This window comes from Ursus arctos, unplaced genomic scaffold (genome assembly GCF_023065955.2).
Source record: "Ursus arctos isolate Adak ecotype North America unplaced genomic scaffold, UrsArc2.0 scaffold_6, whole genome shotgun sequence".
Taxonomy (NCBI): Eukaryota; Metazoa; Chordata; class Mammalia; order Carnivora; family Ursidae; genus Ursus; species Ursus arctos.
The window spans coordinates 50,534,306-51,397,358 of NW_026623078.1; the positions used below are offsets into that span (position 1 = coordinate 50,534,306).

The 863,053-nt window shown below is 36.5% G+C and overlaps 2 protein-coding genes, 2 non-coding genes and 1 pseudogene across 24 annotated transcripts; 1 reads left to right on the forward strand and 4 right to left on the reverse strand.

Moving 5' to 3' along the window:
• The first annotated feature begins 35,571 nt into the window (after positions 1 to 35,571).
• VPS13B (vacuolar protein sorting 13 homolog B) lies at positions 35,572 to 801,251 on the forward strand. Of its 21 annotated transcripts, none has more exons than XM_044382678.3 (63): positions 35,576 to 35,849; positions 36,283 to 36,461; positions 57,378 to 57,521; positions 112,176 to 112,296; positions 124,578 to 124,745; positions 129,609 to 129,790; positions 133,246 to 133,420; positions 139,837 to 140,105; positions 145,510 to 145,605; positions 146,289 to 146,411; positions 146,880 to 147,017; positions 147,939 to 148,026; positions 157,435 to 157,626; positions 161,486 to 161,655; positions 164,454 to 164,648; positions 175,659 to 175,718; positions 176,431 to 176,555; positions 207,181 to 207,362; positions 284,725 to 284,859; positions 285,620 to 285,793; positions 369,001 to 369,110; positions 375,269 to 375,416; positions 412,476 to 412,603; positions 419,327 to 419,561; positions 445,373 to 445,593; positions 458,481 to 458,684; positions 473,378 to 473,549; positions 474,068 to 474,182; positions 476,186 to 476,252; positions 480,070 to 480,478; positions 485,381 to 485,492; positions 525,985 to 526,188; positions 538,569 to 538,695; positions 540,045 to 540,188; positions 592,763 to 593,450; positions 609,548 to 609,685; positions 632,854 to 633,249; positions 650,652 to 650,854; positions 653,584 to 653,791; positions 654,085 to 654,269; positions 694,712 to 694,908; positions 701,516 to 701,697; positions 702,957 to 703,306; positions 708,514 to 708,675; positions 732,986 to 733,141; positions 741,878 to 742,141; positions 742,826 to 742,909; positions 743,087 to 743,262; positions 743,752 to 743,922; positions 744,487 to 744,688; positions 745,805 to 745,993; positions 754,828 to 754,974; positions 756,976 to 757,259; positions 759,547 to 759,674; positions 759,890 to 760,089; positions 774,252 to 774,370; positions 779,556 to 780,364; positions 784,314 to 784,490; positions 786,569 to 786,739; positions 792,715 to 792,891; positions 794,981 to 795,083; positions 795,588 to 795,837; positions 799,660 to 801,251. In XM_044382678.3, the coding sequence occupies exons 2-63, from the start codon at positions 36,315 to 36,317 to the stop codon at positions 799,906 to 799,908; spliced, it is 12,045 nt and encodes a 4,014-aa protein (XP_044238613.2). In that variant the 5' UTR covers positions 35,576 to 35,849; positions 36,283 to 36,314; the 3' UTR covers positions 799,909 to 801,251. The 21 variants fall into 21 exon arrangements, with proteins under 21 accessions (XP_044238614.2, XP_048068545.1, XP_048068546.1 ...); XM_044382673.3 differs by lacking the exon at positions 476,186 to 476,252 and adding an exon at positions 476,803 to 476,944; XM_057307837.1 differs by lacking the exon at positions 476,186 to 476,252 and adding an exon at positions 476,803 to 476,944 and having other exon boundaries at positions 632,857 to 633,249.
• Positions 369,884 to 369,989, reverse strand: LOC113253093 (U6 spliceosomal RNA). The gene has a single exon (XR_003315234.1). It is a non-coding gene; the product is annotated as a U6 spliceosomal RNA (small nuclear RNA).
• LOC113252623 (40S ribosomal protein S29-like) lies at positions 389,386 to 390,119 on the reverse strand. Its single transcript, XM_044382811.1, has 2 exons — positions 390,107 to 390,119; positions 389,386 to 389,564 (listed from the first exon to the last, which is right to left on the reverse strand). The coding sequence occupies exons 1-2, from the start codon at positions 390,117 to 390,119 to the stop codon at positions 389,386 to 389,388; spliced, it is 192 nt and encodes a 63-aa protein (XP_044238746.1).
• LOC123000826 (cytochrome c oxidase subunit 6A1, mitochondrial-like) lies at positions 582,209 to 582,540 on the reverse strand (annotated as a pseudogene).
• LOC113252883 (uncharacterized) lies at positions 799,259 to 817,218 on the reverse strand. The gene is made up of 4 exons (XR_006409134.3): positions 817,131 to 817,218; positions 815,921 to 816,061; positions 808,148 to 808,276; positions 799,259 to 802,161 (listed from the first exon to the last, which is right to left on the reverse strand). It is a non-coding gene; the product is annotated as an uncharacterized LOC113252883 (transcript).
• Positions 817,219 to 863,053: the final 45,835 nt, after the last annotated feature.

An 863,053-nucleotide genomic window follows, 5' to 3' on the forward strand; every position in this document is an offset into this window, starting at 1 on the left:
GCTCAACTGAAGCCTGCACATTGGGCTTAAAAGGTAGAGGGAATTCCCAAAGGGAGAAAGTTAAAGGGCAAGGGCAAAAGAAGGAATGAGGTAAATAAACTCATTTGACTTGGGAACTCTGACATGATCTAGAATATGTGCACAGATTTTTAACTAGTCTCTGTTGTGATCCCTGACTGCTTCAGAGTTCTGGAAAGATGGATATTAGGAAAATGAGGAGACAAGGAAAAATTGCTTGGAAGAATTTGTTGCTGAGTGGGAAGAAATGAGATTGATGGATAGCTAGAGCAGTCCATCACCGTCATCATTACCATCACCATCATCATCATCGTTAGAAATATGGTCTCACTTAGTGCTTCTGTTGGATTGGAATTAAAATCACCTTTAATTGCTACTCATTCTTTATGTCAACTGGTTCTTTATTATCCCATTTTGTAGAAGACTACTGTTTTCAATGGAAGTATATAGTACATTTGCTATACAACATTTTAATGTTTCTTGTTTGGTGCCTGAAGAAATTTTGCTATGTGAAAAGTCACTATCACCCTTATCTGTAGCATTCTCCTCTAACAGCAGTCAAATAAGGAAACCAATTACGGTGAATTTTCTACCACACATAGAAGTGAGAGTTCCGTCAATCTGAAACTAAGTTAGCCATTCCAAACAGTAGGAATGCATTATTGCAGAGTAAATAAAAAGTGATTCAAGTCTTTACCCTTAATTAAAATAAAACTCATTTAAGTGACAAAAGCATAGGGAATATAGTCAATAACATTTCAGTAACTTTGTATGGTGACAGATGGTAACTAGACTTATTGTAGGGATCATTTCATAATGTATAAAAATTTTGAATCACTATGATGTACTCCTGAAACTAATAGGATATTGTGTGCTAATTATACTTCCATTGGAAAAAAAAAAGGATTTGATTCACTTTCTCTTTGAGTCATACTAAATTTTTAGTGATGTGCATGCACCTCTAGGCGGGCAGGTTCTATTTCAATTCTCAAGTAAAAAAGCCAAATAAAATGTCTTAAGACATTCTTGGAACAGTTAGAAGCATGAAGTGCCAAAAAATTTCATGAGAAAAAAACCTGTTTTCTCAAGATTTCTAGTCCAGCTAGGGAAATTCAAGAAAGAGGAGATTCTTAACTTCTAACATTATCTTTAAAGAGTTTGTGGAAGAGAAAACAAAGACCAGAAGTTAAGTAACAGAAAGCAGAGCGGTAAAATGTTGCCACCTGCTTCTTTGCCTGATAGAAGAGAAAGATAAAGTGTGTGCATGTGTGCATGAGTGCTGGAGCACAGATATAAAGTGCAGGCCTTCCAGGGCTCAGGGTCAAAATAATGAGTATGGAAGCTGGTTTGCTTCCAATGTCTAATTCGTTTCCAGTTTTTAAAATGGCTGAAACTATTCCAAATCATAATCTTCTTTGTATTCATCAACATCTTTTTATATGTCTTTTCTTCAAACCATACGGGGACTTTATTAAGCAGCAATACATAGACAAAAACGTCCTTTGCAAATAGTTTGAGTCAACATTTGATTTTTAAAGATCTGTCATTCTTTTTTTTTATCACATATTAATTCATTTTTCTCCTCTCGTAAGCAAATTTTCATTCTTCTCACGCCAACACTTATCTGTGGTTTCTTTCTTTTCTCCATTTCATCATTAATGTTACATCAGAACTTTATACAAAAGTGGCAATTTGTGAAATAAATTTAATTTTCTTTAAGTTGTGTTTTTCCATATATTCAATTATTTATTTTTTCATTTCCCTTTTATCCTCCCTCTGCCTCTCCCCACTTTTTATCCCATTTCTTTAGAAGAAAACACACATTTATTATGTGCCTACTATTTGCCAAGCTCTTTGCTTTTCCCATTTGCAGATAAGAAAGTGGGGGCTTAGAGAAATTATGTAACTTACCTAAGGTCACATAGATAATTAATGGATGACTTATTTGAAGTCTTCATCTGCTGGACTCTAAAACCTTTTCTCTGCAGTATGCCTTGTTGTATCCACTGTAGGTATTCTGCAACGCTATTCATGCTTTCCACTTTTATTCCCTTCTCTTCTCTCTTCCTTGGCGCCATTTTTTTTCTATGAGTTTTACTTTTTTGTGCCTGCCCAGCTTTCTCTTGTTACCACTCAAATTCTTTTCATTTTCTCCTAAATCATAGTTTCGTTTTTCTTCTAGTGAGAAAGCAGCATTTTTAGATTGAATGCTTAAAATTGTTTATGTCTCCTGGCCTTGTAATTCTAAATTTATTCTGAAGAAATCACCAGAGATGTATGCAAAATGTATACACGAAGAAGAAAATCCAAGCATTATTTGTAGTTTTGAAAATTAGAATAATTTAAGTGGTAAACAGGGGGTTAAACATAGGTTAAATAAATCCTAGAAGATATATTAAATAATTGACTATTACAGAGTTAAGTAAGGTAACAGATGCATTTAATGACAGAGAAATGTTCATCGTATATTATTTAAAAATTCATTTGTTATGAAAACTCATTTATGATAGTTATTCTTCACATAAAAGGACGTTAAACTACATATTTAACTTAAAGAAAAATGAATACCTATGTATCTACCACCCACTTATTAAAATGAACAGTACCCCCCAAAAATGAACATTACCAGTTTCTTTAAATCTCCTTATACGACACCATATAATGGTAAGTGCAAGAAACAAAAAAGCATCTTAGAATATCATAAAAATGATAGTGGTATCTTCAGTATAACTTAATTCAGTGAAAAAACAGTTGTGGAGTAGAAGACTGGAGATTTATATACTAAAATGTTAGCATTTTTTACCTCAGGTTGATGGCTTTGAGGGTGAAATTAATTTTCTAATTTCTAATTTATGCTCCATTCTTTTGCAATGAACATTTCTTAGATTTGTAGTAAAATACATAACAAATGTTTTATATATAAATGTAACTTTATTATTATCTTCAGTGAAAAGGGTAGATTGAAAAGTCAAGAAAATCCTTTTTTTTTTCTTGGAGGCTGGGAAGACTATCATCAGAGGCTGGAAAAGGGTTGTTCATGATTCACCATCAAGCAAAAGGTCTTTATCATTCTTAATCAGTATAACAATATTATCCTTTTTGGCACAAGCTCTATACTAGGTGAATGGTGCAAAAGAACCCTAAGTGTGTACGTGTCCTGGGTATTCAGATTAGACAGAGGAGATTCTCTCTAGTTGCAACGGTCAAATAGCTTATCAAGGAGGAAGTCTTTGATTTGGACTTTAAAGGATATAGAAGATTTAGATCAGCATTGTCAAACTCTTTGGCCTTAGGACTCTTTTAAAATACTCTTCAAAATTATTGAAGACCCCAAAGAGTTTTTGCTTATGTGGGTTATAGCTCTTTGTATTTATCATATTAAAGTCAAGAAAATAAAAAACGAGTATCTATTAATTTATTTTAAAATAAATTACATGTTAACATAAATAATATATTCTTATGAAAAATAACTGTATTTTTCAAAACAATACCAGTTAGTGAAAAAAATGCTTATTGTTTTACATTTTGTATTTAAATATACGGCTTAATAGAAGACAGCTGGATTCTCATATCTGCTTCTGTTGTGATATTACACCTCATATAGCTTCTGGAAAATTCCACCGTATACTTGCAAAAGAATGAGAGCAAAAAGGCAAACAGCATCTTAGTGTTATTATGAACATAGTGTTGATATTGTGAGCGCCCTGAAAACCACTTTGAGAATTACTGATTAAAATAGACTGGAAGCAAAAGGGATGGCATAATCTCAGTGCTGGGAAAGCATAATGTATATCAGAGAAAGTGAGAAGACCAGTCTGGTAGTTGTGAAAGATTTATATAGGGGAGTGTGGGAAAGATAGGGTAGAAATGTGGGTTTTGGGGAATCATATTATGTCAATTAAAACAAACCAGCTTCCTTATTTATGACTATAGTCACAGATCTCTACTTTTGGCTGCAGAAATTTCCAGGGCAAGAATGATAGGAGAGAAATGTACACTTAGTTCCAGGCAATACTAATGTATGTGGCTGTCAGTTACTGATTTTTTGATTGTTTTATTCATTCAATTTATTTGGTGTCTACTACACCCCAAGCATTAAGTAAGAACTAGCGATACAAAGATGATAATGACATAATCCCTACCCTATAGCAGCTCTCAAATAAGTGGGAGATTCAGATATTAAAAGATAAGTGATACATTCCTTAAACTGGAGGATCACAGAGCAGAGGGCAGCTAACTCTGGGAGGCATGGTGGACAGGTTGTGGGGGGATAGAAAGTCTTAAAGGTGGAAGTCCCAAATACCAGCCAACCAGTCATATCCAACCCTGGTGAGAAATATACTAGAAGTATAGAGATGACAATTACAGTATCAGAGTTAATACAGTAGATCTGGGGTAATGCTCAGTACTACAGAATAATTTCTTGAATATATATTCTCTTTTTGAAAGTAGAAATGTACAAAGTCTCTCCCCTGAATGTCCTACAGAATCTTTTCACTGGCAGGTGTGGGTGACACCACCAATTACTTTAGTGTCTCTCTTCACTTGCATCACCTTTTTCAGTGTTTTGGCTCTCTTCTGTGACTCAGTAACTGGAGTGAAGGGTAGGAAGAAATGTAATCACAACAGCTTTAAACCAGGTACTGAGAACACCTTTACCAGCCCAGATGCTTATGAATAAGTAAATAAACAAAGAACCTGTCTCCCAGCACCACCTGCAGGGGATGAAGAAGTCTGCAGCAGAATTTAATACTTCTCTGCCAAAGTATCTTTAACCCAACATTCCTTTACTGAGCATCTGCTAAGAGACTGGGGGATTTTTGTAGTGATTAGAGTAGCTTGGAAGGAGCTGATTAAATCTAAGAGATCAGGTGTCTTTTGTGCAGATTGAATAATAAAGCAAATACTTCATTGCCTTTTTACATCTTCCATTGGTAGAAACCAAGAACATAGGTGATTTCACAGTTTTAAGTAGTGAACTAATGAAGTCTGCTTTTGAGACTTCAAGTGTTTTGAGCTTACAACACAATGAGAAAGACCTGTGTTGCATACTAATTTATGTGGGTCAGTTAAGGTTGCTCTTTTCCTAATTTAAGGCTATCCCCAAACAGATGTCTTATGGGATAGCTCCTGCTGGCTATAAGAGGGATTGGCTTAGTATAAATCCATAAGTACCTATTTGAAATAAACTCAAAGTATATTCTAGTAAGACCCTTTTACTTTCCTTATCAAATCATATCCTAGGAGCCAGGAAGAAAAAGATTTCCAAAAGTTCCTAGAGTTTTATAGACTTGCAAACAAGTATGAAATATTTTTTCTGATTTCTAGCATTTAAAATAGAAGGAGAATGTACCAGGTATATGAAAATCAAAATAAATGAAATGAGCATTGGTAATAACACCCTTAGAGCACAGAAAAACTTCTGCTTGGCGTATGATAAAGAATATGAATAAAGCTGATTTGCAGGATGGCTTTCAATGATTTTCTTTGTCTAGATTTGGAGTCTTCTTATATAGACAGGCAGGGTTTTTACTGGGAACAGCCGGTCAGCTATTACCCTTAGCACCCATCCCACAACCCCAGACAACGTGTACGTGACTTTAAGTAGTCATATTCTTATGATTCCAGTCTTTTTAACTAAGGCATTTGAACTTCTTAATGCAGATTAAGTCTTGAATCAACACTCCCAATTAGACATCTTTCCAAAACCATGCCATGCGTTATAAAAGCAATGACGTGGACTGATAAGTAAAATAATACACTGTTAGAAGAGGATCTTAGATATTATATAGTCTATTATTCTCAAAGTGTGGGTCCTCTATTTGCAGGAGAATTTCTTGTCTCATTACAGATGCAGACTCTTGGGCTAGACATCAACCCTAGTCAATTTCAATCCCTAGGGGTGGCATCCAAAACCTGCATTGCTAACCAACTCCTTAAACTGATGTGAACGTTAAGGTTTAAGAACCACTCATCTCCATGTCACTGCATATTACAGATGAGGAATAATATCAGAGAAGTCAAGTGATTTGGCCAAAGTGACGCAACCAGTCAGAGGCAGGAACTAGACTCAAAATCTTTTGATTCCCAGATTCGAATTTTTTTCACCTATAAATAGTTTGTATTTATTTGTAAATTCCCAATAGATTTCAATGAAAAAGAAATTTGAGTTCTTTGTTCTTTGACATTCCCCCCCAATTTAATACTAATAGCTTAATCATTAGTAAGTTTCCAATACTTGCTGAGGAAGCTGTTGCCTTGAAATTTAGGGAATATCAACTATAGAAGCTTGTGGACAAAAGTGTTTTGTTATCTTGTTACTGTCCCATTCCCCACCACAATGAGAGAAGCAAGATCATTTATCAACAAGAACAAATATTCGTTTTTCTTAAATCGCAAGAGAACAATAAAATGTCAACAGAAAAACCCTGCTACCAGTGTTAAACAAGAATATCCCACCCTTTATAACAACATACCATATGGTATTTCCCTACCTTGTTCAGTATTTAACCTAACAATTTATTGCTGGGTGTCTTGGCAGCAAGCTGTGCAAGTCGAAGTGGAATCTGATTGAGGTGAGTTAATTAATGTGGTGGCAGCTTGGAATGTTGTCCAGCTGCCAGTGAGAATTATGTTTGTTTGCCTTTGGCCCAAGTGTGAAATGGCTGGCTGTTGATTTCAGAAGTGTGAGTGTACATTTTTATATCTCACACGAATGAATACATTTTTTGTATCCTACACATTTGGGGAAATGCTAAAATTTATTGGGTAATGTTATTTACCACTTGTGTGGCAGAAAGAGAAAAGTGGAATTTTGCCCCAGAGGTTGACTTTGCATCTGTAGAAAAAGCAGAAGCAGGTGGCATATAAATCTATGCACAGGTAAATAAGCCATCTGAAATTAGGTCATCTGGGCTAATGTTTTCAGGAGTAACTTTAAAAAGGAGGTAAGCAAGATTTGAACCAGGAAAGAATAACTCTTGTAATGATAAAAGGATTCTGAAAGTAGAAAACATAATTTTAAATTTCTCTTGAAAGGAATGGCTTTTGGATTTACTATGTAGTTATGTTTAAAATTTTTATTTTCTTTTCACCAAACACAACCCTCTATTGAAGACATCATCTCTCTGTGCAATTCTCCTTTCTATCAACAAAGATGAGTGATTTCCTGTGAAGCGTTTTTGATGTAAAGGTACCATATAGTTTGGGCCATTGTTACTGATATCAGCAGGGGTTCTCCACGTCTAGTAGTCAATACCTGACACAAAACCAACACAGTTCAAAGTACACTCGCTGGGCGTCAGGTATTACTGTTCCCTTACTATTTTTCCTATGTAAAATACCAGTAAGATAAAACGACTTGACAAAAGTTTACTTTAATACACATTTCTTTCTTTTATTCCATCATTATGAAGAAATTTAAAATATACTAAAACTAAAGGAAATGGCAGGCGGGAGATACAAGAGCAAATAAGATGAAGAAACATTTGCAAACCTAACAAAACAAGTATTACCAGAATGCCTGTTTTGAAGTTTTGATGTTGCCATGAGAATATTAATAAAACAAAGTAGAAGTGTTTACACTTTGGAAGATACTAAACAAAATTAGTTTGTCAAGGAAAACACTAGCAAAGATAGTATTTTAAATGTAGAAAGTGTAGAAGTGTATAGAAAAAAACACAATGCAGTTCTCACCTCCTTTAATCTAAGAAAATACGGTGATAGCTCTAAAACTTTAGGTGAGTGTTACTTTGAGGTTTAGATTTCATTTTACTGAAAGTTAAGGAAAGGTGATTTTTTTGGTCACATGCTAAATAATAGAATATTATTTAGATATTATTATTATTATTATTATTATAGATATTTCCTTTTTCACTGAGGGTATTTGCTATAGTATTATTCATGATGCTTTTTCCGTGCTAACAATTTTTAGTAGTAGAAGGGATTATTGTGATTCTATATATAACTACAGTTAGCTACTGGTTACTTTATTATTTTTCTTTATTTGATATAGCAATTTAAAATATGAGAGACATTTTGTGCCTCCCTTTCACATAAAAAGTAAAGAAAAAAATCTTGGTAAATATTATTGCACTTTTCACATTATAGTGTTATATCCTTGAACTTTCAGGCCAAAGTAAGCCTCTGAGTCTTGTTTTAGATTATATTACTGTCAGAGTGAAAAAGAAATAACACATTTTAATCTAATGTACACCCTATGGGCATCTCATAAGGTGAGACTTATCACAGCTAGCTGACCAGAGAATGAATTTTTATAAATTATTTAGTTGCTGTTAAACTTTTTAAAATTTAATCTGGTGTGGATATATTAGACAAAATATTTCCCCTTAAACTTTCCTGATGTTTATGGTATGTTTACAAGTATGTAATAACTATGGAGGATACCCTTACCCCAAATTTGATCGTTGCTCTCATATAAACTTTACACTAACAAATTTAATGTATTAAATGCTTTTGGTGAAATGCTAAGCTTAAAAAAGGTAAGTTTTGTTTTGAAAAATTAGGGCCAACTAATATTAAAGAAAGATACTCAAATAATTCTACATTCCAACACTACATTATCAGTTTTCAAAATACAATGAAAAAATTGTGTACTTTTTTTTAAAAGATTTTATTTATTTGAGAGAGAGCTCTCATGAGTGGGGTGGGGGGGCCGGGTCAGAGGGAGAGGCAGACTCCCTGTCCAGCAGGAACCCCAACCCAGGGCTTGATCCCAGAATCCTGGGAACATGACCTGAGCCAAAATCAAGTCGGGCATTCAACTGACTGAGCCATCCAAGCACCCCCAAGATTATACACTTTCTATATACAAAGTGTTATATCAATGAGGAATGATATAAACTTAAATAAAGTCAGTTTGTGGCAGAGGTAATTTATAAGAAGTTTTCCCTACCTTTAGTATTGAGTTTTGCCTGCACTTTCTGCAGCCTCCTAAATTCTGTGCGGTAACATTTGAATTGTTATAATGAAATGTTAAAATTATTGAAATTTAAAAATTATTCTCATTTTAGTGAACTTGAAGGTTTGTTAAGCATTAAGAAGTAATTTGAATGCTTCTTCTTTTTTCTATGTCCTCTTTTCAGATATAGCTGGATTAATGAAGGAATTAGAACCATGGATTCATAGACCTTTAGACATTAAAGAGACTTCAGGTTTCTCAGTCTGTGAAATGTAAGGTGAGTAAACCAATGTCTAAGATTTAAAGTGAATCATGGGTGGAGTCAGGTTTGGGACTCAGATCTGTAAGTCCAGTGTGCTTTCCATCTGCATTAAATATTTCCTTAATAACAATATATTTTATTTTTTAGAACAGTTTTATGTTTATAGGAAAATTCTGAAGACAGATAACCCACACCCAGTCCCCCTTAAAATATACATTATACATTAATATGGTACATTTGTTACCATCCATGAACCCATACGTTTTCAGATTTCCTTACTCTTTACCTAATGCTCTTTTTCTGTTCTAAGATCCCATCCCTGATCCCACTTACATTTGATTTTCATGTCTCCTTATGCTCCTCTTGGTTGTGACAGTTTCTCAGACTTCTCTTTTCTTATTTTCTATGACCTTGACAGTTTTGAGAAGTCCTGTCAAGTATTTTGCAGACTGTCCCTCATTTGAGATTTGCCTGACATTTTTCTCATGATTGGATTTGTTCTGGGTTTTTAGGAGAAAACCAACAGAGATAAAGTGCCATTATTATCAATCATATCAAGGATATAGACTATAAAATATGACTTATCACTTTTGGTGTTGACCTTAATTGGATGGTAGTGTCTGTCAGGTTTTTCCGCTGTAGAGTTACTCCCCCCTGCCCTCTTCTAAATTTTGTACTATACACTTTGGAAGAATTCACTGTGTGCAGCTCACACTTAGGGAGTGAGGCATTACGCTCCTACTCCTTGATGGTGGTGTATTTGCATAAATTATTTAGAATTCTTCTGCAAAGGAGATTTGTCTCTTCTCCCTCATTCATTTATTAATTTATTCAATTTATTAAACTCAATATAGACTCAAGGATATTTATTTTACGTTCTGAGTTATAATCCAATGTAAGTATCGCCCACTTTTTGAAAGTTCACATTACACCACTTGTTTTTACAAGAGACCTATGTTAGTACATTTTTTTTGCTAACTGAAAGAAATCCGAAGAGGATTTTCACTTTTACAAAAAAAGGCAAAAAACTAAAATAGCATTCAGTGTTTGTTTTGCAAAGAGCTGTCATAGAGACAGCGCAAACCTGAGCAGTAGGAGTAACACTGTCAAGCTCCTAACCCCGGGAACTACACTCCGCATCTCAGCATCAAGCCACCACAGCTTTGACATGTGTCCGTGAGCCTCTGTGCTTTATCTCAATTTATTTTGTGCATTTGTTAGCAAGATGTGCCCTAAGATATCAGAGAAGCTGAAGAGAGGCTATTTTTGGGGATGGAGAACTCAGAGATTTTTTCCACATAAATTAATGGTATTTGCTTCTTCACTTTTTACCATTTTGGCTTACAAAAGATTTCATGGGAACACTATTTTTGTATAGCAGGGGAAACCTGTACTACTCAGAGACTAATTGACCACATAATTGTGGGTTTATTTCTAGGTTTTCTATTCTGTTCTATTGATCTATGTGTCTATTTTTATGCCAGCAGCATACTGTTTTAGTGACTACTGCTTTGTAATATAACTTCAAGTGGGGAATTGTGATACCTCCAGTTTTTTTTTTTCTTTCAAGATTGCTTTGGCTATTTGGGGTCTTTTGTGGTTCCATACAAATTTTAGGGTTGTTTGTTCTAGTTCTATGAAAAATGCTTGGGCATTTTGATAGGGATTGCATTAAATGTATAGATTGCTTTGGGTAACATAGAAATCTTAACAATATTTGTTCTTCCAACCCATGAGCATGGAATGTCTTTACATTTCTTTGTGTTATCTTCAATTTCTTCCATCAGTGTTTTATAGTTTTCAGAATACAGATCTTTCGTCTCTTTGGTTAAGTTTATTCCTGGAAATTTTATGGTTTTTGGTGCAATTGTAAATGGGATTGTTTTCTTAATTTCTCTTTCTGCTGCTTTATTTAGTATATAGGAATGCAAGATTTCTATATATTGGTTTTGTATCCTGCAACTTCACTGAATTCATTTATGAGTTCTAGGAGTTTTTTTGGTGGAATCTTCAGGGTTTTCTGCATATAGTATCATGTCATCTGCAAATAGGGATAGATTCACTTCATCCTTACTGATTTGGATGCCTTTTATTTCTTTATGTTGTCTAGTTGCTGTAGCTAGGACTTCCAGTACTATGTTGAACAACAGTGGTGAGAGTGGACATCCCTATCTCGTTCCTGATCTTAGGGGAAAAGCTCTCAGTTTTTCCCCATTGAGTATGATGTTGGCTGTGGGTTTTTCATATAAGCCCTTATTTTATTAAGGTATGTTCCCTCTAGGCCTACTTTGCAGAGAGTTTCTATCATGAATGGATGATATACTTTGTTGAATACTTTTTCTGCATCTATTAAAATGATCATCTGGTTTTTATCCTTTCTTTCTTTTCTTATTGATATGACACATGACACTGATTATTTTATGACTATTGAGACATGTTTGCATCCCAGGAATATATCCCACTTGATTGTGGTGTATGACTTTTTACTGTATTGTTGGGTTCAATTTGCTACTGTTTTGTTGAGGATATTTTCATCTATATTTTTGAGAGATATTGGTTTGTAGTTCTCTGTTTTTTGTGGTGTCTTTATCTGATTTGATATCACTGTGACCCAATAGAATGAATTTGGAAGTTTTCCTTTCTTTTCTAGTATTTGGAATAGTTTGAAAAGAATAGGCATTAATTCTTCTTTAAATGTTTTGTAGAATTCACCTGTTTCACTGGTCCTGGATTTTTGTTTTGGGGGAGTTTTTTTTTTTTTTTTTATTACTGATTCAATTTCATTGCTGGTAATTGGTCCATTCGAATTTTCTATTTCTTCCAGCTTTAGTTTTGGTAGGTTATGTGTTTCTAGGAGTTTATCCATTTCTTCTAGGTTGTTCAATTTGTTGGCATTAGGTTTTCATAATATTCTGTTACAATTGTTCGTATTTCTGTAGTGTTGGTTGTTATTTCTCCTCTTTCATTAGTGATTGTGTGAATTTGGGTTCTCTCTCTCTTTCTCTTTATGGGTCTGGCTAGAGATTTATCTATTTTGTTGATCTTTCCAAAGAATCAGTTCTTGTTTTCATTGATCTGTTCTATTATTTTTAATTTTTTTAAGTTTCTATATCATTTATTTCTGCTCTAATCTTTATTATTTCCTTCCTTACTTTTACGGGCTTTGGGTTTTATTTGTTCTTCTGTTTCTAGCTCCTTTAGTTTTAAGTTTAGGTTGTTTAGGTGAGATTCTTCTTGCTTCCTGAGGTAGGCCTCTATTGCCATAAACTTCCCTTTTAGAACCACTTTTGCTGCATCCCAGAGGTCCCGGACAATTGTGTTTTCATTTTTATTTGTTTCCATGTAATTTTTTATTTCTTCTTTGATTTCTTGCTTGACCACTCATTGTTTAGTGGCTTGTTATTCAACCTCCATGTATTTGTGCTTTTTCCAGATTTTTTCTTATTGATTTCTAGTTTCATAGTGTTGTAGTCAGAAAAGATGTATGGTATGACTTCGATTTTTTTGAATTTGTTGAGGCTTGTTTTGTGGCCTAATGTATGATCTGTTCCAGAGAATGTTCCTTGTGCACTTGAAATAATGTGTATTCTGCTGCTTTAGGATGGAATATTCTGAATATGTCTGTTAAACCCATCTGGTCCAGTGTGTCATTCAAAGCCACTGTTTCCTCTTTGATTTTATGTTTAAATGATCTGTCCATTAATGTAAGTTCAGAGTTAAAGTCCCCTACTGTTATCGTATTATTATCATTTAGTTCCTTTATGTTTGTTATTAACTGTTTTATATATGTGTGTGATTCCATGTTGGGTGAATAAATATTTACAATTGTTAGATCTTCTTGTTGAATTGTCCCCTTTATTAATATAGAATGTCCTTCTTTGTCTCTTGTCTTTGTTTTAAAGTCTATTTTGTCCAATGTAAGTATTGCTATCCCAGCTTTCTTTTGACATCCATTTGCATGATAAATGTTTCTCCATTCCTTCACTTTCAATCTGCATGTGCCTTTTGGGGTGAAATGAGGCCCTTGTAGGCAGTATATAAATGGGTTTTTTTTTTTTTTAATCCATTCTGACACCCTATGTCTTTTGATTGGATGTATAGTCCATTTACATTCAAAGTAATTATTAATAGATATGTACTTATTGCCATTTTTAAACTTGTTTTGTGGTTGTTTCTATAGATTTTCTCTGAACCTTTTCTTCTCTTGCTCTTTTCATGGTTTGTTGACTTTCTTAAGTGATATACTTGAATTCTTTTTCTTTATCCTTTGCATATCTGTTACTGGTTTTTGATTTGTGGTTACTGTTAGGTTAGTATATAACATCTTTTGCATATAGCAGTGCATATTAAGTTGATGGTCACTTAAGTTTGAACTCATTCTTTACTATTCTGCCCTCCATGTTTTAGGTATACGGTGTCATGTTATACATCCTTTAATTTTATGAATCCCTTGACTGATTTTTACAGAAATACTTATTTTTATGCTTTTGTGCTTTTTACTTTTCATACTCTCACTTATTTTTTTTAAAGATTTTATTTATTTATTTGACAGAGATAGAGGCAGCCAGCGAGAGAGGTAACACAAGCAGGGGAAGTGGGAGAGGAAGAAGCAGGCTCCCAGCGGAGGAGCCTGACATGGGGCTCGATCCCAGAACTCCGGGATCACGCCCTGAGCTGAAGGCAGACGGTTAACGACTGAGCCACCCAGGCACCCCCCTCTCACTTATGATCTATCCTTTCCACTCTGAGTCCCCTTTAATATTTCTTGTAAGGCTGGTTTAGTGGCCTTGAGCTGTTTTACTTTTTCTTTGAGAAACTCTTGATCTTTCCTTCTATTCTGAATAATAGTCTTTCTGGATAGAGGATTCTTGGTTGCAGATTTTTCCCTTTCAGCACTTTGAATATATCATGCCACTTCTTTCTGGCCTGCAAAGTTTCTGCTGAAGAATTTGTTGATGGCCTTGTGAGTTTTCTCTTGTATGTAACTGTCTTTCTTTTCTCTTGCTGCTTTTAACGTGTTTTCTTTATCACTACTTTTTGCCATTTTAATTACTATGTGTCTTGGCATGGACCTCCTTGGGTTGAATTTTTGAGGGGATTCCTGTGCCTCCTGGATCTGGATATCTTTTTCCTTCCCCAGATTAGGGAAGTTTTGAGCTATTTTTTTCATCAAATAAATTTTCTGACCCCTTTATCTCTCTTCTTCTTCTGAGGTCCCTATAATGCAAATGTTATAATGCTTGATGGAGTCACTGATTCGCTAAGATTATTCTCAGTTTGCATAATTTTCTTTCCTCTTCTTTGCTCAGCTTGGTTACTTTTCATTACTCTGCCTTCCAGCTCCTTAATTTGTTCCTCTGCTTCATCTAGACTGCTATCGATTCCATAAAGTATATTTTCAGTTTCAATTATTGTGTTCTTGATCTCTGATGGTTCTTTTTTTTATCTCTGTGTAAAGGTTCTCACTGATGTCCTCACTCTTTTCTCAAATCCCATGAGTATATTTATGATCATTACTTTAATACATTTAATACATTCTTTTTTAAAAGATGTATTTATTTATTTGAGAGAGAGAGAGTGAGAGCATGTGACTTGGGGGAGGGGCTGAGGGAGAGACTCTTCAAGCAGACTCCCTGCTGAGCATGGAACTTTATGTGGGGCTTGATCTCACAACATATGAGATCATGACCTGAGCTGAAACCAAGAGTCGGACACCTAACTGACTGAGCCCACCAGGTGCTCCTTTATGATCATTACTTCAAATTCTCTGTCAGGCATATTACTTAAAATCCATTTTGCTTGGGTCCTTTGCTGTTGTTTTGTCCTGCTATTTCATGTGGGACATATTTCTCTGTGTCTTCATTTTGTCTAACTCTCTATGTCTGTTTATCTGTGTTAGGAAAGTCAGCTACTTCTCTTGCTCTTAATGATAATAGTTTACAAAGAAGAGGTCCTGTAGTGCCCTGCAGTGCAGTGACCCCTGTTCCCTAGGATCTGGTGGTTCACATGAGTGTCTCCTATGCATGTTGCATGTGCTCTGCTGTTGAGTCTTGGCCTCTTTTTCCTTCAGTCCGTTGGTGTGCAGAGGCTCTCTTTGCATATTGTGGGCAGTGTTTGGTCCCCAACAGGGATGGGGCACGTTTTAACAAGGTGTGCAGTAGTCTGCTTTAAAATGAGACCTTCCCCCACCACAGTTGGAACTGAGGTCCTGCATACATGTGGGTGGGGGGCATGTGGTGTTGGCAGGATTTGCACCAGTCTTCTGGGGGAGGGGCCTGCAGCACTGAGACTGACGCTAGAGTGACTGGGAAGGGCAGATCCATGAAGTGAGTGGGCAGAGGAGGAGAGGACAGGGCTTGGTGTAAGCAAGTTAGTTAAAGAATGTTGGCACACTGTTGGTTCCCACAGGTGACTGTTGTTTATGCTGGGGGAGGGGCAGGAGAAGGAAATGGCACATACCAACTCCTTTGTTCCTGGAGGGGTCTCCTCATGATCCCTGTCTCTCTAGCCACACTCTGAGATGAGCAAATCACTCATTGTCCCATCTGCCCCCAGTGTTTTTCAAACTACTTCTTCTATGCTGTATGTGCAATAGTTGTTTGTTTGTCTGCTGTATCTCTAAGGGTGGGTCTCCTCTTTCTAATGCCCTCCAGGTTTCCCCAGAGCTAAGCTGCAGATTTTTTAAATTCCAGGCTTTAAGTCCTACTGGTTGATAAGAACTCAAGAAATTCAGTCCTTCTCACTTTCAAGGGCAAATATTATGGGTATTTGTCCTCCCCATTTGTGGGCTCCCTGTTGTGAAAGTCTTTTTTTCCACTCTTCTCCATGCCACTGGCTCCCTCCCAATGTGGATGGTCCTGGTCCATTTCACTCCCAAACACTATCTTCCCCCTTCCTATCCTCTTTGATGGTTTCTTCTCTACCTTTAGTTGTGAAGTTTGTTCTGCCAGTCTTTAGATCATTTTCTGGGTTATTTACACTGATGTGAGTGTCATCTAGTTGTATCCATGTGAGGAGGCAAGTGTAGGGCCCTCCAACTCCACCATCTTTCTTCTTTAGATCTTTGAGTATATCTAACACAGTTAATTTAAAGTCTCTGCCCCCCAAAAAATAGAAAATAAAAAAAAATAAAGTCTTTGCCTAATATGTCCAATGTCTAGGCTTCTTCAGGGATGTTTTCTGTCACTTTAGTCCTGTGAATGGGCCACACTTTACTGTTTCTTTGTATCCCTTCTGATTTTTGGTCAAAGACCGGACATTTTGAATATTGTAACTCTGGAAATCAGACACTTCCCCCTCCCCAGAGTTTGCTGTTGTTGCTTGTTGAGGGCTGTAGTCATTCATATTTTTAGTGACTTTCCCATACTATTTTTGTAAAGACTGTATTTCTTATTCATGTGTGATTACCTAAGTCTCTGTTATATTATCTCAGTGGTCAGCCAGAGACCTGACAGAGATTTCCTTAAATGCTTGGAGCTTAAAAGGGGAAAAAAAAATACTCTCCTTATTTTTGCATATTAGCATTGAGCAGAGGCAATCCTTCAATGCTTGGACAGGTCACCTGTAATTCTGATTGAGCTTTTACTCCTGCTCATGTGGACCCTAAAGATCAGTCAGAGATAGAAGCTTGTAGGGTTCACTTAGGTCTTTTCTGAGTTGCACTGAGCTCTGGGCATGCGTGTTGCTTGCATGTGTCAATACCTTATCACTTTTATTGCTAAATAGTATTCTATTGTATGTTATACCATATTTTATTTATCCATCCATCAGTTGATGGACATTTGGATTATTTCCACTTTTCAGCTCTTATAAATAATGTTCTATGGCATTGTGGACTCGTTTCTATTTTAAAAATGGACTGATTTAGATAAGTTGATACACAATGAACAGAATATATCCAAAATTAATAATTAAATGAATTTTGAAATATATATAAATCTGTGAATTCATCACCATAATTAAGAACAGAAGCATTTTTGTCACCTTCAAAAGTTTCTATATGGCCCTTTGTAATCCAATGCAACTCTGAAACCCTGTCTGCCTGCACTCACTGATCTACTTTCCGTTACTAAACGTTTTCTAGAATTGTATATTAGTGGAATAACATTTTATTGCTCTTTTTATCTGGTTCCTTTCACTCAGCATAATCATTTTTATTTCCTTTCATGTTGTTTCATGTATCAATAGTTCCTTACTTTATTGTTAAACAGTATTCTCATTGCATGTCTATATCACATCTTATTTATTCATTTGTGTATTGAATATTTGGATTTTTTTTCTACCTTTTAAGCTATTGCAAATGATCCTGTTTGAATGTTTTTCAAATCTTTTTGCAGACTTATTTTTTCATTTCTCTATGGTAAATACCTTGGAGTAGAATGGCTGGTTTGTATGGTAGATGTATGTTTAACTTTTTAGGAAACTGTCAAACTGGTTTCCAACAATGAAAAACAATGACCTTTCCCACAATAGCCAACTATTGTATCATTTTACATTCCTATCAACAGTATATGAAAGTTCCAGTTGCTCTATGTCCTCACCAACACTTCGTATGGTCAGTCTTTTACATTTTAGCCATTTTAGTGTGTATAGCAGTATCTTATTGTGGTTTTATATTACATTTTACTAATGACAAATAATGTTGAGCATCTTTTGATGTACTCATTTGCCATACATACATTTTCCTTGGTGAAGTGCATGTTCAAATCCTTTGTCCACTTTTTAATTGTTTTTTTTTTATTATTATTGAGATTGAGGGGTGTGAGTTCTCAATATATTCTGAATAAAAGTAATTTGTTGGATATATATTTTTTAAATATTTCAGGTTGTGGCTTGACTTTTCATTTTCTTAGCAGTACATTTATCAAATTAAAGGCCTGCATGTAGATAAAGTAGGAAGCTTTTGTATGGCCACAGTTCATGTGGAAGACAAGTGAATTTTAGTTGATCATGGTGTTAAAGCAAGGTAAGGGTGTGATGTGGCTAATGAGCTCAGGTTTCACTTATGAGTACATCTTGTAGATAATGAGAATTAATACTCTTATGGTACTTTGTACTGATCATATCACATTATTATTTTCAATTCTGGGACGAAGTGCTAAATGGAACATTGTCAAACTTAAGTACATTCAGAGGAAGTAGATTAGGATAGTAAGAAGACCGAAAGAGCAAAGGTTAAAGGAAATTGGGGTAGTCTAGAAATGAAAGGACTAAAAGGAGACAGAAGTTTTAAAAAATTTGAAGGTCTTGCAGAGTAAAGAATAGTTAAGAGCATGAGATATATATTCAAAGAGACATGGATTCCAATACTGGCTACTCCTCTTAATAGCTATGAGCTATTAGGCATGGTTCTTTAAAGGCTCTCTAAGTTTTCTTACTGTTAAAATTCACAGGACATGTTAAATACTCAACAAATAATATTATTCTTAAGCTCACTATGTGACAGTAGTGATGTTATGAATCATTTATTACATTGTTATTTATTAATAACTTCTAGTAAATCAAAGGATAATTGGAACATTCATATATTAGGGCATCCTTAACAAAGATGGCACTTCATTTGTAAGGTGCATCAGTGTATTAGTTACTGCGTAAGAAATTGCCCCCAAATCTAGCAGATTAAAATAATCAATACTTATTCACTCAAAATTTCTGCTGTGGTTTAGGAATTCAGGAGCAGCTCACCCGGGTGGTTCTGGCTCAGGGTCTCTCGTGAGGCTGCAGTTAAGAAGCCAGGGCTGCAGTCATTTTAAGTCTGACTGCTGACAGAAAACTCCAGTTCCCTCTTTGCTGTTGGCAGGAGGCCTCAGTTTCTTGCCATGTGGACTTTTCCCTAGTGCAGCTTGACTGTTCTCATGTCATGGCAGCTTGCTTCTCCCAGAGCAAGTAATCCCAGTGAAAGAGCAAGGAAGAAGCCACAATGCTTTTTATGTTCTCATTTCAGAAATCACATTGTCACTTTGGCCTCCTTGTATCTCTCAAAAGTGAGTTACTAAATACAACCCATATTCAAAGGGAGGGCAATTAGTTTCCACTTTTTAAAAGAGGTACTATTAAAGGATATGTGCACATATTTCAAAATGCCTGCAACCAATGAAATTTGTGCAGAAAAAGAGTTTAAGGATATTTCTGATGTTGCTGGTTTAGGAAAGAAAAGTGTTTAGACTAGTCTCCCTAACCAGGTTTCTGGATACAGATTTCCTATAAAATCACCCCAACAAATCTATTTGCCTCCGTTTTCTTCCTAAAATATTGGGTCTACCGCAGGTAAATAAATGTTTCAATGATTTAATTACCATAAAATCCTGACCTCATGGAGAAATATCCAGACTTTCCCTGTAAAAGAGTCCCATTGGGTTTCTCTCTTTAGTCTCTTGACCACTCAAGATAAGAATCTTAATTTGTAGGGGCGCCTGGGTGGCACAGCGGTTAAGCGTCTGCCTTCGGCTCAGGGCGTGATCCCGGCGTTATGGGATCGAGCCCCACATCAGGCTCTTCTGCTGTGAGCCTGCTTCTTCCTCTCCCACTCCCCCTGCTTGTGTTCCCTCTCTCGCTGGCTGTCTCTATCTCTGTCGAATAAATAAATAAAATCTTTAAAAAAAAAAAAAAAAAGAATCTTAATTTGTATTCTTCTGCTAGCTCAGGATTAATTTTCATGTTATAGGAAGGACATCTCCTTGCAATCTGACTTAGTGTATTAGTTTACTGTGGCTGCTGTAACAAATTGCTACAAATCAGGCAGGTTAAAACAACAAAATTTATTCTCTTGTAGTTCTGGAGGCCAGAAGTCTGTAATCAAAGTGTCAGCAAGGTTGCACTTCCTCTAGGGGCTGTAGGGGAATGTTCTATTTCTGCCTCTTCCAGCTTCTGGTGGCTCTTGGCATTCCTTGATATATAGCTCCATCACTCTAGTCTTTGCCTCCATGGTCACATTGCCTCCTTTTCTGTGTTATTTTCCTTTGTCTCATTAAAAAAAAAACTTCATCTTCGAAGTTTCAGAATTTTGGTTATAAATGTGCAAGAATTTCATCCAAGGTTGTCACCAGTTTCATCCAAGTTTCCACCAAGAGCTCAAGATATTAAGGCCTCTGGAATTATCAAGGCCTAACAACTATTTTTAGACTTAATGCTTACAATGCATGAATAGGTAACGTTGGCCCATTACACATTTCAATTTTTAGTCAATTGATCTCATTTGATTATTACGAGCCATTTATAGAAAATTTAGTTCAACCAGGTATTTGCATAAGGTAATGGAGACAAAGACTTTGAAAACTATGCAAATTTTAGGGTAGTCAACACTGCACTTTATTTTTCTACTATTTTTTTCCATTAGCCTCTTTTTAAAAATTGAATTTTAGGGGCACCTGGGTGGCGCGGTCGTTAAGCGTCTGCCTTCGGCTCAGGGCATGATCCCGGTGTTCCGGGATCGAGTCCCACATCGGGCTCCTGCGCTGGGAGCTTGCTTCTTCCTCTCCCACTCCCCTGCTGTGTTCCCTCTCTCGCTGGCTGTCTCTCTGTGACATAAATAAATAAAATCTTTAAAAAAATTGAATTTTAAATTTTTTATAAGTGACAGACAATATCCTATTAAGTTTCAGGTATATATCATGGTGATTCAGTATTTTTATACATTAGGAGATGATCCCCATGATAAGTCCGATTGCCACCTGTCCCCATATAAACTTCTTATAATATTATTGACTATATTGCCTATGCTGTACATTGACTTATTTTATAATTGTAAGTTTGTACTTCTTAATCCTCTTCACCTATTTCACCCCTCCCCACAGTAGCTGTCAGTTTGTTTCCTGTATTTATGAATCTGTTTCTGTTTTGTTTGTTCATTTGTTTTTTAGATTCCACATATAAGTGAAATCATATGATATTTGTCTTTGCCTGACTTATTTCACTTACCACAACATGCTTTAGGTTCATTCATGTTGTTGCAAAAGGCAAGATTTCATTCTTTTTATGTTTGAGTAATATCCATTGTATATATGTACCCTATCTCCTTTATCCATTCACCTATTAATGGACACTTGGGTTGCTTTCATATCTTGGCTATTGTAAATAATGCTGCAGTGAACATAGGGGTGCATTTATCCCTTCAGATAGGTGTTTTAATTTTATATGGATAAGTACCCCAAAGTGGAATAGCTGGATTATAAGGTAGTTCCATTTTTAATTTTTTGTGTTACTCTTATCACTGGATTTAAGGCCTACTTGGAAAATCCAGGAGAAACTCTTCTCAAAATTCTTAATCATGTATTTTGCTATATAAGGGAATTTTCAGTCTTTTGCCATATGAGGTAATATTCATAGGTTCTGAGGATTAGAATATTGCCATGTCATTTTGCAGGGCCACCATTCAGCCCATGACACCTAGTCACTATTAATTATCCTGGCAAAATGGAGATCCTTAAAATAGCCCCTACGATGTGACTAAAACTTTTTTCTAAAACTTACTGTAAATGATTAAGATAATCAAATGTCTATAAACATATAAATGACTTCTTAGAAAAAGTGGGATTTATGATTTTTTGAAGGTGTGATGTAAAGTTGAGAAATATTGGTCTAATTGATTTTTCATCAAGTATTTTGTACATATATAAAAACACAAAAATACCTATATACCTACTACTTAACTTTATCAAATATTAATATTTTGACTTACTTTAGAAGAAATGAAACATTAAAGATACAGTTGAAGTACTCTGTATTCCCTTTCCCCTGTTTAAATTATCTTGAATTTGTTATTTTTGTCATGAAAGTATCTAACACTATTTTGAAATTTATATGTAGCTATGACAATATATAGCATTTCTAGGAATGCCATATATATGTATGTGTGTGTATATATATATATACACAGACACAATTGAATATATAGCAAATGTATACTATATACGTGATATGTTGTACTTTGCTACTTATTTTTTCTCAATGTTATATTTTTCAGATTTATTAAGGTTGATTAATATGTGACTTTGTTCAGGGTTTTTTCAGACTGTTACAAACCATTTGTAGCTCACAGTATCAATTTAGTAGGTCCTGAACTAATTTAGAAAAAAAAAGAAGAAATAGAACAGAATGCATCACATGGACTCAGTTTGAGTATAGTTTTGTGAGAGTTCTCAGTGCATATAAATGTGTACTGATCATGGTGTAAACTATATTTCCAACTCTAGGTAATATATTTGAAAGTCATAGCCCTAATTCATTCATTTTCACTACTGTATGTTTCATTATATGAATATACCACAGTTTAACCATTTTTCCTATTGATATTTCAATTGTTTCTACTGTTTTATTACTACAAACCATGCTTCAAAATACTGTTAAACATGTTTCCTTGTGCACTTGTTCAAGAGTTTCTCTATACTCACAAGTGGAATTGCTAGAGTACATGCATCTTCAACTCTGCTTGGATATTGCTAAATTTTTCTCCATTGTGGAGTTTTCACTAGCATTGTAGTCATTCCAGTCATTACGTATCATTGACATCAGACATTGAAAATGTTGTTAATTTGATGAGTATGAAATAGGAGTTCATTGTTGTTTTAAATTGTGTCCGTCTAAATATTAGTGAAGTTGAGCATGGTTTCTTGTGATTATTAGACATTTGGGGTTCCTCTTTTATGGATTGCCCATTTTTCTCTTGGATTGTTTTTAACTCAATTTCTAGCTTGTTATAAAACCTGTGTTCTAATCTTTTTTAACTAATATACATTGCAGTATTCTTCATCCAGCCTGTGACTTGTATTTTACTTTACCATGTTCTTTGGTAAACTTATTTAATTTTAATGTATAAAACTTGTTAAGCTTTTTAAAACAGTTTGTCCTCTTTATGTATTTTTGTCTTATTTTAAAAAATCCTTCCTCTCTGAGGAATGACAATTTTTCTCCTACACAATTTTTATAAATTAAAAAAAATTCTTTTCACATTTTGCTTTTAATTCATCTGGAATTTATTTTTTTTTAAAGTTTTATTTATTTATTTGGGGAGGGTAGGGAGAGAGGGAGAGAGAAACTTAGGCAGACTCTGCACTGACTGTGGAGCCTGAGGTGGGGCTCAATCTCATGACCCTGAGATCAGGGCCTGAGCTGAAACCAAGAGTCCCCTGAGCCAAAACCAAGAGTTGGACTGTGCCACCCAGGCGCCCTGAAATTTATTTTTGTGTTTGTTGTAAGCAGAGGTAGATTCACCTTGAAATGCATGAAGCTTAAGCTTCAGGGACTGTTACTTGCACAAGCCCTTTCTAAGTGCCTAGAAGAAGCCCAAGTAACATGCTCAATATGGGTTGTATGTTTTTATAAAATTTGCAAAAGTAAAATATTTTGCTATTTTTTTTTTTAAAGATTTTATTTATTTATTTGACAGAGAGACAGCCAGCGAGAGAGGGAACACAAGCAGGGGAAGTGGGAGAGGAAGAAGCAGGCTCCCAGTGGAGAAGCCTGACGTGGGGCTCGATCCCAGATCGCCGGGATCATGCCCTGAGCCAAGGCAGACGCCTAACAACTGCGCTACCCAGGCGCCCCTATTTTTTTTTTTAAATGGGGATCTCCAAATTATAAGTTTCAGGCCCTATAAAACTTGAAGTTCATCCTAGGTCTGAGGTAGGAGTCTAATTTAAGTTTTTTCCATATGGATTGTAATTGCTCAAGTAGCAATTATTGATATTTGCAAAAACTTTGCCATTGATTTGTAATGCTACTTCTGTCATAGATCAAGATTCCATAAATGAGGAGCTTTATTTCTGGCCTCTTTATTCAGTCCTGTTGGTATACTTGACTATCCTCCAGTTTATTTTGATCTAGTAGACGTTTGTAGGACTGTTTCTGCCTCAGGTCTTAAATTAGGTTAGTTCACTTGTGGTAGTGTCCTTTTATTTCGGTGAGAATGACAAACAGGAAGTTGGGCTTATGTCAGGGGAAGCAGTATATTGTTTTGCGATTAGGTAGAAGTTGAACTCTGCCTACTTCTCCTAGCCTCTGACTAGTAGTGTGAGGAGTATCATACTACTTTAATAGGAAGTAACATGAAAAAGTCATCTGTAGCTGATAACTCCTCTCTTAAGCCTTGACTGATTTTCTCATATAGTTCTAAATTATTTTTTCCACATCCCACAGCACTTTGTACATATTTCACTTAATTATATATTAGTCATTTATCTCTGTGATCTCAATGAAACTGAGATCCTACCATGCAGCCATGCCTTAGTGCCTAGCATGGTGTATGCCACATAGTAGGCATTCAAAAAATGTTTTTGAGTTCTGAGTAAATTCAGAATACCAAACTAATCTATTTAAATAATTTGAAGCAACCATTATTATTGATTTCCTACCAATTGGACTTCTTACGAACTATTCTGTGCCCAGCTTTCAAGGGGGATAACACCTACATGACTTGGACAGATGCTTGTTTACGGTTCACTCTGAGGCTACATTAAAATCTTTATATGCTATAACTCTTTAGGAAGCTAAAGCTCGTCAGAAGTGCCTTCTGCAACTACTTAATATGTAGTTACTCTCAACCCAGGAAACTTCGTCTTTATTATTATTATAGTAATTAATGTTTTTTTCTTTTCTGCTTCTTTCCTTCTCAAAAAGGAAGTAATGGAGACTTGAAGTCATAAGAGTTGGGTTGATTGGCTGTGACCATAGGTAGTTCACTTAAGCTTTCTGTGTCTGAGCTTCCTCATCTTGCCATACCTTTGTTATAAAAGGAACAAGGTATAACATGTAAAGAGTATTCAGTAAGTCAGTGATTGTCTAGGTAAGTATATTTTAAAATTTAATTATATAATTACAACTTCATGAGTAAATCAAGTTACAATTTTAATGTTCCTGAAGTAACAAAATTGAGTAGATTAAGTTCATCTCATGTCTGTTATTTTTTAACTTTTGTGTTACTTAACACTTCCTGCTATAACAGATAAACCCCCAAATCTTAGTGATATAAACAGTAGTTTATTTCTCAATCATGCAAAATCCTAATGGATGCTACTCAGCAGCACTTTGTGTTCCTCTAGGCAATGATTCACAGACTTGGTCTGCTATTTTTTTTGTCTCGGCATCTCTGTGGACCTTGGGAGTCCTGTGTGGCATTCTATTTATCTAGCTTGGTGGGGGAAAGAGAAGGCTGTTGCGTGGAAGGCTTTTATGAGCCAGGCCTATACCTTCATCACTTCTATCCACCTTCAGGTGATTAGAACTCAATTATTTCACAACACTTGACTGCAAGAGAGTCTGAATCATCATCTTACTGTGTGCACAGGAGGAAAAAGAATATAGATTTACTGAACAATTGTTAAAGTCAATCACTGCCACATCCAACTACCACAGAATATGCAAAGTGCTAGGAATACAAGTCCCTGTACTTGAAGATCTCAAAATATGCTACACATAATAGAAAAATAGTAATAAAATAGGGGCACTCATATGGCTCAGTCAGTTAAGTGTCTGTCTTTGGCTCAGGTCATGATCCCGGGGTCCTGGGATGGAGCTCCATGTCGGGCTCCCTGCTCTGCAGGGAGTCTCCTTCTCCTTCTGCCCTTTACCCCACTCATGTGTGTGCCTTCTCTCACTCAAATAAATAAAATCTTTAAAAAAATAATAAAATAGAAAAAATAAAACCAAAAGCAGCTTAGAAGTTGCCATTCCATTTTAACAAGTAAAGAGCAGAACAAACTGAAATATCACTAACTTTTCTTAGATATGTCAAAGAAGTGAGGTCATAGGGCAAACCACTGCTCCCCAAACTGGAGAGACAGATGAATAGAGAGAATCGGAACTTACTGCAGCAGAAACCTATGAGCAGAAACATCCTAGGCATACAGTGTCAGCATAGGAAAACCTAAATGGCTATTGACAAATGGCTGAAGGCTCAGTGTGGACAAGTCTGAGAGTTAAAAACCTCAGGTGGGGGGCGCCTGGGTGGCACAGAGGTTAAGCGTCTGCCTTCGGCTCAGGGCATGATCCTGGCGTTGTGGGATCGAGCCCCACATCAGGCTCCTCTGCTGTGAGCCTGCTTCTTTCTCTCCCACTCCCCCTGCTTGTGTTCCCTGTCTCGCTGGCTGTCTCTCTCTCTGTCAAATGAATAAAATCTTAAAAAACAAAACAAAACAAAACAAAAAAACAAACAAACCTCAGGCGGACCCAGTCATAGGGAGGTCCCCACATTTTTGTGAGATTTATCTCAAAGAGCTCTTTCAGGTTCTCATAGTGAAGATCAGAGAAAAATTCCCTTCTGTCTCTAGCAGAGGGAGAACAAAAGAAGTCGTTTTGAAATACACTAGAGCATTTTGTTCTTCTTAACAAGGCCTACCCTAAGGAGAAATGATTATAGTTTCCTATTTACCAGAACCTAAACCACTGGGGTTTTATCAGAACTTAACCTACCGAGGCAATGGGAAATACACAACTCCAGCTCCCTCTTAGCCTTCCTGTAGGGGAAAGGAATACCCAACTCCAGACCCCTCTACAGTGGATCAAAAAACAAGTATATGTTGACAACAAGAAACCAATTTTAAATAGATTAAAAGTATATGGATAGAGATATAGATTAAAAGTGTATGGATATAGGTTAAAAGTATATGGATAGAGAAAAACATGCCATGCTAATATTGATCAAAAGAAAGCAGGGACAGCTATATTAATTTCAAGACTTCAAAGACAAAGTAATCAGGGATGAAAAAGGGCATTACATAATAATGAAGAGTCAGTTCTCCAAGAAGACAACAAATCTTAATGTGTATGCACCTAAAAACAGTATCAAACTACGTGAGACAAAACCTAATAGAATTGTAAGGAGAAATAGATGCACATAAACATAGTCAACTGATTTTTGAAAAAGGAGCCAAGGCAATACTGTGGAGCAAAGATAATCTTTTCAACAAATGGTGCTGAAGCAACTGGACATCCACATGCAAAAAATAAATCTAGACACAGGCCTTATACTAGTCACAAAAATTAAACCAAATTGGATTCAAAACCCAAATATAAAACACAAAACAATAAAACCCCTAGAAGATAACAGAAAAAAACCTAGGTGACATTGGTTATGGTGAAGACTTTTAGATACAACACAAAGACATGATTCATGAAAAAAAAATTGACAAGCTAGAATTCATTAAAATTAAAAACTGCTCTGCAAAAGAAAAATCTCAAGAGAATGTGGAGACAAACCACAGACTAGGAGAAAATATCAGATGATGAAACGTACAAAGAACTCAACACTCAACAAGAAAACAAACAACCTGATTAAAAAATGGACAAAAGCACAAATGGACAACTCACCAAAGAAGATACACAGATGGCACATAAGCATATGAAAAGATGTTATATGTCATTAGGGAATTGCAAATTAAAACAATAAGATGCCACTATACATCTGTTAGAATGTCCACAATCTGGAACACTGACAACACAAAATGCTGGCAAGGATGTGGAGCAACAGGAACTCTCCTTTATTGTTGGTAGGAATGCAAAATGGTATACTTTGGAGGATAGTTTGGCAGTTTCTTACAAAACTAAACATACTCTTACCATGTGATTCAGCAATGGGGCTTGTTAGCATTTATCCAAAGGAGTTGAGAACTTATCCACACAAAAATGTCCACACATGGATGTTTATAGCAGCTTTATTCATAATTGCCCAAACTTGGAAGCAACCAAGATGCCCTTCAAAAGGTAAATGGATAAACTGTGATACATCATTACAATGGAATATTATTGCTCTGTGCTGAAAAGAGCTATCAAGCCATGAAAAGACATGTGGAAATGTGAGAGCATATTACTAAGTGAAAGAAGCCAAACTGAAAAGGCTCACATAATGTGATTCCAACTATATGGTATTCTGGAAAAGGCAAAACTACAGAGACTGTAAAAAGTTCAGTGGTTGCCAGAGGTTGGGGGAGGGAGAGATGAACAGGCATAGAAGATATTTAGGGCAGTGACACTATTCTGTGTATTGTGGATACATGTCATTATACATTTGTCAAAATCCATAGAATGTATAACAGCAAGAGTGAACCCTACTGTAAATTACGGAGTTTGGGTGATATGTCAATGTAGGTTCATTGACTGTAATAAATATACCACTATGAGGGGGGGAGTCCATAGTCAGGACAGTTGTGTGTGTGAAGGAACAGGGAATATATGGGAATTCTGTACATTTAGTTCAATTTTTCTGTGAACCTACAACTGCTCTAAAAAGAGTTTATTAAGACAAGCAAAAACATCACCTGACTCTGGAGAAGTATTGCCTATATAACCAACCTGCCTCAAAGCCTTCTTGAGAAAATTTTAAAAATTATTTTCTTGGGGAAAAAATCTTACAATAAAGACATAATTGGAGATTTGGGAAAGGTTGTTCATTTGACATTAAAAGAAAACCATGAGCAATGAATGAAACATGTTAGGGAAAAGTAATTAAATTTATTTTGAGGAGGATCTAAGATGATAATGTAGAAGGACCCTAGGTTTGTCTCATACCTTGAACACAACTAGCTAACTATCAAATCATTCTGAATACCTAAGAAATTGACCTGAGGACTGACAGAAGAAACTGCACAACTAAAGGGAGAGAAGAGGCCACATCAAGAAGGTAGGAAGTGCTGAGATGTGGTTTGGAGGAGAAACAGATTGCAGGTGCTGTGGAGAGGAGGGAGCCCTAGTTGCAGAGAATACCAGAGAGAGTGGAGCACACAGGGATACGCACAAGAGCACTTCCCCAAAGCCACTGGCTGGGACAACGGTGATTTTTGTGTTTTCAGGTGATTTTTTGTGTTTTTGCAACCAGCAGGGGCTCAAAGATTGGAGTTTAAAAGGTCAGTGGGCTTAGCTGGGATGGAGCCCTGAGGCAGCTGCCTTACTCCTGGAGAAGGCAGGCAAACAATCCGTGATCTGAGGATCGCCTAAGGCACACAGAGAGAACTGTTCACTCATCATGACGCGCATCTGTGAGAGGTGGCATTCACAGAGATGCCTCACCAGGGACAAGAGTCTGCAGGCACCATTTCCCTCTCCTGCCCCTGAGCATAGATGCAGAGACAACTGCTGAGGGTGGCTAATCCAGACACTGGCTGTTTAGCCTGCTTTGCTCTAAATCCCACCTCCTGTGCTTTGGGGCGACTGCCCTTCTCAGTCAAACCTGCATCCGCCCAAGTGCAGGGAGACACTCCCCCAGAAGACCAGCGCAGGCCCCCATCACACCAGGTACCCAAAATCAGGAGTATTTTTTATTTTACTTCTTATTTTTATTATGTTAGTCACCATACAGTACATTAGTTTTTGATGTAGTGTTCCATGGTTCATTGTTTGCGTATAACACCCAGTGCTCCTTACAATACGTGCCCTCCTTAATACCCATCACTGGGCTAACCCATCACCCCATCTCCCTCCCCTCTGAAACCCTCAGTTTGTTTCCTGGAGTCCATAGTCTCTCATGGTTCATCTCCCCCTCTGATTTCCCCTTCATTTTTCCCTTCCTTTTCCTTGAAGTTTGGAGTTTTAAAAGTCAGCAGGCTTGGCTGGGATATAGCCCTAAGGGCACTGTGCTGCTCCAGGAAGGTAGGCAAAGACATAGGGTGTCACAATGGATTAAAAAAAAAAAAAACAAACCCCTTTATATGTTGCCTACAGAGACTCATTTTAGGCCTAAGGACAACTGCAGATTGAAAGTGAGGGGATGGAGAAACATTTATCATGCAAACGAAAGTCAAAAGAAAGGTAGTAGCTCTAGTTATATCAGACAAACTAGATTTTAAACCAAAGATGGTAATGAGATAAAGAAGGACACTATGTCATAATAAAAGGGTCTATCCAACAAGAAGATCTAACAATTATAAATATTTATGCCCCCAACATGGGAGCACCCAAATATATAAAACAATAACAAATATAAAGAAACTCATCAATAATAATACAATAATAGTAGGGGATGTTAACACCCTAGTTACATCAATGGACAGATCATTAAGCAGAAGATCAAAAAGGAAACAAGGGCTTTGAATGAGACACTGGACCAGTGGACTTAACAGATATATTCAGAACATTTCATTCTAAAGCAACAGAAAACACATTCTTTTCAAGTGCACATGGGACATTCTCCAGAATAGATCACACACTAGGTCACAAATCAGGCCTCAACAAGTACAAAAAGACTGAAATCACACCATGCATATTTTCTGACCACAATGCTATGAAACTTGAAGTCAACCTCAAGAAAAAATTTGGAAAGACCACAACTACATGGAAGTTAAACAGCATGCTACTAAACAATGAATAGGTCAACTAGGAAATCAAAGAAGAAATTAAAAAATAAAATGAAAATGAAAACACAATGGTCCAAAAACCTTTGGGATGTAGCAAAAGTGATCCTAAGAGGGAAGTATATAGCAATACAGGCCTACCTCAAGAAGCAAGAAAAATCTTAAGTAAACAACCTAACCTTACACCTAAAGGAGCCAGAAAAAGAACAAATGAAGCCTAAAGCCAGAAGAAGAAGTGAAATAATAAAGATTAGAGCAGAAATAAATGATATAGAAACTAAAAAAACCAGAACAGACCAATGAAACCAGGAGCTGGTGCTTTGAAAAAATTAATAAAATAATAAACCCTCAGGGAGACTTATTAAAAAGGAAAGAGAAAGGACCCAAATAAAAACACAAATGAGAAGGGAGAAATAATAACACCACAGAAGTAGAAACAATTACGAGAATATTATGAAAAATTATATGCCAACAAATTGGACAATCTGGAAGAAATGAATAAATGCCTAGGAAACATATAAACTACCAAAAACTGAAACTTTAGAAAGAAATAGAAAACTTGAACAGACTGATAACCAGCAAAGAAATTGAATCAGTAATCAAACATCTCCCAAAAAACAAAAGTGCAGGGCCAGATGGCTTCACAAGGGAATTCTACCAAACATTTAAAGAAGAGTTAATACTTATTCTTCTCAAACTATTCCAAAAAATAGAAATGGAAGGAAAATGCCAAATTCATCCTATGAGGCCAGCATTACCGTGAGTCTAAAACTAAAGAAAGACTTCACTAAAAAAGAGAACTATAGGCCAATCTCGCTGATGAACATGGATGCAAAATACCTGCAAATCAAATCCAATAGTACATTCGAAGAATCATTCACCACAATCAAGTGGGATTTATTCCTGGGCTGCAAGGGTGGTTCAATATTCACAAATCAATCAACATGATGTACCACATTAATAAAAGAAAGGATAAAAACCATACGACCCTTTCAATAGATGCAGAAAAGCATTTGACAAAGTACAGTATCCATTCATGATAAAACCCTCAACAAAGCAGGGAGAGAGGGAACAAACCTCAACATAATAAAGGCCATCTATGAAAAACTCGGAGCAAATATAATCCTCAATGGGGAAAAACTGAGAGCTTTTCCTCTACAGTCAGGAACAAGATAGGGATATTCACTCTCACTACTGTTATTTAACATAGCACTGGAAGTCCTAGCCTCAGCAATCAGACAACAGTAAGAAATAAAAGGCATCCAAATTGGCAAGGAAGAAGTCAAACTTTCACTATTTGCAGATGACATTATACTATATATAGAAAACCCCAAAGATTCCACCAAAAAATTGCTAGCACTGATACATGAATTCAATAGTCACAGGATACAAAATCAACGTACAGACATCTGTTGCATTTCGATACACCAATAATGAACCAGCAGAAACAGCAATCAAGGAACCTATCCCATTTACAATTGCACCAAAAACTATAAGATACATAGGAATAAACCTAAACAAAGAGGTAAACAATCCATACTCTGAAAACTACAGAACACTTACGAAAGAAATTGAAGATGACACAAAGAAATGGAAAGACATTCCACACTAGTGTATTGGAAGAACAATATTGTTAAAATGTTTATACTACCCAAGGCAATCTACACATGTAATGGAGTCCCTATCAAAACACCACCAGCATTTTTCACAGAGCTAGAACAAACAACCCTAAAATTTGTATGGAACCACAAAAGACCCCAAGTAGCCAAAGCAATCTTGAAAAAGAAATACAAAACTGGAGGCATCATAATTCTGGACTTCAGGTTGTATTAGAAAGCTATAGTGATCAAGACAGTGTGGTACTGGCACAAAAAGAGACACATAGATCAATGGAACAGAATAGAAAACCCAGAAATGAACCCACAACTATATGGTCAATCCTCAACAAAGTAGGAAAGAATATCCAATGGAAAAAAGACAGTTTCTTCAATAAATGGTGTTAGGAAAACTGGACAGTAACATGCAAAAGAATGAAATCGGACCACTTTCTTATACCATACACAAAAACAAATTCAAAACGGATTAAAGACCTAAATGTGAGACAGGACACCATCAAAATCCAAGCGGGGAACACAGGTGGTAACCTCTTTGACATCAGCCAAAGCAACTTCTTACTAGATATATCTCCTGAGACAAAGGAAACAAAAGCGAAAATAAACTATTGGGACTTCATCAAAATAAAAGGTGTCTGCACAGTGAAGGAAACCATCCACAAAACTACAAGGCAACCTATGGAATAGGAGAAGATATTTGCAAATGACATATCTGATAAACGGTTAGTATCCAAAAAATATAAAGAACTTATAAAACTTCAACACCCCCAAAACAAATAATCCAATTTAGAAAATGGGCAGAAGACATGCACAGACATTTTTCCAAAGAAGACATACAGATGGCCAACAGACACATGAAAGGATGCTCAACATCACTCATCATTAGGGAAATACAAATCAAAACTACAGTGAGGTATCACCTCACACCTGTCAGAATGGCTAAATTCAAGAACACAAGAAATAGCAGGTGTTGGTGAGGATGTGGAGACAGGGGACCCCTTGTGTACTGTTGGTGGGAATGCAAACTGGTGCAGTCACTTTGGAAAACAGTATGAAGATTCCTAAAAAAGTTAAAAATAGAACTACTTTATGATCCAGGTGTTAGAGATTCTCAGCAAATATGAGAGACTCTTACAAAGCATGCTAGTCTATACTAAAATTCTTAATTCAGAGCTAGCACCATTGTCTTTTTTGTACCCAAGTTATAGATCCCTTGAGAACAATGCCAGTATCCTTTTAAAATGTGCAGTTCTCTTAAATATATCAAATACATGCAGCGATCACACTACTAGGTATTTACCCAAAGGATGCAAAAATACGAATTCAAAGGGATACAACCACCCTGATGTTTATAGCAGCATGATCTACAATAGTCAGATTAGGGAAGGAGCCCAAGTGTCCATGGACTGATGAGTAAAAAAGATGTGATATGTATATAAAATGGAATATTACTCAGCCAAAAAAAAAAAAGAATGAAATCTTGCCACTTGCAATGGCATGGATGGAGACAGACAGTATTATGCTAAGGGAAATCAGTCAGAGAAAGACACCATGATTTCACTCATATGTGGAATTTAAGAAACAAAACAAATAAACATAGTGGGGAACAGGAGAGGCAAAACAAGAAACAGACTACTAAACATAGAGAACAAACAGGGTTACTGGTGGGAAGTGGGGGGATGGGTTAAATACTTGATGGGTTTTAGGAATGCGCCTGTTGTGATTAGGACTGGGTGTTGTACCTAAGTGATCATTAAATTCTACACCTGAAACTAACATTACACTGTTAACTAACTGGAATTTAAATAAAAATTCGGAGAAAAACAATTGTTTTGACTGCTTACAGAACACGGTGTGAGAGAACACAGGTTGAAAACTACTACTTTTGATTCTTAAAACCAAACAAAAAAAAATCAATGACCAAATAATTTTCCCAAGGCAGGAATTTGGCAGTTATTTTTGTTAGCCCCAAGAGAAAAATGGCATAGAACAAAAAATATACCATGATTATTTCGTTTATACGGCATAGTAAAACAAATCTAAATTTATATTAGTACTCTGCTCTTTTACATTAAATTGAGACCTGTTGGAATGGCTAAAATCAACAACAGAAGAAACAACAGGTGTTGGTGACAATGTGGGACTAGGCCCCTTTTCTCTAGAAGAATAACAAGACTTGTAGTTCTAGAATGGTAGGGCTTTCATACAATTAGTGGAATCATTTTTCTATGTTAAGATTTCGGAGTCATGGCTTCAACCTGTTTACTTTCCAAGTGAAATAGGTAACTAAGAAATTCTTGGTTTACTCGGCTAATTCAGTGTGTTTTAATAAGACCTAGATTATTTGGGTTATTCATCAAGGCTTTTTGTGAGGGGACAGTTGCTCTGAATTAGCCATTAGCTGCTTTTTTCTTTTGAAACTTATTTTCATTAACATAATAAATCTAAGTACCTTGGCATCCTCACTCATGTCTCTTTTCTATTGCATTTTCTAACACTCTTTCAAGAAATCGTAACTTGAATTCCAGTAAGGAGCTTTAAAAATTTAGGAATACTTATTACATATTTTCAATTAAATGCAACAGTATGGGTGGTTATTTTATTTTTTAAGTAATTCCCATACTCAATGTGGGGCTCAAACTCACAACAATCATTTCGTAACGAAGGTCTATTTTCAAAACGCAGTGGTAGTTGTTTTCTGCAGACTTTACTGGTAAAAAATCAGGGAGCAAGTCCTATGCTACTCCTTTAAGCCGAGGGTATTTTTCCGAGTTAGGTGTTGGGAGTTTCTCGATTTTGTTAGCTTGCCAAGTATTGAAGGGAATGTAATATTTTATATATTCATTTCAGCCTAAGAAAACCAACACTGCCTCTTAGAACTCTTGAATTCATTCTTTATCAGCTATTTCTTCTCACTTTATCTCTAGGAGTCTTATAACGTCCCTTCTGATATTCCCACAGCTGTTAAGTCCCACATCAGACTGCAATCTAAGGATTCTTCACTATTTACTCTTTGGCCATTCCTTCACCGCCCCTCTATCAGCACATTTAGGACACTTAACCACTCCTTGGCCAAAGAACGCGAGAGCTTGTCTGCACGTTTGATCCAAATGCAGTCCCCTAAATTACACATCTTAATTCCTTCAATTTCTCCACTACTCGGACCTTTGCTCCAGCAAACGAACCTCGGATCTAAATTTAAATGGCCCCCGCCTCCAACCTCCCTGCGGCCTTAAGGCTGTTGCCCTGCCCACTGAAACCAAGTTCCTCTCCCCAGACCTCCCGTTTCCCAAGAAAAACAACAGCCGCTTGTTTTTCAGGGCTTTAAACACTAGTACCCACTTTCTTCCTCCTTATCCCACCCGCGGGCCCTCGGCAGTTCCCCACCCCGTCACGACCTCCACCACCTACAGCCGCTTTTCTTCTCAGCGCCACTTCCGGCTCGCCGGTGTCTCCGCTTTACCGGTCCGCCCACCTCCCCCGCGCATTTCCTAGAGCTTAGTCTTAAAGCACTGGCAGGGTCGGAGCAGGGACGCAGGCCAGCCCGGCACGAGAGGTCTCCTAGCAGGCGATCTGAGTGGCTGCTCCAGCTTGGGAACTCCCGCCCCGCTGCGGAGTCGAGGGGTGGCGGTGGAGGGACAGTTTGTTTTGAGCACCGAAGGGGGTAACACCCGGAAGTGGCTCCGTACCGGAGCTGCGCCGCCGCCGGAGGCGGCTGCCGGGTACCGGGAGGTGGAGAGGAAGCCACGGCACTCTTTGGCGTAAGTGTCAGCCGAGGGTGCAGTACCGCCAGGGGCGGGAGCTGGCCTGGTTCTAGCCCAGGTTCTACCGTGGTAGATCCGGCTGGGTTCCGGGAGGCGAGGGCCTCGTGGGGAGACTGGTCTGGTGAAGGGTTGCGGCGGCCGAAGGGGATCCGGCTCCCTTCTTTCTCCCATTCCAGGGCATCTGCTCTCTTCATTCCATCAGCTTATTCCTCCCACCCTTCGTCAGGCGACTTGAGGGGAGTTTTACTAGTGAGGAAGTGGCAGCTGGAGCAGAGAATCCACTTGTGTTTTCGGCTTCTGGGAGGAGGCGAGCGGCTGCTTTGGTGGGGACTGTTGCTTTTCGGCCTCTTCAACCTCTCCTGACAAATGCTTTTTCCTTCGCTGCTCTACCGACTCAGTTACTTCTCATGTTTGTCTTTACCCCCTTTAGCTTCTGACTTGGCCTCCTCTGCACGTTAAAAGATGCTGGAGTCATATGTGACTCCAATTTTAATGAGCTACGTGAATCGCTACATCAAGAATTTAAAGCCATCGGATCTACAGCTTTCACTATGGGGTGGAGACGTGGTTCTCAGCAAGCTCGAGTTAAAGTTGGATGTGCTGGAACAGGTAAGTTGTGTAGTTGTCATTAACTGGAAACATTTTCAGCTAGTTTAGTAATGCTCCGTTGTTTCCTGCACTTCGGTTTTATGCTTTAAAAACTTCACTTTTCTGTTAAAGTATTTTGGACTACCCTGAAATTACCTACAGACCTTCCTTTACAGAACTTTTTTTCCCCATGGTTTGTTACTAATGATGGTTTATTAGAATTGGATTCCCAAAAGGTGCCTCAGCAGATAGGGAGGCAGTTTCATTGTTCTTGTCAGAATTGTTCAGTCTGCTTACTCAATTCGGAAGCATTACCAGATATGCTAAGATTTCTGAATGAAGCTGGAAAATATTATATTCCCATTCTCCTTTTTGGGGAATGGAAGGGTCTGAAAGACAGCAAGAACGTTCTCTTAGCAGGAAAGAGGACTTTACCATGACATCCTCCGAGAATTGAGCAGACACAGATTGAGAATGCCAGCAAAATTGAAAACTTATTTCTTATTCACTTTTTAGGTTTTTTCTTTTAACTTGAGAATGGTCTGATGTAAATGAACTGTAATTTTAAAGTTCACATATTTATTAATCCACTGAGTACATTTATTACTAACATATGCCAGGCAACTCTGCTAGGCATAAAGATATAAAAATTATCTGTGGAAACTCAGAAGATCAGAACAACTGCTTTCAGGAGATAAGGGAAGTCTTAATCTAATGGTGAAAGTTAATAATTTTTATATTCTCCGTTTATTATTGGATAGAGTTACCACTAAGAAATACTACTCTTGGTTCCTACCCCTTCTCTCCAAGGTTAATTATCTTAATATTTTCATTTTAAAAAAATGACCACAAGTCCTAAGTATACAGCTCAGTTTTTATGTATACACGTGTGTAACCATTGTGGAGATGAAATAGAATATTTCTGCACCTTAAATGGCTCCCTTTGCAAATCAGTATCCCCACCCCCTAAAACAGGTGACTATTATTCTGACTTTTATCAACATAAAGAAGTTTTACTTGTTCTTGGACCTTAATTGGAATCACTTGTGTCTGGCTGTTTATGGCTAAGATTTACCCATGTTGTTGCAGGAGCTGTACTACTTCGTATTGCCTTGTAGTATTCCATTGGCTAAAGATTCAGTTTGTTTTCCCATTGATGTACATTTGGGTGGTTTCTACTGTTGGCTGTTAGGAAGAAAGTTCTTGTGAACATGCTTGTTCGTGTATATTGGTGGACGTAGGCATTAGCTTCTCTTAGGTGTATCCTTAGGTTTGTATATGTTTAGCTTTCATGGATACTGCCAAAAGTTTTCCAAAGTGGTTGTATCAATTTACATTCTTACTAACGGTGTATGAGAGGTCTAGTTACTTCAAATTTTTGCTATTACTTAGCATATTTGTTATTTTAATTTTAGCCTTTCTGGTGGGTGTGTAGTGGTGTCTCAGTTTAAATTTACATTTCCTAAATGGCCATAGTGTTGAACACATTTTCGCGTGCTGCTTATTGGCTTTTTGAATATTCTCTTTTGTAAAGTCTCTAATTCTTTTGCTTTTTTAACAAATTGGGTATTTTTTTTTTTTTTTTTAATGTGGAGGGGTTCTTTACATATTTTGGAAATGAGTCCTTTGCCAGATACATTTTGCAGTATCTTCTCCCAGTCTGTGGCTTGGCTTTTTACTCTCTTAAAATTATCTTTTGATGAACAGAAGTTCATAATTTCATTGAGGTCCAAGTTGTCAGTCTTCTGTTTTAAGAAATTTTTGTTTATTCCAGGGACATGAAGATATTTTGTTTTGGTTTTTATTTTAATTACCCCATGCTCATCATAAGTGCACTCCTTAATACCCATCACCTGTTTAACCCATCCTCCCACCCCGGAATTCTGGTAACCAATGGTTTATTCTCTATAGTTAAGAGTCTGTTAATTGATTTGCCTTCCTCTCTTTTGCCCCCCTTTACTCATTTGTTTTGTTTCTTAAATTCCACGTATTGGTGAAATCATATGGTATTTGTCTTTCTCTGACTTATTTCACTTAGCGTTATACACTCTAGCTCCATCCATGTTGCTGCAAATGGCAAGATTTTACTCTTTTTTTATGGCTGAATAATATTCCATCATATCTATATATAGATATAAATACCTATATCTATCTCCTTTATCCATTCATCAGTCGATGGAAATTGGGCTCTTTCCATAATTTGGCTGTTGTAGATAATGCTTCTGTAAACATGGGGGTGCATGTATCCCTTCAAATTAGTTTTTTGTATCCTTTGGGTAGATACCCAGTAGTACAATTGCTGGATTGTAGAGTACTCAGTGAATTATTACAACTTCTATACTGTTTTCCAGAGTGGCTACACCAGTTTGCATTCCCAGCAACGGTGCAAGAAGGTTCCCCTTTCTCCACATCCTCAGTAACACCTGTTGTTTCTTGTGGTGTTGATTTTAGTCATTCTGACAGCTGTGAGGTGGTATCTCCTTGTAGTTTTGACTCATTTGCATTTCCCTGATGGTGAGTGATGTTGAGCATCTTTTCATGTGTCTGTTGGCCTTCTGTAGGTCTTTTTGGAGAAATGTCTGTGTCTTTTGCCCATTTTAATGAGATTATTTGTTTTTTGGAGTGTTGGTTTTTATAAGTTCTTTACATACTTTGGATACTAACCCTTTATCAGATATGCCATTTGCAAATATCTTCTTCTATTCCGTAGGTTGCCTTTTAATTTTGTTAATGGTTTCCTTTGTTATGCGGAAGCTTTTATTTTGATGAAGTCCCAGTAGTTTCCCTTGCCTCTGGACATGTGTCTAGTTGTTATGGCCAGGGTCAAAGAGGTTGCTGCCTGTGTTCTCCTGGGATTTTGATGGTTCCCTGTCTCACATTTAGGTCTTCTGAATTTATTTCTGCGTATGGTGTAAGAAAGTGGTCCAGCTTCATTCTTTTGCATATTGCTGTCCATCTCTTCTTTTAGAAGTTTTATTGTTTTCTTTGCTTTATCTAAAAAATTTCTGCAGGTGTGAAGTAGAGGTCAAGATGCACTTTTTTTTTCCTTTGATACTCAGTTGATCCACAGCATTTGTTGAACCATTCTTTTTCTACTGAATTGCAGTAAGTCTTATTGCAAATCAGGTTGTCATGTGTGTGGATTTATTTCTGAACTCTGTATCTGCTCAGTAGTCTATTTGTCTATTCTTGTGTCATTACCGTACTTTTACAGTACGTTTTGATATCTCATAGTGTAATTTGTGTAACTTTGTTCTTTTTTCCTTGTTGTAACTATTGTAGGTCCTTTGCATTTTCACATACATTTTAATTTCAATCTGTAAATTTTAGAATTTCCCCCTAAAGGGGAAACCCACTGACATTTTTATTGGGGTTACATGAAATCAATAGATTAATAGATTAATATTGTGTTAACATAGTATCGAGCTTTTTAATCCCAGTATAGAACATTGCTTTCTGTATTTTTAAGTCTTCAATTTTTCTCAGTAATGATTTGAAGTTTTCAAGAGAGGCCTTGCACATATTTCGTTAAATATGATCTTTTTTTGTTATAAGGAGCATTATTTCTTGAAAATTTCATTTTCTAAGTACATTACCAGTACGCAGAAATACAGTTGTTGTAGTACATTGGCCTTCCATTCAGTGTCTTTTCTAACTTGTGTAGTATGATTTGGTGTTTTCTTTTAGATTGTCTGTACACAATCATGTCGTTTGCAGATAGTGACAGTTTTACATCTTCCGGTGCTTGTACCTTTTATTTCTTTATTGCAGTGTGGAGTAGACATCTTGAAAATATTTTTTTTTGTTCCCACCTTCAGTGTGAAGGTGCGCAATATTTTACTATTAAGCATGTTGCTAGCTGTAAATATTCTTTATTGGGTAAGGAAATGTTCTTCCGTTCCTCCTTTTGCAAGTTTTTAAAAATCATGAATGGGTTTGAATTTTATCAGATATTACATTTAATGAGTTTATCTGATTTTTTCTTTTATTCTGTTAATGTAGTGAATTACATTGAATTTTTAGATGGAGTTTGAATTCCTGACATAAACCCATACTTACTACATATTAACCTTTTTATGTGTTGGCTTTGATTTGCTAAATTTTTGTTTAGTTTTGTAGCAGCTATGTTTATAGGTGATTCTGGTCTCTGATCTCTCTTGTAATGTCCTTATCAAGGTTGGATTATCATAGATATGTTGGCTTCATTAAATTATTAAGTATTTTCTTTTTTTATAAATGAGTTTAAGATTGATATTAGTTTTTTTTATTTTGGTAAAATATACATACCAAAATTTACCATTTTTGCCATTTTTTATTGTATAGTTCTGTGACATTGATAACATTTACATTGTGCAACCATTACCATCCATCTCCAGAACTTTTTTAGTTTCCCAGACTGAACCTCTTTATGCATTGATCCACTAACTCGCTATTCTCTCTTACCAACCCCTGGCAATCAGTATTCTACTTTGTTTTTATGAATTTGACTACTCTTACACCTCACAAGTGGAAACCTACAATATTTATCATTTTGTGACTGGCTTATTTAACTCATTAGCACAGTGTCTTCAAGGTTCATTCATATTGTGGCATGTATCACAATTTCCTTTTTAAGGCTGAATAATATCCCATTGTATATGCTATGTTTTGTTCATTTGTTCATTGATGCACAATGGGTTGTTTCTACCTTTTGGCTATTGTGAGTAGTGCTGCTGCAAACATGGATGTACAAATATCTGTTTTGAGTCCCTGCTTTCAGTTGTTTTGGGTATATACCCACAAGTGGAATTGCTAGATTGCATAATAATTCTGTTTAAATTTTTGAGGAATTGCCATACTGTCTTCCACAGTGGCTACACCATATTTTGTTTTTACCAGCAATGTACAAATTTTCCAGTTGCTCCACGTCTTCACCATGCTTGGTATTTTCTGATTTTTATTTTTATTTTTTTGATTATAGCCATTTTAATGGGTGTGACATGGTATCCCACAGCGGTTTTGATTTGTATTTTCATAATGTATTTTCATAATGCAATCATTATGTTGAGCAACTTTTCAGGTGCTTATTGGCCATGTGTATATTTTTGGAGAAATGTCTATTCAAGTCCTCTACCCTTTTTTAAAATTGCATTGGTTTTTTTTTTTTTTTGAGTTGTAGGAATTATTTATAATCCTGATTATCAATCCCTTATCGGATACACGATTTGCAAATATTTTCTCCCATTGTGAGATGTCTTTGAGTCTTTTGTGTCTTTTGATGAAAAGTTTTAAATTTTGAAGTCCAACTTACCAATTTTTTCTTTGATGCCTGGGCTTTTGGTGTCCTATACAAGAAATTATTGCCAAATACAGTGTCATGAAGCTTTTTCTTTGTTTTCTTAGAGCTTTATAGTTTTCACCCTTACTTTTAGGTCTTTGATTCATTTTGAGTTAATTTTTGTGTATGGTGTAGTATCCTACAGTATAGGATCCAACTTCATTTGTTTTTATAAGCGGGTGTCTACTTTTCCAACAAAATTTTTTGAAGACCGTCCTTTCCCCTTTGAATGGTCATGGTACCCTTTTTGAAAATCACTTGGCCACAGATGTGAGGGTTTATTTCTGGGCTCTCAGTACAGTTCCCTTGGTGGTTTATAGGTCTGCCATCAGTATCACTTTGTTTTGAATACCATAACTTTGTAGTAAGTTTTGAAATCAAGATGTGTGTAATCTCCAACTTTGTTCTTTTAACTGGTTTTTTAAATGTTAGGAAAAACGAATCCTGGAGTCCTGTGGGTCAGGAGTTTTCTTAGTTGAAAAGTTTTAAATTCCTGATTTAATTTTTTTAAAAAGGTGTTATTTATTTTGGGGGGGGGGGAGAGAGGGGAAGGGAGATGGACAAGCAGACTCCGACCTGAGCGTGGAGCCCAACTTGGGGCTCCATCTCACGACCCTGAGATCATGACCCGAACCGAAACCAAGAGTTGATGCTTAACTGAGTGGGCCACCCAGGCACACTCGTGATTTAATTTCTTTAGGAGATATAGGACTATTTCTTTAGGAGATATAGGACTATTTAGATTTTAGCTCTCCTTTTGTTAGTTTTGGTTAGTTATGTTTTCATTGAATTTCTCCATTTCTTCAAAACCATTAATCAGCAAACAATGGCTTGGGCCTACTTTTATAAATAAAATTTTATTGGAGCACAGCTATCTTCATTTGTTTATGTATTGTCTGGCAGCTTTTGAAAACTAAAATGGCAGAGTTGAGTAGCAGGGACAGAGAGTGCATGGCTTGCAAAAGCCTTAAATATATACTGTCTGGCCCTTACTGAAAAATTTCCTGCCCCTGCTCTGAATTGTCTATATGTAAAGCCATAAAGTTGGGTTTTTTGGTCCAGTTCAAAGTTGACTTATTTAAAAAAAAAATCTGATATTTTTTGCTTACTGATATTAGTGATTTGTATCTTCTTCATCATTATTGTTAGGGTTTTATTAATTTTATTTGCAAGGAACTGATTTTTTCTGATTCCCCCCTCCCCCATTCTACTTTTCTTGGATTTGATTGGCTGTTTTCTCTAGTTTCCTGAGGCGGAAGCTTCTGTCATTTATTTTTTCCTCCTATTTCTATAGAAATATATGCATTAATGCTATAACTTTTTTTTTTTTTTGCCCTCTACTTAGCTTTATGTCACAGAATTTCATGTTTTTTCATTATTTTGTTCAGAAAAATATTAATATCCATTTTTATTTTTTTTTAATTCATTTGTGTCGAAGTGTGTGCTTGATTTCCAAACCTTTGAGGAATTGCTCATTAGCTTTCTGTTACTGATTTTTAATTTAATTCCGCTGTGGTCACCATAGTCTGTATTATTTTAATCCATTTTAATTTATGAATCAATATATGGTCTATTTTTGTAAATGTTCTATATGCAATTGATAAAAAGTGTGTATTCTGCGGTTGTTGCTGTATGCTTCCATAAATATCATTTACTTCATATTAATAGAGTTCTTAAAATCTGGTATATCATGTGGATTTTCATGTCTGCTGTTCTGTCAATTACTACAATTAAGATTACTTGTCTACTTTTTAATTTTGCCAACTTATCCTTATAATATATCAAGAAATTGTTATTAGGTGTACACAAATTTAAGTGTTATCTTATTATTCAGCATACTTACAAATCATCCTTAAATGTGTCCCTCTTTCACTCTAGTAATTCTTCTTGCTTTAAAGTTTTTTTTTTTTTAATGTTTTAAAAATTGCTTCAGTTGCTGACCCTAAAGGCTACGGAATGCATATTTGACTTACTAGAGTCTAACTTAGTAGTTTTACCATTTCCTGAACAATCTTACAACAGTTTGACTACATATACCCTCCCACTTCTCTGCATTTTGTTAGTATTGTGGTCCTTCTTTTTGCTTGTTCAGTTTGGATTAGGTTTTTTTTTTTTTTTTTACCATTTCAGGTAGAAGTTTAGGTTATTGATTTTTGGGAGATTTCTTCTATTATAGGCATTTAAACAGCTACAGATATCTTCCCATAAATTTTGATATGTTGTATTTTCATTTTCATTCAGTTCAGATGCTTTCTGATTTTTCCTTGATGAATGTATATTTTTGCATTTGTTGAATGTAGTGGTTTATAGATTTCAGGTTTAATTGGTTGATAGTGTTCAGGTCTTCCATATTTTGGTTGATTTTTCTCTCTATATATTGTGATATTACAGTCTCTATGATTGAACTATCTTTTTACTTTTTCAGTTTTTGCTTTATGTATTTTGGGGTTCTGTTGCTATGCTCACATATGTTTTTATATTTTCATGAATAAACCCTTCAATTGTTATAAAGTATCCTATGTTATCTTTAATAACATTTTTTTCCTTAAAGTCTCTTTTCTTAATAGTGTACTCCAGCTCTTCTGTGGTTGCTGTTTGCATTATACATATATATATTTTTTCTCAGTACACTGTCTTTGATTGTCTTAAACTTTTGTGTTGTATTTCTTCATGCCTAGTACCATCTCTGAAAGTTTTACTGGCATGTTATTTAGCTTTAACTATCTCTTTTCATCTTGTTCATTGTAATTTCATCCCATGACTGGGATAAATTATTCATTTTGGAAAACAGTCATGAAAAACAGGAATGGGGCACCTGAGTGGCTCAGTCGGTTGTGTCTGACTCTTGATTTCGGCTCAGGTCGTGATCTCAGGGTCATGAGATTAAGCCCTGTGTCGGGCTCCATGCTGGGTGTGGAGCCTGCTTTAGATTCTCTCTCTCCCTCACCCCCTCCCCCTGCCTCCCTCTCAAAACAAGCCAAAGAAAACAGGAGGAAGGAAACTGCTGGAAATTAATATCATAGAAATGAAAATTCCCTATGTGCCTAAAAGAGAATCTATACCGTTTAAATAGCAAGAAAATGTTGTATTTCAGTATTCCAGACAAGAAACTGGGTCACATGACTTCCTTGGAGTCTCATTTACTGCTTTTTAATTGACATATAATTGATGTAAAAGTATAATATTAGGTGAACTACATAATTTGATATTTTTTTATGTTGCAAAAAGATTGATTCTCACAATAAGTAGTTAACATCTGTCACCCTGCGTAGTTAACAAGTTTTTTTTTTTTTTTTTTGGTAATGAGAACTTGCAAGGTTTACTCTCTCAGCAATGTTCAGATATGCAGTTCAGTATCATTAAAGTTCTTATGCTGTACATTACATCCCATGACTTATATTACATTTGGAAGTTTGTACCTTTTGACCCCTTTCAGCCGTTTTGCCCACCCTCAACCCCACGCCCCTAGCAACCACCAATCTATTCTTTATATCTATAAAAAAATTATCTTTTAAAAGTGTTTTTAAGATTTATTTTCAACCTATTTGTTTTTGAATCTAAAGTATGTCTCTTGAGGAGAGCATATAGTTTGATCTTTCTTTAAAATCCAGTCTTGGGGTGCCCGTTGGCTCATTCATTTATGTGTCCTCTTGATTTTTGGCTCAGGTCATGATCTCAGTGTTGTAGGATCGAGCCCTGCATTGGGCTGCGTGCTGGGTGTGGAGCCTGCTTAAGATTTTCTTTCTCCCTCTCCGCCTACACCCACTTAAAAAAAAAAAATCAGTCTGACAATCTTTGCCTTTTTTTTTTGTTAAGATTTTATATATTTATTTGACAGAGCACAAGCATGGGGAGCAGCAGGCAGAGGGAGGGGGAGAAGCAGGCTCCCTGCTGAGCGGGGAGCCCATTGCAGGGCTTGATTCCAGGACCCTGGGATCATGTGACCTGAGCTGAAGGCAGATGCTTTACCGACTGAGCCCCCAATCTTTGCCTTTTGACTGGAGTATTTAATCCCTCCACATTTAATGTTTTTAATCATATGGTTGGATTTCCATCTACCATTTTCTATTTTCAACGTTTCTTATATCTTTTTTGTTTTTCTCATAATCCTTTACTACTTTTTTACATTAGGTAAATGTTTTTTAACGTTTCATTTTAATTCCTTTAATTTTCACATTCATTACCTTTGTTCTTAGCGGTTGCTCAAAGGCTTACAATATGCATCCAATTTTTTATAGTCTATTTCAGATTAATGCTAAATTTGTTACATTAAAATACAGAAACTTTCTCTGCTGTAGCTCCATTACTTTCCCCTTCTTTGTGCTATTGTCATATGTATTGCATCTTTGTGTTGTAAGTCTGACAGTACAATTTGATAATTATGTTCTAGGTAATGGCTTTTTAAATCAGAAAAAATACATTTATATTGTCCTTTAATGGTTATATAATTACATTCATTGGTGCTTTTTTTGTGAATTTGAGTTACTGTCTGGTGTTCCTTTCAGTCTGGTGAACTTTTAGTATTCCGGTAACTGAATTATCTGAGTCTTTATTTGGGTGTTCCTTTATTTTGTCATTTTTGAAGGATATTGGCTGGGTATAGAATTTTTGGTTGAGAGTTATTATTTTTGAATGTCATCTCATTACCTTCTTTCTTTCTCTCTTTTCTTTCTTTTTTTTTTTTTTTTTTTTAATATTTACTTGAGAGAGAGTGATCAAGAGTGAGTACAAGCTGGGGGAGGGGCAGAGGGCAAGGGAAGAGCAGACTCCCCGTCGAGCAGGGAACCTGATGTGGGGCTCTACCCCAGGACCCGGGGATCATGAACCGAGCTGAAGGCAGACACTTAACGAACTGAGCCACTCAGTTGGTCATCTCATTACCTTCTTGCCATTATTGTTTGTAATGAGAAGTTAGTGATTTTTCTGTTTCTAATTTTAAAATTTTCTTTTTGTCCCTGGCTTTTCACTGTGATGTGTCAGGGTGTGGATTTACTGATTCTTTTGCCAGTTGATGTTGAATTCTGTTAGTGGATTTTTAATTTAATTTACTGTACTTTTTGTTCTTTAATTTCCATTTGGTTCTTGGCAGTTTGTCTCATTGATATTTTCCGTTTGATGAATCATTGTCCTATATTCTTTGAATTATATAAATATGGTTTCTTTTATTTCTTTGAACATAATTGTAATAGATATTATGAAGTCTTTGTGAACTAAGTCATACAGGTGAGCACCCTCAGAGATACTTTTTGTTTACCTTGTATACTTTCCATGTTTCACAATTTTTTGTCGAAAACTGGACATTTTATAGATAGTAATTATAGCAACTCTGAATTCTGATTTCCTCTATCCAGGGGATGGTTGTTGTTGCTGTTGGTTTATTTATTTCTTTAGTGACTTGCCTGAAGCACATTTGTCGTGTTTCCCCTGTAGTGTGTGGCCTCTAATGGTGGTGCTCTTCACCCCCACCCCTCCTTTTCTTTGTGTGTTCAGCTCTGGCTTTCTAAGGATTACCCTGGATCACTATAACTTAGTCATCAGCCATTGATTGGCTAGAGGCTATTTAAACCACTGAACCATTAAGTCTTCCACTCTTTACATACACTTTCTACCATTCCTACACATATATTAGATAATGCTCACAATTTAGGGAGCTTATAAATCTGATCCTGCCCTCCCCCCCCTTTTTTTAACTTACTGGGTTTATAAGGTCTCTTGGTTAACCATGAATAAGTAGCTTGTTAGTTCCCTCTCCTCTAAGTAAGCACAACCTGGCAAATGCATATAGCTTTCCAGACTATCAGGGATATGTGAAATAGCAGGGTCATCTTTGGCTGTTTTATTCTCTTGATCTTTCTGTTAATTTTCTGGCCAGTCTGCTGTTTTGTTGCTTTTAACAACAAATATTGTGACCTGAGGTAGACTTCCCTTTTGTCCCTGATTTTTCTGTCATTTTTGACAACTTTGTCTGGTTTTGTCGTTGGTTTTTGGAAAGAGGATTTGCCAGCTTCTTAACTCAGAATTCTTAAAGTCCTGTCCTGTATTCATTTTTACTTTGTAGTAAAAAGCATGTAACACAAAATTTACCATCTTAACCATTTTGAAGTATACACTAGTGTTAACTGTATGCATATTGTTATTGAATAGATCTGTAGAACTTCTTTATTTTTCAAAAATTAAAACTCTGTGACCTTTTAACAACTTCCTTTTTCCTCCTCCCCCACCCCCAGTACTTGGCAACCACCGTTTTACTTTGTTTCTAAGAATTTGACTACTTTTAGATACCTTATATGTGTAGAATCATACAATGTTTGTTTTTTTGTGACTGGTTTATTTCACTTAGCATAATGTCTTCAACATGTTTATTCATGTTGTAGCATAAGACAGAACTTCCTCTTTTTAGAAGAGGGTATATATTTGTATATACCACATCTTCTTTATCCACTTATCTTTCAGTGGACATTTAGGCTGCTTCCACCTCTTGACTGTTGTGTATAATGCTGCAGTGAACATGGTTGTGCAAATATCTTTTTGAGATCCTGTTTTTGGTTCTTTTTGTTTCATACTCAAAACTGATTTCATATAGCGATTCTATTAATTTTTTGAGGAACTTCCATAATGCTTTCTTTAGTGGCTGCATCATTTTATGTTTTCACCAACAACACACAAAGGTTCCAATTTCTCCACATACCTGCCAGCACTTGTTACTTTTTTGTTTGATAGTGGCCATTCCAACAGGTGTGAGATGGTAGGTCGTTGTGGTTTTGATTTGCATTTCCTTGATTAGTGATGATGAACATCTTTTCGTATAATTGCTGGCAATTTGTATGTATTCTTTTGAGAAATGTCTATTCAGTCATTTATCCACTTTTAAATTGGATAACCCCTTATCAGATAAATGGTTTGTAAATATTTTTTCCCATTACATAGGTTGCCTTTTTGCTCTCTTGAATTTTTTTTTTTCCTGCATGAAGGTTTTTAGGTTTGTCTGTTTGCTTTTGTTACTCGTTAAATTTAGTTTTAAAGTATGCCTGTTTTCTGTTAGAATATTTTGTTATAGCCTACATAGAATTAGGTTTTTGAGAAGTATTTAACCCCCTTCTTAAATTCCTTTTTACTAATATTTTTGTGCAGTCGTAGATGTTCTGGTTTTAGGAATGCGTTTTTCACAATGTATTTCTGAATAGTTACAAGTGAATAAAGGATTTTAATACAGTGTATCTTGAAGTAAAAGGAATGAAAATTGTTTTTATAGTTATATTAAGGATGGTCTGTCTACTATAACCACATTTGTGTTTTGTCTTTTACAAGGCATAAATGTATTCTCATTTATCACAACTCTGAGGAAATGGAAATGATCTTGCTTACAGTCAGATGATTAATAAGTGTTGAACTTCAAGTGGATTTCAGTATGGTTGATATGGTTCAAAATTCCACGTTCAAATATACAATGCTGCCTCTTGTATGTTTAGGTAGTAGTAAAGTTGATTAGCAGCATTCTGATGATACCAAGGTTTTGAGTTTGATTCATGTGCTTTTAATGTCTTCCTGCAAAAATCCAATTTGTACCCATAAATTTCAACTTTGATAGGCATTTCACAAATGTCTCATTGTTACACAAGTCAGGAAGTGGTAGAGACGGCAGTATTGGCTCATTGTCCCAATAGATGCATAACCAATGGAAAGGTATTAAGTGCTCATAATGGAAGTATAGATGCAGTATAGTTGTGGTGAAGAGCGAGAGTTCTGGCATATTTTCCAGTTTTGAGTCCTGGTTTTCCAAGAAGTGTCATTTTGAGAGGTTACTTGACTTTTCCATGCCTCAGATTGTTCATCTGTAGAATGGGTAGAAAGTAGTATTTACCTTATCAGGCTCTTATAAGGATTAAATAATTGTATACAGGTAAAGTGCCTGGTACATAGTAAGTGCTCAGTAAACATTGTTTTTGTTATAGATACTGATGAAAATATAATCTGTGCCAATTGATTTATACTTCAAATTAATCTTTAAAATTAATAATGGCAAATACTTAAAATGTGACACTCCATTAGAATAATAGTAGAAATAGATTTTAAGTATTCTGCCCTTACAGGAAAAAAATCTTATGAAGACATGCATGATGCCCATACATTTGTAAGCATAGTTAGCATTTTTATAACAATTCTTCATAGAGGAAGATAAAATGCTAAGCACTTTATATAAATTCATTTAATCCTCAGTGATACTACTGTTATCCAGATTTTGCAGATACACTGAGACAGGTACATTAAACAAGTTTCCCAGGGGTTTGCCATATTGCCTATATTTAGCTATATTGCTGTGTTGCTAACCTAAGTAGGTGGGCAGTTGTTGGATGAATAAGTTTAATGTTTATCTTTTTTTAATAATATTTTTTTATTATATTAGTCACCGTACAGTACATTCCTAATTTTTGATATAAAGTTCCATGATTCATTACTTGCGTATAACACCCAGTGCACCATGCAATACGTGCCCTCCTTAATATCCATCACCAGCCTATCCCATTCCCCCACCTCCCTCCCCTCTGAAGCCCTCAGTTTGTTTCCCAGAGCCCATAGGGGTTCATTCCCCCTTCTGTTTACCCCCCGTTTCTTCTTCCCATTCTTCTCCTACCGATCTTCCTACTTCTATATTCCATAAATGAGTGAAACCGTATGATAATTGTCTTTCTCTGCTTGACTTATTTCGCTTAGCATTATCTCCTCCAGTCCCGTCCATGTTGCAGCAAATGTTGAGAAATCGTTCCTTTTGATGGCTGAGTAATATTCCATTGTATATGTGGACCACATCTTTTTTTTTTTTTTTTTAAAGATTTTATTTATTTATTTGACAGAGAGAGACAGCCAGCAAGAGAGGGAACACAAGCAGGGGGAGTGGGAGAGGAAGAAGCAGGCTCATAGCAGAGGAGCCTGACGTGGGGCTCGATCCCATAACGCCGGGATCACGCCCTGAGCCGAAGGCAGACGCTTAACCGCTGTGCCACCCAGGCGCCCCAGACCACATCTTCTTAATCCAGTCATCTGTTGAAGGGCGTTTTGGCTTCTTCCACGATTTAGCTATTGTGGACAATGCTGCTATGAACATTGGGGTGCATATGGCCCTTCTCTTCACTACGTCTGTATCTTTGGGGTAAACACCCAGTAGTGCAATTGCTGGATCATAGGCTAGCTCAATTTTTAACTTTTTAAGGGACCTCCACACTGTTTTCCAAAGTGGCTATACAAACTTGCATTCCCACCAACAATGAAAGAGGGATCCCCTTTCTCCACATCCTCTCCAACGTTTGTTGTTTCCTGCCTTGTCAATTTTTGCCATTCTAACTGGCATAAGGTGGTCTCTCAATGTGGTTTTGATTTGAATTTCCCTGATGGCTAATGATTTTGAACATTTTTTTCATGTGTCTGTTAGCCATTTGTATGTCTTCATTGGAAAAGTGTCATTCATATCTTCTGCCCATTTTTTGATTTGATTATTTGTTTCCCGTGTATTGAGTTTGAGAAGTTCTTTGTGGATCTTGGATACCAGTCTTTTATCTGTAGTGTCATTTGCAAATATCTTCTCCCATTTCATGGGCTGCCTCTTAGTTTTTTTGACTGTTTCCTTGGCTGTGCAGAAGCTTTTTATCTTGATGAAGTCCCACAAGTTCATTTTTTCTTTTGTTTCTCTTGCCTTTGGAGATGTGTCATGAAAAGAGTTGCTGTGGCCGATGTCGTAGAGGTTGCTGCCTGTGTTCTCTAGGATTTTGATGGATTCCTGTCTCCTATCGAGGTCTTTCATCCATTTGGAGTTTCTCTTTGTGTATGGTGTGAGAGAGTGGTCAAGTTTCAGTCTTTTGTGTGTAGATGTCCAATTTTCCCAGCACCATTTATTGAAGAGACTTTTTTCCACTGGATGTTTTTTTCTGCTTTGTCAAAGATTAGTTGCCCAAAGAGCCGAGGGTCTGTTTCTGGGTTCTCTGTTCTGTTCCATTGGTCTATGTGTCTGTTTTTGTGCCAGTACCATGCTGTCTTTGTGATCACAGCTTTGTAGTATAGCTTGAAATCCGGCAACGTGATGCCCCCAGCTTTGTTTTTCCTTTTCAGCAATTCCTTGGCGATTTGGGGCCTTTCCTGGTTCCACACAAATTTAAGGGCTGTTTGTTCCAGTTCTTTGAAAAATGTCATGGGTATTTTGATCGGGATGGCATTGAAAGTGTAGATTGCTCTGGGTAGCATAGACGTTTTAACTATGTTAATTCTTCCGATCCATGAGCATGGAATGTTTTTCCATCTTTTTGTGTCTTCCTCAATGTCTTTCAAGAGTGATTCGTAGTTTCTAGAATATAGTTCCTTTACGTCTCTGGTTAAGTTAATTCCGAGATAACGTATGATTTTTGGTGCTATTGGAATGGATTCCCTAATTTCTCTTTCTTCAGTCTCATTATTCGTGTATAGAAATGCAACTGATTTCTGAGCATTGATTTTTGTATCCCGCCACATTACTGAATTGCTCTATGACTTCTAGTAGTTGGGTAGTGGATTCTTTTGGGTTTTCCATATAGAGTATCATGTCATCTGCGAAGAGAGACAGTTTGACTTCTTCTTTGCCGATTTGGATACCTTTTATTCTTTTTTGTTGTCTGTTTGCTGTTGCAAGGACTTCTAGTACTATGTTGAATAATAGTGGTGAGAGTGGGCATCCTTGTCGTGTTCCTGATCTTAAGGGAAAGGCTTCCAGCTTTTCCCCATTGAGAATGATATTTGCCGTAGGCTTTTCATAGATGGTTTTTTATGAAATTGGGGAATGTACCTTCTATCCCTGCACTCTGAAGTGTTTTAATCAGGAAAGGATGCTGTATTTTGTCAGATACTTTTTCTGCATCAGTTGAGAAGATCATATGGTTCTTGACTCTTTTCTTGTTGATATGATCTATCACATTGATCGATTTGCGAATGTTGAACCCTTGCATCCAGGGATGAATCCCACTTGGTCATGATGGATAATCCTTTTAACGTATTGTTGGATCCTATTAGCTAGGATCTTGTTGAGAATTTTGGTGTCCATATTCATCAGTGATATCGGTCTGTAATTCTCCTTTTTGATGGGGTCTTTGCCTGGTTTGGGGATCAAGGTAATACTGGCCTCATAGAATGTGTTTGGTAGTTTTCCTTCTGTTTCTATTTTTTGAAACAGCTTCAGGAGAATAGGTATTATTTCTTCTTTGAATGTTTGGTAGAATTCCCCGGGGAATCTGTCAGGCCCTGGACTCTTGTTTTCTGGGAGGTTTTCGATCACTGCTTCAATCTCTTCATAATTAATCAGTCTGTTTAAAAAATCAGTTTCTTCCTGTTTCAGTCTTGGTAGTTTATAGGGTTCCAGGAAGGCATCCATTTCTTCCAGGTTGTTTAATTTATTGGCATAAAGCTGTTGATAAAAGTTTCTAATGATCCTTCCTATTTCATTGGTGTTGGTTGTGACCTCTCCCCTTTCATTCATAATTTCATTAGTTTGGGTCCTTTCTCTATTCTTTTGAATAAGTCTTGCCAGTGGCTTATTTATTCTTTCAAAGAACCAGCTTCTAGTTCTATTGATCTGCTCTACTGTGCTCCTGGTTTCTAATTCATTGATCTCTGCTCTAATCTTGATCAACTGCTTTCTCTTGCGTGGGTTAGGCCTTCTGTTCTTCTGTTCCAGCTCCTGCTGCTTGAGGTGAGAATATAAAAACTGCATTTTAGATTTTTCTGTTCTTTTGAGTGACTCTTGGATGGCTATGTATTTTCCCCTTAGGACCGCCTTTGCGGTGTCCCACAGGTTTTGGTCCGTTGTGTTTTCATTCTCGTTGGTCTCCATAAATTGTTTAAATTGATTTTTAATTTCCTGGTTTATCCAATCATTCTTGAGCAGGATGGTTCTTAGTCTCCAAGTGTTTGAATTTCTTCCAAATTGTTCCTTGTGGTTGAGTTCCAATTTAAAGCATTGTGGTCTGAGAATATGCAGGGAATAATTTCAGTCTTTTGGTATCGGTTGAGACCTGTTTTGTGACCCAGCGTATGGTCTATTCTCGAGAAAGTTCCATGTGCATTCGAAAAGAATGAGTATTCTGTTGTTCTGGGGTGTAGTGTTCTGTATATATCTGTGAGGTCAATATTGGTCTAGTATGTCATTCAAAGCTCTTGTTTCTTTGTTGATTTTCTGCTTAGGTGATCGATCTATTGCTGATAGTGGAGTGTTGAGGTCCCCTACTATTAATGTAGTTTTATCTATATGTCTCTTTATTCTGGTTAAGAGTCGGCTTGTGTATCTTGCTGCTCCCCTGTTGGCGTTGATATTTATAATTGTCATATCCACTTGTTGGAGACATCCTTTAAGAATAATATAGTGTCCTTCTGTATCTCTAACTACAGTCTTTAGTTTAAAATCTAATATGTCTGATATACGAATTGCTACCCCAGCTTTCTTTTGTGGTGCATTGGCATGAAAAATGGTTTTCCATCCCTTCACTTTCAGTCTGGATGTATCTTTAGGTTCAAGATGAGTCTCTTGTAGACAGCAAATGGATGGGTCATTTCTTTTTATCCAGTCTGCAACCCTGTGGCGTTTTATGGGAGCATTTAGGCCATTCACATTGAGAGTGATTATTGAGAGATATGATTTTAATGATGTCATGTTGCCTGTAAAGTCTTTGTTTCTATAGATTGTAAATTTCTGTTCTGTATCACTCTTGGGGCCTTTTTACTTTTATGGAACCCCCCTTAATATCTCCTGTAGGGCTGGTTCGTGGTTACGAATTTGGTCAGTGTCTGGTGATCCTGGAAGGTCCTTATCTCTTCATCAATTTTGAATGACAGCCTTGCTGGATAAGGGATCCTTGGCTGCATGTTTTTTCTTGGATAGAGCTTTAAAAATACCCTGCCAACCTTTCCTCTCATTCCAGGTCTGTGTAGACAGGTCTGACGTAATTCTGATATTTTTGCCTCTGTACGTGAGAAATTTCTTTGCCCTGGCCGCTTTCAATACTGTATCCTTGGATCTAATATTTGTGAAATGCACTATGACGTGATGCGGCGTAGGTTTGTCTTGGTTGTCCTTGGGAGGGGTCCTCTCTGCCTCTTGGACACGAATGTTTGTTTCCTTTGCTAGATTAGGGAAGTTTTCAGGTACAATTTGTTCAAATATCTCTTCTAGACCTCTCTTTCTCCACCCCCTCGGGGATGCCGATGATTCTGACATTGGAACGTTTCATTGTGTCTGTCATCTCCCGTAATCTACATTCTTGAGTTTGATTTTTTTGAGCCAAGTTTCTGTTTTAACTTTCTCTTCTACCATCCCATCCTCCAATTCACTAATTTATTCTTCTGCCTCATTTACCCTGGCCGTCAGAGCATCTAGTTTTGACTGCATTTGATTCATAGCATTTTTAGTTTCTATCATATTCGCTCTCATTTTTAGATATTCTATATTCTCGTTAATATTTTCGTTAATAATGTTTTCAAGTCTACACATCATCTTGACCATTGTTACTCTGAACACCATTTCTGATAATTTGGTTATATGCATATCCATATCCATCAGTTTCATGGCAGAGGCCACAGAATCATTATCTTTTCTTTGCTGCGGGGGATTTCTCCTTCTAGTCATTCCAGTGAGGAGAGGTTGTGGGGTTGCCCAGAGCCCAGGACCCAGGCAGTGTGCACTTGTTTTATAGGGACCTTAGGGATGTGGGCTTCTTGGTTTTTCAGCCTGCCTTCTGAGGGAGGGGCCTGCTGCGCGGATATTCAGGCAATCTGTTTGGGTAGAGTCTCCCTGTCCCCTGTGAGGGGGGATGGGGATGGGCATAATGTGAGCTGGTATTTCCAGGCTTTTGTTCTCTGGCGGCTTTCCCTGGTGGTTTGCTGTGGCTCTTCTGAAAGTCAGAGCAGCAATGGCCGAATCCCAGCCTCTGTCTCAGAACAGAGAGATCGCAGTCCGCTCTCCACTGAGCTCTCTTGGCCTCTTTAACTCTGTTTCTGTCGGTGCTGGTAAAAACCCTACAGTGTCCCAGGTTGTGCACCCCACAGCTGGTGTCCCAGCCCTCACTTCCTTTGTGTATCTAACACCGCCAGCGGCCCCCGTTCCCGCACGCGCTCCCAAGCTCTCTGTTTCAGTGTGGTTCGCTCACTCCGGAGTGCCGGTGTTCAGTCAGGTCGTGCTTGCGCTCGCGCTTCCGAGCTCCCAGTATCATTCTGGTTCCAATGGGTACTCCGGGGGTCTGGTTTTCCGTCAGGTCGAGCAGGTGTTCCCGAGCCCTCGGTTTTAGTCTAGTTTGAGTGTGCTCTCCGGAGCTCTGGTTTTCAGTCTGCTCTCTCGCGGGTGCCGTCCGTGAGTCCAGCCCACTCCCCAGTGCAGGTGGCTACCGCTTCCCCGTATCTGAGCGCGGAGGCTCCCTCCCCCTTCCGTTTATCTTCTGTCGTGCCTGGATTCATGGCTCCCTGCTTCATACCTCAATACTCAGCGCTGGAGATGTTCATTTGTAGAGATGCAGATGTATCTTGCTGCATCTCAGGCTGATTCCGTGGGTTTTCAGGATGGTCTGATACCTATCCAGCTGGACTCAGGGGACTGGAAAAGGGGAAAGGGGCCCCCTACTCCTCTGCCATCTTAACTCTTCTCTGGTTACTGCTGCTCAGTTTAATGTATATCTTAACTTTCACAAATAGTTAAAATGTGATTGAAGTATAATCTATATGCCATTTTTTTCCTTCGTTGATTTGTAACAAAAATTTTGTCAGTGAAACAAGTTACTAATATAAAGTGATTATGGTGACATGTTTTCATTTCTTATCTTATTTCTAATAATACTGGAAATTAGTCAGAACACATATAAATTTTATGAGGAGATAGTATCCAGGTACAGTCTTTAATTAGGTAAAGCTCAATACTTTTATTTTTCCAGGATGGTCAATTTTTATTTTGTTGTGTCACTCTCCTATCTCTTAACTCTGCTCTCCCCATACCCTTTTAACTTGCCCTACAATCCTCTTCTGTTAGTTCAAAACACATTTTATTTTATTTTTTTTTTAAAGATTTTATTTATTTATTTGACAGAGAGAGACAGCCAGCAAGAGAGGGAACACAAGCAGGGGGAGTGGGAGAGGAAGAAGCAGGCTCATAGCGGAGGAGCCTGATGTGGGGCTCGATCCCATAACGCCAGGATCACGCCCTGAGCCGAAGGCAGACACTTAACCGCTGTGCCACCCAGGCGCCCCTCAAAACACATTTTAAATACATGTTTTTGAATGGAGATTTTAAACAATATGCCATTCAGTTATCTCAGTGCTGCTGTCTACTGTGATTATTACAACCACTATCATATATGAACCTTTGTTATGTACCATGTATTTTAAATTATATCCATTCAACAGAAAAAGAAATGGAGACCTAGGCTTATTAAAAGTAACTTGTACAATAAGTTTTTGTGGTTGGTAATTACCCATAGTTTAACAAGTTATTTGCTACTTTTTGATGAACAGTATTTCTTAAAATATTTTTGTTTTAGAAATTTCCTTTCTCTTTTCAGGAAGTAATTTGGATATTATAGTGAAAAAATTAAGCACTTAACTAACTTTTAATATTTTGTTTTAAGGAATTGAAATTACCATTCACTTTCTTAAGTGGACATATTCATGAGTTGAGGATCCATGTACCATGGACAAAACTGGGTTCAGAACCAGTGGTAATTACCATCAATACAATGGAATGCATTTTGAAACTTAAAGATGGAATACAGGTAAGAAGTTATTGAACCTGGTTGTTTATGTTAACCTATTTTAATAATTATTGGTGTTATTTCTTTAACTTTGGGATATGTCACCTTTTACACAAAATTTATATACACTTAATGTTTCTCACATGCCTATGAAAGTAACATAATTGCAAAAGGGTATTCTTATATTTGGATAAAACATTCTAATGGTTATTTTCATACTACTTTTCCTAACCTAATCACAGCCATCATAGGGATCATGTAGATGGCTTATTATCTGTGTCTACTAGAAGTAGGACCTGATTGTGTCCAGTTTTTAGGTGAAGGTTTTGAATTTTTGCAAAAGACCTGTATGATTTTTGTATTTACATGACATTTTTAAATGAGATGAAAATTTCTCATTTTTTGAGATGAAAATATGTTGAATTTACCTTCACATCGAATTTAAAGTTTTATTTTAATTCGAGTTAACATACAGTGTTATAGTAATTTCAGGTATAGGATATAGTAATTTAACACTTCTATACAACAGCTGGTACTCATCACAAGTGCACTCCTTAATTCCCATCACCTATTTCACCTATCCCCACACCCACCTCCACGCTGGTAACCATCAGTTTGTTCGCTATAGTTAAGAGTTTCTTGGTTTGTCTCCTTTTTTCCTCTTTGCTGGTTTGAAGGATAAAGAAGCTGTGGTGTGTGTGTGTGTGTGTGTGTGTGTATATATGTATATATATATATAATGGAATATTACTCTGCCGTAAAAAAGAATGAAATCTTGCCATTTCCAATGACGTGATGGAGCTAGAGAGTATTATGCTAAGCAGAATAAGTCAGAGAAAGACAAATACCATATGATTTTTTTCATATGTGGAATTTAAGAAACCTATTAAATTTCATTGTGTTTTTGAAGTTTTGGCATTGACTTAATCTTTTCTTTGACCATCTTACATTTTTCTTTAGTGTTTATTTTTCTCTTTTTTGTAAAGGTGCATTACTGATTTTTTTTTAAAGCAGTTTCTAGCAAAAATCATTTAATCTAGGAAGCAAATAGGTCTGATAGCAGTGTATCATAAATTTTTCCATTTTCATCTTAGAGAAAAATAGTGTCTTTCATTTTTATTACTTTTTCCTTAGCCCATGTTTAACTTGCAGTTTAGAAAATACTTTCTAGAACCAAATGAGTTGATAAGTATTAATAATTAAATTTAACAATTTAATAATTTATTAAATGTTAAGGCAATTTTAGCATATCCTAAATATAACTTAAGTCTGTGAAATTAAGGTTATTTATGATAAAATAATATCCTATTTTAAGAATATACTTTGTCATATTAACCCACTGGGCTCATCTTTTTTTCTTTTTATAAAATTTTTGATTCTGAACCTTTATTATCTAATTTAACTGATGTAGTTTTTGGAAGTAAGGAGACCAATGTTATAGTTCCATGAGAATTTATTTTGTACATAAAATACATGGGAGATAGATTTAGAAATCTGTGAGATAGTTATATTACAACAGAGTTTTACTTTACATTTATTTTAGGTAATACTTAAATGGTCTTAATCATCATCTGTTCCTGAATTTAAATTTTTTTTTTAAAGTCTGGACTTGGTTATACCACCCATGGAGTGCTCCATATTAAAACAGAAAAAAAAATCCAAACACTAAGTATTTTTTTCAATGGGAAGGTGGAAGTTTCAAGGCCAGATGTCCCATAAGAAACACATTTTAAAAGAGGCAAATTACAACTAATTATAGAGGCTGCAGAAAAAGATTTGTAACACATGACTTAGTGCAGCCTAGAACTAATATTTGATATTGGACCATGCAGATGGCTACTGCAGGAATGATCATGTTTCCTGCTTGCATGGTATTTGAGACTTGAATTTTGTGGTGTGTACAGCAAAAGGTCAAGTGTCATGATGTAAACTACTCTCAAAACAAGTATTTTTTGCAGATGTTTAAAATTTTGAGGTAGAAAGGATTTTTGAAAATTGCAGTTGACATTTGGACAAATTATTCAGCAGTGTCCATCCCTGGAGAGTAATACTTAGGTTAGTGATTGGAATTAATTTTTCAGTAAGACATTATAGATGAAACACATTTTTAAACAGTTTATTTTCCTATTTTAAGCTTTGATTAGTGTAGTAGGAAATTAAGTTAAAAAGTTACACATGTACTAGTAAAACTGAATAGGCCCATATTTAATTTAAATTATTTCAAATTACATTGTACAGTCACATGAAGAAAATACTTATTTCATAAATTAGTGTGGGATGGTTGGTTAAATGAAGGGATCATTTAGAGTTGTAGATATGAATCTGTTAAAAATACTACTGTTGATATTTGACAATGTAATAAATACAACTTAAAAGAAATTTGAAGTCTAATTCAGAAAAGGTCATTACAAAAATATAATATTGCTAAATGCCTTGATAAGGCATGTCTAGTTTGTAAAGTTCAATTTAATTCTACCAACATTTGTTGATTTCCTGCTCTTCAGTGCACTGAATAGCATTGCCAAGTTATTTATATAATCTTCTAAGGAGACTTAGAGAAAGAGATTTATGATGATTGAGGGTGACTCTAGTGATAGTATTTCGATATACTGCCTTAGCGTGTCTCTGTAACTAGTTTTTTTTTTTTTTAAGACTTATTTATTTTAGCAAGTTCATGTGCATGAGCTGGGGGGAGGGGAGAGGGAGAGGGAGAGAATCTCAAGCAGACTTCCTGCTGAGTGTGGATCTCCATTTTTTTTCACCCTGAGATCATGACCTGAGCTGAAACCAAGAGTATGTAGCTCAACTGACCAAGCCACCCAGGCACCCCTGTAATTAGTTTTATAGAGATTTTTTTGATGAGAAGGTAACCCAAGTTGTTGTGTTAGGTCAAATAAAGGCCATTTCGATGTTCACACTGAATTATTTTTAATACATTTAATACATTTAATACATATTTTAATAGCTGTTTACTCTGGGAGACCTATCCTCATACCCACCTTTAGATCCTTCAGATTTTACTTGTGAGGTTTGTTTTGTTTTGTTTTGTTTTTTTTACTTCAGTTACAGAATTTGATTCATGACACATCATCGGTGGTTCAGGTCTGACTTATTTGTTTATTTAACTAGTTCACTCAAATAAATACATTGGATCCAGCACATAGCTCAGTAACTTACATTTCATTATGTGCTCCTCTCCTTTTGCATATTCTTGCTTTTCAGCCTCTGTGGGCCTCATCTGTAAAACAGGGCAAGACTTGATACATAGTTCTTATTCTATGGTTGTATATGCTTTCTTTGCTCATTGTATTCCTAAGTCTTGCAAAAAACCTTCTTCAAACTAGAGTAGTAGTAAATTTGTTTCTAAAGAACTATTATCCGAGCCTTTGTATCACCTAGAACGTTTAAAAAACAACAAAAACACCCCCCCCCAAAAAAAACCCTATAAAATCTTTTGACTTGATAAATGTGACTATTAGCAAGGCTCTTTATAGAACACTCACTGTTCATTAACAAAAAAAAAATAAAAAACCCGAAAATCTTTTGTACCTAAACCAAAACTTAAAATTATCTGTAAAAACGGGGGATAAACAAACAGCTTTTTTTTTTTTTTTTTTAAGATTTCATTTATTTATTCAACAGAGATAGAGACAGCCAGCGAGAGAGGGAACACAAGCAGGGGGAGTGGGAGAGGAAGAAGCAGGCTCATAGCAGAGGAGCCTGATATGGGGCTCTATCCCATAACACTGGGATCACGCCCTGAGCCGAAGGCAGACGCTTAACTGCTGTGCCACCCAGGCACCCCCCAACAAACAGCTTTTTATTAATGTATGTATGTACTTTTAATCCCTGGTTAGTGCTTGGAGTTACCAGTCAATCTTGCTGTCCTTTCTCCTTGCATGTTTTGGTGCTGTGGAAATCCATTATTTGTTTAGGTAGTCTTGAAGAGGGAAGTATCCTTTCTTGTCCTTGAAGCTTGAGCACTATGCTGGAGGAAGTGTTGGTAAGGCTATTAACAATATTTATATGGCCTTTTAAAAAAAAACACTTTAATTCTCTTAAATGAGGTGGGATTAATTTGAATGACTGCTACTTTAGTAGTCATTTGAATGTGTCCTCTTCTGCTTCCCCCACTCCTGCCAAGATTCATATATTGAAATTCTCCCCAAAGATGATGGTATTAGGAGTTAGGATCTTTGGGAAATGCTTAAGCCATGAGCCCTTATAGATGGGATTAGTGCCCTATAAAAGAGGCTCCAGAGAGATGCCTCTTTTGCCATGTGAAGACACAGTGAAAAGGTACCAGCTGTGAACCGGGAAGAGCGCCCTGAAACCAGACCATGTTGGCACCTTGATCTTGGACTTCCCAGTCTCCAGAACTGTGAGAAATAAGTTTCTGTTGCTCTTATAAGCTACCAAGCTACCCAGTCTGTGGTATTTTTTATAGCAGCCCAAATGGACTAAGACAGCTACCTTTTCGGAAATTTAACAGGATTCAGAAATGCTGACTTAGGCTGTGGAATTTATTGTACTGTTATTGATTTCCTCCCTTGCACTGCTGTAGGTTAATGATGGTGGTGATGATAATAGCAGATAATGTAGTCTAGATTCTGTCTGTAGCTTACTTCTATAAAAAAGTGAGAAAGAGTTTCCTATAAATTGTGGGTAGTGTCTTTAATCTCACATGAGGGAACCCCTTTTATATTGTGAAGGAGATGAATACTCTGGTATATCTTCCTGTGTAACAGTTCAGAAAAGCTACATAATTGTTAATAAAATGAATTATAATAACTTCGTATCATTTTGATCTAGTGAAGAATTTTGTAAATAGAGTATGTAGCTAAATAATTTCCAGTCTTTGGCTCTATCTGCTGCCTACAAACTTCAGACCTTTGGTTTGAATTCTTGTTTCTGGTGTTGTAACTGGAATGGTGAAATAAGACTGGAAAGTGAGGCATTGACCTTTTGTGTAAAGAAAGTGAATGGAAGATTCAACAGAAGAGAATCCAGAAGTCTCTGACAGTGATTCCTAAGTAATCTGCCCCGGTGGCGGGCCACATGAAAGAGTGGAGAAATTGTATAATTCGAAACCAAGTAATATGTAGAGGAGGCATAGTAGTAGTTGTAAATGTCCCTTCACATTCTCAGCTGAGAGAAGAATAAGCCAAATCACCATTTCTTTAAGATACACATAAAATTATGTATTTTGCTGAAGAAATTTTATTTATTTATTTATATTATTTTTTTAAAATAAGCCATTTCTTTTTCTTTTTTTTTAAGATTTTATTTATTTATTCGACAGGATAGAGACAGCCAGCGAGAGGGGGAACACAGGCAGGGGAAGTGGGAGAGGAAGAAGCAGGCTCATAGCGGAGGAGCCTGATGTGGGGCTCGATCCCATAACGCCGGGATCACGCCCTGAGCCGAAGGCAGACGCTTAACCGCTGTGCCACCCAGGCGCCCCTGCTGAAGAAATTTTAAATACATGATCTGATCCTGAATTTACTTACACTTAATTAGAGGTATACCAAATTCTTCTAGTAAGTGAGGTATTCAGTTTAGTCAGGTACAATGAGCGTTAAGGTGGTTCCTATTCTCTTCTGTATATCTTGAATCTTCTAAAATTAATACCTGAGATTATATTCTAAGTCTGTTTTGAGATGTTGTAAAGATATACTTTTGAGTTTCACACTGGGTGGAATCCTTTATGTATTTATATATTTTGGTTATTGGTTGTGTTTTTTCACTTTTAGTCCTGTTTTATGAAGATGTAATTGACAAAATGCATTTATTTAATGTGTACAATGTGATGATGTAAGTATACATTGTGAAAGGATTCATACCATCAAGTTAATACCTCCTTTATCTCACAGTTAACTTTTTTCTTTTTTTAACCTTTTTTATTTTTATTTTTTTGATGAGAATACTTAAGATCTACTCTTAGCAAATTTCAAGTATACAATATAGTAGTATCAACTGTAGTCACCAAGCTGTACATTAGAATCTTAAATCTTGTTTAGCTTTATAACCGAAAGTTGTACCCTTTGACTAATATTGCCCATTTCATTCAGGACCTGTCAAACATTATTATTCTGTTTCTATGACTTTTGACACTTTTTTTTTTTTTTAATTCCACATAGTATTTGTCTTTGGCTTATTTCATTTACCACAATGCCTTTTAGTTTCTTCTGTGTTGTTACAAATGGCAGGATTTCTTTATTTTTCACAGCTAAATAATGTGCGCACGTGCGTGTGTGTGTGTGTGTGTGTGTATTCACTCCCCCACTGATGGACACTTAGGTTATTTCCATTCATGGCTATTGTGAGTAATGCTGAAGTGAACATGAGAGTACAGATGTCTCTTTGAAATAATATTGTTTTCTTTTCATATATACCCAGAAGTGGGGTTGCCAGAAGTGGATAATGTGGTAGTTCTATTTTTGAATTTTTGAGGACTCTCTGTACCATTTTCCATAATGACAATACCAATTTACATTAGCACCAACGTTGTACAAAGGTTCCCTACTTTCACTATTCGTTATTTCTCGTCTATTTGATAATAGCCATCCTAAGAGGTTTGGGGTGATATTTCATTGTGGTTTTGATTTGTATTTTTCTGATGTTTGTTGATGTTCAGCACCTTTTCAGGTATCTGTTGGCCATTTGCGTAACTTCTTTAGAAAAATGTTTATTCAGTTCCTTTGCTCATTTTTAATTGGATTGGTTTTTGCTATTGTAGAAGTTCATTTTTTATAGTTTAGATATTAACCCCTTATGAGATATATGGTTTGCATATATATTCTCCCATACCAGAGGTTGACTTTTCAATTTGTTGATAGTTTCCTTGGCTGTGCAGAAGCTTTTTAATATGATGTAGTCCCACTTTCTCTTTTCTTTTCTGTTTTTTTTGTTTGTTTGTTTGTTTTTGTTTTTGTTACTTGTGCTTTTGGTGTTGTATCCAAAAATCATTGCTATGACTGATGTCAAGGAACTTTTTCCATTATGTTTTCTTTTAGTAGTTGTACAGTTTCAGGTCTTATATTTAACTCTTTTATCCATTCTGAGTTAATTTGTGTGAATGGTATAAGATCAAGTCCATTTTCATTTTATTGTTTTGTACCTGGATATCCAGTTTTCCCAGCATGATTTATTGACGAGACTGTCCTTTCTCCATTGTGTGTTCTTGGTGCCTTTGTCAAGGATTAGTTTGACTGTATATGTATTGGGTTTTTTTCTGGGCTCTCAGTTCTGTTTCATTGATATGTGTCAGTTTTTATTGCCAGTACCATACTGTTTTGATTACTGTTGCTTTGTAATATATTTGAAATCAGGAAGTGTGACACCTCCAGCTTTGTTCTTCTTTCTCAAGATTGCTTTGGCTATTTGAGATCATTTTTGTGGTTACATATGAATTTTGGAATTGTTTTTCCTATATATGTGAAAAAAATGCCATTAGAATTTTGATAGGGATAGCATTGAATCTGTAGATCACTTTAGATACAGTATTTTGTTTTTTGATGCTGTTGTTAACAAGAATGTTTTTAAAATTTCTCTAATAGCTCATTGATAGCATATAGAAACACTGATTTTTAATATATTTACTTTGTATCCTGTAACTTTACTGAATCTATTTTAATTTTTTGTAGGATTCCGTAAGTTTTCTATATGTAAGATAATGTTATCTGCAAACATAATTTTAATGCTCACTTTCCAGCTTGGATGCCTTTTATTTCTCTTTATTTCCTAGTTGCTCTGCTTAGGATTTCCAGAATTATGTTGAGTAAAAGTGGTGGGAGTGGGCATCTTTGTCTTGTTCCTATTCTTAATGGAAAAGCTTTCAGCTTTTCACCATTGAGTATGATGTTAGCTGTCATGGTGTCATATATGGCTCTTATTATGTTGAAGTACATTCCTTCTATACCGAATTTGTTGAGAGCTTTTATCATGAAAGGATGTTGAGTACTGTCGGATGCTTTTTATGCATCTAATGAGATATGATTTTTATCCTTCATTTGTTAATGTGATGTATTACATTTATTTATTTGCATATGTTGAACCATCCTGGCATCCCAGGGATAAATCCCACTTGATCATGCTCTATGACTTTTTTTTAATGTGCTGTTGAACTCAGTTTGCTAATACCTTATTGAGAATTTTTACATATATATTCATCAGGGATATGGCCAGTAATTGTTCTATAGTGTCCTTGTCTGGGTTTGGTATCAGTAATGTTGGACTCAAAAAGTGAGTTTGGAAGTATTCCATCTTATTCAATTTTCTGGAAGTTTGAAAAGAAGTGGCATAAATTCTTCTGTATATATTCGGTATAATTCACCAGTGAACCCTTTCTTGGGTTTTTCTTCATAGGGAGTTTAAGTTTTTATTTTAATTACCCAGTGCTTATCACAAGTGCACTCATTAATCCCTGTCACCTATTTCACCCGTTCCCCTACCCATCTCCCCTCTGGTAACCAGGAGTTAAGAGTCTGTTTCTTGATTTATCCCTCTTTCCCCCACCCTTTGCTTGTTTTGTTTCTTAAATTCCACATGAGTGAAATCAGGGTATTTGTCTTTCCCTGACTGACTTGTTTTACTTAGCATTATACTCTTTAGCTCCATCCATGTTGTTGCAAGTGGCAAGATTTCATTATATTTTATGGCTGAATAATATTCCATTGTATATGTATATACCGCATCTTCTTTATCGATTCATCAATCAGTGGATACTTCGGCTGTTTTGATAATTTGGGCATGTAGGTAATGCTGCTGTAAACACTGTGGTGCACGTATCCCTTTGAATTAGTGTTTTTGTATTCTTTGTGTAAATACCTAGTAGTCTATTTGCTGGGTCATACGGTAGTTCTATTTTTAACTTTTTGAGGAACTTCTGTACTGTATTCCACAGTGGCTGCAGTGGTTTGCATTCCCACCAACAGTGCGAGAGCGTTCCCCTTTTTTCATATCCCTGACAACGTCTATTTCTTGTGTTGTGATTTTAGCCATTCTGACAGGTGTGAGGTGATAGCCCTCTGTAATTTTGATATGCTCACCCTGATGAGTGATGTTGAGCATCTTTTCATGTGTCTGTTGGCCATCTGTATGTCTTCTTTGGAAAAATGTCTATTTATGTGTTCTAAATAAATTGGGCAGATTGTTTGTTTTTTGGGTTTTGAGTTTGATAAGTTCTCTATAGATTTTGGATACTAACCCTCTATCAAGGTTATGTCAGATATGTCATTTGTAAATATCTTCTCCCATTCTGTAGGTTGCCTTTTAATTTTGTTGTTTCCTTTGCTGTGTAGAAACTTTTTATTTTGATGAAGTCCCAATAGTTTATTTTTCCTTTTTTTCCCCTTGCCTGAGGAGATCTACCTAGAGAAAAGTTGCATGATTGATGTCCGAGAAATTACAGCCTGTGCTTTCTTATCGTTTCCTGTCTCACATTTAGGTCTTTAATCGTTTTGAATTTATTTTTGTGTATGGTATAAGAAAGTGGTCCAGTTTCATTTTTTTTGCACGTTACTGTCCAATTTTCCCAGTACCATTTGTTGAATAGACTTTTTCCTATTGGATATTCTTTCCTGCTTTGTTGAAGATTAATTGACCATATAATTGTGGGTTCATTTCTAGGTTTTCTATTCTGTTCCATTGATCTGTGTGTGTGCTTTTATGCCAGTAGCATACTGTTTTGATCACTACAGCTTTGTAATATAACTTGAAGTCTGGAATTGTGATGCCTCCAGCTTTGCTTTTCTTTTGAAGATTGCTTTGGCTATTTGGGGTCCTTTGTAGTTCCATACAAATTTTAGGATTGTTTCAGCTCTGTGAAAAATGCTGGTGGTATTTTGATAGGGATTGTATTAAATGTGTAGTTGCTTTAGGTCATATAGAGAATTTAACAATATTTGTTCTTCTGGTCCAGTAGCGTGAAGTGTCTTTCCATTTCTTTGTGTCATCTTTGATTTCTTTCATAAGCGTTCTGTAGTTTTCAGAGTACAGATCAATTACCTTTTGTTTAGGTTTATTCCTAGGTGTCTTATGTTTTTTGGTGCAATTATAAATGGGATTGTTTTCATAATTTGTCTTTCTGCTGGTTCATTATTGGTGTATCATTATTGGTGTATCAAAATGCAACAGATGTCTGTATGTTGATTTTTGTATCCTGTGACTTCACTGAATTTGTATATCCGTTCTAGCAGTTTTTTGGTGGTCTTTTGGATTTTCTATGTAGAGTATTATATCATCTGCAAATAGTGTTTTACTTCTTCCTTAACAATTTGGATGTCTTTTATTTTTGTTGTTTGATTGCTGTGGCTAGGACTTCCAGTACTATGTTGAATAAAAGGGATGTATGCGGACATCCTTGTCTTGTTTCTGATCTGAGGGGAAAGGTTCTTAGTTTTTCCACATTGTGGATGATACTTGCTGTTGGTTGTTTATGTATGGCCTTTATTATGTTGAGGTATGTTCGCTCTATACCTACTTTATTGAAGTTTCTGTTATCAGTGGTGGTGTACTTTTTCTGCATCTATTAAAATGATCATATGTTTCTTATCCTTTCTATTATTGATATGATGTATCATGTTGATTTGTGAGTATTGAACCGCACTTGCAGCCCAGGAATAAATCCCACTTGATCATGTTGAATGATTATTAAAAATTTTTCTAACGTATTGTTGGATTTGGTTTGCTAGTATTTTGTTGAGGATTTTTGCATCTGTGTTCATCAGAGATATTGGCCAGTAGGGTGGTGGTGTTTTTTTGTTTGTTTGTTTTTTTGTGGCGTCTTTATCTGGTTTTGGTATCAGTGTAATGCTGGCGTCATAGAATGAATTTGGAAGTTTTCCTTCCCTTTCTGTGTGTGTGTGTGTGTGTGTGTGTGTGTGTGTGTGTGTGTTTGAGTAGTTTGAGAATTAATACCAATTCTTCCTTAAATGGTATAATTCTTCTGTGAAGCTGTATGGTCCTGGACCTTTGTTTGGGAGTTTTTTGATTACGGATTTAGTTTCTTTGCCGGTTATCAGTCTGTTCAAATTTTCTATTTCTTCCTATTTTAGTTTCAGTATTTGGTAAGTATATATGTTTCTAGGCATTTATCGGTTTCTTCTAGGTTGTCTAGTTTGTTGGCATATAGTTTTTCATAATACTCTCTTATAATTGTATTTCTGTAGTATTTGTTATTTCTCCTCTCTCATTTGTGATTTTATTTGGGCTCCTTCTCTTTTTTTTCTTGATAAGTTTGTATAGAGGTTTATTAATTTTACTGATTTCTCCCCCCCCCCCCAAAGAACCAGCCCCTGGTTTCATTGATCTGTTCTGTTGTGTTTTTAGTTTCTATATCGTTTATTTCTGCCCTCAACTTTATTATATTTTCTTCCTTCTGCTGGTTTTTAGCTTTGATTGTTGTTCTTTTTCTGTCTCCTTTAGGTATAAGATTAAGTTGTTTATTTAAGTTTTTCTTGCTTCTTGAGGTAGGCCTGTATTGCTATAAACTTTCCTCTTAGAATTGCTTTTGCTGTGTTTCAGAGGTTTTGAACCATTGTGTTTTCATTTGTTTCAGTGTACTTATTTTATTCCTCATTGACCCATTTATTGTTCAATAGCATGTTATTTAACCTCCGTGTATTTGTGGTCTTTCCAGACTTTTTGTTGTGGTTGACTTCTAATTTCATAGTGTTGTGGTCAGGAAAGATGCATGGAATGACTTTGATCTATTTGAATTTGTTGAGGCTTGTTTTGTGGCGTAATATGTGATCTGTTCTGGAGAATGTTCCATACGCACTTGAAAAGAATGTGTATTCTGCTGTTTCAGGATGGAATGTTCTCAGTCTGTTAAATCTATCTGGTCCAGTTGTCATTTAAAGCCATTGTTTCCTTGTTGATTTTTCTGTTTAGATGATCTTTCCATTGGTGTAAGCGGGGTGTTAAAATTCCCTACTATTATTGTATTTTTATCGATTAATTCCTTTGTTTGTTATTAACTGTTTTAGGTATATGTGTGCTTCTATGTTGGGTGAATAAATATTTAGAATTGTTAATCTTGTTGGATTGTCCCTTTTATTATTATCTAGTGCCCTTTGTCCCTTGTTACAGTCTTTGTTTTATTTCTTTTTTTAAAAGATTTTATTTATTTGTCAGAACAAGCAGGGGAGTGGGCAGAGGGAGAAGCAGGGATCAGGACCCTGGGATCATGAGCTGAGTTGAAGGCAGACGCTTAACTGACTGAGCCACACAGGCATCCCGACAGTCTTTATTTTAAAGTCTATTTTGTCCTATACAATTACTGCTTACTCAGGCTTTCTTTCTTTTCTTTCTTTTTTTAAAAAAAATATTTGTTCACTTGAGAGAGAGAGAGAGAGAGAGAGAGAGCATGCACAGTGGAGGAGGGGAGGGGGGAGGGGGAGGAAGGGGAGGAGGAGGAAGTATTTCCAGCAGACAGGCCTCTGAGTGAGGGGCCTGATGCAGGGCTCCATCTCATGACCTTGAGATTATGACCTGAGCTGAAATCAAGAGTTGGACACCCAGTTGACTGAGCCACTCAGGCTTCCTGTACTACGGATTTCTTTTGACATGGGTTTGCATGATAAATGTTTCTTCATTTCTTCACTTTCAATCTGCAGGTGTGTTTAGGTCTGAAATGAATCTCTTGTAGGCAGCATATAAATGAGTCTTGTTTTTTTGTCCATTCTGTCACCCTGGGTCTTTTGATTGGCCTGTTTATTTCATTTACAAAGTAATGATATGTATTGCTGTTTTATTACTTGTGTTGTGGCTGTTTCTGAAGATTTTCTCTGATCCTTTCTTGTCTTTCTCTCTTTCATGGTTTGCTAGTTTTCCTTAGTAATATATTTGGATTTCTTTTTCTTTATTGTTTGTATATTTATTAGTTGTTTTTGGTTTGTGGTTATCATTAGATTTATGTATAACATTATCTGCATATAGCAGTCAACATTAAGTTAATGGCTGTTTAAGTTTGAACCCATTCTTTACTCCTCCTCATGTTTTAGGTATATGGTGTCATATTTTACATCCTTTCATTTTGTGAGTTTGACTTTTTTTTTTTCTTAAATATTCCTTTTTACTGCTTTTGTGTTTTCTACCTTCATGCTGTCAGTTTTGGCCTTTCCACTTGAAGTCCCCTTTAATATTTCTTGTAGGGCTGGTTTAGTTGTCATGAACTCCTTTTAGTTTTTGTCTGAGATAGTCTTCCTTTCTTCTATTCTGAATGATAGCGTTGCTGAATAGAGTGCTTTTGGCTGCAGGATTTTCCCATTCAGCGCTTTGAATATATCTTGCCATTCCTTTCTGGTGTGGAAAATTTTTCCTAAAAAATCTGCAGGTAGTGTTATGGAGTTCCCTTTGAATGTAATTTTCTTCTTTTGTCTTGCTGTTTTTTAAGTGTTTTATTGTTGTTCTTTTAGAGTTTCTTTTTTTATTTTTGAAGTCTGCTCTAGGCCCAATGTGGGGCTTGAACTCATGACTACTCCAAGATCAAGAGATCTCTCCAAGATCATGCTCTACGGACTGAGCCAGCCAGGTGCCCCTTTGTCTTGATCCCTTTAATAGTATTTATCACTGTATTTTGCCGTCTTAACTACAATATGTCTTGATTGATTTTGTTGATTTTTGTTCAGTATTTTCTCTGCCTCCTTGATCTGTATCTTTCTTGCTTCCCTGGATTAAGGAAGTATTCAGGTATTATTTCTTCAAATAAATTCTCTGCTCCCTTTTGTTTCTCTTCTTCTGGGATTCTTATAATATGAATGTTGTTATGTTCAATGGAATCACTGAGTTCCCTAAGTCTTTGCTCATTTTACATAATTATTTTTTCTCTCTTTCAAAAAGCTTGATTGCTTTCCATTACTATCTTTTGGTCACTAACTCATTTCTTTGCTTCTAGACTGCTTTCATTCCATCAAGTGTTTCTCATTTTGTTTATTGTACCCTTTCTCTTTGTTGTGTCATTCCTTATCCCTGTTTTAATGGTCTCACTAACGTCCCCCACTCTTTTCTCAAGTCCAGTAAGTATTCTTTATGATCATTGCTTTAAATACTCCATCAGGCATGTTACTTTTATCTGTTTTGCTTAATCTCCAGCTGTGTTCTTGTTTTGTGTTTTGATTTGGGACGAATTCCTTGGGCTTCTCATTTTGTCTAAGTCTTTGTGCCTGTTTTTTTGTATTAGGAAAGGCAGCTATAATTCCTGTTTTTTTTTTGGTGTGTGTTTATTTATTTATTTATTAGAGAGTGAGCACAAAGCAGGGGGAGTGGCAGGCAGAGGGAGAGGTAGAAGCAGACTTAAGTAGTTACCTATTGCTGTAAACTGCCCTCTTAGGATTGCTGTAGCTGCATTCATAAGTTTTGGTATGTTGTGTTTGCATTTTTGTCTCAGGATATTTTTTTTTTCATTTTTGAAGTCTTGTTTTAACACATTGTTCAGAAGTGTGCTGTGTAATTTTCATGTATTTGTGAATTTTTAACTTTTCCTCATGTTCTTGATTTCTAGTTTCATTGTGGTTGGAAAAGGTACTTGGTATTATTTCAGTCTTCTTAAATTTGTAAAGACTTGTTTTGTGATCTAACAATACGTTCTTTCCTGGAAGGTGTTTCATTGGTGCAGAAGAATGTGTATTCTGCTGTTGGGTAAAATGTTCTGTGTATATTTGTAAGTTCCATTTGGTATAAAGTATAGTTCAAGTTCAGTGTTTTCTTATTGGTTTTCTCTCTGGATAAACTATCTGTTGTTGAAAGTGAGGTATTGATGTTTCCTACTAATATCATGTTGCTGTATAATTCTGCCTTCAGAATTGTTGATATATTTGGGTGTTTTAATATTGGGTGCATGTGTATTTACAGTGATTATATTCTCTTGATGAATTGACTTCTTTATCAGTGTCTCTTGTTATAGCTTTTGAGTTAAAGTTCATTTTGTCTAATTGTAATTATAATTATAGCTACCCTTGCTGTGTTTTGGTTTCCACTTGCTTGGAATATCTTTTTCCATCCCTTCATTTTGAGCCTATGTGTGCCTTTAAAGCTGAAGTGAGTCTCTTCTAGGTAGCATGTAGTTGGGCCTTCCCCCCCCCCTTTTTCATCCATTTAGTCCGTCCATTTCTTTTGACTGGACAATTTATTTGATTTGCCTTTAGTAATTAGGGACAAGTATGGACTTATTGCCATCTGTAGTTAATCTGGTTGTTTTGCATTTCCTTTGTCCCTTTATTTCTCTCTCACTTTTTCTTTGAGATTTGATGATTTTCTGTAGTGGCATGCCTTGATTCCTTTCTCTCCCATTTGTTAAAGATTTATTTATTTGAGAGAGAGAGAGTACATGCGTGTGTGGGATGGGCAGAGGGAGAGGGAGAGAAAATCTCCAGCAGACTCCCCACTGAGTGAGGGGCCCAACATGGGGCTCAATCCCACAACCCTGAGATCATGACCTGAGCTAAAATCAAGAGTCAGATGCTTAACTGACTGAGCCACCCAGGCGCCCCTTGATTCCTTTCTCTTTATCTTTGTGTATATACTATATGTTTTTATTTTATGTGATCATGAAGCTTATCTAAAACATCTTAGTTATAATCCATTTTAAGCTGATAACAGCTTAACTTCTTTTTATTTATTATTTTAAATTTATTAATTTTTTTAAAGCTCCATGATTTATTACTTGCATATAACATCCAGTGCACCATGTGATATGTGCCCTCCTTAATACCCATCACCAGCATATCCTATTCCACCCCCCCCCCCCCCCCGAAGCCCTCAGTTTGTTTCCCAGAGTCCATAGTCTCTCATGGTTCCTTCCTCCTTCTGTTTACCCCCCCTTTCTTCTTCACTTTCTTCTCCTACCGATCTAACTACTTTCTTATGTTCCATAAATGAGTGAAACTATATGATAATTGTCTTTCTCTGCTTGACTTATTTCGCTTAGCATTATCTCCTCCAGTTCCGTCCATGTTGCAGCAAATGTTGAGAAATCGTTCTTTTTGATGGCTGAGTAATATTCCATTGTATATATGGACCACATCTTCTTAATCCAGTCATATGTTGAAGGGCATCTCGGCTCCTTCCATGAAACAGCTTAACTTCTATCACATCCAAAAATGTTACTCTTTCATTACTGCTCCCTCATATTTTGTTTTTGATGTCACAGTTGACATTTTTTATATTGTGTATCCACTAACAAATTACTGTAGCTATATTTTTAATACTTTTGTCTTTTTTTAAAAAAAGATTTTATTGATTTTATTTGAGAGAGAGAGAGAGAGAGCGAGAGCAGAAGGGAGATGGAGGGAGAACCTGAAGCAGACTTTGCACTGAGTGCAGAGCCTGATGCATGGCTCCATCCCATGACTGCATGATCATGATCTGAGCCGAAACCAAGAATTGGATGCTTAACTGACTGAGCCACCCAGGTTCCCCAATAATTTTGTCTTTTAAACTTCATAGTAAAGTGATTTGTATGCACAACCATTATAGTATTAAAGTATTCTGGATTTAACTATATACTGTTTATATAGTTACCTGTTTAATCTCCTTTCATTTCATCTTGAAGAATTCCTTTTAACATTTCTTATAATGTAGGCCTAGTGATGAACTCCCTTGGCTTTTTTTTTTAATTTTAATTTTTTATTAATTTTTTATTTTTTTTCTGGACAAATCTTGACCTCCCTTTCATTTCTGAATGATAGCCTTGCCTGGTAAAGTATTACCAAACAAGATATATTCAGCACTTTGAATATATCATCCTGCTCTCTTCTGGCTGAGAAATCAGCTGATAGCCTTATTGTTTTTTTTGTGTGTTTATGAGATTAATTTCTTTTCTCTAGCTGCTTTCAAAATTTTCTCTTTGTCTTTAACTTTTGACAGTTTTATTATAGTATGCCTTGCCTGAAGCCCTTTTCAGGTTATCTGTATGGAGACCTAGGAGTTTCATGTTCATGGAAGTCCATATTCTTAAATTTGGAAAATTTTTCTGTTATTTCTTTAAGCTTTCTGCCCCTTTTCCTTCTTCTGGCACTTCAGTAATGTAAATATTGTTTTGCTTTATGGTATCTTGTAATTCACATAGTTTTCTTCACTCTTCTAAATTCTTTGCTTTTCTCCCCTGAATGGACAATTTCAAATGATTTGTTTTTGAGTTCACAGATTCTTCTGCTTGATCAAGTCTGATGTTGATATTCTGTATTGAATTTTTAAATTTAAGTTTTCAACTCCAGAATTTGTTCTTTTTTTACGATTTCTTTCTCTTGAACTCATTTTGATCACCTTTTGTTTTCCTGATTCCATTGAGTTGTCTGTCTTCTTTTGTAGTTCACTGAACTTCCTTAAAACAATTCTTTTAAATTTTTTTGTCTGACAGTTTGTAGATCTCAATTTCTTTGGCATCGGTTACTGGAAAATTGTGTTCTGTTGATGGTGTCATGTTTCCTTGGTGGTGGTGGTGGTGGTGGTGGTGGTGTGTGTAAGTGTGATAGCCTTGCATTGATGTCTGCATATTTGGTGCAGTCCCCTCTTCCACACTTTACAGAATGGTTTTGGTGGGTCAGACCTTCACCTGTGGGTGGGCACAAGGGCTCTGGCTGGGTGAAATGAGGTAGTTTTGGTCTGTGGTAGGCTCAGTAGTGTAGTCTGTGCATGTGCAGCTCCATCAGCTGAGGCCAGCGTCGGTAGAGATTGCAGGAGGCCTCAGTGGCATATTACTGTAATGTCAGCAGGTGGCAAAGGCTGTTGGGCTGTCCAGAGGTGAATGATTTTGGGGACCTCTGATTGTCTTTTCGTCCTATGGGGGATGTCCTGGTTGAGAGCATCCCATTTGGTGCCAGGTTGCTGGTGGGTCCCCTTGCAGTAGTAGTTGTACTGTGTGTCTGATGGAAGGGTGCCTGTGGAGTAGCCTCAGAGGTGGGGTCCAGAGCTTTGGGAATCCTGGATTGGTGGTGGCTTTGAAATTGGAGATGTGGGCATGCAGTGAATATTATGGAGCTGAGGTCTCAAGCACTGGTTTGTGAGGAAAGATGCTGGTTTAGGATGCTGGTTTTGGGGTCCTAGGTGCTGACTAGCCTGCAGTGGTGCTGGCTCCAATACCTGAGACGTAGGTACACGTGGAGCAGCTGTGGTACCAGGGTCTTGAGTGGCAGCATGTTTGGAGCTGGGGTTGGATGTATAGACATATATGGAGCAGATATGGCTCTGGCATCTGAGGTGTTCTTTGGTTTGGGGGGTGCCATTGCAGCCCCGGTCTTGGGACAGCACAATAGGGGCTCCATCGGGGGGAGTGCAGCAGTGTCTTCTCTCAGGGGTCTGTGGTTCTGACAGCCGTTGGTCAGTGGCAAAAGGCTGCTGGAGTCTGCCAACGAATAATAAGGAGTTCTCAACTGCAAAAACTTTGGGACAGTCAGTCTGTGGGTGTCCTGAGGTCCCTTGAGGTCCTAGTTCCAGAGTCTGAGGGCATCCACATTGTGGCTGATACTGAAAGCTGCTGCCCCCCCCCCCCCTTTTTTTATTTTTTAGCTGTCTGCAGACCTCTCCGCTAAATACCTAGTAGTGCAATTGCTGGGTCATAGAGTAGTTCTGTTTTTAACTTCTTGAGGAACCTCCATACTGTTTTCTAGAGTGGCTGCACCCGTTTGCATTCCTACCAATAGTGTAAGAGGGTTCCCCCTTTCCTGCATCCTTGTCAACATCTATTGTTTCCTGTGTTAATTTTAACCAGTCTGACACATGTGAAGTATCTCTTCGTGGTTTTAATTTGTATTTCCCTGATGAGTGATGTCGAGCATCTTTTCATGTGTCTGTTGGCCATTTACATGTGTTCTTTGGAGAAATGTCTGTTCATGTCTTCTGCCCATTTCTTGTCTGGATTTTTTGGTTTTTTTGGGTGTTGAGTTTGATAAGTTCTTAATAGATTTTGGATACTAACCCTTTCTCACATAGGTCATTTGCAAATATCTTCTCCCATTCTGTAGGCTGCCTTTCAGTTTTGTTATTTCCTTTGCTGTGCAGAAGCTTTTTATCTTGATGAAGACCGATAGTTCATTTTTTGCTTTTTCCCCCTGCCTCCGGAGATGTATCTAGTAAGAAGTTGCTATGGCCAAGGTCAGAGAGGTTGCTGCTGTGTTCTCATCTAGGATTTTGATAGATTCTTGTCTTACATTTAGGTCTTTCATCCATTTGAATTTATTTTTGTGTATGGTATAAGAAAGTGGTCTAGTTTCATTCTTTTGCACATTGCTGTCCAGTTTTCCCAACACCATTTATTGAAGACACTGTCTTCTTTCCATTGGGTATTCTTTCCTGCTTTGTCAAAGATTAGTTGACCATAAAGTTGTGGGTTCATTTCTGGGTTTTTAATTCTGTTCCATTGATCTGTGTGTCTTTTTTTGTGCCAGTACCATATGGTCTTGATGACTAGAGCTTTGTAATATAGCTTGAAGTCTGGAATTGTGATGCTGCCAAGTTTGCTTTTCTTTTTCAAGATTGCTTTGGCTATTGGGGGTCATTTGTGGTTCTCTACAAATTTTAGGATTGTTTGTCCTAGCTCTGTGAAAAATGCTGGTGGTATTTTGATAGGGATTCCATTAAATGTGTAGATTGCCTTGGGTAGTATAGACATTTTAACAATATTTGTTCTTCCAATACAGTAGTGTAGAATGTCTTTCCATTTCTTTGTGTCATCTTTGATTTCTTTCATAAGTGTTCTGTAGTTTTCAGAGTACAGATCATTTACCTCTTTGTTTAGGTTTATTCCTAGGTATCTTACGGTTTTGATGCAGTTGTAAATGGGATTATTTTCATAATTGTCTTTCTGCTGGTTCATTATTGGTGTATCGAAATGCAACAGATGTCTGTACATTGATTTTGTATCCTGCGACTTTGCTGTATTCATGTGTCAGTGCTAGCAATTTTTTGGTGGAATCTTTAGGGTTTTCTATATATAGTATAATGTCATCTGCAAATAGTGAAAGTTTGACTTCTTCCTTACTGATTTGGATACCTTTTATTTTGTTTTGTTGTCTGATTGCTGAGGCTAGGACTTCCTATTCTTTATTTATCTCTGCTCTAATCTTTATTCCTTCCTGGTTTTGGGTTTACTTTTCTTTTTGTAGTTCCATAGTATATAAATTAGGTTGTTGATTGAGATCATTCTTCTTTTAAAATGCGTGTTTTTACAGCTATAAATATTCTAGGTATTGCTCTAGCTGCATCCATTTGTTTTGATATGTTTTGTTTTCATTCATCTTATTTTGTAATTTTCCTAGTGATTTGTTTTTCCACCCATTGGATGTTTACATAGTTTATAATTTCCCTTCTGTTACTTATTTATAGTTTTGTTCCATTGTAGTCAGAGTAGGTACCTTGTATGATTTTGAACTTCTGAAATTTATTTAACTCTATTATGGCCTGACAGATAATCTGTCATGGAGAGTGTTCCTTGTGTACTTGAAAGAGACAGAGCTGTTTATATTCTTTTCTTCCTTCCGTTTTATTTTATATGTATATATATATACATATATATATATATATATATATATATATATATACACACACACACACACACACACACACACACACACACACATTTTTAGGTAATCTCTATACCAAGCATAGAGCTTGAATCCACAACCCCTAAGTAGCAGTCACATACTGTACCGACTGAGCCAGCCAGGCACCCATCTTACCTCCCATTTAAAAAAAAAAAAAAAAAAAAAAAAAGCGAATCTATAAATATTTCAAGATAAACACAAGAAGTTGCAAAGAAAAATAGAGAGCTCTCTTACATCCCTTAACTCAGCTTCCTCTAATGTTAACATCTTGCATAACTATAGTATAATACCAAAAAAAAAAAAAAAAAAGAAATTTACATTGGCACAATTAATCCAGTTAATTCAGATTCACTCTATATGTACGTGTGTGTGTGTGTGTATGTATGAGTGTATGGAGCTCTGTGTGTTTTTTCATACTTGTACCTTTGTGAAACTACTACCACAGTCAAGATAGAAAACTGTACCACCACTGCAAGGCCTCCTTGTGCTACTCCTTATAACTGCCATCAATGTCCTCACCTTCTAACTCTGGCAACCATTACTCTCTTCTCATTCTCTGTATTTTATTTCAAGGATAGCACATACAAATGGAATCATACAGTATATAATTTTTTGAGGTTAGCTTTTTTTTTACTTAGTATAAATCCCCTGAGATTCATCAAATTACTGTGTTTAACAGTGGTTTGTTGTGTGAATGATTGAGTAGTATTCTGCCACATCTCTGATGTACTACAGATTGTTTATAACCATTCATCCACTGAACAACTTTTTGGTAGCTTCTCATTTTTGATATTACAAATAAAACTGCTCTGAACATTTGTGTACAAATTTCTTTCTTTTTTTTTTTTTTTTTAAAGATTTTTTATTTATTTATTCGACAGGATAGAGACAGCCAGTGAGAGAGGGAACACAAGCAGGGGGAGTGGGAGAGGAAGAAGCAGGCTCCTAGCGGAGGAGCCTGATGTGGGGCTCGATCCCATAACGCCGGGATCACGCCCTGAACCGAAGGCAGACACTTAACCGCTGTGCCACCCAGGCGCCCCTTGTGTACAAATTTCTATGCTTATATAAGTTTTCACTTCTCTGGGATATATGCCCAAGGTCACTATTGTTATATCCTATGGGAAGTCCATTTTTATTAAAAGAAACTGCTAAATTGATTTCCAGAATGGATATACCTACTATACATTCCCATGAGTAGTATAGGAGTGATCCAGTTTCTCTATGTCCTCGTTAGCATTTGTTACTAACACTACTTTTATTTAGCTATTCTGATAAGTATGCAGTGATATCTCATTGTGTGTTAATTTGCATTTGCTTAGGATAATTATGTCCAATACTACTTATATGCTTATTTGCCATATGTATTAGTGAAGTTGTGTATTCATGTTTTTTATTCACTTTCTAATTTGAATGTTTTCTTAATGTTGAGTTTTGAGAGTTCTTTTCTATATTCTAGAAACAAGTTTTATGTCAGGTATATGCTTTGCAAATACTTCCTACTGTGTAATTTGTCCTCTAATCCTCATAATAGGGCCTTTTGGAGAACCAAAGGTTTCAAATTTGATTAGGTCCAATTTATCAGTTTTTTCTTTTATGCATATGTGCTTTTGATGTCAACTCTAATAACTCTTTGCCTAGCCCAAGATAGCAAAGATTTTCTTGTACTTTTTTCCCTAAGAGTTTGTAGTTGTACATTTAAGTCTGTAATGCAGTTTGAGTTAATATAAGGTGTGAAGTTGAGTTTGAAGCTTTTTGCTTATGGATGACCACTTTTTCAGCACTGGTTTTTGGAAAGGTTGCCTCTATTTCATTGAATTGCTTTTGTACTTTTATCAAAAATCAATTTGACATATTTACATGGGTTTATTTCTGGGTTCTCTATTCTTTTCCATTGATTAGTACCACACTGACTTGAGTACTGTAGTTATATAGTAAGTCTTGCACTGGGAATTGTGTATCCTCCTACCTGATTCTTCTTTTTCAACATTCTGGCTATTTGAAATCGAACCTCTTCCCAGATTTTAAAATGAGCTTGTTGATGTCTAGGAAAACCTTGTTGGGATTTGGCAGGAATTGCCTTAATATATAGATGAATTTGGGAGGAATTGCCCTCTTTTCTATGTTGTCTTCTAATTGATGAACACAGTATGTTTCACCAGTCATTTAGCTTTTTCTTTGATTTCTTTCACTAGCATTTTGTTTTTTCAGCGTATAGATACTGTATGTGTTTGGTTAGATTTATATCTCCTAAATATTTGATTTTCTTGGAGTGTTGGTAAATGTTACTGTGTTCTTGATTTTGGTTTCCAGTTAGTTATTTATCTTTACATTATGCAGTTGATTTTTGTATGTTGATCTATGTCCTGTGACTTTGCTTCAGTTATTTACTCTAGGAGTCATTTTTGTTTTTGGTAGATTTCTACAAATAGAGAAAATTTTATTCACTTTCAATAAGTATATGCCTTTCCACCCTTTTTAAAATTACAAGTTAATATTCTTTTCTGAATATGCCTCCATGATGCCACTGTAAACACTTCAGCAACGGTCAGTAGTGACATCACTGTTGCAAAAGCCAGTGGACACTTGTCATTTACATTTTAATCCTCACTCAACTGTGATAGTTGATAATTTTGATCTCCTTCTGAAAACTTCATTTTCTGTGGCTCCTCTGATTGTTTCCCTATCTCTTGGCACCAATCTGGCTTCTCTTGTGACTTCTTTCTGCCATCCATCCCAAAATTTAAATTGAGTTTCCTAGGCTTTCAATATTATAATCCTGTCCTTGGATAATTTTATTTTCTGTGGATTTAGTTATTATATGTTAATTAATAAAATACTTAGAGTCCAGTCTCATTTTCTGAGCTCCAACATCACGAGCAAAATGGATCTTCGCTTATGTGACCCGTAGAATGTTCCGAATTGAATTAATCTTAAACCTCAAATCCTTCCCTCCTTTTATAGTTCCTATTTCAGTGAACAATTCCATTATTTACCTTCAGTCCAGAAACCGTGAAGTCATCCTTAACTGTTTACACTACTTTTATTCAGTTATTCATCCATTTCTGGATTCCACTGCTATACTGTGTCTTGAATATAGGTCTTTCAGTGATCATTGGTACTTCTCTCCAAATGTTTTTCACACTGCCTCCGGGAATGATATTCCTCAACTGTAGACCTGATTGCTTAACTCTTGTGCTTAAAATTTATTAATGGTCACCTTCCTGTTGATTCTGTAGTTCTTCTCAGTCTTTTTAGCCTGGCTTTCTGGATCACTTTCTCTTCTCTCGTGTTTCAGGTTCTCTAAATCATTTGTAGTTCATCACACTGACACTGTATTGATTACTGTAGAACCTAAAGAAATATAGTATGTAAAATATAATCTGTTCATTTATGGACATTGATAATAGATGAAAATGATTTATTTGAGTAAATTTTCATAGCCTGATCAATAAAGTCCAGATGCTTCAATTCCAATTAATATATTGGCAAATTGGAATACCCTTACTTCAAGTTTAGTGTAAACAGTATCTTAAGATGTCTTTTGTCCTTATAAAAATCCATTGAAAAAATTCTATTCTTCACTATTTATATAATTTATTTGATGGATGAATTTCACAAAATTTATGTTTTACCCCTGGCTTTCCAATACTCTCCAGAGAGCTTTGATTAATTTAAATATCAGTATAAGAAAATCTGTTAGTAGAGGCAAATCTATAAAAATTAAATACAAGTAATAAAATTTTTTGAAGATTTACTCTTTTATTAGAGAGAGCAGGTATGCACAAGCAGGGGGAGTGGTAGAGGGAGAAGGAGAATCAGGCCCCCCTGCTGAGCAGGAAGCCCGAATTGGGGCTCAGTCCCAGGACCCTGGGATCATGACCTGAACTGAAGATAGATGCTTAACTTATTGAGCCACCCAGGAGCCCCACAAATAATAAAAAATACAGATCCTTTTAGTTTTCCATTGTATTACAACACTGCTGTTTTCTTCCACTGGCATATAGATTATTATGAATTGTATGTAACAGTTGTGTATTCTTCTCTATGGCAACATGGAATTTTACTTGTATTACATATGAAAAGGTAGAAAGAGAATAGTGTATTTAACTGCATTTGCTTTATTATTGTTTGCAATTGACAGTAATAAAAATCTCCCAAGATATACAAAATTAGGTATTTTAGTTTATGTATAGTTTGACATTTTCTTTTTCTTTTTTTTTGAGATTTTATTTATTTTAGAGAGGGTGTATGTGTGTGAGTGGAATGGGGGGAAGACAGGGCAGAGGGAGAGAGAGAGTCTAAAGCAGATTCTGCGCTGAGCACGGAGCCTGTCTGGGACTTGATCTCATGACCCTGAGATCTTGACCTAAGCGAAAACAGAATTGACACTTAACCAGGTGAGCCACCCAGGTGCCCCTACTTTTTTTTTTTAATTTAAAGATTTATTTATTAGACAGAGAGAGACAGCCAGTGAGAGAAGGGAACACAAGCAGGGGGAGTGGGAGAGGAAGAAGCAGGCTCCTAGTAGAGGAGCCTGATGTGGGGCTCGATCCCAGAAGGCCAGGATCACGCCCTGAGCCGAAGGCAGACGCTCAACGACTGTGCCACCCAGGCACCCCAACCCTACTTTTACTTTAATAAACTTCTTTTCTTTTTCTTTTCTTTTATAATAATTTTATTATGTTATTCACCATACAGTACATTCCTAATTTTTGATATAAAGTTCCATGATTCATTACTTGTGTATAACACCCAGTGCACTATGCAATACATGCCCTCCTTACTACCCATCACCGGCCTATTGCATTCACCCACCTCCCTCCCCTCTGAAGCCCTCAGTTTGTTTCCCAGAGCCCATAGTCTCTCATGGTTCATTCCCCCTTCTGTTTACCCCCTGTTTCTTCTTCCCATTCTTCTCCTACCGATCTTCCTACTTCTATATTCCATAAATGAGTGAAACCATATGATAATTGTCTTTCTCTGCTTGACATATTTGGCTTAGCATTATCTCCTCCAGTCCTGTCCATGTTGCAGCAAATGTTGAGAAATCGTTCTTTTTAATGGCTGAGTAATATTCCGTTGTGTATGTGGACCACATCTTCTCAATCCAATCATCTGTTGAAGGGCGTTTTGGCTTCTTCCACTATTTAGCTATTGTGGACAATGCTGCTATGAACATTGGGGTGCATATGGCCCTTCTCTTCACTACATCTGTATCTTTGGGGTAAACACCCAGTAGTGCAATTGCTGGATCATAGGCTAGCTCAATTTTTAACTTTTTAAGGGACCTCCACACTGTTTTCCAAAGTGGCTATACAAACTTGCATTCCCATCAACAATGAAAGAGGGATCCCCTTTCTCCACATCCTCTCCAACGTTTGTTGTTTCCTGCCTTGTCAATTTTTGCCATTCTAACTGGCATAAGGTGGTCTCTCAATGTGGTTTTGATTTGAATTTCCCTGATGGCTAATGATTTTGAACATTTTTTTCATGTGTCTGTTAGCCATTTGTATGTCTTCATTGGAAAAGTGTCATTCATATCTTCTGCCCATTTTTTGATTTATTTGTTTCCCGTGTATTGAGTTTGAGAAGTTCTTTGTAGATCTTGGATACCAGTCTTTTATCTGTAGTGTCATTTGCAAATATCTTCTCCCATTCCGTGGGCTGCCTCTTAGTTTTTTTGACTGTTTCCTTGGCTGTGCAGAAGCTTTTTATCTTGATGAAGTCCCACAAGTTCATTTTTTCTTTTGTTTCTCTTGCCTTTGGAGATGTGTCATGAAAAGAGTTGCTGTGGCCGATGTCGTAGAGGTTGCTGCCTATGTTCTCTAGGATTTTGTTGGATTCCTGTCTCATATCGAGGTCTTTCATCCATTTGGAGTTTCTCTTTGTGTATGGTGTGAGAGAGTGGTCAAGTTTCAGTCTTTTGTGTGTAGATGTCCAATTTTCCCAGCACCATTTATTGAAGAGACTTTTTTCCACTGGATGTTTTTTTCTGCTTTGTCAAAGATTAGTTGCCCAAAGAGCCAAGGGTCCGTTTCTGGGTTCTCTGTTCTGTTCCATTGGTCTATGTGTCTGTTTTTGTGCCAGTACCATGCTGTCTTTGTGATCACAGCTTTGTAGTATAGCTTGAAATCCGGCAACGTGATGCCCCCAGCTTTGTTTTTCCTTTTCAGCAATTCCTTGGCGATTTGGGGCCTTTCCTGGTTCCACACAAATTTAAGGGCTGTTTGTTCCAGTTCTTTGAAAAATGTCGTGGGTATTTTGATCGGGATGGCATTGAAAGTGTAGATTGCTCTGGGTAGCATAGACGTTTTAACTATGTTAATTCTTCCGATCCATGAGCATGGAATGTTTTTCCATCTTTTTGTGTCTTCCTCAATGTCTTTCAAGAGTGATTTGTAGTTTCTAGAATATAGATCCTTTACGTCTCTGGTTAAGTTAATTCCAAGATAACGTATGATTTTTGGTGCTATTGGAATGGATTCCCTAATTTCTCTTTCTTCAGTCTCATTGTTCGTGTATAGAAATGCAACTGATTTCTGAGCATTGATTTTGCATCCCGCCAAATTACTGAATTGCTCTATAACTTCTAATAGTTTGGGAGTGGATTCTTTTGGGTTTTCCATATACAGTATCATATTATCTGCGAAGAGAAAGAGTTTGACTTCTTCTTTGCTGATTTGGATACCTTTTATCCCTTTGTGTTGTCTGTTTGCTGTTGCGAGGACTTCTAGTACTATGTTGAATAATAGTGGCGAGAGTGGGCATCCTTGTCGTGTTCCTGATCTTAAGGGAAAGGCTTCCAGCTTTTCCCCATTGAGAATAATATTTGCTGTAGGCTTTTCATAGATGGTTTTTATGAGATTGAGAAATGTACCCTCTATCCCTACACTCTGAAGGGTGCTGTATTTTGTCAGAAATCAGGAAAGGATGCTGTATTTTGTCAAATGCTTTTTCTGCATCAGTTGAGAGGATCATATGGTTCCTGAGTCTTTTCTTGTTGATATGATGTATCACGCTGATCGATTTGTGAATGTTGAACCACGCTTGCATCCCAGGGATGAATCCCACTTGGTCATGATGGATAATCCTTTTAATGTACTGTTGGATTCTATTAACCAGGATCTTGAGGATTTTGACGTCCATATTCATTAGGGAAATCGGTCTGTAATTCTCCTTTTTGATGGGGTCTTTGCCTGGTTTGGGGATCAAGGTAATATTGGCCTCATAGTATGAGTTTGGTAGCTTTCCTTCTGTTTCTGTTTTTTGAAATAGCTTTAGGAGAATAGGTATTATTTCTTCTTTGAATGTTTGGTAGAATTCCCCAGGAAAACCGTCTGGGCCTGGAGTTTTGTTATTTGGAAGGTTGTTTGTCACTGACTCAATCTCTTCATAATTAAGTGGCCTGTTTAAAAAATCAATTTCGGGGCGCCTGGGTGGCACAGCGGTTAAGCGTCTGCCTTCGGCTCAGGGCGGGATCCCGGCGTTCTGGGATCGAGCCCCACATCAGGCTCCTCTGCTATGAGCCTGCTTCTTCCTCTCCCCCTCCCCCTGCTTGTGTTCCCTCTCTCGCTGGCTGTCTCTATCTCTGTCAAATAAATAAATAAAATCTTTAAAAAAAAAAAAATAAAATAAAAAATCAATTTCTTCCTGTTTCAGTCCTGGTAGTTTATAGGGTTCCAGGAAGGCCTCCATCTCTTCCAGATTGCTTAATTTATTGGCATATAGCTGTTGATAAAAGTTTCTAATAATCCTTCCTATTTCATTGGTGTTGGTTGTGACCTCCCCCTTTTCATTCATAATTTTATTAATTTGGGTCCTTTCTCTATTCTTTTGGATAAGTCTTGCCAGCAGTCTGTCAATTTTATCGATTCTCTCAAAGAACCAGCTTCTAGTTCTGTTGATCTGCTCTACTGTACTCCTGGTTTCTAATTCATTGATTTCTGCTCCAGTCATGGTCAGCTGTTTCCTCATGTGAGGATTAGGCCTGTCCCTCTGTTGCTGCTCCAGCTTCTTGAGGTGAGAATATAAAAACTGCATTTTAGATTTTTTTATTCTTTTGAGTGAGGCTTGGATGGCTATGTATTTCCCCCTTAGGACTGACTTTGCAGTATCCCATAGGTTTTGGGCCATTGTGTTTTCATTCTCGTTGGTCTCCATAAATTGTTTAATTTGATTTTTGATTTCCTGGTTTATCGAGTCATTCCTGAGCAGGATGGTTCTTAGTCTCCAAATGTTTGAGTTTCTTCCAAATTTGTCCTTGTGGTTGAGTTCCAATTTCAGAGCATTGTGGTCTGAGAATATGCAGGGGATAATTTCAATCTTTTGGTATCGGTTGAGACCTGTTTTGTGACCCAGAACATGGTCTATTCTTGAGAATGTTTCATGGGCATTAGAATAGAATGAGTATTCATTGGTTCTGGGGTGTAGTGTTCTATATATATATCTATGTGGTCCAACTCATCGAGTATGGCATTCAAAGCTCTTGTTTCTTTGCTGATTTCTTGCTTAGGTGATCTATCTATTGCTGATAGTGGAGTGTTGAGGTCTTCTACTATTAGTGTATTTTTATCTATATGTCTCTTTATTCTGGTTAAGAGTTGGCTTGTGTATCTTGCTGCTCCCCTGTTGGGGGCATATATATTTATAATTGTCATTTCCACTTGTTGGATACATCCTTTAAGAACAATATAGTGCCCTTCTGTGTCTCTAACTATAGCCTTTAGTTTAAAATCCAATCTGTCTGATATGAGAATTGCTACCCAGCTTTCTTTTGAGGTCCATTGGCGTGAAAGATGGTATTCCATCCCTTTACTTTCAGCCTGAATGTACCTTTAGGTTCAAAAAGAGTCTCTTGTAGACAGCAAATGGATGGGTCATGTCTTTTTATCCAATCTGCAACCCTGTGGTATTTTATGGGAGCATTTAGGCCATTTACATTGAGACTGATTATTGAGAGAGATGATTTTAGTGATGCCATGTTGCCAGTAAAGTCTTTGTTTCTATAGATTGTGACTTTCTGTTCTGTATCACTCTTGGGGCCTTTTTACTTTTATAGAACCCCCCTTAATATCTCCTGTAGAGCTGGTTTCGTGGTTATGAAATTGGTCAATGACTGGTGATTCTGGAAGGTCTTTATTTCTCCATCAATCGTGAATGACAGCCGTGCTGGATAAATGATCCTTGGCTGCATGTTTTTCTCTGAAAGAACTTTATTTATTTATTTATTTATTTATTTTTATTTATAATGATTTTTTATTTTATTATGTTAGTCACCATACAGTACATCCCCGGTTTCCGATGTAAGGCTCAATGATTCATTAGTTGTGTATAACACCCAGTGCACCATGCAATACGTGCCCTCCTTACTACCCATCACCGGCCTGTCCCATTCCCCCACCCCCCTCCCCTCTGAGGCCCTCAGTTTGTTTCTCATAGTCCATAGTCTCTCATGTTTCATTCCCCCTTCTGATTACCCCCCTTTCTTTATCCCTTTCTTCCCCTACTGATCATCCTAGTTCTTATGCTGAAAGAACTTTAAAAATGCCCCCTCAACCCTTTCTCTCATTCCAGGTCTGTGTAGACAGGTCTGACGTAATTCTGATACCTTTGCCTTGGTACGTGAGAAATTTCTTTGCCCTGGCCGCTTTCAATACTGTATCCTTGGATCTAATATTTGCGAAATGCACTATGACATGACGTGGCGTAGGTTTGTCTTGGTTGAGCTTGGGAGGGGTCCTCTCTGACTCTTGGATACGAATGTTTGTTTCCTTTGCTAGATTAGGATAGTTTTCAGCTACAATTTGTTCAAATATCTCTTCTAGACCTCTGTTTTTCTCCACCCCCTCGGGGATGCTGATGATTCTGACATTGGAACGTTTCATTGAGTCAGTAATCTCCCGTGAGCGTGGTTTTTTTTGAGTCCAGATTCTATTTTAGCTTTTTGTTCTACTAACTCATCCTCCAATTTGCTTATACGTTCTTCTGCCTCATTCACCCTGGCCATCAGAGCCTCTAGTTTTGGCTGCATTTGGCTCATAGAATTTTTAATTTCTGCCAGATTCGCTCTCATTTCCGCCCTTAGAGATTCTATATTCTCATTAACATTTTCGTTAATACTTTTTTCAAGTCTACACATCATCTTGACCATTGTTACTCTGAATTCCATTTCTGATAATTTGGTTATATCCATATCCATTAGTTCTGTGGCAGAGGCCACAGACTCATTGTCTTTTCTTTGCTGGGGGGGATTTCTCCTTCTCGTCATTCTGATGAGGAGAGGTTGCGGGGTTGTCCAGAGCCCAAATTATTATTTTTTTTATTTTTTTATTTTATTTATTTATTTTTTTTTATTAATAATGATTTTTTATTATATTATGTTAGTCACCATACAGTACATCCCCGGTTTTCGATGTAAGGCTCGATGATTCATTAGTTGCGTATAACACCCAGTGCACCATGCAATATGTGCCCTCCTTACTACCCATCACCGGTCTATCCCATTCCCCCACCCCCCTCCCCTCTGTAGCCCTCAGTTTGTTTCTCATAGTCCATAGTCTCTCATGTTTCATTCCCCCTTCTGATTACCCCCCCTTTCTTTATCCCTTTCTTCCCCTACTGATCATTCTAGTTCTTATGTTCCATAGATGAGAGAAATCATATGATAGTTGTCTTTCTCTGCTTGACTTATTTCACTAAGCATTATCTCCTCCAGTGCCGTCCATGTTGTAGCAAATGTTGAGAACTCATTTTTTCTGATTGCTGAGTAATATTCCATTGTATATATGGACCACAACTTCTTAATCCAGTCATCTGTTGCAGGGCATCTCGGCTCCTTCCACGATTTAGCTATTGTGGACATTGCTGCTATGAACATTGGGGTGCATATGGCCCTTCTCTTCACTACGTCTGTATCTTTGGGGTAAACACCCAGTAGTGCAATGGCTGGATCATAGGGTAGCTCAATTTTTAACTTTTTAAGGGACCTCCACACGGTTTTCCAGAGTGGCTGTACCAACTTGCATTCCCACCAACAATGTAGGAGGGCTCCCCTTTCTCCACATCCTCTCCAACAATTGTTGTTTCTTGCCTTGTCTATTTTTGCCATTCTAACTGGCGTAAGGTGGTATCTCAGTGTGGTTTTGATTTGAATTTCCTTGATGGTTAATGATTTTGAACATTTTTTCATGTGTCTGTTAGCCATTTGTATGTCTTCATTGGAAAAGTGTCTGTTCATATCTTCTGCCCATTTTTTGATTTGTTTATTTGTTTCTCGTGTACGGAGTTTGAGAAGTTCTTTGTAGATCTTGGATGCCAGTCTTTTATCTGTAGTGTCATTTGCAAATATATTCTCCCATTCCGTGGGCTGCCTCTTAGTTTTTCTGACTGTTTCCTTGGATGTGCAGAAACTTTTAATCTTGATGAAGTCCCATAAATTCATTTTATCTTTTGTTTCTCTTGCCTTTGGGGATGTGTCATGAAAAAGGTTGCTTTGGCCGATGTCGTAGAGGTTGCTGCCTATGTTCTCCTCTAGAATTTTGATGGATTCCTGTCTCACATCGAGGTCTTTCATCCATTTGGAGTTTATTTTTGTGTATGGTGTGAGATAGTGGTCAAGTTTCATTCTTTTGCATGTAGCTGTCCAATTTTCCCAGCACCATTTATTGAAGAGACTGTCTTTTCCCACCGGATGTTTTTTCCTGCTTTATCAAATATTAGTTGCCCAAAGAGCTGAGGGTCCATTTCTGGGTTCTCTATTCTGTTCCATTGGTCTATGTGTCTGTTTTTGTGCCAGTACCATGCTGTCTTTGTGATCACAGCTTTGTAGTACAGCTCGAAATCCGGCATTGTGATGCCCCCAGCTTTGTTTTTCCTTTTCAACAGTTCCTTGGAGATTCGGGGTCTTTTCTGGTTCCATACAAATTTAAGGACTATTTGTTCCAGTTCTTTGAAAAACGTTCTCGGTATTTTGATCGGGATAGCATTGAAAGTGTAGATTGCTCTGGGTAGCATGGACATTTTAACTATGTTAATTCTTCCGATCCATGAGCATGGAATATCTTTCCATCTTTTTATGTCTTCCTCAATGTCTTTTAAGAGTGATTTATAGTTTCTAGAATAAAGGTCCTTTACGTCTCTGGTTAAGTTAATTCCAAGGTAACGTATGGTTTTTGGTGCTATTGTAAATGGGATGGATTCCCTGATTTCTCTTTCTTCGTTCTCGTTATTCGTGTACAGAAATGCAACTGATTTCTGAGCATTGATTTTGTATCCCGCCACGTTACTGAATTGCTCTATAACTTCTAATAGTTTGGGAGTGGCTTCTTTTGGGTTTTCCATATAGAGTATCATGTCGTCTGCGAAGAGAGACATTTTGACTTCTTCTTTGCCGATTTGAATACCTTTGATCCCTTTTTGTTGTCTGATTGCTGTTGCAAGGACTTCTAGTACTATGTTGAATAATAGTGGCGAGAGTGGGCATCCTTGTCGTGTTCGTGATCTTAAGGGAAAGGCTTCCAGCTTTTCCCCATTGAGAATAATATTTGCAGTAGGCTTTTCATAGATGGCTTTTATGAGATTGAGAAATGTACCTTCTATTCCTACACTCTGAAGGGTTTTAATCAGGAAAGGATGCTGTATTTTGTCAAATGCTTTTTCGGCATCGATTGAGAGGATCATATGGTTCTTGAGTCTTTTCTTGTTGATATGATGTATCACGCTGATTGATTTGCGAATATTGAACCACGCTTGCATCCCAGGTATGAATCCCACTTGATCGTGGTGGATAATCCTTTTAATGTACTGTTGGATTCTATTAGCAAGTATCTTGTTGAGGATTTTGGCGTCCATATTCATTAGGGAAATCGGTCTGTAATTCTCCTTTTTGAGGGGGTCTTTGCCTGGTTTGGGGATCAAGGTAATATTGGCCTCATAGAATGAGTTTGGTAGCTTTCCTTCTGTTTCTATTTTTTGAAATAGCTTTAGGAGAATAGGTATTATTTCTTCTTTGAATGTTTGGTAGAATTCCCCAGGAAAACCGTCCGGGCCTGGAGTTTTGTTATTTGGAAGGTTGTTTATCACTGACTCAATCTCTTCATAATTAATTGGCCTGTTTAAGAAATCAATTTCTTCCTTTTTCAATCTTGGTAGTTTATAGGTTTCCAGGAATGATTCCATCTCTTCCAGATTGCTTAGTTTATTGGCATATAGCTGTTGATAAAAATTTCTAATAATCCTTCCAATTTCAATGGTGTTCGTCGTGACCTCTCCTTTTTCATTCATAATTTTAATAATCTGGGTCCTTTCTCTTTTCTTTTGGATAAGTCTTGCCAGTGGTCTGTCAATTTTATTGATTCTCTCCAAGAACCAGCTTCTAGTCCTGTTGATCTGCTCTACTGTACTTCTGGTTTCTGCTTGATTGATTTCAGCTTTAATTTTGGTCAACTGCTTCCTCGTGCGTGGATTAGGCCTGTCCCTCTGTTGCTGTTCCAGCTTCTTGAGGTGAGAATATAAAAACTGCATTTTAGATTTTGCTATTCTTTTGAGTGAGGCTTGGATGGCTATGTATTTCCCCCTTAGGACTGCCTTTGCAGTATCCCATAGGTTTTGGACTGTTGTATTTTCATTCTCATTGGTCTCCATAAATTGTTTAATTTGATTTTTGATTTCCTGGTTTATCGAGTCATTCCTGAGCAGGATGGTTCTTAGTCTGCAAGTGTTTGAGTTTCTTCCAAATTTTTCCTTGTGGTTGAGTTCCAATTTCAGAGCGTTGTGGTCTGAGAATATGCAGGGGATAATTTCAATCTTTTGGTATCGGCTGAGACCTGTTTTGTGTCCCAGAACATGGTCTATTCTTGAAAATGTTCCATGGGCATTAGAATAGAATGAGTATTCTTTGGTTCTGGGGTGTAGTGTTCTATATATATGTAAGAGGTCCAACTCGTCGAGCATGGCATTCAAAGCCTTTGATTCTTTGCTTAGTTTTTGCCAGGGTGTTCTGTCTATTTCTGAGAGTGGAGTGTTGAGGTCCCCTACTATTAATGTATTTTTATCTATATGTCTCTTTATTCTGGTTAAGAGTTGGCTTGTGTATCTTGCTGCTCCCCTGTTGGGGGCATATATATTTATAATTGTCATATCCACTTGTTGAATACTTCCTTTAAGAATAATATAGTGCCCTTCTGCATCTCTAACTATAGTCTGTAGTTTAAAATCCAATTTATCTGATATGAGAATTGCTACCCCAGCTTTCTTTTGAGGTCCATTTGCGTGAAAGATGGTACTCCATCCCCTTACTCTCAGTCTGAATGCATCTTTGGGTTTGAAATGAGTCTCTTGTAGACAGCAAATGGATGGGTCATTTCTTTTTATCCAATCTGCAACCCTGTGGCGTTTGAAACCAGAATTTAAACCATTAATGTTCAGGCTGAGTACTGAGAGATATGCTTTTAATTCTGCCATGTTGTCAGTAAAGTCTTTGTTTGTATTGGCTGTGACTTTCTGTTTTGTATCACTCTTGGGGCCTTTTTACTTTTATAGAACCCCCCGTAATACCTCCTGTAGGGCTGGTTTCGTGGTTACGAAATTGGCTAGTGACTGTCGATTCTGAAATGTCTTTATTTCTCCATCAATTCTGAATGACAGCCTTGCTGGATAAAGGATCCTTGGCTGCATGTTTTTCTCTGAAAGAGCTTTAAAAATGCTCCCCCAACCCTTTCTCTCATTCCAGGTCTGTGTAGACAGGTCTGCTGTAATTCTGATGCCTTTGCCTTGGTACGTGAGAAATTTCTTTGCCCTGGCCGCTTTCAATACTGTTTCCTTGGATCTCATATTTGCGAATTGCACTATGACGTGACGTGGTGTAGGTCTGTCATGGTTGAGCTTGGGAGGGGTCCTCTCTGCCTCTTGGACACGAATTTTTGTTTCCCTTGCTAGATTAGGGAAGTTTTCAGCTACAATTTGTTCAAATATCTCTTCTAGACCTCTGTTTTTCTCCACCCCCTCGGGGATGCCGATGATTCTAACATTGGATCGTTTCGTTGAGTCAGTAATCTCCCGTAGCCAACATTCGTGGGCGTGGATTTTTTTAAGACCATCTTCTATTTTTATTTTTTCCTCTATTAACCCATCCTCCAATTCACTAACCCTTTCCTCCGCTTCCGTGACCCTGGCCGTCAGAGCCTCTAGTTTTGCCTGCATTTGGCTCATAGAATTTTTAATTTCTGTCAAATTCGCTCTCATTTCCGCCCTTAGGGATTGTATATTCTCAGTAATATTTTCCTGAATACTTTTTTCAAGTCTACTCATTATCTTGACCATTGTTACTCTGAATTCCATTTCTGATAATTTGGTTACATCCATATCCGTTACTTCTGTGGCAGAGGCCACTGACTCACTGTCTTTTCTTTGCTGGGGGGGGCTTCTCCTTCTTGTCATTCTGATGAAGAGAGGTTGCGGGGTTTCCAGAGCCCAAAATTATTGACTGGGTCCCAGGCCGTGCCCCTTGTTTTATAGGGATCTTAGAGATGTGGGCTTCTTCTTTAAAGATTTTATTTATTTACTTATCTGAGAGAGGGAGACAGACAGTCAGCAAGAACGAAACAGAAGCAGGGGAGTGAGAGAGGAAGAAGCAGGCTCCCAGCGGAGGAGCCCGATGAGGGACTCCTTTCCGGAACGCCAGGATCACGCCCTAAGCCGAAGACAGGCGCTCAATGACGGCGCCACCCAGGCACCTCCGGTTGTGGGCTTCTTGATTTTTCAGCCTGTCTTCTGTGTTCTGGGGGAGGGGCCTGCCGCGCCGATACTCAGGCAACCCTGTTTGGTTAGAGTCTCCGTGTCCCCTGCGAGGGAGGATGGGGATGGGCACTCTCTGAGCCGGTATTTCCAGGCTTTTGTTCTCTGGCGGCTTTCCCTGGCGGCCGGCTATGCCTCTTCTGAGGGTCAGAGCAGCAGAGGCTGCATTGTCGCAGAACAGAGGGATTGCGGCCCGTTCTCCACTGATGTTCTGGCCACTTTAACTCTGTTACTGTTGGTGCTGCTCAACCCTGTGGCGTCCCGGGATGTGCGCACCAACTCGGCGACCCTGCCCTCACTTCCAGGGCCAGCGCGTCTCAGTCCTTTGTGTTTCTAATGCCGCCAGCCACCGGCCGCCCCGCGCGCTCCCAGGTCTCCCGGTCTCAGTCTATGCCCGGTGAGCACACCTCGATTCTGGAGTTTCGTGAGAAGCCTGGTGGCGCGCGCACCCGGTTCAGGGTCTCAGTCTGCTGTTTCGCGGGTGCCGACCGCGAGTCCGCCCGCTCCCCCGTGCAGGTGGCCTGCCAGCCGCCAGCCGCCCCGCGCGCGCTCCGGGAGTTCCCGGTCTCAGTCTGGATCCCGTGAGCACACCGGGATTCCGGTGTTCCGGGAGATGCCTGGTGGCGCGCGCGTTCACGGCTCACCGGTCTCAGTCCGCTCTCTCGCGGGTGCCCTCTGTGTGTCCGCCCGCTCCCCCGTGCAGGTGGCTGCCGCTTCCCGGCGCCCAAACGCGGCGGCTCCCTCCCCCTTCCGTTTATCTTCCGATATCCGTGCACGGTTTACAGCTCCCCTCTTCGTACCTCAATACTCAGCGCTGGAGATGTTCATTTGTAGAGATCCAGATGCATCATCCTGCGTCTCAGGCTGATTCCGTGGTTATTTAGGCTGGTCTGGTACCTATCCAGCTCGACTCAGGGGACCGGCTGAAAAAGGGGTCCCCTACTCCTCCCCTCCTCCGCCATCTTAACCTGAACTCCAGAACCCAAATTATTGACCGGGATCCAGGCCGTGCGCCCTTGTTTTATAGGGATCTTAGGGATGTGGGCTTTTTTTTTAATTTTTTTTTTAAGATTTTATTTATTTATGTGGCAGAGAGACAGCCAGCGAGAGAGGGAACACAAGCAGGGGAGTGGGAGAAGAAGCAGCAAGCTCCCAGCGGAGGAGCCCGATACGGGACTCGATTCCGAAACGCCGGGATCATGCTGTGAGTCGAAGACAGACGCTTAAGGAGTGCGTCTCCCAGGCGCCCCGGGTTGTGGGCTTCTTGATTTTTTCAGCCTGCCTTCTGGGGGAGGGCCCTGCCGCACCGATACTCAGGCAACCCTGTTTGGGTAGAGTCTCCGTGTCCCCTGTGAGGGGTGATGGGGATGGGCACGCTGTGAGCCAGTATTTCCAGGCTTTTGTTCTCTGGTGGCTTTCCCTGGCGGTTTGCTGTGCCTCTTCTGAGAGTCAGAGCAGCAGCGGCCGAATCTCAGCCTCTGTCTTAGAACAGATGGATCGCGGACCATTCTCCCTTGAAGTTCTGACCACTTTAACTCTGTTTCTGTTGGTGCTGCTCAACCCTGCAGCATCCCGGGATGTGCGCCCCACATCCAGCGTCCGAGCCCTCACTTCCAGGGCCGCGCGTCTCTGTCCTTTGTGTTTCTAATACTGCCAGCCGCCCCCTTGTGCTCCGAAGCTCCGGCCCTCAGTCTGGTCGCGTGCGTTCCTGGCTCACGGTCTCAGTCTGCTCTCTCGCGGGTGCTGGTCCGGGAGCCTTCCCGCTCCCCCGTGCAGGTGGCTACCGCTTCCCGGCGCCCAAACGCGGCGGCTCCCTCCCCCTTCCGTTTATCTTCCGATATCTGCGCGGTTTCACTGCTCCCCGCTTCTTACCACAATACTCAGCGCTGGAGATGTTCATTTGTAGAGATCCGGATGTATCTTCCTGCGTCTCAGGCTGATTCCGTGGATGTTCAGGATGGTCTGGTACCTATCCAGCTCGACTCAGGGGACTGGCTGACAAAGGGGTCCCCTTACTCCTCCGCCATCTTAACTCCCTCTGTGGCTCTTCTGAGAGTCAGAGCAGCAATGGCCGAATCCCAGCCTCTGTCTCAGAACAGAGAGATCGTAGCCCGCTCTCCACTGAGCATTCCTGGCCTCTTTAACTATGTTTATGTCGGTGCTGCCAAAAACCCTGCAGCATCCTGGGTTCTGCCCCCCACAGCTCGTATCCTAGCCCTCATTTCCAGGGTCCGCATGTCTCTGTCCTTTGTGTATCTAACACCGCCAGGTGCCCCGGTTCCCGCGCGCTCAGGAGCTCTCTGTTTCAGTGTGGTTCGAGTGTGTTCCAGAGTGCCGGTTTTCAGTCAGGTTGTGTGCGCGCTCCCGAGCTCCTGGATTTAGTTCAGTTCCAGTGAGCGCTCGGGAGCTCCGGTTTTCAGTCTGGTCGCGTGCACGTTCCTGGGCTCACGTTCTCAATCTGCTCTCTCAAGGGTGCCGGTCCCCAAGTCCGGCTTGCTCCCCAGTACATGTGGGTACCGCTTCCCAGTGCTCGAGCGTGTTGGCTCCCTCCCCCTTCCGTTTATCTTCCGATATCTGTGCGCGGATTCACGGCTCCCTGCTTCGTACCTCAATACTCAGCGCTGGAGATGTTCATTTGTAGAGATCCAGATGTATCTTCCTGCGTCTCAGGCTGATTCCGTGGGTTTTCAAGATGGTCCGGTACATATCCAGCTCGACTCAGGGGACCAGCTGATAAAGGGGACCCCTACGCCTCCTCCATCTTTTTAGGACTCTAAACTTCTTTCTTCTTGCTTAAAAAAAATACATCTACTTATTTAAATCATAGACTCTTTTATGATGGTATGTATAAGCTTAAAATATATGCCATATGAAAACTGAACTTGGCATAAACTGGATTTTTCGTTTAAAAAAACATTAAACTTACTGAGGAAATTTTAATTCTTTTTTGCCATATTGGATGTTTTTGAGGGTCCTATTGTATTTGTTTTATCCTTGGAAAGTTTTTCCCTTTTATTCTTTAGAGCTGAAAATGGTATTTTCATTCTCTCATATCTCTTCTGTCTTAGGAAGAAGAAAAGTCACATTTGGATTCAAACAAGTAATGAAGTCTTTTATTTTTATGAAGGACTTTCTAAGAATGTTATGAATGAATGAAAATACGGGGTTGTAATAGAAGTGCCAGTGCATCCTTAATTATAGTGTTCAGTGCTGTGGACACTATAATTTATGTTAAATGCTACAAACAGAAATCAATGCTGGTTTGAGACTTTGCAGCTTGGTTGTGGTTGTATGTTCTCTTTTCCCTTTTAGCCTTAAGCCATCTCAATGTGTTGTCTGGCATTAACAGTAATGAAGAACACAGACTGCAGCTTCTAGTTTTTTACTTCTCTTTGGTTCACAAGCTAGTTTATAGGTTCCTTTTCAATTCATAAAATGCAACTGTTCTCTGATTTTCCTTCTGATGATTAGATACTGCTAATTTTCTTTTTTTCTTGATGTTTTTAATTTTGTCTTTTTTTTTTTTTTTTGAAACTCTGGGTATCTCGTACTTAGAAACTACTGAGTCTATACCTGAACTGAGTTTTCTGTAAACAGATTAGAGTTGGGTTTTACTAGTCTGACAGTTTCTGCTTATTAATTGGAGTGTTTTAGATTATTTATATTTTATGTGGCTTTTAGTAAGATTGGTCTTATGTCAAATGTCTTTTTGTTTTCTATTTGTCCCATCTAATTCTTATTCCTTTTTTCTTTTTCTGCCATTTTTGGATTAGCTGAGTATATTTGAGCATTCCTTTTTTCTTTGTTATTGCTTTATTTGTTAACTCTCTTCATTTTTTGGTGGTTGCTCTAGGGTTAACAATATGCATGTTTAACTTACATCATCTACTTTCAAATAATAATATACCACTTCATTGGTTATGTAAATATTATTCTTTACTTTAGCATGCTTACAACAGTATGCTTCTCTTTATCCCTTGCCATCACTTGTGCTAATGTTGTTATAACTCTTCTATATATATTATAAATCTGCAATATGTTGTTGTTATGATTGTTTTGAACAGTCTGTGTTTTAAGAAATGGAAAAATAAGAACATAGTTACTTCTGGCATTCTTAATTTCTTCATATAGATCAAAGTTTTCATCTAGCAGCATTTTATTAAGCTTGAAGAACTGCCTTGAATATTTTTTGTAGTGGATTTCATCTTGCAGATTCTTCAGCTTTTGTTTGTTTGGCAAAGTCTTTGCTGCTTTCTTTGCTTAACAATTCTGATTTCTAGATTTAACCTTTGGGTTAACTTCTGCTTATCTACTTATGCCAGGCATTTTTTTTTTTTAAAGATTTTATTTATTCGACAGAGATAGAGACAGCCAGCGAGAGAGGGAACACAAGCAGGGGGAGTGGGAGAGGAAGAAGCAGGCTCCTAGCGGAGGAGCCTGATGTGGGGCTCGATCCCATAACGCCGGGATCACGCCCTGAGCCGAAGGCAGACGCTTAACCGCTGTGCCACCCAGCCGCCCCTATGCCAGGCATTTCTAATAACAGCTCTATCTACTTTCTGTTCAAAAGAGTACAGCAAGAATTGGAATGAGAGAAAAATGGCTAACTCTGAGATGAAAGGATTTTAGTGAGCGTAATAGAAACAGCTTAAAGTAATTTCTTCCTTTTTTGAACTCAAAATTTCAAGACTTTAACAAACTCTCTAATATTTGTCAAAAGTTTCCACTTTTGATAAACTATTTATCCTTATGAACTTTAATTTCCTCATTTGTTAGATGACAGTATCATATAGGATGTTTGTGATTATGAACAATGAATATAAAGCTTCTTGCATTGTTTGTACCCATAATACTTAGAATATTATTTTACAGTATGACTTGTCTGTTTAATAAATTCCTTTGTAAATAATGTTCTGTCGTGGAGGACTCTTTTTTTTCCCACTTATCAGCTGGTGGTATCTCCTGCATACCATTGTGTCGAGTACCCTAAATATGATCCGCTACCACCTCCATTCTGTTTTACTATCTTCAGGCTCTTTATTATGTCTAGACTTCATGGAGTCTTTTCCTGTACCAATTTACACAACAACCACTTACTCTTTAACCCACTGTAATCTGGCTTCTTCCCTTACTACTCTAATAGAACTACTCTTCAAACTTCTGTAATGATCTGTAGTATTACTAGTAAGTTAATTTTTGTCCTTATAATTTGAGATGTTTATAAATACTGTAATATTCAGATTTGGTATCTTTTTGGTGGGGAATTAAATTTGTCCACACTGTCCAAAGATGGAGTGATTTTGAGAGAATCTTGTTTAGTGTCGATGGTTATTTTGTGCATCCGCATACACAGAGAGGTGCTGCTTCTGATCAGTATTCAGTTAGTTGTTGAGATCTTCCCGAAGTCTAGGCTCACACCCGTGTAACAGTGCACTCTTTAACTCTCCTGGCAGTTTTATTGTTTGCCTCGACTTGTCTAAATGCAGACATCCCTGCAAATTAGATCTGATTCTCAATTTTAGTATCATATTAATTAACACTATTATTTGCCTCTGAATTGCATTTGTTTTATGGGGAAAATAAGAAAAATCATTGAGTATTTATAAAATTATTCTAATATCTACAAGGCAAACAGCAATGTCATAGAAGGGGAAAATGTTATTTAGGATTTCCTGTATTAAGTTCATGTTAACAGAAAATTTTCATGTATCAGAGAGAAACCAATAAGAGATTGGATACACCTTTATGAAATAAAAAATTATCATTATTCCTCTTTTTCAAATGAGAAAAACTTTAGAGTATGAGCTCTGAAAAACAAGTTTATTAGTTATATAAATTATAATTTTTTAATAAAGAGTACATTGTTTTCTTGTAACAGTTAAAGATATTTACGTCTTTTCTAACCATTGTTTAAAGCATGAGTATAAATGGACACTCAAATATAGAATAGATGTTAGGGGGTTTCAAATACAAAATAAACAAGTGTTTCTTATTGATACAGGAATATGGTAAACATCATAGCTGTTGAGTTTTTCCTTTATTCTCCCCCCCCCCTTTTTTTTTTAAAACAGCATACTTAATATTACACCACTTCTTTAGGAGTACAAGTCCCTTTCATAGTTAAAGCAAAAGGAGTCATTATAATCTGAATATTTAAGAATTTGTGAATTTTGTACTTGCTAATGTTATAGTATACAATTAAATACTTCTTAATCTTTATGTCATTCCTTTAAAACCTTTAAACTTCTTTAAAATCTCAGTTGGCTTTAGTAGTACTATTGAGAATGTACTCATGGTACTATTGGGAAAATTCTGTGCTTCAGTGAAAATTTATCTGAAATGCATATTTTCATATTAGAATATTAGGATATTCTGGGGTTTTTCCCCTTTTAGAATTACATATGATGATTGCAGTTTTTTTCACCCATGCTTTTTCCCAGGTTACTTTTAGATCTTATTTTACCATGTTGGCAACATTATAACTTTTACACTTACATGTATTTAGCATATGTTGTTTTGATAATATGCTGTAGTTACATATATTATTTCCTTGCAGAAATGTTTATATATTTCTATATATTTCTATTTCTGCTAGACACTTAAGCCTATTTTATTACTGCCACTTGCTTTCCTCTTTTTAAACCGTCACCCTTTTGTTAGAAGTTAGCCAAAGTGATAACAGGAGAAACTCCTTGTCGTCGTCGTCTTTTTTTTTTTATTTTAATGTTTTGTTATTATGTTAGTCACCATACAGTACATCCCCGGTTTCCGATGTAAAGTTCGATGATTCATTAGTTGCGTATAACACCGAGCGCACCATGCAATACGTGCTCTCCTTACTACCCATCACCAGTCTATCCCAATCCCCCACCCCCTCCTCTCTGAGGCCCTCAGTTTTTCCATAGTCTCTCATGCTTCATTCCCCCTTCCGATTACCCCCCTTTCTTTATCCCTTTCTTCCCCTACCGATCTTCCTAGTTCTTATGTTCCATAGATGAGAGAAATCATATGATAATTGTCTTTCTCTGCTTGACTTATTTCACTTAGCATTATCTCCTCCAGTGCCGTCCAAATGTTGAGAACTCGTTCTTTCTGATAGCTGAGTAATATTCCATTGTATATATGGACCACAACTTCTTAATCCAGTCATCTGTTGAAGGGCATCTCGGCTCCTTCCACGATTTAGCTATTGTGGACAATGCTGCTATGACCATTGGGGTGCATATGGCCCTTCTCTTCACTACGTCTGTATCTTTGGGGTAGATACCCAGTAGTGCAATGGCTGGGTCATAGGGTAGCTCAATTTTTAACTTTTTAAGGGACCTCCACACTGTTTTCCAGAGTGGCTGTACCAACTTGCTTTCCCACCAGCAATGTAGAAGGGATCTCCTTTTTCCACATCCTCTCCAACAGTTGTTGTTTCTTGCCTTGTCTATTTTTGCCATTCTGACTGGCATAAGGTGGTATCTCAGTGTGGTTTTGATTTGAATTTCCCTGATGGCTAATGATTTTGAACATTTTTTCATGTGTCTGTTAGCCACTTGTATGTCATCATTGGAAAAGTGTCTGTTCATATCTTCTGCCCATTTTTTGGTTTGTTTATTTGTTTCTCGTGTACGGAGTTTGAGAAGTTCTTTGTAGATCTTGGATGCCAGTCTTTTATCTGTAGTGTCATTTGCAAATATATTCTCCCATTCCGTGGGCTGCCTCTTAGTTTTTTTGACTGTTTCCCTGGCTGTGCAGAAGCTTTTTATCTTGATGAAGTCCCACAAGTTCATTTTATCTTTTGTTTCTCTTGCCTTTGGAGATGTGTCATGAAAAAGGTTGCTTTGGCTGATGTCGTAGAGGTTGCTGCCTATGTTCTCCTCTAGGATTTTGATGAATTCCTGTCTCACATCGAGGTCTTTCATCCATTTGGAGTTTATTTTTGTGTATGGTGTGAGAGAGTGGTAAAGTTTCATTCTTTTGCATGTAGCTGTACTTTTGCCAAGCAAAAATTCTGTGCTTTTTCCTCCCTAGCTGTGGAGGTGGTCTGAATTTTTTGCCTTACATGATGAAAACACTGGGTTATAATGCATTTTCAAGTTGGATAAATGTTAATCCTGTACATTTTTATTAGGACAAATGTTTTAAAGCAGAGGCCATCAAACTACGGTCTATTTATTTTGATAAATGTTTTTTTGAAACACAGCCAGTCTTATTTGTTTACATATTGTCTATGGCTGTTTTCATTTTTCAGCGGACAATGGCAGAATTGTATAGTTGCAACAGACTATATATATAGATTGCAAACCTAAATTTTTATTGTCTGGACCCTTATAGAAAATGTCTGCCTATGCTTGTTTTAAAGTATGTGACCATCCCAAAATTGACATTTAATTCCATTAAAAGAGCGTAAATACTATATATTATTTTTTCTAGATTGATATGATAGGAATTAACATGTTTGTGATTACTCCAAATTTAGAGAGCCCGCAGACATTTATGTTGACATTTTCAGTGTGGACAGTATAGTTTTGTGTATATTTATATTATCTTTATGTAGGAATAGATAATTTGGAAAGGTAAAGTATTATTTGGTGTGAAATTATCAGGTACCCAGATACCTTGCTTAAGTAAAACCCAAATAATTTGAGCCCTTAAATTAAGTAATTTTCTTTATTTGGAAATAGGAAGAAAACAAGTTAATACTGAGTAGTTAGAAATTAAATTATTAGAATATATATGTGTATTTGTGTGTGTGTGTGTGTGTTTTGACGTGTAGTGTAAGGCAGGAATATGGCTAACTGGTTCTTGTACGATTTGAATAATTTTTCTTCCCCCCTGATTTATAATGGTACCTCTGTCATATTCCAAATATTCCTATCTATCTGGATCTATTTCTGGGCTCTCTTTTGTTCTGTTGGTTTGTTTAAATTTAATATAGTTCTATAATAATAATGCTGTAGGAGGGGCCATCTCTCGACTTTTTGTGTGTGTGTGGGGGGTGTGTGTGTGTGTATGTATAGATATTATTCGTTCATATCACTCTGTGAGGATTTTAATACATTTATTTTTAAAACTTCTAAGTCTGTTCTAGAAGATTAATATTACTGTGAGTGAATGTCATTGTTTTCTTTAGCTGTCTTGGCATTGGATTGCTTTGTGTGTTTTAGAATAGTGGTTTGTAAAGTTATTTTGAATAGGGTCACTATCTGTTTTACCACCTTTTCTCCCTCATGCCCTTTTGCTTGTCCCTTCTTGTCTAGAAGTTTTACAGTTGTTCTGGCTTCTCCTCTGGAGCCAAGTCTTACTTTGGCAGTTCAGGGCTCCTGGGTGTTGATATTGGGTGATAAAAAGTTACTTTTGTCAGTTCTTATTTGTGAGGTTTGTTTCCTCTGACTCCCTTGCCATGCAGCTTCTTGTTAAGTTCTAGGCAGCAGTTGGCAGTAGCTCTTTTTGACCTCTTTTCAAGAGTTGGATGTTTTACTACATTATGGTTTCAAGTGTTGAGCCTGGTAATGGTCTACTGCCATATTTGGACCAATTTGAGTCTTCTTTATTCCTCACCTGCCTCAGTCAGCTCTTATACCTTGAGCATAACTGTGTCTCTTCCTCAGTCTGACTCACTGCTTAGAACCTGGCTAAAAGTTTCTTTTTCTTTTCTTTTTTTTTACTTTATTGTTAGCATCCCTCAGCCCCAAATGTTTCCACTTATCTGGTCTGCCATATTTTAGGAGCATTAATCCTTATCTTTCTTTTTATTGGAAATCTAGTAGCTTCAAATATTGCTTCTATTTGGATGAACCCCAAATCTTTAACTCTGATTGCTGTTTTGATCTTGATTTGTACCTGTTCAGTTCCCTTGTGGACGTACATATTGGTGTATTGATGTGCCTTCATCAGAAATGCTACATATCCAAAAAGGAGTCTACTATTTAGTATAAAATTAGATTTAAAAAATCAGATGGTTATTTCCTGGATAGTCTGGAGCTTAGCAGTGGCATCCTGTATGGTTCATGGTTAAGCATCACTCTGCACTGAAAATTTTAAAGCTCATTAGCATCATTTTACAAAGTTAGAGTAGAGATCTAAAAGTTCATGTTTCACTTTCTTAGACTGAAAAGATGGTAGTTTTGTTGACTGAATTTGGATGTAAAGGACAGAGGATTTTTTTTTTTTTTTTTAATGGGGGTAAGGGAAAAGGAACAGTCATTTGCAGAGTTTTTTAATTCTATACATGTTGACTCTTAAGTGCAAGCATTTAAAAACATTCTTATTACTACTTCCCACATCATCTAATTTCTAAACTTTAATAATAATCTGTAAATTGTTGGTATCTCTGCTTTTGCTTTCTGTCATATAACCAGAAGATTCTTCTTCCTGAGTCAAGTACTTCATTTTGTTAATCTTCCACTCCTAATTTTCATTGACCGATGGGTAGAATAAAGCTTAAATTCCTGGAAGGAAGATATTCACGGTAGAGATCATTTACTGTAGCTTTCTATAGCCTCATGTTTCATTGTTCTCTACTTTAATTAAATTGGACTACTTATTCTCTTCAATAGGACACATGATTTCTTCCTTCTTACCTTTCTTGGTTCAACCCCCCCCCCCTTTTTTTGTCCTGGAAGGCGCAGGCTTTTCAAACCTCATGTTCTTCGTGACATTTTCCTAAAGCTCACCGAGATCAGTCCTTCCTCCAAATATATTGTCTCAGTACTGTGCTGTTTAGGTGGCCTTTTCTCATAGGGAGGAAGTAGAGCACTGTGGTTAGGATTATGTGATTTAATACCAGTGTGATTTTGAACCATTTAATCTCTCTATGCCTTAATTTCCTCAACTTTAAATGGAGATACTTTTGCATGGGGGATAGTGTCTAATTCATAGGGTTGTTAAGAGGATTAGGAGGATGAGTGTAATGTCATTAGCAGTAGGTGACACATTGGAAGTGCCATAAATAAAAAAAATTTTTTTCTATTTGTCTTTTTCCTCCCTCTCTGCCTTTCTTCTTTCTCTTTCTCCCTGCTTTTTGGTCTTTCTTTCAAGTTTAGGAAAGGGCTTATAATAAGGAGGAGCTTTTCAGCCAGACAGAGCTGGGTTGTTTATCCCAGCTCAGTCACTTCCTATCTTTTTGACCTTGGGATCTCTTAAGCTCTAATTTCCTCATCCTTAAAATACTTGAGGCCTGGCCTGGCTCATATAAGTATTCAATAAAGGTCATTATTGTTTCTTTGTGACATATATGATTGCTGACTAACCTACATTGCTCTTAACCTTTTTATGCATAAAAGGATTGTTCCTCAAGTAGGTACCCTTATTTGCACTAATTTTCTCTCTAGATGTCTAACACATACATACACATTGATCAGGTCTTTCTTGCTGAAGGAAGTTATATGTAAGAGAAGTACAGTTTTATTAATCTAATCAAGCACCCAATCCCTCCGTACCCCTTTGTGAATTCTGGGAAAAATTAGATAGTAGATTGTTTTGGCAGAATGCCTCTGTATATGCTTTTGTTGTTTCCTCTGTTAATTTCTGCCTGTTTCACCTTCCAAATATGAGTGGGTCTAACCAGTGCAATCCAGTGGCCTAAAAAAGAAGGAGGAGAGTTTGGCAATATGATATATGCCTTGTGATACGAGGGAAGGGGATGTCCTAGGCAATAATATAGGACAGATTTTCCTTAAATGTGTTGCTGTGCAGTTTTCTGGCTGGGCCAGTATCTTAGGTCAGGTGGCTGTGTGTGTGTGAAAAGAAGTCAGGAGAGAGATGGCTAATCTGGGGTAAATGGCTCTGGTCCTGTTACTGGAGTAGCATGGATCTCAAAGATAGAAGACAAGCCCCACCACAGTTTACAGTTAGTGGTGATGTCTTTCATTATTAAAATGTGGCCTAATAAATGGTCAGCTTTGACCTGTCAGATTAGCTATTCCTCCTTGAGAGGAGCAAGCAAAGGAATGTAAGGGGCATCAACTTTCTTCTCTTCTTGCTCTGCCCAACTAGTTATTCTCACCCTTGATGAGAGAAAAGATGGAAGCAGCCTCTTCTGTGGGTAAAGTTGATGTGTGAAGAGATTGAGGGCATATATCCCTTCTTAAATGTGCTAGCTTTTTTTTTTTTTTTTTTAAATGACTAAAATTAAGTTGAGTAATATTGCTGTCAGGGTAGAGGTGAGCCAGAGATTCCCATTTTTACCATGAAAGTTAGTGAATGTGTTTTCCCTGGCTCTTTCTGGTGTTCTCCAAGTATACCCTGGCTTTGGTGACTTTATTTGGCTGAGTCTCTGAAGTCAGGTTTACTCTTAGAGATTCTTTATTGCATTCGACAATTGCCAGTGTACTTGCTACTGCAGAGGATAAAGGTGCGTGTCCCTACGAGTTCTGTAGTAGTTCATTTGCAAGGCCCTCACTCTGTATTTCAGTAGTTTTTGGTGACCAGAGCTTCCACGTAAGCCTCAGTCCTTTTCTGCTTGTCTGCATGCCACAAGGCTGAAGAGTGTAAAGCATATCACTTCTTAATTCTACCTTTCAATTTTTTTTCTTTAATCCTTTTCTTACATTTTAACCTCTTTGTCTGTTTTTAAACAAGGAGTTGGAGTGATTCAGCCACCTGTTTTAAGTCATGTCCTCAATCTTATTCATACCATTGTGAATGTGGGAGTTGATGGGTTTCAAGTTTTAATTGAGTCCCCCTTAAGAGGGCTAAGGTGAAAAGTATGCGACCTGATCCTATGATCTGTCAGTATGAAAGTAATGGATCTATTTACCTACAGTGTTCACCACATTTTCCCTCTGTTAGAAACTTTTGTAAGGAAATGACATTCTTACTTGTTTCATGAGGAGCAAAGGGCAGTATTTTCAGAAATAGCTATGTGGTCCCCAAGAGAAAACATTCTTTTGCCATGAAATATACTTACCAGACATTTTGAGAAAAATTGCAACCTAAATAAGAAAGATACAACTGTAATGTGTTTGGGGTTAAAAATTATCTCAAAACATTTTAGCTGGTATTTTTGAGAACAGTGTTTCTTTTATTAGAAATTGGAGACTTTCAATGAAGTAAAATGTGTCCAAAGTGATGTATACTGGTGAGAAGCAGATGGTGAACTCATAGTGATGGAAGTAATTCCAGTTTTAATGGTAAATATTGTAATTTTTGTTTTGTTTTATTTTTATTTAATGTAGTTGGGTTAGGATTTGGATGGAAGCTGACTTATAATTGATACAATTAAAATGTAATTGAAATGAAAACAAGTTGAAGTTATCAAAAGGATTACTCTCTAATTATATATGCAACCCTTATTTCCTAACCATAACTAAGAATTATTTGCATTTGCACATTAGGTAGTGTTTGTTTTATAGTATATATTCCTGTGAGTACCATCATTAATGGTCATTTTTAAAGCACACTAAAATTTCAGGTTTATTATAAATTTTGTTTAAACAAATTATTTAGTTTTTTCTTTTGAATAATAAAATGTGTAGTTTGTAGGGAAGTTTTATTCACTGTTTTTTTTTTTTAACTATTTGAAATCTTCTGTTTAGTCTATGCACTTTACCCTTTTTTGCTAATAACTTTTAAAAAATAAAAACTTGTTCTTTTGCTTTAAAATGTTTGTCATCTCATGTATGCCAGATTTATTGGACTGCAGTAGTTTTAGTGCATTTTGGCTGGAATGTTTATTATGACATCACTGTAATCTATATACAGTATGTGATTTCAGATGGTTTCAGTGTTAAATATTTTCATAATTATGCTAGTTTTGGCAGTTCACTTGGAACTTTTTCACATTTCTTTAATGAACATGTTTTACTTCTGGGCTTTTGAGACAACCATATGTTTCAAAAATTAATAGTGTGCTTTTAATGTTAACGTTGTGCAGAAGTGTATGACTACAGACATTTTTAAGGATGTAAGCTGAACTAAAGTAATTACAGTAAGGTTTTATTCACAGTAGTAGTCTTTTAGTATTTAGAGACGATAACATCCCCCAAAATAACAGAAGAGGTCATTATAAAGATTGAATAGTGAAGTTGTTTTGTGGAATGAAACACTGTGAAGTTTGTTTTGCATTAACTTAAAATGAACATAAGTTCATGTGAGAATTTTTTTTCTTTATGATAGCAGATCTTTTACTTTCTGCTTGTATTGAAGCTTCAAACATTAATTTTTTCTTTTGCTAATATATCACTAGCATCTGAAGCCATGTTATCTTGTAAAAGATTCATCTTATATAATTGTTTTATTCTCTTAGTATGGTATTGAATAAGAATTTTTGTTGTCTAAATGTCTTATTGTTCTTATTCTAGTGTCCTATTAGATTGGTAAATTTAGTGATTTTCCTTTTTAATCTTGAAATTTTGTCTTCAAATATATAAAATAGAAAAACAATTCCTTACCATTCTTGTGTTATAGAATAGTTTTATTATTGATTAATGAATTGAGGCACAGTACACCATTGGTTATCCTTTGTAATGACAAATTTTTTTTAAGAGGGGGGAGGGAGAGGGAGGGACAAACGGAGAGGGAGAGAGAGAATCTTAAGCAGCCTCCATCTCCAGCGTGGAAACCAATTCGGGATTTGATCTCACGACCCTGAGATCATGACCTGAGCCAAAATCAAGAGTCAGACACTTAACTGACTGAGCCACCCAGGTGCCCATATATTTTTACCTTTGATCTTTCCTCATATTTCTTTCCTTTAGGCAGAATGTGCTCTTTTATCCCAAAGATAGGAATAAGAAGATGACAGATTTTGAAAGAGCAATCTATGTTTGTTTCCATTTCAATTTCTTTTTCACTCTTTGAACTATTCATTTACTGCTCCCACTCCTCTCTCTCTACTAATACTACTAAATCTCCTTTCTTATATGTTACTGGCATCCTAATTACCAAATCTTGAAACATGGCAACTAGAATGAAGACTGAGAACATCTTTATAGTTCTTAATGTTACCCCATTTTTATTGAACTGGTTCATGCCTTTAGCTTCTGGTATGGTTCTTTCATCTTAAACATTGTACACATTGGCTTTATTTGACTAATCATTATTCCTTGTACATGCTACATACATATATTCTGTTTTGCTTTTGCTTATGGTTTCACTCCATTTAGCCTCCAGTCTTAACCTAGAACATTCCTATACTCATTTTTATGATCCTGACCTCTCTAGTTCTTGCAAATAAAATGATTCTCTTTCTGTTGCTAACTTAAACAAAAAGTACTCTGTAGAACTGGTTATATATGTTTTCAATAGATCCTGAAATCCTTGAGAACAGGTATTAAATCTGATTTGTCCTTGTACATCCAACAATTAGCACATAAGAGCATTATATAAACTTTTGTTGAATCAGGGCAGGAAAAGAGTACTGTCTGCATTGTGTAAATAAGGGAATACATTTCAAAAATGTGTTTTGTTGAAGTTTTCTTACTCATATCAAAGCCTAATGAAACCTTATATCTAATGTGGATAAAAATTCAGTAAACATAATTAAATAGGATGCAAAGGAGTCTAAGGATGACTAAGATTAATCATTAAGATGATTAAGAATCCAAACTGTCTTCTTAAATTTAACACACAAAATACTGAGGGCCTTAACATATAAACAAAATATGGGGGAAAATTAAGATCCTTTTTATTTATTTATTTATTTATTTATTTATTTATTTATTTATTTATTATTATTATTATTATTATTATTGGTGGGCACCAAAGCAAGGTTTATTGAGTGATAGCAAAGTGATAGTGCAAAGCTCCCAAGGAGGGAGGGGACCGGAGAGGGTTGCCACCAGAGTTTCTAAGTCTAGGGGGTTTTGTGGGCTTGTCGGCAGGCTGTTTTAATCTGATTAACCCTCCCTGCACCTGTCATCCAATCAGATTTTTTTCACTTATCTATCATATAGGAAAGGGTGGAGGGCTCCTTCCAGGGTGGCACGGAATCCTTTTAAGGGTGGTTTCCTCTTAGGGTGGGGGTGCCTTGTCTCTGCCTGCCTGCCTTCCAACTATCCATCATTACCCCCTCTGAAGAGGTAACCCCAACTGCTGTTAGGGAAGAAGGGCAAAGACAGGTCGTAGCTTCTTCCTACTGGTGGGGGGTGTTGGATGGGGTGGCAGTCAGGGTTCCTCTCATCCCGATCTATCAAGGGGTCCCCCGTAGATGTCTGGTTTGACCACCATGTGAGGCTCCATCTGAACCACTATTTGGAGTTTGAGGACCTTATTGGTTAGTTGTCCTTAATGATGGTGGAGATCCCTGAGGAGCTCCCATAAGTGTTAACAGGATTTTTTTCTCCATCGGTGCCCACAGTTCTTGGAAGAATGAAAAGATAGATCAGTCAGAGTGGTGGGCAGCAAAAGCAAAGTGATAGTACAAAGCTTCTGAGGAGGGACGGGACCCTAGAGGGTTGCCCCCTTTCCCTTTATTTTGTATTCAGGTGGAAAGCGTTTAAAAACTTATGTTAAATAATCTTCTTTTGTGAAAGCCATATGTAAGAATTTTTTTTTTTTAATCAAGCGGTTTGTTTAGATACCAACTCAAGAAAGGAAGAATTTGTGATTTAAACTACTACTTTTTTTTAATAATAATTTTTTATTATGTTAGTCACCATATAGTACATCCCTAGTTTTTGATGTAAAGTTCCATGATTCATTACTTGCGTATAACACCCAGTGCACCATGCAATACATGCCCTCCTTAATACCCATCACCATGAGCCATGAGAGACTATGGACTCTGGGAAACAAACTGAGGGCTTCAGAGGGGCGGGGGGTGGGGGAATGGGATAGGCTGGTGATGGGTATTAAACTACTAGCTACTTTTTTAATATATATATATATTTTTTATTTTAATGTTTTTTTATTATGTTAGTCACCATACAGTACATCCCCGGTTTCCGATATAAAGTTCGATGATTCATTAGTTGTGTATAACACCCAGTGCACCATGCAATACGTGCCCTCCTTACTATCTATCACCAGTCTATCCCATTCCCCCACCCCCCTTCCCTCTGAGGCCCTCAGTTTGTTTCTCATAGTCCATACTCTCTCATGCTTCATTCCCCCTTCCGATTACCCCCCCTTTCTTTATCCCTTTCTTCCCCTACCAATCTTCCTAGTTCTTATGTTCCATAGATGAGAGAAATCATATGATAATTGTCTTTCTCTGCTTGACTTATTTCACTTAGCATTATCTCCTCCAGTGCCGTCCATGTTGCAGCAAATGTTGAGAATTCGTTCTTTCTGATAGCTGAGTAATATTCCATTGTATATATGGACCACAACTTCTTAATCCAGTCGTCTGTTGAAGGGCATCTCAGTTCCTTCCACGATTTAGCTATTGTGGACAATGCTGCTATGAACATTGGGGTGCATATGGCCCTTCTCTTCACTACGTCTGTGTCTTTGGGGTAAACACCCAGTAGTGCAATGGCTGGGTCATAGGGTAGCTCAATTTTTAACTTTTTAAGGGACCTCCACACTGTTTTCCAGAGTAGCAGTACCAACTTGCATTCCCACTAACAGTGTAGGAGGGATCCCCTTTCTCCACATCCTCTCCAGCAATTGTTGTTTCTTGCCTGTCAATTTTTGCCATTCTAACTGGCGTAAGGTGGTATCTTAGTGTGATTTTGATTTGAATTTCCCTGATGGCTAATGATTTTGAACATTTTTTCATGTGTCTGTTAGCCATTGGTATGTCATCATTGGAAAAGTGTCTGTTCATATCTTCTGCCCATTTTATGATTTATTTGTTTCTTGCGTATTGAGTTTGAGAAGTTCTTTGTAGATCTTGGATACCAGTCTTTTATCTGTAGTGTCATTTGCAAATATATTCTCCTATTCCGTGGGCTGCCTCTTAGTTTTTTTTGACTGTTTCCCTGGCTGTGCAGAAGCTTTTTATCTTGATGAAGTCCCACAAGTTCATTTTATCTTTTGTTTCTCTTGCCGTTGGAGATGTGTCATGAATAAGGTTGCTTTGGCCAATGTCGTAGAGGTTGCTGCCTATGTTCTCCTCTAGGATTTTGATGGATTCCTGTCTCACATCGAGGTCTTTCATCCATTTGGAATTTATTTTTGTGTATGGTGTGAGAGAGTGGTAAAGTTTCATTCTTTTGCATGTAGCTGTCCAATTTTCCCAGCACCATTTATTGAAGAGACTGTCTTAAACCACTAGTTACTTTTAAATGCTGTTTGAGAATGCAAATTATAAGAATTGTTTGGTTATACAGATTTTTTAGAGCTAAAAAATTAGAGTCTAGCTAATCAAATTTAGTACATAAATTGTATATATTCAACTGTAAAACCTTTCCTAATTCTTGAATGGTGGTTGATACTTTTCTTTTCTTTAAAATAAAAATAGGATGACCATGAAAGCTGTGGTTCTAATTCTACCAATCGTAGTACTACTGAGAACACGAAATCATCAGTAAAACCCCGAAGAATTCAGCAGGCTGCTCCCACAGATCCTGATTTACCACCAGGTAACTTCTAATGAGCTTGGTAAAACCAAAACTTCACTTGTTATTAATCGTCGTTGTAACCTGTTATGGAATGTATACTTTCAGTGTTTAGTGTCATAGAAAACTTAGGCTATATGTGTATGTGCATTTGTTTCATGACATAAGAACAGATTGAGTCCAGAGCCCTCAAAAATATGTTTCATTCAAATTTTGATGCTCTTTTGCTGCAGGGTTATTCCTTAAGTTTCTTTAACATCCTGCCTCTGCTTTCTCAGTCACTCACTCTCACTTTCCTGCCTAACCTAACAGGAGGACTAGTACCCTCTTTGTTACCCTTGCTTCTTGATAAGCAGTTCTAAGACACTAGATAGTTCTGAGTTTCAGGAAACTATGGAATTCGCCAACAGGATCACAGAATTTTGTAACCATCTCTTTCATTTCCTGAAATTTTTATTTACCTGGAATAGTAGTGGCTTACAAATAACAGTTCCTTAGTAACTATTTAATGAAGAAGAATAACATGTTCATGACGTGTCAGCTCTGTGGCTAGAATGCATTGCTGCCTTTTTACTGTTAGGAGTTGTTTTTATCAGTTACTTCTCTTTTGATTTTATTCATCATTTTTTTCCTGAGAGGTATAGTTGACATTGGTACATATTTGTTTTCTGTGCCAAAAGTTTTTAGGCTTTCTGTTGGTTTTAACCTAGTTAATTTTTAACAGTCTTCTGGTACCATCTACTAAGAGGCTGGAGTTAGATACATCATTTCATAGCCGTTTTCCCTCAGATATGTTCTAAGGTACATTTGAATTGACCATTTTAAACTAGCATTGTAGTGATATTATTGCTGATGCTTTGTATTCTTCTGAACTTAACAAGTCTTGGTAATCACTCTGGCTTTAAATAGATTAATTGCTATAGCTGGAGAAGGTGCCAGAAGAAGATATTTTACTTCTGAATGTTTCCAGTTCTCCTTGGAGTGGTGTGATTGTTCCAGAACTTACTAAATTTTTTCTTACTACTTAAGTCCTTAGGAAAAGTCCTTGGTGAATGAAAGTATAAATTAAACTGCAGCTTGTTCTTATTTATTAAATGGGCAACCCCTTTACCTTTCCAAATTTCTGACTGCATATCCCCTCAAAACTTCCTGTATCAGCTCTTTGTATTGAATTCTCTCCATCAATATCCTGGCAAAGAATAATCAGTTTTAGGTTTAACTGTTGAGTCTTGTAACATTTCTTTTTCTTTTAAGAAAGAACTTGTTTTGGGGCGCCTGGGTGGCTCAGTCGTTAAGTGTCTGCCTTCGGCTCAGGGCGTAATCCCAGGGTCCTGGGATTGAGCCCTGCATCGGGCTCCCTGCTCTGCTGGGAGCCTGCATCTTCCTCTCCCACTCCCCCTGCTTATTTCCCCCTCTCTCGCTGGCTGTCTCTCTCTCCCTATCAAATAAATAAATAAAATCTTTAAAAAAGAAAAAAAAAGAACTTGTTTAAGATAAATTTAAAGCTTTTGTTAGTTGTTGATTTCACAGGTAAAAATCTGTTGGCTAACCTGCATGTACTCAAAACAGGTCCCAGACTTTTAAAAGATTCTTTAGAGCCTTTATTAGAATTTACACTAATAATCAGAATTGGGAAAATTGGTCTATTTTTAGGAGCATAAAGTATCAAACATAAATAAACATAACTGAAAAAATCCTATTTTTCGAGGCATGAAACAGAACTGTATTCTTAACTACTTGAGGTAGCGTTTGGATTTACATGTGCTTTCCTGCCTTACCTAACAGGAGGACTAGTATCCTCTTTTATGCCGACATAAATCACAGTGAAGGAGTTGATTTAGGAAGTAACTGAACATGTTGGGCAATTACTGGGAGGCAGAGCAGTTAAAGTTAATCTTGCCAAAGGGGAAAAAAAGGGATAATTTGAGAATCCAGCTGGATAATGGTAAATCATTTTATTTAAAGGTTGACTCATACGGTTATTTGAGGACTCCTTTCTGGCAATCTTATCCTGCCTGGGAACCATATTAAGATTCTTCCATGGTAGAGCTGAATTTCTGGTCTCAAAATTTTCTAGGGCAAAGATATGGCTGTGGTTACAGTTTTGGAGTTTGAGCATTTACATAGATCCAGAGATGCTTTTTGAGAACAGTTTTGGTGTTGCCAGTGGTCATTTGTTCTACACACTTGAAGGATGGGTGGCTTTTGAATATGAAAAGAATATAAGTCAATATCTAACATCCTCTTTGCAATTTCTTTTCTTGCTATCTAGAACAGTCTTTTATCAAATTATGGATCCTGACCAATTAGTGCATTTGGAAGAGCAATTTAGTGGGTCATAGCAAGCACTTAAAATATATGGCAAAGAATAGAAAACCTCATAGCATGAAGGCATATAGTAAAGTTATTAGTAAAGAAACTTGTGCATATGTGTGTGCTTGTGCTGGGTTATAATGTAATATTTCTTCCTGGGGGAGAGGGTTCAGAAGATTTTGAATGTGACTGATTTGAAGTATACATGTTCTTTCAGTCAGTGATCTATAGGCTAGGACCTATGATTAGTGCTAATAACAGTTTTGAATTGTAAGCTTAGCATATCCTGTAAAATATGCTGATAATTCCTACTTAGAAAGTTTGAGGATGTTTTATTTATTCATGCTGTCCTTTGTATTCTCTGCATTTTATCTCTGTAAAGTGAGACTACTTCTAAGTTAGACAGCTGGATTATTCAATTCTGTGCTGAAGCATACAGCCTTTGGCTCTTATTGAAGGTCATTTTATCTAAAATGGCTTTAAATGATATTGTCCTTTAATTTACTCAGGGTGTTTTAATTAAATGTGTTTTTTTCTTATTAAATAGTTACTCATTAAAAATTCTATTCGTTTGTTAGGAAGCTCAGCAGTAAACTTTGTCTTCCATTGCATAGCTTCCTCTTTCTTGGTTTTGTCATATAATTATCTCTTTCCTTTTCTTTTTACCTTTTTACTCAGAATATATGTATATGTATATACATATATACACACACAGTTTAATAGAAATATTTAGGATGTAGAAAAACTTTAAAAACCATGTTGCCTACTGGGTCTGAAGTTATGATTTAACCATCTTTGATCATCATCTAGTAAAGAGGACAGCAGATCTGTTCTGTGAAGGGCCAGTTATTAAATATTTTAGGATTTGCAAGCCATGTATTTTCTGTTGCAGCTATTCCATTCTTCTGATTTTGCATGAAATCAACCATAAATGATAAACTAACGTATTGTGCCTGTCTTGGCACAGACCTCAGTTTGCCAGCCCCTGATCTAAACAATGTCTGGTTGGTAATAGGCATTTATATGTTTACTACACCGCACAGAAACTGAACTGCGCAAAATCACAGTGTTTTCCTCAGACTTCAAAAATCAGAGAATGTGAAATAAGAAGCTACTTCAAGGTTTTCTGCTCTAGCAGTCTATCTTTTTTGGGACATGGGCCCTTGAAAATCTTTTGAAAAAGTTGTAGACCCATGTATGCACATTTGAAACCGTACATAACTTCAGGTATTCACATTCTTGCTGAAGTCCATCTCTAGGCTCCTGCTAAGCCTGTGATCTAGCCCACATTTTGTGGATAAGAAAATGGAAATTCAGATATTTTGATATACATGAGAAGAGCTAGTACTAAGTAGTCATTCAGTCAAAATTTTTTTCTGCAGAAGATACTGAATATGAAATGGAAGATACAGTTTGTGGTGTATGTTTACATTCGAATGCTTGCCACGTTAGACTGTTAAGGCTTGTTTTTCTGAAAAATTTCTTCAAAGGGAGTTTAATAATAATTGGAGAGTATATGAGATAATTTAGGGATATTTGTAATGTATCATCTGTTGAAGAACCTAAGCCAAGAATGGCAATGTCTTATTACAGAAGATAGCATGATCATTTCCTTTCTGCCTGTGTGTGGGGGTCCACAAGATTTTAAAGCTATCTAATCACTGTTCCTGGAACATCTAAGAGTAGAGAAGATCTATGATAAATGAAAAAGAAATGCATTTCACATCTTCTATTTTTTATGTTTTTATTGTTTTAATATCTTCCATTAACATTTTCAGGAAAAGCTTACCCCCCCCCCCCACAATAACAGTGACACATTGTGTAAATTGTGTTAATCCACTGGTTAAGTTCTCAGCAGTTAGCATTAACCTAACAAAAGTGTTGTTTTCTTTATGTACCAGTACAAAGACTGTGTTCGAATAGAAGCCTAGTCTTCTTTTTTTTAAAGTAGGCTCTATGCTCAACGTGGAGCCCAACACGGGGCTCAAACTCATGACCCCAAGATCAAGACCTGAGCTGATATCAAGAGTCAGACACTTAATTGACTGAGCCACCCGGGTGCCCCTAGGCTTCTTTTATTTGGAGGCTCTGCTGTGCCCTAGGCCAGACTTTGAATTCTACTGCTTTCAGCCTTTCCAAGAGGACAGTCTGGAGAGGACCTTTCTACATCTTAATCCTCTGATGTTGGAAGTGATACTTATTCTGCTCAGATTTCACTTAGGAAAACTGTTTGCATGGACATTATGTGTGGCTTAGGAGTCCTTTTCTCAGTAATAATTCTACAATCTGGAAGGGTAAGCACAAGATACTCATGGATAGTCCATTATTTCTGATATCCAGGTGTTCTTTAATATATTTAATTACCCTTTTAAAAGTAGGTCATGCTTAAAACTATTATGTCAATAACCTTCAAGATACCTAATGTTTATATTTTGTTTATTACAGAAAAGGTGATAATCGGAGAGTTTTTATTTCCTTCTAATTTGATTGAAATTCAAAGTATTGCTTGGTGGCAGGCTGTCCAATTCCCCAAATCTTTCTGTGTGAATGAGAGCATGCTAGAGCAGCTCATTGAAGGCTATATTTGCCGTTAAAGAATAAACTGCTTAATCCAGGAGTTTGTAAAATACTAACTACATTGCAAAGCCAAAGCCAAGGGGAGCTCTAAGGAAGCACAAATAATATTTTTTGGATCCTGAAAGGAAGGAGTAGTTACGTCCAGGTGTGTGTGGCTTCCAAAACACACAGGTATCATGGGCAGGCAGGAAAGATTGAAAATGAAAGGATGGGAAATAGCATACAGACAGATAGTATAAAAAAAATACAGCATAAAAACCAGGCAAAATGAACCTTAAGGAAAAAGCGTTAATTGATAAATGTAATAGATACTAAATTATAACAGGTACAGTTTTCCCCAAAATATGTGATGACTTTGTATCTCACAACTTGGCTATGAAATGTGATAGATCAAGAAAACAAAAAATCCCCAACTATATAATTGAATATCAAAATCGACAAGATTATTTTAGTAGGTACATGTAAAACTCTGCACTCAGATAAGACAGTGTACATTCTTTTAATGCACACCTTAAATATCTACAGACATTGTAAAAGACTTGGTCAAAAAGGAAGTCTTGACAAATTTCAAAGAATAAAGAATAAAGACCATCCTTTCTGGCCTTAGCACAATTAAACTGTAATTACTGATAAGTTTGAATTTACCTCTACCATTTTATTGTTATATCTTTGTAAGCTCTGATTTTCATTCTTCAATTTCCCCTCACATGCTTACTGTTTATGTTCAGAGTTCAAAAATAGTTGCTCCATACATTCTTTCCAGGTTTCTATGGCTACATTCAGTGGGACAGACAGAGAGGAGTATGCTTACTTCATCTCACCCAGAACTGGAACCTGTTAATATTTTGATATACAACCTTTTAGAGACTGTGTGTGTGCGCTCACCTGCATGCATGTGTGCATACAAATACACACATTTTTCTTTTTGTAACTGATATTTTTAAATGTTATGTTAGGATCTTGTTTCCAGGGCATTACTGTTTTTACATTATTATTTCAATCATTGGCATGTATTGTAGAGTGTAACTTTTCCCTAGTTTATTTAACCAATCCCTTTTTGTTTGATATTTAGGTTAATTGTTTAGATTATGTTAGTCACCATACAGTACTTCATTAGTTTTTGATGTAGTGTTCCATGATTCATTATTTGCATATAACACCCAGTGTTCATTGCACTTCATGTCCTCCTTAATACCCATCACTGGGCTAATCCCCCTCCCCCGCTCCCCTCTTAAACCCTCAGTTTGTTTCCCATAGTCCATTGTCTCTCATGGTTCGTCTCCCCCTCTGATTTCCCCCTCTTCAGTTTTCCCTTCCTTCTCCTAATGTCCTCCACGCTATTCCTTATGTTCCACATATGAATGAAACCATATGATAATTGTCTTTCTCTGCTTGACTTATTTCACTTAACATAATCTCCTCCAGTTCCAGCCATGTCAATGCAAATGGTGGGTATTCATCCTTTTTTTGATGGCTGAGTAATATTCCATTGTATATATGAACCACATCTTCCTTATCCATTCTGTTGAAGGGCATCTCCGCTCCTTGCACAGTTTGGCTATTGTGGACATTGCTGCTATGAATATTGGGGTGCGTGTGCCCCGTCTTTTCACTACATCTGTAACTTTGGTGTAAATACCCAGTAGTGCAATTGCTGGGTCATAGGGTAGCTGTTTTTAATGTCTTGAGGGACCTCCATACTGTTTTCCAAAGTGACTGTTCCCCCTAGGTGCTTTCAGGATTGTTTCCTTGGATCCAAGATTTGCAAGTTGTACTATTATATGTTGGGGTGTTGGTCTGTTCTCATTGATCTTGGGAGGGGTCCTCTCTGCCTCTTGGACACGAATTCTTGTTTCCTTCCCCAGGTTAGGGAAGTTCTCAGTTACAATTTGCTTAAATATATCTTCTAGACCTGCCTCTCTCTCTCTCTCTCTCTCTCTCTCTCTCTCTCTACCTCTCTACCCTTTCAGGGATCCAAACAATTCTGACATTGAAACATTTCGTGGCATCATTAATCTCTCTCAGTCTGATGTCTTGGGCTTTAAGCTGTTTTTCCCAGCCCTCCTTGGTTTCCTTCTTTTCTGTCATCTTATCTTCTAGCTCACTAATTTATTCTCCTGCCTCGTTTACCCTGGCAGTCAGAGTATCCAGTTTAGACTGCATTTCATTCATAGCATTTTTAAGTTCGGCCTGATTAGATGTCATTTCTGCCCTTAGAGATTCTGTATTGTCACTAATATTTTTCTCAAGCCTAGGTATTGACTTCATAATTGTTACTCTGATGCCTGTCTCTGATATCTTGCTTATGTCTATATCCTTGCTTGTATCTTGCTTATATCATATGATCTGTGGCAGAGGCCATAGTGTCTGATTCTTTACTTTGTTAGGGGTTCCTCCTCTCTGTCATTCTTTTGGGGGGTGGTTGAGGGAATGTACAGAGTCCAAAGTATTAACCATGAATCAAGCAAGATGCACCTGTTTTATAGGGACCTTAGGGTTGTTGTTCTTTTGTTCTTCCAGCCTGTCTTCTGGGGGAGGGGCCTGTTGCACTGTTACTCAGGCAACCCTGCTTGGGCAGCCTTGCCCTGCTCCCTGTCGGGGGTGGGCTCAGTAAAAACCGGTTTTTTGGGCTTTTATTCTCTGGCGTCTTTCGCTGGCAGCTTTCTGTGTCTGTTCCGAGAGTCAAAGCAGAAGAGAGTCAAAGCAGAAGTGACCACATCCAAACCTCTGTCTCAGAACAGAAATCGCAGTCTGTTCTTCACTGAGCTCTTCAGGATACACAGTCTCTGTTTTCTGTCTGTGCTGCTAAAAACTGCAGCCCTCCTGGTTGTGCATCCCACAGCAACTCTCCAGAGGTCTCTACCCTTGGTGCTTCTAAAACCGCCGGCCGGCCTGTTCACATGGGCATACCCACAGCTCCTGCATCCTGTCCGGGGGCTGGACTAAAGTCCTCTCCCTGCCGCTTCCAGTCTGCGAGTCTGTGCTTGGTCCCCAGCGCTGGTCCCCAGTGTGGGAGGCTTTTGTGCTCCAATGTTATATCACCTTCTTGGCACCAGCTTATGGCGGCTCCCTTCCCTTTCTGTTTATCTTCCGATATCTACCCACAGAATCACAGCTCCATCCTTCATACCTTGAGACCACTGGAGATTGTCTCCTCGTAGAGATCCACATATATCTTCTTACATCTCAGGCTGATTTCATGGGTGTTGAGAATGATTTGGTAGATATCCAGCTAAATTCAGGAGACCGGTTGAAATAGGGTCACCTACTCCTGCGCCATCTTCCTCAAGAGATAAGCTACCAATTTTTCCTAGGTTAATTTTTATTTTCAGTTTTGTAAAATGCTTTAACAAACATTGTTACACCTCTATTTCTTTAGGGGAAATTCCCATCAATCTATAGAATCAAAATTTGTGAGTAATTTTAAGGTTTTGGCAATATAGCCAAATTGCCCTGTAAAAAGTTTGTTAATAGTATTTTCTTTCAAGCACATTTTTGGTCTAATGCAATCTTTTGTTATTAAACATTTCTTTGAAAGTTTCATGGATGGAAAATGCTATCATACATTTTATTGTTAATTGGGATTATCATTTTTAAAAGTTTGTATTTAAATTCCAGTTAGTTCACATACAGTGTATTGTTAGTATCAGGTGTGCAGTTCAGTGATTCAGCACATCACCTGGTTCTCATTACAACAAGTGTGCTCCTTCATTCCCATCACTTATTTAACCATCCACCCACCTCCCCTCTGGTAACCGTATTTGTTCTCTGTAGTTAAGAGTCTCTTTCTTGGTTTGCCTCTTTCTCTTTTCCGCTATGGTGGTCCTTTTTTTTTTTTTTCTAAGGATTTTATTCTCTTTTCATCACTTTGTTATATAGAAAAGCTTAATTTTTACTCTTTTTTAGCTGATCAGTATTCAGTTGTATCTTTTGAATATTTTATATAAGAAATAGTCATCTTTGTGTAATAGTAATTTTTCGTCCTTCCCTGTCAGTACTTAAACTTCTTCTTTACCTTTATTTAGTAGTTTGAAGATTCTGTGACCATTGAAATAATAATACTAATGGTATTGTCCACTCACTGCAGTTTTTCTTAGCTCCCACAGTAACTGCCTTAATTTATCTTCTAGTTATTACCAAACTTGATGGATGCTTTTAATTCATGTTTTATTGAATCTCTCTACTGCACTGACAATAAAGAGTCCTTGCTCTTAATCTTTTAAAAAAAATTATTTTGAAATAGTTTCAACTTTTCAAAAACAACAGCGTTACGAAGAGCTTCACTTTTAACTATTTGAGCATAATTTGCCCATATGATGTTGCATAGCCCTCAAATTTACACCAAAACTACACTAAAATGTTTTTAGGTATGATAACCAAGTCATCAACCATGGAATTTGATTTTGAGTGACTTGGCTTCCCAGTGCCATTAGGATAAACAGATTGTAGATGTTGTCTCTTTGTAACCAAAATTGGTACACGCCATTTCATTTAAGAATATGAGGGCGCCTGGCTGGCTCAGTCGTTAAGCATCTGCCTTCGGCCCAGGACGTGATCCCAGGTTCCTGGGATCGAGCCCCGCATCCAGCTCCCTGTGCGGCTGGGAGCCTGCCTTTTCCTCTCCCACACCCCCTGCTTGTGTTACCTCTCTTGCTGGCTGTTTCTGTCAAATAAATAAATAAAATCTTTAAAAAAAAAAAGAATATGAGGGAAATAAATAAGTTCTAGTCTTTGCCCTCTAGCATTTCATAGTTTAACAGGGAAAATAATTCTATGTAAACATAGACAAATGGCAGAAGTAACATAAGCCCAAGGAAAGTGGTAGATACCATCTTCTTAATGTTGTGTAGGTTGGAGGACATTGGAGAAGAGGCCATAGTGGAGAAGACATTTATGCTGGGCCTGTAACAAGAAGGGAGAATGGACAAGGAGTACCCAAAACGAAGGAAGAATATGAGCAAAGTCCATGAAAGTTCATAGTGTTTTATCTGGCCCTGTGGGCATAGATGATATGTCTGGAAGAATGGGGTTTATTGGTGGGAGAGAGTTCGATAATGATAGGAATCCTTGGAAAGTTTGGTTAGTAACAGACTATTGTTTTAGAGCTATCTAGTATGACATCTTCTAGGTTCTTACCCCAGAGTGACCTTGCAATTTCAGATGCTTAGGGAATAGACCTGGATTACTGTTATGTCATCTGAACAGATATACCCTCCGGGACTATCTAAATATTTAGTGACGGGAGCTAGTAGATCTGCTGTTTGACACTCTTCTACAGCTTACTTAGAAGTAAGTTATTATGGAGGATTGGGGAGATAGTGTATCATTTTTTCTATTGGTTAGTTACTGTTACTTTGGTATTGCATTTTTAATAAGGAAATGTAGTCTATGGGAGTAGTTCTTTTTAGATATTGTGTTCTTTAGTATTTTAGTCTTTGGTGAATTGGCTTATTCATTTCAACTTGTATGCTAGTTTTATAATGAGAGACTGAGGGGCACCTGGGTGGTGCAGTCGTTAAGCGTCTGCCTTCGGCTCAGGGCGTGATCCCGGCGTTCTGGGATTGAGCCCCACGTCAGGCTCCTCCGCTGGGAGCCTGCTTCTTCCTCTCCCACTCCCCCTGCTTGTGTTCCCTCTCTCACTGGCTGTCTCTCTCTCTCTGTCAAATAAATAAATAAAATCTTAAAAAAAAAATAATGAGAAACTGAGGGAAAATATTAAAAAATAGATAAAAAAATCCATTAGTGTTCTGTTGGTTAAAATACATTTACAGTATTATGTTTCTATTGCTTTGCATTAAATATTTTCTCCAGTTCTATCTTTGAGAGTTTAATTTTTCTCTTGAAGGTAATAAAAAGTCATGAACTCTTGAGAGGTTTTTATGAATTCCTTATTGATGACACGTTTTTGAGAAATAGGAAAACCAATATTAGTCATGCTTCTTGACTTCTTAGAAACAGGATGTCTATTTTTATTTTTAACATCTGTGTTGAGTAGTAATAGCATGGGGGAATATACATTCCAAGATTGAAACTTCTGATTTTTAAAATTTCTTTTGGAAGCTTAATTTGTTAAGCATTATTTTAGTGTCTACTCTCATAAAAGAGTATTTAGTACCTTAAATTTATTGATATTTTGTGTGTTAATTTTGTAGCATGTGATTGCACTCTAAAAGCTGCTAATAATTTCCACATATGAGAAAAATTTGAATTGTTTTACATTTCTTTCCTATTTGTATCCATTGGGAGTGAATGAAGGAATTGGTTTTTGCAAAGTTTTTATGGTTGACTGGATTTAAATAGGCTTTCTCTCATCCGGCTTTAGTGTAGGTGTTAACAGTGTCAGTTGCTGACAGAAGTTGATTCTGTTTTGCCCAGTTAAGTTCTGAATACAAGCAGGATAGTTCATGAAATAGCTAAAATTTTAATTAGTCTTTAAATAAATTTTATAGTGGGAAATGCATTTTAATCAAGTGACATTTTTCATCTTTTTTCCCTGTGTTTTCTTAAAATGCTGTTTGTTTTTTTATTTATATTTTCAGTTAAATTCCTTACTAATGTATCTGTATACACATTTATTGTGTGAGAAGCTTCTGAGAGTGTGGAGTATCCCATAGTAGCATAAAATTAAAAGAAAATTTTGGAGATTTTAGGCAAGCTATGGCAAAAAAGAATGTTCACTAGTTACTTCTGTTGTTTTTTTTTTAAAGTGCTATTTGTTTATTGTTCTTATTTCCCTGTGTTCGCATTATGCTTTTCTTGATTCTTCTCTACTTTTCTTTTTTCTTTCTTTTCATTGTGTTCTTTGTCTCTGTCTCTAAATTCTGTCTATATTTTCTTCCTCATTCTTATTCTCTCCTCTACCCTGCTTCAATATTATTTATTAGTAAGCTGAAATACTTGAATCCATTATGCTGATCATGTTTCTCCTACCTTTCTTCCTCCCAGCCTAACTTTTGCATATTTTTATGGCTAATTAAAGTAGGAAGAGAAGATGGCTCATAAAGAAACTTAAAGAAGCAACTCTTCTTCTAATATGTTGTATAATCAGCATATAGTAACATTGTTTCATTTGGGAAAATGTTTCTAGAATAGGCAGAAACTGGACAAAGTACTGATATAAGATTATCATTGCCTGGGATCTAGTATTATGTTATTAAAAAGGTATAGTCTCTGTGATTTCTCTTAGTACATGAACACTTCCTTATATAGAACTTCTTGGTAATGGGGTTTTTGGGGGTAGATCTGCTACTTATTAGCTGTGTCAGTTTTGCCAGCCTGTATACCTGTTTCCTCTTTGCAATATATGCTGAATGATACCCACCTATCATATACGTTAAATTCAATAACATTTTAAGAATAATTCTTTATTGACAGACTTAAGGCTAATTGAATCCTTTTTTTTTTCTATTTTATAGGTTATGTGCAGAGTCTGATTAGACGAGTTGTAAATAATGTAAATATTGTTATAAATAATCTCATACTAAAATATGTTGAAGATGATATTGTTCTTTCAGTCAATATCACTTCTGCAGAGTGCTATACAGTAGGTGAATTATGGGATCGTGCATTCATGGATATTTCTGGTGAGTAAATATTAAGAAAAGTCTAGATTTTTCCATTATTGAAATAGTTGTCTTGGTTTCTAAACATTTTTTGGGCCAATTGGCTTTTTGATAAATTTGATGAAAGCTTTATACCTCAGCCTAGAAAAATGAATATATATAGAATTTAGCATACAAGGGCATCTAGATGGCTTAGTCTGTCTAGTGTCTGCGTTTGGCTTAAGTCATGATCCTGGAGTCTAGGGATTGAGTCCCACATTGGACTCCCTGCTCAGCGGGGAGTCTCCTTCTCCCTCTGCCCCTCACTCTGCTCTTGTGCTCTCTCTCTCATTTCTCTCTCTCTCAAATAAATAAAATCTTAAAAAATTAGCATACAATATAGGGGGCTTAATAGATACTCAGATTAAGAAATCCCAAACTCTATTTTTAATATTCTTAATAATTATTCTTTCTTACCTACTACATGCATGTTTCAAGTGTATTATATAACATTTGCAGTGCAATGGGTTTGTAGTAATAAGAATAGTTAAAATTTTTGATGTGTTCGGGGGAGGAAAAGGAACACGTTGCTTTTGTATTGCTTGGTAGTGGCAAAACAATGTATCTGACTGATTTTATGTTTTAGGTTTGTATATTCCAGAGCATTTTTTGGACTTCTGGATAATCCTAAAGCCTCTTTTGACTTTCACATGCTGTAATCTCCTTCTGCTTATATTAAAAGAACTATTAAGTAATATAATTTTAATAACTACCATTTATTACTATTTTATTATGTTTTACGTGGTATACACTGCTAAGCATTGAAAATACAGCTGTGAAAGAGATACTACTTTTGTCAGAAGAGGTATTAATAAATCATAATATTTGTTGATTAAATATTCTGATAGAGTAAGGAGTGGACATTTTTTGAAAATATAGTGTGGAGGTGTGCCTGGGTGGCTCATTCGGTTAAGCGTCTGCCTTTGGCTCAGGTCATGATCCCAGGGTGCTTGGATCGAACCCCCTCATTGGGCTCCTTGCTCAGCGGGGAGCATGCTTCTCCTCTCCTGCTCCCCCTGCTTGTGCTCTCTCTGTTAACTAACTAAATAAAATCTTAAAAAAAAAAAGAAAAGAAAAGAAAAGAAAATACAGTGAGGAGACTATTGTGAGCATCTTTTATCTGTGACTTGCCAGGGTATCTGTTTGTTAACCAGTGTTGGCACTAAAGTTAGACAACCTGAGTTTGGATCCTGACTGTCCCATTTAGTAGAGCTATGACCTTAGGTGAGTTACTTGACAATTTCTTAGTTTCTTCATTTGCAAAATGGGGGTAAAAATAGGAGCTTCCTTATAGAGTTACTTTATTAAATACATTAATGCACTGAAAGCACTTATAAAAGTGTCTTGTACATAGTGCTCAGAAAATGAGCTGTTAAAATTTACATTTTTTCCCTCAAATTCTCATAACTCCATAAAGTGATATCTTTTCTCATTCTTTTACTTATATATTCACTTAAGTCCTACTTAAAGGAAAGCAAAAGGAAATTTAGTCTCAAGGTTACTTGCCTAGTTTAGGCATACAACTAGGAACTAGCAGAATTTGATACAGTCTCGTTTTTGTGTGTTCTTCAAGCTTCAGTCTTTCCTTTTTTTTTTTTTTTTTTTAAGTAGGCTCCACACCCAGTGTGGGGCTCGAACTCCTGACCCTGAGATTAAGAGTCATATGCTCTACTGACTGAGCCTGCCCAGGTGCCCTTAGTCATTACATTTTAAAATGAAGAGTAATTGTGATCTCACAGTTTTGTTGTGAAGCATTAATCAGTGCATATGCAAAGTCCCAAGCATTGTTTCTGAGACATTGTTAATGCCTCCCTCTCATCCTCTGTGGGAAAAGTATTCCAAACAAAGGCCACAAGGAAACATTAAGGAAAATGGAAAACAAGCAGAACTGGATAATGCAGGATTGAATGAATGTGTTGACATTTTATAAGAAGAAATTTCATTTATAGTTTTAATATACAAATAATGCAAATATTACTTTGGGAAATTATAGTGAATTAGAGTCTTGGGTTGGGAGTTAGGTCATCTTGGTTTGAGTTTTCCTTCCACCACTAACTTAATATAACCTTGGGTGAGTCATTTGTAAAATGTGAATTATCATTATTACCAATGTGCTAATGTATGTAAGAAAATCAGGTATCATACCACATGAAAGTTCATGATGAGGGTGTTGATAAAAACAGCAAAAATAGTATCTTTCACTTGTTGGGTTCTTGTTAACTGCTGGGCCTGGTGCTATGCTTTTTTATATTATCTGGTTTTAATCTTAACCTTCTGTGATAGTTACTGTAATTTCCCATTTATTTTTAATGCAACATTTGATATTTACAAGTATTTAGGTCACATATTTGTAAAACAAGTTGTAAAACAGTATAATGAGCACCTCTCCCCTAAGAATCTAGAACATACACAGTTTTCCCCCACCAATGTGTTTTTCCCTATCTCATCCCCTTCCTCCTAGAGTTAACTGCTGTATTAAATTTTATCATTTAATTGCTTAAAAAGACTTTTGCTATAAAAGGGAATGAAGTAATGATATATGCTACAATGTGGATGAACCTTGAAGACATTCTAAGTGAAAAAAGAGAGACAGAGAAGTTGTATATTGTAGGATTCCACTTCCATGAACTGCACAGAATAGCCAAATCTATATAGACAGAAAGTAGATTAGGACTGTTTTAGGATTGGGGAGTAGGAAAGGCAATGAGGGGATTGGAGGGATGATAACTCAAGGGTACAGAGTTTCTTTTCTAATGTGTTGAAGAAGTTTTAAAATTGATTGTGGTGATGGATGCATAATATTGTTAGTATACCAAATGCCACTCTGTTGTACCCTTTATATTAATTTTTTAAAAGTTTTATTTGAGAGAGAGTGAGAGAGAGAGAAAGGGAGAGAACGAACATGGAGAGGGACAAATGGAGAAGCAGACTCCCTGCAGAGCAGGGAGCCTGATGTGGGGCTTGATCCCAGGACCCTGGGATCCATGACCTGATTGAAGGCAGATACTCAACTGACTGAGCCACCCAGGTGCCCCTAAATTTCTTATGTGAGTTTTACCTCAATAAAAAGTATCAGATGTGGATTATACATAAATAATATATTACATAGATTATTGAGCTTTGTAAAAAATAGTATGCTCTATGTTGGGAATTTGAGGTTTGAGTAAAACCTCAAAGGTTTCTTGTTTTCAATCAATGTCATGCTTTTAATATTTTTCCATATTGGTTGCATGTAATTATAGATCACTTATTTTTACTTGTAAATAATATTCTACTGTTTAAGTTGCCAAAACTTAATTGTTCTGATGGTGGGCATTTGGGATGTTTCCTGATGTTTGCTATTACAAACAGTGTTCTTAGGAATCTTTTTACATTACCTTTTGATGCATATGTGTAAGCATTTCTTAAGGACATACAATTAGGAGTGGGTTTATTAGATAGCAAGGAGGATAGCAAATGTTCACATTTTCAAAATAATGCCAAATCATTTTCCAGAGTGCTCCAGAGTTGGGTAGACATAATTATTATCCCCATCTTACAGATTAAATTGCAGCACATTATCTAAAGTAAGTACCAGAACTAGAATTCATTTCAAAAGTTTTTAAAAGGTAGTTGTTATATTTTCAAAGCTTTAATAATTTCCTTTGTCAGTGAATAATAATTTTCTAGAATACCCTCAAAATATAGACCACTTTATGTTCTTACAGCATAATAGATAAAAACATGAACTCTTAAGTAAGGTTGCCAGAGTTTGACCGCTCTGTCCTTTATAAACTAACATTAAACTATTTCCCCTTACTGTGACTCAGTTTTCACATCTTTTAAACAGAGGGATGTAAATATTAAAAGACAGCAGAGGGAAAAGACTTAGTGTATTATCTGATAGCGAACACTTAGTAAATTATTATCATAAAGAGAGGGAAGGAAGTATCTAGAGGGCTTCTTTCATTTCTAGTTCTATTGTTATTACATACATGTACACAAAGAAATGTATCAGTAACTAAATCATTTATTTATATACTGAGTAAATTGTAGTAGATTTGGGCCTATTATTTACCTAGGAATTGCTTATTAGTTAGGAATAAAACTTCTCATTTGCTAAAGGTTTCATTTTCTAGTTTGGTGCCTTACCAGCAGTTGTCTCATTTTTATTCCCTTGAAAACAAACTGTATACCGTTATTGGTGATGTGGTAATTTCTTCATCAATTGCTTAGAGCAGTGATGTCCACTAGAATTTTCTGTGATGATGGAAATGTTTTATATTTTTACAGTCTAGTACTGTAGCTGCTAGCCACATGTGGCTATTGAGGACTTGAAATGTCTCTAATGTAACCAAGAAACTGAAATTTTATTTTTATATATTTTTAACTTATATATAAATTTAAATAGTCACATATTGCTGGTGGCTACCATACTGGAGAGTACAGGTTTAGAGAAGCTGTGAGTTTTTTAGTGTAAGATATTAAATGAATGACTATTGCTCAGGATGTTGTTTTTAATGTGGTTTCTCAAGAATTACATTTAAGTTATTTGGTATCTCATTGCAGATAGCAAAATGTAGCAAAATTTTTCATACGTTTTGTCTTAAATTTGTAGTTAGGTACCAAGCAAATTGGGGACAAGCGATTTTATTTCTTTGTTCTTTGATTCTTCATACTTGGAATGGGGATTTTTGTGCCTATTTCATAAGGTTGTTGGAGGATTTAAATAATGAGAAATTCTTTGCATAGATTCTGGCATCATTTAGCAAATGCTCCATTAATCTTACTATTTGTACTAATAAAAATGGTAGCCTTTTTTCTCTAATTTTCCTTTTTACTTAAAATGTTTTTTTTTTCTTTTAGCAACTGACCTGGTGCTGAGAAAGGTTATCAATTTTTCCGACTGTACAGTTTGTCTTGATAAACGAAATGCTAGTGGTAAAATAGAATTTTACCAGGATCCTTTATTATATAAATGTTCCTTCAGAACTCGTCTGCATTTCACATATGATAACCTGAATTCCAAGATGCCATCTGTTATTAAAGTAGGTGTTTCTTTTTCTAGTGGTTGAGTTGCATGTCCCCATTTTGTTTATTGGTTCTTGCGGTGCTATTAAAGAAGAAATTAACCTCATAAAAATATATACCATTAGTTTTTGTAAGAGTTTTATTTCTATTTATAATTTTAGGTTATATTGTTTATTATATATTAAACCTTCTGCATTGTGTGTTTTACTAGAGAGATTTTGGGGACTTTTTTTTCTCCCTGTGACCTTAGTTTCCTTTATAGTTTGTCCAGCTGTTTATTTATGCTTTTTCTTTTTATGTGGATAGAGGAAATCCTATAAAAAGTGTAATTGTATACATAGTGGACTGAATATCAATGTATATTTCAATCCTTATAATTTATTTAACATGATCTGATAACACTAGTTATTGTCCATCTTTCTTAGATAACTTTTTAAGGATTAATATGCTGACCTAATATCTTAGTTTATTGGTTCAGGAAATTTTAGCTTTTGATCTATGGATTCAGAATGTAATTAAAATCTTAGCATATAGGAATGTTTTAGGTAATGTGAAAGCTTGTTCCCCAAGATATTGGAATATATTTTCAATGTGTATAGTTAGTCTCTTAATGTAAATCTTATGTTCTTTATAACAGTTTTCTAAAACTCTATCCATATATCAGTTTTTGAAGAAGAATTTACACAGTAGCTTGTGATCTTATTAATAACTAAGTTTTAATGTGAAATATATATTATGAAATATATATTATGAAATATATTTATTGTTGAATTTCATGCTTTTGAATACTAAAGTACTATAATGGAAAAGCTGTCCTTGAGTCTGAACACGGGTATTGACTACTGTACCTGGTTGTACATGGATGTATAACTTATTTTTTAATACTGTCTTTTTAAAAAGTATGTAACACTTTCTCTTTTATGTAGCTTTACTGTGTATTCATGAAATCCACCTGTTTTTCTTTGGTAGTGCTTCAGTCATCAGTGTTCTGTTTCTCTCCCCATTGTATACAGTTTGGCACATCAATTTATTGAAATTCTGTTACTTTTTCCTTCTACTTTTGAATTTGCTTTTTTGCCAAAGATAAGCGTAGAAAAATATTAATTCAATGGTATTGATGCCTCTGTCTCAGGATAATGGGCTTACTTTCCTTCTTTCACTTTGAACCTACTAATAATATTGGGGAACGTAAAGGGTAAATTCAAGATACATTTTCGAAAGCAAGTAATGGATGCGTGTATGCCTTATAGTATAAAATAAACTTATTGATCATTAGTAAAAATATACATTCTAAAATGTGGCTGTATTAGAGGAAAGTAAAAATAAATGAATTTGAGGGACACTTAGTGTTGGGATATAAGTTTGTGTTCTCAAAATTGATTAGCCATGTTATATCATCCTAAAAAGCATCTTAATATTAAGTAAGTTTGTTGACATGGGGTTTTTGACTCTGGTAACAAATATGAGGTACCATTATGCTCAGCTGAAATAAAATTGAGTTTTTTATTAATACCATTGTTGTGTAAGATTTGCCATTTTGAGTTAGACCTATCATTCTTCTAACTCCTAGTCTTAGGAAGTATATATTAAAAGCACATATTTAACCTCATTGACCAAAGAGATGGGATTTCCCAGAATATTCCAGATACTGTAATTATTCATTTAAGCCTCTCACATGTATTTAGGTGGTTTTTGAATTTATCTATATTTTGGGTTGGCTTTTTATAATTTTCTATATGTTGGGACAAATATGTCCTAAGGTTTGTGTCATTTGAGATATAGATTATATGGGTATATAACTTATGTAAGATTTCCCCTATTTTTAAAAATTTACTTAAAAAAAATTTTTTTTAGAGCAATGAAAGTCTGACCTTAATCTTTGACCACTTTCTGATTAATTCCTTCAGAAAGATTTTGGTAATTTCAAATTTCTTCTTAATGGGCTTAAATTTTTTTAAGGCCTGTGTTCTGTATTGCAAAATTGTTTCCAGAAAAATTTAACCAGTGTATATGTTCATGAACATTAAGGAGGATTCCTATCCATAAATAAGATCATGTTAAAAAAAATTGACAACTTGTTAAAATATATTTTAATTAACATTTGTTAGTGAAGTTAGATTTTTTTAAAAAAATATGTTCATTGGCCATTTGTTCTTTGAAAAATCCATTGAGAATCTTTGTCCATTTTTCTATTAGGTATTAATCTTACTGATTTTAAAGATATGTTGATCTATCTACCATATATAAAATATCTTATATATTTAAATGTATATGTTTGTGTATATTATATGTATATATAAAATATGTATATAAAGGGTTTATTCTTGTTTGTTACTGGTTCAGCTAAGATGGCCTTTCACTGGTGCTATTGGTACCATACAATATTTTAAAAGGATGTGGTAGAGGAATATCAAATTAAGAAGAGCGTGGCAGTCCCGCACTGCACACTCTCCCCTTCTCCTACCAACCTTTTTCTTAGCTTTCATGGTCTATTCAGTGTATGATTTTTAAGTCAGTTTTAAGAAACTTGTACTCATAATTAAATATAGCCCTTTGCAACTTCCCGTTCAAATACAAATTTTTGTGCCTTTAATCCTAAAAATATGATTTTTACTTTTTCATGTGTCATAGACCCTCAGATACCTTCCAAGAGGCTTGGAAGTCAAACCTTCCAAGAGACTTGACTTTATGGCTTAATTGGTTTTATTCCATGTTTATATAACAGCAGGGAACATTACACTGAGACTATGTTTATATTCCATTAATGTCTGTCTTTCTATAAGGATAACTTTGACTGCTATATCCTATTTGTTAGTAATTAATCTTGTTTCTTTCTTATAACTGATTCATGTTACAAATTTTATGTCCTATTTGAATCTCTTAAAACTTGTTTGGAGAACTTTTCTGAACATGTATGTTACCTGGTTTTCTATATTTGACAACATTTTATTACATTCATACTTCTGTAGTTGTAATGTTAGTAATTTTCCCACTTAGGCTTTTAGGATGTGTATGTATTCTTTTTGGTTAATAAAGCTGGAAAGGGTGATTAAGGTTTTACTAAAATGACATTACAAAACTTTTATTCTTGGTGTGACAGAAATCTTTCTGATTTTGGGGGTAGTGCTCTCATATTCTTCATACTATGGAGTTGATATTTTGGTTCCATAACTTTATTTCTGGAAAAGTTATCTAGAAGTCTAGTGTGACTGTATCTTTTCATCATCATTTCTATTTGTACTTATATAATTTGGCTTAGTCCAGGTTCTATCTAAAGTTGTTGGTCATTGTAGCAAATTTAATTCCTAAGATACTAGAGTAAATTATTTTGGCTTACATATTGGAAATGTTTAGGACATTACTTTCTCTTACGGTTTTCTGTATTTTAGGACTTTTAACATTTGTTTATTTATGCTAAAAGGTACTTCCTTTGAACATGCTTTTGTTGATGTGTTTGTTTTTTCAAATACAGATTCATACTTTAGTAGAGAGTTTGAAACTTTCTATCACAGATCAACAACTGCCTATGTTTATCCGTATAATGCAACTTGGGATTGCTCTTTACTACGGGGAAATAGGCAATTTTAAAGATGGAGAAACAGAAGATCCTACCTGTCACAATAAAGATATGTTAGGAAACATTACAGGTAAATATAACAAAAACTTTATTTTTGAACTATTGTTTGTATAGCGTTTTCACCATTGTGAAACTTTAAAAAATAAAACATTAGATTGAATTTTGCAGTGTTCTAATATGATGGGATGATTTTATTTTGGTTGTTTGACACTGCTTGATTTTTTTTTCCTTTACATGCTGGATATTACTGTGATTTTCTTTTTACATTCTAAAAATAACTTTAATATTTCTAATAGGTATAAATGTTCAGAATGTATGTTATATAAAAGTTAAGGTAATGCAACATCAACATTTCCTGATAAATTTGGTATTCGTAATTTCTTGAGAAGGTTTACCAAGAGTTATAATGGAGTTAGATATACTTATTATATATAATTATATCTAACAACTGTAGTTATACTTAATTAACTATGTGCTTCATTGGAGGATAATTAATTAATTGGAGCATTATTAATGGTGTATATATTTCATGGAAGGGTACTAGTGGGTTAACCTCAGTTATTCAGTTCATTATACTTTTACTAAAGTCTGTTGAATGTATTGAACATTGGTAATGTGGAAAAACACAGAGATAAAAAGATTTGTTCTCTTCCCTTAAAACCACAGTGAAACAGCACTTCAAGGCCACTGGCATGACTGTAGTCAAAAGACACAAAATGACAAGTGTTGGCAAGATTGTAGAGAAGTTGTAACCTTTATATTGATTGTGGGAATGTAAAATGGTATAGCTATTTTGGAAAACAGTCTAGTTCCTTAAAAAATTGAACATAGAATTACCATATGACCCAGCAAGTCGGCTCCTGGGTATATGTGCAAAAGAATTGATAACATGTCCATATAAAAACTCACATATGAATGTTAAAATGGCAGCATTATTCATGATAACCAAAAAGTGAAACAACCTGAATGTCCATCACCTGATGAATGAATTAACAATTGTGATATATCCATACTCTAGACTATTATTCAGTCTTACAAAAGAATGGAAAATTGATACATGCTAAAACATGATGAACTTTGAAAATATCTTAAGTGAAAGCAGCCAGTCAGAAAGGAACATATTGTATGATTCCATTTATATGAAATGTCCATAATAGCCAATTCCATAGAAGCAGAAAGTAGATTAGTAACCAGGGCCTGGGGGCAGAAGGAAATGGGGAGTGACTGCTAATGGGTAGAGGTGTTCCTTTTAGAGTGATGAAAATGTTCTAAAATTGGATAGTGATATGGTTGCACAGCTTTGTGATTATACTAAAAACACTGAATTGTACACTTCCAAAGGTGAAATTTTATGTTTAAATTATAGCTTATGAAAAACTTATCACCTTAAAAGCTTAGGGAATAACATTAATAAGTATATGTAGGTATAAAATACACCTTTATTTCACACTGGACAGTGAATTCCTGTTAGACAATGAACTCCTGAAACAGGAATAATATCTAACCTCTAGAACAACACCTTGCACCAGAAGGTACTGAATTTTTTCCCAACTGGCTGTTATGACAAATGTCAAATATGTGGAAAAGTAGGAAGTGTATTATCCAGTGGACACCCATGTACACATTATCTAGAGTCTATACTTAATGTTTTAAATTTGCTTTATCACATAGCTGTTCATCTAACTTCTCTCTTCATCAGTTCAACCAATGTTTTTGATGGCTTTCAAAGTAGGTTGGACATCAGTACATTTCACCCCTAGGCTTCAGTAGCATATTGTTAGCTAGAGACTGTATTTATTAATGGTTCTTTTTATCTTTTTGAGGGTGTAATTTACAAAGTGAATTGCACAAATCTTAAGTATACTATTCAAGGTTTGAAAAATGCAAATGCCTTTGTGATGTACAACACCCAAAGTGTGATACAGATACAGATTTATCAGTAGTTCCAAAAACTTCTCACTTCTCTTGTCCCCTTTCTAATCATCCCCCACTTCCACTCAGGAAAACACTGTTCTGAATTAAAAAAAAAAGTTGATTCTAGAATTTCATATAAATCAAATCATACAGTATGAACTCTTTTGAAAGGATTCTTAAGCATAATATTTTTACTTTTAATTATTTTTACTTAAAACTTTATTTTTTTTTGAGCAGTTTTCATTTCACAGCAAAATTGAACAGTAGGTACAGAGATTTCCCATATACTCCCTGCCCTAATGCATGCATCGCCTTCTCCATTATCTACACCCTGTCTGGGGTGTAGTACATAACACGTATATTACAAGTGATGCAACTACATTGACACATCATTGTCACCCAGGGTCCATAGTTTACATTATGGTTCATTCTTGGTATTTGACCTTTTATCAGTTTTGCCAAATGTATAATGACATATGTCCATCATTATGGTTTTATACAGAGTATTTTCACTTCCCTGAAGGTATAATATTTTGGGGATTCATCTGTTGTCACATATATCAGTAGTTCTTTCCTTTTTATTGCTGGATACATTGTATGAATATACCATAGTTTATTTTAGCCATTTTCCTGTTGATGGAGATCTGTGTTGTTTCCAGTTTTGGCTATTATAAATAAAGCTGTCCTGGACATTCTTCTACAAGTCTCTTTTAGACCTGTCCTGTACTTACTGTTGGGTAGATGCCTAACCATGGAATTTTATGTAGAGGTTGTTCAAGTGTGCTGTTTTACATTCCCACAACCTTGTAGGACAGTTCCAGTTCCACATCTTTGTCAGCATTTGGCGTTATCTTTCTTTTTTCACTTTTTGCCATTCGGATGGATGCGTTGTGGTATCTCATTGTGGTTTTAATTTGCATTTCATTGATGAGCAGCTATTTTGAAGTTTTTCATGTGGTTACTGACCATTAATATATTTACCTTTGTGAAGCATACATTCAATATTGGCTTATTTTCAAGTGTTTGTTGAGTTTCATTACTGATTCATAACTTTTCAATATATTCTGAATTCAAGTCCTTTGTCATATACATGTTTTGGGAATATTTTTTGCCGGCTTGTGACTCGACTAATTCATTTTTTAATAGGTGTCTCAAGCAGAGTTTTAACTTCTGATTAAATGTGGATTTCAAATTTTTCCTTTATAACTGTTTTGTTCTGTTCTCTAAGAAGTGACTAGGTTTTTCTTCTACGTTAAAAAAGGGAGAAAGCAACTCTATTTGCTTGCAAAGTAGTCGGAATTAGTTTTCTCATCTGACTAAAGCAGGGATCCTTTTATTGTGGGTACTGTGGACATTCTGGTGTCCTTTGACATTCTGGTCAAGCCTGTGAACCCCTTCTCAGAAGGTTTTAAGCATCTTGATTTTGATATGCCATGGTATCCTTTCTTCATGTTACTTGTGTTTGGAATATATTAAGGTTTTTAGGTCTGTGTGTTTGTGGTTTTCATATATATTTAGAAAATTCGTGGGCGTTTTTTTTTTTTAATTTTTTATTATGTGATGTTAGTCACCGTACCGTACATCATTAGTTTTTGATGTAGTGTTCCATGATTCATTGTTTGCGTATAACACCCAGTACTCCATGCAATACGTGCCCTCCTTAATACCCATCACCGGCCTATCCCAATCCCCCACCCACCTCCCCTCTGAAGCCCTCAGTTTGTGGGCATTATTTCTTGAACTGATTTTCAGTCTTCTCTCCCTTTGGAGACTAATTACATGTATAGTAGGCTTCTTGAAGTTCAGCAGAGCTTTCTGATGCTTTTGTTCATTTTTGTTCTTTTTCTTTTTTGTTTGATTGTTGAGAGTTTCTGTTTCTGTTCTTGTTCACTAATCTTCTGTATCTAATCTATTAATCACAACTAGTTCATATTTCATCTCAGATACTGTATTTTTCATCTCTAGAAGTTGTTTGGATTGTTAAAAAATATCTTATTCCTCCTCGTTTATACTTTCTTAAATACCTCATTTTATTTATATAGCTGTTTTAATGTCTGTGTTTACTAATGCTAAACAGTATCATTCCTAGATCTTTTTGTATTGACTTTTTTCCTTATCTGTGTTATGTATATTTTCTTCTTCGCATGCCTGATAATTTTCAATTTGATGCCAGATGTTGTGAATTTTATCTTGTTGGGTGCTGGGTATATTTGTATATAGCAAAAAGTTGTTACTTGGAAATAATTTAATTCACTTGTCTTGCTTTAAATACTTTTTAGTTGGGTTCAGAGCTGCCATTAGCTTAAGGCCAGTTTTGTCTCACTACTGACAGCCTTTTGAGTACTTTCTTGATGCCTATGGATTAAAGATTTTTTTTTTTCTTTCTGTTGAGATCACAAACTAGTCCCAGTTTTGTGTAACTCTTGGGGGTTGTTTTCTTGGCTTTCCCTGGTGGTTCTTTTAGTGGCCTCAGTAGTTTCCTTGCATGAAATTGAGTAATACTTAGCTGAGGCCTGGAGTGGGGCCCTCTGCAGATATGAGGAGCTCTCTCTGAACAGGTCTTTCTTGTTCAGAGATGAATGAACACATATTTTGATATTTTGAGATAGCTTCACAACTGATGTTTGATCTGATTTTTGTAGGTTTTACAGTTGATGGTGATGCAACTGTGATTTGTTACTTATATTTATAATTAAACTATGCAACTGCAATTTGTTACCTACATTCGTGAAGGTGCTGCATTTAAAATCCTTAATATATATTATTCCATTGAAATTCATGAAGTTCCTGAATTCTGTCGAAGGGCCCCAGATTAAGATGCACTTTTCTGAAGGGAAAGAATATTTTAGGCAATTCTAGCCAGAGATTACAGAGATGCTTTTTTCTTTTCAAGGCTCTAATTCATTCTTTCTGCAAGGCAATGAGCAAAGATTTGAAACTTCAGAAGCATCTTTCATCAAAATCCCTCCTAATTTTTAATTAATATTAAGTATAAATTATAGTGGCCAGTTTTTAGTGATGTTTCAAGATCAAGCAGTGGAAACTTCTTCTGTTTTAATGGTTTAGACAACTGAGGTCAAGAGTCCAGCTCTTTGGTCACTGCTTCCCTGGCTGGAGGTAGCCTAACTTGTTTTAGAACCGAGATGATCATTGATGATGTCCAATTTGAGGTCTTACTGGGGGCAGTTGATAACAGGCTTTATTTATTCCCCAGTAGAAACTGATAAAATCTTTATGGTTAAACAGCAAGATACAAGGATTATACAAAATATTTTTTGGATTTGTGATTTTTATAATTTATTTTGAAGTAAAATGGCTAAAGTTTCTTAGTACTGTATGTTAGGTTCTTTAGTTACTGCTTACCAAGTCTTTTCCTTCCCAGATGAACTCAGGTAAATGGCCGTGTTTCATAAACTATACATTTAGGATATTCCAAGAGTCTCCTGTCATATGGATTTAAAAAGTTATGAAGCTTTTTCTAGCCAGAAATCCAGCTTTGAATGAAGATGATATATAATGGAGTGTATGTATTATAGATTTATCACTGAAGAGTAGATATGCTTGAATCTGCTGGAGGCTGCTTTCACCATGAATTTTCTAAAAAGTAATTTTTTTTCTAAATTCTGTGATAAGCTTTTTTTTGTTTGTATTGTTAGGATAATGTTAACAGACTTTTATGCAGTTTGTCTTTACGAAGGTGGAATGAGTTGGAGTGGTTGGAATCTGAACTTTGCCAGTTTCTAACCAAGTGAAAGTAATTTGCTATAGTTTTTTCATATGTATAATAGGAAAGTTACTAATTTATGTTCCTACTAATAAGAATCATCAACTATTTTTTTTAGTTTCATATAATAATACTATTATAATATTTACTTTCATCTTTAGGGATAGTTCTTTTTTTTGGGGGGGTGTATTTTACCTAGGCGTGCCTGACATTTTCTTTATTGGGTGCATCAGGAAATAACTTTCTTGGATATTTCTGACAAAACTCGGTTTTCCAGCACTTTAGCCTTATTTTGGGGAGGAAGTTTTTAATTAGTGGAATGCTAAAGAATGAATTTATTCTTTGTATTTAGCAAATACATTTAGAATTACATTATAAACTACGCCCTACAACTTTAATTGTGGGCTATGAAAGGAGATTAGCATAGTACAACATATAGAAACTTGAAAGTAGTAGGGTGCCTGGGTGGCTCAGTCAGTTAAGTGTCTGCCTTTGGCTCAGCTCATGATGCCAGGGTCCTGGGATTGAGCTCCACTTCGGGTTTCCTGCTTAGTGGGGAGCCTGCTTTTCCCTCTCCCTGTGCTGCTCCCCCTGCCTGTGTTCTTTGTGTGTGCTCTTTCTTTCTCTGTCAAGTAAATAAAAAAAAAATCTTTAAAAAAAACCCAAAACAACAACTTCAAAGTAGTAATGCTGTATTATTGGCTTCAAATAATAACCATTGTATAACTTGTTTGTAATTTATATGTGGAAAGAAGGATGTGGGAGAAACATTTTTATAGAATTTACATTTCTTATTTTCCTTTTAGTTAAATCCTCTTGATTTATTTAAAATGACTGTATTTTGTTAGGTGCTGAAGATGAAACAAGAATAGATATGCAGTATCCTGCTCAGTACAAAGGCCAAGAGCTGTATTCGCAGCAAGAGGATGAACAGCCACAGGGATGGGTATCGTGGGCCTGGTCGTTTGTGCCTGCAATTGTGAGTTATGATGATGGTGAGGAAGACTTCCTTGGGAATGATCCTACATCAACTGCGCATCAACCAAAAGCACAGACTTTGAGAGATCCTATTGTGTCTATAGGATTTTATTGTACTAAGGCAACTGTGACTTTCAAAGTACGTTTCCTCTTTTTTGCTGTTCATATTTTTTTCAACTTTAATGCATAAATTTTGATTTCTGGGAAGGATCTAGTTTAAAGTTTGTTTTACACTTAGTAGATGTAAGATAGTCTAGCAATCATCATAAAATTATGTTCCCTCATCTGACTCTGAATTTTGATCTTTTTCTATCTTCTTAAAGCCTTTTCTACTTTATTATTATTTTTTTTTTATCAGTTTCATGGAAAGTTTCTCTTCCCACTGAATCGTTAAATTGGCAGACAAAGATGCCTTTATATTTCCATTAAAGAATTGCAATAAAACCTCTCCCATGAATTCATATATACCTCCAGTTACTGTTTGATCTCTGGCTCCCTTTCATTACAGAATTTCTTTAAAGGGCTGTTTACATAAAATTTCACTTTTTCCTCACCTCTTCTACTCTTTGAGATAGTCCTATTTCTTTTCTCGGTCCTTATTTAACTTGGTTTTTCAGCAGCGTTTTACATACTTTGACTACTTTCTCCATTGACAAATACATGTAGAGTATATAGTCAAAAGGGACTATATAATAGATATTTTCTGGTTAAAGAATAGTAGAGTGAACGCTTTAATTTTTTTTATATTAAGTTTTTAAGTCCAGTTAACATACAGTGTTATATTAGTTTCAGGTGTACAGTATAGTGATTCAGCCATTCCATACATCACTCAATGCTCATCACAAGTGCACTCCTTAATCCCCATCACCTGTCTCACCCATCTCTCCATCCACCTCTCCTCTGGTAACCATCTGGTGTTCTCCATAGTCAAGAGTCTGTTTCTTCTTTCGTCTCTCATCTTTTTTCCTCCCTTTGCTTGCTTGTTTACTCATATGTAGCTTAAAATCCACACAAGTGAAATCTCTGTCTGGCTTATTTCGCTTAGCATTTTACCCTCTAGTTCTGTTCATGTCTTTGCAGATGGCACGATTTCATTCTTTTTTATGGCTGAATACTCCATTGCATACACACACACACACACACACACACACACACACACACAAAACCCACATCTTCATCTTTTCATCATTTGATGGGCACTTGAGCTGCTTTCATAATTTGACTATTGTAAATAATGCTGCCAGGCACTGTTTTGTCTTTAAAGATACCCAGTGAACAGATGAGATATATATCCCTGTCTCTTAAAATAGAAATTGTCATTATAAGCAAATAAGCTATTTAGTATACCCATTTATGATAAGGGTTATGTAGAAAAAGAGGAAAGAGGAATAGTGAATGTGTCCATTAGATAGGAAGGGATTATGCAACTTACAATTGGGTAATCAGGGAAGGCCTTAATGAGAAGGAGATCTTTAAGCAAAGACTCATGAAAGAAAAAGCTTTGTAGATACATAGGAATGAACATTCTAAGTATAGTAAATGTGAAGACCCCAAAAGTTCAAGGAATAGTAAGGAAGCCAGTGGGGCCAGAGCAGAGTGGGCTAAAATGGAAATAGTATAAAATAGGTCAGAGAGGTGATGGGGTTGGGGAGAGATCCATAAATTGTAAAACTGTGTAGGTCATTTTAGGTTAGGGACTTTGTCATTAATCCTGAGTGAGATAGGAAGTTTTTGGACAATTTTTAGCATAGTAGTTACAGGATGATCTGAGTTATGTTTTAAACTGCATCACTCTGGTAGCTGTGTGGAGAATAGATTATAGGGAGCAAAAGCAGAAATAAGATCAGACAGGATAGGAATTTGCAAGCAGAAGATAATGATTGCTGGGCTTGGATGATAATGATAGCAAGGGGAGATGTTGAAATGTAACTGGATTTTGGATGTGGTTTGTAGGTCAACAGGACAGAACTTCCTGATAGGTTTTATTGTGAGACATAAATGAAGAGGATCCAAGGATGGTTCCTGAGCAACTACAAGAATTGAGTTTGTATTTTTTGTCGTAAGGAAGACTGAGAGGATTAGGTTTGAGGTAAAATCAGGAATTTGGTTTTGGACAAGTTTAAGATGCCCACTCTATATTCAAGTACAGCTTGAATATAATCAGGTTGGATTAATAAATCTAGAGTTCAGATTAAAAGTTTGGTCTGGGTATATAAGCTTGATAGTCAGGATTTTATTAAGACTGGAATCAGTACACACACACACACACACACACACACACACTAAGGAGAGGTTCTAGGGCCAAGCTCTGGGGCACTGTGATGTTAATTATTGGGAAACAGAAGGCAGAAATAGCGTGGGAAACTGAAAATAAGTTAGGCAGAAAACCAAGAGTGTCTATCTGGAAGCTGAGTGCCGTAAATGTTTTAAAGTTGATAAAGAAGGTCATTTGTGAGAATGGATTATTGGAGTTGGCATTGTGGGAATTGTTGGTGAACTTGACTAGAGCAGTGATTGGACAATGGTGGGATCTTAGTTGGAGTTGTTTAAAAGCAAATGGGAGCACTGGTGGGAATTAAAATGGTGCAGTCACTGTGGAAAACAGTTTGGTGGTTCCTTGAAACATTAAACGTAGAATCATATGACCCAGCAGTTCCACTTGTAGGTGCATACTCAAAAGAATTAAACTGTGCTCAGACAAGTAGATGTACACGAATGTTCATAAAAGCACTATTTACAATGGCCAAAAAGGTTGAAACAACCTGGGGTGCCTGGCTGGCTCAGTTGGTAGAGCATGCGACTCTTCTGAATTCTTCTATGGAACAAAATATTTTTATTATAACTTTCATAATTGAAATTCATTAGCTTTGATGAAAAGAATATCAGTCTGTAAAATTAAAAATAATAAAATCTTTAAAATATATAACAGAAAACTGGGGCGTCTGGGTGGCAAGATCGGTTGAGCATCTGACTCTTGGTTTTGGTTCAGGTCATGATCTCAGGGTCCTGGGATGAAGCTGTATGGTGGGCTCCACGCTCAGTGGTGGAGTCTGCCTGAGATTCTCTCTCCCTCTGCCCCTCCCGCTTGTGCTCTTTCTCTCTCTCAAATAAAATCCTAAAAAAAAATAAAATATATAATAAAGCCAGCCATTGGCAACTATTATCACATATATTGTCAATTTTATTTTTTAAATTTATTAAAAGTTTTTTTTTCATGGTATTATCTCTGCATTTAATAGACGTTTTTGGCAATAATTTTAATTACATTAATTGTAAGTATAAGTATTCAGCTTAAGTTCTAAAAGATATAAACGTAGCAGCATGAATTAACATTTTGTTTGAGAACTTAAATTATACTTAAAACTTGGTGTAATTTTTTAGTGTAGTTGACACGCAATGTTACATTAGTTTCAGCTCTACAGCATAGTAATTCCGTATCTCTATACCTTATGGTATGCTCACCACAAGTGTAGCTACCATCTGTTACCATACAATGCTATTACGATGTCATTGACTATATTCCGTATGCTGTGCCTTTTATATTCCCCTGACTTGTTCATTCAATAAGGGAAGCCCATATATCCTATTCTTCTTCATCCATTTTGCCCATCTCCCACACCCCTCCCCTCTTATAACCATCAGTTTGTTCTCTGTGTTTATTGGTCTGATGATTCTTTTTGTTGATTTGTTCATTTGTTTTGTTTTTTAGGTTCCACATATGAGTTAAATCATATGTTATATTGTCAGTTTTAGATGATCCAAAAGAGGTCATTTTTAATATAAGTTTGTGAGGGAATTTAAGGATTGCTAGTAAAGTTCTGTCTTTTCTGGTGATTTTTTGCATATTTATGTTCAATTAGAAATTACTCTGGTATAGTTCTCTTCATTGATGAGAAGAATTGTATTAAACTGAGTCAGAATAGTTTGTATTTATATATAAAACTTTAATAGATTTTTAGGGCAGTACTTGTCATTAGTTAATAACATCTTTTAAAAAAATTTAGAACATTTATGTTTCTAAGGTTTCTCCAAGGGAAATATGTTGAGATTTAGGAGGAAAACATTAGAATTCATTGTTCAGCTTGGATTTAAAGAATGTATGGAATTAATTTGTGGTTCATTTTTTGGTCAGAAAATAAGGTCATGTTTCTACATTTGCATTCTGAACAGTTGATATCAATCCAACAAAAATCATGCCAAATTAAATGTAGCATTTAAAAAATCATGTTGAAGATTGTTCTTGTAATGTTTGAGTCCTTTTAATCAATTAATTGCTTTTTCTCTACAATAATTGTAGACAGCTGAAGGGTGATCAAGTTTAAAATACTGAATTTTACTTGAGCATTTTATAGAATTGTACTTGAAAATAACAACATTGTGTATACCAGTTCTAGAAGCATCTCAGAAATAAGGGCATATATATAAACATTTTGTTACAAGAAATGAGAATAATTAGTTGATTTTAAGTATAAAGAAGCTATCATGCTTAAAATTACAACTTTTTGGTTTAATTTTTATTTGACCTAGGTTAAATACTGTTTTTTTTTTTTTTAATGTGATCTTTGACTTTGCTGTAATGTTTGAATAATACATCCATTAGTGAACATGGGCAGAATACCTTTGAAAAAATAAAAACTTTATTTTGGAACCATTTTGGATTAGCAGAAAACTTGCAACGTACAGAGAGTTCACACAGACTCCTTACTCATTTTCTCTATTGTTAACATCTTATGCTATCATAATACATTTGTCAAAACCAAGAAGCCAACACTGGTGCATTTCTGTTAAATTCCAGACTACAACTGAATTTTATAATGTTTTCTGTAACATGATCCAAACCAGGATACCACATTGCATTTAGAAAGTACCTCTTAAAAATAATTTAAGTTTGTCTAGATACAACATGTAATGTGTTGTAAGCTTCAGGGGTGCAAGGGTGGTTGTTGTGGTGGTTGTTTTGGCAGCATCTAGATTAGCACTTGTTATCTAGCTGTCACTCATTAAATATTTGCATGATTGAATGAGTCTGAGACACATACTTTGAAAGTAAACACCCAAGAACCTGTTGCCCTCATAGAGCTAGATGGTTTATTGAATTTGTGTTTTTTCATAGTTTCCTTTTGATGAAAAATTTGGGAGAAATTTTGGAAATGATTGAATAAGTTCTTGTTGGGTGTGTATAGAATATAAAATGAATTGAGGTTAAAATATATGTAAATTTTTGGCAGAATATATGAACCATTATATGAGACTGTTATCGCTATATAGCTTTTACCTTTTTAAGCAATATTGTTAAGATAAAGAAGTTAAATAAGAAAAAGTTGGTATTTAACTTCTCTATTTGAGCTTAGACTAGCATATTCAACCTTTATACCATGGATAATCTGTTACAGCTGTTTTTGTTGCACCTGTTTTCCTGCTTAATAATTAAATTTCCCGAATCTTAAAATTGGCCCTGTTTCCATCAATTCATCATAATAATGACAGTTTATTGCTATCTAATACTAATTTTACTTACTTAATATTTCTATATTGTTTCTTAGCTCACTGAAATGCAAGCTGAGAGTAGTTATTATAGCCCTCAGAAAGTAAAATCCAAAGAAGTATTGTGTTGGGAACAAGAAGGAACTACAGTTGAGGTAATCTTTCAACGCTGAACATGTATATCTAAAACTTTTTTGAATGGTCCTTAAAGTTAATATTTAATAAATGTAGGCTTTTATCGTAGTGGTGTGTTTAAAATATATTCGTGGTTTTTTCTATTTTAGTCATCAGTAGTAGTGGTTGAAATAACAAAGATTCCACTATAACCTGCAACATTAATTCTTTCATTTTTTTCATTTAATTTGTTTGAGCTCATATGTACGTGAGGATTAATGTTCATAAGGTGCCAGTCATTGGGGATACAAAGATTTGAGAATACAGAGATAAGTAAGATGTTTCTTAATTTAATAGGGTTTATGATCTGAGGAGAATAAATTTGGAAAGGCCATAATCCTAAAGAAGTAGTTCTACACGGAAAGCCTGTAACTTTTATTTTTTTTAAGCCTGTAATATTTTTATGAAATTCAAATTCTTTTTTTTTTTTTTTTTTTAAAGATTTTATTTATTTATGTGACAGAGAGACAGCCAGCGAGAGAGGGAACACAGCAGGGGGAGTGGGAGAGGAAGAAGCAGGCTCATAGCGGAAGAGCCTGATGTGGGACTCGATCCCAGATCACCAGGATCACGCCCTGAGCCGAAGGCAGACGCTTTAATGACTGCGCTACCCAGGCGCCCCTGAAATTCAAATTCTTAATTCTAATGTCCTTCCCTCTTATAGGCCCTTATGATGGGAGAGCCTTTCTTCGATTGCCAGATTGGTTTTGTAGGTTGCAGAGCCTTGTGCCTTAAAGGAATTATGGGTGTTAAAGATTTTGAAGAGAATATGAATAGAAGTGAAACTGTAAGTCAAATTCTCCCCCTCTCTCCCCTTTTTGGATAGAATGCAGGTATAATGAAGTGCTTATTGAAGTGTTTAACCATACCAAAAAATCTGTTAGACTACATATATCTTTGGCTTAAGAGAGGAACTTTACTGTTTTCCCCTGTAAGAAATTATAGAGCTCAGGGGAGTTTAGAAAGTTGGTAGCACTTAACACCTGGACAGTAGTTCCAAATACTTTCCAATTCATGAATGTTTCTTCTTTCTTGTTTATGGCAGCTACTTGGAGTTCCTTTTTGGTTTGTTAAAATGTTCTTTGCCAAGATAGGCAGTGAAAATGGAGACAGCATTCCTTGTCTTTTTATAGGACTTCAAGTTGTAGTGATTTCTATTGACTACTGAATGGGTGTTATAAAACCCCAAGGTTTTATTTTCTTTAACAGTTTAATGATTTTTCCTCCTGTTCAGAAATTTTGCATTTATTTTCAGGAAGCCTGTTTCTTCATTTGTGGTGAAAATTTGAGTATGAAAGGTTTGACCTATCTTACAAATTCATTGTTTGATTACCGAAGCCCAGAAAATAATGGTACTCGTGCAGAATTTATCTTGGATGCAGCTCATCATAAGGTCAGAGACTATATATGTGAGCCAATATCTAGGCTGTGTTTGTGTGGACATTTTGTGTGAATACTTGTGCTTGCCATTTTTTTCCTCAAGTAATACATTCTGAATGCTAGCTGTTTATTGAAGCATTTAGAATATTTTTGTCTGGCTTCTACATCTAGAGAAGTTTGAAGATTGCACAAAGGTCTCTACTTCTGTATACTATGTAGGCAGTTAATTTGTTTATCCATTCCCTACTGTTAAATAGTCTTGGAGGAAACTTGTAGAATCATCTTTTAATTACAGTTACTTTTAGATATGGAATTAATGGGAAGAGATGAAGAATTTCACATTTTACTATGTATGTGTTTTAGTGTTTGAATTTTTCATATAAAATTAATGTACTTTTAGGGAATAAATTTAAAAATTCAAAAAAGGTTACCTGAAGATCAGTATGAAAGGATAAATAATACATATTAAGCCTTTTTACTACATTTACTTTTATAAAGAATTTAATTTTAATCTGCATATTTACATATCTTTTTAACATTTTAGTATATCTTTAGTATTTGAGTTTCATATAAGTATACTGGAATATTTAAGGATTAAATATATTTGAGAGTATATATTCGACAGTTTTGTGATGGTAATAAAGGAATGGAATATCCTATTCCATTATAGGTATTCATTAACCAGACATTATTGATAAAGTGGTCAAAATGTCTAGTAGAATTATGGATGACCTTGTGTGTTGTCTGTAGTAGAGTTAACATTACCTTTCTTAGAAGTTAATTCTTTGGATAGCCTCTGTTCTTTTGTTTTACTAATCCTTTGAGTTGATACACGTTCTTTGTAAGGATGTATGTTTGATTCTTGACCTATCACGTTTTACTCTGAAGTCTCTTCTGTACAACGTGTGTTCTGTTTGCTTTTCTTTGTTGGCAGGAGACATACACTGAGATAGCTGGAATGCAAAGGTTCGGGGCTTTTTACATGGATTACCTTTATACGATGGAGAACATCAGTGGCAAAGGTACTAGTTTCTTTCCTTTATGTTTGCTTTTCCTTGGACAACAGAAACAAAAGATTCTTCAGAATCAGTTGGTCCTTGACTGGTTGTAATCTGTTACATCAGATTTACCTTCTCTTACTTTGGGGAATGATGTAATTTTAATATCATGTTATAATTTTCTTAGACACTTAGATTTTTAATCCTTTCTTTGTGTAGTTGATTGAGAGGCCATTTTATATAACCGCCAGATTTAGTTTAGTTTATATAACCAACCAATATTAAAATTTTGGTACATTAAATTTCATGTTGCATCAAGTTGTCAAAAAGCATAAACATTTCCTTTTCTGTGCTAAATACATTTTGAAGGTTATATACATCTTTTTATTAAAAAACTGTTTCAAGCAAAATAGTGGAAATAAATTCTTCTGGAGTTTCTGGAAACAGTCTTTTATTATGTTTTATAAGCAATCATATGATGTTTTTAAAAATTTAGCTGATACTTTATGTGCTTATCAGTATGCTATATTGTGCTTATTCTCATCTTCATATTGAAAACTTAGTGAAAATAGATTTATCCTTTTTTGTTAATTTTTCATATATTAGTGATTTCTGTGTGTTAGACAATGAGTTGATATAGTGAATGCCAAGAAGACCAAAGCATTTCTCAAGAAACTAATAGGTAGTGTTTATATACTTAAATAAATGATTATAATATAGCACGTGAAGAACAGCAGTATAAATGGAGAGCTAAGACAGGTCTAGCCAGAAAGTGACTACTTCTACTGGCAGGGTTAGACTTCACAGAGGAGTTGATCGTGAAAGATCATTACGTTTTGTTAGATGAAAACAGAAGGAAAGAACAGTACTTTTCTGCTTCCTCTTTTCATAATGGATTTCTAAATGTTGGTGTTCTCATTGATTAAACCTTTGGTTTACATTTTACCCTAAACTCTTTCCTGACATTCTCTCATTCTTTTCCATTGATTTAGTACCTTCAATATGTTGATGCACATATTTATAATTTTAGTCCAAACTTCCTCAAGTTTAGGATTAAACATCCAATGCATACTTGACATTTTTACTTCATTATGTGTCTCACAAATATTTCAAAACTGAATATGTTCAAATGGAATTAAAATCCTTATGACTGTCTACTGCCTATTGCTTTTACCTTAGTTTCAATATTCTTGTCTTGGAAAATTGTTCTTCTGTATTCTGGTTGCTCAAGCCAGAAACCTAGGAATCATCATGACACACTTCTCCTCTCCTAGCTTCCAGCCCATCAACACATTTTTGTCAAATTTCATCTACGAAATCTATTTTAAATTCATTGACTTCTCGTAAACTCCACTGTTACCACTCTCATCCAATCTACTGTCCTCTCTACATTTTAATATTTTTTTACTTCCTGCTTCCCACCCTTTCAGATTGGTTTAATTTTGTGCTTAAAACCCTCACTCACTGCCTTTGCATTATTTAAAAATAAAATTTAAATTTTATTAGATTTTTGTCTTGAATTACTTGGAGGATAGTGATAACCACTAAGGAAGATAGAAACAAGAAAGGATTTTTGGAGGAAAAGATGTGTTTTGACATAACCTGTGGACATTGAGGTAGAGATATTCAGTAACAAATTATATATAGGAAAGGGCAACTAAGAGCTTTACAAATTGTTAGAGTGTTGTGGTTACCAATTGTAAGATGGTAGGTTTCTTCTGGTTCAGTATGATGTCTTCTGCATGTGTTGTGGATTCCATATCTTGTGAGGAGGTGGAGTATCAAGTGGTTGTCCTTCAAGTGAAGGAACCCAAGCCCTGAAAATTTTATTTGTACATATGCTGCCTCTACACTTTCTAAAAGATATTAAAGCATAGTTTAATATCTTTTGTTTGTTAGGGTGCTTGTATATGTTCAGTGTGAGAAATTGGTAGTTTGTTAACTTTTAAATTTTTCATATTTTCCATTTCCAAGAATAGGATACAGTGTTATAAATACCTTAGTCCTGGGGCGCCTGGGTGGCTCAGTCGTTAAATGTCTGCCTTCTGCTCAGGGCATGATCCCGGAGTCCTGGGATCGAGCCCCGCATCGGGCTCCTCCGCTGGGAGCCTGCTTCTTCCTCTCGCACTCCCTCTGCTTGTGTTCCCTATCTCGCTGGCTGTCTCTCTCTGTCAAATAAATAAACAAAATCTTAAAAAAAAAAAAAAATCTTAGTCCTTAACTTTTTTTTTTCAACAAACTATTGGATCATAATGGACAAACAGAAAAGTTCTATACATTTATGTACAGAATAGCAAAGAATTATAATGGAAATACCTGCGTGTAATAAATTATTTTTTGTCTATGGTTCTGAGACTAAAGATTTTTTTTTATAATTTTTATTTTGTTATATTAGTCACCATACAGTACATCCCCAGTTTTGGTGCAGTGTTCCATGATTCATTATTTGTAACACCCAGTGCACCATGCAATATGTGCGCTCCTTTTTTTTTTTTTTTTAAAGATTTTATTTATTTATTCGACAGAGATAGAGACAGCCAGCGAGAGAGGGAACACAAGCAGGAGGAGTGGGAGAGGAAGAAGCAGGCTCATAGTGGAGGAGCCTGATGTGGGGCTCGATCCCATAACACCGGGATCACGCCTTGAGCCGAAGGCAGACGCTTAACCGCTGTGCCAGCCAGGTGCCCCAATATGTGCCCTCCTTAATACCCATCACCGGCCTATCCCGATTCCCCACCTCCCTCCCCTCTGAAGCCCTCAGTTTGTTTCCCAGAGTCTACAGTCTCTCATGGTTCATTCCCCCTTCTGATTACCCCCCCCTTCATCCTTCCCTTCCTTCTCCTACCAATATTCCTATATCTTACATTCCATAAGTGAGTGAAACCATATGATAATTGTCTTTCTCTGCTTGACTTATTTCACTTAGCATAATCTCCTCCACTCCCATCTATGTTGCTGCAAATGTTCTGAGACTAAAGATTGAACTGAAATCCTTTGTTTGAAATTACAGAAATATATTTTTGAAAAAGTTATTAGAAAGTGTGGATACAGAACTTTTGTGTTTAATTGGGCCTTCCTAGATTCTAAAGGTATTAAGTGCCTTACTTTTCTATTTCTGTTCGAATAAACAAAATGGCTTACGAATTAGAAATTATTGGGCTGAGAAGTCCAAGATGGTGGAGGAGTAGGAGACCTTAGTTTTGTCTGGTCCCAGGAATTCAGCTTAGGTAGCTATTAAGTAATTCTGAACACCTGCAAACTTAACCCAAGAGCTAGGAAAAGAATAGCTGCAACTCTACAAATAGAAAAGCAAACACTTTCTGCAAGAATGGCAAGATGGAAAACCACCTCAAAGAAGAGAACAAGAGGGAGTACTGACTGCCAGGGACCTAATCAGTGTGGATAAAAGTAAGATGTTGGAACTAGAGTTCAGAATAATGATTATAAAGATACTAGCTGGGCTTGAGAAAAGCATAGAACACACTAAAGAATCCCTTTCTGGAGAAATAAAAGAACTAAAATCTAATCAAGTCAAAATAAAAAGGGCTATTAATGAGATGTAATAAAAAATGGAAGCTCTAACTGCTAGGATAAATGAGGCAGAAGAGAGAATTAGTGATATAAAAGACCAAATAATCGAGAATAAAGCAGCTCAGAGGGACGCCTGGGTGGCTCAGTCAGGTAAGCGTCTGCCTTCGGCTCAGGTTGTGATCCCAGGGTCCTGGGATCAAGTCCTGCATTGTGCTCCTTGCTCAATGGGGAGCGTGATCTCCCTTCCTGCTGCTCCCCCTGCTTGTTCTCTCTCTCTCTCTCTCTGACAAATAAATAAAATCTTCAAAAAAAAAAAAAAAACTGAGAAAAAGATGAACAACTACTGGTTCATGAGGAGAGAATTCAAGAGATAAGTGATAGCATAGAACAAAACAATATTAGAATGATTGGGACCCCAGAAGAAGAGGGAAGAGAGAGTGGGTCAGAAGGTGTATTGGAGCAAATTATAGTGGAGAACTCCCTAACATGGGGAAGGAAAGGCATTCAAGTCCAGGAGACACAGAGAACCCCTCTCAAAATCAGTAAAAATAGGTCAACACCTTGACATATAATAGTGAAACTTGCAAATCTCAGAGACAAAGAGAAAATCCTGAAAGCAGCTTGGGACAAGAGGTCCATAACCTACAAGGGTGGAAACATTAGTCTGGCAGCAGACTGATCTACAGAGACCTCGCAGGCCAGAAAGGACTGACATGATATATTCAGGGTGCTAAATGAGAAAAATACACAGCCAAGAATACTTTATCCAGCAAGGAGGTCATTGAAAATAAAAGGAGAGATAAAAAGCTTACAGGACAAACAGAAACTAAAAGAATTTATGATTACTAAACCAGCCCTGCAAGAAATATTAAAGGGGATCCTTTAAGTGAAGAGAGAGCCCAAAAGTAACAGACCAGAAAGGAACAGAGACAATATACAAAAACAATGACTTTACAGGTAATACAATGGCACGAAATTCTTATCTCTTAATAGTTACTCTGAATGTAAATGGGCTAAATGCCCCAGTCAGAAGACACAAGGCATCAGATTGGATAAAAAAGCAAGGCCCATCGATACGCTGTCTGGAAAAGACTCATTTTAGACCCAAAGACATCTCCAGGTTGAAAGTGAGGGGGTAGAAAGCCATTTAGCATGCTAGTGGACATCAAAATAAAGCTGGAATGGCAATCCTTATATCAGACAAATTAGATTTTGAACCAAAGACTGTAAAAAAGATGAGGAAGGACACTATATCATAATTAAAGGGTCTATCCAACAAGATCTAAAAATTATGCCCCTAACATGGGAGCAGCCAATTACATAAACCAATTAATAACAAAATTAAAAAAAAAACACATTGATAATAATACAATAATAGTGGGGGACTTTAACAGCCCACTCACTGCAATGGACAGATCATGTAAGCAGAAGATCAAGGAAACAAGGGATTTGAATGATGCACTGGACCAGATGGACTTCACAGATGTGTTCAGAGCATTGCATCCTAAAGCAACAGAATACACATTCTTCTCGAGTGCACATGGAACATTCTCCAGTATAGATCACATCCTGGGTCACAAATCAGGTCTCAACTGGTACCAAAAGACTGGGATCATTCCCTGCATATTTTCAGTCACAATGCTTTGAAACTTGAGCTCAATCACAAGAGGACATTTGAAAAGAACTCAAATACATGGAGTCTAAAAAACATCCTGCTAAAGAATGGGTCAACCAGGAAATTAAAGAAGAATTAAAAATATTCATGGAAACAAATGAAAATGAAAACACAACTGTTCCAAACCTTTGGGATACAGCGAAGGTGGTCCTAAGGGAGAAGTATATAGCAATACAAGCCTTTCTCAAGAAACAAGAAAGGCCTAAATTAAAGAACCTAACCTTACACCTAGTGGAGCTGGAGAAAGAACTACAAATAAAGCCTAAACCCAGCAAGGGAAGAGAACTAATAAAGATTAGAGCAGAAATCAATGAAATGGAAACCGAAAGAACAGAACAGATCAACAAAACTAGGAGCTGATTCCTCGAAAGAATTAATAAGATTGGTAACCCCCTGGCCAGACTTATCAAAAAGAAAAGAGAAAGGACCCAAATAAATAAAATCATGCATGAAAGAGGAGAGGTCACAAGAAACACCAAACAAATATAAATAATTGTAAGAACATATTATCAGCAACTATATGCCAACAAATTAGGCAATCTGGAAGAAATGGATGCATTCCTAGAGACGTGTAAACTACCAAAACTGAAATGGGAAGTAGAAAACCTATACAGACCCATAACCAGCAAGAAAATTGAAGCAATAATCAACAATCTCCCAACAAACAAGAGCCCAGGGCCGAAAGGCTTCCCGGGGGAATTCTACCAAACATTTCAATAATACCTGTTCTTCTGAAGGTGTTTCAAAAAATAGAAATGGAAGGAAAACTTTCAAACTCTTTCTGTGAGGCCAGCATTACCTTGATATCAAAACCAGACAAAGACCCTACCAAGACAGAGAATTACAGACCAATATCCCTGATGAACGTGGATGCAAAAATTCTCACCAAGATACTAGCCAATAGGACCCAACAGTACATTCAAAGGTTATTCACCACGACCAGGTAGAATTTATTCCTGGGCTGTAAGGATGGTTCAACATCTGCAAGTCAATCAGTCTTATAAACTACATTAATAAAAGAAAGGACAAGAACCATGTAGTCTCTCAGTAGATGCAGATAAAGCATTTGACAAAGTACAGCATCCTTTTCTTGATTAAAACTGTTCATAGTGTAGGGATAGAGGTAACATACCTCAATATCATATAAGCCATATACAGCAGATATCACTCTTAGCTCTAAGCTTTTCCCCTAAGATCAGGAACACAGTAGGGATGTCCATTCTCACTACTGTTTTTCAACTAGAAGATTAGAGTTGAGGGTCCATTTCTGGGTTCTCTATTCTGTTCTTTTGACCTATGTGTCTGTTTTTGTGCCAGCACCATACTGTCTTGATGATTACAGCTTTGTAGCAGAGCTTGAAGTCCTAGCCTTAGCGATCAGACAACAAAAAGAAATAAAAGACATCCAAATTGGCAAAGTCTCATTCTTCACAGATGACATGATACTCTATGTAGAAAATCCAAAAGACCACCCCCAAATTGCTAGAACTCATACAGGAATTCAGCAAAGTGTAGGATATAAAATCAATGCACAGAAGTCAGTTGTGTTTCTATACACTAACAATGAGAGAGAAGAAAGAGAAATTAAGGAGTCGATCCCATTTACAATTGTACCAAAAACCGTAAGATACCTAGGAATAAACCTAACCAACGAGGCAAAGGACCCGTACTCAGAAAACTATAGAACACTCATGAAAGAAATTGAGGAAGACACGAAGCAATGGAAAAACGTTCCATGCTCATGGATTGGAGAAACAAATATTGTCAAAATGTCTGTGCTACCTAGAGCAATCTTTACATTCAGTGCAATCCCTATCAAAATGCCGTCAGCTTTTTTCACAGAGCTGGATGGAATCCTAAAATTTTTATGGAACCAGAAAAGACCCTGAATAGTTGAAGGAATGTTGAAAAAGAAAACCAGAGCCGGTGGCATCACAATTCTGGACTTCAAGCTGTATTACAAAGCTGTAATCACCAAGACAGCATGGTACTGGCACAAAAACACACACATAGATCAGTGGAACAGACTAGAGAACCCAGAAGACGACCTTCAACTCTGTGGTCAACTAATCCTCGACAAAGCAGGAAAGAATATCCAATGGAAAAAGGACAGTCTCTTGAACAAATGGTGTTGGGAAAATTGGACAGCCACATGCAGAAGAATGAAACTGGACTTTCCTTAGGCCATACACAATAATGGTCTCAAAATGGATGAAAATCCTAAATGTGAGACAGGAATCCATCAAAATCCTGGAGGAGAACACGGGCAGCAACCTCTGTGACCTTAGCTGCATCAACTTCTCGCTAGACATTTCTCCAAAGACAAGGGAAACAAAGGCAAAAATGAACTGTTGGGACTCCCATCAAGATAAAAGCTTCTGCACAGCAAAGGAAACAGTCGACAAAACCAAAAGACAACCGACAGAATGGGAGATATTTGCAAATGTCTTATCTGATAAAGGACTAGTATCCAAAATCTATAAAGAACTTATCAAACTCCACACCCTAAGAACAAATAATCTAATCAAAATGGGTAGAAGACGTGAACAGACATTTCTCCAAAGAAGACCTACAAATGGCCAATGGACACGTGAAAAAATGCTCCACATCACTTGGCATCAGGGAAATACAAATCAAAACCACAATGAGATACCACCTCACACCGGTCAGAATGGCTAAAATTAACAAGTCAGGAAACAACAGATGTTGGTGAGGATGTGAAGAAAAGGGAGCCCTCTTATATTGGTGGGAATGCAGGCAGATATAAGCACTCTGGAAAACAGTTTGTAGGTGCTTCAAAAAGTTGAAAATAGAGCTCTATGACCCAGCAATTGCACTATTAGGGATTTACCCCAAATATACAAAAGTAGTGATCCGAAGGGCCACCCGCACCCCAGTGTTAATAGCAGCAATGTCCACAATAGCCAAACTATGGAAACAGCTGAGATGTCCATCAACAGACGAATGGATAAAGAAGATGTAGTGTACATATATACACAATGGAATATTACTCAGTGATCAAAAAAATGAAATCTTGCCATGTGCAAGGATGTGGATGGAACTAGAGGGTATTATGCTAAGCGAAATAAGTCAATCAGAGAAAGACATTTATCATAGGATTTTATTCATATATGGCCTTTAAGAAACAAAACAGAGGATCATAGGGGAAGAGAGGGAAAAACAAGATGCAGTCAGAGAGGGAGACAAACCGTAAGAGACTCTTAATCGTAGGAAACAAACTGAAGGTTGCTGGGGAGGGAGATTGGGGGAGTGGGGTACTTGGTGACACAATGTTACTATGTCAGATGTATCTCAATAAAGCTGAAAAAAATTTAGAAATTACCGTATGTTGTCACTTAAAACAGTGGATTTATGTATTAAGGGCAAATCTTTAGCATAAGGAGTATACATATTAGATAAGGAGAAATACACATAGGTAGAGCCGATATTTTTCTTAGAAGGTAGCCTTTGCTTTCCTCTTCAATATATGGGCAGATAAGGGATTGAAGAATTTGGGTTCTGTACCATGAAGCATGGCATAATAATTTTGTTCTGGAAAAACTTTAAAGCAGGTAAAGCCTATTGTTCTCTTCCATGGTCACTATACAACTGTCACAGCACCCTGTGAACATTTTTTCAGTGAAACTTATAAAATAGTAAAATGCAACTTCCTCTACTCACCCTTCCTGGTCAACATCATAGTATTGTGTATAGAATTACTGGATATTAGCCAGTTAGGTTTAAGAGACTAATTTTCTGGGGCGCCTGGGTGGTGCAGTCGTTGAGCGTCTGCCTTCAGCTCAGGGCGTGATCCCGGCGTTATGGGATCGAGCCCCACATCAGGCTCCTCCATTATGAGCCTGCTTCCTCCTCTCCCACTCCCCCCGCTTGTATTCCCTCTCTCGCTGGCTGTCTCTATCTCTGTCAAATAAATAAAAATAAAATCTTTAAAAAAAAAAAGACTGATTTTCTAAGAATGGCCATTTCAATTTTATTGCACTTCTTATAACATTAAATAGATTATGGGAGTAATTGTTATTTAAATCAATATTTTTTGTTAATAATAACCATCTCATTTGTGTAGAGAAAAATTTGGTTTGGCAGTGTTCTGTGTATTCAGCCAGTGGAGAATTGCTTGTAAGGCATTAAGCTATAAGCTAAAGAGATGAGTAATATTACAATTGGTATATCTGATTTCATAAAATATAAGATGTCGTTTCTTGTAGGTTCTGCAAATCAACAAGACTTTTCTTCAGGAAAAAGTGAAGATATGGGAACAGTTCAGGAGAAATCTACGAAAAGCCTTGTTATAGGTCCTCTTGATTTTCGTTTGGATAGCAGTGCAGTACATAGAATTTTGAAAATGATTGTTTGTGCCTTGGAACATGAATATGAACCATATACTGGGCTAAAACCAGGTTTGTTTTTGGCTTCATTTTGAATCTCTTGCTAGTTAATTCGAATGGTTATATAATCCAATTTGTTGTATTTTGCTAAATTAAACTTTTTTGTATAGTTTGCCTATCTGATTTTCACGTATTTAGTTGTATGTAGAAGTTATTGAAGAGGTCAGGATTTGGAAATTATTTACATAAGTTCTTTACTTGCCATTATTTGTTAGCATTTTATTACCACACTTTCTGATACTTTTCCTAGTGTAAATTCCTGAAATATGATCATTTTCGCACCTTAGGGGTTTCTGATGAGCAGACATGAGGATGGACTCTAAGCATACAAACTTTATATTCAAGGAGACTTAGGTCTTACTAGTAAAAAAAGAATTTGTTGTACACCTCATTTTTTCTACGTGTCATGGTTTCCTAAGATATTCTGTTTTTATGCAATAAAGTGTTCTAGAGTAGGAACTGCTTCTTTGTCTCCCACTCCCCCTGCTTGTGTTCCCTCTCTCGCTGCCTCTCTCTCTGTCAAATAAATGAATAAAATCTTTAAAAAAAATAAAAAATTAAAAAAATTAAAAACTAAACCTGCAACTACCATATAGCCCAGCAGCTGTACTCTTGAGCATTTATCCCAGAGAAATGAACATTTAGGTTCACACAAAAATCAATAGCTAATCTGTTTTTCTCATGTGAAAATCCAAGCTGATATGTGCTCTAGGGGATTAGGGTAACTGTTCCTTGAGGTTGTCTTTAGACCCAGAATTCTTTCTGTCTGGTTATTCTATTCTTTGAGATATACCTCATCTACATGGTCAATGTTGGCCCACTATTACAATAGCTAATTTGAATCAACAGGGAAGGGGGAGCAAGAGAAAATGGTAGGTATGTGGTTTCATTTAATAACATGGCTCTGTCATCCCATTTACCAAAACTTAGTAACTTGTCCCTATGCCTAGCAGCAGGGAGACTGGAAAGTACAATCTCTGGGAGCCCCAGTACCAGACTCAAGTTCAGAGGGTTTTATTGTTAAGAGGAAGATAGTAATTAGCAGTCTGACAGTGGAATGGTACCCCCCCCCCCACACACACTATAAACTGCTGTTATCTCACTTTAGTTTAATACAGACAGTTCTCACTTTGCATGGTAATTAGGAACCATAAAAATGTGCCCACTGAAATCATGGGAAGTGATCATAATCAGTGGGACAAATTGAAATTGTTACACACTTTTGGATATTTTTGTCAAAACACTAAAAACTCTCTTACTATTGGTATGAATGTATATAGAAATGATAAGTAAAATCTTTAAAAAAAAAAGAAATGAAAAAAAATAGTAAAGGGAATAGTAAAGTAAGAGTTTTATTTCTTAAAAAAAACAAACTTAAGAGTAGTTTAAATGGTGCTTATGTCCTTGTCCTAAGTAACTTACAATATAGAGTGACTTTCTTTCCTATGCTTTGGCAGATTGTTAGACTTCTAAGTTTGGATCAGATTCCCATACACTTTCAGTGTTGTGAAAACCTCTGAGAGTTCCTTTATTGGGAAGTATTTTGTTTGCATCACTTCCTCTGGGACATCTTCAGACATCTTCATTTCTTTTTATCACAACCACTTTCCTCGTCAACATTGATAAGTCTGTCTTCACTAATTCCCCTAGCTGCATATCAAGAGTCTCTCCAAGGCTAGGCTACAGTGTTGATATTCCCACAGTCAGCTGTCTTCTGTAACTCCTTGTATGTTATCAGTCTTTGTTTCTTTGCTGCTCTTTCATCTTTGATTGCCAGTTCTGTTTTAATTATCCATTTTTGTAAAGTGTCATATGGGTTTATCACTGGTAAACAAGGGGGCAGTACAACTACATGCTTTGCTATCTTTGTATGAGTTAAATAATAGATATGAGATACCAGTAACCAAACCTGACTGCCTTTGAAAGAAGTGACATGATTGGTCACACCGATCATTATGCACATCTTTTGTCTATGTTATGATTTGTGGATTCAAGAACTTGCAGTAAGGTTTGTACTTTATGCACTTATTGTATTGTGGTAACTGATATTTGAACTGTTTTTTGGGAGCTGGCGTTTTTAATCTAAAATAAGATTGCATACCAGAACTGTGCAAAGTGAGAGCTGCTTCTACATACATATGTGTATGTAAATGAGTACATATGTATTACATCTTCAGTACTTAGTTCTCCACTTTTTAAAAGCTATTTATTGAGGTGTAATATACATATTGGGAAGAACAAAACCTAAGGGCATAATTCTGTGAATTTTGCAAACTTAACCACATCTATGTAACTGTTCAAGAAATGAAACCTTGGCAGCAATTCCAGAAGTCCCCTTTGTGCTCTCCTCTCTTTACTTCTCTGACCCCAAGGGGAACTGCTCTCCCTACTTCTAATATCATGGATTTAGTTTTTGCTTAGCTTATAATTCATGTGAATGGAATCACACAGTATGAATCTCTTGTCTCTGGCTTTAGCTTGTTTATGAGATTCATTTCATTTTTATATGGTATGTCATATATATCTCTGAATATATGGATATTATATATCCATATACCATCATATATGAATGAAATGAAATATTGATGATTTTCTATGGGACTCTCTTACCATAACCAGATACAAATGCCTTCTATATATTTTTAAGTATGTCCTAGATTTCAAAAAATGCATATTTACTGTAAAATTATTTTTGAATATACCATCACTTATCCATTTTACTGTTGATGAGTATGTTCTAGTTTTTGGTTAATTGTGGTAGTGATGCCACCAACATTCTAATACATGCCTTTTGGTAAACGTTTCCTTTCTATTGGGCATGTATGAGTGGAATCACTCAGGTAAAAGGATTGCATATGTTCACTTGTAGTAGATATTTCCAAACTGTTTTCCCAAGTGGTTGAACCACTTTACATTCTTATCACTGGTTTGGAGAGTTTTAATTGCCAGCACTGGCAAGCTATGACTTACTGCCTCTTTTTGTGCAGCACATGAGCTGATAATGGGTTTTGTGTTTTAAATAGTTAGAAAAAAAATAAAAGAATCATATTTTATGACCCATGAAAACGATATGAAATTTAATTTTCAGTTTCCACAGGTTGTTTTATTGGGACATAATCATGCTCGTACAGTTCGGTATTGTCTGTGTCTGCTTTTGTGTTATAGTGGCAGAGTTGAGTAGTTGTGACAGACTGTATGACCCACTAAAATAGTTTCTGAATGGCTCTTTATTAAAAGGTTTGCTGATGTTTGATTTGCATGCTTGCCAATGCTTAGTATTAGTCTTTTTCTTTTTAACCATTTGAGTGGGTTTGTAATGCTGTCACGTGACTTTATTTGCATATATCTGTTGCCTAATGATGTTATCTAGCTTTCCATAGAATTTTTGGCCATTTAGAAATACTATCCTTTGCTTGTTCAAGGCTTTGTTGCCGTTTTTCTATTCAGTTGTTTATTGGTTTTTAAAAGGTTTTACATTTAAAAATTTTTAGTATGCTGTGGGTCCTTTGTACAGATATCTAAATCCATCTGTCTCTCTATGGCAAATATCTTCTGCCAGTTTGTGGCTTGCTTTTGCATCATCTTAATGGTATTTTTATGAATAGAAGCTGTTATTCTTTTAACAAAAGAGGTTAAGAATTTTAAAAAAATATTTAAAAAATAATTTAAAATCAAATATGTAAATTTTTATATAGCAAAGACATACATTTATGTTCTACAATAGTATAACTTCTGTTTGTTAAAGGTAACACGTTATTTTGCAATTGCTTCATTGTTGAAGAAAAATACAATTTGACCTTAAAAATTGGGAACCAATTAATTCAGTTATTCAAAAATAATTTTTAATTAAATTTTCATTATTTCATTTTAGATATTAAGGATGAAAATGAAATAATACTGAATCCTGAAGAAGTGGCATCTTTGGAGGAATATATTCCTACTCGACATACTAGTGTTACTCTGCTCAAATGTACCTGCACTATTTTCATGGCTGAATTCAACTTGTTGGATCATTTGCTGCCTGTCATTATGGGAGAAAAGGTGTATTTTCAGTTCACTACTTTTTTTTCTCCTGCATGCATATTTGCAAATCCTATGATATTGTAAGAGGAAGGTGATAGAGCAAAAGAATATATGCTTATATAGTTATCCATGGTGATGTTAAAGCAATGTAACTATGATTGTTAATTCTTAGATGTGTGTGTATGTGTGTACACATATATAATATATGTAAATAACCTCAAGCTAAGGCTGTACCAAGAAATGTTGATGGGAGCGTGGGCCTAGAAGTCAGTCCATATACGGACTATGACACCTTGCTTGTATCTCTAAACCTGTTCCTGAAAAACAACAAAAAAAATATTCTTCCAGTGAACTGACAGATTCAGCTGGTAAAGAAGCAGTAAGCCTAGATGGATTCAGATAGTTCATTACTTCATATAAACAGTAAAAGCAAATCAATGATGTCGGCTTGCCGTGTTCCTTTCAGGACAACCTTGAAACCAGAGGGCCACAATGACTGGCAACACACACATGCAGCACACTGTTAAGTAGGGTACCCTTTTGTCAAAGATTCAATTCCACATTTCATCTAAGCATACATAGATTACAGCTATACATTGAGAATAGTAAGTGGAAACCCCATATCTCACCTGAATGTAGGATGCTGATGAGAAAATGTCTCATAGCAGTCTCCCGTAAGAGAAGAAGGTGAGAAGCAGCCTTTTAGAAGCTCTTTGCAAGACCCCTATTTTCTCATGTTGTGAGAGTCATGGGATGTTCTCCCAAGGCTTAGGTCTGCTATGGTTGCATCTTGCCCCTATGGTCTACATGGATTTGTGTAAGATTTGTCAGGGTGCTGGCACAGAGCTGTTCCCTTACAGTATCTACATCTTAGAATTGTTTTTAATATTAGATGAGATAACAACATAAACCATTTTGTACATATTAGGAACACAGTAATTACTACTTTATTGTTAATGAGGACTTATTAGATGCTTCACTTGATTTAGGCCATATGTAATATATTGTTTTCTGAGTTTGCCATGTACATAATAAGGTGTTATTTGTTATCTTTAGGTTTTTTGGGTTATATTTCTTTTGATATCTACATAATGATGATTATAGAAGTAAAAACTGTCCTAACTTTAAGAACTTGTGGAAGTATGTCAGGGAATTGACTATGATACGATAGTTTCATTTTGTGTTTTTGCTCCGTATTATCCACTTAAAATTGTTGTGTTGCTGGGTAAAGAGATCATCTGGGGAAAACTTCATCGGAGAAAAAGTATTAGATATTAACTTCAAAGCAGTTATGAGTAATGAGTTTAAGAAAGAGACAAAAATGTAGAAGGTTTCGGAAGAGACCTCAAAGTATAAAAAACAGAACAAAACAAAAAAGAACCAAATCACATTCTGGAACTGAAAACTGTAACACAAATTAGAAATAAAAGAATGGAAAATGATTTAAATGCAAATCACAGAAAATACAGTGTGGCTGTTTTAATACCAGAAAATGTGAGCTTAAGACAAGAAATATTATTAGAAATACCTGCTTTGTAATAATAAGTGTTAACTCCATGAATGGAACAACATAGATAATTCTTACAGATGGCATGTTGAATTAAAGCAGGCAGTCATGAGCATGTACTGTATGATTCTGTAAAGTTCAAGAACAGGCGAGATTAGTTTATGGTGAATGCGCTGAGAATATGGCTACCTCTGGCGGCGATCTGATCTATTGCCTGAGAAGGAATATATTGTAGAGTGCTTGAAATGCGTGGTGGTTACGGATTTAAAATTTTATTGAGCTCTCCACTTAAGATTTGTGTGCTTTACCATATGTTATACCTTAATAATCCAAAATAAAGTTGCTTAAAAGAGTAATTGCTCAGTAAGTGGTGGTTTAAAAATTATTAATAAAAAATTTAAAAAGCATGTTCAAGCAAATATATTCAATTTTAGGCACAGTGTTTTGCAATAAATGCACTGGTGGCTTTTTGTACTAGGGAAGTATTGTGTAGCATTTACTGTCTTTAGCCAATCCCTGCTAAATGCTAGTACTACTCCTCAATTATTGTGACAATGAAAGACCGACAAAACAGTGAAACCTCTCTTCCATGGATTTTCACGTACGTCTAAGGTTATACTCTTTCTCATTGAGAGTGACTGTATGGCATTTTAAAGAGAGTAAGTTAGTTTTAGAACCAGAAGGGATTGCTTTGCTAATCAGGGTTCATGCTCTGGACATCTTGATACCTACTTGCAGTTATTTGGAAGGTTCTGTAACACTGGAAGTAGCAGGCCTAACTTGAGATTCTTAGGATTTTATGAGCCTTTAACATGTGTATTGTTAGTAGATATGATATGGGTCAGAAGTTATTCCTCCTTGCAAATTTTGCTTCTTGTGCTTTTGAAACTGTCTGGAGTAGTCTTCTTAGTCCCTTCATCATCTAAATGTGAATAAAGGGCAAGAATACAAATGGTGAGTGGCTCTGGGATATCTAGGTCTGTATTTGGAATGGTTGAGCTTAAGAAAATAGCATTAAATGTACTGAGGAGCACATAGTGAACTATTCTAGTTGATTGAAAAATAAACAGTTTAGCTAAATGGTCAGTAATAATTTTACAGTAAATATGCATTTTTTGAAATCTAGGACATACTTAAAAATATATAGAAGGCATTTGTATCTGGTTATGGTAAGAGAGTCCCATAGAAAATCACCATTTCTAGATTGATTTGATACCATTGCAAAATGTACCGGTCTGAGGCTAGTATGGGGGCATTGCACGTCAGTCACTGTTTTCCTGAATATAAAGTGAACTCTGTTATTTTCCAGAACTCAAGTAACTTCCTGAATGCTACAAACTTCCAGTCTCTTCGGCCTTTGCCATCCATTCAGATATTGGTGGATAAAATTAATCTGGAACATTCTGTGCCAATGTATGCTGAACAGTTGGTGCATGTGGTCAGCAGCCTTACTCAGCCTTCTGATAATCTGCTTCATTATTGTTATGCACACTGCTATCTTAAGGTAGGAAAAGTGAATATTCTTGTTTATTAGTATCTGTTTGGCTTTGGGAGAATTAAATATCTGTTTTCTTGGAGTTGTAACTTCATAGAATTAGTACCCCCATAAGATGAGATTTAAATGATACATAACAGATATATTCATTATTCAACATAATTAAATGAAAGTGTACCTATTTTAAAGTTACTCAATTCTTTGGGATTGATAGCTTGATGTTTATAAGATAATGTTAATTATGGTTTTTGAAGATTTTTTAAAAAATATTTATTTTAGAGGTGAGGGGAGGGGGCAGAGGGAGGGAATCTTCAAACTGACTCCTCTGAGCATGGAGCCCAATGTAGGCTCAGTCTCATGACCCATGAGATCATAACTTGAGCTGAAACCAAGAGCTGGTCACTCAGAGGACTGAGCTACCCAAGTGCCCCGGTTTTTGGAGATTTTATATGTCATTGATGATAATTATAAGTAGTGTGAAGTAACACTTAGTTTTGTAAGAGTGTTTTAAAGACTCTTGATTTCTTTGAGGGGAACATTTATGTGAGACAATGCTTTATAAAGAAAGTTTAGCACTTTTTTTTTAAGTTACTTTCCTCTTAACTGAATTCATGTTAATTTCTTGATACAAAGGGAGAACTCTTAATGGTTTAAATTGAGTTATATAATGTTAATTATTGGAGGCTTTACTCAGCCCTTCCCTATTTTCTTGGTAAATAATACATCCCAGGGGTGCCTGGGTGGCTCAGTTGGTTAAGCATCATACTCTCAATTTCTGCTCAGATCATGACCTCAGGATTGTGAGATCCAGCTCTGCATTGGGCTCTGCGCTGAGCGTGGAGTCTGCTTAAGATTCTTTCTTCCTCTCTCTGCCCCTCTCTGTGCCCCCCCTTCCCCGTTGCACGTGCACAGGTTCTCTCTCTTAAAAAACAACAAAAACATCCCATTATAGGTACGTAAAGATAAACTCAGATGTTGAGTAATAAGTGTTTTTGCAAAGCAAACACAGATGTATAGTCTAAGTAGAGATAGCATTTATCTAATCAAATTCTTTTATGGATTGAAGAAAACTTTACAAACTTATATTCAAGAATAAGAACTAAAAATGCACTAAATTTCATGTAAAGGACTCAAAAATTAGAGGACTCCAAAAGTAGATTTTATTGGTTCATGCTTCATTGTTCCATGTTTCAAAGTTCTTAAATACTTGCGTATTTGTAGAATAAAAAGAAACCAATGTAAATATGTTTTACATCACCTCTAGTTTAAGATGGTGAAATTTATTTTCAAACCATGTAGAGTAGAAGAACATGTTTTCCTAGAAGTCCATGCAAAGCCCATTTTTAAGAGGATGGAGGAGACTCTGCTCCCTTGATGAGAGAGTGACACTGTCATGTGGCAAAGGGGTGTAGACACAGGAAAGTATGATTTGTTAGGGCCATTATTAAAATTATCTATCACAGTGTTTTATGTCATGTGGTGAGTAGCAGAAGTAATTTTGAAAGCTAGATATATAGGTAATATTTTATACTTGTGCCTTTTTATTCTCATAATACAGTGAGGTGTATTTTTAAAAATTGGTATGACTTTAATATCAGATTACAGTGTTGAGAATATTTGCCTTGTTTTATTGAAAAAAGACTGATTTTAGGCAGTTCACTAATCTTTCTGAGATATTCTACTTAGGTAGAATTCATCAATTTGGAAAATATTAGGTTCTTTACATACTGCAGACACTCAGCATTGAAGATGAATAAGGCATGCCCTGTCCTTAAGGAGAATGGTCACCATAGCCGTTGGTTACCAGTATGGCTGTCCTCCGTACTGACATAAAAGTTACTGGGATAGTTGTTTACTACTACTATTGTTATTGTGTTAAAAGCTCACTTAAATTTCCAGGGTAATATAGGTGACTCAGTCAGTTGAGTGTCTGACTCTTGATTTTGGCTCGGGTCATGATCTCAGGGTTGTGAGATTGAATCTCGTGTCCGTCTCTGTGCTCAGCTTGGAGTCTGCTTAGGATTCTCTCTCTCTTTACCCCTGCCCCTCCCCCAGCTCATGCTCTCTCACTCTCTCTTTCTGTCTCTTAAATAATAAATAAATAAGATCTTAAAAAAAAATTTCCAGGGCAGTGTAAAAGTTAGTTACAGTGCAATCCAGATAAAGTTATGCTTTGGGAAAAGGTCTTTTGCTTTTATGCATACCATTTAGTTGTCTTTTATATTTTGGTTATTTTGACTAGAGCTGTGTATAATGGATAAGCTAAATGTTCTAGGAGGTTTGGTGTTGGGCAGAGCAGGAATATTATATGTAGAAAAACTTGTCATTGATAATAAGAATGTTGAGTGTTTTGGGGTCCCTGGGTGGCTCAGTTGGCTAAGTGGCTGCCTTCGGCTCAGGTTATGAGCCCTGGGTCCTGGGATTGAGCCCTGAGTCAGGCTCTCCACTCAGTGGGGAGCCTGCTTCTCCCTGTCCCTGCCCCCCTGCCCCCTCTGATGCTCTCTTGTGCGCACTCTCTCTCAAATAAATAAAATCTTGAAAATAAGAATATTGAATATCTTAAAAAAAATAAAGCCTTGAGTCTTGAATATATCATTGTATTTTTGATGCTTTTTCAGTGGCCTGGTACTTTTTTTTTTTTAAGAATTTTTATTTTAGAGAGCACGTGGGCAGGGGGAGGGTCAGGGGGAGAATAGGGAGAGAAACAGACTCGCTGCTGAGCTAGGAGCCTGCCTCAGGGAGTAGGGGGGCAAGGGGCTGGAGTGGGGAGCTTGAACCCAAGACCTGAGAGATAATGACCTGAGCTGAAATCAAGAGTCAGGTGGGGAGATGAACCATGAGAGACTATGGACTCCGAGAAACAAATTTAGGATTTTAGAGGGGAGGGGTGTGGGGGGATGGGCTAGACCAGTGAAGGGTATTAAGGTGGGCACGTATTACACGGAGCATTGGGTGTTATACGCAAACAATGAATCATGGAACACTACATCAAAGCTAATGATGTACTGTATGGTGACTAACATATCATTAAAAAAAAAAAGGTAAAAAAAGATGCTTAACCAACTGAGCCACCCAGGCACTCCTAGCCTGGTACATTTTTTTTTTTTTTTTTAAGATTTTATTTATTTGTCTCAGCGAGAGAGAGAGAGCTCGCACACACACACAAGTGGGAGCAGCAGGCAGAGGGAGAAGCAGACTCCCTGCTGAGCAAGGAGCCTATTGCAGGACTCCATCCTAGGACCATGGGATCATGACCTGAGCCAAAGGCAGTTGCTTAACCGACTGAGCCACCCAGGTGTCCCTGGCCTGGTACATTTTTAAATGTTCAGGATTTGGCAGAGAGTTTTAGTTTATATTTGTACTACTTGGAACTGATTTGTCGTAAAGTTTATAGCAGTTCATGTTACTTGGCATAATTACTCTGACTTTTGAGGAGGTTTACAAAGATTAATTTTCTTATTGTGTTAAAATACTACAATAGAGGATTTAAATGTTTATTTCATGTGTGTGGCATTTTAGACCCTAAGTAATTTTCAGTTAAATACTGAAACAGAAGCTCAAGTTTTAATTTTGTATACCTAAGTTTGACTGTATTGACTATATTATGAAATGGTATGTAGCACCTATTTCATGTAATGAAATTTATTAATTGGGAGAGTTGGCATGGATGTGTGAAGAAAACCCACAGATGGAACTTTCATATGTCTTTCCAAGTCCTCTTTATTTAACTGCTAAACCCATCCTTTGAATATATATGGCATCAAGTAGCTAAGTCATTGCAAAGCATCTGATGTTTGAAACATGAATAAGTTCGTGAAAGCACCCTATAAACTATAGAATAATATATAAATTTAAGGCCTTCTTACTCATAAGAATCAGCTATGGCAGATGCTTCAGAGAGATCAAGAAGATTATAGTAGAATCAAAATTCTTTGGATTTTTTAGATTTGGTATTTTTCAACCTCAAGAAAATAATTTTCTCTGGGTATTTGGAGAAATGGTGCTTTCATACATGGTCGGTGTGTGTATAAATTGGTATCATTTGGACAGTGCTTTTGCAGGATCTAACAAATTTGAAAGCAAATTTACCTTATACCCATCCATTCCAGTGTTCACTGTATATCCTACAGCAGGGGTCAACAAACTTTTCTTTAAATATTTTAGGCTTTGTGGGCCAGGAGGCAAAATTTAGGATGTCGTATAGGTACTTAAATATAAGAGAACAAATTTCCACAAATTTTGAGTTGATAAAATTAAAAATATAATAGAGTACTCTTTTTTTTTTTCATAATACAGTTTTAATATTGAGAAGAATGGAATTCTTTTTCTTGGGATAACATTTCACCTCTTTGGGGTTCCTGCTTAGTGTTCCCTATCACCAAATGGATTATAAATGTTCATATGTAAAAATTAATCTTAGCTTGTAGGCAATACAAAAACAGGCATTGGGTGAAATTTGACTTGTGGTTTGCTGACCCCTGCCCCAGAGAAACTTTTACATATGGAGATAAATACAACTGGAGATCCATATATGCTGACATGGATAACTTTCTACAATGTAATTTTTCGTGGGAATACCAGGAAGCATAATGGTGTATATATACAAGTATGATGCTATTTATGTAAATAAAGAAAACACAATAATGCTAAAGATTGCTTACAGATATAAAAGGGTCTATGAAGGTAAAGCAATGGGCAAGGTACATCCCAAATTCTTGAAAGTAGGTTTAAGTGGTTTAGGGGTATTGTGGGGACCAGTGAGACTAGTATGAGTGTCATGGTTAGAGTAGACTTTAGCTATGTTTTAAGGTTTTTTATTTTTTTAATAATGACTATTGATACAATTCAAATACCTAAATTCACTTTTTTAAAAGAATAGAAATTAGTAATTTTTAGTGTTTTCAGAATTAATGCAACTGTCACCTCTATCTAATTTCAGAACATTTTCATCAATCCAAAAAGAAACCCTCTGCCTATTAGCATTCACTCCCAATTTAACTCCTCCCCTCCTACCCCTTGTAACCACCAACGTACTTTCTGTTTCTATGTATTTGCCTATTCTGGACATTTCATATAAATGAAATCATACAACACATAATCTTTTGTGACTTCTTTCACTTAGCATAATGTTTTCAAGGTTCATGCATATCATAGCATGTATCAGGATTTTATTCCTTTTTTATGGCTGAATAATATTCCATTATATGGATATACTGTATTTTGTTTATCCATTTATCTGTTGATGGGCATTTGTGTTTCAAAATGGGCATTTTTGGGGCGCCTGGACAGCTCAGTTGGTTGAGCGTATGACTGCTGATTTCGGCTCAGGTAATGATCTCAGGGTCATGGGATCAAGCCCCGCCTCGGGCTCCTTGCTCAGCGGGGAGTCGGCTTGGGATTCTCTCTCCCTCTTCTTCCCCCTGCTAGCAGGCACGCATGCTCGTGCACGCTTTCTCTCAAGTAAATTTAAAAAATGGGCATTTTTGTCTATTATTAATAACGTAGTTACAAACATCCATGTATAGGTTTTTGTGTGATAACAGGTTTTCATTTCTTTTGGGTATATACCTAGGGATGGAGTTGTGTGGTCAAATGGTAACTCTATTTTTAACATTTTTAGGAACTACCAAACATTTTCCCCCAAAGGGATTGTTAAATTGTTTTCCTGTCCTACTACCATTGCATTTTTTATTTCTTCACAACTTCTCTAATGTTTGTTACTGTGTTTTTTATTTTAGTCATCTTAGTGGTTGTAAAGTGGCAACAAAAAAAAAATAATTTATTTCCTCAGTTGAATTGTTAGTGGAAGAAGTCAAGAGAAAATATTTAATTTCTCTTCATAAGAAAAGTACATAATTATCAGTTTCACTCTAGAGTTTCTTTTTGTTTTAGTAGATACATGAACAGAAACTAGATTTAGAGGATTTAAAGAATGAGTAGGCAACGAAAAAAAATGTAGCGTTCTCTAGGCTTCTTTCAATATACTTACTGATTAAAGGTGAGAAATGGAATTTTGCTGGTGGTTGGAGGAGAGATGGTGGTGAGAAAATTTGTTTTTTTCTTTAAGAGTAAGTGGAGAATCAAGCATACTTTTCTGGCGAGGGGAAGGAGAAAATGGAGGGAGGAAGCAAGGCAGAGTGAAATTATGAGCTAATAGATGAGCTAAATCAAATGAAGCAGCATATTGCTGTTCCAGCAATATGGAATTTTGAAGAAGTCCTTTATCCCTTTATCCTTTTTGGACTTCATTTTCCCCATATGTGAAATGAAGTGATTTATTTAATCTCTAAGCAGTTTTAGCTTTGAAGTTCTAATTTTTAATCTGCTAGATCTGATTCCACCTTTTTCTCTTGAAGGCTTTTTCTTCCTAAAATGTTCATTATTCTGAATGCAGAATTCTCATTATAATCATTCTTTCTTTAGTTTTTGCATGTTCCGATGTATTACTGTATGTGGATTAACTACTCTTTTTAAAAACTGTTTTGCTTTTTTTATTTTTGTAAAATACATTTGACGTAAAAATTACCATTGAAACAATTTTTCAGTGTACAGTTCAGGAAGAGTAACTACATTCATAATTGTGTAACTGTCATTACTCTCCATCTCCAGAATCTTCTCATCAACCCAAATTGAATCTCTATTAAAGAATAATTCCAGGGGCGCCTGGGTGACTCAGTCGTTAAGTGTCTGCCTTCGGCTCAGGGCGTGATCCCAGCGTTCTGGGATCGAGTCCCACATCAGGCTCTTCTGCTGAGAGCCTGCTTCTTCCTCTCCCACTCCCCCTGCTTGTGTTCCCTCTCTCACTGGCTGTCTCTCTCTCTGTCGAATGAATAAATAAAATCTTTAAAAAAAAAAAGAATAATTCCAAATTCTCTCTCCTCTGTCCTTGGGTAGCCACCATTCTTCACTCAGTGTCTATGAATTTGACTCAGATTAGTGGAATCACACAGTGTATGTCCATTTAACTGTTGTATTTCATTAGGATACGGTGTCTAAGATTCATCCATGTTATAGCATACTTTAAAGCTTGCTTATAGTTTGAGTCTGATTAATACTACATCCTGTGTATATACCACATTTTGTTAATCCATTCATATTGATGCACACTTGGGTTGTACCCACATTTTGGGTAATATGTATAATGGTGGTATAAACGTGGTATGTGAATACCTGTTAACTTCACGGATTTATTTTCTGTATATAGCTTGAAATGGAATGCTGAATAATACTGTGATTTAATGTTTATTTTTTAAAACACAGCATAGAATTATGCACAGCAGCTACACTATTTTATATATATATTATATATATTTTCTTTTTTTTCATTTTTAAAACTAAAAAAAACCTTTTGATTTAAATTCCAGTTAGTTAACATACAGTGTAATATTAGTTTCGGGTGTACAATATAGTGATTCAACACTTCCATACAACACCCAGTACTTATCACAGGAAGTATACTCCTTAATACCCATTACCTATTTTCTATTTCACCCATTCCCTCATGCATCTCCCCTCTGATAACCATCAGTCTGTTCTCTATAGTTAAGAGTCTGTTTCTTGGTTTGCCTCTTTTTTTTTCCCCTTTGCTCATTTGTCTTGTTTCTTAAATTCCACATATGAATGAAATCATGGGTGTTTGTGTTTCTCTGACCGACTTACTTTGTTTAGCATAATACCCTCTAGGTCCATCCATGTTGTTGCAGATGGCAAGAGTTCATTTTTTAATGGTTGAGTAATATTCCATTGTGTGTGTGTGTGTGTGTGTGTGTATGTGTATGTACATGACACCTTTATCCATTCATCAGTGGATGGACCTTTGGACTATTTCCATAATTTGGCTGTTTCAGATAATGCATCAGGGTGCATGTATACCTTCGAATTAGTATTTTTTATATTCTTTGGGTAAATACCTAGTAGTGCAGTTGCTGGATTGTAGGGTACTTCTATTTTTAACTTTTTGAGGAACCTCCATATTGTCTTCTACAGTGGCTGCACCAGGTTCCATTCCCACCGACAGGGCAAGAGCATTCCCCTTTCTCTGTTGTTTCTTGTGTTACTGATTTTAGCCATTCTGACAGGTGTGAGGTGATAGCTCGTTGTAGTTTTGATTTGTATTTCCCTGATGATGAGCAATTTTGAGCATCTTTCCATATGTCTGTTGGCCATCTGTATGTCTCCTTTGGAAAAATGTGTATTCATGTCTTCTGCCCAGTTTTAAATTGGGTTATTCATTTTTTGGGTGTTGAGTTGTGTAAGTTCTTTGTATATATTTTGGATACTAACCCTTAATTGGATATGTCATTTGAAAATATCTTCTCCCATTCTGTGGGTTTCCTTTTAGCTTTGTTGATTGTTTCCTTTGCTCTGCAAAGGCTTTTTATTTTGATGGAGTCCCAAAAGTTTACTTTTGCTTTTGTTTCTCTTGCCTCAGGAGACATATCTAGAAAGAAGTTGCTATGGCCAGTGTCAGAGAAAGTATTGTCTGTGCTCTTCTCTTGGATTTTTATGGTTTCAGATCTCACATTTAGGTCTTGCATCCATTTTGAACTTACTTTTGTGTATGGTATAAGAAAGTGGTCCAGTTTCATTCTTTTGCATGTTGCTGTGCAGTTTTTTCAACACCATTTGTTGAATAGACTTTTTTTTCCATTGGATATTCTTTCCTACTTTGTCAAATACTAATTGACCATATTGTTTTGGGTTCATTTCTGGGTTTTCTGTTCTGTTCCATTGATCTGTGTGTCTGTTTTTGTGCCGGTAACATAGTGTTTTGATCCCTACAGCTTTGTAATATAGCTTGAAGTCTGGAATTGTGATACCTCCAGCTTTTCTTTTCAAGATTGCTTTGGCTATTCAGGGTCTTCTGTGGTTCCATACAAATTTTAGTATTGTTTATTCTAGATCTGTGAAAAATTATTTTGATGGGGATTACATTAAACATGTAGATTACTTTGGGTAGTATAGACATTTTAACAATATTTGTTCTTCCAGTCCATGAACATGGAATGTTTTTCCTTTTCTTTATGTCCTATTCAATTTCTTTCATTAGTGTTTTATAGTTTTCAGAGTATGTGTCTTTGACTTCTTTGGTTAGGTTTATTCCTAGGCGTCTTATGGTTTTTGGTGCAATTGTAAATGGGATTGATCTTTAGTTTCTCTTTCTGCTTCTTCATCATTGGTGATAGAAGTGCAACAGATTTATGGATTATTTTTGTCATGAAGGTAATGCTTAATTTTTATTTTTTTGTTGGTCCCCTTAAGAAAGGAACTGGCTATACTATTAGGATGCTGGCTATACTATTACACTGAGTGTCTTATGATGAGAACAGCATAAAAATGATTTGTTTTACATCACAATTAACTATGTTTTCCTTGTCATTTACAGTTAGTGTGTGATTTTTATAGTTTTTGCCTTTTATCATTGCAAATCCTAATTTAGCATACCAATTTTTATTAAAAATTTACTAGGAGTTTTTTATATTTCTAAATCTACAGTTTCTTCTATTTATGTTAATTCAAGAACATTGCAAAGTGTTAAAATGTAGATGATATTGTTTTTTATTTTCTGTTTGGATTTTTTAAAAAGATGGCACAGCATGTTGAATTGTTCATTTAGTGTGATGTGTAAGTCATCTTATTCAAGTTGATATTTCCTTCAGCTAAAATTTTGATTGGTGTTACAGTTATCGCTTTATACATTCTTACTGTTAAGATTATTAGTTTGCAATGTTCATTGCTTTTATTCTGTTTATGAATATATGAACTATCTTTGGTGAAAGCAACCTCAACTCCTCTTGTGTTGGTTTTTCTTTGCCTAGATAAAGTATTGTAATCTTGGTCAAGAGCTGTTGACAAGTTAGTAGGTCATGTAGGTATTGTAAATCTGTGTATCTCTTTACTGTAATTTAAAGGAGAGTTAGAAGTTGGTTATTTTGAAGTAATTATTTTTGATGTGGTAGATAGGCAGTCTTCCATTTTAATTTATATTTGCCTGAATGTTCCCTTAGAAGCATCTCTGGATAGCATGTAAATTTAGTAAAAGTTTAAAAAACATTATAGAATAAGATACAGTTTCCCCAGAGTCCTTTGCAGTTCTGCAAACATCCAGCAGAGATCTCCTCTACACCCAGTTTCCATCAGAGTACACTTAATGATAGTGTCTGTGATTATACTGTTGGGGCATTTCATAGAATATTAGAAAGTGGCTTGAGAAAGTTCTTAGTTGAACATAGATAATCTAATATGATAAAATATTACCCTTATTCATACTCTAGGAATATTTGGAGGTTGGGTGTTATTTTAAAAATGTTTTATATCAAGTGGTGTTAATAATTGTAAACTTTAGAATCCTTTAAGTGGTCCTTTTAGAGGATAAGAAACTCTGAGATTGCACAGTGCCTGGAAATTCTTGGTATACAGTGTTGTTCAGAACAAGTCTTCAAAGATAATGTATGTGAATAACTTAAATTTTAAGGTTGATCATTTAAGTATTAGAATAATTTTTTTTTTCTTTCTCAGTTCTGTATTTCTTGTCACTTGGTTGATAGTAGTACTTACAGGATAGTAGGTGTATCACTTTCATTTTCCTTGATAGTAATTAGGTAAAGTAGGTCCTTTGAAATGCAGTTTTCTCTAAAAATATGTAATTCTCATTTCCAAAAAGTTGTTTTGTTCACTTAGAACTGACTGTAGAGCAAATGATTTGACATTGTCAGTTTGATGAATGATAGGGACATATAGCATTTTGAAACCATTTGGAAGTAGTTTAATAATACTTTTTAAGAAATTAGTCATTAGTTTATAAGTTCATTAAATGAAAGCATTTTGTTTTGAAAATTAGTGATTGGAAAATCTTAAACATGTTTCACTGTAGAACTTATCAGTTAATATAAAAGAGATAGGAAAATCGGTGCTTTATGAACCTAAGGAATAAAAAATAATAAAGTTAAGTGTTAGGCTTAAGCTACTTCTGTATGTTGTTGGAAAACAGTAACTCTGTTTTGTATCCCTGTGTGTTAGTGTTTCCCGTTTGAGATGTTTATCTTTTACCTTATTGGAAGTAATTGGAGCAGAAATATAGTAAGTTCTCTGTAGTGTTTCATATATAATGTGATATTATATTGATTCTTCCTATTAAAGCAAGTATACTGTTCAGGAATTTCAAGGAATGCTTATAAAGTTTTTGAGTGTGATCTGCTCGTTTTAAGTATAAACATATGAAGAGTAATTTATGCCATGTACCAAATTTCTGGGGGTGAAAAACCTCAGCCCTACAATTTTCACAGAAGAAAGGGAAAAGATGTAATATTTTAGGATATATTTGGATATCCTAAATGTGCATAATGTAAGTTTAAGGCAAATACATTTTTATGACTGTTTTGTTGTAATTAATGTTCTTTTAGGCATTAAATGATATTAACAGCAATTTATTAATTTTTACAATGTGCACAATACAGGCAGTTTATGTTAATAGCAAGTATGTGCATTTTAGCAGACAGTAAAACACTAAATGAGAATTATGTTTAGAAACAAAATGTGAAACTTTAAGTTAGTAAGAAGTAGTGATCTTTCAGGGATGTGAAAGAAATACTATATATTTAAATCTGTTAATTCGGATTTAGTCAATGTTAAATTGAATAAAGGAAAATGTTGATGTTTGGGAAGTGGAAAAAGACATTGGAACATATTTAGTGTGCAGCTGTTGTAGAGCAAATTGAAACTGACGTATTTCATCCTGTGCTTATTAAAACTTTGTCTCTGTGAACATTTGGATCTTTTCTTTTTGTTTCAGATATTTGGTTTCCAGGCAGGACTGACGTCTTTGGATTGTAGGGGATCCTACTGCTTACCTGTACCAATTATTCCCTCTTTCAGCACTGCTCTTTATGGTAAACTTCTGAAACTACCCACATGCTGGTAAGTATTATGCTAAAATGTGGTTTATGGTAATTTTCATTTATTATGAAGGGGGAAAAACCCAATTGTGTCTGTCTTATGCAAGTGTGCTAGTTTTATACAAAACCTTAGAAAGATATCTGAAGTTACACTGTCTTTTACTGAGGCACTAGAAATCTCTCTTTAATGCCTGAAGTGTGCTAGATCATAGTATCTTTTGTGGTAGTGTTAAATGTTGATGGGATACTAACTGTTAATCCGTGTTGGAACTATAGTTAAACTGTTGCTGCTTCATACTGTACTAGGAACTGCAAAGGCAAATATCTTACTTTTGCCTTTTTGAGAGAGGATACAAAGATCTTAAAAATTGCAAATTAATATCAAGACCTAAGTATTTATCACCTAAATAACAATTACATGTGTATTCCTAGCCACTAAGAAAAGCATACCCATAACATAGCTTTGGAGTGTTTGATATGTCTATAATTGCTGCATTTTGAAAGAAACTGATTTTAGGCCTCATTTTCATTTGATTTTGTGTTACTTTATTTGGAGGTCCTGTTTCCTTAAATTGAAAGAGGTTTAGAGAAAGAAAGCCAATATTACTAGTCATACTTTTTTTTTTTTTAGTTGAAAGCAAACTTTAATATATTAAAAACAAAACTGTTTGAAGATATGAAATAATTATTGGTTTTAAACACATGAAATTAAATTCTAGTGAAATATTTCTACATTTTAAAATTAGGTTACTTTTACTATTTAGAATACATGTTTGCTTTCCTAACCTGATTAGTAAGCTTATTTTTATAGGATTTATTTTTTTGTTATTTATGAAAAGCAACATAAATTCTCGAAAATATTCTTTAAAGTCCTTCATTTGTTAAAAATTATATTTCTTTAATAATATATAACTTTTAAAATGAAATTTACAAATTAAATGCTCACATCTTGAAAAAAATTTGCCTATTGATCCAGAAAATTAAAAAAATATAGAAGTTGCAGTTAAGTCTTAAAATCAGTTCTTGTATAAAATGAAACCATTTTAAGTGATCATTGTTAATCTCTCTTGATAAGTTTAATTTTATCCTTAGTCATCCATATTCCACATGTCATTTATTATGTTTTATAGAGATTCACTTTTTAACTTTTTATTTGTATATACATAGCATGTTGCATTTGAGCCAGGTTTTATATTCTGATCTACTAGGAAACACCATGGGATATGTCCCAGTGGTATGGCAATATCAAATTTAATAAATGTTTGTGAGCACTGTTATCTCAGTTATATGCTGATTTATTTATCATTCATAACACTGAGATTTTTAGAAAAACAGTGCAATTTACTATAGAAAATACTTAGCTTTTTTAGGAAATAAGAAGCCAAAATTTTCAAAATGAATTATAACCTTTATATGAAAAAAAATTGAATATTTAAATAGGCAAGGTTTATTTTAGGGATATGTAGGGCTTACTTTAAATATTGTCAAATGCGATTTAAAATAAGTCTGCTGACACCTAAAAGAAAATATTCCATTTAAATACTAAAACCCATTAGCTCACACAGTGCTTGTATTTGGATCTGACTTGCTTTTTTGTATTTAAGACCATTTCTGTATTATTTGAGAGTGATATTTTTCTGTGCTTTACATGAGTATAGTGCTTTGCAATAGTTTCTTTACATTATTTTCCTTAATTAGTAAGCCATAAACTATAATTTGTTCTTAGCGACTCTAAATTGAAAGTAATACATATAAAACTCATTAAATTGAGATGTATATTAGTTAAATGAAATGAATAAGATACCAGATAAAATACATCATATAGTGCTTGAATTAAATCAAAATCATGTGAAAACTGAGAATTTTATTTAACTCATGTAGTGAGTGAAATTATTTTAGTAAGGACCCTGGTTGTATCATTGTCAACTCTGTTCCCAATATGGTATCTCCCTTCCTCAAATTACACAAGTTGTTTCATCTGGATTTTTAAAAATCACATTCCAGTTTCTTAAAGCACATGTGTGATGCTATTTATATCCAAATCTATATATTTTTTCAATAATGAGAAGAGCATATTTACTATAGATCATAGCTTTTGAAACACATATGCCACATTGAAAAAAAATTTTAGTTGGTATGTTTGAGTTAGCAATGGAAATCTAGATTTTATGTAAAACAACAACATAGTTCATATTTCTTGTTTAAAAATTGATACTAATTATATATGAAATTTCAAACTAACACTTATTTTAATCAGGTTTGCTAATTTAAAAAAATATGTGGCTTAAGTAACATTGAAAATAAGTTATTTTTCTCCCATTTGAATGTTCATGTTAATATATTTTAGCTTAATGAGCAAGTGAATACTAAACTCCAGTTTCTTAGGATTTATTTTTTTCAAAATATTTTGGTCATATTTTATCTTTCATTGTGTATTGCACACTTTCCAACATAAAAATATAAACATTTCAAAACTTTTTTTCTTCATTGCTTTGTATCAGGTTAACTTACTCTTTTAATCCCTTAGAACAGGAGTGAAATATGTAGGGTATAATGGGAAAGACACAGTGATAATATTATTTAATGATAGAGATCTTGAGCAATTAATTCAAATTTTAATTTTCCTCCTTTTTTAGTAAGGGGATGTTTAAAAGTGGGCAATAAAGCATTAGTTAAAGGGCAATAAAGTATAACTTTGTTATTACTAGTAGGAATAAAGCTTGGTCTCCTGTAGGCAGTTTTCAAAAAATTTCTACAGTGTAATGCTTTTAGGTTTCTAGATACATTCTTGGGGTAACTTTTTTTTCCCCCCCAGAACAGAGAAAGTATAATAAATATATCTATTAATAGTTCAATAAACTTTTTAATTGGAATATTAATATTTTATAGAAAAGTACATATATTATGGTATTTCATAAGTGAATTGAACCTTTGGAACTACCAGAAAGATTAAGAAACAATAATATCAGCATCTCAAAAGCCTCTCTTACTTACCCTCCTTCAATGTTAACCATTATCCTGATATCTTTAACATAGATTACTTTTGTCTGTTCTTGGACTTAAATAGAATCATCCATAGTCTCCTTTTTGACTCGCTTCTGTCACACAACACATTTGTGATATTCATTCATATGGTAGAATGTAGTTTTTATATTGTTTGCTTTTGTCACTGTACAGTACTGTATTACATGAACATTGATCATTTGCACATTCTTGATCTGCAGTTTTATTTTTTTAAAAGATTTTATTTATTTGAGAGAGAGAGAGTGCATTTACAAGCAGGGAGAGTAGCAGAGGGAGTGGGAGAAGCAGGCTCTTCAATGAGCAGAGAGCCCGACATGGGGCTTGATCCCAGACCCTGGGATCATGACCTGAGCTGAAGGTAGACACTTAACTGACTGAGCCACCCAGACACCCCTTGTTCTGCAATTTTAATTGAAAAATAAGTACCTAAAGTATGTGTTAATTTATTTTTTATTCCTGTGCCATTTTCCCTTTTCCTTAAGAAGCTTCAGTTATGTTAGAGGAGATTAGATGTCATTCATAAATATTTTTTCATTTTCTTTGTTTCGATAGGCATTGTGCTACATGTTGGGATTGGGAAAAGAATACAGTAGAATGCAGTGAGGTTAAGAGATATCCCGTGAGGATGACAACTTACAGTCTAGTGGGAGAGAACACCAGACACATAAAAAAACGGTTGTCTTTAAATGGCAAAATTGTGGCTTAAGCAAAATGTCCTGTTAGTTTAAAGAAAGTAGAAAATTTCCCTGGGATGTCATGGTTGGCTTCATAGAAGTGGCAGTAGAATTGGGTTTTACTGGTTGGGTAGATATCCAGACATGAGGAGGTTGGTTTTGGGGTGTTGAGGCTTCTAGAGGGATAATACTGTCTCAACAAAGTCAAGGTTGCTGTATTGGATCTGTGAATGGATACTATGGGTGAGGAATTTGGAAGGCTACTTTTGGGCCTAGACTTTTACATAATTAAGAATGTCTGAGTTTAATATGAACACTCGAAAGTTAAACCAGGTAATCAAATATTCATTAACCTAATTTCTTCTTCATCAGGCTTGTAATACTGCATTTAACTATAATCTCAAATTCACTTTTTCCTATAATTGAGGGTTCAAAAAATGTGATCTCGTTTGTAGAGAGACAATGCAACATACTTTGGAAGTACAGAGAAAAATTACTTTGGCTTAGAAATCCTGGAGAACATGAAGACAGTAACTTGTAAGGTTATTAAAGAATGCATAGGATTTGAAAGAAAATACTTTTTAATGCAGTATTAGGTATTTGGTTTAATAAAGTTTTTGTAACAATCCTGTGAGCTAAGATGATAGATATTCTCTTATAAAACTAAAATTCAGGGAGGTTACATAAATTGTCCAAAGTCACACAGAGGCTGGGCAAGGATTCTCATGGAAGGTTATCTGATTCTAAAGTCTTTGATCCCTTTTTTACCTGAAGGACTGAAGATGTACATTATCTTTTGTTAATCATCTTCAAAGGCTCAGCGTGCTTTTTGCCTTGTAGTTAAAGTGGATTTCCATGTATTGGGAGGGTAGTTGAGATAGTACAGCTAATAAATCTGAACTCTCCTAGTATCTCTTAGTATATAGGTAACAGCATATAGATATTACTGTGATGATCTCAAAGAATTGTAGTTAATAGGGTTAGGTGGAATCTTAGGCATTGTCTTAGTTTATGAGTCTATGACACAGCTTTGATTTATAGTTGTCTGTCATGGGTTGAACATTTTATTCAGAGGGACTTAGCTAGTTTGTGAGGTAAACAGATTCTTTGTTGGGCAGTGCTTGAGTTCTTTCTTTTATTGAGGTAAAATCTGCTTTCATGCTTCTTCTCTTTTCTAATTATTGGTTATATATGTCATGAGTCATTTTTATAGTCAAAGGAATATGGGAAAACACATTTATTTACAAGATTGAGGAATCCCTCTAAGTGACCATTCCTTACTTAGCACGGTAACAGATGGATTGGTTTTGATTAATGAAGTTATTGAGCAGTTCATTTGTTTGAGGAAGATGTTTCTGTGGAATCCATGTTTGAGTTCATTGTTAATTAGGAAATACAGGATTTGGTGGTAGTGGGCTCATGGTAATTGATATGGTGTCTAAAGGAGAAGTGATCCTTTTGTCTCTCTGAAATGGAAACTGAAGCAGCCATTTTCCTCTGCTAGCTCAGAATAACACTACAGTAACTTTAATGGAAGCTAGGCCCTTCAAGTCTAAAAAAAATGCCAATATTTATTTATCAGCAAACACGGAGAATAAGTAACCCACCCCACAGGGTTCAAAAGGAGGTTTGCTCAACTGCCTTGTCCTTTATAATACCACAGTTTGAGAACATAGAGTTGAGTGTTTTTAATGCCCCTGGAGATAGAGCTTTTTAATTTCCTTTTTTCCAGAGCTATGATTATTTTCATCTGTATGCTTTTGTGATAAACATTTTTTTTAACAGACTGTCTTAAAACTGGTAAGACTTAACCTGGATGCTAATTCTCTTATCTTCACTTGAGTGGCAGCAGCCTGATTGTCAGCTTTGGTTCTTGCATCTGGAATGTGCTTTCATGGAATGTTTTGAACTGAAAAGAAACACTTTCATCATCTCTTAAAATCTTTTCATTTCAAAGATGAAAAAACTGAGTCCCAGAGAGTTCAAATTACTTAACCTAAGAGCACAGAGTTAATATCAATACCTCAATTTGATCATCATTTTCTTTTTTTTTTTTTTAATCCTCATTTTCTTGGTTCAGGGCTCCTTCAACTGTACCACCCTGCTTAGAAATTATTACTACTATTTAATTTTTTCATGGTAAAAGACGCAAAACATAACATTTGTAATTTTAACCATTTTTAAGTGTATAATTCAGTGACATTAAGTATGTTCAGATTGTTGTGCTACTATCACCCCTGTTCATCTCCATAAATTTTATATTCTGTACCCATTAAAACAGTAACTTCCCATTACTCCTTACTCTGAGCCCCTGATAACTACTGTTCTACGTTGTATGAATTTGACTATTCTGGGTACCTCATGTAAGTCAAATTGTTCAATATTTGTCCTTTTGTGTTTGGCTTATTTCACTTAACATAAAATTTTCAGGATTCAGCCATGCTGTAGCATACGTCAGAATTTTTTCTTCCCTCCCCCATATACTCTTTCCTTCCCTCCCTCTCTCCCATCCTTTCTTTCCTTCTAAATTCATTCCATTTTAGGATTGAAAAATTCCGTTGTGTGTATATGCTTTGTTTATTCATTCAGTGGACGTTCGGTTGTTTCCACCTTTTAGCTATTGAAATTGGTGCTTTGAACATGGATGTACAAATACTTGTTTGAGTACCTGTTTTCAATTCTTTTGGGTGTATACCTAGAGGCGAAATTGCTGGATCATATGGTAGTTCTATGTTTAATTTTATGAGAAACTGCCACTCTGTTTTCCACAGTGACTGTACCATTTTACATTCCCACCAACAATGCACAAGGGTTCCAGTTTCTCTTTATCTTTATCAATACTTGTTATTTTAGGTTTTTTGAAAAGTCATCCTAAAGAATTTGAAGTGGTATTTCATGGTAGTTTTCATTTGCATTTCTCTAACAATTAGTGATGTTAATCATCTTTTTAATTGCTTATTGATCATTTGTGTATTTTCTTTGGGGGAGTATATATATTCAAGTTCTTATATTTAAATCTGAATGTTTTTGTTGTTGAGTTGTAAGTGTCACTTATGAATTCTGTGTACTAAATTTTTATTATACATATGATTTGCAGGTTTTTTTCTCCAATTCTATGGGAAAACATTGTTTTTTAGTGTTAAGATTCTATCTTAATCTAACTCCCAAACCAGAAGCTTAGTTTATGTCTTTTATAAATCTTTCGCTTTTTGTTTAAAAAAGTTATTATTTACATTTGACACAGTTTTTCTTAAAAATTGATATAACTTGAGCAAGTAAAAAGTGATCAAGTGCATATTTGGAATAGCTGTACTTTGGGGAGGAGGAGAAAGATAAATTTGTTAGAATTCTTGGGGTTGTTTACAAGTTTATCTTCACAGTAGTTTTTGCTCTTAGCATTTACAGGGATAGCTAATTTAGATTGTTTTTCTGCAGAAAGATTTTATAACTTTCTACAGTAAAGGGAGATCTTTTCTCGATTGTCTTCTCTTAAACATGTTTTAAAGATATTTAACTTAATTTCTTAAAAAGTAAGATACAGTGCTTGACAGTCTATATGTTATAGACAAGTTTAATAATACTAAATAGAATGAAAATTAAAGTAAATGAAGATTAAAGATGAAATCAAATGAGTTTTCATCTGGTTATTTTATTCAGGATCGGCTTCAGGAGGATGTAAGTCTCAGCACCAGTAGGAAGATTGGGATCTTCGTCCCTATTTTAAAATGAATTTGTAAACACTTCATCTGGGATGATATGTGTGTGTGTGTGTGTGTGTGTGTGTGTGTGTCTGTGTCTGTGTGTGTGTCTATAGGTTGTGTGTGTGTATATATATGTACATATGTTTGTCCTGTTTTCAAATTCATATGCATACTGGCTTTATCACCTTTTTATTAGCAGTAGTGCTTGTTAATTATTGGAAAACAGGAGTTTTTTTTTTTTTTTAAAGCGGTAATATTAAGGGAATCCAAAATTTTTGTGAGCATTATTCATTAAAAAGATACTATCACAGGCCTAGTGCTCACTGTTACTCTGTTTGAAATCTAAGAGAATACTGAAATAAAGCTCTTTGAGGTATTACTAAGTGGTAAATTAATTCAGCCAAAGCACTTAATGTTCTGATTATGAGATTATTTCTCTAATGATAGATGTTAACATTAATTTTAACAATCTGGTGAAAGAGAATATATTTTAACAAATCCAAGCAGATAAAACACTGTTCTGTGTATGATCACATAGTTAGACATTTCAGGGTAGACTGAAATTTATATAAATCCAGCAATGTTTGCTTTTTGGCTCTGTCAAATCCTCTTGAAAAGGGCGTACATTGCTGGCACAGGTTTCTGCTTTAAATGCAGATAAATCAGGGTTTGATTCATTCACTGAAGTAAGATTCAGACTCATCAAAATAATGTGAATGCTGAAATTGTGTTTCTACACAATGGCTCTATAGTTCTTAAGAACATACAGATCCTTTAAAGAAGCTTAGGGCAGTTGAGAATGAGAAATACAGCAATCTTCAGTTGTCTTTGGCTCAATTCATGTATCCATTTCACACCCAAACTTGAATTTCTGCACATTTAGAGATGGGTAAGTATGATCACAATGAAAATAAACTATCCTGATCTTATGGTAAAGTTGATTTGGGAAGTACATAGTACAAACTGTTCTCATACCAGCTTTCTCTTTTGATTTGGATAGCTTGTTGAAATAGCTTCTTCTCTCCTGACCCCCTGCTTTTGCATTGCAATAACTCCCTTTGTAGCAGATTAGCTCAGTTTCCATCAAACTTCCGAAAGCAAGTGACTAGGTCTTACTAGTACTGTCTACTAAGGTGTAATAGTTTTATTTGAGCTGTAATCTCACGTCAGACATAGAACAGTGTGGACCACACAGCAGATGGCTCTGTGCATGGTACAACTTAGTCTTCTATCTTACAGGATTCTGTGTTGTATGACTTGGGGTACGCTTGCATGGTCTTGTTAACATAACCATCTTGCCATTATTAATTAAACATTTCCTTGCATATTTCTTAGAACTTTTCTTTGTTTTGCCCATACTTTGTTTTTTTGTTTTGTACTAACTTTTTCATGATTAATGCTTCTTTTGTATCCTTATCTGGATGATTAAAACAGGGAAGGATGACAGAATAGACAGGGTATATATTTCCTTCAATTTTGTGAACAACGCTCCCCAGTCAGTTTCATTTTTTTTTTTTAAACTCCAGTGAGTTTTTCCACTGTTTGTCTGCCTTTTTGCACACTTGATATTGTTCTTTGTTCATTCATTCAAGTCTGTTTCACAGATATGTGATGAATGCCTACTGTGTGCCAGCCACTTTGCATTGCCCTGGCTAGAGAAGAAGAAAATTGGCAAGATACCTGCCCTTATGGGGTTAGTTAAGGGAATTTTAAAATGGGAAAAATTGGTTTAAGAGACAGTGTAGATTGTCTTTTACAATCTAATTATATAAAATTATCCATTTGCTGTCTTCAGCATTGGAAGGAGATTTTTACATATGTGTGTGTGTGTGTGTGTATACGTATACATATATATGTGTGTGTGTGTGTGTGTGTGTGTATATATATATATATATATATATATATATATATTAAATCTTAATTCCAGTGTAGCTAACATACAGTGTTATATTAGTTTCAGGCATATACATAGTTTTTGATTGCATAATATTTTTGAATTAGTCTATGTTTTTCTGTTTAGTTTTGTTAGTAATTCCTATTTGAACTGAAAACCATTTAGTGGTGGAGCAACCAGTAATAGGAGCTGAAATAAAAGTTCTTACAGATAAATTAGAATTCATGGAATATATTAGTTAAATATATCATTGTTTTATTTTCCAGCTTATTGCTAACATTGTGCAGTTGTTTAATGATTTTGTAGAGTATACTTGGTAATTCTGGACTTCAGCTTTTCCAAAAATTTGATTTTTTTTCTTCAGTAGTTATCCTCACATGTATAACAGTCTCCAGTATTTATGGATGTTAACGTTGTTAGAACCTTTGAAACTATTTGTAAATATGCATATTTTGCATTTGTATCTTTGCATTATATCTTAATATCCATTTTTATACATTATGTATAGTGTGAATAAAACTCAGAAATATGTAAATTCTTTGTAATTAAAAGTTTTTTATTGTAAAGTTTTTAATATGTACAGTAATGAAAAGATAGATTATAAATTACTGAGATTAATTTTGGGGGGCAGCACTCAAAATATATCATTACTTTGTAATCACATCTCATTCTGATAATTACTTTTTATATTCATCGAGAAATAGTTATATCTAATTTACGTATAATTTATATATTAGAAATTAATGAACAGAATTATTTTTCAACCTATGTAAGCAAGTAGTATGTGAGAAATTTATGGGGAAGTTTTAATACCAAATTAATACTAATAATAGCATATATGTGTCAGAAATAGTGCTAAGAGTCTTTTTTTTTTTTTTTAAATGATTTTTTATTATGTTAGTCACCATACAGTACATCCCCGGTTTCCGATGTAAGGCTCGATGATTCATTAGTTGTGTATAACACCCAGTGCACCATGCAATACGTGCCCTCCTTACTACCCATCACCGGTCTATCCCATTCCCCCACCCCCCTCCCCTCTGAGGCCCTCAGTTTGTTTCTCATAGTCCATAGTCTCTCATGTTTCATTCCCCCTTCTGATTACCTCTCCTCTTTATCCCTTTCTTCCCCTACTGATCATCCTAGTTCTTATGTTCCATAGATGAGAGAAATCATATGATAGTTGTCTTTCTCTGCTTGACTTATTTCACTTAACATTATCTCCTCCAGTGCCGTCCATGTTGTAGCAAATGTTGAGAACTCGTTCTTTCTGATAAGTGCTAAGAGTCTTATATGCATTATCTCATTTAATCTTCATGACAACGTTATGAGACACTATTTTACTCATTTTATACATATCTTTGTCTTATTAATGCTTATACATACAGTAAATAGAGAAGTTGGATTTCACTTTTAGATCTGAGTCAAGAGCCAAGATAAGCAGTCCCTATTACCAGATGAGGGAGTATATGGCCAGTTCGCATTAAATTTGCATTCTAACTTCATCTTTCCATAGGAATAGCTTTGTTAACTTGTATTTTTTTTTTTTTAAGATTTTATTTATTTATTTGACAGAGAGAGACAGCCAGCGAGAGAGGGAACACAAGCAGGGGGAGTGGGAGAGGAAGAAGCAGGCTCATAGCGGAAGAGCCTGATGTGGGAGTCGATCCCGTAATGCCGGGATCACGCCCTGAGCTGAAGGCAGACGCTTAACCGCTGTGCCACCCAGGCGCCCTAACTTGTATTTTTTTTAATAGCTTTACTGAGATGTACTTTATATTAGCATAAAATCCACCGATTTCGGGTATGTAATTCAGTGATTGCTAGCACCTTAATTGAGTTATAAAACTGTTACCATAAATCAGTTTTATAACATTTTCACCCTCCTGGAAAGATCCCTCATGCCCATTTATAGTTAATCCCTGTCTCTGGCCCCAGGTAACCACTTTCTTCATAAATTATCTTTTATGGCATATGAGTGGAATCATGCAATATGTGGTATCCTGTATCTGGCTTCTTTCACTTAGATAATGTTTTTGAGGTTCTTTCATCTTTGACATATGTATTAGTAGCTAACTTGTTTTTTATTCTACATCAATATGTGGCTTTCCTTTAATTGAATAAAATATAATCAGGCTTGCAAATAACTATCCATATTCTCAGAGATGTTTAAATTCTAGAGTTGATTAGGGGTTTTCAAACCATGTTATATTTGCTGCTGTAACTGTGACTTAGGATGTTTGGAGAATGTCCTTTTGTATCGTTAGCGCCTTCTTCAAACTTTTTTTTTTTTTTTTAAGATTTTATTTATTTCTTAGAGTATGAGCATGAGCTGGGGGGAAGAGCAAAAGGAGAGCGGGAAGCAGGCTTCCTGCTGAGCAGGGAGCCAGACATGGGGCTTGATCCCAGGACCCTAGGATCATGACCTGAGCTGAAGGCAGACACTTAACTGACTGAGCCACCCAGGTGCTCCTAGATATTAGTTGTTTAGCCTCATCATGTTCTTAACTTTTTTGGGGAGGGATAATATTTGAAGGTGAATACTTAATTTTTCATACTTATTTCTCAAAATATTCTTATTTTTATATAATCCCTGTGAGTGAAGAAAAAAATTGGAAAACTATTTAGAGGTCTGACCATACCTGAAAATACTATGTAACTATAGCAAACTTTCATAGTACTTTAGAGTTGTGTAGAATGTGGTTTATAAAGTTCTCTATAATGGGTTATTAGATGAATTATACCCCTGTTTTCATTAACATAGTTCTCATTTTAAAACTAGAGTATAATTTAAATATAGCAAAGTCAGCAATTTTATGTGTACTGATATACACAGTCAGGTAGCCACCAAATTTCTTTCTTGTCTCTTTGCGGTCAGTTCCTTTCTCTCTCCCTAGAGTGGTCACATTTTTGGGGAGGGCAGTTGGGTCATAATAAGTGGTAATGCCTATTGATTTAGGGGATGACTGATTAGCTTGTTAACTGGGAAACCCACTGTTCCTTGCTTTGTTACTGCATTCTTCACCCAAACCCATCAGACAACTGATTCTTTTCACTAGGGCTTCTGGGATTTCTCTAGCACTGCCAGAGACTGAGGCTCATAGCATTTTCAGTTACATAATGAAAGATTTTGTATATAGATTTCATATATTCATTAATGAAAACATTCATAATTAATAAAGTCTAGATTCACTTCTATTCTCTATTTCTCAACTCCCCAAAAGAACCATAAATATAATATGTATGGATTTATACAGTGAAACTACTCTTTCTGATAGGAACAAACTGGTAGTTCAGACTTATTAAAAATAAGTTTTTACACATACATACATGTTCACATATTTTCATTTCATTGAGTACCTTTGGCTTAGGTAGGTTTTTTAAAAGCATAGTTTAAAGAGAATATTAAAAATAGAAAAAGAGAGGGGCACCTGGCTGTCTCAGTTGGTTAAGCATCTGCCTTCAGCTCAGGTCATGATCGCTGCATCCTGGGATCAAGCCCCAGTATGGGGCTCCCTGCTCAGCGGGGAGTCTGCTTCTCCCTCTGCCCCTCCCCCTGCTCATGCTCGCGCGCTCTCTCTCTCTCTCTCTCTCAGATAAATAAATAAAATCTTTAAAAAGAATAGAAAAGGTTGTAATTTTAACATGTGAGATATCATAGGTGACAACAAGCATAATAGTCTAACTCTTTAACAAGATAAAACTTTTTAAAAACTTATTTTACTATTGTTCTGTGTATTTTAATTTGATTAATTTACAGCCCTATATTTGTATCAAGGTGAAATTTGACTTAAATTGCACTTGCAGTCTGAACTAGCAGTTTGTTCATATCAGAAAGAGTAGTTTCATTGTATAAATCTATATAAATTATATTTATGGCTCTTTTGGGGAGTTGAGAAAAAGAATGGAAGTGAATCTAGACTTTATTAATTATGAATGTTCTCCCCAAATATGTCATTGATTTTTCTGTAAATTTGTCTTGATTGAATGATTTTTAATAACACATTTTAAAATAAAAAAATACCTCTTAAGCAATCTTTATATGAGGAATAGTCCAGAATCTTAAATTTAATAAATAACATGATTGGTTCTAAGCATGTTTTCATCAGATGGTCTATTTGTCTCTTTCTTGGTACTAACTTTTAGTCTCTGCTTGTGCCGTTTTGGGATTTAGTTTGGTTAATTTCAACACTTGGCAATATTTTAGCTACAGTTTTCAATCATGAAATTATAAATCCTGTCATTGTATTACTAATGATTTTATATTTTGGTAATAAAGCATATTTACTTATTTAGAATATTAATGCATTATTTAAAAAAATGCCCTTGAACAATTTTTATGTCAACTCCTCCCAATTTTTATTTTTTGTCATGTTGTGGTTCTGATTTTATAATGTGTGTAAGTAAATGACCAGTTGAAAAATACCTACCTTTATAGTTCTTGAGTGTGTGTGTGGGGGGGGTGGTTAAAAAGACATGAAAAACACTATAGGTAAATAACATCTGTCTTTATATCAGAGTTTTCTCTTTGATTTTTTTTAAGTAAGTGCATGAAGAACATGCAGCACATGTTAACAGCCAGAGAGTGTTGGTCCAATGAGAACAGAAGGTTTTCTTTGATTTTCCTGTTGGAAAACTTGATATTTTCCACATGCAATTTTATGATCAGTTGGGTGTGAAGTTGTATAGGCAAATATGATTCATCTCTTGTTACAAGTTTTAAACTTAGTAAAATAGTTTGTTTAGTGGTACCCAAATGAATATTTATAATTCAATCTTATGATTTTTGGATATTGGAGAATATTATTATAAGACATACATTTTTTCCTATGAGAAGAATTATGCTAGCTTTTCGCCAGTATTTGGTTTTGTCTATGTACAACAGCAGGAGAATATTATCTTGTGACAGCATTTTATTCTAGTGACAGTATCTTTGAAATATGTCTGTGTTTCATTATTTTTGGGAACTGAAACTTGAGAGTATATTCAAAAGAATTCTAAGTTATTAGTATATTAAAAGGGAAATGTTTTGGTTTAGAAATCACTCAATTCAGCTTAAGGTTTTTTATCATTGCCTCTAAATTTCTTAACTCTGTTTGATTTAATCTCATATATTAATTTGAAATATAAGAACAAATAATCAGTGGAGGTCACCATATCCAAAAGATCATATAGTGCATACGTAGTGGCAGAAGATAATCTCTAAGAACAGCATCATAATGCTCTTGTTGTATAGCGTTCGTACTTCACTAATCCTCTATATACAGGGATTTATTTATACCTCACAATAAGCAAGTCATCTGTTTTTTATTTTATGGATGTGGAAATGAAGGATTAGGGAAGGTGATATGGTGGATCTAGAGAGATAAGTCACTGGTTCTAGACATCTTTTAATTAGTTGGTGATGGAGCCATCAATAGCATGTTGGTAACTATTAGCAAGTTCTCAATAATAACTTTGTATTCTTTATTATGATTTATAACTTTAAAAAATATTGCCAGTTTCCTAGATGAATCTGTTAATACTTAGCTTTTTTTCAAGTTTCATCTGATTAATGACTCATTTATTTGTTTTAAAAATAATATTTTGGCACCTATCATGTGAAAACTTGTATTGTAGGCCCTGGAGTCCCATTATGAATAAGTTGCGGTCTTCGCTTTTTCTTTCTTGATTATCTGTTTAAAGAAGTGTTCTTTTCTTTCTTTCTTTTTTTGTTTTTAAAGGTTTCAAGTTTTTAAAAAATTCTAGTTAGCTAATATATAGGGTAATATTAGTTTCAGGAGTAGAATTTAGTGATTCATCACTTACGTATAAAACCCAGTACTCATCACAAGCACCCTCCTTATCACCCATCCCCCATTTAGCCCATTCCCCTGCCCACTTCCCCTCCAGCATCCCTCAGTTTGTTCTCTATGGTTGAAAGTCTCTTTTATGGTTTGCCTCCCTCTTTCTTATTTTTTCTTTCCCCTATGTTCATCTGTTTTGTTTCTTAAATTCCACATATGAATGAAATCATATGGTATTTGTCTTTATCTGACTGATTTATTTCACTTAGCGTAATATTCTCTAGCTACATCCACTTCGTTGCAAGTGGCAAGATTTTATTCTTGTTGATGGCTGATAATATTCCACAGTGTATATATACCACATCTTCTTTATTCGTCAGTTGATGGATATTTGGGCTCTTTCCATTTTTTGGTTGTTGTTGATAATGCTGCTATAAACATCGGGGTGCACGTGCCCCTTTGAATCAGTATTTTTGTATCCTTTGGGTAAATAACAGGTAGTGCTATTGCTGGGTTGTAGGGTAGTTCTCTTTTTAACTTTTTGAGGAGCCTCCATACTGTTTCCCAGAGGTGACTGCACCAGTTTGCGTGCCCACCAACAGTGTAAGAGGATTCTCCTATCTCTACATCTTGTCAGCATTTGTTGTTCCCTGTGCTGTTAACTTTAGCCATTCTGACAGGTATGATGTGGTATCTCATTGTAGTTTTGATTTGTATTTTCCTGATGATGAATGATGTTGAGCATCCTTTCATGGGTCTTAATCTCCAGCTAACTCTTAAATCTGCAGCCAGGTTTGTTTGATTGATTTGTTTTTGGAAGATAATTCTAATTATGTCCTTCTCCAGCCTAAAATACTTTGCTTCTCATAGCTTTTACAGTAAAATTAAAATCTTTAAAGCATTCAGCAATGCCCTCAGTGATCTAGCCCCTTCTTGGCTATCTACGTTCATCTATCATCCTCCTTAGCCCCTTTCACCTTTTGCCTTTTTCAGGGTTTTTTTTTTTCAGCCAGGTCTTTCACCATATTATTTCACTAGTCAATAGCTTAAACAACTTTTACTTACCCGATAGGTATTGGAAGTTGAAAATTTTCTCTGACTAGGTCATATCCCCCTAATATGTTCCTTCATGGGATATAGTTTCTGTTTTTCACTGCACTTTTCATAGAAGTGATTTTATACTAGTTTGTGTGATTATTTAACAGCCTTCCTTTCTTCTTACTTAAACTGCATAAGGAACATCCTTTTCCATAGAGGACATTTATCTTTAAAACCCTGAATCTGTTGTAGACAGAAATAAATACTTATTGACATGCAGCTGGTAATTTCTTCAGTGATTTCATTGTTTTTTTGGTTGTGTGATTGATGAGGTTTTAGATTGTAAGTGTTTTTGACAACCAAGTCTGTCTCCAGTTTACTTACATAATATGTGTAAAATGTGCACTTGGCCAAAGGAGAAAACCAGTGACTTTAATTACTGAACTGAACTAAAATCTTAGTGATTTTTCTTTTTTTTTTTTTTTTAAAGATTTTATTTATTTATTCGACAGAGATAGAGACAGCCAGCGAGAGAGGGAACACAAGCAGGGGGAGTGGGAGAGGAAGAAGCAGGCTCATAGCGGAGGAGCCTGATGTGGGACTCGATCCCTGAACGCCGGGATCACGCCCTGAGCCGAAGGCAGACGCTTAACTGCTGTGCAGGCACCCCAAAAATAACACCAGCCAGTTTCTTTCTTTTTTTTTTTTTTTTTTTTAAAGATTTTATTTATTTATTTGGCAGAGATAGAGTCAGCCAGCGAGAGAGGGAACACAAGCAGGGGGAGTGGGAGAGGAAGAAGCAGGCTCCTAGCGGAGGAGCCTGATGTGGGGCTCGATCCCATAACGCCGGGATCACGCCCTGAGCCGAAGGCAGACGCCTAACCACTGTGCCACCCAGGCGCCCCCCCCCCCTTAGTGATTTTTCTAATCAGAATTCTTAAGGTTGTATTTGAATGTTATTACATACATAAAATATGTTCTATAAACACACTTCCCTTCTCTTTTTTTCCTGAGTAGACATTTTTATTTAAGTAGGTGGATTGTTTATATTGAATAACTTGTCTAGGAGATGATGAGAAAATGAAGGGACAACATTTTGCTCCTTTTGTACTTTGTTTGCTACCACCCATAGTTCATTGTGCAATATTGAACATTGTATATTATAATCAGAAATTGATTATATTTTTATTTTAGTGGTTTTACTTTTTCCTCTTATAATATTTAAATTGAAGTAATATTTTAAAAAGTTGAAAAATGGCGAACTTTTCATATCTAAATATAACAAGATAAAATTTGCATTTTATAGTTATTTGCAAATGCTACAGTCATTGTTAAAAAATATAATACCGGTGAGGATGTTGTGAAAGGGGTATTCTGATACACTGTTGATGAATGTGAAGCTGGATTCAAACTATTATGAAGCGTGCATTAAAAAGATCACTGTAGAAGTGTGTGTATTAATGTAGAAAGTTTAATCTCTGAGAATGTTGTTTAGTCATAAAAAGTAGGTTATAGACACACACACGCACACACACACAAATCCATTAAAATTTTAAGTATATGTGAATGCATAAAATCAAAAAGAGGTCTGTAGTTGTGTACGGTAAACCTAAAATAAGTAGTTATGAATTGGGAGTGGAGTTGGATCAGAAGAAGGCAAGAGGAGCTTTAACCTTTCATTTTACCTACTATTTAATTTAAAACAATTTTGTTTCCTTTTTATAGGGTATTGATGTATTGTGTAATGTGAAGAATCATTGTATACAGAACTAAATACAAATTTCTGAGCTTCTTAAACTGCTTTATTTCTAAGTTGAGTTAGTGAAGTTTTGTACTCATTTTGTTTTGGAAAAAGTGATCTAATCTTAGGATATGAGTAATAACAAAATTACATTTTGGAACCAATTTGTAGGTTCAAACTTTGCATTTGGGGACTCTATATAAATCTTTAGATCCAGCTGTTGCTGAGGATATTCTTTCAATTGCTGTGAGGTGTGTTGATTTTAAGAGAATGGATGGCTGTTCCTCAAGTGTATGTATGGCAAAATTTTGCCTACGGACATGAATGAATTGTTTAAGTTAATTCCTTTGCATTGAATAGTGAAAACTATTTCTACATTCTTTATTTAAAATTTTGAAGGTAAAATTTTCTTTAAAGAAATGGCAGATTGGTCCAGAAATTTCATCAGCTCTGTATTATAATTTGTCAGCAGATGGTACAAGCAGAGTCTTTTAAAGTATTCCTTAATTAGGACATATTCATTTTCAATCTTTGCTACTACACAATCAAGACCTACTTGTTTCTATTTCTCTGAATTTATCCTGGAGTTTGTCCAAGTTGAGTTTTAATGAGTTGTTTATTCCACTAGTTACATTAGGATTTATTTTTCCCTAGAGAGTAATGTTTGAATTGATAGTTTTTAAACCTATTCTGTAAAGTGAACATATGTTCAGACTAGGACTTCTCCGATATGTGAAATAGCCATTTGTTAAATAATTTTATTTTCACCAACTTAACTGTTAAAAAGTTGGTTTAGTGGTTTTTCAAAAAAAAAAAATAGGTAATTCCAGAATTTGTTAGATATTTTTCATATAAACTTGATTGGACTTTTTTAAAAAGAAATTAAATAAATATATAGTGGCATAAACCATAAGGAAAATTTTATTTTATTGTGCATATTCACTACATTTTAATGAGCCTCTCAATTAGCATAAATAAAGTTGTAAAAGCTATTGATCTGTTAAGAAATTTCTGGAGCAAATGTAGTATGGTGTAATGGTTAGATGAGTTGGGTCTGATGAAATGGATACATGGATATTTATTATTTTTTTTTATATTTGCTAACCTATTAGAAATATTTCAAAATTGACCGAAACAAAAGGGAATGAAACCTCTCTTCATTGATACTATTACACTAATAGATACATTGTATAACCTATCATCTTTTGCCAAATTATTTTTAAATAGTTTATTTTAGTTCAAATGCTACTGGAGTACTTAGCAGAAGCCTAATAAAATGTACTTTTATTTGTGGTCAGCTATAGCTGGAAAATAAAACCACAGAAACATGTCCTATGTGTATGATATAATTTGTTTATTGTTGAATTCTGGCTTTTGTACAAAATGAATTATTTCCTTTGATATTAAATTAAATTGAATCTGAAGGAGAATTGCCCCCTACCCTTGGGTATGATTAAATGTAGCATAAATTAATCTTTTTGAATTTGCATATTTTTAGGTTTTTATTCAGGTCTGTGTTACCCATTTGGGAACCATTTTATGTAACATATGATGGCTTGAATGTTAGAATACCATATACAGTAGCTTAATTTGTTATGAAATAGTAAAGGCTCACTTGTAAAAAGAATCCCAACTTTAATTTTGCCTTATAAATGATTATTGCCATAGTTATAAGAACATGGCTTTTACCACACCGTAGGACTTTCTATAGTGTATCTAACTGAAGGTAGAGTAGCTATTTTAATTGTACATTTTTATATTGTAGGTGTTCCAAATGATTTTTTTTCTTTACTCACTATCACTAATATATTTTTTTGGTCAGGAATTTTGAGAATGAAGTATAGAGAGAAACACCTCTCTGTTTTTTTTTTTTTTTTAAAGATTTTATTTATTTATTCGACAGAGATAGAGACAGCCAGCGAGAGAGGCAACACAAGCAGGGGGAGTGGGAGAGAAAGAAGCAGGCTCATAGCGGAAGAGCCTGATGTGGGGCTCGATCCCGTAACGCCGGGATCACGCCCTGAGCCAAAGGCAGACGCTTAACTGCTGTGCCACCCAGGCGCCCCACACCTCTCTGTTTTTAAATGCTTATTAAAATAAAAATGATTTACAAAATGGTTGCAATGTCAAGAAAGCAAAAGGAACAACAATGACGTTATAAATTTGTGAATTGGGTCCTTTTCATTTTTCCTTCTTTTTCTTTTGATGTCTGCTATTTTACCTCTTTGGTTTATCGAATCTTTTATTCAGTGCATATTTGTTTCTTGGTCTATTCATTTCAGTCCTTTGGCAGAATGTGATCAGGATTGTGGATTGGAGGGTAAATCTCAGTAGAGCCACATATTGCTATTACGTATTTGAAAATTGTATGGATTGTATCTTATTAATGTGGGACTATAAATTGCCTGACATGCTAATTAAGAAAGCTGGGTGATTTTCTTTTTGTTGTTTTGATATTTTTTAAGTGAGAGAAAGAAATATTTACTTAGACCACTGTTCCTAGGAACAGAGTTCTGACTACTTGAGGGAGATTTTTTTGCTTTTTAATTTATTTTTATTTTATTTTTATTATATTTTTAAAGATTTTATTTATTTGTTTATTTGAGAGAGCGAGTGAGAGAGAGCCAGAGAGCACAAGCAAGGAGAGGGGCAGAGGGAAGGGGAGAAACAGGCTCCCCGCTGAGCAGGGAGCCCGATGTGGGGCTCTATCCCCAGACCGTAGGATCATGACCTGAGCCGAAGGCAGATGCTTAATTGGCTGGCCATCTAGGAGCCCCGAGATTTTTTTTGTTTTTGTTTTGATGAGATAAAATCCACATGGTACAACATATACCATTTAAATTATTTTAAATTATACTATTCTTTGGTTTTTAGTATTTTTACACTGTTTTTGTAGTTATTGTTATTATCTGATTCCAGAACATTTTCAGAACTCCAAAAAAGAAACCCTGTCTCCATGATTTTAGACATTTCATATGAATAGAATCATACAATATGTTGCATTTTCTGCCTGGCTTCTCTCATTTAGCATGCTTGCTTTCAAGGTTCATCCGTGATGTAGCAATTATTACTACTCCATTCCTTTTGTGACCAAATAACATTCTTTGGTATGGATATATATACCCCATTTTGTTACTCTGTTTCTCAGTTGTATTGTTTGGTTGGGTTGTTCCACTTTTGGGCTATTGAGAATAATGGTGCTAGAACATGCATTTATGAGTTTTTATGTGAACATGATCTCCATTCTCTTGGGTTTATATGTAGCAATATAATTGCTGGGTCTTATAGTAACTCTGTATTTACTTTTTTGATGAACTGCCAGATTGTTTTGCACAGTGGCTTCAGTGTTGTGCATTCCTACCTCCATTGTATAATGTTTACAGTTCTTCTCCATCCTTGCCAACACTTATTTTCTGTTTTCTTTCCTTTTATTTTAGCCATCCTAGTGGGTGTGAAGTGGCAGCTCAGTATAGTTTTGATTTTCATTTCCCAAATGATGTTGAGTATCTTTTAATGTGCGTATTGGCCATTTGTGTATCTTCTTTGGAGAAATGTCTATTCATGTTCTAGTTTTTTTTTTTTCTTTTAAGAGATTTTATTTATTTGAGGGAGGGATGCAGAGAGCATGAGAGAGCAAGCAAGCACCAGCAGGGGGGAAGGGCAGAGGGAGAGGGAGAAGCAGACTCCCTGCTGTGTGGGGAACCCGATGCAGGGCTCGATCCTGGGACCCCGAGATCATGACCTTAGCTGAAGGCAGACGCTCAACTAAGTCACCGAGGTGCCCCTCTTCCTTTACACTTTGAATGCCTTTTACTTATTTCTCTTTCCTAATTTCTTGGCTAGAACCTGTACTACAATGTTGAATAAAATGGCAAAAACAGAGATCCTTTTCTTTTCCTGATTTTGGAGAGCAAGCCTTCAGTCTTTTATCACTGAGTGTGATGATAGATGTGCGTTTTTCATAAATGTCCTATATCATATTGAGGAATTTGCCTTCATTTTTAGTCCGTTGAGTGTTTAAATCATGCAAGACTATTGGATATTTGTCAAATGCTTTTTCTGTGTCAGTTGATATGTACATGACTTTTCCCCCCTTCTGTAAATATGGTGTATTGCATTGATTGATTTTCTTATGTTGAGCCACTCTTTTATTTCTGGGAAAAATACTAGTTGTCACATTGTGTAATGTTTTAATTTCTTCTGATATGTAGAAGTATTTATTGAGGATTTTTGCATTTGTGTTCACAGAGGATATTGGTGTTTATTTTCTTTTCTTTGTCTAGCTTTGGTATCAAGGTAACACTGGCCTTACAGAAGGAATTAGGCTCCCTCCTCTGCTATTTTTTGCAGGAGTTTGAAAAGGACTGCTATGATTCTTCTTTAAAAGTTTGGTAGAATTCATCAGTGAAGCCTTCTGGTCTTGGACTTAACTTTCTTGAGACTTCGACTTCATTTTTGAAGGATAGTTTTGCTGGGATTGTAATTATTAATTGACAGTCTTTCTTTTTGAAGTGTGAATATTTCATCCACTGCCACTTAGCCTCCATGGTTTCTGATTGGGAATGCCTTCAAAACTCAATCAGGCAGTTGACAATTCTGTTTTCTTTTCTTGTGCACACTCTGAAAGTCAGTGGGAGGTGTGAGCTCAAGGCCTTTCTCTCGTCTTTGGTCTGCAAGTGCACAGCCCTAAGCGTGTGTATGACCTTCCATATTCCCAGGAAGACAGTGGAACTTTTTAACCTTTTTATTCTCTAAAGCAACACTTCCCAGACTGTCCTCCCAAGATATTGGTAAGTTTTTTTTTTTTTTTTCTTCCCCTTCTCTTATCCCTTGTCCCAGGAAGTAAAGAATAATGCAGTACATTTGCCTGTAAATGTTTTCTACAAATGTTCTTGGGTAGTTATTTTTTAGTGTTGGGAGAGTTCTGAATTAAAAGAGTAATAAGCTCATTGATTTGATCTTCTAGGTAGCTACCAGACAGGTCAAAGCAAAAACCACAATTCCTTGTGAATAAGATCTGTTTTCTCTCTTAACCCCTACTTGTACTGGGAATGTGGACTATTAAATGCCACTGCTGGGCTGAGGGGTAGGGGAGTCAATATGGGTAAAAACATGACAAAACTCACTGATCTGAGATTGAGCTGCAATCTCTTTTTTTAAAGTGTTCCTTGTTTGCTATAGGATTTTGGTTAGTTGCCAGAGTTTTGAAAAAGTTAACTCTTGAGAGTTTTTACCAGTTTGTTGTGGCTTTTTTGGAGAGTTACACTAGTGTACCTTACTCTGCTGTTTTTGCTGATGCCATTCCTCTTTAGGGAGGTTTTATGTGAAGTTTATTTCAATGAGGAGGTAAGAAATTGATAATCCAGTGTTGGGGCAGGGAGTGGAGGTAGATTGATACATTTAATGCTGATATCTTTTTTTTTTTTTTTTTGAGAAATAGTGAACATGCACACTTGTGCACACATACACATGGTGTGGGGAGGGGGGAAGGGGCAAAGAGAGAAGATGAATCTCAGTCAGGCTCCATGCCCAGCATAGAGCCCGTCCTAGGTCTCTAACTCAAGACCATGAGATGATGACCTGAGCCAAAATCCAGTCAGACACTTAATGGACTGAGCTACCCAGACACCCCAATATCTTAAAAATGTTTTATAAAATTAATTCATTTTGACATAGTTTCTGATTTCCTTAATTCATTCTGGAAATACTGTAATTTCTTAAAAAAATTTAAAAATAGAGATTTCTCTAAATATAATATAGATTTCTCAAAGGACCAAGCCAAACAATATGGACATTTATATAGGGAAAGGAAAAAATGACATGAATCATCTTCCACTCTCATCTTACAGAAATAACTATTAAAAATTCTAGACAAAACTTTTAATGTCAACATATAGACACATGCAGACGTACTTGTATGTGTAGGTGCCCATATTGTGATGCAATTGTATATCTTTTTACTCACCCATATTTCGTGGTAGCTTTTCAACAATGAGATTGTCTTAGGCTTAGGCTATTTTAAGTATTTTAAATATTGTGGCAAATAGTGTTAAAATTATTACAAATGGTGTAAGTGTTCTTTTAGATTCATGAAAATTCCTTTCAGATAATCCTAGAAGATGAGTTAGAGGCAGAGAGTTGTTGCTAATCTGATAGGTTAAAAGAGTCCTACATTGTTTTAATTTGAATTTCCTGTTTTTGCTATGAGGCATAGAGTTTTTTTCATATTTATTGGTCATGTCTGTTTTCATATTCTGTAAGTTTCCTGTTAATGTTTTTGGACCATTTTTGAATTGGGATAGCTTTTTTTTTCTTCAAATAAAATTTTTTTTTCATAAAGAAATGATTCATATTCTTCAGGATTCAGCTTAAATCAAACACCTACGTTTTTCCTCCAGCCTTCTCCTGGGTGTATTTCAAAGGAATGTTTATAGAACATTGTTTTAACATTTATTATATTAAATTATAATTATTGGTTTAATTGTCTTACAAGTGGACTCTGAATTCTTTGAATGTAAAAACAGTTCCTATCTCTTCAGATTTTAGCAAAGAATCTTGTATCTATTAAATTTTAAATATTAAATGTAATTGATTTTCACAGTTATCTGTGGTAGCTTTGGCAGGGGTTATTATACTTATTATTTTTTTGTACTTGTGTTTTGAAGAGGAAAGTGAAGCTCAGTAAAGTTTATGTAATTCTTTTTCTAAAAGCCTAAAAAAGTGATTTAACCACAATTGGACTATAGATTTTTAAAATTTCATGTCCTGCATCCAATACCTTATATGAAAAATTTTGAAAGGGTAAAAGATTAGAGATTTAAAAATACAAATAAATTCAGGAAATTGAACACTCTGGACTCAGGCTTAGATGAAATCTCAAGATCAATGGCTATATAAAGCCTTTCAGGTATTTCTTATGAGTAGAACCCATAGAAAACCAGTTGAATTAGTTAATTAGATTATTATCAAACTGCAACAGCCACATTGGCCTCCTTGCCATTGCCTGGACTTGCCAGCCCAGTTCTACCCCAAGAACTTTTCATAGACTGTTCATTGCTTGGATCATTTTCCAGGATCACTTGCCTGTCTCTTACCTCCTTCAGGTCGGCTCAAGTTTTGCTTGGAATTAAATTTTTTTTTTTTAAATAAAATCTACACACTTTATAAAATTGGTCCCTCTTCAGTTCCTGTTTCATGTTCTACTTTTTATATTTCCAGTAACATTTGTATTCTAACTTATATTATTTGTGATTATATGTATTTTTTTAAATCTGCCTCCCCACTAGACTGTAAGCTCTGTGACGACACTAGGATTTTAATTTTTCTGTTTTGTTCATTGATATCTTAAAATGGCAAAGATACCTCCTAAGTAGCTAGTACATGACTGCAGCAGAATAGGCAGTTAATAGATTTTGCTGATTTTATAGATTTCTGGAGAATTAGCTTTACCATGAAGCTTGAAGACAGCTAGACCTGATTTTGGACCAAAAGAGTTGAAATCACAGCATCAACATTTTGGCTTTTTTTTTTTTTTTTTAATAGACCTAGGAACTGCAAAATAAAACCCCAGTCTTGACTATGTATTAGGTTTATTAGTGTGGAGGTCCTTGGCTGCAATAGCAATGGCTAGAAACAGAGCCCACTGACTTGAAAGATGACTGAAATTAAAGCATGCCAGAAAATAAAAAGGGTAATCATTGACGTGAGATTCTCTCTGTATCCCTAGTGTATAGGGCTGTTGCTTGAAATCTTCTTATATTCCTCTAGTGGTGCGTTGTGCACATACATTGCTTTTACTAGACAGCAGTGGGCAGATTAGGAACGATAATAGAAAGTAGGAGAAATTCTGGAGAAGTCCTGGTACCTCCACATTACCCATAGAATATTTTATCTTTTTGGTATACGTTTACTAGGATAATGACCATTCTTAATCAGCATTTTCTGTGACTCATTGTATGCTTAGTATGTAGATTTTAGTCTTTATTTTAGGCAAGATTTTTTTGTTAGATATTTCTGTATACTATTTGTTTTGCTCTTTTCTCCAGGAACACTCGATTAGGTATATAAATTGTAGATTGACCTTTTCTGTAATCTAGCTCAATGTCCTTTTCTAAAATCACTTGCTAATTTTTCAAAAAATACATTTTGTTTGGCTTTGTGAATTTTTTCTCTCCTGTTCCTGTTTTATGTTTTTAATTTCCAACTATTTGAGTATTTTACAGATATGTTTTATTAGTTTATATTTTAATTATATAGCGATCAGCATATACACTCTGTATGATATCATTTCTTTTAAATTTATTGATGCTTGTTTTTGTGGACTAAATGTAGTCTGCCTTGATGAATGCATATTTTGCTGTTGTTGGGAGGTGTGTGTCATGTAAAATATCAGACCAAGTTAACTGATTGTGTTGTCTTTTTTTTTTTTAAATTTTTACTGACTTTTCTTTGTACTTGTTTTAGCACTTACTGAGTGTTGAATCTCCAGTTTTTGGATTTGTGGATTTCTAATTTGTTTTATCTTTTAAAAAATTTAAATATAGTCAACATACAATATTATATTTATTTCAGATGTACAATGTAATGATTTGACATTTATATATAGTTGACACTTGGACATGACTAGTTCAAACTGCTCAGGTCCACTAATAACATGGATTGTTTTCGATAAACACAGTGTAGTCCTATAAATGTATTTTCTTATGATTTTTTAATAACACTTTCTTTAGCTTACTTTATTGTAAGAGTGCAATATGTAATACATGCACAAAATATGTGTTAGTCAGCTGTTCATATTATTGGTAAGGTTTGCAGTCAGTAATAGACTATTAGTACTTAAGTTTTTGGGGAGTCAAAAGTTATATGTGAATTTTTGATTGCATAGGGGTCAGTGGCCCAACCCCTCTATTGTTCAGGCATCAGCTGTACAATATGAAATGATCAACATGGTAAGTCTAGCTAATATCTGCCATCATACAAAGTGCGTATAGGGGTGCCTGGGTGGCGCAGTCATTAAGCGTCTGCCTTTGGCTCAGGGCATGATCGTGGCGTTGTGGGATCGAGCCCCACATCAGGCTCCTCCGCTAGGAGCCTGCTTCTTCCTCTTCCACTCCCCCTGCTTGTGTTCCCTCTCTCGCTGGCTGTCTCTGTCAAATAAATAAAATCTTTAAAAAAAAAAAAAAAAAACCCAAAGTGCGTATAATCTTATTGATTATATTCCCTATGTTGTACTTTACATCACCGTGACTTTTTTTATAATTGGATGTTTGTACTTTTTAATCCCCTTCACCTATTTTGCTGTTCTTTCCCCATTCCCTGCCCGGGACCCAACAGTTTGTTCTCTGTATTTGGGTGTCTGCTTCTGTTTTGTTTGTTTTGTTTTTAGATTCCACATTTTTCTTGAAATCACATGGTATTTATCTATCTCTGTCTGACTTACTTCACTTGGCATAACACCCATTCTTGTTGTCACAAATGGCAAGATTACCTTTTTTTTTTTTTAATGGAAATGGAATTGCTGGATCTTATTGTACTTCTGTTTTTAATTTTTTGAAGACCCTCCATAATGTTTTGCATAATAGCTGTACCACTTTACATTCCCATAAACAGTGCGGGAGGGTTCTTCCCCCTGCCCCCCACATTCTTGCTAACACTTGTTTGCTTATTCTTTTATTTATTTTTAGTAATAGTCATTCTGACAGGTGTGAGGTGGTATCTCATTGTGGTTTGATTTGCATTTCCCTAATGATTAGTGATAACTGTCTTTTATTTCATTTTATTTTTTTTTTAAAAGAGACAGAGCACAAGCAGGGGGAGGGGCAGAGGGAGAAGGAGAAACAGACTCCCCGCTGAGCAGGTAGCCCAATGCAGGCTTGATCCCAGGACCCTGGGATCATGACCTGAGCGAAAGGCAGATGCTTAACTATCTGAGCCATCCAGGCACCCGTGATGTCTTTTTAATGTTTCTGTTGGCCATCTGTATGTCTCTTTGGAAAAATGTTTGTTTATGTTTTCTACCCATATTTTAATTGCACTTGTTGTTGTTGTTGTTGTTTTCTTTTGGTGTTGAGTTGTATGAGTTCTTTGTATATTTTGGATTCTAAGCTTTTATGGGATTTGTCATTTGCAAATATTTTCTTCCATTCCGTAGGTTGCCTTTTGTTGATGGTTTCCTTTGCTGTGCCAAAACGTTTTATGTTGATACAGTCCCAATAGTTTCTTTTTGCTTTTGTTTTCCTTGCCAAAGGAGATGCATCTAGAAAAATGTTTCTATGGCCAGTGTCAAAGAAATTATACTGGTATTCTCTCTCTAGAGAGCTTAAGAGAGCCTGTGCTCACCGAGGAGCCAGGGTTGGGGCGGGGGAAGGACAGAGGGAGAGGGAGAAAGAGGATCTTAAGCAGGCTCCACACCCAGCACAGAGCTCCACACAGGGCTTGATGTCAGGACCTGAGCCTAAATCAAGTGTCAATGCTTAACTGAGCCATCCAGGTGCCCCTTGCCTATGTTCTCCTGTTGGGTTTCTATGGTTTCAGGTTTCACATTTAGATCTTTAATCCATTTTCAGTTTATTTTTGTGTATGGTATGAACAGGTCGTCCAGTCTTACTACTTTGCATGAAGCTGTCCAATTTTGCCAACACCATTTATTGAAGAGGCTGATGTTTTTCCATTGGCTATTCTTTCCTGCTTTGTTGAAGATTAATTGACCTATAGTTGTGGGTTCATTTCTGGGTTTTCTACTCTGTTCCACTGATCTATGTATCTCTTTTTGTTCTGGTACCATACGATTTGATTACTGTAGCTTCGTAGTGTAGTTTAAAATCAGGGAATGTGATATCTCTACCTTTGTTCTTCTTTCTCAAGAATGCTTTGACTATTTGGTCTTTTGTGGTTCTGTACAAATTTTAGGTATATAAATTATGTGAAAAATGCAGTTGGTATTTTGATAGGGATTGCATTGAATATGTAGATTGCTTTGGGTGGTATGGACTTTTTAACCATATTAATCCTTCAAAGATACAACAGTATATAATTTATATATATTAACAGCATATATTAATGAAATTCTTCCATCAGCATGGTATATCTTTCCATTTATTTCTGTCATTTTTAATTTCTTTCATGAGTGTGCTATGGCTTCTAGAGTACAGTTTTTTTACTTCCTTGGTTAAATTTATTCTTAGGTATTATTTTTGATGCAGTTGTAAATGATATTTTCTTAATATCTCTTTTGGGGAGTCTGGGTGGCTCCATTGGTTAGCATCTGCTTTTGGTTTGGGGTCATGATCGTAGGATCCTGGAATTGAGACTGGCAGCGGGTTCCCTGCTCAGTGGGGAGTCCTCTTCTCCCCCTCCCTCTGTCTCTTCTCCTCAGTTGTGCTTGCTTGCTCGTTCTCTCTCAAAAATTCTCTTTCTGCTTGTTCATCTAGTTCATTATTAGTATACAGAAATGCAACAGATTTCCATGTATTAATTTTGTACCCTGCAGCTTTACTGAATTTATTTATTAAAAAAATTTTTTTGGTGGGTTCCTTAGCATTTTCTATATTATTGTATCATGTCATCTGCAAATAGTGGCAGTTTTACTACTTCTAACATACCAAATTGGATACCTTTTTAAAATTTTTCTTGTGTGGTTGCTGTGGCTGTTATTTCCAAGACTATGTTGAAGAAAAGTGGCAAAACGGGTACTCTTGTTCTGATCTTAGAAGAAAAGCTTTCAGCTTTTCACCATTGTGTATGATGTTAGTATGGAATTGTCATATATGGTCTTTGTTTTGTAGGAGCATATTTCCTGTATATCCACTTTGTTCAGAGTTTTTATCATAAATGGATGTTGAATTTTGTCACCTTTTCTGCATCTTTTGAGATGATTGTGTGATTTTTATCCTTAACTTTATTAATATGGTGCATAATGTTGATTGGTTTGTTGATTTTCAGCCATCTTAACATCCCTGGAAGGAATCCTACTTGATCATGGCTTCTGAGGTTTTATACAAGAGATGCTCAGTACTGTGTGTGGATATTGTTGGCAAGATGAAAAAGGGTAGAGTTCATAGGGTTGAGAGAGAGTAGGGTGACTGAGTCTACCATAGTAGCATTCTAATTTTTTTCTTCCTCTTGATTTTTCTTTTTTACGCTTTACCTTTCATATTTCATTAACTTTATCATCTTGTTGTTCGTAGACCTATTAAGTGTTTTCGTACTTTGAAGCTTTGCTATTTGGAAAATTTAATTATATAAGGTACCTCATTCAAAGAAATAGCCAGATGAGTAAGTTATCAGTGAATTAGATATTCCAGGACAGAGATTCTAAAAAAAAATTTTGTTACTATCAAATAGGAACCTGGGTATAATGTAAATATTTCCTAAACACTTATGAGAGGAAGTATAGGATAGAGGGCTCCGGGTGATAATCCCTGGATTTTTGTATTTTTACTCTGAGCTAATAGATACAAGATATTTAGAACAATGCAGAACTGGTAGTAAATTTTCTTAAGTGTTAACTAGCATTTTCATTGTTATCTTTGAAGATTGTCTCGGTTGAAAAATTATAATTGAACAGAATGTGTGTGTGTGTAAATGTGTATATATGGACATTGTTTTTGTACATTTATTGTAAAAGTTTTGGAAATAGTGAAATTTAGATTGTGGAATTGCATATTTGATTTAATTATGTTTAAAATATTTTTAATGTCTACTTTTTGTTTTGTTACAACCTAGTTCATTTTTTATGCTATTTGTAAGTGCTGTTTACTATACTGTTATTCTTTCTCTTTTCTTATGCAGGACCAAAAGATCTCAGATTGCTATAACTGAAGGTATATTTGAACTTCCGAATCTCACAATTCAAGCTACAAGAGCACAGACACTTCTGCTACAAGCAATATATCAAAGCTGGTGTCATATTGGAAATGTCAACTCTTTATCAGTGAATGAAGCTTTGATGAATGAAGTTTTCCAAACTGTAGGTAAGAGCACAATCTTCTTGGCAAGTATTTGGAAAATTCTTATTAATGGTGACTAATACTTTATTATTCAAATCCATAAGTATAGCCTGCTGAACTTAAATTGTGTACTATATTTCTGTGCAAGTGGATATTTACAGCTCATGTGTAAAATTCAGGATATGAGGTAAGCCATTCAGTTTCATTCCCTGCCGCCAATTTCTGGATATATTTTATAGTTTCAGGAGGTTATTTTTTTTTACCAACTCTCGCACAGTTAACCCTTTCGCCTTACATGGATAACTTCCTAGGGGATCTATGTAATGTGTATGTTTGAAATGATAGCCAAATCAAGTATAAGTACAGTATGCTTGATTGTGCTGATAAATATGAATAAAATTCTTGATCATAATATTTTAAGACTTGGTAAGCAAATTATCCTTTTTTAAAAATTTAAATTCAATTAACATATAGTATATTATTAGTTTCAGAGGTAGAGTTCAGTGATTCATAAGTCTTATATAATACCCAGTGCTCATTACATCACATGCCCTCCTTAATGTCCATCACCCAGTTAGCTCATCCCCCCACCCACACAAATTATTTGTTTTGTGTGAAAAACATTAGTCTTACTCCTTGACTGAATGAGTTAACTACAAAAAATAAAAAATCTGCTTTGATGTCAGTATAGGAGATGTTATCTTTATCTTTTCACTTACTTTGCAGGTAAACAAACTTATAGAGTGTTTGCTTTTTTTAGTTGTCTCAGTTTAAAATGATCATCTTTCTTTTGTCAATAACGCAAAAGTAGCTTTTAAAAAAGAATATATTTTTATTAAATGTAATCATCCTTATAAATAATAACCTGTGAATTTTCTATTTCATTTGCCTATGAAAATAAAACATTAGCTTTTTTGTTGTTCTTATATGATGCTTTTGAAGGTTTTAATTTCAGGCCTTACTATGGGGGAATATATTATAAGTTCTAAAAAAATAAAAATAAAAAAACATTATAATTAGATCCCTTTTTTGACATGCCGAAGACTAATGTAAAATTTTATATAGTTTTGTGTTGTCAGGTTTTAGGAATCAATAAAGAATGACAGGCAAATGTTTCATTAGCCTAGAAGTTGTTAACTTGGGGTTTATGAAAGGCCTTTAAATTCTCTGAGTCCTCTGAAATAGTGTGCAAATTTTAGTATGTGTATGAACATATCACCCTCCTTCCACACATATATACGTATTTATAATGTCTTTTAAAATTTATTCTTTTAATCTGTCCCTCAGTCTTTTGACTTAAATCTATTTTTTTCTTATATTAACAAAGTTACAATTAACTTTCTTTTGTTTGGCATTTGCCTATACTTCTTGCATTCTTTTACTTAAAAACTGTTTTTATGGTTTAGGTGTATGTCTCAGAAAGAGCATATAGCTAGATATAAATGAAGTTTTATAGTCTTTCTTTTAGCGAGTAAATTTAATCCTTAAATTGGTGTGATTGTTTTGTGACTTTGTTTCTGTCATCTTACTGTTTGTCTCTTTTTGTATCTTTTTAACTGTGTTTTGTAAAAAATTGCTGTTACTTTATTTTTCCGTTTCTGCTTTTTGGAATTTGTATGTTGCTATTGAATTATAAACTTAAAAAGTAACTGCTGCTTGGGAAAAAACTTGTGGTCATTACCTTTAAAAAGTTAAATGTTGAGGGGCTTCTGGGTGGCTCAGTTGGTTAAGCGTCCGACTCTTGATTTCGGCTCAGGTCAAGATCTCAGGGCTGTGAGATGGAGGCCCACATTGGGCTCTGCACTCAGCACAGAGTCTGCTTGAGATTCTATCTCTCTCCCTTTCCGTCTGTTCCTCCCCCCACTCAGGCACACGCTGTCTCTCTAAAATAAATAAGTAAAAAAATAAAATCTTAAGAAAAAAAAGTTAAAGGTAGAGTTACTGTATGACCCAGCAGTTTTACTTTCAGGTATACACACAAAACTGAAAACATATGCCCACCAAAATCTTGTACATGAATGTTCATAGCATTATTTTTTTTGCATGTGTAAAGTATTTTTTTAAGGCATTCATATTGTTGTTTTGATGTACATTGTGAAATGATTACTTAGAGTCAAGATAATTAACCTATATATTTCCTCAGTTACTATTTTTTTTTTATTGTGGTATGAGTGCACAAAATCTGTCTTAGCAAATTTCCAGTACAGTATACAGTATCAACTATAGTCATCATGGATGTACATCATATTTATAGGACTTACTCATTCTGTATAACTGCGACTTTGTATCCTTTGATCAACATCTCATTTCCCCCATCTTCCTGCCCTTGGTAACCACTGTTATTTCTCCTCTCTGCTTCTATGAATTCTACTTTTTTAGATCCCACATATAAAGGAGATCACAAAGCATTATTCTTAATAGTGAAAAGGTGGAAACAACACAAATGTCTATTAACTGATGAATGGATAAACAAAAATTTTCTGTATCTGTTTAGTGGAATATTTTTCAAATGTAGAAAAGGCATGAAGTAGTGATGCCTGCTGTAATATGGATGAACCTTGAAACACTGTGCTAAGTGTGAGAAGCCAGATGCAAAAAGTCACATATTATGATTCCATTTATATGAAATGCTTACAATAGGCAAATCCATAGAGACAGAAAGTAGATTAATGATTGCCAGAGTCTGGGGAAAAGGAGGAATGGGGAGTGACTGTTAGATATGAAGTTTTTTATTTTTTTGGATGGTAAAAATGTTCTGGAATTAGGTAGTGTTGATATTTTTATACTTGTGAATATGCTAAATTGCACACAATTGTATACAGTAAAAGGGTGATAATTGTTATACTAATTTATCTCATTCAAAAAAACTTTTTAAATTGTTGAATGTTTAGGTAGACTGAATCATTATGTGCTGTGATCTGAGTGTCTTTATGACCCCCAAATTCATATGTTGAAATTCTAATGTCCAGCGTGATGGTGTTAGATAATCGGGGGGCCTTTGGAAGGTTATTAGATCATGAGGGTGGAGTCCTTATGAAATTAATGTCTTTATAAAAGAGGCTCGAGAGCGTTTCCTTGCCCTATTCACCGTGTGAGGATAGACCAAGAAGTTGGCAGTCTGAAACCCAGAAGAGGTTTTTGCCAGAACCTGATCATACTGACACCTTGATCTTGGACTTTCAACTTTAGGAATGAGAAATATATTTCTGTTGCTTCTAGGTTGCCCAGTCTGTGGTATTTTGTCAGAGCAGCCTGAATGGACTAAGATGTTATGTTACTGCCATTCATATGGCCATAATCTTATGTGGAGTTACTGTACAAAATTTGTTCTTTTAGGTCCTTACCCATAAAGCCTACAGTGAGGCCTTCATTGGCCATAGCATTCATCACAGTCTGAAATTATCTTTTTTTTTTTTTTGGTCAAATTTCTGTTTCTGAAGTGATGTCCTCTCCAAAGCTTTTTTGGTTTACCATCTCACAATATTAACCTACCTTTATTTAAAATTTTTGTGTTTGTCAGCTGGCTTAGATCACCTGAAAATTCATATTAATAAGCAGGTGATGGTGTTACTTACTGCTATAATTTCCTTTTTTTCTAACCAAACTAATTCTTTTTTTTTTTTTTAAAGATTTTATTTATTTATTTGACAGAGATAGAGACAGCCAGCGAGAGAGGGAACACAAGCAGGGGGAGTGGGAGAGGAAGAAGCAGGCTCATAGCAGAGGAGCCTGATGTGGGGCTCGATCCCACAACGCCGGGATCACGCCCTGAGCTGAAGGCAGACGCTTAACCGCTGTGCCACCCAGGCGCCCCGTCTAACTAAACTAATTCTATATTTCCTTTTCTGAATTTATCAAATGGATTGTGCTATGATAAAACATCTTATTTAAAATTTCTTATTCTGAAAAATATTCTGTCCTAACAGAATGCTGGCACAGGTATTACAGAATGGATCAGACAAGTAACTACAGGTTAAATGTTTCATAGACTGATGTTTTGTCATTAAGAAACCTAAAACTAGTGGAAATAATTTTTGTAGATTAGAGGAAATGAAAAAGGAATCATGTTAGGAAGTTTTCCCTCTTTGCCAAGGAATTTTATTTTTTATCAAATTAAGCAGCTGGATCAGCTAAACTGTTTTTAAAGGGCCAGATTTCCAAGTGTCTAGTTTTCTTATATCTTTTTGCACTCCCCAAATCTTTTTTTTTTTTTATGTTCAGTTAGCCACTGTATAGTACATGATTAGTTTTTGATGTAGTGTTCAATGATTCATTAGTTGCATATAACACCCAGTGCTCATCACAACACGTGCCCTCCTTAGTACCCATCACCCTGTTACACCCTCTCTGGAAACTCTCAGTTTGTTTCCTGGGGTCCATACTCTCTCATGGTTCGTCTCCTCCTCTGATTTCTTCCCCTTCAAATTTTCCTCCCTTCCCCTGTGGTCCTCCGTACTATTGCATATGTTCCATATATGTGTGAAACCATATAATTGTCTTTCTGTGCTTGACTTACTTCACTTAGCATAGTCCCCTCCAGTTCCATCCATGTCCATGCAAATGGTGGGTATTCATCCTTTCTGATGGCTGAATAGTATTTCATTGTAGAAATGAACCACATCATCTTTATCCTTTCATCTGTTGAAGGGCATCTCGGCTCCTTCCACAGTTTGGCTGTTGTGGACATGCTGCTATGAACATTGGGGTGCATGTGCCCCTTCTTTTCACTACATCTGTATCTTTGGGGTGCACTCCCCAAATCTTATTCTGTTTATTATTATTCTTAGTAGAGTGCTTGTAGTATTGTGTCTTCAGATTTTCTATCTTAAGATCCAAGAGGTACATATTTAACGTGTAAAGTTTAGCATTTTATTATCTTGCATCTGTGAGGTGTCAATAGGCAGTACTCAGCACTATTAAACTTTGTTTAATATGTTTGTTTTAAGCATGTGATCTTTTGCTTTACATCACAACTAATTCTCATTTACTACAATAATGAAGTGATTATGCTATGTACATTCTTGGGCCTCTCAGACTTATATTCTCATGATGTGTGAAGTTCCATTTTACTGTTGGTTGTAAGCCAAGCACTTGTCTTCAACATTTGTGCCTCACCTTCCATCATAATCTTGTGCTTCTAACTTACCTTCCTTACTACACTACCTGCTGTCTTGTTATTGATAGTTAATAACCCACAGCATCCAATTTCTCTTGTCCTTCACCCTAGTGGCTTTTCCCTCTTTTTATATTGAACATAGTTATGGTTTGATAACATTCTACAACATTAACCTTTTTTCTTAGATGGCTATTTCTTTAACACAGTACAAGTCAACACGTCTTTTACTTTGGATTTAACACTATACTAATTATATTCTACTTGTTCTTCCAAAAAACTACATTCTTTTCCATATTCATGCCTTTGCCCATGTTTACTTCCTTCCCCTATGCCAGAAACATTATACCTTGGTTTCTTTTTTTGTTTCTTTTAAAAATTAATTTATTTTAATTCCACCAGTCCACTTTTGTTTCTAGTTTTTCAAATTTTAATTCCAGTGTTATTAATGTACAGTGTTATATTAGTTTCAGGTGTACAATATGGTGATTCAACAATTCTGTGCATTTCTCCATGCTCATCATAAGTGCACTTCTTAATTCCCATCACCTGTTTCACCCATTCCCCCGTCCATCTCTCCTTTGAGAACCATCCCTTTGGTTTGTTCTCTGTAGTTAAGAGTCTGTTTCTTGGTTTGTTTCTCTCTCTCTCTCTTTTTTTTCTTTACTCATATGTTTTGTTTCTTAAATTCCACATGAGTGAAATCATATGGTATTTGTCTTTCTCTGACTTATTTCACTTAGTATTATACTGTCTAGCTCCATCCATGTTGTTGCAAATGGCAAGATTTCATTCTTTTTTTGGCGATTATTCCTATCCATCTGTCTTTCTACCCCATCCATCTATCTATCATCATCTATATCTATCTGTCTATCTATCCACACCCCCCCCACATCTTCTTTCTTCATTCATCTATGGATGGACATTTGGGCTGCTTCCATAGATTGGCTATTGTAATAATGCTGCAGTAAACATGGGGGTGCATGTATCCCTTCAAATTAGTGTTTTTGTATTCTTTGGGTAAATACCCAGTAGCGTGATTGCTGGGTCATAGGGTAGTTCTAATTTTAACATTTTGAGGATCCTCCTTACTGTTTTCCACAGTGGCTGTACCAGTTTGCATTCCCATCAATGGTGCAAGAGGGTTTCCCTTTCCCCACATTCTCACCAACACCTGTTGTTTCTTGTGTTGTTAATTTTAGCCATTCTGACAGGTGTGAGGTCATCTCTTACTGTAGTTTTAATTTGCCTTTCCCATTGATGAGTGATGTCAAGCGTCTTTTCATGTGGCTGTTGGCCTTCTGTATGTCTTCTTTGGAAAAATGTCTATTCATGTTTTTTGCTCATTTTTCAGAGTTACTTGTTTTTCAGAGTTATTTGTTTTTTGGGTGTTGAGTTGTATAAGTTCTTTATATATTTTGGATACTAACCTTCTGTCAGATATGTCATTTGCAAATATCTTCTCCCATTCTGTAAGTTGCCTTTTAGTTTTGTTGATTGTTTTCTTTGCTGTATAGAAGCTTTTTATTTTGATGGACTCCCAAAAATTTATTTTTGCTTTTGTTTCCCTTGGCTCAGGAGACCTATCTAGAAGAAAGCTCCTACCGCTGATGTCAGAGAAATTACTGCCTGTGTTCTCTCGGATTTTCAGATCTCACATTTAGGTCTTCTATTTTGAATTTACTTTTGTGTATGGTGTAAGAAAGTGGTCCTGTTTCATCCTTTTGCATGTTGCTGTCCAGTTTTTCCAACACCATTTGTTGAAGAGACTGTCTTTTTTTCCACTGGGTAATCTTTCCTGCTTTGTTGATTAGTTGAGCATAGAGTTGTGGGTTCATTTCTGGGTTCTCTATTCTGTTCCATTGATGTATGTGTCTGTGTTTATGCTAGTACCATTCTGTTTTGATTACTACAGCTTTGTAATATAACTTGATGTTTGGAATTGTGATGCCTCCAGTTTTGTATTTCTTTTTCAATATTGCTTTGGCTATTCAGGGTCTTTTGTGGTTCCATACAAATTTTAGGATTATTTGTCCTAGTTCTGTGAAAAATGCTGTTGGTATTTTGATAGGGATTACATTAAATGTGTAGATTGCTTTGGGTAGTATAGACATTTTAACAATAGTTGTTCTTCCAACCCATGAACATCGAATGTCTTTCCATGTCTTTGTGATGTCTTCAATTTCTTTAATCATTGTTTTATAGTTTTCAGAGTCCAGATCTTTCAACTCCTTAAATTTATTCCTAGATATTTAATTGTTTTTGGTGCAATTATAAATGGGATTGTTTTCTTAACTTCATTTTCTGTTGCTTCATTCTTAGTGTATAGGAATGCAACAGATTTCTGTGTGATCATTTTGTCTCCTGCAACTTTACTAAATTCATTTATGAGTTCTACATATAGTATTATGTCATCTGCAAATAGTGAGAGTTTTACTTCATCCTTACTGATTTGGATGCCTTTTATTTCTTTATGTGTCTAATTGCTATGGCTAGGACTTCAGTGGTATGTTGAATGAAAGTGGTGAGAATGGACATCCTTGTCTTGTTCTTGATCTTAGGGGAATAGCTCTCAGTTTTTTCCCATTGAGTATGATTTTGACTGTGGGTTTTTTATATAAGGTCTTTATTATGGTGAGGTATGTTCCTTCTAGACTTACTTTGTTGAGGGTTTTTATTGTGAATATATATCATAGTTTGTCAAATGCTTTTTCCGCATCTATTGAAATGATCATATGGTTTTTCTTTTTAAAGATTTTACTTATTTATTTATTTATTTGAGAGAGAAGGAGAGCATGCATATGAGCAGTGGGGAGAGGGGAGAAGCAGACTCCCCGCTGAGCAGGGGGCCTGATGCCCGTCTGGATCCCAGGATTCTGAGATCATAACCTGAACCAAAGGCAGATGCTTAACCAACTGAGCCACCCAGGTGCCCCAAATCTTATTTTTAAAAAGACTTTTATTGAGATATAATTCACATACCATACAATCAATTCACCCTTTTCAGGTACATAGTATTTACCTTGTAGTATATTCAGTTGTTTCTATTACTGATAGTAATTTTAGAACATTTTTATTACCCCCAAAATAAGTTCCAGTTTGTTTAGCCATCGTTCCCTAAGCCTCCACTCCACCCAGCTCTAAGCAGTCACGAATCTGCTCTTGGTCTCTCTGGATGTGCCAGTTCTGGACATTTCATATAAATTGACCATATGAAATATAGTACTCTGTGACTGAATTCTTTCACTTGGCATGTTTTTGAAGTTTTCCTATATTGTAATATGTATCAGTACATCATTTCTGTTCATTGTTGGGTAATATTCTTTGTATCTATATACCACATTTTGTTTATCCATTCATCAGTTGATTGACATTTGGGTTGTTTCTATTTTTGACAATTCTGAATAATGCCGTAAGCATGTGTGTATGAGTTTTTGTGTGGACATATGCTTTCATTTCTTCTTGGTTGTATATCTGGATGTAGAATTGTTGTGCCATGTGGTAAGTCTGTAGTTAACCTTTTGAGGAATTTGTAGACCGTTTTCCAAAGCAGCTGCAGCGTTGTATATTCCCATCTGCAGTATATGAATGTTGGAGTTTTTCCACATCATCACTATACTGTTATTACCTGTCATTTTGGTTCTAGCTATCCTAGAGTATATGATGTAGTGCTGCCTTATTGTGGTTTTGATTTGCATCTTTATTATGGTTAATGATGATAAGCATCTTTTCATGTGCTTATTGGCTATTTATGCATCTTCTGTGGAGAAATGTCTGGTCAAGTCCTTTGTTCATTTTTAATTGGCCTGTTTATCTTTTTGTTTTAAGCTGTGAGAATCTTTATATATTCTAGATACAAGTCCCTTATCAGCTCTATGGGTTGGAAATGTTTTCTGCAATTCTGTTGGTTGTCTTTTCACTTTTCTGATGTTGACTTGTCTAATTTTTTCTTAATTGTAGTTTCAGGTATATCTTTACATTGGATCTTGTTATCATTTAGAATGCCTTGTTTCTTCTTTGTTATTGGTCCATTTTCTTTTCCTTTTTGCTCTTTTAATTATTTCAGACTTTGTTACATCGCAGAATTCTTTCTGCTTTTATTACTCAGCTTGATTTCAAGACCAACAATTTCTGTGATGCTGACCTAGATTAAATTTTTCTTTTCTCGTTTTGTTTTCTCCTTGTCTATTCTGCAATATATCCTGCTTGCAAGTAAGAAATTTCTGTGTTATCTCTACTACCATCAAAACAACATTGTAATATCTGAACTGAACTGTTACTGATTTTTGTTATTTTTAGAAAGATTTATAATTGAGTTCTTATTTTACCATTTCATTTAAATGCAGGTTGTGAATTATTTGGGTTTGAAATTAACTTTGTTGGTTACTACAAAGAGTTGAATAGTATAAGATGTAATCGGATAGAATGCATATAATGTAGTAAAAGTATTATGGTTATTATATTTATAAACATGAAAGATGTATATTGTTAGTAAATACAGTTTATTGCTCTACTTTTTCATTGGTGAGAATAGGAATGAAATTTCTGTGCAATTGCCTCTTGAAATTTTGAGTTTGGGAAACTGAGGACGTGAGAAATGCCTGAATAACAAAAAGGAAATCTAGTATTTTTCCAAAGAGAGTTCAAAGAATTTGATAATAATTAACGAAATGCTTTTCAAATTCTAAAATTCCTTACCTAGAAGATATAGTGTTGATATTTATGTCTTTTTGGAAAATGTGCTTGGGAATGGCACTGTGTCACTGGCAAAATACATGTATGTAATGAAGTGTAGGACATTTCTAGAAGATTTTAAATAATGAAGAATGTTTATTCCGAAATCTCGATAGCTAAGAAAATAGGGCTACTGATTCCCTGATTATAATAACATAAAACTCTTAGTGAAGAGGGACCAATGACAGGTAGTAAATTAATTTATCACTCGAAGGAAACAAATTAATTTGGTAGTCAGTTTTATATGTGTACTATTTATGCTGCATTTTTGCATAGGAAAACTAAGGACCGAAACATAATGTTATTCTTGCTTTACAAGTACAGAATTATTTCACAATTTTATTATCTTGATTAATTTTATAAAATGCCTGTTTAATACCTATTTTTTCTTTTTAATTACTGAAGCTGTTAAATTGGTCTATATGTATAAATCAAATAACATGTTGAATTTCATTGGCTCTTAAAACAATATGCAACAACTTTGTGCCTCAGTCTTCTCGTTCTAAACTTTGGATTAATAATGGTGCTTCAGAAATGCAGTATCAAGTTCATTTCCAAGCATCACATCTACAAAATGCCTTTAGGTAGAAAAGATGTTTTCTTTAACAAAGTCCATATTACAGTCACAATATGTCACAATAAAAAGAGATGATTTTAGTTTGTTGAATCAGTTTTTTTCTATTTTGTGATGGGTTTATCTAAGAGTCTTTATGAGAAAATGTGAATATTGAATAATAATACATGTTCTATAAAGCTACAATGACTTTTTTCTCAGCTCTTCCAAAAATCAAGAATAAAATGAGAAGATATTAAGATAACTAATACAAAGCTCTGTGTCTATGCTTCTTGGAGACTTAATTTTATGTATCGAATATTGGTGATCTGTGTATTATATATAGATATTGATGTAGTTTAAGTCTTACTGTCTGTGTCAGGTGATAAGAATATTTTCCTTGTTTAATAATTGAAATTTAGAAGAGAGCACTGAAATGTAGTATGGAAATCCTGTCAGTAACTAATTATATGTCTAAAGGAAAGTCATTTGTTCCACTGAGTTTTATTTAATTTTCTCGTCTGTAAAATGGTGATACTATCTTCTTACCTACTCATAGAGTTCTTGTGAGTACAAAGTGAAGTATTGTTTGTGAAGCTGATTTGTTTTTCTTTTCCTGGATGTAGAATCCTGCAGGAATCATACATTTGGGGATACTACCTATGGAGGTTGTTCTAGGATATGAGGTTCTTGGAGCCTGCGATAACCAATGTCAGAATTGGGGTCTTGGTGATCCCGTGTTTGAGCTGGGAAGATACAGGGCAAAGGTAGATTCAGAGAGTAAGGCAAGAGAGTAAATAGGTTAATGAACAGTGAACTTGATGACTGAAGAATAAAATTCAAGATATTGGTTAGGTGTACTTGTTTCGACTTAGAAACTGTGCATTGTGCCCCTTTAAATAGCTATTTGTAGGAGGCCACACGTAGTTTACAGAAACCTATGATGAACCATATATTCTGTCTTCTGCTGAGGACTCCAAAGGGGAGTGGAGCAACAAATCTATAAATGGATGTCGCAATGTGGTGGGATAATAGAAATTTGAAACCTTATCCTTTTATATAATTTTACGTACTTTACAGCTGTCTGCTAAGCATTTCTCCTCTAGTGAGCTGCGTGCTGTAGGAATTGGATACCATAAAACTTATTTGAATTGTCTGAATTGGCTCACCTTTTTAGGTTGATGTTTCGCATGCATTAATTTCACTGGCTTCTTACCAGTAATATTGATGTTGGCAGGTTGTATATCCTGTGTTACACATGTGAAAATTTATGCTCAGAACTCCTTAGTGTTTTTCTTAAATATCATCCCACAGATACTCTCTGATTAATTTGGTTAAGCTTAAGGTCCTTTGGACCTTTCTGTTACTATGATTTCTGCTACATCAAACTCTCTCTCTTGTAAATGAAACCAGAAATACAGTAAGATAATTAGTTTGCTATTCCATTAGCAATTATGTAATGAAAAAACCCCAAAGTATTAGAAATCTAATTAATAAATCATAAAGAATAAAGCAGAGCTGTTTAAGTTTGACCTAAATATATATTAATTGGGATTATTGAATTATATATTTTTGTTCATGTTTCTGATGGTACTCAAATCATTGAAATTCTAACTTTTGTCATTCTCCAGAAGATAAAATACAGTCACACATGGCTAGTTTTTGTTCAGGAAAACATGAACTTGCTACCACTTTTTCCTTATTCAGGTAGTTAATTGTTTTGTTTGCAATGTAGTTCCATTAATCTGGTTTTTATAGGAAAATTGCTTTCAGACTTTAAAATCTGTGCTGAAGGTGATCAAATGGACATTTGAATCCCTCATTTAAGTGATGTCTTAATGTTAAAATAAAAATCTACTTTCCAGAATGTAACTGTAAAAGTATTTTATGCAAGATTTCATGTGGGATACCTTAATGGTTGAATAATAAATTTTACCTCATAAAAATGAAATTCAATAATACAGTAGCTTTCTCAGCTCAGTAGCATCTGGTCTATTCTCATGAGAGCCAATATTTTCCAACTCATTAGGATCATGTCGTTCTGTATGTCGTCAACATTGACTTAGCCAAGCTACCTTTACTTACATAACCGCCAAACTATTAAATAGGTCTCTTGTGGAGTGAAGTCAAATATTCCTCTTACTTTACTTCTGCCTTAGAAGAGGGGAAGAAAATGTACATACTGTAACATTTAAACATCTGGTCTAAAACCACATCAGTGTAACTCTGAGCAAAGTTACGGATATGGTATTCTTCCCAGGTGTGCATATAAAAAGGGTTTTGGAGTTGTTGAATAGTTCTTTAACCATTTAGGAAAAAGACATGGTATAGTGATATGCTTTTTTTGTTCCTCTTGTTTGCAAACTGCTTATTTTCCCACATCTACAAAACACCTCCAATATGTTCTGAAATAATATTTTGAGCTGTTATAAAATTTTCTTTCCAATAAGGCATTGACTATAAATTTATCTGTGTCTTAAAAATAAAAATGTGTAGAGTTAGATTTGCATTAAGAGATACCAGTTAGACTTCTTGATATTTAAATTGGGGTAAAAAGACTTCACATTTGTGAATTTTGTGAGTTTTAAAGTACCCCTTTATGTATTTTGCATTGATATGAATGTTGAATTTAAATTTTCCATTTCACTTGAATTCATGTTCACGTATTAAAAGTTACAGTATATGTGATAATTTATTAAGAAATGAAGAGCCCCATAATTATTCATTTTTCTGTGACTAGAGTTTAAAGAATTAAGAATGTACTAATTTTCTGAATATGAGCACAATCCTGAGTAATAAATCAGATTGGGCTGGTTTCGTGTTTAAGTGAATGAAGAGAGGAGGGCAGATGAATGCACTACTGGAATCCTGTTTATTTAGCCTCACTTGTACATATATTTCTGGGAATCAGCATCCCTATCTTACGAGTAATTTTCCAGAACAGAGTAGCTCATTTTACACTAGAAGTTCTCTGTGCCTCACTTCTAGTCTTTCTGTCATAGAAATCTTTTATTGATCCTAGTATTTTGAGACTGCCCTTCCATTGAGCTATGTTCTCTTGGGGTATACTTCTGTAGCACTCTACATTATTCCGAGTGTTGACCACCACTGGATTTCACTGGATCAGATCTCAAGTTGTTTTTGCAGTGTTTGTGTGTACACAAATTATACACTTATATTCAGTGACCTTACGTTAGAGTTTTGCTGAAACCGTGTTAGAGAGTTGAATGCCTGGGAGTTGAACAGCAAACTTACATGTTATAAGAGCTTAAAAAACAAAAATGCTTGCTTGTCTTTCTTACTGCTATGGTATTCTTTGGACTACAAAATTAAGGGTACACCTGAGAACTGTCTCAGATCACCAGTGACTACGGGATAGGAGATGGTACTTTGTTGCAGGAGGCTACTAGCCAGACATCTTTATTTTCCATAAGCCCATTGATTCTTTCTTTTACTCTCATCCTTGTTGTTTTGGTTGTAAGGTGGGGCAGCCACTGCTACAGAGGGAATTAGGTGACCATCTTTATTTATCAGATAAAAAAGGACTAACTTTGCCATGTAAAGTTAATTTTAGAGATACCCTTATATAATAGGCAAGAGTTTACTACTAGGTATTTATCCAAAGGATACAAACATAGTGATTCAAAGGTGCACATGCACCCCAGTATTTATAGCAGCACTATCCACAATAACCAAATATGAAAAGAGTCCAAAGGTCCATTAACTGAAGAACAGATAAAGGAGATGTGGTGTGTATATATAATGAAATATTACTCAGCCATCAAAAAGAATGAAATCTTGCCATTTGCAATGACGTGGATGGAACTGGGGGTATTATGGTAAGGGAAATAAGTCAGAGAAAGACAAATACCATATGATTTCACTCATATGTGGAATTGAAGAAACAAAACAGATGAACATAGGGAAGGGAAGGAAAAATAAAGACAGGGAGGCAGACTATAAGAGACTCTTAACTATAGGGAACAAACTGAGGGGTGTTAGAGGGGATTCAGGTGGGAAATGGTATAACTGGGTGATGGGCATTAAGGAGGGCACTTGATGTAATGAGCACTGAGTGTTATATGCAACTGATGAATCACTAAATTCTACCCCTGAAACTAGTATTATACTATATGTGAACTACATTGAATTTAAATAAAATCTTGAAGAAAAAAAAAAGTTCAGATTGTATGAAACTAAGGTACTTTTCTGTTATTAAACTAGTATGGTGATTTTTTCCCCCGTTATTTTGTTTCTTTCAGTTTTATTAAAATATAGTGGATATACAGCACTATAGAAGTTTAATGTGTACAGCATAATGACTTAACCTGTATTGTGAAATGACTACCTCATTAATTTTAGTTAGCATCCATCACCTCATATAGACACACACACACACACACACACGTTTTTTTTCCATCACAAGATGAGCGCTTTTAGGATCTACTCTCAGCAACTTCAAATATACCATGCAGCATTAACTATAGTCATCATGTTATACATTACAACTGGAAGTTTGTACCTTTTGACTGCCATCATCTGGTTACCCTGCACCCCATTCTCCACCTCTGATAATCACAAATCTGTTCTTCTATAAGTTTTTCAGATATTGCATATAAATGATATGAAACAATAATTGTCTTTCTCTGACTTCTTTCACTTAGGATAATGCCCTCAAGGTTCATCCGTCTTATAAATGGCAGGATTTCCCTTTTTTATGGCTCAATAATCTTACATTGTATACACACACACACACACACACACACACACCATTTTCTTTATCCATCGATTTGTTGTTGAATACCACTTAGGTTGTTCCCATGTCTTGGCTATTGTAAATAAAGCTGAGTGAACATGGGAATGTAGATCTCTCTTTAACTTGGTGATTTCTTTAACTTTGGCTATATACTCAGAATCTCTAGATCATATGGTAGTTCTATTCTTAATTTTTTGGGGGAATCTCCATACCGCTTTCCATAGTGGCTGCACCAATTTATAATCTCAACAGCAGTACACAAGGATTTCCTTTTCTCCACATCCTTACCAGCATTTATCAGTTCTTTTTGCTGAAAGCCATTCTAACAGGTGTGAGGTGATATTTTTGCTGTTTTGATTTGCATTTCCCTAAAGATTAGTGATGTTCAGCACCTTTTGCATGCACTTTTTGGCCATTTGAATGTCTGCTTTGGAAAAATGTCTATTCAGGTCTTTTGCCTGTTTTTCATTTTTATTTTTTTTAAGATTTTATTTATAGGAGAGAGAGAACAAGTAGGCAGAGCAGCAGGGAGAGGGAGAAGCAGGCTCCCTCCTGAGCAGAGAGCCTGATGCGGGGCTCAATTCTAGGACCCTGGGATCATGATCTGAGCTGAGGGCAGATACTCAACCAACTGAGGCCCCCAGGTGCCCCTTCCCTGGTTTTTATTTGGATTATTTGTTTTTCCCTCTTATTAAGTTGTAAGAATTCTTTATATATTTTGGATATTAACTCCTGATAGTGAGATAAATCAGACAAATGATTTGCAATCTTTTCTCCCATTCTATAGATTGCCTTTTCATTCTGTTGATCATTTCCTTTGCTGTGCAGAAGGTTTTTAGTTTGATGTAGTTCTACTCATTTATTTTTGATTTTATTGCTTGTGTTTTAAGTGTCATATGCAAAAAATTGTTGCTAAGACCCATGTCAAAGAGCTTTTTATCTTGTATGTTTTCTTCTAGGAGTTTTATGGTTTCAGGTCTTAAATATAAGCCTTTAATCTATTTGGAGTTAATTTTTGTAAGTAATGTAAGATAGGGGTCAAGTTTCATTCTTTTACCTGTGAATATCCAATTTTCCTAGCGTCATTTATTAAAGAGACTATCTTATGAGTATTTATGAGTATTTATGGTTTCCTTGTGAGATACTACTTGACTGTATATGCATGGGTTTATTTCTGGGCTCAGTTCTGTTCCATTGGTCTATGTATGTTTTTATGGTATTAGCATACTATTTTAGTTACTATAGCTTTATAATACAACTTGAAATCAGGAAGTGTGATACTTCCATCTTTACTCTTCTTTCTCAGGATTGTTTTAACTATTTATGGTCTTTTGTGGTTCCAAGTAAATTTTAGGATTGTTTTTCTATTTCTGTTAAAAAAAAATCATTAGAATTTTCATAGGGATTGTACTGAATCTATGGATGGCTTCAGATAGTATGGACATTTTAACAATATTATTAATTTTCCAATCCATGAACATGGGATATCTTTCCATTTACTTTTGTCTTCTATTTCCTTTGTCACTGTCTTACAGTTTTCATTGTATAGATCTTTCTCTTCCTTGGTAAAATTCATTTGTATTTTATTGCTTTTGGTGCTAGGGGATTGTTTATTTTTTAGGTAATTTATCATTAGTGTGTAGTCATGCTATTTATTTTTGTATGTTAATTTCTTGCAACTTTACTGAATCCATTGATTAAGTCTTAGCAGTCTTTTTGGTGAGTCTTCAGGATTTTCTGTATATGTCAGTGAGCAGTGTTGTGTCTCAGCTCTTGGCACTCCACAGAGAATTAGAGATCGGTGCCCAAAATGAAAACAGAAAGCAGCTTTATTAGAGGAACAGTACTCTCTTAAGGTGGGAGAGCCTGTGGAACAAGAGGTGGCAACTGCTCTGAGGCTACAGGGGATCTTTCTTTTTGTGTGAGCGGGAGTCTTGCGTCGTGGACAGGTCTTTAATGAGGCTACTTCCAGTCATTTGGGGGACTCCTCCCACAGGTTTGTAGGGAGGAGTTTTTGACCCTATAAGATTTGTACCAGAACTGTCATGGCAGCTTTTTTTTCCGCATTGGTGGGGGCTATAACTGCAGTGCACATGCATTATAATGAGTCTAGGCATTACCCTGGGGCAGAGGTGGAAGAGGAGAGGGCATGCTCTGTACCTGTGCTCTTGGTCTCTTAGCCCTAGGGTCTTTTAAGCCACAAGGTCAGGATATTGTGTCCTTGGGCTTCTAAAGTATAAGCTATTTATCACCATCCTTGCCTCCAGCTCCTTTTGAACTGCCTACTTTATCTCTCTCCCCTCAAGGGCTTGGGACTTCACTGCTCCTGTCTAGCTTCTACCTAACCTTTATAACATCATGTCATCTGCAGACAGACAGTTTTACTCCTTCCTGTCCAGTTCTGATGACTTTTGTTTGTTTCTTTCTTTTGCCCAGTTGCTCAGGCTGGGCCTTCCAGTACTATTTTGAGTGGGAGAGGTGTGAGTGGGCACCTTTGTCTTATTCTTGATCTTAGAGGAAAAGCTTTTGGCTTTTCATCATTGAGTATGATGTTAGCTGTGGGCTTATCATGTAAGGCCTGTGTTATGTTGAGGTACATTTCCTCTATACTAAATTTGTTGAGAGTTTTTCATGAACAGATGTTGAATGTTGTCAGATGTTTTTTTGTGATTGAGATTATTACATGTTTTTTTTTCTTTCATTGCGTAAATGTGATGTGTCACGTTTATTGAATTGCATATTTTGAATCATCTTTGCATTCCAGGGATAAAACTCACTTGATCATGGTGAATGATCCTTTTAATGTACTATTGAATTTGATTTGCTGCTACATAATTGAGAATATTTGTGTCTATTTTCATTTAGGATATTGGTCCTTCGTTTTCTTGTGGTGTCCTTATCTGGCTTTGTATCAGGATGTAATGCTGGCTTTGTAAATGAGTTTGGTAGTGTTCCCTCCTCTTCAGTTTTTTGATTGAGTTTGAGAACCTTGCTGTGAACCCTGGGGCCTGACTAGTCAGAACGTACTGTCTTGTTGAGGATGAATGAATGGATGGATGATGGACGGTTAGAGTAGCTGTCGATGCCCAAAGCCTTAAACATACACATGCAGACAGATGGCTAAGGGGAAGCATTTCAGTTAGCATGACAGCCTGAGGCAGAAGTGTATGCGTGTCTTCCTATGTGGAAAAAATACTTAAATTTTAATGTTTGGGCATATTCAAGAAGGAATGGCTTGGAAGCAGTGAAATCAGACAGACACACCTCTGGATTCTGAATCTCAGAATATGGGAATGACTGTGCTTAAAGGCCCTGATGAGTCATGTGTTAGGGCCTTTGTTCAGTAAGACACCGAACAGATTGAGTAACTGGCATTGTGTCCTGTGGACCTTCTTGACAAGATCATGACAAATCCTGATGGTGGGATTGGGGCTGGGGTCAGTTCAGTGGTTTGTGGTTGGAAGACTCCTGAGGAGGTGGCTTCATGCTCTCTTCTCTGCCTTCCTCAGAAGCCCTTCGTCTCTTGGTTGATGTTCCTGCCAAGACTGGATTTAGGTACCCTTCCCCGCCTGTGGCTATTCAAGCACCTATGGGCTCACCCTTTGTAAACGCTGCACCCAGAAGGCAAGAGTGACTCCATCACTCTTTTCTTCAAGAGTTGTCAGTGGCTTCTCATTGCCCTCAGGATAAACTTAAAACATTCCTGGTATGGCCCTTTAGGATCTGAGCTCTCCCCAGCCTCATTCCTCACCTCTGACTGAGTCAAATCTCACATACTTTGCTTTTCACATTTTCTTTTGCCTGTGCTAAGCAAAACAGAAATGCTGATTGATTACTTCTTTTCTATTTGAAATGTAACATTAGTATTATTTAGTATTAGCATTAGTATTTCCCCTGCAAATACTTTTTTTCATTCACCCAAGCAGAGTTATTTTCTCCTTTGTGGTATCTTGTGATTGATATATCGGCTCAGTTCAACAGATACATATTACCTCGTAAGTGCTAGTTTTGGACCCTGTTTTCAGAGGTCTTCCAGTCTACCTGGGAAATACAGTATTTAATTTTGGATTACACACATTTTATACTGTAGTAACATTTGTACTGAAGTTTTATGACAAAAATCTAGTGTGCTGTAATCATATTTAGACACATGAAGTATCTTTTATTACTACTTAGTCATAGTAACTTGATTAAAAATTTATTGGAACTATCCAATTAAAATGAATGTAATAAGTCATTGGTTTTAATAATCAAACACATTAACATTCACTTCCGATTTTAATATCAAAAGTAAATAACAGTCCTCTGACAAAAAATTTTTAGTAATTAGAAGCAGCTTTGTTGTGTGCTTTTAAGATTTTATTTATTCATGTGAGAGAGAAAGGGTGGGTGGTGGGAGGCAAAGAGAGAGGGAAAAGTAGACTCTCTGTTGAACAGGGAGCCTAGTGTGGGACTCAGTCCCAGGACCCCTAGTTTATGACCTGAGCTGAAGGCAGATGCTTAACCGACTGAGCCACCCAGGTGCCCCAACTTTATTCTTTTTTTATTAAAATTTAATTGACTATGAAGACATTTGAAAATTTCATGTGATATTAGGTTAATATTAGTTGTAAGTTGGAAAGTGGAACTCATCATTTCTTCCCTGATTGACCTGCTATTGTAGATCTTTTTCCCATAAGAAGTAGTCACTTCTTAGTAATTCTTCACTTTAAAAGCCTACTTGATATTCCACAGCCACCTTACAGCTAAAACCACTGGATCTCTCCATTTTTTTTGAGGCTTGAGTTTGATACTGTCATTAATCTGAGGGTGATTTAAGGAATGCACAATCGGGTGAGTATCTGCTCACATTTAGAGTTAATTCTGCTTTGACTATGTGCTTTAACTCTTAATGATTGAACTTCTACTCGAGTTGGCCAAGTTGTCATGTTTACCTGCTATTTGAGTTACTAGATGTCTGTTCTACTAAGCTACATTCCCTGTCTTGTCAAAGGCTAAGGTCATGCGAGCCTGGAATTGGCCAGTCAGTTGAGCTTCCGACTCTTGATTCAGCTCAGGTCATGATCTCAGGGTTGAAATCAAGGCCCGTGTCGAGCTCTGCACTCAGCAGAGTCTGCTTGTCCCTCTGCCTCTGTTCCTTCCCCCACTCATGCCTGCGTGCGCTCTCTCTCCCTCTTTCTCTCTCTCAGAATCTTAAAACAAAAACAAAAACAGATATTAAGGCTATGAATTTACCTTTCCAGACTGCCATAGATTCTGGAGGCTTTTCCTTACTTTTAGCCCTCTGGATGTGGTACTCCCTTCTGTTACCAGACCTATTTGAAGGCATCTACCTGCTGGCTGCGCCCCCTCCCTTTTTTTAAGGTAATTATTGATTATATTACATTTACTTTCTGGGATACTTACTTCATTGTTTCTTATTGGACAGGAATCTGCTCTGATCACTCATCTCAACTTGTACATTTTTCTCCATCGTCTAGCTCAGGACTTAGCAAATATGGTTCACTACTTGTGTTTAATCATTTACCCATAGTATATCAGTCACCAAGTATTGTCAGATTTATTTTCTAAGTACTTTCACAATACATCCATTTCGTTCCATCTTTTTCTGTGACACTCGAGTTCAACTTCATCATTTCTTTCCCCCCTTCTGACCCATTGTCTAACATGTACTGGAGTGAGCTTAGAAAAATTCAGATGTGATCCTAGCACTCCTTTCTTGCCTTTCCATTAATTGTAGGATAAAAGACTCAAATCTGGCCCTGTACTCCATTGACCTTTCAGCTTCTCAAAAGAGCTGTGCTTCTTTCAAGATATTCCAACTTGCTGCAATGTTCTTCTCCCTCTATTTTAGTTACTTAACATATATTAACTTATTCTCCAGGGTCCTGCTCAAATGTTAGTTCCTCAGAGGTTCTTTAAGTAGAAAATAGGTTCCATGAGGGCAGGTGCCACATCTCATTTACTCTCCTGTTATATCCTCAGCAACTAGTATTTACTTCGGAGAATGTCTACAGATAAATGTTTGTATGTCTGCTTTTTTTAATGAATATTCAGAATGGAAATAGTTCACAAATTCTACCAGTTCCTAAGATTACTCCCTCTCTTCCCCCTACCTCTGACACCATCTGTAGTATAGTGGATGGAAGCTGGGAGATCCCTCCTTTTAGTGAGTGAGCAAAGTCAACAGAATAAAAGATATAATTAAATTATGGGAGATAATTGTAAGAAAAGAGTATAATTTAAGTTACCTGTGAAAAATTGTTAAAATAGAATTACTGTGTGGATTTTTGTGTCTGGCATTTCCAAGACCTCTACATTTGGAGATTCTCCAGAAGAACTCGAAGGACTCAGCATATAGTTATACTCATGGTTAAGACTTATTACAGCAAGGTAGTAAGAGTACATGTCAGATCCCAAGGGAAGAAGACACAGGAGAAGTCCATACATGTGCTACTTCTGTGAGGCGTACATTTGAGCATGCTGCAAAGCAGGTGTTCAGTATAAATCAGATTTTCTGTACAAAAGACTAAGCATGGTAAACTATTCTTACCAGTTAGAGAATGGAGGCAAAGCCAGTTCCTGCATGCTTCCAGTGAAGGGCCAACTTTCCAAGCGGACTTTGTAAGGATAGTAGCCTTAGGCTTGCTATTGTTAAGTCTTTTCTGCATTGTTCTTAAAACAATATTTCACCTTACAGTATCTGCTTTTTATTGTAGTTATGGAGGCCTTTTTAGTTAGAGTCATTCCTCCCTGAACAAAACTGGAGTTCTGTTAGTAACTAAGAAAGGGGAATGAGTTTTAGGTAGACAGTTACCAGTCCCTTTATTCTAAGATTTTTTTTCATGTCTCCCTTAGGGAAGATTTGAATGCCTGATAGAGCGAATCATATGTGACACTCCAGTTTACTATGCTTAAGCCACATCGATCTTCATTCTGTTCTGTTCTTGAAATATACCAGATTGTCTTCTATTTCAGAGCTTCTACCATTTTGTACTCTTTGCCTGTTGTGTCCCTCCTTTTTTTGCTGGGCTTATTCCTATTTATCTTTCGTGTTTCAACGTAGACTTCATCTGTCTGTACCTCACTACCCTCTCCCCCCAAGTCTCTTAGGGTAGCTGCACCCAGATTACTTTCCAAATGTATTATTTACTTGTCTCTCTCCTTTTCCAGAAGAATATATTCTTATCCTAACATATTACATGAATAAATGAATTAAATATTGGGGTTGAGGAGGAAAGGGGAGTGTTGGAGGAGGAAGGGGAGAATAATAAAAATTTAACGTTTTTGAGAATTATGTATTTAGTAACTCCAGAATTGTGCCGTCCAATATGGTAGCTGCTAGCCACATGTGGTTACTGAGTATTTACACATGGGTAATCGAAATTGAAATGGTTGTAAGTATAAAATACCTACTGGATTCAAACACTTATTGTAAAATCAAGGAATGTAAAAACTTTTTTGCATTGATCAAATATTAAATGATAATCTTAGATTTGGTTAAATTATTGAAATTAATGTCACTTATTCTTAATTTTTTAATCTTATTACTATAAAATTTTAAGGTATGTATATGGCTTACATTATATTTCTATTAGCACTTGCTCAGAAAGTGAGACATTGATGTTTTACTTTAGTTTGAGGTCCCAAGAATTTAAACTTTTGGCTGTAATCAAGAAAAAGTAACTGAAAAATAACAGATTAGCTTTTTAAAAAAATATATTGTACTAGAACTAGTTTGGGGGCAAAATTGACACAAAATTTGCTATTTGCTTTTTCATCATTTAAGTAAACGTTCAAAACTATAAGGGGTCACTTGGCAGGTTTATAAAAATGGAGCAGTATACCCCGTTTAATAATAATATACCCCATGTATACCCCATTTAATAATAATAATAATAATAATAATAATAATAATAATAAATGTAGCAGCCCATGTAGACCCCGTTTAATAATAATAACAATTAACACAGAAGTGATTACTGTGTGATTACTATATGCCTAGTACTTTTCTAATGGTTTCTGTGTATTACCTCATTTAATCATTAGAGTAGCTTTTTCCTTAGGTATACAATTATTATTACCTTTTGTTAGATGAGGAAACTGTGGCACACAGGAAGTAGGTAACATATTCAAGGACAAAGCATGTTTGAATCTAATTTCCATATCTGGTACTGATGGTACCTTTGAAGGTGATTTGGTAGATTAAATGAAGTTATATACTTTCACATCTCTGGCCATGTGACTTATCACATACTAGGCTTTCATAAGTTTATTTTTTTTTAAATAATCTCTACACCAAACATGGGCCTTGAACTTACAACCCTGAGATCAAGAGTCTAATGCTCTGACTGAGCCAGCCAGGTGCCCCTAATACATACTTTTGATTTGAATTAAATTGTATATATGGTTTTAAGTTCATACTTTTCAGCTATAGTATATATGGTGTTTTTATGTTTTTTATTAGTAATCTAGTGTTGAATCTCAGAATAGAAAAGAACACAAATATGAAGCTTAGGAACCTTACTATTATAAATCATACATGAATTGACTCCTTTTCTATGAAAATCCCTCTAAGATAGAAAATAGAGCTGTTACTGTTATCACCCCCCCCCCCCCCCAAAAAAAAACCCCAACCTAAAAACCAGGAAAAGAAATCTAGTCTTGCTAGCAGCTAGTCTTGCTTTGGGCCAAATCTGGGTTGTATCCTTTTGTTTACTTATTGTCTGTGGCTGCTTTTGTACAACAGTACTGGTGCGTTTATATAGTTCCAGTAGAGATTTTGTGACTCAGAAAACTTGAAACAATAATTATCCAGTCCTTTTTATAAAATTTTTGCCTGATCTGGGACCATGTCAGTTCAATAAGAGAATCCAGGTGACAAGGCCACAATTAAGCTTGAATGCTAGGTTTACTTTGGTTGGACAGCTACCTGGAAGGTGTACTAATTAGGCTTGTTTGGGACTGCTGTTGGGGAAAGTAAGGAGCATCCTGCCCAGGAATGGTCAGGGTAGAATCTCGAGGTTTCAAGGTAGATGTATATTAGAGGTTTGCAAACAAGGTTCCCAGGCCAGATCTGGCCTATGGCCTGTCCTTGTATAGCCGACAAACCAACAATGTTTTAAAAATAATTTTAGGGAGTTGGGCTAAGGGGAGAAGAATGTGGCAGAGATCATATGTAGCCCAGAAAGCCTAAAATATTTATTTTGGCCCTTTCCAGGTAATGTTTGCTGACCCCTGGTCTTTATGATTCCCATTGTTTTTTTCCTGATCATTACCTTGGAGGTGGTCCGGAGGAGATACATCCTTCGTTAGGATAGCTGCATTTAGTGACCATGCTAACTTTACTGATTTATGTGGACCAAAAGAAGGTGAGGGAGGTAGAGTAAGAAATCTTCTTCAGTTGATTTATCAGGAGGCCATTCCAGCGCTTGACAATACTAAATGTCTGTGGATTAGATAGGGCACAGAATGTCTATCAAATATTCTAACTTTGGACCTGTTTTGTGACCTTTAGAAGAGAAGTCATACCATACTATTAGCTGGTAAATGGTTCTAAAAGCCAAAAAATATGAGCAGTTTAATTTTGAATGCCAAATTGGTGTGGCCAGAGATAGCTGATCAGACTGAATGGGAGTTAGGGCTTAAAGGTCTGAAGTAGTGAGTTTGGGAGTAATACACTGGACGTGGATGGGGTGGCCATGCTTAGTGCAATGTGGCCTTTGCCACCACATTATAAATTGTTGACTGGGTAGTCACGAGTCGACCATACTGTGGTAACCTCTGCATTGGAAACAGAGTCCTTTACTTCCTGTGCAGTCTATGGTGGTGAAAGTTTTGCCATATCTGATGCAGTGATGGGTCTGGACAGCAGTGGTGGGCAGTCTGGGTGGTGCTGGTTGAATCAAGTTAATCTCAGAGAAAGGACCCCTACTGTGGGCATCAAAAGATTCACAGATGATTTGATCAGCTGTGATTTTTTCCTATAGTTTTTTTTTTCCTCCTATAGTTTCTTTTTCTATACTATCTTTCTTCTTTTTTAAAAAAAAGATTTTATTTATTTGGGAGAGAGAGCACAAGTGAGCATGAATCTGGAGTGGGTGGCAGAGGGGAAAGGAGAAGCAAATTCCCCACTGAGCAGGGAGCTGGTTGCAGGGCTCGATCCCAGGACCCTGAGATCATGACCTCAGCTGACAGCAGGTGCTTAACCGACTGAGCCACCCTGGCACCCCCTATGCTATCTTTCTTCTGTACTTTGCTACACCTGATCTTTAGCCCTTAAATCTGCCAGTTTGTAGTTTTCCAGTGGCAGACCAAACAGCTAGGCCAGTAACAACAACTGAAGGGTCAGTAAATTAAAACAAGATTTATCAAGGCGCCATTACGCAGAATTATATGAATGGCTTTGAATTCTGCTCACTTAGCTGGTTTACACATTGCAGGAGCCGAGGTTGAATAGCTCTAGTAGCACAGTGGACACCATTATGTTTCAGTTTAGTTGAACCCTTACTGAATCTGGCATTTTGGGGAACCTCCATGTATCAAATGCCCCATTAAGCCTATGGCTTTGCTTCAAGAGGTGCAGTAGAGGTTAAGGTTCCCCTTGGGGGCAGCTGTTCCTTTTTCACATAAATCCAAAATGTTGTGGCCAAGCCTGATATGCTCTTTTAGTTCACTATTTCTATTTGACTAGGGGTAGGTACCTTATCCATGCTGAGTCAGTAATGGTGCCTACCTGTAAGCTAAAAGTCTGTAAGTCCCAAAATGGGCCAGTCAGAATCCTTGTCTGGGATTTTTGAATGTAGAATCGGAAAAAATGAGGTTAGTTTTTTTTTTTTTAATTTTTTTTTATTGGCAGAGGACATAGAATGTAGGGTTTAGGAATTATCATTGTTTGTGTCTTGTTGTGAGAAATCAGGTCTGCAGAGAAAGTGATCTAAAGTGATAAGGAAACAGTTCTGGAGTCATTTGAGACTCTGATACCAATGGTTTTGAGGTCTGATCTTTTTCTTTTTTTCTTTTTTTTTTTTTTTTAAAGATTTTATTTATTTATTTGACAGAGAGAGACAGCCAGCGAGAGAGGGAACACAAGCAGGGGGAGCGGGAGAGGAAGAAGCAGGCTCATAGCTGAAGAGCCTGATGTGGGGCTCGATCCCATAACGCCGGGATCACACCCAGAGCCGAAGGCAGGCGCTTAACCGCTGTGCCACCCAGGCACCTCTGATCTTTTTCTTTATTACCACTGGGTTTTCAGTCCTTCTTTGTATTCTGTAATCCAGTTAATCCCAGCATTTTGTTTAAGCTAGTTGGATTTCTGTTTCTGTCCAATATTGAATCCTAAGAAATACATATCATTGTATTATACAAAGTATAATAACTGATGGTTTCGAATCTTCACCAGAGATCTGTTAATTGGTATTTCACCTAGCCTCATTTTTATTTATTTATATTGGTGTCATGATGGAGAGAATGAAAAATATATTCACATTAAACTAGGTATTATTTCTAAATTGATTGAAGTTGTTTTTCATAGTCTCTAAGGCCAAGAGGAAGTATAAAAGATTAAAATGTGCTTTGGATTAAAGTAATAAAATTAGTAAGATTTGATTGGGACAAAAAAGAAAAGTTATAGGTTATATTGGACACCTAGGGAATATGAACCTGTAGCTTAAACGTGAGTCAGTACATTGGTGAAAGAGCTAACGATTTTGGATTGATTCCAAATCCAAAGATTCACCAGAAGAACAGAGAAACTCTTTCTAAATTTATTCTTTACTAGTCAGAATTTTGAGCAGTATTGCTGATCACACATTAGAAAATATTTTTAAAAATAATGAGCAGGTTTCATATAAGCTATTTGAAGATAAAAATGAAGAAAATTCTAAAATGAGAAAAATAATAGCTTTTAAAACCAGAGAGACTCTTTAATGGCTATTCTCTAAAGAATATGTCTTTGAAGCTTATCCTTTTATATTGCAATCAAAACTTATGTATCCAAGTGACTCTTGCTTTTCTAAGTAATTCTTTTGGCCAGTGCTTTCCAATCTGTAGTCATTGCTATATTCACAGATTTTAAAAACTTCTTTAAAAAATTTTTGTATGGGCACCTGGGTGGCTCAGTCGTTAAGCGTCTGCCTTCAGCTCAGGTCATGTCCTGGGATTGAGCCCCGCACCGGGCTCCCTGCTCAGCAGGAAGCCTGCTTCTCCCACTCCCTCAGCTTGTGTTCCCTCTCTTGCTGTGTCTCTCTCTGTCAAATAAATAAAATCTTAAAAAAAAAGTTTTTGTAGCCAATTTAGCAGATATGTGAGAAATTAGTACGTTAGTTTTAAATACACATTTCTTTTCTTTTAAAGATTGAGTGTCACAGAGAGAAACAAAATGTAATTTTGTGTATATGGCTAAAGTCATGCTGTGCGTTAGAATATAAAGATTGTTGAGATCCAGTGTTACTTACCTTACTGTTCTTAATGGTATTTCTTTCTTTCAAATATTCATATTTACCCCTAAAATGATCAAGATTTGTCATCATTGGGACAATTCAGAAGAATGACTTGTAGACCATAAATGTAGTTGTGAGGAGAACCAAAAATGTTTTGATCAATGAAATAGTGATGCAGTTAGCTTATGAACACTTTGAAGGACAATTCTTGGCTGTCTGGTATAGTCTGGACCTTATGGTGTAAATTTTTCTCCCAGGTTACCGCCTCCTCCCCATTGCCATTTACTAATTTTGGGATCCTTAGGCATGTTGCTTAGATTCTTTCAGCTTCTTTATTGTAAAATATGGATACTAATACATTTTTTATGGTTTGTAGTGATAAATTGCATTCATCACAGTGCCTGGCATAATAATGGGTGGCTAGTGTTATTAATTTTATTGGCAGCAACAGTAAAATATATGCTGGATTATGTCATGATTTTATGAAAGGTAACAGGGTTTTTTAATTCAAAAAAGGAAAGGAACTAAAACTAAGAGGAATTTTGTTTGATAGAAGAACCAGTGGATTTCTTTTTCTCTTTTTTTCTTTTTTATAGATTTTTATTTGTCAGAGAGAGAGAGTGCATGCAAGCAGGAGGAAGTGGCAGGCAGAAGGAGAAGCAAGCTTCCCACTGAGCAGGGAGCCAGATGCGGGTCTCCATCCCAGGACCCTGGGATCATGATCTGAGCCAAAGACAGCTGTTTAACTGACTGAGCCACGCAGGCGTCCCCAGTGGGATTTTTTTTAAAGTCTTATTTATTTATTTATTTATTTATTTATTTATTTATTTATTTATTTAGAGAGTGAGCACACACGCAAGCAGGGGGAGGGGCAGAGAGAGAGAGGAAGAGAGAGAATCTCGAGCAGATTCCTGCTGGGCATGGGGCTCTATCTCACCACTCTGAGATCATGACCTGAGCTGAAATCAGGAGTCCCACAATTGACCGACTGAGCCACCTAGGTGCCCCAGAACCAGTGGGATTTATAAATCCCTAAAACTAGAATGGAACAGGGTGATAGTTACTCACTGAATGGCATTGCATTTTTTGTTTTCTAATGCCCTTTCCCTACAGAATGCACTGTTTATTTTTCTTGTAATATCCAGCAATGTATTTATCATAGGATGTTAGTTACTTAAATGTCTCCATTTCCTTTGAGTGGATTAAAAAAATTTTTTTTTGAGGCACATAGTTTTTAAATGTGTATTTCAAAAGGTGGCTCTTAAGTAATTATTAAATGTTCATTATTGGTGCAGTACCGCTTTTGATATTAGAGATGATTTTAAGTAGTATGTTGTAAACTTTGTTTTTAACTGTAAAAATTATTTTACTGTGTATTGGGGAAAAATATATCCCACATATTATACTTTGATTTCAGATATTATTGTTTAAGATAATGGAATAAGAGTTTGCTTGTGAAATAAATTAATCATGAAGTACAAGTAAAAAATTGGAATAAATTTAAAGAAAAATATTAGCTAGTTACTGGCTTATCATGGGCCATGCACTCTTCTAAGTACTTGATATCTGTTGGGTCATTTAATCCTCACAACAGTTTTGAGAGGAAGGTATTATTATTCTCTCCATTGTACAGATGAGAAACTGAAGCAGAGAGAGATGAACAGTTTTGTTCTTGCCTGTCGATCTAGTAGGTGGCAGAGCTGTAATATCAGTACATGTGCTTTGGCAGTGTCCAAGCTCTTAGCCACTGTGCAGTACTGTGCATCCGTATCAGATAAATAATAGCACAAAGGTAGACGGATAGTGTAGCAATAACGTTGGTTACACAACTACATGAAATTTGTGATAACCGCTCTGGATAATTGAATACTTCTAATATATATAGTGAGTATATTTCCACATACATATATATATGGGATTAAATAGACATGGATTCAAACTGTCACAGTTTTTCTAAGAATTACATGAAGCATTATTATTTTATCATGTCTTTAATATAATGAAATATGCTTTACTTAAAAAAACAGTATGGTGAGGTATGGTTAATGTTTTCTTTTTCACTACTTTGGCACCTGTTTTTGTAAAAAAGGAAATATTCATAATTTATACCTAGAGAAAGTTGGCTTTTTACGTCATTCACAACTGTACTCCAAACTGTTTGATATTTTAGTTTTAGGATTTAACTTCTAACAAAAGTCATGTGACATCAGCAGTGAGGTGCAGTGAAAGCTCTCTCAGGAATACTCTTAATAGAAAGGAAGATTTTGGGTCTGTGAGGTTGTGTGGGCTTGAATGTGACTTTTATTTGATATATGAGCTGTGACATTACTATTGCATGACTGAGATGTACTTGTAAGTGCCGTACTATGCAGATGGGTTTTTTTTCTGAAACAAAGCCAGAAACAAAATCTTGAATGTGTTCATTTAGTGGGGAAAGAATACTTCATAGAAACATATGGAAACATTTCTAAGTTTTTTTCATTAAATGAGCCTTTTACTTTCTAAGCATTTTTATGATTGTTCAAGTTAATATGTCATTTGCCTCATATTTTCCAAGTTTAGTGAGACATGGAAGTCTTATAGACCTGGGATGTTTTGAAACAACCAGATCATTTAAAGAATGCACATTTTAGGATTAGGTTAGATGATTATTAGAAAATTAGGATTGAATCATGAATATATTTTTCATAGGATTATTAATCATAAGGCTATCCATCTTTAATTATTTTAATATTATGATGGAATTCGGTGAGGACTCATATAGTGGTTATTCTCTTTTTATTCATCTTTAAATTGTGAAAGCATAAGACAACATTAAAGGAAATCATAAGAGGAAAAAAATACCACAAGTATAACATGAGTTTTTAATTTTCCATGTTCCCTTCTAACCTGTGTCCTTATACATAAAGTTTTACATCATTCTATATTATGTATATTACTATTTTAAGTTATGTTTTTCTTTTATAGCATTACATTAAAATTTTTTTATTTTTGGTGGTCACATACTTTCATCTCTCCCATTGTGAAAAGCATACAAAGAAAATTGACTTAGATTCTAAGTCCCCCTCAATTTCTCATTTATCTTCCTTTTTTCCTTTACAGAGAAATAACTTAGAATGATATGCATGTTGCTTTTCTACTTAGCTTTGATGCTGAACCCAGTGTATATTCTGTAGTTTTTATCTTTCTTGACTCCATATTTGACACACATAGAACTCTATTCTTGATTTGTGGGCTCTTCTCCTTTGTCTTTTTTACTTTGATGAAGTACTTGGAGTAACCTCTTCCTTCTATGTGGCTCCAGCTACCACTCATACACTGATAGCTGCTTCATTGAATTCTCTAGCCCAGATCTTCTTCCTAAAACTGAGACATTCATTTGCATGTGCTAAGGTATGTAAAACTCACTAATATTCAAGATGAAATTTAACTCTTCCTCTCTCATCATAACTTATGGTACCACCATTATTAACCTGTTATCTTATGGAAAACACTTAGAAGTCATCATGTTCTGTCAATTCTTCCTCTTAAATCTGACCTTTGTTTATCTAAAAGAAATGAACAGTGATTCAAAGGGGCACCTACACCTCAGTGTTTAAAGCAGCAATGTCCACGATAGCCAAAATATGGAAAGAGCCCTGATTTACATCAACAGATGAATGGATAAGGAAGGTGTGGTTTGTGTGTGCGTGCGCACGCACACACACCCACACACCACAATATGGAATATTACTCAGCCATAAAAAAGAATGAAATCTTGCCATTTACAATGACATGGATAGAATTAGAAAGTATTATGCCAAGGGAAATATGTCAGAGAGAGACAAATACCATATGATTTCACTCGTGTGGAATTTAAGAAACAAAACAGATGAACATAGGGGAAGGGAAGGAAAAATAAGACAAAAACAGAGAGGGAGGCAAACCATAAGAGACTCTTAATCATAGGGAACAAACAGGATTGATGGAGGGGAGTTGGGTGGGAGGATGGGGTAACCGGGTGATGGGCATTAAGGAGGGCCCTTGATGTAATGAGCACTGGGTGTTATATGCAACTGATGAATCACTAAATTCTGCCCTTGAAACTAATAATACACTATATGTTAACTAAGTTGAATTTAAATTTAAAAACAAAAAAAAAATGCTTTCTAAAAAAAAAATAAAATCTGGCCTCTGGCCTCTACTTTGTGTTACCATGTTTTATTTTCATCCAGGATCTTACCAAGTGATCTCCTAGTCCTTTCTTGTTCTTTTCCAGTTCTTTCTCTCTGTTGCATTCTGTGGTCTTTATAAAATGGAATTCTGATTATATCCCTCAGTGGTTTGCCATTTGTCTTCAAGATAAAATTAGAACTTAGTTGCAAGTCAGTACAAGGTCTTTTCGTGATCTCAAACTGATCTCTGGAAACGTTCTTCAAGCCCCTTCCTTTAGCTGTTTTGAAATACTGGTTGCCCAAACACACATAATCTCTCATCCTTCTTTATTGTTGCATGGTGTTGCATCTGCCTGGAACACTTTTCCTACCCTCATAATCATTTCCTCCTCTTGTCTGCTTAACTACTTCTTTTTCTTTAAGACTTAACTGAAGCTTCATATACCCTGGTTTGAGTTAGGTGTACTTCTTTTATATTCCCAGAGTATGCCGTCTGCCACGATGCCAGATATATAGTCTATGCTTCAAGAATGTTTTTAAATTACATTGTTAAATAGTATTCCACTGAGTTAATTTTTCAGGGATTCATTAACACTTGGAATTTAGGTGATCGGTAGTTTATTAGCTAAAGCATTTTGCATCTTCATGCATGTTAGTATTTTTAAAAGTTATTTTCCTGCAAAAAATATCCTAAGAAATATTTAATCAGGATAGGGACACTTTTTATGATTCTTGGACATCATCTTTTGTGTAATGGTTCTTAGTATCAATCTTGCTCAAAATATATGTTATAGGTTACTTATAGCGACTTTCAGAAATCAAAATTATTGGTACTGTTAACACACTGTTTATAAAGAAATGTATTGTTAAAAAAATGACCTTGGGATATTCATTAATTTTTGCATTTAGTAAACATATATGTGTCACAAACATGGTATGCCAGTCTTTGTGCCAGGCACTGGGAACACAAATACAGTCAGACTCTTCTTCTCTCCAATTCTTTTCTTGGTTAATTACAAAATAGGTTTACCAAGAGCTTTGAGTAGACATATACATAATCTAATTCATACACATGTATTCCACTAATTGGAGTTGCCTGTTAAATATGCAGACAAATCAGTGTGAAATTTAATGTATTAATGCCATAAATTTAACAAACTTTGTTTATATTTGAGAGTGACTTTATTACTTGAAAAATTGCCTTTTTCCATATTACCATTGTATTTTTGCTTTTATCCCTTATGTTAGAGGAAGGTTATTTCAATTAGGATCAGATTTTAATGAGTAATAAAAATAAAATGTCTTTTCTTGGAAAATATAATTAATAGGTTGCTGGATAAGTTCAATTTTATTTTTTTTTAACAAGTTGAACTATTAGTGTTTATAATATAGTTTATCTGTGTTTATTTCTTTACTTAAACTATTCTGGTGTGTTTCATATTTCAATATTAAAATATAAGCAGATGGCAATAGTATTTCTTTGTGCATGATATCCACACAAGAACTCTTTGTACTGTTGGCAGTACTGTTACACAGTTCCTTACTACAGTAAGTAAATATATTACCTCAACCCTTAATCAGCCTACCATTGCCACTGATGACCCAATGCTTAAGTTGTAACACTATGCTGCTGACCCAGACTCTGGGGGCTTATTTTATTTTATTTTTTGATGCATTGCTGTAGGCAATTTTAAGGGTGTGGAACCAAGCCATTTTCTCCCTTGGACTCATTTCCACTTTTATTTCCTATGGGAGGCTTAGCCTTCCTTTAAAATGCTAGGATTTAAAAATTGTTCACCTATTCTGTGATTACTATGTGTAGAAGTAATGCTGTTTGCTCATTTTAACTCACTGCATTAAAAAAAAATTAGTATGGCTTAACCATTGGTGTTAAACAATTCTTAAAATTAAAATTTCTAATTCATAAAATGTTTTTTTTAGTAGATACTTTATTCTTTTGTGTATGTGCGTTTTTCATGGTTTAGTTTTATTTTATGCTCAAATGCTAGGAATGTTTGGCCTGTTGTTGTCCCAGGAGGGTGTAATTGAGAACTGACAGGTTATATGAAGTTGAAAAGAAATTTAATGAGTTGTAAAAAGCAGTGCTTCATTTTTCCTTAGTAACTAATATATTATTTGTAAGGAAGTGTTCTAAAAAGTTCAAAATGAATAGGCCTCTAAATTGAATAGTAGCTTTAAATTTTAACATTAGTAACTGCCTCTCAAAAATAAAATGTAGTTTATTCACTAAGAAGAGTAAAGTTATTTTATTTTTAGAATACAGTATACAAATGTTTGGGGTTTGAATGTGCCAACTGTAGTTATTTACCTTACAGATAAAACTATGTAAAAATTATATGCTTTTAAATGTCTTTAAAAAAATTTAGTTCATTTTCTTTGGTCATTAAGAAATTTATGGAGCATCTCACTTGAACCACCTGCCTTATAAGATGCAGGGGTTATTAGGATGAGTTGAAGGAACTCCATCCCTAATAGGGAAACAGACATAGAAGCACATAAGAATAGTATGGTGGGTACTGCTAGATGTTCAAAAGGAAGCCACAAGAAAAGAGCAGTTGATTATATTTGCAAAGGCTTCCTAGAAGAGGTAACATTTGAATTAAGGATTATATGTAAATAAAGTAACAATCTGCTAAGTGCCCTGTGGTTTTGTTAGGAGTTGGAGGGAGGGAGGGCGGGAGAGAGGGAAGGAAGGAAGGAAAGTGTGTGTGTGTGTGTGTGTGTGTGTGTGTGTGTGTGTGTGTGTGTGTGTGTTTGTGTGAATGTAGTGGAGAATGAGGGTTGTGGTAACTATTTCATCAGATGCTTGATATGAAAGCTCTTTGCATTGTTAAAAATACCATTTTAGTTTATAGGCATAAGGAGTGATTTTTGAAACGAAACCCAGCACTGCTAGTTGGGTTCTTCAGGAAGCAGACACTGAGATGGAGTTAGGACTGCTAAGGGTTACTGGGGAGGAATACCTGTGAAAAGAAAAGAGTAGGATGAGGATTGGTCAGGAGCAATAATCACGTTGTGATGCTGACTTGATCAAGTCCCTACCAACCCAACAGAGACCTTTGGAACAAATATTGGAGGAGTCCTGCATTGGGTGGAAATGACTAGGCTCTTCCACCATTTCTCAGCTGTTGGCTGTGGACTTACTGAGAGGAGTGTGTCTTTGACTGGAAAGCTGAGGCAAATATTAATGAAGCTAACACTTGGAAGCTGTCAGCTAATCTCATTCCTTGCAGCTGAACAATGTGTCTTTTGTTGAAAACTGATCTTTGGGGCACTTGGGATGATAACAATCATTAATTTAGTTAGTAAATATCATCAGATACTTACTCTGTGCTAGGAGTAGTGCTGGGTATGGATGATGTAAGCAAAGCAAGTATGTCCCTATTCTCATGTAGGGCAAAGCTCTGGTGGAAGGATATTCCAAGCAAGGACATCCAGTACAGGGCCTCTGTTCTGCTCAACAGCTTGGCAAAATGGAGAGAAAGAAAGAAGGCTACTTTGGAGAAGGGAGGGAAGGAGATGTGGCCAGAGAATTTGGTGGGAGCCACCAGAGCCTTGCAAACCACAGTAAGGAGTTTGGAGTTTATTCTATTGCAGCGAGAGGTCACTGGAGGATTTTAACCAAAAGAGTGAGACAATTTGACTTATGCTTTGAAACTTTACTCCTGCTTCTCAGATCCTCCATTCAATAGTCATAATGCAAATATGTCTTGACTTCTGACTTACAACATACTATGTAGTCACTTGGAGAATTCTACATTGTTGGCGGTAGTATAACATCTACAGAAAAGATACACGTACACACAGGCGTGTCCACATCAAGTCCATTAGCAGTTTGTTTTATCCATTTTCCATATCTCAATAGTAACTCATTAATTTATTTTTAAGTAACTATTCAAGTATAAGAACCATATTTTAATTTTTAGTTGACTATATAGAACTTGTTTATTTTTTTGGCCTTAGCTCTGAAAAAGGCAAGTAAACTTTTTTGTAGAAATTTTATTTAGGCATTTGAAACTCTTCATGAGAATGTGTTGCTAATTTTTATAGTTTAACTAGTCCCTCACTGGATCCATACAGCTCTCTGGCGTAGTACAGGACAGAATTTAAAGATCCCAGGTTTCTTGCATATAGCAGAAACCTGCACATTGCTGGCTTCCAGAGCTGCTCTTATTTTTCTTGGGATCAGAGGTTTGCCTTTCTCCCATAGGAATTTTTAGGACTCCTTCTCTTCCCTTACATTAACTTGCCTAATTGAGAATGATTTTGATTATCTGTGACTTTTATATTGTTAATTGGAAATTAAGTTCCAGTTTTGCCAAGTGTCTTATCACTGCTAGTTTGAACCTTGTTCAGTAACAACATAACCATTTATTAATCATGTGACTTAGGCAAGTCTCTTTACCTCTTTAAGACTCAGTTTCCTTCTCTGTAGAATGAGGAAGACCAGTGGTACTGCCTTATAAGCCTATAGTGAGAAGTAAGTGAAATAATATGGAATGTCTGGTGTATTATGACTGTTCTAGAAATGAAAATTTTTGCTGTTTTTGCTGTTACCTTAAATGTGATTATTGCTTTATTAGGGATAGATACAAGTACAGATTCAGTTTGGGTATACATCTAAAACCTGCTCTTTGGCTTTAGCTCTGGTTTCAGCCTTTGAAAGACTGAGGAGCAGAATAGCTACTTTAGTGTCATTTTTGGCATTCTTGAATTTGTGTGTAAAAATACTTACCATCATTTATATAATAGCCTAACAACTCAGTAAAATAAATGAGGCATGTCATTTAGATTTATTATTAATGTCTCAATTTTCACTTTCAATTACAGGTGAGCATTCTCTATGAGTTACTAAGAATGAGCATTTTCTTGTAGGTTTTATGTGTCGAAATTCTGTCAGTGCCTTGAAGTATAAATATTTATTATTACAAGAGTAAAATACTACAAGGACCAATAGTTGTGAAACTGTTAATTTTATGCAGAAAAGTAATATTTGAAAGGTTCAGTGATAAGGTAAAGAGATTGATAGCTGTATTCATTTTCATTCATTTTCCAGTTAATTTTTTTTAGCATATGAATTCCTATTTGGGAATTCTTTACGTCTTATGAAGTTGAATTAAAGGCAGAGATCAGAATGACTGAGGAAAGATAACTCAAAATGATATTCAGTGATATCTAAGAAGATCCTTGATTCAAATATAATAAAAAATATAGAATGTGAAAAGGAGGAAGAAGGAAGTGTTAGAGAAAAATGAGCTATCTAGTACACATCCTATTTTCCTAGTCAAAATAAAGGACTTTTTTTTTTTTTTTTTTTTTTTTAGACTTTATTTATTTGACAGAGAGAGACACAGAGAGGAAACACAAGCAGGGGCAGCGGGAGATGGAGAAGCAGGCTTCCCGCTGAGCAGGGAGCCTGATGTGGGGCTGGATCCCAGGACCCTGGGATCATGACCTGAGCCGAAGGCAGACACTTAACGACTGAGCCACCCAGGCATCCCAAAATTAAGGACTTTTTTTTTTTTTTTAAAGATTTTATTTATTTTTGACACACAGAGAGAGAGACAGCCAGTGAGAGAGGGAACACAAGCAGGGGGAGTGGGAGAGGAAGAAGCAGGCTCATAGCAGAAGAGCCTGATGTGGGGCTCCATCCCACAACGCTGGGATCACGCCCTGAGCCGAAGGCAGACGCTTAACTGCTGTGCCCCCCAGGTGCCCCCAAATTAAGGACTTAAGAATACTTTATAACCTTTCCTATGGAGGTTTTGAACTAATTATTATTACAGAAAAAGGAAACCTTGAAAACTTGGTGGAAACATCAGCGTCATCAATGTTAGCCAAAAAATGTCTTCTTCCCCAATCAACTACATTTGAAATTGATCCTATAATGAATATTGCAAATGTGTAGAGAATACAGAAATAACAGCTAAGAGAAGGTAAAAGAATGTGTATATACTGTCAAATTAAGTCAGCTCTTAAAATGCTTAATAAAAATTTATAACAATGGTTACTTTTTTATTAGAATTTATATTTACTCTTATATTCCAGAAATGTATTTTATTATGATGATATTTGGGTTTGGCCACAGCTAAATACTATGTGATGTGTTTGTTTTTTTTTCCTTCTATGTGCGTAACGTATTTATCAATTGCCCTAGTATACAGAATGTTGGATAGTTTTAGAAGAAAGGATTTTTAACATCAAAATATTGCATTTTATTCTAAAAATTTTCTAAGGCAAGTTTCTATTTTAATTAACAATTAGTAGATTGTATATTATATATAAACTTGAAGGATTTCTTAGAAGTTTCAACATGTACAGTCGGAACCATTGCCAAATATTTTTCTTCTCAACTAAGTAATGCATTACTTTCAATTCACTTAAAAAAAAAAAGAAACTAAAGTACCTTCCGCATAATTTATACACAAAGAACACTACCATAAAAACATGTTCTACGTGTTATTTCATTTTCCCCTTAGGTCAATGCATACAATATTTACTCTCAGTTCCTTTGTAAGATAGTTATTAAAACTACTTACTGTGAAATAGAGGGTGATCCATAAATAAAACAAAATTTTGCTTTTTTGTTTTTGCTACAGTAGAACGCTGTGGTAACCACTTATTGATTCTGTTACCAATGGATGACAAAGAATAGGGTATACTATGAGTGGGAGTTGGAGATCTTCAAGTTTAAAAGCAGTTGTGTAGTATCCAAATAAATAATACAGGACACATTTTAACAGTACAAGAACTGGTTTAATTTAATTAACTGTGGTCTAATATGGTGTGCATACCACTTGTGGTAAACCACAGTAGCATTTACTGGCTGATGCTTCAAAACACTACTGTTTTCCATCTACTTTCATTGACCAAATGTGTCACAGAGGCATTGTCTAAGGTCTGGAAAAGAGTTCTTATGGATTTGCTTTAACGATAAGTCTAATGTATAATTCATTTGTTGATACCAATTCAATGGAATTAAAAAAAACTGTTATTAATGACTTAGGTGTGAAACAGTAATGATTATACTATGTTTGCTGAAGAAGAGAGCAGATAAATTAGGATTATATCCTAGGTACAGTCAGCAATGACCTATTATTACATTCACCCTATAAAACTGCTAAAAGAAGGCAAGTAGAGAATGGGGGGGGGGGAAGATGGCATTTCCTATGTGTAGAAATTTCTGGAAACTCTTGCCGTTTCATAATGCTTTGTCAAGTGTCCTGGGCATCAGAGCAGTTATTAAAAACTCCAGTTCTATAACCATATTTTAACTTCTGGAATAAATGAGATATCTGGTGGTATTTTTCCCCCACAAATGTACAGTGTTTGCTTTTACAGATCCTTTTTGGGTTATTTGATAAGAACTTCAAAAATTACTATGAAAATTGAGGATTATAACTATAATTTTTTAAAAGATTTTATTTATGTGTGAGAGAGAACACAAGCAGGGGGAGCTGCATAGGGAGAGGGAGAAACAGGCTCCACTCTGAGCAGGGAGCCCAACCTGGGGCTTGATCCCAGAACCCTGAGATTATGACCTGAGTCGAAGGCAGACGCTTAACCCACTAACTATAACATTCTATCACCGTTATATTTTAATACGTTGCCGATGCAAGAGTAACAATTAAGGCTTTTTGTGAAATTGGTGGGGGCAAGTGACCAGAATAATAGGTTATTTTAGAAAACAGGTCATGAAAATATATTGTCAGTGAGAAAGGAGAAGTGAATATTTAATAAAAGGTCATGATTAAAACACAAAAAGTAGGGGGTGCCTGGGTGGCGCCTTTGGGAGGAAGCCTGCTTCTCCCTCTTCCTCTGCCCGCCATTACCCCTTCTTGTGCACGTTCTCTCTCTCTGTCAAATAAATAAATAAAATCTTTAAAAAAAAAAAAAAAGAAAAAGTATCATAGATGCTTTTGGACAGTAGGCTACACTATAGTTACTTACCTACAATATGTACTGTTGGGTGATTGCAATGCATTCTACCCTCACTCCTTTTTCTGTCTTCTCTTTATCTTTTAGTATCATTTCTCTAGATCAAGCCAGGGGGCCCCTTTTCTATATAAATTTAAAAGCGTCCTATGCTTCTCCTATCCTAGTACTTACCACATTTCATTGTAATTTCTTATTCAGTTATTCACTTCTTTAAATAGATTTCACATCGTTTTTGTGGGAAAAGACAATGTTTGTAGTAATTAGTTAAGCACAAAATAAATATGTTTTGAGTGAATGGATTTTGGTTCTAGTATTTACCAGATTTCAAATGTAGGAAACATAAATACTTAAATGTTACCTCTTAGTCCAGCATGTGGTGATGGAGAAGGGGAGAGAACAAGTGGCCACAAGGCAAAGGTAGGTAAAAAAAAAAAAAAGTGGTATTTGTACTGAGTTTTGAAGGATGAGTGAATCTGGACCTGGTAGATTGCAAGTATAGATTAAATTTTGGCAAGAATTTTTTCATGTGTATTCTGGCACCATTTCAGTAGAACAAAAAAGTCAAAGGATGTTAGACTACAATAAAACTTATATTGGAAAAAATAAAAATTTCATGAGAAATTAATTTCATATGAAAAAATCTAAGAAAAGCCTAAAATGTGCAGATGCTTCATATTAATACTGACAGTTATTGGCCAGTTTCTTATTTCACTTCATTGTCAAAATAATTAAAACAATTAATTTTAAACATTAAGAGATTAACTGGGTATTGAAAAATAACTAGCATTATATACAAAGCACAATATGCCTTACGGTGGCATTTAGCTGGTTTATAATGTATTTAGTCTAGTGAATAATAGTATGTTTTAGATGTATTTGTCCTGTGGTAAAATTGATTTTTAGGATTTTATAAATTTCGTGCTCCCACTCAAAAGATTCAACCATGGTGGGGGGCGGGTTGGCTCAGTTGTTAAGCGTCTGCCTTTGGCTCAGGGCATGATCCCGGGGTCCCGGGATCCAGTCCCCGCATCCGGCTCCCTGCTGGGAGCCTGCTTCTTTCTCTCCCACTGCCCCTGCCCGTGTTCCCTCTCTCACTGGCTTCTCTCTCTCTCTCTCTCTCTCTCTCTCTGTCAAATAAATAAATAAATAAATCTTAAAAAAAAAAAAAATTCCACCCAGAGAGGAAGATATTTATTTGGCTCAAATAACATGACAAAATATCTTAAACTTTCATTGCCTAAGAATCACTTTGGAGGTGCTGCTAAAATCAGGTTTTCAGGCCCATCCTATTTTGTAGGTGAGTCATTTCTATCTGACTTTTAATAAGCATCCAGGTGGTTTTGATACTAGTGATTGACCTTTACTCCCTTTACCATTTAGTGGCAGGACTTCCACATCTGTATAAATCTGAAATTCTTTTGTACTGTTATATCCATACTGTCATAAACTTTGAATACTCTTAAGTACATTCAAGGGATGTTCCTTATTTGAATGCATGAGACTTCATATTTGGATGGATAAAATCAGATTACTTTATATTCATCCTATGGTACTAAATTTTGCAAAATAGTTATAAGTGGTTTTGTTGATTGTGGTCCGTGGAAAATAAAAATGAATAATATTGCTGTAAGATGTCTGAAATGTTCAATAGTCTGAATAATGGTAACATTTATCTTTATACTGTACAGTTCACTTTGGTTTTTCTGGCATTCCACCTTGCCATATTCTGAGAATATGTCTTAATAATCTCTGCAGTAAACTGTCAATTTGGCTTTTGAAGCATAGTTAATTAAAAAAAAAGTTGTAATATAGTAGTATATTCCCCTAATTGACTTTATAAGAGAATAACTTTCTTTTTTCTTGGTTATTCTTTGATTATATATTGCTTATAAAAGATGCAAAGCTTGGGCATTTGTTTTATATCTTTAAATTTTTTATTAAGTTTAATACATGTTTAACATGTGAAACTATTTATGGATATATAAAGAAATATTTTTTAAGGAGGTAATTTCCTTTCCACTCCTCCTTTTTCTACCTCACTTTCCCTATGCTTGTATAAACACATTTGTAGGTTTGTGTTGAATTTGTTTGTTGTATTTAAATGAGTTTGTACACCTATTTAGGAAGCTGCCTTTTCAGTTAATACCATTGCTATGGTTATTATTCCAGCATAATAGTAGAAATGTAACTTGTTCTACTTAATAGCTACATACTACTTTATAGTATTTGAGTGCTATTATTTATTCAGTCATTCCCTTCTTGATGAACATTTAGGATATTTCCTTCCTTTTGCCACTCCTCATAGTGGTATAACAAATAATTTTGCATATTAATATCCACATATTTTTTTATGTTCTTTCTGTAAGATGGATCTAAACTATGGGATTCTAGGTCAAAAAGAATGTGTATTTCCACTTAATGAATTTTTTTATTAGATATATAACATTTTATATACCCTTTTCCCCCTCAAAAATACATTGTAGGATATGGGAATTACTAGAAAACACATAGAATGAAATAAAAATCATCTGTAAATCTACCAGCAAAAAATCAGCGTGATAAAATGAAGCTTAATTTCCCAATTGTTTTTTTCTCACTATCTACTTTTTTCCAATTCATTACATCAATTGTGTTTAAGCAGCTAAAGTTTATATTTACTTTAGGAGGAAGATTTGGCAAAGTAATTTCAAGGCCCTTATGTTTTAAATGTAAATTTGTCTTTATTTTTCTTACTACTTTTGCTCGGACCAGGTGAATACTTCCAATAAAACTTATAATATAGTCTAGAATGTACATTATTTAAAGAGAAAGGAGAAATAGCTGTGAATTAGGACCTGAGGAAGCTGGAGTTGTGGATGTGGCTTCTCGCTGATTAGTCCTGGGAGTTCGGTTAAGTTACTTGACCTCTCAGAACCTCAGCTTCCTCTACTATTTCCAAATGTGGAAAACAATGACTCAGTATTTTGAGAGTTATTTATTTGCAATTGAAAAAAAAAGAAGTAAAGATATCAAATGGTCTGTTGATACATGGTCTTCTGTGTCCTAGCCCAGAAGTGATTTAAATGATTACATGATTTAAATGATTTATGTATCCTTGTGAGTTAGTCCTGATCACCCCTACAGCCAGTTCTTGTTCTGGTTTTTGACACTGTAGGTTAGTTTTGCCTATCTTTGAAATTCATGTAAATGGAATCGTATAGCATATATTGTTTTGTATCTGGTTTCTTTCAATAGAAAATGAATAGAATAGGAAGAATAGTTTCACTGATGTACTATATATCCATGCTATGCATAATTATGCTATCCAATTTAATATCCATCATTTATTAAAAATAGGTAAGATAGGTTGATAGGTTCTAAGTAAAAAGAGAGTTGCCGACCAATACATATAGCACCATGCCAGCTTTTTTGTTAAGAGAATGATTGTTTTATTCATGTATGTGTGTGCATACATGTATGTATATTAATGATGGATAGACAGGTTAGGTAGGTAGGTAAATTAATAGTTGGGTGTGGAAAAAGTTTTATGGTACATATATAACAAGTACCAGTTGTTACCTTTTGGGAAAACGTAGGATATGGATGAGGTGGAGAATAGAGTATGGTAGGCCCACTTTTTTATAAACTTTAAAAAAGCCATGTGTTATGGGGATTTTACCTTTTTATGTTTTTTAATATTTGTTTTTCAGTATTTATTAAATGGGTAGAGGGTAGTACATCCCCCTACCAAATAATGAAAAACTTTAAATATTCCCCTTTCCCCCCTGTTCTTATTTCATTCTATTATGTCCTGGAGAAATGCCTCCTTTAATTTGGCTCTTAGCACTATAGAATTGCTCTCAACTTCCCCAAAACAAGAGTATTCTCCTTATGGTTTTTCATGGGTGTCGTCTGTACATGTGTGTATATGCGTGTAGATAGCTGGCTATTTGTTCTAATCAACCCTGCTCCCCTGACTCCCAGTTCATTTCCTTTTAAGAGGTCTCTTAAAAGTCCTAGTAATTGTTTACTAAGTGTAGAACTTCTAAGCAAGTGAGATATGATTCATTTAGGTAAATGACTAGCTTTTTAACATTCGTAGTGAATATTTTAAGCTCCTTAAGATGTCTCATTTTTGGTGACTGAGGCAAATAATTAGAATTAGTCTTAGGTATAGATTTAACTTCTAAACTTTTAAGGAGTCAGTGAAACCAACTTGAAAAAAATGAAATGTATATCATACCTTGTTATACCTTAGTTACTGTAATTTATAATCAAATCCATGCATACTAATATCGTTAGTAAATAAAAATAATTATAAGAATAAAATATTAAATCATTAACATAGTAATTACAAGCAAAAAATTAGCGTTTAAAAAATATGATTATAATGATGTAGCCAGTCTCCAAAGATGGCCATGGGTCATGCTTCTCATTATTTACACCCTTCTATAGACCCATCCCCTTGAGTTCGGGCTAGCCCTGTGATGACTCGCTTTTGACCGATAGACTGTGGAGAAGGTGTTACTGTGTGACTTCTGAGGGTAGGTTATAAGAGGCCTTGCAGCTTTGCCTGAGTCACTTGGAATATTTGCTTTGGGCGAAGTTAGCCACCATTTAAGAAGTCCAGTGTCCCTCAGACTGTCATGTTGTGAGGAAGCTGACGCCACATAGAGAGTCTAATGTAAGGAATGAGAGAGAGAGGGAGAGAGGGAGAAGGAGAGAGAGAGAAAGAGAGAGAGAGAGAGAGAGAGAGAGAGAGAGAAATCTTTGCCTATTTGGCTCCCAAATGTTCTAGTCATCTTGACTGATGGATCTGACATGACTGATGAAACCATTTTGAATCTCTAGCTTAGATGAGACATCAGATTGTTTTAGCTCCAGCCATCTGACTGGAGCTGCATAAGACTCAGGCAAGAACCACCCAGATGAGTCCAAAAATTTACAATCTATTAAAAATAGATTGTTGTTTTAAGCCACCAAGTTTTGGAGTAGTTCCACTGAAATAAACAACTGGAACAGTTAGTATTAACTAAAATTTGTTGTAAATGTATTTTAACGTGGACATTGAATGCCAAGATACTTTACTCATCCTTACCATTTGGCACTTTTCTTGATGGCAGTATTTCAGGCCAAAGGATACTGCTAATGTAGATAAAGAGTTGTTCTGAGGTTCAGAACCAAAACTCAGCCTGATCCATTTAAGGCTACTAGGAAGCTTTAAAGTGCTGTGAATCACACCTCAGGGACCCGTCAGTAATATGGGGATCCAGCTCGAATTCCAAGTATTTCCTATTTATAGTTACATAAAAGAACAAAATAAGACAAGATAACTTACTTTAAAAGAATTTCAATAATTATAAGCCTTTTACTCCTTCCCTCTCATTTACTTTATCTTTTCCTACTTTAGATGTATTTTTGTGGCTAAATTAGAGTAGTACTTAAAGTTAGGCTTCTAGTAGAATGGTGGGATTTATATCAGACTAATATAATTTTTAAGTTCCTTTATACCTTCCAGATAGAAGAAAACATGTATCTTCTGATGTCAGAGACTGATGGTGTTTCTTGATTACTAACTCTTTGACCTCAAGTTCACTGAAGATTAGTATATTAGACATAATGCATTCAAGCTCATTTTCTAAGTTATCTTTCATGTTTTGTCAACTGCCAGGTGGACTTTGAGCATTTTGGGGGAAATGTGGTTAAAGTAGTCATAATTATCAACTGCCTGAAGTGCTTACCTGGTATTTTAAAGAATATTAATAAGGTCACATTTAATTTGGTTGGGAGATTTCACATGAGTGCAAAATGTTCATGTCTTATATTTTCATTTATTTCCCCAGCCATTTGTAGGTTAATGTACTCATATCATATTTGAGAACTAAATATTTGTTTATAGTCTAATTTTAACATTGCATGTAACTTTTTATAGTTAAATGTTCTGGGTAATTCTGGACAGAAATCACATACGTTGCACATTAATCCTAAATGCATCTGAATTGAAAAGTAGAATTATAGGTATGATAAAATGTATTATAGAACTGGTAAATGTTTTAAGGTATCCTGATTATGATTTATAAATATTATAGTCAAGGTATGTGTTGGCAGTAGCTTCCAGAAACCAAAGACAGATCTGAAAAACTTTTCACATTTTTCACTTAATAAACCAATTTATAGATGATTGCTTATATTTAAAACTAAAAAAACAAATCCCACTTTTCTCTGGCTATTCTAACAAAAACTTAATAAGTAGGCATTGCTTTAAAAATGACACAATCCACCAGTTATTTGGTAAGACTAGCATAATCATAAATTTCCCATCCATGCTTTTTCCAAAAATACTAACCCATATTGTTCTCCCTGGACCTGTTGTAAGGATGACTAATCCAACTGCTGAGGTCTCCCTTTATGTGTTTGATGGAACACTTGGCTTGCTGGACTACAGCTGTGTGTTTATGTGCAGTGCACACCTGCAGGGCCTGACAAATAGCTGTAGTATGCAGAGGATACAAAATTACCCTGGCAGTGCTGCACATAAGGAAGTTTCTGTTTTGAAGTCCATATGTGTGTGTGCTTGAGATGCCAGCTGGTGTATTTATGTTGCATGCACAGATGTAAAACTGCCAACTGATTTTATACCAAATAAAGTCTAATCTTTTTATACGTACTTTGTGTCAAAGTTATGAAGTGGTACGTAAGAATGTTCTCACGACTTAGGTCTTTTAAAATAAAAGGTGCTATTAAAAATATGAACTCTTGACATGACTAGGAAAGAGGATAGTGACATACATGCATGGTATTTCTTAACTATTATCTTTGTGTGGAAGAATGTTATTTTTGCTGTATCATTATATAAATAAAGCCTTGATTGATTATAATCATTAATGATATATATCCTTTTTTGTGGCTAGAGTTAGTCAGGGCTGTGTTTAATCCAATTTATGAATCCTGAAATGTGAAAGCCAAATTTATACAGTTACTTAACTTGAAGGTTTTTGCCTTTCTGTATTATCAGTATACTTAATTTTAGCAAGCTGAAATGATAGATTTGGGTGACATTTTTACGAATGTATTTAAGCTTGTTCTGAAAAAATACCGATATTTATAGGGATAAATATAAATGATGTTTCAGTCTCAGGAATATAAAACATCAACATAAAAACAGTTTTAGAAAAGCCATTTACTCAGAAGTTGTTTTGAAAGAATCAGGGTTTTCGTTTCTTTTGACATGTTACCTCTAACTATATGAATATATCTGTTTTATTTAATGTGTCCATTCTAAACAAGAATAATAATTTGATAGTTGGGAAAATTGATCTTCAAATTAATACTTGCAAATTAGACTTCTGTCTGTTACTTACCTGCAAATTTATTTGAGTTGGAATTCTTCTATCTAATGTTTGATATAGTCATTTTCTCAAAGAACTATCATGGCTTACCAGCTAATGAATTTTCCATATTTCTAGTATTAACGGGCATGGCGTGTTTCAGTTGACTTTTTTTAAGTATTGAGTTTTATTATATTTGAAATATGTGTACAAATTAAGAAATGTTTTAGACATTGTGACATTTAGACAATGAGAACTGGTTATCTGAATGGTTATAGTTTGGTTTTGCTTTAACTATAATTTCTAATGGTTTTTCTCTATGACTCTATTTGATCTATACTAGTTTATAAATATTTGTAAGGAGAGAAAAGGAGTTCAAGTGCTTGTCCACAATCATAAATTTTAAACAGAAAAATTTAATAATATAAAAATGTTGGCCTGTTCTTTCCAATTTTGCATTTGAAACACGCTGAATGTATGCTTCACATATGTACATCTAAATATATTAATTGATTCTTATTCTGGCATTGATATAAATTTGTTTTGACTTTGTATTTATAGAACTGCCTTATCATAGTTCCTTATTTGATTATATTTGTGCTGTTGTTTTCTATATCTTACTCATTATTCATTCTTACAAATAACACTAAACTTGTAATTATTATTAATGCCTTTACTTTCATTAAGTAGCACCTTAGTAGGTATGATTTCTCTTTCTTGAGTTGTAGGCGTTACTTTGTCATAAAAGGATATGCATTTGCTTTTATTTCCAGCATGATTTTACTTGAACTTTATCATCCGATTTCAACAAATGTGAAAAGGGTCTGAGCTTTTAGAGTGTTGTCCCTTAGTCTTAAAATTATGAATTTTGGGGGCACCTGGGAGGCTCAGTCGGTTAAGTGTCTGACTCTTGATTTCGGCTCAGATCATGATCTCATGGTCCTGGGATTAAGCTCTGTGTGTCAGGCTTGCACTCAGCAGGGAGTGTGCTGCAGATTCTCTTTCTCCCTCTCTCTTTGTCCCTTCCCCCTGAAATAAATAAATGAATACATCTTTTTAAAAAAAGTATGAATTTTGATTGAATCCTGCTTCTCAAATCATGAAGACTGCTTCATTTGGAATAAGTTTTACATAATGAGAGAGAAAAGCAGAGTAGAAACCAAACCGTATCTCCTAATGGCTAACCTGAGTGATAGAATGATCTTGCGCAGCATACAATTAATCACACCTCAGAAGTACATCAAGAGACAAGAAAATTCCAAAAAAAGGAAGAGCAGAAAGGCAGTGTAGTACAGTTGAGTGAGTTCTTGTTAAGAAGACAGACTGTAGTCTTGTTACTTACAATTGTGTGACATTAGGTTAGTTTCCTAGAGTATAGTTGAGTTTTCCACCGGGGAAAGGGAATAGTAATTCTATTTTAATAAAGTTGATGTATTAATAAGGTGATAGACATAAAACTTTTCCTAGGGTTAGGGTGTGGAGCATGTAGAAGGTATTGAATAAATGTTGACTTTTTTTTTTTTTATGGCAGTAGTAGTAGGAGTTTGAAATAAATTAATTATGTAGGAAATAAAAGATGGGTGTAAAGTTAACTCATAAAATAATAGAAACAGAAAAGCTTGTTAATAAATAAAAGATTAATTATAAATAAAATGAAAGAATATTTTAAGAAAGGACCAAACCTCAAGTTTTTACAGCTACAAGACAGAGCCTTTTATTACTCATTTGAGAGATTATGTTCCATACATTGCTTCGTTATTTAGTGCCAGGGCCAGCTTCTTTTAGTAGGGGATCACTTCAAACACTGCTGCCGCCCCTGCAGGTTGCAAGCACATGATTGAAGGCTTCTAGTTCTCAGCTCATGCCCAGATGTCTTTCAATAACTATAGCCAGTAATTTCTTCAAATTGCTCACTTTATCAGCAGCACATGTCATCAATCCTGAAGTGGTTGCTCAAGTCAAACTGCAGAATCTTTAGCTTACAGACGCAGCTGCAAACAGGTGAACAGGCAGAAAGTAATTTGTGCAGCTTGGTGGCTGTCAGACGAAAGACAGACAATCTGTGTTTAAAACAGATTGCAGGCCCTGTATGGGCCAGACAAAAGGGATTTCTCCAACTGCAAATAATTCCAAGGTTAACATATTTTCCTTTCTGCCATTAGGTGATTTGTTAAAATTGGAAACAATGAACATTATAAATCTACACAGAAACTGGAGACAAGATGAAAGAGAAAATCAGATCACTAAATAGGTTTACATTTGTCTTTCCAAAGAAGTACAACTGGCATTCATATAAACTATTTTCTCACAAATTAAGCCAAGTTATAAAATAATTCTTTGAAACTTACAAGATTATAAATGTTTCAAGTTGCATTAAGAATTACTGATATTAAAAAATAATGAAACCTGAACGAGTGGAGTTTTTATAAATATATTGGTTTCTAGAGTTAATTGTTAATTTGTGAATGTTACAGTTTGCTTTTTTCAAGTATTTGAAAGTTTATGAATGTAAATGTTAAAAGCGTATGCCAGATATATCAAACTTTTCAACATGTAAGGATCTATCATGATTACAGAACAAAAATTCTTACGGAGAAAAAAATTTTGAGGACTTATGAATTTAAAAAAGTATTCCCACATTTTATTTTCCTGGTAGTTACTGGCACATGGCTCTGAAAGGTATCTTCATCTGTTTGTAAGATAGTTGCATTTTAGAAGAATGTTCCATAATTGCATTAAGAATATTCATTATGTTCATGTATCTTAAAATTGGTACACTGTGTTATGAGATCCTAAATCATCAGTGTATTTATTACTTGTTAGTATTTGTCCATATGAGTGCTTACTAAAATAAACAGGAAGGACTATATCACATTTAGCTTTAGGAGTACTTCATCATGGAAGACCTTCTTTGTTATTAGCTACCTGTGCTCATGTCTCTGATACAGAGAACCAACTCTAAATGAATGTGACTGATTTAGTCTCTCTTATTCTCTGGGTCTCTTGTGCTTTCTTTCATGTTTCATTATCATTTTAGTGTTGTAATTGTTTTTAGTGGTTAATGAATCTTTGTAATACAGTGTTTAAGTACATAGCCTTCAGTGTTAAACTGTATACAAGTCCCAGTTTGGTCATTTTGTATGACCTTAGACAAGATATTTAACTTCTCCAGTTCTGTTTTTCAGTGATGATAGTGCTATTTATGTTGTTTTTATGATATTTCATGTACTCATGTTGTTTTTATGATATTTCAGAAAAAGCAATATAAAGCATTGTGTATGATACCTTGCACATATTTAAAGGTTCAATATACCTTAGCTATTTTTCTGCTAGAATTTAAACATCCTGGGGAGAGGGAATGTGCTTGTCTTGGTCCTAGCTACTTCCTAAGCATTTGTCATCATGCCTTGAACACTGTAAGAATGTTAACTAGTCAGAATGAATTTATAATTGGTTCTATAAATTTCAGAGTCAACTTTGCTGATATTTTTTAGTGGTAACAGTCTTTCTTTGCTAAATACCTTGACTTTAGAAATTAGAACAATTCTGATTTTTTTTTTTTTTTGAGTATAGACAAAATGGAGGGATAGGAGTATTTAATTTTTCTTATTCAATTTACCTAACACTAAGAAGTTATTCTGGATTGTAGTTATTTTTCAGATGTCATTGACTTTTTTCAGCTTCATTGGGGTATAATTGACAAAGTTGTAAGATTTGATATATTGTATTTTTGAAAATCATGATTTGATATATACATTTTGAAAGGATTAATTAACACATCCATCATACTTATTTTTATCTACCTACCTATCTGATGAGAACATTGAAATTTTACTCTTAGCAAATTTTAATTAGAATTTAATTAACTCTAGTTACCGTGTTGTATGCATTAGATACTTAGGCTTTATTCATCTTTTAGCTGAAAGTTTGTGTCTGTTTACCAACTTGTCCCTGTTTCCACCACCTGGCAACCATTATTTTTTGCTCTGTTTCTTTGAGTTTGACTTTTTTTTTTTTTTTTTTAAAGATTCCACATTTAAGTGATACCTTGTAGTATTTCTCTTTTTCTGTCTGGCTTATTTCACTTAGCATAATGCTTCCAAGTTCTATCCATGTTGTTAAAAACAGGACTTCTTTCTTCCTCATGGCTGAATAATATTCCTATATATAGTATACACACACCACATCATCTGTATCCATTTATCCATTGGTGCACACTTACCTTGTTGTTTCCATATCTTGACTATTGTAAATAATGATGTGAGGAACATGTTAATGCAGAAATATCACTGATTTGTAATGCCAGATTATTTTGGGAGTTTAAGCCTTTTGGTTTCCAGACTGGCCTACCATTGTTCCTTTTCCTCTCCATTATTAGGCCAAAAATTGAGGGTGTAAACATACAAGTATTAACTTTCAGTCTTGTAGGTTTCTCATATCAAAACCTCTTTGCCTCTAGAGCAGTAATTAGAGCTTCTAAAATACACCAATGTGCAGGTTCCCACCAGACCTCTTAGTTTGAAATCCCTGAGGGTGGGGACTGGATGTTGGCCATTTAAAAACAAAAGCAAAAGACTCTTTGTGTCAGTATAGTGTGGGTCCAGCCTTGAGAACAACTGTTCTAGAACAGAGGTTGGCAAAGGATGGCCCGTGGGCCAAATCTAGCCCACTGCCTGTTTTTCACTGGTACATAGCATGGTTATTTGGTTATTTGTTGAGTTATTGTCTGTGGTCTATTGTGCTACCACGATAGAGTTGAATAAGTGCAACAGTGACCTTGTGTCTCACAAAGCCTAAAATAGTGGCTGTCTGGCCCTCTACAGGAAAAGTTTGCCAACCCCTGCTTTAGATTTAAGTTCTGACTCAAACAGCTTTGCCAGTTGCCTAGCTTTCATGTTGGTCTTGATGTAATTGGTGAATTAGCTAGATTTTTGGTTATACTTTTATTTCTTACCTAATGGATTGTGAGCGCTTAGAGGACAGGCACTGTATTTTATAGTTCTTTGAATACCTCAACACTTAGTATACTTAATTTTGCATTGTTGTGTCTAAGTAATTGTTCATTAATTGATGCTAGCTTTGGGCCTTAGGTCATTACATGAGGGCACCAGCAAGGGGCAGCATGGAGCTTTTGCCTTACACAGTTATTATTTACTCATTCATCTGTAATATTACAACATGTTAAAATAAATGGTACAGTATTTTACACTATTACCAAGCCATAATTTTATAGTTATGACAAATATCTTAATTTTTAAAAATTAATTCCCTTGAATCTAAATTATTCCTTTTATTATTTGCACTTAAGTTTCAGATCTGTCTCAGCTACAAAATAGCATGCCACATTTTCATCATCACTATTTTAAAAATTTCTCCTCATTCCTGCTTCAGGAACTTTTGGCAGTAACTGGAATATTTATGTCTTGGAAATATTTTGGGGTCTGGCAGATAGGAGATTGATCCAACTTTAATAATAGTTTGGCCCTACTTCCAGGCCTTTAATGGGTCAAAGTTAGCTTTGCTTTTGTTACTAGTGTGGTTAAAATAATTTTTTAATTGTGGATTGCCTAAGAGAGAAAACAGATATGAAGGTATCCCATCTAGGCTTCCGTTTTATTCCCCTGGAATTATGTGTTCAACTAGTTTTCAACTATTACTGCACAAAGTTTTTTCAAGCATTGTCTTAGCATTTGTTTCCCAATTATAGGTAGTACACATATGTATGTTATATATTTATTAAGAAAGATCACCATCTTTAAAAGATTTTTTCATTTGAGTTGTTGAATAAAGTGAGTATGTTATTTAGGGCAGGGAAAAAAAATAAGGCACTCAGGCAGGTTGCTGACTGCAGTCCAAATGGCTGATCAGAGAGTCTTTATATGCATCGGTAATGTGTTGTGCAATATAAGCTGAAATATATTCCACAAGGGAGGAAAACGGAATAGGTTACATACGCTGTTCCTAAGTGCAATGAATATAAAACTCCATTACTCACTTTAGGCAGGTGCTTTTTATATGAGGCTTTAAAGAAATATAAAACTGCTGGTGAAATGATTGGTTTGTACAGACACCACTTAGCTTCTAGTGCTTTGACCAGATAGAGGCTAAAAGTATTCCTGTGAACATTTCTTGAATGATTCAGGGATTGAAGGTTAATATTCTCTTGGTGTAATAACCTATCAGGATAAGCATTGTATGTAGTATATGAAATTTGTCTCTGACTTGGTTATGAAAAATTATTTTTCAGTGACACAGTAATAATGTTCAAGTTTTCCTTTGATAATGATAAAGAAATGCCACTTACCAAAATTTCTTCTTAAGATATGTGTATGTATTTAAAAATGTTTTTGAAGAACTACTTAAATAATGTTTCTCTATAGTTTTCTGCATTTGTTCCTCAAGAACTTTAGATTTTTTTTTAGGCATGATTGGATAAACTTTTGGAATATAAAATATTTATTTTGGGTGTAGCTCTGTAATTAGTTGATGAATATCATGAAGAATTAAAACATATTCTAATTAATCCATAAAGATTTATAGTGGGCCCACCTATACAAGTGCCTATATTTCTCTTCCCTTCATTTCTTATAACAGGTACCTACTTATATTTTAAACACTGAACATTCTTCCACAAATGAATCTTCATAAACATAAACTAAAAGGGAGAATAAAAGGGTAATAAATAAGTGTTGTCCAAATTTGTTTGAGGTTTTAAGTATGTGAACCAGTTTCTTTTTAAACCTGTCCTAGATTGATCAATTGATTTCTTTGTTCTCCTCTCTTTCTCTCTGTTAATACAGACATGAAATTTACATACAATTAACAGTTCTAAATTTACAGTTCAGTGATAGTGTATTTGCAATGTAGGATAACTGCTAACTGTATCTGGTTTAAAAACCTTTTCATCACTCTATAAAAACACCCATACCCTTTACATAGTCACTCTTCACTCCCTTCTCTTCCTCATCTCCTGGTAATTTCTAATCGCTTTCTGTGTCCGTGGTTTACCTATTCTGGACATACCATATAAGAGGAATCACGTAATATGTTTTGGGCTTGGCTTTTTTCTCTCAGAATACTCAGGAGATTTAAGTTGTTGTGTGTATCAGTAGTTTATTTTTATTGCTGCGTCACATTCCATGTTTTAGGTACCTCATGGTTTGTTTAGCTGTATAGCCGTTGAAGGACATATGGGTTGTTTCCAGCTTTTGGCTATTACTTATAAAGCTGCTATAAACATTTTGTGTACTCGTTTTTGTGTGAACATAAGTTTTCATTTCTCTGGGATAAATATTCAGGAATGTGGTTGTTAGGCTATATGGAAGTTGCATGTTTAGTTTTGAAAGAAGCTGCCAAACTGTTTTCAAGAGTGGCTGAACCATTTTATATTCCCACCAGCAATGTATGAGTGATCTATTTTTTCCACATACACATCAGGATTTGATTTTGTCACTATTTCATTTTAGCTGGTTGGGTAGGTGGGTAGTGATCCCTCATTGTGGTTGTTATTTCAGTTTCCTTGATAGCAATACAAACGATGTTGAATATCCTTTTAGATGCTTATTTGGTATCTATGTATCCCTTGAGTGAAGTGGCTGTTTGTTTTAGCCCATTTTCTAACTGGGTTGTTTGTGTTTTTACTGTTGAGTGTTGAGAGTTCTTTATATATTCTAAATACTAATCCTTTGTCAGATATGTGGTTTACAGATATCTTCTCTCAGTCTGTAGCTTGCCTTTTCTTAAATGTGGGTGTTACCCAAAGCAAAATTTCTAGTGTTTTTTCTTTTTTTTTAAGATTTTATTTATTTATTTGAGAGAGAGAGCATGAGAGGGAGAGAGAGCACGAGCAGGGGGAGGGTTAGAGGGGGAAGGAAAAACAGACTCCCTGTCAAGCAGGGAGCCAGATGCAGGGCTTTGATCCCAGGACCCTGAGATCATGACCTGAGCCAAAGGCAAACGCTTAACTGACTGAGTCACCCAGGGGCCCCAAAATTTCTAGTTTTGATGAAACCCCGATTTTTTCTTTATGGATAGCACTATTGTTGTTAAGTCAAGGAACTCTTTGCCTCTCACTAGATTGCAAATATTTTGTGCTGTTTTTTTTTTCCTCCTGAATTTTATAGTTGTACATTTACACTTAAGTCCATGATTCATTTTGACTTATTTTTTTTAAATAAGATATTAGATATAGGTTGAGGTTCATTTATTTTGCCTTTGTATTCCAGCACTATTTGTTGAAAAGGTTATCTTTCATTGAACTGCATTTGCAGTTTTGTCAAAAAGTGTTTGGTACGTGTGTGTGTATTTCTGGATTCTCCACTCAGTTTTACTGATCTATGTGTCTTTTCTCACACAAATACTGCATAGTCTTGCTTACTGTAGCTATATAATAATCTTGAAATTAGTAGACTGACTCTTCGCACTTGCTTCTTTTTGTAATTGTTTTCAGCTATTCTAGTTCATTTGCCTTTCCATAGATATTGTTGAGTCTCCGAGTCTATGAACACTGTATGTCTCTTCATTTATGTAGATCATTGGTTTCTTACATCAGCATTTTATAGTTTTCAGCATTTAAGTCCAAATACTTTAATTTTACTCCAGTGTATTTCATTTTATTCAGTGATTATAAATGATACTGTATTTTTAAAAATAATATTTATTTTGTTATATTAGTCACCATACAGTACATCCCTAGTTTTTGATGCAGTATTCCATGATTCGTTACTTGCATATAACACCCAGTGCACCATGCAATATGTGCCCTTCTTAATACCCATCACCGGCCTATCCCAATCCCCCACCCCCCTCCTCTCTGAAGCCCTCAGTTTGTTTCCCAGAGTCTATAGTCTCCCATGGTTCATTCCCCCTTCTGTTTACCCCCCCCCTTCATTCTTCCCTTCCTTCTCCTACCAATCTTCCTATTTCTTATGTTCCATAAATGAGTGAAACCATATAATTGTCTTTTTCTGCTTGACTTTTTTCACTTAGCATACTGTATTTTTAATTTTAGTATGCACGTATATTCATTGCTAGTATATATAAATGCACCGATTTTTCTATTTTTGTTTTATATCCTGCAATCTTAATAAACTTATTCTGGAAGTTTAAAAAATATTCCTTGGGCTTTTTATACTTAATTATATAAACTGGACAAGGGATACAGTTTGTTTTTGTTTTCTTACCTTTTCCCATTTATATGCCTCTTATTTCTCTTCTTGCACTGGCTAGAACTTCCAGCAGTTTGCTGAATAACAGCAGTGAGAACTGGCATCCTTGGCTATCTTCCAGTCTTAGTGCAAAAGCATTTAGTCTTTCACCAGTAAGTACTTTTAGGTATTTTTGTAGATGTTCTTTCTCATGTTAAGGAAGTTCCTCTCTTTTCCTATTTCCTGGAAATTTTTTATTGGGAATGGATGTTGAATTTTGTCAGATGTGTTTTCTGCATCAGTGATATCATCATGATTTTTCTCCTTTAGCTTGTTAATATTGTAGATTCCATTGATTTTTCCAATATTGAACTAAATATCTATTCCTGGAATAAACCCTACTTGATCACTGTATATTACTTATATTTATACTTACACAAAACTCATTGCTGAATTCCGTTTTCTAATATTTTGTTAAGTATTTTCACATGTATTTTGATAAGGAATATTTGTATGTAGTTTTCCTTTTTTTGTGATGTCTTTGTTTTGGAATCAAGATAATTCTAACTTCATAAAATGAAATGGGAAGTGTTTCTTCCTCTTCTGTGTCCTGGAAGAGATTGTGTGGAAAGGATATTAATTCCTCTTATAAGATTTGGTGTAATTCTCCATCTGTCCCTGGAGTTTCACTTTTTGATAGGGTTTTGTTTGTTTCTTGATTTATTGATCCACATCATCAGTTGTCAAAGTATTGTTTATGGTATTTTCTTATTAATTTTTTGATGTCTGCAGAGTTGGTAGTGATATCCCATTTCATTCCTGATATTTGCTATTTATGACTTCTCTGTTTTTGTTTTCTTTGTTAGTCTTGCTAGAGGTTTGTCACTTTTACTTATTTTGTTTTTAAAAAGTCAGTTTAAATAAATTTCATTGATTTCTGTTATCCTTATAGTCTACCTCTGATTGTTTTGAGTTTATTTTGTTCTTTTTCTACATTGTTAAGGTGAGATCCTAGGATATTGACTTGAGACTTTTACTTTTCTAATGTGCCCATTTGGTGCTGTAAAATTCCCTCTCTGTACTGCTTTAGTTGTGTTCTACAGATTATATTGTATTTTCATTCAGTTATGTGTTTTATTTCCCTGAGTATTGCTCTTAGACTTGTGGAATATCTGGATCTGTTTAACTTCCAAATATTTGGAGATTTTCCTATTATCTTTTTCTTATTGATTTCTAATTTGAATCTGTTTTGGTCAGTGAACAAACTGTTGACTTCAATTCTTGTAAATTTTTTGAGGTTCATTTATGGCTCAGAATAATATGATTTTTTGTGTTACATGTTCTTTATGGTGTTGAAAAGAATGTATATTCTGTTCTATAATATCAAGAAGAGTTTTTTGGTTGATAGTGTTTTTGACATCTTCTATATCTTTCTTGATTTTCTGTCCAGTTTTTCTGTCAGTTGAAAAAGGCTGAAAGAGGTGTTGAAGTCTCCAATTAGAATTGTGAGTTTATCTTTTTATCACCTAGGAGCTATAGTTTGTGTAGCTATGTTGTTGGTTTCATACACATTTAGGATTGCTATGTCTTTTTGGAGTATCTACTCTGGTAACTTTTGTTTGTTTTTTTGTTCTCTTAAGTTTCGTTTATCTGACCTTACTAAAACCCCATTCCTGCTTTTTTTAAAAAATTGAGATTAAATTCACATAACGTATAATATTTAGTCACTTTAAAGTGTGCAATTGAGGGGTTTTTATTATATTTGTAATGTTTGCAACCATCACCGGTGTCTAATTTTAGAATATATTTTATCACTGAAAAAGAAACCCTATATCCCATTGATAGTCACTTCCCATTCCTACTTACTTTCGCCCCTGGCAACTTCCAATCTGTGTCTCTGGATTTACCTGTTCTCAATATTTCCAAAAGTGGAATCATGCCATACGTGACCTTTTCTGACTTATTTCAGTTAACATGTTTTCAAGGGTCATCCATGTTGTAGCATGTATCAGTACTTCATTTGTTTTTATGGCTGAATAATATTTCATAATACTGGTACTCTGCATTTTGTGTATCCATTCATTGGTTGGTGGGCATCTGAGTTTCCACTTTCTGAATCTTAACAACAATGCTGTTATGAACAAACTTTTGTGTGGACATACATTTTCATTTCTCTGTGTATTTACCTAAGAGTGGAATTGCTGGGTGATATGGTATTTCTATGTTTAACTTTTTTGATGAATTGCCAAATTGTTTTCTATAGCAGTTGTACTATTTTACATTCCCACCAGCAATGTATGAGAGCTCCAGTTTTTCTACATCCTTGCCAATATTTTTTGTCTCTCTTTTTTAATAGCCATACTAGTTGGTGTGAAGTGGTATCTTACTGTGTTCTACCTTCTTTTGAGTAATGTTTGCACTGTCTACTTTTTCTGCACTTTCACTTTCAAATTGCCCATGTTAGTGTATTTGAAATGTTTCTTTTAGACAACATATAGTTGAATTATATTTTTAATCCAATCTGCCAATCTTTTAATTGCTAGATTAGGACCATTTACGTTTAATGTAACTATTGGTAGTTTAAGCCTTAAGTGTGACATTTTAGTTGTTGGTTTTTGCTTTTGTTGGATCTGTTTTTAATTTGTTTTTCTTTTTTTTTCACTTTCATGTTAACTACTTGAACATTATTTAGAATTCCATTTTCATTTATGTGTAGTTATTTTGAGTAATCTTCTGAAGCTTTTTAAATGATTGTTGTAGGTGTACATTTAATATACCTAAGTTATTACAGTCTAATGATATCAGTTTTTCAATTCAGGTGATGAGTAGAAACAATACTAACCTTTAAGTTTCTTTATTCTTCCCTATTTATAATGTAATTGTCTTAAATATTTTCTCTATGTATATTGAGAACCACATTTAAGATTTTTACTTTTGCTTCAACATGAAACAGTTTAGAAAACTCAAGAAAAGAAGGAAAGTCTTATATTTATCCTGTTTTTGCTTATTGTGGTTTTCTTTTTTCCTAATATTCCAAAGTTCTTTATCTTTTTTTTCTGTTTGGAGAACTTAGGTTAACGTTCTTTTAGGGTAGATCTGCTACTGAAAATTTCATTGGTTTTGGACTAAAAGTTCAAACTTAAAAGTTCCACTAAGTTAATACTTAAAAAATACCACAAAGTTTCTTAGTTTTCCTTCATTTGAAAATGCCTGGTTTCCCCCTTCAGTCCTGAAGGATATTTTCAGCATTTGAAAAATGTGCCACTTCCTAAGGGCCTTTATGGTTACCAGTGAAAAAGCTGCTGTCATTTGATTTGTTTCTTCTGTATGGGTAAGGTATCATTTCTCTTTTGCTCAAAGATTTTTCCCTCTGTCTTTAGTCTTCAAAAGTTTATCCATAATGTGTTTTTATTTCTTTGAGTACTTTGTTTAGGGTTAGCTCAGCTTTTTAATTTCAGGTTTACATCTTTTGCCAAATTTGGACAGCTTTTAGCCATTATCTCTTCAAGTAATTTTTCAGTTCTACCTTTCTCCTCTGGGACTCTGATGACATGAATATTAGATTTTGTCTTAAGGTCCCACAGGTCCCTGAGATTCTGTGCATTTATTTTTTCTATTTTCTCTTTAGTTCAGATGAGGTGATTTCTATTGTTTTGTCTTCCAGTTTAGTGATTCTTTCCTTTGTCTTCTCCGTTCTGGTATTGAAACCATCCACTGAGTTTCTTATTTCTGTTACTGAATTTTCCAATTCTAAAATATCTATTTTGTTCCTTTTTTATGTCATTCGCTTCTCCTCTCATTGTAACTTTCTGTTTCTTTGTTAGATATTTATAACTTTTTAAAAGATTTACATATTTATTTTGAGAGAGAGTGAACGTGAGTGGGGGGAGGGGCAAAAGAAGGGGAAGAGTCATAAGCAGACTCCTCACTGAGCATGAGGCCTGATGTGGGGCTTGATTTCATGACCCTGAGATCATCACCTGAGCTGAAACCAAGAGCTGGATGCTCCACCAGCTGAGTCACCCAGGTGCCCCTAGATCTATTTTCATTTGTTTCAAGTATACTTACTAGGTTACGTATTAAGTTTTCTTATATGCTACTTCAGTGAGAGGTATTGGAGGTTCCTTGTTTTAGAGCATGTTGAAGGTGGAAGTCTAGACTTCCCATTGACCTTTCCTTGTGCTGGTGTTGATGGGTGTAGGATTATAGTTTTTTGCTGTGGTGTTTGGCTAGAGTAGAACAGTTGTTGTCTAAAAACTTTCTGTCTTGCTGGGATCTCCCTTTCAGGTCCTTTAGCTAGGGAAAAGTGGCTTTTTTTGGGGAGGTTTTATGTCTCTACGTGTTGGCATTTCTGGGTTGCTGTGTTCTTCATCTTCAAGTTTGGATTGTTTATTTATTTATGAGAGGACATAAATGGCCAGGGGGTGGGGGTGGAGAGGGAGAAGAAGACTCCCCACTGAACAGGGAGCCTAATGCGGGGCTCCATCCCAGGACCCTGAGATCGTGACCTGAGCTGAAGGCAGACACTTAACCGACTGAGGCACCCAGGCACCCCTAGTCTGAGATGTATTAGGCAAAAACATAGCCTGTGCACCTCCCCACTGTTTGTTTCTTTGGGTCCTGAGGTGTCCCTAACTGGTCTGCCATTTTTTTTCTGCCTTTCAGAGTTGTCATCATCTATTTTTTTTTTCTTCTTCTCCACTCCTCCTCCCCCTCCCCCCCCCTCTTCTTCTTCCTCCTCCTCCTCCTCCCCTTCTTCTTCTTCTTCTTCTTCTTCTTCTTCTTCTTCTTCTTCCTTTTTTTTTTTTTTTTTTTTTAGCTTAACCATACCCAAGCTGTGAAACATGATATTTTACTCTGAATTTGGCTCTAGTAAAAACATTTGTTCTTTAAGGATGTGACTGGCACTGATTTATGAATAATTTTGAACTCAGTTCGTTTGTAGATTGCATTGCTTCTTTCTTTCCTTCCACATATCTTTTAAATACATATTTTTTAGAGTCCTGACATCTTGCACCATTTTATTTGTATATTTGGGTTATTTATTGGAAAATCTCAGTGAGATATGTAAGCTTATACATTGTATTCTATTCTCTTGGATATCATTTATAAGTTTGGATATCTTTACCACATTAGTAGGATGTTTCTGTTTGTTGCCTCCTGATTTTACCTGCAGTGATTACAGAGCATTATTTGTCTTTAATATTTAAGTGTACAACCTTATTTAAGTTTCTAAACTTAGTAAGTCAATTTTTAAATTATATATGAAGTTTTACAAAATTTGATTTTTCTACATTAATGGTAATTTTTGTGTAATTTCTAATATTTTTTCAAGTATGGTTTTCACTTAGTTGTAACCATACTGCATATATCATTTTATGTTCTAATGTTTGATTTAACAGTTCTTAATAAGTATATTTTATATACTTAAACATCAATAAACATAGGTTTTTAATAATAATGAGATACTGACATTTCATAATGCGTTTCTCTTGTTCCATTGCATCTAAGTGTTTTCTGGTTTTTGCTGATGTAATTAATATTGCTAAAAACATTTTTTTCCCTTTTTGGTTATTTTTTTTGTGATAAACTCCAAGGATTGAGTAATTTGGTGGTGGATTATAAACTTAAAAAATAACATATAGTATGTATTGCTTTCCCAGGTAATTCCATGAATATATAATACAACTGTAATGAAGGGTAATAATTACCTTAATAAAGCCTTAACAGCATTAAATATTGTAGACTGCACATACAAATGATGCTTTACTTTTCCTTTAGTTTACTTTAGTTACAGCAAAATTGATCTTTTGTCCTGTATCTTTACATTATTTGTATATCCTCTTAGAAGAATTTGCTTTTGTATTCTTTATTATTCACTGATTCATGGATTCATTTATTCAATTATCTAAGTGCTTTTTTAAGTGATTCATTAAGCTTTTAGTGTATTTGTCAAAGAACTTTTGAAAGTTCGTGTAAACTCTTTGGCTTCTCCCTGTGAATATTTGTATAGTCAAAATAGAAACATGTTAAACTGTCAGAGAGGGCCATCCGGACATTCATTTATAACAGCAAATTTTCCCACAGATTTTGTGTGTAGACACACCTCAGAAAAATTGCGGGTTTGGTCCAGACCCTGACAATAAAGCTAGTAAAATTTTTTGGTTTCCCGGTTCATGTAAAAGTTATGTTTACAATATATTGTAGTCTGTTAAGTGTGCCTTGGCCTCATGTCTCTCTCTCTCTATATATATTAAGGTGTGTGTGTGTGTGTGTGTGTGTGTGTATACATACACACACACACACCTTAATTAAAAATTACTTTATTGCTTAAAAACAAAACAAAACAAAAAGGTGCGCATCATCTGAGCTTTCAGTGAGTTTGTAATCTCTTTGCTGGTGGAGGGTCTTGCCTTGATGTTTATGGCTGCTAACTGATCCAGGTGATGGTTGTGAAGGTTGAAGTGACTGTGGCAATTTCTTAAAATAAGACAACAATGAAGTTTGCACATCGATTGACTCTTCCTTTCATAAATGATTTCTCTGTAGCATGCAATGCTGTCTTATAGTATTTTACCCACAGTAGAATTTTCAAAAGTGGAGTCAGTCTTTTCACGTGTCGCAGCTGCTTTATCAACAATGTTCATGTAGTATTCTAAATCCTTTGTTGTCATTTCAATAATCTTTACAACATTTCACTGGGACTATAGTCCAGGAAACCACTTTTTTGGCTCATCCATAAGAAGCAACTCCTCATACATTAGTTGTATCGTGAGATTGCAGCAATTCAGTCACATCTTTGAGCTCCATTTCTAATTGTAGTTCTTCTTCTTATTTCAACCGTATCTGCTGTTATTTCCTCCATTGAAGTCTTGAACCCCTTAAAGTTATCCATGAGGGCTGCAATCAACTTCTTCAAACTCATGTTCAAGTTGGTATTTTGACCCCTCCCATGAATCATGATGGGATTCCTAATGGCATCTAGAATGGTCATTCTGTCCAGAAGGTTTTCTTTTTGCCCATATCCATCAGATGAATCACTGTCTATGGCAGCTGTAGCCTTTTGAAATGTATTTCTTAAATAATAAGACTTGAAAAGGCAAAATGATTCATTGATTTGTGGGGTGCAGAATTGGTGTTATGTTCGTTGGCTTGAAAATAACAGTCTTGTACATCTCCAACAGAACTCTTGCGTGACCAGGTACATTGTCAATATTTAGAAAGGCATTTTTTTTCCTGAGCAGTTGTCTCAATGGTGGGCTTAAAATATTCAGTAAGCCGTGTTATAAACAGATACATTGTCATCTAGGTTTTGTTGCCTTAGGATTTTTAAAATGGTAGATGAACATTGGCTTCAACTTTAAGTCTCCAGCTGTATTAGGCCCTAACGAAAGAGTCAGCCTGTTCTTTGAAGCTTTAAAGCCAGGCATTCACTTCTGCTTTATAGCTGTGAAATCCTTACATGGCATCTTCTTCCAATAAAGACTGTTTTGTTTACATTGAAAATCTGTTGTTTAGTGTAGTTACCTTTGTTAATTACTTAGCTGGATCTTCTGGATAATTTGATGCAGCTTCTACATCAGCACTTCTTTATGGAGATAGCTTCTTTCCTTAAACGTCATGAACAACCTTCTGCAGCTTCCTCACCTCTCTTGCCTTCAAAAAATTGAAGAGAGTTAGGGCCTTGCCCTGCATTAGGCTTTGGCTTAGGGAATGCTGTGGCTGGCTTGGTCTTCTGTTAGAACATTAAAAATCTTTATCCATATCAGCAATATGCTGTATCATTTCTGTGTTCACTGGGGTAGCACTTTTAATTTCCTTCAAGAACTTTTCTTTTGCATTCACAGCTTGGCTAACTTTGGCACAAAAGGCCTAACTTTTGGCCTATCTTGGCTTTTGACGTGCCTTCCTTGCTAAGCTTAATCATTTCTAGCTTTTGATTTGAAGTGAGAGACATGTAACTCTTTCTTTCACCTGAATGCCTAGAGGCTGTTGTAGGTTATTAGTTGGCCTAATTTCAATATTGTTGTGTCTCAGGGAATAGGGAGGCCCAAGCAGAAGGGGAGAGATGGAGAATGGGTGGTCAGTGGAACAGTTGGAATGCATACAACATATATTGAGTTAATGGTCTTATATGGGTATGGTTCTTCATGCCCCACAACAATTACAATGGTAACATCAAAGATCACTGATCACAGATCATCATAACAAATATAAGAATAATGAAAAAGTTTTAAAATATTTTGAGACTTAACCAAAATGTTACACAGAGACACGAGGTGAGCAAATGCAGGGTTGCCACAGACCTTCAATTTGTAAAAAACACATAATCTGTGAAGCACATAGTGGAATAAAACAAGGTACACCTCTAGTTACATGGTCAGTGATCTTACCTACTATTATTGTTATTACCTTTATGGAAATGATACTTGGTGGTATATGGCCCTTTGAATGAGTGGTGTCCATACTAACCATCTGTTTACTATCCTCGTTGTGATGTTGTAACGTGGCAGAGACAGTATTCCAGAAGTGTGAAACATTATTCCCAGTTTCTTCTTTTGGGTAGCTCCTTTGTCGTAGCTTAGATGGTATTTTCTTAAGACTCCCCAGACTGGGTCAGTTCTTTCTCTTATGTTTTCATAGCACTCTGTACTTCCCATTTTTGGCATTTTGCACAGTATTAAGTAGGTACATATTTGTGTAGTTATTGGTTTAATGACCAATAGTACTTTTTTCACTAGATTTTGGATTTCAATGAAGAAGATTCTAAAATGGTCTTGTCTACCCCTGTAACTCCAGACTGTGCTTGGTATATAGTAGAATATAGTAAGAACTTAATTAAGCAAATGAATGAATGAATGAGACACATGAGTCAAAATTAGTGGGGGCATGAGGGACCGTAAGTAGATGGTCATGCTTAGGTGCAGACAAAACTTGCATCTTAAGCCAGGGTGATCGCCTTCCACAGTGAGACAGTCTGGAGTTATGTGCAGTAGATCTTTGATTTTATCACAGATTGGAGGTCAGTGATCGAAGTGGCAAGACTGAATGTTGGTTGCATGCACTCAGAGTTCTCACAGTAAAGGAATAGCTTGTCAGGATCAAAATTTCACAGTGGTGAGGTAATTAGCTTGGCAATTTTACCTTGTCGTATAATTGAGAGTGCCTTATGGCAGAATATGAATTAACTAAGGAAAGAAGAATGACCTTGTCCTTCATAGAGTGAGTGAATGTTGTATTTAATTTTGTTCTGGTGTGTCCTTTACCAATGCCCTTTAAACACATACACACTCGTGCGCACATGTGCACACTCACACATGATATTGCCTTAATTTAAAAGATAGTTTTGCTCTTTTCTATCATCTCTTTTACTTTGCCAGCTAGTCATTTAGCATCCTTATGCATGTTTAAAAAGTTGTTTTAAATGCTTGCCACAATTTACCTCTTGTGTTTATAATAAAGTGTTTTAAAATAGACTCTGAGCTTCCTGTGTGGTATTTTTAAATGATCTCATTTCATTTTTGTTTAATGCCTGCATAGTTGCTTTATTTTTTTCTTAATTTAGTGACTAAGAGTGATGGCTTCTCCCGCATCCCACTTTGACTGTCAGAATATGGAGTTTAATATAATATGGCTTTTGCATAGTAGTCTTGCTTTGGATATTTCTACCAGTGGTTATTACTGAGAATTTAATTTCTTACAGTTCCTTCCCATATGTGTCATAAAATTACCTAATCTTGGAAGTAGGTACTTTATGTTTTCTAAGCATTTTATTTTCGTATCTTATTCTAAGTGTTATTTTTTAAAGTTCATGTATATGGATAATACTAAATGATCATAACTAGTAATTGGGCATTATTTATTATTTTAGTCAAGAACTTTTATATATAGCAAAACCACTCTAAAATTGCATTCCTTTGTTATTTGTATCACAAAGAAATACTTATCATTGTTCACCGGGTATTTTAGCTCTGGAGGCCAGGGGAGATGTAAAAGGTTGCGAAAGTTATCCTTGCAGTATCAGTTTGTAAACAAATCTATAGTTATTCCTTTACATTTTTTTTCATCTTTCCCTGATGTCACTGACTTTACCTAATCCATACTTTTTCTGTTATAAGTACAAAAACATGATAACTGCTTCAATTAATTAAAGTTTTCTTTACCTTTTTAAAGAACACATAGTATATGAGATTACTGCTTTCTTCAAAGGCCACTTTTCTATATCTCATCACATAGTAATCTTCTTCTACAGCTAATTGTTGGCTTTTAGAACTTAAAAAAAAATAAAAAGAAAAAGAAATCTTGGAATCAAGTCTAATCACTCACTTTTTTCCTGTGAAGAAACTGAGCCACAGAGGTTTTAAATTCAGTTACACAGCTGTTTGATGGCAGAATTTGCGCTACAATAAAGATCTGGTGATTAGTATATCTTTCAGTGAACTCCCTCATTATTCCCTAACATATGTAAACTTAACTTCCCCAGTCCAAGCTTGGATTGTTTGTAACAATTTTGAAAATATGCTAGCTAACATTTATTGAATTCTTACATGCCAAATACTCTGTTGACCACTGTCCATTTATCGTTTTGGTGCTCATGATTGTTCTGTGAGGTAGCTTTGTACCTCTATTATAGGTTTATACCCACTTTATAGATAAGGAAACTGGAACAGTATGGTTCAGTTCATTTTGAGATTCATAATGTGTTTAATATTTCTGCATACCCTCTGTTGTCTAACCTAAAAAGTATTTGTTGCTTCCTCGTCTATCATGGATGAAATCTTGTGGAGAAAATTCATTTATAAGCTACATTTTACTTCAGAAACATGTAGTGTATCATGACATGACTTCTCTGCTTGGCAGCATGGCATACTAGTTAACCTGAAAACCTTTCCTCAGCAAAGGTGGATTAATATATAATATGCTGGATAATATATAACACTTAAATTCTAAGTGAATTGCTGAACCTGCACAAAAAAAAGAAAGGAGGAAACTGAAAACCAGAGTTGGAAGTAGGCACGCTTCGTCCAAACAGGCTGTGGCAAACTCCGTTATCAGTGGGCTTGGTTTTTAATCACCAAAAGGGGGTGAGACAAGAAGGGAGGAATTGGGAAGTGATGTCCATTTCCATAAGCTTATAACTTCTGAGTAGAAAGGTGTACTGTTTCAAAAATATGCTCCACTCTTGATTTAACAAAGAAACTTCTTAATTTTGGCCTTGATGGGGAGGAGAGGAGGGTGTTTTCCCTGAGATTTTGTAAACTCAGTCCTGTCATCACTCAGATTTTAGTTTCTTGTGTGGTCTAGGAACCATCAAGACAACAAGTTAACTTAAAATATGATCCTGGTTGGACTGTTTACATCTCTGGGTATCTAGTAGTAAACACAGATATTTGCTGTGGTATATACCTTCAACTATGGTAATGTATGTGAAGAAGAAAGCTTTGTTAAATGTAAACTCAGAATCCGGAGTTACCAAGAACTTGAAAATAATCCACTAAGAGCAAGAGTTAGCAGAGACCTCCAATGACCAATTTAGATTCCTAGAATTTCAAGTAATGTAATTATTGGAAATGGTATAAAATGGTTATGTTTAAAAGTATGAAAGAAGCAAAAGATGGCATTGAAAATATGAAAGGTGCAGATATACTCAATAAAAGCTAGAGAATCTCAAAAAAGAAAAATATAGTCTTTGGAGTTCAGAAGACACTGAATGGATTAAAATGTAGATTAGACACAGCCAAAGACACTACTAGTGAACTTGAAGGTGGATATAAAGAAATTATTTGGAATGCAGCACTGAAAATAGAGCTGACAATGGGAGATACAGTTAAATACATCTGGACAGTCAGGGCATATGTCTAATAAGATTCTTGGGAGGAGAAACGGGAGAGAGGCAATATTTAGAGACTTTTTTTTTTTTTTACTCCACAAAATTGGTGAAAGATGTGAATCTTCAGGTTTAAGAATCATAAATTCCAAACAAGAAAAATAGATCTTTGCATGGATACATTGTTGTGAAACCCTGCTGTGCTAACAACAAACATAAATATTTAAAAGCAACCCAAAGGAGAAGTAATTAATGACATGATCTGCTAACATTAATGTAAATATTTTAGTTTCTCATCCTTGGTAATGAAGATGTCAAAGATAAAGCAAATTACTTGTTTTTGAACACTATTGTACTTGAGGCACTGTGCTGAGCTATTTGAAGTTCTCTTCAGTTAGGCCCATACAGTCCAGTGAGCCTCCCTTTTCCAACCAAACTGAGTTACTAAATCTTCTTGTCAGACTATCTCCAGAAGTTGTAAGTTTCTCACTACTTAAACCAGGCTCTGCCCCCTTGCAAATAAAAAAATTTCTTTTTCTAGTTCCTTCTACCCAGAAATGTCCAAATTTCCATACCTGTAATCATAACACAGTAGAGCAATCAACATTAAGTACGTAAACTTGAAGAAGAGCAGGTTAATTCTAAATAATTCAAATTAGTTTTCCAAGAAGGTATGCATCTAAGTAGTATGACGAAGGTATGTAGGAAGGAGACTCGGATTCATAGTTTTAGAGTTAGAAGCAGATTTTATTTTGTTAATCTTTATATTAAGAATTATGTCGTAAACTTGGTGACAGAAGTGTATTGTTTTAAATTAAGGCATCTCTTTTCATCATTCTTTCAATGTAAAACTAAGTCTTGTCAAATGTTTATTTGCCACTGTTGATGTTAAAATAAGGTTAATTAGAGGAGCAGATCTGTAGACACGTGTTGGTCAGTAAATTCTTTTTGCTGGTAATTCTAGCAATATGGACAGGGAGGGATTCCTGAGATGCAAGTGAGGAGGGAACAATGAAAAGTAAGCTTTTGCTGTAGAGGGCTTTGTGTTTTGTTCCTTGTGAATATTTAAAATTCAACTCTGTCACCTAATTATCACTGGGCACTACACTTTTGAGATTGCTTTTTTTCCCCCATGCTATCTAATTGGGTATGGTTCAACAGTTTTATTTTATATTCAGTTGAAAATATCACATGATTTTTAGCCAGACATTTTGGCTTAACTCAACCCTGGAATGTCACTTCCTTTGCTTTCCCATGTTAAAAACAACAAAATCATTATCAATAACCAGAAAAAAAATGACCACTGTCTTTTAAAGGTTGCTATCTCCTGTTGGCTTATCTTATCAGAGGGAGCCATTTGCGTGCAGTGTTTGTCACCTATTGAGTCTTAGGTGTACCCAGAAAGCTAAGGTTGGTTCTGTCCTGTTCTTGCCTCCCCAGCCACTGCTGTTCACACTTCTACTTTCTTCTCAGGTGATCAGTCTTTCTCTAATTTCATTTTCCCCCTTTATTCTTCCCCTGAAAGGATAAGTGCTTACCTTTTACTATAATATCAATTATTTGAAAGCTCTTTCCCACTTTATTTTGTGTAATGTTTTTTAGTAGTTCTGCTAAAATGGCTATTGTAAAATAATAAAAATAGAATAAAAGTGCATATTGTGAAAGAATTTTCCTCTTCCCTCTTTTAGATACCTTTATTATTGGTTTACTCTCCTGTTATTTTATTATTTTTGTGTATCCAGCATGAGTCCTGGCTGCTTGAGTGTCCTGAATGACATTTCATTTTATTTTATTTAAATTAGAGTTTTACAAGGCTGGTAACAAAAAGCACAGTCCTCTGGGCCTCTTTCATCTTCAGTGCGTTTTTAGAGGCAGTCATTTTCAGCTCATTCTTAGGTGTTTACCTCTAAATTTCTTTTTTTTTTCTTTTTTTTTTTTTTAAAAGATTTTATTTATTCATTCGACAGGGATAGAGACAGCCAGCGAGAGAGGGAACACAAGCAGGGGGAGTGGGAGAGGAAGAAGCAGGCTCATAGCGGAAGAGCCTGATGTGGGGCTCGATCCCATAATGCCAGGATCACGCCCTGAGCCGAAGGCAGACGCTTAACCGCTGTGCCACCCAGGCGCCCCTACCTCTAAATTTCTAAATAAAATGCTTTTATCTACATATATTCTACTACCACAAACTTAGTGCCTTAAAATAACATAAATTTATCTTCTTACAGTTCTGTAGTTTAAATGTCTGAAATGAGGCTCATACTAAAATCAAGGTGTCAGCATAGCTATGTTCCTTTTGGAAGCTTCCCAGAATCTGTTTCCTTGCTTTTTCCACCTTCTAAAGGCCACATGCATTCATTGGCCAGTGACCTTCATCCCCCATCTTCAAAGCCAGCAACATTACTGTGACAGTGCTTCTGTCATCACGTGTCTCTCTCTGACTCTCCTTTTTTGCCCCTTCCTTTCATTTTTAAGGACTGTGGTAGTTATATTGGGTCTACCAGGATAATGCAAGATAATCTCCCTATTTCAAATCAGCTGATTAGCAAGCTTAATTCTACCTGCAACCTTAATTCTCCTTTGTCATGTGAGATAACATACAGTATTCACAAGTCTTGGGATTAGGATGTGGACATCTTTGGTGGGGGAAGGCAGGTAGCTTTATTGTGCCTACCAAAGAGGTTTTAGCTTTTAGGGCTGACACTCACCAACTGTCTCCATCTTTAGTCCTTTTTTCTCCTAAATTATCTCGGTATATTACAAGTTTTGCTTAAATTTATATTCAGTATTAATATATTATAACCATATATGGATGAAATATAATATACTACCATTAAATAATTTTTTCTTGTGCAACTTTTATTCTAGGAGTTAATAACTGCCCTATTAAAATTTGAGTAGTATTCTATGTACTTATTATTCATTCCCCAAAACTCTTATAGAAACATGTCTTCTCTCAATGGTTCTAATACATGAGTTAGTTTTAATTTTTGTAGTTATTATTCTTTTAGTGCACTTCTTTCCTGTTTCAATTTCTGTTTGTTTCTAATCCTACCATAGAGCTATCTTAGAGTTTTCTTTTACCAAATTGTCCTGGAAATTCTCTGTTCCCTTATGTTAGATCCCCCGTTTCTTGGATCACATATGTGATTCTTTCCTGATTTACTCCCTTTTCTGATTTTGGTGGAGCACGATTTTGTAGTTATCTTTCCAGGAAGGAAGTAAATTTTTTTTCAGATCTGGCATATCTGATGAATCTTTCTTTTACCTTCATACATGATTGTTAGTTTGGCTGTCTATATAGATTAGTAGGTTGGGAATAAGTTTTCTACATAATTTTAAAAGCATTGCTTTATTGTCTCCTTGTTTTCCAGTGTTGCTGTTGAGAAGTTTGACGCCATTCTAAATGTATTTGTATATTTGTATGTCATCTGTTTCTGTTTTTATGCATGTTTGTTTGTTTGTTAATTTATTTATTTATATCTCAGAAGCTCTTAGGAGCTTCTCTTTCAGGTGTTGGATTTCTATGTATATGCTTTTTCATTTGTTGTGCTGGATTTATGGTACATCGTTTTAATTAGAAACTCTTGTTCTACAGTTTGGGGAAATCTTGAATTATTTCTTTGATTATTTTTTCCATTTTATTTAATAGTCTTTTTGGAATTTTTGGTTTTTAGATATTTGATTGTTTATGCTGATTCTTTGATTTTATTGTCAGACCTCTCCCATTTTCAATCTTTTGGGATTTTATGTTTTAATATATGGTAAAGTTCCTTAACTCTATTTTCCAATTTTTCTATTTAAGGAGAATTAACATCATATTTTTAATTTCTAAGGGCTATTTTTTCTTTGAAAAAAATTTTTTAAAGATTTTATTTATTTGAGAGAGAGCGTGAGAGGGAACATGACCGGGGGTGGGGAGGCGGTGATGGGCAGAGGGAGAGGAAGAAGCAGACTCCCCTGCTGAGAAGGGAGCCTGACGCAGGGTTCCATCCCAGGACCCATGAGATCATAACCTGAGCTGAAGGCAGTTGCTTAACTGACTGAGCCACCTAGGCACCTCTCTTTGGATATTTTAACTGAATATCTTGTTTTTGTTATAGTGTCTTCTGTACTTGGAGGATAGCGATTACTATTATTATTACTAAGATTTCTGTTTTTGGCATTATTTGGTTACCCTGTTTCTTTTCTGTGTTTTTTAATCTCTACATCTTATAGTGATTGCCACATGATACCTGGTGGTCCTTCATATTTAGAATAAAATACTAAATCTGTGTGTAAGATTGGAGCTTACTGAATTGCTGGTGGCATTGTAGGGGAATTGGACACTACTTACTTTTTGTTGGGGGAGAGTCAGTTATCAGTAACTCTGGTTCCTTTTTCTTGGACTGGCCAGTTTCCACTGAGAGAAATCCTTCCATTTCCTTCCTGAAGGTTATAAGCCTGTCACTCAGAGTTCTTAGAGAGTAAGGAAAAGAAGATTTCATCATCTAGTATATAAATTCCATATAGATTTTTAGGCAATCTCCTGTTTTTAACATGCACCCTTTTCTTTGGTTGTATCCCATAGTCCAAAATCCTTTTAACCTCTCTATAGTGAACACTTAGTCTTTTGCCAGCATGAGTGTGGGGAAGTTGCATGGCTCTCTGGATAGAGGGAAGGGATCTGTGGCCGTTCGATAGACTTTCAGTCTCTCATCTTTTTAGCTTCATCTGCGTTCCTGCCCACTGAACTGCCTGGCTTCTGTAATTTTTAATTTTTCAAGGCTTACTACAGATCAACTTGTTTCTTAATAGAATAGAGAAAAGTACCTGTGGGAAATTTAACAAAGTTATCTCATTTCTACTTGTTCATCAAATATTCCTCTTTCAAAATTTTGATGATAGCTCTTGCCTCCTTGAGAGTTGCTTATTCAGCTATTATCTTTTCATTTTCATTTCTCTGTGGGATTAAGGCCCTAAAAATTTTTAACAATCTTTTAGTGGTGGTAAATAGAACACAGGTAAAACCTACATGGAGTTTGACTCCTTAATCTTTTACTTTTACACGTGCAGCTATGCAGGTCATTCTCATTAGTACATCTTTTAATAATTACAAGAGTGATCATAAGCTGATTATTGAACACTGGAGAGTTGACACTGAAGCTTAAGGTCTCAGGGAGGATGGAAGAATTATGACAGGCAAGAAAGTTGGTGGAAAAAGAATCAGAGTTAATGGTGTATCACAGGACTAAGAATATGTGTTAGGAGTTGATATTTTCCAGAAAAGTACTACAAGGAGAAGAAATAACTGCATTATTTTGTATTAAATTCCATTATAAAAATTCAGTGTTTTTAGATTATTTCATTGATAGTGTGTACAATGTAAAATTATAATTCAGTTGCAGTGTCTTAGAAGTTCCTTCTTCTAGTGGAGTATGACTGCAGCATCTGAGTAAATGTATGTGAGTGCTTTGTAAAGGGAGTATTTCAAATACTGTCATTATCTTTGTGATTGTCCTGTTGACTCATGTCAGCTGACTGTACATCTTACCAAAATATTGCACCTCTTCTCTAAATTAAGTTCTGTGTAAAGTTGAGCTGTTTTCTCATTTAAGTACCTTGAACAGTAACTACAATATTTTGGCCTCTTCCTGTAACAGTAATAAATAGTGGCATGCCTTAAGCTACCTAATTACTTAGCTGTGTAATTAATGCTGCCTCTATCCAAAGCCATGCTTTTTTGTTTGAGAGCTTTTGCTCTTTTTTTTTTTTTTTTTTTAAAGATTTTATTTATTTCTTCGACAGAGATAGAGACAGCCAGGGAGAGAGGGAACACAAGCAGGGGGAGTGGGAGAGGAATAAGCAGGCTCATAGCAGAGGAGCCTGATGTGGGGCTCGATCCCATAACACCGGGATCACGCCCTGAGCCGAAGGCAGACGCTTAACTGCTGTGCCACCCAGGCGCCCCAGAGCTTTTGCTCTTTTAGTTTCACCATGTGGCAGGAGATTTCCTTTCACACTTTCAGGAAGCAGCATTCATGTAGGACACAATATGAATGGTGCTCTGAATTATGTAATGCCAAGACTGTACTGCTTTCTGCTTTCCTAGTGCTTACATTTGGGCATCTTACAAATTTTGGTTTGAAGGTGGAATGGAAAGAAACTAAGATTATTTTTCGTTCAGGCTTTTTTTAAAAAACGGGGGGCGGGGGCGTGGCTGGCTCAGTCCATAGAGCCTGTGACTGTTGATCTCAGGGTCTTGAGTTCGTGCCCCACATTGCGTGTAGAGATTACTTAAATAAATAAATAAACGTAAAAAAATTTTAAAAAGCACTTTTTAATTTTTTTTAAAGAATGCGTTCAGGTTCACAGTAAAATTGAGGGGAAGTTAGTTCCCATATATGCCCTACCCACAAATGCAAAGCCTCCCCCAGTATCAGCATCTCCCAGCAGAGTGGTACTTTTGTTACAACGGATCAACATACACTCATATGTCATAATCACCCCAAAGTCCATAGGTTAAGTTAACAAGATTTTTTTTTTACTAGCAACTTTTCTCCATTGTTGGAGTCCATCAGGAGATGTCTATAATTGATTATTATTATTTTTTAAATCTCAGCTTATGGCACTTAAACAGATTTCTTTCTAAAAAAGCCTTTATTGAGAAACTATGCATAATGATGTTTTAGTTATTTTTAAAAAAGATTTTATTTGAGAGAAAGGGACGCAAAGATAGTGACAGAGAACACAAGCAGGGAGGAGAGGGAGAAGCAGGCTGCTCACTGAGCAGGCAGCCTGATGTGGGGCTGGATCCCAGGACCCTCGGATCATGACCTGAGCCAAAGGCAGATGCTTAACTGAATGAGCCACCCAGGCGCCCCGATGTTTTAGTTATTAAAACAAGTTTTAAAATACTTGAGAAAAGTAATCATAAAAATGTAAACTATGTGATAGGTAAAAACAAGATACTTTATATGTATATGAAATTCTTACCAGAAGAGGTTCCAGGCAACTGTTTCTGATAAAAGTATTATATACAACATGCATTGGATATTAACAAAGACCTATCATTTGTCAGGGCACTTGGCTCACTCAGCCAGACGAGCATGCCACTCTTGATCTAGGGTGGTGAGCTCGAGCCCCACGTAGGGTGTAGAGATTACTTACATAAATAAACATAAAAAAAAAGACCTACCATTTGTGATTCAAGATAGAGTCTTAAATGTTGTAAACTGTACAAGAAGCAGTGTTATAAAATAATTTAAAAACAAAGCCATTTTGGGCTATTCATATTCTTTTGCATTTCTATCTACCAGAAATGAATTCAGTTCTTGTCATTATGAACACCATCAGCAACCCATAAAAGAATTGTTCAGTAGCTCTTGTCTGCTGACCACTATCTAGTTTTTATTTATGTTTTGAAAAATTGGCAGAGAATGAAAGTCTCACTGGGGCTTGAGGGCTGGGGAGGTATCATTTCATTTTGTATTCTTCTTATCATCTAACATAGTGATTAGAGCAGGGTAAATTAGTCACTGACTATAACTTCTCACAACTGCAGTAGATGTTAAATATGTACGGTTGCTCAGCTTCCTTTCCTGTAAGGAGAAATGTGATCCGGTCTTGTCACGTTCTGACTTGAAACTTGGCAACACCCTACTTCTCTAAGTCTTGGTTTTCCCATATGTAAAATGGAATAGTAATGGTCACTTTGGGGTTTTGCTTTGTTTTAGAGATCAATAAATAAAATAACGAACTAGACCTAGGGATTGGCAGTAAGTGCTCACTGAAAGTTAAGTGCTATGATAACTCGTATTACTGTTACAACTGTTACTACTATGACTATGTTTATATAAATATTGTCATCATTTAATTCCCTGAGATACTGCTTTAGATTTTTGAATCATGGATTTTGAGGATCTGAAAAAAATCCAATATCACCATAGAAAATTGTACAAATACACAACATTTTAGACTCTTGCTCTGGGGATGATAGGTTCCACTTCAAATGGAAACAACAGAAGTGGTGAATATTGGAAAATAGCAGCCGATCGATGCACGTTTATGTAATGACCACATAGAAATTAGTAAATTAATAGGCCCTTCTGAGGTGTTAGTATGTGAGAGGGTGTTTCTTAAAATGATGTTTTTTAATCATTTGCAAATCACATAGTCTGTTGGTTAAATTGCAGATTCCTGGGCCACATCTCAGGAAGATACTTGGAGGATTATGGGGCTTCTTGAACATACTAAAATTGAGATGGAAGATTTCAGAGTAATGTTTAACATATCTGTCATAGAAAGTTTATGGTTTTCTTAATCATACATGTTCTTAGAGTTTCAGATATAAATAATAGTATATATTTGATCAAAATGTGGAATGTGGAAAAAAGGGAAATTATGTTGGTGGATGTTGGTGAATATAGGCAAAATGAATGGTAAAGTCTTCTCTATCAAATTGTATTAAACAACCTAGTTCTTTTACTACTGTAAGACTTTGAGCAAAATTTAACTAAATTCCTGCAATCCAATGTATTTTAATCTGAAAATGAGGATAATAAACATTTTTATTACAGCCCTGTTGAGAGGATTGAATGAGATAACATGTGTAACACAGAATAAGTCCTCAGTAAACATTAGTTGATAAGAGTTCTTCATCATTATCATTTTAGTGGTTTGCAGTATTGTCATTCTTAAGGTTCCCCTGCCTGTTTAATTCTCACCTACTGTTCAGGGCCAAAATGAGTTTCTCCATTCTGAAGTAAGTTTTCCCTACCATTTATTTCATGGTAATTATTATAATAATAATTCTGTGCTTCAACGTCCTTCAGCAAGTAGCATATAGTAGAGATGTTAGTATCTACTTTTTTGTTAATTGATATAGAATACCATTGATTTCTTTTATCTGCACATAGTATTTTAATTTTGCTTATAAGTATTGTATTTTAACTTAGGAATTGTCTTATTTATCTCTGCTTATTTTACCTGACGAAGATATTTTGGGGAGTCTGTTTATTTAGAAAGTTTCCGGTTTAAATGTCCCTGTCTAAATGAAACTCAATTTATAAGTTAAATTTGTTTCATTCAAAAATAAATATCTCACTCTGTCTTTCAAAACTGATTTTTAAAGTTTTCCTGTTTTTTAAACAAATATTTGTTTTAAAATATTTACTTCTATTTCTTGAGCTTGACTAATCCAAAGCTGACTGCATAAGTGTAGTTATGAGAGTTCAGACTATTTATTTTAAAATTGCATCCTTTCACCTCCTAAATGCTAAACTATGAAACCTAACACAAATACTGTAAGAACATCTGAGGCAGATAATTAAAGTATAATTAAGTTTAAATGCCTTGGTGAAGGAGTATAAAAATTATTTAAATTCAATCGGCTAGTACATTTGCAGTTTTCTTTTATTAGGTGTGAAATCTAAGAATCCCCTGCCAACTCTTGAGGGCTCAATCCAGAATGTTGAATTGAAGTACTGCAGCACATCATTGGTCAAATGTGCCTCTGGGACCATGGGATCAATAAAAATTTGTGCCAAAGCCCCAGGTATGTGCAGCTGGACCGTGTAAAACTTTATTGCCTGTATAGGAGAATTGGCCTTGCATTTTACAAGGAGCGTTACTGAAACAAGAATTTGCTCATTGTTCCTATGAATCAGAGGTTTTAAATTTTTTTATTTTTACTTTAAAATTTTTTAAATTGTGCCAGGATGATACTTTAATAAATTAATTTTTATTTAAGGAAAAAAAACTGCATAGTTATAAGAATGGTTATGAGGGAGAACAATTAAAAGTTTACTCTTTTACTTTTGGGGGAAATAGGAAGTATAGATCTATGTATGACACTTAAAAATTAAATTAAAATGTTGTTAGTATAATAAACAGATAACACAACTGTTTTTCGATTTTTGTAATTGACTCCACTTTCCTGCCAATACTTTATTTCATACTATTTTCCATAAACACTTGTAATTTAAGTTTCTTCAGTGCAACCTAAATTTCTAGGTAAGTTTAAAGAGGTACAAGATTTTGTTGAATATTTAGAATATAGTATGTTCAAATTCTTTCCTTTTACAATCTCATCTGAACATGTTCTGCATTCATTAGCTAAATATTAAGACTTAGTTTGTTAAGAGTTAAAAGTGCTTTTAACTTTATCAGTTATACTTTTTAAAATATAAATGTACAGCTAAAATGACCAAATATAACTGAAGTGTTATATTATGATAATATATTTTAAGATCAGGCATCCTCAAGCTACTCCTATATTTTTTTATAAGAATTTTTTCATTAATGTTTCTCTTCAGGTGACAGTGGAAAAGAGAAGTTGATTCCATTGCTTCAGGGTCCTTCTGACACTAAAGACCTTCATAGCAGCAAGTGGCTCAATGAGAGTAGAAAGCCAGAATCTCTCTTAGCTCCAGATTTGATAGCCTTCACAGTCCAAGTTCCACAGTATATGGACTACTGCCATAATTCCGGTGAGTACAAATTTATCATTATTCACTTATTTTGCATTTTATTTTCCAGTAAGCCTTTTAAAAAGGACTTTTTTTAAAAAAACCAATTTGTGTCCATTGGGATACTCTCTACACTTGTGCACTTTGAAATTTCAAGTGAAATGTTTCTGTATCATTTTTTGATATCATTTTGTTTATAAACAAAAATGATTTTATTTTTTATGAGATAATTCAGTTGTCAGTATAACAATCTTAGATTCACATCTTCTAAATCCAACTGAGTTTTAAAACCTACCATATCATGTAATAGGTAGAAAGTAGCCAAAGAAATTTAAAACATTGGAAAGAGCAAATATTTTTCCTTGGGATAGTAGCACTTTGTGACCCATCATTTGCCATTTTAAAATTGGGTATTTGAGCCTTCTCTAGTTTTGCAGAAAGGAAGAAATGCTGATAGTGAAACCAAGAAAAAAAAATCCTATTTCTTAGAGTTATTTTTCTAGTAGCATTTTGCCTAGAATCTATTTCATTTTATTTAACACCATAATAGCAAAGCCACACCTCTTGTGTTGAGAGGAGATACCAGAAGGATCAATAAAGACTGGGGTAAAAGAAGATATGGTTATATCAGCCATTAGTTCGATTAGTCACTATATGGTTAGTAAAGGCAAAGTGGTAAAAGAGTCTAGAAATAAGATTGCTGTATACAGATTTCTTAAAAGGGTGAGGGGTGCCAGTTTTTTTAAAGAATTAAATGGCTAGTAAGGAAGTGCTTTCAAATAACTACCTAAGAGTAGAGCTTTCTTAATATTTAACAAGTATTATAACTTACAGAAAATGTTAAGCATCACTGCACTAAGTTCAAAGGGGGAAACCATGAAAAGATTTGTAATTAATGGACCAGACAGAGAGTACATGGAGGTGAATATTTGAAGCAGTGCACAAGGACATGAAAAATATTTGAAAAATGAATTTGGTACAGTAGCATTTGCAGCTGAATGGCATGCACGTCAGAAACTAGGAATTAGTATTTGAAACGTGAGCCTGAGGATCCTCTGTCAGCATGGTTCTAAAGACATTACTCCTCCAAAAAAAGTTTAGTCTGGTGAGAATTGGTATGGAACCCAAAGGAAAAACATGAGGATGAGGCCAAACCCAAACTAAGACTGTGCATATGGATAAAAGATTTTATCTATCTTTTAAGGCAGGGACTGGTAAACATTTTAATAAAGAGCCAGATAACTAATATTTTAGGCTTTGTGGGCCATATTGTCTCACTGTTAGCTCTTGAGTTCTGCTATTATAGCACAAAAATAGCTGTAGGGTAAAATGCAAGTGAATGGATAGGACTGTATATCAATAAAACCTTATTCACAAAAACAAGGGATGGGCCAGATTTAGTGTATGTCATTTACTTATGTTTTAGGGAGAAGGTATTGGTGGTTAAATTACATCATTCTTTTTAAAATGCCTATTTAATCGTGTTCCTTAAATATGGTGTTTGGTAACCTTCTTTATATAATTTTCCATATAGTAGTTTTTTTTTTTTAAGATATTTATTTATTTATTTATTTATTCATTCATTCATTCATTCATTTGTTTGACAGGTTGGGGGGGTGGAGGAGAAACAGAGGGAGAGGGAGAGACAGAATCTCAAGTAGATGCCACACTGAGGGCGGAGCTCAATGCAGGGCTTGATCTCACAGTCCTGAGATAATGACCTGAGTTGAAATCAAGACTCGGGTGCTTAATGGACTGAGCCATTGAGGCACCCCTCCATTTGATAGTTTTTGATAGGTTTTGTTTTCAAATCATCACATCATCCAAATGATATTAAAATGATCAGACTATCCAGTTAGAATTTTGATACCTAAGAAGGGACTAAGCTTATTTGAATCTACCACATATTAAAGTTGGACAGGGTCTCTCCACTTTTTGTTCTGCCACATACACAGAATTAATCAGTCGAGTTTATAATCTGATCTTTCTCATAACAATATTTTATATTATTTTTTGTGATTTAAATGCATTTCTAAGGTCACAAAAATATATTTGCATTTCCAACCTTTTATATAGGCCTAAAAGTAAACTACTATTAAAAAATTAATGATATTTTTAGGGTAAAGTTTTACATTTTTTCTTGCTGTGAGAGAATTTACCTAATTTTCAATATCACTGTTACGTTTAGTAATATGTTTTTGGATTTGTGTGTAAAATTTTAATGTGATTATGTATTTGATACTTTGAAATTATTTCTTTGGGTATGTTTTAATCCTAAAGTGAAATATGTTTTTACTTAAACTACATTCACATACTTAATTTAGGGCACTTTTAAATTTAAGTTTTCGGTCCACCTTGGAACTGCCACCCACATTCACGGCTTAGGTATTTATGATATGGTTATGAGAAGGCTTTTAAGTATTATTTTTTAAAGCCAGTTTTAAAATAATATTGATTAATCTTATGTTCTTGTAACAAGATTTAAATTGAGGATGTATATGTGTATCTGTGTATGTATAATTCAGGAGTAGACAAATCATAAGTAAATAAATTTTAAATGAAGAAATAATTTATTAACAACTCTTTAAGACTTTATTGAAATATCACCCTTTCAGCAAGTACTTACATTGCCATTGCATACAAAATTTTTTTCTCTCTTAAAAACAAGTGCATGCACACACACATTGACACATACTTGTTGTTTTTCTACTCTTTACTTTTTCTTAGTACTTATCACAGTTTTACTGTAACATGTATATTGCTGATTTATCTTGTTGATTTTTGGTCCTGCTCTTAGAATTTATGCTTCATTTAAGCAGGAATTTTTGTCTGTTTTGATTACAACTGTATTCCTAGTGTCTAGAACAATATTCTGTATACCGTTGGCAGTCAACAAGTATTGAGTGAATGAATGAATGAATAAGTAAGCAATGATTACATTTACTTTTTTGTTTTGTTTTGTTTTTTGGTTTTTGAGGTTGGAGCAGCTAAGGGAAATGATACAGAGTCAGAAGTCATTCCTAATGTTTATTAAAAAAAGATTCTGGGTAGTTAAATCCTTCTAGTTGAACAGTTAAAGGGAAGCACAAGTAATCCTTGCTGTCTGTTTCACAAACAGATGTCCAGGTGAGGTTGTTAATGTACTTTCCCCATGGGTTTATAGAATTTGAATGAGAAGTATTTGCATATACAGTAATAAGTGATCAGCCAAGTGATGTGAGACCAATTGTGTGTTTTAGTGGTGTCTGGTGATCATTCTAAATGGCTTCTGACTATCAAGTGTGGAAGACAACTGCCTTCGTGCATACGCTCCCAAATTGAAAGTGGGGGATTAAAACTAGGGGCCAGAAAATGTTTTGAACGTATTGTAGAAGTCGGGAAGTAAGTTTTGAGAGTAGGTTAGTTAGGATAAAGTGGCAGAGTTTTATTTTTTATTTGTATTTTTTTTAGTTATCTCTATACCCAACGCAGGGGTCGAACTTAAGACCTGGGCATAAGACTCATGCTCTTCCAACTGAGCCAGCGAAGCACCCTGAGGCAGAGTTTTTTCATTCTGATTTCAGAATATGAGGGAATGGACAGCTTTATTAATGGGAATTAGCTATTAATATGACTGAAAGAAATATTAATGCCATTAGAAAAACTCATTATAAAAATACTTTACTATTTAAAAGATTCAATTTCATGTAAATTCTTTTATTTGTTTACCGAACAGGACTGTTTCTGGCATAGCAAATGTTATTTGTTTTTTACAAAGGAGGACCTAGAGGCCTAGAAGTTGTCTAGTGCTGAGCAAGTCAGACTCTGAACTTCACCTGGGGCTTCTAACTATATAACATTTTCCCACTGAGCTGTTTATCATTTTGTCTTTTCACCTTAGGGTGCATATTACTAAACATTGCAGACCCTAGCCCTTAAAAGTCCTTAAATTTGAGGAGCTCCTTCTTTACTTCATATGAAGCAAGCACTGTCAAAAGAGCCTTACTTTCAGCACACCTGCGTGGCTCAGTCGCTTGAGCCACCGAATCTCGGTTTCTGCTCAGGGCATGATCTCATGGGTCATGAGATCAAGCTCCAGGTTGGCTCTGGGCTCAGCCGGGAGATTTTTCTCTCTCCCTCTGCCCCTCCCCGACTCCTGCACTCATGCATGCGCGCGTGACACCTCTCTCTCTCTCTCTCTCTCTCTCTCAGAATAAATGAATAAATGTTAAAAAAAAAAAAAAAGCCACAGCATTGCTTTGTTTTTGAAGCCTCAGCAAGTCCCTTTGCATCTCCCCCCCCCTTCCCATTGCATTCTGTACTTGACTGACTCTGATTGCAGTGAAGTACCTGAAGGCTTTTGTGGGAGCCCAGTGTGCCAGCCCACATTCTGTATTCATTGTTACTATTCATGGGAACCACTTAATGACACTTCTATTTCTTTGTTTTTTTTTTTTTTTTAAGATTTATTTAGAGAGATCATGCGAGTAGTGTGGGGGGAGGGGCAGAAGGAGAAGAAGAGAATCTCCAGCAGACTCATCACTGAACACAGAACCCCATGTGGTGCTCAGTCCCAGGATCCTAGATCATGACCTGAGCTGAAATCAAGAGTTGGTTGCTTAACCAGCTGAGCCACCCAGGCACCCCTATGACGCTTCTATATTTTACATTCGTGTAGATATTAGGAATCAAATAAGAGAAATAAGATGCTTCTTTGGCTCTTTCAGAGGTAGAAGCACTTGTTGACTATAATTGTTGTATGTAAAATATTTTAAGATGGGTTCTAAATATGTTTTCCCTTTTAAATATAGACTGGCTCTTCTTCGTATGCTATATATTACCTGTGGTTTATAGCAGGTTCTGCTTGTTAAAAAGTTCTGAGTCCTTGTTAATCTATATATTAATGTCTAAATAAATTTTGAGGTATCTGCTATTTAAGAATATAAAATGATTACAAAGTGCAATTTAAATTTAGAATCAAAGGAACTTAGTGGTCTTCCATCTCAATTTCTAAGCCAATGTTAGGACTTTTTAAAATGTGTTCCCTTCTCTCTGCGTGCTCTAGATCTCTTGGCCTTCTTTCAGTTTCCCACTGGTAATTATGCTTTTGCATATGCTGTTTTTCCTGTGTGGGATTCTCACAATTACCCTTACCTTTTCACCTTATACCTGTTTAATTCCAGCTCTGTCTTAAGATCATAGCTCAACTACTACCTCTTTAAGGAAGCCTTCCCTGATATTCTTTACCCTACTCCCCACTACCCAATTCGATTAAGTAGCTCTGTTACATTGATTTTTATACTTCACTGTACTTTGATAGCACTTAATGACAGTATGTATTTAGATAGGTGGGTGATTTGAATGCTGTCTGTCTTTACCACTTGACAGTGAGTTGCGTGAGGGCAGAATTAGTTACTGGTTGCTTATCATTTTATCTCCAGGACTTAACATTGCCCGACACATAGGGAATGCTTTGAGAAATCATTTGTTGAATGAATGAAGAGATAAACATTTATGACAGGTGGTCATGGGTATGAACATATTTGATAAGTTAGTAAGTCATTAATAAATGTTAATAGCCTTCCCCTTTCTCTCCTTATGCTTCTCCCTCCTCTTTCTTCTATGTACATATCTGTTGCTGGAGAGAATATCTACCAGCAGGTCTAATTACTATTAGATCCTCTGTTTGTTGAACAGTAACTTCCATTTCTTGGTTTGGTTTTAGTTTTATAAATGACATGAAATAATATATCAGCCTTAAATATACCTGACAGAACTTATTATCTTATTTTTCTTATTTCCTTCTTTCATTATACATCATCTTTAGTCTTTGGAATTTACATACGATCATATCCTTTCTGTTGAAACCTTAGTCTTTCTTGGCCACCAGGTGTTAAGAGAGGAGTTTCTGTAGGTCTTTTGAGTTTTTGCGTTTCTTGTGAATGGTGGCACTGATTGCCCTTTGTTCTGGACTATCTATTCAAGGATGTTTGTATGGTCAACTGCCTTGGAAGATAGATTTAGTGTCCCTCTGGAGCCAATGGAAGGTATGTTAACTTCCCATTGAAAAAGATTTGGTTCTTCAACTCAGGGTTCATCTCTTATCCTGCATTGCTCTGCGTGTGCAGACATCCATCCGGATACATCTTTGTCATCACCTCTGTGAAACTTGGGGGCAAAGGGAACTGAGGCAAATGTGTTGATAGTCATGCTGTTTGCTGTGCCATGAGTAATAAAGTCCTTTGTCTCTGACTCTGGAGTCTCCTGTCTTCTACATCATTTATAGCTGTGGTAGGGTAAAATTTTAGGCTCACAATTTTTGACACCAGAACAATGTAGTTTCTTGGTTCTCCTTGCTGAACTGTCTGCATGTCTCTCCTCAACCATGGTAGGTCCCTCCTTATCTCCAACACCCCCAGTGGATATCTGAAACTGCAGATAGTATTAAATCCTACATATACTATGTGTTTACCTATGCATACATATATAATAAAGTTCGAGTTCTAAATTAGGCGTAGTAAGAGGTTAACAGAAATAACTAATAATAAAAAAGAACAGTTATACAATATACTATAATAAGAATTTTATGAATATGTTCTTTTTCTCAAAATGGCTTATTGTAATGTACTCATCCTTCTTCTTGTGATCTAGAGATGATTAAATGCCTATGTGATGACACGAAGTGAGGGGAGTTGTTGTCATTGTGATACCAGGTTACTGTTGACATTCTGAGGATATGTTAGAGGAGGAGCATCTGCTTCTGGACTGTGGTTGACCGTGGGTGACTGAAACCATAGAAAGTGAACCTGCAGATAAGGGAGGGCTTACTGTATGTTTTCTTCTTTTGTACCTTAAATATAGGTCATTCCTGAGATTTTGTTACTGGTTTTCTTTCTACTTGGATGATGTAATCAACACTACTGTTTTTAGCAACCAACCATATGTTTATATCTCTCCATTTATTTTCCTTTGAAATCCAGACTCGAAATTTCAGCCACCTCTTGACCATTTCCCTGTGGATATTTTAATGGTGCCTAACACATTTAAAACTAAACTCAATGTAATCCTCCCACCCCGTTTCATACTCCATTATTCACTATTTCAATTAATGGCACTACTTCCCTCTTAATGCTGTAAATTTCAGCACTGGTTCAATTGTTCCTTCTTTTCCCCCTGCGTATGGTAGATGTTCCATAAAAGCTTTTTTTTTTTTTAAAACTTAATAGTCCAGGCTAAACATAATAAATTTATTTTAGTCATTTCCCATATGATATGTTCAGATTCATTGCTATACTGATTACTTCCACTACTTGTTTGAAAATGTGTCTCTTAAAATTTAACACAATCCTCCACATAACAAAAAGTAAAGAGTATATTTTCCAGATTTGTGTAGTGAGCTTCTACTTAGTTACTGTTTGTTTTGAGCTTATGTGCCACTGGAAACAAGAACTATTTTTCACATCAACTACTCTTAAGATAATAGTTTTCCATATTTCATATATCTAAATTAGTTTATGAATTTACTTGAAGAAATTCACACTTCTTTCTATGAAATTTCATCTAATTGATTTTGGCCCACCATTAATAAAGAAGATATCTTTGAAAGTATCTGTTTGACTGTAGTTACTTGTACAAGTAGGTCGAATGTGCTATTTTTGCTTTTATATATAAAATGCAAAATAACTATTTCTTCCTAAGATTAGAAAATTAAAATTATGTGATTATGATGTTATTTTTAAATAATGAAAAACAAGGTTCCTCTTAAAATGTCATTTAAATAAAATAGTTTAAGCCAGTCTTCCTAGTCCCCAGTGTAATCAGTTTGAGAAATATATATAAAGTTTTTAACTTAGCTAGTTTGTCGTATATTAAAAGTTATTTTATGTTTTATCCATCAAATATAGGCAACTTTTGATCACTGTTATTGGAAAGGAAAGTCACAATTACAATTCTCATCTCTGGAAATTCAGTTAAATTGGGGGGTAGTTCTCTTTCTTGATTAAAACATAACAGCAAACGTACATAATCTTATTTCGCCATTCAAGTTGGTTGGTTAGAATGTGAACTGCTAAGGAGTTTCTAAAATGGAGGCAGTACTTTAGATTGTAAATTTTAATTTATGGGGAATGTTTTTTGTTCCAAAAAATTCTCCTTATAATGTAGAATTAAGTGAATTGCCTCGAAGTTATGTTTTTAGTATTTTTGACAGGACACATGAGTAAGAATGCTTATATATTGTAGCAATTAAAGACAATTCACATTTGTGGTTTGGGCATAAATGTGTAAAAATTATACCCATCTATCTTATTACATTTCCTCTCTCCTCCCCAAGGACTTTACTATGTACTTTATCTGTAATTGTTGCCAGTTTTCTATCATGTTCCCACTGGGCTTCTGGTGCAAAAAATCTTATCCTCTTGATGACAGAGCTTGCCTGAATGATTTCATGCTCCTAGCATTTTTGTTCACGGGAATTAGGGGCAAAATGTAACTACAGCTGAACAGAACGTCTATTTTTGTAATTTTGGAGTTTAGGCTCTGTTATTGGAACTAAATGAAGAGATGCAGGTGTTCTCCAGTCCAAGCCCTTTGGGAGTTTTGATGGTAGATGCTTGAAAAGAAAATGCATGTGTTTCCAGAGTCAAACAGCAGCTGTGAGACAAGGATTTATGTTTTTCTCAGAACTTTGGGATTTCAAAATGTTACATTTAATCACAAGCACAGAAAGGGGAGCAAATGTTAAAGATGTTACGCATAAAAGTAAGTTTACTGATCTCTTTACCATACGAACTAGTTGTGGGAATATAGGAGCAAAGTGATTTTTAATCATAATATAAACAATTTCTAAAGGATTATGATAGTTACCAGGACATAGCCTTTTGAGAATGCTGCATTTGTAGCATAGAGAATTTTTTAATCCTACTAATTACTTAAGTTTTCTTTTTCCGTTTAGACATTCATGCACACACACAATGAAAGGCTTGGCAAAATATTTGCCAAATGAGTTTTGACTATAATTATTTTTGGAAAAGTTCAAGTAATATCTTGTAATAACACAATGTTTTCAAGTAGAAGAAGTATAAATTTCTGTCTCAGAGAGTAATCAAGGGAATTTACAGATATATGTAAAACATACCTATATTAAAGCTGATATATATTTAATAGTATTTATTACTCTGTCCAGAAAGTACCCTATATTAATCATGTTTTCCTTTAAAACTTAAAGTTTTTCTCTTGAGTCCTCTCATTTCCTACCTGGTTCTCTATACCCAACTGATCCCTATTCACTTAAAATTTTTCTTCAAGTTCTATAAACCTGCATATGTATAGTTCTGGAAGCTGGGAGTGAATCCTTTACCTTGTCCCAGAATCTAACCTTCCTGATTGAAATATCTCCTGGAGGCCATGATGCTAGAAGTCAGGAACAGGCTCAATAGCAACAGGAAATTACTTTGCTCCTTTGAAAGGTCCCAGACTCTGGAGGGAAGCCAAGGGGAGATATCCCTTGAGACTTGTGGGTGACCAGTTGTTTCCTTCATTTATAGCACAAGGTCAGATTTTTGCATTTTTTACTGCCTCTATAATAAAGATAACTGGCATTCAAAGTAAATAAGTAGTAGCTTCATTTGTAAATAATAAATTATAAGAAGTGTTTCAGGTTGTGATGGACTTCAAGTGAATGTTACCAGAAAATGTGTAATGTTTTGTATATTTTTATATGGATCGAAAATATACCATTATTACTACAGTTTATATTTTAGAAAATGTTATGTTTTCAAAGCGAGGTTTTTTTGTTTTTTTTTTTTTTTTGCATTTCTTATCCAGATTTGAAGTTGGCTATATAGTAGCTGTCATGTAGGCCAAAAGAAAAGTAGCAGCCTTAGTGAACCAGTAGGAATTGATTTATGAAACACTTAGAAGTGAAATTCACACCAGTCTTTGCCACTTGACTCTTCCCTGTTTGTCTCATCTCTTCTAGAAGAAACTTGATTCTATTGCTTTCGCTTTCCTTATACTCAATACAGTATACATAGGAATCATCCTTATGCCATTGTTTGTTTTGTGAATAAATGATAGAGTCAGCTATCCATTAATGTGGGAGAGTTTAAGCACTGCTTTGGGAGTCTTTTTGTTTCTTTTATTTTCACCTTCCTCTGACTTTAGTCCTTACTCTTCCTCCTCCTTTGCTTTCTCCCTTCCCAGTCAATAACTCCCTTCTAAGCAGCACCACAGTACTTTGACCACATCACATGACAGACAGTCCTAACTGTAAGATGCCTTCCTCTTGAGTAACTGAGAGTTCTAAGGGCAGGGATCATGACAAGTACATGATAGGTATTTGGTACATACAGGATGGTCCATAGGAAATGATTTTTTGCCATTTGGGTATGGCCTTGTTGTCTGTAGGCCTGCATCATTTTATTTCTAAATTGGTCTGTGGGGGAAAATATAGTTTGGCCTCAGTGTGTTAAAGAATTATTTTAAAAAAAGTACCATCATGACTCTTGTGTAGATATCAAATGGACAGATGTTAAAGATTATTAGCATCATTATCAATGAAAGTACCAGGCACATGTTACAACCAGATCAAGGAGAACTAAAAAAAAGAAACATTTAGAGATCAGTAATGCTGTAATAAATTGGGAAAGGGACACAAAACTAGCTTCTTCCACAGTGGGGAAGGACAGTCCATTGAACTTCTGCATGACAGTTTATTTACATCGATAGTCAGGAATTGCTTTGCGTTGTTCTCAATTCTCTGCAATGTACAGATTTGTTAGAAAGCTCAAAGACAGTGAAAGGTGCAGAGTCTCCACAGATTCGGACTCCGACCTGGAGGAGTGTACTCAAAACAATGCAGAGCCTTTCATTGAAGCACAATTTTTTTCCTACGAGCCTTACTAAATTCCAGATGGCTAGGCTATTTTTAGCTGTGGGTGGTTTAAATATAGAGGCAGGTCAGAAGTAATTTTGTGAGGCAAAGATTCAGTACATGGAGGGAAAATTAAAGGGAAATAATGCCACCGGCAGAGGGCAGTGATGAAGTAACAGTTTCCTCATGTTCAAAGGAGGCCTTGATTGTTGAATAATTGTGGGCTAATTCTGTAGACTGCAACTTGAGTTAAATTTTGAAACCTTGTCATAGTAAGTTCTCTTCAGCCAGGTGCTTTGTCAGTACCTACAATTCACCAGAAAAAAAAGAGTTTTGTGTTAATTAAATAAATAAAATGTTTGAACCTGATTTTTATTTTTATTATTTATTTATTTATTTTAAAAAAATTTTTTATTATATTATGTTAGTCACCATACAGTACATCCCCGGTTTCCGATGTAAAGTTCGATGATTCATTAGTTGTGTATAACACCCAGTGCACCATGCAATACGTGCCCTCCTTACTACCCATCACCAGTCTATCCCATTCCCCCACCCCCCTCCCCTCTGCGGCCCTCAGTTTGTTTCTCCTAGTCCATAGTCTCTCATGCTTCATTCCCCCTTCTGATTACCCCCCCTTTCTTTATCCCTTTCTGATTTTTAAGTACACAATGTCTTCTAATTTATTAAAAAGCTCTTGCATTGAAAGGATTCATACAACAAATATTTGAACATGTGCTCTGTGTCAGGTACTGCTGTATGTCAGGTACTGCTGTAGGTGTTAGAAAGAGGAGGGAAGTGTGTGTGTGTGTGTTTGTTTATACAAGGAAGAGGAGTTCCCTAACCTCACAGAGGTAACGTTCTCTTGATTGTAACATTTTTTTTTAGTTGATAATTTGTTATATTGTATTTTTTCTTATGAGAATTAAATCTTTTTTTTAAAGATTTTATTTTTTTGAGTGGGAGAGTGAGCAAGAGAGAGAGAGTCCACACAAGCTGGGGAAGAGGCAGAGGGAGGGAGAAGCAGGCTCCCTGCTCAGCAGGGAGCTGGGTGAGGGGCTTGATCCCAGAACCCTGGGATCATGACCTGAGCTAAAGGCAGACACTTAACCAACGGAGCCACCCAGGTGCCCCGAGAATTAAATCTTTTATGTCATGTTGGCTAAACTAGAAGAGGCCTTCTTCAAATGTAAAAATTATGTCTTATCTGATTTTTTCTGCTGAAAAGATAGAATTCTGAAATAATATGAAAGTATATGCAAGAGTACACTGGACAAAGTTCTGCAGAACTCAATTACAGATAAATAACAAAAACAATAATAGAAATCCATCAGAGCAAAATGTCCAAAGGAGACAAAAGTAAGAAACAAATGATCAAAAACACATGAAAAAATTCAAACTGATAACTAGTGAAAGAAATGGTTATTAAAACAATAGGGAATGCTTTTACCTATGAAATTGATATTTAATAAATTGTAAAACTGAAAGCTGAGAAATTTCTGAGATGAGCACTTCCATAAAGCTCTGGTGGGACTGTGAATTGGTACAAACTCTCCAGAAATCAATTAAAAAAAATTTATTAAAGACCTAAAGTGTGGTCATCCTTTATAATCCCATTTTCAGACTGTATCCTAAGGGAGTAATCCAAGATGCATTTAAAGACTTGTATTTAAGACATAAGGGTATTCACGTCAGCTTAATTATAATAATCATATGTCATCTTTGTGGTCTAATAGTAGGCAAATTATAAAATAGAGTGTATCCATAGAAGAACATCTTTTATATCGGCCAATAGAAGATACATATTATCAGAAGATATTCGTATTAAAAACTTGTGTAGAAAATAAAAATATAAACCTACATATGATAAAGTTATATGTAGTTTTAAAAATTTTCTTTTCAACTTATGCATATGAATATATGTTTACATATACTCATGTAGTGTGTTCATAGAAAAATTACTAAATTTTGTGACTATCAGTGCTTGTTGGGATTATGAGTCATTTCTCATTCATATTTATACTGTCCTGTAGTATTTGATGTTTTCTGCAAATATAAATATTTTTAAATATTTCTTTTCCAAAATACTTATTTACAACTAAGTTGTTCATGGATTATTATTTTTTTGCTTACAAGTAGGCATTCTTGCACATTAATTCTTATATAACCTTTGATATTTTGAAAACACGTATGTGCCCTGAAAGCCACAGAGTGTACAGTTTAGTATTTAAAGAGGTTTTGGGGGGTCTTAGTGTATATCTGAATAGAACAGCAGATTTCAAGGCAGCATAATTTGCATTTCTCCTTATAGTCCAGTGAGTAAAATGTTTAAAATCACTTAATCTTTTTCTGTAATTTGTTTTCTATTTAAAATTAAAATACATTTTTTCTTTAAATATAGTTGAAATTTTATTTTATCATTGGTTAACTCTCTGGGATAGTACAAAACAAACCTTCAGTGAGTTTTGATATAAGTGTTCACTTGAAAGTGAGCTCTTCAAAATGTTTGAATGCATTTTTTACGTAGGAACAAAGAATTGTCATTGTTAAAATCCAAGGCCAACTCATAAATTTTTTGTTAAACTCAATGATGAAGTTGAGATACTCAAATTCTTTTTTTTTTTTTAAAGATTTTATTTATTTATTCGACAGAGATACGAGAGAGGGAACACAAGATGGGAGAGGAAGAAGCAGGCTCATAGCAGAGGAGCCTGATGTGGGGCTCGATCCCATAACGCCGGGATCACGCCCAGAGCCGAAGGCAGACGCTTAACCGCTGTGCCACCCAGGCGCCCCAAGAGATACTCAAATTCTTAATGAAAACTAGAAAGAGTTAGAGATAGTACTTTATTGGAAGAATAAATAAGTAAACTTAGTATCTGAAGTCATTGTATTTAAGGTAAAAGTAGACTTAGGAGAATGGAATAGTAAAAAGATGCTTTTAGAGAGACATTGAAAGAGATTTATTGGCATTTCATGGACATCACAGGTTGATAACAGTGCTGCTTTTTGTGGTTTTTAGTCTGATTTCTAAACTTTACTCTGAATTCTTAGCTGACCATTGAAAAACACAGGGTTTAGGGCACTGATTCCCCCACATAGTAAAACATTCATGTATAAATTGGCTCCCCCAAAACTTAACTATTAATAGCCTATGGTTCACCAGGAGCCTTACTGATAGCATAAAGAGTTGATTAATATGTATTTTGTATGTTATATGTATCATAATGTGGTGTCTCTCCTGATGGGATGGGGCCCCCCAAGTGTGGGGCAACCTGGTTGGGTAGAAGCCAGCAGCTCATGCAGTGAAAGAACTCACCTCAGGCAGAGCAAAGGAGATAGAAGTTTATTGAATATGCCTTAAGGGTCTGGTGGGCAGGACAGCAGAGGAGAGACTCTGTCAGGATGCAGTAGATGGGGGCTGTATTTAAAGAGAAGGTGAGGACCTATGGATACTTATGGAATTTTCCCTTTTGTTTTTTTGGAAACTGTGCCTGGTTGTAAATGGTCCATTGGTTAGTTAGGGGCTATGGATATTTTGAGGTGGGTCACTTGATGGGCCTGTCTGTATTCAGCCAGGGGGTTGGAGTCACTGTGGGCCCTTTTTCTGTAATCCATTGCTTAAGCCTGTTGCCCAGAAGTGGCCTCTACATTATATACTGTGTTCTTAAAATAAAGTTGGCAAAAGAGAAAGTGTTATTAAGAAGATCGTTAAGGAAAATACATTTACAGACTGTATTTATTGAAAAAAATTTGCATGTAAGTGGACTTAGCACAATTCAAACCTGTGTTGTTTAGGGGTTAACTGTAGTGTTGTTTTTTCCCCTTCACTCATGTATTACTTATGATTATTAGCTATGATTGGGGTTAATTCTGAACTCCAGTAGAGAAATAGAACATTTTCTTGGAGTGACTGGATAGGAAGTGACAGAGGAACAGGAAAAAGAAAGTCAAGAATTAAAAAATTACATGAGCATGAAATTTTCTGAAATAATGAGTTACAGTTGATGAAAAGCAGGCAGAATTTAGTGAATAATCTTCAGGGGAAGAAAGAAAGTGATGGGCAGCCGCTGCATGGAGAGGGAAGGAAAACTAGGCAACGTTACACTAGCGGTTACTGGGTGAGAGTTTTGTGTTTCTTCTTAAGTCAATTTGATATTGTTAAATTATTAATTGCCAGTTATCCTTAAAATAAGATTTTGTTATAATTACTATCTTGCGTAGAATATATAAATTTTAAGGGAGAGAGACTTTCAAGATCATTTTTAATCTAGAAGAAAAGAATAAAGCAAACATTTTTCAGGTGGTCAGATGTCCTCAGAGTCAAGCAGGCAGTGAATGGAAGAGATCTGACTGGCTCTCTTGTCTGAGGTTTTTTTTATTGTGTCTATTCATTTAAAGGACCCTTTTCAGGTAACCAGGTAGTTATCTTTATTCATTCCGTGCATACTTTGTACTAGAACCTTAGGATATAAAGATGAAAAAGACCTTTTTTACTTATTAATGAGCTTATAGTTCATTGAGATACATAGGTAAAGCATATAACTAAAAGGTAGTTAAAACATCGTTATAAAACAAGGTAGTGTGAATTCACATTAAAGGAAGCTTTAATTCAGACTTGGAACTTGGGAAAAGTTTCCTGGAATCAGTCATGTCTAAGATAAGAGCTTAATTATGAGCTAAAGGAGAAACAATGGGTCAGGTTTCAGGAACGGGCAAATAAGTTCCCTGGAATGGCAGCTTGGAATGGAACAGGAGCATGATAAGAGTTAATGCCTGGTGAGGTCAGCAGTCTCTCCAGGCAATGAGAGGCCTTGAAAGCTGTTTTAAAGGTTTTGGACTGAGAGCTAAAGGGAGCATTTGGAACTTTTTATCATATATATACTTTAGAAACCAATTTAGGGAGCAGGGTGGATGAGGGTAAAAGACAAGAGACAGGGAGATCAGGTAGGAGAATGTTGCAATGAAGAAAAGAATAATGTCAAAGAAGAGAGTTACACACATTTGTGGGATTGTAGTGTGTTGGAATCAGTAGGAATTGATGGTTAATTGAAGATGATGGCTAAGGAAAAGGGCACAGTAGGTAAACACCCAGGGTTCTAGTTTGGAAAGCTGGGTGCACAGTAGGGCCCCTTTCACTGAGATGAGGCAAAAAGGAACAAGAAGCAAGTTTTCTTTAGGGTGATAGAGGCAATTGGTATAATACTAATATTTTTCTAGTTCTTCCTATGTGGCAGGAATTATTCCAAGCATTTTAAGTCGAGCTCAAGCAGTTTGACTTTAGAACTCTTACTCTTAACCATTACACCGAAGAGCAAAGACTGTGGAGAAATTCAGACCCTAAATCATTGATTATTCAGTTTATTGAATTCTGTTTAATATTATTTATGTCTGCTAGTGCTTGCACAACGCTGCTAGTGGCTGTTAAAAAAGATATTCAGATCAGAGCCCCATTAAGTTGTATACACATACAGCTAATTTTTTTTTTTAAGATTTTTATTTATTCATTTGAAACAGAGAGCATGAGCAGGGGGAGAAGCCGAGGGAAAGGGAAAAGCAGACGCCCCTCTGAGCCAGGAGCCAGATGTGGGGCTTGATCCCAGGACGCTGGGATCACAACCTGAGCCAAGGACAGACGCTCAACCATCTAAGCCACCCAGGTGCCCCAACATACAGCTAATTCTAAAAATAAGCTTGCCAAATGATGCAATTGGTTGGGAGAAATGTACTATCTGAAAATAGAGGTTAATTGGAATCGAGAAGGGAGGATTTAATGATACTAGCAAAGGTTTTTCAAAGAGGGATTGATATTTAAGTCTGGAATGATAGAATACTGCATATGAAATGAAAATTTTTATTGTTTAAGCATTATAAGTGCTTTTAATTGTCCTATACTGTTTAGTTTTAGATGTTTGGTAATTATTCAAGTCCATTTTTTGGTAAAAGTATAAAATGTGTAATTGTTAAAAAAAAAAGTGGTACATATTTATGGTGAAATAGTTTTCTTTCTAAAGTATTTCAGTATATTCAGATAACTATAATCAAAAAATTGTATTTTTATGTGATTGTAAAATATAAAGCATTTAGGATATTTATTATTACTGCTTTTGTTTTCTTAGACAAATTTTTAAAGTTAAAATAAGTATTGGGACCATTAAATTGTATTTAGTTTTTATGTGGTTTAGCTTGGAGTTAATTATTAAGTAGAACTTGATTTTTAGCCTTAGAAAAACAAATGCAGAAGTTAATAAGCCCCCCCCCCCCCCGCTTTTATTGGATTCATTGTTAACAAGGCATAGCATAAGTAAGTCTCAGTCAGCCTGTGAAAGGGATGACTTAACACAACTGTTGATGCATTTGGAGTGAAACATCTTTATCAAGTTAATACAAGAAGCAGTCATGCCCTACTTGAATTACTCATTTATTATAGCTGAACAGCAGCCTGCATGTGGACTTTGAAATCCTGGGAAAATAAGATGCCTACGTACATCCAAATGTTGAAAGCCTTTACTCCTCAGCAGCTGGAAAATGTTGAGCTCTGTTGTCATCCATTAGGTTTTTGGCCTTCAGGGAAATGTGATCAATTTAATTACTGACCAGCTTTATCCATTACTTTTAATGACTGTAGCCTCTGAAGTAAGCCTCTGAAGTTTGTAGCTTAAATGATCATATTTAGATATGTACACTTAAAATTTATAAAAATTAAACACGTAGGCCTAGATGATTATACTTTGCTTATATGTTTGTCATATGTACTCAGATCCCTAAAAATATAAAATAATTCAAATATATTAATAGAGGTTAGCTTATTTACTTTAAATGAAGTCTAAAATGTGTTTGTGTTTAAGAGTAACAAAATATGCTGCACGTATTTGCTGTTCTGGGGTAAGTTTTATATAATCCATTTGTGTGCAAAATTTTTACATTTCCTAAATATAGTCTGGGTTATTTTTAATCACAATTATTTATAAACAAAACTGTTAATAATTATTTGTGCTTTTTATCTTTTTTTCACTACTATTTTGATGTCAAGTCCAAGGAGGATTTGTAGAAAATATCATGGCGTGATAGAGCATAGCTAAGAGAAATTCATATTATATGAAGAAATGTATTTGTAACTCTGAGGCTATTGGGAATTCTGGTTCTAGCTCTGGAACCCATTCTTTCTATAAATCACTTGATCTCATGTTGAATGTTTCTTAATCTATTAAATGATTGCAGTACGAGGCACTGAATATCTTTGTGTTGACTGTCCATTGTATAAAGACACTCCTTTAAAGAGGTCACCATTCATGTTACAAACCAAGGGAATTTGCTTATTATTGTTATTTATTACAGTGTTTTTCAGGCAGATGACATTAAAATCTTTCTAACAAAATTGGTATGTTATGACAGTATCTAACAGATAGATGTAAAATTGAGAAAAGCACCTTGTGGTTGAGTTGATGGCTATAAGACAATATTGAAGATACCACGTTTGGCTAGTTCCTGTATTTATGTGTTAAAATATTTGTAATGGTTGAAAAGTGTAAGATATCCTCATTGACAAACAATTGATGTTCATATTTAGAGGCGTAATGCAGGTGCCATACTGGGAAGATTTTGCAGAGACAATAACTGAGCAGTAGAAAAGAGTTAGGGAGATATACCAGAAATATGGTATACATACGGTATTTACTTATGCAATAACTTGATGTACAGGTTAACGATATGCTTCTGAACAATATAGTTAGAAAAGAGGTAATGAGAGAATTATATTTTGAAATGTGTTATAAAAAAAGGTTAAATATTAGTTTTTTATGGCCAGAAGGGTCCTGTTCTGAGTTTGAAAGAATGAATCTGAGTGGTCATAAATTATGTAAAATAAAAAAAAGCAACAAAATATGTATATAGGTATATAATGTAAGTAAGTGTTAACACTAAAGATGAGTTTAGAATTGAGTCACTTGACTTCTTTATGGCTCTTTTAATTATGTTTTCAGGTATTACAACTGTACATAGCATTTCTGTGCCAGACCAGGTCAAAGATAGGAAGAGCATATGTTATTCTAGTACCCATAAATTTTAAATAAACTTGTAATTGTGTTTGTAACATTTTTGGGGGGTAAAATTTGAAAACTTGTGTAGCTATTTTTGTTATAAAACTCACAAATGGGTTTTTTGAAAAAATTGTATGGATTGACTATTTTTCTAAGGGTTTATATAACAGATATCATTACTCACCATGTTTGTATTGAATAATATATAAAATCAGGTGCTAATTCATTCTTAAAATGAAAATGCTCTCTTATTATGATACTTAATGCAAAAATTCAAACACAACAGAAAAATGTATAGGCTTATTAGCAATCATCTGAAATACTATGACCTAAAGATTAACTAGTGTTGATATTTTGACACACATGTTTTCAGATACTTTTTATATGATTACCTGTATAAATACACAATCCTGCATGAATAATTTTCGTACCATATATTCTCTTCTGTACCTGCTTTTTCACTCTCCCATGTTTTAAAGCCATCTTTCTATGATAATAAATACAGCTTTTCATCCTAATTTTACATGACATTGTAGCGTTCTGTTGTATGCTTACACATATAATGGATTTCTTCTTGGTAGATAGTATGATTGGTGGGTATTTAAATTTTTCTAATTTTGTACTAATATAAAAAAAGCGATAGGAATAATTTTGTTAACACTCATCTTTGTGAACTTGCCTAACAAAGTAAATTATTAAAAGCATATTTTGGTGTATTATTTTGCACTTGAGAACGATTTAAATTTATTTTTCAAATACTTAATTAGTGCTAAGCTAGTATTAACTACAAATTTTAAAATGCAAATGGTTAACTTTGCAGAGAATTCAAATGAGTCTTACTTGTCTTTGTCTTAATACATTATTAACAGTAAGATTGTTTTTTTTTTTTTGAAATTTCTGAGAGGTCATGCAAATAGCTCATTGACATGTAAATTTATTTTCCTCTAGAAGGTTTTAATACTTACACCTACTCAGAATTATTTCACACATCGTTTCTTCAATTTCATTTGCAGCATCATTTAGGAGAAAGAGATTGGACTTTAAAATCAGGCAAACTTGTTTTCAAATACATATTTGCTTTTACTGTCGTGACTTGGAAAATAAACTTAAATCTCCCTGAGTTTATTTTCCCATATGTAAAATTTGTAAAACAAATCCACTCCCTTGTAGGGTTTGTTTTGAAGATTAAAGGTAGTGAATATAAAGAGCTAGCACCTATTACTTAATTTTATGTACACCTTGCAAAAATTTATGTATGTGAAAAACTTAATGCAGTTTTGGCAATTTTTTTTATTAGAGTTTTTTATTTTCATCAACAAAATGATTACATATTTAATGTGAGTTTATGTTTTTAGTTGTTTATTCTGCTAAATTTGTAGATTCTTTCTTAGTCTGTCATTACATTAAAAAAAAATTGGAATTAACATGAGCTAAGTAGTTTGCTATGCTGTTTTAATACATGATTGTGAACTATAACCTGCTGATCTAGAACGACCATGTGCCACAAAGAAAAGTTTTATTTGCAAGATCAGACTTGCATGTGTTTATAAATCTTTAAATCTCCCTCTTTTGATTCGTATCCTTTGATATCCTTCCCTACAGCTGTCTTATTTCAGATCTCCAAGCAAATATTGTGTGTGTGTGTGTGTGTGTGTGTGTGTGTGTGTGTGTAAAGCCAAGGGTGAACACAGTTATGCAGGATTCCATCAGTTCATGTGCTCTAGTTTGCTAATCTTACTCTCTTAACTCCAGTTTCAAACTACTACCAGAGCTCCTTTATCTCTTGTTGTACCTCAGTGAATAGCACATGGCCATTAATCTGCTCTTTGGTAAACCTGTCACTCGTTCTAATTAATTTTATGTCAACTTTTGAAAAATAATTTTGTCAGTTAAAAATCTCAGTAGAGTGTTGGTTGTGGAATAAATACCATTAACAGTATGCAACTGCAACCTAGTAACATTGTTATGTTGGGTGTCTTCTGTATCCCAAACAAATGGTTCTTTGAAATCTGTTTAGACTTTACTCAACACAGTGAATAGTAACTTAAAAATTGTTGCTGTACCCACAAATCAGCTTGTGACCAACTCTAGTGGATGTTTGAATAAGAGTACAGGTTTCCAGATCCTAAATGCTTTGTTCTTTCAAGCCGAGGTGTTAGTTATGAAGGGGAGTTGACTTGCAGATATGATAACTTTTTCTGTATTTCCTTGCTAGTTCTCCTTTTCCTTCGCTTACCTGTTCAAGGGCAATTGCCTGCATTCCTCTAGTGCTGGGTTCAAACCTCAGCTCTATCATTTATTGGGTGTTTGTCGCTATGTGCTGTGTACCTCAAGTATTCTTAACTGGGAAATGGAAATATTAATAAACACTAGCCTACTTCATAGGGTTATTGAAAAGATCAGATATATTAACATAGATGTCATTTTTTATAAATGAATTTCTGTGCATATTATTAAAGTATTAAATGCTTTTATTGGGTGCTCATTAGTGTCAGGCACCATTTTAAGGGTGCTCTCTCATTTTATCATAGTAACCCCATTATGGAACAGGAACTTTATTTTTTAAAAAAGTTGAAAGTAGTAAGTGTTATGTGATCCATTAAAGGTGTTTATGTAAGATGAGGCAGAACTTGAGTTTGAAGTTCTTGGCTTTATCTACATCTAAAGATTAGTGAGAGAACGTACATTTATGTTTTATGTTTAAATAAAATGTTTAGGGTATAGATGTATTCTTTCTTATGACTTCTCAATTTAACTGATTGTATTTTCCCATCTACTAAATTAACTACTCATAGTATCAAGTAAGAGGGCTACTACTGTCGTTCTGTCTCTCCGTAGCTCCTTACTTCAACTGTCTCTGAGGGAGCTCAGTCTAAGAAGGCAGGGCCATCCCAGATTTTCTGCTACATCAAGATTGCTATCACGACATCGTTGAGGGGTTTGAAGAGAGTGAATTTTCTGCCCATTAGTATACTTATATGGCCATTGCTCATATTCTCCAGCCAGAGGACAAATTTGTCATTTAAAAGCACTTGAGAAAGAGAAGAGAAAGAGAAAGCATGATTATTTTGCAAAATTGGTGCTAGAGACAATGGGCACACACTTTCTGTATGGTTCAGATTTCCTTATAATCCATGCTGTGCTTTAACTTCATCCCTTGCTGTATTTTCCCTGTAGTGATACCACCGTTAAAGGAATTGAGGTGTCACTAAGAATGAAGAATGTTTTAAATATTTTGAAGCCTCCTACATTCTAGGATCAGTGAATCCAAAAGTGAAATTCTAGTAGTAATAAGATTTTGAAGCAGCTACAGAAATCCTGTGTATAGCCTCCCATGCAGTTCAGCTTGAGAGTGCTTGTTTCTTTTGTGTGATTATTTGGTGCTGAGTGTGGCTCAGTGCCTGAAAGATTCTCATTAAGTAAAGATACAGTAAAGATTCCTCACTAGGGAGATCTGCTTTTCCATTAATGCTTTATCTACCTATTTATTTCTATCTGTAGTATTTATTTCTATCCATAGCTTCTGAGTAAATTTTGATGTTTGCATAGTCCTAATTTAGTAGAGTAATATCATTGATGACAGATGGCATAGTATAGTGGTTAAAAACTGGGCTTTGAAATCAGACTGATTCCTGGCGCAAGTATGTCCTATATCTGTGATCACGGACAAGTTTCTCAACTCTTCAGTAACTTCGTTTTCCTCATTGGTAAGATACGAATAATAATAATATCTATGTCATAGGCTTGTCATGAAGATTAAGTGAACTCATGTAAGTTAAGCATTTAGAATAAGATTTGGCACATACAAATGTTAGTAGTTATCATTGTAATGACAAAAGTGTGTGACTGGAACTCAAAAAAACCCAAAAAAGTAGTCTTTATTTCCTGGTTTATCTAAAATCACTTTGCTATGAGAGGATTCAGGTACAAGAAAAGAAGGAAAAGTTTAATGAAGTTCATATTTTCTATTGGCGAATATGATTGCTTTAAAAGAAAACCTTTTTTTTTTTTCATAGAATAAAGCATTGGTTCCACTGGCTAAAAGGAGTTGATACTATCTGTCCAGCATTGGATTGTTCCAGTCAGTTCTGTAAAGATAAAATATTAAATTTGTACTATCCCCTAACATTCATAGTGCCAACATTTTCTTTGAGCGGCAGATGAATCTTTGATTATCTGTTAAAAAAATTTCTCTTAGGTAATTCACAGGCACCTTAGACTCAGCACTTCCAACTTCATTTCTCCCATTTACTTCAAGGTTACACTTTGACCTGTATTCTTCTGTATCGATGAGTGGTGGTATTATAAGTGCAATCAGAAACCTGGGGATTGCCCTAAACTTTTCCCTTCCTTAATTTCCCATCTTTCCTGTTTGTGCAGTCACCAAATCCTGAGGCTTCTCTATAAAACTTTCCTGTAAGACAAATCTGATCCTTTCACTTCCTTTAGAAATATTTTTTAATGACTCCCTCACTGCTTTCTGGATAAAGTTCAGGCTTCTTAGCAGTATTTACAACTCTAATATTGTATAGTGTTTTCACATGCACACTGTTCTCCCACTATGTGGAACCATTTTCAGTTCCATAAAATGCCATTTTCATTTGTGTATACAATTCCAGTGCATAGAAAGCTCTCCCTGCTTTTCTCTTCCCCACTCTGTTCAACTGAAGCACTACTTCGATTGAAAATTGATTTGTAAATTTCTTTCCTAAGGCAAGTTAGGTGCCCCTTATGTTTTCTTCTTCTCTGCATTCTGTAACCTCTTCTGAATATTTTATTAAAGCACTTATCAAAAATTATGACTAATTTTTGTCAGTGTCTTCCACTAAATTATGAGCAGCCTAAATACAGGGACTCTTTCTTATTTATCTTTCTTTTCTTTTTCTTTTTTTTTTTTTTTTTAAGTAACTCTAAGCCCAACCTGGGCCTTGAACTCAAGACCCCAAGATTAAGAGTCGCATGCAGATTGAACCAACCAGGTCCCCTCTTACTTATCGCTTAATGTTTAATATTTACATTTAGGTGTATGGGTGATGTTTAATGAAGGTTTGTTCAATTACAAAATGATTTTGAATGAGAGTAACATCTTTGGTAATGGTCACATGGTAAATTTGTCTTTTATGGGAGATAATGAGAATTAATTGCTAATAGTTATTCTCAAGAGGCAAATATAAGGAAATGGACTGAAACCCAAGCTTTTGCCCATTTGACATTAGTCATTCTGTGCGTTTCTTCCTATAGTTTATTTACCACTTTGACAATAACGGTTTGTTCTTGTCTGTTCTCATGAGTACTAATCACTGTCAGAATTGTCTCTCGGGGTGCCTGGCTGGTTCAGTAGAACATGCGACTCGATCTCAGGGTCATGAGTTCGAGCCCCATGATGAGTGTAGAGCCTACTTAAAGTGTCTCTCATTTAGCCTACTTAGAGCATCGCTCTGTTTAATTCTTAATTTTTTATTTTAGTAATAGATATTCATTGATTTTATCAGACGACTAGAAATATAAGTTTCCCTCCATATGTTGCATATTCATTGTAATAAATGTGAAGAGGGTTCATTGAGCTGATTTAAGGGCATTTGGCAAGTTGGTTAGAAGTCTAGTCCTTGCAGGACATGAAGTCAGGGATTGGCATTTACAGGGTAAGAGGCTGGATGGACAGGATAAATACATTAGTTTGGGAGTTTACCCTGGGAGTGGGTAAAAGGCTAAGAATCTGAGTACAGAGGTCAGGGCTTTGTGGACAGGAGGTAAAAGTGATATCTAGAGTGCAAGAAAGGCTAATGTGGTAGGGATTATATGTCTTCATTATTGTTTAGGGGTATCTGACTTCATTGGAAAGAGAATGTTGTTTAGGGGAGGCTGGCCTTGGGTAGTGGTGAATTCTTGTTAGAAGTTGATAGAGCATGTAAATAGTGGTGCACCTTAGCTCTGGTAGTGGATGGGATATAGTTAGTTTATTATATTGACACTACTAGGTTCAAGACTGTTTTTGTCTATGAATAACCTAGTTTAACGTAGGCCTTAACTAAGGTAAGATGTTCAGATCTATTTAGTGAATAAATTTGAGTAGTTTTCTGTGCCATTGGCGGAACAAATTAAACTTTCACTGGTTGAGTGCGTATACCTACACGGTATAGTGTGGGAGGACGATCAGCCAGTTTGTCTTCGTGGTTTATTGGCAGCAGAAAACTCTTAAACTGAGTTTTCCCATGGAAGAGGTATCTTACTTGAAATCCCAGAACTTTTACTAAAAAATTTATGAAGTGGGATGACAGTAAATTGCTGAAGAATCATCAAAGCAAGTATGTTATTAATTGACAATTTATTGACTTCATCCCCCAGGCCAGTTTAAAGAAGAGGGAGGGAGGGTTAGATTTCAAGCTACACTTTGAATGCTGTGTGAGGTCTTTTTGAGATATTTTGGTTAGGCTGTGATTAATTAACTCAATTAAACAAGTATTAGTACATGAGTAAAAGAACACTCTCTTATGGATCTGTCAAAGAGGTAATAATGGGTTCAGTACTGATAAAATTGTGAATCTGAATCTGGTTAACATTAAGGGGCACACAAAAATTCACCTGTCATCTTTAATCTTTTGGTAAAGAGCAACAATAATTCAGCGTTTCATATATGTATTCTATATTTTTTCATATATGTATAGGTTTACGTATTTATTTGACTTAGAGATGATGGGATTCAACTTTAATTTCCTTTTAACTGTATTTTAAACTTTTCAGTTTGACTTTTAAAAATTGTTAGAAATTACTATCCTTGGGCTTTATAGCTTGTGCAGTTATATAATTTTACAGGAAATGACACATATAAAGGCAAAGAAAGGTTTTGAAGCTTTCTATCTTAGTTTACTCCTTAAGAAAGAGGTGCTTCCAGTTTATGAACAAGAAAGTGTAATTTCCTAGTTAGAACTTTGGTTTTTTATGTTTCTTTTTTGAAAGCCCCTGAATGTTGAGATACTTAATCCCTTTTTGTCTGTTCCCTAACTATAATTTCATTTGTTTTTGTTAATTCTGAACGTACTTATATACTATTTCACTGGTTATTAGTTTTACAATTTTCTATATTTTAACATCTCTTAAATTTAGAGGAGTCCTTGTATAATCCATGATTTCTAACAATTACTAATGGCCTGAGTTGAGGTCAAGTTCTGCCAGAGATGATAATCTGTTTGCTTCTTCTACTGACTGGTGGCACTACAACTTGAGACGACCATAAGTTAAGTTGTCTGCTTGAGAATTTTTTGGACTACACTGGTAGTGTGGATTCAGACTGCAAATCTATAAGAATATTAGTTTATAGTTCACATTCCCAAAGATTTTTGTGTGTCTGTCCAATGTGCAGCTTAAGTCAAACAAACCATCTTTCTGCTTGGTGGCTTTATTTCTTATTTCCCATTACATTGGCAGCTTTGATGTATCAACTTTATGCAGGAATTTTCTATTAGCTTCTTCAGAGAATTAATAATATCTTAGATATAATAAAATGTAGGGGCAGTGATGTAACCAAAAAGCAACCGTATGGAGGCAACAGGAAATGGTACGTGGCCTTGGAGCTACTTCACTGGTGGCATAGAATGAACTTTGAAGGTCATCTTTTGTGGCTAAAAGTGGTAATGGCTCCATCTGCTGTATTGCTTGCCATATTTATAAGCAAGACCTTTTTGATGCTGATCCCAGATCTGGCAATACAACATAGTGTATCTTGCACAGTCATTTAGTGAGAAGCGTTTGACCTGAACTTTAGGAAAAGGTCTAGAGAGGCTGAACCACTAAATCATTATATAACCAGTGGCCCCTTAGTCTTATCTATGAAATGAAAGGTATTAGAAGGCTTCTGTATAACAAGGATTTGCAGTGGGGCGAGAATTGTTCGACTCCTTCTTTTAAAAAAGTTTTGGGGTACCTGGGTGGCTCAGTCAGCTAAGCATCTGATTCTTGATTTCAGTTCAGGTCATGACTCAGGGTTGTAAGATGGCGCCCTGCATTGGGCTCCGGGCTGGGTGAGAGCCTACTTAAGATTCTCTCGCCCTCTCTCTCTGCCCCTCCCCCCTTCCTAAAAAAAATAAATGAAATTTTTAAAAGTTTTGTCATAATCTAGGTGTATGTACCAAGGTTCCGTAAAATCCGTAAGCTGGTAGAGGATTCTTGTTTCCTTTAGACGTATATATATTTCTAAACAACTGTTGTATTTTGTGTTAGGAAAATTAGGGGACCCTTGGAAAACTTTAATTCGCAATTAACATTTTAAACCTTGACTTTAGTTTTCAAACTCAGATATTAAGCTATTGCCATTGTATGCCTGCTCTACTACTACCTCTGCAAATTAAGCCTCTTTTTGTGAATTTTCATATTGGATAGGAGTAATATTTGGGTCTATGTACTCAATAAAAAAATTGTGAGAAGACATTTATAAAACAGTTGTATTAGATTATTCAGTTCATGAACATCCTGATGTTAAGTAAGAATGCTGTGGAATCAGTTACTACTCTGTGGACATTCACTGAACACTTAACCAGGAAATACAGTAAATAAAAGAGATATTGACCTACTCCCATGATAAAATACAGCCTCTATATCGTACCTTTAGTTTAGCTATTCCTGTCCTGCACAGATCTCATCCTGAGACAGAATAAATGAATTTGACCTCTAGAATAAGGAACTTAAGTTCAGTATAAGGAACTATCTTTCCATTGAGGGTAACATATGAAAAATCTTCATGAGTAGAGTTGATTCTTTTAATTGGAATGGTTCCAATTGTGTTATACTGGGGCCAAGGATAGAGCCTAGTTGTGTCACACTTAGGGGTACAATGATACGGTGTTGTGGTTCTCAGCCCTATCAGATCTAATGCCCCTTTCTACGACTGGTATTTTCTAAGGCTCTTCACTATCTTGATGTAAAATTCATAGTTAATGTACCTTTTTAAGTGGATAATTTATGGAGAAATCAATATAATTCCATAATCCTATTAAGGAAGAAACAAGAGGGGAAAGTAATTTATATATATATTTTAATATTGAGAATGTAACCAGAAGACATGATAAGACATTTTGCCTGCCACATGTGTTACATTGGGACATTGATAAGTCCTGCCTGCCTACATGTTTGATAAATTGGCAGTGCAGACACTCAGGTGGAATAGTCATGACTGGTGTGATTTTCTGAAATGCTAAACGCCTCTTGGTCAAATTCTCAGTGATTCATATTTTTTCTCCTATATAGTGATAGTTAAATTTCTGGAACTCTTGGGGTTTTTTAAAAGTGGGTGGAAACCACTCTGCGTTTTGATGTAAAATGGAGTTAGATTCTAGGTTCATGTAATTATAAACAAGTTTTTCATTCCCATGAATGCCTGGTAGGATATTTGAACACTGTGGAGGATGCAGGGCCATTCTTTTTTTTTTTTTTTTCCTATTTGTGGTATGTGTATATATATATATATATATATATATATATTTGTTTTGTTTTTATATTTTTTATTACGTTAGTCACCATACAGTACATCCTTATTTTTTGATGTAGTGTTCCATGATTCATTGTTTGTGTGTAACACCCAGTGGTCCATGCAGTCGTGCCCTCCTTAATACCCATCACTGGCCTATCCCAGTCTCCCACCCCCCTCCCCTCTGAAACCCTCAGTCTGTTTCCCAGAGTCCATAGTCTCTCGTGGTTCATTCCCTTTTCTGTTTACCCCCCCTTCATTCTTCCCTTCCTTTTCCACCTCCATGCTATTCCTTATGTTCCATAAATGAGTGAAAGATGCAGGGCCATTCTTTGTTGTATTGAGCATTGAACGACTTTTAACATTCTTGGTAAATACCTGATGTCTGTAGTGTCTCCTAATGGTTGTGACAACCAGAAACACTAATTTCCAAAAGTGCCCCTAGAGGGTGGTACAGTCCTCATATAGAATATACTGACTGTAGAACAATTGGTACAGGATGCGGGCAAGAGTCGTGGTATTGGATTTGAATTTAAGTTCTTCTACTCCCTTACTTGCTATTGACTTTGTGATATTGGGCAAGCTAGTTAACCTCTCTTGGCCCTGGTTTCCTTTCTGGAAAACTGGGAAGATGATATCTTACAGAATTAAGTGGATAAAATGTTATATTTTAGGTACCTGACATGTGCTTCATGCGGATGAGACTGTGTCTCTTTTAATCACCTTGCTGTTTTTTAATACTAGTAGGCACTTAATAAATACTTGCTTACTGTTATTATTATTTAATTCCTGCATGTCACACTGTTCCAATATTGAAAGTATGTGAGGAAGTGATTGCTTATAATAGGCTCCAGACCTGTCATCTGCGTCTTCTTGTGTTGTGGAACTTGTGAATCTTAATTTAGGATGCTGTCTCTTTGGGATTATGGCCTCCAGTTTCCCAGAGAGCGTTAAATTCAAAATATGATGGTTTGCTTTCAGTTTGAAAGAGACCTGTGGATAAGGGTCTACCTCTAAGCACATTAGTTTACCAGAATCTTGATGTTTTTCTTATTCATAAATGCTGTTTTGCTAATGTTAGGGTGATGGTGGAGGCTATGGTAAAAGGTTTAGGACCTTCCCTCCTTTGTTAATCCTGATCTTTGTTACATAGATTTTTAAAATAACACACCAATAATTTCTTCCTCTTTTTTAGCTCTTTTTCCTCTTCCTGTGATTTTGGCCAACTAAAGTTTATGTATTGTGCTTCCTGGGTAAATATTTGCTATCTTTGTCTTGTTATTTGACTTGTTTAACTTTTATCATACTTATTTCAAACTACTTACTAACCAGGCTAAGATGGAATAGTACTTCTGGCAATTTTAATGAGACTAATTACTTTGAAAATGTTGGAGGGAACTCCGAGTCTTCCTTTTTAAATTGCCATCCCATTTATTTAAAAGAGGAAGCGTTTAATCTGTAAATGCTGCTCTGCATTTTATAGAATGGTGAACCTTACAAATTTGTGGTTTTCCTTAAATGTTTATTAAAATTTTAACGCACATAATATATGATTATCATGAACAAGAGTTTTTAAAGCAGTCATTTTGCTTTGATATTTTCAGTGTGAAAAAGCTAAAATTTTCTGTTTCTCTTCCTTTTTTTCTTTCAGGTCACCTTTGGGTCAGGCATTGCTGCTTTTGCAAATCTGCTTATCCTTGACCTTTGGTTACTAAGAGTTTAAGTTTGGTTTTGATTCAGTGATTGCTGCAGTCTTTAAAGCTAACCAAATGTTTAGCATTCGTACGATTTAACCAATTGTCATTAAACATTTGGTCACTTCTACAAGAAAAGTAGCTATATTGTCAGTTGCAGATTCTCTTGCCAAAGTCTGATTCTGGAGCACTCCATAAAATTACTGAAAATCTATTTGATCAAAATTCATATTGGTTCAGATGGTTTTAGGTTGTTTTTAAAACCTGAAGATTCTTTTATATACAATTTCTGAATCAGCTTAAATAAGTTCATGAGTATTTTAGATAATGACCATGTGGTTTTTTACCTGTGAAAAGTTAAAAAAATTTTAAATCTATTCTCAGTTTTGGGGCACCTGGGTGGCTCATTTGGTTGTGTCTGACTCTTGATTTTGGCTCAGGTCTTGATCTCAGGCTCCTGGGATCAAGCCCCTTGCTGGGCTCCATGCTCAGCAGGGAGTCTCTTTCTCTCTCTCTCTCTCTGTTACTTTCATTAAAATAAATCTTTAAACTATTCTTAGTTTTTACACTTGATTCAAATAAGATTTTATTCATTTTCAGTGCTGAGATTGGGAATTTTAAATTTGCATTTCAATAGCATTTATAATTTCACTTCACTTGCAAATGACATTTTATTGTTTTGCTTAGTAAGCTTATGGAGCATTTATTTAACTCCTACCATACAAGAAATGTGATATGGGTTATCTTGAGGATTAAGACTTAGCCATAACACATTATTGATTGTATTCAATCTCATTTCTATCTGTTTGCAACATAAGGGGTTTCTAGACTTCTTAGATTTCTTGTGTGTGTATGCAGGAAAGAAGGTGGGATTTTGTGTCCTTCGAGCTGCTGATCAAAGTGTAAATTCCTAAGAAGTCTCTTTTTGCCTCTGTGTCCTATTTTGTAGGAAGCCAAACAGGTTGCTTTTAAGTGTTAGAGAACACAATAAAATCAGGGCCTATTTGCCTGTGTCCAAAGTTGGTGTGCTCCTTTAGTTGTATCATTCTGATAACCCCAGTTGTTGGTTTGTTTGCTTTTGTCTTTATTTTTATAACTTCGTTCTTAGAGTCATTTGTTATTGACTGCTCTTAACTAATGGTATATGGCTAAATAGTTCTATTTTTTATGAGGTACTTAAGATCTCCTACCTCACTAAAATGTATAGGTGCTCTATTAAAATGTATTCATTTAGTAAGACCAGGTTTAATAATTAAGATTTAGGGTTCTACTAGATCACTAATGTTTTCACTTAATTGCAGGTGAGAGTTTATTCTCAAGTATAGGCCCTGTTTTCTGAGGTTTGGGGGAACCAAGACTATGTTGCTGATCTTTATGTTGCTCTGGATGTATGAACCTAATTTTGCATATAAAGATAGTCTCCAAATCTTTACTTAGGAGAACAGAAGAGAAATATAAAAGTAAATTTTTAATTTGAGGAGTGTTCATGGTTTTTGGTCCCATTAGTCTAATGTGAACAATGATTACAGTATTTTATTTGCGTTTTTAATATTAATTTTCTTTTAAATTTGTTTGTTTATAAGATTGAGAGCTGAATGGTCACTAAATTGTTGACTTGGGAATTCAATATGAATATAGTTCACATGTCTGTATCAAAGATTTATATGTTTTTTGATTAGAGGTGGGAGGCATAAATATACAAAGCCTTAGCTTTTGTTAAGAGTTGCATGTTTGTTTCTTCTCCTGTTCTATTTTGTCTGTATTCACAAAGGAATTTGGAGAAATTGGAATGGGTTAAAAGAAGAGGAATAGTAATTATTCATATGGAAACAAGGACACATGGAAAACATACAGCAACGGTTCTTAAACATTCTTAAGTCCTTGATAGTTCATTTTGATGTATGTTATCCTCTGTGCACTATACTAAATCACAAGGGTCATTAGCATGACCTATATAAATACATTTTTATCAGAAAAGTATTGAACAGAATCAGAGTATAATTTACTTTCCTTTGGGAAACTAGTGTGGGGCAGTGAATGTGACCTGCTCTCATGTCAGTTCCCTGGGCGATACATATTATTCAGTTTGGGGCCCTCACCTTTCCTACCCTGTTTTCTGGTAGAGACAGTTAAGGCTTGGAAAAGTGATGATCCTCTCCAGGTCCTGATGACAGTTCTGAGAAATCTGTAATGCCTGGTACTTAATAGTTGTCCGATAAATATTTAACGAGGGAACTCTTAGGCAACTAACTCTAGTCGAGGGTATAATGGAGGTTTCAGGTTTCTTTGGGATAAATTTCTGTCCATTTTTGTAGTCTAAGAGTGGTTAAAGTCCACTTTGAAGCTTCTTCAGAGGTCTGTAGCTTGGTCAACAGGGAATGTGAAGATACATATTCAAGCCTGAGCTATTCCACTTAAAGATACTTGCTTATAGCATAGTTATCCAACATGGTTTAATAATTGTCATGAAAGCCGGGGCGCCTGGGTGGTTCAGTCCTTAAGTGTCTGCCTTTGGCTCAGGGCGTGATCCCAGGGTTCTGGGATCGAGCCCCACATCGGGCTCCTCCGCTGGGAGCCTGCTTCTTCCTCTCCCACTCCCCCTGCTTGTGTTCCCTCTCTCGCTGGCTGTCTCTGTCGAATGAATGAATAAAATCTTTAAAAAGAAAATAATTGTCATGAAAGCCAAATACTAGCAATGCCAGCGATCATTAACTTTGAGGATGATCATACAGTACATAGGTCTGGCCAATTGGCCAATTCATATTCTGTCATTCCTGTTGAACAAAGGAAAAAGTGCAAGTGGATGCATTTAATAGGCGTATTTTCACAAACTGTTCCTTTCACTTACCTTTTCCCTTTCATACTTACCCTGACTTTCTTAACTCCATGGCTATACATGCAGAGATGAGGTTTCTTACTGAGGGAAGTTATTAACCATCTCAAAGACACAGAATTAATAAGTGGCAGAACCAGGAATTGAAATAGTATGTTGATGTCTCCAAGCTCTCTACATCATGCTGACTCAGATCAGGTGTCTGAATGATTGGAAATGGTTGTTATAGAGAGTTAGAAATGTATAAATTATAAAGGTATAAATGTCTAACTGTAAGCACAATTGAAAACTGAGATAGGCTACCAGATACACTTGAAATCATACCGCTGTTCTCTCCTCCATAAAGTTGTAGTTCTAAATAATCAGCTTGTGTTCTGATTAATGTTGATTTGCTATGATGCAAATTTTTGCCTTTATTTGACTTGCAACCTGCTTTATAGAGTTAGTGATTTATTGAATATCTTGGAAGCAAGTCCTTGACAGGCAGTATTTTAAGGTGAAATTGCTGGGTGAGGATTTTGTTAACCTGACATTTTGTGGTTTCGCCTCATAAAACTGGCAAAGGACTCTCAGCTTGGAATGTTAATGGGGTGAAGTAATGAATGCAGGCTGGGATACAAGCAACCAGACATGAGCAGTCCTATGGTTCATACTCCATGCTTCTTGGGGGAGGTCTTTGTAGACAGTAGCTTTTCTAAAAGATAAAGGCAGAAAGAGATCTTTTTAACTCAGCAGTTGATCTAACTCTTTTTCTGAAACTTAGAAGCCAAGCAATGGTATGAACATGGGAAAGTAATTAAAGTTAAGCAAGTGCAATCTCTCATGATAGTTTTCACTTTCTCAAGCTTTTGAAGTAAATAATTATTGAGTACCTATTTCCTCTCACCAAATATTAACCTTTTTATTCCATTCAGCTTTTCAGTATTGCTGTTTTACTTGAGTATCCCAATCTGTCAATAAGATAACAAATTTAATGTTAGTTGTGCAGATTTTAGGCTGTTTTATGTGGGCATTTTGCAGTAGTTATCATGGGGCTTTTATTTCAGAATGCACTGTACCAGAATTGTTTGATTAAAGTTAAAGTACCTCTTATCAAAACTTTTTGATTACATATTATATATTTTACACTGTAAATTACTTACAGTATATATTTAATGTTTTCACAGTGTCAGGTTAACAAAATCCTCACACAGCTATTTCAACTTAAAATACTGCCTGTCATGGACTTGTTTCCAAAATAGTCAATAAATCACTAACTCTGTAAAGCAGGTTGCAAGTCAAATATATGCAAAAATTTGCATCAGAGAACAATCAAGATCAGAACACAAGTGTTAGAAGCAAGTAGATAGAGAGAAGGCACTCAGCACATTTACGATAGGATGCTAATGGGACAGACCACACGACCAACATCCTGTGGCATTGAATGTTGATGTTCTCTGTCCTTTGACTCTTACAGCCTACTAATTTATTATCTATATTTAACATGTCGTAGGCATTCTGCCTGTGTTGTATAAGCTGCTTGCTTATACATTTTGTGAGTTCTACCTGTATCTCATAAGATACTAATTTACTGTCTGTGGTTAACGTTTCTTAGGAATTTTATCTGTTTTTTTAATTTATAGCCTAATTGAATATTCTCAACCAATTGAATATTCTCAACCAATACATAATGTGCACGTTGTAGACATTGTTCTTCGGTCAAGTTTGATTAGAAGCAGACCACTAGGAGATACACATATACAGGATTTATTAAAAAGATTTCTCCATACTCAACTGTGGGAACTATTTAAACTGCCTGTGGAAGTTGTTTGTTTTCTGTTTGGTGCTGTTACCTGAAGTCCCCAAGGCAGAGAGTCAAGAAGGGAAGACATACATGAATTAAGGGGAAGCAAAGACAAATGGGAACCTGTGAGCATTGGTGGAACTTGGTGTCTTAATATTTGATGATACAGGTATCTTGTGAGACAATATGGTATCCTTTATCACATAGCTAACAATGAACAATACTCCTAGTCCCAGAGTCAGATAAGTTGAAGGAAGAGGTTTGGCAAAAGCTGGAGTTGCCATGGGGCTGGCTGCAGCCTGCGCCAGCTAGGCGACCCGCAGAAACTTGCATGAGCAGCAGTACCACCTCTGGCCATGCTGGCATTCTGAGTGTGAAATATGGTGGCTATTTCATTTCTATCTTCCAAATCTTGCTGAAAACGTCTTTTTTTTTTTTTTTTTTTAAGATTTTATTCATTTATTTGAGAGAGAGAGCATGAGCATGAGCGGGATGGGAGGGGGAGGGAGGGAGAAGCAGACTCCCCGCTGAGCAGGGAGCCTGGATTCCAGGACCCTGGGATCGTGACCTGAGCTGAAGGCAGACACCTAACTGAATAAGCCACCCAGGCACCCCTGAAAGCATCTATATAGCCCACACTGACTTTGAGCTATGTACAGAAGAGTATTTTAAGAAATATACATCTAGTTTTTAGTCAGGTTGGTATATTTAGATAGAGCATATGTTCTATTTGAATTTAAATTTTTCTAAATTGATTCAGCTCCTCTCTGAGTAACTACAAGTAATTATTGAGCACTTACTGTGTGCTAAACGCCACCCCATGCTCTGTGTATACATGAGATTACTTAAATGTCACAATGATCCTGTGAGGTATATTTACTCTTCTCTCTCTCTTTTAAACATGTGAGGAAAACATGGTAGAGGTTTATTAACTTACCTGAGGTTGAGGTATAGTTAGTCAGTTATGGATAAAAGAGTTCAATCTTAGAAAGTTTAATAGTGGTGTTTTGCTTTTAACCAGATATAAACGGCAAACAAAAGGGGGGGGCACAGCAATGAGGATGGGTTAGTATAGCATTCCAGCAGGGAAACCAGGCAGTAATTTTTAGGTAATGTAGAGCCTTTGAGGGATGGACAGGTCCAAAGTAAACAGCCTTAGTGGAATGGCAATAGTAGGTAGTAGGTTACTACAAAGAATTTCATACCATTGCTCTTTTATTTAGTGACTAGGTTAGGTTGCTCCTCAGCTAAGACCTACTGTGCTTATGTTGTCACTTGGAATACTCCTTGGCTTACACTGTGTATGCCGAGGAGTATAAATACCCTCCTTCGAGAAGTCCTGTTCATGATCATTTCGAAGGTTCCATTAGTTTGACTGTAGGGTTTTTCCACTTGTGAAGTATTATCTTACCGGTTCTTATATGAAACATACTGAATGAAATTTTAATTCTGTTGGCATTGTTTTTGAGAGGTCTAAACCCTGTATTTTAGTTTTGGGTATCTTGTTCTAAACCTCATTCGCTTCAGTAACTGTTAAGGTAAGCAGTTATTGTGATAAGCATCTACACTTTTCCAAGCATGTGTTTTAGTAAAATGAATAATTTTGAAAAGATACGTTTTGAAGGTGTTCTGGAAGGAGAATGTGATTGATATATCTTGTTTGACATAATCACCATAGGGAATGCTGAATCAAAAGTTTTCATCTATATTTTTTGCCCTGATGTTAGTGTGTGTTGTTAGCAGTTCAAGGAAATCCATCTACATCAAGGGGGAAAATCCCTGTTAGTTCTAAATTATAAATAAAATTTACCTTTTTGCAGCGTGACTGCCAATTTCAGTTTTGAAGCAACTTCTTTCTGAGCCATCAGCTGCAGTGGATTACATTAAACATAACCACTAAGGCTTCCCAGCGATCTTTACCTTCCTGTTCTCTGCCATGACAATATTCTCTCTGGGATTTCACTAAATAGTGTCTTTCTTATCATCTTGACAGATTCTAAAAATAGACTACAGCACAGAAATTCTAACAGTAAATAATTTACCGGTTACTTCAGGTTACTTATCCATTTTCCATTCTTTGTCTTTCAGTTCACAGAGGAAATGGCTGAATTTTAAACTCAAAATCATTGGATTAAAATATTTTTAACAGGTCTTAAATATTTGCAAGGACATAGAAAAAATGAGGAATCAGTAAGGCTAAGATTTACAGTTACCACATCAGTCTTTTCATTAAATGGCCATTTTATGCAAGTAGGGGATCAGGTAACTTTTTTTTTTTAAATCAGTTCAAGTGTTTTATGCCAAATTAAATGTTCTTTGATATATTCTGAGGAATTCATTCAGTAAATTCTTTAAGTGTCCCAAGGGGCTCAGTGTGGAAAGGATGTTTACAAGTACAAAGTGAATGTTACACTTACCCAAATCCTTACTTAACTTCAGTGCTTTATGTACATTGAGTTAGGTTATCCTTCATTCTTAAATGCACAGCATAGGATTCAAGATAAAAGATTTAGATTAAAAGATTTTATCCATTCCTTTCCATAGTCCCCATAATAAAGAGTCTTCTTTAAATTTCCAATGTGGAAAAAAAAAAGTTTTCTGTATGAATTAAACTTTTAAGTATTAGGCTTCAATATCTTTCACTTTTTTGTCTATTTATTTGTCTTGAAATTGTACTGGTATTGCATTAACCTCATTTTGATAGGAAAGGAAAGAAAAAATTGAGTCACATGTTTTCTATAGCAGGGTAGTCAAGTATAATAATATTGTTTAATTTCCTTAATAAGAAGCAGTCAAATGATTCCAGGGCCACTTAGAGAAGAATTTAGCCCTCTAGTAGTAGTTTATCGTTTAATGCATATATGAAGGAATCATAATTGTTGGTATATATCTGTATCAAAATCTCTTTAAATAGTAGTGCTTTGTCTCTTTAAATAGTACCACTTTAGTGGCAACTTGGTAAGGAGAGTTTGGAGGATTGTAGAGTTCATATATTTTAATAAAGAATAAGATGTTTAACAATGTAACTTTTTTATGGTCTTATATCTTTAAGTTGTTGCTTTCTTAGGGGGATAAGGGAGACATAAAATTAATACCTAGAGAATCTGTTTCTTGGAGAAAGATGTGCAAGGAGAATAGAGGGCATATATATGTTTCTTAAATTTTTTAAATTAAGTCTTTTATTTAGAGATAATTGTAGATTCACATGTAGTTCTAAGAAATTAACTAGAGAGAGATCATATATACCCTGTACCTGTTTTCTCTCGATGATAACATCTTTCAAAATTGTAATACAGTATCCCAATCAGGATATTGGCAATTCACTAATTTTATTCAGATTTCTGTCATTTTATTTGTGCTTCTCTGTGTGTGCGTTCTGTGTAATTATATCACATGTTTAGATTTATTAGATTTAAGTATCTACTGCTACAGTCAAAATACAGAGCAGTTCCATTACCGGGATCCCTTCTTTCACTGTTTTATAACCATGCCCACTTTGTTCCTGCTTTTCTCCTTCCAGGCTACTCCAGCCCTATGTTTTTACCACTAATCCATTCTCCATTTTTATAATTTTGTTAAAGAATGCTATTTAAATGGAGTCATGTATGTAGTGTGTAACCTTTTAGGAATGGCTTTTTTCATCCAGCATAACTCTCTGGAGATCGGTTGGTTGGTCTGTCTGTCTGTCTGTCTATCCATCCATCTATCCATCTATCTATCTGTCTCATTGTCAGATTTTTGCTCAACGTATTTTTGAAATTATGTGTGAATTCTATATCAGTAGTTTATTATTTTTTATTGTCAAGTATTATTCTAGCATACAAATATACTGTTTTTCCATTCTATCATTGATGGACATTTGGGTTGTTTCCAGTTTGGGGTTATTGTGCTTAAAGCTGCTTTGACATTCTTGTACAAATCTTTTGTGGACATACATTTTCATTTGTGTTGCATTTATACTTAGGAATGGAGTTGCTAATATAGGCTAGGTGTGTGTTTATAACAAAATGCTAACCCTTCTACCCAAGGGGTTGTGTGATTTAACATCCCCACTAACAATATGTGTTACAGTTAGTTGTTCCATCCATGTCTTTGTCAATATTTGGTGTAACCATTTTGATTTTATCTTTTCTACAAAGCATGAAAAGGTATCCCATGCTGATATTAATTTGTTTTCATCTTATGACTAATAATGTTAATCTTTTCATTTGCTTTTTGGTACTTGATACCTTCTTTTGTGAAGTTGGTTGTTTTATATTGGCAGTTGTCTTACTGAGTTGTTAGGGTTGCTTATATATTCTTACATGTGTGGAGGATTTTTTTCCTAGTCTGGCAGTCCCAGTAAGGAGCAAAATTAAAAAATTTTGATGTAGTCAAATTTTATCAATTTTTCTATGATTAACGCTTTTTGTGTTTTAGATTTTTCTAAGAAATCTGATAGGCTTGTAAAATTGTTTTTCTAAAAACTTTATAAGTTAGCTTTCATTTTTAGGTCTGTGATGTATCTTAAATTAGTTTTTGTGAATAGTGTTTGGTTGGAATCAAGATTTTCAATATTATTTTTTCCCCATTTGTTTATTCAGTTGTTAAAACACTATCATTGAAAAGCCTTTTCTTTCCTCTTTGAATTGCATTGGCATCTTTGTAAAAAATCAATTGACAGTATATTTGTAGGTTTGTTTCTGGAATGTCTGTTCTTTTTCATTAATCTACTTATGTTTATGCCAATATCCATGGTCTTTGCTGTAGCTGTGTCCTGAATCTTGACATTAGGTAGTATGAGGCCTCTAACTTTATCTTTTTTAACGATTGTTTAGGTTATTTTAAGTTCTTTGTTTGAGTTAAGTTCATGTAAATTTTAGTCAGCTTGTCAATTTCTATTTAAAATCCTGTTTGCATTTTGATTGGGATATCATTGAATTTGTGTTTAAACTTAGGGAGAAACTGACATCTTGCCAATATTGAGTCCTGAACATGGTAATTGTCTCCGTTTATTTAGGCCTGCTTAAATTTTTTTCAGTAAGTTGTTTACTTATTTCTTGCCTACTGCATTGTGGTGTTTTGTTTTTTGTTTTTTTTTTTTAAATCTCCCAATCATTCATCTCATAACCTGTTAGAGTACCTACAGAATGTTTTTTCTGCTAGGATATACTTATGTTTCAAATTTATGTAATTATAATTAGAAAAAGATCTTAGTTATAAGATAACCTATTCTATGCACTTCATATTCAAGTGTTTGCTTTTGCTTAGAATATAAGAATGAGGTCACTTTTAGAGCTAGTTAGTGAAAACAGTAACATACCGAATTATTTTGTTACATTATGATGTTTATAGTATCCCATAGAAACATTATTTTGAAATCCAGTGTCTCATGGTAGTGATTTTGAAAACTGTGTTGCAGAAATCTGTTGCTTTTGAGTCTCAGGCATTACAACACTTTGTAATAATTAGTGGAGATTGTTATGACATTTTAATACCTGTGATTAATAATGAGGCCCATGATAGGAAGGCATATTATCCTACTTTATCTGTGGTAGATCGATGGTTATTCGTCTTTTCTTTTTCAAGATCTTATTTTAAGTAATCCCTATAACCAACATGTGGGGCTCGAACTTATAACCCTGAGATCAAGAGTCATATGCTCTTCTGACGGAGGGAGCCAGGCACCCTTTTATATTTTGAAATAGACATAACAATAGAGAATGATATAATGAATATCTCAGCTTTAAAAGAAAATCATTACAAATATATTTTGAGTCTCCCTTTTTTCTTCCCCAGTCATTTTCTTCTCCCTCTTTACCATATTAGAATTGGCAACTGTTCTGAAGTTAGTTGTTATTCCTGTGTCTGTGAATGTCTTTATACTTTTAGTATATATGTATGATATAAAATACTGAAGTTTCATATTGTTTTGCATGTCTTGATTTCTTTGTTATTTGTATTCTTTTGAAAATTTCTTTTTTAATCAATATTAAGTTTTTATTCCTGAACTCTTTTTCAGGTATTTATGTAGTAATCTTTCTTATGAACATACTGCAGTTTATTATCTCACCATGGTTCTTATATCTGATCACAACCAATCTGACGCCATGTTTCTTATGCTAGTGAGCAGTGTCAAGGATAGGACAAAACTCCCGGGTGACAACAGTGCACAGAGTTAACCTTGCTCTTTCTGCTGGATAGCACCAATAAACAGATTGTTAGTCATATTGTCCAGGTGTCTCCAGAACTTGAGCCAAGTGCCAGCAGTCAGGTTATGGTCAGTGGTATACTCTCCTTTGACTTTTTTTTTTTTAATTAATTTTTTAAAGTAATCTCTACATCCAACATGGGGCTTGAATTCATGGCCCTGAGATCAAGAGTCCCCTGTTCTACTGACTGAGCCAGCCAGGCACCCCTCTCCTTTGACTTTTATAGGATCTGGAGGTCATTTAGGTCTTTGCCACCCCATCTGTCAAAAGGCTTCAGGGGCTGCAGGTGCTTGCTGGTGGGGGGGGGCTCTTACTTACCCCCCCCCCCCCCCTTGCTATTCTTAGGGACAGGGGCTGGCATGTATCTTGCCTGGGGGTTGATCTCTACTTAGTGAAGCTCATCTGCATCTGGAGCCTCCAGCTTGAGCTTCCTGCCATTCTTGCCTCTCAGGAAGTCAGTCTCTGAGTTGAATCTGAGGATTCCAGGAGTGGCCAGAGTTGTGATAAGTTTGGGGGATGTAATGAAGGTATGGATCTTATGGATCTAATGGTTCACATTATTTTGGCCAGTGAAGTTTCTGTTTGTAGGAGGTTATGACTGCAGTTTTCCTCTCATTGACATCCTTTTTGTTCTGCTCAGTGCAGTGGCCATAGATGTTGGCTAGGATGATGCCACCCATATCCTATAGGATCTAAGCATAACCGTTCCACTCAGTTGTGGTGTAGGTCTGTTTGAATCTCAGTGAATGGTGGGCTGGGATTTTCTTTTGAGCTTGTGAGCCAGCACTAGCTTGGCCACATCTGCTGAATGCCCCCATGCTCTCATAGCTTGAGTTGGTGCAGCTGCCAGGCAGACCCACTGGATGTGCAGAGGACATTTTTCCTTGTCTGCCACAGAGTGGGCCAGAACAGGGTAGAGGACTCATTAATGTACTACTTCAGCTCGTTGAGGTTAATTTCAATCAGTTGGTTATAATGACAGCCAGGGTCAGGTACCAAGTGTACTTGATTTTATATGCAAGATTGGCCATGTCTCCTGGCCTTGCTTAACTTAGGTATTTCTTCATTTTGTGCTTGTAAGAGAACACTGAGGGTCCCAAATTGTGTCCATGTTGCAGATTGTCATCATGTCAGTATAAGAGATGGAGTCTACACCAGACCTATGCTACTCCACCACAGTACTCATGCTACCTATCACCACAAGGATGCCTGCCATTTTTAGGATCACATATGTGGGTGAGGTCTAGCTGGAGAGCATGATGATAAGCTTCACAACAATCATTTGGGGACTGTCAACTTCCAGAAAGTCCCAAACTTGCTATCCACAGTTTCAACACCCCCAATGCCAATATAGATGTTCCACAGGCCAATACTATTAGGAGTGCGGGAATAAATGCTAATGAGAAGATTGCAGGGTGTGCATAGTTCTCTAAGATGATCTGGTGGAAGATTCCAGATCCAGGCCTCTTGAAGCCCATGCTATTCTTGGAAACTGTAGTTGCCAGAAATGTATATGTTTCCTGGTTTATGTCTTTGGCCTGGTGTAGATCTTTCTTGCCCCTGAGATGGGTCTTGATCAAGTGGTCATAGTGGATGGTAGATAACATTGCCATTTTGGGCACCTACTGCTGATGAACCTCACTGTGAGGGCCTGCATGGTTCTGTAGTTGGGCTGCATGCAGCTGTGATATATCCTGGCCCACTCAATCTCCTGGTTGACTGGTATCATCCAGATTGTCATACACAATCTTTTTGAGAGGATCAGAGGCAATTCAGTAATTTGTGAACAGTGTTAATGTTCTTCTCTAGCAGGTCAGTGTGGATGTACCCGTTGGGCTCACATTGTCTCATCTTGGCGCATTGGCACAGGACTGCTGTGATATGGTATTGCTGCACACCCATGGCTTTCTGTAGCTGGGTCACTAATAGGCTGTAAGGCATCATTTTGTGGACTGACAAAAGATTAGGTTACATCTTAACAAATACTTTTTTTTAAAAAAATGAAGTTTTCAAGTTCCACAAAAAATCTGTATTTGAATTTTATTACTTTATTATTTTATTATTTTTTTTATTTTCAAGTAATCTCTACACCCAGCATGAGGCTTGAACTCATGCCCCAAGATCAAGGGTTGGATGCTCTACCGACTGGGCCAGCCAGGCACTCCTGTATTTGTATTTTAACTGAAACTTGATTGAACTTATTTGTATTATGTCTTGTGTATATGTTAGTGTATGTGTGGGTGTCTCTTTTATCATACCCTATGCATGTAATTTTAATATTTTAATTTTTTGTGTTTTAATTCACTGATTAGGACCTCCAGCACTGGAAGTGGTAATTGTTATTGTCAGCTCCTTCTATTTTTTGATTAAAAAGAGTCCTTATGTTTCCCCATTAAGGTGATATTTTATTACATTAAGTATGATGTGATGAGAGGCACTTGGGTGGCTCAGTTTATTAACTGGCTGCCTTTGGCGCAGGTCCTGATCTCTGAGTCCTGGGCCCAGGCACCATGTTGGGTCTGCTCAGTGCGGAGTCTGCTTCTCCCTCTCCCTCTGTGCTCTCTCTCTTGCTCTCTCTCTCAAGTAAATAGATAAAATCTTAAAAAAGTATGATTGATGATGAGTATATATCTGGGAAATGTCTTTTTTTTTTTCTTTTGAAGATTTCATTTATTTATTTGAGACCGAGAACATGAATGGGGGGGAAGGAGAGGTAGAGCAAGAAGCAGACTCCCCACTGAGCAGGGAGTTTGATGTGGGGCTCTGTCCCAGGACCCTGGGATCACAACCTGAGCCAAAGGCAGACGCTTAACCAACTGAGCCGGATAGGTTCTGGTGGATAACTTAATCACGTTGAGGATTTTCATTATTAAACTATACTTATAGTCTTGCAACAAACCCATCTTAGTCATGATTTATTTTTATATTACTAAATGATAATGGAATAGTGTATTTCAACATTTTTGAGAGGTAGTTAAAGCAGTGCTCGAAAGTTATTTTATACTCCCAAATAATTCTATAAATCATGAAGAATGCACATACGTACTTTTTTTTTTTTTTTGCTTGTATTTTCCTTAGTGAACTTGCCGTGTAAGTTTTTCATTCTTATACTGTTCTTGATTTGGTATGAAAGTTTGCTAAACTTACAAATTGGTTAAACTTAGTTTAAAAAAAATTCTCTAGAAGAGTTTGTAAAAGATTGGAATGCTCTTTAAAAGTTTTATGGAATTTTTCTTAGAACTATTTGGTTCCTGCTCCTTCCATATATCCTCCCACCCTCCTTCCATTTCCTTCCTCCTTCTCCTCCTTTTTTAAAAAATCTTTTTCTTTCTGCCTTTTTCTTTCCACCACTGCAGCCTCATCTTCCTTGTTCCCTCTCCCCTCCTCTACCTCCTCCTCCCCTTATAACATTTTAAAATTACTGTTTCAATTCCTCTGATAGGTGTAGGGTATTCATATTTTCTATTTCCTCTTGAGTTAGTTTTGGTAAATTTATTTTTTTTTAGGATGCTGTCTAGAAAGTTTGCCTTATTATTTGAAGCTTGAGTAGTAGTTTATCTGGGCATAAAACTCTGCTTGATAGTTTTCTTTTTTTGAGAAGTCTGCTGTTAGTCTGTTTGTCATTTCTTTTTAGGTAATATGTTTATTTTCTGTACTTGATTTTATCTTTTTCTTTACCGTTTTTTCTTTACCATTCTTTTTTATGTAGTTTAACCCTAATTTACTCAGTTTTGGTTTTCATTTTATTTATCTTGGGAATCATTTTGCTGTCTGAATCTGAGAATTTGTGTCTTTTATCAATTCTGGAAAATTTTCAGCTATTATTTCTTCAAATATTGTTCCCCACTCTTCTCTCCTTCTGAACCTTTGATAAAACATGTTGGATACAATCATTCCATCATTCTTGTATCTGTAACCCCCTTTTTATATATATATATATATATATATATATATATATATATATATATATATATATATATATATATTTTTTTTTTTTTTTTTTTTAAAGATTTTACTTATTTATTTGACAGAGAGAGACAGCCAGCGAGAGAGGGAACACAAGCAGGGGGAGTGGGAGAGGAAGAAGCAGGCTCCCAGAGGAAGAGCCTGACATGGGGCTCCATCCCAGAACTCCGGGATCACGCCCTGAGCCGAAGGCAGACGCTTAACGACTGAGCCACCCAGGCGCCCCCCCCCCTTTATATTTTTAACCTTTCTCTTTTTGTGTTCTATTTTGGGTGATTTCTTCAGATTCACTAATTCTTGTATAATCTGCTTAACCTATCCACTGTGTTTATAGTTTCATCGAATATTTTTAAAAATTCATTTTGAATGTCTTCAAGCACTCTGTTCTTTTTTGATTATATTTCTTAAGTTTTCCATTCCATCTTTTAGTTATTTAATTAATTCAAACACTATTATAATCTACATTTAATAATGCTCTTATTTAAAGTTTTGGCAGGTCTGTTTTTGCTATTGTATTCTTTTGATCATAGTTCATGATGGCTTATTTCCTTTACGAGTTTGAATTATTGGCCCATGTTTGACAGTACATTGTCCAAATGAGTATTTTGTGGCCTGTATTGAACATGGATATGTTTAACAGTTTTTGTTTTTTTCTTTTCTACCAGGTGTCAGATTTTACTAATCTTGATCCTTTTTATTGTTTTTATCATTTTCTGATTATGCAAATAATGTAAAATTGATCCTCCAATTCACTAGGCTTTAAAAAAACTGTCAGATTTTATTTTGTAGTCTGTTTAGTAATATGTTGAAGGTCCTTTTAAATATCGTTATTTTATAGGAATTTTCTTTTAATTCCCTTTATCATTTTTAAAATGAAATTAGACATGCTAAAAGGTGAAACAATTTATTTTACAAGAACACCTATAAGTCCTTTTTTTTAGCTAATGAAATGGAAAACTGCAAATTTAGTTAAATCTCCCTCTGTATATTTCCCATTTCTCATTTTCTTCTGCAAACCAATAGTTGGTCACTACCTTGAACCTGGCACTTATCATTACTATGCATATTTTCATACTTTTGGTATATTTGTGTGTATGTATGTTACATTCAACAATAGGTATAGTATTCTTTTGCTTCATTCTAAGTGATATTGTGGTAGATTATAAAAATTGATATAAGTCTCTTTCTGTGACTCTTACAGTGTCACATTATATATAGTCTATTTCTTCATTCCTCTAATTTGGATTGGCATGTGACTTGCCGTAGCCAAAAGGACATTAGCAAACATGACAAAGCAGAGGTTTAGAGAGGAATTGCATTCTGGAGCTTGCTTTTCTTTATTTGGAATCCTGAGACCACTATGAACAAATTTGAGCTAGAATATGAGGAACCATGGCAATGAGAGGTAAGGTGCCTTAACCCATAAGCAGTCAGTGTCCAGCTTACTTGGCAGCTGACTACAGATACCAGAGTCAGCCTCAGTTGAGATCAACCAGAAAGACTTTCAGGTGGGGCTACTGAAAATGGGTGACCTGCAGAATAACAAGCTAAGTAAATGATAGTTGTTTTAAGCCTCTGAGTTTTGGAGTGGTGTGTTACATAGCAAAAATTAGCTGTTCATGGGGTGTCTGGGTGGCTCATTTGGTTAAGTGTCCGACTGTTGGTTTTGGCTCAGGTCACGATCTCATGGGTCATGGGATAGAGCCCCCTGTTGGGCTCCATGCTCATAGTGCTTGAAGATTCTCTCCCTCTGCCCCTACCCCGACTCGTGCACACATTCGTAATTATTTAAGTTGTTAACATTTTTAAAAATTAAAAATCTCGGGGTGCCTGGGTGACTCAGTCTATTTAGTGTCTGACTCTTGGTTTCAGGTCAGGTCATGATCTCAGGGTTGTGGGATTGTGCCCCACATCAGGCTCTGTGCTCAGCGAGGAGTCGGCTTGAGATTCTCTCCCTCTGCTCCTCCCCCTGCTTGTATGCTCTCTCTCTCTCTCCAAAAAAATAAATCTTTAAAAAAAATTATAAAGAATCATCTCATGAACATTTTTGCCTATCTCCTTATACATATGTAAGAATTTCAGTAATGTTTTAAATCTAAGTTTTAAAAAAATTGTAAGTTAGGAAATACTGTTCAGATCATATGACTTGCCCCTGTTCATTTCAGCAAGTTTGGATTTACTGAACTGGCACTATTACCTATACCAGACACTTGTCATTTTATTGTTATAATCTGCTTGTTTAGGGTAAAACTTGAACCCTAATACTGTTCATGTCATAAAATTTCTTTTTTTGTTACTATGATTAATTTTGGGGCCTTATATGGTTTTTTTTCAGCTTTATTGAGATATAATTAACAAACAGCCTTAATGTTTTTAAGTTGCTAACAAAATAAACTGTTTTTAGCCCGTGGTTAGCACACCACATTTCTGATTATAGATGAAATCAAGATTGTTAAATAAAAGGATGATGAAAATAAACTTTTTCAGATGACATGCAGAAGTTATTTGTTTTACCTCTGCAGTGCTAAACACCATGGACATAAATTAGATGATGCTATTTCCCTGTGGAACCATATAAAACAACCCTCTATTCTAAAAGTCAAATAAGGTGATTTTGATCAGAGAAGTAGGCTTGGCATTAACATTTTAAAATTTGCTTTAAATGATGTAAGAATGGACATATTATTTATCTTCATGGAATAATAAAGTACAATCATCATGATCTATGACTTCGAGGAAGCTATTAAAATGCCTTCTTTAGTTTTTCATAGGACATTTTGTTCTTAAGTATAAATGCTTTGTATTTCTTCTATAATTTTAATGATAATGCATTAGTGTATAGTTTAAATATCTTGAAATGCACAAAGGTAAACTAGGGGACTTTTTTCATAGCATGAAAACATTCTGCCAAGTGCCATCTTTAAATGTTATTTTGAGAAAATTTGCAACTCTCAGATGGTTGCCAGTTTTTCATACTGAAAATAGATTATTTTCTGCCTCATGAAAAGGAGAACAGTTTGTTTTTAAGGAATGTGGGACACTTTTCATATTTAAAAATAGCATGCTATTTCTTCCTTTTGCTATTTTGACTGGTAGTTTCTTATTGGAGGCACAACTCTGTATCCCTTGTGAAGATATCTTACACAAAATCTACAATCCAAAATGAAGAAAATCAAATCCAGAATAGTATGTATTATGCAATCACAGTTGTGATAAAATCCAGAATGTCTCCTAAGAACACTCAACAGAATATTAACAGTTGTTATTTCTGGTGACTATAGGGGAAGGGGAAAGATTTTGAATTCTTATAATCTCTATATTGTTTTAATATATTGTAGCATGCATGTATTTTTTTATACTGCATCTGTTTGACAAATTTTCATTGAATTGGTAAAGATATAGTGGGTCACAAAAATATCTGATACTCGCCCTTGTAGAACTTATAAGTGGGAGGGCCAAATAATCACACAGATAAATATAAAATTGAAATTGTAGTAGTATCACAGAGGAAAGAATCATCATGTTAGGAGAGACTATACAATAGGAAGACACGTGGTTTGGAAAATTGGGGTAAGCTTTCTTAAAGTTAAGAAATCAGTTTAGATATCAAGGAGTTAGTGTGGGCATTATATAGGTGAAGAGGATCGCTTTTCTGATAGAATGATGTGTAAGAGGGTAATATGGTAGGAGGAACTGAAGGAGGGGAGAGAGCAAGATGGAGAATAGTGCAAGATGAAACTTGAGAGAAAGGTAGGGGCCACCCTCTACTGAGACTTGTATTCCCTGTAAGGTGTTATGTTTTTTTCTGTCTATTACAGCAAAGCAATGCCGTTGAATGGTGGTGTTGACAGGATCAGATTTGAGTTTTGAAAAGGTCATTTTCAAGGCTGTAGTGTGAAGAAATGACATGATCAGTACATGTTGTCGTGAGAGTGAATGTTGGTGGACTAGTAGAGAGGATGTGGTAGTTCCTATGAAAGATAACTGGTTTGATCTTGGTAAAGAGGCTGGAGATGGAGAGGTGTAGAAAATTTGAGGATTATTTAGGAGGTAACATTCTCCTCATTTAGTGATGATGTGTGGCAGTCATGAAGAGAGATACATTAAAGATAACATCTGGGTTTCTGACTTGCACAGTGGATGCAGTTAAAAACAAGAGCAAAGAGGCACCTGGGTGGCTCAGTTGGTTACGTGTCTGCCTTTGGCTCAGGTTATGATCTCTGGGGTCCTGGGATCAAAGCCCACATTGGGCTCCCTGCTCAGTGGGGAGTCTGTCTCTCCCTCTCCCTTTGCCCCTCCCCGTGCACTTGTGCAGGGGTGCACGCATGCGCGCGCTTTCTCCCCCCTCAAATCTTTAAAAAAAATAATGGCACAGCTAATAAATTCAAAATAGTCTTCTAGAGAGGTTAGCAACTAAAATAAAATCACTTGGAGTTTTCTCAAAGTGAAATTATTTATGGTGGTAGGAGGTAAGTGAATCAGCAAATTATAATATGAATCCTTTTTTAAGAATTACTTACCTTGAAATTAACCTTGGTTATTTAGTAGTTCTGTTCATGTTTAAATTGATACAATTTTAAATTAGTTTTTAAATTATAAAGTATTTCAGTATTCTTGGAAAAAAGAGAACAATGATGGTAAATATAAAATAAAAAGTAGAAGTACCCTTCTCAGTTTTTTTCTGGGGAGATTTTTGCTACTTTTAATTTATTCTATTTGAAGAATAGATTTTTTTTTAAAGATTTTATTTATTTATTTGAGAAAGAGAGCGTAAGAGAGAGCACAGGTAGGGGTGAGGCGCAGAGGGAGAAGCCGACTCCCCACCAAGTAGGGAACCCTATGTGGGCCTTGATCCCAGGACCCAGAGATCAGGATCTGAGCCAAAGGCAGACGCTTAACCAACTGAGCCACCCAGGCGCTCCTGAAAAATACATTCTCGATTTGAAAATGCTATTCTAAAAACTATTCCTAAATGTATTTCTGCTCTTGGTTCTTCTAATATTTATTTCATAGTGTTTGTGGTTTTTTGTTAGGTTTCTCTGTCTCCTTTAATCCCTTTCACTTATTTATCCATCTTACACACAGATTCTGGTCAGGTAACTCCTTTGCTTCAAAACCATTTATAGAGATGCGTGGGTGGCTGAGTTGGTTAAGCAGCTGCCCTTGGCTCAGGTCATGATCCCAGGGTCCTGGGATAGAGTCTTGCATCGGGCTCCTTGCTCAGTGGGAAGCCTGCTTCTCCCTCTGCCTCCTGTTCCCCCTCTGTGTGTGCTCTCTCTCTCTCTGACAATAAATAAATCTTAAAAACAAACATAGATTCCTCCTGTTGCCCACAAGGTTTGAGTTTAAGCTTAATTAATGAAAGAATGACATCACCTCTTTACTTTCACCCACTTGACTATTCCTTTTCTTGTTCCTGAACCCTGTGTGTATGTGTCTGTGTGTGTGTGTCTGTGTGTGTTTTACTGCTTTGTTATCTTCAAGTATATCTTCCTTTCTGGAATCTTTTTTTAGGCTGGAAAATACTGACTGAACTTTCTAGACCCACATCAAACATCATCTCTCTTTAAAACATGACCACTGCCTGGGAGACTTAGCAGGTTTTGTTTGGTTTGGTTTGGTCAAATATCTCTAAATTTGCAAATAGCATCTTATTGATACCTATACTACATAATGTCATGTGTACTTCACTTATTTAAATATTGATTCCCATTAATTGTGAGTTTTCAAGAAAACTGGCATGTGACAATTGTTCAATAGACCTTTGTTATGCGTCCTGTTATAATGGAGGCAAAGAAAAAGGCATTGAATGTCTTAATATCTAGAGAGAAAAGAGACATATGCATATCTTATTACAAATCAGGGTGGTGGTGTTATAAGGGATGAAAGTGTCCTTGGGAGTATCTGGAAGAGGGAATGGGCAGCTTTGACTGGGGAGCAGTTCATCCTCACAGAGGAACTCAACTGATCTTAATCTCTTTTAATATAAGATGATAATCCATTTTACTTGTGTTGTATCGGATTATTTTTTTCTGCCCTCTTCTTGTGGAATCTTAGCATTCCCAAACACTTATAAAGGAAATATAGTAGGGGCTACTAAAATGGGTTCACCTCCATAGTTTAAAACTTTGATTTCAAAGGGATACCAGTAGATTATAGGCAGTCTTCTTTTTAAGTAATGTTGTTTCCAATAATTTCAAACCTACAGACCCTGACAGGTTACACCTTGTTATTAGTATTCCTGCTACTAGTAGTAGGCAGACTTCACACAAACGAAATGACCTTATCCAGTGTCTTTCAGAAGAGTCCCATCATCTTATTTCCAGCCTTACTTTGTTTCTGCAGCCTTCCTACTCAGCACCAGGATCTCTTGGTTCATAAACAGCTCCACAGAGTTTATTCTTAGAAGTGAAGAGTAATCAAAAGAACCCAAAGTTCAAAAGGTTGAAAGGAAAACTTGTATACAACGAAGAAAACATGAGCTTTGGCCAAAAAATAAAATAGAATAACTGTATGTGATTACAGAAGGATTTTTCTTTTAGGAAATTCCAAAGAAAATTTCAAAAAAGTTTATGCAGTAAGAGCACAGTTTGATTAAATGCTTTTTCTTCTAAGTTCTAATGAATTTACTTAAAAGGAGAAAAACAGGCAAAAACCTCTGTTCCTCCTCATCATCCTTCTTATCAGTCCTGGGGAAAAAATCTGATAAAAAGGAAAAGTAGTTACACTGACTATTCTAAGGAAAATTGCATGACAGAAGCTTATGTAGTAAAACATTTAATCTTGTGAAGTTAAAGGAAATAACCTCAGTACTCTAGTCCATTGATATTGTAAAGTGGTGTAGTGAGGGGTTAGAGGGTGATTAATTTCAGGACAAATAAAGGTTAGCTCACTGATTTTTAAAGGCCAGGTATAAGGCATATCTCAGATGTTAAGTTGAAGGGCTCCTCTGAGAAGATATATTCGTAATATAGCAAGCTTCTTCCAAAAAACAGGGCATAGATAGCACTTACTGGCCAATGTCACTACTTACTGAGAAAAGAGCACTAGAGGCAGTGCTCGATCTGTTTCTTGTTGTTGCGTGTACTTGACCTAAATCTCCTCCGAAGTCTCTCTCTTTCTCTCTTTTTTTTTTTAAGCGATTGAATGTTATTTCCAAGTAAGTCCTGGGTTCCATATCCTTGAGGAATCTCCTTCATGATTTGTAGCAGTTTAAAAAATTAGAAAAAAAGATCAGAACTTCGAAGGGTACATTGTTCTTACATGATAGTCTATGATTTTATGTGATTTTTTTCTATTCTGAAAGTCTTTATTTCATGGTAAAAATTAGGTGTTTTACCTAAAACTGATTAAATATGATAATATTGATTTCCAAAATGATCAAACCAATGATTAATAACCTTGTTTCTGTGACAAAATGAGATTTGACTTAAGTTATTTCTACTCAGTTTTATTTTTGAATTTTACAACCTCCAATAACTGTGAAGAATTCTTTTTTAGAGGAATAAAAATAGCATCACAGATTGCTTTTTGAGGCTTAAGTAGTACTGGGAAACATTTGGTTAAGTTGAGAAATGATTTTTAATTTTCACTCTTAATAATTAAAAACTTACAACTTTGGGGGAGAATCATTTTTATGGGCTTGCTACTCCAGGCCTTTTTTTTCCTTTTGTATTTCAAAGTCTGCTTTCTAAACAATAGAGAAGAAATATCCTAGGATACAAAGAAATACAACTTAAACTAAAATTAGATATTTCATCAGATTCCTGAGAGTGGTTTTAATTTTCCATAGATGTTTTTAGTGTGTTCACATGCTAGGAATTTGAATATCTTTAAATATTTATCCTCAAACTGCATAAAAGTTTGCCTACATTTAGAAAACATGTCAGAATTGGATTTTTAAATGGAAATTGCCTGTTATAGTCTAGATTATCTTTAGAGTTTTGTTATATAGGGCAAACAGAATTTTCAGAAATCTCCTTATGGAGAAATCTTTTGAATTGCTTCTATCTAGAATCAAAACTTTATTTACAGTATCAGGAATGTTTAATGCAGGCAATGTCAGTAGTCTTCTGAGACAGAAATCCGGTTCTGATTGAGTAGCACCCAGATTGCATTTTTAAGTGAGGCAGAGGGAAAGGAAAAAGTATAGAACAAAGAAAGAAACAGTATCTAGGCTTGGGAGAAGGAAAGTTGGAAAGTGAGCAGTGAAAGAATAGAGAGCCTCTGAAAGAGGGCAAGGAGTTTTATCATAACTTCCTTTCCATTGATGCTACTTGTGGGAGAGAGTAATTTCCATCAGATATTTCAGGTGGGGAAAAGGTTAAATGGAACTAGACTGTTTTAGTTCTACTTTCAAGATTTCAAACTTGCTTTGCTGTATTCTTTATATCACACTCAGAGTGATTTTTTTCTTTAATATAAATAAGCTTGTGTAATTATCTACCTTCTCTTTTCACACTGAGTACAGAAAATTCCGACTGCTTTTCCTAATTTGAAAATCTCCTACCTACTCTCTGATCTAATCTATGATTCTCCTTTCCTACTATGTTCTTGCTGCCCTGTCTTTCTGTTTCTGCTTAGGTTTGTTGTTTTAGCTGTGCCTTCTGTTTGGAATGGTAGTCTTACTGCTTAGCAGTTGACCGGCTCTGTGTCAGCTTACATGTCTGTTTCCTAGAGCCGTCGTCATGACCACCCAGTATTAAGAAGTCACTCAGTCATGCTCTTGGTATTGTAGTATTAAAGGACTTTGAATTATCCTTATCACTATATGATGTTTTCTTGTGAGCTTGCTCTTTTAATTCTCTATTAATTACTGTATCTATAGTGTCCAGAATATAGTTGATGCCTAATAAGTATTTGTTGGGTGAATGAATGTGTCGATCTCTGCTCTAGGTCTAGGTGTGTTACCTACAAAATTATCAGTGTATCTGGTCCAAGAAATACTATACATAATTTTCAGAAACTTTGCTTGCTTGCTTGCACTGCAAGTTTTATTGTAATGAAAATGAGACCTAATAGTAATAGTGTGAAAGAATTTTCAGGTTGAAATCTGGAAAACTAGGTTTGAATCTTAGCACTTAAAGGTATGACATAAATTCAGTTTAGTCACTGTACTTCTGTGACGATGTTCATTCTTCTGTAAAGTAACTTCTCATAGGGTTGTTTTGAGGTTTAAATGAAATAGTTTATCTTGGAGTTTTTCATGAAGCACTACACAGATTACTTTAAGTTTTCTCTTGTTTCCCACAAAAGAAATCAAATATCTTTACCTATTTTTTAATTATAATTTTAAAAGTTGAGCATTAGTTTTATATTATGATTTCACTATATGTACTTATACAAAGTGTTAAAATTAAATACTACAGAGAATCTCAAGCATTGCTTGTTGAATATTTTATGAATTGCAGACTGGTTTATTTAATAATTTCTTCAGCTTTTCTCCATTAGATTTTTTTTTTTTTAATTTCTGAATCTCCTCCTTTTCTTTCTGTAATAATCAGCCAATTTCTTTTTGACCGGTTCTTCATGTAATTTGAATCTAGTTTCTTTTTGCTTGCTGAAATATTTATTATGAAAAATGTACATAGTTAGCTAGAAATGTGGATATATTTATCCATCTGTAGGCTTTGAAGGCTTTGGAAGAATTAAGTCCATTCAGCTTTTCTATGTTATCTTTTTCTGTGTAAAAACATCATGTTTAATCACATTGATCAACGTATGAATGCACTTTGCACTTTCTGCCTCCATACTTTCAGGCATACATTATTCAGCTGCACAGAATGCTCTTTCTTCCCTCTTCTCAAGTATTCGAATCTCCGTAAAGATTCCGTTAATAACTACCTTTTCTCTAGTGAGTTTCCCAACCTGCTGTGTCTAAAGTGATTGCTTACTTTTGTGTCTACTCTTGTTTGTAGTTGATTATATTTTACCCTTTCTAACATCTTACTTTGTTTTTTTAGTTATTGGTAATTAATCATTTTATTTTTCCTACTACTTTATTTTGTGGTTTTTAATTGCTTTATTTTTTAAGTTAAGGAACTGTATGTTTCTACTTAGATTTCAAGCTTTTTGAGGTCTCTTTCCATAGTGTCTGCTGTATCATTTCTGTTCATTTTATGTGCTTAATAAAAGGTTTTTTGTTTTTGTTTGACTCCTCATTAAACAGCCATTTGTTTTACTCCCAAAGGAAATAGTTGTGTATTTTACAAGTGGCAATACTGTGTCATGGTTAAGTGGCAGAGCTATTGTAGACATACTGCTTAGGTTTGAATCCCAGCTTTACTACTTACTCGTAGGACCTTGACAAAGTCACTCCACCTCTCTAGGCCTCAATTTTCTCATCTTTAATGAAGAAAATAATAATGTATTTCAGGGTTGTTGTGTGGATTAACTGAGAAAATAGATGTAAAATGCTTAATACATTACTTCGCACAAGGTTACCACTCAGTATATACTATCCTCATCAACATTAGCATCGTCATTTTATGGCATAGTGGGAAGAGGCTTTGAAGTCAGTTAGGCCTTGCTGATTCTGTGACCTTGGGCAACTTTTTTTTTTTTTTTTTACCACTTTAAAATCCAGTTTGAGCATTGGTAAAATGAGGATTATTTATTTTGATTTTATATATAAAGGTGTATATCAAAAAATGTATAAGTATTGCATATATATACACAAATTAATGGAATACCTCTCTTTAGCAACTTTTTATTCTGAATTGCTGTTGTATTTCCGGAAGCTGAACACTACTTTTCCCCTCCCTTCCTCTCTCCTTCCATCTATCCATGTGTCTAACAGAGACTTAAAGCAACTCAAGGAAGGATGACTTCAGCAGTTGGTTTAGTGCCTTTAGAACCTGAACTGTGAGAAAGCCTAACATATTTTTTTCTAAGAGTCCATTTCATTCAGAAGTTCAGTAACTGTACAGAAATAAGTAAAACTGTTAATCTGGGAAAAAGATTTTGAAAGTATGAATATGGGTTTCATGATATGGACTATTATCATTTGTACCAGTGCCCCACAAAAGAACACTGTTTATAAAGAACTCTTGATTTGTGTATGATGGTAGTTTATTTGTTGAGTATAAATTAGTAATTTTATTTGACAGTAGCATAAAGACAGTTGCTAAGTTACCTCCTTTTCATGTAAAATATTGGGACTATATGAAAAGAATCTTGATGAAAACCAAATGTTAATTCTAGACAAATTTAAATTCATAACCTTTTGCTACTACCAACAATAAAAACCTCCCCAAATTATTAATGTTTTATTTTTCTTCTTAGACCAGGGGATTTTATAGTTGGTATCCACCCTATGGGTGGGAGAGTCTCACCTTATGCCACATCTGAAGAGAGTGGCAGTGGTCTATCCAGCCAGTTATGAGAGGATATTAGCACCATCTTGTGGTGCCTGCTGTTCCCTGCCATTTACTTTTAGTGCCCTGTCATTACTCAGATCTTGATAACCAGGAAAGGCAAAAAGTAAGGAACACCTCTATTTGGCAGTTATCTTTCCAAAGCATATTCGCATTCTGATCATCGGACACTTTTTACTATTGAATTCTTAACATTTCTATAAGATTTTCAGTTTCAGATTTTTCCGGTTGTGGTAATAATTGATTTAAATGCTTCAAAATCTTAGGCATATATACCAAGATAGCTTTAAAAGTGTGGGAATAATATTTGAGACTGCTCTGGAAGATACTACTTTTTTTCCTCTGAATTATATGAGATTAATGTTAAATAAGTCTTTTCATACCTTACAGTTAGTTTAGAAATAAATATTTAGGTATGATGTATTTGGTGAATTCTGTCTTGATTGCTGTTGTAACATATATAAGCTGATCGAAAAATACATAGTTTATATATATATATGCATATATATATATTTCTTTGCAAATAAACTTATAATACATATTTAATACTTCTTGAACAGAATTTTATAGTCATAAAATAACTTTGGGACCTTTAAAGCCAACATTTTCATAAAAGTCAGAATATTAATTTTCTTCCAAGGGTATATTTTAGATGTTTATATTTTGAACAATTGGTTCCTTAATGTTATCCTCCATAAAAATATTTTTTACGTTTTTCTAACTTGGCTGGAAAGCAAAATTAGTTGTGTCAGTTAAATTCAGGATTGTGGGTTCTGTGTAATTTCTAGAAAATAAATCAGTGTTGAAGATGGGTAAATATAAAGGATAGGAAGCATAGTAATACAGGTATAGTAATGACGTTTTGTATTTTAGATAGTAAAAGAAAGTATATGCTGAGTGCTCCATGTAATTAAAAAATGTACACTTATTTAAAAAAAGTAAGTTCCCCAAATTTACCATGTTGCTCAATCTTGAATATTTTTTAGAAAATTTTATTTATTTATTTTAGAGAGAGAGAGCAAGAGCTCACACAAGCGGGGGGGTGAAAGGCAGAGAGGAAGAAGCAGATGTGGGGCTCGGGATCATGACATGAGCTGAAGGCAGATGCTTAACCAACTGAGCCACCCAGGTGCCCCAACCTTGAATATGTGGGGCTGGGATCATGACATGAGCTGAAGGCAGATGCTTAGCCAACTGAGCCACCCAGGTGCCCCAACCTTGAATATTTGTAATAAAATGAAAGAACACTTTAAGTGTAGACTTAAAATAGAATTTGTCTAATTCAATACATGTGTTAACCACATAGCATTTATACAGTGAAGAGTGCTTATTCTAATAAAAAACTATGGCCTGTAGGTTATGAATCCATGTACAACCAAACCCATGCATTAGTATTACTTGATTACAAAGGAAAACCACTATTTTTTCCCCAAAACATATGTCATAAACTTGAAGGTATTATATCTAAGACAATGCTGACTCCTTAATTAATGTAACTTTCTTTTTGCTTTTTTTTTATACCAACTTTTTTATCAAGGAAATTTTTAAAAACTCTGTTGATAATCACCTTCATTTCATAAAACAATGGACATGTTAACATTTTAAAAATAGGAGGGACATAATTTCAGAATAAAGATATATACTGTTTTCTAATTATACTTTTTTCATGAATCTATGCCTAGTTGGTTATGATCTGCAAAAGCAAAAGGTGGTGTAGATAAGTCTATTATAGAACTTGGAAAATTAAGAGAATTTGTGGTTCCACTGACAGAAGCAAGGGAACTAGCAGTGGGAGTCAATTTTGGTATGTAAACTTAGTTCTTAGTCACTTTCAAAAGGTTTTCTTGGATAGATTATCTCTTTCTTTTAGGGACATTGGTTTTGATTTCTATAGACTGTTGATTGTCCACATCATTATCTACATCACTGTGGAAAATTCCCCTCTTTTGAGGGAGATTCTTACTACTAATTCTTATGTTTTCTGTACTCTTATTCCAGATAGTAGTGTTTATGTCCAAAGGCTTTCTTTGGAGGAGGCAATACTGGGATTGACTTACTGGCTGTGGTAAACTTGAACAAAGTACCACCTCTTCCTGATCCCATTTCCTCATCTGTAAAATGAAGATGATTAATAGCTGACATATAGTAGTAAATGCTTAGCAAACAATGGCTATTAACCAGGTATTATCACCAGAAGAGGACTTCAGAGTGATCTTACCAAACAGTGTTATTGGATAATCCATTAGATACTTAATTATAGTCTTAAGGAACTGATAGGTATTCGGTGCCTTTCAGTATTAAGGCTGGAGAGCCTCTCATATATAGTCTCATATCAAGGGTTGGCAAACTTCTGATAAATGGCCAGATAATAGTTTAGACTTTGCAGACCATAGGTGTCTGTTTCACATACTTAACTCTGCTCTTGTAGCAGGAAAGTGACAATAGACCATATATAAATGAATGAACATGGTTGTATTCCAATAAAACTTAATTTATAGACTCTGAAATTTGATTTTAGTATAATCTTCACATCATGCAGTATTATTCTTTCGATCTTTTTCATTTGTTTTAAAATGTAGAAACCTTTCTTAGCTTGTGATCTGTACAAACACAGACAGTATTTTGATTTTGGGTTGCAGGCTGTAGTTTACTGATACCTTTCTTAAAGTATAAACATGTGAGAGCAGGATAGCAGACAATCTCCATAGCAGAACATCAGAGACAGTGTCTCCCATAAATTAGTGGGATCAGGGTTGTACTTCTGGTGCGGCTGTAAAGCACTCTCATCTTAATTAAGATAGTTTTTGGAGAATAATATCCAGGATTGTTAGTCTTACTTCCTTAAGTTATTAGATAAATTAGTTTCCACACCTGCCCCCCACTGGGTGCCTAATATAGAATTATCCTACTCAGATACTAGTAGTTAGGGACAGAGTAGTTCTCCATCAGCTATCATAAAAACATACACAAGTGGAAGAGAAGGTGTGCTGTTTTGTATGGTTTCCATTGGACATCTGTGTAGAAGCCACTGTTCTCAAGAAACTGCTACAAAGACATGTTTGATTAAGGTATGTCACTATTATGTATCATTTTGACCCTATTAGATTTTCATTTCTTGAATGTGCCTATCCTAGCACTGTATATCCTCACCCATAGGATGCTGAGTCTTTTTTCCCTTATTATTTGTCCCTTGGAAGACCATTTTGTATGATTGGATACCTTAGCCAAATAATTCAACACACTTTTGCTTCTGGTAAATGACATTGCTGGTTCTAGGAAATCTAAAACCAGAAGCAGTCAATTTTTCATCTGATTTCATCACTAAGGTATGGTAATGATGATGGTGATGATAATGATGGCTGCAGTACCTATCACTTTTTAATTTCTACTATGTAATAGACATTTTATAAACATTGTCTTTTCGGTCTTCATAACAACCCTATAAATTACATGTTGTTAATCTCATTTCACATTTAAGAAATCTGCAGTTATGTGATGTGGTCAGGAATATATACGGCTGGTGTCAGTGCCAGATTTAGGCCTATACCTTTGACTCTGAAACCTTCTGCCCTTCTATGTTTCCATTAAACTTTGTACATGTTTAGAGCATTGCTTATTTATTTACTTTGGTGTCTCTACTAAATAAATATTGAAAAGATTAGTGGTTCTGTTTTAGTTTGTCTTTGTATCTTTTGTTCCTATTCTAGTTGATGCCTAATGGATGTTGATTTAATTAATGATTGGATAACTGAGGGCAGAGCCAATATAATGGTGAAATAAGGGAAGAATGGTCTTATATAAATTAGAAAGTCTCCCTTAGTAGTGTAGTATTAGTAAAAAGGGGCACTTACTGTAAAGTGGGTCTTTCCCACTCATTTTCTCATAACTCATTCAGGGGTTCTAGAGGCATCAAAAATGTCTGTTCTCTTTTGAGACTATCTCTGTTGTCAAATCATTAAGTATCTAAAGTTATTGTTTTAGTGATGTTTTTAATCATGCCACTTTGAGGTAGGAAAGTCATGATCCGGCCTAGAATAGTGAGTAGTACCTGGGTACATATGAGCATTTTCTTTCCTTTCTCTCTCTGCGTTTATGTCTATACACATACACAAATATATGTATACATGCATGTATATTTAAGATTGTAAGTAATTCAAAATTAATAGATTGTGATTATTAAAATGAGAACTTCACTGAAGCTTCGTTAGATCCTGTGTGTAGTATCACACGTGAAGGTATATGTGTATGTGTGTGATTGTAAAGACATTCTGTAATATATGTATTTCCCCCACAACACCATATGTGTATTCCCGAAAATCTTTGCATTTGGCACATAAAATTAACAGGGCTTATAGGGAAAATAGGGTTAGAAGCAATTACCACTCAAAAAAAAAAAAAAAAAGGAAGAAGCAATTACCACTCAAAACATATGAAACTATATAACCAGAGTACTAAGAAAAACAATAACAGTTTTAGTAAAAATACTAGCATAGTTAAACTTCTGGCAGTTGTAATGAGCATTCTTGTCAGGATAGCCTTAACTCCTGGGGCTCATCGTTTGTTTGAGATGCAGATGTTTGAGGAAATTTGCTTGTAGTAGTGATTGGTTTCATCAAAATGAAAAAAATATGAATCAGTGTATAGACTTTCTTGTCAATTTTTTTTTAAACATAGGGTATATGTCTTAGCATGTTCTTTAACCACACTCCCATCTTCTTCAAATAGCTCAACATATGGAAGGTGTAGTGAGTGATTCATGAAGCCGCTGAAGCAGTCACTACTGGCATGGAAGTACTGTATTTCTGTGGGATTATCATCCTTTTCCTTAAGATCATCATGTATTGTAAAAGCTTTCCTTTTAATTGCGAGGAAGCTGAAAGCTTCTAAAATGTGCTGAGAAAAACTGCATCTGAATCAACACAACCTTTTGGTTATATAGTTTGGCTGATGTCACTGCCCTACTTACCAATCAATTGAACTAATACCGATGTAAAGAAACATAGATTGTAGTGTTAAAGACTGTTTAACTTTAGGTTTTTAGGTTAAAATGGGTAGATATTGACTTATACTTTTTTCTTCTGAATCCAAAGTAGGAAAAGCTTTAGCAGTGTTTTTTCCTAACTATATTATAACTAATAAACATCTAGTCATGGCCTACTACATAGCATTAGAGCATGGAAAATAATGGGAATAGAGATAAAGTTAGAAAAGACATAGGAACTAAAAGAGGCTCTAGCAAAATTTAATTGCAAATGGAGGAAATAATAAGACTTAGAACTTAAAGGGTATGGGGAGAATAAGATATTTACTTGAATTACTTATTTTTAAAAAAGCTGTTAGTGGATACTAGAAGTGGATACCAGAAGAGAGAGGACTTATTTGAGAGATATTACAGAAAACAAAAAGTTGTAAGTGCAGGGCTTTGCAGTCAAACAGACCTGGTTTTGAATCTTACCTTCTGAGCTTTTTTGCTTTTTATGGTCTTGGTCATGTAACTTCATTTTTCTGTAGGACTCACTTGTAACATCTATAAAATGAGTTTAATGTATAACCTATTTCCTTCGGTTGTTGAAATTAATGAGATAAAACCTGAGTGTTGAGAGTAGTGCCTAGCACATGAAAAGCGCTATTATTTTTATTTTGCAACCTAGAAGATCATATGAACCACAGTTTGATTACTCTTTTCTGTAGTCAGATAAAATAACAACAACAGCTGTTTAAGGTTAGATTATTATTGTACCAGGAAACTCTTTGAGATTAGTCAACATGACTGTGTGTTTTTCTAATCTCACTAATTTCATGACTTCCTAAAAGCAGGTTCTTACTGCTTCTTGGCAGTCTCCCCCTCCCCCCATTTATCCTCTGCACTCCTATACCTTCCTATTGAAAGTGTGGTTACTCTCTAGCAGAACATGAACATCATCTCAGAGAATCATCTTCAGACTATACACTAGATCTATAGAATCATAATCTGTATTTTAATGAAATTCCCTAGGTGATTCTTATGCACACTAAGGTGTGAGAAGCACTTTCCTTAAATCATCATTTCTCACTTCATCCTCTCTTCAAACCTTCTGGCATCCCTAACTCTTTCCTCCTTTGAACCCATTTCATGGATGATGACTTCACTTCCTACTTTTCTGAGAAGAGTATTGCTATGAGAAGAGGCTCTCATGCATTCACACAACCTCTTTACTTACCTCTTAGCATGTATAATTAGTACTCTGCCTTCTTGTTACTGTAAATGAAATATCTGCTCCCATGTAAAGCTTTTTCACTATCCCACCACTTCTCCTTACCCAAGGATCTCACTCCAGTAAATCTGTACTCGTTCAGTTGTAGCATTCAGTTTTCCCTGTTAACTGGATCATTCCCTCCAGTGTAGAAACATGCTGGTTTTTTTTTTTTTCTCCCATCTCAAAAAAAATGAAACAAAACTTTCTCTGAATCCCATCTCTCGCCAGCTACCACTTCATTTCTTTGTCCTCTTAGCAGTAGAACTTCTCAAAAGAATTGTGTACACCTGTCTCCATTTTTTGTCTGTTCGTTCTTTCTTTCTCTCTCTCTTTCTTTCTTTCAAGATTTTTACTTATTTGACACAGAGAGAGACACAGAGCAGAAGCAGGTGTGAGGCAGAGGGAGAGGGAGGAGCAGACTCCCCGCTGAGCAGGGAGCCTGATGTTGGGCTCAACTGGACCCTGAGATCACGACCTGAGCCGAAGGTAGAAGCTTAACCGGCTAGCCACCAGTCTTTTGCTCCCCCTACTCCATTAAAACTGCTCTAGTCCAAGTTACTAGTGACCTAAACATTGTTATATTCACTTGGCAGTTCACAGTCCTCATTTTATCTAACTTGGCAGCAATGTTTAAAACATTGATCATTTTCTCTTGAAATAATTTTTTTTTCCATTTGCTTCTTTTCTTGGTTGCTCTTTTATTTCTCTGAGTGCTTCTCAGTCATATTGTCTGGTTCTCTTCATTTCCCACTCAAAATATGTGGTCTTATTGGTCTAGCTTCTTTTACTTAGTGTACCGTTTTCAAGGTTCATCCACATTGTAGCATGTATTAGTACTTCATTCTTTTTTGTGGCCAAATAATGTTCCGTTGTATGTATATGCCATAATTTGTTTATCCGTTCGTTCATTATGGGCATTTGAATTGTTTTTACCTTCTGACAATTATGAATAGTGCTGCTATGAACATGTGTATGCATATACTGTTTATACGTACATGATATGTATGGAGCACCTGTTTTCAGTTTTGGGGGGGAATAAACCTAGGAGTGGAATTGCTGGGTCTGTGCTTAACTTTTTGAGGAACCTCCTAGTTGTTGACCCAGCAGTTGAACCATTTTGTATTTCCACCAGCAGTGTACTGGGGTTTGTTTTTCTACATCCTTGCCAACGTTTGTTATTTTCTGTTTTTCTTTTCTCTCTCTCTCTCTCTCTCTTTTTTTCATTATGGCCATCCTTGTGGGTGTGAAGTGGTACTTCTCTGTGGTTTTGATTTGTATTTCCCACGATTAATAAAGTTGAACAGCTTTTTGTGTGTTTATTGGCCATTTGTATGTCCATTGCTCTTTCTTCTGTCTGCTGAATACCGAAGGAGACCCTCTGAAGACCTGTAGAGTTCTCTGTCTATGCAGCTGTCTCCCCTATAGTACTCTTTCTTGAGAATTCAAACCAGTCTGATCTTCCTATACTCTCAGCACTGACTCCTCTAACTGGGGAGAGCTCTGAGCTTTGATTCCTCTTTCTGCACCGTATTTTAGAAGTTGTCTCAAGGACAGTTGTAGGGCTCACCTCTTTTGTTTTTCGTATGTCAGGGTCACCGTCCTTTGTGCCTGATTTCCAGTGTCTTGCATACCTTTGTTTCATATATATTTTCCAGTATTTTGGTAGTTTCACACAGGAGGGTAAATCTGGACTTGTTACTCTATCTTGGCCTGGCATGGAACTCTTTCATCTTTAAGCTGGAGAAAATGAGGCTTGGAGTATGCCAAATTCAGATGAACTCTGCTGAGATTCCTATGAAGAATTCATGTCCACTTTCCGTGTACCATCACCATCTGGGATGTTAAACATTTGTGCTTTGGCACTCTACTGGCTGGACTTGGCAGACTCTGGGGTAGAGAGGTTGAGAGGGTAGATGTATAATCAATTGGTTTACTATGTCAGGGGTTGTGGACATTGATTATGATTCACCTGGGAGTGGAGAACTTTCTAAATGAAATTTGAATCTCTTCTATGACTACTGGCAAGAACTGAAATATTCTCAATAATGAAAATCACATGTTTTAAAAGAAATGGACCGAGGAATACTTACTTCGTTTTAGTGATGTTGCATTTTCTCTTTATTTGTAATGGAAATATCTTTTCTTTCCAGGAATATTAAGAGACTTTGTGAGACGGACTTTTTTTTTTTTTAATTAAGGAGCTTTGACTATTAGGAAAGACTTAAAAATTCACATTTGTTCAAAAACACATTTATGTAAGAGCATGTCCTTGTTCTTAGTAATACACACTGACATATTCAGAGGTAAATGGGTAACGTATATTCAGTGTATTCTCAAATGGATAAGTACAAGATTCTACGTGTGTGTGGATGCATACGTGTGCACACACGTACACACACACAGATACATGTGTTTATATGTGCAAAGGAATTGGGTCCAAATTCAGATAGTTGGTGGATTTTGTCGAAGGATATTTTGGAGTTTCTTGTACTATTCTTGCAACATTGAATTTTGGAATTATATTAAACTAAAATTTTATATTTAGAAACTCAATAATAACATGACCAGTTACTGACTCCCTAGGTGTGAAGTACATTTCTTTTGTTTTTGCCTGTTTAGCATCCATTTTTCTTATATCTGGTAATAGCTCTAAGCTATAAGACTCAAGTGGGATTGATTTCACAGGGTAGTGGTAGGAATGAACATGTGATCATGCCTGGAACTCCTATTTTGTTTCTGATTTGATGTGATTGGTATGGCTGTGATCGTATGAACCAACCCAGCCCAAGGAGATTTATTTATAAGACTTGTATTGAAGTTCCTGGGAAAGAGAAACTACTGTTGTGTTTTCAAGTGAGTGGGTTATACTCTTGAAACTTATTGTGGCCATTTGCCACTGTTTATGTGTTTACATGAGAATAGTGAAACCAATTTAGAAGAAAGAGAACCAATAGAAATAAAACCTCAGTAAAAAGACTTCTGTTATATGCATAAAGCCAAATGGATTTTAAAAGCTTGATTTGATCAGCATTTGGTGCTTTGGACCATTCTCTTGAAAGTCCTGAAGAAAAAGAAATAAATCTTGATATTTCTGTGTCCTGATTCTATCCTTCTGACCATTCTTTAATTTCTGTTTCACATTTCTCCTTTCTTTTGGTGTTCTGTCATTAACCGTATCATTTCCTTGATGAACAGTCTCTAGGTTATTTTTTCTCTGGCCACAGTTTTAGCTATATTTATATATATACATGTTACTTTCATTGTTTGTTATATTGTATCCTATTTAAATTCATTTCTATTTTTACTCCAAATTTGAAGCATATTATCAAGTAATTGCTTCTGGATGAAATGAAGTTATATTTTATAGTAAGTGCTTGAAAGATTAAAGATAAATGTAATAATTTATCGTATATTCATTCATTAAATTCAGTATTTTGTGTGTCCCAGACACTGTCCTTAGCATTGGATATATGTAAACAGTAGAGATGGTCTGTGATCTCATGAGACTACATACCATCTGAGGAGGTAAATAATGAGTAAACAAAAATTTATGTGATCATATATATTAAATAATAAGAAACAATGATACTATGATGAAAATTACTGTGGAAAAGCCTAATCTGATAGGTTGTTCAGAGACAGGCAGGCCTCCATGCGGTTAGCAGAGAGATGACTGAAGGGACAGTGAAGAATTTGACGTGTTCAAAGATAGCTGGCATATACTCACTATTGGGAGAGTCAGAGATGTGACTGAAGAGAGGTGAGAGATTGGGCATGGCTTGTAGGTTATGTTGTTCAGACTTAATGTAGAGGGGTTTGGGAAGGCAGTATTTAAGCAGAGAAATAACAAAATCTACTTTATCACCTAAACACATGAAATATGTAGATGTTTAGATATACTGTTTTAAATTGTTATTGTAAAAGTAATTAAATCTTCACTAAATAGAATGGAAAGTTTAGAAAGTAGAAGAAAAAATTAACCTATCACCCAGTCACAAACCATTAAAATTTTTTTTACGTACATTCTTCTAGTTTTATCCCAATTTATTTTACCTGTTATTAAATTGCATTTAAAATTTATGTCATAAGAATGTTTCCATTATCACATAATCTTCATAAACCATGATTTTAAAGATTATACTGTGTACTGTTTTGTCACTTGACTACATCAAAGTTTGCTTAACCATTCCTCATTGTTGGAGATATAGATTGTTTCAAATATTTCCATTATAAATAACTATATATGAAATTCTTAATATTAATTCCTGTATTTCCCAAGCATAGATTTCTGGAAATGGAAATAATTAGTTAAAAGGTACTAAGTTTTTATTACTAAATTCATATGCAAAACTGTAATTTAAACTACTACCAACAATATGTTACCAGAGTTTCTGAACTTTTTCTTAAGGGCCTAGATAGTGCATATTTTAGGCTTTTAGGCTGTATGATGTCTCTAGCAACTACTTAGTTCTCTTGTTTTAGTGCAAAAGCAGCCATAGGCAATATGTAAATAAATGGGCATGGCTATGTTCCAAAATACTTTACTTAAAAATTTTACAAGAATATCTCATAATCTATGGATTGAAGCCTGAGCTATCTGTTATACCGTATCTTGTCAGTATTTGGATTTAACCTTTTATCGTATGTCTAGGAGTTACAGAATTAGATAAATTTTTGCAAACTTTATAATACTTTTAAATCACACCACTCAAAGCTGTTTTTGTGTTGTAAAGTAATAAGGTACTTTGAAATTAATGTGCTTTATAATTGTGATTGGTTTTAATAGCTATAGCAATAATTCATTAATTTTCCTCATGTTCTATATTTTTTATACTTGTCCCATATTAATCTTTGATGTTCTGGAAGACTCTAATCCAATTTAGACTACCCAAATGGTAATGACTTTTATAATACTCTTTTAATGGTTGCAAGAATAGATTTGATTTAATACTGGAATGTTGTTCAGAAACCAGAACTCTAATTTTGTTACTAATCGTCACAACAGGTAAGCTTTGTAACCTTAAAACCTTTGTATAAGACTTACTGTGGCCTGCTCTTCAAATTTACGTGTATTTTTTTTTTCTTATTAGTTTCAGGGTAGAATTTAGTGACTCATCAGTTGCATATAACACCCAGTGCTCATTACATCAGGTGCCTTCCTTAATGTCCATCACCCATTTCCTCCATCCCCCTACCCCTCTCCCCTCCAGCAACTCTCAGTTTAAGAGTCTCTTAGTTTGCCTCCTTGTCTGTTTTCATTTTATTTTATTTTTGTTCCCTTTCCCTGTGTTCATCCGTTTTGTTTCATTAATTACACATGTGAGTGAAATCATATGGCATTTGTCTCTGACTTATTTTAGCATAATACCCTCTAGTTCCATCCCCATTATTGCAAATGTCAAGATTTCATTCTTTTTGGTGGTTGAGTAATATTCCATTGTGTATATACACCACATCTTCTTTATTCATTCATTTGTTATTGGACATCTGAGCTCTTTCCATAGTTTGGCTCTTGTGGACATTGCTGCTATAAACATTGGGGTGCAGGTGCCCCTTCAAATCACTATGTATCCTTTGGGTATATACCTTGTAGTGCACTTGCTGGGTCATAGGGTAGTTCTGTTTTTTAACTTTTTGAGGAATCTCCATACTGCTTTCCAGAGTGTCTGCACGAGCTTGCATTCCCACCAACAGTGTAAGAGGCTTCCCCTTTCTCTGCATCCTCGCCAACATCTGTTGTTTCCTGAGTTGTTAATTTTATCCGTTCTGACTGGTGTGAGGTAGTATCTCATTTTGGTTTTGATTTGTATTTCCCTGATGATGAGTAATGTTGAGCATTTTTTCACGTGTCCGTTAGCCATTTTTATGTCTTCCTTGGAGAAATGTCTGTTCATGTCTTCTGCCCATTTCTTGCCTGGATTTTTTGTTTTTTTGGGGTGTTGAATTGGTAAGTTCTTTATAGATTTTGGATACTAGCCCTTTATCTGATATGTCATTTGCAGATATCTTCTCCCATTCTGTAGATTGCCTTTTAGTTTTCTTGACTGTTTCTTTTGCTGTTCCAAAGCTTTTTATCCTGATGAAGTCTCAATAGTTCATTTTTGCTTTTGTTTCCCTTGCTTTTGGAGACATGTCTAGCAGGAAGTTGCTGTGGCCAAGGTCAAAGAGGTTGCTGCCTGTGTTCTCCTCTAGGACAAATTTACATGTATCTTAAAGTGTTTTATTTTATGCCTGTATTACAGATGTAAAAACTGGAACCATGGTCAGGTAGAATAAAGCATTGGCATGTTTCAGAGACCTGCTATTCTTTATGGTGTTCTACATGGTGTAAATAGAATAAGATTCTAAATGACCATCAAGTACTCTAAAAGTGTTTTTGGAAAATAGTAAGTAGGCTAAGTTAAAACATGCAGAATTATTTTTGCCTTAGCCATCAGATGTCCCCCTACCCTCCCCAAGACAAGTCAAATTAGGGGAAAAAGTCATTTTAGTCACAGGTTACTTAGTGAAAACAAATATTGGGGAGTTTTTATTTGGTTAGTTTTGATACATACAGAAAAACAATTTACTAAAATTTTTTTTAATGTTGGGACTTGGTGATCATAGGGTTCCTTTTTTTTTAATATTTCTTTTTTTTTTTTAAAGATTTTATTTATTTATTTGACAGAGAGAAAGAGAGGCAGGCAGAGGGAGAGGGAGAAGTAGGCTCCCCGCTGAGCAGAAAGCCTGATGTGGGGCTCGATTCCAGGATCCTGGGATCATGACCCGAGCCAAAGGCAGACACTTAACCACTGAGCCACCCTGGCGTCCCGATCCCAGGGTTCTTGTATTAAAAAGCAGCTTGAATTTCTGAGAAATTGAAAGAAATAACTTGGCTGGAAAAGGATGAATGATGGAATGGAGGGCTGTATTTTGGACTTAGAAATGTTAGAAATTTATCATATGATTTATGCAATGAGATTTTAGATGAAATGAGAAGTAATGATGTTAAGTACTCGGAAAATACATGCTTATCTGGTCTTGATCAAAAAAGTATTGCTTTTAATTTCCAAGTTAAGATTTATTATTATAAATAAAAATTTTAGTATTCAAGGATTTTATAATTAAATCAAAATGTACACTCTGTCTCCTAGCTAGTCTGTTGAGTACTACCATGATTTCAAGAGTCCTTTCCAACTTCTACTGGTACATGGAATTTAAAAACTACTGACACCATCTAGTGTGGATGACTCTGAAGATTATTCCAGTTCATTTGAAGAATCATTATAATAACAAGCATGTATTTGTTTATTTATTTTTTAAAAAGGTGTTATTTATTTGGGAAAGAGAGAGAGCAGGAGAGCACGTGAGTGGAGGGGTAGGGGCAGAGGTAGAGAAGCAGACTCGCCGCTGAGCATGGAGCCCTCTGAGGGACTTGATCTCAGGTACCTGAGATCAAGACCTGAGCCAAAACCAAGAGTTAGACGCTTAACTGACTGACCCACCCAGGTGCCCCAATAACAAGCATTTTTGAGCTTCTTGCTGGAATCTATAAAAAGAAATACAACAATATGATCTTTCACTCTGTTTGCTTAAAATTTAAGCCAGATGTGGATAGCTTCCCATAGTCAGCCAAATTAAAATGCTTAAAATCAGTATAATATATATTAAGTATTTAGAATTAAACATGATCAGAGATATCTGTATTGGCTTTAAATTATTAAACCGTACTAATACTCTTTTATTCCAAATTATTATATGTCAATTCATATTTTATGCATCATTAATTCAGAAGGTAATTATCATGTTTATATTGGCTTTATAATGCTCATAGCTATTACATGCTAATACAATTCAGATATATGTTGGAGTTTTGGGTCTGTTTATAAAAGAGATGAAGAAATATTTGAAATTAATAAAACTATTGTAATATTGGACAACAAAAGATTTTACTGAGGTGTATGAGTGAATTGATGATATATTTTATAATTATATCTTGATTAATAATCTATAGTTTGATTAGATTGTCCTGTAAGACTAAGTTCAGTTTAAATTGAAGAGTTGGTTTCAGAAGTTACTGTTTAGTTATAGGATTGTAGATTTGTTCATACTGATTTGGGGCAGGATCACTGTGAAGGGATTCTGCATGATGAAAAAACGTGAATAAAGAACACTGACAAATTGCAGATAAATAGAAGAGAGACTTTTATGAGATCTGATAGTTTTCCTAATGGTTTTTACTTGTGATGATTCAAATTTTGGCTTCTGTTTCTTCTCTGAACCAAAGTTTTCACTGAAATTCAAAACTGACCAGGAAAAATGTTGGTGTAGTTTCTTGGTTTTAGAATATAAATCATATAATAATCTATTATTAAATCATGAAGTGATATGTTTGTTCTATCTTGGTTTGTATACAGCATGGTTCATGGAGTTGCAGATCTTTTCTACAGTATATTACTTGTGTATTGCCCCACATACATTCAGATATACCACTATTGTATGTTTAAATAAACATGTATATTATATATTTTATGTTTAAACCCACATACACGTGTATATAACACCTGAAATTTCTGTGCAGTATACTTGTGTCTGCACTTTGCTTTTTTCAATTTATTTTATTTTATCTTTTAAGTTTTTGTTTTAATCACGCAGTACTCATCATGACAAGTATCCTCCTTAATCCCCATCACCTATTTAACTCATTTCTCACCTACCTCCCCTCTGGTCACCATCATTTTGTTTTCTATAGTTATGAGTCTGTTTCTTGGTTTGTCTCTCTTTTGTCCTTTGCTCCTTTGGTTTCTTAAATTCTACATGTGAGTGAAATCATATGTTGTCTTTCTCTGACTGACTTATTTCGTTTAGCATTATACTGTCTAGTTCCACCTATGTCATTGCACATGGCAAGATTTCATTCTTTTTATGGCTCAGTAGTATTCCCTTGTATGTAAATGTACCACATTTTCTTTATTCATCAACTGGTGGACACAGGCTGCTTGCATGTCTTGGCTATTGTAAATAATGCGACTATAAGCAGGAGTATATGTATCTCTTTAATGTTTTTGTGTTCTTTGGGCAAATACTCAGTAGTGTGATTACTGGATCATAGGATAGTTCTATTTTTAACCTTTTAAGGAACCTCCATACTGTTTTCCACAGTGGCTGCATCAGTTTGCACTCCCACCAACAGTGCACAAGGGGTCCCTTGTCTCTACGTCCTGTTGTTTCTTGTGTTCTTGATTTCAGCCATTCTGACAGCTGTGAGGTGATATCTCAGTGTAGTTTGATTTGTATTTCCCTGATGATAAGTGATGTTGAACATCTTTTCATGTGTCTATTGGCCATCTGGGTGTCTTCTTTGGAGAAATATCTGTTCATATCCTTTGCCCATTTTTAATTGGATTATTTGTATTTTGAGTGTTGAGTTTTTTAAATTCTTTATATATTTTGGATATTAACCCTTTATCAGATATGTCATTTGCAAATATCTTCTCCCATTCTGTAGGCTCCCTTTTAGTTTTGTTGATTGTTTCTTTCGCTGTGCAGAATCTTTTTATTTTGTAGTCCCAATAGTTTATTTTTTGCTTTTGTTTCCCTTACCTCAGGATACATATCCAGAAAATTGTTGCTATGACCAATGTCAGAGAAATTGGTGTCTGTGCTCTCTTATAGGAGTTTTATGGTTTCAGATCTCACATTTAGGTCTTTAATTCTTTCCTGCTTTGTCAAAGATTAATTGACCATATAATTGTGGGTTTACTTCTGGATTTTCAGTTCTGTTCCATTAATCTATGTGTCTGTTTTTGTGCCAGTACCATACTGTTTTGATTTCTGCAGTTTTGTAAATATAACTTGAAGTCCGGAATTGTGATGCCTCCAGCTTTGCTTTTTTTTTTCAAGGTTGCTTTGGCTATTTAGGGTCTTCTGTGGTTCCACACAAATTTTAGGACTATTCTAGTTCTGTGAAAAATGTTCTGGTATTATATATATATAATACCAGATTTTATATATCTATATATATAGATATATATATCATATATATATCATATCTATATCTATATATAATATACATGGTCTATAATCATCTTTATGGTTTTAGAGTTTTATGTCTTGAATGTGAAGATAGAGGAGAAAACTTTGAAATATCACAAATTATTAATTGCTGACACAGTTTGAGATTACTATTAAATCTCTTTTGTCCATTACTTGCCAATTGAGAAGTAAGACACATGAGTCAGATAGAAGGAAACCAGTTATTAACTTAATGTCTGATAAAATTGATTAACATTTGATCTGGAGAGAATAAAAAGAACAGTAGGAGAAATAAAAACACACAGTCTTGATGAAATCCAATTCTTCTACCTTCTCTATACCTGACCTGGACTGAAGAAAAACATGCAACAGGATGAGCTGACTCACTTTGAATTTATGACCAAGGAATACAGATAGCTTCTTCATGTGGTAAAGTGATAGCATGTGTCTCTGTTTCACACATTAGGCTGTTGCCTAAAGCACTCATAACCTGCCCTGCCATCCTTGTTCTGAAATGATGACATTCTTATTTACTGAGAAAGCTGAATTGAGTCAGTGGCTGAAATGAGCTCTGTATTCTCAGTGTTGTACTTGGCCAGAGAATGGAAAGATCAGTGGTGGTAGGAAGTCTTAATGGTGGAAGCTAATTTGAATCAAAGGGTGCATGAAATTTGGATAAATGGAAAGAAGAAAGTACATATGTACATAAATACATGCTTAATAAATATTTTTGTATGATATGAATTGGACTTAATGGTAAAATTGGCAAGTTTAGAGAACAGTGACAGAATGTACGATAAACTGAAAAATAAGACAAATGCATTATTACACTATTTTACTTCCAAGTTACCACCATCTTGTTCTTTCTGCTCTCTGGGCATAATTTTAGTTAGTTCTTTGTGTAATTCGAACCCCACATTGCATTGTTATTATTCCTACTCCAAATAGTCGTGAGTGTTTTAAAGGAGATTTAAAGATACATGCATGCGTATCTGTATATAAATACAACTTAACTGTATGTATAAGTAAAAATAGCATATTTTTTCAGTGGTCCTCTTTGTTTACATATTTAGTCTTTCTGGTGTTCTTCATTTCTTTTCTAGAATTGAATTTCTATCTGGTATATTTCCTTTTATTCTAAGCACTTCCGTTAATTTCTAGTAGCACAAGTTGTTTTGTTTTGTTTTTTTTAAAGATTTTATTTATTTATGTGACAGAGAGACAGCCAGCGAGAGAGGGAACACAACAGGGGAGAGGGAGAGGAAGAAGCAGGCCCCCAGCCAAGGAGCCCGATGTGGGACTCGATCCCGGAACGCCAGGATCACGCCCTGAGCCGAAGGCAGACGCTTAGCGACTGCGCTACCCAGGCGCCCCTCTAGTAGCACAAGTTTTTAAGAGACAAATTGTTTTGTTGTTTTGTTTTGTCTTCATTTTTAATGCATATTTTCAGCAGGTATATAAACCTAGTTGTCTTTTCTTATTTTGGCACTTGAAAGATACCATTCTATTATCTTTGTGTTGCCATTATTTCTGATGTGGAGTTATCCTCATCATAGTTCCCGTATATATTTTTTTTCCTGAGTGATTTCAAATTTTTTTTCTGTCTTTGGTTTCTTGCAGTTTGATCGTGATGTGTCTAGATTTTTTCTTTTTAATTATTCCTTGGAGTTTGCTTGGTTTTTTTTTTAATGTGCTAGTTGATATTGTTTATGAGTTTTTTTTTATTAAAGATTTTATTATTTATTTGAGAGAGAGAGAGACAGCCAGCAGGAGAGGGAACACAGCAGGGGGAGTGGGAGAGGAAGAAGCAGGCTCCCAGCAGAGGAGCCCAATGCAGGGCTTGATCCCAGGACTCTGGGATCACGCCCTGAGCCGAAGGCAGACGCTTAACTACTGAGCCACCCAGGCGCCCCTGTTTATGAGTTTTGAAAAGAAATTTTCAAAGAATTCTTCACCTCCAGTATTATATTTTAAATTCTAATATTTCTATTTGTCTCTTTTTAATAGTTTCTTTCTCTCTACTGCAGCTCCCCTTTAGTTCGTGCATACAATCTACCTTTTTCACTATATTCTTTAACATGTTTATCAGAATTGTTTTAAAATCCTTGAGAATTCCAGTATTTATGCTACCTTTTGAACTTGGGCTATTGACTCTTTTCTTTTTTGATAATGAGTTATTTCTTTTTCTTTTACTGTGCTTCATATTTTTTTAAATGAATGTCAAATGTTGTGTATAAAAAGAATAATATTGTGTGTGGTAGAAAAATGTTTATGCCCATAAAAGAACATGCCTCTTCTGTCATGTAGTTAGTATAGTTGAGTTGTGTCTGGTTTCTGCTTTCTTCCCCCCCCCTTCTTTCTATTTTATTTATTTATTTATTTTTTAAAAAGATTTTATTTATTTATTTGACAGAGATAGAGACAGCCAGCGAGAGAGGGAACACAAGCAGGGGAAGTGGGAGAGGAAGAAGCAGGCCCACAGCGGAGGAGCCTGACGTGGGGCTCGATCCCGTAACGCCGGGATCACGCCCTGAGCCGAAGGCAGACGCTTAACCGCTGTGCCACCCAGGCGCCCCCTCTTTCTCTTTATTTTTAAATTTTTATTATTGAAGAGTAGTTGACATACATTGTTATTTACAGGTGCATAACATAGTGGTTCAACAGTTGCATACATTACAGTGCTTACCATGTTAAGTGTAGTTACCATCTGTCACCTTATAACATTACTAAAATAATAATTGACTATATTCTCTATGCTCTGTGTTCTTTGTTTTTATTCTGTATTTGAGCTGGGTTGGTTCTTGCTTTACTTATATTGAGTTCACCGTAGGCTTCACAGCTTTTGAGAGCAGGATCAGAATCTTTTTTTCAGTATGGTTTGTGATTTTTCTCTCAGTTCTTCTTGCCTATGCACAGACCTAACATGCCTTGTTCACTTATCCTTACAGGGGATGTATCTTAGTTCCTCTTTTCTTCTAGTCACAGATAGCCCTGGTTGGTGCTCACTGAAAAGTTCAGAATGACTGTGGGATTTCCTTTAGTTCTCCTTCTCTGCTGTCAGAAGTCATCCGGCTCCATGTGCCTGCTTGTTAGTGGGTCTTCCTCATTTCTCCAATCCCGTGTCCTGCCATTCTCATGAGTATTTGGTGGAGGTTTGTTGAAAAGAGATGTCAGGTGGGTACACTCCTTTTGTGTCTAGTATTTTCAGGGATTCTAAATTGTCGTGCCAGTCCCCAAACTCATCTTTAAACATTTGTTAAAATTTCTCTTGTTTTCTTCTTAACAATTTGTTTCTTATTACTATGCCAAAAGTGAAATCCACTATTCATTCCTTCCTGCCTATGGCCTTTCACTTTTATGATTTTTGTTCATACAGGGGTTTTTTTTGCAAACCCTGCTGTCTGGTGAATGTTGAAAAGCTCTGATAGGTTGAAAAGCATTATATGGCTTGTTTTGTTATGATGGGATAGAGTTCTTCTGTGATTTTCTATATCCTACGGGAAGGCGTGATAATTGTTAATTAAGTAACATGAGCTACCATACTCACATACCGAAAAGTCTTATGGTTCAGTTATACTAACCTTGACAGTTACCTTGGATAAAGTTACCAGTGGTTGGCAGCTCATCCCTGCTCTGTCATTTCTTGCCTGTGATTACTCTATCTTGCCTTTATTCTCCACCCATGTTTTTGATTCTTTCTTTTTTGTTTACTTAACAGACCAAAATTCTTTTTTTTTTTTTTTTTAAGATTTTATTTATTTATGTGACAGACAGCCAGTGAGAGAGGGAACACAGCGGGGGAGTGGGAGAGGAAGAAGCAGGCTTCCAGTGGAGGAGCCCGATGTGGGACTCCATCCCGGAACGCCGGGATCACGCTGAGCCGAAGGCAGACGCTTAACCACTGCGCTACCCAGGCGCCCCAGGCCAAAATTCTTGAAATTAGTCTTAAAAATAAGAGTAGCAAGTAATTTTCTTTTTTTAAAGATTTTATTTATTTATTTGACAGAGAGAGAGAGACAGCCAACAAGGGAGGGAACACAAGCAGGGGGAGTGGGAGAGGAAGAAGCAGGCTCCTAGTGGAGCAGGGAGCCCGATATGGGGCTCAATCCCAGGACCCCAGGATCAGGCCCTGAGTCGAAGGCAGACGCTTAACGACTGAGCCACCCAGGCACCCCAGCAAGTAATTTCTTAAGACTGTACAATTCTAAAATGCCCTTAATTGACTATAGCTACATGATAGAAACATAGTGAGTTTTAGCCACTGAAGCTTAGATGAAGGTGAATATGTCTTTTTTTTTTGTCTCATTCATTGGTTTAACATGAAATGCAGGCTACTTGTCCCCTTTTATACCTTGATATTTTACAAGACCATCTCATTGGCTGACAGTGTTTCTATAGCTGACAAGAAACATGTATATTTAATTGTAATCCTGTGCACCTTTGGTCTCTCACTCTTTTTTCTTTCTCATTCTTTGGCTTAGGATGTAACTGAAATGACAGTGGTGCCTTGGTTTAATGAATTTGTGAAGCCTGAGTGGAATGTGCATAAATGAGCCATTTTGGCAGTGAGCAGAGAAATAAAGCACACTTTTCTCATTAGTTGTCTTCCAGGCTAAAATTAAACAGAATAACTTATTGCCAAATTTTAGTGATTTATGGTGGATCTGTTCTGAGTAAACTCAGGATCAGACTAGGTGTCTGTGCACTTACTTGTCAGAACTTGTGTGTTATTTTTATTTTATTTTATTTTTATTTTTTTTTAAAGATTTTATTTATTTATTTGACAGAGACAGCCAGTGAGAGAGGGAACACAAGCAGGGGGCGTGGGAGAGGAAGAAGCAGGCTCCTAGCAGAGGAGCCTGATGTGGGGCTCGATCCCAGAACGCTGGGATCACGCCCTGAGCCGAAGGTGGACGCTTAACAACTGCGCCACCCAGGCGCCCCTTGTGTGTTATTTTTAAAGGCGAGGTCTCGTGAATTGAGTATAATATGAAAATATCCCTTTAAATTTAAAATAACTTTATCTCTATAATTTCATCTAAACTGATGTTAAATTAATAGATTATTCTCTTCTATCACCTATTTAACATTCACAGAGGTCCAGCCTGGCTGTGTATCATTCAGTCATCTCTGATATAATGTAATCATACCACTTTTATGAACATATGTTAAAGTATTTTTTTAACTTCTTCTTTATAATAAAATAAGGCTTTTAAGGTTAGTTTTCACATGAAAATATTTATTTGGTACATTTGTTTTCTTTTTCCTTTCTATAAAATCTCAATTAAAAAGGAATGCTACTATGATAATTGTCTTTCTCTGCTTGACTTATTTCAGTTAGCAAGGAGGACAACGTATTGCATGGTGCACTGGGTGTTATACGCAACTAATGAATCATCGAACTGTACATCAAAAACCAGGGATGTACTGTATGGTGACTAATATAATATAATAAAAAAAATTATTATAAAAAAAAAAGGAATGCTACTAATTCACTGAGAAAGTTTTTTAAAAAATTTACTCAACACATTTAATTTTTGACACATCTGAAAAGACTTTTAAAATAACTTGCCCAGTATGGAGAATGCCTGTAATTTTCTCATTTACTTTTGTCCTTTGAAGTTCGCATACTATTAAATTTATAAACTGCTTTGTTTATATAGGATTTGTGGGTGTATTTTTCATCATAATTTGAAAGTTCATGTTTATTTTGAGAACATGTATGTAGTGAGTTTTGTCTGCACGGCTTGAAAAAGATTTCTTTGTCTTTGCATCTCTTGATAGACTCTCTGTGATGCACATCACATTGTAATGTTAATAAATAATAAAAAATGATTTCTTTCCCCCAAAAAATTAAAATTAAAAAAAAGTTTGTATGGGCCTTGTACCTGAGATGCATAATAAACAGAACACAGTGCATACAAAAGAATATATGTAACATATATGTAAATTTTGAAGTAAAATCATATACTCAATTCCATTTATTTTTTCTAAGAAGTTAATTGTCAATTTATTTGTGCTGTTAATCCCCAGGTGATCATTCTTGCTGTTTGGGGTGTTTTTCTTAAATCTACTTTTCTCCTCAGTGTTTGTAGCTTCTAACTTCTTTAATAAAATATGTTTATGTTACTTTTTTTAAGTTTTTATTTAATTTCCACTTAGTTAACATGCAGTGTAATACTAGTTTCAGGTATACAATTTAGTGTTTCAGCAATTCCATACAACACTGGGTGTTCATCACAGGTGTACCGCTTAATCCTCATCACCTATTTCACCCATCCCTTCACCCACCTCCCCTCTGGTAACCATCAATTTGTTCTCTGTAGTTAAGAGTCTGTTTCTTGGTTTGCCTCTCTCTCTCTCTTTTTTGCCTTATGCTCATTTGTTTCTTAAATTCTACGTGTGAGTTTAATCATATGGTGTTTGTCTTTCTCTGATTTACTTCACTTAGCATAATACTCTCTAGCAAATGGCAAGATTTCATTCCTTTTTATGGCTGAGTAATATTCCTGTAATATTCCTTTTATGGCTGAGTGATAGTCCACAACCACATCTTCTTTATCCATTCATCAGTCCGTGTACATTTAGGCTGTTTCCGTAATTTGGCTATTGTTGATAATGCTGCTATAAATTTTGGGGTGCCTGTATCCCTTCAAATTAGTATTTTTATATCATTTGGGTAAATACCTAGTGGTGAAATTGCTGGGTCATAGGATAGTTTGTTCTATATTTAACTTTTTGAGGATCCTTCATACTGTTTTCCAGAGTGGCTGCACCAGTTTGCATTCCCACCAACAGTGCAAGAAGGTTCCCCTTTCTCCGCATCCATGCCAACACCTTATTTCTTGTATTGTTTATTTTAGTTACTTTCACAGGTGTTAGGTGGTATCTTATTGTAGTTCTGAAATGCATTTATTTTTAATTATATATTTTGGTTTTATTGGGCTTCTTGGGTTTGAGGCTTACTGTCTTTCAACAATTTTGTAAAATTCTCAGCTATTATATTTTTAACAATATTGCCTCTTCCCCATTTTTTGGTATCTCCCTCTGGAATCTAATTAGATATATGTTTGGTCTTCTTACTCAGTGCTCATATCCCTTAACCTCATTTTAATAATTGTCTTTCATATGCCATTCTAAATGAACTCATGTGCTTCCTCCATTTCACTTTTTTCTCTTCAACTATAGCTTAATCTGCTCTTTAACTTGCCCAATGAGTTTTTTACACCAACAATTAACTATGTCATTTTTATAATTTCCATTTTTCTTTAAAATATGTCCTTTCCTGATACTTTCTCATTGTTTGATATTCTGCATGATACCATACTTGTGTTTTCTAAACAATTTATACATAGGCGTTTATTTTCTATATTCGAATATCTCTAGTACATGAAAGTATAAATTTGTTGTTTGTTGCTTTTTCTGACTTTGTCACAGTGGCTTGCTTTCTGTAGTGCTTGCTGATTTTGTTAAGAGAACCATTCACAGATCATAATTTGTGGTAACTACATGACAGTGAATTGGAGACTTTTCAAATAGAAAGTTTTATTGTGCTTTTTGCTAGTGGCTAGAGAGACACTCCTTGGCAAGAAAATCTAAGTCTCATCTACCTCTCTTTTCTCCTGACCCCGGTTTGAGATTCCTAATTATATTTTCCCCCATGGCAACTTTCCTTTTTTGTTAATGTGCCCTTTTCAAGAGGTAACACGTCTCAGATCTTTTCAATGATTATTTTGGTGTTTACTTCCATATTTTTAAATAATATGACCTTTCTTGCTCTTGGTCACTTTAGAGCAAAATTTATTGATGTCTTACAGTGAAAAATTATATTTGGCCAACTTTTACTCTCCTGCTTACATCATGCATTCCTCTTACATATACCTACTCTTAAAATTGTTATATCATGTTTGATTTATCAATGCATCTATTTTTCAGAATTTATGTGTTTCTGTTTATAAGTATTATTCATGGTACAGTCATGTTGTATGCTATGATAAGTTATCATTTCCTTTATAGCATGTGTTTTTCCTGTGTTTAATAATTGTGTTTTATTGTTCTTCCAGAGGCGCCTGGGTGGCTCAGTTGGTTAAGGGTTCGACTCTTGATTTCGGCTGAGGTCATGGTCTCAGGGTCGTGAGACTGAGCTCTGCATCCAGCTTTGTGCTGAGTGCGGAGCCTGCCTGGGGTTCTCACCCTCCCTCTACCTCTGCCCTTTCCCCTGCTCGCTCTGTCTCTCAAAAATAAATAATAAATGTATCTTAAATATTTTTATTACATTTTTCATGTACCTGTCACTAATTTACTGTTGTCATTTTGAGGATTCCTGTCACTTTTCTCCTGTGTTGGATCTTTTGTCTCCTAGACCCCACGTTCGTTCTTGTCACAATTGCCTTTGTGGAACACATTTCTTTTTGTTAAATATGTATTATTTGTGGTGTCTTTAGTATTTACATGATATTAATTATAAAACAAATTATATTACAGTGGGCTTATGTGGCAGGAAACATTTCATAGTAATTTAAATCTAACTGTAATGTCCTTTCTTCATATGGAATTTAGAAAAGTCTTTTAACTTTTAAGACTGAATTATATATTCTTGAATTTAAAATTTTAAAACTCTCCATTTAAATGTATGCAAAAGAGGTTAATAATTTTTATGCATTCTATTACAGGAAAATATGTATATAAATTCTGTTTTGTAATTGACCTCAGTTATGGCTCCCCTTTTCCAGTCATCCTGTATTTAGCTACTCCTGTTCATTCCTTCCTGATATGTATTTGAGTGAACCATTGCTCAGGAGCACACACATTGTTACATGGAAGTGGGGGGGATTGATTGCTCTTGTCTCGGAGTGCTGCCCAAGAATCCACACTGAAGATTCGGAAGCACTGAAAAGTGGAATAGGAATACACATGACAGTTTCTGATTGTTTGAAAAATATATGCAAAAGTTTTTAAAAGGGGGATTTTTCTTTTGCTTACTCCCCTCTATCTTTCTATCTCAATCTCTGTGTGGTTCACTTTCATAGGTGTTGGTACTAATAGTCATTGTATTGTTTAGGTAATCTGCAATATTATAGAACAAATGGGCTTTTGCATCTAACCCAAGTACTCATCTACCCTTTTTTTTAAGATTCTCTATTCCTACCATATGGCTGTTACTTTTCTAGATAACTGGAGATATAGTTGAGAGCAACATTGACAAATACCTCTTACTTGATACTCCATATATCCCCGTAGAGCTAATAATATTTTATCAAAAAATACATGTAGAAAAGCAAAAATGTATTTATGGAATGCACATCACCTGAATGTAAATTACAAATGGGATATTATGCTTTAGTTAAGTCTGATGTGAGTTGCTTTTTATTGGAGAGGAACTGAAATGCTTTCCTAGAATGGAATTGCAACTTGTTACAATTCAGCTTTGTGTTTTATGTCAGAATTTTAGCCTACGTTTCATCTAGGCAGATCTCTCTCTTGCTTCTGAACGTTTAAAGCTGTAATTTGCAGTGATTTTTTGAATGGTTATTATAATCCTTCCTTTCACATTTTGAATTAAGTTTGTAATATAAACAAAAAAGGGAGATAATATTCTATTCTCATGACCAATGTAGAAATTGCTTTTTGCCTAAAAAATAAAACTTCTTATTATTAAAGATATATTCACTTAAATTTTTTTTAATTTAAATTCAATTTAGTTAACATATACTGTATTATTAGTTTCAAGGGTAGAATTCAGTGATTCATCAACTGCATCGATGAGCACACCCTGTACTCATTACTTCCAGTGCCCTCCTTAATGTCCATCACCCAGTTACCCACATCGTCTATCCGCCCCCCCACCCCTCTCCCCTCCAGCAGCCCTCAGTTTGTTTCCTATGATTAAGAGTCTCTTATGGTTTGCTTCCCTCTCTGTTTTTATCTTATTTTATTTTTCCTTCTCTTCCCCTATGTTCATCTCTTTTTGTTTCTTAAATTCCACGTATGAGTGAAATCATATGGTAGACATAATCACTTTTAATGAGATAATTCATTTTCCATAAAATTCATTATTTTTAAAGTGCATAATTTAATGGTTTTTAGTGTATTTGCAAAGCTGTGCAGCAATCACCATTTTCTAATTCTGGAATGTTTTAATAACTCCGCAAAGAACCACTCTCTATTAGCAATTACTTTCCATTCTTCACCCCCCCCCCCCCCCCCCCGAGCACTGGCATCCGCTAATCTCACCTTTTTTCTGTGTGGTTTTTGCCGCTTCTAGGCATTTCATGTAAGTGGAATCATCCAGTATGTGGTAATCTGTGACTGGCTTCTTTCACTTAACATGTCTTCAAGGTGGTGTAGCATGAATCAGTACTTTATTCCTTGTGTTGGACAAATAATTTTCCATTATATGGCTATACCACATTTTGTTTATCCATTCAACCATTCATGGACATTTGTGTCATTCCCACCTTTTGGCTATTATGAATCCTGCTTTGAAAAGTTGGGTACAAGATTTTGAGTAGACATGTGATTCTAGTTCTCTTGGTATATGCTTAGGAATAAAATTGTTGGGTCATATATATTTTGCTTCTTGAGGAAATGCCAAACTGTTTTGGAAAGTATTTGCATCATTTTATGCTCCCACCAGCAGTATATGAGGGCTTGAATTCCTCCATGTTTTTGTCAGCCCTTGTTAATTTGTCTTTTTCGTTATAACTGTCCTACTTGGTGTGAAGTGATATAAAGCTTACTATTTTGTATGAGGAATTAACACAATTTAAAATCTTGATTTTTCAGGTGCTGTACTTCTTTGTAGTGTACAAGGAGTAGCAGTTAATATTGACCCTGTCTTATACACCTGGCTCATTTATCAGCCGCAGAAACGAACCAGTAGACATATGCAGCAGGTGAGAAATTTTTATAATTTATTCTCTTAGTGAATAAAACTTTTTCTCAGTCATTTGTTAGAGTTATATATTGTCTGAATTGATTTTTTTTTAATGAATGTACCACAATTCCTTTGTCCTCGACTCTACCCCTTTCAAGCAATTCTATTCCTTCATTTCTAAACAGGAAATTACAGCTCAAATAGAGTTTCATTTACTGTTGAGGTGGATTTCTATGCAATTGCTGGTAAAGCAGAGACACTGGAGAGACTAGTTTAGATGGTCCTATTTTATTGGCTTGTTTTCCCTCATAGTGCCTAGATGTTTGTTCTGAGTGTCTGATGCATAAGAATTGCATAGTAAATGTTAGCTTTTGTTTTTATTATCTCTGTATTTCCTCTTCATCTTTAGGTTTACTCAACAAGTATTCATTGAGTGCCAAACACCTGGATGGGGATGGTTGATATAAGAGTTGGGAGGTATGCTTATTTTTTAAAAGGGGGTAAATTACAAAGTAAAAAGTAGCAACTTGTAGTTTCTGGAATTCTTAAATGTAATTCTCTAGGTCATGATGCTTAAATGGAATTCTTACAGACGGGTTTTATTATTCCCATTTTAAAAATGAAGAAACTGATGTTCATGGACATTTACCTACCTATTGTCACCTGTAGTAAATGGCAGAACTAAATGTTTTTCAGGCCAAATTTATGCTATCTTGCATTGCATTTTCCTGTTGACTTAATTGTAATTTTATAATATTCTAATTGGAATAGCTTTGTATCTTTTTTTTTTTTTTTAATATGGAACATTTCTTGAATTTGCTTGTCACCCTTGCCCAGGGGCCATGCTAATCTTCTCTGTATTGTTCCAGTTTCAGTATATGTGCTGTCAAAGTGAGACTTGCATCTTTTTTCTGAAGTAACTTAAAGCTAGTTGATAGAAAAATACACAATTTTATGATTAAATAAGATAATAAAAATTTGAATATTTCAACCCATGTCTCAAGGAGCATCCTTTGAAGGATTTTCTTCACCTTGTCTTAATTTCATTTGAAACTACAGCTTCCATTCCCCAGTTTCATTCTTCTTTTTATCAAACAGAGAACATGAGGCACTGTGCTAGATACTGGGGCTACAGAGATAAAAGTTAATTTTAATTTTAATTTAATTTGATTTTTTAAAGATTTTATTTATTTATTTGACACAGAGACAGCAAGTGAGAGAGAGACAAGCAGGAGGAGTGGGAGAGGAAGAAGCAGGTTCCCAGCAGAGGGGCCTGAGGTGGGGCTCGATCCCAGAACGTCAGGATCACGCCCTGAGCCGAAGGCAGACGCTTAACGACTGAGCCACCCAGGCGCCCCATAAAAGTTAATTTTTAATATATCCCTTCCTCTAGAGGTATTTACTGTATTTAAGAATATGAAGGAATATAGTAATGCCATTTTTAGAAATGATATGTTAGATTCATACAGGATTATGTGGAAAAAGATAAAGAATAGTTCTCACAGGCAGGTGAGGTTGTTAAAAGGAGAAATTAAGGCAGTTGAGCTGAGCATCACAGGACTAAACCAGACAGGGAAGTTTGCTCTAGACTCAACTGTGTGAGCAGAGAAACAAAAAAAAAGCACTAACTTGGTAACAAAGGGACCTTCAGTGTTTCCAGACCAGAGCCAGTTGTTCTTACAGAGACTGGTAGGAATTGGAAGCCAGTTCATAAAAGACTTTTTTTGTAATACAGAATGTTTGTGACTTCATTGTGAAGGGTAAAGAAGAACTATAGGAACCTGATATAAAGAGATTTGAATTTTAGGAAGTTTACTCTAATGGCATGTTGAATAAAACTCAAGATGAAGAGAAAATACAGAGATAATAAAAATGAAAGCAAACATTTACTATGCAGTTTTTATGCATCACATACTCAGAATGAACATCTAGGCACTATGAGGGAAAAGAGGCCAGTAAAAAATAGGACTACCTAAACTAGTCTCTCCAGTGTCTGCTTTACCAGCAATTGTGTAGAAGTCCACCTTAATAGTCAATGACATTGTCAGGGAGCATTTGAGAAATATTTTAGGTGTAAGTTCTTTTAATTGAGTTATAATTGACATTTTAGTTTTCAGGCGTAGAACATGATTTGATATTTGTGTATATTGTGAAATTATTACCACAATAAGTAGTTAACATCCATCACTACAGACAGTTGCAATTTATTTCCGTGTGATGAGAACTTTTAAGATCTACTCTCTTAGCAACTTTTAAATATACAATATGGTACTATTAACTGTAGTCCTATTGCTGTACATCATATCTCATAATTTATTTGTTTTTTAAGTGGAAGGTTGTACCTTTTGACCCCATTCACCTCCCCTGCCCCTGTGAGTTTGTTTGTTTGTTTAAATATACTACATATAAGTGAAATCATATGGCATTTTTCTTTCTGTGACTTATTTCACTTAGCCTAATTGCCTAATTATGTCCATCCATGTTGTCACAAATAAGAAGACTTCCTTCTTTTTTATGGCTGAATAATATCCCGTTGTACTGTAAATTCTCATTGGTTATTTTATAAATGATGCAATTATGTCCAGTACACTACAGAGATCCCTGAAGGTCAAATAATGTTCCAGCATCTTTTTTTTTGTTGTTGTTCTAGCATCTTAAGTAGATTGATTCATTTGATTGATACCAAGCACCTTTAAAGATTTTGATATTAATTTTATTTTTATTATATTGTTTTATAACTATTTAAAATTAAATGTAAGTACATATTTAAAATATATTTTTCTAAGTTCAAAAATAATAGTTTTATTTAAACTAATAAATACACATAATCCTACTCATCCCGAGTTACAAATATTGGGATAAATACCTTCATAGCTAAATCTTTGAGTTTTTTTGAAGTATTCACTTAGAATATATTTTTGAAAGTGTAATTAATAGTTAAAGGCATGTATTGGGGGCCCCGGGTGGCTCAGTCGGTTAAGTGTCTGCCTTTGCCTCAGGTCATGATCTTGGGTTCCTGGGATTGAGCCCCGGGTCGGGCTCCCTACTCAGCAGGGAGTCTGCTTCTCCCTCTGCCTCTACCTCTTCCCCCTCACTCGTGCTTTCTTTCTCTCTCTCTCTCTCAAATAGATACAATCTTTAAAAAATGAAAGGCATGTATTTTAGCATACTTTGAGACTTACCTTCCAGATTTGGTTAGAGTTTACATTTTCACCAGCACTTCACAGTATTACTATTTTACTATGGTTCATCATATCTCAAAAATATACTTTTAGAAATATCCTTAACCTACCCTTTTATTCTTACTTTTTTTCTTAACATAGGTAATTAAGAGAATAGTATAATTGATCCCTATGACCGTATCACCCAGCTTTAATAATTACCAATTCATGACTACTCATCTGCACTTTTAAAACTCTGTTGGGTGAAAAAAATGCCAATATTCAGTAGTGGTGAAAATTTAGAAAATGAATTAACTCATACTACTGTTATGAGTGAAAATTGTTGAATTGGCAGTATCCAGTAAAATTGAAAATGAGCATAGCCTCTAACCCCCAAATCCCACTTTTTGATGAAGATATGCTCTTAACAGATATACTCATAGGACCCTAAAGAGTCATGGATAAGCCTCTTATTGCAGTATTTATTGCAGTCATGTAAAATTGGAGACAACTTGAATGACTGTAAGAAAGTGGATAAATAAAGCATGACATACTCACATGATATGATAATTTATTAGTAGAAATTATATGATAGGTCTTAATATGGATGTCTCAAATTGTACCTAATGCAAAAACCAATTTTCTAAGGATATATGCAACATAAGAGCATTTATGTATATTTTCCCAAAACTACCTATAGAAATAAATAAATGGTGAAATAAATGGCATGTATGAGTGTGTGTAAGTAAAGATAGTTGTAAAACATGAATTTTAAGAGTTATATCAGTATCGTAATAGTGGTTGATTCTGGGAGGAATGGGCAGGTGGTTAGCCGTTAGACGGATTTTAGCCTTATCTGTAATATTTCATTGGTCTCTTAAAAAAAAAAGAAATATGATAAAAATGTAAATAACCAGTAACTATTGGATATAATGAGAATGTGGATGTTGTTTTTTTCTTTATAATTTTCTATATTTTTACATTTATTAAATTTAATAAAGAGGGAGAATTTTATAGGAAGAACAACAAGAGCTTTTGGGTATTTTGAGATCATGGGATATTGATGCATCAAGGATAGGAGAAATCTGGGGCTAGCACACAACTGGTATTTGAGGGACTATCTAGTACCAGAAGGTAAAAGCATATTAGTAGAAAAATGGAAGGTTGCTAAAAATAAATATTGTTTATTTTGATATTTTTGACTGGGATAGCCGTATTTCCAGAAATGTGGAGGAAATCAAATCATCTCACTCTATATCCAGTATCTCTTCATGCCTGACATGTAGTATCTATATTAATAATCATTCAGCAAATATTTATGGAGAGTCTTTTGGACACCGTTGTAGGTATTTGGCATATGGTTCTGTATAAGACGTATCGGAGCCTGCTGTCTTGTTAGGAAGGGTTTTGTTAGGGCTTTTAATGTATCCTTGCCTTTGTGAAAATGCACCCAGTTTCAGCCACCAAAAGGAAGGATTTTTTTGTTTGTTTTTGGGTATTACCAATATTATGGCTTTTATGACTCTCATCTTTTAGCTATTTTGCTTGAATTAAATATCACACTCTGCAGAACATAATTTTTCTCTAATACATTAATTTGAATTTGAGCATGGCTGTAATTTTTTGGAGTACTTGGTCATATTCCAGGTTTATAAATGATGGCCAAGAAATTCAAGGGATTATGGAATCACTAAATACTAGAACATAAAAGGGCTTTTAAATAGACATCTCCACTCCCATACTTCATAGTTGAGGAATTTTAAATGCATCAGAACTTAACAACATGTTGAATATTTCTCATCTAGGTTTTAAAATACTGTTTCTTATTCAGATTTGTATAAATATTATCAGTTTTACTTCTTAATATGAAAGTAGGTACTGTACATTGTGTGATGTTTCCCACAAATATATTTAATCTTTCCATTTTCTCATCAGATTTCTTGTCCTTTTACTCAGCTTAAGTAGCAACTTGAAAATAGTTTGCCTTTTTCCCTCTATCTCATAACTTGATTGATTATATTACATAGATAATGTACCTATACTCTGATTGGAATATTTTTATAATCTAATTAATAATAAATACATAATAAAAGTTGGGTGAGGCTTAAAGTTGGATCTTTAAAAATGTGGTGGTTGTGCTGGTGAGAGTAACCTGAGACCACATTGCCCCTCGACCAGCCCCTGCGGAGTTACATCTGATGCAGCTGTATTACAGTTATCAGCTGTTGTTGCCCACGCTGCAATTTCCTTCTCAATTTGTGGCTAAAACCCAACATTTGGTGATTGTTTTCCACCCAGTTCAACACTGATCTTTGATCCTGCAGCAAACTTAAAAAATACCTGTTTTTTCTTTTTTGCCAAAAATCTGACAAGATTGTATTGGGCGTCATCAGCAGTAACATCAGACTTTATTTCAGTGAATAAAGATGAAACAGCTGCTTTATTGTCCAATTCAGCACTCATGCATTCAATATAGGATCGTAATGTGTTCCAGCTTTCTCTAACTATGGATACTTTTCTATGCTTTTTAAATATGCTGTGTATATCACTTTGTCAGACAAAATGTAGAGATTTTCAGCAGTTCTTTATTAAGTTGAACTATAACATGTAATTAATCACTTTATAGAAGTATGTCCCTAAAGTATCATTTGATAAGGAAACTTGTTTTCTGGTAATTATAGTTTTCAAAGCTAATTGTAGTTTTGATTTGCCCTTACCATATTATCTTTATGCTTCTGACTGAAATTTATTTTAAATTCCATTTATTTCCATGCTGTCTTAATTTTCACACAGAATTGTAATTTCGCACTGAAACTACTAAGTGTCCCTGTGTGAATTTGTGTATAAGAGGGACAGACGAAGAGAGGGGGAAGAACTGAGAGAGCTACAGATTGACTGATTTAAGTCAGTAAAGCTTCAACACCACTTATGAAGGATTTTCCTCGATGTCGCCATGTTTAACCTTCACTGCTTAAGAAATAGTAAATAATTGAATGTTTCATTTGCCTCTCTCCAGCAGCCTGTCGTAGCTGTTCCTCTGGTTATGCCAATTAGCAGAAGGAAAGAGGATGAGTTGTCTGTTGGAAGTGCACCCCTGGCAAAGCAGCAATCATATCAGGCCTCTGAATATGCCAGCAGCCCTATAAAAACAAAAACAATAACAGGTATGTGTCAAAAATTCTAAAGGGTCTGTGATTTTTACCCTAACTCTAAGCTAATAAGTTATGAAGTTATCTGGGCCACAATTTCATGAGTGCTGGCCAAAGACATGAGACTCCTGGAATGAAGACAAAGGACTTTAATATCTTACAGCATTAGCAGTAACCCAGGGTATTAGTATTTTCTTGTGTCCCTGCCCTAAGCCTCATTCCCACAGGGTGGTACCAGGAAGGTCAGATATTACCTGTACACAATGGATTATGTTAGAGGAGAGGAACCCTCACTTAGGGAACCTGAACTTGTTATAATTGGTAGAAAACATGCCTGCCATTTTCTCTGGAGGGAGGCACTATTTGTAACTTGCAACCTGAAGCCTTTGCTCAAAAGAATAATATCTCTGTCTTTTCAGGCTGTATGTTGTACAAATATCCTTGAAAACACAACTGGGCACAAAGGCACTCACTGCCTCTACTTTTAAGATTTGCAAAAACACTAGAGAACCATAGAGAACCGTCTCCCAATAGTATGTTCTTTCTTAAAGTAAATTCTTGCAAAACACAGTATATCTCAATTTTCTCACTCTCCCTTCTCTCACTTTCTCAGCTAGATCATCTCTGCAAATATAAAACATAAATATTCTTCCATGAGACAATTTTTAAATCCCCATTCGTGTAATAATAAAAACAGTACTTTTTGATTGCATTTAAGTGGTATTTTCCTCATTAACTTGAAATGTTTGTGATGATAGGTCACCTATCTTCAGGAGATTTTATGTTTTTCCTTAGTTGCTAAGCTTTATTTCATATGACTCCTGTATTCCGAACTGTATTGGAAAAGGTTTTATATTTTCGATAAATTAAAAATCACTATTGAATGTCTATAAATAGGCAAAACTCTGTTGTGATATTGAGTGTAGATACATTAATAAGACATGGTCCACACCCTTAAGGAATTTAAAATATCATAAATCAAACTAATATTTATAGTTTAGAGGAAGAGTACTATTTTCTGACCATATTTAACAACAACAATAAAATGGTAACATGCATTTTTGTGGAGTTTTATGCCTGTTATTTTACTTCTCCTAAAGTATCGATGTTGTGTTTATTTTGTGAAACTATTAGACTTCCACCTGTCAGCATCCACAAACTTTTTACTCTGTTGAGATTTGCTTTATCAAATGACAGAAATGCCAATGCTTAGTTTTTGTAACAGAGGAAGCTGATCTGTAACTTAAGCATTGAATTTTTAATACAGAATTAGGTATTATTTCCTTCAGATACTATGCTAAGTTTTATACTTTAGATCTCCTGAACTGTTAATTTATATAAAGGTTTATAGATATCACCTTTTTTTGTAGGAGGGTGGAGGGACAAAGGGAGAGGGAAAGAGACAGTCTTAAGCAGGCTTCATGCCCAGCACGAAGGAGCCCCGACTCAGGGCTAGTTCTCATGACCCCGAGGTTATGACCTGAGCTGAAATCAAGAGTCTGATGCCTAACAGACTGAGCCACCCAGGCGTCCTATATAATTATCACCTCTTGATAATATAAATAAAATGTCTACTAAAGAATCATTTGATAAAAGTAAATTTAATCTTGTATTCATATTAACCACATATTCTGACCTCCTGCTTACTGTTTAGTTGTGTTCTTTAAATCACATTTGGTAACTGATTTAAAATAATTGTTATGGATGAATATAGGTGAGAGAAAATGCTTAGATTTAAAGGAAATTACATGACACAGAGCTCTATAGAAATTATGGTCATAGACATTTATTCTTTATGGTTTGTGCATCTTCCTTCTTGAATGCTCATTATTTTTACTTCTCTGGAAGCCTTGGTGGTAGTGCTGTCTTGAGAATGCTCTGTGCTAACCATTTTCTTTAGTTAGGATTAAGTTTCAAAAACTTCAGTTCTATTTTTAGTTAGAGCACTGTTCCTCTTTCAGTTTTAATTTAAAAATGTTTTATGAGTCCTTCGTATCTACTTCTAAGTGAAGTTACCACTGTTGAACGCATTATTTACATTGCATCATAAACCGTATGAATTTGGTAATGCATTCATAGCCTTTTACACATCTTGTTTGTTTTTTCAGTATTACTATCTTAACCTTTAAATTGTATAGTTCAGTTAGTGTTAAATATATTCACATTATTATGAAATGCACATTTAAATTTTTTACCTGAATTTTACAGTGGAGAACTGTCAGTGTTAATTTCTGCCTGAATTCTTATTAAAATGGGTTTTTATATTTTCAACCTAAATTCCAGTCTTGGTCCTAAGTTCGTTCCCAACAATTATGTAGTATTTTTGGCACGTGAAGGCCAAAGCTTGGTGATACTGCACTGGCCTTGATTTTGCTTGGTGATTATTCAACAAGAAGCAGACATCTTCCTCTTCTGATCACAATTAACCAATGTTAAATAGCTGGCTCCAGGGAGAACAGATGTGTGGTGGTTGGAAATGTGTTGACAGCAGAACAACACTGTTTCAGTGCTATAGGCACATAGGGCAGGCCAAGCCAGAATAAAAGCGTGTCTCACATGAAGATAATATATTATCACAGAATTCTAAATAATCTTCTAGAGAATGTATTTTTGAAAACAGGGAAATCCCTAAAAGCTATAACATCTGTTTACCCTATGTTTTGGAAATGTTATGAAAATTAATTTGGTCCTCTTGATGAAAATATCTGTAATGGAGATGAAAACTTTAGAAAGCAGGATGCTCCATAAATGATAGCTCTTTAAGAAACATTGGCTATTTATATTTTATGTGTTTATATATTACTTCTGAAGCCCAAAGCACTGTAAGTATATGGTTAAAATCATAGAAGGCCTTTTAATTTGACTTCTCGACTCCTACCAAGATAATGATAAATTAAGTTGTGATATTTAATGATGTAAATTTTAGTAGGTAATGCCACAATTTTAAAGTATGGAACTTTAGCTTCTGACCATGATGGTATAACAGGGACTAGATTTGTATTCCTGCTATAAAGAAGAAACTTGTCCAAATATATGGAAGAAAAAAAGCTTCTAGACATTGGACAATAGGCAGTACGGGACTGTGATTCATCATAGAAAGGAAACAAAGCAGTTGAACCCTAGGATTGCCCTGTTTTCTGGTTTCTGGCTAAAGGCACATTCCAGACCACAGAACAGGGTGTGATATATTAAGCCGAGCTCAGCTGTCTTGCTGAATTGGAGTTTAGGGAGGTAGAGTGACTGAAGTAGTAGGATGAGTGCAAATCATGGGATAAAATTCTAGAGAGAGAAAGCTGTGTAGCAAAAGAGCTCCAGAAATCAGGAATTCTGTTCTCATTGAGTATTTGCTAAATAGTAGGACATGCCTGCATAGGATGAGACTCTGCACGGTTGGGCAAATAATGACCTAGGAACCATGATCTGAATGATTCCTGGAGCTCACACAGGGCTGGAAGGCATTCAGATTCCTATTGTCATAGTATACAATTCCGTTGATTATTCAGGACATTCAGTAGAGACCTCCGAAAAGTCATGCCTCTGTAGTGGATCTAAACTATCAAAAATGTAAAGGCTACCTTAGACTCACCTTTAGCAAGTTTTAAAAAGCCTCTGAAGCAACAAAAACAGTGAGTAAGTTAAGTGCTGGCAAAATGAAGTCCAACACTATTAAGAGGAATGTACGAAGATCCAGATATGTAACAACTTAAAATTACAATGTCAAGCATTCAATCGAAAACCAATAGAGATGCAAAGAAGTAGGAATCTATGACCAGAAGAAAAATAAGCCAATAGAAATAAACTAAGAAATGGCATAGATGATAGAATTAGCAGGTTGTTAAATACTTGTACATTCAAACAGGTATTATAACTGTTCAGGTATTTAAGGAAAGATATGTACATTTTGGAGGATAATGGAAGGTATAATACAGAACCAAGCCCGACTCTAGAGTTGGAAAAATATATGGGAAGGGAGTAATTGACTGGGTAGAGTTAGCACTCGAGTAGACTTTGTAGAAGAAGAAATCAACCTTGAAGACCTAGCAATAGAAACTTGCCAAAATGACACACAAAGAGAATAAATGGAAAAAAGTGTATGGAACGTTAGTAGACTGGGGGATGATAATTAATTTGGGTAGTCAGAGTAGGTCTCACTGAAAGTTTGAACAGATACTTCTGTTCCCTGAACGGGTACAGGAGGGAGCCATGCAGCTATCTTTAGAAAAATCATATGGGATTATATATGTATATTGGAATAAATTATCTAGCCTAACCCCTTCACTTGTAATTCTGGAGATTGATTCATAAAGAGGTCAAGCAAATTATCCAAGGTTAAAAAGTAGTGAAAAAAATATATAGTGAGGCTTGTTTTTTAAGTTCTAGATAAAGTATTTCACCCATCCCCGCACCCACCTCCCCTCTGGTAACCATCAGTTTGTTCTCTGTAGTTAAGAGTTTGTTTCTTGGGGGTTTTTTTGTTTGTTTTTGTTTGTTTTGCTTTTTGCTCATTTGCTTTGTTTCTTAAATTTCACATATGAGTGAAATCATATGGTACTTGTCTTTCTCTGACTTATTTTGCTTAGCATAATACTCTCTACCTCCATCCATGTTGTTGCAAATGGCAAATCTCATTCTTTTTTATGGCTGAGTAGTATTCCATTGTGTGTGTGTGTGTGTGTGTGTGTTTGTGTGTGTGTTTGTGTGTGTATCCTCTTCATGTATGTATATCATCCTCTTTAGTCAATGGAATAGGTGATGGGGTTAAGGATGGCACTTGTGATGGGCACCAGGTATATGGAAGTGCTGAATCACTATAAATAAAAACTTAAAAAAATCTCTCAATATGAATATTTACATTACTTCTTGATTTATCAAGGAAGAATAATAGGTTAAACTATTTCATCCTTTTTAAAAATATCTTTCTCAATTTGATTATTGTTTAACTCTGTTCTTCAGGTTCTACTTGGTAAATTTTTTTCTCGTGCTGTATGAGGTGCTTTGCTATTTGGCAAATTACGGAGAATAACCCTTGAAAAGTAAATAGCACCCTGATCACCTTAGTTAACACATTTTCTCAATGTTTTAATGCACCTGTAGGAGATTCACACACACACACACACAAATAACGTTCCAGATTACGATAGTCATCCTGTAATTATTAGTTGCCTTCTTTCATTTCTTAATTGCATAACCAGCCATAAAAGTCAGGTCTATGCAAATTCTGTCATCTGCTATTTTCCCTCTAATACCCAATATACAACCAGCCAATTTCAGGGCATTCTTTTGTATCAAGGGATGGTTCTAAATTTTCAGTCCAGTCCCATGAGACTAAAATAGTGAAGAATTTTACATCAGAGCTACCAATAAGGATGTAGTGAGAAACACCTGAACCTCTGTGATTAGCTTGGAAGGTTCTGCCACTCTTTAATTGGGTGTCACTTTAGTGTTGCAGTGAAGTTCCTGGATGGCACTCAGAAATGCAATACTGCTGACATTTTTTTCTTCCCTAATATGTATGTTTAAATATATCCCAGCATTTTAAAAAATAAAAAATTTATGATGTTTCAGATACTTACATTTCTTATCAGGTATATGGAAATTCTATCTTATTTTCTTAAAGAAAATTAAATATGAAAAATCATGAATTTTAAAAACAATTTGTTTATATTACAGATAAAGGTTTCAGATTTTTTGAAGAATCTTTTTGACAGTGAATTTTGGTTATTAGGTAAAATATCTCTAATTACATTTTTTTCTGATCTCATTTCAAAATAATAGTATTTTTAAATTAAGCAGTGGCTCAATAATGTAGTTGTAATGATTAAGATTGAGTTAATTTTGGCTGAAAATATCAGAAATCTCTCAATAACATTGGTTTAAATAAGATTGAGTTTTATCTGTCATGTAAAGCTTAAGGGTAGACACCCCAAGGTCATATGGCTCTCCAAGGTCAGGTACTTTCTTATTCCACTACGAGTGGCCTCTATTACCAGACTTGATGACTGGTCCTCAGTGGATGCTTCGACTGTTCTTCATGTCTGCATTTCAGTGAGCAGAAATGAGTAACAAGAAGAGAACACCTTACCTCTTTGAAAAGTATACAGAAGTTGTACTGTTCACTTTTGCTTATATACTCTTGGCCAGAAACTAGTCATGTTTATTTGATCATTATGTGATCATATCCAGAACTGTATAGGATCTCAGGAATGTAGTCTGTATTTCTTAAGGCCCATATGTGTCACCAAAAGGTTTAGGTTCTAACTGAGAAAAAAAGAGGAGAGTAGATAGTACAGATTATTTAGCTTATTACAGGTTATTTACTCTGCCGTAGTAACTTAAAATGGAATGTCATACTGGAGTTTGGGGAGAAAAGTAGAAAATATTTTCCTTTAAGTGAGAATATCAGAAGACAAAGCTGGTAAACGTGTTGTCATGTTTGAGATATTGCTTAGGTTTTTCACAATGAGAGCTAGAGGCTTAGGAGTCATTGCCATAGGGATCTTACACAGAGCCACAGAGTGCATGATCTCCCAGGGAAACCATATGCAGCAAAATGAGAAGAAAACCCAAAATTAAATTCTGAGCCACTTTTTCTTTAGAGAGTAAGGAGAATGAGCCAATGGAAAGATTGAGAAACATCCTTCTAAGAATTAGGCAACTTAAGTGTATACATACGTGTGTATACATGTGTATGTATGTATGTATCTATCTGTCAATCTATCTGTCTATGTGAGACATAATTGAAAAGCACTTCAAGATGAGGGTGGGTAACTGCCTAGGATGCTGTAGAGTCATCAAGAACAATGAGGCAGAAATTGGCCAGAGGAGCTTTAGTTGTTAGGAAGTGAATGGGAATTGAAACAGCCACTATCCACACCACTCTTTCCAGAAATTTCACTATGCAGACACTTGGGTATGTCTATAGAGAGGTAAAGAGGAGAGAAGGAAGAATTGGAGATACTGGAACGTTGGGCATAATTTATACAGTGAGATCACAAATGAAGCAAAATATAAGCTCTTGTAAACAGATGTAGGACTTAATAGGAGAATTGCCTCTTCCTCTGAGACAGAGGTAAGACAATAAGAGTACGTATATGTCAATTTAGTTAATTTTCTTTCCACACACGAGTTATGTAGGGTAAGTATTATTTTCTTTGCCCCGTTTCAGAGAATGTAACAGATGAGGAAACGTATAAGTTCTTCAAAGTAAGACCCTGTTTTGCATATACAGGAATGTGTTCCTTCTAAGAAAACAAGACTTTGCACTTTACCTTCATTTGTTTTTGTATCCATTTAATATGTTACTCCAAGTTTGAAATTTTGTCAGATGTTTAAAAAAAATCACTTTATCCGTAGGCAGTATAACTTGTAGGATGAAGTTGTGAGATTTCCATTTTTTGCTAGTAATAGTTGCTCCTGAAGGCACTGATGTATTTCGGAGTCTAATTTTAAGAATTCTGCATTATAAGTAAAATGGTTCACACCAATGTAATTATTCAATCTAAAAATGTTTAAATCATCCTTAATTTGATTAAACTAGAATGTTGAGCAGGTATGTTCCTAGTTACAGGGTGGAATTAGTATTAATGTAAAGAAATAAATTTTTTGTGGACTTATGTATGTTAGAAGTTGCTTCCTTTAATCATGTAGTTTAGCATAAAATTCCATTCCTTTGTGATTAATTAGATATCCAATTTCATTGGCAAATGTTAAAGCATTGGAAAATATTGCATAATATGCAATTGATTTTATTCTTTCAGGGATAAAATGTGGTTTAAAGTATATTTTCCCCTTTTGGAATAGAGAAAGATTTAAAATAAAATGAAGTATATCTAATGAAGTACATCAAAAATTAAATAAACTTGGAAATACCATCCAGAAAGTAATCAGAGAACTTAAAGGAAAATATACATTTACTAAATTGCTTTTTCCTGTTTGTACTTTGTAAGAACAATTATTTTTATTTCTAAATCTAGAATTTATGAGAAAAATATTAAGTCTGCCGAACTTAACATAATCTTTACGATTCAAATTATGTTTAAGTTCATATCTAAGCTTATCTTTCTGAAGAATTTCAACAGGTGCCATATGATGATTTGTCATATCAGCCATAGTAGTCTAGATGGTTGTAGCTATAGAGTATTTTTACATTTTGATTTTTTAATATTTCATAAAATATCCGTTCATCATTTGATGATATTCTTTTATAGACGTACCTGGTAATTACACTACTCACTTGGCACTACTACATACCTGAATTTCTTCCGTTGCTAATTTTCATATGAGGACTCCTCAAGGAAATGATCAGTTCATAAAGAAATGTAATTTACGCTTCTTTATTGTGTCTCCTAGTGTCTGGCAGAATGTCTTTTAATTAGTGTTTGCTCATTAATTCCAAGAACATGTTGAGTTTGTTAAGCAAACTAGGTTTATTGATTCTTATTTTTAAATATATTATAATTTGTATAGCGTGCACATAATGTCTTTTCCTCTTGGAACTTTGATTCTTGAAATTTAGATGAGTAATTATTTCATATTTAAGTGGAAAAAATTTTTGTTCTCCTGTTTCCTTGGTTCACTTGTTATTTCTCTAGGACTCTAAAGCAGATTTATTTAGGTACGGTTTCTTTTAATATGTTCAAGTTTTACTCTGATTTTTACTTTGAAAATAGAATATAGACTACTGCATTTTGTCAACGGAGATGGCTTTAGAAGGTAAATTCTTTTAATGCTGAGAAATTAGTTTTAAATTCTACATCCTGTTGGGATTAATTTTGACTACTGTCCCTACTACCTCACTCCTTCCTCTTTTAAATGTCCTAATCCAAGCCCAGATCAAAACAAAGGAAAAGAACCCCACAAAACCAGTTTTTAGATTCCTCGAACACATCTGAGGCAGGCTCATATTTTGTTAAAAGCATTACTAAACAGAGAATGAATTAAAACAAGTACAGAGGACACAAACTATTTGAAAATAGTTAATCTTTGGTGGCCTTCTACCTTTTTTCTTAGTGCATTCCTATCAGTAAAAATCCTTGAGCAATCTGTAGTACACCATTTATTGATTTATGCATTAAATATATGTATCACTATAGTAATATACTATATAGCATGCAAGATAATCTTAATTTTATTAACATTTAAATGTTTTTATTCTGATAGTTTTAATACATCAATAATATTTCAGTGAGACTAATATTGTGCTTCATTTTTAAAAATTTTAATACGTGTTATAGAAAATTAAAGGTTTAGTTCTTTTTTTAAGTGTTTTTAAAATTTTTTTTATTTTTAAAGATTTTATTTATTTGAGAATGAGAGAGCATGAGAGAGGGAGCATAAGCAGGGGTAGCTGCAGAGGGAGAGGGAGAAGTAGGCTCCCTGCTGAGCAGTAACCTGGAGATCATGACCCTAGCCCAAGGCAGACACTTAACCAACTGAGCCACCCAGACACCCCAAGGTTTAGTTTTTTTTTTTTTTTTTTTAAAGATTTTATTTATTTATCCAACAGAGAGAGAGAGACAGCCAGCGAGAGAGGGAACACAAGCAGGGGGAGTGGGAGAGGAAGAAGCAGGCTCATAGCAGAGGAGCCTGATGTGGGGCTCGATCCCATAACGCCGGGATCACGCCCTGAGCCTAAGGCAGACGCTTAACGACTGCGCCACCCGGGCGCCCCAAGGTTTAGTTCTTAATTTAGTTTATTTTAATAGTTGATTTTAGTAGCTGACATTGAAAAGTCACCTCACTGAAATACATTATATCTAAGAGGGAAATGGACATCATTGATGTAGTAAAGACTTATTTTTCAGTCCTATCCATTTTATCAAAGGTCTTTGTTGACATCAGGCTAGTAAATTTCCATCTTCCTTATATCAATAAGATAATCTTCCAGATTAATGGAAAGATGTTGTCTTTTCCTTTTAAATAAATTAGTGATATCTTTAATCCATATGTTTGGATACATGTGTTTTGTGGGAATCTTTAAAAAATGTATATCCAAATTATGAGGATTAATTTAGTTAAAGGTAGAGAATAAAATTTATAACTCTAATTAACTGTGTGCATATAAATTATAATAGCCCACCATTAAGTGAAAACAAATGAAAGAGTGAGGGGCTCCTGCCATTTTCTTCTTGTTATTGAATGTCTACTCTTGTTTCAGTATACTTATCATTGTGTTATCTGTAGACTTATGACATGGGGAAGGACCTCAATGTAATTATACTTTACTAAATATTAACAAAGCCTGTCTTTCTCATTTTTAGATAAAAGTAAATATGAGGAGATATTCTCATATTTGTCCCCAAGAGCTCAGTGGATGGTCTTACAATTTTGTACCCTACATTACTGGAGTTTACTGCTGTCTTAGGGTGTTACTATATAGAAGTTTAGGGTTATCTGAAGGAAGTCCCTCCTATAAGGTACAGATGGGAGAGTGCCAAGGGTTGAACTGAGAAAAGAATTGGCTAATGTAGTTGAAATCTTTTGGAGGTGGAGAAGAAATTAGAGGAGTAAAATATAGCATCTCCAAATATGCAAGTTCAGGCAGAGTGTCATAGGGATAATAGCCAGTGAATATGATAATGGAAGGACTGAGAGCCAAGGGACGCAGAGTCTGAATAGCTCTTGAGGAGCTAAGCCTGGGAAATGGGAAAGTAAACCCCATGATATGCTTGAGCATTTTGGAGCTTATGCAGGCTGTGTAATGATATTGTGAGGGCTGGGCAGGTACACCTATGGGGAAGAGAAGGAAAAATAAAATAAGAACAAAGAGGGAGGCAAACCATAAGAGACTCTTTTAACTCTAGGGAACAAACTGAGGGTTGCTGGAAGGGGTAATTGGGTGATGGGCATTAAAGAGGGCACTTGATGTAATGAGCAGTGGGTGTTATATGCAATTGATGAATCACTGAATTCTACCCCTGAAACTAATAATACACTATATGTTAACTAAATCGAATTTAAATAAAAAATAAAAATAACAAAAAATTGCCTGTTTGTCCTCCTAGTTGATAAGTGACTCCTTTATTAGGGAAGACACGTTTCTAAAGTACTATTTTTTGATACATTTCTAAATTACAAAGGGCCCTCCGATTGTAAAAGACAGAAACTTTTAAAATTATTTTAAATTTGAAAAAACAGGGATATTTTCTTGATTTGCATAACCAAAATGGTAAGAAAAGCAAAGACACATCTTTTCCTTGGAATGACTTAGAAACAGAGACTCCATACCATTAGGACTCTGTTTTTCTTTTCCTGCTGGCTTAACTTTCTTTTATTGAACATAGGTTTCTTGACTTAGCAGTAAACATGGCTGTGGTTCCTCTGGACTCACATACTTAATTCTCTGTGATCAAAGAGAAAGATCTGGTCTAGTATCTGTTGAAAACATACCTAAGAAGGATTTTCTTTGGCCTCTCTTGGATCATGTGCATACATCTTAGACAATCATTGTGATTAGGAAGGTTAGGTAGTATGATTGGCCCCAGTGGCAGCTCTGAGTTTAGGGTCCTGAGATGTGATACCAGAAAATGGACAGCTAGCAGAAACATGGCTCCTGGGAATAATTTGTGAGTCAGCCATTCCGGTTTGTGTCTACTAATTTTTCGTTTTACAGTTAGTCACAACAGATTTAAAACACAAAATGTTAATCATATAACACTAAAACACTTTCACAGGTTTCTGTTTTAATAAGAATAAGGTAGATGGCTTATGAATGTATTGCACACAAGAATTAGGAGCCCAGGAGGAAAAGAATTTAGACTAGAAAGATACGGGATGCGTAAAACAGATCGCAGCCTACAATGGGTTTTTGTGTGTTTCTTAATCTACAGCTTATTCATTTGGGAGAAAGGAATTAAGGAGTGTTTTCATTGTTCTGCTTTGCAGTTTTTTAATTTTGAAACTTTGTTTCATTATAAGGAATTTTTTCTAGTGATTCATTAATTTGAATTATAAGATTTAAAAAATATGTCAGTTAATTTTAAAAGTTCTTTGAGAAAACATTGTGATGTTAATAAGTACATTGAAAGGTTTTTGAATATAGAGTTCTTTGGAAATAAGTTATTTTAGTTTTTACATGAGTTGGCAAGAATTCAGCAAAAATTCAACCAAATTGTTTTGTATGCAGTCTTCCTCCTCCCCCCTTTTTAGCAGTCAGAACAAGATTATGGTTTCCAGATGAAATTCTGAATGTCACATAGTGATGACATATATTTTCCTGGTTGGCTCAGCATGAGATGCAATTTTGCATGCCATGTCACGCTGACTTGCAGAATCCAAAAAGCCATTATTTCCCCAGGGGCCTTCAAGAGTGATAGTATCAAATGTAGTTTGTATTTTGATGAAAAGTCTCAGGCATTATTGCAGTTTCTATGGCAAGTTGCTTAAAGCTTTATATATTATCTAAACCCTAGAAATTTAAAAATAGTGTTACTATATAAAAGTCACTTTTTCTTCAAGTTACTTAAATTTATGTTGCCAAATTAAGTTGCCAAAAATAATGATCATTGTAAGATACAGATCAAGTTACGAGGGTATGGTGGAAAAACCAGTAGACTAGGGACCGAAAAATCTAGCTTTTGATCCTGTCCCCACTCCAATGTCAAGCTAACCTCATACACCTGCATTTTCTTTGTTTATAATGTGATAATAAGTATACCAACAATAGCTCATAGATTTAAGTATTGTAAGAATTAAATAAAGTAAGATTTGTGGAAGTTCTATAAAATGATAAAACACATTCAGATAGAAAGTAAATATCACATTTTTTATGTTTGCATTTTAAAAGGAACGGTATATGTTCTAAGCAAGGTGAAGCTTATTGTTTTATCTATTAGCTGCTGACATTGCAGTGTAATTTTAGTTTTTCTTTTCTCCGTTTGATATTAATCATCTTAAAGTTGCCTTAAAACCCAGTATTTCCTTTCATTCTTACATAACAACACTTATTTCACACTGATGATTTATTTTACATTTGTCTTAAGTGAGTTGCTATGTTATACCAGTTTTCTTTCTTTCTTTTCTTCTCTCTCTCTTTTTTAAAATGTCTCATAACCAGTTGTCTACATCTCTGTTTAAATATCTTACAGGCCATTCAAGGGGCACCTGTGGTTAAGGGTCCAACTCTTGGTTCCAGCTTAGGTCATGATGTCCTGGAATGGAGCTGCATTGGGCTCTGAATTCAGCCAAGGGTCTGCTTGAGATTCTTTCTCTGTCTCTCCCTATCCCTCTACCCCTCCCCCTTCTCTCTCTCTCTTCCTCTCTCCCTCTCAAATAAGTAAATCAATCTTTAAAGAAATAAATTTAGGTATCTTACAGGCCACTCAAGCCTAATGTCAAATCTGTACCAACCGTATGTCAAATCTGTACCAACCGTGTACCTTTCCCCCCCACTACCACTGACCATGTTACTCAAGGATGAAACCTTGAATTCATAGTGGCTTTTTTTCCTGTCCATTCTGTTTATATGCTGCATTCCCAATCAGAGCCGCATAATTTCTTCTACAGAATAAAGATCTGCTAAATAGTCTCACTCATGTCATTTCCAAATTATCTCATCATCTGTTCTCACTCTAACCCCATTGTTCAGGTGACAGCAAGAATCATCTTATTAAGAATGTAAATTGGATCATTTTATTCTCTGCCTAAAATGCTTCAGCAATTTCTTCCTGCATTTAAGGTAAAATCCAAACTTATTCCCATGGCCTACAAAGTTTGACCTGATTTAGCTTCTGTTGGGTTCTTCCATTCATCGTTTGTCATTTTTCCTTACATTGATCCTCTTTGATTTCTTCAGACACTTTATGCTTTTTCTTGCCTGGGATCTTTTCGTGTGCTGTTTCCATGGTTTCCATTTTTTTTTTTCACATTCAAACACTCATAATTGAAGTATTTTATTTTATATACAATGAGTTAGCATTAAGGTTAGGTATTTTGCATATCGGCAGTTAAGCTTGGTCTCTTGGATGAACCGTTCAAGGAGATTCACTTAATCCAATTTAATGAAGCCTGTATCCGCCACATACTGACGGAAACACTGGCAGCTCATATGGAGGCCGTATTTCCGCATCAGACCACACCGGTTTGAGCAGACGCGGCAAGAACGAGAACCCTGGCCACAGTTCTTCGGGTGGCCACAGTAGAGCTGCTGGTGACCCCTCTTGCCGTCTCAGGTGCAATGAAGAGAAAGGCCGTTGTTGTTCTCATGGCTATGTACTTTTCATGCTCCAAGTCTTAGTTTAAACGTTACCCTTTTAGTAAAGAAACCTCCTTCCCTGTTTAGTCTTTCTCAGATAGGTCTGTGGCACTCCCCCACGATTCCCTACCTTAGCACCTGTTTTCTGCCCTCTTTAACACCCATTATAGTTTTTCATTCTTTTTTTTTCTTTGTCTAGAATGTATATCAAGGACCATATCTGACTTTCTTACTTTTTAAAAATTGAGGTACAATTGACATATGTTACACTAATTTCAAGGTGTACAGCTTAACAATTCAATATATCTATATGTTGTGAAATAATCACAATTGGGCTAGTTAATATCCATCACTATACATAGTTACCATAAACTTTTTCTTGATGAGAACTTTTCCAATTTACTTTCTGAGAGACTATCAAATATGCAGTATGGTATTATTAACTATGGCACCATGCTGTACATTACATCCCCAGGCCTTATTTATTTTATACTGGAAGTTTATACCTTTTTACCCCCGTCACTCATTTCACCGAACCCTTCCCTCTGGCTACTACCAGCCTGTTCTGTGTATTTATGAGCTTGGTTTTTGTTTTGTTTTATTTTGTTTCGTTTTTAGATTCCATATAGAAGTGAGATCATATGGCATTTGTCTTTGTCTGACTAATTTCACTTAGCATACTGCCCTTGAGGTCCATCCCTGTTATCACAAATGGCAAGCTTTTCTTCTTTTTTATGGCTGAATAATATTCCATTATAGGTGTGTGTATATCATATACATATGTGTGTGTATGTGTATATATATATATATCATATACGTATATATACACACACATATGCGTACATATTGACATATTTGTGTGTGTGTGTGTGTGTATTAACCTCATTTTCTTTTTTCATTCATCCAAAAGCAGACACTTAGGTTGTTTCCATATTTAGGCTAGTATAAATAGTACTGTAGTGAACATAGAGGTGCATATATCTTTTCCAGTTAGTATTTTCATTTTCTTTAGATAAATACCCCAAAGTGAAATTGCTAGATCATATGGTAGTTCTGTTTTTAATTTTTAAAGGAAACTGTATGCACTTTTCTTTCATAATGGCTGCACCAATTTACATTCCCAACAACAGTGCACAGGGATTTCCTTTTCTCCACATCCTTGCCAGCACTTGTTATCTCTTGTCTTTTTGATAATAGCCAGTCTCTCAGGTGTAAGATAATATATTATTTTGGTTGTGATTTGCATTTCCCTGATGATTAATGATTTTGAGCATCTTTTATGTACCTGTGGGCCATCTGTATGTCTTTGGGAAATGTCTTATTTAGATCTTCTGTCCATTTTTTAATCAGATTGCTTTTTGCTATTGAGTTTTATGAGTTCTTTACATATTTTGGATATTAACCCCTTATCAGATACATGACTTACAAATATTTTCTCATATTCAGTAGTTTGCCTTTTCATTTTGTTGCTGGTTTCCTTTGCTGTGCAGAAGCATTTTAATTTGATATAGTCCCAGTAGTTTATTTTTGGTTCTATTTCCTTTGCTTTTGGTGTCAGCTTCAAAAAAATCATAGCCAAGATCAGTGTCCCAGAGCTTACTGCATGTGTTTTACGGTTCAGGTCTTAGTTTTAAGTCTTTAATCCATTTGAGTTAGTTTTTGTGTTTGGTGTCCAGTTTCATTCTTCTGCATATGGTTGTCCAGTTTTCCCAACAACGTTCATTGAAGAAACTGTTTTCCCCCCAAGATTTGTTTACTTCTTTTTTCCCGGAATCTAACATCTATTTCTGGCACTGAGCAAATATTTAATAAATAATTATTGCACAAATCCATAAAACCTTTTTCTCTCTTTTTATTTTTATTTAGGGACTTAAATATCACATCCCTTAAACTTTTTTGCCCCCAGTTCTTTAATTTATATTGATGTCCAGTAACTTTTCATGTCTGTTCCCACATTTCCCAGGGGTACTTATCAATTATTTAGGAGAAATAGCAGGGTATAGTACATTTTAAGTTGGTGCACAAAATCTTTCAGAATATTCCCACTATATCACAAATTCAGGTATGTTTAAAAATGTTAAATACTGACAAGAGTAGTCAAGGTATAACCCAGGATATTGACGTTAGATTTCATCTTTAGTTGGGTAATCAGTAAATATTAATTTTGGGTTCCTACAGTGTTCTTAATTGTGTGTTAAGTACTTTGGGAAATTGAAAGTTGTAGATGACGTGGCTCTTGTTCTCATGGACCTCAGATTCTAAGAGGAAAGAAAAAAGTCTTGTACAATATGGTAGACTTCACAAAGCTGAGGAAAAATTAGGTAAAGGAGCCATTATTACAGACTTTAGGAATTGGAAAAGTTTTCATTGGAGAGGTACAACCTGAGGTAGGTCTTGAATAGATAGGGTTTGTGATAATCAGGAGGGGGCGGTTAACTTGGATGGGAACAACAGGGGGGATTGGAGTGGAGATTCTTCAGCAGAAGTAGTGGAAATTAAAATTGAACAGATTCAGAGAGGCAAGACCAGCTTATCCAGGACTTTGAAAACCAGATGCGGAACTTGGGGTTTCTATCTAAGATAGTGCTATTTATTCTTGAATAGTATCCTATGGTTGAGAGTAGTCTAAGATGGAACGGAAGGAGGAAGACCCTTTCCAGGAATGTGATGTACACTTCTTTATAAAGATGAAGTTTTTCAGCAGGTTGGTAGCCATGAAAGTGGCAAAAAAAAAGAGTACAGATTTAGGTTATTTATGTACCTGAAAATTGACCTCTTTTTTTTTTCTTTTGCAAGAAGTATATTTGTGTTTCTTTCTAGTGACACCAAAATCATTATTTGGATTATGAATGAGTAATAGCTTCTTTTCCATGGCTATACATATGTGATTTAGAACAGAGTGAAAGGTCATTATAAGAAAATAATTCTAAAATTATTGCAGTTCCTACACGATAATAAAATTTTCTAAAATAGCTCTATGCTACCTATCATTTTAGTAAGTTTGTTATCCATTCATTTCCCATTTTCAAAGGTAAGCTCCTCAAAAGCACAACTTCAGGGGTGCCTGAGTGGCACAGCGGTTAAGCGTCTGCCTTAGGCTCAGGGCGTGATCCCAGCGTTATGGGATCGAGCCCCACATCAGGCTCCTCCGCTATGAGCCTGCTTCTTCCTCTCCCACTCCCCCTGCTTGTGTTCCCTCTCTCGCTAGCTGTCTCTATCTCTGTCAAATAAATAAATAAAATCTTAAAAAAAAAAAAAAAAAGCACAACTTCAGTCTTCTGCATCTTTGTTCCCCTTAAGTCCTCGTATAAGTAAGGGACTAGTTGTGCTTACTGAACTGAACTCTTACTTTTCCATAGCTCGTAAGTTTTGGAAGAGGCCATCATTTTCCTTTATCTCATTTTCAAGTGTTTTCCAAGCCACACCAACGGAATGGAAGAATAGCTCTATAATAAGATTCACAGACTGGTATCAGTCTGCTTTTATTCTTGCTGTGCTGAAATTCCCTCAACCCTTCTGAAATTTCCTATGGACTTGAGGAAATGGGGGATTGAGAGAAAGGTAGTGGGGACATGGTTCCTCTTCTACTGTGTTCTTTAACCCAGTATTTTTACCAGTATTCTTATGTTCAAGGAAGAGCAAGGAGGACAACCGGGCTAGAGCAGAGAGCACTGGGAAGTGGAATGGAAGAAGTTAAAAAAACAATGGGGAAGAAAAATCCTGTAGGGACTTATAAGTCATTGTAAGGATTTGGACTAGTAAAAGTGAGTAATACAGGATGCCATAGAAGGGTTTTGATTAGAGAAGTGATATGACTCTTTTTGGCAATTTTAATGGTAACACTTTGGGTGCTGCGTTGAGAATAGACTGTAGAGTGGAAAGTATAGAAACGGGTAGACCTGTTGACCTGTGGCTTGTTGGCATAGTGTATGCCTGTAATCATGGTGACTTGGGTGAGGATAGTATCACTAAAGGAGGTAAGGTCAAATGCATGATATATTTTGTGATGGAGCCAGTAAAATTATGCCAATTGTGTGGATGTATAGTGTGTGTGTAGGGGGAAGGTCAGTCATTTTCACCTAAGCAACTGAAAGGGTGGATTTGCTATTTTCTGAGACTTGAAGGAATATAAAAGCAAAAGTGTGGGGACAGAGGGAGATTCCAGAGTTTTGCTTTGGCCATGTTAAATTTGAAATTCCTGTTAAACATCTGAATGGAGACGTTGAGTGGACAATAGGATGAGCAGTCTGGAGTTCAGAGGCTAGGTCAAGACTGTTTTCTGGGAATTGTCTCCTTATGGAGGATACTTAAAGCCATGACATTGAGTGAGATCATCTAACAAGAGAGTGTTTGTAGAGAAGAGTAATGATCCAAAGGTTGAATCTTGGGACACCGCAACATTTAGAGGTCTGGAAAATGAAGAGCTAGCAAGAAAACCAAGAAAGCTACTGGTGAGGTAGAAAGGAACACAGAGACAGTGGTGTCCAGGAGGAATCAAGAAAGTGTGTCAAGAAGGTGGCAATGATCAAATGTTTCAATTTCCTCTAATAGGACCTATTAGTCAGTGTTTTCCACTGGCTCTAAAAAACAACCACAAAAATCTCAGTGTCTTGACACAATAGACTTGATTTCTTGTTCAAGGAAAGTACACTGTTGTGTTCACAGTGTCTTAGCTCTTTTCCAAGCAGTGAGTCGGGCATCTGCCATTTAGTCACACTGCTGATTCATTGGATGGTCTGCACTCAGCCAGCAGATAAGAGAAAGAAGTGAGAAAAGCACACTTGCTCTTGATTGCCTATAGAGCTTAGAGAGGTACCATCTAACTTTAGGTCGTACGTTATTGGTCAGAATCATTCACCTGGGCTTGCCTAGTTGCAGACTAAGTAATACAGGGGAATAGGTAGACTGATTAATAGGAACTCTTGTCTCTGACACAAGGAGTGACAGTGAATCCAGAGCTAAAATCTTCAAAGAACAAAGGGGCGAGGATGCTAACCTCAGGATCATATAGATTTTTTCAGTTAGGAGTAATGGGTGTAGGGTGATGACATGAAAATCCAAAGCGAGGCTGTTTTTTAGAGAGGAGGTACAAAAGTAGACTGGAAGTGGCAGTGAAGATCAGGGAAGCCACTGAACCCACTCCCAGGCCCAATTCTATGCAGGGTATGGCGAGAAAGCATCAGCTAGTTAAGAGGACTTCACAGAAAGCAGTGTCCTTAGGTTTGTGTGAAAAGAAGATGGAAAGTAAGTTCAGAGAAAAGATTTAGGAAGATATGGGAGATTTTACTAATGATACCTTATGAGTTCTAGAGGGCAGAATAGAAGAGATTTCAGTGTTGTAGAGTGAGAGATGGCACCAGGTGGGGTTACACAGAGGTCTTTGGTGATGAGGGTTGCAGTCATAAAGGTTATTCTTAGAGTTTTGGCTTCTCCTGTTGGCCGGTGTAAATGGAGATAAAGGGTATGAAAGAATTAACCTTGGGATTATAAGGCAGAGTTAGTTGACAAGTGTTGGGGGCTGGAGGGGTGTAGTCTTCTCAAGATCACTCAGGTTGGTTGGTTATTGGTTATTCCAGTTATGTAATACGTGTTATGTATCAGGCACAGTTCTCAGTTCTGTAATCAAGTGTGCAAAATACAAGTTTATTTTTGTAGCAGAGATACAGAACTTACCTGTGGTCCTCAGTTATACTGGGCTGAAGAAGTAAGTAATCCAAAGTCAATCCAGGGTCACCCAGAGTTGTGTCAGGGTTTTATGGGGATCATATTGAGGAAAGAATTTGACTCTCGTCTGGGTTCTGTGGCATCAGCTTTTCTCTCAGGCAATGAAGGTGGAATGCTTGGAGGGATCTTTAGAAGTAGGAACTTCAGTTAATCAATCTTTGTCTTTCTCCTTGACTATTTAAAACAAAGTTTGAAGAAATGAAACTTAAATGATACTTTCAACACATACTTAAAATTATATACTTAGTGGATACTTAAAAATGATTGCAATTATATATGCCAATTTAAATCATTAGATGAAAGAATAATGAAATTTTTAGGCCAGGAGTTCTCCTTTGGAGTGTGGGACCCTCAAATTAGTCAAAGATCGGAACTTATTTTTCCTGCGAACCACTTAAAAGCAAAAGGATCAAATGCAGATCAAATAAACACATTTTGTGAATTTATTTAAGTTAATATCCAGGCAAGGTTCTCAGGTGATAATACATCAATTTATAACTTCTGTGTCAGCAATCAAATAAAATGAGCAATATTGAGGGTGGTAAGCAAAACAGCTCCTAATCGGTCTTCTGTTTTCACGCTCTCTCCCATGGTATATCTGTATGCTACAATGATATATGTCCTATATGTCCTGTGTGAGTATCAGAATTTGCACTTCTAAAACCCAAATTTTATTACATTTCCTTGCATAGAAATTTTCACCATCTTATTAGTACCTTCAGGATAAACGTCGTGTTTCTCAGCATGGTATTTCAAGCCCTTCACAACTCGACCTTCCACTTACTTTCCGGTCCGATCTCCAGTACATCAGTTTCATTTGCCCTGCAGTGTGCTTCACGCTAGCCTCCTGTACACTTTGGGCCTCTGTGCCTCTCTTTATGCTCTCTGCCTACAACTCCTTCTTTCTTGGATTTGAGAATTCTTCCTGAACCCAGATCTGTGTTACCTCCCCTGTGAAGACTTTGCCAGTTCTTGATTGAATTAGCCAGTCTCTATAATTTGCAGAATATTTTATAGCATAGCATTCATCATGCTCTTTGACAATTGTTGTATTTAATTAGATTTATATCTCCTCTCTAGACTGTAAGCTCTTGGAGGATAGGGATTGTGTCATATTTTGCAGCCCTTACTGCACTACCCTGGTAAATGGACATTGAATAAAATTTTTGAGTTTATGATGAATGAGATTCCTTTCTGCCTTCCTTCCCCTCCTTTCTTTCGCTTTTTCTCCTTTTACTTTCCAAAACATAAATGTGAACATTCAAATTCTAGTAGTGATCTGATAAGCAAAGTTTTCTCACTTATTTTTCTATAATCCCCTGGTTAGTTTATGTTTAGTTTCTCTCTGAGCACTTAAACTGTAAAGATCAAAGTTCAGGTTAAGACTTCACTTCAGAAGAAGCAGTGTGAAGGTATTTATGAAGGGCAAACACTAAGTAACAACCCCAATTTTACAGAACGACAGAACAACCAGCTTCATTATTATAGAGTTGCACTTTGAATAATTTAATCATTGTCAAAACTTAGTTCTGAGTATAAGATATGTGAAAAACAATACTAGCCTTGTCAAAAGTTGTAGCTATAAGCAAGAGACTGCCTCTTCCAACTTCAGAAATTCTTGATGCTCCTCTAAGATCTCATGATATTAACTGCAAATACTTCATTTGTTCATTTTCTGCTGTGGACTCGTACTTCTGGTGGTGGTAGTGTTGGCTGTATTGTGTGTGCCTGCACGCTAAGAGTCATGGAGGCGCACACTTCTTGTTAATTGGTTTTATTTTGGAATTAAGGCCAGGGCGAAAGAACAGTAATAGTCCTGGTGGATCAGTGTGGTTAAGCTGTGTATAAGTTGAAGAGCAGGTTCTAGAGCCATTCGTATCTTTGCCTTACTACTTAGGACACGATGGTGTTAGTGATTCCTTTTCTCTTTTTCTCTCTTCCCTTCCTCTGCTCTCCCCTTTCATTCCTTTCATTTCTCCTTTCTTCTTTCTTTACAGGTAGCACAATGGCTGCCCCACACCGTGGTTTTCCTCTGAGATGGAGGCAGCCTTTAATGCTTCTCTCTTGAGAGTGATGGATGAGAAACTTGAAACCTAAATAGCTGAAGTGATTCTAAGAGCACATATCTTGAATTGGTAGAAAAAAAGGTGGTACCTAGGTTTCCTTGTTGCCAGTTTATGCTTTGAGGAAGCTTTTACATAAATATATTTATCCCATTAGTGTCGGAAATTTCACCACTGAAGAGTTTTTTGTTTTGTTTTTTAAATCTTGAAGCCTTCCACATGTATGTATAAGCTCCTTGAATACTGAAACCATGTCTGTTTTGTTCACCGTGATACCCCAGAAAAGATTCTGTAATGTATATAATTGGCAAATCACTGTTATACCCCTGAAACTAATACTGTATGTCAGTATTATAATTAAATTTATAATTAAACTATAATATAATTAAACTATAATTAAAATTATATCAATTGATTGAATCACCCAGTATTTACTGAGTAAGCCACTATACTATTTCAGGCTGCTGCATGAAATAGAGGAATCATGGATTGCCCTATCAGTGAAATGAATACTGTCTTAGTATCAGCATTATGATGAATAAAGTACATAAACATACAAATTGATGGTCAAATGTGAAGGTTAAAGAAACAATGCTACAGGAATTTTTTTATTGTTGCTACTCTCTTATTAGAAGTCATTCTCCTTTATTGACCAATTACTAAACCTGACCTGCTTTTGTGATAGCACCTCTTTAAGGCTTTTACACAGCAGATGATGACCAAAAACAAGGCTAAATTCTGAGAAGCACTTACTATGAGAAATGAATTATATTTTTGTAGCTGAACAAATATTTTTTGACTCTTCAATATCATGAAGTAACCTTTTTATTGTGAGAGTCTTGGACTCAATAGCATAAGCCATTTGGTCTCAAATGCAATATTTGGTGCCATTGGTTTATATATACTATAAATTATTTAGAGTTGCCATTTAACCATTGACATCATTACTCAAACCCTCAAAATAACAGAGGTTTTTGACATACTGACTTTGAGTAATTGTTACCAGGTTCCAGTTCAACCTTAAGAAGGAAAAAGAATATTCTGATATGTTGAAGCAAAAATATATGATTGTTTAATTATTTGGCTTGGAACTTTTAGCTTTATGATTTTTCAGCCAATTTTTATCTAATCAGTGTTACTTTAATACGGACATAAGATTATTTCTCATTGGAAGAGTACAATGATTAATGGGCAGAACTCAGAATATGTTTTCAAAGTTCAAGCATTAACTGCTACCATTTATTACTATACCATGTCACTATACATTACTGTTCCTTTTGGTGAGACAAATATTCAGATGTTTAATATAATACCATCAATAATTAAATATGTTATACAGAATTATGTCAGAATTCTGTGAGGTGATAGAGGAAGGACCTCTAATTTGGGGAAATTACTGACCGTTTTTCAGAGGAAATGGTATTTAAGGTAAAGCTGAAACACAGGTTGATTTTGATAGAAGAGGAGGGTACTCATGTTTCAGATGTGGTAACTTTTCACTTCTTTTCTATACTTTACAGTCAATCTTTTTCATCATCATTTTCCTATATTTATAGTACTTTCATGAAATATTTTTATACACATTACAATGTTTGAATTGAATAGTATTGTTGATATTAGATAATAGTATTATTAATTTCTGACATTTAGACTAAATTGCTTTCCTTAATTTTTATGTTAAGTGGGACTGCTGAAACATTCAAGTTGAGTCCAAGTGCAGTACCTTTCTTTTTACTTTTTATTTTTTTATCTTAATTCCAGTATGGCTAACTACAATGTTATATTAGTTTCAGGTGTACAATATAGTGACTCAACAATTCTACATATTATTCACTGCTTATCAAGATAAGTGTACTCTTAATTCCCTTCACCTATTTCACACATTCCCTTATCCACCTCCCCTCTGGTAACCGTCTGTTTGTTTTCTATAGTTAAGAATCTGTTTTTTGATTTGTCTCTATTTTTTTTCCTTTGCTTGTTACAAGTTTTGTTTCTTAAATTCCACATATGAGTGAAATCATATGGCATTTGTCTACCTCTGGCTGAATTACTTTCCTTAGCATTATATTCTTTAGCTCCATCTATGTCGTTGCAAATGGTAAGTTTTATTCTTTCCTTATTGCTGAATAATATTCCAGTGTGTGTGTGTGTGTGTGTGTGTGTGTGTGTGTGTGTGTGTGTGTACACCATATTTTCTTTATCCATTCATTTATTGATGAACACTTGGGCTGCTTCCATTATTTGGCTGTTGTAAATATTGCTTCAATTAACACAGGAATGCACGTATCCTTTTGAATTAGTGTTTTTATGTTCTTTGGGTAAATACGCAGTAGTGCGATTACCAGATTATAGGGTAGTTTCATTTTTAATTTTTTAAGGAACCTCCATACTGTTTTCTACAGAACCTGCACTAGTTTGCATTCCCATCAACGGTGCGCAAGAGTTCCTTTTTCTCCACATCGTCACTAACAGTTGTTGTTTCTTGTGTTTTTTATCTTTGTCATTCTGACAGGTGTGAGGTAATATTTTATTGTAATTTTGATTTGCATTTCCCTGATAACGAGTGGTGGTGAGCATCTTTTCATGTGTCTATTGGCCATCTGGACGTCTTCTCTGGAGAAATGCCTGTTCATGTCTTCTGCCCATTTTAATTGGATTATTTGTTTCTTTGGGTGTTGAGTTGTATAATTTCTTTATATACTTTGGATAGTAACCCTTTATCAGATATGTCATCTGTAAATATCTTCTCCCATTCAGTAGTGTGCCTTTTGGTTTTGTTGATTGGTTCTTCTGTGGTGCAGAAGATTTTTATATTTATGTAGTAGTCCCAATAGTTTATTTTTGCTTTTGTTTCCCTTGCCTCAAGACACATAGGTAGAAAAATGTTGTCATGTCCATGTCAGAGAAATTACTGTCTGCACTCTCTTGTAGGATTTTTGTGGTTTCAGGTTTAATATTTAGGTCTTTAATCTGTTTTGAATTTATTTTTGTGTATGGTGTAAGAAAGTGGTCCAGTTTCCTCCTTTTGCATGTTGCTGTCCAGTTTTCCCAATACCACTTGTTAAAGAGACTTTTTCCCGTTGGATATTCTTTCCTGCTTTGTCAAAGAGTAATTAACTACATAATTGTGGGTTTTTCCCTGTGTTTTCTTTTTCTTTTTTAATTCAGGGATTTTCCCTTCTGTTCTATGTGTCTATACTGTTTTGATTACTACAACTTTGTAATATAACTTCAAGTTTGGAAATGTGATACCTCCAGCTTTCTTTTTCTTTTTCAAGATAGCTCTGGCTATTCAGGGTCTTCTGTGGTTCCATACAAATTGTAGGATTATTTGTTCTAGTCCTATGAAAAATGCTGTTGATAGTTTGATAGGGATTACATTAAATCTGTAGATTGCTTTGGATGGTGTGTACATTTTAACAATATTTGTTCTCCCAATCCATGAGCGTGGAGTGTCTTTCCATTTCTTTGTGTCCCCTTCAATTTCTTTTACCAGTGTTTTATAGTTTTCAGAGTACAGGTCTTTCACCTCCTTGGTTACATTTATTCCTAAGTATTCTGTTATTTTTGGTGCAGTTGTAAATGGGATTGTTTTCTTGATTTCTTTTCTGCTGCTTCTTTGTTAGTATATAAGAATGCAACAGATTTCTGCACATTAATTTTGTATCCTATAACTTTACTGAATTTGTTTATCAGTTCTAGTAGTTTTTTGGTGAGAATTTTACTTCTTCCTTACCAATTTGGATCCCTTTTATTACTTTTTGTCGTCTGATTGCTGTGACTAGGACTTCCAGTACTATGTTGAATAAATGTGGTAAGAATGGACATCTTTGTGTTATTCTTTACCTTGGTTTTTCTCCATTGAGAAAATGCTCTGTTTTTCACCATTGAGTATGATTTTAGTTGTAGTTTTTCGTATATGGCCTTTATTATGTTGAGGTATGTTCCTTTTAAGCCTGCTTGTTGAGGGTTTTTATCATGAATGGATGTTGTACTTTGTCAAATGCTTTTTCTACATCTATTGAAATAATTATATGGTTTTATTTTTTCTCTTATTGATGTGATGTATCATGTTTATTGACTTGTGAATATTGCACCACCCTTGCAACCCAGGAATAAATCCCACTCCATCATGGTGGATGATTTTTTACATGTATGGTTGGATTCCATTTTGCTAGTATTTTGTTGAGAATTTTTGCATCTATGTTCATCAGAGATTTTGGCCTGTAGTTCTCTTTTTTTGTAGCATCTTATCTGGTTTTGGTATCAGGATAATGGTAGCCTAAAAGAATGAATTTGGGGATTTTCTTTCCTCTTTTTCTGGTTTGATAAATAGTTTGAGAAGAATAGGTTTTAAATGTTTGTTAGAATTCGTCTGTAAAGTCATCTGGTCTTAGATTCTAAGGAAGTTTTTTGATTACTGATTCAATTTTATTGCTGGTAATTGATCTGTTCATATATTCTATTTCTTCCTGATATAGTTTTGAGAGGTTATGTATTTCCAGGAATTGATCCATTTCTTCTAGGTTACCCAATTTGTTGGCATATAATTTTTTACAGTATTCTCTTACAGTCCTTTGTGTTTCTGTGCTGTTGGTTTTTATTTTTCTAATTTTGTTTATTAGATTCCCCCCCCCCCCCCCGCCCGTCTCTCTCTTTCTCTCTTTTAAGTCTGGCTAAAAACTTATCATTTTGATCTTTTCAAAGAAACGGGTTTTGGTTTCATTGATCTGCTGATTTTTAGTTTCTATTTCATTTCTTTCCTGTTCTAATCTTTATTATTTCATTCCTTCTACTGGTGTTGAGTTTTTTTTTTTTTTTTTTCTTTCCTTCCTTCCTTCCTTCCTTAGCTCCTTTAGGTGTAAGGTTAGGCTATTTATTTGAGATTTTTCTTGTTTCTTAAGATAGGCTTGTATTGCTGTAAACTTCCCTCTTAGAATAGCTTTTATTTCCTCTCAAAGATTTTGGACTATGTTTTCATTTTCATTTGTCTTCATGTCTGTTTTTTTTTGTTTCATCTTTGATTTCTTATTTGACCCATTCATGGTTTAGTAACATGTTATTTAACCTCCATATATTTGTGCTCTTTCCAGATTTTTTCTTGCGTTTGATTTCTAGTTTCATAGAGTTGGGACAGAAAAACAAACGCATGGTGTGACTTCAGTCTTTTTGAATTTGTCAAGACTTGTTTTCTGGCCTCATATGCGATCTTTTCTGGAGAATATTCCATGTGCACTTGAAAAGAATGTGTATTCTGTTATTTTAGGATGGAATGTTGTGAATATAACTGTTAAAATCCGTCTGATTCAGTGTCATTCAGAGCCACTTTTTTCTTGTTGATTTTCTGTTTGGATGATCTATCCATTGATGTAAGTTGGGTGTTAAAGTCCCCTGCTGTTATTGTATTACTATTGATTACTTCCTTTATGTTTGTTATGAACTGCTTTATGTATTTGGATGCTTTCATGTTGGGTGCATAAATATTTAAAATTCTTATATCTGCTTGTTGATGTGTTCTGTTTATGATTATATAGTGTCCTTCTTTGTCTATTGTTACAGTCTTTGTTTTAAAGTCATATAAGTATTGTTACCCTGGCTTTCTTTTCACGTTCATTTACATGATAAATGCTTTTCATTCCCTTCACTTTCACTCTGTATATGTCTTTAGGTCTGAAATGAGTCTTGTGTAGGCAGCATGTGGATGGGTCTTGTTTTTTTAGTCTATTCCATCACACTATGGCTTGATTGGAGTGGTTAGTCCACTTACATTCAAAGTAATTATTGATATGTATTGTAAATTTGTTACTTTTTTTAGTATTTGTTTTTGTAGTTCTTCTCTGTTCCTCTCTTCCCTTGCTGTCTTCTCTCATGGTTATTTGGATTTCTTTGGTGGTATAAGTGGGTTTCTTTCTGTTTTATTACTGGTTTTTGGTTTGCAGTTACCAGTAGGTTTGTATATAAGATCTTCTGCATAGAGCAGTCCATATTAAGTTGATAGTTGTTTAAGTTTGAGCCCAGTCTTTACTTCTCTCCCCAACACATTTTAGGTATTTGGTGTCATACTTTACATTTTTATAGTTTGTGAGTCCCTTGAGTAACTTTTAACAGGTGTATTCATTTTTTACTGCTTTTGTGCTTCCTTCTCTTCTTAATCTTACTTATGTCTTTCCTTTCCACCCAGAAAGTCCCTTTTAACATTTCTAGTAGGATTGGTTTAGTGGTGAGGAATTCCTTTAACTTCTGTTTGTCTGGGCAACTGTATTTCTCCTTCTGTTCTGAATGATAGCCTTGCTATATAGAGTATTCTTGGCTGCAGATTTTTTCATTTCAGTGCTTTGAGTATATCATGCCATTCTCTTCTGGCCTGTAGCTTCTGAAGAAAAATCAGCTGATAGCCTTATGGTATTTCCCATGTATGTAACTGTTTTCGTTTTTCTTGCAGCTTTTAAAATTCTGTCTTTACCACTGGCGTTTGCCATATGAATTACTACATGCCTTGGTGTCAACCTCCTTGTGTTTACTTTGTTTGGAGCTCTCTATGCATCCTTGATCTGGGTTTCTATTTCCTTCCCCAAATTTGGGAAGTTCTTAGCTATTATTTTTTCAAATACATTTTCTGCCCTCTTTTCTCTGTCTTCTCCTTTTGGGATTTCTGTAATGCACATGTTATTTGCTTGATGTTGTCATTTCATTCCCAAAGTCTGCTCTCATTTTGTGTAATGTTTTCCTCTCTCACCTGGTCAGCTTGACTGCTGTCCATTACTCTGTCCACCAGGTTGCTGATTCTTTTGCTTCCTCTAGCTTACTATTTATTACACCTAATGTAGTTTTAATTTCATTTATTTTGTTCTTCATCTCTGATTGTCTTTTTTTAAATCTCTGTGTTAAGGGTCTCACTGAAGTCATCCACTCTTTTCTCAAGTCCCATGAGTGTCTTTATATGATAATTACTTTAAATTCTCTGTCAGACATATTATTTTTTTTTAATGATTTTTTTATTATATCATGTTAGTCACCATACAGTACATCCCCGGTTTCCGATGTAAGGCTCGATGATTCATTAGTTGTGTATAACACCCAATGCACCATGCAATACGTGCCCTCCTTACTACCCATCACCGGTCTATCCCATTCCCCCACCCCCCTCCCCTCTGAGGCCCTCAGTTTGTTTCTCATAGTCCATAGTGTCTCATGTTTCATCCCGCCTTCTGATTACCCCCCCTTTCTTTATCCCTTTCTTCCCCTACCGATCATCCTAGTTCTTATGTTCCATAGATGAGCGAAATCATATGATAATTGTCTTTCTCTGCTTGACTTATTTCACTTGGCATTATCTCCTCCAGTGCCGTCCATGTTGTAGCAAATGTTGAGAACTCGTTCTTTCTGATAGCTGAGTAATATTCCATTGTATATATGGACCACAACTTCTTAATCCAGTCATCTGTTGAAGGGCATCTCCACTCCTTCCACAATTTAGCTATTGTGGACATTGCTGCTATGAACATTGGGGTGCATATCGCCCTTCTCTTTACTACGTCTGTATCTTTGGGGTAAACACCCGGTAGTGCAATGGCTGGATCATAGGGTAGCTCAATTTTTAACTTTTTAAGGGACCTCCACACTGTTTTCCAGAGTGGCTGTACCAACTTGCATTCCCACCAACAATGTAGGAGGGATCCTCTTTCTCCACATCCTCTCCAACAATTGTTGTTTCTTGCCTTGTCTATTTTTGCCATTCTAACTGGCGTAAGGTGGTATCTCAGTGTGGTTTTGATTTGAATTTCCTTGATGGCTAATGATTTTGAACGTTTTTTCATGTGTCCGTTAGCCATTTGTATGTCTTCATTGGAAAAGTGTCTGTTCATATCTTCTGCCCATTTTTTGATTTGTTTATTTGTTTCTCGTGTATTGAGTTTGAGAAGTTCTTTGTAGATCTTGGATACCAGTCCTTTATCTGTAGTGTCATTTGCAAATATATTCTCCCATTCCGTGGGCTGCCTCTTAGTTTTTCTGACTGTTTCCTTGGCTGTGTAGAAACTTTTAATCTTGATGAAGTCCCATAAATTCATTTTACCTTTTGTTTCTCCTGCCTTTGGAGATGTATCATGAAAAAGGTTGCTTTGGCCGATGTCGTAGAGGTTGCTGCCTATGTTCTCCTCTAGGATTTTGATGGATTCCTGTCTCACATCGAGGTCTTTCATCCATTTGGAGTTTATTTTTGTGTATGGTGTGAGAGAGTGGTCAAGTTTCATTCTTTTGCATGTAGCTGTCCAATTTTCCCAGCACCATTTATTGAAGAGACTGTCTTTTTTGCACCGGATGTTTTTTCCTGCTTTATCAAATATTAGTTGCCCAAAGAGCCGAGGGTCCATTTCTGGGCTGTCTAATCTGTTCCATTGGTCTATGTGGCTGTTTTTGTGTATCAGGCATATTATTTATCTCCATTTTGCTTCGGTGTCTTGCTGTGATTTTGTCCTGTTCTCTCATTTGGGATGTATTCCTTTTTCTCCTCATTTTGTCTAACTGTGTCTATTTCTGTGTGTTAGGAAAGTCAGCTATGTCTCTTGCTCTTGAAGATAATGGCTTTATGATGAATAGGTCCTGTAGTGCCCTGCAGTGCAGTGTTCCCTGCTCACCAGAACCTGAAGCTTTCAGGGTGTCTCTTACATACATTGTGTACACCCTGCTTTTGTGGCTGAGCCACTTTTTCCTTCAGTGCACTCATCTACAGTGGCTTTTTTTGTTTTGTTTTGTTTTGTGGGCATTGTTTGGTTCATGTGGTGTCAGTGGACCAATCTGGAGCTGTATAGGCTTGAATTGAGTCAGTTCATGGATTTGCCCATGATGCAATAGCAACAAAATGTGAGGATCCTTCACTGTGTTGTCTCCTAAGAAGCTTTCATTGGTGGGTGGGGCCTGAAATCTGAAGAGCTGTCTACCCTTTGCCCACTGCTATGGCCACAGTGTTACTGGTGTGTGTAGTTCTCTTTCCCAGTTTCTCAGGGAGTACTTTTGAGTGGTGCTGTCCCCTGTTGGGACTGCTTTCACCTTTCTAGGCCTGTGGTTCTGCGCTGGGTGGACTCTGGCCAGGAGTGCATTGGACGATCGGCAAGGTATGGAGGAAGAGGAGGCAGGAAAGGGAAGGGTTAGCAAGTTAAGTAGCGAGTGTGGACACCAGGCTGGTCCCCCTAGGTGGTCATGTGTTTATGCTGGGGGAGGGAAATAGCACCTTTCATCTCCTCTGTTCCTGAATGACTCTCCCAGAAATTTCTGTCCCTTAGGGACAGGCTCTGACATAAGTAAAGTACGCCCCCTCTTATATGCTCCAAGTGCTTTTGAAATTGGTGTTCTATGCTTATCTCTTGGGCTGTCTCTTTAAGGGTGGGGACTCAGCTGCCTGTTACCCTCTGGGCTCTTCCAGAACCCAGCCTGCTCATTTTTAAAGTTGCAGGTTTTAAGTCCCATTGGTTCTAAGAACTCACAAAATTTGGCTCTCTGGTTTTCAAAGCCAAATGTTATGGGGATTTGTCTTCCCTATGTGGGCTCCCCTGTGCCTGGGTCTGTTTTGCTCTCCTTTTTATACCTATGGAGCCCCTCCCTCCTGTGGACAGACCTTGAGGGTCCATTTAGCTCCTGACTGTATATCTGCCCATTTCAGATCCTTTTGGATGTGGCCTCTTCTCTATATTTAGTTGTAGAATTTTTACTGCCAGTTTTTGGATTGTTTTCTGAGTTATTTACACTTATGTGAATGTTATATACTTATATCCTTGGCTTGAGGTGAGCTTAGGGTCTTCCTACTCTGCCATCTTCCCAGAAGCCCAGTGCAGTGCATTTTCCATGGCATAGAAATGAAGGATTAAAACTGCAACAAGTTGGATAGTACATACCCAAGAACTGATTGTTATTATTTTAATCAATTAATTTTCAGTCTCAAAAGTACCTTATTTATTATTAACAGTACCTTATTGTTGCAAACAGGAAGTATAATAGATGTCAGACTACTATGTTAAATGTACGTTTTCTTATAGCCCCAGTGAGACTGAACATATCTGATGATTTCTGAACAATTGGTGGTACCATGATCTTGAGTAAAAAAATGATACATTTAGTGTGTATTTGGTAGAAGTAAAAGTTACAACACAGGATTCGAAAAGCTGAAGAGCTGCCATAGCACAGTTGTTAAAGGCATGGACTTTGGAGTCAGACTTCCTAGATTCACATCCCTGTTTTCCACTTCCAGCTGGATGACTTAGAATAAGTTACTTAATCTCTGTATGGTCATTTTTCTTATCCAAAAATGGTGAGAATAAGAATCTGAATAATGATGTGTTCCTCCTGGGGTTGTTATGAGGTTTAAAACAACCAATATTATTAGTAAAGCTTTTAAAGCAAAGACCTGACATGTAGCAGGTGTTAGAGGTTTTGTTTAAATAAAGTATAGATCAAGATTGGCAGAATTTATGATAATTTTCATATCCTACCTGTAAAATATGCATAACTACAGAAAATTGTCCTTTTTTAAAAAACTGTGTTCCTCATATCTTTTAGAAAATATGGATTGAAAAGTAGTGTATCCAAAATAATGTGATTTTACACTTCTAATAACCAGATGTTGTAATAATGGTATTTATAAGAAGTTAATATTCTGTATTAGATTTTCAGAATTTGACCATAGAAATTTTTTTGGAAAACTTTGGTATTCATTGTTCAAAGAGTTTTAAAATTTTGATGGTACCTAAAAATGTATTTTTATAGAATTTATTTTTATTTATTTTTTTAAAAGAGAGAGCAGGAACTGGGAGGGGCAGAGGGAGAGGAGAGAGTGAATCTCAAACAGGTTCCATGCACAGCACAGAGCCGAGCATGGGGCTCAATCTCGCTACCATGAGATCATGACCTGAGCTGAAACCAAAAGTAGGATGCCTAACCAAGGCGCCCCTAGAGTTTATTTTTTTAAAGCAGTTTTAGGTGCTCAGTGAAATTGAGAAGGTACAGAGATTTCCATTGTATCCCTTGCCCCCACACATGCTTAGACTCCCCCATTATCAACACTCTCTACCAAAGTGTTACATTGTTATCATTGATGAAGTTACATCATTATCACCCAAAGTCCATAGTTTACATTACAGCTCACTCGATGGTGGTATACATTCTGTGGGTTGGACAAGTTTATATTGACCTGTATCCACCATTGTAGTACCATACAGAGTAGTTTTACTACGCTACAATCTTCTGTGCTCTGCCTGTTCCTCACTCTCTCCTCCTTAACTCTTAGTAACTACTGATCTTTTTATTGTTTCCATAGTTTTGCCTTTTACAGATTGTCATATAGTTTGAATTAGTATGTAGCCTTTTCAGACTAGCTTCTTTCACATAGCAAGATGCATTTAAATTTCTTCCATGTGTTTTTATGGCTTCCATAACTCATTTCTTTTAAGTGATAGATAATATTCCATTTTTTGTATGTACCAGAATTCATTGATTCACCTACTGAAGGACATCTTAGTTGCTTCTAAATTTTACCAATTGTGAATAAAGGTCCTATAAATTTCTGTGTGCAGGTTTTGTGTGGTTGGTCTATATTTAAGATAGTTATTTAATTTGGCAGAATTCTACCATAAGTTTAGGTAACCATTTTGTTCTCATAACTACTAATGTACAAAAAGAACGTAATGAAGTCTACATGAGTAGAAAGCAAATGAATGTGTTTTTTATTAAGAAAATTGTAGTAGGTAATTCATTGTTGTAAAACAATTAATTCTGAAATAAATGGAATAAAGTGTTATAGATACCCCCTTTCCTCTTACCCCTCATCAATTCTGTTTTACTCTCCTTAGAGGTAACATCTGCTGTGGGTTTGTTTTTTACTCTTCTATAACTTTTTCTGAAGTTATATGGGGTAGACAAATCACGCCCAAACTCACACATTGTTTTAAAAACATATTTGGACTGTACTACACATACGTATTTTTCTCATTTCACAAGGTATTAAAAATATGCTTTCTCATTTGTGGAACATAAGGAATAGCAGGGAGATTGGTAGGAGAAGAAAGGGAAAAATGAAGGGGGGGGTAAACAGAGGGGGAAATGAACCATGAGAGACTATAGACTCCAGGAAACAATCTGAGGGTTTTAGATGGGAGGGGAGTTAGGGGATGGGCTAGCCCAGTGATGGGTATTAAGGAGGGCACGTATTGCATGGAGCACTGGGTGTCATATGCAAACAATGATTCATTGAGCCCTACATCAAAAACTAATGATGTACTCTATGGTCACTAACATATCATAATAAATAAAAATACCCATAAAAAAATATGCTTTCTGTCATACCTGTAATTGTTTCTCATTTTAAATGAATGAATTAGGGGCACCTGGGTGGCTCAAGTGATGAAGTGTCTGCCTTCGGCTCAGGTCATGATCCCAGGGTCTGGGATGGAGTCTTGCATGGGGGCTCCCTGCTCAGCAGGGAGTCTGCTTCTCCCTCTCCCTTTGCCTGCCACTCCCCCTGCTTATGCTCTCTCTCTCTCTGTCAAATAAATAAAATCTTTTAAAAAATGAATGAATTATAATCTTCATTGTGGGTATTCCGAAGTTTTTTTTTTTTTTTTTAAGATTTTATTTATTTATTTGACAGAGATAGAAACAGCCAGTGAGAGAGGGAACACAAGCAGGGGGAGTGGGAGAGGAAGAAGCAGGCTCCCAAAGTTAATTTAACCTTCTTTTTTTTTTTTTGATGGTCAGATAAGTTGCTTAGCATTTTCCTTCTCCATTTCCTCTCCCTTCTTACCCCCCATTCTCTCTCTCTCTTTTTTTTTTTTTAACTATTTCAAATAATAGTGCTGATACTGACCGTTCTTTATGTTTGTATGGATGCATCTTACATTGTTATAGTACTTCTATACCATAGATTTTTAGAAATGGGATTATTTTGAAGAAGAATAGTGTATGCTTAAATTTTGATAGCTACAAATTGTCATCTCTTGCAGTTCTACTCTATAGATCATATTTATATTTCCAGTACATGAAAAATTCTCACAAGAGGCTTCAACAACAGATTTTGTAAACATACAAACTGATACTTTAAAATGTTTGCCAGTGTGGTCATTGAAGAGAATACCTGAATTTTGTCTTAACTTTTGTTTGTTGGCAAGTTTGAGCACTCTTAGTTTATTGGCCAAATTATGTTTTTCTGTGTATTGTCTGTTCATATTTTTTTCCATTTTTTATAGTTGTTGATATGTTTTCCACTTAATACCTTCTTTTGAACTAATGGGAATTTCAGCTTGGTAGGTGTAAAAAACTAAGGGTTTTTCCCCTCTCAATTCTCTTTCTCCTACAGCTCCATTCTTTCATCTGCTGTGACCTAAAACCTTGGAGTCATCCTTTCTTCACCATTCTCTCTTAATGTATTTGTAGTGCATCAGTAAGTCCCATTGGCTGTAGCTTTTACAGGGATACAGAATTTCATCACTACTTACTGCCTTCTCTGTAGCCACCATCTCTCACATATTGTCTTCCTGTTTTAATACTTGTAGCCTGTTTTCCTGCAGAGTAGCCAGAGAAATTCTTTTAAAATATGTCCAATAATTTTATGACTATATTTAGAATCCATTATTATATCCTAGCTTCTTCAAAGCGAAAGTCTTCTTTCCGTGGCCTGTATAAGCTCTGTATGATTGGTCCTCATTTATAGCTCTGACTTCTTTTCCTACTTCTGTCACTCTTTACTTTGCTGTGGCCAATATTGCTTCTATACTGTTTCTTAAAAATCCTAACTAGACAGCGGGACACCTGGGTAGCTCAGTTGGTTAAGTGTCTGCCTCTAGCTCAGGTCAGGATCTCAGGATCTTGGGGTCAAGCCCCATGTCGGGCTCCACACTCAGTGGGGAGTCTGTTTCTTCCTCTGCCCCTCCCCCTCCCCCTGCTCTCTATCAAATAAAAAAATAAAATCTTAAAAAAAAAAAGAAAATCCTAAGTACACATCTGAGGACTTTTGCAATACTGTTTTATCTCCCTGGAATACGCTGCTCCCAAATATCTCCATGGATCCCTCCCAAACTCTTTTTTTAAAATAAACATTCTTTGAATTTCTAACATGTATAATGTGGTAGACTTGAGTTTATGAGGAAAAAAGATTATGCTCCATGCCTTTAAGGTATGATTAATCTAATATAAATGCAAATAAACCAAGTTGGGAAGATAGGGAAAGAATGAGTTGAGATACAGCAACTATAGTTCACATAGTGGTGATATAGTAGCATTTATTTTGGAGAGAATTATAGGACCATCAAACTTAATTTATTCAAATTCTTAAAGAGCAAGTTCTGATTTATTTATTTTGTGCTACTTAAAAAGTACTTAAAATGGTACATACAAATTATATGTTTGCATTAACATATAGTATATGAAATATATATCGATCTGTTTGGAAATAATACATATTGTTACAAATTATTAAATTAAAAGTAATTTCTGAAATTTCACATTAAAAATAACATGCTGTACGGAGTGGAATATCACATTTTGTTAATCTACAAATCTGCCTTTTATGTAATCCCATACTTCTTTTGGTTACTTTCAAAATCAGTTTCTAAAGTTGAAAGAATATGGATAAGCTTTTGTTATCAGGAGAATTCATATATAGGAAGACTTCTTTCTTATCAGTTTTGGATGAATCAGATGTTTTATTGTTGAACTTCCTTTTCTTTTCAAGTAAAGCTTTTATTGCAGTATTAATACTGAGAAATGGGTAAATTGTTAGGTTACAACTTAATGAATTTTTGTGAAGTGGATATATCCATGTATTAAGTAAATAGACTATTAGATTATAACATTGTTCCACAGTGTCACCTCCCAGTCACCAATTCCTGACAAGAGTAACCAACATGGTCCTGACTTTTAACAGATTAGTTTCACTTATTTTTGAATAGTGCAAAAATCAGTAATTCTATAATATAAAATGGTCTAATACAATATTTTATAATCTCATTTGGACGTATTAAACAAGGAAAGAAATAATTATGGAAATATTTTCTGTATATTTTTGTGAAACAGTAAAGTACATATGTGTTAACTAACTGTTCTTATACTTAGAATCCCGACCATTGTCAGTTCCCGTGAAAGCCATGATGAATCTCTCTGAAGGCTGTAGAAGTCCTGAAGAAAGAATGAAAGAATTTATTGGAGTAGTGTGGAATGCAGTAAAGAGTCTCACACTACAGGTAACATAAAAGTTAGTAATAACCATGGTTTTAATTTCTATAATCCTTTATAATTTTCAGCAACTTAAATATTGGTAAAAAATAATCTCACTGGTAACAATATTGATAAAAAAATAACCTCACTCTTAACACTTGTGTATACTATCTCATTTCTGTAACTTAGAAACTCTTGGCGCACTTTACGTGTTAACAGAATGATATGAAATACCTATTATGTGTTCTTGATAAAGTTATAAAAATACACACATTTTGAGATGTTTCTTTAAAAAATTCATCCGACTGTTTCTTTAAGCATTATTTAAAGGATTTTAAGTGTTCAATATACAAATCAGAAAACACTGGACAATAGGCCAAGTTGGACAGTGGTCCCTGAGATATTTAAGATAAGGTCAGAATGGCCTAGTGACTCTTGGCTTTGGGGAATAAGAGGAAGGAGGCTGTCCAAGTGGGGTTTCAGGTGCCAGTTTTGGCCTTTGGGTGGATAGTGATGCCATGAAATGGTAAAAGAAGCAGCTTTTCAGAGTTAGGGGCAAATAGGGAGTTTAATTTATGCATGCATTTGAAATGCCTGTGAGATATCCAGGCTTCTATTAGACCGCAGGATATTCATATTTGGAGGTTAAGGGAGAGATTCACAGCAGAGATATAATTTTGGGAATCATCTACAGATGATTAGAACCAGGAGAATTGGTCATCCAAAAAATATGTAAAGTTGAAAGAGCAATGGGCCAAGGGAATACCATGTCTAAAGTAGACAGTAAAAGAGAGTGTCCTTGAAGCAGACTGTAGGAGAGAGAGATCAGAAATGTAGAAGGAAAAGTCAGACAGTTCATGGAAGCCAAGGGTGTGTAGAATTTCAAGGAACTGTACTTAGCAATATCAAATTCTGGATCTTAACTATGGACTTTGCTTATCTGCAGTATGAAATGGTTACATAATGTTTAAGGTTATTTATAATTCTAACATTCTTGTGGGATTCTTTTGGTTCTTTTGCTTGTTTTATAATGATACAGTGCCTTCATTAGCTTTGTCACTAGCAATAAACTTAATCTTATACATTATTATGGATTAGTTATAAGTAGAGATACTGATGTTACTCATTTTTTTCTTCTTTAAAAAATTTTTAATTGTGGTAAGATATGCTTAACATAAAATTTGCTGTGTTAACTATTTTTATGGGTGCAGTTAAGACAGATGTTCCTTACTTGACTAAACTTATTGAGTATAAATTAACATATACAGGAGTACTAATGATTATATCTTTGTGTAGTTTATTTTGTATATGACCTAGGCACTTGCCTGCCTCATTCCTAGTCCCTGCCCTGTATTATACATGTGGTATATTTAGACATTTCCACATGTTAATGTGTTCTGGAAAGGTTTAAAGATAAAACTTGATTCTGATTAAATGATTAAAATCTAGGCCTTAAAATTCTGAGTTTTTAAAATAGTGGTGTCCATTTTCCAAGATGTTTTATGAACTAAAATATAAAACAGAAAACACTGAAATTGTCATCAGATAAAACAGAACATCATACTTGAAGCCATCAAAGGATTATTCTTTTAGTGGAAGTTTGAGCAAGTGAATGTGTTTGGAATCAGAATCTCTGGAAAATTGATTTTGCAGCCAAAGTTGATATTTGCTAAGCCCATGTTCTCTTTTACTTATGATAGACATATCTTGCATTTAGACATTAACAGTATTCACTGTAACCTATTTGTTTTTCAGTGGGAAAAGTAACTTCCACATTTTATCTTAATGGATTATGTTATAGTACTTTATGTAGTCTTGAATAGTTTTTTAAAATGTGAACTTGGTTTGGGGGCCTTTTTCTCAAAAGATTAGCATAAACTCAGTTCTTTGCAATTTTTCTCTATCGGCTGATCAGCAAAGATCTTATCTATTATACTTCAAAAAGCTACATTTTATTCCAGAAGCACATGATTGGCAACAGCATGCAGTTGACAAAATAGAAATATTCTGGGCTATAATTCACTAATAAAGGAGAACATTTCCTAGTTTTTGCCCAGCTGTTTTTTTTTTTTACATTGAAGATCAAGTTTCTGTTATATGGCATTTTCTACATGATTTTTGTCCTTTCTGAAGCTTTCTGAGTGTACTGTATAATAGAGTGGACTCTTTTTTTTTCCCCATACCAAGCCTCTTGGTCTCCTTCTTTTGCTAATAATGATCTGTTATTCCTTTAGAGAACTACTTCCCACATTCCTTGATTTTGATGTGTCAAAGTGTGTCAGGTCCCATAAGCTAGTTAGGCTAGACCGATTGAATTCTCTCTGCCAAGAAGTTACATATAGAATATGATCAGTAATGCGGTAATCATATTGCATGATACACTTGCTGTCTTCATATCCAGTGAAATTTCTGGCCTATCTCCATGATTAAATAAGGGTAAACATTTGAGGCTAGACAGATCAACTACCAGCCATCTTAATTGTAAAAGTAATTATTTACATTAATGCATAAAATTTTGCAAGGTTCATATTTTTATTTTTAGGCATTGAGAAAGTGACCACAATTGCATGGTAGTTTGTTAGAAGGAGGAAGTCTGGAATTCAAATGTAGGCATTTTTCATGTTTTCTCTTGGCGGATATTTATGGGAAAATGTGGATTTGTAACAATCTGGAAAAGAAGACAACTAAGGTTCACTTTTGAGGTTTTTAACTTAATGCCCTAAACTGGGTATATTTAGATTTCTACTATATATGATGACACCTCAAATATTTTCATAGTGTATTAAGAATTTATAGAATAGGAAAACTGATTTGGGCAATAGTTAATATATTTGTTATAGTGCAAATGGAATACTGCATATTTTGGTGGCCTCTGTGTACATAAATAGTTGCATCATAAGCATAAGTCTTTTTAGATAGACTGTGAACATCTCTTATGAATCCATGAGAGCTAATATATGGATCTGACATATATGAGATAATCAATGTATGTTCATTGACTTTATTTTATTTAGAAAACCTTCAGGTGAGAGTTAATACATTGCATCTTTATGTCAGACCTGATCCCCCCCCCCCCCCCCCGTTACAGATGAGGAAACTGAAGTCATGGAGAGATTAAACAACATGTCAAAGGTTCCACAGCTGGAGTTGAACCCATCTAGCCAACATGTCAGTTTTATTAATTACTCAACTAGGTTGTCTATGTAGAATGAAATGATGAACAACATGCACTAAACAATTATTTTAATTAATATCCATATCTGATGCTAATAAAAATAATTGTGTTTAGCTATTTAATAATTACTCAGTACCTAGTACATGCTAGATACTGTACTATGTGCTGAGATTATAAACAAAATAGGCAAAGTATCTGACATTACAGACCTTATATGTTCTAGTGAAAACTCTGTAAGGCTATTAGAATTTTAAAACCCTCTTGTTTCAAGTTTTTTAAGTGCTGGGATTATGTCTTTTGTCTCTGTATTCCTGACTTTTAGTTCATGTGAGGTATTAATGCATGAATAAATGAAAAAGTGAATGAAAATATAACCTGAAATGTTCCTTCATATTTGTTTTTATTTGAAACTGTTTTCTTTTTTTTATTTTAATTTTTTTTATTATATTATGTTAGTCAACATACAGTACATCCCTGGTTTCTGATGTAAAGTTTGATGACTCATTAGTTGCGTATAACACCCAGTGCACCATGCAATACGTGCCCTCCTTACTATCCATCACCAGTCTATCCCATTCCCCCATCCCCCTCCCCTCTGAAGCCCTCAGTTTGTTTCTCATAGTCCATAGTCTCTCATGCTTCATTCCCCCTTCTGATTACCCCCCTTAATCCCTTTCTTCTGAAAAATAAAATTCATGCAGAGAACATTTCATTCTTTAGAAAGTTTACAAAATAGAATCATCACTAAAGTTTCAGTTTTAAAGGAAGGAAAACATGTTATTTGGGAATAGGAAATAGGAATGTTATTTAAAAGTACAGAAAATATGGTATAACATTTTAAAGCATTTATATATAAAGTATTCTATACAATAGACAATGGGCTAATTAAACTGTTCAGATTAATGTATAAGTGAAACCTATCTTAGTCTCTTCTTTTTAACTACCTTGTGATCATAGTTGTATAGCACACAAATTAGAGGAATCTAAGTTTACCGAACCTTACATATGGAAGATGGGTTGGGGTACACAAAGGCATACATCTTTTCAAATGGTACATAAACTTGGAACTTCAAAAAATGCATGACAATCATTTCATTTATTAAAATAAGAATACCAAATAATTTCTACTTCATTGGTTTATTCTCCGTGTATTATACTTAGATATGTAGCCCTTGACCTAATAGGAATCAAAATAGAGGTGGTTCTCCTTCAAGAATTTGTAATAATCCCTTCACTTTAACACATGAATGTGTTCAATATTGGCGAAAGAACACGTTGCTACCAAAACTGAAATAAGATCCTTGAAACAGAAAGGATGTTGCCATGGAAAAATGAAGTAACACTCAGTGCAGCTGTGATGCATTAATGAATAGGATATTTTTTTAAAAGATCATTTGTGTTTGGTGTGGCTCAGAGGGTCCCAACCAGATGGTTTCCATGAACATGATCTGACCCCCGGTTTCAGGACTTCTTACTGGCAGATTACTTCATTTTCTTTCCCTTGGATTGTCAGATCCTTACATTAATGCAAAATTTACTGCTGCAGATTTATATTCACTTATATAAATCACTCAACATTTTACATTAAAACCACAATTTTAGACATACAGTTTTACAGTTATTTTAAAAAGTGTAAAAAGATTTATGTGATAGCTATAGTATATATAATAGATGTAACATTATAATAAGTTTGAGCAATTTGGATTATATGTATGTTTTGGTTCTTATCATTAAAGGAATCTCCGTAACACATCATATTTTAGAAAGTTTATTTTTCAAAGTTGTATATCTCAAGCTAAATTTGATGAAATAATTTATTTTTGAATTAGTGGAATTTTGGAATGTATTGTGGTTTTGGAAATCTTGGCACAACTTAAATTTATTTCAGATGATATGCATGTATATATTTGTATAGTGTGGCATATTATGCTAATTACCTCATATTGTTGAAAACATTTCTTAACATAGCTTCAATACCTACATGAAGTGTTAAATACGGACTCTTTTTAGTTTGACACTATAACCATAATTAATATGGGAGAATATGTTCTCACTACACCATATTACCTTGTGAACTGGAACATCAGTAATTATGTTAAATATTTAAAAAGATAAATGTAATGCATCTGAGACAATGCATACTTCTGTTTCAGAATAAAAAATGTAATCTTAATGAACTACTTAACATATACACATTTAAATTAAGTTGCAAGATAAAATTCTAGAACTAAGAAATGAGGTCATACTTCATGAACCAGTATTTATTTTTACAAAGTTTTACTTATATTTTTCTTCACTGTATTCATCAGTGTGTTCCATGCACAGAAATGTTGAAGCAAAGATGAGTAAGTTAGCTTATTTATAAGGCTGGCAAATTATTTATCGTATCAAGGAATTCCAGACCTGTTACATATCATGTTCTCACTAAGGACTGTATTAACCCCAAGGGAAGGTATAATACTGTATTCTTAGTTATCTTTTACAAAATACAGTCTCGTCATTTGCTAGACTATCCGGGCATTTATCAAACAAATTTTAGATTTTGTTACACCTTCAGATAATATCTTTGTATGCCAAGTATTTTATAGAAAATTAACAGATGATATTTTATATTTTCTTAAGAATAATTTAAGCATACTAGGCTGTTTGGACAATTTGTGAACCAGGTTACAAAATATTACTTTGTAAGAACTAACCAAGACTAGTAGCTTGAACCTACATTGCTTTTGAACTAAGAACTCACGATGAATTTAATTTTTGATTTGGGCTTGCTTAGTCCTATGTTAACTCTCTAAGGGCCTGGCAACCTAAGTCACCACACTGGGGATAAGAAACCATAAAAATTGCACTTGAAATCAAAATTTAAAAATAATTTGAGGTGTGAGAAAAGCAAGGAATAATGCTCTGATTTTTAAGTCCTCTCAATTTTCTTCATTACCGTGTATCTTTATATATAAAATGTCATACACACTTGAATCTTGGTATACATGTATATAAAAAAAGTATGTGATACATTTTAATGTTTGTCTAGAGATAGAATCTCAACATTTTAAACATTTTTTCCTTATATTTTAGTGTGTAAAGTAAAATAAAAAGGTCAGATCCACATAGAAATAGCTGTGTATGTGTGTGTGTGTGTCTGTATAGGTGTGTATGTATGTAGGTATGTATGTACATATGTGTATGTGTTTTAAGTGAGTACAGTATAATGCTAGTAGGTTCTAAGGCCTTAGCTGGTGTTAACAAAATCTAATGAACTGCAATAGAAGGAGGATTTTCTCACCTTTTTTTGCCAACACATTTTCTAATTCAGTCATGTTTCTTGGAAGGAACTGTGGAAAGGCAGATATGTTTTCATCTCATGTCACTGTGCCTTTTTGATCAAATTTATAGCAAGCAATGACATCTTTTTGTTTATTGTGTTCTTTAGTAAACGTAACAAAGACATAAGTATGGCCCATTTCTTTTTTTAGCTTGCCTGTTTATTCGTAAAGATATTAGGTATTTAAGAGTATGTTTACTCCCTTATTTAGTCCATTACCAATATTTTAATTTTGCTTTTTTTTTTTTCTAGCTTGAAGTACAGTCTTGTTGTGTGTTTGTTCCAAATGATAGCCTGCCTTCCCCAAGTACAATTGTATCTGGTGACATTCCTGGAACAGTAAGAAGTTGGTACCATGGACAAACCAGCATGCCAGGAATGCTTGTCCTTTGTTTGCCTCAAATAAAGATTATTAGTGCTGGCCACAAGTATACGGAACCTCTGCAGGAGATTCCATTTGTCATTCCACGACCAATCCTTGAAGAAGGTACATTTAAAAAAAATTCTTCCTATGGTTGTTATGCTTTATAATAATATTTCTAGCTTTGTTTTTTTAATATGCCAGTGCTTATGTAAATCAGTCTTCTCAGCGAAAGATCCACGTGAAAATGGACTAAGTGATCTACAAAGTGGATCTAAAAAGAAAGGTGTACAAAGTATATGAACTAAGGGATGCCATTTATTGACATCCACACCTTTTAATCATATTCATGTGTGTATAAATGGAGACTCCAAAAGATCCTGTGCCATACAGAATCATCCCGAAAATGGCGAAGCGCAGACACATTGAGGAGACAGTTGGTTTTGGATGTTTGCATTAGGCTGAACTAAGAATGATAAGTAGATCTTAATTTAAGCTCCTTGATTTATTAAAAGATATATATAATAAAATGAATGTACTATTTACATCAAGCATAATGTATTTCTAGATTTCTCATTTGTTAAAGTAGGTAATTGTGCAATGATTTGAAACATGACTTTTTAGAAATACTTTATTTCTGATACTGCAGTTTTTTGGTTGCAAATTCATACCCTTTTGAACTTTGATGTATTCATCTCAAACAATATGTGAACCTGGAAAAGTTTTGAGTCAAAGTAAATAATGTGAATCTGTATTTTAATAACAGCGTTCACATTTTTTACAGTGCTAAACAGTTCCGCACCTTGTTCATATTATTAGGATGTAAGTATATGAATGCTGACATCATTCAGATTCTACACATACTATTATTGAAAAGGAGATTCAGTCTGCACAGTTTTTGACTTTGACTCGATGTTGATTTCTCTCTCCCTTACCCTGTATTGGAATTTCCATTGAAAAGTAGTTTTCTTAGGTTTATCAGAAGTAGGAATGATTTCACTTCCAGAAGTGAATGCCAGTACTTAATAATATGGATAGCATTATCATAAAATCATAGAATTCTAACCATTAGAAGGAACTTCTTTAGAGGTCTTCTTGTGTGATGTTTGTCCTGATGCAAGGATTCTTTCTCTAGCATATTGGATATATCCATTCTTTGGTATTTGCTTTTGGTTATTAGGAGTTCTTTATTATCGTAACAGCTATTGTGTGTCCTATCAAGGATCTGCTAGCCTCATAAAATGAGCCAGGTAGTGCTTCCCCACCTTTTTTGTTTTAACTCTGAAATAATTTTTGCAAGATTCAAATAGTTTGTCCCTTAATTTTTTCTTCTTTTTTTAGAGGGATGGGGTGGAGGGCAAAGGGAGAGGGAGGGAGAGAATCTTAAAAGGTAAGGTAAGTAGAGGAAAAACCAGGATGCAGTACTATCATGGAAGAGAAATGATTAGATCATTTTAAATATGGCAGGAGTGCTCAATAAGGACTAAAAGATTCGAAAGGAATTTGACAATTTTACGTGATTGATTTCTCTTATCACAGTATTTTCAGAGGACTGGTATTAATGCAGTTCAGATTATGGTGGCTTAAGGACTAAACAGAAAATGAAGAATTTTTTATTGAAATGTACTTGACATACAATATTTTATTAGTTTCAGATGTATGATAGTGATTTGATATTTTTATAATTAAAAGAGATCACTATGATAGGTCTAGCTACCATCTGTCTCTGTACAAAGTTATTACAATATTATTGATGATGCTGTACATTATATCCCTATGACTTTATTTTATAACTGGAAGTTTGTACCTTTTAATCCCTTTTACCTATTTCACCCCTCTTCCTATCCCTGTCCTTTTGGTAATCACTAGTTTGTTTTCTGTGTCAAGTCTTCTGTTTTGTTTGTTCATTTTTTTTTTCTGTTTCAGATTCCATATATAAGTGAAATCATATGATATTTGTCTTTCTTGGTCTGACTTATTTCATTTAGCATAATATTCTCTAGGTCCAACCATGATGTTGCAAATGGCAAAATAATCCTTTTTAATGGCTGAGTAATATTCCGTTGCATATGTATACCACATTTTCTTTATCCATTCATTTATCGATGAACACTTAAGTTGCTTATATACCTTGGCTATTGTAAATAATGCTGTGAATAACAAAGAGGTACATAGATCTTTTAGAATTAGCATTTTTACTTCCTTCAGATAAATACAGAAGCAGAATTGTTGCATCCCAAAGATTCTGGAAATTTGTGTTACTGTTTTCATTTTTTCTTAAGATATTTTTTGCTGTCCTCTTTGATTTCTTCATTGAATCATTGGTTGTCTAATAGCATGTTGTTTAGTCTCCATGTGTTTAGTCTCCATGTGTTTATCCGTATTTTTTCTTATAATTGATTTCTAGTTTCATACCTTTGTGGTTGGAAAAGATACTTGATGTGATTTCAGTCTTCTTGAATTAATTGAGGCTTGCTTTGTAGCCTAACATTCAGTCTGTCCTGCAGAATGTTCTGTGTGCACTTGAAAAAAAAGTACTGCTTCTGCTTTAGGATAGAATGTTTTGTATATATCTCTTTAGTCCATCTGATCCTTTAAGGTCAATGTTGCCTTGTTGATTTTATGTCTGGGTTATGTCTTCATTGATATAAGTGGAGTATTAATCTCAGACTATTGTTATACTGCTCTCTATTTCTGTCTTCTGTTAGTATTTGCTTTGTGTATTTAGTTGTTTCTATATTGGGTGCGTAAATATTGATAAATGTTATGTCCTCTTGTTGGATTGACTCTTTCATTATTATGTAATGCTGTCCTTTGTTTTAAAGTCTATTTTGTCTGACATAAGTATTGCTAACCCAGCTTTCTTTTCATTACGATTTGCATGGAATATCCTTTTCCATCCTTACTTTGAGTCATTGTGTGTCATTAGATTTGAAGTGAGTCTGTTGTAGGCAGCTTATATATGGGTTTTGTTTTTAATTCATTCAGCCATTCTGTGTCTTTTGATTGGAGAGTGTACTTCATTTACATTTAAAATAACTATTCTAGGTATAACTTACTGCCATTTTGTTTATTGTTTCCTGGCTGTTTTTGTAGTTCCTTTCCATTGCCTTTCTTCCTCTTTTTCTCTCTGATGCTTTGGTTGTTTTCTTTAGTGTTATATTTAGATTTACTTCTTTTTTTCTTTTGTGCATTTACTGTAAATTTTTTCTTTGTGGTTACCATGAGGTTTACATATATCTTTTTATGTATATAACCGTCTTTTTAAAGTTGATAGTAACTTAATTTTCAACACATTCCAGAGACTTATATTTTTACTTTCCCCCACCTTATGTTTCATATTTTTGATGATATATTTTACATCTTTTTATTTGATGTATCCCTGAACTTAATTATTATATTTTTACTTAATTTTACTTCTTTTGTCTTTTACTCTTCCTACTTGGTTTATAGTGGTATGTCTACTACTTTTATTATTTATTTACCTTTTCCAGCAATATTTTTACTTTTGTATGTTTTCTTCTTATTAAATAGTAAATTTTATTTTTAGTTTAGTCTTTTTTTTTTTTAATTTTATTTATTTATTTGACAGAGATAGAGACAGCCAGTGAGAGAGGGAACACAAGCAGAGGGAGTGGGAGAGAAAGAAGCAGGCTCATAGCAGAAGAGCCTGATGTGGGGCTCGATCCCATAACGCTGGGATCACGCCCTGAGCCGGAGGCAGACGCTTAACCGCTGTGCCACCCAGGCGCCCCCTTTAGTTTAGTCTTTTTAACATTTATTTTATTTTATTTTATTTATAATAATTTTTTATTATGTTAGTCACCATACAGTATATCCTTAGTTTTCGATGTAATGTTCCGTGATTCATTATTTGCATATAACACCCAGTGCACCATGCAATATGTGCCCTCCTTATTACCCATCACTGGCCTATCCCAATCCCCCACCCCCCTCCCCTCCGAAGCCCTCAGTTTGTTTCCCAGAGTCCATAGTCTCTCATGGTTCATTCTCCCTTCTGTTAACCCCCCCTTCATTCTTCCCTTCCTTCTCCTACCGATCTTCCTATTTCTTATGTTCCATAAATGAGTGAAACCATATGATAATTGTCTTTCTCTGCTTGACTTAATTTCACTTAGCATAATCTCCTCCAGTCCCGTCCATGTTGCTGCAAATGTTGTGAAATCATTCTTTTTGATGGCTGAATAATATTCCATTGTATATATGGACCACATTTCTTATAAGGCTATTTAAGTAGTGATGAACTCCTTTAGCTTTTGCTTTTCTGGAAAATTCTTAATCTCTCTGAATGATAACGTCTGGGTGGAGAATTCTTGGTTGGCCATTTTTTCCTTTTAGTGCTTTGAATATGTCATGCCACTCTTTTATGGCTTGTAAAGTTTCTGCCAAAATATCTGCTAATTGCTTTATGGGGTTTTCCCTGTATGCAATATGTTTTTTTTTTTCTCTTGCTACTTTTAAGATTTTCTGTTTACCTTTTACCATTTTATTTTATTACTTATTTTTAAAAGATTTGTTTATTTGAGAGAGAGAGTATGAGCAGGGTGAGAGAGAGAGAGAGAATCCAGTAGCTTCCCTGCTGAGAGCAGAGCCAGATGTGGTACTTGATCCCTTGGCCCTGAGATCTTGACCTGAAATCAAGCATCGAATGCCCAGCCTACTGAGCCACACTGGTGCCCCTACCTTTTACCATTTTAATTAGAATGTGTCTTGAAGTGTTTCTCTTTGGGCTTATTTGGGCCTCTCTTCCTTGATCTGGATGTCTATTTCTTTCCCCAGATTACGGATGTTTTTAGCCATTATTTCTTCAAATAATTTTTCTCGACTTCTCTCTCTTCTCCTTCTGGGACCTGGATAATGAGAATGTTATTCCTTTTGATGTTGTCCCAGAGGTCCCTTAGGTATCCTCACTTCTTTCATTCCTTTGTTTTCCAGCTCACTGATCATGCTTCCGTTTCATCCAGTCTGCTGTTGAACTCCTCTAGTGTACTTATAAGTTCAGATTTCGTATGTTTCATGTTTTCTTACTCTCTCTTTGTTGACGTTACTGTTGATTTCCTCCATTGCTTAGATAGGTGAGCATCTCTATGACCATTACTTTGAACACTGTCTGGTGCGTTGCATCTCTCCATTTCATTAAGATCTTTTTCTGCAGATTTGCCTTTTTTTTTTTTTGGTTTGGAATACATTCCTCTGGCTACTCATTTTGCTTGTTTCTCTGTTTGTATGTTATTAGGTGAAATGGCTACCTCCCTCAGCCTTGAAGCAATAGTTTTGTGTAGGAGCTGTTTTGTGTGGCCCAGAAGCACTGTCTCCTGTGGCTGCCAGATCTAGGGACGCTGTGGGCATCCCTCCTGTGGGCTGTTCATCCACTGGCTTTCATAGGGCTGCAGCTGCTATGTGTGAAAGGTAGGGCTCCGGGTACTCACCTGGCCTATTGTATCTTGACTACTGCATGGGGAGAGTGGGCTTCCAGCTGCTTGCCTATCCTGGTTGTGGCTTGCTCTCTTGGTGGATTGGGCGTGGCTTGGGGCATTCATCTGGCTTTTTTTTACACGTTGGGTGCTACATGGGAGTGGGCAGTGCAGGAGGCTTACCCAGCCTGTTCATGGTGAGTGGTAGGCAGACCACGCCCACTCATACCAAGACACATTCTAATTAAGATGGTAGAAAGTAGGGGTGCCTGTTTGGCTTGGTCCGTTGGGTGTTTCATACTTGATTTCAGCTCAGGTCAAGATCTCAGGGTCAAGGGATTGAGCCCCGCATGTGGTTCCAGCAGCCTAGAAGGGTCTACCTAAAATGGTACTTGTTGGCTCCTTCACCAACAAGGTGGGATGAGATTGCAGAAATGACTGTTGACAGCACTTCCATCCACACTGTTAAAATCCTTGCAGATTCCTTTTGTAAATCTTTAAAATTAATTAATTAATTAATTAATTATTTTTCCTTGCAGATTCCTCTCTCTTTGGTAGCCACTGTAACTCTAGTAAATGGGTGTTCCTCTCATATGGTCTAGGTGCTTTTTATTTTTTGCTTTTGTGATGGATCACAGGGCAAATAGGTTTGGGGGCAAGCCCCTTGAGAACAGATCTTTGTTTCCTAAAGTACTGTGATTCACCTGGTCTTAATCTTTGTTGATACTAAAAACTAGACATTTTAGACCTTGTCTTTACTGTGCCCCAAGGTCAGGATTACTGATGTGGGGCACAGTCCCTCAACTTTTCCAGGGAGTGTTCTGTATTTGTAGGATCCCTCCCAGTTGTGCCTCATGTGGGGTGGTTTTTGGGCAAGGCCATGTCTGCCTCTTCCACCCTCTTACATGTTTCTCTCTTGTCTTTCGTGGGGAGGTGCTGCTTCTCTAGGTCTCAGGTCCTTTTTAGAGGAGAACGATGCCATATACAGTTTTAAGTTACTGTGTCCATGGAAGGAGGTGAGTTCAGGGTCTTCCTATGTCACCATCTTGAACACTCTCATGAAGAATTGATATAACAAATCTACAGTGGTTTTTTTTTTTTTTTAAGTTATTTGAGGAAGACAGAGAGGGTGGTATCTAGATGTATATGCCTTGGTATTCTTAGGTTGCAAGGAACAGAAGTCAAGGTAGGATAATTTAAACAAAAATGGAACTTAATGACTTATTCTTTATATATTCTATTATAGAAGCAACTTTGAGTTTTAATTAAAATTTTGAGATGAATCTCACCATTTGGTGGTTATGAATACCATATTTTTGATTAAAACTTTTTCTTTTTATTTTCTTGTTCTCACAACACCTGTTAAATTATTTTTTTCTTGCTCTTTGTCTTTGGTATTGCTTGGTTATCATTATGAGTTCTAAATTTCTATTAAAACTGTAATTTATTGAAACCAATTATTTAAATTTATGATGGAATGAGCAACAAAGAATAGCTTCCTATGTAACCAAGGTTTTGTGCTTCAGACCTCTTATTTTGATGGAAATACTTTAATGTCTTGCAGTGTTTGTGTTCATATCTACATCTATCTCTCTATCTATCTGTTGTGGATCATGCTGCCCTATGATTTAGAAAGGAAATTCATATCCAGTGCTTCTGTAGAGAAAAGTAGGGCCACTCTCTCATCGCTAGCTACCGCCCAACCCCAGCTTTAGTATCATTTTCTGTGTTCTTTGAGCAAGGACATCTCTGTCCTATTGCAGGGCACTAGCAGATGCTACATATGTGACTACCTCCTTCTTCATCTCTTCTCTAGCCTTTCTTCTCATTTTTTCAGACTTCCCTGTACTTCTCTTGCCAGGTCCTTCTGTTCTGTGCTCTTACTGCTTTTGACTCATCACTCTTAATGCTCCTATCCCAATTTTAGTTATTTTTATTCAGCATCTGATTTCCCTACTAGGGTGAAAAGGGCAAGAAGTGTATCTGTTGTTCATGGTGTCAATCCTGTCACCTAACACAATGAATGGCACAAAATAGGGCTCACTGATTGTAGAGTATGCTGTTGAGTAAATAGTTTTTGGTTACTAAAAGGAGCAAAGAAAACTTTAGAAATGAAAAGGTTGTCAACTTCTGACTTGTCTTCAAGTTCATAAATAACTGAAAAAGAATTCTTCATCATTATGACTTGAAAAAAGCGGGAAAAAAAAAGCCAATTACAAAATGACCGATAGGATGAACAAAAAGGGTTCTCATAGATTATTCTGTACTGAATTTGGACTTCTGAAGTTCAAAATGAGGAGCCGTTTGTTGAACTGTCATATGATTTCAATTGCCATGGAAAGGGAGAGATGATCTCTACTCTAGTCAGATCCAATCTGTATAGGGTGTTTGAGTCAAAATCAACATCTTGAGTTTCATTAGCAGGCATTTGCAGCAAGGCTTGCAGATGTAATTTGCTACATCCAGCTCACACCTCTGAGCAGATGGGTTTCCACACTGTGCCTAGCAGAGGTTTGTTTTTTCTTCTTTGAAAGAGTTGCCTGCAACTTTAATAAAATATTTTGACAGAAATGGAATATTGAGGTCATTTATAAATTAAAACTTTGCTATTGTTGGATTTAGTGAATTTTCGTAGAAACTGATGTTAAAATTGTTGAGCATCTATGAAAAACAAAAAGGCTATTTTTCCATGTATTTTTTTTCATCTTACTGATTTATATTTATTGTTCCATTTTGAATTTTTTAATATCTTACTTTGATAAGTATAATTTCCACTTGTTCTGAAAGATGGTGCTGTACTATTATAATAGTTTTCTTTTTTCCAGTTTTACTCAGTGTCTATGACTTTAGTTCTTAATCCATATGTAACTGAGATACCTTGGGGAAAAGAAGAAGCTCAGAAAAGGCTCAAGATTTGTTCTTGATGTTGCTGTTGTTAAATAAATCTCTTAGAGGCCATCATATATGTATTACAAATGAAGTTAAGCTGTTGAAATGCCTAAATGTAGTTAATCTAATCGTTATATACATTATTATCTTCTCAATAGCTCACATCCATCCTGCTACATCATATATCGTGTAGTTACAGGTTCTGTGACTTTTAAAGGCTTGAGAATGAACCTTACTTTATTTATCCCCTGTCAATCAGTTTTGTATCTCCCAACAACCCCCCTCTCCGCCCCCCCACCACACACAGACACACAGACACACACACACACACACACACACACAGAGGTAAACTTATTTTAAAACAAAACCAATATGGCAGATCCAGTGTGTCATATTTTTCTTTTAAAATAAAGTATATAATTTACATTGCCTTAAGATCATAAAAATGTGTTTTTTATGATACAAGGTAACATATTCTTATTAAAGGGATTTTTTAAAAATTGGGGTATAAGTGAGATGTAACCTCGTGTGATTTAAGGTGCATAACATGTTGATTGGCTACCTTTATGTATTGCAATATGATTACCATCGTGGTGTCAGCTAACACTTCTGAGGGTCACATAATTATCATTTCTCTTTTGTGGTGCAAACATTTAATACCTAGTCTCTTAGCAGCTTTGAAGTATATATACAATATTATTGACGATAATCACAAAGTTGTGTGTTAGGCTTTCAGAACTTCTTCATTTTCTAGTTGTAAGTTTGTCATCTTTAACAGAATCTCCCTAATTCATTTCCCCACCGTCCAGCCCCTGGTAACCACCATTCTACTCTATGTTTCTGTGAGTTCATCTTATTTAGATTGCATATGCAAGTCATACATAGTATTTGTCTTTCTCTCTCTGACTTGTCTCACTTGGCATGATGTCCTCATTAAAGGAAATTTTTAAAGTAAGAATATACAGATGAAAAGAAAAATTACTTTGGTGATAATTACTGTTTAGTTTTGTATTTCTTCCCAATGTTTTATTCTTTCTGTTTTGTGTGATAAATACATACAGACATGCACACATAAAATTTTCATTATGTAAAATGATTATATTCATAATGTACAATTAAGATAATTCCTGACAAAATTTTCAGCACTGTTTTTTTTCTTTTCTTATGCACATTTCACATGGGCTTAACATGTTTTGAATCCATTTCCATCTAAAAGTAAGAGGATTTTAAAATATCTGTCTTAACTTTTTTTAGTGTTTAGTGACTACGGACTTTCTCCTTTCTGTAAATCATAGTTTCTCAGGTTGCAAGGAAGAAATAAAGTCAGCTTATCTTAGGAAATGGGGGTTCGGTGATCTCTGATAGTCAACAGAAGAATATCAGAACTGATCTTTAGTGGCCAAAATATGCCAGACAGTGAGTGGAAAGTAAATGAGGACTTAACAGAAGCTCTGCTTACCCACTGACACTTTGGGCTGGGCTGTTTTCTTCTCTACTGCTGTCCTTACATCTTTAAACACCTTTTTTGAATTATAATTTACATTCACGACATTTACTCATTGTATGAGTGCAGTTCAGTGATTTTTAGTAAGTTTATAAAGATAAGCAACCATCACCACAACACAGTTTTAGAACTTTTGTATCATGTCACAATTCTTTTATGTCCATTTTGCAATTAATTACTGTTCCACACGCTCCAGCCCTAAGCACCACTGATCTCTCTCTTTATAAATTTGCCTTTTCTGGACATTTAATATAATGGAATCATGCAATATGTGGTCTTTTGCATCTTTCTTAGTGCCTTATATACTTATGTATCAGTGTATTACATTGGATTTTTTCCACTTAGTATAATATTTTTAAGTTCATTCATGATGTAGCAAGTGTCAGTAGTTTGTATTGCTGAGTAACATTTATTCTGTAGTCACACCACACTTTATTAATTCAGCAGTTGATATTCAGTTGCATTGTTGTTTTTTTTTTAAAGATTTTATTAATTTGACATAGAGAGACAGCCAGCGAGAGAGGGAACACAAGCAGGGGGAGTGGGAGAGGAAGAAGCAGGCTCATAGCGGAGGAGCCCGATGTGGGGCTCGATCCCGGAAGGCTGGGATCACGCCCTGAGCCGAAGGCAGACGCTTAACTGCTGTGCCACCCAGGCGCCCCTCAGTTGCATTGTTAACCAGGTTTTGACTATTACGCTTAATGCTGCTATGAACATTTGAGTACATGTTGTGTGGACAAATGTTATAATTTATTATGGATAGAGTCTTTGGAGTGGGATTACTGGATTTTATGTTAAGTTTTTGTTGAACATTTCAGATAATGGCCAAACACTTCAGAAGTGATTGTACCATTTTACATTCCACTTGTAACATGTTAGGGTTTTACTTTCAGTATATCTTTGCCAGCACTTGGTATTTTTGCCATTCTAAGAGAGTATGTGGTACTTTACTGGGGAGTCAGTTTGCATTTCTGTAATGACTAATGATACTGTTTTTGCATGTACTTAGTATATTTGCTTAGTGACATGTGCATTTAAATTGTTTGTCCGGTTTTTAGTTATCTTCTTATTTTTGAGTTGTAGAGTTCTTATATGTTTAGATGCATGTCCTTTTTCAGATATATTATTTGCTAATATTTTCCTGTAGGTTGGGCTTTTATTTGCATTTTCCTTTTTTAAAGTTTTTATTTAAATTCCAGTTAGTTAACATACAGTGTAATATTAGTTTCAGGTGTCCAATGTAGTGATTCAACACTTCCCTGCAGTGCTCAGTGGTCCTCACAGCAAGTGCACTCCTTAATCCCCATCACCTCTTTCACCCACCCACCCCTACCGACCTTGCCTCTGGTAATCATTAGTTTGTTCTCTGTAGTTAAAGAGTCTTTCTTGGTTTGCCTCTCTCTCTTTTTCCTCTATACTCCTTTGTTTTGTTTCTTAAATTCCATGTATCAGTGAAATCATATGGTATTTGTCTTTCTGACTGACTTATTTTGCTTAGCTTAATACTCTAGCTCCTTTTATGTCATTGCATATAGCACAATTTCATTCTTTTTTTTTTTATGACAGTAATATTCCATTGTGTATCTCCTTTATCTGTTCATCCAAGTTGGTGGACACTTGCACTGTTTCCATAGTTTGCATTTGCATTTTCTTAGTAGTAAACTTTGAAACATAAATTTTAGAATTTGATAAAATCCTCTTTATCAATTTTCTTTATTAATTGTCCTTTTGGTGTCTTAGTCTTAGCTCTTACAGTTAGGTGTGTGGTCCATTTTGATGTATTTTTTGTAGATGGTGTGAAGTAAGAGTTAAGAGTCTTAAGTTCATTTTATTGTACGTGGATATTTAATTTTCCCAGCATTATTTGTTCTAAACACAGCCCTTGTGGAATTATCTTGGCACCTTTGCTGAAAAACCAGTCAACCCAAGTCTAAGCTTGTTTTCTTTTCTTCCTGAACTCTCAATTCTATTCCATTGATCTATACGCTGTCTTTTTGTGTTTAGCACACAATGTTGATTACTGTGGTGTGTTCTGTTGTCTCTAAAATTATATAATATAAGTCACATCCAACTGTCTTTTTTTCTTTGAAATTATTTTGTCTATTTTAGGTTCTTTGCATCCTTATGCCAATTTGAGTGATAGTTTATGGGTTTCTACACAAAGCCTGCAGAGACTTTGATGGGAATTGCATTTAATTTATAAATAAAATATCGTGATATTTGCCATCTTGACAATATTGAGACCTTCAATCTATGATTATAGAATGTTTCTCCTTTTATTTCTTCAATTTTACTCAGTAGTATTTTGCAGGTGTCAGTGTCTTACATGCCCTGCATATCCTTAGTTACGTTTTAAAAATACATTTTATTTATTTGAACTTATTGTGAATGGAATTATGTTCTTATTTTCATATAAAAATATGACTTTGTATGTTTCCCTCACATCCTGGGATCTCACTAACTTGTTTTTTCTAGTTGCTTTTAGTGTGATTCTCTGAAAGTTTCTATAGTCCTTTCTAGTTTCTATGAACCATGCCATCTGTGAGTAAAGACTGTTTTACTTTCTTTTCAATCTGGATGTCATTAATTTTGTTTTTACTTTAGTACATTGGCTAAATCTCCAGTACAGTGCTGCATAGAAACAATGAGAGCACATATCCTTGCCCTGTTCCCAAATCTAGAAAGAAAGCCTTTAGACTGTCACCACTAAATATTATGGTAGCTGTGGATTTTTCATACATGTCCTTCATCCATTTTATTCTCAAGAATAAAGATCCATTTTATTCTCAATTTATTGAGACTTTTTACCATGAAGTTGTTTGGATTTTTTTAAATGCTTTAATGAATCCAATGAGATACTGCTTGTGTGTGTGTGTGTGTGTATGTGTTTCACTTTACACTATTAATGTGGTGTATCCCTTAATTTTATATAATTGATTACGTGATTAAACCAATCTTGGATTTGGGAGATGTATCCCACTTTCTTATGGTGTATCATCCCTTCTTTTGGTGCTGGGCAGTTGGTTTTTTTTTTTTTTTTTTTAAGATTTTATTTTCTTGAGAGAGAGTGTGAGTGAGAGCTGGGGGAAGGGCAGAGGGAGAGAGAGAGAGAGAGAGAGAGAGAGAGAGAGAATCTTAAGTAGACTCCACACAAAGTCTGACAGGGGCTGAATCTCATGACCCTGAGATCATGACCTGAGCTGAAACCGAGAGTCAGATACAACTGAGCCACCCAGGTGCCCCATGCTTTTTTTTTTTCCCCCTAATGATTTTTGTATATTTATATATTCATGACAGATTTTATTCTATAGTTTTCTGGCAGTGTCCATATCTGGTTTTCATAATAGGATAATGCTGGCCTTATAGAATAACTTGGGAAGTCTTTCCACTTCTTCTGTTTCTAAAAAGTGTGTGAAGAATTGGCATTATTTTGTTAATGTTTGATAGAGTTTATCCTTCAAGTCATGGGGATTGGGTGGGCTGCTTTTTTTATAGAAAGTTTTTAAATTAATAATTCAGTCACTTTATTTGTTTTTAGGTCTATTCAGATTTTCTTTTTCTTCTAGTCAGTTTTAATAAATTGTGTCTAGAAAGTTATCCATTTATCTAAGTTGTCTAAATTGCTGGGGTATATAGAGTTGTTCATAATAATGTCTTTTTAATCCTTTTTAATTTCATTAGGGTTGATAGTATTCCTTCTTTAATTCTTGTTTGGTAATTTTTGGACTCTCTTTTTTGAAGTTAAAGAGTTGTCGTGTTACTGATCTATTCTTAGAATCAACTTTTAGTTTTATTGATTTTTTTTTCTATTGTGTTTCAGTTATTTCTGCTATAATCTTTATTCTTTCTTTCTGCTTGCTTTCTGTTTCATTTTCTTTTTTTCTGGTTTCTTAAGGGGAAAACTTAGATATTTGGGTTTTTTTTTTTTGAAAACTTAGGTTATTGATGTGATGGTTTATTGTTTTATGATATAGACATTTAATGCTTATAAACTTTTCTTTAAGCACTGCTTTAACTGCATTTCAGAAATTTTCAAATATTGTTTTTCTCATTTACTTTACAGTATTTTATAATTTTACTTATGCTTTCTTCTCTGGCCCTTGGGTTATTTAGAACCGCTGGGTTGTTTAACTTTCAAATACTTGAAAATTTCACAGATTTCTTTTTATTGCTGTTTTCTGATTTAACTCCACTGTGGCCTAGAACATATATTTAATAATTTAACCTTTTAAATTTATTAACCTTTACATTATGGTCTACCATATGGTCTATTTGAGAGAATGTTCCATATGTGTGTCAGTGGTTTTTCTATGGTTAGTTGGGTGCAGCATTCTATGTATGTCAGTAAGGTTGAATGGGTTGATATTGTTGCATACTCATCTATAGCTACACTGACTTTCTATCAATTATTGAGAGTGGAGTATTGAAATATTCAAGTTTTATTGTTTAGTTGCATATTCATTAAATCCTGTCAATTTTTGCTTTGTATATTTTGAAACTCTATTGTTAGATGCATATGTAATTAATTGTTACAGCTTCCTAAAGTATTGACCCCATTATCACTATTAAGTTTCTCTTTTTCTCCCTGTAATACTTTCTTTTTTAAAAAAGATTTAATTAATTTATTTGAGAGAGTGAGATAGCATGAGCAAGGAGAGGGGCAGAGGGAGAAGGAGAGAGAGAATCTCAAGCAGACTCCCTGCTGAGCATAGAGCCTGACATGGGGCTGGATCCCAGGACCCTGCAATCATGACCTGAGCCAAAATCAAGAGTCCGATGCTTAACTGACTGTGCCACCCAGGCACCCCATAATACTTATTTTCTTAAATTTATTTTGTCATTTATTACAGCTATTCCAACATTTTTATGTTTACCATTTTTATGGTATATCTTTCCATTCTTTTACTTTAAAGGTAGTTGTATTTTTGAATGAAAAGTGTTTCTTTTAGTTAGATCTTGCTTTTTTATGCCATCTGAAAATGTCTTATTTTTAAGTGAGGTATTTAGACCATCTGTATTTTATGTAATATTGATATCTTTGAATTAAACTGGTCATTTGCTGTGGATCTTGGGTGGCACAGTCAAGTGTCAAACTCTTGGTTTTGGCTCAGGTTATGATCTCAGGGTGGTTAGATCGAGCCCCACATCAGGCCTTGTGCTCAGTGCAGAATCTGCTTGAGATTCTCTCTCCTTCTCCCTCTACCCCTCCTGCTTGTCCCCTCTGTCTCTCTCTCTAAATAAAGAAATAAATATTTAAGTTGGTCATTTGCTATTTGTTTTCTGTTTCTTTTGTGTATTTTGTTCCTCTGATCCTCTTTTACTACCTCCTATATTTTAAATGTGTATTTTAGTGTACGATTCTATTTTCCCCAATATGTTTACGATGTACTTTTTCAGTGGTGACTATAGCGATTATATTATTATGCATCTGAATTTATCACACTCTAACTTAGATATATTTGAACTTAATTTTTGTGAATTATAGAAAATTTGTTCTAACATATTTCTATTCTCTGCCCCATTCTGTTCACACAGATTACATTTCCATGAATCATTACCCAACAACAGTATCTTATTTATTGCTCTCTATATAATCAGTTGCCTTTTAAAGAACTTAAGAGAAACGGGAAATAATACATTTATAGTCTTTCATATTAACCCACATGTTGGTCCTATACAGTTCTCTTCATGTTTTCCTGTGGGTTTGAATTAATACCTTATGGACTGACTTTAGTATTTCTCATAAGGCACTTTGCTTAGCAGTGAGTCTCTCAACCCTTGTTTATCTGAGATTGTTTTTATTTCATCTTAATATTTGGAATATATTTTTTTCTGGATATACGGTTTTTGCCTTGACAGCTCATTATTTTCTTTCCTGTATTTGAATGTAATTTTTCACTGCCTTCTTTTTTTCCCCCCTTAGGTCTTTTAGTTTTTATTTAAATTCCATTTAGTTAACATACAGGGTAATATTAGTTTCAGGTGTAAAGTTTAGTGATTCAACACTTACGGTACCCAGTGCTCATTACAAGTAGTGTACTCGTTAAGCCCCATCACCTATTTAACACATCCCCTCACCCACCTCCCTTCTGGTAGCCATCAGTGTGTTCTCTATGGTTAAGAGTCTGTTTCTTGCTTTGCCTCTTTTTTCCCCCATGATCGCTTGTTTCTTAAATTCCACATATGAATGAAATCATATGCTATTTGTCTTTTCTGACTTATTTCACTTAGCTCTATCCATGTCATTGCAAATGGCACTTAGCTCTATTCATGTCATTGCAAATGGCAAATTTTCATTGTTTTTTGATGGCTGAGTAATATTCCATTATGTATATATACCACATCTTCTTTTTGCATTCATCAGTCAATGGACATTTGGGGTCTTTCCATAATTTGTATATTGTTGATATTCTGCCTTCTGAACCCCACTATTTTACAAAAAAGTCAGCTTTTAAATGTATTGATTTTCTCCTATAATTTTTTTTTTTACTGCCTTCAGGAATTTCTCTGGTTCTTTAGTTTTCACCAATTTCTCTACATTAAATCTAGGTATTTGTGTGTTAGTATTCATCCTATTTGGGCTTGGTTGAGCTATTTGGATGTTACGTGTTAATGCTATTTATCAATTTTAGGATTCTTCAGCCATTGTTTCCTCAAATATTTTTCTGTTCTCTTCTATGTTCTCTCCTTTGGGTCTTATGTTAAATTTAGATCATTATGTTTGATATTGTTCTTCAGGTCTCTGAGGCTTTGTTAATTTTTCAAATTTTTTTTCAGGTTGGGTAAGTTCAATTGATATGTCCTCCATTTTTTAAAAAGATCCTTCCTTCCTTCCTTCCTTCCTTCCTTCCTTCCTTCCTTCCTTCCTCCCTCCCTCCCTCCCTCCCTCCCTCCCTCCTTCCCTTCCTTCCTTCCTTCCTTCCTTCCTTCCTTTGCTTCCTTTGAGGGAGGAAGAGGGAAAGAATCCAACACAGACTGAGCGTGGAGATCAACGTAGGGCTTGATCTCATGACTTTGAGATCATGACCTGAGCTGAAACAGAGTCACTTAACCAACTGAGCTACGCAGATGCCCTGATATGTCCTCTATTGATAGGTTCATTGTTTTTTTTTTTCCTTATACCACCATGAATGTGCTATTGAGCTCTAAGTTTTTCATTTCTTCTTTTTTTTAAATTGAAGCATTAACAGTGGTATACTAGTTTCAGTAGTACAGTATAATGACTCAGCAATTCTATTCTTTACTCAGTGCTCTTCACAATAAATCTATTAATAGCGTTTATCTATTTCACCTCCCTCACCCTCCTCCTCTCTGGCAACTATGAGTTTGTTCTCTGTATTTGAGAGTCTGTTTTTGTATTTGTCTCTTTTTTTTCTTTGTTTCTTTGTTTCTTAAATGTGAGTGAAACCATATAGCACTTTCCTTCTCTGACTTATTTCACTTATCATAATACTCTCTATGTCCATCCATATTGTCCAAATGCATGATCTCATTCTTTGTTATGGCTGAGTAATATTCCAGTGTTTCTTATCCATTCATCTGTTGTCAACTTACGTTGCTTTCATGTGTTGGCTCTTGTAGATAATGCTGCAATAAACATAGAGGTGCATATATCTTTTTGAGTTAGTGTTTTTGTTTTCTGTGGGTAAACACCCAATAGTGAAATTATTGGACCATATAGTATTTCAATTTTTAATATTTTGAGGAATCTCCATGATGTTATCCACAGTGGCTGCACCAGTTTGCATTCCCACCAACAGCACATGAGTGTTATTGTCTACATCCTTGCCAACACTTGTTTCTTATGTTTTTGATACATTTGACAGGTATGAGGTGACATCTCATTGTGGCTTTGATTTGCAGTTCCCTGATGATCAGTGATGTTGAGCATCTTTTCATGTATTCATTGGCCATCTGGACGTCTTCTTTGGAGAAATGTCTATTCATGTCTTTCACCCATTTTTAATTGAATTATTCACTGTGTGTGTGTATCGTATAAGTTCTTGATATATTTTGGATACTAACCCTTTATTGGATATGGCATTGGCAAATATATTTTCCCATTCCTTAGGTTGCCTTTTAGTTGTGCTATTTCCTTTGCTATGCACAAGCTTTTTATTTTGATCTAGTCCTTGTAGTTTACTTCTGTTTTTATTTCCCTTGCCTCAGGAGAAAGATTTAGAAAAAAGTTGCTATGGCAGATGTCAGAGAAGTTACTGCCTGTGCTCTCTTCTAGGATTTTCATGATTTCAGGTTTTATTTTTAGGTCTTTAATCCATTTTGAGTTTATTTTTGTTTTTGGTGTTAGAAAGTAATCTGCTTTCATACTTTTGCATGTAGCTGACCAGTTTTCCCAGCACCACATACTGAAAATACTGTCTTTTCCCCATTGTATAGTCTTTCCTCCTTTATCATAGATTAATTGACCATATAAGCATGTTTATTTCTGGACTGTCTATTCGGTTCCATTAATCTTTGTGAATATTTCTGTGTGAGTACCGTACTGTTTTGATAACTACAGCTTTGTAGCATATCTTGAAATCTGGTATTGTGAAACCTGAAGCTTTGTTCTTCTTTCTCAGGATTGCTTTGGCAATTATGGGTTTTCCGTAGTTCTGTACAAATATTGTTATTCTTTGTTGGTATTTTGATAGGGATTGCTTTGAATCTGCAGAGTGCTTCAGGTAATATGGACATTTTTAACAATATTAATTCTTCCAATCTATGAGCATAGAGTGTCTTTCCATGTGTTTGTGTTGTCTTTGGTGTTTCTCATTAGTGTTTTATAGTTTTCAGAGTACAGGTCTTGCACCTCCTTGGTTATTGATTCATAGGTATTTTATTCTTCTTGGTGCAATTGTAAGAAGTGGCTTTTTGAAATTTTCACTTTCTTTGTTGTTTGTGTATAGAAATGCTATCCATTTGTAGGTATTAATTTTGTATCCTGCCACTTTACTGAATTAATTTATTACTTCTAATAGTTTTTTTGGTGGAGTGTTTAGGATTTTTTTATATATATCATGTCATCTGCAAATAGTGACAGTTTAACTTCTTCTTTACCAGTGTAGATGCCTCTTCTTTTTCTTACCTGATTGCTATAAATTGGACTTCCAGTACTACGTTGAATAAAAGTTGGTGAGAGTGGACATCTTTGTTTTGTTCCTGACTTTACAGGAAAACCTCTCAGTTTTGCACCATTGACCATGATGTTAGCTGTGGCCTTTTTCTTTCTTTCTTTTTTAAGATTTTATTTGACAGAGAGAGGCGGGGGTGGGGGGGGGGGACAAGCAGGAGAGAAGAGACAGGAGGGAGAGCGAGAAGCAGGCTCCCCGCTGAGCAGGGATACTGATGCAGGGCTTGATCCTAGGACCCTGAGATCATGAACTGAGCCAAAGGCAGACACTCAACCGACTGAGCCATCCAGGTGCCCTAGCTGTGGGTTTTTCATATGGCCTTTATAATGTTAAGGTATGCCCTCTAACCCCACTTTGTTGTGCATTTTTATCTTGAATGGATGTTGAATCTTGTCAAATGCTTTTTCTGCACCTATTGAGATGAGCATATGATTTTTACCCTTTGTTTTGTTGATGTGTGATGTATGATATTGATTGATTCGTGAGTATTGATCCATCCTTGCATCCCTGGAATAAATCACACCTGATCGTGATGAATTATTTTTTTAATGTATTGTTGTATACAGTTTGATAATATTTGTTGAGGATTTTTGCATCCATTTTCTTTAGGGATGCTGACTTGTAGTTTTCTTTTTTTCTGGTGTCTTCTGTCTGGTTTTGCTATCAGCGTAATGCTGACTTGTAGGACGTGTTTGGAAGGTTTCATTTGTCTTCTGTTCTTTGGAATTATTTGTGGAGAATAAGTATTAACTCTTTTTTAAATGTTTGGTGGAATTCACCTATGAAGCCATCTGGTGCTGGACTTTTGTTTTCTGGGAATTTTTTGACTACCACTTTAATTTCATTACCTGTAATCGGTCTATTCAGATTTTCTATTTCTTCATAGTTCAGTTTGGAAGATTGTATATATCTAGTAATTCATCCATTTCTTCTAGATTGTCCAGTTTGTTGGCATGTACTTTTTCAAAATAGTTTGTTACATTCTTTTGTATGTCTGTTGTGTCAGTTGTTACTTCTCCTCTCTCATTTCTGATTTTATTTATTTGGGTTCTTTCTCTCTCTTTTTTTTTTTTTTTCATGGGTCTGGCTAAGGGTTTGTCAAATTTGTTTATTTAGAAAATGAGACCTAGGTTTCATTCATTTTTTTTCTGTTGTTTTTTTAGTCTCTTCATCATTTATTTCTGCTCTAATATTATTTCATTTCTTTGAATCGGTTTAGATTTTGTTTGTTCTTTTTGTAGTTACTTTAGGTGTAAGGTTAGATTATTTATTTTAACTTTTTCTTGTTTCTTTTTTTTTTTTTTTTTTTTAATTATGTTCAGTTAGCCAGCATATCTTTAGGAAGGCTTCGGTTGCTATACTCTTCCCTCTTAGAACTGCTTTTCCTGTGTCCTAAGGAGTTTGGACCTTTTGTCTGTTCATTTTCATTTATCTCCATGTATTTTTTTCTCCTTCTTTGATTGTTTCATTGACCAGTTGGTTGTTTAGTATCATGTTATTTCACCTCCGTATGTCGTTTTTTTTCAGGTTTTTTTATGCAATTTATTTCTAGTTTTGTTATCAGAAAAGATGGTATGATTTCAGTCTTTTTTTAAAGCATTTTAAAAAGATTGCTTATTTTTATAATTATGATGTTTACATGTATTAACCAAACACGGGTCATATATACAAAAGGCTTTCACAGAATGCACATGGAAATGTGGAGACCCTTTGCGGTAAGGATGCAGTTTGGTTTGACAACCATCCACAAATGGGTTTTGGTCAAGTGTTGTCCTCTCTCCAAGCTGTTACAAGGAATGCAACCTTGGGGACTTGCAGGAGATCCTGTTTTCAGTTACTGAAGGTTGTGCATCTGTCTCCTACTTCCCTTTCTTGTTTCAATCTTAAATTTATTGATGCTTGTTTTATGGCCTAGTATGTGATCTGGTTTTGGAGAATGTTTCATGTGCAGTTGAAAATAATGTGTATTCCATTTTTTTAGATGGAATGTTCTATATATATATATCTGTTATGTCTGTCTTGCCCAATGTGTCATTCAAGGACATTGTTTCCTAATTGATTTTCTGTCTGGATTATCTGTCCATTGATTATCTTTATGTCTGTTAATATTTGCTTTATTGATTTAGGTGCTCTAGTGTTGGGTGAGTATATACTTAAAATTGTTAAATCCTCTTGTATTGATATCTTTATCATTATGTAGTGCCCTTATTGTCTCCTGTTACAGTCTTTGTTTTAAAGTCTATTTTGTCTGATACAAGTACTGCTATCTCAGCTTTTTTCTTCTTCCATTTGCATGGTGAATGTTTTTCCACTCCTTTACTTTCAGTCTGTATGTGTCTTAGGTCTGACGTGAGTGTCTTGTTGATAGCATATAGATGAGCATAGTTTTTTATCCATTTTGCCACCCTATGTCTTTTGATTGGAACATTTAGGCCATTTACATTTAAAGTAATTATTGATAGGTATGTACTTCTTGCCATTTTTAAAAATTCGCTTTCTGGTTGTTTTTGTAATTCTTTATTCCTTTCTTCTTCCTCTCTTTGTGAATGAGGAGTATTTATTGTGTAATTTTGGCTTTCTTTCTCTTTATTTTTTGTGTATCTATCATAGGTTTTGGGTTTGTTGTTACCATGAGCTTCTTATATAGCATCCTAACTAAAAGCAGTTTATATTAATTTGATTGTCATTTAAGTTCAGACATGTTCTACCTGGCAAGATCATCATTCATATTTGAAGGAGAGATAAAGAGTTTCCAAGACGAACAAGAGATAAAGCCTTACAAGAAATGTTAAAGATACTCCTTTTTTTCTTTTTAAGGCTTTATTTATTTGAGAGAGAGACAGACATAGTGAGAGAGAGCAGGAGCAGGGAGGGGAGGGAGAAGCAGGGTCCTTGCTGGCAGGCAGTTAACTCTTTTTGTTAACAGGGCTCATCCCAGGACACTGGGACCACGACCTGAGCCCAGGCCCCCCTAAATAGACTTCTTTAAGTGGAAAAGAAATGGTCATAATTAAACAAAAAATTATGAATAAAAAGATGTAAATGTGACAACATATACATAAAATGTGGAGAAGGGAGTAAAAAGAGAATAGAGGGGGAAAAAGAAAAAAGTTTTTTTTGTTTGTTTGTTGTTTTAGAATGTGTATGTTTGAATGTCTTGACTATTTTAAATAATACTGTAGTAAACATAGGGGTTCGTAGATCTTTTCAAATTCGTGTTTTTGTTTCGTTGGGTAAATAACCAGTAGTGTAATTACTGATCATAAGTTAACTCTATTTTTAATTTTTTGAGGAATCTCCATACTGATTTTTATAGTGGCTACACCAGTTTGCATTCCCACCAACAGTGCACAAGGGTTCCCTTTTTTCCACATCTTCACCAACACGTATTATTTCTTGTCTTTTAGATACTAGCCATTCTTACTGGTGTGAGGTGATATCTCCTTGTGGTTCTGATTTGCATTTTCCTGATGATGAGGGATACTGAGCATTTTTCACATATCTGTTAGTCATTTGTATGTCTTCTTTGAAATACTAACTGTTCAGATCCTTTGCCCATTTTTAATTGCCAATTTATTTGTTTTTTTTATGTTGAGTTGTTTAAGTTCCAAATGGAGAATTTTGGATGCAGAGCAAATCTGTAGGTTACTCATTTTCATTTACCTCTCTTCTAGGCATTTTGGCTGCTCTCTGCCAGGAAAATTGGTTATATTCATATTATTTGTAATGACTCATTCCTTGAAAGTATCCATTACTTAAATTAACATCACTTAGAATTAACCCTTTATCTTAACTGCCTTAAATCAATTAAGTGCTAAGTGGTTTGGGAAAACAATGTTAGCAGTTTTGGCTCATTTATATTTGCAGAATATAGTGTATCTGTCTCCAAAGTGTTAACCTCACAGTAGATAGTAAAATAATTCTATTATACCAAACCATATTTGAAATAAAAAACTGTCTGAATCATACTGGATTGTGGGACATAATGGAAAAAATTAGGAGAAGAAGATACTTTTTTGTTTGTTTCTGAAGACAATTAATGACTGAGGTTAAGAAAGCAAAGAAAAATGATCTAAAATATCTCCATTATTGACCTACTTTCTTATTTGCCACATTGAAGCTTGTAAAGTGATTCACTTTGGCCCCAAGTATGCTTTTTCCTGTAGTCTAGTGGAGTATCTTTAGAGAGGGAAAGACTGATTCCCTTTCCAAAATATTAATCATTATCTACCTAGATTCAAGATCATAAATTAAATTTATATTATGAGGGTCTAGTAATTAGTCACCGTTCACTGACCCCAACATTGATAATAAAATTTTTGAATGTGTATATAATACATATATAATTTTCTTTGGTATCTAAACCAGTTTTTTATCTTCTGCTTCTAGTATTGTGCAAAATCAGCAATATGTCATACAATGTAAGGAAATCCACCAAGTATGCTTTTAAAAATTTTTTCGGTTGTAAGTTAATGTAATCTAATTAACTCCGGTGCTCTCTTCCTCATTTTTGACACATGTAGCGCACGGTCTTACTGAGTTTTCTTTATGTATTTATTTTTCCCTAAAGCTCAGTCATATATTCATGCTCTTTCAGATTATTTAATCTGAATTAAAACTGTGTGTGTTTGTCATTTTCATGATAATTTTATTGGTGTCTTTTTCTCTGTTAATAATGGAATTTTCACAAATTCACCCAGAAATGGAATTATAAATTTTCTTCATTTTTCATTTTTCTTGTTCTTTATGTACTTTGAAAATTTCTGAATTCTGACAACAATAGTTTATCTAAAATAAAACATGTTACAGCATTAGAACTTTACAATTACAGTAAAATACTGGTCTTGAAAGTCTCAGAATAGTTTGTGGTTTTGGCTGCCACGGACATCTGAATATATTTTAGGGAATCCCTAGAACATTATATTCCCAGTGTTATAAATAGGTAAGCTGTTTTTATTTTGTGTGTACATGTATGCAAAAGGAATACTTGTGCAGCTAATGATTTGCTGTGTTTTGATAATTTTTTTCCACAATGATTAATTGTGGGAATTTTTGTCATTACATGTTAAGATCCCAGCTTCTAGGTAGAGTGTGCTTTTTAAAAGACAGTCAAGTATTGCTTTAAAACGCTCTGTTTAAGACTTAGAAAATGATGAAACAAATTTCAATTTATTGGTCTCGTTCCAAAGGAGAAGCAGAGATTTAGCTGAGATAGTACTAATAGCATTTGGGATTTTATTTTTAATTAAACAAATTTAAATTTGGTGCTCTTCATCCAACATACCCACCATTTAGCATTTCTTGAATAACATAAAATTTGAAAAACTATATATAGCTCACTACCAGTTTTAAAATATGTAACCTGAAATCATTCCATAATATTTTAAGACAAATTTGGCAGAGAGTTTATTTTGTAGAATAGCATGGAAGTTTATGTAGGTTTAAAAATAATTTTAGAATTAGTTACAGATGATTTAATGTTTGTCATTCTTTCTTGGGGGCAAATATTTTAAATCTTGAGACAGGCAGAGTACCACAGTGCTGACCACATACTATTATGCAGTTTTCATTGTTTCCAGTCAAGTTATTGTGTCCTACTATCTAGCTAGATTTATTCTAGTATTCAAGTCTCAATTTCAAAGATTCTAATTTTAATTTTATGAACTATATTTGGTCAAGACATTTTGAGTATTCAAACTTACAAGAACTTACCTTGTAGCATCTACTTAATATCACCATTCATAGTTCAAATGATTATTTATATTCCGTGTGTGTGTGTGTGTGTGTGTGTGTAGTATGATCTTGTTTGTAATTCACTTGGTATTTTTACTGTCACTGGAAAATAACCTGAATGTAAACGTACAGTGTGGCCCTGCTTCTTAACTGTGTGGGCATATCCAGCACAATGCAGGAAAAAAAAAAGAAGGAAATATTAGTTATGTTAATAGTTATTATTGGGAGTGGCAGGGTTTTGACTAGATTTTTCTTCTTTTTATATTTTCTAATACATCTTCAGTGATGTATCAGTACCTTATAAAGATGTCTATAATATCTATACTTACAAGTGCTGGTAGAATTGCAAAGTCAAAACTGTAAATCATAGGAACCTATTTTGCATTAGTTGGCATCTCAAGAATAAATGTTAATAAATATTCCAATGCTGAGTATACTTTTAAAAATCATTTCAGAAAGTACTGTATCTGTAGCTGCATTAAAAAATGGTTTTATCTCATAATTCATATTAACAACTTAATCTCTGATACATAAATAAAAGAAAAAAGTATAAAAGGAGGAAAGGAATTTTGCTTTTACTCCTGATATTTATGAATGCTAATTTTTTGCCAAGTATATTTTATTTAAAAATAACATATTATACATAAGAATCACCGGCAGAATATGCCAGAATGCATTTTGAGTCTTACCCCCGGAGATTCTGATTAAGAAGGTTTGAATTAGAAACCAAGAATCTATGGTTTATGTAAGCACCCATGTGATTTTGGTGCAGGTGGTCCAACAGACGATAATAGATTATTTATTCTTTTCCTCTCTTATTCCTCAGCTAGATATGTAGTCTCCAAGGTATAATGAATACATCCCCAGCAGTTGCACAGTGCATCCCACTAGGGTGAAGGAAAAGGAAGTTAGAACTTCTATTTATCCCATTTCCTTAAGTTCTATTTCTGTATGTTTCATAATGTATGTAATTATTGATATAGTGGTATGTTATTATTTCTGTATGTTTTATGGTTATATAATTGTTGATATGTAGTACGTTATAATAAATACAAATATAACATTTGTCAAAATTACTTTTAAATAGCATATAAATTGTTTAGCGCATTGGTCTCTGGTATGGTCGCTTTTTTTGGTACAGTATTAAATGTTTTATATTTCAAAAATAGATAACAGACACTATCAAGTGACAACTATATTTTTATATGTGCGCCTCTCTACCCCCTTTGTCCTTGTTACCAGGTAATGCTTTTCCTTGGACTGTCAGCTTGCATCATTTCAGCATGTATACCCTTTTCGGAAAACAAGTGACACTTTGCCTAGTGGAACCCATGGGTTGTACCTCTACTCTAGCTGTTACATCTCAAAAACTACTCGCTACAGGACCTGATACAAGGCATTCATTTGTTGTCTGTCTCCATGTTGACCTAGAGTCACTTCAGATAAAATGCTCGAACCCTCAGGTTAGTATAGTTGATTTATGGAAGGAAATTTAAAATAATGTGATTTAAGACCAATTGTTATCAATTTTGTAAAGGGTTTCTCTTCTGTTTAGTGTCCTAAATTATTTTTAACAGAGCCATCAAGATCAGAATGGTTAGATTAAGTATTGCTTTGAAGCTCTCTCAAGTTTTGTAATTTAAACTCTTCTGAAAATGTAATGGTGGCAGCATAAATGCATCTTTTGGCTGAAAGACTGAAATCAGTTACAGATGTAAAGTGTTTAAACACTGAAGGACTACTTTATTATCAGATTGGAAGAGTCTTTTAACGTGATCAAATATAATTTTCAACCAGATTCTCACTCAGAACTTCTTTTGCTCTACATGTAATATTAAAAAAAAAAAAAAACAAAAAAACAAAAAGTACTATTTACTATTTAAGAAATATATTTTGCTAATCCTGTAACATTTCAGTGGGTGTAGGCCAAACGTGTTGAATTCTGTAGTGTTACAATTTAATGTGAATTCCAGTCTCCCAGATTTATACAAATTATTAATTGCATATAGTTAACTTGTTTTTTTAGCCTTAAGCAGACTGTGGTATACTTTGTACAGAGATTGTCAGTGTTGAATGCTATTTGAAATTATATTTTAAAACAATTCTTTTTAGGTAGTTAATTAGAACTCACAGGTCAATATTGATAAATCTATGTTTATCTCAGCTTTAGTGATTACAAGCCAGTAATTAAGCCAGTTTTTTAGAGTGTGTTTTTTTTAAAGTGGGTTCAAATATTATTTCATATTTTATAGAGCCTCCTTACTGATACCATCCTCCTTTCTCCTCTTTTTCCTGCCTGGTTAATGGAGGATTAAAGGGACCTAATGGCTGCCAGATTTCTAAATATCATGTGAAGTGGTACAGTGTAAACTCTAACTAGACTATGAAATTTTTTCAACATATAATCTTCTAAAATAACTACTAAGAATAAAATGCAAAATATAAAGAGATATGGCCAAAAAGCCAACAGATGTATTAAAATGGAATACCAAAAAATATTCAAATGACCTAAAGAAGTCAAGATACTGTAAAAGAGTTTGGAAACAGGGTAGAAACAGAGATGAAATCTTGCCATATACAACGGTGTGGATGGAGCTAGAGTCTATTATGCTAAGCGAAATAAGTCAGTCAGAGAAAGACAAATACCATATGATTTCACTTCTGTGTGGAATTTAAGAAACAAAACAGGTGAGCATAGGGGAAGGGGGAAAAAAAGAGAGGGAGGCAAACTATAAGAGACTCTTAACTATAGAGAACAAACAGGATTAATGGAGGGGAGGTGGGCGGGGCATGAGCTAAATGAGTGATGGGTATGAAGGAGGGTATGAGGAGCACTGGGTGTTATATGTAAGTGATGAATCACTAAATTCTCCCAAAACCAATATTACCCTATATGTTAACTAACTAGTATTTAAATAAAAACTGGTAACAAAAATAAATAAATGAATAAAGTGGTAGAGCTGAACTATTCTCACAACGATGTTAAATGTTAATGATGTTGACTAGGAGTGTTTAGACCATGAGTTAACAAACAAAAGCCTGCAGTCCGGAAACCCAGTTTTTACATTTTGTCTGAGTTTGCTGTTATGCAGAATTAAGTAGCAGCACCAGAAAACAGTATGGCTCACAACAAAGCCTAGAATATTTACTATCTGACCCTTAAATGGAAAGTTTGCTGACCTCTGGTCCAGCTATTCCTATTAAAAGGCAAAGATTTATAGAGCAAGACTCTATTATATATTGCTTAAAAGAGAAGCACTTGAAATATAAAGAAACAGATATAAATAAATGCATAGGAACAGTGTACCATACAAACAGCATAAGACGGCTGGACTTGGTTATTTTAATATCAAATAAACATAAGGAAAAAGCGTATTACTAGAGATAAATAATGACATGAAACAAAAATGGGTAGAATTAAAGGAAAAAACAGATGATTTTTCAATACTGCATAGTAGGAACTTTTTTACAATCTCTTTCAGTAATTATAAAGCAACTAGATGAAAAATAAATACCACAGACATAGTAAGGAAGTTTTATAACACCTTTCTCAGCGTTTGATAAAGCAGCCAGATAAAAATAAATAATTGGAGATCTAGAAGAATGAAAAATACTACAAACTCACTTTGATCTAATTGATATTTATAGAGCACCATATCTAACAAACATGGACTATACATTGTTTCAGATGTACATTGTCTCATTTTGTTTACGAGATCAAAATAAAGCATATTACCTAATCATAGTCAAAATGTATTAGAAATAATAAATTATAAAAAACTATATATATGTGGACAGTAAACATGCTTCTAAACTATGAATCAAAGGCAAAATCACTTGGACTTAAGAAAATATTTTGGTTGAATGACAAAAAAAGTGGATATATTAAAGTAGTCTTCAGAGGAAAAACATAATTTTAAATATTTACATTAGAAAGGAAGAAAGATCTTAAGTCATTCACTTAAGGTTCCACTCTAGAAAGCTAAGAAAAGAAGATAAACTCAAAAGAAGTAAAAGGCTAAAAATAATAAAGATAAGAGCAGAGATAACTAGTACAATAAAAAAAGAAAGATAAAACACAAATTACCAATATTGGGAATGAAGGAGAAGCATTATCTTGCAGATCCTATAGACTTTAAAAGAATAATAGGATATGAGCCACTTTATGCCAGCATGTGTAATAATTTAGATGAAATAGAAATTTTTACTATAAAATAACTGTACAAAAGTGATACAAAATAGAAAATCTGAATATCCTTTTATATTTATAAAAGAAATTAAATGTGATATCAAAACAAATTTTTTTTGCATTTTATTATGTGCAGTTAGCTACTGTATAGTACCTCATTAGTTTTTGATGTAGTGTTCAATGATTTTGAAGAAAAATTCAGGCCCCAATGGGTGAATTTTATCAAATATTTAAGCGAAAAAAATAGGAAATTTTCACAATTTTTTTTCCAGAGATAGAGAATGAAGGATTCCTTCCCAGATTGTTTTATGAAGCCAGTATAATCCTGTTACCAAATCCTGAAAAAGTCTTTGCAAAAGAAGGAATTAGAAATCAATATCCCTCACGAAAATAGATGTAAAAATTCTTAATCAAATATTAGCAAATCAATATAGTAATACATAAAAAAGTTAATAAATGATGATAAAGTAGGATTTATCTTAGAAATTCAAGTTTGGTTTAATATTCAAAAATCATTTGGTAGAATTCACCATATCAGTAAAAGAGTTGAGAAAAATCTTATGATAATTTCCATATTTACAGGTAAAACATTTGACAAAATTTACCCATTCATGATAAAAACTCTTAGCAAATTACAAATATTAGAGTATTTTTCAAAACTGCTTAAGGATATATGTAGGAAATGAAATATCATATTTAATATCATACTGAATTGTTTTCCACTAAAATATGAAAAAAGCCCATAATGCCTGCTTTTACTACTTGCTCTGGATCATACTAGATGTCCTAGCTGTTCCAATAAACCAAAGGAAATTAAAAGGCATAAAGATAAGAAAGAAGTAAAGATCTATTTGTTTATGATAAAATATTTTATAGAAAATCCTAGAGGAGTTAACATATTAGTGGAATTAATAAAATAATCAAGGTTGCAGGAGACAAGAGTAATGAATAAAAATCAATTGTATTTTTATATAGTAGCAGCAAACAATTGGAAAATGGAATGAAACCATTCCATTTATATTGGTGTCCAGAAACAGAAACAAATGTATCTAACTAAAGATGTCCAAGACCTCTTACCTTGAAAACCAGAAAGCATTCCTGAGAGAATTTAAAGAACCTAACTGGAGAGAGAAACCTGTTCATAGATTGGATGAGTCAATATTGTTCAAAGGGCAGCTCTCTCCAGATTGATCTTGATATTGGGCATAATCAGGTTTAAAAACATTTTCTCTTTGAAAGACACAGTAAGACAGCAGAAAGCCATACACTAGGAGAAAGGGTTTTTTTAAACACAATTTTAATTTATTAGAGAAAGCACGTGTTGGGGGCAGGAGAGGCAGACGGAGAGGGAAAGAGAGAATCTCAATCGGACTCCCCACTGAGCAGGGATTCTGTTGCAGGGCTCAATCCCAGAGTCCCAAGATCATGACCTGAGCTGAAATCAAGAATCAGAAACTCAACTGAGCCATCCAGGCACCCATAGGAGAAAGTATTTGTAAAATATTTGTCAAGGGGTGCCTGGGCAGCTCAGTTGGTTAAGCATCTGTCTTCAGCTCAAGTCATGATCCCAGGGTCCTGAGATTGAGCCTGCCCGCATTGGGAATCCCTGCTCAAGGGGTGCCTGGGCAGCTCAGTTGGTTAAGCATCTGTCTTCAGCTCAAGTCATGATCCCAGGGTCCTGAGATTGAGCCTGCCCGCATTGGGAATCCCTGCTCAGCAGGGTGTCTGCTTCTCCCTCTCCTTCTCGCCCTCCCCCTGCTTGTGCGTGTACGGGCTCTCTCTCTCTCTCTCTCAAATAAATAAAAGCTTTAAAAAAATAAAATATTTGTCTAATTGTTATCCAGAATATTTAAATAATGCTTTCTACTTGATAACGTGGCAACAGAACAGTTAAAAAGAAAATGAAGACAAATCCCAGGGCTAAGATTTAACAGACATTTACCACTCAAGATGTTATTGGTCAGTAAGCACCTGAAAAGGTGCTCATCATCATTATTTGTCAGGGAAAAACAAAATAAAACATGAAGACAATCCACTATACACCGGTTAGATTGGCTAAAATAAAAACGATAAGCATTGTGAATCATCTAGAACTCTTTGTATTCTGTCGCTGGGAATATGAAAATTATACAACTTTGGAAACAACTTGAAAATTCCTGAAAAAGAATAACATGCACTTAGCATATGACAGTCATTCCTTCCTCGTTTTTTCCTCAGAGAAACAAAAATATATGTCCATGCGGAGACTTCTATAGTGATGTATTTGGCAGCTTTATTTTGTATAGCCTAAAACTGAACACAGCCCAAATGTTCATCAATAGGTGAATAACTAAACAAATTATGGCCAATCCATACAATATAATACTAAGCCATAAAAAGGACTGAATTATTGATAAAATGCAGCATCATGAATGAATATTGCAATCACTATGCCAAGTGAAGAAAGTCAGACAAAAAAAGATTACTTACTGTATAATTACATCTGTATAAAATGTTAGAGTATGCAGTCTACTATATAGTGACAGAAAGATTCCTAGTTGCCTGGAGAAGGGAGAGGGAAGGAGGAGGGAATGATCCTAAGAACAAATTACAAAAGGAGATGAAGAAACTTCTGGAGAAAATAGAAAACATTTTTGTATTCATAGTTTATATTTAGTAGTACCTTAATCCTTATATGATAGCTAACTGCTACTTGGAGTTGTCTACCAGAGACCTTCTATTTTAGGAACTTCCGAATGTCATTTTAGCCTTGAGAGGATTGTCCTACTCTACATGTTCTGGATATCCATAGCTGTCCTAGCTGAGAATAAATTTTATTACAATTATTGTTTAACCTGGGAAGCCACCATTAATCTTTTAAAAAATTTCTCTTTTACTTTGAGATACTCAGTTGTATTGTGATTTCTGTGGAATCTTATTAAATGTAATGTGGCTCAAACCTAGTGCTCTCTAATATCTTTATTGGATATCCACTTCATTTGGAATTGAGCTCGGGTGTCGTTGTTGTTATTGTTTTTAAATACAAACTGGTTCTAAGCAAAATCATCACCTAGATAGAGCTTAGTTTTGGTCTGGTATTTCCTTCTCATGTCTGCTTCCTTCTTTTGTCCTTACCTCCTTCACTTGGCTCCCAGAGCCTCCTTGCTGCTGCTCCCCAAATACCAAGAGCTTTTATTTTTGAAAAATAATCTGAGGCTGAATGAACATCATGCCTCAAGAATCCCTTTACCCAAAATGTAATAATTCTTATCTATTCATTTAATTCTAACTTTGTCTTTTTCGTAAGTCCTCATAAACCAACTTCTGTTTGATAATTACCAGTTTCTATAACCAAAGTTGATCACAGGATTGTTGGGAAGTTTATGTGAGATACTTAAGAAATGTTGTGAAAACACCTTGTAAACTCTGAAATGCTATATGAATGCCATTTAAATTAACTCTGATGTAAAATGTGAGACCCTCTTTGTACATTGTTATAAATATCCCTCGTGGAATGTAGCAGTGTTCCTGAAGGGCTAGGAAACCACAAAACAGTATAGCACTCTGAAGAATCATTGTGTACTCAAAGATTTGTATAAGAGTTAATACTATTTTATATCCTTGTGTGCCAGATTAACCTAAATTTTAATGATTACAAATGAGACTCCAGGGGCACCTGGGTGGTCCAGTTGGTTGAGTGTTGAACTCTCGATTTTGGTTCAGGTCTTGATCTCATGGTTGTTAGTTCAACCTCCGTGTTGGGCTCCGTGGTGGACATGGAACCTACTTAAAAAAAAAAAAAAAAAAAAAGAGACTCCAAGTAAACGTCTTTCTTGTGAGTGGTTGCTTTAGTATAGGCTTGCAGACTCACTCTGGATACTGTCAAAATTACAAAAGATGATTTGATTTTTTTTCCCCAAGTATAGAAGAATATTTATTGGGTACTACAAGTCCAGTATTACATACCTCATCCAGAAATGAGGAAAACAAAGATGAATGAGATAAACACACTATCGGGGAACGAGACTATTCTGTCCCTTCAAGGTCCTTCTAGGCGGACTAAGAATCAAGTTGACATCAGACAGATTAACAGAAAATCAAATTTAATAGCATGTACAAGGGTTGAAAGACTTAAATGTGAGACAGGGAACCATCCAAATCCTAGAGGAGAACACAGGCATACATATACATACACACACACATACAATGGAATCTTACTCAGCCATCAAAAAGAATGAAATCTTGCCATTTGCAAAGACGTGGATGGAGCTAGAGTCTGTTATGCTAAGTGAAATAAGTCAGTCAGAGAAAGACAAATACCATATGATTTCACTTATATGTGGAATTAAACAAAACATGAGCATAGGGGTAGGAGGGGAAAAAAGAGGGAGGCAAACCATAAGAGACTTTTTAACTATAAAGAACAAACTGAAGGTTGATGGAGGGAGGTGGGTGGGGGATGGACCAAATGGGTGATGGGCATTAAGAAGGGCACTTGTTATAATGAGCACTGAGTGTTATATGTAAGTGATGAATCACTAAAATTGGTTCCTGAAACCAATATTACCCTATATGTTAACTAACTAGAATTTAAATAAAAACTTGAAACAGCAACAAAAATAGCATATGTGTGGGGAATCCACAAGAAATGGAAATTCTAAAGATAGGCAAAATTAGGTATATATGTCATCTTGGACTAAGGAGAAGGGATAGGGGTCTGGGACTTGAGGAAAGGAATGCAATTTACAGGAAGATGAAAAAGAGTAAATGTTTAGTAAATTCATGTTTGCTGAGTCACTCAGAAACAATGGGACATAGAGGAATTTGATCAAACAGGCCTTGCTTCTTTCCTCCCTATCTACTATACCTCATTCTTATAATGTAGTTCTTTGTGGTCATAATTCTCTTCCTAGAGTAGGTCCTCTCCTAAATTCTTTGAGGCAGTTGTGGGGGGAGGTAAAGAGCTTTTCCTGAATCTGCTGGGTTTTGATTGTTTTTTAATTCGATATATTCTTCATGTCAGAGTGACCCACTATGGGGTGGCCTGCCCTTGGCCCATATAACATGAAGAAGGCCATGCCTACACACATCTTAATGCAACTGTTGAAAGCCACAGATAACGAGCCCATCTTGAAAGTATCATGAGAAAAATAATGCATTACATACAAGAGAACCAAGGTTTGATTTTTAGCTTACTTCTGAATGTGAAGGTCAAAAGAGCAACATCTTTAAATTGAGAAAATTATAAAAAAAAAATACAGCCTCTCAATCCAAAATTATATATTAAAAAATACATGTTTATGAATAAAGACCAAATAAAGATATTTTTACATAAAGGAATCTATCGCCAGTAGAACTGCATTATAAGAAATCTTGAAGTCTCTCAGGCTAAAGGGAAATGAAACCAGATGTTCGAGCATCTTCTTAAATGTTTATTGGCCATTGCGTTTGTGAATTGACAATTCATATTATTTACATTAATTTGTATTTTCTTAATTATGAATAAGGTTGAACAGTTTTTGAGTGTTTATTGGCCAGTGAATTTGTTTTATGAATTGATAATTTATATCATTTACCCAGTTTTTCTATTAAATTTCTTAGCCATTTGAGGAGCCTCCCTTAGGCTCTATAAATATAAACCCTGTATTTGTAATGCAGTTATTTGCCTTTATGGCATCTTTTACCAAAATTGTTTCATCTTTCTTGATCAAATTTATGTATAGGTGTATTTTTATTTTCTGGGTATCCTACCTTATAAAGAATATCGTGGGCCCCTAAAATACATCCACATGCATCCTGAAATTTACCATTTATTTTTAAGATTAATGACTCAAAATAACCTTTTTTTTTTTTTGAGTGGTTTTCACTAATCCTTCTGTTTTGGTTTAGTTTTTGTGAATGCCAGTGCTTCTTGTTCTTTTTTGTGCCATGGACCTCTTTGAGAGTTTGATAAAAGCTATGAGCCTGTTCCCTGAAACAATGTATATACCCACCAAATTTTGCATATGTTATCAGAAGCTTTGCAGAGTATTAATTTGTAGCCAGTACATAAGAGTCTTCATTCCATTTTAAGGAAATAAGTCCTTCATAAATACCATTTTTTTTGTTTCTCCATTTGAGTGATATCAGAAGTTTTGATACTGGTATATTAATTTGATTCATTATTGCTTAGATACAAAACCTTCAAGTAGTTTATATATTTTAAAATAAAGGGCAAGCTCTGTATGTAGGGCATGCCCAGAACAAATTCATTGTCATGTAGACATTATTGTAGGACTGTGTATCAACTATAGTGAACTAAACTACTATGTCAGTTCCTAGAACTCATTGCCATTCAAGGGCCTTAGACAGTATAAATATTTAACTCAGTTGAATATTCAGAGTTTTTGTTTCTAGCAGTGATTTTCATTAACACTTCCCTTTAACTTAACTGTTTTACCAAAGTTACCCAATTCTCTCTTTTTTTTTTTTAAGATTTTATTTATTTATTTGACAGAGATAGAGACAGCCAGCGAGAGAGGGGACACAAACAGGGGGAGTGGGAGAGGAAGAAGCAGGCTCCCAGCGGAGGAGCCTGATGTGGGGCTCGATCCCAGAATGCCGGGATCACGCCCTGAGCCAAAGGCAGACGCTTAACCGCTGTGCCACCCAGGCGCCCCACCCAATTCTCTTTAATGTCTTTAGAAACTTGTCTCTTTAACCTTAACAATTGTATTTATTCTAAAATTAAAAGACCCTATAGAATCCTATTTTTAATATAATAAAATTTCAATTTCCTTTAACCAATAAATTGATATATTTTGTTTTCATATAAAGGCATTTCTAGGAACATAAAACCATCTTTGCATCTTTGTGTTGTAAATATGTGGAACTAGAGAAAAAATGGATTTATGCTTTTATCCTGTTTATTCATAGTTTTTATTGCTGTAAATTATGTTCAGTTTTCAGAAAGGCAGTGGAATTTGACATCACTGTCTAGGAACACAGCATTGAGTTTAGACAAAACTGGATTTGTATTCTAGTACCACTCACTCATTTTTAATTTTTCTGAGCCCCTGATTTTCATTTTTATCTTTAAGCAAAATTAGACTGGGTAAGAGTTATGCTTTTATATGAAAAGGCTTTTTAAAAAAATTTTGGCAAAACTCTTTTTTGAAACTGAGTTCTAATGATTAGTGACAACCTGCATGCCAGATGAGCTAGCCTTTTTAAGTTTGTATTCACTTAGACCTCTTTGGTGTTCACCATGGATTAGTAATCTTTTGTTGAAATTCCATTCCTGCTTGGCTCCCATTGAAATTGTATATCCATGGTTTCCTTCTTCTATCTTTATGGTTACTGTTCTATCGGACTCTCTTTCCTAATACCCTGCAGAGCAAGTTCTTCCTGCCTAACTGGATAGACTTTTTTGTTGCCCCTATATCATTTCCTCCTCTTGGCTATTGCTCTTGCTAGTCTTATGACTAGAATGGCCTTTGCATCCACTTAAATTGCATCTATCCTTCAGGAGTGTATCTCCTTGAGAATTATCTCAGCCTCTCCAGTACAATTAAGTCTCCTTTCTGATTGGTTATAGATTAAATGAGAAAGTATATATGAAATTAATTTTTCAACAGTAAAATATTACATTTTTGATATTCAGTTAAGTTTTTGATATAGAAGTTATTGTTGATACTCAGTCACCTTCATACATACACATAAAACTGCCTCACATGGTGCTCATTTTTTAGAAATTTTTAAAGTTTTATTGGGATATTCTTACATACAATAAACTACACATGTTTAAATTAATGGTATAAGATTAGGCACATGAAACCATTCTCAGAATCAAGATAATGCGTGCATCTGTCATCCTCAAAAGTTTCTTTATGCTACTTTGTTATCCTCCATTTCACTTCTTCCCCTCATTCCAGGCAACTACTGATTCTGTCATTATGGATTAATTGTCATTTGCTAAGATACCATGTGAATAGAATCATACAATTGTATCCTGTGTTTCTAGCTCTCCTTTAAAAAAAATTTTTTTTTGCCTAGCTTCTTTCATTCAGCACATTTTGAGATTAAGCCATGTTTTTTCATGAATTCATATTGATTTCTTTTTATTGATAGATATCATTCTGTTATATGGATATACTGTATTTTGTTTATCTCCTTACTGGTGAACATTTGAGATTTTTTTCCAGTTGTAGATTACTACAGAAAAACTGCTATGAATGTCTGTATTCAGGTCTTTGTGCGGACATAGATTTTCATTTTTCTTGGGGGGAAACACTTAGGAGTGAAATGGCTGGACCATGTGGTAGGTGTATGTCTTTTTCAGAAGCCACTAAACTGTATTCTAAATTTTGCTTTCCCATCAGCAGTAAAGGAGTATTTCAATTGTTCTACATCTTTGCCAATACTGGTATGGTTAGGCTTTTTAAAGTTAGCTCTTTTAATAGGTGGGTAATGGTAGCTCATTGTGGCTTGAATCGGCATAGTTTTCAGTACAGCTTGGAGAATAAGAGTTGAACGTTTATGTTTAAATTTTTTATTTTTTTTAAAACCTCTGAATTTGGGAAGTCTGAATTCTGTGATAGCAACTTTCTCCTTTGAAAATAAAAATATGTTTAAAGTTTACGTGTTTGCTTGGTGCAGTAACTACACAATGTGCTTAGTGACTTTCATACACACTTATTTAAGGGTAATCGTTGAAGGAAATAAGAAATAGTGACAATAAAAGCATCAGTTCTCTTAAGTAAATAAACCTTACGCCCTCAGAAGTATTTAGAACTTGTTTTCTTTGGTTTATGCTTTCTGTATTTGTCAGTTTTAATTGTTTAAGAGAAAGTAAAGAATCTGTTTTCAAAATATGGTTTTCAACAAAATTGTTTCTTTTTAACAAGAACTTATTCTTGATTATGAAGGACAAAAGAATTTGAACTAAAATTTTTCTGAGAGGCTTTTTGTAAGATCTCTAGCCATTAGATTATTTTTTTAAACAAAAAGAACTATAACCTGAGATTTGAGACTTCATCACACAAAAAGCAAGAGAAAACTGTAACCCAAGTACTGTTTTATATCAAATAAGGGTTGACAACAGTGTTTTTATGCATCTGTTCTGCCCACATAAGAAGCCAGCTTTATCATCTGGATGTGTCCTGGGGCTGAAACTTCTTATAAATATGAGAATTTCACTTTTTTTTAAATGGCAAGCAGAATATGGTATCCAGCTGTGGATTTGCTTATATATTTTGTTTGCATTTTTTTCCTTGGGCTTGTTTTATACAGTATATGGCAATATGTTGTCATACAAATTCCATGATTAATGCTTATTTATGAAATCTTATGTAAATATCTTAGAACTTAGTCAAACAATGTGCAAGTTAAACAGTTTTTTTCTCTGAATATTGGAATGACAAATCCAAGGGGAATAGTAGGTTGGATAGTTTATGTTCTTTATCTATAGCGAAGTCTTATATGTAACATTTTCCTTTTACTGTTCTATGTTATGTCATTCTTTTTTACTTTATTTTGCTGGGCAAGAAATCCTGTTTCAGTTTTATTCCTCAGAAAAATAAGAATTCGAATGTGGAAATCATTTAGAAATAAGAATGGTAATCATTTCATATGTAATTAAATAATCATATTTACTAGTATATATTTGATATCTAATTCTGATACCTCTGCTCAAGAGGCATTTCTTTGTGTTTGTTGTATTAGTCCTATATTAAAAGCAATCCACTCTCCCATAATAAGTAAGCTGTTTTATTAGCATTATTACCATGTTAACATGATTTTCCCACAAATATGCTAAGTTGCTCATAAGGTATCACAGTATTAATATGTAGCAGACTTGAAGTATGGGTAAATTCATTGTATCTACTTCAAATTCCAATCATGATAAAATACTTAATATTGTAAACTTGTTATATGAATTTTCTCTGCATATCTCATCAGAATCATAGTATCATAAAATATTCATGATCATATGCACAATTATATAATATAATTATATGTCATAGATTATAGATCACAATATAATAAGATCAGTGGTGCATTAATAGATTTTTATTTCATGTATTTTTGTTTTCCTTGACTTGTTTTAATTTTCTCACATGTAGTAATTTAGTTAATTGTGACTAGAAGTTGAAAGGCTTGTTTTCCCTGTTTTTTTTTTGTTGTTGTTTTTCTTCTGCTCAGGTGCAGCTCTTATATGAGCTAACCGAGATCATGAATAAGGTCTGGAATAAGATTCAGAGGAGAGGCAATCTCAGTCCTTCCTCAGCCTATCCGGAAACCATGGCAGGGCCGGTCCCTGGTTCTCCAGTGAGAAGCAGTGTAGGCACAGCTCCTCCAGATACCAGCACATGCAGCCCATCTGCTGATGTTGGAACTACTACTGAGGTAAGTGTTTCTGAAAAATTCTGTTGCCAGTGAAGGGTGATATATACCACAGAGTTGTATATCAGGATTGAGAATGAAGATGACCTCACTTCTGTGGAAGCTGGCAGGTTCAGAAGGCTCATGGGGAGCTGTGGTAGCAGTGGCTGCTTATTAATGTTCCTTTTAGGTTCCAGGATTTTAATTACGTTCAGTAGGTAGTCGGGTAGCTCAGGAAAGTGGGGGTTCTCTGGAATGGAAAAAACTGAGACACAGTAAAGGTATGTTTCCTCAGGAGTATGGAAACTTAGAAGCTGAGTGAAAAAGAGGCTCATGCTCCTTTCCCCTACCTTCTCCCCCCTGCCCTTATTGTAAACCATGGTGTTATTATTATTTTTACATTAGTGGTTTTCAGTCCTGTCAGACCCAAAGTCCTCTCCTTCTCCCTTCCAGCCATAGAAACCTTTCTTTTCATTTTTAGCATCCTAACCTTACCTAACGTGCCAGTGACCTTTTATAACAAATATTTTATAAAGCCCCTTTACTATCCTGAAAGGAAAATAAAAAATAATATAATCCACATATACATATAGTTTCAAAAATATCTTAAGTAAAATATAAAGGATTAAAGGAATATAATTGAAGGTATAATAACATGTATTTCAATATATGTATAAATGCTCAGGCATGACTATGTTAGAAGAAGACCTAATGAAGTCGTCAGGTACATATAGTGACTGTGAATGTGAGTGATACCGACTCTGAAGGTCTATATCCAGTGCCACAAGTGGTACTATTGTGGCATCATTTGTTGGTGGCATCATTTTCTGAAATAGCGGCAACCCTGGTAAAGTTTTGAACAAAACAATATTTATTCTTCTTTTCATTTCAGTAGTTACATTTCTGGAACTCTTAGTGTATAATAAAGTCGTGCAGAAATGCCAAAAAAATAGTGTTTAGTCTAAAACTGAATTCAATTTTATTTCCAAATATTTATACACAAGATTTTCACCTGTGTAAATTTCTGTGAGCTAGGGAGCGCCTGGGTGGCTCAGTCAGTTAAGTGTCTGCTTTCGGCTCACGTCACGATCCCAGGGTCCTTAGGATCGAGCCACACGTTGGGCTCCCTGCTCAGTGGGGAATCCCTCTCCCTTTGCCCTCTCCCCGCCCCGGCTCTCTTTCTCTCTGTCAAATAAGTAAACAGAATCTTTAAAAAAAATTTCTATGAGGTAATTTTTGTTTTCCAGGACTTATTCATCATAGAACCTCTTTATTCCCCTGCTCCTAACCTTTAAATGCCAGTAGTGACACCCAGTCATTGAGTCAACCAAAAACATCCTAATACATTTTTAAAACACACCCTAGAGGGCTGAACTTGCACCACTGAGAACTACTATGAAAGATAGAGGTAGAAGTTATGTTTTTGTTTTTGCATAAAGATATCATTTCCTGTGGAAATAAAGTTATTGGCAAAATACAGAATTGGAGGAAGAAGAAAGTAGTTTTTTTTTTTTTCCAAAAAAATCAGTAAAGGCAATCAAACTCAGTTAAATGAGCATTATTTTTTACTTGCTTTGAGGCTCTAACACGTGTTAGAATAGATCTATTAGACAACGGTACAAGCAGCTTCTCTATCCCTGCTCATTCTAAATTCTGAGAAACACAGTGACCTGAGTGATGGGTATTACTTTTTGATGAGGTTAGGTCAAGAATCTAGAAACGTGCCATTATGAGGTCAATGGAGCGTATCCCTTCTAGGGTAAAAACCGTGAGTTCTTTCTTGGAGATTCCTAATGTTCTTAGAACACAAAATCTCCTGCAGTTGGAAAAAAAAAAACCAAAAACAAAAACAAACCCAAAAAACACCCACTATATTGAATGCAGTAGTGTCCAAACTTGGTTAACCAAAGACTATTTTTTCTACATATTAACATTGCACAGAATATACTTTGTGAAATACTTTGGAAGAGTAATCAAAGTTTTTGGTAATAAATTCCTAGACAAGGATAGTACAAGTGAAATTGTTAAATGAGGTTAAATCACAGAAACATTTCACTGGCAGAAAGGAGAGTGTTCCATTAAACAGTTGTTTGCCAAGTATTTTATTTACCAGGATTTCCAAATAAACATGACTACCTGTTTTGGGGAGACGTTTTTTTAGAAAGAAATATTTTAAAAACATTGAAAGACCAGTAAAGACAGTGCTCTCATGGAATGGTCCCATCTGTTGGTCATGCATCTAGGGACTGCCATTCACATAAAGTACAGTGTAACCTACCACATGGTGGCCCTGATACAAGATGTAATAGAGATGAACATGGCCTGTAATTGTAGGAGTATGATTAACAGTTTTATTCTATGGGATCTGTGGGTATTTTGCAGAGAAGGTAACACTTGAGATGGATCTTAAAAAATGAATATGACATTAGTAACAATTTTGTGGTAGTAAGTGTATTATAGTATGATAAGCTAGAAGAATAATGTCTTCATTAGCCAAAATGGGGAAATTAACAAAGGGAAAGATTAACAAAGGGGAGATTTTTTTCAGTCACATGAAAAGAAATTCTGATTTTAATAATAAATTCCTTACATTACTGCAATTAATTTAAATTTAGAATGTTGAGGATTCTTTCTGATTGAGTTGTAAACATAAACAATGAAAATGCTCCTAGTGGATTTATTAGTTTTGTGTTAGCTATGGATTTAATCTGATCTGTGTGAGGAAGATCTGTAAATAAAAGAATCTTAATGCAAAAGATTCATTTATTAGAGGAAGACCATGTAAAGCAGCTTGCAGAAGGTAACACAGACTTATGGAGGAAAAAGTGGCAAAAATTTTCAAAATGTACCATCTTCTCTTGTTTAAATAGTGTGGTCAAGAAAAGAGGTGAGTAGTCCAATATGGATTTGAAACCTACAATTACTTGTGAAACTTGTTCTCTGAGAAATATCTTAAAATAATTTAGCTGCTTTATTTTCCATAAATGGCAGGAAGATTTTTGTGAAGACTGTTATATAATAACCAGTGTTAGGGCTGAATCTAACCTTATGAATTAGAAGGTATCTATGTATTAAATATTTAATGTTTAATTTTTGTCCTTGCTCTCAAGAAAATAGTTATGTGGAGATCAAGGTTAACTAGGTATCCTTTGAGTTTAAATTTACCCCTTTGAGAATTAGCCAGTAAAGGATGACATCTGAAAATACAATCCTTGTTTTCTCCTGTGTGTATGAATGCTCCATCTATGACTCAATCTGTGGTTTAATTTATCCAGAATTCAAAATTTGTGCCCAAGTTTTCATTTCTGATTTCTCTTTGTTTATTGTGCTGCTAGAATTGTGCGTAATGATCTTTGTAATTTTCATTACTTTACTTTTGAGTTCTAGCATGTTAGGTATGTTACTGTGATCCTTTGAATTCCATTTTAAAAGTATTTTTGTAATTTTGATGAATTTTGATGAATATTTGAATATGTTACTTACCGAAGGGAATAAAACCTTGTTCTCTCACTGGAGAAGCTACTTAATAAATGGGGCTAGGGAGGACAATGAGGAGAGTATACACATATATTTTGTGTTAATCCATTTTAAAAGTCTTTCTTCCTATTTGGAAATGACATTCCTAGAAAGCTCTAGCATCCCTTTGCTCCTCTTGGTAATCATCGTTCTAATAATCTTTTGATTCTAAGAAGATATTCTGTGAACAATATTATCATGTAAGCAACAGAACTATCTGTATACAGATTCAAGTATAAATTTTGTGGTTAGTTAGAGCAGTGCTTCCCTACCTTTTTCATGTCATTGCTTATATAGAAAATGATATTTGTGTATGAAGTAATCAGAAAAATTTCTAAGTCATTGAAAGTTCCATTTACCTCAGATCCTATCCAAAGATTCTGAAAGCCAAAGTATCTATGTCTCAGCATAGTTGTGACACATCCCATGGTGTCTCCACACACTAATTAGGAAGCTCTGAGTTTACTCTTAATATTTTTGTTATTGCCCCAGTAACAAGTTTTTGATAGATTTGAATAAAATTATTACATTGTTTTATAATTCTGCCCTCCTCTCCCATTATAACAAAATAGTAGTATTATAAAAGCGTAGAGCAGTTGTAATATACCATTTAATTATTGTGACAGGCTCTTCTTCATACAGCCATGGCTAAGGAGAAAATTAAAAGTTTAATTGAAGTGACATAATTATTTAATCCAAAATAGGTTATAGAGAATCTATTATCAAGTTTCATGGGGCATTTGACTGACTACTTGACTGCTTTAGTTCTGAGTAAATCCCAGTATTGTCCTTGTCTTTACAAGAGCTGGGGACATAAAAGGCCTATCCTTGATTAAACTGAAAATGTTGGCATTGCATTATTTATGTAGAGAAATATGTCTAAACTCAGGGCCTAATGCAAAAATTTTATGGAGGAGACTTACATTAGCTTTATGTTTTGAAGTACCCACTAAACTGAGTACTTTACAAGCATTATCTCTTTTAATTCTCAAACCAATGTTATGAGGTGGCTAATATTATCATTTCCCTTTTATACTGAAAAATTTGTGGCTGCGGAGGTTAAGTAATTTGCTTGAGGTCAGAGAATAAGTGGCAAACCTGAAATGATAATTTCTGCATTTTGACTCAAGTCCCTAACGTATACTATCATATGAATTATGGAACACAATACATTGATAAATCTTTCTTAAGTAAATTTTTGCCACTATGTGTAGATGTGTTATTTATCCTGCTCAACACTTGAGGTTTTGTGGTATATATTTTTTCAGTTCTGGAATGTTCTCAGACAATATCACTTGAAAAAAATACTTCTACGTTATCTTTAGTCTCTCTTTCTAGAACTTTTCATTTTCTCTTTCCATGTCTTTGAACCACTTTTGGGTTTTTTTTTTTTTGTTTGTTTGTTTGTTTTTTTGGTTTTTCCCCTTTTTTTAATTTTCATTAGCCTCTGTTTTCTTTCTAGGTTATTTCCTCAATTTCACGATTATTATTGTTAACTATTGTTAACTATTAACATATTGTTAATTATGATTTTATGTCCTGGTTAACTTTTATATGTCAATTTTTTTATTGTAAAATACACCATAAAATTACCATTTTAACCATTTTAAATGTACCATTCTGTGGCACTGTTGTGCAACCATCACTATCATCTATCACTAGAACGTTTTTATCTTCCTCAACTAAAAAATTCTGTATCCATTAAACAGTAACTCCCCATCTTAACCATTAAGCTTTCTGATCCATGAACATGGGACATCTTTCCATTTATGTGCATCTTTTTTCATTTCTTTTAGCAATATTTTGTAGTTTTCAGAATACAAGTGTTTCACCTCTTTGGTTAAGTTTATTCCTAAGTATTTTATTCTTTTTATTCTTGGGTGTGTGTGTGTGTGTGTGTGTGTGTGTGTGTGTGTGTATGTATGTATGTATTCCTAAGTATTTTATTCTTTTTATTCTTGTGTGTGTGTGTGTGTGTGTGTATGTGAGAGAGAGAGAGAGAGAGAGAGAGGAAGGGGAGAGGGAAAAAAGAATCTTCTTCAGGCTCTATGCCCAGCATGGAGTTCGATGTAGGGCTTGATCTCACAACCCTAAGATCATGACCTGAGTGGAAATCAAGAGTAAGATGCTTACCTGACTGAGCCACCCAGGTGCCCCAGTATTTTATCCTTTTTGATGCAGTTTATGGGATCGTATTATTAATTTCCTTTCCTGATCATTCACTGTTAGTGTATAGAAACACAACTGATTTTCGAGTGTTGTTTTGTATTCTGCAACTTTGCTGAATTTATTCTAATATTGTGTGTGTGTGTGTGTGTGTGTGTGTGTGTGTAGAAACTTTAGGATTTTCTACATATAAGGTCATATCTTCTGTGAACATAGATAATTTTATTTCTTCCTTTCCACTTTGGATGCCCATTATCTCTTCTTCTTGCCTAATTGCTCTGACTGGGACTTCGAATAATATATTGAATGAATATTCCACTTGATTTTTTAAATATTAGGTAGTATTTTCAAGTTGAGCATAATTGTCTCTTTTGACAGTAATTTTGTGTAAAGGAAACCTACTATGTACAAATAGCAAAAGACATAGTGAAAAATCGACCCTTCGTTGGTTTTTCTGTTTCCATATTACATGTGATTTTTATGCTATTTTTTATCTGAAATATGTGTTAAGTTAAACATTATAAGGTAGAAGTAAAATGATTTAGACTGAAAGGCTTCCATTGGGTCAGAAATAAAGATGTCAAATAATGATTATATTGTTTTAATGCTATGCTAGATGTGAAATAAAAACTCGCCACTACCATCCATTCCTTATTATCTTTCTATCAGAGGTTAACCCTAATTTAAGCAACCAGTACAGTGCTTGGTGCAAAGCAGGTTTCAAACATACTGCTATTGAATATGTGGATGTTTAATGCTTTGGGAATAACAACTCATTACAATTAAATTAAATCTAATTTATTATAGTAGAGGGCATGTATATATTCACTAAGTCACTGCAAATATATTTTGATGTAAATTCATAAAGCTATATAATGAGCTTATTTTTTGTCTTTTGTTGTTTTAAACATAATTTATATTTTTTATCAGCTCTGTTGTCTGAATATTTTGAGAGTCTAATCCTTTTGTTTATTGTGTTCTTAACTTTTACTCATAGTAGATTGTTTCCTTATGTGTTATGTAACCTTATATTGGGAGCTTTTCATTAGTGGAACTTTATCTATGAGACTTTTACATTGTGGTTGAGGCCCTATTCCCACGGGGAGATTTTATGTGTTTGCTTCTTTGAGGGACTCCAGGGGCTATTAGTAGCCTGAAAATCCTTTACTGTTCTTTCATAACTAGAAGTTTTTTTGAAACATTCTGTCAGTATAAAATCATTGAGCCCCATGTCGGGCTCTGTGTACTCTCTGTCTCCCTCTTCCATTGCCTGTCTCCCCATTTGCTTTCTCTCTAAAATAAATAATAAAATCTTTTTAAAGATTTTACACTGTATGGTTTATTCTGTGAGGTTTTTTTTTTTTTTCTTTCTTTTTTCTTTTTTTAGAGAGGGAGTAGGAAGGTCAGAGGGAGAGGGAGAGAGAGAATCTTAAGCAGGCTCCACACCCAGCACAGAGGCCAATGCAGGGCTCTGTCACCCTGAGATCATGACCTGAGCTGAAATTAAGAGTTAGACACTTAATCAGCTGAGCCACCCAGCTGCTCCTGTTTTTTTCTAATTTCTTAAATTGGATACTTAGCCTAATAATGTTCAGCTTTTTACATTTTAAACATTTAAGACACCATCCTTTATCCTTAGAGGAATTTATAATATTTGAATTGGGGCATGGATATGTGTATACACATAATAGATAGGTGGACTGTGAAATTTAGTCCATAATGGATTCTGTTTGCTAGAGACAATTCTGTATTATGTAGAAGGGAGAGCAAAAATTTTGGTATGTAACAAAAAATATAAAATGCTGAATGCATGTTAGAGTATTGATTTACAACCCAACCAAAAGTAAAAATTGATAGATTAATGTCTAATGTTGGAAGCTTTGGTTCATGGCAAAATTTGACTTATATTCTTCATTGATTCAGGGATTAAAATTGCTTAGGCAGCCTAACTTAAAGAGGATGTGAGATACAGGTTTGCGCATGTACGCGTGCGCACACACACACACAGATGAATATTACTCAGCCACAGAAAAGAATGAAGTCTTGCCATTTGCAACGACGTGGATGGAGCTGGAGAGTATTATGCTAAGTGAAATAAGTCAGTCAGAAAAAGACAAACGATTTCACTCATATGTGTAATTTAGGAAACAGGACAGGAACAAAGTGGGGAAAAAAGAAGGAGAGCCAAACCAAGGAACACACCCTTAACTATAGAGAACACACTGATAGTTATCAGAGCAGAGCTGAGTGAGGGGATGGGTGAAGTAGGTGATGAGGGTTAAGGAGTGCACTTGTGATGAGCACAGGGTATTGTATGGGAGGGCTGAATCACTGTGTTGTACACCTGAAACTAATATTACACTGTATGGTAACTAAATAGGATTGAAATAAAAACTTAAAAAAAAAATCTCGCATGAGGTGGTTCATTTCTTAGTCTCCAGTAATTATTTAAAACATTTATTTTCAGTTAAATTTAAAGTGAATATGGAGCAAAATAGGTACATGTGGCCAAAAGCCAGAAACTACCAGTTATAAAACAAGTAAGTCCTAGGGATATAATGTATAGCATGGTGACTATACAGTTAATAATACTGTATTCTGTGTTTGAAAGTTGGTAAGAGAGTAGGTCTTGAAAATTCTCATCACAAGAGAAAAAGAACCTGTAACTATGCATGGTGATGGATGTTAACTAGACTTATTGTGATCATTCACAACACATACAAATATTTAATTTAATATTTAATATTTAATTTAATTAATCTTGTACACCTGAAACAATTATAATGTTATATGTCAGTTATATCTTTTGAGATATTTATTGAAAAACAGAAGTGACTATTAGACTGAGAAGTTGTTTGGCATCAACTGCTATAGCAAAACTTTTGTCTTTTTTTTTTTTAGTTATTACAGTGCAGTAATCCTAAACAGTAATCTACCTCAAATTGTTATTCCAAACAATTCTTTAGAAAGTAAATTTAGTTTGGGGCACCTGGGTGGCTCAGTTGGTTAGGCAGCTGACTCTTGATTTCGGCTTAGGTCAAGATCACAGGGTCATGGGATCAAGCCCAGGATTGGGCTCCATAAGGAATCTGCTTGAGGATTCTCTCTCTTCCTTTCCTTTTACCCCTCCCCCTGCTCATGCGCGTGCTTTCTCTCTCTCTCTCTCTCAAATAAATAAAACTTAATAAAAAAAAGGTATATTTAGTTTGAATACTCAGTTGCTATTTTAAGAATGTATTGTAATCATTTTAAGTCTCCCCCTGGAAGTCAACTTGTTTCATTTAATATTTATCTTTGAATGGTTTTATCTTCAACCTTTAGGGAGAAACTTTTATTCAAATGTGGGAATCATGGGGCACCTGGGTGGCTCAGTTGGTTAAGCATCTGACTTGCGATCGTAGCTCAGCTCTTGATCTCAGGGTCATGAGTTCAAGCCCTGCATTGGGATCCATGCTGGAGGTGGAGCCTAATTTTAAAAAAATGTGGGAATTTTAGCATTTAGATTATCATCTGATCAACTGAATAGCTGTTGGAAGCCAAAGATAATATACCAAAATAGATTAGAGAAATGAAGCTTATTTTTTAGCCTTCACATATATCAACAAAATATTTTCTTTGTAATGCTTTTTCTTTTTCCAAATAATCATATCAAAAATGTCTCTGGTTTCTCAATTATTGACTTACTTGATTTTTTTTTTAAAGATTTTATTTATTTATTTGACAGAGATAGAGACAGCCAGCGAGAGAGGGAACACAAGCAGGGCGAGTGGGAGAGGAAGAAGCAGGCTCATAGCAGAGGAGCCTGATGTGAGGCTCGATCCCATAACGCCGGGATCACGCCCTAAGCTGAAGGCGGACGCTTAACCACTATGCCACCCAGGCGCCCCTGATTTTGTTTTTTAAATCTAAATAGTTATATAAATTAACCTATCAATATGAGGTCACCTTACATTTCTTTAAGGTTTTATGTAAATTCCAGTTACCATACAGTATAATATTAGTTTTGGGTGTACATATAGTGATTCAGCCCTTCCATACGATACTCAGTGCTCATTATAAGTATACTCCTCAATCCCTGTCACCTATCTCACTCACCCCCCCCCCCCCCGCGGCCACCTCCGCTCTGGTAACCATCAGTGTGTTCTCTATAGGTAAGAGTCTATTTCTTGGTTTGCCTCTCTCTCTCTTTATCCCCCCTTTGTTCCTTTGTTTTGTTTCCTAAATTCCACATATGAGTAAAATCATATATTATTTGTCTTTCTCTGACTTACTTTTCTTAGCATAATACTCTGTAGCTCCATCCATGTTGTTGCAAATGACAGGATTTCATTCTTTTCTATGGCTGAGTAATATTCCATTGTATATATATGCCGCATCTTCTTTATCCATTCATCAGTCAATGGACATTTGGACTCTTTCCATAATTTGGCTGATAATGCTGCTATCAACATTGGGGTGCATGTACCCCTTTGAATTAACATTTTTATATTCTTTGGGTAAATACCTAGTAGTGCAATTGCTGGATCATAGGGTAGTTTTGTTTTTGACTTTTTGAGGACACTTTGTACTGTTTTCCAGAGTGGCTACACCATTTTGCATTTCCACCAACAGAGCAAGAGCATTCCCCTTTCTCCACATCCTCACCAACACCTGTTGTTTCTTTTGTTGTTGATTTTAGCCATTCTGACAGGTAAGGTGGTATCTCATTGTAGTTTTGATTTGTTTTTCCCTGATGATGAGTGATGTTGAGCATCTTTTCATGTGTCTGTTAGCCACCTAACAGATGCCTACATATGCCTTCTTTGGAAAAATGTCTGCTCATGTCTTCTGCCAATTTTTAGGTGGATTATTTGTATTTTGGGTGTTGAGTTTTATTCTTTTTTTTTTTTTTAAGATTTATTTTTTTGAGAGAGAGAGCAGGGGGAGGGACAGAGGGAGAGAAAGGGAATCTAGAATCAGAGCCTGATGCAGGGCTCAGTCCCACAACCCTGAGATCATAACCTGAGCCCAAATCAAGCGTTGCACACTTAACCAACTGAGTTACCCTGGTACCCTGAGTTTTATAATTTCTTTATGTACTTTGGATATGAATTTGTCCAAATATGTCATTTTTATCAGATATGTCATTTGCAAATATCTTCTCCCACTCTGTAGATTGCCTTTTAGTTTTGTTGATTGTTTCCTTCGCTATGCAGAAGCTTTTTATTTTGGTCAAGTCTCAGTAGTTTATTTTTACTTTTGTTTCCTTTGCCTCAGGAGACATATCTAGGAAGAAATTGCTATGAAGTCACCTTACATTTGTTGTGCTTATTTATGTCAACTATGTATCTTGGAAACTTTTGAAATTGCAGTTTTGAATTTTTTATTTCTAATTAATATTTGCATTCATAAAAAATTTAAAACATTTACTATTTAAAGTATTGTTTTTCTTGCTGAGTCAGGTCAAATATAGTAATTATTTTGGGTATAAAGAATTCACTATACATGAATCTAGTTTTAAAAAAGCACACTCTTAACAATTGTTTGTATTAAGTAGAAGAGAAGTATTTGTTTATATGGTCCTTGGGTGATTTATACTTTAAACTATGAGTAATTCTTTTAATGTTGACATGTTGATAGGAAGTACCGTACTTTTCAGTGAATATAGCTCTAGCTTCCTGAATATCAATCTGGATGGTCGTAGAGGGGGAAATAGGAAAAGGGCGTAAGTACGAAGCTTAAAAACAGTTCATCATTTTTCCCACCCTTGCATTGAAATAGTGAGAGCAAAGGTAGTGGAAACCACAGCAGGCCACTTGTTACTGTTGACTTAAGTACAAACCGTGGTAGAAGTGTTTAGCCCTTTGGGAAGTTTTGTGATTGAACAAGAATGCTGGAGTTATTTTGATAAGGGAGAGTAGTAGTGTGGCCAAAACTATGATCATCCCTGAGCTCTGAAGCAGGCCAAGGATGAAGGGCTGCAGTGTTTGCTCTTCCAGATGAACAAAGATAAATTCAGCTAGAAAAATAAACTCAGTCTTTTGGTCAATTTGCAACAAAATGGTGAAAGAATTGAACTGTATATTTTAGAACTTGGCATAAAGAGGTGTGGGAAAATAGTTCAGCATCTCCAATTCTGGCTCAATTTTTGCTATAGATTTGGAAATAGAGCAGAAAATTAATGCACAAACATATTTAACAACACCACACCAAATGTTGTAAATCCAAAATGAAAATTGAAACTGCATGAGGAAGGACAGCAAAACTGTTTTTCAGGAGTGCTTAGTTATTACATTTGAAGCCACAATTTTCTTAGCATTCCTACTGAATATACCTAATAATATAAAAACTCTAGGTCGCATTGATTTGAGGTGCTGTTTTCTCTGCAGTCTCCATTCTTGGGATTATGATGTTCTTCTAACTCTTGAAGGATAATTTAATTTCTGAATGCTTCTGCTCTAAGAACCTACCCGTAAAGAAAGGCATACTGACTACATTATGAGTCTTTTATTGAATTTGACTTTGTAAAATGCATCCTTTTCTGGGTTTAGTTTATGCTTTTCATTAGATGTTGCATTACTTTAGGCAGCAACCAAAACCCTGAATTTTTGTATACCTTCTCAAATTGTAAGAATTTCAATCATAACTGAGTTAGGACTACTTATTTTGGAAAAGCGTTTATATGAAAACATCACAGTGAGCTGTCTGCTTGCTTGGTGTGAGTGGAACAAGGAGTGACTACATTATCTTCAGATTTAAGTCTCTAATTTTCTGTCGTGGTAAATCACAGAACACTTTCGCTTTGCTGTGCCTGGTGCCTAAGTATTCCAACAATAAGTACTTGTCTGATCTTTTGTGAAAATCATCCCTGTTTAGTCTCCTTCTGGGGAGTCAAGGAAATTAAATTCTCCTTCTGACTGAAAGGTCTTGTAAAATTTAGATCAAGGTAAACACTTCGTGTAGGCGCCTGAGTAGATGGTATATCTGTGGTAATGAGAGCAGAAATTTTGGTTTTGTTTTGTATGACGTTTTACTTATCATCCCTGCTCTTAGTTGCCAGATTAGTGGTTTCTGCTCTGAGAAGCTCTCCATAGAAAACAGTATACTCAACATGTTACACTGTCTTCTTATTAAATTTTAAGGATGTTTTTGTTCTTGCTGTTGACTACTGGGCATGACTCCTTAGCATAGGAAGTGAACATTTTGTTTGAGACATTCAAAGCAACAACAAACTATTAGAAGTTGAGGATATATGGCAAAGGGAAATGTCCTGAAGTTAGAAAGATGACAAAATGAGAAAGGCAAGAGAGTATTGAATACCAAAATCTGTAAGACTTGTGAGTGTACAGTTTCTAAGTAGTGGTTCGGTTTGATACTGATAATTATACCTGCTACTTACAAATTGCTTATTATATATAATCACTTTATGTTCATGTTCTTATTTCTTCTTAACAACTCTAAGAGATAAATATCAAAATAACCACTTTGCAGAGAAGGAAACAAACTCCAAGAGGTTAAATCACATGATTAGGGTCTGATGAAGTCCTTAACCCTAGTGTATCATGCTGCCTACCAGACTGAATTTAAGTACATATAACTAATGTTTAAAAATATATACACGTCTTTTAAACAAATAAACCTGCTGTAGTGTATTTGATCAATTCTCAGAGAATGGGTATTTTTGAAGGTTTTAAATGGACAGCAAAGTTGGAATTTTAAAAACCCAAATATTTGATAGTTAATCCTAAAAGAACAGAATACATGAGTGACTGTCACTGTCCCTGGCACCACGTCTTCCTGCTTTTGAGGCTGAAGCTATTCAACTCCATACCAGGATTTATTTTTCTCCAGACCACTTAACAGCTGCCGAAAAGATTTAGCAAAAACAACGACCAAATGAACCTTTTACGGAAAGTTTGTTAGTACCAAATGTGAGAACTTACATATTCATAATTCATTATGTATTTGTTGAATTGAATACGCTCATGCGCTTTACCTCTAGCCATTTAGCCAGATAAATCATTTTTAAAAATCTATTCTCGGGGCACCTGCCTGGCTTAGTCCATAGGGCATATGACTCTTAGGGGTTTTAAGTTCGAGCCCCTGTTGGGTGTAGAGATTACTTAAAAAAATTTTTTTTTAATCTGTCAAATTCAACTTTTTATTTTTTTTTTATTTTTTTTAAGATTTTATTTATTTGACAGAGAGAGAGAGACAGCCAGTGAGAGAGGGAACACAAGCAGGGGGAGTGGGAGAGGAAGAAGCAGGCTCCCAGCGGAGGAGCCTGATGCGGGGCTCGATCCCAGAATGCCAGGATCATGCCCTGAGCTGAAGGCAGACGCTTAACGACTGAGCCACCAAGGCGCCCCCAAATTCAACTTTTTAATGTCTTCTTATATTAAAATATGTGAGGCATGATAAATGTGTTTCTTAAGCCATGCTAATTATGCTAATCACTTTGCTGTGGATATTGTAGATTCATAAGTACTGTATAACAGGGGCAGACAAACCATTTGTTTAAATGGCTAGATTGTAAATATCTTAGGTTTTGTAGACCATAGCATCTGTATAGAAACTACAAAAACTAATGATGTACTATATGCTGTCTAATTGAATATAATAATAAAATAAATTTAAAAAATAGAGCCATCTATACCAAAAAAAACCCCTACTTAACTGCTAAATAGCAACTATAGGCAATAGGTAAATGAGTGAATATGGCTGTGATCTGTAAAACTTTATTTCCAAAAATAGAGCAGGATTTGGCCCTTGACTATAGCTTAGCTGGCAGACCCTAGTCTCTAAGGAAGTACCCATTGGTACAACCCAAACTTGTTCTGGATCTTAGGTTCTTGAGGTGACTGAACATGCATGGACATTGTAACTATAAAAAACATGTGATTAGTATATATATTATTAACATCATGTATTAGCATGAGCATTTATATGATTATTAGCAAATATATGTTATGGAAAAGTTATCAGTGGCAATTTCAAATTTTATATAATTTTTAAAGTATTTTTTATTACACAGTTGTTGTTTTTTCTCATCCCAGGGAGATTCTATACAAGCAGGTGATGATTCACCATTTTCAGATTCTGTTACCTTGGAACAAACTACAAGTAACATTGGTGGATCCAGTGGACGTGTTAGTCTGTGGATGCAGTGGGTGCTCCCCAAAATTACTATAAAACTCTTTGCTCCAGATCCGGAAAATAAAGGCAGAGGTACAGGGTTACTTTTCTTCTCTATTGAAAAGATAAAATATTAAACATTATTTTTAGAAGAAATAGTGGACTTCGTTTTATTTATCACTGTCACTTAAACATCATTAGATCTAACGTAGGTGATTTCTATTACCAATACTAACATATTGAATATAATACCTAAATTTTGTCTTTTTTGTGTTAAAATTCGTTCCAAAAGCCGTGACATAATTTTTTCATTGGTTCTATTGATCATTGTCACTAAAAGTATTGCAAAGATTGTTGACTGATATCAGATCTAGCACTTCAAACATTAATGGATTCCTTCTGTCTTGAAATAAGTATCCTGTCTTAATTGTGAGGCCTCTATTGATGTTACTTTTCCTTATTATTGTAGAAACTTATGTGGTTAAAGAACAGAAAGTCTCATTTCCTCTGTAGATATCAGGAATATACATGTGAACATTAAATCTAAAATAGAAGGTTTTAATATTGATTATGAGGCCTATGCTGATTTTAATGTTTGCTTCTTATTGCAGAGCTTTGTATGGTCAGTGAACTAGAAGATCTCAGTGCTTCCATAGATGTTCAGGATGTATATACCAAAGTGAAATGTAAAATAGAAAGTTTCAATATTGATCACTACAGAAGCAGGTAAATAATGTATAATAAATATGGTAAAAGCTATACTTTCTTTGAACACAGTTTATATAAGAATTTTATATTTTAATTTGGGTATTTTTAAAAAATATTGTACTTATTTCCAAGGTGGGTTCTTAACAGATAAATTGATCAGTTTTCCTTGGAATTCATTCATATATGGAATATAACAAAGTTTTGTTTCTTAAGACGGCATATCTGTTCACAGTTACCCTTATTGCCATATTAAATGAAATAAGCTGCTTTTACTAGTCATCTCACACAATTTTTTATTTTGTGTATTTGCAAAGATGCTGGAGACACAATTGATGGCTTTGGTTTTGCGGTATACTCCCCATCCACTGTCCGTACTAGAATAATCACAGATTGAAATGGAGTAGTGACATCTCACGGCCCTTTGTACTTTGGAGACTTTTCTTTTCTCACATTTGATTAATATACATGTGGTGGATATTCCTAGAACCAAATTTTTCTTTCCCTAGTAAATTTCGGTCAAAAGTATGATGTAAACAAATATAATTTATACTTAAATTATTTATATATATAATATATATTTGTTTATAATAATAATGTAGTAATAAAGTTTTAGATATCTTCACAAAGATGCATCAAAATTTTGTTATTAATTTTCCCAAATAAATATAACAAATGCTTTTTGGTTTTTTGCTTTTTTGTTTTTGTTTTTTGGGGTGTTTTTGCTTTAGAATACTACTCTGGAATTTGTATTTTTTTTATTTTTTATTTTTTTTAATTTATTTTATTTTAAAATTTTTTTATTATGTTAGTCACCATACAGTACATCCTTAGTTTTTGATGTAGTGTTCCATGATTCATTGTTTGCGTATAACACCCAGTGCTCCATGCAATACGTGCCCTCCTTAATACCCATCACCGGCCTATCCCAATCCTCCACCCCCCTCCCCTCTGAAACCCTCAGTTTGTTTCCCAGGACTCTGGAATTTGTATTTTTTTAAATGGAGATGCAATTTACATACCATAAAATTCACACATTTATAAAAAATATTTTTAAACAGCATCATATTTTCAATTTCATATTGGTATAGAAACAGCCTTAGAGTTTATTTTTTTCTCTGAATTTATAATATTCATTCAGCAGTTTTTATTGAGTGCCTGCAGAAGCACATATGTTTCTGTACCTTTAGTGGTACATCATAGACCATAAAATCAGAATGTTTTTTATTTAACAGGTTTCTAATTCTACAATAAAAACATTTGAATGTTGATTCTTTATCATATTGCTTATCACATATATTGTATTGCTTATGTCAATGACTATCAAATCTGTCCAGCAAAAATATTGTGTCCTAATTGTGAGGTTCAAAATACTTTGCTGGCTGTATATTAAAATCTGCTATATTAGTAATATGTTACGAAGCATATGATAATTGTTTTTGTTGTATTAACCGTGAATCATTAATTGATCTTTAATAACAGAATGTTAGTTCTTTAGGTCCTCCTGAATAGCATATCTCTATATGAAAATGATTTTTGCAGGTGATACATGATTATTATGTTATGGCTGAAATCATTTCCTGATGATGTGAATATTATAATGTGTGTTCTAGATCATCAGTGACTTTATTGTTAAATTTATCTAAGTTTTAAATGATTATTCGGTCACTTAGTCGAAATATTTATTGGATGTGTATTATGTGCACTATGCTAAGCACTGACAATATAGTGTTGGAGAAAAATAGACGTCAGTCGTGCCCTTATGGGCCTTATAGTTTCATGGGTGAGTTAGAAATAAATAACCAATTAGTAAGTATACAGTTTTACCATTAAGACAAATGCTTCTGTGCAAAACAACCAGGGTGTGGTGTTTATATAAATTGTTCTTGATTGCATTGTCAGATTCGTGTTTTAGTTCAGTGTAGTGTTGTTTACATAATAACTATTTGAAATAGTTATATATGCTCAATTTTTTAACTCAGAAAAATTGAAGAGAACAGATAAGGTGAACTTATGTTTTCCAGGCCAGGGGAAGGTTGGCAGTCAGGACATTTTGAAGGAGTATTTCTACTGTGCAAAGAAAAACCTGTGGTGAGACTCATTTAGTAATTATGATTTTTTAAAAATATATTGTAAACTGTTTATCTTTGTTCTTTATGCAATAAGACTAATGGTTACAAGAATTAGAGCTCAGAGTAAATTCTTTTTTGACCTATTCTTCCAAAATTACATTATAAAATAAAACTATTCCTTTAAGCTGCTTATGTTTTGTAACCATTTTCCTGTTCTAGGTATTAAGTAAATTTTTCAAACAGCAAAGGTAGGATTGCTTTTATTAAAATACTTTATCATTAATGTATTATTATTATGTTGACTTTTTAGAAGTTCTTCCTATTCCTAAATGAGTTCATGTTGGATTGTCCTTTATCATAAAAGTAGTCATTTTACACTAAAAGCAATTATTTTTCATTTACTTCCATTAACAATGCTTTTGCAGAAGATGGTCCAGACATACCTAGCAGTGGCTCAAACCTAAACCTATGCAAACTTGAGCAAAATTAAAACTATCTAGATTTTTTTTGCTTATGGCTTTTATGCTTTTTGTCTTTTCACCTTCTTTGCTCCTGTCCATCACCTCAAGCCTTGGGGAAGAGTGTTGGTCTCTGGGGCAATGTGGAGGTGTCTTCCTTTCCTGTACTGACAAGCTGAACAGACGCACCTTGTTGGTTCGACCCATCAGCAAGCAGGACCCTTTCAGTAATTGCTCTGGCTTCTTTCCTTCTGTAAGAAATCATTTTAAAATTATGCTACAGAACTCCCACTAACAGGAATCCAGAGAAGGAATTGAACTATCCATACAGTCAACTCTTGATTTTCATCTTCCTCTGTATCATCCACTTTGTCAGTGAACTCTGCTGTACTTTTAAATCATAGACTGGTTTTCCACTACAATCTAATTTGTTTCTGGGTTACTTGAATATCCTGTTTTTCACTCTGGTTTTGTGATTACAACCTAATTTTACCATCATCATAAGAAAATCGAAGTATAGGATATTAAGTATAATTTTTTTAAATTGTGCATGTTTTGAATGATCAAGAGTTGACCAAACTGCTTTGTCATTTCCCTTATGATTCTTACTTAGATTGCTTTTTCCCTCCCCTTTCTATTATTCCATTTCCTTCTCACAACTAATTCAAAGTACCTTACTTTGTGACCTCTTGAAACTGGACAAGGCTGTATGCCTGTCATTGACCGGACAGAAGATGAGTACTAGACTGTATACCAGAAGCTTTTAGAAGTTTAGAAAATTGTTTTTTCTAATGATACAATATATCTGGATATGTTATTAAGCTAATTCTTTTAAGTGACATTCTTAAAGTCAATATAAATGCATGTAATTTTAAAATATTAAGACAGATTATCACAGTGGTAGTAGCAATTAAGAATTTATTAAATCACTGCAAACATTATTAGATATTTTCTTAGCATGTGGGAACTATTTCCTCTTTTTTTGTAGCTCAAAAGGCATTTAAGACCTATATCTTTAAAAAAAATGATAAAAATTAGCCAAATATTTTATCTAGTTGTGTTCCTAGATTTAATGTTTAATATTGTATTTGCATAGCAAATGCTAGTTTCTGATTCCATTTTTTATTATTTTCTGGAATTTTAGTCTGGAAAAAGATGTTTCTAAATGTGGCTTTTATATCAGCAAAAGTTCTATTCAGATTTATTTTCATCTCTTTGAATGTTATTAGTGTTTATGAGAAACATTCTTAATTTTTTTACATTTTTAATAATTTTAATGTATATTCATGAAAAAACCCACTTATTCTTAATACCCTTTAAAATTTTTCTTTATCAATTTTTCTAAGGTTTTAAAAAGTTTCCTAATATTTCTTTAATTATTGCTTTCTAACTTTTCATTTTAAAGAGTATAAAATATTGATTATTGCTCTATGAAGAGTAATATTTACATTATTTCAACTCCAGCTAGTATTAATTGATTCTTTTATTTTTTTTCATCTTGCATTAAGGGAGTTAAGGATGCAGCAGTTCAACAAATTTTCTCTCATGGGAGTTTACCTTTCAAGAGTACCTACATTCAATATGTTTAAAATATATTTTCCAAATCAAAACATTTATACAGTGAAACACCTTTTATGCTTTTTCCAGGATTCATGTGTTTCCATTAATGAGAATTATTTGAGTTAGGTTATGTGGATTAGTGGTTGATGGCAGCTCTCCCCCAAGTCCAGTTTAGAGACCTAAAGACAGTGTTACTGTGAGGCCATACCCCAGCCACCCTTCTCCATCCAGTGTTTCCTGCTGTCCAGCAAGATGGTGATAAGACTGGTAGCACTTTTTCCTGCTTTGCCGTATTTCCTTTTGAGTGCAGAAAGCAGAAAGAAAGGGAAATCAGAGAGGCAACGAGAAAGTTGGGAACGGTTAATACAAATGCTCTGAGGGCAGGACAGTTATATGAAATATGATTATTTTGTACATCCGTTTAATGCTTACTTCCCAAGTTATTTTAATGGTCAGAAAATTAGGTTAATAAAAGAACATATACAAAGGTAAATTTTATCTCACCTTTCTTCATTGTAAAGTCCAGATTAAAAACAAAATTAACAGTGACAGCTGAATTGCATACTATTTTCCTCTCGCTGTGTCACGGGAAGACAGGCAGCAACATGAGAGGAAGGAAGTGGAAACAAAAGAGCTTCACTAGTGCTGGCATAACATAGGCTCAGACACATTGCTGCTTTGCCACTCTCACTTTTTTCCTGTTTGTTCTTCTTCTTCAGTTTTCTTCCTCTCTTGACATCACACGTTGGACCCTAATAACCTTAAAACTTTATCAGGCCCTGGGAAGAGAGGTTGGAACTATGGAGTATAACAACTTAACTTTAATTTTATGTTGAGTAATTTACAAAATAGAATTTTATGTATATTTGTTGGTTCAGGAAAATTTTCAAGAGCTGTCATTTTCATATGTTGACAAATATGAAGTATGCATTTTACTTCTCTCTTTAAAGTATGCTGTTTTGCTCTAATTTGTTTCTAGTGTGCAATTTGAATATAAGTTAATTGGACAAGTCTTGTCAGAAATATTGATGTTATAATGACATAATTTTTACTCTCAAATGTTGTGTGCATATTAATATAGCATTAAACCGAAGGGATATGAGTTTGAGTTGTAAGAGAGTTGATAGTTAGGTTTTATAAACAATATGATAGCCAGTGAAAATAGGCAGGTTCTAAAAGACAGATGTTTTATTTTTGTGTTACGTTACTGTTAACAGTAAATATGCATTAAATGGTTGGTTTAGTTATCAAAGCCTGGTATCAATGAGGCTCTCTTTATGGACTCAATCATCATATAAATTAGCCAGATTATCTAAGGAAAAACTCTGTTCTTAGAAATGTTAGGTCAAGGGAAGTCCGTCATCTTTTCTATTCAGGTCATTGATTACAAGTGGAAATACGTAACATGGTTATTTCAGTTTCATCTGCATAAACAACCTCTCTGTGACCCGTGTTACAACAGCATATTGGTACTTTCAATGAATTATTATCAGGAAGAAAAGATAAAATCCAGAGATGACTTGTTCCAAATTCTGAATGTTACTGAAAATGTAGAAATCATAGACACAGACACAACAAAGAAAGTTTAGTTGCCTCTCAAGATCTAGAACTAGAACTCAGGATTCCTAATTTTCACTTCAGTCATTCTAAGTCTTAAATGATTTTCCCCATCTGTGGAATTGATCAGTAATGTGCTCATCAAGGGGTGTAGACATAATAAAAGGTTATAATACCAACTGAGATTATTTTCTGCTTTCAAATAGTTTTTTTTTCTTTTTTTAATGAAGTGTGTATTGTGATTTCCTTTTTCTGGAACAGACAACAGCAAAACTTCTAGATGGCTCTCATCAGCAGCATGGATTTCTCTCTTTGACATACACAAAAGCTGTAACAAAAAATGTCCGCCACAAGTTAACATCGAGGAATGAGCGAAGAAGTTTTCATAAGTTATCTGAAGGTTTAACGGATGGTTCCCCTCATTTTCTTCATGAAATTCTTCTTTCAGCACAAGCTTTTGATATTGTCCTTTGTTTTCCTTTGCTTAATGCCATTGCAAGTATATTTCAAGCAAAACTACCAAGGACCCAAAAAGAGAAAAGAAAATCTCCTGGTCAGCCCATGAGGAGCCATACATTGACTTCACGCAGTTTACCTTTGATTTACATCAACACAAGTGTAATCAGAATTTTTGTTCCAAAAACAGAAGAAATGCAGCCAAATATTGAAGGTATTGTCTTCAGACTTTTTTTGGTCTGATTTTACATAACTTCCATCTACAGAGTTAAGTTAGTTTTCTTTCTTTCTTTCTTTCTTTCTTTCTTTCTTTCTTTCTTTCTTTCTTTCTTTCTTTCAGTATGTTTGGTGGTTGTAGTTTGCACTTTGGTGTGTTTTAGAAAAAGTATGTTATAGTCATTCTACAGCTAAATCTTTACGAGGTATGTCAGAATGCTGGGTATGTTTCTGACTCAGTTAGTTACTAGAATCAGAAATGGATTTTTTTTCATCAGGGCTTTGCTAGCAAAGCTTAGGCTTACTGTCATTTGTTTTATTAAACTCAAATGTTAGGTTCTAGTTACCTAAGGTAACTAGAAATCAGTTAAAAAAAAAAAAATAGCCAACACTCTGAGGCTCCTGTAGCTTCTTCCAGGCTTCTCCATGCAGATTATTTTAAGTTTTAAAATAAAGTGAATTTATAATCCCACTGCCTCCACCCATGAGAGTAACTTTTAAATTTTTAGTTTCCCCTGTGCTATAACATTGAAGAACTTTAAGGATTTTAAGTGAAATTAGAGTACAGTGGTTCACATGGTATGAACTTCGAAGTTACAGATACCTGAGTTCAAATCCCAACTTTACTAGTTAATGAAGTATAAAATCTTGAGCAAGTTATTCTGAGTTCCTATGTATAAAATGGTAATAGTGGTATTTAACTTGATAGTAGGCCTTACTGGTAGCTTACTTCCCAATGATGACTACATTGAGACTATGTGAATAGTGATACTTGCATAGTAACCTCTCAATAAATGAGAGTTAAATCAGGAGGAGGCGTGCCCTTTCTTTCAAAGTAGAATATCTGGAAGTCCCACTGCTTATACTAACCAGAGAGATTTTTGCCCTCTGCCTCTGTGTGTGTCTATGTCTATGTGTATATCTATATTTATATCTACATGTATATATCTTTACTTATACCTATATACTTGAACAATGAAGAGGTTAGGGGCACTAACCCTCCCACCCCCCACCCCAGTTGAAAATCCATGTATGACTTTTGACTCCCCCAAAACTTAACTACTAATTGCTTAGATGGGAAGCCCTACCACTAACATAAACATGTAACATGTATTTTGTACGTTATATGTATTATAAGCAGTATTCTTACAATAATACCTAACTTTTCCTTAACTGTTTCAGTATTTCTAAGCGGCATAATTCGTCTTTGTTTCAAATTGTTGCATATCTCCAAATTTTGTCCAGTATATTTATTTTTTTAAAAATCTACATAGAAGTGGACCCACACAGTTTAAACCCATGTTGTTCAAGGGTCCGATGTACTTATAGCTATTATCTGTACTATCTCTGAGAAGTAATGAATTTCTAGAATATGTACCTGTCTATAAAATGCAGTTCTTAAAATGCATGCCAAAAATGCAAAGATTTTGGCACATTCTATTAAATTTTTTTTGACACTTTATCTTTCATTGTTGCTACTCTTAATTTGAATGATAATTCACCCATGAAAAATTTTTCAGTGCAGTAAAATGCATATAATGTAAAATTCACCATTTCAGTCATTTGAAAGTATACACAAACATTTAAATGTATATTTTATTTGTGAGATGGAATGTTTTCATTTAATACATTTTAAAAGATATAATATGACTAAGGAAAACATGATTGAAGCAGCAATTCCATTAGAAATAAATATAATCACTTACATGATTCCAGTAAGATCTAGTAAGAGTCAAGAGGATAGTATTCATTTTACTCCAGAAAGGTGTTAAAAAGTTTGCTTGAGTTATATTTGTATCAGATTAAAGTATATGTGTGAATTATGTTTTAATGAGTGTGATAGCTTAGCTAACTATTGCTATATCTGTACTTCTCAGCAGAAGCTATATTATAAGCAATATCTCCAAGCAATTTGTGCCTGTAGATCAGAGTTGATTGGCAAAACAAATGCAACTATATTTCCCATTAATAAACATGACAGTCACAATGTTACACATTTTTTAACCTCTTTCTGTCTTCATCTGCAAATACAGCAGTAACTATTAAAATCTTTTGTTGACAGCTTTGTGTAGGGTTGTCACTACAGTTATGACTTTATAAAACATTGCACAGTGGCAAATTCAAACACTCTTGAGACTTTTAAGATTCTCAATATAAAGCTGAAGTCTCCAAAACACTTTTATTTCTTGGTGGATTTAAGAAAACTTATTTATAAGAAACAGTCTTATGTTATCTGACAATGGCAGGAAAATTCTGCTCTTCATTTAATCTTTTGGTTACTTAAGCTCATAATTTCAGAGTTGTTCATAACGTTTTCATTTTCAATACACTCTTGCCCAAACAAAAGGTAAAATCTTTCAGACTTACATTTCATATTACATTAAATGTAAAAGTTTTTAATAGTTCATGTGTAAAATCAGTTAATAATAAGAAAAATGTATTTAACATTCTAATATTTTAGTTAAACAAATGATATCGAAAGTCTGGTTTTCAACTTGAATATTGTTTGCATTCTGTGCAATCATTATCAGGATCCTGAATCTACAGGTGTTTGACTTCCAGTTTAAGCTATTTATTTCAGAAAAGAGGACTGTTTTTTGGATCTAGTATGAGTCTTCTAGAGTAAGTAGTTCCGCATGAGCCTGAATTTTAAAAAAATACAGTTCAAGCAAAGAAGGAAGGCATTCATTTTCATGTTGAAAATGCATCTAGAGGGAACATTTCCTCATATGGTCCAACTATTGAATGCAGGTGAAATAAACCAAAAAAGGGGAAGCTTACTTTTTTCCAATTATAAAGTAACTAAATAACTGAATAAAGGCATTTTTTAATAAATACTTATTTTTATATCTCAAAGGTAGATTTTGATAAGCTAAATACTTTCTGTAATAAGACTGATTATTTTTATTTAGTTTGTGAATGATCTGCATTAAGTGCTTTTTTTATTATTATAACTTTATACTCAGTATAATCTAGTGAGAACACTTTTGGCTCTAACAGAAACAGAATCCTATTCTTGGATCTGGCTTTGTATGTAACACCAAGTACGTCATTTTTCTTCCATATGTACCTCATTTACTGCAGTGTTTCTATTACATTTCAGACTTTCATATGGTGGGTAGTATCTGTAGCCTGGAAGAACAGTTAGCAAGTACACTAATTGCACTTTTGTGGTATGGTCTATTCTCCAGGCTTACTATTTATTGATTTAATTGATGCCTGCTGCTTAATCAGAGGTTTTACCCACATGGAACTATTTGATAAGCTTGGCATAAAATGCAGGATCTGTGAAATGTAAACAATGTTCATAGTATAAGGGCTTATAATCAAGCCAGACCTCTAGTCATTTGAAAATAGTACAGCTGCATGAGAAGTAGTTTTCTATTTGATCTTTTTGGCTGTAGACATTTAAAAGTACTATCTTTATTGTAGCATCCATATGCTGATATTTATTATGATAGCTCATCTCTTTTTTCCCCTTTTTCTGTCCTCCTGACCCCCACCTCCCAGCTGTTTGGCCACTCCCTTTATATACATCTTATTCTGGTTCCTTCTTTTCCTCACTGAGTATCTTTCTTCTAACTTTTTCTGATTTTCTTAATTCTGAGTTTCTTTCTTAGACTAATCTAAGTCAGACCATACTGAGTGAACTGCTGAAGCAGCTGGAAATAATCTCTTAGCTTTTGCATTCTTTGGGCACCACAGTTTGTGAAATATGGATTGTATGCCTTTGTAGGCATGTTCTGTTCAGGATATTCCTGAGATCTTGCAGCCAGTCCTTTTCTGTGCCATTTGTGGCAGATGATAGTTTCTTGGGAGAAATTACGAGTTTTAGTACATGCTTTCTTCAAAACCCAGAAAGTTGTATATTGTTAGCAATATACAACAATTTTTAAACAGGTACTACAGTGAGATAATCTGTTGGAGAAGAGGGAGCAGAATTTAACATAAATTAATGGGGCCATGAAGAACCCCTTTCCATTTCAAATAGTCCTTAGAAAAGATGTTGGATTAGCCAGTGATTTATAGAAAAACTGTTGAACTTTTAAGAACAGAACATAGTAAAATATTGCTTTGTTCAGTACATATATATATATATCGATTCTGATCCTGATATATATACACACACACATATATATATGTATATTTAATTTTTAATTGTTTTTGAGGTTACTTACCTTAGAGATAGTTTCCTTTAGGAGGTAGAACTTTTACATAGGTGTGAAATTACTATTTCTCAAGCAATTTCACAGTAGGAATTATTAAAATTAAAATTAAAAAGTGCCTTGAATAGCAAGTTGAAATGTCCTTGTATAGTAAACAATCCCTTGGTTTTTTCTTCCTTCACCATTGTAGCCATTATGTTTCCTTTGGGTCTTCTGACATGTTGTAGCTTAAAGTGCTGTTACTGTGTGTGTGCATGTGTGTGTGTATATTGTATTTAATTATTATTTATCATGTAAATTTAAATGGCTTTGAGAATCTGTTCCTTTATGGTGATCTTCAATATATTTGTAGACAGTAATGTATTTGTACACAGCAATGCAGTGTTAAAAATCCTAGGGCTGACAAGCACTTGGGAGAAAGATGTAGTAGTCTAAGATAATGAATTTGATAAACATACTGCTTCAACACTACTTATATATATTTAACCTCACATGTTTTAATGTTGGGATGGAGTTGGGTTTTTTTAAATTGCCATTTTAATCGTGTTGAGGAAACTACTTAAAAGAATGTAAAGGAAATCGTTTTAAAAAGCATCATGTAATTTTTTCCTTGTCCTCATTTATTGATTTTTATCTTAACGTGTCTCTACCCCATTATTCAAAGATTTCTCCTTATGCATGAAGTTACACACAGACCCACCGTCTACTTCATGTGTCTCTTTCTTTTGTTACAGTTAATAAGGCAGCAAAAGAAGACACCATGGTTTTGAAGATTGGCTCTGTTGCTATGGCTCCCCAAGCTGACAATCCCCTTGGCAGATCTGTCCTCAGGAAAGATATTTACCAGTAAGTTTATTTTCTTACGTTCAATCTTGCAACAATTTCATCCTGTAAAGAAGTACACTGATCAATAAAACTTGCTTAGTGTGGCCTGCAGAAATACTTTTCATTCGGAATCTTTTGATATTTAATACCAGGTTTTTCTGATTTTCTTCAGTTGTGGTTTTTTAAATTCATTCAGACAAATCAACTATTTCTGTGAAGTGTTGATGAATAACAGAATGTAAGTACCAAGTCACCATAAAACTGAAGAAGCGCAGTTTGGAAACTTTTAGCAGACTTTAAATTTAACCAAATCTCTAATCACGTAAGAAAATGAGGTTCTCTCTCGAACTACCACATCCTACTGCAGTCATGTTGTATCAAATTGAAGCATTTTCTTAATTTAGCTCTAAGCCATTATTTGAAATGTAGGACTATGGATGTCATATGGATCAAAGCTGTAAAGAAAAGCAAACTTCTAAGGAGAAATTTCACAGTAAACACTTTCTGTGAAAATACCGTGCTCTGGATTTTGTCACTGAGTATTTGCAAACCACACCAAGCATATATGGACAACTAAACTGGTGAACATATGTAATCAACATGATAAAAATAATACATCATTCGTACTGAAGCTGGCACTGCTGCCAGACATAAAAGTACAGTTGCAAATAATACCAAGTGAGAAAAATCACAGAAATACAGATGTACAAGTGTCTTATTCCTCCTGCTGGTCTGCTTCTCAGATGAGGTAGTGTCACTCTTTTAAAAATAAATTCCTACTGTTCTCCAATAAATGTTACTGCTAGGAAAGTTTTGTAATGCACTTACCACCTAGAGGTTGACAGCTATTTTTACTTAAAGACCTAGGGATTTTTTTTTCTCAAATTTTTCTGTTATTTGATTTGATAGGTTTTTCCTTTGAATTATATATCATGTTCTCTTTCTTGCATTATTTTTGTTGGTAGTTTGCAGTATTCTTCCCTTAAGCAAGTTTTTGTTTGTTTTGGGTTTTTTTTTTTTTTGCTACCTTATGAAGAATCTCAGGATGTGAGAACTGAAGGAGACCTTAGGAATTTTCTTATCCCACTGCCTTACTTTATACATTAGGAAACTGAGGATCCATAGGAACAGTCGTCTGTAGTCGAGTAATGATGGAGACAGGACCACAACTCATACCTTTTTACTCTCTCAGAATTTAGAAAGGATTACAGTAGAATTCTTTCGGGGTGAAAATAATTTAATTTTCTAACATTTGAAAATTCTTTCAGGTATATTTGTCTTTTCTACTTCATTTGTCTACCACTTCAGAAATAAGTGGTCCTTAAAGAGGGTCCTGCTTTACTTTTGGTGAAAGAAATATGTTTTTTATTAAAAGATCCTATCACCATCAATAAAGGGAACTCCTGAGATACTTCCTTTCCTCCTCTACCGCCTCCACTTGCTGGCTCCTCAGCAGTCATTTGTGGAGATGTGGCTCTCATATGCCTGTTTGTCATTGCTTTCTTCCTGTTGTCCTTGAACTGTTTTTTTCTCACTCTCCTTTACTTTCCATGTTTTCTTCATGCCTAACTTTTCCTTCCCCTTCTGTATCTTTACTCTTTACCTCTTCCTTTTCTATATTTCTTTCCTTTTTTTTTTTTTTTACGTTCTGCCTCCTTTCCGTATCTCATTTCCTTCTGTTTCACTACGGAATTATTTTATAGAGTATGGAAATATAATGCCAACAAGTAAACTAAGCATAAATAAACGTATATTGCCTCTTTAGATCTTCAGTGTCTTACATCCTGACTCATGCAAAATATATAAAAATATGTACCAATTGCATACAAAGTACAGAAAAGGTACTTTATAGAATAAATGCCCCGATTTTTTAAATAATAGACAAACCAAGTTGCACAGAATTTTTATGTGTTTTGCTAAAAAACATATACTTAACTAATGGCAGAGCATTTCAGAATTGATTTTTTATTAATTCCTTTCAGAACTGTTTTTAAATTTGTATTTCTACCATTTAGTTTCTCTTCCTGATTATACAATTTGGTCATTACACTCTCTTGCTCCCTTTCCATATTTTTACTTCCTCTTTATTTTAATCTGCTCTTTGTGTTTTTTCTTTCTGTCTTGGTTTTTCTAACTTCTTCAACCTGATAAATGGCATCTATAAAAAAAAAAAATGATGTCTAAATAATTGATGGTGAAACACTGGATGCTTTCCCAAACCCTAAGATCAGGATATCTGCTCTCACTGCATCTATTTAGCATTATACTAGAGGTTCTAGGGCAGTTACATAAGAAAAATGAAATAAAAGGCACCCAGATTGTAAGGAAGAAATAACTCTTTTTTTGTAGATGACATGGTCTTGTATATAGAAAATCCTAAGGAATCCGCTGAAAAACTGTTGGGCAAATAAGTTTAGCAAGCTTTGCAGGATACAAAATCAATATATAGAAATCAGCTCACATTAACACTAAGCAATGAACTATCTGAAAGTGCAATTAAGAAAATCATTCCTTTTATAATCTCATCAAAAATTTAAATACTTATGAATAAATTTACCAAAAGAAGTGCAAAACTTACACTTTGAAAACTACAAAACATGGTTGAAAGAAATTAAAGAAGATCTAAATACGTGATTATATCCCATGTACAATGAAATTTTAAAAGATCTAAGTACATGAAATTATATCCCATGTACATAGATCAGAAGACTTACTAGTCTTAGATGGCAGTACTCCTTCAAAAAATTCATTCATCATAATCCACATCAAAATTTCAGCTAACTTCTTTGCAGAAATTGACAGGTCTATCCTAAAATTCATAATGGAAATTATTCATATGGAAATTCAAGGGACCCAGAATAGCCAAAAGAGTATTGGAAAGGAAAAACAAAGTTGGAACGTTCACACATCCTACTTTCAAAACTTAGGATAAAACAATAGAAATCAAGACAATGAGGTACTGGCATAAGGATAGATATGTGTCAATTAATAGAATTGAGATTCTACAAATAAACCATCACATTTACTATCCATTGGTTTTTGATAAAGAAGCCAAGATAATTCAATGGTAAAGAATAATCTTTTCAACAAATGGTGTTCAGACTGCCTGATATTCAAATGAGCTTAGACATTTACCTTTCACCATACACAAAATTTAACTCAATATGGATTGGAGACCTAATAGCCAAAAGCAGAAAATACCCAAAGGTTCGTCAGCTGACGAATGGCTAAACAAAATGTGGTTTACCCATACAAGAATATTAGTCTGCCATAGACATAAAGTATATGTTTATAACATGGATCGACCTTGGAGACATGCAAAGTGAAGGAAACCAGACACAAAAAAAGCCACATATAATATGAATATTATATAATTCCACTTATATGAAATGACCAGAATAGACAAATCCATCAAGGCAATAAAAGAGTGGTGGCTAAGACAGGAGAGAAGAGTGACTATTAATGGATATAGGATTTCTCTTTGGGGTGATGATAATTGTCTGGAATTAGATAGTAGTGATGTACAATGCCCTTTCCAATAGGTGTATGGAGACTGGATGCCCCTTTCACCTTTGGAGTTATTTGCCTTATCTGCCTATAAGCAGAGGGATTTTGTTGTGGAAAGGAGGAAACCAAGAAACACTTATCGGTCATATGGGCTAGAGTGACATGTTGGAATCTGGAGAAACCCCAAACACACAGTCATCCACAGTGTGTTTTTGGAGTGTTGGGTGGGGAGAGGGAGCTGGTAAGAAGAAATTGAGTTTCTCAAAGTTTCACATTCCTTAAAAGATAAAGCCTTGTTAGAAGTGCACTATTCATTATAGTAGTCACTATGTGTGGCTCTTCTGCTTTTGAAATGTGGCTAGTCCAAACTGAGATGTTCTATAAGTATAAAATATACATAAGATTTTGAAGAGATTTTTGAAGAAAATAAAATATCTCATTAATAATCTTTATATTGATTTTATATAATGATGACAATATTTTTGATATATTGAGCTAATACATTATTAGAACTATTTTCCACTGTTTTTTTAAACCCTTTTCAATGTGACTACTAGGAAATTTTAATTTACATAGGTGGCTCTCAGTTGTGGTTTTGTGTTACATTTCTGTCAAATAATGTAATTCTATTGGGAGAAGCCTGCAACAAATACAAGACAAGTCTTGCCCTTGGGACCTTTGAAACAAGAGGTGAACTGCATTTAACTAACGTTGCAAACCAACCCCAGCCTAGCTCAGTTAATGATTGAATTGAAATTATCCCCTGCTTACCCATTCTGCCTGGCAGGAAAAGGTGTGCCTTTTCTGGAAGAAAATAACATTAACTTGTTGTAGTCTCTTTATCCATGATGTCTAATATATAATCAAAAATTATAAGATATCAAACAAGCAAAGAAATTAGACCTGTTATCAGGAGAAAATTTAGCTAGTAATAAAAGACTTATAGATGACTGAGATGTTGGAATTAGTAGACAAGAGTTTGAAATAACTGTTATTAGTACTTTAGAGAAAAATGTTAAAAGGAGATTTCATAGAAATGAGGTCTATTTAAAATTCTAAAATTGAATACCAATATCTGACGTTAAGGACTCATTGGATAGCTATAACAGCAAATGGACAAAGCAAAAGATAGGATTAGTGAACTTAGACATAGCTAAATAGAAATTACCCAAACTGAAGCACGGAGAGGAGTCAAAAGGAATAGAAAAGAAAGGAAGAAGAAAGGGAACAAATTGAAAAATATGTGGGTCACCGTCAAATGGTCTAATGTATGTGTAAAGTAGAAGAAAGAATGGAACCAAAAGCATAACTTAAAAGGATAACCCTTGAGGCTTTTATAAAATTAACAACAGTCATTAACCAGCAGACCCAAGAAACCTATCCCCAATATAAACAAGTGTAAGGAAAACTCCATCTAGGCATAATATGGTCAAATTACTGAAAATCAAAGATAAAGAGACTCCTTCCTGATGGGCTGAGGAAGAATGAGAGAGAATGCAATACCTACCTCCCCCAACACAGGTTTCAAGGCCTAAGACAGTACTTGAGAGAGAGGAGATGTTTTTATCTTTGATAGTGTTGGATATTTTCATTATTAAAATATATATGTATGGGTTGCTTGGGTGGCTCAGTCAGTACACACACACACACATATATATAAAATATAGATAATAAATATAGATAAATTATACATATAAATAACATGTAGAAATAGAAATTTATATATTGAAAATGAAAAATAGAAAAATCCTAAATGCAGCCAATAAAAAACAGATCTTTGAAGGAATAACAGTAAGACTGAAATAACTAAAGATCTTAAATTTGAAGATGAGAAAACTAGGGGACATAGGACCATACTTTAAATACTGGGCCTATCATGTGTCATAGGGAATAGTTTTATTCTTCCTGAAACTAAGAACAAACCTAAGATCATTAAATTAGTGGATTTACAAAGACACTAATTGCAGCTCAATAGAATGAAGATCTTTTAGTTACAAAAGTCTAAGAATAAATGGGGCTGTTTTTTCATTATTCATTGCTTAATGTTTCTTATGAACCTGCTCACTAGGCACTTTTCTAGGTATGGGGTGTATGTCAAGACAAAGAAAAATCCCTGGTCTCATGAAACTTAGATTTAATGGGGGAGAGAGACAGTTAAAAATTAATAAATGTTCTAATATATTCTAATACGTGTTGTGGAGCCAGGGAAGAAGATAGGAAATGGGGTGTTAGAGAGGGACGTCATGGCCTAGTAAGAGAGGGTGCCTCACTGAGAAAGCACAAGGATCACGATGCAGGAGTGTGCAAAAGAAGCCAGTGGCAGCTGAAACGATATATGCCTGAGGCAGGGTGGTAGCCAGTGAGGTAAGAGACACGGAAGGACCCATGAGGCCAATTATGTAGAGTTTGGCTATTTTTTTGAGTGAGATGCGATTGTGGGGGAAGATAATCCACACATGCAGAATTTTGAAATAATGGTTTTGTTGTTTGCCGAATATCTACCTGCAAAAAGAAATGAAGGGATCACCAGGAAGGACTAAAAATATACATTGGAAAAGAGGTGAAATATGCCTTTAAAGAGAGTCACAGTTCAGAGGAACAGATGGGAATTTGATATTGACCTCTAATGGAGACATGTTAAGGATTATTTCTATTATTTGAATTGACTGAATCTGTGATATGAAACCTTTCTAATTTTTGAGGGGTTGATTTCTCCATCAGATGAGAAGCCCTCAGGGTTTGAGCTGGAGGAGTGGCAGGATCCACTTTATATTTAAGCAGAGAATTCAGGACAACATGTGAAGAATAGACTGCAGGCTGGGAAGGGCAAGGGTCTGTGACTGTTGCACTCATCTTGGCAGGAGCTGATGGTGGTTTGGCTGATGGTAGTGGCTGTGGAGGTGATGAGAAGTGGTCAGATTCTGGAGATATTGTAGAGGTAGAGCCAGGAGACGTTGCAGATGGATTGCACATGGGTTTGAGATGGAGGAGATACAGATAATTCTGTTGTATGGCCTGAGCAACTGGAAGGATTAAATTAACTGAAGGAAGGAAAACTGTGGAAGGATTTAGTTTGGGTTTGCCAGGTGGAGATCAGGAGTTCATTTTTTAAAATGTTGATTGTCTTAGGAGGTACTGAGTCCCATCCCCCCCCCCCCCCCCCCCCGCTGATGTAGCAGAGGCTGATCAACCATGTGAAAGGCTTAGAGGGGGTTATGATTTATGTAGAATTAGACCAGTGCTTCTTAAACTTAATGTGCATACAAATCACCTGGCGATGTGTTCAAATGCAGGTTTTGACTTGGGAGGTCTGGAATGGGGAAATTCCGTATTTCCACCAAGCTCCTAGGTGATGGAGTAGGACACTGATACTGAGTGCTACTGAGGTGCCGCTTCAAGGGCCACACCTTGTGTAGCAGATGAGATTAATGGTTTCCAAGTCTTTCAAACAAACAAGATTTTTAAAAATATATTTTAATAAATGCTAATGCTTTCTACTGCCGAAAATTCAAACATTGTGAAAAGCTCTATGACAACAAGCAAGTGTCCTCTGTCCCCACACTTTCCCGCTCCCTAGCAAGAACCCCATCAGTGGAGTCTTTTTTAAGTTCAACATTTTTACAGACTTGCAGTTGATAGTGGTTGTTACTTTTGGAATCTATGATTCGGAAAAGTAAAATAAAACTTGTATTAAGTTACTAATATCTTACATGAATTTGTACTTTATTACTCTAAAAGATCTGATCCACTAGAAGACAATAGAACATATAAAACATGTTATTTATTCAGAGTTTATGCCCAGCTCTATATTGTCATGAGTTCCTCTTTTGACCCTCTCCCCTCTTTACCTGCTTCCTCCTTGGCTACTGATCTTCCTAGCTTCCAATGCTAATTCCTGGACAAGATCATCTCCCAGTTTCCTTTCACCTCATTTTGAGATTCTCTTATGATGTGTTCAGCTGTTTTTTCCCTGACTTATATACCAAGGTTCTGAAGCACAGTCTGGCCTGATTAATTTTCCTCTGTCTTACACAACGTCATTCCCTGAGAGATGTTCAGGTTCTTGTCTCAAGCTAAAAGAGCAGCAGAGAAACAGTTAAGGATAAAAGGTTATAAAGGCACATTTTTAAAGAAATTACCTATGCTAAAAAGTGTTCCTTCATAGGCTGAAATAAAGATTATAAAAAAGTAAAATGTTTTTTCTCTCATCTATGGAACATAAGAACTAGGATGATCGGTAGGGGAAGAAAGGGATAAAGAAAGGGGGGGTAATCAGAAGGGGGAATGAAACATGAGAGACTATGGACTATCAGAAACAAACTGAGGGCCTCAGAGGGGAGGGGGTTGGGGGAATGGGATAGGCCGGTGATGGGTAGTAAGGAGGGCACGTATTGCATGGTGCGCTGGGTGTTATACACAACTAATGAATCATTGAGCCTTACATCGGAAACCGGGGATGTACTGTATGGTGACTAACATAATAAAATAAAAAATCATTATAAAAAAAAAAAAGTAAAATGTTTTAAATGTGTTTGTAACTTAAGCACATTAATAATTTAATAAATTTGGTTACACTTTTCTATTCTAAATGGTTATATATATTTTTAGAAACTTACATTCTTCAAATGCTGGTATATAATCTGCAGCATATTAACTGTAGTGTTTATGATTGTTTCTATTAAAAAAAGCAAATACATATCAGTCAGGACTGTAAGCCGGTCTATAGTGTAATTGCTATAGGAAAATTACATTGGATTTACATTATCTCTACTTCCTAGGACTTTTGAAATTTAAAAATTTCATTGACTGTGATCCTGAAAGTGTACAAGTAGTTTGACTTGATTTTCATTGTTTTAAATAATTTTTAAGCAATTTTTTAAATAAGAGAAATAGAATAAATAGCTCTATATCAGTCATTAGAATGGTAAGGATTTTGGAGACATTCATGCTGTCCCATTGGATGTATGTATGCATGCATTAATTCATTTATTACTTTAATTCACTTATTAAATATTCATTGATAAATTATTTCAGTTATTCAGCAAATATGTACTGAATGCTTATGACGTACTTGACACCAATGATATATACTTTGACTAGAACTTAATGGTACCTCTCTTCATTAAACTCAAGACCTGAACCACCTCATTTGAGTAGATGAAGTTACATTGTGAAGCTCTGATAGATTCAGTAGCATAATAATTCACACTCTGTCTACAGCACCTCCCATAATGCCTGGATTTAATGAAATAAGCAAAATTGGAAGTTATGAACTTGTACCCTAAACTTTTTCATTGCCCCATTTTTACTCTAAGTGTCTTTACAGCATTATGTCTTACATCTTCTGAAAATTATTATATGTGGAAAGAATGATTCCAGGAGTTCCATCCAGATTTGTAGTTTTCACAAGAAGAAATAGAGAAAAGTGTTCTTCATTTCCATTCAGTGATTTTTCTTTTTAAAAGTAGAAGAGAGAATAGAAATATTGACATTAGTTATTCATGAGTCTAAGTAAGTATATCACTTTTTCAGAACGTTTTAATAGTGTTTTTTTTAAATCCTTTTTATATTCCAAGTTTTAAAAAGTTGTTTATAATTAAGTTTATTATTATTCAGTAATCTTATCACATTAAAATATGAAAAGTTAAAATAAGATTTAAAAATACATGAATTGTTAGTGATACATTTTATAGTAAATCTACCTTTATTTTACTCTTAATAAACCTATATTAAGGTTTTTAAAATAAAAGTGTAGTGTTTTTTAAATTAAATAATGTTGAGTTTTTATGTGCATAGAGAGTAGAATTCCAGTGCTTAGTCTCATTGCTGACCACTTACTCTATGGCCATTGTTAACAGGCTGACACTTTTTTAGACCATTTCTGTGTGTAAGAGAGAGAGACTGTCTCTAACTGTCTTAAATAATGGGGTCTACATAGTGTTCTGCAGCTTGAATTTGTTTTAACTCAGTAGTATGTTGTGGGCACCGTTCATTGTCATCATATTCAGAAATGCATGTCTATTTTGGAAGTGTTTTCAAAGTGGGATGTTAAAGAGATGTAGATCAAAAGCCTATTTAAAGACTACCTTTTTGTTTCTAACCAACAAAATATTCTCCATTTTCAGAAAGCTCTGTGATAACTTTTGTAGAACATATTGTGACCAAGACTTCCCAGACTTCAGAATGTTATTGAACCTGGGGAATTGTAAAAAGAAAATTTAGTTGCTTTCCCCAGTGAGATAGTTGCTGGGTGGTCCTTGAAGAATAAATGTATCAGTACCTGAATAGTGAATTATTACAGCTTAAGGAAACTGAAATTATTACAGCTAAAGTATTCTTTGTTACCATTTGAATTGAAAAGACCAAGTGATTCACAATTCAATACTATCATAAGAATTAAAATGTTGTACGCATTTGGGCTTTAATATTCCACTTTGAAACTCTGTTCAGCATCTATAATAATGCTCGATTTTTAACGTGACAGAATTTCTTTTAACCCATCATGTATCTTCTTCCATGAGCTGACCTCAACCTATATACAAATCTTGCCACTAAATTTTTTCTTACTATAGACTCTTGTTCAAATTAAATATTTTGTTTAACCTAGTAATGTTTAGTATGTTCTGTTCTGTGGCCCTCGTTTATGTATGCATTTTCAATTTCTTGAAATGCAGCTTTCTTCCAGCTTAGCCTTTCAAAGAGTTTTTGTTATAAAAACTTTAGACTGGAGAGGTTATGGATCCTTTAAAAATCTTTTTCTTTGGTGTTCAACATTGTAAAAAAATTCCCAAGAATCATATCTGCCTTTTCCTGTCTCACTTAAATCCTTCTCTTTTTGAAAACTTTCATAGTCATTTTACTTAGAATGTCTTCTTTCTTTGGCCTTCCATACCAGTGCCTGGCCCACCTTTCTGCACTCAAAATATAATAGGAGCAGTACTAGCCAACATCGATGGAGTGCCGCCCTATGTCAGGGATTCTACTTGATGTTTCAGTGCAGTGCTTCCTTTACTATAACCGTTGAGAGTCGGGTATTATGATTATCTCTACTTTAGAGACAAAAACTGAGTCTACAGACAGGACCTAATTTCTCCTGGGTCACACATAAAGTAAGTGACAGAACTGGTCCCCTTCGCCCATGCTCTTTACCACACTGCATTTTGCTGCCTATAACTGAGTTTCTTGTAAGATGCAGGCTTCAACTTAACTTACAGATAACTGGTGTATGACTCTTAAGTTTGAACTTAATTTTTTTGAATTTTGCATTCATATTTCATTAAATTTTATCACTGTTTAGATGTTAGGTTTTTTTCCTTCTGACAACATTCTTGTTAACAGTGGGTAAATTAAACTAATAGGCAACAGTTTTAGTACATTTTCTTTAAGTTCCCTAAAATATTCCAAGTTAGGATGCACTTAATTATAGATATTAGAAAAAATATTATAGATATTAGAACCATAATTTATGCTGAAAACTCATATAACTCTAATATTTGAGTTCCTTGGTCCTTGGGGGTACTTGAACATATAATCTATTTTAAAAGAATTTTCATTAGGTTCTACTTCATACTACATTTGATCTACAGAAAATGGCTCCCCTTTAACATCCCCAGCAGGTGGTTTTGATTGTCATCCAGCTTTTTCTTACATCTGTTATGAGCTCCGAAATGAGTCATGACCAGATATAAATATTAACGTAGATTTGCTGATTAAGAAACTATATTTCTGTGATTTTTATTTCATAAGAGATATTTTAAGTCATTATAAAACATAAATCTTTCTCTTTAGCTTAGTATAATTTAATTATTTCTCTAGTTCTGTCTCAAAATGATGAAAGAGATGGAGAAAGGTTGAAACTCTTTTTTCTTTGTTGTGTTTCTCTCGTCTTCCCAGAGTATTTTCACATATAACTTTTCTCTCAGTTATGTGAAAGTATTGCTTTACTTATTTTAAAACAACTATATAGTATTTGCTCACATGTATTTTTCATACTCCAAAATTGTATCAAAGTTGAATAAGTACAATTTTATAACAGTAAAATTCATTTCATAATTTTTCCCAGAATATTTTGTTAAAAGCATTTTAAATGATTCAAATCAGATTTTTTTCTTTTGTAGTATTTTTAATTACAAAGTTTCTTAATGTTCATCCCTTACTTGAGAGAACTATATTCTTCTTATAATTGGACATTTGTGAACTTCTACATACAGCTTTTGGTTCGTGCCTTAAATGCCTTAAATATTTGTGGGTCTTCTGATGTCCCTTCTGGGATTTTATCTGTGACTAATTTATCCTGTAGCTTTTTAAAAACTTTGTCAGTCGTTGAATTTTTCAGCCATTTCTTCTTTGCAGACATTTGCTAATCCTTTTTAGTGCGTTCAGTACTTAATAGACTTGAATCTAGTATTGGGTTTCAGTTTTTCTCCATAGAGAATTTCATTCTATGAAACATTGTCTATAAAGATTATATGAAAAATTCATGGTAATTTTGGCAATTTTTTAAAAAACATCTTTCATAAATGAGGCTTCTGACAGATGTACCCTATCTGTGGCAGTTTTATTTATGGAATTTTACTTTTAAAGAATTACAAAAGTTAGGGGAGCTGATTCATTTTCCCATCTAGAAGACTTGCATTAGTAGCACTCCTCCAGCATTATATACAGAATTTGTTTTCCGTTTATTGCTTTTTATGGACAACTTTTGCATTAGTGGTTGAGGTCCGTTTCTCACTGTGAGCTCATGTGCTACCAGTCACAGTAGAGTGTAAGAACATGCTTTGTCCTTATATAGTTGATGAGAAAATTTAACTTTCATTACAAAAATTCATTTTATGACTAAATTTTCATAACATAAATGTTCAACACACAAAAAAATGCATTTTCTAAATGGAAGCTTTACTGGAAGCTTGTTAAACAAAGCAGAATTTTTTTTTAACTACTGTAAAAATGTCTTAATTTTTTATTGGCTTTGATGTATAATCACATAAATATTTTTTAAATCATAGTTTACTAAAATTCAGGAATCAAGTATCTCATTTAAGGTTTTAAATATCTTGGATGCAGGGGCGCCTGGGTGGCTCAGTCGTTAAGCGTCTGCCTTCGGCTCAGGGCGTGATCCCAGCGTTATGGGATCAAGCCCCGCATCGGGCTCTTCTGCTGGGAGCCTGCTTCTTCCTCTCCTACTCCCCCTGCTTGTGTTCCCTCTCTCTCTGGCTGTCTCTCTCTGTCAAATAAATAAATTAAATATTTTAAAAAAATAAAATAAAATGAATATCTTGGATGCAATCCAAGATATAGACATTTGCATGCAACAGAATTATTTTACCTAATTAAAGCCTTGACAGTATCTTTTTGTAATTTTTAATCCTTTAATGGTCATTCTGACTTCTCAAAAGATTAATGTTCCCAATATGAAATAGTATTAAATTGATGTAACCAGTGAAATTCATGGTTGAGATTAACTTAATGTTTTAATCTTGTTTTACATGTATATTTCAACAATATGCATCGGCCCAAATAATTGCTAATTGAAACCAATGAACAATAGAAATTCAAGGTGATATTAACATCCTTTCAAAGATGAGCTTATCAGCATGAAAAACTGCACGTATGCTTTGAAAAATTATCTTTATTTACAAACAAATTATTCTTTTTCTGGAAATATTAATACCTTTCTTTATTCCTACTGAATATGAACACCACAGCTCAAGGTGTAGTATTTCTCCCCTATATCTTTTTACAGTTTCACTTCAAACCTAGCTTACCTTCTACATTAGCTCTGGGCTGTCCTTTCCAGATACATTGTAAAGATTAAATTTTACAAATCTCCACAAAACTGTGCCCCTCCTCTCCCAGCCTTTAATTTATTTCTAATTTTCTTTCTATATGAATGTTCTCAAAATAACCATTGTTTTGGTTTCATGCAAGGTATGTTTCATATCTAGTGACGTTATGTCCCTAATCCTATAATGCTTAGTGTTGGTTTCAAATAACTCCCTTTTAGCAAATCAGAGAGATTGGGATAGTAGGTATTTAGAGTAACTTGCCTAAAAGCTTTGTTCAAAAATGCTGTTGGCAGACTTTAGTCCCTGTCGTGTTCTTCAGCTGATCTGGTGTGAAGGCTTTGGATTTATATTTGGCCCTCACCAATAACTGCGTCTTTTGTGGCTTCCTGAAGCAGGATGTAGATTTCCATGATTGTATTTCTCTTTGTTGCCAAAAGCTACCTCAATAACAGTGTTGAAATGACTGTAAGTTTTACTGTCATAGATTTTGGAATGTTACATGTATTTAATCCTTCTTATTGATGATTTTGATGCTTTCCACTAGAAATTCATGTTGGAAAGAAGTTACAGAGCAATAGAATATGTTTAGTTTCACATCATAACAGTTTTTGATTATGAACTTGGAAAATCTGCCTTATATTTCTTTCAAATACATTTTGGCTATATAAAGTATGCTGGATATGTAAAATGCATTTCTGATTGTGTATTTTCATTGAGGCACTAACATTATCATGTGAAATTATTATCTCAACACTTCTGCGCTGAGAGACAAGCGAGGAGAAAGTAAAGTTTACCTTTAAGATACATTTCCAGAGTTTATGGATTATGATGACTGTTTAACAGAACCACTGACTTATTAAGACCATTCTTTAAAGAATAGTAAAAATTGCTATTCTCTAAGTGTCTGCTGTAAAGGAAGAATTAATTACATTTTTCTCTCATTAAAAACAAAGATTGAATATTGTAACTGAAAAGTAACCCTCATGTGTATTCTTATGGTTATCCATAGAATGTACCCTATTCATCACCGTAAAAGGATTAAAGAGGAGACATAGAGGATAGAAGATAGATAAGTAAATAGTTTAAAAAATCTGGGGTGCCTGACTGGCTCAGTTGGTAGAACATGCAGACTCTTGATCTCAGCGCCATGAGTTTGAGCCCCATGTTGGGCCTAGAGTTTACTTAAAAACAAAAACAACCTTTTACTAGCTTTGAGTTGAAGAAACTTGTAAGTGTGAGCTACAGTGTTGGCTTTGTAATTGTAATTTGAGGAAGACCCCCTTTTACTCTGTGCTGACTCCTCTGTGTCTGTTTTCAACCAATCCCTTTTTATCCTCTCTGTAAATACAGAAAGAAACTAATTAGAAAGCATCTATGCAGTCATTTTATAGGTACGATTAATAATAATTACTTACGCATTGTGTAAGAAGACTTGCTAACCACGAATAAGATGCTACTACCCCAAAAATACTTGGGTTTTTTTGCATGAGAGCAAGTAAATTTTTATTTCCTAAAAAAGTTTTAACAACAGCTATTAAATATAATTCTGTTTATTTCTTATATTAGTCTGTATTCACTGAGTTCATTGTCCTAAAATAAACAGTCCAATTTTACCTTGTTTGTGTGCTAGAAAGACTTATCCTCTGTTTGGAGACCGGGTGTCCTCTGGGCTGAAGACAGGTATTTTCTCAATCTGAAATACTTTTCTTACCCATCATTTTTAACATTGAGCTTTGAGCAAACACTAGATACCTAAAAATTATTCCACATTGACAAAGGTAATAAAAAATACAAATATGATTCCAAAATAGATAAAAATTAGCACATAGGTAATTTTTTCCTGGCTTGTACTTTTTTTCTTTATTTTATCTTGAGTTATAACTTAAATTCAGGAAAGTGTATTAATCATTTGTATAAGCTTGATGAACTTCTACATATGTATATAGCCATGGTACCACCACCCAACACTCCAGAAACTTTTCCTTATTCCCATCCCACCCAGTGCCCTCCACTCCAAAGATGGTCATTATTCTGATCTCTGTAATCATAAATTTTTTTTGACATAACTAAATGTTAAAATAGACTTTAAATTGTGAACTCTTTTTTCCTCAACATAGCTTATGTGTAAATTGACATAGTTTCTGAGCCAGTGTCAAATCATACAACTCAAAAATAAATGATTTTGATTAGAATTCAAGTACAACTTTTAACTTCAGTTGGTCATACCTTAATATCAAATTTCATACTCATTCACTTTGAAAGCTTCCATGTGAATCATGAATGAATGTAAGGAAAACATAAAAACTCCATATATGAAGATTAAAAATTTTTATTAATAAACATCTCTATTCATTAGACAGAGTCCAAGGATACACTTGAATAACTGGTTATAATGTGAGGTTTTGAACCAATTTCTATGAATTTTATTTATGGCTACAGTTATTTAGTGCAAGTTGTCATATACATAAATGTGACTTCTGTACATCATAGGGTATATAGCTTCTGAAAACGAAATGTCACTTTGTATTCCAGGACTCCGTTGTCCTCTAACTGAATTGACTGTCGTCCAGGTATGGGTTTGATAAACTGACACAACAGTGAGAAGAGTCCCTGTCCCATGTCAGCTTATCAAACACACTGTGGACAGCATTTCTTTGGCATTGAACACATTCCCAGTCATTTGGGTTCTGAATAGAAGTCACGAAGCTCATGTTCAGTGAAACACAACCTCAGTATTTCCAGGTGATTTTAAAGAACACCTGATAAAACTGAGGTATAGTACCACAAAACTTTAAGAATTATGCACAAACTAGGAAAAAATAACATGCATAGAATTATAGAATTGCAATGCCATTGGTTCAGTTTGGTGACAAAGTAGTATTAATGAAATATTAATTTCTTAAATCCTGTCATTCTGTTAAACAGTGTTTCAGTTATAGATTATACTGTAAACATTTATACTGTAGAATAAAACAATAAAGTCCAAGTATGTTTTTTTTTTTTTTAAATCTTAGTTAATATCAGAACAGATATCTCTCGGGGAAAGTTATCCTTCCCTCTGGATCTTTCACTGTTTTTTTCCAACTTAATTTATTGGAAAATGTTCATCGTCAGAAATTTAGCAGCCTTCATTTTGCATAGTGTGCTAGAATCTCTTGTTCAGTTTCCAAGTTAAGTATGGGCATGTTTAGAGAGAGAATCTTAAAATTTATTCTTTAGCACCATAAATATACTCTGATGAAAAGCTAACTCACAAGACGATGTAGGTCAGAACATGTTCACTTACATAATATTTCACTTTATTGACATATTTCAAAATAAACTAGCTACATCGATAATATTTATGAGTGAATTTGCCTGATATTAATTACATCATAAAAATGTGAAAACATGTTTTTTAGATTCATTTTCTATACTTTCTTAATCCTGCAAAGAAGAAATGGCATGATGCAGTTACAGTACCTCATCAGTGGGGCTCCCTTGCCACGCCGCAAGGACAAATGGAGCGCAGCCGCGCTGCGCAGAAGGTGCTCTCCTCTTTGGAGAAAACTGCAGTCTCCAAAGAGCTTTTTTAACTAGGGACTACTTTTAAATGTGTCTGGTCACCTCAAAGGATATGTAGAGCATTTCCTGCCAGTAGGATTAGAGGAAGGAAGCACCAGGCCAAAATGTTTGATGTGTGATGTACTGTAATTCCTTTCATGTGTTTGGTGGCTTTTATATGTTGATCAATGTTCTGCTACCAATTGTGACCCTGGTGTGGTCCAGGTCATTAAAGTTCTACGTTGCTTAATGTATAGGGTCATTAACTGTACCTAGCAGCATTATTATAATTAAGGATACTGTTTTCTTTTAAACAACCACCTCTCATTTTCATTGAAGTATTTATTTTTCATAATTGGATAATCCTCCTGGGGACTGATTCCCATGGAAGAGATGACTCAGTGTCAGAGACTGCCAGTACTAACATCACGATGGATAGCTCTTTACGTTGCCTCACTTTACCTTGTGTACCTGATTTTTAAATCAGCATTTTCTTCTCACAGTCTCCGGTGGGCGTATAAACTTTAAGAAGGAAACTAGCCTCAGAGTGTCATTTTTCTGCGTGTGTGAGTCTTACAGGCAGTAGGAATAAGTACTGACAAAATTGCTATCAGCAATATTATATATCTTTAATGAAACAAAATTGATAATTACACCTGTTCTTTCCTCTTCTAAGATCACATTTTCTAAAGCAGTGAAGTGCTAACCCACTATAGCTTTAGGCTTTTTTTTTTTTTTTTTAACATAAATGAGCAACTGTGGCTGATTATCTCTATGGCAAAGATTTGATAAAAATCTAAATGCTCAGCTGTAAAGGACAGGTTAATATAGTAATGATATATCATGCAATGAAATTCGAAGCAACCATCATCACAAAGGACAGTATATGTGCCTACTTACTAACATGAAATATAAGTTAGTCTATGGTAAATGAACAAAAGTGTTTTTAAAAACTGCATGTATAGCATGATCTCACCTATAGACAGGTTTACATGTTCATGGAAAAGAGCCTAGATTGTTACACACCAGATTGTCAGAGGTGGTTACCTGTGATCATTAGTCTATGGGAAGTTGTCTTCCTTGCTTTTTATTTATGGATATTTTCTAGATTTTTTAGACTAATTTGAATTCTTTAATTGCAGTTTTAAAAAGTAGAAAAAAATGTTAGTTGTATATCCATTATATCTTAAAGTCTTCAGATAATGTTTTAAATTTGGGTTGTTTTTTTTTTTTCCTTCTCCTTAGTGGAAAATATATGAAAATATGTTCTTTATTCTCCAATATTTATCTTTTATATGATATTTTTATTTGCTTTTTGGGTCTTTTTCTACTCCTAGTATGTTATCATTAGATCACCCATTAGTTATTAAGCACTGTTGGTTCTAAGGACATATATGCTCTATTCTGGGCGTGTGTGTGTGTGTGTGTGTGTGTGTGTGTGTGTGTGTGTGTTGAGGATTACTTTATTTGTTTGAAGAACCAGTTTACTCTTTTCCCCTCATAGGAGTACCTGGATATTTTTAGTTTTTGCCTTTTATCTCTCTTTCAGTGCTCTTGCTGGGTAGATCATTAATACATTAATTTTACTAAGATGATAGTCATGTACCACATTCCAGGCAAGCTCTTTCTATACTATTGAAATAATAAGTTGTCTTTCTTCCTTACATAATCAGTTTTATTATGTCATTTATTCATTTCTTCAAAAATATTTGTGAGTGCTTACCATTTACCAGCTATTTGCTAGATGTAAGGACACATACATTGCATTAAAAAAATGTAACAAAAATTTTCACAGTCTTCACCTTCAGGGAACACAGTTTAGTCATCTTTATAATTATGCTTAAAGTATACTAATTGATTTTTTAAACATCATTTTCTCTAGGTAAAGATACATATGGTACATTTATAACATAAAAGAACTTCCTGAATTTTTACAGACGTAGTATATTAATGTAGCATCTGTATTTATTTCATCTTGTAAGAAAATATTTCACTAGTTTTGTAGATTAAAGTTATTGGCACCGTAGTTTAAATCAGTTTCAGATCATGACTTATGATGTTAATATTTAGGATCAAAATAACTATGCTTATGTTGTGAGCAGAATAGTGTACAAAGTAAAAAAAAATACTTTTTAAAATTTTTTATTTTAAGTTTTTTATTAACAACTAAGGCCTTTTATCAATAATTTGTGAACAGTTATTCAATTGGCTTTACAAAAAGGTGCAGTAATTTTCTGGACATTCTTTTTCGTTTTTTCCAAACATGTTAAGATATAGATATACATCATGTATAATTTAAAAGCATATTAATGTTGAATGAGAATTCTGGATTTTAATATAATAAAACTGCTGTAATGAGTAAATTTAGAGAAATTAGTGATAGGAAAGATGCTTATAAGCTACTTTAGTATTGTGCTCTCTTATTGGAAGCAGCCACTCTTAGTGAAAGAATATTCTGTTTTTTCTTTTTGGTACCCTAAAGCAGAAAATACATCTTCATTTCTATGAACAGTTATATTTTTAAGGAGTACTTTATGGTGTTCACAGAAAGAAGAGATTTGAAAATCATCACCAGTTAAAGAGGGAGTTCATTCTGTAGCATCTTTTTAACAGCTGTTTGACCTCATTATTTCTCAGTTCATAAATTTTATTTTGAATGCTTTTGCCTCAGCACACATGCTAAGGTGTAAGAAAAAAAATCTTTTTTCCACCAATTTTATATCTCAATTTTACTGGTAAAATATTTTCTACCTCTTCCATCACATTGGACCATGTCTTTTTCAGAAATAAGTTTTTGAAATATTCTTTGGTAAAATAAAATTTTATCTCCTCTTAATCAGTTTTTTTCTTATTCCCTTTGAGAAAGACTTTTTTGTTTTGATACTTATTTTGTAACCAAATTCTGAAAACTACATAATTGTTCTCTGATTTCACTATAGTCTTGAGTCCCTGTTTTGAGCTATGCTGTCGCTCAACATTGTCTATTTATTTCAAGATTTTCTTAAAATGTCACAGTATAGAAGCACAAATACTAATGGTTAAATATTTTTTGTCATCATTCTTCTGTTTATAAAAACTGCTAAATTTACATTGTTAGATCGTTTATATGTTGCCTTAATTCTCCCTTTTTCTTTTCTGTTTTAATTATAGCTTGGAAAATGTCCAGGGGTAATGTACTTAGAAACTAACTGTATATTAGTATTACTTATCTGATTTTAAGATTATAAAAGATTATTGTTCCCTGGTATCAGTTAAAACTTACATAAAATTTATTAACAGAATAAATAGTATAATTTAAATATTTTAGTTAAATAGTTCATATTTTGCTGACTAAAGTCAATACTCATATTATGACACACTTAACTCTTGATGTACCATTAAGAATAAGCCTATTACATTTATTATCTCTATATTTTTATATTTCTTGCCATATTAGGATGTTGATGCCCAAAGTAAATAAAAATATCTTAATACTTTAAAGAATAAAATAGGGGAAAAGATTTTCATGTTCTTATTTTCCACAAGAAAAAAGTACTTTCATATTAGGAATGACATGATAGTGTTACACTTCCTGAGTAAAACAGATAGTGATTTATTTTCAGCTTTGTTAATTCCTGAGTGCATGGATAAAATACTGTATTTGGAATTCCTATCTAAAGTAATATATCGTAATTTAAACTTAATTATTTCTGGAAATCTGAATAGCATTCAGCCCTAGTTTTAATTGTGATCTTTCTAGAACCTCATCTCATGAGATTAAATTTCTATAGGGAAAAGCCTCCAAAAGAAGAAAATTCTAATGCTAAGCCTTGGAAAACAGGTAGCACATGTCTTGACACTATGTACATTTATTATTGACAGAAATATCCTTAGAACATCCTTGTTGCAGCATTGATGTTTAGAATCGCAGAGTGTCCTAATTCATATCCATGTGATTAATCACATCTTGATTATAGATGTTAAGGGAGATTCTTTCAAAGAGAAGTCTTTTGGGGCTGTGGTAACCGGAGGAATTCTCTATGGAGGAGTTAGAGCTAGTTGAGACCCTTGAAGAATATATTGAATTTTAGCAAGTATGCCACGTAGAGGGAAAGAAGGGGTCAAAGAAGGAAGGCAGGTACATTTAGAGACATGAGCAGTCTTCTTGTTGTATCGGAGGATTGGTTATAGGGGTGTAATGAGAGAGGGGTAGGGAAAAGTGATGGTGATCAGATTGTAGAAGCATTGAATTCCTGGTTAAGGAATTTGTGCTTCATTGCCTGGGTGAATGGGGAGGTTCTGAGTATTTCTCACCAGGTTTGCACTATTTTTGGAGGATTAAACACAGTGCCAACCATATAATAAGTGTTTGAAGAGCACAGTTTCTGATACCAGACTGCCCAGATTCCAGTTTTAGCTTTTCACTCACTAATGGACTGTCCTTGGTCAATATAAGATACTTAACTGCCTAAAATTCCTAATCTGCAATGCAGGGATAATACTACCTACCTTATAGGATTGTTAGGAGAATTAAATAAATTAATAATGCAAAGCATCTGAATTTGACTGGTACATACTATCCGAAATATTTACTGAATACTTATCTATATTAGCTCTTATAATTATTATAATGAATATTTTTAAAATAATTACTTAATCTGGCTGTTCTGTATTGGTTAAATTGGGGAAAGGATTGCACCTTTAGTCCTTATGCAAAGTTAAGTAAAATATCACTTACAAACTAAGAAATTGTAATTTTTTATATACCACACACACACACACACACACAAATACCCAACCTACTCGAATGGTTTATATCACTTTAAAATTCCCAGTTAATTTCCAGTTTGTAGTTTAAGCCCTATTTAATACTAACATTTCATAGCATTTTATTTTATTTAATTATGTTAGTCACCATACAGTACATCATTAGCTTTTGATGTAATGTTCCATGATTCATTGTTTGCGTATAACACCCAGTGCTCCATGCAATATGTGCCCTCCATAATACCCATCACCGGGCTAGCCCATCCCCCCCCAAAAAAACTCTCAGTTTGTTTCCCGGAGTCCATAGTCTCTCATGGTTTGTCTACCCCTCTCTTTCCCCCCCTTCATTTTTCCCTTCCTTCTCCTAATGTTCTCCATACATTTTATAGTTTACAGAGTACTTTCATACATTTTATCTCCTTTGATTTTCACTTCAGCCCTAGACACTCCTTTGTACTGTTATTCACATTTCACAGTAGAGAAAACGAAGCTCATGGTTGCCCCAAGATCATACAGCTCTTAACCAATACATTGTAATTCTGCTTGGCCCCCTTTTTTTTATTCAAGGTTAATTAACACAGTATTATGTTTCACGTGTACAATATAACAATTGAACAATTCTATACATTACTCAGTGCTCATCACCATAGGTGCAGTCCTTAATCCTTTTCACCCATTTCACCCATCCCTTAACCCAGTTGTCCTCTGGCAAACACCAATTTGTTCTCTATATTTAAGTGTCTGTTTTTTCATTTGTCTCTTTTTTTATTTTATTTCATAATTTCCACAGATGAGTGAAATCATATGGTATTTGTCTTTCCCTGACTGGCTGACTTCACTTAATAATATACCCTTTGGGTCCACCCATGTTGCTGCAAATGGCAAGATTTCATTTTTTTTATGTCTGAGTAATATTCCATTGTTTACGTATACCACATCTTCTTTATCCATCCATCTATCAATGGACATTTTGGTTGCTTCACTATCTTGACATTGTAAATAATGCTGTAAGAGGGGTGCATATAGATTTCAAGTTGGTATTTTTGTATTCTTTGGGTAAATACCCGGTAGTTGAATTACTGGATCATACGATAATTCTATTCTTAATTTTTTGAGGATCCTCCATACTGTTTTCCACAGTGGCTGTGCCAGTTTTGCATTCCCACCAATAATGCAAGAAAGTTCCCCTTTCTCCACATCCTCGCCAACACTCATTATTTCTTGTGTTTTTTATTTTAGCCATTCTGGCAGGTATGAGGTGATATGTCATTGTGGTTTTGATTTTCATTTCCCTAATAGTGATGTTGAGCATCTTTTCATGTGTTTGTTGGCCTGTTTTGGAAATATGTCTGTGCAGGTCCTTTGTCCATTTTTTTAATTTGGTTATTTGTTTTTTTTGGGGGGGGTTGAGTTGTATAAGTTCTTTATTTATTTTGGATATTAATCCTTTATCAGATATATCATTTGTAAATATCTTCCCCCATTCAGTAGGTTGCATTTTGTTTTGTTGATGATTTCTTTTGCTGTGTAAAAGTTTTTTATTTTGATGTAGTCCCAACGATTTAATTTTGCTTTTAACATTTAAACATTTAAAGAAGAGTTAATACCTATTCTTCTCAAACTATTCCAAAAAATAGAAAACAAAGAAAAGCTTCCAAATTCATTGTACAAGACCAGCATTACCCTGACAACAAAATCACATAAAGACTCTACAAAAAAAGAAAATATCTCAGATGAACATAGATGCAAAAATCATCAACAAAATATTAGCAAACCAAATCCAGCACTACACTAAAAAAAAAAAAAAATCATTAACCACAATCGGGTGGGATTTATTACAGGGATGCAAGAGTGGTTTAATATTTACAAATCAGGCAGCATGATACATCACATTAATAAGAGAAGGGATAAAAAACACATGATCATCTCGATAGATGCAGAAAAAGTACAAAGTACTTTTTGACAAAGTACAACATCCATTCATGATAAAAAATCTCAACAAAGTAAGTTTAAAGGAAACATACCTCAATATAATAATAAAGGCCATATATGAAAAACCCACAGCTAACATTGTACTCAATGGTGGAAAACTGTGATGTTTTCCTCTAAGATCAGCAACAAGACAAGGGATACCACTCACCACTTTAACCAACATAGCCTTGGAAGTCCTAGCCACAGCAATCAGACAAGGAAGGCAAAGAAGTAAAAGGCATTCAAATTGGTAAGGAAGAAGTAAAACTGTCACTATTTGCAGATGACATGATAGTGTATATAGAAAACCCTAAAGAGTCTATCAAAAAACATGTAGAACTGAGAAATGAATTTAGTAAAGTTGCAGGTTACAATATTATTACAAAGAAATCTCTTCCATTTGTATATACAGTTATGAACAAGCAGAAAGAAAAATTAAGAAATAATCCCATTTATAATTGCACCAAAAGAATAAAATACCTAGAAATAAACTTAACTAAGGAGGGGAAAGACCTGTACTCCAAAAACTATACACCACTGATGAGAGAAATTGAAGATGACACAAACGAAAAGATATCCCATGCGCATTGATTGGGAGAACCAATATTGTTAAAATGTCCACACTAACCAAAGCAATCTATAGATTTAATGCAATCCCTATCAAAATATCAAAGCATTTTCATAGAACTAGAAGAAACAGTCCTAAAATTTGTATGTAACCACAAAAAACCCGAATAGCCAAAGCAATCTTAAGAACAGAGCTGGAGGTATCATAATCCTAGATATCAAGATCTACTACAAAACTGTAGTAATCAAAATAGTATTCTTTAGCCTTTTTATTGAAGCAACTATGTCAGAACAGTATACAAAATAAGAAAGTACATTGTGTACCCACTACCCACCTCTGTTCTGCATCTTGATTTTTTTGTTTTATTTTGTTTTTTAACTCTACCTTTATGCATGTTAAGACTTACCACTCAGATATTCCTAATCTCATTCATGGATTTTTGCTTCTCTTTAACTGTCCATTGCATCAGTATACCAGGTGTTTTATCTTTTCCTCTAATAATGGACATTGAAGTTTTCAGTTTTTCTCTGTCACATTCAGTGATGAATATTCTTCTCTCCTTGTATACATATATAATATTTTCTCTAGAGTGGTGCTTTACAAAGGAACTTCCTGTGATCATGGAAATGTTCTGTATTTGCTCTCATACAGTAGCCACTAGCTAAATGTGACTATTGAGCACTTAAACTAAGGAACTAAATTTTAAAAATTGTGTTGACTTTTAATTGACTTAATTTTCAGTAAACACATGCAGCTAGTGGCTGTTGTATTGTACAGCTTAGGCTCTAGGGTATATATCTAGGAATGGCATTGCTAAGTCCTAGGTTAAGCATAGCTTCAGTGCTGCTAGATATCACCAAATTATTCTTCAAAGTGACTGTGTCAGGTTTACCTTTCCAGTAGCTTAATGTGAAAGTTGCCATTGCTCTGCATTCTGATAAACACTTAGCATTAATACTGTTTTTTTGTTTGTTTTGTTTTTTATTAGTACTGTTATATTAGGCACTACAAACAAGATTGTCTTAGGACTAGAAGTGAGTGGAAGTCCCTTAGGTAAAAATATTTGCTCTGTACAACTAGAGGGAATACTTCAATGCTGTGATGCCCTGGTATGATTAGATGTATAGATATGTACCCTCTAATATATGGTGATAGAAGGGTAGTACCCTGCCATACAATAGGAAGAGTAAACCAAACTGTTAAATCAAATGTGAGACTATGTACTGATTACTGACTAGAAGATTGTTGATTGGTACCTCTCCTTAAACCGTCTTTATTCTGATTATTTTGCATGTTGAGATATTCATATTTTTAAGATCACATTTTAAGAGATTTCCCAAACTATTGATGCATTTTTTAAAAACTGCTATTTTGCTTTATAAGTAGAGTGTTACTTAATGTTTATTTTACATAAATTTGAGAGTCTTGACTCCTGGTCTCCAATTTTGTAATAATTATAGGTCTGAAGCAGCTCAAATAATATGGCAACATTTTTTTTAAAAAGAAGTTATTTGTTATATACCAAGTCTAAAGGCTCCCTCCCTGTCAAGTGTCTTATTATAAATCTGCTGTAGTCTATAGTCTTGGAAGTATTGTCTTTATTTAACTTAATCTGAAAGTTTACTTTTTCACCCATCTATATACATTTAAAAGAAGTATAATCTTATGTTTTATTTTGAAAAACAGTTCTCCTATTGTTAAGTATAGAAAAGTCTGAATTTATAGTCAGAAGGTGTGGCTTCCAATTTGGACTCTGCCTTTACCCAGCCTCCTTACCTAAATCATCAGCATCTGCAAAATGAAGTCTACATATCACATCCTGTGGGTGGTGATTTACCTGAGATGATATTGAGAAGACCTTTGCAAACCATTACAGTGTATATAAATTAAAATGGTATTATTAATATTATTACTGTGTCTATTTATATATTTTGCATTACAAAACACTTAATAGTTTCATAAAAGAATCAGAATGATGTGGAATAAAATAATGTAATTAAAGAGAAAAAGGTTTAAGTGATAAGATTAGGAGTACTAATAAAAATGAATTTAGTAAGAGATAAATGGAAATGGCTTTGTTAGAAATCATATCAAAGATTTCCCAAACAACTTAATATGAGGACTACGCTACATGTGGTCCAACTAATTCAGCTGCAGTTTGCTTTTTTAGAAATACTTTTATTAGGCTAAATGTTTTTTTCCTTATTACAGAAGATATTTATAAAGGTAGTAAGAACTTGCCTTTCCTATCTAATAATGTACTGTGAACATTTCTCTGTGTCATTAAATAGTCTTTTAAAGCTTCATTTTTAATTATTTACCAGTGTGATTAAATACTGCTGTTATTGCTGAAAATCATTGGATTTTGAATAAAGGGGAGACAATTCTGAATCCCGAATTAAATGATGATTTTTGAAAGGAAGTCTATTTTTGTAAACATAATTTTAAGAGTAGGAGATGATTTGATAATGATGGATTAGTAAAGAGAGAATGTTAAAATGGTAGGAGAATTTTTATAGAAAGTTTCAAATAGGATACTCAAATTGGACTTAGAAAAAATAGGAAGCCCATTAACTACCATGACCAATTATTTTGAATAAACAAAATGAAAAAAAATTGAATAAAGATTTGAAGAATATCTGAATGAAAAAGGATGTTAACACAGTTGGAATCAAGTCTGGATGGTTCATGATTTATATAATAGGAGTTGATTTGCAGCCATGGTAGATTTTATAGAAGAATCATAAATCAGGAATGTTGCCAGAGATATGTTGTAGAAACATTAGAAGCAAGTAGGAGGTCTGTCTTTTTAATAAAGACACATTATAAATTTCATTTATTTATTGTATTACCATCTTTAGAAGCATGAAGAGATGATACTTAAATAACCCTGAAGCATGCAGGATTTTACTATATTTACAATTAGTTTTTCAAAGTCACCTATGTGGAAATTATAGTAAAATATGCTAAGTAAGACCATTCTAGATTCTAATACATAAATGAAGTTAACTTTCATACCAGGTACTTGCATGTTTTGGAAATCTGTGAGGATTTTATGTAAACATACCTGTAATATAATATTGTAACATTCTAAAAAAAAAATCTCTTTGATCTCATGTTGTCAAGGGATTATTGCATATTATTATTTGAATCAAAACTATTCATGAGAGACTGTGGACTCTGGGAAACAAACTGAGGGCTTCAGGGGTGGGGGGGGGATTGGGATAGGCCAGCGATGGGTATTAAGGAGGGCACATATTGCATGGTGCACTGGGTGTTATACGCAAATAATGAATCATGGAACATTGCATCAAAAACTGGGGATGTACTGTATGGTGACTAATATAACAAAATAGGGGCGCCTGGGTGGCACAGCGGTTGGGTGTCTGCCTTCGGCTCAGGGCGTGATCCCGGTGTTCTGGGATCAAGCCCCACATCAGGCTCCTCCGTTATGAGCCTGCTTCTTCCTCTCCCACTCCCCCTGCTTGTGTTCCCTCTCTCGCTGGCTGTCTCTATCTCTGTCGAATAAATAAATAAAATCTTTAAAAAAAAAATAAATAAAAATAAAAATTATTAAAAAAAACTATTCAAATGAAATTCATCCTAAAATTTAATGTTCAAAAGTTACTGGAAGAATAGCATTTAAGAATTACACTACTTTGTTGGTGTAATAAGGAAGAGCTTGCTTAATCCTGTGAAATTTTATGTGTGGTATGTGTTATGCTATTTAATAATTAAAAGTTCACAATGACATTTGACAGTGATTTTGATATTTCTTTCCTTTCTCATAAGCCAGCCTAACTTTTCTAGGCTTTCCTTTGTTGTTCTTTTTTTGTGAAGTGTTGTCAAGCAATCTCTTTCACATCCTGTACTTGTAGAGTTGGCTATTTGAACCTATGTATGGAATTTTGCATTTGTTCCTCTTAAATTTCATCTTATTAGTTTTGACTCTGTTCCAGTATTTTGAGATATAATATTATATATATAACTTTGTCATTTGAAAATTTGATAAGACTGATTTATATGAATTCATTAAAATTGATGATAAAAACTATTGAATTGAGCCAAATCCTCTGTCATGTTATTAGGAACTTGACTCCAAATAGTTATTATTTGGATTTGGTATTAAGCCAGCTCTAAATCCATTTTACTATGTTTTTGTCAAGTCTGAATTTCTCCAGTATATTGTAAAAAGTGTCTAAACTTAGTCGTTCGCACATCTTTATAACATTAACTTTTACAATAGTGATGTTGTTTTCTCAGTGTTATCATTAAACCAAAAAAGGAGTAGGTTTGGCCTGATTTATTCTTAATTCATACAACTCTTAATATAGATCACTTTCTATCCTTGCGTACTCAAAAACCTTCTGATAATGAATAATCAATGTTGTTAAAAGATCAGTAACATAGGGGTGCCTGGGTGGCTCATTTGGTTAAGCCTTCAACTCTTGATTTCAGCTCAGGTCCTGATCTCAGGGTCCTGAGATGGAGCCCTATATCAGGTTGCATGCTCAGCAGGGAGCCTGCTTGAGATTCTCTCTCTCCCTCTCCCCCGCCCCCCACACCGTCTCTCCCTTGGTGTCTCTTTCTCTCTAAAATAAGTCTTTAAAAAATAAATCAGTAACATAATTAGTTTACAAAATTGAAGTAGCATATTCATTTCTCTATATTGTAGCGTGTTTGATCACATAGGGGTTCTTTGATAACATCAAATTTTTCAGTGCAGGGCAATGTTCAGTTAATTCATTTCCGTAGAATATATTTCGAATGTGATGAGAGTTGTTTGGGATAGTTTGGTATACTTTTCACTTTGACCGTACATTGTATACCCTTTGTCTTCTTAAATCATCTTGCAAATACATACCCTATTTATTAACACTTGTGAGCAAAGAGGACTTAACTAGCTCAGGTCTGACTGTTTGCTGGAGGGAAAAAAAAAAAAGAAAACTTCAAAGCTCATATTTTCCTTAAGATAGAATGTGAAAATCTAGCTTCTTATTTTCTTCACCAGTGAAAATATTTTGAGAAACTTTAAGCAGAAAGAGGTATTCTATATAATAATGAAATTGCCTATAATTTACCCATAAAAAAAGAATTGGTAAATACTGCTGTCATGTCATTATTACTTTATACTCCTATTTTGTGGATTTGTGCAAATGATTTAATATTTGTATAACTGAAAAAGGTGAGTTTTATTGTTGCCCCATCATAAAACCATTTGTTAATTAAAATTTCTTATTTATTAAAAAGTTTGTATTAATTAAAAATGAATTTTAGTTTCTAAAAGGTATGACATTCTTAGAAAATAATGTAATAATTGGATAACTCTATTTTTGCTCCTTTATTCTCATAAACCCCATCTTTCTTTTGAGAATGTGAAATATGTGATAAATGTTTTAGTGTTCATTTTATCACTTGGACCGGAAATCTAGAGAAGTCATTTTCTTACATGATGTTCTGTTTATACTCAAGGAATTATTATAGGGCCTCTTTGTTTAAACTGAAGTCTCTGTATCCTCGGTGTACTTTTGGATTTTATAAGTGAGACCAGTGGATTCAGTCTGAAAGCAGACCAGTGGCTTCTTTCTTATCCACTAATAACATTAACAGGTGTCATGTATAGTTAGTAAACATGTTAATTAAAATTACCAGATTTAATCCCAAAGAAATCCTATGTAGCTAGGTACCACTATTCCCTTAGAAAGGATACTGATATTCACTGAGTTAGCTGACTTCTCTAAGAATCTATATCTTGTAAATGGTAGAACCAGAATTTGAAGAATTGTGACAATAAGATTCATGCTCTTGGGGTGCCTGGCTGACCCAATTGGAAGAACATGTGACTCTTGATCTTGGGCTTATAAATTCTAGCCCTATGTTGGGTGTAGAGATTACTTAAAAATATAATCTTAAAAAACAAAAAATAAAATGTATGTTCTTAATACAGTTTAATTATACTGCGCTTTCTTTGACCATGGAACTCTAGTGGTAGCCAACTGTCTTTCAAATGTATGCCATTCATCATAAAATGGGTTCGCCAGAAAATGTAAGGGGATCCTAGGAAACCTATCTCCTTCACTAGAGATATCATTGAGAAGTACATATACTGGCATTTGTGAATCAGTTGTGCTACTGAATGTATATTAAAAAGAATCTGAAGATGGAGCTCTGGAAGTCACTAATATTGAAGGGGCAAACAGAAGAAAAGAATCCAATAAAGGAGATTAAAGAAGGACAGTTGAGGGAGTGTGGGAAGTACACAAGGTCATGGAAGAAAATTTTAATAATGAGAAAGATTGTTATAATAATAGCTTTCAATATATATTAATCATTTACTCTGTCTCAGGTATTACTTTGCATGAAGTACCTGATTTGACTCCCTTCAGTGACTTCACCTTTCAGATGAATAAAAGGAAGCATGAAACTTTAATTTGCTCAAGATACCCAATGGGAGGTGGCAGAGCTAGAATTATCCATCCAGGCAGCTAAGTATGCAGTCTGTGCTCTTCACCGGCAGGCTATACTGCCATTTTGAATTGTCACGTACCCAGAAAAGTTAGGTGAGTTAATGACTAAAAGTCATCCACTGGATCTGATAATTAGAAAACCAGTTGGGGACCTTTTCCAGGAAAATTTCAGAGGAGAAGGAGGGGTGATACCTGATTGTTCTTGATTAGAGAAAATAAATTGTGAGGAAATAGAAATAATGAGAGGAAGATAAGTTTCTGGTTAAATGGGAACGTGAGAGAAAGGGTGGTAGCTGGCGAGGATGCAGGTCTTAGGGAGAGCCTCTCTCTCTTCCAAGGAGACTAACTTCAACATAGTTTTTGTCTGAAGGTTCAAGATACAGGAGAGAAAAAGAAAAAAATGATTGTTTATAGTCCCCAAGGGAAATGAAGGGAAGAAATATGAGTGTTTGTTATTTATTCAACTTCAAGGCCTATGGCTAAGTACATAGGAGTGAGAAAATAGACACTGATCCAGTTTTCAAGGGTGAGGGGAATTAACAGAGATCTTGGCCTTGAGGAGAAGAGATACTTCGTCTAAACAACTCTGTGAAGGAAGCTGGACAAGTATTAATCTCCGTTTTGTGAAAGAAATAGCCTTGGATTTACTGGTTCTTGTCCTTGCCCCTTTCACTTCAGGTACCAGACTTATGATGTTCCAAATCAAAGAAGCATTGCCTTCAGTATTAGAATTTAGTTTTAAAATCAATTAAAATGCTACTTTACATTCAAACAAACAAGGCATATTCCTCAGCCCCAGTCCAGACCCACTGAATCAGAATTTCTGCGGGTGGGAACTTAACATTTTTAACAAACTCGCAAGTGATTCTTCTGCACTCTGAGGAGGAGAACCCCTGCCATAAGTCATTGGTCATGGAAATCAGCAGTAGTCTTCAGCCCGATGGTCAACTATTTATATCCCCTGCCCTGTATACTCTCAAAATTACTGTCACTATAGATATTTGGTGATTAAAATGGAGATTAATTTAATTGAATCAAGGCATATAAATTTTACTTCTTTTTACATTCCTATTTTCTGGCTTGTTTAACATTTTGTAGATCTCAACTGAGCTGTAAGTAATGAATTTTATTTCTTTACAGTGAGCTCCCAAGATATGCCTATTCAGCAGTGAGCAGTATAAATGGTTCAACATGAGCTGTTCCTTATGTAAACATACAAAAGGCCTGACCCAGACTAAATCAATTTAAAAAGGAAAACATTAAAGCTATGTTTCCTGTTATATACTTAAAGTCTTCTTTGGTTCCTTATGATTATATTATTGACCAACTATCGCAGACTTTAGTTTACCCTCCTGCACCACCTGCTGAATGGTTCAAATGGTATGGGAGACGAGTTTCGGAAGGGCAAAGCAATTACAATTATAACTCCTACATTTTAGCCAATAAAGCAGCTTTTTGTGTTAAGGGCAAGGAAGTTATGGGTATCTTGACTCACCCCCTTTCCTGATTTGAATTGCTAAAAGGTCTTGAAGACTGTAATAAGGAGAAAGAGCAAAGTTCATAGAGCTTTTAGAGGTATGTGAATTTAAGACAAGAAAATTTGATTCTATTTATGATATCAAACATTTCTAGGAAAAACTTAATTAGGAATTGAAACAAAATAAGCTTTTCTTAGTAATATATTTTCATGTACTTGCTCCCAGCTTTATTGAGATAAATTGAGAAATAAAAATTGTATATGTTTAAGGTGTACAAAGTGATCATTTTATATGTGTATATTTTGAAATTATTACCACAATCAAGCTAATTAACACATCCATCATTTTACAGTTAACCTTTTTTATGAGAATTCTTAAGATCTACTCTCTTAGTAAATACCATTAACTGTCATCACTATGCTATACACTAGATCCCCAAAATTACTTGTTCATCTTATAACTGTAAGTTTGTATGTATATTGGTTTTTTCCAGCTTTATTGAGAAATAATTGACATACATCACTGTAAGATATACAGAATGATGGTTTGATTTACATATATTGTGAAATAATTAAGACCATAGATTCAGCTAATATCCATCTTTTCATATAGACACAATAAAAAGATAAAGAACAAAGGAAAAAAATTTCTCCTTGTGATAAGTACTCTTAGGATTTACTCTCTTACAACTTTCCCATAGATCATATAGCAGTGTTAGCTGTAGTTCTCCTGTACATTACATCCCTAGCACTGATATGTGTTAAAAGTGGAAGTTTGTACCTTTTGACCATGTTTCTGCAGTTCCCCCTTTCCCTGCCTCCATCCCCTGATAAGCCAAATCTGATTTCTTTCTCTGATCTCTCTTTTTTAAAATTTCGACTGCACATATACAGGAGATCACACAGTATTTGTTTTTCTCTGACTTATTAGCATAATGCCTTTAAGGTCCATCCATGTTTTTGCAAATTGTGTGTGTGTGTGTGTGTGTGTGTGTGTGTGTGTGTGTGTGTGTTTATGGCTGAATAATGTCCCATTGCGTGGATGTGTATATCACATCTTTATCCATTCATTCATTGATGGACACTTAGGTTGTTCGTTATATTTTGTAAGGTAGACATTATAAATACTAGGCATCCTGGTCCTCACTAAAGCCACAAAGTTCTTTTCCTGTGGTGAGTTCTCTAGTAAAGTATCATTTTATTAGTGTCTTTGCTATAATGATTTTGCAGTTGTTTCTTATGCTGTGAAAATGTGCACTAAATCAAAGCTCTCTTGATTAAAATGTATTTTTATTTTTGGCTTTGAAGTCAAATTGTTTTTCACTTCTGACAGGCTATTTTTAAGTTACAAAGTCATTTACTTAGGGAATATTACATTTTAAAAGGTGTAAAATGATTTCCAGCATTTGAAAAAATGAAAATAAATTATCTTCAGATTGTGACTGTATGTATTTATACCTTTAGAAAAGATCTAGTTAAATACATCTTTCACAAGACATCTTGCTCTCATAGTGCTTATTAAGAGTTAATATATGGTATTTGAATGAAAACATTTTGAATGGTTTTTTAAATTTAGTATTGAAAAATAAAGTACTTTGAATGTTTTATGATAACCAGAATAGGTTTTAAGTATGCATGAAACAAAATGGGCATCTTATACTTTAAAAAATAAAGATTAGTGAGTATTTCAAGTTGAGAAAAAAAATCAAGTACTTTGTGGAAAATGAAGTAAATCAATGCACCACTGTATGTTTTCTGACTTTAAAGAATTGAAAATAAGTCATAGAGATCATGTAATTAGAAAGGGCATTAGGAGAAGGAAGGGGAAAATGAAGGAAGGAATATCAGAGGGGGAGACGAACCATGAGAGTATGGACTCCAGGAAACAAACTGAGGGCTTCAGAGTGGATGGAGGTGAGGGGGATGGGTTAGCCCGGTGATGGGTATTAAGGAGGGCACATATTGCATGGAGCACTGGGTGTTATATGCAAACAATGAATCATGGAGCACTACATCAAAAACTGATGTGCTGTATGATGACTAACATAATAAAAAAAGAAAAGAGAAGAAAAAGAAAAACTAGATTTTATTATCTAAGTCTCAAAAAAAATTACCCTGTATTCATTTTTATTGAAGAAAACTCAAACCAAACTTGTAAAGTTTGTGAATTAGAGCTAATTTTTAAAATATATTTCATCTTTATATTAACATAAACTAATAAGCCAAATGGCCTACCTATATTATTTATAACAGTAATTTAAATTTTATATTTGGGAAAATACACAGGAATACATTGTTTCCTGGATTTGATATCTCAGGAGGCTAAAAAATTATTGAAGAAAATGTGTTTTTTTAAAAGATGCAAGTATATTTTTAATTGGCCTAAATTGTCCATGACAAACTGTTTCCTGTCTTAGAAAGTAGGGGTTTTATTACAAACTAACCCAGAATGCTATTAAAATGTTTTTAGATTGATGAAACAGATCAAAATAGAAAATTTGGGTAGAATTCACTCAGTGTGATTAAACGGAGGGTCAGTGGTGCTGTTTGCTTAGGCTTTTGTTTTCTCAGAATCCGAATGTGTGCTTTATCCGATGAGTCTTTCTTCCTCTCACTTTCTAATCATTTCACTGTTGTTTAATATTTTATACAGAGGCTGAAGAGAGAAAAATGTAGGATGATTTTTTTCTAACAGTTACCGAGGTTTTTATGATGTGGCAAGTTCTATGCTAGGCTCCTTATCTCGCTTAGTTCATACAATTAAGAGAGAAACTCCGGTCTTTCTCTAGTCTTAACTACTGTGCTACAACATAATTTCTGTAACCTTTTTGGCAGAGAAGAAAATGCCAGTTTGCTAGGCAAGCCTCACCTGGGGTCCCACCCCTCCACCCCCAAAGTCTGGGCCTGGTGCCGTTCTCGGACGCTTTGTGATGAAAGGGCCGCTCTGTGACTTGAAGCCTCACTAGCCTGTGGCTTTACCTCCTTCCATCCTTCTCTCCATGCCAACCTTTCAGAACATTTCCAAGGTTTCTGGATACGCTGCTCTCTCACACCTCTGGACCTTTGAACCTCTTGTTTCCTCTCCCTGAAATAATTTTTTTTTTTAATTATTTTCATTACGTGAAATGAGATCGGGCTTTTTTGAACTCCTTTAAATGTTGCTTCCTCTTTTCTGGGCCCCTAGGTCTGGGTCAGAGGTCCCATTTTTGTGCTTCCAAGTGCATTCTGTACCCAACCTTTTATAGCATTAACTGTTTTTGCAATTGCCTATAAATCCCCAACTAGACTATAAGCTGTGTTATGGCAGGGACCACAGAGAGACCCAGGATCTGTAGGGCCTGTCACAGAGCCTGGCATGCGGTGCTTACTAAATATTCTTTGAAAGAATGAATGCAAGTTTGCTTATTGGCCGTTGAGATAGGAAGATAGAGTTTTGACAGTCTTGAGTAAGGCACGGAATAGGGAAGCACTTAGTTGCTTTTCACTAGTTATTACATTACCAGCAGTTTTAACTGTCAGGATATAGTTTTAAAGGAGTCATTTTTACATAGAAAAAGAATTTGCAAAAGGAGAAGTAGCATTATATCTGGTGGAAGAAATGGGAGGACAACCTTTATATTAATCCCATGGTGGAAAGGATAAGAAATATCTTTAGGGCAGTGGTAAGTTAGAGATTTTTTTCCACAATAAGTTGTAAAATCTTTGTTCCTAGAAATCTTTCTAATACCCTCTTCCTATCTGTTTAATCTCCACAGCATCATAGTTGTTTTTTTTTTGTTTTGTTTTGTTTTTGCAAATTTAGTTTCTTAGGCCTTCTATCTTTAGCTTTTTTTTTTCCTTGAGTACTGGAGATTTATCTATTTTAGGCTTTGTTGATCCTTCCCTGCCTCTTTTATTTCATTGATTTCTGTTCTTATTTCCTTCCCTCAATTTTAGTTTATTCTGCCTCTTTATGTTTAGCTCATTACTTTTGAGCCTTACCAATATCCCCCACCCACCAGAGTTGTACATAGTTACAACTGATGAACCACACTGACACATCATAATCACCCAGAGTCCATGGTTTGTGTTAGGCTTCACTCTTGGTGTTATACATTCTATAGATTTGGACAAATGAATAACATATGGCACATATTCATAATTACAGTAACATACAGAGTATTTTCACTGCTCTAAACTGAGCACCTTTTCATCTACCTGTTGGCCATTTGTATGTCTTTGGAAAATGTTTGTTTCACATCCTTTGCCCATTTTTAAATTGGTTATTTGTGGTTTTGCTATTTAGTTGTATGAGTTCCTTGTATATTTGGGATATAACTTCTTACCAGATACATGGTTTGCAAAATTTTCTGTTTCAGAGGTTGTCGTTTCATCTTGTTGATACTTTTCTTTGCTGAGCAGAAGCTTTTTAGTTTGATGTACTCCCACTTATTTATTTTTGTTTTTGTTGTCTTTTGCTCTTGGGGTCAAATCCAAGAAATCATTGCCAAGACTGATGCCAAGGAGCTTGCCCCTATGTTTTCTCCTAGGACTTTTGTCATTTCAAGTCTTGCATAACTTCCTGCATAAGTATATAGCAATATCAAACCAGGAAACAATATCAAACAATATCAAAACCAGGAAATTGACATCAGTACAATCCACGGCTGTATTCAGATTCCTCAGTTCTCTGTATACTCCTTTGTAAACACAAAATGTGTGTATAGTTCTGTGCAGTTTTATCACATATGTAGATTCTTGTAACCACCATTGCATCGAGATACAGAACTGTTCTATCACCAAGAGGCTCACTAGCAGGGCTGTTTTTAATTCACACTTTCACCGTTTATGTAGCTCTCTGTGACCTCAGCTTTATATGTAGGGTCTGCAGTTACATTGATTCATCTTGGGTGGGCCTTGAGCTTTATCTCCTGTGCAGTTATCAGAGCAGAAAAATCAGTGTCTGCAGGATTCAGCAGAAACCCTAAGAGTGCAAGCTGGCTCTGGCAGGTGCTTATTTATTAGTTTTCCTGGTTTCCCTTTGAGGGGGAGCTGGCGGGGAAGGGGCACTTAGAAGTTTCTGTTCTCTGGTACCAGCTCTAAGATGTGTTTAAAAAGATACTTTAAATTTTTGTTAAGCATTCTAGTTGTTTAAGTCAGAAAGTTCATTCAGGGTTTCTGATATGCTGTATTTTGGAAACAGGTGACCCTAGAAATACTAAACTTTCATCTTTATAGTTTTCATTATGGTTTTTCATAATTAAAAGAGTGGACTTTGTTTTATTCTTGGTGCCTAGGCATCTGTGATTAGTTGGTGATTATTATAATGTTATTCATTCAGAACCATTTAAGATTCTATTCAGAAATGGTCATAAAATTTATAATGGACCTCTTTATAAATAGTTTAACTTCTAGTCATGTATTTTATTTATCTCTGTATTTAGTTATTGAAATAACTAAGCCACAGAGAAGTTAAATAATTTCTTCGTGCTCATGATCATTGGAAAGTCTGAGGGTAACGCTCATGTGAATCTTTCACTTATCCTATTTTCTACAGCTCAGATTTAAATGGTTTTGCAGTTAGCTTTTAAGTTGGACTTACATACCGAAATATTATAAATTTCACTGAACTTTCACATCAGGTTAAATGACAGATATTTAATTTCAAACAAGAGGAGAGAATATAAATCCCCAACCCTGATTCTTTTTTTTTTTTTTTAAGATTTTATTTATTTATTTGACAGAGATAGAGACAGCCAGCGAGAGAGGGAACACAAGCAGGGGGAGTGGGAGAGGAAGAAGCAGGCTCATAGCAGAGGAGCCTGATGTGGGGCTCGATCCTATAACACCGGGATCACGCCCTGAGCCGAAGGCAGACGCTTAACTGCTGTGCCACCCAGGCGCCCCCCGAACCCTGATTCTTAAAAAGTTTGGAATTTTAAAATTAGCATGCTTGGAAGTATCTGGTTGTTGCTCGTGATGCAAACTATTTGCATAGGGAAGAAGAACCTCTGGGAAGTCATGCTCTCCAGGGATAGATAGGAGAAATATAGTTCAATTTAAGACCAAGAAAAAAAATGTGGGATATTTCAAGCCTACATGAAAAACTCTGATGAAATTCAGTGTTTTGTGGTTGTAATCTTCTGATTAAATCATCCATGTGCCAAGGGAAATAGACTGTTGTTAATGCTGGGTTACTTTGTCTTTTAATAGAGCACTGACTGTATTTCATAACATACTTTTTCTTCAAGAATTCTTTAATTCACCTTAAAAATGTAGGGAATTTATTTAAAATGGAGACAGCATTGGCTAGTTTAAAATAAGGAAATGTAACTTTTATATGGGATAAATAATCTAAGGAATAGGTTAGGCCACTAACAACCCAAGATACTTGCTGTATGTCTGAATTTATGTGCATCCGAATCAAAAAGTTTGCTGTTTAAAAACTGTTTTCTTACTGCTGTGAACACATAGGTTCTCCATTTGAGATTTGTCAAGATTTATGTCCGTTCAAATCAGTGAATTGAAACAGCATTTACTGATAGCTTGATAGGAGAGTTAGTTCCTGACTTTAAGAAATTGATGGCATATTGGGAAAAACTGACAAGTCATTGTGATGTTACTGTACTTTTAGTATAGAGAAACCCCAGGAGCACAGATTTGGGAGAGATGAGTTTGGAGAAAGTTTGGTCAGCAAAGTCTTCATAGAAAGTGAAGTCTGAGGTAGGCCTTTAAGCAGAATTATACCAATATTAAGATAAAAGGAGAACACTGTACCAAAATGGGAATATTCTAAATGTCACTCCCTCCCATCTCCATCCTCATGCATTCTTTTTTCTTTGCCTTCATTAGGACAAATTGAAAAGGTTCATGTCCCATTTTATGGGCTGTGTTTCTAAGGTAATTATTTGGTTCAAGTAAAATTTTAGGCTGTTTTTCTTTGCATGCCCATTCCTAGATTACAGCTCTTCTAAGTTAGAAAAGAGAAGGACAAAAAACAGCAGGTTGAGCTCTAACTTTAGAAATGAGAATTCATCCATTTCTTTCTCTGGCTCCTGCTATGGTTTCTAGACCAAAGCCTCTTTGTTTCCCTATTCCCTATTGTAATTCTCTTGGATATCACCCTACCTGAACTGCCTGCTCATTCAATTCCAATTCTTTCCCTGCTCCTCTCTTCACTTGAATTCGTTAGGCTCAGCCCTTACCTTGCCTGGCCCAGTCTTCTTCCCCAGCAGCTGGCCCAGAAGCCTGCCATCTTGAGTCATAGCAGTTACCCACCTTCCCGTGGGTATTTGACCAGCCTCCGGGCATGGTCTGACCCCTGCTTACTTAGCCATGGCATAGTCTTAATTGGACTCTTACCCACTTTCTGTAGTTTTCAGACCAGGACCCATGCTTCCTTCTCCCCACCCCACCCCCACAATTAATTTCATTACTGTTCAGTTGATGTAATTAATTTAATTGTATTTTTTAATTGCTGCAGTTGTAGATTTTTAAAAATATTTCTACTAATAAAGTTATTTATAGTCTCTATAGTATTTAAATTTTTGTGTTCATTGAAACTTTAATAGAGGCCTAATATTATTTTCCTTCTGATGATTCACTTTAAAGCATTTGTGAACCAACAAAACTAAAATGTTCCCAAACTCATGCAAACATAAGTTTATCTGGCCTCCAAACCCTGAACCCAGTTCTTTTCTTCCTACCATATTGCTTTGCTATTTTCATTCTAAAATGCTCACAAAAAATTTAACATTTTGCTTCTTCTAATTTAGCTTTATGCTATTGATGATTTTATTTCTTTGCTTAGCATTAGGTCCAATAAGATCAAAGTTTCAACTCTGTATGGGCCAGTAATCCTCAGTGTGTGTCTTCCTCAGTTAACAGTGTAGTCTTCTCAACTACGTGTAGTTTAGGTGACAACTGGGTTATGTAAAGAACCAAGGGCAAGGGGTAGGGAAGTGCAATAGATTGACAAAGCCCTATCGTCTTTCCTCACAAGAAAAGAAAGGCCTGAAGAAGGTGGGTAATTCGCATTGGAAAGAAGACTGGCTTTTGAGTCAGAAAGCCTGGGTCTAAGTTGTGGTTTTGTCACAAACTACCTCAGTACCTTTGCCTAAGTCTTTCAACCTCTCTGAATTACATTCTCTTTAGTAAAAATGGGGATAAAAATAGAGCCTCCAACGCATCTCAAGGACTAAAATCATGTATGTGAAAGTACTTAGAAAAACAGTACAGAGCTGGGAACAATGTAAAAAAAATAATTGTAGGGTCGATTACTGTACATGATAAGTTTGGGTACATTTTCAAGTTATCTTATGTGGTTACTTCCTAATACCTGCCTCAGAGATTTGATTAACCCAGTGAATCCATCAGTAATCCAAAGGAAAAAAAATGATAATGATACTATGTTAGTGAATAAAATAAACAGAATATTTTATTTTTTTACGTCTTTTCATTGCGTTTACAGGAGAGCTTTGAACTTGGGAATTCTTCGAGACCCTGGATCAGAAATTGAAGACAGACAATATCAGATAGACCTACAGTCCATCAATATTGGTACTGCACAGTGGGATCAACTAAAACCGGAGAAGGAAAGTGGCACAGGAGGGGTGCTAACAGAGAGTGAAAGAAATTCTCAAAACCCAGCCCTTGAGTGGAATATGGCCAGCAGGTAGGAAATTATTGAAAAACATTCTACACTTTCTAATATTTCATTGCCAGAAGAACAGTTGGTGATACGGTCTTCAGCATGCCTGACCTAAGTGTTTGGTACCACTTCTGTATTACATGACCAAAATAAAATATATTTTATAATTGTAACTAATGATTTTGCTTGGAAACCTGCTGATCCTATCAACTGTTACACTGTAATTATTACAAATTCAAGATTGTGTCAGCATTTTTTTTAAAGCTTGCTATTTGATGAAAGGTTCCACTTCAGGCTAAGGATACATTCACATTTTCCCTTGAAATCCATTGTATTCAAGGTCAGATTATTATTTTTTTTTAATCTCTCTTTTCTGTTTATGATGATAAGAGGAGAAAAGTAACAAAAGCTCTGGGTTGCTTTTATTTTTTTTTTTAATCCACTTTAACTTAAAGCACCTGTGTTCACAGAGAACATTTTTAAAGGAATTAGTCCTGAATGTAAGTGGGAGGATCTGTAGAGCTATTGCTCTCTTACCCAGGCTACTCGTGGTTTCTCATCAGAGTTAGTTAAGTAGAATTATTTGCTAGAACGAAGATACTAGGCATTAAAGATACTTTTGTATATTGTAAACCTGGAGGTCTTTATGATTTGAAGAAGTGTTAACTATTTTCTCATTTTTCTTTTTTTTTTCTTTTTTATTTTTCCTTGTAAGATTTACTAACATCTATTGCTTATAACACACCATGGTGGTTTATTTGATTGAATTTCTTTAAAACATTGTGTGTATGTAAACTTTCTTGTATGGCTCTTGCAATGCTGATTGCTTTGGGGTTCTGCCCTTTTACCACCAAAACTGTATTTATCTGTGTCTTGGCATATTGAGAGCAACAACTTCAATAATAGAGTATATAATATTTATCACTTTACCTAACTTAAATTAATTTTTGCAGTAATGCTATGAGCTAATTCTACATGGGGAAACTGAGGCCTAACCAAGATAAATAATGTGCCTAAAACCAAATACCAAGGGGTAGTCTGTACTCTATATAAGCTTCAACTTTTTCAGGTATCCACATTGTTTTCTAATTTCTTTGTGGCTCTATTCATAACAAGCTTCTTTCAGCTTCCTGAAAATAAGGTTTGTCACTTGCTATTAGGCCTTGATATGTGATCTCTGCCTGGAACTCTCTTAACACCCCCTGTTCACTTGCCTAACTCCCATCATTCTTCAAGCCTCAGGAAACCTTACGTTCTCCAGGAAGTCTTCCCCTGAGCCTCCATGAGAGCAGGTTAATTAATACCCCTTCTGTGTGCTCTTAACATGTCACTTGGAATATTTAATTCTAATTATCTGTATACTTTGTCTGCGTCCTGAGGACAGATCTTCACCATCCAGTCCATTGATTTATCCCTAGCACAAAGCACTTTCATAGTGTGAAATATATTGTTACAGGGGTGCCAGGGTGGCTCAGTCAGTTAAGCGTCCAACTCTTGTTTTCAGCTCAGGTCCTGATCTTGAGGTTGTGGGATCCAGCCCTGCGTCTGGCTCCGTGCTCAGCAGGGAGTCTGCTGGAGGTCTCACTCTCCCTCTCCCCCTCCACTCATGCTCTCTCTCTCACATAAAAAAAAAAAAAAAAATGTATTGTTACAGCCTTTCATTGATAGTGGTTGAATGTGCTCCTGAATAGGGGTGCAAATTTGGGTGAAAAATGTTCTACTGCTGGCCAAGGTACATTTCAGGAGAGGAATGCAGGCAGCACTCCCAGCAGCTGGTCCTGCATGGAGGATCTGGTGCACACCTTACATGTACCACACCAGCCCTGATCTGTAGACATCACATGGTGGGAATCAGGGTCAAGTTCCATCTTTCCTGTACTTCATTCGGTTTTCAGGTTTAGGAAGTTCCAAGCTTACATAATTTATAGGTCTTTTTTTTAAAGATTTTATTTATATATGTGAGAGAAAGAGCGAGCACACACATGCACACAAGCAGAGGGAGAGTAAGAGGCAGAAGCAGACTCCCCGCTGACCCGGGAGCCCAATATGGGGCTCAATCCCAGGACCCTGAGATCATGACCTGAGCCAGGGTAGATGCTTAACCGACGGAGCCACCCAGGCACCTTTATAGGCCATCTTAAAAACCACAAATTCTATCAACAAAGATGGGCCTTACTTTCCTAGGAAACTTTATGAGCATCTAGCCTTAACTCAGCTGTATCTCTCCTATTTATTCCTTTAATTCATTTAAATAAATAGTTGTGTTTCTGTGAGTGTGTTTTAGTAACTGAGTTGAAATTCACATTACACAAAATTAACCATTTAAAGTGGACAAGTCACTGGTATTTTGTATATTCACAATATTGTGTAACCACCACCCCTATCTGTGACTGCCACGTCTGTCTCATTCTAAAACATTTCCTACATCCTAAAGTAGAATCCCTTACCCATTAAGCACTTTCTTCTACATCCTTCTCTCTCCCCTTGGCCCCTGGCAAATGCCAGTCTGCTTTCTGTTTCCGTGGATTTATCTATCCAGATATTTCATATAAAAGAAATCATACAGTATGTGACCTTTAGTGTCTGACTCATTCACTTAGCACAGTGTTTTGGAGGTTTTTCCACATGGTAGCATGTGTCAATACCTCATTCTTGGTTACTGTTGGATAATATGCCACTGCCTGTAAATACCATAGTTTGTTTAGCCACTCATCTGTTGGTGGATATTTGGGCTGTTTCTACTTTTTAGCTATTATGAATAATATTGCTGTGGACATTTGCGTACAAGTACCTGTTTCAGTACCTGTCTTCAGGTATTGGGGATATTTATGTAAGAGTAGAATTTCATGATCATATGGTAATTCTATATTTAACTTTTGAGGAGCTGCCAAACTATTTTTCACAGCGGCTGAACCATTTTACATTCCCACCAGCAATGCTCAAGGGTTCCAATCTCACCACATTCTCACCAACACTTATTTTCCTTTTTTTTTTTTTTTAACTGTAACCGTCCTATTCGGTGTGGTTTTGATTTGCATTTTGATAATGCTTAATGATGTTAAGCCCTTTATGTGTTTTTTGGCCATTTTTATATCTTCCTTAGAAAAATGGTGACTAACATAACAATTAAAAAAAACAAAGGTTTACTCAAGCCTTTTGCCCATTTTTAAATTGTTGATGATTTGTAGGAGTTCTTTATTCTAAATGCTATACCCTTATCTGATACATAATTTATAAATGACCTTTTCATTTTTTGATAATGATCTTTGCACAAGTTTTTATCATTGTTCCAAGAATCCATTGCTAGATCCAAGGTCATTAAGATTTATGCCTATGTTTTGATTTTTTTTTTCATTTGCATATAGTTGACACTCAGTGTAATACTAGTTTCAGATGTACAACATAGTGACTCAGCTTTTGTGTATGTTATGCTGTGGTATAGCTACTATCTGTCACCGTACAATACTGTTACAATATCGTTGCCTACATTACCTATGCTGTGCCTTTTATTCCCATGACTTATAACCGAATGGAATATATCTGTACTCCCACTCCCCGTCACCCATTTTGTCCATCCACATCACCCCCTTTCCTCTGGCAGCCATCAGTTTATTCTCTGTATTTATAGACCTGATTCTGCTTTTTATTTGTTTGCTTTGTTTTTTAGATTCCACGAGTGAAATCATATGATATTTGTCTTTCTTAGTCTGATTTATTTCACTTAGCATAATACCCTCTAGAATCATCCATGTTGTCACAGATGGCAAGATCTCATCCTTTTTATAGCTGCAAAATATTCCTGTGTGTGTATGTAATTGACACATACCACATCTTCCTTCTTCAGTTATCTGTCAATAAACATTTAGGTTGTATCCATGTCTTGCCTGTTGTAAATAATGCTGCAATAAATATAGAGGTTCATATATCTTTTCAAACTAGTGTTTTCATTTTCTTTGAGTAAATACCCAGTAGTGGAATTATTGGATCATATGGTATTCCTATTTCTAATTTTTTGAGGAACCTCCATTCTGTTTTCCACAGGTGGCTGTACCAATTTCCATTCCCACCAACAGTGTACAAGGGTTCCTTCTTCTCTACATCCTTGCCAATACTTGTTATTTCTTGTGCTTTTTATTTTAACCATTCTGACAGGTGTAAGGTAATATCTCATTGTAGTTTTGATTTGCATTTCCCCGATGTTGAGCATCTTTTCATGTGTCTATTGGCCATCTGTATGTATTCTTTGGAAAAGTGCCTTCAGGTCCTCTGTGCATTTTTTAATTGGATTGTTTGGGTTTTGGTTTTTGGATTTTTGGGGTTTTTTGATGTTGAGTTCTTAAGTTCTTTATATATTTTGGATATTAACTCCTTATTAGATATATCATTTGCACATATCTTCTCCTATTCAGTAGGTTCCCTTTTTGTTTTTTTGATGGTTTCCTTCACTGTACAAAAGTTTTTTATGTAGTCCTAATAGTTTTTTGTTGTTTTTTAAAATTTTTATTTGTTTGAGAGACAGAGAGAGAGACTGGGCACATACATGTGCAAGTTGGGGGGAGGGGCAGAGGGAGAGAGAGAATCTCAAGCAGACTCCATGCAGAGCATAGAGCCCAGTGCAGGGCTCAATCTCACAATGCTGAGATCTTGACCTGAGCCAAAATCAAGAGTCAGACACTTAACTGACTGAGCCACCCAGGTGCTTCTGCAGTCCCAAAGGTTTAATTTTGCTTTTGTTTCCCTTGCCTTAGGAGGTATATCTAGAAAAATGCTTCTATGGCCACTATCGGAGATATTATTGCCTGTATTCTCTTCTAGGATTTTTATGGTTTTAGGTCTCACATTTAGCTCTTTAATCCATTTGGAGTTTATTTTTGTGTATTATATAAGAAGGTAGTCCAGTGTCATTCTTTTGTTGTTCAGTTTTCCCTGCACCGTTTATTGAAGAGACTACCTTTACCCATTGTATATTCTTGCCTCCTTTGTCATAGATTAATTGACCATATAAGCATTGGTTTATTTCTAGGCTTTCTATTCTGCTCCATTGATTTATGTGTCTGTTTTGTGCTGGCACCGTACTATTTTGATGACTACAGCTTTGTAGTATATCTTGAAATCTGGAATTGTGATCCCTCAAGCTTTGTTCTTTTTTTCTCAAGATTGCTTTGACTACTGAGGGTTCCATAGAAACTTTATTATTATTTGTTCTAGTTCTGCAAAAAATGCTTTTGGTACTTTGATAGGGATTACATTAAATCTGTAGATTGCTTTGGATAGTATGGACATTTTAACAATATTAATTCTTCCAATCCATGAGCCTGGACTATCTTTTCATTTGTTTGTATCATCTTCAGTTTCTTTAGTTGATGTTTGATAGTTTTCAGAGTACAGATCTTTAACCTCTTTGGTTAAGTTTATTCCTAGGTATTTTCTTTCTGGTGACTTGTGTCTGTCTTTTATTCTAACAGCTTTATGGGTTTAACTCTTATAGCTAGATTGTTGCTCCTTTTCAGGAGTTTTTGTTTGTTTTTTTATATGGTATGAGGTAAAGTCCAACTTCCTTTTTTTGTATGTGAATATACAATTATCCCAGCACCATTTGTCCCAGCACCCAGACTGTTCATTCCCCCATTGAATGGCCTTGGCATGCTTGTCAAAAATTAAGGCTTCTGAACATCAATTGAATGCCATAGAATGTCTTTTACACTAGAGAAACAAAATGAAATAATTTCTGATATGTCCCTGTCCCTTACAGAGCTCAGTGTCAAATCAAAGAATTAATAGTTAATTACCTATTAGAGTGCAGGGAGTAAATTACTATGGTAGACATAGGATGTTTAGGATTATAGAAGAGACACATCAAAATCAAGATAAGCACATTCCATGTACATAAGGACATCTCAGGCTAATAGATATGACAGATACATAATACAATAAATCTAAAATTGACGTAGGTACGAAATAGAAAATTTAAAGAAAGAAATGAATGATTCACTCTGTGAGTGGGTTTTCAGGGAAGGTCTCACAGAGTATACAACTTCTGAATTTGTTTCCACAGAGTCTGAGTGGCAGGAGAGGCGAGGGGGCATTTTGAACTAAGAAAGCAGTAGATTCAAAGGCTAGGAGTATGAAAATGTGACATGTTTTACTCACTTCGTATACCCAGTACATAATATTATGCTTGGCACATAATAGGTACTTAATCAAGAATTGAGTGAATTAAGGAAAGGTTGAATGATTAAACAATTAAGTAGAACTGGTACAGATCAAGTAACTGAATGTTTCTGAGAGATACTGAGTCAAATGAAGACAAGAGATTTTAGATCTGATATACCTTGTAGTGATGATTAATCTTGATAGAAAAAAAAGCAGAGCCTTAATATGATTATATATTTGTTTTTCAATAGGAATTACAGGTAAAATTCAAAAGATAGAAAAAGGTACTCAGTGAAGAATAATTTGCTCCCTCCTTTGACAGATTTTAAATAACAGCCTTTATAATGGTTTTCATTAATTCCTCCTGCATACATTACTCAGCTTTTGTCTTTAGTCAAAGTGTGTTTCTGTGTGTATGTTGGGGGAGAAGGGAGTAGGGAAGTTTTAAGCATAAAAATGACCACATTTTAAAACTTGTAGAACTTTCCCTCCTAAAACCTCAGTTTTTCAGTTGAGAGAAAACATTAGGATTCAGTCATAGCAGCAGAACCACTGTACATATTAGAGCATAAGGGATTTATTTTAGGAATAAGGCCTTGCTCAATTGTGAGGAAGCTGTGAAGTAAGGATCTAAAGGGGATTGTGAATCGGAGACATGTCACAGGCATGTCCAGCCGCTGGAGGGACCACTGGAGGCTGGGAGAGAAGTCCATGGGAGGCTGTGGCCTCTGTGCAGGGGGTGAGCCAGTGGGGTCAGCAGGGCCAGTGGTCAGGAAAAAGAGCTGGTCACAGAACCGAGAAGACGGAAGACAAGCTGGAATCTGCCGGCACCACAGAGTCGGAATTTCACTGTTCTACAAAGCATGCCTTTGAGAGAATATTGGCCAGTATTTAGTTCCCTCATACCTCCAAATCTCATGCAGTTTTTCTCTCTCAGATCTGGAATGTTCTTAGCAAGTTGTTACAGGACAAAACCACCATAAGGAACTAAGTTTGAGGAGGTTCCTTGCCTTGTGTAATGTCACCTAGAAGTAGAGCCAAGTATAGAACCCTGATTTGCTTCCGCTCATTCAACTACTTTTCCTAGACTCGGTGTTCTGACCCCTTACACTCAGGCTAAAGTTCATTGTTAGTTAATCACTTTTGTTTCTTTTTCTCTTAGCAACCATTTTTACTATGTCTGGGCTTATTTTATAACCTGAGGAAATGAAGTACTGAGAACTAGAATAACCTGTACTGATGTCTGCTGTATGCAGGTTACTTACCTGGTCACTGTTGTCTTTTCACTCGGTGACCGGTGCTTGGACCTGTGTGAGGGGGAGGAGGCCGTGGTTTAGCTTCCTTACATATAGGCTGAGGGTGTCCTTGGCAAGCTGAAAGGGTGGTGTAGAGATAAAAGGACAGATCTGTCTTGGCCAGTCTTCTTTGTTTCTTACATACTTACTGACAGACAGTAGGTACTCAAAAAATCAGAAAATATTTAAATTGAATATAATCATCACAATAGTATATCATAAAATTTTAAGACCCCCTATAATGTCAATTAATTTATAGTTCTTACAACCCCTAACATCATAATTGCTATACACACACACACACATGCACACACACATATATATATATGAATATAGATAATAATGCCCAGATTGATCCAAAGCCCTAAATAGCCAGGTTTCCCTCCATTCAACATTTTGTTTTCAAGAGAAGGATCCAAACAAGATTATATCAACATTCACTTAAATGCATATGTACAACACATAACTTTTATATATTATGCAGTATTATTCTGTGAGCACTGCACTTGGTACATCAATACATGTTATTAAAGCTTTAAAAATGAAATAAAAAAACATAAACCCCCTGTCTGTTTTTCCCTTGGTAGATTCCCATTGATATCCTCAATTTCTAATGTCCTTTTCTGTGAGAAGCATTCAGCAGTCCCCTGACATCTCCCTCCTCCATGAAGTTTTCTTCTGAAGTTTTTCCTTGAAGAAAGAGCTATCAAGTAGAATAAGATGCAGGAGTTCCAGACTATAGATATAAACAACTGGAAACTATAACCAGAGCTGTTAACAATTGAACATCTCTGTAAAATTGAGTTAAGTTGATATTTCAATACAGCTATGCCCATAAGACCTTCTTTTAAAGACTGGAATCTCCATCACAAATATATTAACCACAGTTTTGGTTTGTTTGTTTGGGTGGGATAATTTTCATTTGTTTCTTCTTGTTTTGTTTAGAGAATGCAAATATTTTAACATTATTTAATATTGCCAAAATAAATTTGTACTAGCATTTTATTTAAATGTACCTTGAAAATTATTTCGGGTTGTAGTTCTTGCAGCATTATTCACAGACACTTTATATGTCTTTACATTTAAAGTAAGGTCCCCTACTGGAAGTTTCCATACCTGCCTGTTTTTTCCTTATCATTTTACTTGACCTACCTTATGATTATTTTTAGGTATTTTTCCCCTGCTAAACTGAGCTGCACACATCTGTCTTTGCCACTGTATTTCCAGCACCTAGCAGAGGGCCTGGTGCAATAGTGGACACTCAGTCCATGTTCTCAAAATTTCACACAGTGATAAATGCTGTGAGAGTAATATGGCAGTATAATGGGATAAGGGTCTGTGGAAAATTTCTTTACATTAGGCCTAGTCTAATACCTAATGACAAGAATGCACTACCCATGCAGATACTCCTAGAGTGATTGTGTCAAGAGTGTTCTGGCAGAGTAGAGAGCTTTGAGTAGAAATCAGTTTTGTACACTTAAGGATCATGGCTGGCTGGGAGGAAAAGAATAATAAGTAAAGTTTAGGGTAGGGAAGGGACTAAATTATGAATGGCTTTATAGGTCAAAGGGAGTTTGGATTTTAATTGCATTGGATCACTGGATTGTGTTCCTCTTGGGAAAAAACCCAAAACACCGAAATAGGTTTAAACTCTTAATTATATATTTGATTTTTAAATTATAAAAAATTCATGTTATCCTCAAGAACCTCCCATCTAGGCAGCTGGCTGGCTTAGTTGGGAAGTGTGTGTGACTCTTGATCTTGGGGTTGTGAGTTCGAGCCCCACGTTGGATGTAGAGATTGCTTAAATAAATAAACTTTAAAAGTGAATAAATGAATAAGTGAGAATCCTCTAAAAATAAGAGGAATCTCTACAAATAAGACAGTAATAAAATTATAACAGTTTTCCAGCTAGTAGGTTGTTTACAATAAATGGCTGTGAATATTACTGTTTTTTATATTGAGAAATAACCTCTGCAAGAGGATTACCAGAACAAGACTTAAGTATCTTCTGGTCGGGTATCTTCTATCTGAAGCTCGGCTATAAAGCCATACCAAGAAAGTCTTCGTGTTGAATAAAAACTGTTTGATGCACACACAGACCATCTGGCACTTTTTATTCTGTCTTTTTAGTGGAATATTTTGGAAACCTTAGTACCATTTTTCCTACTTACATATAGTCTTTCATAATATGCAATTTTTGAAATAGGGTTCTTAAACTGCTTTAATATTTCCCACAGTGTCATTACAAAATGTATGGAAGATGGGCAGAAGAACCTTAGTATAATTTTGCTGAGCTCAAGAAAAATGAGCACAGCCTTCCTAAACATGTCTTTTCATGAGTACAGATGACACGTACCTATGCCTTCTTGCATACTAACAATTTCAGAGAACTATACTTTTCCTTATTTACAATCTGCTCTTCCCAGAGATTAACTGAATAGTTTTTGTTAACATATATGATTACTTTCCTGTTATTTGTTTAGCACTTTATGATTGTCTTTTTTTTTTTTAATCCTTACACAGGGTTTTATAAATTTCTGTGGGTTTAATCCTCCATGTTAGCTGACAGGTACAAATCACTGTTTCATTTCCATGTTTCTGTGGACAGTGTAGAAATTCTAAATCATTGTTCTAGTATACCAGAGAAATATTTCTTCCACAGCTCTCCTAACATCACATGTCTTAGCATGCTATAGATTATCTTTTTTCTCTAGCTGGTTTTACCATCTTTCATTTGTCATAGGTGATCAGCTCTTTGACCAAGACATGCCTGATTGTGGATGTTATTGTATTTATCTGAACCAGGACTCATTGTACTTCTTGAATCCATGGGTTCTTATGTTTCATGAGTTCTGGAGAATTCTCGGCCATTAACTCTTTGATACTGTTCCTTTTCCTTACTTTCTATTCTCTGTTTTTGGAAATTAAATATGTTGGACCGACAAATTAAATATGTCTGACCTGCCCCTCGTGTCTCTTTTTTTTTTAATTTTCCATTTTAAAATTTACTTTAGCATATTCCTGGAATTTTCTCAAATGTATATTCTAGTTTATTGATTTTTTTCTTGAGCTATATGTTACCCATATATTATGTATTTTATTTTAGTGAGTCTGTTTCTGGAAAAATTTTAAATTTTAAATCCTATGCTCTTATCTAGTAAAATATTGGCAGAATTTAATTTTCGTAGTGATTTTTTTTCAGTATTTATTTCATTTGAAGTATTTCAATCTATAAAAACTTTTAATGATTAAAGAAATATATGTCATTACCTCAAAGACTTACAAGAAATAACGCAAAAGAAAAACCATTATAATGTACCAGAAAAGTTATAGTTTTATAGGACTATTGACTTATTTTTTTTTTATATCTAAGGTCATAGGTCTTCATGTGTTGTGTTACTGATTTAATTCATCACATAATGGGGAAAAATTTGATATGTATAAATACTCTTTTTTTTCCCCCATTGGGTGTTTCGTTAATATTTGCTCTTATTTGGTTTCCTGCCATCTTTTCCATTTTAAGGTATTTTTAATACATCATATATTTTAACATTCCCCTATGAGAGCACATCAGATGTTACATGTTTCTCACATTGACCATTTTATGGAACTTGAGCTATTAAGCTATAATTACGGTGTCTCTCAGGATCGCAACCTTTCCTCTGTGTTCACAGATTTTAATACTTCTTCCTGTTACCCTCCATTCACCAGATCTCTTAATTCTTTAAAATTGACTTTCTTGAAATCCAATACTTATGTGTCACAGAACCAGATGATCCAATTTGCTTTTTTGGCAGACACCATGTAAAGCTTTGCCCATTGCAAGTTTGAACAAAAGATACTAGTACTTCCTACTTTCTAGACTACTCTGGTAGAAAAGGATTTTAAAAACTTGAGTTTTATATGGGCTTTTTAATGAGATAATTTATGCCAGTTCTCTCATCTCCACTTTATCACTTTATAAGTGAATAATAGAGACATATTTGTAAGGAATATTAAGTTAATGGTTCCAAGGAACTCTTGAGGTACAGCTTGCTAGTAAAATGTAGAACTATATTACTTCATAAAATGAAAACTTAGAATATGGATAGTAGACCTGAAGAACTATACTAATAGCATGAGCTTCAATTTCTCAATAGTGTTTTCCAGTTTCATCTTCTGCCATGTTTGCAGTACTTCCTTGAAATTACTAGCATTTAGCTATTCTGAATGTAAAGTAGAAATATTGTGCTACATAACTGATCAAAGGTGAGAATGTATAAGGAAGAATTAAAATAGAGGCCAAATGCTATTCTGCTATCTGACCCAACAGTGGAAACTTTGTTCCCATTAGGTGGCCTTAGGCTAGCCCCTGATCCTCATTTCCTTGTAAGTAATATGGGGCTAGTAATGGATTTTACTTCACGTACATGATTGTTGTGAAGAAGCATTCAGTATCAAAGTCATAAAAGCTATTTCATCAACCGTATATGCAGTAATAATCCATGAGCTGAGACAGTTCTTAGAGCTTAAAAAAAGGTCGTTCAGAGATTAAGAGGATATATACTTGTGAACCTAATGAGGTTGGAAAGATGGCAGTGGTCACCTGGGTCAGAAATAGTAAAAATAGGAAATTAAAGATTATCCCAAAATGGGAAGGTTATTATTGGTAAGAAAAGATTGAACTATTTGTAAGAACAAAAGTAATTAAAAACAAAGTAATTTGTTAAAAGGATGTGACTGATATGAAATTAATTGCATCTGGATTTCTCAGTAATTTTATGCTATCTTTTATTAATCTGAAGTTAAGAATTGAAGTTGTAAAACTATGACTATAAAATGTACAAATAGGCACTCTCGAAATAATAATGTAATTTTGTCATACTTGTTTGTAGTGAAGACGTGCACAAGTTTAATGAAAAAGAATCCTTGAAAAAAATGAAATGGCTAATAATTTTTTACTTTATCTTTTAGCATACGACGACATCAAGAAAGAAGAGCAATTTTGACTCCCATCTTAACAGATTTTTCTGTCCGAATAACTGGAGCACCTGCTATCATTTTCACCAAAATAATTTCTCCAGAAAATATGCACACTGAGGTGAGAACTTAATTTAGGTTTCATTTTAGTCTGTATAATGGAGTAGCTTCTCTTTGTAAGTTAGGGATTTTCTTAGTTTTAGTGCACACGATGTCAAATTGCTTATTATCAATGCTATTATTGTAACTAAAAATTAATAGTTTCTAGTACTGTTATTGCTTTTCATGCCGTTACTCATTTAATCCTCATAACACTCCAATTAACTTCTTCTATCCTCTTTTTATTATTTTTTTAAAGATTTATGTATTTATTTTAGAAAGGGAGAGAGAGAGAGCATGCGTGTGTGTGAGGAATAAAATAAGAAGTCTAATTTTAATAAATACAGAGAACTTGTAGGGGGAAGGGTTATTTAACCCAAAAAGCAAAAGGAATATTCATTTCCAACATACTATTCCTTATGGCTGTAATAAAATCCTCTCTAAGCTGTGTAGTTTGCATTCGGAGCCATCATAAGTCTCCTTAAATCCATTCTCTTAGAAGACACTAGTAAGGAGAAGGTTCTTTGGACATTTCCAAGCATTTGAACATTGTCCACGTTCTCTTCCTGACAGGAGGCAGAACTTCTGCTTATTAAGTGAAACTTCAGGTCTATTTTTTTCTTCCTTTTTCCTTCCCTGAATGGTTTTCCAATGATGAATGTTGAAGTGACTCAGTTAAGTAGTGGACATCTACCTAATGCAGCCAAGATTTTAGCAGCTTGAAGAAGTGAAATTAATTAGTCTAGCTATCTTTGGCTTCAGCACTATTTGTTATAAATCATTTGGAGTGTATACTTTGGGGAATTCTCAAACCATACCACTTGTGATTGTGATTTCTTGCCTACAATTGCCTGTTTACATCTGTCTGCCCAACTAGATTGTAATCTCCTCAAGAGCAGGTTGCCATTCAAAGCCACCCTTATTCTTTGTGCTATCCCTAGCAGCTGAGTATAGTGCGAGTTACTTAGGAGATGCTCAGTAAATATTTGTTAGTTTGAATGAATGAACAGGATTATGCTAAAGAATTACATCATCACTTACATATGGAAATGATGTTAGTAGTTTGAGGTTTGAAAAAGCCAAATGTACATGAAATGGTAAAAAAATTAGTGTTTGTGTTGTTAGTTTGTTTCCCTGCAACTAGCGCACAGCCCAGCGCACAGCAGGACCTCATAAATGTTTATTAAATTAATCCATTAAACTATGTTGAGTGGCTGTGCTCTCCATTTCTGCTATTCTCATTAACATATGAACTTGAGTCCCAGGAGAATTCATCAACATGTAAAGGTCAAATAAGTAAGAATGATAAATTATCATCTAATGGCTATCATGTATCTTTATCTGTATTCAACTTTTTTTTTTTTCCTTTAGGAAATTTTAGTGTGTGGCCATTCCTTGGAAGTGAATATAACCACAAACCTGGACTTCTTCCTAAGTGTGGCTCAGGTTCAACTCTTACATCAGTTAATAGTAGCAAATATGATTGGACTGGAACCATCAAGCAAGGCCACAGAGGTAACTATTACCTGATTTTGATTAGTCTTACTGCGTTTTTGCCAACTTTACATTCATAATAGGAAAACTATAATTAAATGCTTTTTGCTAATTATTCTATATTTAATTTTATTCAAAATGTGGTCATAAATTATTTTAGATTGGTGTTCTTTATTTTTGAAATTTGTTTGGTCTCTTTTCCTGTCATGGACCTTTGCAAAATTGCTGTGGCCTAGCCTCAGAAAAGCCTCTTTAAAATATGGTTTTAGTATCCTGCTACAATTTTTAAAGTACAACGCAAGAAACCTGGTATAGCTTTCACTTACTCAGATACATTACAGGGATAGGGCCTCTTTTGGAAGTGAACTTTGTAATAGTACTATGGGAATATCTTCAATAAATAACTTCTAAAGCATTCGTTTCCCATGCTCAGTGAAGAATGGACACAATCATAAAAGTTGAATGCCTGCCTAGAATTTTAATTTTGATCCGGTGTTCATTGGAAGCCTACATTGTAACCACAAAACATGTCAGCATGAAACAAAGAAAGCTGCTTATTAGATGCTTCTCAAGATATGTTTTCTTTGCTTTTTGTTTCTATACTTCTATAATCCTATCTGTACTTAGAGTGTATCTCCTATAAAAACTCAAGTGAAGAAACTGTTCATCTATAAAAAAGACGTTGGTTTTATTTTTGTCAAGAGTTAAACAGAAGACTCAGTTCTATTTATTATGAAGGAAAGGAAGAGGTATTCACTGAGAGCTACTTGATGCTAGGCAGTGTGCCAGGCATTTTCATGTAAGCTAACTCATTGTATCTTCGAGCCTCTTATCACAACCACCTTGTGAAGTTGATATGGGCATCATTATCGTTTTATATATTAGGATCTGAGGGCTCAGAGATGGTAAGTGACCTGCCTGAAATCATTCATACATAGCTAAAAAATGGTGGAACTGAAATTTTAATATAAGTCTTAAGTCAGTGCTCTTTCCATTCTACCACAGTTTGTGGATTATAACTATTACATTAGTCTCTCAGTCTTCTTTATTTTTAAAAATTATTTAAAAATGATAAAGCTTTTAACTTTTATAAATGATTCTAATGGACCATCTTTTACCACCAACGATTTCTGTTTGCTCAGTATCTCTTTTTCCTTGTTTTTGTTTTTGTTTTTTTTTGTTTTGTTTTTTATTTTGTTTTTCTTATGGGGGATGGTCGTGGTGGGGCAAGGGAGAGGGAGAGAGAGAATTTTAAGCTGGCGCCACACCTAGCACGGAGCCCAGCATGGGGCTCGATCTCATAACTCTGAGATCATGACTGGAGCCGAAATCAAAAGTCGAACACTTAACCTACTGAGCCGTTCAGGCACCCTTTGCTCAGTATCTTTTTTAAAAGGGCTATAGAGCTATGCGGTCTCTAAAATATCAACTTTTTTCCAGTATACTTTAGACAGTCTGTAAGGATGTAATTATATGCCCTGAAAATAAATAGAGCAAAAATATTTCCCCATGGCATTTTCGATGAAGTCCTTGAAGCAAATTGGGTTAGAAACAATATTTTACATTCCTATATTATTTGTGCCAAGTTTATGAATCTCTCACATCAGCGAAATCTAATTCATAGATTTCTGATGTGTTTTAGGAATTTATACAATTTAGCAAATTTGTTGTTTACTCATTACCTACCTACTTTTGGCAATTAGGAATAAAGCTACTATAAACACTCATCTGCAGACTTGTGTGTGGACATAACTTTTCAACTCCTTAGGGCAGATACAAAGGAGTGTGATTGCCGAATCATATGGTCAGAATGTGTTTAGTTTTGTAAGAAACCACCAAACTGTCTTCCAAAGTAGCTTGTACCGGGTTGGATTCCCACCAGCACTGAAGGAGAGAGTTCCTCTTGCTCCACAACCTCACCAGCATTTGATGTTTTCAATGGTCTAGATTTTGGGCATTCTATTACGTGTGTAATGATATCTCTTATTGTTTTAATATACATCTCCCTGATGATATATGAAGTGGAGCATCTTTGTCTATGCATATGCTTATTTTCCATCTGCATGACTTCTTTGGCGAGGTGTGTGTAAAAGTCTTTGCCTCATTTTTTTAATTGGGTTGTTTTCTTACTTTTGAATTTTAAGAGTTTCTTTGTATATTTTGGATAACAGTCCTTTATCAGATGTGTCTTTTGCAGATATTTTCTCCTAGTCTATGGCTTGTTTTCTAATTCCCTTGATATTATCTTTCACAGAGCAGAAGTTTTTAATTTTAATTATTTCTTACATGGATCATGTCTTTGGTGTTGTATCTAAAAAGGCATCACCATACCCAAGATCATCTAGGTTTTCTGTTATGTTTTCTTCTAAGAGTTTTATAGTGTGTGTTTTACATTTAAGTCTATGGTCCATTTTGAGGTCATTTTTCTGAAGGGGGTTAGGTCTGTATGTAAATTCATTTTTTTGCATGTGAATGTCTAGTTCCAGCACCATTTGTTGAAGAGACGGTCTTTGCTCCATTGTATTCTTTTTTCTACTTTGTCAAAGATCATTTGACTGTATTCATGAGGATCTATTTCAGGGCTATCAGTTGTGTTCCATTGACCTATCTGTCTATTCTTTCACCAGTACCACATTGTTGATTACTGTAGCTTTAGATCTTAAGGTATGGCAGTGTTAGTCCTCCATTTTTGTTCTTCTCCTTCATTATTGTATAAGCTATTCTGGCTCTTTTGACTCCGTAAGCATTAGAATCAGTTTGCCAATAGCCATTAAATAATTTCCTGGAATTTTGATTGGGATACATTGAATCTATAGATTGAGAAATGACATCTTGACAATATCGAATCTTCTTGTCCATGAACATAGAATATCTCTCCACTTATTTAGTTCTTTGATTTCATTCTTCAGAGTTTTATAGTTTTCCTTATATAGATCTTGTATTATTTTGTTAGATTTGTATCTCAGTATTTCATTTTTTGGTATGCTAACATAAATGCTATTGTGCTTTTAATTTCAAATTCCACTTGCTCATTGTTAGTATATAAAAATGTAATGTAATTGACTTTTGCATATTAACCTTATATGCTGCAACCTTGCTATAATCACTTATTCATTTGAAGAGTTTTCATGTTGATTCTTTCAGATTTTCTTCATAGACAGCCCTGCCATCTGTAAACAGGGACAGTTCTTCTGTCCCAATCTGTAATAATTTTATTTCCTTTTCTTGCCTTATTGTACTAGCAAGGACTTTCAGTATGTTGAAAAACAGTGGTGAGAAAGGACATCCTTGCCTTTTGTCTGATCTTAGTGGGAAAGTTTCAGGTTTCTCACTGCAGGTTTTTTGTAGATAATGTTTATCAAGTTGAGGAAATTTCTGTCTATTCCTAGTTTACCGAGAACGTTTATCATGAATGGGTTTGGATTTTGTCAAATGTTTTTTATACATCCATTCATATGATCGTGTGATTTTTCATTTTAAGTTTGTTGATGTGATGGATTATATTAATTGAGTTTTAAATGTTAAACAAGCCTTGCTTTGTGTAGTATATAATTCTACACTTAATATAGTATAAATCCCACTTAGTGTAGTATATAATTCTTTTTATACATTGTTGGATTATATTTGCTAGTATTTTGTTGAAGATTTTTGTGTCTTCGTTCATGAGAGATATTAATCTGTAGTTTCTTTTTCTTATAATGTCTGTTTCTGGTTTTGTTATTAAGGCAATACTGGCCCCATAGATTAAGTTAGGAAATATTTCTTCTGCTTCTGTCCCCTGAAAGAGATTGTAGAGAATTGGTATAATTTCTCCCTTAAATGATGCTAGAAATCATCAGGGAACCCATCTAGACCTGATGCTTTCTTTTTTGGAAGGTTACTAATTACTGCTTCAGTTTCTTTAATAGATATAGGCCTATTCAGATCCTCTGTTTCTTCTTGTGTGAGTTTTATCTGATTGTTTTTCAAGAAATTGGTCCATTTTCTTGAAATGATTATCAAATTTGTGGGCATGGACTTGTTCATAATATTCCTTTCTTATCCTTTTAATTTCCATAGGATCTGTGGTGATGTCCCCTCTTTCAGGTCTGATATTGGTCATTTGATTCCTTTCTCCCTTTTTTAGTTAGCCTGACTAGAGGCTTTTACTGATTTTTGCTCTAATTCTTATTATTTCTTTTCTTCCGCTTGTTTTGGATGGTGATGATATTTCCAGACAATCTTTGACAAAGTTTTATTTGAAAGATTAATTTTAAAAGTTATTCAAGAATGTGGTGGATGATTTTTGTTAGTAGAGGAAACATTTACACTATAAACAAAGCGGAAGAAAGATGGACAAATCTTTGGAAATAGAAGTGAAAAACAGTGGAATAATCTAAGGATTATTGCTAAAACCAAGATTTAACATTAATTTTGATTGTATGGGCAACTAACACACAAACTTTCAAGTACATAGTTAAGGAGAAGCACTTCAGGCAATAAAATGATCAGCTGATAGTTTAGGCAAATTGCCTCTCATGTTGATCGAAACTTTTCCAGTGTTTTCGCTCTGAAAAATGTACTCTAGATAGGGTGAGGACACCGGATCTATCAGCCTATATTTGTATTCTTTGATTTTCATTTGTCCCCTTCAAGTACTATGACTTTCATGATTGCTGGCTCCCAGAATATTTCTCTTTTCTAAATTATTGTTTCTCTATACATATTATGATAGGCCAAGAAAGAACATAAGAGAAATTAATATTCAAAAGCCCAAAGTGCGTTTCATATTTACAAAGTACATGTCCTTTCATACTCCATTCTGTAGTTCATCTCTATGACAACAATCGGTTCTTTAACGCTAGAACAACAGGAATGTTATTTGGGTTTCTTACGTCCTAGTTCTCTGCCACTTACATGAGTTCAGAGTCAACCTTCTAGATAACTTCATAATCAAATCCAAATGTACAATTCTAACTTTTCTGTGGAGATAGAGCTCCACTATTTATCCTTGATTTCTGGGCTGTGGTGATTTATACAATTGGTTTACCTTTTAGAGGATTCTTTGCCTTCTTGCAAGATAATCTTGGTCTCATAAAAGCCCAATTATATAAAAATGGTTGTTATTAATATAGTCATGACATTCATGCAATAAGAATTAACAAGGGAGATAGTTTAGTAACGTATACCAGTAAATGTTAGGAAATTTTGGAAAGAGAATGTGAATAAACAGAGAACTAAAGAATTTTAATTTGTGCAAGTCTGTTTATGGAAAACTAATGCAGGACATTTTTATATGATATTGGTAAAAAAATCATAAGTTTTCCTAAAGCTGTGAGTATACAGGACACTGTAAGGAATTGTTCAAAAACAAAGCAAACAAGGGGCGCTGGGTGGCTCAGTTGTTACGTGGCTGCCTTCGGCTTGGGTCGTGATCTCAGCATTCTGGGATCAAGCCCCGCATCGGGCTCCCCATTCAGCGGGAAGCCTGCTTCTCCCTCTCTCACTCCCCCTCTTGTGTTCCCTCTCTTGCTGCCTCTCTCTCTGTCAAATAAATAAGTAAAATATTTAAAAAAAAAAAAGCAAACAAGAAATCCTACCTTTATATCATTTTATTTCAGTTGTTGTCATACAAAAAATACAGCATGAAAAAAATTTGCATCAAATTTTAAAGTATTAGACTGCTTTAAACTGAGATGAGAGCTGAGTAGACTATCTGAAATCTGTGAAACCATAAGCAATATAAATAAGATACTAAAACTAGTCTGTTAACTTGAAGTGGTTAGTTTATTTTTTATAATGCAGTGTATTTTTATCAATAACTAATGAGATATATGTCTAACATAGTTTGCTTGGGTATTTTTACAGTTTGCTATAAGACAATATAATATGTTGGACTTTTTTACCCTGTACTGTGATTGAGTATGTGCCCTATGAAGTAGTGGTGGAAGTTGTTTTCTTGGTAGCATTATTACTGTTTTAGCATGGAAATAATCTTCTTTGGAGTTCTTCTTCATTTAGGAATGGAGATTCTTATTTTTTAGTCAATGGTGAAAAATTCTTGCAAGGCATCCTTGACCAACTTAAGGATTGCTAGGAATAATTAGAACTAGGAACTTAAGAGTAAAGAGGAGAAGAAACTTTGAGTGGTGGTGTAGTAACAGAGGTTTTTTGGAGTAGAATATTAGGCAAGATGAGGGACAGAGGCAAAGTATACCCTGAGAACACAGGTGAGCAGAGGTGGAGTTTGAAAGTGGGGACTAAGACCAGTATGGGAGAGGATGTTGGTGTTTTGTCTGTCTTGTTGTAGGCGTGAATGGGAAAGCCCATGTCAGAGGTTACATATTTCTGTATTAAAAAAGGAGATGGGGATTTTGGATGATGTGCATGTGGTGACTTTCCATTGGTGTTGCTATGCTGAGTATTTGTTTCCCTTCAGAGGCACCTGGATCGACTACTTGTAACCAAGCAATAAATACAGGCCCCAATAAAATATGAATTCAAGCAGAGCCTTAAATGGACAAGAGGGCCTGTGAGGAAATACCCTGAATTTCTTACAATCTAGACCTGGAAAAGTTATTAAGTATTTTATTGCCTATCCTCTCCACGAGAAGGAGTTCTTAGGTACATTGAACTAGCACACCTGTCGTAATTTTACTTAGGCCTTGTAGTTATTAAAAATAGCCTAATTGTCTCCTGATAAACAAGCTTATGCTTAGAGAGAAATGCATCATATTTGCTTCAGGGTACATGCTAAACATCAAGAAAACCATAAAAATTTTAATTCTCTACCCATGCTTATGTTTATCTCATACAGATTTCTTGACCAGAAATCCAATGAATGCATTAAGTTTTCCTAAGGCTCTCATAAACTGTCTTTCCTGGTCATATTCAGCAGTATTCATTGAGGGCTTTCCATATACCAGATATACTGGCTACAGAGTGAAAGAGGTATGAAAAATAAGTACACTGTGATCCCCACTCTGAGGATTTTATTATCTGCTTGAGATATAAAACATAGATAAATGAATTGATAACTAAGAACTCAAAGCAGTAAATGAAAAGTATTAAACATGCTCTATGGAAAATGAGTGTTATAGGAGGAGAAGACTTTAAGCCAGGAGGTCAGAGATCTAGCTTCATGGGAAAGTTGGAATGGAATAGACAGAAAAGAATGACCTAATCATTTACTCAGTAAACACTGAACCTTTTCTATGTATCAAATACTATAATGGATACTAGAGTGACAGCATTAAACAAAAGAGATAAAGTTTCTAGTGCTCATATTTCATGAGGAAGATAGGCAATGATAAATAATTGGAGCTAGATCAAGACATAAAGTCATATACAGTTATACACACATACACACACACACAGTTAGTTGTATACATCAGATATGTTCACTTTCCATCAGCCCAAAGTTAGTCATGTGGTCACACCTAGCTGCAAGGGAGGCTGAGAAATGTAGTCCTTCTAATACATGACCATGTGCCATGCTTAAAATTATTTTACTGTGAAAGAATGGGATGATGAATATTGGGATACAAATGACAGCATTGGTCACAGAGACGTCAGGATTACCTGATAGCCAGAGCTAGAATACTCCTCAGAAAGCAGTTTTGGCTCTCTTCAATACTTTGAACGTACTGTCAACTAAAGCCAGAAGTTCCATACCACATAATATGGCAGAAACAATATTGGCTTTCCAATTGTTCAGTGCTGCTACAGGGACAAGTATTGTCTTTGCCCAGCATTTCTAACCCTCTTCATCTGACAGTAGAACTTCCTTTCCTTTGGCTAAACAACATTCCCCTATGCGGTGGTAGTATGGACACACTACTCCGACCAGGGCAGTGTTTTCTATGAATACACTGAGAAGAATACACTGTCTTTCCTGTGGATCATTAAGTCCGGATGTTGTCATACTAGAGCTTTCTTTGACCATGCTTCTCTCTTCTCCTTTACCACTATCACATGAAGAAAACCTGTCTGTGTTTTTAAAAAGAAAGAGAGAGAGAAAGGAGTTGAACTCACAGAAATAAGGGAAGCTGAAAGATGGAGAGAAAAAGTCTTGGACATCATCTGACATCCTTTGACATAGTTCTAGCCAATAAGATATAAAGAGAAGTGTTCAACAGATTCCTGGGAAAGTCTTCACCTTCTTGCTTTTCCACCTTCTTGGAATCATGACCGTGGAAGTGACCAGCTACTTGTGACCATGAGGCAGAACGTGATGACAAACATGAGGACAAAATCCACACACTAAGGACAGCAAAGTGGATACATAAAACGATCCTGAGGCGCAGGTGACATATGGAGCCACCGCGGCCAGCACTAAGTTATGTGAGGAAAATAAACCTAAATTTAAGCCAGTGCTGTTTGGCTCTTTATTACACCCAGACAGACAAAGCCTCGCTGATACACATGCTCTTTCAGGATCCTAAGATGGAGATGATAAAGCCCAGGGAAAGTGCTGAGCATACAGCACAATGTGATGCCGAATAAATGCTTGCAGTATGAGTTGATCAGTGGATTCCTTACTTCATAGGAATTCCTCTTTCTGTTCATAGAGATAGAAAAGAGAGATGTGTGCAACATACACTTCAAAAGAACTGGAAGGTATTGGTGATGAACTGTGTGTTTGATGGAGACGGGTTGGATACATATAGTGGAGGACTTGGAATACTGGACTGAAATGTTTTAAGTAAGCCATCGGGAGGAGCGGAAGTTGGTTGAACTGTACAATAATTTATACAGATGTGCTACTAAGCTCAGATCCATCTTAGACCGAATCTCTCCGTTTTCCTCACATATTGGTAGTTCAGACATAAATATCATAGCTATATTTTTCTCTATTCTACTATAATAAATATATTCTAATATAGCATCAGATTATTTCAGTTAGGATTTGAAACAGCTATATGTAGCATATATTATACAGGTTATATATTTCACCCGTTGTTTCCAGGAGCTACAGTTATTCTTAAAGAAAAGAAAACAATGCACACACTTTAAAAATTGACGAAACAGGAGGATGAGAAGGCTGAAATTGCCCTAGGTTATGTTCATTTGGCTGCAGTAATTACTCTGTTATTCCTGGCTAGTAAGTAATCATCTTATTAAGCCTACTTACAGAAGTAGTGTATGTAAGGAGTAACACATGCTCATTTTCAAATCAGTGTTTTAAAGTAAATAAAATTTTTATAGCAAAATAAAAACCATATTTTTAGGGGCAAAGAATAGAACCGCATCACTGGGGATCTGAAGGTGGGGTTCTTTGATCCACACACTCCATATCCTGAAGAAGAATGTAGACAATTATAACACTAATTGAGCATTTCTTCCTTTGCCCCCTCTCCTTCCTCCTCCGCTAACCACTTGGTTTTAGCCACTTCCTTAGATCTCCTTTCCTTTCGGTCTCCAGTAATGACTTGCTTGGTAACCTGTCCTGTGGATGCTTGGTACTTGTTCTGACACTCTCTTGGTAGCTAAAAATTATGTTCTTTAAGGAAAATCTCATTTACCAAGAAAAAAAAAAAAAGAAGAAGAAAAAAATTTTTTTTTTTTACTTTAGCCGTCAGAAAATATACAGTACTTAGTCCATGTTTCTTCAATATTTCTAAAGTAACGGATATTTCCACTAAAGTAAGGTTTCTATTTCCCCAGACTTTTTGCTATTATTTATTGTATTTGGCTTGCCTACAACTATCTAAAGAATAAAGAACGACATAAAGCACCATATCCAACTGTCTATGAAGCATGATAAAGTTACATTACAAAAAATAATGTTACAGTCAAGCTGATCAGAACAGGTAAAACCCCCAGAGCTATATCTTCATCCTCAGTTAGCTTCTCTCCTCTCAAGATTGCTTTTCCTTCTCGTCTGTTCTTTTATGTTCATATTTTTTCCTATTGGTACTGTTATAGGTCTTTTCTTTGACCTTGAATCTTGTTTCTTTAATAACTGCTCATTTCTCATATTTTTTTGAATTTCCGACGCTTTCTTTTAATACCTTATTCCTCACAACCTGCAAAAATGTTTGTATATAAAGAGAAATACTCTAGGAAAATAGTTTGTAACTGATTCATTTTTATCTTTTCTGAGCTAACTGTTAAATGAGCTAAATGATAAATGAGCTAACTGTTCAAAATAACTGAGGGTCCATGGTTTGCTGGGTTTTCTATACGACAGTTTGTTCTAACAAGCAAACTTCTGGGATTTCAGTTACTATTACATAAAAGAACCAACTTTTAAAAAATATTAACATCAGAGCCATGGGAATGTATATAATTCTCATCTAAGATTTCATACATTTTTAAATTGCTTATTTCTAAAACTTTGGCTCTTCATCAAAGGTTTTCTGTAGCAAATGACTAAAAATCTTCTCACAGAGTATAGAGGTATATAAAATAAACACCAAAGCCTAAACCCAATAATCTTCCTTCTACACTTTTTAAGATTCCTGGACTTCAGCAAATGTGCTATAGATGACTTCCCACCTTTCCTTCTAAAACTTGGCCTATTCAGTAATGCACATTTAGAAGACACAAAAGAACACGGGGGAGATGGAAATATTCTGTATTATGATTGTGGTGGTGATTACACAACTGTATGCACTAGTTAAAGCCCAACCCACTGTACATTTTTAAGGAGTAAATTTTATTATTTATAAATTATACTCTGGTAAACCTGGCTTAAAAAAAAATGTGTGGCCACTTAACTTTGGAACACAGCTTTGGAAGACACAAAGTCCACACTGGCAATAGTGATTTCCATTAATGTCAGAATGTCTGTTACTGAGGCGGCTACCCAGAATCTATAACACCAACTACCACTTATCAGGTACTCACTATGTGCCAGATGGTCTAAGTGTTTCATATAGCTTAACTCCTTTAGTCGTAACAATAACCCTCTGAGCTGGGGGCTATGTCTCAGATTGTACAGCTATGGAAACTGAGTCTCGAGAGTCACCTCGTTTGTCCAAGGTTATATAACTAAATAAGTATTCCAGTGCTATTTGCCCCACCCCCTCCTCTGAGAATGTATTGGTTAGAGGAGCTGTGAGAGGTAGTTCAGTGACCTAACTGGTCTGTATGTGGGTGTTTACAGGGAGAATTAAACAAAATCTAGTTTATAGAAGACCTTAACTGTTCTTATATAAAATTTAAACTTTTATTATATTGCAATGGTAAGCCATTGAAGGACCTAAAACAAGAGCATGACAAAATCAAGTTCACATTTGGACTATTGACAGCTGGATTAGGTAGGGAGATCACTGGACACTTTAGAAGTAATCCAGGTGACGAGAGCCTGAATTGAAAACACTGATTTAGGGAAGAAGAGGAAGAAAACCAGTAATGGGCGATCTTTGCATTTACTTGAAAAGATGTATAAAAGAAGGAAAGCCCTAGGAAAATAGGTTATAACTAATTCATTACTATCCTTTCTGAGTAAAAATATGATAAATGAGCTGGTTCATTTCAGTGCATATGTTAATAGAAATATAGTGCTCTAGATCATTCTTTCTCCAGCTGTTTTCAATTGGATGACAAAGGGCAATGACTCTTCAGCTTCATATTTGCTTATAGGCATCAGTTAATCCTAAATTCAAAGGCCACAGATTGGGATTCCCACGCATTTTGTACCTTCTTGAATTCTTGGGCAGCTCTGTATTTCACTTATGCCTCCAAAGAAAAATGTTGGAGTGGACTATTGTCCTTTTAAAGACTCAAGAAATGGTTATTATTTAGTTGTTGATTGGTTTTATTTCTAAATATGGAAAAGACAAGGATGTTTGAATGTCAGTGGGAAGGGTTCAGTTGGAAGGGAGATTGAAATATATTGGAATGAGAAGGAAAAATCAATAGTGTACCATTCCTAAAATAATGAGAAGATTAATTTCCTACAAATGCAGAAGGGTTGATGTTAGGAAGAAGTACATCTCTTTTAATAGAACAAAAGGGGAGACAGAGAGCATGGTTACAGATGTAAGTAGATGTAAATAGATTCAAGAGTTTACTAGAAGGGAGTTGAGGAGGTGCCCATTTGATTATTTTTTACTCCAGAAAGAAGATGTAAGACATCAAGTTAAAGAATGGGACGAGGCTCAGAGATGGAAGGCAGGAAGCTGCTTGTTTTATTTAAACTTTTTTTTTCCTAGTAAATATAGATTGGAATCTACAGAGATGCATACAAATAATGGTAATAATAAGATTGCTAAAAACTGAGACCAGAGGAACAAAAACACAAAATAATTTCAGCCACAAGGTCTGAACCTCAGATTTGACTCTTAACTTGCTGGCCGATCAAAGAAGAGGAAGATGCAGATACTAATACATTTACTTAAAGGTTTGCTGATTTTTAGAATGTATAGGTCTTTTAAAATACATTTCTTATTTTAACATAGTTTTTGATTTACAGAGAAGTTGCAAAAATAGTATAAAGAGTTCTCAAGCACCCTGCATTCAATTTTCCCTGTTGTTAACATCTTACATTAGTATGTATGGCACATTTGTCACAACTAATGAACTAATATTGGTGTAATTATTAAATAAAGTCTATGCTTTATTCAGATTTCCTCAGTTTTCCTAAGAAAATTTTATGAATGTTCTTTTCTGTTCCAAGATCCCATTAATGATACCATGTTACCTTTATTGTTAAATCGTCATAGCCTCTTCTAGACTCTGACACTTTCTCATATTTTCCTTGCTTTTGATGACCTTAACAGTTTTGAGGAATACTGGTCAGGTATTTTTTAGAATTTCATTTAATTTGTATTTGTCTGATGTTGGGGTGGGGGGGGTAGTATCTACATAAATCGTTTTGAATTGTGCTATACAAGACAGTTTTCTATTCTTCATTTAGAATATAGGATATATATTATAAATAGAATAAATGTGCCTTTCACCTTCAAAAATTCTATTAATTGATATTAATAGTATCAATTACAACTGTAGTTAATTCCTTATATGCCACGCATTTTCTTAGTCTCTCAGAGCTCTAGTATCTTCACCTACAAAATGAAAGATTAAGGGGCGCCTGGGTGGCACAGCGGTTAAGCGTCTGCCTTCAGCTCAGGGCGTGATCCCGGCGTTATGGGATCGAGCCCCACATCAGGCTCCTCCACTATGAGCCTGCTTCTTCCTCTCCCACTACCCCTGCTTGTGTTCCCTCTCTCGCTGGCTGTCTCTATCCTGTCGAATAAATAAATAAAATCTTTAAAAAAAAAAAAGAAAGATTAAGATTTGGCTTTCACCTCCCTTTCTAGTCTTTCACTGGTGTTTTTGATGACCTGAGGGAAAGCCCAAGACTGACCTCCGGTGGTAATCCGTGCTGCTCTCCAAGAAATAAATACTTATTTGTTGACCTTAGATGAGTTGACACAACCATATAGTTAAGAAAAAGTAACCCTTACAGCAAGTCAGTTTCTATATTTATTTACTTACTGGTAGTTAATGACAAATCTCAGTTTCTCTATAATATGACTAGAGAAATTTCTTTCTAGAAGTGACCCAAAAGTATCTATTTTCTGTTCTGAAATTTGAACCACTTGGGGAGAGATGAGTCTAAACTCTCTTCATTGTATAGACAACTCTAATTCTGGATATAATCATTCCATAAATGTCTTTAGTGCTTAGGTGATTTCCTCCCAGTAATTCAGTAGAGGTTTATTTGCAGTCATTAATTTTAGTACTCTTAAAGTATTTTCTGATGTCGACTTCTCATTTTTCTCATTTTTTTTCCTGAGGCTTCTCTCTCCTCATGGAACCATATTCATATATATTCTAAGATATTCCTCCCCCCCTCCATAATCTCAGAAGATATTTGTGAATCTATGGGAATTGGGTGTATCCTATGGGGGAGGTTCCTCTAATATTGTTTTTAGCATTCTCCAGAAGTGGATCTACGTTTTCTGGGATCTGAAATTAGTCCTTTTTAAAAGAGTACAAGTTACATATATAAAATAACCAAGGCTCAGGGTCTTGTAAAATGTCCTATGCAAGCCAAGAAGCCTTGAAGCTGAAATTTCCTATTAACTTTCTAGTAAATCTCCCTCACACAGTCTTGGATGAAAACTGATATACCACTGTACCAGCTTTCTATTGCTGCCTTTTGTAGAAGCCTCCTGCATTCCTTAGCTCATGGTCTCCTTCCATCTTCAGTGCAATGGCAGGTCAGGTCCTTCACAGACAGCGTATCTATGACCTTTTACCGTTGCATCTCTCTCTAATCACAGCAAAGAACAGTTCTTAGCTTTTAAGGACTCATGTGATTAGATCAGGCCCACCCAGATAATTTAACATAAACTCCCCGTTTCAGGATCTGTAACCTTAATCACTTCTGCAAAGTCTCTTTTGCCATATAAAGTAACATATTCAGATTCTGGGGATTAGGATGTAGGCATCTTCAGGGGAACAGCTTTCTGCCTAACATACCACATAGGGGTATGATTTCTGCCTTCTTTTCACTTGATGATAATGACCAGTGACTTAGTATTTCTTCTTTGTTATTACAATAAAACTTGAGATATGGCAGTCTCCCTTTTTTATCTACTCTATTAACTTTATATAAACAGGTTGGTTTTTTTTTTGAGATATAAACCACATGTCATACAATTAACCCATTTTAAGCGTGCAGTTCTATGGCTCTTAATATATTCAGAGTTGTGCAGCCATCACCACAATTTTAGAACTTTTTGTCACCCCCAAAATGAAGCCCTGCATCCCTTAGCCATGATCCCCCAATTCTCCCATCCTCCCCAGCCCAGGCAACCACTAATATACTTTCTTTCTCTATGGATTTATCAATTTTGGACATTTCATATACATAGAATCATTTGTGGTTTTTATGACTAGCTCCTTTTGTTTCACATAATGTCAATATCAATCCTTTATTTTTTTATTAGATGCTTCATGTCTTTTTATTGCCAAATAATATTTCATTGTATAGATGTGTATGACATTTTTTTTAATCCATTGTTCAGTCAGTGGACCTTTGGTGAGTTTCCACTTTTTTCTATTAATAACAGTACTTCTGTAAACATTCACAAGGATGTCTTGGGTAGATACGTTTTTTCATTTGTCTTGAGAGTATACCTATAAGTGGAATTGCTGGATCAGATGGTAACTCTATGTTTAATCGTGGCAATTTCTTAAAAGATTAGCTACATATAGAATGTGAAACCATAAGAATGGACTTTTCTTGTTCTGTTGTCTTACAATTGACTTCTAGTGACTTCCGTGCATGATTTTGTAACATCATTCATTTGGAAAATATTTGTTTACTTAGTTATGCAGATCTTCCAAAAGTTTGACAAATTTTATTACATGACATCAAAATTCACATTTTTGATATTATTACCAGTTCCCTCATCAGAAAAGTCTAAATACCAGGAAGCTGTCAGGTTTCATGATAGCAAATACAAGTTTTCCATAATGCTAATTTTTGCTTGAAAGTTTAAATATTCAGAATTGGGTATTTCACAAATGTTTTCTCTTAAATGAACTGTTCATGTCAAGGAAAACAATAGATAATATTTATTGGCAATGATAAAGACCATAGTTTTGTCAGTCACTTTCAATTAAAAAGGTGTTTTCACTAGTCAGCTACTATAGCTTGCAATTCAGTTGCACATCTGCTTTCCCTCAAGATAGCTGTCATTCTTTGGTATGTAGCAGCAGTGCTTTATGCATACTTGCCATTTCATCACACCGAATATTGAAAGCTATCTCTTCAATGGTGAGGATTTAATAAATAATTTTTACTATTTCATCAAGGACATTTTTACATGAAACTGTTATTCAATTCATTTTGTACTAGAATTGTATAGTGGAGAAGTAACTCATTTTGCTACTACTGCCTTGATTCTTGGTAAGGCACTCACCATTGCTTTTGCACTATCAGTGCAACGTCAACATAGTGGGAAAGATGGGTATGTCCTGGTACTATTATAAAATTGGTTTTGACTTTAAGGATTCTTTGATAGGGTCTCAGGGACCTCGAAGGGTCTGTGGACTACACTTTGAGAACTGCTACTCAAACACTGAACTTTTTGTCTCTAAGTATTTTTCAGAAATGTTAAGATTAATGAAAAGTCATATGTCATTTTGAGTAGAAACAAATAAATTTTTGTTATTTTGCAGTATACTATTTTTTCTTTTCCTATCAGAACTACACTCAGTAGTTCACTAATCTAAACAAATTCAGAAAGTTAATAATTTTCACTCTCATTTTAAAATGATATAACATAATCAATTTTTATTTATTTGTCTAAGGTTGGACAATTAGCTTGATTACATTTTAAGTTGAAACTCAAGCATTCTCATTCATAAGTCCAGTGCTTTAGCTTTTATAGGCTGCTTTACTAGAAAATCTGTGTGAAACAACATGATGCCTTAGTGAAAGTTGGAAGTATAGGCTTAAATTGCCTCATTTGTTTTATTGAATAATCTTCAGATAATCATCTTTCAGACTTTAAAGGTGATCTCGTTAGTACTCTTAGAAGTGGATTTGAGGAACTAGGTGATGGTGGTTAAAGGTTACCAGCCACTAGTTATCAGATAAATAAGTCCTGGAGATCTCCTGTGCAGCATAGTGAGCTATAGTTAATAATATTGTATACTTGTAAGTTGCTAGGAGAGTAGATCTTAAATATTCTCACCACACACAAAAATAATGATGACTATATGAGGTGATAGATTTGGTAACTAACCTTATTGTAGTAATCATTTCACAATATATATGTGTGTCAAATCATCATGTTGTACACCTTAAACTTATACTGTGTTGTATGTCAATTATATCTTAAGAAAGCTGGAAAAATATTTTTAGATATGAATTATGCTGACATCCTAACATTCTGCAGCTAAATTCCTCTAAGCAGTGTTCTATGGGAAATGAATTTATTGAAACAGATTAAAGAAATATTTTAAGAATGAAATATAAGTGCGGGTTTATTACTGGGCTCTCTATTCTCTTCCATTGATCTGTGTGTCTGTTTTTGTGCCAATACCATACTGTTTTGATTACTATAGCTTTATAGTGTATCTTAAAGTATGGGATTGTAATATTTCCCCCTTTGTTCTTTCTCAAGATTTCTTTGGCTATTTGGGGTCTTTTGTGGTTCCATACAAATTTTAGGATTATTTGTTCTAATTCTGTGAAAAATACTGTTGGTATTTTGATAGGGGTTGCACTGAATCTGTAGGTTGCTTTGGGTAGTATGGACATTTTAACAATATAAATTCTTCCAATCCATGAGCATGGTATATCTTTCCATGCGTTTGTGTTGTCTTCAGTTTCTTTCATCAGAGTACAGGTCTTTCAGCTCCTTGGTTAAGTTTATTTCCTATGTATTTTATTCTTTTGATGCAATTGTAAATGGGATTGTTTTCATAATTCTCTTTCTGTTACTTTGTTATTAGTGCATAGAAACACAATGGATTTCTGTACATTAATTTTGTGCCCTGCAACTTTACTGAATTCATTTATTAGTTCTAGTAGATTTTTTGTTTTTGTTTTTGGTGGAGTCTTTAGGGTTTTCTATATATAGTATCATGTCATCTGCAAATAATGACAGTTTTAATTCTCTTTAATAGTGTTGTATGGTGATAGATGGTAGCTACACTTGTGAAAATAGCATAATATAGAGAATTGTTGAGTCACTAAGTTGTACATCTGAAATTATTGTAACATATGTAAACTATACGTCAATTAAAAAAATTTAATTAAAAAAATGAATGAGATGTACCTTTACTTATAAAGCTTCTTATTGCTGCAAATATACACAACTTTTGCAATAAGCTGAATGAACTAGTTATATAAGAATCTACAAATTAACTTTCTTTATAAAATATGGTAAACATCAAATAAATTGTATGTAGATAGTATTTTAGCTGGTTGAAATTTGATTTTTGTCAGTGCTTTATTTGTGATATAGTTTTTGGCAGAAACGGTACTATTGGGAAGACTTTCAAAGTGCATATTTATGTGTCTTAATATTCTCAAGAATCACATGTAATCAATAGTGATGATGATGATGATGATGATAGCAATAGGTAGTATGCATTAATGGCCTACCATATATGCCAGGTACCATCGTGTGTTACTACATGCATTACCTCATTTAGTTCTCCAATAGCTATGTTGGCTAGATACAGATAGTACTAAGAATAAATAAAAATAAATAAATAAATTAAATAAATAAATAAATAAAACTTTGGGTTTTGTAACCACTGGCATATATTTATTTACCTTAAAACAGCCTTTTCACTCTAGTCTTATAAGCAGTTTTCTTTTTAAGAGCAGGAGTAATTTTGTGGTAGGTATTTTACCTTTTATTTTTTAAATCAGTTCTTTAGCATAATCTGACTTTGGTTTCTATTTTAACACTAGTAAAATGAACTGGAACGATTCCTAGCCTTTCTATAAACTTAAAAAACATGTTTTTTCTTTCCAGAAATAATGTTCTCATAGAATGGATATGGTTTAATTTTTCCATAAAAAAATAAAGATGGAGGAGAGGTAACATGTAATGTGTGAGAATTTTAGGAGTCCATATCTGAGGACTCAAAATGGTAAAGATGATGGTGATGACAGTCATTCTTTGTATACTTATTATTAGCTAAGTGTGATAAGTACTAGATGAGCATTATCTCTATTCTCTCTATAACCCCATAAAATATAGGTACTGTTTTTATTCCCCTTTTCTCAAAGGGGAAACTGATTTATTAGTTATTTTCCCAAGACTATATAATTGGTAAATGATGAAGCCAGGATTCCAACCCAAATTATATGTCTAAAGTACTTGCTACATTTGCCACTAGGCTAACAATCTGGATTCCTGATGCTGGCTTTAGGGCATGTTTCTTAACTTCTTCAATCTTCAATTTCCTCATCTATAAAATGGGAATAAGAGTAGGAGTCCTTAGCTTTTCATAACTTTTTGAGGGTCACAAAAAGTTTTGGGTCTTTGGGGAGCTTGTGAAGATAAGTGAGAAAGCAAAATTCCTTGCACACAGAAGTGCTCATGGTGCTAAACGGTGATGTTTATAGCAATAGGAGACTTTATTTCATTATTATTATTTCTATAGACATTGTCATTTACTGAGCACTTCTGTGTACAAAGAATTTTGCTGAGCACTTTGCTTTCTCAATAAAGTCTCCTATTGCATGCCTCATCTCTACCCATATGACCCTTACCACTGTGCCACAATATTAAATATTCTCTTGACTCTGCCTTCTGTCTCATTTTAGCCAGTCCAATATACAGAGCAGCCAGGAATAATCAGCCTAAAGTTTATTTAGGGTCATGGCATTCCTTTGTTCAAAAACATTCGATGTTTTCCCTTTGCCTGTTGAATTAAATAAGAATTCTGCCTAAAACCCAAGGCTCTAACTTATCTCTCCTGTTTTATCTTTTCCACACAGAAATCCTGTAGTTATCATCTGGGTGGGGATACAGTTGTTTGGAAAGACTTTAGGTTGTCAGGGTTACTGAGGATCCATAATCTGCATTTAGAGTGTTGGGGCAGGGATGCTCAGAGTCTTTCCATGAGCATAACAGTCTCAACACAAAGTCTCACTCAAATGTGGGTAGTCAACTTGTTGTACCTCCTACTTCCTGAACATACTCATGATTTCCCTATCATCATTCCTTTATCCTGCTATTTGAATTTTTCTACCTCTCCTCCCGAATCTGAGGCTTTTGCCACCTTATCTAGACTTAAAGGCCAAGTTTAAATATCACTTACACTCCCAGACTCCTCCAGTTTCTGCCTGAACCACTCTTATATTTTTTAATGCTTCTTAAATCTTTTTTATACCTGTTTGTAATTATTTTTAGTGAAGAGGGAATTACTCCCCTGCAGCCTTTTTTGAAGGAAAGCTCAAAGTCTGATTCGAATGTCCCAAAATGTATAGCACTGTGTGTTACATCTTGCATTTATTTCTGAAGGATAAAGACCCAATCTTAAATTTTTTGGTAATAAACATGACCTTATTTATTTAGCTCAGCATTGCTGGTGCCTCACATAGTGCCAGGCCAATAACAGGTGATAAGCTCATGCTTTCTAAATCAGTGTTTTCATCATAGTAGACTGGAAGTTTTTTGAGACACACACAGCAATATCTATTATTTGTCTAACTTGTTTGCATTCTTATTTGCCTGTCCATTCACTCATCACCTGCTTCGTTCAACAAAACTGAAAATGCTGTCAGGAGCAGCATCTTTACTTCACTCTGCACGTCAAGCAGAAGACAGCATAATTCCTTAATTGTACCAAGTGCTTAATGTGTTTATTAACATGGACCAGTTCATAGCAATAGAGCATAAGTGAAAGGTGTAGATGTTTTCATGCCTTCATACTGTTTGGTGGTAAAGAATCATACGTGTCCGGATACCTCCGAACCTGCACAATAGGTTACGAAAATGTAAAGCTAGATAGATACAGTTTATTTTAACATGTTGGCATCCTATCAAAAAAGTCTAGATATTCTGAACAAACCATTTTTTTGTCCTAGAGACAAAGACCCCAAAAAAGTATTGGTTTTTCTTTATGGGAGTGGGAGCTTCTTTAGTACTTACTCACTTTCTACTCCTCCTCCTCAAATAACAATAGTGAATTAAATGACAAATTCAGGGGTACATAGATTTACACTAAGATATCACTTGTAGCCTGCGTAGACTAATATGATTTCACTAGAGAAAAATAACTGCCTGAAAAATCTTTTATCTTATTTTAAATTGTTACTTTTTTTTTTTTTAAGATTTTATTTATTTATTTGACAGAGAGCCAGTGAGAGAGGGAACACAAGCAGGGGGAGTGGGAGAGGAAGAAGCAGGCTCAGCAGAGGAGCCTGATGTGGGGCTCAATGCCAGAATGCCAGGATCACGCCCTGAGCTGAAGGCAGATGCTTAACAACTGAGCCACCCAGGCACCCCTAAATTGTTACTCTTTTAAAAGGGTTTCATTATGAGAAGGAAGCTTCATGGGCTATGGTGATTTTAACCTGAGTGTTACATGGGGATTTGGATTTGATCCAGATCATTTAAAAATAGCCCTATGTTATTTGATTATTTAAAACAGAATTTTATGCTTTCATTATTTTGATTAAATATAAATTTATTTTATTTTGTATCATACTAAAGTGATAATCTAGGAACGAAGATGGATCCCTTTTAGCAAGTTTCTTTGTAAAATTTTGCTGCCAAAATCATCGTCAGGACATTTTTCAAATCTGTTGAAATTTGCCTTTGTCTCAATGCAATAATTAATCATTATATTAGTAACTATTATTGTTAGTCATCTTCTAAATGAAGTGATACAGCATAGTACAAAAAACATAGAATGGTCAGAAAAGCTGGGTTTAAATCCTAGCACAACCACTTAATGTCTTTGAAAGGTAGACAAACTTTTTATTTCTCTGAGCCTCTTTCCTCATCTGTAAATTTGGAATAATACTCCTTAATTCTTAATATTATTGTGAAGCCTAGATGATATTATATGATTAAAAAATTAGGTTCAGCTCTTAGTAGATAACCTTCAGATGTTGTAGTATTTGTGACTGCTAGAATTGGCTACCATAGGGTAATCTACAAGTTTTTTTAAAAAAGACTTTATTCCTTTAATAAAGAAAACTGCATACTTAAATGTGTTTTAACATTTTATAATTGATAATTTTCTAAATTTCATTTGGATTTTTCTGAAAATCTAAACTAAATTGGAACTTACACACTATGATATTATGGAAATAAATCTCAACCAAGCATCAGAGAAATTGCTGTAAAATTTGCTTTGCTACTAAGGATAGAATCTTGGTCAAGTCATTTGCGCACTATGGGCTTTAGTTTCCTCCAGTGTAAAATGGGGGAGTTAGGGCAAGGGAGTTGCAGTAAATGAAGTGAAGTCCTCTCAGTTCTAGAATTCAGTGATTATTTTTGGAATATTATTCTGATTCATTCTAAAGGTCCAACTTCCTTTCAGTTTTTTAGTGTTCATGTTTTTTATTGATGCTAACATGTTATATAACATGTTATGTATATGTGTATATATGTATTATATGTAATATATATTACATATATGTAATATATATCACACACACATACATATATGTGTATATGGGTGTTTTCTAAACATGATGATGGTAATCACCAAGGGTGCTCATGAAAACTATTTAAGAATCTCTAGAAATTCTGATTCAGTACATTTAGAGGGGGTCACAGGAATCATTAGTTTAATGTGTCCCAGCTGATTCTTATCAACCAACTTTAAACTGCTGTGATCTTTTACCTTATTTTATCTAAAAGCTAAGTTGGACTTTGGACTTTTCAACTCTCTTTTGGGGAGAGGAAGAGTCAATATGCTACACGTGGATGCTGAGATCCACTAGCCTGTGGATATTTACTTTATTCCACAAGTGTTTATTGTACATATACAGTGCCAGATAATAAAGGAGTGTATTAGCAAGTTGGAGAATTTCTTAAATAGCAGGTTAGTGAATAATAGGTGTGGAGAAAAAAAAGGGATGAGCAGAGAGAAGGAAGCAATCAGTTTTTCCTGTAGAGGTGGAAGACTTTGAAAGTTAAATAGGTATTTGCCCAGCAGAAAATGTGGGAAGGGGTATTACAAGAAGGGAAAGCACTGTGAACAAGAAAGTATAAGAATGCCAGATATGGCTGGACAACTTTGAGAAATCTGGTAGATGGGACAGGAGAGATAGGCTGGAGAAAAGGTGGCCTTCAGAGTAGAAAGGGCTATTAATACAATGCTAAAAAGATTGGACTTAATTCTGAGGAGAATGTGATGGAAGGGTTGGAGAGGTTCATAGGAATGTATGTTTTCTAAAGTTCACTCTGCCCAGGTATAAAGGGGAGTTTTTTGAGACACATACATCAGTATTTATTATTGTTTTTTGTTTGAGGCATGATGACAAGAAGCCATAGTTGAAAATCTCATAATACATGGAGTATCAAAGGTATCCCTCATTAGTAGAGAAAAATTAGCCAAGACTGAACATAGCTCTACTTCCATCCAAAAACCAAAGCTTAAAAGCAAGAACTAAAGAATCAAGGTGTTTCCAAGTAATTTTACTGCATCTCAGAACAAATATTTAAAGGAATGTTTGAAGAAATACAGATATTTAGAGTACAGAAATCCCTTGCTGTGAAGTCAAATTCATAATGCCCAGCATTCATTAAAAAAACTATGAGGTGTGAGAAGAAGAAAATAGAACCCATAATAAAGAGAAAAATAAGTCAATACAAACAGACTCCAAAATGACAAAGAGGATAGAATTAGACAAGGACTTTAAAATGGTTATTATAACTTATGTCATCTGTACAAGATGGTAGAGGAAAGTATGAACATACTAAAGAAAATCACCAATTTACATTCCTATCAACAGTGCATGAGGGTTCCCTTTTCTCGACATCCTTGCCAACACTTGTTATTTCTTCTCTTTTTGATACTAGCCATTCTGACTGTGTGAGGTGATACCTCATTGTGGTTATGATTTGCATTTCCCTAATGATTAGTGATTCTGAGCACCTTTTCAAGTGTTTCCTGGCCATCTGTATGCTTTGGAAAAATGTCTAGTCAGTTCCTCTACCCATTACTTAACTGGATTGTTTGTGATTTTTGCTGTTGAGTTGAATGAGGTTGTTTTTTTGTTTTTGTTTACTTTTTGGGTATTAACCCCTTATCAGATACATGATTTGCAATATCTTCTCCCAATCAGTAAGTTGCCTTTCTGGTTTATTGATGGTTTCCTTCACAGTGCAAAAGCTGTTTAGTTTGATATAGTGCCAATTGCTTATTTTTGCTTGTGTTTCTCTTGTCTGAGGAGACGGATTTAGAAAAATATTGCTAAGGCTAATGTCCAAGGTATGACTATGTTTTCTTTTAGTAGTCTCATGGTTTCAGGTCTTACATTTAATCCATTTTGAGTTTATTTTTGTGTATGGTAAAAGAAAGTGGTCCCGTATCATTCTTTTGCATGTAGCTGTCCTGTTTTTTAACACCATTAAATGAAGGGACTATCTTTTCCCCATTGTATCTTCTTGCCTTCATTGTCATAGATCAATTGACCACATGCATATGGGTTTCTGGGCTTTCTATTCTGTTCCATTGATCTATTTTTCTAATTTTGTGCTTGTTCCATATTGTATTGATTACTATAGATTTATAGTATAGTTTGAAACCTGGGATTGTAATACCTTCAGTTTTGTCCTTTCTCAAGATTGCTTTGACTACATTGGGTCTTTTGTGGTTCCGCACAAATTTTAGGATTATTTGTCCTAGTTCTGTGAAAAGTGCCATTGATATTTTGATAGAGATTGCATTAATCTCTATAGATTGTTTTAAGTAGTGTGGACATTTTAATAATATTAATTTTCCAGTCCATCAGCATGATATTTGTTTCCATTTATTTGCATTGTCTTCAATTTCTTTCATTAATTTCTTATAATTTTCAGAGTACAGGTCTTTCACCTCCTTAGTTAAATTTATCCTTAGGTATTTCGTTCTTCATAATTCAGTTGTAAATGGCATTATTTTCTTAATTTCTCTTTCTGCTGCCTCGTTTTTAGTGTATAGAAATGCAACCAATTTCTGTATATTAATTATGTATCCTGCAACTTTATTGAATTCATTTATTCTAATAGTTTTTTGTGGAGTGTTTAGGGTTTTTTATATATATAGTATCACATCATTTGCAAATAGTGGCAGTTTTACTTCTTCCACATTGAATACCTTACAACATGAATGCCTTTCATTTTATTCTTTTTTTTTTTTAGATTTTTATTTAAATTCAAGTTAGTTAACATATAGTGTATTATTAGTTTCAGGGGTAGAATTTAGTGATTCATCAGTTGCATATAACAACCAGTGCAGTTATGCCTTTGGGGGGGGTGGAGTCTAATTGCTGGACTTCCAATACTATGTTGAATAAAAGTTACAGAAGTAGACATCTTTGTCTTCCTGATCTTAAAGGAAGACCTTTCAGCTTTCACCATTGAGTATATTTTTAGCTGTGGGATTTTTCATATATGACCTTGATTATGTTGACATATGTTCCTTCTAAACCCACATTGTTGAAAGTTTTTATTATGAACAGATGTTGAATTTTGTCAAATGCTTTTTCTACATCTAATGAAATGATTATATGATTTTTATTCTTCATTTTCTTCATGCAGTGTATCACTTGATTGGTTTGCAGATATTGAACCATCCTTGTATCCCTAGAATAAATTCCACTTGATCCTGGTGGATGATCCTTTTAATGTATTGATGAATTTGGTTTGCTAATATTTTGTTGAGTATTTGTGCATCTATGTTCATCAGGGATATTGGCCTGTAATTTTCTTTTTTGGTAGTTTTTTCTTTTTTTTTTCTTTTTTGGTCTGGTTTTGGTATCAGGGTAGTGCTGACTTCATAATGATTTTGGAAGGATTCATTCATCTTCAGTTTTTTGGAATAGTTTGATAAGGATGGTATTTGCTCTTTAAATGTTTGGTAGAATTTACTTGTGAAGCCTTCCTGTCCTGGACTTTTGTTTGCCAGGAGTTTTTCAATTACCAATTCTATGACATTACTAGTAATCAATTTGTTTAGATTTTCTGTTTCTTCCTGATTCAGTCTTGAAAGATTGTATGTTTCTAGGAATTTATCCATTTTTCTAGATTGTCCACTTTTTGGCATATCATTTTTTGTAGTGGTCTCTTATAATCCTTTGTAGTTCCATGGTGTGGGTTATAACTTCTTTTCATTTCTGATTTTATTTATTTGAGTCTTCTCTCTTTCTTTCTTGATGAGTCTGGCTAAAGTTTTAATCATTTTTGTTTATCTTTTCAAATAACCATCTGTTACTTTCACTGATCTTATCTGTTGTCTTTTTGGTTTCTATGTCATTTATTCCTGCTCTGATCTTTATTATTTCCTTCCTTCTACTCACTTTGTTCTTCTTTTCCTAGCTTCTTTAGGTGTAAGGTTAGATTGTGTATTTGAGATTTTTCTTCAGGTAACTGTGAACTTCCCTCTTGGAAACTGCTTTTGCGGCATCCCAAAGATTTTGAACTATTGTATTTCCATTTTCATTTGTCTCCAGGTTGTTTTTAAATTTCCTCTCTGATTTCATCTTTGACCTTTTGGTGGTTTAGTAGTGTGCTGTTTAGCCTCCACTTGTTTGTTTCTTCCATTTTTTTTCCTTATAATTGATTTCTAGTTGTATACCATTGTGGTCAGAAAAGATGCTTGATATAATTTCAGTCTTCTTAAATTTATTGAGACTTGCGTTGTGGCCTAACATGTGATCTCTCCTGGAAATGCTCTATGTGCACTGGAAAAGTGTGTGTGTATTCTGATGTGTTTTTTTTGGTGTTTGGTTTTGGTTTTTGTTTTTGTTTTTTTAGAGAATGAGTTGGGGCAGAGGGAGAGGGAAAGAGAAAGAATCTTAACCAGGCTTCATGTCCAGCGCAGAGCTCGATCTCACAACCCTGAGATCATGACCTGAGCCGAGATCAAGAGTTGTACATTTAACCGACTGAGCCAGCCAGGCACCCCTATCCTGATGTTTTTAGATGGAATGTTCTGTATATATCTGTTAAGTTCATCTGATCTAGTGTGTTTTTCAAAACCACTGTTTCCTCATTGATTTTCTGTCTGGATGATCTATCCACTGATGTAAGTCAGTGTAAAGTCCCTACTATTATTGTATTGCTGTCTGTTCCTCCCTTTACTTTCCCCTCACTTTAGAAGTCTCTTTCAATGACAACTGTTTGAAGGTAAAATAGTAACAATATAATGTGTTTATACATATATGGAAGTAATAATACATTACATTTTGTACAGTACATTACACAATTGATTGTTACATTTTGTACAATGTACCAAAGCTGACAGAGAAGGAATCAAAGTGTACTGTTGTAAGGTTCTCAGACTATAAGCAAAGTAGTATAATATTACTTTAATAGTACTTATGATAAGTTAATTTTTAAAACAATTTCAACAGATACAAAAAGCAATTGAAGATTCATAAGATTTAACAACTCAAATGGGCAAATAAATTTGGAGCTAAGAATTATATCTCTCCCATATTTCAAAAATAATTCCTCACATATTTGATCTACTTTAATATTAAAAATGAAGGATGGTGATATGAGATACTTACAAATAACCTTGCTTTGAAATAGTAAAACCTAGATTTTTTAATTCATACATAGCTTGCTTTGGATAGAGTTGGGTATAAACCTTATGAGAAACAAGAGGACAACATGAGCCTATACTTAGACATCCATCACATTGAAAGGTTTATAAACAACTGTTCTACCCTCATTTCTGGGCTTTGTTGTTTTAAGAAGGCAAAGTGAATAAATAGTGCCAGCCCCAGCTCAGGCAAAATTGTTAAGCCGAAGAAATGTGTTGTCCATTCCCTCCCTTCTCCCACTTTTGTTGGCTACCAACTTTTTATCCTGTCCTGGCAGCTGATCCATGATCTCTGAGCTATTGCATTGTGTTATTTTCTGATACCCTGTTTCTCCAAAAAAGCAGGCATCTAAGTAAGCTGTACTTTGCTTTCTAATGTAATAAATATTAACTTTAATATTAATATTAAATTCTCTCTGTGATATTTTGTCAATTATTTTAGCATTATTTCTTATTTAATAGTGACTGATTAAAAAAAAAAAAAACTCCTACCAATGTGCAGTAGCAAACATACTGTATTTCCTTAATCGTTCCTTATATTTGTATTTCATGAATATCCAATCCTCTGTTACATAGAGCAATCCCAGGGATTTTCAGGTTTGGAAACTATATCCTAGAAAGGCAAATGTCAAGGGTAATTGGATAGAGCTAGTACTAGAACCTGGGTCTGCTGACTTCTAATTTAATTAAATTCTTGAGAGTAGAAGGGAAAGTGTTGCGATTAGGTGACACAGTGGTAGTTTGTGTGTGGGGGTCTGCTGGCAAGAACCCATCCAGGATTTTAGCCTGACAATAATTCATTCCTTTATAATCTTTGATAGAAATATAAAGACTATTCTTTAAGGAGGGCCGGGAGTTCTGTGCATGAACAGCCTCAGAAAACTGTTGCTGTTGTTAACTCCAACCCCAGAATGAAGTTCCACAGAATACCTACTAACCACAGCCTCCCAACTCAGTGGGCCCTTCATATAGCCCTGTGAATATAATCCTTAACTGTGTTCTCTTTTAACTGTTTAATTTTTTTTTTTTTTACTTTTAATTTTGTTTTTAAAGTATCATTTCTTTGACTGGTTTTCCCAGTCAGCTGTGATGTCTCTGGCTACAAATAACAGAAAACCCAAAAATATTATACAGTAAGGAAATTTATTGGCTTTCATAACTTGAACTCCAGACCTAGGGTACACTTGAAGGTTATCTCAGTTTAATACAGTTTCCTTTCTCTTGACTTCCTCTGCTACACTCCTTTTGGCTTCATCCTTAGACTGCTCTCCTCATAGTCACACTGTAGCTGTAATAGTTCTGGCTATGTGTCTGTACTTCCTGGCATCCTGTTGCTTCCCAAAGCTCTCTGTAGGGGTGAGGAAGCTTTTCCTCAGAAGCCCTGAGGAAACTTCTTCCCATGAATTATTAGACCAAACTTGGTCACATGCCCATTCCTGAACCAAGCCCTATGATTTAGGGAGTTCCCTCTCTGGATAGCTTCTGCCCGTATTTCCGAACCAATCACAGGAAAGTGGGGTTAACCCCACCATGAGAATTCAGGGGTACAACAAGTCCCTTGTTAATAGGATGGGATTGGGGGCCGGGGGGGTGAAAAATTAGATTTCTCTTAGAATAGGGGAAATTAAAATAGGGTGATGGAGAGGTAATCAATAACATCTGCTTCAGTTGTTTAGTTTGGTTTTGTTTTTTCCTCTTTTGGCTTTTTAGGATCAGTATGGAACATTAAAGACTATGAGTTTGGGCTTAAGTCTAGCTTTCAGAGAGCTACTGTGGCACTTAGCCAGGTTCCTTAACTCTGTAAGCCTCAGCTTCCCTATAGGAATTTTGTAAGTATTAAAAATGATGTAGGTAAAGGACTTCCCACATACGAACTCAATAAAGGTATAGTTATTAAAATTTTTGTTGATTCTTAAAATTATAAATAATTGGTTTATAAAAGTGCCTTTTTTTCCCTGCTGAGACCCATTCCATCCCTAGATAGTTATTAAAACAAGTGAAGAAAAAAATGTTCTTTAGAGAATCTATATTTTAGGTATACAGATGCTTACTATAAAATTATTTCATCTTTTTGCATGTTTGAATATTTTCATGATGACATGTTGAGAATAATGAATTTACAAGAATCACAGTGTTGCAATAAAAAACACTAAGGGTGACTCAGAAATACCAAGCCAAAATTCCTCTTCCTAAGACAGCAAAGTGTAATCTAAATGACAATTCAGGTCATCGAACCTTACATCAAAAACCAGGGATGTGCTGTATGGTGACTAACATAATAAAAAAAAAATTATAATAAAAAAAATTGCAGGAATGATACTGGCCCCTTATGTCTCAAGCATTTCATTTCTTTATAAGGAAATGTTGGGTCTGAAATTCTAAGTTTTCTGCCTTGAAATTGCTTGGCATTCATTAACCATTTTGTGTGAGCAGCCCATGACACAAAGGGATAATGAAGTATACATGAGATCTCACTACAAGAGCTCTGGAGTTAGCCTTTCAGAAATAAAGAGGTGGGAGAGTAGGAGAATCAGGAAAATGACTTTTATTGACTCTCTATAATGTATGTTCCAGGGGCCCTGTGGTTACAAGGATGACTGTAATATCTTCCCAACCTTGAAAGAGCTCATAACTTATGTCAGAATATACCCCCATCAGTAACTAAATGAATAAATGCCCTAATAAAATTGTGTCTGAGAACATAGTTCAGAAAGAATTACTAAAGGATCCTCATCACAGACTCCTTCAGTTAAGGAAAGTTGTTAAAGCTTGAGATTATTTCCACAATTTTGTTTGTTTAAGAACACAGGAATCTGTTCTATTGCTAACTCACCGAGATTCTTAAGAAACCTTCACGTCCCAAAACTGGGCACCTACCCTCTTTTGTCCGCAAAATTCCCAGTCTCTCTGCATATGATCAGATGGTTGAGTAAGATTACTTGCATACTCTCTCTTCTCCATAATAAGATTACTTGCATATGCTCTCTTGTCCATATATAAGAATGAAAGGCCATCAAGGGCAGGCTAAAGTTCTTACAAAATAAATTGACACTAGTCAGGGCCAAGACCCTGACCCACTCTTTCCTCTCCTGCCACATATCATTGTTCTCATCTCTCACAAGTCATATCTTAAGAGTTAGCTTTGTTCTGACCTGGAATCAGTCCAGTTGACTCTTCCAGTAATGTGTACCACGGCCCACTTTTCATTGGTGTTTCTTTTATCAGGCTGCCTGCTGTTATTTTACCAGGGCTTTTTTGTCCTTTAATTTTAGTGTGGATGTTTGGTTGCAGAATTCATTGTAAAGGAATCAGTCCTACATAAGATAAATCATTAAGGTAACTATTATCTAAGTAGCTCTTAGAAGGGTAGAGTGAAAGGGTGAAGAAACCCCCAGAAAGTTGCTCAGAAGTCTTTCACCAGTTTGTTAAGAGATTATTCCAAGAATTTCCATCTACATTCATTCCTTTTTGTAAGATGCTGGAATGCATGAATGAATAAATGAATGAGCAAAAACAGTAGAGAAGTCATGTGTAAAATATTCGGCAAGTGATGGACAATGTATTAATAGCTTCTAACATTGGTATAATTCTCACAATGCATGGAACTTTTTCACTTACAGAATCTTCAGAGGGGAAAGGGGTGGGGGACTGGGATAGGCCGGTGATGGGTATTAAGGAGGGCACATATTGCATGGTGCACTGGGTGTTATATGCAAATAATGAATCACGGAACACTGCATCAAAAACTGGGGAGGTACTGTATGGTGACTAATAAAACAAAATAAAAATTATTTTAAAAACATTAAAAAAATAAAAATATACAATTAAAAAAAAGAATTTAATCTCACACCATTCTTATGAAGTAGGTGTATTATTTATTTTGTGTTGTTATCATTGAGATGTTGTGGTCTCATCACAGGTAAGTGGAAGAGCCAGAGTTTGACCTGTAGATCCTCAGATTCTTATTCCATAGCCATTTCATCTTGCCCAAATTGTTTTTGAATCTAGGAGACAAGAAGCTATAAACACATTTGGTTTTGGTAAGCGAAAGGCAAGCAGAAACTTCTCTTCATTTCTAGTTGGTAGACTAGAATTTCCAGCTACTGCAGTCAGAGAAATGTTGGTTCTAATGAATAAAAGACACATAAGGTTTCCAGTACAATGCTAGCTAGAATGCCTGAAAATATAAAAGGCAATAGATTTATTTTTAATCTACAAATAAATGCATGATGAGGAGAATGAACTGGGATGGTAATGTGAGGATCATGGCATTTCACTGTATGAGGTTAACATGTTCAAAATGGAATTTCTCATCTTTCTCTTCCTTCAGACCTACTCCACCCATAGTCTTTTTTCATATCAGTCATTGACAACTCCCATTTTTCCAGTTGCTAAAGCCAAAATTTATGAAGTCATACTCACCTCTTTTTCTTTTGTACATCGTATCTAATGTGTCAGGCAATCCTGTCGGTCGTACCTCCAAAATATACCCAGAATTCGACTTCTCACCACCTTCACTATTTTGCCTTTGTCCAAGCCACCGTGTCTCACCTAGATTGCTAAGTAGGTAGCTTCCTGACTCATCTCCTTTTTTGTATTCTATTCTCCCTTCCTTGTATTCTCAAAACTGCAGCCAGGGATCCTTTTAAAACCTAAGCTAAATCATTCTGTTGTCCCCTCAAAAGCTTTCTTCACTAGCTCCTGTTTCTCTCAGAGAAAACTTAAAGCCTTTACAACGACAGCTTTCCAGGCCCTGTATGATCTGGCCCCTCCATTAGTCTTTGACTTCCTCTCCTATTGCACTCTCCATTGTTTACTCTGTTCCAGCCATACTGGCCCCTTGGCTGTTTCTGGAGCATGCCTGGCATGCTTCCTGCCACCAGGCCTCTGTGGAGACCTTTCCCAGCAGCTGCTTGCTCAAATATCTCCTTCTTAATGAGGCCTAGCATGACTACCCTTTAAAAATTGCTATCCTTCCTTAGAAATCCTGGTGTCCCCTGCCTGCTCTTCTCCTCATACCCCCTATGATTTACCTACATACTATATGACTTACTTATTATATTTGTTACTTCTACTTTCATAGAATATAGGCTCCATAAGAACAGGATTTGGGGGTTTGTTTCAATTTCTTTTTTTGTTCACTGATACATCCTCCATGCCTAAAATTTACTGGGCACATAGCAGAAGCTCAGCACCAGTTTGTTAAACGAATAAATGACGGATGTATTTAATGAGTGTCTCTAGCAAATATTTTACAGTTGTTGACCAGTATAATGTCCTATGCGATAAAAACATCAATAGAGGTGATAAAAGTGAGAGAGATCAAAAACAAAACAAAACAGAAGGAGGAGGAGGAGGAGAAGGAGGAGGAGGAGGAGGAGTAATAGTGAGGGAGATCAGTAGAGCTGAACAGTTAGTCCAGTTACAAAACTTCTCGGGTAAAGACTGATGGTCTTTGTTTTTCAAGGAAAAGGAGAAGGTATGATGTAATTGCTATGGCTTCCCAAATATTACTTATGTAGAACTTGACATTATATGGCTTTCCCAGATTTATATGGGAACCAGATATTTTGCATTCATTCATTCAACAAGTATTTTCCAACATGCCTATTATGTACCAGGCACTATATAACTAATTGCAAATTAAAACTTGCAGCAAGTACAAAGAATATGCTTTAGTATATCTGTATTTAATGTAGGAAAATGAAAGTTTCACTGGTTTATTAGTTTCACTTGCCAGATTTACTTGTTTGTATTCCCTCAACTTTTTGAAAATCAGATACTCTCCACATGCAGAGGTAATGGTACTCACCTATCATCAGTAGGACATATACTGGACTCGTTCTTTTGCAATAGTAATGTGAATAGTGGCTCGTACTTGCAAGAATGTTAGCCAGAATTAGGGATGCAGACTATGTCTATGAACAGAATTTTTTTTTATGAATCTAACTTAACTGACCCAATACTATATGAACTAACTTACCTAAATAATCTGTTAGTGGTCTCATAAGTTACAGAGATTGGAAAAAGGTCATTAGCAGGTTACGTCTGTCACTTGGTGGCCAGTGCTGGTTTGATCCTGTTTTTTCAACGTTCTGTACAGCTTAGTTTTTTTGGGTTAAAGCACTATTTCCTTTTTAATGTAGTAAGCACTTTTTCCCCTATAAAATAGCCCATTCTTTGGAACGGAAACAGCATTAGGTCTTTGTAACTTGGGTAGTTTTTAGCACTGGATTGTTTAGTTTATAAAAATATTTGATTTAGACTGAGCTTGTGGCCTGATGATGTTTAGAAGAGTGCCAAAGTGTAACTCATAGAAGATGCCAGTAAAAACCATAGTTGGGAGAGGTGAATAATGGTTGCGTCATTTTCCTGGTAGGTGTAACCAGGCCTGAAAATCCATCACTGCCATTTTTTAAATGTGTTCCTAAGAATAAAGTCAACTGGTATTCTGTGAACTACATTAAGTATCAAAATAAAATATCTGCCAGTGCCTTGAGTCACTGTCCACTGTCTTTACATTGTTAAGGAAGCTTTGTTTCATCATTGTGTTTTATTGCCAAAAATAGCAGTAATATTTTTCCATGACTTTTAATGAGCATTTTAGTTCCAGTGAAAACCTTGAGCATACCAAATTTTTCATTGTGATTTAACTTTCATATCAAGCAAATTCTTGTTAACAAACAAGTTCTTGTAAAATATTTTAGAACTTCAGTTCTTAAAATATCCTCTCTTAAGTAAAGTCTAAAGACCAATATAGCAGGAAAAAAATAAGCACATTTGGTTAAAATAAAATGAAGTCTTGTAAGTAACATGCAATAATCAAGCCAACACAACAGATTAGATTTCTAGACTAATAAGGTACAAATAAAAGATTTTAAGGTTCAAATAAAGTACATTAGAATATATTCAATGTTCCTTGATTAGTGGAGAGTTTTTCTAGAAATATTGAATGAAGTTTCCTGACCCCTATTGTGAATGAAATATACTGCAATAATTTATAAAAGTGTATTTGTTGCGTATATGCCTTTGGCGTATTAGGAAAAGCAGAGGCACTGAATCAAAAACCCATCTCCTACTGCTTGGAGAGTACGGGTCTAGCAGAGTGGAGAAAGAACAAATAGAATAGAAAGTAAATTATTGACATCTCATAGATTTGGGTCTGATTAAGTGTGGGAGGCAAGTAGCAAAAGGGAGTAGTGTGATCCCCTATTTTTTCTTAAGCCCTTAACCTCTTAAGCCCTGTAACCTCTCTTTCGAGAGTAAGGATACCCCTTATTCAAAGACTATTCCTTATTTCAAAAGGGTGGCACTGTACTAAGGAATGCTGTCTTTCATTGGAGAAGAGTATGTGCACAGGTAGAGTTGGAGAATAGAATATAGGACCCTGCCTGATGGGAAAGTCAGCAACCCATGAACAGACTGCTTCATCCACAGCAGTTCCTGAGAATATTTGACTACGATCTCAACCACACTTTATACTTATTTATAAAAGAATGAAAAGAACAGTGAGAGAGAGAGAGACATGAATGAAGACTAATTCTTTTACGTTCTTTGTTAGTTGGCAAGCATTGTCAAAAACTTTTTTCCCCACCAATCTCGCGGCAAGTATATCTCTTCAAGGTTTGTATCATTCTTATTTCACTTTTTTACTTTATATCTGAGGCCAGGACCACAAAGAATACTCAAAAAGAAGGGACTGGGAGGAAGCTGGATAGAACCTATAGGAAATCCCATTTTAGGCCAGGGTTCTTGGTATGTGACCATATAATTTATCATCTGAACAGGAAAATTTGAGAAATAGTATGGCACACTATGAATAAAGAAAACAACAGGTAGGAAAAGGACTGGCTTGAGCCATCCCAGACAATGTGGTCATAGGTAGGAAACTCCTACAGCCTTAGCCCCAAACTCCTCACTTTCTCTAAGATTTCTATTAAATGTCAAGGGGAGATAGAAAAACAATAGAGAAAATTAGCAAAATCAAAACTCAGGTCTTTAAAAAGATCAGCAAAAGTGACAAACTCTTAGATAGACTTACCAAGAAAAAGAAGACTGAGATTACTAAAATCTGATATAAAACGGGATATTAATACCGATTTTATGGAAATAAAAAGAAGCAGCATCATGTACAAAATTAACACAAGATGGATCAAGACCTAGATGTAAGAGCTAAAACTATGAAACGTAGAAGAAAACATAAGCATAAATTTTTGTTACCCAAGGATTACGCAATGATTTTTTGAATATATAACACAAAAAGCTTATACCTAATTAGTTAATAGGACTTCATCAAAATTAAGAGAGTGTAAAAACAACCCACATAACGGGTGAAAAATTTTCAAATCACCTATCTAGTAAGAGACTTGTATCCAGAATGTATAAAGAATCCTTACATATAAATAATAAAAATACAAATAACCCAATTAAAAAATAGACATTTCTCCAAAGAAAATATGTTGATGGCCAATATGTACGTGAAGAAACTATCAATACCATCGACCATCAGGGAAATGCAAGTCAGCGCCACTATGAGATACTGCCTTACACCCACTAGGATGGCTATGATCATAAAGACAGATAATAGCAAGTGTTGGTAAAGATGTGGAGAAATGAGAACCTTCGTACACTTGGTGAAAATGTAAAATGTTGCAGCTGTTTTTGGAAATGGTCTAGCAGTTCCTCAAAAGATTAAACAGAGTTATGTATATATAATCTAACAATTCTACTCCTACATATGTAACCATGAGAAATGAAAACATATGTCCACCCAAAAACTTGTACCTGAATATATATAACATCATTATTCATAATAACAAAAAAGCAGAAGCAACCCAAGTGTCCATCAACTAATGAATGAATAAATAAAATGTAGTGAAATATTATTCTGCCATAAAAAGGAACAGAATCTTGACATTTGCAATGATGTGAATGGAGCTAGAGTATTCTGCTAAGCGAAGTTGGTCAGAGAAAGACAAATACCCTACGATTTCACTCATATATGGAATTTAAGAAAAAATCAAACATGGAGAGGGGGAAGAGAGGAAAACCAAGAAACAGACTCGTAACTCGAGATAATAAACTGATGGTTACCAGAGGGGAGGTGAGCAGGGGGGTGAGTTAAATAGGTGATGGGGATTAAGGAGGGCATTGAGATGAGCACCAGGTATTGTATGGAAGTATTGAATTACTAAACTGTATACCCGAATCTAATATTACACTGTATGTTAACTGGAATTTACATAAAAGCTTGGAAGAAAAAAAACCTTGATTTTTACACTTTAAATAGGTTATATAGCATGTGAATTATTAAAGCATATATTTTAAAAGGTATCAAGCATCTTTTGTGGTTCCATACAAATTTTAGGATTGTTTGTTCTAGTTATGTGAAAATGCTTTTGATTTTGATAGGGATTGCATTAAATGTGTAGTTTGCTTTGGGTAATATGGACATTTTAACAATATTTATTCTTCTGATCCATGAGCATGGAATGTCTTTCCACTTCTTTGTGGCCTCTTCGATTTCTTTCATCAGTGTTTTATAATTTTCAGAGTACAGGTCTTTCACCTCTTTGGTTAAGTATATTCCTAGGTATCATCTTGTATTTGGTACAGTGGGATTGATTCCTTCATTTCTTTTTCTGCTGCTTCATTATTGGTGTGTAGAAATGCTACAGATTTCTGTGCATTGATTTTGTATCCTGCGACTGTACTGAATTAGTTTATAAGTTCTAGTTTTTTGGTTGAATCTTTCAGGTTTTCTATATATATTATGTCATCTGCAAATAATAAAAGTTTTACTTCTTCTAGTTTGGATACCTTTTATTTCTTGTTGTTGTCTAACTGTGGCTAGGACTTCCAGTGCTATATTAAATAACAGTGGTGAAAGTGGACATCCCTGTCTTATTTCTGACCTTATAGAATAAAGCTCTCAATTTTTCCCCATTTAGGATATTTGCTGTGGGTTGTTCATACATGGTCTTTATTATGTTGAGCTATGTTCCCTCCAAACCTACTTTGTTGAGGGTTTTTATAATGAGTGGATGTTGTGCTTTGTCAAATGCTTTTTCTGCATCTATTGAGGGGATCATAGGATTCTTATCCTTTCTTTTAATAATGTGTATCACATCAGTTGGTTTGCAAATATTGAACCACTCTTGCAGCCCAGAAATAAAATTCCACTGATTGTGAATTTGTATGGAACCACAAAAGACCCCAAATAGCCAAAGCAACCTTGAAAAAGAAAAGCAAAGCTGGAGGCATCACAATTCCAGATTTCAAGTTATATTACAAAGCTGTGGTGATCAGAGCAGTATGGTACTGACACAAAAATAGACACATAGATCAATGGAACAGAATAGAAAACCCAGAAATGAACCCACAGCTATATGGTCAATTAATCTTTGATAAAGCAGGAAAGAATATACAATGTGAAAAAGGCAGTCTCCAACAAATAGTGTTGGGAAAACTGGACAGCAACATGCAGAAAAATGAAACTGGACCACTTTCTTACACCATAAGCAAAAATAAATTCCAAATGGATGAAAGCCCTAAATGTGAGCTAGGAAACCATAAAAATCCTAGAAGAGAACACAAGCAGTAACTTCTTTGACATCAGCCATTATCAGCTTCTTTCTAGATAGGTCTCCTGAGGCAAGGGAAGCAAAAAGCAAAAATAAACTATTGGGACTTCATCAAAATAAAAAGTTTCTGCACAGCAAAGGAAACAACCAACAAAACTGAAAGGTAACCTACAGGATGGGAGAAGATATTTGCAAATGACATATCTGTTAAAAGGCTAGTATCCAAAATATATAAAGAACTTATACAACTCAACACCAAAAAAAAATGAATAATCCAACCAAAAAAATGAGCAGAGGACATGAATAGACATTTTCCCAAAGAAGACATCCAGATGGCTAACAGACACATGAAAAGATGCTCAACATCACTGATCATGAGGGTAATGCAAATCAAAACTGCAATGAGGTATCACCACCTGTGAGAATGGTTAAAATGAACAATACAAGAAACAACAGGTGTTGGTGAGGATATAGGGAAAGGGGAACCTTCTTGCACTGTTGGTGAAAATGCAAACTGGTGGAAATAGTATGGAGGTTCCTCCAAAAGTTAAAAATAGAACTACCCTGTGATCCAACAATTACACTACTAGGTATTTACCCAAAAAATACAAAAATACTAATGCGTAGGGATACATGCACACCAATGCTTATAGCAGTATTATCTATAATAGCCAAATTATGAAAATAGCCCCAAATGTCCATTGACTGATGAATGGATAAAGAAGGTGTGGCATATATATACAATGGAATATTAGCCATAAAAAGGAATGAAATCTTGCCGTTTGCAATGACATGGAGAGCTAGAGAGTTTTATCCTAAGCGAAATAAATCAGTCAGAGAAAGACAAATACCATATGATTTCACTCATATGTGCAATTTAAGAAACAAAACAAATGAGCGGAGGGGGAAAAAAAGGGGGGGGGCAAACCAAGAAACAGACTCTTAACTATAGAGAACAAACTGATGGTTACCAGAATGGGGAGGGGGTGAGGAGATGGGTAGAAGAGGTGATGGAGATTAAGGAGTGTGATGCGTACTGGGTTGTATGGAAGGGTTGAATTACTATATTGTACACCTAAAACTAATATTACACTGTATGTTAACTAACTGGAATTTAAATTAAAACTTTTTAAAAATTATATCAAAGGGCGGTTGACCAGTAGCAGATTTGAGTTTTGTGGCCTTCAAATCCACACACATATCACATTCATTATAAAACCATCCTGGGGCAACTTTGCTTTTATCTGTTTTCCATACTGTGCATATTGACTACCTGTCTCTTACCCACTACCCCATCACCCCATAATATTTTCTTTGAAGAAAGAGTACTGTGGCTAAAAAGTAGTTTGAAAATCTCTGGAAACAATGAACTCCAGAACCTCTTCCAGCTCTAAGAAGCATGATTCAGATGCATTGAACTGAGAATTTGAATTTGGCCTAGATTACCCTATTTTAACTCCATGTCGACAAAAGGAAAGCTGTGAACAAAGACAGTTTTTTTCCCCACATAGCCCCACACAGGTGTGACTTAGTGGAAACAGTGGAACTCAGCCAGGTCTTCAGTTCCCCAGTGCAGTGCTCTATCTCCAAGCTCTGCTTCCTGTTCTTGAATACAGTGATTTGCTAAAATAGACACACCTGGTCCCAGCACCTTGCAAATGGATTTTTCCTTTCAGCATTTCAAAATACATTCATGTATTGATGAAGGCTTTTTCTGGGGAGCCATCTGTCTGAAATCTGCAACAATAAAAGCCTTGCTAGTCCCTTAGGTACTCATAATGGTATCTGTTGCTTCATTCCTCTACTCTTTACTCCTACTTCTTTTTCCTTATTTTTTCCATTCATTCATTCATTCATTTACAAAGCATGTATTTGTAGAGTATCTACTATGTGCCCAACATTAGAGATGTGATAGTGAACGAAATTAACTAGTCCCTGCAATTAGGGATCTTGCCATCTAGTAGGGAGACATAGTAACAAAACAACAACAACGTTTAAAATTTCAAATTGTGGTAAGGGCTATAAAGAAATAAGGTTCTGAAATAGAGACTGTGTAGATGATGATTTTAAAAATGAGCCCTTGAATCATATTTCCAATGTTCAAATCCCACCTACACCTTGTAACGCACATTTGTGTGATTTTGAGCAAGTTACTTATCTGGGCCTCAGTTTCTTTATCTTAAAATGGAGATAATAATAGTACCCAATTTACAGAGTTCTGAGGATTAAATGAGTTGATATAGAATAGTAGGGGTGCCTGGGTGGCGCAGTCCTTAAGCGTCTGCCTTCGGCTCAGGGCGTGATCCCGGTGTTCCGGGATCGAGTCCCACATCGGGCTCCTCCGCTGGGAGCCTTCTTCTTCCTCTCCCACTCCCCCTGCTGTGTTCCCTCTCTCACTGGCTGTCTTTCTGTCACATAAAAAAAAAAAAAAAAGAATAGTGCTTAACATATGGTAAGTGCACAAAGAAAAGTACCAAGCACATTCTAAGCATGCAATAAGTGCATGGTATTGCTTTAGAGAATATCAGGGAATCAAGTAGTTAGGTTATCAGTATTGCCATCTTAATCACCATCATCACTGTCATCCAATATACTTATCTCACCTCGTATACAAGCTTTGTGCATAAGATCTGCAAAAAAGGACGTAGCATGTTTCTGGACCCAAGAGGGCTATAATCTAGTTAAGAGATAGAGCGAAGGGCTTCAAAGAAAATAGCAATAGAAGGTAGCATATGCTTAAGTACCAGATAAATGATAAAGATAGTATGTCCTACAGGACTGTAGGAGAGAGAAGAGTTATTGTGGGCTTATAAAGGGAAGGCTTCATAGAAGAAATGCCCACTACACCATATATTATTTAATTTCACATCCCCATGTTGGTCATCTGGCTGATACTTTCTAACTGGTGGTGCTACCTACAGTCTCTCAACCCCCGCAATCCCTACTCCCACTGCACATTTTGGTCACAGCACCGTTTGTCATTTATTTGCTCAGAAAGTTCTTTTAATGTTCCATTGTATATAGCAATGTTTCTCAAATATTAGTGTCCATAAAAATTACTGGGAGTTTGTTGTAAGTGTAGGTCACCAGGTGTCACCTTCAGGTAAGATACTTTTGACATAGGGCCTGAGAATCTCTATTTTAACAGGTGCCCTAGATTATTTTGATTCTGGTGGTCAAAAGGCTCTGCTTTAAAGAAGACTGGCAGAAAAACTAAGAATTCCATTTTCTTAACTTGCCACCTAGAATCTTGCTTTCTCCTGCCTTTGCAGCCTCGTCCTCCACTATTCCTGTTAGCGCCTCTTCTCTTTGAGCCGGTCAGGGCATTTCCTTTGCCGTACATTTGCACATGTTCTCTCCTGTCTTTTGTTTCTTCATTTATGTGGTTCCTTCAGCATCAGTGTCTTTACTGCCATTTCAACAAGTCCAAATCCTGGTCTCTTTCAGTCTTGGAACAGATGTGTTCTAAAACCATCTTTAGTAAAGTATCTCTAACGTAGAAGGTAGCCTTCCAGTTTAACTGATCCTTATGTCTACTTTTTCACCCAGGAACCTAAATAAATGCTTTGCAAATGATTCATTTCAGTTCTTTCCTCATTCATTCACTAAATATTTATGGGGTCCCTTCTGTGTACCAATCACTGTTCTGTATGCAGGTGATAAAGTAGAAAAATAAACATGCAAAAAGTCCTCTGTTTTCATGGACCTTACTATCTAGTGAGATTTACTTACTGTTTGTAAGTAAATTATTTTAAATGTTTTGAGAAGAGTAATCCAGCCGGGCTATATGGGATAGGTTAGGAAAGGGAAAGACCAGTGAAAGAAACTAATTAAGGAACTTTTGTAATTAGCCAGTGTAGAATGGGAAGGGCCAGTGAGAATAAAAAATACAAAGGAAACAACAAGAGTAACTAATGAAGTGAAGGAATGACCAGCAGTACTTGGTAGGGACCAGGAAGGTGTATTCAATATTTGAGCCTTTTGGGAAGGAACAAATAAGAAGTTAAGTTGTAAAGGTGATATTTTTGGGAAAAGATATTTTAGAACGTTATGATAATCTTTTATCTTTTTAGTTTTTTATTCATTTTTAATTTTTGACCAATGTAAGTTATTTATTCAAGCCATCTCCTGCCATGAGCAAAGGAATGGAAGTTCAGTATACTGGTCAACATTTGATATAAGGTGAACTTAAGGTCCCATATACTTTTCTGGTCCATGTACAGAGTCCTGGTCCAAACCAGTGCTGTGGTTCACACTGAGTAGTGGTCCAGGTTCTCTTTATTCATCTTCATGAGCAGTCGGACATGGATTTACATGAGAGTTATGGTATAGAGTATGATTACCATCTCTCCAGGGAAAGGGCTTGGAACTGATGTGGAGATCGGGGTGGGAGATGAACTCAGGGCTCTCATGCTTTCTGTGATGCCAATTTAGAAAGACGTGCAGCATGCTCAGTCCTACACTGGAGAGTGCTAAGAAGTAGGTAAGGGCCTTCCACATGCGAGCTGGGCCCCCCTTGCCATGGGCATCACTCTTGAGTTGGACCACCCCAGCTGTGCCCTGGACCACCCTAGCAGCCCAGAAACCCAGTACCCACCTGCCACTGCCATTTTAGACTTGGACCTATGGTGATCTTTTAGATGCATGGTATTCATAATGGGACATCTAAGTAGAAATGCTGAAAGACAATTAGAAATAGTAAGGTCTTCTAAGAGTTCAGCCCTCTCTTCCTTTCTCTATCTCAACTGGCTAATAATTCTGTTAGTCTCAGCTATTCAAGGGCCAAAATCCTCTGAAGAAATATTCTACATCTCATTTTGATTTTCCGGGGATGTGGCATGACTCTATGTCTTGGCCCACCATTCTGTCCTCAAGTATTTGTGCAGAATGAGATCTAGGCCCAATTCTAGAAAACCATCTCTAATTATAGCTCTCCCTTGAATGGTTCTTAGCTGATTGGGGGTTTGGTTTTATAGAAAAACTAGGAAGACATCGTAAAGTCCCCCAAAGGGACTTTGGGTATGGTGGTGAGTGTCGTCATCTCCCTATGTGAAGATCACTGTGGTCATTTATGATTCTTCAGAAAATAGGCAAAGTTTGAAAGTCGAATTATTAAAGCATTGGCATAACACATAGACAGATTGGGAAGCTGCTTGCATAACCTGGAGAACCTTGTTTCTTCATACTTATAATTGCTCAGGCAAAAAATTCAAATCATTTTTGTCTCCTGTCTTTCTCTCATAATATTCCAGCAGTCCATCAGCAAATACAGGTGTGTGTGTGTTACATAAAATTTTATGATCTGATTTCCCCACTGGGATGTAACCTCCATGAAGGCAAGGACTTTGTTTCTGTTGTGTCCCTAGCAGTGCCTGGCAAATAGTGTATGCTTAATAAGAATTTGTTGAATGAATGAATAATGTGAAATATTTTTTACACATTTTGCTTAATTTACATTGGCTCTATCTTCAAGAAGCTCAGGAAGTATTTAATCCCATAGAATTATTATAGCTAAAGTCCAAACATTAACCATACTTGACTGAATAACATTACCTTAGAACTATCATTAAAAAAAATATATATATGGGGCACCTGGGTGGTTCAGTCGTTAAGCGTCTGCCTTCGGCTCAGGGTGTGATTCTGGCATTCTGGGATCGAGCCCCACATCAGGCTTCTACGCTGGGAGCCTGCTTCTTCCTCTCCCATTCCCCCTGCTTGTGTTCCCTCTCTCGCTGGCTGTCTCTCTCTGTCAAATAAATAAATAAAATCTTTAAAAAAAAAATCTTTGTTCTTAGAGTAGTTTTGAGAGATGTAAATTTTAAATACTAAGAACACTTCTCTTTAATGATGCTAATTTGATAAACTGTTGTGAATATCATCTTCTGAAATTCAGTATTAACAAGAGACATTCTGATAAGATCATCTAGTAATCATATAACAGCTATGATTAAAATTTATTTAAAATTTATTAAAAAGCTTTTTGAGAAAGTTTTCTCAGGAGTTTCCAGACTTATCTACTCCTTTAATGTTTGTAGAGATGATGCCTGATATTTAGGAGGAGTTCATCTACATTTTCTTTTTAACTTCTGAACTTTTATTCAAGCAATTCAACATGATAAAGAATATTCTTAAGATAAGATGTTGGATTACCTTCATTAATATACAAAAAGTTGTTTTCTCAGAACAGCAAGAATTATTTAGGACATATCAGTATATGAAAATTAACTGATGGTGTAGGGCTAGCTGACCTCAACTATTATTAGGAATATTTACCTGATTTAGAGAATAGTTCAGATTTGTAAGGATTAAAGGGAGAGGCTATGATGAAAGCAGTTTGTGCGGAAGGGCATTTTGGCCTAGTGATGATTTTTATGGAGTAGCAGCACAGAACAAAGTTCTTCTAATGGAAAAGAAGAATTGGCTGCAGGGCATAAGCACATGTTTTTCTCTAACATCTTGACCATTTTGCATTTCAAGTCCATTGCATGCATCATTAAGGTATTGACAACATATGAGAACACAGAGAATCAATACGTAGCTTTAGTTCAGTTTTGATTTGATCTGCTATCATGACGTGAACGGGTAGCCAATAAAAGTTTGTCTCTACATAGTAGAGAATACCAAGATTCAGATTTGCTTTGAGGAGAATCTACAGTTAACCAAACCAGGCTTATTTAGATTTAGTAAATAAAATATATAATAAAATCAGCTCAGTATTTTTGTTAAATAACTATGTTCTGTTTGGCAGTGAAAACCAGCTACTGGATAAAGTTAATTATGGATATACTTAAACCATTTTCATTATTTTTAACTTGTACTGAAAACGAGGGAAAAATTCATTTTAAGAGCATACTCTTGTTTCATTTCCATAAACCCTACATAGTTTCCGTAAAGGAGTATATGTGATTTGAAGGATAAAATAATCAAATAAGAATTTGTATGTATTTTTTATCAATAGAAAGTTCTCCAAGTTCTATAGTTTTCTTATCAGAAAATCAGGTTCATAGTTGCAAGGCAAAGGCCCGCTAGAATGGTTAATAAGCATATTCTACTTCTGCCCTGCTGCAGAAACTAAATGCAAACTTTTCTGTGACTCTTAACAGAGAATGCATAGGCTCGGTAAACTTTCATCTGCTTCAGGGTCAGGGCTGATTCAATCTTAAGGCAAGTTTATGAGAGTGGCTGATGTGATACAGTTGTTTCTAGTAAAATCAGACTAGCTCTAAGGAGCCAATCTAAGTCAGTCTCTGAGTAAAAGTCTATGAGAAACAGACTCTGACTCAGACACAATTGTAAACCCTGATATAATAAGGACTTGCAGCTGATTTAATCCTATTGAAAATCTTTAAGCAGCCCTGAGACAAAATGGTTTCCACATTGACATCGGTGGAATGAACCTTGGATTTCATGAGTATGAAGAGTAGTTACCTTGTACACACAGTAGCCACTTTTTAAGAATTAACATTGTGGCCATTTCAAAGCAGGTTGTTGTTTCCGATGTAAAGGCATCCGTTTTGATTAAGATCCAAGTTCCCGGACTGTGTCAAGTTTTATTTTTTAAAAACTGAATTCATTACAAAAAGCAAACAAGTCAAACTTAAATGCAGAAGTTAGTATAAATCAGTTAGATCTGGTCTCCTTGAACAAGAATGACCAACCTATTCCAACTTTATATGTGATAGACGTAGAGAAAGAGAGGGAGAGAGAATGTAAACTTTCAGTTAAGACCTTCTATGCAAAGTTTCACCTGGAACTAATTTTTTTCCATGAATTTAGAAGCTCCTGAAAATGAGCTTATGCTATGAAATCATATATGTATAAAAGGACAGACAGACACGAAAGTTTAAAGGTCAACACTGCAGATAAAATCTCCATAAGATTTGAACTTGTGTGGGTAGGTTGGTGTGTATACTTTTTTTTATTTGTTTGGCTTATCATATTGAAACACACTGATAATGATCAAGGTATTAGAGTCCGTTTAGCACTAGAACTGGTCCCTTTTTGTAATTTACAACTTTAATTAGAACAATAGACCAAACATGGGCTACAGTAAAACACAACCTTGCTTGAACTATCTCCATGCTGCTTTTATTGCATTTAGCGCTGGTCTTGAAATGTGAATATTTGAACTGATACTTAGCAAGCAGTAGTGGCCTCATATTGTTACTTCAAAGAGCCGGAAAAGTAACTTCATGAAAGGGAAAAGTTGAAACTATAGTACTCTTTACCATTCTATTTGTTAAGCAGTGATGGGTATCATTAGTTCTGCTCTTTTGCATAATTACTGCAGTATTGTGAAAACTTTTTTTGCCATCCAACTGGGAACAATTATATTATGTGGGATCTGGTAGAACATTTGGCTTAGAGAAATAAAATATAAAAAGCCCTGATTTTCTAAACACTCTGTATTTGTACTACCCAAGTGCACATGTGCTTGTTCAAGTTTGGTTTTTAAGTAAAAAATAACATGGATTGGTGACACTTAAGGAAATGCTTCATATAGAAGGCAATTTACTCTTCTATTTTTTTAACTAATTTAATGTGCTTAGATAATTTTTACCTAGTACGTTACTGAGCTGCGATGGTAATTCATGTATAAAATAACACGTTTATCAAGGGCAATGCTGACATCCCCAAAATTTGAGACTTAAAGATATACTTTGTTGTTTGCTTGATTAAATTAATTCATCAAGTTGAATTGTCTTGCTGATTGTTACAATTTCCTATTTATGTAAAGCTTCCAGAGTACGCTCTGTGTTAAAGGGATATACAAGGAACCTCTCCCAGCAGCACCACCCCAACCCATCCCCAAACCCAAACTTCTAAAAGATACAGCCAGAAGAGGATGTTTGCGAATATTTAGACAATAGGCACATAATTTTTCAAGTTGGTAAAAACTCTCCTTTGTAATTCCAGTATGTGAAGCCATTAAAATTCTGTAAACGATTTTTTTAACTGATTTTTTTTATTGTGTTTGATTTTATAAGATCTTCTTTGAAAACATTACTACATTTTATCAAGGACAGTAAAATTAGAATAAATGTCACAGCGATATACAGATGTGTTTGTCACTTTGATTTTGTGGTTTCACACTTGATTTTTTCATAATTTATAAGATGTGAGAAATGATCTCGTGATTGGCAAAAGATACTCTGATGAAGGTTGAAGTATGGCTTTGCATGGTAGAAATACTACTTCAGTGTTGCTGTTATGGAACCATAATTATGCTAGGAAGGTGGGAAAATATATAGATATATCGATGTTCCTGTATAGTTAAGGTTTCCTTAAAATGATAAATTAAAAGAAGTAATGCAAATTAAAACATTAGAATAGATGCTGAATTGCCTTTTTTTGTCATCCGTCAAAGCAAAAATTGTATTTGTTTTACACCTTGGTCATTCTCAAGAGGTTGGTTTCGACACATTTTTCTTTGAAAAATTTATCCATTTATTTGCAGCATTTTTATTAATGAGGCTGACTTTTTTAATGTGCTCCTAAAAATGTCGATGCGGCCAAACCAGAAGTTTCAGTCAGTCATTCTTATCTTCCTCTGCTCTGCGGTGTCACTGAAGAACATCTAATTAATGTCATTTGAAATGATTTTAATGCATTCTCTGGTATTGTCACATACTTAAGTATGGTTTTAGCCACTGCTCCTGAGAGACTGTGGCTCTTGCCAGACTCCAGGGTGAGCTAGTAAACTTACCTATCTCCATACATGAAAAGGAGGAATTAGCTACAGCTCCCCAGCTACTGGTACAGCTTTCAGCACCTTCCCCATGGTGGCGCGTATCTGCACCACGGAGAGCTGTGAAAGGATGGGAAAATGCGCTGAAATGATCGAAGAAGTAAACTATCACCTTGACATGTTTTCCTAGCTATTGAAAAATCTTCTCATACTGAAACCCATTGATAGTGAAACTGTAGAATTCCTCTGATTTAAGTACCATCTGGTTGTGCTCAAGGCTTTAAAGCTGTTATCTCCGCATACAGTTTCAGAGTCCTATACTTTTTTCTTCACCAAACTATCCATTTTTAAGCCACAAATATTTTTCCAGCTCTTTCAGATTTTATCTAAAAGTATATTTTAACAGTATTTAAATAGTTCTTAAACAATAACAATTTATCTTGATAGATGGCATGCTGTGTTTTTTCATTTTATTTTAATTAGCCATTGTGGAACCAAATTCCCTTTTGTTTTAGTCTTTTAAATATTGTTTAATTATAGTTATCATGCCAGATATCTTAAAGGTTATTTTACCAATACAGTTTCATTTAACATAACCCATATGGAATCAATAGCCCAGTTTCCTAAAGTGAATGCTTGGAAAATCTTACATTCATATGTTAAGAGTACACATCCTTTCCTCATTAGTTGGAAAGTACAAGGATTTTGGCACGGGTTCTGTGTGGAAGCATTGTGCAGCTTTTATATGGATTTTGTTTTTAGCCTTTGATGACACTGTTTAGAATAGGAAGTATCTAATAAGTAAAGCATTTTGTCTCAAGTGCTGCCAGTGTGTTTAATATATGCCTGGAGGTCTGAAACATTATCTTCTTCACTGCAGTAATATGCATTTAATTCTCTGAAAGCAGAAGGTCGAACTTTTAAAAGGGACGCAAAGTACATTTTCAAACAGAATAATTCGAAACATATGGAAGAGGGGACCAGAGTAATGTACAGTTGGTTTTTATGGTTTAATCATGATCATGTTAATGCACACCAGTAGCTAATTAAAGAAAACTTTTATTGTTCATTTTAAATGAGTTAGGTAAAGAGTGGGAGAGCTGATGTAACAGCACTGCCCAGAGATCCATGTTTCTGCTGCATTCACTAACAGCAAGCAGATATTGCTCTTTTTTGACAACTTAAATTATTAGTCCCCTCAGACGATAATAAAGCAAAAGTTATTTTCAGAGTTACTACGTTGTGAACTTTTCTCTTTCCACAAAGGAATAGTAAATTGATGCCCAAGTTTAGGGCTTAGCACACATAATTAATTATAAAACTTTTCTCAAGAGCAGGCCAGATACTCTTTAGTATAACAGATAAATCTGCAGTGAACTGGTGACAAACCAATGCATTTTTAAATATGTCTCAAAAATCATCAGCTTATTTATTTCAGTGCTACAAATAGTGCAGAAACTTAGAAAAATGGAGGAAATCTTGGCTTTTAACCCAGTTTTAAGAATTTAGTTTCCTAGTACTGAGAAAGTTGTACTTTTTTTCCCCCAGTGAGCATTGAGTCTTTCATCTCTGGGTCATTGGTTCAAATTCCATTCTGCTCGGTAGTGACTAGAATTAGTTACCATCTGACTTCTGTTCAGTAACCTGCGTGACCCAAGCTGATAGCTGCCATCCTGCCCTTGCTGGTTATTTATATCTCAAGATCAGGCTACTTGACATTGACTAGAGCTGAATGTGGCAATCTCAACACATAATAGGGCTGGACACTACATATCTGCCTATAGGCAGTTTGTTTTGTCATGTTAACACCATTAGGGAACCCTTAATTTACTTTAAGGAAGGAGAGACCAGATTTTAAATACAAATCTCTAAATCAGAAAAAGAAAATGTAATGCTGTATGCATAGAAAGTAGTCTTGTGGAGTGAACTGTGGTCGCCTTTCCTGATAGAATAAAAATGGTTGAGTTCTGGATACGAGTTTGCCACAGAACTCAACCTAAAGGAATTCTTTATTATTTCTTTATTATGTTGTATACAGATACTTTCTTTGTAATGTGTCAAAACGTGGGCAGTAAATCCTTGACTAGTTTTTTTCATGTATTATTTGAGAATTCTTAGTAATGGATTTGGAGGTATATTTGAAATTTTTATAATAGCTTTAAAGTTAAATTATTTTGATAATTGCCTTATTTTTTATTTTACTGAATTTTTAAGTTAAATGTGTTCACTTATTTATTCAGTCAGCACATAATGATTAAGCTCTGCTATGTTACGGGGAGTATGGTGTGTGCTAGGAATACTAATGGCGTTCCCTCTTACCGATAGTCTGATATCTGACTGACCTTGGACCTATTGATTAATCTAAGCCTCAGTTTCCTCACCTGTGAAATGGAGATAACACTACCCCCTTCAAAGGGTTGTAACACTTGGTATAGAAAATGTGGGTTTGTGCTAACAATGTTTGGCAAATAACAAATATACTCAGTGGTATTTTTTTTTTTTATCTTCAATTGCTTACAATGAATTGCTCTGAGACAGAACACAGTGTGAAAAGTGCTGTTATAGTAAATACTAGTTTGTTATGAAAGTGTAAAAGCTGGAAAGACTAGCACCATCTGGAAGTGTTGAGGAAGTCTTCACAAAGAAGGTGACTTCTTTTTTTTTTAACTTGCTCTTTATTGTACACCACTGTGTGTACTCAACACATTACTCATTTAATTCTGAAGCAGCTTTGTGGGCTGGGTATTAATGTCCCCAGTGTGAGGTTGAGGACCCAGCAGAGACTGTGAGAATAAGCAAGCAGAAGTGTGATCAGCCCACAAGGTGGAGAGTACAGATTAGGAAAGAGCCCGTGAATATATCTAGAAAGACCTTCAGGAGTACAGCATATGGGCAGTCTGTGTCCACACGTATTTATATACTAGCAATCATGTGTTTCTAGGCTGCAGAGCAATTTTTTTATTTAATATTCTTTCAGAAACTAACATATCATCGAACATTTATGGATCCTCTCTGCAGTGTGCCAGGCTCTCCAGTATTCCTTAGTGATATATAGAAGCCAAATGATGTGGCCCAGTCCCTCTGGCAGTCCTTCACCTGGTAAAGAGACAGGCCTGTGGCAGCTGCCGATTATTGGGTATTTACTGTATACCAGGCACTATGCTGACCTCTTTAGACAAATTAGCTCATTGAATCCTCATACTCTTGAGATCAAATTTAAATCCCTATTTTACAGATGAGGTTATAGAGCCTTAGAGAGGTTTGTAATTTGTCTAAAATCATACAGTCAGAAAGTAAAGGACTTGCCCCCACATCCATCTGCCTCTAAAGCCTGTCAATGTTTTAACACTATCTAATAGTGCCACTACAGAGCATTGCAGGAGAAAATTGAAGTATGTGTCAAGTGCTAGGATCACCAAGCAGGAAAAGAATGAGAGAACAATTCTCAGACAAGTGCCATTTGTTCTGAGTCTCGATGGATAACTCTGTGTTTGCCAGCTACAGCAAGCTCGGGGCGGGGGTGGGGGGGGCACTCCAGGCAGGGAAATAGCACCGTAGAGAAAGAATGGTTGAAAAGGACATAGTGTCTTCAAAGAACAGAGCTATGTTGTTTTTTGCTTCAGATAGTTCGTGTTGGACTTTTATAACAATATGTATCTCCTTCAACCACTTTAAAATCAATAGGCAAGAAATATTTAAAAAATTTTAATGACCGTTACATCATTGTCCTGAATTAGTTAACAGCCCTTTAACATTTTCATAAGCAACTCATAATTTGTGCCATGTGGAAAAATGATATAATATTTATCGATCAAGTTAAAGAAAGGCCTAAGAAATGATAAGCAATACCCAGGGAATAATTGATGGTGCTAATATAAATTAATGTAGCCTTTTTTGGAAGGGTGTTAACAATATTGGTAACCTTAAACTTTCTTATACCATTTACCTAGTAATTCCACTTCTAGGAGCCTGTTCTAAGGAAATGTTAGATGTTTTTCATAGAGATTTGTTGTCAAAAATTAAAAACTGGAATATCCAATTATATGAAAATGGTTGAACAAATGTTCCTAACACTAATGAAGTATTATGCAGCTTTTTTAGAAAGCCAGGAAGAGTATATTAGCATATGCCAAATTTGAGTACAATTTGGCTCTATGGTATGATCATAACCAAGCAGGGATTGGAGGGGGGCACCTTTTTGCACAGGTGGGGGAGAAATACTGAAAGAAAGTACACTAAAATATTACCATTGGCTCTGTTTGGAGATAAGATGGTAGTCGGGAGGATTTTGGTTTTTTTCTCAGGTTGGCCATGGTTTCTTTAATGAATCTGTGTTACTTGGAGGAAAAACCAAGTGAAACATCTAGCCTACTACAAATAGCATATCACAAACTGATGGTTGGGAAGACTTAAGAAAGGGAAACCAGAGAAGCAAAGTAGAGATCTCGGGTGCGGTGCTGCCACCAAGTTGTTCTTTGTTCTCCACGTAAGGAGTGGTTGATGGAAAATTTTGAGAATGAGTAGCCTTTAGTGCCCAAAGGAAAAATCTACCTTCGAGGACTTTAATTACTTACGTTTTGCTTCATCACTTACGTTTACTCTTGTTTCAAGTCCTATTAAAGAGGAAAATAAACTTCGTTTTGAATAATTTTATTTTAGTTTGCTTTTCTTTGTCCTTCATAATTTAATACTGTTGACTTTTCCCTGTCTTTCTTCCTATCCAAAAACTTACAAATTAATTCTGTAATGACAAAGGTAAGCAATATAAACTACATCTGCCTAAAATATCATTTCAACCAATAGTAATCATGATTCGAAAATAGTTTATTGCACTACTTGAAAAATCACTGTGAAGAATACTAACATAATTCTTTAAAGAGGCATTTTTAATTGGACTGTTAGTCCAAAGAAAGGAAGTCTGACTCAGACCCAAAAGTCTCCTTAAATAATAGAAACACACATTTGATGCTTTTTCCCAGGTATTTCCTTGGAATTTTAATATGAATAGTTTTTTAAATGGTCACTTTGTTTTTACAAAAACTCTGATACAAGTTATGCTAGAGCCATTTTTAACATTTATAATGTCCTTTATATATAATAACACTTGGAACGTAACTAGTTTAAATTATTCTTTTTCCTTACAGATCTCTAAGCAAGAACAGAAAAAAATGGATACATGTGATGGAAGCGTGGCTGAAACCTCATCCCGGTACAGTGGCGCTCAGGATAGTGGAATTGGCAGTGACAGTGTTAAAATCCGAATAGTACAAATAGAGCAGCACAGCGGTACCAGTCAGCATCGCATCGCCCGTCCCTCACGCCAGTCATCGATTGTAAAAAATCTCAATTTTATTCCCTTTGACATATTTATTACTGCAAGTAGAATCTCACTAATGACCTATTCCTGTACGGCCATACCCAAATCAAAATCGCAAGAGCATAAGGATAATGAAAAAGCAGGCAAGAGTTCATTAAATCTGCCAGAAGTTGATTCAGATGTTGCTAAGCCCGGCCAGCCATGTATTTCTACCGTAACAGCGGAAGATCTCTTGAGCAGCAGCGTAGCTTTTCCTTCAGGGAAAAAACTAGGGGTCATCTCTCTTGAAAGTCTTCATGCAGCCACAAGGTCATCTGCTAGACAAGCACTTGGTATAACTGTCGTTCGGCAGCCTGGACGAAGAGGAACTGGTGACTTGCAGCTGGAACCTTTTTTGTACTTTATTGTGTCCCAGCCTTCTTTGCTTCTAAGTTGTCACCACAGAAAGCAGCGAGTGGAAATATCCATTTTTGATGCTGTGCTTAAAGGGGTAGCCTCTGATTACAAATGTACAGGTAAGAGCCTTCAAATTTACTGGAGTGCTAATAACTGCTACTACATAACTAAGTTTTATTCCCAACGTATCAAGATCGATCAAACAGAAAACAGCTGTCAGACCAGACAAGACTTCTTTTCTCCGCGGAATATGTAAATATGTAAAGTTCGCATCCCACAGCTGAATCATGTTTAAGTAAATGTTTGAAATGTATCAAGGTTTAGCCTTAGCGTTCTTACCGTGCCTCTGAATATTCATTTTTTTTCAAGAGCTGAATGAAACAGGGTTCTTTCTGGCCTATAGAAATCCTTAAGAATTTCCAATGATTGGGAAGTAAAGCTTTTTTTCATATTAATAGCCCATAGGTATGCTTTTCATACTAATGCAGCTGTTCAGGTTGGGGGAAAAAAAACACCTTAAAAAATGAAGTTTGTTTTTTTGGTATTCTTTTGATCTAATCAACTTGCTATAACAGCATTAAATTAAATGTATTTGAGAAGGTTTATTAGTAAGGTAAGATGGTTTAAAGATGTTTATACATGTATAGCAAACACATTTATTAGTGGTATTGGCCAACTGGCTCTTGTTTCTCCAGCCATACCTTTCTTATAACCACCGAGAATCCTCTATTATAATAATTATATTGAACTTCTGAAGCTCGTTGCCTTTTAAGAGTAAGAAGGTGATCAGGGGTTCAGATTTAAAACGTATTGGCTGTTAAACAGCAAGGGCTAGTGGAAATAGGGTCAAACAAGGTATAGACACCTTTTCCCCGAGTTAATGTAGAATTTGAGATTTGGCTGGGAAACTGGAAAGCGTAGCTGGGCCATCTAAGATTCAGTATTGGAAGAAGGTCCTAGCAAGCCTAGGTATAAATCAGGCATTTTATTGCTATCAGGTGATCCCATCTAGCAGATGGAAGCCAGCAGTGAGGCATTTGGAGAATTTGTCCAATCTGGAAGTCAGGCTGGTTCAGTCTTGGCATTAAGGAGAGCCATTTTACACGGCAGGCTCCTAGAGAGTAGATGGCAGGTGTGGGGATCAGGATTCATTTCAGCCCAACGAAGTAGGGTCAAAGGAGCCCTTGGCTCTTGCGGAAGTGTAGTACAAGTCCTCTACTTTAGAAAAGGAAAACTAGCCAGTTGCTAAGGAAGAGCAGGGTTATGTCCTAGACGGCCTGCTCACCTTCTCTCCATTGGTGTGCTGGAACTAGCTCAAACTGGCTTGCAAGGGCTCATTATTAAATTTTTAGGAACTTTGAAAGACAGTTGTTAAACCACTGGTAGTTTAAATCGGCCATGGTGAGAATATTTCTGCCACATATATTGGCAAATGCTGTCAGTCAGCTCTCCTACTCTTGAGAGCCAGTTGTTAAACATTTACCAGCAAGCACTGCCTCCTTTCCTTAAACGTGTTCTCATTTACTGAGTGCCTGCAATCCAGTACGTACTCCAGGGGCAGTGAAGATGGGAATGGTGCTGAGGTTGATGTTTTATATGATTCAAGAACACATGCGTGTATACCTGATACCTGTTTGGGGGTCTGCTTAGCATTGGCCAAAACGAGGTGCAGGAATGGGAAAATAAATCTGAATTCCAGGGCCCTCCTTAAATTCTTTCAGCTGTAGTCGCTTATAGGTGGGATACTTCAGTGGCCTCTACTAGGAGATACTAAGTTCAGCGAAATTATCAGGGCTCATATCAAAGATGTGCATTGGAATTATAATTAGTTCTTAGGCTGAAATAATAAAGCACTTTTTGTTTAAAAAAAAAAAAAGTCCTGTGGGCACCTGGCTGGTTCAGTCGGTGGAGCATGCGACTCTTGATCTCAGGGTTGGGAGTTCAAGCCCCATGTTGGATATAGAGATTACTTAAAAATAAAATCTTTTAAATATATATATATATTTTTTAAAGTTTTAAAAAACGTGGAACCCAATTTCAGTAGATGAAGCTTAGAGTGAAGATTATGAGCCAATTACCTACAGGAGTTCCCATGTAGGAGGAAGAAGACTTACATACTTCCCAGGAGCACCCTTTGCAGAATATTCTTGTGGATGCCTTTCTTTACACAAAATGTGTCTTACTTGGACATTTACATTATCCAAAAAGAGTTCTCAATATAAATTATCACATTTCTTAAAAATGAATTTCATGATTTGGAGACATGTATCAGAAAGTAACTAGTTAAAATACAATGGCGAAAAAAATTGAAGAAGCAAGTAGCACTTACTGAGTATTCATTCTGTGCCAGACATTGTACTAACTTCTTCAAATGCATTATCTCATTTAATCCTTTTAACAACTCTGTGGGAAATGTTATATATAATCCCATCTTAGAAAAAAGGAAACTGAAGTTTGTAGAAGTTAAATAACTTGTCCAAGATTACAGACCTAAAAATAAACAGACCTAAAATTCAAAACAAGATTTGTTGGACTCCTGAGTCTGGACTCATGAAGCTAACTTTCTAAGAAAGGTCTGGAAAAAGTTGATAAGTTAAAAATGAAAGAAGTAACATATTATATCTTTTTGCAGTATTTATACTCTTTTTTAATTTATTGAGATATAGTACAGTATTATATTAGTTTCAAGTATACAACCTAGTGATTCAACATTTGTATACATTATGAAATGGTCACCATGGTAAGTCTAGTTAACATCTGTCACCTTATAAAGTTAGTACAATGTTGTTGACTATATTCCCCATGCTGTATATTTTATCCCCATGAATTCTTTTATAACTGGAGGTTTGTACTTCTTAATTTCCTTCACCCATGAGGGTCTCCCCTCTGGCAGCTGCCAATCTGTTTTCTGTATCTATGAGTCTGAATTTTGTTTTGTTTTGTTTAGATCCCACATATTAAGTGAAATTATATGGTATTTGTTTTTCTCTCTTTGACTTATTTCGCTTAGCATAGTACCTTCAAGGTCCATCCATGTTGTCATAAGTAGCAAGATTTCATTCATTTTAATGGCTGAGTAGTATTTCAGAGTGTGTGTGTGGTGTATGCACATGGTAGCTCTGACTTTTTGAGGAACCTTCATGCTGTTTTCCATAGTGGCTGCACCAATTTACATTCCCACTAACAGTATACAACATCCTAACCAACACTTGTTATTTCTTGTTTTTGTGGGAATAACCATTCCCACAGGTGAGAGGTAATATCTCATTGTGGTTTTGATTTGCATTTCCCTGATGATTAGTGATGTTGAGCACCTTTCCATATGCCTGTGGCCATCTATATGTCTTCTTAGGAAAAATGTCTCTTCAGATCCTCTGCCCATATCTTAATCAGAGTGTTTACTTTTTTGTTAAATTATAGAAGTTTTTATATATTTTAGATATTCACCCCTTAGTGGATATATCATTTACAAATGTCTTCTCCCACTCAGTAGGTTGTCTTTTCAGTTTGTCAGTGCAAAAGCTTTCTAGTTTGATATAGTCCTTTGTTTATTTTTACTTTTGTTTCATTTGTTTCTGGAGTCAGATCTAAAAAGACATCACTAAGGCTGATATCAAGGAATTTGCTCTCTTATGTTTTCTTCTAGGAATTTTATGTTTGAGGATGTACATTTAAGTCTTTAATCCATTTTTAGTTGATTTTTATATATATAGTGTAAGATAGTAGTCTAGTTTTATTCTTTTTGCATGTAGCTCTAGTTTTTCCAGTACCATTTACTGGAGAGACCATCCTTTCCCCATATTCTTGCCTCCTTTGTTGTACATAAGTTGAACATATGTGCGTAGGTTTATTTCTGGGCTTTCTATTTTATCCCGTTGATCTGTTTGTCTGTTTTTATGCCAGTGCCCTACTGTTTTGATTACTGTAGTTTTGTAGTATAGTTTGAAAACAGGGAGACTGATACCTCTGGGTTTATTCTTCTCTCTCAGGATTGCTTTGGCTATTTATGGTCTTTTGTGGTTCCATACAAATTTTAGGATTATTTGTTCTAGTTGTGTGAAAGATGTCATTGGAATTTTGATAGGGATTGCATTGAATTTGTAGATTGCTTTGGTGGTATGGACATTTTAATAATATTAATTCTTCCAGTCTATGTACATGAAATATCTTTCCATTTATTTGCACCATCATTAATTTCTTTCATCAGTGTCTAATAGCTTGCAGTGTACAGGTCTTTTACATCTTTGGTTAAATTTGTTCCTAGGTACTTTATTCTTTTTGATGCTATTGTAAATGGGTTTGTTTCCTTGATTTCTCTTTCTGCTACTTTCATTATTAGTGTATAGAAACAACACACACATATTTTTATATATTAATTTTATCCTGCAACTTTACTGACGTCCTTTATTACTTCTAGTAGTCTTTTTATTGGAGTCTTTATAGATATTGTCCCACTGTCTTCTTTCCTTTGTGGTTTCTGATGAGAAATCCATGGTAATCACAATCATTGTTTCCATATATGTAATGTGTTAATTTCCTCTTGCTACTTTCAAGATTTTTTTTCTTTATATTTGGTTTTCTATAGATTGATTATAATGTGTCTGGGCTTGATTTCTTTGAATGTATCCTGTTTCAGGTTCTCTGAGCTCCTTAACTCTATAAATGTATGCTTTTTAAAACTAAATTCAGGAACATCTTAGCTATTATTTCTTTAAATATTTTTCTGCACCAATCTTTCTCCTCTTTTGGGGGGACACCAACATAAAACTTTTTATAATTATTCCACAGATCCCTGAAACTCCATTCTTTTTTTTCCCTCTTTTTCTGTTTTCTTTCTTCTTCTCTGTTCTTCATATTAAATAATTTCTATTGAATATTCCAGTTCTAAAATTTTTATTTGGTTCTTTTCTGTAGTTTCTGTTTCTCTTCTGAGAACTTCAGTATTTCCACTCATTTCAAGCAGGTTTTCCTATGCCCTTGAAACCACAGGGACCTTATTTCCCAGACATAAGGACTTTTGGCTGTTCTTGCCATCACTGTGCACCGCAACCTAAGGCTCCCTCTCAAAGAGGGAAAACAAATTAAATGGGAAACCCAGCACTGTAGGGCTCACATCTGCAAGTTTGACCCCCCCCCCCAGTCTGCATTGTTCTTGTTTACTTTTTCGAGTCCTCAGACCTTTGTTTTTTGTATTTTCTTTCAAGTTTTTGATTGTAAGCAGCATGAGAGTTAAGTTGCAGTGAGCTTATTACAGTTTTGGCTGGCACCAGAAGTCCTGCGATTTTAAAATAATAAAACTGTTTTGTAGTCTATTAGCCGAGACATGGTTTTCTGAGAAACTTAATACAGGATTTCCTCCAAAGGTGATACTTTAATATCTTTACATCTATGAGCACAGATCGGTTAATATATTGTAATAAATAAACTGCTCCCAGGGAGTTGTCAGCATTAACTTGATTCTGCCCATGTCACCATTAAGCAAAGAACATGTTCAGATACTCAGAGGGTGGTAATTTTGTTCTTTCTCTGTGGTCCTGAGGGATATCCTTTCATATATTATAAAATCAAGTTAGTAGTTAGAAATGCTGTGAAATTTATTGTCCCTTATGTCAGTCTGCCTTCTCAGCACATGTGACTGATACATACGTGTGTGTATATTATATACACCATTTATGCACATACCTATTGAGAAACCTAAATTCTATGAGAGGCTACCCAGAATAGATGATAAATGGAATCTATATTTGTACCTATACCTACATCTTTTTTTTTTTAGAAACCTGAAGTGAAACAGAAGTGTTGACATTTGCTTATAATTTTGAAAGATTAATAAAGTATAATCCCCAATCATCATAATTTAGTGATCTTAAATTACGCCAGCTCTACCTGTAAGTGTATATGTGGTGGTTTATTTATTTTTAAAATGCCAGTTATCTAAAGCCTTAATTATCAACTTGAATTTCTTTTATGGCTATTAATATTAATAACCATGCATGATCTTCCTTCTAGTCCAGGTAGATAATACATCCGTGAGTCTACAAGTTTCTTTTTAAAATATTAAAATAACGTGGCAGTGGACTTTCCCATGTCCTTACCTAGAGCAATCTCTAACAGAAATGAGATCTTCTGCCAGCACCTTTATATGCAGCAGCTGTAATATTGGCAGTTCTCATTTAAATAAAGATGTATGTAGTTGTTTTTAACATAATCGTATTAGTTGTGTTTATAAATATTTAAAATTTGGTATTTATTTTGTTTAAGGTAATGGAGTCCAGATTTGAAATTGCCTCATATCTTGACTATGCAGCCCAGGGCAGACTTAAAAAGTCATTTTTCTTCTTGTTTGTTTGGGGCTTTTTGTTTGTTTTTGAAGAAATGACTGTGCCATCTGGTCAATTGTGAAGGAGTTGAACCATTCTGAGAGAATTTAACCAACCCCCAGACTTCCTCAGCACATAGTCAGTTAGTCCAGTAGCTTATTACTCATCGTGTGACAGGAACTAACCAATTTGAAGACAGTTGTTTCAACCATCCTGCAGCTTTCTTACCTCACTGTATGTTTTCAAACATTAGCTAGACTAAAATACAGAAATCAAACTTGATTAGAATTTATATTGAAAGGTCAGATAATCACACATTTCTGCGTATGACAGAAATATCCACCCCATGATATCTACAGTGTGGGATACTTTCCACATTTTAAAGTCTTATAAATATTACATATATGACTTCAGATCTAATTAAGAGGCAGACATGGAGTAGAGTTCAATAAGAGCTCAAGATTTGGAGTCAGTCAGTCCTGAGTTCTAATCCCAGCCCTGCTTCTTAACAGCCATGTAACCTCAAACAAGCTATTCCATCTCTCTCATCCTCTGCTCCTTATCTAGAATATGGGGAGAACACTGGTAGCAACCTCCTAGAACTGATGTGAGAATTAAGTGCTGTATATGTAGCTCTTAGCTAAGTGTGTAGCACAGGGCTCCAGGAATGTTAATATTGTCGTTGTTGCTTTTATCATCATTGTTAACATCTTTAAGTTGAGTTTAAAATAGTGGTTGTAATTAGCCAAAAAAAGTCACATCATTTTATGCAATTTATGGCTATTGTGTAGTTTGGAAATTTTCAGTTACAGTAATTGGCTTCTTTACCCTTTCATGAATAGGTCTGCAGAAAATGTGCCAGAGACATCTGAGTAAACCAACAGTTGGAAAATCATAAACTGCCTTCTTACACCTCATAAATCATATCTTGATTTCATTTAGTTATTGTGACTTTAAGAGAAGGATTGAATTACATGTCTCTTTAGAATTAAAGGTTTTGCTAATGTCTCTGGAAAGGCTTAGAATTAACCTGTGACTTTAATGTCATAATGATCACAACTTGAACATTTATCTGAAAATTTAGCTGCTGGGAACATTTCTTGCTAGCCAGTAATGTGAAATGAAATTATTACTTTGACAGAAATCAACAAGTAAGTAGATCTCATAAGTGAGAGGAACTCTAGTGTATCACTCAGGGAGAGTTGTGGGGAGACTGTTAAATAAAAGGTGACCCAGCCAGCAGGGGGAGTTAACATATGGGGAAGGATATTGGAATGGAAATCAGAAATTTTGACTTTTAGTCTTTGCTCTAATACCAAGATTCTTTGATGCAAATAACTAAATTTCTTGGTGCCTTAGTTTCCTTATCTCTAAAATGGGTATAATAATATCTGGTCTTTGTAGTTTCATGCTTTAATCTTAGCTCCAGATGAGATATTTATGAAATGCCTTGGAACTATGAAATATTGTTCAACTGTAAGTGGGGACTTCTGCAGTTATTAGCAGTTGAAGGAAGAGCTTAATGGACCTTCCTTTTCGAACATGAGAAAGACTAGTATCCTGGCCCTTTTGGCATCCATCTCAATCATCAGTATTTACTTAAAATGAACGAGAAGTGGGAGGAGTTATTTAAAGCCACTGAATTAACTTTGCATGTTACAGAACTCAGACTTTGCTCAGAGCAGGACAAGAGGCTTAAAATTAGATTAAGTTGATCTTCCTTGTGTGTGTGTATATCTATATATTAATGACTACTTTTTTTTTTTTTTTTACTGTACAACACCCTGGTTTTACTTGCACTGCATTTTAATCAAATGTTGACCTATAAAACATCTGAAACCCACATTAGAATTTAATATGAAACCAAATAGGAAAGAGGTCAAGAATACCACAGAGCAGTATAGAAAATAAATCGAAAGGAATTCATTGAAATGATATTTCACATATTATCTGCTGGTTAGCATCATCACATATAAATAATGTACTTCCTTTAGCAAGATATGGAAGACTTGGTTCTAAAAGTAAGAGCCAATGGGCACTGACGATCACATATCCCAGTAGCCACTTTAATCCTTCCTCTTCCTCTTCACCTGGGCTCCAGGCTTGGGATTTCAAACTAGGAAACTTCCTCTTCTGCTCCCTATCACATCTTATGAGATACAAGGTACAGAGCACAGCCCAAATGCCTGGGTACCAACGAGAAGATGGTGGCACTTACCCTGCATCTACAGCAATTTAGAATTGGTTTCTTGATTGATTTTGCTGCTCTGACATTGAATTGTTACTGTGTTTTAAGGATCTGGGTTCCTTCACAATTTAATTTTCAGGCTTTTGAGGGTTTTATGGACTGCATTTGCTTCTGTCGCTACATTAGAAAAAGGAAGAGAAAAAGATAGCCATTTAAACTAAGGAACATGAAAGAAATATAGAAAATATGAGAAACCCAGTAGGCCTGTATGTAGCTTTGCCTTTTTGTATAGATGGTGGTCAAAAGGTCACTGTTCCGATGATGACCTCTCGCTGCAGGGAGTAGACACTTCCAGCCATTGAGTACAGCCAAACCAAGCACACCAGTGGCTTCTGAAAGAGGCCTCTTTGGAGCTTTAACAATATCAATTTCATAGGTAGAGGTAAATAGATCCAAAGATGCTTTTCTTCAAATTTTGTTCAAGTTCTATTACGAAACACCTTCGTGTATTCTTGGCTGGGCACAAAAGGATTAAGCTAAAAGACCGTCTAGGAACAACTCGTCAGTGAACTGGGAGAGAGGACAGGAGAGTAAGGGATCTCTCTAAGCCCTCACCTACTACCCTGATTCTTTTTTAGGTATTTCCTCTCTTTCTACTCTTTCTAGCTGTGAACTCTGCTTGATCTTTTTTAACAAAAGAAAGCTATGTGAAGTTGAAATTCTGATGCACTTACCATGTTTATTGAACACTGAAAATGATTTTAAAGTGTCATTCCAATCTTTTCTTTGTATAAAAGTTGTTATACCCAAATACCTTACTAAAAGGAGTCTCGAACTCCCAGTTTAAAAAATGGAAAGGAGTCTATTTTGGCTTGCAGATGATTTACTTCCTTGATTCATACACAGGCCAAATATTTCTAGATGGAAAAGGTAAGAATATAATTTTGATAATTACCAGAACCAAAGTGCAGGGAAATTGTTAGGTCAATAATTTCTCCTCGGCCAGGAATATTTAAGAGAGAAGTAAAATACACTGACCAGTTATTTTAAACCTAAGTAGTTATTATTTTAGGATTAAATATAAATAAGCTTACTCTCTTTTTTAAGATCGAAAGTGGGTATAATTTCCACTAATAAACAGAGTGTTTTATTTTTTAACTATTATATTCCTCTTATTTCAGGTCAGTGATAAAAAAGATTTTTCAAAATTACAAAGCAAAAACAAAAACTGGGAGGAGTAGACTCTTGAAAGACACCGCATACGTGTACTCCTATTTTCTTTAAAGGTTGTGTTTTAGAAACAAAATAGCGACTGTTCGTTGAACTTTTACCATGACATGTCCCACACAAACCATGTTACACATATTATCTGATATAATATTCTCAACAACCCACAATCTAGTGTATTATCCCCATTTTGGAAACTAAGAAACTGGGACTCCGTGAAGTTAAAATTAAATTTACCCACTTTAAGGAGTCAGGACTTAAACCCAGATCTGTCTGCCTCCAAAGTTCATGTTCTTTTCATTATCCTGAATTTTCTCCTGTGTTATAAACTGATGTAAACTCTTCTATGGAACAAAATATGAAAAAGCTCCATGAAAGTAGGGCGGTCTGTGTTCAGTAAGTCCTAGGTCAATGGCAGTCTATTTCATAAACCTCTTCCATGTGACAGTGTCCTTTCACCTGCCAGTTGTCCCTCAAGAGTTCATCAAAAGTCACTTAAATGTTATTTCATAAACATAACAACCCCGTGTTACCTCAGGCCAAAGAGAACCAGTCTCCCTGAGCAGCCATAGATGCGACTTTGGCCTGGGCTCATTAACTAGGGCAGACTGCAGCATGCTTGCCACCATAACAGGTCACTGAAGACTTTGCAAAAAAGTGAATAAAATCTAGTCTTTCTTAAAAAAAAAAATCTGTAGATCCTCCTGGACTTTGTGGAACTGATAAAATGAAGACAGAAGTAAATCTTGAGGCTATCTGCAGTGCTACGTCATACAAGCATTTTACGCTTCTTGAGGAATTTGTTATATTTTAATCATGCACTACTGTGAGAAAACTCAGTGCAATATGACATCAGAGCAAAAAGTTACTGAAATTTGAATCTGCAGTAGTAGTTTAGGGAACACATTAATTTTAATCATAATGATTTAGGGATGTTAACATTAGCATCAATAGGATTAGAAATTAAAGCATGATGTAATTTCAAAAGTTGTTGATAGTATTGAGCAGGATTTTCTTACCCAGGATTGCAAGCAGCAACAGGATCAGATTAATACAGCAAGAAGCTAATACTGAGAGTAAGATGACAAACTATTTACTAACTGGAGAAAACATGGTTAAAATGAGGTACACGAAAACCCAATTAATCAAAAGTTTATTTCTCAGCACTCATCCCCCAAATTTCAATTAATAACATTTTTTCCAGAAACACAAGTTTACAAGAGCTTTCCACCAAAGGAAAATTTTGTATCCTTGACATCGTTCCGTATTTGCATTAGCACTCATTTTTCACAAAAATGTAAATGACAAAGGTATCATGAGAAAATTGAATCAAAGGGGCAAAAGCATTATTGTGACTATAGTTAATTGCATCTTGCACAACAAAATCTTTGCTTGGAACTGCTAGGGGAAATCACGATTAGGCTAACTTACTTTCTGCCTTCCTTAATCAACCTACTTAAGGAGATGTTCTTGAGCACAAAAGCGGCCAAAGGAAAGCAGAAAGAGGCACAGATTATCAACTGTTTTGTAAACCTGAAGTTGATAAAAGTACCTGTTAGGGAAGAGGGGGAGAGTGAGGAAGAAAATAAGAGATACTTAGCTTTCAAATAAATTATTATGACATCGGGATTTTTAAAATTCAAAGTTCATTATTCACATGGCAAAAGAAATGAAAACATTGTCTCTGCAATGGCTAACACTTAGAAGTATCTGGTGTAAAAGTAGTTGGACTTCATTCACTGTTATTGAATCTTTAAAATGGGGAAATTATCACTGACATCTGTGGGGCAACGTCTTCTCATTAGGACCTTAGTAAAATTTCAGCTCAATTATGAAAAAAAAAAAATTCCTGCCACATAGTAGAATAAATCAAAGTAGAATAAAGTAGTAGAATAAAGCTTAGAAAATCTGTAGCATTTAGCTGTTCTATATGAGCTTGGAAACAAACTTTTTGTTAAGTAGGATTGCAAAGAAAATAAGAGTTGGTCACACTGAATCATGTTATATTTTATGTAATTCAGATGTTAGGCAAAAACATACTTAACTCTGTGAATATTTGCTAAGGGTTAAAAACTAATAATGAACAGCAGTACAAAGACCACTTTTATCAGATTCGAGGAGGACCTCCCAAGCAGTTAAGTGACATGAAGGTTTGTGAAGAAGAGCAAAGTAATCTACAGACACAAAGAATACAATCTGAAACAGGTCTATGTGAAAGCCAATAATATCTTGATCCATCTGTGAACGGACTGGAAACTTCCTGAATCTTCTCTTTGGGTGTTCTTTGTGACATGATATGATGAAGTATTTTCTTTTGGAGGCCAGGTCAACCCAGAAGGAGAACAAATAGTATAACTTTGTCAATACCATTGTCTTATTGAAGTGAATTCTCACTGACTTTGAACAAGATTTATGGCTTTGTGCAATTTGTCATTTGTTCTGACTCATTTCCCCCACTCTGTGACTCCTAATAAGATACCACTGTCTCCTGTTTCTCAGGCTTCGAGACAACAGCATAAATGTTCTCATCTACAGAAGCAGGAGCTTACTCCTTCTGAGAGCTTCCTGTGCTCAAATAAATAGGTGTTTGCTAAGTACAGAGAAGAAAACTATCAAAGTCTGAAGGAGCTTCCAGTATGAAGTAGTCATCCCTATTTGTCATTCTATTTATATTATATTCACAGGCTCCTTTAATCTTAGTTTATCTGGTACTTTCCCAGCTACATCGACCCTGAGGAATGTGTAATATGAATCCCATTTTCTAGACTTGATGATGGAATTAAGGAGAAGTTAAATCGAAGACATTACAGGAAGTCTAAAAGTCATGCCCCTCATCATCTAGCCATTAGAGCATAAGGGACTAACTCGTGACTTGCAGACTTGAGCTATTTCTGTGGGATTCTGACAGACCTTTCTGCTACTATTGCCACTTCATCTAACCACTGTGACTAGAGGCATATCCAAAGTAGAGAGTTTAGCTAAAACTGGGAGAGTAGCCACTGTCCTGTCATACATTCAGTATTCATCAGCTGTGCAGCCTGTATTTTCCTGGATGCTCCTCATTTCAGTTATTCTGTTCTGTCAACTCTATAAATACAGCTGTACTTTCAAATCAGTTGTGTAGCCATATTAAACCAACAATATCATTAAACCAGTAATTTGGGGGGAAAACAGTCATTGAAAGTTTGACTTCTTTAGATAGATTTCCTAGACTTTTACATTTTTTTAAAATTCCTAATTCCCATCCTGCTTCCTACTATTGCCAGTTTGTTTACACCATCTCCATTAAGTCATATCCCCCTGTAATTGGCCCAGTGCAGACTCCAAGGCTGGGTGCCAGATGGCCAGGCCCTCTAACTTCTACGAAAAGAGAAGCAACCTGCACAAAACCTATCTCCCCTACTTAGAAAATCTTCATCCACATTTTCAGAATTTTGTGCTCCCCCCGTCTATACCTTGATGAAGATTGAACATCAAAATATCCTTTGAAGTACTTTTTTCTCTCCCCTTCAGTTTTTGGTTTTTTTTAGATGCTTGGTGTGTCATCCTATTTTTCTTCGGCTGTGACTATAGGTCCATATGTCATTATCTGCTTAGGATCATCCTAAATATGATCGTCCTCCAGTATGTACATATGTATGTAGGTAGGTAGGTTTATTTCTTTAAGGTAGAGTCCTTTGTGTGGACTTTGTGATCACAAGAACATGGATAGTTAGAATTTTGGTAGACGCTCATTTTCAACCCGCTCCCCTACTCATGTAGAAATACTATATTTACACTCTTATTGACCATACATGGGAAGATCCATTTCTCTTTCTCCCCCATACAAGATATTATCAATCTTCTTAATTTATGCTAACCTGATGAATAAAAAAACTTCTTGTTTTAACTTGTATATGGTTGATTGTCAGGCTGAGCATTTTTTCCTATTCTTCATAAAGCAGTGCTCTCTAGAAGGATTAAACAGCTAAGGGTAAAAACAAAATGTTAAAAGTGCTCAAGAAACTGTAGGAAAATATGTAATCACCTAGGGATAAATCCATTAAATAAAAGTTAATAGATTTTTATTCACATCTATTAAAAAGTATGCTTGCAAAAAGCATCAGAATTTAAGGACAACTACCATACCAAGAGGAAATGTTTGCTACATATGACAAACAAACATTAACGTTCATTAACTAATAAAAAAAAGAGTATGTAAATATTGTAGAAGAGGAATCAAATGGCCAGTATATGAAAAGATGCTTAACCCACTCTGTTTTTTACTATTAACAATATAAAAAGGCTCTTACTTAAGTGTCAGTACCTATAGATCTTCTCGATTCTCCTGAACAGTTATATGGATTACTGTTGTATAAGCATCAGTCCGCTGATGAGCAGACGTCTGGGTTGTTTTCTACTGTTTGCTATGATTAGCAATGCTATAGTGTGTGTGCGCACGCACATATGTGTGTGCATGTGAGCACGCGTGCGTGTGAGTTACACAGACGTTACCAGTTTTTTAGTCTTGGCCTATCTGATAGGTGAAAAATTCTACTTATTTAAGATTTTTTCTTTGATTATTACTAAAATTTAGTATCTCGTAATGTTTATATTTTAAAGTGTTTGTATGCCATTTATTTTCTTCATCTGTTATTTGCTTTATTAATTTCTTCATTTAATAATCACTTATTCTTTCTTCTACCCATTTTTCTCTATTAATATCTATACTGACTATGTGAACTCTTTATAGATTAATGATGTCCCTTTTCGGTCACATAAGTTTGAATATGTGATTCCTATAACTTGTTTTGTGTATCCTGTTTTATTTGCCAGTCTTTTACACATCATGTTGATATTTCTACATCAGTTTAATTCCTCTCTGTCCATTATTTATTTAGTTACATCACTTATGTCAGTTTTCTCTGTTAGGTCATTGTTCTCTCTCTAGATTGTATTCTCTTCAAAATGAAGAATTAAGCCTCCTCATACAGGTCTAACACAGTACCATTTACTTGATAATAACTGCTTCTTGATGGCTACACAGGTGGGACTCTAGAAGTAGACACTCACGTCCTGTCAAGTTACATAGCTCCTACAAATTGACTATAGATCCTACCAGCAATAGACTTTTGCTATGATTTCATGACAGTTGACCATTATATTTGAAAGAGAGAATAGTATAGTGTTACTACGTAATGGATCTACTATGCATATTCTCACTGCTTTAAATTCACTGATCATATAAAAAGAGAAGAATGCACTGGCTTGGTGTTTGATCTTTACCACATAGATCTAACGTCACGATCAATTGCTTTCAGTATTTTCTTTGAAATCACATAAAGGTTCATATGTGCCAAATTTCATAAGAATCACATGATAAGGTCAAGAAATACAAATTCCAAGGCAGAATTTATATGCCCAGTTCACATATGACAGTAATACTATATAACCATATGTGAATATAATACACTGTATGTAAATGCTTTTTTTGAAAGCAATCCAATCAATAAAACTTAAAATAAATAACACTTTAATAACACATTTCAAATCGACTGAAAATGGAATAGATGGACTCTATGGCAAGAACAGCCCTATAAAATTGACATTCAGAGGCTATTAAAACACAAAGAATAAAACTATCTTGAAACTAAAGAAAAACTGTGAATATTTAGAAGTTTTTTTAGAAAGCCTACTCCATTGTATGCCAAGATACAGCAGTCGTTTTTATTTAAAGAGCTATTTCAATAAAAACTGGATTGCCAAGCAGTAAAAAGCAAATTCAGTTTGCATTCACCAATAGCTAAAAAATACTTTTTAAAGAATATACTATATAAACCAGACAAAAGTAAAAAATATACAATAACAGAAAAAGTCAAAACAGACAAAAGTCAAGATTTAGTCATAATTGGGACTAATAAAAGATTGACCAATTTTTATCATTAAAGAAGGTTATGGGAAAGCTACTGAAGTTAACTTCAAAAGCCTAGCAGTAAAAAGTGATTGTAATGTCAGTAAAACTCTGAAACAGATCAAATAGACCCTAAGTAGTACTAATCCACTGCATCTTTGAACATATATTTGCCTTTTTTTTTTTTAAGCTGAAAAGCTTGCCCTTTTTTTCTTTAATTTGTTTCCAACATCCTGTTTTAAAAAAAAAGAAGAAGAAGAAGAAAGAAAAGAAATCCAACTATACAACCATTAACGGCAGCTCAGAGTACAGAAACTTTACCTTCTTTCAAAGATAATATGAGTTAAGATTTGAAATGTCTTTTCCTTTTTGGCCTGGTCTGGAAAACATGGTTTCATCATGAGAGAGAATACTTCTCTCTGTCCATATGAGTACTTGTTTGACAAGGATGTGTACAAACAGATGAATCAGTGGAGGTTCCAGGAGTGAATTTAACCATTTTTTCTTCTTATTTGTCAGCTAAAGCTCTTACACCAAAATGAGATATTTGTGATGTGATTGACATTTTTAATTTCAATTTTGTCACTTCAGATCTGGGGAAGACCCTGCCTGAAGCCCTTGATTACTGCACAGTTTGGCTGCAGACAGTGCCTGGAGAAATAGACAGCAAAAGTGGCATTCCACCCTCACTGGTAACGCTACAAATTAAAGACTTTCTTAATGGACCAGGTAAGAAAGTCATAATTCAAATGTGTATACATTTTTTTCTTGTGAGTATATTAACATATACTTGGGGTCTGTTAGTAATTGTGACATTCCTTGCAAAAATGAATAGTTCATTTGTTTTGCAGAAGTGTATTCTTCTCAGGCTGCCCATTCTAGAGATTAAAAGGCAAATATTAATATGCGTTAAAAATTACCTTTGGTCTGGGGTGCCTGGGTGACACAGTTGGTTAAGCATCTGCCTTCGGCTCAGGTCATGATCTCGGGGTCCTGGGATCGAGCCCCACGTCAGGTTCCCTGCTCAGCAGGGAGTCTGCTTCTCCCTCTCCCTTCGGCTCTCCCCCAACTCATGCTCTCTCTCAAATAAATAAATAAAATCTTTAGAAAAAAATTACCTTTGGTCTGACAAAAAATAGTTATCAATTAAAGAATAATTGACTGTAAGCCAAAGACCCAAGACTTTATTTCTACCTTTTCTGCTAATTGAGTGACCTTAGGCAGTTGATGTAATCTCCTATGCCTCTGTTTCCTAGTGTAAACAGAAAGAATAAAATAGATGGCTGGATGAGATACATGATATATATACGTAAGATAGTATACATAGATATATTTGATTAGATAAGTATACTTATTTCAAATACTTAAAGTGCTTGAGACATTAATACTCAGTTTTAGATCGGTATGGTTATCAAAATGTATTGAGTGCTTAGTCCCAGGTACTAAGTGCATTACATACTCACATAGACCCAAGGAGGAGGCACCATAGTTATCCCTGTTTTATGAATTAGGAAGTTAAGACTTAGAAAAGTGAAGGAATGGCAGTGGAGCCATTCAAACGCGGATCTTTATGACTCCAAAGACCTAGATCACTTCTGTACTACGCTAATTTTAGCATAGATTTTTTCCTCTCCTTCTCCTCCTCCTTTCTTTTTCCTACTCTATTTCTTCTTCCTTCATGTCATGTTCCCTTCCTCTTTTTATTATTCTTCCCTCACTTCAGTGAGATCTTAACTATTTAATAAAAATTACTACATTTTGATTTGCTTTATTTTATACTTACAGTGCTTCAAAACATATTAGTCATCAAAAGAATATTAGTTTCTTCATTAAGAATTTAAAACAGTGGTGTTAAACTGTCTTGAGATCTCTAGCAATACACTGCAAGGCATGAACTTTGATGAGTGAAAAATAACCCTGCGTGGACCCAGTTCAGTGTGTGTCATGGCATACCAATGCACTTATGATCCATAGCCACAGATTGAAGAAGGCCGCTTGTCATCATGTCTGGAGTAAAGAGAGCCTAAAGCCACCTACGCTGGCCCTTTCACTGGGGCCCTGTTCTTCCCAGTACTGGGATTTAAAAGGTGTAGCAGTATGAAGAACTATTTCTAATCATTGTAAGTACTAGACATGGTTTGAAAGACTCAAAGGAAAGCAAGAAGCTGATGATGAAGGCTAAGAGAGTCATTAAAGTTGGAAGAAACCTTTGGGGTGAGGTAATGGATAGATTGAGAGTAATGTGAGTCCTAGTACTTGGCTAGTGAGTGTGAAATACCATATTTCATTGAATCCAAGCCATCATCAATTATAGGAAAAAACATTTTATGTACCAAGAAAAAAGAAAAAATATCTGCTATTTAAACTATGATACAGTGCTTTCTTATATCCGTTTCAGGGCACTTCCTGACTTCAGAGTTGTTCACATGTGAAAGACTGAACATGTTAGAATGGGTGAAATTGGGTAAGAATATATGGTTAGTTCATGGAGAAATGAGAAAGAAACTTGGTTTCCCTCTTCGCTTTTTTAGTTTCAGATTTTTTTGCTTTTAGGCATAGTCTTTCACTCACTTTGGCTAGAAAGTTCACTTCTAATTTCTATTTGATTGAGTTGTTAGAGAATGGGATCTGCAAATCCATAGCTGTGTACCATATTTTCATGGCAACCAAAGAAATTAAATTTCAGGAGAAATGTCAATGAATGAATGAAAAATTATGTTTATAATTCTAGCATTTAATGTGACTAATAGAAATGTGATTTTTTTAAAAATAGTTGTACTTTTATGTTTCTTACACTTCTTTAAGTTGGAAATTAAATATATGCCATTCTTTATTTTATGTTTATTCAGTAAGAGTGATAATCTATCTGGAGATTCAAACTTTTAAACAAATGGATTGAAAGCGTTATTTAATAGTAGCACTTCTCACACTTGAGTGTGCATTTGAAGCATCTCTGGTGAGCTTGTTAAAATGCAAATGGTTTAATAGTTCTCGAAGGTGGGAATGAAATTCTACATTTCTAACAAGCTCCCAGGTAAAGTGGGATTGGTGCTGGGGACTACAGTTTTGTAACAAGCTTTTATATGATTCATATATAAATGAATGAATGAATGAATGAATGAATGAATGAATACAAATACACACACAGCTATTGAGGACCAAACTGCAGATATTTTGGGACATAGGAGTGGGGAATGAATAGAAGGAATGATGAGTGGTTTTTTAAATGGTAATTTTATTATGAAAAATCAAATATAGTGTCTAATTAATGGTTTAAGTTCTTCAAAGTCTAAAACATTTTAACCAAAAGTAGTTTTCTTTCATAAATTATTTGAGGGAAGATAGGTTTGAATGGTATATCAGTTGTGTGGGATTCCACTACATACTAACCTAACATCTTTGAACTGCTCCAGAATTTACTATCCTAGACAAAAATTTCCTTACTGTAAATAATTTGTCATGTAAAGTATATAAGTAGATGTTAGTCCATAGACTAATCATACTCTCTTACTACACAGCCAAGTTGCCACTCTATATTAATTTAGAGATCAATAGACATAGAGGACACATAAAGTATTTCTTACCATAGGAGTGTATTATTTTATAGATTTTTGACAACTCAAGAAAATTATCTTTTTTCCAGATTTTAGAAAATAGTATACCAAGAGGAATATTATTTATGCTGAGACTATGGGAACAGGCGTCAGCTTTATAATATTCCCCAATGTCATTCCCTCCCTTTAAAAAAAATAAAAAAGTCTTTTGATTTGTATGTGGTGTTGTCATTAAGAATCTTTTGCTACCATTAGTTTTTTAATCTAGGTACACATCCTATTTAAGTATCATTCCCAGAGTTTTATGCTATAACTCTAAAATGGTGTATTTTCACTTATTCTTTTCTTGCTCCTGAATTAACATTTCAGGAGCAATAAAAGTTATGACCCTGGAGAATACAGGAAATACTGATTATAACTACCTAAACTTAAGTTTTCTTCTTAAGGTGAAAACAGCTTTTGAATTCAGCCTTACGGATTTTTTTTGCAGGGATTATACATCTAAACAATGGGATACAAATGCTGCTCTTTAGCCCTTGTTTTTGGAAAAATAATTCAGAGTTCTTGAGTATTCCCTTATTTCCTCTGTTCACTTAATAGTACCTTAGAGCAAATGGTAGGTCCCAACTTCTACATCAAAAAGCCCTTCAAAGCTCTCTCACCCCCATCTCCTTCCTTCAGAGGCAACAGTTGTACCCATTAGCAAGGTCAGTGGCTTGGAGAAACCTGGAAAGCAGCAGCTACCAGAAACCCGCTAGAATAATATCTCCAGCAGGTGATAGATTAGTTGGAACAAATTGGAACCATTGCAGTTCAGCAATCCTGGTTTCTTTCAAGCTGTTTTTAAAATGTCGTCATTTTAATACACAATCTAAGCCCTGCGGAACAGTCCACAGCAGGTTAATTTGAATCATATGATGTGTCACTGCCCTCAGCTGACATGAGCTCTATTCCATGTGTGAAGCCATAATAAATCCATTCCCAACCGAGGAGAATTCCCCGTGAGAAGGTGAACTAATCCAGGCCTCACACTGGCATGCTAGCCCTCCGTAATTGAAAGCAGGGCCACCTGTTCCCAGCACAGTTAGCCTACAGAGAAAAAATTAGCATTAGATCAGATACTTCTTCTATTGAAAAATCATTCATAGTTCTTGCAAATTCAAATTCAGCTGTGAACTGCCTGGTATGACATCATACAGAAACTTAGGAATGTGCCCACTTGATCCCAGTGTAAAAGTTTTGTTAGCCATAGGATTCCTAAACTTTGAAATGAGAAAAAAATTTTTTTTTAATTTAATGAGAGCTGACACGTGAGAAGAAGAACTGGGAAGGGTGCATATTTTTCTAATTAACTCAGGGTCATTTGTAAAAACATTTGCGCTCCCTGGTATTTTTTTTCATTGTTCCTTTGCAGACATATTTTTGAACACTGTCACTGTAATGACATTTAATGAAATGACATTTAAATGACAACAAAGAAAAATTGGTGCCAAATTGGGAGAACATTACCACATCATTTATGTTTTGTTGTAAATTAATTAGCATACTGCAGTCTTCATATAATTTAAGTAAAATGGTTGTATCAAACACAGTTATGACTACAATTTCACATTTATTTTAGTATACAGTATACCTGGTGTCTCTAGATGAAACACATAACAGCTGGAATCTTTTTCTCTTAATAAAATCATTTCTTTAGTCTCTCCCTGTTTAACCTGCTCATTAATTTGCCTATATAGTTTCCATGTCTTTTTAATTTCATTCTGGCTTTGGATTGGTTTCAGCTCTGGTTTTATTTGATTTTTGTTGTAAAAATTAGACTTTTAATGGGTTGTGATCCTATTTTGAACACTGTTTTCTTACATTTTATGGATCAACTTACTGTTTTATAGGTTGCAGTGATTCTAATTTTTACTTACAAAAAATTTCTAAACATCTTAGGATAATCCTATTCCCATAAACTTCTTTCATTTGAATAAAAAATATATACTTATTTTTTAAATATATACTTATTGAATAATGTAAAATATTCCTTTAGAAAACTTCTCAGAGACAGTAGTACACCATTCAAATAGGTTTATGTAAATAGACAGTAGAGATTTAAAGCTGTTTACCTCCAGATGCGTATTTTTGAAATGTTTTCATTTTTCTTGGTGAATTCTGCTTTTATATTCTTTTATTACTCAGTGAGGATTACTTCAGATATATCATGAAAGTACTTGTTCAGAGGAATTAAGATACCTAAAAAAGATGACACAAATAACCTCCTGACATTTTCTGGAGTGGAAAATGAAGACTAAGTAACAGAATATTTAAACACAAGAAGATTTCAGTGTGAAAGTAAGCATCTTAAGGAGCTCATTGTAATTAATTTCTCTTAATGCTGCCCTAATAGTTAACCCTTTGCCTCGTTTCTCTTTCCAGAAATGGAGCCAAGGCCCATCCCCTTGAGTTCTGTCTCTATCTTAATTTAATTTTACAGCCATACTAGCAGGCTATCTTCTACATTTAAGAAATATAAACTAGTTAATAAAACTATAAGAACCTTGACTCTTACACTTCCCCAGTTTTATGGGTTTCAGTTTGCAGCATCGGCATTACGTTATCATAGTTTATTTTCCCCATGATTTTATCAAAATGAAATGGTAAACTTGATGTCAGGGTGCCAAATAGGGAGTGGACCAAAAATTTTAAAACCCAGGAAAGCCTTTCATTATTTCAACTTTACTTTTTCAACTCTAACTCGTACCTTTGGAAGAAATGAGGAAAGTGGATGACTTTTAATTAATTTTTTAATAATCTTTTTTCTCTTATTCCTATAACAACGTGATTTTAATACCAAATTTTACTGTAGAACCAGTAAGCCACATTAATTTCTTACCAACACTGTTGAGTGAAGAGACTTTAAATCTTTGAAAGTTGGGCTGTATGCAAAGCAATAAATCAATAGAAAAAAAAAAGTCGGGCTGACAGTAGTGCCTCCAGGGGAGTATGCTTGGCTAAGTAATGGGACCCAAAAAGTCACAGAAACTGGTTGTGGGTGTGGCCAGATGGGAAGAGGCAGCACCAGGTCTCCTGCAGGGAATGTCACTGGTTTGGCAATTATTTAGATTCTTTATTTCTTTATGTGGTCCAATCCTGGAATGATTATTTCTTCTACTGACGAGAATGAGGGTAATTGGGAGGTATCTTTCCCTAGAAAGTGCAGCAGACTAAGGTGGAAGAAAAAGAGAACATTATTTGGCTTCTCCTAACTGTAACCTTGCAACTTTGTGCTTGCATGCAAGTCGTCTTCCCCTACCTCTCCGACCTGTGCCTTTCCAGGGACACAGTGTACGGCCTTCTGTCCATCTCTCTGTACAGTAACCTCAGCTGTCTCTTTTATGCTAACAACTCCCAGATGCCTAGCTCTGGGTTTGACTTATCCAACTCCAGGACTATTTCTCCATCTGCCTATTAGATACGTTTAGTTATTTAAAATTCAATATGTTTACATTAAATTAAACCATTTTTCTCTCCTCTCCTTATTCATTCCTGCCCTTAGTATAGTCTTCAAATTTCTTTACATGTGCTAGAGATAACAACATTATTCCAGTCATGTTTTCTCACAATTTTACTATCACTTTTGATTCATCCTTTTTTCTTTTGAATTCCAAGCCCTCTTCATTTTTCCTTTGAAATGTCCCTCCCCCCATGTCATGTCAGCTACCTCCCTTGTTTAGGTTTATGCCGGGATTACTTCCTCAGTCTGTTTACCAGCAGCCTTCCCTCCAGATTCTCCTTTTACTCACTAATCCTGTTGTCCCCTGTGCCCTTGCTAAATGAGCCTCCCCTGCCAAACTCCTATGATGTCGACCTCCCAGCTCCCTCAGTTCCATCTGGTCAAAGTTCTCCTCAGCCCTAAAGGCTCTCTCTAATCTGATGTCATCTGGCTTAGTTGTCACTAAGCAGGTGATCCTGAGTAAGATTATTTAACTTCTGTGAGCCTCAGTATTTTCTTCTGTAACGTAAGAGAGCTATTTTAAGATTTCTTCAAGTTCTAAAATGATGGCTGTAATCCCTAATGGAGCTCTTCATTTATTTTCACACCAGATAGTGTGAGCAATTGCAATATGCCAGGTGTTGTTCTAAGCAGTCCCGTCTCTCAAGAAATGCACATAATCTGGTAGAAAAGACAGAATTTGTTGGCCAGAGAGTCACACAAAGTAATATATAATGATAAACTAATATACGTGTCATGAAGTTCTGTGGATTCATAAGAGTGGAGATTCAGGGAAGCTTCTTACAGTAACTGACCCTGCAGCTGAGTTGCACAGGACACAAGGAAGTTGACCAAGGACTGAGGGGAGAGTGGATTTCTGGGAGAATATGTGCAAAAGATAGTATGGAGAGAGGTATCGTGTCCGATTACAGGAAATGAAAACAGGGAAGAGTGAGGAGACCAGTGCTATGAGGTGAGGCTATAAAGAGAGGCAGAGTCCAGGCCTTGCTGGCCATAATCAAGGATTTTAGGGCTTTTATCTTAAGAGTGGTGAGGAACCATTGAAGAGCTGTCAGCAGGACATGTATGCAGTAAGGGAGGGAGGAGGTGTGTGTGTTCATATGGTTATGTCTGCATTTTGAAAAGATAACTCTGGTTGCAGGGTGGAGAACACTAAGAAGGGCTAGAGTAGATGGAAGGGAGCCGTTAGGGGCGCCTGGGTGGCTCAGTCCTTAAGCGTCTGCCTTCAGCTCAGGGCATGATCCTGGCGTTCTGGGATCGAGCCGCACATCAGGCTCCTCCTCTGGGAGCCTACTTCTTCCTCTCCCACTCCCCCTGCTTGTGTTCCCTCTCTCGCTGGCTGTCTCTGTTGAATGAATAAATAAAATCTTTAAAAAAAAAAAAAGGAGCAATTAGGATAATATTGCAGTAGTACTGGTGAGAGATAATTAGAAGTTGGATCAGGGAATGGTGATAAGAAATAGGAAGAAGTAAAAGAATTGGTAGATATTGGGAGGCCAAAATCTATAGACCATGGTAATGGAGTAGGGAGATAGTGGGTAAGGGAGAAAATATAAACATGGCTTCTGGGTCTCTGACTGGTCTAACTGGGTGGATGGTGCTTTGTCCCCACAAAGTTCATACGTTGAAACTCTAATATTCACTATGATGGTATTTGGACATGGGGCCTTTGGGAGTTAATTAGGTTTAGATGAGGTCATGAGGGTGGGGGCTCCCTCATGATGGGATAGTACACATACAAGAAGAGACAACAGAGAGTTTGCTGTCTCTCCCCCTCTGCCATGTGAGGACACATTGAGAATGTGGCCATCTGCAAGCTAGAAGGAGAGCCTTCACCAGTAACCAATAATGCTAGCACCCTGATCTCAGCATTCCAGCCGCTAGAACTGTGGGAAAGTAAATTTCTGTTGTTTAAGCCACCAGGCTCTGGTGTTTTGTTACGGCAGCCCTAGCTGAGACAAGTGGTAATCCTGATTACTGAGATGAAAATACTTGAAGAGAACCACATTGTTTTTGGTTTTATTTTGTTTTCATGTGTGAGGGTATGGAGAGATCATGAGTTTTGTCTTGAGTTGTTGAGTTTGTGGCAGTTATTCATACAGATCTGGAGTCACGAGACCAAGACCGGTGATAAAGGATTGAATGTTTTAGAGTCTTTGGGATATAGATTCTAATTCAAGCCATGGGCCTGAATGAGAGATTACTCAAGGAAAGAATAGAGAGGAAGTAGAGAAAAGAACCTAAGACTGCATCTTGAGGAAGTCCAATCAGGATTTTACTGGCCAGGAGGAAACCGTGGGCTAAGAGGAGAATTTGAAAAGTAGAATGTCAAAGAAGCCAAATCAGTAGTGCTTTGAGACACAGAAAGATGAGAAATTGAAAATATCTAGTAGAGTTATAGGCATTGTGACTGCAAGTGTTTTCCCCCATCAAGTTAACCTGGATAGAAAATAGTCTGGAATGCATTGAGGTAAATGGGAGGGAAAAAAGAAATAGTAGAAGCAGAGAATATAAATAACTCCTTCAAGAAGTTTGTGAAGAACAATAATAAAGGGTAGTATACGAAGGAGCATCGGGGATCATGGTTTGGGGATTTTGTTTTAGTGATGAAAGAGACTTGAGTTTTCTCATATTTAAATATTCACAAGAGGAATCCAGTTAAGAGAAGAACTAGGTAAACTAAAAAAGAGAAAAGATCAACATAGGTGCGTAAGAAAGAGGGAAGAAGAATCCAGTACATATTTGAAAGAACCAGTTTCAAATTAGAGAAGCAATAGAGTCTCTGTTTTACATAAATTAAAGAAGGGAAGGAAAGGGGCATATGCAGGTAGTTTTTTAGTTTGGTAGCAAGAAACTGTTGGAAATGTGATGGCTTTAACTTTCCCCACGAAGCTAGAAGCAAGATCACCTATTGAAGTTCATGAGGGACAAAAGGGATTTGATGGTTTGGAGGCAAAATGGCTTGACATCATCTTCCAATGTGACTTTTTCATATGCCATGTGCATTCTCATCTCTGTGTTTTTTTTAACTTTTATATCATGGAAATTTTCAAATATATACAAAAGTATACTGAATATCAGTATACAGAACCTCCTGCTTAAGTAATTGTCATCTGTGGGCAGTATTGTTTCTCACATACCCCTATCCACTTCCTCACCTTCTGTATTATTTTGAAGCAAATTCCATGCATTGTATTATATCATCTATAATATTTCAGTATTATGTATCTCTACAACATAAGAACTTTTAAAAACGTGACCACAATACTATTATCAAACCTAAAGATAGTCATTCTTCAGTGTTACCAAATATGTAGTGTTCAAATTTCCAGTTATCTTATCCATATCATAATGTATGTGAAGAGGGGGGAGGGGAAAAGTGTGTGTGGATGCGTGGGTATTTGTGTGCATGTGTATTTCTTGGGTTGGTTTTTTTTTTTTTTTTTAACCAGAAACCATATATGTTCTATGCATGACTATTGGTTGATATGTCTTTCTAGTTTCTTTTAATCACAGATTTTCCCCTCTATCATTTTTCATCCCTGTAATTTATATATTGAAGAAGCCAGATCATTTATCTTGTAGAGTTTACCACAGTTTAAATTTTTTTTTAAAGATTGTATTTATTTATTTACTTAGTTGAGAGAGAGGGCGCACGTGAGCCAGGAGAGGGGCAGAGAGAGAGGAAGAGAGAGAATCCCAAGCAGACTCCCCACTGAGCGCAGAGCCCTATGCAGGGTTCCATCTCACGACCCTGAGATCATGACCTGAGAGGAAACCAAGAGTCAGACCCTTAACTGACTGAGCCACCCAGTCGCCCCTGTCACAGTTTGGATTGTCTATTCCCCCGTCCTCTGTATTTGCTATATATAAATTGGTAGTTGGATTAACCTATTCAGGTTTGCTTATTATTATTGTGGTTTTTTTTTTAGCAAGACTGTTCTGTAAAAGGGTTTGTGTTGTTCCATCAGAAGGCACATAATATCTGAAGGTCTCTTTTTGTGATGTTAAAAGCCATTGATGCTGAATGCCTGAATTCATTGGAGGTTACAAACAGTAATATTTTCATGCAAACACTCCTTTTCCATGTATTAACTAAAATACTTCTATAAAAAGAAACATCCCCTCATCTACTACTTGGTTACTCAGTAGTATTGCTCATGTAAGGAAGGTAGGATAGATGCTGAATTCTGTATCTTTATTTACCCATTTTTAAAAATGAGTTGATTTTCTAGATGAGGGGAATTTTGTTTTACAGTGTATGAATATATCAGATCATCATAATGTATACTTTAAATATCTTAAAATTTCATTTGTCAGTTGTACCTTAATAAAGCTGGGGGGGTGAACTATTTTTCTAGCATATTCCAGTGGTGGCCAATTAGTTGTTGCTTGGTATTATTCTTAAGTCATTATTTTAAATGCTACTCAAATTATCTCATCATTGGAAGTGGGAGCCTCTAGAAATTGGATTCTTCATGTTTTTAATCTTCCCTCACTGTGGAATCCTTGTTCCCTTGTCTCAAAACAAAATTTGGCTGTTGCCAAAAAGTAGCTCTGCTGTCTCCAACCAAGGATGAGTACATGCCATCACGGAGAAGAGCAAAAAAGAAAAAGGAAGGACATAGCCATCAAAAGAGCTGCCAAAATTATTAGAGCAATAGAATGTGCTTAGCCCTTTTTGGTGACTGTTTGGAGAGAGAGAAGTTCATTTAGATAAGTTCTGTTTAATACACTCCTTTTAGAAAACCAGTACAGTTGCCCAATAATCAGAGCATTTATGTTGTAATGGGGCGGGGGAGTACAATGTAGTCAAAAAAGTCAATGCCTGATCCTAATAATATGTGTATGAGGATAATGCTGGTAGTGGTGATGCCCACATCCCAGTTGTAAGCACCATGAGCTGCTGCTGGCTGACCCAAGCAAGAACACGTGTCAGCCCATGTCGCTGAGCCTCCTCAGCAGCACATGGGACAGCTTATCCACGTCCGCTTGCTTTACCATTGTTAATTGAAGCACTCACATCTGCCACCGCTGAGGTCTTTACACTTCACACCTTCGATAAAAACACATTGATCTCATTGTCATGGCAACTTTCCAGGTTTTCCAATTCTCACACCTGTGAATACTCAGTCACCACTGTCCATTATCATCAGGAGTATGTTTACTTGGACACTGTCACAAAAATCTGAATTTAAATTGCTAACTAAGAAAAAAATGTTCTATGATCTAATAATAAAAAAATATTTTTATTAGAGATACAATAATTCATAAAGTCAAGCTTGATTACAGGTTTGTTCTGTGTTTTGTGTTTACCTCTCTAAAATGGGGGGGGGGGAAGCACATCATTCCTGAGCCACTACATAGCCGTCACGTATGCACTGTTTAATGAGCAAGCCTTGCTTGTCTTTAAAAAAAAAAAAGTGTCTTTTACAAATAAAATTCCAAAGGAAGAAACACTTAACAGAGAAGTTTTCTTTCATAAATGTTATGATTTGGGTATAACAAGCCATATTGAATCCATTGGGTTCTTGGTAATAGATTTCAAAATACATCATAAATGTAAGTAATATGATGACTAATGGGTAAAGTAAAGTTGGAACATTTTAAATGAGAAAATAGCTGGAACAGTTTTCAGGAAACTTTTCCAGTTGATGTTTGGTCCCCCACAAGGTGTGTATTAACATAAACTTAGGGGAATCACCTCTGGGGCTTGACTTTACTCTCTGATTTCATTACTACAATATGATTCTTTTCCTTTCACTATTAAGTCATCTCCTAGGGTGATGGGAGCATAAAATAAGTATAATTTATTTGTATTTGTCTAATCTCCTTTTAACTCAATAGTCATCTCATCATTCTGTTTCCTGGTAGCTGTTCAGAAAGTTTTGAAGGGTAATGAGAATCTGATAATTGACAGGCATGGGTTTACTTGGTAACTTAAAGATCCAGAATGTGTTCTGGGAATGGTGAGAAATTGTATCTGGCAAAGAAATAGATGACTCAGCTGGGAGATTCTCTATTACTGCATATTCTTAAAACCTAAACTTTAAAGTAATCCATTTATTAAAATTTGATGAGGATTATGAAAAAATTCTAAACCTTTTCAAACAGTCTGATAGTAATTAGAATAAAATCCACATTGACAATTTATGCCTGGTTCTTTATCCAGGTGTATTTCCAGTTTTTGTAAAACATTATTCTATATAGCTCCCACTGTGTCTCTGTTGAAGAAAACTTTTCTAGTCCATTTTTATTACTGTTCTTATCTTAATAATGAAGTTAATGTTTTTCATCAATTTTTAAGTATAAATACCAGAAAATACATTGCTCAATTTTTACATATTTTTAAGATTTTATTTATTTATTTATTTATTTATTTATTTATTTATTGGGGGGGGGAAGCACAGAGGGAGAGTGAGAGGGAGAAGCAGACTCCCCACCAAGCAGAGAGCCCAACATGGGGCTCGATCCCAGGACCCTGAGATCATGACCTGAACCAAAGTCAGATGCTCAACTGACTGAGCCACCCAGGTGCCCCTATTTCTATTTTTTTGTATTTAAAAACGCCAGATTCTTTTGTTGCATAATTTTTCCATTTGTTAAAATAATCTTCCTGTCACTATGAGACTGAAAATATTTACAGTAAAGTAAAGGCACTAATTTTCTACCCAAAAAAAGTGACTGCTAGTTCAAGGATGTGAAAGTTTTCAAGGAACTGGGTAAGTAATAAATGTAACAATACAGATTTGTTACACTTTTAGATGTGGCAATAACTTCATGATTTTGGTTGAAGGATTCATACATGTAGATGGACTTTACCCAACCGTAACAGGCACTAATTCATTTGTGGTGCTTTTCACTCTGGTGCATGCTTCCTCTCTCTTGGTGGAGCTGGTACTTTTGAAAGGAATAGCTGGTATTACAGAATAACCTCATTTCAGCTCTGCTTTTGGGGCTCTTGGCTTTATAGCATTCTCCAGCTTGCCCAAATGGGACTGTCCAGCCGCTCTGTTTACATATGGACCCAGCTCTACGGGGGTAGGCATGAGGGACTGTGTGTGCCACTGGAGGGCACCATGCACAGATGTTGCACTGTATGCAAACACACACACAAATATTTAAGGTAAATTATTTAAATGTTTTAAGGCTCGATTTGTTTCTTATAGTTAACAGCTATCTTGTGCTATGTGTATATATATACTTCTACTAGATTTTTGAACTTTATGAAAACTTTCATCAGCTGCTGTTCAGTGACTGAGAGACTGTACTCCTAGGTTTAAGATCACCCAAAGAATGAAGTTTTGGTGTATACATCAGTGTTGACATGACCCCACAGGAAGGATAAATCAAGCGACCAGAGTGTCCAAATAAGAAGCCCTCCTTGACCAATCCACTGGTCTGAGAGAGGGTTGTCTAGAAACCAGCACCACAAAAAATTAACATTAAAAATTCACATTTCAGGGGCGCCTGGGTTGCTCAGTCGTTAAGCGTCTGTCTTCGGCTCAGGTCATGATCCCAGGGTCCTGGGATCGAGCCCCACATCTGGCTCCCTGCTCAGTGGGAAGCCTCCTTCTCCCACTCCCCCTGCCTGTGCTGACTCTCTCACTGTCTCTCTCTCTCTCTGTCAAATAAATAAATAAAATCTTTTTTAAAAAAATTCACATTTCAAATTCATGAAACAAAAGAAATATGTAAGAAATTTAAATAAGCTTTCAAAATAGTTTTAAAATCTATAGCATTTATGCTTCTGAAGTTAGTAAAGTTTAAAATCACACTGACACTCTTGGGACAAACTGAGAGAGGGAGATCCAAGGTATTACTTCAGAATGTCTTTTTTCCTAAAATTTGTTGAGTCCTGATCAATTGTTATGTATAAATGAGCGACCTAATAGAGATTCATGACTTTTAAAGGTAGAACAAGACAGCAACTGTAATTAATTATGTACTTACCATCCCCGTTTTAAGCTATTAGAGTTGCATGGAATATATATTTTGGGCTGTCCTCAGTATTGCTTTGGGAAATGGATCTTTCTGATTTCAGACTATTCAAAGCAGTTATAATTGGTAAAATAAGGTCAATAATGTGACTCAAGTAGATTCATAGTTGAAATTCACCAATATGATTGATTTTAGTACACATTTCTTTTTCTGAATTATCAGCATCTGAACTCGATTGATAAAAAGAACCCTTCTTTTAAAATGTGTTTTGTAATACAAGCCAGGTCCTATAAAGAATGTATTCTTACTTGTGGATTAACATACTTTAGATAGCACCAAACTGACCTGTGCTTTTGAGTTATGCCAACTTAACTGACTCTAGTCTATCTATTAAAGCTCCTAACTTTAATATGCCTTATTTGGTATTAGTAAGATCAGAAAGTGTCCTGTGGCTTCCCTAACATTTAGAAATAGCGTTCCATCTTTTTCGCCTTCTACAGAAGGGCCACCAACAATGTTCTACTACCTTGTTAGAGGGGCCATGGAGAATGGGAAGCAAACCTCAAAAACTAACCTAGTACATATTTGGTTAACACGTAGGCCCAAAGTGGGCTTCCCCTACATATAAGAGTCATGGACATATTCAAGCTGTTAGACTTTTTGAGGATCACATGTGAGACTGAAAACTAATGAAATGAAGTGGGAAAAAACACTATTCTATAATGCATATCACAAAGTCATTGAAACAACATTGCTTTTTATTTTTAAAATTAATATGCAATGAAATCCTTTTTTGATATACAGTTCTGTGAATTTTAATACATATGTAGATATACGTAATTACAACCACAATCAAGATACTGAACAGTTCCATCATCCAAAAACACCTCTCACAGTATTTCTTCTTCATAACCATACCCTCCCCAAGCCCTAATCTGTGATAACTACTGCTGTCCATCACTTTAAGGGGTTTTGTTTGTTTATTTTGCCTTTTGGGGAATGTCATATAAATGGAATCCCATAGCATGTAGCCTTTTCAGACTGGCTTCTTTTGCTGACAAACTGCCTTTGAGATTCACCCTAGATGTTGCATGTATCAGTAGTATATTCCTTTTTGTTGCTAAGTAGTATTCCATTATGTAGATGTACCACAGTTTAACAATTCATCCATTGAAAGGCATCTAAATTGTTTCCAGTTTGGGTGATTATGAATAGAACTACATCAAAAATTTGTGTATAAGTTGTGTGAACATAAGTTTTCATTCCTTTATGATAAATGCCTAGATGTGGGATTGGTTGGTTATATAAATCATATATGAAGCTGCTAAAATGTTTTCTGGAGTGGATGTATCATTTGGAATTCCCACCATCAATGCATGAGAATCCCACTAGCTCCAGCTTCTCTACAGCACTTTATATTGTCAGCATTTTTTATTTTAGTCATTCTAATAAATGTCTCATTGTCATTTTAATTTACACTTTTCTAATGACTAATGATGTAGGACATCTTTGTATGTGCTTATCTGCCATGAATATATCCTCTTTGGTGAAATGTTTATTCAGGTCTTTTCCCATTGTAAGATTAGGCTGTTTGTTCCTTATTACTGAATTTTGAAAGATCTTTATTCTGGATACAAATCTTTTGTCAGATACACAGTTTGCTAATATTTTCTTCCAGTACATAGCTTGTTTTTTTCATTCTCTTAATACTACTTTTTACAGAGCAAAAGTTTTTAGTTATGAAGTCCAATTTATAAATTTTTTTTTAATTCATTATCTTGGTTTTTTGCTACTGTATGGAAGAACCCTGCCTAACTTCAGGGCTTGAAGATTTTCTCATCTGTTTTTATCTAAAGTGATGCAATTTTACATTTTGTGTTTAGATCCATGATCTATGATCCATTTTGAGTTAATTTTATGTAAGGTATAAAGTTGGATTCAGGCACTTTTTTTTTTTTTGGCATGTGGATGTCCAACACCGTTTGTTAATAAAACTATCCTTTCTTCATTGAATTGCCTTTGTACCTTTTCCAAAAATCATTTGACAGTTTTTGTTTGGACTATATTTCTGTACTCTTTGTCTTGTTTCACTGACATATGTGTATATCCCTTCTCTAAGACTATCCTGTCTTGATCATGGTAACTTCATGCTAAGTTTTAAAATCTTGTAAGTCCTCCAATGTTACTCTTCTTTTTCAAAAGTGTTTTGGGTATTCTAGTTACTTTGCTCTCCTGTATAAATTTTATAATCAGCTTTTCTATATCTGAATAAATACTGCTGGGATTTTGATTGGAATTGTTTCAAATCTATAGATCAGTTGGAAGAAGATTGACATCTTTACTATGTTGAGTCTTCCAGTCCATGAATATATGTAGAGTATGTGTCTCCATTTACTTACATCTTTTTTGATACTTCCTTAGCATTTTGTAGTGTTCAGTATAAATACCTGTATGTATTTTATTAGAATTGTACCTAAGTATTTATTTAGAGCTATTATAAATGTAATTTTTTTTTAATTTTTATTCCATCTGTAGACTGCTAGTTTGTAAAAATGGAATTGGTTTTTGTATGGTGATCTCATATTCTAAAATCTTGCCAAATTTCACTTATAAATTCTAGGAGTTTTTCTATATATTCCGTGGAGTTTTCTACATGAGCAATCATGGCATCTGTGAATAGACATTTTTACCCTTCCAGTCTTTATTCCTTTTATTTCTTTTTCTTGCCTTATTGCACTGGCTAGGTTGTTTAATATTATGTTGAGTATGAGTAGTAAGAACGCATATCCTTGCCTTGTTTCTGATCTTAGGGGGAAGCATTTGATACTTCATGATTAAGTATGATGTTAGCTATAGGTTTTCATCTGCGAACATCATCAAATTAAGGAAGCTCCCCACTACTGATAGTTTCTTAAGAGTTCTTATCATAAAGGGATACTGAATTTTTCAAAACTTTTTCTGCATCAGTTAGTATGATCTTTTTGTTTTTTAAACTGATAATATCATTACTTTGATTGATTTTCTAATATTGAGCCAACCGTGTACTCCTGGCATAAACCCCTGTTGGTCATGGTATAGTCTTAGTTTTATATGTTGCTGGTTTGATTTCCAGCTTTTTTTGAGGATTTTTATGTCTCTGTTCTTAAGGTCTGTAGTTTTACTGTCTTTGTCTGGTTTTGGTATCAATAATGATGGTTTCATAAAATGGATTGAAGAGTATTCTCTCCTATTTTCTGTGGCACAAAAAAAAAAAAATGAAGAAAAGAAAGAAGAAAAGGAGGGATTTTCATAGTCCCTGTTGTGAGCACTAGGAATTCTCTTCCCACTTCCTGAAGCCAGAAATAGAGGGTTTCTTCTAGTAATCCCTCTGTCCACACCTCATGCCAACTTTTAAGTTTTGGACTGCCTTTAGCACAGGCTGTGGGATACAGAAGGAAAAATTATAAAGTCACCTCCATTTTGTTAGTATTTTGCACTCTAGTCATCTTCTCCAGTCTTCTAGTACCATTTACTTTTCAGCATCCTCAAATAGCTATTCTGTGTAGGTTTTATAATGGCATTCTCTCCAGCTTCTGTATCTGCATAGAGTGGGAGAGACAGGATTCTATCTTCCCAGGAATCCTTAAATAATTTCTTTTTTTTTTTTTAAAGAGAGTATGCATGAGCCAGGGAAGTGGGGAGAGGGGGAGAGAATCCTAAGAGGCTCAACACCCACCCAGAGGCCAGCTCGGGCCTCCATGTCACGACTCTGAGATAATGACCTGAGCGGAAATCAAGAGTCAGATGCTTAACCGACTGAGCTACCCAGGTGCCCCTGGAATCCTTAAGTAATTTTTTTAAAAAGGGAACTGGCAACTGACAAAGAACAAGGTAAATTAGATGTCTTTGCTTTGGGAGAAAAAGTTTAAAAAAAGCTGAGGCAAACATTCCTAAGCCTTGAAACCTCATTTATACTCACACTAGAAATTCAAAATGTCGTGTAAGTATCTATGCATGTGAAATACATGTTAATTTTCTGGTGGTGCATAACAGATTAAGCACCAATGTAGTGGCTTGCAGCAACACAGAGTTATTATCTCACAGTCCTGTAGGTCAGTAGTCCAGGTGGGTTCAGCTGGATTCTCTGCTCAGAATCTCACAAGGCCAAAATCAAGGTGTCAGTTGGTTTGGGCTCTAATCTGGAAGCTCCAGAGAAGAAACTCATTCTAGTTGTTTGCATTATCTAGTTCCCTGTGGTTGTAGGATCGAGGTCCCTAGTTCCTTGTTAGCTGTTGGCTAACCCCTCAGTTCTAGGGCCACTCATTCCTTCTCACATGACCCCCATCATCCTCAAAGCAGCAATGACATATAATAGAGCCCTTCTCGGGGTTCAAATCTCTCTGACTTCCCTTTCTGCCTCCTTCATATGAAAGGTTAAAGGGTTTATATATTTGGGCCTACCAAATAATTTATGTGTCTTAAACTCAACTGACGTAGGCTTTTTATCACAACTATGAAATCCCTTCACAGCACAGTAGTACCTAAAGTAGTATTTGATTTAATAACCAAAGGAGAGGAATCTTGGGCAGGGGAGTCATCTTTAGAATTCTGCCTATGAGAAAACCAGATTAGAATGTTTTGGGGTGCTCCAACATGAAGTGACAAAACATGTACTTTGTGCTGAGTTGGCAGCCCAATGCTGCATAGTAATGATGAAAAGTATGCACTCAAGGAACTTCTTGATTGGTGGGAGATAAAATCTCACAAAAAGATACTTGTGCAAGGCCAGCTTTGGCTGCAGGAAATGCTGAGCAGTATCCTGAAGATTAGGCATTAGGCGAAGAAAAGGTACAGTAGACAAAGGAGCAACATGAGCAGAGGCCTAGTGGTAGGACATAGCAGGAGTTGGGGGAAGCCAGCTCTATAAACTCTGATATTTCTGGAACCTTATTATGGAGGCAGGCAATGGCTGCAGATAAAGAAAGACTGGGCCTTTTTTTTCCATTCTAAGGAGCTTGGTCTTTTATACCATAGGTAAAGAAGAGCCATTAAAGAGTTTTAAATAGGAATGAGGCAATCAGGATTGCATTTGAAACAAATCATTTGGAAATTACTCTGGAGACTGGATTAACGGGAATCAGTCTAGACAGAGAAATCATTCAGGAGGTTTTACAGTAGCTCAACAGTATCAAAGCCATGGAGGGGAAAAAACGGGGAGTGGCTGGAGTGCTGGAGAGAAGGAGATTGGATTCAAGCAATATTTTGGAAGTAAAATTAACAGAACTTAATCTTCAAGTAGATTTGGACCAGGAAAAGAGGACATGAAATGGGTCAAAAAGTCAGATTTCTGATTTGAGCCACTTGGTAGATTATAGAACCATTAACTGAGATAGGGAATACAGCATGGCCAAGAGGAGTAAATGGATTATTTTAGATAAAATGATTAGATGAGTCTATGAGAGTTCAATAGAAAGAAAAAATTCATCCATTTTTTTTCCTTCATTTCTTCATTAAATAGCCACTTAGTACTCACTGTGGACCAGACGGTAGTTTAGGTACTCAGAATAGTAAGATGTAGGACAGCCCTTACTGTCCAGCAGCTCACAGTTCACTGGACTGTGACCGACACATAAGAAGGTAACTCTAAAAATAATGTAAATAGATGCCTGATGAGGCAGAATGCACAGGGGATTCTGGAAGCAACGGATGAGCAGCATCTTCCTGGGCCACAGGGTCAAGAAAAATTTGCTGGAGGAAGGGATTAGGACTAAGTCTCAAAGGGTGAGTTAGGCAAATAACCAGAGGTATAAACAGTTTTTTTCAGTGTCACTGGGACCACAATAATACCTGAGATAGGATCCCTATCAAGGTAGTAGTCAAACAACTCCTGGTAGATATGGTAGATACACACACACACACACACACACACACACACACACACACCCTTCCACAGGTGCTTTGACAGTCTGCAGTTAGGGGAAATGCATCCCTTAGGTTCAGCAGTTGGCTTGGATATTTGGGCAACTTCCTGAATGGATCACTAAATTGGTTCTATAGCTGCAGAAGGAACACTTCAGACCGTTAGTGTAAGTCTGCAGGTTATGAATCCAGACAAAAGCAGATAGCTTCTGGCCACAACATTTGAGTCTTCTATCTGTTATAGCTTTGTTTTGGTTTCCTGTTGTTCCTTTCATCTGTTAAGATTGTCCTCTCTTTTTCACTGTGGTTAAGGTAGTATTATTTTCTGTGAGGCCGCAGAATTTGGAAGCCCACATGGAAGGGTAGGTGGGCAGAGCAAGTAAATGTGTGGGTCATTTGAACCATCCAATTTTCCTAAAGTATTTTGCCCACCAGCTCTTTCAGTACTCCAAAATCTATAAATCAAAAATAATGCCTTTCAACAAGTGGTGCTGGTATAACCGGATACTCCCCTGAAGAAGAATAAGGTTGGGCCCCTACCTCACATAGTACTCAAATGCTAGTGCAAGAACACTCATAGACCTAGGGTGCCTAGGTAGCTCAGTCAGTTAAACATCTGCCTTCAGCTTAGATCATGATCTCAAGGTCCCGAGATCGAGCTCCGCATCAGGCTTCCTGCTCAGCAGGGAGTCTGCTTCACCATCTGCCCTCCCCCCCAACTCGTGCTTGTTCTCTGTCTCTCTCTCTTACTCTCTCCCTCTCTCTCTCTCCCTCTCAAAAATAAATAAATCTTAAAAAAAAAAATCATAGACCTAAATGTAAGAGGTAAAACTGTAAAACTTAGAAAACATTGTCAATCTTTGTGACCTTGGGTTAGCAATGGTTTCTTAATATGACCCTAAAAGCATAAGCAAAATAATAAATAAATTGGACATCACAAAAAATAAAGTCTTTTGTGCTAAAAACTGAAAAGACCATCCACAGAATGGGAGGAAATATTTGCAAATCCTATATTTGATAGGAACTTGTATCCAGAATATAAAGAACTTATATAATTCAATAATAAAAAGATAACCCAAGTTTAAAATGAGCAAAGTATGTGAATAAACATTTCTCCAAGAATATATACATATGGCCAATAAGCACATGAAAGCAGTCAACGTCATTCATCATTAGGGAAATACAAACCAAAAATCAGAGTGGGCTACCACTTCATACCCACTAAGATGACTATAATCAAATATGACCCAGCAATACCACTCCTAGGTAGATACCAAGAGAATTGAAAACAGGATCACATAAAAATTTGCACATGAATGTTCATAGTAGCATTATATATAATAGCCAAAACAACTCATGTCCATTAACTGTTAGTGGATGAACAAAATGTGGTATATCCATATAAGGGAGTATTATTCAGCCACAAAAAGGAATAAAGTGCTAATGATACATGTTGCGATAGGAATGAACCTTAAAAACTTTTACTATGCTAACTGAAAGAAACTGGACACACAAGGCAAGATATTATGTAATTCTATTTATGTGAAATGTCCAGAATAGGCAAATCTATAGAGACAGAAATCAGATTAGTGGTTGCCTGAGGTAGAGGTAGGGAATGGATGGGGAGGGACTACTAAGTGGTCTCGGATTATTTTGGGTGTGGTGTTGATAATGTTCTGGAAATAGAGGCAAAATTGCACAATCTTCTGAGTTTACTAAAAACCATTGACTTGCACACTTTAAATAGGTAAATTGTATGGTGAGTGAGTTAACCTGTCAATAGGTTAAAAAAAAAAATAATTCCTTTAAGTCAGGGTGTTTTTTCTGTTTTAAAAAAATATGGGATGCAGAGAGCATTTTGGTATTGCAAAGGGCGACTCAGATGTCTGATCCTTTCTGGTGGACAGCTAGCTAGAAGCAGGACTCTCAGTTTTGCTGGGCCCAATTAAAGAAACACATGGGAAGGCACACTTTAAAAAGATGGCACCCCAAGGAAATGTGGGTGACCAGGAGAAAACCGTAAGGTGCTGACATCTGAGGAAGGTGAGAAGAGGTCCTCCTTATGAAAAAAGGTATAGAAACAGACTTTATCTGCTTAGTAACCTTGACATTAGCTTCATCTGAGATTGTGTCTTGTAGTATATACTCAGTCTCCCAAGAACACTTGTTAGATTGAGTTATGCTCAACATAGACGAGACACAGTGTGCCAGGCACTGGATCTAAAGATATATGACATGCCCTGCCTTCACAACGCTTATAGTCTTCTGTCTAACTAATAATGAGAACAGAAGTAAGAAGGCAAAAACAGAAAATTAAAGCTGGTCAGTTTTAATGTCAGGTGCTGAGTGCCAAATAAGGACAACATCTGGTATGTGGTACATATAAAATGGACTGTAGGTTTTAAGACATCTCCTTGTACACGTGTTTCATTGTCTGGGGTGTTTAAGTGTTTTAGAATGCGGAATGTAGGGAAAGATGTGAGGAAATCTTCTGGTTTGCAGTAGGGCACAAAGAGGAAACAAAGCTTTTCTGCATATACTTGATCAGAGAATGGGATAGAAAAGGCTATGCCAGTTAGTCAGTTGGACAGATATTTATTGACCCCAGTATTTGTGTCAAACATTGTGCTAGATTCTAGGGGAAGTCCTTTTGCCTTGGAAGAAAGAATGCCAGTCCCAGTAACAAACTAAAATAGCTGCTTAATCTTGCCTCAGAGTGGGAAGACAGAAATAAATGTCCATGCGTGGCCTTCACTGTATCAGGAACAGTCACATGGATTGAGACAGGAAGGTGGGCACGTAAGTAGTCCAGGGAAAGTGTTCCTTCAAGTAACTTCATGGAAAGAACAGTTAGGTGATGAGTAAAAGAATTATAACACCTGGCATCCTAATGAGTCCACCGTACAAGTGTAGGAAGACTTAAAACAGGAGCTTGACAGGGAAGTAAGGGCTTCTAGTCAGTGAGAGCTTCAGTAATTTTCTTATCTTCTTCAATTCTATAGCAGACATCAACTTGGACATATCAAAGCCTTTGAAAGCAAACCTGAGTTTTACCAAGTTGGATCAGATAAACAATTTATTAAAGAAGATAAGAAGTGCACACAGCAAGGAGACTTCAGCCCCATTGGACACCACACTGAATAAGGATGAGTTTCCAACCTCAAAATGTTACCGTGGAAAGTTGTCGAAACCTAAAGTTCATGGCGATGGAGCACAAAAGATTCCATTTCAAGAAAACATGTGGAGAACTGTTTCTTGCTTTCAAAAAATTTCTGTCCATACTACTCAGATTGTGGTCTCCATGGAAACTGTCCCCCATCCTAATAAACCATGCCTGTTAGCATCTTTATCGACCCTCAGTGGAAGCCTTAATGTCAAAGCAGCACAGAAAGTACCTGGTAAGTCACAAAGGGGGAGAGGGAGATGATAATGGGGTTTGCTCGCATCTAAAAATGCATAATTGTGAAGATTCGTATTATGTAGAGGTTAAAAGTTTTAAGGACCATTACAGATGGGGACATGGTTTATGGTTTGCGACCTTATTTTAAGAGGCAATTTTCTAACAAATCTTTCAAATCTAAATATTTTAACACCCTAAGTGAAGCTGTTGGTATCCATCCCTTCAGTCATGTTCCTACAAATGTCTGTAAAATCGTCCACTTCTAAATTCCCTTTTACCTAAAATAGCTTAGTGCAACAGTGGAATATCAAGTTCTTTGAACCCTTAGAGCAGTGCTTCTCGAAGCGTAGTCTCAGAACCAACGGCATCAGCATCACCTAGGAACTCGTTAGAAATGCCAGGTTTCAGACCCTACCCCTGACCTACTGAATCAACAACTCTGGGCATGGAGCCCAGAAATCTGTGTTCCAAAAGCTCTACAGGTGATTCTGATGCACCATAGTAAGTCACTGGTAACAATTTATTTAAAAAGAGAGAAATTGTTCCGGTGGCAGGTATGCTACACAAAGTATAGCAGAAGGCAACATTCAGCTTTGCAAGGACAATACCATGGACCATGCCAGCAGTTCTGACAGACAAAGGCTGTACATCAGTGCCGTGCCTAGCAAAGAGTGGGGGGACCCTGCAAACTGGATGGCATTGATGGGTGGAGAGGTGAGAAATTGACAGGCAATGAGGTCTACATTCTTCTCTTCTGTTACCATGACTGAAGTGTTATGTGCTTTTACACACTGAAAAAGTGTAGGCAGAAGGAATGGGAGGAGGGGAAGAGAAAAGACAAGGTATAGGTGGGAAGTAACAGTTTTCAGTCACAGAACCTGCTACTGTAAGAGTTCAGGGCACAATGCCAGAAATTTTCCTTTGCAAAGTAAAAGTAGCAAAAAGGAAACTTTATTTTTTCCCCACTTTAATTTGCAGGAAAGAATTGGGGCTAAAGGGATAGTGTAGGGGATAAAGTAAATCCTGAAACTCTACACAACTTAGTTGCTTACTAAAAAGTGGTTAAGTGGCAGCTGGAGACTCCCTGGAACTTAGTTCCTTAGAGCCAGTTTGGGCACAGTAGTTTAAGAGATAAAGGAAAAGTCTTATGGTTGAGAAGTACGAATTTTAGGCCAAAAAGTCGATGATTTATTTCTTTCTCACCAGAAATATTTGTGACCAAGCCAGCTAAAAGCACTGTATTTTTTTATTGTCTTAAAAGTTAGAAATGAAAAATGTAAGGTCCGTGGGACATGAAAGACTATGAAACACTGGAGGCTACAGTGTCTGATTTATCCACAAATAAATTGCAACCCAGACAACACTGGCCCGTTCCCACGCCTTTCCAGTTGTACCTTAATCACAGCAGGGGAAGGTTAGAACGCAAACAGAGGGAAAGAATTTAAATGGACTGTCCTCAATTCTAGGCCCTTTTCTGTCTTGTTTTATTCGTTTGCTACTCATATTTTACCCACTTTTAATGGTGTCTGTCCTCAATAAACATCTCTATAATGTCGTTAAAATCCTCTCACTGAGCTCCACAAGATAGTGGACTCATTCTGCTTTTGTAATTGCTGTTTTTTCCCTTCATAGTAGAAAAACTATATTCTCCTATCCCTTTTACAGTTATGCCCTTCAATCTAGTTAAACACAGAAATAGAAACTATAGCTCCTACAAAGACATACTTTATACAAGTGTAATGTGTAGTGTCCAACAAACGTTCTCAAGTAGTTACTTGTGTCAACAAATCAAATCAAATTGAAGTTAGCTATTTAATAGGAACAATTTTATTATGAGAACATAACGAATGCCAAATCTGTTTTCTCTGCATTTCTCCTTCATGCAGGAGCATGCTCAAACAGTTTAAGAAGATAACAAAGTTAGCAAAGTAATAGTTAATTATAATCAAATAAAATAAGATTGTGTTAAGTTTTAGTTATACCTGATGGCTGATTTCTGGGAAATTATAATTGAGATTATTACATATTTTTCAAAAATTGATTTTTAGCTAAGCAAAACCTTTTAAAAGTCAAATACAATTTTTTTAAGCTTTAAACATTAATTTCATTATATAGTTGAATATCTTAAAAAGTCATGCTTTGCAACCTGGATGAAATATACTCAAATATACATGCAAAGTATATTTTTGATGAGTGGTAAAAAGTATCCCTCACCGCCCACCACCCCATAAAAACCCCTCCTACCAGTAGTTATATTTCTTTTCGTATTCTGCAAGTGACATCGTTCTACATTGAACTAAACTTTTTTATAGTGTATCTTTGAGCTCAGCAGAGTTAATGTCAGATTTTTATAGTTTGAATCTAATACAGAAATACCTAACTGTGTCTTTGATTTTACAGTTTATATAACTATTGTGACCATCTGCAGCAGCTGCACTTTTCAAATTATTTGCTGAACCAAATTGAGCACAGTGACAAAAGTAGTCATCTCAGATGTACTATTAAACAGAGAGAGAAAAAGGAGCATTGCCTTGGTACAGTATAGCCATCTGCTGTACAGATGTTATTGTATAGAATGACTTAAGATAAAATAATTGTAGAAAATTTTCATTAAAACCTCAACAATTTGCACTTGTTTATGCGAATCTGCATAACTCCCCAATGAGACAACACACTTGGGGTTTCTTTGGTTCTCACTCACTTTCTCTTTGATCCTTTTTGATGTGCTGACTTTAATAAACACAGTCAAAAACACTGCAAAAAACATCATGGAAAAAACTACAAAGGAACAATTATAGCAGCAGAAACTACTCTAATCCCTAACTTACGCAAGCTATTTTTAGTGAAATATTTTTTTTAACACTCTTTATGTGACAATGTTATATAAACAGGGTAAAACGGTCCTTTCCAGATGAGTTTTAATTTAGGAGCCGAAATAGATTTGTAATGCCAGAGGAATCTTACGTTCTAAGTAATATTTAGAGAAACACAATGGGGAATATGTTGTAGGCATGTTTCCTCACTTCTGAAAGGTACAAAAAATATTTGAGTTCATCTAATGATTGTATTTTTTATCATCTAAACTGTCATAAGCTTATGGTAAGAGTATGGAGAAAGGAAATAATAAAAGCATGAAAGGGGAAAGTTAATCTTCTTCCCAAGACATACAATACACTTAAATCTAGGATGTTTTCGTATTTGTTTATTGGTTTTTGCAACAAAATATGTACAGATTATTTGCTGAAATATTCTCATCATTTGAAACAAAATGAAATGGTTAAATATTTTCAATTAAAAAAAAAAGAAATCCACAAGTTCTTCTTAGCCTTCTGTACTATCCTGTGACCTTAAACTCAGAGAGTTTCAAGGGACTTGATTTTTTCCTAATTCTGCTCCGCAGAGGCGGAGTATAACAGTGACTTACAATAACCTAACTCATACTTCTGCTAGAATACTTATGTTCTCCCATATGTCTTTGGTAAAGTGGCTCTGAAGTTCTGATTTTAGTAGATGCAGTGCTTAGATTTTTTCAGTTGGTATATAATACTGAAAAAAATAACGACGAATCTCATTTAGAGATTCTCTCTTATTTTCTGAAACATTTTAAGGCTGATAGTATTTTTTTTTGCTGATAGTATTTTTTTTAAATCCATCCCATTCTGATTGTGTTCTTTTTAAAAACAACCCCCTTCCCCTACCTACACACATAACACAATATTTTTTGCCGTTTGAAGTATGTCGTTTTGGAGAAACCATAAGTATGTAGCTATAAATTGTGAACACAGTGTAGCACTTTCCACAGGCAGGGTGGGGAGTGAGCTGCAGACTTTAGCTCCCCTTGTCAGAGTAAATTATGGCTCTATTAGGGCGGCACTCCTTAGATTTTGGCAAACGGGTACACGATTCAGGCTGTGAAATGGCTGTACTTTAGGCTGCCTCACTCTTCTCAGGGACGCTTAGATTAGCAAGCTCCATATAGATAAGGAAAAGGGAAATAGGAGATGAACAAATACAGTGGCACAATGAGTTGGGGGAAGAACCTAAGTGAGGCCATCTTGGTTCACATTTTAGTCAGAATTGGGGGAAAGTTGCAAGGATCCCCTATCCATAGGCACCTATTAGGGGACTTGTCATCGTGGCAGAAAACAATGAGTTGAACTCCTTCTGGTCAAAGAGCTGTCGTTTAAAAAACTTTCACTGCCCCAAGGGGCGCCTGGGTGGCACAGCGGTTGAGCGGTTGAGCGTCTGCCTTCGGCTCAGGGCGTGATCCCGGCGTTATGGGATCGAGCCCCACATCAGGCTCCTCCGCTATGAGCCTGCTTCTTCCTCTTCCACTCCCCCTGCTTGTGTTCCCTCTCTCGCTGTCTCTATCTCTGTAGAATAAATAAATAAAATCTTTAAAAAAAAAAAAAAAAACTTTCACTGCCCCAGCCTCTGTCATCCGGATGCACTTATCTCTGTGTGTAAACAAAAATAGAGAGAAAGCATAGACACATAGACAAATGCCTCTTCTCGTGTTCACCTAATTCAAGACCAATAAAATGTAAAGAACCTAAAGTTCATTTTCATGTACTGAAAAGTGAAACCCGGTCATTAATTGATACAAAGTGGAGCTCCAGCTTTTCATTCCATAGTTAACTGGATCTCCTGAGGAAACTCTCGTAAGGCGTTGTCATAGCTGTTGGATGCGGCAGAAATGCAAGTAAGCCTAAGGGGAAATAAAACATTAAATTAGATATGACTACCTAAAATAATATGTCGCAATAGCAAGCCATTTACAACACCCCAAAGACTTTCATTACTTTCAGAAAGAAACAGCTTCTCTTTCCAATGCCTGAACAATAGGAAATGAATTCTTTGACAGTTAAAGCCAGAGGACAAACTTCGCTTTCATGCCACCACTGAGGATTGAAGTGGAAGTACAGCTTGTAGACAGCTATACAAATCACTAACAAACCTTAATGAATATTGGGTGTGGGCATCAGGGTCCTGTCATTTTTGACACTATGTCCCAAGTAGCTTAAACCCAACACTCAAGGAAAGGTGGAGACCTCATTGGGTCTGTAACATCTGGGATTTTATTTGTCATTTTGGCATACCCCGCAAGCGCAAAAGAAAGAGTAAAAGGGGATTATCTTGACAATGAAATGAGTTACTGAATCTTGTGATAATGAAAAGCAGAAGAATTCTAATGCCTTTCTATAGTCCCTGAGGTAGAGGTGCGTTTATAGTTTTGCAGAAGTAAAATGTAGGCAGGCAGAACAGATGGCCTAGAGTCCGTGAAACATGACACCCCTCACCTCAGAACTGAGTACCACTATTAATCCTGGTCAGATTCCCTCTTATTACTTTATAACAAGGTTCAAAGTTGCTACTGATGAACTGGCATGTCCCTCTTGTTTTACTCTTAAATTACCTATAGATTATGGATTTTTTTCAACAGTGGTGTTTTTCTGTAGGTAGTTGAGACTACCTGTTTCTGTTGAGACACCCAAAAGGAGTAGAATAGGAAGTTCTAAAAATTAAGCAGGAAATAAGGAGAAAAAAGTAAAATCCTCATTACTTTTTTTCAAAATAATGTTTCATATTATTTCTCCAGTATGGTGGGAAATAAAAACCATATACATATAAGTGTAAGATGCTCTCTTGGGGAGTAATTCTCTTGTCCTCTTCTTAGAAATCACATGCAGTGGAGAAGAAATCCCACCATGCAAACTTTATTCTCCTTGTTGCAATTGTACAACAATATATAATTAGCTGGAATTTTGGATTATAATAGGCAATATTAATACTATTATCTTAGATCTTTTTTCACCCCCTTAGAAAGAGAGGTAACAGATTAAGAATGTTTGATGTTTAAAAAAAAAAAAAAACCCACTGGGAGATAAATGCTGTTCAGATGCGTTTACACGGTTCCTTACTCTTTCGTTTAGCCAAATTATATTAATACAGTCTTCTACATATTTATTCGGAATACCTAAATTTTTCTGTTTTAAAAGTTTTGTGCATTTTTTAAATGTCTGTTATGCTATTATTGTTCTTCACATATCTTTTTTGTTTTAGGGCTGTGGGGTTACTATAGCTGTTTTGGATTCCAATGGGAAGCCTTTAAAATACATAGGATAGTTACTTTAGAAATAAAGAAGATAACCGCTGGGTTGAATTTCTATGTGTTAAAAATCATCTAATAAGTGACCAACTTTGTATGGCGAGCACTGTCATGTGAACATGATGTACCTGCCCAGCCTTTCGTAGAGGGAGATGAGCTCATCTCAGAGAGATAACCATCTCTGACTTTTTCTTCTGATTCATCATCGACCTGAACTCCATTTGAACCTTGTTAGACAAAAAACAAGCAGAATTCCTGGCCCAAACTATAAAATATAATTAAGCCCTTTTGAAATGATGTGTAAAAGAACATTGCTGAACCCCCACTTATAACCACTACCACCACCACAACCAATAAAGTTAAATCAAGCACTGCCTGTAATGGATTAAAATAATAAATGTTCCTGGATTTCAGTGTTTGAAGTACTTGAAGAAAACAGGCTCCCAGCAGCCCGGGTAGCTGAATGCAGGAGAGACATTTATTAATGACGAGTTCAAGGATTTGGCCTGTTTAAGATCATTACTTTCTGTTTACCGTGTGTTACACATCTTTTATATTTTTACACAGCCCACATGTGTCCACATGCAATAATGAAAGCTTTTTTCCAACAAAAGAATTGTTAATTGTGTAAATATGGTTCTCTTGGGGAATGTGAAGTCTTCATAGGACTCTGCTCCCTTCTAATGAGAAATCCAGTACAATTATACTCTTCCAAGTATATCCACCTTCAATCTTGTCTCTAGCTACATTGGTCTCTTTCTTCCTATTGTTTTTAGTTACCAAATTCTAAACTTAATCTAGACTACTAGAAAACCGTTGGCCTTACGTTAGGTATTTTAGAATTGTGTCCCGTTGCAGTGGACTTTGTGTTTCTTAAGTACTTTGAAGAAAAATGCTTTTTATTTCTTCTCCTAGTTTTAACAAAGGTATGATAAAGAATGATTTCTCTCATTTTAGATACATTTGGGAAGAGGGAAGGGCAACAGATAAAAATTTCATATATATATATATTTAAAACAATGTTCCATGGACAGGGGAAAAAAAGGGCCTTTGAGACAACAAAAATGCTGTCAGTTGACATAAAGATATCTCACTTCAAAGTGCTGTTAGAGGGGCGCCTGGGTGGCACAGCGGTTAAGCGTCTGCCTTCGGCTCAGGGTGTGATCCCAGCGTTATGGGATCGAGCCCCACATCAGGCTCCTCCGCTATGAGCCTGCTTCTTCCTCTCCCACTCCCCCTGCTTGTGTTCCCTCTCTCGCTGGCTGTCTCTATCTCTGTCAAATAAATAAATAAAATCTTTAAAAAAATAAAACAAAGTGCTGTTAGAGAAGAAACTTCCCAGTCCTAGTAATTAAGTATTGGAGCTCTCAGTAGTTTCTTCTCTGCATCTTAATGGTAACACCTTATAGATTAGTATTAGGTGAAATGGACAAGAATTGTTTCAGCCCTCCACGCTGGGACTGTGGAAAAAGAGAAGATTAGGAGTAAATCTCTCTCCCCGGCTCTACCGGATTTGTGACAGCATTTAGTTTTGCCTGTGGTCACAGCAAATTGCCCTCTCATCCACATAAGCCATGAGTAGGCTATTTACTAGGAAAGTTTCTGGCAAAGCAACTTCGTCAGTGATGAGTGACTGAGGACACATCTTAGATGTTCTTTTACTCTCTGGCTGGGGCTCTGGAGCTGTAGGCTATGTTGGCATAACATACTGAGGCCATGCAAGACAGCTGGGGACAGGAAAAAGCATTTATTCACAACCCTGTTGCCAGTTGGAAAAATGAAATTACTAAGAGCTAACTAATAGCAGTAATTTTTATGGAGCAACCTGGTGCTGGAAGGAGACAGACAGAATCTGAATCCTAGCCCTGCTACTTACTGGCAGTTGATGGTGGTAAAAGTTACAACACAGCTCATTTCCAAAATGAAGGCAAAAATACTTAATTCAAAGGCCTGTTGAAAGGATTAGGTGAGATAATGTATTGAGAGTACCCTACACATTCCTTGGCACAAATTTATTAAATTCCTCAATAAATATTGGGTTTTTTTGTATCTTCCTCCCCTTCCCTCTCCCAGCACCACATGAATGCTGCAGTCATAGATCATTAAATTTTTGAGTTGAAAGTTATCTTAAAGATCATCCTTTTCTTTATCAAGAACCCTTTTTTATTTTTTCTCTCATAGAGCTCACGATCCAACACATTGCATTTAGGATGAGATAGCTAACATAACTACACCAACTCGATATGATTGTAACCAAAAAGAAAAGCTTACTGCACTTCTGAGCCTGTTTCAGATAGATTCATGATTTTCAGGCTCTTTGAAATACTGAAAAAATCTCATGAACCACCATTACTATGTGGAACTCCCTCAGGGTCAAAGAACCCTGGGTTGAGGCCCACTGAACTAGTCCTAACTCCCCCCTTGAGCTAAGGGTGAAAGATTGATTTGCCCAGGGATATTCTGAGATGGAGTGAGGACCGTAAAACGTCTCCTGGCTTTTGATTGGTCTATTATACCAGTCTTAAAACACTTGGATTATGCAGATCAAGACCAATTTCTAAGCTGTTGTAATAAATTATTAAGCAAGTCATTTTGCTTTCAACACTGTTTAAGTTTATACCAATTCTTCCATCCATGTAACTTACTTTAAAAAAAATTGATTCACAGCAGTTTCCTCATGTAATTAAATTAACCAGCTACTGTATTCCTCTAAGAAACGTTTGAAGGGTGTATTTACTGTTGTTCTTTCCTCTGTAAGAAGGTTGCCATATACTTTCCAGTATGCACAGTCAGCTCTGCCAGTCTGCTTTAAAAAAAAAAAAAATAGCCACATGTTCCAATCAAGTTTTATTTTTCTAATAAACTGACATAACTGTGAAAACAGTGAGCATGGTGGCAGGTTGGAGAGGAAGAGAGACGCAAAGCTTATCCTCCATTACTCTTTGGTATTTTTAGTTTAGTTTTTCTAGAATCTGAGAGTTCTAAAACACTTATCAAAAAATACCTCTCCCAGACAAAGGCCAGCTCGTAGACATTTTCATCTTTGATGAGTAATTCCTCCTTTATTTATGTGAAAGAAAAAAAAAGTCCTATTCCCGTTACTTGTCATTTTATTATGGCCAAAAGAAGACTTTTGGGCTAGAGCGGTAGAGTGGGGGGTGGAGGGTAGAAGGGAGCTTTTATTCACCAGGGAGAACTGGGTGAGAGTACATGAGGACTGGAAACCCCACCCATGACAAATCATCAGATGGGATGGGATACATGTTAGCAAGGAGACCACCCGGTTAGGCTCTCATTTTGACGGCTAAACTTTGTAGTAAATTTGTTCAAGAGCACCAGCATCCCTTTCAACATAAACGTAGTTGTCTGACAGCTTTGTTATGCTCTGTTCCACATATTAATCCTATGCTATATTTTAGTTTACTATATTAATAGGTACAAATATATAGGCAGATTATGAAATACGTAATTAAATACAATCTAATCAATTTACATACTCTGATGGGTGGGCAAGGTTGGTTTGTTTTTTTCATGTTAAAATACCCAAATGCCATTTTTATGTACTTTAACATAATCAGTTGAAGGAGGTAGAAATGAGAAGAGTTCCAATTGTCTCTTTATGAACTGTACTTAGAAAAATTGTTTCAGGTCATCTGGTTATTATGGCCATCTCTTTATGGATCATCTCTTCATCAATCTTTATAAAAATTTTTTCTTCCTCACTTTTTGAGGCACCCTGATGCTTCACTGTTATGCAAATTGACCTATAGATGTATCTAACCCATGCTTGCTGATTTTCTAGTAGCCTTAGATTGTTTCCAGCTGTATAACAAAATACCTGGATGTGTTTGGCTAGCACATGTCATCACCGAGGACTCTTTCCTGTGACATACGGAAGCCCTGCTTCAGATCGCATTTTGCACAGTCAGCATGCAGAGAATTAGGAGCCTTAGCAAGTGTCTAGTAGAGACTGACGATGCAGAGCTGGCAGCATTTCGTAAACATTCTCCAAAACAAGTGGTTTGCATTTATCAGTCTTCCGAAAGAGTATTTTAAAGGTCATGAAACTACTTGTTCCTTGAACTAAATTTTTACACTCAATGAAAAGTATGTCAGTATGCACACCAAGCAAGGTTATTTCTGTTTATCATACCAGTTGTTTCTGAAATTACTTCTCCATGTTGTTACACCTCATTTAGTTTAATTAAATATCTGCCATTAGTTTGCTAGGGCTGAAATTAAAAATATAAACACAGATTTTTGAAAGAGGCCAATGGAAAAATCAGGCAGAAAAGCATTCTGGTGAATGGAAGGAAGTAGATGAGGTTATATACTCGGTCAGAATGACCAGATCACACAATTGCTAAACACAATATGGGGTCCTGGATTGGATCCTGGAACAGGAAGAGGACATGAGGGGAGTAATGTGAAATTCAAATAAGGTCTTTAAATTGGTTAGTAGTACTGAGGTTAATTTACTGGCTTTTGAGAATCATACTATAGCTTACGTAAGTTGTTCACTTTAAGGGAAGCTGAGTGAAGGATATCGACTTTGCTCTAAAAGCCTAATATTACTTCAGAGTTAAAAGATTTAAAAAATGACCTGATAAGTGTTTGAGTAACTGTAATAATATTCATGCTTTAAAAGTGTTAAGTGACCATTTAAAATCTTACACTTCCACAGCATATTTCTTTAATTCTTTTTTCTTCTCTCCATATTATTTTTGGAAATCTAGGGGGAAAATGAACAGTTCAGAAAATGTAAAGGATATCACATCAGACACCTATATATTCGCCAGCGAGAACAAATGTAAACACATTGTCATATTTGCAGTATGCACACACACACACATGCACATACACACCGAGATAAAATGTCACAAAATCATTTGGCCTTTTCCAGCGCTACGAAGATAGCTCTTTATAGTTTTTATGTGTAGTCATTGTATCCCACCGTGCATTAGTAGTCCATGAGGAAGGAGAGTAACACGTTCCTTAATGCACTATCTGTTGCCATTTATACCCGATTTGAAATGTGTAAGTATCCAGTTTACATGAACTCTGAATATTCTCCGGGGCCCTGGGTGTATGTGTGTGGTGATACATAAAACAAGATTCATTTCATCCCAAGGAAGGTATTTAGCATGTTTCCTGATGAAAAAACAAAAAGGAGGGGATGATGTCCCATACGCTAGCTTCTCACAGAGTGAAAGAAAGGGAAAGGGAAATTAATAACCCTGTCGTGGGTCCCAGGGATTATTTTCATACTTTGTGGTAAAAGTGTGAAGTTTGGTTTACCATTTATAAATGACCCTTTGTGAAATTCATCACCACTCTTTATTATTAAGTGATCATCATAATCTCTTATTACTGGTCTTTTTTTTAAAAAAGATTTTTATTTATTTATTTGACAGAGATAGAGACAGCCAGCGAGAGAGGGAACAGAAGCAGGGGGAGTGGGAGAGGAAGAAGCAGGCTCCTAGCAGAGGAGCCTGATGTGGGGCTCGATCCCATAACGCCGGCATCACGCCCTGAGCCGAAGGCAGACGCTTAACCGCTGTGCCACCCAGGCGCCCCTTATTACTGGTCTTTTATGCCAAGATTAAAACCACTTGAACTAACATGTTTTTCTATTATTTTGTTGTAGCTGTTTTAAAAACAGAGCAGGAAATGTTCAAAAGGAAACAGAGACTCTATTTTAAACTTAAAAGCTGGTACTTGTGGGTGACCCTTTCTGCGGTAGCGCCGATAACCAGAACTCCTCACTGAGGAGCAAAGCCACAGCCACCTGGTGTGTGTAGGCAGTGTGGTGGGCCAATGGGCACGTGGGGATGGGTTAAATCAGTTGTGTAAGCCTCAGAAGTGAACCACACCTCATTTCCTTGTAGGTATATGGCACAGAAGAACAGAGAAGGGGGCAGAAGGGACCAAGCAGGGCACATTTATGTCTCTGCCTTTGGGCAGTGCCTGTTCTATGTCCTCACTGCCAACATAAGCATCTTCAATTCTCAATGCCACCTATGTGTTTAAACAAGTCCATGATCGGTGCTGGTGCACCTGAGATAGAGGCAAGAACAAACTGTAAAAGGATTACAAAGGTGTAAGAAGAGAGTGAGAAGTAGACTATTGGGGAAAAGAAAAGAAAAAAATGAAGAGCGACTTACATATAGGTACACAAATACTTGATTAAAATGAAAGGTCTAACAGCACAAAGGAGAATACAAAGCAAAAAAAATAGATTTGTTTGATAGTAGGGAAGTGTCCATGTTTTTTAAAAGTTCACTTGCTTAACAGAGTCAATATTACAAACTGTGTTGGGTTTTTTTCCCCCTCTGGTACTTCCTGAGACCTCGGAACTTGAGGCTGATAAATTGCCAAGGAAAAATCTGATGTGAGAGAAAATTGCAAATTATTTACTTTCCTTTCGTATACCCGATATATAGTAGATAACCGGTAAACGTTGGTTGAATAATGAATGCATATACGCATAAATATCAAGGTGGAGGTGATTTCAGATATCCAGAGGCCTTACTGGTAGATAGAGGCGTGGGAGTAGCACTTGCTTAAGAAATTAGGCATGGTTATGAATACTGTCTAAGAAATGGTCCTTTAAAATTCACTGGAATAAGAAATTGGGGGACATGGGAAAGAATAGAAGACTGTGAGTTACCGTTGGCAATCCCTTTACTTAGAGACTGTATACCAGTTGGGATGCTTTGGGTTGTAAATGACAGAGAATCCAACCTAAGTGATCTAAGCAGTCTCATGGAGGTGAAAAGCTCGGGACTGGTGCTATTCCTGGGCGTGGCACTCTCCCTTCTGTGTTACATAGCTTCAGCCTCAGAGCCCACACGGTTGCTGCCAGCAGCTCCACTGCCTTCATTTTCTTAACTTCAAAGCCAGGGAGCAAGAGGAAAGGTCACTTTCCCAAAAGTATTGCTGTACCTCATTGGTTTTCATTGAATCTCATGCTCATCCCCAAGCCAAATCAAACTCCAGGGAGTATCAAACATGAAAATCAAAGTCTGGCAAGTTCCCAGCCCTACAAGCCTACTTGCCGGCAAAGCAGCCCTTGGGTTCTATTATTGCAGAAATAAAGCTGTAGTTGGAACAGTGCCAGCCTCAATTGTAAGGTCTCTGTATCTCAAATACATTGTGCCTCCTCCTGGCCTCCTCACCACACACCTGAATCTGACTGCCTCTTGCAGGCTCCCAGGTGTTGGTCTGAACATTAGCTTCCTATTTCTGGGCCGTTTTTCTGAGATGACAGTCCTGACCTCTATCTTTATTCGCCCAAGAATTCTAGTTATCCCATTCTCTCTACCCAAGCAAAAAAGAACAGGATTTGTATGACCGCAGTGAAGTGTTCATGTGTTTAACAGTGTATGCGGTGACACAGAAGCTGTCAATATTTCTATTGTAATAATTCAAGTTTAGACATTTTTCTCGCATCCTTCCTCACCCGAGACAATAAATACTTCTAATTGTGTAACTTGGGGGAATTAAGAAAAGCCTTCCATCAACCCTACTTAAGTTCTTTGAGAAGAGATAGGCACTTTCTGAGGAATATATATAAGCTATAATGATGTAAATTTTGTCATTCCAGTACTAGTGTTTTTTTCTTAAGCAAAACCTCAGAAACTAATTTAGATAGTACAATATCAATATTTTGAGTAGTTCCTCCATAGTAGAAATATCTAGTAAGTTCCAAATTCTGTATGTATTGTTACTTCTACAAAGATTTTATCATATGCTTACAAATATCTTTGTATAAATGAAAGTTGTTATAGAGTGAGAAAGGTCCTCTCCTTCATCGTATGCTCCAGACAAAATGTTGTCAAGCCCATTCTTAACAAGACTCCTAGAGATAAATATTAGCCCTTTTTTTAATAGTCTTTTCTTTGATAATTACCTTTGCTCCCATGAATTTGTCCTTTATGTCTGCCTTAGTTCTGCTTTAATTTTCACCACTTCGAAGTGATATTTTTGGGATGATTAGAAATCAGCACATTAGAAGGGGTATTCGGCAGGTTTCTCACTGTCATAGGAGATACAAATAAGGAAAGGGAGAAGGCTAGAAACAGCTCTGTGGTGCTGGATTAGAACCAGAGGTATCAGTGTGAATTCATGATTTTTAATATATGTTCTGGTGGTTAGGGAAAGAAATATAGACATGTGTGTCACCATGGGCGGTATATATACATGGGCTTCTTAGCCCTCTCTGCTGAGACAGCCCAGAAGCAGTGACACCCTAGTAGCAATGAGCATACCTGCCACCCATTTTGTTTTCTAGATACCATTCTTCAGCAAAAGAAACCCTTTTTGGAGAAATGGATGATGCCATAGATGAGATGGGAAAAAAATACAAGATAAGCCTAAAAGAGATGGCCAGAAAAGTAAAGAAGTTCTCAAAAAATGATGGGGGTATATCTAAAGGACACAGGACCCAACTTGCAGGGGTTCTCAATGCCCAGAGCTGGTTCAATTGAAGTGACAAAGTAAATGATAATATTAGATTTAACCCATAAAAGAAAATAAATACCCGTTAGTCCATACTAATACAAATAAATAATTGAACTGATAAATGGAGGGTAGAAAGGACAGCTCTTTTTAACCACAGAATGCTAATTAATAAATGTAGAAGAATAAGAAAAATGGAAAATCAACATGATCACATACCACAGTAATAATCATTGCAGGCAAGAAACTTTGATGTTTGCTAAAACATTAGCAGGTGAAAGTTTGATGTAAAAGAGGATACTTACATGACCTTCATATATCTCCCCCACAAGATATTTGTTATTTTCAAAAGAAGAAATAGCAATTTTACAGTAGCAAAACCTGGCAGACACCACTTTAGCCATGTGATCAGAGTTAATATTGCCAGTAGCAGAACAGCAATATCACATACCCCAATATACGATACACTGAGAAGGGCATCACTTCCCTGGGTTCTTGCCAAAAATGTATAACTTCATTCTAATGAGAAAACATCAGATAAACTCAAAATGAGAGACATTCTGCAAAATAATTGGCCTGGACTCTTCAAGAGCATCAAGGTCATTAAAGACAAAGAAAGCTGGAGGATCTGTCACGGATTAAAGGAGACTAAGGAGACCTGACGGCTAAATGCAGTGGGGATCCTACTATGGATCCTGGACCATCAAAAGGATATTAGTGAGGAAAATGGCAAAAATCTACATGAGATCTGTAGATTACTTACTAGTATGATATCAATGTTGATTACCTGATTTCAGTATTTCTGCTACGGTTACATAGCTAGGTGAGAGGTAAATGGTATATGGGAGCTCTGTATATTTTTGCAAGTTTTAGGTGATTCTAACATCAATTCAAAATAAAAAGGGTTTTGTGTGATTTCTTTTAGGGGAGGGGGGCTTGGAATGGATGGTTTCTAAGGTCTCCTCCATCCGACCTTATTATCCTATGACATGGTAATGCAAAATGAAGAATGGCAAAGATTTAAGCAATTTTCTGTTCTGTCTGTCAGTTAAAAAATATGTTGGGACAGATGAAAATAGGATCAGATTTTATACTGGCAATTCAGTTTTCTGGGATATATCCTGAAGAGCTACTGTCGTGCCCAGTACTATACTGAATAAGATGGTCTTTGCCTCCGGGATGGTCAGTCTACTAAAGCTTGAAAATGATGTGGTCTACATTTCAGTCATTTAGCTTACCAAAGTCTCTCTTCCTTGATGTTTTAAAATAATGGAGATGGGTAGAATGATCTAGAAATTAAGTCTTGGAATAAGAGGACAAGAGCCCCCAAAGTGGGCCCTGGGATTTTTTTAATCTGGATGTCTGGCGAGGTAATGATAAACTTTAAATGAGATAAGCAACCTGGAAGTCCTTTGGTATTAGACATTTCGTGTATGAGGAACCAAAAGAATATTCACATTAAGATTACTAGTGGATAGAGCAGAATGAAGATACATGTATTGCAGAATAAAGGGAAATGTAATTCTAACATTCCCTTAATACTCACTTGCTGGATGACTGTACTGAATCAAGCCTATGCTTTCAAAATCCAATTAATGGAGATGATTTTTTATTAGACATTTGGGGACCTGTTTCTTTTTTTTTTTTTTCTGTTTTATTTATTTTCTTTAAGCGAGGTGTAGTTGTGAATCAAGAAAGTTGTATAAATGAAATAGAAGTCTTAGTGCCATAATTTAGTTGAAAAAAATTATGAAACTGATTTCTACCATCCTAATTTTTAACAAAAGTCTTAGCCCTAACTTACATGGGTGTGAAGTCTTCCGTGGAAGATCAGAAGGTATGTATCTTATTTCTGCAGTAGAAGCATACAACCTATATGAAGTTTTCAAGTCTCCACAGAATTGAAAAGTCAATATGTGGGTACTGTACTTTGAAACATGTATACTATGGGCCTAAGGTGTTTTTTAATCTTTCATCTCTTTTAAGGATCAAATATCATTAGAAAAATAAGCCATGGGCATTACAAACGTGGTCTGGTGAAATTCAATATTCACAATGACAATTCAGAATATGAGCTCCTTGGGGGAAAGTTAACCCACCACTCTAACTTTGCATCCAAATATCTTAAAGTGTGCTGTTGGTTTTATGAAAAGGTTTTGATCTACACTTCTAGTTTAAGTTCAAAAGAAAACCTACATTTTAAAGTGTATTCCTTTTCTGGGTATATTTACTTTGAACTATAGCATATAGTTTTTCTCATAAATCTAACCTGCCACTATCTGTTTTTAAGACTTTGTAAACTTCAAGTGGTTATGATGTGTGAAGTTTGGATTAAACTAAAATTTTTAGAAAACACATGTTATATATTTTGATTGTTTTGAATTTTAACATGGGCCGGTCAAAAACTTGAGTGTCTAGCAAAGTAATATACTATACTCTGCTACAATAAGAAATCACCAAAAATTGCCCTTTCCCATCATGTTAACATAGACAAATGAAGCAGCTGTTCTGATTCTTAATGTAGTTGTTTGAAAAACTGGCACAATTTAATGAAAATGTCTCTACTCATAAAACTTAAAATGCTCACACATGGAAAAAGTCATAATGTTTTGGCAAATATTTCTTTGTTAGGAATGTGAATGAGGCGTACCTGCTTCATAACTAGAATTCTATATAAGTGGCATAAAACTGTGGGAGAAAGCCAACTGAAAAAGAAGACTCTGAAAAAGGGTGAATTAATGCTCTTTAAAAATACAGGTAGTTCTTGCTTAAATGTACTTTTTTGACAAGGAATAATTATAACATATACCCCTCTCCTTTTTCCCCCCCAGGCGTAATTCTTGGGTCATCATTTCTACTCAGCGTAAATGATTTTCTGCTTAAAACAAGTCTCAAAGAAAGAAGTCGGATTCTGATAGGACCGTGTTGTGCTACTGCCAATCTGGAAGCTAAGTGGTGTAAACACAGTGGCAATCCAGGCCCAGAACAGTCCGTACCAAAAATATCCATTGATTTAAGAGGAGGTCTGCTACAGGTCTGTGGGGGTTGGCCACATTTTTCCCATAAGTTTTTTTTCCCATAGCCTTTGTTCATTTTTTGATATGGTGAGATAAATCCCGATATGGTGAGAAAGAGTATTATCAGATTGATCTCTTACCAAGCTTTTCTAACAGCTTTATTGAGATACAATTCACATACCATACAATTCACCTAAATAAAGTGTACAATTCAGTGGTTTCTTAGTATATTCATGAAGTTGTGTGCTCATCACTACAATCCATTTTAGAACATTCACACACACACACTCTCAAAACCCTGTACCCATTAACATTCATTCCCCATTACCCTCTAATCCTCTCTCTAGGTCTAGGCAACTACTAATCCACTTTCTGACTCTGTGTAAATGGAATCATATAATCTGTGGTCTTTTGTGACTGCCTTCTTTCACTTAGCATCGTAATTCAAGCAAGGTTCATCCGTATTGTAGTGGGTGCCAATACTTTGTTCCTTTGTTCCTATCTATCTATCATCTATCTATCTATCTATCTATCTATCTATCTATCTATCTATCTATCATCTATCTATCATCTATCTATCTATCATCTATCTATCTATCATCTATCTATCTATCTATCTATCTATCATCTATCTATCTATCTATCATCTATCTATTTAACAGAGAGAGGGACAGAGGGGGAGAGAGAGAGAGTGCACAAGCAGGGGAAGCAGCAGGCAGAGGGAGAGGGAGAAACAGGCTCCCCACTGAGCAGAAAGCCTGACACAGGGCTTGATTCCAGGACCCCGGGATCATGACCCGAGCCAAAGGCAGACGCTTAACCGACTGAGCTACCCAGGCTCAGTACACTTTGTTCCTTTTAATGAGCCAAATAATGTTTCATTGTGTGGCCCTATCACATTTATCTATTTATCAGTTGATGGACATTTGGATTCTTTCCACTTTGGGGTATTATGAATGATGCTGCTAGGAGCATTTGTGTACAAGCTCTTGTGTGGACATACGTTTGTTTTCATTTCTCTTGGATATGTGACTAGGAGTGGAACTGCTCGGTCATTAAACTTTTTTCTAATTATAGACTTTTTTAGTTACAAAGTAGTCAACTTGTCTCAAGCACAGTGTCATCAGCAATATATAAGACCATTTGCCCGTGGCAGGTTCTTTAGATATTGTAACACCTGATGATTAACACTTGACATATAATCAATTGCAGCCTTTTATGCATTTGATTTATAGCCATGTGTGGTCTGTATGAGGGTATTCAACTTATTTCTTGGTAACTTTCCATTTGGATAGATTTTAATGTATTCTTTATATGATTTGATGTCCCTCAAGTTTGACGTAAATCCAAAAATCTTGAGAAATTCATAATTACAGAAAATGGAAATGACTAATTTGTTAATAATTGAGGCATATTATATATGAATTTCTTGTTTTCATTTAAAAGTTCTGTTGTCTTGACTTTTTCACCAGTTTTCTTACTGATGGGGAGCTAGATGTGGAAGGAGTCTAATAACTTTCTGCTTTGTATTTCTTTGGAGATGTTCAGCATCTATCAGAAATCTTCATGTATTTAACAATAAGCATGGGATTTTATGGTGTTTTATCAACAATATTAAGTGTATTACCATTTTCCCAAGACAGCAAAGTAACTCCTCATTAAAATCAACAGTAAGACAAAAACATAGTATATTATCTCTATATTATAAACTCACTGTCTCTTGACAACTTAAAGCCTAGAGCACAGTGTTCAACTCCCCAGCTTGACTTTTCACATATCTCTGTTTTTCAGGATCCAATAAAACAAGATTGATGAGAACACGGTAGACTTAGTATCACATCTCTTACCTTTATTTCTATTGCCTTCATTCCAGAAAGCAGGACCCAAACTTAGGTTTAAAATTTACCCACAGGAATTCGGATTATTGTTTTCTACATCTTTATATTTTTTCTCTTTTCTGTGTTAATCTGGTTCTCTTAGAAATAACGGTTGTATTGCCTTTATCCAATATATACAGACAAGTATAACATTATTTACATTTTGAGTCCTCTGACATTAATCATTATTACCCACTGGTCATACTTCTGTTATGGACTAGTACTCTTCACATACAGAAAAAAGAAAATTTGATCCTTTATTAGAGGAAACACCAAGGCCTTTGTTCTGAAACTCCACTGTGCCTCCTCTATGGTTGATTATCAGGGGCTGTGGAATACTGTATGTTGGCACATTCTCCGTAAGCACGGAAGTTGGAAGCCTTCTCCTCTTTTTCTCTGAAGAGTAAAAGTGCAAAGAAAGGAACCTTATAATTAAGAGGTGTTTGTTTAATCTCATGACAAAATGAGGGAAGCTATCCCACAAGGTTAATATTATTCTTTTATTAACATTTTGGCCTAGAGGATCTTCATTGCCTTCTCTCAGACTGTTACAGGTATTGTTTTCTCACTTAGCTAACTCATAAACATTACCTCGCACTAACATAATTTCATTGGTAATTTACCTTTGAAAATCGATTGTTATTCACAAAACATGTGATGTAATTGATTTTCTCATTTTTATATATTTATTCAAGTAATAGAATTTCATCCCATAGGTCAATTATTTAGAAACTATAGTTAAGTTTTTGTCAATAATTAAATTGAATGTAATTATGGTCTTGCATTAATTCAAGTATGATTGTGCCTAATTATCTTTATGATATGTTTGTATTTAAAAGCCACTAAAATTTTTCATATGATTCTTAAAGGTTTTCTGGGGTCAAGAACATTTGAATTGTTTAGTTCTTCTGCATGAATTACTCAGTGGATACCTTAGCAAGGAGGGAAATTTTGAAGTGCAAGTTCCCAAAGCAGTGCCACAAATGCCATCTCCTATAGAAAAGAACCAGATGTTTAAAAGTGAACAAAGTTCAGATGACCTACGGACGGGCCTATTCCAGTACATACGAGATGCTGGTAAGTAGCAACAGCTGCAGTATGAGAGAGACTGTTAACTGCACGTTCACTAAATAACACATCAAAATCACTTGAAAAGTACATTAATACCTACCTGCAGTACAAAAATAGTACATTACTATTCAGTCTCTCTGAAGGGAAAATTCTTAATTTGTTCCTGTCTCAAACCATATAAAAATGGCCAACCAGCTTCTTTACATTCTTATCTTTTATCCTCATAACGTTCTCTTTCTGTAATAAATCAACATGTTCCCTTTCAAAAGCATGCAGTTAATTATTTTTTCATTTAACAGAACCTTTGAAAATGCCTGGTGTCTATGAGGTCTTGTTTTACAATGAAACTGAAGATAGCTCGGGGATGATGTTATGGAGATACCCAGAACCTAGAGTGCTCACCCTCGTACGGATAACCCCTGTGCCCTTCAACACCACAGAGGATCCAGATATTAGCACGGCAGACCTTGGCGATATGCTGCAGGTAGGTAGTGACTGTTCATTTTAAATAAAAGCATTGTGGGAAAATGCTGATTACATACTAGGAAAAAAGATTAGACGGACACCTGGGTGGCTTAGTTAAGCATCTGCCTTCGGCTCAGGTCATGATCCCGGGGTCCTGGGATCGAGTCCTGCATCGGGCTCCTTGCTCAGTGGGGAGCCTGCTTCTCCCGCTGCCTGCTGCTCCCCCTGCTTGTGCACATGCTTTCTCTCTCTCCGACAAACAAAATCTTTAAAAATAATAATAATTTAAAAAAAGATTAGAGCAATCTATTTTTCCCATCAGTAGTATCAGAGAGAAATACACACAACTATACATATATATGTATATGTATGCATACATACATATGTATACACACCCATAAAACAGAAATTTTAAAATAGGGAATAATGTAATTCAGATTCGTGATTCATGGCAATTTTGAGAGTTCTCAATTCTACTCTCAGCCCTTTTATAGGAGGTTATGTTACATGTTCTCTGAATGTAATGGGACCGGTGACACGTTTTTCGAATCCCTACCATGTGCTCACACTCTTCAGCATTTCTAGAACTGCTTCATGAAATAAAATATGTCCACATAAGGCCAGAATGGATGACTCATTTTTCATCTTTGTTTCCAGAGCTGAGAATGGTCTTGGGCGTGAGGTGGCTGATAGGAAAACTGTCTAACCAGTGGTCATATTCCATATAACTTTGTGAAAGTTTGTTTTTGTCATTTCCCTGAGTTTAATGTAAATGTCATTGAGGGTATCACTGCATTATCATTCTACTTATCAATAGTCTACAGATGTGAATTTCGCCAAAAATTTGTTTTCCTCTTAGTTTTCCACCTATCACTAGATCACACAACCATCTACTTAGAACAGTGAGATTGCTCTTTCCCTGACTCCCCACATCTAATGCATCGACAAGTCCTGTCAGTTCTGCCCCCAAAATATGTCCCTCTTCCATCTACTTCCCTCTTTTTACTGGCACAACTGGAGTCCAGGCTGCCACCTGCCTGTTCCCTGCTACCTATCAGTAGCTTCCTGATTGGTCTCAACAATTCCATTCTTGACTCCCTGCAATGCATTTTCCAAACAGCAGCTAAAGTGGTCTTGTAGATCAGGTCACATCACTCTTCTAGCTTAGAACCTGTTGGTGCCTTCCTCTACTTCTTAGAACAAAATTCAACCATCTTGCTATGGCCTATAAGGACCTGTGATATGTGCCCTGCCCACCTCGCTGACTTGGTCTCTTGCCAGTCTCCCCATTCCTTACTATACTCCAGCCATACTGGTTGAGCATACCATTTGAGAGTCATTTCGCTTGCTCTGGTCTCCAACTTTGTCAGTCAGGTACCAGCTCAAATGTCCTGTCATGGCTGGTTCACTACCACTTCTTTGTTGTAAATTACATTGCCTTGTTTTACTTTCATCATAGCTCGTATTGCTATTTAGAATTATCGTATGCATTATTTATTTACTTGCTCATGGTCTTACTCTCTCTACTATTAGAAAATAAGCTCCTTGGGGATCCCTGGGTAGCTCAGTCGGTTAAGCATCCAACTCTTGATTTCGGCTCAGGTCATGATCCGAGGGTCCCGGAATCAAGCCCCGCACTGGGCTCTGTGCTCTGCAGGGAGTCTGCTTGGTTCTTCTCTCTTTTCCTCTCCCTCTGCCCCTTCCTTCCACTCATGCACACTCTCTCTCCCTCCCTGTCTCTCTAAAATAAATAAATAAATCTAAAAAAAATAAAAAGACAAGAAAAGAAGCTCCTTGTATTTCTTGATCACTTTTATCCAGCCCTTGGTACATAGAGATATTCACCAGGTTTTCCTTTTCTTTTCTTTTCTTTTCTTTTCTTTTCTTTTCTTTTCTTTTTCTTTTTCTTTTCTAGAGAGGGAGGGTAAGGAGGAGGAAGAGAGAATCTTAAGCAGGCTCCATGCCCAGCGGGGAGCCCAACATGGGGCTCGATCTCACAACCCTGATATCACGACCTGAGCCAAAATCAAGAGTCGGATGCTTAACCAACTAAGTCACCCAGATGCCCTCCCAATTTTTTTTAATGAGTGCTCTGTACTTATTTTTTTTAAGACTTATTTATTTTAGAGAGAGAGAACATGGGGGAGAGGGGCAAAGGGAGAGAGAGTCTTAAGCAGACTCCATGCTGAATCCAGTTTGAATCCAAAATTCATATTAACATATTAGCATATTAACATTACATATTCTTATTTAATTCTTGTTTAAATTTCTGATTCTGATGTATTTAGTCAGATGTTCACCTGAATTGATAACAATAAAATGCGTCATCATTTTGTCAAGTGAACTTGAGTGTATGGAACTATTCGATTTGCCCGGATGTCAGCAGTCTTTATTTTTTTTTAATGCTTTTTTATTATATTATGTTAGTCGCCATACAGTACATCCCCGAGCAGTCTTTAATTCGATTATTTTTTTTCTTGTGTTGAGAATTTTTAAAATCTGCTCTCTTAGCAACTCTCCTTTGATTCTTTAAGTCCTTAGATGTTTCCCCTCCTATTAAGATCATATTCATGATTACCTTCTCTACCAGCATTCTTAGATTATTTTCGCTAAGTAAAATAGCAATATTTTTTAATACTAGTGCCTTATTAGACTTGCCCAAATGCAAAATATCTTTAGTATGTTCAGTAAAAATGAAAATACTTCTATATCAAAATTTCAGCATCATGTAAGGGCTTCTTCCTAACTGCTTTTTGGGTTCATATTTATAACTAGATGTTAACTAACATAAGTCTGATAACTATTAGTCATAGTATTATGCCAGTTGTATTAAATAAGGCACTTGAGATAGTACATTCACTGGTGACATGTTCTTTATCTTCTCACTGACGTTGGAGAGGCAGAAGAGCATTCTGGTTAAGAGGATAAATTCTAGCCAGAACGCTAGATATCACCTTAGACAAGTAACTTAATCTCTCAGCCTTGGGTTTTTTGTTTTGCTTTTTTTTTTCCATCAATAAAATGAGGCTATTAATAATGTGATGATTATAGGAAGGAATGTTTGAAAGACACATTGAACAATGCCTGGCACACAGCGTGTTCTATGTAATATTTAAGTGTGAGTACTACCCATTACTACCATGGTGACCGTTGTCAAAAGTCTTTTCATCGAATAGAAGCATAGGCTAGACCAGAGAGAGTGGGGATTGGTGATTCTGCAGACCAGCTAGAGTAGACCTGAAGAGCTGGGACAGTCCCAGGGTCTAGACAGTGGATTTGTCACAAAAGCAAAGCACCGCATGAAGGAAGCCTGGCAGGGGGCAACAAGCAAAGAGTTGGTATCAGAGAGGTTTCACATCTTATTGAAGAGATAGGAACTGAGTTGTGGGCAGACTTCAAAGACAGGGACGCTGGTCTGAGAAGTAAGAGAGGCTTGACCTCCTGTCAGTTGAAAGGAAGAGCTTGATCCCAGTAGTAAGAATGCCCAGAATCAACAACTGGCATAGAAGAATACAGCAGGACTGGCAGAAGGTTGCCATGCTGCTGAGCTCCTGGTCTGATGCTTATGTTGCCCTGACGAGAAGCAGAATTTGACCCAAGGGTTGGGGTGAGCCTCATTGGTAGAAATAACTCTCTGGGTTGCAGTCTTAGAACTGGACAAACTATTTTGTTTCCTGGGAGCTTCTGTTGAGAACAGAAAGTATGTTGCATGAATCACAGCTTTGATTCGCTATGACAGCTTTTTCCTTGAGCACTTGCAGTGCCAGACCTTGGGCTTGCTTTTGGGGATTCAGCTCCTCAACTGAACGCTGGAGTTAATGTTATTTACCTTTCAGAGACGTTACAAGAATTGAGTGAAATATTACAGCTAAAACAAATAAATGCCTTACACATAGTGAGCTTTCAATAAATGTTCATTTCTTTCCCTCCACTCCTCCTTTACAAGCAAATGTCTGGACCACTAAAAGACCCTTCTAAATAGAATTTCAGCCTTCAGTCTCTCTTCCTTCAAGCTATCCTACTAAGTTCTTCAAGGAACAGGTGGATTGTATCAATTCCTTGACAAAAGCTTTCAATGATTCTGTCACCCTCGTAGACTGACCTTGAGGGCCCTGCGTAATAACCTCCCCACCCGGCTTTACCTTTCACTCCTTTACATATGACCTACCCTCTAGTCAAAGTGGCCTGTTCAGCATTTACCAAAGCTGCTAGTGACAGCCCACTTCCATACCACCCCCTCTTCATTTGACTCTCCCCTTTCTCTGCTGAAATCCTACCCACACTTCCAAATGGCCCATATGCCCTCAACTCCATGAAGCCTTACCTGGATGCCATCTCCACACATATTACCTACCCCCTTCCTCTGTAGTACTGTAACACTCCAGAGCACCACTTTTATGCTATTTCTTACCTTATTCCTCACATTTTAATTGTGTATTCATATCTTGTCTCCTAGATTGTAGGTTTCCAAAGGCAATGATTGTATCAAACCTGTCATTATGTCCCTTATAGTGTCCACTGCCCTGGAGATGCTCAATATAACAGATGGATGAATGAATGCATGAATGTCCGTGTTTCTATTTTGTATTATTCAAAAGTATTACACTGTTTGTCATAATTTTATGGGGCTATTGAATGAGTTTTGGTTTTCCAAACTGAATTATGTTAAGATGCATGGTGTTATGCTTCACTGGTATTATCTACCATAAACACACAGTCTAATGTCATTACATTACATAGGCTTTTGGTTAGATCATTGCATATACTGCCAAGCCCACTGCCCCCTAGACAGAGGCTAGTCCTTAAATACAAAGATAAGTTAATCTCTTTGGTTTCAGTCCTAAAAACAGAATGAAGTTTGGTTGACTTTTTTCTTGAGGACCGTTTAGTTCATAAAAAACTGACCTTATAGAGTTCACTTATACAGAACTCTCAGATTTGTCTGTTTATGTATCTTTCCGTGATTGGTAATGACATTCATAAACAGGCTCCCCATATGAGTTTATGGAATTTATTTTGCAATTGTAATGAAAAATATGAAAAACATGTTTATAATATTAAATCAAACTAACCGTAGGTTCTGCATAAAGACCCTGAAATTAATGTTCACAGAAAGCAAAAGGAGCTTATTTTAAGGTCAGTTTATAATTTTATCATGCTAAATTTTAAGTATTAGCAATATACTTAGGTATCAATAAAATTACAACTTGTAGGGTAGAATAATGCCATCAACCTAGAAGGAATGTTGTATCATTTTAAATAAGCTGAAATGTCAGAATTTCTGGCACTGTATCTTGCACATTCTAAGTTTTCCTTTCCTTATCCTGTTGTGCACACAGCCTACTCGGGATTCAATTTTGGAAATACACATGTACCCAGATTGTAAAATTTTAATCCATTTTAATTCTCACATAGGTCTGTCATGGTACTTGTTCTTACTCTCTCAATACTGCATTATTCTTGTTTCATATTTTTTTCATTTATGTGTTGCACTAAATTTTTAGATATCTTCATTTGGTATGTGAGAATAGGCCAAACTAAATATCATCTTTCCTCAAAGATCGTTAAGAGGATAAAGCTTGAGCATTACAATTCAAAACAAATACTAAGGGGGTGGGATCACTGAAGCAATTTAAACAGAAGGGAAGCAAAGTTAAAGGAGCAAATTGGAAGATAGTTTGGCATCCATAACGTACGATGTGGATTAAAGGAAAAGCTGTAAAAGCTAAAGTCAGGAATTCCTCTAATGTAAGAAACATCTAGGGTGTACATAAAATTCCTTGTGTTAAAGTCAGAGAAGGATGGGACACCTGGGTGGTTTAGTCAGTGAAGCGTCTGCCTTCTGCTCAGCTCCTGGGATCAAGCCCCGCATTGGGCTCCCTGCACTGTGGGGAGCCTGCTTCTCTCTCTTCCTCCACCTGTCGCTTTACCTACTTGTGCTCCTTCTCTCTCTTTCTCTCTCTCTCTGTCAAATAAATAAAATCTTAAGAAAAAAAAAAGTCAAAGGAGAAGGAAAGAAAATGTTTAAGTAACTTGAGGAAAAGTTAACACAGGTTCACAAAAGTTTACACCAAAAAAATTAAATAGATACTTAGATTCAGATCTGTCCCTTCAGAAAATGTGAATACAATTAACCAAGTGAGATAAACATCTCTGTCATTTTTATTTCCACTTCATAGCATTTCTCCCCAACAAAGAATTATTCGGTATCTTCTCAATCTAGTGTAGAATGCTACAGTGTATAGACAGTGAGGATATAAAGAGATTGATCTGTCCCTACTCTTACAAGGTTTATAATCTACTTGAAAAAAGAGGGCATAATTGCATATGCAAACTCAAAAGATAGAATAGCTAAATATAAAGATAGATCCACATATTTATACAGGAAGAATCATGTAATTTGGGGGAATTCTGACATCTGAAAGCAAACCGAATTAATTGGGAACAAAAGAATTAATTTGTGACAAAAGCTGTCTGATTTCATAGCACTTTCTCAGTTAAAAAGTCATTTTCAAGCTTGAGAATTTAGTGCAGAATTCTTATATGAACAAAACATGACTAGAGTCCATAAACGATATCTTCACAAGGATAACAGGAAGAAAAAGGACAAAAGCAAGCTGTGTCATTTGTTTATTTCTGGTGGAGAAGGAGAACAGTAAGCCAAAGAAATCAGTGCACTCATGTAGGGTTCATTTTTGTTTATTCAGTTCAAAAGTCAGGGAAATTAGTTTTTAAAGTAACACTAATATGATTATAAAAATCAAAAGTGAAACCACATTGGAAGAATAATGAAGAAAAAATTACATCCTTGGAAACCAAGGAGAATCTAAATGGTTGAGATCATGGTTATTTTTGCTCCAATGTGTTATGATCATCTCTGTGTTTTACACCCAGAACTGTGCTAGATGCTTTGCATAATAACCTCAGTAAATCTCATTTTATTCTGTGAGGTGTGCATTATACCCACTTTATAAGTGAGGAAACTGAGGCCAAGAGAAGTTAACTTGTATTGAATTATAAAACTTAAAAATGGGAGAGCCAGATTTTTCTCCCAGGTCTTTCTGACTCTAAACCTATGTTTTTGATCCTATTTGTAAAACACTGGGCTAATAATATCGTAGGTGATACATTCAGTTGATAGAGAGCTAGCTACTCTGTTGAGAAACGTGGAAAGAAGGAGAATAAAATTATCCTTTTACTTTAGACTATTAAAGCATGAAATCATGCTTTATCAAATACAAAATAATAAATCAAATATACAAAATAACCTTAAATAAATAAAAGGACTCCTAGACACACAAGATGGATTGGCTATTAAGACATCTAAAGAAAAAATGTTTCCTTCAGAAGAAAAACTGGTCAGCTCCAGAGGCCTAGGAAGGTCACGGAAGCATTTGTTGGCAGAAGCTCTCCTGGCAGCATCCAAAGAAATGGTGCCCAAGCGTCTGGTTCACCTGGTAGCTAAATCCCCTTTATGGAGACGAATATAGCAGCTGTCAGATCTCTGTGTCTAACATTCAAATCATCTAACCACCCAAACAACCTTCTACAACTTTGGCTCCCGATGCTCTCTGTCTACAGAGAGAGTATCATACGTTGTTCAGGCCAGCATCAGTATCCAGGCTGCTTGGCGGTTATACATCTCATGGTAAATTAATAACTTGGCATCTGGTTTATATATCAGTCTCTAGTGAACTTTGTTGCATGACTCAGCATTCCTAAATCTAGTCAGTGCTAGGACACCATGGAAATTTGCTGAGACTGCAAGGCCAATGGACAGATCTTGAATCATGGCGAATCCATCATGCTGAGTACCCTCTTGCAGCTACCTGCCTTCCCAGCATGCTGGTCTTTCCCAGATGACATCTCTGTTGTGCATTGTGTCACAAACCTTTCCAAACAAAATTCTACTCTCACTACCGTGAAGAGTTGTGAGAAGTAGGTATGAAGTGTGTAAAGCACCCAGCCTTACATAGCTCAGAGCTTAGTAGATTATTATTACAACACACAGCAAATGGTAGCTGTTCTCAGTATCATCATTATCATCATCGTCATCATATCAATTGATCAAAGAACCTGGACCCTACTGTGTTAGACCAAGAAAGCCCTGTTTTCTGAGAAAGACTTTTTTTGGATTTATAGCCTGTCAGTGTCATAACTGTTGTTAGGAATGCTGGCTGTGCCTGTGATTAATAGCCTGCTTGCACTGACAGAGAATGGTTGCTGTAAGAGGCACTACCTTCCCAAAGCTGCATGGTCAGGCCCTCGGAGCTAGTATGTCAGCCACAGTCCTCCAGGTTGCAGGTAGCAGAAACCCCACTGAAGCTGACTTAAAGAAAAATGGGGGGATCTAGTATCAAGATACAGTGGGGAGCCCTAGAGGCCAAGGGCAGCAGGGCCTCTCAAAGGACGCAGCCAGGAATGGAAGATAGGAACCCAGGGGAGTATTTACACACTATCACTTTTCTCCGCTTCTTTCCCTATGTTTGCTTCATTCTTCCTTTTCAACAAGCTAGCTTTTCTCCTGTTTCTCAGGCCACCTGGTAGTCTCCCCACAATTCCCAGAGTCCAACTCCCAGAGTCACATTTACAAGTCCAACCTCCGGTCCACTTCCACATTCCTCATCCACCTAGAGGGGTGTCAGGTGCTCTTGGTTCGTTCAACTGTGGCCATGGGGTGGAGTCACGTTCACCAGCATGGCTGTGAAGTAGGGGTCACTGTGAGCTCGGAACCCCCAAAAGAGATCCATTCTATATCGGATCTCTCTTATGGTTCTTGTTTTTCACTCTGGCTAGTTTGGCCAAACTCATGCTCAGTACTGGCCTTACACTGTCAGCTGCTTCTTTCCAGTCTAACTGACTTGGAAGGTCTGCATAGCATATTCTGCTCTTCCAAGGGAGAAATCTTTTATATACAGTCTATGGTGTTAGAAAAGCATCACTGCTGGCAGAGGGTCTCTAGAAGGACCGCCTCACTAAAAAAAAAAAAAAACTTGACTCCTTTTTGCTATGGTTTTTCCAGCTTTTCCCTTTGCAGATATCTGACAGAGCTGTTTCTCTCTGTACATCAAAGGCTGGCTGCATCTGGGGAAAAGCCTCACATCACTTCTTAAATCTTCCCATTGTGTCTCCTAGCATCCTCCCAAAATATTGATTCGGCAAGCTCCTGTGACTCACTGACAATATTGGAGCTATTTTCTTGTCCCCCAAACACTTAAAATCCGTACCTTTCTTGGTCAGTACTTCCTTTTTAATGCAATGACTGTGGACACATTAGCAGCTTCGTGGTTTCTGTACTCTCCCAAGTCTAAGGAGGTGTGAGAGCTCCACATGTAGAACCATTTTCTATTTTTGAAATGGAGTTTACAACATGATGCTTCGTGCCTGCAGCTTAGTGGTGATTTAATCGTGTTTAGTTTTCTGATAATATTTTATCTTACATACTTATCCACAGGTAGAACTCAGTCTTCACTATAGCTATGTGGGGGTGCTATTCTTTTTCATAATTACATGGAAAAATGTTTCAAGTCAGACCCTGATACTCAGTATTATCCAATAAATTAAAAGCTAGACTTTTGCTGCTTTAAACTTGACTTTACAAGCTTCCTGTGATTCTAAAGCACATGTACCTGATAGGCAAAGGTCGTGATATTAGCACCTGGTGACACTACATAAAAAGAATCCTTCTGAGAGTGACTTGCAATCTAATATGATGTGCCTCTTCCATGCACAGCTTAAGAAGCATAGAAGGAAGTGTTCTTGGGTGTTTCTTTTCAGCTGTGTTGGGCGGTTCACTTATAACTGCAAATATGTTCCCAGAATCCCGAGCCTTTTTATTTTATAAGCACCTCCTGCCCACTGGCAGCTGTACTAATGTGTCCCAGAAGGCTTTGCTCCTATCCATCATCTTTAGGAGGGGTGCTCAAAGCCCAGATATGAGATTCATTGTTGTTGAAATGCAGAAAGAAAAAAAAAGTCTTGGGGGCTTTAGAAAAGTAAGAGGCAGAGCCAGAATCTTAGGAAATAAGGGAAAAGAAAAAGTCCTGTGTACCCAATGGACATGGTAATAAATGGTTCTGAATGATGGGTCACTGGGATCGACTAAGTGTTCCACATCCAGAAGCATCGCCTCCTTTTTTGGACAATGAGGGAGGAACCTAAAATAGAGTATTCCCTGAATACACTTGTAATCATTCTGTCTTTGTGGTGTTGTAAAAGTAGGGAAAAAAGGATCTAGGGATATACTGAAAAGAGCTCTGCTTGAAATTTTTGAAGTTAACACAGTAAAGACAGATAAAAGGACCTCGGTTAAGGCTATGAGAGGTGCAAACGTCTACAGGGCTCTAGTTCTGCTCTCAAGGCATCTCTAGTCTTTTAGGAAGGATAACAAGTACATAAAATGAGGCAAGGTAGAACCGTGAAGTGCCACAGAAGAAACACAGAGAATGTGCCTTTTTAAACAAGGAGAGCTTACATCTGCCTGGAAACATCAGGAAAAGGCTTCATAGAGGAGATGGCAATGAAGGACTCCCTAAAGGCTGAGTAGGATCTCAACATAGATAAAGGGAAAGGGATACGAAGAAAAAAATCAGTCTGAGCACAATTGCAGAATTGAATAAGAGAAGACATAACTTATATCTGGGAGGTGGCAAATAACCTGGTTTGGCCAGCAGAGGTTACACAAATAAGGGATTCGTGGAAGGGTGGTAAGTGACAGACAGACATTGTTTTAGTCCATGTCCTTCCCATGCAGGAAAAGAGGAAGGCAACACATTTATTGTGAACCTAGTAGGTACCAGGCACCGGACTTGGCCTTTTATATGTCATGTCCCTGTGATCTGCACTGCGATGCTGCGTGGTAGGTACTATTATCTCTACTTTAGAGCTAAGATAACTCAGGTTCTGAGAAGTCCTATAATTTTCCCAGGAGCACAAAGCAAGTAAGGAGCCAAAACCAGAACTCAAAGCTAGGTTTGTATGAATTTTTTTCTTCTTCTTGTGCTACCTTGACTCCTTTTAGGTGGAGTTGTATTTGATTCGGTAGGCATTGAAGAACCTTGGCAGTCCAAGCCTTTAGGTAAATTGATTTAGAAGTCTGGTAAAGAGTAGAATGTAGAAAGAGGAGCCCAAACGTGGGAAGACCTGTTGGGAGTCTCAGAGAGGAGACAACAGAGGCTGTAAGCTGGAGCAGGGTCAGAGGGCGGGGGTGTGAGGAAAAAGAAGTGGATGGAGGAGACGCTGTAGAGAAAGACTCTATGCCTTTGACAACTAGTAGGGTAGTTTAATGACAGGGAGTAAGAGAAGTCATAAATGACTGGTAGATTTAAGATCAATAGGCAGTGTGATGAGACTATTGACAATATTTTAGAAAAGAGTGTGTCTTGTGCTAGGTACCATTCACTGTGCTAAGCACCATATACAGATTATATCAGCTTCTGAAATCAGCTCTCAGAGGGGGTTGTTCTCCCCTTATTATAGGAAAGAAAGCTGAGAATCTGAAAAATTAAATGAGTTGCTGTGGGCCTCTTCTCCCTGAAAAGTGTGTGAATGAACATAGATTTAACATGCAATTTCAAGATACTTTATAGATTATAAATTCCCATAAAGTTTTTATGAATCCTTGAGGAGGAATCCCAGCAACACAGGAAAAACACTGTCAGGGCTACTGAGATCTGTGTCAGTTAGGTTTAGGTCCGATATGAAAGACAGAAAATACCAAACGACGGCAACTTCAGCAAAACCTTTTCCTGTCACACATGAGAACAGTCTGAAGGCAGGCGGACTAGGACTGTCAGTATCTCTACAAAGTCCTGAGGCTCCAGGCATCTTCCGGCTTCCTGCTGCTCTGCTGTCCCTTAGGCACTTGCTTTTCCTTCATGGTCCAACATGGCTGCACAAACTTTAAGCATCTTGTCCCCATTCCAGCCACAAGAAGAGGAAGAGACCAAAACGGAGCACGCTTCCTCCCTTTAAGGATATTTTTTGGAACCCACACTCTGCACACTGTGCTGTCAGCATCCCAGAGTCCAGAACTGTGTCACCAGGCCACGCCTAGTATAAGGGGAACCGAGGACTCGTTTGCTGAGGAAGAAGGGAAGGAGAGCTAGTGGGGCACAACAAGCCGTCCCTGCTGGCGCCACCGCCTCTGTGACTCCCATGGGTCCCCCATGCTATGCTGGCCAGCCCTGGGGCCCACTCCCCCTCCAGCCTGCTGGGGACTCAGTGTTCTATCTGTGAGGCAGTAAGAGAACTCACTTTCTAGTTCACTTGTGAACTGTCTGCTGAAGCAGAATTTGTAGAGAAAGCTGAGAAAGCAAATGAGATTTTAGATAGATTGATAGATAGATAGATAGATAGATAGATAGATAGATAGATAGATGATAGATAGATAGATAGATAGATAGATAGATAGATAGATAGATAGATAGAGTTGGTAGGTAGATAGTTTGAAATGCCAGCATTTCTCACCCTTCAAAAATAAGAGATAGGGAAGGAATCTGTCAATAAGACATGCTTTTAAAATAAATGGGAAACATTTGCAAACTGGAAGAATAGTGAAGTCATTTTTGTCCGATCACTTTATTTGGTGGTAGAAATTTTGTCTATTTCTCTTTTCCTATTAAATACTGTTACATTAAAAAGTGGGGGGAAACATTTCTTTCTGGCAACAAAGAATTATGCCTAGCAATCAATGTGTTTGATGTTTACTGCTCAGTATGAAAAATGTTTGGGGTCTAAAAAAAAAAAGAAAGGTTAGTAAATATGAATGGATGGTCTATGATCATCTTTTTATGAATTATTCTCCCCCAATAGTATTTTTGCCCTGTGAAAGTCACAATAAAACCCATTATTCGTAAAACATGAATGATTTCTTGAAAGCTACATTGTTGAAGAGAAACGAAAAAGACAGAAGGAGAAAAGTACAGAGAGGCAATATAGCCCAATTTTTAAGAACGAAGATTCTGGAACTAAAGTAACTGGGTCCAGATCCAAGTACCTTGGGAAAAATACTTAACTTTTCTGTGCCTCAGCTTCCTTATGTATAAATTAGGCATGATCATAGTTCATACCTCTTTGAGTTGCTAGGAAGAATAACTGTTGCTAGATGTAAAAAGCACTTATGACAGTGTACGCACATAGTGCTTTATAAATGTTAGCAGTTACTACTTTCCTCTAAGGGCTTACCATCTCCAGGTGCCAGTTTTCTTCTTGTTCTGCTCTAGATTTTGAATGTTGAAGAAAAACAATTTTTATTACAAACTATAAATTCTTATTCCCTTTACCCATCCTTTTCATAAAGGCATTGGCCTGGAAAATTCATTTTTGTCATATGTTTTCAACCATGCATGCCTTCCTTTTTTTTTTTTTTTTTTTTTTTACTCAAGTCCTAGTTAGGAAAAAAAGAAATTAAACTTGAGAACCTTATATGTTTTGTAACAACATCTTTAAATACTACATCAAAATTAAAAATCTTGATTCTCTATGCTGCTAGCACTTTTTTTTTTTTTAGCAGCTTTACTGAGATACAATTCACATACCATACACTTCACCCGCTTAAAGGGTATCATTCACTGGTTCTTAATCTCTTCACAGACTTGTGCAGTCATCACCACAATCAATTTCAAAGCATTTTCATCATCTCAAAAAGAAACCTAGCGCCCTATAGCTATCACCCTCCAGTCTCCCCAACCCCCAGCCCTAAACAACCACTAATTTACTTTCTGTGTCTACATATTTATTCTGGACATTTCGTATGAATGGAATCATATAATTTGTAGTCTTTTGTGACTGGCTTCTGTCATTTAAGCATAATGTTTTTGCCGTTCACTCATGTTGTATCATGGATCAGTATTTCATTCCTTTTTGTTGTCAAACAATGTTCTATTGTATGGATATACCACATCTTACCATTCTTCAGTTAAGAACATTTGAGTGTTAGCACTTTGTAAATCCTCATCTGCTTTACTTAGCCTCTGTTCTGTCCTACAAACTTGCACCAAAGGTGATGATGATGATTAATAATATTTACAAGGTGTTCTTACAAGCATTCTTTCAAAGTGCTTACAGTCCAAGCTTAATGAAACAAATACATCAGCAACTATCACCCAGCATAGTATAGTAAGTTTTAATAGAAGTGCAGAGAAAGAAGTTAGCATAGTACTTGATGAGCTCCAAAGTGGCATACTGAGACCTTTGGGCTTTATTCCATAAGCACTTTATTCTGTGAGAGTAGTCATTAAGGGCGTCAAGCTGAGTAACAACCATGGCTGATTACAGCGGGAAAGATGAATTCGAGACTAGAGGTTGGGCTGCCTGGAGGCCTATTTAGAGCACAATCGCTCGGCAATAATGAGAATGACGGTTGGAATGGCATGTAAGAGAGTGACGTCTGGAGGTAGAATAAATAGATTTCGATGTCAAGATACAGAAAATAACAAGAGGGGAAAATTTAATGACTCTAGCCTGAGTGACTGGATAGATGGAATACTATTATTGGGGACTGGAAATGTCAGAGAAGAAATGGGGTAGTCTAGAATTGTGGGAGAGACACTAAGCTCAGCATTGAACACTTATAATGTAAGATTTTAGAGGACTAGTTATGATGAAATGCCTATCACAAGTTGGGGAACGCAAGACGCCAATTCAGAAAAGGGTCGGGTTATTTAAGAAATGGCTTAGCAAGTCATCTCCATAGAAGAAAATATTGAAGCCATGAAAGTGAAATAGGGAAAAGTCACACTGAGAGGCTCTGGGTGAAGAGCTTAAAGATAAGAGAACTGAAAATAGAACCATGAGAAATGTCACTGTGTCCAGTAAATAAATAGTAGGTTAGGAATTGTGATGGCTTGAATAGTGCCCCCCTCAAAATTCATTTCTACTCAGAACCTCAGAATGTGACTTTATTTGGAAATAGGGTTTTTGCAACTGTAATTAAGTTACAATGAAGTCATACTAGATTAGGGTGGGCCATAATCCAATGATTGGTATCCTTATAAGTAGAGGGAAATTTGGACAGAGACAAATACAGGGGAAAAGGCCATGTGAAGACAGAGGCAGAGGTTGAGGTGATACAGCCACATGCCAAGGAATACCAGGAATTGCCAAGAGCCACCAGAAACTGGGAAAAGGCAACGAAGGATTCTTGCCTAGAACCTTCAGTGGACCACGGCCCTACTGACACCTTGATTTTGGACTTCTGGCCTCTAGAACTGTGAGAGAATAAATTCCTATATTTTTTTAAAGATTTATTTATTTTTGTTTTAGAGAGGGAGCATGAGCAGGGGGAGGGGCAGAGGGAGAGAAGCAGACTCCCAGCTGAGTGCAGAGCCCAATGTGGGGTGCGATCTCACAACCCCAAGACAATGACCTGAGCCAAACTCAAGAGTCAGTCTCTTAACCAACTGAGCCACCCAGGTGCCCCAAATTTCTGTTGTTTTAAACCAGCAAGTTTGTGGTAATTTGGTATGGAAGCTTCAGGAGACTCATACAGGAATCAACAAAGAGGTGGTCAGAGAGAAAGGCCTAGGAGACAACAGTGTCAGCAAATCCAGGCATAGTGAAAAGTTTAAGAAGCATGGGGGATTCAGCAGTATCCTGACTACTAACAGATGCATTGTGGACTGGAAAAAAAGAAAGCTGTGAATTTGACAACTTGAGGTCACTGTTGACTTAGAAGCTTTAGTCACCAAGGAACCATGGCAGAGCCATTTCCCTACAGTAGTCCATCTCCTTCTTGAGTTCTGTGCTTGGGTCACATTGGGTTTAACTGTTTGACACTCTGACTACACTGTGAGCTCCACAAGAACAGGGCACTATTCCTCATTCATCAGTGTTTCCCAGTCACCTAGAGACTGGAACGTAGTAGCTGCTCGGTATTCGTGGGGAAGGAATTGAAGGATAGAGAGAAGCAGCTAGAAATTAGAAAAGTTATTAATTTAATTTATGCTTGATTCTATGAAGGAAGTTATTGGTAGGAGGTCTTCTAATTAGAGAGTTGAGTGATAAGATTCATTCTTTAGAGATAAGATATTAGAGACAAGGTGTCAGTTCTTTAAGAAAGTTACGAGATAACAAATGACAAGGCCCCAGTTTTAGTCTGTATCATCCATATGCTGTTGTATACTAGCCCACAAATTTTGGTAAGCGGTAGTATACCAAGAACAACAACAAAAAAAGTTGGAAAAAGACCCTACAGTTTCAGAATGGGAAGAGGTAGTTTTTTAACTCCCCCCCCCCGCCGCCTCATTTATTGTATTCCTATTTAGTGCAATCCATAGTCCTAAAAGCATTATACCATAATCTCACTTAATCCTCACAATGCTGTAAGAACTGTTATCATTCCCATTTTACGGATGAGGAAACTAATGCCGAAAGAGATTAAATAACCTTCCCAAGGGCATACCACTACTGAATAGCAAAGGCAGGATCCTTTCTCAGGCTTTTTGATTCTATTATCTACATTCTTAACTAGAGGGATGGAGATATTGTAGATTGGTGGAAAAAATTGATGTCATATTGATTTGAAGGTCAGGGGGTCCTCTTGAGGATGTCCTTCGTGAAACACACTTTCACATATAATCAGTGTTTCTTAGGTATTGCCTGTCTGTGGGATGGTCCAAAGCAGCAGCTTCCTCCAAACACAGACTTTTTGAAAACACCTCTTGTTTTCCATTCAGATTCTATATTCTACTCCATAATGCGTATTTATTAGCTTTACTATTAGAGTATTCTGTGTCATTATCTACACTATTCATTAATGGGAGAGATCCTCTTGCATTTTATAAAGTTGACCTAAGCCAGAGCGTGTGTCAGACAGTTTCACTATCTCAGTGTCACAGTGTTTTGAAAGCCTAGACTTACATAAATAAGTAACTACAGATGGCAACCGTTTTTTCACTGCTCCGTCAGCCACATAGTGGTGAATCACTGAGTGGAGATCTCAGAATGCTGCCAAAAGCAGCTAAGTAATATGTTGGTTTTAGGTTACTATAAGAAGGAATTTGGGTAAGTGTGTTTTCTTATTAACAGTTCTCTTGTATATTGGACTGGAGTGGTTTGCTTACCTGCAGTAAAGGAGACCGCCTCTTTGAATTATCTCAAGGAAATAATACTCATCATAGGGCATTTTCAGTGAAGAGAGATGACTGATGTGGTTTTTTGCTTTTGTGAGTGTCCCCGTATATAAGCTGAACCAGGATTCTCAAAGGACACATTCTCACCGCAACCAACTCCCTTAACACAACTCTCAAACTTCATTTTACTGCAGTGATCTTGCAATGTACATAAAGTGCATTCAGTTTTATATTTGTTGATTGAAAAATATTTAGCCTTAGAAAAATATTTGCTACATAAGCCAACTTTGAACCATTCTTTGAAAATAGACAATAATTCCATTAATCTTACCAGTATTTTCACCCCTTATCATGACCTTTTTTTTCCTCTGTGAAGAGAAATCAATTTCAAACATTAACTAGTAGCTTTTTCTTTTTAGCTAAGTCACAGTATATCCGTGTAAAATAGCAAGCTTTCAAACTTGCTTCCTATTTCATTAAAAGTTTATCTTAAAAGATGAGCACTCAAATTAGTGATTTTTTTATCTTCTTAAAAACACGCTATAAAGCACATTGAGAAAATTCAGACCTATACTTTGATGTAAGGTACTCTTAGTGATTATTGTAGTATATTTAGTATATTAGTATATTCAGAATAAAAAATGGTCTTGAAGAATCAGTTTTCCAGCAGCTTATCCTGTTGTAGACTAGGCTCCATCTAGACACACAACCCTACATTTGTTCCTAAGCAATACTTCGATCTCTTTTAAATTTATATACAGTGTTGAAACTCTTTAGTAGTTGTTTTATCATGAGGATAAAATAGACCTTCATAAATACTGTCATATTAATATAGTCAACATAGACCAATAAAATGAGTAAATCACTAATGCCAGTGTTATCATCTCATGGTAGGTAAAGAAGCTCAGTCTATCAAGCAATTATTCAAATATGTATTGTGAGATATTAAAATATATCATTTGATGGTATCGTTGATGGCACTTTTTGTATTGAGGTATAATTAATACATAATACTATATTAGTTTCAGGCATATAATATAATGATTTGGTAGTTGTATATATTGCTAAATGATCACCATAAATATAGTTAATATGTCACCGTACGTAGTTCAAAAAAATTTTTCATGTATGTGATGAAAACTTCTAAGATCTACTGTCTCTCTTAGCAACTTCCAAATATGCCACACAGTATTAACTCTAGTCACCATGCACATTACATCCCTATGACATACTTATTTTATAACTGGAAATTTGTACCTTTTAACCCCCTTCACCCATTTTGCCCACCCCCACCCTTGCGTCTGACAACCACCAATCTATCTATGAACTTGGTTTTATGGTTTGCTTGTTTGTTTTTAGATTCTACATATAAATGAAATCATATGGCATTTGTCCTTCTGTGTCTGACTCATTTCACTTAGCATAATGCCCTCGAAGTACATCCATGTTGTCACAAATGACAAGATTTCATTCTCTTTGACGGCTGAATATTTTTCCATCATGTATATATCCCACATTTTCTTTGTTTATCCATCTATGGACACTTAGGTTGTTTCCATATCTTGGCCATTGTAAGTAATGAGGCAGTGAACATAGGGGTACATGTATCTTTTCGAGTTAGTGTTTTCATTTTCTTCAGATGTATACCAACTAGTGGAATTACTAGATCATATGGTAGTTCTATGTTTAATTTTTTGAGGAGCCTCCATACTGTTTTCCATAGTGGCTGCACCTAGTTGTATTCCCACCAACAGTGCACAAGTGTTCCCTTTCTTCCACATCCTCAACAACACTTGTAATTTCTTGTGTTTTGAAGGATAGCCATTCTAACAGATATGAGGTGATATCTCACTGTGGCTTTGATTTGCATTTCCCTGATGATGAGTGATGTCAAGTATCTTTTCATCTGCCTGTTGCCCATCTGTAAATCTTCTTTGGAAAAATGTCTGTTCAGTCTTCTGCCCATTTTTTCGTTGGATTGTTTGGTTTTTTTGTTAATGAGCTTATATGAGTTCTTTATATATTTTAGATTTTAACCCCTTATGGGATATATGATTTACAAGTATTTTCTCCCATGATGGCACTTGTTTTTAGCTCTTTTTCCCTTTATTCCTTTTTTTGTTTTTGATTCAAGACAAATATGACCTTTTCTAAGATATGTGCATGGTTTTATCAGTTATTTCTATTATATGAGCTCCATCTTTTTTTTTTTTCTGAGCTCCATCTTTTAACATGATTCCTAAGCTGATTTTGAAGGAAGTATCAAGCAGTTTTCTAAATTTTTTAATTGGTATGCTTATTATATTATTCCTAAAAGAGAAATCTGTCATTTGATAAATTTTAATGGGGGGGGAATCCAATGATTCCCTTTGAAAATAATTCTAAGTTTCTGTTACAAAAAATTTCAAAATACAAAGTGGAGAATACTATAATAAACTCTATATGTCTTTCACACATCTTTAGTAATTGTCAATATCCTGTTGCCCATATTACATCTGTTCCCTTCAGCATTTTTTGTTGATGCTGATACTGTTTTTCTGGAGTATTTTTCTTAAATCCCAGTTATCATCTCATTCACCCATAAAGACTTTAGTAAGCATTGCTAACAGGTAAATATATTTAAATATAACTTAAATATCTTTATCATAGTTAACAAAATTAACAAGAATTTCTTGTTATCATATAATTGTCTATAATTCTCCTCTGTTGTCTCAAAAATATTTTTTAGAGTTGGTTTGTTTGAATCAAGATCCCACTAAGTCCACACATTATGTTTGATTGATAACAGTTTTTACGTATATATCAGGTCCCTCTTTTAGTTTTTTCTCTCCTGTGTCATTTATTTGTTGAAGAAATTCGATTATTTGACCTATAGAATTTTCTAAATTTTGGATTTTGACTCACAATTTATCTTGGTAATACTTTTTTAATGTTTTCTTCTTTTCTGTATATCTTCTGTAAGCTAATTGTTGTTATGGTGGCTTGATTATATTTCAGTTTGTTTTTTTTTTAAAGAATACCCCCCAGGGGATACAATGTTCCCTCTGTTGCATCACAAGCAGAGGGCCATGGTGTCTGCTTATTTCTGGTGATGTTAAAATTGATCAGACGGTATCAGTCTGATCCATCATTATCAAGTCCTCTGTCAACCTTTGACGCGTTGATTGTTCCATAGTTTGTCGGTATAGTTTCTCCAGCCCACAGAAATTAAATTCACTGATTCATTCCTCACTAAGAGGGAAGAGGCAGCCTGCATTTATTGGGCAATTTCTGTGTGCCAGAAACTGCTAGGCAGTTTACTTACATTCTTTCATTTGTTCTTCCCAAAATCTTAGGTATTCCATATTGTCATGAGAGTTTAATAGGTAAAGAAACTACAAATAGAGTTTACTCAAGGTCATATAGCTAGTAAGGGAACGCAGTTGTGCTAGTTATTATTTTTATTAAAAATTAACCTGGAAAATAGTAATTCTCATTTATATGTAGAAGTAGAAAAAATAAATTAAACCTGAAGACCAAACCTAATGAGAATGACAATGTCTACAGCGTTTGTATTACTATCAATAAAGTGATGTTAATGTCGGGTAGGCCAAGTACTTCCCGTGCTCCAGTTTTGTACCACTGGAGCCCAGCAACTGATTTCCCTCAGTCTTAAATATCCCTTTAATGGACTAAACATATAAGCTATATGGTAGTTCATTTTATGGAAAGCCATGATGTCTGCCAAATAACATTTTTATAAAATGAAAACTATATCGTAAAGCATTTTCTAATAGTGAGGCATGTTAAGCACTCCAGTGTTGATGAGAGAAATCTTGAAATCTTTTCTACATGTCTTTAGACATCATTTGTCTTCACGGTTTGGGGTTAGTGTCCAGAGCAGCAAGTTGATGTCTATATGACCTCCCAAAGTCCTTTGCAATCCTGTGATTCTCACACTGATGAATTCAAACAGGAAAGGATTATTGGGCCAAAACTCAGAGTATCTTCAGAGCCAGAATGTAGGAAAAGTTACAAAATACAGATGTCTGTCAGGGATGAGGTCCAGAGGGAGAAGCAGGCCAGAAGTTAGAAATAGATATGTTTTTGTACAAAAAAAAAAAAAAAAAAAAAAAAAAGCTTTGAATTTGGCTTTTAGCCAAAGGAATTTTTTTTAAATACTTAGATCAAACTATTAAGCTATAATATTCAGTTGAGATATAATAAAGTCCTGGGGTCGAGGATATATAGTTGAAAAGAAAATCAGAGTTCATTACATTCAAGGAAACTCAGACCAACCAACTCTCTGTTCCTCAGACTTGTACCTCTTAGAGACTATAATCCTATATTTTTCAGTCATGGGCAAAATCATCCTGATGCCCTTTGGAATTGTCAGCTTTTGCATATCAAAAATTATAAATGAAAATCAAAGCCTATAAATATTGTATTATCATGGAAGATATGGCAAAAATGTTTATACTCTTTAACCCTAAAAGTAAGCCTTTCTCTTTTTTTTTTTATGGAAAACTCTATAAAATTAATACCATCTATTTTAATTGTTTACTAAAATTTTAAGAACTGCTTATATTAGGGAATATAAAAGAATTTGTTCTTTGTGGTTTTTGTTTTGTTTTGTTTTTTGGGTTGTTTTTTTTTTAACTTTTTTAAGAGTGACATGTTCCAAGAATACTTTTTTTCCCTTGGGCAGCAGGGTCAGAGGAAGGAGATCATAATGGGGAACACCCACGAAGGTGCTGAGCATTCTCTGTGAATATAAAAATTGACCTATGGGCACAACTATTTGTTGGGTCTTTTTTTCTTTTTTTTAACCCCTGTTCATACTGTTTGCTAGTTTTCTATGTTGTGTGTTTTTTCTTTCCATGAATCTTAGAGAAAAATTTGCCACACAAAACCTGTGATGTACCCCTAAACAGCAAATTAGGTGTCTGTGGCTTTTATTCCAGTCTATGATGTGTTATGAATTTAACTAAATTGTCTTAAAAAGCATTCCCAAAACTCATCTTTTCCACATTACATTCTTTCTACATGATGATTCGCTTAACAGGACATAGGTCACCACCAAATAATGGTGGTCAGTACAGCCAGAAATTCTATCTGCAAATTTCTGAAGAAAGAGCCAGTCATTCTAGCCCAGGAAATTTGCCTCTCTGTAGATTTTCTAAGAGATGATTTTGCAAGACTTAGAAAATTATAGGTATCGATGAGAGCCTTCTTTGTTCCCTCAGCCACCTGAAACCTAAAAACAAACCAAATGAACAGAGCTGTGCTCTAATATGTTTGGTTGGTATGTAAATACACATATTTTCTAACCCCCTGTGGCTGTTCTTAATGGTAAATCAGAGAAGTATAAGATTAAGAGCAGTTGGCACTAAACTACTGTAAGTCATTCTTTCAGGCAAATTTGACATGACACATAATAGGAAAAGAATCGTGATCAGTGTCAAAGGCATTCATGTTTTCTTGTAAGGGTCTATATCATAGATATGCCTGACTCCTTTTCTTTTGCATTCCACTTTGGGGCAATAGTGTTGAGGTGCTCATTTGAGAATATGATTGTCTTAGGAATCTATACAGTCTACTCAAGTTTGCTTTGTCAGATTTGAACATATATTTTCAAATTCCAAGTAGTTTTAGTGCTCTGAACAAAATTTAATTATATACTAATAACACAAAAATTAATGCTTCCTGATTTTCAAGTTTATATTCAAATACATTTTATCCATTTTTTAAAATAGATACTCCCCAATGGGTTGTGCCAATTACATTGTCACTTCTTATCAGCTGAATTTATGTATATCTGAAATACAACACTTCACATTTAATTTAATGGTATGAATTTTGTATTTGTTTATAATGTAATATTTCCAGGTAGGGAATGCCGTAAGTTGAATCTTGAAAAGATAAAACATAGCTTGTACATGTACAAATTTGTTATTTTTATATGTTCATTTCTTAATCCTTCTTTGAGGAAGCCTTCCCTGATAGTTTCTGTCTCCATGCCGACCGGGAACGTTGCCCCTCTTTAGAACACCCATATTACCCCGGCCCTATTTATATTACTGATTCCTTCCTTTTCTTTGGCCTTCTTGAGGGCAGAGTTTGTGTGATATTTATCTTTGATTTCCAGTTCCTGTCATAGTACTAAGTGGGTGTTGACTGTGACTGAGCGAAAGTCTACAGTAAAATAGAATAAGATTAGCTTAATGCATTGAGACTCTCTCCTCAAAGTAATTGCCAAGGTAAGGCCCTGCCTGCATATTCATTGTAGTCCGGGCTTTACATACTATTGGCATGCTCTGTTCAGTGGATCTGTGAAGCCTACTGAATGAGCAGGCTGAAGACAAGGAGTATTTCTGGTAAAAGTTTTGAACAAAGAGAGTAGCAGCTAGGCTTATGCGCTTATTCTGCACAGGGTTCCATTGAGGAGAGGCAGGAAGTTACAGTGGAATCCAAGCTGGAGTTCCGTGTGCACAAATACGCATAGATAACTACAACACCAAATAGTATGACTAAATGCCATGAGAAGACTTTAAGCTATGTGTGTTCTGGGAGTTCAGAAGAGAAATGACTTCTGATTTCTGATGATTGGAGAAGGGTGTTTTGTTATTTCCTTGGGAGGAGTGAAGAGAATGGTTTTGAAAGGTGGATGAGATTTCAAGAAGCGTCGATGGAGACAAATCAATGGCAGCTAAAGGCATATGTAGTATAAAAGTAGGAGGGTAGTCTGGGAAGATAGGGAGGGGCCAGAATTGGGGCATAATTCCTTAGGAACGTTGATGGAATTTGCATACAATATCATTTTACACACTGAGATTTATTCTCCTAAGACACTTATTCAGAATATCAGCGGTCAACTAAGGCTACTATTTTGAAAACTAATCAGGGGTGCCTGGGTGGCTCAATTGTTAAGCATCTGACTCTTGATTTCAACTCAGGTCATGATCTCAGGGTCATGAGATTGAGCCCCGCATGGAGGTTCTGTGCTCAGCGAGCAGTCTGCTTGTCCCTCTCCCTCTGCTCCTGCCCCCACTCGCACATGTGTGCTTGCTCTCATGTTCTCTCTCTCTCAAATAAATAAAATCTTTAAAAAAAAAAAAAAAACTACACAGTACAGTCTGCCCCTTAATCGGGAGCTGATTAGGCAGGCCTAGTATCTTTAATTTTTTATGATTTTTTTTTCTCTTTCCTTCATGTTATGTGCCTGCAAATAACTCTTATCATACCTCCATCAGAGTCAAAATCACGAGTCACTCTTACCTGCTTATTAGCAGCTTGCTTTTATCATAGAAACAATACCAGTGAATAAATTAAGTATAGTTGAGAGGCTAATTAACATCATTCTTACGCATACATTTATGTATGTGGTGTTATATATGATATATATAAAATATATATTAAATAAATGTAAATATTGTCGAAAGTTGTAAGAGTCTGAGTTTTACCTCATTTGCAGTCCAATAGCTTAGCCTGCCACACTCCCGTAGAAACTGATAAAAAACACAGAAGTGCTGGATCAGAGATGAATGACAGCTTATTACGTACAACAGAGTGCATACGTGCTGGTTTTCAAGCCTCAGTTTCTTTAGGGCAACATGAAAAGAGCCAGGTGACACTTGCACACGCAGTGAGTTACATTACAGGAGAGGAACCCAGAACATGGGGAGCCTGGATCTTTTATAATGGGCAGTAAGCATGCCTGCCCTTTTCTTTGTAGGGAGACATTATCTCTGTTTTCCATAGCTATTTGCTATACATATATCCTTGAAAAGATAGTCTGGAAAAAAGACAATGCCTCAATGCCTTTACCTCTAAGATGTGTTTCTAAGAGCTCATCGTGTTTCGATAGGCTCATGGAGAATTATTTCCCAACAGACATACTGTAAAGGACCTCTGTAATGACACCACTATTCATCTAATTGAGGGATCAGCAAACTACATGGCCTGAAGGCCAGATACAGCCCACCATCTGTCCTTGTAAATAAAATTTCATTAGAATACAGACATATACTCATTCAGGTATTATCTACATGCTACAATAGGCAAAGTCATGTAGTTGAAACAGAGAGCACATTATTTGTATATGTGTGTGTGTATATACATATGTATATATATCAAACACTTGAGGTGTGTAAGTGTGTATATATACCTCAAGTGTTTGGTATCTAGTCTTTCCCAGAAAAAGTTTGTTGACCGCTGTTCTAGTTTAAACATTTATGACAAGCCTTTATAAAATACACTAAGCTTGCTTTTTGTTCTAAAATATTTTCAGATTTTTAAAAGTTATTCTGTAATCCCTATTGACTTCTTCCCAACTATTAAGGGTTATACTATCTGTCCTGTAGTTCTCTTTCTTATTGTAAAGGGTTGTTAAGAGTGGTTATCAATGATAATTGTATTTTTAACTTTTTTAGTTTTAAGAAGTGTCATATAGCAAATTATTGCAGTATAAGTATTTGGTTTATGAACATTGCTTATTTGTCAGGTTTCATAGTTTTGAAATCCTGCACAATCAGGTAACTAAAATATGGGAGTCAGTATAATGAAGTGAATAAGGTCTCTGGGTTCTAGAATCCAACAGTCCAGGCCCTATAATTTATTATCTCTGAGATCCTTGGCAAGTTGTGTAACCCTTTGGTGGTTTCCGGTGCTCATCTGTAAAATGGATATACCCTTAACTAACTTACAGAATTACTACGAGGATTAGAATAAAATCATATAAATTTTGGCACACAGTGTGCATTTAAAAATATGAATATAAACTTTAAGAAGCAAACCCTATATTTATACATTTAAATTTATATATCATTATATTTACCTGTTACTGTATTTATATGTATTACTTTGTATATTATATTTGCTTTAAAGTTGGGAGGAGCTAGAATAATCTTATCCCATCATCCTAATTTTTTAGAGATAAGAAAATTGAGGTTCACATTGGTTATGTGACTTCAACTCAAAGTGACAAAACCAGTTAGCAACTAAATTTAGACAAGAAGTAAGCTCGCCCTGATTCTCAATTAATGTTCTTTACAGTATACTATGTGCATTTCATTGCTTCATGCAAATGAGTAAAATACCTGAACAGTTAGAGATGAGACTAGAACACAGTACTGTTTAGGACTTGTATTCTTATTTTTTAAAAAACCATAAAATAGTAAAGTTGCCTTTGCTTTAAGTTAGTTTGACTCAGAAATTCTTAATATACTTTGTTATTTCTCCTTAAGGAAAAATATTATCTTGAAAGATGTCATTACACACCTGCATTTGCTTGAAACTTGGTAGCTTGATAAATTGATAAGATAACTGGGTCATATGTTAAGTTTTTTGAAAAACCAACCCAAACATAGATCCTAATAAAAGAATGTTACATATTTCCTTTTAAAGGCTAAAAAGTATTTCTCAGGGCTCTTAAATTACCATATTTTGATACCAAGGGAAAATAAAATCTGGACTTAGAGTCTTGTTTGTACTTAGAGGGTTTTCCGGACAGGAAGGCAGTCTTGATGCAATGCAGTAAGCCACAATACCAGTGGGGCATTACAGGTGAAAACTCCACAGCTGTACCCCTTCACCACAATGTATTACAACTGTACGCTGGAATATTTCCTGTACAGAAATAGGGTTTGGTTAACTTTGTTTCCCAAGAGTAGATCACATTCAAATGTTATAAAATCATGATTTCCTGCATTTGAATACTTGTGGTTTCTCAACTGTTTCCAATATTTTAAGGTTTTCTTTTTTTTCTGTATGACTTCTATTAGTTGAAGATGTATAGAAGCTTTTCTTTTCCTTCTTCAAAATCAACTAAAAAGCAGATACATATAAAAAGAAATAATAACAGAAAGTAAAAACATTTGAGATTGCAAACATATTTATATGTCATAATTAGACAGTAAATTTATACTTTGAAGTAGAAACCAAAAAATCAGCAAGTATCACTATCAGAATACATTTTTTAATTACTAACTATTGAAAAGTGTCTCTACTCAATTGCATTTGTTCTGTGTAATGAATGTTTCTCCTGTTATTATAAATAACTGATTATAAAAAATGCTCTTCATATTTAGAAGTACAGTTAAGTCATAATTATAAACCTCTTCTGTATTGTATTAAGGCAATGCTGAGGTGTTTTTTAGCTTATCAGGTTTTAATGATTATATCGTTGTCCATTTATCCCAATTTCTACATATACACTGTCTCTTCCAGTCACCCCCTCAATCCACTATTTCATGCTCATACCTTTCTATGTTTTAACTGTTTACTTACCTACTGTCTTCCAGTCATCAGTTAAAAACTCTGTAACCTGTCTATCTCTAATCTTTCCAATGCACTCCCCCTGGGGAATATATTTGGCATTAATACCACTTTTAAACTGTTAATAAATGCAGCATATACTTTTAATTGGTTAATGAGGTAAAATAATGGTCTATTACAAAATAAGAGTTTCACAACAATTACTCTTTCCAAAGTTATCAACCAGGAATATTCCAGTGTGAAAAGTCTCTGCTCCACCCCACCCCAGGGGTATATGTCAGGAAGCATTTGAAGAAATTGATTAATTTTTAAGTCTGCTTAAGGCAGTGGATAACAGATAAACTTTTCAGCTACCCAGAAAGTTTAAAAGGAAAAGCTGCAGAATGAGGTGTTTACACAGGCTTTGAAAACCTCAAACAGATACCTGGGAAACCAAAACAACATAGATATGCTTAGGGCTATGTACTTGCCCCAGGCTCTGCACATGCACAGCACTGACCCGAGAAGGCCCTACACTCTCTCCTCTGGCTAACCTTAAGGGTCTGCGCAAGCAGGAAGGGAAGACTAAGGCAGAGTTGAAAGCATGTCTCAACAGGCACACACAGCATCTCAGCCGACTTGGGGGCTTATTGGTTCTACACTATTAAAGAAATCTCTAATCATTAACTGACCACTAAGTGCACCAAGTAGAGACTTCAGTGGCCGCACAAAAAAGAATACATACTTTTCAGAATTGGTTCATAAATGTTACTAAACACAAACAACAGGGGCGCCTGGGTGGCACAGCGGTTAAGCGTCTGCCTTCGGCTCAGGGCGTGATCCCGGCGTTCTGGGATCGAGCCCCACATCAGGCTCTTCCACTATGAGCCTGCTTCTTCCTCTCCCACTGCCCCTGCTTGTGTTCCCTCTCTCACTGGCTGTCTCTATCTCTGTCGAATAAATAAATAAAATCTTTAAAAAAAAAAAAAACTAAACACAAACAACAATTACAACAAATAGCAATGACGAGAAGCCTTGGGCAAGGGAGACAACCTGATCTCCGCAGTTGGAAATTAACAATATAATAGTATTTATTTATTAACAATATAATTGTAATAGAGCTAATGCTATTTATTAACAATAAATTTATTAACAATATAATAGTAATAGAGCTAATGCTGATTAACATAATAAAATTTTATATCATTTTAAATATCCAATTTTCAACAAAAAAGTATGTGATATGCAGAGAAACAAAGTATGGCCCATATATGGGAAAAGCAGTCAATAGAATCTGTCCCTCTGAAGCCCAGATGTTGACCTTGCTAGACAAAGACTTTAGCCACCTATTTTAAATATCTTCAAGAATCTAAAGAAAACCATGTCTAAGGAACTAAAGGGAAATATGAGAGTGACTTGGCATCAATTATATCAATAAAGAGATAGGTATTATAAAGAAAAAAGAATCAAATAGAAATCCCAGAGTTAAAAAGTATAGTAACTGAAATGAAAAATTTACTAGAGGGGCTTAACAGCAGATTTGAGTAGGGAAGAAAGAGTTAGTAAGCTTAAAGATAGGTTGATTGAGATTATTGAGTCTAAAGAACAGAAAGAAAAAAGACTTAAGACAAATGAACAGAACCTCAGAGACCTGTGGAATACCACCAAGTGTATCTAGAAGGAGAGGAAAGAGAAAGGAAGAATATTTGAAGAAATAATGACTGAACACTTCCCAAATTTGATGAAAACATTAGTGTACACATCCAAGAGCTCTGAACTCCAAATAGAATAAACCCAAAGATTTCCACACCAAACCCAATCAAACTGTCAAAAGACAACTTTTTGACTCATCATTCATATATATATATATATATATATATATATATATATATATATATATATATAGGATGATCAGTAAAATCAACAACTGATTTCTCATCAGCAGCCATGCAGACCAGAGGCAGAGAAATAATAGATTCCAAGTGCTGAGAGTAAAAACTCAAAGAGAAAACATTCGCCAAATTAAGTAAAAAGACTGGGATAAATGATAAACATCAAAATGGATTCCACATTCAGATTTCTTCCTAAAAATCCACTTTAAAGAAATGGGAATGTGGAAATTGTAAATGACATGTTATGAGGTGTGTTTTTCTTCTTTAAAGTTAATGAGTTGAAGAGCATAGGATTTATAGCCAATAGGTCTGTCATTAAATGTGTGCTCTTGAACATGATACCTGACTTCTCTGAGCCATAGTTAACTTATCTGTAAAATGGGAATAATATTTTCCTCACTAAAATAGTGTATAAGAAAAATCTTTGTAAACTGTAAAGGGCTATTCACAAGGTAGTTTCTTCTGCCACAGCTGCCGTCAGTATTATTATTACATAAATAGGGATGATGGTGGAAAAGCAGCTGTTCTTCCCCCTACTCACCTGTTGCCTTGGCATCCTGGGAAATCTGGAAATGTAGTGGGAGGAGTAATAAAGATGGTGTCCTCTACCTTAGCCAGGCTTTAATAACTTAGTCCTGAATGAAAGTTCCAGCTTTGTACTCACTAACCAGCCCTACATAGCTACTCTGCCTCTATTTTTTCTAATACAAACTAAAAGACAATTGAAGCAAGACTGATAGAATACATCACTTGCTAGATCACCTCATCTCTACCAACACTTTATTATACACATAAATACAGGGAAGACACTTTTTCTCTATCCTTTTCCTAGGTTGCTTAGTGTGACTGAGTGGGCAAAGGGGCAATGGCCCAGCTTCAGCAGCCCCTGCACAAAGAAATCAGAGCTATTTATGTATGAGGACAGATGGGCACTTGCAACCTTGCTAATAGTCTTGGCAGTACTATTAAGTAATAAAAACAAATTAAGTGCCAAAATATTCTTTGTACCAAAAATATTTTTAAATAGCCAACACACATGCAAATCTTCCCAAATTAGCCATCAAATGGAAACAAATTGTGGAATAACATTTTAAATGCAAAAATACATGTGCTCTTACCAACTGGCAGATATACAACCTAAAATATATTCATATGCAAAGACCACATATGCTTAGAGTACGGTTTATTATGTATGGCTGGCTAATTTTTTAGATTCTGTCAAATAATGGATAGGAAAACAAAATGTTATAAAAAAAATATATAATCTTGACAGTCATTTGAAATGTACCATGTGTTACATGTGGAATGTTTTCCAGTGAAACCAATTTACTTGTTCCCACTTCCCATGACTCAGTATTAGATATTCAAGCTTTCTAAACTATTTTTTGGCAACCAAACTTCCTTGGAATAGTCCTCTTTCCTTCAAGTTATTCAGCACAGGCATTAATAATAAATCCTCAGTTATAGATATGTAACTAAAGATCATTCACATCATCTCTTTCGAACGTAAAAGCACATTTAATAAAGTTATTTAAATAGATCACACAAAACAGAGCCCAGAGTTATTCCTTGAGAATAATTAATTGCTACCATATGAAGCACAATATGACTGCATTCAATTTTTAGTTTAATTGTGTTACTACTAACCTAGAGATTAGTAGGGCAATGTCAATTCCTAACTGAAAGGCAAAGGAAGATTAGTGAGCTCATGAAAAGTTTGTTAAAAGTGAATGTGATTGCAGAATAAAATGGAAGGGCTCAGTGTATAAAACAGGATCTTTGTAGAACAGAAGACTGTTTAGGAAGGTAAAAGTGTTAACTTTTCAGCACCTATCTTCATTCATTAATTTAAAAACTTTTTAAAGCATATACCACATATCATCAGACTTTGTCCTATGAATTCGCTGGAGAAATAGCTGGAGTTCAGAATCCTTCTCAAGAGAACACACAGAATGCAAGCCAGATCTCAGGAAGGAGCAGTAGGCTAACTTTCAGAACCACAACCATTGTCTCTAACCCTCCTAAATCAGGACTCAGTTCCAACACATGTCTCTCTTCCCTCTCTCCTACTCACTACCCGCGCTAGGAGATTTATCCCCTCTTTTTTTTTTTTAAGATTTTATGTATTTGTTTGAGAGAGAGAGCTCACACAAGTGGGGAGAAGGGCAGAGGGAAAGGGAGTAGCAGACTCTGCGCTGAGCAGGGAGCCCAATGTGGGGCTCAATCCCAGAACCCTGAGATCATGACCTAAGCCAAAGGCAGACGCCTAACTGACCGAGTCATCCAGGTGTCCTGGGGATTTATCCCCTCTTGTGGAGACACTGATTTGCATCCCTTTTTCCTTCTCTTACCAGCTTCCTCTCTTCTACCTACCAAACCCTCCCACTGAGCCCTCTGGAACACTTGATCTATGATTAGTGAACTCCCCTAAGCCTCAATCTCTTCTTCAGGCTTTTCCCCTGCCCCTTTACCTTAATAAAAATCTTGCCGTCCCCTGGGACTCTGTGTACCATTGTAACCCTCTGAGGTGGAGACTGTTCATTCCCTCACATCTCTTTTTACCTCAAGGTCAGGAGATAAGATGTTCTTGCTCACCAATGCCACTTGCCTCTACTCTTCTACCCTCCTGTAAAATCTCCCTGCTCCTTTGTGACTCATTCCATCTAATTATTTGTCCTCCACACACCTCTTTGTTGTTGTCATCTACTACCTTGTGGGTCACTCTCCCTAATTCTCAGAAGTCTCTGGCCCATGGCTTCTTTTTTTTTCTTTCAAGTTTTTATTTAAATTCTAGTTAGTTAACATATAGTGTAATATTACTTTCAGGAATAGAATTTAGTGATTCATCACTTAAATACAACAGCCAGTGCGCATTAAAAGTGCCCTCCTCAGTACCCATCACCCATTTAGCCCATCCCCCACCCTTCACCGACATCAACATCCTTGCAAATGACCCAGCCAACACACCAGCTTGATCTCCTCACTCTAGTGATCTTCACAACATGTAACTACTCACTCTCACACACAAGCCCCGGACCTTGTCGTCACCCCAAACTGTTCTGCCTCCTAAATCGTTCATTCCAGCATCTCATCCCACTTGCGGTCTCTCTCTCCAGCCTGCTCACTCACCAAGCTCTGCTATAGGCATTTGTTAAACTATATATAAACCTGTATAAACTATATATAAACCTATCCCTGCTTTCTCCCTGTCCGTCAGCTCACTCTGTTTTCTCATCCCCTTTTAACCAGTTTATATTCTTTTTTTTTTATTATTGAAGATTTTATTGATTTGAGAGAGAGAGAGCACAAGCAGGGGAAGTGGCAGGCAGAGCGAGAGGGAGAAGCAGGCTTTCCGATGAGCAGGGAGCCCGATTCGGGGCTTGATCCCAGGACCCTACGATTATGACCTAAGCCGAAGGCAGACGCTTAACCAATGGATCTACCCAGGTGCCCCAACCAGTTTGTGTTCTTAATTCATCTTTTAAAACACCCTCTTGTAAATAAATACCCTGAACTTTGATGCTTTTTCCATTACACTCTCCTGACAAAAGGCTAAGGCTGGACAAACCTATCGCTGTGTATCAACACATTGGCTCCCTCTTCCACTCTTCAGAACAGCCAACTCCTGACTCCAGATTTCCACTTGAATAGCTCATTGCTACCTCTAACTCAGCTTTCCTAAAAATGAACTCATGATCTCCCCTCCTCTACCCCATATATACCACAAACGTACTCCCCAGTGGGACAGATCAGTCTTAACCAACTCAGTAAATGACCTCAGCATCCACACAGTCGCTTGGGCCAGAAACCTGGGAGTCATCCTTGACACCTCCCTCTCCTTATATCTAATCAATCGATAAATTTTTATGTCCCAAGAATCTCCCACACATCACTGTGCTGCCACCAACCATACTGTAGGTAGACCACTGTATTCGCTCGCTTCCTACCTGATCCTTTCACATCCAGGCTTGCCCCTTTTTAATCCATTCTGTACACAGTATCAGAAGCTTTTAAAATAAACATACATTTGACTCCTTACTTCTTTGCTTAAAACCCTTCAAAGATATCCCATTGATGTGAAGGTAAAGTCAAAAATCCTTAACACGGCCTAAACACAATAGTTTTTATTACCTACATTTTAAAATGAGGGAACTAAGGCTCAGAGTCATTAAATCAGTTGGTCAAGGTGTAGAACATCCTATGGGAGTGTCATACCAGAAAGACATTTTATGATGGAGAAATAAAATACAAAGATTCTATCTGCATGGTTTATAAATTTATGGCTCAGTGTGTATCTGAATGAACAATTGACTAAAATTACCTTTAAAGTACTAATTGTACTCTTTATTAGCTTTTCATCAGAAGTTTTGAAGACAAATACATTCTTATAATGAGGGAAGGGATCATATGTGCTTTTGCAAATGTACTTAAGACATACAATGTAAAATTTTTTCAACAGAAGTTTATTTGGAGTGAATTTATTAATACCCCCTTGTTAACCAAGGAAAACAGGGTGTACAAAGGAAAATCCTGACAAACACATAGCTGACATATTTGGGGATTTATTTCTATAGTAGTTTTCTATTGTTTTCTGAATTTTCAGAGTTGTCTGTAGTGTTCAAATTGAAGTATGTAACCACAGAGCCAGCCTCACACAAAGTTGTGAACTAAATAGTTTGTCTTTGGCTCTCTTCCAAATCTCTCTTTTTGAACTCTTCACAACTCCCCTCCCCTAAGTGCCAGTGTTGGTACAGTCCACTTTTACTGCCCTTAAACTGCCTCATGGCTTCCCACAATGGTTGCCAGCTTGTATTGCCTTATATTATGGACCTATTCCAACCCTCGCCTTGCACATCAAAATTTACTAGATTTTTTTTCCGTAAAGCCCCACTCTGCTTTCCAGTGTGACAGCCAATTTTCATAAGCTATCATGTATTAATTTTAATGGAGAACTTCTGCAGACAATACCAGAAACAAGTCTTTTCTTTTCACTCTATTTTCTCTGTAACCTCTCAACAAGAAGATAATTTTGAACTTTACATTCTATTATTTGCATTACAAAAAAACAATATTTTTTTTAAATATGCTTTTTCTAACCTCATTTGCCCTCTTCCACATCTTACCCCCTTCCCACATCTTATCCATCTCTGGTTATGACTGTCCTAAACCAAAGGATTGACTCATTGGCAGTCACTGGCAGTCCAGAGGGGAGATAAGCAATGAGATATTCCTTATCGCTCAAGTCATAGCCAACGCGGACAGCCACATTTTAATAGATGTGCAGCAGAAAACTGTATTGAACTAAGATTACAGTGTTCCTAAATATCCAGGTTCTAGGCTTATTATTTTCTTCTCACAAACCCAACCCATCGTTAAGAAATCTGGCAAGTAAGACCCTTAATCACAACCTCGCCGCTCCTGGTAAAAACACCCAAGCTTCAGAAGTGTTCTTTGAGCATGAGAAGGATAAATAATTCATAGCTAACATTTTTTAAGCTTTTACTATGTGGTATTATATGAGATGCTTTGTCTCTTTTGATTCTCACAATTCCTGAGATAGTTCTGTTACTATCTCCTTTTTAGAAATAAGGAAACTGATGTTGGAGAAATTAATTTGCCCAAGAACTCATAGCTAATGGAGCTAGGAATTGAATCCCATTAAGGTCTGACTCCAAAGTTCATGCTTTCATCTGTACTTCTTTGTTGAGAATTTTTAATGTGCCAGAGATGGACTGAATCACCCAGTATGTATATATTAATTCATTCATTCATCCATGAATTATTCATTCATTCATTCATTCAGCAACTTTCTTTTTGAACATTCACTATATACACTTTGCCAGGTGCTATGGAAATCCAAAGCTCAGCCAAATGGAAATCATTCCCTCAAGGAATGTGCCTACCAGGGAAGATGTCATGTGTAGAAATAACTATAACATGAGGTATACAGTGATAAGAGCTATGAAACAGATTCCCTTTTAAAAAACTATTGAAGTTCAGAAAAGGGAGAGCATTTCTCCATCTGGGGAGGTGAAAAGGCTCAAAGAAAGGTGGTATTTCATTTGGACCTTGATAGATGGGAAGGATTTAAACATGAGACAATGAGAAATGAGGGGGTGTACAGGTATTTTAGGCTGAGAGAGAATATAGGAACAAAGACCCAGAGAGGGAAAAGTTAGAAAAAAGTATGTCATGGAAAGCAAGAAGGGAGAGAATGTCAAGAAATGGATAAAAGTGGACTACTATGAATGTGTTACTTGTCCTCATCACTAAACAGAACATATGCTTCTGTTTCATCCCCCTGTCAGCCTCTTATGCATATCCATTTTGTTCCCCTTTTCCCGGTAAGCATCTCTCCATATATGGATGCTCAAGTCCCTCTTTAAAGAAAAGAAACTGTTATGGGTGGAGGTAAAATTTATTCCCATTAAAAGATTAGGAATCACTTATTTAGAAAAGAAAGGTTAAGGAGAAATCTATTCATTCAGGAAGCTTCTGTTAAGATCCTATTTATGTCCCAGAAACTCTTAGATGCTAAGAAAATTTTTTTAAATAAATGTGCCATTTTTGCCTCAAGGATCTAGGGTCAGCCAAAGGAGACAACCATGTTAAGTAGGGAATTGCGAAGTGTAATGAGTTTTTTGACAGAGGAGCGTGTTAGATACAGAAGTGACACAAAGGAGGCAGCAATCAGCTCTGAGGATGTTAATTAGGGAATGCATCCAAAAGAAAAAACACACCTGAGCCCAGTCCTTTTTATTTTTTTAAGACAAATGGGATTAGCCCACATGTTCTATTCTAAAGCTTTTTTTAAAATTTAGTGATGTATCTTGGATGTCTTTTGTGTTAGTATATATAGATATTCCTTATTCATTTTAATGGTTGGATAGTAATCCATTCTGTAGATCTGCCTGTTATATTTAACTAATCCCCTCTTAGTGGGTATTTGAGTCATTTTTAATTTCTTACTGATACACCCAGTGCTGAAATAAATACACACTTGCATTGGAATCTCTGTAAACAAATTCTTAGATGTGTACTTCCACACATTTGATAGATACTGCCAAATTACCCTCCAAAAATATTGGGTGGAAATTCTTATTCCCACACCTGTGCAGAAATTGGAACTGTCAGTCTTTTAAAACTGTCAGAGTAATAAATAAAAAATATTACATTGTTAATTTGAATTTGAATTTAAGTATTAGTAAAGTTGGGTAGCTTTTCATGCTTCCTGGCCAGTTACTTTTCTTTTTCTGCGAACTAATTACTGTCAGAGTCTCCAATTTTACCATATGCAAGCTAATAAATCACCTGTTAGTGTTCGTGGCTGCTGGCAGAAGACATAAGACTCGTGGGTCAGAAACAAAGAACGTTGTCGGACACGACAAGTAACACGAGCATCGTTTGCATTGGCTCCTCTTGCCCCCAGGTCCCACAAGGGCACTGCACAAGGGACCTCAGGGATGGCTTGCATGCAGTAGGTATATGGCACAGGCAGGAACACGGAGCTTGTCACATCCACCCCCTTTAGAGTGAGTCTGCTCTTCGCCCTGGAGAGAGACTTTCCCGCATCCCTCAAAGTTATTCTCTGTAAACACAACCTAAGAACTAGCCCCCCGTTAACAGCTTTCAGGGTCGTGCATCCTATTCATAGCTACAGTAAATGTAGGGAAGTTCAGGGCCCATGGCTAATTGCCTTTTCCAACATCTTCCTTTTCTTATTTTTCTATATGCTTATTTATCATTTTCTCATTGATTTGTAAGCACTCTCTGCTACCACAACAATTATTCCTGGATCTATCATTGAATATCACCTATCTTACCCTAGTTTGCTTTTTTTTTTTTTTATTTGATTTTATCCACTGTGGTTTTATGGGGTTTTTTTCTTCCGTGGGTTTCATGCAATACCTATAAGAAGCTGCCCTATTATGATAAAAATATACCTACATCAAAAACTAATGATGTACTGTATGGCAACTAACATAACATAATAAAAAGAAACGAAAAAAAAATATATAGGTCAATTACACTTGAATAAAAAAACAAAGGAAACAAACAAAAATATTAACTGACTTTTTTTCTCTTATGCTTCAGTTTGGGCCTTTAACATTTTGATCCTTTTGGTTTTTTTGACTGTTTCCTTGGCTGTGCAGAAGCTTTTTATCTTGATGAAGTCCCATAAGTTCATTTTATCTTTTGTTTCTCTTGCCTTTGGAGATGTGTCATGAAAACGGTTGCATTGGCCAATGTCATAGAGGTTGCTGCCTATGTTCTCCTCTAGAATTTTGATGGATTCCTGTCTCACATCGAGGTCTTTCATCCATTTGGAGTTTATCTTTGTGTGTGGTGTGAGATAGTGGTCAAGTTTCATTCTTTTGCATGTAGCTGTCCAATTTTCCCAGCACCATTTATTGAAGAGACTGTCTTTTTTCCACCGGATGTTTTTTCCTGCTTTATCAAAGATTAGTTGCCCAAAGAGCCGAGGGTCCATTTCTGGGTTCTCTGTTCTGTTCCATTGGTCTATGTGTCTGTTTTTATGCCAGTACCATGCTGTCTTTGTGATCACAGCTTTGTAGTACAGCTCGAAATCCGGCATTGTGATGCCCCCAGCTTTGTTTTTCCTTTTCAACAGTTCCTTGGAGATTCGGGGCCTTTTCTGGTTCCATACAAATTTAAGGACTATTTGTTCCAGTTCTTTGAAAAATGTCCTCGGTATTTTGATCGGGATAACATTGAAAGTGTAGATTGCTCTGGGTAGCATGGACATTTTAATTGTGTTAATTCTTCCGATCCATGAGCATGGAATATTTTTCCATCTTTTTATGTCTTCCTCAGTGTCTTTCAAGAGTGATTTATAGTTTCTAGAATATAAGTCCTTTACGTCTCTGGTTAAGTTAATTCCAAGGTAACGTATGGTTTTTGGTGCTATTGTAAATGGGATGGATTCCCTAATTTCTCTTTCTTCAGTCTCATTGTTCATGTATAGAAATGCAACTGATTTCTGAGCATTGATTTTTGTATCCCGCCACCTTACTGAATTGCTCTATAACTTCTAATAGTTTGGGCGTGGATTCTTTTGGGTTTTCCATGTAGAGTATCATGTCATCTGCAAAGAGAGACAGTTTGACTTCTTTGCCAATTTGGATACATTTTATCCCTTTTTGTCGTCTGATTGCTGTGCTGTTGCAAGGACTTCTAGTACTATTTTGAATAGTAGTGGCGAGAGTGGGCATCCTTGTCTTGTTCCTGATCTTAAGGGAAAGGCTTCCAGCTTTTCCCCATTGAGAATAATATTTGTCGTAGGCTTTTCATAGATGGCTTTTATGAGATTGAGAAATGTACCCTCTATTCCTACACTCTGAAGGGTTTTAATCAGGAAAGGATGCTGTATTTTGTCAAATGCTTTTTCTGCATCAATTGAGAGGATCATATGGTTCCTGAGACTTTTCTTGTTGATATGATGTATCATGCTGATCGATTTGCGAATGTTGAACCACGCTTGCATCCCAGGGATGAATCCCACTTGGTCATGATGGATAATCCTTTTAATGTACTGTTGGATTCTATTAGCCAGGATCTTGTTGAGGATTTTGGCGGCCATATTCATTAGGGAAATCGGACTGTAATTCTCCTTTTTGATGGGGTCTTTGCCTGGTTTGGGGATCAAGGTAATATTGGCCTCATAGAATGAGTTTGGTAGCTTTCCTTCTGTTTCTATTTTTTGAAATAGCTTTAGGAGAATAGGTATTATTTCTTCTTTGAATGTTTGGTAGAATTCCCCAGGAAAACCATCCGGGCCTGGAGTTTTGTTATTTGGAAGGTTGTTTATCACTGACTCAATCTCTTCATAATTAATTGGCCTGTTTAAGAAATCAATTTCTTCCTGTTTCCGTCTTGGTAGTTTATAGGTTTCCAGGAAGGCCTCCATCTCTTCCAGATTGCTTAATTTATTGGCATATAGCTGTTGATAAAAGTTTCTAATAATCCTTCCAATTTCATTGGTGTTGGTCGTGACCTCTCCTTTTTCACTCATAATTTTATTAATTTGGGTCCTTTCTCTTTTGGATAAGTCTTGCCAGTGGTCTGTCAATTTTATTGATTCTCTCAAAGAACCAGCTTCTAGTCCTGTTGATCTGCTCTACTGTACTTCTGGTTTCGAATTCATTGATTTCTGCTCTAATCTTGGTCAACTACTTCCTCGTGAGTGATTAGGCCTGTCCCTTTGTTGCTGTTCCAGCTTCTTGAGGTGAGAATATAAAAACTGCGCTTTAGATTTTTCTATTCTTTTGAGTGAGGCTTGGATGGCTATGTATTTCCCCCTTAGGACTGCCTTTGCAGTATCCCATAGGTTTTGGACCGTTGTGTTTTCATTCTCGTTGGTCTCCATAAAATTGTTTAAATTGATTTTTGATTTCCTGGTTTATCGAGTCATTCCTGAGCAGGATGGTTCTTAGTCTCCAAGTGTTTGAGTTTCTTCCAAATTTTTCCTTGTGGTTGAGTTCCAATTTCAGAGCGTTGTGGTCTGAGAATATGCAGGGGATAATTTCAGTCTTTTGGTATCGGTTGAGACCTGTTTTGTGTCCCAGAACATAGTCTGTTCTTGAGAATGTTCCATGGGCATTAGAATAGAATGAGTATTCTTTGGTTCTTGGGTGTAGTGTTCTATATATATCTATGAGGTCCAGCTCGTCAAGTATGGCATTCAAAGCCTTTGATTCTTTGCTTAGTTTTTGCATTTTGATCCTTTTGGAATCTACTTTCATCTAGGAATGATGTAGGGATCCACTTTGGTTTTGCCAAATGGCTAGACAGTTCTTGCAACCTCATTTCCTGTCTTTCCCTACTTGTTTGAAATGGTATCTTCCTTACTATTTATCTGTACTTCTGTACTTATATCTTATACTATTTTTTGTTCTATTTCTTCTAATCTATTTGTAGGCTACTACCAAACCTTATCTTTTAACTCTGATAGCTTTATAATACGCTTAACAGCTGGTAGAATTTATTCCTCATTTTTTCTCTTTTATTTAAAAACTTTCTTGGCTGTTTTCACATAGTATTCTTGAATGGGTTTTTAAAATAAAGTAGGTAAACAGGGTGAATATAACTATGAAAAGAAATTCTAAACTGTCTTTTTCAGACATCCCTTTTTAAAAGTCTTGTTCATGTTATAACTTTTATGGTTTAATTTGCATTTCCACAAATATAGAACTGTATCATAGTTTCTATTTGCAACTTCTAAAATCTTCTTTATTTTAATATAGATTCCTTGTAGTTTGGAATACTGGGATGAACTCCAGAAGGTTTTTGTTGCATTTCAAGAATTTAGTCTGTCTGAAAGCAAAGTTTGTGAACTGCAGTTGCCGGATATCAATCTTGTGAGTGACCAGAAGAAACTGGTATCCTCGGATCTTTGGAGAATTGTCTTGAACAGCAGTCAAAATGGTGCTGACGACCAAAGGTAACTCGGTGAAAAATGAAATGGTGACATTATACTGAGAGGCGGTCATCAAGTCATCGTATCTGGTGGCCCCTCACGTAGCCATAGCTCAGCCGACTAGCAGCTGCGTTTGTGTGAACTACAGATGAGCACTAGGACATAAGACAGAAGCTGATAGAGCAGAGACTGCGTACTAAAAATCCTGTGTTGTAGGTAAAATACGGCCTTGTGAGCCCTAACGATAAGAACGTGTTCCTTAAATATAAAAGCAAAAAGTGCAAAAAACAAACTACCAAAAAAAAAAAAAATTGAGCCCTCCTGAACAAAAAATACCAAGAAAAAGAATCATTAATTCCTCAACAGACTCTTAATGACGCAGTAAACAATATGTGTCAGTGATAACCCTGCGGCATTAAGAGAATGGTTAAATAAATGCTATTGTCTCCTTCTAAAAAGATAAATTTTGGAATTATTGCTTTCTTAAGTGGTTTTATTTTTTTCTTAAAGATTTATTTATTTACTTGAGAGAGAGAGCACATAAGCAGGGGGAGGAGGGAGGGAGAAGCAGACTCCCCACTGAGCAGGGAGCCTGATGCAGGGCTTGATCCCAAGACCCTGGGATCATGACCTGAGCTGAAGGCAGATGCTTAACCAGCTGAGCCACCCAGGTACCTCTCTGAAGTGGTTTAAAGAAAAACTTTAAAAGACCTCTAGACATTAGAAAAACTTGGCTAACCAAAATGACTTCTATCCAAAGGATTTCTAGATAGCTCTACATTATATTTGGCCATAATGAATCTGTAGAGCTGTAGACTTCAGGTGTTCTGTATCATGTCCCCACAACTTCCTGTCCCACATCTCCTACAGGGTATCTGGTTAATGGCAAAGAAGGGCCAGACTGTCCCTGTTTTCAATGTTTGCCTGCTTGATATATCCACTAACTTAGAGTAGAAAAAAAATTGGCTTCAGTAACCTATTCTTCAGTATGTCTTCTCATTTACATATTCCTATTTGTTAAGCCTTTCTGTTCGTGCTCCCACAAAAGACAAGAAAAATATACTAAATCACAGTCAGCGGAATCATTTTCTTGGGTCATATGATAATGCGTGTACCATGGGCTCAGGCCCATCTTGCTGTCTATCACTCTCAATGTCCCACCTTCCAGTTCCCCTGATGAACTGGGTTTAGCATTATCTTACTCCTTTTGTATAATCCCTCCTTTTTTCCCCCAAACAACATTCTGGCACTAACAAAGAGAAAAAAACATCCATCATTCATAACATCCTGCAAATCAACTATTTTCTCTTTTCTGTGTTACCTTTATCTTTGCCCATGACTATTTGCCTTTACAAGGTTATAATTGTAGTACATCATTTCGTATTCTGATTCCTACTTTATGTTATAAAGAGCTGCGAATGTTTTCTCTTAATTAGTAATACTGTTTGTTCATTGAAGAGCATTTGGGAAATAAAGAGAATGCCATCACCCATGGCCATATCATACTGATAACCTCTGTTAACATTTTAACAGTAGCCTCACAGTCTTTTCCAGTGATTACTTTGTGTGCTTAATAATAATGTTTTATGCTTTATATATTTTATTTCTAGGTCATGTGGGCTCTTTAAGAATAATTACCTTCTTTTATATTACCTACTGATTATAGTAAAAATATATTAGAGGAGTGGGATCTTAATTTCACCTATATATGTAATGCAGCAATGAAAAGAATACCCATCCTGTGAGATGTTAGCAAATGTATAGGAAGATTGCCTATTCTAAGTACAGGTTACCTAGTCAGAAACCAGGAAATCTCAGAAAATAGAGCTGTAAATAACAAAAATGTTTTTAATCCGAGTTTCCTTAATAGTATCAAGTTAGAAATCATTTCTTGATTCTAATTATGAAAGAATGCATTTTCAGCATTGAAAGAAGCATTCTCGACAAGATTAATTCCTCTGAATTTGAAACATTCATAAAAATTACTTTTGTGGTAAGCTTAGCACTACAGAAATGTGGAACCTTTAGGGAATGGAAATTTATGCAGACAATCAAATTCAGGCAATTTTTCACCAAGCTTTTGACATTGTAATCACAGATCTTTTGTCCTCACCTGGGATTTTTCAAGTTACCTAATATTTCACAATTGATCTTGCTTTGTTTGACATTAACCATTTTTCAGATAGAATTTGATATTAATGAAATTAAATTTAAAGAGTTAGTTTAAAAGTCAACTTCATAAGACCCTACTAAGACACTTTTCAAAAGGGACAGTAAATAAATTTTATCCAATTTCTAGAAAGAAAACATTAGGCTTCAGTAATATGTCAGCATTTCATGCAGAAAGAAAACTGCTGCAGTTAGCTCCAGTATATTCTGTCATGAGAAATTTAGAACTAGACAAAAACCTGATGCTTTTATGATTAGAGATTATCTTATAAGTAATATTCTTGGTGGTTTGAAAAGGATATGCATCAGACTGTTGTACATTCCAGGAAGAAAGTTCATAAAAATAAGTCCTATGAAGCTTAATCTTAAAAAGAAAAAAGAGGAAGAAAAAGCAAAAGCCATCTTGCCCACAATTGGCATAAAGTTGCAACAGTGTAGGGCAGCTCAGTGGTAATGGCATCACTGTATGTATGTAAATAGAAGCACTATTTAATAGAGAATGCCAAGTTAGAAGACCTGGATTTATGTCCTGGCTCCATCACCAACTAGGTATTTGGCTTTGAGAAACTGATTTTTAAGCTAAGGCTTTAAGATATGAGCAGGAGCTAACGGGTCCAAAGGCAGGTAGCCTTCATTACAAAGGACTGGAGACAAAAGAGCCAATCTCTTAAACCTTAGTATGTTTATCCCATACAGGCATATTATCTTTAATTCAATGCCTGTGTGCTTGTAATAGTTACATTCCACCATCTTTAACTAGTGGTTTGCTTGATCATATGAAAAGGAATGATTGGTAATGGTGGTGCTTTTTTGAAGGTAGCATTCAAAGTAGAGAAACTTCAAGGTTAATTTCCACTATAGTATTGACCTCTTAGGAGACTTCTCCTATTTGCTGCATACTGGACTGGAGGCAAGAGATACAACCTTTAAGCCCTGATCAAGATATCCATTTCAGCTATTTATCTTTAATCTAATCATGTATGCATTTGCCTACACTCATTGCTTAAGCCTAAATAAATCCCCTTTATCAGTTAGGTCCTGACAAGAAACAGAAGGCACACTCAAACTTGAAGATTGTGGAGAGTTTAATGAAAGGACTATTAACAAAAGTGTGGGCAGGATTAAGGGATGGTACAGTACCCTGGGGCTAGGAATCCTGGGGAACCATCCCATTCTTAGGCCTGAAGGAGCCAGGGGAATACACACCCTCACTCCACTCTCCTCTCGCCTTCTAATCTCCTATGGGCACCTCCTACTGCCTGAACCAGAGGACAAGACAGAGGACAAAGCAGCTTGTTGATACAGTCCAGTGGCAGAGAAGAGGATGGAGAAGGGTAGAAAGTGTGGATCTAGTGAGCAAACAGAAGGTATCCAGCAATTACACACTCTATTTGGAATATACAGTTTCTTACCCAGTAACTGGCCCTACAAGGAAAAAAAGGGAAACAGAGTGGTGGGCCCAACTCTCAGGTTTTGGGCCACTCTGCTGGGTTCCCTGGGTTTGGAATCAATTTGATGTCTTCTGATGGATCAAAACAACCGTCTAATTTGTTTCCCGCCTCTTACCCTCACGCCAAAAGACTAATCCTAGAAGTATGTGACTTTGTCAAGTCATACAAATTACAGGCAACTATCATGAAACACAATAATAACTGCAGATCCTGATATATAGGTCCAGTTAACTTTATTACCAGTTGATAATGCTCAACTGTGTTCACCTGTGCCAAGTCTTTGGTGGTTGGTTGTGCATATTGCACGGTCATTTCTCACAACATTGGAACATGTGAAAGCAGATTACTTATAAGGACTTTTTATCCCCACCCCCAAAATGCTGGTTAATGGAAGAAGGCATCTTAGAATAGAAGTGTGGCTTAAGGGTACTCTTTCTTCATGCAATGAAAATTGAAACTCTGGTGAGATTTTTGGAGTACTTTCATTTTTTGGTTGTACCACAACAAAGTATTCTCTCCTACTCCCTAAAGATCTTATAAAAGAACCCCCCTTCACTCCTGTTTGGTAATCTTTGAGACCGTAGTCAACAGCTTTTTTTTTTTTTTCAAAGAGGAGATGCTTTTCATTTTTCGGAGCCTTGATTCTTGCATAGACAGACAGCGGAAGAATTAGAAAAATGATCGTGATGATCAAGTCTCTGGATTGTTTCTCTTCTCTCCACGAGTTGATTACACATCTCGTAAATTATGTTTTTCCTTTTGACATCTGGATCAGAGTTCATTGTACCTAATTAAGGAGATCACACAAACGTAACTACTCTAAGTGTCCCTAGCAGGGTCATCCCTCTCCTATACATCACTGGTTAGCTCTATTACACTTACATCTTTTTAGTCCTGGTATAAGAGGTAGGCATATATATGCTGCTTTTATGGTATATAATGATGATCAAAATAAGTTGAGTGTCAAAAAACTATAATTTTACTGATTTAAAATACATTTAAAGTATATTCAGGTTGTATATGCCATATTAATTGTGATTAAGAAATTTTAATTTTGATGGGACTCTAATTTTTCAGTAAATCTGAATTTTTAAATACAGTTTAACTCAACAACCATTTTAGTTAGGATTTTAAGATTGAAAGAGTATTGCTAACTACCTGAGTGTGTTAGGAGTTACTATATAAGCCAAAAAATATCTCTTTTTAAAAATGTATGTGTATATTTAATTTAGGAAGAACTAAGAATTAATCAATTTGTTATTAATAAAAATTGTAACACATACTCCTGTTTTAGTAACCTTTTTCAACAAGTTATACTATCTGCTACTCTAAAGATAGAAAAATAAATCTTGGAAAATCTCAAGAGTGTCAAAAATTGTAGTTGGCAAGAAAAATGCTTCAGATAAACACCTCTGTTGTTGTACTCACTGTTTTTAAACTGATCTCCTAGAACTCTTGCCTAGATTTTTAGTAATATTTTGACTAACATTGTACCCTATTTCTAACAAGTTCTGAAAGTAGTTCAAATGTATAAAACACACAATTAATACGTTTTGCTCTTTCTGAATAAATACAAGTTTTAATTTTACCTAGTCAAAGAAGTCTGTTATTTATAACTCCACAGATAAATTCCTAGAAGGCTATTTAAATCAGTATGCCCATTTATAGAAGCTTTAGAATATACTTAGATGCATTTCTTGCACATGGCATTTAATCAGTAACCAACTGCCCCACAGTTTGTATTCTCTTGGCAGGCACTGGAGATTTACTAACATGGCAGTAAATACCACCATATAAGTATAAACTCCTTAAAATTAAATACTCAGTAAACGTGTTGGAATGCTCCTAGCTTTCATTTTCACCAGGCTTTTCCCAGCCTCTTTCAACATGTAGCTGAGGATTCATACTCTGAGAATCCCACGTGATGCTCCTCACGCCATTCTGAGTTCCTCTTACGTTTCTGCTCTGGCGGCACTTCCGACTTTCCTGTACCTGGGTGGTTGTTCTATTTGATGATGTTTCTAAATGTCTACATATTTTATATCGCCACTTAGATGGTGATATAAAACCAAGGATTTATTTCCTTAGTTTTTCCTCCCTAGGATACTGTAAATCACGGTGTTTCTTCTCTAGGCTCCTCATGGACTTGGAAGCCAGGCTCGCATAGCTGTAGCACAGATTTCAGATTTGGAAAGAAGAGGGCAGAGGACAGTGAGAGAGAATGGGGCGGCATCTATTCAGTGAGCCACCGTCACCAGAATGTCCCTTGCGCCATCCCACTCCCCAGTTCCCATGTCTCTGCTAGCACTGAGGCAAGGCAGCTAGGCAGTATGTTTCCTGTGCATGCTAACAGCTGCCACGTACAAACTTCTTCCCTCCTATAGATGCCTTCACTGGTCCTTTTAATGAGATTTTACTTGTTTAAAATGGCGGTAGATGGGCAAGTGAATAGAGGACCCATGCAGTGAACTGTCCATGGGACCTTGGTTCTTCTGGACATGGTCATAACTTTTATGGCACCTAGTACACTAGTTAGTGGGTGTTCAGTAAAGAGTATTGGCTAACTCATGGCCCTATGGATATGGACAATCTGGAGAAGTAAAACAAAGTGAAACATTTATGGTGACACTGAAAGTATTGGGTTTTTGAACAGCAGAGTCATACTCCAAATTGTGTTGGTCTTAAACTTATAGGAGAACAAGTTGTCCATAAATTGTGTGGGTTGTGGATGGAGGAAAATTGGGTTGGAGGTAGGTCAACATGACCTGGGGTTTGAGGAATCCTTTGAAATTTTTCTGCTAATAACTTATAAATAATAATCAACATGAACTTAATTTTTAAAAATTAAGTTTTTGTGAGTTTATGTGAGTAAATACAGAAGATTTGATGATAATATATTAACTATAGGATTATGGGTGCTAGTTTTAAAAACCCTTATAGAAAGACATTTTACTTATATGGTATTGGGAAATCTAGGTCATTGATATTCTTTTATCACTTATTTCCCATAGCTCTGCAAGTGAATCTGGTTCTCAAAGCACTTGTGACCAACTTGTAACTCCAACAGCCCTGGCTGCCTGTACCAGAGTCGACTCCTGTTTTACCCCATGGTTTGTCCCATCTCTTTCCATTTCCTTCCAGTTTGCTCACCTGGAGTTCCATCTTTGTCATCACCTTGATCAACTAGGCACAGGTACTCTTTCCTTTAGCATCTGAATAGCATCCACTTAATACTTACTGTTTTTCTTGAGTGTTCTCAAGACATAGTTCATCAATTTTTTACCCAGATAATTAATTTTACTTTCAGGAAGTAAAAAGGTGTGGAAGGGTTTTCATTCTGTGTATTGCAGTATTAGTGATGTTTCAAAGTGCTGTGATTATTAATCACTTCCACCACCCAGAGCTCTTTCCCTACTGACTACCACCCATGTGGTGGTGAAAATTTTTAGAAGACACATTCATTTCCCCTAAAAATGAGCACTGGCAAAATTATTCTGAAGTTGACTTCATCTAACAGATGTACCCCTTACTTTTGAGCCATCATATGGACCTATTTTATAGATTACCAGTAGTATTGAACTAACATGATTTTGCATGCTTCCTATTAAGAATTTTCAAGGAAGTTACAAAAATTGCAGGTTTTACTGTTATTCTAATTAGGATCTTTTTAAAAGAAATACATCTGTTTCTATTCTATGTTCTGAGCTACTGCATTAGTGATGGACAGACTCCAAAAGTATTCTGTATTACCTGATGTCAAAAGCATGAATACATTCTACAACAGATGGGCAAATTCTCCAGAAATTTAAAGGACTGTCCTTTTTACAAGTTGGTAAGGTGGAGGATTAAATTTTCCCACACACCAAAAGTGGTCTTTTATAAATTTGCCAATGTTACATGAATAATACTCCTAAAAGTCTATACCAAACATTTCCTAGTTAGTACATTTTGATTCAGGTTTTCAACCTAAGATGTAATGGAAAAAGGAGAAAAAAAATCGGATTTAAAAAATCAGATTAAAACCAAACACAGCTGCTGTTAAGCATCTTGCCTTTTCAGCAAAAAATGGAATTTAACCTGCTTTTTCTAACTCTCTTTGAGTCATGTTTTTGTTTTTGAGATTTGGTTGATAGATACAGAGCCTTTCATTCGATATTTGCCTCCTCTTCATTTTATCTCTTGTCTTCTGTGATCAAATTTTTGTGTGTGAAAGGGAATGTGAACTTTGGACACTATATGTTTGAGGCATGCCGATTGAACAAAACCATTTCATTGGCAAATATCAAATGGTAATTCAAATATTATAATGCCTTCAAGAGAGTGTTTGAATTTATTCAACCGCAAATAGCGAACTTGGTAACCAAAAAGTGAATAATTTAAACATCCTCTCTTTATTTCCATAAAAGATTGGCTCATCTCAGTTGCTGTTTCTCCTGTTTGTTTTCTCAACAGCCCCACCGCAATACCTACAGCCATTTATTTCCGATAAAAATGTGCCATCTGAACTAGAATACATGATTATTTCCTTCAGAGAACCACACGTGTATCTTCGACAGTGGAACAATAGTCCTGTCTGTCAGGAGATCCGGTTCTCAGCTCAAGCAGACTGTAAACTTCTCGAGTGCAGAAATGTCACGATGCAAAGCGTGGTGAAACCCTTCAGCATCTGCGGGCAGATGGCCGTTTCCCGTGACGCGGCCGAAAAGCTGCTCGACTGCACCATCGTGGTGGACTCCATCTTTGTCAGCTTTGGGCAGCATGTGGTTCATTCTCTAAACACTGCAGTCCAAGCGTGGCAACAGGTATGCACATCCTAGAACAGTTTACAGTTTGTCTGCATGTGATCTTTTACTAGGCACCCTATGTTATCACTCCTAATAGTAAGCAAAGCACAAACAAAAATGTGAGAGAATGAAAAATTTGATGGGCACCATTGTATTTGGGGTTTTCTCTGTTTAGCAAAGTGATTCATGTTATTTTTAAAACCTTCGGAGAATACGGGTTCTCTACACATGCATAGGAGACCGTGCCCACATTTTTGTGACTAATGTACCACATCTGTGTGGAAAGTAACATATTCCCAGAAATTTTTTCCAAGTATTATGGCTTTCCTTTGCCAAAGCTTCAACTTAGTTATGTATCAAATTGTCTAAGCATCCATTGCAAAAATGAAGAACCTGTGTGAGCCTTGCCGATAGTAAACATTTCGTCTTTTCAAAGGGAAAAAGCAGTGAGAAGAAATATGCAAGCCCAACTAGTCCTAGTCTTTCCCCCTACTATCATTCTGCCATTTTTTAATCAGTTAAAGGCTCTCGATTGATAACGTTTTGCCTTTCATCTCTTGCCAGAAATTAGCCATATCAAACAAGGGGATGAAGTGTAAGTGTGTGCTGCACGGTGTATTTAAAATGAGGAACCTGTCTGTGCCCCTAGCATGAAAATAATTTCACAGAATGTTTGGGTAATACTGTGCTCCACAATTTAAGAACAAATCACTTCTGCTTCCTTACTGATTTTCAGTATAATATTGTATTTCTGTCAAGTTTGTGTTGCTGTTAAAGCTGGGACGCTCCCCCCCACCCCTGCGCCTCTGTATATGCTACCTGCATTTGTGCAGAGCTGGCCCCCCAGGAGAAATGGTCCTTCATCCTGCACTGAACTCATGTGGAGACAGCCTGGGGGAGGGGGAGGAGGGGGAGACAGGGGGGCTCTGAGTTCTCTAACTTAAGAATTTTTATGGGAATACACTCTTTTCTTTATATGCATGAAGACCTATATAAGACTAAGGAATTAATTACCTAACATGGCACTACAATAGCAAAGGGAAAGAAGATAACACATCTGTTTTTTATTTTAAAATTCTTTTTTAAGGGCATTCCATGGTTTTCTTGTTGCAGAGGACATGCGTAAAATAAGAGCTAGTGTGATCTAAATCTTTGCAGCTGGTTCGAATAGTGATGTGAAAAAAACCTCCATGGCTCCAATTTCTGTTTTTTGTCATATTTTGAACAATGCATTTAATAAAAAACAAACCTAGAAAATATAAAAGAGTCATTGATAGAGCATTTAAACCCAGGATATTTTTGTCTTGGTATCAGGGCCATTCTAAGAGGACTCATATGTAGCAACTACTGCAAAATGGCCTTCAGAAATATCAGTTTCCTCCCAGGGTAAAAATATTCTCTTAGACACAGCTATACATATAAATAAAATATGGTGCATAAATATTTAAATGTTTTAAACCACATCAGAGTGCACATGACTGACTGGCTAACACAGTGCCTTGAAGGAATATTCTGAGTTTTTTTTAAAAAATGGAATTGTATATTTGATTAAGTAGAGCCATATGTCACGTAGCATATTGCTGACAGGTACATTCTATGAATAGTTGATTCTGATTTATACAGGGATTTGGCAATGTTAACATGAGCCACAAGAGGATATACTTCTGTAATTGTTGCTGTAATTTTCTTGTTTCCTCCCATGTCAAGGGTACTTGCCACCAAGTTTTAATGCGGTAGGCATCTAACCCTATGCATTCTAAAGTAAATACAAAAATGCACTACTTTGAAATTACAGGACATTTGACATTGAAATGGGTTTATAGAGGGTTATTAAGTTCATTGTTTCTAAGATGTTCCGAATGTGGCTTATTCCCTCAGTGGGGAAGATTAGTTCCCCAAGCTTGGAGGTTATTGTGTGTACAGTGCTCACATGCAGTCTAATTATTGCCGATGAGAAATAAGAATTTAATAAGCAAGATAAGTTATTCGAGTTCTCCGCATACTTTTATTGGATTCATATCTGAGACAAGTCATTTATATCCAGTGTGGATGGACCAGACAGTTGAAGCACGAAACAATTTGGCCTTTCACCTTTAGGTCACAAGCTCAAGATTAACAGAAGCCTTCATCAGTGTCTGATTTCTCTGGCTGTAGATTTTTTTTTTCTCTTTTGCACATGATTAATGTTTCGTGAAACCAGATTAAGGACGCAAAATGCCACTTGCAATTTGCTTTGTATTTCAATGCCATATCCCGACATTTGGACAAAATAACATGTAAAGGGGATTTTTATTTAAAAATGAGGTTATGCTCATGTGTCTTATCTTACACCAAAATGATGTCTGTTTCTGTTTAATTGCAAATGCCTGTACAACACTCCAGCACAAATCTTAAATGTAAATAAGCCATCTTTTAATTACAAATCTGAGTAAGCATCCTGAGACTTAGATTATATGATGTCATATAAAGAGTGTGCGAACTGTTTTATAATATACCAGAGTTTAAGACACTCCAAGAAATGCTTAAACTTATTACAGTTATAATGAGCTCCACAGATGAAGGAACAGTAGAGAAACAGTTCTCTGAGGACTTTGAATATTCTTTGGAAAAATGTAAACAACCCCCTTGTGTTCTTTCATTTACATTTTTCTAAAACACGCATCATTTATTAAAGGTCAGTTTTTGGAGATGAGGAAAGTAATATGATTTTTTTTTCCTACTCAAGCCCCATCTGATAACTTAACCTCTCTGTTACCAGCAGATTGATCTCAATTCGTTATGAAAACTGAATTTCAATCTCAGGACATCTATCTAACTGGGAGTTTGGAATCATATGCCTTTCTTCATGTTTGTACTCTTGGACCTAAAGGAGAGAAAAATGTTTATAAGGAGAGGAGTTTATGTTGATTATATAATGGCAAATGGAAAAATCTCATCAAAATAATTACACACTGTGACTCCAGTTTGATTAAAGGTTTATAAACCTTTAAATATGTAAGACATATAAGATAGGATTAGACAGGATAGACTGAAATAGAAACAGGCAGGATACTCTGAGGAGAAAAATTGCTAGAAGAAAATCCACCAAAATATTAACAGCAGTTATTTGAGTATAAAATTAGAGACTTAAAAAAAAAATCCATACTTCCTATATTTTCTAATTTTTCTACTGTGAACATGTATTCACTTATAATTCTAAAAATCGAATTCACTCATGTATTTGTTTCATAAGTGTTTATCGAGTACCTACCTGTCAGGCATTATGCTGAGTACTGGAGATAAACTGGTAAATAACACAGACCTGGTTCCTGCCCTTATGTAACATGGACTCTAATGATGGAGACAAGAGTGAACCCAAAATCAAATAATTTCTTAGTTCCAAGAGGGAAAGTGAAGTAGTAGAGTGTGACGTGAGCATAAAATAGAGGGATGTGACCTGGTCTGGTGGTGCTCCCAGAATGCTACTGAGAAGAAGGGACCTGAAAACAGGAACCTGAATGCTAAGTAGAAGGAAGTTCAGTGTGAAGGAAAAGAAGTCCAAGCAAAGGAAAGGCACTGGGGCAGGAAGGAGTTGGATGTGTTGAATGACTTAAAAGTCAGCAGTGCGGGGTTGGAGGAGCAGGAAAGAGCTCGCGGAGCTCAGGCGTGGCAAGCAAGTGAAGAGTGGCTCAAGGTGGGGCAGGGGTCAGATGAGGCAGGACGTTCAACCCCACTGGCAGGCAAACTTTGAAATCATAGCTCATGATTAAAAGCCGCAGCATAGAGTATGGTAGGCAACAGATGATTATTGCTTATAATTACTTTGGTCTCTCTTAACCCAGGATTCTATTTTGTGATTAGTGTGGCTGTCAAGTGAAGTTCCGCTCTGTGAGAATAGGGAGGTTGGTGAGAATCGTTGGATGACAGAGTGAGAGGTCCCTGAGGGTATTTGGAAAAATAAGGTATTTCAGGGCCTCTCCATCACCTACAGCCCGAAAGCACTGCCCACCTACTTAGGGGGCCTTGTACATGACTGGGAGTGGATTCTGCCCCCAAGACACCTGTCCTGGGTGAGGTTCTAGGTTGGGTCTTGGTCCAGGCTGGATTCCAGGTACTTTCATCCTTAGACTCTTCCGGCCTCATAATCACTTAAGTCACTATGCTCATGAGTAATGTGTCCCCTTTTACTCTCCCTCCCCTTGGGAAAATGGCAAGTGACCGAGTGTGGCATTGTGACATTTGGCTCCACAACCAGGAAGTAGAGGCCACCAGAAGTATCAGTTACGGTTACCTGCCATCATCTGCAAATGGATTGGCTAACCAAGATTTTTTTCTTACATTCTCAATTTGAGCATCTATTTAACTATTCATTTTCCAAAAGTATGTTTCTTATTTTTTAAACCGTAAGCTAACCAGAGTGATAGAAGAGGAAACACAGAAATACTCTGTCATTTTGTCAGTGTTTGGATATAACAGCAGCTGGTGGAGACACCATTAAGCTGAGAACGGAGGTCTCAACACAGAACCATATTACTAATTTGTTGAGCCTCGGCAAATTAATGGAAGACGTGAGCTGATGGATGACTGTTAGCTGACAGAGACACCAACAACTGTTTTTCAGCGAACATTATCTCTCTTGAAAACTGCAACTTGGCTTACACTGACTCCGGAGCTGGTCTGTTTTGTGTGTTCAGCCTCTTAACAATAGAGGGAAAGTTATGGTTTTATTCACATCTCTCCCTGAGCAGATTTACACACACACATCCATCCTCCCCCTTAAGGGATCTGGGGATGTATTACCTAAATGATCCTTACTTTCTGTAGGGTACAAACTGTGGCTTTGGTAATTGGTCTTGATTGTCGAGTTTAGAAGGCCAGGAACATGGTAATTCTAGCCTCCAGGACTCTGCTCAAAAACGTGCACTACTCAGTACAGCATTCTTTGGACCATGTTAATTCATTTTAAAACGTTAAAAGTTTGAGGGGTCTCATTGTTCTTTTACTCTTCTGTGTGTATGATTTATTTTGCAGGAGTATAAATCAAAACATATTCTTGGAACATTTAAGCTCTCTTTAAGGTATTTTTTGTGCTTATCCTGGAAGTATAGAATACTTTGTATACCAGAGCTAATGACAACAGATCTTTTAGTGTTTCTGTGTTGTAACAATCGCCACTGGGCAGACAGCTGCCAAACATCTTGCAATTAATCTGATGCACGTTGGCTTTCGTATTCTTTTTCTTTCAGAACAAATGCCCTGAGGTAGAGGAGTTGGTCTTCAGCCATTTTGTGATCTGTAATGACACACAGGAGACACTGCGGTTTGGCCAGGTGGATACTGATGAAAATATTCTGCTGGCGAGTCTCCATAGTCACCAGTACAGCTGGCGCTCTCACAAATCCCCACAGGTATTTGAGAAACAGCCTTACAAACACAGCAATTGTTAAGGTTGGGGATTCATTTATTCTGCATTTGTGTCCCTGTGTCCAGTTATTTCCCTTTTTAAGTCTCCCAAGGAACCACACAGCGTAGCTGCCTCTGACAGAAACCCAGAGACGTTTAGAGCTGGGAGCCCAGTGCAACCATGCTTCTCTTGGAGGGGACAGTCTTCATGGTTAGCACAGGTGCCACGGAGGCAGCACGGCGTGGCGATTATGCGGTTGGACTCTAGAGCCAAAGTTCGTAGGCTTTGATCCTGGCTCTGTGTAACCTTGATTTCCTCTCCAGCTTCAGTGTTCTCATCTGTAAAATGAAGCTAACGATAGGACCCGTTTTGTAGGGTCCAGAGGACAAAGTGAGTTACTGTGTATAATGGCGCTAGAATAGCGCTCGAGACACTGTGAGCATTACGTGTTGGCTATTATTATTTATGCATTTGTTCAGATTTTTTACTACATACATACTTTCCTCCTGGCATGTCCTGGGCACTGGACATGCAAAGACAAGGAAGTCACAGTCCTTGCCCTCCAAGGACGGCTCACAATCTGTGACCAAGGGGGCACTGAGAAAAGACATACCAAAGGATGTCTGTTTTCCAAGTAGTATAATTCCATTTTCCTGTCACTTTAGATGGGAATAATTAGAGGGATGTGCCCTGCAGGGATAATATGAGGATGAATTAAATACAAAGATGTGGTCTTAAATGAGTAAAAGAAATCCTAGGAAGTCATCTCAAGAATAATGTATTTCTAAAACTCTGGGTAATAAGGAAACTACTGCTTGTGATTAAAAGAAAGTCATTAGATTAGAGAGCAAGTTTTCCCATCTGGTCTATAGACCAGCTTTAGAATATGTTATGCCCTCGGGGTCCCTCTTGCTTCCCCCCCCCCCCGCCCCCTGTAGCTAGATTCTGATTTTTTGCTTCTTTTTCATCACACTGCCACATTACTAGATTAAAATTTGGAAAGGTAGACACAGTACATTCTTATTTAAGAATATTTATTTAATTCTAGTAAACCTGACAGGACATTAAAACCACATAAATCCTTTTTTAATAAAACTTCTTAGAAGAATTTCTCAGATGAGATGATGTTGTACTCATCTTTTTAGAGTGAATGACATGCCCTTGTTTTCTAATGTTTCTCTTGAGAAATTTCCATGTTCTTAAGCGTTGAGTTGTTTGCCCCTCGTAACATAGTTAAAGGCCAGTTTGTTTGTTTCAAAATACCTTTTTGGGTTTTTGTCTTACTAATTGCAGAAGTGAGAACATATAGACATGTGGCAAAAAAACATTTTTAAAAAGAAAAACAGAACTCCTATAATGGCAACCACTCAGACACAACCCATGTTAATACTTGTCATATAGCCTTTTAGATGTTCGAAAAGTTTCCACAGTAATTGCATTTTTCAGCAATGGAGAAACCTCTGGAAAGGCACAGCCCCATGTAGCCCTGTACTGCACCAGTGGCCACAGCACCCACACCACAGAGGTTCAGGCCTCTGCCCACAGAAAACACAGTGTAGGAAGTTTACCTCCCCTCCCAGTCACTTTAAGAGGCACAGACCACCGTGGCCCTTGGTGACCCTCAAGATTGCCAGATACTGGGGGCGCCTGGGTGGCTCAGTTGGTTAAGCGTCTGCCTTCGGCTCAGGTGATGGTCCCAGGGTCCTGGGATAGAGCCCTGCATCAAGCCCCGCATCGAGCCCTGCGTCCAGCTCCCTGCTGAGCAGGGAGCCTGCTTCTCCCTTTCACTCTGCTGCTCCCCCTGCTTGTGCTCTCTCGCTCGTTCTCTCACTCTCCCAAATAAATAAAATCTTTTTAAAAAAAAAATTCCCAGATACTGGAGCCAGGATGATCACAAGAGCAGCTAGCTCAGGGGTGTGGAGAACAGGAGTCTTCGTGTTACGGACACACAGTATCCAGGTGGGAAGGAAAGGAACAGGAAAGAGGCAAGGCTGACCGCTGCCAGCACGACACCTTCATATCTTATTCTTTTGCATGGTTTCAAGGTCTTTTCATATTTGTTACTAGTTTGTTTTCACAGTATCCATGTGTGGTTTGTGTTATTTGTTGCGATGTTATAAATAAGGAGACAGATGGAAATGTTAAGCTGAGATGGTAGTAGATAGAGTTGGGACTGAATTCCATATCTTTTGATTCTCAATAGAGTGTTATTTCATTGGCATTGTCCAGCTCTCCTAGGTTTGAGCTGCATGATTTGTCTATTAGAAGAGACAAGCTATGAGGTTTCAAGAGCTAGGCTGAGAATCGCTGGTCTAATACTCCACATTTAAAGCTAGAATAATGTGGGATTCTTAGTCCGAGTAAATCCCTTGCAAAGTCTTAGTTTATTACCAAAAATAATAAGAACCTTTTTATGACAAGCTGGACACAAGACAAATATCTATTAAACTTTTCTTTTGCCTTTTTAAATTTGCAACTGCGTTCTCTGGATACAAATTTTAATGAGCTGTAGTCATTATAATCTTCAGGCTAAAACTTTGATCAACTTTGTTTAAAAAAAAAAAAATGATGTCTCTTTACAAAACTCCATAGGTTGAAGGAAGTGTGTTTTAGGACCCTCTGAAGCCAGAAGTCTTAATGGGCCCAGAGGGTCTTCATTGAATTCCTACATCCACAATTGCAAATTCTGTTGTGTTCTAATGAGAGGTTACATCTGAGGATTAGAAAAACTAGCCACTTAGCTTCAGACTGCACCTGGAGGTAGTCATAGACTTGCAAGTGAGCAAACTGTTGCTTTTTCCAGACTCCACATCATATCCTGCGTTGCCCAGCAGGCTTGGTTTTAGGAACATTTGTGTCTGCATGTTTATGCTACCTTGGGTGTTAGTCAATTCATAGTCTCAGGGAGGATTTCCAGAGTTCATAGAACTTAACTCCACTAAACAATGTAGCTTATATTGCAGAGATCAAGAAAGTGGCAATGATAGCTGGAAAGGTTTCAAAGAGGTCAGCATATCTTAGAACCACACAGGAGGTTGCTAACAACAGTAAGTCCCAACAGGATGGGAAGAAACGTGGACACACCAATTCCAGAAATCCAAAGCTGATTTTAAAATTGAAAAGTGGTAAACTCTCCTTATAGTTTCTAACACATGCTCTGAGGCAGAATCACTTAAAATGCTGGATATCCCGCAACCGTTGCTTGCCTAGACAAACAAAGGAAGAACAAAACTAATTCCTAGGGAGTAGTTGAACTTACTCAGCTGCACGATCATATGTGCCACCATAAAGGGCCCTTGAATATCCCAGTTCAGTAGACTTCAGATCAAGTTGGATGAGAAGAGTAACCAGCAAGAGACTGGTCTTCAAAGCAGTGCTTCATACTGTATGAAGTTGAATCTAAGGACTATAGGTGTGAGTTTATGGTATCTTTCCCCAGAATATGGGTAGTAGGTGCAGCTTAGGGTCAAGGAAGGTTTTGTTTAATGTAACCAAACTGAATATAGGGGCACTTCCATCAGCCAGTAGGATTTGTGTATAGGCTGTTCAAGTGGACTTCCTTTCCTGGTTGATAACACTGCTGACTACTGAAACTTGAAATAAGAATGCCTCTACCTTGTATGTAAGGAATCACATGCGCTTTTATCCTCAAAACATGCACAATTTATACATTATGTGTTTTTTTAGAATTGCAGAATTGCAACTACCAGTAGCTTAATTTCAGTAATCAAACCATCTAGCGAGGTGAAAATGGGCTCTAGACAGAGCTAGAGAGAATAATAAAATATTGCTCCAAAATGGACCTAATAGAAAGTTCATAAGCTCATGAAAAACGGCAGGTATTTTAAAATGCAAAATGTAACAAGATAAGAATTTTGAAGAGCAGCAGATCATCTGGGATATACTCATTAAAATAGTCAGATTTAGTGAAGAAGATAGAAAATCACATATTACTCCAAAGCAGAGGTTGGCAGACTTTTTCTGTGTAGGGCCACGTATTCCATATTTTAGGCTTTCGGGGCCTTCCTGTCTCTCTCACAGCTGTTCCTTTCTGCACAAAAGCAGCCTTAATGAAAGATGTGGTTGTGTTCCAATTAAACTTTATTTATAGACTATGAAATTTGAATTTCAGTAACTTTCACACATCACAAAACAGTATTCTTCTAATATTTTTGACCATTTAAAAATGTAAAAACCATTTTTAACTCACAAGCTGTACAAAAATAGGGAGTGCACCCCATTTGGCCCACAAGCCATAGTTTACCAGTTCTGCTTGAAGGCCTCTCTGTTGACAAAACTCAATAGACTAAAGGCTTGATGTTCAGTTGTTTCAAACTAAGTAGTATTTCTACCACTGGAAAACTTGGCAAAATGTTTCAGAAATTAAGACATGACAGGTAATAGTTTAAATCTAACATGACCAACCTGTACTCACCACGTAACAGTAAAATATGTTTATTTTACCTCTTCTGGGCTTGTATAGATAGAAAGTTCTCTAGTTCACTGTTTGTGTATGAAAATATTTTAAAGTGAGATCTGATCATTTTTCCTCTTGTCTAAAGGATAGTAATAGGTTTTGAGTATCTATTATCTTATGGTGAGTCCAGCCAATTGTCAGTTTCATTAACTAGACTGTAATTCTCATTCACTTCGCTCTTTCCATATCCATTTACATAATGCATATGTATATACATATCATAAAGAAAAGAGCACATTCCTTATTGTTATGGTCACAGTTTTAAAAATTTAAAAGCAGACTTAGGGAGACAAGGAAATGTTCTATGTTGGCAAAACTGTTTAAAGTGATAAATTTTTCAGGTGCTTGCCTCTGCTGTTATATGGCACGTAGTGTGAATGTTGAAGTTTGTTTAGAAGATGCAAACAGAGGGGAGCCTGGGTGGCCCAGTAGGTTAAGCGTCTGCCTTCAGCTCAGGTCATGATCCCAGGGTCCTTGGATTGACCACCCACATTGGGCTTCTTGCTCCGCGGGGTTCCTGCTTCTCCCTCTGCCTGCTGCTCCCCTGCTTGTGGGTGAGCTCCCTCTCTCTCTTGCTCTCTCTCTCTCTCTGTCAAATAGATAGATAAAATCTTTAAAAGAAAAAAAAAAGATGCAATTGAAATTAATACTTCCTTTCCAGAAAGCAATTTAATAAGAAGCATAAAAGCTATTAAAATGGTCACAGCCTTTGACTTAGTAAATCCCCTACTAGTAATCTACTCTCAGGAAATAATCCAAATAGAAACAAAAGTTTATGCACAAAAAATGTATCACAGTTTTATTTATAGTATCAACTAAAACCAAAATGTTCACTTTTCAGGCTATAGTAGAGTAAAATCTAACATATCTGAATGATAAACAATTATCAGACCTTCAGATTTTTACACAGAAAGGAAGTGCTACCATATCAGAAAACAGAATATAAAATTCTGTACATATAGTATGATCTTAGCAATACAAAAACAAATGCATAGAAAATGCTGAAAGGGGGGCGCCTGGGTGGCACAGCGGTTAAGAGTCTGCCTTCGGCTCAGGGCGTGATCCCGGCGTTACGGGATCGAGCCCCACATCAGGCTCCCCCGCTATGAGCCTGCTTCTTCCTCTCCCATTCCCCCTGCTTGTGTTCCCTGTCTCGCTGGCTGTCTCTATCTCTGTCAAATAAATAAATAAAATCTTTAAAAAAAAAAAAAAAAAGAAAATGCTGAAAGGAGATAATATCAAAATGTTGCCAGTGGTTACATCCGAGTGGTAGGTTAAGATGATATTTTTCCACTTTATCACATTTTTATATAGGTCTCAACTTTTTAAAATAAGGATATAGATTATTAAGGCAGAAAGAAATTAAGTAAAATCCCTGAAAAAATTTATACACAGACTAAGAGGAATTTCAAACACTAACTGGAAGAGTGGCAAGTGCAGTGACTTACCAGTAACGGTTATCTTGATTCTCCTATGAACGATTGCCAGTTTCTCTCAAATATTCTCTTAGTTACCACTTTGCCACATGCCAGTCTGTCTTGCAGACTATATCTCAAGGAACTTCCCTGATTAATGCTTTTAATTATTACCGTTTCATCTCTAAAAACCTTCATAGCCTCCCCATCATCTATTAACTATCCAAATTATCTGGCATCCCAGGCCTGACTCAGTCACTCACAAGCCCTTCTGTCTGCCATTATTTCCCCTTGCTGCTGATTTAGTCTCCCAACCTCCCATTCAGTTCTAATCCATAAATGTTAATTTATTGTGACCTCTTGTGTGTAATTAAATATGTTCATTTTTTGTAAAGAACTTACTGTCTAATGAGGAAGTCAGGAAAGTAAACAGATTTTTATGGACATGATCAGTATCTGTCAGGACATTATTGCAGTAATTCAAGACTGGGGGAAATGATGGGTAACTGAATTAAAATACTAACCATAAGGAAGGAAAGTGAGAGAATCAGGAAGTACAGTCCATTGCTTCTGGATATGGACAAGGTCTTGATGGGAGTTCAAAGAAAATGTTTCCAAATCGAACATGAGGATGGGAATCTGGCAAGGCTTGCCGGTAGAAGGGATATGTTTAAGTAGGAGGCCAGTGAAGTGAGGGTGGTGGTGGTGGTGTTCCAGGTAAAGGAATCAGCATGTGTGAAAGCTGCAGAGGCAGGACACAGCGTGGCCCTAGTAGGACGACTTGACCGATCTGACTACAGTAGAGAGGACATGTGTGAAACCGCAGGACGAGAAGGTAGGTAGGAGTTGTCGTGTGCTTCGCTAAGCAGCTTTAATGCTGTCTTGAGGCAGTGGTAACACAACGGCAGGAGAAACTATGTAATTGAAGAGGTCAAAGTTGGCTTTCCACAGAGGCTGGGTTTGAAGGGTGAATAGAAGTTGGCCTAGTGAACAGTAGTGGAGGAATCCCATGAGGCAGAACCAGGGAGATAGATAGATAGATAGATAGATAGATAGATAGATAGATAGATAGATAGATAGATATGTAGCCTGGCATGTTCAAGGGAATTCAGATTTTGTTCAAAATGACTCAGGCATTAAAATTGTGTGCCCCGCTGAAGAGATGTACATTGGTAACTGGCTCTTGGCCGGTGATGGGGAAGCCCTGATATGTAGGGCTGGCTAATTTTAATGGTGTGAATACTCCCACCATAGCTGATCTCAAGCTACCAATGATGTAACAACCAGTTCGCAAAGTTTCTGAATGTTCAGCAGTTCTTTTTCACAAATGAGTATAAGCCGGCTCCAGCACACCACTGTTCAGAGGAGTTGTGTTCTGAAAAGCCTGGCAGTCCGTTTGAGGACATACACCTGTATGTGATGGGCGAGTTTTGCCTATGGAAGGACTTTAAGTAGAGGGGTCGCAGAATCCCAGTTGCATCCTGGGAAGATCCCTGTGGTGTAGTTGAAAAGACAGTCTGGAGGAGATGGAGAAAACTGGCAGCAGCCTGTACGCAAGGCTTAAAGAACTGAATGAAGCAGAGCTGCCACTCTCCCAGGTGTGAGAGTTTTCCATTTGAGTCTAAACAAATTGGGTACTTGTTAAATCAAAAACATTAACACTCTGGAGCAATTATAAGAAAATCCAGAGTTTCCACAATAAAACCTTGACAGTGTCCTTATTCAACAAATCTCAAGAATCTAAAAAAAAAAAAAAGTAGTTCAGTTTTAAGAGAAAGATAATTAACAGATGTCAGCGCCAAGATGACCTAGAGGTTAGAATGACCATATACTTTAAAGCAACTATAACAAAGGGGAAGGTATTTTACAGATGTAATTAAGGTCCCAAATTAATTGATTTTTAATTAATCAAAAGGGAGAATATTTTGCGAACCTCACTGAATCAGATAAAACCCTAAAAGAGGGGCTGGGCCCTTTTGTGAGGAAGGAGAGAGACACATGTGCTCCTGCTGGCCTTGAAGAAGCAGACTGTCATGTTGTGCATGCCTGCAAAGAAGGCCGTGAGACAGGGAGCTGCGGGAAGCCTCCAGGACCTGCAGGTGGCTGCCAGTCCCAGTCAGTAGTAAGTCAGAGCCCTCAGCCTATAGCCACGGGGGAATACATTCTCCCAACAACCTGAGTGTACTTGGAAGCGGATTCTTCCCTGCTTGGACTCCTGACCCACAGACAGAGTGATGGTAAATGTGTGTTCTTTTAAGCTGCTAAATTTGTGGCAATTTGTCGTTCAGTGATAGAAATATAATACAACATGACAGAGAAAAAAAGTCAGTACACTTGAAGATAGATCAGTAGGAATCATCCGGTCTGAAGGAGAGCGAGAGAAAAAGATTCAAACAAAATGAATCGAACTGCAGAGACCTGTGGGACAATTTCAAAAGGTCTAATATATGAGTAATTGCAATCCAAGAATGAGAGGAGAGTGAGATAGTGGGGCCAAAAAAATTAAATAAGCCCAAAGAACTTCCCAAGTTTTTGAAAGATAGAAATTTGCGGACCCAAGAAGCTCAGAAAACTCCAAACAGACATTTCAAAGAAACTCATACTCAAGCACCTCATGATGAAACTACTAAAAAACAAAGAGAAAGAGGAAATCTTGAGGATTAGCTGGAGGGAAACTGTAGGAGAAACCATTGGAATCCTACAAACTTCTCTTTGGGTATCAAGGAGGCTAGAAGAGAAGGTTTACACTGGAAGTGATCTGTTTGGAAGCTATTTGGGAGTTACAATCACCAGGATTTGGTTGCTGGTCATGAAAGAGAAGGGCCTAGTTTGACTCTGAGGTTTCAGACTTAGGGGACAAGTTGGCAGTGTTGCTGTTGGCCCAAGACAGGGAACTGATGGTGGTTTAGGGACAGAGGATGGAATGCGATATGAGAGCACAACAGTGTAATTCTAAAATCTGTTTTGGACACATTGAGTTTTGGGTTATTTGGGAGGGCAGAAAGGATGATATATTAGAAAAAACAGATTTGAAGCCATAAATGCTTGAGTTTCACTCCTAAGCCTTGTTAGCTATGTAAGATTGGAAAAGTTTCTTAATTCCTTGGAGCCTTAGCTGCTGCTTCTGCAAAATCAAGAGATTTTTGTGACTGTCCCATGCAATAACATTTATAAAGGGCCTAGCGAAGAACTCAGCTCTCTATTATCAAAGGTTCCTTTCCTTCCTTTTTTCCTTTCTAACCAGACATCCACTTGGCCATGTAGGGGAGGTGAATTGAATGGAAGAGTCAGAATATCAAAAGAATAGTCTGGCCTAAGAGGTAAAAATTGGGTCTATCATCAGTGCCTAGGTAGCAGTAGGAATAGATCAGAATGCCCAAGGAGGCATGGCTAAGAGAAGAGGACCTCGTTAGTTACCTTTTACGTTAGAATAATGTACAGCATTGGTGGACAGGCACAGGATGGCTACTGCAGACACTCCCGTTCATAAAAGGAGAAAAAGGGAGACCCATCAATTACTGGTCCATAAAAATTCTAACATCCAACCAGGTAAGTGTCAGAAGTTTCTCGATGAGTAATCGTTCATACTCCTGCTCAGGAATAATTGTCCATGGCTCATGGCTTTGGACTCTTGGCTCAAGCCTCTGAGTCATCCATCCTTTTTCATGAAAAGTGTCCTTTGTTTGCACTTCATCGTTTAGCCTGCTTTGTATCGGTAGAATTTTGAAGAATCACAGGCCTCTTTACCGTCTTATACTGTCTTTGTCTCTTTCAGTCTAAATTGGCAGTGTTTCTGCCAATATAATTCTTTAAACAACTTTGTGGGGCTCTTGTTAATCTTACTGAGGTTTGCTGCAGTGGGCAAAATCACGTATCTCTTCAAGATAATTCCTTCTCTGCTTTGGGATTTGCTCACACTGCTGAGAGTCTTAGAAGCCTTATTGTTTGAGTAGTTTCCTGAGACACCAGTTTAGATCTTTCTGAGATACTAACAAAGGATTTTCTCCTTAGCTTCATCCCTAAACCGGCTTTCCTGGCCATGTCCTGTATTTGATCTTTGCCCAGAAACCATTTCTTGATTTTAGCATCATTTGCCATCTGGAAGCCTAGAAATGTTGAAAACTAGCAAGTCCTGGCTCCTTTTAATCTAACAGCCTACTCCAAAGCCCCTTGCATTTTTAGGCTTTTGTTATAGTAAGCACCCCACTCGGAGATAACAAAATCTATATTAGTCACATATTTCTGTTTAATAAATTACCCGAAAACCCAAGTAGCTAATACAACAAACATTTTTTTTATCTCCATTTCATTAGCCAAGAATTTTGGGAGTGGTTGAACTGGGTAGTTGTAGCCCAGAGTCTCTGAGAAGACTGCAGTCAAGACATCAGCTGGAACTGTAGTCATCTAAAGGCTTGACTGGGCTGGAGGATCCATTTCCAAAATGGCTCACTCACATGGCTCTTGGCAGGAGGACTTGGCTCTTTGCTACAAGGATCTCTCCATAGAGTTGGTTGAGTATTCTCATGACATAGCCACTGGCTTCCCCCAGATCGAGTGATCCAAGATAGAACAAGACAGAAGCCATAGTGTCTTTTATGACCTAAGCTCAGAAGTCATTCATTGTCATTTCTTTGATATCCTAGTGGTTACACAGATCAGCCCTATTCAGCGTGGGAGGGGACTATGCAAAGGCACAAATAACAAAAGACAGGGATCACTGGTGCGATCTTGGAAGTGGGCTGCCATGAGGAATAATAGTAGAATGTAGGGCTTAGGCTAAGAAACAGGATCCACTGAAAGGGATAAGAGGTATGAGGAAAACTAAGACATAACAGGAAAAGTAGGACATGCGGTGTTCTAAAAGCCAAGAAAGGAGAATATCTAGAGGGGCAGAATTATCAGATGCCGTACAGAGATTGAATAAGACAAGAACTGAAGAATTGTACTTGGCAACTGAGAGGTCATTAATGGCTTAAGGAAAGTCTTTTCATGGCAAAATATGGATAGAAGCCAAATTGAAATGGGTTGAAAGTGAACAGAAGGTGAGGAAATGGAGAGAATCAGCATTTTTTTTTTTTTTTATCTTGACTGGGTGTTAACTAGAGAAAGCTGCAGGATCAAGCCAGGGTTTTAAATGGAAGAAATGTAGGCATGTTTTATATGGAAGCAATAAGTAGCAAAGGTTGACATGCAGAAGAGAGGGAAAAATGATTAATGGCATAAAGTCTTAGAAGGGGGGGAAGAGGAAGGATTCCAGATCATAGGTAGAAGGATTGACCCTGGGTGGGAGGAAGTTCTGCTGGTATCTGCACAGCTCGCTTGTGGTCCAACATGGCCTCACCTACATATGTGGTAGTTGGCAGGATGTTGGCCAGGGTACTCTTGGTTCTCTTCCATGTGACTGCCCCAGCAGACTAGCCCAGACAGGAAAGCCAGAGCAGAAACTACAAAGCCTGTTGAGCCTAAGCTCAGAGCTCACATAGTATCTCCTGCCACCTTCTCTTGGGCAGAGCAAGTCACAGGATTAGGCCAGATCCAAAGAATAAGGAACTAGGTATTAGCGCTCACTGAGAGTTGCTGAGAGAATTTGTGGCCATTTGCAACTTACCACAAAAGTTCCTCTGACTTTGAAATAAGAGAGAGAGAATAAGGATGAGTGTGAATGCATATGAGGTCATAATGGGTATTTGCTGAAAGTAAAAAGAAAGAAAAAAAGAGTAGGAGCCTTTAAAAAAAGGAATTTTCCACAGTATCTAATCCTGTAGCCTGCTCATATTAGGCATTTGGTAAATGTTCACTGAATAAATAAATGTTTTCATTACTTACAATGTTTCTGACATTTCTCAAGAACGTAGACTTAAAAGCTTAATTATTTTAACAATATGAAAATTACAAACTTTTTCAAAATAAGGTCCTCTGATCTCCGAATGTATGCTTCTGTATACTGTCAGTGAAGTTGGGCTTTTAATTGAGTGGCTCCTGGTCTCCCACACCTCCTCCCCTTTGACCTCCCAATGGCCACTAATGAAAACTATGACAAAAGTAGATGACTACAGGAGGGAACTGACAGTATTCTCCAAATGAGAGCACCTTTCAGGTCCACGTGCATGTCCAACTCTTCCCAATTTATTCTTTTAATTTTTCAGTAAACTCTATACCATGCATGGGGCTCGAACTCATGACCCTGAGATCAAGAGTTGCATGCTCTACCAACTGAGCCAGCCAAGCGTCCCCAACTCTTCCCAATTTAACTGTGAAAAAAATCTTACTGTTTGTCATAAACTAAAAGTACATTGTATAGTTACCAAATATTAGCGATTTCAAGTAAATCATTTCAAGTTAACTTTGCCACACATTATCTCCTTCTCTAACCATGGAAGTAGATTCCCAGAAGCCTCCAGTATCACCCTAGCTGTGTAGGGCACAGCTGTCTGCAACTAGCAATTCCATGTGGGGAGGAAGGATTGTATGCCTTTGCTCCCCAGTGGCAGTAACAAGCTTCTTTTTACTGTTGCTGACATTCAGATAGCTAAAATCAACAGTGAGGTAAACACTTCTTGGGACCATCTGGCAAGGATTTTAATCCCAAATATTCTGTAAACACTGACTCCATTTGAGTACCCGGAACCTACTGTCCCGTCACCACTGACTGCATCTTTATTTCAGTTTTAGGCAGTAATTGAAAGAGCAAGGCAGTAGACTGTAGACTCTGTCCCTTCACCTTTCTTTCTCAAATATTTCAGTTTTGTGAGAGATTCCATGAGATTTGCATTCTCTGTGGAAGCTTAGAGGGCCTTGTGAAGTAACCAATAGAGGTAAATTGGGCCCTAACACTTTTCGTTAGTAAGTATCTAGAAGCTAGAGCATATTAGGAATTTCTTCATTTTCTATTGGGAAATGCATTCACTCTAAATGAGAGGCAGAGGTTCGGGCTGAGTTTTATTTTTCCTGTATTTTTCAAAGTTTCTTTGTAAAAATGATTTGCTGTATGACCTAGTTAAAACTTTTAAAGTTTGACCAGAAATGGCAAAGGTAGGATTGTGATAGGGCACTTTATTCAGTCCCAGGGCTGATTTCTGGAGTTTTCTACAAGCCAGCATGAAAAAGAACAACTGGGGATTATTTCAGCTGTGAAGCACCCAGAGGAATGACTGCTGGTGCTGCTAATGGTCTCTCTGTCCCTCCTCTGGCAATAAATTTTAGATATTGAAATATAGCTCTGGAGGAAAATGTACTGAAGATTCCTTAAGCTTTTTACAAGACACTCAAAGGCTTTTCACAAGCCCGTGCTCTGGAAATGTGAATTCTTCGTGTCTAAACATAAAGGTCCTTTACTGAACTAGTTTTAAATGTGAATTTTCATACAGAGTACTTGGAGAAAGGGAATGCAGCTGGACCATTAAAGCGTGGTATTTTGCCATTTTTAAGTAATGGGAAATACTGATTAACAATGTTATAAAGATTTCAGCATACATAATGTGATTGTCTCTAATCATAACCTATTAGCACAAGTCTGTAACAAAAGCATTAACCCTGTTAAAGACAATGGCACACCTATTATACTGTGGTACTTTTTAATTATTTCCATACTGAACAGGATATTGAAGAGCTTATTATCTAAAGGTCAGAATAATGCCCAAGACATGGCCAAGCCCAATGAGTGTCAGATGCATGGAATGTTGGATGACTTCATAGTTATGAAATTATTTCATTTCTCATGATAATTCCTGACTTGCCAAGTTAGTGAATTTTAAGAACTCTGAGAGCAGATTTTAAGATAAATGTGAAATAATCCATACTTTTGGAGTCAGGGACTTCCCTTCAGGCATTAGTTCATATTTGACTTGCTTGACTTACACTTGGGGATAAAATGAGTTAGGACAAGGTCTTAGATACCACATTCCCTTACTGGGAAAGAAAACCAACTTGCACAACTTTGGCTCATGTTTCTTGTTATACAGGCACTGAGAAGCAGCGGTTGCCATGAAATACTTTATTTAACCTTTACAAAAATGTTTTCTTAGTATGGCAAGGCAGTTTAGTTAAATGAAAATAAATAACTATAAAAATTTTGGATTTCTTTTATATCCATCTGTTGACTTCTTTTTTTTCTAATTAAAAATTAGGGGTAACAATTATAATTGTCTAAATTGCCATGATAACTAAAAATAAAGATTGCATCAAACTGTTTTATCCTTTCTTAGGACACGTGTTGGCATGTCTTCTATTTTACACTAAAGTAAATTTTGCTGAATGATGAATGTTACATTTGAGAACAATTTAAAAGAAAGTTTTTTAGGTTAGGTTTCTCTATTGTTTATATTTGTATTTAGTCAAAATTTATTTTCAAACAAAGAGAGTTCGGCTCACAAACGCAGAATATTTTTCCAAACCTAAATGACTGTTAAACAGTATCTCTTGTTTCTTATCTTGTTGGTTTCCATTTCTCGGCTCACCTAAATTATTCTTTATTATTTCTATCCAACATGCTCTTTTCTCTTCCACTGAAGAGCTGGGTCCAACCAAGAGCATGGCGACCATCAGCTATCATCCTGTGAAAAGACTGTGTCTACACAGCACCAAAATCTCCTGGCTGTTGGTGCAACTCAATTAAGCAATTGAAGTTGTTATTTTACTTAATTAGTTTAAAAGAAAATAGGAATTATTTCATATTTTATGGACAAACCATCCTTTTCTGTATTCACACATACACAAACATATCACATTTTTCTGAATTTTCACTTTTCAACTCTTTGTGGCTATTATCGGGGTGAACCGTCTCAGAGACTCACACAATTCTGGATGTGAGGCAGCCATTAGTATCATGTCTTTTCAGTCACATATCATTTAAATATAGGGAAGTCCACACTCTTCAGAAACATGAAAACAATATATGTGTAATGCTGAAATGATCTCTTTAAAACCTACATGTCGTTTCATACTTTTTTTACTATGTGCCTTTATATCTGATTTTATGAATCTTATGTCCCAAAAATTATGCATAAAATTATATTTTAATATAAGAGAACTTGCTCATGAAATCTTCTTGCAAAAATATTTTTGAAGTATATATTTTTTGCTAATTTAGATAATTTGGGTTTAGGTAATTTTTTAGCAAAGAATACACATGAAGCATCCCATTGTTTAGTAGACAATGTATATGTCAGAAGTACCACAATTATTCATCCTACTCTTACTTCTTTTTTAACTTCTTTTTCTCTAAGTATGTAATTTTTAGCCAGAGACTGAGCAGAGACTGATGCCTGAACGGTGAAAAATCATAAATAAATTTTTGAATTTGGATTTCTGTTTAGAATTACTTGTAGGGGCACCTGGGTGGCACAGCGGTTAAGCGCCTGCCTTCGGCTTAGGGCGTGATCCCGGCATTATGGGATCGAGCCCCACATCGGGCTCCTCTGCTATGAGCCTGCTTCTTCCTCTCCCACTCCCCCTGCTTGTGTTCCCTCTCTCGCTGGCTGTCTCTATCTCTGTCAAATAAATAAATAAAATCTTTAAAAAAAAATAGAATTACTTGTAAAATATAAATCTTTTCTAATTTCAGATAGATTCTATGATTTGCTCATAGATATGTTGAAACATGGATTAAGCCTTAATGTTTGCTAGAAAGTGTGACATTAAACATCCTATTTACCCATGGAAATTCAAATAATTTACCATAAGCTATATGATGGAAGGACGCAATGCATGGTTTGAAAGCTATAGAGCCCTTTAGATGGAAGATATGATAGAATTATTTCTTTTTTTATATTTATTGTGTATATGTCTTCTTTCATACCTGTGACATTTTCTGTCCTATTTCTTTACATATTTGTCTTTAACTCTAAAGGTTTTCAATTTCTTTTCCATAGTAGTTATTCATACTAGCTCTACTTCCATCAGTGTAAATCATTATTCTGCAAACGCATTTTTTAGGTTTTCCTGTATTCATTGTTTTACCTAATTACCTTTTTGTATCACCTATTTATTTTAACCTCAGGCTGTTTTCTATTTATGCCAGACTGTTCCTTCCTCTCAGTGGTTTTCTACAGTTTTAAAGAAATCATGTATTTTTGCACAGTTTAAAGACCAAAAACTTTCCTGATAGTCTTTTCCTGAATTCCGCAACAGGGCGTTTATGGTAATTACTCTCTTCCCCTCACTTTTTAAGATGATACTCTCTTCCCTTTGCTTTGTAATATTTTCTCAGAGGTCACATGGCTTATTTTCAGTGTTTGTTAGTGATTATATGTATGGATTGTCTTCGGCTAGACTCCGTTATCACTTGAGGAATGATGAGGTTGTCATTCTCCTTGCCAGCTGCAGGGCCGAATGACAAAGGCAGTTCCTTTCTCATTTCCCATTTTCTAGCAGGCATGTCCTAATATTTCTCAGCTATACAAAGGCGACACCTTCTCCTGCATCTTTTCATGCTTCTCTGACACCCCAAACTGTCACACTTTATGAAAAACTACAGTTCCCCTTGTTGGCAGCTGTTTTTGTTGTTCCTGACTCTTTCTTCCACAGTCATGTTTGTCTCGTGCTGACCTCTCATAAAATACAGCGGAGTATGGCCACAGTCTGTTTCTCCCTGGGAGTTACCATCTCTGTATAGATGTAGAAAGAGCAGGACATCAAACAGCCTGAGAAACTGCCAGTTGTTTTCTGTCCGTGTCTCTAAGGCTCCGGTCCCTGGTGTTTACTGATGACTGATGCCCGGAGGGGAAGTGGCAGCTACTGACCAAGAATTCACTGCCTCTTTAGCCCTTTCCGCACGACTCTCTCGTGGGCAGGTCCTCTTCCTAACCTCCCGTCTCCTCACCCCAAGAAGCTGCACATGCTTCTGGCTGTGCAAGAGCAAGACCTGGCTTCCTAAAACGATGATTTTTGTTCCAGTATGACTCTTTCCTTTCCAGGATCAGAATTCAGTAGTTCCCTTTGGGTTAGGATCAAAGCTAGTAGAGGATTGTAAGCCGATGAGTTCATACTATAAAGTTAATTTTCCAAATTACATTGACAAGAAGTAGGACAAGAAGTTGTTTGTTTGCAAAAATGGTTTTAAGCTATAGCTTGCTACTTTTAGGACCTGTCCCTGTTTGCACTGCACTCAGTGTGCTTTGTAGACATTAATTTTGTGCAGGAAGAACCACTCCAAGTTAGGCTGTCGCCTGCTTTTGTTTATCAGAAGCAACAGTCCTGTATATCTGTTATTTACTCTATTTCAACATGCTTTTTCATGTTATTTCTTTGGGTAACTAAATACGTCCTCTGGTCAAACTCCCCAAACAGAATACCTCTGGAGTCCTACAACAATTTTTCCTTCCTCTCATAAAATTTTGCAGCATAATTTTTCTTGTTAAATATCTATTTCTCCCACTCTGTTGTGAGAATTTCCAATGCAAGTAATGTGTCTCGTTCATCTCTGTATCCGTGTGTAGCTTAGTTCGTTGGCTTATGGTAAACATTTAATGGATGTAGATCCTAAAAATATTTGCTATATTGGAAAGAAAAAAAAAAACCTATTGCCCTAGGGGAAAAAGCTCAAGTAATTACATTAAACTGCTCCAAGGATCATGTAAGTAGTAGAGCAAACCAGACCTTATAGAAGGAGCTCGAAGGCTACAGAGATGAACTGACCATCGTGTCACCCTTTTAGCAAAGCGCCAGCAGTGCGAATGAGAAAGCTGTGACACCGACTAGGACAGAGGGGGAGACTTCAGGCAGGAAGCTGAATTTGAGTTACTAAAATAGAAATGTGTCATTTCTTTTCCCTTAAAATACAGGCTCTGTATGCTTTCTATTAGACATTTTTCTTTTTAATAACATTAATGTTTATCTGATTGCAAAATAATACATATTTATAGTACGACATTTGGAAATTACATAAAAGCACACCAAACACATACACAAAGGAATACTTAAAACACACAACCCCAAGATAACCACTGTTAGCATTCTGGCACATTTCTATCCATTTTCTCCCCTAGAAACAGCCACAACTACTTTTTCTTCATTTTACAAAAATGGAATGTGTACTGCACAGATCTTTTTATAATGTGCTTTTTTCCCTATTAATCTCCTGCTAATATTCTCAATGCTTTTTCATGCTGTGATTATTTTCTTCAGTAGTGGAGAGGATTCTACAATCTAAGTATGATTAAGCACACCAGACTCGGTACCGCTTACTCTGAGAAAGCACACCTGAGTTCAGATCTTATCCCATGCCCTCCCAGCACCGAGGCTCTGAGCAGCTGGCTCAGCCTCTCTGGGACTCCGTTTGCTTTTTCATCTGTAAAATGGAACAAGAGTACCTACCTCGTGAGATTGTGTTAAAGAATAAATGAGAAGATCTATAAAAATCACTGGGACCAATGTTCAGCACATAGTACGTGTCTAATAAATGATAGCCCTTAATGTTTTTACAATATTTTTATTTCATCGGTTTCCTAGCAGTGCCTAATTTTTATTATTAAAACAATGCTGGAATAAGCTTACATCTAGGTAAATCTTTGCACATATGTATAATTATCACCCTATGAGAAATTCCTATGTAGAATTGATGAGTCAGTATCTGAAACTCAGGTTTTTGACAAGGACTACCCTCCAGCTACAGTTTTCATTCTAACGGATGTGTGGTGAGTGTGCCAGGGTTCCCTTTTTCATAAAGGGTTGTTTTAGGCTGAATGCACAGTATTTGCGGCCTTCATTGAATTTAGTCGTAAGGGAAAACCTACAAGCAGTCCCATTGGTGGAAGAGCAAGCTACCCAGTGCTTGTGTGATGATGGAGGGGCCTCTGTTATACCACCTCCTGGACCATCGATTTGGAAAGCTTTCTTTCTCTTTCTCCTTTTTCTTCCAAAATACCCTGCATCAAAGAGTCCAAGTTATCCACTAGAAAATAAGTGAATATGATTTATTTCCATGTTTCTCATTCCTTACTCGTGAGATTATGTTCTATCAATAAATGTAAAAGAATATAGAGGGTTCTGAGAGTTCCGGTATTGAATCAGGGTGACACCAGCCATTAGCCATTATCTAGAGAGTTTTCCACTTGGTTTTTTAGCATTACGTCAGATGCTCTGAACATCCTGAAATTTAACTGCCTTGAAAAAACAGTAATGAGCAACATATTTCATTTTATTTTTATGTTAATTTATTGGTACGACATGTACTATCAGTTCTGTTGCACATTCCAAACAAGCAGTTAAACTTTGATCTATGTAATTTGATCTGTAGCTTTCCAGATATTATTTTAGATAGACAAGAATTTTAAAAAATATTTTAACTTAATTTTCATTCAAAATGCTCGCCTATCCTATCATTTGAGATCTACTTTATGCTTTAATATCACTATTGCAGTGTCTGAATTATGGATCTGAGGGATTACATTGATTTGTAGTTTAATCTGGTATCATCACCCATGTAAAGCACATCTCCTGTATTGAAAGGTCATTCAAAAACTTGGAAGGGGGGGTAAACAGAAGGGGGAATGAACCATGAGAGACTATGGACTCTGGGAAACAAACTGAGGGCTTTAGAGGGGAGGGGGGTGGGGGATCAGGATAGGACGGTGATGGGTATTAAGGAGGGCACGTACTGCATGGTGCATTGGGTGTTATAACGCAAGTAATGAATCATGGAACTTTCCATCAAAAACTTGGGATGTACTGTATGGTGACTAATATAATAAAAAATTATTATATAAAAAAACCTTGGAATTGTTTTTAAGAGTACACTTATCTTGGGGGCGCCTGGGTGGCACAGCAGTTAAGCGTCTGTCTTCAGCTCAGGGCGTGATCCCGGCGTTCTGGGATCGAGCCCCACGTCAGGCTCCTCTGCTATGAGCCTGCTTCTTCCTCTCCCACTCCCCCTGCTTGTGTTCCCTCTCTCACTGGCTGTCTCTATCTCTGTCGAATAAATAAATAAAATCTTTAAAAAAAAAAAAAAAAGAGTACACTTATCTTGATAAGCACTGAATAATACCTGTAACTGTTGAATGACTGTATTGTACACCTGAAATGACTATAACACAGTCTATTAACCGCACTGAAATTAAAATTTTAAAAATAGAGAGACAAAAAGAAAAATGTTTTAAAAATAGGAATTATTTCTAAATATTTTTATTTGATACTGAATTTTATGATATTTTATGTGCAGATATCCCCACTAAAAATTTTTATGTCTACTTTAGGTTATTTTTCAGTAATCCTCAATCATTTATTTATTCAACAAATATGTATTGAATGCCTACTATGGACTAGGCTCTTGGGATATAGTGATAAGTTTAGAAGTTTAAAAAATACACATGATGCTTAACCTTTAATATATGTATATATATTAACATGTACTGTTAATATATATTGTTAAATATATTAACATATATTTAATAAGTTATTTCACTTGGATTGAATGTTAATTTTTTAGAACACCTAAAATTTCTACCAAGAATATAATGGATTGGGAAGAGTTTTGAAGTTATTTCAATTTTCAGTTTCTTCTTAGAACATTACATATTACTGTATAGTAAATTATTATAAAATGCAAAAGTGTAAGTGAATCTGAAGACAGATTTTTTTATTTGTGATTATTTGGGTAGCAATCATCTTGATAACAGTTTTCGAATGAATAGTGAAATAAAGTTCACAGACCACTATCTTGTACCTTCATTTATATTTAAGATACAATTTTTAAAATGTGGCCATCCCCTTTTCTTTCTCGTCCTTGGTGTACCCTGTTTTCCTAGATTTCATCTTCTTTTTCTTTCCTCTGTAACTGATTCAGGAATTCTCCCTTTGGAGGTGACTGTGGGTGGTCCTGAGAGCTGACCCCAGCCCCCTGATCAGTAATTCAGTTTTAACTTCTATTTTGTATTGAAAAAAAATGAGAGAGAGCTGCATATGCTCCCATTTGAGATCATCAGTGGAAAAACTGTGAATTTAGTCTGGCTGCCCTGGGGGGTGTTGGGGCTGCTGGAAAAAAAGAAAATGTAGCCCCTTGGGCCCTTCCAACAAGTGTGGCCACTGTACAACCTGCCTTATTGCTTAGTTTCAGTTCCAATTGAGAAGTTCAAACAAGAGTGGTTCCTATTTTGACGTTTTTCCCCCGATGGAAAGTATTAGACACTAGCTAAGTAGGCCAAAAAGAATGAAAAGCCTGAATAGAAAAGATGGTAGAGGAAGTGAGTCAGTAAGGGAAACTTAATAGGGAAAAGGGAAAGAAAATTTCCAAGTTGATAAGAGAACATAAAAATACCAGGGGCTCCAGGCAACAAAGAATAGCGAATTTTTGGCTAAGGCCATTGCTTCATCTCTCCCATGTTTGCAGGTTTCTGGTCCACCTTGCCTCTCCTCCTGACTATTGCAGTTGCCCTTCTTCTTCCACACACCACTCTCTTACCCTCCTTCCAACACATAGCTCCCCTATACAGAAGGCTTCAGTGGCCACCTGCTAATTCTTCAATAAAGCACAAATTCCTCGCTTAGTAAATCAGTGCTGGCCACGACCTAGATCTCCCTGTCTGACCTTATCCCTCACTCCTGTTTTTCATGTTCCCTTTTCTCCAGCCATTCAAGACTATTAACTTTGCCCCCAAGCATACCTTCTGGCTTTCACATCTCACCTTGTCACTTAGGCCCAGAAAAGAATGGTCATCTTTGCCAGTTGAAATTCTATGGTAACTCTGAGCCCCAACTGCTTCACGAAGCTCTCCTGATCGCCACAGCCTAGAACAAGCCCTCCTTTCTCTAGACTCCTGAACCGTGTTTTATCTTTCCTAATGCCTCTTCTTATTTATTTATGCATGCTTTATTTTCCCTGTAAGACTGTAAGCCCCTTGCCGGACAAAAGACACAGCTCTTCCTCCTTACTTCCTCCACAATGGCTAGCATATCAGATTCCTTATAGTACCCGAGTAAAGAAATCTATCGGAGGAATGACAGAGAGAAATCGCATTAGGGTCAAGTAGTCTAACACAAATTTCACATTTTTATGCCTGATTTTATAGACCCTTCAGCATAGGAAAAAAAATAGATATATGAGTATTTGTTTTTAAATGGAGACTGTTCAGTACCTGGAGCTGTGAAATTTAGTCATTTGGTTCAACAGAACAGAACTTCCCCACTCGGTGGATGTCCATGAGTATCAGCACTGCTGTCTAGTGCCCGAAGCAGTCTCACCATGGGAAGAAGGACCGAAGGAGTGCTGGGCCTTCTCAGGTCCTTTCTGTAGGTTTTCTCTCTTCAAAATGCAATTCCTTCCCTAAGAAATGATATATATCGAATAGCTCTTTAGATGCTTTGAACAGTCGACCAAACATTACAAATATTCTACTAGTGATGCATGTGGGGAGAAGTGTTATGTTTTTCTCCCACCTAGCTTTTCTGTGTGAACTAAATCCAGACGTATCTGGATTTTCATAATTCAAAGCAAATATCTACGCCAACATTTTGAGAACATGGAGCTGCCAAGCGAAACCCAACAGCATATTCCTTGGTGACACTCCGTCAGTTGAAGCTGGGTACACACAGAGGGAGCGGCTACCTAAAGCTGAGCTCGTATGCAAATGCGAACACTCCTCAATTCCAATTACATTGTGTACATTGAACCCTTCTTCAGAGGCTGTGGAATTTTCAGGAAAAATATAGCCGAGCTTGACCTTCGGTACCTTGCCTCATTATTTTTTTGTCATTTCCAGCTACTAGTCTCTCCAAAGAAAACAACTTTCCTGTTTCTTTTAGTTTTGTGTGTGCCCTGAGCTTTATTCCCAATTGCTGCTACAAAAAAACTGAAATGGTTCCAAGCACCACTATTGTTTTTCTTTTTTTTCTCTGTAACTAATATTTAAAGATCAAAGATAACTCTGGTACTTTTATGTTGTAGAGTGTATATAAGACCAAATTTTCCCTAAAGGTACTTGCTGTCCAGGATTTTTTTTTTCTTTTCTTTTCTTTTCTTTTCTTTTCTTTTCTTTTCTTTCTTTCTTTCTTTCTTTCTTTCTTTCTTTCATTTCTTCCTTTCTTTTTTCTTTCTTTCTTTTCTCTTTCTTTCTTTCTTTCTTTCTTTCTGTTTCTTAGCTCTCTTTTCTAGAAGTCATCTGAATGGTAGCTTTTGGATTTCACAGGGTCACTGGCAGTAGCATGGAGGAAGGACTGGAGTGGGGCCACATGAAAAGCAGGGAGATGAGTTAGGAGGTTTTTAAAAAAATATTTCATTAAGGTATTTTAAAACAAACCGAAAAAAGCCCCTCCCTTAACTTTCCACCAAAACCGTATTGTGATGACTAGTGACCTTGGGAAATGTTTTAATTTAGGCACTTTCTAAAGTTTCCTTCTAATGCTAAAGCTGAAAAATAATCTTCCCATCAAAAGACTTTTATTATTATGACAATTCCCATGTAAATTTTTAATGCATTTATTTTAAGGGCCTATTATGATAGTTCTTATACAATGTTTTTATAGTTTTATTCATTATTTTAATTGGGAAAATGTTTCATATGATCAGCCTTTGATTTGTTCTTTTAAAAAATTATAGATGATATGAAGGAAAATAGTGATTTGTATATTATATAAATGTTCTACCTAAAATGTCTATTCTAAGTAATTGTATAGAACGCTGTTTATTTTCTTTAAAACATATATCCTAAAAAAGCAGTAATTATTATGTTGTTTGGATACTTGTTCAGTTAAACTGATTTTCTTCGGTGCATTTAGGAAGTAGGAGTGGAAATAGAAAATATTTGATGATCATGAAAGAAATCTAAATATTACTACAAGTGGCAATACTGTGTGAATAAATATGAATGTGACTCAGGAGACTCATTTGGTAAACGTTACAATAAATAAGTGGCTAGCAAAAAATAGAACAAAGACATTTTCTTCTACATTCAAATTGTCGAAGGTAGTTCTAATACGATATATGTGATCTCATAAAGAGAGTCTATTGAATGAATTGCATCCTCGAATTGCTGTTTTGCTCTTTATCAAGAGAAAAAAAGAAAGAATGGCAATTTAGGGTCAAAAATAATGCCACAAATGAAATTTTGCTTTAATTACTGTCTAGCCATAAGAAGGAATAAACTGTCAGCCAAGACCAATGTTCTTTGATCTCACGTTTCAACCTTCTTGTCCTCCAGATGAATGAAATGGTCTTTTCTCAAATGTTCAACAGGCCTTTTACCATTTGATAGGACAATTATTTTTAAGAAGGTTTAAAATGTGATCTGGAAAACCACATTGACTCTCTGTGGCATATTTGCTATTCTTAGCCTGGTTGAATAAGCTGGAAGTGGGTGAATAATGCAGGTTAGAAAGAAAACAGATGCTAAATATTACAAATAGGAAGGTTTTCCAGCAATGAGACTTTCATTTTAGGACTAGATTTTTGTTGGCACTTTTGGCATTATGACGATTATTGTTTTTCTCTCCAGCTGTTACACATCTGTATTGAAGGTTGGGGCAATTGGCGCTGGTCAGAGCCCTTCAGTGTGGACCACGCAGGGACGTTTATTAGAACTATTCAGTACAAGGGTCGGACTGCTTCCCTCGTCATCAAGGTTCGGCAACTCAGTGGGGTGCAAAAACAGGTGAGTTCCGTGTGTTCGTGACCCAGACAGCTCTTAATTATTTCACGCACTTAAAGAATGAAAGTAATTAATAACGAAAAAACCCACAGCGGTATGCCTGCGTGTGCTTGCTACTACCCTGCACGTGAGAACTTCATACATGCTTGTCGATGATCCTGAGGATGATGATGGCTTCAAACCCTTTGTCCCACATCTTTTACAAGAGCTGCTAACGAGCAGTAAAATTTACTGATTTTACTTTCACCTCTTCTCCCTGTCACCACCTACCTTCTGGTAGAGGTGCTAATGAGCTGTGAAATAGCCAAAGGCCTTTATTAAGAAGGAAAAGAAGCACCGGGTGTTGGGGACTCTGGATAATCCAACAGTGGATAACCAGGAGTTGGTTCTCAAACATGTAAGAATAATCTTCGAGAAAGTGTTGTGATACCTCCCATGACAGAGTGGGCCTGGGTCTCCAGCAAGCTTTCTTTTCCTAGGAGTTAATATTAACTGCAGTAAAAATTCACTACAGTCTAACTCTTGGCATATAAAACCTCAGCTCTCAGCACATATTTTTACGTATTTTATAAAACTTCCTCTTGGCTGTTTTTGAAGTTCTAAGACTGCAAAGGGGAAAAAAGTATCTGACACTTTTTTTGTGTTCTTAAGATGTGAAAATGTGGTTTTTAAAAGATGTTTTTCAAGCATGGCGCATATGACAAGAGTAGAAAGAAAAAAAGGAAGTATTAAAATCTGAAAACTGGCTTCACTGCACACATCATAACTGGATTTGTCATAAGAGTTTTAATGTATACATCTGCATCTGGATTGTAACAGGCTATCCAGAGCTTGTGTGAATGGAGGACATGATAGAAACAGCCCTCAGTCCCTGGAAAAGGAAAAGGGGAGCTTTTCTTATCAAGCGACATGGGCTAGTCCATTGCCATGTGCCAGGGGGTAGACAGGAAGCAAGTGGTGAGGTGAACAGTAGGACCTGTACCATATACGTTCTTGGTCTGCACCTAATCAGGGAGCTGGTCTTCATGTTCTCATTATCGTGGGCAACAGAGGTGGAAAGAATATAGCAGAAGAATCTTCCCAGTGAACTGACTGTTCCTCAAGTATTGATTGATTGCGTACAGTGAAACAGAGTGAAATGAAAGGCACTAACTATGTGATATAATTTTTGCTCTTAAATTGCAAATTTATGTAAACCCAACAGTGTGTACAACTGACAGTAAGTATGAAGGGAATTTAGAGGTTTCACTAAGAAGATATGACTCGAGTTGGGCTTTGGAAAACAGAATTTGGATTAAGAGAGGACATTCCAAGTAGGCAGTGTAACATAAAGATAGGAATATGGGACAAATGGGTCTTACTGGGACTCATGATGGGGCCAGCCTAGCTGAGCGTGAGCTTTGAGCTACAAAGTCATAAGGACAAGACGTGTCACTGACTTTCATCTGCCCTCAGAACTGTCTTCCTTGGATATGCTCTCAGTAACTATCTGCCCAATTAATACATTCTGATTTTCTGGTTCTGTCACTCATGGTCTTTCAAGAATGCCTTATCCACCTTGCCATTCACCAGCAGTCCTGGGAAGTGGTCATTCAGCATCCATTTGCATAATCCAGATGATAAGACGCTCATTTCCTCACCTGGCAGCCCTTTCCATAATTGGTTACTTCCAGCTCTAAATGAAGCTCTTTCCTAATTTTGAGCCCAAATCTCTCACCATTCAGCCAGTTTTTACCACTCATCAGAACTTGTGAGATGTACACAACAACTTATGGTGAGGACTAAGTTATCTCTTCTCTGTATTACAGTCCTTCAAAAACACAAGGGAAGCTGGGATGTTTCCCCTTAGCTTCCTTTTCCTTAGGCCAGTGATTCTCAAACTCGCATGTACATCAGTATCACCTAGAGGGCTTGTTAAAACATAGATTGCTGGGCCCCACCCTCCGAGTTCCAGATTCAGCAGGTCTTGGGTGTAACATGATAATTCTCAGGTGATACTGATGCTGCTGGTCCAGGGGTCACACTTTGACCACCATGGCTCTGGTCCAAACTTTCCCAATTCATTCAGCTCTTTTGTATATGGTTGCTAGAACAGTTACCAATTAATGGAATGGCAGGGTCACTCCATGGAGAAATGGTTCTCATGGTATATCATTGGTTGTTAAGATCATAGCCACTCTGGCTGTGTATTTCCTTGCTAGCTGTGTGAACTTCAGGCTATTTAACCTCTTTGTGAATCAATTTCCTGATCTGTGAAATGGGGATAGTAATACTGCCTTTGCACAAAGTTAGTGTGAGAATTAAATGAATTTGTATATGTGAAGTGCTTAACAATAGTGCCTGGCCCACTGTCATAACTCAATCCATAGTTACAATAATGAAATATTCCCAAGCATGCAGGACATTGGTTGGACTTTGTCATGTTACAGTAGTGTCTTCTTCTGGGGCGCCTGGGTGGCTTAGTCGGTTAAGCCTCTGACTTTGGCTCAGGTCATGATCTCAGATCCTGCCTGGGATGGACCCTGCCTCCAGCCCCACGCTCAGCGGGAAATCTGCCTCCCCTCTCCCTCCCCCCTCTGCCCCTCCTCTCATTGGTGTGTGCATGCTCTCTCTCTTCTCTCAACTAAATAAATAAAATCCTTAAAAAAAGGGGCGCTTGGGTGGCGCAGTCGTTAAGCATCTGCCTTCGGCTCAGCGTGATCCCGGCGTTATGGGATCGAGCCCCACATCAGGCTCCTCCGCTATGAGCCTGCTTCTTCCTCTCCCACTCCCCCTGCTTGTGTTTCCTCTCTCGCTGGCTGTCTCTCTCTCTGTCAAATAAATAAATAAAATCTTTAAAAAAAAATCCTTAAAAAAAAAAAAAAGATAGTGCCTCCTTCTTGCATAGATATTATGTGTCTTCACGGAATAATATGAAGTTTCAGGGATAAATTAATATATACGGTGTTCCTGGTCAGATACCACACATTGCAACAGTATGCCGTAAATCAGAAAGGTTGGCCATGAAAAGTACCTTTTTAAAAAATTCTCACAAAATGTTACTTACCTTTTTTTTTTCCCTGACTATAAGAGATTTCCTAGCCCTATCTTAGGCAAGTTTCTTAACCTTTCTGTGCGTCATATTCCTTTTGCAAAAGAAAGGACCCAGTAAATATTAGTTCACTGTTGTTGTTTTTATGTTCACTATTTTAAAATATTTCTGAAAACACAGAGAAGTCTCAAGTAGAAAAGAAAATTACCCATATTTCTGCCACCCAAAGATAAATACTGTTACTACTTCAGTGTATCTTTTCTACTCTTTTTTTCTATGCAGATACTTTTTAACCAACTTGAGATCTGGTTATAATTAGTTTTTCAACTTGTTTTTTTCACTTAACATTATATGATGCTTATCTTCTCATGTTATCTACAATTCCTGAACTATCTTCTTAATGGTTGCATAATAATTTGCCATATGGTATGTTGAAACACATTTAGACATCCCCTCGTTGCTGCACTTTTAGATAATTTCCAATTTGTTGCCATAATAAATCCTTAAATAAATATCTGTGTATGTACATATGTATGTCCAAATGTCTGTGTCTGTCCTTAAAATAATTTGCTATAAAATTTAATTACCTGAGCAAAGGATGTGAATGTTTTTGTGGTACTTGATACATCTTCCCAGACTGAAAAGATGTACTTTATTCTTTAACCAAAATTCATTGTTTTGTGTCGCCAGATTCTTGTTAGGGCTACATTAAATCCTTTAAATAACTGAACATATAGATTTATCGCAACCATCTACTGACTCTCTGAGTTTTTCAAACTATTAGCATTTCTTAAAAATCTTAACGTAAAGTGGGATTCAAATCAGACTAACAAAAAATTTTCCATACATTAGAAATTCAAGGAATCCTTTGAATCATTCTGTTAATGTCAAATATATAGATTTTAAGGCATCTGGTGACAAATCTCATTTCAGGATTTCCAAATGTTATTTGCACCATTGGATGTTTGGTAATTATTTTCTGCAGGGACTCCCTCTCACACTTTTCTCTGCTTGTATCCTATTAAATAAATGATCTTATTAAAAAAAAAAAAAGGATGTAGCCAGACAGAAAAGGACTTTGCAGAAAACAATACTGGAAGCATAAGCCACCCTCCCATTGCATTTAGCTTTTTGAAAGAAGTGCCATCTTCTCCCACGGGAACTGGCAAAGTCCATTTTCCATTCCCACTGTCATGGAAAACACACACATACACACACGAAATTTATACTTTGTGTTTTAGCATTTATAATCATAGCCGAATGAGATTGGGCTCGAAATTAGGGCCATTTTAAACACTTAGCAGAATAGTGAAAAGTGGGACACAGAAACAGCAATCCGTTTAAACCTAGGAGGAAGCAAATGGAAAATGGTTTATACTGAACCCAGGTCATACTGAAAGATTCAGCAGACCACCAACTTCAGAACAACTGTGCATATATCAAAGTTGTGAAAAACCTTCCTAGTCTTTCAGTTGGGTTTAATGTTTTATTGTCAGGGTAGATTAACTAAAATTCAGATTAGCTCCTGTTAAAGTACATCAGAGACACAGGATTTCCTCAATTAGCCAGGTTGGGAAGGAAGATAGGAATCAAGGTTTCAGAAGATTCTGCTTCGTGGATTCCTGCCTCTCTCACATCTTGGCTTCTTTCCTTCTACCCCACCTGGGCCAGGAAATTTGCAATAAACCACAGCTGCCTAATTTCCAAGCCCCATTTGGGGAGGTGAGTGTGTGCAGCTCCCTGATGTACCTTAACTACATTAACACGCCCCTGGGTACTGGAGAATTGGCTAATGCACTCCTGAACAATGAGGCTTGGTTACCTGTACCCTGCCTTTCTTATGCCCCTGTCATTTCCCCAACTGAATGAAAACTGACCACATACAAAATTTCTCAGGAACTTTGTACATTACACAGTTACCCATGTACACACATTGACGTCCACGTTTCCCATCCTCTCACTGAGGAAAGCTTTACCACTCTAAAAACGTAAATGTACATATGTACGTATGTATATATATTTGTATCTTTATACATACACTTTTAATCAGGGCTAAGATATCATTTTCCAGTGCATCTGGTGCTCTGGAGTTATTCTTTAATATCACTATTCTTCTTGGCACTGATCTAATAAGAGTTCTGAAACCTGCTAAGTAAAATCATATGTGGAAATCTTCAATACACATCTTTGTGGCTTTGGGGAAAGAGGAGAATTAGTGTGAAACCTGGAAATATGTATTAAAGAGAAACCCTACATTTAAAAAAATTAAGTAGCTGTCTTCAACTGATAAATTAATCTTGAAATTCTAACCATAATTTTCAAAATAAAGGCATTGTAAGTGTTGCCACTTTGAAGAAAAGCAGACATGGCTCTCACTGAACCCTGCGTGGGAGCAGCTATGAAGAACACCGTTCCTAGGAGTAGCCATTTTGGTTTTTCCTTCATCCAAGTAGCCTTCTCTCCCTGGCCACTTTTAAGGGTTTTCTTTTTATCAAATTTGAAAGCCTATTTAACAGGCTTTATAGTTGAAAATGAAACTATAAAAACCCACCAAGAGGATCTTTGTCTTTAGACAAAGTGAGTCCCAGATGGTTGCAGAGATTCTGTGGTTTCTGTGAGAGACAGCAAAATTCTCTCCTAAATCTCATGGGGCCCAAAGGTTCTGAGGCAAGAGCAGCATGCATACATTGCCAGGCCTGGGCACATCAAGAGGAAGAACAGAATTAAATACTGCCTCAGAGCTTTCACATGTTTATTTAAAGTTAGACAATGCTAAGGCCTCATAAGACTTAACCACGAGTGCCTAGTAACCCCTAGCATATGCTAAAGAAAAGCTTGCCTGCTAACTCAGGACTCACGGTTCAGTTGACTTCTGTGTTTGTTATTGAGAAAACATTGTTTTAAAAGATTATAATGGCCAGAGTGCCTACAAGTAATGTATCAATTAAGCACAGCTTGGTTTTTACAGATATGCTCCTTCTAAAGAAAAATCAAAGGAATAGATAGTTAGAAAATAAATGTTTAAGAAAATGCTAAACTTCACTGTTCAACTAATGTATTGAAACAGCAATGACATTTAATTTTTGGTCTATCAATGTAGCGGGTTTGTTTTGGGTAAATAATAGTTCATTCATGAATAATCTTATTTGTGTGTATAAATGATGGTTTATTTAGAGTGATGTTTACAGAGTCCTCTTAACCACATATGAAAATGTATCCATTAAGGTGATTTCAGTTTGAGGTAACAAAATAGGCTTTTAGTCTTCATAGTAAGCTAATGAGACAGATACTATTATTGGTCCTATTTTACATTTATTATCTCATAAGAAGGAATAAAGCAGGTCAGGTGTTGGTTAATTAAGCTACTCGTTGCTGTATCTGTTTCTCTGCTATCCTCTTGGATTTGCCTTTTTTGTCTCAAGGTGGCTACAAAAGCTAGCCATATATATATATATATATATATATATATATATATATATATATGTGTGTGTGTGTGTATATATATATATATATGTGTGTGTGTGTATATATATATGTGTGTGTGTATATATATATATATATACATATATTCTCACCACATCCACTGTGACAGACGAGAAGCAGAGCTTTCTCTTTTCAAATTGTCTCCCTTATTAAGGAGTAAGATCTTTTGCAGAGCCTTTTAGCAGTCTTCCCTTTTCATATTACTAGCCAAAAGTGCCCCGTGTTCACCCCTAAAGTAATCATTGGCAAAAGGAGAATTGGAATTACAAGGGTTAGTTTGTGCCAATTATGACACAGACTCTGGGGGCCATGGAGGTGTTCACCTTCCCTGAGTACTTGGCTGCTTTTTGAGACCTAAACCAAATCAGGGTTATTAATAACCAGGGAAAAGGAGGGACCACCTCTTTGGAATGGAACCAGTGGCATCTGCTGCATTTACATTATGTTGGGCACTCTTTATTCTCTTTTTATAGTTTCTATATTTTCTCAATTAGTAGGTATTAATTTTACGAAAGACAGATCTTCAGAGTGATTATCAACACAGTCTGGGTAACATCGGTCAAGTTATCCAACATCTCCGTGCCTCTGTTTTTCTCCTTGTTAAGATGAGTACTAGTACACCTATTTTATATGGTTGCTGTGAGAATGAAAGAGTTAATTTGTAAAAATGCTTTGTAATAGGATGTGTGCGTGTGTGTGTGTACTCATACGTATGCGTGTGCGTGTACATACATATGTATGCAGAGAAAGGGAGGGAAAGATTTATTTTAAATTGGCTCACACAGTTGTAGAGGCTGAAATAACCCAGAAGAGCTGACATGTAGTTCCAGCCTGAAAGCAAGCAGGTTAAAGACCCAAGAAGAGCTGATGTTTTTTAGTCCATGTCCAAAGGCCAGGAAAGACCAATGTCTCAGTTCAGTCAGGCAGGAGGAGTCCCCTCTCACACAAGCTCTTGTTCTATTCTGGTCTTCAGTTGACAGGACGAGGCCCATCCATTAGGGAGGGCATTCTGCTTTACTCAGTTTACCAATTCAGTCGTTAACCTCATCGAGAAGCACCTTCACAGACATATCCAGAATAATGCTTAGCCAAGTATCTGCAGCCCATGGCCCATTCAAATTGACACATAAAATTAACCATCAGATGTTTAATTCATATTAAACTACATATATATGTAGTTTATATGTAAACTTCAAGTAAAGTACATATATATGGGAGGGGCGTGTGATTATTATTTTTATAATCTGGAAAAAAATATTGCAAATAAGAAAATCCAGTGTGTGAAAGTCCTATGTTTTCCAGTCATGGTGAATATTCATATTACAGAAGGATTCACTGCATAGGAATAAGTTTTGTATTATCTTTTCAATTTCAACCAATTTAAGAGAGATTTCTTAATGCCTACTGTGAACTGTACTCTTAGCTGGATGAAAAATTGGGTGATCCATGAGTTTTTGGATCATTCTGTGTATTTTACAAAGCCACATGCTTCTACTCTATGGGAAAACCTGAATAAAATAAACTGTAATTAGGCATCTGACTGAAAAGTTGTTGGTATTATCAGTTCATAAAGTGATCTCTTATTGCATAAGACTGCAAGAAACCCTTGGAAACCAGCCTTGGAAATAGATAAATCCCCAGTTGGCCTCTCAGCCACCAGAGCTGAAGTCTTGTACTCTGTCCCTGTCCTTTGTGACTGCCAAATCCTGTGGCACCACTGACTGCCACCTCCTGGGAGGTCTCTTCTCTCAGGGCTTCAGCTTCCCCTGGCTTCCCTCCACTCTCCCTTGCCTCTTCTTCTCGGGCCCCTTCTCCGTCTCTTTGCCCCTGAGTCTGCCCCTATGCTGTTGGTCAGTTGCTGGCTTAAGCCTCCACATCTTTTCCAGGTCAACTGTTTTCCATCTGTGCACATTGCAAGGCTTTCGTTCCCTGAGTCCTCTATCACCAGCCCCACCTCACTCCCCAGTACATGCCCAGTATTTCGAGCTGGCTGCGGGCCTGTCCTTTGCCGTAAACTCAACGTGACCAAAGCAAAATCCCTTTCTCCTCCCAAGCCTTTCTTCCTGTGTGCTCTAAATAAGCTCACGGCTTCATGTTCTTTCCGTCAAAACCAACATAGGTAATTCTGTCTGAACAATTAACATGTTACCAGTTCAGGAAAGCTGAATGGATGAAACTTTATTTATTTATTTATTTATTTATTTATTTATTTATTTATCTTTTAGATTATCATCTGTGGAAGACAGATCATCTGTAGTTACTTGTCTCAAAGCATAGAACTAAAAGTCGTTCAGCATTACATTGGTCAAGATGGACAGGCTGTGATTCGAGAACATTTTGACTGCCTCACAGCCAAACGGAAATTGCCTTCATACATACTAGAAAACAGCGAACTGACAGAGTTGTGTGTGAAGGCCAAAGGAGATGAAGATTGGTCAAGAGACGTATGCTTGGAATCTAAGTCCCCTGAGTACAGCCTTGTCATTCAGGTATGAGAAGTAGGACAATCTGGAATAGAGCAGTTTTAAAATTAAAACTTTCTCATTATGCTCTTATATTCAGTGCAGCACTTTATTTAAAAACTGACCTGCACAGAAGAGGGAGATCTGAAATAAGATGAAAAGACTTTGAATATTGCTTCTCAAACAGTTTCCTCCCATCCCACAACAACACAGCTGTTGTATCAGTTCCAGTAGCTTTTAGAGCCAAGACGCTACCCCTTTCAGGTGGAGGCAAGTTATAGCCTGAGAAAGATCCTGATGCACCAGGGCTTGGGGTGGGGGTGCAGGGGCGGGGTGGGGGGCTGGTATCCTGCCCACTGGAGAATCTTTGCAACGGTCTGTTCCTTTTTTATCTCCTCCTCATGCTCCACCATCATCAGTTTCCTTGCCGTGAAGGACAAATCCTCCCTGCCATTCGCACCCCCAGTCCTGGCTCAGTCTCTCCTCATACCAATGCCTTTGTCTCTAAGAAGGCATTGACCTCATGGACTCACTGCACATTCACCTTATGCCATAATGAAGTCTGGTTTCGCTTATTCTCTGTTTTTAATGGCTTTTTTCTATAACTTTAAACTGTTTAATCCTCCCAACTGACGTTCTATCTGTGCCTCATTTTGATTAATTAGTAAGCTGCTCAGTATTTAATAGAAGCCTCTTCTACCTCATGCACAGGTGCCGTCTTCAAACAGTTCCATTTTTTATGTCTGGTGCACAGTTTTGACATTAGAACCCAACTCTCAAGTGCAGCAGCGAATGGTGAGTGCTTTCCAACCCAAAAATATGGTATATGACTCTGACCTTTCCTGTTCTGAAATAAATTAAGGTCAGAGTGACCCAGGGAAGAGATTTATTACAAGTTTGTTTCAGCATCAAACAGCTGGAATACTGCAACAAAGCAAATATGAAAGTTGTTCTGTCCTTTTATTTTTATAGATTGTGTTCAGCCCTCTTTTTATCATGAGGAGTCATCTTCCAGACCCCATTATCATACATTTGGAGAAAAGGAGTCTGGGATTGAGTGAAACACAAATTATTCCAGGAAAAGGACAGGAAAAACCACTGCAAAACATAGAACCTGACCTTGTGCATCACCTAACATTTCAAGCAAGGTACTGGAAAAGTCCTTACGTTTTCCTAAGAGAGATTCAGTAGAAAAGCAACCTTGTACTATTGAAGGGGAAGAAGGAGGATAGAATTTTTTGTATAATTCCTTATCTTATGAGAATGATATTTAAAAATTGCCCTGCCTAGTGTTCTCTTATCCTCTTCAATGTTTTTGGATAAAATTCAGCCTCTTTCATTAAACTTAGATATAAACAAGAAGGATTGGGAAACTTAATTGACACATAATTTCTCTAGTAGAAAAAGAGATGAATAGAGCTCTCACCCAAGCATGTGGGGGGCGGGGACAGGGAGAAGGGGCCCACCCAGATCATCCAAAAACTGTGTCACCAATCCCTAAATCACCAAACATTGACTCAGTGTCACAAAAGGTATTGGTCTATAATACATCTATAGTTCAATTTTTTTTTTCAATAAATTTTAGACCACTTTAGAAATCTGATACTTACTCCTATTTTTTCTTTTCCATTTCCTAGAGAAGAAGATGATCCTTCCCACTGTGCTGTTCCCATCTCAACCTCCCTCATTAAGCAAATAGCCACTAAGATACACCCTGGAGGCACAATTAATCAGATCCTTGATGAATTCTATGGGCCAGAAAAGTCCCTTCAACCCATGTGGCCCTATAATAAAAAGGATTCTGACAGGTAATGTTATCCAGCAATTTTTTTCTACAAACATTTCTCAACATTAATAAATAAATGACCATTAACCAAAATGTTAGATACCATAAAAGGGTTTTTAAAGATTTATTTATTTATTTATCAGAGAGAGAGAGTAAGAGAGGGCAAGTGAGGGGACAGGCATACAGAAAGGGAGAGAATTTCAAGCAGACTCCCCGCTGAGCATGGAGTCTGACCCAGGGCTCGATCCTAAGACTCTGAGATCTGAGCCGTAATCAAGAGTTGCTACTTAACTAACTGAGCCACCCAAGCACCCCAAAAGGTGTTTTAAAAAGAAGATATTTGCATGTATCTATCAGATTCTGACCTTTTATCGTCTGGGTAGATGTATTTTATGGACTGCTGTACTCATAATCTAGAACGTAATTGCATGAGAAGTTTCTCCTGAATGCACATTCGGCATTGGGTGATTCTGGTGTGAAGAGGTGTCATACAAGAGCGTCGTGTGTCTGGAATCCTTAAACATATTTCATGAATGCTGAAGTCATTGTATTTCATTGAGTCTCTTGGATGTGGTATTTGGAACAGGAATGAACAGCTGAGTCAGTGGGATAGCCCAATGCGAGTAAAGCTGTCAGTCTGGAAGCCATATGTTAGAACCTTGTTGATAGAGCTTCTACCCTGGGCCCTGCTTATCAATCAATCCAAGTGGGACCTCTGGCTGTTTGAAGGAGAGAAGATTGTTCTACAGGTTCCTGCTGGCAAAATTATTATCCCTCCTAATTTTCAGGTACTATAACTTTTTTTTTAGCTAATATGAATTCTTTTCTTTCAACAACTAGCCTTTATTCTGAGGTCACATTTATATTCCTAACAGAATCAGTTGTAGAAAACTGTCCTCTTAAATGCATATGTAAGGGGTATGGAATGTTCTTTGATATTCAGAGACATTTCAGATGGCTTTTTGTTCCCCCATCAGCAGTATTCATGCTTGAGTTATCATTGAATTTGATAACTTGTACTAGTTACATTTTCATTTTCATTGTGTACAGGATATTTGACAAGCATTAGGATTGGCCTGCTCAGGGTATGTTAAGGATATAGAGCCATATTCTGTGCTAACCCACTCCCTAGATAGACTTGTGGTTCTTACAGAAATTCTCAGAGATCTGCAAGGTGGGTAAAATTGAGGATTTCTGAGCAACTATTTTTTCAGGGTCCCTTTTCCCTTATAAGTGGACCTGGATGTCCCTAATTATGGATGTCCACCCAATTGTTGGTAATAACAATATGGAGTCATTACTGGCATGGGGGGGAACCCTAATGTAAAACAGAATTTCACAGCAAGACTATGTTCCATCACAAGAGAATTTTCTTGATAAGGCGAACCCATTTCAAGAAAGCACATAAATCTGTAAGAAAAGAGAATGCAGGGAACTCCTAGATAAAATGTTTTCCTGGTGGGGTACAATTGGAGAGTCCTCTTTTTGAGCTCTAGTTCATGAACATCTTTATTCAATTGCATTTTTCCTGCGTGTTTTTTTTTTTAAATAGATGATGTTACCTTATGGAATTGGAATGTTGACCTACATGTACCTAAGGTTGCATATTATTCTTTAGTCAAATGAAATGAAACCCTCCATTTTAAGTCTTTGTTATTTATAGGGGAGCCACAGTTTGGGTTGGGTTTTTTTTCCCCCTTCCATAAATATGAATTCCATTGTGAATTAAAACATTGAACTAAAATAAAATGTATGTTACCATTACAAAAACAAAAACAAAACTCATAAAGGGATTTGGTGGCCTAAGTAGACCTATTATATAATATAAAAAAATTTCCTGTGAATTGAAGTAAAACTATCAAAGTTAAGAAAAATACTTTATAATTGAGGCATTATTTTTCCAGGAGGCTTTTCAAATTGGAATATACTGGGCAAATACAAACACTGTGCACAAGTCAGTAGCAATTAAACTGGTCCATAACCTGACATCTCCAAAGTGGAAAGATGGAGGTAATGGCGAAGTTGTGTCATTGGACGAAGAAGGGTTTGTGGATGCTGAAATAAGGCTCGGTGCTTTCCCAGGACATCAAAAGGTAGGATCAAAGTCTGCGTGGCGCAGGGGGAATAGCATGCCATCCCCTCAACCTGTTTAAAATGAGTCTACCGGGGGGGAGGAGTTAAGATGGCGGAGGAGTAGGGGACCCCTTTTTCAGCCGGTCCCCTGAGTCGAGCTGAATAGGTACCAGACCAGCCTAAATAACCACGGAATCAGCCTGAGACGCAGGATGATGCATCTGGATCTCTACAAATGAACATCTCCAGCGCTGAGTATTGAGGTACCAAGAGGGGAGCTGTAAACCGTGCACGGATATCGGAAGATAAACGGAAGGGGGAGGGAGCCGCCGTGTTTGGGCGCCGGGAAGCGGCAGCCACCTGCACGGGGGAGCGGGAAGACACACAGAGGGTACCCGCGAGAGAGCGGACTGAGACCGGTGAGCCGTGAACGCGCGCGCCACCAGGCATCTCCCGGAACACCGGAATCCCGGTGTGCTCACGGGATCCAGACTGAGACGGGGAACTCCCGGAGCGCGCGCGGGGCGGCTGGCGGCTGGCGGGCCACCTGCACGGGGGAGCGGGCGGACTCGCGGTCGGCACCCGCGAAACAGCAGACTGAGACCCTGAACCGGGTGCGCGCGCCACCAGGCTTCTCACGAAACTCCGGTGTGCTCACCGGGCATAGACTGAGACCGGGAGACCCGGGAGCGCGCGGGGGCGGCCGGTGGCTGGCGGCATTAGAAACACAAAGGACAGAGACGGGGCGGCCGGTGGCTGGCGGCATTAGAAACACAAAGGACAGAGACGCGCCGGCCCTGGAAGTGAGGGCAGGGTCGCCGAGTTGGTGCGCACATCCCGGGACGCCGCAGGGTTGAGCAGCACCAACAGTAACAGAGTTAAAGTGGCCAGAACATCAGTGGAGAACGGGCCGCAATCCCTCTGTTCTGCGACAATGCAGCCTCTGCTGCTCTGACCCTCAGAAGAGGCATAGCCGGCCGCCAGGGAAAGCCGCCAGAGAACAAAAGCCTGGAAATACCGGCTCAGAGAGTGCCCATCCCCATCCTCCCTCGCAGGGGCACGGAGACTCTACCCAAACAGGGTTGCCTGAGTATCGGCGCGGCAGGCCCCTCCCCCAGAACACAGAAGGCAGGCTGAAAAATCAAGAAGCCCACAACCCAGGCGCCTGGGTGGCGCAGTCATTGAGCGCCTGCCTTCAGCTTAGGGCGTGATCCCAGCGTTCCGGAAAGGAGTCCCTCATCGGGCTCCTCCGCTGGGAGCCTGCTTCTTCCTCTCCCACTCCCCTGCTTCTGTTTCGTTCTTGCTGTCTGTCTCCCTCTCTCAGATAAGTAAATAAATAAAATCTTTAAAGAAGAAGCCCACATCTCTAAGATCCCTATAAAACAAGGGGCACGGCCTGGGACCCAGTCAATAATTTTGGGCTCTGGAAACCCCGCAACCTCTCTTCATCAGAATGACAAGAAGGAGAAGCCCCCCCCAGCAAAGAAAGGACAGTGAGTCAGGGGCCTCTGCCACAGAAGTAACGGATATGGATGTAACCAAATTATCAGAAATGGAATTCAGAGTAACAATGGTCAAGATAATGAGTAGACTTGAAAAAAGTATTCAGGAAAATATTACTGAGAATATACAATCCCTAAGGGAGGAAATGAGAGCGAATTTGACAGAAATTAAAAATTCTATGAGCCAAATGCAGGCAAAACTAGAGGCTCTGACGGCCAGGGTCACGGAAGCGGAGGAAAGGGTTAGCGAATTGGAGGATGGGTTAATAGAGGAAAAATTAAAAATAGAAGATGGTCTTAAAAAAATCCACGCCCACGAATGTTGGCTACGGGAGATTACTGACTCAACGAAACGATCCAATGTTAGAATCATCGGCATCCCCGAGGGGGTGGAGAAAAACAGAGGTCTAGAAGAGATATTTGAACAAATTGTAGCTGAAAACTTCCCTAATCTAGCAAGGGAAACAAAAATTCGTGTCCAAGAGGCAGAGAGGACCCCTCCCAAGCTCAACCATGACAGACCTACACCACGTCACGTCATAGTGCAACTCGCAAATATGAGATCCAAGGATACAGTATTGAAAGCGGCCAGGGCAAAGAAATTTCTCACGTACCAAGGCAAAGGCATCAGAATTACATCAGACCTGTCTACACAGACCTGGAATGAGAGAAAGGGTTGGGGGAGCATTTTTAAAGCTCTTTCAGAGAAAAACATGCAGCCAAGGATCCTTTATCCAGCAAGGCTGTCATTCAGAATTGATGGAGAAATAAAGACATTTCAGAATCGACAGTCACTAGCCAATTTCGTAACCACGAAACCAGCCCTACAGGAGGTATTACGGGGGGTTCTATAAAAGTAAAAAGGCCCCAAGAGTGATACAAAACAGAAAGTCACAGCCAATACAAACAAAGACTTTACTGACAACATGGCAGAATTAAAAGCATATCTCTCAGTACTCAGCCTGAACATTAATGGTTTAAATTCTGGTTTCAAACGCCACAGGGTTGCAGATTGGATAAAAAGAAATGACCCATCCATTTGCTGTCTACAAGAGACTCATTTCGAACCCAAAGATGCATTCAGACTGAGAGTAAGGGGATGGAGTACCATCTTTCACGCAAATGGACCTCAAAAGAAAGCTGGGGTAGCAATTCTCATATCAGATAAATTGGATTTTAAACTACAGACTATAGTTAGAGATGCAGAAGGGCACTATATTATTCTTAAAGGAAGTATTCAACAAGTGGATATGACAATTATAAATATATATGCCCCCAACAGGGGAGCAGCAAGATACACAAGGCAACTCTTAACCAGAATAAAGAGACATATAGATAAAAATACATTAATAGTAGGGGACCTCAACACTCCACTCTCAGAAATAGACAGAACACCCTGGCAAAAACTAAGCAAAGAATCAAAGGCTTTGAATGCCATACTCGACGAGTTGGACCTCTTAGATATATATAGAACACTACACCCCAGAACCAAAGAATACTCATTCTATTCTAATGCCCATGGAACATTTTCAAGAATAGACCATGTCCTGGGACACAAAACAGGTCTCAGCCGATACCAAAAGATTGAAATTATCCCCTGCATATTCTCAGACCACAACGCTCTGAAATTGGAACTCAACCACAAGGAAAAATTTGGAAGAAACTCAAACACTTGGAGACTAAGAACCATCCTGCTCAGGAATGACTCGATAAACCAGGAAATCAAAAATCAAATTAAACAATTTATGGAGACCAATGAGAATGAAAATACAACAGTCCAAAACCTATGGGATACTGCAAAGGCAGTCCTAAGGGGGAAATACATAGCCATCCAAGCCTCACTCAAAAGAATAGAAAAATCTAAAATGCAGTTTTTATATTCTCACCTCAAGAAGCTGGAACAGCAACAGAGGGACAGGCCTAATCCACGCACAAGGAAGCAGTTGACCAAAATTAAAGCTGAAATCAATCAAGCAGAAACCAGAAGTACAGTAGAGCAGATCAACAGGACTAGAAGCTGGTTCTTGGAGAGAATCAATAAAATTGACAGACCACTGGCAAGACTTATCCAAAAGAAAAGAGAAAGGACCCAGATTATTAAAATTATGAATGAAAAAGGAGAGGTCACGACGAACACCATTGAAATTGGAAGGATTATTAGAAATTTTTATCAACAGCTATATGCCAATAAACTAAGCAATCTGGAAGAGATGGAATCCTTCCTGGAAACCTATAAACTACCAAGATTGAAACCGGAAGAAATTGATTTCTTAAACAGGCCAATTAATTATGAAGAAATTGAGTCAGTGATAAACAACCTTCCAAATAACAAAACTCCAGGCCCGGACGGTTTTCCTGGGGAATTGTACCAAACATTCAAAGAAGAAATAATACCTATTCTCCTAAAGCTTTTTCAAAAAATAGAAACAGAAGGAAAGCTACCAAACTCATTCTATGAGGCCAATATTACATTGATCCCCAAACCAGGCAAAGACCCCCTCAAAAAGGAGAATTACAGACCGATTTCCCTAATGAATATGGACGCCAAAATCCTCAACAAGATACTTGCTAATAGAATCCAACAGTTCATTAAAAGGATTATCCACCACGATCAAGTGGGATTCATACCTGGGATGCAAGCGTGGTTCAATATTCGCAAATCAATCAGCGTGATACATCATATCAACAAGAAAAGACTCAAGAACCATATGATCCTCTCAATCGATGCCGAAAAAGCATTTGACAAAATACAGCATCCTTTCCTGATTAAAACCCTTCAGAGTGTAGGAATAGAAGGTACATTTCTCAATCTCATAAAAGCCATCTATGAAAAGCCTACTGCAAATATTATTCTCAATGGGGAAAAGCTGGAAGCCTTTCCCTTAAGATCAGGAACACGACAAGGATGCCCACTCTCGCCACTATTATTCAACATAGTACTAGAAGTCCTTGCAACAGCAATCAGACAACAAAAAGGGATCAAAGGTATTCAAATCGGCAAAGAAGAAGTCAAAATGTCTCTCTTCGCAGACGACATGATACTCTATATGGAAAACCCAAAAGAAGCCACTCCCAAACTATTAGAAGTTATAGAGCAATTCAGTAACGTGGCGGGATACAAAATCAATGCTCAGAAATCAGTTGCATTTCTGTACACGAATAACGAGAACGAAGAAAGAGAAATCAGGGAATCCATCCCATTTACAATAGCACCAAAAACCATACGTTACCTTGGAATTAACTTAACCAGAGATGTAAAGGACCTTTATTCTAGAAACTATAAATCACTCTTAAAAGACATTGAGGAAGACATAAAAAGATGGAAAGATATTCCATGCTCATGGATCGGAAGAATTAACATAGTTAAAATGTCCATGCTACCCAGAGCAATCTACACTTTCAATGCTATCCCGATCAAAATACCGAGAACGTTTTTCAAAGAACTGGAACAAATAGTCCTTAAATTTGTATGGAACCAGAAAAGACCCCGAATCTCCAAGGAACTGTTGAAAAGGAAAAACAAAGCTGGGGGCATCACAATGCCGGATTTCGAGCTGTACTACAAAGCTGTGATCACAAAGACAGCATGGTACTGGCACAAAAACAGACACATAGACCAATGGAACAGAATAGAGAGCCCAGAAATGGACCCTCAGCTCTTTGGGCAACTAATATTTGATAAAGCAGGAAAAACCATCCGGTGGGAAAAAGACAGTCTCTTCAATAAATGGTGCTGGGAAAATTGGACAGCTACGTGCAAAAGAATGAAACTTGACCACTATCTCACACCATACACAAAAATAAACTCCAAATGGATGAAAGACCTCGATGTGAGACAGGAATCCATCAAAATTCTAGAGGAGAACATAGGCAGCAACCTCTACGACATCAGCCTAAGCAACCTTTTTCATGACACATCCCCAAAGGCAAAAGAAACAAAAGATAAAATGAATTTATGGGACTTCATCAAGATTAAAAGTTTCTGCACATCCAAGGAAACAGTCAGAAAAACTAAGAGGCAGCCCACGGAATGGGAGAATATATTTGCAAATGACACTACAGATAAAGGACTGGTATCCAAGATCTACAAAGAACTTCTCAAACTCAATACACGAGAAACAAATAAACAAATCAAAAAATGGGCAGAAGATATGAACAGACACTTTTCCAATGAAGACATACAAATGGCTAACAGACACATGAAAAAATGTTCAAAATCATTAGCCATCAAGGAAATTCAAATCAAAACCACACTGAGATACCACCTTACGCCAGTTAGAATGGCAAAAATAGACAAGGCAAGAAACAACAATTGTTGGAGAGGATGTGGAGAAAGGGGATCCCTCCTACATTGTTGGTGGGAATGCAAGTTGGTACAGCCACTCTGGAAAACCGTGTGGAGGTCCCTTAAAAAGTTAAAAATTGAGCTACCCTATGATCCAGCCATTGCACTACTGGGTGTTTACCCCAAAGATACAGACGTAGTGAAGAGAAGGGCCATATGCACCCCAATGTTCATAGCAGCAATGTCCACAATAGCTAAATCGTGGAAGGAGCCGAGATGCCCTTCAACAGATGACTGGATTAAGAAGTTGTGGTCCATATATACAATGGAATATTACTCAGCAATCAGAAAGAATGAGTTCTCAACATTTGCTACAACATGGACGGCACTGGAGGAGATAATGCTTAGTGAAATAAGTCAAGCAGAGAAAGACAACTATCATATGATTTCTCTCATCTATGGAACATAAGAACTAGAATGATCAGTAGGGGAAGAAAGGGATAAAGAAAGGGGGGGTAATCAGAAGGGGGAATGAAACATGAGAGACTATGGACTATGAGAAACAAACTGAGGGCTACAGAGGGGAGGGGGGTGGGGGAATGGGATAGACCGGTGATGGGTAGTAAGGAGGGCACATATTGCATGGTGCACTGGGTGTTATACACAACTAATGAATCATCGAGCCTTACATCGAAAACCGGGGATGTACTGTATGGTGACTAACATAATATAATAAAAAATCATTATTAATAAAAAAAAAAAAAAAAAAAAAAAAAAAAAAAAAAAAAAAAAAAATAAAATGAGTCTACCCTTTTCTTTTCAGTCCCTTTTCGATATTACATGCTCTAGACAATTTATAACAGTGAAACACGTGATTTCTTAGACCTCTCTGTTTCACAGGGTTTTTTTTTTCCTTTACCAGTGATAAAAGCCATGTCACGTAATTTATCCAATAACCTCTCTATTTCAGAACACTCAGCAGTCACTTGATTGATCGTATGTAGGGGGCAAATGAACTTACTCCGAAATATCCACAATGTACTTGGCCGCCTTTCCTTAGAGCAGGAAGTAGAGTTGCTAACGTTCTGAGCGCTGAGTGAAAGGACAGGCCTCCCATAGCAAAGGTTATATTCCTGGAAAGGGCATCCTGAGCGACATCAACTCTGATCTTCCCATAGAACCTAAGGTTATGAGGGAGTTCTATTCCTGAACAGAGAACTGGTACCGCGATGACACGAATACAGAAAACCTACTTCATCAGTTATTTAACTGTATACAAACGGTGTGATTTTCAGTATCAATCTTTTCTAAAGTCTATGAAAAGCAATTAAGTTGAGTAATATAGTAACAAATCACATTAACCTGCGTGTACGACAGCAAAATATCATAGTGTCCCGTGTGGAGGTCTCAGGCTGTACTTCATGGTATCTTCGTTATCTTAGCCCTCCCAAATTAGAAGGGCTGCTTCATCAGGGTAGCACGATTCCGAATGAGCTTTCTCTGGGGAGAAGTGAGATTTTGACAGGCGTCTTTGAAGAGCTTCTTTAAAAATAAGTTAGTGTCATTTGGTGACTTTTTAAAAATAAATTTCTCTGATACAAAGAAGTTGGTTTCTCTTCAGTACTCAAGGCTGGTATCCATTTCCTCAGAGTTGTCTGGGCAACACATGTTTGTGCGCTGCCGGCCAAAAGGCTCTAACGTGGTGTAAATGGCAAAGAGCTGTAAGCATGAGTCACCCAAAGCTGAAGACTTGTAAGTTGAGATCAACCATCAAAACCTGGAAAAAAATGTCACAATACACAGTCCAACACCCATCACCTCCAGCACCTCACAAAGTGGCCACAGCAAGTGCTGAATAAATGTGAATGAATGAATGGGCTGTTGGAAAATATATTATTATATATATTTATATCTCCTTATTCTTTCCTAGTGATTCTCGAACTTTTGAGTCCCAGGACCCCTTTACCCTCTCAAAAATCATTGCAAACCTCCAAAACCCTTTTGTTTATGTGGGTTTTAGCTATTGATGGCCATCAAACTAGAAATGAATGAAAAAACTTTAGAATGCAAGAATACACAAACACATTCTGTTAGCCGTGACAGCGATGATATCATAGGTCATATAACCTCTGGAAAACTCCACTGTACACTCATTAGAGAATTAAAGTGGAAAAGGCAATAGCATCTTGGTATTTTTATGAAAATAGTTCTGACCTTTGGACCCCCTAAAAGGATCTCGAAGACCCCACACACTCACTCGGGGGTCCCAGGCCACACATTGAGAACTGCTGTCCTGCCATTACCACTTACTAAGTGGCAATTTTTAGGCAGCTAATACCTTCTCTGAGCACCTGTCCCTCATAAAGCGTGGTAAGGGAATGAGAGGATATGTGGAGGTTAAGAGCAGTACCACAGAATCAGACTGCATGGTTTCTAATCCGAACTAGACCATCCCTGTCTTTATGACCATGGGCAAGTTACTTAACCTCTTTGAGCCTCATTTCCCTCTTCTTTAAAATGGGGATAGTAATAGCTGCCCCATGTGGGTTTTGTAAGGATTCTGTGCGTTAACACGCTTCAATCCTTACAACAAGCAGCACACAAGAAAGCAATATATGAGGGCCAGTCCTTGTTTTCTTACCAACATCACTGTTAAAGTCCTCAGAACGCCTGGAGGCCCCCACAAGGCCTTTGGCAAGGTGGCTACTGTGATGAGCATGAGGCAGGGGGAGCGATGCTTAACTGAAATCTTCATGTTGAAAAGATGAGTGACATCTGTTTATGTAAAAATGTTTATAAATAAAATATTTTGTGAGGGAATCGGTGAAGTAACTGGTTCACTAGAATGCCTTGTTGTAAATAGTGGCCCCTTTTAGCGGCGGGGACATTTTTGAGACTGAGAGGGGACTCCAGTAAATACTCTGGAACAAAAGGTAAAATTGGTACTGTCCTGAGCCAACCAATAGATAAAATGACCTTTTAAAAATAAGAAATTTGTATACGCCTTAGAATATATTTTTTTGCCTTATGATATTTTAAAAATTATTCCTTCCTCATTGCCTTGCAGCTGTGTCAGTTTTGCATTTCCTCCATGGTACAGCAGGGCATACAAATTATTCAGATTGAAGACAAGACTGTAATCATCAATAATATGCCGTATCAGATATTCTACAAACCGCAGTTATCTGTCTCCAAACCCCACTCTGGAAAGGAGGTAAGCAGTTCATGACGTGATCGATTTGTCTTCAGTTTTGATACATTAGCAATAAGTAAGATGAATTTTTTAGCCTAGAAAAAAGAAAAAACTAACACCGAATATAGGTAAAAAGAAATTTATTTTTTGTTGAATCGAAACCATGGATGTCCTGGTGAGCGCTTCCCAGGTGATTATGAGCAGAAAGCCTACAAAAGCAGCAGCTCCTGACACGCGGCCGGACTAGCGCCGCCTGTACCCCAGCTGCTCCGAGGCTGCAGCCCACGCTTCAGCACACCCACTAACCCAGAGCCCCCCCAGCGGGGAAGTGGGCCTGAGCACTGGCTCCTGGGTCTCGTGGAAAAGAACATCTGCCTCCCAGGCTGTGCAGCCAAGAGGAGCCCTGTGGTCAGAAGGCTCGGCCCCGACGGAGCCAGGGATTGGGAGCACTGCGTTCTCTGCCCACGAGGAGAGTAACTGTGAAAATGTACCAGCTCATTTATGTGGACATCTCACTGGCAGAATATGCACAAAATGAATCCAAGAAGGGCTTTTGATTCACTTCTTTATACAATTAAAATGAACACTTCTATTTTGAGAGAGTAAGGAGATCTTTTAAAAGGACTTAAACACATAATATGCTAAGTGGTCTGCTATTGTTTTATGCTATTGAAAGTATCTCATAGGAACATATTTTCTTTCTTTACCTCTGTCTGCATTTGTTTTTATCCCTTTCAGCTCCTAAAAATTACATCAGAACAGTAAAATAGGATGAAAGTCTTACTCTTCTAAGCTTACAGTGCATTATGGTATTTACAAAAATGTCAGAGTAATAGAATTTCATCTGGGTTCATCGAAGTATTGATAGAATAACTATGTGACCAGAAGTACCCAGTTGGGAAATAGAGATCAACAACGTTCACATTTTAGGTGAGGATTTGGCAAGAGAATCAGCATGTGTGCGGATAATTCTCCTGCACCTCCCCACCCTAGGGCTTCCTGGGACATTGGGTCAGGGCTTTCCATGCTGACATTTGCTCGTCTGAAAACAGGCATAATTTCACATTCCTTGCAGGTTTTTGGTGGCGATGAAATAAGATAATATGAATAAAAAGCCCAGGCACTCAGGAAATGGTAGTAGCCAGCAGCAGCCACAACACCAGCATGGCAATGAACTCCTGATTTGCCTCAGCTTCCTGGAGACAAGGGGAAGGCCCACGTTCTTCCAGGCCGCTGAGGAGTGTCCCCTTTTCAATCCTACCCTGCTTCAGGCAGGTGTGGGAACTTTTTTAAAAACATGATAATCCTTAGCCTCTCAGGGAGACCGTGTGGGACAGTAGGAAAACCACCAAACAGGAAGTAGGAAGCCTGACTCTGGCTGGGCTTTGCCACTCACCGTCTCTGTGATGTTGGACAAGTCATCAGCTCTCTGGAAAGCAGCTTCCTCAGATGTGTAGGGAGTTTTAAATAAAGTATCTCTAAAGGTCCTTTTTAAGTCTGAAGTTCTGAGACTCTCTACTGTGCCAGAACCCCTGTGGAATTTCAACTGAGGATTGCGATCAGAGTTTCCTCCTGCCTCAGATAATCCTTACACAAAAATTGTCTTCTGAGCTCCCAGTTCATCAGCTCTCTTCTTCCCAAGACCCCTCAGGGCTCACCCTTTCAGTTCGGTCATCCCTATCCAAGAGGACTCCCTCTCCAACACGTGGCATGTCTACCCCTACAACATCTGGATTTTTGCAGTACCTGGGGGACATTGAGAACTTAGGTCACCTTCTAAATCACTGCGGCCTTATCACATTTCATTAGGTCTAGAAAAGCAGACCCTGCTCCCACTGCTTATAATTGTCTCATTAGGGCTTTCTCATGGGACTGGGATTCTAATGTGCCCATGTCCCCAACCTGGCTACCTCCTGAGAATTCATGGTTCTGGTTTCTTAGGAGCCGCACCTTCAAAAGCTTAACTTCTCTCCATTGGTGTAGCCACTGTGCTATCTTGGCATTGTCTTTTCTTTTTTTCAGTATTTTCACGTTCCAGACAGTGCTACTTTCAGCATTTCCCCGGGGGGAGAGCAACCTGCTGTGGAATCCAGCTCCCTTCCTTGCTGGGACTTAATGCCTGATATCAGCCAGTCACCGCTGGACACATCCCTGCTTCAGAAACAGATCTTGCTGGCCTTTTCTCCTGCGGCAGGTGCCACCGGCTCCCAGTGCTGGAGCCTGCCGGCCATAGTTAGGCAAGAGTTTCCCAGACAGAGTGTAGCAGTGCCCTTCGGAAGCTGTGGGGAAAATGGCTTCTGCACCAGGTACATCTATGGGAACGCCCTCCTTTGCTTGTCGGTACGGCTCTTCATCCAGGTGCCAGGAGAAACAGAGGAACAGCTGCAGGGCTCCTCGGCTGTTAAACTAGGTTTTTCTTTAATTTTTAATGGCTTCTAGACACTGTACGCAATTGAACAAACGTTGTGATCACATGTGGGTTGCCCCGGCCTGCTACTGATGAGGTTTTTCCCTACCGCGGATGGAGCTTATCCTGGGGGGGAGTGGTGGTGTTCGTCCCACAGGATAGCAGCAATACATCGCAAGGAAAAGATCGCCTTCTGTGAGGACTTCAGCCTCTGTCAAGGGTTAAAATATGAGGCAGGAAAGTTGGAAAACCAAAAGGTTTGGTTCCTTTCCCATATTTTACATCGACTTCAAAATGGAATTTTTCTTTAAAAGTCATTAAGAGAGATAACGTAGATAAACACAAGTCACAGAAGACTCTGTTCTGTGGTTGTTCCCGCACGCAAGTTGCTCCAATTACCGATTACCAATTATGCAAATAACAACCACAGAATCAAGCCGGAGACATGTAATGGTTTGTTCGTACTGGACTTTTAGTCTGTGGTTGTTTTGCATGCAATACGTCCCTTCTGTAGCTGTCAGGAATAACTTATCTATGGTCTATGTAAAAAGTACAAAAGAAAACACACCATGATCTCAGCAGAGGTGCCTTCTTCTTGTAACTGAGAATTTACAGACTTTGAGACCTTAGCCCTCCTAACTTTTTGATGTCTGCGGACATTTCTAGTAATTGTAGTTTAAAAGATAACTTCCTAACTCATGTTATCCATAATAGTAAGGCCCTGTTCCCTACACACATCCCTTCTTTTTCACAACATTCAGAAATATCCCTTATTTTATAAACACTTTTCATCCCTGATCCTGGGAGGAGTGCCTGTATTTATATTCTGGCTGGAGAAGTTGAGTGTGGTGAGTTTAAGGAAGTTTTTTGAAAGTAATGTGAACCTATGTCGAGAAAACAAAATTTATTTTTAAAAATGAAAGACAAAAATCTTAAATAAAATTGCATTTGGAAATGATGTTTAAAATTCTAAGAATTGTAAGACATGATTTTATTAATATAATTTAATCTTATCTATGAATACTAAACTAGATATTAGATTGAAAATACCATATGTTGGTCCTGGCCCCCAGCTTTCTTGGCTAGCAAGAAGAAATTCTCTGAGGTTGGCTTGCCCCAGCTCTTTCAAAATTAGGCTGGGAAAAGAACTTTGGTATGCATCCAAGGACTGTACTGTGCAAGTGAATTCGCTTCCTACAGCCCCATCTCCTCCTGTCTCTCTCCTCCCCTCACTCCTACAGTACACATTTGATGGTGTTATTAAGACGATTTTCCCAAATGCTAATGGACAGCTTACTTTGGCATTTCAGACAAATACTATCTTTGGGAAGGACTCACACTGGTGAACAGGATAAATGGCAAATGAGAAATTCATCGACGCATTATCAACCCCTTTTCATCAGTGTTAACCAAGGGCCACATTTGGCAAATATCTGATTCCTTTGGTTATTTTGATGAGTCCATGCAATTTAAACTGCGGAGAGGATTTTTTTTCCCATTTTGATATGAAATATTGTTTGGTCGTCTGTGATGTAAACTGGAAAATTTCTGTCTCTCCATTGCAGGGGACAGCCTATGCCCACATAGCAGTTTTTCCAATGCCAATTAAGACGGCTTTGCTCTTGGTAGTCAAAGTGGAGATCATGTAAAGTACAAGGACGTTGGGAAAATTGACAGCAGGCATTGTGAGCCTACCTACCTTTAGAATATAAAAAGAGCAAGTACCCGCATTCTCTAGCAGTCCTTCTAAAAGCACATCAGCTCTTATGGCAAAACTACCAGGCGCTGTTGAGGAAGAAGGCACTCTCTGTGAAGAGTTTAAGGCACATTTGCACAGAGGAAAGCAGAGTAGGAGGCAGGGTTAGTGCAAGGTTAGCTATAATTCTAAGTGGCTTTTTCCCCTTTTAAATAATTTTTCCCTTTTAAATAATTTTTTACATCTTTGAATATTTTATGATAATCGTGTTCACATTGTCATGAAAAAAATCCGTAAAGCTATAATTCGTGTATGACAGTTAATAGATGAGAGGATGGCCTCCTTTCTCTGGAAACATTTCCTCTGGTGGATAAAAGAGAAGGTTTGTGGAGTGGTGAATATTACAGATCTGAATAAACATGTACCAGGAGAGTAAGCATTCATTTTTTTTTCTAAACCATTTCTGTCATTTGATTTGATTTCATTCCAGGGCGGTAGCACTGACATATCAAGAGCACTTTGGAGTGACTTACTTAACCCTCTCTGAAGACCCTAGCCCTCGAATAATTTTCCACAACAGATGTCCAGTAACAGTCCTTATAAAGGAAAATATTAAAGGTATATTTTATAGCATTGAATTTAAATAATATAAAATCTGTATTCTTTCTGGAGGCTTTTAATTCAGTAGCTACCCGTGATCCTGTGAAGAATGTTTAAATAAAACTATCATTCATCCCTCTTCAGGAAGTTTCTCCAGCCGCATTATGTTTAATATCCCTTTGTCTTTGTCTTTGAGGCCTAAGTCTACATATGCCTTTTTTTTAAAATTTCAGATATTCCAAAGTTTGAGGTTTATTGCAGAAGAATTCCTTCTGAGTGCTCAATTCATCATGAGCTGTATCATCAGATTTCCAGTTATCCAGACTGCAAGACCAAAGACTTACTTCCCAGCCTCTTCCTGAGAGTGGAATGTCTGGAGGACGTAACAACTGAGTGGAGCGATGCCGTCGACATCAACAACCAGGGGACACAGGTCAGTGAGCCACGCGTCTTCCTGCCACAGCCCAAACAGATTCCCTTTTCTAAGGGTTCCATGCTTGTCTGTTTTTAAACAGAATTTTCCAAATGCTGCACTTCTTGTCTCTGTGTGAGGACACATGTGTCCTGTATCTCCAGAATGTACTTAAACAGCAATTTACCAGAGAGGAGCACTTGGTAAAGTGCTGTTGGGTCTAATCCCAGGTCAAAAACGAAATACAATTGTTAGACTTCTCTATGTAGAGGGTAGTCCTACTGTCCAGATTTTAGGAAAATCATAATGCCAACCCTAGATTCATCCCCTCTTTCGAAAGGTTCAGAACTTAATTTAAAAATATACATATTTTTGCTCAAAGTACATAGTAGTCTGCAAATATAAGTACAGTTTAAAAACCCTGAGCAGGGGCGCCTGGGTGGCTCAGTTGTTAAGCGTCTGCCTTTGGCTCAGGGCGTGATCCCATGGTCCTGGGATCCAGCCCCATATCGGGCTCCTCCGCTGGGAGCCTGCTTCTTCCTCTCCCACTCCCCCTGCTTGTGTTCCCCCTCTCACTGGCTGTCTCTCTCTCTCTGTCAAAGAAATAAATAAAATCTTTAAAAAATAAATAAATAAAAATTTAAAAAAATTAAAACCCTGTGTAGATAGATGTCCCACTTTGTCTCTGTCTTACTCTCCTTGTTGGTGGTGGTTTATTTTTGTTGAAAATGGCACATGAACCCAGCATTTCATTTCTGCTGTACTTAAAATTTGCCATTTTTAGGTGTATGAGTAAAAACACACACCATTGTACAGCCATCACCGCTCCATAGTCCATCATCGCCAACAGCAACTGTCCGCGTTGGGCAGTGACTCCCCACTCTCCCTCCGCTCAGCCCCCGGGGACCACTGCTGTCCTTGGTGTCTCTGAACTTGTCAGGTTCGGGGCACCTCACGTGAGTGGAACCACACCATACGTGTCCCGTGGTGCCAGCTAATTTCAGCATAGTGTTTTCGGTGTCCGTCCGTGTTGCGGCATGCGGCCCTGTTTCCTTCCGTTTTAGGGCTGAGTCATCTGCGCTGCACTTTGTTACAGTTCTTTCACACCTATTCATTCGTTTGTAGGTCCCATTTACCGTAATGATTACAAGACACCTATTACAGTTATAAATATATTTACCGTAATAACGATTATCATTTAATAATCGCTTACTGTAGGCCAGGCACCGTACTGAGCACTTCGTATTCATTCCTCTCTAACCCTTCCCGTAGCCGCACACGGCAGGACGATGGTCTCCATGTTACACAAGTGAAAACTCACACCTCCAGTAGTAACACGGCCTAATTCCCTTGTGTTACAAAAGGAGGGACTGGGATTTGATCCAGACCTGCCTGACTCCAAAGCACTGCTCCATACCACTGTGCTATGAGTCCTGCTTCCCTACCTGGGAGTCCTGAACTCCCCTTTTCCCCAGCCAGCACATTCTTCCTCATCTCCCGAGAGATTCTCTCTCTTCCCCTCACTGTGAGGTCTCCTCCCCACTACCGGTCCCTCCACATGTTCATATAACATTTGTAACATTTAATTGCATTTCTTTCTTCTATTTTTTTTTAAGATTTTATCTATTTATTTGAGAGAGAGAGAGAGAGCAAGCCCAGGTGGGGGGGGGGTGGGGGGAAGGAGCAAAGGGAGAAGCAGACTCCAGGCTGAGCAGGGAGTCCGATGTAGGGCTCGATCCCAGGACCCCAACTGACTGAGCCACCCAGGCACCCCTGCATTTATTTCTTTAGAAGATTTCCTACCAAGTTAGAATTCCTGGTGGTCAGATACCTGCCTGTTCATCCTCAGCCTGCAGCAGAGTGCCTGTCAACATAGTAAGAGTGAATATTAAATCAGTAAATGAACGACTGAATGAATGAATGAATGAATGAGAAGATGAGATTAGGCGAGAGAGATGGGATGAAGGAGGGAAAGAGAGCCGCAGTATAACCTTGGGAAAGGCCAGTGTGTCAGTGCCGAGCGTCAAGAGACGGGGAGGAAGAAACAGAGTGGGAGGAGGAACACCGGCCAGGGGAGACACAGAGAGCCCCCAAAGGACAAAGTTTACAGGCTGTAAAATGGTGCAAAGAGGGAAGCAAGGTAGCAATTGGAAATGACAAGTTCAGAGTGAGTGGAAGGGAGGGAGTGGAGGGAACATGTGAGAATTGTTTATTTCCAGGAGCGGGGCCATGAAGCAAAGGAGGTCAGAGAGGAGGAAGCCGTCCCTGTGCTGCAGGGGCGGAGTCAGTCACGGAAAAGTGGAGAAGACAGTGAGGAGCTGCCCCAGAGACAAGTCCAAGGCCCGGGGAGTGTAGTTGTGCTGGAACAGGAGGACCTCCTCCCCTTCTTTGGCCGTAGAAAAGAGGCGGGGATGGGCATAGGTTAGGGAGAGCTGTTTGGAGGCAGGAACTGGGAAATTGAGTGAATGGACGTACCGAGGACTTCAGTTTTATTGTGAAGTATGGAGTAAATCGAGTAAGTCATCTGCTAAGAGGGAGAGAGAAAGGGCTGGGGGTCTGCGGAAAGAAGCAGCCCTGGAAACAGGCGAAGGACGTGGCAGGGCCAGGTGCAGGACTAGCCAAGCAGCCCCGGGGGCATGTGCACCTTGGAGACCGGCATTTGTGGTGGCCCCACACTATGCAGGGGTGTGGTTTCTGCCAGCAGCTCTCATTGGCTGCACACTGAAAGCAGGCTAGATGGCGCAGCCCCAGGCCGCGTTCCTGGTCTCATTACCGTACAAAATAAAGATTGCAAGCTTCCCAAGGGTTCCTGAACTCCTCTGCCCGGTTTGAAGAATTTTCAAACCTTGCTTGCTTCTATATGTCTAGGGAATTCGTGACGATAGGCGTTCTGCCTGCCAAACCTTATTTCAGGGATTCCTGTTCACTCTAAATTTCCTCAAACCTTTGTAGTCACAGATACTTCAAAGCTAGGAGGAGGTACTCTTTCCAACACCCTTATCGTCCCTGGTCGGAGGACCCAGCAAAGGCTCACGTCCCCATTAATCTTTGAGGAGCTGGGTGCCATATGTCCTGCAGACCGTGGCTCACTTCCTACTCTGCAGGAAGATTTGTTTCAGACCCTCACCAGCATCTCCTCAGTAATACACCAGGGCATATAAATCACTGGGGAGCGAGGGGAGCTGAGTCCTCTGATGAAAGGAAGCAGCCCTTCTGTAGGAGTGAGTTTGTCTTCCAGGAGCCTTTCCTCAGCCCTGGGCCTGAGGCCCGTGATGCGAATTTCAAAGCTGACCTTAAAAAGCAGGATTAAAACACCGTAAAATCCCCAATCTGCCTCAAGGAAGACAACTCCTTTAGCTTTTGCCAGTGATAGGCCCCTTGACTCAGCTCTGGAAATAGGACAGTGTCATGTCATATAATTTTGAAATGGAATATGACAGGGAACATGCAGAAGGTAAGTTTGTAATCACACAAGGAGGTATTCTTGGGATCGGGAGTTATTGGGAAGACCTGATTGCATGCAGGCCACAGAATTCTGCCCGTCTTTGGTGCAGGTTTTCCCGGGCTGTGTTACGAGCTCACACCTGGTTACTCACAGAGGCCCCGAAGCAACAGCCGGTGCTCTTACCCTTAACTTTACAGTGGGTGGGAGCCTGACTCCGGAGAAAACGTCTCTAGATTCTGAATAAATAAGTAAAGACATAAAAAATGAGCTTATGTTGACCATTTTAAGTCACAGTTTTGATCCCATCAGGAAAACAATTTAGAACCCTGCCTAGTTTATGGGACTGCAGTTTCTGATCATCAGAAACCTTACTTCTGTCACAAACATCAGACGGTATTTTTTTAAATAAAAAGGTACAAAGAAAACGTAGCTGCCGTTTAACTAACACAAACACTGGGAAGCATGCTTCAGTCACCAATCAACAAATGCTTTCTGAGTTTCTAAGACGTGCCAGACACTCTCACTTGCTTCTGGGACCCCGTGAAATATAGTGAACGGGAGGGAACACGGCCCTTGCACCCGAGGAGATGCCATGTGGAGGAGACCGGTCGTAAGCAAGTGCTCCCTGGGCTGTTGTACTGTGAACTGTGGGAGCAACTGTGAAGGGAAGGTCAGTTGTCCTGCTAGGATGTACAGCAGACGAGCTTGAGAGGCCAAGGAGTACCTCTCTGCTAAGAGACCTCACATCTCTGCTTCAAGTTGAACAGGCATGACAAGAAAGTGGCAGATTTTTCTCGGCAGAAAGAGCAACATGTTTGAAGGTTTGGTGCTCAGAGAGGGAGTCTGGTCCCTTCAGGGATCTAAATGCCAGTGTGGCCAGAGGGCCAGATGAAGAAAAAGGGGGCGGGAGGGGGACTAGTGAGGCAGTTCAAAGCCAAAGCCAGCCAGATTCCAGATTTGGTATCTGCAACCAAGGATCTGGGTTTTTATCTTAAGAGCCATGGGAAGTCTTTGACTTGTTTATGAAAAGCAATTTCTGAGCCATTGAAATAGCAAAGAAAAATGAGCAGTTTGAACCCCAGAAGGTTTGCAGGTGAGCTTCTAAAAAGATCCAGTAAATTCTCATGATCTTTGACGCTTAGCAGAAGTGTTCAGTGGAGTTTTTGTCACCGGGGTTTTCTTCTCCGTGTGTGTGGAAGATGGGGAATGACAGTCCTTCATGTTTCTGTAGCTCTCTACCATTTACGAAGTGCTCTCACATCCACAGTCTCTACTCTTTCGTTCGTTTATATGGCAAGCTTTAATTGAGGAACTATCCAGGGCCAAACCCTTTGCCCTGCACAAGGCCTTCCTCCTGTTCCAAGGACCTGAGCGTAAGTAAATAAGTGCACTCAAGTGAAGTGAGTCCGAAGACAGAGCCTTTGATCACAGCAAAAATTCTAGGATCGTTAGGGCAATAATTTTTCTGTTTATTTTCCTGATGAGAGGATTGAAGCTTAAAGAGTAATCAGCTAGGTGGTTTATAACTGAGCAGGATCAGGCTGGAACCAGGATCTGCCCACACGTGGCCCCATCTTGTTTTTCCTGCACCAAACAGAGGTCACTGTCAGTCCTTTGGAGTCCAGCCCTGGCTCCGGATATTGCTACCTGAAGGTTCGTGAAAGCACAGGTTAGAAGAGGTTTTCTACATTCCCCTCTACCCAGGACAGGCGCACCCCCCCACCCCGTGCCATCTCCCCTCAGTGTCTAGCTCGGCCTTATTCAGCAGTGACTGTAGGAAAGCTTTTGCTCACGTCGGGCTGAAAACCCTTGCTCCGTGGCGCCCACTCATTCATCCTTGTTTTACCCTCTGGGGCATCACAGATTGTTTACTTCCCTCTAATATAGCAACACTACAATTATTTGAAGGCCGCCTCAACATCTTCTCTAAGTGTTCCCTTATCCAGGCCAAACATTTCTGGTTCCTTGAATCATTCCTTCGGTAAATGTGATTTCCAGACCCATCACCACAGTTACCCTTGTCTGAATACACTAGTGTGTTATGTTCCCTTTTAAAAATCTGGCAGCCAGAATTATACATAGTATTCCAAATGTGGTCTAACCAGCTATTACCTCCCTATGCTTCCATTAATAAAGTAGAAGATTGAGTTAGCTTTTTATTAACAAGTTCAGACTGTTTGTTATTATTGAACTTGTGGTCAACCACATCCCCCCAGGTCTTTATCATATGACTTGCTGTACAGTTGACTTTTTGAACCCAGTGACAGGACTTTGCATTTATCCCCAATAAATTAAATCTTGTTGCTATTGGCCTAGTCCAGCTTGTTGAAATCACTTAAAAAAAAATTTGTGATGCTGTCATCCAACATATTAAGTATCCTTGGTAGCTTTATATCATCTATAGATGTGGTAAGCATGCATTAATAAATGTGTCGAACAGGACAAGTCCAAGGTCTCCATGCTATGGTGAATCACTAGATACGTCCCTAACACATCAAAATGCACGGTCATTAACCCACATTTCTTAAATAAGAAAATGCATCTGAAAGCGTTTTAAAGTCATACTATGTAAGATGTTTCTTATCTTGCTTACAAGGTTATCATGAGACCCTTTGCTAAGTGCCTTGATTAACCAGGACTCAAGTGTGTAATCAGCCCAGTTGGTGCAGATCAGACAGAGGTAATAACCCTGAGCACTAGTGCTAAAAGAGCATGCGGTCATTTTCCGACATACCTTTAGCCTCCGTCCAGGAATCTTTACATAGAAAAAAAGTTATCGACCCAAGGGAGTATCTGATTTCTGAAACGCACAATAAAGATATTTTGGCTCTTTACTTACTTCACTCGCCTTCCCCTACATCCTGTATCAAGTTGGTACCCACTTCTTAACATCTGCCAAGTGCTCTGATCTAGAGTCTTCTATGTGTTTACAGTTTGTTCCAGTTGAATCACACCTGCTCTTAAAGATACTTGGGAGTAGGGATTTCCTTAAATATTTTTCAGCAGCCATACAGAGGGAAGAATTATACCCAGAATATCGCTATTTTGTTTTCACCTTTAGCGAACCTTTTCTCATTTTAGAAATTGATCATTTTAGAAATTCATCTCCCTTCTTTCCCTCTCTGGGAGATCGAATCTCATTGCTTTAGCTACCAACTATCATCCAGTCACTCACAGATCTGTCTCTGGCCCCTGCATCTCTCCTAAGCTCGAAGTCTGTGTTCTTCGACACCCACCAGACATTGCCCCCTGAAACTCACGAGCACCTCAAACCCAGCATGTCGAAACCAAAGTGATCATTTTCCATTTCCCAAGCCAGCTTCTCTTAGAGTTGCTACATCCCAGTATAAAAACCTTAAATAATATTTATGTAAATTTGTATTGAACTCCTGCTTTATGTCAAATACTCTACAAATATTATCATTAGTCCCTGTCACATCCCTTAAAGCTAGATGCTACCTGAAGCGCAGGGAGGTCACGTTGCACAAAGCAAGTGACCTGGGATCCAAATTCCAACTGTCAGCCTTCTGAGCCTATATTTTTCCTACTACAACCCAGTGCCTTCCTTTCCCTCTTTCCCCCCACACATCCAGTAAGTCACCAGGTTCTGGCAGAAATTCCTCAGAAATGTCTCTGGATCTGCCCCTCTCTTGTGACCATGGTCTGCTTCAGGCCTTTTATCCATCAGCCCTCTCCCAGAGTTTGGCAGTATCCCCTCAAAGGGCCTCTCTGTTGTCAGCCTCATCACCTTCAACGCTGTCTCCACAACTACCACCCAAGTGATTACTAAAACACAGAGTCCAGCCCAGAGAAGGCTCTCCAGGGCACTAGACTGCTTAACAGACCACCACCTGAGACCAAGCAGGCTGCATCTTACTCCCGTATTCCCTCTACAGGGGAGGGGTCAAGCCCATAGCACACATGCAGATCTCTTCTTCCCTTCAAAGCCTAAGTCTTGACTTCATCCATATCATGGTTTTCCTTCTTCAGATATTTTCTTACAAACCACTTCATCTAGAGATAGAAGTAGTACCTTTTCAATTTATTCCTCCCCAAAATAGGGAGTAAAATTTTTTATGAAAAATGAATTTTAGCCGAAAGTCATAACAAATAATATGGCTAATTGACTTATCTGCAGACCTATTTATGGAGGCTGAGTATCTGCCTCCCGCAAGCTGGAGACCCAGGAAAACCAGAGTGTAATTCAGTCCAGGGTCAAAGTCCTGAGAACCAACGGAGCTGATGGCATAAATTCACCAGGGGAAGATGAAATGAGGTGTCCTAGCTCAACAGTGAGGCAGGGGAAAGGGGGCAAATTATTCCTTCCTCCACCTTTTTTTCTATTCAGACCCTCTACACACTGGATGATGCCCCCCTGACGCATGGGGGAAAGCAATTTACTGAGCTCGCTGATTCGAATGCTAATCCCATCCAGAAACATCCTCACAGACACATCCAGAAATAATGCTTAAGCTGGGCACCCTCTGGCCAGTCAGGTTGACACAAAATTACTCAGCACAGAAAGGAAGTAAAAATCTGAGACGGGAGCGTCAGGAGTCAAGTAAGAGAAAGAAAATTGGAAGGGAGGAGTCCCAACAAGGTGTTGTCCTAAGGCTATTGTAGCCCAGTGGAAGAGGAGACCAGTAAAATATTGGAGGAGAGGCGTGCAGAAGGAGTTTTAGTAACAGTCGTACCTGTCATTGAAGTCTCCCTCAGCTGCAGTGCCAGGATGCTGTATAACTCCCTCCTCATTGTCCCTGCACCGCCACGTAGAGCCTACGGGAAAAAGAGGGAGACACAGGAAGAGAGACTTTCAGGAATTCATCCTTTTGTTTCCTGTGTCCCCTTGTAACTTACTAACTTAGTAAAATTAAATTGGTATCATTTTTTAAAATATTGTTTGCTGGACATAAATCTAATAAGCAATCATTTTAATAAAGATAACTGGAAACATAGAAAAGCACAAGTTATATTAAAGTGTTTCTTACTTTTATTCATAGTAAAAGACAACATAGTAAGTGGAGGGCAGGACATAGGCCTGGAATGGTGTTCTTATACCCACACGTGTGAGAGAAAGCCTTATGGCAGAGTGCCCCGACACAGACACAAACGGCAAAACAGAGTATCTTCCAAGAGCTTAGTGGTCAGAGCAGCAAATCTATGATATTTTGCCCGATAGCCTCCCCCCTTTCCCCCCACACACCAGTATGAAGTGAAGAAAGAACAGACACCCGAGTGATGGCACTGATCAGGACTGGCTAGCTCATTCGGCAGTTCTAAACAGATGGGCAACAACAGAAACCCCCTCAGTCATCAGTCACGTCATTGTTCCTTTTCCCACACATGGAACAAACAGATCGCCTCCCCGGGGTTCTATGCAGTCACCACATCCCACCAGAAATCCAGTACTTCCGAGTGACGCTCCGAGTCCGCACATGACTCCTTTCCTCTGGAGAGCTGTGAGCTCTTGTGCTCCTTCCCTTCCCCCATTTCACAAGATAGGATTATAACCCCTCCAGAATGGAAAGGGGAAGAATAAAGAGCCATGACGGCAGCCCCTCATCCATGACAATTCTGAAAATTTTCTGAGCACATAATTGTGCGGTTTCTACCCTGGAGCCAGGTCTAGTCTCTGAGCCCTGTTTCTACTCTTGGAACTGTTTTCTTGCCATTTTTCTTCTAGTCCCTGGATCTACCCTCAAGAGATCTTCCTCGATCACATCTGAAGCTCGTATTGAGTCTCAAGCAATCACAGTCTCTTTTAGTCTAGGCTTGTGGGTTTATTGGGCAGGAGTCAGTTCTCCAGAACTATCTGACTCCAGAGAATTCATGTACTGATAACCCATGGTCCTTTTCAAGGCATATTTCTGTGCTATCTTGCTTCTTTACCTCTCTCTAGATTTGGGAGCTTCTGTGGCAAACTTACACGTTTCATCTAAACTTTCTTCTGAGTCACTCTGACAATTATGAGGTTCTCACAATGAGTGTGATGCCAAACGTAGCCCTAAGGCAGAGTATTAACCTGCCTTCACAGTCAAAGACTGATCTTCAGTCTCTTGCTGTTAGAGGTTTAAAAGCATTTCTAGCTTTGCAAGGCCCTGAATTTCTGGAATCTCTCTATTCTCTTTCGTTGTTACTTGCAAACTGGCCGATTCTTTCCTAAGCTGGTCTCTTCAGAATACATTGTCAGCGACAGCCAATAGCAGCCAACACACACTACTAATGTTCTGTTTCCAAACCTCATCTTCTGGAAGTACAAATGGGTTAGATTTATAATCTGCCTCCCAGGTAATCTAGACAACAGTCGTACTCGATGTCTTGCTACTTCATAACATGAACTGCCACTTTAATGTCTTTCGATATCAATTCCTACTGCCTGACCATTAAGCCAAGGACTCCTATTTTAGGTTTTTGCTGGAACCCTACTTCTAGTACTGATACCTATATTATATTAGTATAGGCTAGGTTCTGCTACCTTTCTAGCATTTACTTCTTGCTTATGCTTTGTGCCCAGGGAGCTCTGTTCTACATGCTTGCTCAGGGGTGCAGATTGATGGCGTCTCCATCACCTCCTGTCTGCCCCACTGTAAAAAACCACCCCAAAACCTAGAGGCTTGAAAGTGATGAACATCTCATGAGTCTGAAGGTTTGTTTGGGTGATTTTTCTGCAGGATGAACCTGGGATCACTCAGGCAACCACATTCACTTGGAAGTCAGCAGAGGGAGGAGTTCAGCTGGGAAGTCTGGGCATCTCTCTCACCATGTGGTCTTTCCTCTTTAGGGAGGCTAAACCAGACTTCCTCACATGGTTGGCAGGAGGGCAAACCCCAGGAAACAAGCTTTACCAGGCTTCTTGCCTCGTGTTTGCTGATATCCCAGCATCTGATGGCAGTCACAGCCAAGCTCTGGAGCAGAAGGGACTGAGCAAGGACCTGGAAGCTGGGTGTGCAGCTCCTTGACTGTGTAACAGTCTGCCACAACCAGCTAGACCAGGAGTCAGTGAGCTTTTTCTTCAAAAAGTTTCTTTTTTTCCTTCAGTAAATATTTTAGGCCTTGCAGGCAATACAATCTCTGTCACAACTTCTCAACTCTGCTATTAGAGATAATATGTAAATAAATGAGCGTAGATATATCCCCTTAAAACTTTATTTACAATTAACAGGCTGTGGATTGGATTTGTCCTGCCACTGATCTAGAACAAAAAGCCTGTATTCAGTCTCTGCAGCAGAGGAAGAAGACTGGCTCTTTTATGCTTTGGCTCAGAAGTAACACTTGTCAATTCTGTCTTTAGCTCATTGGCCAGAACTTAGTCACGTGGCCAAACCTGACTGCAAGGGGGTGAGGAGTATAACCCTGTTCTGTGCCTGGAAGGAGCTAGGTATGGGTGGACACTGGAAGTCTCTGCCCCAGAAGCCACATTGAGATGATGACCACTCAGATCTTGATTGCATACCAGGTACTGGTTATAAGTACTGAAGAAAATGGACACACCATTGCCCTCATGAGTTATACAGACCGTTCTACATCTCTGCCCTGGAATTATTAGTTATTATCTCATCATTTGTGTCCTTGGCTTTTTCACCAGCTAAGCTGAGAGCAGTTTGAGGGTATGATTAGATCTTCTCAGTCCCTGGGGCACCTGGATGGCTCAGTCGGTTAAGCATCTGACACTTGATTTCCGCTCAGGTCACGATCTCAGATCTCAGGGTCATGAGATTGAGCCCTGCATCAGGCTCCCTGATCATCAGAGAGTCTGCTTCTCTCTGCCTCTTCACCTGCCCCCCACTCATGTGCTCGCTCTCTCACCAAAATAAATAAATCTTTAAAAAAAAAAAAATGATCTTCCCCATCCCTAATACAGTGCCTTGCTCTTTGTAGGTGCACTTTAAGTATCATATAGTTGGTTGAATGACTAAACGACCAAACCATCAGACCAAAACAAGGATTTGTTTTTAAAACTTCTGAGGGAACGTAGGTACAGGTGCCTAATTTCTCTGGCAGTTAGATACCTAACTCCCTAACCCCTAGAGCTGCCACTGTACAAAATGCTTGGCATTATGAGCTGTTTCTCTACCAGTGAAAAGAGACATGAGCTAAAGTCCATGTTTCTTCCATTCTAGTGGTGAGTGAAAGGAACACCCAGCAAAATTTTTCTCCAAAGTCCAGATTTTTGACGAGAAGTCCCTTAAAGGTTTAGGTCCATGTGCTTGCTTCAGAGTCCCTTTGACAGTTAACAAAAACCATCAGCTTGACTTATCTTTACTATCTTGGAAGGAACCAGTATCCTCATTTCATAATCCCATAGGATGACTTTGAGAATGAGCAGAACAATATATATTTCCCTTTTTGATCCTCTCCTTCCCTCCTTTGAGGGTTGATAGTTCTCTCCTGAAACCCTGGGACATGCCCTGAAGTTACAGTCACTGAGAGAGGGAAGTATAGATGGGAGCACAGGGCCTTAGAAAGGTTTGTGCCAAATGAATAATCCATGTCTATAAGCCTAGTAAAAAAGCAGTTGACTTGGGGTGCCTGGGTGGCTCAGTCAGTTGAGCATCCCACTCTTGATTTCTGCTCAGGTCATGACCTTGGGGTCATGGGATCAAGCCCCACGCTGAGCCCCAGGTAGGGCTTCACACTCAGCGGAGAGGCTGCTTCTGTCCCTCTCCCTTTGCTGCTCCCCCTCTCACATCCATGGGTTCCCTCTCTCTCTCAAATAAATCTTTTTATTTCTTTTTTTTTTTTTCTTTTTAAGGGCGCCAGGACCAACGATCACCAGCTGCCCAGAAATAAATCTTTTTAAAAAGCAGTTGACTTACTTTGTATATCATACAAAGTAATAAATGTGAATGTTTCTGAAATAATACCTGTTTTGTTTTAGATTCATGAGCTGAGCCATTTTTTAAGTTGACTGCATTCTAGATTTTGTCCTAGTCAAGTTCAATTTTTTTTTTAAAGATTTTATTTATATTTTTGAGAGAGAGAGAGAAAGCATGACCACGAGTGGGGTAAGAGGCAGAGAGAGAAGCAGATCTCCGCTGAGCCGGAAGCCCAATGCAGGGCTCAATCCCGGGACTCTAGGATCATGACCTGAGCCAAAGGCAGACACTTAACCAACTGGGGCACCTGGGCCCCAAGTTCAGTTTTTACCTTTGAACACATAAGGCAAATTCAGGATACAGGGTCTTTTGAAATGTATTTTTGCAAAACAGTCCATTTGGGAAACCTGTCCATAGAGAACAAACAGACTCCACTCCTGCCCCCAAGAAACTGACAATCTAGTAATTGAGTCAGGTGTACAAACAGGTTACCGGACTGCAAACAATACAGATTTGTGACCAAATAGAAATATGGTTAAAGTACTTTTGGAATGTCAGAGTAAGTATCAAGCTGAGGAAAGGACTAGGAAAACTAGAGAGTACCTCCATGGAAAAAGGTATCCTTAAGGAGTATGTGCAAAGATACACAGGATTTGGAAAGGACCCGTGTGGGGGAGGGGCAGAGGGGCTGCTGAGTGGCAGGCAAGGGCCTAAGCTAAAGCAGTGGCCACGGGATGAAAGACGAGGCACTAGCGGAGAAGGCGGCAGAGGTGGGAGCATCCGATGAGCCCTGCGCTGCGGATGAGCGGGAGGGGGCCGACGCGATGTCCAGCCGCCCTGGTGCTGCACCTGCTGGGGATTTCTGAAGGAGGAGCTGTCGTGCACAAAAGAAGCCCAGTGACCCTGAAGTCACTTCCCAGTTTGAGTCTGCGACTCTGTCCTGCGGTTCTGTGTATAGTCTTCCCAGGACCTCCTCGTCCGGCCAGAATTAGAGTACATTCACTCCATGTCAAGCAGGCACCTAGCTCTGTTCCTTCATCCAGGAATTTCCAGTCTTCTTTTATTTACTGTCCTGACAATAATCAAGGGCCCAGACTTGGACTGCATCGATACTGCAAATTATCAAAATCGACGTTCCCCAATGTAGAGTGCTTGCCTCTACTCTCAGGTGATGCTGGCTGTGAACATGATGTTCTTGGACTTGTGTTTCCGATAGTTCTGTTTTCAAATATTTATCCATTTAAGCAGCCTCGGTATTTAATGCTGAAAGGATATCTGTTCTGCTAGCCTGGCACCTGGCTCCTGAGATAGAACCTTTTCTTGGGTCTTAGTCCACCTTCCCAGGGAAGAAAAATTAATTTTGACTCCAAGCAAATGCAGTTATCTGACATTACTGTTACAAGTAGGTGAGGGACTGAGGGACCTCGAGGGGATGATGGTGTCTCTTGTTGGTAGGTTTTCCAGTACGTTTCTGTGTTCCCAGAATAGAAGGGCATCCTCATGGTGGTAGGTCAACACTCAAGAGTCTGAAGGTTTTTTGCATGTTGTGTTTCAAGTCCTGAGTTTCAGGGGATTATTTTCCACAGAGATTCATATGCACACATAAAGCCGGCCCACAGCTGGGCTCCAGTCCACACAGAGCTATCTGCCAATTCCAAAGAAGTGGAGAACGGAGACGCTCATGCTCTGTCATCCGTCATTGTTTTTTGCTGTGAACCTTACAGCTGGATATTGAAAAATCTGGATTTGACCTTTCTTTTTTTTTTTTTCATTTCAAGTCACCTGAGTAGCCTGTACACATAGATATAAAGAAATATAACCAGCAAGTGTTTGTGGTGCTGAATCAGAACTTAAGACATTTGAAAGCAAACATTTCAGTAATGTTTCTTCTTTTTAATCAGATTTTGAAATTATTCTTGCAGGTTGTGTTCCTGACTGGCTTTGGCTATGTGTATGTGGACATTGTCCTCCAGTGTGGCACAGTCTTCATCACTGTGGCCCCAGAAGGAAAAGTGGGGCCTAGTTTAATCGCTACCAACAGGTAGGATTATTATCCCAGTAGCAGTATGGTAAGCTTTCCCATTATAGAGTCATAAACCTGCTTTTTACCTTTCTTTATCATCTCTATATATACATTACAGCTTTTGGTGAATTACTGTGTAATCGATAAGGATGTGGTTGTTAGCATTAAATCATACCTATAAAAAGTAGCAGTATATTATCTTCTTTGGTACCCCTTCCGGTGGTAAGTTTAACAAACTGATTTAAAAACTAAGACATACATTTTAAAATCGTATATTAGCATTAGCATGAAATGCAAATTAATACTTCTGTATCCACTTGACAACCTAGTAATTAGTAATCTGACTTAGCAATTAGAGCTACCTCAAAAATAAATTTACCCTTTCGAGTGTTGCCATCAGGTTTTACACTCATGAACCAAAGAGTTAATACGCTTTATTTAAAAGAACTACTATGAAGGGGGGTAAACAGAAGGGGGAATGAACCATGAGAGACTATGGACTCTGGGAAACAAGCTGAGGGCTTCAGAGGGGAGGGGGCGGGGATTGGGATAGGCCGGTGATGGGTAGTAAGGAGGGCACGTATTGCAGGGAGCACTGGGTGTTATACACAAACAATGAGTCATGGAACACTACATCAAAAACTAATGATGTGCTGCTGTATGGTGACTAACGTAACGTAATAATAATAAAAAAAGTAAACAGAAATGAACAGAACTTACAACAAGAAAACTAAAAACCTTAGGTGAGGGCATAAAAAGTGAATAAACAAACCTATACACCATGGGAAAAAAAAAAAAAAGAACTCCTATAATCCAGTAGGAATAGTATGAAGCTAGCCCCTCCTTCTAAAAAGTAAAGGCACATGCATGATCAGAAACTCTAGGAAGAGGAAATATAAGTAATCAAAGAAATGCAAATTTCAGTAAGATATATTACTTAACAAAGTAACAATGATGTGCCATCATATACAGTTCAGGTGGAAGTATAAACTTGCCATTTTCTGGAAAGCACTTGAGAAACATGTATTAAGAGCTTTAAAATCCCTTTGGCTTGGGGGCGCCTGGGTGGCTCAGTCAGTTAGGCATCTGACTCTTGATCTCAGCTCGGGTCTTGATCTCAGGGTCGTGAATTTAAGCCCCGCATTTGGCTCCACACTGGGCTGGCTTCACACTAGGTGGAGCCTACTTAAGAAAAAAAGAAAATCCCTTTGGCTTGGAAACTCCACTTTTTTTTTTCTTTTTTAATATTTTATTTATTTGAGAGAGCATGCGTGCATGAGCCTGGTGGAGGGGCAGAGGGAGAAGGAGAAGCAGACTCCCCGCTGAGCAAGGAGCCTGATGCGGGACTCGATCTGAGGACCCTGAGACCATGACCTGAGCCGAAGGCAGATGCTTAACCCACTGAGCCACCCAGGCGCCCCTTGGAAACTCCACTTTTAGAATTTTCAGAGTTTAAGAGTTAAAGTAGTGGTGAGAAAAGTGGGCAAAGATAGAGATTTATCGTATTGCTACTTAGAGTGGCAAAATATTTAGAGCACAAATGCCCAGCAGTAGGGGAATGGATGATACATAAATGGTATATCCACAGAAAAAAGCTTACAGCATTTTAGTGGAATAGAAAAATGCATATGATAATCTAAAATAAAGCAAACAATATAAAATTGAATATACAAATATGACCAGTCCTATATCTCACACACACACATACACACACACACACACACACACATAAATACCTCTCTGCTCATACATGCTCACACACACATGGACAGAAAACATTCCTAGAACTAAAACTCAAAAGAAGGAATCAAATTTTTAATAGATTCAGGTCTTATAAGTGATTATCTAATAATTTTCTGCATTTTAATTTTCTACAAGAAGAATTTAGTATATCATCAGAAGTGTATTATTATTAAAATTTTATTTAAAATGTAAAATAATTATACCAACTTCCATATATTTGTTTAAGCCCTTTTCTAAAAGAGTTCCTTGCTTTTCATATATGGTTAAGAAATTATTAATTTTGACCTGCCAAATTATTAATCTGAACTTCCAGTATTTCAGACAAGGATGGGTAAATGTTTTCTTTGCCCAGAAGTGTTTGTAAAAAAAATCAACAGCATAACAAAATTGGAGACTTCTATAAAATTACATAACACGAAATTTCAAACCTATATAACCATTTCAGAAACATTTGTCTAGGGCATCAATAGTACATTATTTAATCATAGTAGCAACAAATTATACATTCAGTGGTAGAAATAGGAAAGGCACAGATATTTACTAATATTCCCTTAATTCATTTATTCAAATATTTTTCAATTGCTTACTGGATGCCAGATGCTATTCTAGGGATGGGGACACAACAGTGACCAAAAAGACCAAAATCCTTGCTTTTGAGAAAATGATCACGTTCTCATAGATGTAGAATGGAAGACAGAGAATAAACATAAGAAAAAAGGAAAATTTATGGTACAGTAGAAGGCTGGCTTTCTGCAGGGATGAAAACAGCTGGGTAGAAAGACCAGGAATGCCAGGGCATAGGGACAGAGAGAGAATAATTTTTAAAACCAGTGTAGGTAAGCCTCACCACAAGTTGATATTTGAGCACAAAGACTCAAAAGCTGCAGGGGGGCTAATAATGTGGATATCCGGTGGAAAAGCTTTCCAGACAGAGGGCACAGCCGGTTCAAAGGTCTGAAGCAGTGTGCCTGGCACGTGGGAGGAGCAGGGAAGAGGCCGATGTGGGCCAATCAGAGTGGCTGGAAGTGAAAGTCATAGCATCTGAGGTCAGAGAGGTGAGGGCTGGAAGAGGGGACTTATGTAGGGCTTAGCTTTGATTCTGAATGAAATGGGAAAATCACTGGATCACTTGACTGGAGTGAAGAAGTGACATGATCTGACCTAAATTTTTAGGCAATCATTGGCTGACTCATTGAAGGAGACCATAGAGAGGCAAGGGTGGAGTCAGGGGACCAGTTAAGGGATTGTTACAGTTCAAACTAGAGATGCCAGTGGCTCAGACTGCGGTGGGGTGAGTGGAAGTGGGAGGGAACGGTCAGATTCTGGATGTGCTTTCTAAGAAAAAACCAGTGGGATCTCCCTGGTGCACTGGGTAAGGGTTGAAAACAGAAGTATCAAGGACTCCTCCCAAATTGTGCTCTAACAAGTGATGGGACGTGGCTGCCCTTACCTGAGTTAGGAAAGAGCGTATGTAGGTTGGAGGTGGGGGTAAGATCTGGAGTTCGATGACAGACACGACAAGCTGAGACGAGTGACTATGTGGAGAGGCAGTTAATATCGTAGGCTGGCAGTCAGGTGGTTCTGAGCTGCCGATGTGACTGGGCGTCCTCAGCACAGAGACGACGTATCCGGCCACGAGACTGGGTGAGATCTGCAAAGGGAGGGCAAGGGCTGCACCTTGGGCACCTTAATCTTCAGGGGTCAGGGACAAGAGGAGGAGGTCACACAACGACTAAGGATGGGGGACCATGAATAGAAGAGCCAAGAGAAGACTTATAAAGGGAATGTTTCCGGAAGGTAGGAGTTATCGACAAGGTGAAATGCCATTGTAGGTCAAGTGAGCCACAGACCATAAGGCCGTCAGTGAAAGGCCAAGTGACAGGGAAGTCACTTGGTGAGAGTTGCTTTGGTAGACTGCAAGGGCAGAAGCCCGCTTGGAGCAAGATGAAGAGGGAATGGAAGGCAGCCAGCAGACAGGGTGTGTAGTTTTTATGAAAGGGGAGCAGAAAACTGAGGAGTAGCCAGAGGCCTGCTAGCCCTAGGCCTCAGTCCCTGGGCCTATAAGAAATGCAGTTGTAGGTTGTTAGTAATGAAGAAAAAGATGAGGATGGAGGAGAGGAAGCCTGGAGTGATGCCCTGGAGCAGGGGAGAGCAGGAAGATCTTGTACACCGTGGAGGGCTTGACCCGAGGCAGGAGCACAGCAGGTCAGCTCTAGAAATGGTGGGGGAGCAGAGCCCACAGCCGAGACTTGGCTAGATGGGCCGGGGTCCCAGGGGCGAATGTTAAGTTTTCTTCTGTTTGCTTTACTTCAAGGTAGGGAATTTTAGTTATTTGATTTTACCTTTCTGCCTTGAGATGATCGTGATAGAGAATTAGTGCCCAAACACTAGAAGAATTTTGGAGTAAAAATCTGGTGTTGATAAGGGAAGCACATACAGAACATGACAAGAACTTGTAATAGTCCCATAGGGAACATTTCCCAGTGCTGTTGTGGGAATGTGACCGGTTCTGTCAGACACCACAAACTGAAAGTTGAATTATTTGTTTCTTATGAGAATCTGGTGGAATATCAGGAGGTGCGTAATAAGGCATTATTGGGAGGGAGGGAGGGAGGGAGGAAGGAAGGGAGGGAGGGAGGAAGGAAGGGAGGAAGGGAGGGAGGAAGGGAGGGAGGGAGGGAGGGGGAAAGGAGGGAGGGAGGGAGGGAGGGAGGAAGGAAGGGAGGAAGGGAGGGAGGGAGGAAGGAAGGAAGGGAGGAAGGGAGGGAGGGAGGGAGGGGGAAAGGAGGGAGGGAGGAAGGAAGGAAGGAAGGGAGGAAGGGAGGGAGGAAGGAAGGAAGGGAGGAAGGGAGGGAGGGAGGGAGGGGGAAAGGAGGGAGGGAGGAAGGAAGGAAGGAAGGGAGGGAGGAAGGGAGGGAGGAAGGAAGGGAGGGAGGAAGGGAGGGAGGGAGGGAGGGGGAAAGGAGGGAGTGAGGGAAGGAAGGAAGGGAGGGAGGAAGGAAGGGAGGGAGGAAGGAAGGAAGGGAGGAAGGAAGGAAAGGGAGGAAGAAAAGGGAGGAAGGGTGGGGGAAAGGAGGGAGTGAGGGAAGGAAGGAAGGAAGGGAGGAAGGGAGGGAGGGAGGAAGAAAAGGGAGGAAGGGTGGGGGAAAGGAGGGAGTGAGGGAGGGAAGGAAGGAAGGAAGGAAAGGGAGGAAGAAAAGGGAGGAAGGGTGGGGGAAAGGAGGGAGGGAGGGAGGAAGGAAGGGAGGAAGGAAAGGGAGGAAGGAAAGGGAGGAAGGGTGGGGGAAAGGAGGGAGGGAGGGAGGAAGGAAGGAAGGAAGGAAGGGAGGAAGGAAAGGGAGGAAGGAAAGGGAGGAAGGGTGGGGGAAAGGAGGGAGTGAGGGAGGGAAGGAAGGAAGAGAAGAAAAGGAAAGAAAACGAAGAGCAGGCAGACTGATGTTCTTTTCCCTTTCTCATCTAGAACTCTGGAGAAGACTGTGACATTGAAACTGCTCATCACTCAGCTGAGCCTGGTGGTGTTTGATGACCTCACCCACCACGAAGTATCGTCTGAGCTCCTGAGACTCACCCTGGACAACGTCTTTGTCCACGTGGCCCCCATGGCCGGTGCCCAGCCCGGGGCCGAGGCCGCTGTGGCCGCCCCCCAGCTGCACTGTGTGGAGGTCTGCTGTGGGGACCTGCAGTTGGACAACCAGCTGTACAACAAGTCCAATTTCCACTTCGCCGTCTTGGTCTGCCAGGGAGAAAAAACCGAAGCCATGCAGTGGTCCAAAATGCAGAGCCTCCTCGCGTCCAGCAGGGACCTGGAGGAGTACAAGAAGAACTGTTTTATCAGAGTCCACCTGACCCTAACCGAGGGCCAGAGCTGCCTCCTGGAGGAGATGCACGAGTTCCGTTTTGAACTGAAGCCGGCCCGGCTGTACGTGGAAGATACGTTCGTGTACTACATCAAGACTCTGTTCGAGACCTACCTTCCCGCCGGGGGCCCGGCCGCCGCCCCCGCCGGGCCCTGGGCTGGCAAGCAGCCGCTGCCGGCGCAGGTCAGCCAGCACGCCAGGGCCCTGGTGCATCCCGTGAAGTTCCGCAGGCTGGTGATCCGGCCGGTGAGCCTCCTCGTCAGCATCCACGCGTCCCTCAAGCTCTACATCGCGTCCGACCACACGCCGCTCTCCTTCTCGGTGTTCGAGCGAGGCCCCATCTTCACCACGGCCAGGCAGCTCGTCCACGCCCTGGCCATGCACTATGCGGCGGGGGCGCTCTTCAGAGCAGGTGAGGCCTGGGCCGAGGGGCCGAGGGTCGGGGTGAGCTAGAGCCTGGGCTGGAAGGAGCTGCTTCAGGGGTTGCTTATCCACCTCCAGCCCGAGGGAAGCGATGTGGGGCGGGGGGCGCAGGGAGCGGGGAAGCGCGGACTTTGCGGTGCGTCCGCGCCGGATTGAAATCCACACTCTGCCAGCGCGAAGGCCCAGGCGAGTTCTTGAACCTCCCCGCGTCTCCGTTTCCTCATCTATAAAATGGGTTTTAGGATTTCTGAGAGGATCAAATAAAAGTGCTTGGCACTTAATAAACACTCAAGCAGATAGGAGCTTTGATAATCTGCTGTTAGGTAACTTAGAATTTTAACTCCACGTAGCAGGAACGTTCTGGCAGCTCCCTGCAGGTACAAGACTCGGTGTTAGCACGCTAGTGTAGTCGGGAAAACTAGCCCCAGGCCTCAGCCCCTGGGGCTGAAATCCAGTGGTAGGTTGTCAGTCCATGAATAGCTGTAGGTGAGAGATTCAGAGGATTTGTGTGCTCGTAAGAGGCATAAAGAGCCTTCTAGCGATCCAGTGTGGCCCGGCCTGTCTAGACCGATGGCAAAAAGAAAGTGGTTGGTGTCTCAGCTTCTCCACAGACCTGAGATGGAGAAGTCTGTGGGGGGTGGTTTGAATATGTGTCAACAAGGTCGGATGGCGAGTACTGTGTGCGAACGGTGGAGTGCAGGGGCAGAGTGGTCTCAGAATATTCTGTGGTAACGGGCGTCAGAACACGCATTCCTCGCCTAAATTCACTCCAACACGGTTTCAGTGTGATTATCCAGCCCCTTGTGGTCCCATGAATTCAAGCAACAAACACCAACCAGAGTTGGTCTTGTGGGTTCTTTCTAGCAAAGAACATGACAGTCTTCCTTTCTGTGAGTAACAAAGAAAAACGTTTATACCCTTGTACTTGGTGAAAGCATTCCCATATAAGCTAACATTGTAGCAGTAAATGACCCATGTTGTTGCCAGACTGGTGAGATTACATTTTCTCGGTAATGAAATTCATAGAGTTAATAAGGTTACCCAGAAGTCTTAACTGAAAATGACAAGATCAGGGGAGGGCCCTGCTGGGACTATTGTTTTGATAGCTTGCACAACAATGAAGAAAATATTTCTCTCTTGCTAAGAAATCATTTAAAAATAAGCAGTTAACATTTCAAATTTAATAGATGGGTATATTTATAAACAATTCCAGAAACTTAACCTTTCAGGCAGTTTTTGCTTTTAACATGAGAAGCAGGCACGTAAGTTCCTGGGCTCTGATCTGGGCCTGGGAAGGGCTAAGCCTCCCGCCAGGCCACCCCATAATGCTGAGGTGTGGGGGGCACCCATGTAGGTAATGAGCTGGCAAAGAAACTCCCAACTGTGGCACCAAGGAGCCATGTCCCTGCAGCCTGTGTGCTAAAAACGCTCTTTGTTTTGTTTTTTGTTCTTAATGAGCTTTCACAAGAACATTCTGTTTGGATTTTTTGTAATCCACCTAAAAATCCTCTGAGCCGTTGTCCCAACCTCATTATACGCTGGGACAAGAAATTCTAATATAGAGGGCCAAGTTTTTAGAGCCTGTTGGGAATTCTGTCACTAAAAAGCTACAGACAAAATGGGAAGATGGTAGGAGGTTACCGACACCCGGGTAGAAGAGCATTCAAGAGAACGTACTGGCATTCTTGTGGGAAGGGGGGCTTGGCCTGGGGATGAGCAAGTTGCATCTGTATTTCACATGGGACAGGATTCGCCCACCGACCTTGACTAGAAGGTTCCTACCCTGACCTCATTTCTAGGGAAGTTTGTGGATTCACCTTGAAAAGGTTTTAAACATGAACAGGAATTAGAAATGAGTAGCCCTATTGGAAGGAAAGCATGTGGGCTTTCTAATTTCTTGGGGCCCCTCTACACGCAAGTCTCAATTTGAGACAGACACTCTTTTTCAATAAAATTTCCAAACAAATAAGCAGAAGATACATTTGCTTTTTGAGGAAAATAAAGAAGGGGTGCCCTTGGATACTTACTGCCCTTTTCTGGCTAGTTCAGATGCCACTGAGAAGTGGCTCCGGTCCGCACATGGCCCTCCCGTCAGGCAGTACTCCTGACCCAGGAGACCACACCCCGCCTTCCGGTAGTTGGGGGAGCCAGACAGTGAGGCTGGGTGGTGTCCCTTCACACTGGGCCCCCGCCACACTAGTCTGTGTAGATGGTCTTTGCTTGGCAATAGCTTACTCTTCTTTCTTTATCTGTGTGTGAAATCTATGGAGAGAAGGAGAATTAAGATGTTTCTAGACCAATTTGCTGCCTGCAGGTGGAACCTTATAACTATTCCAGGCTACAGGAAATCCGCTGTTTCTTTACCTACAGAGAGAGCCCTCCAAGGAACCATATTCCACAACCTTCCATGGTATCCTGCTTCCTCACTGCAGCCTAGGCTCACAGAGGGTGGGTGGGCTCTGGAATCAGGTAAACCTGGGTTGGAGACCTAGCCCCCGTGTCTAAGCAGCAGGAGATTGTGAACAGTGGAGCACACTTGCCTCCTCATCCTGCCTGGGAGAAGTAAGTGGAAGTGGAGACAGGGTAACACCATGTCAGAGTCGCCTCGGTCCCCTCTGCCTGTAGTCATTAGCTCCTCTGAATTTATGTAAAGGGAGGGACTAGTCCTTCACTTGCACAATTGCTGGGCGCATTAAATAAGCTGAATGCCTTGTACCCATAGGCTGGCCCTTTATAGTCCGTGTCTCTGGAAATGATTCCCTGTTGTTACCCAGCTACTGTTCCGGAGAAGAGGAGTGGGCTCCAAATTTAACACTGTTCCTCTCCCTCTAGGGGCTGGGCCTAGAAACCCTCAGGGCTCTGGCTTGCTTCTTGCAGCCACACCTTCCTGACCCCCTGGGATCAGTGACTTGACGGAGTGTCTGTCCCAGGCTTGTCCTCCAAGAATCTGCTGCTGAGGCAGGATTGGCTCCCACATGAGTCCCGGCCCCACGGCCTCCCCACGAGAGTGCTCTCAGCCCCAGGCTGGAGGGTCCGTGGTTCCCAGAGGAAGCCGCCCAGTCTAGAATCCTGCGCTTAGTCCTTGGCCTTGCCTGCACCTCCTGTCCCCTGGGTGAGAGCCGAGCCCCCACCCTGAGGAGGAAGGTGAAGGGAAGCCACTGCTGCAGTTCACACCACAGCCATGTTCCCACGAGGCATCAGACACCACAGTCAGGCCACGGAGCAGGCCAGCCCCTGGCAAGCCCCCGCTCGAATAGGAAACCAGATCCAAAGCTCCCCTCCCGGGACACTGGAAGGGAACACTCCCCTCTCGCTAACCTAATCAGTATGTCCATGTCACCGATGTTTACACAACTGAAGCTGGGGTGGAAGGGGAGACATTTGTCTGGCTCCAGCTCCGCTCCAAAGGGAAGCACTCAGCTTGGTAGGATTGGGAAAGATTAAAAATAACTCCTCCATCCTTGTCAGAACTTTGCCTCTCCTTTGCGACACCCCATTTAGCATCTGGCCTCCTCCCCCGACCAGGCCCCACCTCCTCCTCCTCCCGGTGCCTCCGCTGCCCTGGGCTGGTTTTACAGATAACTTCCCAGCCTGCAAACACCTGCGCCCTAAGAGACCGCCTCTCCTTGGGCGGGGGAGTCTGCGTCCCCTGCACACAGGTCCCTTGTAGCAGGAGCACAGGAGGCTCGGGCAAGGAAGTCAGAGTAAAGCTATTTGCGAGGCTGCCAAAAGGATCACGTTGATTTATAAAGTATGAAAGTTTGCCATTTATGAATTCACAGGGAAGGAGTTATTGCCCATGTTTTGCTCCGGACGAGCTTATTACATTCTCAATTCCAGTGTGAAAAATGAATTGCAGGGAAAATGGGTCACTTTTCCCAAACGTTGAAAGTGCTGTGTTTAAGGTTTCAGTAACCCCTCCGTTCGGTCCCCCACAGGCTGGGTGGTCGGGTCTCTGGAGATCCTCGGCAGCCCCGCGAGTTTGGTGCGCAGTATCGGGAACGGAATTGCCGACTTCTTCAGGCTTCCGTATGAAGGGCTGACCAGAGGCCCGGGAGCCTTTGTGAGCGGCGTTTCCAGAGGGACAACATCCTTCGTAAAGCACATTTCCAAAGGTAGCTGTTCTGGTTCCTTTTCATAACGCCTCATTTTTATTCCTTCCCTTATTTTTTATTTTTAAAGAACACACTGAAGTTTTCGGTGCGCGACGTGCCTCTGCCTTTGCTGGGCCTGTTGGGTTGCAGGGAAATGCTGGATCTGTAACAAAGCTCACATAGAATGTCTTATGTTTTAAACAGATCACTCTTTGCCGGCAGTGTGTGAAAATGTTTCAGAAACTTCAGAATTTTAAACCTCCCATTGGGAAAACAGAGATTGGCTCAACTGTTATTCCATGTGATAAATACAGAAATATTAAAGGTGTTCAGGACTTCTGCTAAACATCAGAAACCCTACACTGTGTTGCCTCATCATTTTTTTTAATGTAGATACAGTTGTCATAACTTTTGGAAGGAGATGGGTACGTTTTGACACGGAAGCCGCTCTGGCGGGGAGCAGCCGGCCTCCGGCTAGCAGGCCACGTCAACAGTGCCATCTTGTGGCCCAGACGGTCCGCCAGGCGCAGAAGCCAGGCTGCTGCCCACGTGAAGGGCATGTTTTCGTTTTATCCGTGTGTGCCTGACGATATTTTGGTCAGGTTGGCAGTGACTTGGGAACTAACAAGGGCCATCTGAGTCCCCTTTTCTTCTCAGCAGGAGGCAGGGAAAACAGGGCAAAGGGCTTCTCCCCCATAAAAGGCTTTTTTAATGTCAACCGTGCTGCAACTCTGTAATGATGGGCAGGTTATAGAAGTCTCTGGAAGACTCAAAAGAAGAGGAGCTTGAAATATGAGCACCCATCCTCTGTAGGGGGGTGGGGGGTGGGCTGGCAGGAGAACGCAAGAGCATAAACCGAGTTGTGTGGACAAGGACAGGCTCACTCCCCCAGGCCCCAGCCGTCCAGGAGGCCTGCGAGCTGAGAGCCGAAGAAACTCACAGATGAGTCACTGGTGGATTTCTCACTCACTTGAATCTTCGTGGTTCTGTTGTTTTTATTTTCAAATAAGACACCCAACACCTGCTAAATTGAACCCCGTGGTAATTTTAGCATAGTGACTCACTGAATGTTTTTTTACACTTGTTCTCTCCTTCTCTTAGCAAAAATCTGTTTCGTTTTTTGGTGTCTGTGTGTGCGCATGGACGTTTTCTTTTTAGATTGCTGGTAAAGGTGCAGCTGTAACGACATCTTCCATGTCTTCTTGGAACTAAGTGTCCACTAACAGGGGTTCATTCGTCAGTTTCAGGATCTGTCCATTGATGTCTTTCAGTCTTGCCTCACTGAGATCTCTGCAGACTTGCTAGAGGGGTTGGGGACTGTTTTGAGCAAGATGCTGAGATAGCCTTTCTTAGGAGAACCAGACAAAATCATGGCTTTCACATGATTTATTCCCTTTAGTGTCCTCACTTTTTTCAGCTAACATCCTGAGAATCAAAACTACACATCTTGTCTGTGGCCCGATCATTGGTTCCTCAGAATGTCAAATGATAAAGTTTAGTGGTGCCCTTTGCTTAAGGAGGGAATAAATTTTATTCCTAAGTAGAATTGTTTCTTTACAGTCTGTCTCAGATTCAGCAACATAACCTTAACCTTTAAAATCAGAACAGAGTTTAACCTTCAACACTGGGCCTCAAGGAGGACTTCAAAATTAACTGTGTTAGCCAGTCCTTGACAACCCCACCATAGTGGATGGTAGTTTCATCTGAAACTCTGGGCATTTTTCTGGCAACAGAGATTCTCATCCTACCCCTTTCGAGGTGTGCCATCATCCTTATAAGCAAGTGTTAATCTTCACCTCATTTTTTTAAAGATTTTATTTTTAAGTAACCTCTACACTCAACATGGAGCTCAGACTCACAACCCCAAGGTCAAGAGCTGCACACTCCCCCAGATGAGCCAGTCAGGCGCCCCTGCCCCTCATTTCCTTAAGGCTGTTGCTTCAGGCTGCCCAAAGGAAGCCCCCATCGCTCGCCACCTCGGCATGTGCGGAGGCACAGATGTGCTGCCACTGCCACCCCACCGCCCTCTGGGGACCGCTCCAGGGGAAGCCAGCGGGTGGGTAACCAGAAGGCCAACCCGTGTGCTCTTGCACCCTCAGGCACCCTCACCTCCGTCACCAACCTGGCCACAAGCCTGGCGCGGAACATGGACCGCCTGTCGCTGGACGAGGAGCACTACAAGCGGCAGGAGGAGTGGCGGCGGCGGCTGCCCGAGAGCCTGGGCGAGGGGCTCCGGCAGGGCCTGTCCCGGCTGGGCATCAGCCTGCTCGGTAAGGGGCTGCAGGGGACCTGCGCGGGGTGGGGGGCGGGGGCTGTGAAGTTTTCGCCCTTTCTGCAGACGGGGCCGAGGCTTGGGGGGGTGCGGCTGGGGGGTCAGGCGCTCGCTCTGCTTCCTACCCCGCATCCCAGAGCCCCTGTGCGGCTGTGAGGGGCCTTCCCAGGCCCTGCCCGGTGGGAGGCTCACCTGCACAAATGCCCACGCTCCGCCCTCCCGTGCTCCCAGTATAAACCCCATCTCTGCCCTCGGGGTGGCTCTCCAGAAGAGCGTCGTGCCAGAGGAGGCGCGCTGAGCGTGAGGGTGTCAACACAGGGACGGCAGCCCACGGCCGTTTGCTTGTGAAAGTGAGTAACGGGCGGCCGTCGGAGGCACCGTCCCCTGCCCGACCACAGACGCTGCAGACGCTCGCCTTTGTTCGAGAAGCGCTTGAGCAACGTGCAAATGTCATGTAAACTTCAGTGAGGAGCCCAGCTTTCGCCTTTTATTTTTCCAAGCGTGCCGGCTCAGCCTGACTCAGTAATTACCAGTTGTCAAGCAGCCAGATGGTATAGTTAGAAGTGAAGATTGCTGCGGATATTTCCAAATACTACAAATGTTCGAAAAATAAGTTGCTTTGGAAAACTCTATAAAAAGGAAGCTTCAGAGCTGAGATTTTGCAGAGCAGGGTTTTCAAGGGTATCTTTTGTTTATTTGTTTGCAAAGGAATTTAAAACTGTATTGCTTGGCAGCCTGCCTGCCGCTCATCGGAAGGAGTGTGCATCTCCCAGAGATCAAAGAGCCCCAAAGCAGGGAGAGCAGAGGTCAGAAAAGATGAGCTTGAAAGGATTTGTCCTCTCTCCAGCGTGCAGTTCTATCCACAGCCCTCAACTCGCAGCACAGCCAGCTGAGGCTCTGGGAGGAAGTAGTACGAAGTTACAAGCTCAGGTTAAGTTACTAGAGATTGTGTAAGTCATAACATTCTGTGGTGATGCGTGGAAACTGGAAGACTATGACCTGGGCTGGAACTGCTGGGTAAAGGAGTGCTCCGGAAGGCCAGGGGAAGGCGTGGGAGTGGACCACGTTCCAGAGGAGCCAGCAGACTCAGGCTAGGGTGTCCAGGTCCTTTCTTTGTGACCTCAGACACATTCTTACCTTCTGTAAACCTGGGTTTCTCCTTTGTAAATTGGGGCTGGTAATAACATTATTAGAGGTAATAATAGTGGTCCATAATGGGCCAGCCATAGGGTCTGTGTTTGGTAAACAGCACCGCTCATGCCATGCCCTCTATTCTGGGGAGAAGAGCCTCCTTCCCACCACGCAAGCTCTTTTGGGAGTTTACAGGTGCCTAGCAGAGAGGATCTGAGCTGGCTGGCCTGTGGCTACGTCCATTCCAACGAGTCTGTTGTCTTCCCACCCAGAGACGCCCTCACCCACCACCCGGTTGCTACTGTATAAAATTGTGCCTGACAGTAGAAATCCGTTACGGGAGGAGCCATGATCTTCCCTTTGTGGTGTGCCACTTTTAATATGGCGCCTATTGTTAACCGGGCTAGAAAGTCCTAAAACTTTGATCTCTGCTGTAGTCGTGTCTTACACATCCTCATCCATGCCAGGGAATCATTCAGTCTGTCTGTAAAACTTCAGCAGGCTCGCAGTCTTTCTGCCTCTCTGGTCATTTCCAAAAACTCAGGAGTTCTGTGGATGACGTAGATCCCTCCTGGGTGTGCAGTGACCGCACCTGCAACCTCTGGCCTGACCCCAGACCCCCAGGAGCCCTGCCTCCAGCAGCACGCCCTGAGCCACGCACCCATTTCTGTGCTCCTGAGACAGGCTAGTTCCCAGTGGGCATCTCAGAGCTGGCTCAAACCAGCTTCCCTCCCTCTCAGAACGCTCTGTGTCCCACTTCACCCCTGGCTCATCTCAGAACGTCCCGTCCCGGAACTACCTGCTGTGTGGCAGGAAGACGAGAGGAAGAGTAGGACCAATCTAGTCCCCTCACCTGGAAAAGCATAGATTTATTACCGTTCAATTTAGCCCCAGAAACGGTGTTTAAAACTGCTAAATGCAATTAAGTGCCTGATTGAAGTTAGAGCTGTTATCATATTGTTTGAAACCCCTGCTCAGTGAAAGCAAAATACTACTTCCTCAGTTTCTTCCTCTGTGAGAAATGTGAACAACCCACTTAGTAAAACTGTCTTTAAAGAACACGTCAGCGTTGACAAAGCGTTTTCACGTGTGTCCTCTTATTTGGTCTACAACCCAAGCATGGATGTGAGGTGAAGTGACTTGCCCAGGTCAGACCTCCACCAGGACAAGAGCCTGGGCTTTTCCTCATGTCACCCACCCTGGAGGGCTCCGAGCCTGGAGACAATCAGGATGTGGGGAGACTGAACAATTGAAAGTTCCAGGGTAGGAAAAACACGTTTCCCCCAAATGTTTATGGGTTTGGCGGGCCTTCTTGCCTCTGTTTGGCCCTCGTGGGGACACAGCGGAGTGTTAGGAGGTACTTGAAAAGTCAAAGGGAGTCTTTAGCTGCCCTGGCCAGCCACATGGCCCCGAGTCAGCAAGGACACGCCGGCCGGCCGAGAGATGCCCCAGGCTCTTAGATGAGCCTCCCCCCCTCAGTTTTGAGAAAGCAGTGGCTTTGGGGAAGATTCTGTTTAGCCTGCAGAAGTGGTGATAAGGCTTTTGCACATTTACCAGATCCGTCCCCCAGACACCCCCCTTTCTACTGCAGCCTGGGGTCTGCGCTGAGAGAGGATGTGAGCTCCGTGTCACTGTCGTACTCCGTGTTCCCTCCCAGACGTGACTTCTCTCTCGTGAAAACCCAAGGCAGGAAGTCAGAGCTCGCCTCTCTGATCCCCTTCTCCTTGGGCTGCTGCCTGACGTATGAAGCATTGCTAGCTTTCCCAGCAGCCACCCCCTCCGTCTCCACAGCCACTCTGGGTATGCCGCGTGGCATCCCAACAAAACAGGCCTCTACCAGGTGCATCAGGACGTTTCCCTGGAGTGAGGGAGGGAGCGAGCGAGCCGTGCCCCCAGACACGGCATTTCTGAGCAGTTCCTCTGCTGCCACGATCAGCCGTCAGCGGCCTGGCCGCAGCTAGTGGCGAATTTCGGAATAACAGACGTGCTTCCTTCTCAGTGAACTAATCTGTTCTGGTCAAGAAAGGCTAGCCTCAAGCTGGAATACTGAATGTGCTGCGTGTAGGTCTCGTTTGTCTCTGAAGTGGTGAGCTGTAGCGTCAGGCCTGTGCCTCTGCTGTTATGATTAAAAAAAAAAAAGTCCAAAATAAAATTACAGCATGTGGTGAGGGCAGCACCAGAATAGCCACAGAGGAACTTCCATGGATGAGTAAGCCTGTGTTTTCTGCCCAAGGCTGGGAGCTAGTCATGGAAGAGGTAAAGGAGGGCCCTTCCAGTTCCCTTGCCTAACAAAGAAAGCCCTCCTCCTCCTCCGACTAGAGGGGAGCGAAGGAAAACCCCCCAATTTCTGCCCCACCCAGCACACGCAGAGTCCAGGGAAACCCCCCTCCCTCCGAGGCGCACTTCCTTCCTCTCCTCCCTTCATCACATCACAGCCGTCTCCATGTGGCCGCCCACCCCGTGGGCCGGATGCCAACAGACAAGTTTGGGGATCAGTTTCCACCACTTAGAGCCTCAGAGCAGAGTTCGAGTAGATGACAGTAAATAATTTACCAGTTGTGGGATTTAGCTGGATTAGACTTAATAAGAGAGCCTTCTGAAGCCCTGCGAGAAGCTGCCTCTCTCCAGGCCTGGGCTGCAGACACCACAAAATGGCTGCTAGGCTCTCACGGCCTCTCTGGTCTCCAGCTCGCACCTGGTGACCAGTGAGGTGTTGGTGTGTGTGACAGGCCTTCCCCGTTCCGGGGTCTGGTGCTGGGCGAGGGCATGCGATCTGACAGCTCCCTCTCTACCTCTCCGAATCTAACACCTTGTCATGAGGCTCAGATTTTCCCCTCTCTGGGCTGCCCAAATAGTTTATCTGTCAAAGCCACAGTAACTGAGCCTTCAGTGTGGCCGGTGGCTGGAGAAAGTAGAAGATCAAAGGGGAGTTTCACTGTGATACCTGTTTGCACTTAGGAGTTAGAAGTTAGAGCTCGGTGTGGGTCCTCACGGTTATCAAGGGTAGGCCTGACACATTAAAGGGAAGTGGGAGATCCTCAAGGAAGTAACCACCTGCCCCCCGACTCAACTTTGAACTGTCTGCTATGAGATGATTCGAAGAGAAGACCCCGGGGTTCTTAACTGCGCTGTGCACCAATGGTGGCCACCCGCCCCCCCATTAACATTTCCCAGCTGCTGTGACCTGACCTCACGCATGGAGAGCAGAGCCTCAGAGCCCTCTGACTTCAACAGGAGGCAAGCTCCCCAGCCCGAGTGCCAGGATGGGGTGCGTTGAGGGCTGCGACGCAGGGATCGCTCAGCCCTCCCCGGCCAGGGCAGCAGGGGCCAGCTGGGAGCAGCTTCCTCCGCCTCCCCAGTCAGTACTTTAGAAGTCTGGGGAAGCGTTGGGTCTAGGTTGAGAAACAGACCTGTCACCTCAGGTCATTCTTAATCTGTCAATACATAAATTTCAATGGCTCTGTCCAAATTCAGAGGAACAGAATCTATGAAGAACATTCCCTTTACAACTGACCTGAAGGAACTGGCCTTTGTTTTACTGGATTTTGTTCAGGAGATATTACTTGAAATTAGCAGGTCATTAACGGAGACCTGGAAATCTCCATTTACCCAAGAGGCTTTGAATTAGTGGCATTTGGCATAATGGGATTTGACATGTACTAAAATTTCTACCAGGGGGACTGTGCATTTTCCATTAATCCTAGCAGGTTTGAGTTGAAAACAGAAAATTCTGTCAAGAACTGTAATGAAATTTTTACCTCTTACTGAACTAGAGAACCTTCTACTCCATCACTGGAAAAAAAAAAATCAGGACTGGTGAGGCCTTTACTAGATATCCTCACGGGCCCCTCAGAGTAAGGGGAGTGAGGAGGAGGGACCCACAGGAGCTGGTCCCTGACCGGCCCGGTTGCCCTCCGGGAAAGCGTGAGAGCAGACTAGTGAGAGCAGGGTTCGGTAGCTGTTCTAAAGTGAAGAGTAAGTGGCCAAACCTCAATTGAAGTGGGAAGGAAGGAAGTGTTTCTAAGACTGGCAAAAGGAAGAGCCTGTTTTATAAACAGGATCAGTGAATAGCTTGGTGGTGAAGAGCTGGGCTGTGACTCTGCCTCTCCAGACTCGAATCCTGGCTCCAGCACAAGACAGCTGTGTGACCTTGGGGGCAAAACTCCTTAACCTCTCTGTGCTCAGCAGCCTTATCTAGGAGATGAGAATGAAAACCATGTCTGACTCCTAGGATTATGAGGATTAATGATCTCATATAGTAATACTCTTGATTCAGTCCCCAGCACATAGTAACCACTCAAAACAGATTAGCTATTATAGAAATAATTGCAATATCAACAATTACTCTTACATATTAACATATTAATATTATTAAAGAATCGCTCTAATCATTATTAAAAGGGAGAATAGGGAAAGGGGATGGCCTCTTCCAATTTCTTCATGCTCCTAATTTGGTGAAAATTGATTAGGCTGAGAAGGCTTGCCCTCTCCTGAGCAATTGTTAGCTCTCTTCCCTAGACGGTGTTCCCTGGTTTCTGGACAAAGGCATGTGAGCGTCACTTCAGAACAGTCTGACATGTTTATTAAATTCTGAACTGAACTTCACAGATCCTCACTGTGATGGACCAAACCCAGTCTGAACATTGTGTTTTGATGACGATCATAAATGTCTTAATGCCCAGTGAACTTACATAATTGGTAAATGAATGTATAGTAAAGAACTTTGTAATGAGGGTGGGTTTTCATTTTCAATCCAAACAAAACTGTGTTCTGGATTGTAGGTTTTGACTTTCTCAGGATTTTAAGCCTCAATCCTCACTAGGGGCTTTTGCTGTTTTTCAGGTGCAATTGCGGGCATAGTCGATCAGCCCATGCAGAACTTCCAGAGAACATCCGAGGCTCATGCTTCAGCAGGACACAAGGCCAAGGGCGTCATCTCAGGCGTGGGCAAAGGACTCATGGGGGTGTTCACAAAGCCCATCGGAGGAGCCGCTGAGCTTGTGTCACAGACTGGCTACGGTAAGTCGTGGGGCACCTGTCAGGCCAGCTCAGACATGACCCACTAACTTGCGTTATTATACCAAGGACTCCGAGATAATCTAGGCCTTCACATGGCAAAGCAGCGAAAAATAAAATGGATGAACCTATAAAAAGATAAATAGCTGTCTTTCTCACCTCCTTATGCTTATTTATGGAAAGAGGAGAATCGTACTACTAATAATTATAATAATTATAGACCCAAGAAATCAATTAGTTTCATTAGATCTATCTCACAGAATCTTTTTACAGTACATCTAATAAAATAGACTTTAATGATTGCTTCTTGGCCTTTTGGCTAAGATCAAGTGTAAAATAGACTTTAATGAGAAGTAGCCAGTTAGAGGTCGAGGACAGATGAGAGCAATGTGTAGAAAATATTGGAGCAGAGAATAGAATTAGTCCTTTTTCTGGTGACCAGTTGGAAAGGAAAAATCGGTTATAAGGCGGGAAGATATCTGTGACGCGTGTGTATTTGGAGAACGAGAAAGCGCGCGCGCCCACAGAGCCCAGCGTCTGCAGGCTCTGCTCTTGCCGCTGGGCCGAGTGTCCGGCCGCCGAGTGTCCGGCCGCCGCAGCAAAGGCACGCGATCTACAGCTGAGCCCCGGTCCCAAGCAGGCAGCTGTGCAGCTCGGGCTGGCGGCCCGGATGGTGGCGTGCTGGGGCCCGTGCCGCACTTGCGCGTGCGCGGGAAGGGAAGCGCCTCGGCCCGCGCTGCTCTTCTCCATTCTCGGCGGAGCACGTGGAAGTGACGTAATAAACCGGTGGCTGGAGCTGTTATCTTGTGACCTGAAATCGGTGTCGTCGCTTGGGTCAGGGAGCAGGCTGCCGAGCCCGCATCACAGACCACAGGCGGGCGCTCGCCTTTGCCAGGCAGGCGTCCTGCATCCCAGTCGATCTGACAAGAGGCGGCCAGGTCAGGGCATGAAAGCAGTGTCTGAAAGGAAGAGAGTGGGAGACGAGTGGCCGCACTCAGCCAGCCATCCGGAAGGTTCCTTTAAGAGACCACACAGACGCAAACATGTGTTCCTCCTCGCTTTTCCCCTCGCCGCCCTCCTCGTTTCTCTCCCTCTGCTTCTGTGAATGACGTTTTCACTCGCAGAGAAACAGAGCTGCTGCTGCCCGCCGGCGGCCCGGTCAGATCCCCCTTACCAAGCGCTCACGCGTTCTTCAGAACTGTCCGTGTTGCAGTGGACTCCAGCGAGGTGAAGTCAACTCATCCTTCATAAAGTCCTTTGGTGTTGAAAATGCCATTGTCCCTCCCCGCGAGTTTCCCAGGGCTGAGGACCTCTCCCTTCTGGAAGAGCATCTCAGAACAGGGCTTCACATGGCCTTGTTGCTTTCCATCATTCTTGTAAAACTTTTATTACTGCACTGAAGGTTTTACAAACCACTAACTCTTAGTCTAATGACTGTGCCTCGTTTATAAACATTTACAAGCCCCCAGAAAGCACACATGCTGCACCATCTTTGGTTCTGGAGAGGCTCCTTAGAGGCCTGCGTGGCTGCTGCCGGGTGCCCTCGTTTGGTGCTGGCACCGGGGAGAACGTGGAATAAACCAGAGGCCCCGAGAGTGCTCATAAATGTACATGGGTTCATGTTTAACAGCTGGATTAAGTCACTTAAATACTGTATCTAGGCAAAGCATGTGCCTTTGTGCACATCTCTGTGTTGTGTTTATGTGCCCAGCCACAGCACAGATACGGAAGTATCGTAACATGAAGCAAGGAAGTCAGCTAACAGTCATGACTTTATCACATAAATTGTAACAGTGTGTGAGCGATTGCTCGGGACTGATTACTCCCAGGAGCATTATGCTTCCATTAATTGCCAGTCCAATCGATGCTTGGACTGTAGTTCATTCATTTTCAGTCTGTAGCTAATGTAAGATCGCCAGAGTTAAGAGCATGGCCGTGTTTAATGATTATCTATACACTTGCTTCCAAAGATTTGACATCATTTTGGATCCTGTAGCGCTTTATGGATGGCTGTAAGCGGATGACATCACTACAGCATGGAACTGGCTTCCAGAAAACAACTAGTAAAACTCCCTTACTTCTCTTACCACAGGTATTTTACACGGAGCTGGACTTTCTCAGCTTCCCAAGCAGCGCTATCAGCCAAGCGATCTGCATGCTGACCAGGCTCCAAACAGCCACGTCAAATACGTCTGGTAAAATTATCTAGATGCTTGCTCAGCTGCACATGGATGTTAACGGGCCGTGCTTCCAGGGGAGCCCAAGCCTGCTTGCGGCAGCTCAGGGGCATCCCAGAGCCCGGGCGAGGCCGCCATCCCCAGATGCGGGGCTGGCCGCAACTCCCAGCCTCTCGCACACCACTCGGGGGACACGGCACACTGACCGAGGAGCCCAGGCCTGTGAGGGGACCCGGGATTCCCTAGAGAACCAGCCTTCTCATCAGGGGGGACATTTCTATTGGGAAGAAAAGGAGCCAAGGGAAATCTTTGTCCCCAGGAGGAACTGGGCTCTGTTGGCCAGAATCCGTTTGAGAGCTAAAGTGACAATTACATTTCAAGCTAAAAGTAATAATCAGATTGGTGAGAGCCCTTTGCCTTTGGGGAACTGTGAGAACGCCCCAGTCCTTGGTACAGTGAGCGCTGGTATAGGACCATCTTTTCCAAACTGGCTTCTCGCCTCCCTTTTCCCTTTTGAAACAGGAAAATGCTTCAGTCTCTGGGCAGACCGGAAGTCCACATGGCTCTGGATGTAGTTCTGGTGAGGGGCTCAGGCCAGGAGCACGAAGGGTGCTTGCTGCTGACATCAGAAGTGCTCTTCGTGGTGAGTGTCAGCGAGGACACGCAGCAGCAGGCCTTCCCCGTCACGGAGATCGACTGTGCACAGGACAGCAAGCAAAGCAGCCTGCTCACCGTGCAGCTCAAGCAGCCAAGAGTGGCCTGCGATGTGGAGGTACATTTCAGAAAACACCGGGGAAGTTGAGATGCGGGCTGACCGCTGGTAAGCAGGCATCTATGAGCCTGCAGCCTCTGGCGGGGCTGCTGGAGACGAGGAGGGCTGTCAGAGGAAGCAGGGTGAAGGGGCATGGGAGCCAATGCAGAAGGAAGTTGGGGAGCCCCAACCCAGGTGTGTATGGGAGCCTTTCCTAGGAGAGCCCAGCAGTAGGCCAGATGGACTCAAGGCCTGGGGTTAAGCCACCATTTGAACTGAACAAGGCTTGGCTGCCATGGGGCAGGGGTGCTGAAGTAGACAGGACAGGACCACAGAGCTCCCACACAAGCAGGGCTGCACAAGAGGGCCAGGGCTGAAGCAGCGATTCCACGCGGCTGCGCCACAGCGCAGGCCGGGTCTGCTGTAGCGGACTGGAGATACAGGAGACGACCGCCACAGAGGGGAGGGTACCATGAAATGAGGTGCAGCCAGTAGGCCAGACGTTCGCAGTTTCACAAACCAGGAGGTCTCACTCACCCCCTCCCCTCTTTCCACCCCAAGACTTCAGGGGTCAAAGTGTTGTGCATAAAATCTCTTTCCTTCCATTGTTCTGTATGGCTGTGTTCCCTTTTCCCCAGGACAGATTCCCATCCCTTAAGTAGTGGGGTACCTCCTGGGGGTGCCCCTTTGGCTCTTGGGGCAGCTCCCTGGCCACACAGCTTCTGTGCCAGATGCTGGCTCCTGGCCACACAGAAGTTGCTGTGGAGTGGAAGCTCAGGCAGGGTACAGTGGATGTCCGGGGTCAGAGGTGAGCCCTGGCAAGAGTGGCACCAGCTTCCTACAGTCCAGCTTTGGGGGAGCAGGTGCACCCAGTGGAAAATGGCTCTCTTGCGCCTGCCTCCCTGCTAACTGCCTGATGCATAGAGGCTTTAAGAGTTGAACTAAGAGACATCTTTTTCCACACAGCAAGACGAGTGTAAGTCAGTGGCAAGCTGGAGCCTGCTGGTCCTAACCTGGGGCACAAGTGGCACAGCAGAGGACAGCAAACCTGCCTCTAGCAGGTCCTGCCCAATTCATTCCTTTCTCCCTGGTATGGGAGCCTATGTTTCCCTCGCACCACTGTTTGGGTAAAATTATCTGAGAAGATGGAAGGCAGCCAACTACAACAACTCTGAGATTTCTCTAGCTTCTTGGATCCGAATCAGTCAGGCTTTAAGCTGGGGCTTGGCACTAGGCGTACATTGCTGCCTTGAGTTGATGACTTTCTGGGAATAAACAGAGGTCAGATGTCCAGGCTGACTTTAGATCTGCCAAAATCTTCTGATCCAATTGACAATAAAGCAGCAGTGATCTGGCTACAGAATTTGGCAGGGGATAGAGTATCATTATCTTCAAGTCCTTGGTCCTTAACGAGAAACTTCCAAGGCCCTAAGGAATATCTAGGACCATCATTATCCCTTAGCTGCTTGGGAAATATTTCATATCTTAAGCTGAGTGGAGATTCAGCTTTTGCTGTTAAACTGTCTCTCCCCTCTTCAACTGTGATCCTTCTCTCTTTGGCTTGTTTGAGGAGGGTACTGTGGGGAATTATCAAAGCTGGAAAGGAACAGACCTGCTTCTCTAGGGGTGAATGAGCCGATAGCTGGAGTCACCACTCCTAGAAGTTGCCAAGGTTAATTGAGACCACGGCATCAACGAAATTAGAGGCAGAAGTAGCACTGACACTCTGGACCCCATGTTCAACACTGGTTTTCCATCAGTACTCAGGGATAATGGGGGGGGGGGAGCTAGGATTAAGGGATGGCTACAGAAGAGGCAGGAAAAGATGACTGAGAGCAGGAATACCGCAGGGCAGCATCTGACACAGGACAGAGAAGCGGGATATCCAGTATGCCTTCAGCCCCCAAATTCCGCTTTCTCTGAATCTATCCCACTTAACCTTTCTCCTCAACTCCTCCTAAGGAACAGTAGATAACTGCCCCCTCAGTGTCCAAACCCTAACCCCTCCCCCACTCACCCCAAAAGAGACCCAAACTGTAGGAAAACCTCATTTCTGTGACAGTACACCCTTCCCTAGGAGTGTAATCTGGTGTATTTGCAAAATGGGGCAGGGGATCACTCGGCAGGGCTGCTGCTTGGCACAGTAAATTTTCCTCAGTTGCCATGCTCCTGTCAGTCCATACCCGTCACACACCGGCCTGATGCACAGACGTACAGCTGGGGTAAGAAGCCTACCTGCTGTTTTCCAGGGAAAACTAAGAACAGTATTTTAAGATCTTTATATAAAATGGCTTTTCTGGTTTTTTGCTTTAGATGCTAGGAAACACAGCTCCTTTGAATTTTGGAAGGAATTAATTTGTAGATGACATCATTCAGTATATTGAAATGTGGCAGGATTCAGATTTTTTAAATCAGCATTTGCTTTTCTTGGTTAAATGCAGCCATTTTTAGGGTAATAATTGCTTAATATGCCTGGCACATTATTGAAATCCCTTATGAGAGAGGCTCAAAATGAGTCAGAAGGTCAATTTATTCCTTGGCCAGGTTCCTTTCACAGCACGGGTTTTCCTGTGCTGCTGTTCAGGAGGAGCAATTAAGACTGTGTGTATTCAGAGCCTTCCAGCTGAATTCTGACCCCATGAAATGATATCATCAGAGCTCTGGCTTTTGCCTGCTGGTACACAGCTTTCATCTGTCAGCGAAACTTCGGGGGCTTTTCTTTTCTGTCCCAACCTTAAAAATAGGAGATCCAAACTCTACTGGATGCCCTCATTTCTCTGGCAGCCCCTTTACTCCTTACCATCCCACTGGCTTTGTGCAGCTTTTAGGACACCCTTGGCTGCACTGTTTCCATGCCCTACACAGAAACATAGAAATTCTTTACATTACTACTTTGAGAACTCAAAAGCCCTTGTTAAAACGTTTTTAATTCTTCCAGAGTGGTCTTGCCAACATTTGGTAGGTACAGACCACTGAAAGGTCAGTGGCTACCTGATTCCCACAGATCAGTGGCTTACACTGGAAACTTCCCAGTCCACATGATCTACACACTAGACAGCTACAGAATTTCAGGGTGGGAAGAATTTACAGCTTCAGCGGCCTTTGATGGGTGCTTTCTCAGAAAATCGCACTTAAGAACTTAGGTAGTATATCTCAGTTCTCCTATTTGAGTTCCACTGAAGATGAGCCAGACTTTTATGAACCATAAATGTACTCTGCATCCTCCCTTTTTTTCCATAAAAATTTCCCCTTCCTCTGCCCAGTTTTTTTATTTTCTCTGGCTTTAAATCCTAGTGTTTATAAAAAACAGAAAATGTTACAGTTCAAAAGGTATTTATTTTTCTTAAGGCTCTGTCCAGAGCCACTGGTTTGAAAAGAGGTGCTCTTCTCCACAATTTTTTCTGTCAGACTGAAGAGGTTCAAGGAGACACGCAAACAGAAATTTTATTTCAGGGTGCGAGTTTAATGTCGATTTAAGCAGAGGAAAGACACTTTTCTTCTTTGTTCCTGAGCTCGTTAGTGAGAGATGTTTAATAGTTAATGAGTAAAATGTTAGCAAATTGTCAACTTCAGACATGGCAATTTTACACACCAAATGCTTATTCAAAGGAGGCTGTCCTAGCAGCCTCCCGCAGAGCTTCTGTTTACTCCTAAACGTGCATTCTTCCTGCCACAGCTCAGAGGACAAACAAAAAGTACCATTTTGGACAAAGTGGCTGTATTAGATAGAGTACCTAAAGGCATAATGTACAGATGTATCAAGGCAAAAACAGAAGGAATAATTTGTCATTGAAGTGCCAATTTGAGGGTTTGGCAACTAAAGACTCTCTTTTTGGATCCCAGGTGGACGGAGTCCGGGAGAGACTGTCAGAACAACAGTACAACAGACTTGTGGACTACATCACAAAGACATCTTGTCACCTGACCGCCAGCTGCTCTTCCATGCAGACCCCATGCCCGGTGGTGGCTGTGGAACCTCTACCCTCCACTGTGAAAACATACCATTATATGGTTGATCCACATTTTGCTCAAGTCTTCATTAGTAAATTTACCATGGTGAAAAATAAAGCCCTGAGGAAAGGGTTCCCTTGAGTCCCCTCTGAGGTGTTGATCCCTGCTTGTGCAATTTATTCCTGAAAAAGAGACCTAACTAGCCCAATAACATCTAATATGCACACAAAGCCAATACTTTATTATAATTATAGGTAGTTTTCCAGCCTCTTCTAAAATTAATTCAGATAGATAAAACTAAGAAGATACCTTAACAATGCAATGATAAAAAAAAAAAAAAACTTGTTCCTTTCCTATGTGGAGACAGTGATTAAAAGAATCTATGTTGTCATCTCATCACACATATTCTACCGCTTGTTCTCTAATGGTATTTGCTAAAATGTTTACTATTATTAAGATCTGTTAACTCTCTGCTCTAACAAACACAAAATGTGGTCAGGCCTTAGAATGGAGAGACTGGTTAAAACTTCATTCTCAACTGCATCTGTTTCTAGGCTGAGACAGTGTCTTTGCCTAATACCCTCGTCTGCAAATGTTTGGAATCTTTAAATGCTTAGGATTTTATTAACTTGTTAAATTTATTACTTAAATGTGATGCTCTTAAGTGAAACCTGCTATGTATATTCCTACTTTAAAGTCTGCAGTTTACTGAAATTTACAAGACATTCTCATGACTGTCCAGGTACACTGTAGAAAAAGACGTTTCGCCAATTTATCTTCTTTTAGGTGTCTACCAATGAAAATAATAGACCCAAAGGGCTCAGGTGAGTTTCTCTAGTTCCATAAAGAAAACCTACTACTAGGAATTTCCTGACACACTCTTGTGGAAGGGCTTTAGCAGAAGGATATTCATACTGCCCTGGGGTATTGGAGGGGAGTCAAGAACCCCAATGTTAATGAACCACTCCAGTTTATTTTGAATTGCTCAAACAAAAATATTCCCAATGTCTGATATTTTTTGCATTTAAGGATGGGTTTTTATCAAGATCTTGGGTCACCAGGTATCATCTTTAATATTCAGTAAAAAAATCTGATTAAAACACATTTTTACTGATTACATCCAAACTTGGGTTTACAATCTATTATTATGTATAATTGTGAGATGCTAAGAAAATTCAATTTCAAATGCCCACTAATTTTTAATCAAGTCTCACGTGTCCTCAAACAGGAGAAGTCACTGCATAAACCAAGACCGTTAATGAACAATTCAGGCTAAATATGAAAAATTGATTCTTCCATTAGTTTGTTGTATCACACTCATTTAGAAAGTGACAGCTTTGTCAACCTCAAGAGAACTATTTTTAAGAATGTAAATATGTATTAATTATTGTATCTTTTATGGTTATTTTGCATACTACTTCTAAGAATTGTTATATAAACTGTTGAAAATAAAAGGAATCCTTGAATTACTGACCACACATAAATGTGTATTGTCACCAGGTGTTTTTCAAATGCAGGTTTTCACCAATTCCTGGGTTTAGTGCGGCTCACATTATTAGGACCCGAGAATTCTACATGAGTTGAAAAGGCTAAGAAACTTTTTGTTCTCCTAATAAAGTGACAATCGGTGATAAAATTAGCTTAGGCTAAAATAAATAAACTTAATTTTCAAAGCTCTCTGTAGTATCACTTTGATCACCAAAAAAAAGCATTAAAAATTAATATCGGGGTAAAGGTCTTCCTAAGACTTCCCCACAAAATAAGTTCCCACACTCTTATCATTAATAGACACTACCCTAATACAACTTTTTCTGGACTAGATATATATTCCATATCCAGAATATATACTATTATGGTACTTTTCTGGACCAGATATATATATTCTAACTTACTTACATACACATACTATTAGCTCTTCAAAAGCAACTGGTATTTTAATTATTACATCTGGTGGTTGATCCAGCAGGGCTACTAAACAGTGACAATGAAGCGCAAGAACATATTTTATTGAAAAGATGTTCTCTGTCCCTTCTGAGAGCACAGAGTAAGTGGTCTTACAGGCTAGTGTAGACCCCCTTAAATCCATGACCCAGGACCAAGAAAGTACATCTACCAGTACTGCAGTGAAATAAAACACCAGAGCAATAAAAAATATCCTAAGACAATGTAAGTTTTAAGAAATCTTAAAATCAAGTTATCATCCTAGCGTTCATAAACACAATTAAAATCTCCAACTCTGAATTATCAGAATAATTAAACAAAGACTTACTGTCCAAAGTATTTGTTAGCTGTTTATTTATCAAGACAAACTATTCCATAACCCAATATTCGTGTTTCATAGTTCAGGAACACAGGTCAGTGACAAACTTCAGTGGAACTCAACCCAAAGAAATTCTGTGGAAAAAACACAGTGGCTTAAGTTAATGACAAGCATTCTTTCTTAATACCTCACCACCCTTAAAGTCACATGAGGTCTACTCCTACTAGTGGAGCCTACACTTTGCTCACTCACCTCCTGCCCAGGAGAAGGCCATTTCAGGCTATGTGGGCTCCAAGTCCATTCTCTGCCAAGGTCTCTGACCATCCTAACCAGTTCTGGGCTACACCTTACTCTAATTTCTTGTTTTCCATTGATCAAATTTTGCCTTTTTCTTCCCTCTCAAGTCGACTGTCCTCCATTCCCTTCTCATACCCACATATTGTTCTTAAAAGCAGCAGTCCATCTGTTCTAAACAATATTTCTATTCCTGGCTCCAAATCTGTTTTTCTTACTGGTTTTTAAACACAACTTCTCATTTAAAAAAAAAAAAAAGTAAAAATCTAACAAACATTTACAAATTAGCCTGTTAACATCTGATTATGAAATGCATACCCACTGTAGAAATTGTGAAAATCCATACAGAACCATTAATATTTTCTTGATCTTCAGTCTTTCTTCTGTGCTTTTTTATTAAACACAGATCACCCTTTATATAAGACATTTGTGAATATCATTTCTAATGGACATAATAGTCCATGGTATGCAAAAGTCAATTCCTTATCAATTTTCCAACTGTTAGAAAGTTCTTCCTATTTTTCCCAATACAGTATATACTTTGTACATGTACATCAGCATTTCAGGTATTTCCTTTAAGATAAACTACAGAAATGAACATTATAGAATTTAATTTTAAATTAGGCAAAAGTTACTTATGTTCAGTATTATCCTTGAGTCTTTTAAAAAACTAAAGTCCACTGCAGCAGGTCTCCATACCCCAGGAAAGATCATTAATATACATATGCACACACACACACACACACACACTCCTATGTACACTAACTACAGTTGGAATGCTCATTCAGGAAGGTTCTGCCTAAAGATAGCAGACTAACATTTCCCTTGTCACATCAAACTCACACAGGCATAGTGGATAGAATTTTTACTTAAATTGTTCTAAATGCTTTTATGTTGAGCTTGAATAAAGTTAAATATATGAATGATGAGATTCCAGATTATGAAAAGTTTCACATGCTTTCAAATTTAGTGGACCTTTCATCAGCACACGAGTCACACCTTCATAGTCAACAGAACCTTATCCGTGAGGCATAAGGACTTGGTGGATATAACAAACCAAATCAGAATCTCTGGAGGGCTACCTAGTCACTTATGGACACCTAACTAAACTATAAAAGGATGAAAAACTTTTTTTAAAAGTACTTCTAAAAGTACTTTTTTAGTACATTTTCCTGTCAATCTCTAGCAAGCAACAACAGATTAACGTGAAATGATTCTGAATATAAAAAGCAAGAGTTGTGAGAACTCAAGAAACCAGTTAAGAAGCTGCAGCAACCGGGGCGCCTGGGTGGCACAGCGGTTAAGCGTCTGCCTTCGGCTCAGGGCGTGATCCCGGCATTATGGGATCGAGCCCCACATCAGGCTCCTCTGCTATGAGCCTGCTTCTTCCTCTCCCACTCCCCCTGCTTATGTTCCCTCTCTCGCTGGCTGTCTCTATCTCTGTCGAATAAATAAATAAAATCTTTAAAAAAAAAAAAAAAAAAAAAGAAGCTGCAGCAACCAAACACTAATAAAACAAGGAAAACACAAAAGGGCAGGAAATTTCATGGAATTCTTTCTCACTCTTGCCTCACCCCCTTCCTTGGTGCAACACAATGTGGTCAGGAGGAAACTGACCAATTCCTGGCTCCTCCTCCCTCAGGATAGAAGGTAAAAAATAAAAATTGCTTGCAACATTCTGAATTGTTTTCATGATAAAAACATTCAACAAAATACATAGGAATAAATCTAACCAAGAAGATGAAAGACCTACACTCTGAAATCTGTAAGACAATGATGAAAGAAATTGAGGATGATACGAACAAATAGCAAGATATACCATACTCACAGATTCAAGACTTCATATTGTTAAAATGTCCATACTACCCAAAGCAATCTAGAGATTCAATGCAATCTCTATCAAAATGCCAATAGCATTTTTCACAGAACCAGAACAAAAAATCCTAAAATTTGTATGGAACCACAAAAGATCATGAATAGCCAAAGCAATCTTGAGGAAGAACAAAGCTAGAGGTATCAATCCCAGATTTCAAAAACAAAACAGTATAGTACTGGTGCAAAAACAGACACAACACAGATTAATAAGAGAATATAGCCCAGAAATAAACCCACACTGACATGGTCATTTAATCTACATGACAAAGCAGGCAAGACTATACCCGGAAAAGACAATCTCTTCAATAAATGGTGCTGGGAAAACTGGACCACTTTTTTATGCCATACACAAAAATGAACTCAAAATAGATTAAAGACCTAAATGTGAGACCTGAAACCATAAAACTCCTAGAAGAAAGCATAGATAGTAATCTCCTGGATGTCAGCCTTAGCAACATATTTATGGACATGTCTCCTCAGGCAAGGGAAACAAAAGCAAAAATAAACTATTAGGACTACACCAAAATACAAAGTTTTTGCACTGCAAAGGAAAAGCATCAACAAAATGAAAAGGCAACCTACTGAATGGGAGAAAATATTTTCAAACCAAGTATGTGAGAAGGGGTTAATAAAAGTATATAAAAAACACCAAAACAACAAATAATCCAACTAAAAATAGGCAAAGGACCTGAACACACATTTCTCCAAAGACATACATGGCCAACAGACACATGAAAAGATGTTCAGTATCACTTATCATTAGGGAAATGCAAATCAAAACCAGAATGAGATACCACCTCATACCAGTCAGAATGCTAGTATTAAAAAAAAAAAGAAAAAAAGACAAGAGATTAAGTGTTGGTAAGGATGTCAAGAAAAGAGAACCCTGGTGCCCTGTTGGTGGGAATGTAAATTAGTGCAACCACTGTGGAAAATAGTACAGAGGTTTCTCAGAAAGTTAAAATTACCATATGATCCAATACTTCCACTACTGGGAGCACGTGTGCGCGCGCGCGCACACACACACACACACACACGCACACTGAAATACTACTCAGACATAAAAAGGAATGAGATCTTGCCATTTGCCACAACGTGGATGAATCTATAGGATATTATGCCAAGTGAAGCAAGTCAGGAAACAGACTCATAAGCACACAGAACTGGGTGTGGGAGGGGAGAGGAGTGGGGGATAGGTTAAACAGGTGAAGGTTTTAAGAGATACAAACGTCCAGTTATAAAACAAGTCATGGAGATGAAAAATACAGTACAGGGAGAAAAATAATAATAAATTAGGAACAGATGCAAACTACAACAACATAATAAAAGCCATATATGAAAAGTCCACAGCTAATACCATACTCACTGGTCAAAGCCTAAAAGCTTTTTCTCTAAGATCAAGAAAAAGGTAAGGATGCCCACTCTTCCCACTTCTATTCAACAAAGAACTAGAAGTCCTAGCCAGAACAATTAGGCGAGAAAAAGAAATAAAATACATCCAAATTGGGAAGGAAGATGTAAAACTATCTCTGTATGCAGGTCTTATATGCAGAAAACCCTAAAGACTTCACAAAAAAAACTGTTAGAATAGGGGTGCCTGGGTGGCTCAGTTGGTTAACCATCTGACTCTTGATTTTGGCTCAGGTCATGATCTCAGGGTTGTGAGATCGAGCCCTGGGTCAGGCTCCAGGCTGAGCAGGGAGCCTGCTTAAGATTCTTTCCCTCTCTCTCTGACCCTCACCCCAGCTTGTGCACAAGCACGCACGCGCTCTAATAAAACAAAACAAAAAAACCTGTTAGAATAAACTAACTGAGGGGCACCTGGGTGGCACAGCGGTCGGGCGTCTGCCTTCGGCTCAGGGCGTGATCCCGGCGTTGTGGGACCGAGCCCCACATCAGGCTCCTCTGCTGTGAGCCTGCTTCTTCCTCTCCCACTCCCCCTGCTTGTGTTCCCTCTCTTGCTGGCTGTCTCTATCTCTGTCGAATAAATAAATTTAAAAAAAAAAATCTTAAAAAAAAGAATAAACTAACTGAGCAAAGTTGCAGGATACAAAAATCAACACACAAAAGCCAGTTGTGTTTCTATCCACTAACAATGAATAATCTAAAAAAAAATTAAGAAAACAATTCCAATTATGATGGCATCAGGAAGAATAAAATACACAGGAAGAATTAACCAAGAATGCAAAAGCCCTACATACTGAAATTATAAAACACTGCTGAAAAAAATTAAAGACATAAGGAAATGGAAAGGCATCTTGTGTTCACGGAGTGGAATACTTATAATTGCTAGGGTGTCCATATTACCCCAGAGTGTAATCCCTATCAACATCCCAACAGCATTTTTGCAGAAGTAGAAAAATCCATCCTAAAATTGATATAAACTATCAAGGGACCCTGAATAGCCTAAACAATCTTGAAAAAGACAAAGAAGTTGAAGGACTAACACTTTCTAGTTCCAAAACTTATTATAAAGCCACAGTAATCAAAATAGTGTGGTACCGATATAAAAACAGAAATATAAACCAATGCAACAGAACAGAGACCAAAATAAACCCTCACATAAACACCTCAAAAATTACCAACAAAATTGCCAAGACCATCCATACTGAGGAAAGGACAGGCTTTTCAACAAACGCTGTTGCGAAACTGGATATACAAAAAAGAAGTTGTACTCTTTTCTTACCTCATATCCAAAAGTTAACTCAAATGGATCAAAGATCTAAAACTATAAAACTTACAAGAAAACATAAGAGAAGTTTCATGACATTGGATTTGGCAATAATTTCTTGGATAGGACACCAAAAGCACAGGCAATAACAAAAATTACATAGACCCCATCAAAATTTTAAATGTCTGTGCAAAGAACACACTCAACAGACTGAAAAGGTAATCTACAGAACAGGAGAAAATATTTGCAAGTCATTATCTGATAAGAGATTTGAAGAACTACAACTCAACAAGAAAAAAACCCCAAAATAATTAAAACGGGTGAAGAATTTAATTAGACATTTCTCCAAAGAGGACACATAAATGGCCAACAAGCATGAGAAAAGATGGTCATCATCATTAACCATTAGGAAATGCAAATCAAAATCAAAATCCAGTACTACCTCACACCCATTAGGATGGTTACTATGAAAGAAAAAAAAAAAAAAAGAAACAGAAAACGAGTACCAGCAAGCATGTAGTGAAACCGGAACCCTTCTGCATTAGTGATAAGAGTACAAAATGGTGCAGCCACTATGTTAAACAGTACAGTGTTTCCTTTCAACATTAAAAATAGAACTACTATATGATCCAGCTGCTCCACTTCTGGGTACATACTCAAAAGTATTAGGAGTTTTAAAGAGATTTGCACATGTCATAGTAACTTTATTATTTGGGGGGGGGGGTGCAGAGAGAATCTTAACAGGCTCCACACCCTGATCCATCTCATAACCCTGAGATCATGACCTAAGCCAAAATCAAAGAGTCAGATGCCTAACCAACTGAGCCACCCAGGCACCGCTAACTTAGCAACATTATTTACAATAGTCAAAAGGTGGAAGCAATCCAAATGTCCACCAGAGGTGAATGAATAAGCAAAATGTGGTGTATACATACCACAGAAAGTTATTTAGCCTTAAAGAAGGAGGAAATTCTGACACATACTGTAATGGATGAATTCTGAGGACATATTAAGTACAATAAGCCAAATACTATAGCCAATCAAATACTATATGATTCCACTTAAATGAAGTACTTAGAGTAGTCAAATTCAGAGACAGAAAGTAGAATGGGGGTTGCCAGGGGATGGAGAGAATACAGAATAATTCAATGGGTTGTGTTGCAAGATGAAAAGAGTTCTGGGGATTGTTAAGTATATTCACATTGTTGTACAACCAATCTATGTATTTTACCACAATTAAAAAAAATGTTTTAAACAGTAACTTCAAACAGCTACATTACCTTTACAATCCAAAATCATTTTGCACTCTGAAAGATACCAGCCTTCTTCATCTCCTCAAAATCTTTCATGGAATCATAATTTCTGTAGAAATCTGCATACGCCTTCTTTCTTTGTTCGGCCACAGCAAACTAAAAAATAACATATCCCATTAGGGCTTATTTTTTAAACCATTAGAAACAATATCCAAAGACAACATAAATCATAATGTTTGTGTTCACCTTTAACTTCAACTCTGTATTTCCTAAAACAAAGGCTGGAGGCACTGACACAGATGTAAGGGAAGATAAAGCAGCCTCATGGAAACTACTCAGCAAGAGGGGCCTTCCTTGCTTAGGGACAGATTATTCCTTTTGATGGGTGTGGGTATGTAGACCAGTAAGAGCCAAAAGAAGATACCCAGAGAGCTAAATGGTTTTAGGGAGAAGACAGCAGTCTTCCCTCCAGCAAAACCTAATATCCCCACAGCTGAGACATGCTAATATATTCTGGCTCAATTTACATTATTTACATATATATACATATATATATATATTAAAGATTTTATTTTATTTGATGACAGAGAGAGAGATAGCCAGTGAGAGAGGGAACACAAGCAGGGGGAGTGGTGGGAGAGGAAGAAGCAGGCTCCCAGTGGAGGAGCCCGATGTGTGGCTCAATCCCAGAACACCGGGATCACGCCCTGAGCCAAAGGCAGCCGCTTAATGACTAAGCCACCCAGGCGCTCTTCAATTTAAATTATATTAACTCCAAAGGAGTGAGATCAATTCTGTACCCATCTGCCACTGAAAGACACAGGAAGCTTTCTATCTGGCAAGAACAGTTCTGGGTGATTTACACTTCAACACCATTTAAGCCCTTAGAATACACACTGACCTGTTTTACACAGGAGGAAATGGGACTCAGAATTTAAGTGACCCAATTAAGGTGTAGGAAGAAGCACTAGGATTCAAACCCAGGTCTGTCATTTGGCAAAGGTTGTATTTCCACAAAACACTACCTAGTAGATTTCAATGTGTAGGTTACAATCCAAAATAAATCCCATCCTGCACGTAAAAAATTCTTCAAGTGCCAATCTACTTCCATTAACGTACTGCAGAAATACATGGAATCATGACACTTGGTACTAATACAGTAGGAATCCTTTACTTACCAGTTTTACTGCCTCACTTCCTATGAAAATTCCAACTTCTTCCAGTAAGACTAAGAGGAAGGAGCCCCAATGCAACCCTCTGAACTGAGGCCAGCCCATTACCCAGAAGGCAACTGAGCATTTGTTAAAACAAGAAAAATATTTTTTCTTTAAAAATATGGTACACTAGGGGCACCTGGGTGGCACAGCAGTTGGGCGTCTGCCTTCAGCTCAGGGCGTGATCCCGGCGTTGTGGGATAGAGCCCCACATCAGGCTCCTCCACTATGAGCCTGCTTCTTCCTCTCCCACTCCCCCTGCTTGTGTTCCCTCTCTCGCTGGCTGTCTCTATCTCTATCTCTGTCAAATAAATAAACATAAAAAATCTTTTTAAAAAAAAATGGTACACTAAAAGGCTCAGTGAACCCAAAAATAAAAGCAAATGGATGTTATAACCCCAACCTAAATTATTTTGTTTTCTGTTACACTTTAAATAGACTTTTTCTCTTTTAAGTCTGAAAAATCTGGACTTCAGCAACAAAAAGAATATAAACTATCAATTTAGATCCACTACACCACGAGTTACTTGAAACCCATAAAATCTATATATGAGGCCTTATACAGATAAGCAAATACCTGAAAATTTAGGACAAGTCTAATTTATATAACAGTAATTATCTACGGAAAAAATCTATTCAGGATAAGCACTGCTCATTTGCTTCAAAATCTAACCTATATTAATGAATTTACGCTTAGCAGATTAACTTAATCAAAAATGATTTAACATAGGTGACTTTATGTAAGATGCACAGAAGCTGATCAAAATTGTGAAAATCAGTCAAAACTAAGAACAAAATAAAGGCCAAATCTTTAAAAGCACTCAACACTAACTGGATAAGGGAAACGAAGGAAGCAAGCATCTACCAAGAGAACCAAGTTTACACCTACCTTATTCTTTAATAAGAATCTGGATTCCTCAGTGCTTTGCAAACCTTCCTTCCATTCAAACACTAATTAACTATACACAAACACTGACTAATCTACCAAGCAAATTTCAAAACTTTTCATTCAGAATGTACTACTGGTCTGACATGGGCTCTTAATTTAGTAGAAGAGACACACCCTGAAGCAAATATTACTTAAAATACAATGTGCCCAATACTGTACAGTCTGGTACAAAATGACTGAGAACCTAGCAGAACACAACCAACCCATCTGGAAGAATAGGCTGCAACTCCAAAAAGGAAACATCTGAGTGGGCCTTGAGGATAAAGTGGAATTTGCCACACAATGAGATGAAAGACATTCCTGTTGTGTACAAACCCATGGGAGAAAGCAGAATTTTCTAACAGCAACTAGTTATGAAGGGCTGGAGGGCTGGGTATATTAGGACTGCTGGGAAGATGATGGAAAGGCAGAAATAGCTAATCAGAAAGTATCTTAAAATCAAGACTAAGTTTCAGCAAATCACCCACAACCCATTAATAAGTGATGAAACCAATTTAGAAGACTGCAGCCAGTTAATGAATGTATTTCTTACTATACATCAAAATTTTGAGAGCCACTGCACACTGGGCATGCAGGAACTCGATACCACAAACAGACCTATAGGCTAAAGTTAAAAGTGGCAAGAATCCACACAAGTTACAAAGGCCTGAGGTTTGATAGTGACAATGAGAGTGAAGAAATGAGTTCCCCAAATTCCTCTCCTTACTCCCACTTCATTTACTCATTCATCCATCCATCCATCCTTTTCCCACAAACATTTATTTCATGCCCACTACATGCCAGGTAGCAACGATCTCAAGGAGCAAGTAAAGGGTTTACTTTTTAATGCCTGTCTCCTCATAGGGTCCCAAAGTACAGACCCCTTAGTGCTTTTGCTCAAGTTGTTCTCCCTCCCCTTGGCACTTCAAATTCACCCTAACTTTCAAAGCACAAATTCAAACTTCTCTATCAAAGAACTATGACCCCCAATAACCCACACCCACTGGAACACACAAAAGCAGCAATCAACTATCAGAGTACGGCTCACCTAGTACATGGAGGACAGGGTCCCTCTTGCCCACCTTCATTCTTACAAACTGTATATAAGCTGCTCTGGGACAGCTCTGAGAAACGAAAAGTCCTTTCATTTATATTCTATCTTGCAATAATATCTAATGTTTTCAACTCCCCCAACTTGACTCTAACTTCTTTAAAGACACATATTTAGAGGTATATACACTTAGTAGACTCCAAAGTACCTGAAACTCTATAGCACCTACCACTGTACTAAATTTCAGACACTACATCTTATTCAACAGATACTTTTAAGCATCTGTGTGTCAAGCAACTGACAATGGGGTGCCACTGTGAACAAAAATGGCGCCCTGCCCTAATGAGGCTCACAGTCTACTAAAAATAGAAGAACTAAACAAAAAAAATTAAGTACAAGCACTGCAAAGCTCTAATTCGTGGGCCATTATGACACATGGTCATAAATACGTGTATTTATCATAAACATTTTTATAGAAAAAAGTTGTAAATATAACATGAAGACTTTGAGAAACACAAAGCGCATAGAGCATACTGGGAAAAAAGTGGAGTAGGAACACCAGGAGCTTCCCCCCACCTACACAACAACTGCACTAGCACAATCTGTTTAATGTAACTATCCTGAAACTTTGGCTCTCCTGAAAGCATACAATTTCCAGAGGAAGGCTTAAACTGTAAATTGTGGTCAGGTTAATTTAATTCACTTTCAGCTTTTAGCAATTTAACAGCTACCCATTCCCGATCCCCAAGGCAGGCAGGCAACTGTGCAAGGGTTCCTGCAGCAGCTTACACACAGCCTTCTGGAACGAAGATGGGCAAAAAGGACCCTCTCCTCCATATACCAAGGATCTGTACTCTGATAGCTGATTGCAGCTTTTGTTCACAGAGGCGCAAACAGGCCAGTGGCCATTGTTGTTGTACTCCCCCCTACTGCTGCAAGCCTCTTTTTCATCAGGTGAGCAACTTCCTGGGGACTTAGAAGGATAGAGCACCTTTCTTTCCCCCCTCTTCATTTTTCTCTTTCTCCTTTTGGAAGCCAGACATTAAACACTAGCACATTCAAAGGCATCTACACATACAATCCTCACAGAGATTGCGGAATGGGAGGGGAATGGATTAAAAAGCGGCCCAACTACATATGCTGTCTGCAACACACTTATTTCAGATCCAAAGACAAAAACAGACTGAAAGGGAAAGGGTGCAAAAAGATATTCTATGCAAACAATAACCAAAAGAGAGCAAGAGTGGCTTTACTAATATCAGACAAAATAGACTTTAAATCAAAAAAGATTACAAGAGACAAAGAAGGACTTCATATAATCATAAAAGCTTCAATACAGTAAGAATTTATACAATTAGAAAATTTACTCACCTAATAACATCAGCAAAATATATAAAGCAAAAACTGACAGAACTGAAGAGAAAAATAGTTCTATAACAGCTGAAGATTTCAATACCCCAATCTCAGTGATAAAACCAGATCAGACCTAAGTAAGGAAATAGAGGACTTAACTCATTAAACCAACCAGATCTAACACATGTACAATACACTCCATCCAACAACAGAATACACAATCTTTTTTTTCTAAACAGAGTGATTTATTTATTATTCATTTATTTGAGAGAGTGAGAGGAACTGCACAAGCGGAAGGAGGGAGAAGGAGAAGCAGACTTCCCTGCTGAGCAGGGAGCCTGACGTGGGCCTTGATCCCAGAACCCTGGGATCATGACCTGAGCTGAAGGCAGACACTTAACCAACTGAGCTACCCATGGGCCACCAGAAAACACATTCTTCTCAATTGCACATTGGATACTATCCAGGACAGACCATATATTAGGCCATAAATTAAGTCTCAATAGATTTTAAAAGTTAGATATCATACAAAGTATGTTCTCTGATCACAATGGCATGAGATTAGAAATCAGCAACAGAAGGAAAACTGGAAAATACACAAAACTGTGGTGATTAAGCAACAAACTTTTAAACCACCAATGGATCAAAGAAGAAACCACAACTGAAATCAGAAAATGCTTAGAGACAAATGAAAAAACAAAACACACCAAAACTTACAGGACACAATGAAAGGAGTGCTAAGGGGAGTAATTTTTAGCTATAAACACATATATTAAAAAACAAGAGAGATCTCCAATCAACCTAACATTACAACTTAAGAAACCAGAAAAAGAACAAAATAAAAAGCTAGAAGGCAGAAAATAATAAAGATCAGAGCAGAGATCAACAAAACAGACCAGGAAAAAAAAAAAAGAAAAAAAAATCAACAAGGCCAAAAACTGGTTCTTTAACAACATCAACAAAATTGACAATCCTTTAGCAAGATGGACTAAGAAGAAAGGGGGAAAGATTCAAATTACTAAAATCAGGAATGAAAGTAGAGACATTACTACAGATTCTACAGAAATTAAAAGGATTATAAGAGAGTAGTATGAACAACTGTACACCAACAGATTGGAAAACCTAAATGAAATGGATAAATACCTACGAACACAAAACTTACCAAGACTGAATCACAAAGAGAAAATCTGAATATAACTGTAAGTAGTAAGGATACTGAATCAGTAATCAAAAATCTCCCAACAAAGAAAAGCAGAGGATCTGATGGCTTCATTGGTCAATTCTATAAAAAAAAATGAAAGAATACCAATCCTTCTGAAATCTTTCCTAGCTACTGAAGTAGAGGAACACTTACTAACTCATTTTACGAGGCGAGCATTACCCTGATACCAAAGCCAGACAAAACACAAGAAAACTACAGACCAATATCCCCTATGAATATTGATTTAAAAAAAAAAAAAAACCTTAACAAAATACTAACAAACTGAATTCAGCAGCATATTAAAAGGACTGTACACGATTACCAAGTGAGGTTTATTCCTATAACGCATGGATGGTTCAACATAAAATGGTCCAACATAACAAAAATCAATGTAATATACAGTAACAGAAAAAATTTAAAAAAAAAAACACAATAATCTCAATTAATTCAGAAAAAGCACTTAACAAATTCAACATCCTGTCATGATAAAAACAAACTAGGAATAGAATGAAACTACCTCAATATAACCCATACGATGTCCACTTTTGTCACTTCCATTCAACACAGTACTAAGTTCTAGCCAGAGCAATTAAGCAAGAAAGTGAAATAAAGGGCATCTAAATGGGAAAGGAAGAAGCAAAATCATCTGTTTATAGATGATATATGTAGAAAATTCTAAAAATTCCACACAGAAAAAACCTGTTAGAACCAATAAATTCAGCAAAGGAGCAGGATGTAAAATGTCAGACAGTACCACAGAAAACAGTATAGTGGTTGCATGAAAAATTACACATAGAAAGACCATATGATGTATCAATTTCACTTCTGGATATATACCAAAAAAAATTAAAAGCAGGGTCGTGAAGAGACACCTGTAACCCATGTTCATAGAAGCATTATTCACAACAGCTAAAACATGGAAGCAACTGAAGTGTCCCATCGAAGGCGAATGAATAAGTAAAATGTGGTACAGGCATACAATGGAATATTATTCAGCCTTAAAAAGGAAGGAAATTCTGACATATGCTACAACATGGATGAACGTTGGGGTCATTATGCTAACTGAAGTAAGCCGGTTAAAAAAGACAAAATAATGCATGATTCCACTTATATAAGGTACCTAGAGTCATCAAAATAAGATACAGAAAGAACTGTTTCACAGACTGGGAATTGAGAAGGGATGGGTTTATTGTTTAATGGCTATAGTTTCAGTTTTACAAGATGGGTTATGGAGATGGATTACGGGGATGGTCATAAAACATTATAAATGCATTTAATACCACCAAACTGTACACTGAAAAATGGCTAAATTTTATGTGTAGTTTGCCACAATATAAAAAATGTATTAAGAAAAAAAAAAGGGCACAGTGTTAAAATCCACAGAAGGCACAGTGTTAAAATGCATTTCTGTGACAACAAATTCTTCAAGCTGCCAAACACTGCCTCCCCCATCCCATCTGCTTTAATAAAATTTTATCCTTGTGTTACGAGCTGAATTGTCTTCCAAAACTCACGTGTTAAAGTCTTTTAAGCCCCTAGTACCTCAGAGTGTAACAGTATTTGGAGATAGGTCTCTAAAGAGATAAATTAAAATGAGGTTTGTAGAGTGAGTCCTAATCCAATATGACTAGCATCCTTACAAGGGTAAATTCAAACAAAAACATGCTAGCACAGAGACAATGTGAGGATAAAGGGAGAAACCCATCTATAAGCCAAGGAGAGTCTTCAAGAGAAATCAACCTTGCAGCCACACTGATCGTAGATGTCCAGCCTCTAGAACGGTAAATAAATTTGTTGTTTAAGCCACGCAATTTGTTGTACTTTGGCAGCCCTAGTAAACTAATACAGCTTCCTTTACAGATGGAGGACAAGCTATCTAGGGAATATGAGGTATTTTTCTGTCACACTAAGGTGAGTGAAGGAAGGGGAAGGGAGCACATTAGAGAGGGAGTTTCTTTAAAGGACTAAAAACTACTTATGAAAATACATTTTCAAATTAAAACACACATTTTTGGACCAAAAATGGACCAAAGTAAAAATCAAACATACGTACCTTATAAAAAGCTGCAACCCCTAGGGATACAGCGAACGCTCCAACAATATGAAATCGCAAACGCTTGGCCAGAAGGCCTCGCATCTGAGGTTTCGTCAAAGCACTGGAAGTCATGGTAGTTATTCTCCTTGATAGGTAAAACTATAATAAAAACAACTCTGAGAACATAGTAAGGTATCTCAAGAACTCTCACACATAATGCACTTTGGTACCTAGAGGGGCACAGGCATGACTCCCCCCACAAAGCCTAACGTGTTTATTTTTTATATTATTTTTTTAAAAGCTTAAGGTGTTTAAAGGCTTGGCCCGCTTCAGCCCCCCCCCCCCCCGCACGCTGAACGACTACCCTAAATAAGCAAGGTCACTGCGTCACAACGGGGAGCAAAAACTACAAACAAAAATCTCCCAATCGCAGTTAAGATAAGGAGTGGCTCTAGACGACAAGTGCAATCACATTTACAGCCATTTACTCTTCTGCGAACTATCAGCTCATTATCCCCATTTCATTGACGAGAAAACTAGGGCACACGCAGGTGACGTGTAACTTTTCCAAGGTCACGGGGTAAACGATTTAAACTCGGGCAGGAACCCAGCCCTGGCCTCCAAGGCCCACCTAATGACCGCTGCGCAGTCCCGCAGACCTTCGGCCAAGGCGGGGTGGGGGGCTCGGGTGGAAGGGCCGCTGGGAGGCTGCAGGACGCCCACCTTACCCCCCCATCAGGCACGGTGACCCTTTTCCAGCTTCTCTAGTCGACTCACCAACGTTACCACACAGCGAGCGAACACCGACCGCGCGCAGACCCTGCTGTTTCCCCTACGTTGCCCCTTAGCCTCACGACCCGCTGAGGAAGAAACCACCACTCCCTTTTCACAGGTGAAAACCCCGGGGCCAGAAAAGTCAAATGACCTAACCAAGGTCACAGTGGGGAAAAAACACAGAGGAGACCAGGCCCCGGCCCGCCGCCTCCGAATCCCAGCTGCTTCCTCCAGGCCCCTGCAGCCCACCCGGCCCCCCGCAGCCCCGCAGCCTGCCCGCAGCCCTCCTGAGGCCGCGGCGGGGGCGTGCAGGGGTCGACCCCTGTGAGAGGTTCGAGACTCCCCGACCGCACATATACGGGCACAACTCAACTGCCAGGTAGAGCGAGAGCAGGCAACGGAACGCGGCAGTTGGGTGAACCCTGAGGAAGGACGCAAAAGCAACACGACTCACCTCAACACCAACCTCAAACCTAACGTCCTTCCTGATACAGAAATGGACGGCGTTCCAGCAGTGCGCAGGCGCAGAAGCAGAAGTCGCGGAAAGGACCCGGCGACGGTGGCCGGAAGAGTTCAAAAGGCCTCCGGCGCGCCTCCCGACTTCACAGCTGAAGTTCAAGTGAGTGGTTGGTTTCTTTCCTGTAAGACCTTGCACTAAAGGATTGACCTTCTGACTCGGTTTCCTTAGTAAATTGGCGATATTAATCTTACTCATATACAGAGTTGATATGAGTTTATTAGAGAAACAAAGATATTTAGTATGCAGTATTTTAAGATGTACCTTACAAATACAGTACAAATCATCCTGGGCCCATACAGTGCGCAAACCATGTGCACAAACCATCATTTTCATTATTAACTACCCTCATGTGAATAATCGTTTGTTTGGGGTAAAGGGTGAATAAGACCGTCAAGTTCTAGGAGCTCAGATCCCAGCCATTGAGACCCACATAAACAGATTAATATCAATCCCAGGTGGTGGGCGCTTCCACAGAGACATGACCCAGCTACTGCAGAAGCAATTAGCCGTCTGGCAGAGCTGAACAATTCTAATGGATGTATCTGGGCCGGGGGGGGGGGGGGTGTTAGTAAAAGACAAGTGTTTTTAAAGAAGGCAGCTGGAACTTGATGGAAAGTGGTGTGTAAGGGTAAGGCACTTGTACTGTAGGGATGTCAGGCTTGGTTTTTATTGAAATAACCTGGATTTATAATGTTAAGTCAACTCAGCAAGTGCTGTGGAAGATACATTAGGATACAAAACATGCATGGTATTGATCCAACATATATTGATTGAGCATTTACTATGTACCAGGTGCTGCTATATAGTAAGACAAATCTTCAAGGAGGTACATTCTTTTCAGGGAGTCTTTGTTCTCAACAGCCACCATCAGGTGAAACCTTTTGGCCACATAGAAAAGGTGCTAATTGAGGGTCCAAGTGGGTCTGTACCTCAGTAACATTCTTTTCAGACCTCTTATCAACCATCTACCCAACTAAAAATCTTTACATGGGATTTACCCAGGTGGTAATGTGTTCCCATTTTCTTTCAATCCCCACTCCCACAACTGGCCCAGAAAGCAAGCTGTAAATTTCAGAATTCATAGGATTGTTGTGTGTTGACTAATTAGGGAAGGTTTCAGGGAGATGGAAATGGAGCTGAGCCTCAGTCTAAAGGAGAGACCTGGAGAAGTGGAGAAATCTAAGAGACGAAACTGGTCAGAAGAATGTCGCAAAGACAAACACGCTCAGGGAAGAGAGCCTGGCCAGAATGGAATGCTGAGTGATGGTTTAGGATCATTGGATGGGTAGGGAAGCACAAGGCCAATCATAATAATCAAAGGTGACACATGAATAGAACCTGAATGATAGGGGTGAATAGGGAGGATGGCCTATGTGGGTTGTGTGTATCGACATGCAGAAAATAATGTTGAAAGGGTCCACAACAGAAACTTGTATTGGAGATATTTTTTTAAATATTTTGTCTACTTTTATGTACTCTACCTTTGAGCTTGTCTTTCTTTTACAATTAGAAAAACAAATGTGATTTCCTAAAGGAGAGATGTATTTGTTTCTTATTAACACTGTAACAAATTGCTACAAACTTACCTTAAAACAACACAAATGTGTTACCTTCCAGTTCTGACACAAGTCTCAATGGACTAAAATCCATGGGCTGGTAGGGTTTTATTCCTTCTGGACATTCTAGAGCAGAATCTGTTTCTGTGCCTTTTCCAGCTTCCGGAGGCTGCCTATACTCCTTGGCTCACGGTCCCCTTCCTCTGTTTTCAAAGCCAGGCATGTTACATCTCTCCAATCCTGCTTCTGAGGTTACATCTCTTACTCTGACTCTCCTTTCCTGCCTCCCTCTTCCATATTCTCCCCTGTGATTACATTAGGCCCACCTGGATAATCAAGGCTAATCTCCCTATTTTAATGTCAGCTGATTAGCAACCTCAATTTCATCTGCAACTCCATTCCCCTTTGCTTCATACCATAACATAATCCAGGAGTTAGAACATGAACAAATTGGAAGGGTCATTTTTCTGCCTACCACAAAAGGCATGGTCATGATGTATATGGGCTAACAGATATTTCTATTCTCCTCTCAGACATGTGGTAGGCCTTATACTTCCTTGATGCCTTTAAAGTTAGGATATGACTTGCTTTGGCCAATGCAATATGAGTGGAAGTGACACGTGCCACTCCTGGGTAGAAGCTTTACAACACAGCATGTGGTTGGCCATGTTCTCTTTGCCCTGCCTTTGTTACAAGGGAAGTATTGCGTGAGATGGACCTATGTCAGCTGGATCTGAGAGAGATTAAGATAAGCAGAGCCTTCTACTCTCTTCCACTGGCCAGACTCAGTGAGTGAGAAATAAATGGTATGGTTGTGTGTTATTCCACTGAGATTCAGGGGTTGTTTGGTCTCATAGACAAACTTAGCTTGTCCTAACTGGTAGAAGAGGTTAAGAAATGTATCTGTTTTAGTTGGCAGTGGGGGGGTACGTAGATGCTGAGACAAGTAAGTGATAGAGACCTTGAGAATGTGAAGAGGAAACAGGGACATTAAGCTGGCACTGGAAATAAGCTGTGTTGGTCACCACACCTTCTAAGTTAAGAACAAAATGGCTCATCCATGTTAGAGACATCCCTGGGCCCACCCCTGAGCTCTAGAGAAGCTCTGAAGTTCTCAGAGAAGCCCTGAGTTTTATAACAGAACCCTTCTGCTGCTCAAGCCCTCCAGGTGCCAGCCCATGGGAACTCTGGATATGTGGGGCCCTCGGGAGGGCTTTCCCTGAGGCATCAGCTCTTCAAGGCTTCTTAGGCTGATGGGGTACTGTATTCTAGGGGATTCGACTCCCTGAAGTTTGCATGTGGCTCAGGGGCATGTTTTCGAGCCACCCCGAGGCGGAGTTGCTGCCTTGCCGTATCTGTAAGCCCTATGTAGCACCCAGTAGTTTGCAAAAGACGTTCACTTTTGTGTTTTTGTTTTGTCCTCTCAATAATTCCATGAGATGAGCAGGGATTCTTGTTTTTTTGGATAAAGATGCTGAGGGTTACAGTGGTAGAAAAATAGCAGAACTGGGAATAGAATCTAGAGTGGGACTCCTCCCACACCAGGGTTGTGAAGAGTACCTCCAGAGGAACAAATCTCCCTCAGTGGGCACCACTCATTAGTCTATGATGATTTGTTGAGCACCTACTGTGTGCTCTGTGTTGCTGTCCCTAATGGCTGAAAGTATAGTCCCAAGAAGCCACAGAGGACACTCCCCAAATCAGTCGATTATTTCATAACCATCCAGTTTTCTTTAGTTGAATAGTTATATCCTTCTAGTCTCACTTAGAAAACCTAAGAAGTTATTAATTCAGACTAATAGTAAAGAGGTTTGTGCAATAACTCAGTACCAGGTACTGGTGCTTTTCTGGCCATTTCAGAGCTAGCAGTAATTAAAAACAGTTTTCCCAGAATTGAGCTGACATCACTCACAGAAGCTGTACACAGAGATGTTCTGGCCTAAGAAAGCCCTCTATGAAATGAAGCTATTAAGTGAAATTGTGATGTGAAACTCAACTACATTAAGAATACAGAGAGAGCGTGGGGCACCTGGCTGGTGCCGTAGGTTAAGCCTCTAACTCTTGGTTTCGGCTCAGGTCCTGATCTCAGGATTGTGAGATGGAGCCCCTCTTTCTCCCTCCCTCTCTCTGCCCCTTCTCCCTGCTTTCTCTCTCTCAAACTAAATAAGTAAATCTTCAACAACAACAAAAAAGAATACAGAGAAAACAAAAAAAACCTTAAAGTTTACTAGATAGAAAAGAAAAAACAAACACATCAAGAGAAGGTGGAAATACCATATTTTAACTTCTAAGAGGACACAATAAAGCCAGAAGAATAAATTATCACTCTAAGATAGGACACTATGTAACTTTTTAATTCATTTGGAAAAAAGGGGTCTCTTAGTGGTTACTTTGGGATCCCAATTTGAACTTGTGCTGATGTTAACTTATGGATGTGTTGAACTAATCAAATTCAATAAATATGGATGTCTCTAGCATCCAGATGCTCCTCTGGGTAGACAGTCACTGTGTGCTAGCAGCACACAGCCATGGGAGGACTGCATGGTCATCCTGACACTGGACTACATTTAAAATCAGGGTGGGGGACGGGGGGCAAGCAAACCATCTCACCAATTACTACCTGAAAAATGGATAGAGCTGGCCCCATTTGTACATTACGCCCCTCACATTTACCTGTACCCTTCTCTGGATTAGAAAAAGCCTGAATTTTAAGTGTACCCAATATTCAAATTATAGCATATGAAGGATAAACCAGTCAATATGTGGCATTTTAAGCTTCATTTTAAAGAATAAGTTAAACCAAATCTTCCCACTATAATTCAAAAGTATTTACATAGCACTATGTTCCCCCACCTGTGCCAGCCATTATGGAAGATGGTAAGGAATTGTAAAACCCAGCCTCTGTACTCTAGTAGCTGATAATTTCCTAAAGGAGAAGATTCATGAAACCCTATACAAAAGAATAAAGTTCAGACCAAAATGAGATGGAAATAGTTCATGCAGAAGAAAGTTTGGAAGAGGAGAGATCAATGTGAGACTGACCATTCATTCATTCAATAGATATCTACCAAACACGAACTGTGTGCCAAGCACTGTTCTACACACCAGAGATACAGTGTGAAAAAGACAGAGTTCTTGCTCTCGTGGAGTTTATGTCGTCACATGGGACATGGAGAGCACACCAACAAACAAAGAAATACATGCCATCACCTCGACAGTGGGAAGTGTTCTGAAGAATGAACAGAGTACTGGGTGGTGCCTTTGTAAAGGGAGGCCAGGAACACCCTCTCCAAGGAGGTGACCTTCAGGCAGCATCCGTGCTGATGTGAGGAAGGGAGCCCTATAAAGATCTGGGAGAAGAGTGTTCTCTGCAAAGAGAACAGCAAGTGAGTTGACATGATGTTGCTATGTTCCAGAACAGCCAAAAAGGCTAACGGCACTGGAGCTAAGCACCGGGGAGATGTCCAACCTGGCCCAGGAGACTTCACTCAAGAGATGAGATTTGAAATGGGATTGGCTTGTCAGCCTGCCCAGATGGGGAGAGCATTCCAGCTGATCAGTTAAATTTCCAGCACCTGGTGCCCTAAGGACTTAGAATTAGGTTAATTAGAGAAAAGTACAGAGAATTAGAGAGTTACATTTCCTACATGTCTATAGGGCTTAAATTTGAGGACTCAAGTTAACAGTTTTATAACACCTCTATTTGCTCACATCATTTGCTCCCTTATCAACTATTTTGGGTTTTCATTGCTTGTATTTTTTTAAAAACCCATCTCAGAATGATAATGATAAAGAGAGCAAAATGAGAGTGAATAATCTTATCTTGGAGCACCTGGGTGGCTCAGTGATTTAAGCATCTGCCTTGGGCTCAGGTCACAATCCTGGGTCCTGGGATCAAGTCCTGTATCAGGTTTCTGGCTCAGCAGGGAGCCTGCTTCTCCCTCTGCCTGCCATTCCCCTGTTTGTGCTCTCTCTCTGACAAATAAATAAATAAATGAAGTTTTTAAAAAGAATTGTTTAAAAAAAATTAGAACTGTGGACTTTAAAGTTCACGTCCTCTGAAATGTAACTCTGACCCCCGTAAGTCTGCAGTTATCATTGGTTGTCTTAGTCAATAAATTGGACCCTTATATTAATACTTGAATTGACATCACTGTTTCCTGAAAGGTATAACTAACTAGGACATTTCTTTTACAAGTTCCTTTTTCTTTTCTTCATGAAGATAAAATTGATTCTATGTCTGTGTTGAAGTTTTCTCAAATAGTTTGAAACTTTATTTTCTATCTCCCAGATTTTATAATCTGTACTTTGGGGGGGGGAGTGGTTCTGCCCTCAAGGGTCTTTTAAAATTATTGTTTTTTAAATTATGGTAAAATACACACAACGTAAAATTTACCATGTCAGCCATTTTTAAGTGTACAGTTAACAGGGTTAAGTATATTCACATTATTATGCAATTTCCAAAACTTTATCTTACAAAACCAAACTCTATCAAACAATTCCTGTTCCATGTTCCCATGCTCCAACCTCCTCCCCACCCCTCAAATCACACCCACCCCATCACAATGCTACTTTCTGCCTCTATGAATTTGACTACTCCAGGTATCTCATATGAATGGAACCGTACAATATTTGTCTTCCTGTGATTGGCTTACTTCAGTTAATATAATATCCTCAAGGTTCATTCTTGTTGTAGCATGTGTCAGAATTTTCTCTTTCTTTCCTTTCTTTGTAAGGCCATTGTATGTATATATCATACTTTTTTATCCATTCTTCAGTCAATGAACATTGAGACTGCTTCCACTTCTTGGCTGTTTTGAACAATGCTGCCATGAACATGGGTGTGTAAATACCAGTTTGAGACATTGCTTTCAATTCTTTTGTTTTCTGGGAAGTCTCTCTCTCTCTTTTTCTCGCTCTCTTCTCTCTCTCTCTCTCTCAAAAATACATATCTGAGGACACTAATTATAATTTTTTAAAGTTTTTTGTCCATGAACCAACTCCTAGGGATTAATTTTTGTTTTGTTTTGTTTAATATTACACAGTTCTGTCTCTGAAGACTTTGGTTTCCCATCCATACTTGAGAATGAGGCAATAGGAAAGCTCACCATCAGCTATGTGTCGGTGGCAAGGCTTGTCAACTGGCAGGCATCATTCTAGATGAACAGATAGGGGCAGCCATTAAGCTCTGGGCCTCATAAAATGGAAGAAGAAAGCGCTGTGGGCTGAGGCACTAATTCACATGCTCACTGCCCAGTTTCTCATGAGACAATTCTTCCATTTCTTTGCATTTTTGGTGCTTTTGTTTGTTTTGTCTTGTGAATTTGCTTAAATTCTTTTTTCCCCCAGCTTTATTAAGAATGTGATTTGAAAAATAAAAACTGTATTTATTTAGGTTGTACAATGTGATTTTTTTTGTCTTTTTAAGGGGTACAACATGATGATTTAATATACATATGCATTGTGAAATTATACACAATGAAATATTATGTAGCCATAAGAAAGGAAATGCAGCTGTCTGGGACAACACAGATAGACCTTAACAGCATTATGTTAAGTGAAATAAGGCAGATGCAGAAAAACAACTATTATATGATCTCACTTATATGTGGAATTTAAAAAGGTCAAACTCATAGAATCAGAGAAAAGAATGGTGGTTGCTACGGTGGGAGGGTGGGGGAGAAATGAGAAAATGAGAAGATGTTGGTTAAAGGTACAAACTTTCAGTTATAAGAGGAATAAGTTCTGGGGCTCTAATGTACAGCATGGTAACTATAGTTATTAATATTATATTCTTGAAATTTCCTAAGAGAGCAGACCTTAAGTGTTCTCACAACAAATGCAAAAAAAAAAAAGGTATCTTTCTATTTCTTTTGAAACTGAATCAGTCAGTCAGTGTCTCCCCCTCACTCTTGCTATCTCTGTCTCTCTTTCACTGCTTGGAGAGAGTGAAGCATTCTCTGCAGAGATGCATGGGTGTTGAATATTCTATCTACAGACTTTCTAGTAACTTCTCTGTCTTCAGCCCCATATTCTGCTATCTCTGCAGACCTGGCCCTTCTTGAGTTCTAAGCCCTCCAAGCTTCTGAGGGGTATCCTCCCAGTCTCCTCAACTACAACATCCGCCATGGGTTCTTTTAAGCGGGGTTTCCTCCTCCCCATCTCATTCAAAACTTACTCTATTACCCACTTTGGTCTCCAGAAATTTGTTGAAACCTCTGATCAACTGATGCCCTCTATTTTTTGTGAGTTCATAACTTTACCCTTTACGGTAATTTTTAGTGGTTGGAGGGAGAGGAGCTAAACACACATGCTTAATCCACCATATTGAATTACAAGTCTGAAAGTGTCGTTCAGAAATCTTACCATTTCCACTGCTCTCCTTCCTGCAGATGCAGGCTCCCATCTGGGATCACTTCTGTTCAGCCCTGGGAACTTCCTAAGTATTTCCTGCAGTGCAGGTCTAGTGCCAACAAATTCTCTCAGCTTTTGTTTTTCTGAAAATGCCTAGATTTGGCCATCATTTTTCCATTTTAAAAACATTTTTACTTTGAATTAATTTTAAGCTTACAGAAAGTTGCAAGAATAGTACAAAGAACTCCCAAGAATTATTTTTAACTGGTAACATTTAATTGTTAACATTTTGCCACATTTGCTTAATCATTTTAACTGTCTCTCTCTCTCTCTCCCTCTCTCTCTGTCTTTCTATATGCTCCATATATATTACAATTTTTGATATACACAACATAATTTTGTATAATATACATACTAGTATAATTTTTGAACCCATTTGAAAGTAAGTTGTGGGGAAAAAAAAGAAAGTAAGTTGTGGATATAATAACTCAGATTAAGGGAATTAACATAGAAACAATACTATCACCTGATCCACAGATCTCACTCACATTTTACTGATTATCCTGATAATATTCTTTAAAAATCTACAGTTCCATCCAGGATCACATATTGCATTTAATTATCACATCTCTTTCATTTCCTTTAATCTGGAAGATTATTTCTGTTTTTGTCTTTCATGAGCTTAATATTTTTGAAGACTCTATGCCACTTATTTTGCAGAATATCATTCAGTTTGGGTTTGTCTGGTTTGTCTTCATTATTCACAAGCGGTTTTTTTTGTTTGTTTGGTAGGAATAACATAGAAGTGATGCTGTGTCCTTCTTGGTGCCTCCTCTCAGAGGGAGACAACATCCTATCGGAGGGTGACAACAATGACAGTTGTCCTCATTACTGACAATGTTATATTTTACTACTTGGTTAAGATGGTGTATGTCCCTAAATAGCCAAAACAATCTTGAAAAAGGAAAAGGCGGAGGACTCACTCTTCTCGGTTACAAAGCTACAGTATCAAAACAGTGTGGTACTGGCATAAAGACAGACATGTCGGGCAGTGCAGTAGAATAAAGAGCTTCAAAATAAACCCTTACACATACAGTCAAATGATTTTCCACAAAGTGCCAAGAACATTCAATGGGGGAAAGGACAGTCTTTTCAACAAATGCTCTTGGAAAATTGGATATTTACATGAAAAGAAAGAAGCTCGACCCTTCAATTTTATTATATTAAAAAATTAACTCAAAATGGATCAAAGACCCAAAGGTAAGAGCTAAAACTATAAATCTCTCAGAAGAGAACATAAGAGAATCTTCATAACATTGGATCTTGGCTATGACACCAAAAGTACAAAGAACAACAAAAAGATAAATTAGTACAACAAAATTTAAAAATTTTGCATCAAAGGACATAATCAACAGAGTAAAGAGGCAACCTACAGAATAAAGGAAAATATTTCCAAATCCTCTATTTCATAAGGGTTTAATATCCAGAATATATAAAGAACTCCTACAACTCAACAACAGCAACAACTAAAAAAAAAAAAAAAATTCAAAAAGACAAAGGACATGAATAGATACTTCTCTAAGATATCCAAATTGCCCATAAGCTCATGAAAAGATGTTCAATATCACTCATCATTGGGAAATGCAAATCAAAACCACAATGAAATGCCATTTTACACCCACTAGGATGGCTATCATCAAAAACAAAAACAAAAACCAGAAAATAACAAGTGTTGGAGAGAATGTGGAAAAACCGGAATCCTTGTGCCCTACTGGTGGGAATATAAAACGGTGCAGCTGCTATAGAGTATGATAGTTCCTCAAAAAATCAAACATGAAATTATCATATGATACAGTGATCCTCCTTCTGGGTATATGCCCAAAAGATTTGAAAGCAGGGTCTTGAAGAGATATTTACAATAGCTAAAACGTGGAAGCAACACAAGTGCCCATTGATGGATGAATAGATAAACAAAATGTGGCATATATATATAATTGAATATTATTCAACCTTAAAAAGAAAGGAAATTCTGATACATGCTACTACAGGGATGAACTTTGAAGACATTATGCTAAGTGAAATAAGCCAGTCACAAAAAGACAAATAATGTATGATTTCATTCATATGAAGTACCTAGAATCATCAAATTCATAAAGATAGAAAGTAGAATGGTGGTTGCCAGGGGCTGTGGGAAGTGGGGAATGGGGTTTAATTCTTTGGTGGGTGCATGGTTTTACTTTGGGAAGATGAAAAGTTTCTAGCGATAGATAGTGATAGTTGCACAACGGTGCGAATGTATTTAATGCCACTGAACTCTACACTTAAAATGTAAATTTTATATTAGGATTTTACCATGGAAAAGATGGCACATGCCATGTTTCTCCTCTGTAAAGTAAATAAGTAATACATATCTCGTAGTTACCATATTTGTTACTTCCTTTATTAACATTGAAAATATGATTCTCATCCTCATTATATTATTTGTCAATCCTCTTGTATGTAATCAGTCTCTCAACCATACTGGTCATCTCCTAACTCTGCCCCCACCAACCATACTAGCCAAATCTTGTTCCTGCCCCCGCCGATGTGCCAGTTGAACTCTTGCCTGCCATAAAGGTGAGATGAAGGCCTTAAATTTTGGAGGATATTTTCACTCGATATAGAATTTCAAGTTGACAGATTCTCTTTTTCTTTCACCGCTTTAAAAGATGGACTCTGGGAAACAAACGAGGGTTTCAGAGGGAAGAGGGGTAGGGGGATGGGCTAGCCCAGTGATGAGTATTAAGGAGGGCACAGATTGCATGGAGCACTGGGAGTTATACGCAAACCATGAATCATGGAACACTACATCAAAAACTAATGATGTACTGTATGATGACTACCATATCATAAAAAAAAAAAAAGGCCATTCCATCTGGCTTCCATTGTTTCTGATAAAAAGTCAGCCATCATTCTTACTGTTGTACTTCTAAATGTATCGCGTTTTTTTCTCTGGGTGCTTTTAAGGTTTTCTCCTTATCTTTGGTTTTCAGCAGTTTGACTATGGTAACTATAATGCCCGTATAAGCCTCAAGCTCTCTTCCCCTTCCACAGAGGCCCTGGAGGTTATGCTTTTAAGATGACCACATTACAAGATAGAAAGAGCCTAGAAATCAGAGTCAGTGCTTGAAGGAGAGCCATGAAGGAAAGCTGACTGCCCCACTGAGGCTGAGATTGGTAAACAAGCAAATAACAAAAATAACAACAAATTATGTGATTTTTAAGCCACTGAGGTTTCAGGGTTTATTATAACAGTATAGCCTGGCCTATCTTGGCTAATGTATTAATCAAAGCCTGTAATGAGATTATTTTAACAAGTAAAAAGGAAGCTAGGTAGCATGCATATTATTGTCACCCATGAACAGTACCACGAGTATATGCTATGTATTTCGATGAAAACTCACACACATGTGCACATAAACACACATATTTAAGTTGCCGTGCCATTAAAGTAGATCTCAGAGATCATTTGAAAAATAACTTCCATATTTAAAAAAGATTGACTTTCTTACTTCATACCTTGAGAGTTCAAGGGGCTAATCAAGTACATGGCCAATAATACAAGTTATACTCACAAGCACTGTATTATCCATGGATTTTGTAATGGGGGGGGGAACTATGTCTTCAAAGTCAGTGTCTTTAGGCCAAATATTAGAATCTAAACCAAAGCCAAATATCACATTTTAGAAAAATCAAATACTTCTAAAGAGATTATTCCACCTGCCATAGAGGTATGGAATTTGTACTTCCTACTTGATTCTCTATTCCATTTCTAGGAAATAAACACAGTTATTATTAAGGCCAATGAGAAGACTCATTTGCCAAATATCAGGCTTGAACTTGAATTCTCCCTTGATACTGAGGCTAGGTGTTAGAAAGGTACAAATGTGAGTTGGTCTTAGATGGGCTGAAAAGGGAGTTAATGCTGGAAGGCCTCATGGTTTCATGATGTTAGCTGTGTAACTATGCATAACGTAGCCTCCTTGTGCCCCAGTTATCTCACTTGTAAAATAATTCTTGCTGATGGTTCTGGTTCTTGTGAGAAATGTAGAACAAGCTCGTACATAAAAACCACTTAACGTTGCAAAATCATCATCAGAGTCAATATCATCATCACTCTAGTAAGGGAATTCAGATGTTAGTAGTACTGACCACAACTTTGTCATCCACTTTGTATAAGAATGTGGAAAAAAAGAATGCAGGCAACATCATTTTGGATCTTTCTTTCCTCCTTGAGTAAAACACAAGTATCACTATAAATGGCATACACGTTAAACACCTGAGAATTGTGATAGGGGTCTTAAAAGTAGAAATCAAGGAATACGTTTCTAAACTAAGTTTCTCTAGATTTCAAAAGAAACTTTCAATTAAATGTTAGAAAAATCAGAGCATGCCATCTTGGAAAGACACTTTTAAATTGTGAGGAAATCAGCCTTAAGCAAGCCATATACAGTGTTTTTTTTTTTTCTCATGCTTATAAAAACTGTTTTGGAATCAACTTGTCATTCCTTTGTGTCTGCACACCATACACATTAGACAAAACACAGGGGTTATATTAACACGAATTCAGCCAATCAGACCTCAAGGTAAATGCATTATAAATTATCTTTTCATTAGTTCATCCTGGATACCCAAGTTCTTGGAAGTATGGTGGAATCACATTCATCAGAAGGTCTCAAAGGACACATAAAGCTTTCAAATATGTGAGGATTTGAATAAGGTAACCTGGCAAATAGAGCTTTGAACTTGGCAGTGAGCTTGCTCCATCTACAGCACAGATTCACAAAGTATCCTTTCCATCTTTGGTTTACAGGCGGCCAACTTACATGGCCAAGTCAGCACACTAAATAAGGATGTTATGTTCCAGGCTCACTGAATTTGGCATTTCAAGAGTAGCTTATTTTTCCTCTTCATCAGTGAGCTAGGTTTAGAGAAATCCAAGAGTTGAAAATTTAACTATAACCTCAGGAGCTACAAAGTGCAATGCTTATAAAACCACCCGATTATTTCTTCAAAAGCTTAAAACCTACCAGAAGGATGACCTCATATGCTGCTCAGAAAACACTGAATTGACATGTTCCAGCACTACCACAAGACAGCATGCAGAGAAGGTAGCCTTAGAACCAACCAAAAATAGATGGTACCTTCTGGATCTGCTAAAATGTTTTTTTTAAAGATTTATTTATTTTAGAAACTGAGAGCAGAGGGAGGGGAAGAGAGAGAGACGGAGAGAGAGAATCCTCAAGCAGAATCCCTGCTGAGTGTGGAGCCCGACTTGGGGCTTGATTCAGGATCCTGAGATCATAACCTGAGCCGAAATGAAGAGTCGGAGGCCTAAACAACTAATCTACCCAGGTGCCCCTCTCCTAAAATCTTGGTAGGCAAATTAATGCAACTCATTTTAGGTTTATTCAACTAAAATATGATGGATGTACCAGAGCACTAACCAAAACCTTTAGAAAGTCGGTCACAGACAAAGTTTCTTCAAGCATACAGCTGCGTATTTGCGCTTGGTTGTCTTACAGGATTCGAAGGCAGGCCAACGACCTGTGGAACTGGAATTTGTCCCTTAGATTAGTATTGCTTAATGCATTCATAAGGGATTTACAAAGCCATGGAATTGTCCATTTTATAAAGCTGGAATGCTGTTGGCTTAAGCATTATTTGGGACTTTTTTAAAAAAAATCATAAAACGACCTGTTTTTAGTTTATTGTTTTTTCTTGAAAAAATCTAATTAGGAAAAAGTATATCTCATATTTCTGTTGCATTGAAAGGTTTGAGCTTCATGATTAATAGTATTGGCAGCAAATAAAGTAAACAGTCCTCCTTAAATGTATTTTGATTAAATACATTTAGAGTTCCACTTAAGATGCATTTTGCCATGTTCAATATGGTGCTAGACATGGGTGGAAAAACAGCAGATATTTTTCCAAGCAGGAGGCATGAGATTGCTAAAATCCTCAGCCTCCACCGCAACATTAATTAGTGTGTTTCACCAACCAAGGCTGTAAGATTTGTAAATGAAATTCTAGAAGGGGCATCAAGCTAGAACAGGATATGGAAGCCAAATGGAAAACATGAACCAATAAAAGAAAAAAGCTAAACTAGCTAGAAGTCTTAGTTTAGTCTTTGAAGTCAGTTCAAGTCTTGCATGCTTTAATTCTGATGTAATCTTAAAATGGTGGGTACAAACAAGAACTCAGAAACAGCTTTTGTAACTTTTGGACCAACTGCACATGAATCAGTTTGTTGATGGCTATAATGATTACACAGTGGTCTCTGCTGAATTACTTCTGAATTAAAACCGTCATTCTCCTAAGGCTGAAATATAATGAATACTTATGAACAAGAATAGCCATCCTCCAAATGCATTCACCACCCCCCACATGCACACGTACAAAAACTTTTACACAGTAAGTTACGTTTTGTTGATATGTCACATTATTAGTCTTAACAGCATAAGCTTTTGCATGCCAGCACATTCTTCCTGTATGACAATGTGTTTGTTCCTTCTTTGTCCTGTCATTTGTCTCATTTCACATTCTAGCTAATGAGATGATTGCTTTTCTGTGTGCAAGAATATTTTTCTGAGAAGATATAATTCTCTTGATCTGAAAAAAAATATATTTCTGGCAGGATAAGAACTTCAAACACATATGGCATAGAAGACCATGCCCATAAAAATCTTAATGGACAAAAAAATTATTCAATTAGAATCACAATCCATTAAGTGTATTCTTCTTGTCTGCTGACAAGACTTAAAAATGAATAGCACACAAAACGAAAAAACACATACTGATCTTTTTGTAACATCCATTTAAAATTCTTAGATGGAAAAAGTGTTATCACTATATTATAATTTTTCATAATTATTGTTCTTTTTTATTCTTTGAAAGAAATTTAAGCTATTTTCTTTTGATGATTAATGGAAAAGTTTAGTTCATATATGTTAATTTGGCTTAAAAAGAAGGGTACGTAAAAGATAAACAGATTTGATTAAAAATATACGTGATCTCAGTATTCATGATGAGAATAGAATAGGTGGGTTTATATTTATTTATAGAATGTAGATGTGAATTATTAACAAATAAGGGCACCTAAGAACCACAATTATACAGGAATACGGTGTGCCACATATGCAAGTGCAGAGTGACGCGATGGCAGTGCTATTCTATTTAGACGGTAGAAAATAGCCCACAAGAGTGAGAAGAAAGCCATAACCATGATTTTCTGGTAGGCAATTACAAAATTTCAGCCTCACTAAGTTATTGAGTACCTAAAAAGTGCTGAGAATATGCATATGACATGTAAACAAAAAGTGTAACACAATAAGTACTACAGAAAGCTATGTACAAGATACACAAGACAAAAAAAGAAAAAGATCAACTCAGTTGAGTTGTGTGTAGGGGGTAGACAGGGTCAGAGAAAGTTTAAGGAGGAGAGAATGTTTGAATTGGGCTTTTGAAAAATGAGTAGGCCTATGACCCAGCAATTGCACTACTAGATATTTATGCAAAGGATACAAAAATAGTGATTTGAAGGGGCACCTGCACCCCAATGTTTACAGCAACAGTGTCCACAAGAGGCAAAATATGGAAAGGGCCCTGATGTCCATTGACAGATGAATGGATAAAGAAGATGTGGTATATATATATATATATATATATATATATATATATATATATAATGAAATATTACTCAGCCATGAAAAAGAATGAAATCTTGCCATTTGCAAGATGGATGGAACTAGAGGGTTTATGCTAAGCAAAATAAGTCAGCCAGAGGAAGACAAATGCCATATGATTTCACTCATATGTGTAATTTAAGAAACAAAACAGATGAACATAGAGGAAGGGAAGGAAAAATGAAATAACATAAAAACAGAGAGGGAGGCAAACCATAAAAGACTCTTAACTATAGGGAACAAACAGGGTTGCTGGAGGGGAGGTGGGTGGGGAGATGGGGTAAGTGGGTGATGGACATTAAGGAGGGCACTTGATGTAGTGAACACTGGGTGTTATAAGCAACTGATGAATCACTAAATTCTACCCCTGGAACTAATAATACACTATATGTTAACTAAATTGAATTTAAATAAAATTTTTTTTAAAAAAATGAGTAGGGTTCTACAGGTGGAAGAGGGAAGGTATTCTCAGGCAGACGAACATAAGTTATAAGTGATGTATTCAGCGGTTTTCAAAGTGTGGTCTGTACATTTCTCTTTCAGGGGATCCATGAAGTCAAACACATTTTGTAATAATACTAAGATGTTATGTGCCTTTTCACTGTGTTTATATTTACACTGAAGATGCTAATGCAACAGTGGGTGAAACTGCTGACCTCCTTCTATGTATCAGGGAGGTAGCACCAAAATGATGACATTTTTTCACTTTTAAAGAAAAAATAAGTTTCATTTAAGAATATCCAGAAGTGGGCACCTGGGTAGCTCAGACAGTTAAGCAGCCAACTCTTGATTTTGGCTCAGGTCATGATCTCAAGGTGGTGAGATGGAGCCCCGCATCAGACTCTGTGCTCAGCAGGAAGTCTGCCTGAGATTCTCTCCTTCTTCCCCTGCCCCTCCCCTTGGGTGTGTGCTCTTTCTCTAAAATAAACAAATAAATCTTGAAGAAAAGAAAAAAGAATATCCAAAAGCATTAACTTCACTAAATGTTGACCCTCCAGTACACATCTTTTTGATATTCTAATTGACGAAATAGGGAGATAAAGAAACAGAAAGCATGCCTGCTGCATACCAAAGTATAAAGGTTATTTCCAGAAAAAGCACTTGTGCAGTTGTTTGAGTTGCCAGCTGACCTAGCCATTTTTTTCATATAACACCATTTTCATTTGAAAGGACTAACATACAAATTATAGTTATTTGGCAGCTGTCTTCTTAAACATGTACAAAGTGAGACTGTTACTTCAAGGAAAACAACAGGCAGTATTTTTTTCTGATAATAAAATACAAGCTTATAAATGAAAATCAGAATTCTCAAAAACTTAATATCTACCATTGTGAGTTTGATAGCTTCCCAATACTTAAAGATTTTTCTGATGAGATTAGTGATTTTTGATATTGTATAATAAAATGTCAACATTTGGGTCATCTGCATAACTCAGTGAACTATTTTTTTTCTCAAAAGACCAGTTCATGAAGTTACCAAAATTATACATGGATAAAAGATCCATTCAAAGAGCAACATAGACCAATGGATTTTCATGTATCCAAATACTGAAAGTATTAATATGGTTTCAGATTCCATATGGCAACTAACCTTTAAGAATCTACCAGTTTTTTAAGTGTTGGTGTGGTATAAAGAATACCCATATTTATCTGAGAAGGCTATTAAAATACTTCTCCCTTTTCCAACTCCATATTTGTGTCAGGCCAGATTTTCTTTAAATAGTTTGACCAAAACAACATAAAATATCAGATGGAAAAGAAAAGCAGCTCAAGAATTCAACCATCTTTTATTAAGTCAGACATTGAAGAGACTTGCAAAAATGTAAAACAATGACACTCTTTCTCCTAAATTGTATTGTTTCAAAGGTGCAGTTTTTAAAAATAAAAATGTGTAATTGATGCTAACATTATTTAATAAATCTAAATAAAAGATTTAATAAATCTTTTTTGAAAGTTTTGTTTTAATTCATAATTCAGTAAATATCAATAGACATAAACCACATAAGCAAAAGATCTTTGGGGTCCTTAATATTTTTAGGAGTATTTAAGTGCCTTGAGACCAAAAATGTGGAGATTCTCTAGTTTTATTGCATGCAAGGAGAGCTGATAAGCTGATAAGGTGTGTAAGATAATAGAGGGGCATGTATTTGATGCTAAGGCCTATGGTCCTTTTCCTAGAAGAAAGGGAATCATCTTAATAGCCTTTTGATGATACCAGCAAACACTTTAAATACAAATGAAAAATAAAGATACACATGCATACATTTTTTTGGTGTGTTCAATTGAGTAATGCAGTAATTTTTTTGTACATTGCTTTATGGAGGTATAATTTACATACCATAATATTCACTCATTTTAAGATTCAATGATTTCTCAGTAGTTCTATTGAGTATTGCAATCATCACCACAGTCCAGTTTAAGAACACTTCCATCTCCCTAGAGAGATCCCTTATGCCCATTTATGTACAGTCAATCCCTGTTTCCATCTTAGCCCCAACCAAACACTAATCTAATTTCTGTCTCTACAGATTTGCCTTTTCTGGAAATTTCACATAAATGGAATCATTTAATAAATGGTATTGGTCTGTCTTCTTTCGCTTACATAATGTTTTTGAGGTTCATGTATGTCGTAGCATGTATCAGTAGTTTGTTCTTTTTTTATTGCTGGATAGTATTCCATTGTATACATAGACAACATTTCATTTATCTGTTCACCAGTTGATCGAATATTTTGTAAGTATTCACATTTTAGCTATTATGAATAATGCTATGAACATAAGCATGCAAATTTTTGCATAGAAATATTTTTGTTTCTCTTGGGTAGATTCCTAGGAGTTGAATTCCTAAGGAGTATAGTAAATATATGTTCAACTTTTTAAGGAACTGCCAAATTTCTTCAAAGTGCCACTTACATTTTTACCAGCAATGTATGAGTTTCTCCATATCCTTTTCAACACTTGTTAATGTCGTTTTGATTATAGCTATCCTGGTGAGTGTGATTTGGTATCTCATTGTGGTTTTCATTTACATTTCCCTAATGACTAATGATGCTGAATACCTTTCCATGTGGTTATTGGTGATTCACATATTTTCCTCTGTGAAATGTTTATTCCAATACTTGCTGATTTCAAAACTGGGTTGTCTTCTCATTATTGAATTGTAAGAATTCTTTCTATATTCTAGACATAAGTCCTTTGCCAGATATATGATCTGCAAATATTTTCTTCCAATCTTTGCTTTATCTTTTCATTTTCCTAATGGGATCTTTTTGAAGTACAAAAGTTCTACAATTTTATGAAGTGCTATTTATTTTTTTCATTTATGGATCTATTATGTAGCTGGTTTAATATTGAGGAATTCTTTGTCTAACGCAAGGTCTTGAAGATTTTTCTCCTGTTTTCCTTCAAAAGTTTCAGTTTTATTACTTACATTTAGGTCTATGATCAACTTGGAGAAAAATTTTGCATATGGCATGAGATAATTTCTCACTTGGAATCTTCATTGAAAATTAATGAATAATAAATATAAGGATTTATTTCTGGACTCTCAATTCTGATGCCAATACCACACTGACTTGATTATTGTAGCTGTAGAGTACATTTTGAAACTGGAAAGTGTAAGTCCTCTAACTTTGCTCTTATTAAATTTGTTTTGACATGGATACTTTGAATTTCCATATAAATTTTAGGATCAGCTTGTCAATTTCTATAAAAACATCTGAAGAATTTTGATAGGGATTATGTTGAATATTGATAAATTCCAGGAGAATTGGCATCTTGACAATATTGAGTCTCCATTCCATGAACATGTAATGTATCTTCATTTATTTAGTTAGTTTCAAGTTTTATTTAAATTCTAGTTAGTTAACATATAGGGTAATATTGGTTTCAGGCATAGAATTTAGTGATTTATCACTTATATATAACACCCAGTACTCATCACAAGAAGTGCCCTCCTTAATACCCATCACCCATTTAGTTCATCCCTCACCCACCTCCCCTCTAGCAACCTTAAGTCTGTCCTCTATACTTAATAGTCTCTTATGGGTTGCCTCCGACTTTTTTTTCTTCCTTCTCCTATGTTCATCTGTTTTGTTTCTTAAATTCCATGAGTGAAATAATACCATATTTGTCTTTCTCTGACTTATTTTGCTTAACATAATAAGCTCTATTCACATCATTGCAAATGGCAAGATTTCATTCTTTTTGATGTCTGAGTAATATTCCATTACAGTATATATACCACATCTTCTTTACCCATTCATCAGTCAATGAACATTTGGGCTCTTTCCATAATTTGGCTATTGTTGATATGTTGCTATAAACATTGGGGTGCATGTGCCCCTTTGAATCAGTATTTTTGTATCCTTTGGGTAAATACCTAGTAGTGCAATTGCTGGGTCAAAGGGTAGTTCTATTTTTAACTTGTTGAGTAAGCTCCATACTGTTTTCTAGAGAGAAGACTGCACCAGTTTGCATTCCTACCAACAGGGTAAGAGGGTTCCCATTCCTCCGCATCCTCGCCAACATCTGTTGTTTTCCTGTGTTGTTAATTTTAACCATTCTGACAGATGTGAAGTGGTATCTCATTTTAGTTGTCATTTGTATTTCCCCGATGTTGAGCATCTTTTCATGTATCTGTTGGCCATTTGTATGTCTTCTTTGGAAAAATGTCTATTCATGTCTTCTGTCCATTTCTTAACTGGATTGTATTTTGAGTGTTCAGTTTGATAAGTTCTTTGTAGATTTTGGATACTAACCCTTTTTCAGATATGTCATTTGCAAATATCTTCTCCCATTTCGTAGGCTGCCTTTCAGTCTTATTGTTTCCTTCACTGTGCAGAAGCTTTTTATCTTGATGAAGTCCCAATAGTTCATTTTTGCTTTTGTTTCCCTTGCCTCTGGAGATGTGTCTAGTAAGAAGTTGCTATGGCTGATGTTCAAAGAGGTTGCTATCTGTGTTCTCCTCTAGTATATTGATGGTTTCCTATCTCACATTTTGGTCGTTAATCCATTTTGAATTTATTTTTGTGTATAGAGTAAGATAGTGGTCCACTTTTATTCTTCTGCATGTTGCTGCCGTTTTCCTAACACCATTTGTTGAAGAGACTGTCTTTTTTCCATTGGATATTCTTTCTTGCTTTATCAAAGATTAGTTGACCATCGAGTCGTGGGTCCATTTCTGAGTTTTCTATTCTGTTCTGTTTATCTATGTGTCTGTTTTTGTGCCAGTACTATACTGTCTTGATGACTACAGCTTTGTAATATCTTGAAGTCTGGAATTGTGATGCCTCCGGCTCTGCTTTTCTTTCTCAAGATTGCTTTGGCTATTCAGGGTCTTCTGTGGTTCCATACAAATTTTAAGGTTGTTTGTTCCAGCTCTGTGAGAAATGCTCACAGTATTTTGATAGGGATTGCATTAAGCATATAGATTGCTTGAGTAGTTGAGACATTTTAACAATATTTGTTCTTCCAATCCATGAGCATGGAATGTTTTTCCATTTCTTTGTGTCATCTTCAATTTATTTCATAAGTGTTCTATAGTTTTCAGAGTACAGATCATTTACCTCTTTGTTTAGGTTTATTCCCAGGCATCTTATAGTTTTTGGTGCAACTGTAAATTGGATCAATTCCTTGATTTCTCTTTGATTTATCTTTCTGCCACTTCATTATTGGTGTATAGAAATGCAAAAGATTTCTGTACATTGAATTTGTATCCTGTGACTTTGCTGAATTTTTGTGTCAGTTCTAGCAATATTTTGGTGGAGTCTTTTGGCTTTTCTACACAGAATATGATGTCATCTGCAAATAGTGAAAGTTTGACTTCTTCCTTGCTGATTTAGATGCTTTTATGTCCTTTTGTTTGTCTGATTGCTGAGGCTAGGACTTCCAGTAGTATGCTAAATAACAATGGTGAGAGTGGACATCCCTGTCTTGTTCCTGAACATAGAGGAAAAACTCTGTTTTTCCCCACTGAGGATGATATTACCTGTGGGTCTTTTATATAAGGGCTTTCTGATGTTGAGGCACATTCCCTCTAGCCTACTCTGTTGAGGGTTTTTATCAAGAATGATTGCTGTAGTTTGTCAAATGCTTTTTCTGCATTTATTGAGAGGATCGTATGGTTCTTATCCTTTCTTTTATTAATGTGGTGTATCACGTTGATTGATTTGTGAATATTAAACCACCCTTGAAGCCCAGGAATAAATCCCACTTGATCATGGTGAATAATTTCTTAGTATACTGTTGGATTTGATTTGCTAGTATCTTGTTGAAAATTTTTGCATCCATGTTCATCGGGGATATTGGCCTATATTTATCCTTTTTAGTGGGATTTTTAGTTTTGAATTCAAAGTAATGCTGGTCTCATAGGAGAGTTGAAAGTTTTCCTTCCATTTCTATTTCTTGGAACAGTTTGAGAAGAATAGATATAAACTCTTCTTTCAATGTTTGGTAGAATTCTCTTGTTAAGCCATCTGGCCCTGGACTTTTAATTGTTGGGAGATTTTTGATTACCGATTCAATTTCTTTTCTTGTTATGGGTTTGTTCAAATTTTCTATTTCTTCCTGTTTCAGTTTTGGTAGTTTATATGTTTCTAGGAATTTGTCCATTTTTTCCAGATTGCCCAATTTGTTGGTATATCACTTTTCATAATATTCTCTTACGATTATTTGTATTTCTGCAGCGTTGGTTGTGATCTCTCCTCTCACTCTCATGATTTTATTTATTTGGGTCCTTTCTCTTTTCTTTTTGATAAGTCTGGCTAGGGTTTTATCAATTTTATTAATTCTTTCAAAGAACTAGCTTTTAGTTTCATGGATCTGTTCTACTGGGTTTTTTTGTTTCCATATAATTTATTTCTACTCTAATCTTTATTATTTCCCTCCTTCTGCTGGATTTAGGGTTTATTTGCTGTCCCTTTTCTAGTTACTTTAGGTGTAAAGTTAGGTTGTATATTTGAGTCTTCTTGCTTCTTGAAGTAGGCCTGTATTACAATATACTTCCCTCTTAGAACTGCCATTGCTATATCCCAGAGGTTTTGGACTATCATGTTTTCATTTTCATTTGCTTCCATGTATGTTTTATTTCTTCTTTAATTTCCCAGTGAACCCATTCATTCTTTAATAGGATGTTGTTTAACCTCCATGTAATTGTGGTCTTTCCAAATTTTTTCTTCTGGTTGACTTCGAGTTTCATTGCATTATGGTCTGAAAATAAGCATGGTATGAGCTCAATCTTTTTGTTTTGGTTGAGGCCTGGTTTGTGACTCAGTATGTGATCTATTCTGGAAAATGTTCCATGTGCACTTAAAAAGAATGCGTATTCTCCTGCTTTAGGATGAAATGTTCTGAATATGTGTGTTAGGTCCATTTGGTCCAGTGTGTCATTCAAAGCCATTGTTTCCCTGTTGGTTTTCTGCTTAGATGATCTGTCCATTGCTGTGAGTGGGATGTTAAAGTCTCCTACTATTATTGTGTTATTATCAATGAGTTTATCTTTTTCATTAATTGATTTATATATTTGGTTGCTCCCAAGTTGGGGGCATAAAAATTTACAAATGGTAGATCTTCTTGTTGGATAGACCCCTTTATTATGATATGGTGCCCTTCTTCATCTTGTTACCATCTTTGGTTTAAAATCTAGTTTGATATAAGTATGGCTATTCTGGCTTTTTTTAAATGTCCATTAGCATGATAGATGATTCTTCATTCCCTCACTTTCAACTTGCAGGTGTCTTTAGGTGCCTGAGTCTCTTACTCAGGCAGCATATGGATAAGTCTTGTTTTTTATCCATTTTGATACTCTGTGTCTTTTGCTGGAGTATTCAGTGCATTTACATTCAGAGTGATTATTGATAGACATAGTTTTAGTGTCATTATATTATCTGTTAAGTCATTGTTTCTGGAGATTTTCTCTGTTCCTTCCTAGTTTTAGTTGCTTTTGGTCTTTCATTCCCACTTAAAGAGTCCCCTTAAATATTTCTTGCAGTCTGGTTTAATAGTCACAAACTCCTTTAGCTTTTGTTTGTCTGGGAAACTCTTTATCTCTGCTTCTACTCTGAATGACAGCCTTGCTGGATAAAATATTCTTGGCTGCATATTTTTCCCATTCAGCACATTGACTCTATCATGCCACTTTTTTCTGGCCTGCCAGATTTGTGTGGAGAGGTCTGCTGCTAACCCAATTGTGTTCCCTTGTAAGTTAAGGATTTCTTTTCCCTTGCTGCTTTTAGGATTTTTTCCTGATCTATGTATTTTGCAAATTTTACTACAGTATATCTTGGTGTTGGCCTGCTTTTGTTGATCTTGATGGGAGTCCTTGGTGCCTCCTGGATTTGGATGTCTGTTTCTTTCTCCAGATTAGGGAAGTTTTCAGCAATTATTTGCTCAAATAGACCTGTCCCTTTTCCCCTCTCTTCTTCTTCTGGGACTTTTATGATATGAATGTTATGTTTTATGGAGTCACTGAGTTCCCTAAGCCTACCTTTGTGATCCAATATTTTTCTTCCTCTCTTCAGCTTCATTATTTTCCATAATTTTTCTTCTATGACACTTACTTGTTCATGGTGTTACTGTGAATAAAATGTGTTTGGTGTAACTGTTTTGGTTTCTTTATCACTAGTACAGGAAGATACAATTGATTTTGTATATTGATCATGAATTCTGCAACCTTGCTGAACTGTGCATTGCTTCTAGTTTTTGTGGATTCCTTAGAATGTTCTACACAGAATCATGCCATCTGCAAATAAAGACAGTTTTACTTTTTCCTTTCTAATCTGAATACATTTTCTTTTTCTTGCCTTATTGTAATAGCTAGACTCTCTACTACAATGATAAAAAGAAGTGACAAGAATGAATGTCCTTGCCTTGGTTCCAATCTTAGGAGGAAAGGTTTTAGTCTTTCACTATTAAGTATAATGTTAGCTGTAGGTTTTTTATAGATAATCTTTACTTGTTTCCCTTTTGTTCCCAATTTATTGAGAGTTTTTAATAAAACAGGTGTTGAGTTTTGTCAAGTGCTTCTTTTGAAATGATCATGTGGTTTTATCCTTTTTTAATAGCGTATATTACACTAAATGATTTTTGGATTTTGAACCAAAATTTGGTTATCTCTAATTTGCATTTGACGTCCTCAGATATGTAGATTAGTGTTTTCCATTATTTTGGGGGATTTTTTTGGCTACTATTATTTATTTATTTTTTTATTTTTATTTTTTTATTTTAATGCTTTTTTATTATATTATGTTAGTCACCATACAGTACATCCCTGGTTTCTGATGTAAAGTTCGACGATTCATTAGTTGCGTATAACACCCAGTGCACCATGCAATACATGCCCTCCTTACTACCCATCACCAGTCTATCCCATTCCCCCACCCCCCTCCCCTCTGAAGCCCTCAGTTTGTTTCTCAAAGTCCATAGTATCTCATGCTTCATTCCCCCTTCTGATTACCCCCCTTTCTTTATCCCTTTCTTCCCCTACCGATCTTCCTAGTTCTTATGTTCCATAGATGAGAGAAATCCTATGATAATTGTCTTTCTCTGCTTGACTTATTTCACTTAGCAATATCTCCTCCAGTGCCATCCATGTTGCAGCAAATGTTGAGAACTCGTTCTTTCTGATAGCTGAGTAATATTCCATTGTATATATGGACCACAACTTCTTAATCCAGTCATCTGTTGAAGGGCATCTCGGTTCCTTCCACGATTTGGCTATTGTGGACAATGCTGCTATGAACATTGGGGTGCATATGGCCCTTCTCTTCACTACGTCTGTATCTTTGGGGTAAACACCCAGTAGTGCAATGGCTGGATCATAGGGTAGCTCAATTTTTAACTTTGTAAGGGACCTCCACACTGTTTTCCAGAGTGGCTGTACCAACTTGCATTCCCACCAACAATGTAGGAGGGATCCCCTTTCTCCACATCCTCTCCAGCAATTGTTGTTTCTTGCCTTGTCAATTTTTGCCATTCTAACTGGCGTAAGGTGGTATCTTAGTGTGGTTTTATTTATTTATTTTTTTACTGTACCTTTCTCTCCTTTCTTTCTGTGGCTCCCTTAATGCATATGTTGTGAGCTTGATGGTGTTCCGTCATTTCTTGGGGCTCGTTTATTTTCATTCTTTCTGTTTTTCAATTCAGCTAATGTCTATTAATCTAGCTCCAAATTCACTGATTCTTTCTTCTGCCCACTCAGACCTGCTGGTAAACTTCCTGGTAAATTTTTAAAATTTCAGGTATTGTACTTTTCAACCACAGAATTTCCATTTGTTTAAAAAAAATTTAATTGATATTCTCTATTTAATTACTGTCAACATTCTTTAATTATTTAAAGTTTCCCTTGTTTATATAAGAATGTTTATAATATCTGATTTGAAGTCTTTGTCTACAAGGTCTAACGTGTGGGTCCCCACACAGTTTCTATTGACCACTTTTCTTGCTGTGTATGGGTTATACTTCCCTATTTCTTTACACATCTTTAATTATTTTGTTGTTGAAAATTTGACATTTTAGGTAATATATGGTAGCATCTCTGGATTCTGGATTCACCACCTATTCTGGGGGTGTTGTTACTTTTGTTTATTTGTTTAGTGACTTGCCTGGACTAATTCTATAGAGGAGATTCCTCTATAGTGTGCAGCTGCTTATGTCTCTGTTATTTTAAAAAATATATTCTTGTTTTTGCTTTTAAGACATCCTTCTAGGAATCACATGTGGATTAGTACAATTTAATGATTAGCCAATAATTGGTCAGATGTTGCACTTAAACACTTGGAGCTAGTAAGGCTTTTCTTTTTGCTGATGCTTTGATGTATAGTTTAGGGACTGCATTTAAAGCTTATGCAGTCTGTAAGCCCCAACTTTTACTTTCTGAGTAAATAGGCCTCATGTTAATTAAATAAACTATGAATAGACAGTTAGGGTTCTCTCTGATTTCCGTTGAACATGTGTGTAGCCTTGAGCAAGCCTACTAGCTTCCAAACAACTAGGGATATGTAAAAGATTTCCATTGACCACTATGCCTCCCTCATCCCAGATAGCTGTTATATTTCTAGCTGGTCTGTTAGTACGTTGCTTGCCCCAACCAATGGGCAGGACCTCCTGGCCTTCCTGGATGTTTGCTATTGTTTTTGGATTGTCCTACTATTTTGAAAAAGCTCTTGGGAATGAGTTGTTCCATGTTCCAAAAATCAAGTCACCCCCTCTCACAGCAAGGCTACTGGTCCTTATGGCCTACTCCATCCTGATAGAACTACTACAATCATGGAACAGGATGGAGGGAAAGAAAACAATCCTAAACCAAGCCCTGAAAGTTAGGGCATCCCAGTCATTCCTACTGAGGTCCAGTAGTTTTTCTTGGATAAACACTACTTGTTGTATATCTTTTTTCAATTTCTAGAATTCCCAAGTGGTTGTTTTGACAATGTTGTCTAGTTTTATTGCCTCTTTTTGGTGAGATGATTTGCTGAACTTCTAACTTAGCCATTCTAGAAGTCCCACCATATTTAGCAATTCAGTAGTTTTTTAAAAGTTGCTGAAGGCACCAAATTTGATATGTCAAAACTAAGTAATTTTTTATAACACCTCTTTCTAAAAACCCCACAGATATGATAATAAAGAAGCCCAATGAAAACAAGTGTTTAAGAGTACTGAGGATGGGACAGACCAAAAAAGGATGGCGGTGGAGTAAGGGACCCTATTTCAACTGGTCCCCTAAATTGAGCTGAAAATCTACCAGACCATTCTGAATACCCATGAAATCAACCTGAGATGTAAGAAGATATATCTGGATCTCTACAAACAGAATGTCTCTGGCAGTTGGTCTCAAGGTATGAAGCAGGGAGCCATGATTCTGCGGACAGATATTGGAAGAAAAACGGAAGGGAGAGGGAGCCTCTGTGAACTTGTGCCGGGAAGGCAAAAGCCTCCCACCCTGGGAACCAGGCATAGACTCATGGACCAGTAGTGGCAGGGAAAGGACTTTAGGGCAGCCCCCCAGACTGAAACCTGGAGATACAGGGGCACATGCAAACCGGGGGCAGCTGGCAGTTTTAGAAGCACAAAGGGCAGAGATGTGCCTAGCCCTGATAGCGAGGGCTGGGAGAGCTACTGTGGAGTGCACAACCCAGTAGACTGCGGATTTTAGCAGCACAGACAAAAACACACAGGAGACAGTGTGGCCTGGAGAGCTCAGTGAAGAGCAGACTGCAATCTCTCTGTTCTGAGACAGAGGTTTGGATGTGGTCACTTCTGCTCTGACTCTCAGAAGAGACTTGGAAAGCCACCAGGGAAAGCCACCAGAGAACAAAAAGCCCCAAAAAACTAGTTTTCACTGGGCCCACCCCCAACAGGGAGCAGGGCAACTCTGCCCAAACAGGGTTGCCTGACTAACAGTGTGGTAGGCCCTCCTCCAGAAGACAGGCTGGAAGAACAAGAAGCAGACAACCCTAAGGTCCCTATAAAACAGGTGTATCTTGCTTGGACTCTGTACATTCCCTCAAACACCCCTCAACAGAATGACTAGGAGGAGGAGCTCTCAACAAAGAAAAGAAGGAGAGACTTTGGCCTCTGCCACGGAACTAATGGTTATGGATATAACCAAGATGTCAGAAATAGACTTCAGAGTAACAATTATGAAGGCGATTACTAGGCTTGAGAAAAATATTAATGACAATATAGAATCTCTAAGGGCAGAAATGAAATCTAATCAGACTGAACTCAAAAATGCTATGAATTAAATGCAGTCTAAACTGGATACTATGACTGCTAGGGTAAACGAGGCAGAAGAATGAATTAGTGAGCTAGAGGATAGGATGATAGAAAAGAAGGAAACCGAGGCAGCATTAAACAGATTAAAACCCAAGGGATCAAACAGAGAGATTAATGACTCAATGAAAAATTACAATATCAGAATTATTGGGATCCCTGAAGGGGTGGAGAGCGAGAGAGGTCTAGAACATAGATCTGAGCAAATCATAGCTGAAAACTTCCTTAATCTGGTGAGGGAAACAAGCATTCGTGTCCAAGAGGCAGAGAGGACCTCTCCCAAGATCAATGAGAACAGACCAATGCCATGACATATAATAGTACAACTTGCAAATCTTAGATCCAATTAAACAATCTTGAAAGCAGCGAGGGGGAAGAGATTTCTTACGTACAGAGGGAGGAACATCAGAATAACATCAGAACTGTCCACAGAGACCTGACAAGCGGGAGAGAGCTGGCAAGACATATTCAGGGTACTAAATGAGAAGAACATGCGCCAAGGATACTTAATCCAGCAAGGCTGTCATTCAGAATGGATGGGAGAGACAAGGAGCTTCCAAGACTGGCAGAAACTGAAAGAATATGTGACCAAGCAGGCCCTGCAAGAAATATTAAGGGGGGGGGTTCTCTAAAAGGAGAAAGACCCCAAGGGTGATATAGAACAGAAATTTACAGAGACAATCTATAGAAACAAGGACTTTACAGGCAACATGATGGCAATAAAATCATATCTTTCAATAATCACTCTCAATGTGAACAGCCTAAATGCTCCCATGAAATGGCACAGGGTTGTAGATGGGATAAAAAGACATGACCCATCCATATGCTGTTTACAAGAGACTCATTTTGAACCTAAAGTTACCTCCGGACTGAAAGTGAAGGGATGGAGAACCATTTTTCATGCCTAGGGACCGCAAAAGAAAGCTGGGGTAGTAATTCTCGTATCAGACAAAGTAGATTTAAGCTAAATACTGTAGTAAGAGATACAGAAGGACACTATATCATTCTTAAAGGGTCTATCCAACAAGAGGCTCTAACAATTGTAAATATCTACACCCCCAACATGGGAGCAGTCAACTACATAAGCCAACTGTTAACCAAAATAAAGAGACTTATTGATATTAATACATTAATAGTATTATTAATAGTATTATTAATGTATTAATAATGTAATGTAATTAATGTAATGCACTCTCAGCAATAGACAGATCATCTAAGCAGAAAATCAACAAAGAAACAAGTGCTTTGAATGATACACTGAAGCAGATGGACCTCATAGGTATATATAGAACATTCCACCCTAAAACAACAGAATACTCTTTCTTCTCGAATGCATGTGGAACTTTCTCTAGAATAGACCACATACTGGGTCACAAATCAGGTCTCAACCGATACCAAAAGACTGAGATTATTCCCTGCATATTCTCAGACCACAATTCTTTGAAACTGGATCTCAATCACAAGAAAAAATTTGTAAGAAATTCAAACACTTTGAAGCTAAAGACCATCCTGCTTAAGAATGATTGGGTCACCGAGATGCCCTTCAACAGATGACTGGATTAAGAAGTTGTGGTCCATATATACAATGGAATATTACTCAGCTATCAGAAAGAACGAGTTCTCAACATTTGCTGCAACATGGATGGCACTGGAGGAGATAATGCTAAGTGAAATAAGTCAAGCAGAGAAAGACAACTATCATATGATTTCTCTCATCTATGAAACATAAGAACTAGGAAGATCGGTACGGGAAGAAAGGGATAAAGAAAGGGGGGGTAATCAGAAGGGGGAATGAAACATGAGAGACTATGGACTATGAGAAACAAACTGAGGGCCTCAGAGGGGAGGGGAGGTGGGGGAATGGGATAGACCGGTGATGGGTAGTAAGGAGGGCACGTATTGCATGGTGCACTGGGTGTTATACGCAACTAATGAATCATCGAGCCTTACATCGGAAACCGGGGATGTACTGTATGGTGACTAACATAATATAATAAAAAATCATTAAAAAAAAAAAGAATGATTGGGTCAACCAGGAAATCAAAGAAGAGTTTAAACAATTCATGGAAACCAATGAGAATGAAAACAAATCAGTCCAAAACCTATGGGATACTGCAAAGGTGGCCCTAAGGGGGAAATACATAGCCATTCAAGCCTCACTCAAAAAAACAGAAAAATCCTGAATACACAAACTAACTTTACACCTTAAAGAATTGGAGAGAGAACAACAAATAAACTCTAAGCCAAACAGGAGAAGAGAAATAATTAAGATTAGAGCAAAGATCAATGAATTAGAAACCAGAAATACAGTAGAGCAGATCAACGAAACTAGAAGCTGGTTCTTTGAAAGACAGTAAGATCAATAAACCACTGGCCAGACTTATCCAAAAGAAAAGAGAAAGGACCCAAATTAATAAAATTATGAATGAAAGGGGAGAAATCATGACTAACACAAAGGAAATAGAAAGAATTATTAGAAATTATTATCAACAACTATATGCCAATTAAGTTAAATAACCTGGAAGAAATGGATTCCTTCCTGGAAACCTATAAACTACCAAGACTGAAACAAGAAAAAATCGAGAATCTGAAGAGACCAATAGCCAGTAATGAAATTGAAGCATTGATCAGAAACCTTCCCCTGCCCCCAAAAAAGAGTCCAGGGCCTGATGGATTCCCAGGGGAATTCTACCAAACATTCAAGGAAGAAATAATACCTATTCTCTTGAAGCTGTTTCAAAAAATAGAGACAGAAAGAAAACTTCCAAACTCATTCCATGAGGCCAGCATTGCCTTGATCCCAAAACCAAGCAAAATCCCATTAGAAAGCAGACGTACAGACTGATATCCCCGATGAATATGGATGCCAAAATTCTCAACAAGATCCTAGCTAATAGGATCCAACAGTACATTAAAAGGATTATCCATCACGACCAGGTGGGATTCATCCCTGGGATGCAAGGGTGGTTCAACATTTGCAAATCAATCAATGTGATAGAACACATTAATAAAAGACACAAGAACCATATGATCCTTTCAACTGATGCAGAAAAAGCGTTTGACAAAATACAGCACCCTTTCCTGATTAAAACTCTTAAGAATCTAGGGATAGAGGGAACAGTCCTCAATTTCATAAAAGCCATTTATGAAAAGCCCACAGCAAATTATCATTCTCAATGGGGAAAAGCTGAGACCCTTTCCCTTAAGATCAGGAACACGACAAGGATGCCCACTCTCGCCACTATTGTTCAACATTGTACTACAAGTCCTAGCAAGAGCAATCAGACAACAAAAAGAAATGAAAGGTATTCAAATTGGCAAAGAAGAAGTCAAATTCTCTCTCTTTGCAGATGACATACTTTATGTGGAAAACCCAGAAGACTGCACTCCCAAATTATTAGAACTCATACAGCAATTCAGTAATGTGGCAGGATACAAAAACAATGCACAGAAACCAGTTGCTTTCCTATACACTAACAATGTAACTGTAGAAAGAGAAACTAGGAATCGATTTCATTTACAATAACACCAAAAACCATAAGATACCTTGGAAGAAACCTAACCAAAGAGGTAAAGGAGCTATACTCTAGAAACTACAGAACACTTATGAAAGAAATTGAAGAAGACACAAAAAGATGGAAAAACATTCCATGCTCATGGATTGGAGGAATTTAAACATTAAAATGTCTATGCTGCCCAGAGCAATCTATACTTTCAACGTCATCCCGATCAAAATACCAATGGCATTTTTCAAAGTTCTGGAACAAACAATCCTAAAGTTTGTATGGAACCAGAAAAGATCCTAAATTGCCAAGGAAATGTTGAAAAAGAAAAACAAAGCTGGGGGCATCATGTTGCCTGATTTCAAGCTATATTACAAAGCTGTGATCATGAAGACAGCATGGTACCGGCTCAAAAACAGGAACATAGATCAATGGAACAGAATAGAGAGCCCAGAAATGGACCCTCAACTCTATGGTCGACTAATCTTCGACAAAGCAGGAAAAAATATCCAATGGAAAAAAGACAGTCTCTTCAATAAATGTTGCTGGGAAAATTGGACAGCTATATACAGAAGAATGAAACTCGACCATTCTCTTACACCATACACAAAGATAAACTCTAAATGGATGAAAGACCTCAATGTGAGACAGGAATCCATCAAAATCCTAGAGGAGAACATAGGCAGTAACCTCTTCGACATTGGCCACAGCAATTTCTTTGAAGACATGTCTCCAAAGGCAAGTGAAACAAAAACAAAAATGAACTTTTGGGGCTTCATCAAGATAAAAAGCTTCTGCACAACAAAGGGAACAGTCAACAAAACAAAAAGGCAATCCACGGAATGGGAGAAGATATTTGCAAATGACACTACAGATAAAGGGCTGGTATCTAAGATCTCTAAAGAACTTCTCAAACTCAACACCCAAAAAACAAATAATCAAGTCAAAAAATGGGCAGAAGACATGAACAGACACTTCTCCAAAGAAGACATATGAATGGCTAACAGACCCATGAAAAATGTTCAACATCATTAACTATCGGGAAATTCAAATCAAAACCACAGTGAGATACCACCTTATACCAGTTAGAATGGGAAAAATTAACATGGCAAGAAACAACAAATGTTGGAGAGGATGTGGAGAAAGGGGAACCCTCTTACTTTATTGGTGGGAATGCAAGTTGGTACAGCCACTTTGGAAAACAGTGTGGAGGTTCCTCAAAAAGTTAAAAATAGAGGTACCCTATGACCTGGCAATTGCACTACTGGGTATTTACCCCAAAGATACAGATGTAGTGAAAAGAAGGGCCACACGCACCCCAATGTTCATGGCAGCAATGTCCACAATAGCCAATCTGTGGAAGGAGCCGAGATGCCCTTCAACAGATGAATGGATAAAGAAGTTTTGGTCCATATATTCAATGGAATATTACTTAGCCATCAGAAAGGATGAATACCCACCATTTTCATCAATATGGATGGAACTGGAGGGGATTATGCTAAGTGAAATAAGTCAAGCAGAGAAAGACAATTATCATATGGTTTCACTTATATGTGGAACATAAAGAATAGCTTGGAGGACATTAAGAGAAGGAAGGGAAAAATGAAGGGGAGAAATCAGAGTGGGAGGTGAACCATGAGATACTATGGACTCCAGGAAACAAACTGAGGGTTTCAGAGGGGAGATGGGTGGGGGTGGGTTAGCCCAGTGATAGGTGTTAAGGAGAGCATGTATTACATGGAGCACTGGGTGTTATATGCAAACAATGAATCACGGAATACTACATCAAAAACTAATGATGTACTGTATGGTGACTAACATAAAACAAACAAACATAGTACTGAGGATGGGAAAGGAACTCGTCAGTGGAGCAGAAATTTTGACAGTAGAAAGCTGATGGGATCATGTTGACATATAAACCAGAGCTGAGAATAGAAACTACAATTATGATGCTTTGCAAAGGGAAGACTGGACAACACATAGAAGCCACAATTCATCTTCTTGGCAGGAACTGTGAAAACACCTTGTATAATGGACTGAATTTTTATTTCCCCTCCCAAATTCTTCTGTTGAAATCCTAATTGCCAATGTGTTAGTATAGGAGATAGGACTTTGAGCATGAGAGTAGAGCCCTAACGAGTGAGATTAGGGTCCTTATGAAAGAGTATCCAAAGTCTCCCTTCTCCCTCCTGCCATGTGCGTACACAATGAGAAGACAGCCATCTATGAATCAGGAAGGGGGGTTCTCACTGGACACTGAAAACGGCTGCAGTCTTCCTGATCTTGGACTTCCAGCCTCCAGAACTGTGAGGGATAAATTTCCGATGTTTATAAGCCACCCACTCTAAGGTATTCTGTTATAGCAGCCTGAACTAAGATTCCTTATTGGATTTTAATTCTACTCCATGGGAGAAACAACTTCCCCCTAGTCCTCTGGGGTCCCTAGCTTTGCCTTCTGAAATAAATTTTCCTTATCTATTATCCTCTAGGCCACATCTGAAGTTGGCATTGGAAAGTGGGCCTCTTTGGAGGTTGTAAAAATTTCACAGCCTGCTTTCTGATGATGCAAGTTTGGGGGCCTGGTGGTTGTTTTATAGATTGAAAAATTACAGGCATTTTCAGGCCAGGCTTGTGGTTTTGTTGAGAATACAATTCCATCAAAATTTAGTAAGCTTTCAGTCTATTTACTACCAGTTGGTTCCATGTCAAAATCTCTTCTGGTCTCAGTTCTTAAGCCTGCCAACTCTCTTTTATTTTATTTATTCACTTCTATACTTAGCACATTTCCCTGTTATTTTAATGGTGGCTATTGTAAGGTCATATAAAACAATAGGCTAAATAAGGAAGGCAATCCCTCTACTTTGACCTTTGTTACAGGGCCACTACTGTCCAGATGAAAAGTCTTACTGAGAAACATTTGGAAGTGCACTGACCAAAGGCTCTGCTTAATGGGGCATAGCTGCAGTTGACTTTTCCAACTTCGAGAGTCCAAATTATTAGCTTCTATGTCAATTTTAATTGCAAGTCATAGTCAGAGAATTTAACTCCCTTAACTTCCATTTCTACTTGTACACAGTTTAATTCTTGCCTGATATATATCTAAAGCTAAAAGCAACAAGGACCAACAACACATAAACACACCAACATTCTATCCTTTTTTTTTTTTTTTTTGGACCACATCACCACATCTTTTAGAAAGCTATGGCATACTCGAAGAGTTGGACCTCATAGATATATATAGAACACTACACCCCAGAACCAAAGAATACTCATTCTATTCTAATGCCCATGGAACATTCTCAAGAATAGACCATGTTCTGGGACACAAAACAGGTCTCAACCGATACCAAAAGATTGAAATTATCCCCTGCATATTCTCAGACCACAACACTCTGAAATTGGAACTCAACCACAAGGAAAAATTTGGAAGAAACTCAAACACTTGGAGACTAAGAACCATCCTGCTCAGGAATGACTCGATAAACCAGGAAATCAAAAATCAATTTAAACAATTTATGGAGACCAACGAAAATGAAAACATAATGGTCCAAAACCTATGGGGTACTGCAAAGGCAGTCCTATGGGGGAAATACATAGCCATCCAAGCCTCACTCAAAAGAATAGAAAAATCTAAAATGCAGTTTTTATATTCTCACCTCAAGAAGCTGGAACAGCAACAGAGGGACAGGCCTAATCACTCACGAGGAAACAGTTGACCAAGATTAGAGCAGAAATCAATGAATTAGAAACCAGAAGTACAGTAGAGCAGATCAACAGGACTAGAAGCTGGTTCTTTGAGAGAATCAATAAAATTGACAGACCAGTGGCAAGACTTATCCAAAAGAAAAGAGAAAGGACCCAAATTAATAAAATTATGAGTGAAAAAGGAGAGGTCACGACCAACACCAATGAAATTGGAAGGATTATTAGAAACTTTTATCAACAGCTATATGCCAATAAATTAAGCAATCTGGAAGAGATGGAGGCCTTCCTGGAAACCTATAAACTACCAAGACGGAAACAGGAAGACATTGATTTCTTAAACAGGCCAATTAATTATGAAGAGATTGAGTCAGTGATAAACAACCTTCCAAATAACAAAACTCCAGGCCCGGACGGTTTTCCTGGGGAATTCTACCAAACATTCAAAGAAGAAATAATACCTATTCTCCTAAAGCTATTTCAAAAAATAGAAACAGAAGGAAAGCTACCAAACTCTTTCTACGAGGCCAATATTACCTTGATCCCCAAACCAGGCAAAGACCCCATCAAAAAGGAGAATTACAGACCGATTTCCCTAATGAATATGGATGCCAAAATCCTCAACAAGATCCTGGCTAATAGAATCCAACAGTACATTAAAAGGATTATCTATCATGACCAAGTGGGATTCATCCCTGGGATGCAAGCGTGGTTCAACATGCGCAAATCGATCAGCGAGATACATCATATCAACAAGAAAAGTCTCAGGAACCATATGATCCTCTCAATTGATGCAGAAAAAGCATTTGACAAAATACAGCATCCTTTCCTGATTAAAACCCTTCAGAGTGTAGGAATAGAGGGTACATTTCTCAATTTCATAAAAGCCATCTATGAAAAGCCTACAGCAAATATTATTCTCAATGGGGAAAAGCTGGAAGCCTTTCCCTTAAGATCAGGAACAAGACAAGGATGCCCACTCTCGCCACTATTATTCAACATAGTACTAGAAGTCCTTGCAACAGCAATCAGACAACAAAAAGGGATAAAAGGTATCCAAATCGGCAAAGAAGAAGTCAAACTGTCTCTCTTCGCAGATGACATGATACTCTATATGGAAAACCCAAAAGAATCCACTCCCAAACTATTAGAAGTCATAGAGCAATTCAGTAATGTGGCGGGATACAAAATCAATGCTCAGAAATCAGTTGCATTTCTATACACGAATAACGAGACTGAAGAAAGAGAAATTAGGGAATCCATCCCATTTACAATAGCACCAAAAACCATATGTTACCTTGGAATTAACTTAACCAGAGACGTAAAGGACCTATATTCTAGAAACTATAAATCACTCTTGAAAGACATTGAGGAAGACATAAAAAGATGGAAAAATATTCCATGCTCATGGATCGGAAGAATTAACACAGTTAAAATGTCCATGGTACCCAGAGCAATCTACACTTTCAATGCTAGCCCGATCAAAATACCGAGGACATTTTTCAAAGAACTGGAACAAATAGTCCTTAAATTTGTATGGAACCAGAAAAGGCCCCGAATCTCCAAGGAACTGTTGAAAAGGAAAAACAAAGCTGGGGGCATCACAATGCTGGATTTCGAGCTGTACTACAAAGCTGTGATCACAAAGACAGCATGGTACTGGCACAAAAACAGACACATAGACCAATGGAACAGAATAGAGAGCCCAGAAATGGACCCTTGGCTCTTGGGACAGCTAATCTTTGATAAAGCAGGAAAAAACATCCGGTGGAAAAAAGACAGTCTCTTCAATAAATGGTGCTGGGAAAATTGGACAGCTACATGCAAAAGAATGAAACTTGACCACTCTCTCACACCATACACAAAAATAAACTCCAAATGGATGAAAGACCTCGATGTGAGACAGGAATCCATCAAAATTCTAGAGGAGAACATAGGCAGTAACCTCTACGACATCGGCCAAAGCAACCTTTTTCATGACACATCTCCAAAGGCAAGAGAAACAAAAGATAAAATGAACTTGTGGGACTTCATCAAGATAAAAAGCTTCTGTACAGCCAAGGAAACGGTCAAAAAAACTAAGAGGCAGCCCACGGAATGGGAGAATATATTTGCAAATGACACTACAGATAAAGGACTGGTATGAAGATCTACAAAGAACTTCTCAAACTCAATACACGAGAAACAAATAAATCAAAAATGGGCAGAAGAGGGGCGCCTGGGTAGCGCAGTCTTAGTTAAGCGTCTGCCTTCGGCTCAGGGCGTGATCCTGGCGTCCTGGGATCGAGTCCCACATCGGGCTCCTCGGCTGGGAGCCTGCATCTTCCTCTCCCTCTCCCCTGCTGTGTTCCCTCTCTCGCTGGCTGTCTCTCTGTCACATAAATAAATAAAATCTTTAAAAAAAAAAAAAATGGGCAGAAGATATGAACAGACACTTTTCCAATGATGACATACAAATGGCTAACAGACACATGAAAAAATGTTCAAAATCACTAGCCATCAGGGAAATTCAAATCAAAACCACACTGAGATACCACCTTACGCCAGTTAGAATGGCAAAAAATTGACAAGGCAAGAAACAACAATTGCTGGAGAGGATGTGGAGAAAGGGGATCCCTCCTACATTGTTGGTGGGAATGCAAGTTGGTACAGCCACTCTGGAAAACAGTGTGGAGGTCCCTTAAAAAGTTAAAAATTGAGCTAGCCTATGATCCAGCCATTGCACTACTGGGTGTTTACCCCAAAGATACAGATGTAGTGAAGAGAAGGGCCATATGCACCCCAATGTTCATAGCAGCATTGTCCACAATAGCTAAATCGTGGAAGAAGCCGAGATGCCCTTCAACAGATGACTGGATTAAGAAGTTGTGGTCCATATATACAATGGAATATTACTCAGCTATCAGAAAGAATGAATTCTCAACATTTGCTGCAACATGGATGGCACTGGAGGAGATAATGCTAAGTGAAATAAGTCAAGCAGAGAAAGACAATTTTCATATGATTTCTCTCATCTATGGAACATAAGAACTAGGAAGATCGGTACGGGAAGAAAGGGATAAAGAAAGGGGGGGTAATCAGAAGGGGGAATGGAACATGAGAGACTATGGACTATGAGAAACAAACTGAGGGCCTCAGAGGGGAGGGGGGTGGGGGAATGGGATAGACTGGTGATGGGTAGTAAGGAGGGCACGTATTGCATGGTGCACTGGGTGTTATACGCCACTAATGAATCATCAAACTTTACATCAGAAACCGGGGATGTACTGTATGGTGACTAACATAATAAAAAAATCATTAAAAAAAAAAAGAAGAAAGAAAGCTATGGGCACAACAGGCACATGGTCTGCCTTCCAGGTTATCAGAAGTAACAGCTTCACCAAATATTTTGCTATGACATTACAAAGGTCACCAGTTTTCTCACCTTCAATTATCTGTTTCCTGGTGCTCAATGATTGATTGCTTAATGGACTTCACATTTTAGGTTTTTATTATGGCAGTACCCTACTAGTAGTAATTTTTATATTACTTAACATCTAAGAAAAGCTGCTGTTAAAAAAAAAAGGCACAAAAATAAAGTGACTCAAACAAGATAAGGATTTTTCTCTCACATAACAATCCAGAGTGAGACATCTCTCCTTTATGAGGTCATCCAGAGACCCAGGCTACATAATTCCTTAGGGAGGTGTCCCATCTATGTGTTGGGATATTTCATTTTCAAAAAAGACCCGAATGGATATCTCATACTTCTGCTCACATCCCCTTGACCTGAAATTTTTCACGTGTTAACGTCTACCTGCAGGGTAGACTGGGAAATGACAGTTAACTCCAGTTAGGTAGTCAAGGACACAGCTAAAACTTGGGGATTACATTATTAAAAGGAGTAAGAGTTGGATAGATGATGGGAAACAGTCTCTGTCACAATGGGGGTAAAGAAGGGGATTACCATTCAATATCATCATGTACTATTGAATTTTTTCTTTTTTCCTAGGTACATATATCAATTTTATAATAATTACAATAAAGAAGAGATTTCTGAAACAATAAATATTTCAGGCCAGACCTACACCCTAAATATTTGACTTTGGAAAAAGAAACAGCACAGAGCGGAATTTTTTCATCTTTGTATCCAAGGTTCTAATTCAAAATATAGAAATAATTGCTCATTGAGAAATACACCAAAACTCTATAGATACACATTAAAAAGTTGCAGTAGTATAAACTCACAAAATCCCATAATATTAGAGCTAAAATTTAAAAAAGGATCTTTTGGGGTCATTGGGTGGGTTGGTCAGTTAAGCATCTGCCTTTGGCTAAGGTCATGATCCCAGGGTCCTGGGATCAAGTCCTGCGTCAGGCTCCCTGCTCCATAGGGAGTCTGCTTCTCCCTCTGCCCCTCCTCCCACTTGTTCTCTCAATTTCTCTCTCTCTCAAATAATAAATAAAATCTTTTAAAAAGGACCTTTTGGTCTATATATATAAATAATAGAGACTCAAAAAGTAAAATAAATGGCCCTGCATCAGAAAGGCAGTTACAGATCCAAGATTAGAATCAAATTCCAGTGAATCATTGGATATATACCAACTGAGAAATTTTTTGAAGCAGAAATTTCACTGTAATTTTTAAAAGGGAATGCCAATTAAGAAAAAAATACAATTATTCACAGATAATGCACTATAAAGTAATTGTCAATTATATGACAAATTATAATGATACACATTTAAGAAATATAACATGAAGATTATACCTTTAATACTAAATGTTTATTAGAAAATAATATACACAAGCTGAAATCTGACCCAACTGGACAAATTACTTTTGGATTATTTCACTATTATTTTTATTTCAAAATATACTTATTCACCCCAAACAATAGTGTAAACAAAGTAGGAGATCAATTTTCCCACGTTTTGAAGGGTATACGTTGACAAAGTATACATAATTTGTGTGTTTTAAAAGCTAAGTCTCTTCCAAAAGTAAGTGGTCTTTTTTTTTTATGAGAATTTAACTCAGCTCATAAAATCAAGAAGCACATCAGATATAAATAGTTAGCACAATTAGAATTAATTAATTTATTTGTACAAACCCAAGTCAGATTTAAGGGCACTTTTAAGATTACCTAACATATATATTACATTAAATGTAAGTAAGGAATGTATTTTAAGTTTTATTAATTCAACAAAAATTGAACATTTCCTCTAGGCATTATACTTCCAAAGATGATGTAAAAGAAAAGAAACTACTCAAATGGATGTAATATAGATACCGCTAAAACAAATAAGTCATCTGTTAGAAGGCACTATTGGTAGTGTATGGGGCTAGGTACTATGATACTTTTTAAAAAAGAATATGCTGGGGAACTAGAATTTAAAGATTCCATCGTAAGTAGAGATCTCAAAAAATTAAACATAAAAATGCTCCAAATCTAAAGCAGTGGTTCTCATCTAGGTATTTTGGCAATGTCTGGAAATATTTTGGGTTGTCACAACTGAGGAGGTGCTACTGGCCTCCACTGGGTAGAGGCCAGGGATATTGTGAAGCATCCAACACTGCACAGGACGCCAGCCCTCCACAACAAAGAATTAGCTGGCCAAAAATGTCAGTAGTGCCAAGGTTGAAAAACCCAGGCCTGAAGTAATTTAAGTGATTTAATGTGATTTAATGAGCACTAATTTCTTCTCTGAACGACATGATGACATGTAGGTACATTTCATAAATATGAAAAATGATATAGATAGACAAAGATTATATACTTCACATGAAATTGTGATATTATTATGTATTTTAACTAAAAAAATACTACTGGCAAATTTTTGTGAATGGCATTATATTGACCTTTCTTACATATGCAGTGATTTTTACCTTCCTGTGATCTTTACAGTGGAGACATTTCCTTCATTTTTTTCAACAAATATTTAATGAACATCTATTTTCTAGATATTCTATGTGAGGTGCTGGAATGAAAGTTCAAATAACAGCTTTATTGCGGAAACAGGCATGTGGACAAAAAATTACAATCCATATGACAAGGGTTATCACAGAGGAATAAATAAGCCACAGTGTGGTAAGACGGAAGAGGGAGTGATAACTTCTGTAGTTGGGGGAGGGGGGCATGCTAGGGTAAGAGAAGAATATCAGCAATAGCTTCCCAGAAAAACAAATGCCTGATCTGAATATTTATATCAGAAGACAGGAGGGACTTATAAGTATGTCACGCTGAGTAATGAATTTCTTGGGGCACCTGGGTGGCTCAGCTGGTTAAGAATCCAACTCTTGATTTTGGCTTGGGTCATGATCTCAGGGTCAGAGCCTGCTTAAGATTCTTTGTCTCCCTTTCCTTCTGCCCCTCTCCCCTGCTTGCATGCACACTCTCTCTCTTGCTCTGAGGAAAAAAAAAAAAAAAAGAACCTCTATTTTATCAATAACAGGTTTAGCAATCATCTTTTTTTTTATGATTTTATTTATTTATTTATTTATTTATTTGAGAGAGGGAGAGAGAGGAGGGGCAGAGGGAAAGGGAGACAGAAAATCTCAAGCAGACTCCCCACCAAGCCTGGAGCCTGACACTGGGCTTGATCTCATAACCCTGTGATCATAACCTGAGCCAAAATCAATAATCAGACATTTAACCGACTGAACCACCCAGGTGCCCCACTGATCATCTTAATGAAGGATTTAGGCAAGGTAATGTCATAAGGAGGTATGATTTTATAAAAAATCACTGAGCACAACTGGAATGTGGTCAAGCAGAAGACAGAGATACTAATGAGGAATCAGATTCAAGGTGCTAAGAATCTGGAACAAGGAAGTCATCCAATGGGCTTGGGAGAAGGAGGAGATGAATGAAGAGATGTTAAGAAGAATCAGTAGAACCACAGTCAGAAGATACTTCCTGAGCATGCCAATATAAGGAACTTGTTTCTAGTGCCAAGAAGTTGAGACTAGCCCATGCTGGGGGATGCTTTGAGAGTAGGCCAAAATGATCATGTGAATATTTATAACAAAGATTGCCATCAATTTTATATATATATATATATATATATATATATATATATATATATATATATATATCTCACACAATAAAACAAATAATTTAACTTTTCTTAATTTTATCTTAAAACCAGCTACAGAATTCTTTAAAATACTGGTGTCAAACTTGAGGGTCCCACCCAACATGTTAAAGAGCTTAGAAGTCATCACTACTGTCCTCAACAAGAAAAAAACTGAACAAACTGAAAATCAACAACTCTTCTTGGATCCTTCAAAGAACTGTGGTAACAGGGCAAACTGCTGCCCCTAAAACTGGAGAGAAAGACAGGCAGATACAGAGAATCACAGCTTACCAGGAGCAGAAGCCAGCAGCTGGAGTTAATTTGGGGAGAAATTCTTTACATCGTAATTGATGACTTGCTCCAGGCTCAGGGCAGACCAGCTTGAGAGAGGCCCTGTCTCTGGGGGGTGGGGGGTGGGGTCCACATTCTTGGGTTTTACTTCCAGTAGCTCCACCAGGTTCTCACTGTAAGGATCAGAGAAAAATCCCCTCCTGCTTCTGGTAGAGGGAGTGGTAAAGTAAACATTTTGGAATACACCCAGAGTTCTCTTCCTAACAAGGCCTGCCCTCAAGGGAAACTATTTTACCGGAGCCTAATGGACTGGGGTTTTACTAAAGCCTAAACGACCTGGGGGAAGGGAAATACCCAACTCAGTCTCACCAGAAGACTGACATATAACCAACAGAATGTAAAACACTTCCCCTCCTCCTACACTTTACCACATCAACAGGGTTCTGGTGTAATAACCGTGATTTCAGCTAAAAGAACTGGAAGCCTCAGACCCTATTAAGGAGTCTCCAGAAAAACCCACAACAACAGAGGAGACAAAAACAAGGACATACGGGAAATTTCAGCCTGTAACACCACAGCCACAGCAAACAGTAAATATAGCCTAATGCTTAGCCAGATAAACATAAAACCTCACACTAAAGGCCCATATAACCTCAGTTCCTTTTATCATGTCTTGTTTTCTACAAAATATTAAAAAGCATGCTAAAAGACAAGGGAAAAAAAACAGTCTGAAAAAATAAAGCGAGAATCTGAACCAGACTCAGATATGGCAGAGATTTTGGAATTATCAGATCAAAAATGTAAAATGATTAATATGCTAAGAGATCTACTAAAAAAAGTAGATACTATGTCAGGCCAGATGAGTCATATAAGCAGAGCAATGGAAGTTCTAAAACAAATTCTAAATGAAATACTAGAAACTGAAAACATTCTAACAGAAATGAAGAATGCTTTTGATGGGCTTCCCAATGGACTAGACATAGCTAAGGAAAGAATCAGTGAGCCTGAAGAAAGGTCAGCAGAAAATTTCAAAACTGAAATGTAAGGGGAAAAAAAAACAAACAGTGGAAAAGAAAAGAATATCCAAGAACTGTGGGACAGTTATAAAAGGTGCAACAGGTGTGTCATAGAAATACCAGAAGGAGAAGATAAGTAACAGAAGCAATATTTGAAATCATGATGACTGAGAATTTTCTAAAATTAATGACAGACACCAAACCACTAACCTAGGAAACTCATAGAACATAAGTAGGATAGATAGCATAAAATCTACACCTAGACTTACTATATTTGAATTGCAGAAAGTCACAAAGAGAATCTTGAAAGAAGCCAGGGGAACAAGGTAAGAATTATATTTGATTTCTCTTCTGAAAACATGCAAGCAAGAGGAGAATGGAGTGAAATATATGAAGTGTTGAAAGAATAAAACCACTAACCTCGAATTCTGTATACAGTGAAATTATTCTTCAAAAGTGAAGGAGATATAAAGACTTTCTGAAGCATACAAAAATTGAGGGAATTTGTCTCCAGTAGACCTGCCTTACAAGAAATGATGAAAGAAGTTCTTCGGAGAGAAGGAAAATGATAATAGGTCAGAAACTTGGATCCACATAAAGAAGGGAAGAGCATTAGAGAAGGAATAAATGAAGGGGAAATAATTTTTATTTTTCTTATTCTTAATTGACCTAACAGAAAACAGTTTAAGATGATAATAGCAAGAATGTATTCAGTGATTATAGCTTATGGACAAGTGAAGTGAACTGACCAGTGAAGGGATAAGGGACAGGAGGGAGGAAGTGGACATGCTGTGTGATAAGGCACGTGCAACACCCAAGAAGTACCCAGTAGTGCTTGAAAGCAGGCTGTTATCAGTTGTAAATGCATATTGCAAACTCTGGGGCAACTTCTTTAAAAAAGAAGTACAACTGACATGCTAAGAGAGGAGAGAAAATGGAATCTTAGAAAATGTTCAATTAAAACCAAAAGAAGGCAGAAACAGAGTGGAATATCAGAAAGGAAGAAAGAAAAGAAAAAAGAAAAGAAAAGAAAAGAAAAGAAAGAAAAGAAAAGAAAAGAAAGAGAGAGAAAGAAAGAAAAAGGGGAGGGGGGAGGGAAGGGGAGGGAAGCGAACAGAAGGAAAGGAAAGGAAGGAAAGGAAAGGAAAAGAAAGGAAAGGAAAGGAAAGAAAGGGAAGGGAAGGGAAGAAAGGAAAGGAACAGCACAGAACAAGTGCAAAGCATAGAAAAGTTACAGGCTTCACAGCCACCACGGGTGTGGAGCAGAGTGAAAGCAGAGGAAACCACAGGGCTCCAAAGCTGTAACAAGTGTCCAAACCACTGCTTTAGAAGAAAAACTCTCTCTGAAGTGTGCCTCCTGATGCTTTCCCTCTTTAAAATGTGTAACTCTTTAGAGAATCAGGAATAGCGATTTCTACTTTGCAATTACTCTCTGGGGTTCTGAGAGAGCGGAAGTCCGTTGCTTCCAATCCCGTAATCCACGTCACAGTCTTTAGAGCTTCTGCGTCCGGAGGCCTACAGCTGGTGAAGTTCATTCTCCCGCGTCATTTCTGACACTTTCTCCTTTCTCTCTGGGAAAGAGGAGAAGAGGGTGTGTGTCTGGGCTTTCTCTGATACAAGTGTAACTCCAGTTAATAGGGGCGCTTTTACTTTTGCAAGCTCCTATCGCTGACCCTCACATTCACTGCAAAGAGTCCTAGCGGAGCCTCTCTAGTACAATCCCCCAGGATGTCTGTTAAAGAGGGAGATTCCTGGGTTCTGCCCAAGAGCTTCTGCATCAGACTCTAGGAGAGCGAGCCCAGAAATCGCCCTTCTGGCAAATGCCACAAGTGACTCTTACACGCCCTGAAGTCTGCCTCTGAGAACCATGGCTTGAATATACGGCTCCTTC

Coding starts and splice junctions, on each gene's coding strand:
- VPS13B (XM_044382673.3), top strand. CDS start 36,315: ATGCTGGAGTCATATGTGACTCCAATTTTAATGAGCTACGTGAATCGC. Junction 57,522..112,175: donor AACTTAAAGATGGAATACAG/GTAAGAAGTTAT, acceptor AAATAAAAATAG/GATGACCATGAAAGCTGTGG. Junction 369,111..375,268: donor CCAGTAGACATATGCAGCAG/GTGAGAAATTTT, acceptor GCCTCTCTCCAG/CAGCCTGTCGTAGCTGTTCC.